The 992,518-nt window shown below is 37.6% G+C and overlaps 8 protein-coding genes and 1 non-coding gene across 11 annotated transcripts; 4 read left to right on the forward strand and 5 right to left on the reverse strand.

Annotated features, from left to right (window-relative positions):
• Positions 1-24,678: 24,678 nt before the first annotated feature.
• Positions 24,679-211,174, forward strand: LOC134535560 (angiotensin-converting enzyme-like). Of its 2 annotated transcripts, none has more exons than XM_063374744.1 (14): positions 24,679-24,862; positions 137,480-137,715; positions 151,889-152,047; positions 157,279-157,375; positions 165,829-165,972; positions 172,171-172,362; positions 173,599-173,696; positions 176,472-176,641; positions 181,353-181,477; positions 183,980-184,226; positions 190,605-190,703; positions 191,972-192,115; positions 209,349-209,524; positions 211,020-211,174. In XM_063374744.1, the coding sequence occupies exons 2-14, from the start codon at positions 137,497-137,499 to the stop codon at positions 211,082-211,084; spliced, it is 1,935 nt and encodes a 644-aa protein (XP_063230814.1). In that variant the 5' UTR covers positions 24,679-24,862; positions 137,480-137,496; the 3' UTR covers positions 211,085-211,174. The 2 variants fall into 2 exon arrangements, with proteins under 2 accessions (XP_063230814.1, XP_063230815.1); XM_063374745.1 differs by lacking the exon at positions 24,679-24,862 and adding an exon at positions 38,285-38,382.
• Positions 211,175-219,765: 8,591 nt separating this feature from the next.
• On the forward strand, positions 219,766-245,275 carry LOC134535283 (uncharacterized). Its single transcript, XM_063374355.1, has 3 exons — positions 219,766-219,854; positions 225,133-225,240; positions 244,377-245,275. Exons 2-3 carry the CDS (start codon positions 225,177-225,179, stop codon positions 244,634-244,636), a joined length of 324 nt encoding a protein of 107 aa, XP_063230425.1. The 5' UTR covers positions 219,766-219,854; positions 225,133-225,176; the 3' UTR covers positions 244,637-245,275.
• A 5,939-nt stretch (positions 245,276-251,214) lies between these two features.
• Positions 251,215-799,249, forward strand: LOC134535263 (angiotensin-converting enzyme). Its single transcript, XM_063374335.1, has 13 exons — positions 251,215-251,526; positions 390,559-390,717; positions 392,445-392,541; positions 398,236-398,379; positions 401,274-401,465; positions 404,319-404,416; positions 405,124-405,293; positions 409,142-409,266; positions 422,334-422,577; positions 424,508-424,606; positions 759,393-759,536; positions 764,996-765,162; positions 797,469-799,249. Exons 1-13 carry the CDS (start codon positions 251,215-251,217, stop codon positions 797,624-797,626), a joined length of 2,109 nt encoding a protein of 702 aa, XP_063230405.1. The 3' UTR covers positions 797,627-799,249.
• On the reverse strand, positions 426,248-434,101 carry LOC134535561 (uncharacterized). The gene is made up of 2 exons (XM_063374746.1): positions 434,046-434,101; positions 426,248-427,776 (listed from the first exon to the last, which is right to left on the reverse strand). Exons 1-2 carry the CDS (start codon positions 434,055-434,057, stop codon positions 426,409-426,411), a joined length of 1,380 nt encoding a protein of 459 aa, XP_063230816.1. The 5' UTR covers positions 434,058-434,101; the 3' UTR covers positions 426,248-426,408.
• Positions 444,500-444,571, reverse strand: Trnaa-cgc (transfer RNA alanine (anticodon CGC)). The gene has a single exon. It is a non-coding gene; the product is annotated as a tRNA-Ala (tRNA).
• On the reverse strand, positions 480,709-486,953 carry LOC134535562 (uncharacterized). Its single transcript, XM_063374747.1, has 2 exons — positions 486,884-486,953; positions 480,709-482,827 (listed from the first exon to the last, which is right to left on the reverse strand). Exons 1-2 carry the CDS (start codon positions 486,893-486,895, stop codon positions 481,709-481,711), a joined length of 1,131 nt encoding a protein of 376 aa, XP_063230817.1. The 5' UTR covers positions 486,896-486,953; the 3' UTR covers positions 480,709-481,708.
• Positions 540,576-551,757, reverse strand: LOC134535564 (uncharacterized). Its single transcript, XM_063374748.1, has 2 exons — positions 551,690-551,757; positions 540,576-542,232 (listed from the first exon to the last, which is right to left on the reverse strand). The coding sequence occupies exons 1-2, from the start codon at positions 551,699-551,701 to the stop codon at positions 540,940-540,942; spliced, it is 1,305 nt and encodes a 434-aa protein (XP_063230818.1). The 5' UTR covers positions 551,702-551,757; the 3' UTR covers positions 540,576-540,939.
• An 8,492-nt stretch (positions 799,250-807,741) lies between the features above and the next one.
• LOC134535565 (uncharacterized) lies at positions 807,742-881,531 on the forward strand. 2 transcript variants are annotated; one of them, XM_063374750.1, is made up of 9 exons: positions 807,742-807,935; positions 830,459-830,611; positions 831,529-831,634; positions 839,466-839,592; positions 851,349-851,517; positions 861,562-861,679; positions 863,809-864,608; positions 874,519-874,644; positions 876,155-881,531. In XM_063374750.1, exons 3-9 carry the CDS (start codon positions 831,537-831,539, stop codon positions 876,325-876,327), a joined length of 1,611 nt encoding a protein of 536 aa, XP_063230820.1. In that variant the 5' UTR covers positions 807,742-807,935; positions 830,459-830,611; positions 831,529-831,536; the 3' UTR covers positions 876,328-881,531. The 2 variants fall into 2 exon arrangements, with proteins under 2 accessions (XP_063230820.1, XP_063230819.1); XM_063374749.1 differs by having other exon boundaries at positions 830,482-830,611.
• Positions 881,532-882,929: 1,398 nt separating this feature from the next.
• LOC134535566 (L-threonine dehydratase catabolic TdcB-like) lies at positions 882,930-922,078 on the reverse strand. The gene is made up of 9 exons (XM_063374751.1): positions 921,906-922,078; positions 921,014-921,175; positions 919,099-919,169; positions 914,308-914,595; positions 909,912-910,074; positions 904,349-904,504; positions 893,296-893,432; positions 890,375-890,603; positions 882,930-883,180 (listed from the first exon to the last, which is right to left on the reverse strand). The coding sequence occupies exons 1-9, from the start codon at positions 921,951-921,953 to the stop codon at positions 883,064-883,066; spliced, it is 1,371 nt and encodes a 456-aa protein (XP_063230821.1). The 5' UTR covers positions 921,954-922,078; the 3' UTR covers positions 882,930-883,063.
• Positions 922,079-992,518: the final 70,440 nt, after the last annotated feature.

Below are 992,518 nucleotides of genomic sequence, written 5' to 3' on the forward strand. Positions count from 1 at the left end.
GAGTGCACCGAAAAGATTGTTCCCTTACATGCACAGAGTGCACCATATTGAATGATCATGATATGTGTTCCTTTATATGCATCAGAAGCAGGCATAAGAAATATTTTCTTTTAGGCATACTTTAGTGTTAGCTTTCCTGTAATGCATTTAATAATAGTGTAAGCTCATTATTATTATTTAGTGATAGTGAATTTATAACTATGATGTGTAGTCTCATTCTCTTCATCTCGACGTGGCGGAAGATTCTCTGGAGTGTAAGCTGAAAAAAAAAAAAAAATAAATAAAAACTTGTGTTTGAATTTATAGTGGTATGCTGCTTTCCACATCACCTTAGAGACTATGTCTCAGGAGGTACAGCATTAGATGCGTTAACTCATTTTTTTTTTATACATGGCGAGTTTCCCCGAGAGGCCTATTTTCCATGTTTAACAAGGGCGCAAGCATTATGCTTCACCGTCACTCTCTCCGAAGCCGCTGTCCACTCCATCATCTGGCTCCACTTGCTCTTGAGCCTCCATTAAAGCTTCAAGGCATGCTATAATACCGTTGTAAAGGTATGTTAGAAACTCGTATTCCTCTGGAAATGCAGCGAACAAATTGATCGCGGAGACCTCTAGATGGTGTACTATCGCATCTATATTCATGCCGATGCAAGCATGAAGCGCATATTCAATGCAATCGCGCATTTCCTCAAAAGCAGCCATGTTCATTATGGAATTGTCAGAGACAGAATGAAGACTATAGTTGACCTGGTCTTGGCGGAAAGATGACATGCAACAAAGTTTAACCACATTAGCATTTAATTTCAGGATAGACTCAAATTTACTTTAAATTATTAAACAGACTAGCATTTAAAGAAAACTATCAGATTCACTATCTGAACCGTGTAAATAAGATGAGTGCAATCTCTACATGTTAAACATACCGATGGTTTTATCTCCACATGCGCAGTACAGTAGTGCATGAGTTCTGTCCAACATTCTTAATGTTTTATGGCTGAAGGGGGAGGCAATGAATCGAAGTTGGTTGCCATCTACCCAGTTGGCCACTCCGAGCGGAGGAGGAGTTTGGAGTGCTGTTGTTTTCCTACAACTCGACTCGGAGCAGCAATGCTTATTGAGCGTACCAAGGTATGAGGATAGTACAAAAAAAAATATACTGGAAAATTATAAAATAAAAAAAAAGTTAGAATCTCTTATTATGTGGGGAACTCAGGTTCAGGGATCTAGACGGTAATGTCCCCATGGAAGCGTGCTAATTCCATCATCGGAAATGCTCCGCTTGTCGTCACCTGATGACAACGCCACCTTAGTCACGCGTTCAGTACAAACAATGTGATTTCGTGAACGAAAATGATATTGAGTCCCCCAAACCCGTGAATTTGTTTGCAAGCAATCCAGATATTGCTCAAAAAGTAGCGAGCTGAGTACACTGGCCTTCACACCCTTGGCTTTAAGCGTAAAAGCACCATCGTCCATCTTGTATGCATAAAGTTTGGGGCGAAGACCAACATACTCAGTAATGATGCGTCCAGCGGCTTCATCCTTCATGACACCAGTCATGCCGTGGTTGACTGATGGAAACCTTTGAGCATTATCTGGAGCATAATTCGAAGTGTCGAATCGAGAAGCAAAATCGGGGAGAATCGAAGAATACACATCGCGACACTCGATGTGGTACAGAAGAGAATCGGTATCTGAGTAAAGCAGGTGCAGAGATGGAAAGGGAAACTTAACCTGCATATAGTTATAGTGGAAATCATAGAGATGCAATTTGGATAAATCTAAGATGGCCACACCAGTGTAAAGGGGTTTGTTGAAGGTTACCGAACCTTTGGCTAACTCAATGATGACCAGATTCTCATCGACGATCCGCCTTGCCTTAAATGACGGACGACCTATCAACTCTGCCGCACCATATATGGTATCGTACCGCGAAACCACACGTATGTCACGCTCCCTACGCGGCGACTGCAAAGATTTGCCAAAAACGGAATTATTCATTAATTTATAGAAGGATTTCTCAAAGGGGTTCGCTGCCTGAGCACGGCAATTCAGATTATACCGTACGTACGACGCCATCCAGGATTTTTGTTCAAAGCGCAAAACACGATGAACATTGTCAAGAACGGCCCCGTACGTAAGGTAGTGCTGCAGTGTTTTTGCATGTAAAACATAGTTCTTTCGCGGTTCAAGTGTCAATAAGAGCTTTGACATATTGCCGTTCACCGGTACGCCATTCACGGGTGCAAGCGGCAGGTCTGATAGCCAGTCATGACATTCACGCGGAAAGGATAGATCCACCTCTATAAAACATGAGCAGTCACCATCGGTGTCCATGGTGCTAAAGTTCCAGTTTGCATATTCGAGTTCCTGCACCCACTGGAAGTTGCCCACCGGAAGCTTACCAAGCATCGTATGACCATAGAGAGAATTTACATCGAAATAACAGATGTAGGAAGATGGCAGGCTGGAGTCATAATCGCTCATGTAAACATTGTTAGCCTTCGCATAGCGCCGACTAACGTTGGTGATCCCACCCCGAACAGCATTCTCCAAGAAAAGATAGATATCTGGATCGGTGACTAATTCCAGACACACCTCAGACTTGCTCAACAAACCGTCCCACGCAAGTGATGGGGCCGTAATGTAGTGCGCCGGATCTAAGCCATAGGACTGGCAACAAACTGAACGGAAATTCTCGAACACGTCAGCCAACAAACACGTATCCACCTTCAAATACTGCAACGCGTAATCGTTCAAAGTCTTACAGCGGAAAACATTCCACGCAGATCTAGCGTGAGCATAGTCCCCGTCACTCACGTCAGTCCCACTAAGAGCATTATGAAATGCTTCCCTAGGGGGTAGTGAGGTCGTCTGCAGTTCTGCCATACTAGTGACGAAATCGTATGGGAACACCCCTTTCCTACGAGCTAGATCAAACTGTGCGTCTTCTGGAAACTGGACACGAGTGAGGCTCAGCTGAGCAGGCGAGAGATTACCTGCCAGAGTATCCAGAGATGAAGTTAGGAAGTTAAGGGAGTCAATGAATCTTAAACGCACTGTTCGAGTACCTCCTCTCGCATCATTACCGGTAATCGGTATGTACTTTGTTATGCTCTTGTAACTTTCAAGAGCCGTGCCTATAACCCTGACCTCCCCGGGGTTCTCCAAAATGGAGGAACCGTCAGGTTGTGCAATATGACGTGAGACTAATGGTCTCATCAAAAAGTGGGCATCATAATTCTGAAGATTGTGGAAAATAGCCACCAGTTGGTTCTTCTGCAGTCTAAATGCAATATTACACTTAGAATGCGCATAGCCACGAATCTCACCGGTCAGGTGGTCATGGTCCAACACTGACTTGTCACCTAGTGTCTTATTACATATATGGCAATGTGTCTGACTCGCCAACCGCGCAGCAACAGCAGGAGTCTGGGCTTTCATGGGAACGGTCTTAGCATAAATCGCGCACACCCACTTAGTCATATCAATCAAGGTAGAGACCATGTCGGCAACACAATTCTCCCCTTCAAAGTGCGCATATCTGGTAAGCGAAGCATCGTACGAACAAACTAATAAAATGCTACATGCATAAGGCACGTGCTCGTTCACCGTCGTGGTGCTGGAGGCATCGGTCTCCGGTAAACAGGTGGACATCGGTTTCAAGTAGGTCTCTGTATCGCAATAAGCGACAAAGCCCATACGTTCCTTCTTGGATACATTTGTGAACTCGAGCCATTTGGTCTCCTCAGTCGGGAATACTGACCGAACGGCCGTGTGTTGGCTGCACAAATCAGTGTGGGAGTTCAACTTGTCCGCAGTATGGAAATACTGAAGACAGCGGTCGCAAACCCACTTTGTATGTTGATCACGCGAGAGTTGAGAAGAAAGCAAGCGGGACAAATTCTTAATAGTCACGAAATGGAGATGAGCGGGAGCACCAGACGCACGAATAGCCAAAATATTCACATGGCGATCACATCGCATAGAGGTAATGCAAATCGGCTGGATACTTGCATCAGTGGGTTTGTTAAAATCCTCGTCAATAATCGTTCCCTGATCACTCACGCAAGAATAAATGTTCATGGAAATATTATTGAGACTCTCAAAGATCTTAACCTGATGCAGTGTCATGGGGAACGTCATACCGGTCGTATCAAAAACCTCGAGAGGATTAGGATACGATCCAGTACGAGTAACCATCCCAGCCGCCGGCGTCACACCTGCCATAACGGCATACAGAAAGCACATCTCACGGTCAGTCTCGATGTTTACACAAGCTTTGCGGTTAGACAAAAATGCAGGCAACTTTGTATGCGCGGCCCCCACCGTGAATGGTCGGTATGCAGAGACATGCATGTCGAGATGTTTTACATGACTCAACATCCATCCAGACCCGCGCAAAGCAAACTCACTTACATGCTCCATAAGCACAGAAACTAATGTGAAACTGAAAATTTCTGCTAGGTCCTCACTTAACAAAACAGGGATACTTTTGGAGGCGAAGTGGAAGCTATCACTGATGGGCCCCTGCACAGGATCCTCCTTAATAAATACCGCGGCCAATGTAAGATAAATTTTGAATGGGCGGAGAACGCCACCCACTACGTCCAGAAAGGGTTCCCTGCACCTGGAGAGAAATCTATTAATGTTGGGGTCGGGCTGGGGAATATCATTCGCGATTCTGGAATCAACAAGTCGACCCTGGAATGCGGAATCTAAAGCGACGGGCTTCAGGCTAGGCAAAGAGGGAGGTGGCGTGTCTTCGATCTCTAGGTTGGATGAATCATCAGCCGACGATAAAATCACTGACTCAAATGATGATGAAGATGAAATCAATGAGTCAATAGATGATTCATCGAGCTCAGACATCGAAGGCTCGCTTTCCTCAAATCTAGCACGCTTATTAGAGTATGGAGAAGACATTATTATAAAAGGAATTTAAAAAAAATAAAGAAGGATACGCTCAACAAGTTAGAACCTGAAAAATAAATAAAAGATGCTTGCTCTAATATACTGAAACCAACAGCTGTATCAGCACTTATTATTTTCCATAATATGTGTAAAAATTTGTATTGAAAAAATAAGTGTAAATATGAAATAATTGTATGTCATGAGAAAACTTCTTGTAATATTTATTTGTGAAGTATTTCAAGTTGTAAATAATGTAGAAATATAAAATGTTTAAGACATGTAAACAATGTGCAAGAAATTAATTATATGTCGGTATATTCTGAGAATGTAGAGAATTATTATTTACATGGAACATACTGTATTGAAAACAAATGTATATCAACTTCATATCACGCTTAATATTGTTTAAAGTTTGACAAAATTTATTTAACTGTTTGCAAGCAAAGAACGAGCTCTGAATGGTTGTTGTTTTTATAAATCGCGCATAGCGTTCAGTAACAGAATGAAAGATGTATTAAAGAAATATTAAATACACGCATCCCGTTGTAAAAATAATTATGAAAACAAGTTGATTCTCAATCATTAATAAATAAGCGAAAACAGGAATAATATTCAAAGTAATATAATCGCAACAAAAAAAATAGAGTTTAGTAATTTTTCCGTGATAATACACAATTTAAGTAATATAAATACATGGATTTAGTTATTGCTTAATTCGACCGTTTTAACGTGTTTATTTATTTAAAATAGTGGACATATTGTTAAATAAGAACTGTAAACACAGTGCGCGAACGTGTTTTAACGAAACGAATGTACTCCATCTCGTGTTGTCAGTCAGAACTGACAGAACACATACCTTATCTGGAGAAGAACGTCTCTCTGCGGAGGAGGTATCGAGGGCTGACGAGGGCTGGCTGCGATCAAATGAGGTTTCCGACCTCTGTGGCAGGTGTATATATATATAAATCTGCGTCGGGCGATGACCTGAATTCTCGCGGAATCGCCTACTCTGTGTGTCGGCTTTAGATGACAGTTATAAACTGAAAATTATTAATTTAAGAAAGTTGAGTAGATTATATTTGGTAAAATCATTTAATAATATGGTGATCATGGAAAACTAGTTAAACTATATGTTTTTTGTTTTAGAAAGTAGATTTTCTACCATTCACTTTTTTCAGAATTAAAATTTAATTAATGTTTTTTTATTATAGCTTACTGAAAACATTTTTCTGCAATCGTTGTAATGCATTACAACGATTGCAGAAACTGTCAACCAAGTCTGTGACAGCATATAGACACCTCTTAGGTGCGACGACAGTTGTCTGGAAAAACAAATTCCTTTCTCTGAAAATAGAGAGCTTCATCCACGGGCTCTCGCACGTCAACCCGCTGGTCGGCCCAGGAAGGCAGGACGTTTCAATGCTAGCTTTTATTTTATATCAGAGGAATACTTAAATCATAACAATAAATCAGAGGTTACACATTAGTTTTATTGTAGTCAACATACATTTCGTGAACGTGCGGGCGCAGAGACTGATGGATAATTTGAATACATTTTTTTTTAAATTATACTAAACCAGAAAATTATATAATTGAAAAGAGTATTAATAAAAAATACAGTAACCTACACGTTCTTTACTTAAGTTGCAAACAGTTTCGGTAATAAAATATGCATTATGCTTTTAACAATTTATTTTAAAACTTTATGCAAAACTGAAATATTACAAGAAAATCACACATAATGTTTGCATACAAACCTGAACATTTACATACAAAGAGTATTAAAGTGACGATAAAAAAAAGATTTGAATGCTAACTTGAACATTTCCTTACACACAAAGAATATTATATTTACGTATTCAGCTGAAACATTTACATACACAAAGTGACAAAAATTCAATTATACTTTGCTTAATAATTCTAGAAGTAATGAGCGCACTGCTACCCGGGCCATCTCGTCAGTTCTTTGTATGGAAGCACTAGACTCTGTTTGAACTCCGACATCTTGACTCACCGGTCCTAAATGACTGAGATCTCTGGTTCGACTCTTGCGAGAGGCAGCAGGCTTTCGCTGTCGTCTGGTGGACTTCGGTGTCGCCTCGGTGATTGGCTCAGCTACAGGTATGATGGATGTTGGCGAATCAGGGCTGATTTGAATGCATTCAGGGATAACCTGAACCGATTGGGTAGCTGTCTGGTTGAATGCGTGTGCGTAGACGTCTTCACTCGTGGCAGGCAGCACTGTATCGTGTCGAAGCATGTTAACAATACATTGTCCATAACCCGAGCAGTTAATTAATTCAAATGGTATGTCTTGAGGTCCTGGGTCGAGTATTTGTTTCGAGTGAAACATGCCGTCACAGCTTTCCGATATGTGTTTTAAATTGTCTTGACTCCACTCGCTGTAATCAACACTGCCTAGACCAGGATTTACACTCACGTATTTCTTGCTTGAATGAAAGTTAGACATCTTGCTTGGCACAGATCCTCACACCGACACAGTTTCAGCTCGACTGTCGACCCAGGAAGCGGCGATCCTATTTAAAAATATATTGCCCATCCGAATGAATAAATTGATTACGAAATTCCATAGAGTAGAGCATCTCGTAGAACAGTCCATTATCTATATCCCCATAGTTGCTTGCTTAGATGCGTCGACACCGAGAATTTGTTTTCTCGTAATAAACGACCTCTCGACAAGGAACACAAATGATTACTGCAAGGCGTGTCGTGAGGTGGGTTCCACATGCATGTAGCGGGATTATGGCGATAGTGTTTAATTCCGGTACACCATTCGGAGAAAGTACTTTCATAGTCTCTGTCACGGGATGTCTTGAGCTCATCAATAGTACAGGGAAACTTTGCCATTGGATGACTAAGATTTATTACACAGTCTTTATGCTGACAGTCGAAAACAGTCAAGAGAGTCACGGACTTGTATGGTCTATCAGCGTGCCACCTCAGTCGGAAATGAGTATTTTCGCGACAAAGTTCGAAATAAACGTATCGAAGACTACTCAATCCAATATCAAATTCATAGAACTCTACATGAAATTCAACACAGTTCAGACTTGCACGTTTGTAAAGATATCTATTTTCGGTATTGTCAAACAAAGTCGAAGGCTTCATTTCTTTAGATCGTGGATCAGGAGGATAATTAAAATATCTTGTCGCTTCATCCCATGTTAAGATGCTCGGTGCCCACAATTCATCTATTACGGCATCTTCTTGGCTTTGAGTTATATCATGGAATCGCGGTGATAACATGACTGACATAGGTATTGTCTTAGCTCTCAAACTTAAGCGAATGGGGTGAATCGATAAAGTTTACACTGAAGGAAACTACATGTCTCGTAGCAAACACTGTTTTCATAAGTTGTGTTGTGAACATAACCATCACACTGCTCCTCCCAATGCACAACTGTCTCTGGGTTCGTGCTGCGTCTCAAATCACACCTTACTGCAGAATAATCTGGTTCTGAGGTTATAGTTTCAGTAGCGGCTGCTGCCTTAAGTTCTTCTAAGGTAGTAGGAAATTTACTGTCGGGTCTCAAGTAGTGCACAACACAATCTACCTGATTGCAGGGCATCTCAATAAAGTCCGGAGCCTCCAGATCGCAATCGGTGCTCCAGTGATGATTGAAGTTGCAGACTATGAGGTGGAACTCTCCATCTCCGGTAAGGTATGCCACACGACGAAAGCCGGGTGACACGTCTGCGTAGCGTGCCGATGGATCGAACGTCATTTTTTCTTGAATATATAGTGAGTCTACGCCCGCACGACCGCGAACTGTACGCTGACTGTCGTACCCCGGGACGATGACCTCAATTTATAGCGCCTCCAGTCCAGACATGTTTACCGTTGCTTCGCTTGTTGTTGATTCCATTTCGAGCGCGTCATCCAACATTCCAGGATCGCTGTGTTCTAGCATCCAAGCCCTAAGCAATGCGACGTTACGGCGAGACGATACAGGTCTTATGCTGTCACGATTTTGAGCATACATTATGTCTAATTTTTTGAAAGCAGGGCAGCCATATTCCTCTTGTGCATCCACTATGTGCATGTGTTTGAGACAGTGTTTACCCAACCATCTTTTCTGTTCGCTTCCAGCAACTATTACAGTTCCACTCAAGTGAGTTGTCAAGATGGTGGAAAGACTGTTGTAGGGAAACAATCCGTGTTCCCATTTTAAACTATGAAAATTTTTAGTGAGCCACGCATTACTTCTCCGGTATTTACGACTAATGTCTCTCCACTCAAACGGCGGTTTGAATGTTCGCGTAATTATGTTCCCCTCAGAGTCAGCAATGCTAAGTTCCTTGGTAATAAAGCCATACTGAGAGAAAAATCCTTGCAGATTAACATACTTCATGGTGGCTGAGACACGACTGAGCCTCTACTATGCTTAACCCAGTATTTTAACAGCTTTGTCTCGTGGATTATAGGAGACAAGTCTGTCGTGCAATATTATTGCAAATGCTTGTGTTAAGATCGGTAGGTTGTCTGAGCTTGTGATCTCCAACTTGCAATCTATGATATTCGAAGGTATTTTCTCAGCTTGACGGCTTACATCAAACATGAATAACGTAGCCAGTTCCTTAAACTGATGAGGGTCAAGCAAAGGTGCATTCTGCTTTCCATAGTAAGACTCTTGAAAATTTGAATACATATCATATGCGATTAAGTAAAATCCATTGTCGAAGTTTATGTCCAAATCCGTGTACGGATAACTTTCTGAATTCAAGAATAGTTTTATATTCTTTATGTTGCAGTGGTCAAACCTCGATTTATCGGCAGCCATTACATTATGTTTAGCCGATTGAAAGCCGACTATTATGTATCGTGGTTTTTCCATCGAGAAGCTTGTCTTTACTGACCAGCTGACATTTTGTGCTTGTGGCATGCTGGGATATGTTTCAACAGACCAAGATCTAAATGCTATATCTATATTTCTGCTTTTCTCCACAAGCTTAAGCAGTCGCGTGCGTTCCGCTGGAGACACTTGGATGTGTGGTACGGCCCAATCGATAGAGTTTATGGTTAAATTAACTGCTTGAGGCTGCGCACTCGCATCTACGATCGAGTTAATGTACGTATTTTCTAAAACTATAATTAACTCTTGTTTGGAGTTTAGAAGTATACGGTGATAATCCTCAGCAAAGCCGAGGAGATGGCTTAGCGGAACACAGATTTCGAAAACACCATCGGCTGTTAGAGGCAAGCTATAGTTTTCCTCGAGACACCATCCCTCCATTTTGCTGATGGCGTATTCATCACGAGTTCGTGAAAGATAATTCTTCACTGTAGATACCACTCCTAGTGATCTGGTCTGGTCTATAAGAACGCCGTTCAGTTCAAATCCTATCCGATTGATCATATGTAATACACCATTGTTTATAATCTTTGCATGGTCCGGTTTCCGTCCGTCTGCCTTTACGAGTTTTCCACGTATACGCAAAAAGGATTTTGAGATGTTTGTGTATGCATCATGATTTTGAATCACTATACGGATTTCAGAGTTGGGGGCATAGAGTCCATTTAAGTATGGTTTGTAAATATGCAGTTCAGTTTTTGAAATAGAATCCTCAAATTGTGGTGCTTGCTCGACTTCAAGAACGGTGTTCTCCATGAGGATAAACTCTAAATCCAAGTTTTTTAAGGAATCTCACGTTAACAGATGTTAGCCGCTTGATGTCTCGTCGTCTACTGGATAAGGACACACCTGAACCGCTCCATTTATGCTTAGAAAAATATTTCACTCCCATTGTTTTTTCAAATGCAGTCTTAGAGTTATTTCTTCCTTTCTTAGGTTAACTAAGCATCCTTCCTGATCGACTATTTGAATGTCGAGCTCCGATATCGATTGAATGGTAACTGGGACATAAATGAGCGTGGTAGGTCGTTCATTTATCTTATATCCCGGAGGTACTATGGGGGAAAATTCATGAATAGTATTGTTTAATTTACCATTCAAGTATGTGTGTCCCACAGCATTGCTTGTAATTCGTATAACATTCACGGGGAATATATTTACAGGATTTGTCGATTCATGCAGCTCACCTGCTTTGTATACTTGAGAAGAAAATCCAAGCATTTCACCTAATGTATTTTTTACACTAAAATCCACATGTATATTGTTGCTGAACATTATGCACTGTAAGGTGTTGGGGTTGCCTCGTAATAGAAATGTTGAATCTGCAGGTAGGTTCTGTTTTATGTAAGCTTCCATGTCACTTATTTCATATGCACCTGTTGGTAATTTCATTTCATGATGTTCATTGTTTGCGATGTATCGAAAAACTTGATTATTTTCATCAATGTTCGGTATCGAGTTATATGTTGTCAGATCGATCAATGCCATTGTCCACTCTCCATCCAATTGCAAGGGAGGGAAGTAGTAGGTTCTCATAATCGAGCTCTTCCCAGTTAAAATTAATGTTATTGACATTTTGTCTAGTTTACACTGCGTCTCGCGTTGTGTGTGGTCTCTCTATAAACACTCTGTCGCATATGTGGCTTATGATAACACTAATGCTTCTTATATATTGATACTAAAAATCTTAAGCATAAGTGACCGCAATTCCATGAATGCAACTTTTGTTGCCTGTCATAATTATAGGTTATGTTGCACTTGTTTAAATATCGTATCAGTTCCACTGGTGGAGGCAAGTCTCCGAAGCTATCGTAATATTCAACGTTAGGACCGGTCTTGACATAAGCAGTCCAATGCGTTCCCGGTCCTTTGGATGAGTCTAGATTCAAAATAGCACTTTCATTACGCAATGGTTTCTTAGGTAGCGAATCGCGCATGTATATTTGTCTAAAGTATGGTATTTTCAATTCTTTTATCGCCTTCATTAACTCGAGGTTTGTAAGAGCTCGCTTTGGTAAGTTTTTGATTATCGCTTCCTGCTCCCGCGATTTTTCTTTCTTCTTCTTCCTCTTCGCTTTCCCCCACCACCCGACTGTGGGTAGGGGCGTAGATAAAGTCCTGAACCGTTTTTTGCTGCACGTGCTATCGCTTGCATACGTGCCTGACTCCGGACATCGGAAACAGTTTTAGCAACACCCGCAGCTCCACCAATTAAGCTGCCTAATGCAGCGAGTGCTGGAAATATAAATGGTAATAGACCACCCTTCTTCCCCAGGGCTTTCCTGACAGATTTACGGTTTCTCTTCTTTGATGATGATGAAAATCTTAAACCTGCACCAAGCTTACGTTTCACTCTCATAATCTTGTTAACGGTCCACGCGGATACTCTCTGTCCAAATTTAGTTTCGGGAGACTTTCTAATCTTCTCGGCCGTGTCAGCTAATATTTTATCCGCTTTATGTCTTTCAGCCAAGTTATTACTATTCGCATACACAATATCGTGAAGACGACACGCCTCGTCTAGTGCATTCACACCACGATCACCTCTTGCTAGTCTCTCGGCTAGTCTCGTGCCAGGTCCACAGAAATTGTAGCCCGGAAGATGTGCCTCGAATGGTAGCTTATTTATAACAGAATTAACTAAGCCTGAACCTCTCTTCCGTCTCATACAAGACATATCAAGACACTGAGTGGTTTCACTATAAGGATGACTGTTTTATAGTGTTTAGGTTTAGTATTAAGAATGGAGGTTGTTCAACAACAGCTCGCTTTACCAATTTCACTAATTGATGATGATGTGTTTAGTAAAACTGAAGAACGTCATGGATCTCTGTTACCAAATACCATACGGTGTATAGTGTCAGGTCCTTCGAATTCTGGCAAAACTTCTCTTATTCTTTCACTTCTAGAACACCCCAATGGGATACGTTTTGAGAATGTGTATTTATATAGCAAGTCCCTAGAACAACCAAAATATCAACGTTTAGCCCATGTGCTGGAAAATGTCGGGGGAGTGAAATTTTTTAAATTTCGAGAAAATGCTGATGTTTTAGACCCCAGTCAAGCCCTCCCCAACTCTGTGCTAATCTTCGATGATGTTGCTTGTGATAAACAAAGCATTGTTCAAAAGTATTATTCTATGGGGCGACACCACAAGATCGACTGTTTCTACTTGGTACAAACTTATACCCAAACCCGAAAGCAATTAGTGCGAGATAATTGTAATCTAATAATTTTGTTTAAAATGGACGATCTTAATCTAAAACATGTGTTTTCCGACCATGTCGGTACAGATATGAGCTTTGAGAGATTTAAAACTCTTTGCGGTCACTGTTGGAACAGTCCTAATGAGCATGGTTTCATTGTGATAGCTAAAGATTTTCCTCTACATAAAGGGCGTTACAGATGTGGTTTTGATCAGTTTATTGTGATAGGTTCATGAATCATGATGTCAAAGTTCGGTGGTGGTGGACTTAAACGATCGCACGACTCATGCATGACGTTTACTCGTGAAGGGGACTGCGACTTAAGCTGGAAACATTTGAAGAGAGTTGGTGATCCTAAACAAGATGGTGATGCTGCTAATAAGAAGTATGTTGACGCAGTAAGCGGGGCTTTTACACATGCTTTGCATTCGATGACTGATGGTATGACACGACAAGTTACAGATATCAACAGATCACTTACTGTAACAAGATATGTGCAAGTGGGGATTATGGAGTTCTTGCGCAATATGGAGGCTAAAGAACAGCATTTAATTGCTCAATTAAATGAAAGTCTTTCAGCTGTGTCGACAAAGTTGGGTGATATGTGCACCTCGTTGGAGAGCAGGTTAGATTTATTCGCACAAACATTTATAGAGGAACTAAATGATGCACTAAATGCTAACATGGTTGAGATGGTATTGAAAATTAATGCTGGAATTGTACAACAGCTTTCACAAATGAATCGCACTGTTGGTGTTTTGACGATTACTCCTGATGAATATTCTCGCGGTGTGTTGTCTAAGAAACCTTCACCTCCAAAACCAGCACCTGCAAAAACAGCATCTTCAAAACCAGCACCTCCAAAACCAACACCTCCAAAACCAGCACCTCCAAAACCAGCACCTCCAAAACCATCAAGCTCTAGACATGCCTAGATCACTCACGTATTGATGCTAGTTGTATATAAAAGGGTGATATGCTATCGCTAACTCTGCAGTCATGTCTCTTGAGGCTAGTAAGTTGGAGCGCGTCATAGAAAATGTTCGTGCAAAGTATCTACTTGCCAAACGAGCTCGTTTGGAGAGGGATGCAATTAATGAAGAAATATTCAAGTCTGTTAATTCGCGTTTGGATAAACTTGGACCTACTACATCGCTCGCACAGTCTATCGATACTGTGAAGCAGGATTCTGCGGAAGAAGCTACTGTGAAACAATATTTAGAATCAAGCGACAGTGATGACTCGAACGCTATTCCTTTAAAACATCACGGTGTTCCATATGATGATTCTTTAGGTGGAGTGCAGTCTTATTTGCAGAGCTACAACCTTCGCTCTGGTGATGGAACCTATGGTGTATCTAAACGACATAACCGCTGGTTTTTAGGGGACACGGAAGTATTTTTTCACGATAACAATATGATTCGCGTTAAAGATGAACTAATACAACCTGCTCCTGGTTTATTTGAACTTTTATTTCGCAGAGAGCCGCATACGTACTCGGAATCGGCCCTTAAACAATATGGTAATCTACTAGAGCTTACAAATGCTTATTTTAAAAAGAATGATCCTGCAACAAATCTCTATAAAAGCACGTCACATGCGAAATTTGATATCATTAAGCAACTGTTTCCACATATTGGTTCGCAGCAACGAGGAAGTGGATTGTTACATAAAACATTGGATTTAGGTCGTAAACGAGAGTTCATTTATTGGAATGATCCGAATGAGATAGTAGATCGACTCAGGTTGTTAATGGCCTCGCAGGCTTCTGGCCACACCGGACACAATAACGAAATCCTTTCGATACTTGAAGAGTTACAAGAATCAGGATACATTGCAAAATGAGCGACGCACAGCGTGGGATTGCATACGAGCTTCACCGAGGCAAACGTATTATATTTCCTCGCAGAAGGGTTTTAACATATGGACTCCATGATTTACTACAGATTGATTTGGTAGAAATGATACCATACAGTAAAGTGAACAGTGGTTACAAGTACATCCTGACTGCCATAGATGTGTACAGCAAACGAGCTTATGCAGTTCCAGTTAAACAAAAGACAGGTGTGATGGTTACTGCTGCCATGAGAAGTATTTTGAAAGAAGCAGGAAGTTTTAAAAGTATTCAAAGTGATGCGGGAACAGAATTTTATAACTCAACTTTCAGAGCTCTTATGAAAAGAAAAAATATTAATCATTATTCCACTCACAGCGAGATTAAAGCAAGTGTGGTAGAGCGGTTTAATAGATCTCTAAAATCGCTGCTTTTTCGCGAGTTTTCAGCTCAAGGAAATTATAAGTGGCTTAAAATTTTACCACAAGTTCTACGTGTCTACAATAACAGATTCCACCGCACCAATGGCATGGCTCCGAATCAAGTGAAGGATGACTCTTTGCTACAAAGTGTTTACAAATATGTAAAGACAATTGACCCTAGAAAACCTAAGGCTCGTGTGGGGGATCATGTACGCGTGTCACGAAACAAGAAAGTTTTTGAAAAGGGGTTTACACCGAATTGGTCTCACGAAGTGTTTAAAGTAACAGCTATGAGGTCCAGCTTTCCGCGTGTGTATAACTTGAGTGATATGGATGGAAATGAAATACAAGGTGTTTTTTATGCTTCAGAAATTCAAATTACAAAATACCCCGATACATACTTGGTAAATAAAATTCATCGAAAGCGTGGTGAAAGATTCCAGGTGTCTTGGAAGGGGTTTCCCGATACCGTGAGGACATGGGTAAAGAGAAAGGATATGGGAGTTTAAGATTACATATACACAATTTATTTTACCTTATTGCTTGTTCTCAATCGAAGCATATTCTATGGAATCGTTTGTGTGGGCTGTTGTTGAGATTCTATTCCTGCAATGTATTTATAATGTGTGGACTACTTCCTGAACACGACCCAGCACTCTGCAGCTTGGGATCAACAAGCTGTGACGTCAGCCCGCGCTGGGCGCCTCATTGGAATGTGTAGCGCGACATCGGGGTTGCATGTCATCTTTCCGTCAAGACCAGGTCAACTATAGTCTTCATTCTGTCTCTGACAATTCCATAATGAACATGGCTGCTTTTGAGGAAATGCGCGATTGCATTGAATATGCGCTTCATGCTTGCATCGGCATGAATATAGATGCGATAGTACACCATCTAGAGGTCTCCGCGATCAATTTGTTCGCTGCATTTCCAGAGGAATACGAGTTTCTAACATACCTTTACAACGGTATTATAGCATGCTTTGAAGCTGTAATGGAGGCTCAAGAGCAAGTGGAGCCAGATGATGGAGTGGACAGCGGCTTCGGAGAGAGTGACGGTGAAGCATAATGCTTGCGCCCTTGTTAAACATGGAAAATAGGCCTCTCGGGGAAACTCGCCATGTATAAAAAAAAGGAGTTAACGCATCTAATGCTGTACCTCCTGAGACATAGTCTCTAAGGTGATGTGGGAAGCAGCATACCACTATAAATTCAAACACAAGTTTTTATTTATTTATTTTTTTTTTCAGCTTACACTCCAGAGAATGTTCCGCCACGTCGAGATGAAGAGAATGAGACTACACATCATAGTTATAAATTCACTATCACTAAATAATAATAATGAGCTTACACTATTATTAAATGCATTACAGGAAAGCTAACACTAAAGTATGCCTATAAGAAAATATTTCTTATGCCTGCTTCTGATGCATATAAAGGAACACATATCATGATCATTCAATATGGTGCACTCTGTGCATGTAAGGGAACAATCTTTTCGGTGCACTCTGTGCATGTATTGGAACGAGTCCTTGGGTGTATCATGTGCTTCCAAGATGGTGGGGCTGTTGAATCCAAGATGGCGGAGAATTGTTTAAAGGTTGTAATATTTTTTAAATGTAAATATCGCGCCCTCTGGTAGCAACACTTGTAACTAAATATATCGATTAGCATTCGACCTATCGAATGGTGCTGCGCCCTGGCAGCTGAAATATGAAATAAAAGTAAATATATCGATTAGCATTCGATCTATCGAAAGGTGCTGTGCCCTGGCAGCTGAAATATGAAATAAAAGTAAATATATCTATTAGCATTCGAGCTATCGAATGGTGCTGCGCCCTGGCAGCTGAAATATGAAATATAAGTAAATATATCGATTAGCATTCGATCTATCGAATGGTGCTGTGCCCTGGCATCTGAAATATGAAATAAAGATGGCGACGGTGGCACACTCTGGTAGCCAACTTGAGAATCAAGATGGCGGCGCCTCTGGCAACTCATTTTTGAATTTGCCGCGCGATACTAGCGACATCTACCAGCCAACTTGAGAACCAAGATGGCGGCGCCTCTGACAACTAATTTTTGAATTTGGCGCGCGATACTAGCGACATCTACCAGCCAACTTGAGAACCAAGATGACGGCGCCTCTGGCAACTAATTTTTGAATTTGGCGCCATCTGGTAGTCTGTGCTGGAATTAAAGATGGCGGCTGTATAATAATTTTAATTTCAAATGTGGCGCCTTAGGTATGCATTAAGGAAGGCAAAAACACCCTCCCCCATTTATCATAAACTTGCCGTCAGTACGTAGCATATATAGATTATTTATTCCACCATATTCCAATTGGTCTCGTGGTCTAGTGGTCAAGGCGTCCGCCTCGTAACCACGACATCCTGGACGTTTTCACGTCCCATGGATCGAATCCCAGCCTCGGCACTGAAAATATTTTAGTTAAAATAAAATAATACCTGCTGCTACCTGGTGGCGACCAACAGAACTATATGACGTCACACAAGATGGCGGCCTCCAGCAGCCAAAACAAGATGGCGACCAGGAAAAATCAAGATGGCGGCCTCCAGCAGACGAAACAAGATGGCGGCCAGAAGAAATCAAGATGGCGGCCTCCAGCAGACGACACAGAATCATGACGTCACGATTCGAAGTTGGTGGAAATTTCTAGAAATACAAAATGGCGGATTTGCGGATTTGCGGATTTGCGATTTGCGGATTTGCGGATTTGCGAATTTGAGATTTGCGAATTTGCGGATTTGCGGATTAGCGGATTAGCCACTGGATTAGCGCATAAAAAACTGGATTTGCACATAAAAAACCATAAAAAATGCGTAAAAAACCATAAAAAATGGGATAATCCCCGGATTACCCCGCTCCCCCCTCGCCTATGTTCCAGAGTCGGCACGCTCTCCCTACTGTCGTGTAACATGTGAATTTTATTTATTACACAATACTTCCATATATTTTTTATTACCGTGAGCTATACAAACGCAGAAATTAATTATAAACTTAAATATAATTTTTGCGGCAACAACGAAATATACTGTCAGTGTACATCCATAAACAGGAGTTAGCTAATTAGAGAAAAAAATTCCGTAATTAATATTTTGTTTGAGATTCAAAAAAAAATTGTTACCAAAAATATATGGCACGGTGTATAGGTACTGGCAACATATTTTTCTTGGCAGCAACAAAACTGATGATTCTTTTTCAGTGTTAAATGTTGTACATATGTCATAAATTATTTAATTTATGCATGCGTTTATTAGCTTTTGTTTACAACTAACCAAAGCGATAGGAAAAGTCAAACAATACTGCAGAATATATATTACGTATATTATACGTAGATAGTTCAGCAGTGGCAAAATCGTACAACACCAGTAACGTTCGGAAAGAAATCGGAAACACAGCTTTGAGCACACGTGCTGACTGGCAGCCGTTGGGTGGCGAATGGAGTCGCTCATCTCCAGGGGAACTACCGCCACTGGGAACAATCCAGAAGCGAGCCGCTAGACCCAAGCTTCCGACCGCAGCTTGGTTGGAACTTTCTTTCGCGACCATCCTTCTGGTCCTGCGCTGCACCTGCCCGCTTAACGCTTGCAATAATTTATCCCCGCATTAATGAGCCCAAGGATTTCACTGCGCCTGTGCAGGTTTTACCTGGGCCCAACTTAACTAGCTGTAGTCTAGTTTTAAGATAGGGGAGATAGTCATGGCATCAATTGCTGTCAGGGCTGGCCAATCCCCCAACAAAGCACATGGTGCATGCTACCCTTTATGTATGACTGAAACTCAACATGATTAGGTGTATAGGTAGGGGCATGCAGATTTTGCGAAAAGATTCCGAGACTAGATGTAAGTTATAACCCTGTAGCATCGTCTGTGTTTCGTGATTGGGTGAGTTTCTCCCAGGTACGTGTCGATTGGTACAACAACCAATCACAGTGATTCAGTGCGGAAGCAAACGCGTCCTGAGTGGCTCGGTCAAATAAGGCAGCGACTTCTCTCGCAGACGGCCTCCAATTACAAGGAAAGAACTACAGTTGAGGTTATACCTTGTTGCAGTCTAGTAGGTGTTCAGATATTTTCGCGAAAAATGCCTGCCCCTATGCATAGGCTTCGGCCTAGGACGCACTTAGAGTCTATCTTCCCTAACCCAGACCCCTTCCAAACAAACACACCTAGTTTTAGCATTGAATATAATTAATACCTACAGTAGTCGCCAAGTCATAAGAAAAATTTCGTTCACTTTTGAAGCTAGTGGGACTGCCCGACACGAGATGACATTGTAATCGCCTCGTCGACGTGCGGCGGACAGGGATATTCTGTGATTTTTTTTTAGTCTTATAAATAAAGTTTGCTGGAGAAAACAGACCACGGAACAAGCAGCCCGCTTTCTCCTTGGGAATCTGAGGTCATATTTATTGGCTTGACCTTTGATTATTCACACTTTGCGATTTATTGTATACTTACAATGGGAAAACACTTATGTTTCTTGTGTCTTGGTATTTTGGGTGTGCTGTTTTTTTTAATCCAGCATTTATTTAAAAGAATTAAATTATTAGCCGGGCAATAATAACTTCAATGGCTTTCACAAATTTCATCATAAAATAAAACAACCAAAACTTCTACATATCAATCAAACGGAATATTAAATTAAAATGGCTCAATACATTAAGATATCGTTTTAAATGTATCTCTTCCGATTCTACCAATAATTGCTTAGGATATTATGCGTCAGAAGATCTCGTTACCTGGAATTCTAAAAACAAAGTTTGGCGTAAGAAACCATATCTGATATCAAACAATATAAAAAAGTAATTTTTTCTCGCAATTATGATTTTCTGTATAGGCTTAGAGATGAAAAGGGCTGCTTGACCAGACATTCGTTTTCTATAAAGTTTCATAATTAAAAAAAAAAATCAATTGTATTACGTATTTGACGTTATAGCCAAGCAAAACAGAATGTATATTTTGTATAACTTTTATGGTTACATTCAAATAAAAACAATACAGTGAATGCTAAAATGTGATAAAGTCACGAAAAAATCTTGTGATTGCAAGTCCGTGTTTTCATTAACTTCGCAAAAGAAAAAATACTCTAACGTGAAATTTTAAGGGCTTTTTCACCAGGTTATAGAGTATTGAAATGGTTTTGGTGGAAATGAAAGATTTTCTTTTTGTGATAATAGCCAAATAATTTGCTTGTGTAAAATGGTTTGGTTTGGGGTTGTTTCAAAAACACTTTATGGTTATTCTAAGTATACCAATATAAGTAATTTACGAAAATACAGCTTATCATAAATCTTCTTAGAGTCGTGTGATGAATGCTCAATAATAATTATTAGCATATATATTAATAGTGTTTTTACATACTGAATGATTTTTTTTCCATTTTTTAAAATATTTTATTAATATCTTACTAACTATACTGCGGAAAGACTGAGAACTGTTTGATGATAATCTCTAAAACTTCAATTTTTTCTTATCTGCAGTTCTGACCAATTTCAGAGTCAAAACAGGGAACAGATAATTGAGAATGACATTAAAATCATTTTGTGATATGTATCTTAAATATTTATGGAAAAAAATACGACGAAATAAGTATTATCTAAAAAAAAAAAAAAAAAAAATTAAATGAAAAACGATTCACCGACTCCTAACATTTGTGTAATTTGTATGACTGCTAAGAGAACACACAAATATTTCCGAATTTGAGATAGCTTTTCTCACCATGGTGTGAAAATAATTTTTAAGTATCTGTGTAAACAGTTAAACTTGATTTATTGAAAGATACCAAATGACTTGAAATCTAAAGACATTTTTGAAAATAAATTAGGTAATCCATGTTACGTTAGTTGAACAATATGGTGTTGTTACAATTAATTCGGGCGAGACTCACCACCCCTACTTCCATGCGAGAAGTCACCCGCACGATGCAGTAGGGCGTACGGGTTTTCTTCGGAAGACATCGGAGCCGGCCGGCCAAGTTCGAGGATTCGACAAAATGGCCGGACGTGGCCGAAATCAGAGATTAGAGAAGGTTAAAGATGGAGCATAAACACAGTTTGTAGGTATCTCTGCTGAAGCAAGGGGACGTAAGGGGGAAGCAGGTCGCCGCCACGCCATATTGTGCAATGAAAAAAAATCGCATTTTCTCATAAGTGATGTATGTATGGTGGTGGAAAAGTGCATGAATATTAAACAAATAAAGACTGTTGACTCAAGAAAAATGTTTGTGTACAAGTGTATGTAGTAAAATACATTTCTATATACTATATAAACAAATGACCGCCATATTCTTACGTGAACGAACTGGCCACAGTGCTCAGAGCTTATGCTCCATCTGTAACTTTCTCTAATATCTGGCCGAAATCGGCGTAAGGCCGCCATATTGGTTGGCATTCAACCCGGTTTTATTTCGGGTATAATAGGGGCAGGGCTGCCAGCTCACAGGCTGGAGAAGGACGGGGCCCTCCGACGAGCGACCAGCACTGCACCAGCTCTGCTGCCGAACCAGCGCTGTCAAACTGCTGACCGCTGTCGCCGCCGCCCGGGAAGAGACCGACAACAATCTGGACTTGGCGAGGAAACATCGTTTCCATACACACTTAAGGGACTTATCTTGTCACGAAGTGTAGAGAGCCTTCGGCCTTATGAAAAAAAAAGTCGGCATCGCGAATACCCAAGTGGTAATTTAAACCTGAGACTTGAAGTCAGAAGTGGTAGTTGTGTACAGGTAGAATACACAGGGCATGCTGTGGCGAGTAGCGAGGACTTAGAATAATGTCTGATGCCCGGTCTTTGACTTTGTTGCCGATCGTCGACATATGTTGACTCGTGTGGTCACGGACTTAGATTCGCAGACAATCATCATGGAGAAGCCTGTGAATCGCAGGCGTGAGGAGCGAGCAGATCTGTTACTGAGTGCCCGAGGTCCAGTGGTCGACGACGGCCGCCGGACACTCGGCGACACCGAGACGACTGCAGGGGAGTCTCCGCGGACTCTGCGAGGGCGAATGAGGGAGGTAATGAGCGCGACTACCGGCGGCCGGTAGCTGGCGTGGCGAGTAGGAAACCAGGGGTCGTTACCACAACGCCGAAATACCACAACGCCGAACGTACAATAACGCCGAACACCATAACGCCGAATGCCAAATTGACCGCAACGCCGACAGCTAGAAAACTGCTGTGTACCACAACGCCGAAATACAGTAACGCCGTAAAATGTTGCGGTGGGGAGGGGGGCCACAGGAGCAAAATAAAAAACAACTGAATGAATTTGTGTGCTAACCTTACCTAACCTAACATTTGTGGCAGTCCTGCAATAACATTTTTCGGGGTTAATGTATTTCGGCGTTGTGGTGCGTCCCCGGAAACCAGGAGCGAGGCGAATATAAGTCAAGTACAAGTTCGACATTCTGACCGCACTGTTCGGCGGTGCAACAGCGAAGCGCTGCTAATTCATCGCTCTCCCCGGACGTTTTTTTAAATTTGTGAATAAGACTTTAACACTTGATGGTTGGCATTCCTTTTTAAATATTGTGATACGAGTTATTTTTCCGCGTATTCGTTATGTTGTTCCGCAAATTTGAAATATTTGGAACAAATATATGTTTCACCTAAATTCCCTAATATAAACTTTGTTAGTCCATTGTTAGTACTCATCAAATGTTTCCTACTAGAGTCCCGCGACGTTTTTCCCAGCACCGCATCTGAGAACCTGGTGTGATTTCACCAGCTAAGTATTAGCCATCACTTTTCTTCCCGCCTCGGGCCACAAATGCTACCAGTAAAAGTGTCCGGCTTCGTGACAGAGAGTGCCTTTTCTCAGCGTCCTCCCGGGGCAGCCCTCTTCGCAGAGCTCAGCTTGCCTTAGCAGCTCCAGTCATGCTCCATTCTAACGGCCGGTCCACACGCAACGTTTTCAGCAGATCACATCGTTGTAGACAAGACGTAGCGTGTAGACTTGAAAACTGCGCAGTTTTGTGAACTGCGCGGAGACGGAACACAGAGAAGGAAAACTGTGGCCAAGAGCATAGTCGACCTGCACAGACTTGTCGTAGCGCGTGGACACTTCCTCCGTCTTCTCCATACACGGGGCTCAGTTCTCCTTCGGTATTTGTGCCGGAACAGTGTTATCTGTTCAACGATGACCAATTTGCGACAGTGTTCACGTGAATTTCTAACAGAGTTCATTGGTCTGTACAAGTCCTTTCTTTGTTTGTGGCGGGTCAAAAAAGAATATAGCGATAGGGACAAAAAAAGTCAAGCGTATGAAGCACTTGTGCAAAAATACAAAGAGGTTAACATCGCGGCTAACAGAGATAAAATAACAAAAAAAAAAAAACACATTAATTCTTTGAGGTCGGTATACCGGAAAGAATTGGCTAAAGTAAGGAATTCTCGCAACTGATAGGATAAAACTTGGCTGCAAAATGTGTTGTGTGGACACGGCTAAACTGCAACCTTTTGTTTGCACAGTTTTTCCTGCGCAGTCAAAACTGTGTACAAAACGTTGCGTGTGGACCCTTAATGTTCCAGGGCTGTCGGGCACCAGCCAGAGCACATACCGCTCCCAGCGAGCCTAAATCAAGGTCTCGCTGGTCGGCCGAAGGCCTGCCTTCGCTGAGCTGCACAGGAATTAATTATACGCGTACAACAAACTAAAGTGTAATAACTAAAAAAAAAAAAAAAAGAATAATTTTCATAGAATAATTTTCCTGTAAAAAAAAAAACAAAAAAAAACAAACAAATTTCTACATTTCTACCCCCTTGAACCGATTTTGTCCATTAAAAAAACTAGAACGAAATATTCCCTCCGCATAATTGCCTGGATGTAATTTCTGAAAAATTACGACAGCTATTGTGACCAAACATACACACAAACACACACATACACACAACCATATAAATAAAAATTTGAGTTGATGATGGTTTTGGCGTCTGGAGACCACGAAATGAAAAAAAAGGAAAAGAAAATGATACAAATTGTTTGTAAGTCTCACGACGGTGAAGTCTGTCGACAGCGTCCTGGAACACGCCATGTGGTATTAAGGAACGGATTCCTGCACGGGAAGTCTACGATGTTCATTCTGTATTGCACAGACCCGAACAAGCCCGAATATCTACCTTCGGCCAACGTCGGCATTAAAATGATTTGACAGTATTTTTAATGTAGCTATACTAACCTAACATAACCAACCATCCACAATTTTTTAAAGTAGTAAACAAAAAAAAACTGACGAAGTTGGCTCTTCTTCCTGCACGGTCGGCCGGTGGAACAACTCTCTCGGAACAGTCCCGGGCCGCGTCACTGGGGGGGGGGGGGGATGGTAGGGGGAGGGAGTGCATCGCGGCGACGTCACGTGGCGTCGCAGAAAACCGGGCGCGCGGCGCGCACAACCTTGGTCGCGCGCGAACCGGTGCGCGCGGGCGGGTTCGAGGCCGAGTACTGTTAAAGGGAGAGGGGGGGGGGATCGGCGACGGTCCTGGAGTCGTGGAGGGGGTTGGAGGGGTGACACGCGAGTCCGTGATCCCGCAGCCAGTGCCGACGCGGACCTCCGAGAGGCAGCGTCTCGTTCGATCCGCCGCTCCCGGTGAGTGACATCCTCGCGAATCCCTGTCCGTCAGTCAATCACGTGACCTGCCGCCAATAGGACGGCCAAAAACATTTCTCATCAATTTCAAGTTCGGTGGAGCTGGACTCACAATGATTACCTCTCATCCGTCCGCCAATCAGATGGTCCGAAACCTTGCCAAACTTTTAACTTTCGACGGACGGAAGTCATTTTCTTTATTTCAAAACGTTACTTTCTTTGTTCCTCCCGTATTACGTTTTTAACTTACTTATGAACACGTATTAAGTTTGATATTTGAAACAAAATAATATTGTCTGAGATACAAAAGTAATTAGTAACGCACAGTAACTTGAAAACATATTTAAATAAATGTTTCAGAGTTTGTTTTTATCAATTATAACAAGTGCTTAGCGTACATGATCGTCAAAATAGCAAACCCTTACAATATAAAATTCATAAAAATATAAACTTTAATAGTTTAGGCAGCAACCAAGTAGAAAATATTTTGAGGACGTGCAGATCATTGTGATTCTCCGGTTTGTTGACGGACAGACAGATGGCGGACGAACAAGAGACGAACGGACGCGACGGATCATCGTCTGTCCAGCTTAAGTCCATACTTTTGACTAACGGACGAATTAAATTATAACTCCAAACATCATCTAGGTTTTTGCATGTCAGATCTTATTGTATTTGAAGGTTTTGAAGTTTATATAATTGTTTAGCTGCTTTCATGTTTATTTTTTAAAAAATTACGTTTGAACAAATTTTAAAGGCTGTTTTTTTTTTTTTAAACAAAAACCGTCCGAGTCACTGAACTGTAATTAATTACTCATGGTTACTCTCTAAATGTTTAAATAAACAACGTGAAAAAAATAGTTTAATGAGTTATAAGTGCACGGATTACATGATTGTCTAACTAATCTAATTACACAATATACATTTTCTCAAAAATTGAAGTTTTCTCAACAGTTGGCAGTGTTGAATGAAAAAAGAAAATGAGTGCGTGTACTTATGCACGTTCGTTAGAAGTTATACTTACTGGACGTAATCAAAAACTAATTTTAAATGTTCATGCAAATAATCAATCTTAATATATATAAATCCAGTGTCCTGATGTTTGTTTCCAGTGAACTCTTCACCAAGTCAACCGATTTCGATGAAAATTGGCATTTATGTGTAATTTTTTCAAACTTGAGAGATAGGATAGTTTTTATTTCGATTAATGGTCTTAATAATTTATAATTAATAATAAACTGATTATCAATGTTGATTGGTGTTTAATCCCGGGAAACAGTGGGTACTTCGTCTCCATGACAACGTTGCGTGCTCGAGAGTCGGGAAACCAATTTTCATTTTATTTCATTTATTATAACTGTAAATAAGAGATTTGGTCTCATTTTCCCCCCATTAATACAACCGTGTGAAGCCGGGTCGGGCAGCTAGTAGAATATAAAATGACTAGAGTGATATTCTAAATACAGTTTATAAAGTACAAATTCAACCAAATTCAAAATTTTTAATAAGTATTCATTATTCAGTATTAGTATAAACATTTATATAAAATTACTTATTTCGTTTAGTAAAATTATATATAAATTTATGTTTTTAATAATAATAAATACATATGCTGAATATTTATTGCAATTTATTAATTTAAATTTTTTATATATTAAAAATGTAATAATTTATAATACAAATAATTTACACATACAGGAACAAAAATTCACCTATATAAATACAACTGAAAATACACTTCTAAAAGTTTATAAACACAATTTCTATGACAAATAATCACAATAAATAAACATTTTTAATTATATGGACCTATATTCAATATGAGTCACTAAAGTATATGATTTAAAAGCACATATTTAATTTTTATTGGAATGTAGCTTGTTTTTTCATCGTGTAAAAATTTCGTTCCGTGGCGCAGGCGCATCGTAAAAACTCACGCTCATCATTGTTTCATAACAGCCTAAAGAAGTATAACTTCCAAAATATAATGGCGGACAAGCAGTATGTTGTGGATCACTGGGTAGCTGAGGAAGGAACCGACGATGGACAATCGGGCTTAAGGCGAGGCGACGAGTGCTGCCTCTAGACAAGTGATGGCCAACTCAACTCACTTTTCAAAACTAATCCGTGGGCCAGTTTAAAATTGGATTCCTAGAGAAATAATGTCATATCTTATACATTCTTTACAATGACTAATGTATAAAATATGCGGAAAGTAATGAAATATCAAAACGTAAGTTTTTATAAAATTAGTATTTCACAACCTGAAAAATAAATTATTTTATTGATAAATATAAAGACTTATAAACACTGTCAGCTGATAACGTAGAGTCACAAAAACGGCAGCTTATATATGATAATAAAACTGATAATATTTCTTTGATGAAAGGTTCTTTAGGCATGCCGCCAGCTAACCAAATAAAAAAAAATTACTAGTGGCATATACTTTTCGCGAAATAATCTGATCGCTGATTAGACTGCAATAAGGCATGTCCGTGTTAGCGATTGCTTCCTTGTAATTGGCGGCCGTCTGCAAGATCGGCCGGGCCATTCAGGACGAGTTTGCTTCAGCTCTGGATGGCTGTGATTGGTGTGCTGACAGTAGACATGCATCTGAAGTAAATCCAGCCAACCACGAAACACAGACAATGCTACAAAGTTTTAAGACACAGTTGGTCTTGAAATCTTTTCGCGAAAAATGCACGGCCCTTAATTAATTACATCTCATAAACCCCTTGTATTATTCTTAACGACAACTATAACCTTGATTATATAAATCATGTATAGTGGTGATGGGTGGCAAGCCGAGACACTCTGCGGACACGCGGTTCGATGCTCGGACCTGGCAGTCGGACCGCGAGGCCTACAACTGCGGGTCGTTACCACAACGCCGAACGTACAATAACGCCGAATACCATAACGCCGAATGCCAAATTGACCGCAACGCCGACAGCTAGAAAACTGCTGTGTACCACAACGCCGAAATACAGTAACGCCGAAAAATGTTGCTGCGGGGAGGGGTGGCCACAGGAGCAAAATGAAAAACAACTGAATGAATTTGTGTGCTAACCTTACATAACCTAACCTTTGTGGCAGTCCTGCAATGACATTTTTCGGGGTTCATGTATTTCGGCGTTGTGGTAATTCAGCGTTGTGGTACACAGCAGTTTTCTAGCTGTCGGCGTTGTGGTCAAATTGGCATTTCGGCGTTATGGTATTCGGCGTTATTGTACGTTCGGCGTTGTGGTATTTCGGCGTTGTGGTGCGTCCCCTGCATCTTCTATATGGCAGTACAGCTTGCGGCATATCCTGCTGTGGTGTTGAGCATCTCTCCAGGGCGTCAAGAAGAAAAGAGAGGAGGGAGCAGGGGAGAAGCAAAAGACCCGTGGCTCCCCAGCATCAAGTGGGGTCCGGTTCGGTTACGAAATATATGTATTTTTTATGCTGGTGTTTAGCCTGATAGTAGGACAGTAATCGCAATTCTATTTGTTAATAAAATTAATCGGTAACATTACAAGTTATGCAATTACTCGTATTCCAGATCACGTTTATAGTTATGGCCGCGGCAACATAGATGTATATAATTTTTAATTGTTTGGCTTGTAAAATTGTACATAAAGTAATGGGTGTGTTATCAACCCCCCCCCCCCCCTGGTCTTCAGTTTCTCTCTAAAATCGGCGGTGCGCTCGCGCGGCCGATCTTGAAGACGCGTCTTCCATTCTCTCCCGGGCGGGTATTCACGCTGCGTCCGGCCGGTCTCACTCTCCTTACTGAGCTCCATATTTCTGGCGTGTTTTCAAGCTGAATCTCGGCGGGAAAACACGCACGCGTGGCCATAACCTAAGGGCGACATTGGCTCAAGCATCACACGCCTCTTCGCCTCTACAGAACCTGTGGGCGGTCCGTGTCCGTATCCAAACGTGAATGACGCTACATCGTCGCATGAAAAACTGACCTGTCTACATTTGCGATGTCGGATGTCCAAATTCACTGATCTGTTAAGTATCCACTATAGCGCAATTAACAAAGAGCGGCAAAATAGATGTTTTTTGATTATTTTTATTTATTGTTTTCATGCATTGTAAATGAGTATGCAGCTTAGTTTTTAATATTAATTTAAATTGTGAAAGTTGTCTAAGTTCAATAATAATTAGCTATTCTGTAAGTTAAATTTAAATGCTAATAAATGAATTCTTATCAGACTGTATAAAATAAATCCGTGTGTTCGGCTTTTGAAAAGCGCTGGTCGCTTCTTACCACATTTTTTTTTTGTGTTTAAATTTTTGGAACGGGAACCGGAAACAGCAAATATCACGAGTGTTCTTCTCCTATGTCAGGTAGACCAATGTATTCGGATCGGGGGGATTCCAAACATCGCCCATACTACCTATGACGTCAGAGGATCACGTAGGCCAATGAGCATCCAGTGTCCGTCAGACACAATTTAGGACATAGCAATTGTTGAAGGGCTTTAACGCGCTTGTATGTGACTTTAAGCGGTGACCGGATAATTATATGGTAGGTTATTTAAAATACCTCTCATACTTAAAACACTATGTACCAAACTCTCTAATCGGTATGTGAGTCGTAGGGTAGTGGGTAGTGTGACTGACTTGTAGCGATTTTATTTGTTAAATTTCAAACTCCAAACATTTTTTTACAGTGCACTAGCTTGGTCGCGAAAAATAATTTTCTTCTTCTTATTTTTTGAAATTCAATTTCTTGATCTGCAAAACCGATTAAATAATAAATCATATTACGGATATTTTTTATCTCATTAAATTATTTTGGAACTTTGCAGAGGTTTCTGGATACATTTTACTAACACTTTTACTTCCATTTTTTTTTGAAATTTTTTTTGAAGAGTGTATGGTGTCTGGAATATAACATATGTTCCTAATAAATTATATATTATAATTAAAGATTGATATAATTATAAAATCATATTGCTGAACTGCATGCGAACCAATATTTTAATCATTATTTAAAAACGTGATAATGATGCGTGTGTGGAGTGCGTTAGGCAACAAGAGTAACTTGTTTCTGGAAAAAGGGGGTGGGGGAGGGTGTTTACCACTCAGTATGGTGCTGGAAACCCCCCCCCCCCCCCCAAAGAAGTTACTCTTGCTGCTAAACTGTGTCTTTTTCGTTAAATGTGCGTAGTCAAGTCTCACGTCAGGACTGAATATTTAAGTATCGTCTGTGACTTCTACTGGCTTCGCTTAGTGCAAGAAACTATTCGCACATCAATGAAGTAATTTTCATACTCAAAGCACTGAGACAATCTGTGGGAATAAAATGATTACTTTTTTACCTGCATTTGTATAAAATTGAAGAATAAATTATATTTTGGATTAAAAATAATGAATGTTTTATTTCTCGAAATATGATTTATAACTAAGATTGAGTTATCGCAATACAACTTCTAACTTAAAACTGTAAAATCTTCACCAATGACTAAAATAATGAAGAGTAATAATAAATATATTCCGGCAATATGGGCCATTTGGTGCCAAATGTAATTGAAATTATTTGGAACCAAATGAACATGACACCATTATAGCCAGCTGGATCCTATTGTATCCTGCGATCGTATCCTACCTATCGTATCACTTTGATGGGAAAGTATCCCTACTGACGGTTTGCATCCCTACTGATGATATTGTATCCTGACTGATGGGATCGTATCTTACTGAGTTGAATGTTCGTTCAAATGTACGTTCTTTTCGTTAAATGTGTGTAGTAAAGTCTGTAGTCAGGACTGAATATTTGATGGATTTAATCCTCTAGATCTTGTAAAACGTAATACATTTTTCAGGAATTATCGGTTCTACAGTAAGCTTAAAACATGCTTAGTTATTTGGCCTATTTTCTGTTGGTCTGACAGTTCGAAGACTCTTGTCTTGTTTCCTTGAAATATCTCATATTTGTTTGAAAGATATGAAAAGTATCAACGAAGAAAGCCTCTTGGTTCGGATTCGCTTGGCCTATACGCCCGAAACTGTACACAACCTGGCCTCGTAGGTCGGATACATTTGGCCTATACGCCTGAAATTGTAGGCATTAGTAATATCGAGTAACATATTTCAGCCGAGTAGGAGTACTTGTTTGCAGTGAGGATGATTAATAAAATATATATTTTAATGCATTAATAACTTTATGCATTCATTGACAAAGGATCTAATCAAGGATTGACATGAATCGAATCAATATTTATATTAAGAGGTGATATTTTTAATTATTTTTAAAAATTGTTTTCCAAATTTCTAGTTTAATAATTACGAATTTTCAATATGGTGGTCAGTATGTCATCGTCGGCTTACTGTAGGCTGGTAGATAAGGAATTTAAGCCTCTGTTGGTTTTTATCACCATGTTTGATTAAATAAGTGTTTTTTTTTTACCTAAACTTAACTTTTTTGAATCGTCCATGCATTTGTTAGAGAGTTATTTTGTTTGTACACAAAATTGAAATAACAGTCATTTAAATGTACACATATGTATCGATGTGTTTATTTTGAAGCTAGTTTATTGTCTGAAAAGCTGATTTATGGATCAACCTGGGTAAGTCTTCAAATATACGTTTTTTCCCCAGTATTTACGTTGAAGAGTTAAAGTAGTTAATTCTTTGATATATCATTACTGTAGTAAAATTATTATTATATATGTATTTTGAATAACAATTGAGTTGTATTGTTTTTGAAAGTGTACACAATATTTGTTTTCTGTGCAATGAATAAAAACGCATCTATAAGCTCTGTAACACGGTCATATAGATAGGTCTGGCAACTGCCTAACCTTTGCCTTGGCGTGTCTCGTCGGCTTAGTGACGCTCGCGGCCTGCGAACTAACGGCGCTAGTAGTCGTTCTGCCCCTTATTAATACCTATTGTGTTAAATGGGAGTTTCTTATAAAACATTATACTATTCCGAATTCCGTCTCACTTTTTAAAATTTTTTCCTAGAGTACTATGTTTTCATTCTTTTGGGTGCTTGGTAAATGTCTAATATGTACCAAAGCAATACAACTTTTCCACATTTGTTAATTAAGTTGAAGTGGTGAGAGAGAATGCCTCGCTCTTGTATAGCACCTGGCTGTAATGAAGGTTGTGGCTTAAAGAAGTTTTTTGCCCTAACCACCCGGTTAAAAAAATATTTTTAAAGTAAGTGCGAAATCAATTTTTTTTTTTCATTATTTTGTTAAGTAAGTGGCATGGTGTTGTTGCTAAACTCACGGTCTGGTAATCTGCCGGCACGGATTCGGTACCCGCTAGAACCACTTTATTTACCTTTTCATTTTCTTTTATTTCTCGCAATATTAGGGCCTAAACAATTAATTACTGAAATTAAATGTATTCAAACAGTTTGGTTTCATAATTGCTTGAGGTTTTGAGCAAAATAAACTTTTAAAAAAAATATTGCAAGTAATTATCTGCTATGCTTTTTATTTAGTATTAGAAGAAACATTAATTTGTATCTATTATCCAATAAAATAATATGTTTTATTTCAAATCGCTGCAGACACGTAGCTAGACGCTGTTCTCAACTGTAGATTCTGTTATAAACTGTAGTAATAGCCGACTGAAAGGGATTTGAAACACATGTCAGGACTATGTGTTCTGAAAGAACGAAAGAGATAAAGAAAAAGGACCAAATGGGGATATAACGACCACAAAACGTTATTATTGAAAAACAAAACTTTAAAGAATAAACCACGCTTTACAGTAAATATAATTTAAAATATGTATATTTTTAAAAATTTCCTATTTAAATATATTAATTAACTAAATTAAATAAATTTTTACAAAACTGAATACCTATACATATTCATTTTAAATATATACATTTAAGTGTTTGAATAAATTTTATTTCTGTAATTAATTATTTAATATTGTGAGAAATAAAAACGAAAATGTAAACATTACTTGATTCTAGTTGGAACCAAGCCCGAGACTGCAATTTGCCAGTTGAAAAAATTAACTTTTATATTATAATTTTACAATTTTAAAGATATTTTTTCCTCGTTTTCTGGGACCCACTCAGGCACGATATTTCAGGACGTTGAAAGGGCCATCTGCCTGCTTCTACTTAGACAGTTTAAGACAAATCTGTGAGCCTCGACCCGACCATCCACTTGTTAGATTAAAAATAATTACTAGATTTAAATTCATATTTGAAAAAAATGACGCTTCAAGATTAATATATGTGTAGCAAACGAATATTTTTGATTTAAATAAATTTTTAACATTGAAAATATGCTTTCTTATGAGAGATCCCTATTTGTTTGGGATCTGCATTCTCAACACTCGCACTTTTAACTGACGATTGCAAGAAAGTTACAAGTTATTGATCCCAACTACAGTAAAAGAAGCTTAACTTTACCCAACGTTTGAAATGAAACAGAATTTTTAAAGATATTCCCACTTTTATACTAAACACCCATTTAACAGAAAGTTAATGATGGGCCGCCTTCTACTAGCGCCGTTAGTTCGCCGGCCGACGCGAGCTTTACTAAGAGGACGGGGAATAAAGGTAAGACGCCAGACCTATTTATATGACCGTGGTCTGAAATATTACCTTCCAATGTTCGAAATTACTGAGTTTAGAATGATACAAACTATCTTTGCTATGCCTGGATACAAAAAAAAAGACTCAGAGAAAAGTGAGCAAGGACAAATAATACACGATTGAATACTAGTTATATTACCACTGCAATCTAAAAGAGGATTTAAAAAGGTAGGTTAAGTTTTATTAATCTGTGACTTGCCGCACTTTCTCCAATAGATAAGTTAACACGTGAATTTAATAAGCTAGTGATAAAATACTATAGAAAGTAGAATACTACGACCGCTCCATATATTCACGATAAGAGAATTACGACGCTATTTCAAATTAAATGAAAAATATTGTCGTTTCTAAACTCGACTTTTACCCGGAGCAGAATTTCCCTAACTGTACAAAGTTTTAAAATATTATTTGCGAGGGTAATGTTTTTTTTTTGCTTGAGATGTTATTAAAATAAGGTTGTAGCAGGGATTCGCGATTACGAATGTTTCAATAGTCGGGTTGAAGAAGCTTCTGGATTGATTGAAACTCCCCTCAGGAGCCAGAATGGCATTTAAACGCGGCGGTCCGGGTTCAATGTCCGGTGGAGTCACGCCCGTAGTTTTCGCAAGTGAAAAACGTGGCCGACGTTGCCGTTAGCCAGTGAGTTACTTGGGGAGGGGGGGGGGGAAACCCAGCTTCACCACCTCACAAAATTCATTCTGTGGACACTTCATCTTTATCTCATCATCCTTCATCGTCCCTAATTACACAGATGTTAAGCCCTCATTCATTTCACTCACTCCTCCCCCATCACTTGAAATTACTTATTGGCAAGGGAATATAATTTTCAAAAAATAATCTGATCGCTCATTGGACTGCCTGCGCTTGCGATTTCTTCCTTGTAATTGGTCGGGCCAAACAGAACGCTTTTGCTTCCGCGCTGGATATCTATGATTGGCGTGATTACAGTAGGCATTTATCTGAATTAAACACAACCAATCACAAAACACCTGAAAATGCTACAAAGTTATAACATAGAGCTAGTGTGGAAATCTTTTCGCGAATGAAGCATGGCCCTACTTTTTGGTTCAAAAGCATGAGATGTGAGTCTCTGAAATCGAGCGTGGAAATATTTTATGTGTTTTTTTTCTTCAGGCCATGACACACCGATAGCAGTCTATACATTTTGAAGATAGATAACTTAACTTTAAAGTGCGTACTTGTTCGCTAGTGCAAGCGGAAGTGTTGGCAACGCGGAATGAAAGTCGTCAGCGCGTGTCAGCTTTCCGCTGAGACAGCGGCGTTATCACTTGGCAGTGCCACTAGAATGATTAAGAACAGGAAAACTTCGCGATTTCATTTACCTATACGATAAACTCAATTGTCTTATCCATATGCACTAGGTCATTGACTGCTGACTTGTGAGACGTCTCAATTGGGTGTCTCGTGAGTCTATACTTTTTTTTTGGTGAGCGTCTCTCATTGGCCCAAAGGGTTCCACATAAACCGAGAGCCAATAGCAGAAGTATCACACAGGTTTAAGTATTTGGATTGTACCTTATCGCGAAATGAAAACGATAATTTTTTCGGTCCCTAACCATTACATCATCAATCAATCAATCCATCATCAATTTTTGCAGTTTTATATTAAATTGAAGGGTTTGAGAGAAACATGTTAAATCAAAATTCATCATTCATATGGTGAATATCACATTTTAAAGATATGGCAAGATAAATTTAGCAAACAACACTTTTTAAAATATGCTAATAATATTAAATGTGTACCGGTGCAAATTTCATTCGAAAACAAAATTTTGACACACATTTCAACAACGACGCCCCCCCGACGCCACGGGAATAGAAAATCCCTCTAATCGGGAAGTATTGTCGTTCCCGAGAAATTTGTCGCGCTCAAGTCGCAGATGTGTCGCAAGCGAATGGCAGGGGAAAATTTTTTTAACCTTATCACGACCATTCGCGCTATTGTCGAATCTAAGGTCGGCCAGACTCGTGCTCCTCGTGGTTCGAGGTCAGTTCGGGCGGTGATGGCTGGCGCGGGCGTCGCCACGCGCGAGTCGCTATGTGCTTGCGCGCAGCGACAGTATCGTGACAGAACAAAGATAACTGCTGCGAATTTCCAATCAAAAATTTTCTCGTTTTTATTGCTTAAGTAACTTTCTTTCATTCTTACTTGACACCTTAACGTCACGCTTTTAACCCGCGCATTTAGTCAACTTGTGTACTCGCCAACTCGTTAACGAGCGATTTGATGTGTTCCCAAGTTACAAATACACTTATAGTTTGAAACTTGGACACAAGATTTAACGTTGAATCTTTTAAAAATAATGCGGAGCTGAATAAATTTATTCAAATTGTGTTTTAAACTGCATTTCTGAACGCAAATCACACGTAGTTTCCGCACCCGCCGCTAGAATTCGCTGCCGGAGCAACTACGCAATCTATCGAATAATTCCATTTTGAGACCGAAATTTTAAACTATATAATGAAACGGGTCCAATAAAAACAAAAAAAAAATTTTTGAAAAAAAAAAAAAAACCCAACTAAACGTCGGCTTTAGATCTGATTCTCGAAAAGGAATTTTATTAAAATACTGACCAACTTGTTGGTAATAATATTATTGCCTTTAGATTTGTTTGTAGGCAAGTGTAAAATAAATAAGGAAGAGCTCCCGAATACACCTTTAGATACGACTAGCTGCAGTATCTGGTGTTGCCCGGGCTGAACACAGGGTGATATAAATTCCGCGAGTTAAAGCAAATTGAATAGCGCTATACAACAATGGTGGACACATAGAAATGACACACAATTTCTGTTTGTATGTCTGTAACCTATGGTGTTCTGTGTACCCATGGCGATCGGTTGAACGGTTTAGAAGTTGATGCGTTGCAGCGCCCTCTAGAGAAGAGTTATAACAAAATAGATATCGCGAAAATATTCTCAGTGTAAATATCCTCCGTGTTCAAATATCTATGTATGCCAATTTTCATGGCGATCGGGTGAAAGCGCTATATGACCGTGTGGTGGACATAGAGAAATTACACACAATTACTGTTTGTATGTCTATGACCTATGATGTTCGGTTTATCCGTGGCGATCTTTTGAACAGTTTAGAAGTTGATGCACTGCAGCAACATCTAATGGCGAATTAAAAAAAAAAAATGGATAGCACAAAATCCGTCTCCATGAAAAAAAAACACTTCGATGTGCAAACTTTTATGGGGAATGGTCAAACGTGTCTTGTGTTTATCGACATCATACATACATACATACATATATACATACCAACATCCAATTTTATATACTTATGTATATAGATCCTCATCAGTGGTTTTAGGAATTCATTTTTTAAGAAATTTTATTTAGATTTTAAAATTGTTATTGTGTTTAAATATTTTAATTTTTCAAACGTTTTTTAAAAATTCCTTATCGAAAATCAGGTAAAGTGGGTACGTTTAAGTAAGTACGGTTAAAGGCAATCACATGCAATTATAAATATTTTTTTTTACAAATGTTTATGTTATAGAATAACAATTTACATTTTCTGATAATAATTTGTTGTTTGATATCTTAAGTATTTATTTCTAGAGTGGCTCCTGAAATAGTATGGTAGTTGTCGGTTTTCAGTCAGGTTAAGGGGAACGTCAACAAACTATTAGATATTTCGCTATAGTTGCTCTAGACCAGTGACATCGTTCAACACAGCCCGCCTGAAGAATGTTTATAGGTACAAATAAATATTATAATTTATTATTGATTTATTTCCTTTTTATTGATTAGAATGTGTCCAATATTCGTATTAGTAACAATAAATAAATAAACATAAAGGCAGGTGTCCCTGAAAGAGAGTGGGGATGGAAGAAGGAAAGGCGAGTACCTCCGGCTGTTCTGGAGGTCGACTCGTCGTGAGTCAGTGGCGAGAGGCGCGCAGACTTCAACACCCGTCCATTCCGCTTTCCCTCAGGCACCTTCGCCAAGGTCAAGCCACGGCTCCGCGCGGCGGGAGCTCTCGAACAATCCCCAGTACTTGCCTTCGTGTGACTTCGGAACTCTTTTGATGTGTAACATCTTAGCACTCGGTATATGGGGGTCGATACCACAACGCCGAACGTACAATAACGCCGAATACCATAACGCCGAATGCCAAATTGACCGCAATGCCGACAGCTAGAAAACTGCTGTGTACAACAACGCCGAAATACAGTAACGCCGAAAAATGTACCACAACCTAACCTAACCTAGGCTAGCCTAACCTAAACTAACCTAACCTAACCAAACCTAACCTAACCTTACCTTACCTAACCTAACCTTTGTGGCAGTCCTGCAATGACATTTTTCGGCGTTGTGGTACACAGCAGTTTTCTAGCTGACGGCGTTGTAGTCAATTTGTAATACGGCGTTATGGTTTTCGGCGTTATTGTACGTTCGGCGTTGTGGTATTTCGGCGTTGTGGTACCATGGCATTTACTGAAAATAATTATGTGAATTTAACGGTAATAGCTTGGAACGGAAGTCGCGTGGAACGGAAATGTGTAACCACGGTGCATTCACCTATGGCTACCTATCTAAACTACAATACAAATTACGAGCCTGGAAATCTTTTAAAAAAAACTCCAACCGAACTGAAAGTTCCATTTCGTGAGAGCAGGTGGTGTTATAACAGCAGTGCAGCTCCGAGCACAAGTTCCAGGGTGAGGAGCCGAGGAGACACACTGCCATCTTAAATTGTGACGTCACAGTGGCCATGTACTAGGATCGCTGGCTGTCACAGAAATTGTCTGAAGTGTCTTGGCTTGCGGGTTCTAACCGCGTAGAAAGCAAATAATTCACATTACTTTACGGTCGACTGCCATTTTCAGGAAGGCGGTCACATGCTACCCAGAAGATGACGGCTACTCTGTCAACCGAAACGTCCGAGAAATCTTCACCTACGGCGCGGCTATAACCCACAAGCCAGGCAATTTCAAGTCACATAAAAAAAAATTGGTTGTCTGTAAAGTCGCTTTACGGACGATAGTTTAACGTAACAACATCATAACAAAACATTGATGAAATGATAGCATACTTTTATGAATAAAATTGAATCATTTTTATTTTAATAATAAAAAAATAAATACTTGAAATTATACTAGTAATCATATTTTTAAAATGCAAGAATAATTAACCTTTATTGCCGAAATTGTTGTTGTAATAAGCAATGAAAACCACATTAACTTTTCACTTCACTTTATAAACAGTCGACGAAACTGTTCACGTGTAGATGACTTGTAATTAATTTTAAAAACTGGCGTTTAGCTATAAAGTTTAAATATAATTATGAACAAGTTTTCAAATAAATAAACTGTAATCAAATATCTATCATCAACTATATGAATCACCACAATTTTTTAGTAAATTGTAACATAACCTATTATTACTGCACTGGCCGACAATGCAACATTTTTTTAATAATAAAATAATAAATACTTGAAACTATACTAGTAATCAGATTTTTAAAATGCAAGAATAATTAAACTTTATTGCCGAAATTGTAGTTGTAATAAGCAACGAAAACCACATTAACTTTTCGTTTAAATATAATTATTAACAAGTTTTCATATAAATAAATTGTAATCAAATATCTAACATAACATGCACTCGCCGACAGATGGTACTTTTTTTTAATAATAAAAGAATAAATACAGCGTAACGTGACAATGTGCGTAACGGGACACAGCGTAACGGAACAATGTGCGTATTGGGACACTTTTTCGTGCGTGCAGCCGGCTTTCATCGATTTATTAAACGTTGTCACGTCAAAAAATGTGAGTGAGACTTAGTACTCGCAACCTCGATAACAAGCAAATTCATGAGTTCTCATGTTGCAAATACACTTATACGAAACTCGGACATGAAATGTAACGCACAATTATTTTTTTTAAAAATGCCCAGCGTGATAAATATACGCAGAGCGTGTTTTCAACTTAATTTCTGGACGCGAATCATACGCAGATCCCGCTGGAGCAGCTACGTCGACTATCGGATCATTCGATTTGCAGAACGAAATATCAAACTATTTAATGAAACGATTTCGATAAAAGCCAAAAAGACTTGAAAAAAATACTAAACCCATGCTTCATAACGATTTTCGACAAGGAATTTTATTAAAATGTGACCCATCTTGTTTTAATTCATAAAACAGTTAATACTGTAAAATGTCTCCTTGGCTTTGCGAACTTAGGTTCGCGCCTACGACGAGAGATAGCAGCAGCGTCTGTTAAATATGTCCTATCATTGACTTCCGTCACATTCACGAAATCACTCCAACCTAATGCCGTATGCTGAGAGCTCCGATGTCACGCATCAATAAAATGAAACGAAATGAACGCCTGGCGGCCCGCCGCGCATCTCCAGCGGGGAACTAGTCGCTCAGGACCGCGGCCGTCTGAAGCCACGGCGCTATTGTCCGGCGGCCTGTGTGCCCTGGCGCGAGCGTTACCGCGCAGAACAGTCGCTCCCGTGCGGGCATATAGCAGCCGATAACAGGGCCTTCGCCACAACGCGCGCGCAGCTGACCACATGCACGCTTGTTATCTGTCTTTTCTCCAGCGCCTTCCTGTGATACTGGCCGCCGCCAAGCTAGACTAAACCATCGACCCCTAAATCAACTCCATGTCATTATTTTATATTTAAGTTTAAAACCTTTTACCTGCCTTGTTCCACTTATGGAACATGATTTTGAGAATTTTTTTTCCTACAACAAAATTAAAATATTTCATGACATAATTTTTTCCTGGTTAAACAAAGTCCATTTTCAATTTACTGATTTTATATAGTGACATATGATGCATTTCATAAAGGTAAGCGATTTCTCAAAATGGCAAAATCAGATGCGGTGCGCACTCTTTATTGTTTTTATTTTTATTTTGCTATAATAAAAATAAATTATCTATTTAGAAAGCTTAGGGTGCCTTAGGAAGTGTAAAAGAAATGATTCCACATACGAGTATTCAATTATAACTTTTACGTATCTAACTGGTGTTCCAGACGTTTAGATGTTCCAGAAGTGGAACATTGGCGGGTTCTGGTTATTGCGGACCACTTTACTTATATGCGTCAATGCACGCCTACTGCGCATGTTTCTACTTGCGCCTCAGCGCAGCCACAAACCGTACACATCATCACATGCCATTCATGCGAGTTACTACCTGCAGCGGAACTCAGTCTGCTCTTACTTAGTTTTCTTTCAACTGTCTAAGAGTTGTGTTATAAAATCATTTGCTGTCATTGCAGTATTTTTAGGTTACCTCTGTGCGTGTGAGGGCTTTTATGGCGAGTGAAACAGTGTTTCGTACAGTGAATGACGCACTTGACTACTTGAATTCTTTGAATGATTCTGTCATCACTGACAATTCCGATGAAGAATACGACTTGTGTCAGTTATCTCCAGAATAAAATGAACGATTGACGGATAATGAAGACATTGATGACAACAATTTGAGAGAAGTGGAGCCGACTGACGTTTGTGGACTGGTAATTTTATTTATAAAATCATGTGCATCTGTGTCCAATGAAACGCAGAAAGAATTTTTTCCTTCAACTAGTAAAGAGTTGCCTGCTCCTAAAAGAAATTGTAAAAGAAAAGCTAATCCAAAACCTGGAGTGAAAGGTAAACATATCCCGGAAAAACCAAACTGACAAAAAACTAAAAGCTTCAGTTATGTACTTCCTTCTGAAAATCAAGCGAAACTCGGTGATAAATTTCCTAAATTGATATCCCTTGAGCCTATTGACCTGTTTTTTGAGTTCATGAACAAAAGAACAAGATTTGCAATTGATCAATCTCATCTCCTGAGGCAATATAACTATGGCATGGGTGGAGTTGATGTTATGGATAGATTGTTGGGATCTTACCGGCCAAAATTGCGTTCAAAAAAAGTGGTCGTGGAACTTGTCCTCCAACGCGCTCAACATGTCTGTTGTTGCTGCCTGGATTGTTCACAAAGAGCTTCACTCCAAACCATCGTGTTTACATCTGGACCATCTTTCTTTCGGCGACAGGTACGTTTAGTTTTTTCTATTTTTTTTTTTACATTTACCTAATCAAAAAAATTTATTGTTCAGATTACAATGGCCCTCCTGCGAATTTCTCCTCGAAAGGAGGGGTCTAGAGTTGGGCCAAAGCCTCGTATACCTCCTGCTCAGCGAAAATCAGATGGGCATTACTTGATTTCGGCATCACACGGAAGATGTGCTCATTGTATCTCCAATACGAAGTACCAATGCAATGACTGCAAGAAGAGGATCCATATTGAGTGTTTTCCATATTTCCATGGACTGAAAGTGTAATAATAGACATTATTGATATGGCTTCACGTGTAAAAGAGATGTTGTTGCACTGTTGACACATCAAACTCAATAGCAGCATTGATCTTGGGTGTTACCCCGTATTTCCATAAAATAAAGTTTCCAAGTTGATTTTTTATATTTTTAAAATTTTGGGAAATAGCTATTTTATATTGTTATGGATATACATTGTAATGGATTTATATAGTAATACATATATTTTAAAAACCAATTGACGATTTTTTGTATAACCACTTCCTGCCAATGTTCCACTTCTGGAACATAGCAAAATAAATAGAAATTTTTTTTTCTTGTTATGTATCAATTTTAATTTATTAATGAAACATTAAGTAAACATAATTCGCAGGAAAATATATAATTTTTTGGGGGGATCTTGGGGTGGCGGGTAAAAGGTAAACCGGTCGAACTTGCCGACTTTTTGAGTGCCTGAACATTTACAAAATAATAAAAAGAAATTATATATATAGTGCATACATTTGTGTGTTACTGGAATTGCTACTCAGAATTTTATCAGATGAAAAAAAAAAGCCCACCAGGAGAGATTGAACAAGGGAAAAAGAAACTCAGGTAATTCAGTCATGGCTAGATGGGTACAAACAGAGGGAAATTATTGCTATAAATACAGTACATGAAATGAAACGCACACTTAAACTGTAGTAAGTACATTGGGTTTGATACAATTTAACCTAAAGATTTCTACATGTACTGAACACGGATGAAAAACAAATTATGCATGGTACGCTTATTGGTACTGCCCCAGATTAAGAAAGCTTAGATTCGTCCCTGCTAGTATAATCGCTCCTATGTGGTTGGTACAATTTCAAACGAACATTAGCATTAGCCCTGCCAAATATAGACTTTCACCTAATTGTTTAGCTTTTCACCGAATGTCAACATTAACGTAAGTGAGTTTGAATGAATATTATAGAAGGTATTAGGCTTTTAAGACAAGTTATATATTTGTTCGTTTTCATTACATTTACTATCAACAAACTTGTTAATTAATGATTAAAGCATTATGTTGATTAAACTTATTTTTGATCCTGTGAACATTTTTAAATAGTCTGTAATAATGTGTAATAATTTTTTTTTTAGTTTTCACTTTTTAATTTCCAAAAGTCAAGCTATGTTTAGTATCATATATGTTACAAAAGTTTTTTATTTTACTTGCTGGTAATTTGTTTATTTATTTCGTATCGAACTCTGCTCTTTGTAAGGCATTTTCATATTCTTGGTAATTAATTTTAGTACAGTAATATTAGTTACAAATGTTTTGCTATGTTATCCTTATATACGTTGTAAACTTTTGTGTGGTTAAATGGTTCACAAGGTTGAATGTCTTAACTTTACAACATTAATTAAATAAATAAAATAAATAAATAGTGGTATGAGCCTGTTCACATGTAACAATGCGTAGATATCTTGCTGCTGTAGAATCATCACAACACAAATGGTATGCAAAGATTTTAATTATATAGCCTATATACATACATACACAATACACAATAAATTTACTTCCAGAAGCTACCATTTCAAACATTGCTTTAATGAGATTTTGACAACATACTAGTGTATTTTTTTTGCATTACTAGCCAGTGTTTTTTTTTCAAGGTTGATTTCACAAGTGTCCCAATAAGAGCGGATGGAATGTACACATCATTCACAATAGAAACGATAGCACCAGACGCGAAGTTGCTTTCACGCTTTTACGCACACTTTGTAAATGAACTTCAGAAAAATATCCGTGACCGTAATTGTACACAGCCTTTCTCTTCCTGACAGAGTTTCTCGATACCGTATTTAACTGACTACTTTACATCGTCAGAAGTGTAAATTGTAGCAGCCGATGTTTTCCCTCGAACGGATACGGTTTACAGTAACGAAAATTGCAATGTTATAGAACCCAAGATGGCGGCCGTAACGAAATGTGAAACAATACATCTCACACATACAAGATTGCAACCGTAACGAAAAGTGTATCGTTCTAGAGTCTAGAGCCAAGATGGTGGGCATAACGTAAAATGCAACTGTGACGACCAAGGTCAAGGTCAAGGTCAAAGCTCCCCTTCAGAGGCTTATTGGAGGCTTGCACATGTGGAATTTAAGCGTCCATGGTGACATTTCGACCTTTTTTTTCTGGAATTAAAACGGGAAATTTTCCATCAAAACGGGAATTTTTCCCTCGAAAAAGGGAAATTTCTAGGAATTTTGAGTCATTTTTGAGAATTGTTTGAAGGTCAATGTCATCCAAGTTGCTCGACGTGATGTCACAGTTCAAGATGGCGTGGAAAATCCTAATCCACGCTCAAGCTCCTGTCCTGCTACTTACATTATAACAATAATATTAATTGAAGTGGTAGTAATCACGTTTTTATGTGAATTATGTTTTAAATATTTTCATAGTTTTACGTAATAAACCAAACGAGGTGTCTACGTGGGGAAAAAAATTCATACTCGCATTTGAGAATCTAGCAATCTTGTTTTAGTCACAAGGTCTCTCGAAATACTTTTTTTTGTGTCCAAAATACTTTGATGTCACTGGTTGAGTTCATCTCTATTGGCCTCGTTGCGTCAAATCGAGTGACGTAAAACTTTACTAAAGTGTACTGTTTCTCTAACATGTGAGAATTTTCTTAAATGATGCTGTTATTAAGCATTTGCCAAAAATTAAATATGGTTAACCTCAAGTTTCTTATAACAAGAGAGTGTTTTTTTTTTGGGGGGGGGGGGGGATATAATTCGAAGTATTGTGTGATTTTGAATGAAAAAAAACAAAGTTTGAACAATGTGGTATTAGAAATAAAAGAAATGATTAATGACCTAACGTCTCGTCGACTATTTCATACTTTCGAATGTGTTGTTACAGACTAATGTTTGCATTACATGCACAATAAGAGACAATACGAGGAAAAAATGAATATCAAAGAGAGAATGGAAAAGAAGAGCAGTATTATTGCTCATATTATTCGCCATTCCAGCAGTTTCAAAATTCTGAGCGGAAGGATATAATAAGCAAACAGGCGAAGATACGACCAAGCCAGGAACAGTTAATAAATAACAAAGTAAAGCAGTCAGTACACTATACATTTTTTTTTACATAAAATTTACGAAAAACGCTGGTTACAAATTATCCACGGATCTTTGTAAATTTACCATTATCTTTATTAATTTACGGGCACTAAGTTAATTATTTTTAACTTGAATCCACGAAAATAATCTTGATGTATCAACAAAACATTCAAAAGTTTGTTAAGACTCCTAAAGAAACACTAATTTTTATTCTATTAGTGAGATTACCTTAAAAGCGGAACCCCGAGACGAATATGGCATAGTTTCTACGAAGATTTAGCTGTATGAAATTACGAAGAACTCATTTATTTCAGTTGGATTATTCCTTGAAATGTCCGCAAATTTACTGTAATTTATAAGAGTGTAGATTATGAGAAGGCTGGCTTAGATGAGAGAAAATACCACGTCAGTCAACGATCGATACCGGGTTTGAATCACGGTCGGGCCATTTGACTTCGCTTTCACGTGATATACTGAAATCACGCAAACAAATGCTGGGGTGGTCCCTTACAGGACCATGGACGAATATTGACCCCAATATATCTGGCCAGTGTCGTTGAGCGTTCCTGTCACTGATCACCTCATCGACGAAAGGACATTAAACCTAAAAAGATAACTAAAAAGATAAAAAGGAGTATGTTATAGCAGGCAAACGACCCCCCATGGACGAAAATCTGTAGGATTCTCGAGGGATGGGGGATAAGGTTTATAATTCCGAGTTCACAGTTGCGTAAGCGGTCCCCCCCAGAGAGAGGATTTTTATTCTAGGGAGGTCTGGGCGCACCCCCCCCTCCGCCAGGGATCTACACCCATGCCACCACCCAAGCCGCTCCTTACATTCAATCCTTCATCTAACTACGTGAAAGACTCGCGTATAGCCTGGGAATTAGTTTTGACGAACGCAAACTCCCACGAAGGAAGAATGGAGGTAATAGAATGACAAAAAACGTACGCGAAGACTCAGAAGAAACGTACACGTGTGATATTAAGAAATTTAAGATTGCAATCATTCTCCATTACCTGTCATCAAGGTGTCTGAAAGCTTGAGAAAACCATGGGAAACAGTGTGATAGCTCTGTGTCTTTTTAAACTTCCTGCCGTTACTGTTGGTGGCAGACAGCTTGAAATAACAAAATAGGGAGGCAGTGTGTTTCTTGAATCGGGATTTAGTCAATATTTATTTTTGCGTAGTAGTTTTAGCAAACTAAAATGTCATGTTTTACAACATGTGGGCTTGATTACGGAAGCAAATAGTTTTCGAAATGTGACAACTTTTTTTTCCCCGTAGGAAACCTATTGTGTTCGTCTGTGCTGTAGTCGTTGTGTTGTCCAGAATATCTGTTTAGCACCATCGTTGGTTTCGTCTGTTTGTCGCTGGGTTTGTCAATGTTGTTGTATGTCTGTATTTAATGTTCTTTCTGCAGTTTTGTCAGCGTTGACAGCCACTGTGTTCACCTGTGCTGTAAATTTTTATTTAATTTTTCATCGGATTAAGTTCATTCCACGAAATTTTGTGTTCTCTGGGAATTTAACATCCTACTAATATTATAAACGCGAAAGTTTGTAAGTATGGCTGGATGGATGTTTGTTACTCTTTCACGTAAAAACTACTGAATGGATTTGAATTAAATTTGGCCTACAGCTAGTTTATAACCTGGATTAACACATAGACCCCATATTAATATGAAATTCCATCCCTAAGGGAATGAAAAAGTAATAATTTCATTTTATAACAAATAATCATAGGTCATAGACATACAAATAGTGAGTGAGTGTCATTTCTCTATGTCTGACCCACGGTCATACACATAGTAAGGTCTGGCAAATTAATATTTTTCTCCTTGGTGAGACCAGTCCGCTTAGTGGAGCTCGCAGTGGCTAGCAAAATAAAGGCGCTAATAACAGTTTTGTTCTTAACTTCGTCAATATATAGAGTTGCCTTGAATTTTAAACGCACCATCGTTTGATGCGTTTGTCATGTCTTTAATTTTCGTTTGTTTGTGCCGTATACGTTCCTATACCATTCATCCGATTGCGATGAAATTTTGGTGATTTGTTATGCGCATGCCCATGAAGGTTACTGAGATGGTATAACTATTTTTCAATAGTTGGAGCACAAATCGTGTCAAAAATGTGTTTATTTCATTTTATATAGCGGCACTTCGTCTGTTTGCATGACACAATTTATTTAAATATAAAAGAGAGACAGAGATAGAGTGATATATATAGAGCAAGATAGAGACGGAGAGATAAGTTGAGATAAAGCGAGGTATAGAGAATGAAATGGGTTAGATAAACCTAGATATACCTATAGATGTATAGAACTATATAGACTTATATATAGAAGATATAGAGATAATGGGAAGTATATATGTAGATATAAATATATGTAGATATAAATATATGTGATATAAAGAGATAAATGGAGATAGAGAGATACAAATAGATAGAGAGATACATATATGTATATAGATGTAGATAGAGATAAATATATATAGAGAGATGGATAGATTATTTGTACATGTGGAACTACTACAAACATATTACAAAACAAAACTGAATGTGGCAATGCAATACAGGCCGAGCATAAGCTAGATAATGGAATCTTTTCAATATTAGTAATCTCTTATTTTTCAGCTTTTTTCTATATTGCTTTATAAAGTCTAAATTACATACAGACCAGGTAAATAACTATAAACTGGCAGAACAACGTCTGTTGGGATCGGAAAGTGATATAAATTAATTTTCACACTTGACATTCAATTTAAGAAGACAATTACTAACTACACCCTGTGTTCAGCCCGGGCAACGCCGGGTATTGCAGCTGGTTTGACATAATCTGATTTTTCCTGGATGTCTTTATATTTACGTATTCGTCTTTGTTTTACATTCTTGAATTTATCTTATGACATCCAGTTTGATCCAGAAGTGATGTGTGTCCATGTAATTGTTTCAAATCAATCTTCCTCATTGCAAAGAATCATTCAAAGAACGTACAACATTAAGTATTTTAAGTGTTACTGCAAAAGCAAAAGTAGTCTACATTTTTTTCGGGGAGGGGGTATAGCCTAATCCGATGTTAGCCTATCCCTCCTGGCTGAAGCCCCTGATATAGTACTTACAGAAGGCAACCAGACATTGCGTAATGGCACGCACGTCGATATTTTCTCAGACGTGACCTGAACCCATACGTCAAGAATTAGTTGGTGATACTGACCAAGAACGCTTTCATTGTGCATAAAAAAGCAGGAGATCACATACAGTCCATTCCAACCAATACGAACACTTTGAGTCAACTTTTGAATTCGTCACTGTCCACAGCCACACAACATTTATTCCGAATGCAGCCACTTGATAATACAGGTTGATTTTTAGAGGGTTAGATGAAAAATTAAGCGCAAACAATAAGGATAAAAATAATAATTGATTAAACCTTAAGTCACAAATAATTTGGAAGTAGCATGCTATATAAATAACGGCGGAATATTCGAGTAATAATTGTAACGTTATGATAAAAAAATATAAGAATAATTAATTTTGTAATTTTACTCCATTTTACTATTACGTTCGCTTTTTACACAAGCTGTTAAGAGTTTTATACTAATTTATTACACCGTTGTAATAAACAATACATAGGGGAGTTTTTAAAAGCATTTGAACTTCTTGAACGCGATAAAATGTTTTTAAAAATTAAGTCTAAGTTGACCTTTTTTGCCATTTGTTTCCATTTTTCTGACTCTGTGAGTTCACAACTAATTCTTTATTCATTCTTTGCACATAAAATTGCCTTTCATAGAAGAAAGATGCATCAAATTTAAAACATGAGACAAAAAAAAGCTATAGCGATTTCGATAAAACCTAAGAAAAATATTATAACGAAAAATTTGGAACCTTAAAGCGTTTTTGCTCACTTATTTTCTAAATGGGTCAACAGAAACCAACACGTCCGTTTAGTTTGTCTAACCCTCTACAGACAATCCTGTATTATTGCATAATTTTCGTATATAAAAAACAGAGATTTAATTCTTTTATATTAAGTTTGTAAATAGTGTTCACTAAATATAGATTTAATACATTATTTTGGACACACGAAATAACTGTTTTACACTCTATGTCATAGAGACAATTGAAGAACGGACAAAGAAAGATAAATGCACAAACACACAGAGACCAAGCCAAAATCAGCTGAAGTCAAATGTTAAATATTATCTTTGAAAGATTTGTGCAATGGGAGTGCATGACATGATGTAAGCTTCTGTACATACGCCATTGCTATGCACATGTATGTCTGTAGAAGAAAACTACAAAAAACACAAATGACAAAAACACAAATTAAGCAAAAAATTGCTGTTGTCAGGATATAAACACCACACAATACTACACAACAGGAATATGGTCAACAAACAAAGAAAAACAAAGAAAAATGGACTAACAAAACGAAAAAACCCCCACAAATGATGGCAGCATAAAAATACCGAACCCAAAAAAATTCAGCACAACAGTTGAAACGAGAAAAAAACACCGCAAAACGAAAAGACGAAACAAACACATTAGTGTTCCAAAAACCGAAGTGTACGAAAAAAAACCCACCAATGATGACATCACAAAAATATTGAACCCCAAAAAATTCAGCACAACAGTCAAAACGAGACAAAAACACGACAAAACGAAAAGACGAAACAAACACAACAGTTTGTTGTTTTTTATTACCTCCTTTCACGGAATTTTCTGTGCTATGTTTTTTATTTTTATACATCGCCTGATTTTGGCTTTTTTTTGGGTGTTTACATTTTTATCTGGCTCGCCTGTTATTGAGGTTTCTTATGACATGCAGTGTAATCAGCAATAGCTTATGTCCAAAACTACATCTTGAATCAATATTCCTATTGCGAGAGCCTTCCGAAGAACGTAACATTATGATATTACGGAAACGGCTCTAACGATTTAGATGAAAATGTGTAGTTTGATAACATTTTGCTTTTCAAGATTATCTGTATAGGTGTCTTCCCTGGAAAACAAAGCTATTTTAAGAAAACAAAAATATTTTTCTAAAAGTTGCTTGGTAGCTCATGTACACCATTTGTTGTTAGATTTTAAATTAGCTACTCAACTGAAGTTATAGTTTTTAAATTAAATACTCAACTAAAGATGGTACTCGCATCCAAAAGCAATACAATTTTATTGTGCTGTTGTGATAAGCAATCGACGTGTCATGTTAACTAAGTTTTTCGTTGGTTATCTTTGGTTATATAAGTGTATTTGTTAGCCAACGCATGCATTTCAAAATGCCTAGGAAACTGTTAAGAAAAAAGTTTAACTTTAATCAAAGGCAAATATCGGTGCTGGTGAACAATCCGGCAAAGAATTACATATACCTAGAATCACTCTTGACTCATCAAAGGGTCCATTTGGATACACCATGCAGCGACACCAATTTCCAATAAGATCTGCATTTGCCATGAAAGTACCTAAACCTCAGGGACCAACTTTTTTAAATTTGTTGTAGTGGACGTACAATCATCAGTTTTTATGCATGGCATGTTGTTTTTCCGAGTAAAGTTACTAATTACATTAAAAGTACTCCTCCCAAATAAATACTCAACAAAACCTAAAAATAGTATGGAAGGAAGTATTACGTTAAGTTAGAAAACTTAAGAAGTGAAAAGGAATAAAAACAAAAATGTAGCTTGTTATTAAAATAAAGTGTTGAACTATGAGCATTCGTTATTTTTTTATTTAACCGATTGCAGTTATTATGTGGGTAGGTATGAAGAATAGTGAGGATTGCAAAATATTTAAATATATTTAATATTAATATTTAACTTATATTGTCTATATATGTAATATATATGTCTAACATCCAGTGATTAGAATAGGTCAAGAAATAGGTACACTTTAATAGGTAAACTCTACCTATTACGATCACTGCATAACACATAAACTCGTATATCTGAAACGGCTCTAACGAATTGGATGAAAAATTTCTATTTGGTTAACGTTCTCTTTCCTGAAAAACCACGGTTAAAAAAAAAAAAAATAGACGTCGAGTGAAGTTCGGTTGACCAGGTACTATAGACATAAGCGCACAAATCCGCGAGTTGTGATCGCAAAAAAATATGTAAATAAAATAAACGCCGATGTTGTTCTGTGTCAGCTTGCAGCGAAAAAGTGATAGATAACGGTAACAAAAATCGTTGGTCTTGTGCACAAGATATGGCCGCCATTTTTTCGAACCTTCTGGTTCACAATTACACATTGTACAGTCGTATGCATGGTAGAGAGCTCGTGGTCATATATATATATATGCTCAACATCCTATGAGAGCAGAGTATGATGATATTTGGGAGGGAATTAGTAGGTAACTGATTATAATTAGCTATCATTCGGTGACAATAAATTGTCGAGATATTATATTGCTCTGATAAATTTTTCTTTTAAAAATAAATCGCCGTAAAACACTAAATAAACCTATTGCAATAAAATTTTGCATAGTCTATCAAACGAAATCTTATATAATTTTTATGTAATAAAATAGTATTTACAGGCTACTTGCCAGCTGTCTTGAGAGTACCACCCCTATCCCTACAAATGATATAATTGATAATGTTTGTTTGTCTGTTGACTCTTCTTTCACGCAGCAATGAAGCAACGGGTCGACATGATTTTTTGCGTATATACCTACATATATTTTATCGGCCGGGAGTGACATAGAATAGATATAATTATGAAATTCCATCACTAACGGAGTGAAAAAGGGGAAAATTCAGTTTTATAATAGAATATTATAGGATGTAGGATTCACACACATGCAGTGAGTTTGTGTCATTTCTCTATGTCCGCCACACGGTCATATAGTAAGGTCTGACAACTTCCTATCCTCCTTGGCGAAACCCATCCGCTTAGTAAAGCTAGCAGCTGCTAGCGAACTAAAGCCGCTAATAAAAGTTTAGTTTGGAACTTCGTCAAAAGATGGCGTTGCCTTGAATTTGTAAAGCACTATAGTTTGGTGCGTCCGTCACGTCATACTTAGTTGTTACCTGCCTTCCCATAAAATGAAGTTGAAGATTGACTCCTTTTTTTTTTGTTGATCTGAAACCTTGATACACCGAGATCGTGCAATCAATGAGATTTTAAAATCAAAATTTCCTGTTAGTAGTATGTAATAGTATGTCAGAGCGCAGGGTTCAGGGTGCGGTGCCTGTGGTGCCGATCGCCATCTTGGATTGTGACGACACGGCGGCCATCTTGGACTCGAAAATTCCTCAAAATTCCTCAGAAATGACTCAGCATGACTCAAAAATTCTCGTTTTGAGGTAAAATTTCTCGTTTTGTCCCTAAAAAATTAAAAAATTAGGATTTCGAAAAACTTCAAAAGGTTTTTGCCTTAGAAAGATCACAAAATCCTAAAATAGGCTTAAGCATCCATGTATACACCCTCCGATAAGCCACTGACGTCATCTGGGAGTATTACATCACCGTTGCAATTTCCGTTACGGCCACCATCATGAAAATCACATTTTGGAAGCACATAAAAAAGGCAGCACATTTTTGAAGCACAATAAACAAGCAGCACAATTTGGAAGCACAATCAAAAAGGCAGCACATTTTTGATAGTGCTTCCAAAATGTGCTGTCTTTTTCGTTGAATGGGCTTCTATTTTTAATATTTTTTGACTCTAGTATTATAGTCAATGGTTCTTGATTTGACAACCGTATTATTCCATTCGGTGCATGTATATAAGCGAGTCCTAGACAGCAGGTCGCTCAATTTGGTACTGACGTCGACGGTGTAAGGATAACCTAGTTTGTTTCTTCTGGTGCATAAGTCGCGTAATTACCTGTTCTTGTGAACTCGATGGCATCTTTACCGTCCTTAGCGTCGAACTCGATGGAGGTTGTACTATCGTCTACGGGAACCCTGACGTCAGCGGCGACGAAGAAGGAGCAGATCCCGTTGGCAATGACGACGTCAACATTCGAGGAGACTTCAACAGTCGTGGTACCACCAGCAGAAGAGACTTTAATGCCGGTAGTGCTGGCTGCACAGGAAAACTCGTCGAACGCTGGTCCGTCATCGATGGAGACTTCAATTTGTGATGATGCGTCAACAAACAACGAACATCGGTGCTGTTACTGCAACAAGATTTTCTCAAACAATAGCAATGCTCGACGACACGAGAATAGAGAATGTGCTAAGAACCTTTATCGCAAAATGATTGGTTGTGAGAAATGTCACAAGTAAATTTGCAAGACAAGATAATATGAAAACGCACATGAAGATTTGCAAAGGTCCTGCTGTTCGGCAGAAAGTAAAGGTTTCTATACAAGAACGCTGCATTGATGTTCATAAGAGTATGCCTGGAGATGGTGCAACTGCGGCGTCAGTATCTGGATCGGGTCTGAAAGGCTCGTCTTCATCACCCCGGTATTCTTGCAACTACTGTGATATGATATTCGCATTTGCTCACGATGTACGGAGACATGAGAGGAGTAAATGCAAGAAGAATCCTTCTCGCATGAAGTTTCGCTGTGATGAGTGTTATGAATGGTTTACTCGAATTGATAATTTGCGTCGACATGTGAAAAACTGTAAAGGTGAAGTCCGTGAGCCTACTGCTGAACTACCTACAGAAATTTCGACTCCTCGCTTTAGATTGGAGACTCGATAGATAGCATACAAGCAAAAAAACAGATGCGCAGCAACCGATTTCTATGGCACCTGGACATGGAACTAAACCTAAGACTGTGGTCGGTGCTCTACAGGTGAATGATAATGGCTTCTACTTGGCACAGTCTTCATTTCGTGGAACACTGAAAGACTACTATTATCTAAATACACTTAGAGAGTCGAAAGACATTTGTAATTTTCTTGACGATATCATAAAGAACATAATCAATCAGCTAACTGATGACGTAGCAACAAACGGACCTTTAAATTATATCTTGTGGTTTGACTGTATATATGGAAAGCCATATCCATTCGATGAAAAAGTGAAGAAGTGTGCATTCAAGACATCGGCTGCAGTAATTTACAGTTCTGACGATGTGAAGCAAACTGTTAAACACGGTATCCAGAAACTCTGTCAAGAAGAGGAGGACTATGTCAGTAAAGGTTCTGGTGGGTCTCTGTCTAGTATAAACCGATTGGAGCTAAAAATTAGTCATTTCGCGCCCATGCAGGGCTAAATGTTTATAAGATTGCTGGCTTTCGCAAGTGATCCTGTAGTAGAATAGAAATTATGTGATAAATATTATGTTTGTAAAAATACTAGCGGTGTTTTATTTCTCGAACATAACACTTTTCTGGTATTTAAATTAAATTAATTTTTAGCTTCGTCTATAGATTGAACCAAGTAACGATTCAATAATAAAGTAATGTGTGATTTTTTCGTTGAATTTTGGAATATTTCCCGAATTTCTAGGTCAAATAATACAAATATCCAAGATCGTGGTCGTAATGGCTTATAGGATGATGGTTGATTTGGAAACTATGCTTCTTTTAGGACTTTGATAATTATTTATTAAAATTGATATTTTTTTTTTACATAAATTAAGATGTTTTGCATCGTCCAGGGATCGAACAAAGGACGGAAATCGATCTAATCAATCAGTATATTTATTGCCAATTTATTTGATGAACTTTGTATTTTTCCCGAATCCCTAGCTAAATAACTACAAATTACCAAGATGGCACCCAAATGATAAGATGTCGGGCGCCTCAGTAATAAGAATTGATTACTGAACTCTAGCGTGTAAAAATTACACTATAATGATGGTGGCACAATCTTATTAGCTGAAAACATTTGGTGGCATCCAGTGGACGAAAACAATATGGCGGACATGACCATCCGAGCGCAGGAGTAGGAGTGTTATTAGATTGTTATTGTCGGTCCACCATCTTGGATTGTGACGTCACGGCGGCCATCTTGAATGGTTGTGACCTTGACCTTTGACCTTGACCTTGAAATTTGACCCTCAAAACATGTCAAAAGTTGCCAAAATTGGGCAAAAATTGCCCAAAATTCTTCAAAAATCGTTAAAATTTCAATTTTTTGGAAAAAAAATTTCGCCAAAAATTCTCGAAAAATTCCACAATTCAAAAATTAGGATTTCGAAAATCCTCAAAAGTCGTTTTGCCTTAGAAAGAACTCAAAAGCCTAAAAGAGGCTTAAAAATCCTAAGAGCTAGCCGCTTTAAGCCTCTGACGTCATCTAGGATTATGACGTCACCGTTGAAATTTCCGTTACGGTCGCCATCTTTAACTTTTTTATTTATTATTCGATTTTAATGAATTTTTTTTAATTCATAAAAAATTCAATCAATAAAATTTTTAATAAAAATATTTAAAAAAAACATACATTTACGGCACGGAGCTCGGAGTCCTCGGTTCAAACCCGGTGAGGGCAAAAAAATAAAAAAAATATCGACCAATCCTTCCCCCACAGTGGCTTCTGGCAGACTGCCCCTCCACCACTTGTTTCATAGCATATATATCAACAGGTAGTATGATTTCATGTCCGCCATCTTGAAAATCCGAAATTTTTATTTTAGAAATTCGGGAAATTTTTTAAAAATCATTAAAAAAATTAACTTATAGAATTAAATAATAAAAATTTAATAAATTATTACTTATAAACCACTGTTGCACATATCATTACGGTCGTGATTTTGGATTATATAAATGTTGCATGTTCCGTTACTCCCACCATCTTGAAAATCTGTAATTTAAATGCCAGAAATTCAGGAAAAATTCCAAAATTCATTCAATAAATCACTCATTAATTTACATATTGATTCGATCGATTCCTGTCCTTGGTTCGATACCCGAACAATGCATGAATGTTTAATTTTATGTAATAAATAATATCTTCAATTAAATCATGTCCATAGTCCTAAAAGAGGCTTAAAATCAACTACTACCAGCATCCAGTAAGCTGTTATGTCCACCATCATGGAAATTTGTATTTATTGACCCATACATTTATAATAGTATTAAATTCATATAAAATAAATCATTAATTTACCTATTGAATAGCAACTTGGTTCGATCCTGGACGAAGCTAAAAATAAATTTAATTTAAATACCAGAAAAGTGTCAGGTTCGAGGAATTAAACACCACAAGTTCTTTTACAAACATAATATTTATTACATAATTTCTATTCTAATACAGGATCACTTGCGAAAGCCAACAATCTTATAATCATTTAGTTACGCATCGGTGTGAAATGACTAATTTTTAGCTCCAATCGGTTTATACTAGACAGAGATCAACCAGAACCTTTGCTGACTTAGTCCTCCTCTTCTAGGCAGAGTTTCTTGATTCCATATTTAACAGTTTGCTTCACATCGTCAGAACTGTAAATTACTGCAGCCGAAGTCTTGAATGCACACTTCTTCACTTTGTCATCTAACGGATATGGCTTTCCATATATACAGTCCAACCACAAGTTATATTTTAATGGTCCGTTTGTTGCTACGTCATCAGTTAGCTGATTGATTATGTTCTGTCTGATATCATCAAGAAAAGTACAAATGTCTTTCGACTCACCAAACGTATTTAGATAATAGTAGTCTTTAACCTTCCACGAAATGCAGTCTGCACCAAGTAGAAGCCATTATCGTTCACTTGTAATGCTCCGAACACAGTCTTAGGTTTAGTTCCATGTCCAGATGCCATAGCAATCGGTTGCTGAGCTTCTGTTTTCTTGCTTGTACGCTTACGAGTCTCCAATCTAAAGCGAGGAGTCGAAATTTCTGCAGGTAGTTCAGCAGTAGGTGCACGGACTTCACCTTTACAGTTTTTCGCATGTTGACGCAAATTATCGATTCGAGTAAACCATTCATAACACTCATCACAGCGAAACTTCATGCGAGAAGGATTCTTCTTGCATTTACTCCTCTCATGTCTCCGTACATCGTGAGAAAATGCGAATGTCATATCACAGTAGTTGCAAGGATACCGGGGTGATGAAGACGAGCCTTTCAGACCCTATCCAGATACTGACGTTGCCGCAGTTGGACCATCTCCAGGCATACTCTTATGAACATCAATGCAGCGTTGTTGTATAGAAACCTTTACTTTCTGCCGAACAGGAGGACCTTTAAAATCTTCATGTGCGTTTTCATATTATCTTGTCTTGCAAATTTCTTGTGAAATTTCTCACAACCAATCATTTTGCGATAAAGTTTCTTAGCACATTCTCTATTCTCGTGTCGTCGAGCATTGCTGTTGTTTGAGAAAATCTTGTTGCAGTAACAGCACCGATGTTCGTTGTTTGTTGACGAATCATCACCAATTGAAGTCTCCATCGATGGCGGACCAGCGTTCGACGTGTTTTCCTGTGCATCCAGCACTACAGGCATTAAAAATCTCTTCTGCTGGCGGTACCACGTCTGTTGAAGTCTCCTCCAATGTTGACGTTGCCAACGGGATCTGCTCCATAACCATCACCGATGACGTCAGGGTTCCAGTTGTAGATGGTTCAACATCCATCGAGTTCGACGTTTAAGACGGTAAAGATGCCATCGAGGTCTCAAGAACAGGTAATTACGATGCTACAAGTGATGAAATTTCTGAGTGCGACGAAGGAAAATGCTTAGTGTGTGTTGAATTTGGTATGGAAAATGAAATGTGGTATAGGTGCACAGTTTGTGGGCTTGGGCTCATTCTCTCTGTACTGGATGGGATAGTCCTGAAGGCTTGCGACTTATGTGTACGTAAAAATGCAAAATGATTCTAAAGAATCAGTTAACGATGTATAAGTACTTCTTACCTACTTGTTTTTTTAATGCATACCTAGTCTAATTTGGATGTAGACTAATTTGCTGCATTTTTTTTATTAGGGCCAATTGTACCATGTAGATGCTGGTGCCCTGTTCATAAATTATTAATATCCGTTAATGTAGCCATAGTTATCCAAATGGCTGTAAATCGTTTATTTTATTCCAGTTTTAAAACAAGTTAACATTTGCTGTTTTGATCACGATTGCCCCATATCATGATCGCTATTACCCCAAACTGTGGGTAATGGCGATCAATGTAGTACATGTACTTAATATTTTTTTAAAGTTAATGTGTTGTTAAAAATCAGTGGGTGACCATAAAATAATATAGTCTAATGTCTGCCAAAAGTGTATGATTTTTTTCAATTTGTTAAGAATGTTTTTTATGTTGAAAAACTGATTTATGCTTAAGTGATCGCCATTATCCCCTGCTCCCCTAAGTTAATTTTTTGATGAATTTTGAATTTTTTTCATTCAAAAAGGATAATAAATAAATATTTCAAGATGGTGTCCGTAACGATAATTGATATAGTGGTGACAATTCAAAACGACGGGTGTGGTATAAGATGTTTTTTTTTTACTTTTTATTGAGAATTTTTTAAATATATTTATAAATTACTGGTTTACTCTCGCCGGAAATCCAACCGAGGACCGAAATCGTTTAAATAACTAAAAATTTGAAGTAGGCAATTTTTAAAATTTCTTTTTAATTTTTTCGGAATTTCTAGCATGGAAATTACGGATTTTCAAGATGGCAGCCGCAACGAAACATGCAACATTTATAGGATCCAATATGGTGGTCGTAATGTAAAATGTAACGATAACATCGTACTCAACCAATATGGCGGGAGTAACGAAACATGCAAAATTTATAAAATCCAAAATGGCGACCATAACGATATGTGCTACAGTGGTTTTTAAGTAAATTTTTATTAAATTTTAATTATTTAATTCGATTGATTAATTTTTTTAATGTTTTTTAAAAATTTTCCCGATTTTCTAACATAAAAATTACGGATTTCAATATGGCGCACATAACGTCATACTAGGTGACGATATATATACTTTGACATAAGTGGTTGGGGAGTCAGTCTGCCTGCAGCCACTATGAGGGAAGGATCGGTCGCAATTTTTATTTTATTCGAACCGAGAACTCCGAGCTCCATCTAGTAAATGTATGTTTTTAAATATTTTTATAAAAATTTTATTTATTGATTTTTTTATAAATTTTAATTTTTTTTTCATTAAAATCGTATAATAAATAAAGATTTTCAAGATGGCGGCCGTAACGGAAATTGCGACGGTGACGTAATACTCCTTAATGACATCAGAGGCTTATCGGAGGCTGTAGACATGGATGCTTAAGCCTCTTTTAGGATTTTGTGATCTTTCTAAGGCAAATAACTTTTGAGGTATTTCGAAAACTTAATTTTTGAATTTTTGAGGAATAAAACGAGAAATTTCACTTCTAAACTAGAATTTTTGATTCATTTTGAGTCATTTTTGAGGAATTTTGAGGAATGTTTGAGTTAAAGATGGCCGCCGTGACGTCACATTCCAAGATGGCGGTCGGCACCACAGGCACCACACCCTGAACCCTGCGCTCGGACATACTATTACATACTACTCCCGTTTATCAAGTGTATGTCCTACAGTTTTGATACTCGGTATTATGATGTGTTTAGCCCGGGCAACGCCGGGTACTTCAGCTAGCAATTAATGTAATTGTATATTGAACTTCCAACAAATTTTGGATTCATCGTGACGTTTCATGGGCTTATTTTGACGCATGATTATTTTAGCATGGATTCGCTTACGTTCAACTGTGAGCCCAGCTTCGCGCGTGCGCCCGGTCATTCGCACAGCCGAGTCGCTCACTCTTGTAACGGTACAACGCAGTTCATGCGAGTCATGCAAGTGGAGCCGCCTCGGGCGGAGCTATCCGGAGGAGGGGGCCCCAGCGAGGTTGCTGGGCGGGTCCCACCAGTTCATTACCGGACATTTCTCACAGGGAAATTTCTTGCAAGATGTATTCTTCGGACATTCTCTCATCTCATGTCAACGAACAATATTGTTGCTCCACCTCCAGTGGTTATAATTGATCAGCAGATTCTAAAAATTGCTCCAACAAGTCACATTTTGCTCCAACTATTTCCAATTACATTTGACTCAAATTAGCGCCAGTGACTCTAACTAGCCCCAATGGCTCCAACTATATCCTATTACATTTAGCTCCAACTAGTTCCAATATTACATTTGACTCCAACTAGCTCCAATTACATTTGGCTCCAACATGCTCCAATTATATTTGGCTCCAACTAGATACAATAGCTCCAATCGGCTCCAATGGCTCCAATTTCTCCAGCTGGCTCCAACTAACCAATTAAATTACGTCAGAAGCAAGAGTGTGATTTGGCATATAAAACTGTGTATTTTATACTTACAGCTAAATGAAACTACACATGTCTTCAGCAGCCCTGGTTGGGGGGAGGGGTATATAGTTACTTAACAGTTAAAGTGATTGTAGAATGGATAACAGCAACATCAGTCAATCAATTTTCATTAAAAAAAATACTAAAAACTAACACACTCTCTTTGGAACAATTATTATAGTAATAAAAAAAACTTAATGATGTTTAGAAGAGTTTAGGATTATAAAATTGTCACATCGAATAATCCTTAAGCGTATAGTTTGTAGCTGTGCCTTTTTTGCGGGAACTCGTTGAGTTCACAAAAAAAATGGAAGGTTGTTGTTGTTGGCATGTCTCAACACACAAGCGAGTTGTCTGGGCTGTCCTCAGACTTGATTGTAACCAGCTTGCCTTGCCAGCCAAGGTTGTGCGTGAACAATGTGTCGAGATCTTAGTCTTCCGAGATGACTAAATCAGTAACCATTTTGTGATGGATTGCAGTGATTTATCTTCTTCCGTAAACCATCTTCAATTGAAATTTTCGCTGGACCGCTAGGCCATATTTAATAAAACGACAAGTCCACAAGTAACCAGTAGATTCCCTTTTAGCTAAGGGAAATTCGAGGAAGTTGTTTTATAAAACTACTGTTGTAACAATTAAAAGTAACGTAAAGATTTACAAACAAGAAACTATTTTTACTAGTAATAATACACTCGTGTTTCATAAAGTTTCTTCTAACCCTAAAGAGTTTGTAATATATGTAACAATTTCTTCTAGTCTGAAACCAAAGTAAAATATTTCACAAGTATAATTTTTATACTTCATATTAAAATGTAATGGATATAATATTTATGGAAGATGATACGGATATTACTGAAACCACACAATTTCAGACAAATGATTGGTCTGGATTTTCGAATATCAAAAAGTATTTTTTTATTGATATACTTCCACTTAAATTAGGCTTAAATATATTTGATGCAACTCTTTGTGGTACATAATCTTTAAAAATAATGAAAATTAATTAGCTGTTATTTTAAAACTTATTAATACCCCATTTAAACAAATACATATATAACAAGAAGATAAAAAGTTTATGTTACAGATAAAAAATAAATGTATACAATCAAGAATAGGTTAGGTTGCTCACTATGGTACTCTTTTACAGTTTTACCAAAGATCATTACTGATATACATCCAGCTATTATTTTTGGGGAACGGGTTCTAAACAGAGCGAAAAATTATAAATTTCAGTCCATAAATTAATTTAATTTTCTTTTGTGATTTTATCCGAGAATACTTTTAAATTTCTAAAGCTCTGACACTTTGCTTTTGGGTTCTACAAACTAGTTTTTTTTTCTTTTTTTTTTTTTTTTTCAATTTTCACATAAAACTTTCTGTATCGATACTAAGTTCTCTCTAAACATAAAAAATTCCAACTGACTTACAGACTTATAGATAAGCTTTATTGGTGAACCAAATAACCCTTTGTAATTTTACAACTGTAAAATTTTCACTCGCATTTAATAACTTGTAGTTGGTAGTCTTGTAGTTTTATGAAATAGGGCTCTGGACATTCGGCCATAATTAGAATAAGCACAGCTGTTTCCGAATACCTTCTTAAAGGACCCTTCACCCTAAAGCATTACTGATAAGTGCCTTCAAGGGTGCATGTACCGTTCCAAGTCATTATTTCATTTTTACGTCTAACATGGTTAAACTTATAGACCTTTTTGAATGGCCGAACTTCACTAAATGAAAAACCATACTTTTTGCAAAATTGTCTAGAAAAGTTTATTTTTTAACACTTTTCTGCAGCATGGATAAGGAAAACAAAATTTTTGTGTTTAAAAGCAATGCTGGTTGCCACTGCGTGGTATGGTTTAAAATCCTTTTAGAAAAAAATTAAATTTTATATAGTCTTTTAATATCATAAATATTCTGATGATTTAAAAAGCCCAGATGTAATTTTTAATATTTTTTTCTAAATAAAACTCTACCATTTCACATAGCAGCCAGTAAAAAGGACTTTAAAACTAAAAGTTCTAGTTTGGTATTCCATTTCATTCTCCTTATTCATACTGCACAAAAACGTTTAAATTGCAACTTTGCCAGCTAATTAAGCAAAAAGGTTGCGATGTATATATATTTAAATTTCATGAAAGTTCAACTACTCAAAAGCTCGACAAGTTTAACAGCGTGAAACGTAAATGTAAAATAATGACCTTGAATGGAACATACAGTTTTTCTTTTTTCGAATAGTTGTAGGCAGGAAGTGGCCTGCATGATTACATGTGTGAAGCAGTTTTTTCCACTTTACCTAATTGTTGTGCCATATTGGCTATACGCCCAAAAAATTGGCTGAAGTGTAGTGTTTGCATTGTGGAAACAGTTTTAAATCACTTAAAAAAAACGAAAATTACTGTTATTAAAGACGGAGATTCTAATTCATACTTGCGAGCCATCATCAGGCATTATGAAGCACCATCTCCACAATTTTTTGGGTGGGACAATATGGCGGTGTTGAGGTTAAAGAGTGACTTAAACTACGTCACAGAATGACATCACCTAACAGTTCCTAACTCCATGGTTGTAGGATTCTTACAGAATCGCTGATGCAACCTGTTGTGAAAAGGACTAGTTGTTTGCGTCCTTACATGCTTCCTTGTGGCCTCTGAAGAGCTTGTAGCAGAAAAGTGAGGATAGCAAGTGGTATAACTGGCCAACCGCTGTTCATATATACATTTGTTTTGAATTAACGTTTTTATGTATACATTAAATAACACTAGGAACAAATGTTTGCCGAAAAAATATTTATTTTCTGGCACAACAGGTTGGGTTAGCATCAAAAGAATTTGGACATCATTACACGACTAGTTCTTTTTTTACAACATGCAGCATTAATATCAAATGATCCTTTATTAAAGACTTGATAAGTTAAGGATGCATCCTTGAAGTCAATTTTTGGCAATTGTTAATTAATTTCAAGTAATCTAATTATAATAACTATGTTGTTACTACTTTTCATGCAAGTGACATAGAAATTATAAAAAAATGGAAATAGCACTTATAAAATTTATGAAAAGTTTTACTTTCTGGTTATTTCTACCAAAATTTGCCACTATAGCGGAATATTCAGTTTTAAAATATAAGTGCTTTAAGTAGTAGGAAAATACCGGTTCTGGGACAGGCGCAGGATCCAGGATCCGGCGGCCATCTTGGATGACGTCATCTAATCCGTATGCTAATCCATGCTAATCCGTATGCTAATCTATGCTAATCTATGCTAATCCTTGCCAATCTATGCCAATCCGTATGCCAATCTATGCTAATCCGTATGCCAATCTATGCCAATTCGTATGCCAATCTATGCTAATTCGTATGCCCATCTATGCTAATCCATATGCCAATCTATGCTAATCCATATGTTAATCCATGCCAATCTATGCTAATCCATATGTTAATCCATGCTAATCCATGCTAATCCATCCGCCATTTTGTATTTCTAGAAATTTCCACCAACTTCGAATCGTGACGTCACCGTTGCACTTTTCGTCACGGCCGCCATCTTGGATTCGATTTTTTTTTTTCGAACTTCAACTTTTCGAAATTCGATGTAATCATCAGCCGCCATCTTGTTTCGTCTGCTGGTGGTCGCCATCTTGTTTTCGTCTGCTGGAGGCAGCCATCTTGTGACGTCATATAGTTCTGTTGGTCGCCACCAGATAGCAGCAGGGATTATTTTATTTTTTTCTTTAACTAAAATATTTTCAGTGCCGAGGCTGGGATTCGATCCATGGGACGTGAAAACGTCCAGGATGTCGTGGTTACGAGGCGGACGCCTTGACCACTAGACCACGAGACCAATTGGGATATGGTGGAATAAATAATCTATATATGCTACGTACTGACGGCAAGTTTATGATAAATGGGGGGAGGGTGTTTTTGCCTTCCTTAATGCATACCTAAGGCGCCACATTTGAAATTAAAATTATTATACAGCCGCCATCTTTAATTCCAGCACAGACTACCAGATGGCGCTAAATTCAAAAAATTAGTTGCCAGAGGCGCCGCCATCTTGGTTCTCAAGTTGGCTGGTAGATGTCGCTAGTATCGCGCGCCAAATTCAAAAATTAGTTGCCAGAGGCGCCGCCATCTTGGTTCTCAAGTTGGCTGGTAGATGTCGCTAGTATCGCGCGCCAAATTCAAAAATTAGTTGCCAGAGACGCCGCCATCTTGGTTCTCAAGTTGGCTGGTAGATGTCGCTAGTATCGCGCGCCAAATTCAAAAATTAGTTGCCAGAGGCACCGCCATCTTGGTTCTCAAGTTGACTGGTAGATGGCGCCACCGTCGCCATATTTTAGTTCATACAATCGATACCAGATGACGCCACCATCGCCATCTTTAGTTCCTAGTGTTGCTACCAGAGTGTGCCACCATCGCCATCTTTAATTCTTAAAGTTACCGCCGGAGCGCGCCACCGTCGCCATCTTTAATTCTTAAAGTTACTGCCGGATGGCGCCAAGTGTTATGTAGTCAGTCTAGACAAGTCGGGATAAGTTTGGAACCTGTAGCCATATTATTATTAATTAATAATGTATGTTTATTAAAAATGATAGAGTATTTATAAAATATTGGTGTTGTGTAGAGACTCTCTCTTCTTCTCGTAGTGGCGGAAGACATCTCGAAGGTAGTGTTAGAATTTATGTATTAAAGCAATCACTCTAGCTGAGGAGACTAATAACTTATAGTTACAATTCAATAATAGCGGCAATTAAATGTTTTGAAATTAAAGCAAACAACGTAAATGTTAAACACATATTTATTTAAATCTTATTACAAACAGCAAGGGATAAGAAAAATCACTGATTTAAAAGAATTAAATAATGAGTAATAAAAGTACATAATATTCACACACTGCACATCATAGTGACAAAGTCAACATAACCTATTTACATAAACCAGAGACCCAATACCTAAATATTAAGCATAACTACAAGTTACATAGGATATAATATACTCTGAAATACATATTAAAGAGAAAATTGATATAAATAATATTATACTTTGCTCAATAGTTCCAGAAGTAATGAACGTACAGCTACACGAGCAATCTCAACAGTTCTTTCATCACTAGTGTTTTCTGTAGAACATACTTGAGTGGTGTCTTCACTGATCGGACCTAGATGACTGAGATCTCGGGTTCGACTCTTGCGAGATGTAGGAAGGCGAAGCTGACGCCTGCGTTTATGCTGGACTGCTACTGATGTAGTAGGTGCTGGCGATGTGGGACTCATCTGGGTACAGCTAGATGATGTCTGGACTGACGAAGTCTGACCACATGCAGATGCTGGCGGTGACTTAATAGCTGGTTGGTTGAATGCATGTACGAAAACCTCTTCAGGCGTTGCAGGGAGAACTGTATCGTCTCTCATCATATTCACACTACAATGTCCATAGCCCAGACAGTTATAACTTCTAGAGGTGTATCTTGAGGTCCTGGGTTTAAAACCTGTTTCACGTGAAACACAGCGTCACAACTCTCCGAAAAATGTTTTAAAACACCGTCGATCCACTCACTATAATCAACAGTGCCTAGCCCAGGCGTTACACTGGAGTATATCCTGTTCGGTTGAAAGTTAGACATCTTGGTTAACTACTTCTGCTGTAGGTCCTTACACCACCACAGTTTCAGCTCGACTGCCATCGCACGAGGCGAGGGTCGTATCACTTGGATACAACATTCCAACACGGTGATCAACCATCCAAGCCCTAAGCATGCTCGCATTGTGTCTTGAGATCGAACCTGGACATGTATTATTGCACGTGTACAATTTATTTAATTCTTTCAATGATGGACAGTCATATTCTGCTTGTACATCTAATATTAGCACATGATGCTTACAATAGTTAGTTAGCCACCGTTTCTGCTCTATTCCTACAACCAATACAGGCCCGGTGAAATGACTTGCCAATATGTTGGGTATTGAAGCATAAGGAAAGAGTCCGTGTTCCCAATGTAAACCATGAAAATTTCTAGTGAGCCAAGCATTTGTTTTTTGATGATTCCTGGTGAGATATCGCCATTCAAATGGAGGTTGAAAGTTACGTGTTATTACATTTCCTTCTTCATCTGCAATGCTAAGTTCCTTGATAATAAACCCATACTGACTAGAGAAGCCTTGGAGGTTTACACATTTCGTCATGGAGGTCGAGACGAGACTAAGCCGGTAATGTACTGTCAGGTCTTAGATAATGGACGACACAATCTACCTTGTTGCAGGATGTCTCGATTATGTCCGGAGCCTCCTCGTCACAATCACTGGCCCAGTGATGACCGAAGTTGCAGACCTCTAGTTGAAGTAACCATCCTCGGTGACGTAGTGCACACAGCAGAATCCTGGAGTTAATTCCGCGTACTTTGCAGTTGGATCGAACAGCATTTGCTTGAATTTGTAGCAGCAGCTCTATACCCACACGACCATTTCCTTCTTCATCTGCAATGCTAAGTTCCTTGATAATAAACCCATACTGACTAGAGAAGCCTTGGAGGTTTACACATTTCGTCATGGAGGTCGAGACGAGACTAAGCCGGTAATGTACTGTCAGGTCTTAGATAATGGACGACACAATCTACCTTGTTGCAGGATGTCTCGATTATGTCCGGAGCCTCCTCGTCACAATCACTGGCCCAGTGATGACCGAAGTTGCAGACCTCTAGTTGAAGTAACCATCCTCGGTGACGTAGTGCACACGGCAGAATCCTGGAGTTACTTCCGCGTACTTTGCAGTTGGATCGAACAGCATTTGCTTGAATTTGTAGCAGCAGCTCTATACCCACACGACTATGTGTTGACTGCTGTGTCTAGGGTGTTGACCTCAATTTATACCGCTAGGACCCCCCTCCAGTCCAGTCACGTGTACCGTTGCTTCCGTTGTTGTCCCCCCCCCCCCCCCCCCGCCATGCTGGCGGCCTCCAACATTCGAACGAGGTGATCAACCATCCAAGCCCTAAGCATGCTCGCATTGTGTCTTGAGATCGGGCCTGGACATCCAAGTTACATAGAGTATAATATACTCTGAAATACATAATAAAGATAAAATTGATATAAATAACATTATACTTTGCTTAATAGTTCCAGAAGTAATGAACGCACTGCTTGACCAGTGACAGGTGTAACTAAATATTAAATATATTTTATATTTTATTTTCCATTACCTTTCGTGGAATTTATTAATCATTCACTCTACGAAAAACAACTCAAGACAATATACCCGACCATCGAATTAAATACAGTACCGCTATGCCTTACATGAAAGTCTAATTATTCGATAATCTGAATAACCTATAAATCATTCATGTACAAAGCCACACATACAGGCCAATTGTCTATGGACCATGAGACCGAGTCATGACAATATCAGACGTATAGGTTAGAATTTTCAGAACCGCAGGACCTTCTTCGTCTTTAGATAATTACAGTAATTTAGACCATCATGAAATCTTAATACATACTAAAGGACCAAGCAACCTTGAAAAATATTTTAGTAACACCAAGAGGTTTTGAACTAGTAAATATTCAGTCACTACATATTTTACTATGCGCAATCAACAAAAAGGAAGCACCATCAACGAAAAGGCAGCACATTTGTAAACACCATCAACAAAAAGGAAGCACAATCGGAAGCACATTCATAGAAAAGGAAGCACAATCGGAAGCACAATCACAAAAAGGAAGCACATTTGGAAGCACAATCACAAAAAGGAAGCACATTTGGAAGCACAATCCACAAAAAGGAAGCACATTTGGAAGCACATTCAACGAAAAAGGAAGCACAATCATAGAAACAACGCACAATCGGAAGCACAATCAACAAAAAGGAAGCACAATCGGAAGCACATTCATAGAAAAGGAAGCACAATCGGAAGCACATTCATAGAAAAGGAAGCAAAATCGGAAGCACAATCACAAAAAGGAAGCACATTTGGAAGCACAATCACAAAAAGGAAGCACATTTGGAAGCACATTCCACAAAAAGGAAGCACATTTGGAAGCACATTCAACGAAAAAGGAAGCACAATCAACAAAAAGGAAGCACATTTTGGAAGCACCATCAACAAAAAGGAAGCACATTTTGGAAGCACAATCACAAAAAGGAAGCACATTTGGAAGCACAATCCACAAAAAGGAAGCACATTTGGAAGCACATTCAACGAAAAAGGAAGCACAATCATAGAAACAACGCACAATCGGAAGCACAATCCACAAAAAGGAAGCACATTTGGAAGCACATTCAACGAAAAAGGAAGCACAATCATAGAAACAACGCACAATCGGAAGCACAATCAACAAAAAGGAAGCACATTTTGGAAGCACCATCAACAAAAAGGAAGCACATTTTGGAAGCACCATCAAAAAGGCAGCACATTTTGGAAGCACAATCAAAAAAGGCAGCACATTTGGAAGCACATATACGACAAAAAGAAGGAAGCACATTTTGGAAGCACCATCAAAAGGCAGCACATTTGGTAACACAAGTTACGAGAACTAAGTCTTAGTTAGAAATCAGAATGCAAGAAATAAAAACATTAAATTTTTACTTTTAATATTTAATTTATTTCTTAAGATTATACAAATAGAAGTAAAATAAGCCATTATTGTATGTAGCCAGCTTTCCTCAGTTCTTCGAGTATGAAGGATATTTCTTTTATGCACGAATAGTTTCCTGCACAAAGCGAGCCATGTAGAAGTCTTAGCCGGTCAACCAATAAGTTTGGATCTTTCCACGATGTGTAATCAATCTCTTCTACCACCATCTCACTTGCTTGTTTATTATAAATACTTTTAATATCACAATCGTCCCAGTGATCATAATAAGCGTTATCAGATTTATTTATTTTAACACGTCGTTTCCATCGTTTCGGTCTCAGGACACCGTTACATTCTTCGATCTTGTCAGCGTTAGGTGCTTCATCACAGTCTATGCTTTTGTCAACAGCCTCAGAGTCACTGTAACAATCACTGTAGAAGGCATCCTCTTCACCCAGATTACCATATGAATTCGATATCGATGATGTCGAAGTGCCATTATCGTCTTCATGCTTCCTTTTTAGGAGTCCATCATCATTTTTACAAAGTAAGAAAGATCTACTTGAATTCGGCTGGAATGTATTCACACTTTTCACGTTAAGGATTCTTCCATTGTCTTCATTCTTCCATAAATCATCATCGTCCTTCAATTTAAGTTCTTCGTCGAGATCGGAAGAGCCACGAACAAAATCTCTCTCAAGACAAGGAAAATTATTGTCGTAATGCACATCACTATTCCTTAGTCTAGTAGATCCATCGTTGTACTCTGGCTTGTAAGCAGGCTTAACGTTACAAGTTCTGTCATGTCTTTTTAAGCTCTCTCTCCGCGTAAACGACTTGCTACATCGAACGCAACTTATCATATTGCGTAGTGGATTTTTAACACAGTCATTCTTCTGGTGTTGTCTTCCATTCTTACTCAAGATAAATTCTTTGCTGCAAAACTTACACCTGTGTCCTTTCGATACAGCGACAGACACCGAATCAGGATTCATATTAGTTACTGTGACTAATGTTAGATACAAACAGACAGTTTTCCAATTGGAACCATTACTTAAATATAATTTTTTAAATATTTCTTAAGCGAGAGTTATCTCATGCAAAGGTACTTGTTGTAAGTAGTTCTGCTTTTCAACAACAGATGACACCACGTATTGCTTGCAGGTAAATATTATTTCTTTCTTTCATGCGGGATGCAGGATTCTCACTAACGATCGCAATACAGGGATGGCATCGCTAGACTCCAAGGAGAAGGTAGTTTGTTCATCCAGTTAGTGTTTCTCAAATTTCTCAGGGTATATATTATTATTTGACTTAATAATGATTTTTTTTAAATTCTACCTAATAAAAATAAAATAGAAGCACTCATAGAAAACCATCAGGGATGATGTCGTTTATAAACATCATAAATTAACATTTTTTTTTTTTTAAAAAAAGTCCAAATTTAATCATGCTTAAGCAAAGAGTTCACAAGCCCGCTTGTGCTAGAACTCTCATGTTGCTTAAGCAAAGAGTTCACAAGCCCGCTTGTGCTAGAACTCTCATGTTGCTTAAGCAAAGAGTTCACAAGCCCGCTTGTGCTAGAACTCTCATGTTGCTTAAGCAAAGAGTTCACAAGCCCGCTTGTGCTAGAACTCTCATGTTGCTTAAGCAAAGAGTTCACAAGCCCGCTTGTGCTTAACTCTCATGTTGCTTAAGCAAAGAGTTCACAAGCCCGCTTGTGCTAGAACTCTCATGTTGCTTAAGCAAAGAGTTCACAAGCCCGCTTGTGCTAGAACTCTCATGTTGCTTAAGCATGATTAAATTTGGACTTTTTTTTAAAAAAAAAAATGTTAATTTATGATGTTTATAAACGACATCATCCCTGATGGTTTTCTATGAGTGCTTCTATTTTATTTTTATTAGGTAGAATTTAAAAAAAATCATTATTAAGTCAAATAATAATATATACCCTGAGAAATTTGAGAAACACTAACTGGATGAACAAACTACCTTCTCCTTGGAGTCTAGCGATGCCATCCCTGTATTGCGATCGTTAGTGAGAATCCTGCATCCCGCATGAAAGAAAGAAATAATATTTACCTGCAAGCAATACGTGGTGTCATCTGTTGTTGAAAAGCAGAACTACTTACAACAAGTACCTTTGCATGAGATAACTCTCGCTTAAGAAATATTTAAAAAATTATATTTAAGTAATGGTTCCAATTGGAAAACTGTCTGTTTGTATCTAACATTAGTCACAGTAACTAATATGAATCCTGATTCGGTGTCTGTCGCTGTATCGAAAGGACACAGGTGTAAGTTTTGCAGCAAAGAATTTATCTTGAGTAAGAATGGAAGACAACACCAGAAGAATGACTGTGTTAAAAATCCACTACGCAATATGATAAGTTGCGTTCGATGTAGCAAGTCGTTTACGCGGAGAGAGAGCTTAAAAAGACATGACAGAACTTGTAACGTTAAGCCTGCTTACAAGCCAGAGTACAACGATGGATCTACTAGACTAAGGAATAGTGATGTGCATTACGACAATAATTTTCCTTGTCTTGAGAGAGATTTTGTTCGTGGCTCTTCCGATCTCGACGAAGAACTTAAATTGAAGGACGATGATGATTTATGGAAGAATGAAGACAATGGAAGAATCCTTAACGTGAAAAGTGTGAATACATTCCAGCCGAATTCAAGTAGATCTTTCTTACTTTGTAAAAATGATGATGGACTCCTAAAAAGGAAGCATGAAGACGATAATGGCACTTCGACATCATCGATATCGAATTCATATGGTAATCTGGGTGAAGAGGATGCCTTCTACAGTGATTGTTACAGTGACTCTGAGGCTGTTGACAAAAGCATAGACTGTGATGAAGCACCTAACGCTGACAAGATCGAAGAATGTAACGGTGTCCTGAGACCGAAACGATGGAAACGACGTGTTAAAATAAATAAATCTGATAACGCTTATTATGATCACTGGGACGATTGTGATATTAAAAGTATTTATAATAAACAAGCAAGTGAGATGGTGGTAGAAGAGATTGATTACACATCGTGGAAAGATCCAAACTTATTGGTTGACCGGCTAAGACTTCTACATGGCTCGCTTTGTGCAGGAAACTATTCGTGCATAAAAGAAATATCCTTCATACTCGAAGAACTGAGGAAAGCTGGCTACATACAATAATGGCTTATTTTACTTCTATTTGTATAATCTTAAGAAATAAATTAAATATTAAAAGTAAAAATTTAATGTTTTTATTTCTTGCATTCTGATTTCTAACTAAGACTTAGTTCTCGTAACTTGTGTTACCAAATGTGCTGCCTTTTGATGGTGCTTCCAAAATGTGCTTCCTTCTTTTTGTCGTATATGTGCTTCCAAATGTGCTGCCTTTTTTGATTGTGCTTCCAAAATGTGCTGCCTTTTTGATGGTGCTTCCAAAATGTGCTTCCTTTTTGTTGATTGTGCTTCCGATTGTGCGTTGTTTCTATGATTGTGCTTCCTTTTTCGTTGAATGTGCTTCCAAATGTGCTTCCTTTTTGTGGATTGTGCTTCCGATTGTGCGTTGTTTCTATGATTGTGCTTCCTTTTTCGTTGAATGTGCTTCCAAATGTGCTTCCTTTTTGTGGATTGTGCTTCCAAATGTGCTTCCTTTTTGTGATTGTGCTTCCAAAATGTGCTTCCTTTTTGTTGATGGTGCTTCCAAAATGTGCTTCCTTTTTGTTGATTGTGCTTCCTTTTTCGTTGAATGTGCTTCCAAATGTGCTTCCTTTTTGTGGATTGTGCTTCCAAATGTGCTTCCTTTTTGTGATTGTGCTTCCAAATGTGCTTCCTTTTTGTGATTGTGCTTCCGATTTTGCTTCCTTTTCTATGAATGTGCTTCCGATTGTGCTTCCTTTTCTATGAATGTGCTTCCGATTGTGCTTCCTTTTTGTTGATTGTGCTTCCGATTGTGCGTTGTTTCTATGATTGTGCTTCCTTTTTCGTTGAATGTGCTTCCAAATGTGCTTCCTTTTTGTGGGTTGTGCTTCCAAATGTGCTTCCTTTTTGTGATTGTGCTTCCAAATGTGCTTCCTTTTTGTGATTGTGCTTCCGATTGTGCTTCCTTTTCTATGAATGTGCTTCCGATTGTGCTTCCTTTTTGTTGATGGTGTTTACAAATGTGCTGCCTTTTCGTTGATGGTGCTTCCTTTTTGTTGATTGCGCATAGTAAAATATGTAGTGACTGAATATTTACTAGTTCAAAACCTCTTGGTGTTACTAAAATATTTTTCAAGGTTGCTTGGTCCTTTAGTATGTATTAAGATTTCATGATGGTCTAAATGACTGTAATTATCTAAAGACGAAGAAGGTCCTGCGGTTCTGAAAATTCTAACCTATACGTCTGATATTGTCATGACTCGGTCTCATGGTCCATAGACAATTGGCCTGTATGTGTGGCTTTGTACATGAATGATTTATAGGTTATTCAGATTATCGAATAATTAGACTTTCATGTAAGGCATAGCGGTACTGTATTTAATTCGATGGTCGGGTATATTGTCTTGAGTTGTTTTTCGTAGAGTGAATGATTAATAAATTCCACGAAAGGTAATGGAAAATAAAATATAAAATATATTTAATATTTAGTTACACCTGTCACTGGTCAAGCAGTGCGTTCATTACTTCTGGAACTATTAAGCAAAGTATAATGTTATTTATATCAATTTTATCTTTATTATGTATTTCAGAGTATATTATACTCTATGTAACTTGGATGTCCAGGCCCGATCTCAAGACACAATGCGAGCATGCTTAGGGCTTGGATGGTTGATCACCTCGTTCGAATGTTGGAGGCCGCCAGCATGGTGGGGGGGGGGGGGGGGGGGGACAACAACGGAAGCAACGGTACACGTGACTGGACTGGAGGGGGGTCCTAGCGGTATAAATTGAGGTCAACACCCTAGACACAGCAGTCAACACATAGTCGTGTGGGTATAGAGCTGCTGCTACAAATTCAAGCAAATGCTGTTCGATCCAACTGCAAAGTACGCGGAAGTAACTCCAGGATTCTGCCGTGTGCACTACGTCACCGAGGATGGTTACTTCAACTAGAGGTCTGCAACTTCGGTCATCACTGGGCCAGTGATTGTGACGAGGAGGCTCCGGACATAATCGAGACATCCTGCAACAAGGTAGATTGTGTCGTCCATTATCTAAGACCTGACAGTACATTACCGGCTTAGTCTCGTCTCGACCTCCATGACGAAATGTGTAAACCTCCAAGGCTTCTCTAGTCAGTATGGGTTTATTATCAAGGAACTTAGCATTGCAGATGAAGAAGGAAATGGTCGTGTGGGTATAGAGCTGCTGCTACAAATTCAAGCAAATGCTGTTCGATCCAACTGCAAAGTACGCGGTTAACTCCAGGATTCTGCCGTGTGCACTACGTCACCGAGGATGGTTACTTCAACTAGAGGTCTGCAACTTCGGTCATCACTGGGCCAGTGATTGTGACGAGGAGGCTCCGGACATAATCGAGACATCCTGCAACAAGGTAGATTGTGTCGTCCATTATCTAAGACCTGACAGTACATTACCGGCTTAGTCTCGTCTCGACCTCCATGACGAAATGTGTAAACCTCCAAGGCTTCTCTAGTCAGTATGGGTTTATTATCAAGGAACTTAGCATTGCAGATGAAGAAGGAAATGTAATAACACGTAACTTTCAACCTCCATTTGAATGGCGATATCTCACCAGGAATCATCAAAAAACAAATGCTTGGCTCACTAGAAATTTTCATGGTTTACATTGGGAACACGGACTCTTTCCTTATGCTTCAATACCCAACATATTGGCAAGTCATTTCACCGGGCCTGTATTGGTTGTAGGAATAGAGCAGAAACGGTGGCTAACTAACTATTGTAAGCATCATGTGCTAATATTAGATGTACAAGCAGAATATGACTGTCCATCATTGAAAGAATTAAATAAATTGTACACGTGCAATAATACATGTCCAGGTTCGATCTCAAGACACAATGCGAGCATGCTTAGGGCTTGGATGGTTGATCACCGTGTTGGAATGTTGTATCCAAGTGATACGACCCTCGCCTCGTGCGATGGCAGTCGAGCTGAAACTGTGGTGGTGTAAGGACCTACAGCAGAAGTAGTTAACCAAGATGTCTAACTTTCAACCGAACAGGATATACTCCAGTGTAACGCCTGGGCTAGGCACTGTTGATTATAGTGAGTGGATCGACGGTGTTTTAAAACATTTTTCGGAGAGTTGTGACGCTGTGTTTCACGTGAAACAGGTTTTAAACCCAGGACCTCAAGATACACCTCTAGAAGTTATCAACTGTCTGGGCTATGGACATTGTAGTGTGAATATGATGAGAGACGATACAGTTCTCCCTGCAACGCCTGAAGAGGTTTTCGTACATGCATTCAACCAACCAGCTATTAAGTCACCGCCAGCATCTGCATGTGGTCAGACTTCGTCAGTCCAGACATCATCTAGCTGTACCCAGATGAGTCCCACATCGCCAGCACCTACTACATCAGTAGCAGTCCAGCATAAACGCAGGCGTCAGCTTCGCCTTCCTACATCTCGCAAGAGTCGAACCCGAGATCTCAGTCATCTAGGTCCGATCAGTGAAGACACCACTCAAGTATGTTCTACAGAAAACACTAGTGATGAAAGAACTGTTGAGATTGCTCGTGTAGCTGTACGTTCATTACTTCTGGAACTATTGAGCAAAGTATAATATTATTTATATCAATTTTCTCTTTAATATGTATTTCAGAGTATATTATATCCTATGTAACTTGTAGTTATGCTTAATATTTAGGTATTGGGTCTCTGGTTTATGTAAATAGGTTATGTTGACTTTGTCACTATGATGTGCAGTGTGTGAATATTATGTACTTTTATTACTCATTATTTAATTCTTTTAAATCAGTGATTTTTCTTATCCCTTGCTGTTTGTAATAAGATTTAAATAAATATGTGTTTAACATTTACGTTGTTTGCTTTAATTTCAAAACATTTAATTGCCGCTATTATTGAATTGTAACTATAAGTTATTAGTCTCCTCAGCTAGAGTGATTGCTTTAATACATAAATTCTAACACTACCTTCGAGATGTCTTCCGCCACTACGAGAAGAAGAGAGAGTCTCTACACAACACCAATATTTTATAAATACTCTATCATATTTAATAAACATACATTATTAATTAATAATAATATGGCTACAGGTTCCAAACTTATCCCGACTTGTCTAGACTGACTACATAACACTTGGCGCCATCCGGCAGTAACTTTAAGAATTAAAGATGGCGACGGTGGCGCGCTCCGGCGGTAACTTTAAGAATTAAAGATGGCGATGGTGGCACACTCTGGTAGCAACACTAGGAACTAAAGATGGCGATGGTGGCGTCATCTGGTATCGATTGTATGAACTAAAATACGGCGACGGTGGCGCCATCTACCAGTCAACTTGAGAACCAAGATGGCGGTGCCTCTGGCAACTAATTTTTGAATTTGGCGCGCGATACTAGCGACATCTACCAGCCAACTTGAGAACCAAGATGGCGGCGTCTCTGGCAACTAATTTTTGAATTTGGCGCGCGATACTAGCGACATCTACCAGCCAACTTGAGAACCAAGATGGCGGCGCCTCTGGCAACTAATTTTTGAATTTGGCGCGCGATACTAGCGACATCTACCAGCCAACTTGAGAACCAAGATGGCGGCGCCTCTGGCAACTAATTTTTTGAATTTAGCGCCATCTGGTAGTCTGTGCTGGAATTAAAGATGGCGGCTGTATAATAATTTTAATTTCAAATGTGGCGCCTTAGGTATGCATTAAGGAAGGCAAAAACACCCTCCCCCCATTTATCATAAACTTGCCGTCAGTACGTAGCATATATAGATTATTTATTCCACCATATCCCAATTGGTCTCGTGGTCTAGTGGTCAAGGCGTCCGCCTCGTAACCACGACATCCTGGACGTTTTCACGTCCCATGGATCGAATCCCAGCCTCGGCACTGAAAATATTTTAGTTAAAGAAAAAAATAAAATAATCCCTGCTGCTATCTGGTGGCGACCAACAGAACTATATGACGTCACAAGATGGCTGCCTCCAGCAGACGAAAACAAGATGGCGACCACCAGCAGACGAAAACAAGATGGCGGCCACCAGCAGACGAAACAAGATGGCGGCTGATGATTACATCGAATTTCGAAAAGTTGAAGTTCGAAAAAAAAAAATCGAATCCAAGATGGCGGCCGTGACGAAAAGTGCAACGGTGACGTCACGATTCGAAGTTGGTGGAAATTTCTAGAAATACAAAATGGCGGATGGATTAGCATGGATTAGCATGGATTAACATATGGATTAGCATAGATTGGCATATGGATTAGCATAGATGGGCATACGAATTAGCATAGATTGGCATACGAATTGGCATAGATTGGCATACGGATTAGCATAGATTGGCATACGGATTGGCATAGATTGGCATGGATTAGCATAGATTGGCAAGGATTAGCATAGATTAGCATAGATTAGCATACGGATTAGCATGGATTAGCATACGGATTAGATGACGTCATCCAAGATGGCCGCCGGATCCTGGATCCTGCGCCTGTCCCAGAACCGGTATTTTCCTACTACTGCTTTAGCTTTGTTTCCTTACATATCAATTGCTGCATAATGATAAGTTGTTGCGGTATTTCTGATTGGCTTTACCCAAAGAATGTATATTTTAGTTTTTAAGATAAGTATGCTGACATGTCATTTAAAAGTCTGCTGTGTGCCAGAACCACTGAAATTCGAAACTATGTAGGAGTGTAAAAGAAGGAATAATATATATTTGTACTAATACATGATTTTTGAAAAGCAAAAATAGGATCATGGTTACAACTCCTGCCACAGTTATGATTAATCTATTCCATACGCAGTTTACGCTCATTATCTGTAAAAGGTTTCAAGGCATTTTAGCTGTGAAAGGTTGTAGCACTGTTCGGTGACAGCGCAAAACTACATCATCCTGAAGAAAACCTGTCATTGTCTACGATGGACACAGTTATTTCAGAAGGGAAGTGAATTGGTTGCATTATAAATCAATTTGATCGAATCATGTAAAAATATTATCTTACTTGTCTAGTTCTTACATTTCTTCAGGTCAGTGTGATGACAGGAGAAAGATAAAAAAAAATTGCTTAGTGCGTAATAACTGCTTGGTCTCTTTGGTGTGTTAATTACCTGGATACAATTAAAACTGTTAGGGATTTTCTTTGTCAAACTGATGTTTCTCTGAAGGTCAAACCATGGGCTTTGTTTGATTGCTACAGAAATTCTATCCGTGTCTCGTACGGTTTCTCACATATTCAGGGCGGGTAGTTCTTGTGCAGTATTCCCCTACGCCAATGTTTACATTGGCACTTGCCTTAATGACCAAACTAATTACATTTAAATAATATCTTTTAAAGATAAAACAGAATATTCAATAATTAACTTGAACGACCAAATTAAATAATAAAGTACAATGGAGGTCCACAATTGTACAAACATGGCAAATAAAAACCTGCAAAGAGTCTTACAGTTGTCTCTCTTTATTCGCAATCGAGCACCCCACTCCTGAGCGCTGCACTTCGTTACTCGCCGATGAGCCGTCGCTTCGAATTATCTACCGGCTGAAAATAAGTTTCACTTCACAAAAATATTAGGAGTAAAATATTTAATTTTTGTCCAGAAAATTTTATTTAAGTGTCAACCAAAGTTTTCTCACGATACATACTCTGAACTGAACAGTGTTTCTACTGTAACACAATTTGGGGATGATGTAGCATTGCGGTGGGGTAAGGAGAACGGGTGCACAGAAAAAAAAATTCTGTACCATTCCTTTGGAAACAAGTTGCTAAGAAATAGTCTGTAATACTACAATAAATAGAAATATATTTTAACTTTGTACAATAAGTGGCTATGGTTATTTTTGCACACATGAAATAAGTTTTTAGAGAAAATACTGAGAATATCTTAAAAATATTGGTGCATAATTTAATATTTTAATTGCTTTTTTCAAGTATAATATTTTTTAACAATGGATACGACAGTAAAATATTCAATCATTCGACTTTATTAGGTTGTATAGTGCTCATTATGTGCACAGTTAGTACTGGAAAGCTAGTCAGAGAACATTTTAAAAATATTTATTACTATTGGAGCGGAGGTACTGGGACAACACAAATCATAAATATGTGAGTATGAATTCGAATCCAGTAATACTGCGAACACTATTTGGTTGTAATACAGTTGTTTTCATGTAAATGTACAAATTTGCAAATATCTGTAATTTTACATGAATATTTCTGTTCCATTTACAAAAATTTTTTTACAGTGTTGGGAAGTGGGGTACCCCGATCCAGACGATTAAAAGTGATACGTTACAGACGTTTTCGTTACGGTTCAGATTTCCAACAAATAATAAAAAATATAGTTTAAAAAACTAAAGAAACATGCTTTTAAAGATTATCAAACTAAAAAGTAAAAAATAATTTAAAAATTTAATTTATGACAATAGTATATAAGCAATACTAGTATAAATGAGAAAAAAGCTTGAGGCGCTTTGTGCCATATTTTTTGTATATTAAGCGCCCCATGCTTTTTTCTCATTTATACTAGTATTGCTTATATACTATTGTCATAAATTAAATTTTAAAATTATTTTTTACTTTTTAGTTTGATAATCTTTAAAAGCATGTTTCTTTAGTTTTTTAAACTATATTTATTTTTAACTTTTTAGTTTGATATTCTTTAAAAGCATGTTTTTTTAGTTTTTTAAACTATATTTATTTTTAACTTTTTAGTTTGATATTATTTAAAAGCATGTTTTTTTAGTTTTTTTAAACTATATTTATGTATAATTATCATAGGGAAATGAGTTACCGACACTACTTATTACCATCTGAGATAACTATTTGGAGTTGCAACGTCACAAAGAAATGGTAAAGTCTCTCCGAATCATTTACAGTTAGATGTATGGATATAATCTTAGAATTTACCGGAAAACTTTTTTTTTTTCCGGCGTGGCCGGTAGTAGAACCCACGATCGCTGAATCCGAAAACTGACGTCACAGAAGTCGCGCGCCTTAGACCGCTCGGCTAACGAACATAATGAAATGGATGGGACATTTTACAGTGATGGGCCACTCACTCTTAGTCGAAAGAGTTACAGACGGACAGACAAACATACAGGTGAAGCTAATATAAAGCATGTAAAAATACAAAATAAATAAACTAAAATGAGGAAGGGGATGATATATGTGAGTACTTGATAGTCATTTACTATGGGAAACACCTGAAGCTGTTGGGATATCAAGCTGGAGTCCGCGAGAGTAGGTAAATTTTTTTTGCAGCGCATTGAAAGTGAAGTTTTGTTACGTAATGTTCTTTAAGTCATGGAACGGGAAAGCTGGCTCGGGTGACATGGTAGGCTTGTTCTCGCTCGTACAGTGAGTCACAATAAGAGAGTAAGAGTTACGTCATTTATTCACTGAGGAGAAGTTCCAACAGGTCTCACTTCACCGTAATATGGTCGCCATGTAACACATTTAATAATAAATTTGGGAGAGAAAATGTTTTAAAAAATACCCATTTCCTATCGCTCTATAAAAAAAATTGAAGACGACCTTAAAATTGCTGCTTAATTAACTATAATGCTCTAAAAATGTATTTTTTGATTGAGTTGAAATTTATAAAATAAATAATACATGTAATAATGCATCACAGCATAATTTTAAGGTTAGATTGCTACCTTAAACAATGGTTGTTTTAAGGTTTAATTAACTCAGAAGCCGTCTCTTATTAATATTCTTTGGCATATAAAATAACTCCAGAAAATTACTAGGATGGCCTAGTCCTTAGCCCAATTTCCCTGAGTTGTGTTGTATGTTTGTGTCTTTCTGTGGGCAAGACGCAAAGCTAATATAGACAAAACCACACACATAAACAATAAAATAATAATTCCTATGAGTAATGAGTGTATTTTAAGAATGTATCAATGAAAAGTATACTATTAATGGATTAAGTTCAAAACAATGTTCGTTACGTTTATAACAATTAATGAAAGTAATTAACTTCTACAACTCCATAGGAAATTCCCGATTAGCCCATTTTTTTTATTTCTACATTTGTTTAGGAAGAATTTAAACACATAGGGAATGTTTCAAGTTTGTATGTAAATTGCCCATATTACTGTATTTCTTAATATCTTCCATTAAATGTTTAAGAATGTTACCAAATTTATTTTGCGGTTTACTTAATCGATAAATTAGCGACCCATAGATTGAACAAAAATCAATTTATCAATTTATATATCAGTGGTTTTATAAATCAACGAACTACCAATGTATTCGGAAACAATCGTGTGACAATGTATGACCGGGATACGGAGTCGGACTGTGGTGTCGGTGTCGATGTCTGCCATCTTGAATTGTGACGTCATGGCGGTCTTATTGGATACATTGACATAGGCCTTCAACATTTGCCAAATATTTACAGTTTTTTTTGGCAAAAATAATTTTGACAAAATATCTCTAAAAGTTTGAAAAATAAAAATTTCATTATTTAGAGGGAAAAATTCTCGTTTTGAGGGATAATATCACGTTTTAGTCTTTAAAAATGACTAAGGCTTGAAAAGTCAGAAAAGAGGCTTAAAGTCCGCATCTACAAGCCAGCTAGTATGACATAACGCCCGCCATCTCTATTTCATCTGCTGGAGGTCACCATCTTGGACCCGACATATTGTTTTCGTCTGCCAGAGGGTACCACTGTCATGTTATTTTAATTTTTTTTCAACTAGAGTTCGGTAATTATTTATTGCTAGGACACCTGTCATCTTAAAATTTGGTCACCATCTTGAAAATTAATTTTATTTGGTTAAAAATTCGGGGAAAATTTCAAAATTCATTAAAAAAAAAATCTGCATTTAACATACTGATTGATTCGATCCTTTTTTCGCTACTTGATCAATGAAAAAAAATATAATAAATTCACATAAAATGTAATAATTTCAATAAATATGTCGGAAAGTCCTAAAATAAGCTCAGGTTTCTAGTCTACTAGCTTCCAGCAAGCCGATGATAACATATTGGCCACCATCTTAAAAATTTCTATTAATTAAGCTACAAATTCGGGAAAAAGTACACAATTCATCAAAAAAATCAGCAAAAAATTAATTTATTTATTCGATCGATTATAGTGCTTGGTTCATCCTTGCAAGATTAAAAAAAATAGATTTTGGTAATAAAATTAATTTAATAAAATGTGGTGGAAAGTCCTCAAATAGGCTTAAATTTCTCTACTACCAGCCTCCAGTAAGCCGATGATAGCGGACAATAAAAAGGAAGATCAATCGGAAGCACAATCAAAAAATGGAAGCTGTATTACGAGAACACATTTTTAGTCAGACGTCAATTCAAAGTAATATACAAAAAAATCTGAAATCTAAATGTTTTATTTTTCAATATTATACACATGTAAGTTAAACAAGTGATTATTACCTCTAGCTATATTCCCTCAGTTCTTTAAGTATGGAGGCTATTTCGTCAATGAGCGAGCAGTTTCCGCCACGAACCGATGGCACCAACAGTCTCAGGCGATCAACCAATATGTTTGAATCTTCCCATGATGCATAATCATTCTCTTTTGATATCGTAATCTTCCTGAAATGTATTTATTAATTATTTTAAGATCACTTTCGTCCCGTTGTTCATAGTAAGCTTTACCAGAATAATTTATTTTATCACGTAATTTCCATCATTTCTGTCTCAGGGCCTCATTACGGCTTTGAAACTTGCCAGCATTAGGTAATTCATCACAGTCATTATTGCCACCAGCTTCAGAGTCACTGTCGCCATCATCGTAGAAGTTAGCTTCTTCACCCAGATTACTGTAAGAATTCGAAATCGTTCATGTCGAAGCTTAGTAATCAAATGAAATAAATCAATGAATTATTTGCTCAGTTTTTTAATGAATTGTGTACAATAATTAGGTTATGCCGATGCGGGGACAGAGGTGCCTGGTGCAGGATTCAGGATTCGTGACCTTTGACCCCTGACGTCACTGTTATGACCTTTGACCCTAACGTCATTTACGACCGCCATATTGGGTTACGTCACTTCCTGTCGCCATCTTGATTTACGTCACTTCCTGCTGCCATCTGAATTACGTTAATTCCGGTCGCCATCTTGGATTATGTCATTTCCGACCACCATAATTGATTACATCATTTCCAAGAATTTACACCATCTAGGATTACGTAATTTTACGACAATCCTTTTGTCTAGAATGTACTGCCATTTTTAATTCTAGAATTTTCTATTACGTCACTACCAATGAGGCTTCGGATGTAGGATTTTACAATTATGCAATCACCATCTTGGATTACATCATTTCCAGCCGCCATTTTGAATTCTATAACTTTCTACCATTTTGTTTTCTAGTATTTAATATTATGAAGACATAGCCGCCATTTTTAATCACACCTGTTGCAATTTTCGTTACGATCACAATCTTTGTTTATGACATCACAACAGTCAATTGTTTTCGCCTGCTGAAGGTCGCAATCTTGGATGTTGTTACTATCGTCATCTTGATTTTTTCTTCTGTGCTGGGGGCCGCCATCTTGATTTTACATTATGTTCTGCAATCTTAAATTTCCCCATCTTTGTTTCCGATGTATGTTCCTAGAGAGCATCACCATCGCTCTATTCATACACATAAGGTCGATATTTCATTACATACCAATGTTATTATGGTCCTTATAAATATATTAAAATATTGTTTTTATACAAAATACATACGGAACTGCTGAGATTCGAACCATCACACAGCTCTGACCTTTAGGTTGGAACACATACGCCTTTAACCGCTAGGCCATCAAGACAATTACCGATCTAAGAATTAAATAATATATATATATATATATATATATATAAAACATTAACACACATATTCGGACTTGTAATATTTTTATTGAAAGTAATAATAGCATCCTCTTTTCAAGAATTATACGACATATATATTTTTTATTATTGTTTAATACTCGCTACCAGGAGCACTAGTGTCTAGCAGAGTGCGGCCGCTATCTTGTTTTCTGTATTCACTACCAGGAGCGCTAATGTCTAGCCAAGTGCAGCCGCCATCTTGTTTTCAATATTCGCTACCAGGATGCTAATATCTAGCCAAGTGCAGCCGCCAACTTGTTTTCAATATTCACTACTAGGAGCGCTAGTATCATTTAGTACATACATTAACTGCCAGAGGGCGTCATATTAGTTTCATTCTGCCCTGCTGGAGTGTAGTGCTGTCTTGACCTATAACATCTTAAGTATGTCCCTCACCTTGAACTTTCCACTATATTGGATTATAGCATTTATATTCGTTATCATGTCGCCAACACTATCTTGACATCATCACATATGACATTACTATCTAAACCCTGAACTTCCCGCCATCTTGGACTATATCATCACATTTGACTTATAACATATCCAAACCACCACCATCTTAGATTTTGTTATCACCCACTTTAATCTTTACCACCAACATATGTATTGTATTATTATCTCATGTATGCACCCACAACACTTGATTATATAATCATACTTACTTTCATCCTCTGCTAGATGTATGTAGATTAATTATTCGTAATGAGCATCACGTGATCATCCCAAATACTAAGATAAAAATATTTATTGCCATTAAACTTATCACGGTCCTTATACCAAAGTCATACTGCAGACTTGTGCACTGTAGCACTCAAACTTACTTACATAGCTTATGTTTTCTTTACATGCTTTCATTTGCGCTTACATTATCCTTGAGGGTTTTCATTTGCGCCTACAATTTCTTTGAGGGCTTTGATTTGCGCCTACATTTTCTTTGAGGGTTTTCATTTGCTCCTACAATTTCATTAAGTACTTTTTTGCACATTCGAAAGCTTGTATTTTCTTTGCAAAAATATAACTTAAGGTTAATATATATTTATTTAATTAAATATCACGTCAATTTAACATAAGTAACATGTTCAAGAAATAAAACAAGATATTTTTAACATACATAAATTTATTACAGTTTTGAATCTATTACAAGTACAAAAACATTAATAATTATATTATATTAGCCAATTATGTTCAGCATTTGTTTCTACATTTAATATTGTGTAGTTCAAGTCGCTGTACAGCTGTACGACCCGATTTCAGAGGTCGATTAGCGAAATACTTAAAACACATCTTACATAGATGAATCTTGTGCTGATGTTTCGTAACTTGAGGTCTCACTAGTCGGTAAAAGTTTTTGATGTAACAGTAATGTGCAGCATTGCTTTCATTAATTAAAAGCAACAGATCATTATGGTCATTTCTTTCTTGTTTAGTTACACGTAATGGACACACCTTATTGTTCTTGGTTAACCCATACACGTTAACTGATACTTCAGGATTGTTTTTCTCAAAATGGTTTATCTGATATAATGGAGGTGGGTAGTCCAGACCACTGAAGTCATACTTATTCTCCAAAGCATAGCACCTCTTATTTACACGGTTTTGATGACTTCCCTCAATATATCTTGCTAAAATACTCAATTTAAAACAAAACCAATCATTTAGGTTTTGACAATTGACTACTGCTCTTTTGTTAGTAATCGTCTCAGTTAAAGCAATAAAAGATGATTTCCGATATTCATGTAGCATACTATCCCGAGGCAGGGACAGAGACCTACTACAGATTTTAAGATGCCTTTTCTAGCTATCATATCGTCCAAATATTTTATTACACATTTCGCACAGAAATTGGGTTCTTTGTTCATTATTCGGACATCCGCTTTTTTCATAACGACGAGCACTTGAAGTTGTAGAAAAAGATGCACAACAGTATTTGCATTGTCGTGCCGAAGATGTTAATGAACACATGCTGATCATTGTTGTCTCCGAGGTTGCTGTCAACACTGGTGAAATGTCAACTGGGGACATCTCCGAGGTATGCTCTGCTGATGATGCTGCAGCAAGAGTCAAAATCTCAGGTAGTTCCGGAACAGTAGAAGCTCCTGTAGACACCCCTGTTGATTTTATCTCCGCGGCCACAGGCATTGTTACCATCGGGGTCTGCATCACTGTTGTCGCCTCTATCGGGATCGCCATCGGCGATGTTAGGCCTTCCACATGGATCCCTACAGCTGTTGACTCCGTAGCCATCGAGGTCTACACAATCACTTTTACAACTTTCTTCAAGTCTAACATTAATTATGGTTATGAGACAATCGAGTTCACAAGCATAGCCTGATACAGATCTTGCGTGTCAGATAAATCAAACTAGGCGATCCTCACTGCACCGCAGCTAAAGGTGGACTGAGGGTGCTGCCGCGTAGATCTCACATATATACCCACAGTAGCTAGTACAATACGCGAGTCAAAAGAACACTTATTTTATTAGTGTTAATTTAAATTACTATAATGTAATTCATTAATGTGTGTTTTAAAATGTTAAACGGAATTGATTGGGAAGGGGTTTTACCATAAATAAATTCTATAAACTATTATATAAAAAAAAATTTTGAAATCAATCATACAATCAGAACCAAAATTATCACGAGATCATTCTTTGTACGACAAACACCTCCAAGATTTAAGTTTACACAATTACTTCTTTACTAACTATATCACGAGTCATTAATTAAAATGCTTCAAATTCTCTGCAAAAAAAAATACAGCCACGTATCTCTCTCTTCCTGGGAAACCATAAAACCATCCTATCCAGATCTCTATATAATTATTTCTTTATTAAGCATAAAGCATTATTACTATTCCAACTCACAGTCTTAAACCGGCATATTTATAAAATATTATCTACTTTATTTTTAGTAAAGTTACCATTCCAACATAACCTACTGACATAATACTTACACATATAGTGTTATGTAGTATTCCATTTCATTGTAGCAGTTAAAGTCGTAATCGAACGTAAATAATTGTCTCCTCGCTTACCATTATTCCAAAGCAACCAGAATTTAATATTATTAGCCCTTCATCATCATACTACTTAATATAATTCCATAAAAATTTACTGTATGAAAACATTAACTACACTATATTAAATATGTACTAGGTCCACCCAACAATCCTTCATGAACATCAGTCAAAAGACAGTTTTAAATCTACAAACCATAACATACATTTCTATTCCTCAGCCCGCAGTACCCAACATTCATCAGCTTACAAACTCTTTAAATTAAATTTTTAATTATGTATTTTCTTTCATGCTTTGAATGTTTCTTGCAGCAAAGAATTTTATGAGTCAAATACCACTTACAGTCATAACCAGTCACATCCTGCCATACAAAAAAAAAAGATCATATCTCGACTTAACCACAGGATAAACCAAATTAGCATCTTCAACTAAATAGATAATACTTATGTACAAAGTCCGATCTGACATTCTGGTTGATTCATTGCATATGAATACAAATATGAGGAGGGTACATAAAAGCTAAGTCATTACATAGAATACAAATATGAGGAGGAGGGACCATAGCATATGGATACCAATATGAGGAGGAGGGCCATGAGGAGGAAGGAAATTACACCCAACTTTACTCAAATACAAACTATATCAACCAGAAAAGTAAATTATAATAGTTATGTTTCCAATCAAATATAATTTTCCGATCGATCATTCAGAAACCCAAGAATGAAACATACAAATATTTTCTAAAATTAAAAGAACTGGAAAGTCAACATATAATACTGATGTCACAGTCTAAGCCATAAGATCTATGTCCATCGCATTTATATCAACCTTTTCCCTTATCCACCTAAAGTGTATGAAATGTAAGGCCAGCAAAAAGAAATACACGATACATATCGCCTATTTTAATTGTCCTTTTCACGATGTAAATACTTGTTTGTAATGATTATGTTATAGGGATATCGAAACCAATTTCTTACTTAAATAACAACTACTATGCCATCAATTCATATTATAAGTACTGATAATAACTATCCTTACCCACATAATATGAACGTAAAGACAAAAAATTACTCAACATGTTAGTAGATCTACACAACAACAATATGTAAAGTCATATGTATAAGTATTTACAAAACTTGCATGAATCGAGAAGTTAAACCATACAGGGTAAACAGTATTTTAAACATTTCAAATGCAAATCATAAATATATAATTTTCCGAAGGATAAAACATGTATTTGGCATAAGCATTGTTGCTAAGCTACATACATACAAGTTAATGACATTAGCACTCATTCGATAAATGAGTTACAATATTGAGCAACATCTATAATGTAATGTCAGAAAAAGGAGAAGTAAATGAAATGAGAAGGATCTAGAATTAACAAAAAATACTGGAATTTGGCACACAGCTATATTTTACTATATATCACTAAAATAGCTAGGTACATTATACCAGGAACAAGTTCTTACACTTTCAATTACATCCAACAACATTCAGTGATTCTGGATTCAGCTGCGAAAACATATCATGAAAGAAAATGTTCTTCATCAGGTTCTTGTAGTCGGATATTAATTATGGGGTATATACCCTCAAGTTAAATCACTTTAGTTGAATATCTATTACAACCAGTTAATGAACAATCAATTCCAAATGCTTCACTTATAAATCATATCATCATCATCATCATCTGGAAGCCGGCGATATCATGTAAACTAAATGCCAGTCCCATAGTAGTATCTGCTGGGCTGGATGCATTCATAAGAATCAAATTATATGTTGCAGCGACTCATGTGCACATTAAAACTATCGCTTCGTGAAATAAACAATCCATTCTCTCTTCAAAAATAAAACTCAAGACAATATACCTGGCCAACGAATTAAATACGTTGACGATAAGCCTTACACGAAAGTCTAGTTTTGATACTTAGAATAACCTTTAAAATGTTTATGTACAAAGCCACACATACAGTCAAAGTGTCTCCATATCATGAGCTCGAGTCGTGACAATATCAGACGTACGGGCTAGTCATTTCCGGACCTCGTATCCTTCTTCGTTGTTAGATAATTACAGTCAATAAAACAACATAACATGTTTTTTCGCTTACAAGAGGACCAAGAATCCCATCAAAAAGCCAGCACAATTAGGAACCACAATCAAAAAGGCAGCACATTTGGTAGCACCATCAACAAAAAGGAAGCACATATCTAAGCACAATCATCAAAAAGGCAGCACATTTGGAAGCACATCAACAAAAAGGAAGCACAATCGGAAGCACAATCAACAATAAGGAACCAAATTTGGAAGCACATTCAACAAAAAGGAAGCACAATCGGAAGCACAATCACAAAAAGGAAGCACATTAGGAAGCACAATCCACAAAAAGGAAGCACATTTGGAAGCACATTCAACTAAAAAGCAGCACAATTTGGAAGCAAAATCACAAAAAAGGAAGCACATTTGGAAGCACAATCAACAAAAAAAGGAAGCACATTTGGAAGCACATTCAAAGAAAAGAAGGTACATTCTCACGTACATTTTACTCGCTAGGTTGCGATTGACAATGTTATGTTGGGATATAATATCTCCATCAGTTTTTAGTTCCACAAGTCATTGGCTCCAACTAACTTCATTAGCTCCATCTAGCTCCAACAGCTCCAATAGTCCAACAAACTTCATTAGCTCCAACTATCTTAATTAGCTCCAACTATCTTAATTAGCTCCAACTAGCTCCAACTAGCTCCAACTAGCTCTAATATCTTCAACTAGCTTCAGTACTTACAATTAGCTCCAAACTCATCTGGCTCAAAAGCCTCAATTTCCCCAAAGACTCCAAAGCACCGACTGATACAATGGATCCTACCGATTTCTGATATAAGATTACAAGAAATAAAAATTTTATATTCATTTTAAAATTTTTCACGATTTTATCTACATTTCGGTAAAACATATTATTGTATGTAGCCTGCTCTCCTTAGTTCACGAAGTATGGTCAATGTTTCTTTGGTGATGGATACTTTTTCAGCATTTTGAAAAGCAAGTAGAAGCCTTAACCTATCGACCAATACATTAGGATTATCCATTGAAGTGTAATCTATCTCGCCTGCTGCTTCTATCATCTTAACATGTTTAGTATTAATATTTTTAAGCTCTCTGAAGTATCTTCTGTTTTAACACCAGTCTCATTGAATTATTTATTTTAACACGTCGTTTCCATCGTTTAGGTCTCACCGCTTCAACACATTCTTTAATCTTTTTATCTTCGGGTGCTTCATCAAAGTCTTTGAAGTTGTCAATAACACGACATTTCCCTTGTTTAGGTCTCACAACTTCATCACATTCTTCAAACTTGTCAGTTTCGAGCACTTTGTGTAAATTTCCGATACCTACGGCAACACTACACTTCCATAGTTTAGGTCTCAAAGCTTCATCACAGTTCATAATCTTGCGAGCTTTAGGTGCTGCATTACAGTCTTCGATAATGCCAGCTTCGAGTTCTTCATTGAAATCTTTGAAGTTGTCAGCTTCAGCCTGTTCTATGTTGTTCATAATTTGACAAGGACAACTTGAATTTGGTGTAAATATATATATATATATATATATATATATATATATATATATATATATATATATATATATTTAATTTCCAATGAAGATACCATTCGCTTCCTTAGCTTTCAATTCCATTCCATTAGTAAGATTTAGGATAGTGTTGGTAGAACCCGTATTTTCAACTTCTTAGAGTTCATAATTTTTTTTTTCTCTAATAATTTACCTCCATTCCACTTCTTTGCTGCTGTAGGCCCAACCTCGTTATTATAAGTTAGCTTGGTTGCACAGATCTTGTGATGTTTATTCAAGATATATCATCAACAAAAGTATTTCTTACACCATATGCAACTAAATAGCTTTTGGTAATGACCCAATATACAGTCTGCTCTCTCATCATGTCGCTTCGCATTTTTTCCCCTCAAGGTGAACCCTTGTCACAATATATACACCTGTGTCCTTTCGATAACATTGCTGGCAAAGACCCAGAATACATATCAACTTCAACGACTAATACCAGATGCATACTGAGAGTTTTAATTTGTTACAAATACTTAAATATATATTTTTTAAAACAATCCATCAGCGGTAACAAATTTTCTATTTAAAATATGTAGGTTGCAAGTAGTTTCGCTTCCAGCTAACAGATATCACCACATGCTGTGTCAAAGTCAAGGTTGCATATAACTAGGTAGGATGCTCTCTCACAGACACAAGCTATGGAGAGATTCGCTAGACCTCTAGGGGAAGAATTCTTTCTCAAGGAAAACATCAGTAACATACCGGCCTCGATGATGGTAGCGATAAATAATCCATATTAGCTTCTACAGACAATAAAACTTATACGTTATTTTAATAGTAGACTTATAAAATTCTATCAACAAGAATAAATGTTTCTACTTAGATAAATAAAATCACAAATTGGAGAAGGAGATGTATCAATGTATTTGAATATTAGAATATGTCGTTGCGGATGAATGTGTGTTGACAGCTTTTAACATTTTTTTTATAACAACTGCCTGCAGTCTGCTAAAGAAAAATTAAGCTATTATAAATATAAATTATCTCCCACAATGGATTATTTCTTTTCTGATGTAGTTGTTTACCATATATTTTATGCTTGTGTTACGCAGTTTCGCATTGCGTAACTATACGACTACCAGACAGCGCCCCTGGCTATCTGATGGATACCACCCGCAGCACAGGGGCGCGCAATGTTCGATTCCTGCGCGCCGGACGGCAATGCATCGGGGCCGCTCGGGCTGCTTCGACTCCGCCCGGCTTCGCGGGCTTCGTCCGGAACAACCAACGATGACGTACTTCCGCCGGCGGGTATCCAGACTGTTTCTCGGTCGGGCCCCGGCGGACTATATAAACCGGCCCAGCCAACGCTTCTACATGGTCGGTGGTCGTCTCTCGGGGCGTGCGCATCTCTTTCGCGGGCTGTTGGCTGGGAGTTCCCTGCGCCCTATTGGGTAACCGAAGGCTGGCAGTGCGTGTGGGTTTTGTGTGCGTGCTGGGGGCGGCCTAGCAGCGCCATCTGCTACCGACCGCGTCCCGCGGGTGGCGGATACGGGATCCTAGTTCGAGAGTTGCAATCTCGCTGGGGTGGCTGTGAATAACCAATAGCAGTCCGCGGACCACTGGCCGGCCTGTGGAGTCGTTATCACGGCTGTCGGGGAGAAAGGTAGCCTGAGTGTAGCTCGGCGCGCGGCAGAAAGCAGCTTCGTCGGCGAAGGCGGCGAAGGCACCGCAGGGGAGCTCGATGTGCTGAAAAAATGCGAAGTGTAGACGAACTGCGGGCTGGAACTTGCGGAGCTGTGGACTGCCGCGCGCGCAACGGAACTGAACATCATCGGAATTCTGAAGGAAGAGATGGCGGCGCCTTCAATTTGGGGCCCTGTTGGAGCCAGTGGTAGCCTGGGCGGCGCGACCTTCAACCGACCCGGGAATTTGGGGGGCAAGAGGGTCCGACTCGCAAGATACTTCATTCGCCTGAACGACTTACCCCCACCCTGGCTTGAAAGGTCGTTGGCTGTTGACTGGAAGAAGGAAGATGAAGATGGCGCAATGTCAGGCTGCCTTTCGCTCCGAGAGCCAGCAGTTCGAGCCGGTTTACTGGCTCGTCTGCCCACTTCTGTTTTAACTGTGGCTGCCTGGGCAGCTGTGGCTGGGCCGACGAGTGAAGTCGCCCGCCCCTGGGGGCGCATGCGCCCCTGGTTAATAACAACCCAGGAGTTCCCAAACTTTAAATGCGGGCCGCAAGGCCCAAGCACCCAACTCCAGCATGGTTGATTTATCAGCCCCTCCAACTCTTCTTACCTGGACCCTTCTTCCTCTTGTCCAGTAGCTACCTGCTTGCTTAATGCATGTTATTTGATCCCCGCATGACCCGGCCCAGGGTTTTCCCTGTGTCTATGCAGGTTTTACCTGGGTCACATTAGCTAGCTTTTAAGCTAGGCGACCAATGGGGCGTCAGTCATGGCGCCAATCGCAGCCATGGCTGGCCAGTAAACCCCAATAAGCACACGATGCACGCGCCCTTGTCCTGCATGGTTAAAAACCCGCATGGTAGAGTGTATAGGCTTCGGCCTGAGACACACTTAGGTCCTCCCCTAACCTGGACCCTCCCCTACACACTTAGAATTAACTTAGGCTAGGAAAAAAAAAGAAATCGCTTCTACAGGCAGTCTCCGACTGGCCCAGCAGCAAGAACCTGCAGTGACGACGATCTACACCACCGGCCTCCTCCGTCACGCTGCCCGACGACGTGCCGACCGCTTCAAGAAGAAAACGGTAAGAGACGACGTCAAAATCTAAGTCCGTGAGGGACTCTGAAAAATTTTCAACCCAGTAGAAATATTACAATTCCACGAGGGACTTAGAATAAATTCAAGCCGAATTAGTTTGGACTTAGAATTTTCGCAGAATGAGGAAACAGAAAATTTGCCTCGTCTGTAGAATGAAGGGAACTGTCTCGTGAAGGTTACGGGATAAGTAAAGTAAATGTTTGACTGGTGTTGAAAGTAAAACGGCAGTGGGGCAGTGTGGCAAGAGACGGAGGAGAGGTCGAGTACCGCATAACGTAAAGTGTACCAACTTGCAATACGTTGAGGCTTACCGTAACGTAACCAACGTAGTTTTACGTAACGGATTCGACTGAACTGTTATAAGTTCCCGGACTACACAATCAATGTAACGAGCACTCCTGTGTGAACTTCAGTACGCAGCTACTTCGTAGAACGACTGACGAGGCGAGTAAAGATACAGACTGCTCGCCGCAATATTGGCGGGGCACCACGGCATACCGCTGTCAGTAACCATGAGACATTTGAATACGATTCGCTGACTACAAGTGTGTGTAAGAACGTAAACATTTTAAGTGTCATAAATTTGGTATTGAGACTTACACCAGAAACACTGTTTAAAGAATCAGACCACAATGAGAGAGAATGTATTTCAAGTTTAATCGAATTTTCTTTATTATCTGGATAAACTAGTTACAGATAATATTTAACTGTACTATAAACGATTTCATTTCAGTTCTCCTTAATTATTTTCTTTTACCTTTCTTATTCTCTAATTGTAATTTTATATGTTTGGCAAATGTTAAATTCATGTTAGTACAGTTATTTAACGTAATATTGAATGTGCCAAAAACAACATGATTTGATGTTCATATTTTCTGCTAATATAATTTGCTGTTTACTTTATAATAAGGCGTTAATTTAAAGTTTTTGAAATATATATGTGATCAAATATTGTTAAATATATTTTTCTGTTCACAAACATCGTGGGCACTTGCTGTAATCGTCAAAATAAGAAATCAGATGGTTGTCATATCTGAGCATGCGTGTATTGAAGGATGTGATGTTGTTATTACAAGTTTTGTTAATAAAAGCACTTTTGTTTCACGAACTTTAGAACCACTTTCTGAGATTCTCCCCTTGTCCTCCCGCCCTACCGGACTTGAGGTAACACTTGCATATTTGTATTAGATATATTTAAAACATATGCTGAAGCATATATATATATATGTTAACATATCTAAAATCAAAATTTATTTATGCTTAAGCATATTATATGCTTTAGCATAAGTTATATACTATATACCTATATATATGGTGCCCACCTACAACAAAAAAGAAAGTGTCCATCATGGGAGATAATATATTTTATTATAGCTTGATTTTTCTTTAGCTGACTGCAGGCAGTTGTTATAAAAAAAATGTTAAAAGCTGTCTACACACATTCATCCGCAACGACATATTCTAATATTCAAATACATTATTACATCTCCTTCTCCAATTTGTGATTTTATTTATCTAAGTAGAAACATTTATTCTTGTTGATAGAATTTTATAAGTCTACTATTAAAATAACGTATAAGTTTTATTGTCTGTAGAAGCTAATATGGATTATTTATCGCTACCATCATCGAGGCCGGTATGTTACTGATGTTTTCCTTGAGAAAGAATTCTTCCCCTAGAGGTCTAGCGAATCTCTCCATAGCTTGTGTCTGTGAAAGAGCATCCTACCTAGTTATATGCAACCTTGACTTTGACACAGCATGTGGTGATATCTGTTAGCTGGAAGCGAAACTACTTGCAACCTACATATTTTAAATAGAAAATTTGTTACCGCTGATGGATTGTTTTAAAAAATATATATTTAAGTATTTGTAACAAATTAAAACTCTCAGTATGCATCTGGTATTAGTCGTTGAAGCTGATATGTATTCTGGGTCTTTGCCAGCAATGTTATCGAAAGGATACAGGTGTATATATTGTGACAAGGGTTCACCTTGAGGGAAAAAAATGCGAAGCGACATGATGAGAGAGCAGACTGTATATTGGGTCATTACCAAAAGCTATTTAGTTGCATATGGTGTAAGAAATACTTTTGTTGATGATATATCTTGAATAAACATCACAAGATCTGTGCAACCAAGCTAACTTATAATAACGAGGTTGGGCCTACAGCAGCAAAGAAGTGGAATGGAGGTAAATTATTAGAGAAAAAAAAAATTATGAACTCTAAGAAGTTGAAAATACGGGTTCTACCAACACTATCCTAAATCTTACTAATGGAATGGAATTGAAAGCTAAGGAAGCGAATGGTATCTTCATTGGAAATTAAATATATATATATATATATATATATATATATATATATATTTACACAAAATTCAAGTTGTCCTTGTCAAATTATGAACAACATAGAACAGGCTGAAGCTGACAACTTCAAAGATTTCGATGAAGAACTCGAAGCTGGCATTATCGAAGACTGTAATGCAGCACCTAAAGCTCGCAAGATTATGAACTGTGATGAAGCTTTGAGACCTAAACTATGGAAGCGTAGTGTTGCCGTAGGTATAGGAAATTTACACAAATTGCTCGAAACTGACAAGTTTGAAGAATGTGATGAAGTTGTGAGACCTAAACAAGGGAAATGTCGTGTTATTGACAACTTCAAAGACTTTGATGAAGCACCCGAAGATGAAAAGATTAAAGAATGTGTTGAAGCGGTGAGACCTAAACAATGGAAACGACGTATTAAAATAAATAATTCAATGAGACTGGTGTTAAAACAGAAGATACTTCAGAGAGCTTAAAAATATTAATAACAAACATGTTAGGATGATAGAAGCAGCAGGCGAGATAGATTACACTTCAATGGATAATCCTAATGTATTGGTCGAAAGGTTAAGGCTTCTACCTTCTTTTAAAAATGCTGAAAAAGTATCCATCACCAAAGAAACATTGACCATACTTCGTGAACTAAGGAGAGCAGGCTACATACAATAATATGTTTTACCGAAATGTAGATAAAATCGTGAAAAATTTTAAAATGAATATAAAATTTTTATTTCTTGTAATCTTATATCAGAAATCGGTAGGATCCATTGCATCAGTCGGTGCTTTGGAGTCTTTGGGGAAATTGAGGCTTTTGAGCCAGATGAGTTTGGAGCTAATTGTAAGTACTGAAGCTAGTTGAAGATATTAGAGCTAGTTGGAGCTAGTTGGAGCTAATTAAGATAGTTGGAGCTAATGAAGTTTGTTGGACTATTGGAGCTGTTGGAGCTAGATGGAGCTAATGTAGTTTTTTGGAGCCAATGACTTATGGAACTAAAAACTGATGGAGACATAATATCCCAACTTAACATTGTCGATCGCATCCTAGCGAGTTAAATGTACGTGAGAATGTACCTCCTTTTCGTTGAATGTGCTTCCAAATGTGCTTCCTTTTTTTGTTGATTGTGCTTCCAAATGTGCTTCCTTTTTGTAGATTGTGCTTCCAAATGTGCTTCCTTTTTTGTGATTTTGCTTTCAAAATGTGCTGCTTTTTAGTTGAATGTGCTTTCAAATGTGCTTCCTTTTTGTGGATTGTGCTTCTTAATGTGCTTCCTTTTTGTGATTGTGCTTCCGATTGTGCTTCCGTTTTGTTGAATGTGCTTCCAAATGTGCTTCCTTATTGTTGATTGTGCTTCCGATTGTGCTTCCTTTTTGTTGATTGTGCTTCCAAATGAGCTGCCTTTTTGTTGATTGTGCTTAGATATGTGCTTACTTTTTGTTGATGGTGCTATCAAAATGTGCTTCCATTTTGTTGATGTTGCTACCAAATGTGCTGCCTTTATGATTGTGGTTCCTAAATGTGCTGGCTTTTTGATGGGATTCTTGGTCCTCTTGTAAGCGAATAAGCATGTTATGTTGTTTTATTGACTGTAATTAGCTAAAGACGAAGAAGGATACGAGGTCCGGAATTGACTAGCCCGTTCGTCTGATATTGTCCCGACTCAAGCTCATTATATGGAGACACTTGGACTGTATGTGTGGCTTTGTACATAAACATTTTAGAGGTTATTCTAAGTATTAAAAGTAGACTATCGTGTTAGGCTTATAGTCAACGTATTTAATTCGTTGGCCAGGTATATTGTCTTGAGTTTTATTTTTGATGAGAGAATGGAAAGTTGATTTCACGAAGCGATCGTTTGAATGTGAACATTAGTCGCTGCAACATATAATTTGATTATTATGAAAGCATCCAGCCCAGCAGATACTACTATGGGACTGCCCTTCAGTTTACACGATATCGCTGGCTTCCAGATGAAGATGATGAAGTGATTTATAAGTGAAGCATTTGAAAATGATTGTTCATTAACTGTGTGTAATAGATATTCAACTTAAGAGATTTAACTTTAGGGTATATACCCCATGATTAATGTCCGACTACAAGAACCTGACAAAGAACATTTTCTTTCATGATATGTTTTCGCAGCTGAATCCAGAATCACCGAATATTGTTGGATGTAATTGAAAGTGTAAGAACTTGTTCCTGGTATAATGTACCTAGCTATATTAGTGATATATAGTAAAATATAGCTGTGTGCCAAATTCCAGTATTTTTTGTTAATTTTAGATCCTTCTCATTTCATTTACTTCTCCTTTTTCTGACATTACATTATAGATGTTGCTCAATATTGTAACTCATTTATCGAATGAGTGCTAATGTCATTAACTTGTATGTATGTAGCTTAGTGGCAATGCTTATGTCAAATACATGTTCTATCCTTCGGAAAATAATATAGTTATGATCTGCATATAGAATGTTTAAAGTACTGTTTAGCCTGTATGGTTTAACTTCTCAATTCGTGCAAGGTTTGTAAATACTTATGCATATGACTTTACATATTGTTGTTGTGTAGATCTACTAACATGTTGAGTAATTTTTTGTCTTTACGTTCATATTATGTGGGTAAGGATAGTTATTATCAGTACTTATAATATGAATTGATGGCATAGTAGTTGTTATTTAAGTAAGAAATTGGTTTCGGTATCCCTATAACATAATCATTAAAAACAAGTATTTACATCGTGAAAAGGACAATTAAAATGGGCGTTATGTATCGAGTATTTCTTTTTGCTGGCCTTACATTTCATACACTTTAGGTGGATAAGGGAAAAGGTTGATATAAATGCGATGGACATAGATCTTATGGCTTAGACTGTGACATCAGTATTATATGTTGACTTTCCAGTTCTTTTGATCTTAGACGATATTTGTATGTTTCATGCTTGGGTTTCTGAATGATCGATCGGAAAATTATATTTGATTGGAAACATAACTATTATAATTTACTTTTCTGGTTGAAATAGTTTGTATTTGAGTAAAGTTGGGTGTTATTTATGTATGTATGCTACGATCCCTCCTCCTCATTTCCTTCCTCCTCATGGCCCTCCTCCTCATATTGGTATCCATATGCTATGGTCCCTCCTCCTCATATTTGTATTCTATGTAATGACTTAGCTTTTATGTACCTTCCTCATATTTGTATTCATATGCAATGAATGGACCAGAATGTCAGATCGGACTTTGTACATATCTTAAGTATTATCTATTTAGTTGAAGATGCTAATTTGGTTTATCCTGTGGTTATGTCGAGATATGATCTTATTTTTTTTTATATGGCAGGATGTGACTGGTTATGACTGTAAGTGGTATTTGACTCATAAAATTCTTTTCTGCAAGAAACATTCAAAGCATGAAAGAAAATACATAATTAAAAATTTAATTTAAAGAGTTTGTAAGCTGATGAATGTTGGGTACTGCGGGCTGAGGAATATGAATGTCTGTTATGGTTTGTAGATTTAAAACTGTCTTTTGACTGATGTTCATGTAGCATTGTTGGGTGGACCTAGTACATATTTAATATGGTGTAGTTAATGTTTGTATATAGTAAATTTTTATGGAATTATATTAAGTAGTATGATGATGATTGTCTTATAATTTTAAACTCTGAAGTCTTTGGAATAATGGTAAGCGAGGAGACAATTATTTACGTTCGATTACGACTTTAACTGCTACAATGAGATGGAATGCTACATAACACTATATGTGTAAGTATTATGTCAGTAGGTTATGTTGGAATGGTAACTTTACTAAAACTAAAGTGGATAATATTATATAAATATGCTGGTTTTAAGACTGTGAGTTTGAATAGTATTAATGCTTTATGCTTAATAAAGAAATAATTATTTAGAGAACTGTATAGGATGGTTTTATTATGATTTCCCAGGAAGAGAGAGACGTGGCTGTATTTTTTTTGCAGAGAATTTGAAGCATTTTAATAAATGACTCGTGATATAATTAGTAAAGAATTAGTTGTGTGAACTTAAATCTTGGAGGTGTTTGTCGTACAAAGAATGATCTAGTGATAATTTTTTTTCTGATTGTATGATTGATTTCAACATTTTTTGTATGGAATAGTTTATAGAATTTATTTATGGTAAATCCCCTCCCCAACCAATTTCGTTTAACATTTTAAAACACACATTAATGAATTACATTATAGTAATTTAAATTAACACTAATAAAATAAGTGTTCTTTTGACTCGCGTTTTGTACTATCTACTTGGGTATATATGTGAGATCTACGCGGCAGCACCCTCAGTCCACCTTTAGCTGCGGTGCAGTGAGGATCGCCTAAATTGATTTATCTGACACGCAAGATCTGTATCAGTCTATGCTTGTGAACTCGATGGTCTCATAACCATAATTAATGTTAGACTTGAAGAAAGTTGTACCAGTGATGGTGTAGACTTCGATGGCTACGGAGTCAACAGCTGTAGGGATCCACGTGGAAGGCCTAACATCGCCGATGGAGATCCCGATAAAGGCGAAGACAGTGATGCAAACCCCAATGGTAACAATGCATGTGGCAGCGGAGATAAAATCAACAGGGGTGTCTACAGGAGCTTCTACTGTTCCGGAACTACCTGAGATTTTGACTCTTGCTGCAGCATCATCAGCAGAGCATACCTCGGAGATGTCCCCAGTTGACATTTCACCAGTGTTGACAGCAACCTCGGAGACAACAATGATCAGCATGTGTTCATTAACATCTTCGGCACGACAATGCAAATACTGTTGTGCATCTTTTTCTACAACTTCAAGTGCTCGTCGTCATGAAAAAAGCGGATGTCCGAATATTGAAAAAAGAACCCAATTTCTGTGCGAAATGTGTAATAAAATATTTGGACGATATTATAGCTTGAAAAGACATCTTAAAACCCGTAGTAGGTCTCTGTCCCTGCCTCGGGATAGTATGCTACATGAATATCGGAAATCATCTTTTATTGCTTTACCTGAGACGATTACTAACAAAAGAGCAGTAGTCAATTGTCGAAACCTAAATGATTGGTTTTGTTTTAAATTGATTATTTTAGCAAGATATATTGAGGGAAGTCATCAAAACCGTGTAAATAAGAGGTTCTATGCTTTGGAGAATAAGTATGACTTCAGTGGTCTGGACTACCCACCTCCATTATATCAGATAAACCATTTTGAGAAAAACAATCCTGAAGTATCAGTTAACGTGTATGGGTTAACTAAGAACAATAAGGTGTGTCCATTACGTGTAACAAACAAGAAAGAAATGACCATAATGATCTGTTGCTTTTAATTAATGAAAGCAATGCTGCACATTACTGTTACATCAAAAACTTTTGCCGACTAGTGAGACCTCAAGTAACGAAACATCAGCACAAGATTCATCTATGTAAGATGTGTTTTAAGTATTTCGCTAATCGACCTCTGAAATCGGGTCGTACAGCTGTACAGCGACTTGAACTACACAATATTAAATGTAGAAACAAATGCTGAACATAATTGGCTAATATAATATAATTATTAATGTTTTTGTACTTGTAATAGATTCAAAACTGTAATAAATTTCTGTATGTTAGTAGTATAGGAATGGGCATACTGGCACAGGCTTCAGGCTGAGGTGCCGAGGTGCCGACCGCCATATTGGATTGTGTCGTCACGGCGGCCATCTTGGATGAGTGTAACGGGACATAGCGTAACGGGACAAGTTTGACCTTGACCTCGGCGGCCATTTTGTATCCGCCATCTTGGATCCGCCATTTTGGATGACGTCATTGTGTTCTAGAAAATTCCGGTGATGTGTTTTCCGCCATATTGGATGATGACGTCACCGTTTCAATTTCCGTTACGGTCACCATCTTTAACTTTTTTATTTATTATCCGATTTTAATGATTTTTTTTTTAAAAATTATAAAACAAATTAAATAATAAAATTTTAATAAATTATTTATAAAAATCATACATTAACGACAAGGAGTTCGGAATCCTCGGTTCGAACCCGACGAGTGCAAAAAAAATGGCGACCGATCCTTCCTTCACAGTGGACGCTGGCATACTGACTCCCACCACTTTTTTCAAAGCATATATATCGTCGCCTAGTATGACGTCATGTACACCATCTTGAAATTTGGACGCCATCTTGAAAATCTTTATTTATTATCCGATTTTAATGAAAAAAATTCCAAAATTCATCAAAAAATTAACGTATTTGAATTCGGTTTGATTATATCGATGTACGTCCTTGGTTCGATTCCCGGCGAGAGTAAATGGTCGATCCTTCCTCCATAAAAGCTACCTAGACTGATCTACCACTACCAATACCAAGGTATATATCGTCAACTGGTATGACATCATGTCCGCCATCTTGTCTTCATCCACTGAAGACCACCATCTTGTTTTCGTCTGCTAGAGTGTGCCGATAACATGTAGTATAATTATCTGGTCACCATACTTTTGTTCTCAACTGTTGACATTGAACATTGACCTTGACCTTGAACTTTTCCCTTGACCTTGAAATTTGACCTTGACCTTGAAATTTGACCTTGACCTTGAAATTTGACCTTGACCTTGAAATTTGATTTTGTCCTTGTCGACCATCACGGACCCGACATTTTACGTTCAGTAGATGCTACCAGGAGCTACCACCTGCTGGAGTATGCCATCTTGTGTGTGTACTGTATTATAGAGTACATTTCCATCTGGATAATTTTATTCTAACCCGCTACAGTGCAGTAATCATTTATTACTGTGACACAAGCCATCATGAAATTTGGACGCCATCTTGAAAATCCGTAATTTTAATGCTAGAGATTCGGGAAAAAGTTCAAAATTCATTAAATAAATCACTCATTAATTTACATATTGATTCGATCGATTCCCGTCCTCGGTTCGATCCCTGGTCGATACAAAACAACTTTAATTTAAAAAAATACTAAAAAAGTGTTAGGTTTGAGAAAATAAACACACCACAAGTTCTTTTAAAAAAAATTTATTAAATAAATTCAATACACTACTACAAGTACAAAAAAAACACTGACAAATTACCAAAGCCTTTTGGATTCCTCGATTCAAACAGTCTTCTTATTGTACGGACTAAGCCTTTTACATGACTTTAAATGTCTATCCGATCCGTTCATCACCGCAGCCAGAGACGTACTGAAGTTCATAGAACCTATATATAGTCTCATTAGCCGATACAACACATGAGTCAAATCAATAACCATGTTCATTATACTTCTCGGAGCATTTTTTATAATGACGATGTAAGCTATCAAGACGTGAAATTAGTTTATTGCACTTATTGCACTGAAATTGTATTCTTTGAACATTATAAGAACAACCGCTTCTTTCATGTCTGCGAGCATTTGAGGTGATAGTAAATGATGCACCACAGTATTTGCACCGACGCAATGTACGCTCTTCATTAATTGAAGTATTCAATGCTGATGAAACTTCAGCTGATGGTGGAACAGCACATATCGAAGTCTCCTCCAGTGTTGTCAGAGGCGTTGCCAACGGGATCTGCTCCAACATCGTCGGCGCCGACGTCATGGTTCCCGTAGTCGATGGTACATCCTCCATCGACTACGACGTTAAAGTCGGTAAAGATGCCATCGAAGTCTCAAGAACAAGCAATTACACGTCTTATGCACCAGAAGAAACAAACTAGGTGATCCGTACACCGTCGACGGCAGTAACAAACTGAGCGTCCTGCTGTCTAGGACTCGTTTATATACATTAACCGGTTTGAATAATACGCTAGTCAAATCAAGAACATTTTACTAAAATACTAGAGTCAAAACAACATTAAAAAAATAGAAGCACCATCAAAAAAAAGGAAGCACACTTGGACGCACCTTCAAAAAAGGAAAAAAAAAATTGGAAGCACCGACTACGAAAAAGCAGCACACTTGGAAGCACGGACAACGAAAAGACAGCACATTTGGCAGCAACGAAAACCAAAAGGCAGCACATTTGGAAGCACCGACTACGAAAAGGCAGCACATTTGGCAGCACCGACAACGAAAAGGCAGCACATTTGGAAGCACCGACAACGCAAAGGCAGCACATTTGGAAGCACCGACTACGAAAAGGCAGCACATTTGGAAGCACCGACTACGAAAAGGCAGCACATTTGGCAGCACCGACTACGAAAAGGCAACACATTTGGAAGCACCGAATACGAAAAGGCAGCACATTTGACAGCACCGACAACGAAAAGGCAGCACATTTGGAAGCACCGACTACGAAAAGGCAGCACATTTGGAAGCACCGACTACGAAAAGGCAGCACATTTGGCAGCACCGACAACGAAAAGGCAGCACATTTGGAAGCACCGACAACGAAAAGGCAGCACATTTGGAAGCACCATCATCGAAAAGGCAGCACATTTGGAAGCACCATCATCGAAAAGGCAGCACAATTGGAAGCTCCATCAACAAAAAAAAAAAGACAACAAGGAAGCACAAGTTACGAGACCTAAGTCTTAGAAATCAGAATACAAGAAATAAAAACATTAAATTCTTATACTTTAAATTATTAATTTTATCTTTACATTATACAAATGCAAGTAAAACAAGCCATTATTGTATGTAGCCAGCATTCCTCAGTTCCTTGAGTATGAAGGATATTTCTTTGATGCACGAATAGTTTCCTGCACAAAGCGAACCATGTAGAAGTCTTAGCCGGTCAACCAATATGTTTGGATCTTTCCATGATGTGTTATCAATCTCTTCTACCACCATCTTCCTTGCACCTTTATAAATATTATGATCTCTGGTGTCTTCCGTTTTACCACCAACCTCAGGGTAACTTTCATGTTTGAGACGGTGATCATCACAAGCTTGATCAGATTTATTTAATATATCACGTCGTTTCCACCGTTTAGGTCTCAGGACACCGCCACATTCTTCGATCTTGGCAGCTTTAGGTGCTTCATCATAGTCTATGTCTTTGTCAACAGCCTCAGAGTCACTGTAACAATCACCGTAGAAGGAATCGTCTTCACCCAATTTACCGTAATAATTCGATGTTGATGATGTTGAAGTGTCTTCATCGTCTTCATGCTTCCTTTTTAGGAGTCCGTCATTTTTACAAAGTAGGAAAGATCTACTTGAATTCGGCTGGAATATATTCTCACTTTTCACGTTAAGGATTCTTCCATTGTCTTCATTCTTCCGTAAATCATCAACCTCGTTCAATTTAAGTTCTCTGTCGAGATCGGAAGAGCCAAGAAAATTATTGTGGTAATGCAGATCACTCTTCCTTAGGATGGTAGATTCATCGTTGTACTCTAGCTTGTACGCAGGCTTGGCGCTACAAGTTCTGCCATGTCTTTTTAGGCTCTCTCTCCGCGTAAACGACTTGCTACATCGAACACAACTTATCATATTGCGCAGTGGATTTTTAACACAGTCATTCTTCTCGTGTTGTCTTTTATTCTTTCTCAAGATAAAATCTTTACTGCAAAACTTACACCTATGTTCTTTCGATACAGCGTCAGATCCCAAATCAGAATTCATATTAGTTACTGAGACTAATGCCAGATACCAATTGAGTGTTTTAAATTAGATCCAATACTTAAATAGAAATTTTTTCATATTTCATCAGCGAGAATTAATATATCTCCTGCAAAAGTACTTTATGCATGTAGTTCTGCTTTTCAACAACAGATGTCGCCACATGTTGCTTGCAGGTAAATAATATTTAGTTATTTTATGCGGGATGCGGGATGCTCACTAACGATCGCAAAAGAAGGATGGCTTCGCTAGACTCCAAGGAAAAGGAAGTTCGTCTTGCATGTTGGTGCTCCACAGATGTCTCATGGCATAATATTAATTTGACTGAGTAATGATATGTGTTAATTCCACCTTATAAAAAATATTGCAAGTTTTGATTTAGTAGCAGAAATTATCGAATTAAATGTAACTCCAAATAAAATGACATGTCTCATTAGACAAAAAAAATCCATGCAGAGAGCGGTTTCTCAGAATAGTCAGAAACACTTGAAGAAACCACAGGAATGATTGCAAGAACACGGGAAAACCCATCAAAATATTGACAAGAATAATTAGGAGCACACAGAGAAAACCATCAAAATATTGACAAGAATATTCAGGAGCACACGGAGAAAACCATCATAATATTGACAAGAATAATCGGAAGCACACGGAGAAAACCGCCACAAGTTTTCTTTGTTATCATAAAAAAAAAAAATTAATAAATAAAAAAACACAACAAATTCAAAAACTGATTATGCTAGCTTGTGAACTTCTCATTGTTGAGCAAAGATAGAGTTCTAGTGCAAGCCAGAATCAGTTTTTGAATTTGTTGTGTTTTTTTATTTATTAATTTTTTTCTGTAATATTATGATAACAAAGAAAACTTGTGGCCGTTTTCTTCGTGTGCTTCCGATTATTCTTGTCAATATTATGATGGTTTTCTCCGTGTGCTCCTGAATATTCTTGTCAATATTTTGATGGTTTTTTCTGTGTGCTCCTGATTATTCTTGTCAATATTTTGATGGGTTTTCCCGTGTTCTTGCAATCATTCCTGTGGTTTCTTCAAGTGTTTCTGACTATTCTGAGAAACCGCTCTCTGCATGGATTTTTTTTGTCTAATGAGACATGTCATTTTATTTGGAGTTACATTTAATTCGATAATTTCTGCTACTAAATCAAAACTTGCAATATTTTTATAAGGTGGAATTAACACATATCATTACTCAGTCAAATTAATATTATGCCATGAGACATCTGTGGAGCACCAACATGCAAGACGAACTTCCTTTTCCTTGGAGTCTAGCGAAGCCATCCTTCTTTTGCGATCGTTAGTGAGCATCCCGCATCCCGCATAAAATAACTAAATATTATTTACCTGCAAGCAACATGTGGCGACATCTGTTGTTGAAAAGCAGAACTACATGCATAAAGTACTTTTGCAGGAGATATATTAATTCTCGCTGATGAAATATGAAAAAATTTCTATTTAAGTATTGGATCTAATTTAAAACACTCAATTGGTATCTGGCATTAGTCTCAGTAACTAATATGAATTCTGATTTGGGATCTGACGCTGTATCGAAAGAACATAGGTGTAAGTTTTGCAGTAAAGATTTTATCTTGAGAAAGAATAAAAGACAACACGAGAAGAATGACTGTGTTAAAAATCCACTGCGCAATATGATAAGTTGTGTTCGATGTAGCAAGTCGTTTACGCGGAGAGAGAGCCTAAAAAGACATGGCAGAACTTGTAGCGCCAAGCCTGCGTACAAGCTAGAGGACAACGATGAATCTACCATCCTAAGGAAGAGTGATCTGCATTACCACAATAATTTTCTTGGCTCTTCCGATCTCGACAAAGAACTTAAATTGAAGGAGGTTGATGATTTACGGAAGAATGAAGACAATGGAAGAATCCTTAACGTGAAAAGTGAGAATATATTCCAGCCGAATTCAAGTAGATCTTTCCTACTTTGTAAAAATGATGGACTCCTAAAAAGGAAGCATGAAGACGATGAAGACACTTCAACATCATCAACATCGAATTATTACGGTAAATTGGGTGAAGACGATTCCTTCTACGGTGATTGTTACAGTGACTCTGAGGCTGTTGACAAAGACATAGACTATGATGAAGCACCTAAAGCTGCCAAGATCGAAGAATGTGGCGGTGTCCTGAGACCTAAACGGTGGAAACGACGTGATATATTAAATAAATCTGATCAAGCTTGTGATGATCACCGTCTCAAACATGAAAGTTACCCTGAGGTTGGTGGTAAAACGGAAGACACCAGAGATCATAATATTTATAAAGGTGCAAGGAAGATGGTGGTAGAAGAGATTGATAACACATCATGGAAAGATCCAAACATATTGGTTGACCGGCTAAGACTTCTACATGGTTCGCTTTGTGCAGGAAACTATTCGTGCATCAAAGAAATATCCTTCATACTCAAGGAACTGAGGAATGCTGGCTACATACAATAATGGCTTTTTTTACTTGCATTTGTATAATGTAAAGCAAAAAAATAAATAATTTAAAGTATAAGAATTTAATGTTTTTATTTCTTGTATTCTGATTTCTAAGACTTAGATCTCGTAACTTGTGCTTCCTTGTTGCCTTTTTTTTTTGTTGATGGAGCTTCCAAATGTGCTGCCTTTTCGATGATGGTGCTTCCAAATGTGCTGCCTTTTCGATGATGGTGCTTCCAAATGTGCTGCCTTTTCGTTGTCGGTGCTTCCAAATGTGCTGCCTTTTCGTTGTCGGTGCTGCCAAATGTGCTGCCTTTTCGTAGTCGGTGCTTCCAAATGTGCTGCCTTTTCGTAGTCGGTGCTTCCAAATGTGCTGCCTTTTCGTTGTCGGTGCTGTCAAATGTGCTGCCTTTTCGTATTCGGTGCTTCCAAATGTGCTGCCTTTTCGTAGTCGGTGCTGCCAAATGTGCTGCCTTTTCGTTGTCGGTGCTGCCAAATGTGCTGTCTTTTCGTTGTCCGTGCTTCCAAGTGTGCTGCTTTTTCGTAGTCGGTGCTTCCAATTTTTTTTTTTCCTTTTTTGAAGGTGCTTCCAAGTGTGCTTCCTTTTTTTTGATGGAGCTTCTATTTTTTTAATGTTGTTTTGACTCTAGTATTTTAGTAAAATGTTCTTGATTTGACTAGCGTATTATTCAAACCGGTTAATGTATATAAACGAGTCCTAGACAGCAGGACGCTCAGTTTGTTACTGCCGTCGACGGTGTACGGATCACCTAGTTTGTTTCTTCTGGTGCATAAGACGTGTAATTGCTTGTTCTTGAGACTTCGATGGCATCTTTACCGACTTTAACGTCGTAGTCGATGGAGGATGTACCATCGACTACGGGAACCATGACGTCGGCGCCGACGATGTTGGAGCAGATCCCGTTGGCAACGCCTCTGACAACACTGGAGGAGACTTCGATATGTGCTGTTCCACCATCAGCTGAAGTTTCATCAGCATTGAATACTTCAATTAATGAAGAGCGTACATTGCGTCGGTGCAAATACTGTGGTGCATCATTTACTATCACCTCAAATGCTCGCAGACATGAAAGAAGCGGTTGTTCTTATAATGTTCAAAGAATACAATTTCAGTGCAATAAGTGCAATAAACTAATTTCACGTCTTGATAGCTTACATCGTCATTACAAAAAATGCTCCGAGAAGTATAATGAACATGGTTATTGATTTGACTCATGTGTTGTATCGGCTAATGAGACTATATATAGGTTCTATGAACTTCAGTACGTCTCTGGCTGCGGTGATGAACGGATCGGATAGACATTTAAAGTCATGTAAAAGGCTTAGTCCGTACAATAAGAAGACTGTTTGAATCGAGGAATCCAAAAGGCTTTGGTAATTTATCAGTGTTTTTTTGTACTTGTAGTAGTGTATTGAATTTATTTAATAAATTTTTTTTTAAAGAACTTGTGGTGTTTTTATTTTCTCAAACCTAACACTTTTTTAGTATTTTTTTAAATTAAAGTTGTTTTGTATCGACCAGGGATCGAACCGAGGACGGGAATCGATCGAATCAATATGTAAATTAATGAGTGATTTATTTAATGAATTTTGAACTTTTTCCCGAATCTCTAGCATTAAAATTACGGATTTTCAAGATGGCGTCCAAATTTCAAGATGGCGTGTGAGTAGTATGTAAATGGGCATACTAGATCAGGGTTCAGGGTGTGGTGCCGGTGCCGGCGTCCGCCATCTTGGATTTGTGACATCACGGCGGCAAAAATTCCTCAAAAGTCCTCAAAAATGACTCAAAATGACTCAAAATTTCCCGTTTTAAGAAAAAAATTCCCGTTTTCGAGGGAAAAATTCCCGTTTCGAGGGAAAATTTCCCGTTTTATTCCTCAAAAATCCCAGCGGCTAGAAATGTCCTGATAGAGGCTTAAGCATCCTTAACTCAAGCCTCAGTTAAGCCTCTATCAGGATGTGACCTTGACCGTTGACCTTGACCCCGAAGGCCATCTTGAATCCACCATCTTGGATGACGTCATTTCGTTTTCTCGAACATTCCGGCATTGTGTTATCCGCCATTTTGAATTATGACGTCATCGTTGCAATTTACGTTACGGCCACCATCTTTAAATTTATTATCCTATTTTAATGAAAAAAAATTTTAAAATTATAAAAAATTAAATAATAAAATTTTTAATAAAATATTTAAAAAACAAACATTTACGACACGGAGTTCGGAGTCCTCGGTTCGAACCCGGTGAGGGCAAAAAAAATAAAAATGGTGACCGATCCTTCCCCTGTGGCGGGGGGTGCTGGCAGACTGACCCCCACCACTTATGTCAATGCACATATACCATCAGGTAGTATGACGTCATGTCCGCCATCTTGAAATTTGGACGCCATCTTGAAAATCTTTATTTATTATCCGATTTTAATGAAAAAAATTCCAAAATTCATCAAAAAATTAACGTATTTGAATTCTGTTTGATTATATCGATGTACGTCCTTGGTTCGATTCCCGACGAGAGTAAACAGTCGATCCTTCCTCCATGAAAGCTACCTAGACTGATCTATCACCACCAATACCAAGGTATATATCGTCAACTGGTATGACATCATGTCCGCCATCTTGTCTTCATCCACTGGAGACCACCATCTTGTTTTCGTCTGCTAGAGTGTGCCGATAACATGTAGTATAATTATCTGGTCACCACACCTTTGACCTTGACCTTAAACTTTGACCTTGACCTTGAACTTTGACCTTGACCTTGAAATTTGACCTTGACCTTGAAATTTGACCTTGACCTTGAAATTTGACCTTGACCTTGAACTTTGACCTTGACCTTGACCTTGAAATTTGACCTTGACCTTGAAATTTGACCATGACCTTGAAATTTGACCTTGACCTTGAAATTTGACCTTGACCAAGAAATTTGACCTTGACCTTGAAATTTGACTTTGACCTTGAAATTTTACTTTGTCCTTGAAATTTGACTTTGTCCTTGATGTCCATCACGGATCCGTCATTTTATGTTCAGTACATGCTACCAGGAGTGACCACCTGCTGGAGTACACCATCTTGTGCGTGTACTCGTATTACCATCATGCTAGTTTTATTCTAACATGCTACAGTGCAGTAATCATTTATTATTACTGAGGTACCCACCATCTTGAAATTTGACCGCCATCTTGAAATCATGTAATTATTTAGCTAGAAATGCGGGAAAAATTCCAATAGTCTCAGAAAAAATCATTTATTAATTTACAAATCAAATCAATGGATCCCTGTCCACGGTTCGATTCTTGACCAGAGACAGTTGTAACTAATTATTAAATAAATGTTAGGTTCTGTATTCCATTACCTTTCGCAGAGTTTATTAATCATTCACTCTACGAAAATCAACTCAAGTCAATATACCGGACCAACGAATTAAATCAGTGCCGATTAGCCTATTATGAAAGTCTAATTTTTCAATAATCTGAATAACATAAAAGCTGTTCATGTACAAAGCAACACATATAGATAAATTGCCTTCAGTCCATGAGACCGAGTCATGTCATTATCAGACGTATAGGCTAGTCATTTCAGGACCACATGACCTTCGTAATCCATCGTGACATTTTTATACATTCTAAAGGACCAAGTAACCTTGTAAAATATTTTAGTAACACCAAGAGGTGATAAACTAGTAAATATTCAATCACTACATTTTGTACTACGCGCAATCAACAAAAAAGGAAGCACCGACAACGAAAAGACAGCACCACCAACGAAAAGACAGCTCATTTGGAAGCACCGACAACGAAAAGGCAGCACATTTAGAAGCACCGACAACGAAAAGGCAGCACATTTGGAAGCACCGACAACGTAAAGGCAGCACATTTGGAAGCACCGACAACGAAAAGGCAGCACATTTGGAAGCACCGACAACGTAAAGGCAGCACATTTGGAAGCACCGACAACGTAAAGGCAGCACATATGGAAGCACCGACAACGTAAAGGCAGCACATTTGGAAGCACCGACAACGAAAAGGCCGCACATTTGAAAGGAACCAACAACGAAAAGGCAGCACATTTGGAAGCACCGACAACGTAAAGGCAGCATATTTGAAAGGAACCAACAACGAAAAGGCAGCACATTTGGAAGCACCGAAAACGAAAAGGCAGCACATTTGGAAGCACCGACAACGAAAAGGCAGCACATTTGGAAGGACCGACAACGTAGAGGCAGCACATTTGGAAGCACCGACAACGAAAAGGCAGCACATTTGGAAGCACCGACAACGTAGAGGCAGCACATTTGGAAGCACCGACAACGAAAAGGCAGCACATTTGGAAGCACCGACAACATAAAGGCAGCACATTTGGAAGCACCGACAACGAAAAGGCAGCACATTTGGAAGCACCGACAACGTAAAGGCAGCACATTTGGAAGCACCGACAACGTAAAGACAGCACATTTGGAAGCACCGACAACGTAGAGGCAGCACATTTGGAAGCACCGACAACGAAAAGGCAGCACATTTGGAAGCACCGACAACGAAAAGGCAGCACATTTGGAAGCACCATCATCGAAAAGGCAGCACATTTGGAAGCACCATCATCGAAAAGGCAGCACATTTGGAAGCTCCATCAACAAAAAAAAAGGCAACAAGGAAGCACAAGTTACGAGACCTAAGTCTTAGAAATCATAATACAAGAAATAAAAACATTAAATTCTTATACTTTAAATTATTAATTTTATCTTTACATTATACAAATGCAAGTAAAACAAGCCATTATTGTATGTAGCCAGCATTCCTCAGTTCCTTGAGTATGAAGGATATTTCTTTGATGCACGAATAGTTTCCTGCACAAAGCGAACCATGTAGAAGTCTTAGCCGGTCAACCAATATGTTTGGATCTTTCCATGATGTGTTATCAATCTCTTCTACCACCATCTTCCTTGCACCTTTATAAATATTATGATCTCTGGTGTCTTCCGTTTTACCACCAACCTCAGGGTAACTTTCATGTTTGAGACGGTGATCATCACAAGCTTGATCAGATTTATTTAATATATCACGTCGTTTCCACCGTTTAGGTCTCAGGACACCGCCACATTCTTCGATCTTGGCAGCTTTAGGTGCTTCATCATAGTCTATGTCTTTGTCAACAGCCTCAGAGTCACTGTAACAATCACCGTAGAAGGAATCGTCTTCACCCAATTTACCGTAATAATTCGATGTTGATGATGTTGAAGTGTCTTCATCGTCTTCATGCTTCCTTTTTAGGAGTCCGTCATTTTTACAAAGTAGGAAAGATCTACTTGAATTCGGCTGGAATATATTCTCACTTTTCACGTTAAGGATTCTTCCATTGTCTTCATTCTTCCGTAAATCATCAACCTCCTTCAATTTAAGTTCTTTGTCGAGATCGGAAGAGCCAAGAAAATTATTGTGGTAATGCAGATCACTCTTCCTTAGGATGGTAGATTCATCGTTGTACTCTAGCTTGTACGCAGGCTTGGCGCTACAAGTTCTGCCATGTCTTTTTAGGCTCTCTCTCCGCGTAAACGACTTGCTACATCGAACACAACTTATCATATTGCGCAGTGGATTTTTAACACAGTCATTCTTCTCGTGTTGTCTTTTATTCTTTCTCAAGATAAAATCTTTACTGCAAAACTTACACCTATGTTCTTTCGATACAGCGTCAGATCCCAAATCAGAATTCATATTAGTTACTGAGACTAATGCCAGATACCAATTGAGTGTTTTAAATTAGATCCAATACTTAAATAGAAATTTTTTCATATTTCATCAGCGAGAATTAATATATCTCCTGCAAAAGTACTTTATGCATGTAGTTCTGCTTTTCAACAACAGATGTCGCCACATGTTGCTTGCAGGTAAATAATATTTAGTTATTTTATGCGGGATGCGGGAAGCTCACTAACGATCGCAAAAGAAGGATGGCTTCGCTAGACTCCAAGGAAAAGGAAGTTCGTCTTGCATATTGGTGCTCCACAGATGTCTCATGGCATAATATTAATTTGACTGAGTAATGATATGTGTTAATTCCACCTTATAAAAATATTGCAAGTTTTGATTTAGTAGCAGAAATTATCGAATTAAATGTAACTCCAAATAAAATGACATGTCTCATTAGACAAAAAAAATCCATGCAGAGAGCGGTTTCTCAGAATAGTCAGAAACACTTGAAGAAACCACAGGAATGATTGCAAGAACACGGGAAAACCCATCAAAATATTGACAAGAATAATTAGGAGCACACAGAGAAAACCATCAAAATATTGACAAGAATATTCAGGAGCACACGGAGAAAACCATCATAATATTGACAAGAATAATCGGAAGCACACGGAGAAAACCGCCACAAGTTTTCTTTGTTATCATAAAAAAAAAAAATTAATAAATAAAAAAACACAACAAATTCAAAAACTGATTATGCTAGCTTGTGAACTTCTCATTGTTGAGCAAAGATAGAGTTCTAGTGCAAGCCAGAATCAGTTTTTGAATTTGTTGTGTTTTTTTATTTATTAATTATTTTCTGTAATATTATGATAACAAAGAAAACTTGTGGCCGTTTTCTCCGTGTGCTTCCGATTATTCTTGTCAATATTATGATGGTTTTCTCCGTGTGCTCCTGAATATTCTTGTCAATATTTTGATGGTTTTTTCTGTGTGCTCCTGATTATTCTTGTCAATATTTTGATGGGTTTTCCCGTGTTCTTGCAATCATTCCTGTGGTTTCTTCAAGTGTTTCTGACTATTCTGAGAAACCGCTCTCTGCATGGATTTTTTTTGTCTAATGAGACATGTCATTTTATTTGGAGTTACATTTAATTCGATAATTTCTGCTACTAAATCAAAACTTGCAATATTTTTATAAGGTGGAATTAACACATATCATTACTCAGTCAAATTAATATTATGCCATGAGACATCTGTGGAGCACCAACATGCAAGACGAACTTCCTTTTCCTTGGAGTCTAGCGAAGCCATCCTTCTTTTGCGATCGTTAGTGAGCATCCCGCATCCCGCATAAAATAACTAAATATTATTTACCTGCAAGCAACATGTGGCGACATCTGTTGTTGAAAAGCAGAACTACATGCATAAAGTACTTTTGCAGGAGATATATTAATTCTCGCTGATGAAATATGAAAAAATTTCTATTTAAGTATTGGATCTAATTTAAAACACTCAATTGGTATCTGGCATTAGTCTCAGTAACTAATATGAATTCTGATTTGGGATCTGACGCTGTTTCGAAAGAACATAGGTGTAAGTTTTGCAGTAAAGATTTTATCTTGAGAAAGAATAAAAGACAACACGAGAAGAATGACTGTGTTAAAAATCCACTGCGCAATATGATAAGTTGTGTTCGATGTAGCAAGTCGTTTACGCGGAGAGAGAGCCTAAAAAGACATGGCAGAACTTGTAGCGCCAAGCCTGCGTACAAGCTAGAGGACAACGATGAATCTACCATCCTAAGGAAGAGTGATCTGCATTACCACAATAATTTTCTTGGCTCTTCCGATCTCGACAAAGAACTTAAATTGAAGGAGGTTGATGATTTACGGAAGAATGAAGACAATGGAAGAATCCTTAACGTGAAAAGTGAGAATATATTCCAGCCGAATTCAAGTAGATCTTTCCTACTTTGTAAAAATGATGGACTCCTAAAAAGGAAGCATGAAGACGATGAAGACACTTCAACATCATCAACATCGAATTATTACGGTAAATTGGGTGAAGACGATTCCTTCTACAGTGATTGTTACAGTGACTCTGAGGCTGTTGACAAAGACATAGACTATGATGAAGCACCTAAAGCTGCCAAGATCGAAGAATGTGGCGGTGTCCTGAGACCTAAACGGTGGAAACGACGTGATATATTAAATAAATCTGATCAAGCTTGTGATGATCACCGTCTCAAACATGAAAGTTACCCTGAGGTTGGTGGTAAAACGGAAGACACCAGAGATCATAATATTTATAAAGGTGCAAGGAAGATGGTGGTAGAAGAGATTGATAACACATCATGGAAAGATCCAAACATATTGGTTGACCGGCTAAGACTTCTACATGGTTCGCTTTGTGCAGGAAACTATTCGTGCATCAAAGAAATATCCTTCATACTCAAGGAACTGAGGAATGCTGGCTACATACAATAATGGCTTGTTTTACTTGCATTTGTATAATGTAAAGCAAAAAAATAAATAATTTAAAGTATAAGAATTTAATGTTTTTATTTCTTGTATTCTGATTTCTAAGACTTAGATCTCGTAACTTGTGCTTCCTTGTTGCCTTTTTTTTTTGTTGATGGAGCTTCCAAATGTGCTGCCTTTTCGATGATGGTGCTTCCAAATGTGCTGCCTTTTCGATGATGGTGCTTCCAAATGTGCTGCCTTTTCGTTGTCGGTGCTTCCAAATGTGCTGCCTTTTCGTTGTCGGTGCTGCCAAATGTGCTGCCTTTTCGTAGTCGGTGCTTCCAAATGTGCTGCCTTTTCGTAGTCGGTGCTTCCAAATGTGCTGCCTTTTCGTTGTCGGTGCTGTCAAATGTGCTGCCTTTTCGTATTCGGTGCTTCCAAATGTGCTGCCTTTTCGTAGTCGGTGCTGCCAAATGTGCTGCCTTTTCGTTGTCGGTGCTGCCAAATGTGCTGTCTTTTCGTTGTCCGTGCTTCCAAGTGTGCTGCTTTTTCGTAGTCGGTGCTTCCAATTTTTTTTTTCCTTTTTTGAAGGTGCTTCCAAGTGTGCTTCCTTTTTTTTGATGGTGCTTCTATTTTTTTAATGTTGTTTTGACTCTAGTATTTTAGTAAAATGTTCTTGATTTGACTAGCGTATTATTCAAACCGGTTAATGTATATAAACGAGTCCTAGACAGCAGGACGCTCAGTTTGTTACTGCCGTCGACGGTGTACGGATCACCTAGTTTGTTTCTTCTGGTGCATAAGACGTGTAATTGCTTGTTCTTGAGACTTCGATGGCATCTTTACCGACTTTAACGTCGTAGTCGATGGAGGATGTACCATCGACTACGGGAACCATGACGTCGGCGCCGACGATGTTGGAGCAGATCCCGTTGGCAACGCCTCTGACAACACTGGAGGAGACTTCGATATGTGCTGTTCCACCATCAGCTGAAGTTTCATCAGCATTGAATACTTCAATTAATGAAGAGCGTACATTGCGTCGGTGCAAATACTGTGGTGCATCATTTACTATCACCTCAAATGCTCGCAGACATGAAAGAAGCGGTTGTTCTTATAATGTTCAAAGAATACAATTTCAGTGCAATAAGTGCAATAAACTAATTTCACGTCTTGATAGCTTACATCGTCATTATAAAAAATGCTCCGAGAAGTATAATGAACATGGTTATTGATTTGACTCATGTGTTGTATCGGCTAATGAGACTATATATAGGTTCTATGAACTTCAGTACGTCTCTGGCTGCGGTGATGAACGGATCGGATAGACATTTAAAGTCATGTAAAAGGCTTAGTCTGTACAATAAGAAGACTGTTTGAATCGAGGAATCCAAAAGGCTTTGGTAATTTATCAGTGTTTTTTTGTACTTGTAGTAGTGTATTGAATTTATTTAATAAATTTTTTTTAAAAGAACTTGTGGTGTTTTTATTTTCTCAAACCTAACACTTTTTTAGTATTTTTTTAAATTAAAGTTGTTTTGTATCGACCAGGGATCGAACCGAGGACGGGAATCGATCGAATCAATATGTAAATTAATGAGTGATTTATTTAATGAATTTTGAACTTTTTCCCGAATCTCTAGCATTAAAATTACGGATTTTCAAGATGGCGTCCAAATTTCAAGATGGCGTGTGAGTAGTATGTAAATGGGCATACTAGATCAGGGTTCAGGGTGTGGTGCCGGTGCCGGCGTCCGCCATCTTGGATTTGTGACGTCACGGCGGCAAAAATTCCTCAAAAGTCCTCAAAAATGACTCAAAATGACTCAAAATTTCCCGTTTTAAGAAAAAAATTCCCGTTTTCGAGGGAAAAATTCCCGTTTCGAGGGAAAATTTCCCGTTTTATTCCTCAAAAATCCCAGCGGCTAGAAATGTCCTGATAGAGGCTTAAGCATCCTTAACTCAAGCCTCAGTTAAGCCTCTATCAGGATGTGACCTTGACCGTTGACCTTGACCCCGACGGCCATCTTGAATCCACCATCTTGGATGACGTCATTTCGTTTTCTCGAACATTCCGGCATTGTGTTATCCGCCATTTTGAATTATGACGTCATCGTTGCAATTTACGTTACGGCCACCATCTTTAAATTTATTATCCGATTTTAATGAAAAAAAATTTTAAAATTATAAAAAATTAAATAATAAAATTTTTAATAAAATATTTAAAAAACAAACATTTACGACACGGAGTTCGGAGTCCTCGGTTCGAACCCGGTGAGGGCAAAAAAAATATAAATGGTGACCGATCCTTCCCCTGTGGCGGGGGGTGCTGGCAGACTGACCCCCACCACTTATGTCAATGCACATATACCATCAGGTAGTATGACGTCATGTCCGCCATCTTGAAATTTGGACGCCATCTTGAAAATCTTTATTTATTATCCGATTTTAATGAAAAAAATTCCAAAATTCATCAAAAAATTAACGTATTTGAATTCTGTTTGATTATATCGATGTACGTCCTTGGTTCGATTCCCGACGAGAGTAAACAGTCGATCCTTCCTCCATGAAAGCTACCTAGACTGATCTATCACCACCAATACCAAGGTATATATCGTCAACTGGTATGACATCATGTCCGCCATCTTGTCTTCATCCACTGGAGACCACCATCTTGTTTTCGTCTGCTAGAGTGTGCCGATAACATGTAGTATAATTATCTGGTCACCACACCTTTGACCTTGACCTTGAACTTTGACCTTGACCTTGAAATTTGACATTGACCTTGAACTTTGACCTTGACCTTGAAATTTGACCTTGACCTTGAACTTTGACCTTGACCTTGAAATTTGACCTTGACCTTGAAATTTGACCATGACCTTGAAATTTGACCTTGACCTTGAAATTTGACCTTGACCTTGAAATTTGACCTTGACCTTGAAATTTGACTTTGACCTTGAAATTTTACTTTGTCCTTGAAATTTGACTTTGTCCTTGATGTCCATCACGGATCCGTCATTTTATGTTCAGTACATGCTACCAGGAGCGACCACCTGCTGGAGTACAACATCTTGTGCGTGTACTCGTATTACCATCATGCTAGTTTTATTCTAACATGCTACAGTGCAGTAATCATTTATTATTACTGAGGTACCCACCATCTTGAAATTTGACCGCCATCTTGAAATCATGTAATTATTTAGCTAGAAATGCGGGAAAAATTCCAATAGTCTCAGAAAAAATCATTTATTAATTTACAAATCGAATCAATGGATCCCTGTCCACGGTTCGATTCTTGACGAGAGACAGTTGTAACTAATTATTAAATAAATGTTAGGTTCTGTTTTCCATTACCTTTCGCAGAGTTTATTAATCATTCACTCTACGAAAATCAACTCAAGTCAATATACCGGACCAACGAATTAAATCAGTGCCGATTAGCCTATTATGAAAGTCTAATTTTTCAATAATCTGAATAACATAAAAGCTGTTCATGTACAAAGCCACACATATAGATCAATTGCCTTCAGTCCATGAGACCGAGTCATGTCATTATCAGACGTATAGGCTAGTCATTTCAGGACCACATGACCTTCGTAATCCATCGTGACATTTTTATACATTCTAAAGGACCAAGTAACCTTGTAAAATATTTTAGTAACACCAAAAGGTGATAAACTAGTAAATATTCAATCACTACATTTTGTACTACGCGCAATCAACAAAAAAGGAAGCACCGACAACGAAAAGACAGCACCACCAACGAAAAGACAGCTCATTTCGAAGCACCGACAACGAAAAGGCAGCACATTTGGAAGCACCGACAACGAAAAGGCAGCACATTTGGAAGCACCGACAACGTAAAGGCAGCACATTTGGAAGCACCGACAACGAAAAGGCAGCACATTTGGAAGCACCGACAACGTAAAGGCAGCACATTTGGAAGCACCGACAACGTAAAGGCAGCACATTTGGAAGCACCGACAACGAAAAGGCAGCACATTTGGAAGCACCGACAACATAAAGGCAGCACATTTGGAAGCACCGACAACGTAAAGGCAGCACATATGGAAGCACCGACAACGTAAAGGCAGCACTTTTGGAAGCACCGACAACGAAAAGGCAGCACATTTGGAAGCACCGACAACGAAAAGGCCGCACATTTGGAAGCACCGACAACGAAAAGGCAGCACATTTGGAAGCACCGACAACGAAAAGGCCGCACATTTGAAAGGAACCAACAACGAAAAGGCAGCACATTTGGAAGCACCGACAACGTAAAGGCAGCATATTTGAAAGGAACCAACAACGTAAAGGCAGCACATTTGGAAGCACCGACAACGAAAAGGCAGCACATTTGGAAGCACCGACAACGTAGAGGCAGCACATTTGGAAGCACCGACAACGAAAAGGCAGCACATTTGGAAGCACCGACAACGTAGAGGCAGCACATTTGGAAGCACCGACAACGAAAAGGCAGCACATTTGGAAGCACCGACAACATAAAGGCAGCACATTTGGAAGCACCGACAACGAAAAGGCAGCACATTTGGAAGCACCGACAACGTAAAGGCAGCACATTTGGAAGCACCGACAACGTAAAGACAGCACATTTGGAAGCACCGACAACGTAAAGGCAGCACATTTGGAAGCACCGACAACGAAAAGGCAGCACATTTGGAAGCACCGACAACGTAAAGACAGCACATTTGGAAGCACCGTCAACGAAAAGGCAGCACATTTGGAAGCACCGACAACGAAAAGGCAGCACATTTGGAAGCACCGACAACGAAAAGGCAGCACATTTGGAAGCACCGTCAACGTAAAGGCAACATATTTGGAAGCACCGACAACGAAAAGGCTGCACATTTGGAAGCACTGACAACGAAAAGGCAGCACATTTGGAAGCACCGTCAACGTAAAGGCAACACATTTGGAAGCACCGACAACGAAAAGGCAGCACATTTGGAAGCACCGTCAACGAAAAGGCAGCACATTTGGAAGCACCGACAACGAAAAGGCAGCACATTTGGAAGCACCGCCAACGAAAAGGCAGCACAGTTTGTATGCATCATCGAATAAGGAAGCACATTTGGAAGCTCCATCAACTAAAAAAGGCAAAAAGGAAGCACAAGTTACGAGATATAAGTCTTAGTAAGAAATCATAATACAAGAAATAAAAACATTACATTATTATAATTTAAATTATTTATTTTATTGCTTTACATTATACAAATGCAAGTAAAACAAGTCATTATTGTATGTAGCCAGCATTCCTCAGTTCCTTGAGTATGAAGGATATTTCTTTAATGCACGAATAGTTTTCCTGCACAAAGCGAACCATGTAGAAGTCTTAGCCGGTCAACCAATATGTTTGGATCTTTCCATGATGTGTAATCATTCTCTTCTACCACCATCTTCCTTGCACCTTTATAATAAATATTATGATCTCTGGTGTCTTCCGTTTTACCATTAACCTCAGGGTAACTTTCATGTTTGAGACGGTGATCATCACAAGCTTGATCAGATTTATTTAATATATCACGTCGTTTCCATCGTTTCGGTCTCAGGACACCGCCACATTCTTCGATCTTGGCAGCTTTAGGTGCTTCATCATAGTCTATGTCTTTGTCAACAGCCTTAGAGTCACTGTAACAATCACCGTAGAAGGAATCGTCTTCACCCAATTTACCGTAATAATTCGATGTTGATGATGTTGAAGTGTCTTCATCGTCTTCATGCTTCCTTTTTAGGAGTCCATCATTTTTACAAAGTAGGAAAGATCTACTTGAATTCGGCTGGAATATATTCTCACTTTTCACGTTAATGATTCTTCCATTGTCTTCATTCTTCCGTAAATCATCAACCTTCTTCAATTTAAGTTCTTTGTCGAGATCAGAAGATCCAAGAAAATTTTGTTGTAATGCAGATCACTCTTCCTTAGGCTAGTAGATTCATCGTTGTCCTCTAGCTTGTACGCAGGCTTGGCGCTACAAGTTCTGCCATGTCTTTTTAGGCTCTCTCTCCGCGTAAACGACTTGCTACATCGAACACAACTTATCATATTGCGCAGTGGATTTTTAACACAGTCATTCTTCTCGTGTTGTCTTTTATTCTTTCTCAAGATAAACTCTTTACTGCAAAACTTACACCTATGTTCTTTCGATACAGCGTCAGATCCCAAATCAGAATTCATATTAGTTACTGAGACTAATGCCAGATACCAATTGAGTGTTTTAAATTAGATCCAATACTTAAATAGAAATTTTTTCATATTTCATCAGCGAGAATTAATATATCTCCTGCAAAAGTACTTTATGCATGTAGTTCTGCTTTTCAACAACAGATGTCGCCACATGTTGCTTGCAGGTAAATAATATTTAGTTATTTTATGCGGGATGCGGGATGCTCACTAACGATCGCAAAAGAAGGATAGCTTCGCTAGACTCCAAGGAAAAGGAAGTTCGTCTTGCATGTTGATGCTCCATAGACGTCTCATGGCGTAATATTAATTTGACTGAGTAATGATATTTGTTAATTCCACCTGATAAAAATATTGCAAGTTTTGATTTAGTAGCAGAAATTATCGAATTAAATGTAACTCCAAATAAAATGACATGTCTCATTAGACCAAAAAAAATCCATGCAGAGAGCGGTTTCTGATAATAGTCAGAAACACTTGAAGAAACCACAGGAATGATTGCAAGAACACGGGAAAAACCATCAAAATATTGTCAAGAATAATCAGGAGCACACTGAGAAAACCACCATAATATTAACAATTATAATCGGAAGCACACGGAGAAAACCATCATAATATTGACCAGATTAATCGGAAGCACACAGAGAAAACCACCACATGTTTTCTTTGATATCATAAAATTACAAGAAAAAATATTTAAATATAAAAATAAATTAATAAAAAAATAAAAAAAATGCATAAATTTCTGGCTTGTACAAGAACTCTATCTTTGCTCAACAATGATAAGTTTACAAGCTAGCAGAAACTGTTTATGCATTTTTTTTATTTTTTTATTAATTTATTTTTATATTTAAATATTTTTTCTTGTAATTTTATGATATCAAAAAAAAAAAGTGGTGGTTTTCTCTGTGTGCTTCCGATTAATCTGGTCAATATTATGATGGTTTTCTCCGTGTGCTTCCGATTATAATTGTTAATATTATGGTGGTTTTCTCAGTGTGCTCCTGATTATTCTTGACAATATTTTGATGGTTTTTCCCGTGTTCTTGCAATCATTCCTGTGGTTTCTTCAAGTGTTTCTGACTATTCTGAGAAACCGCTCTCTGCATGGATTTTTTTTGGTCTAATGAGACATGTCATTTTATTTGGAGTTACATTTAATTCGATAATTTCTGCTACTAAATCAAAACTTGCAATATTTTTATCAGGTGGAATTAACAAATATCATTACTCAGTCTAATTAATATTACGCCATGAGACATCTGTGGAGCACCAACATGCAAGACGAACTTCCTTTTTCTTGGAGTCTAGCGAAGCCATCCTTCTTTTGCGATCGTTAGTGAGCATCCCGCATCCCGCATAAAATAACTAAATATTATTTACCTGCAAGCAACATGTGGCGACATCTGTTGTTGAAAAGCAGAACTACATGCTTAAAGTACTTTTGCATGAGATATATTAATTCTCGCTGATGAAATATAAAAAAATTTCTATTTAAGTATTGAATCTAATTTAAAACACTCAATTGGTATCTGGCATTAGTCTCAGTACTAATATGAATTCCGATTTGGGATCTGACGCTGTATCGAAAGAACATAGGTGTAAGTTTTGCAGTAAAGAGTTTATCTTGAGAAAGAATAAAAGACAACACGAGAAGAATGACTGTGTTAAAAATCCACTGCGCAATATGATAAGTTGTGTTCGATGTAGCAAGTCGTTTACGCGGAGAGAGAGCCTAAAAAGACATGGACGAACTTGTAGCGCCAAGCCTGCGTACAAGCTAGAGGACAACGATGAATCTACTAGCCTAAGGAAGAGTGATCTGCATTACAACAATAATTTTCTTGGATCTTCTGATCTCGACAAAGAACTTAAATTGAAGAAGGTTGATGATTTACGGAAGAATGAAGACAATGGAAGAATCCTTAACGTGAAAAGTGAGAATATATTCCAGCCGAATTCAAGTAGATCTTTCCTACTTTGTAAAAATGATGGACTCCTAAAAAGGAAGCATGAAGACGATGAAGACACTTCAACATCATCAACATCGAATTATTACGGTAAATTGGGTGAAGACGATTCCTTCTACGGTGATTGTTACAGTGACTCTGAGGCTGTTGACAAAGACATAGACTATGATGAAGCACCTAAAGCTGCCAAGATCGAAGAATGTGGCGGTGTCCTGAGACCGAAACGATGGAAACGACGTGATATATTAAATAAATCTGATCAAGCTTGTGATGATCACCGTCTCAAACATGAAAGTTACCCTGAGGTTAATGGTAAAACGGAAGACACCAGAGATCATAATATTTATTATAAAGGTGCAAGGAAGATGGTGGTAGAAGAGAATGATTACACATCATGGAAAGATCCAAACTTATTGGTTGACCGGCTAATACTTCTACATGGTTCGCTTTGTGCAGGAAACTATTCGTGCATCAAAGAAATATCCTTCATACTCAAGGAACTGAGGAATGCTGGCTACATACAATAATGACTTGTTTTACTTGCATTTGTATAATGTAAAGCAATAAAATAAATAATTTAAATTATAATAATGTAATGTTTTTATTTCTTGTATTATGATTTCTTACTAAGACTTATATCTCGTAACTTGTGCTTCCTTTTTGCCTTTTTTAGTTGATGGAGCTTCCAAATGTGCTTCCTTATTCGATGATGCATACAAACTGTGCTGCCTTTTCGTTGGCGGTGCTTCCAAATGTGCTGCCTTTTCGTTGTCGGTGCTTCCAAATGTGCTGCCTTTTCGTTGTCGGTGCTTCCAAATGTGCTGCCTTTTCGTTGTCGGTGCTTCCAAATGTGTTGCCTTTACGTTGACGGTGCTTCCAAATGTGCTGCCTTTTCGTTGTCGCTGCTTCCAAATGTGCTGCCTTTTCGTTGTCGGTGCTTCCAAATATGTTGCCTTTACGTTGACGGTGCTTCCAAATGTGCTGCCTTTTCGTTGACGGTGCTTCCAAATGTGCTGCCTTTTCGTTGTCGGTGCTTCCAAATGTGCTGCCTTTTCGTTGACGGTGCTTCCAAATGTGCTGTCTTTACGTTGTCGGTGCTTCCAAATGTGCTGCCTTTACGTTGTCGGTGCTTCCAAATGTGCTGCCTTTACGTTGTCGGTGCTTCCAAATGTGCTGCCTTTACGTTGTCGGCGCTTCCAAATGTGCTGCCTTTACGTTGTCGGTGCTTCCAATTCTGCTGTCTTTAGGTTGTCGGTGCTTCCAAATGTGCTGCCTTTACGTTGTCGGTGCTTCCAAATGTGCTGCCTTTACGTTGTCGGTGCTTCCAAATGTGCTGCCTTTTCGTTGTCGGTGCTTCCAAATGTGCTGCCTTTTCGTTGTCGGTGCTTCCAAATGTGCTGCCTCTACGTTGTCGGTGCTTCCATATGTGCTGCCTTTTCGTTGTCGGTGCTTCCAAATGTGCTGCCTTTTCGTTGTCGGTGCTTCCAAATATGCTGCCTTTTCGTTGTCGGTGCTTCCAAATGTGCTGCCTTTTCGTTGTCGGTGCTTCCAAATGTGCTGCCTTTACGTTGTCGGTGCTTCCAAATGTGCTGCCTTTTCGTTGTCGGTGCTTCCAAATGTGCGGCCTTTTCGTTGTCGGTGCTTCCAAATGTGCTGCCTTTTCGTTGTCGGTGCTTCCAAATGTGCTGCCTTTACGTTGTCGGTGCTTCCATATGTGCTGCCTTTACGTTGTCGGTGCTTCCAAATGTGCTGCCTTTACGTTGTCGGTGCTTCCAAATGTGCTGTCTTTTCGTTGTCGGTGCTTCCAAATGTGCTGCCTTTACGTTGTCGGTGCTTCCAAATGTGCTGCCTTTTCGTTGTCGGTGCTTCCAAATGTGCTGCCTTTTCGTTGTCGGTGCTTCCAAATGAGCTGTCTTTTCGTTGGTGGTGCTGTCTTTTCGTTGTCGGTGCTTCCTTTTTTGTTGATTGCGCGTAGTACAAAATGTAGTGATTGAATATTTACTAGTTTATCACCTCTTGGTGTTACTAAAATATTTTACAAGGTTACTTGGTCCTTTAGAATGTATAAAAATGTCACGATGGATTACGAAGGTCATGTGGTCCTGAAATGACTAGCCTATACGTCTGATAATGACATGACTCGGTCTCATGGACTGAAGGCAATTGATCTATATGTGTGGCTTTGTACATGAACAGCTTTTATGTTATTCAGATTATTGAAAAATTAGACTTTCATAATAGGCTAATCGGCACTGATTTAATTCGTTGGTCCGGTATATTGACTTGAGTTGATTTTCGTAGAGTGAATGATTAATAAACTCTGCGAAAGGTAATGGAAAACAGAACCTAACATTTATTTAATAATTAGTTACAACTGTCTCTGGTCAAGAATCGAACCGTGGACAGGGATCCATTGATTCGATTTGTAAATTAATAAATGATTTTTTCGGAGACTATTGGAATTTTTCCCGCATTTCTAGCTAAATAATTACATGATTTCAAGATGGCGGTCAAATTTCAAGATGGTGGGTACCTCAGTAATAATAAATTATTACTGCACTGTAGCATGTTAGAATAAAACTAGCATGATAGTAATACGAGTACACGCACAAGATGGTGTACTCCAGCAGGTGGTCGCTCCTGGTAGCATGTACTGAACATAAAATGACGGATCCGTGATGGACATCAAGGACAAAGTCAAATTTCAAGGACAAAGTAAAATTTCAAGGTCAAAGTCAAATTTCAAGGTCAAGGTCAAATTTCTAGGTCAAGGTCAAATTTCAAGGTCAAGGTCAAATTTCAAGGTCATGGTCAAATTTCAAGGTCAAGGTCAAATTTCAAGGTCAAGGTCAAGGTCAAAGTTCAAGGTCAAGGTCAAATTTTAAGGTCAAGGTCAAATTTCAAGGTCAAGGTCAAAGTTCAAGGTCAAGTTCAAAGTTCAAGGTCAAGGTCAAAGGTGTGGTGACCAGATAATTATACTACATGTTATCGGCACACTCTAGCAGACGAAAACAAGATGGTGGTCTCCAGTGGATGAAGACAAGATGGCGGACATGATGTCATACCAGTTGACGATATATACCTTGGTATTGGTGGTGATAGATCAGTCTAGGTAGCTTTCATGGAGGAAGGATCGACTGTTTACTCTCGTCGGGAATCGAACCAAGGACGTACATCGATATAATCAAACAGAATTCAAATACGTTAATTTTTTGATGAATTTTGGAATTTTTTTCATTAAAATCGGATAATAAATAAAGATTTTCAAGATGGCGTCCAAATTTCAAGATGGCGGACATGACATCATACTACCTGATGGTATATGTGCATTGACATAAGTGGTGGGGGTCAGTCTGCCAGCACCCCCCGCCACAGGGGAAGGATCGGTCACCATTTTTATTTTTTTTGCCCTCACCGGGTTCGAACCGAGGACTCCGAACTCCGTGTCGTAAATGTTTGTTTTTTAAATATTTTATTAAAAATTTTATTATTTAATTTTTTATAATTTTAAAATTTTTTTTCATTAAAATCGGATAATAAATTTAAAGATGGTGGCCGTAACGTAAATTGCAACGATGACGTCATAATTCAAAATGGCGGATAACACAATGCCGGAATGTTCGAGAAAACGAAATGACGTCATCCAAGATTTTTGGATTCAAGATGGCCGTCGGGGTCAAGGTCAACGGTCAAGGTCACATCCTGATAGAGGCTTAACTGAGGCTTGAGTTAAGGATGCTTAAGCCTCTATCAGGACATTTCTAGCCGCTGGGATTTGTGAGGAATAAAACGGGAAATTTTCCCTCGAAACGGGAATTTTTCCCTCGAAAACGGGAATTTTTTTCTTAAAACGGGAAATTTTGAGTCATTTTGAGTCATTTTTGAGGACTTTTGAGGAATTTTTGCCGCCGTGACGTCACAAATCCAAGATGGCGGACGCCGGCACCGGCACCACACCCTGAACCCTGATCTAGTATGCCCATTTACATACTACTCGTGTGTCACAGTAATAAATGATTACTGCACTGTAGCGGGTTAGAATAAAATTATCCAGATGGAAATGTACTCTATAATACGAGTACACACACAAGATGGCATACTCCAGCAGGTGGTAGCTCCTGGTAGCATCTACTGAACGTAAAATGTCGGGTCCGTGATGGTCGACAAGGACAAAGTTGAATTTCAAGGTCAAGGTCAAAGTTCAAGGTCAAGGTCAAGGTCAATGTTCAATGTCAACAGTTGAGAACAAAAGTATGGTGACCAGATAATTATACTACATGTTATCGGCACACTCTAGCAGACGAAAACAAGATGGTGGTCTCCAGTGGATGAAGACAAGATGGCGGACATGATGTCATACCAGTTGACGATATATACCTTGGTATTGGTAGTGGTAGATCAGTCTAGGTAGCTTTCATGGAGGAAGGATTGACCATTTACTCTCGCCGGGAATCGAACCAAGGACGTACATCGATATAATCAAACAGAATTCAAATACGTTAATTTTTTGATGAATTTTGGAATTTTTTTCATTAAAATCGGATAATAAATAAAGATTTTCAAGATGGCGTCCAAATTTCAAGATGGTGTACATGACGTCATACTAGGCGACGATATATATGCTTTGAAAAAAGTGGTGGGAGTCAGTATGCCAGCGTCCACTGTGAAGGAAGGATCGGTCGCCATTTTTTTTGCACTCGTCGGGTTCGAACCGAGGACTCCGAACTCCGTGTCGTTAATGTATGATTTTTATAAATAATTTATTAAAATTTTATTATTTAATTTGTTTTATAATTTTTAAAAAAAAAATTCATTAAAATCGGATAATAAATAAAAAAGTTAAAGATGGTGACCGTAACGGAAATTGAAACGGTGACGTCATCATCCAATATGGCGGAAAACACATCACCGGAATTTTCGAGAACACAATGACGTCATCCAAAATGGCGGATCCAAGATGGCGGATACAAAATGGCCGCCGAGGTCAAGGTCAAACTTGTCCCGTTACGCTATGTCCCGTTACACTCATCCAAGATGGCCGCCGTGACGACACAATCCAATATGGCGGTCGGCACCTCGGCACCTCAGCCTGAAGCCTGTGCCAGTATGCCCATTCCTATACTACTAACATACATAAATTTATTACAGTTTTGAATCTATTACAAGTACAAAAACATTAATAATTATATTATATTAGCCAATTATGTTCAGCATTTGTTTCTACATTTAATATTGTGTAGTTCAAGTCGCTGTACAGCTGTACGACCCGATTTCAGAGGTCGATTAGCGAAATACTTAAAACACAATGTTAAAAATATCTTGTTTTATTTCTTGAACATGTTAATTATGTTAAATTGACGTGATATTTAATTAAATAAATATATATTAACCTTAAGTTATATTTTTGCAAAGAAAATACAAGCTTTCGAATGTGCAAATGAAAGTACGTAATGAAATTGTAGGAGCAAATGAAAACCCTCAAAGAAAATGTAGGCGCAAATCAAAGCCCTCAAAGAAATTGTAGGCGCAAATGAAAACCCTCAAGGAAAATGTAAACGCAAATGAAAGCCCCCACAGAAATTGTAGGCGCAAATGAAAACCCTCAAGGATAATGTAAGCGCAAATGAAAGCATGTAAAGAAATATAAGCTATGTATGTCAGTTTGAGTGCTACAGTGCACAAGTCTGCAGTATGACTTTGGTATAAGGACCGTGATAAGTTTAATGGCAATAAATATTTTTATCTTTGTATTTGGGATGATCACGTGATGCTCATTACGAATAATTAATCTACATACTCTAGCAGAGGATGAAAGTTAGTATGATTATATAATCAAGTGTTGTGGGTGCATACATGAGATAATAATATAATACATATGTTGGTGGTCAAGATTAAAGTGGGTGATAACAAAATCTAAGATGGCGGTGGTGTGGATATGTTATAAGTCAAATGTGATGATATAGTCCAAGATGGCGGGAAGTTCAGGGTGTCGACAGTAATGTCAAATGTGATGATGTCAAGATAGTGTTGTTGACAAGATGGCGAACATAAATGCTATAATCCAATATAGTGGAAAGTTTAAGGTGAGGGACATACTTAAGATGTTATAGGTCAATACAGCACTACACTCCAGCATGGCAGAATGAAACTAATATGACGCCCTCTGGCAGTTAATGTGTGTACTAAATGATACTAGCGCTCCTAGTAGTGAATATTGAAAACAAGATGGCGGCTGCACTTGGCTAGACATTAGTGCTCCTGGTAGCGAATATTGAAAACAAGAATGTTGTTGTACTCGGCTATACACTAGCGCTCCTGGTAGCGAGTATTGAAACAATAATAAAAACATATATGTCGTATAATTCTCGAAAAGATGATGCTATTATTACTTTCAATAAAAATATCACAATTCCGAATATCTGTGTTAATGCTTTATATATATATATCTTATTTAATCCTTAGATCGGTAATTGTCTTGATGGCCGAGCGGTTCAAGGCGTATGTTTTCCAACCTAAGTTCAGAGCTGTGTGATGGTTCGAATCTCAGCGGTTCCGAATGTATTTTGTATAAAAACAATATTTTAATATATTGATAAGGACCATTATAACATTGGTATGTAATGAAATATCGACCTTATGTGTATGAATAGAGCGATGGTGATGCTCTCTAGGAACATACATCAGAAACAAAGATGGGGAAATTTAAGATGGCAGAACATAATGTAAAATCAAGATGGCGGCCCCCAGCACAGAAGAAAAAATCAAGATGGCGATAGTAACAACATCCAAGATGGCGGCCTCCAGCAGATGAAAACCAATTACTGTTGTGATGTCATAGACAAAGATGGTGATCGTAACGAAAATTGCAGCAGGTGTGATTAAAAATGGCGGCTATGTCTTCATAATATTAAATACTAGAAAAAAAATGGTAGAAAGTTATAGAATTCATAATGGCGGCTGGAAATGATGTAATCCAAGATGGTGATTGCATAATTGTAAAATCCTACATCCGAAGCCTCATTGGTAGTAACATAATAGAAAATTCTAGAATTAAAAATGGCAGAACATTCTAGACAAAAGGATTGTAGTAAAATTACGTAATCCAAATTGGTGTAAATTCTTGGAAATGATGTAATCAATTATGGCGGCCGGAAATGACATAATCCAAGATGACGACCGGAATTAACGTAATTCAAGATGGCAGCAGGAAGTGACGTAATCCAAGATGGCGACAGAAAGTGACGTAATCCAAGATGGCGGTCGGAATTGACGTTAGGGGCAAAGGTCATAACAGTGACATTAGGGGTCAAAGGTCACGAATCCTGAATCCTGAACCAGGCACCTCTGTCCCCGCATCGGCATAACCTAACTACTGTGTACTTTTTTCCGAATTTTTGGTTAAATATATAACGATTTTCAAGATGGCTTCCAAATGTCAAGATGACAGGCATCCTAGCTGTAAAAAATTACTGCATTCTAGCGCGTTACAATTAAAATAACTTGACGGTATCACCTTCTGGAAGATGAAAACAGTATGTCGGATCCAAGATAATGGCCTCCAGCAGACGAAAACAAGATGGCGACCGTGATGTCATACTAGCTGGAAAAATATCTAACTTGACAATGGTGGTGGGAGGTTAGTTGTAGGTGGCTTCCGTGGAGGGAGGATCCGTGTTTTTTTGCTCTCGCCGGGTTCGAACCGAAGGTTCCATGATGTAAGTGCGTTTAGTAATTAAATTTTTTAAAAATATTATTTAAACAATTTTTCATAAATTTGACAAATTTTCTAATTTATTAACTTAAAAAATACGAATATTCAAGATGGCGGCCAAGAATTCAAAACTTTTTATTAAATTTTTATTAATAATTTTTTTATAAATTTTAATTTCTCCCGATCCTAGCATAAAAATACAAAAATTACGTTATAATTCAAAATGGAAGCCATTGCATTCTAATGGTCAAGGTTATGACTTCGGATGGTTAGGGAGGCTTCTAGTTGCGGATTTTAAGCCACTTTGGGGACTTTTCAAGCTGTTGTCTATTTTCAGGACTGAAAAATAATATTTTCCTTCAAAACGGGAAGTTTTTCCTCGAAATAGTGAAATTATAATTTTTCAAAATTTTTTTTTGTCGGAATATTTTTTTCTCCCAACAATTGGAATTTTTTGCTGGTTTGGGCGAATTTTAGTCATATTATGGTAAATGTTTGGCAAATTTTGGAAAATTTTGAAGGTCAATGTCAAATTATCCACTATAACCTCCATGACGTCACAATCCAAAATGGGCGACATCGACTCCGTCACCACAGTCAGACTCCGTATCCCCGGAATTATATTTACGTACTACCACCGTGGTAAAAGCTAACACGACGATGCATTATGTATCTGAGAATCATTAAATGGTACAATCTATGTATACCAATGATATAATAGTTCGATGTAAAAATCTGTAAATTAAATGATGTTAAGAAGATAACCATAGTAAACAGCTATTTAAAATAATTTCAAACAAAAATATTGTTATTTTAAAATTTTTAGTCAGTTAGCTATATATATTTCCGTTAAAGTATTTGGGAGTTTTTTTTCAGGAAAAACTGTAGGAATGAACTAATATAAGGAATTTAAATGAAAAAAAAGTATATAGAAGTGGTAAGACAATGTTTCTTTGTGTCATGTAACTTGTAAACGTGTGAAATTTCTCAAAAATAATACCATTGTAACCAAATTCCAAACTGCTATAAACAAATATTCACTGGATGCTTGTTTATGAACATAGAAAACCACAGAAAGTTGTATACAAACTCTGTTGACAGAACAACGGTGAAATAAGTATAAGTAGACCAATGATGCTACTTTCCAGGACTGTCCAATCGGAGACAAGTCATAATACATCAGGGTTAACCATGCATTACTGGAACATAAATATTCATGTAAAATTACAGTTATTTATAAATTTGTGCATTTACATGAAAACTACTGTATCATTACAAAATAGTGTTCACTTTTATAATGCGTTTGGATTCTTACCCGGGAATTTATGTTTTTGGATGTCCCAGATCTTTCAATAGCTTCTCAATAGATATTAACTGCGCACATTAATAAGAATGAGAAAACAAAAAGTCAAATTGTTTATTATTCAATTTTCTTTTCCTAGGTTAAAAATAATTATGCTTGAATGACACATAAATTAAAGTATAAAATAATGAGCCAATTTTCGTAAGAAATAATCAACAAAACTTCGAAAAGCGTATTTAATATATGCAAAAATAACCATAGCTATGTGTTGTACAAAGTTACAATATCTTTCTTTTAGTATTACAAACTATTGCTTGCCACTTTGTTTCCAAAGTAATCTTTTGTAAAATTACTTATTTTTTTCTATTTGGATACTGATTGTAGACGCTTCAAGTCCAACTGGCGGTCTGCGCCATGATGTCGGGACATCAAAAACATCGGTTAGGCCTAAGTGTAGTATTTTCATTGTGGAAACATTTGTAAAGATATGTATTTTTTGGAAGTGACTATGCGCAAAGAAGGATATCCTGATTTATACTGTACGATAACAACAGTTTTCGTTCAGATTTTGTTTATTTATTATTGTCAAATTAATTGTTATATTTTAATATTTTATTATTGTAATGTCAGAATTATATTATATTGCTGAATAAGTGTCTATAAGCTAAAACACGAATAATAGAAACTCTGATTTATAATTTCGTCAACAATAGACATTACATCATTTACAACACTTAATTTGCAATCTATCATGAACTGGATTTATTTGAAATTGTTTTATGTTACTTTGGTATTTAACTATAATTTATTGTTAATTTATTTATTTTTCTCACTTACCTGTATCTTGCTGCGTACATGTGTTCAAAGGCCTCCTGTTATGTTTTTACAGCAGCCAATCAGCAATCTGATTTTTAAAACTAACAATAAGACTTTTGTACAACAGGGAGAAATTAGAGAATAGAAAGGAGAAATGTCTGAGGCGTCCTTCGTAAGGCTTAGCCCGATGCCGAAGTGTAGAAATTTTTATATTATTTAACATATTTCTTACGTGTTGGGATAATAAATAGTGCATCAGAGTCTACACGATGCCGGGGCGTGCCGTGAGTAAATGTGGCAGGAAATATCTACGTTGTACTTAATTATTTCCATAATTAGAAGGAAGCTTAAACCATCGACATTATAGCCACGCTTATATTAATAATGCTACATAAAGATTTAGTAACTTCGTTGGAAATTTTGTTTGAATTACGATCTGTGCTACAAGTCAAGATAATAGTAATTAATTCCATTATAGCATTTGCTAATTAACATTTTTCAAGGACATATTTTAGCTGGAATAATAGACCAGTGGTCTACGTGTCTAGTGATCGTTGCTCTCACTGAATTATCTAGCCGCGGTACATTTTAAGAGTTCATTTGAGATACAACTGCATAAAACTAAAATATTAAACATTTAAAGCTGAGTTAATCGTTTCCGGACTATTTTCATTTGAATGCAAGCAACGAACTTTTGAATCATCTATCTCACCATAAATTCCGACAGTTTAATCCAGTTATACCACACCCAATAATATCTATATATATTTTTATTTTAACTTCCGTCAATACAAAACCAATTGCATTTATGAGTGTGTTCTTGTGTATATTTAGTATTAGTGCAGTGTAAGGGTATATGTATGTGTAATTTCAGTGTTAAGTGTGTTTTGTGTCCTGTGCCCTAAAACATTAATATATTTTTATTACAGCTTTACTTACTTACATTATACATTTTCACAACCTTCACACATTACACTATATTCTCAGTTTTTCTCAGTTTTATTTGTGTTTATTTCAAACTTATGTCAGTTGCATCCATCTTCTGGAAGTTATCTCCTGGGTATTTTAATATTATCACAATACGACATCATCAGTAAGTCTGTATTGATACAAAAGAAGATAAAGGTGCCCAATTATAATAATATTAGTAAAATAGTTTCCAGAGAGAATAACAGTACAGAATACAAGTGAAACAGCAACGTGTATTACTGCACATACACAAGCTGTGTTAACTTTTTTACTATCATCTGGCGTGGTCATGTACAATTTCCGCAATATTTTTTGGTGTTGCAATTTGACGATGGCGATGTAAAAAGTGCCGTTAATTATTGGCGAGAGGGGCGCGTAAAATATTAAAAAGCATTTTTTTTGGCTCAACGTTTTTCTAGTCATTCTGTAAAATGTAAAAGTGATATTGGTATTATTGAAGTTAAACTTCTTTAGGCGTATTGAGGGTGAAATTTTAGTATGCAAAGAAATTCACATGAACTTTGAAACGGAACTTGAACAGCCTGAAGTTAATTTCGTATTCGCGTTTCTGCTACACCCACGAGAAAATTCGTCAAGATGGCGGGCCTGCGTGTGGGAGCAGATACCCATTTATATCGCCACGGAGTACATACTAAGCGTATTGGTGTGCCAAATAAACTTTATGATATTAAAACTATTATAGAATATACTTGTAAAATTTTAAAGTAAAAAATGAAATGATAGCGACTCCAAATTTCCTATAATTTAATAGCAAGAGACTTGTTTTAGAACAACATGGCTTAGAAGATATCTACACTGTGTTGAATATATAATTTTAGGATTGCTGCGCTATCTATAATTATTTCTCAATCTAAAGGCTACAGTTCACAAGTTTTATGTATTACTCGTTATTTCAAATTACCTATTTCAGTGCATTAAAACAACAATGTAAACCTCTAACGCGTGGACATAAATATACGCAAATTTTTTTTAAACCTGATGCAGAATATTATGCATTAGCATGGATGGATATGGTTTTCGCCATCTTGAACATGAATTTTAATAATTATCCTACACAATCGTACCAACTGAAAGAATTTTATTGTTTTTACTTGTTTGAGTGAAAGGTTGGTAAATTAATCTCAACGAAATTAATACAACTAACTTAATGGTTTTTATCGAATTAGTTTAGCATAGGTGGTATTTGGTTACTGTAGGAATGAAGTTATTAAGCCAAGCTTCTTACATCGAGTAAATCTCGAACTGTTCGGTTGTCTGACTGTATGTCATTTGATTTGAAATTTGGAAGTAGTTGTAAAAGGTTGCAAATCGTCGCGAAGGTGAGTTATTAAACGTTTCTTCGTATTTCGGAGTATCTGATTTCTTAAATAAATAATTATTTATTTCCGAGGTTAGGTATTTCGCACAAATTTCTGATTCTAACAAAGTAAAGGGTCAGTTGGGTTGAATAAGATACATTAAAATGTTTTTAATTGGTAATGAACATGTACTTAGTACATAGTTAATGTAGGAGACATAACCTAACCAACAGTTTACACGATTTAACAGTAACTTAAATGTAGCCAACCTAATATAACCAATCATTAAAACTGTATACGCTGGGCAGAATAATTGAATAATGGTGATGCCTTTTTTGCAGAAATATTAGAAAAAATTCCGGGAAGTAAAAAAATAAATAATTTTTCGTATTCTCCTTTTCGGATGCGTGACTGTTGTCAATAATTACAATATTGGTTATTAGTGTCCTAAATACTATAACTACGTCAATGCATGGACGTAGAATTTAGATAGGGGAAGGAATGAGGGGGCATGGAATTGAAAAGCTCCTGTGAAATGGGGATGATAAACGTAATTATAACGCCAGAACTATGTTTTAAAGAATTTTTAAAAGTATTATAAAGTTTTCCGCTAATTGCATGCATGAATGTAAAAGAACGCTTAGAGATATAGATCTTGTGTGGGTTACCCCCATGCGCAAAACCTGGGACCTTCCTCACAGCATGCCATCTCCTGATATTATTATAATAATAAAACTAGACCCCTCTTAGCTAATGGACTTTCCGGGGTTTTAGTTTTTCAAAGTCATGGCTATTTAACCTTACTCGGCTATGAAGTTTTAAATTTAACCCTCTTAAGAAAAATTTTTAAATAAAATGAGAGCAAGTCTTTGAGTGATGTGTAATATTTAACCTCGGTAACGAGTAAACTCATATGTTTACGTGATGCAAATACACTTATAACACGAAACTTGGACACAAATTATACGTAGATTTCTTAAAAATAAAACCAAGCGTGATAAATAAGGGCATATTGTGTTTTCAACTACATTTCTTGACGCGAAACACGCGTAGTTCCCGCACCCGCCGCTAGAATTCGCTGCCAGAGTAGCTACGTCGACTATTGAAACATTTTATTAGCAGACCGACATTTCAAACCATATAATGGAACGGCTCCGATGAAAGCGAAAAAAGACTTGGGGGAAAAAAATGCTATACCTTGGCTTTGGACCTGATCTTGTTAAAATTCACTAAACAGTTACACTATAAAGTTTACCTTTGGCTTTTTGAACTTTGGTTCGCGTCATGCGCCTCGGATCGCAGCATCGTGGCCACACATTTCCGTTCTCGAAATGACTCTTACCAAGCGCCGTGTACCGGGAGCTAAGACTGCCGTCTCCCGAGGGTGCAACAGGCCAAGCGCGGCTCCAGAAGGGGGGCGGTGGGGGCGTTAGCCCCTCCCGAGACCAATTTTATTGATTAGTGTATATTTATGTTTACTTAAATATTTAATTTCATATGTTAAACTTTTTCTCATCAAAAGTTGTATGGAGCCTCTAAGGTTCTTTATTGGAAACCTGTAATTTGTAAATAATATTCCAAGGCCAATATCTGACCACTTTCATTTTTTTGCAACTACGACCTTTCTTTGTGCGATAGCCCCTACCGAAAAGTAATCCTGAAGCCGCCATTGCAACAGGCTGTTGTTGCGCAGCTGCCTCCCGGCCCGGCATGATGCTGCTGCTGGCGCTGCTGCTGCAGCTGCTGCAGCTGAGCCCGCGAGCCGCCGCCTTCGACCCCGACCAGGAGGACTTCCTCAGCGACGAGGAGCAGCGCGCGCGCAACTACCTGGACTACGTGGACGCCGAGTTCGCGCGCCGCTCCACCGCGGCCGTGCGCGCCGCCTGGGACTACGCCTCCAACATCACCGACGAGAACCTCGCCCGCAAGGTGATTCTCTCTAATAAGTTTAAACCAACGCAATCTCTTTCTTGATTGAGATCAATTACTTTTTTTTAATTGTGATGTCAGTATTTTATGACGCGATAACGTCTTATATATCGATGAACGCCGGCTGCACGCACGAAAAATTGTCACGTTCCGCCTGAGCCGAGCGTGCAAGAACCGGCCAACCACCGTGCGAGAAAATCTATAATATCAAACAGGTTAAGGCGGGCTTTTTAACTAATTGTTCGTGTTTATATTTACACAAATTTTTTAAATTAAATTTGCAAAAACTGTAAATAATATTTGAAAATTAAAAAGTATGCAATTTTTCATCAATGGTTTCTTATGACTTTATCACGTAAAATTATCGTCTGTAAACCGAAAGCCCCCACCCCTTTTTTTTAAATTGTGATGTCAGTAATTTTTTAAATCACGAATAAAGTAAATTAAGGACGATCACTCTAAAAAGGCAGAGGTCTTACAAGCGAGATCTTAGGCTTGCCACTGACTAGTCGGAGGTGTAATTGTATAAGCGAGACGGGATTACAAGTGACGTATAAATAGGGGCCTGTTCTTTTCGCGATCGCGATTAAACGACGATAAACGCGAAATCACCGTTAAATACAATTTTTACGCGAAATCGCCATAACACAGCGTTTTTACACGAAATTTTGTATTAAAACGCGAAATCGCAGTGTTTTTAAGCGAAATTTAAATACTGGTTAAAAGACGTGTCTCGTCAATGGTAAACAAACACCGCAACATGGCCGCCGGACATTAATCATAAATGCACTAACGCAAACAAAAGCTTACACACGCTCACGTTATAATGTTAAACCCAAAAATATACTGTAAAAATATGCAAAACTACGGCGTTTATTTTCCTTTCCGGCATAATGTTTGGATAGATAAGACAAACAGGCGAAGTTTTAAAGCGTACGCACACCGCTCGGGGGACTGACGTCAGCTTGGAATAGCGACACCGGATAAATACAAAAGCAAGCAGATGATTGGGCGAACGGTGTTTGTAACAGCTATACGTGAGTGGCCATATCACGTCAGCCGGGGGCGCTGGCATAGGCTATAGTTGGAACAGCGTCGTAGTATCAAGCAGATTAAATCGCGCCAAAAAGCGGAAAAATGTAAACAAACATTAATTTTCGAATGGTGTGACGATGATGATTAGTAGGCCAACAGTTTTTATAGATTTTGTTGGGTCGTTACAACAACGCGGAAATACCATAACGCCGAATGTCAAAATTGACCACAAAGCCGAAATAACAATGAATGAATTTGTGTGTGTTTCTTAAATGTACCTTAACGCCAAAATACCACAATCAAACCTTACCTTACCTTACTTACCTTACCTTACCTAACCTAACCTAACCTAACCTAACCTAACCAAACCTAGTCTAACCTAACCTAGTCTAACCTAACCCAACCTTTGTGGCAGCCCTGTAATGACATTTTTCGGCGTTGTGGTACACAGCAGTTTTCTAACTGTCGTCGTTGTGATCAATTTGGCATTTCGGCATTGTGGTGCGTCCTCGATTTTGTTAAAGGGATTAATAGTTTTCCAGATTAGTTTATGGGAACAAACTAATAATCAGTGTCTAAATCAAAAGTATTGTCATATTTAAATATATATGTAACCTAATTGTTTAGGGTATTCAGTAATGAGTAGGTTCAAGTAAAATTATTTAACTTAAATAATTTTAGATATATTTACGGTAATACACGCTTTTTTTTTTAGTTTTTAGCACAGCTTTTGTGTTTTTAAGTGAATTTTAGCACCGCTTTTGTGTTTTAAAGTGAATTTTAACACCGCAATTGGTAATTTTTAATGACGAAATCTGAAAATTTTATTTACCACTTTCAGGGGGCCCTACGTATAAAGAATTTTTTTTTTTCGGGAGGGGTGTATTGAAAAAAATAATAAAAAAAATAATGAACACGAGTATTAAAAAAACTTCAATTTTTATTGACACTAAACGCTCTGACATAAGGGCATACAGAAGAAACAGTAGGCGACTCGACTTCTCCCACAGAAACATACTGTCTTCATTGATATTTTTTAAATGTTTTCTTAACTTCTGAAAAGGGGGGTGGGATGTATTCCTACCTATTCTACGTCAGCCACTGACGCTCATTATTGCTTCTAGTGCGGTGTCGCCTCTAAGAGCAAGACTGTAGACTAGCGTGCACGGGGCGACTATGAGAGTTCAGAGGTACCATAACATACGACAGGGGAAAAAAGATAAAGGTGAAATGCAAGTCTCTTGAGTGCTTCCATGAATCTGTACCGGATGTTCCATGGATAAAAATCATTCTAAAACATACGTCTTAAACATTTTCACTATTCTAAAAATATAATTTAAAAATGAAATATGGAAACAGATATACTCATCTACCCTCGACTTATATTTAAATGCTTATATTACTCAGATATCTTAAACAGTTTTCAAATCTCGCGGTTTCTTCTGAAGCTATGTACACCGTATGTGTGCCCAGGTTTGCAGGGTCTTTAAACAAACGTACCTAGCCGCGCGCTAGAAGTGATTACAGTTCTACCACAGATCACTAACTGCACTGCAGGCAGCGTTGCTGATGCCATCTGTGTTTTCGGCAAGTAACTTTATTGCTAAAATTATGATACATAAATTCGAAGGCCCGTTCCACAATGACACGGAAACAGACGGAACACGGAAACGAAGGCGGATTTCACGGAACAGAGCTTCTACAATAGCACGCAAACGGAGACGGACCCGAACGGACATGCTAAGCAGTGCTGAAGTTTTCCGTTTACGTTACTCCGTTAGACCAATAGGAGCACGTTATTTATTCACTGCAGTTGTCAAGCTACAGTTGCGCGTTCATGTTTATTAAGATATTAGTTTTGACTAATGTTGGTTTCCGCATTTCTCGACAACTTTTTTTATGCGTGAACAACAAAACACGATTTGTTTTGAAATTTGAATTGTGCACGTGGGTTTCATAATGACGAATTTTGATGAACTTTTAATTTTCATGGTTAAAGATATACCTGCTATATATGACAAGACGGAGAAGGACTACTTTACCACCGCCACAACGCAAAAAAAAAAAAAATAACGAATCGACTTACTATATTACCAAGTTAACAACCATCCATTTCGATTTAACAGGTAGTTCACTTGATACTCGTAGTTTTCAGTTACGTCACGCTCGCTCTTTCTTATTGGCCAAGATTTCTTTCGGGTCCGTGTATTGTAGAACGAGAAAAATATGGACGGAACGGAACAATACTCATTTTTCGTCTCCGTTTCCGTCTGTTTCGTTTCCGTGTCATTGTGGAACAGGCCGAAAGGTTTAAGTACAATAAAATTACAGGTTATGTGTAAGTTAAGCGTTTAGAAAATTAAACAAACCTTAATATTCAGTTTCGAGTCTTATTTAGAGGTTTCAGAAAACATGTGTGAGTAATATGTCCTGCAGCTGGAGTAGGAGTGTGGAACCGGAGCTACTTTTTACCATCATGGATGACCTTGACCTTCAAAATTAGGCAAAATTGCCAAAAAAAGACATAATTTTCCAAAAATCGCACAAATTTACAATTTATAAAGAAACATTTCCACCAAGAGAAACAAAAAAAAAAATAAGTTATATCCCTATTTAGAGGGAACGATTCCCAATTTAAGGAAAAACTTTCCGTTTTAGACCTCGAAAAATGCCAGAGACTTGAAAATGACTAAAAGTGGCTTAACTTTTAACCGTTGCAATAATCGTTACGGTGACCATCTTAAAAATCATTAATTACTATTAGAAAATTTTAGGAAAATTATAACATTTATAAAAAAAATTATATAAGTTATAAATAATATATAATAATAATAAATAATCCGTCATTTTGAAATTATAACTTCACGTCCGCCATCTTGGAAATTCGTAATTATTTAGATAAAAATTTGGGAAAAATTAAATTAAATTAAAAAAATTATTATATTACAATTTTATTAAAAAATTGTTTAAAATACGCACCTACATCACGAAGCTCGAAGTCCTCCGTTTGAACCAGGCGAGTAAAAAATAAAAATGACGATGGATCCTGCCTCCACGGAGGCCACTGACAGACTGACCTCCCACCACTAATACCAATGTTATATTATGGCAGCTAGTATGACGTCACGTCCGCCATATTGTTTTGGTCTGCTGGAAGCCACCCTCTATGATTATGTCATCACAGCCACACTCATGTTTTCGTCTGCTGGAGGCCGCAATATTGTATTATGACATCACAGCAGCCATCTTGTTTTTGTCTGCTGGAGAACGCCATATTAGATTATATCATAGCAGCCATATTATTTTCCTCTTCTTGAGGCCGCCATCTTAAATTATGACATCAGAATCGCCATATAGTTTTCGTCTTCTAGAGGCCGCCAACTTTATTTTCAGTACTTGATACTAAGATCGCTAGTGTTCCGTACTACACACGTCGTCTTATTATGAGTGCTGCCGCCATCTTGTATCCAGTATTCGATACAAGGAGCACTAGTGTCATAGTACACACATCGACGGCTAGAGTGTACTGCTGCCATATTAGTTTAATTTTTACCCGCTAGAGTGCATTAGTATTTATTGCTAAGGCACTCGCCATCTTAATGGTCGTCTTGGCCGCCATCTTGGAAATCCATAATAAAGAACCTAGAAATTATGAAAAATTCAAAATCTCATTTTAAATATCATTCATTAATATAATTATTGACTCATTTGGTTTCTGTCCTTAGTTCAATACTTAATCGATAAATAAAAACAATTTTATGTAAAGAATATTATTTAAAATTTATATGGTAGAAAGTTCTAAAACAGTCTTAAATTCCTCTACTACCAGTCTCCAGTAAGCCGATGATGACATATTGACAGTTTTATTGAAATGCTGTAATTATTCAGCTAGAAATTTTGAAAAATTCCAAACATCATCAAAAATTCACTCATTATTTTACTTATTGATTTGATCTAATATCGTATTTGTTTCGATTTTTGGTAAATGCAAAACATGTAATTAAATTATATAAAACAATAAAGGTACCATTATAGTGACAGACACAAAAATAAAAGAACACTTTTTTTACAAATAAATTTTATTACATAAATTCTACACTACTACAGACACACAATGTAATAAACATTTAGTTCTTCATTGACTTGGACTGACTAATTCTCAGTTCAAAGCGGTTTACTGAAGACAGAGACCAACCAGATCCTTTTCCAACATAATCCATTTCTTTTCAACAGAGTTTCTCGATACTGCGTTTAACAGAATGCTTCACATCTACGTGAAGGTAAATGAGAGTATTCACTGACTTGAACGCGCAATTATTCACATTATCCTCGAACGGATATGGTTTGCCTGCCATATACGCATTCCAGCCACAAATTATTTTTTAGAGATCCATGTGTGCTACTTTATCATGTTTTAATTGATATCGTCAAGAAAAGTACAAATGCCTTTTGACTTACTAAATGTATTAAATAATACCTATTAATCTTTCAACGTTCCACGAAATGCTTGTTTCACCAAGTGGAAGCCATTATCATTTATCTGTAATGCACCAAGTACAGTCTTGGGTTTAGATTCATTACCAGGCATAATCAAAATCAGTTGCTGAACAACTGTTTGTTTGCTTGTACGCACACGAGTCTCCAATAAACCTACGATTCGAAATGTCTGCAGTTAGTTTTCCAGTGGACACATGTGCTACACCTTTACAGTTTTTTTTTTTTTGCGTGCCGTCACAAACATTGCTGCTGTAATATCAATTACCGGTGTATTCTTAAGCGAATTATTCATTCGTTATTGTAGAAAAACCTTTATTATCTGCAACGCAACACGTCCTTACATGTCTGCAATTGTGTTTTCATATTATCTTTTCTGTCTAACTGCTTACGCATTTCTCACAGCCAAACATTTTGCGAGGAGGATTCTTAGCACATTCTTTCTTCTCGTGACGTCGAACATTACTGTTGTTTGAGAAAATATTTTCCCAATAACGACATCGGTAAAAAATTAAACCAATTTGGCGGCAGTGCACTCTGGAAGACAACGTGTGTACTACGTGACACTAACGCTCCTTGTATCGAGTACTGAAGACACGATGGTGGAAGCATTCTCTAGCAGACGACGTGTGTACTTACGTACTACGGGACATTAGCGATCTTGGTAGCAAGAACTAAATATAAAATTGGCTGCCTCTAGCGGACGAAAACAATATGGCGACTCTGATGTCATAATCCAAATGGCGGGCTCCAGCAGAGGAATCAATATGACTGGTGTGATGTCATAATCCAATATGACGGTCTCCAGCAGACAAAAAAATAGTGTGGCTGGGATGTCATAATCATAGATGACGGCCTCCAGCAGATGAAAAAAATATGACGGACGTGACGTCATACTAGCTGCCGTAATATATACATTGGTATTAGTGGTAGGAGGTCAGTCTGTCGGTGGCCTTTGTAGAGGAAAGATCCGTCACCATTTTTATTTTGTTCTCACCGGTTTTGAACCGAGGATTCCGAGTTCCATTATGTAAGTGCGTTTTTAATAAAATTTTTATTAAAATTGTATTAAAATAATCCATTTATAATTTTAAATTTTTACCCTAATTTCTAGCTAAATAATTACGAATTTGAAATTTGGCGGACGTTAAGACATAATTTCAAAATAACGGAATGTTTTTATTTATATATATATATTTATAAATTTTATAATTTTTCCCCAAATTTTCTGATAATAATTACGGATGATTAAAATTGTGACCGTTACGATAATTGCAACGGTTATATCACAATTAAAAATGGCGGCCATGACATCCTAATGGTAAAGGCCATGACCTCTGTTCCTAAGGGCGGGTTTTTAGGAGTGTTAAGCCACGGTTAGGAATTTTTAGTCAAATGGCATTTTTTTAGGACTAATACGGGAAATATTTTGATAAAAACTCCGCTCAAAATAGGAATTTTTTTTCTTATTTGTTGATATTTTTTGACGGAAATTATCCCCTAAAAACTGAAATTGTTTGGCTAATTTTGTCTAATTTTTTTTCACATTTTGTGTAATTGTTTCGAAATTTTGGGCAAATTTTGAAGGTCAAGGTTATCCATGATAGCCGCCGTGTCGTCATAACCCAAGATGGCGGATAGTGGCTCCGGCTCCACACACCGACTCTAGCTGAAGGCCATCCTTACTTCCTTACTAATATTATAAATGCGAAAGTAACTCTGTCTGTCTGTCTGTTTGTTACCTTTTATCGACTGAACGGCTGAACGGATCGTAATGAAATTTGGTAAGGAGATAGATTATATCCTGGGGATGGACATAGGCTATATTTTGTCTAAAAATATAAATTTTAAACGGGTTAAAAAATTATATATTAATTTTATGTAATGTGTGTCATAGATATACAAACTGTTAGTGTCATTCTTCTATGTCTGCCGAGAAATAGCTTTCAAGCCATTGCGTTACGTTTTGCTATTGTAAGTAACTAAGTAGAGAGTAAGAAAAAAATAAAGATCTTGACAGTTTGTAGTGTCGCCATATTTGTTTCAATTTTCAATACCGTTTTTGTATATTACAATTTAAATTGCAGAAAAAAATAATGTTTCATAGACACATAAATAGTGAGTGTGTGTCATTTCTCTATGTCCACGAGGTCTCGCCGCGTCAATTTTCTCCTTGGGGCGAACCGGTCCGCTTATTTAAATAAACAGCTTTTATCGTTGAATGGTTTCATGATTTATTTCATGAAAATCTGCTCTCATAAAAAAGTTAGTTTTACAGACATTCAATAGGTGTCTCGCTCTCTCTGAAGATCAATCTATGAATCGTTACAAATTTATTTCCTTTATTTTTTTAGTTTGATTTGATACAATATGATTTCACTAAAAATCAATTTCTACCCATTCCTATTTTCATTTCCACATTACGAAGTTTCACTTCTTCCACGCGGAGGGACTCCACGCAATATTTTTGCATGCAATTAAAAACTATTTTTTAATGATGCCAAAGAAGTATAACTTCTCATGCGCGTACCTAAGTACACGCACCCATTTTTTAAATTTAATTTCTTATATATATATATATATTTTTCTCCCTACCTAGGGCACTCATAATTCTTTTAAATTTCACGTGTATGTTTTCAATGTCATTCGAGTTGTACAATTTTTTTTTTCAAATTGGTCATTATTTATACTTTGTTTAATTTTGGAAACATACGTATTTTAGGTATTATGACAAATAAAAAAAAATTAGTTTCACTAACATTCTTAGGTTCTTATTGTGTTGATTGTTTCAAGTTTAATATTATGTAGGTACATACATTCTTAAACTTATAAATTTCTTCGAAATTTATTCATTATATATGTCAATATTGTAATTTTTTTACAGTACCTACTTATTTGCAAGGAGTTTGGTTTAGTGTTTATAATTTATCTGCTGAGCGTCAAGAGTCTTAGGGCTGCTGAGACCGAAGACCTGAAATATTTATCAATTATGTAATATATTGTTGAAAAATTTGAATTTTACTATTTCAGTAAAGTTGATTTTTTTTATTAATTAGAATAGTTACGTGTAATTGCCATCTTCCTTTATTTCATATTAAACATTATGTTTGGTTGAGTGTGAGATAATTTTATTTATGTATGCTTTAATTTCATTTAATTTCTTATATATATTCTTACCTACCTACTTCTATTAAATTTCAGGCGGATGTTAACATTGTCATTCCAGCTGTATAATTTTTTTGTCAAATTAGTTGTTATTTATACTTTTTGTTTCATTTTGGACTATGTTTTTTTTTTTACTTAATTCAAAGTTTTGTGGTGTGTACAGGGAGTGATATCTCTATTAATTTCTATACTCCTTTGGATAAGCGGAATATTTCTACCACAGTTTTACATATAAACAAATCCTACAAATGTTTGAAACATTATGACAAATAAAAAATAGTTTCACAAACATCCTTAGTTTTTTTTGGTGTGTATAGTTTGAAGTTTAATATTATGTATGTACGTAAATTCTTAAACATACAGTTATTATTAATTTATTTAGATAATTATTCATAGGTAGGTAATAAGCTTTCTATTTGTCAATATTGTTATTATGGTAGATAGGAGTACAGTAAATGCCTACATTCTTATATTCCTTTATATCTCTTTCGATTTGGAGTGTTTCCGAGTCATTCGTGGTCCTCGAAAGTTTAAAATTTTTTAAAAATCTATCTCTTTCGATTTTAAGTGTTTTCGAGCCATTCAGGGTCCTCGAACCCCCCGCCCCCCTCTGGGAAAAATGCCCCAAAATTTCGATAATTTCAGGAATTTCAAATATATATTCTTTCGAGATGGAGTGTTCCAAACCATTCGAGGTCCTGAACATCCACTTTCCGCAAAAGTGAAAGCCCCAAAATTTCGAAATATAAGAATATATATAATTGGATGTTGGCATGTATGACGTCGATAAATTCTTACACCGTTTGACCGATCGCCATGAAAGTTCGCACATCAAAGTGTTTTTATCATGGAGAAGGTTTATATGCTAACCATTTTTTTTTGTAACTCGCCGCTAGATGGCGCTGTAGCGCATCAACTTCTAAACCTTTCAACCGATCGCCATGGGTAAACAGAAAACCATAGGTCACAGATACACAAACAGTAATTATGTGTCATTTATTAATGTCCACCACACTGGAAATATCGCTATCCATTCTGCTGTAACTCGCGGACAATATATCACCCGGTGTTCAGCCCGGGCAAAGCCGGGTACTGCAGCTAGTACGATTATAAACTACTTGTGTGTAATGTGGAATCGATAAAAGCTATCCGCAGCTAAACGGTCTTGCCACGCTAATGGCTGTGTCGTCAAAGAATTGTAAGTGGAACAAACATGTGCCAAATATTAATGCAGTTACACCACTCTCTTACTGATCGTTACAATGTTACGATTTCAACATTATACTTTCTACGTTGCGCTACTTTTCGTTATGCTCCGATGATGTAATCGCCTTATCAGCTGCAAAGAAGTTTAACGTTACTGTTTTCTGCTATAGTAATTTTGTTATATTACACTATTTGAAATTCTTCCCTAGTTTCTTAGTTTCGCAAGCACTGAAATACGTGATACTGAAACACATTGGGACAGTATCTTCAGGTGGCATGGTAGCAGTTGCGCCTTCCTAGGACGAACATGTGTCCATGGGTGTAAAACGGAACATCATTCCACGGGTTCACAGGTTGTCGGTAGTGCAGGTAGAAGATAGAATTATGGCGTTGAGCCCAGTAGCATGTTCTCCGAGCTGGGCAGATGCAGGTTCCAACGGGCGGCTCCAGTTAAACTACCCCTCCTCCTCCGCCCCACCCACATTCCACCGTGGGGCCACTTCCGGCCGGAAATGCCAGCCTCTCGGTATTAGCGCGCCGGGACGAACCTTGCAGCGATCAGCGACGCAGGGAAACACGGGCAGAGGAAGAAAAATAATATGCACGGCAGAAGACCGAAAATCGTTTGACCGACAGGCAGTAGACCTAATACAGTTTTGCCGAAAGTCATTTAACCAACATGTTGTTTTGCCAAAAGTCATTCAACCGACATGCAGCAGATAAAGTTATTTTTCCAAACTTCTTTTAACTGACATGCGGACATGAGGTAGACCGACAGTTGTTTTGCCAAAAGAACAACAACAAAAAAAAAACATTCAACCAACATACAGTAGGCCTGAAGTCGTTCAGCAAAAAAAAAATATATATATATATATTCAGCCGATATGCATTAGATCTAAAGTAATTTTACCAAACAATATTAAACAGACATGCAGTAGACCTACAGTCAATTTGCCGAAAACCGTCTAACCAAAATGTCAATTGAACGATACTACCTTTTCATAAAGTAGTTTCTTTTACATTTCGGACAAATGACATTCGGTTTACTGACTGCTGTTGGTTGGTGCTTATGTTGGCGATTAAAAAAATCACCAATGAGCCAAACATTTTTTTATTAAAACAAATAAAATAGATAAAAATAAAAATGTGTTAAGATACTGAACACGTATTTCAGAAGTACCACGTTCGAAACCCGGCCATGATGTCCTGATCTCGGTCATCCATGGTTTCCCCAAGTTTCTCCGTACGAGTGCTAGGGTGGTTCCTTGCATCGTCGCTTCTTTCCTAGACTTACATCAATTATGCAGTCATGTGTTACCGTCTCTAATGCCCCTGCTGTCGCCGGGAACATAAGTACACTGTAATAATTTTTGTAAATAGAACAGAAATATTCTTGTGAAATTACAAATGTATGGATATTTGTACATTTACATGAAAACATCTGTACCGATACAAAATAGTGTTCGCATTTGTACTGTGTTCGGATCCTTAGCGGGGCATTTATGCTTTGTGTTGTCCCAGTACCTCCAACAGTTAAAGTTATTTGTCGACCGTCCCTGCATAGCTTCCCAGTATTAACTCCTCATATTAATAAGCATAATTAAACAAAATAAAGTCAAATTGTTGAATATTCGATTATATTTTCCACGTTTTTTTAAAAATATTCTTCAATGAAACATTAATTAAAATATAAAATTATGCACCAATTTTTGTAATAAATACCCAGTATTATCTTGAAAAGCTTATTTCATATGTGCAAAAATAACCATAGTAATGTGGTCTAATAAGTTACAACATCATTCTAGTAGTATTCCGAACTATTTCTTGACCACTGGGTTTCGTCGTTACCCGTGCAAATATTTGTTTTTACTTATACTCACGGCTACATTGTTAAGGATAATGGTAAGAATTATGGCAAACAAAAAACTCACTTGGAATAAAACCCGTTCCATTTTTGAAATAAAGTAACTATTAGGGATTCTTCAAAACTAAGACAAACATTAAATTATTCTGCTGGTGAAAACGTATAACTATAACTTTCAAGTTTTTTTTCTGCTTGGGAAGACTCAGAACCTATGGCGGGTAGCAGCAGAATAGAAGGAGGCTTAAGATGCATCACAAGAGAACTTGTTCGCTAGGGTACTTAAATCAGGTGGTTATTTCATAAAAGCGATTGAAGATTATGCAGTGTGGTATTTAACGCAATGTAAAGTAAAACTTACATAATTTTTACAAACAATCTCTTATCGCAATTTCCACAAAATGTGTTAATCATCAAACATAAGTATTTTATTTACTAAGTGCAATGAGTAAACATATAAATATGTGTCCTCGTTTACGCAGTAAAAATTAACGGAACGCCACTTGATGTAAATAAACTTATTTTCATGTAGGCAAAGAAATATAAAATTTAATAACATATCTTACAACTGTGTCACAATTTCACGTACATAATTTTGTTGTGTATTACAATGAAAAAATACAATAATTTTACACCCGATCACAGATACAAAATAACATGTTATTCATCCAAGAAGCTTGTTTATCAACGTTTTTTTTAGCACAAATGCCACCAAATATTTTTTTCAAGCGGTGACTTAGGAGTGAAAAAATGTTTTTTTTTTTAATTTATTAAGTTTTTCAGAGTTTTGAAAAGGCTTCTTTTAAAGTTTTTCGAAGAATGTCACTGCATGGATAAATTATGGAAAAGGTACCGTCAGCATTTTTTCTAAGTTACATAAATGCATCCAGAGTACTAGGTAGTATTTAATAAGTTTTCGGTTTCGTAGCCTAGTTTCTGGTACGAGTATCTCATTTTAAGTATTCGAAAACATCTGTAGCCAGCAACGTGTGCCAAAGATCTGAACTCGTGAATAAATAATCTTGTCCACAGTTACGCTTACCAGTGCCACAATAAGTTCAGTTAATCTTGAGATTTTCAAAACACGTTCATCTGACCGCTTGTATTCATGATTTAAATTACGTTCACTGAATACTGAAGCAGCAACATCTCTCCTGGTGTCTAGGTGATATACAGCTACTGTACCTGTATGACAAAGCTTCGAATTGCTGTCGCTGGCTTAGAAAAGATTTTTTTTAGTTAGTAACTAGGTGCATTAGACAATTTGTATGAGAGTGAAATGTCTTGTGATTGTATCCATCCCACCCGATTGAAAATAACTTTCACATATCATGTAACTATAAAGCTGTGTTGATATTTCACCTCCACACTGCACAAGACCTTGGCAAACCATCGCAAGATTATCTTCTCAATGAAACCTTATATTGCGTCGTTACCTTGGGCTGACAGAACATCATCATCACCGTCATAGTTATCATCGTCATCGTCGTCATAATCATCAGTAACTATTTTCATATTTTATTTATTTTTTTACTCGTCTGCAGCGAGGTAATTAGAGACTGAGACATTCAACACAATTCAAGGAAATTGGAAGAGTACTAGGCAATGATCATCGTTATTTTAACTTTAAATTAGAACAGAACCGAGTAGTCACGAATGCTTGACAAAACTCACTCGAAATATAGAAGATCTTTTCATACACTTACTTGAAATAAGATACACGCGAAATTGGCAGGATCGTTTTAGATAGGCATTTTAAAAAATTGGCAGGTAAACAATCTTAGCAAGTGAGACTAGGTATTGGGTGCTGCTGCTAGCTCCGGACACTCACGCGCTTACTTATGCTAATGCAGTGTCCCGTAGTCGGCAAGGCCGTTGGAAGGCCATGGGCGGTCAGCATCCGGGTAATGCTAATGCCGCTAGCCGGATCACAGGCGTGGCTACGATAATGCCAAGTTACCATCTGCGTTTCAGGGCTATTTTTCTTAACCGGGATCTCACTGCAACTTTTTTATCACGCTTGCAGGCTTTTAGGAGTTGTCTTGCTGCAGGGTTAATATATTATAGAGGTACATTATTAATTAAAAAATCCATAAAATAACTTTAATAGTGTCTATCTAACAGTGAAAAATCTGTGTAATGTAACGTGTCTCAGATTCATATGTTCTCAAAAGTAGTAGGCTACTGGGGGTGCCCATTTTCCCAATGCCACTTATAAAGAAACACATAAAGTATTTTTACGAACACTGACAACCCTGTGGCGTTTTGCTCAAACACTGTAGGTGGACCAACAGAGGCGGACGGATACGTAGACAATTGAAACTAGTTTTAGAACTGTCGGATGTAAGGCTAGTTCCGTGGCCTGTAGCGATAACGTGACTAGTAAACCCGACACCACGCGTGCGCCCACAGTTGGAGGTGTCCGCCGAGAACGCGCGCTACCAGAAGCAGCAGTGGCAGGAGACCATCAAGTACCACTGGCAGTCCTTCAGGGACGCAGACCTGCGCCGGCAGTTCAAGAAGTACGCGGTGCTTGGCACGGCCGCGCTCTCCGAGGAGAAGCACGACAAGGTACGTGTGTCTCCGAGGAGAAGCACGAGAAGGTACGTATGTCTCCAAGATCGAAGCACGAGAAGGTACGTGTGTCTCCGAGGTCGAAGCACTAGAACGTACGTGTGTCTCCAAGGAGAAGCACGAGAAGGTACGTATGTCTCCGAGGAGAAGCACGAGAAGGTACGTGTGTCTCCAAGGTCAAAGCACGAGAAGGTACGTGTGTCTCCGAGGAGAAGCACGAGAAGGTACATGTGTCTACGAGGAGAAGCACGAGAAGGTATGTGTGTCTCCGAGGAGAAGCACAAGAAGGTACGTTTGTCTCCGAGGAGAAGCACGAGAAGGTACGTGTGTCTCCGAGGAGAAGCACGAGAAGCACGAGAAGCACGAGAAGGTACGTTTGTCTCCGAGGAAAAGTACGAGAAGATACGTGTGTCTCTGAGGAGAAGCACGAGAAGTTATATGTGTCTCCGAGGAGAAGCACGAGAAGGTACGTGTGTCTCCAAGGTCAAAGCACGAGAAGGTACGTGTGTCTCCGAGGAGAAGAACGAGAAGGTACAATTGTCTCTGAGGAGAAGCACGTTAAGGTACGTGTGTCTCCGAGGAGAAGCACGAGAAGGTACGTGTGTCTCCGAGGAGAAGCACGAGAAGGTACTTGTGTCTCTGAGGAGAAGCACGTGAAGGTACGTGTGTCTCTGAGGAGAAGCACAAGAAGGTACGTGTGTCTCCGAAGAGAAGCACGAGAAGGTACATGTGTCTCTGAGGAGAAGGACGAGAAGGTATGTGTGTCTCCGAGGAGAAGCACGAGAAGGTTCGTGTGTCTCCAAGGTCAAAGCACGAGAAGGTACGTGTGTCTCCGAGGAGAAGCACGAGAAGGTACGTTTGTCTCCGAGGAGAAGTACGAGAATGTACGTGTGTCTCTGAGGAGAAGCACGAGAAGTTACATGTGTCTCCGAGGAGAAGCACGAGAAGGTACGTGTGTCTCCGAGGAGAAGCACGAGAAGGTACGTTTGTCTCCGAGGAGAAGCATGAGAAGGTACATGTGTCTCCGAGGAGAAGCACGTGAAGGTAGTACGTGTGTCTGTGAGGAGAAGCATGAGAAGGTACGTGTGTCTCCAAGGTCAAAGCACGAGAAGGTATGTGTGTCTCCGAGGAGAAGCATGAGAAGGTACATGTGTCTCTGAGGAGAAGCACGAGAATGTATGTGTGTCTCCGAGGAGAAGCACGAGAAGGTTCGTGTGTCTCCAAGGTCAAAGCACGAGAAGGTACTTGTGTCTCCGAGGAGAAGCACGAGAAGTTACATGTGTCTCCAAGGAGAAGCACGTGAAGGTACGTGTGTCTCTGAGGAGAAGCACGAGAGGTACGTATGTCTCCGAGGTCGAAGCACGAGAAGGTATGTGTGTCTCCGAGGAGAAGCACGAGAACGTACGTGTGTTTCCGAGGAGAAGCACGAGTAGGTACGTATGTCTCCGAGGAGAAGCATGAGAAGGTACATGTGTCTCTGAGGAGAAGCACGAGAATGTATGTGTGTCTCCGAGGAGAAGCACGAGAAGGTTCGTGTGTCTCCAAGGTCAAAGCACGAGAAGGTATGTGTGTCTCCGAGGAGAAGCATGAGAAGGTACATGTGTCTCTGAGGAGAAGAACGAGAATGTATGTGTGTCTCCGAGGAGAAGCACGAGAAGGTTCGTGTGTCTCCAAGGTCAAAGCACGAGAAGGTACTTGTGTCTCCGAGGAGAAGCACGAGAAGTTACATGTGTCTCCAAGGAGAAGCACGTGAAGGTACGTGTGTCTCTGAGGAGAAGCACGAGAAGGTACGTATGTCTCCGAGGAGAAGCACGAGAAGGTATGTGTGTCTCCGAGGAGAAGCACGAGAACGTACGTGTGTCTCCGAGGAGAAGCACGAGAAGGTACTTGTGTCTCCGAGGAGAAGCACGAGAAGTTACATGTGTCTCCAAGGAGAAGCACGAGAGGTACGTATGTCTCCGAGGTCGAAGCACGAGAAGGTATGTGTGTCTCCGAGGAGAAGCACGAGAACGTACGTGTGTCTCCGAGGAGAAGCACGAGTAGGTACGTATGTCTCCGAGGAGAAGCACGAGAAGGTATGTGTGTCTCCAAGGCCAAAGCACGAGAAGGTATGTGTGTCTCCGAGGAGAAGCACGAGAACGTACGTGTGTCTCCGAGGAGAAGCACGAGTAGGTACGTATGTCTCCGAGGAGAAGCACGAGAAGGTATGTGTGTCTCCAAGGCCAAAGCACGAGAAGGTACGTGTGTCTCCGAGGAGAAGCACGAGAAGGTACATGTGTCTCCGAGGAGAAGCACGAGAAGGTATGTGTGTCTCCGAGGAGAAGCACGAGAAGGTACGTTTCTCTCCGAGGAGAAGTACGAGAAGGTACGTGTGTCTCTGAGGAGAAGCACAAGAAGGTAGGTGTGTCTCCGAGGAGAAGCACGTGAAGGTACGTGTGTCTCCGAGGAGAAGCATGAGTCTGGATGTGTTATCTGCGTGAGGGTCGCCGCGAACGGGAGGACGTGCCTCACCTACATATCTTATGAACCAATCAAGTAAATGTTAATTTAATTTAATTATTTTAATTTTATTATCTTAAATTATATGTTAACCACTTATCCACAAAAATTTTTGCACAGTGTATTAAAGTGATAATTAAACATTTATAATAACCAAGAAAATGAGAACATCTAAATAAATAAAAAAATACTGGGGGTTAAACATGCAAAATATTTATGCATTATATGTACTACACCTGATGTCACGAAAGTTAAATTAAGAATCAAAAATGAAAATTATTTTGGAACTATGGACAAGATTTATAGTTAAAAATGAATTAAAATATTATTTTCACACACGCCATTGGTGTTTTATGTTGTCACAGAAAAACCCTCAGGATTCGTGCAGGCAAGGAAATCAGTAAAACTGGGAAAACTCAAGAAACTCAAAGTTGTCTTCAAAATTGTAAAACATAGGAAAACCAACAATTTTTTTATTAGAAAGTATATGAGTACGTTTCAATACTAGCATTTCCATTAATGTAGACAAACAGTCTATAGTTTAGTTACAAAATCACATGTAATTGAAAACCCTTCTGTTTTAAAAATTGTATAACGTAAGAGATACAATCAAGAAATCAACAGCGCAATGATTTAATGATTTGAAGCACGATCAAATGTTAATAGTTATTAGTCTGGTCAGGAATAATAATGTATTTTTTGTCCCAGTTTGAACAGCTATAGTGGTTTTACATATCAGACAGGCTTTATAGGTTGCGTAGCATAGATGGAAATGATAGTGCAGACTGTGTATTGTATAGGAAAATATTTAATTGGTAGTTTGTCATTTTATGTGGAGTTAAAATGTTTATAAAAGTATTTTAATTCAATTTATTTATGTTTTCTTGCAAGATTGATTGATAAGTCACGAAAAGGCAATGTTTGGTTGGCAAAGGTAAAACTCAGGGAATTTGTTTATAATAAGAGTATAAAAACCCCGAGAAATGGCCATTGTAGAGGTTTTTTTCCCCATGACAACCAACGTAAACTAGCAATGGATTATCTCCAATATATATGTTAAATCAATATTTCTCTTTGAAAAGAGTTTTCAAAGAACGTACAAGCCAAAATTGCTTCCGACGTCTTATAATTAGCGCCACGATTATTGTGCGGATTAATTGGATAGTAAAGTATAGAATCACACATATGTTTCACATTGATGATGTAACTACAGTGTTCTTGACACGCCACTGCCAACCTTCAGCCAGTTGTAAAGAATGAGAAGTGGTTACCCAATTCCACGTAACTCGCCAAATCTCTAAAAAGACCTGTCTATGTAAAAGCGAGCTTAATGAATCCACGAAAAAATCGTGGTTCTATCCTTAGTAATAGAGTTCACGTATATATTTACTATATTTTTCAGTACATAGTATTTTTTTTATAAATGGAACAAAAATATTCATGTAAAATTACAGATATTTGAAGATTTGTACTCTTACATAAAAACAACTGTACCACAACAAAATAGTGCCTGCAGTAATACTGGGTTTGGAATCTTACCCGGACATTTATGCTTTGTGTTGTCCCAGTAACTCCAATAGTTAAAGTTATTTGTAAACCGTCCCTGTATAGCTTCCCAGTATTAACTCCACATATTAATAAGCATAATAAAACAAAATAAATTATAATTGTTGAATATTGGATTATCTTTTCCATCTTTATTTAATTATGCTTGAAAGAATAATATACAAAAATATAAAATTATGAGCCAAATTTTATAAGAAATACTCAGTATTAACACGAAAAATTATTTACTACATGAATAAATTACTATCCATATGTTATACAAAGCTACAATATCTTTCTTGTGGTATTACAAACTATTTCAAGTCAGCTGGTTTCCAAAGGAATTATTTGTAAAAGTATAGCATTTTTTTTCTGTGTAATGCTGAATAGAAGCACTTCTTTATTTAAAAGTTTAAATGTTGTTTTACCAACTGAGAAAAAAAAATCTTGGACGTATATTGTTTTCTTACGTAAGGGCGATATTTAAATAAAGTGTTAATATTTGTCATTATTTTGTAATTTTATCATGATACAGTTTGGATAATCAAAGCAATCAAATGTTCAAATATTTTGGAGCCCTCCAAAACCCTTATCTGGCTGTCATTGCACTAAAAAAATTTAATTTAAATTTGCATTCATGGTTTTAGTATTTTTATTTCCCGTTTATATTTATGGGCTGTAGTTTTGTACATTTTAGAATATTTCATTGTACTAGCCTATTATGTATAAGCGCCAGTATAGTTTGAATTAAATTTTTCTTTTTGTTTGTGTTAAATAAGTCATTAGTGGAGTGTCTCTTTCCATTCAATAAACCATATACCAGAGAAATGTTTCATAACTGGAACCAGAATCACATTAAGGTCCCTTTAGAAAATATCTTTGTATGTAAGGCTGAGAAAAAAACTGTGTCTGAAAATAAAGTATCTAAAATAAAAGCCAATATTTAATTAGTTTTTTTAGTTAAATTTAACCCAAAAATTTTCAGTTTTAAAGTTTCACTTGGTTTTGTTGATTTATTATGAATTATAAGGATATATTTTACTGCGAACACGTTAAGAAAGAATAACTTTGTAATGTTTTAGTGCAATACTTAATGTTTTCAAAAGATTACATTAATTTTTTTAATAGTTTATGGTTTGGGCGTGTTTTTTTAAATAAATTAATGGAATAATTTTATTTTGCAGCTGGAAAAATTAATAAGTGAAATGGAATCGATATACAGCAAAGCGAAGATCTGCGACTACAAGAACTCCAGCAAATGTGATTTAAGTTTAGAGCCAGGTGAGTATAAGTATGTAGTTTGAGTCCACACTATTAATCAACACCTCCTCCACCCCAAAAAAAAAAAAAACACAAAAAATTGGACGCGTGCACTTATGTACACGCGTTAGACGTTATAATTACTTGGCGCAATAAAAAAACTAACTTTAGTTTTGCATGAAAAATATTAATATTAATAAAATAATAAAAGGACTGGAGTGACATTTTAAACTCGTAAAGTATGAATGAAATCAAATAAAAAAATTTAAATTAATACTAAGTGTTCAATATTAATATAAACATGTTTATATAATTAATAATTTAATTTAATAAAATATTCTATATAAATTTTAGTGAAAGGTGGAAATAAATAAATATACTTAATGTTTAATGTTTATTCATATTTATAATTTTAAATTATTTTTTAAATAGTAATGAAATAAATTATAATGAAAATAAATTAAAAATACACTTATATAAAAACACTTGAAACATTTTATAAACCCAATTTATATCAGTAATATTCACAACAAATAAATGTTTTTAATAATATGGACCAGAATTTATATATATCACTAAAGTAGAAGATTTAAAAGCACATAGGGGGAAGACGGCGCAAGTTGACGATGTTAAGAGTTCGCCATTTTGTACAATTTTAATTTTGGAAATACGATTTCCTTCTTTCCAGACACGATTAGAATAGTCTTTTGTTGTGATGTAACTATGTACATGGAAAAATCTATATTTCTATATTATCTCAAAAATTCTGCCCTTTAAAAATTTATTAATGCAAATGTGCCATCTTGCCCCGTTACCGGGGCAAGATGACTTTGACTACGGGGTAAGATGACATTTTTGACACAAGTTTAAACATATTTATTCTTAGAATGCAAACTACTGTAAACTAACTAATTTATCATTGATACATGCTTTTTTTTTTACATAATATATGGCATGTTATTAAAGGCTTGGTTTGTTGAAAATTACAATTAATAGTTAACTTACATAACTAATTCAGAGTTGGTGTTTTTATAAACAATAATCGCACCCAAAGTTTCCTCCTTCAAAGTTCGAGCAATCCTCGTGCCACCATGTGTGGCATTTGCAACACTCGATCCAGTCTTCTGATGGAGGGTCGACATAAATCTCATCACACAGGACACTGCACTTCGGATATTTGAGCTGAAGTCATGCCTGTCAAAAGTTGAAGCTTCTTAGATTTTTTTCGAGAATCCAACTTCAGTTTCTTAGTAACAGTTCCTTTTTTGGCATCTCGAGACTCTTGTCTTTGTTGCTTCAAACATTCTTGTTCTATCCTCTGAGATTTTCTCTGAACCAGCATCGCTTTCATGGGTGAGCTTGTGATGACACTTGCACATTGCTTATGACTTATCCTTTTTCTCACATATGGTCTTTCTTTAGGCAATGGTTTGAAATCGAAAACACTTTGGCACAGTTTTGGCTGAACAGGAGTAGTTTTTCTTATAGGCCCTATCTTAATGAGAGTAGCATTTCTTGAAAGTCCTGGCTCAATGGGAGTAGAATTTCTTGAAGGTCCTGGCTCAATGGAAGCTGCGGGAGAAGTATTTCTTGAAGGTCCTGGCTCAACAAGATTAGCATTTCTTGAAGGTCCTGGCTCACCGGGAGTAGCATTTCTTGAAGGTCTTGGCTCAATGTGAGTAGCATTTCTTGAAGGTCCTATCTCAACATGTGTAGAATATCCTGAAGGTCCTGGCTCAACTGGAGAAAGATTTCTTGAAGATCCTGGCTCAATGGAAATGTCATTTCTTGAAGGTCCTGGCTCAATTGGAGTAGCATTTCTTGAAGGTCCTGGTTTTTCAGTTTTCTCTGCCTGATGTTCATTAACTGCCCTTTTCATAGCAAGATCATGATCGGTGGGGTTCGCTGCAGCAAAATCATGCTCGGCAAACACAAGGGGATCATAAGGCTCGATTCCACATTCTCGGAACCCATTGACTGCATTACCGACTGTAGCTGTTTTAAATATGCAGTGCTCAGTAGCTCACCAATTTTTTTTTGTCAGTTATGGCTTGCCCTGGATTAGTGACCATAAAGTTGTCACAAGCTTGACTGTAATAGGTTTTTAATGGCCCAAAAAAGGAAACATCCAGCGGTTGAATACGATGGGTAGTGTGGTGTGGAAATCCGACCATAACGATATGATTTTCCCGGCAAAAGTTTATAGCCTCCAGTGTTACGTGTGTTTTATGGTTGTCAACAAGCAACAGGACATGAAATTCACTGGTTGGTTTCACATGTAGTTTGAAATGTTTCAAAAACAACACAAATATTTCTCCATTGCTCCAACCATTATCACTGCAATGCCCAACGGTTCCCGGAGGGGCTCTTTCCACAAGTTCAGGTCGCTTCCGTTTTCTTGAGAAAACCAAAAAAAGGGGCAGGTAATATCCGCAAGCATTAATGCAACAAATAATAGTAACATTTCTTCCTCTCTCTGCCGAAACGATGTTGGCAACTCTCTTACTTCCTGTGGGTGAAATAACCTTTGGTAGCCTATTAGGTACAGTGGAAAGTGCAGATTCATCTGCATTGTAAATGGCATAAGCTGGAAATCTATGTTTTTCCCGCACTTCTTTCAAAATTAAGAAAAACTTGTCAACATTTGGCTTGTTAAAGCCCATTGCTCTGGCAATGGATGTTGTTTCTGGTCTCCGAAAACTGAACTTACATTTTTTCATAAAACTAGCCAACCAATCCTCACCTGCCATCCTGGTATCCACATTGAACGGATGCGAAATTCCACTATATTCTGCAAAGTCAAACACAAGTCTTCTTTGCTGCTTTGTCATCCCAAAATACATGTTATCCATTGCTGTCAAGTAGTTCCTTAAATCTTCTAGCTGCTCTTCAGTGAAAACTTCTCTAAATCTTCCACCATTAATAGGCATTTCCTAGAAAAAACTACAATTAGGTAGGCTAAATACATTTAATTAGAATTTTTGTTTAATGAAAGCCTGTAGGGCATGAACAATTAAGACACAAAGACATGCATTCACAGACTCACCAACGCACACACAGATATATGTTTTAAATAAAAATAACCAAATTCTTACATCATCGTTTTTCTTCAAACGGCGACGCAGTGTTGCTTCAGGAGTGTGATAAGCATTTACTGCGCGCAAGCAACTCATTCTTCCCTCTTTAACATCTAACAAAGCCGCAGCCATATAATTTTTGCCCCATTCTCCTCTAGAGGACTTTTTTTTTTATAATTTCTCACCATATCTGGAACATAATTTTCCAGAAATTATTAAAATATTGCAGAAGGCAGATTATAATATTTATCATTAAAAAAATTAAAATATTTAATGTTGAGCCCTGAATTTTGTAGATTATAAAGCACAGAAAATCAAACAAAAGTTATAAAAGAGTTGCATGTGGATACCAAATAATAAACTGTAAAAAGCACTTGGGGCAAGATGACGAGTCGTCATCTTGCCCCAGTCAACTTGCCCCGATCAGCAATGTTATTAGTATTGGATTTTTTCGCTAGGAAAAAAATAAAAGGTTAACAATATATAGTGGTTAAGAAAAGTATATTGTCTTAGGTAATAATGTGTGGCATTGAATAACCACATATCTTACTTGTTTGTCCATGAGATATTACTTCGAAGTTCTTGAAAATTACAATATGTCAGACTAAATGTACGAACATCATCTAACAAACAACTAAATGGTGGCAGCGGCTTCACTGTGCGATTCTTTAGTGCCCACCAGTGTGGAGCGCTAGTAGTGTCTGTTAGGTGGTGCTATCTAGTTACATGACATGGAACTAAGTCATTCGTCGTCTTGCCCCGCTCGTCAACTTGCCCCGTCCCACCCTACATACTTTTTATTTGTATGTAGCCTTTTTTATGTGTTTTTTTCATCCTGTGAAATTTTCATTGTATGGTGCGCGCGCATGGTAAAAATTCACTCTCATAATTTTTTCATTAAGCACATAACTTCAAAAAGTTTTGAGCAAAAAACGTTTATGTACCGTTCAATTCCACGCTGATATTGTTTCATTTGTGATAAGTATTGTTAGCTTAGTAAATTCCGTATAGGTTGCTTAATGTACTGAATATACCTACCTATCTAATTGGCTGCACATAAAAAATATTTCGTTAAAACTCTCAACACTTTTTTTCAATTAATTACGAAAAACCATCAGTGATTAAGTGTTTATGGTTGCATCGAGGATAAATGTAAGAATCAAGCAGAACTACACTAATTTTATGAACTTATAATATGCTTATATAATGATGGACTATTTTATTCAACACTACGTAAATTACACCGTATTAAACATCTTGTCTTGCTTATCAATAGTTAATTATCAAAAGGTCACGATTAATATTCAAACACAGCTTGAAATTATATTTTTCTTCTATGAAAACCAAACAACATTCCCGCCCACTATTTCTTTCTGGAAGCTACAGCGCACACAAAGCGTAGTTGTACATCCTGTCTATTATCAGTGACCGCTGGCCCGAATAATGATGCTTTCCTTTCCCACGGCTGGCAAAACTGCGCAGCCTCGGATGGGAGCTGTGAAATGCACCATGGTCTTTGTGTGAGAACTACAAGGCAAGAATGAAGTTGGGTTCCATTCTGAAGGTAGGGACGTTTACTTATGAAAAACAAAAACAAAAAACAAAAAACAATCGATGTTTTGTTACCCAAGCCATGCTTGTAATTTCATTAGGACTATTCCTGTGAATTCGTATGTTGCATTCGTTCTTTGGTCGCAAACTTTGTCACTAGATATTTACCAAGAGTTATTTGCGCACTATAACATTTCACGTAAGTGATCATTATTAGTAACACATTTGTGATTCTTTTTACTCATATTATTTGAAACTTTGTAAAAATTTAAATGCAAATGAACTATCATGAAATATTTCTGGTGACAGCAAAATTATTCTGTAACCTTAAATAAACCATTTGTTAATAAGCCCCTAGTGGACATTACAAACACATTTTTTTTATTGTCAACACAAAATTATTGGCAAGGTCTATACCAACAAAATATTTTGTAGCTTACAAAATCTTGTATTTTTCAGTATACATTCAAACATTTTCTTGAAAAAAATAATACGCGCGAAAGTTCTAAAGGGTTCACATATGATAAACCTAAGAACTACTGACATTGAGTCAGACGCCCGAGTAGCACATGATTGTGCATCGTTGATTTTTTTCTTTGCCATTGATTATTAAAATAGATTATAGATGAGTTACATAAATAAAATTATCCCCCCCCCCCCAAATTAATTTTTTTTAACCGGGAGGCTAGAGTTTTGAAAGTCTTAGGTGATTGTAATTAAAATAAAAGATTGGTTAGGTATGGTTAGCGACGTTTAAAATAACAAAAAATCATTAAAATGCTGAATTGTTGCGAAATAGTTCTTTTTAAATTCTGAACACGAAATCATTCATCATGACCGCGAACTTTTGATATGTTTAGAACTGTTAGTACACCTCATTCCATTTCGCCGTATCGTAAGCTTCCCATTCGGATATAGCTGTGATGAACATTAAGTCTTGGTCTCTCAGGCCGAGAGTTGGTTGTTTTTTTTTTTTTGTCGTGAAAACACCTATTCGCTCATTAGTGATAGTCATTCGAAATTTCTTGTATGATAAAACACCGTCAGATATGACTCCCTAATAACTAAAAGACGAATTTTGCGGCAACAATGGTTGAGCCCCCAACGGATAGATTATGTCTGTACGTGTTTGTCGCACAGTACCTATTTATTTTGCCTGTGACGTCATATTTTCAGGGTAGGCACATGCACGTGATTTTTACGAATTGGCTTTGTTTAAAGTTATAAATTGATGTAGCGTGAAAACGCGTTTAGCTAGGACATTGATTCGGGTGACATTGAGACGAGATTGCAAAGCGCTACTAGGACCCGAAGTGAGAGAGTAAAAACATTCGCTGAATTATAAGTGAAAATTGGTATTAAATTAAAAATTACATAATAATTAAAGTTGTCTCATGTGACTCGTAAATATACTTGGAACGATAGAAGACGCAAGTCAGAGGAAAGTTCGCGTCAAAAGGCATCCAAGCCGAGCAAATGCGAGGCACGAGGCTATGGCACTGTCGAAACCTTTGAATATATATACTGTATAGAAGTCGCGAGTGGATAGGATTTACTCTACGTTTTTCAAAAGCGTAAGATGAGCAGCTTGGGAACTTCACCGCTGCAGTGCGCTGCCGTAACGCCCTGTATCGTCTTAGTTGTTATTTACACGTTAGAGGGCAGCACTATCGCCCGCTGTTATTCCCCGCACCCCTCACCTATCATTCACTGCAGCTCAAGTTCGTTCAACAGGAGGGGGAAGGGGTGTTTGAAGAGTTGGACACTTGTCCGCTAGGGACCACCACAAGTCGATGCCCTAGAGATGGTGGCGATTGCGGCGGTGAATTAACCAACTACCTCAAAACCGTATTAGAAGTTTTAACCTGGGCTGGCGACTTCTATACAGTATATATATTCAAAGGTCGAAACGGTGGTTGAGCCCATAACGGGAAGATCATACATCTGTAGGTTTTTGTCGCGTAGCATTTGTTTTGCCTGTGAAGTCATCGTAAGTGATTGTATTTAAGAGATTCACAATTAAATTATTTATTAATACGAAGCACTTGTTAAGATTTCATCCCGACAATTTCAGGAAAAATATACGGCGCGGTCCCAAACTGCCCGTTTATCTAGTTTTTGTCACTGCCATTTGTTGTTGGGTCTCACATTTATGACCAAATATTTACTAAACGCTATTTTCATACTGTAAAAGGTCACGCAAGTGATCGTAATATTATTAACAATTACGTAAAATTGTTATCACTATTATATAATATTTATCTAAAATGCAAAAAAAAAAAAATAGTTATCGTAACGAATTCACACGAAAATCTCTCAAATATTAATGTTTACAAAAAATAAAAAAACATAAAAAACCTAAAATACTAACCTGGCGTGTGAACTGAGACACAAGAAGCAACATTGGTTGGTACGACTGCACTGGAAAGGCTCCCACTACAGCTGGTGTTCACTCTACGTCAGGGCAGACACGACCTACATTGACGGACGTGAAACTGCATCACTCTTGGCTGCAATTTTAAGCAGTTGTTACGACGTGACGTGAGAATTGTTTATTTGGAATTCCTGAAACACCAGGCGTGTCTCGTACGGTGAAACCAGCAACGGAAATACAGGCAATAAGGTCGTGTATCGATGGGAAATTTCCGTCTTAGACGAGGCTTTTCATGTTAGGAGGAGGAGGAGGAGAAGAGTCGATGCACAAGAGCTCAGGCGAGCGCACCCTTCCCTCATCGAGTTCCGATGAAACAATAATATTCATCTAAAATTAACGATATTTTTAAATGTGTACTTTTTCACTAAAACAACTATAACACTGCAACATAGAGTTCGCAGTAACAATAGGTTTTAATTCTTACCTGGGTATTTATGATTTGTGTTGTCCCAGTATCTCCATTAGTAAAAGTCATTTGTAAACTGTTCGCTAAACATCTTTCCAGTATTAACTGCGCATAGAAATAAGCATAATAAAACGAAATGAAGTTAAATGATTAAATATTAGATTATTTTTTCCATTGTGGATTTTAAGCGACACATCATCTCTGGATAGGGCGTTTGTATGTTGTATACTGCCTATATTTTGGCCTATACACATACAATAAGCGGAAAAATTTATAACATACAGAAAGTTTTCCATAAAACATATTTTTGACGTTTACGTTTTATCAACCTCGTTTCACGATCACGATTTTGCAGGAGCAAGCGGTCCCCTCAGTGATGTGCTTCTTAATTCCACGGAGAGGGGGAGGGGGTCTTCCCCCCTCCCGGGATTTACGTCCATGTGTTGTACGAGGTTACAACATGACAGATTATTCCGACCTTACGGCCGGCATCCTCACGTTCCCCTCGTACACATGCGCCCTAATAGGGTAGGGCGGGAGTAACATTCCAGATCCTTCTTTAATACATTCCAGAGCTTTTAAAGGAACAGAACTGTTAGGGATCGCTCCCATTTTTTTTTGATCGGGAGGCAATGAGAGCTTCGGCAACAACGTGACAGATGTAGCCGCAGGCAGACTAACCTCCCACCACCAATACCAAGGTGTATATTGTCAGCTGGAACGACGTCATGTCCGCCATCTTGTCTTCGTCTGCTGGAAGCCACCATAATGTTTTCGTTTGCTAGAGTGCGCTGACGACATGTTGGTTTAATTCTTACCCGCTAGAGTGCAGTAATCATTTATTATTATTACTGTGAACCCGCCATCTTGTCATTTGAGCACCATCTTGGAATTGTGTAATTATTTAGCTAGAAATACGGGAAAAATTCCAAAATTCACCAAAAACAATTGACAATCGGGGAGAGTGTACCGGGGAGAGTGGAGTGAGGCAGAGGGGTGCCCGCAGAGCTGGTGGAGGTGCTGCGGACCAGCCGGGACCCGGGCGAGCTGCAGCACGTGTGGCTGGAGTGGCGGCGCGTGTCGGGCGAGAAGTGCCGCGCCTCGTACGAGCACTACGTGGCGCTGTCCAACGAGGCGGCCAGCCTCAACAGTGAGTAGCGCCCGCCTCCTCGACATCTACCCCACATGCCTACCACACTCGGACACCACATTCAACCTACAATACCGAGCCATATATATATATATATATATATATATATATATATATATATATATATATATATATATATAGTGTTTAACTACATTTCTGGACGCGAATCATACATAGTTTCATCACCTGCCGCTAAAATGCGCTGCTGGAGCAGCTATGTCGACTATTGAATCATTTGATTTGTAGAGCGAAATTGAAAAAAATATATACATATTATGAAACTGTTTTTTAATTGAGACTAGATTTACGACAAGGAATTTTATTAAAATACTGCCCACTTTTTTTTTAAATTAATAAACAATTAAAATTATAAAGTTCAATTGTGTCTTTGTAAACATAGGTTCGCGCCATCCGCCACAGATGGCAGCACCGTGGTTACACATTTCCGTTTCGTTCACGAAATTACTCCTACCAAATGCCATGTAACGAGAGCTAAGATGTTACACATCAAAAACTTACGCCAACAAGAGGTTTAGGCAGTTACATTATTATACTCAATGCATTAGTCCTGTGTGGTGTGTAGTTACAGTACCATGATATCACATATTTTTTTCAATACTATAGGGGAGATGGGTTATATAATATATGTGTGTGTGTGTGTACACCCCCCATACCCTCCTGGCGTCCGCCAATGCTGTCTCGGAGGATGGGCATGACATGACATGGTTGAAGTAGCATGCTGCCTCGCCACAGCCACCTCGTACCTCCACAAACCATGCGGGAATGATGCCTTACCTGATGATCAACTATTTATTGACTTCTGGCTTGAAGCCACGTCCATGAAAATGACAACCAGATAGTTGTTTGCCCTCCCTCGAGGATGGCTGCGACAAGGCGTTCCGAAAAGTTGTGGATATCATTTTTCTAGGACGTGGCCTGAAACTAGAAACCATGATGTAGAAGGTAAGTTTATCTATATACACTTGTTGATTGTTAAAAGTCGCGAAATAATGTGATCGCTAATTAGACTGCAATAAGGTCTGCCTACGCTAGCGATTGTTTCCTTGTAATTGACGGCCGTCTGCTAGAGAAGCCATTAAGGATGCTTTTGCTTCCGTACTGGATGGCTATGACTAGGGACATGTATTTTTCGCGAAAAATTTCGAAAACCTTTTAGACTGCAACAATGTATACCCTCACCAGCAGTGATTGGCTGGTCTCTGCGAGATAAGCTATTGTCTTATTTGACCCAAGCCTGCACTGAATAACTGTGATTAGTGTTATAATACTTGAATTGTACCTGAAAGAAACTCACCCAATCACGAAACACAGACGGTGCTGCAGGGCCGGAACTAAGGGGGGGCATGGGGGGCATGTGGCCCGGGCGGCAAATATCAGGGGGTGGCAAAATATGAAATGTGGTTCACTAAAACAAAATGAAACTAGTCATTAAAAAAAGTTTTGAAAGTGTACATATCGCAACCAATAAGTTAGCAAAGAAATTAAGAAATTCTATTTAACTTGATTATGCATTATTTGTAAATATATCCGTACTTCAAATGCGTTACTTCACTCTAAGAAACAAGTATTACCATAATTCGTGGTCTGGAGTGAGTAAAACCACTGCGATGAGAGCTGGTATCTCAAGGACCCGTTGCGCGGGTGATCACTTGGCTGAGCAAGATGTAGCCCTTTCTCTGATAAATACCCTCATTTTTCCAGCCCCTACTCAGTCGCTCCTGTGTTTTCGTACCATGTGCGACTCTGTCTGAGGACGGGAGCAGATAGCAGTTCCCGAAACGTCGCTTGTTTCTGTTTTGGAAAACTATTGTGTTTGTTTCGTCTTTTCGTTTTGTCGTTTTATTGTCTCGTTTCAAATGTTTTGCTGATTTTTTTGGGTTAAATATTTCTGTGCTGTCATCATTTGTGGGGTTTTTATCGTTTTATTCTGTTGTGGAAAACTATTGTGTTTGTTTCGTCTTTTCGTTTTGTCGTGTTTTTGTCTCGTTTCAACCATTGTGCAGAATTTTTTTGGGTTCAATATTTTTGTGTCATCATCATTTCTGGTTTTTTTTCGTTCTCTTAGTACATTTTTCATTATTTTTCTTTGTTTGTTGACCATATTCCGTTACGGAATATTTTGTGGTGTTTATATCCTGTTGCAAACAGCAATGTTTTGCTTAATTTGTGCTTTTTGTCTTTTGGTTATTTTTACTTATTTATTTATTTATTTATTTATTTTATTTTTAATTTTATTCTACAGAAAAAGTGCTTAGCAATGGCGTATGTCCAAAAAACTTACATCAAGTAATGTTGGAAGTCATTGACAGATTAATTATGGAACTGAGTAACAGGTTTAAGGCTTTGGAGAACATTAACAATAAGTTTGGATTTTTAAGTTGTGTTCAAATTCATAAAATGGAAGTAGAAGATTTAAAAGTCAAAGCAGCAGAATTAGGAAACACAGTGCCGATCTTAACAAAGAAGAATTCGTATTTGAAATTGAAAGTTTTAAGCACCATGCATTAACAGTAGACCATGAATTAAAAGATGCTACAGCATCAACAATGTTGAGCCTTATCTACAAAAATAAACTGGAGGAGGCACATCCTAACATTACTACTGCTCTGAGAATGTTTCTCACCCTTCCAGTTACAATTGCGTCAGGTGAAAGAAGTTTTAGTAAACTTAAACTTATTAAAAGCTATTTGAGAAGCACGATGGGCCAGCAGAGATTAACAAATCTAAGTATTATATCTATTGAACACAAACGAGCTGCTTTGATCCATTTGGATGATATTATTAACTCTTTTGCAGCTAATCATGCTCGAAAAATTAAATTTTGATTGAATTTCTTTGTATGGTTATCAATACAAAATTATACTTAATTCAGAATCACATGTTCCTTATGTAATTTTATTACTTAATAAACTTATTGGTAAGACATTAATTTTCACTGTTTTGCAAACAAAAAACAATAGTTTGATAACAGTCTATTTCATTATAATAAAAAATGTAATTGTATTAGTTTTCCAATTAGTTTACTTGATAAATAAAAGTTCTCAATTATGTATAAGTGAATGGTATCATTTCAACCACCACTTCTAACAAAAAAGGGTATTTTATAATGTTGGTAAGGAGGGGGCGGCTAATTAAGCTTTGCCCCCCCCCCCCCCCCCTAACGAATCTCCTAGTTCCGGCCCTGCGGTGCTGTAGTGTTTTTACTTTCAGCTAGTCTCGGAATATTTTCGCGAAATATGCATGTCCAAAGCTATGGCTTGTGTGTTGACCGTCCTATACATGCACCTTAAATGTACCCAGCCAATCATGAAAATACAATGGTAAAAAAATTTAACACACAGCTGGTCTGAAAATCTTTTCCTGAGAAGTACATGGTCTGTTAATATGTATAGACTTGTAAAAAATTTGCTTTTCCATTCGGCGACAATCTAGAATGGAAATGTTTGTACACTTGAAGATCCTTGTACACCTGAATCACAGACATTTCATGAAACGCCCTGAAGTACTACAAACTAATTACAAGCTTCTAGGGAAACATCTGACCTTATCATTCGCGAACCGGAGAGAAGGTGAAATGTGACAAGAGCCAACGGACACTTGATTGCACACATGTGTGTGGGTTATAGCCTGGGCCAGAAAATAGTGTAAATATTGCCGGTAGCTTTCTGTTAATAAGTATGAATAAAGATTGGCATTGTTAAACATGTATCTTCCATAAAATGCAGTGTTTAAATACAGTTTACACAATGAAAACACTTTAATTTCCACCAATTCTTTTTGGGTGTCCCAATAACATAGTACAGACCAGCAGCTGAAAAAATATCGTCTTTACTGAACATCCATGTTACAATGCATGCAAGGCCACCCTTTGCCTACACACCAAAACCTTTTATTTTGTTTTCTAATTTTGGAGATAAGTTATTTTGAAAATAGTTGCTAATTTTGTACATACATCTACAAGTTTAGTATTAATTTATTCAGCCTAGTGAAACTGGTAATTTTTAGTTTCCTATATCACCTCTTAAAACCTGTGTGCATAATTATGAATAGTTAAACTCTGTGATTAATTCGTGCTACAGGTTTCTTATAGTTTCCCAAACTTCATGCATATGCCGGAATGATGCATTACCATTGGTTACGGTCGATACCTTCCTCAATTCACTGTTATGTGGCTATGCATGGAGATACTGCATTTATTAGTCAATGGAGTGGGTGTATGTTTTAAAGTAGAATTCACTCTGGTTCATGGAGGTAAGAAGTAGGGATTTGGTGTGTACATATTTGTCATATTCACTCTTGAAGACATAATGAGAAGTCCACTGAACCCCCTTTCCTATCTGCATAGCAAAACTATTATTTTGGTTATAATGAAGTTTGATGTTGATTTATTGGAGATGTGCTGGTATTATATTTGTTTGGTAGTACACGATAGCAACTTTACGATTCTTAATAGCGAGTTCTTTTCAAGCTATTTAACAAATTTTAGGCATGTTAGCATTTATACAGCTACGACCTTGACCTTCAAAATTTGCCACAAATTGTCAAAAATGACTCAAAATTTGCCAATATCTGCCAAAATATCCATATTTTTTGGAAAATATATAAAAAATCAGAAAAATAAAAAATGTCCCTATTTCGAGGGAAAATTTTCTGTTTTGATAGAACATTTCCCATTTTAATCCTCAAAAATGCCTGAGTTTTTTTTAATGATTTTTTGAAAAACTTTTTTTGAATTTCTCTGTCAGTAATTATGGATTTACAAGATTCCAGCCAATATGTCAACATCGGCTTACTGGAGGCTGGTAGATTAGGAACCTAAACTGTTTTTAGGACTTTCCACCATATTTTATTAAATACGAGTGAGTATAAACCTAAAATTACCTTTTTATTAGATAAAACAAAGATCCAACAAAGTACGGTAATCGATCGAATCCATTAATTAATATTTTGCTGCTTTTTTTTATTATGAAATTTGGAAGTTTTCCCGAATTTATTTCTAAATAAATACAGATTTCCAAGTTGACGAAATATCAAGATGACGAGCGTCCTGGCATTAAATAATTACTGCACTCTAGAGGGTGAAAAATAAACTAATATGGCGGTAGCACCCTCTAGAAAACGAAAACAATATGTTGGATCTAAGTAGGCGGCCTCCAGCAAGCGAAAACAAGATGGCGGGCGTGTCGTCTAACTAACTGGCTATATATCTACATTGGCATTAGTGGTAGGAGTTCAGTCTGTCGGAGGTCTCTTTGGAGGAAGTATCTGTCACCATTTGTTTTGCTCTCACTGAGTTCGAACTGAGACTCCATTATGTAAGTTCGTTTTAGATTAAAATTTTATAAAATTGTATTTAAATAATTTTTTTATAAATTTTAAAATGTTCCCTAATTTTTTCTAATAATAATCATGGAATTTCAAGATGACGGTTGCGGCTTCATTATTTCAAAAATGGTGAAACTTTATTAATTAATATTTTATTAAATATTTCTTTATTAATTTAAAATTCTCCCCAAAATTGTTTTAATAATAATGTTTTCAAGAAAGCTGACATAAAGAAAATTGCAATGGTTACGTAACTATTAAAAAGGGCAGCCATTGCATCCTAATTGTCAAGATCATTATCTGAGCGGCGTAGGGCAGCTTGTTAATGAGGACTTAAACCACTTTCAGTACATTTAAAGCCTCAGGAATTTTTTATGGACTAAAACGGAAAATTTTATCTGAAAACGAAATTAGGGAAATTTTTTATTTTTTCGATGTATAAATATTTAGATCTATTTTGCGGAAATATTTTACAAAAAAAAGAAATAAATGGAAATCTTGATTTAGTTTGGCTTTTTTTTTTGCGAATTTAGCGAATTTGGAAATGTTTGACGAATATTGAAGGTCAAGGTCAAAGTTACCGTTAAGGTTATTTAAAAATGCCGCTGTGACGTCAGAATCCAAGATAGCGGACACAATCCACAATCCACTGTCCTCAGACCTACATTTATTCACTACTAACTTCATTAAAAGTTTTTTCCATCCACTTGGAGAAAAGAAAATGGTTCACTTTGACTTCATTTTTCAACATGGCAAACATTGAACACGCCCACTCCCTAACTTCGTACCTCTATGGTCTTGTGCATCTGTCTGTGATGACCGGCTTATGCTCGGCCGTGTTGTGGTGCGCAGACTTCACAGACAACGCCGAGTACTGGCTGACGGACTACGAGGCAAACGACTTCCCGGAGCAGGTGGACCGCCTCTGGAAGCAGCTGGAGCCACTCTACAAGCAGCTGCACGCCTACGTCAGGCGGAAGCTACGTGAGGCTTATGGCGATGAGGTGGTGTCAGCACGAGGTCCGATACCGGCCCACTTGCTCGGTAATGCCCTGATTCAGCCACCATATCTCCTATACTAGCTCTACTACTAGGTAACACCTTGATTTGTCCAACAACTCTCAGATACCTGCCAACTTGCTAGGTAATGCCCTGATTTAGCCACTAACTCTCCTATACTAGCTCTACTACTGGGTAACACCTTGATTTGTCCATTAACTTTCGATAGCAGCCCACCTTTTGGATAACACGTTGGTTTGGCCGCCCTTTTTCTGTTCTTCAGCAAGGTCGATTATTTTTGAACCAAACCAAAGCATACATGAGAATCACAGTAGACGTCAATGGTAGGGTTTTGTTGGGAAGACCATGAAATCTCAATGGTTCAGCATAGGCATGTTATCTCTTGGGTGAAACCAAGACACAAGTGTGAACTACGTTGGACATAAACGGAGGAGTTACTTGGGACATTTTTATGTGAAAGCCATGGACTCCCTGTAGTTCAAAGAAGACGTATTATATTTTGGGCGTAACCAAGACGCACGTTACAACAACGGTAGACGTTAAAGGTTAGCAGCCATTAGCCTAACGCGCAGGAAAGTAAGCTGCATTAAATTCTTGAAGTTTCCCAAGGGTGTAACTCACAATAACTCTGTGAGTAAACTTCTCCCTTTGACTGCCCGAAAAGAGTCCGGGTATCACATGATGTTATGAATACTCATTTCGTCAGTTATTTACCGTAAGAAATACTGGAGTTAAATTTTGCTTTCAAGTCTTCCTCCGCAAAATATGTAAGGCATATCTGCTTGCTTATATTTTCTGTCATGTCCCTCATATTTTTTTTAAAATATGTTTAATATTAGAAGCAAAGATAAATTGCTTCTTTACGTAATCATATGAGTTCAAGAAATTATTTCCTTAAACTAGTTAATGTTTGTGGCAAAATATTAAGTTAAAATTTTAAACAAAATGTTAAAGGAAAATTGAACTTTTTTTACAGGAATTTAAAACTGTACTAAGGAATTTTGTGTGCAATTTGTATAACGTCTAATGAAAATAGATATATTTAATAAGTTCAATATCTACATTGGTTGGAGCGGAAATTGTTTTTGTGGCCATGCAGAATCGATCGATTTTAGTCCATGGAAGTACCTGGAACAAAGATTCACTGAAATACTATCAATAACTATGAAAATTATAAATAAAAATAAATTCACGTTTGTCTGTCCTGCTGGATTGTTATTATTTTTTACGGAAGAACACTCAAAATGCCTTTTTTTCCAGGGAACATGTGGTCCCAAACTTGGAATAACATCCTGGATATCACTACTCCCTACCCTCAAGTCGAAGCAGTCGACGTTACCTCACAGATGGTGAAACAGGTACGAAAATTTAAAACTTTTAGAATAACTCAACTTACTTAATTTCATCATGGAAGTTTTAAAGATCTGTATGGCTTTAAAACCTAAATGCCCAACAAAATTAAGTCCCTTTATAAAAATTACAAACAATTTATTATGTTTTATTTTCTTTTCTATATCTTTAACTCAGAAAAAAGGATGGCCAACTAGTTGTATTTTTCTTTAGAGTATTTTTCATGAGCTTGAGTGTGTAACATAGAAAGGTATAAAGCATAATGTTTTCACCATCGACAAATTTTTTGGAGTCAACAATAACCAGTTTCGTAATTCAAGTAAAAAGTAAACTACTTTTTAAGGTAATGTCAGTTTGTACAAGTGACAATTTATCTTTCAGTTTCAAATGTTTGAGCTTTTTTCATACAGCATCTTAGTGTTATGAAATTCGTTAGTTACACTGCATGGTGCACTGAAAAAAAAGAAACATTTTTTTGGCAGACCCAAATATTTTTGTCACCTTTAACTCTACCAAATATGTTATGGTGACAATAGAATAACTTTGTTACTTAAAAAATATATATTTATTAATGACAAAAATATTTCACTGTCACTACCAAACCATTTCGTGGGCACTAAAAATTTATTTAGGTTGTTAACACAAAATATTTGGTAGGGTCCATATGTAACTATAATTTTTTGGCTGGCGCAAAACTTCTTATTTTATGCCTGAATATATATATTTATGTTTCTACAGAGGTAAAAAGATTCGTCTGTTATTTTGTTTCTATGTAGTAATCCATTTTAAAATAATCGAAAACAACAGTACAACTCAGTCACTTCGGACGAGAAAGGAACGCTTTCAAACCCAGCCGCTTCACGGCAAATGTTCAGATTGCTTAGGCGGTCTTCCTTTATACTCCTCCAGCAATAGTTCTGTCTACCATCACAATATATTGCAAAAGCTTCCATTCAGTGTCACACTATTGATAGTATAGTTAATCAATTAGCTTTGAAAGATTTGTGCAATGGGAGTGCATGACTTGATGTAAGCTTTTGGACATACATTAGTATAGCAATGGCGTACGTCCAAAAGCTTATATCAAGTTAATCAATTAGGTTACGTGGGTTAACGGGATTTCAGTTTTTTGGTACACGTGAGATAAATTGCAGTAATTTAAGAAATAGAAACGTTATTCCAATACATGCCTGAAATTTTCTTTAAAGTGCACTTCAGCAAATGACAATATTTCAGTTATCGAGAAACTTTTTTTCTGATGATATCTGACAAGATTTATAGAGTGAAATAACGAAGGGTGGTCTCCGGAAGACGTTTCGTGGACTATCGCACAAATGAAGCATGCATATTTACAAATTCATGGTCTAAACTACAACGCTTGTTGAAAAAAGTTCAAAAAATGAATTATTAAAGTATTCAACCAAACATTAATATAACATTAAAAAAAGTGAGCGAATTTTTCAATAGGCACCAGTGATTTGTAACGTCTAACCTTGGTAACGAGTAAATTCACGGGTTCTCATGTTGCATATACACTTATAATACGAAACTTGGCCACGAAATTTAACGCATAATTCTTTAAAATAATGCCAAACGTGACAATCATACGCAAATTGTAGTTTTAACTACATTTCTGAACGCAAATATCACGTAGTTTCCGCACCCTACACAAGAACCTTCTGCCGGAGTAACTACATCGACTATTTGATTAGTAGACCAAAATTTTAAACTATAGGTATAATGAAAAGGCTCCGATAAAAACGAAAACGACTTGAAAAATACCAAACCCCAGGTTTGGGCCTCATTTACGAAAATGAATTTTTGTTATAATACTACCCATCTTTTTTAAAAATTAACTTAACATTTAATACAACTATAAAGTCTCCCTTTGGCTTTGTAAACTTTGGTTCACGCCATCCGTCGCATATGGCGGCACCGTGGTGGTTACACATTTACGTTCCTTAACTTCCATCACATTCACTAAACTACTCCCTCCAAATGCCTAATACCGAGAGCTAATAGAAAAGTATAATTCTGCCTCTTTGAAACCACGCGTTGGAACTAACTGCCTTTATTTTATAATATATTTATGTGTTTGATGAAACACATCTTATTTCGTTCTAAATAGGTAACTGCATTATTAAATGAGTAAAACATTTTGAAACTAAAGACATGGATAGTGGGATTGTTTGCTTTTGAAGTACATGAAGAAAGGAGCCTTGCAGTTATTTCTGGATGAGGTTCAGGTTCCAGTCACTCGGTGCGCAACCCACCCAAAGCATTGCGGACAGCAATGTCCAAGTTCCCACCCTTTGCTTAGTAGTTAATTTCTACTGAGTCCAACTCTTCTTCCGGAAACATCCTTCTGTTTCCTGTAATCAACCTGCTTGTCATAAATGCATGGAATTTTGCATCCCGCATGTAAGTGCCCAGGGCTTTCCCTGTGTCTATGCAGGTTTTACCTGGGCCCAACTTATCTAGTATTAGTCTAGTATAGTCAGTGAGGGGAGTTAGTCATGGCGCCAATCACTGCCATGGCTGGCCAATCCTCTCATAGCACATGATGCATGCTTCCTCTCTCTCATGGCTTAAACCCTGCATGATTAGAGCATATAGGTTTCGGCCTGAGATGCACTTAGAGTCTTTCCCTAACCCAGACCCCTCCCAAACATACTTAGTTTTTAGTTAGGTTAGGAAAAAAAAGGAAAGAAAAATTCGATGCGCAACTCGTGGTGGGACGAAGAAACAACTGACAGTCGCTTGTGTTCTCGGTGCGGACGCAGGGCTACAAACCGCTCAAGATGTTCCAGCTCGCGGAGGAGTTCTTCGTCTCGCTGAACCTCAGCGCGATGCCAGAGAGCTTCTGGCAGGACTCCATCTTGGAGAAGCCGACCGACAGAGACATCGTGTGCCACGCCTCCGCATGGGACTTTTACGATGGGAAGGATTTCAGGTACGAGAATAACTACACACTGTACTTTTCCAGAGGATTTATTTAGAAACCAGTTCCCAAAGAAATAGTTGGTAATCCTACAAGACATATATTGTAACTTATTCAACATTTGGCTCTGGTTATTTTTTCATATATATAAAAATTGTTTTCGAGATAATACTGAGCATTATTTACAAAAATTGGTGCATATTTTTGACGTGACAACGTATAATAAATCGATGAACGCCGGCTGCACGCACGAAAAAGTGTCCCGTAACGCACATTGTCCCACTACGGATGTCCCACTACGGATGTGTCCTGTTATGCTCATTGTACGCATGCGTGGCATCTCTCTTCCACCCGATTGGAACAACCATCGATTTGACTTTTCAATCATATTTTCGTCCTTTGAATTATTAATATTATGTAATTAAACGATCGTCCACCGATTTACAGCACAATCTGTACGGTTATTAATTTCCCGCCTACCACTATAAGAAATAAAAATGGCGGACTACATACGTTTTTAAAACTTACACAACATAAAACAAAATTTTTATAAATATATATAACATCTAAAACAATTGTTTCCTTAATGGCCTCGTGGCGCTTAGCATCGCTGACTACCATTCCAAAGGTTGACGGATCGAATCCCGGCGTCTGCAATTCTTTCATTCTTGTACTTACATGGAAAAATAAATACGGCGCGCGCGACACTACAAAAGTAATAAATATATTTGAATTAATGAATGCAAATAAAAGTAAATTTATCAATTAATTTTTTGATTTCATTTCACTCCTTCTTTGTATCCATAGAAAATAGTGATAATTCAATAAAAATGATTCAATTTTATTCATAAAAGAATGCAGAGGTAGATTTTATCATACAAAAGATAGAAAAATTAAAAAAAAATATTCCTCAAAGAATATAATATTTTTAATGCCTAAATGGTTTGGTTGCAAAAACCTATTACGGTTCAGTCTCAGGCCGAATATGATATTTCATTTTCTTCTGGATCAATCATTTCATCAATGTTTTGTTATGACGTTGTCACGTTAAACCATCGTCCGTAAACCGACTTTACAGACAACCAATTTTTTTAAATTTTAATTGATGTTTTATTCAAGAATATATATATTTTTAAAAATTTGAAAAGATAAACGAATAATTATTTTTTTAACTTAATTTCGTTTTATTATGCTTTTTAATATGCGCAGTTAATACTGGAAAGCTATTCAGGGAACAGTTTACAAATTACTTTCCCTATTGGAGATACTGGGATAACACAATGCATAAATGTCTGGGTAAGAATCCGAATCTAGTATTACTGCAAACAATATTTTGTAGTTATAATGTGATTTTCATATAAATATAAAAAAAAATTACAGTTAATACTCCAAATATTTGTCGTAACATACATGTTCATTTAATGGAAATTACAGCCTATGCCTTATAACTTCTCTCAAAATCGACAGTTCTCAAGAGAAAAAAACACAGTAAAGTTTTTTTTTGTAAATTGAACTGAAATAATCATGTAATAATGTAACTTTTACATTTACATGAAAGCAACTGTGTCGCTACAAAAAAAATTCTTCGCAGTAGTATTGGGTTTGGATTCTTGCTCGGGCATTATTTATGCTTTGTGTTGTCTCAGTGGGTTCCTACATTAAAGTTATTTGTAAACAGTTCCCTTAATAGCTTTCTAGTATTAACAACAATTATTCATAAGCATAATAAAACATAATAATGTTCAATTTGTGAAAATAATTAATTCTTCTTGGTTTAGATAATTTTGCTTGTATAAAACACAAAATGAAATTTTAAATTATGCGCTAAATTTCGTAAGCGAGACAAGATATATTCAGTATTGTTTCCAAAAATGTATTTTATATATGCAAAAAAAAAATAATTTTACAAATTTACAATAATTTTCTTGGTGTATTACAAACTATTATATATTGGCAACTGGTTTCCAAAGTATTCTTTTGTAAAAGTACAATATAAATTCTGTGCAATGGTCTACGTATCCTCTTACCACTGTTGTTATTTTAATAGTGTTTTTTTAATAACTTCAAGTGATTGTCACTGTTCGTAAACATTATGGTTTTCATTGCAAATTGCATTTGTTTAATGGGAACCCCTGGTCCTATTGTCGCGGGGGGAAAAAAGAATCGTAACCACCAAATGTTACGGGGGGGGGGGGGAGAATCGTAATGGGAGAGGGGGGGGGGGAGAGAATCGTAACTCATAACAAAGGGACTCGCTTGCGTAACTTAATAAAATACTTTAATGTACCAAGGATCAAAGTGAATAGGTTCGTCATCCCGTACAGGATGTCTGGTGAGAGCTGAACTAAGGAGATTTTGCAAAATAACATAATAGGTACTTAATTAAAATGATTTTATTTTTAAAGTCAAATAATCAAAATCAGTCTTAAATAACATTTACAAAGCGGGATTAAAATTTACAACAACAATCTCTTTATTACTTAACTACTGAACGACCATACAAGACCGAGAGAGAACCTCACTAAGGTCTTCCCTAATCCTGCCGAATACATTCTAATTTATAATTAAAATAAAAACAAAGATAATGCAATACTCACATTTTCCAATAAGCATTTCTTGATCGATTACTTTAAAACTAACGTAGGGGCCTCTTCTGCCCTTGAAAACCGAACGAACATTACATTTTCAAAACTATGACGATAAAGCCTCTTGACCACTGACGAGGACATAGCCTCCGCCAGAGTGAGCTTAAATACGGTTACATTACAAACTAACTTAAATTACATTCCGAACTAACTAACTAAACGACTCGTTACCACAGGTGAGTGCCATAGCCTCCGCCTGAGTGAGCTTAAAACTAATTTAAACTACATTACGACATAAGCAACTCGTTGCCACAGGTGAGGGCCATAGCCCCCGCCTGAGTGAGCCTGATCTCAAACTACATCACAATCTAAGCAACTCGTTACCTCAGACGATGGCCCTAGCCTCCGCCTGAGAGAGCCCCGAGATACCACTCACTTGCGCTTAAATTTGCGCGCACCGCCGCGCCTAGCATAACAAACGCTGGTTATTGAAGCTAAATTTACTAAACAACTCACTAGGACCTCTGAGAAGGCTACCCCCCTCTACCCCGACGTGCAGGCCACACCGCGCGGCTTGTTACGACAGCGCGCCCCAGTAACTGCGGCCCGTGGCTGCGCCAGCGCGCGGCCGAACAAACAACAAACAAAAATCTGCAAGCCCGCAGCGCGCCGCGCCGGCCCCGTGCCCCAATTACATGGTCACACCACTTGCGCCGACAGTGAACAGAGCAGCCAGCCCAGAGTCCCGTCAGTACAGTCCCTAAATTTGATTTCAAAAACCCTGTAAAATTTCAAACCGCGACACTATCTACTTAAGAGAACAGTAACATTTTACCCAAGTTACATTTCATACATATTCCTTCATTAAATGCTCCATTTAATGGGGAATTATGATTTGGTACAGTTTCTTAGACATACGCCATTGCATTATAGCACTATTTGTCATGGAAAAAATTCAATAACCCAAATTAAGAAATAAAAATGAAAACGTAAACTCACAGAGAACAAGCCTAAATCAGTAATGTCAAACAGATAAACCCAACATCGTTCCTAAACAGGTATTATGGACAACACAACGAGGACAGCACAGAACACATTCAAACATAAATATCAGACAGCACAAGAATTACGTGGAAGGAATTCAGTCATGGAAACAAAAACAGCAAAGACGAACACAGTGGGCTAACAACGGCGAGACAGTTTCAAATAAAATCTGTTTCAGTTAACATCTGTTGGTTACATTTATTCCATAGTTTGCTTTGCAAAAGCTTTCTGGGTATCCAAGATGCCATATAATCTAAATTTACCAATATTAAATAACACAGTAAATGCAGGCAGACAACGAAACCTGGACAACGCAGCAAATATATGAACTCAACGATGAAGATATACAGATATTGGGTGTGCAATGGTTAAAACGCGTATTTTCAGAATGATTTTTAGACATGAAACGCCGGTTACGGATTATTAAAAGCAATCAATACTGTATATATATTTTTTGTAAACGGAACATAAATATTCATGTAAACGTTCAGATATGTGTAAATTTGTACATGTACAAGAAAACAATGTATCACTACAAATTAGAGTTCGTATTAATACTAGATTCGGATTCTTACCCGGGCATTTATGCTTTGCGTTGTCCCAGTTACCTCCGATAGTTGAAGTCATTTATAAACCGTTCCTTGAATAGCTTTCCAGTATTAACTGCACACATAATAAACATGACATAACAAAATAAAGTCAAATTATTGAACATTAGATTGTCTTTTCCATGGTTTAAAAAATTTGCTTGAATAAAACATGAATTAAAATATAAAACTATGCACAAACTTTCGTAATAAATACTTCGTACTATGCAAAAATAACCGTAGCCATGTGTTGTACGAATGTACAATAAATTTATTGTAGTATTAAAAACTATTTCTTGGCAATTGGTTTTACAAAGGAATCTTTTGTAAAGGTATAGAAATTTTTTTCTGTGAAGGAAATTGCAATGCACATTTATCTTCACGTGTCGGCCACACAATGCCACGATAATCGCCCCCAAGCACGGCAAGAGGCGCTCAGAGGCGATGTAGCTCTCTGGAAGCGCCTCACTGTACAGCTGTACAGATGTTGCCCTGCTTCCCCCGCAGGATCAAGCAGTGCACGCAGATCAACATGCAGCACCTGTTCACGGCGCACCACGAGATGGGGCACGTGCAGTACTTCTTGCAGTACAGGGACCAGCCCACAGTCTACAAGGAGGGCGCCAACCCAGGTACGGCGACACTCGCGTTGTTCCACTGTCCGACACCTTCCACCTTCCGATACATTGTGTCGAGTAAGTTTGGAGTGTTACGACGTCAACGGAAACGTCACTAGCGCAGCCGTGTTCCTTTGAGTTTCCGTCAAATGTGTTTGATGTTGGATACAATCAGCCAATCAAAAAGTGTGCCTATTGAAAACGGAAATGACACCCGTTTCTGTCACAACGATTCTTTGAAATGGTGAAGAACTCATGGTCGATTAAAACGAAATCAATGAAATAAATAATAATGTGAATGTTGCATGCAAAATAATTTTATACGTAAAAAGAATATTATGTTTCTATAACATTAAAAAAAACTCTAAACATTTATTGGAGTGAAACTTCTTTGATAAGCATTACGAAAATTCCTATCGCAAGAGTTGAACTATCTCGGTATGTAGCAGGGGAACTATGGGAGGAGGGGAATAGTAAGGTACGTGGTGGGGAAACCGGTCGAGAAGACGGCAGGTAAAGTTAGAAATGACGCAGCATTCTTGCACACATGCACGCTTGCACGCGTGTGCACTTGCATACTAGAACGCTGGCATACTTGCACACTTGCGCTCTTGATATCTTGCGCACTTGCCCAATTGTACACTTGCACTTGCAAACTGGCGCTCTTGCTATCTGGCGCACCAGCACACTTGCGCACTTAAACACTTTCACACTTGCGCAATTTCAATCTTGTACATTTTCAAACTTGCGCTCCTACTATCTTGAGCACTAGCACACTCGCGCACTTGCGTGTTTGCCCTCTTGTGCATTCGAGCATTCACTCTCGCGACTTCGCGCACTCGAGCACTAGCATATGCGCGGTTGAATCTTGGGAGTGGCGCGTTGAGCTATCCCCACTCCGGGGCCATTGGTGCGGGCGGTGATCGCTGGAGCAGCCTTGAGCGGGCTCCACGTGGTTGAACCCCGCCATGCTGCAGGGATGGGCGGGTCACTGTGTCTGACGCCACCCGACTCTAGGCAGTACTGGGCAGAGGGCAACACAACAGGGTTTAATCTCATTGTGGTGCATCGCGCCACGGGCAATATTTTTAAGAAAATATTGTTGTTTCATCTACGTATGATTATTATTTTAATTGTATGATTCAGTTTTGTTAAACAGTATTATGTGAGTATTATTTTTAGATGAAACTAAATATTTTGGCTGGTATAATGTTTTTTATTCTTTACGAATGATTATTTGATTAATTAAATCACACACCGTATCAAAGTTACGAGCCCACGAGCATGTAAATATTTTAGGTCCAACTAAGAGATGTGGATATTTCTCGATCGGAGTGTAGCTGTGGGTGACTGTGGCTCAACAAAGTAGCATGAGCTAGGTCCGGTTGGTATGCCATGCTGTCACTTTCACATGCCCGATACCTATCTCAAACTACACATGTCCATATGGACAATTAGTTAAGCTGCATAAACTACCTAATTATCGGCAAGCTTCAAGTTTAAGAATTAATTAAAAAAAATTTAAATTGTTCTTTCCGAAAGTTTGTTGAAATTGTACGAGAAAAATATTTTTTAAATAAATATTCTTGTTTTAAAAATCTACAATTTATTTATTCTTGTAGAAAAGAGTTTTTTTTTTTTAATTTGAGATCGTACCCGCAGCTTTTCTATTTCCAATTATTGTTTCTTGTTCTATAAAAATACTAATTATCTATCTTTATCTATACCAAATAGCAAGAAGTTTCACTTCTGTCGTCCGTGGACCCTACACACATATTTTTATTTTGTAATGAATATTATTGTAAGTTTAATTCATATAATTAAAAAAAAATAATATAAGTACACACAAAAAAAAACAGTTAAAAAATTCCATTCAGAACTCTGTTGTGTTATCTAATTTCAAAATGAGATATAACTTGAAAAGTTTGACCAAAATAAACTTTGATAGTGTGACATGATTTAAAACATACTTGAGGTTTTTTTTCCAAATTTATTTGAAGTAGAAAATTGTAAGCAATTTTTCGTCCAATACTACCATTCCAAACATATTTGGAGACAAACATTTGACAGTGTAGCAAGGCCTTAACGGGATCAAACAGTGCACAGTAGTGGCAATGTATGACCTCATGACGGCGTGCCACGATATGGGCCACGTCCAGTATATTTCATTCAGTATAAACACCAGCCGAAGAACTGCAAGGATAGGGGTAAATCAGGTATAGAGAGGTTAAGGGGCATCTTATTTTTAAACAGGTTCTTTATGCCACATCAATTTTATATTGTTGTATTATTTTATAATTTGGCTTCTTTGAGGCATAGTAGGTGTATAATTTATAGAATGCCTGAACTTAATAGTGGGTTGATACTGCAAATAGTTTCTTCTGTAATTTCAACTGTAATACTATAATGAAAAAAAATAAAGACCCTGAGTTATTTTGAAGTAGCTTGGCTACTGGGCTGTTGGCGATGTTTCGGTCGACATTGCAGTCGCCGTCATGAGGGAGGTGGTGTGGACAGGCTTCCACGAGGCGGTGGGCGACGTGATGTCGCTGTCCGTGTCGACGCCGCGCCACATGCGCGAGCTGGGGCTGCTGGACGCCGACGCCGTGGACGACCGCGCGGCCGCCGTCAACTACCTGTACCTGCAGGGCCTGCAGAAGATAGCCTTCCTGCCGTCGGCGCTCCTCATGGACGTGTGGCGGTGGGACGTGTTCAAGGGCCGCACCGCCAGCGACCGCTACAACTGCGACTGGTGGAAGCTGCGGTAACCGCTCACCCCTCTCCGCCCTTTGTTCGCCCACTTGCCGGGCCCACGCACCAGGCACCGCGTAGCGGTCATCCTATCATTTCATGATGGAATATTAACGATAACGTACCTATAACACTTACATACTGTGTCAAAGGTGTGCCTCCCATTTCAGGTCAAAATTTTATATTTACAGTAATTACAGATTAACTTGTATACCTTTTCAATTGTTTAATTTTCACGAAATGAAAAATATATACAGTACATACTTTTGGCATAATTAGCTGCCAAAGTTACTTTTTGTACGTTTTTGGTTTGTAGAAATAAGGAGAATTTAATTTATCGCAGAACTAAAACTTTTTTAGGTTTAACTGCAATGCCACTGGCTACTTCATGATATGGTTTGCATTTCTATCACAAAAACTCATTTCATGTTTCTCGGCTGTCAAAATTGTAACAAATTTAAGAATTTTGAAATGGCAGGTAAAATTAATTAAAATTTTCTGAAAGAATTTCGAACCATTTCTTGAAGTAGCCAGTGGCATTGCAGTTAAACCTAAAAAAGTTTCATTTCTGCAATAAATTAATTTCTCCTTATTTGTACAACCAAAAAACGTTAAAAATGTAACTTTGGCAGCTAATTATGCAAAACGTATGCGCAGTATATAATTTTTCATTTCGTGAAAGTTAAACAATTGAAAAAGTCAACAAGTTTATCTGTAACTACTGTAAATATAAATTCTTGACCTGAAAAGGGAGGCACCCCCTTAAGGATATTTTATTCCTCAAAACGTCCGTGTAAACACCCATTTTAGCCTCTTTCGCTGTCCAATAAATACTTGTTGAAGACGAAACATTGAAACAAAAATTGTATACACAAGTGTAACGACTCTTAATTATATTCGTATTAAGACACATTCATGAAATCTTGAGAGGTGTTTGTAAGACATACCTGGAGATCGTCGTATGGCGACCCAGACAGTCAGTCTGTCTACCTGGTCACACATACCGATTTAAAAACTGCGCGATTTATATGAAAGTATTTAAGAATACGCTGAGGGCGATTGAGTATTTCAGTAGCAAATAACAGTCTATTTCCGAGGACTGGTGCCGGTGCGTGGTGTTTATGGCGAAGTCCGCTAACTTGGATTGTGACTTCACGGCTGTCATATTGGATGACCTTGACCCTGGTTGCCATCCCGGATCCGCCATCTTGGATGCTGCCATTTTTAATTATGACATCACATGCGCCATTTTGTTTTCAACCATATTGGATTATAGAACTTTTCGCAAATTTTGAATTATGATGTCACTTTCTGTTATGGTCGCCATCTTGAAAATTTGTTATTATTATCTATCAGAAAATTATGGGAAATGTTTTAAAATTAATAAAATAATTTATAAAACACAATATTAATAAAATTTTCATTAAAAACAATTACGTCACAAAGTTTGGTGTCCTCGGTTCGAACCTGGCAAGGGCAAAAAAATGTCGATGGATCATTTCTCCACGGAAGCTGCTGGAAGACTGACCTCCAATTACTAATACCAATGCATATATTACTGCAGCTAGTATGACGTATTGCTGGCCATATTTTTTTTAGTCTGCTGGAGGCCACCATCTTGGATCCGACATATAATTTTCATCTTATAGAGGATGCTGCTGCCATATTAGTTGAATTTTTGCTTGCTAAAGTGCAGCATTATATATTTTTATCAAGACCTCCGCCATCTTGTCGGCTGTCTTGGCTACCAATTTGGAAAATCGTAATTTTTTAGCTAAAATTCGGAAAATTTTCTAAAAATCATCAAAAAACACTTATTAAAATGATTGTTTAAATCATTTTCATCCTTGGTTTGACCCCTGGGCAAAACAAAAAATATATTTTAATTAAAATTACCAAAAAACTACAGGTTCGAGGAATAAAACAGCAAAATTATAAATAAAAATTTATTACATAAATTATACACTATAAGAAGTAAAAAACACAAACAAATTACTAAAGTCTTTAGTATTTTTAGATTTCTGCATCTGATACCCACGAATTAAAGCGAGGTGAGAAGCCTCACCATTTGACGTGGTATCGACCATTTCTAGGTTCGAGAATCTTCTCCCCAAGTACATATCGGGATACATCGTAGGCTGAATCTGTTCGGCATAGAAGCCACCACGAATAGGTTTTCGGTCCAAATCTTCGAGGTAGTAGATACTAGGCTCCGATTCATGTACATGGGTCAAACGAAAAGGTTCAGTTTTACAATTCGCAGTCAAACATATCTCGAAGACGCCTTTCTGCTTGGAGATTCACACAATGTCACTGACATTAGCTTTACACTTTCGTGGATCTTTCTTTTTCATGTTGGAAAACACTTTTCGAAGAAGGTGATCATCCTTTATGTGTTTAGGCTTCATTATCGTAGTACTATGCACAGTAGAATTGTATTAGCTTACTAATTTTGGCAACATATTTAACTAAATGTAATTTCTGTTAGCCATGAACTGTCGCCACATTTTGGTGCTTAAAGTTCTGTTAAACCTTTCGACAATGGAGGCTTTGACATTACTAAATGCAGAGTAGTGTTTGATGCTAAACTTCTTCATCAAAGCCTTGAAGGCCGCATTGTAGAATTCTTTGCCGAGATCCGTTAGCAGGTGCGACGGTACACGTCTCTGGCAGATGAAAACGATATGTCTGATCAAAGATGGCGGCCTCCAAAAGATGAACACAAGATGGCCGCCATGACGTCATACTAGCTGCCATAATATATACATTGGTATTAGTGGTGGGAGGTCAGTGTCAGTGTCTTCAGTGGAGAAAAGATCCATCACAATTTTTTTGACCTTGCCAGGTTTAAACCGAGGACTCCAGAGTCAATGACGTGAGTGTTTTTTAGTGAAAATTTTATTAAAATTATATAATATAATTTTTTTATTAATTTTAAAATTTTCTAATTTTTTTGTTAATAATTATGGATTTTCAAGAGGGTGGCCATCACGGAAAGTGCAATGGTGACGCCATCATTCAAAATGGCGGAAAGTTCTAGAATCCAAAATGGTGTAATATAAAATGGCGGATGTGATGTCATAATTAAAAATGGTGGAATTCAAGATGGCTGAATAAAGATGGCCGCTGGGGTCAAAGTCATAGGTCAAGGTCATCCAAGATGGCCATCATGATGACACTATCCAAGATGGCGGACATCGCCACCACCACCACACACCGGCACCAGTCCTCGGAAATACTATTATATACATAATACTTAAATCTGTTTAGTATTTGGTTTTTAAACTGTTATTTTGGAAGAGTGAAAAGGACTAAAAATTGTGTTTTAAGGCTGATTTCTAGAAACGAAACTAATGGTAAAGATTCTTGAAAGCAATCAAGAAACTTGCATTACACCTTTATCTTCATTTCCCCATCATATAAAGGTACCATTCAAATCTCATAGTTCACCTATGCAAATGAGAAGACTGTGTGCCAATCCACAATCTTGCGCAAAGAGGCATCAGATTCGCACTTATCATCCCGCCTCACTAACACACGGTACATTCTGTAATCCGGTTTTTTCCCCGGTGGATTATGGCTTGTGTACTTGGCCACCAGGTCACGTTACTGCGCTGGCGGAATTTCTAGTTCTAGTTCGCTGAGTTTATCACTACTGCCAGTTTTTATTTCAGTACAGCGTTTTCTTTTTTACTGTCGATTAAATTTCACATATTCACACTTTGTAATCTCGTTAAAAACTACATTGACGTTCGATAATCCGCCAAAATCGCTAATCGGGCATGGTCGTGATCCCGAACCGGTGATTTGAAGAATTTTGACTGTATTTGCATTGTATCTGAGTGGTGTCAAGTGGCGCATTCCAAAGGTCCCGGGTTTGAATCTCGACCGGGCCCATGGCTTCCCAAGGTCTTCTGAAATTACTCCATACAAATGCTGGAATGATTCGTTACTCACTTTGATTTTTTTTGTAAATGGAACAGAAGTATTCATATAAAATTATAGATATTTATCCTCTGTTCATTTACATCACTACAAAATATTGTTCGCTGTAACACTGGGTTCGGATTATTACCCGGACATTAATGCTTTGTGTTGTCCCAGTACCTTTAGTAGTTAAAGTTATTTGTGAAAAATTACCCTGAATAGCTTTCTAGTGTCAACTGCGAACATTAATAATCATGCTGCAACAAAATAAAGTCCAGTTATTGGATATTCGATTATAATTTCCGTGGTTTAGAAAAAATGTGTTTGAATGAAACATAAATTAAAATATAAAATTACGCACCAATTTTCAAAGGACTTACTGAGTATTATCTCGAAAAACGTATTTCACATATGCAAAAATAACCATAGTATGTGTTGTACGAAGTTACAATATTTTTCTTGTAGTATTACAAACTATAAACTTTATACAATAAACTATAAAAAAATAAGTCTTACTAACGTTATAGTAAACTGTTCATTGGGTCGAGGTTTTCTAGAATATGTCAAATTAAAAATGGCCCAATCACATCCGAAGAAAAAAGTTCCATATTTTTAATACACTTTTATTAGCTTCACTTGTAACTAACTATGTAGTCAATTCTTGAAAGTCGTTTTTAACCTACTTTTAATTGTCGTATCGATTTTAAACTTTAAAAGTAAATGAATTCCGGATAACAAAACAATAATTTATTGACCATGACATGGGGTACTTGATATCAGTTGTCTTAAATTTTCTATCATTAATAACTGTTCATTAGGATAGAGTAATTAAAATTAATTGTTTTATTTATTACATGATTCTTATTTTAAGCTTATTAAAAATATGTTCATGTTATCGCTGTTGAACAAATAATTTAAATTAAAAGATAATATTTTTCTTTTACTTTTAAGTTTATAGGGCCTTCAACAATAGAAGTATGTTTGTTTTAAATAAATTTTATTGAGAATATTAATTTAAAAATTTGAGATTAATAAAAAGTTTAAGTATATCCATTTACCAACTGTGGACACAACGGAAAATTATTTTTCTACAGTGATAATGACGCTGTTTACAAATGTATGTTAGAACAGAGATATAAGTAAGGTATATATCTGGCACTATGAAACTTGCCATTATTTCCAACGTTTATTGTGAAATATCTTAAATAAAATAGACAACCCAATGTGATGGGTTAGACCAAATCTGGTCTAAGTTATACCTTAACAATTTAAAAGAATTTATCGTACCAAAGTTGTTTTACATTTCCTTTACAAATTGGAAAACTATCAAGCCTTGTTTGTGAGGCATCTGACATAAATAAATAATTTTGAGTGTTTTAGACAAAATATTACGTCAACTAGGCTGTATTTACCATTGCATATTTACATAACGTATCCCCTCTGTTAATTAAACTACACAATGGTCCCAAAATTATGTCTTCGATGTTAAAATACCAATTAACACTTAAGAATCTATATATATACGTTCACCACCAAAATTGTGACTAATGTGCAAAACCTATTTTTTATATTTCTCAGGCTTAGAGACGTTAAAGTGCGTGATTGGTTGAAGTAGAAAGCATAAATTGACGCACCTACTAAGGTAGTAAACAAAACATGTTTTACAGGTCCATAATTTTTATTCCGGTAAAACAATTTTTTTTTTTAACGATTTGCTTACGTCACAAGTGAAATAGAATCCAGTGGATTCATTGTGATTACAGAAAATTCCATAAGGAATATCATGCTAATTGTATGCTTTAAAAGAATTTGTATAACAAATTTAACCTTATTAATTAAAAATAATTTGCCACATTACATATTTTTATAAATTATTTTTAAATTGTAATCTGAACTACTGTTTTTTTGAAACCCTACACCTTTAGAGAATCGTTTTGAGATTTTTACGTATGTTTTCAACAGGTGTCATTGGAAAAAATGGAAGAAATTTATTCATAGTGTTTCTGTTATTTTTGTATGTGGGGTAGGTGGTAATAGATAGACAATGATTTATTTATTTGAAAAATGTGCTATTTATAGAGTAAGTCGATAAGAGATATTGTTTCGATTGTTGACATTGATGGGTCATGTTTTTTTTGTAGAGTACGTATGGATTTTAAACTTATTTCAAGAAATGTTTTTATGTAAGCCATCCTATGTTTTTTTCTTAATTTTTATTTATTTTTTAATATTTATAGGAAGTTTCGTTACTTTTACACTTTTACACTAGCAGAAACTAGAGTTTGGTAAACAGTAGTTTTTTAATTATTAAGTAATACAATATTTTGCGCCAGCACAATTGTTGCACATATGACCAAATGTGTGTAATCTGACTTCCTCAGAAAAACATGTTCAGTTCTCACCGCATGTAAATAAATGACGCAACAGTCAGTCTGTTATTTATACATTACTCTTTTTTTTTTAGGGAAAAATATCAGGGCATCGAACCTCCAACTGACAGGACAGAGGATGACTTTGATCCAGGTGCAAAGTACCACATCATTGCGAGTGTTCCTTACATAAGGTATGTCATTTTCGGGTTCCTTTCACAGGAGTGCCTGTTTCCTCAAAATGCATTGTGCGTATTTTCAATCTGTTTGTAATGTAATGAATAAGGCCTACGTAAGGTTTCGTATTAAATTTATCACGCGACTAACTCATCAACCGGTGGCATACGTGAACAAAGGAGGTGAGTCTTTGAAAGTCCCATGAGGAGGCAAGAATTTCTAACAAATGTTGATTACCGAGTCATATACAAAATATTATTACGTATATAGCCTACCTATATATTCACACAGACCTCTAATGAGAAAGTAAGTTTTCCAGCACAAAATTGTCAATTGGTATTAATTAACTTTATGTTATTTTTAATTGTTAACAAAACATTGTCCATTTTTAACCGCTATTAAAAAAACTCTTGATTCCAAGGCGACAGTGAACTAGTATGTCAACGGCTTTTTGACTTCACTTTCTTTAGATTGCTCGATAACGTGTGCCAAGTGTGTGAGGATCTTACAGGAAATTTGTTCTTTAATGAAGTTTCAAATATTGTAGTCTTATTTACTTTACACTTTTACGTGCCGTAAATATGTAGCCTATATATATTTATAAATAAACCATCGGAAATAATTTAAGTTTACTTTAAAATAAATTTTAAATTTATTTTTATATTTAAATGTTAAACATGAACCCCTAATTTGAAACATAATACTATACATATGTCTCTGTAGTGGTGTTAATATTTTATTTACATACACAAAGTTCAAATTACAGTATTCAAAGAGCTCTTATTTGGGCCAATATTTATTACGGCCAATAATCGTTTGATGCAATGGTTATGGACAGATAATTAAAAAAGTCAAAATTTTTATTGATTTTTTAGTAATCATGAGTGTAAAATTTGGATTGGTTTTAATTTTTGGTACTGTTATTATTTATTCACCCAGCTGCTGGACATTACTATTTAAGTGGATTAATTTTTTTTTTAAACAATACAAGTCAAGATGTTAAACAGTAAAAAATTGAGCATGCAGAATTTAAATTTTAGACTTATTTTCTTGTAAGCGAACATTAATTTCTTAGCAAAAGTTAGCACTGAGTAAATATATGTTAGTAGCCTGGTAATACTACAGTATTTCAATATCTCAATATTTTGACTAACCCATTAAAACCAAATGCACCTCTACGTTCTTTTATATGCTGGTATGCTTCACTAACTGCGCTTTCAGATAAAAAAAATTATATTTAGCTTGGTTAAATCAGTAATTTATAATACAATTATTTTTGTTTTAGGTATTTTGTGAGCTACGTAATACAGTTCCAATTTCATCGGTCCCTATGCCAGGTAGCGGGACAGTTTGACCCAGATAATCCTGAAAAGATGCCTTTACACGAATGTGATATTTACCAGAGTAAGGAAGCTGGAAATCTACTTGGGTAAGCATCCATACACTGTAAAAATGTTTTATACTTTTACAAGGAAAATCCTTGGAAACTAAGTTGCCTACAATATCACTTGTAAAACTACACTGCAGAGCATTGTAAAATTAAATGTGGTACAAATCTCTTGCTTGCAGTTTTCCAAGTTATATCGTTGGCAACTGAGTGACGAACGACTTGTCTTGTAGAAGTACAATTTTTTACAGTTTTGTGTTTTTTTTTCTGTTACCATTCTGAAAACCTGTCAATCAAACCATGATGATTACTATAATAATAAAGTTGAATATGTATATTAAAAACTGTTTCAAGTAATTTATACTTTATCATGAAACTTTAAAAGACCTGAATTTTGGATAAGAGTTTAAGAGAGTTTGGCTTACAAATTTTCAAATTGTTTTTAGTACAAACATGTATTTAGTTACTAATTCTTGGGCTTTAAAATAATGTAAAAAATAAATAATTTAAATTAATAAATACGTTAAATGTTTTGCGAGATAAGAAAACAATTATTTTATATAAAAATCTTTTAAAATCATGAGTCTTTGCCATTAAATTTAAAGCAAGCATTAAAAAAAATGTAACCACAATTAGGAATTTACATAAAAAAAAGTTTTTTTCTTCTGTTTTTTAAAATAAATTTTGAATAACACAGATTTTAAGTAGTCGCAACTAGTTGGCAAAATAGTACTAGTCGTAAATAAATTTTCTTTTATATTTTTTCTCTCTGTCTGTGGACAGCTTCTGTTTTCATGTTCATTTTCTAATATTAATGAAAATTTTTCTAGTTAAATAAACGTTTTATGAAAAAATAATGTGGGGAGTGGGGTAATGGTGAACACTTAAGGGAAATCTAAATTTGAATTACTTCATATTACATATAATATTTCTTTCTTTGTTCGGATTGTTAAGTATTTAATGCCGAACACTTATATATACGACAGAAACATTTTATAGAAATTCTGCATAAGTATAATACATTTTGTAAAGTTATGCAAGGTTCGCCATTACCCCACACCGTGGGGTAATCGTGAACACATGTTCGCCATTACCCCATTCCAAAAGGTAATGATGGATACCCATTACTTGTTACGCCAGAGACATGTTTACTTTAGAAAAATTATACATTTTATGTTTCTGGTACTTTATATGATCTTACTAATAAAAATTTAATGAAACAAATAGGCCTATGTCATCAATAACATCCTAGTGTTTTGGTGAATATTGTGTTAAAGATCATATGGGCAAATGTAAGAAACAAGCAAACAACTTAACAACAAATAATAATTAAAACAACTAATACAACCATTTGCATAAGATATTCAAAATGTTGCAGTTAATTTGACAGTTTTTTAGCACAATATTTAAAAGTAAAATTTTATCTTTTCAAACAAACATCACAGCAGAAACCCTCTGATCTCTCACAGATTGCACAATCTTTATGTTCCCAATTTTCACATGAAACACACTTGAACCAAATCTCATAATTATGACCAAATTCCTCACAAATACAGCAAATATCTGTACTAATTGCAATCAAGTCAATGTCATCTAAATAACCATCATCACAGAGCTGCGAATCATCCACTTCTTCCTCAGACGATGATTCAAACTTGAGATATGTGACCATTTTTCTCCGTTTCTTCCCAGGAGCTGATGATTTCTTCTTCTTAATTGCTTTCCCACTACTTCATTTTTCTTCTTCTTTTTGCTTCCTCTTTTGCTTCCTCTTTTCTTTTTCGTCATAAACAGCTTTCATCGGTGTAGAAGTAATAATTTCGGAATGCTGTTTCTGTCTTCATTTTGCTGGGGGTCTTTTTGAAGGGCCTGAAATGTCTGCTACTGTGACGGCACAAACCACCTATCCATTTCGGTTTTTTTCTCCTCAAAGTTCAGTGTTAGGAATTCTCTCTTCTTCACTTGGTTCAGCTGTATCATTCAGGACATGGGTGGTCACTTCTTCTACAACACTTGGTGCTGAAATGTAATTTGGTGAATTCTCTTCATTCTCCACTATTGACGAAGTCGTGATGCTGCGAAGAAATCGTCATAAGAAAATACGCTTTCGTTTAAGGGAACAATTCCCGCCTTCTTGAAACCAGAAACTGCTTTTTCCATGTTTGCAACAGCAACATAAGCTGCATTGAAAATGGATGCTACGTCAGTAGGAAGGATCTTCTCTGCAGAATGGTGTTTCAGAAACTGGTCACATTCCTTGTTGAATGCAATCTTCAAGGGTCCAAAGAACGAAATATCTAAGGGTTGAAGCCTGTGTGAGGAATGTGGTGGAATTGACAGTAGTGTGATTCCCTTCTTTTTGCAGTACTCATATGTTGCTAAAGAAGTGTGGCTGGTGTGGTTGTCTAGAATGATAAGAACTGTGTCATTCGCAGATGGTTTTGTAAAGCTAAAAAATGTTCAAGCCACGTACGAAAAAACTCTTCCGTCATCCACCCTGATTTCGAACACTGATACAGAGCCCCAGTTGGTCCACCCCGACTAAGTGCAGGATTCATTTTTTCCCTAGGGAATATAAACATGGGAGGAACATACATTCCTACAGCACAGCAAACCGTTATGTTTCTACCCCTTTCCCAACTAATTGCTGATCCTACTTGCTTTTGCCCTTTTGGGCCAATTATTCTGCAGGGTGTCTGAACTGTAGATATCCCTGTTTCATCAACGTTGAATATACGCTGTGGAGGAAAATTGAATTTATCCGTGACTACGGCCATATTCGAGAAAAAAAAACGCTCCACTTCAACTCTATTGAACCCAAGTATTCGATTAATACTTGTGGGTTCTGGTTTCCTCAAACTCAGTTGTGGATTACTCTTCAAAAAACCATACATTCAGTCCTTGCCTGCTATACCACTAGCTTCATTGAAGTTGCAGTTAATACCCTTGTTCTTAGCAAATTTTAATGCCAAACGCCTTAGTTCATCAGCTGACAAGCCCTAAAAAAGTATTGCCAAATTCAGTGCATGTCCGGCAATCTCCTTTTCTTCATCCAGTGTTAAAATGTTTCTCAACAAATGAACCTTTTCATATGTTTGAAAATTATAAACAATTCTGAACTTTGGTAAAATTTCTGTCTTGGTCCTTCCTGTATTATGAACAATTCCTGAAAATATTTTATTTGTGCTCTTTTGTTTCGTTCCATTTAAACACAGATATTATCCATGAGATATTCAGAGAGGCTCTGCCCGAACCGTTCAGTAGTTTTCCCAGAAAAGTTTTTGAAATTTGACCATCCTGTAGGCACATTAAAAAGGTTTTAGGTAGGTTACTTACTTAAATCTTAAGTATTTTCATTATTTTAGTATACGTGAATATTACAATAAATTATTTCAGGCATATTAATAATAATTATACGGTATGAGTAGTAAGTATATATTAGCCGGTCCTGAAACAGGGTCCAGGGTGTGGTGCCTGTGGTGCCGGTCCGAAATCTCTGATTATGACGTCACGGCGGCCATCTTGGATGAGCGTAACGGGACACAGCGTAATGGGACAAAACTTATCAACATTCGCCAAAATTGGACAAAAATTGCCCAAAATTACTCAAAATTCGCCAAAATTTACATTTACATGGATAAAAATGCCGCCAAAAAATCTCAAAAATTTTGATAAACTAAAAAATTATCTTTTTGAGGGAAAAATTCCCGTTTCAAGGGAAAATTTCCCATTTTTAGTCCATAAAAATACCAGAGGCTATAAATGTCCATATATAGGCTAAATCATCCATGTCTACTGCCTCCGATAAGCCTCTGACGTCATCATGGATAATGAAGTCACCGTTGCAATTTCCGTTACGGTCGCCATCTTTAAAATCTTTATTTATTATCCGATTTTAATGGAAAAAATTTTAAAATCTATAAAAAAAATCAATTAATAAAAATGTAATAAAAATAATTAAAAAAACATATATTTACGACACGGAGCTCAGAGTCCTCGGTTCGAACCCAGTGAGGGCAAAAATAAAATAAAAATTGTGACCGAACCTTCCCCCCCGTGGTGGCTGCTGGCAGACTGACTCCCACCACTTTTTTCAAAACATTTATATCGCCAGTGAGCATGACGTCATGTCCTCCATCTTGAAAATTCGTAATTTTAATGCTAGAGATTTGGGAAAAAATTTAAAAATCATTAAAAAAATTAATCAACCTAATTAAATAATAAAAAAATCCTTAAAATCACCGTTGCAATTTCGTGACGGCCACCATCATGAAATCACCCACTGGAAATCACCATCTCGTTTTCGTCCGCTAGAGTGTGCTGATACCATGTTAGTATAATTATCTGGTCACCACACCTTTGTCCTCAACTGCTGACAATGAACTTTGACCTTGACCTTGAACATTGACTTTGAACTTGAAATTTGATCTTGACCTTGAAATTTGATCTTGACCTTGAAATTTGACCTTGACCTTGAACTTTGACCTTGACCTTGAAATTGGACTTTGCCCTTAAAATTAGAACTTGACCTTGAAATATGACTTTGTCCTTGTCGACCACCATGGATCCGACATTTTATGTTCAGTACATGCTACCAGGAGCTACCACCTGCTGGAGTACACCATCCTGTGTGTGTACTCGTCTTATAGAGTACATTTCCATCTGGATAATTTTATTCAACCCGCTACAGTGCAGTAATCATTTATTACCGAGGTGCCACCGCCATCTTGAAATTTGGGGGCCATCTTGAAATCGTGTAATAATGTAGCTATAAAAGCGGGAAAAAATCCAAAATTCATCAAAAAAACCATTCATTAATTTACATATTGAATCGCTGGATTCCTGCCCTCGATGCGATACTTGAACAGTGACAAGTGTAACTAAATATTAAATAAATTTAATATTCTGTTTTTCCATTACCCTTCGCGGAGTTTATAAATCATTCTCTTTTCAAAAATAATACACAAGTCAATGTACGACAATGTTCGACGAATTAAATACGTTGCTGATAAGCCTAACATGAAAGTCTAGTTTTTCAATAATCTGAATAACCTCTAAACCGTTCATGTACAAAACCATACATACTTATAGACCAAGCATCTTCGGACCGAGAGACCATGTCATAATCAATGTCAGACGTATAGACCAGTTATTTCCGAACCTCACGACCTTCCTCATCGTCAGCTAATTTTATTCAATTGAACCAACGGACCATGTTTTTTACGCTTCCAAGAGGATCAAGAATCTAATCAAAAGGCAGCACCATTAACAAAAAGGAAGCACATTTAGAAGCACCATCAACAAAAAGGACGCACATTTGGAAGCACCATCAACAAAAAGGAAGCACATTTTTGAAGCACCATAATAAAAAGTCAGCACATTTGGAAGCACCATAAAAAAAAAACAATTGGAAGCACCATCAACAAAAAGATAGCACATTTGGAAGCAACATCAAAAAAAGGAAGCACAATTGGAAGCACCATCAACAAAAAGGCAGCACATTTGGAATCACCATCAAAAAAGGAAGCACAATTGGAAGCACCATCAAAAAAAAGTAAGCACAATTGGGAGCACCATCAACAAAAAGGAAGCACATTTGGAAGCACCATCAGCAAAAAAGAAGCACAAGTTACGAGAACTAAGTCTTAGTTAGAAATCAGAATACAAGAAATAAAAACCTTAAATTTTTATAATTTAAATTATTTATTTTATTTCTTTACATTATACATATGCAAGTAAAACAAGCCATTATTGTATGTAGCCACCGTTCCTCAGTTATTTGAGTATGAAGGATATTTCTTTGATGCACGAATAGTTTCCTGCACAAAGCGAACCATGTAGAAGTCTTAGCCAGTCAACCAATATGTTTGGATCTTTCCATGATGTGTAATTATTCTCTTCTACCACCATCTTCCTTGCACGTTTATAATAAATGTTATGATCTCTGGTGTCTTCCGTTTTACCACCAACCTCAGGGTAACTTTCATTTTTGAGACAGTGATCCTCACAAGCTTGATCAGATTTATTTAATATATCACGACCTTTCCATCGTTTCGGTCTCAAGACACCACCACATTCTTCGATCTTGTCAGCTTTAGGTGCTTCATCACAGTCTATGTCTTTGTCAACAGCCTCAGAGTCAATGTAACAATCACCGTAGAAGGCATCGTCTTCACCCAGATTACCGTAAGAATTCGATGTTGATGATGTCGAAGTGTCTTCATCTTCTTCATGCTTCCTTTTTAGGAGTCCATCATTTTTACAAAGTAGGAAAGATCTATTTTAATTCGGCTGGAATATATTCTCATTTTTCACATTAAGGATTCTTCCATTGTCTTCATTCTTCCATAAATCATCAACCTCCTTCAATTTAAGTTCTTTGTCGAGATCGGAAGAGCCAGGAAAATTATTGTAGTAATGCAGACCACTCTTCCTTAGGCTAGTAGATTCATCGTTGTCCTCTACCTTGTACGCAGGCTTGGCGTTACAAGATCTGCCATGTCTTTTTAAGCTCTCTCTTCGCGTAAACGACTTGCCACATCGAACACAACTTATCATATTGCGTAGTGGAATTTTAACACAGTCATTCTTCTCGTGTTGTCTTTTATTCTTTCTCAAGATAACCTCTTTGCAGCAAAACTTACACCTATGTTCTTTCGATACAGCGTCAGATCCCAAATCTGAATTCATATTAGTTATTGAGACTAATGCCAGATACCAATTGAATGTTTTTAATTAGATCCATTACTTAAATAGAATTTTTTTCATATTACATCAGCGAGAATTAATATATCTCATGCAAAGGTACTTGATGCATGTAGTTATGCTTTTCAACAACAGATGTCGCCACATGTTGCTTGCAGGTAAATAATATTTAGTTCTTTTATGCGGGATGCGGGAGGCTCACTAACTATCGCAAAAGAAGGATGGCTTCGCTAGACTCCAAGGAGAAGGAAGTTCGTCCTTCCTGTTAGTGCTTCTTAGATTTCTCAGAAATTATTATTATTTGACTGAGTAATGATATTTTTTTTTAATTTCCACCTGATAAAAATATTACAAGTGTTGATTAAGTAGCATAAATTCAGCAATTAAATGTAACCTTGAATAAATTAACATGACTCATTAAGTAAAAAAATCCTTCATGCAGAAATCAATTGCTCATCTGTAACTAGAAGCACCTGCAGAAAACCATCAAAATATTGTCAAGTATAATCAGGAGCACACGGAGAAAAACATTAAAATATTTACAAGAATAATCAGGAGCACACGGAAAAAAACCACCATAATATTTGACAAGAATAATCAGGAGCATTCGGAGAAAACCACCATAATATTTGACAGGAATAATCAGGAGCACACGAAGAAAACCACCATAATTATGACAAGAATAATCAGAAGCACACGGAGAAAACTGCCACAAGTTTTCTTTGATATCATTAAAGTACAGAAAAAAAATTAATAAAAAATTAAAATTAAAAATCACCAAAAGTTCAAAAACTGACTCTGCTAGCTTGTGAACTTCTCATTGTTGAGCAAAGATAGAGTTCTAGTCCAAGCCAGACCATATTCCTGTTGTGGAATATTGTGTGGCGTTAAATCCTGACAACAGCAATTTTTGCTTAATTTGTGTTTTTTGTCATTTGTGTTTTTTTGTAGTTTTCTTCTGCAGACAAACATGTGCTAAGCAATAGCGTATGTCCAAAAGCCTACATCAAGTCATGCACTCCCATTGCACAAATGACTGTGTTAAAATTCCACTACGCAATATCAAAAGTTGTGTTCGATGTAGCAAGTCGTTTACGCGAAGAGAGAGCTTAAAAAGACATGGCAGATCTTGTAACGCCAAGCCTGCGTACAAGGTAGAGGACAACGACGAATCTACTATACTAAGGAAGAGTGGTCTGCATTAATACAATAATTTTCCTGGCTCTTCCGATCTCGACAAAGAACTTAAATTGAAGGAGGTTGATGATTTATGGAAGAATGAAGACAATGGAAGAATCCTTAATGTGAAAAATGAGAATATATTCCAGCCGAATTAAAATAGATCTTTCCTACTTTGTAAAAATGATGGACTCCTAAAAAGGAAGCATGAATAAGATGAAGACACTTCGACATCATCAACATCGAATTCTTACGGTAATCTGGGTGAAGACGATGCCTTCTACGGTGATTGTTACATTGACTCTGAGGCTGTTGACAAAGACATAGACTGTGATGAAGCACCTAAAGCTGACAAGATCGAAGAATGTGGTGGTGTCTTGAGACCGAAACGATGGAAAGGTCGTGATATATTAAATAAATCTGATCAAGCTTGTGATGATCACTGTCTCAAAAATGAAAGTTACCCTGAGGTTGGTGGTAAAACGGAAGACACCAGAGATCATAACATTTATTATAAACATGCAAGGAAGATGGTGGTAGAAGAGAATGATTACACATCATGGAAAGCTCCAAACATATTGGTTGACTGGCTAAGACTTCTACATGGTTCGCTTTGTGCAGGAAACTATTCGTGCATCAAAGAAATATCCTTCATACTCAAAGAACTGAGGAACGCTGGCTACATACAATAATGGCTTGTTTTACTTGCATTTGTATAATGTAAAGAAATAAAATAAATAATTTAAATTATACAAATTTAATGTTTTATTTCTTGTATTCTGATTTCTAACTAAGACTTAGTTCTCGTAACTTGTGCTTCCTTTTTGCTGATGGTGCTTCCAAATGTGCTTCCATTTGTTGATGGTGCTTCCAATTGTTTCCTTTTTTTTGATGGTGCTTCCAATTGTGCTTCCTTTTTAGATGGTGCTTCCAAATGTGCTGCCTTTTCGTTGGCGGTGCTTCCAAAATGTGCTTCCTTTTTTTGATGGTGCTTCCGAAATGTGCTTCCTTTTTTGATGGTGCTTCCAAATGTGCTGCCTTTTTGTTGATGGTGCTTCCAATTGTGCTTCCTTTTTTGATGTTGCTTCCAAATGTGCTGCCTTTTTAAAATTATTATTGTGCTTCCAAAATGTGCTTCCTTTTTGTTGATGGTGCTTCCAAATGTGCGTCCTTTTTGTTGATGGTGCTTCTAAATGTGCTTCCTTTTTGTTAATGGTGCTGCCCTTTTGATTGGATTCTTGATCCTCTTGGAAGCGTAAAAAACATGGTCCGTTGGTTCAATTGAACATAATTAGCTGACGATGAGGAAGGTCGTGAGGTTCGGAAATAACTGGTCTATACGTCTGACATTGATTATGTCCCGATCTCTCGGTCCGAAGACGCTTGGTCTATATGTATGTATGGCTTTGTACATGAACGGTTTAGAGGTTATTCAGATTATTGGAAAACTAGAATTTCATGTTAGGCTTATCAGCAACGTATTTAATTCGTCGAACATTGTCGTACATTGACTTGTGTATTATTTTTGAAGAGAGAATGATTTATATACTCCGCGAAATGTAATGGAAAAACAGAATATTAAATTTATTTAATATTTAGTTACACTTGTCACTGTTCAAGTATCGCATCGAGGGCAGGAATCCAGCGATTCAATATGTAAATTAATGAGTGTATTTTTTTGATGAATTTTGGATTTTTTCCCGCTTTTCTAGCTACATTTTTACAGGTGTTCAAGATGGCGCCCAAATTTTAAGATGGCGGGGGCACCTCGGTAATAAATGATTACTGCACTGTAGCGGGTTGAATAAAATTATCCAGATGGAAATGTACACTATAAGACGTGTACACACACAGGATGGTGTACTCCAGCAGGTGGTAGCTCCTGGTAGCATGTACTGAACATAAAATGTCGGATCCATGATGGTCGACAAGGACAAAGTCATATTTCAAGGTCAAGGTCAAGGTCAAAGTTCAAGGTCAAGGTCCAAATTCTAGGTCAAGGTCAAAGTTTAAGGACAAGGTCAAAGTTCAAGGTCAAGGTCAAAGTTCAAGGTCAAGGTCAAAGTTCAATGTCAGCATTTGAGGACAATGGTGTGGTGACCAGATAATTATACTAAAATGGTATCAGCACACTCTAGCGGACGAAAACGAGATGGTGATTTCCAGTGGGTGATTTTAAGATGGCGGCCGTCACGAAAGTGCAACGGTGGTTTCAAGGATTTTTATATTATTTAATTAGGTTGATTAATTTTTTTAATGATTTTTAAATTTTTTCTCGAATCTCTAGCATTAAAATTACGAATTTTCAAGATGGAGGACATGACGTCATGCTCACTGGCGATATAAATGCTTTGAATAAAGTGGTGGGAATTAGTCTGCCAGCAGCCACCAGGTTCGGTTACAATTTTTATTTTTTTGCGCTCACCGTGTTCGAAACGAGGACTCCGAGCTCCGTGTCGTAAATGTATGTTTTTTTTTTTAAATATTTTTATTAAAGTTTTATTAATTGAATTTTTTTATAGATTTTAAAATTTTTTTCATTAAAATCGGATAATAAATAAAGATTTTAAAGATGGCGACCGTAACTGAAATTGCAACGGTGACGTCATTATCCATGATGACGTCAGAGGCTTATCGGAGGCTGTAGACATGGATGCTTAAGCCTATATATGGACATTTCTAGCCTCTGGTATTTTTATGGACTAAAAATGGGAAATTTTCCCTTGAACCGGGAATTTTACCTTAAAAAAGATAATTTTTTAATTTATCAACATTTTTGAGATATTTTGTCGGAATTGTTTTTCCATAGAAATGTAAATTTGGCGAATTTTGAGGAATTTTGGGCAATTTGTGCCCAATTTTGGTGAATTTTGACAAGTTTTGAGGGTCAAATTTCAAGCTACTTGTCCCGTTACGCTGTGTCCCGTTACGCTCATCCAATATGGCCGCCGTGACGTCAGAATCAGAGATGTCGGACCGGCACCAGAGGCACCACACCCTGGACACTGTTTCAGGACTGGCTAATATATACTACTGGTATGGTATAACTATTGTTTATTATATTGTTTATATATTGTTTATTATTCAGTTATTTGCTGACATGCCTCATACCTATTTAAAACATATTCCTAGCAAGGTTAATACATAGGCCTACTGCTTGTAATTTTGAAATACAATTACCAGTGTATTTTTCACTGTAGGCCTATCATTGGTTCATTGCAATAAAAAAAACCTTATTAACTAGATTTTCCATAAATTTTTTTGAATAAACAAAATAATAGCATATAACCTAATATAATTATGTTGGCCTTTTAAATTAAAAACAGGAGAAGGCATTTTATTCAACACCGTGGGGTAATGGCGAACACTGGGGTAATGGTGAACACAAAAATATTATTGTTCACCATTACCCTAAAACGCACCATTTTATTTGTGAAGCATTGTTAAAGTTACAAGTTCTTTTTTTTCAATAGAAACATGGCACAAACACTGGCTGATATACCTAAGTGTAATTAATATTCATATAAAGGTTGTAAATTTAAGAAGTCGATACTTACTTTACTTCAAAATCCCCTGCAACAAACACACAAAAGTCTTCTTCATTGCCAACCAACAACTCCACATTGAATGGTGGCGCAACGGAAATGTTACTAAAGATAACCGACAGGTGGCAGCACTAATCGAATTTCCTTAGAGCTTGTAGATACCCTGGTATTGGAGTGTTCACGATTACCCCATGTCCACCATTACCCCACTCTCCGTTAAGCTCTTTTTTGAAATAAAATTTAACAATAGTAAAATACTGACATAAACAAATTGACCCGAGGAAAGATAATATTATGAGATTAAGTTCAGAATGTTCTAATCAGTCATCATCTCATCTGAATCATTATTTTAATGTCTGAAGAATCATTTCTATCTACATGGCTTAGTTTCGTCTTCTGACTGTGCTTCTAAATATTCTATGAGAAGATATTACTAAAATGACAAAATACTTGTTCAGCTTGTAGTTAATCGAAATAACTGTGATAGTAGCACAACTATTATTACCTCTTTATCATATAGAAGTAATACAGTTGTTTAAGACTTTTGATTAAACGATACAAAACTGGATAAACAGGACGCTACTGAGAAGGAGTGAAATAACAAGTATATGCACCTAGTAAAGCTCGTAGACTTTTCCTGCACAATAAGCCTGTGTCCTCGAATGTTGCCTGACAAGCTATTGCCAGGACCGGCATATTCTAGGCAAGTGAACTTTATAAATTTGCAAATGATGATAAAGAATAAAATTAAATTAGAAAATCGAAGGGCAGGTTATGTGAACTTAAATACAGCCAAAACCAAATAAAGTCTTGAAATCTAATGATCATACAAAGCAAATGACCTTCACGTCAATTTTAATCAAAAATGTTTTTATACTATTTCATACATCTTATATTGTCTTACATAATTTTAAATGATAAAATTAAACTTAGGTTCTCAATGAATTTAAGAATCTATTTTATAATATGTCTTAAATCCATTTTTTTTTCGGTTTCTAAACTATAAAGTTTCATCTCCCTGTAAAAAGTTCCATTACCTCAACTTTCAATGGATTTTTTTTTGTTTCATAATGTTGTTATCCTTGTGGATGTTTAGGGTAGGAATTTATGAAAATAATAGTTATTTAAGCAAAACGTTTTAATTGTAACGGTCATATTGCAGTGTTTGTTCTCAATTCTTCTAATAACGCAAAAATCATCAACTACTTTATTTTTATACTTATTGCATGTTCCATTAACTTTATTTTCCTTTGTTAGTCTTCTAAGTTCACTAAATAACCATTCACCCCCATCTGAATGTAGTATGATTTAAGTAGATTATTGTGAAATAACCGATGTGATTATTGTTCAAAGCTGTTTCTTAAATAAATTTAATAAATTTATGTTATCTTAATTATGACAGCAGAAAATGTTAAAAAATATTTCATTAATAAACACATAGTTAAACTATATGTTGCTCATTAACTTAATACTCTTTAGATATGAGATGTAAAATTAAAATAAATCCATTTTAAGCTACATATGGAGCACGATATAAAAACGGTTAATAATAGTAAATAGTATTTTAATTTAGTATTGGATGTTTTTCTTAACGTTATTATTGTGATATATAGTATATATGTAAAATCATAGGACTTAAATATATTATAAGACTGTTGGAGTAGCAGTGACCTATATCTTATTTACTTGAATCTGTAGAAACCGGATACCCTATCTTAAGTTCTAAGAGACAGTTTATAACTAAATTCATGGATTAAAAATATATACTTTATGATTTATACTTTACATTACATTCAAAATTTTTGCATTGATGACGAATTTTAACAATAACGGATATCGATTGAATCAATCATTATTTTAATAAGTGATTTTTTGATGAATTTTGTATTTTTTTTCCAAATTTTTAGGCCAATCAATACAAATTTCCAAGATGGCGGCCATATATGCTAACTGGAGGCTTGTAGATGAGAAACTTAACTGCCACTTTTAGGATTATGAACATTATTTATTAAATAAATATATTTTTTAAAAAATATATATATTTTGCATCGATCAGGTATTGAACCAAGGACGGATTAGAATAAACCAATTAATTAATTTCCGATATTTTTGGTGAATTTTGGAATTTTTTTTAATATCTAGCTTAAAACTAATGGATTTTCAAGATTGCGTCCAATACGGCGTAGCCTACATCCTGGAAATAAATTATTACTGCTCTAAAGCGGATAGACATTAAACTAATATGGTGGCAGCCTCAGCAGAGGAAAAAAAAAATATGGCGAACGTGACGACATACTAGCTGGCGATATATATATATATAGGGTAAATGTGGGAGAGATGCCCTACCAAAGGAAAACATTTCATTACAAAATCACATAATATCCCACAAAGGCTGTTATTACATAGATTACTTTCAAATTCTTTAAAGATTGTAGGAAAAATATTCAGTAACGTATTACATTTCTTATAACAATATAATTAATAACATATGTATTTTGGCCATCTATCCCCTGCTATGGGTGATATGCCCCACCCTATGTGGGAGAGATGCCTCATGTTGGAGAGATGCCCCATGAAGAAAGTTGTACTAAATCACACTATAGATACAGGCCTATGATAACAAAATAATGTTGTTGAAACCACTTTACCAATTAAGTCATTAGTGATAAGTCCAAATCAGAAGTTTAGAAGTTTTAAATGTACTGATTCTTTATTTTTTGGCGTTTTTCTTCCCGGCCGCAAATGTTACACTGAGAGCCATTCATAGTGCACGTTTCGTGCAACCACACAGTTGCATTTTCTTTTATATTTTCTAGGCATTTCAGTTGACCTGCACAAAGATTAAATCACACAAAAATAAAATGTTTGTTGTATTCATTAACAATACAGCATTAGGGCTTCTCGACGATGAAGTTTGTTTATTGCCCTCCTACTAGCTTGCTTCGCTGCACTGTTAAAAAAAATATTTTTGTGAATATTCAGTAACCTATTTGGGATACCTGTTGTCTAATAGATCGTTAATACGAGTTCAAACAATGTCAGGTAATTTTCTTTTTTAATGGGAAATTTTGGTAGTGTTAAATAGGAAAAACGGGGGGGGGGGGGGGGGGGGGGAGAATACTGGAAGAAACGTGCATTTCAATGTTTTAAATTTATGATTAAAAATTTCCCATCGTGTTTAGAATATTACGCAATATAAAAGTTTTTTCACCTAGGTGTACCGACATGTTAAAATCGGTACCTTCAAAAAAGGTATTTTATCTCTGTTTCTTGTTCGCCCACCTCCTGTTATCACTAACTCCTCCGTTTCTCTAAGAAAGTGATGAAATTGCAGACGTAACTAACATAGATAAGTAGCTTGGTAATGTGATCGTTCGCCACTGCTGATAAGTTCAAAACGGTGCAGTTAAATAAAAAACACCCAAGCAATTTTTTTGAACCCACTCTCCCATATTCTCACACGGGAATAATGTTCAAAACGCTGAGAAGTAACACAGCTGTAATGAGAATCTTTTATTGCCTGGTATAAATTACACAATTTTCTAGCATATCCTAGGTATATTCAGGGCGATCTCCCATATTCAACTGGGGCATCTATCCTTTTGTGTGGGAGAGATGCCCCACGTGAATTTAAATTGTGTGTCTACAGCAATATGGCTGCGACAGAGGTTAAGTTCTCTGCAGTGAACATACTTTCACGTCACATAAAAAAAATTCAGGTTTTAGGTCTCTTGTGTACGAAACATACATCCAGCACGCACACAATATTATAACACCATACACATAACATTTATTCTTACCTTTTTGGAGCGAAATTAACAAACACACACAAAACATGTACGTAATTTCTCCTGGCTCGTTGAGTACCAACTGGCAGGAACACACGCTGATAGTTAGACCTTGCCCCTGGTGGGAGTCTTGCGAAGTAGACAGCCTGGGGCATCTCTCCCACTGGGGCATCTCTCCCACATTTACCCTACCTAGTCATTAGTGGTGGAAGGTCAGTATGCCGGTGGCTTCTGTGGAGGAAGGATCGGTCGCCATTTTTATTTTTGCCCTCGCCGAGGTCAAACCGATGACATCTTGATGCAAGTGTGTTTTTAATTAGTATTTTAGTAAAATTTATTTTGTTAATTTTTTTATCAATTCAAATTTTTTTCCAAATCATCTAATAATAATTTCGGATTTTCAAAATGGGGGTCGTAACAAAATTTGCAACGTTTTTAGAATCCAAAATGGCGGCCGTAACGGTTAGTACAACGATGACGTCATACACAACCAAGATGGTATGCATAACGAAAAGTGTAGCATTCTAGCATCCAAGAAGGCGGTCGTAAATAAAATTGTAACGTTCTAGAATCCAATATGGCGAGCGTAACGAAAAGTGCAATGTTTAAATGAAAAAAAGTTATATTTTTTGGAATTCTTTGGTTAAAAATTAAGTTATTTTAATATTACGGTCAAGGTCAATGTTAAAACTGGCCACCAGCGGCTTATTGGGGTCTTGTACATGGAGAATTTGAGCCCAAATGAGAATTTTAATTATTTATAAGGCAAATGTCTTTTGTGGTTTTTCGAAATCCAAAATCTTTGAATTTTAAAGGAAAAAATGGGAAATTTTCTCTCAAAACGGGGATTTTCCCCTCGAAATAGGGACATTTATAGGAATATGGTTTCATTTTGGCAAATTGTGAAGATCAAGGTCAAGTTTAAAGGTCTAGGTCATACAAGATGGCCGTCGTGACGTCATGATAGTCGTTCATTAGCCCCATCATACACCACAACCAGGAAAGAGGGCGTGGGACCGTCCAATATGTAGTACTGATTGTTTAGGGCAAATAGAAAAAGGTTCGTACGAAGAAAAGAAAATTTTCTGTACTTTTACAAAATATACCTTTAAAAACCAGTAGCAAAAAATAGAGTAGTTCAAGAAAGATATTATAACTTTGTACAACACATGAATACTTTTTTTCAAAATAATACTGAGTGAGCATTTCTTACGAAAATTGGCGCATAATTTTAAATTTTATTTGATTTTACATTCAAGTTTTTTTAAGTCATGGAAAAAACAAATAAAAATTAAAAAATGGGACTTTATGTAGTTTTATTGTGCTTATTAATGTGCACAGTTAATACTGGAAAGCTATTCAGGGAACGGTTTACAAATAACTATTGGAGGTGTTGTGATAACACAAAGCATAAATGCCGGAGTAAGAATCCGAACAAAATATTACTGTTAACACTTTTTTTTAAACGAATGCACATTTTTTTCTTCAATGTCTGTAATTTTAAATGAATATTTCTGTTTCATTTACAAAAAAAAAGGGGGTTGTCTGTAAAGTCGGTTTACGGACGATAATTTTACGTGATAACGCCATAAGAAAACATGATGAAAAATTGAATACTTTTTAATTTTCAAATATTATTTACAGTTTTTGCAAATTTAATTTTAATAATTTGTTTAAATATAATCACGAACAATAAGTTATAGAAATAAACTGAAATCAAATCAATGTCAATAAATTTTTAATTTGAAATGACGAAATTGGACAAATAAATAAATTTTTTTAAATTGCTGCGTTTAAAAAACCCTTAACCTGTTTGATATTACAGAAGATTTTCTCGCACGGTGGTTGGCCGGTTCTTGCACGCTCGGCTCAGGCGGAACGTGACAATGAGTCATACTTTTTCGTGCGTGCAGCCGGCGTTCATCGATTTACAAGATGTTATCACGTCCAAAAAAGAATGCAGTATGGTGTTGAGAAACATCAGTTTCGGACTGGTGTAATATTGTGGACGGCAGTGAGACTCGGAGAGGGCGACTAACCCTTGGCTTGCGCGCGCAGCAAGATGCTGCAGATGGGGTCGTCGCGGCCCTGGACGGACGCCATGCAGGTGGTGACGGGGCAGCGCGAGATGGACGCCAGCGGCCTGCTGCAGTACTTCAGCCCGCTGCTGGAGTGGCTGCAGCAGGAGAACAACAGGACGGGCGAGTACATCGGCTGGGAGCCCACCACTAAAGGTAGCTGCCCTGCGCTGGGTACATTTTTTTTTTCGACGCCCGCCCCTTGAAAATTTCGAAAAAAAAAAAATTACTTTTTCAAATATTATTTTTTAAAACCCCCATATGGATCTTAAATTCGACAACTGTTTTGTTTATTTATCTTAGACCATTTTTGATATTATTTCCTGATAAATTATCCTTTGGTCGGTTTTATGAATCCTTAACATAAAATTTCCGGTTTCTTTGAAAGTTTTTTTCTAACACGAAAACATGACAATTCAATGAAAAAGGCATTGCTAGCACTCTATGTTACGAGATAATAAATATGTAATTATCTTTTTCCAATTAATGTCCATATTTTTAAAAGATCACTAGACAAACCAAAAATAAGTAATAAAATAGTGACTGGCTGCTATGAACATTGTGCTCTTTTGAAGTCATTCACATTTAGCATTGAATTTACTTTTTATAATGTCTAGTGCTGTAGTTATATATTTCCAATAAACATAATTCTTTGGCGTCAGGAAATCTCTTAACACGTGATCTCTGTCTAAACGAAGACAAATGTGAAATAGTTAACGATTAAAAAGTATTATAATGGTCTGAAAGTCTGTCAAAACCAAGATGGAATCTTTCATTTCCTATCCCACTCTCCCTTAATGTCGTACATACCGTGTTGTATATTTAATTTTCTAATCATTACTGTTTTTTAGGGGTTTCTTCCTGTAAATTTTACTTGTTAGCGGTATTGCATATTATGTCCTGTGTTAAATTTTCTCGACAGATCATAATCAAAAAATATTAATCTGTAGCTGAAAAAACTTGCTCAAGTGTTCATAGCTCTCGTATAATTATTTTGAGCCGCCTTTTACATATATTACAAAATAACATTTGGAAAATATCTGGTGAGAAAATATGTGGATTAAAAAGAAACTGAAAGAGACCAGTGAGAATAATATACAGGACAATCCCATGAAATTCATAACAGGCAGCGCTATATATGCGGGAAATGCAGGGAATGTCACAAAAGCGCTCTCTACGCTGCTGGTCGAACAAGGAAGACCCGAGCGCGCTGGTAGCAAATATAAAAAATTCAAGGCATTCACAACTGGCTGTAATGGTTACCTATATCTATTTCTGAAAAAATAAAGTGCACGTGTACACTCTTAATATTATTCTTTCGTTCATTCATTTCTCCCGGTTCAATTTTTTTTGGGGGCGTGGGACGTTTCATCGCACAAAGAGAACTAAAACGAGCCAAGCATTGTATATAGCATAGTGCTCACTTTAATTTTTCTTTGGCGAAACACATATTCTCTGTCAGAAACGTTCCCAAAAACAATGTTTCACTGAAACGTTACATTAAAATTAGGTTTCTTAATTTTACTCTCATCGCCCCTAGAGAAATTTCAGTTTGTAAAATGACGTCCTTAAAAACTTATTAGTGTTTATTGATGTTGAAGGTACGAGCAAGTGTTGGACTTGTCGCCACGTGTGGTTGGGTGTGTCGCAGTGTGCGTGAGCAGCCGGGAAGAGCTGGAGAGACTGCGTGGCGTGGAGACAGCCACGGAGGGGTAGCCGCGACTCTACAGCGGCGCTGCTCTGCCGTCCACGGCCTCTACACTACCATGCCAAAAATAACATTAAAACATAATTTATACAAGATAACCATCTCGTCTTTTTATTTCCATTCTTGCCGTTGCCCGCAGTCGGTGGAACGACAAACGAGTATAAAAGTAAAATTAAGTTAAATCATTAACCTCATAATTATCCCACTTGACACAGAAAGTATATGAATTAACATAAGTTTTTGTTTACTTCAGACAACATTTTCGCTGTGATTTTTTTAATATTTTAGTGTGTATCCAAAAATTGTAATTATTATTCATAAAAAATAAAAACAAAATATTAAAAAAAAAAATAACGAATATGATTGGATTATTTCTCTCATATCTAATTAGAGTTTTCGTTTCTCTGGTATATTATTGTACAGTTATTTTTTCTTTAAATTGTAATATTATCTTGTATATAATTTAAACCAATTCATTACTTTACTTTACAAGATTACCTGACTCGCCAAGAAAGTGCTGCATATTATTAAAAAAGTTCGGGGACATTCAGACTCTCAGGTATCGGTGTTTTAATACGTACTTAACTTATTCACATTGTTAAGCGAATTTATCGCCAAATAAAAAAATATCTCACCATGATGTACTATTTTTTTTATCTCATTCCATTCATTTCTCATCGTTTTACAAAACTGCTAGATATTTGGCAAAAACAAATTACAGAATTATATAAATGATTTTGTCTTAGAGTGCGTGAGCAACCGGAAATAACTGCGATGGAAAAAATACGTTTTTTGGGTTGCAATAATTTATTGAAAAAATGGAATTTAAGTTTATGAAATAAATGATAAGAAAGTAGAGTAGTGAATGTATTTGTACTGAGTACTGATATTGATTAATAGAGTTGGTAAGTCATTAAAATTACAGCGAGTTTTCACGACTATCGAGGTATCTAACCAACAATACCAAAAATTGAGAATATATTAAACTTTTTCTAGAAATTGTTTTTGTTTATATTTTCAAGAAAAATTTTCATTACACACACATTAAGGTTAATTAAAAATTAAACATGACATTTTCTTGTACTGACGAATCAGTTACCAAAATACAATTTACAAGCTTTGAAAGATCTTCTGAGAAGACACCATCAAAAATTTTCACCTTACATTTACGAATGACTCTGGTTACAAATTATATCCAGGTATCTCATAAACGTTCAGTTGTCATTAATGTTATCTTCGTAAATTTTCAGACTCTGAGTTCACTTACTTTGGACATGAATCCACGAGAATAATCTTGCTTTATAAACAAAAAAATTGCAAAACTTGTTCTTCTTCCTTTCACGTGCGTGATTAACTTTATAGAACTAAACTCATATTTTGGAAGTCGAAATTCTGCGAATTTTCGTTATCTGAAATCACAAAGGACTCTTGGATTCATTAATTGAACACCGTTTTTGTTCATATGCCATTGCAGTTTTGCACAGTTTTTCACTGAAGGAATTCAAGAATACAAAATCCTACTAATATTATAAAAGAGAAAGTTTGTGTGTATGTTTGTTACTTCTTAACGCCCGAACCGCTTAACAGATTTGGATGATATTTGGCATACAGCTAGCTCATAACCTGGATTAACACATAGTCCACATATCACTATGCAATTAATTTTTATAACAGAAAATCATAGGTCATAGACTTACAAATAGTGAGTGTGAGTGTTTCTATATGTCCGCCACACGGTCATACACATATGTGTAGAGCTCGCGGCGGCTAGCGAACTAATGGCGCTAATAACAGTTCATTTTTGAACTTCGTTAATAGAAAGCGTTGCCTTGAATTTTAAACGCACTATCGTTTGGGCCATCCGTCACGTCTTGAATTTTCGTTCGTTTGTTCCGTATGGGTTCCTATACCAATCATCCGAATACGATGGAATTTTGGTGAGTTGTTACTCGCATACCCGCGAAAGGTTTCTGAGTTAGGTGTATTTAATATAAGTACCTGGATGACCGAGCTTTGCTCGGTATTTTTTTTGGTAAATTGTGTTTTTAGAAGTTATATTTAAATACGAATTACATACGGATGAAATTATGACATATGAATAATATTTTTTTCAGCGGCCACACGTTGTGCCGCACGCTCTCGTGAAACATCTAAATGATAAGCCCTTTCTGCTCGTATAATGTTAGTCAAGTTTTGCAAGCATCTTACTTTAGCAGCACGTGTGGGACGAGCGGAAACCTGATTATTTTCATGAAGGTTTTCTTGAAACGATTCTTCACTTTCTAGAAATGAATCCTAGCTAGATCGATTTGTCGCCCCCTAAACCCTCCGCATACTAAATTTCATGAAAATCGTTGGAGCCGTTTCCGAGATTCATATTATATATATAATAATTGCTCGTTTAAATATATATGATATAGCGGTAGTTTGTGTGTTTTCGGTCTATGAGTACACACACATTATACAATTGAAATGAATTAAATAGAAACAGCGATAATTCACATAATTGAATTAAATAAAATACAAACGGCAACATTTCAGTAAGTTTGTGATACAAACAAGAGGTATCCGGAGAGTCGTTTCAACAGATGTCTATATTTCATATTATATAGCGGCAGTTCGTCTGTTTTCGTTGTATGAGTGCGCACGCATGTCACAATTGAATTAAATATAAAAGAGACAGAGAGATACAGTTATAGATATAGAGTGAGATAGAGACAGAAAGCTAAATTATAGCGAGTTATAGAAAATGAAATGGAGTTAGATAAAGATATTTAGATCTACTAGCTGCCTGACCCGGCTTCGCACGGCTATACTAATGGAAAAAAATTCAGCCACATCTCCCATTAACAGTAATGGTAAATAAAAAAAATTCAGTGAAAATGTATTACAATGCTGTATAATGTACCGGAGAGAAAATGATTAGCACTGATGGTTTCCCGACTCGTGCACGCAACGTACAACTGATGTACCCGTACTTCACTACGGCAGTCTACAGGCAGATCACTCTTGCACCGCTCATTATACATGCCCCTCCTTGTGGGTACGCCACTGCCGCGCGATGCCCGTTGCCATGGAGACGCAGAAGGCATGAACAATGGAAAATCCTGTTCTCATGCAGACAAAGTAACCACTGTTGCCTGGTTTTAACCATCCATGGGATCTAATTTTCGGAAAATGTCATCCTGCGTAACATAAGGAACATTACTGTGAAGTTTCAAGTCTGTAAAATATATATACTTGAAGAAAAAAAAGGGCAATTTTTGATATTTAAAGTACCCGCAAAATTTCAACGGCGATGAGGACTGCACTAACAATGAAATAGTCGTTTCCATAGAGACGAATGAAGCATCAACAAAGCAACAGCCGTTGCCATGGTGATTTCCTACCAAAAACTGGAAATTTTGATATATTACGCCCCTGAAACTCCCCTTGGGATCGGATTTCCGCAGAATCCGTTCTTAGTGGGCGTCTACATCACAAAATGAGTAACTATGCTAAATTTCAAGTCAATCGGGTGTATAGGTTTAGAGATCTCGTGATGAGTGAATCAGTGAGTGATATTTCGCTTATATATATATCGAGGGCATCATACCAGAAGGGCGTATCAACACTTTTTTGCAATATATATAGATACAAGTCCTTGTCAGAATTGTAACGGAAGAGGAAAATTATTGATGGTACGAAAAAAGAAAATTAATTAAAAATAATAAAAATAATTCTAGTAAAAGAAAAAAACAAATTAAACACAGAGAGAGGAAAAAAAACAATAGTTTAGGTTTACGATTTAAAGTGATAAAAAGTATTTAAATACTAATTGAACTCTTATAAGGGTACTGATTGCTTCATTGTTAATATCACACGGGTGTTTTTTACTTGTATGGGAAAATTAAGAATGATAAGGCATCTAATGCGTGGCAACAATGTAAATAGGCAATAGGAAATAAACTTCTAGCGCCTGCGGCATTGTCAATACACTTCGTACGTGTACTGCATGTTGAATCTAACCCCCTCCAACGAATTTGATTCTAAAATAGACTTTGAGCAAGGATCCCTAATGTTATTTATAATATAATATAGCTTATAGCCTTCCTCGATAAATGTACTATCCAACACTGAAAGAATTTTTCAAATAGGACCAGCGGTTCCTGAGATTAGCGCGTTCAAACAAACAAACAAACTCTTCAGCTGTATTATCTTTATATATATATTTCTTGTGTGCGTGTGTATGTCACTGAACTCCTCCTAGACGGCTGGACCGATTTTGATGAAATTTTGTGTGTGAGTTCACGGGGATTCGAGGATGGTTTAGATTCACAATTGGATATTTTATCTCGATTCTGAGTTAAGAAAAACTAAAAAAAAAACACGCTTTAAAAGCAAAAATTGCAACGCATTATTAGAAGCCATTAAGTTTTGCTATTGTAAGGAACTAAGTAGAGAGTAAGAAAAAAATAAAGATCCTGACAGTTTATAACGTCGCCATATTTGTTTCAATTTTTCAATTTTCAATACCCTTTTTGTATATTACAATTTAAATTGCAGAAAAAAAATCATGTTTCATAGCCACACAAATAGTGAGGATGGTTTAGATTCACAATTGGATATTTTATCTCGATTCTGAGTTAGTAAAAACTAAAAAAAAACACGCTTTAAAAGCAAAAATTGCAACGCATTATTAGAAGCCATTAAGTTTTACTATTGTAAGGAACTAAGTAGAGAGTAAGAAAAAAATAAAGATCCTGACAGTTTATAGTGTCGCCATGTTTGTTTCAATTTTCAATACCCTTTTTGTATATTACAATTTAAATTGCAGAAAAAAAATCATGTTTCATAGCCACACAAATAGTGAGTGTGTGTCATTTCTCTATGTCCACGAGGTCTCGCCGCATCAATTTTCTCCTTGGAGCGAACCCGTCCGCTTAATTAAATAAACAGCTTTTATCGTTGAATGATTTCATTATTTATTTAATGAAAATATGCTCTCATAAAAAAATTAGTTAGATAGACATTCAATAGGTGTCTTTCTCTCACTCTCTCTCTCTCTCTCTGAAATGTATGTAGCTTGCTCGCGGGTCAGTAATGCAGACAATCTTTACATTCTAGCTCGAGACGGAAAAAACAGTAAATGTGGTTTACAAAGACATTTTATGAAGTGTCTTCCCGTCATTACATTTGAAAGTAGAAACATATTTACTCAAAATTTAGGTAGTAACATATTTTTATTGCAAAGACTGAAATAGAGGTGAGAAAAATTATCATTTGTGAACATAAGAAAACTACTACAACTGTATCAACTGTTATGTTATAATGTTTAAATTTCTAAACGGTGCAAGATAATACAAAATTCCATGCGGAAAAAGTCGTGGGCAGCAGATAAGTATAGTTATAGGTGTGGGGCTATGCATGCTGATTTTTCATATACTGCATGGATGCGAACATGTAAGAATAATCTATCTATCTTACTATAATAAAACAGTACTTTTTCTGTCGGTCTGTTTGTACGCGATTTTGATGAAATTTTGTGTGTGAGTTCACGGGGATTCGAGGATGGTTTAGATTCACAATTGGATATTTTATCTCGATTCTGAGTTAAGAAAAACTAAAAATACACGCTTTAAAAGCAAAAAAACTAAGCATTGTTGATAATTAGCCTCCATGGCAACGGGCTTTTGCATTGTTGTTGCCTTCTGCGTAACCATGGGAAAGGTTTTTGGTAACGGCAGTGGCGTGCCCAAGAGGAGGGGTATGTATAATGAGAAGATACAAAATGTCCAGCGTAGAAATACTTACCGCCATATCCATATCTCACAAAAAGTACATTTTGGCAGGACAATGTCTGTCGGGTCTGCTAGAAAGATATATAGAGAGATAGAGATATAAATAGAAAGATAGAGAGAGTTATAGAGATATACATAGAGAGATAGAGAATTAGAGAGATAAAGAGAGATGCTTAGTATACGTTTAAAAAATTACAAAAAAAAATTTATTGAGGCATTGCAACGCATGCCGGGCATTATCTAGTATTAGTATAGATATAGAGACATATGGAGAGGTAAATTTGTGTATAGAGAAAATGTATATATGCAGATATAAAGAGATAAAGATAAACATAGATGTATAGATGTAGATATAGATAAAGAGAGATATAGATTTATAGAGAGATGGAGAAATTTTTTGTGTATGTGTACATACTTCATACAAATTTAAAAACAAAATTGAATGAGGCATTGCAAAGCATTCAGAGCATTAGCTAGATAATAAAATTTTTTTCAATATCTGTAATCTTTCATTTTGCCAATTTTTTCTATAATGCTTTATAGTGTCTATATTACATACATACTATCCATTTTTAGATGTAAAGGTGTATATATATATATATATATATATATATATATATATATACATATACACACATATACTGGCACAATCTGACAGACATTGCTCTGCCAGTGTGTAAATATATATATATATATACACACACTGGCAGAGAAACATCTGTCAGATTGTGCCAGTGATATAAATGATTTTGCACACTTGACATTCAACTTAAGAAGACAATTACTTCCACATATGATTTCGAAAAAAGTCCCCTTTATCCCGTCTTCAGCCCAGCGAAAGAGCTTTTCTTTTAAAGGTAGAACCACAGCGCTTTTGCATTTTGTGTATAATCTAAAAATTTTTTAACATATTATCTAACAGCTGTAAAACGTAACAAGATGTTCATAATGATGATTTTCTCGCACAACCCTTTTGTAGCTCAAAAATAAAAAAAATGATAACATAAACCCACAGAGAACAAGTCTAGATCAGCTGAAGTCGAAGAGATGGACCCAACGATAAAAGTAAACAGATATTTTTGTATAACACAGTGACGACAGCACATACGAAAACATTCATACTTAGAATATCAGACAGCACGGTCGAACACAGGGGGCTAAAATCGACGTGTCTTTATCAACAAGAACAGTAACGCAGGCAGAAAACAAACCCGGAAAGCGCAGCTTACATGCAAACGCAACGACATAAGTAAACAGGTATTATGGACAACACAGCGACGACAGCACTGACGAACACAGTAGGTTTCTTGAAAATTTTCCACGACAAAACTGTGAAAAACTGCAATGGCACATGTGCAAAAAATTCCCCATTGCATGAACCATTTAAAGAACGTACTCATTGTTTGTTGGAGATAAATTTTTCGTTGAAGGGTTTAAAATGTAATTTTAAAGCCTGGGAAAGCATGATTTGGCCTTTGAAAATTGAGAGTACCATGGGCTGATCCGTAAAGATGCTGGACTTTCCACTGGGACTTTCACTGTTTAGTGGCTGGTTTCGTGGTTTGTAGCGTTGGAGCAGGCTCTAAGAGGCGGTCCTCCTCTGAAAGTGCCGCCGTTGGGGGCGGATGATACCCTTGGATGGCATCATCAGTAAAATACAAAGTGTGCCAGATTATGAATGGAAAAATTAAGTTTAAATGTATGTATCACGAGTAACCATTCACTATCACTAACTATTAAAACGTTATTTCCGACCAATGATGTAAGTATTCATCTGTCTAACATTACACATGGTGATCAAACAATATTGGTACAAAAAAAACTTTGGAGATCATATAAGTAATGTTAAAATAAAACTGTTAATTCCAACGAACATGCAAAGACAGGCCTTGCGCAGACACACACAGGTCTACATCTACAAATTGTTGAAGCAAGTTCATCCCGACACTGGCATATCGTCTAAGGCCATGAGCATCGGGAATAGCCGCCTCGCCCACTACAACAAGCGCTCCACCATCACCAGCCGCGAGATACAGACGGCCGTGAGACTGCTGCTGCCCGGGGAGCTGGCCAAGCACGCTGTCAGCGAGGGCACCAAGGCTGTCACCAAATACACCAGCTCCAAGTGAGCTGGTCTGGTGTGCACCTGATACATAGAGGTTGTGGATATCACTCCAGCCAGATCTCGGTACAGTCCAACTGCGTTCCTCCGTGGTTGGATAGGCCATACATGTCCCCATGCCCCATAGGAGGTCATGAAATGTGAACAAGATCAGGTTACCAGGTACTAACGTATATGTTGTTGGTGACCATTTGCAATGTCAATCACTTTACATGCTCAGTTTCCAAAGTCACGTAAATGAAAAAAGAGCAGGGCCAATTTATTTTTGCCGCGAAAAGATTTTCAGACAAGCCGTGTGCTAAAACTTTGCAGCATTGTCTGTGTTTCGTGGTTGGGTTTATTTCCGGTGCATGTCTACTGTCAGCAGACCAATCATAGCCAACTAATGCGGAAGCAAACAGAGCATTAGCTTCTATTGCAGACGGCCGCCAATTACAAGGAAACAATCGCTATCGTTGGCATACCTAATTGCAGTCTAATTATTAATCAGTTTTTTTTATTTCGCTAAAAATACGTGATCTTACTAATAAGGCTCTCAGTCTAAAGCGACTGAAAGTGTGTACACATGACGCTACTGCCACGCAGTGAAAGTAAAGGCCGCACTGCCGGCGACTCACTGCCGGCTGCGCCGTTCAGAAACCTTAACCTTTGGCGTAGAAAGTGACTAGAAAGTGCGGTGCTCTGGAGTGGAAGGGAGCGGGAGAGGAAGGGAGGAGTACTCTGCGGCTCCAATAGAGCCCGGAAGACGAGATCCTGGGCGTCAGCAGAGGGAGAGGAGGGCAGCGGTCACTCCGCCGAGGACCGCCGCGCAGTCAACAGTCGGTGAGCCAATCTTCCGAAGATAGGCCGCGGCAAGGTCGCAGGAAGGCCACGGAGGTACGAATTTATTCTTAGAGATTCTTCACCCAGAAGTCTTCCGGACGTCTTCGACCTCCGTGCTGGCTGGCTGAACGTTAGACGGCTCACTTCTGACATATAGTGGTCCCCATCTTGACGGATTCGATTTTATATCCGTCGCTAAGTGTTACAGTACACTCAGGACTTAGCTATAAATATATATCACTATGAAGTAACTGATATCCGCAGTTATGCAAACGAAATGTTGATTATAACTTGAAACTTTAAACGTTTCTATTGCTGTCCGTGTCGCCCGCCGATAAATACATAAAAATTACATATCTGTCACGGTTTACTCAAAGCCAGCTAACAAAAAAACTCGATTTGGTTGTTTTTATTTTTCGAACTTAGTTACAATAAGCTTAAGAATTTTTTTAAAATAAAACATAACCTCTGCCTATTTGGAATAACGTAACTTTATAGCATTGCGATCAATTTTTAAATCCGTCTGGTAGTTTTGGAGTTTGCGTCTTTAAACAAACAAATAAACAAACTTAGGCTCTCTTTCTATAATACTAGTAAAGATTAAATGTTTGATGTATGCCCTTCCGTGTTTTCATGTTTCTTCAAAAAACTTCTAACATTTAAAAGATAATAATTTGATATTAATTTACTGCGTTGAACTTAGAATTCCTGTGAGAAAGTAACTTGTGTGTACTTGTGTGATGCAAACCAGTCCACAGTAATAATGTCTTGACTTCATGAAGAGCAATGTCCTGTTGGACTATAGCGAAAGGCTAAATTGAGCGGATAGTAAGATGTACGTCGTTTTACGGCTTTCGATGTAAGGCTTTCGGCGGGAGGGATTTCTGGATGCGAGTCTCGGCCTATTGATGTAAATTTGTCTCTTAGTGTGTAATGGCTCTGTCACTTAGTCACTAACTACTGTCAAAGAAAAAAGCCTAAGTTAACCGTGTAAATGTTAAGTTATAAAAGGTTTAGTATGGTTGTTGACAATAATAAACAACGAGCCCAACCTTATAAATAAAAGGTGTGGGTACTTATGTACACGCGTTAAAACCAATAATTACTTTTGATTTAAGACACTGAAATATTAAAAAAATTAGTGTAACATAAATTAATTAATAAGTACTCAGAATTCAATATTTATTAAAACATGTGTATAAAATAATATAATATCAATACGGCAAACAAATAAAATGTGATCATATATATTTTCTTAAAGCACAATTTGTAAATTTATCTGTACCTAGTTTAAAAAAAATGAAAAAAAAAAATCCAACGCCGAGTTTTGAACCACGTTTCTTTAGCCTATTAATCGCGCACGATAACCAATTTTTTTCTTCTTTTTTTTAGGATAGGTGGCACACAGGCAAGTTTGACTGTCACCAATATGCCAATCATCTTCTCCTCCTAATGTTTATTTTTTATATGTAACCCCGCGTCGTTGTTAAATTGTAGTTGTAGTTGTTGGTGTATGGGTAAGCACCGAGGAGACGGTTAGGACAACACAAATCACATCAATTTTTTAATACGGGATTTGAACCCAAAAACCCCATCCACTGAGCTACGAAGCCTGACAAAAATAAGTTAAGAAGAATTTGCTTTATAATGGTAATATCGGTTCTCTTAGTGTTTTTAAAACTCTAAATTACTGTTTAATATGACTATTTTATTTATAAAATATTTTCCGGGGTAGTGTTACTATCATAAAGTTTCATTTGTCACACAAATACTTTTTGTATTGACTATACATGAATTTATGTTCATACATGAGGGTCCGCCATCTTCCTGTGAAAATTTCGTTGCATGGTATACAAGCATCGTAAAAATTAAATTTCTTAATTTTCCATGACGCGCCTGAAAAATTAAAACTTCAAAAATTAAAAAAAAAAAAAAAATAATGGCATGGTGGCATTCTAGCAAACATGGGATCAATTCCTGTTCCGGCCATCCTGGCTAAGGTTTTTCGTGGTTTCGAAAATCACCTCAGGAAACTGGCTCAAAACTAGATGAAAACTATTGCTGATTCCTTCTCAAACATAACTAAATTGTGATGTTCGAGTGTTACCGAGACTAACGACCTTGCCATCGACGACACGTAATCCCGACCTCGGAAAAATCAATGTGAACGAGTCTTTCAAAACTCGCCAGAAATGTGTAACATCTATTTTCTTGGTAAAGAGAAAATTCATGTGTTCTCATGTTGCAAATACTTATAATTTGAAACGCACAAACGAAATCTTACACTTTCCTTAAAATAATGTCGTGCGTGATAAATATACGTCATTTGGGTTTTCAACTATGATTCTAAACGTGAATCACAGTAGTTTCCACACTCGCCTCTAGAATTATCTGCCGCAGCAGCTACGTTGACTATTGAATCATTTGATGAGAGGACCGAAATTTTAAACTATATAAACTTCTATAAAAAAATACTGCACCCCGGATTGTACCTAGCTTTTGACAAAGAACTTTATTAAAATACTGCCCATCTTGTTAAAATTAACTGAACAGTTAATACTATAAAGTTTTCATTTGTCATTGTAAAATTTGGTTCGTGCTAACCACTACCGTTGTTTTTACACATTTCCGTTCCATGAATTCCGTCGCATTACAAAATTACTCCTACAAAATGCCGTATACCGAGAGATAACATGGTACACGTAAAAAAGTCTTATTGGGTCCTCGCTGGCTGTGCTCACTGACGCCCAATCTTGTGTGACGTGGGACGTGGGTTCAATCCCAATATTCGGCATCCCTCAAATTCACGAGCGGTAAGTTGGTATCTAAGTGGCTCCAAGCCCGCTTAATCTGCTGCCTAACAGTGCATTGTTAATAAAATGCACCTATCTAGTTAACGATGTCCATCAGTAATAACCAGTGATTTTTTCAATGGTTAGATGTGTTACCTCTTAACACGACCTCATCAGATCTAGTTCTCAATAGTGAGTTAATTTTAGGTTGATGATAATGATTCCTTGATACGCGTCACCGAGTACACTGACTTTAGGTAAAGCTTTGGTGTTTTTGCTGTGGTTTAACATTTCCTTCTCCAGTTTGGAGGTGAAAGGACACGGGAAGAAAATTTCCTAATCATAAAAACTCTCCGACCCGGCCAGCAGCGAGGATAATTTAAGGAGAGACAGTTTAATGTATATGGTGCGATCGCATGATGATCTGGTTACTGCAGATGAAAATAATAAGCCAGCAACAGGTTTCATCTCTGAGATTCACGCCAGACTCAGAAAATTAACTGTCTTTTTAAAGGTGTCAAACGACGCGGGAATGACAATGAAATTTCGATCAAATCGCCATGTGAAAGTGTACACTAGGTAAGCAATGACACGAGGTTGGATTTCAGTGCTAGTAGCCTCTTGGAGCACAGGACTTAGTGGGTAGTCGGCTGAGTTGACTCTGACTGTTCATATAATTATGTAAAATTCATTATGATTAAGGAAATAAAAGAAAAAATTCGTTCACAGTCGCCGGGTCAGCAAAGTAAAATGCATCCATCTTCCTCTGTCACTACACATACCTCATATTTCACTATATTCTAGTATTATCCTCTCTCCTGCACTCCTTTAACTATCTGCTCTTCCCACCTCCTCCTTCTTCCCGTGTAATTCACCTCCATAATATTACTAGACAGTCTATCATTTTATCGTTCTCTGTCATTCTTGCTTTTTTAATAATTTCTTTCAAGTCCTGTACTTATGCTCTGGCGTGAACCGTCTAATTCCTGGTCCTGTCTCACCTCAAAACTGTCAAATTGCTCCTCATAAAATACACACGATTGCTCTGATAGTCCCAGCATCTGTTGTCTAATTATGAGCCCTGTACCTAAGTTAATATGGGCACACAGCATATGTAATTGTTTGCATTTTAATGGCACCTTCTTCTTCCATACCAAATCTCTCACATACCGGTGGAATGCATATCCTTGTGGCTCTCTCGCTGTTGTCAAATCTCATCGTTAGTATTATCAGTCTAGTTTAACAACCTAGGTCATTTCTGGTGACGAATAGTGTGGGTTAAAACAATGGAGTTAGGAATTGACAGAAGATTACATGCCGTGGCGTTGTTGAAGCCAATTTCTACCTTTCTATCGCCACATTGCGAAACCTAAAATATAGTGTAGACGGTGCTTGATCATGCCTGATGAATAGGGGCATGCAGATTTCGCGAAAAGATTTCGAGACTAGCTGAAAGTTAAAACACTGTAGTATCGTCTGTTTTTCGTGATTGGGTGAGTTTCCCCCAGCTACATATCGATTGTAAAAACACCAATCACAGTAAGTCAGTGCGGAAGGAAACGCGTCCTGAGTGGCTCGGTCAAACAAGGGAACGACTTCTCTCTTCAGACGGCCGCAAATCACAAGGAAGAAACCACAGGTGCGGGTATACCTTGTTGCAGTCTAATAGGCGATCAGATATTTTCGCGAAAAATGCCTGCCCCTACAGATGAATCTTTATAAGTGTGAATTAGACATACCCTCGTTAAAAATAGCCACTCCGAAAAAATTACGGAATTTGAAACTTTTTCCACAATGAAAACCCTACGCTTAACCGAATGTTTTAGGGGTCTCGCAAACATAAACGAGACCATCACAATGAATAAAATTTTCAGTACTTTTAAAAATATTCCTTTGGAAACCAGTTGCTAAGATATATATATATATATATATATATATATATTGTAATATAATAATAAAATAAATATATTGTAATTTATTTTAACAGATGACCATGGTTAGTTTTGCATATATTAAATACGTTTTTCGAGATAATACTGAGCATCTCTTACGAAAATTGACTTAATTTTATATTGGATGTTTCATTTAAGCATAATTGTTTAAACAATATAACTTTATTTTGTTGTATCACGTTTATTGTGTGCGTAGATAATACTGAAGAGCTATTTTGGAAATGTTTTACAAATAACTTTAACTATTGGAGGTACTGGGACAACACAAAGCATAAATGCCAGTATTACTGCGAACACTGTTTTGTAGTGGTACAGTTGTTTTCATGTAAATGTACAAATTTACAAACATCTGTAACTTACACGAATATTTACGTTCCATTTACAAAAAAAAATTACAGTGCAGTTGGACAAAAACCGGCTTCACACAATGTCCTTGTAGTAATACGTGCGTGACCACACACTGCAATTTTAAACTTTGTCCAATATCAACTCTATTTCACGACTTATCTGAGTTCACAAATTTTTTGTTTGGACGTGTTTTAACGTGCATACAGCACACTAACATTACATTTTTTCCCTTTTTAATAGAGACGCAGTTGACAGAAACCCATAATTACATCAATGTGGATGAGATGGAGGCGCGTCACTTAATCTGCAAGTTCAACTCCCTGGATTGTCTGCAAGAAGATGGTTTTGGTGAGTAACGAGTGTTTACAGACAGAGTGAAGAAATATCAAAATATATTTGTACGTATACGTCCTACGATCATAAAAGTATTTTCTACTTTATGCAGATTCGAGTAAAAATTTAAAAGTAACTTAATACTTGAGAAATTTACCATAAAACTAAATTAAATTGAATGAGAACTGAAACATTGGAAAAATACTTTTTTCCTTGATACGACAAAAATAGTCGATGTGATTCACTTAGTTTTACTTGCCCAAAAATATTACAGAATAATTATTTACTGCTTTATTTTCTCGCTAAGGCATTCTTTCACTCTAATGTATATTCTGTAAGAGCCTTAATACATTATGTTATATATTTAAAAATAAATGTTAAGGAATTATAATCAGGTAATTAAATAATAATTTTCTCTCGATTACCAAGATTATGCACCTTAATTTTTTTGTAAAATGATAAATAACTTATGCTTTACATTACCTGACAACCGAAAAAATAAAAACATATTATTTACATATTTGCATATTATTTTCTGTAGTTAAATTTTGGTTATTGCTTGTTAAGTATATTCAAAGTAAAATCGTAATGTTTGGTAGTTGAGTAAGTTGCTTCAATTTTTTTCTCTAGCTCTTAGTACTTAATGATTTACCATAATTTTCTTTTTTTTAGTTCAACCACTCTTACAAACACTTAATAACTTGTAGTATTCGGCTTTGAATTCTCTCACAACTTTCCGAGCGTTATTAAAATTATAGGAATTCTAATAAAATTTACTGTTTGCAAGACGAAAATCCAGATTAACTATAACTGGCTGGTTTAATATATATATTTTAAGGTTTACCTTATGTTCACACGCGTAATGTTTTGTGTAATTCTGAGGGAATTAAGTAAATGTAAAATTAATCTTAGGGCAAAATCTTTTAGATTTACTCATGTCTTAGAATATGTGGCGTCTAAGAGACGAATTTCACGATCATTGTTGAGAATGTCGTCATGTCGGCAAATCTCGGTTAAACTGACAAACTTATAATGTTCAAAAATAAGAGCCATTGAAACAATAGGCCAAGACACTATACTCAACGCATAACCACAAAAATGCAAGCTGTAATTCAGTTATGCAATAAATTTATGTAGTCAGGGAGTGCAGAGACAGGTTAGTTAACAAAACTGGCATTTACTGTGCTTTCCCACCCGAGACATAAACTTTCCTACGAGGTAAAATATATTTTAAAATAAAAGAAAAGAAAGGTATGTCGATTGCCTTTTTACACCCATCGTGCGTTATACTCATATTTGTGCAAAATATATTATTAGAAAAATAATGTTTGCTTATAATAATTACTGACTAAAAAAAAGCTTCTTTTTGCAACTTGCTATCTCGGTAAATGGAACAACACTTCTCTGACCAATCAGCAGAAAATAGTGAGATGTACATTTTAATGATTTTAAGTAATATTTACTAATAAATGAATAAATATCTAAGAGTAGTATACGAATGTATGTCCGGAGACATGGCGCTGGCGCATGGTGCCGGGTGCCGACCGTCATCTTGGATTGTGACGTCACGGCGGCCATCTTGAATGACCTTGACCTTGTCCTTTGACCTTCAAAATTGGTCAAAATTAGCCAAAATTTAGCCCCAAATCACCAAAATTGGTCAAATTTTCCATTTTTTGGAAAAATAATCCCACCAAAAATTCTCAAAAAATTCCACAATTCAAAAAATTGGATTTCGAAAACCTCAAAAAACTTTTTGCCTTAGAAACAACCCAAATTCCTAAAAACGGCTGAAGCATCCATGTCTAAAGTCACCGATAAGCCATTTATAGGAATTAGGATACCATGACCGCCATTTTGGGTTATTACGTCACCTTGAAATTTCCGTTACGGTCGTGTTCTTGAAAATCCGTAATTTTTATGTTAGAAAATCGGGAAAAAATTTAAAATTAATAAAAAAAATTAATTAATTTAATTTAATAATATCATTTTTATAAAACATTATAAAAATAATAAACTGTACACTTACGCCATGGAGCTTGGAGTCCTCGGTTCAAACACGACGAGGTCAAAAATAAAAAAATACGTCAGGTCCTTCCTCCACGGAAGCCAACAGCAGACTGACCTCCCACCACTTATGTCAAGGTATATATATCGTCAGCAAGTATGACATCATGTCCGCCATCTTGAAAAATCTAAATTTATTATCAGATTTTAATGAAAAAATATCAAATTTATAAAAAATTTTTTTAATAAAAAATAAAAAAAACCGTTGCATGGTTCGTTACGACAGCAATCTTGAAAAACCGTAATTTCAATGCTAGAAATTCAGGAAAAATACCAAAAATTATTTAAAAAATTGTTTACTTCAAATGTTTAGTTATTTAAACGATTTCGGTCCTCGGTTCGATTTCCGGCAAAAGTAAACCAGTAAATAATTAATGTATTAAAAAAAACAATAAAAATGTCTTATGGCACTCCAGAAATTTTTAATTATACACCACTTGTATCATTATCATTTTAGACGCCATATTGGAAATATTTATTTATTATCCGATTTTAATGAAAAAAATTTCAAAATTCATCAAAAAATTAACTTATTAGAATACTGATTAATTAGATCGATTCCCGACATTGGTTCAAACAGGTAAGAGCAAAAATAAAAAAACGACAGATCCTACCTCCACGGAAGCCACCTTGAATGACCTCTCACCACCAATACCAAGGTATATATATCGTCAACTGGTATGACATCATGTCCGCCACCTTGTCTTCGTCCACTGGAGGCTACCATTATGTTTTCGTCTGCTATAGTGTGCTGACGCCATGTTAGTATAATTTTCTGTTCACCATACCTTTGACCTCAACTGTTGACCTTGAACTTTGACCTTGAACCTTGTCCGTGAACTTTGACCTTGACCTTCATCGTCTTCATGGTGTAATTATTGCAGTAAAGAATTCATCTTGAGAAAGAATGGAAGACAACACGAGAAGAATGATTGTGTTAAAAATCCACTACACAATATGATAAGTTGTGCTAGATGTAGCAAGTCGTTTACGCGAAGAGAGAGCTTAAAAAGACACGATAGAACTTGTAACACTAAGCCTTCGTACAAGCTAGAGGTCAACAATGGATCTACTAGTCTCAAGAAGAGTGATCTGCATTACGTCAATAAGTTTCCTTACCTTGAAAGAGATTATATTTATGGCTCTTCCGATCTTGACAAAAAACTTAAATTGAAGGACGTTGATGATTTATGGAAGAATGAAGACAATGAAAGAATCCTTAACGTGAAAAGTGTGAATACATTCAAGCCGAATTCAAGTAGAGATTTCCTACTTTGTAAAAATGGTGGACTCCTAAAAAGGAAGCATGAAGACGATGAAGAAGCTTCGGCATCAACAATATCGAATTCTAGTGGTAATCTGAGTGAAGAATATGCCTTCTACGGTGATGGCGACAGTGACGCTGAGGCTGATGACAAAGGCAAAGACTGTGATGAAGCACCTAAAGATGACAAGATCGAAGACTGTGACGATGTCCTGAGACCGAAACGATGGAAACGACGTAATACAATTAATTATCCTGATCAAGCTATTGATGAACACTGGCTCGATGACGAAAGGTTGATGATAAAACGGAAGACACCAGAGATCATAATATTTATTATAAACATGCATGGAAGATGAACGTAGCAGAAGAGATTGATTATATTGACGTCGTCCCGACCATGGCCTCTAAACCCGTGCTTCGCACCGCTAGTACCAGATCCCGTTTTCGGAGCGCACCCCTAGCCCAGCGGGAATGAGTCAGGCGAGCGCCTCGGGCGTGACCCCACTAGACTCAAATAAACTTCAGGGCACGAAACCCTGGGGGCTCGACCCCATAAAACAATTAAGGAACAAGACATTAGCATATAATTATTAATTCACAGGCATTAAACAAGTGCGTCGTAGCTACTGTGTGCGAGCACCGCACGCACGGAGTAGACAACGAACCTCATTACCAGTCACCCCGGCCACTGGCCTTAATTAAAGTGCCAGTGACATTGATCGAGTCAGATTAGGAGAAATCCAACTAGAACAGTTTACAGTGAGACAATATGTTAATAAATTTACAGTCGCCAACTTGATGCCACAATTCAAATAACTAAATACTACAAAATAGTTGTTCAGCCTTAAGCACCAAATTACCAGGTGCTACCCTTTAATTGAGCTCCTGGAACTTGTTTTTTGGCTTAAAATAGAGCAAATTAAGTTGATATAAGTTTTTGGCGCTGACTTACAAAGAAGGTGAAAGTTTCCCTCCCTTGCGAGGCGGCCATGTTCGGCAGTCTCCAACCACTCCGCTCCGGGTCAAGACGTGTGTCCGCGAGCAGCCTTTTATTTTGTTTCACCGATAGTTCACTCCGCACTTGATTTAATAACCAAATCTTTTTAATTCATTGCTGCTCACGTAGACTCGGCGTGTATTTCGCGGATCACGCAATTTACGGCACTGGCCGACTCCAGCCAACTCGTTTTAGTTATGATCACCGTGCATACGCCTGCCGGTTACTACCTCACGTAAGTGTATAATAGAATTTAGGATCACGCTCATTGAGCCCTATTAGAAAGTTAACTTTTGGCGCTGGCCGTCTACAGCGAACTAGTAATCACGTCCCCGCGAGACTGCCGCGGCAAATTCACAGTGTTATGTTAGTGTCGTGTTTTGTTTTGTAATCAGCATGTGTTAGTGTAATTGTACAACGGCTCAGACGCGCATAGCACATTATTATAGCTTTTGTAGCGGTTCTGCCACCGTGTAGGGTATGTGTAGAGAGTACAGCGCACCCATGTGTACTACCACCGGAGAAGTCCATGGATTAAAAGCCAATTTAATATAAACTGTGTAGTTCTACTATTAATCCGCACCATTTCGTCCTCCACACGGCCGAGCGGCCTCACAGCCAAGAAGTGAGTTTCAGGGTAGATTCCCAGCCGTGTACCTGGCCGGGCACGCGGGTGTAGAGTACCTGCGACCCATCACCAACTGCCTAGTGTCCCACTAGCCTGCCCCCCCCCCCCTCCCGGACAACAGCAGCACCGCGACGCCGGTAGCACCCGTCAGGTACTTCCCGGGTCTTCTACAGAGGCCGGGTGACGACAATATTTCATGCGAAGATCCTAACATATTTATTGATCGCCTGAGACTGTTGGTGGCATCTGTTCGTAGAGGAAACTACTCACATATCGACGAAGTATCGTCCATACTTAAATAACTGCGGAAAGCTGGCTACATACAATAATTATTTGTTTAACTGTCATGTGTGTACTATTGAAAAATAAATGAATTATTTAGATTTAAAAAAAGTATGTTTTATTTCTTGTAAACAGAATTCAAACTAAGACTGAGATCTCGTAATACTGCTACCTCTTCGTTTATTGTGCTTCCAATTGTGCTTCCTCTTCATCAAATGTGCTTCCGATTGTGAGTCCTTTTCTATGATTGTACTTCCGATTGTGCGCCCTTTTCTATGAATGTGCTTCCTTTTTCGTTGAATGTGCGTCCGATTGTGCTTTCTTTTTGTTGAATGTGCTTCCAAATGTGCTTCCTTTTGTTGAATGTGCTTCCGATTGTGCGTCCTTTTCTATGATTGTGCTCAGTGGCGAAGCATCGTTCCCCCCTATTAAAACGGGGGAGTCCGGGGGTCCAGGGTGTAAAATAGTGCTATTTTAGCAGTTTTCGGTACTTAACTTTAAATATTGTAATGTTAAAAATATTATCAATTTTTTAATAAAAAATTGTTTGAGTGATAAAATAAGAAATTAATTAAAGATATTTTTATCAATTCAAGTGCCTTGTTTACGTCCACTCAAAATCATAAATCATGCTCGAAGCTCGACAATACAAAAAAAAAAGGGAAAAAAGGGCTGGATTTCGGCAGAACTGGCCTATTCCCGTAAACAATTAGCTTTAGCTTGAAGAGTTACATGACACCATGTCGTCGTCTCAATTCTATACACATGCAGCGATCCTTACACTTTTGGAAGTCCAGTCAACACCTGCTTATAATTACCGCGCTGGTTAAATACAATAGGTGTAAGATATTTGAAAGCTTGGGACCCGTTACGGCGTCACAACCTTAATATAATAGCTTCTGCTCGCGACAGGGGTAGGGGAAGGGAAGGAGAATCGGTAGGGATCGCTTACTCTTCTTCTCCAGTGCTGTGGCCGGTGATAGCAGTAAGACACCCAGGCTTTTAGCTAATCTGCTTTCAGATAAGAAAAAATAATTAGGGCTAAGGGGAGGGATAGAACCCCTAACCCCCCCCCCCCCTGGCAACGCCTTTGATTGTGCTTCATTTTTGTTGATTGTGCTTCCAAATGTGCATCCTTTTTGTTGATTGTGCTTCCGATTGTGCATTCTTTTCAATGAATGTGCTTCCGATTGAGCTTCCTTTTTGTTGAATGTTCTTCCAAATGTGCTTCCTTTTGTTGATTGTGATTCCGATTGTGCGTCCTTTTCTATGATTGTGCTTCCAAATGTGCTTCCTTTTTGTTGATTGTGCTTCCGATTGTGCGTCATTTTCTATGAATGTGCTTCCTTTTTCGTTGAATGTGCGTCCTATTGTGCTTCCATTTTGTTGAATGTGCTTCCTCTCTGTCGAATGTGCTACCGATGGTGCTTCCTTTTTGTTGATTGTGCGTAGTAAAATCTGTAGTGACTGAATATTTACTAGTTCAAAACCTCTTGTTGTTGCTAAAATATTTTTCAAGGTCTCTTGGTTTTTTAGTAGGTATAAAAAAATTCACGATGGTCTAATTGACTGTAATTATCTAACGACGAAGAAGTTCATGAGGTCCGGAAATGACTAGCCTATACGTCTGATAATGTTCATGACTCGGTCTCATGGTCCGGAGACGCTTGACCTGTATGTATGGCGTTGTACATGAATGGTTTAGAGGTTATTCAGATTATCAAAAAACTAGACTTACATGTTAGGTAATGCGACAATGTATTTAATTGGTCGGACAGGTATATTGTCTTGAGTTGTATTTTTGTTGAGTGAATGATTAATAAACTCCGCGAAAATGTAATGAAAAACATAATCTAAAATTTATTTAATATTTAGTTACGCCAGTCACTGATAAAGTATCGAACCAAGAACAGGAACTGATCGAATCAAATTTTAAATTGATTGTAAATTTGTTTGGTGAATTATGGAATTTTTCCCGAATGTCTATCTAAATAATTCCACGATTCCAAGATAGCGCCCAAATTTCAAGATGGCGGGCACCTCAGTAATAATGATTACTGCACTCTAGTGGGTTAGAATAAAACTAGCATGATGGTAATGCACTCTATAAGATGAGTACACACACAAGATGGTGTCCTCCAGCAGACGAAAACAAGTTGGTGGCTATGTCCTCTAGCAGTTGGTAGCTACTGGTAGCATGTACTGAACACAAAATGTCAGACCCATGATGTTCATCAAGGTCAAAGTCAAATTTCAAGGCCAAGGTCAAATTTCAAGGTAAAGGTCAAACTTAAAGGTCAAGGTCAAGGTCAAAGTTCAAGGTCAAGATCAAAGTTTAAGACCAAAGGTAAAGGTCAAGGTTCAAGGTCAAGGTTCAATATCAACAGTTGAGGTTAAAGGTATGGTGAACAGAAAATTATACTAACATGGCGTCAGCACACTCTAGCAGACGAAAACATAATGGCGGCCTCCAGCGGACGAAGACAAGGTGGCGGACATGATGTCATACCAGTTGACGAGATATACCTTGGTATTGGTGGTGAGAGGCCAGTCTAGGTGGCTTCCATGGAGGTAGTGTGCTGTTACATGACTATCCCGTGCACAGAAAGTGTACTGTTTTTATTATAAATAACATTTTTTAATTATTATTATTTGTTTACATTTTCATATTTTTGCTCTATTGTTGTTTATTGGACGTATGGCGTAGCCCAAGTGACTTGAGGCCTCAATTAGCAAGACCCCTCTAGTGAACTAATGCATTAAACGGCAAATTGAACTTTTTGCACGTAATTTGTATAAGAGAATTTTCATTTTTGAAAATTCACGTTTTAAATTTGAGACATTTTAGTATTTTAAGATATATTGTTGAATGTCTGTATTTTGTTTTGATGTGTTAATTAAGTCAACGATCTTTGTGTCTCGGCCAATGAGAGGCCATGTTGCTTAAGTTAAGCATCGTTAATTAAGTTAAGAAAGAAGTTTGGAATGACTACGGCGTTGGCTAGACAGCCTGGGTTGCAATCCCCTTAAAAATCTGATAATTCTACGAGCTGAATAGATCATCCAGTTGAAGGGATGTTTTTAATCACCGTTTAAACATAATTATATGTTATTTATATAGGGCACATCCTATATGATGTGTAATTAGGTGTGAAATTAACGTGAGTAAAATTAACTCATAATGCTATTTTTAACGGACCGTATTTCTGCATAAACGTAATTTTATCCTGCCAACACGCATATAAACATTTGATTTTGTGTCGAACTCAGTAAAGCCGTGCAGAGACAAAACAATTTTAAGCCAATTGCTATTCTGATTTACACGTTCTTAGTTCTAACCCAGAGGTGAAATGAGACGGAGTTCTCATGATGTTCTACCATACCTACACACTGAATTCAGCCGATGTACACTAATTTAAATTAAATGACAACGATAATAAACTATATTTGAACACACTAACTTCGATCTAGAGTGAGAGCAACGGACACAATTAATTTGAATTTATGAACTTTTGTTGTATTTTGTCATGTGTGCAACATATCTCCTGTTTATTTGAAAACATAATAGTATGTCACTGGTCAAGCCAATAATTATATATATATATATATGTATTATTAAAGATTATTTGTTTAATTCTATTTTCATTCTATCATTACTTTACAGTGTATATGGTTTTGTTTAATGACCCTAAATCATATGTTGTCACTCTTATACCAATCCTAGATCTGAAGTGTTATATTATTTTTTTCTCTTATGTATTACACTACACTTATCATATCTTGATAACGAAGTTAAGTTTTACATAACAGTGGCGCCCAGAAACAATCCTAAAAACACCAAAGAGTCTCCACTCGACATAGTGACCATATTAAAGAGTAAATATTCCGAGTGTTCACCAACGTGGTTTATTATTGCCTACAAGCAAACCACAGTATACATACACTCGACTCAAGTAAATTATTATTCAGAGCTTCATATTACTAATTCAGAGTAGTAGTAACTATCCAGTAGTATCTGTCGTTTTTATTTTTTGCTCTTACCGGTTTGAACCATGGACGGGAATCGATATAATCAATCAGTATTCTAATAAGTTAATTTTTTGATGAATTTTGAATTTTTTTTCATTAAAATCGGATAATAAATAAAGATTTTCAAGATAGCATCCAAAACAATAATGATACAAGTGGTGACATAATTCAAAATGTCGGGTGTTCCATAAGACATTGTTATTAATATTTATTGTTTTTTAATACATTAATTAATTACTGGTTTACTTTTGCCGGAAATCAAACCGAGGCCCGAAATCGTTTAAATAACTAAATATTTTAAGTAGGCAATTTTTTAAATAATTTTTGGAATTTTTACTGAATTTATAGCATTGAAATTACGGATTTTCAAGATGGCGGTCGTAACAAACCATTCAATGTTTTTTTTATTAAAAATTTATTTATTTTATTTTATAATTTTAAAAACTTTTATCATTACAATCGGATAATAAATAAAGATTTTCAAGATTGCGTCCATAATGATAGTGATACAAGTGGTGACATAATTCAAAATGTCGCGTGTGCCATAATATGTTTTTATTACTTTTTATTGAGAATTTTTTAAATTCATTAATTAATTACTGGTTACTCTTGCCGGAAATCTAACCGAGGACCGAAATCGTTTTAATAACTAAAATTTGAAGTTGGCAATTTTTAAAATAATTTTTGGAGTTTTCCCGAATTTATAGCTTTGAAATTACGCATTTTCATGATGGCGAGCGTAACGAACCATGCAACAGTTTTTTAAAAAAATTAATTAAAAATTTATTTATTTATTTTATTATATAAATTTTAAAACTTTTTTCATTAAAATCGGATAATAAAAATAGATTTTCAAGATGGCGGACATGACGTCAAACTTGCTGACGATAATATATACCTTGACATAAATGGTGGGAGGTCTGCCGGAGGCTTCCGTGGAGGAAGGATCTTAAGTAATTTTTTTTTGACCTCGTCGGGTACGAACCGAGGACTCCAAGCTCCATGTCATATGTGTACAATTTATTTTTTTAATAATTTTTTATTAAAAATTTATTATCTAATTCAATTATTAATTTTTTTATAATTTTTTTTAATTTTTCCCGTTTTTCTAACTTAAAAATTACGGATTTTCAAGAATACGACCGTAACGGAAATTGTAACGGTGACGTAATAATCCAAGATGGTGGACATGGTATCCTAATTCCTAGAAATGCTTAATCGGAGGCTTTAGACATGGATGCTTAAGCCGTTTTGTTTTTAGTAATTTGAGTTCTTTCTAAGGCAAAAATGTTTTTGAGGTTTTCGAAATCTAATTTTTTGGAATTGTGAAATTTTTTGAGAATTTTTGGCGGGTTTTTAAAAAAAGAAATGGAAATGTTGGCTAATTTTGGTGATTTTTGGCTGAATTTCGCTAATTGTAGCAAAATTTGGGCTAATTATGACCAATTTTGAAGGTCAAAGATCAAGGTCTTCCAAGATGGCCGCCGTGACGTCACAATCCGCGATGGCGGAACGGCACCCGGCACCACACGCCAGCGCCCTGTCCCCGGACATACATTCGTATACTACTTCTAAGAAATTGAGAAAGCAGAAATTTGAAAACCAACATTGTGGAGAAGGAAAAGGGTTGTAAATTTTAACCAGAAAACTAGATTGCAAGGAAAATATGTATTCTCAGAGATTCCTTGATTTTTGAAATGATGAAGGAATCCGCGTTGAAATTTCTTAAGATAAACTATGTTGAACAAAGATACAAGAAATTCAGTAAAAAGGTACGTTCGCAGTAGCTCTATTAAAGTGTTACCAACCTCCTGTATGGTGAACATACCCTAAATATCTAGGAAGCATCGGCTCTGGAATTTAAAAGCAATATAAAACGAATCACATTTTCAAACAGCCAAAATACTATCAAACACTTTTTTTAAAGTGTAAATTGACAATTTATAGGTGGTGGTGAATAACTCTTTCTAAAGATTCATGTAGAAATCGTTCTTTGATAAGAATTAGTATAAATAGTATCTTGTGCCGTGCTTGAAAAACAGACACGGTTAATAGGAACTGACTCGCAATGGTCGTCCTATAACAGGGGCAATGCGGGCAATTGCTCCCTCCCCCTTCCACATTTCAAAAATAAACCTAATAAGTAACATTAATAGTCCACTCCCGACTACACCTAATATTTTAAGTACCTATGTTCTACTTTTCTTTTTTGTAAAAATATGTAATTGAAACTTTTTAGTGTTAGTGTACTTTGTGCGGTTAAAAAAAATTTCAAAGCCTCAGGAATGCGATAAAATATGCTTTTAATTTGCTAATTTCAGACTTCCCATTTACCTGGGAAGTTTCCTCACCGCCCCAAACTTTCCAGTGATCCACCCCTCTGAAAATTCGAGGCTGGGCAAGTCACTGCTTTCTCGCTCAGCAGACGTATGCTTCCAAAGCTAGGGAACAGCTATAGGCGCGGGGCGTTGGCACACACCGGAGGAACCACGGAACCACGTAACCTTGGGTGATACGTGTCGTGGTACCGGGGACGGTATACTTCTCACAGCCAACTTGACCAACATATCCTTCACTGGCCGCCTTTGTGTTCCTCCGGCGCCGACATCCCGCTCTCCCCTCTCGCGACCTTGGGCTGTACGCCCCTCCAGCGCGCTCTATTGCCAACGCGTGCTTCCTCACTTTCAACTGTAAGTGGTTCAACTGATAAGCCACAACGGTTTGTTGGTCACATCACTCGCATTTTGATTTCTGACTATTGCTGGCTTTCATACGGATTTTATACTGAGGCTATTAACGGAGTTATGAATTTTACTGTCCTTAAACCTATATTTTTATACATTGCTTGAGCTAACGGATGGCGTTGCCAACAAATTTTTGAAGAGAAAAAAAGTTTTGCATATCTGTTTCAAAGTGTAATAACTCTGATTGGATGCAATATATGTATAAATTTTTTCCTTTTAACAGTTGTAGTAATTTTTTAGATTTTCAATAAACCTACCCATTTACAATTACTTGGTCCGAATTAGCCCGTTAAAGAAATCGACGGAAAATTTTTACATCTAAATAATATACATCAGTCAGGAAGTAATTTGCTCAGAACTATGGCAAGAAGAGTAACCCAAAGTTGTTGGCAACGTGCGATAATATTCTGAACATTTAACGAGAAATGCAAATCATTAATAATGCGGTTCGTATCACACCACACGTCAATGAGTTGCACTTCTACTCAATACCTCCCAGCGATGCAGCAGGTAACGTTTTACTTTAAACGGTTCATTATTTGATTAGCAGCTTGCGGGCCAGCAAAATTGTGATTTCAAACCGCAAAATGCTAAACTCTCCCAGCAGATGCTTGTTGCGCTTCAAATCGTGATCTTGGGAAAGCACGTGGGGAACTGAAACCAATCTTGAATGTTGGACCAATGTTTTTGGAACTGAGTCATCTCACCCGATTCATAAAATGCTCTGTCCGTGGCTATTCATTAGCAGATACCGGTGACCATGCATTGCTAGTATTACCTGAAGCACGTCGGAATGCTGGTGATCGTGACTCTTTGTTTAACACTCGCGCCGTCTCCGCCCAGTTCACTGTTCAACATTTTCACCTCACATTCACCAACAACACTGGTTAAAAATGATCCAGAGGTGTTCATGTACTCTCAAGTATCATCTTGGTGTAGCTATTTACAAAACCTCCAAAACCTTGCTAAGTTCACTTTTAAGCAAAAAATCCTTTCTTCCTTTTTCAATTGTTTACAGCGGAAAACAGAACTCTGAATCCGGAAAACGGAGTACCGTTTTTTTTTTTTTAAAGAAAGATCTGGTAACATGGTAATATGAAGAACCGTTCCAGAATTTTAGGTCCATTACTTGTTAAAAAGCTCGAAGATGTACTGTACTTTCTAAAAATGTGGTGAAACAGGTATGGGAATGAATTTGGGGGGGGGGGGGGGGGGGTTAATTACTAAGAAGCACAGAGGCTATGGGGATTTTATTTGTACCCTTTCTTCCCTCCTAATTTTTCTTAGCCAATCAACAATAATATTGATTGTACGTTCTAAGACACTGACTTCTGTAATCAACGTTTACCCAGAATTTAATGACTTTTGGAGGAAATGAAATCCCACCACTGTCGGATTCATTTTTACAATACTTTTGTAAAATACACCCAGTAGGTCATGGAATTAATCTAGTAGTCCGGTAATATTATTGTTGTTACAGTGTGTTGCCCCGCGAGAGAAACAACAAGGGATTTTTTTTGTTCACCGAAATGAATAGTGTGCAATTTGAGTCAAGTTTACTGACAAATGGTTCAAACACATAACCTTTACAGTAAATGTTTTAAACTTCACATGTTATCTTTTTTCTATTGGCAATCTTCTTGTTACGACCAGGAATAGCTCCCGAATCACAACATCTAACAAGGAAAGAAAAACGATTAAAAACTAGAAAAACATTATATTAAAACATATACTACTATGAAAGCCTTCAAGAAGCTTTAACTTATATGGGAAATATATGATTTTAGCCCTAGCCAAACATTACCATGCGGCTGGCTCAAACAAAGCAGGCATTCCTTACTTTATTAAAAATCGTTACTCAAATAATAATTTCTCGTGGGATCCACTATAAAAAATACAACTTCTGGCAAATTATTATTTGTAAACAAGTCTGTCATTAAAGGTATCTAATTAAGGTATAGCAAAGAAAAATGCTAATAACATACGAACATTATGAAGCATGAAGAAATAGTATAAACACACAATATTATTCAAGTGCCTCATTGCTCAAAGTAAATATACATAAAAATATATGTATACATATATAAAACAAACTACTACGACGTATAATCCCCCCATGACATTAGGGACATTTCGAGATGATCACTCGCCTCGTCCACTCGCCCGCCGAGCAGCGCTCGACCGGACTTCTCTTGCGGAGACTTCACGAGCAGCCCTGAATGAAGACTCGACCACTCGGATGGACTTGCCACGATCCTTCCTTCCTTCGTGAGTCCACAACGAGCGCGCCTCGACCCCACATTAGGAAACTCGTTCAATTTCGTCTTACTTCCACTATATAGCATTACTACTCACCGTGCTTCAGTATTATGGTGACGACGTAACAACTCCTCCACACTGATTAACACAACAGTCTTTGATAATTACAGGTACTCAATGTTTCTTAAAACAGTCATTAACCGACCTTATCGCCAACTTATTGCTGCTGTTATAGTACACATGCCCTTTTCACACCGTCACGTGTTACTCACTTTTTCATCATTCGCTCAGCGAGTAAAATATTCCAGTTCGTCGAAGAGACTTTTAGGTACCAGGTGACATGACAATACTCAATTCCAATGAACGAGTTTCTACAAATTATTCGCTCAGCGAGTAGAAACTCGTCGGGCGAGTTGAATATAGCGAGTTACCTTCGTTCACTGCTGCACTGACTCTGCGCTGGCTGCCGCTAACTTCCTCGTTGGCATTTGCACCAAGTACGAGCTTAAAAATGAGTAAAGAGTGTCATACCAAAAGCAAAAACTACGGATAAGTCAAACTTCGTATGCAGTCGTGGATTCCGGCAGCATTACGGCTTGCATATGGGTGGTGGTCAAGTGGTTCTTCACTGCTTCTCCTCTGCTTCTGTTGGGTGTGGGCCTGCACTTATACCCGGGAGATCCAAGTGACTTAGGCGCCCTGAACTAACCAGAAGCATCGCTGACGGTCTCACGCCGGAAACAGCTCCCGATCACGTGACAAGCTCTTGTCTCCTCACCAAGAATGCACGCAACCAGCGAAGCTTTATAGTAAGACGGGAGGTATGCCATCAAAGGTTAACCAGACAATATCGGGGAGGAATTAAGAACGTTGAGGGCGGCAAATTTACACCCACAACAAGGGGAGAAAAAATTGCACTAGGTCAACACAGATGAACAGAAGTTTTTGAGACTTTTTTTCCCTCTTCCCCTTTCATCTTGAATGCCACCTCCTCCCGACTTGTTTTTTGCTCTCCATTCTCCTGTTTTTTTATAGTGGGCTGCGCATGCGTTTCTGGTCCAGCCACCTTCAAAATTTAGTTTCGTCAAATTGTCTGTGATATGTTCAGTTTGCCATGATTATTTTCCACGCGGCGCCATTGAAGGCACTTTACGAATGTTTGATAGTGTTTTCTTTCCTTGTTTGACACTTTGCTAACATATTTTGTTTTGTTCATAGCCCTTGCGAACACACGTTACCAATATGTGAGATCATGATATTTATTTTGGTTTTTAAATTCTCTTGTAAACATTACCTTTAGCAGCTCAGAATGTCGTGTATTTATATTTGTTGAATTTGTAACCTTAATTTTAACTTACATCTTTGCATTTACTATACCCGAGCTCTTAGCTTCATTCTGCATTGTTTTAAGGGCTTAACGTAGCATAATTTTAAGTGTTAACCTTGAATGGTTTCTTGTTATTTCACTTGCTTATACTTCGTGGCATTTAATATTTTCATTTACTGTACCTCAGCCCTTAGCATCAGTCTTTACTGTTTAAGAGGCGTAAAGTAACGCAATTTTTTGAATGCTTAGTTGAAATACCTTTTTTTTATCTGTTGCTGTTAGATAATATATATTTTTTTTCGGTGTACTACGTTATTAACTTATTAAATTAAATTGTATTTTGCGAATAATAATTATTTTTTCTTGCCTTCCCTCTCTGCTCCCTATTCCAGCACAGGCTGACTTTGTGAGGTTGTTCAAATGGCTCCAGTTGTGTTCTTGGCAAAACGTGCAACGTATTGGGATCCTGGTTCATCCCGGTACGGTGCACGTTCGATGGGACGTCTGTGGAGCAATAGAAAATTTATTTCAAATAATAAATGAGCAAACTCTTATAGTAAATAAATCGATACAAATAAAAATGTAAATGTTTGATCGCTAAAAATCTTAAATCTCAAAAAGTTCTTCACCGATAGCTTTTAAATTTTGACACAGCGTTGCATTCAGTTACGGGCGTGTTTTATATATAGGTGACATGTAAAAAGAGAAAAATATAGATAGTTAAAATTATATTTTTAATTTTTTCATTGCCATAGAGTGATATATATATATATATATATATATATATAAAGAGAGAGAGAGAGAGAGAGAGAGAGAGAGAGCAGAAAGCTAGAGAGATATAGAGGGATATATAAATATAGAGAAAGAATGAGATAAAGAGAGATAGAGAGATGTATGGAGGAATACATACAGAGATAGATAGAGAGGTAGATACTTCGAGAGGAGAGAGAGATAGAGATACTTTATATATGTGTACCTAGTTCAAAAAAATTGCAAAAAAAAATGATTGAGGCAATGCATGTCAGGCATTAGCTAGTATTCAATATGCAACTATTTTTGGCTAATAAACAATGATTATCAGTGGTCAAGCCCAGAAAAATCGCATATATAAATATATACATATATAGATTCCTGCAAAAGTACACAAATTATTTTGTGTGCAATGTGAGAATACAGGCATAAAATAGTTCTTAGTTTGTTTTATAATTGTATTAGTTGAAAGCTGAATATGAAATGCTTCTTGTGATTTGTGCAATGCGAATTCACTTCAAGTTATATGTTAATATAATCCTATTTACCTTATTCTCTTTTAAAGTATATAATTTTAATATGAGTTATAGATATAAACAATTTAACTTTTTTAAAATATCAAAAACGTATTCATTGAGAAGCTCTTCTAATTATCTCCATATTTTATTGTTTCGGGTAATTACTGTATCTAACAGATGGAATATATACCAAAAACGTACTTTGGATACTATTAACAAAGCACACGAAAACTTGCTGTAAGACTTAGTATAAACTGACATAACTTACAAATTAGTATTGTTTCTTATTTGGTAAAACTGCTAACTGCGAGTTTGACGACAAGACTTTGTTTAATTTAATTGTCGGGAAAGCTCAGACAATAAAAAAGGGAAAAATAAATCAAAACGATAATGGTCCCATTCCAAATCACATTAAAAAGAAACAAATTGTTTCAAGCTTCGTGTAAAATTTAGCAATAATGGTAAATTTTATGACTCAGTTTTTTTTTTAATTCAAAGATATTCCAAATAGTTCTCACAAATACCTGCATGCATATTCACATTTTGTAAACCACACGCTTAGGTAATTGTCTACTGCACGGGCGCCACTATAATGAAAAAGGGTATAACCAAATATGGATTTATTTCGTTCCATGTTTTATTTCTACTGATTCAGTTGAGGTTCATTCATATATTTCCAAGAACTTCACATGTTATTAACAATCTTACGGTTTCCTCTGCGGCAACTTGGTATGTGAATTTATTGATAAAATCATTAGAAATAAAACAAGTAATTGAATAAATCCATTTTCGGGTGTTTCCCTTGTATCTAGATTTCAAATAAAGACTACTTATTGTAGCCGTTACCAAGGTGCGACTTTGGGAAAAATTTGATATTGTTTTAAGCTTCATGGTCCATAGCAAAAACCATCAACTCAAAAGATTATATATATTATATTTATGGATACGTTAACTGCAGTAATTATACACAAATCACTTCCAAACTGATACCAAAAATATAGGAATGGAAAATCTAGGTTGAGTTTGGTAATGGCCCAAATCCGTCTGAAGGGGTAGAATTGGGATTGTTTTTAATTTGATGAACTTCTATAATATGACCAATATCGCATTCTTTTGAGAGTATTAAAACTCGTAGGAGTAATACAAAAATCTTTTGGTTAAATCAATTTTTGATGCGACCAAACATAACTGCAAGGAATAGAAAAAAAAAACAGGTTTGGAGGACTAAAACATTCATTACCCCTTGAGTATGCACACCATCGAATCCGTTCGAAATGTTTGTAAATCTTATAATTTTTTTGTAAAACCTTTTTTAGAAACAATTTTCGATAAGACAAACAATTGCTGCAAGGGGTTAAAAAAGGGTATAAATATAAAAAAAGAATACTCATAATTTCCGTACCATGTACACTATTAAATCTCTTCTCTTTTACTGTAAAACATTGAAATATTATCTATAAATTTTGTTCAAAATAATTTTTATTCGACCAATTATTACTATAAGGGGTGGAAAAAACACGGCACGAAGGTAAAAAAAAATTATAACTCCCTTATTTGGTAAACAACAAAATCTATTACAATTAATTGTAAATCTGTCAAAATGTATCTAACTTTGGTATGAAACAATTTTTAATAAAACGAACCATTACTTCAAGAGGTTGAATAAACCAGGGGCTGGAATAAAAAGAATAAAAACTTCCATTCAATGTATAGATACAATCAAACCAGTTCTTATATATTTTAAACAAATAAAATAATATCTAAAATTTTTGTCTAAAGTAAATTTTTATGTAACCAACTACTAATGCAAGGGGTGGAAATAAGTTCTGAAGGAAAAAAAGAAATAATATTATTTAGTATGAATGTTATCAAATCCGCTATATAATTTATTGTAAAAATCCTAAACGTGGTCGTAAACCCTTGACTGAAAAACGTTTTTATGAAACGAACAATTATAGTTAAAAATAGGGCTTTGAAATAAAAAAATCCCAAATTCCTTAATATCTAATTTGTTTGAATTTGTTTCAAACCATTTTGGTATTATCTTAAATCCTGGTACAAAGAAAAATTTATTTTCATTTCTAATGGACTTTCGTAGAATGAGCGCAATAATCTCGTGTGGCAAATAAAAAAATTAAACAAATCAAAATACCTGTCCATACTCTACCACAGTCTTCCAAAATGCATGCCCAGTATCTTGCAGCCTGTGGTTGGAACCTAAAATTAAATGTCGCTGAGTTTCAACGCGAAGCCCAAGTGTTGACGCGGACCGCAATGTTGCAGCGGGAGAAGAAGCAGAAGCAGCGGCGGCCAGCGGAGGTGGCGGCATGAAGGCGGCGCTGCTGCTGCTCGCGGCGGCGGCGCTGCTGCACGCTCAGCAGCTGCAGATGTGGCGCACAGCCTGGCAGCTGTGCCGCTCCGCCCTGCAGCTGTGGCGGAGCCTGCGCCGCGCTACGTCACCGCTGCCCGCGGATCTGCGCGCCTGCGTCGACAGCCTGGGAGATAACGTCGAGCGGGCACTCAACCGCTCCCTTCCCACCTGAACACTCTGCTGCACCCTCACCAACTGCAGCTGTGTTCTCCGCCTGTCAGCTGTGTCCTCTACCTGGCAGCTGTGGGCTCTAACTGGCAGCTGTGGCCTCTAACTGACAGATGTGGCCTTTAACTGTCAGATGTGGCCTCTAACTGGCAGATGTGGTCTCTGTCAGATGTGGCCTCTATCTGGTATACATGTCCTCTACCTGGCATATGTAATATCTACCTGGTAGCTGTGGCCTCTAACTGGTAGCTGTTTCCTCTGCCTGGCAGCGGTGACCCCTAAGTGGAAGCTATGGCCTCTAACTGGCAGCGGTTACCCCTAAGTGGAAACTATGGCCTCTAACTGGCAGATATGTCCTCCAAATGGCAGTTGTGGGTTCCACCAGGTAGTTGGGGCCTCCACCTTGCAGCTGTGACCTCTACTTATCAGTTGTGGTAGAGCCCACGAGCTTGTGCATACCCAAAAAAAGTGTTTTTTTTTTTTTTCACTTTACACAGATATTTAAAAAAACTTTATTTTGTTTTATATCTTTGATGTATTGATTATTTTTCATATTCTGAATAAGTTATTTTTAAAATAATTATTAATCTCTCTAGCACCAGAAGAAACAAATGAAATAAAAATATCTGTTCCTATGTGAAAACAGTCATTTTGTTATGAGATTTTACTTATATAAGTAGGGTTTACAGAATACTGAGCATGTGACTGTGTATTTATATTTACGTTTTCAGTATCACACTCCAGGCTATACTCATTTCTTTTACTAGAACGAAGCTCATTAGTGACGACTGCTTTGGAGAGTTACGTTTCATTTTGTGTGTAAAATGTAGGCTGAAGTTAGTGAACATCTTTTCATTGTTTTTAGTTTTTATTTTACATTTGGGAGTTCCAGCATAAACTGAGAGCTGGAAATCAGATTGAATTAATAGTTAAAAAATCAAATAAATCACCAACTTAGCGCTGACCATGAGGCGAAGAACAAAAAGTGAACGAGTCTTTCAGTACTCGCCAGATATGGGTAACATCTAACCTCGGGAACGAGAAAAATTCATGTGTTCACATGTTGCAAATACACTTATAACATGAAACTCGGACACAAATTTAACGTAGAATTCTTTTAAAAAAAACTGCTGAGCGTGATAACTAAAACGCAAATTATGTTTTCAATTACATAACTTGAAACGAATCACACGTAGTTTCCGCAACCACCGCTAGAATTCGTTGCCAGAGGAGCCACGTCGTCAATAATTGAGTCATTTGTTTATAAGACTGAAAATTTAAACTATATAATGAAACATCTCCGATAATAGCGAAAAGACTTGAAAAAATACTAAACCCCAGATTTGGACCCAATTTTCTACAAGTATTTTATTAAAATACTGCCCATATTTTTAATATTAATTAAAACAGTTAATACTAAGAAATTTCCTTTTGGTTTTGTACACTTTGGTTCGCGCCATCCGCCACAGATGGCAGCACCGTGGTTACACAATTTCGTTCCACGCGACTTCCGTTCCATTCACGAAATTACTCCCACCAAATGCTGTATCACGAGAGATAAGATATTACACGTAAAAAATATTTTGTCAGTAGTCTTTGCCGTAAAAATCTTTATATTAATGACATCATTCATTAACGTTCTTTGAATTATTCTTGCAATAGGGAACTCGATTTAAAATATTTTTACGGACATACACCATCGCTGGTTTTAACTATATGGCATACAGTTTTTAAAAATTCATAAATCATTAAACATTTAGTTACATAAAATCTAGCACATTAGTTATTCAGAGTTTTAGAATAGTCAAGTATTATAAATAATACCCTGAAAGTATAAGAGTTTTACAATAAAGCCTACATGCAAACGATCAATTCAAAACTTAATGGCAACACTATTGCATGTTTATGCCTTAAACTGAAATAAAATATTTGACCTTGAAAGTCCTGCAAACCATAACAAAACACGTTTATTAAATTTAATAAAACCGTTTATAAAAATTATTCATTATATTATAAAAATAATGTATAATCTATTCTTTTTATTATTTAAATGATACCATAAACACACATAATACGTTATTTAAACATAATAACTACATCTTTGGACTAATATTACCATTTTAAACGAGAGTCGGAGAAACAAAGACTAGGGCTGCTTCCAAAAACACGACTAAAGAAGTACTGCAGATATGGGGCTTACTGGCACAGGCTTCTAGGCTGAGTATTGAGGAGGGGTTCAATGACCGACCTCTCTGTCGTCACAGCGGACATTTTGGACTAAAAAATGACTCAAAATTGACTCAAATTGACTCAAAACTTCTAAAAATTTCCCATTTTCGCGGGAAAAATTCCCGTTTTGAGGGAAAATTTCCCGTTTTTGTACTTAAGAATGCCAGCAGCTTGAAATATCTATATTAAGTCTTAAGCATCCATATCTACAGCCTCCGATCCTAAGCCTTTGACGTTATCTTGGATTATGGTGTCACAGTTGCAATTACCGTTACGGACGCCATATTGAAAATCTGTAATTATTATCCGATTTTAATGAAAAAAATTCTAAAATTTATAAAAAAATAATTAATCAAAATTAAATAAAAAAATATTTAAAAACTCAGTTGCACATATCGTTACTGTCGCCATCTTGGATTCTAGAAATTTTGCACAATTCGTTACTCCCGCCATCTTGGACTGTATGACATAATCGTTGCGCTTTTCTTTAAGGACACCATCTTGGATTCTAGATGGTTGCAATTTCCGTAATGCTCCACCATCTTGAAAATCTTTATTTATTATCTTATTTTAATGAAAAAAATTTAAATTAATTCAAAAATTATTAATAAAGTTTTAATAAAAGTACTTAAAAATGCTTGTACGTCCTTGGTCCGAACCCGGTGAGAGCAAAAAATAAATAAATGTCGATAAATCCTTCCTCTACGGAAGCCGGCGACAGACTGACCCCCATCACTAATGCCAGGTATATATAAAATAATCTAGTATGACATGATGTCCACCATCTTGTTTTCGTCTTCTGGAGGCCACTATCTTGTTTTTGTATGCTAGAGTATGCTACCATCATATTAGTTTTATTTTCGTCCACTATAGTGCAGTATTCATTTTTTATTATGTGGCACCTGCAATCTTGAAATTTGGATGTCATTTTGGAAATTTGTATTTATTGACCTCGAAAATTGGGAAAAATTCCAAAACACATTCAATAAATTTGCAATTATTATACTCATTGAATCAATATTTGGTTTGATACCCGACTGATACAAATAATTTAAATTTCTGTAATTATATGCTTATTTAATCAATCATTTTCAAAATCCTAAAAGTATCCTAAGTTCAACATAAACCAGCCTTCAATAAGTATTTATGTCCGCCATCTTGGAAGTTTGTATTTCGTGGCCTAGAAAATTCGGGAAAATTCCAAAATTTATCAAAACATTCCATTATTAAAATAATGATTGACGCGATAGATTTTCTTCCATGGTTTGATTCTCAGTGATAAGTAAAACTAAAGCTTAAAATAAACGTTGTATTCTGTTTTCCATTACCTTTAGTGGAGTTCATTAACATTCACTCAAAAAAAATTATCACTAGACCAAATATCTGTCCAACGAATTAAATACTTTGTTGCTATGCCTAACATGAAAGTTTAATTTTTTCGATACTTAGAATACCTACATTCTTAACAGTTCTTGTAAAATGCTATAAGCATAGGCCAAGTGGCTTCGGACCACGAGACAAGGTCATGATCAATGTTAGTTGTATAGACCAAACATTTCCGAACCATGAGACCAATGATGTCGTGAGTACAGACTTAACGATCGACAATTAACGAAAAGGAAGCACAATCAACGAAAAGGAAGCACATTTTGATGCACAATCAACGTAATGGAAGCACATTTGGAAGCACAATTAACAAAAAGGAAGCACATTTCGAAGCATAATCAATAAAGAGAAAGCACAATCGGAAGCACAATCAACGAGAAGGAAGCACATTAGGATGCAGGATGCTCACTAACCATCGCAAGTGAAGGAAGACATCAAGACATCAAGGATAAGGAAATTCGTCTTGTATTATAGTGCTTCGCAGACGTCTCAAAGAATGTGATTTGACTGAGAAATTGGTGTTTTTTTTTTAATTCCACATGATATAAAATATTTTTAGTGATAATTTAGTAGCAGAATTTCACAATTTAAATGTAATTCTGAATAAAATATTGCATGACTAATTAAGTAAAATTTTCTCCTGCAGATATCGATTTCTCGGAAATAACAGAAGCACTCGGAGAACAGCAGCAGAAGTCTCATCAGGAATAATACCAAGCAGGCGAAGAATACCATCGAAATGGTGACAGAAATAATTAGGAGCACACGGAGAAAACTAACGCATGTTTTCCTTAATATAAAAAAAATCACAAAATTATTATAAAAATAATAAAAATTAAAAATTAAAAAATAAAGTATCTATCCTTGCTCAACAAACGAGAAGTTCACAAGTTGTCAGAATCTTCCGATTGTCACAAGGAATGTCCATGCATCCACTAAACCAGAGATTATTAATTATGCAACACTCGTGTCCTCTGATGCGTCCTTACGTCCATTAGTTTCGAATCGTGTTGTATTTTCAAAAATGCGATATATATGTATATATAGCTTCGGAGTTTTGGCATAACATTTGTTGAAGAAAACATGTAATGTTTACATTTTGCACCTCAAATAGAGACAAAGAAAAACGTTAATTAAAATATTAAAAGTATTACGTAAGGCTATTTAATGTTTATAATAAGCATTATTAAAATATTTTGGAATTGCTAACCTAATTTTTGTTTTGATCGCAAACCATTTGTATTGTCCAAGCTAAACTTAAAAGTTGTTATTATATTAACCAATGATCTTTGTTATGGACGTTTTTCTATATCTCCAGTTCATAGGCGTGCGCACGGTAGGTGCCACAGGTGCCTTGGCACCACCATTAGGGTTAACGTTATTTTATTTTTTACAAGCAAAAATAATACATACTTACAAAAAACCGTATTATTTCCAAAAAAAAATTGTTTTCCAATCGTGTCGAGTTACAGATATGTGCTCATAACACTGTCAGTATATCAATTATCAATCGAACCAACTAGTATACACACAGAAACAAGCCAGGTGCAATTACTTGTGTTGTACACGCGGGCTGTGGCTACGAAACTTCTGAAATGTAAATACTTCTCCTAGTTCTCCTCGAATTACATAGAATGCGCGCTCGGTGTCCACTGTTCACTCCACTCGGTAGGCGCACGGAATAATAGCCGCCGTCCGCCAGGTAGCACTACTGTGTAGTGTTTACTCTTACTGTTTACTCATCAGTTTACTGTTCTAATGAGTACACGAGTACAGCCTGTGTTTGTTACGTGGATCACTCATTAATTAATTATCATTTTATTTTCACTAGTTGACAGTTGTTATAGTTCGTTAATTGCTGTATATATCTGTCTGTATGATTTATAAACGGGTGATTAAAATTAAAAAGCCGGATCCCGAAAAGGATTACTCGATGACTTATATGCAGTCGCCGACAAAATATTTTTGTTGTATTCCAAAAGTTAAGTTTGCCTACTCTTATTTGTGTATTTTTATTATTTTAATATTTTACACATTTGAGGTATGTTACAAAAACTCCCTTGATTTGTTGATTTTAAAACTTAACATATGAGAATGTTTTTTCTAGCATTTATTTGGCGTCTTCAGAAAACATGTAAGTAAGGTTTTTCAAAGCCACCAGCATGAATTCCGTGCAAACAATTTGTGCAATTTACTTTATGGCTCAACAAAGCTTAAAACTGTAAATAGTTTAGTAGTTTTACTGGTGATTAAAACGTTCAAAGCCATAATTTGTCATAAAAAATGTTAAAATTTTTACATCTGTGTATTTAATGTTTTTGTTCGGAAACACCTTAAATAGCACCATTTTGCGCTTTCAAATCCAAATTTTTCCGGGGGAGGACCCCCGGACCCCCCGCTTTAGACTCGGGTCCGTGAATGATAGGGCTGTTGTGTAATCTGGCACCACCACTACTGAAGTCCTGCGCACGCCTATGCTCCGACAGATATCACGACTCAGAATGGCTGCGTGCACGTCAGTACAATCAACTGTCAACAGGTGATGCAGGTAATGTTAGCAGAAAAATATTCGAATACTGCCCATATGCGTCTTTTACATCGCGGCTGCATTTGCTAAGTGATGTAGGGACATGTTGGGCACGAGGAAGGAACCAATACCTTCGAGAGAGAAAAAAAGGAGAGGGGGGAGGTGGCTGTCAAAACAAGCGACGTCATTTCGGCGAGTCCGTACGTGGTGCACAGGCGTTGGGCAAGACAGCGCGCCCAGGCGCTATTGTGGTTCGAAATGCCGTGGGAGTTTACGTCCTCGCGTTCAGAAAGGAACAACAAAAAAAAAGGCTTCATTTCAAGGTTTTCCCGCGGAACACGCCGAGGAGGGGGCCCGGACTACCTCCCCCCGCGCGGAGTTGCGGAACTGCGCCGAGCCGCACGCGGGGACACCCGATAGCGCGCAGTCCCGAGGCAGCCATGTGTCCGAGGAGCGCGCCGCTCGCCCTGCTCGCCGGCGCCGCGACGCTGCTGCTCGCGACCGCGCAGCGCTACCCGCAGGACTACGACGACGTGGACGCCGGCGTAGCGCCGCCCGCGCGGGCCGGCTACGACCGCCCGCAGCAGTACCCGGCGCGGCGCGAGCTGGACCGCGCGCGCACGTCGACGGCGCCGCAGGTGCGCGCCTTCCTGCGGCACGTGGACGCCGTCACGGCCCAGGAGTGCACCAAGAACGTGCTGGCGCAGTGGGCGTACGAGACGAATGTGAACCCGCTCACGCAGGAGGCGGCGGTGAGTTCCGACCCGGCGGCTGCACTGCCTTGCCACGTCGTTGGCAACTGAGTTCCCAAATATTCACCGGGAATTTACGAACAAAGCTGGTTACCAAGAATTCAGGGATCTTTGTAAACTTATGGATAGCTTAGTTAATAAACGAGCACTGAGTTTGAGCACGAATTCAAATTGTATTGTCTTGGAGCATCAACAAAACATTAAAAGAAACGTAAGACTTCGGGAAGACAACTTTTTCTTCCTTATGCGTGTCCTGTTCGCAACGGAACGCAGAACTCGGAGCACGGAATACTGCGAAGTCCCTACGAAGAACTCTACGAACTGACGACGGTCTTAACTGGAGGCGAGTAACTTATGTAGCCGGAAACCTCCTTAAAGCACCCTTTTTGACCAGGACAGGGGTCGGCAGAACGTGGCTCGCGAGCCGTACGCGCCTCTCTTCGTAGGAACTCACGGCTCTGTCACAGCACAAAAAAAACCTAACAAAATGAAACGACCCAATCACAGCGCATGTCCTCAACCTGCGCTCACACCTACCAACTGACCTCCTGTCACCGCACACGTAGAGCTCTATTAATGACTTACATAAACATACTTTTTTAATTTACGTGATTTTTTAAGTAACCTTTATTTTTAAGACTCTGTGTTGAATTTGTGAATAGTCCAAATAAATTTTTAATCTGGATGGGTAACGTTTCTTCAAAATGACGTAATTAAGAAACGGAACCAATACTAGTCACATGGAGTTATGACTAATCAGGTATATAGCAGAATGTATTGGCCATGGCCCTGGCCTTAAAGTTAAAACTACCTCCTTCTTAGCCTATGGTGAATTAAAGAAACCATAGAAAACATAAAATATTTTGACTCGTTCAGAATTCTAACCCAGATTGTTAATACTGCGCCGCCTCGTGAACTATGTATTGTGTTGGCTTCATGTCTCACTTATCTACCGTTACCTGAACTACATTTCTTATCACAGCGGACACATGTACGCCAAACGCTACTTCATAGTATGGTTTTTCGGTCGCTGTCAGGCAATTATTTATGAATATTTTATTTTCTGAAGCCTAGCAAAGCTTATTCAAAGCAAAATGAAAGTTTCAGTTTCCACATACGTGTTTGTAACATATTGAGCTACTAAATGAATCAACAAAAATCCTTAAGTGTCAATGAGTTGTTTTTATCATCTAAGTATCTCGTCAGCACTGATTGACTGGACGTGGCTGTCGTAATATATAATGTATAATATTTCTAAGTTCCACGACTAGCAAACGACTTTGCGACTAAACGACTTTATTGACGTGTCCTGCTTTGTTTTGGGTTTTGACGGCAAGTCATTCGCTTGTATTTCCACTGAGTCTTGGGGAAATATGAAGGGTATAAGTCGGAGGTTCACACGCCTAATGACAACGTTATGCAAACACAGTACAATGAAAACACCGCAGTGCTGAAATGCGACTCTGTGCAGCTGCAGGCTGTCTCTTTGGAGCCTTAGGCATAGAAGAAGCCAGGGAAACTAAGGTTGTAACATATACTAAGGGAATAAGCTAGTTTATCATTGTTTTATTGCTTTAATAAACGTTCCCATTGTAAGTACGCAACAGGTGATTTTGTTCAACACCAGTAGCGAATACATATTATTTAGGGCGGGGGGGGGGGGGGGGGGTTGAAAAAAAATGAACACGTCTTACTTCTTATAAAATATACAACTTTTGACACTAACACACTGCCACACTGCCCAGTAGTACCCGTAGGCAACGCGGATTCTCACACACTGTTGTAAAAGGTCACCTTACATCACCCTTTAAAACATACTGCCCTGGATTTTTGCAAAATTTTCCCAACCTTGTGAAAAACAGGGTGGTTTCTATCTACCCTATCCTCCCCTACGTCTGCCACTTTAATTCACCTTAGATGTGGGTTCCATAACAAGAACTTCACTTCTTTCAGTGCACAAGTTATTTTAACCCTTCAAATAATGAAGAAAACAATATGACTAGTACTTTTATACTATCCAAATAACTAAAAGCTTTCTCACTAGCTTTTAACCAGAGTTGCGAAAAAAAATAGTATTACCTTTACGTATAATAAACTCGCCTAGCTGGGCACATGAGGTGTCAAAGCACGGCGGCGCTAAGGGCGACACTATCTCGGGCATCAAACACCTCTTCGCCTCTACGGGCCAGGCACCAACCTGGTACGCTCTCTTCTCGTAGTTAACGCGCTTCTTTGGGACTTCCATTGTTCACCCAATAATTTAATTCCACCTACAATATACTGTGTACCAAATATTTTGTATCTATAAAAAGTCTGTGAAAATTCCCTTTTAAGCCTTTTTCCCTGTAAAAATAATATTATAAACGTAACTACCAGCGGATCTTAAAGTATATTTGTTATTAGATTATTTTAGAAAATAATGAGCTGTTTGTCGAAACATGAAGGGTGGATCTCACATGCCATGTAGTAATGAAATTTTTTTTAAATTATGTTTAGTTAAATGCTATGTATCCCTGTATATCTAACACATTTCCTTGCCAGATATTTAGTGAATGTCATTTGAAAACTGTAATATGTCACGTAAATAAACATTATAACATAGACATGAGTGAACGTTTTGACACTATTAGCTAACTCATAATAAATTACTGGCTAAAGAAAAACTTTGTGACGGAACATGAAATTTAAGAGAGCTATTTATTTATTTACTAGCTGAAGTACCCGGAATTGTATGGGATAAAATATCATTGGGAACTAATTTTCGGAAAAACTCGTCCTCAGTTGGTAGCTATGTAATGTAAGTAAAATTTCCAGTCTGTAGAACTTACTTGAAAAACAGTATATTTTCATCTTTAACGCCCCCGCTAAAATTTCATGGAGCTGAAGAAAACATCAACAATGCAATATCCGTTGTCATGGAGACGAAGGAAGCATCTACAATGCAACATTCGTTGCCATGGGGATTTTCGACCAAAAACGGGAATTTAGTTCTGTAAAATCCCCTTAGGTAGATGTATTAAAAAATAATAATCAAAAGAATGTTACTTTATTTCTTTTAAAGAGTAAATTTACAAATTCGTATCTAAAAAAAATCTTCATTCAAATTATCATCCCTTATTTGACACCCGTAGGAAATGCATTTTCAGAAATACTTTCTTAGTGCTCACCCACTTTGTATAAGGAAATCCTGTGACTAATTTCATGATTCTAGACCCACCGGTTTAAGCTGTGCCTTATCTGTCAGTCAGTCAGTGTTAGAGTTTTATTAAGTAGATTTATTATTTATTCTACTTTGATTGGTGCAGCTAATCCACGCATTCCTTCTCTTACACCGCTCCACATGCCATAATCGACGTATAACAAGTAGTATCTAGCATTCATTCATAAAATTAGATATTAAAAATTTCAGGTTACAAAAATTACTAATAAATCATCTACTAAATAACATCCAATTTAAGTACCAACAAAACCTCGTTAGATACTGTTTTGGTTAGAAAAATAATGAAATATATTTACAATCCATAGTCATTAAACTGCCATTAACACAATCATACACGCTTTTATTCAGGAATCACTTGGTTACGTGTTTGTGAAATCAGAAATCAGAGAGCCAGTGTTTTTTTATTAAGTAGTTTTGAAATATTTTGGCAGTTCGTGGGTGTCTAGCATCCTGGCCGAGGGTGTTCCAGAGGCGGGATGCGGTAACTGTGAAGGATTTTGACATATATATTTTTTTGACGTGCCAACGTCTAATAAATCGAGGAACGCCGGCTGCACGCACGAAAAAGTGTCCCGTTACGCACATTGTCCCGTTATGCTGAGTCCCATTACGCTCATTGTACGCTTGCGCCGCATCTATCTCTCTTCCACTCGATTGGAACAACAATCGATTTGACTTTTTCGAGGCACATTAAACTTGAAACACTCCCATTCGTTTCCTAAGTTTCCTATCATCGTCCTATCCTTAACAGAATAACACAGATTGAAAGAAGTTAAATAGCAAACATGTATAAAATTTATAGTTAAAATAATCTCTTCGTAAAAGTAATAAACATATTTGAATTAATGAGTGCAAATAAAAGTAAATATATCAATTAAATTGTAGATTTCATTTCACTCCTTCTTTGTATCCATACAAAATAGTGATAATTCAATAAAATGATTAAATTTTATTCATAAAAGTATGCAATCATTTAATCCATGTTTTCTTATGACGTTGTCACGTTAAACTATCGTCCGTAAACCGACTTTACAGAGAACAATTTTTTTTTCGGTTTTTATGCGTAGGTTATAAAAGTTCACGATTTGGTTTTGATCGGGTCCCAAAACTGTAGTGCTACATTAAGATCGTAACTAGCCGGGGTAAATATCAAATTGTTATTTGCTCTATTATTTTATATAGAGTTTGCAGAGCCTGTAGTGATCGTTTCTGTCGAAGTAGTGGGTATTTTAATGGCAAGAGTGCAAGTGATCATATAATTTAAGATATCAATAAAGGTAACGCGAGTTTCCCAGGTAATGTGCTATGTCATTATACTATTTAAAACATTTTGTGGGCAAACACCAATGCTCAGTTTCACAGGAATGAACAAGAAAGGTGAATACACCAACACGCAGAAAAACAAGCCGAAATCAGCCGATGTCAAATTTGTGAATGTATAGACAGCACAGAGAATTCCGTGAAAGGTATCAGCCAGAAAAATTATCACAAAACAGACAAAACAAGTGGGCTGATAACGACGAGACAGTTGTAAGAAGAACAGGAAATATAGACAGAAATAACAACCTTGGAAAACACAGCGACAAAACATACAGAATCATTCAAAGAACGTACGTGATTGTATACTATGCCACAGTAATCGAGAGGAGGCGAAATTATTATTGACTGCATTCCTTGTTCTATGAAGATGATAGTAACAAGAAAATGAAAGAACCAACATGACGAGTGAGAACGAGCCTTGACAACTGATAACCTACAGTTCACAGGGATAAAAGCCACAACCACAACCCCAACAGTTCCGAAGTTTACCGAAGCAAAAGGTTAGGTTCGTTAAGTGTAATAAATAATAGTTATTTATTTTTTCCGGAAGGGTAGGTTAGGTCAGGTTATGATAACTAAAATGGTGTTTCTTTAATATCTATCGGCAAACATCGGCGAACTTCGGTACTAGCCGGGTTTAACTCTCATCCCTGTGAACTTTAGGCTTACCTTGCCACCCGGGGTCATAGAGTAAATAATGTACTAGTACAGAGTTGACACTCAATGCTGTTAAACTACCGCATTTTTTTCTCATAATTGTGTTAAAAAAATACCCATCACGAATACAGGTTTTGTCACGCTTTTAATTTACATTAAACGGGTCGCGAGTTGATAAATGATACGTATTATTCATAAATATACTTTTAAATACTATCCTTCTATGTAGATGAACAAAAAATACCAAATGTATATAAAATCTGTATGAGGACACTAGGAATTATTTTAGTTAGTATGGGAAGTAGCAGCTCTGCAATTTAGTCAATGGGCTTCGTAACATATTATTTATTAACGACGGGAAATTGAAAGAGTATAAAACACACAGTAGTACTTATCAAACTCACACATCTTTCACCAAAATTCCTATCACGTCAATCACTTTCATCACGCCATGTTGTCTTTGCAAAAGACGAAAAAATTCTATTTCTCGTATTTAAAAGTACTAATAAAAATTTGAGGATTTCAAAAATTTTTGTAACTAATTACCTAGAATACAATGTTTGATGTCTAAAATATTAATAAATACAATAGTTTAAAAACTTATATTTATTTTACCAAGATTCGATTTGGTGTTGAGCTATTATAAAAACTGTCTCCTAGCTTCCTACATAGCATGGAGTTAGAAATTGTTAGAAGAGGGTTTGCGGTTACGTAATTGAAGTTACTTTTCAAACTCACCACCGCCATATTGTTCCGCTCAATACATTGCGGAAATGGTGCTTGAAAACATCAGTTTTTTGTAAGTAGGCATGAATTAGAATCTTTGTTGTTAAAAACATTCACGTCATTTAAAAACTGTTTTCACAACGCACACCCTACAATTTAGCTAATGTTTTTGGCGTCTAACCAATATGGCACAACAATTAACTGATAAAAAAGGGGGTTTTCTGTAAAGTCGGTTTACGGACGATAATTTTACGTGATTACTTCATAAAAAAACATTTCTAAAAAAATTGCGTACTTTTTAATTTTCAAATATTATTTACAGTTTTTGCAAATTTAATTTAAATAATTTGTTTAAATATAATCACGAAAAATTAGTTAAAAAGCCCGCCTTAACCTGTTTGATATTATATAAGATTTTCTCGCAGGGTGGTTGGCTGGATCTTGCACGCTCGGCTCAGGCGGAACGTGACAATTTTTCGTGCGTGCAGCCGGCGTTCATCGATTTATAAGACGTTATCACGTCAAAAGGTCTCACGCGCTTGCTCACGCAGACGTTGTCACCCCCTGGCACAGAGTCGCCACTCCCTGGCCGGAGCTCTGTGCGCTGTCTGGCTGCTCGCTCGGTGGTCCCGAATGTACCGGCAATTCCCGGTACTTTTGATATAGTAGAAGAACTGGGAATTTAAAATCGATTCCCGGTTCGTTCGGTACTTACGGGATCCGACATTAACATCATAAAATTTCATTTTGGTTGCGCGCTAAGGTTACTTCCACTCGACCTCTCGTGGCGAGGCGATGGTGGGAGAGGGGGGAGAGTGTCGCGCCGGGCGCTGCTCAGTGGCAGTCTGTGTCCGGACTGGCGGGTGCCGTGGTCCTCACTCAGCTGTGTGTTTGCCTGGCCCCGCTTCTGGTCGGCGCCGAAGCTCCAATACCCTCCCAATCACCAACAGGGAGCGATCCCTAACAGTTCTGTAATTTAAAAAGCTCTGAAATATTTTAAAACAGAACAGGAAGATACTCCCACACTACCCTTCAAGGGCGCATATTGGGAGGGAAAAGTTGAGAATATGACGGCCGCAAGGTGGGAATATATCTGTGTGTTTGTCTTTCAGTTTGTTATGTGAAGAATAAATTTTATTTTTAGTTAATAATTCTGTGATTTCCCCCCCCCCCCCCCCCCCCCCCACCAAAGTTAAAGATTGAGAGTAAGGCTGAGAATAAAGTTCACGTTAATGGAAACTTTTTGCAATGGAAATTTGTAAGCCAAATGTTAATATTTGTACTTTTGGTCAGTAAAACTTGTTTAATAGTTCAAAACTAACTATTGCTTCTTAAATCACCGACTGCTGCACAAGTAATAAAAAAGAACTACCTAGTACCGAAAGTACCGGGAATCTTCGGTCCCGTTGAAGACTAGTAGCCCTACAGAAATTCCCGGTTCTGAAAATCGATTTCGGTGCCGAAGACCCTGGTGGAAACACCCCTGGAGCGAAGCCGCGCACGCCGGCAGTGCTAGTCGCGTGGCCGAGAGGGCGCTAATTGGCCCGGTTGCCTCACCTTGAGTCACGGCGTGGGTGATTCACATACCAGTGTCGTCCTTGCGACGACCTCCCCGGGCCGGAGCTGCCAGCACGCCGACCGCTACCTCAGCGGTGACTGTCGGCCGCTGGCTCGCATGGGGTCGATGAGTAGTGGCGTGCATTTTGCACCAAACAATCTGAAACTGCTATAAAATACGCCCACGCCGACAGTTCTGCGATGTTGTTAGGGCCGTATGTAAGAGAAGCCACTGCCGCATTTGACCAGGCCAATCAGGACGAGTTTGCTGCTGCACAAAATGCCTGCGATTCGTGTGCTGACGGCGGACATGTACCTGAGAGAAAATCAACCAATCACGAACCACAGACTGAGAACCCGAGTATTACTAAAGCACAGACGATACTGCAGTACTTCAACACACATCTGGTCTCAAAACCTTTTCGCGATAAATACACGCAAATGATTCGTAAGAGCGTAACGAGAAGTGCAACGTTCAGGAGCGGGGGTCCTCGAGTGTAGAAAGGTGGAGAGGGAGGGGTAATAACGGATTAAGTAGATAAAAGGACAACTGTGAGACTCTTTGCTAATTTTTCGTCGACATGTTTGTTCCAGCCGCGAAACTCTAGTGCGAACCTCCCCCGTGTTTTCTATTGTAAAGTTGTATCGTTCAAGCGAATCATTGAAGTTTGATGACGTTTCACTTCTAACCTGCGTGGTGATTTTCACACAGAATTCGAAGACTAGTTATTTATGGGCATAGAGATTTTTTTATTAATACTGCACATAAAAAAATAATTTCGAAAATTCATTAAATTTATGATTTTGTAATAAATAATGTGATAGCAGGCTTTAAAACATTCATTTTCCTGTAGGCTATCTTAGCTCGGCTTTTGCTTCAAAGTGGTATAGCTTACGTACGTTTTGCTTGGGATTCTAGCATGAATAATCAAGGCTAAATTTTTAATCTTGAAATAAACTTATTTTTTTTACTTGCAATTTTTTGTGTTATAAATGTTTTAGAGATGATTTTTCGCTAAAATTATTTCTATTGAAAAATTAATAGTATAGAAACTTTCATAAATTCCTTATGAAATAAGTATTTCATTTTTGTACGCTTTGTGCAGATATACAGTCGCATGTGCCAGTAAAGTTCGAATACATCCGCTGCGTCCGAATGTGCGACCTTTTTGTTGAATGTGCGTCCTCACAGATGAAAATTAATTGTACAAGTCAAATCTGTTGTGGGGACCGAATATTTCATGGTTCAGAGTCTGTGCAGTAAGCATTGAACCTTGTAGATAACTATCACTATATGACTCAATTTTGTATAGACCTATGCTTAATGAAATCCAAATTTTCCCTTAGAATTAGTACTCTGTTTCAAAGATTATTGGGTCCACATCTTAGCAATACACCTAATAGTAATAGTAAAGCTCATCATATCATGCCTTTACCATAGGTCTGACAATTTAGAGAATGAATCTTGTCTAATTCTGTGTAATAGGTCTTTTCTTTTATATTGTCTTACTGCAGTACACCTTAGGATTTGTATGCTAGTAACCTTGCCTTTGCAGTATGCGTAATGCATGCTTATTATTTCTATATAAAAAACACAAAATGTATCGAGTATTTCATCGGAAGGCTAGTGATTGAAAAATAACATTATTTTGTCGGATCCTTTGATGTTCTCTTAAATAGTAGAATCTTCGTAAAGTTGATAAGGATATGAATTGACGTTTATTATAAATGATCTCTTCTAGACTTAAAGCCAGGATTTTAATATTTGTATGGTTCTTTATGTAAGTAATAATTTATAAATTAATTTAATTATTTTTAAAAATCATATGAAGGTTAATTTCATGCACTCCTAGAAATTAAAACAGAAGACTTAACTTGATCTTGTACGGCTTTAATATAATATTTATTTAAAATTGGCTGTTTTACCATAAACTATGTAGTTAAAAATGTTTTAATATTACAAAAATGTTTAGTTGTCATACAATATAATACAATGTTAATTTGTACTGTATTTTTGAACCTACGAGTAACTAAATATTATTACTTTATATGTAACAGTAGTTCACACCTGACACTTTTCAAAGACGTCTCAATATATCTTTATCTCTTGGTTATATAATAGCATTTATCAAGTTTAATATTATCACTATATTAGTCTTTGATCGAATATCATTAGTAAACAATCATATTATGGTCTGTAGTTTGGATCCTGCAATTGATAGAACTTGCCCAATGCGCTTGTAATACATCTTAAAGTATTCGTTATGCACGTCCCGTTAGAGCCAATCTGTTAGTTTGGCAGTTTGGTGACACTCGTCATATTTTCTTGTAATAGATCTTTTCGTAAGCGTAAAGCAGGTTGAGTAATGCCGTACAGCAGGCCTCGTGTTTCGGAGACGCTTGGCCTATATCTTGTCAATGTATTTTACTTCGATGAATTGCATATTAAGTATTGATCAAAAAGGCCTCGTGGATCGGAGACGTTTGGCTTATATGCTTGACGTTGGACATTATTTTTTCTGAAAGGCCCCATATTATTGCTTTATATTATTGTCGTTGGTATTGTAGTAGTCTTAAATTGTAGCAATGAAATGCAGTTTCTACGATAGGCATAATGACATCGAGTAAAAAATTCATTTAGCCAGAGAGCTGCCTCACCCATAGATATTAATGTACTCGTCAAAAACATAAATTAAAGAGTTTTGCTTAAATATAACATTTGTGTTGTTAGCTGAATTTATACACCCAGGACTCCTGCTTCTGTGAAGTCCTTGAAGTAATTTTTATATACACGTTAAAACCATATTCATATTTTCCGATTTTAAAAAAATGTCATAAATAATTTTTGCCATGTACTGGTAAGAAGAACTGTGGACTACGAACTACATTGCGTAAATGCGTTTATTATTAAATATTAATTTTTAATAATATTAAAAGTATTTTGTAGATAATTTTTATCCTTTTGAGTAAAAATATGAACCAAGTGTTAAATTTCGTCTCATGGTCAGATATAATCTGAGCTCAATGTCAAGCAAGATCGAGTAGATAAAGTTTTTATCTGCTTTGTAGACATTTCCAGCCCCTTAAAGTATAGAAGAAAAAAAACGTAAAAATTTCCCTCAAAACGGCAATTTTTCCCTAGAAAACGTTAAATTCATATTAATTAATATCAATTTTAAAGGTCAAGATCATCAAAATGACTGCTGGTGGTATCCGACTCGCGATTATAGTAAAATATCAATTATTTAAATACTTTAAGGAAATATATAATTTTTTAAAAAATATAAATCTTTAATATCGTTGTCAGTTTACTATAACATTAATACATATTGGTTGTGTAAACTGAAAATTCAAAATATTTTACGAGTGCCAAACGAATAGTTCCATTTGCAAACCTTTACTTATAATAAAATTGTTCGAGGCGAAAATTCTGTGCATTATATGAACTGATGAAAAAACTATTGGAAATGGTTATTTCCATTATTGAAAACTCAAATATCTAGTTTTTAAAAATTTTGTCTCTTTGTCTGACTATCTGTTAGGTCGAGTATCAATATATTACTACTTTACACTACAGACGAATTTTTATTTATTACAAAAGTATTTTGCTAACTTAAAAACTGGGCTTTATATGTTTACAGAATCCTTTCCATAAGGGGGTGAATAAAAAGTAAATATGGTTTTAAGATAATCAATTATAGATCTGAAACTAATAAGTATGAGAAAAGATATTGGGTACCAATAATTAATTTACAAAAACTACAACACAATTCGTATATTAGACAAAATTCAATCTCTAGAGGGTGAAAAAGAGATAAGTACTGTTTACGATTAATAATTTATACCTCCGAATATAGTTAAGCTTAATAAATGATATTGGGTACCAATAATAAAAATACGAGAACTACCAACAGCAATTTGTATGTTTTATGAAATTCAAACCCTATGTGGTGAAAAAGGGTAAGTATATTTTTAAGATTATTAATTACATCTACGAATTTAATTAAGCGTAATAAATGATAATTTTTACCAGTAATACACATACAAGAACTACAAACACAATTTTTATATTTTACGAAAATCAACCCCTGTGTGTAAAAGGGGTAATTATGTTTTTAAGATTAATAATTATATCTTTCAATTTAATTAATTGTAATATATATGTTGTTGGGTAACAATAATAAACATACGAAAAATACCAACCAAAATTTTTATATTTTGCAACATTCATTCTCTAAGTGGTGAAAAAGGGGTAAATATGTTTTAAAGATTAATAATTATATCTCCGAATTAAATTTAGCACAGATCATGATATTGTGTACCAATAATAACCGTACGAAAACTACCAACAATGTTTTTTATATTTTGCGAAATTCAACTCCTAAGAGGTGAAAAAGTATGTTTTTAAGATTAATAATCAAACCTTCGAAATTAATTGAGCGTAATTAATGATAATGACACTAATAATAAACATACAAAAACTACCAACAACAATTTTTACATTTTGCTTAATGCAACCCCTAAGATGTGCAAAGTGGTAAATTTGGTTTTAAGATTAATAATTATATCTCCAAATTAATAAATCATAATAACTTATTTTGGGAACCAATAATAAACATACGAAAACTTCCAACTAGAATATAACAATTTTGAAAAAATTCAACCTCTAAGTGGTGAAATGTGGTAAAATGATATGAAGATAATATTTTATATATAAAAATCGACGTGTGTATGTGTGTTCCCTATGGACTTCAAAATGGCTGGACGGATTTAGATGAAATTTTCAGGCAATATTCAAACTAGCCCAGCAGGTCATCCTGTGAAGTTTGGTAGCGATCGGATCAACATATATTTGATTTTGGCAATTTTTGTCATATTTTAAATTCAAAGTAACACATAAATATATATTTTGTATTTTTTTTTTTAGATGAACATTCAGAATTAAAAGCAATATTAGGGTTAATTATATTTCCAATGGTAGACAAGAATAAGACACATGGACCAATAATAAGCACACACTAACTACCAACCACATTTTACCATTTTGCGAAAGTCAAACCCTATGGTTGGTTTAAGAGGTAGGTGTGTTTTTAAAATAAAAAAACTAATACTTTTAATTTAATTATAACCAGAAGTAATAAACTAAAAATAACTTCTATCAAAAAATACGTATTGCTTACTTTTTTTGTGTTCATTAAAATTTGTATTTTAATGGGGTTACAAATTGGAATATTTTTTTCATTTATTAAAAAAAAATCGTAGGTATGTCCGAAACTAATTAAGTACGATGTAAATTAAACGGTAAAGATAATAAACTAAAAATCATTATTTTATTTATGTATAAGATCCGCCATTAAGAAATGTCAAGGGATTAAGTTTAGCTTAAAGAAAAAAAATACATGTATCTAATTTATTAGATCTAATGTTTAGAAATTAAGAATGAAGAACAAGCATTCACAGTTATAAATTGCATTTTTTATGTTTTTCGGATATCGTCTTTTAAGGGCGTGAAAAGGGAGTAAATATGTTTTATCATAAAAAATTCATATTTCCATAGCAAATAATGCTGGATGTAAGAAACTTAGCATAACGTAAATTATTAATTACGTAGAGAACTTTTACCCTATTTTGATATTTGACACAGAAGGCAGTATAACGGAGTCACGGTAGTTCTTGTAGTAATATCATATATCTAAGAAAATCAAAATGTTAGTAATGGAGCAAGAATAACGTACAAAATTATGATTTAGTATCATGCTTCAACCCTTTATCTTTTTTCTATATTGGATCGCAAAGGGGTGAAAAGGTGGTTTTATTATAAAATTATTATCTCTGAAGCTAAACAAGGGGGAAGTAAGTTATAAACATGCAAAATTTAAGATACTGTAAATGATAAATAAACAGACTTTAAGCTATCTTCTCTTATTAAACATTCTCTGAAAAATAACCTATTTAATTTTAACAGGGGTAAATAGCATATAAAAATAAAAAGGTTAGGGGATAATTAAATTAGTATTGGCCAGATAAAGTTAAACTCAATGAAAATATAAGTTTAGTGTAATTATTTTGTAATTCACATCTGAGGTAAAAAGAAAAAGACGGGTTCAGTTTAGTTTTTGTTTGGTTAACGGATATTGCCATATTTACTTACTTCTGAATTTTTATATTGGCATCCGTGTAGGAAAAGAGGAGAGGGGTAAAAAGTTTAGGGATTTTGTTCAAGTCTAAGCAAAGTAAGAATCAACTAATACGTTCGATAAGATAATCAATATCTGTAGTCTACATTTAAAATAAAGAAGCATATTTGTTAAATATCCTTAAATAATGGCAGACATTTTTAATAAGGTGAAATTATTTAATTATTCTGAGCCTAGCTTTAACCATAATAAATTAGTGTAAACGAAGGCTTGAGCATAGTTAAAACAAAATAGGTGTATAATTAACAGTTTTTTTAATCGTATAACTCATGAAATGAAAAGGATTTGATTGTGATTCAATCAAGGTAAAATTTATCTTCGAACACTCTCAAACCAAAGTTTTAAATTCAGATACCTTATCTAAACTAAAAATTCAAAATTTTCACGCATATCCACTTTAAAATAATTTTCTAGGCACCAGACAATTAATTGTGTCATTTATTTAGTAGAAATGTTTCAAATAATCACATATTTTCTTTCAGTGCTAAGATTTAAAATTTGTATATACATATATACATATACAATTGTTCCCATTAAGGTTTTCTTGGTAGCGGAGCGGCCAGGCAATTATCTTTCAAGCGGGAAGTAGGATCCTAGGTTCGTATCTACCTACCTCCTAGAAAAATTTTAATTCATCCAAAAATTTTAATGAATCTTTCAAGGAATAACAAAGGAGAATTTTGCGATGCAAGTAGCCAATACCAAGAAAAAATATAAATTATGGTGGCCGGCGACGGGAGAATTCCTCGCAGGTGACGCTAGCACACTCTAGTTTATAACCAGTGAACCATCAGGCAGGATTGCGGATAAAGAAGACGAAGATGACCTATAATGGTTGACGAACCCCCGATCATAGGTATAAAGCGGCGGACACGCCCGAACATGACCGATTCCTTACGATTGGCAAGACATAAATGAGCAATCCTACAATTCGTAGTCCCATAAGAAAATAATTGTCCCGAAACCAGTATTTGTAAACTACTTACAAAAATATGAATGCTATTAGTAATATCTTAAATAATTTTGCTATGCCCAATAACTAAAGTAAGAATATAATTCCTAAAATTATTAATTATTATTTAATAAAATACTAATATCGAAATTAACTATGACAATAATAAAACTGTTCGATGTGAAACGTCTGTACATTGTATAGATTTATATTTTAAAAAAAACTGTTGGAAACGGCTATTGGCATTGTTTGGTTCACAAAAATAAAGCTTTTAAAAGTATGGTCTGTTTGTGTGTTTGTTCGGGCATCACTGAAAATCTACTGAACGCATTTCGATGATTTTTTTGTTGCTTAGGTCTTTGGCTAACTTAATCACTAGGGTATAAATATATAACTTTTTGTATGTTTATTATTGATACACAATATCTGTTCATGTTCTTGATTAGCTTAGCAAATAGCTTTCAATAATTTAAAACAATATTTACCCACTTCTCACTACTTTAGTGTAAAATGGTAAAAGGGGTAAAAAGGTTAAAGGGGAAAATATTACCCTGAATAAGTGTGAAGTGGTAAATATTGTTTTAAAATACGTATTTAGATATATCCCATAAGCCAAGCAAGCACAAGAATAGATACTGGGTATCAATAATAACAATACCAAAAAATACTATCCCGTTTTTAACAATTTTTTCGAAATTCCACCAATATTTGGTGTAGTTAATTTTATAAGGAAAGAAAACGAACCTCCGAATCCATTAGATAGAAGCAAGAAAGTAATACCGAACAACATGCGAATAGATTTATGCAATGTATTTATCCCCATTTGTCGAAATGGGCTAACTTTTGTTTTACTATGAAAAGCAGTAACTCTGATACTCATAAACTGAACAATATATATATAATAACATTAACACTTTTTGTACTATTTTGCAGGATTCACCTTTAAGGGGCGTTAAAGGGGTTTGTTCGGTTATAAGAAGTTAAAAACATACATTTTTTCAGTTTTTTTAATTTTAAGGGCGTGAAAATAGGGTATGTTTTTTATATCAAAAATATAATATCTACGAAGTAAAAAATATCGTCTATGAAAACTATGACAGAGATAAGAAACTGAACATGGAAAACCTAACTTTTTTTGCAGTCGAATCTCAAGAAAATGTAAAATATAAAAACATGCAAGGTAACTTATTAAATTAATTATTCGTGCTCAGTTTATTACCTCCCGCTTGATTTGCTTCGTAGATATGATCATTTTGATATAAAACATACCCTATTTTCACCCTCTTGAAATTAAAAAAAAACTGAAAAAAATCCTTAGTAACAAACTTTTTTTTAATTTTTTTTAAAATTAGACTGCATAGTGTTGAAAACGGGATAGCTTAGTTTTTATAGTAATAAATCATATCTCCAAGGCATATCAAGTAAGAGTTAAGAAACCTAGAACAAATCATGAAGGTAGGCGTATAATTAATTACGTATTTTGTTTAGAAATTTGACCCCAAACGTACTGAAAAGAAGTAAGTTAGTTTTTATAGTAATAAATCATAACTCCAAGCAAATCAAGCAGGTGATAATAAACTGAGTAAGTACCTACACACTTCATAATGAAATGCGCATCATGTTTTTAAAATAGTTTGCTTTCAAATGCACAGATGATTAAAAGGTAATAAGTTGGATTGATAATAATAAATCCTAAGAAAATAAAGCAGACAATTAGAAATTCAGCAGGTATAAAATTTATAGTAATTTTTTTAGCGTGTTTTTAAATTTTTGGATATTTTACCGCAAAAGCGGTGAAAAGCAGTATAAAAGAATATTTTCAGTGGGAGGATGAATACTAAGGAGATTTGTTTGATTGATAATATGCTTGACCACTAATCTACTCACACGACCTATCCCTGTATTACACAATGAAGATGAGTTGGTTTTAAAAAATCCTTAAAAATGTAGGAATTTGTAACTTTAATTTGAACTATTTTGTGCATACAACCAAATAAATGATAGTTTAAATTAAATATTTAATGTAATTTAAATTAAAATGAAATAGGTGCTTGTTTCACAAATTTTAAATAAAGCTACACCATTTATAAAAAAAATACGTAGGAGTGATTTCAACAAGGTAAAATATATCTCCGGACACGGGCGTTTTAAAATCGGTAAATTTAATCTATATTTTAATTGAAACATCATTACAATAATTCAAATTTCAACAATTGAAGGTTTTGTTGTGAATGAAATCATATACATAAGTGATATTTTATTTTGTGTCTTTTTTTGTAAAACCATTTGGCATTATTCAAAAACTTTTCTAACAATGGTACAATAATATCAGTATTATCCGGAAATTATGTGAGCGAGGCTGCGGTATATAAGCTAGTGATTTTGTATATATATTTTATATGTACTGTTTATAAATGATATATATATCTACTGATATCGCCATTGCCGTTGCCATCGCCTTTTGTTACGCCCTAGAAAGTTAAGCAAGCCCAGTTTCTAACTCTTCGCCCAAAGCCAAGCAGTTAGACGTGGTGTGAGAGTCATGCATATTAGTGACAGGCTGTTTAAAGTCTGCTCCGGTAGCAGAAGTGACCCTAGACTCTGCGGGGCCCTGGGTTATTTACTTTTATGGAGATCCTCCCTCGGAAAAAAAAATCATTATTAAACAAATTTTTTTAACTCAACCTGCAAAATAAATTTCGAACAAGGATTGCTAATTTATTTTAGGATATTTTGATAGCCTTCCGTAATAAATTATTCTCAGTAAAGTTTTAGAAATGCTTTCAGATAAAATTTAGGGTAGAATTGCGTCAACATACTTAGCAATATATATATATATATATATATATATATATATATTAAATGACGAGAATGAATTTTTACGATGCGCGTGGACCATGCAACTAAATTTTCACAGGGGAAAAGAGGGTAGATACAAATAAAGATTATATATATATGTGCTTTTAAATCTTATACTTTATTGATTAACTTTGAATGCTGGTCCATATAATTAGAACTATTTATTTATTGTGAATATTAGTGATATAAATTGCGTTTATAAACTTTTTCAAGTATATTTATCTAAGTGAGGTTATGTTCAAGTGTGTATAATTTATTTGCGTGATAAATAATTACATTATTATTTAAAATAATTAAAACTAATTGTAATAAATATTCAGCATATAAATTGATTTTCATTCATAATAAAATATTTTTTCGATTATTTTAATTAATTAAAAAATTTAATTTACACACTTATTTCTATTAATGTTGAATACTGAGTATTTTTTTTGTGTGATGGAGTTTATACTTTACCAATCATATTAGTATTATCACTTCAATCCTTTTATTATTTAATTTATATTAATTATCTGTAGGCAAGATTGAAGGGAAATTGATTTTTACCACGCCAAGTAAGTACCTACTACTTTTAACGCGCGTACATAAGTACTACACGCTCTGTCCCACTTCTTCCATATATACTTTTATTTTTTAAAAAATTGTTGGTAATACCTGCTGGTTATAATCTACAAATAAGGGTACCATGGATGCCATTTGAAAATGTTACATAACCGTTGCAATTATCGTTAGGGTCGCCATCTTGAAAATCCGTAATTATCATTAAAAAAATTGGAAAAAAAAATTAAATTTATAATTATGATTTAATATTTAAATTAAAAAAAAATCACCATCTTGGATTATAACTTCACGGCCGCCACATTAGAAATACGTAATTATTATCCAAAAAATTCGAAAAAAAATTTAAATTTACAAACAAATTTAGTGAATCCAATTTTAATAAAATATTAATTTGAAACGCACTTACTTCATGGAGCCATCAGTTCAAACCTGTGAAAAAATAAAAATGACATTTCCTTCCTCGAAAGAAGCCATCGCCAGACTAACCTCCCACAACTAATGCCAAGGTAAATATATCGCTAGATAGTATGACGTCACATCCACTATCTATTTTACGGCTGCTGGAGGCCGCCATATTGTTTTTGCCTGTTAGAGAGCATTACCACAATTTTAGTTTAATTTTTAGTTTAATTTACCACAATTTTAGTTTAATTTAGTTTAATTTTAGTTTAATTTTTAGTTTAATAGAGTGAAGGAATAATTTATGCCATTTTGCCCGACATATTTAAATTAGTCTGCCATCTTGGAAATATATATTTACCAAGCAATTTTTCAGAAAGAAAATCAAATTAAATCAAAAAATAACTTTTTAATATACTAAATGATTTGATCGGTTCTTGTTCTTGGTTCTACACTGATACCAAAAAAAAATTAATTCTATTAAACGATATTAATGTCAATAAACTTGGTGGAAAGTCCTAACAGAAGCTTAAATTACTTTACTACCAACCTCCAGTAAGCCAATGATGACATATTAAGACAGCCATCTTGAAAATTGGTAATTTTAAAACTAGAGATTCGGAAAAAATTCCAAAAGACATAAAAAAATTCACTCAATTTTTCACTGATTAATTCGACGGATTACTGTCCTTGCTTCAAACCTTGATCAATGCAAATAATACAAATTTAATTTTAAAAAATCACTTCAAATTTACTATAAAAGTGACATGTTTGAAACAAAACACATTTTTTTACAAATATAATTTGTTACATAAATCCGAAACTATTATAGGAACATTTGCTAAAGTTAGCAATCTAATAAATATTTAGTTCTGCCTTGGCTTGAACTGAAGAATTCTTAGCTCCAAATGGTTTACCGATGATATCTCTGTCGTCGATGGTGCAACTTCAATTAAGGTCTTCGTGGTTGTCGTCGACGATGCTAACGAGATCTGCATTGCCGTCTTCGTCGCTGCCTTCAGGGTTCCCGTAGACGATGGTACAACTTCCATCGAGTTCGACGTTAAAGATGGTAAAGATGCAATCGAGTTCACAAGAACAGGTAATTGCGTGACTTAATTATGTATCAGATGAGTCAAATTAGCTGATCCTTACACCGTCGTAGCCAGTAACAAACTGAGAGTCACGTCGTCCAGTCTACGCTTATATAGTCATGGCCACTGGAATAATATGCGAGTCAAAACAATAATCATTTGCATTAATACGCGAGAAAAAACAACATTAAAAAATAAGCACAGTCAACAAAAGTAAAGGACACGCAATACATACACAGAACATACAATTAACACATAGTCCATGCACAATTAACACAAAGTACACACATTAGGCATGCAATACACAAAATTGACACATAATTGACAAACACTACACACACTGGGCACATATGTATTCATCGAAAAATACACCAACATGACACACATTTCGCATAAAGGACACACTCGCCAAAAGGAAGCACATTTGTAAAAAAAAAAAAAAAAATAATAGGAAGCTCATTCGTCAAAAAAAATTGCTCATTTGAAAGGCCAGTCAAAGAAAGAAAGCACATTTAACCTAAAGGTCACATATATGGACGAACATTCCACTTGGGAAAATACGATCTCATCAAAATGACATGGTCCCATCAGTCGGATAAGATACTACAATCTTCTATACACAAATTTAACGTAAAGGACGTACATTTACACGAAAATTCGATTCAGTAGCATACGATTTAATCAGTAGGATATGATCTCCAATCTACGGCAGATCTCAACTGCTCCAACTGACTTTGGCTCCAACAGCCTTTTGATTCAACAACTCCAATGAAATTTGGCTAAATGGCTACAAGGCTACTTATCTACGAAGCTGCAAGTCTACGGTTCTCCAATTGCTGAATCGGTTTTCGGCTCCAATTTTCTTTGTTTCCAACTGCTCCAGCGACTTTTGGCTATAATATTACAAATGTACTTGGTAACTAAGCTACAAGTCTACGAGGCTCCGAGGCAACATGACTATGCGACAACGAGACAACGAAGCTACAAGACTACAAGGCTACGAGGATGCGAGTCTTCGGAGCTACTTGGCTCCAACTGGCTACAATAGCTACATTTAGCAGCGATAATTATTTTATTTCTTGCAAAATAACTTGTCACAATTAGTTCCAATTCTTGTCAACGCATGTCACCTCGTGTTATGTTGGGGCAATATTTTTTTAATGTGGGTTATGGGATGCTCACTCACGATCGTAAGAGAAGAATGGCTTCTCTAGACATCAAGGAGAAGAAAGCTCGTCTTTCATGATAGCATTTCTTAGCTGTCCCAAGACACAGAAATCAACTGAGTTTTATATATACTTATATATATATTCTTTATCTGAAGTTGACCTGATAAAATAAAATATTGTAATGCTGGTTTCATAACAGGAAATCTCTAAGGAAGCGATATTCTGAATATAATTACTTGTCTCATTAAGAAAAAAAATTACATGCAGGTATGGTTTTCTCAGGAGTAATCAAAAACACACAGAGAAAACCAACACAAGCACTGCCATGAATTATGAGAATAACTTGGAGAAACACATAAATGATCAAAGTTACTAGGAGAAACCACAGGAATAATAGAGAAAACCAACAAAATATTATTAGGAATAATCAGTAGCACATGGATAAAAACCATACAATTTTGAGGTGAACAATCAGGAGCACATAGAGAAAACCATCAAAATTATGGCAAGAATAACCAGGAGCACAAAAAGAAAGCCAATGCACATATTCCTAATTCAAAATCAGTGTATCTAAAATAAAAAATAAAAAAAAACTTAAAAATCGAAAATATAAACCAAAATTGAAAACAAAAATTAAAAATAATCTTCTGCAAGTTTTTTAACATCTCCTTGTTCAAAAAGGATAGAGTTCTAGCACACAAGCCAGTCGATTAATATATATTGGGACAGTTAAGAAATGCTATCATGCAATACGAGCTTCCTTCTCCTTGATGTCTAGCGAAGCCATCCTTCTCTTGCGATCCTTAGTGACCATCGCGCATCCCACATAAAAAAAAAAAAAAAAATTGCCCCGGCATAACACGATGAATCATTCGTTGACAAGAATTGGAATTACATCCCTTGTTTTCTTAAGAGAGACTTCTGGCACAAAAATAAACTGCAAACAAGAAAGGCAGATCCGAAATTAAGTGTGGTTACCGAAAGACTCCTTGTAGGGAGATGGTGGCTCGTATAATTAAAGATGGTCCTAGAGCTAAAAAGAGGGTGGGGCTTAATAGTTTCAACTTTGGCTGACAGAGAGGGCGTTGGGCTAGAAAATGCCACAACACTGTTTACAGTGGGTACATTTAGGGGGGGGGGGGGTAAATTATATTAGATTTGGAGGAGATGCTAAGAATTGGTGCTCCCTGGTGGCAGAAACCAGGACTACGAGAGGCCATAATTTAGTTCGTGAACAGTCCGACAGGTGTCGCACAGAGCAGTGTGACTTTCTCTGGTTTTGGGTTAGGAAAAGGGATTGATGATGGGGGGGGGGGGGGGTTCTGGCGACAAAATGGCTGGTGCCACTACGACGCGGGGAGAGGAGAAGGAAACAGGCCGGACTTCGTGGCGAGAAAAGACTAGGTGGGCGGAGAGGGAAACAAAATGCCCGGCGATGCTGGGAACTGTGCCCACGCAGGCTGGATGCGTGGTGCTGTGCGCGTCTGGCGCGACGGGGAGTGGGCGCCAGAACGTAACGAAAGATGCAGCGCCTGGGCCGGGTGCCTGAGGCTGCACACGACAGCAGACACGCTGCTAACGTGGCACCGCCGACCTCATAGGGCTGTAGCACCAGCAGCGGGCGGACCGAGGCCTCAATGGATTTACGATGATAAATAAAATTAGGTTTTGAGGCCCAGAACACTGATCAAACGTACGAATAAATAAAAAACGTGATGTGGTGCCGAGCAAATCACTTTTTTTTTTTTGCGGCACAGACCCATTTTTTTCTCGTGTGAAATATGGACTGACCAGCATATTAAGTTACAAGATAATAAAATATTTAATTCTCAATTTCCCATTGAAGTGAATGCATCTAACACAACATTGAAACAAACATGTGATAAGCACCGGCCCTGGGCCCTGGAGATGCGCATGTCCGGCCGCCGAGCTGAGACAGCTTGGAGCCACTGCACCGCCATGTGGCCCATCAGCGGCTGCGAACGAGCGGAGGACAAGAGATGAAAGAGAATGTGCTCAACTACCACGTGGTTCAAGGGCGAAGTTAGGGATAGGTTACGAGGGGCCATTCCCTCTAAAGAAAATCATCAACCAGCTTAAAATAGCTAATATACGGTTCAATTTATGGACACTGAATATGAACAACTATAGAGTAAGTAGCCTTCTAGTTGAAGTAGTACTAGGATCTGCCGATCATAAGTGTCACTTTTTATTTAAAAATTTCGCATTTTAAAAAAAAAACTTGAAGGTCATCCGATAGCCAAAAATGGGTATTTAAGTTGAAAACTTTGCGGGGGCAGGAACACTGGACCAACCGAACAGGGGGTGGGAAGGGAGGGTAGGAGTATTCCATACCACTCCCCTCAGGCCGATCAAAAATTTATTCTTGTCAAAGCTTAATTTGCCGCCCACCTCCTTTCCGACAAATGCTAGCTACGCCCATGGCATGGTTACATACTACCAAATTCAGATACTTAAGGCAAGAGGAATTCCAGGTATTTGGATATCAGCCAAAAAGGCCTTCCAACGTCACTTGAAAGATGGCCATCAAATTAAGTGTAGGGAATTCCCAAATGACTTAAGACATAGCTGTTGAAATGAATACGTGCGAATCCTTAAGTGTACCTATATTGTTCCCATTTTACTTGGGAGAAAATAAACTATTCTAAGTTATAACGAAGCCAATTAATGTTGCCAAGGTTTATTTGAAAGAAACTGTGTAATGTTTCTGATACAAGAAAAATTAAAATAATAACAAAAGTTGACCTTAATGTATCGAAAGTATCGAGTGGCTGGTTTAAGCAAATATGGATATAACAATTGATGACATTGACCAGCCATAGTCTGCAAGTATGAGCCCATTAGGGGGTGGCACAGTGGTGAAACGATGGCTTTGCATTTGGGAGTGCCATGGCAATAAGGCCGGTTCGGCCATTTTGGATCTAGTTTCCCATTTTTTTAAAATCATGCCAGGGAAATGATCATACCGCTTCTTTCCATATAAAAATGCTGATAATTTTTGCTTATAACCGTAACTGATCATCTCGTCGAAGAGACGCAAATATAAAAGACCACAAAATAATAATAAGGCAGTTTTTAAATTTTTTCCGCCAGCGTAGAGAGTGCGACGAGACGAGGATTTAAAAAAGTCTCACGGAAACGTCCAAAACGTTTTACAGCCACGAACCAGAATTTTAATATGAAATACGTGGCTAATTCAAATTTAAACAGTAATATTGTTGTACAGATTTATTGGCGATATCTTTAAATACAAATGAAATGTCTTATTTTTCCTTATATTTCAATAGAAATAAACATTCTGTGTCAGGTAAGAAGCTTTTTGATGCATTCATGAAAAAACAGTAGATTGTTGCACAGTAGTCAATTTCGCAGGTATTATTCGACTGCAGCGTCGTCATCACCATTGTTAAAAAATTAGTAATAATAAATTGAGATACCTGTATTAAAAAAACATCTACTGCTGTAAGCACGTAAAATACACAGTCTCTTCGGAAATCATATTCCAACAGATTAGGCAGGTTCAACTATAAATAATATATAAGCGACGTACGCAATGCTGGTGGTTACAAAGGCTAATACAGACAGAAACTTTGAGGTGCGGGATTTATAAGTGAAGAGGAATGTAGTATAAAATACTGTTATATTACAAAGTGGATCAATACTTAGAACATTTATTAAACGTTATACATTATTATCTGTTTTCTTTCACATAAAATAAAGTATCTGTAAATTTTGTAAAAAGATTTAAGTATTTTATTAAAAAAAATTAATGGAAACATTAACACTTTACTAATACATAAATTGTGGGAGATGTTGTAGCTTTATCTATGACTGATCGACCCTTGAATCCAATAGATTCCTTGCTGGACTATTCAATACGCTAACACATAGTTAGTGTCCATTCGTAGATAATTTATTAAACAGTTTTCAATATGCTTACAAGTAGTGAGATGCACTGACTACAAACGAATATAATAAATCATCCATCAATTGTAAAAAAATCTTATGTTATTTGGGGGTGGGAAATTCCCCATCCCGCGTTTCACAACACCCCTATGGTTGTTCTGTCGCACGTAGCGACACGCCCAATTACACACATACTCACTGTTGTTTAAATAGAAGCCTCGTCCACAAATGACGTCACAATCGTCAGTAGAGGATTAGTCATTTTCTGAATACTACCGGAAGTGTCTGCATTTGGGAAAATCCCCGCACGGGAGCACAAAAAACATTTTACGCCTTGTTGCCTGTCGAGAAAACCACGCCGGCCTTGAATGATATCTTATATTTTGCCACTTCCATCTGTTATTGAGAAAGCATTTGCGTTCACCACGTTTATTGCTTTAATAATACCTTTCACCTTGATTTAGATCGTTGAAACGTCTCTTCACGAAGGACTTAAGTTTATGTGTAAAAAAAGGACATTGTTGGCCAATTTCCAATTATCTTCGTTCTTTATGTCAACTGGGAGCCACGACTTTATCATAGCCAGCAGATAAACTTTCAAGTGATTTACTGGAAATTCAGTCCCTTTTTATTCCTGATGGGCCGTAAGAGTTTGTTTTTGGAACATGTTTAACTCAGTTGCTGGCTGCATGAATTATGAACATGCTTCCATTTCCACTGAAAGACTCGTATTTTTTTTAATTGTGGGTTTTGAACATTTGTACATTAAATAATGGAAATGGTGTCCCAACAAAATTATTTGCCCCCAGGGCCTTGGTTTCTCTCAACGGCCCTGTCCGTCAAAACTCAACAAGTTTTTTTCAGTACTTTAGATCTTCGAAGTTCGATTGTGACTGGCGCAAGTTGGTACTACCGCTAGCCTTACACGGGCCTTCGTGAGGTTTAGTCTGGTAAGTGTCCCAGTGTTTACATTCACCGCTCTTGTTCGCGACGATCTATCCCGGAAGTGGCCGACAGGGGGAAAGTGTTCCAAGTTCTAGCGAAGGCGATTGCGACCACGCGATAAGTCGCATATCTTCCTACCTCTCCCCTCTGCCGAGTCCTCGTAACGCCTTTTACCACCGCGACCACTCACGAAGTCGCCAGCGACGTAACTGCCTCAGCTCACTCAAGAGCGAACTTTTTTTTTTATTGGGGGTTATATACTAGAATCGCGACTTTTCAAGAAAGGTAAAAAAAAAAAAAAAAAAAATCCTGCAAACAGTATTTATAAAACCTACTATAGTTTCTTTACTATCCAATGAAACGTCGTTCTTTATTAAAACTAGATTATAAAATGTTTTATTGAAGCTGACCTAACATAACCAGCATTACAAAGATATTAAAAATTTTTTTTAAAGTTACTCACCAAACCTATCCATTATTTGATTCACTAAAAATTATTTTTCACATTCAACGTTTATGGTTTAATCTGTATGTCACGGAGAGACCTCGAGGACGGAAAAAGCGATGAATACACAAAACACACAGGAAACAACTCAAGATCAGCCCATGTCAAAAGTTAAATGCACAGACATTGGTGTCTTTACGTTTAACTTTTGACATCGGCTATTTTGGATTGTTTTATGTGTGTCTGTGTATACATAAAAGTAAACCAGTAATAGCGTATGTCCAAAAAAAAAAAAAAAAAAAAGAAACCAGAATCATTCAAAGAAGATCCAATCTATTACTTTCAAAACGTTCATATTTACATGCAGAAAAAAACCTATAAAGAATTTAAAAATAAGTGAAATGAAATAAATGTTTATAGACTATCAAAATAATTAGAAACCAAACATAAATATGAGTGGGTCTTTCAGGAATCGAACGTTGGTAATGTACAAATGTATGTGTTCTCGTGTTGCAAATACACTTATAATACCAAACTCGGACACGAACTTTAAGGTAGAATTCTTTAAAATAATGCCGAGCGTGATAATTATATGCAAATTATATTTTCAACTATATTTATTGACGTCAATCACACGTAGATACCCCAACCACCGATATAATTCGTTGCTCGAGCAGAAACTTCGATTATTGAATTAATTGATTCGCAGACCGATATTTTAATTTTTACAATGAAACGGCTCCGATAATAGAGAAAAGTCTAGAAAAATACTAACCTATGAACCTGATTTACAACAAGGCATTTTATCAAAATACTGCTCATCTTGTTAAATTAATAAAACAGTTAATACTATTACGTTTCCCTTTGGCTTTGTGAACTTGGGTTCGCGCTATCTGCCACAAACAAATCTCCGATACACGTGACTGCCGTCTCTTTCACAAAATTACTCATAACAAACGCCGTAACCGAGAGATAAGGTGTTACATATCAAAAAAACTATTTTTGAATTTTTTTTCTCAGAAGAGTTGCTACTCTATACTCGTAACTTATACGGATTTCAAATCACACGATTTTTTTTTTTTTACGGAAGCTCAAGGTGACAAGTGTTCAAAGAATCTAGTAGGCTTTGAGCCACTTTAGAACCGACTCCACGCTAGTACACTGGAGTCTTACCGGGCTCCCGGAGTCGAACCCGTTACTCTTGCCTTGGGAGCGGCATGAGCGCACGAACATATAATTGAAAGCGTGAATGCCATTTTTTTGGACGTCGCGCATTTACCTATTCGTGCATGAGATCAGTGACGTTTATATATTAACTGTGCTATTTGAGGGGATTCAAAAATACTTTCCCCCCAGCCTGGAAAATTAAATTTCGATGTGTACCATCTTAGTTCTCGTTGTACGGCCTTTGGTTGGAGTAGTGTCATGAATGCGACGGAAGTAAAGTAACGGGAATGTGTAACAGGCAGTGCTGCCATCTGTGGCGGATGGCGTGAACCAAATTTCTCAACGCTAATGGGAAACTTTATATTATCAACGGTTTAGCAAATTTTAACAAGATGGGCAGTATATTAACAAAATTTCTTGTCGAAAATCATGTCTAAAATCGGGGTTTATTGCTATGTCTTTATTGCTTTTATTGGAGCCGTTTTATTATAAATTTAAAATTTAGATCTGTAAATGGAATAATTTCATAGTCGACGTAACTGCTCCCGCAGCGAATTCTAGCGGCGAGTTCTGAAACTACGTGTAATTTGCATCCAGAAATGTAGTTGATAACAAAATTTGCGTATGTAATTATCACGTTAGGCATTATTTAAAATAATTGTACGTAAAATTTCGTGTCTGAGTTATGTTTATAAGTGTATTTGCAACATGAGAACACATGAATTTGCTTTTTATAGATGTTAGATGTTACACATAACTTGCGAGTACTGGAAGACTCGCTTACATTTTTTAAAAAATTATTTATTTTAAAATTTTCATATGAGTTATAAATTAGACTGCATTTAAAAATTTTCAATCTAAATATTTGCTCTTTACACTGACGGTTTCAGTTAGTTAAAAAAACACAAATAACCGTGTTGACGGATGCTAATCCTCTGATAAGATATCGATCACGGCATGCAGAAACCAAATGTTAATCAGATCCAAAATCTTACTTCTTTCAAGTCTTTGGAGCCAGTCGCCAACCGCTATTAGACACACGACTTGAAAAGTTTAATCAAAAACGGTGGACAGAAATCTTTCCAGTACAGCAGAGAGTTATTTTCCAAAGCATTATATTTTTTTATCTATAAGACACTTGTAATTAAATTTTTAAGCCATACATTTGTTCAAGCCACTGAATTCGACCGACTAACTTTGACTGCAGGTTCATCACGAACAAAGAAGTTGAATAAACAAAAAGAAAAAATATATATATCACCTTGTGTTATTACCGCTAACCCTATAGTTTTAGATAAATGTTAGTAAGATATTAAGAACGAAAAAGAACTACAGTAGTATATAATAGGGCATCCGGGGACAGGGTTCAGGGTGTGGAGCTGGAGCCGTAGAGCCGGCCGATTGCTCTTACGTCACGGCGGCCATCTTGTATGACCGTGACCTTGACCTTTGACCTTGACCCCGGAGGCCATTTTGGATCCGCCATCTTGGACCCGAAATCTTGGATCCGCCATCTTTAAATCGAGTGCCCCACTCACTCATGATGAAATTTTCGTCACGATTATTTTTCTGTTCTGCTAGAGACCGCTATATTGGATACAGTCGACTTTGTTTCTGCTGTTTGTTCCTAGAGAGTGCCAGCGTCGCTCTTGATTTTTTTTCTGCTCCACTGGAGGCCGCCATCTTAGATACCATTGACTTTGTTTCTGCTGTTTGTCCCTAGAGAGCGCCAACGTAGCTCTGTCTCATCACATAAGGTCGATGTTCCATTACCTACCAAAGCTATTATGGTCCTTATCGACATATTAAATTTAATTTTTTATGCAAAATACATTGGATGCACTGTGAGTCGAACCATCACAGCTCTGATCTCTAGGTTGGAAAACATACGCCTTTAACCGCACGGCCATCGATACATTTACCAGACTGAGAATTAAATAAGATATATATATGTATATATATCTTATATATAAAATTCTCGTGTCACAGTGTTAGTTAACATACTCCTCCGAAACGGCTTGACCGATTTTTATGAAATTTTGTATGCATATTCAGTAGGTCTGAGAATCGGCTACTATCTATTTTTTATACCCCTAAGTGTAAGGGTTGTCCACCCCTAACATTTTTTTTTTAATTTTTTGTACAAAATATATTTTTATATTTTTTTATAAGGTGGCATTAAAAAATACATACAACCCTACATTTTCACCCTTCTATCACCAACCCCTAATTTTTAATAGATTTTTATATTTTTCAACCCCGATCGATAGCTGATCAACTAACATTTGATCAACCTTCCCCGTCTACAACGAGCTCATTAGATACCTGGATTAACATATAGACCACATATTAATATGAAATTCCATCCCTAAGGGAGTGAAAAAGTGATAATTTCATTTTATAAGAGAAAAAATCATAGGTCATAGACATACAAATCGTGAGTGTCATTTCTCTATGTCTGCCACACGATCATACACATAGTAAGGTCTGGCTAATTCATATTTTTCTCCTTGGTGAGACCAGCCCGCTTAGTGGAGCTCGCAGCGGCTAGCAACATAAAGGCGCTCATAACAGTTTTGTTCTTAACTTCGTCAATAGATAAAGTTAGTTGCCTTGAATTTTAAACGCACCATAGTTTGATGCGTTCGTCATGTCTTTAATTTTTCGTTTGTTTGTGCCGTATGCGTTCCTATACCATTCATCCGATTGCGATTAAATTTTGGTGAGTTGTTATGCGCATGCCCGTGAATGTTTCTGAGACGGTATAACTATTTTTCAATAGTTGGAGCACGAATCGTGTCAAAAAATGTGTTTATTTCATTTTATATAGCGGCACTTCGTCTGTTTTTGTTGTATAAGTGCGCACGCATGACACAATTTATTTAAATATAAAAGAGAGACAGAGATAGAGTGATATTATAGAATTAGATAGAAAGAGACAGAGAGATAAGTTGAGATAGAGCGAGGTATAGAGAATGAAATGGATTAGATAAAGAGATATATAGATGTAAGTAGTATAGGTTGGCCGGAACTGGCACAGGGTCCAGGGGCGAGGAGCGAGGAGCTGGCCGAGCTCTGACGTCAAGTCCATCTCTGACGTCACGGCGACCATCTTGGATGTTTGTGACCTTGACCTTTGACCTTGACCTTGACCCCGGCAGCCATTTTGGATCCGCCATCTTGGATCCGCCATATTGGATGACGTCATTGTTTTCTCGAACATTCCGGCATTGTGTTATCCGCCATATTGGATGATGACGTCACCGTTGCAATTTTCCGTTATGGTCGCCATCTTTAACTTTTTTATTTACTATCCGATTTTAATGAAATTTTTTTTAAAATTTATAAAAAAATTCAAATAATAAAATTTTAATAAAAAATATTTAAAAAAATTGTACTTTTACGACACGGGGTTCGGAGTCCTCGGTTCGAACCCGACTAGTGCAAAAAAAATTAAAAATGGCGACAGGCTCCTTCCTCAATGGTGGTTGCAGGCAGACTGACTCCCACCACTTTTTTCAAAGCATATACATCGTCACCTAGTATGACGTCATGTCCGCCAACTTGAAATTTTGGACGCCATCTTGAAAATCTTTATTTATTATCCGATTTTTATGAAAAAAATTCCAAAATTCATCAAAAAATTAACTTATTTGAATTCTGTTTTATTATATCGATGTACGTCCTTGGTTCGATTCCCGGCGAGAGTAAACGGTCGATCCTTCCTCCATGAAAGCTACCTAGACTGATCTACCACCAACAATACCAAGGTATATATCGTCAACTGGTATGACGTCATGTCCGACATCTTGTCTTCATCCGCTGGAGACCACCATATTGTTTTCGTCTGCTAGAGTGTGCCGATACTATGTAGTATAATTATCTGGTCACCACACCTTTGACCTTGACCTTGAAATTTGACTTTGTCCTTGTCGACCATCATGGATCCGACATTTTATGTTTAGTACATGCTACCAGGAGCTACCACCTGCTGGAGTACGCCATCTTGTGTGTGTACTTGTATTATAGAGTACATTTCCATCCGGATAATTTTATTCTAACCCGCTACAGTGCAGTAATCATTTATTATGGAAGTGCCCCCCGCCATCTTGAAATTCGGCCGCCATCTTGAAATCATGTAATAATGTAGCTAGAAAAGCGGGAAAAAATCCAAAATTCATTAAATAAATTAGTAATCCATATAATGATTGATGGATCGACTAAGGTCCTTGGTTCGATCCCTGGCCGATACAAAACAACTTTAATTTAAAAAAAATACTAAAAAAGTGTTAGGTTTGAGAAATTAAAAACACCACAAGTTCTTTTAAAAAAATTTAAATACATAAATTCAATACACTACTACAAGTACAAAAAAACACTGACAAATTACCAAAGCCTTTTGGATTCCTCGATTCAAACAGTCTTCTTATTGTACGGACTAAGCCTTTTTACATGACTTTAAATGTCTATCCGATCCGTTCATCACCACAGCCAGAGATGGACTGAAGTTCATAGCACATATATATAGTCTCATTAGCCGGTACAACACATGAGTCAAATCAATAACCATGTTCATTATATGTCTCGGAGCATTTTTTATAATGACGATGTAAGCTATCGAGACGTGAAATTAGTTTATTACACTTATTGCACTGAAATTGTATTCTTTGAACATTATTAGAACAACCGCTTCTTTCATGTCTGCGAGCATTTGAGGTGATAGTAAATGATGCACCACAGTATTTGCACTGATGCGAAGTACGCTCTTCATTAATTGAAGTATTCAATGCTGATGAAACTTCAGCTGATGGTGGAACAGCACATATCGAAGTCTCCTCCAGTGTTGTCAGAGGCGTTGGCAACGGGATCTGCTCCAACATCGTCGGCGCCGACGCCATGGTTCCCGTAGTCGATGGTACATCCTCCATCGAGTACGACGTTAAAGTCGGTGAAGATGCCATCGAAGTCTCAAGAACAGGCAATTACGCGACTTATGCACCAGAAGAAACAAACTAGGTGATCCGTACACCGTCGACGGCAGTAACAAACTGAGCGTCCCGCTGTCTAAGACTCGTTTATATACATTAACCGGTTTGAATAATACGCTAGTCAAATCAAGAACAATTTACTAAAATACTAGAGTCAAAACAACATTAAAAAAATAGAAGCACCATCAACAAAAAAGGAAGCACATTTGGAAGCACCTTCAAAAAATGAAAAACAATAGGAAGCACCGACTACGAAAAAACAGCACATTTGGAAGCACCGTCATCGTAAAGGCAGCACATTTGGAAGCACCAACTACGATAAGGCAGCACAGTTGGAAGCACCAACTACGAAAAGGCAGCACATTTGGAAGCACCGACTACGAAAAGGCAGCACATTTGGAAGCACCGACAACGAAAAGGCAGCACATTTGGAAGCACCGACAACGAAAAGGCAGCACATTTGGAAGCACCGACTACAAAAAGGCAGCACATTTGGAAGCACCGACTACGAAAAGACAGCACATTTGGAAGCACCGACAACGAAAAGGCAGCTCATTTGGAAGCACCGACAACGAAAAGGCAGCTCATTTGGAAGCACCGACTACGAAAAGGTAGCATATTTGGAAGCACCATCATCGAAAAGGCAGCACATTTGGAAGCTCCATCAACAAAAAAAAGGCAAAAAGGAAGCACAAGTTACGAGATCTAAGTCTTAGTTAGAAATCAGAATACAAGAAATAAAAACATTAAATTCTTATAATTTAAATTATTTATTTTATTGCTTTACATTATACAAATGCAAGTAAAACAAGCCATTATTGTATGCAGCCAGCTTTCCTCAGTTCCTTGAGTAGAAAGGATATTTCTTTGATGCACGAATAGTTTCCTGCACAAAGCGAACCATGTAGAAGTCTTAGCCGGTCAACCAATATGTTTGGATCTTTCCATGATGTGTAATCATTCTCTTCTACCACCATCTTCCTTGCACCTTTATAATAAATATTATGATCTTTGGTGTCTTCCGTTTTACCACCAACCTCAGGGTAACTTTCATGTTTGAGATGGTGATCATCACAAGCTTGATCATATCTATTTAATATATCACATCGTTTCCAACGTTTCGGTCTCAGGACACCGTCACATTCTTCGATCTTGGCAGCTTTAGGTGCTTCATCATAGTCTATGTCTTTGTCAACAGCCTCAGAGTCACTGTAACAATCACCGTAGAAGGAATCGTCTTCACCCAATTTACCGTAATAATTCGATGTTGATGATGTTGAAGTGTCTTCATCGTCTTCATGCTTCCTTTTTAGGAGTCCATCATTTTTACAAAGTAGGAAATATCTACTTGAATTCGGCTGGAATATATTCTCACTTTTCACGTTAAGGATTCTTCCATTGCCTTCATTCTTCCGTGAATCATCAACCTCCTTCAATTTAAGTTCTTTGTCGAGATCGGAAGAGCCAAGAAAATTATTGTCGTAATGCAGATCACTCTTCCTTAGGCTAGTAGATTCATCGTTGTCCTCTAGCTTGTACGCAGGCTTGGCGCTACAAGTTCTGCCATGCCTTTTTAGGCTCTCTCTCCGCGTAAACGACTTGCTACATCGAACACAACTTATCATATTGCGCAGTGGATTTTTAACACAGTCATTCTTCTCGTGTTGTCTTTTATTCTTTCTCAAGTTAAACTCTTACTGCAAAACTTACACCTATGTTCTTTCGATACAGCGTCAGATCCCAAATCGGAATTCATATTAGTTACTGAGACTAATGCCAGATACCAATTGAGTGTTTTAAATTAGATCCAATACTTAAATAGAAATTTTTTCATATTTCATCAGCGAGAATTAATATATCTCATGCAAAAGTACTTTATGCATGTAGTTCTGCTTTTTAACAACAGATGTCGCCACATGTTGCTTGCAGATAAATAATATTTAGTTCTTTTATGCGAGATGCGGGATGCTCACTAACGATCGCAAAAGAAGGATGGCTTCGCTAGACTCCAAGGAAAAGGAAGTTCGTCTTGCATGTTGGTGCTCCACAGATGTCTCATGGCGTAATATTTATTTTACTGAGTAATGATATTTGTTAATTCCACCTGATAAAAATATTGCAAGTTTTGAGTTAGTAGCAGAAATTATCGAATTAAATGTAACTCCAAATAAAATGACATGTCTCAATAGACCAAAAAAAATCCATGCAGAGAGCGGTTTCTCAGAATAGTCAGAAACACTTGAAGAAACCACAGGAATGATTGCAAGCACACGGAAAAAACCACCAAAATATTGACAAGAATAATCAGGAGCACACGGAGAAAACCATCATAATATTGACAAGAATAATCAGGAGCACACGGAGAAAACCATCATAATATTGACCAGATTAATCAGAAGTACTCGGAGGAAACAACCACATGTTTTCTTTGATATCATAAAATTACAGGAAAAAATATTTTAAAATAAAAATAAATTAATATAAAAATAAAAAAAATTAATAAAAAAATTAAAAAAAATAAAAAAATACATAAATTTCTGGCTTGTACAAGAACTCTATCTTTGTTCAACAATGATAAGTTTACAAGCTAGCAGAAACTGTTTATGCATTTTTTAATTTTTTTTAATTTTTTTATTAATTTTTTTTATTTTTTTATTAATTTATTTTTATTTTAAAATATTTTTCCTGTAATTTTATGATATCAAAGAAAACATGTGGTTGTTTCCTCCGAGTACTTCTGATTAATCTGGTCAATATTATGATGGTTTTCTCCGTGTGCTCCTGATTATTCTTGTCAATATTATGATGGTTTTCTCCGTGTGCTCCTGATTATTCTTGTCAATATTTTGGTGGTTTTTTCCGTGTGCTTGCAATCATTCCTGTGGTTTCTTCAAGTGTTTCTGACTATTCTGAGAAACCGCTCTCTGCATGGATTTTTTTTGGTCTATTGAGACATGTCATTTTATTTGGAGTTACATTTAATTCGATAATTTCTGCTACTAACTCAAAACTTGCAATATTTTTATCAGGTGGAATTAACAAATATCATTACTCAGTAAAATAAATATTACGCCATGAGACATCTGTGGAGCACCAACATGCAAGACGAACTTCCTTTTCCTTGGAGTCTAGCGAAGCCATCCTTCTTTTGCGATCGTTAGTGAGCATCCCGCATCCCGCATAAAAGAACTAAATATTATTTATCTGCAAGCAACATGTGGCGACATCTGTTGTTAAAAAGCAGAACTACATGCATAAAGTACTTTTGCATGAGATATATTAATTCTCGCTGATGAAATATGAAAAAATTTCTATTTAAGTATTGGATCTAATTTAAAACACTCAATTGGTATCTGGCATTAGTCTCAGTAACTAATATGAATTCCGATTTGGGATCTGACGCTGTATCGAAAGAACATAGGTGTAAGTTTTGCAGTAAAGAGTTTATCTTGAGAAAGAATAAAAGACAACACGAGAAGAATGACTGTGTTAAAAATCCACTGCGCAATATGACAAGTTGTGTTCGATGTAGCAAGTCGTTTACGCGGAGAGAGAGCCTAAAAAGACATGGCAGAACTTGTAGCGCCAAGCCTGCGTACAAGCTAGAGGACAACGATGAATCTACTAGCCTAAGGAAGAGTGATCTGCATTACGACAATAATTTTCTTGGCTCTTCCGATCTCGACAAAGAACTTAAATTGAAGGAGGTTGATGATTCACGGAAGAATGAAGGCAATGGAAGAATCCTTAACGTGAAAAGTGAGAATATATTCCAGCCGAATTCAAGTAGATATTTCCTACTTTGTAAAAATGATGGACTCCTAAAAAGGAAGCATGAAGACGATGAAGACACTTCAACATCATCAACATCGAATTATTACGGTAAATTGGGTGAAGACGATTCCTTCTACGGTGATTGTTACAGTGACTCTGAGGCTGTTGACAAAGACATAGACTATGATGAAGCACCTAAAGCTGCCAAGATCGAAGAATGTGACGGTGTCGAGACCGAAACGTTGGAAACGATGTGATATATTAAATAGATCTGATCAAGCTTGTGATGATCACCGTCTCAAACATGAAAGTTACCCTGAGGTTGGTGGTAAAACGGAAGACACCAGAGATCATAATATTTATTATAAAGGTGCAAGGAAGATGGTGGTAGAAGAGAATGATTACACATCATGGAAAGATCCAAACATATTGGTTGACCGGCTAAGACTTCTACATGGTTCGCTTTGTGCAGGAAACTATTCGTGCATCAAAGAAATATCCTTTCTACTCAAGGAACTGAGGAAAGCTGGCTACATACAATAATGGCTTGTTTTACTTACATTTGTATAATGTAAAGCAATAAAATAAATAATTTAAATTATAAAAATTTAATGTTTTTATTTCTTGTATTCTGATTTCTAACTAAGACTTAGATCTCGTAACTTGTGCTTCCTTTTTGCCTTTTTTTTGTTGATGGAGCTTCCAAATGTGCTGCCTTTTCGATGATGGTGCTTCCAAATATGCTACCTTTTCGTAGTCGGTGCTTCCAAATGTGCTGCCTTTTCGTTGTCGGTGCTTCCAAATGAGCTGCCTTTTCGTTGTCGGTGCTTCCAAATGTGCTGTCTTTTCGTAGTCGGTGCTTCCAAATGTGCTGCCTTTTCGTAGTCGGTGCTTCCAAATGTGCTGCCTTTTCGTTGTCGGTGCTTCCAAATGTGCTGCCTTTTCGTTGTCGGTGCTTCCAAATGTGCTGCCTTTTCGTAGTTGGTGCTTCCAACTGTGCTGCCTTTTCGTAGTTGGTGCTTCCAAATGTGCTGCCTTTACGATGACGGTGCTTCCAAATGTGCTGTTTTTTCGTAGTCGGTGCTTCCTATTGTTTTTCCTTTTTTGAAGGTGCTTCCAAATGTGCTTCCTTTTTTGTTGATGGTGCTTCTATTTTTTTAATGTTGTTTTGACTCTAGTATTTTAGTAAATTGTTCTTGATTTGAATAGCGTATTATTCAAACCGGTTAATGTATATAAACGAGTCCTAGACAGCGGGACGCTCAGTTTGTTACTGCCGTCGACGGTGTACGGATCACCTAGTTTGTTTCTTCTGGTGCATAAGTCGCGTAATTGCCTGTTCTTGAGACTTCGATGGCATCTTTACCGACTTTAACGTCGTACTCGATGGAGGATGTACCATCGACTACGGGAACCATGGCGTCGGCGCCGACGATGTTGGAGCAGATCCCGTTGCCAACGCCTCTGACAACACTGGAGGAGACTTCGATATGTGCTGTTCCACCATCAGCTGAAGTTTCATCAGCATTGAATACTTCAATTAATGAAGAGCGTACTTCGCATCAGTGCAAATACTGTGGTGCATCATTTACTATCACCTCAAATGCTCGCAGACATGAAAGAAGCGGTTGTTCTAATAATGTTCAAAGAATACAATTTCAGTGCAATAAGTGTAATAAACTAATTTCACGTCTCGATAGCTTACATCGTCATTATAAAAAATGCTCCGAGACATATAATGAACATGGTTATTGATTTGACTCATGTGTTGTACCGGCTAATGAGACTATATATATGTGCTATGAACTTCAGTCCGTCTCTGGCTGTGGTGATGAACGAATCGGATAGACATTTAAAGTCATGTAAAAAGGCTTAGTCCGTACAATAAGAAGACTGTTTGAATCGAGGAATCCAAAAGGCTTGGTAATTTGTCAGTGTTTTTTTGTACTTGTAGTAGTGTATTGAATTTATGTATTTAAATTTTTTTAAAAGAACTTGTGGTGTTTTTAATTTCTCAAACCTAACACTTTTTTAGTATTTTTTTTAAATTAAAGTTGTTTTGTATCGGCCAGGGATCGAACCAAGGACCTTAGTCGATCCAATCAATCATTATATGGATAACTAATTTATTTAATGAATTTTGGATTTTTTCCCGCTTTTCTAGCTACATTATTACATGATTTCAAGATGGCGGCCGAATTTCAAGATGGCGGGGGGCACTTCCATAATAAATGATTACTGCACTGTAGCGGGTTAGAATAAAATTATCCGGATGGAAATGTACTCTATAATACAAGTACACACACAAGATGGCGTACTCCAGCAGGTGGTAGCTCCTGGTAGCATGTACTAAACATAAAATGTCGGATCCATGATGGTCGACAAGGACAAAGTCAAATTTCAAGGTCAAGGTCAAAGGTGTGGTGACCAGATAATTATACTACATAGTATCGGCACACTCTAGCAGACGAAAACAATATGGTGGTCTCCAGCGGATGAAGACAAGATGTCGGACATGACGTCATACCAGTTGACGATATATACCTTGGTATTGTTGGTGGTAGATCAGTCTAGGTAGCTTTCATGGAGGAAGGATCGACCGTTTACTCTCGCCGGGAATCGAACCAAGGACGTACATCGATATAATAAAACAGAATTCAAATAAGTTAATTTTTTGATGAATTTTGGAATTTTTTTCATAAAAATCGGATAATAAATAAAGATTTTCAAGATGGCGTCCAAAATTTCAAGTTGGCGGACATGACGTCATACTAGGTGACGATATATATGCTTTGAAAAAAGTGGTGGGAGTCAGTCTGCCTGCAACCACCATTGAGGAAGGAGCCTGTCGCCATTTTTAATTTTTTTTGCACTAGTCGGGTTCGAACCGAGGACTCCGAACCCCGTGTCGTAAAAGTACAATTTTTTTAAATATTTTTTATTAAAATTTTATTATTTGAATTTTTTTATAAATTTAAAAAAAAATTTAATTAAAATCGGATAATAAATAAAAAAGTTAAAGATGGCGGCCATAACGGAAATTGCAACGGTGACGTCATCATTCAAAATGGCGGAAAACACATCGCCGGAATTTTCGAGAACACAATAACGTCATCCAAGATGGCGGATCCATGATGGCGGATCCAAAATGGCCGCCGGGGTCAAGGTCAAGGTCAAAGGTCAAGGGCACAATCATCCAAGATGGCCGCCGTGACGTCACAGATGGACGTGACGTCAGAGCTCGGCCAGCTCCTCGCTCCTCGCCCCTGGACCCTGTGCCAGTTCCGGCCAACCTATACTACTGATGTATAGATAGAGCTATATAGAGATTTATATATAGAAGAGATAGAGATAGTGGGAGTTATATGTGTATATATGTAGATATAAAGAGATAAATATAGATATATATATATATATATATTTAGAGAGATGGATAGATGATTTGTATATGTGTAACTACTTCAAACATATTACAAAACAAAATTGAATGAGGCATTGCAATGCATGCCGAGCAATAGCTAGATAACGGAATCGTTTCAATATTAGTAATCTCTTATTATTAAGCTCTTTTCTATAGTGCTTTATAGAGTCTAGACTACATACAGACCACCAATTTTTTAGATGTATACAGGTAAATAATTATACACTGGCAGAACAACGTCTGTTGGGATCTGAAAGTGATATAAGTTATTTTGCACACTTGACATTCAAATTAAAAAGACAAATACTAACTACGTAGGGGAGGACGGGGCAAGTTGGCGATGTTAAGAGTTCACCATTTTTTATAATTTTAATTTTGGAAATACGATTTCCTTCTTTCCAGACACTATTAGAATAGTTTTTTGTCGTGGTGTAACTACATGAAAAAAATCTATATTTCTATATTATCTCAAAAATTCTGCCCTTTTAAAAATATAATGCAAATGTGCCATCTTGCCCCGTTACCGGGGCAAGATGACTTTGACTACGGGGTAAGATGACATTTTTGACACAAGTTTAAACATATTTATTCTTAGAATGCAAACTACTGTAAACTAACTAATTTAACATTGTTACATGCGTTTTTACATATAAGGCATGTTATTAAAGGCTTGGTTTGTTGAAAATTACAATTAATAGTTAACTTACATAACTAATTCAGAGTTGGTGTTTTATAAACAATAATCGCACACAAATTTTCCTCCTTCAAAGTTCGAGCAGTCCTCGTGCCACCATGTGTGGCATTTGCAACACTCGATCCAGTCTTCTGATGGAGGATTGACATAAATCTCATCACACACTGGACACTGCACTTCGGATATTTGAGCTGAAGTCATGCCTGTCGAAAGTTGGAGCTTCTTGGATTTTTCTCGAGAATAGAGCTTCAGTTTCTTAGTAACAGTTCCTTTTTTGGCTTCTTTAGACTCTTGTCTTTGTTGCTTCAAACGTTCTTGTTCTATCCTCTGAGCTCTCCTCTGAACCAGAATCGCTTTAATGGGTGAGCTTGTGATGACACTTGGATTTTGCTTATGAGATTATAAAGCTCAGAAAATCAAACAAAAGTTATAAAAGAGTTGTATGTGGATACCACAAAAACCGTATAAAGCACTTGGGGCAAGATGACGAATCGTCATCTTGCCCCAGTCAACTTGCCCCGATCAGCAATGTTATTAGTATTGGATTTTTTCGCTAGGAAAAAAAATAAAAGGTTAACAATATATAGTGGTTAAGAAAAGTATATAGTCTAAGGTAATAATGTGTGGCATTGAATATCCAAATATCTTACCTGTTTGTCCATGAGATATTACTTCGTAGTTCTTGAAAATTACAATACGTCAGACCAAATGTACGAACATCATCTAACAAACAACTAAATGGTGGCAGCGGCTTCACTGTGCGATTCTTTAGTGCCCACCAGTGTGGAGCGCTAGTAGTGTCTGTTAGGTGGTGCTATCTAGTGCCATGACGTGGAAATAAGTCATTCGTCATCTTGCCCCGCTCGTCAACTTGCCCCGTCCTCCCCTACATCTAATTTCGAAAAAGATCCACTTCACCCTGTGTTCAGCCCGGGCAACGCCGAGTTCTGCAGCTAGTGTATATATATATATATATATAACATGCATATTCGAACTTGTAATTTTTTTTTAATTTGAAGTAATAATATCATCACCTGCTCGAGACAGAACCATCATCTTGTATTAAGACGTAACTGTTGCAATTATCATTATGGTCGCCATCTTGAAAATCTGAATTTTTTATGCTAGAAATTCCGAAAAAATTTCAAAAAATATTTTTAAAATTGCCTACTTCAAAGGTTTAGTTATTCAAACGATTTCGGTCCTCGGTTCGATTCCCGACGAGAGTAAACCAGTAATTTATTAATATATTTAAAAAAATTCTCAATAAAAAGTAATAAAAAATCTTACACCACACACGACATTTTGAATTATGTCCACTGTTTCAATCATCGTTACGGACGACATCTTGAAAATCTTTATTCATTATCCGATTTTATTGAAAAAAAGTTCAAAATTCATCAAAATATTAACTTATTAATATACTGATTGATTAGATCGATTCCTGTCCTTGTTTCGAAACCGGTAAGATAAAAAAAATAAAAAACGACAGATCTTACCTCCACGGAAGCCACCTAGACTGACCTCTCACCACCAATACCAAGGTATATATATCAACTGGTATGAAATCATGTCCGCCACCTTGTCTTAGTTCGCTGGAGGCTGCCATCTTGTTTTCGTCTGCTAGAGTGTGCTGATGCCTTGTTAGTATAATTTTCTGTTCACCAAACCTTTGAATTCAACTGTTGACATTGAACTTTGACCTTGACCTTGAACTTTTATCTTGACATTGAACTTTGACCTTGAAATTTGAACGTGACCTTTAACTTTGACCTTGACCTTGAAATTAGACCTTTACCTTGAAAATAAACTTTGACCTTGAAATTTGACTTTGACCTTTAAATTTGACTTCGACCTTGACGACCATCATGGATCCGACATTTTGTGTTCAGTACATGCTACCAGGAGCTACCATCTGCTAGAAGACATTGCCACCGTCTTGTTTTCGTCTGCTGGAGGACACCATCTTGTGCGTGTACTTGTCTTATAGAGTGCATTACCATCGTGCTAGTTTTATTCTAACTTACTAGAGTGCAGTAATCATTTATTATTACTGAGGTTCCCGCCATCCGTAAATTTGGACGCCATCTTGGAATTGTGTAATTATTTAGCTAGAGATTCGGGAAAAAATCCAAAATTCATCAAAACAATCACTCCTTAAAGTAATGATTGATTCAAAACTAATTAATTTGAAATTAATATAACATTAATTTAGAATAATAGTGACAGGTTTGAAAATTAAAAAGCTCATTTTTTTTTTCAAAATACATTTTATTACATATATTCTATTCTACTACAGAAATATTTGCGAAAGTTAACAATTTCATAAACATTTAGTTCCGCATCAGTGTGAAATGACTAGTTCTAAGCTCCAATCGGTTTAAACTAGACAGAGACCAACCAGAACCTTTACTGACATTGTCTTCCTCTTCTTGACAGATTTTATGGTTACCGTGTTTAACAATTTGCTTCACATCGTTAGAACTGTAAATTACTGCAGCCGATGTCTTGAATGCACACTTCTTCACTTTGTCATCGAATTGATATTTTTTGCCTAAAACACAGTCCAGCCACAAGTTATATTTTAATGAACCGTTTGTTGCTACATCATCAGTAAGCTGATTGATTATGTTCTGCCTGATAACCTCAAGAAAAAAAATGTATTTGGCTCCAAATGCTCAATCAGCTACAAATGCTCAATTGGCTCCTAATGCTGAATCATCTCAAATGATCAATCGGCTCCAAATGCTGAATCATATCAAAATGCTCCAACAGCTCCAAAGCTCCAACAACTAAAAATCTCCAACAGCTCCAAATCTCCATCAGCTCCAAAGCTCCAACAGCTCCAAATGCTCCTAAGCTCCAATATCTCCAAAGGCTCCATAGCTCCTTGTTATGTACTCAAATAAGTATATTTCTTCATATATAAACCACTTTAATCACACGTTTATAACCCTAACGATACATGCTGCTTCATTACTTAACATAACAACATCCGTCCATAGATATCATAGATCTTTACAGACATCACACTCTACATTAATACACTACAGATATCTTCCTCCTTAAGCAGGAGAATAAGCTATCATCCCGACACACAACTCACAATCTATAACCTTACACTTGCCCATTTACAAATGTTCACACCATAGAGACAAGAGCTGTCCTTACAAATCCAACTTCGAGGGTGGCCTCCTTACTCTACTAGAAGGTGGTCTTGCCCGCTGTGTATCTCCACTGCCTCCCGGAAGCAGAATGCATGGTGTAGGGCCCTCGGCTGACCTTTTACCAGCCCGAACGGTTTGGTTATAATGTCTTTTCCACACAATTCCAGAGTCAAGCATTTCAACATACGAAATTCTGTTACCCTGAATCCGCTGCACTCAACCCCTTTTCCACACTCTACCCTGTGTTCGGTAGTCCCGCACCCATACCTCCTCTCCTATCAGAAACTGTACCTTTCTGCTGGTCGCTCCTATTTCCGACCTGTCCCTTTGCACGAACAGCTGGGGTTTAATGAGATCCAGTCTTGACCTTATCTGTCTACCAAACACCATTTCGCCGGGCTACTTTGAGTGGTGCAATGAGGTGCACATCTATAGGACATGAGGCAACTGCTCACAAGCATCTCGATTGGGATCTGGTTTCTGACCCCATCATTTAAAGCTTTCAGTAGCCCAGCCTTGAAGGTTTTCACTGAATTTTCAGCCGCCCGATTACTAGCAGGGTGGTACGGCGGGGATGTCAAATGTTCAATCCTGTTCAAGGCACAAAATTCCTCAAACTCTTCTGACACAAAATTGGATCCATTATCAGTTACTATAGTTCTAGGCAGCCCAAACTTAGCGAACTTCTCCCTTAACTTCTGCAGACATGATGTAGTTGCCAAAGATTTCATTGGGTAAACCTCCACCCATTTAGAAAACGCATCAATGATAACCAAATAGTAAGTTCCCCTAAAAGGGCCACAAAAATCTATCTGGACTCGCTCGAAAACTTCCTTACACTCTGGCCACTTAACATCTGCCACCTTCGGTGGCTCAGTCCTAGCTGACATACACACTTCACAAGCCCGCACATAATCTTCGAGGTCTGCATTTAAATCAGGCCACCAAAAATATGACCTACACCAGTTCTTAAGTTTAAACATCCCTAAATGGGTTGAGTGCACCTCCTTCAGAAGTCTCTTGCGGCAGGTCTGGGGAACAACGACCCTGTAACCCCACATTACCAAACCTTGCTCCACTGACAACTCATCCTTCTTGCGGAAATACGGCTTCAAGGCATCCGGCACCAAGCACGGCCAGCCAGTAGTATAGGTTGGCTGGTCCGGAAACAGGCGCCAGGCGGTGGATTGAAGATTGTCGATCCGCCATCTTGGATTGTGACGTCACGGCGGCCATCTTGGATGGTTGTGACCTTGACCTTTGACCTTGACCTTGAATTTGATCCTCAAAAATCGCCAAAATCCGCCAAAATTGGGCAAAATTTGCCCAAAATTCCTCAAAAATCGCCAAAATTTCCATGTCTGTGGAAAAAAGTTCCGCCAAAAAATCTCAAAAAATTCCACAAATAAAAATTTCTCTTTTCGAGGGAAAAATTTCCCGTTTCGAGGGAAAAATTCCCGTTTTTAGTCCTTAAAAATCCCAGCGGCTGAAAATTCCTAAAACTGGCTTAAGCATCCTTAACTCAAGCCTCAGTTAAGCCATTTCTAGGAATAAGGATACCATGACCACCATATTGGATTATGTCGTCACCGTTGCAATTTTCGTTACGGTCGCCATCTTTAACTTTTTTATTTATTATCCGATTTTAACAAAAAATTTTTTAAAATTCATCAAAAAATTAACTTAATAGAATTCTGATTGATTATAACGATTCCCGTCCTCGGTTCGAACCCGACAGAGGCAAAAAAATTAAAAATGACGACCGATCCTTCCCCTCGTGGTGGGTGCTGGCAGACTGACTCCCACCACTTTTTTTCAAAGCATATATTTCGCCAGTGAGCATGACGCCACGTCCGCCATCTTGAAATTAGGACGCTATCTTGAAAATCCGTAATTATTTAGCTAGGAATTCGGGAAAAATTCCAATATTCATTAAATAAATCACCCATTAATTTACATATTGATTCGATCCGCTCCTATCCTTGGTTCGATACCTGACCGATGCAATAATGTTTAATTTTATGTAAAATAATAATAATTTCAATATACCATGTTCAACATTCTTAAAGAGACTTTAAAACCTCTACTACCATCATCCTATAAGCCATCAAGACCAGCATATTGGTAATTCGTAATTGTAATGCTAGAGATTCGGGAAAAAGTTCAAAATTCATTAAATAAATTGACAATAAATATACTGATTGAATAGATCGACTAAGATCCCTGACCGATACCAAACAACTTTAATACTTTAAAAAAGTACCACTAAAGTGACTGGTTTGAAAAAAAATAAAAACACCGCAAGTTCCTTTAAAAAAACTTTTATTATATACTACACTACTACAAGTACAAAAAAAAACACTGACAAATTACTAAAGTTTTGTGGATTTCTCGATTTCCGCATCAGCCACCCACGAATTAAAGCGAGGTGGAAAGCCCCACCACTTGACGTAGGACAGTCCATTTCTTCGTTTTATAATCTTCTCAACCAAGTACGTATCGGGATACAACGTAGGCTGAATCTCTTCGGCATAGAATCCGCCATGGATAGGTTTATGGTCCAAATCTTCGAGGTAGTAGGTCCTGGGCTCTGATTCACGAACATGTGTCACACGGAAATGTTCGGGACTCCAGTTCGCAGTGAAACCTTTCTCGAAGATACCTTTCTGCTTGGAGATTCGCACAATGTCACCGACGTTAGCTTTACGCTTTCGTGGATCTTTCTTCTTCGTGTTGGTAAACACTGTTTGAAGCAGGCGATTGTCCGTTACGTCCTTTGGCTTCATTTTCGTGGTAGAATGCACCGTGGAATTATACTCGCTTATTAGTTTCGACAAGATGTCAAGCCACTTGTAATTTCCGTTAGCCGTGAACTGCCGCCACATCTTGGAACGCAAATTTTCTGTTAAACCTTTCAATAACGGAGGCTTTGACGTTACTAAATGTAGAGTAGTGTTTGATGCCATACTTCTTCATCAAAGCCTTGAAGGTTGCGTTTGCAGGTGCGACGGTAAACGTCCATCACTCAAAATATAGTTCATGGCCTTGGTTACGTCAGTAGCAGTCTTTGATTTTACAGGTCTAGCCCAAGTGAACTTGCTATAAACATCGATGACTGTCAACATGTACTTGAAACCTTTATTCATTCGGAAAATACGGTATCATCTCAACAAGGTCCGCCTGGAATAAATCGTCAATTCCACGAACTATGACTTTGCGACGAAGGTATTTCCGTCTAGCAGGAGCATGAAGTTCGCGAGCGATTCCGGTTCGACTCATTGTATGTAGCCGGCTTCCTTCAGTTCTTTAAGTATGGAGACTATTTCGTTGATGTGCGAATAGTTTCCTACACTAAGCGAAGCATGTAGAATTCTAAGATGATCAACTAATTCATTAGGGTCGTCCCAATATACATAGTCAAATATCTGACCACTTTCTAGCTTTTTTAAACCTTCTCCGTGTATTGTTAGTTCACTGAAGAGATTAGCGAGAATGTCCATTTTTTCATGATCTTCGTCTTTATATACACCACTATCTGGATCGTTATCGCGAAAATGTGCATTGGTTAGCTCTAGCAGTTTTTTGTACTCTTGTAAGTCGTTGTGAGAATATCCTTTAGGTTCCCTGCGAAACAGCAATTCGTACAGACCCGGAGTCCCGCGCGTTTTGAACTCTGCAACGCGCACGATGTTTCCTGGTAGAAAGTCTATTTCTTTAGCACCGAGGAACCACTTATTATGTTTTCTGTACACTCCGTAGGTCGTGTCATTATTCCGGCTCGTAAACGATATCAGGTATGGTCGGACCATTGCATTAACTTGATGTCCCTTTTTCGGTATTTTTTTCTTGTGCATGGACTCTGTACTTGTTAAGTCCTCTTCTCGATCTGGTTCATACTTTCTCTTCTTTACAGTCGGCATTTCATCTTCAACTTCTGTCTTCACAATGAAGGCTGGTTCTTCCTTGTTTTTAAGTTCGTTGAGGCGACTAGTGATTGGTTTAAATATCTCCTCATTTTCCATCTCACGTGCAAGTCTGGTTCGTCTAGCAAGTAAATATTTTTCGCGAACAGACTGTATAGCTCGATGAAGGTCACTGGCCAGGTCCGACATTGTACTGGCTGAAAACTTATTGCAAGACCTCCTTATATACTTATTTATTCGTTCGCAGAAACTTCTTTCTTGTGTTTGGCCAAATCTGAATTTGTTGACGTTTGAGATAGTGATGTTTTCAGACTACTTTGAAAAGTCCTCAGATCGTCACGTCTTTGTGCATTCGATACTTCGATCATGTCGCGAATGCGAGAATCCGAAGCTTCCACGCGCTGGTCTATGGCTACGAGGTACTCAAGTAATTCCTTTTTCACCCCGTCTACTTTTTGAGCCAGTAGCGAAATGTATTTGCGGATAACGTTGTCATGAGACTTGAGAGCAGTACCTAAGTCTCGACTGCTACGACCGAATTTCGAAATGCTATGACTCATGTTTGGCGATAAATTGATCGAAACCTCGTCTGTACCTGCCCTTATATAGAGGCCAGTCCTTTACGATGACTAGGAATCCGTGTTCTTCTTTCCAACACAAGGAGCACATGTCTTTGAATTCCTGGAATGTCATGTCGGTGTTTACATGATCATCATAAGCGTGACGTAAATTAAGTTCGTCCATGCGAAACAAAACTATGACATTCGCGTTGTCTCGTAGGAGATGTTTTGGAATACAACTGTACGTCTGACACAGGTATACGCAGTCTACCTTGGCGTGTCTGCCCATGGAAAAGTACTCTTGTATTATGCCTTGTTTCTCGCACATTACATCGTCGAAAACAAACACGGAATTGGCTTTTGCTTCGTCGGTAGACACCACATCGGTATTATCGCTAAACGGAAAATACTCCAGACCATCCACAGATCGTAGAACAGCGGCCAAGCGCTGGTACTTTGGCTGTTGCAACGACTTGGAATACAAGTAAACGTTCTCGAACCGAAGACCGTTTGGCTCCTCCAGTAAACTCAGTAAAACGCACGTCTTGCCACAGTTGGATGGTCCTGCTATGATGCAACGTACGGTGGACGGTAATAATACGCCATGTCGTGATTCACGCGCACTAAATACATCGTCTTGCGTAATGCACACTGGCAAACAAATGTCTTGCTTGACGACCTGCATTGTACTGACGAAAATCTTATAAGAGCAATCGTATTTATTGATTTTAGGTCAGTTGCATGTAATGTCTCGAAGAGGTAAGAACAAAAAACACATCGGCGCGGGACTCGTGAACTCGCTGATAAACAACCTACCATTCGAGCTACACATTCCCGGCTACAGATTCTGCGGCCCCGGCACGAAACTAGCGAAAAGGTTAGCTTGCGGTGACTTGGGAATTAATTCTCTGGACGAAAAGTGCAAGTAGCACGATATCGCATATTCATTAAGCAAGGATCTGGAATCCAGGCACTGGGCCGACGAGATATTGGCACAGGAAGCCGAGGAAATAAGCAAATCGTCGAACGCGGGACTAGGAGAGAAAATCGCAGCGTGGGGCGTTTCCAAAATCATGAAGGCAAAGACGAAATAGGACTGGGTGCTCGTCGAACCAGCTACATCAAGTCAAAGACTAACTCACGCAAGACCAAACACAAGACTGGTGCAGGCGTGCAAAAATCCAAGCAAAAATTACAGACTCTCGACAAGAAGATTATAGGAGGATTTCTTCCTTTGCTTTTGCCTGAATTGGGTGCTCTCGGCGGCCTAATCGGTGCAACGAGCGGTATAGTGCGGGCAGTCAACACTTCGAAGAATGAGCGCAAGCAGTTAAAAGAAGCACAGCGACACAATTCCAGCATGGAAGCCATTGCCATCGGTAAAAAAACGGCGCAGGACTGTACTTACGACCTCACAAGACAGGCCGAGGCATGAAAAAGAAACGAGTAAAGAGAAAATCCTAAGTTCCCTACCGAAACGATCGCTCACCAACGTAGATTTAATAAAGTACGCACGCAAACTGCAAATACCTAATTTCCGCGGCGTGTTTATGCGAGACACTTTGCCCAGCAAGCCGAAAACACGCGAGCGCGCTATAATTAATTTAGACACGTCGGCGGGTCGCGGCACGCACTGGGTGGCATACATAAAGTCTGGAAAAATTGCCGAGTACTACGATAGTTTCGGTAATTTGAGGCCTCCGCCAGAACTGCGACAGTACCTGGGTCGAACCACTAAGTTGTTTTACAATTACGAAACCGAACAGAGGCCTAATCAAACAAATTGCGGACACTTGTGTCTTCGCTTTTTAACAAACAAAAATTAGCTGACAAATAAAAATTGCTACTTAAAGGTTGTGCAGTGACGATAATTTATTAGTCATGTCGATAACACTTACCTTGACAGGTCACGCATCTGAGCTGCGGGCGGTTCATTTCCCGCCTCTGGATTTAGACGGAGAATGGTGTATCGGACTCGTAGATTTTCAAACGTATAATGCCATACCGAACATTGACGAAGAAAATTGCAAGATCTGCTTCCTGAAAAGCGATTGGACCGCTCATGAAATACGGTTACCTGTTGGCTCTTACAAAATTGATGACATTGCAAATTACATCAGGGATATGTTACCACAGGATGTAGACTTTCAACTGCGTGGAAATCCAAACACTCAAAAAAGCATTCTAACATGCAGTGAAAATGTCGACTTTACGAAACCAGGGACCATAGGTACGATGCTCGGATTCGAATCAAAGGTTTATGATACAGGAAGAACGTACGAATCTACGCGCGCAGTAAACATTTTACCTGTGAATGTCATAAGAATAAACTGTAATTTGGCAAGTGGAACGTATCTCAACGGAAGACTAAGCAACATGCTGCACGAGTTTTCGCCGATGGTCCCGCCAGGATATAAACTGGTCGAAGTACCGCAAAGTATCATTTACGTTCCAGTCGTCGTGAAGTGCGCACACGAAGTCGTCGTCAGAATCGTTGACCAGCGAGGACGATTGGTGAATTTTCAAGACGAGGAAATTACATTACGTCTGCACTTGAAGCGATGGGCATAAAGTTCGTAACACCGAACAGTTATAAAAGAAATCGTATTGTCGTGAATAAGAACAGTTCTCTACCAGACATCAGTGCATTAACACCTGACAACATAAAGTATCTTCTCAGTATTGGACAAGTGCCGAATAAATATGGAAGACGAAATCCTCAACATGGAAGATCCGGTCATTTTTGATGACAGCATTACGAAAATGGAATTGCACGAGTACCAGCCTTTCCTGCTCGGACCGTACGCACTACCATCGGAAGTACGCATTGCTGTACAGCACCAAGATATTTGTACTTTACCTTCGCAGTCATTTCTACATATAAGAGGCATGCTTACAAAAGCGGATGGTACGCACCCGACAACGACATCAATATCCTGCAATGGTATTCTTCACCTAATCGAGCGCATTACTTATGTACTCAATGGTGTCGAGGTAGACCAGACGAGAGATGTAGGCATAACATCTGCTATGAAAAATTACCTTTCGCTCACGCCAAATGAACTGTTTGCTGCAAAGATGGCCGGTTGGGCTCTCGAGGATGAATATAAGCTTCCGGTTTATGCCGAAGGGAAGTTCGAAGTTTGTGTTCCTCTGTCCATGCTTCTCGGATTCGCTGAGGACTACAAGCATATAATCATTAATTCGAAACAAGAGCTCGTACTGCTTCTAGCCAACACGCACATTAATGCAATTGTCGCAGCTGCAGAAAACCCTCAAGATGTCTCGCTAACACTACAGTCTATCGAGTGGATGCTGCCCCACATCCAAGTGAGCACCGTTGAGCGAGTCAAGATTTTGAAGAACATAGAAAATGGCAAGAACTTCGATGTGCCATTCCGATCCTGGAGCCTGGAAACTTATCCTGGCTTGCCTCATAGTCAGCGTATCAATTGGATAGTAAAGTCCAGCTTCGCTACGGAAAAACCAAGATACATCATCGTCGGGCTTCAGACCGGAAGACAGCTCAGTGCAGGAGTAAGTCGCTCCGTATTCGATAACTGTCAAATACGTAATGTAAAAATATTTTTAAACAGCGAAAGTTATCCGTACATTGACATGAACATGGATTTTGAAAGTGGAAGATTTCTTCTAGCATATCAAATGTATGCCAAGTTTCAGCAAGCTTACTACGGGCGGATACAGTCACCGATACTGAGTCCCGACAGTTTCAAGAACAAGGCACCGTTAATGGTGTTTGACGTTTCCAAACTGGATGATCGTATAAATTCAAACATCATCGACTGTAGGATCGAGATAACGATTAGCGGAAATATTCCGCCAAACACCTATGCTTTTTGTCTGATACTTCACGATCGGCTTGTATCGTACAATTGTCGAGACAAACTTGTGAAAATTCTTACATAAATACTGTTTCGTTTTCGATAATAATTTAGTTACGACCGAGCATTGATAGCCACAAGATGTTCTGCAACCTGCAAGGTTTCCAGAGCCAAAACGGATTCGTGCTCAAGGAAATTGACGTCACTCACGACGGCCGGACTCGAATCCGCAGCTTCCGACCTCCGTATCCGTGGAAACTACTAGACGAAAAAAGTAAACGGTCGAATGAATGGCTATGCAAATATTATCATGGACTAGAGTGGGACGAAGGAAAAATTCCGTACCACCAAGTGAAAAACACTATTGAAGATTTACTACTGCAAAACGAAATAATCTACGTCGCCGGACCTGAACAGAAGAAATGGCTACGAGAACTGTATGACGTCGGAGCAGCTGAAATTGTGGATATACAGACCGACTACGGTTGTCCTTCCCTGCGCAAGCTTAGTGCAATATACGCAGTGCAGCTACGTGACAAGTTTGAACGTGTCTGTGCCTGTACAAACTCGCAGTTAATGCAGAAATGGCACACACAATGTAGTAGGAGCCTGCATATATAAATGGCGTACCTACGTACGTGCCTTCAGTTGACGTTCTACCCGCAAGAAGATGTTTACGTTTCATCCTGCTAACGTGTACGTGAGCGCGAGACCTAGCTTCAGCAGTATCGAGTACAGCTACTGGGATTCCGGGTATCTACGTACATATACAGAAACCTGTGATGGAGGCGCTCAGCATTGGCGGTTTGCGCACTTTCCCGTGTCCTACGAACCGACTCAGCAGCTAGTAGATTGTTGCGAACCTGGAAACTGTGCCGTCTATCACATGAGACCACACACAATCCTTCCTGCTAGCATCGCTGAGGTAGTCGCCTCGTCTTCACGTGCAACACCCAACATGGTCGTGTTGCAACCTGTTGCGACCTGTGATGCTTCTACGCAGACGTCCAAACGGTGTGTGTCTCGTCGTCGCAGTTCTGGCAGTGAATCTGTCCCAATTAGCACTGAGCCAAAGCCCAGGCGTAGACGTGGTCACAGACGTCACCGACCATGTCTTGTCGGAGTTGTCGACGTTGCAGAAGATGACCAGCTGGAAACCTGTGTTCCTGATCGCGTGACCGGCGAACCAGTTGGAACCGGAGTTAACGTACCAGTTGGAACCGGAGTCGACGAGTCAGTTCGTGTGGCATTAAAGACTTTGCTTGTGAAAATGCTTGAATCCTTAACCTAATATGTATTTGTGTACTTTTTATAAATAAATGTGTAAAACTTGAACTCGTGTGTTTTTTATTTCTACAATTTTTAGGTACCTAATAAAAATTTTTTAAATACAGACAATATTTTGACTCATGTAGTATACCAGTAGACCACGGGTATATAAGCGAGGTTCGGACGACTGGACCCGCAGTTCACCTCTGGCCGCGGTGCAGTACGGACGTGCTCTCTCCATTAAGTTTCGTGAGATTTAGTTATGTCGACCGGAATAGAATGTTTACCGACAGCAGCGAGGACCTCAATGGCAGCAACGATGATGGAGACGGAGATCCCGATACCATTTGCAGAGGAGAACACGGTAGCGGAGAGCTCAATGACTGAGGTGTCGACAGCTGTGGAGATCCCGATACCTGCTGCAGAGGAGACAAAGATACGTGCTGTTTCACCATCAGCTGACATGTCATCATCAGCAATGGATTCTTCAACTAATGAAGAGCGTACATCGCATCAATGCAAATATTGTGGTGCATCAATAACCTGCAGTAGGTCTCTGACAATCTCTCGAGAGACATATAAGTGCGACAAATGCGATAAGGTTTTTTCGCATTGTAACAGTCTGAACAGTCACAAGATTATGTGCATAGGAAACGAATCAAGTGATAGTATGCTTCCATACCATCAGACATCATCATTTATTGCCTTACCTGAGGCGATAGTCAACAAAAGAGCAGTAGTCAATTGCCAAAACTTGAAGGACCAGTTTTGTTTTAAATGGAGTATTTTGGCAAGATTTGTCGAGGGAAGTCATCAAAACCGTGTTGATAAGAGGTATTATGCTTTGGAGAATAAGTACAACTTCGATGGACTGTGCTATCCGCCACCGTTAAATCAGATAAAAGTTTTTGAGAAAAATAACCTTGAAGTCTCAGTTAATGTGTATGCGCTAAATGAGGATAATAAGGTGTGTCCGATTCGGGTAAACAAACAAGAAAAAAAAAATCATTTCGATTTGTTGCTTGTGACAAGTGAAAGCGGTTCTGCACACTACTGCTACATCAAAAACTTTTCCCGACTTGTGAGACCCCAGGTTACAAAACATCAACATAAGATTTATATGTGTAAGATGTGCTTTAAGTATTTTGCTAATCGACCTCGAAAATCAGGACTCACAGCTATACAGTGTCTTGAACAGCACAAGATTAAATGCGGAAATAAATCTTAACCAAGACTTTAGTAATTTGCCTGTGTATTTTTTTGTACTTGTAGTAGTGTAGTATGTATGTAATAAAAGTTTTTTTTTAAAAGAACTTGCGGTGTTTTTATTTTCTCAAACCTGTCACTTTAGTGGTACTTTTTTAAAATATTAAAGTTGTTTGGTATCGGTCAGTGATCGAACCAAGGACCTTAGTCGATCTATTCAATCAGTATATTTATTGTCAATTTATTTAATGAATTTTGAACTTTTTCCCGAATCTCTAGCATTACAATTACGAATTACCAATATGTTGGTCTTGATGGCTTATAGGATGATGGTAGTAGAGGTTTTAAAGTCTCTTTAAGAATGTTGAACATGGTATATTGAAATTATTATTATTTTACATAAAATTAAACATTATTGCATCGGTCAGGTATCGAACCAAGGATAGGAGCGGATCGAATCAATATGTAAATTAATGGGTGATTTATTTAATGAATTTTAGAATTTTTCCCGAATTCCTAGCTAAATAATTACGGATTTTCAAGATAGCGTCCTAATTTCAAGATGGCGGACGTGGCGTCATGCTCACTGGCGAAATATATGCTTTGAAAAAAAGTGGTGGGAGTCAGTCTGCCAGCACCCACCACGAGGGGAAGGATCGGTCGTCATTTTTAATTTTTTTGCCTCTGTCGGGTTCGAACCGAGGACGGGAATCGATATAATCAATCAGAATTCTATTAAGTTAATTTTTTGATGAATTTTAAAATTTTTTTTGTTAAAATCGGATAATAAATAAAAAAGTTAAAGATGGCGACCGTAACGAAAATTGCAACGGTGACGACATAATCCAAGATGGTGGTCATGGTATCCTTATTCCTAGAAATGGCTTAACTGAGGCTTGAGTTAAGGATGCTTAAGCCAGTTTTAGGAATTTTCAGCCGCTGGGATTTTTAAGGACTAAAAACGGGAATTTTTCCCTCGAAACGGGAAATTTTTCCCTCGAAAAGAGAAATTTTTAATTTGTGGAATTTTTTGAGATTTTTTGGCGGAACTTTTTTCCACAGACATGGAAATTTTGGCGATTTTTGAGGAATTTTGGGCAAATTTTGCCCAATTTTGGCGGATTTTGGCGATTTTTGAGGATCAAATTCAAGGTCAAGGTCAAAGGTCAAGGTCACAACCATCCAAGATGGCCGCCGTGACGTCACAATCCAAGATGGCGGACCGACAATCTTCAATCCACCGCCTGGCGCCTGTTTCCGGACCGGCCAACCTATACTACTCCAGCCCGTCTGAATATACCTGTATACTGCACTCAAAACCTTATCGCGTTTTGTTTCCCCCCTTAATGTCTCAGCATCAAGAGCAGTTGCCTGCTCCACAAAATGTAAGTACTCAACCTCTACTGTCACTACCTGTTCAGCCTTACATGCCACAGGTAAAGGCAGCCTAGAGAGCCCATCTGCAACATTACACGTCCCCTTCACATGCCTCAATGTGTAATCGAACCCCGACAAAAACAGGGCCCAACGCTGCAGTCTTCCCGTTGCCATAGCGGGAACGCCTTTCTGCTCGCCAAAAATAGCCAGTAAGGGCTTATGTTCAGACTCTAGTACAAAATGCTTGCCCATTACGTATTGCGAAAATTTGTATACACCCCAGTATACAGCTAAGGCCTCCTTGTGAATGACAGAATAATTACATTCCGCTGGAGACAAAACCCTGGATGCAAATGCTATCGGCTTCTCCGTCCCGTCAGGATAGACATGAGCTAACACAGCTGCTATACCCCTAGCCGATGCATCACATGCCAACTTCAACTGTTGATTTACATCGAAATGTACCAGAACCTGTGGAGAAAGTACCGCTTCCTTTGCCCTTACAAATGCCTTCTCACAAGCCACTGATCACTCAAACACCTTACTCTTTTTTAGCAACACATATAGAGGACACAGCATGCTCGCAAACCCAGGAATAAACTTCTGATAATAATTGACCATGCCCACAAACGCCCTTATTTCCTCCATGTTCGTAGGGCGTGGCACCTCCGAAACTGATTCCACTTTGCTGGAGTCTTTGCGTATGCCCTCTCTATCAGTGATATGCCCCAAATAATGGATCTCCTTTACAAAAAACTGCATTTATCCCTATTCAGCTTAAACCCGGCACTTTGTAATTTCTGGAAAACCTGACGCAGGTTCTCCAAGTGTTCTGCCTCCGTAGCCCCTGTCACCACAATATTATCTAGGTAAGTGACAGTGCCCTTACATCCCAGCAACACCTTCACCATAGTTCGTTGAAAAATTGAGCATGCTGGCTTTGACCCGAATGGTAACCTATTGACAACAAATATGCCTTTATGCGTACTACATGCTAGCAATTTACCTGTTTCATTAGTCACTCGTAATTGGTTATAAGCATTTGACAAATCAATTTTTGTGAAATATTCACCTCCTTGCAAGGCTACAAATAGTTCCTCCACCTTAGGGATAGGATGCCTCTCCTCCTCTATGACGTCATTTAGGACCTTATAATCAGCACAAACCCGTATTTCACCATCTGGTTTTAACACAGGCACTAGCGGAGTACCCCAAGCACTGGTATCTACCTTGGTAATAGCCCCCTCCCTCTCAAGTCTTTCCTACTCTAGATCCACTTTAGCCCGGAATGCAAATGGCACCCTTCTGGGTTTCACAAACTTAGGTCTAACATCTGCTTTAATTCTTAACTCAATCTCTTCACGCAAGTAAGTGCCTTGACCCCCATTAAACAAACCTTTGAACTCAGTAACAACCCCTGAACAATGTCCTTGTTTGCCGCCATATTGTTCACACTTGTCATAATAGGTATTTTCAATGCCTTCATCAAATCCCTACCTAATAACGGTTTGCTGCTAGATTTTACCACTACCAATCTACCAACCGTACTAGTTTTCCCATAGGTCACAGTGACATGCATTTCCCCTTCCGGGTACAAAAGTTTGCCACTATACAGTTTTAATTTAACAGAGGTAGGCCACAAGGGGCACTCGCTCAATAAGTCATTATACATAGACAAGCGTATTACAGAGATTGCCGCACCCATATCTAGCTCAATTTCAATAGTTGCTGTATTGACCCTCACCACTACCATAATGGGGCTTGTTGCATCAGCCACCACATGGCCGAAAATTTCCTTTACATCCACGTCCACCAAATTAACAGCTATAGTGTTACTTACCTTGGCTGAGTGCCCTACCTTTAGGCACTTTTTACACTGCATTTGCTTATACTTGCACTTCCAAAAATTATGATTGGTTTCACCACATGCGTTGCACCGTCGTTCCTCTGTGCTGCGCCTCATGCTCCCGGACTGGTTATGTTGATAAACTGCTCCCCGCTGGTTCCGCTCGTTTCCCCGCTGAAAGATCCTCGCCGTCTCGACGTGGTGCACTGAACTCTGCAACTGCAGTGCTGTCCCCTCCTTCTTCACCGAAACTGCAAGTAGCTCTGCAAGTGTCCTGCTGGGCTCCTCTTCGCATAACCGATCCACTACCGATCCCGGCAACATACAAACTACAAAACGATCTTTCACAAAGTCCTCCAACCACTTGCGAAAATCACATGACATTGCCGTGTTTTTCAATCTAGCATACCATTCCGTCACCTTCTCCCCGTGACATTGATACAAGTTGTGAAATTCTATGCGTTTACGGAAAATGGAAACTGCCGGTGAGAACTGCCGCTTCGAAATCGCCACTAGCTCATCATAGTTCTTTTCCTTAGGTAACAAAGGGTCACACAGATCCCGTAATAACTTATAAGCAGTAGTACCAATAACCGTCAACAGCACCGGCACTTTATCAACATCATGTATATGATTCGCAATAAAGTATTGCTCTAACCTCTCGCAATGAATCTCCCAATCTTGTGATAACTCATACGTCTCAGTTGCTCTAACATTGATAAAAATTCGAACAGCTTCTTCTTTAGCCGATAATGGCGATCCCGCCGAAGAAACTCCGTTTTCGTTAACAGACATTCCGTCGCGGCCGGTAGGATATCCAGGCACATAAAATTTATCTAAACAATCTTCCAACAATTATTTTCCTCGTCGCCATTTGTTATGTACTCAAATAAGTATATTTCTTCATATATAAACCACTTTTATCACACGTTTATAACCCTAACGATACATGCTGCTTCATTACTTAACATAACAACATCCGTCCATAGATATCATAGATCTTTACAGACATCACAGTCTACATTAATACACTACACTCCTACAACTCAAAAGCTCTAACAGCTCCAAATCTCCAAATGCTTCAAAGCTCCAAAGCTCCAAAGTTTAATAGTCATTGGCTCCATCAGCCTATGACTCCAACAGTCTTTTGGCTCCAAAGCTTCAATTCTACGAGTCTACAAGACTCCTCCAACTGCCTACGAGTCTACAAAGCTCCAACTACTCCAGCAGCATTATGTTATAAGATTACAAGACTACTTGTTTACGTAGCTACAAGTCTACGAGGCTCCAAGACATAATGACTACGCGACTACGAGCCATGAGGTTACGAGACTACATGACTACGAGTCTTCAAGTTTACGAGACTGCGAGGCTACAGAGCTACGAAGCTTCTAGAACACAATTTACGAGACTGCGAGGATACAGGACTACAAGTCTACATGAGTACTTGACTACGAAGCTACAAGTCTAAAAGGCTCCAGTTGCTGCATCTGTCTTCGGCTGAATTTTCTATTTGGCTCCAACTGCTCCAGCAGCATTATGTTATAACATTACAAGGCTACTTGGTTACGTAGCTACAAGTCTTCAAAGCTCCAATTGCCACATTTGTATTCGACGGAATTTTCTATTTTGCTCCAACTGCTCCAACAGCATTATGTTATAAGATTGCAAGTCGACTTGGTTACGTAGCTACAAGTCTGCGAGGCTCCAAGGTATCATGACTACGTGACTACAAGTCATGTGGTTACGAGACTATGCGATTGCAAGTCTACATGCTTACGTGATCGCGAGGCTACAAGACTACAAAGCTTCCAGAACACAATGTTACATAATTACGAGGCTACAGGACTACAAAGCTTCCCGAACACAAGGTTATGTGATTTCAAGACTACTTGGTTACGTAGCTACAAGTCTACGAGGCTCCAAGGTATCATGACTACGAAGCTTCCAGAAGACAAGTTTACGAGACTGCGAGGCTACAGGACTACGAAGCTTCCAGGACACGAGGCTACGTGGCTACGAGACTACATGACTCTAACTGACTACAATAGAACCATTCAGTGGTGAGAGTTAATTTATGTCATGCAAAATAACCTGTTTAAAGTAGTGTCGATTATTGTCAACAGATGACATTACATGTTGCTAACAGGTAAATATTATTTAGTTCTTTTATGTGAGATGTGGGATGCTCACTAACGTTCGCAAATGAAGGATGGCTTCGCTAGACACTAAGGAGAAGGAAGTTCGTCTTGCATGTTGTGCTTCACAGATGTCTCATGGTATGTTATTTAATTGAGTAATGGTTGTTTATTTTTTGAATTCCATCTGGTAAAAAAAAATTGCAAGTGCTGATTCAGTAGCAGAAATTCTCGAATTAAATGTAACTCCAAATAAAATGTCAAGACTCATTAAGTAAAAAAAAATCTTTCATGCAGAGAGCGGTTTCTCAGAATAGACAGAAGCACTACTTGAAGAAACCACAGGAATAATCAGGAGCACACGGAGAAAACCATCATCATATTGACAAGAATAATCAGGAGCAAACATATTGACAAGGATAATCAGGAGCACACGGTGAAAACCATCACACTAATCTTTGATATCATTAAATAACAGAAAAAAATATTTAATAAATAAAATAAAACTACATTAATAAAAAATTTAAAATGAAAATAAAATTACAAAAAAATTACATAAATTCTGGCTTGTAATAGAACACTATCTTGGCTCAACATTGAGATGTTTACAAGCTAGCAGAATCTGTTCATATTTTTATTGTAATTTTGATCATAACAATAAATACATAGCTGCCAAAACACACAGACAATAGATTGAAGGGAATATTCATAGACTAGCTGCCCGACCCGGCTTCGCACGGCTATAATAATGGAAAAAAAATTAAGCCACCTCACCCATTTACAGTAATGGTAAATAAAAAAAATTCAGTGAAAAAATATTACAATGCTGTATAATGTACCGGAGAGAAAATGAATATTACCGATGGTTTCCCGACTCGTGCACGCAACGTACAACTGATGTACCCGTACTTCGCTACGGCAGTCTACAGGCAGATCACTCTTGCGCCACTCATTATACATGCCCCTCCTTGTGGGTACGCCACTACCGTGCGATGCCCGTTGCCATGGAGACGCAGAAGGCATGAACAATGCAAAATCCTGTTCTCATGCAGACAAAGTACCCACTGTTGCCTGGTTTTAACCACCCATGGCATCTAGTTTTCGGAAAATGTCATCCTGCGTAACATAAGGAACATTACTGTGAAGTTTCAAGTCTGTAAAATATATATACTTAAAAAAAGGACAATTTTTGATATTTAAAGTACCCGCAAAATTTCAACGGTGATGAGGACTGCACTAACAATGAAATTGTCGTTAACTTCTAGCGCCTGCGGCATCGTCAACACACACTTCATATGTATACTGCATGTTGTATCTAACCCCCTCCAAAGCATTTGATTCTAAATTGGACTTTTAGTAAGGATCCCTAATGTTATTGATAATATAATATAGCCTATAGCCTTCCTCGATAAATGTACTATCCAACACTGAAAGAATTTTTAAAATCGGACCAGTGGTTCCTGAGATTAGCGCGTTCAAACAAACAAACAAACAAACTCTTCACCTTTATAACATTAGTATAGATATACAGTTCCAAAGAGGTAGGTATTACAATTCTGTAGTCTGGAAACATGTTCCTTTACTGCATGCAGTTGAAATAAAATATAAGTTTCAATAAGCACCTGTACCTAACTAATAATACACCGGACTTTAAGAATTTATTTTATCTAAACATGCTGAAGCATAATGTCATTAAAATACAAAATTATGTTCCAATAAAACAACTATTTAGACGGTTGGCCCGAAACAGAATTCAGAAAAAAAAGAAATTTCTAAAAATAAACACATTAATACTCACATGAATACGCGCCAGTACACATGTACCACACTGGATTAAAGAAATTAAAGCTCTCAATTTAAATTTTGATTTTGCAGAGACTACATAAAGAAGGAGACCAAAGCTGCTGGCAAGCAGTAGTTAATCAGATCAAGTAAATCTGTGCATGCGTGAGGGGTTTGCGTTGCTAGGCAACACGAGGAAGGGAAACTACATTTATCACCAAGGGAAAGGGAAATTCTCGAATCAGGTGAGACGTCAGGGCCTAGCGGACGATTTAAAAGTTCGGTGGGCTTCCAGTACTGCGAGCTCAACTTCACCTCTAGTTATACCATTGTTATTTCGTGTGCTGCATTTTTAAAAGTTAAGGAAATAGTTATTACATATTATTTATCTTTTTTTTTAAAAACTACCTAGGGTGGTATTCAGAGAGTTCAGGTAAGGTAACAATACGACCATAACCTATCTCGTGGGCCGTATTCCAGAACAGGTCCAAACCGAAACCCAGTAAGGTAACAGATCAGCAAACATTTAAATAAAAAGGTGCCTGTGCGAGGCTAGAAACTGATTTCAGCTCATTCTAGTGGATTCGCAATCAGCAACATCGATACATTTTAATGATAGCAGCACCATCGCACAAAAATTGAACCACTTTTCTAATTTTCTCAAGTAGCGATAATTTAATGTTATGGAAATTCAAGTGTACGAAATTTATTGCATGATAGTTTCGCTACCATAAAGTTTTATTTGGCACAGCAATACGCTTGATACGTCCCCCGATGTTCAAGAAAGTGACTATATACGAGTTAATGGTGCCAGACGCGGGTCTAGCATCTGAACGAAATCACATCAAAAGTGAACTCTGAGCATGCGCGGAAGTTGGGGCAACAATTAGGTCACATATAGGACACCAAAATCCGTTCCATAATAATAACGGACTGACCGTGTCATATATAAGGGTTTGGGAGCGGTTTTGTGTACTTAGAGAACGATTAGGGTACAGGTGTAGAATATTCAACACTTAAACCCTTATTTTCGTGTCTTGGAATGTAGGCCTTAGACACAAATTTGCTAAACTTAACCATTCCGCAAGTTTTTTATGATCATTTCGATCTATCCGTCATCAAGTGGTTAGTGGATCTGGTAGCGTTCTGACTAGACACCCCTGATATAATTTTAAACTATATCGTACGTTTCCGTGGCCAGTAACGTGTTACATCTGATTAAAAACTGGTTCTTATTACCCTTGAAGATAGTTGCAACAGGGTATACTGTAACGACAGGCTACCATAGTTTTCATGGACGCGGTCTCAACCCACAATCCAGGAAGTAATCATTAGTTATATTTGTTGCTCTACAGTGAACTACGATGTTTTATCCACTGGATCTAAGAGACTAAGTAGTTTATTTTATAAGTGGTCATGTAATTAGTTGTTTTCAAATTAAATTCACTTAATAAAGCTGTGTCCGGATACATCCTTCAATTAACTACATGACCAAAAAATTTATATTATTCGTAATTACTGATATTTTAGAAATCATCACAAAGAAATCAATTCGAAAATTGGGAAGTAAGAATAATCAATAATAAGCCTTCAAGAGAAAATTCAACTCTGTAAAATAAATAATTAAGAAATCTTTGCAAAGCAATGAAATCGAAAATTGGGCAGTTAGAATAATCAATAATTAGCCTTTGAGTGATAATTTAACCCTGCCAAGTAAGGCATACTGAATTTTCTAAATATTTATATTAAATATGTTGTAGAGTTTACCAGTTTACCCTGATAGGGATAGTACCTAATAGAGTTCCAAATTAATATTTTTAAAACCCTTCTTTAAGATTTCCTTTTAAGAGGATTCATCATAGGGAAAATAATTCTGCTCTGCCTTTTCGGTAGTCTTCGTACGTGACGTGGTGGGAGGAAGGTTGAGAAAGTCAGTGGGGAGCAAGGCAGGCGAGGATGAGCTGTAAAATCAGCGGGTGGTCTGGGGTGCAGGGGGGGTTTGAAAAGGTCTTACAATGGGTTAGGTAAAGTGGTTGAGGATGACCTTGAAGAAGAAAAAAAAGGGGGGGGGGGAAGGTCCCAAAGTTTCTATTCCCTGCACCAGATTGTAGTTTTCTGTATCATCTTTAGTTACCGCCGCACAATAAATAAATCTGTGAATCATTCAAAGCTTTCCATAAGGTATCTGTAATGCATGATGTGATAAATGAAAAATAATCACATAAAATTTAAAAATTATATTCAAAATAAAAAAAATATGTCAAAACATTGTTTCATAACATATTATTTAGATTTAATACATTTGCGGACCTTTTATAATAGAAACGGGTACAACACTTCTCTTACAGATATACTTAAAAATCGCCTACGCAGTTGTGAAAGTAAAAAATGCATATAAATAGATATACAATTTTGTTGACTATACGTTTTTTAATAAATTCCATAACTAGTGAAAAAAACTTTGTGTACAATATTCAAACCATACACTTTACATAACAATAACACAATCTATAGTTGTGCAAATTATCTGTGTTAAAGAATGTTTGTAAAAAAATCCTACTAATATTATAAACGCGAAAGTTTGTAAGTATGGATGGATGTTTGTTACTCTTTCACGTAAAAACTACTGAATGGATTTGAATGAAATTTGGCCTACAGATAGCTTATAACCTGGATTAACACATAGACACCATATTAATATGAAATTCTATCCCTAAGGAAGTGAAAAAGTGATAATTTCATTTTATAACAGAAAAAATCATAGGTCATAGACATACAAATAGTGAGTGAGTGTCATTTCTCTATGTCTGACACACGTTCATACACATAGTAAGGTCTGGCAAATTAATATTTTTCTCCTTGGTGAGACCAGTCCGCTTAGTGGAGTTCGCAGCGGCTAGCAAAATAAAGGCGCTAATAACAGTTTTGTTCTTAACTTCGTCAATAGATAGAGTTGCCTTGAATTTTAAACGCACCATCGTTTGATGCGTTTGTCATGTCTTTAATTTTCGCTTGTTTGTGCCGTATGCGTTCCTATGCCATTCATCCGATTGCGATGAAATTTTGGTGATTAGTTATGCGCATGCCCATGAAGGTTACTGAGACGGTATAACTATTTTTCAATAGTTGGAGTACGAATAGTGTCAAAATATGTGTTTATTTCTTTTTATATAGCGACACTTCATCTGTTTTTGTTGTATAAGTGCGCATGCATGACACAATTTATTTAAATATAAAAGAGAGACAGAGATAGAGTGATATATATATATATATATATATATATATATATATATATAGTGAGATAGAGACGGAGAGATAAGTTGAGATAGAGCGAGGTATAGATAATGAAATGGGTTAGATAAAGAGATATACCTATAGATGTATAGAGCTATATAGAGACTTATTTATATAAGATATAGAGATAGTGGAAAGTATATATGTAGCTATAAAGAGATAAATAGAGATAGATAGATTCATAGATGTATATAGATGTAGATAGAGATAAATATATATAGAGAGATGGATAGATGATTTGTATAGGTATGTGGAACTACTTCAAACATATTACAAAACAAAACTGAATGAGGCATTGCAATGCAGGCCGAGCATTAGCTAAATAATGGAATCATTTCAATATTAGTAATCTCTTATTTTTAGCTTTTTTTATATATTGCTTTATAAAGTCTAAATTACATACAGACCAGGTAAATAAGTATAAACTGGCAGAACAACGTCTGTCGGGATCTGAAAGTGATTTAAATTAATTTTCACATTTGACATTCAAATCAAGAAGACAATTACTAACTACGCCCTGTGTTCAGCCCGGGCAAGGCCGGGTATTGCAGCTAGTATATCATTAACGTTTATTAAAGTACCAGACACTTTTGCATTAAAACAAATAATAAATAATAGTTTAAAAAACTAGAAAACACGCTTTTATAGAAAATTGAACTAAAAAATAGAAAATAAATTTTAATAAAACTGAATTTAAAATAGTGTAAAAAATGTATTTTATTTAAAAAAAAATAAAGCGTGGGGTGCATGGTGTCAATAGTTATAATTATTTTATTGACAGATATGAGTAGAAGGATTATCATTTTGATAATATATTAAAAAGCACCCCACGGTTTTTTTTAAATAAAATACTTTTTTTACAATATTTTTAATTCAATTTTATTAAAATTTCTTTTCTATTTTTTTAGTTAAATTTTCTATAAAAGCGCGTTTTTTAGTTTTTTTAAACTATTATTTATTTTATACTTTTTAGTTTGGTTTATTTATAATTTAAAGTGATACTTCTTTATCGACGTATGAAAGAAATTTTATAACAATGTAAAAAAACTTGATAGTTATTACATCAATTACTATTAAAGTAGTTTTTGAATAGATATTGGCTGCAGTTAAAATAAAATCGATAAATATTGTTTTATCTCAGGAGTGTCTCTAGATGTGGCTCAATTTTTTATTTATTACATGACTTTACTATTAAAGTGATGAGTAGATATTGGCTGCTTCTAAAATATATATCCAATATATCGTGTTGAAGAAATACAGTACTAAATAATTTCAATATACTGCTATGAAAATCAATATATTCGGGAAGTCATTGATATTTATTCTAAGTCAGCATATCTGATGGGTGACATCCTTTGTTTTCAAATGTCTCACAAAACATTTTCTCCCATTTGTTCCGGTCCGATTCCACTGTAAGTTTCATTTGCATGCAGTTGTACCAAACTACACTGGAGTATTCTAAGAAATGTTTTAAAATTTCTATTTTCTTTTTGTCTTCTTAGATTAGCAAACATTTACATTCTTTTTTGAAATCTTTAATCCACTGGTAAGCATTTGAGTTTCTGCCCGTGAATTTCTCAATCATGAAATCGTATGAAAATTTTCCCTAAATTTTGAGTTTCAGATATAGTTTTTTTTTCTTCAAGAAATTTTTCTAACAGTTTTTCCAATTTTTTATTTGATCCACTAGGTATAGATTCAACACTTTTTGTTTTTTCCTCAATTTCGTCGAGGTAAAAATCCTTAAACTGTATGTTTTGCTCTTTATCCAAATATATTTTTGATATATCATCTGTCAAACTTATCCATACTTTCCGTGTTTGATGTCTTTTATTTAATGATTTACTGACTTTGGCATAGTTTGGAATATTTTTAACTGTTTGGTGTAGATTTGCAGGTTGGTGTTCGAGTGTAATTTCAAAAATCTGCCATCAGGTGTAGCTATTGAGGTTATGCATATGGTGTTTGATTTCCCATCTGCTGTTGGTTTCACAGCAAAATCAAACTTCAATTTTTCCATGTTTCGTGAAATATTTGCAGAAAATGTTGTTTTATAATGATATTTCACTCTTCGTTAATTGGTAAAATGAAACAAAGGCGTGATTGTGTTTCTCTATTTAACGAAAGAAACAACATTTAAATCCCTTATTTCAGGTTTTTTTCTTCATATTTTTACAAATATAGATAATATTCTCTTCAAGAAAGTATTTTGTTCACAATAATCATAACCCACTCTCACTTTTCATTTAATTAAATGTCACAATATTTAGTAGGCTTTGTTTATATCGCACCAAAGACAAACTGAAAGAAAATAGTTCGCACATGAGCGAAATGCGAACTCTTTTCTTTCAGTTTGTCTTTGGCGCGATATAAACAAAGCCTACTAAATATTGTGAAATTTTATAAATTGACAAAAATCTTATTTTGCAAATTGAATAATGGAATAATCTTATCAAATTAGTGTATTGTCATCGTTCTTCGATAAATCTACAAAGTTTGAATGAAATCTGGCCGTTTAAAGTGGGTCAAAATCGCACCCAAAGGAGTCGGTTACAAACATACAAACATAAAGGTGAAGCTAATATAAAGCATGTAAAAATAAATCAATTATACTTATTTTGTAAACTTGTATTATTACCCTTTATTTTATTTGTTGAGAGAAAAACATGAAACTGTAAATTATAAAACCATTACAGAATGGCAATTTTAATTGTTAAAGATATTAACATTATCAAACAACACTTTAAAATAAATATCGCGCGCTTTCACGGTTTTTGTTTTGCCTTTGGGTTCTAGCCGCGTCACATTGGAAGTTATTTCGACGTTGCGGAGTGCATTGCAGCCTCTATCTTTAGGGAAGCAGCAGCAGTCGTTTCTTACCTACTGTCAGTAACAGTAAGTAGTAGGTTACTGACGAACAGTAGGTAGTAGGTTACTGAGAGTAACAGTAGGTAAGAAGCGACTTATGCTGCTGCCCTGAAGATGGAGGCTACAACGCACTCCGAAACGTCGGAAAGAACTTCCATTGTGACGCGGCTAGAACCCAGAAGACAAGAACATTTATTAAAATGTTTCTAGTTGATTTGATAACTTAAAGTATTTTAATAAATTCTTGATTATTACCATAATGTTCCTGATTTGTTATGAAGTCGCTTGAAATCTCGATTATCAATGACTCCGACATCTTATCATGTTTATCATTGGCCAAACATTATTAAATTTGCAAGAGGAATTACCTCACAGAATGTGCCAGCCAATTTCAAACTTACCATACATAGTTTATCAAATACAGACACAAATACAGACTTATTAGTACCTCTGGCCTGCGCCTCTTTTTCCTGTATGCTGATAAAAACAATCTGGCTTTGCTAGACTTCCGAGCCATTGATAGCTTCCTTCTTCTGGCGAGTTGCGAACCTCAGTTTTGGGACAGCTCCACAGCAGGTAGTAACCCCCACCCCCTGCACTCTTCCCTATTGTTGTTGTCAGGCTCGGGCAGAGTCCTGCGCCCAGCAGGGGTCAGCTTAGCAGCTCCACAGGGGGGAGGGCTCTCGCTGTCTACACCTCTTCTTCCCTTCTCTGCCTCCCACCCAGTTTCCCGCGCGACGATCATCTTTTTGGCCCAGCAATGTGTGCATTACTTTAGAAATACATAATTTTCATCAAATATCTCAATTACGACAGTGAAAACACAGAAAGAAATTTATTTTATAAGGTTAACACTATGTTTCCAATGAAAAATATTTATGAAATATTCAATTAAAACTTCTGAAAATCACACTGAAAACAGCTCAGAAACAGTACTTTCAATGCGGGATAAAACTTATTTAATCACAAAAATTTAAAAAAATTATTCAATAGAAACCTTCCTTATACCTTTCTATATTTTTCAAATTTTTTTATTTCTTTTCAGTATTAAAATTACGCCATTGAACCTTGGAACCGCGAGACCCTGCAGCACACAATTTTAGCAGCTGTGATGAATCCTCTTAAGGGGTTGGGGTAGGGAGGGGATAAATGTCATATTGGTAGAGACCTGCAAAATTCGCGGTTTCGGTGGCCTTCAGGATAGACTGCACATACCCCTGTACACTCTGGAAAATAACGCAAGTTCATTGGCTGCCGACTTGTAAGTCGTCTCAGCTGGTTTGTCTGTGATTCGATCCTTCTTTGTTTGAGGGTTTATAACTGGTTGAGATTCGTCCAGATGAACAGTAAGCCAATAGCAAAATTATCTAAGAGTTATACGTGTTTGAATTCTAGCCTATCACCGAATTAATCCACGAATTTTGCAGGTCTCTACATATTGGTTGTAAAAGGTATTATGCCATTATAATTGTCTATCGTTTAATATTAAAAATTATTCTCCGTTAATAAAGAAATCACAATGTGATTTACAAAGATAATAAACTAGTGTATACTGACCAAATTATTACAGTTGTAGTCACGCGAATTTATGAATTCAAAACTAAAGTACGATGACTTTACAGGGGAAACTATTAGCAGTAGCTAGTCAATATTAACCTCGGGCATCACATTAAACTATATATTATGCTTTAACGATGCAAAATTTTAAACTTAAGGATCGATCTTAACACGCCATCACGCTAGCGCTCTTGCATTTTACTTTTAGTCTCTAATTTCCTCAACAGATATTTACTATCTATGATATTTAGCGGTAAAATGTACATATTTATAATAACTTGCGTGACGTAATACAGCTTAAAAAGACTTTTGATAAATATTTTGTGGGGAGATTGGTGAAAAAAAAAAACATTCAAGATTTTTATTTATTTTTTTCGGAAATATTGACGAAATATTTTTGTCCAGAAACCTGTTGATACCAAGATGGCATAATTCGATCTGAAACTTACCCTTCCCCCTTGAAATTGTGTTGCTTTACGGGGAAAATGCACACGCCCTAAATAACCAAAGTCTAAGCTGCCAGCATGGGGAGTTACATTGAAGTGTCAACACAAGTGGACTTGAGCCGCTCTGGTCCCGAGGCCAAGTCGTTGCGTCTGCGCAGTCAGAAAGTTGCGGAGATTGTTTTATTGGACATCAGCATACCTAAGCCATGAGAAGAATTGGGGGGGGGGGGGGGAGGTGGGTTTATGGAAGGCTCGGCTCATCTGCGACGGACCGCGACTTTCACCGCGCGCAGTAACTTGGCCGCGTCCAACTGGTCACTTCCGAGTGGTCTGTGTGCATGTGTGTGCTTACGTAACGGGTACTGTTACGATGACCCAGTGACTGGCCATCGCTGTCATGTCGGAAACTGGCTTGGACGCGATGGCTCCGTCCTTTTTCCTGGTAGTGACTCAATCGGCCGTGCGTTAGTATGAGATCACTCCTCCAAACACAATCTCCAGCCTCGTTAAATATACACATGAATCAAATCTTATGCACAGTAGGCGCTTGTTACCTGAAACGATGAAATTACCCTTAAGCAAGAGCTAAATCTCAAATTATAATATACAGATTGTCCCTCAAATAATTTTGTTATTTCAATGGTATATCGTAACAGTTTAATTTAGACTATTTACAACAAACCATACATAAAATTATAGGTAAACTAACCTAGTTATTCTTACAAATGTTCAATATGTGCACCTTTAGTTATACGGCACACATCCAACTTAAAGTCCAATTATTCCCACGCTTTGGTTAACAAGTTTGGAGTAATGGAAGCTATAGTCTTTTCAATTCTGTGTCTCAACTCTGGAAAATCATTAAGAAGAGACAGAACGGAGACATGATCAATTATAAAGCCCCAAAGGAAAAAAATATATGGCGTTACTATGTCAGGTGAACGTGGAGTCCAGCGAAACATATTTCTGTCGTCCAACGGTCAGGGAATTTGACGTCCAGCCACTCTCGTACAAACAGATTCCAGTGGGGAGGGGCTCCATACTGTTGCCAAATAAAGTTTGCAGGTTCACCCTGTACTGATTACGGAAAAAGCCATCCTTTACGCTGCATGCAAGAAAACAACAAACCAATATTCGCGAATGCGCTTATTTAAAACTGTTTGAGATACTTTTTAATTGTGACCTTGAACCAAAACTCTACAAACTCTACAAACTCTACAGTTGATACTATTAGGTACATTTTATACCTGGGACGTTATTTTATGTGCATACTATATATTAATATTAAAATTTTAGAATTCTTGGAAAATTCAATTTGTGCACAAAATATAAATCTGGACTACTACTTGGTATCCTTGTTCAAGAACAAATTAAACGTTGCCAGACTTTCAGATATAATGCAAGGATTGTAACAGGGGTGGAAAACTTACGTTCTAGAGACATTATTTCGGTTATGGCATTTCGTAAGGAATCTTCCAAACACTTTACTGGCGTAGCCGACAACTGCACTGCTTCGCACAGATCCCCTGTTCGTTTTTGTCTTTCCCCAGGGCTTACACGGATCGAAAATTGAGTTTAAATAATTTCAACGTATTATCAAATTTAAATTTTGCTCTTTGTAAATGTTTTATTATTTCTATACAATTAATATTAATAAATAACGCAATGTAGGTCTTTAGCCATGTCTGTAGGTATCAGGTATAGACTGCTTAAAATTTACTTTTTTTTAATAATAAACCAAATTAATTTTAAAAACTAGGACGGATATAAACGTTATAATCACAATAGGATTAAATTAAAAAAAACCGAATAAAAGGAAGTAAGTAACGAAATATAAAAAATAAAAAGCATTTAAAAGAAGGTTATTTAGTTGCGAAGTCTGTCATATAAACAACTATTTATGACTCTTCTTAGTACTTCCTACCTATATGTACCTATAGGTACCTATTTACAGCAATAATATCAAAAATAAGTTCTACACATATTCACCTACCTATTGATAGGTATAATGACAAACCCAAGAAAATACGTCGAGGCTGCCTTTGTCATCTCTATTCCCAATTTCAATTTAATATAGCAGCATAGAAACGCTAAAGACTATATTTATTTACGTACCGAACATAATTTTAATTAGTAACAAACTCATAAAACCGCAGAATTTCAGTGTATTTCGGGACAGGGAATGGCAGCCGCCACGGATTTTCTTGGAATGGTCATTGTATTAATAGGTAAGTGAATACGTGTAGTACTTATATTTGATATTATTGCTGTGCATACCTGTACGAGAAACAAAACAGATACATAATGGTAGGAATCACTACGAGAAGTCATAAATAGTATTTTATATGACAGACTTCGTGACAAATCAACCCTTTTCATAAAAATAATTACTTTTATCTTTCGTCACTTACTTCCTTTTAGTCGGCGGTGTTAAAAAAAATATTATTTAAATATTATTCCATTGCAGCGTTTACAACCATCGTAGGTTATTTCAAATGTTTTTAATTTTTATTTTTAATTTAAACTTTTTAGAGAATTCTTTCCTTACTGTATAAATATCTGTCTATTTGGCTGCTCTTCTGTGTGTTTCGTGTCTTACAAAATATTAAACCCCTACCCTCGTACCACCATTTTATGTTTTTTTTTGTATCCCCGTGCGGCTTACACCGTTTAGTTGAGTGATGTTTTGAATTGCAATATTTTTAAGATATCGCAAACAGCAACTGTTTTATGTATTCGTATAATAATAAATAATTGTAGGAACAAAGTTATAACAATTAATAATAAAGCGGTACAGATTCAAAAAATTCTGCCGGTATGCCGATACAACTGTTGCCGATTCACCGATTCCAAACCGATACAGGAGAAAATACATTTATTTAAAATATTTAAAATATTTTACTAGATTACCAAAATAACTCATTCTAAGAAAACCAATGCACTGCAAATGCACATGTATTTTATTTTATAAATGGAACATAACCTCTCTTTTTTTAACTCGTATTTTTAGCTTGTTTTCCTTTGATTTAATGCAGTTTGTTGAACATATGCCATTGCACTGCAATGGCTTATGTCCAAAAATTGCATTAAATAAAAATTCCCCATTGCATGCTTCATTTAAAGAACATTGATTTAATTTGTTTGTTCATGACCGTTAGTTGCTTATTAAAAAGGAATTAACTAATAGAGGCTGCAAGATTTAGTTTTTACTTAGTTATATAAAATAAGATTTTAATTAATAGGTAACTATGAAAGTTATTATTTCAGAAAATACGTAGTTTTAAATAACGAATTTAATAAGGGAATAAATAAAAAAACAAAATGAAATTTAATACTAACTTATAATATAAAGTATATTTTTATTTAAGTATAATATTTATTGATTTTATTTATTTTATTTTTATGGAAAAAATAAGAGCTCAAACATGGTTTACTAGCATATAGCTTCCGACTTTGTTCTTTTGCTCTATCATCAGACCCCCACCAATTCATATACAGAAGCAAGAAAAAAATTTTCATTACAGTGCTCCTGTCGAGTTAACACCATAACGCCTACACCGTTTTGGAGATGAATGGGAACATTCGCCTTTGCACACACAAACAACCTCCCACCCTATACGCATTCACCTTTCCGTTCCATCGTGGGTAAGAAAACAATATGTAGAAACTAAATTTATTTTTATTTAGTATAAAACACTCTTTACTTAAAATTTTGTGATATAAATCCTATATTTTAACACACAATATGAGGTAATTGACTGATTTTTGTGTAACGTTTTCCATTTTGGTGTTACGCGGTGTATTGACTTTAATTTCGCTATTATTTTGATTTTATCACTATTCACCATGTAATCACGCCTCTAAGTAATTATTGTGATGTGGATTAACCTGTACAATAACCTGTACCTAAGTAATCTGTACAGTAACCTGTACCTAAGATCAGTCTTCTATTCGGTATTTTTCTTTCGTTAGGATTTGTTAATGTAGCGCTGATTGATTTATTGCACCGGTTTTGAAACAAACACTTTACCCCGATCGAGTGCTCGAAAGTGAAATTGTGGGCCCCGCTCCACGCTTCTAGAAGTGTTTTTAGGGTCCCTGATTGTCGGCGAGCACATCACGAGGGCGTGAGTTACTGACCCGGTGACCCCGATGCGTCGCTAGGGGTCCGTGAGTGGCGGAGGGGTTGCCGCAACCCCCGCAACGCCCTCACGACGCGTGATGGACGCCGGGTAATTGGCGGTTCCGTCTCGTCCTTCGAGCCCGCCGCGCTCCGGACTGAGTGAGCTCTGTCGCAACTATTGCTCCAGCTCACAAGCCGGGGATTCACCGTACCACCCCGGAGAAAGGGCGGAAAACAACGTATTTAAGGCAACGATGGTTTTACTAAATTATTTGTAAGTTTAGAATTTAAAAAAAGAGCGTGTGTAACTCAGTACACGCGATAGAAGTGAAACTTCTTTGGCATTTCAAACTCCGACTTGTAAGTATTTTTATTGTAGGGGTAAAACGGCAGAGGGAGAGAGAAATAGAGAAATAAGACATTTTTCTAAATAAAAATTAACTAACAAACTGTTGCCCTCTGCCTAAATACTCCCTTAATAGATACCAGCAAGTCGAGGTGGCGTCAGGCGCAGGCGGGTCCCTACCGCCGCTACCCGCCTTCCCTGCACCATGGCAGGGTTCAACCTGAGTCGCACGCCGCCACGTGGAGCCCGCTCAAGGCATGGCGGCCTGACAAGTTATCTGCACTGTTCGCAACCTATTCTCTGTCCTTTCCGCGTCAAAAAGGCATTGAAAGACTGTACACTTAGTGTGTGCAGAGCCGTTGCTATTGTTGAAAACCGACAAGCCTGGTTAACCTGGGTGTAGCTACCTGTAGCCTAGCCACGAACCTGACTACCGGGGTAGTGGTCAGTGGGTGAGCCAGTGCAAGAGTGTTAGGCTACTAGAACTACATGGCGATGACAGGATTCCCGTCGACATTTTCCACCACCGCGTCCCCCCAAAGCTTCGTGACAGTCTGCGAAAAAAAAAAAAAAAGCGTTAACGCACACACGAAGAAATAGACACAAGCACTCTGTAAGGGTTGCGCTCCCTCCCAAACAGCAGCAAGCGGCCGCATCCAAGAAGCCTCAGGTGAAACCCCTGTTCGTCTTCCTCGACCAGGGACACCAGTACCCACTGGTGAACACCGCGCTGCGAAACGCCCTTCAGGAAAGGTTCACTTGACAGAACCGCGGCCACGATGAGCTACCGATAAACACGATCACCATCCCGGAAAACCAGCGCGCCATTAAGGGGCCCGCCTCGGCAGAGGTTTATGTGTGTAAGTGAGGCGAGATGATAAGCGCGACGCTCGCTGGTGCTTCTAGCGCGGTATCGCCTCTAAACGCAAGGCTCTGAACTGATGCGCAGTCTTCTCGTGGTCACAGGATAACTGTGAAATTTTAGCGGTGACAGTAACATTATATTGCAGATAAATGAAGATAAAGGTGTAATGCAAGTCCCTTAAGTGCTTTCAAGAATCTTTACCGGTTGTTTTACGCCTAAAAATTACTCTGAAAACGCGCTTCAGCCATTTTAACTCTTCTTAAAATACAGTTTAAAAACTTATTCCGAAATCAAAAGTACTTTCCGGCCCTCAGCGAACTCCTAAATGCTTTTCGTAAGCAGACTCCACCCGGATGTCTTGAGTAGTTTATAAATCGCGTTGTATTTCCTGAAGGTCTGCACACCGCGTGTGTGCCTGGGTAGGCGGAGCTCTTAAGGCCCTCCAGGTCATCGGTGCGCTGCACTCTGTCCTACCAGAGCTGGACGAGATGCCAAACAAGTTCATTCTGCGCGGGGTGCACCGCCACACACCTTTCGACTTCCTGCAGCAGCAAACCTGCCCGTCCTGAACTACTGGTTCTTAGAGAACCGGCAGAAGCGTGAAAAACGCGATGCGCTGGTAACAGAGGTCCCTCACGCCTGCAGCACGGAAAAGATCGACGCCCTACGAAAATTCGCCGGCGTCATCATTCGGGTCGATGATTACGGACGGCCCAGTGAACCCAACCAGTGCATCAATTGCCAACGGTTTCAATCACGTTGATAAAGGCTGCAATGCTGCTACTGTTTGCATGTATTGCAGTGGCGAACACAGGGCAACAAAATACTCAAAATTGTTACCAAAATGAAATTCAGGACACGAATCACGCAAATACAGCGAAACAACTAGTCGAATCATCCGGAAGAGTAGTTACAAACAGGAAAGTTAGGGGCAAACATTGAATAAAAATACATCAACGACACAAGCACCAGTAACGGAAGGCCCTGTAAATACGTAAGTGTTTTATGCATCTCAGATTGAACATAGGAATAAACCTAGTTTTAGTTTTAATGTTGGAAATACACCAGTTATTTCCCGGAATAATTTCATTGGGCTTCTGGATCGTGGCCAATTAATTCCTTTCCTAAATTGTGCTTTGTGTTGTGCTGTTTTGTATATTAGTCATCACGTTAGAAAATTAAAGAAAGAAGATATAACGCAGGCATGCACAGTGGCTGTCTCACTCACTAAGTAGTTTATTTCATTTACTTGTCACTACTCTTAATTAAAAATATTTCCTATATTTTTATTCGTACAGCTTTCTGGCATTTGCTGTTAAGTAAAAAATTTTCTTTATTTAATAAACTTTATATTCCAGCTGTGAAATGTTACGGAAGTAAAATTATTTATAAACACGCGGGACCATTTGCCGCTAAGAGATACCAGCAAATAAATATACAATCAGCATCAAAAAAACAGAAAAATGTAAAATGTTACTTAAAAGTTTGAAAGGCTATTAAATCTACTTAAAAAATAAATAAATGTATACATTTTTGTTTAAAACTGTTTTTAAAAAGGCCTGAGCTCTAGACTTCTCGTCGGCTACTGCAAAACAAGGATCCCAACCTCTTCCAGATAATTTCTTACAGTTAATGTGGTGTGGGAACGAGCCTTGTCGCGCACTAATGTGAACCCACACGGGACCATATGATCTTGTGTGATCTCTTGATGTATCGAAGAGCAGTCAGCGATCCTTCTCTGCGAGCACCACCAGTCCGGAAAACCCGCGCAAGCTTAGTCTTGTCGATGGACTTGCATGAGCCACCTCCATATCCCTCTGTCTCCTCAATACAGGCAATCTATATACTCTCATTCGCTTGTTGTTTTGCAGAGTAGACACAACCTCGTCTCATCCGAGAACAGCACAGTCCTCGAGAGTCCAATGAACGGGGAACCACACATAACTTAGAAACACACAACTTAGAACAGTCATAACTTAGAAACCTCGAAAAATTCCACGTAACTTAGAACTGCCATAAGTCAGAACGATCATAACGTAGAAACACGTAACTTAGAAACACGCTACGCAGTACCACACAACTTAGAAACGTCGTAACGTAGAAAGTGATAAGTTAGAACTATCACAAATTAGAAACTCATAACGTAGAACTGTCATAACTTAGAAACACGTAACTTAGAAACACACAACGCCGAAACACATAACTTAGAAACACACAACTTAGAACAGGCATAACTTATAAGATTCTATCGTGTGTGTTTCTAAGTTGTGACAGCACCTCCAATGAACGGGCGAGCTGTAACTTCCCTGCGATGTTGTGCCGTCAGTTTCTCTCAACCATCTTTTAACCGTAGAAAGGCTTACTGCTGTCATGCGAGCTGTGTAGAGCTGTTTTTGCAGCTCAACAGCATATAAAAACCAACTGCGCAAAGACGTCGAGACAATAAAACGAACGTTTCTTTCAAATGTACAGCGTCGTCGTCCTATTCAATCCTCCGGATGAAGCCACCAGTCCTTTGAAACTGTTTGGATTAGATGTATTGGCTCGGGAAAACTTACGCTTGAAACCTATTTTCATAGATGTGCGATTATTGTGTATGTTTGAGAAATCTTGAGATGAAACCACATTTACAAACTTACAGAAAAAAAAACACTCAGATAACACTAGTAACAAAATAACGAAATAAGCAACTCAGCGTTTGAGAACGAGCCTCAAGGAGATGGGTCATCAGTTATTTAACTGAAATTAAAAATTTTTGGAAACAGACTCTCGGATTATTAAAGTGTCCCCATTAGAAGCTTTTCTTTGAAACATCATTCTAAATATTACGTTGGGCCAACGCAGAAATCTATCTAATATCACGTGAGCCTAACTTTAACCCCAGAGTGAATTTTATTTCGTCCCCTAAATAATAAAAAAGAAATACCAACTACGTAATGCGTAAGTTAACTGGACGTTATCTTTGTGTTTAGTTTTTTTGAACTAAAAAAATTACTTTGAAAAATGCTATTGTGTTATGTGTGGTCCTAATATTATTTTTAAATGGTCTTCAAACGCTTACACAATCCCGACCATTAAATTCGGTTATGCTAAAGCTGGTTATAGCGGAGGCCACGAGCTCTGTGGATGTAAAACACTTTAATATTATTTAATGCCTAAATGTGTTATTGTCCTTAACCTTTCCTTCCTCATCACATAATTTCATCTCTGTCTAAGGTCGGCCAAGTATGTGTTAGTCATACTCAGTTTACAGCTGTTCGCTGTACATTCACTCTATTGTTATTTTTAGATCTCACTGCCTTATGCCGAAGACAGTCATGCAATACGTTATGTTTACATTTCTCCAACGTATCTTATATTTTCAAATGGAAGCCGTCACTTTATAATGTAGCTATCCTTCATCAGGTAGTTTACTTAATTATTTTACTAATAATTCCGCAGTTTTTTCCTTTGATTAAAATGGGACTTGTTATACAATTAAGGTGGACAGTTAAAAAAAAGTTTTCATAAATTAAGAAAGTTGTTTATTCACTGTTTTAAAAACTATAACTGAACTTTTCTTTTGAACTCTAGTATGCACATATAACACATATTCTTATGATATATAGATATGTAAAGATAATTTTTTGTGTGGTTGTTGTTGTAAGACTATTTTTAGGATTTCCTTCATTTTAAATTCATTTTAAAAAATCTTTGGATTTAATAAAAGTTGGGAAGAAAAATTTTCAGCCATTGATGAATGTAATCATTGTTAACTTTAAAAGTGTTTAGGTTAAACGATTATAATGAGGATAATGTTTAAATTTATTTAACAGAAAACATTATTTGTATCTATAAGTACAGGCCTGCCACAATTTTGTAAATAAAATTTTGAGCATTGGTTAAATTATTAAAAATTTTACTTTTTATTCATTAATTACCACTGCAATTATCTGAATTTTATATAAAAAAATTCTTACACCATCTTTTTACACTTGTTTGATTTATTTTTTTTAATATTTAACCAAAACCTACAGTACAAATTTTGAATAAATTTTATGTGTCAGAAAGTCATTGGACTTACGCAATTCTCGAATTTCAATTTGGACTCACCCGAATTAATAAACTTATAATTATTATAATAATATTTTAATTGAAGTCAGACGGCAGCGTAGTAAAATAAAATGGGGAACGAAAGTAATTTATGGCTTTAATTAGTAGCTTCAATGTCGCGATCATTACCTGAGAAAGAATTTGCAATTTTAAGTCATAAACGCATATACTTTGTAATACATACTATGGAACTTATCGTTCAATTTTTTTATTAACTAACGGTTATTTGTCATTGCAACCCCACTTATTTTTTACATCCAGACTACAATAATTTAATTTACAAAATAAATAAACTTATAATTTCTAATGAATATGTTTTCATATCCTTAGTTCCTTTCCTTCAGCGTAACAAGGTGAGATAGCAACATTTAACGCGGGAAAAGATTGACGTAGTTCCCCGCTTGCCGCTAGATGTCACCACGTACTATAGGTTCGGCGGCTTCGTTAAATTCTAATTCGTAAACCAGATCATATAATTATATTTTATTAATATAATATTTTGCATTGCATGTATATATTAGAGGTAAAATATAGTTCCAGAATTAGGTGGGCGATTACACAAGTCTGTCTTAGACAACGGAAGAAATTTTTTGAATTGGCTGAGTCCGAATTTGTTTTAACGAACCCTTGTTCATTTCTCCAGGAATCTCCACACGACTAATATTCAACTTTGTGTGTGTGTGTGCTGTGCGCATGCTGTTGTGAATGCAGTCCAGCCTTAGACTCGTTCTACAATGAAATGGAAATGGAGACGTATTTCAGGGAACAGAGTACGTATCTAAAATGACAGCATGCGGACCCAGAACCGTGCGGATCAGTTCGGCAATGCTCGCTCAGTTCTTCCGTTTGCGTTAATCCGTGTGACCAATAGAAGCCGAGTATTTGACTTCGGTGGTAGCCATGTTTTTTAAGTTTTAAATACGCGAAAAATTGTTTCAAGCACAAGAATACCTATAGTTCTAACATCACTTTGCCGTTAATTTTTACTAAACATGTAAATCCTGACCCTTTTTTGTCTTCGATTTTTATTTTTTAAAGTTAAATTAATTTATCGTAACCATGGAATTCAATCCCATTGGTTTCCGTTTGTTACGTTTCCTTGCATTATACAAGCGACAGACGATAGTGAAACTTAAGTAGGCTATCTTGCGGGTTCGGATCCGGTTTCCATGTCATTGTAGAACGGGCCTTAAGGATCGCTGGATCGGCCACAATCAACATAAGATTTTCACAAGCATAACACAGTTCAACTACATGTAATCCAATATGACTAGCTACAACCGTACATTACGACAAGCATTTTCACAAGCCTGGTATTAGCATTAAGTAGAGTTCGCTCTAGGTAAACTCTTGCTTAATATGACATTGCTAAAACCGTGATATGTTTTTGGCCAATTAGGAGCTCTGAACTTCCTGCTACGTCTTCATTTGTGCCGAATATTATTTCATTTTATTTACTACGTTCGCACGATGGAGTTACACTATGAATATTACGGTCCAATTTACGAAGGAAAAATATTCTTAATTTAATTTTGCGATTCCTGTGCTAAAATGTAAATGATCCTGTTAACACTAATTTATTCCTGAAAAATACACACTATCATATACAGCAACATTAAATTTCAGAGGCTAAAAAACAAATAAACAAAGGAATGAGTTTATGTATATGTACGTTGTAGACAGGCCAATGTGCTAGTTTTGTGGTGTGAAAGAGTTTGATAACATAACTTCAATGTGTTAATACTGTGTTGATTGTGGCCTGGCCTATGCGGGCCCAAGTGTACGTATTTTACTTACGCCTTGGTTATTATTGTTTATTTTTGTCAATAATTAATCTCACGAAGACAGGAATAAGGTTACTCAAATGTTTTCCATAATTTCCCCAAGCTTCATTGTATGATATATGTATATCAAAATAAATAAATATTATGAATACATTGACTATTACAAGTAAGATATTATTTACAAAAATATTAGTTAAAACATTTTCCAGCTCAGAAAAGTTTACGTTTTTACTGCTGGAGGGTTTAGTGGGCGTTCCAAACAGAAGTCCCGCCCGGGTGGAACCGCGATACAACGCCAAGTTTTACCGGAAATATCGTTTCAAGAAATATTTACAATTTCGAAAAAATTACGTTTATACAGGCTGTATCTGAAGAACCGAAGCTGCGACTTCAGCCACAGTATCTCGGAAAATGAGCACTTCGGTCACTGGGATGGAAATTATTGACTTCTAGCAGTTCTCTAGGACCGGTTGGGAAGATCGTAGTAGCCACTTCCCGTCTTATATCAGACATGTGTTATCGGAAATCGTATTTCATTTACATTATTTTATTTGTTATTATAAATTCATATGTCATCAGTGAATTCATCATATGTTTTAATTTAATATTTCACGTCAACTATTCAGTAACTCAAACTATGCACTCCAGCTTGGCCGAACAGAATCCTTCTGAAGTTATCCATCGTCAAGGGACGTCCTGCTGCTCGCGAGGGCCACCTTTCCTTCTTCCTGGCCAATAGGGAAGCTGTATTTCAAGGCTATGCGTATATTAAAATTAAAATAATTATCTAAAAAAAATTATAAAAATAATAATTTTAATTTGATTAATCCATTCACCAAACACAAATATTTAATTAGATAAATAAACTCTGCCCACGAATATGAAGTTTGGCTGCGGGGGCGGAGCTCAAGGTTTTTTTGATGAGTGCTGATTGGTGGACCGGGAGAGTCCGTGGCACCGACCTAGCCTCCTCGAGGGCCGATGTGCGCAGTAGGGACGACAGTGTGAATACTGCCTCGAAGGCGGACCGACGCCGGCACCATCCAGTATCTGATCCAGTTCTGGGGCCTGAAGCGTCAACTCCAACCCCAGGAGCTGCATCTGCCTGCTGAGGGCACGAGATAGTTTGATTACTGAATAATATGTCCGTCCGTAATTTACGATGAAATCTCAAAAGTAAATTAATAAGTAATATGTTAAATTCGTCATAAATTGAACCTCTAGCAGCCAAGGTTTAATGAACGGCCATCTTTTAAATCAATTGTTGTTTCATTTATCTGGACTCGTAACCAGTCTTGTGACTTTACTCTGTCCTAGTCGGAGCAAAGAGTAGAACAGATTAAAGGACGTAACTGACGGCATTACATACAAGATGGCGGGTTACAGTACTTTGCCGGCGAGTTCCCGGGCCTCTCTCGGTCTATTCACCAAAAGGAAGTCCCAGAACTACAGTATGAAGAGGTAGTTGGTGTCACCCAGGTAGTCGTCCCCTTATCTTCAGCCATACACCAGGGACCCTCAAAAGCTCAACATCCCCAGGAGGTTCCCACAGCCACCATTCGAAATATTCTGTATTCTGCCCATGGGAAACCTTTCTTTCGTATCAATAAGCCTTGGATTGGTCTTTCCTAAACCCGGCCTCCAGGCAGAAAAGCAATACTGCCTGGCTGTCTCTCCGACCGAGATTTTGTACGCTTCTTCGCTTGGTCCGTGTTCCAATTGCGATGGACTTTGCCTCGATGCATGGAGACCTCCTTGCGTACATCCAATGTTTTTTGTATCCGAGGTCCAGTAATGCAAGATGGAGTGACGCAACACCTCGCAGACTCTCCCTGGTACAAAACGGTTCCAGCTAGCATTAAACAATTCCAGGTGACCTTCCAGGCGGTTGTTACAACCCAGGAGACTTCTCACTCATAATCCAATGTGTGATAAATATTTCTTATTTTTCTGGTAACCAGTATCCCCAGCAGAAGCAGGGAGTGGCGTAGCTTCTCACGCAGTTGAATTGCAGGCGTTCTAATAGCTCATTTTGCATTACCCAAAATCATACTGATACCTTCACAGATATTTTGCAAATTTTCCCTGCTTGGTGGGGGGGGGGGGGGAGGGGGATAGATTTATCCCCCTATCCCCTCTCATCAATGTCCAACACTGAATAAAATTAAACAATTTTTTTAACAGGGTAGATCACACTGGTACTGCGTACAACACAAACAACACTTTTAGCGACAACTATACAATCCCTAGAAGTGTGTGTATATATATATATACACTTCGTTCATTATGTTAACTACTCCTAATAGCCACAATCCCCTAAATATAGAAAGAAACAAACATGGTAGTTGGTGTTCACTGACTTTAAATAAAGGGCCGTATGCAAATAACATATAAACAAAAAAATTATTAAAAAGTATCATCGCCACCAACAATAGGAAATAATATGAAAGTAAGCAACGAGCAATATGACTACCCATGACCCCCTAGAAAATTAAAATCCTCGTACGCTCCTTCATACATGTGTGTTCTTTAGCATTCGAGTGTTCACTTGCCCCAATTGTTGTATGATTGCCACTGAAAATTTTACGTGTATTGTTTTTCATAAACGGTGTATCCTAAGCAGTTTGATAAATAAAAGCGTTTTCGGTTTATTAGATGATAAACATAAATAAAACTGCAACAAATATCAATACCATCATAATGCAAAAATGTCATATTCAGTAAGAGGTCGCTAGTCTCAATTAATGTTTAGATAAAAATGAGGTGTATTATTGAGCTCCCCGCCCAACCGGGAACGCATAAGGTGTGCAGATCTTCAGAAAAATACCACGCCACTAAAAAAAAATTAGTTGTCTGTAAAGTCGGTTTACGGACGATAGTTTAACGTGACAACGTCATAAAAAACATTAATGAAATGATTGCATACCTACTTTTATGAATAAAATTTAGTCATTTTTATTGAATTATCACTATTTTGTATGGATACAAAGGAGTGAAATTAAATTTACAATATAATCAATTATTGATAAATTTACTTTTATTTGCACTCATTAATTCAAATGTGTTTATTACTTTAACGAACAGATTATTTTCACTATAAATTTTTGAATGAAAGTGACTTTAATTGGAATGTTCTATTGGCTCCATAAAATAGTATATTCCCTTGCAATATCGGTTAGGCGGTTCAACTTGATATTACAATTTCGAAATATTTTTTTTAGTTCTCTTTTATGTTTCTTTTTGTTTATTGCTTTTTATTTTCGAAAAATGGAAAAATGGAAATATAATCAAAGAAATTAATTAATAAAAAAATAGTTTAGTTAAAGTACTAAATTGCTACTTTTGAAAAGCCTGCCTTAACATATTTAATATAATAGTAGATTCATAGGCCAATCGAGTGGAAGATAGATGCGGCACAAGCGTACAATGAGCGTAACGGGACACAGCGTAACGGGACAATGTGCGTAATGGGACACTTTTTCGTGCGTGCAGCCGGCGTTCATCGATTTATTAGACGTTGTCACGTCAAAAAATGCTCAATATATCAGAGAGGGTTCTGTGAATGAAAAGTACTTACCAATACGATGGGGGCTTATGATTAAATCTGTTTCCTTTTTTTTTTTCAAATTATATTATTAGAAGTGTGAAAATTACTAAAACGCGTGTTTTCAGAATAATCATTAAACATGAAACATAACGGTAGAGATTCTTAAATACAACTTAATCTATATTTCTCAGCATTATAATTCTATGGTTAAAACTCATGATTTCATAGTTTCCCTGTGCACGACCACGCTAGTTCAGAACCTTGCGCTTAAGAGGCCATACCGGGTTAGCAGCAACAGCGAGCGTCGCGCTTATCATCCCGCCTTACTAACTCAAATACACCCCTGACCAGTCGGGTCCCTTAAATTGTGGATGATACCTTTAATAATTCTATTGAATGGTTGTAATTAAAATACTCGCCAGTGATGCGTAACATCTAACCTCCGTAACGAGCAAACGCATGTGTTCTCATGTTTGAAAATTCACTTATAATACGAAACTAGGACACTAAACTTAACGTAGTATTATTTAAAACAACTCCGAGCGTAATTGTGTTTTCAAATACATTTCTGAACGTGAATCTCACATAATTTCCGTAACCACCGCTAGAATTCTCTGCCGGAGCAGCTACGCCGACTAAAGAGTCAAGTGATTAGCAGATCGAATTTTCAATAGATATACATGTATAATGAGGCGACTAAAATAAACACGACATGGTTAAAATACTGTCCATTTTGTTAAAATTCATTAAGCAGTTGATACTATAAATATTCCTTTTGTCTTTGTGAATTTTGGTTCGTGCCATCTGCCACAAGAGGCACACCGTTCCATTTAGGAAATGACTTGTACCGAATGGCGTGTACCGAGAGCTGAGATGTTGCTCGTCAGAAACATGACGTCGCAGCGCAGTGCGTAGTGCGCAGTGCGGGCGCGGACGTGTTCGTGAGAGAGAGCGGGAGCGACGGGCACTTCCTCGGAACAAGAGACCACTCTTCGCTCTTCCGGGGCGACGCAGGGTCATCGCAACCCCCCCGGGGGGCGTTGGGGGGGGGGGGGGACACTTGCAGCGACCGGACTGGCGGTCATGGCTCGCGAGCGCTCTGCAACTGTCGGGGAAAGTTGTTATCCTCTATCACCCCCTCCCCCTTCACCCTCGTCGTACCGTCGTGGTAAAACTGGTGAAATGGTAACACGAGGGCGTCTTCCTCTTCCCCCCCCCCCTTTCTGCCACCACCACGCCTCCTGTTCCCAGCCTTGAAACCATCCCGGAGAACCCCCGCATGTTCATGACGTCAACGATAACATTGTTAATCATAAAAAGAAGTGCATAGTAAATTACTGTGGGGACATGCACAGATGACGATTTTTTTTTTTACTGGGAAACATTCTGGAATAACCATACGAAAAACACCTTTTAAAAATCCACTAGAATCGTCTGCAATCCGGAGAGAAAGAAACACATAATGGAAACCATCATGATACCCTCACACCGGCTGGAACATGCATACTCGTGTGAAATCTAACTTAGCAAACAGAAAGGAAGACACGCAAGTGTTGCTGGTCTATTGAAAATAGTAGATTATCTTTCAAAGCGATAAATATATAAATTTTTATTTCCCTTTCATTTTACATGCTCCCAGTGAAATTATACACAGTGTCCATGAAAGAATGTCCTAGTTTCAATGGTATATTGTAATACTTTTATTTAGACTATTTACAACAAATCAAAATTATGGGTAATCTAACCTAGTTCTTCTTACAAATGTTCAATATGTGGACCTTTAGTTATATTGAACACATCCATAAAGTTCAATTCTTCCCACCATAACGTAGACATGAAATTTTACAAAGTCCCAAAGGAAACAATCGCATGGCGTTGTGTCAGGTGAACGTGGAGGCCAGCGAAAAAGAGCTCTGTCGTCTCGACCATTACGACCAGACAAACGCAACGGTCAGGGACTACGACGTTCAACCAGATCTCATACAAAGAGACACCAATGGGGAGGTGCTTCATTATGTTTTCTAATGAAGTTTACAGTTTCACCCTTTTGACTGGGGAAAGAGCCATTATTTCGCTCTGCAAGCGAGATAACATAAATGGAGTATTCACGCATGCGCTTATCTAAAACTGTTTGAGTTACTCTTTGTGACCTTACAATGGATACCATTAAATATTATAACTGGGACATTATTTTTTGGACATACTGTACTTTCCTAAAAGAACCAAATAAAACTAAAAGGAATTCTAGATATAAAAAAAACCTTATTTGGCAAGGTTGACAAAAATACTATAGAGAACTCAGGAAATTAGGCCGATTAAATAAACAACCTCATTTGAGTCATTTGAATAATGTTTACTATTTAAATAATTTTTTAAATGATCATTTCGTTTGAGTGTACGTTATATATATTTTTTTATTTCATTTCAATATATATTTAAAAGAAAGAATCTATTATATCCCAACCAATTCAATCATTATAAAATCTTTAAGTTCAAATACGTTTCTTCTGCCTCATACTTGCATAGTGCGTTTTGATGTTTGTAAACCTAGAAGAGAGTCAGAGCATCTAATTAAACATAACATATATAAGAGGTTTGGTTCCACAACGGAAGCTTAAACATAGTATGCAGTAATTTTTTTTGTTTGATGTCTTAACCTATCGACCCATTCGCTGTATTTTTTTTTGTAAATATAACATAATATTCATGTAATTCATATTTTTACATTTATACATTTACATGGAAACAATGTATCATTACAAAATAGTGTTAACAGTAATACTGATTTCGGATTCTTACCCTGGCATGTATGCTTTGTGTTGTCCCAGTACCTCTAATAGTAAAGTTATTTGTAAATATTTACTGAATAACTCTCCACTATTAACTGCGAACATATAGAGCACGATTCAACAAAATAAAGTTGACTTGTTGAATATGGTTCAAAAAAATTGTGATTGAAGGAAAAATCAATTAAAATATAAAACTATGCGCTTGTTTTCGAAAGAAATAATCAGGATTATCTCAAAAAGTATTTAATATATGCAAAAAATACCATAGCCATGTGTTGTACGAAGATACAATATATTTTGTGTAGCATTAAAAACTATTTCTTGGCAACTAGTTTTCAAAGGAATCCTTTGTAAAAGTAAAAATGTTTTCTTGTGTAGGAAACGTTGAAGTATACGAATAGCGCCTGTGGAAGTAGGCCACCAGTCAACGATTAACGCTGAATGGGTGGTGAATGGTGAGGCGAACGGCAAGTAACTTGCGTTTTACCGACTAGTCTTCACGCAGGAGTAATAGAGGTGAATTGATGTAAGTGATTTTTCATGATCGGTTACGCTCGGAAAATCTTTAATACCGGGATTTTCAATACCATAACGAGCTTCAGACCTCATGGTGTACTACATGTTGCAAATAAAGAACTAGATATTACAAACGGCCTAAAAAAATTTACTTATGGAATCGGTAATGAATCAGTATAATAGGCAAGAAAATTACTTTTACAAATAAATATCTTCCCATAGTGTTGTCTTTTTTATTAAACACTACAAATATAATTATTTTATCAATATTATAGGTTCAATCACCAAGCAAGAATGCAAAGTCTTTGTAAATGTACTTGATTTCGCCACCTTACTGGTGAATTTTGATTGAACCCTAAACTTGCAACGTCAATAATTTGTTTCTATGGAAGGAAGACTTGCGTCCAAGCTCACGTGCATTAGGAACTAGGAAGAGTAGTATATATTGGCCGGTCCTGAAACAGGGTCCAGGGTGTGGTGCCTGTGGTGCCGACCGCCCACTGACGTCACGCCCAACTCGGACGTCAAGGCGGCCATCTTGGATGAGCGTAACAGGACACAGCGTAACGGGACAAAGCATAAAAGGACACAATGTAATGGGACAAGTAGATAACGGCGGCCATCTTGGATCCGCCATTTTGGATGACGTCATTTTGTTTTCTCGAACATTCCGGCATTGTGTTTTCCGCCATCTTGGATTATGTCGTACCGTTGCAATTTCCATTACGGCCGCCATATTAAAAATCTTGATTTATTAACCGATTCTAATGAAAATTTTTTAAAATTTATAAAAAATTCAATTAATAAAATTTTAATAAAAATTATTAAAAAACATACATTTACGACATGGAGCTCGGAGTCCTCCGTTCGAACCTGACGAGTGCAAAAAAATAAAAATGGCGACCGATCCTTCCCCCGTGGTGGGTGCAGGCTGACTGGCCCCCACCACTTTGTTAATACCATATATATCATCCGGCAGTATGACGTCATGTCCGCCATCTTGTCTTCGTTGCTGGAAACCATCATCATTGTATCGTCGGCTAGAGTGCGCTGATGCCATGTTAGTTTAATTCTTATCTGCCAGAGTGCAGTAACCATTTATTATAACTGTGACACCCTCCATCTTGTCATATGCCCGCCATCTTGAAAATCCGTAATTTTAATGCTAGAGACGTGGGAAAAAGTTCAAAATTCATTACATAAATTGGTAATAAATATAATGATTGATAAGATCGACTTAGGTCCTAGGTTCGAAACCAGTAAGAGGAAAAAAATAAAAACACTACAGATCCTCCACAGAAGCCACCTACAGACTGATCTACCAAGGTACATATATCGTCAACTAGTATGACATCATGTCCACCATCTTGACTTCGTGTGCTGGAGACCACCATATTGTTTTCGTCCGCTAGAGTGTGCCGATACCATGTAAGTATAATTTTCTGGTCACCATACCCTTGTCCTTGACTGTTGGCATTGACCTATGACCTTGACCTTGAACTTTGACCTTGACCTTGAACTTTGACCTTGACCTTGAATTTTGACCTTTACCTTGACATTTGAACTTGACTTTGAAATTTGACTTTGTCCTTGTCGACCATCATGGATCCAACATTTTATGTTCAGTACATGCTACCAGGAGCTACCACCTGCTGGAGTACAACATCATGTGTGTACTCGTCTTACCATCTGGATAATTTTATTCAACCCGCTACAGTGTAGTTATCATTTATTACCGAATTTTGGCGCCATCTTGATATCATGTAATTATTTAGCTAGAAATGCGGAAAAAATTCCAAAAGTCTCCGAAAAATCAATTAATAATTTACATATTGATTCGATCGATTCCTGTCCACGGTTCGATTCTTGACCAGTGACAGTTGTAACTAATTATTAAATAAAGTTAATATTCTGTTTGCCCATTACCTTTCGCGGAGTTTATAAATCATTCTCTCTTCAAAAAATAAAACACAAGTCAATGTACGACAATATTCGACGAATTAAATACGTTGCCGATAAGCCTAACACGAAAGTCTAGTTTTTCAATAATCTGAATAACCTCTAACCCGTTCATGTACAAAGCCATACATACATATATACCAAGCGTCTTCGGACCGAGAGACCGGGTCATAATCAATGTCAGACGTATAGACCAGTTATTTCCGAGCCTCACGACCTTCCTTATCGTCAGTTAATTATATTCAATTGAACCAACATACCATGTCTTTTACGCTTCCAAGAGGACCAAGAATCTAATCAAAAAGGCAGCACCATTATCAAAAAGGAAGCACATTTGGAAGCACCATCAACAAAAATGCAGCACATTTGGAGGCACCATCAAAACAAGGAAGCACAATTGGAAGCACCATCAACAAAAAGGCAGCACATTTGGAATCACAATAAAAAAAGGAAGCACAATTGGCAGCACTACAATCAAAAAGGCAGCACCATTAACAAAAAGGAAGCACATTTAGAAGCACCATCAACAAAAAGGCAGCACATTTGGAAGCACCATAATCAAAAAGGAAGCACATTTTGGAAGCACGATAGTAGTATACGAATGACGGCACTAGATCAGGCGCCAGGCGGTGGTGGTGGTGTCGGTGTCCGCCATATTGGATTGTGACGTCACGGCGGCCATCTTGGATGGTTGTCACCTTGACCTTTGACCTTGACCTTGAATTTGATCCTCAAAAATCGCCAAAATCCGCCAAAATTGGGCAAAATTCCTCAAAAATCGCCAAAATTTCCATTTCTGTGGGTAAAAGTTCCGCCAAAAAATCTCAAAAAATTCCACCAATTAAAAATTTCTCATTTCGAGGGAAAAATTTCCCGTTTCGAGGGAAAAATTCCCGTTTTTAGTCCTTAAAAATCCCAGCGGCTGAAAATTCCTAAAACTGGCTTAAGCATCCTTAACTCATGCCTCAGTTAGGCCATTTCTAGGAATAAGGATACCATGACCGCCATCTTGGATTATGTCGTCACCGTTGCAATTTTCGTTACGGTCGCCATCTTTAACTTTTTTATTTATTATCCGATTTTAATAAAAAAAATTTAATAAAAAAATTCAAATAATAAAAATTTAATAAAAATATTTAAAAAGCATACTTTTTCGACACGGAGCTCGGAGTCCTCGGTTCGAACCCGACGAATGCAAAAAAATCAAAATGACGACCGATCCTTCCCTCGTGGTGGGTGCTGGCAGACTGACTCCCACCACTTTTTATCATCATCTAGTATGATGTCATGGCCGCCATCTTGTCTTCGATGCTGGAAGCCATCATCATTGTATCGTCGGCTAGAGTGCGCCGATGACATGTTAGTTTAATTCGTATCCGCTAGAGTGCAGTAATAATTTATTACTGTGACACCCGCCATCTTGTCATTTGGCCGCCATCTTGAAAATCCGTAATTATTTAGCTAGAAATTCGGGAAAAGTTCCAAAATTCATTAAATAAATCACTCATTAATTTACATATTGATTCGATCGATTCCCGTCCTCGGTTCGATACCCGATCGTTGCAATAATGTTTAATCTTATGTAAAAAAATAATTTAAATAAACCATGTTCAACATTCGTAAAGAGACTCTAAATCCTCTACGACCACCATCCTATCAGACATCAAGACCACCATATTGGAAATGTGTAATTTTAATGCTAGAGATCCGGGAAATAGTTCAGAAATCATTAAATAAATTTGTAATCCATATAATGATTGATTGGATCGACTAAGGTCCTTGGTTCGATCCCTGGCCGATAAAATAAACCAACTTTAATATTCTTAAAAAATACTAAAAAAGTGTTAGGTTTGAGAAAATAAAAAACACCACAAGTTCTTTTAAAAAAAATTTATTACATAAATTCAATACACTACTACAAGTACAAAAAAATACACAGACAAATTACTAAAGTTTTGTGGATTTCTCGATTCAAACAGTCTTCTTACTATACAGACAAAGTCCTTTACATGACTTGAAATTTCTATTCAGTCTATCAGGTCGACATATTGGTACGCCACATTTTTCACACAAAGACGAATTATCGACTTCATTAAAAGGACAGTGATATATTTCATGTTGTTTTGCACTTCGAATAGTTGCTAATGTTTTGTTACAAAATATACAGCTTGATTCTGATGAATGTACAGCCAGTATATCACAATTCCTGAGGTGCCGTTTTAATCTTCCATATTGTACAAACTTGCTTAAACACCTGTTGCACTGATATTTAATGCGTTCAGAGTTATTACTACAATTGTGTATTACATAATCCCGTAATTTCAAGTTTTTGATCTTCTCACAGTACGTGCAGTCGGGTGATGGAACACCGCTGGATGCTCCTTCCTTCATCAATGACACTGGAACTGTTGACAACCATTGTAACACTGCTGACATGTTAACTTCTGAAGCCGTTGAGGTCTGCTCTGCAGAAGATGTTGCACGCGTCGAAATCTCCTGCTGTGCTGAGAGAGCAGGTGTAGCTGTAGACGTCGATGACATCGTGCTCTGCACTGATGATGGTAGACCTTCAATCCAGGTTGGTGTAGATAGTGGTAATGATGCCATCGTAGTCTCAAGAACAGGCAATAACACGACTTATGCACCAGAAGAAGCAAACTAGGTGATACTTACACCGCCGACGGCAGTAACAAACTTAGCGTCCTGCTGTCTAGGACTCGTTTATATAGTCTCATCGGCTGGTACAACACATGAGTCAAAACAATAACCATGTTCATTATACTCACACTTAACTTTCTCGATAGCATTTTTTATAATGATGATGTAAGCTATCGAGACGTGAAATTAGTTTATTACATTTTATACACTGAAATTGTATTCTTTGAGCATTATTCTGACAGCTGCTTCTTTCATGTCTGCGCGCATTCGTAGGTTTAGTAAAAGATGCGCCACGATATTTGCATTGATGCGCTGTACGCTCTTCATGAAATGAAGTCTGGAATGCAGATGGTGAAACTTCAGCTGATGATGGAACAGCACGTATCGTTGCCCCCTCTGCAGTCGGTATCGGGATCTCCGACGCCATGATCGTTGCTGCCATCGAGGTCCCCGCTGCTGACGGTAAACTTTCTATTCCGGTCGACATAACTAAATCTCACGAAACTTACTGGAGAGAGCACGTCCGTACTGCACCGTGGTCAGAGGTGAACTGCGGGTCCAGTCGTCCGAACCTCGCTTATATACCCACGGTCTACTGGTATGCTACATGAGTCAAAATAATGTCTGTATTTAAAATTATTTTTTCATTAGGTACCTAAAAATTATAGAAATAAAAACACACACAAGTTCAAGTTTTACACATTTATTTATAAAACATACACAAATACACATTAGGTTAAGGAATCAAGCATTTTCACAAGCAAAGTCTTTAATGCCGCACGAACTGACTCGTCGACTCCGGTTCCAACTGGTTCGCAAGCCACGGGATCAGGAACACAGGTTTCCAGCTGGTCATCTTCTGCGATGTCGACAACTCCGACAAGACATGGTCGATGACGTCTGTGACCACGTCTACACCTGGGCTTTGGCTCAGTGCCAGTTGGGACAGATTCACTGCCTGAACTGCGACGACGAGACGCACACCGTTTGAACGTCTGCGTAGAAGCATCACAGGTCGCAACAGGTTGCAACACGTCCATGTTTGGTGTTGCACATGCAGACGAGGAGACTACCTCAGCTATGCTGGCAGGAAGGATTGTGTGTGGTCTCATGTGATAGACGGCACAGTTTCCAGGTTCGCAACAATCTACCAGCTGCTGGGTCGGTTCGTAGGACACAGGAAAGTGCGCAAACCACCAATGCTGAGCGCCTCCATCACAGGTTTCTGTATATGTACGTAGATACCCGGAATCCCAGTAGCTGTACTCGACACTGCTGAAGCTAGGTCTTGCGCTCACGTACACGTTAGCAGGATGAAACGTAAACATCTTCTTGCAGGTCGAACGACAACTGAAGGCACGTACGTAGGTGCGCCATTTATATATGCAGGCTCCTACTAACATTGAGTGTGCCATTTCTGCATTAACTGCGAGTTTGTACAGGCACAGACACGTTCAAATTTGCCGTTTGGATGCTTAGCTTCGTACATTGAACAGAGTTTGCGCAGGGAAGGACAGCCGTAGTCGGTCTGTATATCTACAATTACAGCTGCTCCGACGTCACACAGTTCTCGTAACCATTTCTTCTGTTCAGGTCCGGCGACGTAGATTATTTCGTTTTGCAGTAGTAAGTCTTGAAGTGTGTTTTTCACTTGGTGGTACGGAATTTTTCCTTCGTCCCACTCTAGTCCATGATAATATTTACATAGCCATTCATTCGACCGTTTGCTTTTTTCGTCTAGTAGTTTCCACGGATACGGAGGTCGGAAAGTGCGGGTTCGAGTCTTGTCTCCGGAGGTGACGGCAATTTCCTTGAGCACGAACCCATTTTGGCTCTGGAAACCTTGCAGGTTGCAGTACATCTTGTCGCTAGCAATGCTCGGTCGTAACTAAATTATCATAGAAAACGAAACGGTATTTATGTCAGAATTTTCACAAGTTTGTCTCGACAATTGTACGATGCAAGCCGATCGTGAAGTATCAGACAAAAAGCATAGGTGTTTGGCGGAATATTTCCGCTCGTCGTTATCTCGATCCTACAGTCGATGATGTTTGAATTTATACGATCATCCTGTTTGGAAACGTCAAACACCATTAACGGTGCCTTGTTCTTGAAACTGTCGGGACTCAGTATCGGTGACTGTATCCGCCCGTAGTAAGCTTGCTGAAACTTGGCATACATTTGATATGCTAGAAGAAATCTTCCACTTTCAAAATCCATGTTCATGTCAACGTACGGATAACTTTCGCTGTTTAAAAATATTTTTACATTACGTATTTGACAGTTATCGAATACGGAGCGACTTACTCCTGCATTGAGCTGTCTTCCGGTCTGAAGACCGATGATGATGTATCTTGGTTTTTGCGTAGCGAAGCTGGACTTTACTATCCAATTGATACGCTGACTATGAGGCAAGCCGGGATAAGTTTCCAGGCTCCAAGGATCGGAATGGCACATCGAAGTTCTTGCCATTTTCTATGTTCTTCAACATCTTGACTCGTTCAACGGTGCTCACTTGGATGTGGGGCAGCATCCACTCGATAGACTGTAGTGTTAGCGAGACATCTTGAGGGTTTTCTGCAGCGGCGACAATTGCATTAATGTGCGTGTTGGCTAGAAGCAGTACGAGCTCTTGTTTCGAATTAATGATTATATGCTTGTAGTCCTCAGCGAATCCGAGAAGCATGGACAGAGGAACACAAACTTCGAACTTCCCTTCGGCATAAACCGGAAGCTTATATTCATCCTCGAGAGCCCAACCGGCCATCTTTGCAGCAGACAGTTCATTTGGCGTGAGCGAAAGGTAATTTTTCATAGCAGATGTTATGCCTACATCTCTCGTCTGGTCTACCTCGACGCCATTGAGTACATATGTAATGCGCTCAATTAGGTGAAGAATACCATTGCAGGATATTGATGTCGTTGTCGGGTGCGTACCATCCGCTTTTGTCAGCGTGCCTCTTATACGTAGAAATGACTGCGAAGGTAAAGTACAAATACCTTGGTGCTGTACAGCAATGCGTACTTCCGATGGTAGTGCGTACGGTCCGAGCAGGAAAGGCTGGTACTCGTGCAATTCCATTTTCGTAATGCTGTCATCAAAAATGACCGGATCTTGCACGTTGAGGATTTCGTCTTCCATATTTATTCGGCACTTGTCCAATACTAAGGAGATACTTTATGTTGTCGGGTGTTAACGCACCGATGTCTGGTAGAGAACTGTTTTTATTCACGACATTACGATTTCTTTTATAATTGTTCGGTGTTACGAACTTTATGCCCATCGCTTCAAGTGCAGACGTAATGTAATTTCCTCGTCTTGAAAATTCACCAATCGTCCTCGCTGGTCAACGATTCTGACGACGACTTCGTGTGCGCACTTCACGACGACTGGAACGTAAATGATACTTTGCGGTACTTCTACCAGTTTATATCCTGGCGGGACCATCGGCGAAAACTCGGGCAGCATGTTGCTTAGTCTTCCGTTGAGATACGTTCCACTTGCCAAATTACAGTTTATTCTTATGACATTCACAGGCAAAATGTTTACTGCGCGCGTAGATTCGTACGTTCTTCCTGTACCATACACCTTTGATTCGAATCCGAGCATCGTACCTATGGTCCCAGGTTTCGTAAAGTCGACATTTTCACTGCATGTTAGAATGCTTTTTTGAGTGTTTGGATTTCCACGCAGTTGAAAGTCTACATCCTGTGGTAACATATCCCTGATGTAATTTGCAATGTCATCTATTTCGTAAGAGCCAACAGGTAACCGTATTTCATGAGCGGTCCCATCGCTTTTCAGGAAGCAGATCTTGCAGTTTTCCTCGTCGATGTTCGGTATGGCATTATACGTTTGAAAATCTACGAGTCCGATACACCATTCTCCGTCTAAATCCAGAGGCGGGAAATGAACCGCTCGCAGCTCAGATGCGTGACCTGTCAAGGTAAGTGTTATCGACATGACTAATAAATTATCGTCACTGCACAACCTTTAAGTAGCAATTTTTATTGGTCAGCTAATTTTTGTTTGTTAAAAAGCGAAGACACAAGTGTCCGCAGTTTGTTTGATTAGGCCTCTGTTCCGTTTCGTAATTGTAAAACAACGTAGTGGTCCGACCCAGGTACTGTCGCAGTTCGGGCGGAGGCCGTAAATTTCCAAAACTATCGTAGTACTCGGCCATGTTTCCAGTCTTTACATAGGCCTCCCAGTGCGTGCCGCGACCCGCCGACGTGTCTAAATTAATGATGGCACGTTCGTGCGTTTTTGGCTTGCTGGGCAAAGTGTCTCGCATAAACACGCCGCGGAAATTTGGTATTTGAAGTTTGCGTGCGTACTTTATTAAATCTATATTGGTGAGCGGTCGTTTCGGTAGGGAACTTAGGATTTTTTCATTCGTTTCTTTTTCATGCCTCGGCATGATTTGTGCGGCCGTAAGTACAGTCCTGCGCCGTTTTTTTTACCGATGGCAATGGCTTCCATGCTGGCATTATGTCGCTGTGCTTCTTTTAACTGCTTGCGTTCATTCTTCGAAGTGTTGACTGCCCGCACTATACCGCTCGTTGCACCGATGAGGCCGCCGAGAGCACCCAATGCAGGCAAAAGCAAAGGAAGAAATCCTCCTATAATCTTCTTGTCGAGAGTCTGTAATTTTTGCTTGGCTTTTTGCATGCCTGCACCGATCTTGCGTTTCTTGGTCTTGCGTGAGTTAGTCTTTGACTTGATGTAGCTGGTTCGACGAACACCCAGTCCTAATTTCGTCTTTGCCTTCATGATTTTGGAAACGCCCCACGCTGCGATTTTCTCTCCGAGTCCCGCGTTCGACGATTTGCTTATATCTTCGGCTTCCTGTGCCAATATCTGATCTGCTCTGTGCCTAGATTCCAGATCCTTGCTTAATGAATATGCGATATCGTGCTGCTTGCACTTTTCGTCCAGAGAATTAATTCCCAAGTCACCGCGAGCTAACCTTTTCGCTAGTTTAGTCCCGGGGCCGCAGAATCTGTAGCCGGGAATGTGTAGCTCGAATGGTAGATTGTTTACCAGCGAGTTTACGAGTCCCGCACCGATGTGTTTTTTGTTCTTACCTCTTCGAGTCATTACGCACAACTGACCAGAAAGTATAAATACGCTTCTTTTATACAATTACTTTAGTACAATGCAGGTCGTCAAGCAAGACGTGTGTTTGCCCGTGCGCATTACGCAAGACGATGTATTTAGTGCGCGTGAATCACGACATGGCTTACTGTTGCCTTCTGCTGTACGATGCATAATGGCGGGTCCATCCAACTGTGGCAAGACGTGTGTTTTACTGAGTTTACTGGAGGAGCCAAACGGTCTTCGGTTCGAGAACGTTTACTTGTATTCCAAGTCGTTGCAACAGCCAAAGTACCAGCGCCTAGCAACTGTTCTACAATCTGTGGATGGTCTGGAGTATTTTCCGTTTAGCGATAATACCGATGTTGTACCTCCAAACGAAGCAAAGCCTAATTCCGTGTTTGTGTTCGACGATGTAATGTGCGAGAAATAAGGCATAATACAAGAGTACTTTTCCATGGGCAGACACGCCAAGGTAGACTGCGTTTACCTGTGTCAGACGTACAGTTGTATTCCAAAACATCTCCTACGAGACAACGCGAATGTCATAGTTTTGTTTCGCATGGACGAACTTAATTTACGTCACGCTTATGATGATCATGTAAACACCGACATGACATTCCAGGAATTCAAAGACATGTGCTCCTTGTGTTGGAAAGAAGAACACGGATTCCTAGTCATCGTAAAGGACTGGCCTCTATATAAGGGCAGGTACAGACGAGGTTTCGATCAGTTTATCGCCAAACATGAGTCATAGCATTTCGAAATTCGGTCGTAGCAGTCGAGACTTAGGTACTGCTCTCAAGTCTCATGACAACGTTATCCGCAAATACATTTCGCTACTGGCTCAAAAAGTAGACGGGGTGAAAAAGGAATTACTTGAGTACCTCGTAGCCATAGACCAGCGCGTGGAAGCTTCGGATTCTCGCATTCGCGACATGATCGAAGTATCGAATGCACAAAGACGTGACGATCTGAGGACTTTTCAAAGTAGTCTGAAAACATCACTATCTCAAACGTCAACAAATTCAGATTTGGCCAAACACAAGAAAGAAGTTTCTGCGAACGAATAAATAAGTATATAAGGAGGTCTTGCAATAAGTTTTCAGCCAGTACAATGTCGGACCTGGCCAGTGACCTTCATCGAGCTATACAGTCTGTTCGCGAAAAATATTTACTTGCTAGACGAACCAGACTTGCACGTGAGATGGAAAATGAGGAGATATTTAAACCAATCACTAGTCGCCTCGACGAACTTAAAAACAAGGAAGAACCAGCCTTCATTGTGAAGACAGAAGTTGAAGATGAAATGCCGACTGTAAAGAAGAGAAAGTATGAACCAGATCGAGAAGAAGAGGACTTAACAAGTACAGAGTCCATGCACAAGAAAAAAATACCGAAAAAGGGACATCAAGTTAATGCAATGGTCCGACCATACCTGATATCGTTTACGAGCCGGAATAATGACACGACCTACGGAGTGTACAGAAAACATAATAAGTGGTTCCTCGGTGCTAAAGAAATAGACTTTCTACCAGGAAATATCGTGCGTGTAGCAGAGTTCAAAACGCGCGGGACTCCGGGTCTGTACGAATTGCTGTTTCGCAGGGAGCCTAAAGGATATTCTCACAACGACTTACAAGAGTACAAAAAACTGCTAGAGCTAACCAATGCACATTTTCGCGATAACGATCCAGATAGTGGTGTATATAAAGATGAAGATCATGAAAAAATGGACATTCTCGCTAATCTCTTCAGTGAACTAACAATACACGGAGAAGGTTTAAAAAAGCTAGAAAGTGGTCAGATATTTGACTATGTATATTGGGACGACCCTAATGAATTATTTTATCGCCTTAGAATTCTACATGCTTCGCTTAGTGTAGGAAACTATTCGCACATCAACGAAATAGTCTCCGTACTTGAAGAACTGAGGGAAGCCGGCTACATACAATGAGTCGAACCGGAATCGCTCGCGAACTTCATGCTTCTGCTAGACGAAAATACCTTCGTCGCAAAGTCATAGTTCGTGGAATTGATGATTTATTCCAGGCGGACCTTGTTGAGATGATACCGTATTCCCGATTGATTAAAGGTTTCAAGTACATGTTGACAGTCATCGATGTTTATAGCAAGTTCGCTTGGGCATGACCTGTAAAATCAAAGACTGCAACTGACGTAACCAAGGCCATGAACAATATTTTGCGTGATGGACGTGTACCGTCGCACCTGCAAACGGACCTCGGGAAAGAATTCTACAATGCAACCTTCAAGGCATTGATGAAGAAGTATGGCATCAAACACTACTCTACATTTAGTAACGTCAAGGCCTCCGTTATCGAAAGGTTTAACAGAACTTTGCGTTCCAAGATGTGGCGACAGTTCACGGCTAACGGAAATTACAAGTGGCTTGACATCTTGTCGAAAATAATAAGCGAGTATAATTCCACGGTGCATTCTACCACGAAAATGAAGCCAAAGGACGTAACGGACAATCGCCTGCTTCAAACAGTGTTTACCAACACGAAGAAGATAGATCCACGAAAGCGTAAAGCTAACGTCGGTGACATTGTGCGAATCTCCAAGCAGAAAGGTATCTTCGAGAAAGGTTTCACTGCAAACTGGAGTCCCGAACTTTTCCGTGTGACACATGTTCGTGAATCAGAGCCTAGGACCTACTACCTCGAAGATTTGGACCACAAACCTATACATGGAGGCTTCTATGCCGAAGAGATTCAGCCTACGTTGTATCCCGATACGTACTTGGTGGAGAAGATTATAAAACGAAGAAATGGACGGTCCTTTGTCAAGTGGTGGGGCTTTCCACCTCGCTTTAATTCGTGGGTGGCAGATGCAGATGTCGAGAAATCCACAAAACTTTAGTAATTTGTCTGTGTATTTTTTTGTACTTGTAGTAGTGTATTGAATTTATGTAATAAATTTTTTTTAAAAGAACTTGTAGTGTTTTTATTTTCTCAAACCTAACACTTTTTTAGTATTTTTTAAGAATATTAAAGTTGTTTTGTATCGGCCAGGGATCGAACCAAGGACCTTAGTCGATTCAATCAATCATTATATGGATTACAAATTTATTTAATGATTTCTGAACTATTTCCCGGATCTCTAGCTTTAAAATTACACATTTCCAATATGGTGGTCTTGATGTCTGATAGGATGGTGGTCGTAGAGGATTTAGAGTCTCTTTACGAATGTTGAACATGGTTTATTTAAATTAATTTTTTCCATAAGATTAAACATTATTGCAACGATCGGGTATCGAACCGAGGACGGGAATCGATCGAATCAATATGTAAATTAATGAGTGATTTATTTAATGAATTTTGGAACTTTTCCCGAATTTCTAGCTAAATAATTACATATTTTCAAGATGGCGGCCAAATGACAAGATGGCGGGTGTCACAGTAATAAATTATTACTGCACTCTAGCGGATACGAATTAAACTAACATGTCATCGGCGCACTCTAGCCGACGATACAATGATGATGGCTTCCAGCATCGAAGACAAGATGGCGGCCATGACGTCATACTATATGATGATAAAAAGTGGTGGGAGTCAGTCTGCCAGCACCCACCACGAGGGAAGGATCGGTCGTCATTTTTATTTTTTTTGCATTCGTCGGGTTCGAACCGAGGACTCTAGCTCCGTGTCGAAAAAGTATGCTTTTTAAATATTTTTATTAAATTTTTATTATTTGAATTCTTTTATTAAATTTTTTTTTATTAAAATCGGATAATAAATAAAAAAGTTAAAGATGGCGACCGTAACGAAAATTGCAACGGTGACGGCATAATCTAAGATGGCGGTCATTATATCCTTATTCCTAGAAATGGCTTAACTGAGGCTTGAGTTAAGGATGCTTAAGCCAGTTTTAGGAATTTTCAGCCTCTGGGATTTTTAAGGACTAAAAACGGGAATTTTTCCCTCGAAACGGGAAATTTTTCCCTCGAAATGAGAAATTTTTAATTGGTGGAATTTTTTAAGATTTTTTGGCGGAACTTTTACCCACAGAAATGGAAATTTTGGCGATTTTTGAGGAATTTTGGGAAAATTTTGCCCAATTTTGGCGGATTTTGGCGATTTTTGAGGATCAAATTCAAGGTCAAGGTCAAAGGTTAAGGTCACAACCATCCAAGATGGCCGCCGTGACGTCACAATCCAATATGGTGGCCACCGACACCACCACCACCGCCTGGCGCCTGATCTAGTACCGTCATTCGTATACTACTACTCACGATCAACAAAAAGGCAGCATATTTGGAAGCACCATCAAAAAAGGAAGCACAATTGGAAGCACCATCAACATAAAAGGCAGCACATTTGGAAGCACCATAATCAAAAAGGAAGCACGTTTTGAAGCACCATCAACAAAAACCAGAAAGGAAGCACAAGTTACGAGAACTAAGTCTTAGTTAGAAATCAGAATACAAGAAATAAAAAAAATTAAATTTTTATAATTCAAATAATTTATTTAATTTCTTTACATTATACAAATGCAAGTAAAACTAGCCATTATTATATGTAGCCAGCTTTCCTCAGTTATTTAAGTAAGAAAGATATTTCTTTGATGCACGAATAGTTTCCTGCACAAAGCGAACCATGTAGAAGTCTTAGCCGGTCAACCAATATATTTGGATCTTTCCATGATGTGTAATCATTCTCTTCTACCACCATCTTCCTTGCACGTTTATAATAAATATTATGATCTCTGGTGTCTTCCGTTTTACCACCAACCTCAGGGTAACTATCATTTTTGAGACATTGATCATCACAAGCTTGAATAGATTTATTTAATATATCACGTCGTTTCCATCGTTTTGGTCTCAGAACACCACCACATTCTTCGATCTTGTCAGCGTTAGGTGCTTCATCACATTCTTTTTCTTTGTCAACAGCCACAGAGTCACTGTAACAATCACCGTAGAAGGCATCGTCTTCACCCAGATTACCGTAAGAATTCGATGTTGATGATGTCGAAGTGTCTTCATCGTCTTCATGCTTCCTTTTTAGGACTCCTACATTTTTAAAAAGTAGAAAAGATCTACTTGAATTCGGGTGGAATATATTCCTACTTTTCACGTTAAGGATTCTTCCATTGTCTTCATTCTTCCGTAAATCCTCAACCTCCTTCAATTTAAGTTCTTTGTCGAGATCGGAAGGGCCAGGAATATTATTATCGTAATGCAGATCACTCTTCTTTAGTCTAGTAGATTCATCGTTGTCCTCTACCTTGTACACAGGCTTGGCGTTACAAGTTCTGCCATGTCTTTTTAAGCTCTCTCTCCGCGTAAACGACTTGCTACATCGAACACAACTTATCATATTGCGTAGTGGATTTTTAACACAGTCATTCTTCTCGTGTTGTCTTTTATTCTTTCTCAAGTTAAACTCTTTGCTGCAAAACTTTCACCTATGTTCTTTCGATAAAAGGTCAGATTTCAAATCAGAATTCATATTAGTTACTGAGACTATTGCCAGATACCAATTAAGTTTTTTAAATTAGATACATTACTTAAATATAATTTTTTTCATATTTCATCAGCGAGAAATAATATATCTCATGCAAAGGAACTTGATGCATGTAGTTCTGCTTTTCAACAACATATGTTGCCACACGTTCCTTGCAGTTAAATAATATTTAGTTATTTTATGCGGGATGCGGGAAGAATGACTGTGTTAAAAATCCACTACGCAATATGATAAGTTGTGTTCGATGTAGCAAGTCGTTTACGCATAGAGAGAGCTTAAAAAGACATGGCAGAACTTGTAACGCCAAACCTGCGTACAAGCTAGAGGACAACGATGAATCTACTAGACTAAGGAAGAGTGATCTGCATTACGACAATAATTTTCTTGGCTCTTCCGATCCCGACAAAGAACTTAAATTGAAGGAGGTTGATGATTTACGGAAGAATGAAGACAATGGAAGAATCCTTAACGTGAAAAGTGAGAATATATTCCAGCCGAATTCAAGTAGATCTTTCCTACTTTTTAAAAATTTAGGACTCCTAAAAAGGAAGCATGAAGACGATGAAGACACTTCGACATCATCAACATCGAATTCTTACGGTAATCTGGGTGAAGACGATGCCTTCTACGGTGATTGTTACAGTGACTCTGAGGCTGTTGACAAAGACATAGACTGTGATGAAGCACCTAACGCTGACAAGATCGAAGAATGTGACGGTGTTCTGAGACCGAAACGATGGAAACGACGTGATATATTAAATAAATCTGATCAAGCTTGTGATGATCACTGTCTCAAAACTGATAGTTACCCTGAGGTTGGTGGTAAAACGGATGACACCAGAGATCATAATATTTATTATAAATGTGCAAGGAAGATGGTGGTAGAAGAGAATGATTACATATCATGGAAAGATCCAAACATATTGGTTGACCGGTTAAGATTTCTACATGGTTCGCTTTGTGCAGGAAACTATTCGTGCATCAAAGAAATATCCTTCATACTTAAAGAACTGAGGGAAGCTGGCTACATACAATAATGGCTAGTTTTACTTGCATTTGTATAATGTAAAGAAATTAAATAAATAATTTAAATTATAAGAATTTAATGTTTTTATTTCTTGTATTCTGATTTCTAACTAAGACTTAGTTCTCGTAACTTGTGCTTCCTTTTTGCCTTTTTGTTGATGATGCTTCCAAAATGTGCTTTCTTTTTGATTATGGTGCTTCTATATGTGCTGTTTTTGTTGTTGTTTGTGCTTCCAATTGTGCTTCCTTTTATGATGGTGCTTCCAAATGTGCTGCCTTTTTGTTGATCGTGCTTCCAAAATGTGCTTCCTTTTTGATTATGGTGCTTTACATGTGCTGCCTTTTTGTTGATGGTGCTTCCAATTGTGCTTCCAAATGAGCTGCCTTTTTTTTGATGGTGCTTCCAAATGTGCTTCCTTTTTGTTGATGGTGTTTCCAAATCTTCTTCCTTTTTGTTAGTGGTGCTGCCTTTTTGATTGGATTCTTGGTCCTCTTGGAAGCGTAAAAGACATGGTATGTTGGATCAATTGAATATAATTAGCTGACGATGAGGAAGTTCGTGAGGTTCGGAAATAACTGGTCTATACGAGTGACATTGATTATGACCCGGTCTCTCGGTCCGAAGAATCTTGGTATATATGTATGTATGGCTTTGTACATGAACGGTTTCGAGGTTATTCAGATTATTGAATAACTAGCCTTTCGTGTTAGGCTTATCGGCAACGTATTTAATTCGTCGAACATTGTCGCACATTGACTTGTGTTTTATTTTTGAAGAGAGAATGTTTTATAAACTCCGCGAAAGGTAATGGGCAAACAGAATATTAAATTTATTTAATAATTAGTTATAACTGTCACTGGTCAAGAATCGAACCGTGGACAGGAATCTATCGAATCAATATGTAAATTAATAATTGATTTTTTCGGAGACTTTTGTAATTTTTCCCGCATTTCTAGGTAAATAATTACATGATATCAAGATGGCGCCCAAATTCGGTAATAAATGATAACTACACTGTAGCGGGTTGAATAAAATTATCCAGATGGTAAGACGAGTACACACATGATGGTGTACTCCAGCAGGTGGTAGTTACTGGTAGCATGTACTAAACATAAAATATTGGATCTATGATGGTCGACAAGGACAAAATCAGTTTTCAAGGTCAAGTTTAAATGTCAAGGTAAAGGTCAAAATTCAAGGTCAAGGTCAAAGTTCAAGGTCAAGGTCAAAAGTCAATGCCAACAGTCGAGGACAAGGGTATGGTGACCAGAAAATTATACTAACATGGTATCGGCACACTCTAGCGGACGAAAACAATATGGTGGTCTCCAGCCCACGAAGACATGATGGTGGACATGATGTCATACTAGTTGACGATATATGTACCTTGGTAGATCAGTCTGTAGGTGGCTTCTGTGTAGGATCTGTAGTGTTTTTTTTTTTTTTGCTCTTACTGGTTTCGAACCAAGGACCTTAGTCGATCTTATCAATCATTATATTTATTACCAATTTATGTAATGAATTTTGAACTTTTTCCCACGTCTCTAGCATTAAAATTACGGATTTTCAAGATGGCGGGCATATGACAAAATGGCGGGTGTCACAGTAATAATAAATGATTACTGCACTCTGGCGGATAAGAATTAAACTAACATGGCATCAGCGCACTCTAGCCGACGATACAATGATGATGGTTTCCAGCAACGAAGACAAGATGGCGGACGTGACGTCATACTGCCGGATGATATATATGGTATTAACAAAGTGGTGGGGGCCAGTCGGCCTGCACCCACCACGGGGGAACGATCGGTTGCAATTTTTATTTTTTTTGCACTCGTGTGGTTCGAACGGAGGACTCCAAGCTCCATGTCGTAAATGTATGTTTTTTTAATAATTTTTATTAAAATTTTATTAATTGAATTTTTTTATAAATTTTAATTTTTTTTTCATTAGAATAGGATAATAAATCAAGATTTTAAATATGGCGGCCGTAACGGAAATTGCAACGGTGACGACATAATCCAAGATGGCGGAAAACACAATGCCGAATGTTCGTGAAAACAAAATGACGTCATCCAAAATGGCGGATACAAGATGACTACCGTGATCTACTTGTCCCATTACGTTGTGTCCTTTTATGCTTTGTTCCGTTACGCTGTGTCCTGTTACCATCATCCAAGATGGCCGCCGTGACGTCCGAGATGGACGTGACGTCAGAGCTCGGTCGGCACCACAGGCACCACACCCTGGACCCTGTTTCAGGACCGGCCAATATATACTACTAGGAAGTTTATTGCATAAAATCCAAAAGCTTTTTTTAGATCATTCATTTTTGCTACTGGCTACAATGACATTAATATACATAGTATGAATTGTATTTGCATTTGTGTCACTCGCTCACAGTTTTGGAAACTACAGAAAATGTACTTTTATTTTCCACGAATTATGAGCTTAAATTTAATGATGTATTCTTCTTAGTCCCGGATAACTGGACCTTCATAGAACTTGCACCATATTTCGATTATCGAGATATCTATTTTGTTTTTGGAAAGATTAATTTTCTTAATGTATATTTAAAATTTATTTGAAGCATTGTTAAGTGTCCAAACATGCTTTTGTTGGTTCACATTCACTTCAAATATACGAAGGCTTACTTAGATATAGGAAGATCTCTATATAAGCATTTCCAACGTTTTCGTAAATTTTAAATGAATATAAAATGACGTGTCTTGCGACTGGGTTCCGGGAGAGGTCTTCGGCACCAACCACCAATTTAATTTGGAACCCCGTGACTACCATACTGGATAACCTTAACATTTGACCTTGGTCTCTGATGACGTGCTTTTACCATAGTAGGTATCTTGGAATCTAAAAAATTCCGCAAATTTAAAATCGAAAACAAAAATCATACACAACACCATAATGGATGATGTCTCGGCCACTATCTTAGATTAAAACAATTAATAACAGTAAATTAACATACATATATATCTTTAATACGGGATATCATCTACTTTTGCTGTGATCTGTGAAAAAGTAAAATAATCGATGCGTCATCTCTGGAATTCGAGTTTCGAAAACAGGAGGATATGGTTTATAATTGGAATCCAGGCACACTTAATTGTCTTGATTACTTTCCTTCAAATAGGTCTTGGCTGTCTTATTCCCCAATAAATGTTATTGAGTTGCTGTAGGTCCTCGCAACAAATGACCTCATTGCTAACAATACGTTTAATCAGTGTATAAGAGATCTCGGACATAGATAATCCTGCTTAATCAATATATTTCTCGGTTCAAACTAGTTATTTTGTCTGTACTACAGTCACAATATCGTTTCTCTCAAGAAATTAAGCGAGATCTAAATATACATTTTTTTGCCAAACTGTTATTCGCTTCTAAAACTACACAGCTTCAAAACATTTAATTCAATAAAATTATATAAAAGTTTAAAACTTAATTAATAAACAGATGATACTATTTTAGTAGACTTCAGGATGCCTCGCTGGCTAAGAACACGTACGCGGTTCACTGATATGTCAATCTTTGTAATTATATCTTGGCTTCAAGGTTGAGGCCAAGTCCTTATTAATGATAAGCTCACGACGTTTCGGCGTGCCCTTTGCAGCCATCATCAAGGGCGATAAAAAACTGCGGCCTGATTTTCTGGCCTAAAATTTATACATTGCATTTTTTTTTTTTTGGAAATGGAACAGAAATATTCATGTAAAATGTCAGTCATTTGTAAATTTGCACATTTATATTATGAAAATAACCGAATAACTACAAAATAGTGTTCACAGTAATACTTGGTTCGTTTTGCTACCCGGAAATTTATGCTTTGTGTTGTCCCAGTACCTCCAATAGTTAAAGTTATTTGTAAACCTTCCCCTAAATAGCTTGCCTGTATTAACTGTGCACATTTATAGGCATAATAAAACAAAATAAAGTTATTTTATTGGATATCCGATGACCTTTACCACGGTTAAATTTTTTTTAATGATACATTTAATTAAAATATAAAATTATGTGCATATTTTCGTCATTAATAATCAGTATTTTTCTAAAAAAAAATGTATTTTCATGCATGCAAAAAATAACCATATACCTGTGATGTAATCAAAGTTAAAATATATTTATTGTAATATTACAAACTAATTCGTGGCACAAAAAAATCTTTTGTAAAAGAACAGATATTTTTCTATTGTATAGGAATTCTCCTGTGTATCGCAGATGAGCTGTGATTGGTCCCGGAGGTCGGCCAGGTTGGAGAATGGTCTGGCCAATCAGGATGCATATGTTTGTAGGTGCATCAAGCTTGAATGTGGCTAGTTATTTTATAAAAAAATATTTCATGTTTCCCCTGCAATATGCTTACTAAATTTTTTAAACAACAGTAATTGTACTTACGTCTCTAGCCAATTCCTGCTATACCATACTTGTGAAACCTCCTGCCGAATTTCATTTTGAACCTGTTCCAATTTAAGTGTTGGGTTATTTTTTATTTCTGTTATTTTATTTATATCTTGCCTTGTTTCTTGTGAATTTATATTTTTTTTGTATGTGTGATTTCTTATTTTGAATACAATCTTTTCATGTACGCTGTCATTAATTTTCTGATCAAATTTTTTCCACGGAATTCTGTGAGTTGTCCAAGCATGTAACATTGAATTTTTCTGATTTGGGCTCTTGTTCTCCGTGTGTTTATGTATTTATCTTTGTTGTCTATTCCTGAGAGGTTTTATTTTTCTGTGACAGCCAGCGTACGACAAAGATGTTATGTTAAATCAATCTTCTCAATTTGCAATAATAGTTCCAAGACCGTACAGTGGCAAGTCAATTAGATTTCACACTAGAATATTGAGAGGTGATGCGTGATACAGTGATACAGTAATGCGTGTTCTAACGAAAATGAATTCGTCAGAATAGCTCAGATTTTTTGGTCAAAAAATATCGGTTTCAGTGCAGGTGTGTTCTGATATCAGTTTGCTTCTCTCCACCAGCGAAGATGGAACCCATAGATGATGTGTATTTCCATGAAAGTCTGATAATATACAAAAGTTTAAAAGTTGAATATTAAAAAAGATAAATGTTAACATACTAGAACAACATAAAATATAATAAAAATGATAGCTAATTTTTGTGCCCATTTCTTCAGCAAATATATCCCACTTCTACCGAGAACTATCTCTGTTGTAATTTATTACTTGCATCAACCCCAAACATTTGTCTTTAAATGCAAAACTAATTAATTTGTCTACATCCATTTATATGAGCTATTGATTAACATAGAAGATGTATGTGGACGTCAAAATTATAAGTGAAAAATCTAACTGGTTTGAACAACCAACTAGTTTTGATATGTTCGTGCGTAATCTGCATAGGCGGTTGCAGGCAGTGTAAACACTTCCATTACATTCGCGTTGTTTGAATGTTATGACGAACCTCTTTTCAACAGAACACGCATCCACTGTAAGCGTAGCCTTATATGGACCTACGAGGAATTCTTATTACTGTAATTTCAAACAGCCGTTACATCGAAACTTACAGACACTAACTTGGACATCTGTCGTACAGAAAAAAAAGGCATTCAGAGCTGGCGCACTTTCTCTCTTCAATTTTTTCCCCTTGTTCGACGCGTGCATGCTAATGGCTCCCTCCAGTTCTAATTTGTTCGTTTAAGGTGGCGGAAACAGCTTTCCAGGCCGGATTGGCTCGTCCGTGTTCCGGCGAAGAGAAATCTCGAGCGCACTCGGCGGCTGTGACGCTCACACGGCTCCAGCCCCTGGTCGGGGGGGTTTGTGACTGACAGGTTTCGGCTGCCGTGTGATACTCCGAGTCAAATGCCCTGTCAAATATTTTCACCCTTATTTCACCAAGTACGCTGGTTACAAATAATCAGTCATCTTCATAAATGTAGTCATCTTCGAAAATTTAAGAGGACAAATTTCACTTTGAACATGAACCCACAAGATTAATGTTGATATTGTTACGGGTTGTTTGCACCGATCCATCACGTTTATTTGTTAAGACTTTTTCATGCCCGTATTCACCTAACCCTGCTCAGCGCTAGGATTGCCAACTCGCCTACAGTGTAGAGGACCCACGAAGCTTGTACACGACGGCCTCAGAACTGCCTCGTTATGTGGCTCCGGAACTCGCGCCTGATGTCCAGGCTGCCCGCACACCTCAGGCGAGCAGAATTAAGAACTTTCTGGGCTATGAAGACCGTTTAATCTGACGCGTATGTAACCCCCTTTCGTGAAGATAACATGCGCAACGCCGACCGACAGAGCTTCCGAGACCGCCATCACAGCGAAGCTCTGGCCGTCAGCTATTACGCCACATGGTCTTCATCATCGGAGTCGAGACTAATCGAAAATTAAGTGAGCGCAGAAGTAACTAGAGCGTTTATAGTCAAATATATTTGTACGACTAAAGTATAAAAAAGCGGATGCAAAAATAACCAAGCGAATCTTTTAGTAGTTCCTGTACTAGATATATATAGTAAAATTTCTGTTGGTTATTATGTTATGTTATTTCTTGAACCTGTCACTTTTATGGTAAATTGAAGTGAATTTAAATTTATTTTTTTCCATTGTCCAAGAATCTAACCAGAAGGATATCAATAGAATATATCATTATTTTAATAAGTGATTTTTTGATGAATTTTGGAATTTTACATGAATTTCTTAGATAAATAATTACAGATTTTCCAGATAGCAGTCTATAAGGCTGAAAATATGGTGGATGCCACGTCACATTAATGCACTCTAATGGGTAAAAACTAAAATAATATGGCAGCTGCGTCCTATGGCAGACGAAAAAAATACGTCAGATCCAAGATAGCGGCCTTCAGCGGCAAACACAAAATGGCGGATCCAATATGACGGAAATTACGTGATATCCAATATGGTGGCCTCCAGCATACGGAAACATGATTGCGCCTGTGATGTCTAATCAAAGATGGCGGCCTCCAAAAGACGAAATAAAGTGGTGGACATGACGTCATACTAGCATGTGGGAGGACAGTCTGTCTGTGGCCTTCGTGGAGGAATAATCCATCGCCATTTTGTGTTTGTCCTCGCCGAGTTCAAACCAAAGACTCAATGAGTTAAGTGCGTTTTTAAAATAAAATTTAATTAAAATACTTTAAATGATTATTTATTAATTTTAAATTGTTTTTCTGAATATTTTGAATAATAATTAAGGATTTTAAATATGGCAGATGTGACGTAATAATTTATTTCAAAGTTACGGTATGTTATGAATTTTATTTTTATATAAATTATTGTAGTTATACTTCTTTAGGCACGTTATGAAAAAAATTATGAGAGTGAAATTTTAGGTTCCGCGCGCATCACTGTAACACAAAATTAACAGGTTGAAGCTGCCCGCTAAACCGTTCATTAAGTCTCGAAAAAAAGCTACCAACAAAATAGAAATAGAACCTCTATTAGTCGCGCATGTTGGCATGCTCGTCGCCTCTGATCAGTGTTTTCATATTTATAATATTGTTACGATTTTCCTGCGGGTTCGTAAAGGATACTTATGTATGTCACTTACAAATAATATCAAATGGCAAATAATCAATTGCACTTAAAAATGTTGCTTCCCCAGTCACTTGTTTCTTACAATCCACACCGCACACCTCGCTGGGCCGCACCTCTGGCGCACCTCTCGCCGCAGCGCCTCTCGTGGGCCTCCGCTGCGGGACTCCATCGCCGCACTCCGCCGCTGCCGAAACTTGCCTTCGCTGAGGATCCGCTCGACGCCTCGCTCGGGACTCCGCCGCGCCCGCGGCACTATCGCCCAGAAACTTCGCCGCGGGAAAACTCTCGACTCCACTCACTCACTCACTCCCTGCCCTGGAACCATCGTCCAAGGACTTCGCCACTCTGCCGCACCCGCGGCACTATCGCCCGGAAACTCCGCCGCGGGAGAACTCCCGACTTCACTTTGAACTCTTTGACTCAGACTGACACGAAGGTCGGCCCCACCTCCTTATATAGCCCTTGGGTTCCCGTCCAGAACAATCGGGCATGTCTCCGAGATATCGCGCGACCTTCGCCGTCTAAATGGCCAGAAACGCGTCGTGAGTCCTGTCGAAGGACGCGGCGGCTGCTCAAAGAACGCCGATAAACTCAACAAGCATCGGGTTCCCACAAAACGCGCCGATAAACATGTCTGAGTCCTTTTATGCCGCAGTGCGGCCTCTTTTAAGTAACTCGATCTGAGGAAGGTGCACGCTGCGAAGGTCAGGATGTCGCGAGATAGTATGACACGAGATACCAGTGAGTAGATGCGGGTGGAAGGGGGCGCAGACAGGCCGAACGAGCGCGGCGACGCCAAGCACTGCAGCCAAGCGCGATCGTAACAATATTTATCCACATGTTTCTAGTTTCTACATTCACAACACGTGTTTTAGTTTCATACAAGTGCAAATTATATATGTGCTAATAAGATATATTCAGTAGTGATTTAAATTGAATATTTTCATTAATATTTTTTACTATTCGTAAATATTAGTAAAAAAATTGAGCTTATAAATTTTTCAAGTGATCCAAAATAATTCAGGTTAACTATCCGTATGTATTATTTATTGGTATGAATTAAAATATTATTATTTAATATAATTAATAGGAAATATTATTAAATTGTTAATGTGAAATATTTATTATTATCCTATTTAATATTTTCAAAATAAAGAAATAAATTTAATAAAACATTTTATAAAAAATTTGTGATAAAAATTAAAATCGAACATCAAATAAAAATATTAATTTTAGTTAGTATTATTAAATTTAATAAATAACAAGTATTTATAAAAATAAATGAACAAAATTATTGAAAACTTTTGATAAAAATTAAAAGTGAATATTAAATTAAGACAATAATAAATATTTAATAAAATGAATAAACTTAAATAAAATTTTAGAATTTATATAAAATTTATTTATTTTCTTTTAAAATGTTAAATAATCAATAATAAATATTTAAAATTAAGAATCTTATAATATTTAGTACAAATTATGTCATATATTTATTATTCTCTAATTTTTTTTTTTTTTCAAATTTAAACTGAACTTTATTACTAATTTTTTCCAGCGCTTTTATTATTTTATTGTAATTTATTTTTTGCATGCAAAAAAAACAATTTTTTAATGATGCCAAAAAGTATAACTTCTCACGCGCGTACATAAGTAACCGCACCCATTTTTTATACATTTTAAAATTATTCCCAATTATTTTCTGATATTAATTACGGATTTTCCATATTGCGGACGTGATGTCACAATTTTAAAGTGATGGTATGTTTTACATTTGATTTTTTATACAAATTATTATTATATATTTTATATTTATTCCCAAATATTTTCTGATAATAATTACGGATTTTCAATATAGCACAGGTGGCGTCAAAATTTTGAAATGTTAGATTTTTTAAATATATTAATAAATTCTTTTATTTATTAAATTTTTTCCTGATTTTCTAGTATAATAATTACTAATTTTCAATACGGCAACCGTAACGATAGTTGCAGCGATGGCGTCACAGTTCCAGATGGCGGCAATGACCTCGGCTGCTTATGGCGGCTAGTCAAAGGGAATTGAAGATCATTTGGAGAATTTTAAGCCTCTGTTTTTTTAAGCCATAAAAATGGAAATTTTCCTTCACAACAGGAATTATTCCTTCGAAATAGGGAAGATTAATTTTCCAATTCTTATTTTTATTTATTTTTTCGATTTTTGGTGGAATTTTTTTCTAAAAACTGGAAAGTTTGGGAAATTTGGAAAAAAAATTTAGGTTAAGGTCATTCAAGATGGTCACAGTGACGTCACAATCCAAGATGACGGACACAAACCAAAATCCACTCTCAAACTTCAGGGCCAGGATATACCTATTTTTACTTCTATCGTGAGCTACTAGATTGTAAATAACAAGCAAGAACAAACTGAAATAGCTTTTTTTTTCATGTCAGTTCAATCCTCGGCAACTTTCATGATGAATTCTTCTTTCTGTATTTTAGATTTCAGTGCAACTTATAAGCTGGTCACCTATCACCACTTCTTCTTATCTCCAGTCGGAAAGTGTTGTGAATAAACATTCGATACATATTTCTCATTGTAAATCAGGATTGACTACCGATAAAATCTCAGAATATACTAGTAGTTACCTTTAAACATGATGTCTTTTTTGGATGTTGCAGGGAAGTATGCCACTGAAACCTAAGGAAAAACTAAGTACGAATACGTTAATTAATACGACGTTGACACGTAAAAAGGTATTTAACACTGCATCTCTGTGTCTATACCGCTTTATACGCGGTCCCATAACTCAACCTCAAGTCGAGGACATTTGCTGTCATTAAATTCCGGTTCTCAAAAAAAAAAAAAAAAAAAATCCAACGAAAATTCAAAATTGTCGTTATTTCAAGTTATAGGCAATTTTGCTAAAGTTTTTAAAATCCCAACCACACCAGATTATTAGATAAATTCTCTATAAATATAATGCTACGCAAGCATAAATAACACAACTATTACAAACAACTCAAAATAAAATTAAACATGTTATACTGTTTTGGGAAAAAAAATTTTTCAAAACTTATGCGGCAACAATTTATAATCGGGTAACTTTGAGTACTCAAAATTTAAATATATATACACTGCTAATATAACAAATTATTTGCTTTAGATAACCATATTAACAAATAACTTGTTAATTTAGCAAAGCAATTGATTTTGCAGTGTAATTAGTCAAATTTACCAAATTACAAATATTTTGTCACATAAATAATCCAAATAATATTTATTTTCTCGCTAAAAGTATTGCGCTATTAATTTTATTTTGAATTTTTATCAATATAAGGGCTATTTTGTATATCTTTGCAAATAATTTTTGTCACAGTATCTAATAATTTGGGGCAGGGTGTGAATTAAAAACTTTTGAAAAAATTGTCTTCAAAATCGTCATTAAATGGCATATCTACTGTTCTCGGCTTGATGTTGGAGTTATGGGTCAGTATATTTAACCTCCAATAATATACCAGTATTAATTTTGTTTTAAATAAGTTAAGAAATTTAATCATTGTAGTAACGAACTTTTTCTCGTAAAGTTTTGTGAGTCAAAAATGGTTTCCCAGTACTTTAAAAGTAATGTTTGATTTAATTTCTTTTAAAAGATTTACTTCGAAATGATTAAGTTTATTAGTTGTAGATTTAACGCTTCTATATAAAATGTATTACCTTGGATTCCAACCATATCCTTTCAAAATGCATTTGGTTGGTCTTTGAATTATCTGCATTACGCAGGTCAGTGTCAAGGCCAGACATTTACGTGAAAATTTGTATTTGACCAGACTTGAAAAACGACTTTCACAAGCCTGAATATTTACGAGACTGGGAGCTTTCTTGTCGATAAATAAGAATCTAAGTCAAAATACTTCAATAACTTAAAACGCAGTGGTGCCAAACTGGTATCGGATACCACATAATTCCTGAAAGTTTGTATTATATGAAACTTCTCAAGCTTTAATATTTCAATATTTAATTTAGTATCTACAACTTAACTACATTTCGAGACCCTCGATTAATTTAACTGTCACACTAGTACCGCACCGGAGCTGCATTTTTTCACGTGATACGATTCATGGCGCTTGCGATTGCCAAAATGTACGAAAGTTTAATCGCATTAGGTGCAACAGTACCCAAGTATGAACGATGATAGCATAACGGCGTTGGTAGATGATGAGTTCGGTGCAGTTACTGGTACTGTAGACCAAGATGTTACCTCAGCTGATGACACTGCACTCGTTAAAGCTCTTATGCTGACGAAACTGCAGCTACCACCGGAAACTCTACAACAGACGGAATCGCTGACCCTGAGGTCATGTTTACCTGCGAATAAGAATGACTGCATCGAAGAAGTTGCAACTAACAATGGTACAGATGCCATCAAGGTCTCCGTCGTTGTTGCTTGAAGAGTGTATCCTTTCTCTTCCACTAACTGCGGTGACCTGAGAGTCACGTTGAATACTAGCCATCTGTATGTCCAGGCACAGAAGCCAAGTGACACTAAGTACCCAATAACTTTTCCGTTGGTAGCTTTACGTATTTTGTCATGCTTTTTGAGATGATCAGGTTGCCATGTTGTTTCACCACATTATTCACACAGCAAAGAGTTTTCGAAAGCTTAAATGGACTATGTTACTTTGTATTGAACACGTTCGTTAAGGCATTGCCGCAGTACAATTAAGTCCTGATTATTGTGTGACCAGAATTTGCAATACCTAACATGCTTTTTCAGGTTGTGTACTGCGAAACATGCTCCACTGGTATGTAACACATTTAGAGTTATTACAGTCGTGTATCACATATGCACGACCATTCAAGTTTATGGCATTACCACATTTTGTGTTGGAACACCGACATTTGATAATGCTTTGATTATTGAAGTCACTCCAACTGATGGTATGGATACCATCTTGTTTTCAAGAATGATTTGAATGATTTTGATTACTGAACACATGAAACAGACTAGTCAAACCAGATGATCCACCATGCCACCAAAGATACAGGTAAAATAGAGTCTCTGACACATGGGCATTACTCGCATACTCGCAATGACTGTTATACTATGTGAATAAAAACAATAATTTCCTTAATTGGAGAGTAATAATTTCATTATGTATTAATTTTAGTTTTATCAATCATATTCGATTAACGAGTCTAGAGTGATCATATTAAACACACTTTATGCATGCTGTAGTAAACCTGAAATATGATTAACATTTGTTACAGGGCTAAGAGTACATAAGCCATTAAATCTTCAGTTCTGGATAAAACTTGCCTACATACAATCAAGAAACATCATGTAGGACGCACATTTGTCATAAAGGACGCACTTTGTTTTGTACATTCAACGAAACAGATTCATATTCAACAAAAATAACGCACATCCATCAAAAAGGACGTACATTCAAGAAGAGGACGGAAGTTGGTTTGCACATTCAACAAAAATGATGCAGAATTGGATGGCAAAAAATTCCATTAGCATGTAAATTCATAAATAATCGCATAAGCTTGTTCAACAAAATGTATCTACGTTAATACTTCAACTAAGCATTTTGACCAAACATTTGAACGCCATTCAACAAATGGAATCAAATTTATCATCACGGATGCAAATTATCATCTATGACGCACATTGGGACACACATTAAATAAAATAATGTAAATTAGGACCACATTTATAAAGAAAAAGGAAGCGCATTGAATGAAAAGGACGTACATTTGGACGCACATTCATCTAAAAAAATTTCACATTTGTACGCACTTTCAACGAAGAGGACACACAATTATACGCACGTTCGTCATCTAGGATGCACATTGCGAAACACATTTGGACTCACAATCAAAAAGGACACACATTTGAACGCACATTATAAAAGGATATAAATAAAAACATTTAAACACCCATTTAACGAAAGGATGCACACGATCGCTCATTCAACATCGTAGACGCATTATTGGGCATACAGTCCACAAAATGGGCACACATTTGGTTGCACATTAAAATGCACATTCAACGAAAACTACAGAAATTTGGATGTACATTAAATGAAAAGGACACACTATTAAGACGCGAATTAAAAAAGGATGTACATTCAATAAAATATGACGCACATTAAGCAAAAATTAATCATAAAGTTGGCATTTTCAACCACTATGTTGAGCTTCTTGGTGTAAATTTTCCATCATCATCATCATCGTCATTATCGTTATCTTTAAAAGATTTGTGCAATGGGAGTGCATGACTTGATGTAAGTTTTTGGACATACGCCATTGCTAAGAACTTTTTCTGTTGAAGAAAAACTAATAAATAAAATAAATAAATAAAAATAAAAAAATACTCAAAAAAAGATACAAAAAACACACAAAATTAAGCAAACAATTGCTGTTGTCAACAAGGATATGAACACCACAAAATATTCCGAAACAGGAATATGGTCAGCAAACAAAGAAAAAACAAAGAAAAATGTACTAAGAGAACGAAAAAATCCCCACAAATGATGACAACACAAAAATATTGAAACCCAAAATAATTCAGCACAACAGTTGAAGCGAGACAAAAAAAACATGAAAAAACGAAAAAACAAACAAATACAATAGTTTTACCTAAACAGAAACAAGCGACGTTTCGGGAACTGCTATCTGCTCCCGTCCTCAGGCAGAGACGCACATGGTACGGAAACACAGGTGCGACTGAGAAGGGGCTGCCGCCGTTTCCTCATATGCTCGGCCGGGAGCGTGTGACAGCGATACCGGGAACTATTACGTTCCCATAACTCGCTATGTGGTCACCAATATAAATAGTGCAACCCCGTCACTTTGATCGAATCATTGGAAACGTCGGCGGGGCGCGATGTGTGTGATTTTAAGATTAAAGGTGGCTCACGGTCCCGAAGAAGTAAAATAGCTGTCGCATGTTGCTTGGCTCTATTTTTAATAGTGTAGGTGTCAGGCGGGGGGAGGTCACCCTTTCCCCTCAGTTAGTTGGCTAACTGATGCATGAGAGTGTCGTGATGTCTGTATTTAGAGGCGTGTGGAGTGTGCGCAAAAATGGCCTAATTAATTTCGTTGTGTGAGTGTAGTGTATAGCTCCAAGGCCGCACATACCCGGCTGACCAAGCAGGCATATCATCGTGTAAGTTTACCGATGTGTAGGAGAAATTACATAGATTAGTAAACACCTGGCCGCCTTAAGGACCGAACTATTGCGTTCCAGTATAGTTCGGTCAAAGTTAGGCTAAACCAGTATTGCTGTAGTTAGCCCCCAGGCTGTTGTCGTCTAAACCTGAAAAATAGAGAGTGAAATTAGTAAATGAATGTCATCCTATTCTATTATTGTTCGAGCAGAGAGATGCCCTCGTCCAGTTTTTTTTTTTTTTTTTTTTGTCGCAATTCAAAAACCCATGCCTTCCGAAACGCGGCCGGCACTGGAGGTGAAGCCTGCCAGGCGGGTCTCGCCCTTCAGGCATACGGAGTCAGCCCTAACACACAGGCAGTGGACCGCTGCATGGGTCAAAACCTACACCTGCATGCTTCGGACCATTTCGAATTAGCAAGAAAATGAAAGTTACATTAATGAATTAATTAATAATGGCTGGGGAAAACAACTAGCAAGGACTAGTGGAGGAGGTGGGGGAAGGAAAAATTTGGTAATTAAAGGAATTTGGGCCTGTGGTCGAGTTGTCGCTGGTTTATAATTAGAGCCCCGCTGGGTCAAAGGTAGTGTTGACGCAATAAAATAGAGCCCCGCTGGGCCAAAAGTAGTGTTGACGCAATATTTACGAGTCCTGGGCATGTCAATCATTGGCTAGTCCAATGTTGATTATTTGCACCGCAGGACGTAGACAGGCACATCGGGGCCAGAGAGAAACGTCTGCTATGTTTGCTAAGTTGCCCTGCGTGCATGGGATGTGTGGATTCTAGTATAACCTGGCTTAGGCAAGTCGCGGTTTTTTAAACTGTCGCTGTGCAGCTGGGTCGTAGTCCGGAAGTGAATTCATATAAGTATTGGCATGTTCAGGGAGCTGGCCATAAAAAGACCTGTTTTGCCGTTTTATATATTCCTCTACATATTCTACTTTGAGTAGCTGGTGTACTTCTAGTGTGCTGGTGTACCAGCCGCAATCTGCAATGGCTCTAAGAAATTTATTTTGAGTGACCTGTACTTTATCGATATGGCATTTTGCTGCATAGCCCCAGATTTCGCAAGCATATAATAATTGAGGGCGAACTATTTGTAAATACAGCTGTAATTTTTTCTTTCTAGGAAATTGGGGGGCCTTAAACATTGAGTATAGGCTGCGCAAAGTGCCTCGCGCAAACTGTGTCACCTTAGTGGTGTGAACTTTCCAGGTCAGCCTGGTATCTAGAGTTAAACCTAAATATCTAGCCGATTTAACAAATGGTATGGCTTGATTAAAAATTTTTAATTCGCGGTCGGGGGCGGTGTATTTTTTAGTTAAAATTAAAGTTGTGGACTTGGCTCCATTTATTTTAATGCGCCAGCGAGTGTACCATTGTTCGAGTGAGGTAAGCTGCCTCTGAACTTTGGTTAAAGCAAACTTCAAATTCGGGGATTGATATATTATTGCAGTGTCGTCTGCATATAATTGCACGTGGGCATGTTCCCGCGGGATGTCGGCTGTGTAAACATTATAGAAAAAGGGTGAGAGTGGGGACCCCTGCGGCACACCTGCTGTCAGCTCCCGAGTGGATGATTTCGCCCCCTCTATTGATACAAAAAATTTTCGACGCCATAAATAGTGGGCCACCAGATGAATATACGTGTCTGGAAAGTTAAATGTAATTAATTTTTGAATTAAGCCAGGTATCCAAACTTTGTCGAAAGCTTTTTCCGCGTCTAGCATCGTTGCGACAGTAAATTTCGCTCGTGAGTTAAAACCGTCAGTGGCCTCTTCAATGAGCTTAATTAGGGGGTGAGAGGTAGAGTGGCCCCTTCTAAAACCAAATTGGTTATCTGGAATGACTTCGTGTTCGTCCGAATGGTGTTGAAGTCGTTTGAGTAAAATTTTTTCGAAAATTTTACTCATGCTATTTAGGAGGCTAATAGGTCGCCTGTTTTGTAGTAGTGACGCATTTTTTCCCGGTTTCGGAATGGTGATAACTTTAGCTAGTTTCCATGACGCTGGGTAGGATTTTAGAATAAAAATAGCATTTATTATTTTAAGAAAGTATTGTATAGCCTAAAATGATAATTTCTTTAAAGTATCAAAATTTATTCCGTCAGGTCCGCCTGCTTTATTTTTTGGTCGCGAGTGAATAGCTTCTAAGAGCTCTTTAATTGTTACGAGTTCCGGCTCGGCTTGTGGAACGATTTGTAAATAGTTATTAACAGCTACTGTCGTGGTCCTAGTAAACTGAGGCTCGTTTATGTCCTCGTTTGGTGAAAATTGTTTTTCAAAAATGTCTGCTATAGCATTTGCTTTATCTATCGCGTCATATTTAATGCCCGCGTTTGTAACAATGGCCGGTGTGGAGATAAATTTATTTTTCCCTCGTAAATTGCGTGTGAGCCGCCACATTTGCCGAGGTTGAGTTGCGCACTCTGTTATTAAGTTTCCGTATTTTTCTATTTTTAAATCTTTAAGTTTTCGCGAGACTTGAGCTTTAAGGCGATTGTATTCAGTCCTAGCTTGCGGTGTTCTCGTTCGTTGATAAGTGTTGCGCGCCTGCCGTTTTAAAACGATTAGCATGTCTACATCTGGGTAATTTATTCGCGTAAATTCTCTTTTATTCACGATTTTCGTGTGTTTTTTGCGCACGTCTGTAATTGTGTCGGTGAAAAGTTTTACGTGAGTTTCGAGCTCATCTGCTGTGTCTATCGCTGGAGTTTCTGTAAAAGTTAATTCCAGGTCTTCGCGAAATTTGTCCCAGTCGGGAATACCAAAAGTGCGGCTAAATATCGCTGCGCAAAATTGAGCATTAAAAGTTAATTGAATAAGTACCGGAAAATGGTCTGAGTCAAGCTCATCTAATTTTTCTGAAATAACCTGCGCACCTGGTATGATTGTAAGAGCTATATCTAATATGTCAGGCATGCCACCATTCGTTGGGTAGCAAGTTGGCGAGCCTGGAGCAAAAATTTCGTAATTATTTGCTACCGAATGATCTAATAATTTTCTGCCTGCTGGGTTAGTATTTTTGCATCCCCAGTCTTCGTTTTTGCTGTTTAAATCGCCTGCGATGAAAAAGTGTTGCTGTGGATTAATTAATTTATTTAAATCCCTAGAAAGTAGTGGCTTATCTGGGGGTTTATATACTGCCGACATGCAGACATGCGCATTTTTATTACGAATATTTATGCTGGTGGCCTCTAGGTGCTCTAAGCCAGTTATTTCTATCGGATGGTGATGAATCCCGTGTTTAATTAATATGGCTGTGCCGCCCCCACGAGTGGCGCGGTCAGTGCGGTAAGTGGTGTAACCACAAATATTAAATCGATGATGCGGTGATAGGTGAGTCTCGGTAATGAATGCCACATCAATCCCATATATTACAAGGCACTGTTCCAACTCGTACGACCGAAGGCGGAGACCACATGCATTAAAGTTTAGGAGTTGTAGTGTTTTCCCCATGTTTACTGCCATTTACTGGAGCACTGTCGCGAGTGCTTCCAATAGAATGGTTTGGCGGTATTTAATGCTCTCGGTGGAGCGGATGCGTGCGTAATACGGTTCGAGTGCCTTCACTAAATTCCAATAATCGCACATGCGCAAGATCTCTGCGAGTTCCGCGAGGCTAGTGATATTATTATTTGGCTGTGCTTCTGGCGCGGTTTCTGTTCTATGCTGCTGGCTCTTCTCGACGCGAGCCTGCACGATTTCCGTTGCCGTGCGCCGCGGTGCGCTTACGCCTGACGTAGCTGCCGCGTATGACGTGGAAGCTACTGCCTGTGTTTGATTTATGCCCGGTTGGCTGGCCTGCTCGCTGGGCCGTGCGTTTCGCGGACTGCGCTCTGTTGTTGTTGTTGTTGCCCGGTGCACGTGTTCCCTGCTGGGTGCGGGGGGAGGGGGGAAACTTTCCCGCGTCGGTGCGGCCGGCTGTGCTCGCGAGGCTGTGCGCGCAGCTTTCTGTGCTGCCTGTTCCGCGGCGGCCTGTCTCCGCGACTCTACGATCTTCAAAAACGCGGGGCACTGTCGCCAGGCCGCGGTGTGGCCTGTCTCTTTACAGTTCGAGCACACCTTTGGTGCCTCCTCTGGGACTGGGCATTCGCTGCGGGGATGCGAACCCGCGCACCTGATGCATTTAGGTACTTCTGAACAGTTTCCGGTGGTGTGTCCGAAGGAACTACACCTCTTACAGAGCGGGACGTCTTCCGCGCGAGTCGTGTACCGCTCAATCTTTATACCACTTGTGTAGTATAGTTGTTTGACGGCGTAGATGTCGTGCGCGCTAGGTGCCACGCACACCACGAATGACGGTGTTGGCTCGAAAAACTCTTGCCCTGAGTTGCGGTCTGTTAGCCGCCGACTGAGCTGTTTGATGAAATTTACTTTAAACCCGAGCGCGGTGAGCTCCTCAGAAATCGCATCAACCGGCGTGAATTTACTCAAATTCTTTATCACTACTTTTTCCCCTCGCTCGCTGGGCTGGGAGAAAGTGTGGAAAGGCACATCGTTTGCCTTAAACCAAGCGGTCGCTTTGTCTTGGTCCAATTTGCCATCAAAAGTTATGCGCACTTCTTGACGCTTCGTCAGCGTCATTCGGTTTTTGATGCCGAGTCGCGCGAAGGCAGGGCCCAAGCTGCCGATTGCCTGACTGTTGCGGATTACGAATGGTACGCGTTTGTAGCGCGGAGCCTCGTCAGTCGGTGTCCGTTGTTGCGGTGTCGGTACCGCTTGTGACGCATCGCTATTACGCCTGCGTTGTCTACGCTCAACAGTGGTGAAGCCACTGTTGTCGTCCTCGGTTGTGGTGGGCTGGAGCCCTGACGGTTTTTTAGACTGAACAGAGTGTTCAGTCTCTGAGTCGCTGCCCTCATGAGTGCGCTTCGTCGCGGTGCCGACCTCCATCTCCTCGTCGCTACTACTCATCGCAAGTAGGTGCCCCGCCTTGAAAAAAGCAGGGCACACAACAGGCGTATCGTCCGACCTAACTAGCGTGGTATTCCTATCTGTTCGCCGCGTCCTAACTAGCTAACGACCTAGCACCTTACGCACTGGCCACTGACCTGAGCTTCCTTTTTAGGAACGCCAGGCTAGGCAAAGAGAGAGGCTGACCCTTCTCCGACCAGCACGCGGTAAAGAATGAGAAGGGGCTGGAAAATGAGGGTATTTATCAGAGAAAGGGCTACATCTTGCTCAGCCAATGACAGACGAGCTGTCTCCCCATTGGCTGTGCACCATGTAGTTAAAGCGGATTGGTTATGGTGGGTTGAGTATTGGCTATTGTTTTGTGCTGCAGGGATGTTTCTCTCTTTATCAAAGGGATCCACATATTTTTTAATTCAATGCTCTGCTGGCTGAAAATATTTTTATTGCTAATAATGAAGGCTGATTCTTTGATTTTCCTTTTTATTTTATCGGATTCCTGTATGAGTGGTGTGGAGTCTTCCCAGAGAATTTTGTGGCTATTTTCCCATGTATGTTCAGCAAGTCTGGATTTTAGGGTTTCACCCTTCTTGCAGTTCTTGGAATTTGTGAACCACCTCAACTCTCTGAGGCTATCAATAAAATTCACATATGAAAAAGAAACCAAAGGTAGCATTCCTTTCCTGGATGTACTAGTCAGCAGAAAAAACAACAGCCTGGAAACAAAAGTATACAGGAAACCTACGCACACAGGCCAATACCTTAATTTTGCATCCAACCATCCCAAAACAACAAAAACTGGCATAATTCACACACTAACCAACCGAGCTGAGATTATTTGTTCTGATGAGAAATCTATTACGGTTGAACACAATCATATAAAAAAAGAACTCATAGCCAATGGTTACCCTGTCAACACCATCAAACAGCATTTGAAATCCAACAAAACACTCAAATCCACAGAAACTGAGAAACCTGCAGGAACCCTAGTTATTCCATATGTTCAAGGGCTTTCAGAAAAAATAAGACGCCTAGGAAATAAATATGGACTTCAAACAGCATTCCGTTCTAAATCTACTATTAAAAGTATTGTTACCAAGGTGAAACCAGCCACAGAAAAATTACAAACTCACAACTGTGTGTATCAAATCCCCTGTGAATGTGGCCACATGTACATAGGTGAAACTGGCAGAGCTCTATCCACCCGAATCAAAGAACACAAAAACAACTGCAAGAAGGGTGAAACCCTAAAATCCAGACTTGCTGAACATACATGGGAAAATAGCCACAAAATTCTCTGGGAAGACTCCACACCACTCATACAGGAATCCGATAAAATAAAAAGGAAAATCAAAGAATCAGCCTTCATTATTAGCAATAAAAATATTTTCAGCCAGCAGAGCATTGAATTAAAAAATATGTGGATCCCTTTGATAAAGAGAGAAACATCCCTGCAGCACAAAACAATAGCCAATACTCAACCCACCATAACCAATCCGCTTTAACTACATGGTGCACAGCCAATGGGGAGACAGCTCGTCTGTCATTGGCTGAGCAAGATGTAGCCCTTTCTCTGATAAATAACCTCATTTTCCAGCCCCTTCTCATTCTTTACCGCGTGCTGGTCGGAGAAGGGTCAGCCTCTCTCTTTGCCTAGCCTGGCGTTCCTAAAAAGGAAGCTCAGGTCAGTGGCCAGTGCGTAAGGTGCTAGGTTCGACAGGTAGTTAGGACGCTGCGAACAGATAGGAATACCACGCTAGTTAGGCCGGACGATACGCCTGTTGTGTGCCCTGCTTTTTTCAAGGCGGGGCACCTACTAGCGATGAGTAGTAGCGACGAGGAGATGGAGGTCGGCACCGCGACGAAGCGCACGCACGAGGGCAGCGACTCAGAGACTGAACACTCTGTTCAGTCTAAAAAACCGTCAGGGCTCCAGCCCACCACAACCGAGGACGACAACAGTGGCTTCACCACTGTTGAGCGTAGACAACGCAGGCGTAATAGCGATGCGTCACAAGCGGTACCGACACCGCAACAACGGACACCGACTGACGAGGCTCCGCGCTACAAACGCGTACCATTCGTAATCCGCAACAGTCAGGCAATCGGCAGCTTGGGCCCTGCCTTCGCGCGACTCGGCATCAAAAACCGAATGACGCTGACGAAGCGTCAAGAAGTGCGCATAACTTTTGATGGCAAATTGGACCAAGACAAAGCGACCGCTTGGTTTAAGGCAAACGATGTGCCTTTCCACACTTTCTCCCAGCCCAGCGAGCGAGGGGAAAAAGTAGTGATAAAGAATTTGAGTAAATTCACGCCGGTTGATGCGATTTCTGAGGAGCTCACCGCGCTCGGGTTTAAAGTAAATTTCATCAAACAGCTCAGTCGGCGGCTAACAGACCGCAACTCAGGGCAAGAGTTTTTCGAGCCAACACCGTCATTCGTGGTGTGCGTGGCACCTAGCGCGCACGACATCTACGCCGTCAAACAACTATACTACACAAGTGGTATAAAGATTGAGCGGTACACGACTCGCGCGGAAGACGTCCCGCTCTGTAAGAGGTGTAGTTCCTTCGGACACACCACCGGAAACTGTTCAGAAGTACCTAAATGCATCAGGTGCGCGGGTTCGCATCCCCGCAGCGAATGCCCAGTCCCAGAGGAGGCACCAAAGGTGTGCTCGAACTGTAAAGAGACAGGCCACACCGCGGCCTGGCGACAGTGCCCCGCGTTTTTGAAGATCGTAGAGTCGCGGAGACAGGCCGCCGCGGAACAGGCAGCACAGAAAGCTGCGCGCACAGCCTCGCGAGCACAGCCGGCCGCACCGACGCGGGAAAGTTTCCCCCCTCCCCCCGCACCCACCAGGGAACACGTGCACCGGGCAACAACAACAACAACAGAGCGCAGTCCGCGAAACGCACGGCCCAGCGAGCAGGCCAGCCAACCGGGCATAAATCAAACACAGGCAGTAGCTTCCACGTCATACGCGGCAGCTACGTCAGGCGTAAGCGCACCGCGGCGCACGGCAACGGAAATCGTGCAGGCTCGCGTCGAGAAGAGCCAGCAGCATAGAACAGAAACCGCGCCAGAAGCACAGCCAAATAATAATATCACTAGCCTCGCGGAACTCGCAGAGATCTTGCGCATGTGCGATTATTGGAATTTAGTGAAGGCACTCGAACCGTATTACGCACGCATCCGCTCCACCGAGAGCATTAAATACCGCCAAACCATTCTATTGGAAGCACTCGCGACAGTGCTCCAGTAAATGGCAGTAAACATGGGGAAAACACTACAACTCCTAAACTTTAATGCATGTGGTCTCCGCCTTCGGTCGTACGAGTTGGAACAGTGCCTTGTAATATATGGGATTGATGTGGCATTCATTACCGAGACTCACCTATCACCGCATCATCGATTTAATATTTGTGGTTACACCACTTACCGCACTGACCGCGCCACTCGTGGGGGCGGCACAGCCATATTAATTAAACACGGGATTCATCACCATCCGATAGAAATAACTGGCTTAGAGCACCTAGAGGCCACCAGCATAAATATTCGTAATAAAAATGCGCATGTCTGCATGTCGGCAGTATATAAACCCCCAGATAAGCCACTACTTTCTAGGGATTTAAATAAATTAATTAATCCACAGCAACACTTTTTCATCGCAGGCGATTTAAACAGCAAAAACGAAGACTGGGGATGCAAAAATACTAACCCAGCAGGCAGAAAATTATTAGATCATTCGGTAGCAAATAATTACGAAATTTTTGCTCCAGGCTCGCCAACTTGCTATCCAACGAATGGTGGCATGCCTGACATATTAGATATAGCTCTTACAAACATACCAGGTGCGCAGGTTATTTCAGAAAAATTAGATGAGCTTGACTCAGACCATTTTCCGGTACTAATTCAATTAACTTTTAATGCTCAATTTTGCGCAGCGATATTTAGCCGCACTTTTGGTATTCCCGACTGGGACAAATTTCGCGAAGACCTGGAATTAACTTTTACAGAAACTCCAGCGATATACACAGCAGATGAGCTCGAAACTCACGTAAAACTTTTCACCGACACAATTACAGACGTGCGCAAAAAACACACGAAAATCGTGAATAAAAGAGAATTTACGCGAATAAATTACCCAGATGTAGACATGCTAATCGTTTTAAAACGGCAGGCGCGCAACACTTATCAACGAACGAGAACACCGCAAGCTAGGACTGAATACAATCGCCTTAAAGCTCAAGTCTCGCGAAAACTTAAAGATTTAAAAATAGAAAAATACGGAAACTTAATAACAGAGTGCGCAACTCAACCTCGGCAAATGTGGCGGCTCACACGCAATTTACGAGGGAAAAATAAATTTATCTCCACACCTGCCATTGTTACAAACGCGGGCATTAAATATGACGCGATAGATAAAGCAAATGCTATAGCAGACATTTTTGAAAAACAATTTTCACCAAACGAAGACATAAACGAGCCTCAGTTTACTAGGACCACGACAGTAGCTGTTAATAACTATTTACAAATCGTTCCACAAGCCGAGCCGGAACTCGTAACAATTAAAGAGCTCTTAGAAGCTATTCACTCGCGACCAAAAAATAAAGCAGGCGGACCTGACGGAATAAATTTTGATACTTTAAAGAAATTATCATTTCAGGCTATACAATACTTTCTTAAAATAATAAATGCTATTTTTATTCTTAAATCCTACCCATCGTCATGGAAACTAGCTAAAGTTATCACCATTCCGAAACCGGGAAAAAATGCGTCACTACCACAAAACAGGCGACCTATTAGCCTCCTAAATAGCATGAGTAAAATTTTCGAAAAAATTTTACTCAAACGACTTCAACACCATTCGGACGAACACGAAGTCATTCCAGATAACCAATTTGGTTTTAGAAGGGGCCACTCTACCTCTCACCCCCTAATTAAGCTCATTGAAGAGGCCACTGACGGTTTTAATTCACGAGCGAAATTTACTGTCGCAACGATGCTAGACGCGGAAAAAGCTTTCGACAAAGTTTGGATACCTGGCTTAATTCAAAAATTAATTACATTTAACTTTCCAGACACATATATTCATCTGGTGGCCCACTATTTATGGCGTCGAAAATTTTTTGTATCAATAGAGGGGGCGAAATCATCCACTCGGGAGCTGACAGCAGGTGTGCCGCAGGGGTCCCCACTCTCACCCTTTTTCTATAATGTTTACACAGCCGACATCCCGCGGGAACATGCCCACGTGCAATTATATGCAGACGACACTGCAATAATATATCAATCCCCGAATTTGAAGTTTGCTTTAACCAAAGTTCAGAGGCAGCTTACCTCACTCGAACAATGGTACACTCGCTGGCGCATTAAAATAAATGGAGCCAAGTCCACAACTTTAATTTTAACTAAAAAATACACCGCCCCCGACCGCGAATTAAAAATTTTTAACCAAGCCATACCATTTGTTAAATCGGCTAGATATTTAGGTTTAACTCTAGATACCAGGCTGACCTGGAAAGTTCACACCACTAAGGTGACACAGTTTGCGCGAGGCACTTTGCGCAGCCTATACTCAATGTTTAAGGCCCCCCAATTTCCTAGAAAGAAAAAATTACAGCTGTATTTACAAATAGTTCGCCCTCAATTATTATATGCTTGCGAAATCTGGGGCTATGCAGCAAAATGCCATATCGATAAAGTACAGGTCACTCAAAATAAATTTCTTAGAGCCATTGCAGATTGCGGCTGGTACACCAGCACACTAGAAGTACACCAGCTACTCAAAGTAGAGTTTGTAGAGGAATATATAAAACGGCAAAACAGGTCTTTTTATGGCCAGCTCCCTGAACATGCCAATACTTATATGAATTCACTTCCGGGCTACGACCCAGCTGCACAGCGACAGTTTAAAAAACCGCGACTTGCCTAAGCCAGGTTATACTAGAATCCACACATCCCATGTACGCAGGGCAACTTAACAAACATAGCAGACGTTTCTCTCTGGCCCCGATGTGCCTGTCTACGTCCTGCGGTGCAAATAATCAACATTGGACTAGCCAATGATTGACATTCCCAGGACTCGTAAATATTGCGTCAACACTACTTTTGGCCCAGCGGGGCTCTATTTTATTGCGTCAACACTACCTTTGACCCAGCGGGGCTCTAATTATAAACCAGCGAAAACTCGACCGCAGGCCCAAATTCCTTTAAATACCAAATCTTTCCTTCCCTCACCTCCTCCACTAGTCCTTGATAGTTGTTTTCCCCAGCCATTATTAATTAATTCATTAATGTAACTTTTCATTTTCTTGCTAATTCGAAATGGTCCGAAGCATGCAGGTGTAGGTTTTGACCCATGCAGAGGTCCACTGCCTGTGTGTTAGGGCTGACTCCGTATGCCTGAAGGGCGAGACCCGCCTGGCAGGCTTCACCTCCAGTGCCGGCCGCGTTTCGGAAGGCATGGGTTTTTGAATTGCGACGACAAAAAAAAAAAAAAAAAAAAAAAAAAAAAAAAAAAAAAAAAAAAAAACACTGGACGAGGGCATTCCTCTGCTCGAACAATAATAGAATAGGATGACATTCATTTACTAATTTCACTCTCTATTTTTCTATTTTTCAGGTTTAGACGACAACAGCCTGGGGGCTAACTACAGCAATACTGGTTTAGCCTAACTTTGACCGAACTATACTGGAACGCAATAGTTCGGTCCTTAAGGCGGCCAGGTGTTTACTAATCTATGTAATTTCTCCTACACATCGGTAAACTTACACGATGATATGCCTGCTTGGTCAGCCGGGTATGTGCGGCCTTGGAGCTATACACTACACTCACACAACGAAATTAATTAGGCCATTCTTGCGCACACTCCACACGCCTCTAAATACAGACATCACGACACTCTCATGCATCAGTTAGCCAACTAACTGAGGGGAAAGGGTGACCTCCCCCCGCCTGACACCTACACTATTAAAAATAGAGCCAAGCAACATGCGACAGCTATTTTACTTCTTCTGGACCGTGAGCCACCTTTAATCTTAAAATCACACACATCGCGCCCCGCCGACGTTTCCAATGATTCGATCAAAGTGACGGGGTTGCACTATTTATATTGGCGACCACATAGCGAGTTATGGGAACGTAAGAGTTCCCGGTATCGCTGTCACACGCTCCCGGCCGAGCATATGAGGAAACGGCGGCAGCCCCTTCTCAGTCGCACCTGTGTTTCCGTACCATGTGCGTCTCTGCCTGAGGACGGGAGCAGATAGCAGTTCCCGAAACGTCGCTTGTTTCTGTTTAGGTAAAACTATTGTATTTGTTTGTTTTTTCGTTTTGTCATGTTTTTTTGTCTCGCTTCAACTGTTGTGCTGAATTATTTTGGGTTTCAATATTTTTGTGTTGTCATCATTTGTGGGGATTTTTTCGTTCTCTTAGTACATTTTTCTTTGTTTTTTCTTTGTTTGCTGACCATATTCCTGTTTCGGAATATTTTGTGGTGTTCATATCATATCCTTGTTGACAACAGCAATTGTTTGCTTAATTTTGTGTGTTTTTTGTATCTTTTTTTGAGTATTTTTTTATTTTTATTTATTTATTTTATTTATTAGTTTTTCTTCAACAGAAAAAGTTCTTAGCAATGGCGTATGTCCAAAAACTTACATCAAGTCATCGTCATTATCATCCTTCATATTCATAAAATTACATAACACCAAAGAACAATCTTTGTAAATTCTCGTAAATTTTCTCAATCATCTTCGTAAATAGATTGAAATGATCGATATCAACACAGAATATTAAAGAATATCCACGTATATCTTATATTGTTTGATAATGATACATTAACATCCATCAACATAAATGTTTGCAATATTTTTTCACACAAAAAAGTATTAATTGTTTTAACAGATTTTAGTTGCTCGCTGATAATCTGTTACATTTGTAGACAGTTGCCCAATTTGGCTCCATCTGGCTCCATCTAATTCCATTTGCATACATCTCACTCCAATTGGCTCCATCTGTTGCAGTTTACTAAATGATACTGTTACGATCGTGGGTTCGTAAAGGATAGCCAAATTAAAGATTTTATTACACTACACAGTTTTATTTATTGCCACTAATTATGTCACTTACAAAAATCTTCTAAAATGGCGAATAATTAATTACAGTTAAAAAATGTTGCTTCCCCAGTCACTCGTTTCTTACAATCCACACACCTCGCTGGGCCGCACCTCTGGCACAATTCTCGCCGCAGCACCTCTCGTGGATCTCCGCCGCGGGACTCCGTCGCCGCACTCCGCCGCCGCCGACGCACTTGCCTTCGCCGAGGATCCGCTCGACGCCTCACTCGGAACTTCACTCGGAACTCCGCCGCGCCTGTGACACTATCGCCCGGAAATGAACTCTCTGTCCTGGAACCGTCGTCCAGGGACTTTGCCGCTCTATCGCCCCGAAACTCCACCGCGGGAAAGCTCCCGACTCCACTCACTCACTCACTCCCTGCCCTGGAACCTATCGTCCAAGGCATTCGCCACTCTGCCGCACCCGTGGCACTATCGCCCCGGAAACTCCGCCGCGGAAGAGCTCCCGCCTGAACTCTCCGACTGACTCTCAGGCCGGCTTCCTCGTCTTAAATATCACAGACGCCATTTGTAGAACTCACGAGCACGGCTGGGGACAGTCGCGTCATTCCGTATCGACACGACGGCAGAAATCTCTCGAAACACGTGTTGGCGGCTCGCGTAACTCTGCAGCTGTCAGGTTTCGGATGTCAAACTAACAGCGCCGCGTGGGGAGCGGATGGCTGGAAGCGGCAACCCAGGTGCGCTCGGCACATCTCATGTTACAGCGGCATGTGATGTCAGCCCAGCTAGCTCTGCACCTGCGCGTTACACGGCTTTGCTCACGTTCGTAACAATACGATCGGCAGAATACAATAGACAGAATACTATAGGGAACAATGGAATGCGATCGCCAGGAAATGACAGGATGTAATCGAAATGATACGATGGATCTGGCTCCATCTGACGGAAAATGGTATCAATCTTTCATAATTCTTAGTTTTGTAAAAGCAGTCACTGTTTTACGAGGGTTGTAGATTGCTCTCTGACGGTCGCAAAAGAAGGGCTATTGTAGACCTCAAAGAGAAGTTAAATCTTCTTGCATGATAGTGTTTCTCAGCTGTAATTAGAATAGTTATCGATTGAACCACGATTATATTTTTATAGAGTCCTCTTTATTAATATACTAGCTGCCCGACCCGGCTTCGCACGGCTATACTAATGAAAAAAAAATTAAGCCACATCTCCCATTTACAGTAATGGTAAATAAAAAAAATTCAGTGAAAAAATATTACAATGCTGAATAATGTACCGGAGAGAAAATGAATAGCACCGATGGTTTCCCGACTCGTGCACGCAACGTACAACTGATGTACCCGTACTTCGCTACGGCAGTCTACAGGCAGATCACTCTTGCGCCGCTCATTGTCCTTGTGGGCACGCTACTACCGTGCGATACCCGTTGCCATGGAGATGCAGAAGGCATGAACAATGCAAAATCCTGTTCTCATGCAGACAAAATACCCACTGTTGCCTGATTTTAACCACCCATGGCATCTAATTTTCGGAAAATGTCATCCTGCGTAACATAAGGAACATTACTGTGAAGTTTCAAGTCTGTAAAATATATATACTTGAAAAAAAAGGGCAATTTTTGATATTTAAAGTACCCGCAAAATTTCAACGGTGATGAGGGCTGCACTAACAATGAAATAGTCGTTAACTTCTAGCGCCTGCGGCATCGTCAACACACACTTCGTACGTATACTGCATGTTGTATCTAACCCTCTCCAAAGCATTTGATTCTAAATTTGACTTTTAGTAAGGATCCCTAATGTTATTGATAATATAATATAGCCTATAGCCTTCCTCGATAAATGTACTATCGAACACTGAGATAATTTTTAAAATCGGACCAGTGGTTCCTGAGATTAGCGCGTTTAAACAAACAAACTCTTCAGCTTTATAATATTAGTATAGATTAAAAGTTCTGACTGAACTTTTAGACGATGATGTATGTTGGTTTTTCTCATTGTGTTTTCCGTTAATATTGAGACAACAATTTTCCGTGGACGTGAAATATATCTAGAGATACCCAATTGATTTGTGAATTATAATTGTCAAATAAGAACTAGAACTTTAAATATACTAAATAGGTGATATGATACCTGATATGATACCTCAGTCAATAACTATGCTAAGTATAGCTGAGAATCAAGATAATGCAGGTCGACTCCACTTCCCCATAAAGTCTAGCTAGTTTCCTTCTCTTGAGATCTTGAGAGAGCATCCTACCACCCACATAAATCATTGACTGCTTTTAAAACACATTTAATTATGAATGTTTCGACTATTCGTAGCCAGATTGTAAAACATCCTATCGTATCGTGTCTATCGTATCCTATCGATCGTATCCTAATATATCCTGTGGATCGTATCTTGAGATTGTATCCTGCCGATCGTATCTTGCCCATCGTATCTTGCCCATCATATCCTATCCTATACTGCCCTCAGATGCAGCCAGATGGAACCAAATGGAGCAATTTTTTTTACAAATGTAAATGTTCATCAGTAAGTAACTAAAATATGATAAAACAACTAAGACGTTCTTTCTTATGTAAACAAAATCTTATTCGAGACCATGAAGACTGTTTGGAAGAATGTTTCTAGATTTACCATGTTTATATACCATGATGACCAAATTAAGTTTTTTTTGTGGATAATCATGATGTAGTATAATGAGTTCAAAGATGCACAAATATTAATGTAAACATTAATAAACTATATATCCTAGCAAATTAAGTGATGAGAGGTAACAAGGGATAGGGTTGATTTCATAATTCAACATTTTATCTCCAAATCAAATCAAATTGAAAGGTAAGAAATTGAGCACGGATAACATATAAATTTAGTTACCTTGAACCAGGTGGGGCAAGAGTCACCCACCTGACTGCCTCAAAAGTCACAAGACACAATTACAAAAGAGAACAAGTAAATAAATAAATAAATAGTGCAGAATTCCATTTGTATAATGTAAACATTAATTAGTACATTTGTTAATACTAAATACATTAGTTAAAATTGAAGTGGCATATTCATGATACATTATATAAGGTTGCCCTATAAAAATAGTGCTTTACATGATATTAATACAAACAAGTATAACAGGTCGTAAACTCAATAACAATTTAACATTTAAATTATAAATTATAAAAGACAAAATCATAAAAATGAGTCGCCCCTGTGGACCTGGTAAGGCGTGGTAACAATCCAGAAAAAACGAGATGGCAAATCAAAGAGGGCAGAAGGCCTGAATCATGCAGCCAAGAGGTGGCAAGGCATCAAAAATTAATCAAGACAGGCTCGGCCGCAGGGCGAACAGCGCAAAACAAGTGGGCATGTCAAGCAAAAGCGAACATTAAAGTCAAAGGCAATAACAAGGCCCGACAACAGGCGCCAGTGCCTGGAGTGGAAGAGACATAAATAAGTCTGAAATGGGCATGGCCCAGCACGCCTGCAGATACGCCTTACCAGACACAGGGGCGACGGGAACCAGGACCGCTGCCGGCTGACAGACGAGTGAAGCGGCCGGCTCACTAACGGTAAACAAGTGGGCGGGCGAGGGGATGATTGGAGAGGGGGGAAGGGGTGGCAAGGAAGGTTTAGAAGGCCGAATCAATCTGGAAGGTCGGAGGAGGAGGAGGAAGGAGGGTGGAAAAGGTGCTGAGGAGGAAAAAGGGGGGGGGGGGGGGCGAGCCCAGGAAGGGAGGGGAAGGAATGGAGGAGAGGTGAGAACGGACTAGAAGAATCTGGCCATCCTTCAACCTTGATTGTTTTTTTAAGTAAAAATTATATGCTTAGGGGACTACCATTTTAGACCGTTACGAAAATTCCGATCGCATGAGGGGAATAATTTGGTACGTAGTGGGAGAACTGGTAAAGGAGGAAAGATCGTCAGCAGCGACGCAACTCGAACGCATACACAAGCGCTCGAAAGGGAAGTCGGCGCAAAGAGGGATAGGTATGTAACGTAGCATGCTATATGCTAGTTGTAACGGCTGGAAGGGGAGATAGCAGAGGAGAGGTAGAAATGACGCAGCAGTGATGGTTCGGAATTCTTGTAACTCTGCTTGTGTTTGTCTATTCCTCAGTTTTTATATTTTATTTAAAGTATATACAATTCATTTATTCAATTAGAAAAGTGCCATTTATCTGTACAATTAACTTTATAAGTACAATTAATTTTTATGTGAATAGTATTACAGAAAATGTAAATAATTTGTCAGTATCTACACCTAAAAAGCAAGAAGTTTCACTTCTGTCGCACATGGACTCCACGCACAAACCTATTTTTTGAGATTCACCGCAAATGGGTGGGAAGGTGCGGTTTAACAGTAAGAGATCATACCTCCAAAGAAAATCAAGCGAGATATTAGAAAAATAACACGAATAACTAAAATAATTAATATGATGGGATGCTTTTACAATTTTTCTTAATTCGCCCCTTAAGGTAATCAAACGAGTTTAAATGAGTGTTTATAGATTAAAATTATGTCTCAAAGTAAATGAAGTAGAAGGTAAGACCCAGAGCAAAAATAAAGACCTACTTTATATGATTTCATAGCATATTGTTACAATTATTCGATGTTCGACCGAAAATTGTGAAAAGGCGGACGATATTTGATTTATGATAAAAATTTTTACCTTGGAAGCTTATCAAGCGGGATATAAGGTATTTAATATGATTTATAAAAATAAAAATCCATGAGATCTTTCTTTACAACTTGCTGAATTTCTACCCTTAATGAGATAAAATGTTTGTATAAAGGGTTTTAAAATGAAACATTTATGTATGCTAATTTAAAACACTTGCAATAATAAATAGTTGTAAAATAGAAGTTTTTTAAAGATAAATATATGTATCTTTACAATATATATAATAGTAGTATATAATAATTCCTCCTGGCCCAGGAATCAAGACATGGTGTCGGAGGTGCCGACTGCCATCTTTTATTGTTCTGTCACAGCGGCCAACTTGAACTCCAATTTTCTCAAAAATGACTAAAAATAATTTAAAATGACAAAAAATATTTTTAAGTGTACCTATTTCGAGGGAAATATTTCCGTTTTGAGGGAAAATTTCCCGTTCTATTCCTCAAAAATTCAAGCTTTATTTATTCTTATCACTGGCCGAGAGTCAAACAAACGACGGTAATCTATCCAGTCAATCTTACATTTATAAATGTTTTTTTGATGATTTTTAGATTTTTCCGAATTTATAATTTAATTATTACGAATTACCAAGACGCCAGCCAATATGACAACGTCGATTTAATGGAGTAAGGTAGACTAGGAACCTAAACTGCTTTTAGGATTTTTCGTTATATTTTATTCAATAAATATATTTACCTAAAATAAAATATTCAAATCGATCAAGTATCGAACCAAACAGAGAAATCGATTAAATCCATTTTTTAATAAGTGATTTTTTTTGATGAATTTTAGATTTTTTCCCGAATTTCTAGTCTAATAAATACAGATTACCAAGATGGCAGCCAGGACGGCCACCAAGATATCGGGTGCCCTAGTAATAAATAATTACTGAACTCTAGCAAGTAATAATTAAACTCACATGTTTGTAGCGCTATTTAGTAGACGAAAACAATATGTCGGATACGAAATGGCGGCCTCCAGCAGACAAAAACAAGATGGTGGATAAGATTTCAAACAACCTTGGCATTAGGGGTGGCAGGTGAGTCTGTCGGTGGCTTCCATGGAGAAAGTTTCCATGGCCATTTTTTTTACCCTCCATGTTTGTAAGTATTTTTATTAAAATTTTACTAAAAAATTTGAAAATTTTCCCCAATTTTCCCAATAATAATTACGGATTTTCAATATGGCCTACAATTTTCAAAATGGTGGAGGTTTAAATATTAACATTTTATTAATTAATTTTTTTTATTTTTAAAATATATATCTTATTTATAGCTTAATAGTTATGGATTTTCGAGATGGCGAAAATAACGAAAATTGCAATCACTAGGTTACAATTCAAAATGGCGGCCATGACATCTTAATAGTCAATGTAATGACTTCGGCGGCTTAGGCAGGCCAGACGAAGGTGAATTTAAGCCTCTATGAGGAATTTTTTTCTGAGGCAAAAGTCTTTTGAGGTTTTTCCAATTCCAAATTTTTGAATTTTTTATGGGGTTTTCCCTCGAAAATGGCATATGTATAACTTTTTTCTGGCGGTTTCCCTCCCCCCTAAAACTGGAAATTATGATGAATTTTGACGGATTTATGTCGAATTCGACAAATTTTGATTCATTTTTAGACTTTTTTTTACCAATTTTTAAGGTCAAGGTCAAGGTCCAAGATCATGGTAATCCAAGAGAGCCGCTGTGATGTCACAATTCAATATGGCTGATACCGCCGCCATCATCACATTCAGAACCCAGTCTCAGCTCCGATTACTATATACTACTTTATATGTCATCCTGAGAAGAAAGACATAGGCCTACCTACTCGTATGCTATCTCGGGATTTTCTGTAAGCCTTTTAATCACCTACAATTCTGTTGTATATTAATTTGATCTACCAGTCATGTATAAGTCGCCGTAGTATTATGTTATTATAACTTAATCACAAAAAATCTAGATTTTATTATGTAGGCCTACGTGTTAAAAATGTAAACATTCCATAAGAAATTCTTTAAATGATGCTGACTACCGCATCAATATTGTATTGTTTAGAAAAAGTAAGCGAACAAACAGACGCGGATGGCTCCTTGGTTTTACACAAATTTAATTTATTCCAATTTTTTATATCCAGTGTAAACTCTTTATAACGTCACTCGATTTAAACTCCTTAGAACGTCGAAATTGCTTGACTTTGGTTCGTTTACCTTGTTTTCTATACAATAATACACTCTATATAACATCACGCTCACTCTGTTTAACGACAAAAATACGGCTTTTTAAATCATTAAGCAGTAAGTTGCAGAAGTTGATAAGAACATCATCTGTGTACGTTCTATTGTTTGCTGTATTGTGGTTGTATTATTTAGTACGTGTTTACTTCGACTGACGTACATGAGATTCTAAGAAATTATGTCTTTTGTTTTTGTATGATGAACTTGCACATGTTTACCTCGGTCACTAGACTTTTGTCAAGTTGTTACACGTCATCATTTTCACAGTTGCTTACAGACTTTGGAACTGTAAACATGGCGAATAAACAAAAATCGTTGTGTATTGACGAAAAAGTTTTATTAATACGCTCAATATAGACGGGAGATAATATCAGTGATGAAAGACGCTTTGGATTTAGCCGCTCCACCGTGTCTACAATATGGAAAAAAAAAAAAGAAAATACAATTAAAATAGGAAGAAGCATAAGAAAATACAATGAAAATATTGGAGCAGCGAAACACATCAGACGAAGATAACAGACTATACGCAATAAGTGTTGTTGTTTGTGTGAATATTAATGTTCATGTGAAAAATGTGTACTATATTAGTAAATACATATTATTATAGGACAGTAAAATTATATCCATTTGACGACCACTCTCTATAACGCCGAATAATGCTCAGTCCGTTAAGTATCGTTTTAGGTATAGAGTTTACACTGTATCTAAATTTTTGTTACAGTTGAATGTACTGAAAATTTTTGTGTGTGTTTCTAAATTGCCACTTATTCCCCAGACGGCGTCGCAGCTGCAGTACGCCGCCTTCCAGCGGGCGGTGAAGGAGAAGCTGGACCAGATAACCAGGGACGAGGTGCCTGACGACAAGCTGTGGCGGGAGATACGGATCCTGACCACCATCGGCCCGTCGGCGCTGCCCCCGCACCTGCTGGACAGGGTGAGGCGTCGTCACGGAGGTCACACCTTCCAATTATGGAACAAAACCACATTAACTTAGGACTGCCATCGGTCATAACTACCATCACATGGAAGCAACTTAGAAACATCATAACTAGAGACCGGAAAAATTCGCGGGTTCAGTGACCTCCAGGATAGACTTCAAGTTCCTCTGCACAATCGGCCAAATACCAACTGTTCATTGGCTGCTGACTTGTGAGTCGTCTCTACTGGATGGCCTATTATTCGACACTTCTATGAGTGAGGGTCTCTAATTGGCCCTCAGTCCTCCAGATTAACAGTGAACCAATGACAGAAGCAGCACTAAGGTATACTTATTTGAATTTTAACATAACACGAAATGAACCCGCGAATTTTTCAGGTCTCTAGTTATAATTATGGAACAAACCACATAACTAAGAACGGTAATCGGTAGAGGCATGCAGATTTCGCGAAAATATTTCGAGACTAGCTGAAAGTTAAAACACTGTAGTATCGCCTGTGTTTCGTGATTGGGTGAGTTTCTTTCAGGTACACGTATTTCATAACAACACCAATCACGATAATCCATTGCGGAAGCAAACGCGTCCTGAGTGGCTCGGTCAAATAATGCAACGACTTCTCTCGCAGACGGCCGCCAATCACAAGGAAGAAACCACAGGCTATACCTTGTTGCAGTCTAATAAGTGTTCAGATCTTTTCGCTAGTCATAGGTCATAAATACCATCACATAGAAACAACTTAGAAACATCATAACTTATAATTATCAAACCGTATAACTTTCATAATTAAGAGAAAAACAATGCCAAACAAAACGCAACATAGAAATGTCATAATTAGAGTCCCGGAAATTTCGCGGATTCCTCTGGCTTCGGGATAGAATTCAAAGTTATAGGTGTGCTCGACCAATGTTTACTTTCCCATTGGTTGATTTCTTAGCGAGAACATTTTTATCCTTGTTATTTGGCACTACCTGATTCGCTTACTTCTCTCCTAGCTGGACATCGTTGGCTCACGGTCGTAGAGGGGCGTGTCCAGATAACTGCGGTCCAATCATGAACACAGTGCGACAGTGTGGAGGTTATGCATTCTAGCTTGCGACTAAATGAATGCGCGAAAATTCCGTGGCTCTAGTCATAATTTATAAAATCGTAACGTAGAACTATCATAACTTAGAAATACACAAATTAATACTTCAGCTTACACACAATAAGTGCTAACTCCGCCTTTAGTAAAAAAAAAAATACTGCAAGAAGAAAACAATCTCAGAGAAGAGGCCGAGAATGGGCTACACGTTTGCAAGACCATAGAATTCAACTGAGTCAAAGTGCTGCAGATAAATTTGTTGAAATTAGATATAAGATCTTCAAGTAGGTTTAGATAAAACCTGATGAGGGCATTCTTTATGATGTTATTTTAATAAGAGGAGGCAGAAGACACTAAATGTTTATGGAATCTGACTGACCGATATTTAATAACTGTTATCTTAGTAATCTTAGGCTATTATGATAGTTTTATAATTAAAAAAAGTATTATTATTGTAAGAGTTACATCAATTTGCATGATATATCCAATATACGCTTTATACAAATGTGCCGGTGTCATATATATTAGTTAATAGTGTTAGTCATTACAATCGATTCAACTTTTCTTTCTTAGCCAATATTAATAGGTAATATTTTGAAACTCAAAAAATATTTTTTAATTGATTGAGATGTTTTATTTCAGTATAACAAGATAATAAATGATATGCTCACGGTGTTCAACTCAGCGACTATATGTGCTTACGAGAACCCGTTCAACTGTGGCTTGAAGCTCGATCCAGGTAACGTGTGAACATTGTGGATTATTACATAAATACTCAGATCATAGTTAAAATTGTGGTAGTTCCTTTAGTAAAATGATATTGCTAAAAAACAGTGCTAGAACAGATAAAGCTCAAAAACAGCCTAAAAAAAGTACTAGAATTAAGTTATTTTTAATGCCTACTTTCTTTATGTCGCATGTCAAATTATTTTTAGTCATTTTCTTAACTAAACGAAATACTACTTATATGTATAACTTTATATTATATTATAATTGAATGTTTAAATTTGTGTCCAATGGCAACCAGTCCATATTCCCCCACACAAGTTAAACAACTTAATTGAGGATTAATATAAGGAGATTTTAAAAGATTTACTTATAGCTAATTGTGTTTATTCCCACTGAAAGTCTTTAGTAACATAAACGTAGACTGTATGATTTGTAATCATCCATCGCTAATGGAATTATGACATTATTATACAACTTTTAATTACCAAAATACTTTTAAAAAAGGAATAAAATATGAAAACATTTGTGTAAGATTTTTGCCGTGCGTGCATGACAGACAAAATATAAACAAAATGCATTGTTATATTTTCAAAAATTTTCGTTTGGAATTTTGTTTACAAAAAAAAAAAAGTCACGAAACTAAAAAAAATATATATATCAAACATTTTAAAACATTTATTTTAAATTGCAAATTTTATGCGATCAGCTACATGTTACTCATGACTCATTACTAGAGACCTGCAAAATTCGCGGATTAATTCGGTGATAGGCTAGCATTCAAACACATATACCTCTTAGATAATTTTGCTATTGGCTTACTGTTCATCTGGACGAATCTCAACCAGTTATAAACCTTCAACCAAAGAAGGATCGAATCACAGACAAACCAGCTGAGACGACTTACAAGTCGGCAGCCAATGAACTTGCGTTATTTGCCCGAGTGTACAGGGGTATGTGCAGTCTATCCTGAAGGCCATCGAAACCGCAAATTTCTCAGGTCTCTACTCAATACTATAGCTATTGCGTGTTTAGGAAGAAAAAATTCTTCTTATTCTCCAATACATGTGTCTCCCTTTCACGATTTACAAAAGGTTTTTGTAGTTATTGTTAAAAAGTTGATGCCTTCAAATGATGCATTTCACAGTTTCCTCAACCATTGTCAGAAGGCTGTTGTCTCCTGGGCTTTAGCCACGTATGCATGTTCCCGACCTCAGCCTCCAAGCTGTAAACTACTACAGTCGGGAGAGGTTACCGCTACCCCCTACGTCTAGACGAGCGACTTCCAAGCGGGGCTTAAGTGCAGTGAGCGCCTTAAGGGAAAGAATCAAGATTTATTCTCTTTCTAATATTTCGTGATTATGCAAATACTTTAAATATATTTATAATAAAATCGTTTTTACTTGTTTATATAAGATTTTATACTAATCAACCAATTTCTTAGCGACATTTTTAGAACTTTAAAGCAAAATTTTATGTCAGTCCTAGTTTGAACTGAAAGCATAAAGCAAGTAGTATATAATTATGGATCAACCGTTAATGTGCAACTTCAGGATTCTATATTTTTTAACCTAATATTATTAAAAATTTTAGATTGAAAATAGAGTTCTTACATAATGGTTACATTCAAACGGTTAATACAAAATGCTACACCTCTGAAAGAGCAACAAGAAGGATATTTTTATAACTCGAGCCATGCAGTTGTTTTTCTCTTATCTTTTTTATCTTTGTTGTAAGTGTCAATCAATATCGACCTCATCTTAAATGATACGTAAAGCAAAATACAGAAAATATAACGATGTTCAGAAAGTTTTGTAGATGATCAAATGTAAGTTTGCGATTTGCTACATATGCAATAAATAAACATTTACACATTAAGGTGTAACAATCTGATTAGCTTAAACACATTTGCGACAAATCTGTAGATTTTCATGCTAAAAAATTAACTTTGATCCATAAATTGACTAATTTTGAGGGCCAGATGTTATTTTTTAAAATAATACTATGACCTACACACATGAATTATTGTTAAAAATCTTACAAGAATTTTTTGATATAGTTCCTTTTCTGTATAGTAACAAAAAATAAAATATCTTACATGTGGTAAATAAATGAAAAATAATGGTCTTGAAAATGTTACACATTTACAAAAAATAAAAGTAAAATAGAACTATGAAAATTTAAATATATTTTTACTATATAAATAACATATTTCTATATTTATTTTCTGACATCTTGTTGTTCATACGGGCAATCACAGGTGGTTAATGCACGACGGTATTCCAGATAATTTAAATTACAGATATTTGTAAATTTGTACATCTACATGAAAAAATACTCTATCACTACCAAATAGTAATCGCAGTAATGCTGGGTTCAGATACTTGCCCAGACTTTATGCTTTTTGAAGTCTCAGTGCGTTCAATAGTTACAGTTATTTGTAAACCATTCCCTGAATAGTTTTCCACTACTAGCGGCGCATATTAACACCAATGTAAAACAAAATGAAGTCAAACTTTAGAATTTTCGGATATCTTTACATGGTTAAAACAATTATGCTTTAATGAAACATCAATTAGTGTATAAATAAATGCACCAATTTAGTTTAACTAATGCTGTTTTATCTTGAAGGACGTAGTTCACATATGCAAAAATAACTATAGACATGTACAAACTTATAATAGGCTATGTTTCATGTAGCATTACCTATTATATTTTTTTACAACTGGCTTTACAAAGTCATCTTTCGTAAAAGTACAGTAAAAAATTTTTCTTTGTAAGTTGAAATTCCCTCCCTTCCAGCATTCCAATCAAGCGAAGACAGAATTAGAAAACTACACCAAAGCAGCTACATAAGGTTCCATACAGATTATTTTGGAAGGATTATTGTAATCCTTAGTGGTCTACAAGATTGTATTTTCTCTCTATTACATATTTTTTCACAGAAGCGACTGGAATTTGTTTCCAAGTCGTCTATATTTAATTCCGGTTTACTGACGAGTTACTGTTAGTAATAATTTCTATAAAAAATTTTGACTTATGTTTCATGTTTTTAATAACATTAATATATAAATTTAAGACTTATTCCAATTAAATCATCAAACATATGACTTCAGAACATAGTATAAAACAATTAAATAAACATCAAAGTATTAACTTTTTTTCTTAAGTAAATTCATCACTTAAAATTTTATGCCCAAAGTTTGGTGTTCTAAAAGTCTACTTATCTAAGATTTTAGTGTGTCAAGAATAATTTTTGATGTGTATCATCTTAGCTCTCGGTATACGGCATTTGGTTCGTGAAATTTCATGAATGCGACGGAAGTCAAGGAACGTAAATGTATAACAATAACGAAGCTGCAATCTGTGGTGGATGGGAGTAACCAAAGTTTACAAAGACAAAGGGAAACGTTATAGTATTAACTGTTTAGTGAATATTAACAAGATGGCAGTATTTCAATAAAAAATTTTGTTTAGTAGTTTTTCAAGTCTTTTTTTTTTCCCTTTTATCGAAGCCGTTTATTCAAATGGTTTATAATTAAAATGGTTTATAATAGTCTACGTAGCTGCCAGTGGCGTCTCGTCAGGGCAAGCAAAGCAAGCAGTGCTTGCCCAGGCAGTTTCCAGACATTGTATTTTTTAAATAAATATTTTATTCAGAATAGTAATTTACTTTGGCTCGTGCAGTTAGATGTATGTATTTTTTACATTATCTTCTTGGGACCCAATACTGTGCGCTGTGTGCTATAAGAAAAGAACTCGTTGACACACAAAACATGCTGTTTTAGAAGCGTTGCTAGGTTTAGAAGCGCTGGTAGGACCGCTTTCAGCAGGAAGGCTGCCGCAGTAGTTTCCTTTCGGAAGGGGGATGGTATGGTACAAAGGTTCGAGGAGGGGATTGGCTGTAAAAACACGTGGTAGAAGCTACGAAGGTAGCGCTTTCTTGCCGAACTGAAGCGAACTTGGCCGAAGCAGACGGTGGAATTCTTCCGCCGACTGCTTCGGCTATGTCCGCTATTGTTCGGCAGGGCAGGTGGCGAGGTGGCGTTTCAGTCTGCGGTCGTCTCTCGGGGCGCGCGCATCTCTCTCGCGGGCTGTTGGCTGGGAGTTCCCTGCGCCCTATTGGGTAAACAAAGGCTGGCAGTGCGTGGGGGATTTATGGGCGTACGGGAGGTGGCCTAGCAATGCCAACTGCTACCGATCGCGTCCCGCGGGTGGCGGATACGGGATCCCAGCTCGAGAGTTGCAATCTCGCTGGAGTGACTGTGAATAACCACGTACCAGTTAACAGAGTTTCTGATCACGTATGAAGATAGTTTCTTTTGTGTTGGTACAAAAAATACCAACATTTAATTTTTACTATTCTAGTACATTTTTATGAGCTTCTTCTCTTTATTTTAAGTACTTACTTTGCCATGTGTTGTCTGTTTATATATTTTGTACCAGATATCGATGATACTACACTCCCACATAGTATATAAATAATGTAGAGTAGGTATTTTATTATCAGAATAATGTATGCCAAACATTATTATTTTTCAAAAATAGTTTATAATTTAAAAAAAAATTTCAATTTTTCTACCTGTGGAATAGTCAATGTTCAGTTAAGAAAACTACTTAAATAGCACCCTTTTGTACCTTGAAATCCATATTTTCCCGGGGAGGGCCCCGGACCCCCCCCCCTCTCCCCCTCCGTGTTTTGGGGTGAACGGAGTTGTTGCTTTCCCTCATGTAAACCTCACGCCTCGCCACTGGTAGCTGCTCCGGCAGTGAATTATACCGGTGGGTGCGGAAGGTACGTGTGATTCACGTCCAGAAATGTGGCCGAAAACACAATTTGCGTATATATTTATCACACTCAGGGTTATTTTAAAGAATCCTACATTAAATTTCGTGTCCAAGTTTCGTATTATAAGTGTTTTTTTGCAACATAAGAACACGTGAATTTGATAGTTACCGAGGTAAGATAATTTATAAAAAATGCGGAAAAAACTCCCTTCAAATAAATACTTCACAAGAAAATTTATTAAAATACTGCCCATCGTGCTGGTTGCACTGAACAAGATCCTTGCCAGGCGCTGAGCGCGGACATGTCACTTCGATGGGGCCAGGGAAGCAGCAGGAGATAGGAGCCCTCCCTTCCAGGATTTAATACAACAAAAAACTAGTCAAGTCAGAATGAGAACCTTATAGCAACTTAACTACATAAGGTTACAGAGATTAATTTTAAAGCATTATTATAATTCTTATAGTGGGCTATAATAATGCATTTCCTCCCCCTCATAGCCCCTCATGCCTCATACACAGAAGCGACAGGAATTGTGTCTCTAAGAAGTCCGTATTTGATGCCGTATTTCTGACACGTGTTACTTGTAAGCATGTAGGTATTTAATGCAAACTTAATATTTGTGGGTACTGCATTGTGTGACATTAATGTATATGTATTTATGACTGGTTTTTCAACAAAATCATAAAACAATTTACATTAAAAAAAGTATTAAAAGCAGCAAAATATAAACCAAAATATATCATGTTTATTTTTCTTTTATCGATCAAAATCATTACTTAAATTTCTATGGGTGAACGCTGAACTTCTAAAAGTCTACTGTTCTTGGAGATTTTGGTGTGAAAGAATTGTTTATAACCTCGATTATGAAGAAAACCTGCTCGTACGAAATGATGTGATGGATGTCTAACTTGGTTGCAGACCTGACGCTGATCATGGCCCGCAGCCGCGACTGGGACGAGCTGCAGCACGTGTGGGTGGAGTGGCGGCGCAAGACGGGCGAGAAGGTCAAGGACTTGTACAAGCAGCTGGTGGACCTCAGCAACCAGGCGGCCCGGCTCAACAGTGAGTCCGCCCCTGCCAGCGTACTCCCGCATTCACTGGCATCCGCATTCGCAAATATCACGCCGATATCGTGCAAATATTGATGTAAAAATTAATTTTTTAAATGTGAAAATAATTTTAAATAGGACACAAATATGAATTTCTTAGCATTTTTTAAATTAAAAACGTGTTTTCTTACTCTTTTAATAAATAAATTCAGTTTTTTTCTTCACTTAGGTAAGCTTGCAACTGTATCTTTCATCAGCCTTTACTTTAACATTAAAAATATACTTTTCATTTAAAAACACAAAAAAATATAATTTAATAAAGCCAAAACATATTATTCTCTAAAATTATATTAGTCTTTACTAAAAACATTATTTTAAACTTCAGTGTATTAAATAATGAACTTCTTTAAAGATGCTAATAAAAATAATTTAAACAAACAAAAACATCATCTTCTCTTAAACTAATCACACTCTAACCTCAAATATACACTTGTTCCCTTTTCGTGTCTGTTGTTAAATTTACAAACAAAAAACCACGGCATATTTTCTATCATTTCGGCAGTTCCAGGAGTAAGATGCAAACGGTGATAAACATGTGGTGGCTTCACCGGTAGTACCTACCGGCGGGTACTAGGGCGAGCGTCAGTCGCACCAACAATTCATACCAACTCAGGAATTGAAAACTGATTATTCGTATTCGTAAATATTGGTGACATATTTTCAATTGAATTAGTGTTTGCGTTTGCCTAAATATTGACATTTGTTACATCACTAGAATGCAGATCCTGCGCGTCGGTTCCACGACCTCGCCGACTCCCCGACTTTGGTGGGGAGAGAACGGGAACCCAGCCGTAGTGGAGAGGTACTGCCCGGGTGGGATGGAGAGGGTAACCTGGGCAGGGTGTAGAGGGGAGCGCAGATGGGTTGTAGAGGGGAGACCGGCCAGGGTGGAGAGGAACTGTCCGGGTGAGATGGAGAGGGTAACTCGGACAGGGCGGAGAGGGGAGCCCAGATGGGTTGTAGAGGGGGGACCGGCCAGGGTGGAGAGGAACTGCCCTGGTGGGCTGGAGAGGGTAACCCGGGCAGGGCGGAGAGGGGAGCCCAGATGGGTTGTAGAGGGGAGACCGGCCAGGGTGGAGAGAAACTGCCCGGGTGGGATGGAGAGGGTAACCCGGACAGGGCGGAGAGGGGAGCCCAGATGGGTTGTAGAGGGGGGACCGGCCAGGGTGGAGAGGAACTGCCCGGATGGGCTGGAGAGGGTAACCTGGGCAGGGCGGAGAGGGGAGCCCAGATGGTTTGTAGAGGGGAGACCGGCCAGGGTGGAGAGGAACTGCCCGGGTGGGATGGAGAGGGTAACCCGGACAGGGCGGAGAGGGGAGCCCAGATGGGTTGTAGAGGGGAGACCGGCCAGGGTGGAGAGGAACTGCCCGGGTGGGATGGAGAGGGTAACCCGGGCAGGGCGGAGAGGGGAGCCCAGATGGGTTGGGAGAGGGGGGACCAGCCAGGGTGGAGAGAAACTGCCCGGGTGGGATAGAGAGGGTAACCCGGGCAGGGCGGAGAGGGGAGCCCAGATGGGTTGGGAGAGGGGGGACCGGCCAGGGTGGAGAGGAACTGCCCTGGTGGGATGGAGAGGGTAACCCGGGCAGGGCAGAGATGGGAGCCCAGATGGGTTGTAGAGGGGGGACCGGCCAGGGTGGAGAGTAACTGCCCGGGTGGGATGGAGAGGGTAACCCGGACAGGGTGGAGAGGGGAGCCCAGATGGGTTGGGAGAGGGGAGACCGGCCAGGGTGGAGAGGAACTGCCCGGGTGGGATGGAGAGGGTAACCCGGGCAGGGCGGAGAGGGGAGCGCAGATGGGTTGGGAGAGGGGAGACCGGCCAGGGTGGAGAGGAACTGCCCGGGTGGGCTGGAGAGGGTAACCCGGACAGGGCGGAGAGGGGAGCCCAGATGGGTTGTAGAGGGGGGACCGGCCAGGGTGGAGAGGAACTGCCCGGGTGGGATGGAGAGGGTAACCTGGGCAGGGTGTAGAGGGAAGCGCAGATGGGTTGTAGAGGGGAGACCGGCCAGGGTGGAGAGTAACTGCCCGGGTGGGATGGAGAGGGTAACCCGGACAGGGCGGAGAGGGGAGCCCAGGTGGGTTGTAGAGGGGAGACCGGCCAGTGTGGAGAGGAACTGCCCGGGTGGGATGGATAGGGTAACCCGGGCAGGGCGGAGAGCGGAGCCCAGATGGGTTGTAGAGGGGAGACCAGCCAGGGTGGAGAGGAACTGCCCTGGTGGGTTGGAGAGGGTAACCCGGGCAGGGCGGAGAAGGGAGCCCATATGGGTTGGGAGAGGGGGACCGGCCAGGGTGGAGAGGTAATGTCCGGGTGGGATTGAGAGAGTAACCCGGGCAAGGCGGAGAGGGGAGCCCTGATGGGTTGGGAGGGGGGCCGGGCTGTCTGATGAGGGGAGGCTGGGGAGGTCGCGTATTTCTTAAGTGTACATTGAGCAAGAGACACAGTTGCACTCTGCCAATCAATTGTGCCGAGAAAATGACTAATTGGCATCACAGTTCTCGTGTTTTGATGTTCTGATGTCCCGATGTCCTTATGTCCTAATTTTCTGATTTTCTCATGTCATGATGTCTTCATGACGTGTTTCCTGATGTCCTGATGTTCTCATGTCCTGATGTCCTGATGTCCTGATGTTCTCATTTCCTGATGTTCTCATTTCCTGATATCCTGATGTCCTGATGTTCTCATGTCCTGATGTCCTGATGTTCTCATGTCCTGATGTCTTCATGCCCCATGTCCTGATGAACTGATATTCTGATTTCCTGATGTCCTGATGTTCCGATGCCCTGATGTCGTGATGTTTCCCTGATGTCGTGATGTCCTGATGTCTTCATGCCCTGATGTCCTTTGCGCAGAGCTGCGCGACACGGCCGAGTACTGGATGTTCCCGTACGAGTCGCCGACGCTGAGAGCAGACCTGGAGGACGTGTGGGACAGCATACGGCCCCTGTACGACCAACTGCACGCTTACGTGCGCCGCAAGCTGCGCGACCTGTACGGCCCGGACAAGATCAGCCAGACGGCTCCCCTGCCGGCGCACGTGCTGGGTGAGCGCCTGTGCCACGTGCCACGTGCCACGTGCCACGTGCCACGTGGAGATACTCCACTGCATAGGTTGATCATGTGCGAGCAGGTGTTTTCAACTGACGATGGAGGTTTCAAATTGAACTGAAAAGTCATAAGAAAGGGAATGAAACAAAAAGAGGAGTGACAGACCAGCTCTGTATTTTTTTTGACGTGATAACATCTTATAAACCGATGAACGCCGGCTGCACGCACGAAAAAGCATGACTCATTGTCATTTTCCACCTGAGCCGAGCTTGCAATAACCGGCCAACCACCGTGCGAGAAAATCTTCTATAATATCAAACAGGTTAAGGCGGGCTTTTAAAAAGCAGCATTTAAAAAAATTGATTTATTTGTCCAATTTCGTCATTTCAAATTAACAATTTAATGACATTGATTTGATTTCAGTTTATTTCTATAACTAATTGTTCGTGAATATATTTAAACAAATTATTTAAAGAAAATTTGCAAAAACTGTAAATCATATTTGAAAACTAAAAAGTATGCAATTTTCATCAATGTTTTCTTATGATATTATCACGTAAAATTATCGTCCATAAACCGACTTTACAGACAAACCCCCCTTTTTTTTTGTAATTGGAAATAATATATTCATGTACAACTATATATATATATATTTGTAAATCTGTAAATGTATATTTAAAAAAATTGTTCGCGGGTTTAGATTCTTACCCGGACGTTTATGCTTTGTGTTGTCCCAGTACCTCAGATAGCTAAAGTTATTTTTAAACCATTCCATGTATAGCTTTCCAGTATTAACAGCACACATAATAAGCATGATACAACAAAACGAAGTCAGATAGTTGAATATTAGATTATCTTTTACATTGTTTAAATATAGATGCTTGAATGAAACATCAATTAATATATAGAATTATGTCCCCAATTTTTATTACGAGATACACTAAATATTATCTCGAAAAACGTATTTTATGTGTGCAAAAATAATCAAATTCGTCTGTTTTACGAAGTTAAAATTTCTTTCTTGTTGTATTAAGCACAATTTCTTTGCAACTGGTTTCCATAGGATTCTTTTGTAAAAGTAAAGAAAAGTTCTCTCTCTCTCTCTCTGTGTGTGTGTGTATAGGTACCTACACCAAGAGTTATTCACCGCCTGTTCTATATTTGTACACACTTCCCATAAAAATTTAACTTGTTGAAGCACTTCTGTATTTTAGATTTTTTGGAGTCCTTTAACGAACTGCACTTAACGAAGCCATCATTGGTTTATAATTCGCCAACGCATCTATTAAATTAGGCTTTTGCTCTGTTAAATATTTTTACCATTAATATTTTAAGGCCACTGTTTACAAATTTTTAAAGGTTGTTCATAAACTTTAGGATAGTTATTTTCCTTACTTTGAACACGAACCTTCAAGAAACTTTCCGTATTCCACCGCAAAACACCCGTATTACTTCCACACCTTGTTCACAGTAAAGCACAGAAATAAGAATTTTGAATCCGGTTTAGTTTCTACGAAGATTCATATCTCTATATTTACAAAAATCATTTCCTTTATTTTACACGCATTCTACTATGAAAATGTCTGTAAATTTTCACTGGTTTTCATTAGTGTGTAAGCAAAGCCATGTGAGTTTGTTTTCTAAAGGTACAAATTAAGAAGCATTTACTTATATAAATATCATACACACGTATATACGTTTTTGTTAAAATTTTTTAAATATGTATATAGTTTTCATTTGGCACAGAGCATGTATAAAAACATTTAAAGGAAATATGGAAGACTTACTAATGAAATTTAGAAACACAAAGTAACAAGACGCACCAAATATCATCTTTAATAACACGTATTTTTAATAGTTCTGTTACGAAATAAGCCTAAAAATTTTTAAATATGTATATAGTTTTAATTTGGCACAGAGCATGTATAAAAACATTTAAAGGAAATATGGAAGACTTACTAATGAAATTTAGAAACACAAAGTAACAAGACGCACCAAATATCATCTTTAATAACACGTATTTTTGATAGTTCTGTTACGAAATAAGCCTTTCAGTGATGGACTAAAAATATTCCTTTTAAACAGCTAGGGTGGTGAGTCTGTATCGAGGTGCCAAAACAATTATGTTTAATAGGGTACACTCGGGGTGTTATATTATGATTTATATAAAACCCCATGGTCCACACATCTCATTATTCTCTCGTTTCGCATACCTTTATGGTCCAATTAAAAGCCTCCAGCGTTAATTTAATAATTGTAAGTTAAGTCAAAATCATCTATAGTAATGTTTGAAAATCCCTTCTTTCACGTGATAAACGATCCATTGGAGGGCTATTAATGAATGTGATTAATAAAATTTGTGTTAACAAGAAGTTTTGATCATTTACTGAAGTGTTTTATCCCTCACTGAAAAAAAAAACTTATGGAGCACTACTAAACCACTGGGCCAGTCTAAATACTGCGATACCATTATGATTTTTGGGACATTCTTGGGACACGTGGGAATTATTTATGAACGTTCTCATGTGCCATCACTACTTCGTGTCGCAAGGTTTCAAGTTTGGTGTGGATGTATTCCTGCTGCGTATACAAATTGAAATGAATACATTGAAGAATGATTTGCATATCATAGAAATGACAAGCAAATATTTGAACAAATAATAAAAATACAAAGGTAAACTTAGGATATCTCAATACAGATTCGTTTGGAAGTTAACAGATCGAGTCTAACCAGTTTTAATTGATAATTTTTGTGACTTAAATTTAGTTAGTATTTTGTATGCCCATTAAATTTTTAGTGGTGTTTCTTGAATAAATGATGACTTTTGTTTGTTTAATATTCCTGTTAGGAAACATGTGGGCTCAGTCGTGGAGCAATATACTCGACGTCACCATTCCCTATCCAGGGAAGAACTACGTCGACGTCTCTACGCAGATGGTGGAACAGGTGAGCGTGAAGAAAGTTTTAATATTTGCAATACTTTTTAATATGATTCAAGACTTTGACAACCATTCACCTCAGTTTTGCTAACGATTTTTAAAACTCGTTAACCAATTTTTTTTTGTCATTTTATTAACTCATCAAAAGTCAGTTAATACCTAACGAAGTTTTATGGTGTCAATTCTTTTCCCAGTAAACAGTTTGAATTCAATACGGAAGGGCGAATGAACTGGCTTAGCTCACCATGTCACTACTGCGTAAGATTTTATTGTTGTTTACACTAAGCAGTATAACTATAAACTTCATTCAATACAGACCGATTTTACCAATAATTATGACCAAACATACCTCCCGTATGTAGACCACACGTACATACATACTTAATTATGGTTATAGATTTTGTAAATATTTTGCTCTTTACAATCATCAAACGATTTATTTTTATGATAAGCTAGTCTTCAAGATTAATGAAGTCACGAAGTATTTATTTCTACACATTTGATGATGATTTGTTTTTTATAAATGTCGATGAAACTAAACCACACTTGATCAAGTTAGAGATATCGTATGTTACAGCTAGATAACATCACTGGAATAAGTGTTTTTATTAACAATTGTTAAAAAATGTTAATGTAAAGTTGTTTTATTGTACATTTAACTTTACTTCTAATAACAAAAATAACTAAACGTAGTTTTTTCTCTGTGAGTTGTAGGGATACAATCCATTCTCCATCTTCAAGCTAGCAGAAGACTTCTACCTGTCCTTGAACCTGAGCGCGATGCCTGCGGAGTTCTGGGCTGGGTCCATCATCGAGCAACCCGCGGATCGCATCATCAACTGCCAGCCCTCGGCATGGGACTTCTGCAACCAGCGGGACTACAGGCGCGTCTTGCATATTCTGTCATGCAGAGACACAGGCGTTTTGCGTGTTCTTTCGGTTATCAATGAGACTGCAAACTTCTATACATAAATATGCCATTTTTCCATATTTTAGTTTTATATCTAATTGTGAACTATCTATCTTAATTCCTGGCATGTAAAAGCATAAATCATATTCGGAGAAATATACCTTATTAGTAGTATATAAATAGGCATTCTGGGACAATTTAATTCCTATGTTACTATGGCTTAGTGGCTTATTGAGTTGTGGCTTACCAATCGTAAGGATTCGGCCATGTCCGGGCGTGTACGCCGATCGTTGCTTATTAATCAGGACTTTGGCGCCCATTTTTGACCACGCAACATCCACCATCTTGGAATCCAAATTTTTTTTTATAATCTTTAATTATTAGCTAGTAATTAAAAAAAAACTTCTAAAAATTTCTCACAAATTTCGCTTATTTAAATAATTGTTGATTCATCATATTTCTGTCCTTGTTTTGAACCATGACATACAAAATACTAATTTCAGGTAAAGAAAATATTTACTCAAAAAAATATCCTTAAAAGCACTTGCTTAAATTCCTCATCCAAGAGACGTCAGTAATCTACCAATGCCATCTTGGCCACTTTCTTGGAAATTCGTAATTCCTAAATTAGAAATTCTGGAAAAATTCCTAAAATCATCAAAAAATATTTTTGTTAAAATATTGCTTGATTCGAAAGTTATTGATTCAATAAAGTATAAATAAATTAAAAATAACTAAAAGAACTACAGGTTCGAGAAATAAAACAACCAAATTAAAAATATTTTTTTAATGTATTTTATACAAGAACAAAAAAAATCAGAAAAATTAATAGCGTTTCTCGAATTCTACAATTTTCTTAGAAGGTGAAGATAGTCCTTTGCATGCGTTGACCTTTGTTTGACGTACCTTGCACCAGCTTAATGTGTCAACTGGACGTGCCTGGTCACTGACTGGAGATGCCTAGCTGATAACTGGACATGTCGGCTTTAAACAGAATGTACCTGGGCGCTGATTACGAGCCGTGGCTACTGAATAGACATGCCTAACTAGCAATCGGATACGTCTTGTCACATACTCTACATGCGTTCTTGGCTGCTGAATATACGTGTCTGGAAACCGTCTGGGCGTACCTTGCCACCAACCTGACTTATTAACCTGACCAACCGACTAATGTGTCTGTCCAAACCTATCTGACGCTCCTAGACATCCAAATGGAAATGACTGGGCACCGACTTAATGTGCTTGGCCAATGATTGGACATGCTTTGGACGTGCCTGGTTAATCGTCTGTCACGTAGATCTGTCCTGAAAACAAATATCGAGGCATGCAAAGGACTTTCTTTGCCTTCTAAAAAGATTGCAATAATCGAGAAACGCTAGTAATTTCCTTTTTTTTTTTTTGTTCTTGTAGAAATTATACAATAAATTTCAATTATTTTTGTTTTATTTTTGTTTTATTTTTTGAAGCTGGTACATTTTTTTTTGCATTAACTAACTATCTAAATGGGGATGGCTATCGATCAACTCAATCATTATTTTAACAAACAATGTATTTGATGATTTTTGGAATTTTTCCCGAAAATCTAGATTAATGATTATGTATTTCCAAGTTGGCGGGCAAAGACTGAATATGTAGATTACTGACGTCTGTTGGATGAGGATTTTAAGCAGTATTTTTATAGAATTGTTCGCCATATTTTATTAAGTTTTTGCATCTGTCAAGGATCGAACCAAGGAAATAAATGTATAGAATTAATATTTATTTTAAATACCTAAATTTTTGATGATTTTTCGAATTTTTCCGAATTTATAGCTAAATAATTAAAGATTATCCAAAATTCTGGATTCCAAGATGGCGGACGTAGTTTTCTTTAAAATTGGGCGCCCAGGTCCTGATCAATAAGCAACGAGTGGTTGATACGCCCGAACATTACCGAATCCTTTAGATTGGTATGATACATTTGAGTTAGCTACCAAGCCATAGTTCCATAAGAATATCATTGTCGCAGAATGCCCATTTATATACCTACTACTCCTATTGGAACCACATATTTACAAACAAGCCTTTGTATGTAAGTGCAGCGAGGAATTAACTTACTTCACGTGGGCGATTACAACTGTCAAGATAATTACATTTTTTCACAAGTGTTAACTTCTACAAGTAGCTAATACTAATTCCTATGCCATGTAAGCTTTATTGCAAGCGAAATCTCAAAGTGGCGAGGCCTAATGCCTATTAATATTGTTTTGACGATAGGTTCACAATTGTACCGTCACTCCTATAGGCTACATGACTGCGGGCCAGTCGGGTACCAGCTAACAGTAGAGAGACCGAATCACTTTGACTCACTCAAAAGAGGAGATGTTCTACGGCAATAAATCAGCCAGCAGGGAAGAATTGGAGGGTACAGTACAAAAACTGTGAATTTTAGTCTGACATCAAATGATTCGTAATATTTCTGGGTTTCTAGGCAAGTCATACATAACTATTTTAGACCTACAACATTCACGCTACTTTCTGATACCAGGCACAACTCTACACACACGTAGGCATAATTAAGACGAAGTCTTTTGTTATTTACTAGTGTCACTTTTTACCTTCTGTCTAAGTTACATGTGATTGGAAATATAAATTTGGTTTTTAATTTATCGGTTTATTGTATACTGAGTGTGTCAACCTAGCCATGATCTAATGATAACCTCATTAAAATGTATAATTATATACATTCTATCATGGTTATAAATAGTAATTACTCAAACTATGCACGTCCATAGTATTGACTAGAGAACTGCAATAATTTGCACTTTTATTTGGCAACAAACCAGATTGCAAAATGTTATTCCTTTTTAATATCCTCTAGTAGTTGTTAACGAGTTGCGTGACGCGCCCTAGAAATTTATGAGCCAGTAAAAAAATTCTCGCAACAAGCACGGGACCCAGTTACGTGTCTTTGACAGATGTTACAATGTGACAACTGCCAATCAACAAACAACACCGTTTGGATTTTGTACGATAACGTGGAGCCTATCTAGAGGCCAGAAAAAAGAGCGCATTTTTCAGGTTTTAAAACTCTTTGAATACGTACAAACTTATATTAATTTAAGAGGTGTAAATTGATTTTGAAGTCAGATGCACTCTGCTCCAATCCGGATTTATAAACTACAACATAATTGAGATTTTAGATTGAATGAATGAAAAATACAGTATTGTGTTTAAAAAGATTGATGATAATTTTGTTTTGTTTTTAAACACAAGCTGCTCACAACTGAGAGAAGTTTAATAACACTGTTAGAAGAATTTTAGCCTACCTTAACAGATTTCGTACATTTTGTGATAATTTTGGTAAAAAATGTTCTTTTTTAATCTGAACACTTATAAAACTCCCGAGTAAATCATTTTGTTTCATAAGTTAAGATACTTGGTCGTTAATACTCTCTGCTATCCAAAGGGCCAAGTTGCTATTAAGTTAGGAAGTAAAAGTGCCATGCCTTAACTCCCTATCTTAAGTATATATTATTTTTGATGATTCCTGCTGCCACCGCAGTTTGCTTTGGGATATAGACATAAATCACATGTCAATCTTATTACAAATAATTCGTTTAAAACCCATGTCTAGATACATTCCATTTATTTAAAAATTACAGCCCCAAATACTGTGCACTATAAAGCTTAAGGTTACGTTAAATCTGTTTTTTTTAATTATTTCTTACTAATCTGTCACACCAATAACACATTCCAAAAATCTATAATATTTAAAAAGGCCACTGTGTGTAAAATGTAAGTTAAAATATGATTTTATTAAAATACATTATTTTTTTACAGGATAAAAATGTGCACACAGGTGAACATGAAGGACTTTGTGACGGCGCATCACGAAATGGGACACATCCAATATTTCCTGTACTACCGACACTTGCCCAAAGCGTTTAGGGATGGCGCCAATCCAGGTGAGTAGGCAGACATTGCAATTCAAGAGTATCTCACTGATTGATGTAGCCACACCTTGTACGACACTTAACAAAGTATAAAATTTATTTGGAACAGATGTCCCATGCAGCTACAGAGAAAAACCTTTCTTTAAAATTCACTTACCAAGAAACACAACAAGATTTTTTTTTATTTGTACAACACATGGGTATAGTTATTTTTGTATATATAAAAAAAAATTTTTTTTCAATAAGTATTGGTACGAAAATTTTTTGATTGATGTTTTATTCAAGCATCTTTTTTTTAAACCATGAATAAGATGATTGAATATTCAATAATTGTTCTTCATTTTGTTTTAATATTCTCATAAACGTGCTCAGTTAATACTGGAAAGCTATTCAGCGAACGGTTTTCAAATAACTTTCACTATTGTAGGTAATGGGACAACACAAAACATAAATTCCAGGATAAGAATCCATAGCCAGTACTACTGCGAAAACTATTTGGTACTAATACTTAGAGTTGTTTTCATGTAAAGGTACAAATTTTCAAATATATCTAGTCCTTACTTAATATTATAAATGCGAAAGTAACTCTGTCTGTCTGTCTGTTTGTCTGTTTGTTACCTTTTCCCGGCTGAACGGCTGAACGGATCGTAATGAAATTTGGCAAGGAGATAGTTTATATCCTGGGGATGGACATAGGCTATCTTTTGTCTAAAAAAATAAATTTTAAACGGGTTAAAAAAATATATCTTAATCTTATGTTGTGTGTGTCATAGATATACAAACTGTTAGGGTCATTCCTCTATGTCTGCCGAGCAATAGCTTTCAAGCCATTACGTTACGTTTTGCTATTGTAAGGAACTAAGTAGAGAGTAAGAAAAAAATAAAGATCTTGACAGTTTGTAGTGTCGCCATATTTGTTTCAATTTTCAATACCGTTTTTGTATATTACAATTTAAATTGCAGGAAAAAAATCATGTTTCATAGACACATAAATAGTGAGTGTGTGTCATTTCTCTATGTCCACGAGGTCTCGCCACGTCAATTTTCTCCTTGGGGCGAACCCGTCCGCTTAATTAAATAAACAGCTTTTATTGTTGGATGATTTCATGATCTATTTCATAAAAATCTGCTCTCATAAAAAAGTTAGTTTTATAGACATTCAATAGGTCTCTCTCTCTCTCTTTCTCTCTCTGAAGATCATTCTATGAATCGTTAAAAATTTATTTCCTTTATTTTTTTTAGTTTGATTTGATACAATATGATTTCACTAAAAATCAATTTCTACCCCTTCCTATTTTCATTTCCACATTACGAAGTTTCACTTCTTCCACGTGGAGGGACTCCACGCAATATTTTTGCATGCAATTAAAAACTATTTTTTAATGATGCCAAAGAAGTAGGTATAACTTCTCATGCGCGTACCTAAGTACACGCATCCATTTTTTAAATTTAATTTCTTTTATATATATTTTTTCTCCCTACCTAGGGCACTCATAATTCTTTTAAATTTCACATGTATGTTTTCAATGTCATTCGAGTCGTACCATTTTTTTTGTCAAATTGGTCATTATTTATACTGTGTTTCATTTTGGAAACATACGTATTTTAAGTATTATGACAAATAAAAAAAAATTAGTTTCACTAACATTCTTAGGTTTTTATTGTGTGGATAGTTTCAAGTTTAATATTATGTAGGTAAATAAATTCTTAAAATTATAAATTTCTTCGAAATTTATTCATAGGTTGGTAGGGCCTACTAATATTTTCTATTTGTCAATATTGTAATTTTTTTACAGTACCTACTTATTTGCAAGGAGTTTGGTTTAGTGTTTATAATTTATCTGCTGAGCGTCAAGAGTCTTAGGGCTGCCGAGACCGAAGACCAGAAATATTTATCAATTATACAATATATTGTTGAAAAATTTGAATTTTACTTTTTCAGGAAAGTTGATTTTTTTAATTAATTAGAATAGTTACGTGTAATTGCCATCTTCCTTTATTTCATATTAAACATTATGTTTGGTTGAGTGTGAGATAATTATATTTATGTATGTTTTAATTTCATTTAATTTCTTATATATATTCTTACCTACCTACTTATATTAAATTTTAGGCGGATGTTAACATTGTCATTCCAGCTGTATAATTTCTTTTGTCAAATTAGTTGTTATTTATACTTTTTGTTTCATTTTGGACTATGTTTTTTTTTTTACTTAATTCAAAGATTTGTGGTGTGTACAGGGAGTGATATCTCTATTATTTTCTATACTCCTTTGGATAAGCGGAATATTGCCACCACTGTTTTACACATAAACAAATCCTACAAATGTTTTAAACATTATGAAAAATAAAAAATAGTTTCAAAAACAGCCTTTTTTTTTGGTGTGTATAGTTTGAACTTTAATATTATGTATGTACGTAAATTCTTAAACATACAGTTATTTATTAATTTATTTAGATAATTATTCATAGGTAGGTAATAAGGTTTCTATTCGTCAATAATGTTATTATGGTAGATAGGAGTACAGTAAATGCCTACATTCTTATATTCCTTTATATCTCTTTCGATTTTGAGTGTTTTCGAGACATTCAGGGTCCTCGAACCCCCCGCCCCCCTCTGGGAACAAAGCCCCAAAATTTCGACAATTTCAGAAATTTCAAATATATATTCTTTCGAGATGGAGTGTTCCAAACCATTCGAGTTCCTGAACATTCACTTTCCGCAAAAGTGAATGCCCCAAAATTTCGAAATATAAGAATATATATATTTGTATGTTGGCATGTATGACGTCGATAAACTCTTACACCGTTTGACCGATCGCCATGAAAGTTGGCACATCGAAGTGTTTTTATCATGGAGAAGGTTTTTATGCTAACCATTTTTTTTAACTCGCCGCTAGATGGTGCTGTAGCGCATCAACTTCTAAACCTTTCAACCGATCGCCATGGGTAAACAGAAAACCATAGGTCACAGATACACAAACAGTAATTATGTGTCATTTCTTAATGTCCACCACACTGGACATATCGCTATCTATTTTGCTGTAACTCGCGGACAATATATCACCCGGTGTTCAGCCCGGGCAAAGCCGGGTACTGCAGCTAGTAGTATATAAATGTAGGTCCGGAAACTGGATCAGGTTCGTGGTGCCGGTGCCGATGTCCACCATATTGAATTATGACGTTACGGCGGCCATATTGGATGATCTGGACCTTTGACCTTGACCTCGGTGGCCATCTTGTATCCAACATTTTGTTTTTCCGCCATTTTGAAGTCTATAACTTTCCGTTATCTTGGAATCGAATGCTTCAATCCCTAGTGTTGCAATTTTCTTTACGGCAACCATCTTGAAAATCTATACTTTTATCCGATTTTACTGGTAGGGTACAATAGGGTAAATCGGTGGAAAATTTAGATATTACAAATCATGCAAATACTCTCAACACATTTCCCATTGTAAAGATGGCAACAGTAGGGGAGAACATTAATGTATCACGTAGAGATGGTTATCGAAATCAAAAACAAAATTATTTTAGTTCAATAAAACATTTAAAATAAAAATTACTTCCCATTTACCCTACGTTGGGTAATTTGGCTTTTGCTTTGGCTTTGGCTTTTTTTATAATAAAATACATTTTTCTTATTTACACTATTCTTAATTTATATTTATTAAAATTTATTTTCTATTTTTTAGTTGGATTTTATATAAAGCGTGTTTTTAGTTTTTTCAAACTATTATTTATTTTTAATTTTTAAGTTGGATTTTTTTATTACATCAATTTACTATTAAAGTGAGTTTGACTAGATATTGGCTGCTTAAAAAATATATATTCGATATAGCGTGTTGAAGAACTATAATACACAATATTTTCAATATCCTACTAAAAATAACAATGATTTTCAATAAAATCGGGAAGTCATTGATGTTTATTCAAAGTCGGTAACTTATCTGAGAAATAGGTGATCGGCGCGCATGGTCTTGGTCTTGGCGCAAAGACACTACCAGTTTAGGAAACATAAATTTGCTAATCCTGATCAACTTAGTAAGGATAACGGGTTTAACTGTTTAAAATATTGAATTGTCATCAGTCCTTGATAATTATGCCAAATTTCGAGTTAATCCGACGTTTTGAAGGGGGTCAAAATACAATACAAGGGCCGTTGCCTTCCCCCACCCCCCTCCATAAAGGTCTTATGGTGCGAGAAGGCCCTGGATGCACGTCAAAATTAAGTACTTTCATTGTCCCAAATTTTGAAAACTCGTGGGCAAATGACTTTTCCCCTGGGGTGGGGTGTGGGGGGATGGTTGAGAGGTTGAAGACCACGAATTGCTCGGAAGAGCTCGAAAGAGAATCAATTTTTAAATTTATTTAAATTTCGGGTTTTCGAACACCCCCCCCCCCCCCCCGCACACAAAACAAAATTGAAGGGGCAGTCGACTTCGGAAAAATTTACCACCATGCCCCGGACTCATGGACATACAAAAAGCATGGTTATTGCCCATAGCAAAAAAGTAGGGTTTTTTGTCCCTATGCCCCACTTTTCACTTTTCGGGTTAAAGTAATAAAATGATTGTATTGCCATCGGTCCTCAATAAATCTACAAAGTTTGAATGAAATCTGGCCGTTTAAAGTGGGTCAAAATCGCACCCAAATGAGTCGGTTACAAACATACAAACATACAGGTGAAGCTAATATAAAGCGTGTAATAATATTCACTTCAAGAAAGTATATTGTTCACAGTAATCATAACCCACTCTCACTTTTATTTTAATTAAATGTCACAATATTTAGTAGGCTTTGTTTATATCGCGCCAAAGACAAACTGAAAGAAAAGAGTTCGCACATGAGCGAAATGGTTTTCTTTACAATGTGCGAACTCTTTTCTTTCAGTTTGTCTTTAGCGCGATATAAACAGAGCCTGAAATTATATAAATTGACAAAAATCTTATTTTGCAAATTGAATAATGGAATAATCTCATCAAATTAGTGTATTGTCAACGGTCCTCGATAAATCTACAAAATTTGAATGAAATCTGGCCTTTTAAAGTGGGTCAATATCGCACCCAAATGAGTCGGTTACAAACATACAAACAAACATACAAACATACAAACATACAGGTGAAGCTAATGTAAAGCGTGTAAAAATGGTGAAGGATCCTTCCTCCGTAGAAGCCACCGGCAGTCTGATCTCAATTCACTAATTTCAAAGCAGACCTAATGGCAGCCATCTTGTTTTCGTTGGCTGGAGGCCGCCATCTAAGATATTTTCGTCTGCTAGAGTACAATGCCGCCATATTAGTTAAATTTTTGGCCACTAGAGTATTCATTTATTGCCAGGGCGTCCTGTCATATTGAAAATCCATAATTTTTAAGCTATAAACTCGGAAATAAACCAAAAAAATTCAAAACATCCAGCAATTTATTTGTTGACTGATTCGATCAACTAAGTTCGATCCTTGATAAATGAAAAAATGTTATTTTCATGTAAAAATACTGTAAAAATTACAGGTACGGAAAAATATAAAACAATTTTTTTTACAAATAAACAATTTGTTACATAATTTGCACAATAACGAAGAACAAGAAAATTACTGTCGTTTCTCCTTTTCAACATGACTTGACATATCTTTTCAGAACAGTTACACATGACAGTTGATTACCACATTTTCTTCATACAGCACAAAGTTCTCAATTTCGTTAAAAGACGGTGATATATTTGATGATACCTTGCAAGTTTTATGTTAACAAATGTCTTGCCGCATAATTTACAGTTTGATTCCGATGTTTGTTTAACCTGTCTGCACTAACTCACTTGGTAACAAAAACATATCTTGCTAACCACAGGTAAAATGTTCCTGCAGACGAATAAAAAAATCTAAGTATAACTCATGCAATTTGTGTATGGCCAATACTATGTCGGATCTGGCCAGTGACCTTCATCGTGCTTTACAATCTGTTCGTGAAAAAATATATATTTGCTATGAGAGCCAGGCTTGCACGTTAAATGGAAAATGAAGCGATATTTAAGCCAATCACTGGTCGTCTTGAAGAACTTAAAAATAAGGAAGAACTACCCATCAATATGAAGATAGAAGTTGATGTCGAGATGCCTACTGCGAAAAAGAGAATATATGAACCCGAAAGAGAAGAAGAGGACATTACTAGTACAGAGTCCATGCACAAGAAAAAATTACGGAAACGAGGACTCCATGTTAATGCAATGTCCGGCCATACTTGAGATCTTTCAAGATTCAAAATTATTAAACGATCTACGGACTGTACAGAAAACATAAAAGGTTGTTCCTCAGTGCTAAAGAAATAATTTTTATATCAGGAAATTTCATATGCGTAAAAGAGAACAAAACACCCGAGACTCCAGGCCTGTACGAATTGCTGTTTCGCAAGGAACCTAAAGGCTATTCTCATGACGATTTTTAAGAGTACAAAAAACATCTAGAACTAACTCATGCGCATTTTCGTGATAACGATCCAGAAAGAGGAATATATAAAGACGAAGATCATGAAAAAAAATCTACCTTTTCACCAATCTCTTCAGTGAACTAGTAGTACACGGTGAAGGTTTAAAAAAGCTAAAAATGGTAAGAACTTTGGCTATGTGTATTTAGACGATCTAAACGAATTGGTAGACAGGCTGAGACTTTTATTTGCTTCGCTTAGTGCAGGAAACTATTCGCACATCAACGAAATAGTCTCTAAACTGGAAGAGCTGAAGGAATCCGGATAAATACATTCAGTCAAACCGGAATTGCTTGCGAACTTCACGCACCTGCAAGACGGAAATACCTTCGGCGCATGGTCTATTGCGTGGACTTGATGATGTATTCCAGCCGGAACTTGTTGAGATGATGCCATATTCCCCTATTAATAAAGGTTGTAAGTAGGTACATTTTGACAGTCATCGATGTATAGCAAGTTCGCTTGGGCCAGAGCTGTAAAATCGAAGCATGAAATCGACGTAATCAAGGGTACGACAAATATTTGCGTAATGGTCATGTATCGTCGCACATGCAAACGGACCTCGGAAAATAATTCTACAGTGCGACATTCGAGGCTTTGATTAAGAAGTTTGGCATCCAAAACTACCCTACATTTAGTAATTTCAAGGCCTCCATTGTCAAAAGGTTTAACAGAACTTTGCGCACCAAGATGTGGTGACAGTTAACAGCTAACGGAAATTACAAGCGGTTGAATATCTTGCCGAAACTAATAAGTTAATTCAATTCCACTGTGCATTCTACCACGAAAATTAAACCCAAAGACGTAAAGGACGATCACTTGCTTCGAACGGTGTTTTCCAACACGAAGAAGAAATATCTAAAAAAGCCTAAAGATTACACGGTGACATTGTTCGAATCTCCAAGCAGATAGATTTCACTGCTAATTGGAATCCCGAACTTTTCCGTATGACCCATATTCGCGAATCTAACTCGATGATTTGGAACGCTTCTATGCCGAAGTGTTTCAGCCTACCATGTATCTCGACATGTATTTCGTGGAGAAGATTGTCAAACGAAGAAATTGAAGATCTTACGTCAAGGGGTGAGCTTCTTTCCTGACTAATTCGTGGGTATCAGATGCAGAAATCGAAAAATACTATTAATTTGCATGCTTTCTGTTTTTTTTTTTTTTTTTTAATAGAATGAAGTTCTACAACCACTGAGAACTTTGCACTGTCGCAAAGTTATTACATTTGTGGTAGTAACATGTCACAGAAGTATGTGAAAAATAAAGGATTTACCACCAATTATCTCAATGAAGTCATTTTGCGATAGCGACAAAATTTCTGGTGGTTGTAGAAATGATTTCCATTAAAAATAAACCAGACGCTCAGTGCTCAATCTTAAATACTTTCTCTATTATTTACAGCAAATATTTGGTTTGCTCGAACTCAGCCTTGGAACGCACTATACCATAAATCGTATTATGTTTACAACTTATTTTGTCGTGATGAAACTGCAGTCAAAGTTTGTCAGTCAAATTCAGATTCATTGTGTTTACAAATACTACGGACAACATACATATGTATACGACAGTTGTTATCCTGTCACTCGCGAGTCACGAGAGATGAAATATAACAAATGGTCGTCAATACTTCATGTACTTGTATGGATCTCGGACTGTGCTGTGAGAAACGAAAGCCTATTTAGTTTAAAACAAAATAAAACAATCCCGCATGCACTTCGCATTTCTCTCGTCTCGCCCCGAGCATTGAACCGGTTTCCTTTACCGAGAGAAAGCCGTCTGGCAGCTGGCGAAGCAATCGGGGAGGAGGTAGTTTCGCGCGAGCCTCAAGTGCTGTCAATGTTTGGCAATGGTGGAAACGCTGTTTTGGAGGGTGCACTTGCGAACCGTCAAGATCACTAATGTTTGCAGCTTCGTTTCTTACTCTACACCCGGCTAACAGCGCAATGCGGTCTCTGTAGTGAAGTCTACAGTCCACATGGGTTCTCACCCATGTGGAATGTAGACTGTACACCCGAACATTTCCGAAGTTCTCTGATATTTATCGATCGCTAGTAAAAAAAAAATTTAAGGTCATAGAGTATTTTAAATAACGCTATCCTAACATAACCAACCAGTGTTTTTGATTACGATAACCTAACATAACCTAATCTCCCCTCCAAAAAACAAACTATTAATTATTACACTGACAGAAAATAAAGTTTTATTCTAATAAACGTTGGTTAGTTTCGGGTTATGGCTATGGCTTTAATCACTGTGAACTGTAAACTACCCGTCGCTGCAAATCCAGCAAATCATAACCAGCCTATCGAACACAGATAGCGGCAGGTATTTATCTTTAAAATTAATTGAATGTTATTAAATCTCAATAAGTAGGGCCACTATCAGGAACGTACATAGAAGTTCATTTCGGGTAGAGCGAAGGAGAAAGGGGGGAGGGCGAATAGAACCACTATGCCCAGAGTTTGCTTTCAAATTATTTCCTTTAACTATGGGAATAATTTTTATAGTTTTTTTTTAGGATTTAGAAGGGAGATGTACCCCATTCCACTTCCTTCCCCCCCTCCACAACAGTGTATGCACCTGGCCACGATAATTTTATTACAGGTTGAGTTTAACTTGCCCATGCATAAGGAAGACTTTTCAAACATTTTTGGTAATGATTCTTGCAGTGTGGAATACTAAAGGATTTTTTTTTTACATTCGCCCTTTCTGGTTTCACTGTTACCAGCAGTGGCGTATATCTAAAATGAAAACATTTTTAATCAAAGAATTTTTAAAACGCCTATTGGTCGATAACAAGGTTGCATCTTTTGGCAAGTTACAATAGATTGGGTAACGACTTACTCTTCTTCTTGTTTATAACTGGCTCAGGGAAGTCAAGGGCTTGTCCAAAGAACTGTAGTCCAACTATCAACTTGAAACAGAACTATAAGCGCTTCAAGTCCACGTTGCTACCCAATGAATCCGCGAAATAACCGTAGCTGTGGCAATAGGGTATACCCGTGTAAGCAGTTTCTTTCTGGTAATTGGCGGCCATCTATATAAAGTCGAATTATTATTATTTTTTTTTGCGAAACATACATGACACTTAACGTAGTCCTTTCTGGAATTAAATAAAAGGAGATATTTTTTTATGAATGTTTCCAATAATTCATTTTGAAAAATAAATATCGTAATATCTCGGTACTTTCTTGAACCTTTTTGAGTGAGAATATAAGAAAGGCTACAAACATTAGAAATTATTATTAATAAAAGTGAGTTTTTCAATAAGTAAATTAAAGTATCAATAAAATATAAATTTTGATTTGTCTCCCAAATTCGCTGTGAGAGATTTCAAGTGATAAATATTAAATCGAAATATGACATGATTGGACACTTTCTAACCTTTTGGATGAATCTACTATTATTGTGCAGCAACCACACCATTGTTTCTGTAGGAAGTTAATTACATTTTTAATGGAACAGAATAATTCAAATTAGCGCACTCTGATAACTTTTCATTTTTCGGCTACTTAATGCATGGTCACAAACACACTCGTAGGCGTATGTTCATTTATTCGAAATAGCGTCCAGCGTTAATGACAAAAATGACTTCGGGACTCTACGGTTATTTTTGTTTAATGTAATGAATAACGAAATATAAAGCTTTATTTTTAACGTTATTTGTGAAATGTAAATGTAATTGTTAACCTGTGTGCTTTCTGTGTATTTTGTTTTGCCATTTGTTCATTCAAACTGTTTGCTGATAGGTTCTCAGCTGAATTCCTTGGCTCATGGACCTCTTCTGTGTTGCATATAAGATTTTTAGACATTTGTATTTATTGAACCTACTTTTACATATCAGTCACGATAGGATAAGACATTCACCGCGCAAGACAGGGAACTCGAGGGAAGGAATGGGTATAATCCGTGGTAAGGAACCGTCCCAACAATAGCATGGAGTGCTTCAGGAATGCCAGCGGGATAGACAGACCTAGATTCAAACTCGATCTCCCTCCAGAGAAGTTGAAGCGGAGAGTTAAGACCCCTTTCAGACGAAGCGGGTTGGTTGATTCAACTAAGTTTCCTGGTTGACCCTCAACTAGTTGACTGTCGTGTGAAGACTCTTTTAGGGCTGAGTTCGCATGAGGCAACTTGTGGAATAAACTTTCTCTTTCGAACAGGAGGTCATTGCGAAGTTAGAAACCAGGGAAGCAGGAGCACTTCTTGTGCTTGCTTGCCTGCGAGAAGAGAGAGAAAAAAAGGAGGAAACCCAGTCTAAGAAATTGTGGGTGCATCCGTTGTTACAAAATCTGGAAACGGGTGCTTTATTATTACTATATACACAACTACTTAGCCACGAGGATAAATAATCCACACGTCTCATATCCCATATGGTGGGACTACTAGGAATTTATTCTATAAACTGCATCACATTGAAACAGACAAGTGGAACGCCCATTACAACCTTTGAGGACTCAACTAGGCGACTGGTGTGAAGTAGTGTCACTGGTGGGGATGAGAAGCTGAGAGGCACAGGTGCCTGATGGCCGCCCGCCAGAGCGGACGAGTTGTCTGCGTGTGAAGGAGTTCGGGCGGTTGGTTCCCGATCATCTGCTACATCACTGCACTCCTGACACCCGTCCGTTCAACCAATGGAATCAACTAGTCACCCATATGAAAGGGGTCTATGAAACCGAAAGACATCCCATTGATTTCAACAGCTTTAGCCAATAATTTTTCTTTCATATAACATTCCAAAGATTACCATTAATAGGGTAAGAGTTTTACAAAAACCACAACATAGTTTTAATTAATGAATATTGTCAGTACAATTGCAGTCACTCCCAAGAATGAATTAAATACTTAACTGCAATGGAAGAATACTTGTAGCAGCCAGTCCTTATTAACGTCAGACTTAGTTATAAAATATGCTTTAACTAACCCAAAATTTGAAAATGAAGAACAGAAAATTGTTATGGTCTGAAAACTATTGAAAACCATTGGTGCCTATTGAACTTTGAAGAGAGACACTATATATATATGTATATATATATATATATATAAAACAAACACATACATACAATATCTCACCATGCCTTCACATTGGCAAATATTGTTCATGACAACAGATGGTTCTATCTATCTTACATGTCTGACCGTGGAAGTTCAAGTCGGTGTGATCGTACCATCAGAATCTGACGTTATAGGACAAGGGCACCATCAGCTCCGACGCATCAGTAAGATGCGACCACGTGCATGTGGCAGGCTCTCTGAAGAGCTGGACTCGCGAGCCGTAGGTCTCGTGTTCGTATTCCGGCCCGGCTCTCGCAATGTTGGTTTTCCGCGATCTATCGAAATCACCTCAGGCAAATGCTGCGACGGCTCCTTGCCACTGCAATGACCAATTTCTTACGCCAAATTTCCTAGGGTAAGTCATGCAGTGTTAGCATGTCACATAATCTCGCGGATGGAGAGACGTTTAGACTCTGTCTCATCCCATTTCAGTTGATTGTGTCATTTTATTGTCATTATTAAATATTAATTGTTTTTTGAATCACAAGTATTTATCACCACATGTTTACTAAACGTGATTGTCAAGCTGGTGAGTTCGCTCAAGTGATCATATTTATGAATGCTTGCGTGAGATTTTACCGCTATTAGCATGATCGTACGTAGATATTTATTTCTTTGAGGTGAGTGTCCAGATGAAGAGGAGAGAAAGAGAAATAGAATCACTGATCCCGTTGTTTGCTTTCAAATACTGTACTTTTATTGGTGGGAATGCTAAATTATTATAGATTAATTAGGATTTGGGTTGGGGGATACATCTTCCTCATCCACCTCCTCCCCCGTCTTTTTTTGTGATCATCTCTGGCTATTATATAAAACTTGGAAAACAACATGGTGAGTGAGCTTGAGCCTTAAGTGGGCCACCTCCTCAGGGGTGTATCTGTGATAGTAAGGCGGGACGATAAGTGCGACGCTCGCTGGTACGTCTATAGTGGTATCGCCTGTAAGTGCAAGGTTCTGAAATGGCACACAGGCTTTTTGTAGTGCAAAAGTCCACTATGACACGTGATTGTTACCCGTAAAATTATATAGGAGAGAAATGAAGATAAATGTAACGCAAGTCCCTTCAGTGCTTTCAAGTATCTCTATTGGTGGTTTTAAGGCTAAAAACTACTCTAAAAAAGGGGGCTCTCTGTAAAGTCGGTTTTACGGACGATAATTTCACGTGTTAACGTCATAAGATTAAATTGCTGCTTTTAAAAAGTCCGCCTTAACCTGTTTCATATTATAGAAGATTTTCTCGCACGGTGGTTGGCCGGTTCTTGCACGTTCGGCTCAGGCGGAACGTGACAATGAGTCATGCTTTTTCGTGCGTGCAGCCGGCGTTCATCGATTTATGAGACGATATCTCGTCTAAATACCCTTTAGCTTTTTGAACTCTTTTGAAATGCATTTAAAAAACTTAATCCGTAAATGAAACAACTTCTCGGCCCTCGGCGGCCTTCGTGAGCAGACCTCACTCAGAAATCACGTGGTGTCTTATGACTGTATGTGTGGACGCGACTGGGACTGAGTCGTGGCCGCGTGGCGTGCCCAAGGCTTCCACGAGGCGGTCGGCGACGCCGTGGCGCTGTCCGTGGCCACCCCGGGCCACCTGCAGGACCTGGGGCTGCTGCAGACCTCGGTGGACGACCTGCCGCACGACGTCAACTACCTGTTCGCGCTGGCACTCGACAAGCTCGCCTTCCTGCCCTTCAGCCTGGCGCTGGACCGCTGGCGCTGGGACGTGTTCCGCGGAGACGTGCGCGACGACCAGTACACCTGCCACTGGTGGCAGCTCAGGTGCGCGCCCGCCCTCCGGCATATTCCTTTGGAAACCACTTGCCAACAACTAGTTTCAAATGTTATTGTAATTTGGCTATGGTTATTTTGGCACAATTTTATATTTTAATTCAAGAAGAATTTTTATGCTATATAAAATAATCGAAATTAACATAATTGGACTTTATTTTATTTTATTATATTTATTATTATGTGCAGTTCATACCGGAAATCTATTCAGGAAGAGGTTCACAAATAACTTTAACTACTGGAGTTACTGGGACAACACACATCATAGATGCCCAGGTGCGAATCCGAATCCAGAACAACTGCGAATACATTTTTTGTTAATGTAAATGTTTAAATATACAAATATTTGTAAATTTTCATGAGTATTTCTGTTCCATTTACAAAAAAGAAAGTAGTGTAGTGACTTTCCTGCAAAATTGTGGAAACCTGCCTGCAACGTCTGTGCCTAATTATGGTTATTTCTAACTCATAGAGCAACCAAATTTTAGACAAATTATAAAAAAACCGTTTAATTGTAACGTTCATGTAACATTACTACAGAAACATATCTGAAATGTTTGTACTCAAATACGGCCCTTTCTAACTCATACATAATTCAGTTTTTAGACATATTTCACTGAGAAAAAAAAATGTAAAATTTCTCAAACAATACATAGACATGTCTGAATCTTTCATGATCAAGGGCAACTCCATTGTACTGCATTTAATGTTTAAAACATATCTAAGAGAAATTTCACATTTTAATGTTCTTGTAACATTACAGACATATCTGAAACGTTAATGATGTACAGGCAACCCCTAACTCCGGCAAATAAGTTTATCCCGGCACTAGCCTAAAGTTGCTTACTTGTTTGACTGTAGACTAAGTCAAAATAATAATGTACAGGAGTCGAATATTAAGTTAAAATTGGTTATTATAGTGTTAACTGAAACATGACTATGTGCACATAGTTCACTGTAGTCCATTGCCGGCTACAACTCATTCTTCAGCAAAGCACCTGCTCGTATAGCAGTGCTTGTCAGGCTCGAGCTGACTTCTGACGTAGCGGGAGCAGTCTACTCGCGTGGCAATTTCACTGCGACTAAGCTGTTTAAATATTGCTTCGCTGTCAGCATTTTTCATATCTCCTTCTTTATATCCTGGAATGAGTCATTAGAGAGAGCACGTTAACAGTATACAATATCGTTAAGTAGGACACATCAGCATAAATATTTGTACGAATTTTTTATAAAATAAAAATAACAATAATATAGCCTGCTGCCAAAACAAGATAGAAAAAGCATGTAAACAAAACATTCATATAAACAGTTAGTACTAATTGTGATAAAATATCAAATTTACGTTAAATTCTGATGAAGCTGTCCAAACACTTACATTTTACAAAAAATGACAATGACATGACTGCAAAAATCACCCTAAAAATATAAAATAATTCATAATTAGTATTTAATTATTAGTTTGGATTCCTTGTTTATTTAAAATTCTAGAATCTGATAAAAATATTATTTGTATAAATTTGAAAAACCAGTATCTCACTTAAGATGATGCCTTGCTGTATTACCTGAACTACTATAGGAAGCGATTGGTGTATCCTTGCACAACACTTGATCTGTTTCTAACTTTAGATCAATCTATAACAAATGTGTTAAAAAACTGATGTCATTTGTAAAAAAAATAATTAAATTATTTATGTAAATCAATATGAGTTTAAAATTTAAAAAAAATCTAGGTATTAGCTATGATTTTTGACGCTGTGAAAAAAAAAATATTACAAACCATGTAACAAGACAACTAAGTTGGGGTCTCACCGAGGCGTTTGATACAGTTTAGATAAACTGGATTCTTTTGAATAAATTGGACTCTGGGCTTTGCTATTTAAACTTACTGACGTGTGCTGAGAATATTTAATTTTATTTTCAGGGAACAGTATTCCGGAATCAAGCCACCTGTTTTAAGATCGGAAACAGATTTTGACCCTGGTTCAAAGTACCACGTACCAGCAAATATTCCCTACATTAGGTGAGTCATTTTCAACCAAATCACATTGTTTAAATTGTTAGAAAAATATTTTGTCAAATATTTATGTTTATGTACATTTATGTTTATGTATGTTAAATACTTGTTATACTTGATATGATATAGTATGCCAGTTAAAAACCTGAAGGGAAACCATATTTTGGTTTTACATAAAACAGTCGAGAGTATTGATTTTGAAAGATTGAGTATGCTTGTATTGATGATTTTCATTCTAGTAATGTTAATGAGGTTTATTATAAAATATATAAATTATAAGGAAAAATTCATTTAAATTGAAAAGAAACAACACATTTTCAGAACTCAATAAAGGAGCAACTTTAAATGCATAGGCAAATAATAAATCCTCTGTTTACAACTTGTGAATCGAATTTTTATGTGTTTTCAAACTAAGTGTTAAGTTAACACTAAACCATTTCGAATAAATTTCACAAGTGTATCTTAATTTCCAGTCAAAACCTTCTACTATCAATGTATTTTGCCTTATTTATACTAAAAAAAACTAGGTATTTATTAAGACATTTTTCAACTATGCAAAGTGGTTGAGAATAAAATATCGCTCATGCTAAATGAATACACGTCTCTCAAACAAAATATTAATGACTTGCTCAACACTATTAGTTAAAATAAATAAAAGGGAATTTGTGTTAACTTAGCCTAAAAAAAGTTTTGAATTTAAATGAATAACATATAGAAATCTTCTTGATAATGAAAGATTGCAAGTCTGTTATACATCAGTAACGGTGAAATCGAAAGTGAAAACTTACTTTACAAGTAAATAAATACATGAAAAATTAAAAACATTTGTTAATTACATTAATTTTCTATTTTCTATTTTCGCGTAAGATCCGTAGGTTATGTCCTGGGCCAAGCTTCATGGAATACTTGTTTTGATGACTGAAAGAGTTTATTACAGTTGGTATAATTAATCAGCAAAATTGAAGCAAAAAGTTGCATTCTGGGATCGCTGTTGCGTTTCCGTGTATTTATTCCTTTAATCTCTGTAGACGAGGAGAGTACCAGAAAATATTTTTTTCAGATTTCAAAGTTGCTTTGTGTAGTCTGAATTTTTATAATATAAGAATGAAACTTTGGTGTTTTTAAGATTAACAACAGATTATTAGACAACCCTGGAATCTCTAATTTTTCAAAGAAAAAATAGGATTTTTTAGAATATGTTATAAAAATAAACATATTTGTGCAATCAACTGAAATACATATGTTTTCTTTCACGTTGTAAAGCTTTGAATAGCTTACAGTTAAAACATAAAAAAATTGTTTATTGTAGAGTGTCGTTAATAAAGAGTTTTTGTGAAAATGGGTATTTATATTTAATATTTAATTTTCGTTATTTCATTATTTTAATTTCTATATGAAAATTTTATAAATTTTTATGTTATCATTTTATGTTCCACTGGAACAAATTTAAGATTGAATATGGAGGGTGTGCTACATAAATAATTTGTAAACGCTATTTTTTAAAATATAAATATTGTAACATAACTTTTTAAGTACCATTTTTGTGTGCCCTGCTGTTAAAGTTGTTGAACGGTAGTTAATAGTTATGATGTGGCACCTTCATACGTAGAAGTTCTCCATAGCGCAGAAAGTAAATGAAACAGCACAATTGAACAAGTATCGAAGTTTATTGCGTATTTTTACAAACATAAATTATCACAGAGAAGTACATACAAGTGGAGACGAAGTGAACGCGCCTCCTAAAGCGGAAGCCGATGGTGGAGAGAGTTGAGATGCGTGTGAATGCTGGGAGGTGCACGGGCAGAGCTTCACTCGTAGCCCGAGTGCTCGCTCCCGTAGTGGGGTTGGTGGTGGTAGTGGCTCTTCACGGGGACAGCCACGGGCACCTTGACGGGGTAGGGGTAGGGCTTCTCCACGGGGTAGGGCACGGGGACAGGCTTCTCGTAGGGCACCTTCACCGGGTACGGCACCTCCTTCTCGACGGGGTAGGGCACCTCCTTCTCCACGTGCACAGGGTACGGCTTGGGCACCTGCACCGGGTACGGCCGGTCCACGGGCACCTTCACCGGGTACGGTATCTCCTTCAGCACGGGGTACGGCACGGGCTTCTCCACCGGGTACGGCACCTCCTTCTCCACGGGCACCGGGTACGGCTTGATGACGTGCACGGGGTACGGCCTGTCGACGGGGACCTTCACCGGGTACGGCACCTCCTTCTCCACCGGGTAGGGCACCTTCTTCTCGACGGGCACCGGGTAGGGCTTGATGACGTGCACGGGGTACGGCCTGTCAAAAGGCACCTTGACGTGGACGGGGACGGGGCGGTCGACGTGAACGGCCACTGGCACCTTCACGTGCACTGGGTATGGCTGCGGCACGTGCACCTTCACCTCGACGGGGTACGGGTGCGGCACCTTCTTCTCGACGACCACGGGGTAGGGCTTGGGCACGTGCACGGTGTAGGGCTGGGGCACGGGGACCTTCACGTGCACGGGGTATGGCACGTGCTTCTCCACGGGCACGTGCACCGTGTAGGGGCGGTCAACGGGGACTTTGACCGGGTAGGGCACGGGCTTCTCCACGGGGTAGGGCACGGGCTTGTGGACGGGGACGTGGACGGGGTAGGGCCGCTCGACGGGGACCTTGACGGGGTAGGGCACCGGGTGCTCGACGGGATAGGGGACCTTCTTGACGACCGGGACGTGCACGGGGTAGGGGTGCGGCACTGGGACGCCAACCTTGTGAGTGACGGTCACCGTCTTCTGGCGGCCGATCTCGAAGCCTCCTCCGTAGCCGCCTCCGTAGCCTCCTCCGAAGCCGCCGCCGTAGCCGCCGCCATAGCCGCCGCCGTAGCCGCCGCCGTAGCTGCCTCCAATGCCGCCTCCATAACCGCCGCCATGACCGCCCCCATAGGCGCCGCCGTAGCTGCCTCCAATGCCGCCTCCATAACCGCCGCCATGACCGCCCCCGTAGCCGCCGCCGTAGCCGCCGCCGAAGCTGTGGCTGCCCTCGAAGCCGCCGTCACCGAGGCCGAACAGCCCGCGCTTTTCCGTCTTTCTCACTTCTTTGCTCTCCCCCGTCGCGATGTCACTGGCCTCCACCTGCTTCTCATTCTTGGTGTCGTCCTTGTCCTCCGCCCTCGCGAGCAGTGCCAGGCAAAGAAAAGATAAGACCAACTGCAACAGAGAAATAAACACACATACATTTATACTATACCACTTGCAATACCCGGCGTTGCCTGGGCTGGATTGAGGAGTGCGTGTGCGACGGACTTAGGACACTGGAAAGACAGAAGTATTTTTATGATATATTTATAATAGTAATTTTGTTTTGGTTGCATTGATTTGATTTAGTATTTTCATTTTAGTTTTTATGTTTGTAACGCATGGTTATGTTGGTAACTTGGACTTGAGCGTATTTTTAATTTGTTTATTGTATTTAATAATTTTATATTTTCTTTAAGTTTAAAATAAAATAGCCTTAGTTTTATTTTAACAGTAGTGTTTTAAGAGTTTTAAGCAGATATTGATATTTCGCTGGTGTTCCATTAGTAACGACTTATTGAAATAAGTTTCGCTGTTCGCCGCTAGGGAGTGTCGTGCGCGCGACTGTGCGAGGACGTGAACTCGCTGCAGTCGCTGACCGTCACCGGTCGAGGCTTGAGCCCGTGTGTCGCACGGCGCACCACGGGACACTTGTCCTGCCTGTTGTGCTTGGCGAACAACCAAATCGCCGACTGAAATTGAAAAAAAAAAAAATCGACGTAAAAGGGGTTTGTCTGTAAAATCGGTTTACGGACGATAATTTTACGCGATAACGTCATAAGAAAAAAAATTGATGAAAAAATTGCATACTTTTCAATTTTCAAATATTATTTACAGTTTTTGCACATTTAATTTAAATAATTTGTTTAAATATAATCACGAACAATTAGTTAAAAAGCCCGCCTTAACCTGTTTGATATTATAGAAGATTTTCTCGCACGGTGGTTGGCCGGTTCTTGCACGCTCGGCTCAGGCGGAACGTGACAATTTTTCGTGCGTGCAGCCGGCGTTCATCGATTTATAAGACGTTATCACTTAAAAAATAAAGTGCGTTGCGGAAACTGGTACTTGTGGCTGATGGTCGGTGCCGTTGCACGGGTAGCTAATAAAGAACCTGCCTTTGTAGCACGAGTCCAGTTCCTCGTTTAAGGGCAGACGCCCTTAATTCGACATGCCGATACGCAAGTAAGTGAAACAGATCCCGGGGTTTGCCTTGCCTTGGGCGAAGCCGAGCAGCAAACCTTTCGTTTCTAGGCGGCCCTTTTTGACAGTGATTTGTGTGTATCTGTTAGCCGCTTACGGTACTTCACACAGAGACCGACGAGAAACTATGTAGCCCCGTGTACTTTATTTTGGGTTAATGACTTACGTAAATTATGCGTAACGGTAAAGTTAACGTGAACAAATACTAAGCGTTACTACTCCATTGAAATAACTATAGTCGCGAATTATAATGTTGAACATTATGCCAGTGGAACTAGGGAAGGATATAGAAGAGAAATTCAGTCCCTTGTCATAAAATTTGGTGAACATAAACATTTCATAAATTGTATGAGAATTTTTGGTAAATTTATCATTTTTTTGTATACTTAATCTGGCCATAAATAATTTATTTATTATTTATAATGTCTTATAAATATGTCCTTGTATGAAACATGCTTGTAGTATTATTATTTGTTGGGTGATTTTTTACATATTTCAGAGCGTGTAAGCCCACCTGTGGTGACGTTGATTATAATTATGTTCGCTAGTGTACACTAGTCTCTGACACATGAGAATTTCGCTCGTGCCATTTCGCGTTCGGCATAGCACAATTTGGCGAGAGAATGCGAATTTTTGCTTCTTCATCGAGACGTTAGAAAACCTACAGTTCTGGTAAAAAAAAATTACGAATATTCACGGGAATTATTTTTATGTAACACTCCAAACCTAACTTTTAATTTCTCTCACAGCAACGCAGATTATTAGGGCGTCCGGCTCAGGGTTTTCTCCCCGCCCCCGGCTGGTTGTCCGCCGCGGCAGCCAGTCGAGACGTGCGTGCGCGCCATTCTCTCACGCAATGGCTTCCCCGCCGCGCGCCGCCGCCAGCCGAGGAGAGGAAGTTTCTCCATTGTCCGGCGGAACAGCCTCGTGTGACGCCCGCGCGAGCGGAGCTTTCACCGAGTCCCCTGGCCCGCCTGACGACACCGCGACGAACATATCCTGGTCTCGTGCAAACTGACCACCAATGGCTAGGGGCAGGCATTTTTCGCGAAAAAAATCTGAACGCATGTTAGACTGCAACAAGGTATATCTGCACCAGCGGTTTCTTCCTTGTGATTGATGACCGTCTGTGAGAGAAGTCGTTTCGTTATTTCACCGAGCCACTCAGAACGTGTTTGCTTCTGCACCGAATTACTGTGATTGGTGTTGTAACAGTCGACATGTACCTGAAAGAAACTCACCCAATCAAGAAACACAGACGATGCTACAGTGTTTTGACTTTCAGCTAGTATCGGAATCTTTTCGCGAAATATGCATGCCCCTACCAATGGCTTACGATCCACTGTTATCTTGTATCATACTTATTTTCCCCTTATTGAGGCTTATGACATGGTTGGTTATTTCGTTTTCTTGTAATTACTGTTCGTAAGATATATCCAGTAAAATTTATTGCGAAAACTCTCTTGCGTTTGTTGTCGAATCACGCATTTCATCACCAGATATCTGCCCAAAAATATTTACGAGCGGTAAAAGGACACGCAATTGAACATCATCATGGACATTTCAACTGGAATTTTCTTGATATTTTACCGCTACTAGACAATAGATTTACTTATGTGGCTGTTTCCAACTCCAGCCATAATTTTAATAGTTTTAATTATCTTATTTTTTCAGGTGATGACATTTTATAATGCGTGCTACAGGTTTGTGTTTCAACAACAAGATCATGCGAGTATTTTTTACACCAGTAACGTATCACAAATATTGAAAAGCCATCCCAGAATTTGCCTGCAGTGATTTCGGGAGACCACGGAAAACAGAAAAATCAAAATGGCTGGACAGAAATTCGAGCCCCAGTCCCGAATGATGGTCCAGAGGTGTATTACTCTGCCATCTGGCTCCGAAAATGTCAACTGACAAGTGTCAGCCTGACTCAGCTATAGTCAAATTTTGGGAGGCTACAGAAAATGACGATTTTTTTTTTTTAAATTTTTTAAAAATGTTTTCGGGCTGACTTCTAAAGTTCTCTAGTTGGAAAGATTAAATATGAAAGATTTCGGAAGTCTTTCTAAAATTCAAACATTGTTCACATTTCAAAACCTACTTTGCTACAAGTTTACGTCCGTAAACTAGCGGGTTAAGCATGAAGAAAGACTTGGCAATTATTACATATATTTCGTAGCGTCTGTTGAATTTTTGAATCTTTCTTATCCTTTTTTTAAAACTAAAACGAAAAAGTAAAATTCTATTTTATTTTAATTTTTAAAAATGATAATTATTGCACATTTATTAGGGGCGTAGTATTAATCGGATAAACGAACCAATTATCAATTAACGAGATCAAAAGTAGAAAAACAAATTTATGGTTATTCGGTGTTCAAATTTACCTCAGCCAGAAGTTAATGTTTTCTTGAGAAATGCAAATTTCCAATTAATAACTCTTTACTGTACATTTTTATGGCAATCGATTACTTTTTATTACGGCAACTAGTGGTACTAACGCAAAACCCAAATAATATAATTATAGATCCGCTCAACAGCTTTTGCAACACTAATTAAGCGTAACGCAACTTGGGATGTTAACGTCGCATTAAGTATTTCTGCGCTCGACCGTGCACCATAAAAAACTGCCCGTAGGTGTAATATTTTATTTTTACGACCAAATGGAAGGCCTCCGATTCACGCCTGTCCCATGCATTTCCATCAGTAAACCGCAGTCGGGAACACATTCAGGAACTGCAGTAAAACTATCGCACGTTTGAACGAAAAATTCTACGTCAGATTCAAACTTACAAGCTCTGTGTTCTGTTGTAAACCATATAGTCTACAGATGGAAGATGGGTGATTTTTGCTGTGTACTTTGACAAGTTTTTGATGTTTTTGGTAACAATCCGAGATGAACCTTGCAAATACTAATAAAAAGTACTTAAGCCCAGTATTGATAAATCTACACAGAAATCTTATTTTGCACTTTTAAAAAAAATATATTTTGGGAAAACACTCGCCAAGAAATAATTTGTAATACTACAAGAAAATACCTTTAAAATTTTTAAAGCACATTGCCATGGTTATTTTTGCGCGTATAAAATACGTTTTTAAAATACTGTGTGTGTACATATCCATACAGTCGCTCTTACGAAAATTTTAAAGTATTGATTGATGTTTAACAACTCCATATTTTTTTAATGCATGACAAATATAATAAAATAGTTAAACATGGTTTTTAATGTGCAGTTAATTAACAGTTTTACAAGTAACTTTAACTAATGTAGAAACTGAGACAATACAAAACATAAATGCCCGAACCTAGAAGTAATATCATTTTCTTTAGCGATACAGTTGCTTTCTTGTAAATATAAAATTCTACAACTATATGTAATTTCACATTACAATATCAGATACATTTATAAAAAAATAAGTAAAGTGAAAGAATCTAATTTACTTTCTCATAGATATCTGGATGAATCGTGACTAGCGTTCATCGTAGACGTAACGTGGAAATTTCTAACAGTGTATATACGCCTGAAGAAGCATCGGCTGAGTGGCTGCAGGTGGAATATGGAAACCATACAATCAATCTCTTTTAGCAGTTTTGCGTCTTGTTTATCGTCATCTGAGCATTCAATGACGTGATATTCACTCTATAATACATGCGTGAATATTTTCATCACCGCAGTAAAAAAAAAAATGTTTTGTTTAACTTTTTCTAAAACTTACATACAATAAACTAGCTGACTGAAACGAAACGACAAATCTCATCTAAAGAGTACAAATTTTTTAAAATAAAATTAAAACAGTATTTCGAAGTAAATTAAAATCAACATACCCCGTACCGGGTTTTTACTTTCACAACTACAGCCTTTAAAGTTAATTTTATTTAAAGACTCAGCATGATGTATGAAAAAAAAAACCTTCATGGGAGTGTTTTTATCGTAAAAATGTTAGTATAATTAATAGTTTCAAACTGATTACCGTATGGAATAAATGCGTGACAACATGACCTTGGCAATGTACGCATAAAATATGTAATAGTAAAAATGCCGGTGCAATTAAACTCTTGGGATTACCCTAACTCGTGTTATATGTCCATTTAAATAAAATGAGGGTGAAAATGTTTCCTTATTGCGTAGAAAAATAAATATTCTGCTAGGTATAATTTTTCCTTTGAATAAAAAATTTATAAAATTATTATTTTATTAATTTATATTTATTTAAATAAAAAATATACGTAAGAATTTTCTTGAACGCTATATTATTTAGTTTCTCGCTATGTAACCTGCCAACGCAACCCTTTATTCAGTTTGCCCAAAAAACGCAAAACACTTTTCAAAATAATTTATTTAAAATTTACCTGTTTATTCTGTGTTATCTGTAACACATATTTTAAATATTTACGTTGTAAAAATATTTTACTTAAATATGTACTATACTAAGAAAATTATTTAATAAACACACATCAAATCATCTAAAACTAATTTAAAGTCAAAAGTTGCTAAAAATCATATTTCACTCTATGAACACATAGTTTAATTAAAAACTTGCCCTTAAAATAAGCATTTTATGACATCAATAATCCAATAACAAACGTGAGGTTTTTTTAATTAATTTTACTAGATATTGCTTAACAAACCTTTTCTCGTCTACGTAGTAAGCTACGTGTATAGCGACTAGTCTACATAATTTGACAAATTGAAATTCAAAACACACCAAGTGTCTTAATCCCAAGTTTATGAATATTCTATAGTGTTATGCTATTGTGATCGTCAAAATATGAAACATTTGTTTTATTTTATTTATATTGAAATTTTTAATTATTATGGCTAGTGATATTCAAGAGGTACTTTTCTCCTACTCGGATTTTTGGTACTTGGATTGAAAGGGATGTTTCCCTCGAAAATATATCGTTTTTTTTTGTATATGGCCAAATAAAAACACACAGTTCAGTCCAAGAACTTAGATTTGTAAAAAAATTGTTTTATCAACTCAACTTTATATTTAGCAAGGGGTAAAATATAAATTTTGTTACTCATTAATTTTGGCATGACTATCCAAATCTTTTGTTAAATCAAAATAAATATTTGTTTCGGCAAGTACAAACAAATATTTCTTTGCCTGAAATCATTTTCTCTGCGTAGTTCCTTTTGAATATCACTCCTGCATGTACAAGAGCTGTGGCGGCCGATGAGAGGCAGACTTACAAGAGTTCTCATGGCGAAACGCTTGAAGTGTTGTGATCACCACGGAGGACTGATGCCGGGCCTCGTGGTGCCGCGCGCTTTATAGGAGTCAGCTTTCACGCCGCACGTTCCCCTCCCCGTTCCAACCCCTCTGCCCCTTCCCCCTCCCCCTCCTGCAACAGAGGGTCCTTCCCGGATAAATTTCCTCTCCCATTGTGCTCTGGAAAGCAGCCTCTTAATCTCCGCGTTTCGGCCACAAAACAAAGGGGATAAAGAATCGCAACTGAATGATACAACTAACGCTCATATGTTCTTTGTAAATCAGCAAACTGCGCGGTATTTATCGGCAACATAACAACTTATAAGTCGTTAACTTTTCGAAATAAAGATTTGGCTACCTTGATATTTTTTTCGTCCGTTTCCGAGAATATTCACCAACAATGTGTCAGATTATGTATTTTCCAATACGGAACAACTAAAACACTATGTTAAAGTGCTTTATCTTTTCTTTCAAATCTTACAAAACTGCATAGCTGCAAAGTATGAGTGTTGAAAATCATTACTTCAGTTCCAATTGAAAAAAAAAAAAAAATACACACGAGCACACGCCTGCGCATGCGCCATGCTTATTTCATTGCTACCAAGATAATTTAACATTGTAAAAAAATTTCAAAAGTATAATAATTTGTAATTATACTCAATACGCCACTCTGTTAATACAAAATTCCACAAATTCTGAACAAATAATGTCTGTGAAAATAATTTTTTTATTTAAGCTATTCTGTTTAAGAAATTTCTATGTTTTTCTTTATATTTCAAACATAAGTTTTTCATGTTGGCATTTCTCAACCGCACATTTTTAGTGATCACGTTCCGCCTATTCAGTTGCGTCCCCGTGGTTTCGGCGCGCATCCCCTCTCCCGCCAACACCTCGGCGCCGAGGAACCTGCCTACACTCTGCTCCAAATAAAGTGTCACGTTTCCGAGGGGTGCACCGACCTCGAACCGTGTTGGAATCCCGACAGCGGGACAGCGCGACACCAAGCATGCGGTGCGAAGCTAAACCTCGCGTTAACGTGAACCTGTTTTCACCCGCGTGGCGAACCATCTTAGCTCTCGATACACGGCATTTGGTAGCAGTGATTTCGTGAATGGAACGGAAGTCACGTGGAACGAAAATATGTAACCGATGGCGCTAACCGAAGTTGAATGGTTATGTTTTTTTTTAATAAAATTCCTTGTTAAAAATTATGTACAAGGCCGAAGTTTAATATTTTTTTTTTCCAGTCTTTCCATAATTTTTTCGGCATAATGTGTTATGTTAAGGATATAACACATTACTACAGGAAGTCAGTTGTAAAAAGAGTTTAATTTTAACTTAATTTTTCATAGTTAAATCTCTTTTATTTGTTTTAAAAATTTTCTAACAAAAGGACTTAAATTCGAGTTTAAAAATTAGGTAGAGATTCCTACGTAAATTATATAAAATAAATATATTTATTTGTGAGTTTTCAAATTAATAACTAAAATACCTCCCAAATATTAATTTTTGTACATTAACAATAAACAATAAAAATTGTGTTTTTTTTTCATTTTGTTAGTATTTATTGTAAATACAGTATTATACTAAGTTGCTAGTTATATTTAAGATTTGATGGCAATGATAATGTATACTTAACATCTAAAATTTAATAGACATTTTCCACTAACAGGAAAAAAAAATACAAATAACGAACGACAGGACAACACACGTGACTTATACCTACAGGATAAATTATATTCTAGAAACTACAGGAGAACTGAACACAGTTCGAGAAATCTGAGAAAGAAATCAGTCATGGTCGTTGAAAAGAAACAATCCCAAAATTTTCCTGACGTATTTTCCGGTAACAACAGTAAACATACCAGGATCACCAGACGTAAACCTGAATACCTACCACTGCGGCTATCATATCCGTTCCAATGTGGACGTTTTATTTGAACTGCACCTTAGTTGGTCCTCTTTGGAAAGAACGATTTTGGGAGACGAACCAAAACTCTGTAACTTCATCTATTTTCCGCATTTCACGATCAAATGTACACTTCAGAAAAATTATATTCTACGATTGCTGTACACACATGCTGCGTTTAAAGCTAATATTGTGTATTCCGTGTGTATTTGTTTTTGTTTTTGGCACATTTGATATATTCCACGTAATTAAAACTGACCAATTCACTAAACTTAAAATTATTTTAATAAATTAAAAATTCTACCTTTAATGGTTATCTAACGCCTGTAATTATACTTATGAAGTTAAATATTAAAGTTTTAATATAAGCCAGCTAAAGTTAACAGTATGTTTAAATGTCTTGAAACTTCTTCATCATACATTTAACATTTCTATAGCTAGCGGAAGGGTTAATGGTAAATTGCGATAAAACATAAATAACACCGAGAACCATGTAAATGTAACATAAACAACGAAACGTAGGTTAATATACAACATAAAAAACTGAATTACAAAAAAAAAATACATCACCGAAATAAAACAAAATTCATAGAAAGTTGTTATTAAAATAATTCAAACCAAAATATTCCTTTTTCAGTCTGATGTATGAAATTTAAAAATGTCATAAATAGATAACATGAAGTACGTAGTCTACTAAAATATGTGTAACAAAAAGATAGAAAAAACAATAATATTTATTTGATCTTGTATCTACAATTACTCAGGTTTACATTACTGAAGCTGATGCATTTTACAAAGACGCAAGTGCTTGCAGATTAATTTTTATTGCTACGAGTAATTATATCGTATACGTAATTATTTAAAGTTATTTTATAGTAATTATTTTAATGTTATTAATTTTCTTAATTTAAACTTTGAAAATATGCAATATCTTTTAACAAAATGAATTTTTTGAAAATAAGAACCGTAGCACTGAATTATTAGGTTTAAAAAATATTAAAATTTCATTAAATAAAACAATAAAATCTTGTGTGTATGTGTGTGTGCGAAGCAATATTGCCAGCAGTTACGTGCGAGAGGGTTGTAAAGTAAACGCAGCCACTCGGAGGGCCAGGTCTAATTGGCCGCTCGCATCTCGCAGCGCGGGAGCGCGACCGGCTTTCTAGCGCCGCGGGGCACGCGAGCCACGCTCCAGCCACGCTCCAGCCACGCGCGGCCAGAAGCCACGCTCCGAGGGGCCCGGCGCGCAGGCCGCTCTAATTAGTTGTTTGGAGAAGCAGCGCTGGCCTCCCGTGACCACTCCGGTCGGCTTGACCTGCATGGCGTTCCTCTGTTCGCCTTCAGTGCTCGGGGCGTCTGGATTCCACTGTTCGCCTTCAGTGCTCGGGGCGAGTCTGGATATCACTGTTCGCCTTCAGTGCTCGGGGCGAGTCTGGATTCCACTGTTCGCCTTCAGTGCTCGGGGCGAGTCTAATGTTACTCTGTTCGCCTCCAGTGCTAGGGGCGAGTCTGGATATCACAGTTCACCTTCAGTGCTCAGGGCGAGTCTGGATTCCACTGTTCGCCTTCAGTGCTCGGGGCGAGTCTAATGTTACTCTGTTCGCCTCCAGTGCTAGGGGCGAGTCTGGATATCACTGTTCGCCTTCAGTGCTCGGGGCGAGTCTGGATTACACTGTTCGCCTTCAGTGTTCGGGGCGAGTCTGGGTTCCTCTGTTCATCTTTAGTGCTCGGGGCAAGTTTGGATTTCACTGTTCGCCTTCAGTGCTCGGGGCGTCTGGATTCCACTGTTCGCCTTCAGTGCTCGGGGCGAGTCTGGATATCACTGTTCGCCTTCAGTGCTCGGGGCGAGTCTAATGTTACTCTGTTCGCCTCCAGTGCTAGGGGCGAGTCTGGATATCACAGTTCGTCTTCAGTGCTCGGTGCGAGTCTGGGTTGCAATGTTCGCCTTCAGTGCTCGGGGCGAGTCTGGGTTCCTCTGTTCATCTTTAGTGCTCGGGGCGAGTTTGGATTTCACTCTTCGCCTTCAGTGCTCGGGGCGAGTCTAATGTTACTCTGTTCGCCTCCAGTGCTAGGGGCGAGTCTGGATATCACAGTTCGTCTTCAGTGCTCGGTGCGAGTCTGGGTTGCAATGTTCGCCTTCAGTGCTCGGGGCGAGTCTGGGTTCCTCTGTTCATCTTTAGTGCTCGGGGCGAGTTTGGATTTCACTCTTCGCCCTCAGTGCTCGGGGCGTCTGGATTCCACTGTTCGCCTTCAGTGCTCGGGGCGAGTCTGGATATCACTGTTCGTCTTCAGTGCTCGGGGCGAGTCTGGGTTCCACTATTCGCCTTTAGTGCTCGGGGCGAGTTTGGATTTCACTGTTCGCCTTCAGTGCTCGGGGCGTCTGGATTCCACTGTTCGCCTTCAGTGCTCGGGGCGAGTCTGGGTTCCACTATTCGCCTTTGGTGCTCGGGGCGAGTTTGGATTTCACTGTTCGCCTTCAGTGCTCGGGGCGTCTGGATTACAATGTTCGCCTTCAGTGCTCGGGGCGAGTCTGGATTCCACTGTTCGCCTTCAGTGCTCGGGGCGAGTCTAATGTTACTCTGTTCGCCTCCAGTGCTAGGGGCGAGTCTGGATTCCACTGTTCGCCTTCAGTGCTCGGGGCGAGTCTGGATATCACAGTTCGCCTTCAGTGCTCGGTGCGAGTCTGGGTTGCAATGTTCGCCTTCAGTGCTCGGGGCGTCTGGATTCCACTGTTCGCCTTCAGTGCTCGGGGCGAGTCCGGATATCACAGTTCGCCTTCAGTGCTCGGTGCGAGTCTGGGTTGCAATGTTCGCCTTCAGTGCTCGGGGCGAGTCTGGATATCACTGTTCGCCTTCAGTGCTCGGTGCGAGTCTGGATTCCACTGTTCGCCTTCAGTGCTCGGGGCGAGTCTGGATATCACTGTTCGCCTTCAGTGCTCGGGGCGAGTCTAATGTTACTCTGTTCGCCTCCAGTGCTAGGGGCGAATCTGGATATCACAGTTCGCCTTCAGTGCTCGGTGCGAGTCTGGGTTGCAATGTTCGCCTTCAGTGCTCGGGGCGAGTCTGGGTTCCTCTGTTCGCCTTTAGTGCTCGGAGCGAGTTTGGATTTCACTGCCTGTTCATTACCAAGCATTCACTACTTAACATTTTATCGATTAGAGGTTTTCTCGTGGCTGCTACACGCCTTGCAAGTTGCTTCTGTAAAAAATATTTTAATCTATATACGCAAAAATTTTCGTACGTTCAAAATCTTAAATTGCCGAAAGTTTTTCAGAGATTTCTTTGAAATTTTGTCACAACGTTGCATTCGAATACGCATGTGTTTGTATATATATATGTCAAACCTGTAACAGGTAAAAAAAGATAGTTCATATAATCACGAATGTGTGTTCGTGTTCTGTTTTGTAAAGATAATGATATGGATAAGAAAATATTACATAGAGAGAAAGAGATATAGAGAGTTATAGAGGGATAGAGAGGGAGATATACATATATAGAGAGATAGAGTTAGGTATGTATATATACATAGATAGATGTAGAGAGATAGAGTGATATGGAGATATATTGATATATATATATAGATTGAGATATATATATAGAGAGATGGAGAGATGTAGGGAGATATATATTTTTTAATAAAGTGATATTTATAGAGGGACATATATAAAGAGATAGAGATATATAGAGAGAGATGTTTTGTTTGTGTGTACTTATTTCTAACAAATTACATATATATATATATATATATATATATTTAGGTATTTAAGACAGAACACCAAGTGACTGTATAATGTTTGATTTAACTAAGTTCTACAACCGCAGAAAATCTGGTTCCTGTCGTAAAATGGTTTGATTAAAATCATTGGTTGAAACAAAGTTACTTGCCACTAATGGCCTCCATCTTAAGGGGCCCGCCTCGTCAGGGGTGTATGTGTGTTAGTGAGGCGGGATGATAAGCGCGACGCTCGATGGTGCTTCCAGCGCGGTATAGCTTCCAAGCGCAAGTCTCTGAACTGGCGCGCATTAGTCTCGTCGTCACAGGATAACTGTGAAATTTGAGCGGTGACCGTAATATTATATGGCGGAGAAATGAAGATAAAGGTGTTATGCAAGCCCCTTAAGTGCTTTCAAGAATCTGTACTGATTGTTTTATGCCTAAAAATTACTCTGAAAACACGCGTTTTAGGCATTTTAACGCTTCTAAAAATACAGTTTAAAAACTTAATCCGAAATTAAAAGTACTTTTCGGACCTCAGCGAACTCTTAAATGCTATTCTTAAATAGGCCCCACTCGGATATCTTGAGTAGTTTTGAAATCGCGTTGTTTTTCCTGAAGCTCTGCACACCGTATGTGTGCCCAGGTAGGCGGGCCCCTTAAACACGAAACACTTTCCAGATGCTAAGTGTTTCATATTAATTACTATCTCTATTGTGTACAACAAAACAGTTGTTCATCTCCAAATTCAAAACCGTAGCACTATAAGTACCTACTTGAGACTTAGTTTTCCGCGTTGAACAGGCATGAAAATATTCTCGGTCGAAATCACATTCACATTTTATTTCTCCTTCTGTACTGCTTTGATCGCATTAATTATTTAAACGTAATAGAATTCAAGAAAAAAATATTTCTTATTAATGCATACAAATTGTTGTTCAGATGATGTTTTTATGGTTTAAAACTATCACAAAAGTTCAATTCATCAACAGCAAAAGTTAAGCAGGAAACATTTTTGCATTACTAGGTATTAAAATAGTGTTTTCGTAGGCTATGGAAAATAAAAAATAAAAAGATATTTTACTAATTGAACGGCATTAACGTTTAAAGTGAATGAAAAATACCTATAAAATAAGCCATTATATTTTATTTCTATAAATCATTGTCTATTTTAGAGATACTGTAAAATGTTAGTTAGCAATTTAAATTTAATAGTTTTATAAAATAATTTAAACTATGCACTAGAGTTGCGATGTTTATTTTTAAAATTGTTGGCCTGTTTAAACTCAGTATTATAAAATACATATTTTATTCGATTTATTTTATAATTGTTTTTGAATACAAAGCAATTATTTACACTTGTATATAATATCTAAAATAAATTTATATTATAAATTTAATTTCTGTCCTCGAACGGAAATGTCAAAACCAATTTCCCTTCCTATGTAAAATAATTCCATTAAACTCCTTTCCGAGAGAGTGAAAGAAGGAAGAAATGGAATACACGCAAACTGGAAGATAGTCTCATAAAACTAGTTTCTTCATAAGGGGAAAGTAGAATATTGACATTTCAATCGCAAAGAAAACCTGCCCAGTTAGCTGTTCTTTATGCAGCACCTTCCAGGAAAACCGTAACATCAACAAAATTAGCTCTCTGACATAATATTTAACAACAAAGAAAAACTATCATACACTTCTAATAGTGGTACCTACCGCTGACGCTTAAGATTTCTGTTTTGTAACAAAGTATTCTCGTGAACTTAGCCACGTTGTACGTTACTTTTCAGTACCGTTATTTCTGTGCAATATATTTTTTTAACTATTGATGGGTTAAGCAAATCCACATATCCTCAAATACAAATCTTAAGTGTTTGGCAGATTTGATATTAGAGGACAAATAGGCTATTAGAAGAAAAATATTTGAGGAAGGTAAATTCGAAAATCCAAACAATAGCACCTGTGTATTTAACAAGGAGTACATTATTTTTTATCCCTACGGAAGCTATCAAATAAAGGTTTATGTCTGCTCTAGGTATATTTGTCTAGCACTTCCGGTAAAATTTCTTTTGACACAAAAAGAAATAGTTTTTATCGTTTCTTTTTAGTTGAAAATAAAAGTTAAAATTGTTGAAAGTTTCTTAAGAACTTAAATTTATGTAAATTGGCTGGACCCCCCCCCCCCCTCACTATAGAGAACTAAAACTTCAGATTACAGGTATTTAATTTATAATCGGATAGGAGATTCAGATTTAAGAAAATATGGATTTAACTACTATTTTAAGCTCTGTTTTATTGAAGTTTTACTCTGAATATTCAGATTAGAATAAGTTTAAATAATAAGTAAACATTAATCAAGACAATGAAAATATCTAGTAGAAAAATTTAATCCTGTAACAATTCACTAGGCTTTTTAAGACTTTTGTACCTAAAATAAGATAACAAAATAACCTACACACAAACTGCAATGAAGTATATGGTACATACATGTAATGTTCAAATATAAGGGTCACTTGTTAAAAATCCTTAAGTTGCAGGTTGGCTGAACTAAAGCACACACGCCATTAATTTCATAGCCTTGCACGCAGTAATGATACCACATTAGATGCAAGAGAAAGCTTAAACTTAAAATATCCCGTTGATTCTGTGCCTTATTTGCACGATAGATGAAAAACTTCGTTGCCACATGTTAACACATTTCTATCCGTATTAATAAAATAATCTAATGTTTTAATATTTATATTTAACGAAAATCCTAATAAATACTGTATTATAATTTATTAATTACTAATAAATAAATTTTGAAAGTACAATGTTACCTATTTTTAATAAATAGGTAAAACTTTTCTGAGCGAATATAAAATGCTTAAAACTTGTTTTCCTTTTGAACAGTAAAGTCAAGGAATATGTGTATGAAACATTTTATTTTCTTATAAATTAATGCCTTAACTGTTATGAAAGTATTTTAAGAACTTTCCTAAATTGCAGAAAATTATAACTAAACATTTTGCTGGAGTAAGTAGCTGATGTGACGAGAATGGCTAACGTAGTAACTTAATAGTTCTGATACCATGATCAAATATATCATAAATTTCTTAATAAATGTATTTGAAATATCTTTTTTGCCAGAAAAATGGGGTAAAATATTACAGTTTTAAAATTATAGTAAAAATTATTAGCTTCGTGTTTGTAAATAAAATTTTCTGGTCTCAATTTATGATGAAGCTTTGTGCATTTTAAATCAACACCAACCAGTGTTATAGACTTTTAGGACCTGGTTGAAGATACGTGTAGACATATGAGTGTAGGATTATCAGGGGCCCCCGCGGAATAACGATTATAATTTCCTTTTCACAGTCACAATTTTGGAAACGCCTGAAAGGAAAAAAAATGTTGGGAAAGGGGGGGGGGGGGCGAAATTACCCGGGTTTTACAATGGACATATGTGTGTAAATATCTTAGTGAACGTCACTGTGATTGAAAGGTCTTATCGAAATGGCCTCTGAGAATTGGAATATTGTTCTATGCTTACTTAGATTTAAGATAAGTTAAGAAATATTACTTGAATTTTAGTGCCATGTCCACAAATTTTTTTAACCTTAAAATATATATTTTTTCTCATTAAAGTCAATACAGTTTTGTACCATCAAGAGATGTTTATATGATATCAGTAATGGATTGTGCTATTAAAAATAACTCTGAATAACTGAACGTAGAAAACTTCCTGCCTACACTTCAGCCCGTCGATTTTTCGTGCCATGTCTTGCTTACTGGTGCACCAATCAGAGAGAGAGAAAGAGAGAGTTACGAATTTGGCGTCTGCCTATTCCATCATTCAGTTGCTGTCCTCTCGTTCCCAAATTCTCTATCGCCCATAAGTATGCCTGTTCATCTTCACGCGCAAATAGCGCTATATGAGGTCTATCGTTTATTTTAAATTAGTAGATTCAGGTAAATTATATTTTTTTGCGTCGCCTATTCGACTTCACAATTAGGTATCATAGTTTAATTGTTTTTACTGTCGAAAATATATCGAGTGAAAATGTAACCAAAAAATATTAACATGTGTGGCTGACTTCTTTGTGTGATCTTCAATGTAAAGCAGTAAACTTAAAAAATTAATAAATAAAATCTTCTAAATATCTTTACACCGTTTGAATATCACTATAAAGTACGTTTTTTTAATACTGATTAACTCCTGGGTGCATTATGTAGACCTACATTAAAGCATTTACAAGATCAGCTTTCACGAGGAAATTTTTCACTCTCGTGCCAATTAATGACGTACAACATGACAACAAATTACTAATTAGAGAAACTGCAGTCGGTTTACAATAAATTTAGTGGAGTATAGATTTTAAAGCTTTTTAAGTATCCGTTATCAAAATTTATTTATCTGCTTGTGTGTTTATTAATACATCCAGTGGATAGTTTCTTTCGTGAAAATTATATAAATACATCGTAAAAATTACATAATTTTATTAAATACATATTATTTTAAAAGTTATTTTCCAATAAAGATATCGATCCCCCTGTTTTGATTATTTTCTCAGCATGGATATAAAAAGAGGGAGAATAGGAGGGAAGAGAAAATAAGAGAAAAAACAGAAAATAAATAAAGAAAAGAAAGAGAAGAGAGATGGAGAGGAGATAGAATAGAAAGAGAGGAGTGACGAAATCAGGCGGGCAGAAACAGAAAACTTCGTACTTATGATCTGAATTTAATCTTCTTTTTTTTTATGTACTTGTAAACAACTTACAGGAAACTTTTTTTAATTTTATTAGAAAAATTGCCTTTACTTGAGACTTTACAACTGAAGGTACTGGGGTTTCAACCCAGAACTCCCTACATGCGAAGCAGGCGCTCTACCACTGAGCTACACCCCCAAACTAGAAGTCAATCGTATCATGACGGGGTTCGAAATTTTCTTTTTCCTTCCACCATCCAGTGGCATTAAATGCGAGGGAAACTTGGCAGACGTTAGCTATTTAATTGAATACATTCATTACTGTTTTTAAAGACCTCGACAGTAATATATTCATAGAACGGCAGATATTTCACATCCTTCGCCCTTTCCATAATCTTACGATGTTATGATTCGTTCGAAAATAAACATTTGAGTCAATATCTGCATATAACAAAAATCGCTTAAAATTGGACTTTGGCTCGTCTGGCTGTAGGTACCATATGTCTTTTTCAATGTCATATAAGATGCTCAGGCATTTCTATGAATTACGATAAAAAAAAATTGTACGGAAAGCAAGAAACATACATTGTAGGAAGGTCAAGATTCAAAAATAAAGATTGAAATCTGGGATCTAGCAAAATTTAATTTAAAAATACGGAATGTTACTGAACGACATTGACGAAAATTTGGGGGTTATACCTGGGGCAAATAATTTTCGCGAAAATATATCGGATTGAGATTTTTTTCCCCAGCATATATCTACTGTTGGCACACAAAGTACATCCATTCTGTGTGGAAGCAAACGTGTCCTGATTGGCCCGGTAAAATAAAGCAATGGCTTCTCTTGCAGACGGCCGGCCAATCACAAGACTCTTATTGTAATTTTTTTTTAATTTTTTGTTAAAAATATCGTATAAGATATTGATAAATGCTTCGTGTTTTGAAATTATTGTGAATCAAGTGTGGTAAACTGAGTTTTATAAATGAAAAGAAGTTATATGGACAACACGTTTCAGAAGTGAATTATTAGAAACATTACTCACCATTGTATTCACTAGCAGCAATTAGTTTCTTATAATCTCTTGGAAACGGTACTGTGATTTTTTTAGGAACAACTCTTAATCATTACTCTAAGGAAAAGATGGGTTCAACATTTCGGCTTAATTTTTTTTTCGTAAGTAATCTCCGTTGGGCGTTGTCGGTGTTGCTCGGAAACGTGGATGGCGGGAACTCGTGGCGAGTAATTAACATGTCTTGGCTTCTAGGTTTAGGCCACGTCATTTGGCAACTACTTCCCGAAGTTACGTTGTTCCTTTTTGAAACAGTTTTAAATGATGGCTGCAGCAAAGCATGCCGAAACAGCGGGAGATAACTACCGACCAGCGAGGCCTCCAACAAGGAGCCAAGATATGCGCATCCAATTATCACTACATCCACCCCTGGGAAAGTAAAACCTAAGTTTGAACCAAGTTTGCACCCAAAATTTTGACAAGCTCGAAAACAATATTAAAACATAAAAAAAAAAACATTAATATCTAGGGCCTAGAAATAATTGTATTTTCAATGGCCTCTAGGACGGACTTCCCAGTCATACATATACTCGATAAAGTAACATCTGTTCACTGGCTGCTTACTTGCGAGACGCGCCGATGGCCAGCCTGCGATTCGATGCTTCTTTAGACGATTGGCTCTCATTAGCCCATAGTCACCTACTTAAATTGTAAGCCAATAGCTTGGCAGCACAAAGGTACAAACAAGTATTCGAATTCTAGCCTATCGAGAAATAAACGTGCCAAATTTTCAGGTCTCTATGAATGTCTCAAAACCCTGTCACACTGTCAAATATTTGTCTTGACTATATTGGCCAATAGAGTTGGAAAGGTAGTATTGGACGGAAAATGGCTACCAGTTTTATCCATCAAATATTTTTGGAAATATAATCTTAAATAGTTTTAAATCATGTCACACTATCAAAGTTTAATTTTAGTCTGAGTTATACAAACATTTCAAATTTTTTCTCAATGCAGTGCTAGGTGGAATTTATGAAATTTTTATTATGTTCATGCGTTTTTAAATTTTTTTCATGTATAAATTTAAAACAAAATAATATTCGTTACATAACGAAATAAATGTTCAGAGATTATTTTAAAGATAAATAAACATATTTTTATTTTTTAGCATAAATTGTTTTCGCATAAGACATTATATTAATATTATTTTAGCTATGAAACTTTTATAACTTCTTTAATCGACCATGTGCTCTTCGCCATTTTAAATAATCGTTAATGATAAGGGATAATTTCCATTTTTGCTAGGCACGATTTTGATTGGCAAGTTGCATAACTTCCAAAAGATTTTAGAACCCGTCCTATATGCAAAATATTTTATGGGAACTCAAGTCATCCAATTTGTCAATCAAACATGGCTGTGAAAGTGACGTTTACGGTGACGTCACAATCCTCTAACATCATTTGACCCAACATAGTGGAATGTGTTGGAAGTGAAAATTTGACAATGTGACAGAGCCTTAATATAAAGTGACCTCGAAAATGATGATCAAAGGTTAAAACTAGATATACAATGTGAAAAGTCTTAAGATAATCAGTAAGATTAAGATAAAGTATTTTTTCGTATACTCATTTAATTGAGTGGTAATTTTTGACCGGTCCGATCTGTAAAGCTGGAGCGAGCTGATGGATTGCTACCTTGGATTGTGTCATCAAGGCAGTCATTTTGGATGACCTTGACCTTGACCATGAAACTATGCCCATGACCTTGACATTTTACCATGACCTCGTCCGCTATCTTAAATTCCACCATATTTAATTCCACCATCTTGTATTCCGCCATATTGAAATCGAACGTCCCAATCCGAAACGTTGCAATTTTCGTTATGGCCGTCATCTTAGATGTGTATGACATCATTGTAGCACTTTTCGTTACAGTCACCATCTTGTATCTTACACCACAGCCACTTTGTCCATTCTGACGACACAATCGCCATATCATTAACGTCTGTTGGAGGCCACCATCTTGGATACCAGCATCTTTGTTTATGGGGTTTGTTCCTAGAGAGCACCATCATCGCCCTGTCTCGCGCAGTTCCATTACCTGCCAATGTTATTGTGGCACTTATTAAAAATTAAATTTTATTTCTTGTACATTATAAACTGGAACCGTGATTAGAACCATGACAGTTTTGACCTCTGGGATAAAAACAAATACGCCTTTGACCGTACGGCCATCAGAAATTTACCATACCGAGACTTAAATTGTGTATATAAACAAATACGCACACATATTCGGACTTCTAAGGTTTTAAAACTGAAGGAATAATAGTATTACCCGTTAGAGAACGTTGCCATCATCTTTATTTTAAATACTAGTTACCAGGAGCGCTAGTTAACACACATCGCCTGCTAGAGGGCGCAGCCGCCATCTTATTTTCAGTAATCGATACAAGGTGAGCTAGTGTCACATAGTAAACATGCAATTTGCTATAGTGTGCTGCCACCATATTAGTTTAATTTTTACCCACTAGAGTGCAGTTGTATACCATGGCATCCACCATCTGTTCTGCCGTCTTAACATCCATTTTGAAAATCTGTAATTATTTATCTAGTAATTCGAGAAAAATTCCAATATGCATTAAAACATTCACTTATTAAAATAATAAATAATTGAACTGATTGAAGTGCATGGTTATGCCCTTGTATGATTAAAAAAAAATTATTCTAACAAATATCTCATCAATATGAAATAACAAGCGGCAGGTTCAAGATATAAAACAACACATTAAAAAAAATTACGCAGTTTCTACAAGAACAGTAAACAAGCAAATTACCAGTGATTCTCGATTTCTTTATTCTTCTTAGAAGACAAAGCGAAACATTTGCATGCTTTTCCAGGGCATTATTACATGACAGTCGGTGAACCAAACACGAACTGTTAGCAACCAGGCACATTCAGTCAGATGACCGCCAAGCGATCAGCCGCTTGTTCAGGCTAAAACGTCCAGTTGGTTGTCAAGTACACCCAGACGTTGGCCAGCCACATCAAGTTGGTGGTCAGGTACATATAGTCAGTAGCCAAGATGCTTTATTTTCGATACTTAGCATACATTTCAAACATGTCGTGCAAAATGTCAAATGTATAGACCAGGCATCTCAGAACCACGAGGCCAATCATGACCTGACTAGACTTGACTATACACACTCAACGAAAAGTATGAACGTGCTCCAAAAGCTCCACGTTAGTGGGTAAAAATGAAACTAATATGGTGGCAGCACACTCCAGCAAATGGCCAATGTACTACGTGACACTAACACTCCATACATCAATTACTGAAAACAAGATGGCCGCTGTGCTCTCTAGCAGTTGTTATGTGTTAACTACCACTCCTGGTATCTAGTATCGAAAATGAAGATGGCGGCAATGCCCACTAGCAGGTGATGTCATTATTTATTCAAATTTAAACCTTACAAGTACGAATGTGTGTGTTATTATTTAAATACCTTATTTAATTCTCAGTCTGGTAAATGTCTCGATGGCCGTCCAGTTAAACCAAACCAGGAGTCCAAGTTGTCATGGTTCGAATCACGGTTCCAACTCATTTGTATAAAGAGTAAAAATTTTTATGTCGATAAAGAACACAGAACCATTGGCAGGTAAGGAAGTATCGACCTTACGTGCATGAGATTGAACGATGCTAGCGCTCTCTAGGAACAAACCGCAGAAGCAAAGATGGTGGTATCCATGATGGCGGCCTCCAGCAGACGACAATAATATGGCGACTGTGTCGTCAGAATAGAAAAAGTGGCGGAAGTGGTCAAGGTCAAATGTCGAGTTTGAAGTCAAAGGCAAGATCAAAACCCAAGGCCAAAGGTCAAAGTTAAAGTTCATGGTCATAGGTCAAGATCATCCACGATTGCCGCCTTGAAGACACAATTCAAGTTTGGGAAATAGCACCAGCACCTCGCTCCAGCTCCAGCCCTCGGGCCGGTCAATATATACTACTTATTTGGTTTTTTTTTTAATTAGAGTTATTTGTTCTGATAAAGTTATCGTCGCAATGCTCTTCATTGGCCTTTGTCCAATCAGCAAGTGCAGAAGACATATGGCCTGTAATGGTATATTCAGGTACTAAGTACTACATTTCCAGACAAATTATACCAGATATCTATATTCTTACTTGTTCTGTGTATGCAAATAATTAATCAGTTCCATGAAGTTCATGCTCAAGTAGAGTTTATACTTAGCTAACAAGTGAATGGTTCTCAAGGATGAATATTTTGAAACTGTAACCCCTAAAATGAATTGGTGGTTGAAAAGTAGAACGCTGAGAAAAAGCACGGATTTCAAAAAAACTTTTGATGTGCTTCCAGTATGAAAAACTTGAACTGGCACTCGCCGGGTATCGAAACCGGTTCCCTTGGATAGCAGGCAGAGGAGCTAACACGCGTTACATTCGGACATCGGGATAAACTCCACACACTTGTACACAAATAAGAAGGGTCCATTGGCTTTTGCCACATGCTACTTCCCGGTCGCATTAAATGTGATTGTCTCACTTGAATTTCGTAATGTAGTAATTCTTTTCTTGTCATTCGGGTGTGTCGTAACTGCTCGTGGTCCAATAAGAACGCAGTCTAAGCGTATGACTGCATTTTAGCCTGACTCAAAATAACGACGTTACAGTGTGACACCTTCCAGCGCAGCGTGTCGGGGAGAGTCACTGGAAGATGACTACGAGATGCAATACATAGATACATTTAGATTTATTCTGTAAGACTAGGGAAACCCTGCAGCATTTAACTTTCTCTTTCTTATAGAAGAAGTATTTCGTACATAGATGATCGGTGCAGTATGAAGAGAGAAAAAAGAGAGTGAATTAGAAAGAGAAAAATAGAAATAACAGAGAATAACAGGAAGAGGGAGTAAAAAATATATAGAGAAAGATGTAAATATGTTTCCCACGAGGAAGTGAGAGAAACAGCAAACAAGATAAGAAAAAAAAATGAGAGTGAGAATAGAAAGAGAGTAAAAGAGAGAGAGAAGGGGAAAGATATAGAGAGCGAGGTAGAGGAAGAGAGATAAAAGCAGGTGGTATGGGCGAAAGGGCATGCGGCCTTGAGACTGGGATCGGAGCCCGCCAGTCAGTCCCAAGGAGTTTTCCGGCTGACAAAGCGCAAACAATTCGTGTAATCGCCGACGAAACGCTAGCGTTCCGGATGTGGTTGTTCCGGTCGTTCGAGTTCTAGACCTTACCCTCTACCAGCCACCGGAGCTGAACCGGCGCCTCCAGTCAGCTGCATAACAATTATGTTCTTGAACTGCTGATAGTAATCAATAACAGGACTTGGCTGGGATTTAATGGCACAACTAGTTTAATTTAGCGAAAAGTGAAGCTCAGTCACTGAAAAGAACATTTTCCCAAGGTCGGCGAAAAATAGCGTATAAAGAACGAAAATTATCTGTCAAACTATTGTCTAAGGTTTATAATGCAGGAAGATTGATCAGCTGGGTTGAAGTTGCAACAAAACTGTTCCTGCATCATTGACAAAACTCTTACACAGAAATCCCAGGAGGAAAGTGCAATACTGTAGGTGGTGATACCACTGGTTTTTGTGATAAAAAAAGTTCATTATATCATGGAGTCAATGCAGGACGGGTAACGAGGTTCATCTGTTTGAATGTTAACATTGAGAAACCTGATCATCATTACAAATCAGTTTTATTTTACATTTTTCATACAAGGTCAAATAAAATTATTTAGTGTTTATTTAAAAAAAACGGTCTCAGGGTTAATTTCTCTGACTAAAATAAATATGAGTTTCAAGTACAGTTATTAATTTCCCTGTAAATAAATTTTATTCCAAACAATTGTTATTTTGTCTCATAAAATATAATTTATTTGGATTTTAAATTAATAAGCTCAAACAAACATTATTCTCAGTGTCGTTACGTATAAAATATATAAATTTACCGGTTGAGTGCAACGTTTAAATAATTTCGCCTTGTGTCACACTGGTGGACACTTAGGATGCTCATTCTGTTTCAAAAGTAGGGCTTCACCAGTCACTTGAACAATCCGCCCACATAACTAGACTGTCGGACCAGCGATTACTCTAATTTGGTTTTATGTATATGACATTACAAAGTAACGCACTAATTCCGAGAATGAAAAATTAAATAATTTCAACTAGAGACGGTAGAGACTGCTAAGTCCACAAGTGGAGTTCTTCGAATATATACAAATTTAGACTAACACTTTTGTTATATTGGTTGTATTCTCAGCTTTCGTAAAAGGAAAGAACACCGCTTCGACAAAAGCCATTACTAATTAGTTAAGAAAACTTTTAAATATTGTTCTGCCGTTTGAAAGGTTAAAAATCCAAGTATCCAGTGAAAATTTATCTTTCTGTGTAGAAGATGAATACATATAGGGAATATTTTCTTCCAACTTTATGTAACTATTTATACAGTTTATTGAATGGTTTTTTGTAAAGATTTGACTTGGACAATGACATAAAAACTATTTCTTGTACTTCATCCTTAAAATAATGTGAGATATTGTTAATGGACTACAGTTAAATTTTGTAGTTGATAACAAGATATACTGTACGAAATGAAAAATCTCCTTTAAAATAAAAATATGTGTTTCTTATATTTTTTTGGTTTAAAAAAAACGAATCTTGTACGGTAATATGTTTTATTTACCACGCACCATTTTCCAAAAAATCCACATTTAAGCATTTTGTCTTTGCCGGAGAAACAATTCCAAGATTTCTACCAGACAGATTAAGAGATTTTTTAGAGGGAGTAAAAAATCAGCTATTTATTACCAGTTAGGTGCCAAAATTCACACAATTTACCAGTCTCAACGCTGCTATGCCGTCGCGCACGCACTAATACTCATTGAACTTGCAGTTTTGTTCACACACTAGGCCGGCAAATTTCGGAAATATTCCATGGATTCTAAAACGGATTGTTCATAATTAAAAATTGTTTTCTCCTGCCATGCACTTTTGGGAAGTGTTTCCGAGTTCGAACAATTAATTCCGAGTCCGGAAGAGCTAAGAATTTTTTTTTACAAATAAAAGCAGATCAAGGTACTGAGAATTAACCTATGTAACCTTAAGGGGCCCGCCTCGTCAGGGGTGTATGTGTGTTAGTGAGGCGGGATGATAAGCGCGACGCTCGCTGGTGCTTCCAGCGCGGTATAGCCTCTAAGCGCAAGTCTCTGAACTGGCGCGCATTCGTCTCGTCGTCACAGGATAACTGTGAAATTTTAGCAGTGACCGTAACATTATATGGCGGAGAAATGAAGATAAAGGTGTTATGCAAGCCCCTTAAGTGCTTTCAAGAATCTGTACTGATTGTTTTATGCCTAAAAATTACTCTGAAAACACGCGTTTTAGGCATTTTAACGCTTCTAAAAATACAGTTTAAATACTTAATCCGAAATTAAAAGTACTTTTCGGGCCTCAGCGAACTCTTAAATGCTATTCGTAAATAGGCCCCACTCGGATATCTTGAGTAGATTTGAAATCGCGTTGTTTTTCCTGAAGCTCTGCGCACCGTCTGTGTGCCCAGGTAGGCGGGCCCCTTAACACGGACACACCGACTGACTGAGGGTAGCTATGAGAGATCAGAGTGTTTGTTTATTTTCAGATGTTTGTTACACTGATTGAAGTGTTATTGGTGGGAAAATTCTAGTGACGTTTAGTGTTAAGTGTTAAAGTGGTGTAAGTAAAAGATTATATTACGTTCAGTGCGTTATAATGTCGTGTGAGTGTAAAAATAAGCTGGATTTATTTGGTTTTGTGTTTGGCGAACTTAATTTGAAGACTCTACAATGCAACTTGTCACCATTATTTAGACAGACTTATGAACTGTACTTTGGTTATAGAAATGAGGACCAATATAAGACCTGGGTTCCACATAAAGACTGCATTTAATGTTCCAGATATCTGAGAAACTGGTTACAAGGAAAACGTAGTAGATTGAAATTTGCAGAACTGTGGTTTGACATGAACCAACTAATTGCGTAACGGATTGTTACTTTTGTTTGACAGATGACAAGGGGTTCTCTTTAAAATCCAAACATTCTATTCAGTATCCAAACTTACATTCCGCTATGCGACCAGTTACTCATTCTGGAGATATTCCTCTACCTACAGCTCCAGATAAATGTACTGTTGATTCAGAGGAAGACAACTCTGAAGACCTAAACAATCAAGATCCTGACTTTTAACCCTCTACATGTATGATATGTTCACATCATGAAAACACACAGGCAGAGCTTAACGATATTCAAGAAACTTAAAACACTCTTAAATAGACTCAGAATTACTGGGTTCTATGCTTCAATGTGGGAATCTATCAGAGAAAGGTGTAAGACGACAAAGCCATTTTGTAGATCATTTTGCGGAGAAAGAAGACGTCGTATATTGCTGTGCCGTGATGTGAATTGCGTATTGGGACAGGCATTGGGACATGAACGTAACACAGCAGAGTGGCGCCTGTTTATTGACTCTTCCAAACGTAGTATCAAAACAGAGCTCCTCTATAAAGACAATGTTTGTCCATCTGTTAATGTAGCATTTTTCTACAAATATAAAGGAAACTTACGAAGCTATAAGTGCTTTACTGAAGTTAATTAGTACACTACATTCAAATGACACACTTGTGGAGATTTGAAAGTCATTGGGATATTAAAATGCATGCAACAGGGATACACTAAATTCTGCTGCTTTCTCTGTGACCTCTTAGAAAATATTACCTTCCTTGCACCAAAAACATACCACATGAACCACTTGCGATTCCTCAATGTGTCTTTCTCCCACCATTACACAATAAACTCGGTTTGACGAATATATTTGTAAAATCTTTGGACACAGAAGAAGTGACTTTCTTGCAACTCAGGAACCAATTCAAAATTTTAAGTGAGGCAGAGATAAAAGAAGAGTTTTTACTGCCTAGAAATTAAAGAAGTCTCTTTTGATGAAGTGTTTGAAAATAAACTGTCAGAAGCAGAAAAAAGCAGCCTGGCTGGCATTCAAATCAATGTGCAAACGTTTCCTTGGAAATGAGAAAGCTGAAAATTATGAAGATCTTGTTGGTGACATGGTGAAATACTTTCGTATTATAGGTTACAATATGTCATTAAAACTACACTGTTTGGACTCACATCTGGACTTCTTTCCTCAAAACCTTAGCGCAATTATAGTCCAGTCGGCAGAGGTTCAATTTGGGGAGGGGGAGGTTCAATTTAAATCGGAACTTAATGAAACTTGGAGGGGTTGTTTATGGGTGCCATGTAGAGCTATACTCAAGTTTTCTACCAAAAAGTCCTTGTGTAAAATTGGTGGCGGCCGAAAAACCACAAAATTTTGGTACTAGTTTCAGTTTTTTTTACTTATTACTTAAAAACAGCGATTCTTAAAAAAATTACACTTCTACCAAAATAAAAGAAAATAAGATTTTACGTCGAATAACTTCTTTAAACGTCAAAATCGGTGCAGCCATTTAGCCGCCATTGATCGTCAAAGTTCAGAAATCTTGACTAATTTGGCTAAAAAGTGGGTTATGCTCAAGTTACAATACCTGTATCTCAATAATAGCTACTCAAAATGAAGAATGTCACATAATGAAAGTTTTAGAGCATCAAATTCCATGTAAGAAAAACTCCTACAATTTAATTACGCTTACCCCAGCGTTGAGCTAAAATAAAAACCCAAAAACACCCTTCTTAAAGTTGAACTAACGTGGTTTAGAATAAGAAAAACATAAAAGAACAATATTTATGATTTAACCACGTAACCATTTATTATGTGCAATAAATAGTATTTAAGTAAGTGAAATAAAATTAAATAATTATGTACAAACAACAAAGTTTATGCTTTTAGACGTTTAGCGCCTAATGGAGTTTCCTCCCCTTCTCTTTCTTCTTCTTCAAATAGGGATTCCACATTCCATTCCTCATCAGAATGTACATCGGCATCCTCATCTTGTAATTCTAGTTCACGATTCTCACAAGCAAGGCCCGTGCAGCTCTTGCAAAGGTTAAGCACAGTAGTCTTGCTTTCTTGCAGCTGCAGGCTGCAGTACTACAACCTTTCTTGCATTTGCAAGAGATTATAGTTAGAATGTGGTCCGGGGCTGCGTTCTGCGTATTTCTGGTGGGGACCACCCAGTGTCTGGCCAGTGACCACCCCCACTCTGATGGGACAAATTAATTCCCCAGCCATGTTAGGACCTGGAGATATGTTCTAAAAATGTGATGTGTAGCTGCTTCTGTAGTCGGTGGCAGTCTTGCAAGTTTTTGGGTTTGGCCACTGATTTTTGGAATAGCTGGAACATCAGATTGTCCAGGGAATCGGTTTCGATGATCCCTCCATACAAGGCCACAAGAAACTTTATACCAGCCTCAGCAATCTGCGAGGTGGTGGCTTCAGCGTCTGTAAAAACGGCTGCAATATTTTGAATGTATGGGGTCTTCTCATATATCTTGCAGACCTTCTTCTTTCCTTGGCCAAATGGGGTTGACGTCGTATCGCATCCACTCACAGCGTGTAGGAAGAGAATATCTCTTCGGTTTATGATGATGCATGATGCTGCTGAATACAACAATGACGGTGCTTTGCCTCTCCCACTCTTCTCAAAATAGATGTTTTGGGGCATATTTGTTATTGAGGATAGACCTGTCAATATCACGAGAAAATCAAAATCTTCACACTTTATTACCACACTGTCATATTCAGAAGCTTTTGTGATTGCTTTGCGAATGACCATTACATCTGCATCTTCAGCAGCCTGTTTCACTGCAACCCCATTGGCTGTCAGTTCTGTCATCAGCATTGTTATAAGGTTCTTTTTGTTTTCATCATTTGATAAAAAATTACCTTGGGCTATTTTAACTGCAGTAGTTCCTGAAAAAATAAATTTGGTGGCTGTGTTAAGTACAGCTCGGCGAGATCTTTCTGTTGCTTTAGTGCTTTGATAGGCAGTGTCGTCAGGATACCCATCGAACATTATTGTGGTATTACGTCCAAAGTATTTCAGCACATAGTCTACATAAGTCTGGCACACTGATTGAAAAGTAGGGGTTGTGGATTTACTCCATACAACTTTATGTAGTAGAAATCCTCCACCAATTACAGCCTTTTTTCTGCTACCAAAGTTTGTCTCACCTTGGAGAGGGGTGAATGCTGCATCATACAATGCTGATTTGGTACTTTTACGCATTCCTTCCTCAGTAAAGAGTGACATGGGGTACGGTGCAAGTTCATTTGCGAACAATTCCTTGAGGTCTTCGTCAGACTGCTTGGTAGTGAAGACTCTCTGAAACAATGTCAGTGGATCCACTGTGAATTTCTTGTCTGCAATTTTGATGGAACAGGAAATGGATGCGAGAGTTGTCACCTTGTCCTTTCGTTTCATCTTTAAATTGTCAAATGGTTGTCCCACAATTTCGTTCATGCAGTTGATTCCAATTTCCCGCGCAGTGTGACAGTTAATTTCTTCATGGCCAATTTCACATGTGCTTAAAGACACAATCTCCTTGGTTTCTAGGAATGGAGGGTGTGAAACTAATAAAGGGGTATTACAAATATTATACGAGCATAATAATGATCAGGGCTTTTGAGGCTGTCCGGATGTATATTGAAAAAAAAAATCTATGCTCGATTCCGATACACTTAAGATTGATTTTTCAAATTTAAAACTATATTAATCTTTTGTTGATGCCAGACATTTGTGAGGCAGTTTTAAAACAATTTCAATTATGTTAATGCCTACGGAAACCTACAAAGCAGACCTTTTAAACAAAAAATAAATAATTTTAAGATCGGAGCTTTAGACGAAAACCTTTAATGTTACATATACAGAGGATCGAATTTTGGCATCTCATTTAGTCCAAAAAAAAAAGGGAGGAAAACAAAATTTATATTCAATTTGCACAACAACCCATAAAATTAATGAATTTTAAAATAATTGAATAATAACCTGCCAAACTCCATTCACAGATAAAACAATGTCCTGGCCCGCTGGACGAGGAAGCCATTGCGGGTCGCGCGTTCGCGTATTGGCTATTATTTTGAAAAATGTCACTTCAAAACGAACGAGACCGCACCAGAAACACAGCTGAAATATATTTGAAGCTAGGATCTAATGGGGGGTGGTGAAAGGAACATTTCAGTGCTCCGGAGGGTCTGAAATGTCCCGTTAGGAATAATACAAGGGGCTGGAGTGAACCCTCCGGCACCCCACCCTCCATTCCGACCCCCACAAAACATTATACCTACTTCATATTTCTTACTCTACAAAATTGTAGGAGTTTTTATAACATGGAATTTTATTCTCTAAAACTTTAATTATGTGACATTATTCATTTTCAGTAGCTATTATTGAGATACAGGTATTGTAACTTGGGCATAACCCACTTTTTAGCCAAATTAGTCAAGATTTCTGAACTTTGACGATCAATGGCGGCTAAACGGCCACACCGATTTTGACGTTTAAAGAAGTTATTCGACGTAAAATCTTATTTTATTTTATTTTGGTAAGAGTATATTTTTTTTTAAGAATCGCTGTTTTTAAGTAATGAGTAAAAAACTGAAACTAGTGCCAAAATTTTGAGGTTTTTCGGCCGCCACCAATTTTCCACAAGGATTTTTTTGGTAGAAAACTTGAGTATAGCTCTACATGGCACCCATAAACAACCCCTCCAAGTTTCATTAAGTTCTGATTTAATGCAAGGAACCCCCCCAAATTGAACCTCTGCCGACTGGACTATTAGTGATGAGCATAGGGAAAGGTTTCACCAGTACATCTTAATGTTTGAAAAGCGTTTCAGTGGACGATGGAATCGAAATATGCTAGCTGAATATTGCTGATCTTAAAAGAGAACGGCCAAAAATATAATTTTAATGTTTGTGTTTTCAATAAAATCAAGCCGCTGTTACATTTGTCTGTAACCAATTTTTGTATACATATGAGAAGTGTGTCTCCTACAAAAATGGTTTGTGATGGACCATTATGGTTTTAATATATAAATCAAGTGTTTATACAGAATCACATAGTTTAATATAAAGGACAGAACTAAAGTTCCAATTTTTTGTACAGTGATATCACTGACGGATTATTTCGTTTGCTCAAGCGTATAAATCATGCAAATATTTCGTATAACTGAACAATTTCTAGTTTATGGCCATTAGATTACGCATGGGATGCTAACATATTCCTCTAATAATTATTTATGTTATAACCAAAACATCACACGCAAATACATGTCCTATTCGGGCTATGAACCCATTATCACTCATGCAAGTGGTTAATGGTTCTTGTTCCAAAAAATTGGCCACAGATACTGGCATCCAAAATTATGCATTAAAAAAAGCGCACCTTGACATAATGATGACTCTTACTTTGGAAATAAAGGTAGCGTATTAGCGATTATAAACCAAGTTAATTAACGTTATTAAAATTTATCGATAGTTTGAGTGTTTATTAATACATCCACTTGATACTTTCTTTCGTGAAAAATGTATAAATACATCGTAAAAATAACACAATTTCTATCATACACAGAATTATTTTTAATGATATTTTCCAATATATAACTCTATCGCACCGCTTTAATTACTTTCTCAACATGGATAAAGAGAAGGAAAGAGAATAAGAGAGAAGAGAAAATGAGAGTAAAAAAGAGAAAAAAGAGAAAAGAAAGATAGTGAGAAGATAGAGAAAAGGAGAGGAGAGATGAAAACAGGCAGACAAAAACAGAAAATAAGTACTTTTAATATGCATTTGGTAGTTATATTTTTGAGTTATTCATAAGCAGCTAACAGTAAAAAGTTTCTTTTTAACCAAGTTAAATAGAAAATAAACAAATGGTTGACAACGGAAAAATGGAGGTACTGGGGTTTTGAACCCACGACTTCCTGCATGCGAAGCAGGCGCTCTACCACTGAGGTACACCCCCAAGACATATGTTATGCAGTCACGACAAGTTTCTAAAGGGTTCATTTACCTTCCACTATTCAGTAGTGTAAAATACGAGGAAAATATGACGGACATTCGGTTTTCATGATTGAATACATTCATTACTGTATTCCAAGGCCTCATCAAGGTCATCTTCATAGAACGGCAGATATTTGCACCCTTAGTCGCTTCTCAAATCTGTCAATCGGTGGGCGAAACTCTCACGCACATGATCACCTCCCATCCCTCTCCCCCCCCCCCCCCCCAATCTCCAAAAAAATTACCCATTATATTTGGAACTGTAACGTAAGACTTATAAAAATTTCTAAGGTAGACCGTTTCCTATTTCAGTCGTAAACATGACGAAAATCCTAGAAACTTTGTACCTAGTTTTCGTTCCAGTGTTCCAAGACGACCAAAAAACCATGGTGAAGTATAATGTACGTATATATATATAAAACATCGATACATAAAACACTTGATTATTGCTTTATTTTGGCGCGAAGCAGCTACTTCCAGACTGGTACATAAAATTAAGAGATGGGAAATGTTTATACAATTTGAAGAGTTCTTTATTGTACAAAATTGTACAAAGAGTTTAAAAAAAATTTTAAAAAATGAAAAATCATTTTCACATATATTAAATTAAAAATACTGTATATGTTAAAAGTTATTGCTTCCCCAAAAAATAGTACCGAAACATTTTTTTTTAGATTTTTTAATAACGTCAACGTTATTAAAAGTTATTTACTTAAGGGATTAAAAAGTAAGGATCGAAGGCAAAAATTACAAAACTCCCTTAGTTGGTGCAGTATTATATCCTATAATTACTGCGTAAAACCTTTATTATATGAAACATTTGTTTGTAATAATTTTAGGTATGACAATTTATTATGCAAAGGATTATCAAAATATGTTCTCTGAAAAAAAATTATTTACTCCCTTAGAAAACGCCATATCAAGCCTGTTGTAAAAATCATAAATATATATTTTTTGAAACTTGTTGACAACTGCAACTCTATACGAACCTGCAGTTGCGCCGACCTTCCTTCAGAGGTTCCTGGTTATCAAAAACAATTGGGAAACAATTATTTTCAAAGGCAAGTGGAACGTCGCAAGTGTTTCCTGGATACAATACTGCATACATTATTACTACATTGATATTGCGTGAAGCAGCTGATGATCTGCAACATGTTTACGGCATACTTATAAACATTGGGCGAAAAGCCATGTTTGCGTTGTGGAAACATTTTTTTTAAAGGGTTTTATGGCAGTGGTTGTGTTTCATGATGTCAATTCTAATTCAAGCATCTTTTTCGCGATGTTTTGGGTGCTTCAATTTGGCGATGGTGTGGTAAAAAGTGAATTCTACTACATCACAGCATGCTATCTCCTGACAATTCCTAACTCAATAGAATTTCGTCAAAATAATCCCCAAAGTTACATACGATACAATTTGATATTCAGAGTTGTTTACTTGTTAATAGGCATTTACAATGAATTTACAAATTGATTTGATTAGTTCCTGTCCTTCGTCCTTTTCTATGATTGTGCTTGCTTTTTCGTTGAATGTGCTTCCAAATGTGCTTCCTTTTCGATGATTTTGATTCCAAATGTGCTTCCTTTTTGTTGATTGTGTGTATTCAAATCTGTAGTATCTCTGAATGTTTACTAGTCCAAAACCTGTTTGTCTTGATAAATCATTTTTTCAGGGATTCTTGGTCTTCTTGTAAGCGTGAAACATGTTACGATGGTTCAATTGAATAATTAGCTGACATCGAGGAAGGTCATGAGGTTCGAACAAGACTGGTCTGTATGTCTTCCATTGTTCGTGACCTGCTCTCGCGGTTCGAAGACACTTGGTCTTTATGTATGGATGGCTTTGTACACGAACGGTTTAGAGGTTATTCTAAGTATCGATAAACTAGACTTACATCATAGGTAATGCGACAACGTATTTAATTCGTCGGACAGGTATATTGTCTTAAGTGGTTTTTCGTAGAGTGAATGATTAATAAACTCCACGAAATTTATTTAGTATATAGTTACATCTGTCACTGGTCAAGAATCGAACCGAGAACAGGAATCCATCGATTCAATATGTAAATTAATGAGTGATTTTTTTTGGTGACTTGTGGAATTTTTCCCAAATTTTTAGGTCAATAAATACAAATTTCCAAGATGGTGGTCATAATGTCTTATTGGAAGCTTGTAGTAGAGGAATTTTAAGCCTCTTTTAGGATTTTGAACATGATTTATTGAATTGTATCAATTTTTACATAAAATTATACATTTTTGCATCGATCGAGTATCGAACCAAGGACAGGAACTGAGCGAATCAATTTGTTAATTGATTGTATTTTTTTTGTGAATTTAAAATTTTTCCCCGAATTTCTAGCTAAATAATTACGCAATGCCAAAATGGTGCCCAAATGTCAAGCTGGCGGGTGTCACCGTAATAATAAATAATTACTGCACTCTAGCAGGTAAGAATTAAATTAACATGGCATCAGCGCACTCTAGCAGACAAAAACAGAATGGTTGCCTCCAGGAGACTAAAACATGATGGCGGACGTGACATCATACTAGCTGGCAGTATATACCTATACTATGGTATTAGTGGTGGGCGGTTAGTCTGCCGACGGCTGCCGTGGAGGAAGGATCTGTCGACGATTTTTTTTGGCTCTTACCGGGTACGAACTGAGGACTTCAAGGCGAAAGTGCGTTTTTTAAATATTATTTTATTATATTTTAATTAATTATTTTTTATTATAAATTTTTAATTTTTTCCAAATTTCTAGCATAAAAAATGGGTTTTCAAGATGGTTTTCGTAACGAAAATTCAACATTCTAGAATCCAATATGGCGAATGTAACATTAAGTGTAGCGATGATGTCATAGTCATCCAATATAGCAGGCATAACAAAACATGTAAAATGTCTAGAATTCAATATGGTGGGGTAACAAACAATATGTGCAATAATATTTTTATAATATTTTAATAAAAATTTGATTATTTAATTTTTTATAAATTTTTAAATTTTTTTCTTTAAAAGCCGATAATAATTATAGATTTCCAAGATGGTGGACATGACGTCATACTAGCTGACGATATATATACCTTGACATAAGTGGTGGGAGGTCAGTCTGCCGATAGCTTCCATGGAGGAAGGGCCTGTCGCCACCTTTTTTTTTATCTCGTGTTCGAACCGAGGACTCCGAGCTCCATGAGGTAATTGTACATTTTAAATATTTTTTAAAATAATTTTTTTTTAAATTTTTATTATTATATTCGATTGATAATTTTTTTTATGAATTATAAATTTTTCCCGATTTTATAACATAAAAATGACTGATTTTCAAGAATGTGGCCATAATGGAAATTGCAACAGTATTTATAATATTTTAAATCAAAATTTGATTATTTATTTTTCATAAATTTAAGAATGTTTGTTATTAAAATCGAGTAATAAATAAAAAAATTCAAGATGGCTGCCGTAACGGAAATTGTAACGTTAATGTCATAATTCAAAATGGTGGAAAACAAAATGGCGGAATGTTCGAGAAAACAAAATGGTGGCGATTATGTCATCCAAGATGGCGGATACAAAATTGTCGTTAAGATCAAGGTCAAAGGTCAAGGTTAAGGTCATCCAATATGGCCGCTTTGACGTCAAAATCCAAAATGGCGGTCGGCTCCTTAGATCCTCACCCAGAACCCAGTCTCCGGAGCCCCATTTACATACTACTCAATATCACCCAGACTTGCGAAAACCTAGCCGCAACGGAAAATATAATAAGTTAAAGGTTTGATAGGTTTTGTCCGCTACATTAAAAATACGAAAATGCATTTTTAAAAATTCATCTTATCACTTAAGTAATTTGCCAAACATACAGAATAATACTTTTGAAATGTACAATCATGCACTAATTGTACCACAACTCGAAGAAAACCAAGTAAAAATAATTTTCTAGCAGGGAAAAAAATCAGAGTTTTTGGCTGCCATACGCGTTAGAAGTGAAACTTCTCAGATAAGAGGGATATTAAATACTAAGGTTACTCTAATATTTGAAACACGCGTAATAATGCTTTGAAAATAGACATGTATTTACTAGTGTCTGTACAAAAATTAATTATTGGTTTTATGATAGTTAAAATACGATACATAATCGTATCGGAAATGTCTATACAAATTGTCTACCCTCAGAGTTGATAGTTTAGAGTTGCGAATTAAGAGTTGCAAAATTATGCACAATTTTTTAAACGTGTACGAAGTATATGAAATTATGCAAACGTATGCGAACGTTATAAAAAGTAGGAAAAATAATGCAAAACAATGAGAAGGTATAAATGTTTACAAAAGTATTGGGAAGTTTGCGAAATCTTGCGCTGCTGCTGCTTTGTAACCGGCTTAAAAAATAATAATTCAAAACACTTCTTTTTCAACTCCGCGCCATCGAGCAATACTTGTAATGGGCTATATATGTTACTCATGGCAACTTCCGTTACTATATTATTCTTATTCCTCCGCTGGGATATAATAAATTTATTACTGTAGTTGGCAGTAAGTATTGTTTAGCTTATTTATATCACAAAGTTCCAATCAGGAGTTTGTTTGAACATCTAGCAGTTTCCAAATTGCTCACGTTCAGCCGGGCTGAATGTGGTGTGACGTCTGCGCTGCATGGCTTAGGGAAAATGGCGGAAGCAGAGACTGATCGATGCGGCCAGGAAGTTACGCTCGCCGGCGCGGCGGAGAGAAACCTGCGGAGTCGAGACTCGTGAGAGCACGTCCCCCTCTCCCCCCCCCACCCGAGGGGAACACGCACACCCACAGCTCCGAGACGCCGGCACGCCCGACGACCGGGTCATTGTGAAGTTAGGTGGACATCAGCGCACGCACGTGGTTTCGCAGTGAAGAAAAAAAAAATTCAAAGCAGTCATGAGGACTGCCAACAGAAGTAAAAACCTTTTCGCAATTTTTACGAAAAAATATTATCCCACAAGAAATTTGTTTTATCACGTTAGTAAAATAACTCCTAAATTACTATAAAATACGCATAGCATAGTAATTGTAGGTATTACAAAAATAAATAATGATGTTCTTAATTTTTAGGTTATATTGCTACAAAGACTCCGTTTTCTTCGTTATTCAAACTATATATCTATATGAGAATATTAATATATTTTATACTCACTTTTTAATGCACAGTAATCGTATACTTAAGATTTAAAATAAAAATTGAACAAAAACACAATTTGAACACTGTATACACACATTCTATTCACATAGGCACAGCACTGATGTACAGGGACGCGTACTGGCTGCGCGCGCACCACTAAGTGTATATATACATACACACACATACATTCACGACACGTGACCATGTCGATGACGACTTAAATGAATTTACTCCCTATCCAAACCTTCCTATAGAAGTTTTCATTTCAAAAAAAGTGTTTCAGTACTCGCCAGTAATGTGCAAAGTTGTGTGTTCTCAAGTTGCAAACACACTTATAGTACGAAACTCGGAAACGAAATTTAACGAAGAATTCATAAACATACGCAAATTTATTTTTAAAATAAAATTTCTGGACGCGTTTTATACTTAGTTTCTGCATCCGCTGCTAAAATTCGTTGCCGGACCAGTTGGCGTCGATTGTAGAATCATTCGATTAGCAGAACGAAATGTTAAACTATACAGATAATAGAACGGCTCCGATAAAAAAATCGTAAAAGACTTGGAAAAATACTAAACCCCGGCTTTGTACCTGATTTCAGAAAAAGAATTTTATTAAAATAATTTTAATTTAATTTTAATTTTAATTTTAATAAATTTAATTAAAATCTTGTAAGCATTCATTAAAGAGTTAATACTACTCAGTTTCCCTTTTGGCTTTGTAAACTTTGGTTCGCGCCATCCTCCACGGATGGCAGCACCGTGGTTACACATTTCCATTCCATGCGACTTCGTTCTATTCACGAAATTTCTCCTACCAAACGCCGCATACCGACAGCTACGATGTAACACATTCAATAAATTCAAGTGGAAAGGTAGTGTCAGGGCTTTCGTCATATACCTCCTCTTATTTTCGGTCACACCAAGAGAGCGCGTTAATTGTCCTGATGGGTTTTACCTTGGCACTGACCGACAGTGCGGCAGTGTGTCCTCGGCTCCGAGTTCAATCCCCAGAGTCCGCAAAGGGATATTGTTCTCAACCAAAATGGTTTAACCCCAATACCCACCCCCTCCCCCTTTGACACTACTCCAACTCCGGGCATACGCTATCCCCCAATCCCGACACTTCATGGAGCTGGTCAGCGATTGGCATAGAGCAGTTGACCATCTTAGGATAAAATTGAAGCAAAAAGCAAAATAAATCAAAATTTATCATTTATTCCGAACGACTTGTATCGTTGCCTAGCAATAATTCTAAATTGTTTAGATTAGCAGGAATCCACTGTTATGTTTCTTGTGCTCTTTACACAATTTAATACCATTTTTATCAGTAGGTTTCTCTACACCCTAGTGTTTAGTTATGGTTTTCTGGAATCACCCCTTTATTTTTATGATTTATTTCACTATGTTCTTTTATTATGGTCCTACTTGGTTTCTTCTAGCCTAGTTTATTATAATCTCAATTCTTTTGTTTTACAACTTAACAAATATGTGACGTTCTTTGCTTCAAAATAAATATTAATGGTCACCTATAAAAACTAACCGCCATCAAGGCCACTACAACTTCTCGGCAGATTCATCCGGATGGATTAGACCCTACTCCATTCATGGCAGTCATAAGAATTAATTAATTAATTAATTAATTAATCTATCGTCTTTATTGGTGGCGAAGTTTTAACCACTTTTCTGCAATTAAATCAAATAGTTGAATATTAAAAATTAATCATGATATAAGCAGATGTTGACTAAATATTAAATCACAAATTAAAATTTTAACTTAAATTACAAATATTAACTATTACAAAAGATTCAACCATAACTAATTTTAAGTAATTAAAAACTAAGCATAGACATACATAAAAAGGAAAGTAATTAAATATACAGCAAATAGTATCAAAACCGGAAAGAAAGAAAATAGGTGCTACTACATTAAAATCAGTCACTCTCACATTCATACACAGAATCAAGCAGTAGGGTAGCGGCGAAATAGTCATGGTAAGCAGCTGTTACAAATATGTTTTTTTTCAGCCTGTACTTAAAGGAAGCTAGATTTTTTGTTTGCCTTGTCGCTTGGTCTAATTTATTCCAGAGCCTTTATTTATTCCATTGCTACTCACGGTTGCAAAAGATCCCGACAGACATTTGGATGAGTGCACTAGGATAGATAGCATTGGGTTGCGTGTGGATAGCGTGTCATGGCTATGGTAACTATGTAGGTAATTAATACTGGCTGACATATAATGAGGTGATACCTGCTGCAGCACCTTATAAGCAAGGATAAGTATGTGCATTTTGCGTCTTTGTGCGAGAGTGAGCCATTTTAGCTGCTGATAGTACTGGGTTAGATGATCACGTAATTTAAGGTTAAAAATGTATCTTACGCAGCAGTTTTTGAGCTTCTGTAGTCGCTTAGCTAGTTTATCAGTTAGATCAGGAAAGAGGACATCGCAGTAATCAAAGTGAGGCATAATTAATGTTTGAACAAGCATGGTTTTAATACTAAGTGGAAGCAAATTTTTTAACCGTCGTAAGCAGTGAAGGGAAAAATGTACCTTCTTACATATTTGCATTATCTGCTCCCTCCAGGTTAAGGTTGTGTTTATCAGGACTCCCAGATTTCTTACGACGTTAGAGAACTGAATATCAACTCCTTGGAGCGTTAAGTTACAGCATTTGTTAGGAATTAATTCAGATAGCTTATGAGGAGAACCATTAATATTGCTAGGGTTTTATTTGCATTCAGCTTGAGTTTATTAACTTTTGCCCACTTAGAAATATAATCGAGATCATCATTGACAGAACAAATTTACTGATTGATATCGGTTGCTTTTGCGTGAATATATATTTGCACATCATCGGCATACATGTGGTATTGGCAATGTTTTAGGCATTTTGGTAGATAATTTATGAATATAGTAAATAAAAGTGGCCCAAGAATTGAACCCTGAGGAACACTTGCTACTATCGGGAGCCACGTGGATACTTCGGTATTGAGAGCGACACGTTGGTAACGACCACCTAGATAGGAATTGAACCATGTACAAACACTATAAGAAAAAATTATATTGAATTGAAATTTTTCGTACAATAATATTGTGATCTACTGAATCAAATGCTTTACTAAAGTCAAGCAACGTTAGGATCGTTATTTCACGCCTATCAATAGCATGACGTATGCTATCAGTAACATTAATGAGGGCAGTAGTTTATGTAGTTAATTGGCTCGAATGCGAATGGGCCCTGTGTAAATAATTATTCAAGAAAATTGTTTATTGCCATTAACAATTGATGGAACAAGGTTTGCCAAAACGTTGGTCACACCATCGTTTTTACAGATTTGCTTCAACTCACAAGCCAAGAAGTAGTTCTTAAATATGCACGTATGTTGATAAAACTTGAATAATGAATATTATAAATGGACCAGTCTGTTAGAGTGTACCGATGTACACTTGTCCTCTGGCTAAATATTCCATTATTTTGTGTGAGGACGCATATTTCCCTTTTATTTTGCCATTCTCGCTTTTGAGTTCTAACATTTTAGGGATATATGAAGTTCTTATGCGAAGAAAGGTTCTGGCAGAACAATATTGCGCCCTTTCTAGTCTGTATGTCTCCAGGAGTGTTACAGCTTTACTTATATCTCCAAAGTATTTTAAGAAGGCTACCTATGAGTAAGTTCTGCATTCAGTTAATAGGTTTTCCATATAGTGGGCTTCCTCGTACGAAAATGGAAGATCTGAATTTGACGCTAACGTGTTTAGTTTATTTGTAGCGTACCTAGAATCTTATTTGGCCTTAATAGGTCCTGCTTGATCATGAGCAAAGAGGTTTTGAATCCTGAATTTTCAATGGTTATATCTTTGATAAAAATTTCCAATTTTCTTATAATTTTGTTTAGAGGAAAGTTAAACAGAGAGGGAGAGACGTCTTATCTTTGTCGAATGCCAGTTAGTAATTATAAATTTTTATAGATATCCCCACGGAATTTTAATTGAAATGCTATATTCGTAAGAATCGAAAGGACCAGATTTCTTGTCTTTCTGTTTACTTTGCGTTCTTAAAGCTTTCGTTTCTGCAAATCAGATTACATTCTACTGCTAAACTATTTCAGCATAAATCGAATGAAGAATTAAACCTGCGCTTAGGTTTTAGCAGGTCTTCACAATTTTTTGCGAATTTTTAATATGATTATGCTCGGATAAAATTTTTTTGATGTTCGTATGCTGTCTCTTTTTAACCTGCCGATTGCTACTTACGAAAATTCACTTAGGTAGACCTAGTTATCCAATAGGCTATGTATTCTTTGTATTTCAGATACAGGTGTAAAGTAAAAATAAAGGTATACAATTTCCTGTTCCTTAACATCCGAATGACCAGAAATGATAGTGTTATCACGTTTAAAACATGATTATGTTTCTATGGAGGATATATTGTCTCTTGTTTACCGTTAGAGGCTTGTATATGAACACAGCTTGTGCTGTAACTAACGAACATCAAATCGGCTTGTCTGCCGTTGCAACACCAAGAAAACCAGATGCGATGAAATCGTTCTTCACTAAGCCCATCGGAGCGATGGGTCCCTTCTCCAGATTTGGAGGTCAAAACGCCGTTGCCTGTCTCCGCTTTCGATCGAGTCTCGCGGCGGCACGAGGGTGTCGGGAGTTCACTTTCTACGACCTTCGCTGCCAGCGGACCGTCGAGCACAAGGTCAGGTGGACATCCCCACCCGGAGCTCCTGACTCACGCCGATCGCTCACCTGGGCTCTTCACCTATACGGCATTCCACATATCCTCACCACTAGGGCAGCGTATTTTTTTATCGCGACTAAATCTGAACGCTCATTAGACTGCATTTAAGGTATGCCATCGCCAGAGGTTTCTGCATTGTAATTGGTGGCCGTCTGCAAGAGAAGCAATGCCTTACTTGACCAGGCCATTCAGGACGCGTAAGCTTCCACACGAATAGCGATGATTCGTGTACTAATAGTAGACTTGTAGATAAAAAAAACACTGCAACAATCACGAAATACAGACGATTGTAGAGCGATTTAACTCTCAGCTAGTCTCAAAATCTTTTCGCGAAAAAAAAAGTGAATTTTTTCTATGTCATTTTTTCGGTCGATGAGGCGTTAAAATATTAAAATGCTTGTCTTGACGTCTTATCGACACAGACACGATTTTATAGTTAAATTTTATCTCGTATTCGCTTTAAAAATAAAAATATTTTGGATGTATTATTTTTTTATAAATTGTTTTTATTTAGGGGAAATGGTGCAATATTCAACATAAAAATGCTCAAATGTAATTATAGTCAATATAGTATCATTTTAATCGTGGTACAATGTAGTTTTATTTTTAAAAAAGAAATAAACCCACGAAAATTCGAGAGTATTAAGTTAAAAATAGGAAAAAATTCTAATTATGTGTTAATTATCTATAACATTGTTAACATATATTTTTTTTTTCAAATTAGGTACATGGTTTTCTAACTTTATTCTATAAAATATTTTAATAAATTTTGGATATTAATAGGCCTATAAGCTTATTGATTTGAAATCAATGTTTTTTTAACTTATTTTTCTTATCACTAAAGAACAGTGTTTCGGTGTTAAATGGTGTTTATTAATTTGATTACGTTTTTATGTGGTTTACTGACCCACATTTAGTTTTTCTGGAACTGCATCGAATTGAATGATAGTGACAATTACTATCAGGTTACTGACTCCCTCACAATAAATTGTTTAGACAATGGGCTAGTCTAATTGGCTTGGTTGGCAGCGTGTGGCCCGTGGTTCGCCTGTTGTTAATGCATTCACATTTTAACCCAATGCCAATAATACTTAGGAAGTTCCAATCCTCTCAAAGTTTACAGTAGGTGAAAAAGTACCCCCAAAAAAGACACAAAGAGGAAATACACATGCAATTAGAAAGATCGCACAGTTACAATTCAATTAAAAATAAACTATTAGTATGAAATTTAAATATTTTAAGCTGCAATAAACTAGTAATACGAAATACATAATATACATATCTAACGTTATAAAATATTGAAAGTGCTTTAAAAAATATTTTATTTTAAGGGAACAAAATAGAGGAAAATTAGTTTTTAGGTGGTTTTATATAGCCCATCTTTTATGAGGGAATATAAAAACTTATTTAAAATTAAAGAGTTTTAAGATAAAAGATGAATGTGCCATACTACTTGGAATTCAAGTTTGTAATACCCATGTTATGTGGTTTGACGATTATTGTTTAGATGGTTATGAAATAACCGCTGCGAAAGGCTTGTATGGTTGGTATAGCTTTAATTTTCATGGTACATAAAATTTCGAGCTTGTACGAGAGAATTTCAACTTTGCAATGAAAACATAACAAATCATGTGATCAAATTCCAGAAAACAGAAAAAAGAAAACCATATGAATAAATAATTTGGTTTTAAATAGACGACAAAGTAAATTAAATAAGTAAATATCTCTTATAATTGCGGTATTATTTACTAAATAAGATACCCTAAAATCCACAGGGTTTAAAAAATCACATTTATCAACCTACAAAAAAAAAGAAGGTTGAAATGTCTATGAGAAAATTAATTAAAAAGATTGTTACAAAATGATTTTTTCCATCTTCAGAACATAAAATTAAACTTTCATACTCCATTAGTAATAATTTTACAGTCGATTTGTAGCATGACATGGTTTACTAACTATTATATAATTTTTTAATTATTTATTTTTATTCTGTTTTTATTTCTCTGTATTTAATAAAATAAAGAACTACTTTTCGCACAATATCTGTGGTTTTTCTCCAAAAACAGTATTTCATACGTGTGACGAAATATAACATCTATAATATGTCTATCTTACAGTACAGGCCTACATTTAGGTCCCGAAACAATGATATTGCCACTACTTTCAAATTTAATTTGAATAATAAGAATTAATATTATCTTTGAAAGATTTGTGCAATGGGAGTGCATGACTTGATGTAGGCTTTTGGACATACGCCATTGCTATGCATATGCTATGCATAGCAATGGCGTATGTCCAAAATACTACATCAAGTCATAAGTATTAATCTTATCTCACGTATAAATAACACACGGCTACTTTCTTAACCAAATAACGGACAATGAAATTCAGAACAGATAATAAAATAGTTAGTAAATGATAGAACCAACAATATTTGATGGTATCTTAACATCAATAATATGGTACTGAAAGTCATTTCCAGTTTAATTATACAAGCAGAGGTCGATATGTAAGTAAAAAGGAGTTTTACATCTCAAACCTTTTTTATTATCTAAATTCATTCAAAAGTAACCTATTTAACTTTATTTATGGGTCCACACGGAGGTATTTTTGTAATGCCTAGAAATATTACGTGGAACAAAATACTTAAAGTCAATAAAAATTACAAAGTCACAAGGACGTAACCATCTCGTAATCAAACATTTAAGCCACAAGCATATTTAAAAAAATGAAAATTCTGACATAACCACAAAACAGTTTGTCCAACTTAATTTCCATAACCGTCGATGCCATGGGCATACATATCTTTCTTTTTGATTTCCGAGGACGTAGGAAAATATCCAAGAAATTGTCATGCTGTAGCAGTACATATTTGTAGTCTTCAAGCCCAACATGTTTGGAGAAAGGCCGGGTCGCGCTTTGCGGTTTAACCAGAGTGGTTGCCAGTTTCTGCTCATTTATTTCTTTAGATAAATAGTTTACATGTTCGATTTTGATAAACTTACTTGAAACATTCTTCAGATACCTGCTTTGTGCGAAAAAAAAGACAATATATGAACGAGTCTTTCAGTACTTGCCAGTACCTAACCTCAGTAATAAGTAAATTTGTGTTCTCATGTTGCAAATACACTTATAGTACGAAATTCGGACACGAAATTTAAAGTACAAATCTAAAAAATAATCCCAAGCGTGGTAAACATACGCAAATTGTGTTTAATATGAATTTCTGGACACAAATCACGCGTAGTTTCCACATCCTCCACTAAAATCCGCTGCCAATGTTGCTACGTCAAATATCGAATTACATGGTTAACAGACATTAAGTTTAAACTTTAGCCTATAATGAAACCGCTCCGATAAAAGTGAAAAAGACTTTAAAAATACGAAACCACGGTTTGGAACTGATTTTCAACAAGTAAATTGATTACAATACGGCCCATTAAAAAAACTTCATTAAACAGTTAATGACTTAAAGTTTCCAATTGGCTTTGTTAAATTGAGTTGGCGCCATTCGCCACAGATGACACCACCGTTGTTGCTACATATTTCCATTCCTTGTTCCGTCGCGTTCACAGACTTTCATGCCACCAAATGCCGTACACCGTGTAAGATGCTGCACATCAAAACATCCGCGGAAGTCTTCCGCGTCGGCAGAAGCACGTGGTGTGACACCGGCCTGAGGCATGTGTGTTGACTTCCAGCCATCGCGTCAGCCGGACGGCCGAGCGCAAGTCGACCGTAAGATCACGCTCCTTTCCGCTTTTGACGTTCACCGCGGGCTCCAGCGACCAGTGGGGTGCGAGGGGGGAGGCTCCTCGGGAGGTGAAACGTGGCCAGCGACCAGTGGGGCGTGAAGGCCGCGTTCAACTGTCCGCTCTCGCCTCCGTCTGTCTGGTCGTTCTCCGCGTCAGCACGGTCCACCGGGTGGCCTGGAGGCATCCGCTGCCACTTCTTGGTTCATATCCTATATTTCCTCCTCATTACTATTATAAGGGCTATTTTAACACGCTACCGCCTTTGCATTTGCTGTTTCATCAACAATTATTTTCATCATAGGCCTACATACAAAAACACACAAATATAGATAACGGGTAGGGAATGAATAAATTCGCTGCTTCAATCACCTCTAGGATAGTCTCCAAAAGCCTGTACATATTCGGGCAAATGCAAATATTCTCATTGCAATGTGATTTGCTTGTGATTCGTTACTTCTTTCGCTCATGGGCATAGGGAACCTCAGATAAACTCGTCTAATCACGGGAGCAGTGTGAAGGGAAACGTGTCTTTATTCTAGCATATCTGGTAATGAATCCGCGAAATTTTCCATTCTCTAATAATTGCCGCAAATTTAGCGATTTTCGTCACTTGCGTGAATTTTTACACTTATTATATTACACTTAGTGAATATCTTTTAAAAACATTGGTGACAGAACAACCAATGCAAGGGAGTTATATTTTTAATATTCAAGAATAGCTCTAAAATATTAGTAATGAAGAGAAAAAAATGGCGAGTGAGATCGAGCTTCATAGTGTCCTTTAGCCTAAAGGATACTTGAAAATTGCGTCTTAAATTATGTCAGACATTTTTCTTGATCTTCCGAGTAGTTGCAAGGATTATTAAGTAATTACGGATGCAGCCATTCATGCATACGTATGGCCTTTCAGTGGCTTGTGTCGCTCCTTCAGTGAGTAATTGACGCTAGTCGATATAGTTGAACAAGCTGTCCACTTTTTTTTGTGGATTTATTATTTTGAAAGTATTAACTTCAAACAAGCAAAAATTAAAAATTTTCATAAATAATTGATTTCGAAGAATATGTAAACACGAACCAATGATTGCCGAATTTTTTTTTTATTATCTGATAAAACCTGTTTTTTTGCGTCGAAAGATGTCTGAAATAATTATTCACTAGTTTCACAATTAATTCAGACTTTAAAATTAAAGGGTGTTTAAGTTAAGGACGTCTCCTTAATATTTGGAAACAGCATAAGATTTTTTTTTTTTTAAAAAAAAAGGAAGACAGATTCCCGCATTACCCGAGTTCATGCGTATCCGGATTATATTTTTTCTATTGTAAAATTATGAAATTGGCCAAACTTTGATCATATTTTTTTCGGGAGCATAGGTTTTCGCATGTCTAGGTGATTATACTTGAAGAACACTTTGTTTTAGTCAGGCCATCACAATTTATAATTCTCTAAAATCTTGAAAATGTATTTTTCTCACAAACTGTGTTTTATTTTCGATCAAGAAATTACACGAGCGAGTGGCGAACCACAGATGTATCCGGGTATTGTATGGGAATATGTCTCCTTTCCAGTAAATCCAAATCCGAGGCCGTAAAGCCCAGCGCGGGTCTCATACGAGCTAACGTCATATGAGCTAACGAGCTCAGAGTGGTTCGTAGCTCGTACGCCAGGTCAAGTCCGTTCAGCTCAGGTAGGAGTTATCGGAACCTTGCTGTCCCGTTCCAGGTCACTGTTGTTTATTTATTTTGAACACGGTTAAACATTTAGACTTTTCACAACATTTATTTACGTTTATGTGTTACTATTATTTTAACATTGTCCCAGATGAAACCCTATAAAGTTGAGAGATCTCGTTTATTTGCTCGTATCTTTTGGCTAGACAATTCAATGGCCTTAAGTAAATAACTTTCATAATTTATTTCTTGTGCAATGGTTAATATTTTAATGACATAGAATTGATCATTATTATTAAAATTTTGGATGCTAATAACTTTAATAACAGTATACTTGTATGTAATTATTTACATGCACTATTTGTCGAATGATAAATCAAGGTTTTTTGTCGCAACTAATTCAGGGAAAGCTGAATTTCTGTCAGATGTTAGACCCTTACAAGACACGTATTTCCTCAAAAGTCCCCGCCTCTCCCCCTTGTGTTTCCCCCCCACCCCTCTCGGAAGTTCTAAAATGTTGACCTTTACAGAATCGCTTGTGAATACGTAAATAAGTGTGTAAAGTAGTAATATCTAGCGTATTTTGCTCTCAAAAATCTTTTTTTTAATTTTCTTCTTGACAATATATTCTTTGATGTTGATAGTTAAGGCGTTATAAAATCACAAACATAAAAAAACGGGTTTTTAATGTCAAAATGCGCAGTTCTCGTTCTGGATGTTTTCAAATCTTGGAAATACACAAAATATTTCCAAGTAAATTTTGTAGCACACACTTTCAAATTTAAAATTATGTTTAGTATATATCGGAGAATTTATTGGTTACTGCCGGGGAGGGGGGGGGGAAGTTGAGTTGAAAGCAAATTTAAACCTAGTTAAAACACGGTAAACTCTCACTCGGGCAGGCAACGAAGGTGATTGGTGAACGGGCGCGTAAGTGTTAACGCGTCTCGAAGAATTGGCAGTGTCTCTTACGCGTGGTTTTACGTAACACAGATAGCAGGGCCAGTTTCTCTCGATCTCTCCCTCTCTCTTCCTTCTTCGTCACTTGAGTGTCGTTTGTTTCATCAGCTTTTTAATCCCCACCAAACATGGCATATCATTTTTTTTTCACACGTGTCTAGATCTCCATACGAAAGTGAAAATAAAGAGTTGGGAAACGGACGGATTTCATTACATAAATGGTTAAACTGAATACAACTAAGATTAGTTTAGTTATTGAATATATATAAATATATTAAATGGTTTAATCTTAGCTGATGTGTTTTTATTTCAACATAAATTAATGTCTATAATATTCTTTGCTCACTCTGCGTTTAACTTTCCCCGCAGAAATGAGAAAATCTTAAAAAAAAAATATTTTTGAGCAAATTGAACCTTTATTTTTGTAAACAAATAGAATGAAATGGGCGATTGAGAGACAAACTCGTGGTATTAGCTTGAAAAATATTCAATAAAGAAGTAAAGACTTTAAATATAGAGTACGTCGTACATTGAACAAGAATTTCATACTCCTAAATATCGCTGTTTTCCATTTCAAGTCGTAACACGACATCTTAGATAACCTCTCATGTCATTATGATTCATAAAACACACTAAAAATTCAAGTAAAATTCTATTTTTAACTACATCTTTTTCAATAAATTTTATTGTAATATTTTATTACTTTCTTTTTACATGCATAGATACATGTAACGTACACCCAAACAATGCTAAAAAATATTAAAAACTTTCTCCTACATCTAGACAAATATGTGTACAGAGAGATACGGGGATATACAGACGTAGTTTTCAACAGCCATATGGTTCCGTATGTATTACTGGTTCTGATTTCAAATACTCCTTCAGCCTTCCCTAAATGCCTAAATAGTTCTTTAAAGATAATGATGGAATAAAAATATCTCAGGTATTATTATTTTTATTTTAGAGACATTATTTTTAATTGCTACTTTTCTTCCTCAAAAACCATTTTTGTAGATTTGAAACACGCTGAGCAAAGAGCGCTTATAAGACCTTCCTAATTGTATAGATTAACTAGTGAATTAAAGTATGCTACTTAAAGTGAAAAAAAATTTGATAGCATTATGGTTCGTTGATCTAAGGATACAATTTTACTCGTAGTGTAGAAATAACAAGAAATGCAAACAGCTTCCAAACTTCATGTAAATTAGGGACCGGTTTTTATTCTTAATAATATATGGTTTACATGGTTCTGAATGGTCCTATATTATAAGAGACAACCCTGCATTTGTGTTTTTCTGTGAACGACTATGCCATCTTTTTACCCTCACCTTTCTATTTCTTCAATCTTCTTATATCTCGGCGTTTAAGTAACTTCTTTGTTAGGTTTCTGCAGCTAGTGGGTCGTTCCAGTACTCACATACGATTCACAGAGAAAAATGTTGTGTACTTTTACAAGAGATTCCTTTGGAAACCAGTTGCCAAGAAATAGTTTGAATTACTACAATAAATATATTATAACTTTGAACAACATATGGCTATGATGGTTATTTTTCCATGTAAGAAGTTCATTTTTCGGGATAATACTGAGTATTCTTTTTACGAAAATTGGGGCAAAATTTTATGTTTGAATTGATGTTTCATCAAACAAATTTTTTTAGACCATGGAAAATATAATCAAATATTCAACGATTTGACTTTTTATATTATGCTTATTAAGCTGCGCAGTTAATACTAGAAATCTGTTCGAGGAATGGTTTAAAAATGCTTTAACTGTTGGAGGTACTGGGACACCACAAATCATAAATGCCTGGGTAAGAATATGAACCCAGTATTACTGCGAAAACTATTTTGTAGTGACACAGTTGAATAATGTAAATGTACAAATTAAAAAAAAAATGTCATTTTAAAAAAATATTTCTGCTCCATTCAAAAAAATAAAGTGTAGTAATTATGCTCCAATGAGAAGTATAAAAAGACTAATTCTGTAGTGAGTTAACTAAATTAGTCGCGCAGAGCGGCCGTGCGGTCATGCTAACACGACGCCTGAGATGCTCGTCTTGCACTGCCAGTAACAGGAAATATCAGCCTTGCTACGCTCCTTCCAAATAAACGCACAGAAGGGCGCGAACCTGCATTAAGGGACGTGTCGTCTTTGTTTCGGGCCTGTAAGTGCCTTATTCTCCGTCGGAAACTACGTAGCGAGTAATGACGAGCGCGTTCCAAGAAGATGTAACCAGCAATTTTCTGCCCAGCATAATTGATGCCACATCAGCTTCGGATAAAACAGCAGTCATCTACGGCTGTATCCCATATGTAGCGTTGGTAATTTCATCTACTTGTCATTAAATTCCGTTAAGGGATTTTTATGTTAATTTATTCCAATTACTCTTTGTATTTATCGTTAGATCACAATTTAGCTAACCAGATAATTACGAAAAGTTATTTTTAAAATGTAATCATAATTAGTTATGAACACTTGCCTGAACTTTATTTGCTATATGAGTATGTATATTGTAAAAAAAACCTGTTGAGAACATTTGTGACATAAATAAAAAATGTTAAAGAGCTAACGGGATAAATTTACAGGGAAAACCTTCAAATAGTAGCAATGGCATGAAAATTAATAGCCACCATAACGTGTGCAACCGAGCCTCGATTCCAGACATCAACTTTCAGTTAACAGATGACAACGCTATACGGTAACATTCTTTTCATTAAGTGCCTCACATCAATTTAATTCTTCTTATCAATAATCTTTAACCTGATTTACATCCAAATAATATGATGCAGATTTCTCTCGACTTTCGTTGCCATCAAGATTTAATAAAATAAACTCCATGTAGCAATATATAATTTAGCCTTGGTCCAAGTACTGTAGCAGTAAATGTCACGCAGTTTTATTTATACGTCATAAGGACTGGAAAAATTCGCGGATGCAATGACCTCTAGGATAGCCTCCATTATCCTCTGCATTTCTCAAGTAAACACGCGTGTTCATTGGGTACTAAATTGTGAGGCGTCTCCACTGGGTAGCTTGTGATTCGACGCTTCTTTTGTCGATAGTCTCTCATTGGCCCAGAGAGTTCCAGTTAAAATGCGAGCCAATAGCAGAACCAGCAGAATTGTACACATGTTTGAATTTCAGCCTATCACGAAATGAATCCGCGAATTTTTCCGGTCTCTACTTACAGTCTTGCAGGTCATGATCCATTGGCTAGTGACGTTCATAGGTACAAACATTTACATTCTAGACTCTAGCTAATTATAAACGCGAATTTTGAAGGTCTCTAGTCGTAAGTAAGTCCATGAATTTGTTAAAAAAAAAATCCGACGCTCACTAGACTGCAATACGGGCCAGCGGTTTCTTCCTTTTTATTGGGGATCGTCTGCAAGATAACTAATTCCTAGGGGCAGGCATTTTACGCGAAATAATCTGAACTCTTATTAGACTGCAACAAGATATACCCACACCTGTGGTTTCTTCCTTGTGATTGGCGGCCGTCTGCGAGAGAAGTCGTTGCCTTATGGACCGAGCCACTCAGGACGCGTTTGCTTCCGCACTGAATCACTGTGATTGGTGTTGGTTACAATCGATATGTACCTGAGAGGAACTCACCCAATCACGAAACATAGACGATGCTACAGTGTTTTAACTTTCATCTAGTCCCGAAATCTTTTCGCGAAATCTACATGCCCCTACCAATTCCCTTGCTTGGCCTGGTGTTTCCGGTCTCACTCGTTAATCCCTGGTCATAAGAGATACTCTCATCTTTTATCTCGAACATTGCGATTGCAAATGTAAGAGTGTCGTTAAAAATAATAAAATGAGTTTGGCAACAATTAAGAATACGGATATTAAAGAACTCAAAAAATGTTTTCATAGTTTTTACATGAATCATGTGCCTTTTAAAATACTCAAACGTTCATCTTGCTTCAACGATAATAGCAACTATGCAGTTCATAAATACGCTTGAATTTTGCCAGAAATGGGTAAAACTCCAAGATTCATTAAACTGTTTACACATTTAAAAGAAAATGTTTTATTGTTTGTAAATATATAGGTATGTCTTAAACCTAATTATATATTAACTTGTTTTCGTACAATAGTTGTATGGAGAAGTCGAATCAAAAGTTAAATTAAGTGTAGATAAAAGAGAAAAGAATTTAAATCTTTTATTTGTGAAGGAAAATGGTTATGGTATGATTAAAACGTTTCAGATTATTGTTACAATTACCGCAGACACTTTCCACTGAATGAAAAAAATTAAAAATAATACCCAATAATGTTACTAAGTTATCATGTTGTTTAAAGTGCCAAAATCTGTAATAAACTGGTAACAAACCGTTGATTCATTCATAAAAAAATATTGGCTTTTGGAAATGTGCTTATTCATTTTATTCTGTTTCTGAAAACCTAAATATATACTGTACAATAGTTAAATAAAACCTGAATAATTATTAAGTCACATCTTAACTTAACATAAAACCGCATCGCCCTGTACTGCTCTTGCCTTCAAAACACATCCGATTTAGACGATAACAGACTAAATGAAAAAATTAATTCGTGGAAAGGAAATTAAAAAGTAACATACACTTGCATTTTTCTTATGTTTATTTTGCTTATAAGATTATTCAATGTTGAAAAGAAACGTACTTCAGTTTGTGTTCCTTGCAGCTATGAAGACTTTTTTTTTTAAATATATGAAGTATATAAAAATACATATTTTTTAAAACGATAGTTATATATATGCGTTAAAAGTAAATGGTTGCGCTACTTCAATTGTCATTGCTTACTCGTTGCAAAATTATTTAGAAGTTATGATTATTTTATAAATAAACCAAATGGGGTTCAGTGTTTTCTTATTTTTTTGCACGTATATTCTTGATATAGAAAAAAAATTACTTATGAACCTTTCCACAATACGTAATGGAAAAATCAAAAGGAAAATTAGAAGTTCAACATATATGAATTGGACGTGCTGCATGAGTATTAATAGGAATTTCACTGTATATCGAAACGTAGAAATGAAAAATAAAAAAGATACCATGAAATATTTTATTGCCAAGCTAGACAACATAAATAAAAGTACACAGTGTATCAACAAGAAACAGAAGAAAACATCTCCGAAAATATACATAGAGTCAGACTTATAAGTTCAATCGTTAACTATACAATTCAGGTCCGTACACATCTTGACTTCTCATTTTGCGAAGAAAATCTTACAACAATCTCACATTTCTAGGAATTGTGATTTATCGCGGAAATCTCTGCCAGGTTATTTCGCATAGTTCTGTAAGTTATTCTGGCGTTTATGTTTTTTAAGATTTTTTATTATTATTAACACGGCGTTCAAGTAGTAAATTATCCCTCAAACACCGCAGTCAGTAACAAAAGACGGCCAAACACGTGAACAAAGCATGTCGAAGCGTGACAGGCAGTCAAATGTTCCCACGATATATCACATTATCTACATCTCTACATGTTAAGCAGGACTCACAATGATCCGCTATTCCATTATAATATTTTTCTACCAGGATTCTGCCAACAACTATTAAAGCTTATATTTTTGAGGAAATATAAAGGTAGTTTGACGATCATGTACGCCAAAGCACTTATAAATGTCAAAACAATCTCTAAAAATTTTTTTAAATATATTTCTGAGTATCGTGCATTGTTAATGACTTTTGTGTCTCAGACCTTTTTTGTTACAAATATCAAAATATAAAAGGTGTTTATAAACAAGTTAAAACATAATACGTAGGCAGCTTAACAAATAAACAAACTAAAAAAACTTTTCAAATAAAGACAATGCCTTTCTGACATTTTAAAGGTTATAATTTCATCTTTCCGTTGAAATTTAAAGCTTGTAAGGATGGCATTTTTCGGGATATCTGATTATGATTGGCTGTACGTTTCGCGACTGACGGATGAACGAGTGATGAAGGGATGAGACGGGTCATTGTGAGTTCAGTTTTACGCTACCCGATATACATTGCCAAAGGAAGACGATTTGTACTGAAGACTCAAGACGCGAGACTCAATAGCCGTGGTGGCCGTAGCTCTCATGCTTCACAGGGACAGGGACAGGAACTTTGACAGGGTAAGGCACGGGTTTCTCCACCGGGTAAGGTACCAGCTTCTCCACTGGCACCTTTACGGGGTAAGGTACCGGCTTCTCCACCGGGTAGGGCACGTGCTTCTCCACGTGCACCGGCACGGGTTTGGGCACGTGGACGGGGTAGGGCCTGTCGACGGGCACCTTCACCGGGTAGGGCACGTGCTTCTCCACGGGGTACGGCACAGGCTTCTCCACCGGGTAGGGAACGTGCTTCTCCACGGTGACGGGGTAGGGCTTGGGCACCTCCACGGGGTAGGGACGATCGACGGGGACCTTGACGGGGTACGGCACGTGCTTCTCCACGGGGTAGGGCACGTGCTTCTCCACGGTGACCGGGTAGGGCTTGGGCACGTGCACGGTGTAGGGACGGTCGACGGGCACCTTGACGTGCACGGGATACGGCTTGTCCACTGGAACAGCGTAGGGAACTTTGACGTGCACCGGGTAAGGTTGGGGGACGTGAACCTTGACTTCCACGGGGTACGGCTGGGGCACGGCGACCTTCTTCTCGATGATCACCGGGTACGGCTTGGCCACGTGCACCGGGTAGGGGTGGGGCACTGGCACCTTGACCTCCACGGGGTAGGGTATCTTCTTCTCGACCGGCACGTGCACGGGGTAGGGGCGGTCGACGGGCACCTTGACCGGGTAGGGCACCGGCTTCTCTACAGGGTAGGGCACGGGCTTCTCCACGGGCACCGGGTACGGTCTGTCGACGGGCACCTTGACGTGCACCGGGTAGGGCCTGTCCACCGGGTAGGGCACCTTCTTCTCGACGGTGACGTGCACCGGGTAGGGCTTCGGCACCGCTATGGGGACCGCGACCTGCTTGTGGACGGTGAGGATCTTGTGGGGGTGGTGGTCGTCGAACCTCAGGCCACCGCCGAAGAACCCGCCCGACAGCTCCGAGCCGTGGCCGAACCCGAACTCCGTCAGCCCTCGCTTTCCCTGGACCTTGTCCTGGCTCTCCGCCGCCACCGGCTCCGTCTGGTTGTCCCCGGCCGCGGTCACTGCCAGCGCCAGCAGACTCAGCGCCGCCTGCAAGCAACACATTCCAACACCCGTGCACCACGACATGCTTCCGTCGTGACAGCTCACTGTACATTTCTGGTGCAAATGTATTACAGATATTTTTAAATTTGTACATTTATATGAATACAACTGTATCACTGAAAAATTTTGTTCTCAGTAGTACTAGGTTCGACTTTTTACCCTGGCATTTAAGCTTTGTGTTGTCTCAGTATCTCCAATAGTTAAAGTTACTTATAAACCGTTCCCTGAGTATATTATAAAGGATAAGAAAACAAAATAATGCCCAATTATTTAATATTTTCTTTTACCTTTTATATTTATAAAATTGCTTTAATGAAACATCAACATAAATTAAAAATCATGAGCAAATATTCCTAAGAAACACTAAGTATTATCTCGAAAAAACGTAATTCTCATGTGCAAAAATAAACACAGTCATGTGTAGTACGAAGATACAATATTTTTCTTGTAGTATTACAAACTATTTATTGGCAACTGGTTTCCAATTGAATCTTTTGTAAAAGTGCAGAATTTATTTTTTCTGTGTAAGAGCTTATGTAAAATTGTAGTTTTCCATGCCCAACTTGCAATCTTTATGCGCGTTGCCACATCAGTCGGCAAGACTTATTAGCAAATTACGGATCTCTTGACAATTTATATGATCCCGTTTGAATGACAAAAGCTTTGTTTAGTGACGAGATGAGCTATATTAGTCAGTGCATTTAAAGTTTAATGTCCTTGAACATAAAAATGCACCTAAATAAACATGTTTTTATATACACGAATAAGGGTAAGAATAGAAGAATATTTTACTCAAAGAAACTGTTTTGTAATGGTTAAACATTTTTATACATGTCAGTGACTTTAGTGCAAATGTGAATGGATATACGAATATAACTATATTAAGTTTATCTCCGGATATTCTAAACGTTTAGAAATAATTTGGCCAATTTTTTTAATACAAAAATATCAACTAAAGAAAAATTATACCGTAAAATATCTCGCAATTACCTATACGTGTCTTACTACTCAAAACATCTTAACCAAGCAAACTTGTTTTTAGTTATAGGCTACACAGTTAAGTATAGTGTGTTATTTGGCTTACAAATCTTAAATTTAAAATTTATTAATTTTTTTATTTTAGTTTATTCAACGATAAAAGCGTTTTTTTTTTAGTTTTTTTAACTATAAGTTTATTTTATTCTTTTTATTCTCAAATAAAATTTTAAAAATATTCAATATAAGTAATTGAAACAATTGAAAATACAAAATCTGAGTTATAAATTTTGTTTATTTCTTACAATGAACTTAAAATTAGTCATTAAAGTTCACGTAATCCAGTCATTTCAGCTAGAGCGTCAACATAACATGGATCCTTTCTTTTTATCTTAGGGCAATCAAGTTGTTCTACTTGGAGACCATCCACTGACTTTACGTGACTAAGAGCTACATAAGTCTGTCCGGCAGCAAAGAGATGCGATCCCAAATAAACAACTGCATAATCTACAGTGCAGCCTTGCAGTTTATGCACGGTAAATGCCCAAACCAGTATTAATGGCAAAATTCGTCTTTCATCTGTATTTCTCTGGAAACTGATTAGCTATTGGTATAATTATATTTACACCATCTGCACTGAAATCAACACGGACTGATGGAATGTCCCTATCATACACTTGATCACGCTGGAAGAGTGGTTTAAAATGTTCGAAATTTTGGGACTTTAATCTCTCCACCCCTTCCCTTCCCCCCTAGGGTAACAGTCTACCCGGGGCAAATTATTTCCATGCCCCAACCTCATGGATACACAAAAAGGCTGATTATTACCAATAGCTTGAAATAAGTGTTTTTTTATCCTGTGACCCCCCCCCCCCCTACTCACCCCTAAGTTATCAAAATATTTTATTGTCAGTGATTATTTTATGCATTCCAAATTTCAACACATTCTAACGTCGAAAAGTAGGTAAAAATTGAATGGAAAGATTTTATTACATAGTCCATTCATACATACAAACAGGTGAAGCTAATATAAGCGTGGTAATAAAGAAGTGAGCGACCCTTTTAGTACTCGCCAGAGATGTGTGACATATAACCTCAGTAACAAGCACATTCATATGTTCTCTTTTTGTAAATACATTTATAATACGAAAATATAACATGAAATTTAAGCTAGAATTCTTTAAAACAATGCCAAGCGTGATATATATGCTAATTGTGTTTTTAAATACATTTCCTAGACGCGAATAACACGTATTTTCCGCATCTGCCGCTTGAATCCGCTACCGGAGTAGCTACGTCGACTTTCGAATTATTCCATTTGCAGAGAGAAATTTTAAACTATATAATAAAACGACTCCGTTAAAAGTGAAAAAAAAAAAAAAACACTTGAGGAATTCTAAACCCCGGCTTTGGTCCTGATTTTTGTCAAGGAATTTTATTAAAGTACTGCCCATCTTGTTAAAATTATTCAAACCGTTAGAACTATAACTTTTCCGTTTGGCTTTGTGAACTATGGGTGGCGCCATCCGCCACAGATGGCAACAACGTGGTGGTTACACATTTCCGTTCCGAGCCACTTCCGTTCCTTTAACGAAATTATTTCTAGGAAATACCGTGTACAGGGTGCTAAGATGTGACATGTGATTGTCGACGTGTGAACCGAGCATGAACCCGCATTGCACGGACCGCAGCGGTATGCCACTGAATTCGCTTCCTGGAAGACGCGAGTAGGATCGCACTGGCCTGACGTCCTGTGAATTACTCGAAGAAAATGCCAGGATGGTCCTTCACAACGGGTCATTGCCGATCTCGACATCTATGATGGGCGTATCCTGGATTGAGGCGGGAGAGACAAACAACCCCCTCTTTCCCATGAAGTGGGGAAAAAATAAAACAGAAAAAAAAAAGAGCTAGAAGCTATGTTGTAAGATATTTGTTACTAATACTTATACTCTATTTTTAAAAATGTTTGGGCCTAAAACATAGGTAATAACGTAAGGAAAAAAAATTGCATCTTTAAGTTAGCTTCACGTTTAACTTATGGAATGTTCGAAATTATTATTTGCTATGCAGAACTCATACTCGGAACAATTCTTGACCTACATCACTACGTGATTTTTCTTCCTTTTGTGATAGTTTTAATGAACGACACCCTTATATAAGAGTTTGTATTACAAAAAAGTAATGTCCTTTCTTCAAATCCCTCCCTTGAACTTGAACTTCTGTTGGGAGCTTGGCTACGCTCTTGACCACCAGGATTATTGAGCACGTCGTGTATTTGCGTGACCGGTGACCTCGCCCTCTAAAAGAGGTTAATGTGGTCGCCTGGCCAGATGTGCAGTGCTTCGGCTGTTGACGCGTCGTTTGCAAACCGTTCAGGATTCATTGAAATTGTCCGGTTACGAATAGCATTCAAGAGCTATTGCACTTGTCTACACAAGTTTTGTTTCAAGGTATCGTGTTTAACATGTACTTCTCGGACAGTGGAAAAGGATAAAGCCTGTGTTTTCACAGACGTAAATAGGTACCTGTAGGGAAGTGCAGGAAGTTCCAAACATAAAATTATACAGTCACCCATTAAAGTCTCTCAAAGGCGCATTGTCGACGTGAAGACTGCACGCAAGTTCCGTGCCTAGCGCGCAGAGGCTATAAAGCATGTGATGGGCGCGTGAGTGTCGCCCTTAGTGCCACTGCTCTTTTAGAGCTCGTGGGGACAGCCAGGCTAAGATTTATTAAAAAAAAAATTGTCTTATTATGAATAGCATTAAAGAGCTATTGCATTTACCCATTTTAAGTTTCGTTCTTTGATTTCGTATTTTTTGAGCATTGAAAAAGGCTTAAACCGCTATTACTACGGACGTTTTTAGGTATGAAAAATTATAAACCTAATATTGTATTGGTATGGAGAAGTTCAGGAACCTTTTATGTTAAATATTGTAGGATATAAATATAGGGTGACCGCTTGAAGATACCCACGAGGAGACCAGTTCGGTGCCTGGCACATGGAGGCGAAGAGGCGCGGGGTCGCCTCCTTCAGAGCGCGTGCGCCCACCTCGCGATACTCACCAAGGTCCTCATCCTCGCTGCCTGGGGGTGCTTGGTCCTCTAGCCGGCGCTAAGGATCCCGGTCTGGCCTGCCGAGCGCCGCCGCGCCGCTATATACGCTCCGGGGCTCGTTTCCGCACTTTCCCGCTCGCCGCCATCTTGCCGAGCTGCGCGCCGGCTGTGAAAGTCTTCCTTCTTCCTCCCGCGCGTCACGTGATCCCTCGTCAGTCGCAGCTCATGCACGCAGAGACGCCTCGGCCGTCTGCCGTTACGGGGCACACTATTCGAACAAGGGCCTGAGGGGTGTGTGTAATTAGTTCCCCAGAAAATTTGCAAAACAATCTTCTTTATAAACGAAGTAGCTTGGCTTCTGGGTTGTAGCCGTGTCCTTGGCGTATAATTGACCGACGTTTCGGTCGACATTGCAGTCGCCATCATCAGGGAGCAGTTACCTCTGCAACTCAGAAGCCAAACTACTTTAGACAATGGCCGTGAAAGCCTGCGAACATTAATTTCATAAACTTTTTTTTTGCTTATCTGGAACTTCAAATCCAACAATGCTTTTGCGCCATTTAGGTCAATAATTTTTTATATTCTTTCTTAATAAATTATTCTCGGGTTGGTTTTATAAATTCCTATGATCAAATTTCGATAAAATCGTGATTTTCGTACAAGAAATCATGAACTAAAAAAATGAATTGACCAGCACTTTAAATTTAATGCTAGAAAAAAATTCTTCACCTTTAGAATAAGATCCACGTTTGTACCAACGAAATTAAAAATGAAATAAGCCTGCTTAGGGCCCGAATAGTAGCCGTAGAGTCGAGGACGTGTAGACCAGCGCAAGGGCTGCGGGCTGGATACGAACACTCGGGGAGCAACTCTGTTCCCTGTTCTCGCATCCCGTGATCACGAACCAAGATGCGGAGTGCGTTTCGTTATTATCCGCGAGACTAGAGATCCGCGGCATAAATTACTGACGCCAAACGGCTAGTAACCATCAGTGTTTAATGAATAATTTGGTTTGAAGTATTTTGTCAATAAAATATGACTAACATCTTGCACTGATATCTTTAATATTTATTTTTATCATTTTAAATTCTGACAAGCATTGAAAAATATCGATAGCTGATTTGATTCATATTTATTAAAGTTAACTATGCAAAAAGTAAATTTGTGTCGTCAGTGTTGTAATACCATAGCAAACATGACACTATAGATACAACTACTAGGGTAACAGTTTCTAACCACAAATATTGTTTACGTTCAACTTCCCTGTAAATACGTTTGGTTCTTAAACACATTTCAACTATGTTAAAAGAAAAAAATTGTCACAAAAGTTTCACACCATGTCATAATTATAATATTTAAAATACTTCGTTAACCTTTTAATCGATTCATACCATAACTGATACTGACGTGGAATATAACTTAACACTGGTGTGATTAATACATGTACATACAGTCGGAGTTTAAATGTTGTGTTCGCATTCACTTAGCTTTTGCAGGGTGATGTCCACGACCTTGGATGTTTAATGTGACTTAAATAGCAAAATGTGTGTCCACAATCACCCCGTAAAATGAGAAGAGGGAGAACAGTTGCCTCCTTTCCTAATGGGAAAGGGGGGATGCATGAACAGCAAATTCCTGAAAATTTTACTTACATGTCCTTTGTTTGTATTTTTACACTATGAAATAAACATTCTATTGAATAGAAACACTGCATGATATTTGAGAAGTCATGAAAAATTCAACATTAGGATTTCTCATACGATAAAAACTTTTCGCAGAAGTCACCCCTCCAACCCCATTTTTTTAGTGTTAAACTGAATGCGCCCTTATCCCCCAGTATTATGTTTCACAAAGTTATAAGTTTTCCTCTTATTAACAACCGTAAAAAAGAACACGTTCTCACAAATTGTTACAAACAGGCGCTTCACTTATATTTTCAAAACTTATCATTATGAATTAAATGTTTCAGTTGTGTGCGAATAGTGAAGTTTGGTAGTGTATTTTCTTATAGTATATTTGTATTCATTATTTTATACATAATATTTATGGCAACATGATTATTATATTTTATATATCATATTTTAGAGCAAAGGCGTAGCATTAATTTTTGGTGTGGAGTGTACCTACCCATGTACTATCTCTTTGCACGAAGTTAAGTGCGCGTTTTGGTAGGGACTGTACCACCCGTGTGTATTGCTGACGTTAACTGGTGCCTGGAGCCGTGTGCGCCGCGCGGATAGCTTATAGTTCACAGGGATGAAAGCAACGACCACAACCCGAACAGTTCCGAAGTTTACAGAAGTAAAAGGTTAGGTTAGGTTCGGTCAGTGTAATAAATAATAGCTGTTTATTTTTTTCCCGGGAGGGTACGTTAGGTTTGGATATCGTAACTAAAATAAAAGTAAGGTTAGGTTAGCGTTATATAAAAAATCACTGACCGGAAAAAAATATATGTATAAATTCTTTCAATATGGTGTTTTTTAACGAGTGGTCGGAAAACTTCTGAGAACTTCGGAACTGTTTGGGTATGGCTCTCATCCCTGTGAGCGGGGAGCTGATGGACTCTTGCAACCGGGAAACCGATAAGGGAAGCTGGCTTGGCGGAGAGACGCCACGACCAGGGGGTCGCTGATAAGGTGGGCTCTGAGCTGGTCGGAGGCCCGAGGATCAGAACAATGACGTTTCGTTGCAAACGTCCAACTGCAACGGCGGTGAACACATCTCGCCGTGCTAATTACACTAAAGCTTCGGCCACACAGGGCGCGATGCTCGCTGTGCTCGCTATGTTCGCTATGTTGGCGATACTGGTGACGTTGCCACGTGTTTGGTTTTCGGATATTTTTTTTAAACGTCGCTGACTTCGCGCATTCACATATAACCAACAATATCTTTTGTCGCGCGGAACTGTGCTGTACTTGTACATTTGTTTTTTATGAAGTTTAATTTTTCTCAGTATTGTGCTTTTAGAAGTCAAGACGACGGTAAATTTAATTGTATGATTACGAAAATATACATGTTTATGAAATAAATTGATGAAAGGATATATAGAATATAGAATATGCAGGACAATGTATGGGATTTTATTTCAAGGGAATGCTATCAAAATGTGTTGAATTAATTCTGAAATAATTCATAAAATTTGTATCGTACTAACAAGCAACTGCTTCCAGAAATTATGAATTTCTTTTGTTCTTAAATTTTATTCATGGACCTGTTTCTTTTTACGTTTACATACTGTAAGAGACAGCATAATATTGATACGAACGCGAGAGACTTGAACGCGATGCCAAGTTCGGAGCTGCCTGGCGGCCCTGCGCGTATAACGTGGCCGCCACTTGCGTAAGACATGCCACGCGTTCCTGGCCGGATTACAAGGGTCGTCGCTAACCCCCTCTCCCCCTCTGCTCAAAAAGCATCGTCCTGCCTCGGCGCCGTTATTTATCGCTGAGTGGCCTTGTGAATTCCGCGGGCCGTCGCGTGAGCTAACGACGCCCTACTCGACTGTTCGGGCGTCGGGTCAGCCAGGGATAACGCGACTCGTCATCAGTCCCTCTCGTACCTTCGATAAGGACGACCCTAGGTACTTGAGCCGCTATGCCTGCCTCCGCGACAGTTCCGAGCGGATCCGAGCGAAGGAAAGTGCGGCAGTGGTGAAGAGGTTGAGAGAAACCCTCCCCCCCCCCCCCCCCCCCCGTAATCAAAGATTGGCGCCACGCGGAGTTTGACTCGACGACGGAGTTTTGGTGGGGCGACGGAAGACTACCATAATGGCAGTATTCCGCCTGGCCTCTTCGAAAAAGGCGGAAAAGTACCATAACGGAAGTATGCAATAAGTCCAAAGGACGAGACGGAATTCTGCCATATTTTCGTACACCCTCCATGGAATGAGTACAGCAGCATTTTCCTCGAAGTAGTGTATAGTATACTCGGTAGGTAGCGCTGTCAACCCTCTAGCTGTTTAAAGCGTACAGATAACGCTCCAGACGGTGATAGTTGCAACAAAAAATTAAATCCAGATCGCGGACTAGAAGAAAGAAATCCTTCCAAAAATGTTATATTCTTATTACGACGATTAAAAAAAATATACGTGGTACAAAGTATTCCATTCTGCCAAATTTTTTTATACATTATATACATTACTAGTAAAATTGTAATGTAACTAGCTTCATAGAATTTACATTTTTGAACACTGGAATAATTGAAGTAATTGTAGATAATTATTTAATGAGTGCAAATCCAACGCAAATATTCAAGGATTTTCTTATGTAATCTTTTCTGTGACTGAACATAAAAAACTCAGATGTTAAGGTTTTTAATGTCTTATTTAAAGTCTATTAAATGTGTTTTTAAGATGCTGAAATGCAAGGAAAATATTTTTGTGTAGTGTAGTTTGTTGGCACAGGGCAAGCGGCACAGTTCTTTAAGGCTATTATTACAGGAGCATTATCAGTGCTGATGGACATGCAATTCTCAAATGAATCTCTAGGGGATACATAGGCTCGTACATTTCGAATGTTGATGGGCTTTGCACAGGCTTGCTGTCTTTCAAAAATAAACTCTGTTGAAATTTAAGTATTTTTTTTCTATTAGAAAATATTATTATGCGTAGCATATTATCCTGCTTCATTAAAACTGTCAGATCTAATTATTGAAATTCAGTTTTTGTGCCTTACAGCACCTATAAACTAATTATGATATAAAATAACAAGATATACACTGATACACATCAATGCGACAAAACACGAAACAACACAACACACAGATCGATAAAGATTGATAAAGTTTTGTTAACCTACTTTGGTTTTCACAAAAAATCTTAAACCGAAACTAAAATGGTGTATACAAAATAAATATGTAGATTACAAAAGTTTTACCAATGAATATTTGTAGATTATTCAAAAGTAGTTATAATTTTTTACACATTTTATAGTTTCTAATGGTTTTAAAAGTGACATTAATTCTGTAATTGCAAGTTGAAATTCTTAATCCAAACCGAGTCATTATGTCGGAACCAACAAAAATGGTAATACAAATTTTATAATCAAAAGTGCATCACTGATCGAACGTCTAATAAATAAAAAATACAAATAGGTTTTATAGGAATGTAGCATATTCAAAATAATTTAAATGCCTGAAATTTTTAAATATTAATTTAAGAACTTTTTCTGCATACTTTCAATTCTTTTATAATTAAAATCTTTTGTGTAATAAGACCTAAAGATCTCCATGTGTTGCTACATGTAGGTGAAAAAAAGCTTGGCATCCAATATAACTCGAAAGTCTTAAAAGAGGACACCACGTTTAATGTCATTACTTACTATGTGATAATTCTGATTAATTAAAAAGTTTTTCTGACTAAAGGTTATACAATAAATGCTTTCGTAATTCAGAGACGTTCGTTAACTTGATAATCAGATTCGTACAGCTGAAATATCTTGCTGAATATTTTCACAAACATATTTCGCAATTATAATTTTTTTCTTCAGCATCTTTATTCATCAATTCTGATTACAATTGGAATATAATTTGTTAAATATTAAAGCGTATTTGAGATAAACTACTACTTTGCGGAACACCATGAAATTGCATTTGCAAATTTGACTGCAAAGTGTCTATTTGTAAGATAATTAAAACATTTATACCACGCATTCCTTGACGAGGCCTCAAATTGTCAATTTTTTAATAATAAGATTATGTTGGAAAATATCAAAGGTTTTGCTCATGTTGAAATAAATAGAATATTTTATTTACATCTGGATTAATACTGGTACACACAAACATATATATATATTAAAAGCGTGTGTTAAAGACGATATTCCTGATTTAAAACTATGTGGTTTTACAGAAATAATATTTTTAGGAATAAAATTCATGTGCCTATAAATATTTTTTCGTCAAAAACTGCTAAAATACTACAAAACAAAGGTTTCTGACTAGAATTTAACCGTCAATAATACTTCAAGAAAATATATACCGATAATTGGTTGATCACACAACCACTCACTGACTGATGCATACTTAATTAAAATATTTTTGTACAAAAGCAAAATATTTAATGTTTTTAATGTTTGTTTGAGCTTTATTTATAACATGTTGGGGTGATATTGCTACAGTTACTAAAAACTAAAACGCTACAAACCTACAAAAAATATTTTTGCAAAACTCCGTTCCCCCGGAATGGCCACCGCATGGGGAGCCCAAGAAAAGAAACGGGCTCCCCATTTGGAAGCCACCTGGAAGGTTTTTTTCTCTTCCACCCACCGTTTCTTTGGTAGCCTGACTTGTTACAACGGATTGTATTCCTACCAGAGAGAATGCCACCATTTTGTCTGGGCAACCCGCCTTGGAGGAGCCGGGGCGCGAACCCGGGTCCTACAAATCACAAGGCAGGCGCTCTACCCCAGAACCAGAGTGGTAGAGCGGATACTTGCAGTCTTCTTAACACTGACATGATGTTATTCCTCGAGTTTACTGTAGTTTCGTGCAGTACGTGCAGTAACATCTAACCTCGGTAACGAACAAATTTATGTGTTCTTATGTTGTTCGTTCAGCATGAATTATGTAATTTCATAACAGTAAAATATAATTTGTATAACTAGTTTGGCAATTTTTTAGTTACTTTCCTGCAAACAAACTTACAATCCCGCTGTACAATAATTATATATAAATATAGACTAGTAAAAACATATGTAAGAGCTTGCACTGTCGATGGTAAAGTCGTTTTGAAATAAATGTTAGATATGTTTAGTTAAAATATGCGTGGTCTTACAAGCATGAAGTTATTGTATGAACATTTTATTTATTTGGTTTTAAAGCCACAGAAAAGTTAACTTTTTATATTACTTTTGGCTTTCTTTTGATTTACCGTGCTTAACATGCACAGTTAATCCCTGGAAAGCTATTCAAACAACTGTTTGCAAATAACTAAATATTGGAGATACTGGGGCAACACGAAGCATAAATGGTAACACTATTTTGTAGTGATACAGTTATTTTCATGTAAATGAACAAATAGTTAAGGTTACATGAATTTTTCTGTTCCATTAACAAAGAAAATTTACGGTGCACAACGGCAAACAGAATAAACCAACGAAGAAACTTAACAGATAAAAATTGAAAAAACCACGGCTATACAGAGATGCACAGGTGAACCCAGCGATGTGAAGAAACAGTGATGACAGCACAGACAAACACCGTAAGTAATAGTTGAGCGAAAAAACTGATATTTTGTCAAATACAACGTTGATAGCGCAGACTAACACAGTATATGATTCCTAAGAGAACAGTTGCGACGTTTCGGGAAAGAGATATTAATGCACAAACAGACTGATGTTTGTCATGACATACAGTTTAATTAGTAATGGCGTTTGACCGAAACTACATCTTGAATTAATTTACTTATTATTTAAAATATTGTTTGTCAGTGGAAATTTTATTTAATGAACTATACTGAATTTGTTGTTATTCACATAGATAGGTACTGACTTTATTTAAACAGATTTGTGTTTTGTTTGTTTTATGTGTCTATTTGTTTACACTTCTGTTAACAAATTATAAGAACAATTATAGATTAACAATTAATCTCACTTAATTAAGCTCACTAAAATCAGGTCTACATAATTTAATTAAAACAATCTGATCAGTTTTTTGAAAATATGTATTCTGACAGCTGTCAGGTTATATTTTTATTTTGACACAAAAAATAATATCAAAATTAATGTCATTTGTTTTTAAGATGGCTTCAATTCTATGAACATAATTAAGTTATATAATACAAATTACAATAAAATCTTATTTAAATTATTTACAAATAAATAACTTATTTAAATTTAATAACTAAAATAAAAATTAATATATTTACAAATTACAAAATTAACTAATTTAAATAAAAATATAATTTTATATTAAATAAAATAACTAAATATAAACTACCTAAATAAAAAAAAATTGGCCAATATTTTATTAATAATTGAATTTAAAGCAATTAATAATTAATGAAGACAAAATATTATGACCTCTATAAATTAAATTAAATACAATTTATTAAATTATTTCTAATTAATTGGGAATATTTATTATTATTTTTTCTTGTGATTTTAATCATTCGAACTGGAGATTTACAAATTCAGAGGTAAAATAATATATAATATAAATATATATAAATATATATAAATAGTCAAATAACGTAATAAATTGGAAAAGGAATAAAAAGGAAAGGAAGTAAATGTCATCGTCATCTACGTGCGAAAACTGAACTCCAAGTTCAATTCTTGTATTCCCAGCAATGAAAAGCTATAAATAAGGAAAAAAATATTAGATAAGATATATCTTTTCATTTATAATGTAGTGACAATTATAAAAATTAATACTTGGTTAGCTAAAATCATCTTCATTTTTTTTTTTTTTAAATTTTAAGACGCTGATTGAAATCAAATGCTGATGAGTTTATTGACAAACAAAGAAGTGTGGTTATGTTTTTTTACAACGATTATTCAATTTATAGAACAAAACAATATTTCTGTCAACATCAGCAATGTAAATTGAAACCTTATAGAATCCTACATATTAATTTTATTATTCATTATAGCCCGAACTGTAATTAATATTTTTTTACTTGCATTATAACGCCCCCACAATCCCCTTCGTGCGTGGAATTTCATAAAATTCGTTTTCAGTTGAACTCAAGATGAAAAATATAATAATTTCACCAAATTTAAAATCTGTAGGAGCAATAGATTTAAGGTATTTTTTTTGAACGCCCCCGCACAGCTCTTTGTGGGTGGAATTTCATAAAATTCGTTCTTGGTAAATTTTAAAATGCCAAAAAGAATATTAAGGCCAAGTTTTTTACCTATAAGAGCTAAAGTTTGAAAATGTGGATTTTTTTTAATTAACGCCCCCGCAACCCCCCTTGCAGGTGGGATTTGGTAAAATCCGTTCTTAGCTGACTTCTACTCGGTGAAAGGAATATTCCTACCAAATTTCAAGTCTCTAGGCCTTATGGTTCCAGAGATATCGTGATGAGTCAGTACATAGGTGGAAATCTCTTAATTATATATATAATGCAATATTTTACTTACTTAACCGTCGGTTGTCAGGGAATTGTGATTTTTGGCCACTAGATTGCATTTAATTTCAACTAGTGACCCGGAGTTAGAAATTTAACTAGAATCACAAGACTTTGTATGCTGTTTATTTATTCAAATTATTTGTGAGATAATAGACATAATTTACTCATGTGGTTCGAGTATTAGGACTGTATGGTCGCGTTTTAATTTATTGTAGTTTTCAGTCGCCCCCAGACGGAATTCTTGGATTATGGTAGTCTTCCAGTATGGCAGTCTTTCAATGTGGCAGTCTTTCAGTATGGCAGTCTTCCAGTATGGCAGTCTTCCGTCGCCCCACCTCCGCCGTCAAAACAGGAGGAAAAGTACCATATTTTTATTTTTACAGATCGCGGCTTAAGTATACAGTGCTGCTTCCTATTATAACCCATTTATGGAAAAAATTTGTTTCTATTAGTGCGCGATCTGTTGAGTTCATTTATGACTGGAACTACAGAAAGTAACCATCAGAAGCGCTATCTGTAGCCTTTTGAGTTAACATAAGAAACAGCTAGAGGGTTAACAGTGCTACCTAGCGACGTATTCTATACACTACTTCGAGAGCAAAGCAGCTGTACTCATTCCATGGAGTGTAAAGGGAAATACGGTAGAATTCCGCCTCGTCCTTTTAACTTATGGCAGATTTCCGTTATGGTAATTTTCCGCCTTTTTCGAAGAGGCCAGGCGGAATACTGTCATTATGGTAGATTTCCGATGTGGCAGTCTTCCGCGCCCCCGTTTTGGTGACCGAGTCCCGCGACGGTGAGTGCCGTGAGGAGTGCGAGCTGCGGAACTTGCAAACATTGAGTGTCTTGATAAACATTTTCAAGTGTCAGTGATTTGTGTTTTGAGTAAATATTAGTAATCAATAAAACTGTAATAAATCTTATTTGGGCTATTAATTACGAGCCCAGTTCTCCCAACATTAATAAATCGTAACAATATTATCGTCGTCGGAATCATTACTTGAATCTCATGGCATTCGTCTCTCCGACCTCTGGCTTCGTAATGGATAGCCCAATTAAGCCCAGTTAAGATTATTTTCAGTTTTATTGATTACTAATATTTACACTAAACACAAATCACTGACACTAGAAAATGTTTATCAAGTCACTCAATGTTTGCAAGTTCCGCACTTCGCACTCCTCACGGCACTCACGCGGCGCCTGTAGCTGAACTTCGTCGCCCAGTCAAACTCCACGTCGCGCCACTCTCTGGGATGGGGGTCTCTCACCCTCTTCGCCGCTGTTGCACTTCCCTTCGCTCGGAATCCGCTCGAACCTCCCGCCGCACCCTCGCCGCTCTCTCGCGCCGCCCCAAGAACTCACGCGCCCCAAATACGGGAAGCCTTCATTTCACAGACGAGAGAGCCACACCCGAAGTTCCCCGAAGTTCATGCTCGCTTTTTTTTCCCGTTCTATCTCATTGTATAAACCGGTGTGGCATTAAATTTTGCGGTCGATTAGGATAGGTTAGCTACATTATAAATACTTTAAAACATTGTGGATGGTTGGTTATATTAGGTAAGTATAGCTACATTAAAAATACTGTAAAATCATTTTATGGTTGCTTAGCAAATAACTTTTTAATATGTAGCTATCCAGGGCTAGGAAACCGTTTACATAATTTCACAGTATCTTTAATGTAGCTATCCTAACCAAATCAACCGTCCACAATGTTTTAAAGTATTTATAATGTAGCTAACCTAACATAATTGAACATTAGTTATCATGAGTTACAATGAACAAAAAAAAACCGAAGATGCACGATCGGACGTTTGGCTCTTTCGTCTGTGAAATCCTTGGCTTCCCCCAAAAAACCATCGCGGAGGCCGGCGTCCCAGCTTAAGTACCTAGAGGCGTCCTTCTCGAAGGTGCTAGAGGGGCTGATCTGTTTGGCACCCTAGCGCAGCTGACATAACGAACATAACGAACATAGCGAACATTACGAATATCGTGAACATTGCGTAGTTTTCTGCAGTGTTCTGCTTAACGCCGGTATTCAAAGACTCAAAAATAAGTTTTTATTTGTTGAATATGCTGCACGTTTATCCTAACAGTATTCCTAGTGCACGTTAGGACACAGCCAGTACCTTTTTTTAGGGAACGGATTTTGTTGTGCTATCCGTTGCCAATTTGTTGCCCGAATTCCGCGCATGCGCAGAGCTCACGTTTCCGCTGTTTCCGTCCAGATGGTGGAACCGAATCTGGCGCCATCAACTTGTATATATTATATTCAATTTTGTGATCATCGGATGACGTACAAATCGTGTTGGTGTGCCTAATAAAACTTTATAATAGCGAACCCATCCTGTAATAAATTTTTTATACCTTAAAGGTCATAACAAGAAATAATCGCAACTTAAAAGGTACTTGAGAAAATTAAAAAGATGTTCTGTGTTCAAGCAATGGTGCTGCAATCTCTAGTATTTATGCCTTAATTATTGTATCGATGGTTGCTAAATATCCAGTAGAATGCGTTGCAGCCAGTTTCTAGCCTCGCTCAGGGCACCGTTTATTAATTCGGTTGCCGATTTGTTTCCTTACTGGGATTCGGTTGGGAAACGTTCTCCAATACTTCCCGTGAGTTGGGTTACGGGTGTATCCCAACAAGGCGGTGTTTATTCTGTACCTACCGGAACGTCTTGGAATACCGGCTAGAGTTAGAGAGCGTCCCGTCACCAGCCGGGCGATGAGGCACGCGTTGAAGTAGGCAACACCGGCGAGGCTTGGCTGGCACCCTGCAGTTGCGGCAGCCGGGTCGGAAGACGGGACGAAACCACTGCGAGTTCCGAGCAGCGCAACGCTATACCACGTGGTTGCGGTTGGTACCGCATTACTGAATGTGAGATTGTTATCTTCATAATCAACCTCGAGTGATTTACGTCCACGATTGACATGAAAACATTCCTTCGGTCAAGACGCCATCTAGAAGAGAAAGCACACTTTAATTATCATAGGCCTATGCGTAAATACTTATTACTTAAACATTATAATTTTTTATGAATGCTACTACCGCTATGCTCTGTAAGTCCGTAAATCCTAATGTGATTAAGGTTATGCAGATATGGGTCCAATTAAAGATACTAGTTAATTACAGTTAATTGTCAGCATTTTTTTGTCTGTATGTAACAAATCAGAAAGTAATCAAATTAGAAAAGTCACCTATTAATTAAGTTTAATTGATGTATTTGTTAAAATTCATGCCAAGACAGTGTTTCATCGGATGTTCTTGGTAAATCACAAAGCTGTAATTCACGACGAGACACACGATTCGTCAATAGTTGGTAAACATGTAAAAAACAATATTCTGCAACCAGTGGCGCTTACAGGAACGTTTTTCGAAAAAGTGTGGGGGTTTCAAAACAGAAGAAAAATATTAGATTTTGAACACGTGGCAGTCATAAAAAAAACCTTAGATTACCTACTATCTTTGAATATATATACTGTATAGAAGTCGCGAGTGGATAGGATTTACTCTACGTTTTTCAGTTGCGTATGATGAGCAGCTTGGGAACTTCACCGCTGCAGTGCGCTGCCGTAACGCCCTGCATCGTCTTAGTTGTTATTTACACGTTAGAGCGCAGCCCTGTCACCCGCTGTCATTCCCCGCACCCCTCATCCATCATTCACTGCAGTTCAACGTCGTTCAACAGGAGGGGGAAGGGGTGTTTGAAAAGTTCGACACTTGTCCGCTAGGGACCACCACAAGTCGATGCCCTAGAGATGGTAGCGATTGCGGCGGTGAATTAACCAACTACCTCAAAACCGTATTAGAAATTTTAACCTGGGCTGGCGACTTCTATACAGTATATATATTCAAAGCTACTATTGACACCAACACACTGACATATGGGCCTGCAGCAGTAGCCGTGGATGACGTGGCTTCTAACAACAATAAAAAAAAAATTTCTTCATTAATATTCTGCAAATTATTTTCTTAAATAGGGAGAGGGGGTTTTTGTGTTATATATCCACCCCTCATGCGTCTGCCACTGTTGGCAACACAATCACACTTGTAACTAGGCTTAATAAGATTTTGCAACATAACCATACTTGTTACTTGGAAGATTTGGCTACCTCATTTAATTGATTTACCGGTAACTGTTATTATTGTTAAGTTGCAGCATAACATTTCTTATATGCTACTCGTTCACTTCTGATTTTTTTTATCTTAATAGAGGAAGAATTATTCCCTTGCAAATGTAACCTAATTGAGATGTTACCTAGGAAGAAACTTATTAGTAAACAGCAAGTTTCAGCTACAGGTTTGTAAGTGGAAAATGTCAATGTAAATTTTAGTAGCCGAACAGGTAGGAAATTTAAAAACTTAAGAAAATTTACTTGCCAATACAAGTTTACGAGATTGATTGTGTGAAACACTTATTACTTAAAATTTTCACAACCATGTACAAATTTACATGTTAGTCCCAGTTGTGGCCCACCTCTAAATGATGATGTTGATGACGGAAACTGCAGCGCATCACTGGGGTTTTCGTGGCAGGGTGATCCTGCGATGGCTTAGCTTTGCCTTGCGCAATGTCCAGTAGAAAGGCGAGGACAACGACCAGTGTGGATCCGAGAATGAAATTTTCCACTAAGGTAAATTTCCAGACTCAGCCGGGAATTGAACTGGGTACCCAGACGCTCCAACTACTAAGCATACTAACCTAAAAAGAGTAAGGCCCCAATAAAAAAATTACAAATAATTTTGTAATTTTTTTTATATGTAACATCTTACTTCTCGATGTACGGCATTTAGTAGCAGTGAATGCGCGAATGCGATGGAAGTCAGAGAACGAAAATGTGTAAGAACCACGGTGCTGCAATCTGTGGTGGATAGCGCAAACTAAAGTTCATAAATACAAGGAGAAACTTTTTTTTAACAAGATAGGCAGTATTTTAATATAATTCCTTGTCAAAAATCAGGTCCAAAACCGTCGATTAGTATTTTTTTTCAAGTCTTTTTCGCTTTTATGGCCGTTTTATTGCATCGTTTAACATTTCGCTTTGCAATACGAATGATTCATTTTGTGTTGTGGTATTAAAAATTAAACTGGCTGTCGCAGTGCAACGTAGGCAACACCGTTCACATCCATGAGGAAAACCTCTATTTTCACAAAGCTTTAAATTTGTGGCTAAAACAATACCACAATGTAATATTTTTTTTATAAATGGAACAAATATTCGTGTAAAGCAACATCCATATAAATGTGTACATTTATATAAAATAAACTGTACCTCTACAAAATAGTGTTCGCAGTAATACTGGGTATGTATTCTTACCCGGGCATTTATATGTGTTTTCACAGTGCCTACAATTATTAAAGTTAATTGTAAACTGTTTCCTAAATAGCTTTCCAGTATTAACTGCGCACATAACAAAAATGATAAAACAAAAATTAAGTCAAATTGTTAATTTTTCGATTACCTTTCCTACGGTTAAAAAAAAATATTTTTGAATGAAGACATCAATTAAAATATAGAATTATGCGCTAATTTCCGTAATAAATCCTCAGTATAACACCAAAAAAACGTATTTCCTAGTTGCAAAAATAACCATAGCCATGTGTTGTACAAATTTACAATATCTTTATTGTAGTATTATAAACTATTTCTTGGCAACTGGTTTCCAAAGAAATCCCTACTAATATTATAAATGTAAATGTAAGTTTGTTTGTTACGCTTTCACGCGAAAACTACTGAACCGATCATCATGAAACTTTGTACACATTTTCTTGGAGGTATTAGAAGAAACATAGGATATTTTTTATTGAAAAAAAAAAATTTTTTTCCGAAGGGCAAAAAAATTGATATTTGTATGTATGATCGTCTGACTGCGAGTTTTAGTAATTTGAATGACATTTAACGCCATCTGGTGTTTCAATAAGTAAATTAAATAATTCGCTAATTTAAAAATATAATACCAGCGGTCAATTTACTATTCAATTTTATTTTTCTGTCACCGCCAACAATACTTAAACTTATTAAAAATTTTAAGGTTAGGTGTATATTTTCTTCGGTGATTGTTGTTTCGACATTGATGTTGAAGATTATATTTTACTTTCAAGAGAATTTTGTAATTTAGTGAAAATGATGTGGATCTAATTACTCAAGTTTTCCCGGACTTGCAGCAAAAGTTGAATAGTGATCGGTGGTTGTACGCAAGAGCAATATTTGTGCCAAAAAATTTATATCATTAATAAAATTTACACTTAGTTGCAAGGGGAATTGGAGTATTTGTCAATAGATACAATCATGGATACAGAACAAAGCATTTCATATCCTTCGGAGTTTTTAAATTCACTTGAACTTTCGGGTGTACCCTTACACAAACTTCAAATGAAACAAAATGTAGGCCTACAAGTTACGCTTGTACGAAATCTAGATGCTCCTCGACTATGTAATGGAACGAGGCTTCGGATCACACAATTGGGGCAAAATATTAATTAATTAGTTTTTTATTCTACGTTAATACTTTGAACTTTTTTAAAATGATAGGATGAAATTTTTTTTGTAATAGTGAAACATGTTTTAATAAAGCATTTTTTTCAGTTTTATAAGCTAAATCGGATGTTAAAATTTTTAAATACTGACGATTCCAGTCACGCAATAAAAAAACAATTACCATATTATTTTATTTTATTTGCAATGATCTTTGATACTTAAGGACATAACGCGAGCGAAGCCGCGGGTAAAAGCTAGTCTTTTATAAGAGTACTGATTTTTATTGCAGTCAGAATCGTGACTGACGTTGCATCAAATCAGGTTTAAAGTCTTGATGGATTAGGTTAAGAATTTCAGCTTAAATTAAGGGCATTGTATTACCACAACATATTGCTTCGTAAATGGTAGGTTTTTTTTAACATTTCACTCGCCCGTTTACGTTCAGGATTATACGAGAAAGGTCGTGTTAATACATTATTAAAAAATAACTGGAAAAGTAAAACTCAATAAATAATCAACGCATGACGCAGAACACGTTACATTTGAGCACTTTTATTACTCTAAAAAGAACAGGCTTCATGTTGCAGTTTTGAGTAAGATTGTGGTCCACAAACAGGAATGTTAAAAATTTTTAATTTTTGTGGGATTCATTTTAAATTTTAAAGCATTGTTTTTTAAACGGTTTTGCTTTTGAACCGATTTACAGAAATTGTAAGTTCCACATTTGGTTCAATTTGACGTAAAATATTATTAGTAAATTAGTTCCGTAAAGCATCGACATTATTTAAGCGGTCTTCGAGACAACACAAAATATAAATGTACTGTTAAAATCAAGCATACCCACTATTGCAAGTAGGTAATTATAGTATGTATGGGGACACCGGTGGGTGGTGGGGGAGCCGGGGAGCCACGGCGGCCATCTTGGTTTACGTCACTTCCGGCGACCATCTTGGATTACGTCATTTCCGGCGGCCATCTTGGATTACATCACTTCCTGCAGCCATCTTGGATTTGACCTTGACCTTTGAACCCGGAGGCCATTTTGTTTTTCTAGAACTTTCCTCCATTTTGTTTTCTAGATCATTCCGCCATTTTGAGTTTCGTCCGCCATCTTGAAAATCTTTATTTATTATCCGATTTTAATGAAAAAAAATTTAAATTTAAAAAAATTAAATAATCAAAATTTTAAAATAAAATTAAAAATATTATTTAATAAAATTTTAATTAAAAACCTACGCATCGAACACCCCACTCCTCTAAATTACAAATAAATCATCTAGCACCCCCACCCCTCTGTTACAATGACATCGTCATCGAACACCCCACTCATTCCTGTTACAATTTTTCGTTACATCCACCATCTTGGAAAATCATAATTATTAACTTAGAAAATCAGGAAAAAAAATATACCATCGTTGTCTGCTGGAGGCAGCCATCTTATTTAGTGGAGACTACCATCTTGATTTCATCTGGTGGGTGTCGTCATCGGTTGTAGGTTTCTAAAGTATGTTAGTGTATGTAAGGTCGAGTTACAATTCTCTACCAACATTGTTATGAACCTTATAGACCAAAATCCACAGAATCCACAAGATCCACAAAATCCACAGTCACTTTGTTGTTGTAACCGACATTTTTTCTTAAAGTCTTATCACTTATAGGTTTTAACTAAAATATATGTTATCAATACTGTCGTTGTGGATGCGTTAGTTAAAGTAATGATAATTTAAAAAACATTTATTACTCCATCTTAGCTGACCAGAAATTTTTCATAGTCCTATCATACATGTAAACATACTAAATAAATTAATGTTTGTGTATTCGTGTTTAAAACTGCATGGAAGCAGATATTTAGGTGTTTGTGTATAATATCATTTCTTAGTGTTCGTGTTTGCGTTCCTGTGTTTAAAAGCTGCATGGAAGCAGATATTTTAGGTGTTTGTGTCTAATTACATGATCATTTTACGATATCAAATTAAGTATAAGTACCTTGAGGAATATAGGGCATTAATTAAAAAAAATAATAAGCGATATGTAGGTAAAATTATATTTACTGAATCAAAGAAATATATTGTACAAAACAAAACCCTCAAGGAGAGAAAAATATACTTGTCAAACGAAGCTATAAAAAAAACAGAAACTATATACAAAAACGAAAACTGTTTACAACAAAAAGACTGGAACTATACAACAGATAATTCATCTCCAACATAGCCGTGGGGAACCGTATGGATGCCATCCTCACATATTTGGCGCTTATCATCCTCCCATGTTATGGCCAGCTTATTTGTGCTCTCGCTATAGAGCACCTGCTGCCTCGAGCGTATGGCCCTAACTGCTACTCGTCGTGTGTGGTGATCGTGCAGGGCATCCAGGTAGTCACTGAATGTTATGCGGTTTTTGACCACACACCGCTGGATACCCTTGGCCTTCTTCTCAACTTTGTCACCACACTTGTATGCATACAGTTTGGCCCGCAGACCGACAAACTCACTCATCACTTTCCCCCCACACTCATCCTTAAACTTTCCGACAACCTTTTTGTTGATGGGGGAGAAGCAAGGGTGGTCGGAAGGGTAGCAGCTGGTGTCGAACTTCTCCATGAGTGTAGGATCGGCTTTGAGGTCATGGTAGAAATCATCGGTTTGTATCTCGTATACGAAACTATCGGTGTCCATGTATGCCAGATGAATGTTTTCTGCATATCTGGGTTTCATTGTGCTGTAATGGAAGTCGTACATGAGTGTTTTTGAGAGATCAAGTACTGCGAGTCCGGCATAGATTGGCTTATCGAAAATTATGGTCTCATGGTTCAGGTGGACTAGAGTCAAGTTCGGTTCATACATTGTGCGGTCCTTGAAGGATGGACGACACACCAGTTTCTTGAACCGCTTCTCGGAACATACCAACTCCATTTTGAGCCTCCGCCTCTTGTTCTCCATCAGTTTCCCGAAAGTACTGTTTACAGCGAGCTTAAAGAACTCCTTCTCGAATTCGTTGGCTGCAGCCTTGCGCTTATTGGTGTTGAGCTTAATGTATGGCTCCAACCACGCCGACTGCTCAAACTGGAGGACTCTGTGTACCTTAGTAACTATCAACCCATGTGATACTGCTTGCTGGAGGTTTCTGTAGTGTACAATGTAATGTTCCTTAATTTCTAGTGTTGTCATGAGCTTTGATTGTTTGGAGCCGGGCGGACATTGATTGATGGGGAGAAACGGAAGGTCTTTGTGACTTTCGTGGAGTTCAGTAGGGTACTCCACGTCACATTCGATAATGTACCCGATAGGAGAATTTTCTGGAATAGTCATGACATCAATAGATGTGTCTGACCATTTGAAATGTCGAATCGGAAGCGACAGCGACATCGCCCACCCGTACAAATTATTTGCATCAATGTACTGTAGATATGTGGATGGCTTGGACACATCATGTGTCTCAGGAACGTATTTGTTGTTACCCACACAATGACGTTTGATGCTTTGCGCTACACCCCCACGAATACCTGCTTCCACAAACATATACATATCGTAATCTGTCAGAAGCTCGAGTTGTACTCCTGTGGTGCGAAGCATCGCATCGAAAGCGAACCCAGGACAGGAAATGTAGTGTGACGGGTCTAGACTGTACGTCTCCAAGCAAAGACAGCGAAAATTCTCGAATACGTCCGCCAAAATCAGGACATCCGTCTTTAGGTACAAGTCAGCGTACTCCCCCAAAGTAGCACACTGAAACTTGTCCCAGACATTTTGTGCGTGAGCGTAATCCGCCTCGGAAATACCAGAATCAGTCAGAATATTAAAGAACTCATCGATAGATGGAAGACTAGTATCGTCTAGTCGAGCAAAAGAATCAACGAAGTCGTAGGGGAAGACTCCCTTGCGAGTAACCAACTCCAACTCATCAGGAGCGAAAAACTCAGCAGTACTGACAAACTTGTCTGCAGGCAAGAACTCTGCGAGCGAAGCAAGACCCCGACTCATGAAACGGAACGTATCGACAAACTGAATGCTGAACTTATCATGCAACTTCTTGGAAAAAGTTATCAACTTCTCTTCCGAATTAGGAATGATGAAGATGTCTTTAGTGTCGTACCCCAACTTCCTGATAATGAAGTTCTGGTCGTACGCCAGGTTGTGGAAGAACACAATCATCTTTTTCGGTCTGCGCCTGAGAAGGTTGCAGTCATTACATGCAGGTCCAATAAATTCGCCGGTGAAGTGATTATGATCACGAACTTTCTTTACGACCCCTCCAAACTTTCCTCCACAGTAGCAACAACACCTTGCTTGCAGAAAAGCAGTGTTTTGTGCATGTGTGAGCGGAGTCATAGGAACAGACATAGAAAATATTTTCTGCACGTCATGTCCAATCTCCACAATGCGGGATATGAATTTATCTTCTGCGTCACAACCGCGATACACTTCAGGCTGTGAAGGAAGTGAAGAAGTGAGGTGTACTGGAATCACGGAGTTATCTGCTTTCACGTAAATGCAGTAGCTGTACGCTTTATGCTTTTGATACTGCAGTGTGTATGCTTCATCAGGATTCGGGTGACATGTATGGATTTTCTCCAGAATAGCTTCAAAGTCGCAATATACCACGATGGGCATTTTATCACTGTGATGGAAGTTTTTGAACTTCAAAACAGGAGGCAAACCATTTTCATCAACCTGGGGCATTTCCATCCTAACAGCAGCATGCTGTTTACAGAGCTCACTGTGTTTTTCCAAACACTGAAGACCAGTAAGCCCGCTAACCCTATCCTGATCATTATAATGCTTGAAGCATCTTTTGCAAACATGAATAGCCTCAGTGTGTGTAGTGATTTGGGACCGAACCAGAGCAGAAAAATTATTGATGTAGGCGAAATGGGACGAATTGTCATTGACCAAGAGCAGAAGATCGAAATGATGTTCTTTTTCTTCAGGAGCGACTCGTGCAGGAACAACATTCAGATTCTCGTCGATACTGTAAATGTTGATGGAGACTCCGGGGTTCTGTTTTTCAAACAGCGGTATTTGCTTGATTGGAGTAGGGGAGTCAATGTTGTTGAAGTTGAACTTCCCCTCCAAGTCATGGTAGCGCTGGTTGACACGTTCAGGATGCTCACCTTCCACGTACTTAACAAGAATTGACCACTTGAAGCACATGTGGTCTTCGAGGTTTTGCGGATTGATCACAGCGTATTTGTCTTTGATGGAAGTAGGTAATTCAATGTAGGAGCTGGCACGGAGTGGATCAAGCTTGTTTATTCGGAGTTGAAGTCGCTTAACGGCCGACAAAGTCCATCCGGACCCCTTACCCATGTAATCTTCCTCCTCCTTGCAGATCTTGGAGATGGACTCGGTAACTGCCTCCTCCACCTCATGAACTGCGTAGAGGGGAACATTCATGGTTTTGAAGGCCCTCTTGTCTTCACAGGCATCTACTGGTTTTTCGTAGTCGCACTCAAGAACGACATTAAACTTCAGCGGTCCATTCTCTTCAATCTCCTCCTCAAGTTGGCTTATTATTTTTGCCTTGATGGAGTCCAGGTACGTACAAATGTCCTTGGCAGAACTTGACGTATTTACAGCAACATAAGTCTTCAAGTTGCCCTTGAATCCCACTTCGGCGGTGATGAAGCCATGGGTATTGGCCAAACCCGCGCCGGTCACCACCTTTGTTCGGCTGGTCGATGGTTTAGGCAGTACTGCTGGCTTAACTGCTGCCATTCTCTGCTTCTTTGTTGGAGGCGGAGCAGGCCCCTTGCACACCTTAATGTGGTTGCGAAGAGTGTCAGCCCTGACGAACTCTTTAGCACAGTTCGTGCAGGAATGTGCTATGCGGTTAGGGTTAAGACCGCAAGCCGACTTCTCATGTAGTCTGGCGACATCAGCACGGGCGAAGGCCTTATAGCAGAAGCTACACCGGGTGCCTGATGTCGTGGCGACAGCACCAGTACATTTTGACAGGTGCTGCTGCATCTTGTCGCTGCGTGCGACCATCTTGCCACATAGGTGGCACTGCTGGTAGTCACGATGCTGGTTCTCGGCACACTGTCGCTCGTGCCGGTAGCGGTTCTTAGCTGCCGTGAAGGTAGCAGAGCAGAAACGGCATTTCTGCGCGGTAAATGCCATCTCGACAATCGGTAGACTGGTCTCAACGTACGGAACACGCGAAGGAAGCTCGACGTACGGAGAACTATAACATAAGAATAAAGAAAACAATGTAGCTAGATGTTACATGAAAACAAACATATCCTCAAAACTCTAGCCTCAAGCTTTCTAACCTAAACTACTATCAATGTTACTAAATAAAAAAGTTGCAAACATAACCTCAAAACTCTAGCCCTCAAGCTTTCTAACCTAACTTGATAGCAATGTAATAAATAAAAAAGTTACAAACATAACCTCAAAACTCTAGCCATCAAGCTTAATAACCTAACTTGATAGCAATGTTACTAAATAAAAAAAGTTGCAAACATAACCTCAAAACTCTAGCCCTCAAGCTTACTAACCTAAACTGTTAGCAATGTTACTAAATAAAAAAAAGTTACAAACATAACCTCAAAGCTACTCCTTCATTCATGTACAATCCTAAAAATGGTAGAATATTTAAAGTACTGATAAAAGTCAAAGCTGAAAAATATTCAATGTTAACTAAAAATGATTGATTACATAACCTCAAAACTACTCTAATGCACAACCCAAAAATGCTAGAATTTTAAAGTACTGTTAAAAGTTTAAGCTAAACAATTCCTGGTTACCCACACATAAGTGTACAGAGAAAAAACTAGTTAGCTGATAACCTACGAAAAAGCTGAGAAACATTCAATGTTAACGAAACATGTAGCATACCTCAGAAAAAGATGAAGTGGAGCTGTAGAACACAAAGTAGCGTTGGCGGTAGAAATCGTGGTAGCAGCTAAACTCACACACGAACTAGCTCACTCAAACTCCAAGAACACAATGAAGCTCCGACAGCTAATCCCGGCCTTTTATAGCCGCGGACCTGCTTGTTCTTGGAAAAACCATTAGGAACATATTATTTTTACCGAACCTACCAATAGGAATATAGTATGTGGAGGGGAAGTACCATTGTCTTCGGAAAAACCCAGCATGACTCATGCGCAGGTCGTTGCAGGTCTGTGAGGGGTGGGAGGTAGAAATGTAGGTAATAACTTAACATAGGAAACCACTCTCGGGTAAAACCACTAATGACCTAGGTGATGAGAGATTAGGTCGCGAGGCACTTCATGCATCGTGACTCATCACTCAGAAATGTCGTCTCGCAGTGCCGAGGGGACCCGAACAATAGACTTGACCGTGCATGTCACAACAGATCCATTAGTCGCCCGACTTTGTGGCGCCATGAGGCGCTCAGGTAGCAGTCATGGTCTACGGCAACAGACTCGTTAAAGTGTCATTACGAAGCACTCAAGCTGAGTTCGAGGAAAATACAGCTAAATATTCATTATAGATATGTAAGGAAATAAATAAAAAATAAATCGGGTAAGTTTAATACATTTGTTAAAAGTAAGAACACATTACAAAACTACAACATTAAAAATTTAACCTACATTTATTATGACCAACATTCGTTTAAAATTTTTTAGCATTTCATTGCGAACAATCAGTTGAACATCCACAGAATGACACATTTTGCTGATGTTCCAGGAACAAACCCTTTTCACAACCATTTAAGGAGACTTTCCTTAAGCTCTCTTTTCATTGGTCAAATAAAACATCTCCCTCTCTTCCCCTCATACAATGATGCTGCTTCACCATCACGCTAAAATTCTGTAAGACCAAACAAAATATACTTCCCTTAAACCTTATGGTAGAAATTTCATCCTAGGATGCTGTTACTGCATCTAGAAATTAAAAATTATATTATCTCATACAGGTTTTATTTACATGTTAGACTTAACCATCCTACCACACACTGGCTCACACTTACACACACATGCGTGCGCATGCGTGCACTGAGATTAAATACATACTTGCCCACATAATGTACTTTTATTTACAAAGGCAACATATTAAAACACATAATATTTAAATTTTGTGTAGATTGGATGGTACCAGGAAACCATACTGCAAAACGAGCGGACAACACTTGAGTCTTTACTATGATTGGGCTGACGGATTGCCTCTGAACGCCCTTACCTTCAACGACTTAGAATTAATACTTTTATCCATTAAAAAACAAAACAGTTTTACTAAGCAAACATACACCCCACACCCCTCAAAAAATTGTTATTACACAGGGCATTATTTACATGGCAGGAGACCGCACATACGAAGTGCGCAGCTTCAGGTTAGAAATATTGATTAAAATAACTGCTAAAGATGATAATTTGTTTATGAAAAAACTGCACATGAAATACAGACACTTGGTTATTTACACACACATACATACATACATACATACATACATACATACATACATACATACATACACCCTGCATCGCTTCAGATGGAAGTACGATATTTTGAAAACCACTCAAGACTTACATCTGTTTATGAAAAGGAGCTAAAAATTAAAAATTTTCAAAGTTAATTTTAGAGATGAAACATCATGTGCAAGTCCTTGCATGCGAGAACATTTTATTACGCAATTATCTTCATTTTTCCCAAACCATAGGTCTGATGTCTGGATACCACACAAATCTCATACTTAACATATGCACTACGAGATGACTGCGCGCCAGTCCAAGCCCCCTGCGCTTAGAGACGAAACTGCACTAAAAGCGTTAGCAAGCATTGCAATTATCTCGCTTCAGTAATGCAGATTCACCTCTGACTAGGTGGACCTCCTGAAACACTAAACATAGGACAGTGAAACACATTAAAATAATGCATTTCAAAATAATTGAATAATATAAAACACTGCATATTTCTCTAGAATCACCACGCAACTGACAGCCCTTTCAATCACAATTCTGCGAATGCTATCACAGAATGCTATATTAAGAAAGAAAGGATCATTCATTCCTTCATTATGGAACACAGTAATACATCACATGAAGAGAAACAAAAAAGGAACACACTTCGTTCTTAGACTCGTGCCGCCTCCTTGACAGAGAGAAAAGTTTTTACACATAAAATAGTATATATTTCTTTTCCAGCGATGAAGCTGTACTAATATCACCTTGACAAGCTTAGATGATCTAGGGAGAGACAAAGTAAATTAATTAACAATAAAAAAGTCGACTAAAATCATTTACAAACAATATACTTAATATTTCTTCGATTACATATTTTTCTCAATTTAATAAATGTGTGAACACAAAAATTTCCTTAAATCACTATTTATCAATTTTAAACTCTCATGTACATCAGAAAAAAATATATAGTTTCAGGCATTATTAGTTGTAATGTAAAAAATTCAAAACAGTTTCTTTGTGGGATGTGGAATGCTCACTCACGATCGAAAAAAGGAGGTGCACCTCCTTTTTTCGATCGTGAGTGAGCATTCCACATCCCACAAAGAAACTGTACACTTATGTGTGGGTAACCAGGAATTGTTTAGCTTAAACTTTTAACAGTACTTTAAAATTCTAGCATTTTTGGGTTGTGCATTAGAGTAGTTTTGAGGTTATGTAATCAATCATTTTTAGTTAACATTGAATATTTTTCAGCTTTGACTTTTATCAGTACTTTAAATATTCTACCATTTTTAGGATTGTACATGAATGAAGGAGTAGCTTTGAGGTTATGTTTGTAACTTTTTTTTATTTAGTAACATTGCTAACAGTTTAGGTTAGTAAGCTTGAGGGCTAGAGTTTTGAGGTTATGTTTGCAACTTTTTTTATTTAGTAACATTGCTATCAAGTTAGGTTATTAAGCTTGATGGCTAGAGTTTTGAGGTTATGTTTGCAACTTTTTTATTTAGTAACATTGATAGTAGTTTAGGTTAGAAAGCTTGAGGCTAGAGTTTTGAGGATATGTTTGTTTTCATGTAACATCTAGCTACATTGTTTTCTTTATTCTTATGTTATAGTTCTCCGTACGTCGAGCTTCCTTCGCGTGTTCCGTACGTTGAGACCAGTCTACCGATTGTCGAGATGGCATTTACCGCGCAGAAATGCCGTTTCTGCTCTGCTACCTTCACGGCAGCTAAGAACCGCTACCGGCACGAGCGACAGTGTGCCGAGAACCAGCATCGTGACTACCAGCAGTGCCACCTATGTGGCAAGATGGTCGCACGCAGCGACAAGATGCAGCAGCACCTGTCAAAATGTACTGGTGCTGTCGCCACGACATCAGGCACCCGGTGTAGCTTCTGCTATAAGGCCTTCGCCCGTGCTGATGTCGCCAGACTACATGAGAAGTCGGCTTGCGGTCTTAACCCTAACCGCATAGCACATTCCTGCACGAACTGTGCTAAAGAGTTCGTCAGGGCTGACACTCTTCGCAACCACATTAAGGTGTGCAAGGGGCCTGCTCCGCCTCCAACAAAGAAGCAGAGAATGGCAGCAGTTAAGCCAGCAGTACTGCCTAAACCATCGACCAGCCGAACAAAGGTGGTGACCGGCGCGGGTTTGGCCAATACCCATGGCTTCATCACCGCCGAAGTGGGATTCAAGGGCAACTTGAAGACTTATGTTGCTGTAAATACGTCAAGTTCTGCCAAGGACATTTGTACGTACCTGGACTCCATCAAGGCAAAAATAATAAGCCAACTTGAGGAGGAGATTGAAGAGAATGGACCGCTGAAGTTTAATGTCGTTCTTGAGTGCGACTACGAAAAACCAGTAGATGCCTGTGAAGACAAGAGGGCCTTCAAAACCATGAATGTTCCCCTCTACGCAGTTCATGAGGTGGAGGAGGCAGTTACCGAGTCCATCTCCAAGATCTGCAAGGAGGAGGAAGATTACATGGGTAAGGGGTCCGGATGGACTTTGTCGGCCGTTAAGCGACTTCAACTCCGAATAAACAAGCTTGATCCACTCCGTGCCAGCTCCTACATTGAATTACCTACTTCCATCAAAGACAAATACGCTGTGATCAATCCGCAAAACCTCGAAGACCACATGTGCTTCAAGTGGTCAATTCTTGTTAAGTACGTGGAAGGTGAGCATCCTGAACGTGTCAACCAGCGCTACCATGACTTGGAGGGGAAGTTCAACTTCAACAACATTGACTCCCCTACTCCAATCAAGCAAATACCGCTGTTTGAAAAACAGAACCCCGGAGTCTCCATCAACATTTACAGTATCGACGAGAATCTGAATGTTGTTCCTGCACGAGTCGCTCCTGAAGAAAAAGAACATCATTTCGATCTTCTGCTCTTGGTCAATGACAATTCGTCCCATTTCGCCTACATCAATAATTTTTCTGCTCTGGTTCGGTCCCAAATCACTACACACACTGAGGCTATTCATGTTTGCAAAAGATGCTTCAAGCATTATAATGATCAGGATAGGGTTAGCGGGCTTACTGGTCTTCAGTGTTTGGAAAAACACAGTGAGCTCTGTAAACAGCATGCTGCTGTTAGGATGGAAATGCCCCAGGTTGATGAAAATGGTTTGCCTCCTGTTTTGAAGTTCAAAAACTTCCATCACAGTGATAAAATGCCCATCGTGGTATATTGCGACTTTGAAGCTATTCTGGAGAAAATCCATACATGTCACCCGAATCCTGATGAAGCATACACACTGCAGTATCAAAAGCATAAAGCGTACAGCTACTGCATTTACGTGAAAGCAGATAACTCCGTGATTCCAGTACACCTCACTTCTTCACTTCCTTCACAGCCTGAAGTGTATCGCGGTTGTGACGCAGAAGATAAATTCATATCCCGCATTGTGGAGATTGGACATGACGTGCAGAAAATATTTTCTATGTCTGTTCCTATGACTCCGCTCACACATGCACAAAACACTGCTTTTCTGCAAGCAAGGTGTTGTTGCTACTGTGGAGGAAAGTTTGGAGGGGTCGTAAAGAAAGTTCGTGATCATAATCACTTCACCGGCGAATTTATTGGACCTGCATGTAATGACTGCAACCTTCTCAGGCGCAGACCGAAAAAGATGATTGTGTTCTTCCACAACCTGGCGTACGACCAGAACTTCATTATCAGGAAGTTGGGGTACGACACTAAAGACATCTTCATCATTCCTAATTCGGAAGAGAAGTTGATAACTTTTTCCAAGAAGTTGCATGATAAGTTCAGCATTCAGTTTGTCGATACGTTCCGTTTCATGAGTCGGGGTCTTGCTTCGCTCGCAGAGTTCTTGCCTGCAGACAAGTTTGTCAGTACTGCTGAGTTTTTCGCTCCTGATGAGTTGGAGTTGGTTACTCGCAAGGGAGTCTTCCCCTACGACTTCGTTGATTCTTTTGCTCGACTAGACGATACTAGTCTTCCATCTATCGATGAGTTCTTTAATATTCTGACTGATTCTGGTATTTCCGAGGCGGATTACGCTCACGCACAAAATGTCTGGGACAAGTTTCAGTGTGCTACTTTGGGGGAGTACGCTGACTTGTACCTAAAGACGGATGTCCTGATTTTGGCGGACGTATTCGAGAATTTTCGCTGTCTTTGCTTGGAGACGTACAGTCTAGACCCGTCACACTACATTTCCTGTCCTGGGTTCGCTTTCGATGCGATGCTTCGCACCACAGGAGTACAACTCGAGCTTCTGACAGATTACGATATGTATATGTTTGTGGAAGCAGGTATTCGTGGGGGTGTAGCGCAAAGCATCAAACGTCATTGTGTGGGTAACAACAAATACGTTCCTGAGACACATGATGTGTCCAAGCCATCCACATATCTACAGTACATTGATGCAAATAATTTGTACGGGTGGGCGATGTCGCTGTCGCTTCCGATTCGACATTTCAAATGGTCAGACACATCTATTGATGTCATGACTATTCCAGAAAATTCTCCTATCGGGTACATTATCGAATGTGACGTGGAGTACCCTACTGAACTCCACGAAAGTCACAAAGACCTTCCGTTTCTCCCCATCAATCAATGTCCGCCCGGCTCCAAACAATCAAAGCTCATGACAACACTAGAAATTAAGGAACATTACATTGTACACTACAGAAACCTCCAGCAAGCAGTATCACATGGGTTGATAGTTACTAAGGTACACAGAGTCCTCCAGTTTGAGCAGTCGGCGTGGTTGGAGCCATACATTAAGCTCAACACCAATAAGCGCAAGGCTGCAGCCAACGAATTCGAGAAGGAGTTCTTTAAGCTCGCTGTAAACAGTACTTTCGGGAAACTGATGGAGAACAAGAGGCGGAGGCTCAAAATGGAGTTGGTATGTTCCGAGAAGCGGTTCAAGAAACTGGTGTGTCGTCCATCCTTCAAGGACCGCACAATGTATGAACCGAACTTGACTCTAGTCCACCTGAACCATGAGACCATAATTTTCGATAAGCCAATCTATGCCGGACTCGCAGTACTTGATCTCTCAAAAACACTCATGTACGACTTCCATTACAGCACAATGAAACCCAGATATGCAGAAAACATTCATCTGGCATACATGGACACCGATAGTTTCGTATACGAGATACAAACCGATGATTTCTACCATGACCTCAAAGCCGATCCTACACTCATGGAGAAGTTCGACACCAGCTGCTACCCTTCCGACCACCCTTGCTTCTCCCCCATCAACAAAAAGGTTGTCGGAAAGTTTAAGGATGAGTGTGGGGGGAAAGTGATGAGTGAGTTTGTCGGTCTGCGGGCCAAACTGTATGCATACAAGTGTGGTGACAAAGTTGAGAAGAAGGCCAAGGGTATCCAGCGGTGTGTGGTCAAAAACCGCATAACATTCAGTGACTACCTGGATGCCCTGCACGATCACCACACACGACGAGTAGCAGTTAGGGCCATACGCTCGAGGCAGCAGGTGCTCTATAGCGAGAGCACAAATAAGCTGGCCATAACATGGGAGGATGATAAGCGCCAAATATGTGAGGATGGCATCCATACGGTTCCCCACGGCTATGTTGGAGATGAATTATCTGTTGTATAGTTCCAGTCTTTTTGTTGTAAACAGTTTTCGTTTTTGTATATAGTTTCTGTTTTTTTTATAGCTTCGTTTGACAAGTATATTTTTCTCTCCTTGAGGGTTTTGTTTTGTACAATATATTTCTTTGATTCAGTAAATATAATTTTACCTACATATCGCTTATTATTTTTTTTAATTAATGCCCTATATTCCTCAAGGTACTTATACTTAATTTGATATCGTAAAATGATCATGTAATTAGACACAAACACCTAAAATATCTGCTTCCATGCAGCTTTTAAACACAGGAACGCAAACACGAACACTAAGAAATGATATTATACACAAACACCTAAATATCTGCTTCCATGCAGTTTTAAACACGAATACACAAACATTAATTTATTTAGTATGTTTACATGTATGATAGGACTATGAAAAATTTCTGGTCAGCTAAGATGGAGTAATAAATGTTTTTTAAATTATCATTACTTTAACTAACGCATCCACAACGACAGTATTGATAACATATATTTTAGTTAAAACCTATAAGTGATAAGACTTTAAGAAAAAATGTCGGTTACAACAACAAAGTGACTGTGGATTTTGTGGATCTTGTGGATTCTGTGGATTTTGGTCTATAAGGTTCATAACAATGTTGGTAGAGAATTGTAACTCGACCTTACATACACTAACATACTTAAGAAACCTACAACCGATGACGACACCCACCAGATGACATCAAGATGGTAGTCTCCACTAAATAAGATGGCTGCCTCCAGCAGACAACGATGGTATATTTTTTTTCCTGATTTTCTAAGTTAATAATTATGATTTTCCAAGATGGTGGATGTAACGAAAAATTGTAACAGGAATGAGTGGGGTGTTCGATGACGATGTCATTGTAACAGAGGGGTGGGGGTGCTAGATGATGTATTTGTAATTTAGAGGAGTGGGGTGTTCGATGCGTAGGTTTTTAATTAAAATTTTATTAAATAATATTTTTAATTTTATTTTAAAATTTTGATTATTTAATTTTTTTAAATTTAAATTTTTTTTCATTAAAATCGGATAATAAATAAAGATTTTCAAGATGGCGGACGAAACTCAAAATGGCGGAATGATCTAGAAAACAAAATGGAGGAAAGTTCTAGAAAAACAAAATGGCCTCCGGGTTCAAAGGTCAAGGTCAAATCCAAGATGGCTGCAGGAAGTGATGTAATCCAAGATGGCCGCCGGAAATGACGTAATCCAAGATGGTCGCCGGAAGTGACGTAAACCAAGATGGCCGCCGTGGCTCCCCGGCTCCCCCACCACCCACCGGTGTCCCCATACATACTATAATTACCTACTATTGCATTCTTCAGTAATTGCCTCATGTGTCTCGTATTCAGAGCTGAAATTTTTTTGTAAGAAACTTCTCTTTTGGGTAGAGTATTCAATTCGTTGAGGATTTTTAATGGTAGGTCAATTTAAAGCTGAACGCGTTGGAAATTGCCTAAGAGATTTCATTCTCCGTTACGTACTTGACCTACTGAAAACACGTAATTCTGAGTTAACCTGTCTTTAATGGATAGATCACACAGGTTTGCCAACTGAACCGCCAAGCCGGCCATAAAAAGCCCACGCTCTCGTGAGTTTCGTTTATTCATCTACGCTCGAGAGGCTCGCTCGGCAGGTGCCGAGCCCATAGTTCAATCCAAGAAATAAGTTCAAGAGAGAAGTTAGAAGAAAGGGAAACCCTTATTCCCCGAACTTCCTTCTCGCGAGGTCAAACCGGAGAAAGTAAGTGTTACGGTCCGCTCAAGGACACAGCAAAGTGAGACGCATTATCCTTTTGTTTCACGTTTTACCGGGAATTGATGTCCGACTGTGTGGTACAGAGACTAGTGCGACAAGAGTCCCGAACACAAATCTTATCCGGTTGGCGATTTTTCGCGTGTGGAAAAATTTCCTTTTTCTAGTTTAGAAATGGGTTTGAATACTCAGAATAATATGAAAAAAAGTATTTTATAAAAACCAAATCAACCATAGTCAAGGTAGTAGATCCCATGGGGCCAGGGCTGTGAAATTAAGAAGCCCCTAGCTTACGTTTGCCAAATTGTGACTGTGAAACGGGGTTGATAAAAAGTAAAGGTTTTGTGGTAAACTTTATATATTTTTTAAAGTTTTCTGCTTATTGCATGCATTTAGGCCAAGAAATGTCCTCGATGTGTACGAGACGGGGGACTGAACTGATCGTGTCTGATGCCCCAGATGTGTACGAAACGTGTAGCCCTACTCAATTATAGTTTGTAGATTTTCGTGGCCAGATTCACTAATTCTTGATTGAGGCCACGTTCATGAAAATTGTGGAGTGCCTTACAATATGTCTTGTTGGAGCCATCTTCAATGGAGATAGATGTAGCTAAATCCCAAAATCCAAAAAGTATATGGGAGGAGTGTTTATGAAGTAAGTACCGTTTTGATATTCGGCCGCTGCAGTGCTGCGGTCGGCGAGCGAAACTACATCTGCTAGCAAGTCACAGACGCCACTACGGAAACATTGAACCGTGTTTACGTTTGTTTGCGAGTAGTTAAAATGCATCCACCGATTGAGAATCACACCGCTTTCTTAGTGCTAAAATCATGAAAGCGGCTGAAATTAATCGTGAGAGCAGTGAAGTGTATGGAGAAAACTTTACGAGCGTTGGAATGGTACAAAAATGTGTTAGAGCTTTTAAAAAATGCCGCACGTATGTTCATAATGAGGAAATAAGTGGCTGATCTTCTGGGATTACTGAAGATTCGGTGCAGAAAGTTGACGAAACGGGGAAAGAGAACAGACTTTTTTCAATTTCGTCGTTATCTGTTTGCGTTTCCTCAAGTCTCAATGGTTTGTTAAATTAGGCGGCGTACTTCTATGAGGATGAAATACAACAGTTGGTAGTACGATACGATAAAGACCTTAATATTGATGGAAATGATTTTTTTAGAACAGTAGTTAAAGGCACAGGCTTTTATGCATGTAAAAAAAGGTTGTTAAGTTTACTTTTTTATTTCAAAACAATAGTGACACAAATCACGCTTGAGATTTGATTCATTTAGAAATTTCAAAACTCATTACTCTCTAGAAGTTTTGGGCCTGCTATGGTCACATGGTCAGAAAACTCGTCTACCACTAAGGCGACCCGGATTCGATTACCAGTGGTGTCACATCCGAAATTTTCGTGCGTGGAAAACTTAGTGGACGTTTTCTCGATGTACTCACGTTTCCCCCCACCTTTGCATTCCGTCAACGCTCGTGTGTAGTCTCCACTTACTCAGATGCCAACAAAACGACATGCCCTAATCAATCAATTAAGCAGTTTTTAACTCATGCACTGAAGATGTGGTGCCAAGATAAAACTCTGGATGATTGAACTGATGATGAGAAATCCTAAAATATTTAAGTAGAGTTTTCTTTTCTCTTGTTGCATTATTACATGTATTTTTATTTTTATTGTGATTTTAAATTTTACATGCTTTTGAATCCTTGAAATACTATCTTACCTAAATGTAATTTGCTCTGTTTACATCAAGCATTAAAATAGTTAATGGTTTTGGTTTTGTTTGGTATGTTTTTTCTATAATTTTTTAAATATTTATTTTTATTTTTCATTTTTTTCATTAGTATACTGAATACACCACACTTAGCATAAAGAGGCTAGTAGCACTCATGCGCAAGCTTGTTTTTGTAAGTGTTAATTTATCTATAAAAAATCTAGTGTAATTGTTTGTGATTGTGTAAATAAGTAAATAAATATTTATTATTATTATTTCTCGGGAGTTCAAATATCAGTCCAAATATCAGGTAAATGCAGGGTTCCTGCCTTGTAATGTGTTGGGTTTTCGTTTATGACCACGTTGATAATACGTAAATCCAAAATAAAGCACAATTTGTCAACTCAAGTAGCCAATTTAATTTTGAATGATAAATGAAGTTTGTACACAATTAAAATATGTGAGTCATGGTCTAACATGCTAGTGGGCATAATGTTAATGTACTTATAAGTAATATAACATTATTCTATATAGTAAATTCATTGTAATTATGTTATTATTTTTGACGTGATAGCGTCTTATAAATCGATGAACGCCGGCTGCACGCACAAAAAAGCATGACTCATTGTCACGTTCTGCCTGAGCCGAGCGTGTAAGAACCGGCCAACCACCATGCGAGAAAATCTTCTATAATATCAAACAGGTTGAGGTGGGCTTTTTAAAAGCAGCAATTTAAAAAATTTGATTTATTTGTCCAATTTCGTCATTTCAAATTAACAATTTATTGACATTGATTTGCTTTCAGTTTATTTCTATAACTAATGGATCGTGATTATATTTAAACAAATTATTAAAATTAAATTTGCAAAAACTGTAAAGAATGTTTTCTTATGACGTTATCACGTAAAATTATCGTCCGTAAACCGACTTTACAGGCAACAACACCCTTTTTATAATATGCAAACATTTCGATGAATAATTGCTTATTTAAATCACAAACTACAATGTTGTATTAAGGATTGATAAGGCGGGACTGGAGCGTGTCAGTGTTGTGGGGCGGAGGGGTGAAGGGGTGGAGGGGTGGAGGGGTGGAGGGGGAGGTTACGTTCGACCGGGCCGGTGTCCGTATCCCTGAACTTCCGCCCGGCCACTTCCCGCGGCGCGAAGAGGAGCGCCATTGTCGAGCGAGACACTTCCTGAGCTGTGGCAGGAAGTACCATCACGTGCACTTCGTGAAAGTTCAACCCCGCCAACTCTCCCGCCTCCTTCTGGTTCACCTTCTTTTTTTTTTTGCGCGGGAAAATGAACTTTTTTTTGAAGAAGCTGTACAGGTCACGTTTCTTTGACTTCATCTTTCACATCACGCTTTCTTTAAACTGCAAACAGCTCATCAGACGGTTGGGGTCGAAGAAAGTCTGTTTTTAGTAACGTATCTTTAAATAAGACTTTCCTCAAAAGTAGTAAAACTAACGGACATATCCTTCTGCCATCGTTGATCTGTCAACAGAGCTTGCACACAATTCCAAGTGGTTTTCAATGTTCGTAAACAATCATCATGTGATGCTTTGTTTGCAAGCGACAGTTGAAAATAGGTTTACCTCTTTATCATGGATATGCATTGCACTTATTCTGAAAAAATAAAAATAAAACTTAATATTAAAATCCTTTGTAATTAATAGTGTTAAAACTTCACATTATTCCAAAACATTTGCCAAAAAAAATTTTAACTGTAAAGTTTCTTTAGTTTGTACCGTTTCATATGCAATATTCTCCGCATTGAAAGTAACAATAAGATCATGCTGACGCAGTTAAAGGATGATAATGATGATAAGTATGAAGATGATAATGTTGTTTATGTTTATGTTGATAATGATGTTTATTTTTCAAATATAGAAAATTCTTTCCAAAATGTTTTACAACATAACATTTACTAAACAATTCAAACATATATTGTTCCTTGTTTTATCACTGATTATATCTTTTACAAAACACTTTACATATATTTTGGCACATTCTATACATTTAAAGATTTTTTTACGTGTTGAAATGTAAATTTATTTATATATGTTTTTTTTACTTAATTTCTTCTAAACATATTTTCTCCCTAACTAGGGCACCCATAATTGTTTTAAATTTCACGTGTATGTTTTCAATGTCATTCGAGAAGTACAATTTTTTTTTTTGTAAAAATTGGTCATTATTTATACTTTCTGTTTCGTTTTGGAAACATACGTCTTTTTTTTTTTTTTAGGTAATATGACAAATAAAATAAATTAGTTTCACTAACATTCTTAGGTTTTTATTGTGTGGATAGTTTCAAGTTTAATATTATGTAGGTACATACATTCTTAAACTTATAAATTTCTTCAAAATTTATTCATAGGTTGGTAGGGCCTTTTTTTTTTTATTTGTCAATATCACGGTCTAAGAAGGAGAGGTCTGGACACTCGCCAGATAAAAGTGACAACTTACTGTCTCCCTAGTTCGTTCGACGTCCGCTATTCAACTCTAGCGCTAGGTGTCTTGCGGTGGAAATATATCACTAGGCGTTATGATGAATTTGTCAATTCTCGTGAAAAACAAACAAGAGGTAAATAATATACGATACAACGATAGTTTAAAATCATCGCCGGAGGACGCACAGTAACGTGATAATCGGGCATAGGGCCACGTTTCCGCAACCTAATATGTTAATATCTATAAAACTTACAAAAATACACTCGTTTAAAAAGGCAATTTTATGCAAATTACTGGAAATATCGCAATGCCGTTTTGCAGAATGATCAGGAATCATGTAAGGAAGTAAAAAATTTTTTTACTTTTTTTATTTCCATGGTGTCCCTCTACTCCATAATTACAAACGTAGAGAGTTACGTCAGTATTTGATGCACTGCAATGCATTTTAATATAATTACACTATATTTTAACATTTAAAATTAAAGGCTGAATCAAATTACATAACTTGGCTGATTTACGTATTTGAATAACAATACCAAACCTGCATTTACAATATATTATTTGCTACAAAAATAAGTGCCATCGTCAATGTTTTGTGTCTCATGTCAAGGGTTGACGCTTCACATAGTAGGGACGTATTTTTTTTTAAATTTTTATTTACATTGCATTAAAATATCCAAATAAAAAATATATACGTTTTTATAAGTTGTCGAAAACAAACTAAACGCACATACACAGCAAGCAAAAATAATTGTGACGATCGCATGAATGCACAGGTATTGTAATGTAAATTACAAACGGCGATTACTCCTAAACGAGTTGGAATTCCGTATCTGCGCCTTTTTAAATAACAAAGGAAAGTTTAAAGCACTGAATAAAAGTATTTTGGGATTTTTATTATTTTTTTAAGGAAGAGACCGCACTCGATTTGCAAATTTTGTATTTTAATAAAAAAATGGTGTATTGTCAAACTACTTACAAACAGGTATTATCAGGGTTGTGCTGGTCATTAATAAAATTCGACATCATACATTCCATTTTTAAAAAAGTCGGGCCTATACAAAAATAAGTAATCTTTAGACTACATTCATACAAATAATAAAATTTAACCAGTGTTGTTAAAAGTACTCGGAAAAAGTAATTGGGCTCAATTACAATTACTGTGGTGACAATGTAACTAATTACAAGTAAAAATTACTTTACACAGAAGTAATCAGTAAAATTACAATTACTTTCCGCTACCATTTTAAAACTGACTTACGATTCAATTTTTTTTACACACTGTTACATTAATATACATACATATATGTTTTGTTAAAAAAATGATTACATGTAATGATTAAATTTATTATCTTTAATTAAATGAATAATATTTGAGGACAAACTTGCTTGAATAACATCAAAAGACTTCATACAAGTAGCTACCTGTAATAAAAGTAACGCTCTTTAAATTTTGGAATTGGCCTTACAAAACAATTACAATGGTGGAAATACAGTAGCTAATGCCAGTAAATGTTGTAAAAAAAATTGTTAATACATATAATTAATAAAATTCATTATCTAGTTTGCTTACCGTGATGTGTTTCCTTAAATTTGAAGCAGTGCTCCATGCTGATCTGAGTATTTTATTTCCCAAACATAACTTACACTTCACAGACATTATTCTCTTTGCTCTGCTTCCCAGATAATTCAAAATATTTATCAAGGTAACTAAACGGAAAAATTCTATCTCAATTATTAACGACTTCTTCAGCATTTGAATTTGTCGCAGTATCACTTTGGTTACCTAAACCATCCATGATAGCGATGCGTTTGCGAGTAGTGGACACAACACAAGTAAACAAAGTGAAGACAAGAAGTCAAATATATCTAGAACCTGACAAGCCACTTCTGTGCTATGTCATTTTTTATCATAGATGTTGTGCATACGGTCGTAGCACTACAAGCGTAAAATTATAAACTTATTAATACAAAAATGTATGTTCTTCTTATTCTTAATTGTATTAATTATACGTTCCGAGAGTAAAAGTAACGGCAAGTAAATATAAAGTATCGAATACCTTAATGTACTTATCGATTACAATTAATGTTATGTATTCCGATTACAAGTACAAATTACATTTTTTAAATGTAACTCGTTACAAGTATAAATTACTTGAAAAGTAATCGTTACAAGTAATCCGATTACTTGTAATTCGTTACTTAACAACACTGAATTTAACTTACTATTCCAATGACGTTTCCGAAATGATCTTTGTGTTACTTTTTTTGTGAGAATGTTATCTTCCACAAAATGTTTTTCGCATACATAATGGGATCTTTTAAGTACAAACTTGTCTCGTGGAATTTCTTTCTGCCACAATTGCCTAACATTGTCATCATTGGGAACTCGAATATTGCAACTTTCTCGTCCGACTTTGTCTGATAATTTGTTTTGCACCCACGTGCAACACAATGGTTAGGCATTTTCACAATTAAAATAATATACGTTTATTCTCTTTACTAACAATCAATGCTCCTTGCTCACAATGAAGTTCCCGGCTTCCCGCCAATGCCAATGTGGAAACTATACTTCGTAACCTAATTTCCCTAATTTATGAAATAATTCCCAAAATTATAAAACATAAACACATCCAATTTAATACTGTATCGATATCTGGAGATTAATGCATTTTTAACATTTAAATGAAAATTTAAATGATTATTATGTTAAGTTGTTCATAACAACAAAGCTTAAAATACCACCGCAGAACAACCAGCGCTACAGGTCAGATGGTGGAGCAGAGCGGAACTACGGAGACATTAGGTGTGCCACTTTTGCATGCTGGCCTGGTTGGGGAGTGTCCAGACCTCCCCTTCTTAGACCGTGGTCAATATTGTTATTTTTTTACAGTACCTTATTATTTGCAAGGAGTTTTGTTTAGTGTTTATAATGTATCTGCTGAGCGTCAAGCGTCTTTTAGGGCTGCCGAGAACGAAGACCAGAAATATTTGTCAATTATGTAATATATTGTTGAAAAATTTGAATTTTACTATTTCAGGTAGGTTTATTTTTTTATTAATTAGAGTAGTTACGTGTAATTGCCTTCTTCCTTTATTTCATATTAAACATTATGTTTGGTAGAGTGTGAGATAATTTTATTTATGTATGTTTTAATTTCATTTAATTTCTTATATATATATATATTCTTACCTACCTAATTCTATTAAATTTCAGGTGGATGTTAACATTATTATACGAGTAGTACAATTTTTTTTTCGTCAAATTGGTCGTTATTTATACTTTTTGTTTCGTTTTGGACTTTTTTTTTTTTTTTACTTAATTCTAAGATTTGTGGTGTGTACAGGGAGTGAAATCTCTATTAATTTCTAGACTCCTTTGGATAAGCAGAATATGGCCACCACAGTTTTACATATAAACAAATCCTACAAATGTTTTAAACATTATGACTTAAATATAAAATAGTTTCACATACATCCTTAGTTCATTTTGATGTGTATATTTTGAAGTTTAATATTATGTATGAACGTAATTTCTTAAACATAGAGTGATTTATTAATTTATTTGGAAAATTTGTCATAGGTAGGTAATAAGTTTTCTATTTGTCAATATTGTTATTGTTATTATTATTGATATTCCTTTATATCTCTTTCAATTTAGAGTGTTTCCAAACCATTCGGGGTCCTCAAAATCACCCCCCCCCCCCCCCTCAGAGGTTAAAGCCCCGAAATTTCGAAAGTTTAAAAATTTTAAAAATCTTTCTCTTTCGATTTTAAGTGTTTTCGAGCCATTCAGGGTCCTCGAAACCCCGCCCCCCTCTGGGGCCAAAGCCCCAAAATTTCGACAATTTCAGGAATTTCAAATATCTATTCTTTCGAGATGGAGTGTTCCGAAACATTCGAGGTCCTGAACCTCCAACCCCCCCCCCTTTTTTCCCCTCAAAAATGAAAGCCCCAAAATTTCGAAAAATTGGAGGAAATTGTATTAAAATTAAGTCATTACGCACTAAAGTGTGCGGGGCATGGTGGAACTCTGACCCAAAGTCGATTTCCCCTGGGAAGGGGGGGGGGGAGGGAAATGCAAAACCTCAAAATTTCTTAAATTTATGTATACTTTTTTACTTTTTGGAGTGTTTCCGAGCCATTCGGGGTCCTCAAACTACCCTCCCTCCACAAGGAGTCAAAGACACAATAATTGAAAAATTTCCCAAAATTTCGAAAATCTATTCTCTTTCGATTTGGAGTGTTTACGAGCCATTCGGGGTCCTCAACAACCCCCCCCTCAGGGGTCAAAGCCCCAAAATTTAGAAAATTTCAAAAATCATTCTCTTTCGTATTTTAGTGTTTCCCAGCCATTCAGGGTACTCAATCACCCCTCCCATCTGGAGACAAAGCCCCAAAATTTCGAAAATTTCAGGAATTTCAAATATCTATTCTTTCGAGATGGAGTGTTCCGAACCATTCCCCCCTTCCACAAAAATAAAAGCCCCAAAATTTCGAAAAATTGGAGGAAATTGTATTAAAATTAAGTCATCATGAACTAAAGTGTCCGGGTCATGGTGGAAAATTTACCCAAAGACGTCTTCTCCATGAAAATTAGGCGAGGGGGGGAGGGGGGGGGGGGAGAAAAAGACAAAGACCCAAAATTTCAAAAAATTTCAAAAGTTTTTAAAATATATACTTTTTTTCCTAGCCATTTGGGCTCCTCAAACTAACCTCCCCCCACAAGGAGTCAAAGCTCCAAAATTTCGAAGTTTCAAAAATTTAAATATCTATTCTCTTTAGATTTTGAGTGTTTCCGAGCCATTCAGGGTCCTCAACATACCCCCTCCTCTAGGGACAAAGCCCCAAAATTTCGAAAATTTCAGAAATTTCGAATATCTGTTCTCTTTTGATATATATATATATATATATATATATATATATATATATATATATACGTAGATAGAGATAAATATATATATTTAGAGGGATGGATAGATGATTTGTATTTGTGTAACTACTTCAAACTTATTACAAAAAAAATCTGAATGAGGCATTGCAATGCATGCCGAGCATTAGATAGATAATGGAATCTTTTCAATATTAGTAATCTCTTATTTTTCAGCTTTTTTTTATAGTGCTTTATAAAGTATAGATTACATACAGACCATCAGTTTTTAGATATATACTGGTAAATAACTATACACTGGCAGAATGACGTCTGTCGGGATCTGAAAGTGATATAAATTATTTTGCACACTTGACATTCAAATTAAGTAGACAAATCCTTACTACATCTGATTTCGAAAAAGGTCCTCCTCACCCTGTGTTCAGCCCGGGCAACGCCGGATACTGCAGCTAGTTAACTATAATGCACTTATCAAAATATTTTCAAGTAATTTCTGCCATTAAGGAGTTCATGACATAGCGGCTATACTTTGGAACAAATTCTTAAGTCAGGAACTTATTCGTGAATCAATAATGACAAAACGAAATTTTAAACTATTAGAAACGACATCGTTTAAATACCGACTTTGGACATAATTTTAGACAAGAAATATATATTTTTTAATACTGGCCAGCTAGTTAAATTTTATTGAATATATAATTCTTTAAAGTTTCTGCACACATACGTCATACTAAAATATAAACACAATTTTTTTTAAAACACATATTATAACACAAAGTTTTTTTTTTGGTTCTTAAACGACTAAATAATAGTAAGAAATATGTCTGAAAATATTTCCTACAAACAAACATTAACTTACTGAGCTGATTAAGCACTATTATATTATTATTTTATAATGTTATTAAAATATTAATAAAATCCATTGATGATCTTTGAAATTCCCCCTTTTTTATACCAAATGCGGTCACTTACGCTCTACCGGAGAATATAGGTGTATTGTAATAATTGTAAGGATAATTTTATTAGGTATTATAAAACTTGTAATTAGTTTTATTATGACTATTTTAGTTTACCATATATATTCAACGGTAGTTTCATAATCATGAGGTTTCATTTGCCACACCAGTACGTTTGTTATATGCCCTAATGTTTACTAAAAGGACTATATACAAGTTTGTGTTGCAACACGTGTGTCCGCATTTATGTGACACATTTCCGCTCATCCACTTCCGTTCCATTTTCACGAAATTACTCCAATAAAATGCCGTATACCGAAAAATAAGATGTTTACACATCAATAATGCGATGAAAAATATCCATTAGTGAGTTAAGTAACACATATAAATAACATATTAACAAAAACAGCGGAACAGCATTAATAAAACAGCATAATAAATATCTCTGGAATTATTTCCATATGTGGACACACATTTCTCTGTTATACCACAAGGCGCACTAGAAAATCTTCTAGGACGCACATTTTAAAAACCACTGCCTCTATGGGCATGTATTTTTCTCGAAAAGAGGCCTAGCAAAACTGTTATTAAAATACAGAAAATTCTTTTTTTTTTGGGCCGTGTTCAGGCACATGTGTACTGTGGGCACACTAATCATAGCAATTATATGCGCCAAGAAATTTATTGGAAAACACAATTTGCGTGTATTATGCTATGCATTATTTAATAAAAATTATACAGTAAATTTTATGTTAGAGTTTCGTATTATTAATGTATTTGCTTTTTACCGAGGTTAGATGTTACACATCTCTGACGAGAGTAGTATGTTCCGTTTCCTGCGTCTACTGTGTGTACTGTGTGTACGGTGTGTTCATTCCGTTTTCTGCGTATACAGTGTGTAATGTGTGTTCATTCCGTTTCCTGTGTGCACTGTGTGTTCATTCCGTTCTCTGAGTGTAGTGTGTGTTCATTCCGTTTCCTGCGTGTTCTATGTGTGTACATTCCGTTGCCTGCCAGTACTGTGTGTACTGTGTATTCATTGCGTGTATTGTGCGTATATTGCTTGTATTGCGCGTACATTGCATGAACATTGCGTGTTGGCGCTGTGGAGCTTTGAAGCTGCTGGAGCATTTGGAGCTGTAGGAGCTTTGGAGCTGTAGGAGCTTTGGAACTCTTGGAGCCTAGCATATATTGGTGGATAGAATTCATGAGACGAGAATGTATCACACGTAAAAACAAACGGTCCTTTAAAATATAACTTGTGGCTGGACTATGTATTTGGCAAACCGTATCCGTTCGATGACAAAGTGAAGAAGAGTGCTTTCAAGACATCGGCTGCTGTAATTTACAGTTCTGACGAAGTGAAGCAAGCTGTTAATTATTGTGTACAGAAAATCTGTCAAGAAGAGGAAGACTATGTTAGTAAAGGATCTGGCTGGACTCTGTCTTGTATCAACCGATTGGAGCTAAGAATTAGTCATTTTACGCCGATGCGGGAATAAATGTGTTATTAATGTAGAATATAAATTATGTAATAAAATTAATTTCGTTAAAGAACTGGCGGAGTTTAATTTCTTGAACAATATGGTGGTCGTAACGAAAAGAAGTGTAACAATGACATCATACTTTCCAAGATGGTGAGCATAACGAAACAAGCATAATATCTAGAATCCAAGATGGTGGCCGTAACGATATGTGTAACGTTTTTAAGTAATATTTCATTAAAAAAAATTTAATTAAATTTTTATATATTTTAGAATTTTTTCAATAAAAACGGATGATAAATAAAAAATTTCAAGATGGCGACCGTTACGGAAATTACAACGGCAACGACATAATCCAAGATGACGTCATCGGCTTAGAACGGCTAGCTCTTAGGAATTTTAAGCCGCTTTTATGAATTTGTGTTCTTTCTATTTGAAGTTTTTCAAATTCCGAATTTTTTTAATTTTTCATTTATAAATAAAAAAAAAATTTTTAGGAACTTTGAGCCGTTTTGAGTCATTTTTGAGGAATTTTGAGGAATTTTTGAGTCAAAAACGGCTGCCGTAACGTCAGAGAGGTCGGTCATTGACTCCATCCACAATCCACAGCCTAGAAGCCTGTGCCAGTTCCGTCATTTACATACTACTGACGAGTACTGAAAGACTCGCTCACATTTTTGTTGTTGTTGTGGAAAGTACCTGCAACTACTTATCTCCCGTACGATTAGTAGTAAACTCGCCTAATCTATATGCGATCCTGGTAGGCAGAAAAGTTGGCCTAACTGCAGGCGCTGGTATCATGGTTGACGAACGTTGCGACGGACGGTGCAATGGTTGAGACACAGGACTCACAAACTAGAAGGACCTGGATTCGAACTCCTTCCCGGCTATCTTTATTTCTGTTTTCCATGGTGTCCAGAGCAGCCAAGGTTACTGTTCTAATCCTTTCTAGCTAAAAAAACTGACTGGTGTTTGGAATAGACAAATATGTTATCTATTGTTATTCTGCCCAAACATTCCACATGTCAGATCATAATCTTAAGTAAAATGCCAATTAAAATATACAAATATAAAAATTTATAATTGTATAGTTGTAAAACGGTGGTATGCTCGTCAATCTGACATACTCAGGATTAACATTTGAATTTATTCATAAGCATTTGAGTACTCTAAGAAAATACATATATTATATAAAGATAAGTTAGGCTCTATTTCTAGTTCATACAAATATTAAAAATGTTTTATTTCATTTTCTTTAGTTAAGTTTTGGTTTTCAGTTGTTTTGTATCATAGACTGGAGTAAATTTTTGAAGTTCATTATTTAGTGCAAATTTTGATGGATAAATTGCCGTTACATCATCAAATATGTAGTAGATATTACAAACTGTACGGAATTTTTGGTGAGATTCATATACTGGTAAAGGAATATTTTTTTAGTTATACAATTGCTTGGAAAATCCAAAAAACTATATGGTACATATCATATGACATTTTTATAAACAAATATACGAGAAAACATTCATACATGTTAAAGTTTCCATACAATCATATTTATTAAAATTTTATATGACATGTTTAGAGATGTTAGTAATAAATTCCTGGTGTAGTAAAGACTATTTGTAAGTTTATTCATACACTTTTAAAATGAGTCATTTTTGAAGTGAAATTCCATTACAGTTGGTAGGATAAGTCAAGGCCATGATGCATGGATTTTATTGAAAGTGCAAGACTCAATTTTGGAGAGGGAAGAACGAATAAAGTATAAAATCAGGTAACTTTGAAGGTTTTCTGTCAACATGCTTGTTAAAACTGTGAACCTTCTGTGTGAACCTCAATTGTGCACTTTATTGTTTAGTTTCATCGTTCTTAGTTTTAGTGAAGGAACTAGGCTTTCCTGCGCTCGGGGAATAAATTGTATTTATCACCTTCCCCATTCCACCCCTTCTAACCTCTTCCTCAAACCAAACAACGATAAACGTATCATGTATAAATTTTTTGCATCCGTTCACGATATATGCATATATTTTTAAGTTAAATTTGATCAAACCATGTATGATTATTTACAATGGGTAAACTCAAAACATTAGTAAATATCATATAATTATTTTTTTTCTATTGGCCTTCTATTTCACACATTTTGTCTACAAAAATAATGTCGACGAATCTGCCCGTAGGGCAGGCTGCCACCTTTCCCATTTCCTTCACTATTGTAAATCTAATTAAGTAATATGGAAATGTGAACAATCAAACAAATGACGTTAATAAGCAGTTAAAATCATACGCTTTCTATGCTTAACCCTCATACTTACACTAGATGTATACTGTACTTTAACTGTATAAGTTATAGGTACTTGAAATCGGTTAATTTAGTAATAGAAAAAAGGTTTTGCATTAAATAATAATTTTTAATGCATATTTTTTAAATCTACATGTCTAAGTTAGGTTCGGGAAAAATAATGTCCGCAAGATGACGTATTTCTTGCTGGATGCGGATCCTGAGCCTCTTCTGAAAGCCCTGCGCGGCTTCCTCCAGCATTTCATTAGACACGGATTTATTTTCTTGACGAATGGAAATATTTAGGTACTTTTATTGTGCGAGGCGTTTTCCCGTACACTTTTAATTTCAAGTATTTATAACTTATTCCTGTACTTACAACGCATTTTCCTGGACTCACAATCATCCGTCTCATCTGTCCGTACGTCAATCACGAGACCAGCACAGGCAATCATATGGACCGGGATATTCCATCCATTCGTCCGTCAAATTCTTAACAATTTTTAACTTTCGACGGTCGGATGAAATAACCTCCAGAATGTTAGTACTACATTATTTCTCGGCAAACTTTACTATCTTAAAGGTTTTTTTTAAGTATATTTATTTGTTTAACTGCTTCCATTAAATGTTATTAACTTACGTTTGAATATTTTTTAACAACTGTAAACATTTTAATAAATATCAAAGAGAAAAAAATATCTGAATTTAATGATTTATCAAGTGCTCAACTTTCATGATCGTCAGTATGAGTTATCTATATAAGATCTGTATTTAAGATTTCTAGTGTGTTCGAAGCTTTTGAAATGGAAAATTACTTGATGGACGTGCGGATGATTGTGAGTCGCTCGGCTTGTTCATGGACGGACGGATTGGTGACGGATGATTGTGAGATTGTGATGTGGCAGTCTCCAGCTAGAGCGTCGGCGTCCAGGACAGGTGTTATAAGGCTCACTGTCGCGCAACACGGAGGACCGGGAAGGCGACGTTGCGCCACGGCGGCGCGTGCCAGAAGGATGCTCTGGCAATCGCCGCGTCCATCTGCTGCCGGCTCCTCTTGTTCCCGGAGCTCCGCCATTGTGGCGCGGCCACTTTCTTTCGCATTGTTCGCCTCGTTTCCGGCCTGCAGCTGTCAAAAGGGCAATTAATACCATCCCCCCCCCCCCCCCCCCGTGCCACCTCGTGGTTGTGCAAACAGCATTTCCTCCCTCGTACTGTCGACCACCTCCTCTGTATGGAATTACCGCGTGTTTCACACACAACATCCCCCCTGCGCGACAGATATTTTTATTCCCCCCCCCCCCCCCCCCCCTGGCCTTTGAGTAGGTATCACTTACGGTGTTGAAACGGTAAGCTCCGGGAACAGAAGGAAGTGGAACACGAACACAAGTAAAAAATAAAAAAGTATGAATGCACGTACGACGCAAGACGGTCATTGCAAGTGTGTCGCAGCACTTGCGTCCGCCTGGAGTCTAGACCCACTTTGGTCACGTGGTACAATTTAAATTGAAAGAAAAATCCAGATATGTAAACAAAACACAAAATTATAAATATAAAGAGTAACTTTCATACTCCAAAATAAAATTACACGATACTATTTTTTGATACGCAAATATAAATTTTTATACGGAATACCAAAGCAATTTTCAAAAAATTTAAATTTTTTTTGTCTACGATTTTAATTCATGAATTAGGAAATGTTATTTTCTAACATAATCTTTTCGGTACACTTTATGATCGAATTCCCAAACGACACTCCTGAGATTTTTAAATAATTTAAATAGTTGACTGAGTTGTTTCCTTGTGTTAATATAGCATTACTTACTTTTGTAAAACGGTCAACAAAACATTTTAGGGAATTCAGGAACATTTCTGTTATGTAGAAATGTGAAGAAAAAATTTATGAAGGTTAAACTAATAAAATTTTTTTAATTGTACACGGCATTTGCTAGGAGTAATTTCGTAAATGTAACTGAAGTCATTAAGAACGGTGCTGCCATCTGTGGAATTCTCATAAATCTCGGAAATTTGGTGGATACACGTGATTCACGAAGATCGGGAGATATACTAGGCGTATTGGTGTACCAAACTAAACTTTATAATTGTAAAACTATCCTTAAATACTTTATGTGATAATTTATATTCATAAAAATAAATAATGACAACTCAAAAAATATGCATTACAATTTTTACAACACTCAGTTATCACTGAAATGTATAGGTTGCGCAACAATCGTTATACTGCAGTGACACAAGAAAGTGTTAGCCTACATATATTCGACACCATTTTGAATAAAATAATTTCACGTTGAAATTTTTACTGTAAAATCCTAAATGTTGAATCAGTTCAATTAGGTTAAGGTTTGTTTGTAGGACTATTTAAAGACTACTTTCTGTCGTTTAATCAAAAACAAGTGAACACGCATATATTTTATGGTTAATTTTGTTTCAATTTATATATTGAACTTCAACAATAATCTGTAAAATTCTTAAAAATAGCAATGCGTTGGTAATGCTTTAAAGAACCAAGATAAGACTTATCTTTGAAATTATGTTTGTTCAACCATCATTTTCTTGACTAATAAAATAAAGGTATTTTTAAAGTTATTGTATTTTATTATGACTATTCAATTTTACATATTGTATTCCAGGATAGTTTCGCTATCTTGAAGTTTACTTTGGCTCACTAATACCCTTAGTGCATCCCTTGATGATCACGAAACAGGATCGGGTGCATGTTGCCACACGTGAGTCCATCATCTTGAAGACCTCGGCTCTTGACTATAGCAGTTTCTGCATGCGCACGCGAATTGGACTTTCAAACTGTCAAATTTCTGTTCTGTAATGCGCGCTTATTTCATTACATTTCTGGTGCGTACTTAAATGTCACCGCCAACGCGCCTAAAGACGCATAACCTCAGAACCGCAGGCAATGATAGTTTCGGTCTAGGGGGAAATGTCACATGTTCAGCCGTTGAGGCATTCACAGGCGACGCGTTCGGGACTCCTGTTGTTAGCTGGCTCTGACAGATCATTAGTACCGTCTTGTTAAACAAAATTATATATAGGTTTAATTGGGGGGAAATGTTTTACCGTTTTCTCCTAAAATGAATAATTTTCTTATATTTATCACGTATTCAATATTTTAAAGAATTTTATGATAAATTTCGTTTCCGAGTTTTATTATTCATAAGTTTTATTTGCAATGTGAGAACAAATATTTATGCTAGTAACCGAAATTATATGTTACGCATCATTGGTTGACATATTTTAAATTTTATTTTATATTTTTGCAAAATTTAACTCAAATAAGCCATATACTGGTAGAAACATAGCAAAGTTATCTGAATTAAACTTTAATAAGCTGTCTTTGAAACTGAGTACAACTATAATAATTTTAACCATGATTAGTCTTTAACAGTCTAAAACAAGTGCTGATAACTTTCTTTTCTTTAACAGAGATATACCATTTTTTAATGGCATTAAGTTAAAAAAATTATCATTTCTATAACTTTCACAACAAAAAATATGACCGGTAATAAAAATAATGACAATTGAAAATACTGTCTTACAAAATGAGATCCCTCTAACCTCAAACAAGTTTTCTATTAAATACAGAAAAAAAAATTTACCTTCTTTGTCTGCAAGGGCAGACAATATAGCTATAATAATACTTTATCGTTGTATTTCACTATCAGGCTTGTTTCAAAACAGCTTTAGGTTCCTTTCTTATGTGTAATTAGGCCGTTTATATTAAATATGCTTCACACGAACTGAGTTAAGAGAAAAAAAAAATAGTTACGAGCTGCCAAAGCTCACGACACTGACTTGATCAGGGAAATAACTTACTAACATAAACATTTCGTTAGTAAAAAGTTCTCGAATACGCACAGGACAGCGGATAAAATATTAGGCTACAGCGAAATTATAAGGTCTGTAAAGATTCCTTGTGAGATAAATGTTATGCTCGCCTTCAGTTGTCCGCGAACGTGTTTGTTTGAAATAAGAGCTCTGTAGACAAGGCTCATAAAACATCGAGGCTTCGTGTTAATATACTGCAGTGCAAAGGTTAAAAGTATGAGCTAATATGAGGGAAATTGTTTTTCTTAATGAAAATACATTGCAAATGACGTTCGGTTTATTATTTTTTTTGTTACAACTAATGAAGTGTAAAAACTAATGGAGGTCTCACAACTAAAAATAAATAAAACTTTAAAATTTTAATTTTTAATATTGCAAGTATGTAAAGTCTTTTGAAGAAATATTTTAGTTCGATCGTTAGCATTCAGTAAATAGCATAAGTCAGCACGTTTAAATATGTTATTTGGAAATTTGGCAATTTTTGAACAGATTCATGCCAACAATATGTTTCAAACAATTGCCGTTTATGCTTTTTTTATTTCTTAAAAAATTTGGCATCAACACTCAGTACATAAGTAGCAGTGGTGAACGAAAATAAAATACATTAAATATATGGTTTACTCTCACTGTTTACGCAGAAGCTTAGTGCTCGATCTCGTAAGCTATGTTGGTTTTTTGATGTGTAACATATTAACTCTCGTATAAGGCATTTGGTAGCCGGAATTTCGTGAATGCAAAGGAAGCAATAATTGGGGTTGGCGGAAGCTAAATTTCATAGTGACAAATATTCTTTATAGTAGTATCTTTTTAATTAATTTTAACCAGTTGGGCAGTATTTTAATAAAATTCCTTGTTGAAAATCAGGTCCAAGGCCAGGGTTAATTTTGTTTCCAAGGGTTCTTCGCTTTTATCGGGGCCGTCTCATTATATAGTTTAAAATTTCGGACAGCAAATGGAATGATTTGATAATCGACGTAGTTGCTTCGGCAGCGAATTATAGTGGCGGGCGCGGAAAATTCGTGTGATTCGCGTTCAGAATAATGTAGTTAAAAACACCATTTTCATATATTTTTCACGCTCAGCAATATTTTAAGGAATATTACTTTAAATTTCGTGTCCGGGTTCCTTTATAAATAGTGCATTTGCAGCAAGAGAACACGCATGATGACATTATTTGCTATCTAAATTTTTCACGATACCACTATAATCTTTTGGGTCGATATTATTCTTAATTGTTATTTAAGAGAACTATAAATTCGTAAAAGCATTCACAATTATGATTAATTTGCACGACAGTTAACATACCACAGATAAGGTCGAGTAAATTGCTGGTGATAAAATTTGCGACTATAAAACAAATGCAAAAGTGACATCGCGGCAAACTAACACAAATATCCCGTAAGATGATCTGTGAGACAGTGTTGGGACGACAGCGCCTGCTCAGCGCGTCCCAGCTCTGTGCTCGCAGAGTCCAGTCATGCTGGAGTGCTGGGATGGCAGCATTCAACTGGACACACAATGGTCCGTTCCATCCATCCGTCACTCGTCCGTCCGTCTAACCCATGACAAGCTTTAGCTTGATGTAAGCTATTGGACATACGCCATTGCTAAAACACATGTATGTCTGTAGAAGAAAACTACAAAAAACACAAAAGACAAATACACAAATTAAGCAAAAAATTGTTGTTGTCAACAGGATATAAACACCAAATAATATTCCAAAACAGGAATATGGTCAACAAACAAAGAAAACAAAGAAAATGGACTAAAAGAACGAAAAAACCCCTACAAATGATTACAGCACAAAAATATTGAACCCAAAAAAAATTCAGCACAACAGTTGAAACGAGACAAAAACACAGCAAAACGTAAAGACAAAACAAACACAATGGTTTTCCAAAAAACAGAAGAGAACGAAAAAAAAAGCACAAATGATGACAGCACAAAAATATTGAACCCAAAAAATATTCAGCACAACAGTTGGAACGAGACCAAAACACGACAAAACAAAAAGACGAAACAAACACAATAGTTTTCTAAAACAGAAACAAGCGATGTTTCGGGAACTGCTATCTGCTCCCGTCCTCAGGCAGAGACGCACATGGTACGAAACACAGGTGCGACTGAGTAGGGGCTGGAATAATGAGGGTATATGTGCTTTAGCAATGGCGTATGGCCAAAAGTTTACATCAAGTCATGCACTCCCATTCCACAAATCTTTCAAAGATAAAGACAAGCTTTAGGTTTTAACGGGCGGGCGGTTGAAATTATAACTTTGAAAATGTCTGAAATGCATGGTTATTATTTAAAAGCTTTGTATGAGAGACAAAAGTAATTTTTAATATATAAGTAAAAATTATATTTAAATAAATATTTTAGAGTTGGTTTGGTGATTTATAAGTGCTTAGCGTAAATGATGGCAAACTAAAAAAAATTTACAAGAAAAATTTTCGCAAAATTTTAAGCCTTAATAGCAATTTGCCAGCATCCATGTAGAAAAAAATAACGACGGATGTGCGGATGATTGTGAATCATTTCGGCATTTTGACGGACGGACGGATGGCGGACGTATGGAAACATCTGGACGCGACGGATAATTGTGAGTCCAACTTTAGCTCGACAAGATATTGATCACGGCCATCGATGACCTATTACTTTTAAGGCTTTTATCCTTGCCTCATTGAGAAAAATGGTTCCTGAGGATTTCCCTTATACGGGAAATAGTTCATAGAGAGAGAGAAATTTTCAGTTATTTTGAGGAATTTTGAGTCTTTTGGGATAAAAATATATAAATATTGAAGTTGTTAGGTTATCAAAATCCAAGATGGCTACATACTGGCCACTCACACACACCAGGCACCCCCGCCTAGAACTTATGCCCTAGGAGATAAATTTAAGTAGGAAACTAGTGAACACCGTAGCCTCGTCAAATTGTCTTCTTGCTACAGTTAAAAGTTCCTGATACGGAATTTTATAGTTCGGTGCATTCTATAATCCGGCACCAACTGAGACGCTTGCACCCAGATTTTTTTCGGGTGAGATCCTTGGCCGCAAAGTGAAATTTCTTCGCTGATTGCGTTTTTAGTTCTCTCAAAGTTTGATATTATTATCGGTTTTTATTTCAGTACAGTGTCCCTGTTTTCACATTTCATATTTCATGGGTTAATTTCCGTAATTTTTTATAAAGGAGACCAAAACTCACACACTCACATGTGTATTTTTTCTATAGAACAGCTTATTAAAACGTTTTTTAAATATCACTGTACTGAATATAAATGTTATTTGACATTTCCGTTTAAATTAAATTGATGTTCGATAATCCGGTAAAATATGAATCCTGAATATCCGTGGTCCCGTGCGTATTCATCACCGTTCTTAACAGGAAACTTCAAGTGACCTGTGGATATAGTGTCCTTGGACCACTATAACTTGGTTTGCTAACGCTTTGAACAAAATTCGAGGTTATTGATAAAATAAATTTTTAATGAAACGTTGAAGAATTACTTAAATAGTATTTTAACCTGCACTGCTCTATTTTTTAAAACCTAAATGTTGAATAAGAATTTGTAAATTTATATTAATAGTACTGTTGAAATTATTAAAGCTATTTATTAATAAATTATTCTACAAATAATCTATTTATTTACTATGGAAATCCCTCTATACTTTTGTAACAATGTTTGCGGAGTAAATAATGATACTGTTTTTTTTCCGGCAAAATTTAATGGCAGTGTATTTAATGTAGGAAAAATCCATCTTTTTCGTAAATTAATCCCATTTAAAATATATAATTTGGTAATTGAACTCCTATTCATCAAATTGTTAAAATATCTTTTTTTTTTAATTTGATAGTGTAATAGGAATAACTTGTTTGTACACAATCAATTAGGCTAGGGATTACAATGAAGAAAAAAAACACACAGCTGTGTCCCTAAATTCTTATGATTATATTATTAAAAATAAAAAAAACGTGAAAATTAACTACTAAGCAATTGTGTTAATATGTATGGCGAAAATATTTAAATGCTTTAAAAAATAATCATTATTGTCTAGCTTCTTTGAAAATTTCTTCTTTTCTTCCCTTCCCATTACAAGACCACAAATCTCATCATATCTATGGTACATATGTCTTTATACTAGTATGATCAAAGATAGGAAATTAATTATTACTTATAATTATTTAATTTAAAAATGTATATGTGCTCCTATCTTATAGGTAAGTTACAGCAAAGATTGCATGCTTGTGTTTTTGAAAAAAAAGGAAGCTCTCTGAAGCATAACGAAGTACTCACCCAGAAGTTGTAGGAAATATTTTATTGTTTTCTGTTTCAATCACTTCTAGGACTTACGTCATTCTTAAAAGTTAATTGATAACGAAACAGCTCAGATAATATTATTTATTTCTAATGATGTACCCATCAATACAGTATTTGGAACTGGCATAAGGTAGATTAGAGTTTCTTCAAGCAACAAAATTTTATCTCGGTATGGTTTAATTGTGGACATTTAAATTAAAAAAAACTCATTTGTTAAAAATTAAAGTTTTGTTGCATTTTAAATTTCTATAAAAATGTTAAACATGTTTTTAATGATAAATATCCCATTTTGATGGAACTGTTCAGATTATACCAAAGACCTGTTTATGAAACTCTTAGTGCTATAATTATATTTAGTAAATAAACATTTTGAAAATACGTTTGGGGATAAAGGATCAGATTTCCAGAAACAGGAAAAAAGAACACATTTGTAGTAAATTATTTATTAAGACGAAACTAGTAGTCTAGAAGAATATAAAAAATACATACAAAGATAAAAAAACAATTATACAACAAGTATTGTTTAGTATTGCACATGACTCATTCACGAAGCAGAAACACATGAAGATGAAGATATGCAGTATGCTAATGAAACGACGATGAGATGATAGTTCTTGCTCTGTTTAATGAAACTGAAAACTTGCAGAGTTGAGTTTTCCTTCCATTGGAACCAGCAACGAGAGCGAAGAGCTAGATGCGGAGGGGCAGATGGAACTGGCGGGTGCTTGATGATTCTGGCGGGACGCGCGCGGGAGACTCACTGAGGGTGGGATTCAGTCCTGTTGGAGGCTCAGTACCCGCCGTGGCTGTAGCCGTACCCGCCGTACCCGTGCCCGCCGTACCCGTGCTCGTAGTGCGCCTTGACGGGCACGGCGTAGGGAACCTTGACGGGGACCGCCACGGGCTTCACCACGGGGTACGGCACCGGCTTCTCCACGGGAACTCCCACCGGGTAGGGCACGTGCTTCTCCACCGGGTAGGGCACGGGCCTCTCCACCGGCACGGCGTAGGGCTTGGGCACCGCCACAGGGTAGGGCCTGTCCACGAGGACCTTCACCGGGTAGGGCACGTGCTTCTCCACGGGGTAGGGCACGGGCCTCTCCACCGGGTACGGCACGTGCTTCTCCACGGTGACGGGGTAGGGCTTGGGCACGGCCACTGGATAGGGCCTGTCGACGGGTACCTTCACCGGGTAGGGCACGTGTTTCTCGACGGGGTAGGGCACGGGCCTCTCCACGGTGACGGGGTACGGCTTGGGAACGGCCACGGGGTAAGGACGGTCGACGGGCACCTTCACGTGCACGGGGTAGGGCCTGTCGACGGGCACTGCGTACGGTACCTTCACGTGGACCGGGTAAGGCTGGGGGACGTGAACCTTGACTTCCACGGGGTACGGCTGGGGCACGGCGACCTTCTTCTCGACGATGTAGGGGACGGGCTTGTCCACGTGCACCGGGTAGGGTTGAGGCACCGGGATCTTGACCTCCACTGGGTAGGGGATACGCTTCTCGACCGGCACGTGCACGGGGTAGGGGCGGTCGACTGGCACCTTGACCGGGTAGGGGACCGGCTTCTCTACAGGGTAGGGCACGGGCTTCTCAACGGGCACCGGGTACGGCCTGTCGACGGGCACCTTGACGTGCACCGGGTAGGGCCTGTCCACCGGGTAGGGCACCTTCTTCTCGACGGGCACCGCCACGGGGTAGGGGTGTGGCACGGCGATGGGCACCTTGTGCGTCAGGTGCACAGTTTTGATGGTCTCGTGGTGGCCGCCCAGCAGGCCGTAGCCGCCGTAGCCGCCGTAGCCGCCGCCGTAGCCGCCGTAGCCGCCGCCGCCGTAGCCGCCGCCGTAGTCGGAGAAGCCGCCGCCGTAGCCGGACAGCAGGCCGTGCCCGAAGCCGCCGATGCCCAAGTCCTCGAGCTGGTAACCGCCGCCGTAGCCGTAGCCCAGCCCGAAGATCCCCCGCTTCTCCGTCTTCTTGCCGTCGGCCGTCTTCTTGCCTTCTTCCTTCGGCTCCTCCTTGACCTTGGCGGCCTCCTCGGCCACCGCCAGCGCGGCGACCGCCAGGATCACCAAGCACCACTGCCAACACAACACCAACACTTCACCTTTCACACTCGCCTGGACGAGTCGCAACACTGCGTGGAGCTCTCGCTGCTCGTCGGAACAACAAAAACTATGTTTTATAGATATATTACACTCTTTTTCAAACACCACAGTGCGCCGTATAATGAAGCACTCTACATGTAAACGGAATAAAACTTTTCGTTGCCAAATTCTTAATATCACGACCATTAAAAACTACATGGAGTTTCTACAAACATAGTTATGAACATCAATCTGTAACACATGTTTACTGTTAAATTTGCAGTAATTTACAGACTTTTCGACGAAAATTTAACTCGGATAAATTAATTTAAAATAATTTAATTTCAAATAACCAAATGTTTGTTGAAACTACGTCGTATTTCGACGTTGTCGATATTGATAAATTTGAATGACAAAATAAAAGTGATCTTACTGTAAACCTAAAAAGGGTTTTAATATTATACTAATATACCAAGAATATTTTTTTTTGTTTTCATGCTAAAAATAAGTGAACTTAGTGTCCATAAATTTACAAATAAATCCGTAAATTTGCGAAGATCCGGGAATAACTTGTAACCATAGTTCTTCGTGAAATGGAAGATGAAAATTTCTAACATTGTGTTAGCACAATATTTTTTTTTTGCTCGTAATACTGGCTGATTATCTGAGATCAATAAAGTGGTGTTATTTCAACATCTTCGCCGGAGTTTTTGTGCAAGAACTAGGTGTGCGTCTGACTTGCCAGGAAGTGCGTGCACTTTCTGTGGGTCGAGTGCGGCAACGAGAGCACATCGCGCCATCGAGCATGACGCACGCGTGCCTGGTGTTTCCTGCGGTATCGTGTGCTGCCTGAAGGACCCTGGGGAACATATAGGCCCTACTGGTTGAACACTACTCAGGGACTCCCAGGGCCCCACGCCGGTGCTTTCAATTGTTGGTTATTTGTAGAGACCGGAAAATTCGCGAATTCATTTCGCGATAGCTAAAATACAAATAGTTATACCTCAGTGCTGCCTCTGCTATTGACTCACAACTCACCTGGATAACTCTAGGCCAATGAGAAACACCCAACCAAAGCTTTATCGAATCACAGGCTGCTACGTTGGGACGTCTCACAAGACAGCAGCCAACGAGTGGGTGACATTAGACCGAGTGTACGTAGAACTATGGAGTTCATCCTACAGGCCATTGAACCCGCGAATTTTTCCGGTCCCTAGTTATTTGTTTTCATCTATCTTATATGGACATTAATGGGAAAACAAAAATTACATTTTTACTATCTTGCTTAATGTGCCGGCCAATACCTGTTTCAATTAATGATTTTATATTAGAAAAAAAAAATTTTAAGATTTTATTGCCACGTATGTGACTATAGCGGAAATGTGATATCCTTCAGCATTTAGAAAACTCACTAGAGTATTGTTTATCACGGAAGAATATATAAACATTCTAAGATAAGTTACTAATACCAACGTCTAAAGTTTAAGTTCCATGTTTGGGTAAAAAAATGTTTGCAATAGTATATTTTTTTTTCAAATTTCTCTGTTGGCCTTGGCGCCTTGGACGCTCAAGTTTATCGGTACTGTCGGTTTTCATTCAATACTGTTTTTCCTCTTCTCTAGCAGATTACAGTTCTCATTTCAGGGATACGTCTCGGTAATGATTTGTTTGTAGAAGACCAATGCTCATTTAAATTTATTTATACACGGCTGCCTATTACATTTTGTTTTAAATACCACTGCACTGTATTTAATAAGGTTTTTGATATTCCCAGTAAAATTATACTGACTATTGATAGTCCGGAAAAAAAGCTTTTTCCGCCATGTACGTAGTCTAAAAACTGCTGGATTAACTTTGAAAAAACAAAGAATTATTTTGCATAATTATTTCATTTCAATTCCGTTAATATTATTACCATGGCGCGAACTAACAACAAATGCCATGTTTAAAGAGTGTACGATTACAACTTTTCAGAAACATTTAAACCAAAACGATTTGTTAAATTACGCTTAACTTTCATCAAAATTGTTAATGGTTGTAAAACCTCTTCCAAATCTCAAAAAAATATGGGCTGTGAATAAACTTTAATTGTGGAAGTTAACGTTGTAGCGATTAGACTATTAATGTATTATTTTATTCTTAACCCCAATTAAATTTTTGTAAAAAAAAGTAAGTTATTTTACTCATAGATGTTGGTTAAAAATAGTTCGTATTTTTTCCCGGTTTGTCTTATTGAATGAAGAGTAGTTTACTTTTTATAAATACCAGAATTAGGAATTAAAAAAGTGTTCCTCAAGTAAATAGTATGTATTCATGACGTCAGTTAAACTCCGCTTCTTAAAAGTGTTAGGCCCAATATAAGCCTAATAGCCACACGAGCATCGTTTCCTAAATTTCAGACAGTTAAGGCGTTACATGTAGTTAAATTTAGGAATCTGACCTATTCGTGGAACCTATAAAAGAGTCTTAAGACTTTAGAAATGTTGGCTAACGCTGGAGAAGCTGACTTTAATGTCAAGCTGTACTTTATTTCCTATCATTTAACGTGTTGTTCCATCGGCGCCAGAACGCGGCTCGGGAAACTGGTTCCACAAGTAGGTGAAGATGACAAGGCACTTAGCGGCGGAGACGACCGGGCCTTATGGGCGGCGGTGACACAACACAGGCAGGAGAAACCACCCCGTCTGACGCAACGGCGCGTATACGACAGATGCCGCAACATTGAGGCTCTTCCGACAACCAGCAGCTAGACCCGAGCAGATATCACTGTATCGAGACCAGATAATTTCGCGGGTTCATTTCTTGATAGGATGGAATCCAAACCCCTTCAACATCAAGCTGCATCAGTGATTGGACCACAGTTTACCTGAAGGAATATGATCCAATGAAAAAATAAACTCTTAACGAAATAAATATCGAATCACAAACATCCCAGTTAACAGGTGTCACAAATCATTGAGCAGTTGTAATTTGCCAAAGTGCAGAGAGAATTGTGTAATCTATCCTAGAGGTAATTGAAACAGCGAATTTTTCCAGTTTCTCTCTATGTATAAGAACTTCAGCGCGTTTACCCACCGTTTGCAATTGTTTTAAGCTTTTCGTTTTCAGTGAAGTAATTATTTAAGTTCAATTTCAGCAAACTATTATCGAGGAACTTTTTTTGTGTGCTATGTATGTCCTGTTTCCATTGATTTTATGGAAATATTTGTCGACAATTTTCGTTTTACTGTTGGCTTATTTTAAGCAGCGAGACCTTTAGGCGAAGAGCTTCTATCTGGGGAGAACAAAGATGTCGGTTTCGATTCCGGGCTGGATCGGGGATTTTTTTTTAAATTCCCCTTACCCGTATTCAGGACTGGTATTAGCTTTGCCCCTTCACATCCAAACTGAGGAAGGCAATATAATACCACCGAATAATTATCTCACCTGGTCTGCCCAAACCACACCATGGTCATTTTTTCGCCTGAAGTTGTTTGGTGTGCAAAATAATATCTGGCCTGATCACCCAATCATCACAATCATGTCAGGCAATCAAAACATCTAAAACTATAGAAAAATTCGATTTCCAATTAATTTTTAAAGAATCCTACGACACAATTAGGATTTTAGCTTGGTCTGCCACACTGAGTTGGGTGTTTTATTTACTATTATATAAATATTTATATATATATTAATATAAATATAAAAATATTAATATATATAAATGTTAATATATTGCAATAATTCTCTTCAGTTGGTTTATGGGCCACATCGCATATTTACGAAACTTATTTTCGTGGTGAAAAATGTCACAAGAATTAGACAAAACATTAAATGAAGTATACACTTAAACAGTAGTAACGACTATACACTCAAAAAGAAGTAACGACAATGAAATTTAGTAACCAAAATGTTTGAGACCGAGCAAATATCACTGTTTACGAATACTGCGAAACTCCTCATAACAAAGCTATTACAAACACTATCAACCACATGTTTATAATCACTTTTGACCAAAAAAAGTGTCGAATAGGTAATAAGACCATTGGTGAGTAGACCACTGTCAATTTTTAGTCAAGTTATTAGAAACAGACTTTATACATCCTCGCTTGATTGAATTTCTTCAGCACTGCACTCTAAAAGCGCTCAGCTAGAAAAAAACAACAGAGAGCTGTACTAAGAATGATTCAAGCAACCAATGGTTAGTTATTTGGAAATATAGCGTATCTGTTTTACGTCAAGTTACAACCCGATGAAAAATAACTGCAGGACAATTATTAGCTTATTTCACAAGTATAAAATTTGGCAGTCTATCACCAAATGAATTATCATTATTTATGGGTCCCTATGAATAGTACTCATAAACATGTATGGATTATATGGAATATTAGGTAAAATATAAAAATGGATAAATTTAAATTGCGGACCAATAAAAATTTTACTTCTGTCAAACTTTTGGATATCCTGACTGTCCCTTGAGGTCATGTTCTACAAACTCACCACTACTGCTAGCACACTGTCCCTAAATTCAATAAAAACTCCTCGCGTCAAGTGCATTTATATTTAAATTTGCTCTCATACTTGAAGTTTAGATCCTTTATAGAATAACATCGTGTGAATTTTTAAATTGTTCCTTAAACTATTACTTTTAGATTTTTCGTAATGTATCAGCCTTGAAAAATACGTACATACAGAACTACAAAATGAGAAATTAATATAATAATATGTTAATTACATAACAATCTTCGTATTTCAGTTACTAATAAGAGCCTGGGTGGACTAACGACTTAAGTAAGAATATGTGGTTTTGAGAGTTTAAAGTTTATGTTTTTGAAAACTAGAACAATAATTTATCAACGGCACACTTATATCCATATATAGTTTTCTGACGGGAAAAAAATATTTGGGAAGATAAATACAAATAATTGTTTCGGAATAAAATATATATAATGACTAAAAATTTTAATCAGCATAAGTTTTTTGTTCATCCTGTAGACATACTAAACTGCGTGATCATCCGGTGATTGCGGACTTCTCAAAGATCATACTTGCATTTACTCTGCATTCTGTCGTATGTTACTGCACTCTGATATCACTTCCAATGTTTAGTGCGCACGTCCGAATATTTGGCATTTTGTAAAATGGGCTATAAATGGTACGCAAATAAATAATCTCCGCGTAACTTAAAACGATATCACTAGGGACTGGAAAAATTCACGGGTTCAATGACCTAAAGGATAGAATCCACGATACTCTGAACATCTGGGCAAACGTCGCTTGTTCATTGGTTGCTATTTCATTTAAGTTTGTTTTACATAATGAAAAATGGATAAAGAGATATTAGTAATTGCGTAATTGTAAGTAGCATTCAATATAAATTTAACCTTCACCTATTTTAATGTATCTAATTAAAATTTAAAATATATAAATCATATTCTGGGGAAATAGTATTTACTAGAATAAACAGTATTTTAAAGGGATTATTAATCTCGTCTCATCGGACAATTTGTCTTCTATTCAGCTAGAACTTGAAGTACCAATTTCGTGCAGCATTAAATGTGCAATTAGTCCTAGGATGAAACATCGACGGAGATGAAACATCGACGGAGATGAAACAACGGGAAAACCCATTGTCAATGCCTACTCCGCTCCTCCCATATGGAAACCCCGCATCAAACCTTTATCCATTTTGACGTAGCAGCGAACTAATCACCCGGCCCATGAAGTCTCTTGCTTCAGCTACGGAGTACGAGCTTCGGCGGAAACTGGACCAATTAGCGGAGAAATGAGAACGTGGAAAAGGGGCCACTTTCTCTTCCACTTGTGTGGTTTTCCTCTTACGGGACGAGGAGCTCTAACTATCCGGCGCCGTAACCCGCTCGAGGAAAGAAAAGGCGGGAGTTCGATTCGCTGCGAGAGGGCATAACAGTTCCGTAAACTTATTTTCGACTGGCTCGGCTGTGATCAGCAAGTGAGCTGGATTGCGTCTTTTATTGGCCCAAGGGCCATGCTTCTAAAATCGTCATCCATTTTCATTTCCATGGCATTTACTCACTTGTACTAAAACATCAGCAATATTGATCTCAGGCTTTCGCGGATATTATATGAGATTTCTTGGCCGAGTAAAACTGTAATAGTTCACCAATTTTTTGGTTGACATTGTAGTTGCCATCATTGGTTTGCAATAAACTACAATAGCGAACTATACTCCAAAAGTCAAGAAACCTCAAATACATCAAACACCAGTTCTATATTTAAAATACACATCCAATTAAAGTGACATTGGCAAATAATACAAAATAATGGCTTGAAGAGTGATGGGCAGACAGTACATCTTTAAAAGCTTCCATTGGTATTATAACCCATGTCCCAAAATCTCATTTATTTATCACTCCTCCCCCATTCACATTGTTTTTGCATTGCCCTGAGCTAAGTGCGGCTTCGGGCCCCTACAGAAATTCCACCTAACATATGTAACTCCAACATACATTAATACACACTTAAATTCCTGTATTAATACCAAAATCAAACTATAATTTCTTTATTATTAAATGATAAATGATTAAATGATAAATCCGTCAACTGGGACCCTCCTCGGTTCGTTATCCGGATGTGACAGTCGAATTACGAGGCCAGCTACTGCTCTTACGACTAAACAGTTTGCGGCATAACCTACTGTGGTGTTGTCTGACTGAGCAACTGTTCCGAGCAAGTTAGATTGCAGGGATCGAGTTGGCGCAGTGCTAAGACACTTGGCTCGCGTTCCATGGGACCAGGCTTCTAATTCCTGTCATCTTGTATTCTGGTTTGGCATGGTTTCTCAAGATAACCTCTGTCAAATTCTGAGATCGTTCCGTAACACAGGCTACAGCCAGTTTATTTACTGACATCCTTGACCTTCGCCACAGCGAATTACCGTTTAAAATTACATCTCTGTCCATGTTTAGCACAACATTTAAGAAATTAGTTAGGTGTTTTTACCTACAGTCTTCTAAAAAGCCAGCTGAAATATAGTCTTAAAGACTCGGCCTCACTCCAAAAGTTGGCTGGTTCCTTTTCCAGGTCATTAATTAGTAGGGACCAAATATTTCGCGGTTTCCGTGACCTCTAGGATAAACTCAATCTTCCTATGCATACTCGAGCAAATGTCACTTTTTCATTGGCTGCTGACTTGTGAGACGTCTCAACTGGGTTTCTCATGAATCTATACTTCTTTGGATGAGCATCTCTCGTTGGCCCAGGGTCCTCCAGATAAACCATGAGCCAATAGCAGAAGGATCGCACAGGTATAAGTATTTGAATTTTAACCCATCACGAAATGAATCCACGAATTTTTCCTGTTTCTAGTCATTAGTTTCGATATAGGAATAGTTCTACAAAGGTTTCATAACATGCGTAATTTTTTGATGTTACAAATTACGTAGTCAAGTAATATGCTATATTCCATAGGCTATTCAGTCAAGTGTTCATTATTAATACCTACTGTTTGACTAATTACGTTATAGATATTCTTTACAGTTTCATAATCTTTGTTTCCATAGTTGGACAAAGCTTAAGAAATTTGCTTCTAAGTTCTATTTTTTTACAAAAAAAATATACAATAATACAAATAATCCAACATCGTGGTTGAAGCCATAACTTAAAAATCTCACACTTAGACGAAAGAGCTTCTGGTTGCAGTTTCTGCTATAAATATAAATAAAAACTTGTTGCTACTCGTAAAGAAATGTGTTTATTCAACTGAAATCCATTAATCGTTTCACCATGATACCACGTACCTCGTATCTGTAGCAACATGATCTCTAGGGTCCCTAAATACCCAGTTATAATCAGACCTACATTCGGAGTACTAACTATTCGACCGGCGTGTAGCCTATATATGTCATCTTGCTAGACACTAAGAGTCAAAGTAAAATGATTTTTGGGTAAAATATCGTGTTTGAAGTTATTATTTTAGAGCATATTTTTTGTGAGTTTTTTTTTTAAGTTTACAAGTAAATAGTTTGTTTTGAAGTGTCTTAAAATTAACACATATGGACGTCTATGTGTCACTTTTATACCTAGCTTTCCCATAGCACTGATCATTACGGACTTGTAGTTTTATCAGTCAACAAAATCGAGAGTTAAAAATACCGAATATATAAACATGATAGGTTAGATACATGTTCCGTGCATAAAATAACAATAGTATATTCTTAATACTGCAAATACTGTGGCATTTTCGTACATTACTTTAAAATATAACGACTTTATTGGAATATGAGAGCCTGTTTATCATCAAACTGCTAGTTTTATCATAATTTCCGTCACTCTAGACACTGACAGCCGTCATTCAGTCTTTCCTCATTCATTATGTATATACAAAGAATGATAATGTGACATATGTGTAGAGACCGGAAACATTCTCGTATTCAATTCGCGATATGCTAAAATTCAAACAATTTTACATATGTAATTCTTCTGCTATTGGCATATGGTTTATCTGGTAGATTCTGGAACAATCAGAGACTCTGGGCCAAAGAAGTGTCGAATCAAAGGCAACCCAGTCCATGCAACTCTCGAGTCAGCAGCCAATGAGCAGGGGATATTTGCTCACGCATGTTGAGGATTGTGGAGTCTGGCCTAGAGGTCACTGAAATCGCAAATTTTCCGGTCCCTACATATATGAATGTTGTTTAAAACTTAAAACTGAATTACATATAATCTTTCTTCATGAAAAATAAACATGAAATTATAATTTGTTACAGGTATGGTTGATTTTTAACAGTTATTATTTTATTTTAAATTTTTTTAAATAATGTAAAATATTGGAATTTAATCATAAAAATTTTAGGATGCCTCATAATAAGCAAACAAATAACTTAAATCCTGAAACATATATATATATATGAATTATTTAAATTTAGGAATAAAAATATATTTAAACGAAAAACCTACAAAACTAATTCTTATATATGGTGACTAATAAGGATAATTAAGGTAAACAAATTTCAAGAAAACTTCCTGTTAGAGAAATTAATTATCTACACATAATAAGTGGGAATGCTAATAGTTTCGCTGTGAAAATACTGGCGTCGTCATAGAAAGCGCGTGTTTTTTTTTTTAAGTTCATTTTTATCAGAATCAGTTCAATCGTTATCACCTCCCGTCAGTATGAAAGTAATAACTATTTGAAGAAAAAATTCCAGGAAAAAGTATAAGCAATATATTGACCAAGAATAATCTATCCGGGCGATGAAAAAAATTAATAAAGACAAGAGGATCAGATTGTTTATCAGAGGAAAAAGAGGCAATTTTTTTAGTTTCTAATTCCACCTAGCCTAAGAAAAGGATGAGTTAAAGCAGAGAGATAAAGGTTAACTGCAGTGCGAGAAGCGTAAACTGGTCATCTAGAGCGACGTCAGCAGAAGATGCGACAGCCGAAGAGCTCGCAGGGAGAGAAGCGAGAGGGCGCTGCGCCGCGGAAACTCACCGTTCCTCTCATGTCTGAAGGTGTGTCCAGGTGTCAGACACGACCAGTCCTAGGCGACTGAGTGAGGCGAACCAGGCGCCACTTGTAGTTTATATATTCGCCCCTACCTGGGCGGAACTCAACTTTCGCTGGCCGGCCGTCATCCCCTCCCCTCGTCCTTAGTGGCGGAGGCGCGGTCCGCCGGACAGAAACAACCAGGTGGACGGGGGGGGAGGGGGGGGGGGGGGTTCCGCGCGCTCCTGTCGGCAGAAGGACGAACGAGCGAGAGGAAAGCGGCGGGAGACTTTAATGAACGAGACGGCGGTGTCGCAGTTTCGCGGAGCCGGCGACCTTGACACGCGCGCGAGATGCTTCACCCGCCAAGTTGAGGTCGAGGTTTCCCAGAGAACTTTTGGGAATAAACATACTTGAGGGTGCATGTTCCGACCCAGGTCATTATTTTTTTTTTACGCTCCACACTTCCGACTTTTTTTAAGTGGCTGAACGTTTATAAAATGAAAAAAAAAAATTGGTTGTCTGTAAAGTCGGTTTACGGACGATAGTTTAACGTGACAACTTCATAACAAAACATTAATGAAATGTTTGCATACTTTTATGAATAAAATTGAATAATTTTTATTGAATATCACTATTTTGTATGTATACAAAGGAGTGAAATGAAATCTAGAATTTAATTGATGAATTTTTTTATTTGCACTCGTTAATTCAAATATGTCTATTACTTTAACGAAGAGATTATTTTAACTATAACTTTTATACTTTTTTGCTATTTAACTTCTTCCAATCTGTGTTATTCTGTTAAGGATAGGATGATGATAGGAAAATTAGGAAACGAATGGGAGTGTTTCAAGTTTAATGTGCCTCGAAAAAGTCAAATCGATGGTTGTTCCAATCGAGTGTAAGAGAGATAGATGCGGCGCAGGCGTACAATGAGCGTAACGGGACAGAGTGTTACGGGACAATGAGTCATCCTTTTTCGTGCGTGCAGCCGGCGTTCATCGATTTATTAGACGTTGTCACGTCAAAAAAATATATAAACTTCGCATACATTTTGCGTAATAAGCTGGCAATGCTGCATTTCAAAACTGTTTGTGTAGTATGGATAATGAGAATGAAATTGAATATAAAATTAGAAATTTTTAGGTTAAAAGTCAATTTCAGTGGTTACTATGTGATATGGTTTAATTTAATTCAGAAAAATAAACTTTACCTAGCCTTTTAAAATCCTCAGAATGTTAATAATTTTAAAGGGCTAAATAATGTTAAATAAAATTTTCTTTTAAAGAAATTTACACCATACAGTAGCCACTAGCATTACCTTTAGACTAATTTTTTAAATTTATTTTTTACATTTGGTTCTCCTTATCCATACTGCACAAATATGTATGTTAATGATCTGGAATGGATCATTCTCCATTAAGTACTATTTTCAATAAATTGACACCGAAACAACTTTTAGAGTCTCGATTAACGGAGCTTCGATTAACCACGATTTTAGAAATTACAGTAAATTTTCTGGACTTTTCAACGAAGAATGAAAGTAAAAAAAAAAATAGTTTTTCTTAATATTTGATAACTGTATCTTCGTAGATATATGTGTTCCGTCGTAAACAAGATAAACACGCACGTGGAGATAAAAAAAAGTTGTTTTTCGTATACTCAAGAAATTTCATAATGTTATCTTTATATAATAAGATTATTACTGTAAATTCATGTTCACGTAAAGTTACGAAGATAATCAATAATTTACGAAAGTCTCTGGATAATTTGTAATTAGCGTTATATGTAGGTACATTTAAGATGAGAAATTCAACAGTGCGAGATTCCGCATTATCCGAGTCGACCTGAAGTGTAATTATCGGCAAAAGATTTTTGAGACATTTGTTTTAGGACCTAGAGTGTTTTCTAACCACTGTAGAAAACCCAAAGGTGACATTAAGACCTAATCGTTGAACTAATCATGGAGTAACGTGGAAGAAAATCTAATAAAACATCACCCCGAATTCAAAGATAATTTTCCTATTCTATCCTTGTCATCCAAGATTTTACTTATCAGAAGTTGTCATGGTTCAAATTAACTCGATTAATCAAGACTCAGTTTACTTATTTGTCAAAATTAGTGTAACGCTTCATAAAGTAACGGTTTCTCAGGTTTGGCGTATTTATAGTTTTATAGTCGCAAAATAAGCCATGCTTGTATCCCAATATGTTTGTGAATGAATATTTTGAAGATGAAACTATCGGAGCAGATTTCCACGAGTTATCCAGCTGTTGGAAACCAGAAAAAAAACTTCTGTTGAGAGACCGTGAATCATGAATATTTACTTGACTTTTAACAAATATCAGAAAACAGCATAAAAATGGAGACAACATTCGCTACACACACTTACGTATTGGAATGCCTGTACAAAATGTTCCTAGATGAGAAATAACGGCATAAAAAACGCAATTATCTAAGCTGGCGGAAGGCATGCTGGTCAGCTGATTAGGGATACAGGTGTTGGCCATTTAAAGCAATAATATCGTGGCTACTATTGGCAGATCGTTTTTAATTCAACATTGAAAGCGCTAAAAACTTAATTTCTGAGCATAGTGCGAAAAACTATGGACAAATAAATTAATAGTTATCGTAATAGTAAATATAAGCATTACGTTACCTTACGCCTTAGCGCTAAAACTCGTGAAACATATCTGTGTCAAAGAGATTTAAAAAAAGGCACGTTCATCGTGACAAAGCACAGAAAAGTCATAGAGATTCTTGTAGTAAATTCTTGAGATTTCTTGAGCGAAATTCTGTTTAAGTCGAAGATACTCTGTGAGCAGTTTTTTTCGAAATAAAATTTTCTCATAAATTTAAGAAACAAAAATTGTTGACCCTCAGACTAAATTAGCTTTGTCTCTACTATAAATATGTTACTTAGATGTGGTACGGATACAGCTATGAATGTCGCTATTTTAACCTATCAGTGTGTACATTTATTCTTTGAACATATGTATTTTTATCGCTGAAGTTTACCACATGACTAGACATCAGAGCTCCCAGTAAAATTTATACAACTACACACACCTAAATTGTGGCCAAGCAGTAGTAACCTATAATTTAAAAAAGTAACCGTCTAATTTATAAATTGTGTTGAAGGAATGCAATGCAATAAACTTTACCCTCGTAGTGAAACTAATTGCGTAATGAGCTAGCGAATCTCGCATTACGGAAGCAGTACTTTCAGTAAACACAGGTTTCAGCGCAAGTAATTCATTCCTTGTGGTTTACTCGTCCCTTCCCAGATGGAGGTGCAATTACTTTTCATTGCGGCTGCCTTCTTACCTCCGCTTTGGTTACGATTCTTGTTGAGGATCATTCATGATAACAATAACGAGGCAGTTTTTTTCACGAAGAGGACTAGGCACATATGTTGGTTTGGAACAAACAGGAAGATTAATTATAAAAATACCTTACATCCCAATAACTTGAGTACTTATTCACCGATCAATAATCATGAATCATGTCCGAAGCTGAGTGCAAACCACTGAAAGCTGTATCGTCGCATGTGTGAACGCTTTAGGGGCCACTGTACGTATTCAATTAATTTTAATGTTTATTACATAAAACCAAAAACATATTTAATACATGGTGTAAAACACTTTAGTCAATGCAAGTAATAAAGTAAATTATCGCTTAGAAGCGATCGCAACAAATACCATGCGTAATTGAAATTTGAAAATAACGATTAGTCATCATGCCTACGCAAGTGATTAGTAGGCTTTCAGGTTTCATCCATCATATTCCAAATATTAAAAATATATTAATGTTTGCTTTAGATCCTCGTCTGACATTAGAAGGAAAAGTCACGCTTCATACATTGAACATCGAAATATTTATAGCCACTGAGATAAACAAAAATCTCAAATGCATCTCTTTCAAATAATCACAATAATAAGTTTGAATATGTGTGCATTTTCTGGATATAGGCTTAGGTTATTTAAGTCACATTAAATTTTTTTTCTAAACCCCTCAAGCATCCAAGCGTATAAATAAAACTCTCCGGTGCTAAAAAACCCAAATGAAAATACGTTTTATGTCAAGCAGTTTACCGCATGCACTAATATTCACCAGTCTCTCTAGTTATGTGAATGTTTCAGTTGCATTTGGATTATTATTTTTTGTTTAAACATGTTTGGCGCAGTTTTGCTAGTAAAATATGTCTGCTAGTTAATTATAAACATAACTTTTGGTAAAAAAAAAAGTATTATTTTTGGGCTGGTTTGTATTGAAGATGGTTATATTTAATAATCTAAAATTTATAAAAATATAAAATATAGGCTATTAAAAAATATAACGTATAAACAATAAAAACTTTTTTTAATATAGGTATTTCATCAATTTTCTAAGACCACTAAATACAATGGTGAGCAAATTTTATCGCTAAAGGTAGCGCTTAAATACCTTATAGAAAATTTGTCAATTTTCTGGACAGCATTAGTAAATTTTCGGGATATTTCGAAAAGGATCAATTTTTAGGAAGGTCAATTTTGTATACTGCTAGGTAAAACGGCCATATATAATCGTTTCCATGTTTAAATTCTCTTAGTTCAACCGCATATATCGAAAATAATCTTCAGGTGAACCAATTTATTTGTAATTTATCCAGTTATACTTGCGAAACAATGTTTAAAGGTTGCAAAGTTATCGGATCAGTACAAAAATCTAATAAAACATTTATGAACATAAAAATACGTACCAAAACAATTTACTCTTGAAAAATAAAACTTTCATAAGAGGCATCTATATAAATAATATAAATATCACCTTTTACTAATTTTTTTCTACTTACTTTCAGTAAGTTAAAAAAAAACACTGAAAGCTTCCTCTGTGAAATCATTCCAAACTAAGCTAAATATTTTTAAATCTGTCGTAAAACATGTGATTCGTCTACATTCATAAAAAAAACATGAAATATGTATCAGCGACTTTTTTCAAGATAAATATTATAAATAATACGGACAAAATGAGGCACTCACTATCTCTGCCTTAAATCAGCCTACACGTCAATCTTAATGCATTCTTGGGACAATGGTAGTCATGACAGCTAAGTCGTTTTGTCCATTAGGATTATGATTTTCGTACAGTCTCCGATAAAACTCGTATTAACATAAAGTTTCTTATATCAATAGTGGTACAACTACATTTTTTCCACATTTTATCCACAATTTCATGTTTTTATAACTCATTTTAAAGAAAGAAATGACAATCTCGAGCAACAAGCCATTGACTGCAATATTGCAGGTATCTCAACAACATAGTTTTCACTACCCAATTGAATTAAATATACTGTTTCTCAAAACGAACAAAATTTTGGGTATACCACTGTTGAAATATGGCCTTCAATTGATCAAAACAGATTTGGTTTCAGTACCGTAGGACCGGTTCGTAACTTTTATTCTCCATGTGTAATCAAAGGACGTGAAATATATTTTCACCTTTTAACTTGAGTACATTTTTGATAATCGGGCATACAGTTAATTTGTTGACTAATTTCTTCCTATTAAAACGAAATCAAAATAATTATCTTTTAAAGTATAAAAATCCGTATAAAACCTGTTTTGTCTACATAAAATCACTCTTCTTCCTTCCACCTGTCTGTTTACCCTGTTTACAAAGGAATACAGAATACGGAAGACAGATTCCGATGTAGTTCCTCACAAAGAAAAGTTTCATTTGAATATGGTGAAACAAATCATTACTCGATGCAACAAAATATTTAGTTCGCAATAACAATGTTTATGCATAGCATAACTGAATTCATACACTTAAAAAAATATGAAGTTGTCAAAACCATTTTGTGGGATCAATGGTCAACCAAATCTTTCCTACAAAAAAAAAATTGTTTGAATCCACTGTATTTATTTGGCCATATAAAAACAAATACTTCGTAGAGGAAGCAAACCTTTCTTTCAGTGGTACGAAGATTCCGTTGTCAGGAACTACGAAAAACGCTTTATTTGTAATACAGTTATGATTTAATTATGTAAGAAATGTTTTAGTATTTTTAAATTTTCTATCAAAAAATATTCATCCTAATATTTTTAAATTATTAATTGTGCCTAAATTGGCTTAATATTGAATTTTCTCGTTTTAAAAATACAAAATTCTTCCTTTATTTGATATGAATTCTTAGTTTAAGCGTCCATTTATTTAGTCATTTTTAATTATGCATAGCATTAATGTTTGATTTATAACAGTCACACGCAATCAATCTGAGCTATAATGTTATATATTTTCAGTTTTGGCGTGCATATTGGTGGCTTTTAAGTCATGTTCTTTTCACTACTTCTGAACTTCCGAGTAGTTTCCGAAAACGGTGAAAATCGATAATCATTCCACCTAAAATTTCTGGAAAGTAATCTGGTATACACTTTTTTTTTTTTTTAGCCCGACGTTTTCTCAAACACTTTGTACCGTCGCTTCATCCCATTAGACTTTTATCCTTCCCTACCCCTTCCTTCAAGAGAAACAGTGCCATCTGGCGTGAAGAACGAGCATATTAAATCGAGAAGCCTGTTTGGATGTTTCTCGCTCCGTCTCGCTCACACAGTGGGGCAGTGCTTGACTTTCCAGTTATTCCGGTTAAATAACTGTAGCCACACCCCCCCCCCCCCTCTTTTATTTCTCTGATGGAGCGCCTGACTGCTAATATCGATAATAAAATTGAATTGTGATTTCCGTACGAATTGGCTTTTAGATAAAATACGTTATGATCGATTTCTGTTTTCCAAATTATATTTTTAATTTAAAATGCCACGTATGTAAAAACCAACATTCATGAAATTTATTGGAGCCTATTGAAAATGACAATCGTTTTAAAATCATTATATACATAATTATTTACCGTGTCAGCAAATTACTTATATACCCAAAAAAATCTCAATTTTTCTTCTGATATTACCTACTGATTCTATACCTACTCTTTAAATACAAAAAATATGTTTGGAATTGCTCACCCAGAATTATTATTTTATTTTACTGAGAATTCTCAATCTGTTCCGAAGATAAGATCAAAATCATCTAAATTCTTTAATCTTTACATTTTTCATATTTAACCCGCGTTTGCTAGTAAATTAATCGTGAATTATTCTGTCGACATAAAGAAAGACAAGGGCATTGCTTGTTATACATAAAACGCAATAATTTCAGAAACTGAATCAATGAAATTGTCAAGAGGCCTGATAGGTAGAGAGAACGGAAAAATTCACGGATTCATTACACGGTAGACTAAAATTGAACACATTATAACTTTGCGAGCCATCTGCTTTTGGCTCACGGTTTACCTGGAGGACTCTGGGCCAATGATAGACTCTGGGCCAAAGAAACCCAGTTTAGACGTCTCTTAAGTTAGCATCCAATGAGCAGGGATATTTGCTCCAGTATGTAGAGGATTCTGGATTCTTTCCTAGAGGTCAATATAACCGCGAATTTTTCCGGTCTCTACTGATGGGTAATACAGGATGAGGACAACATTCAAACACCAAAAAACAGGCTCGTATAATATACCTCTTGGAGTACATGAGATAAACGTTGCCAGATATATTACTGGAGGAGAACAATGTGTCTGTTTCGTCAAGAACCTCCCTGTAACAAAAGGACAGGCAACAATGGAGACTGTTATCCAAGCCACTTCCTATCATCCTTACGTGCAAGTGGATTTCAGGGAAGCCTTGGTGTGCTCGTGAGAAAACGCACCCAATGGATACACGAGGAGTCTGCATTCGCCTTTAGTGTATACTTATCCGCACCTGTCACCTGTCTCCAGAAGTGACATCACGTGGGCAGTCCGAACTGCAAGTGAAGTGTGCAAGTAAGCGAGTGAACGAATCTGAGTAATTCTCGCGTACTTCCAGCTGAGCATTATTCAGGGGGGGGGGGGGGGGGGTTTGCAGAATAGGGCAGCTGCCTCCTTCAGAAGAAAAAAATATTTTAACAAAATATTTCTGAAAAAAAAAATTAAACAGGTTGATTGCAGGTATTTAAACACTTTGATAAATACTGATTTCGTAAAAGTGAAAATGTGTCATATGGAGGAGCTATAAGGCTCTCTTCCCTCATTTAACAGGTATAATTCTGGAAAATGCTTTCGCTTTAGTTTTCAGCTTGATACGTTCTGGCTTCCAGGTACATAATAAATCTTCACCATTTTCGACTGACCATTTTAGCAGTTATTGTATGACTCTTAAATTCGTTTTTACTTTATTGTTTACTTAGTAGGTTCCATATAAAATAAAAAATCATAGACACATTATTATTAGATTTATAAAGAAGTTTCAACTATTGCATGAAAAATTAACGAAACATATAAGTAGAATGTCACAAATTCATGCGTTTGGAAACTAGTGTAAATATTTCAGCTAAATATGTTAAAAAATTTAGATTAATTTATTGCGGGAAATAATTTTAATAGCATAATGGGTTATTTTATAAAATTTAAAGAGACAAAACATTATACAAGTGTGGACTTCTCTAGTATACTACACTACAGGAGCTAGTAAACTATGGGAGTCGCAAGTAAACTATGCGGAGTCGCAAGTAAACTATGCGGAGTCGCAAGTAAACTATGCGGAGTCGCAAGTTCTGTACTAGGTTAATGTATTTGGTATTGGCTTGTGTATCGTCCAATCCATGCTAAGATTGCTGCTATGCAATCAGTTTATTTACACATAATACTTTTTCAGCACGTACGGCGAAGGTACATATTTTTGCTGAAAAAGATTTTACTTAAAAACTTTTGAAAAATAATAAATAGTATTTTGTTTGTATTTATAATGATGGGAAAAAACAACAGTTTTTATCATGTAATGTAACAATAGAACCAAAATAATTTAAATGGATTACTCGACATACTAACCCGTTTAGAGGATAGTCGGCCCTGCTCTTTTTTTTCTGCGATACTAACTGGGTTCGTAACTTAGTAAAGAAAACATGGGTGCGTTTTAGCCATGCGCGTTAGATGTGAAACTTCACTAATAAAGAGATAGGAAATTTTTTAGTGTACACAAAAAATATTTGAATCACATTTACAAACGTACGAGCGTACAAGCGTACAGGCTAGGGTACAGTTATGGAAGTGTGTAAGAATGTGTGCAAGTATGTGATGTGAGTATGTAAGATTGCAAGTGTGCAAGTATACAATAGCGCAAGTATGGTAGTGCGCAAGTATGCAAACGTACTACCCAGGGCTCATTCCGCCATATGTGTTTTCAGCAAATAATTTGATAGCTAATAAAGAACTCAGTGAAGATCCACACTGGAGTATCACGATTGTAGCATACACAGTGATGGGAAAATCAGAAAATAGTCTTACTCTCTACACTATAAGTTTTTTTTGTAAATGGAACAGATGAATCTATGTAAAATTTACAGATATGTGTAAATTGGTAAATTTATAATAAAACAATTTTATCACTACAAAATAGTGTTCCCAGGAATACTGGGTTTGTATTCTTACGCAGGCAGTTTTGCTATTGTGTTTTCCCAGTACCCTTCAATAGTATAAAGTTATTTGTAAACCGTTAACTGAATAACTTTTCAGTATGAAATGCGCACATTAATAAACACAATAAAAAGTAAAATTATTGAGTATTAAATCATCTTTTACATTGTTTAAAAAATTATGCTTGAATGTAACATCAATTAAAATATAAATTGATGAGCCAATTTTCGTAAGAATTTTCAGTCTTATCTCGTAAAACGCACTTCATGTATGAAATTTTTTTTATCACAGCAATGTGATAAACAATGTTACAATATCTTTCTTGAAGTTTTACAAATAATTTCTTGGCAACTGTTTCCAAAGAAATCTTTTGTAAATTAACAGAATTTTTTTCTGTGTACTTTATTCGCTCTGAGCTTTACCCTTTAGGAACGCTTGTTGGTAGCGCTTTATGACGTCACTGCTTCGACTTACCCTACCGGCTCTTAAGAAACCTTCAGTTCAAAAAAGGAATTCTTAAAGGTTCGAATTTTTTCTTAAAGGGTCGTGAAAAATCTATGCTCTGATTCTTAACCAGCGAAGAATTATTGATGACTAGCTGCAATACCCGGCGTTGCCCAGCCTGAACACAGCTAATGCTCGGCCTGCATTGCAATGCCTCATTCAGTTTGGTTTTGTAATATGTTTGAAGTAGTTCCACATATAAATCATCTATCCATCTCTTTATATATATATACTTATCTCTTTCTACATCTATATACATCTATGTATCTCTCTATCTCTATTTATCTCTTTATATCTACATATATTCTTCCACTATCTCTATATCTTCTATATATAAGTCTCTATATAGCTCTATACATCTATAGGTATATCTCTTTATCTAACCCATTTCATTCTCTAATACTCGCTCTATCTCAACTTATCTCTCCGTCTCTATCTCACTCTATATATATCACTCTATCTCTGTCTCTCTTTTATATTTAAATAAATTGAGTCATGCGTGCGCACTTATACAACAAAAACAGACGAAGTGCCACTATATAAAATTAAATAAACACTTTTTTTGACATGATTCGTGCTACAACTATTGAAAAATAGTTATACCGTCTCAGTAACCTTCATGGGCATGCGCATAACAAATCACCAAAATTTCATCGCAATCGGATGAATGGTATAGGAACGCATACGGCACAAACAAACGAAAATTGAAGACATGACAAACGCATCAAACGATGGTTCGTTTAAAATTCAAGGCAACTCTATCTATTGACGAAGTTAAGAACAAAACTGTTATTAGCGACTTTATTTTGCTAGCCACTGCGAGCTCCACTAAGCGGACTGGTCTCACCAAGGAGAAAAATATTAATTTGCCAGACCTTAATATGCGTGTGATCGTGTGTCAGACATAGAGAAATGACACACACTCACTATTTGTATGTCTATGACCTATGATTTTTTTCTGTTATAAAATGAAATTATCACTTTTTCACTCCCTTAGGGATGGAATTTCATATTAATATGGGGTCTATGTGTTAATCCAGGTTATAAGCTAGCTGTAGGCCAAATTTCATTCAAATCCATTCAGTAGTTTTTACGTGAAAGAGTAACAAACATCCAACTATCCATACTTACAAACTTTCGCGTTTATAATATTAGTAGGATTACGTAAGTTACGACCGGAAATACCTATTTCTCCCCCCCCCCCCCCTGACCGGCGCGTTTTCTCCAAAACATCGCGTTCTTGGAACAGCCGATTAATTAAATTCCAGCTGTTAGTTGAAAAAAAAAATCTTCCGCCGACAACTGCGACACAGTTATTATTTGAAACGCAAGCTTTCTTCGTTATGAGAGGTTCTTGTTTGAACTCCGGTAATATTTGCGTGTAGCGTTTATAATATATTAATATACATTTTTATTTTATTTTAATAGTGTGTTATCCTACATTATCATACCGTTAATCAAGAAACAACTTAAACGTTATTTTCTTAAACATAAACAATATTCATTCACTTAATTATTATTATTGTTTTTCCTTGAATTTAGAATGAATTTACATGCTGATATAAAACTTTTGTTAGATAAAAATACATATATTTTTTTTTGGAATAACTGAATAATTTTCTTATCCGTATCGGGACAGCTAAATATGAGGGCTGTTTTTTTTCAATTATCGATGGGCTATAAATAAAGACAAATTGACATAACATAATAATTCTATCACTAAAATGACAGCAGGGACTTACTTATTTTTCTACATAATCGTCAAAATGAACGAGGCACTTGTCATATCGTAACAGAAGTTCTCGGTGTCTCTCTTTCAAAACATAACAGATCAGAGACTTATATAGCATATCATAATGCCTCTATAAAGATGTGGAAGGGTTTTGTTACCTTTTTCCTTGTGTGCTGCGGAGGAAGGCAAGGTGTTCGTTGGATGAACTGGGGTTTGAACTCAGTACTTCCCGCACCACTGAGATACACCCCCTATGTCTAAATAAAAATAATTACAAAGGTTAGCTGTATAATTAAATTATTGTCTTAGTGTCATATAAATACTTTTTTTTAAAGAAAAAAAATTATTTATAAGTTATAACACTTTCCTTTGTTTTAATTAAAATAATTTTACTGTGAAGTTCGTAGCTAACATGATGCTTGGTAAGTATATTAAAAAAAATATATTTTGGTACTGGGTTGAAAATAAATTAAGATTCCGTACCAAGGTAGCATAGCGCGGTCATACACGTAACTGATGTTTGTCGCAAAAGTCAATAGAACCAAGCAAACGAATTTTGGAGCTGAACAAAAAAAAATTTGCTGCCGCAAAAAAATGAAATTAACTTTCTTAGGTAGTTAACAAAACATTTGTTCGGTCCAATGAAGTAAAAATTTTCCATCCAAACAATGGTGAAAATATTTAACTGAACCCATTTGATGATTTGGCTACATCTATAAAATATTTGAACGTGCCATGATGTCAAAACCATCAAATATTTATTTGGATTAACAAATTAATGTTTGAACAATTTCTATAGTTTAAAAAACATATCAGTTTGTTTGGCTAGCAGCATGGTTATTCAAACAAAATAATTTTCAATCCAAACAAATACTTCCAAAATAATTTATCATGTTAATCGTGCGATAAATCATAAAATTACTAAAATTATGAGACGTATCATTTTAATGTAACGAAATGTAATACTATGATACTATAACCACTGAACGTACTTGTTATAATTGGCAGTGAGAATAATATAATATTTGACTTAATAATTTATTTCTGAAGCTCACTTAGCTTTAAAATTTAATTTTACCTTTTTCACATTTGTGTGTGGAGAGGGGGTTGTGTGAACTTTGAATATTTTTCACCTAAATGCTTCTGGGTACTTAATCTTTTGAGTGAAAATGTAACTATGTAGGGCTTTGAATATTTTCAGCTTAATGCTTTCTGTACTTAAACATTTATGTGGAGAGGGGGTTGTGTGGACTTTGAATATTTTTCAGCTGAATGCTTCTCTGTACTTAAAAATTTGTTAAAGTTACCAGTTACCAGGACTTTGAATATTTTTTGACTTCTTCTGTGTAACTTGTCAGTTACAGTACTTTAATATTTTAGTGATATTTTAGGTTATTTTCGGGGCAAGGTAGTACTAACTTATGTATTGGCCTGTTGAAGCTGTAGTTTGTAAGTTTGAAGTTATGTATGAAAACATTTTCATGTAATGGCTACCTAAATTGTTTTCATAAGTCTTCTGGTATAGTTCTCCGTAAGTCGGGCTTCATTCGCGTGCTCCGTGCATTGAGCACAGACTGCCGAGTGGTGTGATGACATCAACCAAGCAGAAATGGCGTTTTTGCCCTGCTACCTATACGGCAGCTAATTACTGCTACCGTTATGAACGTCAGTGTGCTGACAACCTTCAGCATGACCTCGAGCAGTGTCATCTGTGTGGAAAGATGGACACTAAGGTACTTTAGAATGATGATGGCGACATCGGATGAAATCAAGAGGGCGGTCTCCTGCAGACACAAATATGCGCAAACATTAACTTGTTTAGGAATGTAATTATACGCAGACATTAAAAATATCTGCTTCCATGCAGCTTTAAAACACGAGTACGCAAACATGAGAAGAGAATATAACTTGTGAGTTAGGATTCAGAAAAAAATTCTGGTCCGCTAAGATGGAGTAATAAATGTTTTTTTAAAATTATCATTACTTTAACTATCGCATCCACGATAGTATTGATAACATATATTCTAGTTAAAACCTATAAATGATAAGACTTTATGAAAAAATGGTGGTTACAACAACGAAATGACTGGATTTTGTGGATGTTATGGATTTTTGTGGATTTTGTGGTTTTTTGTGGATTTTTGTCTATAAGGGTCATAAAAATGTTGGTAGAGAATTGAAACTCGACCTTACATACACTAACGTACTTTAGAATCCTACACCCGATGATGACATCCATCAGATGAATTAAAGATGGCGGTCTCTACTAAATAAGATGGCTGCCTCCGACAGACAACGATGGTATATATATTTTTATTTTGATAATAAATTTATTTTAAAGATTGTGGTGTAACGAAAAATTGTAACAGGGATGAGTGGGGTGTTCGATGACGATGTCATTGTAACAGGGGAATGGGGTACTCGATGATGTAATCGTAATGTAGAGGAGTGGGGTGCTAGATAATTGTAAAATTAAATTATTGATTTTTTATAATTTAAATTTTTTTTTAAATTTAATCGGATAATAAATAAAGATTTACAAGATGGCGGACGAAATTCGAAATGTCGAAATGTTCTAGAAAACAAAATGGCCGCCGGGGTCAAAGGACAAGGTAAAATACAAGATGGCCGCCGGAAGTTACGTTATCCAAGATAACCGCCTCGAATCCCCGAATCCCCCTCCGCCCTCCGGTGCCCCCATATGAACTATATATACCTACTGACTCAGCATGTTAGTAAGGTTGCTTATTCGTTGAATAGCATTATATTTGTTTCAGTTTAATCTTTCTTTTATTGTGCAAATTAAAGTTTTATTCTATAATAGCTTTTGCCCGCGGCTTCGCTCGCGTTAAGAAGTATTATTATTAATTAGGTATAGTTTTTGCGGCTTTACTTTCGTTTAGCGTGTGTAAAAAATTAGGGCCTACAAAACTTCTTTGTACACAATATTCTTAACTAATCTGTCATTAGGCGCTAAAACTATCAAGCTATTGGGTGAACTTACTCGTGAGCAAGCAACATAAAACTGTCCATGAGAGAAGCAATGTTCTCTCAAGTCAATACCCGCAAATTTGAGAGTTTGCCCCTGAGACTTGTTTATTGTCATGGCAAAGCAGACTTTTAGGGGAAAGTGTATTCGTTTAAATTCGAACGGGATATCATTAGGTATTAATGGGATTCGTGGTACAAATACAGTTTCCCCTTTTATTTGATTTTTTCGTGTGTAATTACTAAACCTTGCCCTACGTTTGTTTTTCTTTTTTTTTTCTATTAATGTCACTGACTCAGATTGGGATAATAAACTTTTTATTAAATTTTCATCATAATTTATCGAAGATACCATAGATGAATGTTCACGCTCTAAAACAGGTTCCTCCTGACAACCCTTATCAACTTTAAGTTGCGAAGGTGTATCAATTCCAAAATCATGTTCTTCTACAGCTACCTCCATACGACGCCGAGTAATTTTCTGTGCTGCTATGGGAAGATAGGCATCAAAATGCCCACTGAAAAAATCTTGGCTGAGTCGTAATCGCCTTACCGGATAGTCGTTAGATCAAGATTCCGTATATATGAGACAGTTTCTATAAACTTCAAACTTAAATGGGAATATTAAACCTGCTGCTATTAACTCACAAAATCCGCCATAAGTAGCATTTTTCATCATATCAGCAAAATATTCGTCAGATGTTACGTAGTTATCACCATTCCTGTCGTGGGTCATAATTGAAAACTTGCTCCAGTCATTAATGACATATCTGACAATTTCTGAACGCACCTCCATCGCTCTATCTTGTGTTCCGTACATTAAATAAGAGAGAGCACGAAACAAACATGCATCGTCACCAACAATAGGGACGACAGTACATTCTTCACTTCTCCATTAACGTTCAGATTTTCTTTAGCCATTTTAAAAAAGTCTAACCGACAAAACCTATACTTAAACCAAACGAAAACAAAACAAATGCCAAATACAAAGCAGAGTCTATAACCAAAACTACTAAACCGAAACAAAACAAATGCAATCCAAAATCGTCAAATATAATCCGCTAGATATATTATCTATGCACTATGCACAAAAATGGTTAATTCAAAGTTCTCTCCAAAATAACTCAATGTAGATGGCGCTAGCATACAGAAATTCGTATATTTTAAACTGAAAAGTTACTAATCTTATATAGCCTGCATCTCAAAATCCTTTCTTAGGGGATGCCAACGTCATAGTAGCTTTATGCATGCAAAGTCTCAGCCCGATCGGTTTAAAATTGACAAAGTTTCATACAAACTTTCATCACCTATTTTATCCCCTTGGGGGTAGAATTAATCAATATCCTTTCTTAGCGGATGCCTACGTCATAACATCTACCTGCATGCCAAATTTCAGCCCGATCCGTCCAGTGGTTTGGGCTGTGCGTTGATAGATCACTATGTCAGTGAGTCAGCCACCTTTGAGTTATATATATTTAGATTGTATCACAAATTGTTTCTACTCAAGCGAAGAAAAAAACACAATTGTTTAATGATTTTAGAGTGTTTAAAATAACCATATAAAATTTTGCAAGTTTTTATGTACGATTGTTAACCGCACAAAGTTTTCTTGTGTACAACGTTACTCTCTGGTAAGTAGTAAAAGAAGATAAATAGTATTAACCAAAATGTTATATTGATTTCAATTTTTAAAAGACTTTTAAATGTAGAAATATATTTTGTTTGTCTGGGATAGGTATATTTTGTGTGCATTTACTGGCTCTAATTTACAGTAATTCCTATACTAAAATAAGTGATTGATAGACAATATTCCAATGCGAACGTTTTGTTTAGTTTTAAAATTTGCAACTCAATAATTATATGTAAAAATATTTACAAGGAATGTAAATAAATATTTTAAAAACTTGGTAAAAATACAATGCCAACAAAATTTCAACACATTAGAAAAATTTATTTTTCAAGACATGCGTGTATTTGGGAAACTCATTTTTGTACGCTTCGATGAAATGTAAATAATTAATATTTGTGTTTTATGTCATGCTTCTAATCGTGATAACACCGAACACAAAAAAGAACGTACAATAGTACGTTTCTTTCCTAACTAATGAGGAACAGGCTTGATGACGTACACAGAAAATATATAATAGACGCAATGAACAGAACATAAAAAAATGGAGATACTCAAAACTGGTAATTAATTAACTTTTTAAATATCACATCTCAAAAAAATCTCTGAACTCAGGAATTAAAGCATTCGAATTAAGTTTTTTTAAGAATTTGGAGTTTGTAGGTAAAAACATTTTTTGTTTTGCATGTCATTGTATTGTCCAGGACAAGGCGTCTGCACGTAATTACATTAGAATTCAAAGCCATGTATATATATATAATTTATTTGGGTGTGTGTTAATAATTTAAAAAAGTAATATTAAGACATATTAACACCACCACTTATATGAAAAAATGCTAATGTGGAAGTATAAAATAAAGTGTTTTAGTTCCAAACACCACACAACCGTGCTTAATCGATGTTTGGGCCCAGAAACCCTGTATTGTGCTTCAGGCTACAGCCTCTGCCTCGCGCGCAAAGCGTAAGAGGTTGACACAAGCCCATGCCCGTCTCCATTCCTCACAGCAGCAAGGAAGGAGTTGGCAACACTGCAGCCGACCTTCACATCCCAGCACGTCATCCTCCGCCCTAAACCAATGTTTCGATGGCAAAAAAAAATTGTTCCGTCTTTGTTTTCATAGATAATCAGCAACGCTAACTTTTTTTTTAAGAATTAAAATCGTTCAAAAGTGTAGTTTAGATGCTAAGGTGATTTAATGAATAGCCTGAAATTTATGCTACTTCGAATAATTATTGTACCATATTATATCGCCATCTTTAAGTAAAAAATAATTAAATATTTTAAAGCTATTGCACTAAAAGGCTCTTTAAAATCCAGATATATATTTTTTATGAAATCACTATTTCAAAGTTGTGTAAATCACGTGAGCATTTATTTTCCATGTAGCCTAAATACCGATACCGCGGGCGGACTGAATTCGTACGAACCCCGGCCTTAAGGCCACCGCCTACCCGGGCACACACACGGTGCGCAGAGCTTCAGGGAAAACAACGCGATTTAAAAACCACTCGAGATATCCGAGTGGGGTCTGTTTACGAAAAACATTTAAGAGTTCGCTGAGGGCCGAAAAGTACTTTTGATTACGGATTAAGTTTTTAAACCGTATTTTTAGAAGAGTTAAATGGCTAAAACGCATGTTTTCAAAGTAAGTTTTAGGCGTAAAACAACCAGTACAGATTCATGAAAGCACTTAAGGGACTTTCATTACACCTTTATATTAATTTCTCGGCCATATAACGTTACGGTCACCGCTCAAATTTCACAGTTATCCTGTGACGACGAGAAGACTACGCGCCATTTCAGAGCCTCGCGCTTAGAGGCTACACCGCGCTAGAAATACCAGCAAGTGTCACGCTTATCATAACGCCTCACTAACACATACACAAACCTGAAGAGGCGGGGCCCTTAAGGTAGCCGAGTATCTAAACATTTCGGGAACTCCTGCGTTAGGAGTTTTCAGGAGAATTTGTAATGCCCATTACTAAGTAATAAAGGGAAAGATCCGATGAATCTAAATTAGTTTCAAATACGTGCATCCCATTTTTATTAAGTAAGCGTACGCAACGAGGAACCAGGATGAAAAAATACACTTTACATTATAAACATTGGCTGGAGTCTGTGACCGAAAGTGATCATAAACTCTAGTGCTTTGCATATCCTGACTGGCGAATCGGTGAACTGAACTTATGGTCAGTGACTTTCCTGAAAGTCGAATTAGCTGTTTATCAGTGGAAACCGGATGATAGCCTGAGAAAGTGGACCACTTAAGTTAATCCTCGGGCTTTCACTTTTTTCAGCGACTAAGTCAGTTTCACTGATTTCAATTTTTAATTGATTTTACAGTAATATAAATTGGCAGAGGTTTAAATACTAGCACCTGCATCTTTTATTTCCAGAATGATGTATTGCTGGACTTTTGTTTTAAGAAATTTCAAAAGAATTTTCTCAAATTCATCATAGAAAACAGGCTCTTTATAAGGTCACTTTGACACATTTTGTTCAGGCTTATTGTCTTATAAGAGTTCTTATAAGAGCAGGGAAAACACGCCACAACAGGCAACAATATAAATTCCAAATTAAGACGTCGGGTCGGTATTCGAACCCGAGTAGTCCGTAACAAAAGTCCGGAATCTCACGACTACGCCTCAGCTCCAAAGACCGCTTAAGCATGCAGGAACACCACTAAAACGGATGGTGAAGGCGTGTTCTTGTAAAGTCAACACAACTGAATCAGCAACGGTCATTACTTGTTTGCATTTTATTCTATTTGTGAAATTCAGTGCACCCTTATTTGAAGGTGAGTACATAGTTTGTAACAACACGGTTGTTTTTAAAATTGTAGTTGTGAATGTGTTGTGTGTGATCAGCTTCTAGCTCATCATATCTTTTACCAAGTTCTTGGATTTTAGACCTTAATTACATTTGAAGCACACATAAAAACACAAAGAAAGATGAAAAGGTATATTTTCACAGGTGCAGATTCAGCATAGATAATTATTTTTTTTATTGTCTGGATGGAGTGCCTGCCATTTAAATGGGAAGTCCCAGAAAGTTTTAAAAGTAATTGATATTTGAAAACTATTTTAAAATATTTATGACGTCATGATAAGTGATTATCAAAACTGAAGTGAATATTTTTTATCTCTTTATTTCTTTATAGGTCAATGGGGCATGTGTCATTTTGCCTAAAGGCGTTTTGCCTAATTTTAGGCAAAACGCCGTTTAGGCAAAACGCCGTTAGGCAATTCGCCATTAGGCAAAACGCCGTTAGGCAAAACGCCGTTAGGCAAAACGCCATTAGGCAATTCGCCGTTAGGCAAAACGCCGTTAGGCAATTCGCCGTTGGGCAAAACGCTTTTCCCTCTTTTAGGCAAAACGCCATTAGGCAATTCGCCGTTAGGCAAAACGCCGTTAGGCAATTCGCCGTTAGGCAAAACGCCGTTAGGCATATCGCGGTTAGGCAAATCGCCGTTAGGCAAATCGCCGTTAGGCAAATCGCCGTTAGGCAAACCGCCGATAGGCAAACCGCCGACAGGCAAAACGCCGTTAGGCAATTCGCCGTTAGGCAAAACGCCGTTAGGCAAAACGCCGTTAGGCAAAACGCCGTTAGGCAAAACGCCGTCAGGAGAATCACCATTCTTGGCCAAATTTATCAAGCAATCAATTTGTCTCAAGGTTTATTATTTCAAATCTAGTTTTGATTAAATAAACCGTATTGCAAAATACAAACCAATTCGCTGTGGAATAATCAATGTTTCCATTCGCCCCAAATTAAATTAATTTTTTGTTACTAGATGGCACCAAGTTTCAATAGCAAGACTTAGTTCGTGCATACTCCGCAAGATGTCGCCACCGTCAGATAGAAACTGCTCAAAAGCAGTACTAGTTGCGGCGGAAATCGCACGGTGTCGCAAGGGTTGTTGAAATTACCGCCAATATTACGGCACTGACAACGCCGGAGATTATCTGAACCTTGTACACAAGTAAATAGGTACACTTAAATGTAATGAAGAAATGCAACAATAGCGTAGGTATATATAGTACGGTATAGTCGGCGTAGGTATGTTTTGAGCAGCCTGCTGTAAGTTTTATATCAATACACACTGAAACTTCACATATCCCAAGATTCTCGCAATCAGTACGCCAAAGAGTTTTAATCATCAGTAACATCCTTTACAAATGGAGGTTGCAATCTCCGTCCTTTTTTGATTTTCACACTGGTTACAATATGCAATTTTTCTATTTTATTTTGTTATCCAGGAAACAACACAGTCATAATATTTATCTATTTCCGTTAAGAATAACATTTGTATTTTTAATACCAGGCATTTTTTATGTGTATATACCTTGCGCAGTCATTTCCTGGCGTATTTCAATAAAATCTTTGTTACTGACTTTTATCAATAGGAAAAACATGTCTAATTTTGTCGATAGATGTTCCCAACAACCTCAACACTGAAAATCAATTTTTGTTTAATAAAAGTAAAATGTAATATTTATACTTTATTAATTCTCATGAATAATATTATCTAAAAATGTATCGGGAAACAGAGGTTGGTAAGTTGGTTGGGTATCACAGAATCGCTGAAATTTCAATTGGTATATTTGGTAAAAGTAAATCAATCATTTAAATGCATGTCTTTGTAAAAAAAACTATGACAAGGGCACTTGCACTTCGGTGAACCAATAGCCAATTAACCATTTAAATGATGGATATAATTCCATTTAAACATTCTTAATACTGGTGAAATCTTTGAAACGGTAGTCTACACAAACAATAAAAGTTTATTAGAAACATAATATTTTCAGGCGTTTAGGAAAATACGAAAGAAATACTTATTTATTGCGTTTGAATCATCAAAGTGTTTCGCAAATGTGTTTTAAAACGTGCACTAAATATACAGGCCTATACTATGCAATGGTTGCTGCAAAATATTTGTGTTAATCTTCATTTATTTCCTCATTCTGGTTAAAAAAAATTTTTCACTTATCTTTGACTTCAGTGTCTTTTACATTGACTAATTTCAGTTTTCCACATTGATGTATTGCCAGACTTTCTAAATATGGGCATGACGCGAGTACTTGCAATGTTTACTTCCTATCATAACACAGTGATTCAAGTATAGTGTAAGATATATTTGGTCGTTTTATTTATTGGATTCGAGGATTTCTAGTATGGTGTGCAAGTGTGTGTATGTGTGAGTGAGGGAGGGGGGAGAGAGAGATGGAATGTCTTTACTACAAGGTAATGCGCCCTTTGAGTTTATTGGCTGTCTTTTAGATAGCTACCCGACTATAAATTAATTACAGCCGTTGTTATTCAACAATTCAACACATTTGTAGGATAAATCGCAGAGGCAAGTTGCTGTGACGCGAAATAAAGTAAAACCAAAATCATTGCGCCCGGGCTGGGAATCATACCAGGGTCCAGTGTTTTACAACTGTACCACGTAATTTGGTTTTGTGGGAGGTGTATATCAGTGTTTATTGGAGATATTTATATTCGGTGTCAATTCAACGTATCAGAGTGGTGAGGAGAGCAAATGTAAAACAAATAACATATTATATGATATCTCAAGAAATATATTTTTAACATTGATTTATAATAAACACAATTACGCAATATATTCGTTTGATTTAATTCCACATTACAGCGGCAATAAGTTGAACGTTCTAGCGATAAAAAAAACTTTGTGGGATCATTTGAGGCAAGATCTGTAGTGGTGATCTTGTAGTTTGTTGTGTGGGCTACCACTGCTACCAGGATTCCCACTCTCGTGACGTGTCCTCCCGCCCATTCTTCTTTCTCTTGCGTCCCTCGCGACGTTGCCAAGTATATCAGACACGTAATATGTAGGTAGCCTATCTTGTACAGTAGGCCCATTCTAGCGCTCATCTGGCGTTAAACGTGTCCGTACCTACGGCGGACAATTTGCTAGTAACTTTGGCCACATCTTCAGGTACCCTGAGGCGCCTAGGAGACTTGTGGAATATATATTGTCTCAAAATATTGTAATGAATCCAGACGGGTAATTTATGTAATGGTTGTAAGTCCATGGCACCACAATAAAATAGTTTTAATGCTTACATAAAAACGCATTAAAAAAACTTTAGAAAAAATTAAATGGTGCTTTAAATGCTGTCAACTATCAGGCAAACGAACGGCGTTGCAACGTGTTTGAAAAATGCTTTTATTTTACGAAAGTATTAAATATGAGTGAAAATTTTTTAAGTTAGTACGAAATGAAGATACTTATCAGTCTAGGTCGAAGTGGTACTTTAAATGAGTCAGGCATCTCTTAAACGATATTTTCACACCCACAACTATATCTAAAAATTTACGAACCGCATTCATGGAAAACTTGGACAGAGGCGTGCAAAGGACTTTATTTAGGCTATACACTCGTGTCCAATACAATGATAAAGTCACCACTTCTTCACATTCAGGCGAGTCTGACGAAATATTTAATTTTGAATCTTCTTTTCATAATTATAAAAATTTCGACCTTGCTGGCCAACGGTTAGCGGATACCCAACATGACCAAACAATTTACAATTGACAATCAACAGTCTGCAAACCAATAATAATATGTTCACACTGTATTTAAAGTGTATTACACAGTCTTAAATTCATGTATTACCACTTTTTTAGAGGGCATGATAAATAATTTGACATTATAAAAAAATTGATGTAATAAGAGAAAAAATCTCAGAACTTTTGTTCAATGCAAATTTTGAAGCTATTTGGATATATTACAAAAACATTGTAAATTAATAATTTAAAGTCTTTACGCTTGAGTGTTAGACACAAAAAAAAAACAGAAAATATAATAGACGAGAAAAAATATCATCAGGTCATCGACCTATCGGTTAGTTGACTGCAGCTCTCAAAATATGTATTATCAGTGACATTTCCTTTAGTTCCACACTTCCACATATTCACAACATCTGCACTCATGTCTCATATAGTACATTTTTTTAAAGTTTGCTCAAATAAAACTTACATTGTTTCAAGATAACAACATCGCCAGCATTGTCTGCAGCACTTCAAATTTTGAACTATGACCAAATATTGACTGCGGGCTACCGAATGCGCAATATAAATCACCTATTACCGTACTTGGTTTATTAAACCATCACAGCAAGAGCTTCTATATGTTGTATCCATTATGTCTACTATAAATTGAAACATTAAATCTTCACATTGTTATATACAGCTAGCATAGAGAAAAACACAGCTAGGTCAATAATTTTTTATATGAATGCAAATTAAAATAAAATAGTTTCAGCCTACACATACGTCTTGTACAGCTTTGCTATGTCCGAACATAACAGTTGTAAATAGTTCGCTGTTCGGTTGAAACTGACACGTGTAAATAGTATATGTATTACACGTGAGATAAATTTTCATTTGCTGTGTAAAACTGCTAATCTTATTTACATGCAGTGAATAGCAGTATTACCCAAAAAGACTGCTTAGAAATTTAGTACACAAACACTCTTACCATTACATAAATTAATCAATAAAACAAACAACTACTGACCAACATTTAACTAGGCTAGGCAAAAGTAATTGAACACCGTGATAATTAGATGAAAATAAATAAAACAAAAATTAAATTATTTATCAGGTTTACTGGATTCTATAAGGTTTTAAGAGCATCACAATTAAATGAATAAAAAGCAATCAGGGTTCTTGTAACGTTTAATAAATTCTGTGGCAATGATTAAAATTTCATTAAATTGTGAATTATTTATAATGCAAAATGACATCAAATCTCATCCTCAGACACAAAGTGGGAAAACATGAAAAATATTGAAAACATTGTTTGTCAAAATTGGTTACTGAAATTAATACAATTATGGCAAAAGCAATCAAGGTTATTACAGTATTAATATGGAATGCAAATTAATAATGCGAAAAACTAATGGGAAAAACCAATCCAGTCCGAAGCCTATTGAAAAAAAAATAGTGTTAAAAAAACCTGGACGTGGCCAGTAGGATGGACATATATATTGCAAATGTTTTTAATCTCAGGGTAAATAGTAATATCCTCGGCTCACTCAAGTCAGTAGGGTTCAACTCCAATCCCTAGGACTACTGGGGCGGTCGCCTATCAAATGTTTTATGCCAAAATTACATACACGAAAACAGCCCAAATTATGTTCTAAAGATTTTTTTTTTAATTTTAAGTAGTTAGTAAGGGTTTTGGTCACGTGCGGGCAATATCTGAGACACTATGTACACGACGTCAATAGCCTCGGTACCGTGACACATGCACGATAGGGCCTACCTCTTAGCTGCGAAGCGTCACTGGGAATTAAACTGAGGAAATCTTACTGCGGCCGAAAACGTGCGAAAATAATATGCACAGACTGCAGCACCAATATAGGGTGACAGTGTGCAGTCGTCCCGTCACACGCACTCGCCCTAAATCACTATTTAAATGCCTGGTGCAGAGAGGCCTGCTCCAAGCCTACACCAGTCAATCCGACACAATGGCGTACCTTTTTCAACAATCTCTTCCAAACAGTTCAGCAAACGACGCTATTCAAGTTGAAAGGCCCCGCAGCTAATCAGCGCTCAGATAACACAGCTTGGTTGGGCTAAAATTCTTAAACTGTCCAGAAAAATGCAAATAAAAGCGAAAAACGTCGTTAGAGTTCACAAAAATTAAAATTTAGTAGGTTTAAGCTCCAAAATAATAGGTATTTAAAATTACCGTCAAAAAATGTAAATAAACAAACAACGGTTGCAATGGCAACGACGGCTGTGGAGTTAGCGGCGTAAGCATAGAATAATGAACTCTTTAATCGTGTTCAATTACAGCTGATAAGTTACATTACCAAATAAATTACGTGCAATATTTCTAAAATATACAATTATAGTTGGTTATTAGAATATATAACTATATATTAAGACCGATTTATATAGGTGTGCCTATTTAAATGCAAGGAATCGAGCTTCTTTTTTTAATGCCATTTCATTTATTATTATTTTTATGTGTTACAGCCCCGTCATAACAATGTCTGTATTCTCATTGCAAGATTTCTACGAGTTCCCGCTTGCACTGTAATACTGTTTTCGTAACTAATGCAGAGTATATTATAGTTTGTACATTTTCAGTAGACTCTACTTTCGCTTTAATTTTGAACACTTGGTGCATTATTTATTAAAATTTGATGTCATCTCGTTTTACAGAAGCTGGCAGTAGAAAAAAAAATTCTTCTTACTGGAATTTTTTTTTACTACATAGATGTAAGTCAATAAAAGTAAATGGAATACAAAAACTAATTGATGGTAATGTATTGCGTAACAATTAACTATTTAATTTGTTATGAAATGGTTTCTCTTACTCGGTTATACTTATAGTGGTTTCTCTTACTCGGTTATACTTATAGTTTGAAATAATTCCGTGGATAGTAATTGAATGTTAGTTATATTTGAGCAGTTATAAATAAATTAAGAACATTTTATAAATTCATTTTCTTTACGTCATGGCCTTTCTCGTAGCACGCAGCGCTAAGTATTAAGGTTAAATATTTGAGCTGTGCAGTTGCCCCACCTAGGCAATGCATTCAATGCTGCGACACGCACCACGCCTATACGAATTACTAGCAAACAAGATCTGTAACACTGTAGTGTTATTAGAAGCTATGAAACTCAAAGGATTAATCTACTAATTTAATGCGGTATATTTTGAATTTTATTTAAGAAAACTGAGTAACCAGGCTCTTAATATGTGCTTTACCGCTATTTTCGCCATTTTCTCTCTCTGTAAATGAATGCGATACGAAAAAAGTAGAACATGACAATGGTAGATAATGCATTTTTTCTTTCGTGGGAAAAAATCGTATACACACAGATTTTAGAGAATGCTAAGGAAGGTCCTTAACCCAAGAACCCTACCCGGTGTACTGGAGTACCCCGCACAATAATTTTTGCCTTGTATCTTCAAGCAAGTTGGCAGCACTGACTTGTCCTTCCACGTACCTTCCTACCTGGCCTCGAAGTTGTTATTGGTAGTTGTAGAGAAAGAGCAGCTCCATGCAGAGGTGCTGTGCCATAGTGTTGGGGTACACCAGCACCCCAGGGTAGTATTAGCGAGAGTATACATTTTGAGAGGTTTTGGTGAGTAAGTAATGATATGTCGTGGACTTTATGGATAACACATAACAGTAACACAAGTACATTTATTATAAGTAAATGTTATTTTTTTGTTGCAGGTATTGTTTATCCGGCTACAGTTGTCTAGACTCTGACTACAAAATGAACGGTTCTACAGCGACTGAAACAACTGCTTCAGGTTGTCGTAAAAGAAAATACATACGGCCCCTGACTGAAAGTGAAATAATGGAACTATTGATGAAATCTGACGACTCTAGTGCAAGTGACATATCTTCAGACAGTGAACCAGATGGAATAGTTGAAGATTGTAGACCAGAAGAAAGTAGTAGTGATGACGAGTGTTTTCAGGGAAATGGTTCTTCACATAGTGACCCGTGTGTTCTGGCAAGCAATTCTTCACCTACTGGACATGACTCAAATGTTGAATCTGAAGATCTTCTCTCGGTGATCGATGTGCCTGACAGACTTTTTGGAAAGAATAAGTATAAATGGTGTGGCAAAAAGCCAAATAATGTAAGGTGCCCAGCAAGGAATAAAGTGCTTCATCTTCCTGGGAATAAAGGTGCAGCAAGAAATATCACATCTGGAATAGAAGCATGGAATTTATTTTTCACAGAGGAAATACTAGCTGATATAGTAAAACACACAAATTCAGAAATTGGTGTGCAGCGATCAAAATATTCAAATGACCGATATCAGAACACCGATGATGCAGATGGAGATGTTACTGAAGCACATGTAAGACCATCATTTACTCGTAATACAAACGTTATAGAATTAAAAGCTCTTTTTGGATTATATTATCTGGCTGGTGTTTTGAAAATGAAGTCTCTAACTACTCGTGAGCTGTTTGATAAGCGTAGAGGTGTGATATATTTCCATAGTACCATGTCACAAGCAAGATTTGAATTTTTGACTAATACCTTACGCTTTGATGATCGCGAAAGTAGGAGTGAACGTCGAAAGAATGATAGACTTGCTGCGATAAGGGAGATTTTCGGTTATGTTGTTTCAACCCCTTGAATCAATGGTTCGTCTATTCAAAAATATCTTTAGACAAAAGTTTTAAGATAAAAATTATAAAAAAATACATAATTTGTACAAATTCGATGTTATGCCTACGAATAGAGTTATGATAATTTTTTGTCCACCAACCCTTGTTTTTTCAACCCCTTGCAGTTATAGTTGGTTATATCAAAAACGTTTTAAGACGAAAGATTTTAACATTACTCCTACGAGTTTTATTACGTTCAAACGGATGTAATATTTTCAATATTACGGTAGTTAGAACCATTTATCGGTTTTTTGAAAAACCTTCCACATTTCTACCCCTTTGGTCGGATATTGCCCATTAACGAACTCGACCGAGATTTTTCACAGTTAGATTTTATGTATCAGTTTGGAATTGATTTGAGAAAAATTACGACAGTTATCGTGCCCACAAGAAAGTTATATATATATATATATAAACTTTTGAGTTGACTGTGGTTTTGGGGTCTATGAACCATGAAACGAAAAACTATATAAAAAATTTCCGGAGGTCGCACCATGGTAACGGCTACAATAGGTAGCATTTATTTTAAATCTACCTAAAAGTGAGTGTGTATCATTTCTCTAAGTCTGCCATGGAGCGCGTGGCGGGTAGCGAACTGAATGCGCTAATAACAGTTTATCGTTTGATTCGTTTGTCACGTCTAACTTATGTTTCTTAGTTCTTCACATACTATTAATACAAAAGTTATTTTTACTAATGAATTTGAACTCACGCAGATGAAGTTAAGTTTTTTATTCGAGCGATGGTATGTCCTTTATTAATTTTGTATAGGGTAACAAGGTCTGAATCGGGTCAAAAAATGCAAAACACTCAATTAAGAACACCGAAATACAAAGTACTAATATATTATGCTATCAGAAGAAAGATTGGTTAATTTAATACAGATTACACTAATAAAACAAATTTTGCTTCAAATATTTTCCAAGCAACGAGGTCATATATCAAACCCTGCAATTGACCCTATTCGCCCAAGGTTAATGGCGAATAGGGTCACTAAATAGGGCGAATCGGGTCAGCAACAAACACTAGAAAATAAATACAAAAAATTGAAAAAAATTTATATAAAATAATATTTGTCTAATTTTCCTTAAACATATTACTTTGGTTTGTGTTGAACTTGAGTTTTGACATAAAATTCTCAACATGACCATATTCCAAAAACCTGCTCTAGTTACCATTTTAAAAATTAAGCTAATTTATATGGTTTTATCTTTAAAAGATTTGTGCAATGGGAGTGCATGACTTGATGTAAGTTTTTGGACATACGCCATTGCTAAGAACTTTTTCTGTTGAAGAAAAACTAATAAATAAAATAAATAAATAAAAATACTCAAAAAAAGACAAAAAACACACAAAACTAAGCAAACAATTGCTGTTTATACAAGGATATGAACACCACAAAATATTCCGAAACAGGAATATGGTCAGCAAACAAAGAAAAACAAAGAAAAATGTACTAAGAGAACGAAAAAATCCCCACAAATGATGACAACACAAAAATATTGAAACCCAAAATAATTCAGCACAACAGTTGAAGCGAGACAAAAAACATGACAAAACGAAAAGACAAACAAATACAATAGTTTTACCTAAACAGAAACAAGCGACGTTTCGGGAACTGCTATCTGCTCCCGTCCTCAGGCAGAGACGCACATGGTACGGAAACACAGGTGAGTCGCACCTGTGTTTCCGTACCATGTGCGTCTCTGCCTGAGGACGGGAGCAGATAGCAGTTCCCGAAACGTCGCTTGTTTCTGTTTAGGTAAAACTATTGTATTTGTTTGTCTTTTCGTTTTGTCATGTTTTTTGTCTCGCTTCAACTGTTGTGCTGAATTATTTTGGGTTTCAATATTTTTGTGTTGTCATCATTTGTGGGGATTTTTTCGTTCTCTTAGTACATTTTTCTTTGTTTTTCTTTGTTTGCTGACCATATTCCTGTTTCGGAATATTTTGTGGTGTTCATATCCTTGTTTAAACAGCAATTGTTTGCTTAGTTTTGTGTGTTTTTTGTCTTTTTTTGAGTATTTTTATTTATTTATTTTATTTATTAGTTTTTCTTCAACAGAAAAAGTTCTTAGCAATGGCGTATGTCCAAAAACTTACATCAAGTTAATTTATATGGTATTAACACTATTAACCTACAACACTAAAAAAAAAGACACAAAGAAACTGCATTGAAAATAAAAATTACATCATAAACAAATTTTTTCAAGTAAATATAAAATGTAATAAAAATGCAAATTGCTACATTGTTGCAATGTTACTATGAAGAAAAATAGCCTATTGCAGATAAACAACCTAATTTACAAATAAAAATACACTTGTAAATTAATATTGGTTATATTAAGAGTAACATGTTTATAAAAAGTTATAGTAAATAAATTCTTACTAGTTTAACTTTGTTAGTTTATGTAAAACATCTGCCACAAACAAATGACTTTTTCCCTTCTGCTCCGACACAAAGTTCGTGATACCATTCTTTGCCTTTTTGACACTGTATCCAGTCTCCTTTGGCGATGGATCGTGGATCTGAATACTTTAGGTTACAGAAACAGCATGCAGTATCGTTTTCTTCATCTGCGGATTTACAGCTGCTGGGATGATAGTCATCGTCACTACGCCTGCCAATTTTTCTCTTAGTGCAAGTGTTCTTCCATTGTTGTTTATTTTGGCCTGGTTCATTGTGTTCCACAGTCTCATTTCTGTTCTTACCTAACTTTCTAGACTTTGTTTCAACAATGAAGTCTGGGGAAGTAAGTAATTTAGCTGTTTGTTTTCTTGCTGTTCGTTTTCTTTTTTGCACTTGTTTCACTGGAGTAAGCAAGAGATCGTGAAAACTTGTTTTAGGTCTGCAAGGGCTAGGAAAGCAAACAGTACCAGGACTGTTTAAGGGTTCCAGGACTGCTCCAGAAGTACCTTGAACTAGACCCTCAGATCTAGGTACATGTGCAGGCACAGTTTCTGTTTGGGTTTTGTCAGCTATTTCTTCAGGCATTGAAACTTGCTCGCAGGCAGAAGATGGAAGATATTAATGGTTTTGAACTGCATCTTTATTTAAAGGATAAATCCCTGTAGACGCGAAACCACTCTCAGCATTTCTAGACGTGGCTGCCTGTGACCATGCAATCCTGAAGATTCCTCCAAAGTTAAATTTGGTTATTTTCCTTTCCCCGCCATGCTGCTGAACAAATTTGTTGCACGTTTCATTGTAAAATGTTTTTAAAGGTTTAAAAAAAGACCTGTCCAAAGGCTGGAGTCTGTGAGTCGTGTGACTGGGCAGACAAATGATGCTGATCAAATTTTTTTCACAGAACTCCAAAGCTTGGATGGATTTGTGAGAAGAATGACCATCTAGAACTAACAAACATCGACCAGCAACCCTAAATTTCTGAAAATGATGCAACCATTTCACAAAAGCCTCCTCATTAATCCAACCACTTTCAGTCATGATTACTTCCGTGCCATTTGGGAAACCATCTTTATATTCCTTATGATATCGCTTTACTTTAAAAATTACAAATGGGGGAATATAATTCCCCACTGCATTGGTACAAGCAACAACAGTAACGTTCTCGCCTCTTTCAACACATGTTTGGCTGACAACTGTTGGTGAACCCTTCTGTGCCAAAATTTTGCTGGCTGGTTTATTATTCAGGGGGAAACCAGATTCATCGCAATTATAAATTGCTGCCGGACTTGTCATTAGTTGTAATTTGTTAAGCTCATTTTCCAACAATTCAAAATATTCCTTAACTTCGACTTTGTTTAGGCCTTCACAGCGAGAGAAAGAAAGAGCTTCTGGTTTACGCAGGCTAATGTCAGGGTGCCTTTCTAGAAATCCCGTCATAAAGTCTGGTCCTGCCATTTCACATTTTTTTGAAAATTTGTTTGGTATGTTATTTGCTTGAGAAAAAGAAAACGCGACTTTTCTTACATCTTTTCTTGTAACACCGAAACCACATTTAGAGAGTCGAACAATTCTGTCTTTTAATGCTAATTCCTGTTCGTGTGTAAAAGTTGTTTGTCCTCCTTTTTTTCTTAACTGCACTTTTACACCACGAGCATAACGCCGCTGAAGACACGAAAATGGCACGCCAAATGTCTTAGCTGCTGCGCGTTTACTAAGGTACCTGTTATTTACGGCTTCCATTGCTTCTCTCATATTTTCCTCACTCCACGTTTGCGTCGTTTTCCGCTTGTACTTGCCCATCTGTTAAAGAAAAAAAATACCGCGTAAGTAAATCGCTCAATAAAAACCTTTTAAACAGATGACCCTTTTCGCCCTATGAACTCTGACCCGATTCACCCTAGTGACGCGAAAAATTCTAAATGTTAAGTTGGCTAAACTGACTGAAGCTAAAAACTAAACGGAAACATACAATTAATCGTTACTTTGTGTATTTGTTGCATGCATGACCCGCTGTGCTTAAATACTGATATTGGTTTTTCTTTTCTGTGAAATAAAACTCACGAAAATAAGAAAACAGTTAAAAAGAGACACTCGTGAATTCTTACCTTTACAAAACTGCAGAAAATGGAAGAGCGAACGCACGGTAACGTTGCATACTTATTCACAGCAGCGTTTTAGTTACGCTCTTCAATACTAGATAGCAGCAGCGACCTCTCTCCGTTTCGTTTACGAGAAATGACGCCGAGAACAAGAATGACCCGATTCGGCCCCTGACCCGATTCAAACCATGTTACCCTATTAGTTAAATTACTTTATTATTATTAAATTAAATTCATTAAATACAGCCCAAAAACTTGGATGATGCTAAGTTCACCTGGGTAGACGTAGATTTACTTCTTCTAACGCATATATAGTACAGACTTGAAACTTATATTGCGTAGTCATCAAATAAGATTCCACTTGGCGCAATCTGAATTTCGTGGAACGGCGAAAGACTACTATTATATAAATACGCTTGGTGAGTCAAAGACATTTGTAATTTTCTTGATGATATAAGGCAGGACATAATCAATCAGCTTACTGATGACGTAGTAACGAACGGACCATTAAAATATAACTTATGGCTCGACTGTATCTATAGTAAGCCTTATCCGTTCGAGGATAAAGAGAAGAAATGTGCCTTCAAGACATCTGCTGCAACTATTTACAGTTCTAATGAAGTGAAGCAAGCTGTTAAACACGGTATTGAAAAACTATGCCAAGAGGAAGAAGACTATGTCACTAAAGGATCTGGCTGGTCTCTGTCTAGAATAAACCATTTGGAGCTGAGAATTACACATTTCACCCCAATGCAGAACGAAATGTTTATTAGAATGTTAACTTTCGAAAGTGTTCTTGTAGTAGAGTAGAAATTATGTAATGAAAATTATTTATTTGAAAATTTAGGGTGTTTTATTTCTTGAACCTGTCATTATTTATTTAAATTAATTGATCAAGGATCGAAACTACGAGATCGAATAAATCAGTATATTAATTGCAGATTTTTTTTATAAATTTTAGAATTTTTCCCGAATTTCTAGCTCAATAATTAGAGAATTACAAAATGGCACCCAAATTTCATGATGGCGTCCAAGATGGAGACCTGACAATAAATTAATTCTGCACTCTAGCAGGTACTAAATAAACTTACAAGATGACGACCTCCAGCAGACGAAAACAAGATGACCGCCTCCAGCATCTGGAAACAAGATGGCGGATATGACATCATACCAACTTACGTAATATTTAATTTGGCATAAGTGGCGGGAGGTTAGTATGGTGGTGGCTTCCATGAAGGAAGGATCGTGATTTTTTTTTTATTTCAGTGAGCTTGTTTTGGTTAAACGCCCGATTATGTCAGAACACTATAGAGTTTCGGCCGAGTGGTATAAATATGTACCTGTTCGTTCGACTGATGTGTCATTGTTGTTGATGCAGTTAAGTGACCTCAGGCAAAGTGATGGCGAAGTGAATTGCGAGTGTACCTGCTCGAACGTTGTGAGCGCAAGTCGGAGCTTAGGGAGTCTGTATACGAAACAGTGGAAAGACGGTACTACCTGTGGACTGTAAGTTGCGGCGTGTTTTGTAAACACACACTTAATTTGCATATAGACTTCGTTGACATAAATCTTTGTGCTCGCCATCTGAGACTTTGTGAATACTAGCAAATACATTATTTTCCTTCCTCGTTTTATCTATAGAACAATAATTATGTAATTAATATTGTACATTTGTATAAGGTTGTAGTTTTAAAGGAAGGTATTGGAGTTAAATTTTAAGGTTGATAATTTAAAATGTGTATGTTTATCAAATAGTTGTACTGGTAATAATTATTAAATCAATACACATTTATTTAATTCTTTTATTACCTCTTGATTGAGACCTCAATCCTTCTTGAACAGCCAGTATAATACTGCTCTAATACTTTTCTCCGGTACAGTCGTGCTACCTCACGTCCATTGACATTTTCCTGTTCGTACGTAATTCAATTTCGGCCTGATCCTGGCTGGTATACCGGGCAATCGTCTCTCAGCACTGCACTGCACTACACGACACGACACACTTTCACAGCAGGGTAAGTCGGCAACACCAGTGAAGTGGACGCCATATTGTACCGATGTATGAGCGCACCACCGTCATGTACATCATCACTGCCGTCTTGGGGTTGGAGCTAAAACACTAGTACAGACAGAATATAGCTTATAACATTTTTTTCCCTGATTGGTCCCTTGAAAAAATTATAACATGTTGAGACATACATTCAAAGGCATCACTCTCTCCCACATCCTTACCCAAGACCCGCTCCCATACTGGGTGCGTCCCTCGGGTACGTAAATAATACAGTTGTACGGATAACGTTTTCTTTTACTAATGATCATCCTTTTTATCGTTGTAACATGTGATATTGACAACTCTCTCCCAATTATTGTGTCATAAAAATATTATTTGCGACGTAGCTATCTCTTGGGTTTTGAAAGTGTTTTTGAGACATTGATTTCGTTAGCTTTTTTAAGCAATGAGTATGAGAAAATATAGCATTTCATATCTACTGAGAAAATTTTTTTAAACTCCTTTCCACTCTTCTTAGCTATGAAATCCTACCGGCAGCTCAAAAAATTAGTGCCATGCTGAAGCAAGGTGATACAGGACATCAAGATCTATCCAACACACTCACGTATTTTGAGCGATTGGTGATTTTTTGGGAGTTATGGATTTTTTCAAAAATTTTGGCTAACACACAGTTTGGCGGGAATTTCATTAATGGTCTTATGAATAACCACGATAAACACTGGAATGTTTTTATCATACGAGCTCAATAACCAAATTTACTGCTATGATGTATTACGGTGCCGAAAATAAATTGAAAAAATATATATAATTTTAAACACCGTTTATTAATTATTATATTTGATGAAAGTTGATACCAACAATTTTATTGACCATTTTATTATCTAATTATACTGTGAAATAAAAATGCTACCCTTACTGTTTCACCCGAAAAATCAGGGGCTACTCGTTGTAATGAGTGTGATATTCCAGGTGCTGGGAGTAAATGAAAAGTGATAGAAATGCCTATGAAAACAAATCGAGCAAGGGTTTATTATTACATTAGACTTAAAAAATCTTTTTAAATAACGTAAAACATCTTTTAAACATCTATAATTACATTTAAAAAAAAACTGATTGATCTGAGCATCATACCTATAATTTTTTATCTGCCCGGACTACTAGAAGATTTCGCTTTGCAGACGTGCACAAAGATTATTGGCCTAAACTTCTAATCAAATAGCATTACAATTAAAAGCAAAAGTGAGCATACGTATTGTATTTATTTGGTAGGTACTTACTATCTCACACATTAGCACAAAACAGAGGGTTAACGAAATAAATAAATTTAGGAGATTATTTGATTTGGATGTTAAAAGCATTTTCAAATCATATTGGTCTCTTCCAAATTGGGTTTATACATATGTGCCTGCTGATACTTGAAAATTAAAATATGCACAACTTGTACAAATATGTTTGTATAAAAATAGAAATTAAATTTGTAAACCCCTTTGGAAGTTATTTATAAGTAATATAAAACTATTAAGATAATAATTGATACAAATTCAATAATTAAATTTTACTGTATTTAAAGTGTGATAGTAAGAAAAATTATTCACTGCAAGGACACTTGAATAAAATATGTAGAAACATATTTGCAGTGTCATAATATAATAATAAATTGCATGAAGACACCTGCCTTTTCACCACTAGCTGCTAGCTGCTAATGTTTTCGTATCGATTATTCAGAAATTCTGCCAAAATTCTCTTTACGTAACATAAAATAATCTATTTGGCAAATGCATTTGATATGAGATTTCCCACCGTAATGTTTGCCCTACATAACACATTAAATTAACAATCATTACGCATCAAACGAGTTAAACAATCGCTTTGACTTCAGAGATTAGGTAGCTTTACTGTTTTACGCAGCTTTTTTCAAGGAGGGGGCTTATTCTAAGTTTATAGTTTCGATGGAATTTGACGTTACCTATCGATTATCGTTCGTTCTCGATAAGTTCGTATTCTAAGTTTTTCTGTGACGTCATTCTCGATGTACAAAATCGTTACAAGCTATCGTTTCGTAATGAGAGGGTATGAAGCTATCGAAACAAATAAATACATCGTTACTGTCATAATCGGCGATGCGTGGAGGCGGTATTTGTTACATGTAGCTGTCGAATTATACGAAGGCGTAGATATTCTCAAAGAAAGGAAACTTCTTCGGGAAAAAACTAATCCCTTTGAAATGAAAGAAAATAATTTTTTGTGTTATATTTCGCTTGAGTCGTGATTTAGTGCGACAGTTGTGTGTGAACTTACAAGGACTATGATTTGTCTAAAAGAAAACAGATTTTACTAGCTTACTAATTACATAATAAATTATTGATTACATATTGTAATACGGTTTCAACTTCTATGGCCACACATTTTATTAAGTTTTATTATGCTTTTACCAAATTGTAATGTTCAAATAAATTGTTTTATAGTATGTTAGTTTTTTTTTTTCATGTGTGTGGGGGTTGGGAGCCCTAAATTACATTTTCATTTATCTGTATGAATCTTTTGTATGTTAAGTTAAGAAGATAAGGTTTGTACATTATAGCATATAGTGAGCAATTCGCACTATTTTATAATTTTATGTAGCTAAAGAACCTAACCAATTTCTCACAAAATTTTACCGTAATTTTAATGAAGCAAAGTTAATCCATTCTCCAGATTTTACCTTATTTTTGTGCACCAATATTAGCAAATTGTTAAAACTGAAAAATACCAGAAATATATTTAACAATTAGTAATTAGCACTTTTTTAAATAATTACAAAAATTTCATTAAGTAAGATAATACATTTCTGGAGATATTTGTGTCTCTTTTTCCCCCTAATGCACCTCTCTCATCTATAACTACCACAAAGTTCTTAAACGTAGTTGAACAACATAACCACACTTTGTACATCGGTGGCTCTGTTACCACTTTATTAGGCTATCACTAGACTTTCATTTCAATAAAATACCAACCACAACACATATAAATTGTACTGCAACATGTTATTTGTTTTGACAGATTAATTATTATTTATTACGATTTATTTATTTTGTTTGCTCTATGTCTAATGTTATTTATTTTCAGAAACGGTAATTTATTTTTATGTGTATCTATGAGAAAGTGACTCTATGGATTTTTCTGAACTATTTGAAATGTGTATTGTTGGGACCCCTCTAAGGACTAATTGAACTTTAAAACGGTAAACGGTAAAGTTAACGCTGTTATTTTATAATGTTAATTATTATTTTAATAATTTTTTATTTAAATTGTACGTGAAATTTTGTAATCCGCGCTATTGTTGCGTGCTGATTTCACGTTTTATTAAGGAAATTATGTAACTGATTTTGGTTTTCGGCCAATCACAGGCCGCCATTTGAAAGTTAAGTTTTACTGGCTTAATTTAAGAAGCTAGTAGGAAAGAGAGTTCTATAATGGCCAGCTAAGAGAGCTGTAACTTCGTGACGTCGGCGATAATAAATCCTACGAATTAGCTATTTAGCAGTAGGCATCCCGAATAGAGGACGGAAACTATGTATCTTTAGAGAGTCCAGATACTAAATTAGTATTTTCTAAAAAGATAAATAACTTAGGAGTGTAAAACGTGAGTAAACAAAAGTGCCAAAAATTTGCTTCCTCAACTTATGCACTCGTCACGTAACTCCCGTTTTTTTGTCACATCGCCGTCAGAAACATATGTAAACATTGATATTTGGAAGTAATTTGACATTACCTACGATTTTAATAATATTTTGATACCAATTTAACCGTTTTACACACTATTTCATCGACTCAGAGGTCCTATAGTTTGAGAGGCTCTGAGATCTACCGACGACATTTCGAACCTTACTAGCAGAGGTAAATTTAATTAAGATCCCTAAAAACATATATTAAAACTGTGGAATTCCGACGAACCCGAATAAAGACTTTTGTTAAAACTTAAATGTGCGCACCATAACTCCTGGTAATTGAAATTTATTTGTGATATATGATGCCAAGTACCAGTTAGGTTGTTTGAAGATAATTAGTAATTAAACAAATATAATTAATAACAGTAAACTTTGAATCCATTTTTCATTTGTAATAAATAATTATATATTTTATTTGAGAGTGTTGTGTTCTGTTATTGATAATTTCATTTACCCTAGTGTATATCTATGTATGTTTGCACCTCTATTTAATTAACACCTAACTGTGGCCTACTTAATATCAGCATTTACCATCGGAGAGCCACATAAGTAATATTGATTTTTTTTTTCTACACAGTTTAACACAGCCCAACGTGTTACATGTATGTTTATCTCCATAGAAGTGGGGCGTATAAATACACCAACATTTTAAGTGTGTGTGCGGGAAGCAGCCGCACATAAAGTATTGGCTACCCAAGTGGAGCCTAAGTATTTAGTTTCCCCACAAAATATATTTCAAAACTAAGCCTAACTAATTATTTAAATAGACATTTCATAAATACCTTTATCCACTTGTCTTTTTCTCAGGTCCCAAACCATTCGAATTCAGTAAACCACTAAGCTCGCCCCAGAGTTGGATTTTCTTGGCTGTGGTGAAAATAGGCGAACATTTATTTCGTAGCAGCTCTGGATGATATTCATAAACTCCATCATGATTTTTTGCTGTCTTTCAGAAATGCGTCCTTTACGTGAACTTACTTTATTTTTGGAATCCATTTCGCGTAAGTCGTGTAGCCGTGTAGTTTATAACACAAACAACATATAAACACCTCCGCGCCTGAATTGTCACCACATTTTCTAACTTAAATTCTTTATCGCGATAGTTTTTTAACTACTGTGTTTATTACTACAATTTATCTTTTAACTAGCAAAAATTACACTCAACATAAAATATATCACTTCCGACGTAAATATTACGTACTTTGTGAATCCCATATATAATTTTATTAAAATTACTTAAATAAAATATGTATTTTTCATTCGCTTTGTTGCCACTTTGACGCCATGCCCACTCTCGTGTCAGTAAAGAAGGTGAGGGTATCGAAAACTCCGAACTTACCCGAGCGTCTGTGTCGTCGTAACGATAGCATACTTAGAATACATTTTTCTTGCTCTCGATATTTTTTGTCGTTAGAAACCCTATCGAGTGAACTCGATGTCGAGATGACTCGATGTATGTAACGATATACTTAGAATAAGCCCCCAGTTGCAGCTTAGTGCGGAAACAGCCAAACTTACTACGATAATCAATAAATTGTTGCACTTCTTAATAGGAACAACTGAAGTTTTAAAAGAGGAGAGACAAGAAGAAATTATCATAAAATTTACTGTTCGGAATTAACGCAACCTGTGTTATGAAGTTTACAAGATTGTATTTTAATACCACGAAAATATAGAATGGTCTTGCAACTTCGCGAATATTTTTTTACGCGTAATGAAACTCGCTGCGCTTCTAGTGTTGTACACGATTACATTCATACAGTTATACTTGCTAGTTTTATACCTCATTTTTTTTAAATAGGCTATATGACGCATCATAATATACCAACATGAGCATAAAAAAGCACCAATAGCGCTCTTAGTTAACAAACTACTGCTAAGTTGTATCATTTAAATAGCTTGGGTCAACGTACTACTAGCGTTCTTAATTTTCCAGCTGGTGCGAGCTACACCAAGTATACGAGAGACATGAGTGCCTAAAACATGATGTTAAGCCCGACTCACATGTACGCTGATCGCGCCAATCAGACAGAGTGGACATATATGGTCGTTTACATGAAGCAGATTAGTTTTAATGTTTAGATTCAAGATGTCTGCTTACGGCCACTTTTTTCTTCGTACATTAACTTTCGAGGTGTTAGCTATACAAAAAAAAAAGACGTAGGCCTAAATTATATTTTTCTGTATAGTATTTAGTCGAATACCTCAAAAAAATTAAACGAAATGGTGGGAAAACTATTATATTCTTATTTTGTGTATTTCAATAATTTGAAAAGTTAGTGCTACTGATCAGACGCTTTCAATACGAATTATTTTTTATTGATTTTTGAGTGAAACGAGTATTATAACTTGCCAATTTCATATAGTTACAATAATTTATTCATTGTAAGGTACTTTTACTACACTATATTTCACTGATCACAAAACATAGGTTTCAGAACGTGTGAAACGATGAAGTTCTGGTAACTATCAATGAAGTCTGCTTTTTCGGTGCGCAAATAACATCGGCGTGAGTCACCTTTAAATGGGGGCTCGAGCGGAAAACGCAGACGCGCTCTGACTGGGCTTGCCATCTTCCCGCTCGGTCTGGTCGGCGCGATCTGCTTATATGTATGTGAACCAGGCTTTACAAGACGTGTCTGTACAGCCATTGTTTACATGTAATCAGAAGAAATTGAAATGAACAAACGCGACATATATTTCGTATTTTTTTCCCCATGTAAATATAAGCACAATAACTTATTAGTTACTCGTCACAAAAAAAGGTTTTCAAAACAGAGTAAATTTTAAAATAATTATGTTTCTAACTAAAAAGAAAATTTATTGAGAACTCATAGTATGTCACCAGGAGTGGGTATAAATTGTGAATTGAGTCCCCCCAACCCACAATTACCATTTTCCTTTCCAACGCCACGTATCAAGCCCTTTTCCGGAATCTTACCAACCGACCAGCAATAAACATACACAATTTAATTTTAAACAAATAAACCATTCTAACACCAATTTATAGTGTACGTTTGATTTTACGCACTGTGTAGCTATATATACTCCTATAGGCGTTCAAGTTTATAAGAACCACGAAAACGAAAGCTAAAATAACATATTTTTATTTTACTTGTTATAAACTTTTAAATTATAAAATTAAAAAAAAAATTGTTCCACACCACGGGCACACCTTTCAAACCTGGCACCGGGGTCAGGCTGTCTCCCTTGACAGAACTTCCTAGATCCGTCCTTGAACTTACCATTTCAGACGAAAGAAAAGTTCCAAAACAGATGTTTATGCCATCACGTGGAAGATTTTGTAACCATCAATGAGAACGGCAGAAAATGCTGCTAGCTTGTTTGCATCTACGAACTCTAGTATAACATTTTAGAACTACAAAACACAAAGATGCTCTCTTGTGAGCAAAAGTGAAACCTTCGAACAGTTTTTTTTATTAAAGCAAGAGTATGCGCTTATTTAGGATAACACAAAAATTATTAAAAAGGAATTTAATAGTATTTTATAACGAATGATTTAATTGATGAGAAATACCGGAAAAACCGCCCTTAGTCAAAACGCCATTAGGCAAAACGCCGTTAGGCAATTCGCCGTTAGGCAAAACGAGGTTTTGTCATCACAGTAACATTTTAGGCAAAACGCCGTTAGGCAAATCGCCGTTAGGCAAATCGCCATTAGGCAAAACGCTGTTAGGCAAATCGCCTTTAGGCAAATCGCCGTTAGGCAATTCGCTGTTAGGCAAAACGCCTTTAGGCAAAATGACTTTAGGCAAATCGCCGTAATGAATTCATGTTTAGGCAAAACGCCTTTAGGCAAATCGCCTGTTACTCGCTCAATGGGGTATGGGGAGAAGAGGTTTGCCCCCCTGGCATTTAGAGTGCCATCATAAAGACACTGGAAAGAGAAAAGTCCGACAGGGCCATGCACACACTATTATTGTTCTTGAAACGCATACACGTGGTTGTTGAACAGCCATTTTTTTAATGACGAAGCGAAACTCACCGTAAAAAATAATTGCCAGTATGAGTAGAGATACAGCAGCCATAGAAATGAGGCCAGCTAGTTGAAACATGCTCCCACTCTATCGTCCAATCGTTCCACAGAGCATGATGATGAGACATGTTTCCCATAAATGCGATTACTCCCCCTGCCTCTCCGCCGAACTAAGGGTAATGCTACGTTCAAGTAGCATCCACGATTCTGTACCCATGAATCTGACTTTTACTACCCTACAGTAGTGTTAGTTTCATGAGACCAGTTTCTAATATACACAGTTTAGAATATTAATAATTTAAAAACATTTCATAGGGAAATTCCTTTCCACGTATTGTAGGCTTTTATTAACAGTACAATGCTTTGTGCTTTGTGGTAATAATTATAATAGGCCTAGTGCCTCACATATTCGGGCAAGTACTTGAGTCAAAATTATTATTATAGCTTTAATGATACCAGAGGGGCCACGAGGAGGTGCACAAGATAAAATTTACACTCTCTGCACACTAGTCACTTGGGGAGTTCGTGGATCTAGAAAATGAAGAAGGTATTTGATAAATAAATACACTATATCGGTAGCTTGGTCTATAGGTTTTCCTGGTTTATTATTAAGAGATTTTGTTTTCGCATTCTTTCAACATGACAATAAAGATGTTAGTAAGTAACAAATTTAATGGGGCGCCCCGGTATTATTTAAAACAATACATATTACAGCTTAACAAATAAATGATTACATAACAAAAATTTAAAAAAAAATTGCACCAAATTTGAATGTCCCAACGATTACATATACATGAGTTTCCTTGACTTTACATGTCCCTGAAGATTACTTTCTTAAAGCCCTGCTCGCTGGTATCTTGTAAGTGAATTTTGTTGATTCGATTCAAGTGGAATATATAGCTTATGTCACCCGCGTCTTCCCAGGGTGACGTCGGTCCGAGAGGAAAACTCTTCTAAAGGGGGAAATCAGCAGCAGGTCCCGAAGATCACGCTGGGAGCAATTTCTCTCCCTGGAAACTTTGACCCTGTCTGAAACACATGTCAAATTCAAAACGAATTAGACCTGCTTCCAGACAGTCATACACCGTCGACACAAAAGGCCAACAAATGGGAATGTGGGGGAAAAGGCCGGATTACTCATCAAACAGGGTGTAGAGTTCGGAGCTCACTAGGTGTCTCGCAAGGACATCAGGATGCCGCGGACCGAGAAGTCGCGGATGGGCGAACGAAACCAAAAAATTAGGGGAAAAAAAATTCTTAAACTTTCAATAGAAACATAACTTTAACTAATTTCTACTACTGACCGGCTAATGTACAAATGGGATCACATCCCTTAGAGAAACTGACTACATCTCTTCTGCACACGAATTCGCAGTTCCCGCGAAATGTCTCCTAGCGCAGAGGACGCCGAGAAGACATGGTCAGTAGCCAAGGTCAGAGGACCGAGTGCCACAATGGAGGACAAGGCTTCTAATTAAAAACTGGCGCTAACGCCCTAGGGCGGAGGGGGAAGATTCGGTTCTAAGCCGAAAATTTCCGAAGGAGTCCGAGGCTGGCGTGACAAGAACACGACATGCGCGCTCTCTACCGGCCAGAATAGAAGGCAACAAACAATCGACTTCTACAGGCCGCGAAAAAGAAGCATGGGGCTTAAGGGCGCCGCGGTGCTGCTCTCTAGCGGCGTAAAGGGGAACTAACTGAGGCGGTGAGCTGACTTGCCACCAGGTGTCATGAGGGTGAGCTCTGCACGCTGGCGACCAGGCCCGCGGTTACTTTTTCCTCTGCTAGATGTCAGGGACGTCTCTGTTGGACCAGGGAGAAGGTCATTGAATTAGGCCATCGTCCCGTCAGGTCACTGCTCCTAGCCTGATTTCTCAGAACTTAAGTGAGGTGAAGAGAGAGGAAGTGGGGGCAGTAATAGCCACTAAGGTGGGAACGCAACTCCACTGGAGACTGCTTCGTGATGAGACATGCTATTCTCAGCAGGCCTCTACAAGGTAGCATCTTGCAGCCCAGGAGCTGCTCTATGCAATTTTGGTCATGCAGGGAATTAAAATTACAAACTCGGGACGTGACTGCAGGCGAGAGAAATTTCAACCGGGCTGACCATGTCCACATTAGACAGCAAAATATCAGATTGGCCACCTGGGAAGTGGCTTCGGTCCACTGGCACAAAGTTTAAATACGTGGCGTACACTGGCCTAACAAAAAGTAAATCACCCCCATAACAACCAGATTAATAAAAAATAAGAAAACCAAAAAAAATTTTAAAATTATAGAAAAATTAAAAAAAGGTGACGAAATGCCTAATTTCCGGCACATACTCCCCCGCTTGAATGCGGAGCATATACGGAAAATAAAAAAAACAACACTTACACTGCTCAGTAAAACTAGTACTAGGTTCGCCTGTATCCTACTACTTATATTCTAACACCTTTGAGATGCGTCCGCCTCTCAGGCACAACATATCGATAACCCTTAAAAAAACTTATTTACTAAGTGCTTATTAACTAATACAACTTAAAGCTAGCATTTTTATTTATAGTACCATGGATTTATAAGACCTCGAGGATTTCTGGCATGCCTAATATTAGAGAGTCCCCTATGTTAGGGGAAAGAAATTAAACACATCTACTTTAAGTCAGCCTGTGTTTTCTTTAGATGGGAAATGTGCGCTCTGGTCACGAATTCTCCCGAACTGGGGTCAGCCAGGCTAACCGTAACTGGCGTTAAAAATCGCTGTATTTGAAAGGGACCTCTCCAGCGGTACGCCAGCTTGGCGGAAAATTTATCCACTGCCTTGCTGAGTGGGTGTGCCTTACAAAGCACAAAATCGCCTACCCTGTAAGGGTTAGGAGATCGATTTTCGTTGTATTTTCTTTTTCTGCTCTCATGAGCCAGATTGAGATTTTTACGAGCTCTTCTCCAAATCTCCCTGATGTCTCTCGGATCATCGGGCAATAGGTAATTCAAAGACCAAAGATTTGAAAGAGGAGTATTAGGTCGGTAAGTGAACATGAGTTCGAAAGGAGTTATTTTGTGTCCTTCATGATGTGCATAATTAAAGGCCATTTGCAGCCACACCAAATTCGAATCCCATTTATCCTGCTCCTGCGTATGGTAAGCTATTAGAGCAGACCGGAGATTGCGGTTGAATCTCTCAGCATGCGAGGGCTGTGGATAATAAGGCGAGGTTGTGACGTGCAGAATTCCATGTGAGAAGCACATGTTCTTAAAAATCCTAGCCGTGAACTGGGTTGCATTGTCTGAAACTACTATAGACGGGACTCCCGACGTCTTGAAGATCTGATTACGTAGCGCAGATACAGTGTTTTCTGCGGTGGCTTTTCGCATGGGGATGAGCCAGACAAATTTTGTGAAGGCGTCGATACACACCAGCAGCATAGTGTTTCCTGTTCTTGAGCGCGGGAAAGGCCCGACATAGTCTATAAACATCTTTTGCATGGGGCGCTCGGCCACATCTGAAGATAAATAAACGAAATGAGTGTTCTGCGCTGGCTTACTCAGTGCACAGATTTTGCATAGTTTCACCTGCTCGGTGATGTCCTTGTGCATGCCGTCCCACACGAAATGAGGTCGGATAGCCTGAATGGTCTTATATATACCGAGGTGTGCGCCCACCGGCGAGGTGTGATAATAATGGAAAATCATATTACGCAGATTTGGTGGGAGCACAATTTTGTATGTTTTTGATTGGGGGGTGCGTTTTTGTAACAGCCCCTTAGACATCCTAAAGTATTTTGGCGCAGTTCCTGAACTAAAAAGGTTAATAATACTGGAAATTTGGGGATCAGCTTCCTGCTGGCTCTGTAAATCCTGAAATGCCAACGGAAAATCTGTCAATAGGGCTTGACATAAGAGTGGTGTTCCTTCGGGCGGAATCTGAGTTGGGTTTTCGAACATGCGAGACAGTGTGTCCGATACTAAATTCTGTGTGCCACGAATGTGTTTGATTTTGAACTTTAAAGAGGAAATTTTTGCAATCCATCGCCCGAGTTTTCCTAATTGTTTCGGGTGTGCCAAAAGCCAGGCTAATGCCTGATTATCTGTCTCTAACAGGAATTCCCTGTGTTCTATAAATTGGCGGAATTTGTCAATGCCAAATACCACGGCGAGGCATTCTAATTCGTAGATCGAGGAGGCTTTCCTCTCGGCGTGGGTAATGGTCCGTTATGCAAACGCAATAGACTGTCTGCAGCCTTCGACTTCCTGTGACAGTACTGTGCCAATAGTCACACTGGACGCATCAGTTTGTAAAATGAAAGGTTTGGTGGAGTCTGCCATGCGGAGTACAGGCGGGGAAGAAATCGCCTGTTTCAGGAGATTAAAAGCTTTTTCTTGTTCCGGACCCCATGTGAAAGGTGTATTTTCCTTACGGAATGTATTTAGTGGTGTTGCGTGCTCAGCGAAATTAGGAATATACTTTGAGTAAAAATTTGCCATACCAATAAAATGTGAAATACCCTTAGGGTTTGTGGTAGGCGGAAAATCACGAATAGCTTGTGTACGTGAGGGGTCAATGGTGACTCCCTTGCTAGAAACCAGATGTCCTAGAAAAGACAGTTCTTGGACTGCAAACTTAACCTTTTTTGTATTGACTGTTAACCCCGCTTTACGAAATCTACTTAGGACTTCCTCTAAATGTTTGATGTGTTCTTAAAATGTTTCTGAATATACGACGACATCGTCCAGATAGTTTTACACTGTTTTGAATTTTAGATCTCCTAGTATCTGATCTAGGAGTCGAGTTAGTACTTGGGCTCCCGTGGCCAGTCCGAAAGGTACTACTGTGTATTGATACAAGTTCCAAGGGACACAGAAGGCTGTGATGGGTTTAGAATCCGCAGTAAGGGGAATCTGGTGATAAGCAGAATTTAGATCAAACACACTAAAATATTTTGCCTTACTAAACCAATGAAAAGCAGTGTTTAGGTCTGGCAAAGGTATGTTTTGTATGACTATTTTCTCATTAACTTTTCTGTAATCAATTACACATCGTTGTTGATCCTTGCCCTTAGGCACCAGAAAAGCTGGGGAACTGTAGGCGGAGGTCGAGGGTTCGATTACCCCTTTGTCCAAAAGCTCCTGAACATGACTGCGCATCGTCTGCATCTTAGGGCCTAAAAATTGATAAGGGTGAGATCTCACTGGTATCTTATCCGCTAACTCAATTTGGTACTCGACTAAATTCGTGCGACCTAGTTTACTAGTCAAGACATCTGGAAAACTGCTGCATAATTTATCAATGGCGGCCCGCTGCGGTGTATTAAGGTGCTCGTGTGAAGTGGTGTTACCCTGATCCAAGATGGCTGCCGTTGGCTCGGCCGGAACCGAAACTATTTGCTCAGGGGTCCCACAAGGAATAGGATTACCCATATTGAATTTAAAAACAAAACAAAATTCTTAGCCTGAAGATTAATGATTAGCCCTGTCTTGGCAATGAAATCAGACCCGTAGATTAGGTCTGTGGCAATTTGATCAGACACCGAAAATGGGAAATTCCATGAATATAAATCAATTTTCACCTTGATCACAACTGCTAACTTAATATTTAATGGCTGCTCTGAAGCTGTGAAACACTGTAACTTAGTGGTCTCAGTTCTTAGAATTAATTTGCTCTGTTTTAACTTGTTAAACAGCTGCCCAGAAATCAGGCTGCGCGCTGATCCCGTATCAATTAGTCCCGGTACAGTGTGTTCGCCAATCGTTGTTACTGCATACGGAATTACTGTAGGAATATTGCCAAAAATTTGGTGACACTTTCTCTTGCCCTTATTTGTAGGATCAACACACGTTTTACATGAGTACGTGTGCGTTGAATTACCATTTCCCTTATTTTTGCTATTTCTCCTGCTATTGTACTTTCTTTGTTTATGTTTGTGACCTCCTTTGTTACTTTTATTCCTGGGCTCCTTGTTCTTATGATTATTGTTTTTGTGTAATAATGTTTCTTGTGTTCTGTCATTATTTTGCGCAAGTTGAACTTCCCAATTATAAGAAAAATATTTAACACTTGAAATTTTTGGTGGCCCTGAATAAGGTTGTTCGGGCCACCGCGTTACGCGTTTTTTGGAGTGTCGCCATTTTGTTTGTTGTTTTTGTGGTAACACTGGGACAGGGAATGTCCGTCTCTTTTACAGAAATTACAATGTGCTGATATGATGTGTTGATATCTCCCTTGTGGCCTTGAAGAGAAAAATGTATTGCCCTGATGTTTCTGTGCTGCATTCTTATATTGCGAATTACTGCGCTCCGTTCCCGCGCTGCTACCTTGTTGACTAGCGAATGTGGCTTGTTTATTTTGCTGAAAATCAGCGTATTCTATGTTTGTGGCGTGTACGCAAAGTTTATCTAGCTCAGCATAATTTTGGGGGCGTGCCTGGAACACTGAGCGCGAGCGCTCCGCTGGGTTCAAACCATTTAAAATCGTACTCACGACCTCTCTCTCTGGAACCTTTAGCCTGAGTACCTGGTTGGCTTCCCGTATGTCAGCAACGTAGTTCGGCAAGGCTTCATTACGCTGCTGCAGGCGGTTAAACCACTCCAACCGGATGTTTGTGAGTAGCCTACTCGGTATACAAAACTTTAACACATCTTCATGAAACTCGTCGAAAGTGAGGTCATTCTCAATGGCTGCCATGATCCGCTTGGGTGTATGGGTAAACAATTTCAAAAATTTGTTTGTCGGGAATCCCTCCCTTTTGCCGTAGCTTTAAAAAGACTCGAAGGAAATCAATCAAATTGTGTGCGTCCAGACCCGACGCCTCTGGAAAATCCTTGAGTAGCCTTTCAACAGGATGGGTGATTTTTCCGTAGAAACTGTAGCCAGTTTCTGGGGCTGTCGTGCTCATCAATACTGAGTCGTGGGGCTGAGCCACGGGTCCTGCCGGCTGAGGTGAAGGCTGATTTTGTGGCACCGGGTGCGACTGAGTCTGTTCCCGAGTCGCACCCGAGGGGCTGGTTTGTGGTGGAGTGAGCTGGGGCGTTGTGAGTGGCGGCTGCAAAATACCAGCACTCGGGAGTGGGGTGGTTTGCCATGAAGGAAATTGTGGCTGAAATTGAGCATAAGGATTAAAATAGCCCTGAGCGGTCGGATACGGGAAAAACATGTTTGGTGGGTATGGTTGCTTCATTTGGTGTGCCAAGGTTGGTAATCCCTGTGAAAATGTCACGCTAGTGACAGGGTGGGTTGTCACGTGACCCGTTGTAATGTTTGTCGCCGCTGTGGTCAAATGCACAAGCGGCTCTGAATGAGTGGTAGATACGGATATCGGTTGATTTGGAAGCGACGTTAGTGGCTGAGAGTCAGGGGCTGCGTCTGGCGATCTGCTTTTTTCCCTCTCCTGTCTGTTTACCGTCGCCCGTACTCCTGATGGTCGCGTGTCGGGTTGCTCTACCCCCAGGGGCAAGTTAGTAGAGTCCCCTTCCGGGAAGGCGGGACAATCGATGCCTCAAGCCTGTGCCTCAGCCACATAATGCTGACTGCGTCGTGTGTCTTCCAAAAAGGCTGCTCTCGCCACCAATTTTGTGTGGAAACCTGCCGTCTGTTGTAAACATCGTTCTGTCTCTTTTATATAAATTCCATGGAGAATGTCTGCCAAAAACTGTTTCAGATTTTGTAAGCGTCGGGTGACATGTTTTAGCCTGACAGTATGTCGCTCGACATTGGGTAAATTTTCCTCCACATCTAGATAGCTTACGAAGGCCGATATGTCATAAAACTTGGCGCAAGCAAAGTTGAATTCTTCAGTTACATCTAAATCCAAATTCGATACACTAGTGGGCACGCCATCATGAAGGGCGGCCCTGAGTCTCTTCCTGAGGACTTGGACATTGCCACTGGAGGGCAAATTGCGTAGCTGTAACTCATAGGTCAGCTCATCAAACCGCAATAACTCCGGCTTAAACATACTGCTCGGACGTAATTTACGACTAATTAAAACAAAAATTTAACACACATGTACGATTCAAACGTACACCACAAATACTTCTCTTTTAACACTTATATTAATTTTAAACACCTCATAAGGCTTCCTATATTAATATAAAATACCAACTAGCCCCAATGCGCGGGGAGTAAGTTAAACTTTCAAGGTGGGGGGGTATGTGCCCAAACTTATTTGCGTATAAAGTCGCCGTACTACTCAAACAACTGCGCGAACTTCACCTGTCAGCTAACTTGCACCACCTGTATCCACAAGGGGATTGACCTCCCGCTCGCAAGGTCGTCTGCCACGACGGACAAAAGAAAGAAGTGTGCGGGAGGAACAGGGCCGTGTCGTCGCCCTCAAATTATGGGCGTGTCCCTGGCTCAAGCGGATGATGAGGGGGGGGGGGGGGGGGGGTGGGAACGCCAGCTCAGGCGAGAGATATGACGCGTCACGCTGCCGGCCCGCTAGCGGACCGGACGCCGCGACTTCTTGCGCCGCGCGCAAACTAAGTCCGCACGGGACTTTAAAACTCAATCGTAATTTTAAAATAGAAAAGCAATATAACTACAGGGTGAACCAGCGATCAGTTTTCAATGTTAAAAATACAAAATTGGTTTTCATAAAAAAAAAAATTTTTTTTTTTTAAATATTTTATTTTAGGTATGCCTATTTTATTTAGGTATGCATATAGACCAAACCACGCTCTGCTACCAATTGTTACGACCCTCGTGCCTCAAAAATAAAATTATTTTATTTTAATAAAAGGTCCTTGGAAACTGCTGGGCAAAATACAAAGAAAATTAAAATTCATTACCAGAGGAGGCATGAGGCGGTGCACAAGATAAAATTTACACTCTCTGCACACTAGTCACTTGGGGAGTTCGTGGATCTAGAAAATGAAGAAGGTATTTGATAAATAAATACACTATATCGGTAGCTTGGTCTATAGGTTTTCCTGGTTTATTATTAAGAGATTTTGTTTTCGCATTCTTTCAACATAACAATAAAGATGTTAGTAAGTAACAAATTTAAGGGGGCGCCCCGGTAATATTTAAAACAATACATATTACAGCTTAACAAATAAATGATTACATAACAAAAATTTAAAAAAAATTGCACCAAATTTGAATGTCCCAACGATTACATATACATGAGTTTCCTTGACTTTACATGTCCCTGAAGATTACTTTCTTAAAGCCCTGCTCGCTGGTATCTTGTAGGTGAATTAAGTTGATTCGTTTCAAGTGGAATATATAGCTTATGTCACCCGCGTCTTCCCAGGGTGACGTCGGTCCGAGAGGAAAACTCTTCTAAAGGGGGAAATCAGCAGCAGGTCCCGAAGATCACGCTGGGAGCAATTTCTCTCCCCGGAAACTTTGACCCTGTCTAAAACACATGTCAAATTCAAAACGAATTAGACCTGCTTCCAGACAGTCATACACCGTCGACACAAAAGGCCAACAAATGGGAATGTGGGGGAAAAGGCCGGATTACTCACCAAACAGGGTGTAGAGTTCGGAGCTCACTAGGTGTCTCGCGCCGACATCAGGATGCCGTGGACCGAGAAGTCGCGGATGGGCGAACGAAACCAAAAAATTAGGGGAAAAAAAATTCTTAAACTTTCAATAGAAACATAACTTGAACTAATTTCTACTACTGACCGGCCACTGTACAAATGGGATCACATCCCTTAGAGAAACTGACTACATCTCTTCTGCACACGAATTCGCAGTTCCCGCGAAATGTCTCCTAGCGCAGAGGACGCCGAGAAGACATGGTCAGTAGCCAAGGTCAGAGGACCGAGTGCCACAATGGAGGACAAGGCTTCTAATTAAAAACTGGCGCTAACGCCCTAGGGCGGAGGGGGAAGATTCGGTTCTAAGCCGAAAATTTCCGAAGGAGTCCGAGGCTGGCGTGACAAGAACACGACATGCGCGCTCTCTACCGGCCAGAATAGAAGGCAACAAACAATCGACTTCTACAGGCCGCGAGAAAGAAGCATGGGGCTTAAGGGCGCCGCGGTGCTGCTCTCTAGCGGCGTAAAGGGGAACTAACTGAGGCGGTGAGCTGACTTGCCAACAGGTGTCATGAGGGTGAGTCTCGTCACGAATGGGTCTCCAGTGGACCTGCGTTCCCAGCGGAGTGGCGTTTCTGTCCCGCCTCCCCTCCCCCCCCCTCCTCAGTGTTCTGAGAAATCAAGCCAGGAGCAGTGACCTGACGTGAACTTAGCCAAAATGATGGCCTACTTCAAGGACCTTCTCCCTGGTCCAATAGAGATGTCCACGACATCTAGCAGCAGAAAAAGTAACCGTGGGCCCGGTCGCCAGCGTGCAGAGCTCACCCTCGTGACACCTGGTGACAAGTCAGCTCACCGCCTCAGTTAGTTCCCCTTTACGCTGCTAGAGAGCAATGCCGTGGTGCCATCAGGCCCTATGCTTCCTTCTAGCGTCCTGTAGAAGTCGATTATTTGTAGTTTCCTGTTACCGCCGGTTGAGAGCGCGCATGTCGTTTGTTGTCACGCCCGCCTCGGGCACCTCCGCATGTTTTCGGCTTAGAACCGAACCTTCCCTCTCCTTCTCCATAGGGGCTTTAGCGCCCGATTTAATTAGGAGCTGTGTCCGCCATCGCCGGACTCAGTACTCTAACCTCGGCTACTGACCACGTCTTCTCGGCGTCCTCTGCGCTAAGAGGCTTTTCGCGGGAACGGCGATTTTCGGTTGCATAAAGGATGCAGTCAGTTGCGTAAGGGATGTGATCCCATTTGTACAGTAGCCAGTCAGATGTAGTTTTTAGAAAAAGTCATGTGTAGTTAAATTTTTTATTTTTTTTAATTCTTAAAAAAATTTGGTTTCCTTCACGCATCCGCGATTTCTCGGTGCGCGACATCCTGATGTCGGCGCGAGACACCTCGGAAGCCCTGTTTATACACCCTGTTTGGTGAGTAATATGGCCTTTTTTTTCTTCCCCAAATTCCCGTTTGTTGGCCTTTCGCGCCGACTGTGTATGACTGTCTGGATGCAGGTCTAATTCGTTTTGAATTTGACTTGTGTTTCAGACAGGGTATAAGATTCTGGGGAGAGAAATTGCTCCCCGCATGATCTTCGGCACCTCCAGCTGATTTCCCCCTTTAGTAGAGTTTTCCTCTCGGTCCGACGTCAACCTGGGAAAACCCGGGTGATATGAGCTATATATATATATATATATATATATATATATATATATATTTCACTTGCATAGAAGGAACTAAATTCATTAAAAAGATACCAGTGAGCAGTGCTTTAAGAACATAATCCTCAAGAACATGTAAAATCAAGGAAACTAATAATATATGTAACCATTGGGAGAATCAAATTTTTGTGCAATACTTTAAAGTTTTGTTAATGTAATTATTTGTTTGTTAAGGTGTAATATGTATTGTTTTATATAATGTAGGGGTGCCCCCTTAACTATGTTAATTACTAAGATCTTTATTATCATGTCGAAATAATGCTAAAACCAAACCTCTTAATAATAAACCAGGAAAATCTATAGACAAAATTATTTATATAGTATATTTATTTATCATATACCTTCTTCTACATAACGATCCACGAACTCCCAAGTTACTAGTGTGCAGGGAGTGTAAATTTTGTCTTGTTCACCGCCTCGTGTCCCCTCTGGTAATTAACTTTAATTTTCTTAATATTTTGCCCAGCAGTTTCCAATGTGTTTTTAATTAATTAAAAATAATATAATCTTAGGGCACGAGGGGCGTTACAGCGCCGCTGCGGTCGCCCCGACTGCTGCCCTCGCTACCTCGCAGGCGGGGCCCTCGTACACCCGCGCAGGCCGGGCGTGTGTGACGTCGCGCATCCCACGGAACTCTCCAGACCTCTCATGGTCCAGGCCTCCAGACTGACTCGGCTGTGACTGGCCAGGCGACACTCACACCTCCCTCGCTGGAGGCGGGGGGTCCCTGGTCTCCCGGACTCCGCGGCAGTCGGCGGCCACAGCAACAATGTATAGCATAATTTTGGACGTTTTATAATTTAGTTCGTAGGTTATTTGGAAGTTATAAACACGAATGTGCGTTTTTGATATTTGTGTTTACAATGCTGCTGGCATCTTTTATGCTTTATTTTTATTACATTCTTAAAGTGCAATGTCTATAAGTATTTTAGTGCTTTCTTTATTTAAGAACGTAATTTTTGTATATTGAAAACATCTAACATATGCTATGTGGCTCTTTTTGTCCGAATGTTGCGCGACTCATTTCCGGATTGGCAGAATCTATTATGTTCTAGTAAAAACTGAAATGAATAAAACATTAGATATAAATGCCTTCAGATTCCACAGTTTGGTTGTATTGTTTACAATAAAGTGCTTTATGTTTAATAGAGCCTTGTAACCTTTTCCCAGGCTAGGATAAATGTGTAATTATATTTTGAACATAAGTTGATGAATTTACATGTTAAATAATGATTGTTCAGCAGCAAATATTTAATTTTTTATACAATAGAAATTTTATTCCGAGCAAATTCTTGGTTAATTCTAAAGGAGAGCCTTGTTTTCACTTCAAATAGTTTACCAGTTTCTTTCAATTTTAACGAACGCCTATATTAGGCTCATTAAAATAAATGGATAATATCGTGAGAATATTTATTTACATAGGTTAGCTACTTAAAAATATTTTAAAACTATTTAGATGGTTGGTTGTATAAGGTTAGTTCCATTAAAAATATTCTAAAAGTAATTGAATGATTGTTTAGGAATACCAATTTTAAATGTAGGTATCTATATTTCCCTAAATAACTTCTTCATTATTTATTATTATTTTTAACGCAGCTAACAAAACCTAACCATTTGTTCACTCAGTTACGAAGTACTTTTAATGATGCTAACTATATCTAAGAAATTTTCATGATTCCAAAGTATTATTTTGAAGCTAACCCAACCCTACTTAACAACTGTGGTAAGGTTTTAGTTAACCTACACTCATTAACCAATCTTTTAAACAGTTAACTACTGGTACCGTACTCGAAATAGGTATCACAACGCCCTCTTAAGAAAATGATTGAAATACATGCCGGAAAATAGGAACAAATGAATTAGATTATTTTTTTATTAAAGAGTTTCTCCTATACAATTACATTTCATTACTTGTATGAACTGCTAATAATTAAGGAGAGCTAATTGGGGAATTAAATATACGTGTTCTTGTTTACTTATTGCTTTATAAAGGCAAAGTACTCACTACAAATAATTAAATTTTTAGCTGAGGACATCATTCTAAACAAAATTTATATCTTAGCTTACAGATAACATAATTTTTCATATTGGCTTATAACCACATTGTTTTCGTGACGTCACTGAGGTTCGTGTACGTTCGTGTAATGTTCAGCTTTTCTCGTTATTTCGGACGAGGCTAGCCTTTTATTTGTGAAGTAAAAGAGCGAGCAGATGGCCTTTCAGCGAATCTGCACGGTACTTTAAGGAAAAGAACGGTGCCTTCCTTCTATAAAGTAGCTTAAATGGAAAAGAAAAGGAAGAGCTGTGCATACTGATTTAAGTGTATTTTGTAGGAGAGGTAGGGGTAAGGGACCTAGGTGCATCTTAGGCCGAAGCCTATACGCCTAGTCATGCTGGGGATAAGCCATAAAGGAAAGGTCACATGCATCGTGTGCTTGCTAGGGGCTTAGCCAGCCATTGAAGCCATGAATTACTCTCTGAACTCTTGACTATAATTATATAAGTTGGACCCAGGTAAAAATTGCGTATACACAGGGAAAGCCTTGGTCACAGTCATGGAAGTAGTATATACATGTATTTCCGAGGGCAGGAGTTGGAATGATGTGCCTGGGTGCCGGTCCGCCATCTTGTACTGTGACCTCATGGCGGCCATCTTGGATGACCTTGACCTTCAACGTTTGCCAAAAATTGCAAAAGAAAGACTCAACAATTGCCCAAAATTCACCGTAATCCACTAAACTTTCCAATGTTCTAGGGGGAAAAATCACGCAAAAAATTAAAAAAATCGGAAAATTTTAGGAAAAATTCCCGTTTTTAAGAGAAAATTCCTCGTTTTATTCCTCAAAATGCCAGTGGCTTGAATAGTACACAAAGCAGCTTAAAGTCCGCATCTAAAAGCCACTCTAAGCTGCCAAGGTCATGATCTCAACAGTTAGGATTTCATGGCCGCCATTTTGAATTGTGTCGTCACTGTTTCATGTATCGTTATGGCTGCCATCTTGAAAATACATAATTATTACCTGATTTAATGTAAGTTTTTAAATATAATTAAAAATTAATAAATATTTAATGAATACTTCCGCCATCTTGAAAATCCGCAATTATTATCAACAATTCGAAAAAAAAAATTCATTAAAACACGAAGGAAGGAGTCCTCGGCTCGAATCCAATGACGTTATTCGATTTAAAATTACGTTAGATCCTTCTTCCTCAGAATCCACCAAAAGACTGTTCTCCCACCACTAATACTAAGGAATGACATCACTTTCGCCATATTGTTTTCGTCTGCTGGAGCCCATCTTGTATTATGTCATCATTTCCACCATCTTGTTTTTGTCTGCCGCCATCTTAGATAAGACATCACAGCTGCCAATTTGTTTTCGTCTGCTGGAGGTTGCTACATTTTATTTTGCGATACTCGCTACCAGGAGCGATCGTGGCACATAGTACATACATACATAGTCTGCTAGAGAGTTTTACCACCATTTTGTTTTCAATATTTGTTACTAGGAGCATTAGTGACACAGTACATACGTCGGCTGCTAGAGGGTGCTGCCACCATATTAGTTTAAATTTTACCTGCTATAGTACCAACCACCAGACCTAAGTGGCATCCACGATCTTGTGGACCATCTTGGTCACCATCATGAAAATCTGTAATTATAAAGCTACAAATACAGAAAAAATCCCAAAAGTTCTTTAAAAATTACTCATTAATTTATTGACTGAATCGATCGATTACCGTCATTGATTCGATACTAGACTGATGCAAAAGAGAAAACAAATATTTACAGGTTTCAGAAATAACACAAACTTTTTACAAATATAATTTATTTCATAAATTCGAAACTTCTAGAACCCTTAAGAAAGTTAGCAATTAAATAAAAATTTATTTCTGCATCTGCTTGAAATGACAGATTCTTGGCTCCAATAGGTTTAATGAAGACAGAGACCAGGCAGATATTTTTCCTGCATATTCTTTTTCTTCCCCACAGAGTTTATCGGTACTATGTTTAAGAGACTGCTTCATACCGTTGGAATTGTAAATCACTGTCTTGAATGCACACTACTTCACTAATTTCTCAAACGGAAATGGTTTGCCATATACACAGTCCAGCCAAAAATTATTTTTTAAATATCTGTGCGCTGATTCTTTCTCTGTAAGCTGATTAATTATGTTCTGCTTGATATCGTCAAGAAAAGTACAAATGACTCTTGACTCACGAAATGTATTGTGATAATAGTAGTCTTTCAACATTCCACGTAATGCTGTGGAATACATTATTATTTACCTGTACTTCACCATGCATGGTCTTAGGCTAAGATTCATGTCCAGGCGTCAGTAGTTGGAAATGGGGGGTTCAAGAACAGGCGCAGGAGCCAGGAGCCGGCCGCCATCTTGGATGACATCATCGGCGGCAAAAATTCCTCAAAATTCCTCAAAAATGACTCAAAATTCCTCAAAAATAACTCAAAATGACACAAAAATTCCCGTTTTAAGAAAAAATTTCCCGTTTTCGAGGGAAAAATTCCCGTTTCGAGGGAAAATTTCCCGTTTTAGTCCGTAAAAATCCCAGAGGATAGAAATGTCCTTAAAGAGGCTTAAGCATCCTTAACTCAAGCCTCAGTTAAGCCTCTATCAGGATGTGACCTTGACCTTTGACCTTAACCTTGACCCCGACGGCCATTTTGAATCCGCCATCTTGAAAATCCATATTTATTTAGCTAGAAATTCGGGAAACACTCCAAAATTTATTAAATAAATTCGCAATCAATATACTGATTGGCCCAGTCAGTTCCTATCCTTGGTTCGATACTCGATCGATGCAATATATTTTTATTTTATGTAAAAAATAATAATTTCAATAAATCATGTTCAAAATTCTTAAAGAGACTTTAAATCCTCTACTACCATCATCCTATCAGACATCAAGACTACCATATTGGAAATTCGTAATTTTAATGCTAGAGATTCGGGAAAAAGTTCAAAATTCATTAAATAAATTTGCAATCTATATACTGATTAGTTAGATCGACTAAGATCCTTGGTTCGATTCGGAATGAAGATGAAAAAAAAATAAACATAATATAATAGTGGCAGGTCCGAGAAATAAAACAACACAAGTTCTTTCACAAAATAAAATTTATTACATAATTTCTACTTTACTACACGAACACTTGCGAAAGCCAGCAATCTTATAATCATTTAGGTCCGCAGCGGCATGAAATGACTAATTCTTAGCTCCAATCGGATTATACTAGAAAGAGTCCAGCCAGAACCTTTACAGACATAGTCCTCCTCTTCTTGACAGAGTTTCTGGATACCGTTTTTAACAGTATGCTTCACATCGTTAGAACTGTAAATTACTGCAGCCGATGTCTTGAATGCACACTTCTTCACTTCGTCTTCGAATGGATACGGCTTTCCATATATACAGTCCAACCACAAGTTGTATTTTAATGGACCGTTTGTTGCTACATCATCAGTAAGCTGATTGATTATGTTCTCTTTGATATCATTAAGAAAATTACAAATGTCTTTCGACTCACCTAACGTATTTAGATAATAGTAGTCTTTCAATGTCCCACGAAATGCAGACTGCGCCAAGTAGAATCCATTATCATTCACTTGTAATGCGCCGAACACAGTCTTAGGTTTATTTTCATGTTCAGACGTCATACCAATCGGTTGCTGCACATCGGTTTTCTTGCTTGTTCTCTTACGAGTCTCCAATCTAAAGCGAGGAGTCGAAGTTTCTACAGGTAGTTCTTCAGTAGACACACGGACTTTACCGTTGCATTTTTTCGCATGTCGTCGCAAACTGTCAATACGTGTAAACCATTCATGACACCCATCACAGCGAAACTTTATACGAGATGGATTCTTCTTGCATTTACTCCGCTCATGTCTTCGTGCATCATGAGAAAATGCGAACGACATATCACAGTAGCTGCAAGGATACCGTGGTGATGAAGACGATCCTTTCAGACCCGAACCAGATGATGTTGTTGCAGCAGTTACACCATCTCCAGGCATACTCTTATGAACATCAATACATCGTTGCTGCACCGAAACCTTTACTTTCTGCCGCACAGCAGGACCTTTGCATGTCTTAATGTGCGTTTTCATATTATCTTGTCTTGCAAATTGCTTGTGACATTTCTCACAAACAATCATTTTACGATAAAGGTTCTTGACACATTCTCTCTTTTCGTGTCGTAGAGCATTGCTGTTGTTTGTGAAAATCTTGTCACAGTAACAACACCGATGTCCGTTAGTTGTTGAATCACCAGCCATTGAAGTCTCCATCGAGGCTGAAACGAAGTTCGTCGTGTTTTCCTGTGTAGCCAGCACCACCGGCATTAAATTCTCTTCTGCTGGTGGTACCACGACTGTTGAAGTCTTCCCCAATGTTGACATCCTCGTTACCGTCGGGATCTGCTCCTTCCTCGCCGCCGTTGACGTTAGGGTTCCTGTAGACGATGGTACAACATCCATCAAGTTCATCGTTTTAGATGGTAAAGATGCCATCGAGTTCACAAGAACAGGTAATTAACGCGACTTATGCACCAGAAGAAACAAACTAGGTGATCCTTACACCGATAACATCAGTAACAAACTGAGCATCCTGCTGTCAAGGACTCGCTTATATACATGCACAGGATGGAATAATACGCTAGTCAAATCAAGAACCATCAACAATAATACTCGAGTCAAAACTACTTTAAAAATAGAAGCCCACTCAACGAAAAAGGCAGCATATTTGGAAGCAAATTCGACATATGAAATGGACACACAATGCACGCACCTGCAGATTTCATCATAAAGTTAACATTTAAATTTCATTCAAGCGAAATAGCAAGCCAATGTCACATCATTATATTAACATCCTATTGGTCATACTATCCTCAAAATTTCACAGTATTATAAATCACACCAGTTATAGACGGACTTATGGTTTCTAACACACAACAAATCAGTCATTTTTCTTTAATAAATTCATATTTTAAAATGCAAAATATACATGGTAAACGAAGAACCAGGTACGTAAATATTTTATATACTTTATGCACACTGTAGATGCCAAGAGCTTGAATGTACATATGTAAGAAATATATTTAATAAAACTCATATTAAATTGTATATTTATTCCCATTAATACACATCAGATCAAAAAAAGTAGGTTTTATTATATAAACCTCGCATTTCTTAGTTCATGTTTCATTGAGGACGTATAAATTTTCAGCATTTCGCGAACCAAGTAGAAGTTTTAACCTATTCTTCAATCATTTGGATTGTCTCTCGATGAACAATTGGTCTCATGTGCTACGGCTTCCATCTTCTTTACATATTTGTTATTATTAGTCTTAAAATCCACGCATCCGTGTCACTATCACAGACGCAAAGTTATCATCATCATCATCATCGTAGCTGTCATCAATATTATCATGAGCTGCATCAATATCACTCATTTTATGATGTCGTTTCCGCATTTCAGTTGTCAGAGATTTACCACAATCTATGATCTTGTGAGCTTCACATTAGTCTCTATTGTTTTGTAGACATGGTTAGTTACATTCTCGTTTTCTTCAAAAGCCTGTGTGTCCAGATTTATTATTTAATCCTTCATCCCATCATCCCAAACACAATTAAATCATCGTAGTATACTGAAAAAAAAATCAACAAAGTTCTTTTCATTTAATCTTAGGAACCACATCATCCTTTCCACCTATAGTATAGTTTCTTGAGCCCAAGAGTCTTTCAATATATACCATGCAGTGTTCTTCAAGAGATGTGGTATACTTCTAGTTCTACATACAAATCCATCCTATCATTGATTTGTTGACACATTAGAAAAAAAAAACCTTAAAGTTAATTTTTACGTATTTTATTAAATTATCACTTCGGCTAAAAATAATTACCACACATAGTGTGTTATTAAATTTCCTTCTTCATCTGCAATGCTAAGTTCCTTGATAATAAATCCATACTAACTAGAGAAGCCTTGGAGGTTTACACATTTCGTCATGGTGGTCGAGACGAGACTAAGCCGGTAATGTACTGTCAGGTCTTAGATAATAGACGACACAATCTACCTTTTTGCAGGATGTCTTGATTATGTCCGGAGCCTCCTCGTCACAATCACTGGTCCAGTGATGACCGAAGTTGCAGACCTCTAGTTGGAAGTAACCATCCTCGGTGACGTAGTGCACACGGCGGAATCCGGGCGTTACTTCCGCGTACTTTACAGACGAATCGAACGGCATTTGCTTGAATTTGTAGCAGCAGCACTATACCCACACGACTATGTGTTGACTGCTGTGTCTAGGGTGTTGACCTCAATTTATTCCGCTAGGACCACCCTCCAGTCCAGTCACATGTACCGTTGCTTCCGTTGTTGTCCCCCGCCTTGCTGGCGACCTCCAACATTCCAACACGGTGATCAACCATCCAAGCCCTAAGCATGCTAGCATTGTGTCTTGAGATCGGACCTGGACATCCAAGTTACATAGAGTACAATATACTCTGAAATACATAATAAAGAGAAAATTGATATAAATAACATTATACTTTGCTTAATAGTTCCAGAAATAATGAACGCACTGCTTGACCAGTGACCGGTGTAACTAAATATTAAATATATTTAATATTTTATTTTTCATTACCTTTCGTGGAATTTATTAATCATTCACTCTACGAAAAACGACTCAAGACAATAAACCTATCCAACGAATTAAATACAGTACCGCTATGCCTTACATGAAAGTATAATTATTCGATAATCTGAATAACCTATAAATCGTTCATGTACAAAGCCACACATACAGGACAATTGTCTATGGACCATGAGACCGAGTCATGACAATATCAGACGTATAGGCTAGTCATTTCAGGACCGCAGGACCTTCTTCATCTTTAGATAATAACAGTCATTTAGACCATCATGAAATTTTAATACACACTAAAGGACCAAGTGACCTTGAAAAATATTTTAGTAACACCAAGAGGTTTTGAACTAGTAAATATTCAGTCATTACATATTTTACTACGAGCAATCAACAAAAAGGAAGCACCATCAACGAAAAGGCAGCACAATCCAAAAAGGCAGCACATTTGAAAACACCATCAACAAAATGGAAGCACATTTTGGAAGCACCATCAACGTAAAGGCAGCACATTTTGGAAGCACAATCAATAAAGGCATCACATTTGGAAGCACCATCAACAAAAAGGAAGCACATTTGGAAACACCATCAACAAAAAGGAAGCACATTTTGGAAGCACCATCAACGTAAAGGCAGCACATTTTGGAAGCACAATCAATAAAGGCAGCACATTTGGAAGCACCATCAACAAAAAGGAAGCACATTTTGGAAGCACCATCAAACAGGCAGCACATTTGGAAACACAAGTTACGAGAACTAAGTCTTAGTTAGAAATCAGAATGCAAGAAATAAAAATATTAAATTTTTACTTTTAATATTTAATGTATTTCTTAACATTATACAAATAGAAGTAAAATAAGTCATTATTGTATGTAGCCAGCTTTCCTCAGTTCTTCGAGTATGAAGGATATTTCTTATATGCACGAATAGTTTCCTGCACAAAGCGAGCCATGTAGAAGTCTTAGCCGGTCAACCAATAAGTTTGGATCTTTCCACGATGTGTAATCAATCTCTTCTACCACCATCTCACTTGCTTGTTTATTATAAATACTTTTAATATCACAATCGTCCCAGTGATCATAATAAGCGTTACCAGATTTATTTATTATAACACGTCGTTTCCATCGTTTCGGTCTCAGGACACCGTAACATTCTTCGATCTTGTCAGCTTTAGGTGCTTCATCACAGTCTATGCTTTTGTCAACAGCCTCAGAGTCACTGTAACAATCACTGTAGAAGACATCCTCTTCACCCAGATTACCATATGAATTCGATATCGATGATGTCGAAGTGCCATTATCATCTTCATGCTTCCTTTTTAGGAGTCCATCATTTTTACAAAGTAAGAAAGATCTACTTGAATTCTGCTGGAATGTATTCTCACTTTTCACGTTAAGGTTTCTTCCATTGTCTTCATTCTCCCATAAATCATCATCGTCCTTCAATTTAAGTTCTTCGTCGAGATCGGAAGAGCCACGTACATAATCTCTCTCAAGACAAGGATAATTATTGTCGTAATGCAGATCACTAATCCTTAGTCTAGTAGATCCATCGTTGTCCTCTAGCTTGTACGCAGGCTTAACGTTACAAGTTCTATCATGTATTTTTAAGCTCTCTCTCTGCGTAAACGACTTGCTACATCGAACGCAACTTATCAAATTGCGTAGTGGATTTTTAACACAGTCATTCTTCTGGTGTTGTCTTCCATTCTTTCTCAAGATAAATTCTTTGCTGCAAAACTTACACCTGTGTCCTTTCGATACAGCAACAGACACCGAATCAGGATTCATATTAGTTACTGTGACTAATATTAGATACAAAGAGACAGTTTTCCAATTGGAACCATTACTTAAATATAATTTTTTAAATATTTCGTAAGCGAGAGTTAAGTTATCTCATGCAAAGGTACTTGTTGTAAGTAGTTTTGCTTTTCAACAACAGATGACACAACGTATTGCTTGCAGGTAAATATTATTTCTTTCTTTCATGCGGGATGCAGGATTCTCACTAACGATCGCAATAGAGGGATGACATCGCTAGACTCCAAGTAGAAGGTAGTTTGTTCTCCCAGTTAGTGTTTCTCAGATTTCTCAGGGTATATATTATTATTTGACTGAATAATGATTTTTTTTTAAATTCCACCTAATAAAAATAAAATAGAAGCACTCAGAGAAAACCATCAGGGATGATGTCGTTTATAAACATCATAAACTACCAATTTTTTTTTAAAAAGTCAAAAATTTAATCCTGCTTAAGCAAAGAGTTCACAAGCGGGCTTGTGCTAGAACTCTCATGTTGCTTAAGCAAAGAGTTCACAAGCGGGCTTGTGCTAGAACTCTCCTGTTGCTTAAGCAAAGAGTTCACAAGCGGGCTTGTGCTAGAACTCTCATGTTGCTTAAGCAAAGAGTTCACAAGCGGGCTTGTGCTAGAACTCTCATGTTGCTTAAGCAAAGAGTTCACAAGCGGGCTTGTGCTAGAACTCTCCTGTTGTTTAAGCAAAGAGTTCACATGCGGGCTTGTGCTAGAACTCTCATGTTGCTTAAGCAAAGTGTTCACAAGCGGGCTTGTGCTAGAACTCTTTGCTTAAGCAGGATTAAATTTGGACTTTTTTAAAAAAAATTGGTAATTTATGATGTTTATAAACGACATCATCCCTGATGGTTTTCTCTGAGTGCTTCTATTTTATTTTTATTAGGTGGAATTTAAAAAAAATCATTATTCAGTCAAATAATAATTTATACCCTGAGAAATCTGAGAAACACTAACTGGGAGAACAAACCACCTTCTCCTTGGAGTCTAGCGATGTCATCCCTCTATTGCGATCGTTAGTGAGAATCCTGCATCCCGCATGAAAGAAAGAAATAATATTAGTAGTATAGGATAGCCGGAACTGGCACACGGCTTCTGGCTGAGGATTGAAGATTGTTTACATTGTGACGTCACGGCGGCCATCTTGGAGGAGTGTAACGGGACATAGCGTAACGGGACAAGTTTGACCTTGACCTTTGACCCTCAAAATTCGCCAAAATTGGGCAAAAATTGCCCAAAATTCCTCAAAATTCGTCAAAATTTATATTTCTGTGAAAAAAATTCCGCCAAAAGTTCTCAAAACATTCCATAATCCAAAAATTAGAATTTAGAAAAATCCTCAAAAGTCGTTTTGCCCTAGAAAGAACCCAAATTCCTAAAAGAGGCTTAAGCATCCTTGTCTACAGCCCCCGATAAGCCTCTGACGTCATCTAGGATTATGACCGCCATCTTGGATGTTTGTGACCTTGACCTTTGAACTTGACCTTGACCCCGGCGGCCATTTTGGATCCGCCATCTTGGATCCGCCATTTTGGATTACGTCATTGTGTTCTCGTAAATTCCGGTGATGTGTTATCCGCCATTTTGAATGATGACGTCACTGTTGCCTTTTCCATTACGGTAGCCATCTTTAACTTATTTATTTATTATCCGATTTTAATGAAATTTTTTTTAAAAATTTTAAAATAAATTCAAATAATAAAATTTTAATAAAAAATATTTAAAAAATAAACTTTTACGACACGGAGTTCGGAGTCCTCGGTTCGAACCCGGTGAGGGCAAAAAAAATGGCGACCGATCCTTCCCTCACAGTGACTGCTGTCATACTGACTCCCACCACTTTTTTCATAGCATATATATCATCCGGCAGTATGACGTCATGTACGCCATCTTGAAATTTGGACGCCATCTTGAAAATCTTTATTTACTATCCGATTTTAATGAAAAAAATTCCAAAATTCATCAAAAAATTAATGTATTTGAATTCTGTTTGATTATATCGATGTACGTCCTTGGTTCGATTCCCGGCGAGAGTAAACGGTCGATCCTTCCTCCATGAAAGCTACCTAGACTGATCTACCACCACCAGTACCAAGGTATATATCATCAACTGGTATGACATCATGTCCGCCATCTTGTCTTCATCCGCTGGAGACCACCATCTTGTTTTCGTCAGCTAGAGTGTGCCGATACCATGTAGTATAATTATCTGGTCACTATACTTGTGTTCTCAACTGTTGACATTGAACATTGACCTTGAACTTTGACCTTGACCTTGAACTTTGACCTTGACCTTGAAATTTGACCTTGAACTTGAAATTTGACCTTGACCTTAAACTTTGACCTTGACCTTGAAATTTGGCCTTGACCTTGAAATTTGACTTTGTCCTGGAAATTTGACTTTGTCCTTGTCGACCATCATGGATCCGACATTTTATGTTCAGTACATGCTACCAGAGGATACCACCTGCTGGAGTACGCCATCTTGTGTGTGTACTTGTATTATAGAGTACATTTCCATCTGGATAATTTTATTCTAACCCGCTACAGTGCAGTAATCATTTATTACCGAGGTGCCCCCGCCATCATGAAATTCGACCGCCATCTTGAAATCATGTAATAATGTAGCTAGAAAAGCGGGAAAAAATCCAAAATTCATTAAAAAAATCACTCATTAACTTACATATCGATTCGATCCGCTCCAGTCCTTGGTTCGATCCTCGATCGATGCAAAACATTTAATTTTATGAAAAAAAAAATTATTCCAATAAACCATGTTCAACATTCTTAAAGAGACTTTAAATCATCTACTACCATCATCCTATCAGACATCAAGACCACCATATTGGAAATTCGTAATTGTAATGCTAGAGATTCGGGAAAAAGTTCAAAACTCATTAAATAAATTTGTAATCTATATACTGATTGATTAGATCGACTAAGGTCCTTGACATGATCCTGGACGAAGCTAAAATAAATTTAATTAAAATACCAGAAGAGTGTAAGGTTCGAGGAATAAAACACCTAAGAGTCTTTTACAAACATAATGTTTATTACACAATTTCTATCCTACTACAGAATCACTTGCGAAAGCCAGCAAACTTATAAAAATTTAGCCCTGCATAGACGTACAACGACTACTTCTTAGCTCCAAATGGCTCCAAATGATCCAAACGGCCTCCAAATGGCTCCAAAAGCTCCAACAGCCTCCAAATGCTTAACACATTTCCAAATGGCTCCAAATGCTCCAAACGGCCTCCAAATGCTTGACAGCTCCAAATGTTTCCAGCAGCTCCAAATAGCTCCAAATGCTTGACAGCTCCAAATGCTTCAAAAGGCTCCAAATGCTCCAAATGCTCCAAACGGCCTCCAAATGGCTCCAACAGCTCCAACAGCCTCCAAATGCTTGACAGCTCCAAATGTTTCCAGCAGCTCCATATGCTCCAAATTCTTGACAGCTCCAAATGCTTTAAAAGGCTCCAAATGCTCCAAATGACTCCAAATGCTTAACACAGCTCCAAATGGCTCCAAATGCTTGGCAGCTCCAAATGATTCAAAAGGCTCCAAATGCTCCAAATGGCTCCAACAGCTCCAAAAGACTCCAAAAGCTTCAAAAGGCTCCAATTGCTCCAAGAGCTCCATCTTCAATTGGTTCCAACTGATTCCTATTACTTTTATCGAACTTGGCATGATTAATAACATGTCTTTATCAGTATACATTTTGACTGGCAGTGGTAACGTTTTTTACACCTTTAAGTTATAAGTTTTATTTAGAAATCAGATTTCGATAAATGATAGCTTCCATCAGGAAAGAAAATATATTAATTTATCTTCAAGTTTATACACATACATTTAATTTAATCCATTATTGTATGTAGCCAGCTTCCCTCAGTTCTTTGAGTATGAAGGATATTTCTTTAATGTTCGAATAGTTTCCTGCACAAAGCGATCCATGTAGTAGTCGTAGCCTGTTAACCAATATGTTAGGATCTTCCCATGAGGTATAATCAATCTCTTCTGCTGCCTTCATCATCCTTGCATGTTTATAATAAATATTATCTCTGGTGTCTATCGTTTTAACACCAACCACAAGGTCACTTTCGTCATCTTGCCAGTGATTATCACAAGCTTGATCAGGATAATTTATTTTATTACGTCGTTTCCATCGTTTTGGTCTCAAACCACCATCACAGTCTTCGCTCTTGCATGCTTTTGGTGCTTCAGTACAGTACTCAATCATGTCAGCCTCAGATGTGTCACCACAATCTTCAATCATGCCAGCTTCTGATGTGTCAACACAGTCTTCAATCATGTCAGCACCACAAACTTGATCAGGATAATTTATTTTATTACGTCGTTTCCATCGTTTTGGTCTCAGACTGCCATCACAGTCTTCGATCTTGCCTGCTTTAGGTGTTTCAGTACAGTACTCAATCATGTCAGCCTCAGATGTGTCACCACAATCATCAATCATGCCAGCCTCAGATGATTCATCAAAGTCTTCGACCTTGTAAGCTTCAGGTGGTTCTCCATCTTTCACATTTTCATGGAGACGACTAGATATTGGAGTAAATATATTTTCATTTCTAATGTGGTTACAACTTCCTTCGTTTGTTTTAAATTTTAAATTATTATCTTGATCTAGATCACTAATTTTAGCATTAGCTTTTTCGCCTTCGTTCCTCTTCCGCGATGTTGTAGCCCAGTCTTCGTTATCTTTATTCATCTTAATTGTACAGGTCTTGTGATGTCTATCCAAGTAATATCTTCTACCAAAGGATTTCTGACACTGACTGCAATGAAATGGTTTTTGACAAGGACCCAAATTAAACTCGCTTCTCTCATGTCGTTTAGCATTCTTTCTCAAGGTAAACACCTTGCTACAGTATCTACAGTGATGACGTTTTGATACAGCAACAAATCCCGTTTCAGGATTCATATTAGTTATTGAGACTAATGCAAGATGCAAACTAAGAGTTTTAAATTAGATATATTACTTAAATATAATTTTTTAATTATTTCATCAGCGAGAATTAATTTATCTCATTCAAAGGTACTTGTTGCAAGTAGTTCTGCTTTTCAACAACAGATGTCGCCACATGTTACTTGCAGGTAAATAATATTTAGTTCTTTTATGCGGGATGCGGGATGCTCACTAACGATCGCAAAAGAAGGATGGCTTCGCTAGACTCCAAGGAGAAGGAAGTTCGTCCATCCTGTTAGTGCTTCTTAGATTTCTCAGAGATTATTTGACTGAGTAATGATATTTTTTTTTTTAAATTTCCACCTGATAAAAATATTACAAGTGCTGATTTATTGGCAGAATTTCAATAATTAAATGCAACCTTGAATAAAAAATGACATGACTCATTAAGTAAAAAATTCTTCATGCAGAGATCAATTCCTCATCAGTAACCAGAAGCACTCGGAGAAAACCATCAGATGTCTAGTCAGGAATAATCAGAAGCACCCAGAGAAAACCATCAAAATATTGTCAAGAATAATCAGGAGCACACGGCGAAAACCACCGCAAGTTTTCTTTGATATCATAAAATTTCAGGAAAAAAATAATAAAAAAAATTAAATAAAAAATTAAAAAAAAAATAAAATAAAAAAATACATAAAATTCTGGCTTGTACTAGAACTCTATCTTTGTTCAACAATGAGAAGTTCACAAGCTAGCAGAATATATTTATGTATTTTTTTATTTTATTTTTTTTTAAATTTTTTATTAATTTTTTTTAATTATTTTTTTCCTGAAATTTTATGATATCAAAGAAAACTTGCGGTGGTTTTCGCCGTGTGCTCCTGATTATTCTTGACAATATTTTGATGGTTTTCTCTGGGTGCTTCTGATTATTCCTGACTAGACATCTGATGGTTTTCTCCGAGTGCTTCTGGTTACTGATGAGGAATTGATCTCTGCATGAAGAATTTTTTTACTTAATGAGTCATGTCATTTTTTTTATTCAAGGTTGCATTTAATTATTGAAATTCTGCCAATAAATCAGCACTTGTAATATTTTTATCAGGTGGAAATTTAAAAAAAAAAAATATCATTACTCAGTTAAATAATCTCTGAGAAATCTAAGAAGCACTAACAGGATGGACGAACTTCCTTCTCCTTGGAGTCTAGCGAAGCCATCCTTCTTTTGCGATCGTTAGTGAGCATCCCGCATCCCGCATAAAAGAACTAAATATTATTTACCTGCAAGTAACATGTGGCGACATCTGTTGTTGAAAAGCAGAACTACTTGCAACAAGTACCTTTGAATGAGATAAATTAATTCTCGCTGATGAAATAATTAAAAAATTATATTTAAGTAATATATCTAATTTAAAACTCTTAGTTTGCATCTTGCATTAGTCTCAATAACTAATATGAATCCTGAAACGGGATTTGTTGCTGTATCAAAACGTCATCACTGTAGATACTGTAGCAAGGTGTTTACCTTGAGAAAGAATGCTAAACGACATAAGAGAAGCGAGTGTAATTTGGGTCCTTGTCAAAAACCATTTCATTGCAGTCAGTGTCAGAAATCCTTTTGTAGAAGATATTACTTGGATAGACATTACAAGACCTGTACAATTAAGATGAATAAAGATAACGAAGACTGGGCTACAACATCGCGGAAGAGGAACGAAGGCGAAAAAGCTAATGCTAAAATTAGTGATCTAGATCAAGATAATAATTTAAAATTTAAAACAAACGAAGGAAGTTGTAACCACATTAGAAATGAAAATATATTTACTCCAATATCTAGTCGTCTCCATGAAAATGTGAAAGATGGAGAACCACCTGAAGCTTACAAGGTCGAAGACTTTGATGAATCATCTGAGGCTGGCATGATTGATGATTGTGGTGACACATCTGAGGCTGACATGATTGAGTACTGTACTGAAACACCTAAAGCAGGCAAGATCGAAGACTGTGATGGCAGTCTGAGACCAAAACGATGGAAACGACGTAATAAAATAAATTATCCTGATCAAGTTTGTGGTGCTGACATGATTGAAGACTGTGGTGACACATCAGAAGCTGGCATGATTGAAGATTGTGGTGACACATCTGAGGCTGACATGATTGAGTACTGTACTGAAGCACCAAAAGCATGCAAGAGCGAAGACTGTGATGGTGGTTTGAGACCAAAACGATGGAAACGACGTAATAAAATAAATTATCCTGATCAAGCTTGTGATAATCACTGGCAAGATGACGAAAGTGACCTTGTGGTTGGTGTTAAAACGATAGACACCAGAGATAATATTTATTATAAACATGCAAGGATGATGAAGGCAGCAGAAGAGATTGATTATACCTCATGGGAAGATCCTAACATATTGGTTAACAGGCTACGACTACTACATGGATCGCTTTGTGCAGGAAACTATTCGAACATTAAAGAAATATCCTTCATACTCAAAGAACTGAGGGAAGCTGGCTACATACAATAATGGATTAAATTAAATGTATGTGTATAAACTTGAAGATAAATTAATATATTTTCTTTCCTGATGGAAGCTATCATTTATCGAAATCTGATTTCTAAATAAAACTTATAACTTAAAGGTGTAAAAAACGTTACCACTGCCAGTCAAAATGTATACTGATAAAGACATGTTAGTAATCATGCCAAGTTCGATAAAAGTAATAGGAATCAGTTGGAACCAATTGAAGATGGAGCTCTTGGAGCAATTGGAGCCTTTTGAAGCATTTGGAGTCTTTTGGAGCTGTTGGAGCCATTTGGAGCATTTGGAGCCTTTTGAAGCATTTGGAGCTGCCAAGCATTTGGAGCCATTTGGAGCTGTGTTAAGCATTTGGAGGCTGTTGGAGCATTTGGAGCCTTTTTTTGGAGCTGTTGGAGCATTTGGAGCTGCTGGAGACATTTGGAGCTGTCAAGCATTTGGAGGCCGTTTGGAGCTGTGTTATGCATTTGGAGCTGTCAAGCATTTGGAGCCATTTGGAGCTGTGTTAAGCATTTGGAGTCATTTGGAGCGTTTGGAGCCTTTTGAAGCATTTGGAGCTGTCAAGAATTTGGAGCATTTGGAGCTGCTGGAAACATTTGGAGCTGTCAAGCATTTGGAGGCTGTTGGAGCTGTTGGAGCCATTTGGAGGCCGTTTGGAGCATTTGGAGCCTTTTGAAGCATTTGGAGCTCTCAAGCATTTGGAGCCATTTGGAGCTGCTGGAAACATTTGGAGCTGTCAAGCATTTGGAGGCCGTTTGGAGCATTTGGAGCCATTTGGAACTGTGTTAAGCATTTGGAGGCTGTTGGAGCTTTTGGAGCCATTTGGAGGCCGTTTGGAGCATTTGGAGCCATTTGGAGCTAAGAAGTAGTCGTTGTACGTCTATGCAGGGCTAAATTTTTATAAGTTTGCTGGCTTTCGCAAGTGATTCTGTAGTAGGATAGAAATTGTGTAATAAACATTATGTTTGTAAAAGACTCTTAGGTGTTTTATTCCTCGAACCTTACACTCTTCTGGTATTTTAATTAAATTTATTTTAGCTTCGTCCAGGATCATGTCAAGGACCTTAGTCGATCTAATCAATCAGTATATAGATTACAAATTTATTTAATGAGTTTTGAACTTTTTCCCGAATCTCTAGCATTACAATTACGAATTTCCAATATGGTGGTCTTGATGTCTGATAGGATGATGGTAGTAGATGAATTAAAGTCTTTTTAAGAATGTTGAACATGGTTTATTGGAATTATTTTTTTTTTTCATAAAATTAAATGTTTTGCATCGATCGAAGATCGAACCAAGGACTGGAGCGGATCGAATCGATATGTAAGTTAATGAGTGATTTATTTAATGAATTTTGGATTTTTTCCCGCTTTTCTAGCTACATTATTACATGATTTCAAGATGGCGGTCGAATTTTATGATGGTGGGGGCACCTCGGTAATAAATGATTACTGCACTGTAGCGGGTTAGAATAAAATTATCCAGATGGAAATGTACTCTATAATACAAGTACACACACAAGATGGCGTACTCCAGCAGGTGGTATCCTCTGGTAGCATGTACTGAACATAAAATGTCGGATCCATGATGGTCGACAAGGACAAAGTCAAATTTCCAGGACAAAGTCAAATTTCAAGGTCAAGGCCAAATTTCAAGGTCAAGGTCAAAGTTTAAGGTCAAGGTCAAATTTCAAGGTCAAGGTCAAATTTCAAGGTCAAGGTCAAAGTTCAAGGTCAATGTTCAATGTCAACAGTTGAGAACACAAGTATAGTGACCAGATAATTATACTACATGGTATCGGCACACTCTATCTGACGAAAACAAGATGGTGGTCTCCAGCGGATGAAGACAAGATGGCGGACATGATGTCATACCAGTTGATGATATATACCTTGGTACTGGTGGTGGTAGATCAGTCTAGGTAGCTTTCATGGAGGAAGGATCGTCCGTTTACTCTCGCCGGGAATCGAACCAAGGACGTACATCGATATAATCAAACAGAATTCAAATACGTTAATTTTTTGATGAATTTTGGAATTTTTTTCATTAAAATCGGATAGTAAATAAAGATTTTCAAGATGACGTCCAAATTTCAAGATGGCGTACATGACGTCATACTGCCGGATGATATATATGCTATGAAAAAAGTGGTGGGAGTCAGTATGACAGCAGTCACTGTGAGGGAAGGATCGGTCGCCATTTTTTTTTGCCCTCACCGGGTTCGAACCGAGGACTCCGAACTCCGTGTCGTAAAAGTTTATTTTTTAAATATTTTTTATTAAAATTTTATTATTTGAATATTTTTTTAAATTTTTAAAAAAAATTTCATTAAAATCGGATAATAAATAAATAAGTTAAAGATGGCTACCGTAACGGAAAAGGCAACAGTGACGTCATCATTCAAAATGGCGGATAACACATCACCAGAATTTACGAGAACACAATGACGTCATCCAAAATGGCGGATCCAAGATGGCGGATCCAAAATGGCCGCCGGGGTCAAGGTCAAGTTCAAAGGTCAAGGTCACAAACATCCAAGATGGCGGTCATAATCCTAGATGACGTCAGAGGCTTATCGGAGGCTGTAGACAAGGATGCTTAAGCCTCTTTTAGGAATTTGGGTTCTTTCTAGGGCAAAACGACTTTTGAGGATTTTTCGAAATTCTAATTTTTGGATTTTGGAATTTTTTGAGAATTTTTGGCGGAATTTTTTTCACATAAATGTAAATTTTGACGAATTTTGAGGAATTTTGGGCAATTTTTGCCCAATTTTGGCGAATATTGAGGGTCAAAGGTCAAGGTCAAACTTTTCCCGTTACGCTATGTCCCGTTACACTCCTCCAAGATGGCCGCCGTGACGTCACAATGTAAACAATCTTCAATCCTCAGCCAGAAGCCGTGTGCCAGTTCCGGCTATCCTATACTACTACTAATATTTACCTGCAAGCAATACGTGGTGTCATCTGTTGTTGAAAAGCAAAACTACTTACAATAAGTACCTTTGCTAGAAATAACTTAACTCTCGCTTACGAAATATTTAAAAAATTATATTTAAGTAATGGTTCCAATTGGAAAACTGTCTCTTTGTATCTAATATTAGTCACAGTAACTAATATGAATCCAGATTCGGTGTCTGTTGCTGTATCGAAAGGACACAGGTGTAAGTTTTGCAGCAAATAATTTATCTTGAGAAAGAATGAAAGACAACACCAGAAGAATGACTGTGTTAAAAATCCACTACGCAATTTGATAAGTTGCGTTCGATGTAGCAAGTCGTTTACGCAGAGAGAGAGCTTAAAAATACATGATAGAACTTGTAACGTTAAGCCTGCGTACAATCTAGAGGACAACGATGGATCTACTAGACTAAGGATTAGTGATCTGCATTACGTCAATAATTATCCTTGTCTTGAGAGAGATTATGTACGTGGCTCTTCCGATCTCGACGAAGAACTTAAATTGAAGGACGATGATGATTTATGGGAGAATGAAGACAATGGAAGAATCCTTAACGTCAAAAGTGAGAATACATTCCAGCCGAATTCAAGTAGATCTTTCTTACTTTGTAAAAATGATGGACTCCTAAAAAGGAAGCATGAAGACGATAATGGCACTTCGACATCATCGATATCGAATTCATATGGTAATCTGGGTGAAGAGGATGTCTTCTACAGTGATTGTTACAGTGACTCTGAGGCTGTTGACAAAAGCATAGACTGTGATGAAGCACCTAAAGCTGACAAGATCGAAGAATGTTACGGTGTCCTGAGACCGAAACGATGGAAACGACGTGTTATAATAAATAAATCTGGTAACGCTTATTATGATCACTGGGACGATTGTGATATTAAAAGTATTTATAATAAACAAGCAAGTGAGATGGTGGTAGAAGAGATTGATTACACATCGTGGAAAGATCCAAACTTATTGGTTGACCGGCTAAGACTTCTACATGGCTCGCTTTGTGCAGGAAACTATTCGTGCATATAAGAAATATCCTTCATACTCGAAGAACTGAGGAAAGCTGGCTACATACAATAATGACTTATTTTACTTCTATTTGTATAATGTTAAGAAATACATTAAATATTAAAAGTAAAAATTTAATGTTTTTATTTGTTGCATTCTGATTTCTAACTAAGACTTAGTTCTCGTAACTTGTGTTTCCAAATGTGCTGCCTGTTTGATGGTGCTTCCAAAATGTGCTTCCTTTTTGTTGATGGTGCTTCCAAATGTGCTGCCTTTATTGATTGTGCTTCCAAAATGTGCTGCCTTTACGTTGATGGTGCTTCCAAAATGTGCTTCCTTTTTGTTGATGGTGTTTCCAAATGTGCTTCCTTTTTGTTGATGGTGCTTCCAAATGTGATGCCTTTATTGATTGTGCTTCCAAAATGTGCTGCCTTTACGTTGATGGTGCTTCCAAAATGTGCTTCCATTTTGTTGATGGTGTTTTCAAATGTGCTGCCTTTTTTGATTGTGCTGCCTTTTCGTTGATGGTGCTTCCTTTTTGTTGATTGCTCGTAGTAAAATATGTAATGACTGAATATTTACTAGTTCAAAACCTCTTGGTGTTACTAAAATATTTTTCAAGGTCACTTGGTCCTTTAGTATGTATTAAAATTTCATGATGGTCTAAATGACTGTTATTATCTAAAGATGAAGAAGGTCCTGCGGTCCTGAAATGACTAGCCTATACGTCTGATATTGTCATGACTCGGTCTCATGGTCCATAGACAATTGTCCTGTATGTGTGGCTTTGTACATAAACGATTTATAGGTTATTCAGATTATCGAATAATTATACTTTCATGTAAGGCATAGCGGTACTGTATTTAATTCGTTGGATAGGTTTATTGTCTTGAGTTGTTTTTCGTAGAGTGAATGATTAATAAATTCCACGAAAGGTAATGGAAAATAAAATATTAAATATATTTAATATTTAGTTACACCGGTCACTGGTCAAGCAGTGCGTTCATTACTTCTGGAACTATTAAGCAAAGTATAATGTTATTTATATCATTTTCTCTTTATTATGTATTTCAGAGTATATTGTACTCTATGTAACTTGGATGTCCAGGTCCGATCTCAAGACACAATGCTAGCATGCTTAGGGCTTGGATGGTTGATCACCGTGTTGGAATGTTGGAGGTCGCCAGCAAGGCGGGGGACAACAACGGAAGCAACGGTACATGTGACTGGACTGGAGGGTGGTCCTAGCGGAATAAATTGAGGTCAACACCCTAGACACAGCAGTCAACACATAGTCGTGTGGGTATAGTGCTGCTGCTACAAATTCAAGCAAATGCCGTTCGATTCGTCTGCAAAGTACGCGGAAGTAACGCCCGGATTCCGCCGTGTGCACTACGTCACCGAGGATGGTTACTTCCAACTAGAGGTCTGCAACTTCGGTCATCACTGGACCAGTGATTGTGACGAGGAGGCTCCGGACATAATCGAGACATCCTGCAAAAAGGTAGATTGTGTCGTCTATTATCTAAGACCTGACAGTACATTACCGGCTTAGTCTCGTCTCGACCACCATGACGAAATGTGTAAACCTCCAAGGCTTCTCTAGTTAGTATGGATTTATTATCATGGAACTAAGCATTGCAGATGAAGAAGGAAATGTAATAACACACTATGTGTGGTAATTATTTTAAGCCGAAGTGTTAATTTAATACAATACGTAAAAATTAACTTTAAGGTTTTTTTTTCTAATGTGTCAACAAATCAATGATAGGATGGATTTGTATGTAGAACTAGAAGTATACCACATCTCTTGAAGAACACTGCATGGTATATATTGAAAGACTCTTGGGCTCAAGAAACTATACTATAGGTGGAAAGGATGATGTGGTTCCTAAGATTAAATGAAAAGAACTTTGTTGATTTTTTTTTCAGTATACTACGATGATTTAATTGTGTTTGGGATGATGGGATGAAGGATTAAATAATAAATCTGGACACACAGGCTTTTGAAGAAAACGAGAATGTAACTAACCATGTCTACAAAACAATAGAGAATAATGTGAAGCTCACAAGATCATAGATTGTGGTAAATCTCTGACAACTGAAATGCGGAAACGACATCATAAAATGAGTGATATTGATGCAGCTCATGATAATATTGATGACAGCTACGATGATGATGATGATGATAACTTTGCGTCTGTGATAGTGACACGGATGCGTGGATTTTAAGACTAATAATAACAAATATGTAAAGAAGATGGAAGCCGTAGCACATGAGACCAATTGTTCATCGAGAGACAATCCAAATGATTGAAGAATAGGTTAAAACTTCTACTTGGTTCGCGAAATGCTGAAAATTTATACGTCCTCAATGAAACATGAACTAAGAAATGCGAGGTTTATATAATAAAACCTACTTTTTTTGATCTGATGTGTATTAATGGGAATAAATATACAATTTAATATGAGTTTTATTAAATATATTTCTTACATATGTACTTTCAAGCTCTTGGCGTCTACAGTGTGCATAAAGTATATAAAATATTTACGTACCTGGTTCTTCGTTTACCATGTATATTTTGCATTTTAAAATATGAATTTATTAAAGAAAAATGACTGATTTGTTGTGTGTTAGAAACCATAAGTCCGTCTATAACTGGTGTGATTTATAATACTGTGAAATTTTGAGGATAGTATGACCAATAGGATGTTAATATAATGATGTGACATTGGCTTGCTATTTCGCTTGAATGAAATTTAAATGTTAACTTTGTGATAAAATCTGCAGGTGCGTGCATTGCGTGTCCATTTCATATGTCGAATTTGCTTCCAAATATGCTGCCTTTTTCGTTGAGTGGGCTTCTATTTTTAAGGTAGTTTTGACTCGAGTATTATTGTTGATGGTTCTTGATTTGACTAGCGTATTATTCCATCCTGTGCATGTATATAAGCGAGTCCTTGACAGCAGGATGCTCAGTTTGTTACTGATGTTATCGGTGTAAGGATCACCTAGTTTGTTTCTTCTGGTGCATAAGTCGCGTTTATTACCTGTTCTTGTGAACTCGATGGCATCTTTACCATCTAAAACGATGAACTTGATGGATGTTGTACCATCGTCTACAGGAACCCTAACGTCAACGGCGGCGAGGAAGGAGCAGATCCCGACGGTAACGAGGATGTCAACATTGGGGAAGACTTCAACAGTCGTGGTACCACCAGCAGAAGAGAATTTAATGCCGGTGGTGCTGGCTACACAGGAAAACACGACGAACTTCGTTTCAGCCTCGATGGAGACTTCAATGGCTGGTGATTCAACAACTAACGGACATCGGTGTTGTTACTGTGACAAGATTTTCACAAACAACAGCAATGCTCTACGACACGAAAAGAGAGAATGTGTCAAGAACCTTTATCATAAAATGATTGTTTGTGAGAAATGTCACAAGCAATTTGCAAGACAAGATAATATGAAAACGCACATTAAGACATGCAAAGGTCCTGCTGTGCGGCAGAAAGTAAAGGTTTCGGTGCAGCAACGATGTATTGATGTTCATAAGAGTATGCCTGGAGATGGTGTAACTGCTGCAACAACATCATCTGGTTCGGGTCTGAAATGATCGTCTTCATCACCACGGTATCCTTGCAGCTACTGTGATATGTCGTTCGCATTTTCTCATGATGCACGAAGACATGAGCGGAGTAAATGCAAGAAGAATCCATCTCGTATAAAGTTTCGCTGTGATGGGTGTCATGAATGGTTTACACATATTGACAGTTTGCGACGACATGCGAAAAAATGCAACGGTAAAGTCCGTGTGTCTACTGAAGAACTACCTGTAGAAACTTCGACTCCTCGCTTTAGATTGGAGACTCGTAAGAGAACAAGCAAGAAAACCGATGTGCAGCAACCGATTGGTATGACGTCTGAACATGAAAATAAACCTAAGACTGTGTTCGGCGCATTACAAGTGAATGATAATGGATTCTACTTGGCGCAGTCTGCATTTCGTGGGACATTGAAAGACTACTATTATCTAAATACGTTAGGTGAGTCGAAAGACATTTGTAATTTTCTTGATGATATCAAAGAGAACATAATCAATCAGCTTACTGATGATGTAGCTTGTGGTTGGACTGTATATATGGAAAGCCGTATCCATTCGAAGACGAAGTGAAGAAGTGTGCATTCAAGACATCGGCTGCAGTAATTTACAGTTCTAACGATGTGAAGCATACTGTTAAAAACGGTATCCAGAAACTCTGTCAAGAAGAGGAGGACTATGTCTGTAAAGGTTCTGGCTGGACTCTTTCTAGTATAATCCGATTGGAGCTAAGAATTAGTCATTTCATGCCGCTGCGGACCTAAATGATTATAAGATTGCTGGCTTTCGCAAGTGTTCGTGTAGTAAAGTAGAAATTATGTAATAAATTTTATTTTGTGAAAGAACTTGTGTTGTTTTATTTCTCGGACCTGCCACTATTATATTATGTTTATTTTTTTTTTCATCTTCATTCCGAATCGAACCAAGGATCTTAGTCGATCTAACTAATCAGTATATAGATTGCAAATTTATTTAATGAATTTTGAACTTTTTCCCGAATCTCTAGCATTAAAATTACGAATTTCCAATATGGTAGTCTTGATGTCTGATAGGATGATGGTAGTAGAGGATTTAAAGTCTCTTTAAGAATTTTGAACATGATTTATTGAAATTATTATATTTTACATAAAATAAAAATATATTGCATCGATCGAGTATCGAACCAAGGATAGGAACTGACTGGGCCAATCAGTATATTGATTGCGAATTTATTTAATAAATTTTGGAGTTTTTCCCGAATTTCTAGCTAAATAAATATGGATTTTCAAGATGGCGGATTCAAAATGGCCGTCGGGGTCAAGGTTAAGGTCAAAGGTCAAGGTCACATCCTGATAGAGGCTTAACTGAGGCTTGAGTTAAGGATGCTTAAGCCTCTTTAAGGACATTTCTATCCTCTGGGATTTTTACGGACTAAAACGGGAAATTTTCCCTCGAAACGGGAATTTTTCCCTCGAAAACGGGAAATTTTTTCTTAAAACGGGAATTTTTGTGTCATTTTGAGTCATTTTTGAGGAATTTTGAGGAATTTTTGCCGCCGATGACGTCATCCAAGATGGCGGCCGGCTCCTGGCTCCTGCGCCTGTTCTTGAACCCCCCATTTTCAACTACTGGCGTCATTGCAAACGGTTGCCAAACATCTTTTTTTTTTGTGCTTGTACGCGTAAGAGTTTCCAACCTTAACCAAGGATTAGAAATTTCTCACGTAGTTTCACAGTTTTTAAACGGACTTCGCCTACACAATTTTTCAAATGTCATCTCAAGTTTTCAATTTGCGTAAACCAAACATGGCACTTATCACAGCAAAACTTCATACGAGAAGGATTAATCATATATTTGCTTCTCGTGTCTTTGTCCATCATGGGAAAATGCGAACGACATATCGCAGTAGCTGCAAATATGCCAGTTAATGAGGACAAAACTTTCAGGCCCGAACCAGAGGCTGATGTAGCACCAATTCCCAATGTACTCTTGAACAAATCAATCAATTACTTTTGGAAAAAAGCCTTTACTTTCTGCCACACAGCAGGACTTTTGCATAACCTTCGTGTGTCTTTTAAGCGTATCATTTCTTGTAAATTGCTTGCGACACATATACAACTTAACATTTTGCTAAAAGATTCTTAGCACATTCTATCTTCTCGTGTCGTCGAGCATTAATGTTGTTCGAGAATATCTTGTCACAATAAAGACATCTATGGTTGATAGTTGTTGACGAATAATCAATCACTGAAGTATCCATCGAGAGCAAAACGTGGAACCACAGCAGTTTAAGTATACTCTATTGTTGTTGGTAACGACTGTACACATTCCATCGGGATCTGCGTCGTCACTAACGAGATCTCTGTAGCCGATGGTTCAACTTCTATCAAGGTCTTCGTGGTTGTCGTCGACGATGCCAACAGGATCCGCACTGCCGTCGTCGTTGCTGACGTCAGAGTTTCCGTGGACGATATTACAATTATCTTTGAAAGATTTGTGCAATGGGAGTGCATGACTTGATGTAAGTTTTTGGACATACGCCATTGCTAAGCACTTTTTCTGTAGACGAAAAATAAAAAATAAAATAAATAAATAAAAATACCCAAAAGACAAAAAAACACAAATTAAGCAAAAAATTGCTTTTGTCAACAGGATATAAACACCAAAAAATATTCCGTATCAGGAATATGGTCAACAAACATAGAAAAACAAAGAAAAATGTACTAAGAGAACGAAAACCCCACAAATGATGACGACACAAAAATATTGAACCCAAAAATATTCAGCACAACTGTTGAAACGAGACTAAAAACACGACAAAACGAAAAGACAAAACAAACACAATAGTTTTCCAAAACAGAAATAGGTTTTTATTTGTATTTTTGTTGTTTTATTTTTTGAACCTGTCACTTTTTGTTAGCAATTGTAATTAAATTATTATTTTTTTGCATCAAGTAAGGTTAAAAAAAGACGGATAACAAACGTTTCAATCATTATTTTAACAAACTATTTTTTTTATTATTTTTGGAAATATTTCTCGAATTTCTAGGTTAATAATTACGAATTTCTGAGATGGCGATTGAGATGGTACCGGTAGCTTACTGACAGCTGGGGGATGAAGAATTTAAGCAGATTTTAGAATTTGGTACCAAACTTTATTGAATAAATATTTTTTTTACCTAAAAATCAAACTTTTTTTGCATCAGTCAAACATCGAACCGACAGAAATAAAAAAATTATTATTTTAATAAAAAAGTTTTTCCGGAGTTTTGAATTTTTTTTCCGAATTTATACCTAATAATTACAGATTTTCAAAGTAGTGGATTCCAAGATGGCGGATGTGGACTCATCTAAAAAGGCCGCCGACCTCCTGATTATAGTTAACGAGTGTCGGACACGCTCGAACATTCCCGATTCATCACGATTGGTAAGCCACAACTAAGTGAGCCACCAAGCCATAGTCCCATAAGAATAACATTGTGACAGAAGAACCTGTTTTCCTTCTACTACTTGCACTGTTCAACAAAAATTCACTTTGGAATTCTTTCCTTGATCAAAATAACTAAACCACCATAATTTTGGGTAAAAAAAACGAATACATCAGTCTTTGTTTTTAGTTATAGTTTGTAAGATAGAGGCAGTGGCGTAGCGTGCCATCTCGGCGCCTGGGGCGGGAGACCCATTTTGCCGCCCCCATTCTATAGGTGCTTAGTTAAAATTAAATTTCACATGCAATGAGGTACCTTTTATTGAAGTTAAAATAGGATGAGTGGTTTTACAAGCGGATTCTACGGGCCTTATGAGCAGCGAAGTCAGAAATAACTTTGTCAAAATCAATATTAGCAGCCAATTCTTGTTCAATCGACAATATAGCCAAGTTTATAGTCTAGCGGAGCTCATAGTAGATCTGAGGTAATTGTGCCACTGCCCCGTTGACCCTTTAGACCCCTGGTGCGAAACTATAATTTGTGGATTTTTGGGATTTAAATTAACGGACTAATAAAACTGAAACTGGGATTTTACGTTCAGCGTGTTTCATCCAATCCCTGCCAGACCTAGAAGAAAAAAGGCGTCGACCGTTAGAAAATGATTTAACTGAGAAGGGCTTGTAAACCCATAATTTGTAATTTGCTAAATTTTTGATATATTTATTTGCATGTTAAGGTGTGTCAATTTTTTGCTAGATTTCGCCTATGTTAATTAGTATTTACAGCGGTGATACGCCCGGTGCGTATCTATATTTGTATTTGTATTTGTATTAATATGTTATTATATATTTTTAATGCCTTTTTGGTAATTATATTTAATTTTTGGAGCTCCGAAGTATATGATCAAATTATAATTTTTTCGGGGAATTGTTAAAGTATTTTTTTAGTATTATTATATAGCTATTTTTTTATAAGTAGTAATAGGGTAGGTATTTTATGATGGATGCGCCGATTTGTGATGAAACGATTTTATGATATATATATATTTATTAAATGTTGTCATATAAATTTTGCGTCTTTTTAACTTGCTGCCTCCTCTCACTGTTCGCAACCTTATTAGTATTTTTTAAGCCTGCTATTAGTTTGGGTTTTAATATTTTTTTGGGTTTACCTGCGCTCGCGGTACGGGGCAATATAGGAGTTTTACTGTGTCCCGGTTCGCGGAAGTTGTTTGGTTTGCCCTGGGTTAAGGTCAAACTTTACAGTACAATGCGTAGTACTAAATTCAATGAGTGCGAAAGAGAGGCATCGACACGGGCCGACGCGTGAAACAAAAGATTTTGTATGAGTAATTAACATAATAAGGAGTGCCGCTCAACTCGGCTCGCGCGCGCCGGGCGGCGCGGCGTGATGCGATGTTGCCGTTCGTATGTAAACAAACAAACGTTATAAAGAGCTCTGTCAGTGATTTCGCAGTTTTTCTTTTAAATAAACATTAAAAAATAGTTGGTGCGCAAAATGTTAGATAAAAATGGAACATTATAGTGTGTCTGACACATGTAATGAATGAATCATAGATCAGATCTCAACCCGCTTCACCGGCGACCCGCCCCCGCGGGCTGCCGCCCGGGGCGGGCCGCCCCCTCCGCCCCACCCACGCTACGCCACTGGATAGAGGTACTAATTTCAACTAGAAATACTAAACATACACTTCGAATTTCTTTCCTTTCTAAAAAAAGATAAACTACTATAAGTTTGGATCCAAAAGTGAAATTAAATATTGATTGGTTTATTTGACATTAGATTCTGGTTTTATATATTCACTAACCTCAAATAAAAGGACATATTCACGTGAATGTCTTCTCTTTTCTAGTCTCTTTTAATCATTTTATGGGGCGTATCTTGTCCCTGTCCAACAGTTATCTGCAAGCAAAGTAGTAATAATTATTACTTAATGATATTCAATGAGTTATTTGCTCATGTGGCGAGCAGGCTGTATGGAGACGATGGATCAAGACCAAATATAGGCACGCTCACAATAAATGAGCCCAAAGAAAAATTGCAGGCTTTCATACAAAACCGCCCAATCAACATTTATTCCTTGCATGTAGCGTCGTGCGGAGATTCGCTTGCGCTATTTCCACAAACAAAGCTCTCCGCCCTTCTCCTCCTCAAATCTGACACTCATCTTCGTATTGTTCAAGTGATGAATGACAAATTGTTCATATACGTGCCACGTGTTGCAGACCCTTAGAGAGCGCGGTAATTGGTGTCTTGATACAATCCAAGGTTTGCATGAAGGCGCCTAGCACAAGCATTGGAAATATGACTACAGGCCTCCAAAAACCAACTCAAATTCATTGCAAACTTATTTCCAAGTTTTTTTTTTGTTCTTGGAAATCATATAGGTCATTAAATGCGTTTTAACTACAAAATATAATGTGTAAATATCCTGCCATAATAGCAATCAGAACAACCAAATTGCTTCCCCTTCTCCCAAAAGTTCAGGATGGGTAAATTAGTTATTATAGCTACTGGTTTGTCAATTATGTACATTTACGTTTTCTTTACAACAGAAAGATATTATAGCATAACTTGATGGGAATGGAGACTGGTTAACATATATTTTATTTTATAAATAGTAATTTTGTCGAAAGAAATGCTATTTTCACCAAACAAACGACAGCTCTCAAAGGTATTGTATCATTCTGTGACTGTTGTTTTTTAACTGCGTTTGTTAACAACTAATTGTGGTTGTCAGTATTTGTAAGCAAACATTGCGTAATGTTTTAAAAGTGACACTCGGAAAATATTTTTAAAACTGTCAAATTTGAGACTAATTACATGAGACAGTCAAGTCTAAAGCGTACTTGCACTACCGTATCAACCAGTTACATGGTGTTGATACCCGATATTTAATAAAAAAATATTTGGATCTGTAAAATTTCAAGAGTGTCATCCTAATCATTAGAAACTACGTGAATTTTCACCGCTATTACACTGTTAGAAATTACAGTTAATTTTCTTAATTGTCAACGAAGAATTTTCAGTCAAATAAACGAAGAATGTTTGTAATTTAAAATAACTGAATGTTCTTAGGAACTACGCCGTATTTTAACTTCCAAATTTATGTTTCGTTTTAAACAAAGGTAAACACACACATGGACAAAATAAGAGTGACTTAACAAGTTTTTTAAATGATTTGTTTATGTGCCAAGAATGTTATTTTTTATTCATATTCTAAGTGAAATTTATGTCCGTTAATATATGAGTAATTTGTAGTCAGTGTAAATTGAAAATTTTTAACGGTGTGTATATCACTGAAAAAATTTAGTTAGGCGAAACATTAAATGCAGCATAGCTAACGTAACTATCGTGAAAAATTTGCATTACTAGCCATTAAATATTTTTAACTACACGAAAATGAAATAATTAACTTGAAGATTAATTTCAAACCATAATTCCAAAATTATTGAACGCTATCTTGGTAACATTGTTCACAATAATCGTTCGTGGCATATTACGTCAGCGCATAAACTGCCTCTGCAGTGAGGATCAAGCACGGAGAAATAGAATGACTTGGCAACTCTACTCCGATGCTTGCAATTTTGTTTACGGAACTCGACCGCTCTTAGCACTGAGTGTACGAATGTAGTAACGGATATTGTGACCCGGGTTCGAGTTTATATTTTTTTTTGTCCCGCCCGCGCCCGGCCCTGTGGAGAAAGTGACCGTACCGCTCTGCACCCCCCCCCCCCCTTCCCCTCTTGACAAACACCAGTGAACACGTGACATCCCCGGCGACTGGTCTGGTTCCGCTGCGGCCACACTGCGAGGAACAACAAACATAATATATACTCACCCGATTCAGACATCCTGCTTATCAACGTTCCCGATTTTTATTTAGTTATTTATTTATTTACTGCCTATTTAAAAGTATAATGAACACTCTGAATGGTCTGATACATAAATATATCGCATAAAATTTAGCAAAAATTTGTTCTTTATTATTTTTTCCCCCAGGAAAATAAGTTTCCGTACATCTAGATAATCATAAATTTGGTAGGGTTGGATTTCCAAAATTTAAAAACAGCTTTATAATTTTAAAAATGTATAGATTTTCCAAAAAATCTTTTTTTTATTATTAATACCGCGAAGTTACACGAGTGGATTTCGGATACGTTCGGGAAAGATCGGGGTCGCTATGTGCGGAATTGGTCACTTGGCAAGCCTTATCTCAGTGAAACTTCATACGAGAAAGACTTTTCATGCATTTGCGTCTCTCGTGTCTTCGTGCATAATAGTAAAATGCTAACGACTTATCGCCGTAGCTGAAATGATCCCTAGTTAAGGAAGACAATTTTTTCAGGCTCGAACCAGATGCTGATATAACTGATGTAGTACTAATTTCCGATGTACTCTTAAACAAATCAACCAATCGCTGTTCGAGCGAAAACTTTACTTTATGCTTCGCAGCAGGACCTTTACATATCTTCATGTGTCCATTTAGATTATCATTTCTTGTAAATTGCTTGCAACACATATACAGCTTAACATTTTGCTTGAAAGATTCTTAGCACATCCTATATTCTAGTGTCGTCCAGCATTAAAATGTTGTTCGAGAATATCTTGTAACAATAACGACATCGATGCTCCATAGTTGTTGACAATTCACCAGCCACTGAAGTCTCCATCGAGAGAAAACCGTCGTTCTTCGTGGTTTCCTCTGCATACAGCACTGCAAGCATTAAAGTCTCTTCCACTGGTGGAACCACGACAGTTTAAGTATCCTCTATTGTTGTTGGTAACGACTGTACACATTCCATCAGGATCTCGTCGTCACTAACGAGATCTCTGCAGTCGATGGTTCATCTTCCATCAAGGTCTCCGAGGTGGTCATCGACGATGCCAACAGTATCCGCACTGCGGTCGTCGTTGCTGACGTCAGAGTTCCCGTAGACGATATTACAACTTCTATCGATTTTGACGTTAAAGATGGTAAATATGCCATCGAGTTCACAAGAACAGGTAATTACGCTACTTATGCACCAAATTAAACAAACTAGGTGATCCTTACTTCCCAGTAGCCAGTAACAAACTGAATGTAGCTACTGTCGTCTGGGACGCGCTTACATGCCCGCAAACATTCGAATAATATGCTAGTCAAAACAAGAACCATCTACTGTAATACACAAGTAAAAACAACATTCATAAATGGAAGCATACTAATAAAAAGAAGCACATGTGGTAACATATTCGACAAATGAAATGTACTCACAATACACACACTAGAAACATACATAATGTGCACGTAATAAACACATTGTACATGGAATGAACACACAATACACTCACTGGACATGCACTGTACACACAATGCACACACTTGACTCGCAATGAATACAGAACACACACTGGACCCGCAATGGACACACAGTACACACACTGGACATCCAATGTACACGCAATACACACAGGACATGCAATGAACATGCACTGCACACACAGTACACACAACTAACATGCCATACACACACACAGGACACAATTTTGACAAAAAGGAAGAACATTCGAATGAAAATTCGATGTTGTGTGATACGATCTTAACGCAGTGATACGATCTCGTCACAGGAATACGATCTTACCAAAATATCAGGCTTCAACTAATCCAACTGTCTCTGGCTCAAACTGACTTTAGCTCCAACAGTTTCAGTGACATTTGACAATTTCTATTCAATGGCATGTCTTTTCATTAGTCAGGCACATAATCGGCGGCCAGGTACATTCAGCTTGTGGCCGACATGTCCAGTTATCAGCTAAGCATGTCCAGTCAGCGACCAGTCATGTTCAGGTGTTGGCTGAACACTTCAAGTTGGTGGAAAAGTACGTCCAGTCGGTGTTAAGACACGTCTATTCATTGGCCAGGAACGCACGTCCAGTAGGTGGTAAGACGTATCAAGCTGGTAGCTAGACATTTCTATTCAGTAGCCAGGCACGTAATCGGCGGCCAGGTACATTTTGTTTGTTGGTTAGACATGTCCAGTTAGTGGTTAACTACTTCCAGTCTGTGGTCTGTTAGTGACCAGGTACATCTATTCAGTGGCTAGGCACATCCAGTAGCTGTTGGCTACACACATCCAGTCTGTAGCAAGGCACTTCAGATTGGTTAGACAGACACATAAGTCTTTTGGATCAGGCTAACAAGATCAGTTGTGGCCAGGTGAATCCAGTTTTTGCTAGACACCTGCACTCTACGGTCAGGCACGTCAGATAGGTTTGACAGACACATCAGTCGGTTGATCAGACTAACAAGACTATTTGGTTGTCAGACACATACAGTCCGTGGCCAGGAACATCCAGTGGTTGGTCAAACACATGCAGTCAGTAGCCAAGAGGTATTTTTCGTAGATACTCAGCGAACATGTACGTCTCCGAATCAAGAGTTACTGTTCACCGATATGCAACCAACATTTTAAAAAGTTTATGCCTAGTGTCAGGCATATGCACCAGTGGTCTCCAAACCACGAGGTAAATCTTGTCCTGAGTACAGACTTATCGATGCTCGTTCGTCTTCAAAAAGGATGCACATTCTAAACAAGAAAGCACATTGTAAAAAAAATACATTTTTAAAAAGGAAACATTAAATAAAAGATACACATTTAACGAAAAGGATTCACATTTGTACGAAAATTCAATATGGTAGGATACGATCTCATCAGAAATAACCAGGAGCACACGTAAATATCCAAAAAAAAAAATATTGACACGAATAATCAAGAGTACACAAAGAAAACCAACAGAAGTCTCTTCAGGAATGACCTAAAGCACTTGGAGAAACTAACATAATATTAAGAGCAATAATCAGAAGCAAACAGAGAAAACCAACAAAATATTGCAGAAATAATCAGGAGCGCGCGGAGAAAACAAACGTACGTTTTACTAAATCAAGATCAGTGAATAACAAAAATATATATATATAATTTTTTTTAAACATAATAAAAAATGAAAAATTACAAAAAAAAATTCTTGCTTGTGCTAGAACGCTATCCTTGCTGAACAAAGGAGAAGTTCACAAGCTGACGGAAATTACAGATTGTATTTCCAGATGGAAGATGTGGAGTCATCTTAAATGGCCGCCGACCTCCTGATAATAGTCAACTAGCGTTGGATACGCACGAACATACCCAATTCCTCGCGATTGATAAGCCATGACTCAGGAAGCCATAGCCCCATAAGAAAAACTTTGTTCCAGAAGCTTCTTTTATCTTCTACTGTAAGTGGTTCAGTATCGAGCTCTAAACATATTCGTGTAGTGCTTTCATCACTGGGCTCTTAAAAAATCCTGTACAGATTTCTCCATGTAATTAGTACATAGGAAAGTAAATCATGTGTCTAACAATAGAAACTATTTTTTTTAATAGTTTCTAAACGATGTTTCGTAACGACACAGGTAAAACAGTGACATGAAAACGCTGCCAGAAATATAAAACTAATTACTTCATTAAGTCAAAAGGCGTAAATCAAACCTTAAAAAAATATTGGAATAGATAAATTAAAGTGTGTTTTTGGGAAATGTAATGAAAAATTCAAAATATTTCATAAATACTGTTACAAACAAAATTGTACAATTATTTCCCGTAGAATCCTTTAGCAGAACGTGCCAAAATTTGACAATTTTTTTAAGAAGAGCCTAAAAGCAATATATGTTTTTTCTTATAGAATGCGTTTTGATTCAAAGTTAAGCTTATCCACCTTATAGACATGAAACTGTTAGCTATGTTTACCACCCTGGAAAATTGATGCGTTGAATAAATAAATATATTTAATAATAAAAATTATATATTCATGTTTGTACTTAATAAGTAGGCATACTTCGTAACTGATAAAATGTACACGTATATAACAGTTTTGTGTTCTCCACAAAATGTTTTGTCAATATAGAATTCAAAATAATTTTGTACTCTCAGAAAAATTTCTCTCTCACTTATAACTGGTTTTCCAGGGCAGGTTTGATAAAGTTGCCGCATTACACATTCAAAGAAATGGAAGTTTTTATTTATTTGTTGGTAGCAGTAACATTCTCCAAGCATGACATCGGTTGTACCGCTACTCTTTCAAGGCCCCGCGAAAAGAACAGAATAAAAACAGTTTGGATGCCAGCGACCCAAGGCACCACGCAGTCGATAAAAACGGTGAACGGTCGTCGATAATCTCGTTGCGAGACTATCGACGGCGATGAAGACAGATGGGCTCACGTCGATGAGGGCAGAGAGAGGGCATGTCCCGAACCGCACGACGACTCCGCAACTGGGTGATTGATCAGAGCCCCCCTCCCCCCCCCCCCAACCATATCCCCCACCCAACCCTGGGCGAATCAGCTATAAACGGAACAAACGATAAACCGCGCTTTGTCGACTTTCTTGCCGTTCGCTCGTTCGTCCTTGACGTTTCGTGACCAAGTCGGAGGAACGTCCCGCGTGTCCTGGCGAAACCTTTGGCTCGCCTGGGGGCTTATTCTGAGATCTTCGTTGCACTAATCGAGTCATCACGACATCGATGTAACTCAATTATGATGAGACTCGATAGATGTTAAGATGAACGTTGAATATCGTTTAAGTCATCGAGTCATCGCGATATCGATACAACTCCATTACGCGATGACTCGATGGATTTCAAAATGAACTTAAATTATTCGTCCTTAAGGCTCGGGCTCATGCGCCAACATGGTTTTTGTTTCATCTTCTCATAATTACTATTATTTAAGGGCTCATTATGAAATTATTACACGATAGCTTACTTTCATTTTTTTTATTCGGTTAACAATGTTTTAAACAGATATTTACTAATGTTAAATGTCACTTGTAAAATGTACTCAAATGTTTTTAATTGTTACCACTTAAGCGAATTTTAAACACTTTATATTACACTTACTAAACATTCGTTTGAAATATTAGTGACAGAACAAAAATTGAAATAAGTTATCGTGTTAAAATGTGCAAACTAGCCTTTAAATAATAGTAACGACGAGAAAACTAAAAATAAACAAAATCAAAATGTGTGCTACTGAGCCTTAATAGATAGGCTACGCTCGCTTAGACATTTACGGATAGTTTGCTTTTCCTCAATTCTCTTGTAACTTAAAGAGTGAACTCAACTTTACAATTGTTACGTAAAAATAATCTTATGTATAACTTATTTATAAAAAGAAATTGAATTCTTTAGTCGTCGGAAAGGATAGTTTTGTAAGTGATTTTGGACTAAGTGAGGTCGTGGAAAAACTGAGAACCTGAAACGGTAGAGAATAAACGATGATCGGTAAGTAGCAACCCATTTTATAGCAACTATAAACATAGTGTAAGCCGAACGCGTTTGAGCCCTGGGACGACATGCAGTGTCTTGTTCCGCTGGAGCATCATCTTTCTCCCGCGTCTTTCATGCTCGTTCTTAACTGCATGTCGTGAGCAGATCATAAGCTAAAGTACGCTCCTTTTTATTGAGTTTCGTGTACTAAAAGAACCATTAAAATAAATGTAACTACTTAAAGCTTGGTCTCACTCATCATTTATTTTTTTCTTTTTATTGTCTGTACTAAAATTATTTCAAGGCTTTATCTGAAAGAAAGAAAAATTATAATAGCTCTCTTTAAATTTATTTTTGTCTGAAATTTTTTAAAGGAAGAATTTTACTAAGTATTATTTAGTAGCGGTAAAAAGGAACACAGGTGTTCATAATTTGGGTCCGGTTTAACTCGCGGATTCATTTCGTGATAGTGTGCCGGAAATTAGGCATTTCGACACCTTTTTTTAAATTTTGATTATAATTTTAAATTATTTTTGTAAATTTTATTTTTCAAGTTGACTGGTTACTTAAGGGGGATTTACTCTTTGTTAGGCCGGTGTACGCCACGTAGTTAAACTTTGTGCCAGTGGACTGAAGCACCTTTCTCAGGGACCTATCTGATATTTTGCTGGTCTAATGTGGACGTGGGCAGCCCGGTTGAAATTTCTCTCGACTGCAGTCACGTCCCGGGTTTGTAATATTAATTCCCTGCATGACCAAAATTGCATAGAGCAGCTTCTGGCCTGCTAAGCTGCTACTTCTTAGAGGCCTGCTGAGAGTAGCGAGTCTCGTCACGAACGGGTCTCCAGTGAACCTCCGTTCCCAGCCTAGTGGCGTTTTCTGTCCACCCTCCCCTCTCTCTCCACCCCCCTTAGTTCTGAGAAATTATGCTAGGAGCAGTGACCTGACGTGAACCTCGCCAAGACGATGACCTGCTCCAAGGACATTCTCCCTTGTCCTAGAGAGACCTCCACGACATCTAGTGGCAGAAAAAGCAACTTCGGCCCCGGTGGCAAGCGAGCAGAGACCACGCCAGTGACACCTGGCCGCGGTTCAATTCACCGCCTCCGTTAGTTCCCCTTTAGGCCGCCAGAGCGCACCACCAGCTACGCCTTAAGGCCCTATGCTTCCTCCCCGCGGCCTGTAATAGTCGATTGTATGTTGTTTTCTGTACCTACCGGTAGAGACCGCAGCAGTCGCCCTTTGGCGCAAAAAAAATGAAGTCGTGGCGACGACCACGTCGGGCACTTCCGGATAGGTTCGGTCCAAAGCCGAACCTTCCCCTTCCTTCTCCCTAGGGCCCTAGCGGTCGTTTTAATTATGAGCTTTGTCCGCAATCGTGGCACTCAGTACTCTGACTTCGGCTACTTACCGCGTCATCTCGGTGTCCTCTGGGTTAAGAGGCTTTTCGTGGGAACGGCGAATTCGTGTGCATAAGAGATGTAGTCAGTTGACTTAAGGGATGTGATCCCAGTTGTACAGTAGCCAGTCAGGAGTAGTAATTAGAAAAAGTCATGTTTAGTTAAATTTTAATTTTTTTTATTTTTCTAAAAATTTGGTTTCTTTCGCGTCATCCACGATTTCTCGGTGCGCGCCATCCTGATGTCGGCGCGAGACATCTCGTGAGCCCTTAGTCTACACCCTGTTTGGTGAGTAATCTGGCCTTTTTGTTTCTCCTCCCCAAATTCCCGTTTGTTGGCCTTTCGCGCCGACTGTGTATGACTGTCTGGAAGCAGGTATAATTCGTTTTGAATTTGACTTGTGTTTCAGACAGGGTCGAAGTGCTGGGGAGACAAATTGCTCCCAGCTTGTTGTCCTGGACCTCGAGCTCCGAGTCCCATTAGAAGAGATCTTTCCCGGCCCGACGTCTTACCGTGAAGACCCGGGTGATAATGTAAAATAAATATCTCCCCCCTTTCTATCTACAATCTACATTAAAAGAATGAGTAGCCTACCAGCGAGCAGTGACTTAAGAAATTAATCCTCAAGAACATGTAGAATCAAGGAAACTTATTATATATGTAATCACTGAACGAATCAAATTTTGGTGTGATACTTCAAATTTTTTGTTTATGTAATCGTCGTTTGTTAAAGTTGAATATGTGTTGTTTTAATAATATCAGGCCGGCCCATTTTCAAGTAAGTTAAATATATTGTTAATACCCTTCAATGGGAAACTTACAAATGTCATAACAAATGGAAAACCGAATTATTTATTTACATTTTTAAATAAAACCAGGAACCTATAGACCAAGCTTCTTGTGTAGTGTTTATTTATTTATCATATATCTTATTCTCTTTAACGATCCACTAGCTCCCAAGTTGCTTGTGTGCAGGGAGTTCCAAATTGTCTTGTTCTCCACCTCGTGGCACCTCTGGTCAATAACTTTAATTTCCTCAATATTTTTGAACCCAGCAGTTTCCAAGGTTTTTTAAATTAATTATAAATAATAATTTAATTTAGAAGCACGAGGGGAGTTACAATAGGATAAAATTCTAATCTGTATACTACTAAACTGTTTCTGCTACAGGCACAATGTTTTTTAGGGAATACTCTTGGTCGGTAAAATATCGTCAGCTAAATAATTACCGAATCACAGGCCCCCAAGCTAGGACGTCTCACCAGTCGGCAGCCAATGAAGAGGTGACATTTGTCCCAGTGTACAGAGGACTGTGGAGTGAGTGTATCCTAGAGTTCAATGAAAACGCAAGTTTTTCATGTACCTATTCATAATTACTTACATGATCTTTCACCGCTCGAAAATAAGTTAAGTATATATCTGCTGACGAAATTTCAGAATAAAATAATAATACAAAGGAGATATCATGATAGCCGCAGAATAAAATTACTTTTAAATATAAGAAATGACAAAAGTATGAAATAACAAACTCGGCATGTGATAACGATACTTAAAAACTTAGTATTACAAACTGCAATTGTTGGAGAGTCTTGAGCTAGAGAATGAGAGACGTTTAAGTTCATGACGTCTTATTATATGAGTCATATTAGGGCCTCCAAACGATACACAGTGCTTTAAAATAAAATGTTTTATACATAAAAAAACATACTGCAACATTTTTGACAAACGTCTGAATACAAACAGCTTTTGAACTCACTTGTTTCAGTTTCAGTTTATTCGTTTTAGTTCTCTGTGAAAACTTTTATTTTCGAACAGTGAAAATGGTTGCTCTAGATGTTTTCTTTAAATATTTCTTCGGTATGAATCCTTCTCGGCTGGTGCAGGAAACTTCCATGTGTTTTATTCCACAGTACGGATACAGGATCACCACTCAAGAGTCCCATCCCATTCAGGGTCGTTAAATTATTAAAGACGGCATCCGAGTTCATTGTCTTGAAGCGTAGCGACGGAAATGTGTGCGATGCACAAGCCAAATAAACCCTTAACGTTCCTATGCTTTTTACCTAATTCACTCATCCAAGCAGCCAAATTTTTAATTATTAAATAATTAAATTCATCAGTCCATAAACAGACTATCAAAATTACCTGCTATCACTTGGAATTGAAACCAAGTCCTTGGAAATGTTCTCTCTGAACAGTAGAACCCAAGTGGAAATTATGTATAAATTATCACTTACAAGTAAACAAATCCAATTAAAAATATTTTCTGTATTTGGTACAAGCCACAAATAATTTGTTAGTTATATCAATACACACAGTTTATTCAATTTTCTATGGTACGTTGGAGCATATTCTCAATATTTCTTTTGGTCTCTAAAATCTTATCCAAAGAAAGGTGGTTAATGAATATTTAGGACCTCCAAAATAAAAATGGGCTTCAGCTACAATTTATGAAATTGGTGTCTAACATTTAGACACCAATGCTGTCTTACTCAATCATTTTTATGCTGACGATGAACATCGGTGTTGTAACTTCCAGCCAAAAGAAAGAAATATTTCTTCTTGGGGGTGGGTTTAACCTGCTTAATTATTGATTATAGATTATCAATAAATATTGTTTCTGTTAACGGAAATTTTTTTTATGTATAGATCAACAAAGTATTGAAGAATAAACATAACTAACAATCTGATTTTAATCAAATGCATTAATTTAAAACAAGTTATCGGTATCTCATAACCAAACGACCATAAGACGAAATTTGGTTATTAATGTTTTAGTACAAATGATGTCTTGAAAGCTAATTTTCTTCCAAAACTTTGCATTAAAAAATCACATTCACAAATTTGTTTAAAGCATTTAGTAAGATAAGGCCCAGAGTCCAAAGATTTAGTTGAACCATGCAAACGCAAGTCCTGTCACAGTGTTATGTACCTGTGGATGTTGAATAAAACACCCCATTTAGAATAATTTAATCAGTAACTACTTCTGGCTGTCCATAGCACATGGAGTTTGATAGAAAACACAGAAACATTTAGAAATCAGTATTTTTATTACTCTCGTGTAACAACTGCTCAATTGTGATTTAGTTTCTTTTGGTTCTGAGGTACAGAAATATAAGGTTACTATATCGACGCTTCTGACCACTATAGAAACATGTCTCTCTCACTCGCCAGGGCTGTTACCGCATAACTTTCCGGCGATAGTGCTAGTGGTGCCCTGAATATTTGCCACTTATGCCCGCGAGAAAGACAGAATGACCATGGAGGGTGGGTGAAGGAGGATTTTGAAGAGGGGGGTAGGAGGGGAGAGTGACAACACAAAACGAAGGAAACAGAGAAAGGCGCAGTTTTGCCCTGTCACGCCTCGCTGTCGCTAAATTATCAAACCGTGGAAGTGGTTCAAGAACGAGGGAGCATTACGTAAGCCGGCGAGGGGGGAGACAGACGCGCGCGTAACACTTCACTTGCACTCTAACAGGATCACAGTTCTGTGAAAGGAATCTTTGAGGCCGAGCGAAAGTGGCGCTAGTTCTCCAGCGGCGGTCAGTTTCGACGTCGACGCGTGCGTGCATGCGCGTGGCTACCACCGCGGCTCAGGCATGCCTCCCCCCCCCCCCCTTTAGCAACACTTCGACCGTTTCTTCGCCGAAGATGATTGTTGCATCACCCTGTCAGCGGTGGCGCGAGAGGCGCCCAGTCCTGACGTCCATGCCCGCAAGACATGTCGACCAGTCGCTTCGCTTGAACGGTTCTCAAAAGAACTCTTTCGCCTTTCCTTTCTATCCGAGTTGAGTCTGCCTCAACGGCGAACCAGAGGTCACGCGTTATATTCCCCTTTCCTCCTCCGTTTGCTCCGCCACCATTCTGAAAACCCCTGCAGAATACACTTCTTTGAACTGTCATGAACGGTCACTTTTGTCTATTGTCTAATTTTCCAACTGCCATTTGCAAAGCTTTATGCGATGTATGTTTACCAACACCTACAAACATAGGAAGTTGTTTACAAACTGCTATTGGCGGTACAACAAAGGCACACGGATACATACACGCTATTTTAGGACAAAGCCCATGACAAATACTGCAGGAGGCAATCACATTGCTGGTAAGGTCTATGGACTCTCCTCCCCACAAACCACTGGCGTTTTCAAGCTCGTGCGAAGAGGGTCGCGGGTTCAATGCCACGCCTACGAAATTCTTCACCTACTGACAGCAAATGAGTTTAAAAGCATCGATACACACCTACTGGCGAAAATCGAACTCGTAAGCATCAATCCCCACCTACTGAAATGAGTTGAATATGTAAGTACCAATCCCCACTTTCTGTTATGGCTTGAGTTCGTAAGCATTAATCCCCAACTACTTCAACGAGTTGATTTTGTAAGCATCGATTCCCTCCTGTCACGGCTTGATATAGTAAGCATTAATCCCCAACCCCCAACTACTGGCACAAGTTGAGTTTGTAAGCACCAACCCCTTTCTTCTGTCACATATTGAGTTCGTAAACTTCAATCCCCACCTACTGGCACGAGTTGAGTTTGTAAGAAGCTATCCGTTCCTTCTGGCACGGCTTTAGTTCGTAAGCACTGAGTTAAATCCCAATAGGTTCGGGACTCCGTCTAATTTGGCTATATCGTCGTTTCAAGCCTGTGAGCGACTGGATGACGTAAAACTCTTCCACTGACTCGCTTTGTTCCTACACGTGGAGACAAGTTCTCAAGTGGCACTGTGTTTAATAAATGGTATAGCGTTTCGTATGTCCCGTGTTTTTATCTGTGTCAGGCCTCTTGTTTCAGCCGTCTATGGTTTACAAAAATAATTCTAGCCAAATGCTGGTATTTTTATTGGCCGTAGCCAGAGTTTGTGAGAGCGTGGCGCCAAATGATGCTATAACAAGAATAAATTGGTTATACATCCGTTTTTTAGGGTCTGAAGGGAATAATATGAAATATTTCCCCTCTTCTCCACAACCCCGGTTTACAGAAAAGTGGCTAGTCCAGTGTTTCTCCCTCACAAAAGTTTTCAAAAGTTGATATTTTAATAGATACGTATTTTTTTAGGTGACAACCTTTAATTGATTTTTCAAAACGTTATATTTCTAAATAAATCGTGACATTTATGAATATGTTCTTACTGTATGTTCTACTGATTATGATTATTTTCTAATACGTTTTAAAATAGAAGGCTACTTACTATATAATATTCCATGTTCAGTGGCCATAAATTGAGCCATATATTCGTTATTTTAAGCTTTTTAATGCATTTATTAAGACTGAGGCAATGACCCTTCCTGACTTTGCCCTTGATTGTTCCTTGCCATAAGTCAGGTAGAGTTGTCCCCTATTTTCTCTTTACTGTGGTAATTTCATGTGACTGTCTCTAGTGATGTTGCTGTAAACGAAGTGTGAAGCAGAATTCAATAATAAAAATAAAACAATTGACAACCTGAGAAATGAATTAGTTGCTGAACGCTTCTTTGACATCCGGTCATTAGTTTAGGTTAGGGGAGATGAGATTATAATGGAACATTGTCGAAATAGACGATTGGCACGTCTGGCACGTTTTACAATCGTAGAAAACAGTTACCTTATTAAAACCCGTTAGAGGTAGGTCTGAGTCACCATCGTGTTGCTGACATCAGTAACACACTTGGTGTACGCCGCCTTTCGGTGCGAGGATTTTCTGGGGTCGGAGTCCCGGTTGAGTCATGGTGTGGATATTGACCTACTGACATCGCCATAAAACAATTATGGACATCAATAAAACTTTCGAATTGAAGAAACGTATGTCAATCGTGGTTGGCTCATTGGTAGAGACCTGAAAAATTCGCGGGTTCATTTCATGTTATGCTAAAATTCAAATAGTTATACCTTAGTGCTGCTTCTGTCATTGGTTCACTGTTAATCTGGAGGACTGAGGGAAAATTAGAGACCCTGACTCATAGAAGTGTCGAATCACAGGCCACCCAGTCGAGACGACTCACAAGTCAGCAGCCAATGAACAGTTGGAATTTGCCGAGTGTGTAGAGGATATTGGAGTTTATCCTGGAGGTCATTAAACCCGCGAATTTTTCGGGTCTCTACTCATTGGTTACAAAAAATTACCACCTAGTCAATCATATAAAAATATTCGAGTCTTTTAGTAATCGCCAGTGATGTGTATAATATAACCTCGGTAAAAAGTGAATTCGTGTGTTCTCGTGTTGCAAACATGAACTGAGACACATGTAACATAGAAGTCTTTATATTAACAGCGGGCGTAATAAAGATGCGCAAAATGTGTTTTCAATTACATTTCTGGACGCGAATCACACGTACTTTCCGCAACCGCTATTAGAATTCGCTGCCGAAGCAGCAGAAATTTTTAGGACAGAAATTTCAAACTTTTAGGAAACGTCTCCGATCAAAGCGAACAATACCTACTCGAAATAATCCTAAACCCAGTCTTTGGACTTGAATTTTTGAACAATATATTTATTAAAATACTGCCCATCTTGTTAAAATTTATCAAACAGTTAATGCTATAAAGTTTCCCTTTGTCTCTGTGAACTTTGGTTAGCGTCACTCGTCACAGATAGCAGCACCGTGGTTTCTACTCATTCCCGTTCCTTGACCACCGTTCCATTCATGAAATCACTCCCACTAAATGCCGTATACCGAGATCTAACATGTCACACATAAAAAAAAAGATGTTGGGAGCTTAATCAAAAACATCCCCCAAACGATTGATTGTTAAAATAAGTAGAATTGTAAGAAAAGAAAATGCCACCATGATTTGTCGTAAAAATAAATGTTTTGATCGTCTGGATATAAATTATTTTTTTGAAAAGGGGGTTGTCTGTAGAGTCGGTTTACGGACGATAATTTTACGTCATAACGTCATATGAAAACATTGATGAAAAATTGCATACTTTTTAATTTTCAAATATTATTTACAGTTTTTGCAAATTTAATTTAAATAATTTGTTTAAATTTAATCACGATCAATTAGTTATAGAAATAAACTGAAATCAAATCAATGTCAATAAATTGTTAATTTTAAATGACCAAATTGGACAAATAAATCAAAACTTTTAAATAATTGCTTTTAAAAATCCCGCCTTAACCTGTTTGATATTATAGAAGATTTTCTCGCACGGTGGTTGGCCGGTTCATGCACGCTCGGCTCAGGTGGAACGTGACAAGGAGTCATGCTTTTTCGTGCGTGCAGCCGGCGTTCATCGATTTATAAGACGTTATCACATTAAAAGAAGGTAAGGGAGTGTTTCTAAAAAAAGGTTCTCCAGATCCATCGTCGGGAATGAATGCGCCCACCTCCTTTGTTTGATCGGTTCGTTCGCCCCCCGTTGGTCCCCGCCCTTCCCCGGGGGCCGTCGACGGACGCGCCCCGGGGAACAATGGCGCGTCCGTCCGCGAGCTTTCTCCGCGAGAGCGCTCTGCCCTCGCCTCTGAGCGGGGCCGCCGCTCTTGAACTTGGGTCGGCGGCCTTCCCTACTCTCACAAACAATTCCTTTGACAACAATTCCAGTTGCCAAGACCACATTATTGTATCTTAACTTTGTACAACACACGTCCATGGTTCTTTTTGTAAGTATGACATACGTTTTTCGAGTTAAAACTGAGTATTTCTCACGGAAATTGACGTATAATATAATGTTTCAATTGATATTTTATTCATGAATATTTTTTTTTAAACAATGGTAAAGATAATTCAATATTCAACCACGTGGCTTCTTTTAGTATAATGAAAATTATGTGCGCAGTTAATACTGAAAAGCTATTCAGGGAAATGTTTACAAATGATTTTAACTATTGGAGGTACTGGGACGACACAATTCATAAATTCCCGTGTAAGAATCTGAACCCAGTATTACTGCGAATACTATTTTGTAGTGATACAGTACTATTAATTTAAATGTACAGTTTTTAAAATACCTGTTCCTTTTACCAAAAAAAAAAATACATTGCAGAGTTGGACAAATTTCCCGGCATTTGTCCAGACAAATGCAGGAATGGTTCATTTCTATAGTTTCCTTGTACTGCGCTCTAGAGTTAATAGGACACTAATAACTACGCTCTTGCATTTTTCGTCAAACAATCCGAGTACTCGTTAAACTGCTATAAAGTACGCCCGCGCAGACAGTTCTGCGATGTTGTTAAGGCCGTCTGTAAGAGAAGCCACTGCCACATTTGACCAGGCCAATCAGGACGAGTGTGCTGCCGCACAAAATGTCTGCAATTCGTGTGTTGATAGTCGACATGAACTTGACAGAAATTCAACCAATTACGAAACACAGACTGAGTACTTGAGTATTACTAAAACAAACACACATCAGGCCTCAAAATATTTCCTTATTGGTTACTTCATTTTCTTGTCATTTCTATTAATCAACGTATTCTGCTGTTTATTTATTCCGACAGATCCCTTGCATTTGTCATCGGGTCATAAAACGTTTCATTAGTTTTTTACTTACAATATTTTCGAGCAATAGAAGGTCGTGCAAATTAATAATATTTTGTAATGCGCGTAGTAGTCACGCATCCATTTTGTTTTTGTTTTACTTTAGGAGCGTACGTGCTTTATTAAACCCGATAACACACTGTTGGAAATTGCAGTAAACTTACTGACATTCAAACTAAGAAGTCGCTTCAAATAAACTAATCCTTAATCGTGGTTTCAGATAACCAGTTTATCGTAGAAACTGCGCTGTATTCCGACTTCCCAGTTCTGTGTTCCGTTGTTAGATGATAAATTTATGCGTCGAAGGATGAACAGTGTTTTCTAATGGATTTAATGCATTTTCAAAGTTAAAGTTTACACTCCAAGATGATTGTTGAAAGTTCGTGTTCCAGTTCAATAAAATTAGCATCAATGAGTGCACAAAAAAATCCGTGAAAACCCGAATAAAAGCTGGACTCACAATGATCCGTAACGTCAGTCCGGCTATCGCCCATCCGCCATCCGTCAGAATGTCAACACGCCGAGCGATTCACAACCATCCGCACGCACGTTATTATATTTTTATACTCGGATGCTGCCAACAACTGTTAAGCCTTAAATTATTGAGAAAACGTATCCCCTGGAGGTTTACCAGTTTGCCGATTAGGTACACCAAGCACTTCTTAATTATTAAACCCACTCTACAATGTTTATTTAAATATAATTTAGAGTTACCGTGCATTATTAGTTACTTCTGTGTCTCTGACATGTTTTGCGTCCAATATCAAGCTTTAAAAGTGCTCATAGGCAAGTTAAAAACATAATACGGGAACAGCTAAACAAAAACCTAGATTATAAAACCCTTTGAAATTAAAACCATGCCTTTTAAACATTTTTGAAGTTATGATTTCATCCGTCCGTCCGTTGGAAATTAAAGCTTATCAAGGTTCATACGGTGGACAGGTGGATGCAATTTTTCCTGTAATCTGATTCACATGATTGATTGACGGACGAGTGAAGGACGGGTGGGACAGATCATTGTGAGTCCAGCCTAGCTTTCGATGTTGTTACCAGCTTTGGTTGTGCATTAAAGGTGTAAATTTTCAACTCTGTAATTGCCAATAGCGAAACTTCCGTTGAAAGCTGAGTTCAGTTACAAAAATGATTTGACGTACACCGAAAATCTAATCACCTAGTTTGTTGCCAAGAGTTTAGAAAAATCCGTCTTCTACAACCAGAAACTAGCATCATTTTCAGCATTTTGAGCATAGGCATGCGACGTGACAGAAAACGGGGTACGACTAAACGCTCAATCTTACATCGGGATGTAACCCGGTAACGTATATCCAAATCAAAACGAGAAAGATTATTTAACCCTGCGGTTGTGGGTTAATGCGTGCGAGCCACCGTTCACTTGCGTGCTAGGCGTTGCTAGATCCCGGGAGCAATCAACCTAACAGCTATGGAGCAACTGGAGTGATGGTGAGTGAAAGAATGGTAGCCGCAGAGGGAGGCAAAAAAAGTTTACTGTCGGTATTTTTCACCTCTTATGTATACGTAAGATTGCAAGACGTGACATAACATGAAATAAGTCGTAATGCATTCTAGCTGAGCTGAACATTTCTCAGATCAATCTCTGAATTTATCTTTAAATAATTTGCCCTAAATTTGTCAAAATATTCCAGAATTAAAGCTGCGAAGATTTAAAATATAAATATATTTTTTTTTAATAAAAGTAGTAGTTTCTTGTTAGTCACCGTCTAGCACTCTGTTAAAATTATAGATAACATAATTAGTTTTATCACAATACATGCAATTCATCTAATAATATTTTATTATGTTGACTTATAAGCAACATCGCGCTAATGGAGTGAGGGTATTGGGTTATATTACAACACTCTGGGGTAGGCCTACTCATATTTATGTGCACGAAGTCGTTACCCAATTATATAAACTTGGAGCTTCCGTGCTGCGTGAAGCTATATTTGACATTTTTACCAGTTTGTCACATATATTTTTGCAACTACCCAATAAATACAGTACACTGAAAAATGCCACTATTATCGAAAAAACACATCTCGGTTCCTACAAATGAAAGTCTCTCAAAAAGTACCTCTCACTTCCACATTTCAATAAACTTCAAAGTGACCTCCTTTCCCTAGAGACTCACTAACTAATATATCTGAGTAAACTTACCTACTTGCGAAAGCAGTTAGAACGTTCCTTGCTCCTACGCACACGTTTGCCATCTGTAAACAAACTACATGAAAGTTTATTTTCAAGAAAACAGCTTAGAATATGATAAATACACAATCGGTTATTTTGGCTGCTTATCAACAATATTTCGTTATTTTTAACGTTGCTTAAAAAGGCTTTCTCTTAATGCATACACGATTACCAGCAGTAAAAAATCACTCTAAATATACGAATAATTAACATCTTAAAAATTACACACATTTATTAATTTACCTAAAGGCCAAAAATATCGTTTTAAAAACCACGTTTCAAACAACTGCCCTACTGTAGTTGGGTTAGGTTAAATGTAATTGTTGAATATGTTATAACCATTTTAATTCAGATAAACAGAATGTTGGTAAAGTGTTCTGCACGTTTTGTAAAGTTAACGGTGTTTTATTTACTGATTTGGCTGAAGCAAAACGTTTGTTTAAAATGCAACCAATAACGTGTCTGACTCGCATTTGGAAGGTTGCGGGTTTGATTCCTACCACCGCCATAGGGGTGATTTTCAATTAAAATGTACTTGAATTGTTAAACCTAGCAAATAATGGTGCAGCTCCCGCTCAATGACTTAAAAATGCTGGCCAGATACTGAAATCAAGCTGATCGCCAGATACTGACCCGAAACTACTCGCTAGGTACTTACATCAAGTTTTCGCCAGATACTGGCCCCAAACTGTTCGCTAGGTACTGACATCAAGTTGTTCGCCAGATACTGAAATCAAGCTGTTCGCCAGATACTGACCCCAAACTGCTCGCTAGGTACTGACATCAAGTTTTCCGCCAGATACTGACCCCAAACTACTCGCCCGGTACTGACATCAAGCTGTTTGCCAGATACTGACATCCAGCTGTTTGCCAATATTGACGTGAAGTTTTTGACTGTTATATACATCTAGCTGTTGGCCAAACCATAAGGTGAAAAATAGTAAAATAAAAGTAAACTTGAACTTAAAATGTCATAAAACTTCACATAATTTCAAATTAACTGTCACTCCGACAAAAAAAAGCAATAATTCCGAATCACATTTTAAATTATTACTTTCAAGAAATTTTTTAATTTAAAAATATCAAAGTGTAATTCACCTAACCAGCGTTAATATAAAGCTATTAATCATAACAATTACAAGCAAAAAAAAATTTAATGCTTATTTTCATACCTTCAGTTTACTCATCCAGCACCATAAAAGTGTCTTTATTATCAAAGTTTACCATCTGTAAAAGAGGTAAAGTTTTAATTATCTTTTAAAACCAAGTAGTTCAATTTTAACAAACTTTGTCGGTAGCTTAGGAAAGATGTGAAGTAACAGCAATACTTGCCATAATATTGACAAGTATTGATTGTTAACGGAACTAACTTGGCGTGTGGTTTTCATAGTAATATCATATGCATTCGTTTCCCCTGATTCAAAAATTATTTTTGTAATTTAACGAATTCTGCTTGGATATTCTGAAATTATGGCGTTGACTAAGATTGATGTATGTGTATGTAGCTGTGTGTGTGTGTGTGTGTGTGTGTGTGTGGTATACTTGAGGAAACTCTGAAGAAGAAAAAATTGTTGTTATATATTTTGTGAATACTAAAAACCCACAAAATAAATAATTTTAAGTCTATACACTGCAGAATATTTTGCTTCAGTTAGTAACACCTACAAACGGAGAGTAGTTGGTTCTTTCAAATGTTATTAATATATCTGACTTTAAAGAGAAATATGTTTCTTAAGTAAAACTCATTCAGGATTAAGTACTGTACAATGTTAAATCTTCTTTAATAGCTTAAAGAAAATTGTAGAACTTAACATATATTTCTTTGTTGTATTTACCAATATTGTGAAAATTAATTTTTTTTCACATTGTTTTATAAACGAGTCACAAACGTATTTCCTCAAGAAGAAAATTCATTCTTTAATATTTCTTCTTACATGTTTGATCATATTTTTTATTTTAAAGGTCATTTCTTAGAGGTAATCAATTAGTTTATTATTTTGACTTAGTGTTTATGGGGTTAATGACTTGTCTTGAAAAGGTTAGCGAAGATACAGCAAGAACAAGACACGGAAAAAAAAGTAAGCTGAGATAATGAGTTCCAACGTATCAAGCTTTTTTTATTGTGTTGTTCATCAGAAAGATAATTTACTTTCTTAACGAGCGTGGTGAAGTGCCGGCTCTAATTATAAAATTTCTAGACTGTAACTGTTGGCAGGTCTTTGTCTTTATTAGAGCCAATTATTTACAATCCAACTACTATTTAACAATTATCGTATTTTACATAGAGCATAATTATTATGAAACCACACAAAGGAAACGAATTAATTGCAACTTAAATTTTTCACAAAACAATATTGATTTGAATTATTTATATTAATAGGCTCTTGTTACACGCAGCAGGTGAATTATTAAGTAAGGTAACATGAAATCTGTATTTATTTTTGAAAATTCAACTTACAAAAATGTAAGTTTTCAATTTTCTTGACCCAGTAAAGACATTATTAGGGGTTTATTTGATTAAACCAATAAGCAGGGCAAAGCATCAATGAATAAAATTCAATTAATGGTTACATTGATACAGGTTTTTTTTTTTGTGTGTTAATGCTTCTAGCCGTTATTATAACATGTTTTGTAACTTCAACAAAAATTTAAAACAATGGCTTCGAGGAAATAAGGAGAGTTTATTTTTTAAGGTTCTTACACGACACTACTTTCTGCAATCGCTACTTTACCGTTTGATTGTAATTTCCAAAATATTTGTTTTTTAACACTAATGGGGAATCATAGGCAATGGAAACGATTTAGAATAACTGCACGTCCGGTAAGAGTGGTAAGAGGCATTGGTTGGGTAATTCGACCTTCGGTAGCTCCAGTACCTGTTTGATTTCACAACATAGGAAGTGGTTTTTTTTTTGTCGTCAGTACAACGACTGAAAAGAAAACATGGTAAAAACTTCAGGTGACTCATCACATTCCATCTTGACATTTCAAGACAGAAAAAAAATCTAACCACGTGTTGACCATTTATTTAAAGGAAATAATTTATAGTTTTTTGTTATACTTTGGTGTAAATTTTTACAACTATTTAAAATAAATTTTAGAGCCAATATATTTTTAATATTTTTCAATAACGCATTCAATAAATTTAAAAACCAATAGATAACGTTCCCAAATAAAGTCATAGTAAAGGCAAGAATAATATTGGCGTATCTACTATGCAAACAACTTTTTTTAATTTTTCCACATACTCGGATAAAATAATCCAAATAAAAATGGATTTTTAAAATTATATTTGTATCAATTTCAATATTTTCCCACGTATCGTTAAAAAAAATTGTGATGAGTTTAAAAGAAGTACCTAAAAATGTTAAACAGTAAGTTTTCATGCATGTTTACAAGGCTTCTTTAAATTTATTCTTTAAAATATATCATGTATAGGGACAGGAATTTTAAGAAAAATCTTACTCGAAATTAAAACATGCCTCACACGTACGGCAAAAAAAAAACTTACGTACTGTTACGAGGACTCTAGCTGGTCAGCCAACCCGCGCGCTTGCCTGCGCGAAGCGCAGTGAGCACCATACCTCCATTACTGCTACACACCTAATCAGTTTAGCAGCGGTGCATAGCTACCCCTCTTCACCTTCTCCAGTGCCTGGAGAATACTCTGCAGCTCTTGAGGATTCGGCAGGTTCCCGGAGCCCCTTCTACGCGAAGTGGAGTAACGAGGACGCCATTGTTCTCGAAACTTCGAATTTTAGGACAGGGATTCTGATGACGCGACCTGGCAGGCGTGTAAAAGGGGAGCCTGACCTGCGAGAACAGTGAAGTGAAGAGAGACAGTGACCACTTGGCGAGCGAAAGTGGACGACGAGCGATGGGCTTCGTGTGCGATGGTTGGTGTGTCGGAGACCGAAGCAACTGGGACAAAATGAGTAGTGCGAGGTAGTGTGTTGGGACGTGAGGAGTGTGGTAAGAGACGGACAGTGGAGACACTGTCAAGCAAAAACTCCAGTGGGCAGAGGGAGAATACGACCTATTAAAAGTGTGATTATTTTTTTTTGGCATGAACATGTGCGTCGATCCCGGCGTGACTGTGAAACGTGATTGATAAACATAAACGTCAAATCTATTTTTCATGTAAAACCTTCTGTATATTTTTAAGTTTTCTGCTTATTGTATGAATTTAGGCCAAAATATGGGCAGTATACAACATACAAGCACTCTATCCAGAGATGACTCGTGTCGGTTAAGAATCACACGTAAAACTTTCCTCCGTTCCCCCAAGCCAATTTCCGCGGGCCACCCTTGCGAATCCTACAAATTTGCGTCCCTGCTTGTGGACCAACAATTTAATGATTATACTCTAATTAATACTGTAAATATTTAAAAAAATAAAAAATAAAACTGAAATCAATTAATTGAGCAATACTTTTTGTACTTGTGTTTTCCCACTTTTCCCACTAGTAGAAGTATAACCTCTCGCACCGCGTAGTCAGCAGGCGCGTCAACTGTAGAAACGTTTCAACAAATAATATAATTCTGGCTGCAAATCAACATTTACCCTACTATTTATTCAGAAAAATAATATTGCTGTATTATCTTTTATTTTCTTTGATCTCTCAGTTGTTTATTCAGATTCTGCAGTGGATTTTAAAATCCCAGCAACTGATCCACAACGACGTCCACTGATGTATCACAGTCAGCAAGAACTTAGTGATTGAAGTTTTAGTGAAAACAATAACACCGATTAAAATTAACATATTCAGATTCATAAATTACTGATATTGGCAGTAAATATATCAAAAAGGAACTTGAATAAACGAAAACCAACAAACTGTTAAAAAAAATTCAAAGAGAGCTCCTAATATTTTGACTTTCCTTTGCTAAGCCATATCACCGCTAACTTGCGTGTGCCATAATATAATCTGGTTACAAACCTTTGTGACAAAGACACACCCTCTTCCTTTCATCATAATATTAAATAATGGGTTGAATGTAAATTTTAAATTTTACAGTGGTATACATAATAGTATTCATCCTTTGAGAAACTAAACCTTTTGTAGAGACCGGTAATAAAAATTCCCTTCCTATAGTTTAACACGCTTATATTTTTTTTAGAAAACAATGAACGAAAGCCTTCTGTTGTAAACCAATGATTATGTCGCCGAGTGGTCTTGACTCTTAGTACTGTGGAAACTGGTGAAGCATGAATTGCAAGCTTAGAATGGTCATGGCGTCATACTGTCAACAAAAGGTAAATGTGATCACTCAAGTAAACGTCAACCTTTCCTTTTCTTTACGGTGAAAGGATAATTATTAAGAACGTTTACTGACTATAAATGACCTTCGAAATACAGACACGGTCTGCTGAAAATCGCATTATGTTTGTGTAGAAATTAAAAGATATGAACTAATTATTTTTATTTTCTAAATACCTGTGGGAACATTCTGAACATAGTTAATTCACACAGTTTATGTGTTTGATTGTAAAAATGTACAGGTGTTTGTGACGTTATCCGACTCCTGCGCTTAAGCTACGCTGCGTCGTAGTCTTAACAGGCATTTCAGTTCACATTTAATTTTTTTCTTTTAATGCATTTATTTATCTATTTTATTTGTGTTTAAATAGACCAACTACTATTTAAATTTTATATTTCTATATAGTAATTTATTCTTGAAATTAACTCTATTCATAGACATAGTTTTCAAATTAAATTAACAAATGCATTTAATTTTCTTCTTTGTCAAGGACAATTTTTATCAGATCTCAAAATGACATTTAAAAAAAAAATGTGACTACACTTTTTAACAACGTGTGCACTGCTAAGGGGTTACATGTAATATATTAATATGAATCGCCTGAAAAAAGTGTAAAAGTATTGAACATATCTCGTCAAAGCAATTTTTTTAATTTTATTACTTCAATTTTATCTTACAACATCAGGGTGGGTTTTAATTGAACCAAATTTTTAAAAATTAACGAATAACAAATGGTAATAAATTATTCAAGTTATTCGTAACAATGCGGGTATCTTTGTTAGTTTACTGGTTCTGAGCTCTCATTTTGAACAGGATGCCACGGATATTTACATAGATTATTAACAAGACTTTCAAACTCTTATAAAATCAGCAGCAAAAATACTTTTATTCCTTTCATATAATTGTTTACTGTTTTTGCAACCAAACACAGAACTTGGAAGTTGAAATCCGTTGAAGTTTCAACGATGATCAAGAATTTAAAACATTATTTTGGACATAAAACAGTCCTGGTTTAGAGTGTATGCCATACAGGACACCTGTTTTTTTTGTGACATACAGTGTAAGCCAGCAAATGCGCATGTCCAAAATAATATTTATTTATCAGTCTTCACCATTACAAGGTTCAATCAAAGCTGTAAAACAAATTTTTTTTTACTCAAGATATGTTCTTCGTTGAAAAGCCGACACATTATTATTTTTTCTTTGTAAATGGAACATATATATTCACGTTAAATCACAGATACCTGTACATTCGTACATTTACATAAAAACAACTGTATCACTTACGAAAAAAGTCTTCGCAGTAACATATAATTCGGATACTTACCCTGGGATGAATGCTTTGTGTTTTCTCAGTACCTCAAATAGCTAAAGGTATTTGTAAACCGTTCCCTGAATAGATTTACAGCATTAACTGCACACATAATAAGCATAAAAAAACAAAATAATGTCAAATAGTTGAATATTCGATTATCTTTTCCATGGTTAAAAAAATTATGCTTGAAGGAAATATTAACTAAAATATAAAAAATATGTGCTAAATTTCGTAAAAAAATGCTCAGTATCATATCGATAAACGAGTTTCATAAATGCAAAAACTAACCATAGACATGTGTTGTACAAAGTTACAATATCTTTCTCGTACTTCCCATTTATCTCTTCCTCTCTGTAAACAAAATTAAACTAAAAGCAAAATCAATACCAAAATACATAATTCAAAACGTTTTAAGATAAGCGTACAACCAACACCACTAAAAAATTTTGTGTGTGTGTTTTCTTTGTGTGCGTTATCTTCTGAATCTCTTTACACTTATAGAAATACCCGAAATTGGAGACAGAACAAAATTTGCTTAGGATATACTTCCATCATATACTTATTTTGATTACTAAGAAACAACTTTCAGTACTACAGATCAGATAAAAAGTTTAAATTCATTAAAAAATTTTAAGTAATAATATTTGGCTCTAAATTTCTGGCATAAATTGTTTCTTTACCGCAATAAATCTTTTAAAAACTACTATTTAATGTTTTTTATGTTTAGTTACACAAATTTATAAAATAATAAGCAATAAAAATTATTATTTTCTGAACTGCTATTGGTTTACTAACGTTCTTTACTAATTACAATGGCATCATATTCTTGTGACGGGTATTATTTGTTACTAGTTACAGTTTTGTTCATATATACATACATTTATACAAAATATGCAGTATCAAAAACCTTTTAAAGTTAACATAACTACTAATGTAGTAAATATTTCATAAAAATCTAATTTTAGTTTGTTGAACAAATAGTTACTATAATCTAGGAATCAATTTTTTTTATATAATGATATATACAATGACAATTTTACGTTTTATATAAATTAATAAGTTTTTCTACGATAGCTTTGTATTCAAAATATTATGGATATAAATCCACTGATGATATTGTACATTTGGTGGTACCTGCAGTTTCGAAATGTGATCCACAACTGTAATTGTTGCATAGTAATGCTTAAGTTTAGTAATGCTTTATTTTGTACGAAATATCTAGTCATAAAACACATGTAAATTAAAAGATACTTTGCTTTAGGTAACAACACAGTCCACAAAATTCAGCATCTTAAGTGTGCCGAATTCATTTCAATTTTGGGAGTCACCACGCCACAAGAGACAGCCGCTGGGAACAGGGTGTCTTATCTATCGCCGGAACACCTACATGTATCATAGCACTGACGGACTCTTAGTAGTAGTGTTTATGTTGATGTGATTATGGTGATGTGAAGTGCGTTTCAGTTGACTGACCGCCGGAGAGTCGATGCGTAACGCCATGCTGAACGTAAGCATGGGCGGTCGTAATCCTGACTTCGTGCCATGTGCTTCTTGCGCTCACAGGCGTGACCACGGAGTGGCTCCTGTCCTGCCGTTTACGATAACCTTAAGACTGAATATGAAGGCAGAGCGTGGGCGAAGCTGCGCAGTGACGGATTTTCGTGTGGCCAACATCTACCGAGACACAACTATTAGCTAACCAACACGAACGATACACTGTATACATTTTTTTATAAATGAATCAACATATTCATTCAAAATGACATATATTTGTAAATATGTATACCTTTGCATGAAAACAACTGTATCACAAGATAAAAGTGTTCGCAGTAATACCAGGTTCATATTCTTAACCGGGCATTTATGCTTTGTGTTGTCCCAGTAACTTTAAAAGTAAAAGTTATTTGTAAACCGTTCCCTGAATAGCTTTCCAGTATTAACTGCTCACATAAAAGCGTGATACAACAAAGTCAAAGTATATATTGTTTTATATTATCTATGGTTTAATAAGAATGGTCTGAATGAAACTTCTATTATGGTTAAAAATCGTGCGCATATTTTCGTAAGAAATACTCAGTATTATCCCGAAAAATGTATTTCATAAATGTAAAATAACCGTTTACATGTGTTGTACGAAGGTAAAACGTATTTCTATTAACAGACTATTTTTTGCCAACTGGTTTACGAAGCAATCTTTAGTGAAAGTACAGAAACGGATTTTTCTGTGTGGCGCTTGAAGCCAAGTGTTTGTCCACCGCCTGTTCGGGCGCCCAGTGTGATCTGTGACCCGTGACGTACCAGCTTTCTTCCCTCCGGGAGCTGGTGCGCGGCCGGAACTCTGCCGATGTCCTCTCACTCCGCCGCGCGCACTACTTCCTCCTGCCGCGGCCACATCGTCGCCCTTCTCCGCTGAAACATGAACCGATCCTCCATGTGGCCTTCTCGTGTTCTCTTCTCCAGGCACACACTTTCCAGAATAACGGTTTGGGCTAAGCATGTTTTTTGAAGTGTAATTTTTAGCCCTCGGTATATATGATATCATGAAAGATACGAAGTCGTGCGGAACGGAAATGTGTAACCACGGTGCTGCTATTAGTGGCAAATGACGCAAACTTCAGTTCGAGAAAAACTTTATATTAATAACTGTTTGGTGAATTTAAACAACATGGCCAGTATTTTAATAAAAATTCCTTGTAGGAAATCAGGTTCAAATTCGGGGTTTAGAACTTTTTCAAGACTTTTTTCGCTTTTATCGGAGCCGTTTATTAAAGTAGTTTAACATTTCAATCTGAAAATCGAATAATTCAATGTAGCCTACGTCTTAACTGCTCTGGCAACCATTATAGCAGTGGGTGCAGAAGCTACATGTGATTCGCTTCAAGAAATGTAGTTGAAAACACAATTTGCGTATATGTATCACGCAAGGCATTTTTTTTTAAATTGCACGTTAAACTTTGTATCCGAGTTTCGTATTATAGGTGTATTTGCCACATGAGAACACGCCTAGTTACCGAGGTTAGATATTACACATCTATGGCGAGTCCTGAAAGACTCGGTCGCGTTTTTTTTTGTGCATATAGTTTTATAAACGTACGTCCCAAGTCCGGTCGTCATTTTTATTAATTAAGTTAACACTTTCAGTTACACGTTGTCAATTCCTAACATATACCTATAACTGAGGTATTTTTTGCATTTTAAACAGTAAATATAATATTATAGAATAATTATTTTATAACATTGATAAAAGTAAATAAAATTTAATTATTTCATAGTCATAAAGTATGACAATGCTGCAGGTAAACCTTGACCCACGCATTCAAGGTTTGAAAAAGTCCATGTATCATTGAGATATATTCTGTCCACTTCAGTGGACAAATAAACAGAAAAGGTTAAACACTGGCATTCACTCGTGTTTCAAATTGACTAATCGGCGTGCTGAATGAATGTTCGTGTGTTTTTGATGCACGCTTAAAGTGAAAGATGATAAACTTACTTTTGCGGGAAATAGTCTTGTGGCTTAAAAAGTACTCAAAATTTGTAGTCAATATTATCGACCCCTGTCATGATGACCTTATATTTTGTTCACGGGTCTTTCAGCTCCGAAGAAAACCTTTTTAAATTTTTCTAATTTTTAGTTATTCTTAGGCTTTTTTGCTTATATGTGTAGGCAAAATTTATACATGAATTTTCAATGACTTTCATTGCATTGGTTTATCTTTACCTTTTATCGTAATTTTTTTTTGTATTTACCTTTTTTGGGCGTTCTAGCTTTGATAGTAAATTTAAAATTTTATATTTACTAGTATGCACCTAACGTTTTATATCATAACATTTACGGCTTTAACCAATCTAGCATACCAGGTTTTTTCTGTAATTTTTATGGTATACATATATATGAGCACTTAGTAATTTTTATTTTAGTGGCCCAAATTTAATACATGCTGGTGATGTTATTTGTGAATCAATCTGCCTGACATTAATTAAATGTTAGTCTATCGCATTTTAAGTCTTTCTTTTCGGATGCCCTAAATAGATTACTTTTTTTTCATTCTGCGCATATTTTGGTTTTGGCAACTGCGACTGCCACATCTGACTTGGGTCGACATTAGAGACTCCTTTAACACCTCAGCAATGGAAACTATATATCTAAGCAGCCTATAATACATAGATTTTTACCAGCCGTTGTGGGAAATATATCTCCATACTGACAATGTTTTCAACGGGCTAGAAGCTACATAAATGACTGCACCTCCAAGGAAGCAATCATATCCTCGGCTAGAGTTGTGTGCTGCAAGAAGTGAATTATAACACTTCACTTGAACATCCAAGCTTATTTTCGTTGCATATATTGACTCGATGGCCACATTCTCTTGACACCTCACTTTAAAACACGTAACAAATTCTGTTGTCATTTGCTCTAGTTAAATTCAGTAATTTTAGGAGTTTTCGTTGCTGAAACTCCAAATCGATATCGATAAATATGACCATACAAGTTTCCCGTAAGAATTCGAGACTAGCTGAAAGTTAAAACACTGTGTTTGTGATGGGGTGAGTTTCTTTCTGGTACATGTCTACAGTTAGAATGCCAATCACAGTAAATCAGTGCGGAAGAAAACGTGTCCTGAGTGGCCTAGTCAAGATGGCCGCCAATTGCAAGGAAGAAACAGCTGGTGTGGGTATGCCTTGTCGCAGTTTCAAGGGCGTTTAGGTTTTTTTTTCGTGAAAAATGCCCGCCTCTATCGATAACGACCGGAAAAATTTTGGATTAACTTCTTGATAGGATAGAATCCAAACCCCTTCAACTTCAATTCGCTTCAGTGATTGGACCACACTTTACCCGAAGGACTCCGATCCAATGGAAAACTCTTAAAAAAAGAATCTAATTACAAGCATCCCAGTTAACAGGTGTCACGAGTTAGTAGCCAATGGGCAGTTGTAGTTTGCCCATTTACAAGTACTGACATGATTGAGTAGTATATCCTAAAGGTCATTGAAACCAAGAATTTTTCCAGGCCCTACTTATCGATAACGTTGCTACGTGGACGAAGGAATCTCCGCTCTCTCAAGGGCATGCGCTCGGGACGAATACGAACATCGTGGTTGTTTACCGACAGGTTTTCTCCTGCATCGCCTGCTCGTCCCGCGGAAAATGTGAAAGGTTTCCAGATTACACGTTGCGCAACGCCGTATCGAGGCATGCCCTCCTCCCCCGGGGCCTGGGCGGCGGTGTGAAGTCGGCGGCGGCGGCGCTCCGCCATTGTCCTCACTTCCTGCCCGGCCCACGTCGTGGACTGGTTCCCCGCGCGGAGGGGAGTCATGGGATAACGAGAAAGGAGTCTGCCGATCCCAACTAGAAGAACATCTTTCCCCGGTCCGTTCAGAGGTGTGGCGTCTCACAAGATACTCACTCCATTCTCTCTCTCTCTCTCTCTCTCTCTCCCTCTGGAGGTGTTGAGTGTACTGACTCGTCGTTTGAAAATAAAATTCTCACCGCAAAATTTGCGGATAGTTATGGATAAACTGTTAATAATCTTAACCTTAAACTTACGATGAATGGTGATCAAAACTTATATAGAGATATCCGAAAATTTGTGGCTACTCTGTTCTTTTTCTTTAAACATACACCCAAAATAAGCATTTTGGAGTGTTTGAAAAATTATTAGAAAAAAAAATTGAGTCTTCAGCTTAAAACGTGCTCTTTCTTCTGAGTGTCTGTTTAACAATTTTTACGACGGAACGTAGTATCTAGTGAAGTTCCTAAGAAGAAACAAGGCATATGGATTAACAAAACCGCTTCATTTAATTTAGGTGCAATTTGCTGTAATTTAAACCATCATACACACTTATTCAGAAAACTTTGTGAGTTTAAAGGGTGTCTCTGTTATTTTTCAGGTCCTGAATTTTTTCTTTAAGCTCATAAGAAAAATGTCGGCATGTTCAAAAAATATTTACAACTTAAAAATATTCTGACAACACAAAGGCGACTTCAAAGTAGGCTTCTAAAGACACAACTGTTTTCTTAAGAATTCTACTTTGTCCGTATGTGTTGTTGTAGCTGTGTGTTTTGAATAATCGTTGGGTTCCTCTGTTTTTTGCTGTGTTGTCCAAGGTTGTCGATTTTTGCAAATGTCTAGTATATGTCAGCCCATAGGGTTCGTCTGTGTTGTAATATTGTTCCGAATCATTCCTTCCACCGAATTCTCCGAGCGGTCGATGCTTTCAACATTTCACATTGCCTGATTTATTTTAATCTTTTTGGTGTGTGTTTAAGTATTTACCTTTTGTTTGTCCATTCTTCGGGTTTTCTCTATGACACAGTGTAAACAGACAGTGGTGTATGCCCAACATAATTTTTCAAATTAATTTAATAATGGTTTACCCTTACAGCTTTCCTCACTTACCAACAGCTAATCTTCAGGCTCCTGACAGTAAATTTAATGTATCTCTTTTGGATATTGCGGCGAGTTCCTTCAAACGACGACCGCTTTCAATATTGATATTCTAGCCCCAGGCATGAGTGAAGTGCAAACTATTATTTTTACGTGATTTACATGAGATTTGAGAGAACCCGCTCTTATTTCTTCGGCCTGTGTAGCTCGGCTCAACAGTCAGATAAGAAAAATGCTAGGCGATATCGATACCTCTTCTCATTAAACGGCAATAAACTGGTTTTCAAAGTGATGAAAAATGAGGTTCAATTCAGTAGAGGATGTTTAAAAAGAAAGCCCTCCAATTTGATGCTCGTGTTACGTGACAAGCTGAACATGAAAAATAACGCTCGTTTGAATTACATCCAGGAACACAAACTCAACCTAACAGATTAACCACATGCTGTTAGAGTGCTTAATGTATGCTGAAGTAGCCTATATTTTTAATATTTGATTTCACGGATTGTAAATGATTACAACTAGAACGGAAACATCAAATGACTTTTGTACTCAAACCAATTTTTCAAAAACATTGCAGGAAATTTAAGGCCCAACTTCCCTATCAAAACGACACATATTGAATAAAACATTTTTATCGACAAATATGCTATCTTAAACAGCTCACATGTCGCTTGCGGTATTACACCCAAAGAAGGAAAAATACATGTTTTACCTTGCACTGTTCTGCTCATTAAAGTTTTAATAACGGGACCTCCGCGTATTTTATCGAATTCAAAAATAAATTGAATATTTACTTGTTGCTCGTGATCAAGTCATTCAGGGTTTGACACCAAAACATCGATACTAACTTGGCCAAAAGCTCGAATATAACAATCACAAAACCATACATTCAAATAAAAACATACAATTATTTGTGAAAGTCATGAGAATAAGTAATTAAAACCAAATAAATATTAAAACTTAAGTTCATCTGGTTAAACACAGTGTATTTCTAATATAAAATAGGCTTAGTTATACAAAATATATAATATTATAATATGTATTATTTTTTTCAGCATTAAGTTTTAAAAATAAAAATGTTTACAACGAAACATTATGATTAGTAGAAATGTTTTAAAACAATTTTATTTTAATATTTTAATTAAATTGAATATGTTATTTGTAATGTGGGCATAGATTATCATGTTATAAATGATTAAAAATATTGAAACAAATTTTATGAAGTAAGTGTATATAATGATAACGAAATGTGTTGATTGTGACGGTCTTTTACTTGAGCGCGTACACGAAATAAAATTCATCATCTGCGTTTAGTTCCTAAACGTCGATTAACATATTCGTAGACGTAAGAAATGAAAATACCTACTCACCCACTTCATAAATAAGATAGTGACTAAACTGTTTATCTTTTTGACTAGAACCAACGCTCTAGTCATCATTCAAGTGTACTTTAATGAAACACTAGTGAAAAAATTTAAATATTTAAATTTTCAGGATATGAATTTTTTACCCATAAATTTTTGGGCCATAGTTCTTTGGGCATGATGATTTATCAACCTCCCACATGACTCAAGAGAAAACGTTCTGGAATATAAAGCTAAGGTTAAACGGTTTGGTTCCATTTCGTAAGATCCCTTATTTCATAATATTGCAATTTAATTACTCCATTAGCGCTCCAGTACAGAACAATGTACATTCGTTCCGAGAAGTCACCATTTGCATCCATGTCAAATGAAATAGTTTTCAAATTATGATTTATAGTATGTAATATTTATGCATTTTGATTCCTCTTGATGACACTCTGCCTTGAAATAAATCTTCATTACACAACACTTAAATGTTGTCATCGCAGAGGCTGGTATTGACAATTAAAGTACTCTCATCATATAAAACAATCGATAGTTACTGTATCTCTTTTGTAGCACAACTGTCCCGAAATAAGACCGTGCTAGACCGAGAGTTTTCCATTTGATCTTCCCATGACTTATTATTTTTAAACAAGACTTTGAAATTTATGTAATTATAATAATAAATATAAATTACCACTACGTGAGTTTAAGTTAAACATTATTTATCTGGCTCATTTAGAAATGATTTTAAACTCAGAGAACGTTTATTTTTGCAAACCAATTGTGAACACCAATACACCCTTCCTTTTTCATTAAGTTTTGCATTTAATTGAAACAGTTTCCGATACAAGGACATTTACTGTTTCTTAAATGAAGTAAAAGGCCAATAACCCTCATGTTTTTGTATACTTTTTAAAATTTTGTTTCAATGTACAATGTGGTATCTGTCGTTCACAAACTTAAAGAATATAACTGCCACGATAAAAAAAACTTCGTACCTATATCGCTTAACGTTATGAACATGTAAATAAAATATGTGTAAGTATATTCATTTGACAATTTTGTCATATATATTTCTCCCAAAATGAGTCAATATTCCTTTATTTTCATAACTAACTTGTCTTCTGGCCTGCCTCGTTTTGTCTGCCGGAAAAAAAAATCAAATTTTCCCTGCAATATTTTGATCTATCATTTGTCGATGCAAATGTAGCTCAACTCTTCGCCAATGCCATTGCACGTAATAATACTGTGGAACCAACTCATAAATCTGAACTTTTTTGTAACCGAAGCGTCCGACATCACGACAGACAAACGACCCAAGAAGTATATCTTCGTTAATGGAACCACCTGATGATGAAACTTAAGCCATTCGTCGAAATGGTCTCAAGTAGGCCAACGGATAGGATCTGAAGCAATAACAACGTTGCAAAAAATATAGTTAAAACGAGCGTTCTGTACGCCATTCAGTACGAATGAATTATCACCTGTCTTTATCGTCGGTTAGGAGCCAATTATAACACACAAGCTGGAAAAACTGTACTTCGCCACGGCAGTAAATATGCAAAACACTTTTACACTACTCATTATATATGCCCCTCTTCGTTGGTACAATACTGCCAATCCTTGAATTTAAAAAATTACGATCAATGCTTGTTTGCCATAGGGCATCAACATTGCAATAGCCTTTGCCATGGATACGAAGAAAGCATCAACAATGCAATAGCCAAATTTCTATGAACAAAATTCTTCTACGAATGTTTTGTTTGTGTGTGTGTTATTACCATTCAGTTTCTTAACAGCTGAACGGATTTTAATAAATTTTGGCATATAGTTATCAGCTTAAAAAATATTTCAAACAATAAACATTATCTGATATACTGACTTCTTTGTTCGCATTCTTGTAGAATAAGTTGTTAGTTGGCACTCTAAGGAAGCCATAATATCCTCACCAAAATAATCAACATATGGATGTTAATTCTATTAGTAATCAAAACATTTTTCAACAACGATAATTATTTTACTATATTAAATTTGTTTAAAAAAAATATTTTTCGTTACTTTATCACATTGCTACATATTTTATTTATTAGTCAGTGAACATTATATATATATATCACATAAATTGTTAATATAAAAATGCAGTAAGAATTAATGTGTGTCTTGCCGACCTTTTGGATTAGATTAAGGTATATCAGACCTTCAAGAAGAGTGTAGCTGGCCATCTCTGCTGTAGACCATGGTGGATTACTTCCTTGGTTTCCTTAGACAGTGTTTTTGAGTTCATCCCTTTCCAATTACAACTATAACTTCGAGGCGTCAAGCCCAAGTTAAAAGAAAACACGTCAGCGAGTCTTTCAGTACTCACCAGAGATGTGTAACATCTAACCTCGGTAAGGAGCAAATTCATGTGTTCTCATGTAGCAAATACACTTATAATATGAAACTTGAACACGAAATTAAACGTAAAATAATTAAAAATATTACCAAGCGTGATAAAAATACAATACAATACAATACTATTATTGACGCGAATCACAATTTTCCGCACCTGCCGCTAAAATTCGCTGCCGGAAAAACTACATCTACTATTGAATTAATTGTTTAGCAGACTGAAATTTTAAACTATATAAAAAACTCCAATAAAAGCGAAAATACTTGAAAAATATTACTAAACCTCAGCTTTGTATCTGATTTTTTACAAGTAATTTTATTAAAATATAGCTCATTATTTTAAAGTTCATCAAAAAGTTAAATGTATACTATAACGTTTCCCTTTGGCTTTAGGAACTTTGGTTGGTACCATCCGCCAAATATGACAACACTATCGTAACACATTTTCGTTCCACGTGAATTCCGTTTCATTCTCGAAATGACTCTCACCAAATTCTGTATATCGAAACCTAAGATGTTTACACATCAAAAATAATCCTGTGCTGCCCAAAACTGTAGCGGTTTTGGTAAAATGCTACCAGCTGTACCAATGCATTAGGTAGAAAATCGCTAAGCAGTGTCCTGACTCTTAAAAAGGCCAAAATGATTGAAACCCTAAATTTTCTGCTTAGCTGTTGACCAGGACCCACAGCTAGGTCCACTCCCTCCCCAAAATATAAAAATTGTTACAGGGGTGTGTCTACAACAAAAAGTCGTAGTATATGACCTATATTATTTTATAAGAACTGTGCTCCAAAAATGCCAAAGTTACTAAATTTTAAATTTTCAAACACAAAAGTCGTTAATGCAATTTTGTGATTGCCTAAGCACCTTCGTTGTGCTTCTGTTGTCAATCGAAATATATTTGATATATTACATACATATTTCTTCTGAAATAAAGCAGTACATGGCTCTCAAAATACTTAGGTCCAAGAGTTAATTTTTCACGCATTCAAAGTTCTGGAAGTAAGTATTAAGAATCCATGGATAACCAAAACTATTCAAACAAATGTATGACCAAAGTCGGCGATTAAATAAAAGCAAAATAAATATTGGAAAAAATGAAACAAAATATGAAATGTATGTATGAAACCAATCATTAGTTAAAATCGGGCTTTGTTCTATCAAAAACAATTTTAAGGTGATTCACTGTCAATATTTTTTTCTTATTAGATTTAACTGGTTTTGTAATAAACTTTTAGATATCAATTTTTGCCGATTTAATTTTTTTTTAATTTTTATAAATTTATAATTTTTTTCTTTGTGGATATTTTTGTGGTCGCTGACTTTAAGAGACAGACAACTAACAATGTTTCTGGGGCACAATTTGCTCAACTTCTTGAGAGCTAACAACCTCTGGATATGTGTAGAAACACTGCCCTGCCACGGTATCGTGTATTTCACACACAATACAAACAATAGATGCGATAACGAACATTGTAAGATCCCACGAGTTTGTGGAAAAGAGCACGTATCTCACGTTTGTAGTACAATCTATATCTCTGTAGTTCCACATGGGCCTCTGACGTAACAATTCCACTTCAATAGCTGCGTTACAGGGAGGCCGATTGTATGGTTATGGGAATGCAAATACAGACAGAGAATAAATCCTGGTACCAGAAAATAACCGAAATTTGCTGGTCTATATTAATACGCCTTATGTGTTCCTTTTCTACTCCAATAATGAAGTTTTTTGAACCGTTATGTGTATGCGTATTTTCCCAAATTTCTTTATTATGTTTGAAGGATCTCATGTGTCTTGACATTAAAACTGTGTTATTTTTGAGTTAAGACATCACCGCCGCTTGCTTATGACCCAAAAGCGTGGTGCATTTCAGCAATCACACACTTGAGGATCCTTAGTATCATCAACTACACTGTAACTTTTTTTTCTGTAAATGAAAAAAAAAAATATTTACGTAAAGCTACGTATATATGTAAATTTTTACATTTACATGAAAACAACTGTATCACTACAAAATAGTGTTCGTATAAAACAGGGTTCGAATTATTACCCGGGCAATAATGCTTTGTTTTGACCCGGTGCCTCTAACAGTTAAAGCTGTTTGTAAACCTTTCCCCGGATAGCTTTCCAGTATTAACTGCGCACATAATAAGCACTATACAACCAAATAAAGTTACATTGTTGAATGTTCGATTATCTTTTCCATAATTTAAAAAAAAAAAGTTTGAATGAACTATCAACTAGAATATAAAAGTTGCGCCAATTATCGTAATAAATACTCAGTATCAACTAAAAAAAAGTATTTAATATATGAAAAAATAACGATAGCAATATGTTGTACATGTTAAATTATCTTTCTTGAAGTATTAGAAACTCTTTTTGGCACCTGGTTTCCAATAGACTCTTTTGTAAAAGTACAGAAAAAATATTTATCTGGGTAGTGGCGCTCATGTGCCGAGGTGTGCGAGCTCGATGCCAATAATTCGCCATGATTTAATTACGATCTTTCTCTTCCCGAATCCGCTATAACCTTGGAGATCCCTATGCCTTGAGTCTTGGTCTCCTAGGCCATGTTGTTTCTTATCATTACGTTTGTGTTTTATGTTACGTCTCAAACATTCTTAACATATATTTCATCAATATTATCTAATAGCGGTAAAACCTTACTGAAGTGCTCATGAGCATGATGATATGCGGGGCATTTTTAGCTAAAAAAAAAAATAACGTTTAACAAATATCTGGTGCGAAAAATTTTTGACCCAACGACAAATTCAAGAGGCTATGTATCAAATTGAATTTGCAGACCTTAATTGAAATCTGTAAGCAAGTTATTCTAGAATTACTTGAAGCAAATTTGATAGGTTACCTAAGTTGCTGAGACGTATTGATCGGGCACAGTTCCCAGTTTTATCGCAAGTGGCTCTGATAGCAACGTTACCAATTTTAACAATTTTACTAAAAAAAAATTATAATTGCCAAATTCTAATCCGGATTGAGAAAGAATTTCTAGCGTAGAAGCCTGAGAAGTGGTTAACTGTCAAAAATCTCAGGTATCTATATTTACCTACTACTCAACGAAGTCACATCTAATATAAACGAATGGTTTTTCATTAGTTCCAAATAACTGGATCTTCACATAAATGAGTAACGCCAGATTCCGACTCCAGGGTTCTGAAATTTATTTTAAGCGAAGTAAATACAAACTGGAAGTAATGTTATTTTGATTACTGTTGACTTAAATGTTTTTAAAGGTTTTACTACTGCTCTATAATTAATCTTGTGGGTTCATTTTTAAAATGTGTAAATACATTACCGATTAATTAGATCAATAGATAATTTCTAACTACTATTATTTAGTAAATTTTACGTACAAATTTTTGAACAGAGTAGTTGAATCTCGTCAAGTTAAACGATTGGCTGCGATGATAGTTTTTAATCTTGGTAAAGGGATATAGGGAAGGAAAAAGAAAACAATTTTAGTAATGATAGACGCGGAATCCACGCGCTGCTATAAAAATAGGACCCGTCGAATTTGAAAGCTATGAGGAGAGGCAATCGCAGCGACTGGACAAATTAATTTAGCCTGGAAGAACCCCTCCGGCCATAGGTTCCGCTGGTTCCAAAACCAGTCCATCGGATTTCGTAACGGGTTCCCCGTCCGCACGCGCGCGACCGTTTTAATGACGGAACCACGCATGGCGGAAGTGAAACCCTGACGGTCATCAGTCACGGGTGGAACGTTCGGCTGATGTTCCCGAGACGCTCGCGGTCCGCGCCGTTTCACCTGCCCCGGGTTTTCCGCGCGATCCGGAACGTCGTTCGCTATTGCGAAACACTTCCGTATGGTGTCATGGTAGCATTGGTAAGGCTATTTAATTTAATCAATAGGTGCCAAATAGCTTATTTCACACTTAAGTCTAAGCCTCCCCCCCCCCCCCCACACACGATCAGTCCAGCTCCTATAATTGACTTATCAGCCCGAACTGACGGTTTGGACTGAATGGATGTCCTCTGCACACACGATCGGACCAGGTGCACAATTCGGCCCGAATAGTCTGAACTGAATTTTTGGACTGAACAGAAGCCTTCTACACACACAATCAGTCTTGTGGTTGCTGTTGCTGTTGCTGTTGGATGTATCGTTTCATCGTAGTATTTGGAAGAATCTTCAGAATTTATAACTGCAGTTGTAATTTTAGATAAGAAAAGGGAAAAAAATGTTAATATCAAAGTAGCCAAAGAATATAAACAAACGTATCTGCCACGTAATTCAGCTGATGGACTAATGGACTGATTGTTTACACTGACAGTTTGGATGGCGAAATGCTGTTTCCACACACAACAGTTCAGACTGAGTGGTCTCGAGACCTTAGTCCGATTTGATGGAAAGCCACCAGTTCGTCAGTCCATCCGTTCCGACTGATCAGTCCACCGTCCTTGTACACAAACGACCGTTCCGACTGTTAAGTTCCAACCGATAAGTCCGAACTGGCAGTGCGGAATGAGCGTTGTGAGGGCCTTAGGGCTGACTGGTAGCCGTGTTAGAAACGACAGCAATCGCCCTACAAACATTAAACAACTCCCAAAACCCAATGCGGACAGCAATTTCCAAGTTCTTGCACCTTGCATGGTAGTCCTTTTCTTCCCAGGCCAGTTCTTCTCCTTGGGCCGTCCATATTTGTCATGTGTTCGATATTCTTGGTTAATGTACGTGTATTGCACCGCGCATGACTGAGCCCAGGTTTTTTTAAACATCAAGTCCTATGGATTACGAGTTCAGTATGTTACCACTGTGCCAAATTGCTCCTTATGATACCTTATAAATATACCTTAGTTGTTCCGGGGTAGGAGGGAGGATAACAAGACGAGTGGTATAACACATTCTCGACGTTGTCAACCACCAGTTAATACAATCGATCAGAAGAGGAATGTGGCTCTCAATAAACGCCTTCTCTTTGATTGAACCAGGCCTAAAACCGTAAATGGATAACCGTTGACATGACAACCAATTACGCTGACGTCTTGACGTCCCTTTGGGCGGATGTGTTCTGCTGGCGTGAAAGTCGTCAGCCCTCACTCGCCCGATTGCCAGGTCCTTGTTAACCGGTTGCAGGGAGCTCTCATCGAGGCGCACACGCACCCATCCAACACTGCATGCCATCAATTACCTGTTGGAGGAGGAAACCTTATATAAACTACTTTCTTCTGATCTATCGTGTTTGAATATACTTCTGACGCCCATCAAGCTGTATGAAATCTTAGGGTGGTATTCCAAAACTTTCAGGTAAAGTAGTGAATAAGCACTGCCTTGTTGGGATACAACTGGAACCTAACTCACGAGTCGTATTCCAAAACGTGTCCAAACAGAATACCAGTAAGGAAACAAATTGGCAATCGTTTTAATAAATGTTGCTCTGAGCGAGGCTAGAAACTGTTTACAAAGGGATTCAATGATAGGTGGAAAATCGAGGATTCAATATATTAATTAGAAAAGGGAATCAATCTAAATGGCCTTCCGAAACGGCTGATCATCAACTCAAAAGGAGAAAATATGTAAAGAGTCCTTTTTGAATGAAGTTCCAATGTGATAAGTTTAATATAAGGTTAACTCATTCGTATTGATAGTTTATGAAGACATGCATAAAACTGCAAATGTGACGTTTGTTTGCCTACTGCGGAACTACCTGTGAACATTTCAACTTCTCAGTTTAGAGCTGGAGACTCGCATGCACACAAGCAAACACACAGATGTGCATAATTCGTTTGTATCATCATGTGAACATAAATCTAAACCCAAGAGTGTGAGGAAAGAGGAGGCGAAAAAGGTAACACCCCGAGAGAACTCACCGGCACTCGGAAACATCAACAGAAGTATGTAATAGGGCATACTGGCACTGGCTTCTGGCTGTGGTTGTGGTGTCGGCGTCCACCATCTTGGATTGTGACGTCACGGCGGCCATTTTTTACTCAAAATTCCTCAAAATCGACTCAAAATGACTCAAAATTTCCCGTTTTTGAGGGAAAATTTCCCATTTCGAGGGAAAATTTCCTGTTTCGAGGGAAAATTAGGATTTCGAAAAACCACAAAAGTCGTTTTGTCTTAAAAACCATGAAACTCCTGATATAGGCTTAAGCATCCATGTCTACAGCCTCCGATAAGCTCCTTTTAGGATTATGACGTCACCGTTGCAATTTTCGTTACGCCCACCATCTTGAAAATCCACAATTTTTGTTAGAAAATCGGGAAAATTTTTAAAAATCATTAAAAAATTTAAATAATCGAATTAAATAAAAATCTTAAAAACCACTGTTGCAGTAAACGTTACGGTCGCCATCTTAGATTATATAAATGTTGCATATTTCGTTACACCCATCATCTAGGTTGAGTACCATGTCATTCTTACACTTTACGTTACGACCACCATATTGGATCCTATTAATGTTGCCATTATCGTTATGGTCGCCATCTTGAAATTTAGACGCCATCTTGGAAATCCGTATTTTTTATGTTAGAAAATCGGGAAAAATTCCAAAATTCATCAAAAAATTAACTTAATAGAATTCTGATTAATTATATCGATTCCCGTCCTTGGTTCGAAACCGGTCAGGGCAATAAACAAACATTTTAACAAAAAAAAACCGACTTCAAAATAAACAATTCCAACACAAAATAATATGCACTAAAAAGTAAAAAAATTATAGTGTATTCTCCTACAACTTAATAATCAAATTACTTTTTCTACTCATCAATATGTATGTACGATCTATGTGTTTACCACGCAAGAAGGTAGGTAGGTACCAACCCACTTCAAATATAACTCAACACATACCTATGAATAACAAACAATGATCAAAATGTTTTATAGAGTTCTCCTAAGTAAAATGAAATGAAAAATATTAGACTACTTAAAAGTCAATCAAATTATTACGATAATATAATGTAGTTACAATTATTGTTATTTTTGGAGTCGGTGTCAGCCAAGTATGTTATTGTTAGGTATATTGTAGTGTTTCCTTGGCTGACACCGACTCCAAAAATAACAATAATTGTAACTACATTATATTATCGTAATAATTTGATTGACTTTTAAGTAGTCTAATATTTTTCATTTCATTTTACTTAGGAGAACTCTATAAAACATTTTGATCATTGTTTGTTATTCATAGGTATGTATTGAGTTATATTTGAAGTGGGTTGGTACGTACCTACCTTCTTGCGTGGTAAACACATAGATCGTACATACATATTGATGAGTAGAAAAAGTAATTTGATTATTAAGTTGTAGAAGAATACACAATTATTTTTTTACTTTTTAGTGCATATTATTTTGTGTTGTAATTGTTTATTTTGAAGTCGGGTTTTTTTGTGAAAATATTTGTTTATTTTTTTTCATTTTTAGGGACTCTGAAGTACACGAACTAATTTGTCTGAATATATGTTAATGTGCTTCTTCATTATACAGATCATTATAGATTCATGTACCAGTATCGGCCCGTGTTAGTCGTGTCTTATCTGTGTCTTGAAGAACTACCTCTTGAAGTCACGTTTAACCAAATTAAATGAAATTAAAATAACAAACTTAAAAAAAATGTTGCTATTGCTAATAAGCGCCATGGCAGGCTCCTAAGAATTGAAGGAGTTCCGTTACTTTGTCATGGATCCCATGATCAGAACCTAACCAAACTCTCATTAAAATACCCTTGAAGTACGTCTTTTCCAATAAAAAAAATTATCGAAATCGGTTGGCGTGATATTGAGTTATTCGTCCTTTTGTCGCGCACACATTTAATGAAAATTTAAGACTTATATGGTTTTCTCATGGATGCCATTGTCAGAACTGGACCAAATTTAAATGGGACCACAAGGTAAACACCAGCTTTCAAATGAAAAAAGAATCATCAAAATCGGTTCACCAGTCGAACGTACTGAGGTAAAAAACATAAAAAAAAACATACAGTCGAATTGATATCCTCCTCTTTTTTTTTGAAGTCGGTTAAAAAATAAAAAAAAACAGATCCTTCCTCCACAGAAGCCACCTACAGACTGACCTACTACCACCAATAACAAGGTATTTACCATCAGCTGGTATGACGTCATGTCCGCCATCTTGTCTTCGTCCGCTGGAGGCCGCCATCTTGTTTTTTACTGCTAGAGTGTGCTGGCGACATGTTAGTATAATGTTCAGTTCACCATAACTTTAACCTTGTCAATTTACATTGAACTTTGACCTTGAACTTTGACCTTGACCTTTGACCTTGTACTTGACTTTGACCTTGAACTTTGACCTTGACCTTGAACTTTGACCTTGACCTTGAACTTTGACCTTCACCTTTAACTTTGACCTTGACCTTGAACTTTGACCTTAACCTTGAAATTTTACCTTGACCTTGAACTTTGATCTTGACCTTGAACCTTGACCTTGAACTTTGACCTTGGCCTTGAAATTTGACCTTGACCTTGCTCTTTGACTTTGATCTTGACGTCCATCATAGATCCGTCATTGTATGTTCAGTACATGCTACCAGGAGCTACCACATGCTAGCGGTCATTGCCACCATCATGTTTTCGTCTGCTGGAGGACACCATCTTGTGTGTACTCGTCTTACCATCGTGCTAGTTTTATTATAACCTGCTACAGTGCAGTAATCATTTATTATTACTAAGGTGCCCACCATCTTGAAATTTGGCCGCCATCTTGAAATCATGTAATTATTTAGCTAGCAATGCGGGGAAAATTCCAAAAGTCTCCGAAAAAATCAATTATTAATTTTCAAATTGAATCGATGGATTCCTGTCCACGGTTCGATTCCTGACCAGTGACAGTTGTAACTAATTATTAAATAAATTTTAGATTCTGTTTTCCATTACCTTTCGCGGAGTTTATTAATCATTCGCTCTACGAAAAACAACTCAAGTCAATATATCTGCTAGCTTGTGAACTTCTCATTGTGTAACAAAGATAGAGTTCTAGTACAAGCCAGAATTTTATGTATTTTTGTAATTTTTTTCATTTTAATTTTTTTAATTTTTTTATTAAATATTTTTTTCCCTGTAATTTTATGATATCAAAGAAAACGTGTGGTGGTTTTCTCCGAGTGCATCTGATTATCCATGTGAATATTATGATGGTTTTCTCCGTGTGCTCCTGATTATTCCTAGCTTTCAATTTAAATTTTTTCAATTTAAATTTTTTCATTAATTATTTTTTTTTAAATATTTTTTCTGTATATTTATGATATGAAAGAAACGTGAGATGGTTTTCTCCGTGTGCTCCCTATTATTTTTGTCAATATTATGATGGATTTCTCCGTGTACTCCTGATTATTCCTGTGGTTTCTTCAAGTGCTTCTGTCTATTATGAGAAACCGCTCTCTGCATGACGGATTTTTTACCTAATGAGCCATGACATGTTATTTAGAGTTACATTTAATTCGAGAATATCTGTTACTAAATCAGCACTTGCAATTTTTTTTTACCAGGTGGAAATAAAAATTAAGCATCCATTACTCAGTCAAATAATATGTCATGAGACATCCGTGGAGCACTAACATGTAAGACGAACTTCCTTCTCCTTGATGTCCAGCGAAGCCATCCTTGTTTTGCGATCGTTAGTGAGCTTCCCGCATACCACATAAAACAACTAAATAAATTATGACTGAACACAACACGTGGCGACATCTCATGCTAATAATCGAGACCACATGTAACAATTTATTTTGTATGAGGTAACTTAATTCTTGCTGATGAAATATTAAAAATTATATTTAAGTAATGTATCTAATTTAATTAATTCAGTTTGCATCTGACAATAGTCTCAGTAACTAATATGAATCCTGATTCGGTGTCTGTTGCTGTATCGAAAGGACACAGGTGTAAGTTTTGCAGCAAAGAATTTATCTTGAGAAAGAATGGAAGAAAACACGAGAAGAATGAATGTGATAAAAATCCACTACGTAATATGATAAGTTGTGTTCGATGTAGCAAATCGTTTACGCGGAGAGAGAGCTTAAAAAGACATGACAGAACTTGTAACGCCAAGCCTGCGTACAAGCTAGAGGACAACGATGGCTCTACTAGACTAAGGAAGAGTGATCTGCATTACGACAATAATTTTCCATGTCTTGGGAGAGATTATGTTCGCGGCTCTTCCGATCTCGACATAGAACTTAAATTGAAGGACGATTATGATTTATGGAAGAATGAAGACAATGGAAGAATCTTTAACGTGAAAAGTGAGAATACATACCAGCCCCATTCAAGTAGATCTTTCCTACTTTGTAAAAATGATGGACTCCTAAAAAGGAAGCATGAAAACGATGAAGACGCTTCGACAACATCGACATCGAATTCTTACGGTAATCTGGGTGAAGATGATGCCTTCTACGGTGATTTCTACAGCGACTCTGAGGCTGTTGACAAAGGTATAGACTGTGATGAAGCAACTAAAGCAGGCAAGATCGAAGACTGTGTTGGTGTCCTGAGACCGAAACGATGGAAACATCGTGATATATATAATAAATCGGATCTAGCTTGTGATGATCATTGTCTCGATAATGAAAGTTACCCTGAGGATGGTGTTAAAACGGAAGACACCAGAGAAAATAATATTTATAATAAACAAACAAGTAAGATGGTGGTAGAAGAGACTAATTACACATCATGGAAAGATCCAAACATATTGGTTGACCGGCTAAGACTTCTACATGGTTCGCTTTGTGCAGGAAACTATTCGTGCATCAAAGAAATATCATTCATACTCAAAGAACTGAGGAAAGCTGGCTACATACAATAATGGCTTGTTTTACTTGCATTTGTATAATGTAAAGAAATAAATACATGCAATTATAAAAATTTAATGTTTTTTTTTCTTGTATTCAGATTTCTAACTAAGACTAAGTTCTCGTAACTTGTGCTTCCAAATGTGCTGCCTTATCGTTAATGGTGCGGCCTTTTTGTTGATGGTGCTGCCTTTTCGTTGTCGGTGCTTCCAAATGAGCTGCCTTTTCGTTGGCGGTGCTTCCAAATGTGCTGTCTTTTCGTTGACGGTTCTGCCTTTTCGTTGTCGGTGCTTCCAAATGTGCAGCCTTTTTGTTGGCGGTGCCACCTTTTCGATGGCTGTGCTTCCAAATGTGCTGCCTTTTCGTTGGCGGTGCTGCCTTTTCGTTCTCGGTGCTTCCAAATGAGCTGCCTTTTCGTTGGTGGTGCTGTCTTTTCGTTGTCAGTGCTTCCCTTTTGTTGATTGCGCGTAGTACAAAATGTGATTGAATATTTACTCATTTAAAACACTCTTGGTATTACTAAAATATTTTTTAAGAACACTTGGTCCTTTAGTATGTATAAAAAATGTCACGATGGATTAATAGAATATAATTAGATAACGACGAAGTTAATGAGGTCCTGAAATGACTAGCCTATACGTCTGATTATGTCATGACTCGGTCTCATGGACTGAAGACAATTGATCTATATGTGTGGCTTTGTACATGAACGTCTTAAAGGTTATTCAGATTATTGAAAAATTAGACTTTCATAATAGGCTAATCGGCACTGTATTAATTCGTTGGTCAGGTATATTGACTTGAGTTGTTTTTCGTAGAGCGAATGATTAATAAACTCCGCGAAAGGTAATGGAAAACAGAATCTAAAATTTATTTAATAATTAGTTACAACTGTCACTGGTCAGGATTCTAACCGTGGACAGGAATCCATCGATTCAATTTGAAAATTAATAATTGATTTTTTCGGAGACTTTTGGAATTTTCCCCGCATTGCTAGCTAAATAATTACATGATTTCAAGATGGCGGCCAAATTTCAAGATGGTGGGCACCTTAGTAATAATAAATGATTACTTCACTGTAGCAGGTTATAATAAAACTAGCATGATGGTAAGACGAGTACACACAAGATGGTGTCCTCCAGCAGACGAAAACATGATGGTGGCAATGACCGCTAGCATGTGGTAGCTCCTATTAGCATGTACTGAACATACAATGACGGATCCATGATGGACGTCAAGATCAAAGTCAAAGAGCAAGGTCAAGGTCAAATTTCAAGGCCAAGGTCAAAGTTCAAGGTCAAGGTTCAAGGTCAAAATCAAAGTTCAAGGTCAAGGTCAAAGTTCAAGGTTAAGGTCAAAGTTCAAGGTGAAGGTCAAAGTTCAAGGTGAAGGTCAAAGTTCAAGGTCAAGGTCAAAGTTCAAGGTGAAGGTCAAAGTTCAAGGTGAAGGTCAAAGTTCAAGCTGAATGTCAAAGTTCAAGGTCAAGGTCAAAGTTCAAGGTCAAGGTCAAAGTACAAGGTCAAGGTCCAAGTTCAAGGTAAAAGTTCAAGGTCAAGGTCAAAGTTCAAGGTCAAGGTCAAAGTTCAATGTAAAGTGACAAGGTTAATGTTATGGTGAACTGAACATTATACTAACATGTCGCCAGCACACTCTAGCAGTAAAAAACAAGATGGCGACCTCCAGTGGACGAAGACAAGATGGCGGACATGACGTCATTCCAGCTGATGGTAAATACCTTGTTATTGGTGGTGGTAGGTCAGTCTGTAGGTGGCTTCTGTGGAGGAAGGATCTGTTTTTTTTTTGCCCTGACCGGTTTCGAACCAAGGACGGGAATCGATATAATTAATCAGAATTCTATTAAGTTAATTTTTTGATGAATTTTGGAATTTTTCCCGATTTTCTAACATAAAAAATACGGATTTCCAAGATGGCGTCTAAATTTCAAGATGGCGACCATAACGATAATGGCAACATTAATAGGATCCAATATGGTGGCCGTAACGTAAAGTGTAAGAATGACATGGTACTCAACCTAGATGATGGGTGTAACGAAATATGCAACATTTATATAATCTAAGATGGCGACCGTAACGTTTACTGCAACAGTGGTTTTTAAGATTTTTATTTAATTCGATTATTTAAATTTTTTAATGATTTTTAAAAATTTTCCCGATTTTATAACACAAAAATTGTGGATTTTCAAGATGGCGGGCGTAACGAAAATTGCAACGGTGAAGTCATAATCCTATAAGAGGCTTATCGGAGGCTGTATACATGGATACTTATGCCTATATCACGAGTTTCGTGGTTTTTAAGACCAAACGACTTTTGTGGTTTATCGAAATCCTTATTTTCCCTCGAAAATGGGAATTTTTGAGTCATTTTGAGTCAATTTTGAGGAATTTTGAGTCAAAAATGGCCGCCGTGACGTCACAATCCAAGATGGCGGACACCGACACCACAACCACAGCCAGAAGCCAGTGCCAGTATGCCCTATTACATACTACTATCCACCACGGGTTGGATCCTGCGGGGAACTAAACCCGGATCGCTTTGGCGGGAGGCGAGTGATCTGGACCTTCAAACGAAGAGGCTCAACTGGTTCGAACCCGGTTTCCCTTGGTAACTTGAAATCACTGCTGGCAAATGATGGGATGGTTTCTTACTACACGCAACGGCTGATTCAATGCCAAATTTACGAGAGTTGTGTCGTGTGGGTATATATCTGTAACGACTAAGTGGCTACAAAATTAGAGTTCTTTGGAGACATGATGTAATGTATAATAAATTATGGTTGTGTAGGACATTTTCGTTGGATCGAGAATAGTTTAACACGCCCTATATGAAGAGACCGCAAAATTTCCAAAGACTTATTTTTAGAGACCGACAAAATTCGCGGATTCATTTCGCGACACGCTAAAATTACAATTTTTTTCGGTCCTTACTTATGACACAAGATTTCAGTTTCAAAAACCATACAACCCACATTATATGAAATATGGAAAGAAGGTCATGTTCTGCGGTTGCAGGAAAGTCACCTAATTGTTTATCTTACATGTGTGTGAAGTTCAGACCGGTGCTAGATAATAAACGCAAAATTTGCATCTCTACTAATGAAAAGGGACTGGAAAAAATTTGCGGAATCGACGACCTTCAGTGAAGACTACACATTAATCTGTATACTCGGGCAGATAACGCCTGTTCTTTGGCTGCTGACTCGTGAGTCGTCTCAGCTGGTTTGACTGTAATTCGATACTTCTTTGGTTGAGGATTTCTTATTGGTTCCGAGTCGTCCAGTTTACAGGGAGATCAGATTAAAGGTACGCGTAATTTTATTCCAGCCTATAGCGAAATGAGTCCGCGAATTTTTTCGGTCCCTATTAAAGAATAGGGGCAGGCATTTTTCGCGTAAAATCTGAATGCCTATTAGACTGTAACATTGTATACCAACACCAGCGGTTTATTCCTTGTAATTGGCGACCTTCTGCGAGAGAAGTCTTTGCTTTATTTGACGAGCCACTCAAGACGAGTTTACTTCCACACTGAGTTCCTGTGATTAGTGTTGGAACAATTGATATTACCTGAGAGAAACTCACTCATTCACGAAGCACAGGTGATGCTGCAATGCTTTAAGACACATCCGGTCTCAAAATCTTTTCGTGGAAAATACATGCCTCTTCTAATGAACTCTTTGTCGACTAGACGCGAAACGAAGCTAAGTAAATTGGACTTGGTGAGAACTCTATGGGTATCCAGGTTAGCTAGAATACACTCGTATTTGTAAGTATAACTACACGTTCTATGAAAGATTCTTTCAACGGGGATGATGTATTTAATATAGTATAATGGATATACGCCTTTACTGGTTTTCGCTGGTTGTCACAGAAATATATGTGAGCAAGTCTTTCAGTACTTACCAAAGATGTGTAATATCTTAACTCAGTAACGAGTTAATTCTAGTGTTTTCATGTTGCAAGTACACTTATAATACGAAACTCATAAACCAATATTTATTATAATAAAATATCGACATGAATCATTTTAAAACAAATAATATGTCACTAAGTTAGTGTTTATACATTTGTTTTTGCTAAAACGACTGAAATCAATCTGTAAACATTTTATACAAAACGAACCTTAACCATATTGAGCTGATTTAACATTAAAGGTTTAGGTGTCAAAATTTCACCACGAAATTATTTTATTTTTTGAAATGTCGAATATATGTAGGCTAATAAAAAGATGTGTATCTAAAGTATTATGAACGCTGCGTTATCTGTACAGTTCAATGTCAGTTGAGTGTTGTCAAATTTGTAATTTTAATTTTTTAAGTTGTCATTATTTATTTTTATGGCTATAAACTAACCATAAAATAAAGTATTAAATAATAGTTTTACTGTTAAAAATTTCAGTGACATTTCAGTGAGGCTAGACCAACCAAACTCAAACATATAATGGCCATACCTCCTTGCTTGGCCTGGTCTCCCTCTTCAAGGTCCTCTGCGCTCGACCGGACTTTCTAATGCAGCTGGTAAAAGTTGCCGCCGAAGTAGTCGCTACCACCACTTCCTAAACACTGGAATACTTAGCCGAGTATGGCGAGGGGGGAGGGTCAAGGAAATAGGAAGTGCGAACGAGATCATTTGGAAATCGCTGCCCCGTGGCTGACACGCACGCTAGTTATGTTTCCCTCTACACATCTCTCTCTTTCTCCTTCTCCTCTCTCTCACTTTCTTACGGGAACTGCGGTGGTCCAGAGTGGTCGGATTACTGGTTGGGATACTCCCTTTCCGTCGTACCTTAAGACTGTATGTCCCATTCAAGGTCATTGTTTTATATTTCGTTCTACATGGTTAAACTTGCTGACATTTTCAGTAGCTAAACTTTCACAAAAGAAAAATATGTATCGTATACTTTTTTTTTTTGCATAATTATCTGACAAAGTTGAATTTTTAACGCTTTGTGCAGTATGGATACGGAGAATGAAATGGAATATAAAACTGGAACTTTTTAAATTTTAATTCAATTTTACTGACTGCTATGTGATATGGATTAATTTATTTCAGAAAATAATTATTTAATTTTACCTTTTTTTTAGATCATGACAATTTTTATAATTCTTATAAGCTAAATAAAATTTAATACATTTATATAAAATAATATTAAACAATACTACACAGTAGTCACCAGCATTGCCTATAAACACAATTTTAAGTTATTTATTCTATTTTGTTTTCCACATAAATATGGACAAAATGGTAACATTTCCTTTTTGCCAGCTAATTATGCAAAAAGTATTCACTACACATATTTTTAATTTTGTTGAAGTTCGGCCACTCACGATGTCTACAAGTTTCAGGGTGTTGAACGTAAAATTTAAATAATTACATATAACGGGACATGCACTCTTAAGGGCCTGCTAACTTCGCGCATTTGCGTCTGTTTGATGTGGCGGAGCGGATGTTGCAGATGTGGATGTGGTATTTGATTGGTTCATGAGTCCTTCGACGTAATGTGCGGATGGTACAGTCGCTTGGAGCGGATCTGACTACAGCTGGCGAACTGGAACTTGGCAAGTCAGACAGGTCAGACAGCACCATCGATATCCGCCAATTAGAAGTATGATGAGTACAAACTAACTAAAATCCCTTGAAAATAATTATTTATAAATAAAGGTTTAATTTAATGGTGTTTAACTCTTCATCTTGGGCACCATTTTGTTATATTTGTTTGCCGTTTAGTTACTTTCATTCAGAGACTAAACTAAATAAAAATTATGAAAGTTTTCAGGCTTTAAAATAACAAGTTTGATACATATGTATATACTAGCTGCCCGACCCGGCTTCGCACGGCTATACTAATGGAGAAAAAAAAATTAAGCCACATCTCCCATTTACAGTAATGGTAAATAAAAAAAATCAGTGAAAATTTATTACAATGCTGTATAATGTACCGGAGAGAAAATTAATAGCACCGATGGTTTCCCGACTCGAGCACGCAACGTACAACTGATGTACCCGTACTTCGCTACGGCAATCTACAGGCAGACCACTCTTGCGCCGCTCATTATACATGCCCCTCCTTGTGAGTACGCCACTGCCGCGCGATGCCCGTTGCCATGGAGACGCAGAAGGCATGAACAATGCAAAATCCTGTTCTCATGCAGACAGAGTACCCACTGTTGCCTGGTTTTAACAACCCATGGGATCTAATTTTCGGAAAATGTCATCCTGCGTAACATAAGGTGAAGTTTCAAGTCTGTAAAATATATATACTTGAAAAAAAAGGGCAATTTTTGATATTTAAAGTACCCACCAAAATTTTAACGGTGATGAGGACTGCACTAACAATGAAATAGTTGTTGCCATAGAGACGAATGAAGTATCAACAAAGCAACAGCCGTTGCCATGGTGATTTCCTACCAAAAACTGGAAATTTTGATATATTACGCCCCCGAAACTCCCCTTGGGATCGGATTTCCGCAGAATCCTTTCTTAGAGGATGCCTACGTCATAACATCTACCTGCATGCCAAATTTCATCCCGATCCGTCCGGTGGTTTGGGCTGTGCGTTGATAGATCACTATGTCAGTCAGTCACCTTTGAGTTATATATATTTAGATAACGTTTAGTTAAATTTTCAAAAAGTACATTAACATTTCTTAGTACATATTTTAATTCATATCTCTTTCGTACAAATTTTTCTAATAAAATCGATAGCATGCATAGGAGTAAGCACATGTGACACGCCGCTAGGGAAACCTATCAGTCAGCATGTTCGGACAACACGGTCAGATAGTTTAGACCGACGCAACTGCGCGAATGTGGCAGGGCCTTTAGTCTCACGGTTTCACCCCTCGAACGTCTTTAATGACCTCTAGTGAACTCTAATTCATTCATTAATTCATTCCTTCAACTCTTTCACAATGGTGGAGTTTTTCGTTTCTGCATCATTTATACTCTGTGGTGTTGTTCAATTTCTGTGTCAGCATTCTTAGCTGTTCCTTCTGCACTGTAATTGTTTTTTGGTAAATGGTACAGAAATATTAATGTAAAATTACCTATATTTGTTAATTAGTACATTCACATGAAAACAAATGTATCACTACAAAATAGTGTTTTCAGTAATACTGAGTTCGGATTATTACCCCGGAATTTATGCTTTGCGTTGTCCCGGTATCTCCCGTAGCTTTCCATTACTAACGGCGCACATTAATAAGCATTATGAAACAAAATAGAGTAAAATTAAAGAATATCTTTTCTATGGTTTAAAAGAATTATACCTCATCAATTATTAATTAAAATATAAAATTATGTGCCAAGAAATACTCAGTATTATCTAGAAAAGTAGCGCTTTGAAATTAATAAATTATAATCACGGAAATGTTAATAGTTAGAATTTTATTTAATTCTCCCATGTTCACTTAACAAAAGTCAATTTTCTCTATTTGCGTACACTACTTCTATAACTGTACGGTACATAATATAGAACACGAGGTAGTGCAAGTACTTAAGTAGTAACACAATTAACTCGTTTTCCGGAAGACATGGCTTGGAAAACCAAGCCCACAATCCCGATTTCGGTTTTCCACCGTTTCTAGATAAATACTTACTGCAAGGCCATAAAAGACTTTGCCTCTATTGACTCTAATGTGTTTTTATTCTACGTTTTCATCCCTGACCATCTAGCAGTCGACGAGGCGTGACCCTAATTCAAATAAAATAAATATAATTTTGTAAATGTTTTTCCAAACCGAAATCTAGCAAGGAGTGTCAAGCCGAGCTTTGGAACTCACCAGGAGAATTTTTCATTTTGTTAAAATTGTTAAGTCCCTTTATGTTTTTTATACTCGTCAATAATATTGGATGCACCTTTCCATTAGAGCATTCTGTTGAGGTGCTTTACCAAGTGCGTAATCATGCTTCATAACAAGCAAATTGTAGTTGCGATTCTTCGCGGGGACACGTTTTGTAACTTACTCCTGGAATATATGTGTTTAGTCAAGCAGGTAAGCTAGTTCAGCAACCTTCTACTGACACATAGGTTAAATGCGTTAATAATCCCTATTAACAATCATAAATAAGGTTTGTTTTTTATTATTGTAACGTTCAATACAAATGGACGTATCTTATTCATCACAGTCATGCTATATTTGAGTGCTTTATTTTAACACAACAATAACTCTTCGTAAGTGTAGGTTTTTTGTTGTTTTTGTTGTTGTTTTTTTGCTGGTCCTTGCATTGTGTCTTTGGTTTGTATCGTGAGACATCAGTTTTCTTTTTGAAAGGTTCAATCAGGGACAGCCAAATAAAAAAAAAATATTAAGGACATCAAATTTTCTGCCAAAATACATTATTGGTAAGCCGTTGTTAATTGTTTCTATGGTTACATAACCTGTTAAGTGGGAAGTAACTTTTGTGTGAAATTGTTTTAATATTTGGGTTAATATAGAATTATTCTTATTTACGACGCTATTCTATAACTTATCTACCAGAAAAAAACAAAGTTGTGTTTATAAACAATAGAAAATGGCCAGTTTGATGAAAAGCACAAATTATGGGAGCGTTATTGAGGACTCGTTCATGTAGAAGTATACTGTCAGTTTGTGATTATGAACCACGGGCCGAAAACACTTTCAAAATGGACGCTGTCACGCAGACTGCTAATTCTCGTTCTGTGTTACGGTTGCGGTGAAACGAACTTTGTAAAACCGGTTCTCTCCTTATTGGTCTCGCCTGATAAAAGCTCTGGTCGAAGACTTATTTGATGTTAGATTTTCACTTCCCCCTACTCTTTACTCCGCAGGTAATGTATGATGACACGAGACCACGCAGAACTCCTCGATAAGAACCGCCTGCCTTCTGATCTTCGTTAATGAATAATCAGGAGCACATGGAGTAAACTAATGCACATTTTTCTAAATCAAGATTAGTTAACCACAAAAAATAGTAAAACATTTACCAAAAATAATAAATTAATAAAAATAAAAATTAAAAATAAAATAATGATAAAAAAATAAAATATTTGCGAAAAACATCAGGCTTGTACTACAACAACTTTATTTTTGGTGAACAAATAAGACGTTTATAAGATGACTGAAGTTGTTTTGCAATTTTGTATGGTTTATAATTACTATGTAATTATTATATAATTAATTGTAATGTGGTCAGTTTCACCTAGTTAATTAATCTATGTTTTTTTGCTTATAAGTTGGGGGCCCCTTTCTTTTTGAAAGAGAGATCACGCGCGTTATCATTTTGCACTTTGTCTTAGCAAAAAGTTTTTTTTTTAAGTTTGTCATATTTTAGATGTAATTGGTTTTTGATTATTCATGCGCCTTGTACATTTCCATGTTCGTGTATTTGTTAGTAATTTGCTTGTTTGGAATTACTTTTCACATCTCACTGCTAATAGCGCAGCCTTAAATTTCGATTACTCTGCTATTTACTTTTTCCCCCTCCCAGTATTTGGTCGGAAACATTTTTTATGGAGAAACGGCCTTGTCGGGGATTGTGGACGGGGGTAGCTAACTGTGTGGAACAGTGGTGTTTTTTTTTTTACCCTCAGCGGGTACCAACATGGTGGCAGCGCACTCTTGCAGACGACGTGTTTACTACGTGACAATAGCGCTTCTGGTATCAAGTATTGAAAAATAAAAGATAGCGGACCTGTCTCGAACAGGTGACGCTATTATTCCTTCGAATTCAAAAATATTACAATTCCGAATATTTGCTTGTTATTTATTATATATGTACCTATTTTAATTAAGAGTCTGGTAACTGTCTCGGTGGCAGTGCGGTTTAAGGCGTATGTTTTCCAACCCGAGGGCCAGAGCTGTGATGCCTCGGATCTCAGTGCTTCCAATGTATTTAGTATAAAAACTTTATCTTAGTATGTCGATAAGGACCACAACAGCATTTGTAGGTAATATACCATAAACCTTATGTGCACGAGATAGAGAAATGCATCCACTTTCTAGGAACAAACACCAGAAACAATGATGGAGGAATCCAACATGGCGGTCTCCCGTAGACGATGTTAAGATGGCACACATAGTGTCAGAATCGAAAAAAAGTGACTGTGATGAAAGATCAAAGATGGCAGAAAAGATATCACACTTAAAAATGGCGGCCGTAACGAAAATTGCAACTTTCTTGAATCCAAGATTTAAATATGGCATAATCCAAGATGTTGGGAAAAAAAATAATGGATGCAAGAGGGCGGCCGAGACCAAGGTCAAGTTAAATGTTCAAGGTCAAGGTTAAAGGTCAAGGTCATCCAAGATGGCCACCGTGACTCTAGAATCCAAGATAGCGGCCCCGAAACACACACCACATCCTGAACCCTGCCGCCGGAGGAACCAAATATAACTACTAAGGTACATGTGTTTGGTTCCTAACATGACGTGAAATAAATTTTCTTTTGTACTGTCACCGAATTCTTGAGCTGCCACAAAAGAAAAGTTATCCGGTTGCACTGCGGGAGCCACAGGCCAGTTAGTCCTGTTAAACAGCTAGGAAATCTAAAATCATTTATACCTAGTCCTTTGCTTAATACTTGGTATCTCTTGATAAGAGTGAGTGTTCGAACCGGTCAGTTTGTAATTTTGTAATTTTGCGATTTGGTAGTTTTTAATAATTTTGAATGCAATTATTATTCTCTTGTTTCACACTCATAGCAAGGTTGAAATGTGGTCGATACTAAAATGCATACTAATATAAAGATTTTTTTAAGTACAGAAAAAATTTTTTCTTTAAAAAAATATTTCTATCACGCGTTGGACGTAGCTGTCAATATTGTTCTATTTTTCTATCAATGGTTTAAGTACTTTGAAAAATTCTAAAATAAATTTTTCACTTCAGGTATCACAACCACTTACATTACTTATTGAGGTCACCGAACTTAACTCTAAAGTGTTTTAAATTTGAAAGTCGAACCAAAAATATGGATCCGTGATAATATATTTTGGGAATTTGTTTTGAAACGAAAAACTAGTTTCCATAATACCGATACATGCTTATTGGAAAGAGGATCTAACAGCTGACCTCTTTCCATATGAAAGTCGAGGGCTTCTACGGAAGAACAGAAAACAATACTTAACTGTATTTTATAACACACGGTGAAGCAATTTTAAAAAGTATTTCACAATCGTAGCAGTCGACACACATGAGTTCACTGTCGCCTGACGAAGTGTACAGTCTGCTTTACAGGCCGAAGTCGATCATATTCGACACTTTCTCCAAGTTAGTCACATGGTCGACGTGGGCGCGTTGTTGAATTTGTCTTGCTATGGAATGCGACTTTCTTTTCCCCCTTTCATTCGCCCGCTGGATGCCTCGCTGCTGGCACGCAATCACATTATCACTCGGCGTGAATTGAGCTTCCTGTACAAGGGAAAAAAAAAAAAAAGTAACTGCCTCTCGTTGCTTGAACGCATTCATCTACTACGTGACACAACGGAATGCATGAATGACTTTTTACAAACGTGTCTGCAGTGCTTGTTGTAATTCTTTTTTCTTCTCATTATTCGTTGACTTCTCGATATTATTCGTAGGAAACGCTTGCTCATAATTTATTTTACATTTTTTACTTATGCTTTCATTACAGTATGAATGAAATAAGATAAACGTTTTTTTCATAAAATAAGACAGTCATTGGGTAAATTTAGGTAATATATATATAAATTCAGCCTCCGTATGTTTTTACTCTAAAAACTCTAAAAATAGTGGAATGACTTGAAATTTTTTTTAATACGGGAGTGTTTTTATAGTAAAATTAAAAATAAATATCAGTTAATTTTTCCAGGAAATCCGTCATTTTCTAAGTGAGAAAAATTAATTTTGATATTATGATGTTAGGCTAGAAATAAATAAGTACGGGTCTCAGCGCTTTTTGTAAAATCAAAATAAATTACATTTTTTAATAGAATTTTATAAGTTTTATTCAAATTCTGCTAATGTGTAGTTTAGAACTTAATACTTTTTGGATGTTCTAGCGAGAAAGAAGATTAGTATTCACGGAATGAATATACTCTCCTTGGAATGCGCGCGCGAAAATTTTTTTTAAAAAAATTGGTTGTGTGTAAAGTCGGTTTACGGACGATAGTTTAACGTGACAACGTCATAAAAAAAACATTGATGAAATGATTGCATACTTTTATGAATAAAATTGAATCATTTTTATTTTAATAATAAAAGAATAAATACTTGAAATTATACTAGTAATCAGATTTTTAAAATGCAAGCATAATTAACCTTTATTGCTGAAATTGTTGTTGTAACAAGCAATGAAAAACACATTAACTTTTCACTTCACTTTATAAACAGTACGCGTTTTACGAGTTGGCTCTCAAGAAGTAATTGGAAGCATTAGACGATACATTGAAAGACCTAAGAAATAATAAGTTTCAATTTGGTGGAGCATGGGTGTTACTATTCTGTGACTTCAGGCAAACGCTTCCAGTTATATCTCGCCCAACACCAGTTGAATTAAATGCCTGTATGAAATATTATTTTTTTGTAGCACAGTCCATAAAATGCATTTAACAACAAATATGAAAGTTCAGCTTCAAACCGATCCCACAAATAACCAAATTTTCAAGACAGTTACTAGAGGTCAGTAACAACACTGTACCTACAAATCAAGAAACAAGGAAAATTACCTTCCTATATAATTTTTGCACTATCGTGAATTCAAAGAAGAATTAGTAGACAAAGTTTTCCAAAGCATCAAAACCAATCATCGAAATCACGCATGGTTAAGCGGAAGAGCATTTATAGCGGCTAAAAATGTCGACGTATACGATATGAAAAAAACCTATTCTAAATATAATGGCAGGTGAAACGGTGACATAAAAAATCCATTGACTCCGTGATAAACCAAAGTGAAGAAGTGAATTTTCCAAAGGAATTTCTTAATTCAATAGATGTTACCGGATTACCGTTACACATTCTGAATTTGATCATTGGAGTGCTAATTATATTACTACGAAACATCAATCAGACAAAGTTAAGCAATGGCCCACGATTATTAGTTAAAAAAATTATGAACAATCTAATTGAAGCAACAATTCTGATTGGACCTCATAAAGGTGAAGACGCACTTCTTCCACGAATACCACTCACTCATTCCGACCGAAATAGCATTCTAGAATAAACGGCTTCAATTTCCATTTTCCAATACGCCTTGCGTTTGCTATGACTATCAATAAAACGCAAGGGAAATCTTTGCAAATGTGCGGTTTAAATTTAGAAAACTAATGCTTCTATCATGTCGCATGCTCTATGGTCGGTACACCATTTGAAATTAATGTTTATGCAAAACATGAACGAACAAAAAAATTTAGTCAATTTTTTAGCTTAAAAATTAAAAATGATTTTATGTGAAAAAAAATGTCTTCCTTTCCTTTCATTCCACAGCATAGCCATAGCAATAAAATGAATATTATTAAAATGACTGATGTGTATCCTCGGTGAATCTTTGTTCACTAGAATACTTTGATTTATTTCCCTATTAATTTCATTTCAGTATGAGCCACAGCAAAGCGTGCCTGGGTTTAGCTAGTACGAAATAATTTTCATTCAGTACGCGTTCAATTTTATCTATGATTATGAGACAATGCCAGAATTTTCCGGTGAAAATATCGTTTGCCAATAAAGCTACGACAAAAACGTAGTTTATATGTTTTTTAAAATAACTGCATTCTTAAGGGGCCACCTGAGAAACATTAGGGTTAATGTCCTGTTGCTCAAAAGTGGACAATCGCTTTTTAAGCTTCTCAGCCACAAATGTGCAAAATGACATGGTATTGATATTTGTCTACAAAAATTATTTTAAATATTCAATTAAAAATTAAAACAGTTTTGAAAACCCTTAAAGAGTACCGATTTATTTACGAACTTTTATTGGCAAACTCTTAAATAATATATATGAAACGAAAAAGAGTAAATTCGTTAATTGAGGAAATTGTGTATATACATGTACAAGGAAGGTATGCGCAATGTGCAAAAATGGCAAAACTTTTTTTTTCTTAATTGATGAAAATATTTTTCTATTGCTTTTTCGATACATTATAAGTGTTTGTATACAGGTGAAATTTTTATTTCATAAACATATTTTTCCGAAATAATTCTTCAATTAAATATTGATAATTGTAAAAAAACAAACAAAATACCATACAAGCTTTGAAATATCGAGATTTTTCAGTCATAATCCGAACAACTATTTGAGGTCTGAGAATCCTATTTTTATTATATATGAATAAACTTTAAATGCAACATTTGCGCTGTTTTCTCTTATCTTTTGTTGTGTATTAGGCCACATTCTTGTTTCAAAATAAATAAAATAATAATTTAAGTTATGCTGAGGTTCAATGGATGAGGTGTATTTTTTACGTTTTGCACATCTTTTAAATTTTATATTTTTATTACAGTAATTTTATTAGTAAGAAATACCACATGTTAAAGTAATTTCTGAAAATGTACACCTAGTTTTCAGTGGCATGATTTGTAGATCTAAAAATCAATATTAACCTAAAAGATTATATATATATATATATATATATATATATATATATATATATATATATATATATTACGTTTTATTTGCACATAACTGCACAAGTTACATCGAGACTGACACATAAAATAAAGCGATGAATAATCTCGATCAATATCGTTCATGAATTACATTGAACCAAGGGGATTAAATGTAGACAATATATATTTAATTTAAATAATTTTTTTTCTAAATATAAAACTCTTTACCATTTAAAGTTTTGAGTATAACCAAAAACTCCTGTTTTAAATTATTTTTGATTTCACTGAAAATTAGCACAAAAATTGGGGGAGAAATAAGATATGAACGACAACATAATATCTTAACTCCATTTGAAGGCACATTATAAAATCTGTTTGGAGCTATAATAAACGTAGTAAATATTATCTAGAACGCTCAAAAATTTCACACTACCGACCAACACTATATGGGGTGGAAAAAATAAGATTTTAAGTAAAACATTATTTATAAAGCCTTTAGAAGTATTAAATCTACATACAATTATTGTATCCTTTATAAATATTACATAAATAAATTTCTGATAAGACCAACATTTATGCAAGGGGTTACCACCATTCAATTACTCAAAATTAATTACTACTCCCTTGGTAGAAACAATATCAAGCCCGTTTGAAAATTTGTTAATCTTTGAATTGTTACCAAAAAACTCTCAAAATGTTTTTTATTACTGAAACCCTTAATATAAGATGCGAATTATGTATGGGTATTATATATGTGTTAATTATATATATATATAAATGGGTAAATCATTTTTAATGAGATATTTTACCAATTACACATTCTTACATGCACCAGGCCTATGTAGAATTCTTGAGCGTGTCTTTACTATCGAGAATATTCTAAAAATGGTACGAAAATGCCGAATGCATAGAGTAGGTATAAACTATTCGAAATATTTTGGCTGCACGGAATATAAGAAAACTTAAGAATTTAGGAATGCTTTGTACATTAAGTTTCCAGAATGTTCCAGAAGTTTCCAGAATGTTGCAAAATTAATATATATTTGTAAATTTTCTTGCCCGTTCAGTTGTTTCACAAAACTATGAGCATCCGCAGCCAAAATGAAGGATTGTTATTTTGTATGGAGTTTAACGTGAAAGTTGCAAATTGTACATATGTATGAGATAATGAACAACGGAAAATGCTAATCATCGTGTTGCTCTGTAGAAAGAGAACCAAGCTAGAGCGTTACTAATTAATTAATTTTTTCGTTTGAGCGTAAGTTAATTATGTGCTTGTAAGGAATCTGCAAAGCTTTGTTATTCTGAGGTGTCTAATTTTCCCGATGCAATCTCAGATGACGTGCGTTCTAATACTTAATGAGTAGTCAGTTGTATGAAACAATGTTTAAATTTGCATACCCTGATTGCAAAAGTGTCAAACAAAAATATCTTAATGTTGATGTCATTTGCAGCAACGTATTTAAGCTAAACTTGCGTGTTCGCCAATGTTGGTGATGGGATTAAAGACATATAAAATATATTTCACTAAGCTTGTCGATAAACGGAAACTAAGTAATACCTCAAAAAAAAACAATGCAAATAATATTTTGCAGTAAGAGAGAAAAATCTATTAACTCGACATTATAATATTTTTGAATTCATCATACTTATTTTTCAGATGGTTTTGTTGTATGTGTAACCACAAGTGAAAAGCTATACAATTTTTCTTTACACAAAGCTGATCTTCTAACACCTGAGCACTTCCTCTTCTAATGAAAAAACTTGAAACACACTAGAAGATCTCAAGTCGAAGACAAAACATTTAATTCTAAGTTGTGCGAACACTACGCGGTTATGCAGGACAGGAAGTTCGTCTGATGAGGGATGTATTTGTGTTAATAATGCGGAATGATAAGTGCGATGCTCGCTGGTGTTTGTAGCGCGGTATCGCCTCTAAGCGCAAAGCTGTGGACTGGCAGCAGAATTCTCGTCGTGCATAACAACTATGAGATTTGAGTGATCACCACGACATTTTATGGCTGAAAAATTAAGGTTATAGTGTAATTCAAGGCCATTGATTGTTTTCAAGAACCAGTAATGATTGTTTCATGCCTAAAAATCATTTTTAAAAAAACGAACTTTAGGCATTTTCACTATCATGAGAATGCAGTTTAAAAAATAAAAATAAAAACGGATCTACTCTTTCAAACTCAGCTGATTTTTTGACTGTTTTTCGTACACAGACCCCACTCTGATATCCTTGAGAAGTTTTCAAACTGCGTGGTTTCTTCTTAAGCTCTGTGCACCGTATGTATGTGCCCGGGTAGGCGGAGCCCTTAAACCATGCAACTATCATTCACTATATTTCTTTTACTGAACCTGTTCGAGCTTCTCAAAATGAGTGAATTTTGGTTTGTAGATATTTTGAAATAGCTGCATTAGAATTTTAAATATCCTGCAATTTATTTCTTCAACTAAAGTTCGTCGATGTTGTATTAACTTTTGCAGCAATAAACTAATATTCCCGATCATGTTGTCATTAACTGGTTACAATAGCTTGTTTACATAAATTAAATTCAGTGATTCATGATGGAAATGTAAACAATAATACATTTGTATGCTCTACACACGCTTCAAATTAATGGAATGACTGATGTATCATTTCGACTAAGGTAGAAATCATTTTCTCATGCATCTTAAATTGCCATCGATATATTTTTCATAAGTTGCTGTAATGAGGTGCATTGCTATGGACAGAAAATATGCCATTGAAATAAGTTTATTTTAATTTTCTACCTTGACAGGCTAGGTAGAGTGTTATTTGGATATGTTATGCATCCCAAATTGATGTAGTCTATATTTAAAAATAAAAGTTTTCTTACATATTTAAATTTAAATATCAAAAAATATTTGGTGAAAATTAATCTCCTGCATATAAATACCTTTTAATACATTTTAATTACACAAAGGGAAGGTTTAGTGACGGAAAAAAAACTCAAATAAATACGCTATATTCATATTTTTCAGAATTACCTTGTTCAATGTTTCACAGCAGGAGACTTAACTCTTTACCGACACTCAAGTATTGTGAACGCTTCGAATAGAGAATGAAGGAGAACAGTTAAAAACCTAAATACCCTATATTTGTTTCAGTAGTTTTTATGCCACAACAACGTATTATCGTATAATATTTATTTGTTTAAGCAGAGATATCACACTAAAATATAAAACAAATTACAACACAGAGTCTTGTCAGTATCATTAAAATTGTAAGCATTCCAAAATAGTGGAATTCAATACCAAAGGCCAGGAAAAGCTGTATCTAGCAGTTAGTAATTATAAACTTGAAGCATTATATTAAATTTTTTACTGTGCTTTAAAGAAAACAAATTTCGAAAATTTGGGGAAAGAAAATTTTTATGGCCTAAAAAACTCTCCAAACAAAGATATTGTCTTTTGGTTCTTATATATATAGAAAATTATTTATTTATTCCCCTTAAGTGGTCCGCATAGTCAGGCCTGTATCTGTGTTAGTAAGGCGCGACGCTCGCTGGTGCTCCTAGCGCGGTATCGTCTCTAAGCGCAAGGCTCTGAACTGGCACACAGTCTTCTCGCCGTGCATAGGACAACTATGAAATTTGAGCGGCATTATATGGCGGAGAAATTGAGATAAAGGTGTAATGCAAGCCCCTTAAGTTCTTTCAAGAATCTCTTTCGGTTGTTTTACGCCTAAAAATTTCACTGAAAACACTCCTTTTTAGCCCATTTAACTCTTCTAAGAATACAGTTTAAAACGTAATTTGGACTCAAAACTACTTATCCGCCCTCAGCGAATTTATGAAAAAAGGTTCGTAAACAAACGTCTTTCGGATATCTTGAGTTTCAAAAGGCGTTTTTGAAGTTTGAACTTCTTTAGCCGCGTTGAGTGATTTTTGGTAGGGGCAAAACTTATGGGTTCGCGTCACCGACATGCTAGTGACGTGTTGCGCCAGACTGGCAAATAGCAGCGGCCTGTGTACGTGTATACGCATATATACACTAATACTTTGTATATACTCGACTGTATCATGTTCTTGTTGGACTCTTTTTTGGATGGGTAAAATCTTGTGAGTTCGCATCACCGACATGCTAGTGAAGTTAATTTGACCACGTGAATACATGACCTAGGTCTGACATCACTGGTAAGTCATAGCTAGGTAATTAATTTTTACGTAATTTTTACATACCACTGACATCTGTTGTGAATAAAAAATGATGTAAGGATAAATGATATCATGCTGACATCGTACTGATATAATACCAAAATCATTTTCTTACGTACATTTGACGTAGAAATGATGTCATATTACACTTTTAAAAACAAAGTTTTAAGTTTTAACTTCTGTTGACAGTCTCCATGACTGGCTATTTTTTTTCCTGAAGCTCTGCACACCTTATGTGTGCCCGGGTAGGCGGCACACTTAATGCCACTGTAAAACTGTCAAAACAGCGCTTAACTGAATGATAACGGAAGAGTTTTCACTGGTGGGCGATCAATGGCGGCTCCAGGAAGACCTCTCAGGCAGGGCTCTCACACACAGGAGGATGCAGTTAATAATCATGACATTGCCAGAGGGGATATTCACAAAATATGTGGTCTCAAATACTAAAATTTAGTATTTTCGTACAAATTTTGATTGAAAGAAGAGTTTAGCACATTAACGAAAGTATTTAAGTTAACATTAATATTCCCTACAAAGAAACAAGAAGTAAAATATCGCCCCGTGCGCCCTTCCTCTGGAGCCGCGCTAGTTCTGCGGAGAGCCGCCAGGACCATCACGCTCCGGCCACGCGGGGCGGGTGAGGACATCGCCTTCCGCCGCCCCCGGGCCGGTGGCGCCCGCTCCTGCGCGGACAGTGGCGCCAGATTGCGTGGCCTCGCCGCGCGCTGCGAGCGGAACCTCACGCACACGCGGATAGGCTACACGGAACAGCTGGAACACGTGGTGTAAATGTGTGCAAGTACAGAAGGGTTCAGGTGAGCGTGCATGTGTGACAGTGTAAAAATAATGTAGGGTTGGAAGTATGAGAGTGCTTAAGTACACAAATGCGAAAGTATACCTTCAAGTGCGCAAGTATGCAGATGTGTTAAAATGAAAACGTGACATTGAGCACTCCACCATCGAGCGTCCCACTCCTGTATGTTGCACTTTTTGTTGAAATCTCAGCACTACACGTGTTTTTTTTTTCATTACGATGTGAAGATGTCATCGCCCCGACTGGCCCTACTTGCTGTTAAAAATGACCAGTTAAAAAAAATGAAACTATCTCTTCGTCTGGTGGCAGAGAACTTGGAAGCATCTGCGTGGAACTTCTCATGTGCGTGAGATTATTTTTTATAATTAGTTACTTTCACTCCGGTCGTTGTTGGTTGCTGCAAACTCCTGCAAGGACGAGTCCGGCGAAGTTTTAAAGGACGTTTCTTAACTCTTGACCACGGGAGGAAATGCTGATTAAGATAGTTCTCCGATATAAGAAACGGAATGCGATGTACTACTTTATGTCCTTAGTAATGCTTGCAATTTAAATACGAATAATAATTTATTTTCTTACAACCTGACAACAGCAAGGTCATGAGATTCGGAGATATATAAAATCCAAATTTTAGGAAATTTGATGAAGGAATCAATCTCTTCAGGGAGAAATATAAGAAAGCAAATGTACCATTTAAGTTTCAACAGGCCATAATAATTTTTATTCGTTATATTTTAAAATTGTAGATAAGTTTTAGCATCTAATATAACTTAGTGGAATGCCTAAAGTTTATTGTGACAAGCTGCTAAGGTCATTAGTGTTAAGTACTGAATCAATTTTTGGGAATAAATATAATGGTGATAATATTCGCCGTAGATACTATATATGTCTGTTAGAAAGGCGGGATGAAAATTGCGATGATCGCTTGTGCTTATAGCGCTGTATCGCTTCCAAGCGAAATGCTGTTACTGTACGATTTGAGCGGTAACCATAACATTAGATAGTGGAGAAATGAAGATAAAGGTTTAATGAAAGTCCCTTGAGTGCTTTCAAGAATTAGTAACGGGTGTTTTTCCCCTAAAAATTATTGTAAATACAAAATTACTCAGCAACCCCCCCCCCCCCCCCCTTAAACAGACAACATTCGGATATCTTAATTTCCAAATTATGTGGTTTCTTCTGAAGCTCCGCCCCCCTTGTGTGCTTGGGTTGTCAGGGGACTTAACGAAAATTAAATTGAAATTTTAAATGTTAAAAAATTGTAATGAATTTTTTTTTTGAAAACAATATAGATTCTCTTGGTTCTTATATCTAACCATTATATAACCATTCGAGAATTCTCCTATGGTGATTCCAGGAAACAATAGAAGACCGAAACCATAGGATGACAACCCTGGGATTAGAAGACTTTTCCTCTCGAATGCGAGTTCTTTTATTTTTAGACTGTGCCACTGCGTTCGGCTTTATGTTAAAGTTCGCTACAAATTTTATAATAGTGCATTCTGTTAGTCTTCTATTTGTGAAGGATAGTTCATATTTGGATACCAACATGAAATTTGGCACAGGTTGTCTTTAGCATGCCTTTGTGTAAAAAACATCGAGACACAACTCATAGTTTCCCCCAGAGCAGCCTTGTTGGGGGGGGGGGGGGGGCGGATATTCCAGAATTGTAAACTTATGGGTGAAAAAAATTGAAGCTATCACTGATCAAGAAGAACCTTCTTCTGAAAATAATATAGTGTCATGGCCATCATTTACATCAGAAATATTAGTCAATCCATTATAGCCAAAATGTAATAAAGTTATGCTCCCTCTTTTAAGAGAATATGCACAGTCTCCACCAGTTGTATCACAGGAGATCAACCAATATATGCTATTGCTAAATTGTTGCAGTGGAAAGTCCCAGGATTGTTTGCAGAAGATAAAATTGTAGTGATGATGGGGGACTGCACATATAAATGGCAATACTGAGCATTATTGGGTCATGGCTACTATGATCGGGATGGACAGACATCTTAGTTGATTCAGGTGTGGCAACTGCTGGTAGAGCTGAATCGTTTCTAACATGTTCTCATGTAAAATGAACACGATATGCTCACCAAGTTACGGTGGCTTCATTACATATTTTGAGGATTAAAGCCCACAACAGGTTCTTACTTTCAGAGGAGAAAGTAAGTGATAGCTTTGAAGAGTGGTGTAAAAAATGTGAAGAAGAATCTGCTCAATTTATTTACTGGTCAACAACATTGGAACTTCAGATTCTATTGCTTGCATTTGTACGAAGTGTACGTGAAGCAAACTTCCTACACTATTGAAGTAAAGGTGTGCCCATGGATGTTTGCTCTAGACCATATACATTATGCAAGATGGCTTCCAGTTTTTGTAAAAACTTTGAATGAGCTAGAAATCTCTCATCCAAACATTTATGCTGAATTCGTTAAAGGTAGGTAAGTTTGTAAGTCAAAAATCAAACCATAAGATTTCTGCAATTGCAGATGATCACCTATATGAACAGAATAACAAAGGAATCAAGGGAGTGGCTGGTGCAGCCCAAGTGTTGGAATCTCAATCTGCACTTCTAAAATGGATGGTTGCAGGGCCAGACGTGATTCACATTTTGAAACAGTTTGAAGAGCTATTCTCACTTGATACAAATGGTAATGTGTTAGAGGGTAAACATACAGAAGACACCACGGCAATGAATAAAAAATTTAGGAAAGATGTTAGCAGTTTTGTTACCTCATTTGAAAAGCATGGGAATCCTTTTGAAGAAAATGCGCTCTCAACAGCAGTGAGTAAAATAAGGTGCTCAAAAGAAGCTTAAAAGTCAGTACGCGAAGCCAAGAACAAGGGAGGAACTTCGTATGAAGAATATGTAAAGGAAAGACTTGTCGAAGGTAATGTGTCTGTGCATGAAGTCATAAAAAGGTCGAATTTGGTTCTGTTTAAAGTTAAAAGTGGGACTGTCAATTCCAAAAAACAGCTTCAATTGAAGGCTTTACGAAAAGATGCAAATATGTTTTGTAAGTTATATGTAGCCAGATATAGGTATGCTATTTTCTCATCATCAATCACCCACCATCAATCAGCGAGTTTGGAAATCTTCGTAAACCATCCAAGAAATCCGACATTATGAATTGCATCACATCTGGTTTAAATGAAGGATGTAACGAATGCTTGGAACATTGTACTGCTAGTATTGTAGATGGTGCTGCCTTTGTGCATTGGCTCCATCCTTCTTCATCAAAGACTTTCTTCGACTTCACGCACAAGGTTTTCCTTCCAGCTGTGAAAGATCGCCTCCAGCATGTAGAAAGACTTGACATAATCTTTGATCCATACATAGAAGGCAGCCTTAAATACGATACAAGATCAAAACGAGGTAGTGGACAAAAAGTTATTGTGAAGCCCAGTACACCTTTTCCGAAGACATTCAACAAATTTCTTCTTGATGATGACAACAAAAAACAACTGTTTCATCTTCTTGCTACAGCGATAGCAACATGTGAAATAGATCAAAAAACTTCTAGTATGCAGTGACAAAGATCAAGTTACGATCTCTGGCAATGTAACATTCAACAGTGAAGGTGTTGCACCATGCAATCACGAGGAGGCTGACAGTAGACTTCTATTACATGTGAAAAACTGTGTTGAGGCTTGCCATAAGAATTTTGCTCTTGTTACAGTGGATTCGGATGTGGTAGTTATTGCAGCAGCTGCCTTGTCGGAGTTAAAATCAATGAGTTTGCAAAACCTTTGGTTTTAATTTGGCAGTGGTAAGAACAAAAAAATATTTCTCATAAGTTTGTTCTTAGAAAATATTTCAAATGATATCAGAGCAGCTTTACCATTCTTTCACGCACTCACGGGGTGCGACACGGTCTCGGCTTTTCATGGGATTGGAAAACAGAGGACCTGGAATATTTGTAAAAGAGTGCCAGATATTACACCAGTCTTCAATCGCTTGTCAATCTCCATAGAAATTCAAGAACAAGATTTCAACATGATCGCATGGTTCACAATTCTTCTGTACGACACGACTATCACCACAAAAAGTGTAAATGAATGTCGCAGGATTTTGTTCACAAAAAAAACCGATCGATCGAGAATATCCCACCAACATAAGACGCTTTACGGCTACATGTGAAGCGTGCGATGCTGCAGGCGGTAATTTAGAATCAGTGCCTTCAACGTCAATTGAAAGTTCCAGAAATTACACTTTTTGGATGGAAAAGGAAGTCCTCTTCACCTTCGGGATATGTAGCAATTTGGACAACTATTCCAAAAGTTTCAAAAGAATGTTCTCAGTTGATTTGTTGCCACTGCAAAACCATGTGCTCAAGGAACTGCAAGTGTGAGAAAAAACTGTCTTCCCTGTACTTCATTATGTGCCTGCGACGGACAATGTGCAACTCAAACCAGCTTTTATGAAGTGGAAGATCCGCGATTTAAAATAGAACTCTGACTCCATGCTCTGATCAAACACAAATGTGAACAAAATATTTGCTAAATGAGTAATTAATTGCAAGTAGGATCAGTTGATCTGTGAACAATGTGCCAATACCTCATATATGAATGACACAAGTTTTATAACTTATTCATCCCCAAGTCAGTACCTATTACACAAGTTGAAGTAGGTAGGGAATGAAATCAAAATATATTTTATTAACTCTTTACATTTATGAAAACTAATTAGTGTAAATTTGCTTTCATGAATTGCTACATATATTTCAGTTGATCATTAATCTCCATATTCTGAACATATTAATGTTGATTCACAGTTATTATTGGAAATAAATAATGTATTTTAATTTATTTTTAATGTTATAACTAGTAACAAAGATCTAAAAGCATTTTTCCTCACTTTCAGTGCCATACCTTTTATTTATGAGCTACAGTATTTACAGTATTGTAATTTTTGTAGTATTTTAATGTTCTTAGCATTTTAAAGTTCAATTTTGTTGCCTAACGACTCGTTAAATGAAAAAACTCTTAGAAACATTTCTTAATGAAAATTTTATGATGCATATTTTTTACTTGAAATATTTTTTGATAATATGTACTGTTTTTGATCAATCATAAAAAAACTTTTTTCATTGACATTGTCACCCCTCTTTCCCCTCTGGGGGGATACGCGAGTTGTGTCTCGATTGTTTTTAAATAAGACTATGCCTAAGATAGTCCTGTCAAAATTTCATGCTGGTATCCGAATATGAACTATCAAAAGACTAACAGAACGCACTAAAATGCACATTTGCTGGGAACTGGTGTGTTTCGGTTAAGCGAAATTTATGATAAAACAGAAATAATAATAGTAAAAATATATTTGAATCACTATTTTCATAGTGTTACGAGTGGGGAAAACGGTTTCGTATAGATGGTTCAATTAATTTATACAGTTTTATTTGTTACTAATATTTACATTACTAATTAAATCACCACCGTTAAAGTCTGTTAGCGCCTGCGCCGCTCGCCGAACTCACACTTCGCTCAATTCGTCTCTCAGCACACCCGTGGAGGCCGGCGTCGCCACTTTTATGGAACAGACTTGAGTGGTTGTGACCTGTCGTGTTATTCCGTGCTGACCCGACGTTCGAAGCGTCCAGAACATCGGCGATTATTCACGCCACTCCACGCGGTGGCCTCTGTAAGGCCGCAGAATTCCCAGGCCACTCAGGGATATATGACAGCGCCGAGGAAGGTGGGTGCGGGAGCAGTGGTGTGGGATGCCGGGCAGCTATAATCCCCGAAGGTATGCGCCCGTGACGTCAGTGACCGTGCGGAGACGGCAGGAAGCTCAAGTACCTTGCGAGCGTCGCGACCTTGTTGTTTAAAGAGTAAAGGACACTCACAGAGTCAGGTCTTGGTGAGTATAATCTAAGCAAAAAAAATAATTGCAGGTTAATAAAAAAAAAAAGGAATTCTTAACTTATCTCAGGTCCCGCCTGCGAAAGCTGGCGTAAAAGTTCCACGCACTATGGGACATTAAATTATTTTTATTCTTTACGTTATGGTTGAAAACATCAAATTTACACACTTAGCAGTTTTAATGTACGTACGTGTTAAACGAGTTCAGTACTATATGGTAAAATGTTGCGTTTTACTTGTTGTTCCACGGTTTATTTTCACGATTGGACCTGTTTCTTTTATTATTTCATTCAGTTTTAGAAAAGTCTTTGATAGTAGAGCAAATAAATTAATAGAATTGTGAAAGGCATAAAATAACATGTGTGTTTGTTGAAACGCGTGTGTATGTGTGTAAAGGATTGTGTTTACGAAAGTTTGTCAAGTATTTCTATTCTAACACGCTGAATTATGTATTATTCTGCACCATTCTGCTGTTTGGAGTAAAATCCAGAATAATTTAGGCTGCACTAAAAAAAAAGTGTTTGTAGTCTAACGTCTGGTTTCATCAAGGCGAGCAGGAAAATTGTTTTTCAATTTCCTTCAAACTATTTAGATAAGAATTTACAGTGATATCTTATAACAGTAAACGTTTTACGAATCGAACATATTTTTTGATTCCTGGTTCAAGTAACCTTTACATCTAAAAAATACTTAACACTGAAGTGTTTTGAAATTCCTTAAGTCTGTTCAAGTGATTTACAGCCTTGGGGCCGGAACTTACATTAAATGCCATGCCGTAAAACCCCAAGGTTGCAGAATCTAGTTTTTAGTCTGCAAGTATTATTTTTATACGTGATCTAACCAAACATGGTAATACCAGAAATAACTTTTCAAGCGCTAAAGCCAAGAGACAACTTCTTTACAAAAACCCACCACTTCAACCTTGAAGTTTATTATTTTGTAATATTTTACAACGCAGCGGCACTAAAACTCTTATTTTGTACAGAATAACGTACAATTGTTTATTCTATTTTTATTCTGATTCGTGTTCTTCTAATCCATTCCTTGTCTGATAACATTTTTTAAACTTAATCAATTTTTTACTATCAATTTATAGGTATACATAAATACTCAATCTCACACGACATTTTGATTTTTCTTTTTTTCGTCTCATTTCATTTTAAGTCTATTTATAAAATTTTAACTCTACACCTCCCGTGCATTTTCAACGGATATTCCCGTGCAGTATGATGGATTTAAAAAGTAGTGCAACTGATAACAATTAAGAACCTTTATGCGACATTTAAACCCATTATATTGCACTTAGTTAATATGTGCTTAAAATATATGTAACCTAGCAAAAATGCAAAAAGATAATTTGTAAATTCAAAAAAATAACACTTCAATAAAAGAAAGGCGAGAAAATGAAAAAAAAATCAACATGACATGTGAGAGTGAGTCTTAAAATGCCTTCTAATAGAACACTCCAAGTGCCCGAAAGTAAACAGGTGAAATCAAAAATAACGTTATAGTAATTCGTGTCACACGGATCTTCAATAGAATTTTAAGTGGACTCAGAACCAAACGATAAATTACCCAATTTTTTCCTTTTTTGGTGTTCATAAATTATTAGAAGTCATGACTGAATTAATACCATTTTTTGGACAACGCCATTGCAGGTTTGCACTGTTTGTCATGAAAAAAAATCAAGAATGCAGAACAAAAAAAAATAGTGAAAACCCAAAGCCACAGACAACAAGCATAATCTGCTGATATGACCCAACAGTAAACCTAAACAGGTAATATGGATAACACAACGACGACAGCACAGTCAAACACATTAAAAATTAAAATATCACACAGCACAAGAATTACGTGGAAGGAATTTAGTCATGGATGTGGGCTTACAAAGAAAAGATAGTTGCAACTATAACAGTAAAAACGGACAGACAACAAACCTGAACAACGCATCAAACATAAGAACACAACTATGATAATAAACAGGTATTATAGACAGTACAATGACTACAGCACAGACGAACACAGTAATATTTGTATGACAAAACAGTAGGAACGTTTTTGCATTCTTGAGTTCTTGCGGTATCATCCGAGGACGTAAACAAGGCAAATAAACGTTATCGCCTACCTATGGCTGTAGTGAGCGTCCCTAACAGGAAGAAATCGATAAGGATGACTTAAAGGGGCACATCAAGAAGCAACATTGCCTCTACGTGCAAGACATTAATCTGTCGCGCAGACTTCCCTGTCGCGCCACGTGTATAGATATGACTAGAGACCAAAAAAATTCGCGGATTCATTTCGCGACATGCTTAAATGCCAAATAATTGTACTTTTGTAGTGGTTTTGCTATTGGATTTCTGTTAATATGCAAGACTGTGGACCAGTCAGAGACCCTAAGTCAAAGATGTTTCGAATCACGAGTTACGCAGATGAGACGCCTCACAAGACAGCAGCCAATCAACAGGTGGACTTCCCAAATATGAGAGGGTTGTGGATGTTTATTGGAGGTCATTGAACTCACGAATTTTTTTTTCCGGTCCGTACTTATGGGATGAGATTTCATTCACAAAATTAATACAACCCAATTTATACCAAATCTGGAAATATGTGGAAAGAAGGCCATGTTCTGCGACTGCAGGATAGTCATCGAATTGTTTATCTTACATTGGTATACATAGATATTTGAACATGGAGAATATTTTCGCGACATCCCTTTTTAACTCTCTTTACTAGATGGCGCTGCAGCGCATTAACTTCTAAACTGTTCAATCGATCGCCACGGGTAAACAGAAAATCATAGTTTATAGACATGCAAACAGTAATTATGTGTCATTTCTCTATGTCCTCCACACTGTCATATAGCCTTATTAACCTGTGTTCAGTCCGGGCAACGCCGTGTTCTGCAGCTATGAATAAGTATTATTATTTTATTTTTAGGCAAATTACATTTGTATCACCCGCAACTTAATTATCTTTGAACTTCTTATCTGTCAATAAACATTAAAAAATTTTTATCACGCAACTAAACTATCTTTGTAGGTCTTACATGTCAATTATTACAATATCCAATTTGCTATAACTCAAGGAACGCATAACAACAAATAGTAACAAATAATGATTGTGACTGTGGTTAGTAATTGGTAAGTAAGTTTTATAATAACAAATAGTGCTTGTAGTTTTGATTAATAATTGGCATGCAAGTATAAAATGTAAGTGATATATGAATAACTATTATTTTTTTAATAAATTGTATGCAAATTAAATTTGTGTCACACACAATTAAACCATCTTTGGACATCTTATATGTCAATAAACATTACATACTTGCAATTATTTGAAAGTAAAATAAACATTCACACGCAGGACAACGTCAGCAGGGTTCTGCTATATATATATATATATATATATATATATATATATATACACATACATATACATATATACATATATATCAGGTATTCATCTTTATGTATGACATCGATAAATTTCGACACCGTTTGACTAATCGCCATGAAAGTTGGCTCATCGAAGTGTTTTTGGAGAAGGTTTTTATGCTAAATATAATTTTTTTTGTAACTAGCCGCTAGATGGCACTGCAGCGCATCAACTTCTAAAACGTACAAGCGATTGACATGAAAATTGGTATAGATAGATATTTAAACATGGAGACTATTTTAGTGGTATCCATTTTGTTATAACTCTTCTCTAGATGGCGGTACAGCGCATCAACTTTTAAATCGTTTAATCGATCGCCACGGGTAAACTGAAAATCATAGGTCATAGACATAAAACAGTAATTGTGTGTCATTTCTCTGTATTTAAAACATTGTCATAATTCGCTATCACCATGTGTTCAGCCCGGGCAACGCCCGCAGTTCTGCAGCGATGGAATACTATTATTATTTTATTTATAGGCAAATGACATTTGTATCACACGCAAATAAACAATCTTTGGACGTCTTATCTGTCAATAAGCATTGAATACTGGAAATTATTTAAAATGCCACGCAAAACGCAAAAAATCGAACATTGGTATATGAACCAGAAATGAGCGCCATTAGTCAGTCAGTAGAACTGCTGTGTCAGTCACCGAGATGAACAGACATATTTATGGATCTAGCCCCATTGTTGGTCACCAGTTCAATAGGCGCAGACCTACAAAGTAACTACAATTATTACCTGCAGTTGATACACCAAATCTATGGAAACCAATATCTAGAGATGAAGATATCCAAGTATACATGTACTTTAGTTAATTTCACTCTTTTAAGGGCTGAATACACGAATAAGACCTTTTTGCAAAACAATATCTTATCTTTAACGTTATTCATTAATTAGTCAAGTATAGTAGTGCAAAACATCTGTAAGCTGTGAAGTGGTCATGAACATCAGTGTAACAGAGATACTGAAAATGAAAGGTGTATTGAAAATTTGAATTTTTACTACCAACGTAATTAATTCTGACGCTGGTGACAATACACATTTACACAGACATGCCCATTTACACTGCATACGAAAATAATGAAAACATGACACGTGATTATCATTCACAAATATTCCAGATCAATATAGCTCATCATTTTATTTAAGTTTGGTAGTTTATGTTAGATTTCAAACCAACGATGATTATAATACTCAGTCGAAGAGCAAGAGTTATAGTAACCTCTGGTCTTAGAACTGATAGTAGCATACAAACTCAGTTTACAATTGGAGAGTGTCCATTTATATTATTACATTTATGAATAGAATTATTGGATTGAACTTATGACATTTCAAATCTGTGAGATAACACTTAATTCACCATAGTTTCTTTTGAAAAATTTGACTAATTATTTGTGGGTCAAAATAATAAAACAATTATAAATCTTGTGACTGTTCAGTATCAAGGGTTAACACGAACTTTACGCAGTTTGGGATACCTTTGGGTGGGGGAAAAAACCTCGTCGAAATGCTACACGATTTGGACTGCTCTGGAAAACCTTTCAAACTCCGTGGCTTCCTTTCTGTGCTGCTGGCTCTGCAGCTGCCGAAGTCGAATGTTAGGTTACTCCTCCAGTCCTCTCTCTCTGAACCTGACGTCAGTAAAATTGGAGTCGTCGTAGTGGATGCTGCCTCGGATCCCGTCGTCCGCGATGTCTCCTCTAGTAGATCGACATCCTTCCTTCGCGGCGTGGGTCGGCATCTCTTCTTTCTTGCTTCACTGACATATTTGATTCTCTGGTATCAAGCTAATTAGCGTTGCCTGTACCAATCGATGGTCTTGATGTCATGCTCCATAATTGGTCACTACCTCTTCTAATACTTAGTAGTACCGGGTTTCTTGAAATATATCAATATTATTCCTGGTTTTCGTCGTTCATTAATTGCTACTAAAACTGTACATGTTGATTCTTCGATTCTATAATCTCAAATTACATGGAACTTATTAACGATGTATCTTAATCCCTTGGCCGTCGAACGAACAATCCAAACTAAGCTTCCAAATTAAAAAATAAAATAAACATTTTAAGTTTCCTTGTTCCGAGCTCATCGATATATCGCTCGAAATCGCAAATATAGTTTAAACGGAATATTAATCGTGCCCTAGCCTCCAATAAATAATAATCTCTTATGTGTTATCTCTCAGGAACAATACATAAATATAGTAACACCGAATTTCATGGGACAATATCAAATAAAGCATTAATAATTATTTTAATCAAGAAACATACTTATAGAAAGTAATAAAATTAACGTCTAAGCTAGAGTGAAATATTCATAGAGAACAAAAATTGGAAATAATTTTCAATATAAGGCAAAGATAAAATTACACAGAGAATAAAATAAATACATTTAAAAATAAATGTTATACTTCTATGAGTGCTTCAAGTACCTCTACAGCTGAAACATCTGAAGTGCGAGAGGCACGTCGGAAAACCCGTATCAGAGCCTCTACTTCAATAATTAATTAAAAAGTATGTCTTTTATAATCGATTCATACCAATTTAAGCAGTAGAATCTTATCAATATTATTATTAATATTACATTTCCACAGAAAAAATTTAAAACTATAGATTCTAGATTACATACAAACCATCCATTTTATTAATACAGAGGTAAATAAATAAAAACTCAACAGGACCACGTCTGCACGTCTGCAAGGTTTTGATAGTATTTTATAAGTACTAAACTCTGTCAAATGTGTTTTTGGTACGACCACCTCAATTTTGTAGTGTACACAAACCTATTTATAACGCATGAAAATTTTTTGCTTCCGCTAATATGTTCGTTGACACGAAAATAAATTTGTCACTACAAATTATCCTAAAAATGGGAACTATCCTGTGTCATCAAACCATACAGTTCAATTAAATAAAAATATTATGAAATTAGCTCTCCGCTACAATATAAAAGGTAGTTGATTCAGAGAACTGTAATTTTAACACACTGAAAAGCAGTAAATTACCCATTAGAGACATTTTCTTGGATTTTAAAAATCCTATACTGTCAACTAAAAATTTATTTAGAAAAATAAAACAAGAATTATTTACATAAAACTGTACCGTACAGCATGACTGTCGTGTTGGAATGTCTTTATTAGCTGAACTTCAATTCCTGAGAGACGGTGGCCACAGACCTGACGGTGTACTGCAGAAGGGAAATGAGCAATCAGTGGTTTCCTGTTGCCAACTGAGTGGCAGCGAGAACGTATGTAGCACGAGAGTGAAACCAGGTTGCTCAACCTCTGGGAAATGAACCGTATACTCTGAAATTAAAAGCCGTAATTATCCTTGCTCAGGATATTTGCTTTGCCGGAAATAAGCAAGGCAGATTTTTTAATCTTCAGTCCATTTCCCTCTTCCTGATTTTGAGAATTTTCGTAAGAATATGTGAAGGATTAAAAATAATTCTGCGTTAAAGTATATAAGTGAATTACTCCTACCTCACATTGACTGATTTAGTTAATACAAAACACACCCTGTTTTTGCAAAATCCAGTGTCATGGTACTTGGTGGTTTCTCCTTACATCACGCAGTGGCAATATAAGGTAACGTCAAGCTGTTTTTCCGTACCATCTATTGTGGCAACTTGGAATTAACAAGACTTGACAACCCCCAACACATTTACATAACTTGTACGTACAGCCACGATTACTACACGGATACACTGGGCATTGAAGTAGACTGGAAGCACATATACACCTGCTTCCCGTCGATGATTGGACTGCACTGCTCTTGATATGCCCTTGACGACCCTCATACAGTTATAAACAATTACAAGTGTTTGCCCAATCACGGGCAACCCACATAAAGGATACGACTTTGTTGTAGACCAATGAACACTATAAATAAGTCTGATTGGGTACAAGCAAGTTGAGTCTAGTTTTGGAGTGAAATAAATTTACTTATTCCCATTAATTTGCGATTGGCACGTACTAAGTGTTGTTTATAAGGCATCACAAACATAGAAAGTATGTTTTCCTGAAATTTGGTTTTAGATATTGATCACACTAGTTTTCGAAGGCTTTGGGCTTTTATTTTTGAGAAAAATCTTTGTCGTTGACTTATCTTTCCTAGAGAGTAATCTTATAAATCTTAAATGGTTGGTAACACTGCACAAGTTGACCTAAGCACTCAAGTGGATGCTCTTGGTACTACAAATATTGTTTATTTACACTTTTTCGGGGCTGCATAAAACAACACAATTGAAGCAAGTAAGAAGTTTATGTGCAACAGTACGTGTCTTTTGACATTACTGCTGTCGCCTACAATATGGATGAGTTGGAAGATGCATCAAGATCGACTTGTACAAGGAAAAGAAAGTCATATGAGCGAATGCCAGATGTAGCGAAATAATTGAGGTTATATAGCCAAGAAAAAGGCGAGAATTGTCGTTGTAAAAAGCTAGAATTTTTCAAATCGCTCACAACTGATGAGAGAAAATGAATTGTTATGAAATTTGTTGAATTTAAGTCATATGACGGACAATCACTGTATCTATGTGGGTTGATTACATGCAAACCGGTTCAACGTCATCGTCCAAGAAAAGCGGAGGAATAGGCAGATTTCCATTCTTTTTCATACTCGTATAAAGTGCGAGTTGTCAGAAATAACGAGGTGTGTGAAGTGCTGGTTTACTACAAAGCGTTTTTATCGTTACATGGAATCACAGCAAAACGTCTGCAAACTTTTCAAAGAGGACTATAAAAACAGGTTCAGCTCCTTTATATAAGAGAGGAAAACATAGAAAACACAGACATTCGAAAGAGACAGTGATCTGTATTGTGAAGCACATCCAATCATTCAAAAGCCTTAAAAAAAACACAGAAAGTAGGCCTATATTTACCTACTGACCTTAATGTGACAAAAATGCATGCCATGTACCTAGAACAATTTCCCAATAACAAAGTGTCTTATGAGAAATATCGAGAAATCTTGAACACTAATTTCAGCATTGCATTTGGCTATCCTAAGTGTGATACGTGTAGTAAATGCGTTGAACTAGTGGTGAAAATTTAAAGCATCCAACCGAGTTTAAAGGAATCTATCAACATCCAGTTCTCACCAGAATTGCGGAAGTTAAATTTTGAAAAAGAAATTCATCTCAAGAAGGCAGACACATTTTACAAGCGGAAAAAGGCAGTAAGAATCGAATCACAAAATCATAAGACCAAGGAAGCGATTGTCATGGATTTTGTAAAAGAATCTGCATGTCCCCAACATAACAACGAATGACGTGTATTGACAGAAAGATGTCATTTTATATGTTCAATATACATGTTCTCTCTACATCTCATGCTATCTTCTACACTTATGTAGAAGTGGACGGGAAGAAAGGAGCCGATGACGTTTGCTCAATGTTATGGGATTTTATTTTCAACCACGTGAACCATGATGTAAAATAACTGATAATATTCTGTGGCTCATGCTGTAAACAGAATAACAACTTATCGTTTTTAGAATGCTGCACTACATTGTACATTTTGTGAAGAAACTGACCAAAATAAAAGTTATTTTTCAAATTCGTGGACATTCGTATTTTAGAATATGATAATAAACATGGGTCTTCTGAATAAAAAAATCACATGTTGAGCTACCACGTGAATGTAACAGCGTTTTTGGAAATTCCAGGATTAAGCCTTCACTGTTTACGGTGATTTCTTGTGAAAACCAAAATATTTTCAAATCGTGGACCAAGTTCTTCTCACATATATACGTGCCTAAGTGTCCCTTACAAGCAAGGCCAGTGAAAGAATTGACTGATAATAAAAATCACCCACGAATGAAGATTCATCGAGAAACCTACAATGGTCCAGAAATTCACGCTTTTGTTATACCACTAAATATAAAACCACTTTCTCCACCAGAAGGCAGCTTTCGACTACTGTCAATAGCATAAATGGATCTGATACCCATCTCAAGAGGAAATATGGTGATCTGTAGCACCTCAAAAGATTTTGTTCTGATGAAGCACAAAGTTATTTAGACAACTTGCCACATTTATAACATGTGATACGTGAGAGCAGTGATAATAGAATGTGTAACTAACAGGCATAAACATAATAACAAAATATTGTCATTCCATGGACCCTCATATTTCTTGCTTTTTATGTTGTTGCTATAAAAAGCTATTTATTTTATTTTTTAAAGTGTAGCTTGAACACATTTAAATTTGTTACTAAATATAGTCTTCTTAGTATTCAATATGATAGTAGGAAGGGTTGTCGCAAAAATTTAAATCAAATTTACTAAAAAGTGTTCAAACTTTAAACTGGTTGTTTCTCCATTTCTAGTTTTATGGACCCTTATCTTTTTCTTCCTGTACTCTTCATATGTATATACGATTATATATATGCCTACTACCCAAGACTATTTGCATAATTATCTTTCAATGTTAAATATTTTTTATGTTTTAGGAAGTACATATGAGAAATATAATATTTGTTATAGAACTGTAACTTTATTATTTTCAAAGGAAATTATAGTAAGTAGCCCATTTAATTTATATATATATCATATTTTTATAGACATGATAACTGCCGTAATTTTGCACAAACCACTTCCAAACTGATACTTTAAAAAATAAATTAACGGAAAATCCTGGTTGTTTGTGGGAAAAATTTTACGTAAGGTTAAAAAAACAACAGAAAAATTCACTCTAATTCCCATAATTTGAATAATATCACATCCCCTTGTACGTATTATAAACAATAGGCAAAAATTCCTTAAACGCTTGTCTAAATAAATTTTTGATACGAACAACCATAAATGCAAAGGGTGGAAAAAACAAGAACTGGAGGACAAAAAAATAATTCATGACACCCTTAGTAAGCAGACCATCTAATCCGCTCGGATTATTTATAAATCATATAATTTTTGTTTATAACCTTAATCTGAAACAATTTTTGATGATACGAATCATAGCTGCTAGGTGTTGAGAAAACAAGGGGAGACTTTTGAAAAATCATAATTTCCGTACCATGTACACTATTATGTCAATTATTATCTATTGTTATAACTTAAAATATTATCTAAAAACTTTTCCTGAAAAATATTTTTTATACGACCATCCATTATTGAAAGGGGTGGAAAAACAAGGGTATCAAATCCGTTCAATTTGTTTCTAAACATAATAGACATTATCTAACACTTTTGTCAGACACAATTTTTTATAAAACCAACTCTTCCTCCTAAGGGTGAAAAAAAGAAGGCTGAAAGGTAAAAAAAAGTATAAAACCCACATATTTGGTTAACTGAAAAATCTTTAACATTAAGCTGTAAATTTTCTAAAAATTATTTAAAACTTGGGTCTGAAACGATTTTTGATAAGACGAATCATTACTGCAATGGGTAATAAAATCAGTGGTTGAAATCAAAGTAATGAATTAAAACTCAATACCATTTACAAAAGTAAAAAAAATATCCTATTTTAAATCATCATATATCATATTCAAACCTACAATACTATCATATTCGTTCGAATTTATTTTAAACTATCTTAGTGTTATTTTAAACGTTGTTCCAAAGCCTATTTTTATGAGACAACGTAATAGTGCAAGAAATGAAAAAAAAAGGGTTCTAAGGTCAAAATTTTCATAATTACTTTAGTAGGCTTAAAATGAAATTCGTTGTAAGCTATTCAATGCTGGATGCATTGCTTTAAAAACATGCGAAATATTTTCGCTTCATGGAATATGAGAAAATGTTTTAGCTATTATTTTGGAACATTGAAGAATATTGAAGATGTTATGGACTTTAAAAATTGTCCAAATATTCATAGAAGTTTCCAGATAATTCAAGAAAAAAAAATAGTACTTCGAAATCTACCTACGTCTGTATACTATCGTATAACGTGCGCAGGAAAATGAGTTAGAGGCATTATTTATCACAGAACACACATCATCAGAGCAAGTGATAAACTTGGATACCTACTCGGTGCTCAGGGAAAAATATAGCTCTGGGACAGTCTCCACTCACGTGACTCGAAACGAGGCTCTGCAACAGAGATGTATTGGGAACTGAGGACTAGATACCGCCGTGTTGACAACTCGCACTAAGATCCCAACTCGGAGCGCCAACCGCGCCTCTGCCTCACCTCGTCTCCTCGTGCCTCGAGTGTCGAGTGTAGATGTAGAGTATAGACTTCACAGTCCTCTGTTTACTTCAGTAAATGCCACATATTTATTAGTGGCTGACTGGTTGGACATCTCAACGTGAGAGCCTGTGAATCGGTAATTATTTAGTGGAAGGTTTTTTCAGTGATAACGTCTTATAAATCGATGAACGCCGGCTGCACGCACGAAAAAGCATGACTCATTGTCACGTTCCGCCCGAGCCGAGAGTGCAAGAACCGGCCAACCAGCCTGCGAGAAAATCTTCTATAATATCAAACAGGTTAAGGCGGGCTTCTTAAAAGAAGCAATTTAAAAAATTTGATTTATTTGTCCAATTTGGTCATTTCAAATTAACAATTTATTGAAATTGATTTGATTTCAGTTTATTTCTATTTCGTGAATATATTTAAAAAAATTATTTAAATTAAATTTGCAAAAACTGTAAATAATATTTGAAAATTAAAAAAGTATGCAATTTTTCATCCATGTTTTCTTATGACGTTATTACGTAAAATTATCGTCCGTAAACCGACTTTACCGACAACCCCCCCCCCCCCTTTTTTTTAACTAAGAGTATTCCCTAGAAAGCTTGTGACAATATCGGAAGCTATTTAGACGGCGCCCAAAGATGTGCCATGTGCCGGTTTTGCTCTCTCTCTCTCTCTCTCTCTCTCTCGTCGTTCGCCGAGCAGCTGACGCGCAGACCATTCCGAGGCCCCTTTACAAGTTACGCTACTCCGCAATCCCACGTGTCGTTCTTGCATTGCCTCTCTCTCTCTCTCTCTCTCTCTCTCTCTCTCTCTCTCTCTCTCTCTCTCTCTCTCTCCTCGTCCCTGCCACAGGTGGTCCTCCACGCAAAACTTTTCACTTTCTACCGGCCTGTGGCGCCTCGCCGGCAGCCTGCCGCGGCAGGTTGGGCCCATCCCGCCACCGTCTCACGTGATGCAATGCCTGGCTGCCCGCCGGCCCGCCCACCGTCGGTGAGATCACTTGAACAAGTGCGAACTGCTAGATCTTAACTTACTTGCGATCTTCTGTTTTTAATGTAGGTCATAAGCAGATAAACTCTTATGTCCGAGACTGAGACCTAGTTTTTGTAGTAGTTATGAGCCCATGTGCTAGATAATTGCTTTCACAATATATTATTAAAAATACATACATTGATTGTGAGAAGGAATGGATCAGCTGTTATCAGGCAAACAAACTAGTGATAATTAAGTTAATTAAGTTTGACAGCTACATATTTTGTGGTATGGCATAGACTACAGGAAATAATCTCCTACTCATTTATATAGAACATGCTTTTTTATTACAAAAGAGTGGTAAGTTTAATTTTTTTCTACTAAGATATTAGTCGTCAAAGTGTTAAATTATCATTGTTAACTTAATATACCACCCACAACTACTAGTCAGCAACAGAGGTGTGCAGACATCCCAACCCCTTTCAGAGTTAATGCTGACATTTCAATCGCTCCTGGAATGTCTTCTGAGGCAAGTACTCTCATATCCCGACATAGTGCCCCATCTGCAATAACCCGTAACCTATTAGTACCAACTGCTGCCCGAGAAAACCCTTTGGTAACAATACCAAATCGAGAGTTAATGTGGTGCAAGTAATTAAGAAAACCAATCCTCCATCGTTAATGTGTTCAGGGGAACCTACTCCTACAGCTAAAAAAGACATCAGTGCTCTTTCTAACTTGTTTTCTGAATATTTTGAGGTTTGCACCAAAAACAGAAAAGTTGCATTTTAAATGAAACATGTGATGATCACCGGAAAATGATTACTTTACTTATGAAGAAAGGTGTACCTCTTCATACATGGCCTCTTCAGGAAGAACGGAATGTTCGGTGTGTCATTCGTTATTTGCATGAAGACACTCCGATTGCTTATATTGAAGATTCGTTGAAGGAACAGGGCTTTTGTTCTACTAATACCACTCGCATGAATAATAGGGCTCCAGTAGTATATGAATGGCGGAACTGGCACTGGCTTCTGGCTGTGGATGGTGCGGATTGTGATTGTCTGTCCGCCATCTTGGATTGTGACGTCACGGCGGCCATCTTGGATGCAGCGTAACGTGACACTTTTTCGTGCGTGCAGCCGTCGTAACGGGACACAGCGTAACGGGACACAGCGTAACGGGACACAGCGTAACGGGACAAGTAGATCACGGCAGCCATCTTGGATCCTCCATTTTGGATGACGTCATTTTGTTTTCTAGAAAATTCCGACATTGTGTTGTCCGCCATTTTGAATTATGACGTCATCGTTGCAATTTTCGTTATGGTCGCCATCTTGAAATTTAGACGCCATCTTGAAAATCTGCAATTTTTATGTTAGAAAATCGTGAAAAATTTTAAAAATCATTAAAAAATTTAAATAATCGAATTAAATAAAAATCTTAAAAACCACTGTTGCAGTTATCGTTATGGTCGCCATCTTGGTTTATATAAATGTTGCATATTTCGTTACACCCGCCATCTTGGTTGAGTACTATACCATTCTTACACTTTACATTACGACCACCATATTGGATCCTATTAATGTTGCAATTATCGTTATGGTCGCCATCTTGAAATTTAGTCACCATCTTGAAATTTAGACGCCATCTTGGAAATCCGTAATTTTTATGTTATAAAATCGGGAAAAATTCCAAAATTCATCAAAAAAAATTAACTTTTTAGAATTCTGATTGATTATATCGATTCCCGTCCTTGGTTCGAAACCGGTGAGGGCAAAAAAAATATCACATCAGATCCTTCCTCCACAGAAGCCACCTACAGATTGACCTACCTCCACCAATAACAAGGTATTTACCATCAGCTGGTATGACATCATGTCCGCCATCTTGTCTTCGTCCGCTGGAGTCCACCATCTTGTTTTCGTCTGCTAGAGTGTGCTGACATCATGTTAATATATTGTTCTGTTCTCCATACCTTTAACCTTGTATATTAACATTAAACTTTGACCTTGACCTTGAACTTTGACCTTGACCTTTGACCTTGACCTTTGACCTTGACCTTGACCTTTGACCTTGACCTTGAAATTTGACCTTGACCTTGAAATTTGACTTTGTCCCTGAAATTTGACTTTGTCCTTGTCGGCCATCATGGATCCGACATTTTATGTTCATTACATGATACCAGGAGCCACCACCTGCCGGAGTACGCCATCTTGTGTGTGTACTTGTATTATAGAGGACATTCCCATCTGGATGGTTTTATTCTAACCCGCTACAGTGCAGTAATCATTTATTATGGAGGTGCTCCCCGCCATCTTGAAATTCGACCACCATCTTGAAATCATGTAATAATGTAGCTAGAAAAGCGGGAAAAAAATCCAAAATTAATTAAATAAATTTGTAATCCATATAATGATTGATTGGATCGACTAAGGTCCTTGGTTCGATCCCTGACCGATACAAAACATCTTTAATTTAAAAAAAAATACTAAAAAAGTGTTGGTTTAAGAAAATAAAAACACCACAAGTTCTTTTTAAAAAAATGTTATTACATAAATTCAATAGGAAACGAAACGTATACACACATTACACACAGGAAACGGAACGTACACACAGTACACACAGGAAACGAAACGTACACACAGTACACACAGGAAACGAAACGTATACACACATTACACACAGGAAACGGAACGTACACACAGTACACACAGGAAACGGAACGTACACACAGTACACACAGGAAACGAAATGTATACACACATTACACACAGGAAACGGAACGTACACACAGTACACACAGGAAACGGAACGTACACACAGTACACACAGGAAACGGAACGTACACACAGTACACACAGGAAACGGAACGTACACACAGTACACACAGGAAACGGAACGTACACACAGTACACACAGGAAACGGAACGTACACACAGTACACACAGGAAACGTAACGTACACACAGGAAACGAAACGTATACACACAGTACACACAGGAAACGGAACGTACACACAGTACACACAGGAAACGGAACGTACACACAGTACACACAGGAAACGAAACGTACACACAGTACACACAGGAAACGAAATGTATACACACATTACACACAGGAAACGGAACGTACACACAGTACACACAGGAAACGAAACGTATACACGCAGTACACACAGGAAACGGAATGATCACACATACAGTAGCGGAAACACACACGCTTAGTTGGAAATCAGAATACAAGAAATAAAACATACTTTAAAATATATAATAATTTATTTATTTTTCAATAGTACACACATGAAAGTTAAACAATTTATTAGTCCATCATTTTTACAAAGTATTGTGGATCTACTGAATATCGGCTTGGTTGTATTCTCACTTTTCACGGTGTTGTTACTTCCATTAGTTTCAGTCTTCACGAAGCCATCAGCATCATTCAATTTATGTTCTTCAACATGATCGATCGATCTAATACCATCTCGCTCAGGTCAAGGAAAAATTATTGTTGTATTCTTTAGTCTAGTGGATCCATCGATGTGATCTATGACGTAAGTAGGCTTGGCTTTACGTGTTCTACCATGTCTTTTTAATCCCTCAATTCGTGTTAACAACCTGATACACCGATTACAGCTTAACATTTTACGTAGTGGGTTTTTAACACAATCATTCTTCTCATACCGTTCAGCATTCTTTATCAAGGTAAACACCTTGCTACAGTATCTGCAGTGATGTTGTTTTGATACAGCTACATACATCGAAGGCTCCAAAAGGCTCCAATTGCTCCAACAGCTTTTTGTTTCATCAGCGCCAATGATATTTGGCTAGAATGCTACGAGTCTAAGAGACTATGAGGTCTCAAGGCTACGAGTCTAAAATGATCTAGATGGTTATGACTTATACATGGATGCGGCGAGTCTGCATGGCTAAAATACCGCGTGGCTACGTAAAAACATGACTATGAGCTACAAGGATACAAGTCTACTCGGCTCCAAATAAATGCAAGACGACATGGCTACAAGAAAACTTGGATACAAAGCTTCAATTCTACGAGTCTACAAGACTCCACCAACTACCTTCGAGTGTTTAAAGCTCCAACTGCTCCATCAGCATTATGTTATAAGATTACAAGGCTACTTGCTTACGTAGCTACAATTCTACGAGGTCCCAAGACATCATGACTACACGACTACGAGCCATGAGGTTACGAGACTACACGCCTACGAATCTTAAAGTTTACGAGACTGCAAGGCTACAGAGCTACGAAGCTTCTAGAACACAAGTTTATGTGACTGCGAGGATACAGGACTTCAAGTCTGCATGAGTTCTTGACTACGAAGCTACTCGTCTACAAGGCTCCAATTACCGTATCTTTCTTCGACGGAATTTTCTCTTTTGCTCCAACTGCACCATCAGCTTTATGTTATAAGATTACAAGGCTACTTGCTTACGTAGCTTCAAGTCTACGAGGCTCCAATGCATCTTGACTGCGAGACTACGAGACTATACGATTGCAAATCCTCAAGGTTACGTGATCTCGAGGCTATAGGTCTATGAAGCTTACAGAACGCATGGTTACGAGACTGCCTGACTAATTGGCCATGGCTACGAAACTTCATGTCTCTAACTGACTAAAATAGCACCATTCAGTGGTGAGAGTTAATTTATCTCATGCAAAGGTACTTGTTGCAAGTAGTTCCGCTTTTCAACAACAGATATCGCCACATGTTGCTTACAGATAAATAAAATTTATTTCTTTTATGTAGGATGCAGGATGCTCACTAACGCCCGCAAAAGAAGCACGGCTTCGGAAGTCACCAAGGAGAAGGAAATTCGTCTTGTACGTTAGTGCTTCACAGATGTCTCATGGTATATTACTAGACTGAGTAATAATTTTTTTTTTATTTCTACTCATTAAAAAATATTGCAAGTGACGATTTAGTAGCCGAAAATCACTAATTAAATGTAACTTTGAATAAAATGACATGTCTCATTAAGAGTAAAACTCCTTCATGGAGAGATCGGTTTCTCAGAAATAACCATAAGCACTTGGAGAAACCACAGGAATGATCGCAAGCACACGGAAAAAACCTTCATAATATTGACAAGAATAATCAGGAGCACACGGAAAAAACCTTCATAATATTGACAAGAATAATCAGGAGCACACGGAGAAAAACCATCATAATATTGACAAGAATTATCGGTAGCACACGGAGAAAAACAATCATAATATTGACAAGAATTATCGGGAGCACACGGAGAAAAACCATCATTATTTTGATAAGAATAATCAGGAGCACACGGAGAAAAACCATCATTATTCTGATAAGAATAATCAGGAGCACACGGAGAAAAACCATCATAATATTGACAAGTATAATTAGGAGCACACGGAGAAAACCGACATAATATTGACAAGAATTATTGGGCGCACACGGAGAAAACCACCACACATTTTCTTTGATATCATAAAATTAAAAAAAAATTAAAAATAAAAATAAATTAATAAAAAATTTAAAACAAAAAAAAAATCTACAAAAAAATACATAAAATTCTGGCTTGTAAACTCTATCTTTGCTCAATAATGATAAGTTTACAAGCTAGCAGAATCTATTTATGTATTTTTTGTAGATTTTTTTTTGTTTTAAATTTTTTATTAATTTATTTTTATTTTTAATTTTTTTTTTATTTTTATGATATCAAAGAAAATGTGTGGTAGTTTTCTCCGTGTGCGCCCAATAATTCTTGTCAATATTATGTCGGTTTTCTCCGTGTGCTCCTAATTATTCTTGTCAATATTATGATTGTTTTTCTCCGTGTGCTACCGATAATTCTTGTCAATATTATGATGGTTTTTCTCCGTGTGCTCCTGATTATTCTTGTCAATATTATGAAGGTTTTTTCCGTGTGCTCCTGATTATTCTTGTCAATATTATGAAGGTTTTTTCCGTGTGCTTGCGATCATTCCTGTGGTTTCTCCAAGTGCTTATGGTTATTTCTGAGAAACCGATCTCTCCATGAAGGAGTTTTACTCTTAATGAGACATGTCATTTTATTCAAAGTTACATTTAATTAGTGATTTTCGGCTACTAAATCGTCACTTGCAATATTTTTTAATGAGTAGAAATAAAAAAAAAATTATTACTCAGTCTAGTAATATACCATGAGACATCTGTGAAGCACTAACGTACAAGACGAATTTCCTTCTCCTTGGTGACTTCCGAAGCCGTGCTTCTTTTGCGGGCGTTAGTGAGCATCCTGCATCCTACATAAAAGAAATAAATTTTATTTATCTGTAAGCAACATGTGGCGATATCTGTTGTTGAAAAGCGGAACTACTTGCAACAAGTACCTTTGCATGAGATAAATTAACTCTCGCCACTGAATGGTGCTATTTTAGTCAGTTAGAGACATGAAGTTTCGTAGCCATGGCCAATTAGTCAGGCAGTCTCGTAACCATGCGTTCTGTAAGCTTCATAGACCTATAGCCTCGAGATCACGTAACCTTGAGGATTTGCAATCGTATAGTCTCGTAGTCTCGCAGTCAAGATGCATTGGAGCCTCGTAGACTTGAAGCTACGTAAGCAAGTAGCCTTGTAATCTTATAACATAAAGCTGATGGTGCAGTTGGAGCAAAAGAGAAAATTCCGTCGAAGAAAGATACGGTAATTGGAGCCTTGTAGACGAGTAGCTTCGTAGTCAAGAACTCATGCAGACTTGAAGTCCTGTATCCTCGCAGTCACATAAACTTGTGTTCTAGAAGCTTCGTAGCTCTGTAGCCTTGCAGTCTCGTAAACTTTAAGATTCGTAGGCGTGTAGTCTCGTAACCTCATGGCTCGTAGTCGTGTAGTCATGATGTCTTGGGACCTCGTAGAATTGTAGCTACGTAAGCAAGTAGCCTTGTAATCTTATAACATAATGCTGATGGAGCAGTTGGAGCTTTAAACACTCGAAGGTAGTTGGTGGAGTCTTGTAGACTCGTAGAATTGAAGCTTTGTATCCAAGTTTTCTTGTAGCCATGTCGTCTTGCATTTATTTGGAGCCGAGTAGACTTGTATCCTTGTAGCTCATAGTCATGTTTTTACGTAGCCACGCGGTATTTTAGCCATGCAGACTCGCCGCATCCATGTATAAGTCATAACCATCTAGATCATTTTAGACTCGTAGCCTTGAGACCTCATAGTCTCTTAGACTCGTAGCATTCTAGCCAAATATCATTGGCGCTGATGAAACAAAAAGCTGTTGGAGCAATTGGAGCCTTTTGGAGCCTTCGATGTATGTAGCTGTATCAAAACAACATCACTGCAGATACTGTAGCAAGGTGTTTACCTTGATAAAGAATGCTGAACGGTATGAGAAGAATGATTGTGTTAAAAACCCACTACGTAAAATGTTAAGCTGTAATCGGTGTATCAGGTTGTTAACACGAATTGAGGGATTAAAAAGACATGGTAGAACACGTAAAGCCAAGCCTACTTACGTCATAGATCACATCGATGGATCCACTAGACTAAAGAATACAACAATAATTTTTCCTTGACCTGAGCGAGATGGTATTAGATCGATCGATCATGTTGAAGAACATAAATTGAATGATGCTGATGGCTTCGTGAAGACTGAAACTAATGGAAGTAACAACACCGTGAAAAGTGAGAATACAACCAAGCCGATATTCAGTAGATCCACAATACTTTGTAAAAATGATGGACTAATAAATTGTTTAACTTTCATGTGTGTACTATTGAAAAATAAATAAATTATTATATATTTTAAAGTATGTTTTATTTCTTGTATTCTGATTTCCAACTAAGCGTGTGTGTTTCCGCTACTGTATGTGTGATCATTCCGTTTCCTGTGTGTACTGCGTGTATACGTTTCGTTTCCTGTGTGTACTGTGTGTACGTTCCGTTTCCTGTGTGTAATGTGTGTATACGTTTCGTTTCCTGTGTGTACTGTGTGTACGTTCCGTTTCCTGTGTGTAATGTGTGTATACATTTCGTTTCCTGTGTGTACTGTGTGTACGTTTCGTTTCCTGTGTGTACTGTGTGTACGTTCCGTTTCCTGTGTGTACTGTGTGTACGTTCCGTTTCCTGTGTGTACTGTGTGTATACGTTTCGTTTCCTGTGTGTACGTTACGTTTCCTGTGTGTACTGTGTGTACGTTCCGTTTCCTGTGTGTACTGTGTGTACGTTCCGTTTCCTGTGTGTACTGTGTGTACGTTCCGTTTCCTGTGTGTACTGTGTGTACGTTCCGTTTCCTGTGTGTACTGTGTGTACGTTCCGTTTCCTGTGTGTACTGTGTGTACGTTCCGTTTCCTGTGTGTAATGTGTGTATACATTTCGTTTCCTGTGTGTACTGTGTGTACGTTCCGTTTCCTGTGTGTACTGTGTGTACGTTCCGTTTCCTGTGTGTAATGTGTGTATACGTTTCGTTTCCTGTGTGTACTGTGTGTACGTTTCGTTTCCTGTGTGTACTGTGTGTACGTTCCGTTTCCTGTGTGTAATGTGTGTATACGTTTCGTTTCCTATTGAATTTATGTAATAACATTTTTTTAAAAAGAACTTGTGGTGTTTTTATTTTCTTAAACCAACACTTTTTTAGTATTTTTTTTTAAATTAAAGATGTTTTGTATCGGTCAGGGATCGAACCAAGGACCTTAGTCGATCCAATCAATCATTATATGGATTACAAATTTATTTAATTAATTTTGGATTTTTTTCCCGCTTTTCTAGCTACATTATTACATGATTTCAAGATGGTGGTCGAATTTCAAGATGGCGGGGAGCACCTCCATAATAAATGATTACTGCACTGTAGCGGGTTAGAATAAAACCATCCAGATGGGAATGTCCTCTATAATACAAGTACACACACAAGATGGCGTACTCCGGCAGGTGGTGGCTCCTGGTATCATGTAATGAACATAAAATGTCGGATCCATGATGGCCGACAAGGACAAAGTCAAATTTCAGGGACAAAGTCAAATTTCAAGGTCAAGGTCAAATTTCAAGGTCAAGGTCAAATTTCAAGGTCAAGGTCAAAGGTCAAGGTCAAGGTCAAAGGTCAAAGGTCAAGGTCAAAGTTCAAGGTCAAGGTCAAAGTTTAATGTTAATATACAAGGTTAAAGGTATGGAGAACAGAACAATATATTAACATGATGTCAGCACACTCTAGCAGACGAAAACAAGATGGTGGACTCCAGCGGACGAAGACAAGATGGCGGACATGATGTCATACCAGCTGATGGTAAATACCTTGTTATTGGTGGAGGTAGGTCAATCTGTAGGTGGCTTCTGTGGAGGAAGGATCTGATGTGATATTTTTTTTGCCCTCACCGGTTTCGAACCAAGGACGGGAATCGATATAATCAATCAGAATTCTAAAAAGTTAATTTTTTTTGATGAATTTTGGAATTTTTCCCGATTTTATAACATAAAAATTACGGATTTCCAAGATGGCGTCTAAATTTCAAGATGGTGACTAAATTTCAAGATGGCGACCATAACGATAATTGCAACATTAATAGGATCCAATATGGTGGTCGTAATGTAAAGTGTAAGAATGGTATAGTACTCAACCAAGATGGCGGGTGTAACGAAATATGCAACATTTATATAAACCAAGATGGCGACCATAACGATAACTGCAACAGTGGTTTTTAAGATTTTTATTTAATTCGATTATTTAAATTTTTTAATGATTTTTAAAATTTTTCACGATTTTCTAACATAAAAATTGCAGATTTTCAAGATGGCGTCTAAATTTCAAGATGGCGACCATAACGAAAATTGCAACGATGACGTCATAATTCAAAATGGCGGACAACACAATGTCGGAATTTTCTAGAAAACAAAATGACGTCATCCAAAATGGAGGATCCAAGATGGCCGCCGTGATCTACTTGTCCCGTTACGCTGTGTCCCGTTACGCTGTGTCCCGTTACGCTGTGTCCCGTTACGACGGCTGCACGCACGAAAAAGTGTCACGTTACGCTGCATCCAAGATGGCCGCCGTGACGTCACAATCCAAGATGGCGGACAGACAATCACAATCCGCACCATCCACAGCCAGAAGCCAGTGCCAGTTCCGCCATTCATATACTACTGGCTCCCGTGCCTATTCCTTAGATACTCTTTTTGATCACATTTGATGGAATGGCACAATATAAGCAAGCCCTCAAAATTACTCATTTGGGGAGAATAAAGGTACAAGTGGTGCCACACCGGGGTACTCTTGTCATTGTTCAATGTTACAGGTGTCAGAATTTTAGCCATAATTCACATACTTGTAATGAGCTCCCAATTTGTGTCAAATGCGCTGGTCAACATTCTGCAGCACATTGCACTAAAGCAACTGATGAACCCCTTTGTTGCTGCCATTGTCAGGAAGCACATCCGCCAGTTATTCCCATATGGCTACAAATGTAGTCAATTCAGCAACAAAAGCCCATTTTCTTCATGTAGCTACAACTTTAGCCAATTTTCTCCTTCTGTTTACAAATGTAGCCATGTAGCCTATGTGTTCCGATACTCAACTCACTTCGTTTCAGAATATGATGGCTGTATTCATGCTGTATATAGAGGTGTGTTATAATGTAGAATGCATAATGTATATGTGTTTGCAAGAGATATAAGTATTCGATAGGTTTCAAGGGAAAGAAAATAAAATTTGTGTTATATTCATAACGTGCTACCAATTCTGATATGTAACAATATAATGAATTTTCATTGTCATCATTATTATTATTTGCTTTAATTAAACGAAATTCTCAGCACATAAAAAGTCATATTTAGAGGTTATCTGACCATAATGTATTATTACCTCAGAATTCACTGAAAAATTCTATGTGAAAATCAATTTTATTTCTAAATTAAGTCACAAAGTCACTAGTTCTAAGAGTGGAAAACACGTAAGGACTCCAATCTATGAACTAAAAAACATAATTCACATAAAAGGAAAACAAAATATAATTTTTACTTTAAAGCTTTAATAACTAAAAGAAGAAAATAAATGGTCCATAACAATACTGGCAGTCGATAGAAACTTGATCTTACATGCATACATTCATGTAGGTACTTTAGGAACATACACTCAAAGGCGACATCATAAAATGAAATCAAGATGTAAGTCACCACTTAACAAAACAAGATGTCTGCCTCCAGCAGATTTTGGGATAAATTTTAATTAAAATTTACTTCATAAATTTTTTTAATGTTTCAAAATAATTTTCGATGATAAATATATTTTCAAGTTGGCGGATGTAACTAAAAATACAACATACAGGAGTGGGGTGTTCGATGGTGATGACATCATTACGAAAAGTGCCACACATGGGAGTGGGGCGTTCGATTGAAAAAGGCGGAAAGTGCAACATGCAGGAGTCGGGTGTTATAGCCCGTCCCACTCTTAGATTGCAGTACACGGCTTATGGCGCGCGCTGTTGCCAAATCTCTAACACATTACGAATTTCAGGAAATGCGTGTATTTGTAATTTGGATCGAACAAGAAGCATTTTAAGAAATCATATCGTAATTTATAATATTTTATACTATTACACATATAAAATTGTAATAATACCACTTTTATGTAAATTTCAAAAAAAAACTACCTATTGTAGACGAAAATTTCTTATAGTTTGCTTTTCTTTTCTAAAAATCCCATATATATATATATATATATATATATATATATATATATTACATTTTCATGGGCCCGATAAATGCCGTATTTTTGGACAAGTCATGTCCAAAATGATAAATAAAATACAGTAATGGAAATTCTCGGTTGAGTAAGTTATGGGAAAAATCCGAACAATTGGTTCGAAATGGAGAAGATTTTTTGAAAAACAGGAAAATCGCAACAACTCCCATAATATGAATAATATCGAATCCGTTTTAACGTATGATAACTCGGATTACCTAATGCCGAAAAATGTTTTCTAAATACATTTTTGATACAACCAGCCATAACTGCATGGGTTCGAAAAACATTTTCACCGGACAAAAAAACGTAACTGCCTTAGTAGACACCTTATCAAATCTGTTTAAATTGTTTGTAATAATATCATAGTTATTTTCCAAAACTTTGTCTAAAACAATGTTTGATAAGATGCTTGGTGTTGAGAAGGATAGAAAAGTAATTCAAAATGTTGTACCATGATCGCTATTGAATTCCTTCGTATTTATTTCATACATTTTACATATTATGTTCTAGAATCGATTATAATATTTTTTGTTGACTAAGGAAGCCATGTATTTTAAATTGCTTGTAGGACAGAACCCCACTTATCTAAACACACGACCCTGTTTCCTCTTACGACGGCAGCGCGCGCTCTTGTACTGATAAGACACATCTTTAACAGCTATTTCCACGGAAACTGTAGAAGCAATTGAGATGGGGCTGCTTTTAAAAACTAATTCAATTCATTGTGAACATTTTTCTTGCTTTCGTCCCCCATCTTTCTTTAATAAAAAAATTTTTTTCCGCGGATCAACTTTTTGATGTTTCAGTTTGTGAGAAAATGCATTTCAATATATTTAAAAAATATATTTAAGTGAAACCTGTACAGTTTTTGTCTTAAAATTTGTTCGGTGGCGTCCTAAGGCATTAATTTACTAATAAAAAAAATCTGAATGAAATACACATGTAGGTTTTCTTTTTTTGATGTGAAACATATCGGAATACTTCAAAACAGTTCGCAGCGAATAAGTTATGTTTTTTTAATTTTTTCGGACACTTAAAATATTGTTAAGTATTCAAAATAAGCATTGCCTGATGCGTATTTTTATTCTATACAATATGAAAAAAAGCTTGGTCCAAAAATTAAAATTTTAAATTTCGTTTGATATTTGGCAACAACGCACGAAGAAACAAGGACAGTGCTAACGGCAATCGGCGTGTGTTAGAGAGAGAGAGAATGCGCCCATTTACTTCCACACTGCAATCTAAGAGTGGGATGCTCTATGGATGATGAAGTCTTTACATTTTTTAATTAAAATTTAATTAAATAATTTTTAAAATTATATTTTTTCCCCATTTTCTACGTTAATAATTACGGATTTAAAGATGGCGGATGTGACATCAAAAATGAAAATTAGGGAATAGTCTAGAGATTAATGGCGGATGTGATTTCACAATTAAAAATGACGAAATATTCCAAAAAACAAAATTGGCGAAATGGCCGCCAGAATAGATGTAATCCAAGAAAGTCTCCGGAACTGTTATAATCCAAGATTACCGCCGAAAATGACGTAATACAAGAAGCCATCGGAAGTGACGTAATTCAAGATAGCCGCCGCGAATCACTTAATTCTGATCTTTGAGCTGTTGCAACAGGACCTACCAAACCTGCCTACTTCTCATCACAGGGATACGATATCATTGTAGGGAAACATTCACTTCCGTGATTTGATCTCGTCCAGAGATACGACCTCATTTATAGGATACGATAATACTGGCTGACTGCGTAAATTTAAAGAAAAGGACATATATTTTCACGAACATTCAACTCAGTAGAATGTGATTACCAATTTACAGTTATCTACAATGTTTCCAACAATCTTTGACTATCATTTTCTCCTAATGTATTTGACTCCACATGTCTTTTGCACCAGCTGTCTTAAGCCTAACTGCTCCAGCGACATTTATACAAGGCGACATGGCTACAAAGCTACAAGACTACAAGGCTACCAGGCTACAAGGGTACGAGTCTACAAGGCTCCAACTGGATACGAGGCTACGTTGCTACGAGGCTAAATTGCTACAAAGTTACAAGGATAACAATGCTACAATTCTACAAGGCTCCAACGGACAAAAATAGCTCCATCCAGAAGGGAGAGTTAATATATCTCATGCAAAAGAAGTATTTGCAAGTTGTCCTTATTCTAGAATACACACGTCACCACATATTCTGATGAGGTAAATATTATTTATTATTTATGTGGGATGCATGATGCTCTCTCACGATCGCAAGATGAGGAGGGCTTCGCTATGCATCAAGGAGAAGGAAGCTCGTTTTGGATGGCAGTGTTTTTCAGCTGTCTCAAGGCATAGTAATAGACTGAGTAATAAATATTTTTTGTCTAAGATCCACCTGATGAAAATGTTGTTATTGTAGATTTAGTTGCCGAAATTCACTAATTATTCTAACTCTGAATAAAATTGAATCTCTCATTAAGTAAAAGATTTTTCTAGCAGAGATCGAGTTCTCAGAAATAACCAGAAGCACTTGGAGTACATCACGAGAAGTCTCGACAGGAATAATCAAAAGCACATGAATAAAGCAATAAAATATTGAAAGGAATAATCAGGAACACTCGGAGAAAACCATCAATACCTATATCGGCAGGAATAATCAGGAGCACACAGAGAAAACTATAGCACTTTTTCCTTAATCAATATTGGCGACTAACAAAACGAATTTTAAAAAATTTCAAGTTTTTCTAAAATTTGAAATTTTGGTGAATTTTGGCGAATGATAGGCAAATTTAGGAAAAAATTTGAGTTATTTGTGGCAAATTTTGAAAGTACAGGTCAAAGGTTAAGGTCATCCAATTTGACCGCCTTGATGTCACAATTCAAGATGGAACCCTGTCCTCGGACATACTATTATAAACTAATCACATACCACGCCACTCTGCAACACGCGTGGAAATGATACGCGGTTTATCGTTCGTGCAATCCAAGGGTGTTCAACATTTCGATAGACGGGCGAATGGCAAAAATTATAAAAAATTATGGATTTATTGCTAAATAAACATACACTCCACTCGCTTTCACCTGATTTCTTCTAATTTGTATCTAGCACTGAATGATAATATCACAAGTTCTCATATAAAGCAATTTAAATATTACTATGTTACTAATTTATGTTTTGAATCATTTATGAATTAAAAACCAATTGTAGATTAAAATAACATGTGGCCCGTGGTTTTTGTCAACTCTAACGTAGTGGTCTTCGAAACAGTTTAGTTACGTCCAAAGTAGTTTTAAAAATACCAGGTCTTGCCAAGTACTACTCTTAATATAATTATAAATAATTTTTTCAAAGCATCTCTTTAAGGTTCATGTTCATATTAAAATGGTTAATTTAGTTTGCTTGTGATATATTGATCAATTATTAAAGATCCATTGATCTTATATTTTTCATAATGGAGGTATTAAATGCTTAAAAATATCTTATATCTTTAAACGAGCAATTCTTGTATATTTTTATATAATCTGAATCTCGGAAACGGTGCCAACGATTTTCATGAAATTTAGTATGCAGGGGTTTCGGGGGCGATAAATCGATCTAGCTAGGATTCATTTTTAGAAAATGTCGTTTTATCCGTGTTTTCAATAATAAACTTTATCGATAATCAACTTAAACATAAATGACTCTTCCTGACATCTATTGGCGAGTAAAAATACCATTTTTTTTTAAATTGGGAGCAACTAACTGCTTTAACGACACAACAACACTAAAGCTACCCCAGTAGACAACACTAAGCCAATGAGTGTTTGGTTTGAGGTTAGATCAAGAAAATCAATTGTTTACTTATATTATTTGTCTTTTTAACTCATGTGTTCACTTAAAAACGCCTAAACGAACTTTAAAAAAAAAAACGCTTATAAACGATCTAACTTCACGTAGCTGCAACTCGTCTCAAGAACACCTTGAAGAACATCGTCATCAAACTGGTCAGGTTTCTCAAACTTCACACAGTGAAGACTCATTTCAAGAAAACCTTCATGAAAATAATCTGGTTTCCGCTCGTCCCACACGTGCTGCTAAAGTAAGATGCTTGCAACATTATACGAGCAGAAAGGGCTTATGATTTAGATGTTTCACGAGAGCGTGCGGCACAACGTGTGGCCGCTGAAAATGACGAACAACGAGAGCTACGTCTGCAAGATTTGCGGCAGCGTGCGGCACAACGTGTAGCTAATGAAAATGACGAACAACGAGAATACCGACTAGAAGAACAAAGACGTTGAGACGGAAGACGTCATAGGGGTTTAAAACTTAATAATTATTTACCGACTTATAAATATGCCGTTACTGCAGCTGTGCAATATCACGCCTTAGGACCATTTGAAATTTTGTGTATCCATTGTGGTGCATTGCATTTCCCTGAGGAACGCGTTTCTAATCGTATAAATATAAATTATTTTGGTGACTGTTGTTTGCATGGACGAATTTTAATGGAGCAACCAAAATTTTCAAATGAAATACTACGTCTCTTTTTAAACTGTCACCCACATTCGGAAAAATTTCATAAAAAAAATAAGAAAGATAAAGGCATACTTTGCTCTAGCATCCTTCAGTGTAGAAGATGATAGAACAATAAATAGCCATGGCATTTATAGTTTTATTGTTTGCGGACAAGTATATCATAAAATGAATATGACAACTCGCCCGATTCAAAATGATGTTGGTGTCTTTGAAAGGCCACTGTACGGGCAACTATACTTTTTAGACCCTGATGAAGCCGTTAATGAAAGAGTTAACCATCCACTTAATTCTGGAATTACTACCTCAATGATGAAGTTATTGGAGTTCATCATTCGAGCGCAAAATCTTTATGTACAGGGATATATAATGATGCGAGAAGTAGAGGACGAAATGAATCGGTTAACTTCTGCCCAAGGGTTACCCCCACCATACGTAAAGCTTTTATTTAGACTTCCAGATCAAGCTGATCGCAGAAGGTTTAATATACCGGCGTGTAATGAGTTTTGTGCAGTTTTTACACTAAATGCTGATCAAAGCTTTCCAGAAAATGAAATGATTGTTCACCAGCGCAATAAAAACATTGTCTCTTTAAATAATGTTGATAAGTGAGTCGAACCATTTACTTACCCATTATTTTACCCAACCGGTACATATTGTTTTGGCCGCCCCCCACCCCCCCACAAAAAAAATACCGAGCAAAGTTCGGTCATCATCCAGGTACTTTTATAATAATAGTTGAAGTTTCTATCTAATTGATTAGTAATGTAAAAATAAGTTAGGTAGAAATAAGTTTTTACAATATTTAATTTTCGTATTTTACCTCATTTATTAAAACCAAACGCGAAATATATTTTTTTTTCGAAATCCAAAAATTACAGACCAAAACATGTTTTCAAATTGTATATGAGTGTGTTTGTGTGTGTGTGTGTGTGGCTATACTCTATGATAGCTCAGTCACGTAGGACGTTTTTTGTTAGTGTCTATAGCGCTATCAAAATAACTGATCCCTGATAGTAGGAACTTACTTTGCAAAGTAACTAAGTATACCATAAAATTATGTTAGTTAAATAAAAAATTTCAGGGTATTACAAACGAGACGTTAGTGCTACTTTAAACGTAGTTACATTTGCTCCTTCATGAATGTATAAAAGAAATGTAATATGTGGTTTACCTTAACATGAAATTATCAAGTCACGCCTTCGAAGCTTAAAGCTTTTTTTTTTTTTTTTAATATTATGAGTAACTAATATATTTAATGATATTTCATTAGTTTTAAAACAAAAAAATACGTAAATTAATCTTTACTAATATTATATAGCTGAAGAGTTTGTTTGTTTTTTTGAACGCGCTAATCTCAGGAACCACTGGTCCGATTTGAAAAATTATTTCAGTGTTGGATAGTACATTTATCGAGGAAGGCTATAGGCTATATTATATTATAGTCAATACAATTGAAACTAAAATGTTAAGTTTAAATTATACATACATATGTAAATCTATAATTTTTTTTTATTTCGTACGTATAACGTAACTTGAATGTCACAATATTCTTAAATTATTGTTATAGAAACAAATTTCTCTTAAATATTTACATAAACTATCAAGTAATACCGTGACACATAAAGCAAAATATACTTAATATTCTAAAAAATAAAAAGCTTTGCGCGTACTCATTTTGAAACAATAATTAATTACAGATGAAATATCCTGTTACAGTTGTATAATTTTATAAATTAATTTGGTAAATTTTGAGATTTAAAGTTGCTGAAAATCCTTTGCTTAATGATAAAAAAAATTTTTTAAATGTTATTCTTGAGTAACGTATACATATTTACACTTCGGTGTACGGCTGATTCTGCGAGAAAACAACATTATTTTAAAACTGACTTTCAAATTTCTTCACACAAAAATCTTTACGTCTAAAGGAAATAATGTTTGAAAATTAGTCACATTTTTAAGTTTAGAAGAGCACATCTCGTCCAGTTTCTAAAACACACGCACGTGTCCTTAGACAGACAATTTCTATTACACAACGAAGTATATTGCTTAACCGATGAGTTGATAGCTGGTGGAACTACTCTTGGGATCTTTTTTCCAGAACACGACTCATAAATGATGGCATTTTTTAACTAGAATAAATTACGAGTGGTTTTATTATGCAATTATGCAGTGATCCCGAGTAAGTTTTTTTTTTTTGCTGATGTAGGTAAATGTAAAAGGTAGGGTAATATTGGGTACGCCTACGTTATTGAAGCTGATATACAAGGTTCATTGTATTAGGTAAGTTTTTTTAATAAAGTACGTAAAATCATTGCCAAACAAAAATATCTGGCAAAATTTTAATTTTTTAATTTTTTTTGGGACGGTAGGTTTTCGCTTGTATACGTCGGTTATATTAGGTCAGCTACATTTAAAATACTACAAAATCTTGAAAAAAAAAATTACATCTTGCAAACCGACCACGAAGTTGCACGAGCGAGCGGCGTACTTCGGCTATGTTCGGTGAATGATCGGGATTTAGTAAATCGTTGGGATCGTTCCTACCTCATGGACGTAATTGTTCATTTATCCACTACATTAAATTATGAGAACGTTAGATACCTTTAGTTGCTTCGCATTTGAATGAAAACGTTTTGGTTCCAACTTGGATTTGTCAGTAGACACTAGATCAGAAATTATGAACGTTCACAACTAAAGAGTACGTCCATAATTTATCACTAGTTACCTAGCTCCCCCGCAACAACATTAAAAAGCACACCTTAAATATACTTTAAGCAACCATTTATTCTGCTATCGAAATTCAAAGAAAGACTTAAGTAATGTAAATGTTAGTTATGGAATTAACGTGTTTTAAGTTTTGAAATCGATGTCCAATTAGTTGGAGTGGGTATGTCTCCTGTTTCATTGCTAACAGTGAGTTAAAAAAAAACTACAATAAATAAGCCTTTTTAATAAAAACTACTTTTTCATGCAGTTTGATGTCTAGTTAGTAAATTTTATTAAAACGTATAGTGAAGAATATATGACATTTTTCTCTAAACTGTATTTTATAATTTTTTTTAAAACAAAATGAAGTGTTTCTGGGAGATATTTACATATTTTTACTAGGCACAGGTTTATCCAAATTTGCAAAAGAAAAATTATAAACTTAAGTATTTAAAGAACCTAAAAAAGTTACAAATACTTATACCTCAGTAAAGATTTCCTGCAACTCTAAATTAATTTTTGTTTACAAATAATTATTTGAATTAGAAATGGAATATTATTTATTTATGAATGAATTAACTAAACATTTTAAATAGTATTGAGGTAATAAGTTAATAGAACAGAGGTTTATGGCCAGAACACTTTCTTAGTTGTCTTAAACTCGATTATCTGATTGTTTTAAACTGTTGGTGGACCCTGAAGACGGCTGGGACATCCAGGGAGGGCAACCAGTCCACTAGCCCCAGGGGCAGAGTGCGACAGCGCGGTAAAGTTATCGGGATGTTCTCAAAGGTCAAGAAGTCGGGTCTCCCAGACTGGATTCCTCGACCTCAAGCACTGGCGGCCTCTTTCCAAATGTCAGTCCCCTGAAAAAAAAGAAAAAAAAAGAAGCGATTTCGCAATCGATAACTGACCGGTCCAGAGAAGAAGAGTCCTGATTTTCACGTTTAGTTGTGCTGGGCTGGTGCATCACAGGGTTTTACACAGACTTACTCTGTCCCACCTAACTAGTCTAAAATTTGACAGTTCTCAAAAAAAATTACAATTATCTACGCATCCTTCTGCCTCTGTACTTTCAACAGCGTTTGTAAACAACTTCGTGCGATGTCCGGAGTTCAGTAAGCAAACATTCATCAATAATTTACTTCAATAACAAAGACCAACGGTCGCAAAGACCGAAAACATTATAATATATTCCAAGGAACTACTGCATTCACTGACCGGGTCAATTTTCGTTTCGTCACATGAGCTCGCGGGTCGTTTCACTGGTAACTCGCTTCTAACGTGGGCTGAGACGTAATTTGAGAAGGATCCGTTTAAAGTTAAACACAGAATTTCATATTTGCACTTTCTCCTTATCTCTTACAGTCAGCATGATAATAATATGACATAATTTGCAAAAAATAACTATACACAAATATACAATTCTGTAATTAAATATATTTTGGTAATTGTCATGCAGTAAAAACAATAACATGGAATTAAAACGCTTTAACATTGAGGTCAAGATAAAGAATTTCTACACAATACCAAATTTTGCCCTAAATGACATTACATTTACATACTATTAAATCCTTTGAAAGTCATGTCCTGTCACTAACACCTCTTGTAACTTTTAACTCTTGTAACATATCTTGTAGCTCAAAGGGATTGAATGTTCCGATTATATCGTATTGGGAATCTCCCGTCTGTCTATTCATAACAGCTTCAGTTCATTAGTGATGGTCTAAAACATCCCAAAAACAATGAAAGATATATATTTTTAAATGTTTTGAAAGTTATATTAAGAAAAACACATGAAAAAAATATATCGAAACATTTGTAGGAGTATATGTAAGTTTAATAAAAACTCCTCGCAAAATAAAATAAAACAATAAATTATGTTTTAAAAAAATATGGTTTTAATGTAGTTTATTTCATTTCAAACTACTTGATACGTCTGAAATAAATAGGGTCATGCAATTTTCGCGAAAATAATTCTAGAATAGCTGAAAAACACTGTAGCTTAGTCTGTGATTCATAATTGGGTGAGTTTCTTTCAGGTACATGCCTAGTCAGCAAACCCAATCACAATAATTTCCCCCCGTAGCGACGCGCGATTGGCCAAGCAGCCGGCCAATCACAGCCGTGCTGCGCACGGCCAAGGCCTGACCCCAACCTCGCTGTACGTAGCAGTGGGAAAATTACGCCCTTAAGTTTGTATTGCTGGAAGTTCGTCATAAATAGTTTTTAATGTTTAATAAATATTTAGTGTCCTTGCCGTGTGGGGCACCCTGAAAAAAAAATTGGTTGTCTGTAAAGTCGGTTTACGGATGATAGTTTAACCTGACAACGTCATAACAAAACATTGATGAAATGATTGCATAGTTTTATGAATAAAATTGAATCCTTTTTATTGAATTATCACTATTTTGTATGGATACAAAAAAGGAGTGAAATGAAATCTACAATTTAATTGATAAAGTTACGTTTATTGGCACTCATTAATTCAAATATGTTTATTACTTTAACGAAAAGATTATTTTAACTATATTTTTTTATACATGTTTGCTATTTAACTTCTTCCAATCTGTGTTATTCTGTTAAGGATAGGACGATGATAGCAAAAGTAGGAAACGAATGGGAGTGTTTCAAGTTTAATGTGCCTCGAAAAGTCAAATCGATGGTTGTTCCAATCGAGTGGAAGAGAGATAGGTGCGGCGCAAGCGTACAATGAGCGTAACGGAACACAGCCTAACGGGAGAACGTGCGTAACGGGACACTTTTTCGTGCGTGCAGCCGGCGTTCATCGATTTATTAGACGTTGTCACGTCAAAACCGGCAAACCAAACTCCAGCTCTAGGGAGGTAACCTGCAGGGTAGCACTATGCGGCTTGTAAGGATTAGTTATTTTTTCTCTCACACTTCTAATTTAAATTGGGCTGGCTGTCAGCCTGGTGGGAAACGATGAAAGTCACCCCTGAACAACCAGTGCCACCCAAAAATAATGCGGTCAGCAATGTTCAAGCGCATAAACCTCCTCATGGTAGACTCTTTCTACTCTGTTCAAATATTTCTTCCTGAACAATCCTCTGTTTCCCGTAACCAACCTGCTTGCATTATGCATGATTTGCGCATTCCGCATGTAAGAGCCCAGGCGTTTTCCCTGTGTCTATTCAGGTTTTACTTGGGCTCAACTTATCTAGTTTAGTCGAGTATAGTCAGTGAGGGGAGTTAGTCATGGCACCAATCGCTGTCATGGCTGGCCAATACCCCTCCTAGCACATGATCCATGCTACTTCTCCTGTATGGCGCAAACTCTGCATGATTAGAGCGTATAGGCTTCGGCCTGAGACGCACTTGGTCTCCCTCCCTAACATGGACCTTTCCCAAACACACTTAGTTTTTATTTAGGTTAGGAAAAAAATCAATAACTCAGTGCAAAAAAAAAAACATGAACTGGTTGGCTCGATCAAATACGGCAATGGATTCTCTTGCAGATGGCCACCGATTGCAAGGAAGAAACAGCTGTTGTGTGTATGCTTTGTTGCTGTCTAAAGGGCGTTCAGGGTTTTTTTCGCCAAAAATGTTTGCCACAAGAAATTACTTACAAGAAACACATTTATTTTTCACATAATAAAATGTATTCGAAGTGCCTACATTCACACATGTCGTTGAATACGGTAGGCCTATATTTAATTCAAAGGCCATGATTAGGGGCATGTACTTTTCGCGAAATAATCTGATCTGCAATAGTGCAATAGAAGACATTGCCCTGATCGGCCGGGCCATTCAGGACGGGTTTGCTTCAGCTCTGGATGGCTAAGATTTGTGTACCTACTGACAGTAGACATGCACCTGAAGTAAACCCAGCCAACCACGAAACACAGACAATGCTACAAAGTTTTAAGACACAGTTGGTCTTGAAATATTTTCGCGAAAAATGCATGGCCCTAGCCATGATTCAATAAATATTTGGTCATATTGAAAAGGCATTGAATACAGTCGCGAGTCAGGTACAGCTAGCGCGTCGAGAGTTGCGCAGGTGACTTACAAACCAAGGTCCCACCCACCAGTTTGCGTAGAAAGCCTGCTGATCGTCCGAGCCCCGAGGGCTGTTTCACAGCCGACGCGAAGGCGCGGGTGACGAAGTCATTTTCGACGCGACCGGCACTTGTTGCCAAATGTGGGGATACGTAACAGCTAGAGACACGAAATTTCGTGAATTCATTTGGCGTCGGTTTGAAATTCAAAGCCCTCTTTTCTCTCTTCCATTGCCTGCTATTCCGTTGGCTGACTTCACAGTGAGAAACTTTTTGCTCTTGTTAGTTGGCACTGTCTTATTGGCTTACTTCTCTCCTATAGCTGGGCGTCGTTGGCTCACGGTCGCAGATGGGCGTAGCAAAATAACTGCGGTCCAATCATGAATACAGCGTATGAGTAGCTTTCGGCCGAATGAGTCTGCGAATTTTCCGTTCCTCTTAGTAGTAGCTAGGGACCGGTAATCTCTAAACTACGTTCGCTATTGGCACACAGTTCGTAGGATATACTCTTTGCCAATGAGAAACCATCATCTAAAGAATTTACGAATCACAGGTTACCAAGTTGAGATGTATCACTAGTCGGCAGTCAATGAACAGGTGAGATATGCCCAAATATATAGAGAACTGTGGCGTATATTATACAGATAACTGAAAACGTGAATTTTTCCATCACCTAGTAATAGCTGGGGGTCTGTAAAATACGCAGTTTCCATTACCTATAGCATAGACTCCAAGATCTTCTGTGTACCCAGACAAATCACACCTCATTGATAGAGACTGGGAAAATTCGCGGATTTATTTCGCGATAGGCTAGACTCCAAACTTCATTCATTCTGCTTCAGTGATTGGACCTCAGTTTACCTGTTTACTCTATGCCAATGAATAACCCTCAGCAATAGAAGTATAGAATCACAAGCATCCTTGTTAAATGTGGTTTCAAGTCAGTAGCCAATGCACAGGTGTAATTTGCCTGAGTACATATAAAATCGTGGAATCTACCCTAGAGGTCACTGAAATTGCGAATTTTTCCAGTCTCTACACATTGGCTACTAATTCATGACACATGTTAATTGGGATGCTTGTGATTCTTTTCTTGAGGGTTTTTCATTGACTTAGAGTCTTCTAGATAACAGCGGTCCAGTCACTGAGGCAACAAGAAGTTGAACGAGTTTGGAGTCTAGCCTATCGCGAAATGAATCCGCGAGTTTTTCTTGTCTCTACTAATTAGTATTGTTAGGAATGTGAGAGACTAGACCGCGATGCCAGTTTCGGAGCTGGCTGACTGCCCTGCACGGCCACATGCTATCCACTGTCGTAAGACCTGGCCGGATTACAGGGGTCATTGTAACCACCCTCCCCACCCCTCCACTCCCCGCGCATCATCCTGCCTCGGCGCCATTATATATCGCTGAGCGGCCTTGGGAATTCCGCGGGCTGCCACATTAAGTGGCGAGATGGACGCCCTCCTTGACTTTTCGGACGTTGGCTCGGCCCGGAATGACGCGACTTGTCACAGCTGCTCTCGTCGGTTCGAGAAGGGTGCCTCAAGAACTTAAGTGGCCCGACTCGTCAGAAGTGTGTGTGTGTTAGTGAGGCGGGATGATAAGCGCGACGCTCGCTGGTATTTCCAGCGCTGCATAGCCTCTAAGCGCAAGTCTCTGAACTGGCGCGCATTCGTCTCGTCGTCACAGGATAACTGTGAAATTTGAGCGGTGACTGTAACATTATATGGCCGATAAATGAAGATAAAGGTGTTATGCAAGTCCCTTAAGTGCTTTCAAAAATCTTTACTGATTGTTTTTTGCCTAAAAATTACTCTGAAAACACGTGTTTTAGCCATTTTAACGCTTCTAAAAATACATTTTAAAAACTTAATCCGAAATTAAAAGTACTTTTCGGCACTCAGCGAACTCTTAAATGCTATTCGTAAATAGGCCCCACTCGGATATCTTGAGTAGTTTTGAAATCGCGTTGTTTTTCCTGAAGCTCTGCACACTGTATGTGTGCCCAGGTAGGCGGGGGCCTTAAGTAGCGACGCCGACCTCCACGACAGTTTTTGGCGACAGAGGTCCGTCACAGTTCCGAGCGAATTCCTATTGAAGGTAAGTGCAACATCGGCGAAGAGGGTACTAGACCCTCTCGAGAGTGATGCAACGCGTAACGACGGGATCTAGAGAATGTGACCGAATGGCGCGAGACTGTGTATGTGGACAGGCGCCAGCTAAGTGGCGTATAACTTTCGAGCCTACTTCCAGTGAGGAGTGCGAACTGCGGAAATTTACAGACATTGTATGAGTTGAGAATAAACATTTTAAAGTGCCAGTGATTGTGATCGGACATTATTAAGTAAAATTATTTAGTGTTGATGCAAATATTGGTAATCAATAAAACTGTAATTGGAAACGTAATTGGGCTATCCCTTACGAACCCAGTTCTCCTTACATTATAAATCGTAACAGTATCATCGTTGGGTTTGTCTGTTTGTCGCTGTGGTGTCCCAGGTTGATTTTGTCTTTATTTGCTGATCTTACTGAAACAGTCTTATCCTTGTCATCTGTGCTGTAATTTTTTTTCTGACATTCCTTCCACGGAGTTTCTTGTGTGGTATTTGCTGTTTAATTTTTGAGGGTGGCTTAGTTTTTCTTGTTTTCTGCGTGTTTGCGTATTCTTTTTTGTCCGTTTTGTTGTTTCTCAATTAAATATAGTTAGTGATCTGAAAATTTCGCGTAATTTTTTGGAGAGAGACTGGTCTGCATATCATTATAACATGAGTTGAGTCATCATTGGACTATTGGTATTTTATACTCTACATTAAGAAAAAGAGACCAATAACATTATTACAACTTTCAAATGACCTATTCAAATCCAATCCGGCGAAAAGGTAAAATGTGACAGCAGCCAATGGACAATAAACACATAATTGCATGTGTACAATAGTGTGGTACCAGAAAATAACGCCACATTTTCTGGTCTCTAAATATTGTATAACTAGCAATTACGTACATTCCAAAAAAAAAAAATATATATTCTTCCCCGTTGTAAGAATCATTCAAAGAACATGACTTTAATGGTCATAAATCACAGAGAAGTCGTATAGTTCCAGCTCCCTTGTCAACACAAAGAGAATATAAGCAAAATCGACTTTCTATATTAAGCTACGGCGCAGCGGCAGTGTCCCAACGTTTACTTAGGCCTATACCTACATCTTAAGGGTTGAAAATCAACACAGAACTGGGAGGTAGTTGGCATATCTGGCATGGTGTCACAGCTTGAACACAGAATAACGTACATTTTCTTAACTGTCTTTTCAAAACCGATAAAAATATTTTTGGTGAAGATAAAGAAATTCCGATTTCAGTGTACTCGTACTTATGAGCGCACCTTCATAATTTGCCCTGGTCGTCTCCTTAGCGAACATGATCGGGATATCTCCATGAAGTTCGTTGAAGGTTCGGAAATTTGAAATCAAAGTTGGGAGAGGAGGAGGAGGAGAAGGAAAGTGATCTCGCCGAGCAGAAGACGCTAGGCCCACGTAAGCACGCACGCGAGTGCGTCGCAACCGTCGGCCGGTGAAAGTTCCAGAACTGCCACCAGGACCGCTGCTAGCGAGTAAATTACCGTGAAGCAGGAGGAGAAGGGGCAATATGTGGTTCGTTCCCCGCCCGCCCGGCCGAGCTCGAAGCGACCGGAGTCCCTTGGCCGGAGGCGCAGCCCCATCTGAGGGCGGTCCGTGTCCTTGTCCAATGCGAATGACGTCACACTGTCGCACGGATAACGTGCTTGTCTATTGTATACAATATACAAGGCACAATATCCTAAACTACTGGTTTATAAAGTAGTCACCAGAGCGCAGTAAATATATTGTTTATTGATTTCATTCATTATAAATAAGTAAGCCTACGCAGCTATGTTTTGAACATTAATTACAATTTTGAAAGTTGTGGGTGTTCAGTATCATTTATTTACTATAAAAGACAACATTAAATGCTAATAAATGTGTTACAAGCACACTGCAAAAAAAATCGTGTTGTTGGCCTTTGAGAAGCAATTGTCTTAAACGGACATCAGTGATCAATATTTAATCTTGATTTTATTGGCCTCATACTGCAACGTTCGTTATTTTCTCTACCTACTTGAAACGGGAACAGTAAACAGTAAATATCCTTTTTTTTTCCTTATATGCTACCAAAGGATACAGCTTGGGACATAATGTTCACGTTGACCAATGCAATTAGACCATCGCCCACACCATCCATGACGTCACAGTCACGTGGACCAATCAGCGATCAGTGTCCGTCGGATACAGATTGGGTAGTTGCAGTTGTAGACAGAGCTTTTTGGTGTAAGGGCAGGTCGCGTTGTTTGTTTTCTTTTACATTTTATGTCCCACCTCAAAGTTTCTCAAAAAAACAATTGCGTATTAAAATATCTTATCGTGGTAAAATCACGCAATGTTCATAATTACGTTCTCTTAAGCTACTTTTTACAGCACGAATAAATTTTTTTAAACAACTTGTAAGGAAATTTGGACCAGATAACAAATTCAAGAGAGCAGAAACTGTGGAAAACAGACATTTTTTCCCCATTATAATTTAACATTACAACAAACTCAAACTGTAGATTAAAACCGAAAAAAAGCTATGAAAAAAACATTTTTTAAAAATCCTGGAAAATACTCTTGTTTCTCATACTTGAGCTCATAATTCACCCCTATCTGTAGGCCTATACGAAAAAAAAGGGTTTTGCCTATACAGTAACGTATGTATATTCATACGCAAAGCATTATAACCCAAACATGTTCTACACTTAAATCTTCATCTTAGATATCCTTAGTAATATTACAAATGCTAAATTGTGTTTATTTCACGCAGCAATGGAGCAACGGATCAACATGCATTTTTGCATAGAGATAGTTTATGGGCTGAAGAGTGACATAGGTTACTTTTTATCCCGGAAAAATGCATGGTTGCTGTGTGATGGATCTGGAGCGCACTAAAATGCCTAAACGGATTTTGCTCTTGCATTGTTGAAGCTTTATTTGAATCCTCGGTAACGAGCCTTTGCATTGTTGATACATTTTTTATCTCCATGGCAACGGCTATTGCTTGCGGTATGGGTTGGATTTGTCAATTATTTAATATTTCTACTCAATTGTTACTGTGTTTGTTAAGTGTTTTAATGCCTCGCAAACGTAAATCAAGTTTTCGAGGGTGGCATCCCAAAGCATTGGCTTTTCTCATGGGCAACTGTATTTAGATCAGGGAGGGCGGAGAATCAGTTTATTTTGAATACGTTCAGAAATAGTACAAATTTAATTTGATGCGCATCAATGGTGTATCTACGATAGAGGCATGTGTAATGAGCTGTGAGTGTTCTGCCTGTATACTGCCGTAGTGAAGCGCGGATACTTTAGTATATTTATATAGCCTAGTAGAGTTTCCGTTTGTTGTTTTTTATACAAATTTACAATTTTACTCCGATCTCGATGAAATTTTGCACACTTGACCTTCGAAAGACGAGAAAGGTTATTATCTACGTGAGATTCCGAGAAAACTACCCGTTGAAACAAAACTCAAACATTTTTTGTTGAAATTTCGTTATTATATTGCATTGCTAATGCTTTCCTTGTAGCCATGGCAACAGCTATTGCATTGTTAGAATTTTTATTCGAGACGCGCCTTTGGCGTACCCACGAGGAGGGGCATGTATAATGAGCAGTGCGAGAGTGTTCTGCCTGCAAACAGCCGTAGCGAAGCACGGGTACGACTCTATACTTGTAAGTTATTCTTACACTTCACGGCGAATGCATGCACTAACCAGCAGACGTGTTATTGCTGTCCCAGTCGAATGCGAGGCGAGCTTCTCTCGCCAATCAGAGCGGGCAGAGATAAAAAAATTCTGTAGACATGAACATACACGTGCCTGCAATTCCAGTAAGCAATAACATTTTACCGCGAACAATAACCATAAAAGGTGAAGGGTTTCACCTCAGGTAATAATGCCTAGAAAGTCTAATAAAGACTGGACTTTCAAGATTTAACATGAAGCTCTGAAGCTTTTCTTTGGTCTATTAGAAATAACCCTAAACAAGCGCAAAAAGTCTCGAAAACTAGCACACAATATTGTCTAAAACTTGTTTTATTTCATGAAAAATCCGACTGGTATTTGCTTTTATTAATCTCATATTAAACGGAAAAAAATATATTTTACAAAAAATTATTTTGGAAACCAGTTGCCAAGAAATAGTTTGTAATACTATAAGAACTGTATTGTAACTTGGTACAACACATGGCTATGATTATTTTTACATACATGATATACGTTTTTCGAGATAATAGTGATTATTTCTTACTAAAATTGGTGCATGATTTTATATTTTAATTTATGTTTCAATAAAGCATAATATTTTTAAACCATGAAAGTTATTATAATTAATATTCAACAATTTGACTTTAATATGTGTGAAGATAATACTGTAAAGCTACCAGAGAAAGGTTTACAGAAAACTTAACTTTTGGAGGTACTGTGACAACACTACGCTTAAATTCACGTGCAAGAATACGAATCCAGCATTACTGTGGAAACTATTTTCTAAAGACACAGTTGTTTTCATGAAAAAATAAAAATTTACAAAAATCTGACATCTTACATGAATAGTTCTGTTCCATTTATTAAGAATATTTAGAGTGTACAACGCTGCAGCAATCCACTTCAAGAAAGTGTCTGCTAAATACACATATGCATGCAGGCTGTACCGAGACAATAATATCTTGGCCTACGTAATTTTTGTACAAGAAAACCTTTTTAATGGTATTTATCACTTAGAATTTTGTGATATTTTATTATTACATGTGTGATTATCAGGTAGATTTTGAAGAAAGATGACCTATTGTTAGAGACCTGTAAAATTCGCGATTTCAAATCCCTAAAGGATAGACTCCATGATCCTCTATGCACTCGTGCAAATTACATCTGCTGATTGGTTACCGACTCGTAACACCTGTTGACTGGAATGATCGTGATTCGCTAATTCTTCTCTTAAAGATTTTTCATTGGCCCAGAGTCCTTCAGATAAACTGTGGCCCAATCACTGAAGCAAAATAATGTCAAAAGTATTTGGACTCTATCCTATCGCGAAATGAATCCGCGAATTTTACAGGTCTTTATCTATTGTAGTCGTTACCATGGCGCGATTTCCAGAAAAGTTGTATATAGTTGTTTTTTTTTCGTTTCATGGTCCATAGACCCTAAAATACAATTGTCTACTGAAAAGTTTACATATATATTTTTATATATCACATTTTTATGGACACTATATCTGCCGTAATTTTGCACAAATCACTTCCAGACTGATATATGTAATACAGTAATGAACATCTCGGTATAGTTCGTTAATTTCCAAAATTCCACCTATTCGATAAACATAAAAATCGCTATAACTCCTATAATATCACAAACATTGTATCTGTTTGACCGTAGATGTAATACCATAAATATTTGTACACATACATTTTTGATACGACCAACAATAACTGCAAGGGGTAGAAAAAAACAAGGGTTGAAGGACCAAAAATATTCATAACTTTAGTAATAGGCATGTTATCGAATCCGTTAGAATTATTTGCAGATTGTTTAATTTTTATCCAGAACTTTTTTCTGAAGTAATTTTTAATAAAATGAAATATTGCATGAAAACAAATAGGAGTAGAATTATAATATCACAATTTCCGTACCAAGTAGGTTACGGTATTAAATCCGTTCCTTTTTATTACGAAACCTTAAAAAATTATATACACTTTAAAACGAAATAATTTTACTGCAAGGTGTGTAAAATAACAGGGGTTGAATAACAAAAACAAATTAATAACTTCATTAGTATGTACATTTTCATAACCACTCGAACTGTTTGTAAACCTTGTAAATATTATCTAAAACTTTTGTCTGAAACAATTTTTGATTAAACCAAAAATTGTTTCAAAAGGTGGAAAAAACAGAGGTTAAAGGACAAAAAAAATTATAACCATCTTATTAATTAATTTATAGAATCCACAAACATTGGTTTTAAATGTTCTAAAATTATTTAAAAAATTAGGTGTGAAACAATGTTTCAATGAGACGAAAAATAAGTGCAATGGGGTTTGAAAAAAACAGGAATCGGAATAAAAAGTATAAATAAAACTTCCGTACCATGTAGCCTACACTATTGAATCCATTCTTATTAATAAAATTTTCTAAATTTGGTCTAAGACTTTTGTCTAAAGTAAATGCATATGTAGGCTAATCAACATTTAATGGAAGGAGTGGAAATAACAAGGCTTGAAAGACCAAAAAAATTGTACCTTTATTTAAAGTAGGTTTCCGTGTATTGTGTAAGCAGCGTTCAGGGAGATACGTCTCCTTTTCCGTGCCATTGTGGGACGGCTCTCAGGCAGGGAGGGGAGTCGTCGCACAGTTGCGCGAGGAATTCTTCGGTCCGCCCGACGACGCCCAGGGATTACCGTTTCTCCGCGCACGTCGCCTCGGCGAATCGCTCGCCCGCGTCTCACGCCCCGCCGTGGAGCGGTGCTCCAGCTGCATCGCCTGCAGAGCTGTTGGGCCCCGTCCACCCGGGCACACATACGGGGCGCAGACGTTCAGGAGGAAAAACCACGTGATTTGAAAAACGGCTAGTGTGACATCAGAGTGGTGTCGGTTTACCAAAAGCGTGTTCTCAGAACAAATTGTTTAGGCCTGAAAGCACTCAAAGTGACCTGCGTTACCCCGTTGTCTTCATTCCTCCGCCGTGTCATGTTGTGTTGACCTCTCGAATCGCATAGTTGTCCTGTGCACGACGAGAAGATTGCGCGCCAGATCACAGCCTTGCGCTCAGAGGCGATACGGCGCTAGAAGCACCGGCCTCACAAACACAAGTAACTCGCTGGGAGGAATCATAAAAACGCCATTAGGAAGCTATTATTGTGAACATTGACATTGTAACACCTCTTCAGCAAGGAATTGGCGTTAAAATTCATTATAACCCAAATATTGTTTTGCTGTTCAGATAGGAGTCGTTCTCATTTCAACTTCAGTAATTAACGTGACATTGATTGCACAAATTGCTCACTTCCTGAATTGGTATCAACCGCACAGTTTGGGTTTTGTTTCGTAGGTTTGTTCTTTGGATGATTCTTGCAATGTGAAGTATTGAGTTAACACTCCTGATGACGGGAGCAGATGCCAGTTCCCGAAATGCCTCAAATGTCTCGTCATAAAACACCTGCTTTGTTCGACTGTGCTGTCGTTGTGCGGTCCAGATTATCTGTCAAGCTTCATAACAGTGTTAGTTTGTGCACCGCGGTGTTGTGCGGAACTGTTTTTCTTCTTTATTTACTGTTATAGTTGCAACTGTCTCGTCATTGTCAGGCCCACTGTGTTCGTTGTGCTGTACATTTTTCCTTCCACGGAATTATCTATGTAGCGTAAACATGTAAAATTTGACATCCGAAAATATTGACTTCTTTCCCAGAGACATAAGTATACATCCTTGTTGTCCATCCATAATTAATTTTATATGGTATCCAGAGTAAACTACCAGTGGCGTATATTTAAGATTTTACGTTAAATCATTTCATTCGTACTTTCTTTAGATTCATGCAATGAGAACCTTTGATTCAGAACACTTTTTTTTTGGACATACGCCATTGCAGTTTTGCTAGTTTCATGCATAAATTGCTAGTGTCTTATTTGCTTTATTTTTATCTTGTCTTATACATTAATGATGCCCGGGAAATGGTGCCGCTTTCATCTCGTTTCTCACTTCCATTGCAAACATTTAAAATACGTTTTTAACCTGGTCTCACACGTGGTGACTGTCTAAACGGCACCATTTGTAGCTGTTTCCCACATGCATGATGACCACATAAGAAACCTTTCTTAGTTCGTGTGATACATGCATGTTGACTTTCTAAATGGTATCGTTTCCAAAGTCATTGTTTTATGATTTATTAATACTCTTCGTATGATTTGATTGTACCCGGAATTATTTTCAATTTATTTAGCAACGGTTTGGTTGTCGCTTTAATATACTCGTTCGAAAATGCAATAAACAAAGTGATAAAATTTAATTGCCACGCCGGGAGACCATTTGTGGCCACAAGCGTTGTTTTTGTACACATTTATTGCTCAAAATTAGAACGGTATGTTTCAAATTTTGTTCGGGACAATTTATTTAATTTTATTTAACCTTTTTAAATCATAAAAATTATCATGCTTTTGAAAGGCAACCTTTTTGTCTGAAAGAAATTAAACCATATCACGTAGTCACGTAGTAGCCAGTAAAATTTACTTTTAAATCTAAAACGTTTCAGTTTTATATTCCGTTTCATCTCCTTATCATTACTGCACAAAAACTTTTAAATTAATTTTTTCAGCTAATTAATGAAAAAGTATGATATATGTACTTTTAATTTTGTGAATGTTGTCACTTAAAAAGCAAGTTCAACCGTGTGGAACGTAAATATAAAATAAATGACCTGAAACTGGATATAACCCGTAAGTGTTGAAATTTTGAAAAAATAAAAATGTAAATGTAAAAAAACGCATTTGTAATTTTTATGTTATCTTAAACAATCCGACGACAATCGGATATACTAAAATTACCGTCTTATAAACAGAAATTACTCCAGGCAAATGCTGGGGTGATGCTATACTGAAAGGCACAGACGATTATGTCCTAAATATCCTCGAATGTGTCGTCTCCGATGACATCGCTGGATAAAGAGCTTTAAAGTGATTTCGTGATATTTCGATGGGCGCCTTGACCTCGTAGACACACGCACATTTGGCTGCCGGCCTGATTGTGTACTTCCGGCTCAAGTCTCAGACGCACCCACAAAGCGGGATTTTGTTATAATGAACGTCTATAGAGCGTCCTTCACACAGATTGCAGTGTGGAACAAAAATTGGCTCCTTTCTATCTCTTTCTAACACACGCCGACTGCCGTAAGCGCTGTCCTTGTTTCTGTGCACGCTGTTGCCAAATATATTAATGCAATGCCTTCTGTAGGTATTGGATATTGTTTATTTACTTATCGAATGAACATTACAATTTTCCTATCAATGCGTATCAATTAATGTGTTTGAATTGTTTTTTGTTAAGATTTATGAGTCTGATAGTAGGTATAGGCGTGAAGTATAAATTACTAAAAATGATTCTTTAAATGTTTCTCGTGTACTTAGAACTCTAAGGAGTACATCCCCCGGAATGTGTTAGAGGCTATGGCAACAGCGCGCGTCGTAAGCCGTGTACTGCAATCTAAGCGTCAGACGGTCTATAGTGAGTGACACCGATCTGTCAAGCCATAGAATATGTTTTCATTGTGGTAACATGTCTGTATTATTAAAACTATCTAATAAAATGTAAAAAATTTCAGGTGGAAAAATTGGAAATAAAAAAAATTGAGGATGCAATGCTTGTATAGTAGGAATTCCATTGGAATCGTCCTAAATAAAATTTTTGGAAAAAAATTGCCAAGTACGAAAACGCCAGGCTAGGAAACCGATTGGATTTATCTTGGATTGTAATGATTTTAATTATAATATTTTTCAGCTTATTTTAGAAAAGTTTAAATTTTTATGGCGTATCCCAATATTTAATTAAATTCAATTTTTGCTGTTACAAATGTTTTCATAGAGAAATAATTGGAATTTTAAAATATATTTAATTTCAACGAATCAGTAAAAATTCTTGGAAATACGCAGTGCAGTTTTTCATTGTTGATTTTGGGAAAAACCCATTAATGCAAAATAAGAAAAAAATTAAAAAGAAAACCCAAAGGAACAAGCTTAAATCAGCTGATTTAAAACAGAAAGAAGGAACGATGAAACTTGAAAGGTTTTATGGACAACAAAACAATGACAGCACAGATGACCAGATTCAATCTTAAATATCAGAGCGCACAAGAATTCCGTGGAAGGAATTTAGTCATGAAAAAATAATAACAGCACAGACGAACACAATGGGCTAACAACGACGAGACAGTTCTAAACAAGAACAGTAAATGCAGACAGGCAACCAAACCTGGACTACGCAGCAAATATATGAACACAAAGATGAAGATAAAAATATATCATGGACAACATGACGACAACACCGACGAACACAGCAGGTTTCCTATGACACAAAAGCTGCTACGTTTCGGGAACTGGAATCTGTTCCCGTCATCAGGCACAAACAGACTTCAACTGCGGAATGGAACGACATGGCTCAGATGTAAGAAGTTGTACTCGCATTCCAGATGTCCCGGGTTCGATCCCCAGTCCTGTCATCCTGATTTAGATTTTACAAGGTTTCCTGAAATCCATAACAACGCTTCCGATGACACCTTTCCATTGGGTATGACTGATTCGTTCTAATTTACCCTTTGTCGTAAATCACCGTCTGCAATGACTTCGCTGACGTGACTTTAAGGGCCGGTTTCACAAAGTCTGTTTAAAGTTTCGATTATCTAATCGAACGATTAATTTAAACAGGACATTAAAGTACTGATTATCATTTGACTGTTTCCCAACGTATTTTTAACGAGTGTTTAACCAAACAACGGTTAAGGGAAATATGGCAACCAGGCGATGACGTATTGGATCGCGATTGGCTGTCGTGCTACCTTCGTTTGTTACTTTTGGCCAGTGTTTAAGGTTCGGTTAGAGAAAATTGTAAACAAACATCAATATGGACGAAAATAAGCGGCCACGATCTGGAAATTTTCTTGCTTCGGAAACGGAATTACTTATATCTTTAGTGGAAAATTTTACCTAAAACAATGTCAAACACTTCCAACTGTCTTTCTATTTTATTACATGCTTTATATTAGCTTCACCTGTATGTTTGTTTGTCTGTCCGTCTGTAACTCTTTCGACTGAGTGATTGGCTCATCACTGTAAAATGTCCCACCTATTTCAATACGTTCGTTAGTCGAGCGGTCTAAGGCGCGCTACTTCTGTGACGTCAGCTTTCGGATTCAGCGATCGTGGGTTCTACTCCCGGCCACGCCGAAATAAAAATGTTTTTTTTTTTTTTTCGGTAAATTCTAAGATTATATCCATACATCTAACTGTAAATGATTCGGATAGACTTTACCATTTCTTTGTGACGTTGCAACTCCAAATAGTTATCTCAGATGGTAATAGGTAGTGTCGGTAACTCATTTCCCTATGATAATTATACATAAATATAGTTTAAAAAACTAAAAAAACATGCTTTTAAAGAATATCAAACTAAAAAGTTAAAAATAAATATAGTTAAAAAAACTAAAGAAACATGCTTTTAAATATTATCAAACTAAAAAGTAAAAAATAATTTTAAAATTTAATTTATGACAATAGTATATAAGCAATACTAGTATAAATGAGAAAAAAGCATGGGGCGCTTAATATACAAAATATATGGCACAAAGCAACAGTGCTAGGACCGTATTTTTGCTAAGCCGAAACCTCATTGCAAATTCACTGTCATTCATTTGAAAGTGATTTGGCCTTACTCGAAATATTCGTGGTCTATTTAAATAATCAACAATTTCTTCATCATCTTCAATCAAAATGTTCAATTCATTCGCCATCATCACTGCGGCACTTCAATCAATTATCTCTGTTTTGCACACTATGTGGTTTCAAACAGCTTCAAAAATATACATAACCTCAAAATATCAGCAGTAGCCAACTAATCAGAACCTCTTCTTGTGTTTAACTTAACCATTGGTTACCATCAGTTAATCGGCCGATTACTGTTAACCCTATATTCAGAAACAGGTAATTCTGCTAACCAGCACTTAAATTTTAATCAGAAGATAACCGGACGATAACCAGACTTTGTGAAACCGGCCCTAAGTCTCCAAAAATAAATTCTAAACTTTAAAAAAATGTATTATCTAAAGTCATTATTTGACTCAGATCGCATGATTTCGTGACCATCTTCAAGCATCGATTAGTGACCGAAGGCCTGCTATCTGGCACATTATTTATATATTACGTAGGTCCGATCACAAGCGAGTTATTGGTTCCGTGACTGAAGAGCAGTCTAACCATTGCAGATGAGTCTGTTTTGTAAGTGTAGCAGCCTTGATTGTGGCTAATTCTTGGATGGTGACCGTTCTTGATTAAGGCGAAAACAAATAATCTCCTGCACGAAAGGTCACCATCAAAAAATTAGCCTCCTCCAATTATGTCCTTCCCGCAAGCACCAAAAAGCAGAGCTCAGCTATGAATGGCCCTTTATAAATATTGTGGCAGAATACCAGGCCTTTAGTTGTTGCTTGCCCTTGAAGATGACTGGAACAAGGTATACCGAAACGTCGGGTTTACGATCACTTCTACGAACGAGACATCAACCCAGAAGCTAATTATTTGTTAGTGATCCTGGCCATTGAAGCCTACAATCCAAAATTGAAACTATTTTAAATAGTCGCTGTGGACCAGCGGAGAAATCATCGCAGACCAGCTGGTTCGGTACCGTAACTAACATTTATTTAATTTTATTAATTAGGGTTTTATTTTATTTCATAATCAAAAAATCTAACTCAAGTAAACATTAACTTCTGCCTTTTACATTGAAGATAATATTTTTAACCTACCAAAGCTGGACTGCCAAATTAATTAAATATCTACAAAGTTTTCGTTAATAAAAAAACGTTTTAAAATATACTTTAGGTAAAGATAAAAAATATTAATTGGTGGCCATTGGCCACAAAAAAAGGTAAATTCAACTGTAAAACAATAGATATGATCAGATCATTCTGCGAAAGTCTCTTATGATCTAGTTAATATTTATTTTTTATACGCCATTGCTGGTTTCACCGTATATCATAATAAATATCAATAAGGGACAATAAAGATCAACATGGAAAAACACACAATTTGAGCCACTGTCAAGAGTAATAGAACATAGACCATCAGTGCTGTAATTAATATATATATATTTATATATATATATATATATATATATATATATATATATATATATATATATATATATATATATAATTTTATTCTATGGAATTTTCTGTGGTGACTTTGTTTTGATTTTTCTTACATCGGCTATTTTGGCTTGTTTCCTGTATGTTTGCATATTCATAATTTTGTCCATTATTTATGTTTCTTAAGACATCAATGGCGTATCTAAAAAAAAAAAAAAAACATTTTAAGAATTCCGCCTATCTACCACACATAATGTGTACAGTGTTTTTTTAAAAAAAAATAGTTTTTTAAAAACTCCTCCAAGTACCCGGGTTGGTGTATGTTACGAAAAGTATTAAAATTACGCTGAGAGCGTATTTTTATAAGACCGAAAAATGACTAAAACTCGTGTTTTCAGGATAATTTAAAGACATGGAATAACCTTGTACAGATTCTCAAGGGACTAACATTTAACCATTATTACACCTTTATCTTCATTTACCCGCCGTTCACTTTTATGGTCACCACTATAATATCACATTTGCCCTGCGCACGATGAGGAGACTGCGCCAGTTCAGAGGAGACGCCGTGCTATCAGCACCAGCGGTGACGCATTTAAGTGTGTGTGTCCCGTTCCAGGTCATTATTTAATATTTACGTTCCGCACGGTTAAACTTGCGTAATTAACTAACTAACTAAATAAAAAATAAAATATCATGTGAATCGCATACGACTTGCATTATTAGTTACCAAAGTTGCATTTAAAAAAATTAAATTAAATATAAAAATGGATTATTAAAGATTTTAAATCCTCAAAATTGTTATGATTTTAAAATGATAAATACATTAAAAGAAATTTTTTTTAAAGAAATTTGAATCATATAGGCCTACCACACTTGCCATCAGAATTGCCTTAAATTCAAATTTTTAAAATTTTTTTATAATCAATTTAATTGCCAGTTGATTTACAAACATATCGCTATATTAGTTTTTTTATTCTTTCGTAGTTCAAACACTAAAAAAAAGCCTCCAAGTGTAATCGTGTTAAACGTTCAAATGAAATAAAGAGCCGCCTCGGTAACACAGATACCTCTGACCAGGCGGTTGCAAGAACCGTTCAGAGGAAAGTGCCTGGAAGGGAGGCAGGCGGGACTGAAGGGTGTCGCGTGTCTGCGCAGGTACTTCGTGGGCACGGTGCTGCAGTTCCAGCTGCACAGCGCGCTGTGCAGGGCCGCAGGGCAGTTCGACCCCGGCCGGCCGCAGGGCAAGCCGCTGCACAAGTGCGACCTCTACAGGAGCAAAGAGGCCGGCAACCTCCTCAGGTGGGTGCACTCTTCATTTCACACCACATCGGTAGAGACAGGAAAAATTCGCGGATTCATTTCACGATATGCTAGAATCCAAAAAAACTGTACCTTTATATTGCTTCTGTGATTGGCTCACAGTTTATCTGAAGGACTCTAGAGCCAATGGAAAACCTTCAACCAAAAAAGTATCGAATCGCAAGCGTCCCAGTTGACAAGTGTCACGAGTCAATAGCCAATGAGCAGGTGGCATTTGCCCGAATGTGTAGGGGATTGTGGAGTCTATCCTACAGGTCATCGAAAGCGCGAATTATTCCAGTCTCTAGGCAACGGGAACGAGACATTTCGTGAATCGAACGTAAGTAGCGAATGGTGCGACAACTCATTCTTTAACGAATTCCAATTAAATTCATTGCAAATCGATTGCCTCAAAAGTCAACGTAGCTTCTCCGGCAAACGAATTCCAGCGGCGGTTGCGGAAACTACGTGTGATTCGCGTCAATAAATGTAGTGGAAAACACAATTTGCGTATGTTTATCACGCCCGGCATTACTTCAATTGAATATACGTCTAATTTCGCATCCGATATTCGTATTATAAGTGAACACGAGAACACAAATTTGGTAGTTACCGAGGTAGGATGTTACACATCTCTGGCGAGTACTGAAAGACTCACTCTCATAGGTTTTTTTTTTTTTTTCGGAAACATTAACAATTTATAGCAGAGATGGGCAACTGGCAGTGCTTAAAGAATCTTTCAATAAAATATCGTTACATATATTCGCATGTATTTGTCAATTTGGTTTACCTACATGTAAGATAAATCGTTAGCACACACTATTATTAACCCATCGCATTTCCACAGAAATAATGAAAGAGTGACTTATATATATATTTGTCATTTTTATGTTGTTCTATTGTAAATCTTCTGAGATGAAATTTTTTTTATTTATATTAGTTTTTGTGAATACCATGTTTTATATAATAATTAATCTTTCTTCGGGCCATGCCACGTACTGTTTTTTATTGTTTACTCTACAGATTAATAAGACATAAAAGTTGCTAGAAATTTTATATATATATATATAAAATTTCTAGCAAGTTGCTAGAAATTTCTATAAAATTTCTAGCAACTTTTTTGTCTTATTATTTATTACATATATATATATATATATATATATATATATATATATACATACATACATACATACATACATACATACATACATACTCGTGTATCTTAATCTCAAAATAGTTTGAAGAATGATATCTGGTCTTTTTAGAAAGGAAAATTCGCCTTCACTGTCCTATAAAATTATATGGGAAATATACCTTGACTCCATGTTATCCATCCTATATTTGTTTAAAGAAAGTTACATGCATAGTAAATTTACCATAATTGTACAATAAATTTTCCATACATGTGCATCAAATATAAGTTTTTTAATTTGAAATATGTATCCTAAATACTGACGCGAAAAGGCATTTTTCAAGTTCTTACACGCTGTTATCTGTTGGTGTAAGTGACCAGGCTCCAGCGTGTAACCGCCGAGGGAATAACTGGTTACTTCAGGTGATAAGCTTCATTTGACGTAATAATTTCACCATGGCACTCACTCTGACTTAAAAAGGGTGCATTATTAGGTTATGTGGTAATTCTTAACATAAAAATGTGCCGTTAATTAGTAATTTCGACACGATATATTTTAAATTTTTATTATGATTTTAAATTTTTGTGTGGAAATTTTATTTGCTCTACTATAGTGTAATTTTAATTTGTTAGTCTGGCGTACTCCTCTGAGTTAAACTTTGTCTCAGTGCTCTGAAGCCCCTTTCCCATCGGCGTATCGGATATTTTGCTGGCCTAATCTCTGACTGGCAGACAGCTTACCATTTCCCCCGCCTTCAGTCACGCCTCAAGCCTGTAATATAATTTCTCTTCGTGACCCTAACTGCATAGACAAGCCTGTAGCTTGCAGGCGACCAGTTCTCAGAGACGAGCTGAGATTGGCCTTTTTCATCACGTATTAGTGTTATGTTCGCTCCTCTGCAGCCACGACGGGACGCTTGTTCTCAGCGCCGTTGCATTTTACCCCCACCCCCCCCCCTTCTCAGTTCCAAGTAAGACCAATGACCGGTCGTAACCCCCTGGACAACAGTGACCGTCCCCAAGGTCTCTTCGCAAAAGCGTGCGCGCTAAAACTGAGCACAAGCGCTACCTAGCGACCAAGTCGCGAACTTCTCCGCTAGGCTACCCTCTAGGGCGCCAGAGAGCAGCACCTGCTCTCCCTTGAGTTATATGGACGCCAGGGGCGAGTCGATTGTTTTCAACTCAGACCCCCCCCCCCCCCCGACAGAGTTCTCTAGTGTCGCCCAGTGATGCCAACTTCAAAACTCCTGGCAAAGTTTTTGTCCGCCCGCATTCGGGCAAGTTCGGAATCTTTCGGCGGCCCAGACCTCCCTCCACCTGTAAGAGCCGGCGCACACTTTTAATTACGAGACGCGGTTTGCCGCGACACACAGATCAACTCGCGTCGCGTCCGCAGACAGATCTCCAGCGAGTATCGGCGAATCGGCAGACTCTGCAAGACTTCATCCAACCGCTAACGACTATGTAGTCGCGTTGTATAAGGGATGCTATCCCTCAAGTCAATCCTAGTAGATTAGTCTGTCTGCATAGTTTAGTTATTTGCCTTCGAAATTTTTTTCTTTTAAATATTATCATGAAGAAATCATCCGCGTCCTGCCGCGCAATTCGCGAGCTCCAGACCCTGGCTGACTCCACGACTGCAGCGTGCTGGGCAACTCCCCTGTTTTGGTGAGTGATAATTCGCGACCCCCCCCCCCCTTTTTTTTCCCTTAAATTTTTTTGGGCATTTTCTGCCCCATAGACTGCCTGTATACAAGTTCTAATCAGTTTTGATTTGGACTTTTGCAGACAGGGTCGATGACGGGGAGAGATTGATTGCTCCCATCTCGTGGCCCCCCCCCCCTTCCTGATCCGTGGGTCACATTAGAAGAAACGTTTCTACTACCCGACGTGATCGTTTGAAGACCCCGGGTGGTAATGTAAATTCAACATTTCCCCCTTACCTAGCTACGAACTATCTTAAGCGGATGACCAACCCACCAGCGACCAGTGTTTTCCTCAAGAACATGTAGAAGGAATAGAACTAATTATCAATGTAATCATCGGATCCATCCAATTTTGGGTGTGAAACTCATAATGCAAATGTTTATATTTCAAACTAAGAATGTACTTTGTTTTAAATAATCGCGGGCCGGCCCCTTTTCGTTTTCTTTTGTTTTTTTAAATCTTTGAAACTTGTTAAAACCTTTTGTATGTAAAGTAATGGAAACAAGATAATTCATCAGGGCAAATAAAACAGGGAAACTATAGATCAAGTTAATCGTGTAGTTTTTATTTATTGATTTTAACGATCCAACAACTTCCTCCTTGCTTGTTACAGGAAGTTCCTAAATTTTGTTTGTTCCCCACCTCGTGTCGCCTCTGGTAAATCAATTTATTTAACTTATTTTTTTTATCCAGCAAGTTTCCAAGGCTCCTTTTTAATTAATTCAAAATAATTCAATTTTGAGGCACGAGGGGTGTTACAAAAATAAATTATACAGTATATCAGTACTGTGAGCTGTGAAAGATGTTTTTTTAACAAATATAACTGGGTACAAGCCGTCTTAACTTTTAAACTTAACTTGGGATGCATTCACCATTACTTGATTTCATAATTTTAGTACAAATCATTTCATTTTTCTAAAATTGCATTATTTTAATTGAAAAAAAAGTAATTGACAAGGTTTAGTTAAGCTGTGTTGCAGTATAGAAAGAAGGAAGCCCAAACGGCAAATACACCATTAAAACTTTTTAACATAAATTTATGAAGATAATTGGCTAAATATCATCCATGGATGTACGTAAATGTAACGAGTACTGAGTTTTAATTATTTCTTACAAGAACTCACGAGAACCATCTGGAAAAATGAACAAAAAATAAAATATTAAGCTCGCAGCAAAACAAACAACACTTTCACGGGGCCGTATTATCTGTTTACAACGGAACTCAGAATGGAAATGTGGCGTAGTTCACGAAGATCCATCCATCTGGAACCACGAAGAACCCTTTCGTGTATTTGAGGCGGGACTTTCGATGTTAAGTCCGTAAATGTAATGATATATCTAGCAGCGTATCTCGTGCACAGATTCGACCTTCATAGAGATGATTTTACCTTGGTATGAGCCAAACGAATCCTCGAAACTTCAAATTCCGAAAGAAAAATATTGCTGGAAATGAATCGGTTAAGCAGTATTAGGCCACGCCATCTTGCAATTCCAAATTCTTTGATACCGTTTGCAATAAAGCTTTCGTGCCAAGTTTTTTGGTTTGTCTTGGCATAGGACTTAGTTTTAGCTACTACTTGGTGAAATTTACACTTCTGAACGGGTGTGATTATCATGTAGTTGAAGACGCCCGCGTGAAATAATAAGTTAATTCCTCGAAGCACTTACAGACTAGAGCCAGTTAGTAAATATGTGTCTGCAACAAGGTAAAGAAGATTAAGATTTTTGAGGTATTTTTTTATGCCTTGAAATGCCAAAAATAAGGATGAAAAATTAATAGTTATAATTAGAGCAAAGACAAAAAAATCCATGTTAGCGTGACTAATCTCCCTTAATCCAAAACATGTAAAACTTCAACTTTTATATTTATTAGGCATCGTTGTGTTGTGGTTTTTTCCTTACTTATATTATTTTTTTCTTAAATATTGTACATTTAATATGTTTACATAAAATTTCCATATTTATCCGGAAAATATAGTTCGTGAAAAAAATATTTAAATATGAGACGTTTCAAAATCATCATTTTTTTTAATTTCTTGTACATAATTTTATTTTGGAACATTTACACCTACACTGTAAGTTTCTTGTTGTAAATGCAACAGATATTTGCGTTTAAAATTACATTTATGTAAATTTATACATTTACATGAAAACAACTGCATCACTAGAAAATAGTTTCACAGTAATACTGGTTTCAGATTCTTACTCGGACATTTATATTTTGTATTTGGGACTTATTAATTAATATACATATAAGTTAAACATAATAATTTAAATTATAGAATATTTGATTATCTTTTCAATGGTTTGAAAAAAATGTGCTTGAATGAAACATCAATTAAAATATAACATTATGTGCCAATTTTTGTAACAAATATCCAGTATTATCTCAAAGAAACCTTATTTCATAAATGCAAAAATAACTGTGGCCATTTGATGTTGAAAGTTACAATATCTTTCCTGTAGTACTACAAGCTATTCCATAGGAAAACATTTATTTCTGTGTACATTGTGATTCGAAGGGTAGACTCGAGGAATTGTTAGAGATTAGGTTTCGAGGAAACACGTGTCCAGTCGAAGGAAGGAAGGTAGTTTGAGTGTGCTCGTGTGTGTGTTCCAGCCGCATGATGAGGCTGGGCTCGTCTGAGCCGTGGAGCGAGGCCTTGTTCCAGGCCACGGGCGAGAGCCGCCTCAACGGCTCGCACCTCCGGGAGTTCTTCCGGCCGCTGGAGGAGTGGCTGCGGCTGGAGAACCTGCGCACCCAGCAGGCCGTCGGCTGGAACTACGGTGCGCACACCCTCCATGGGCGCACATCCCGCGGGGAGGGTAGCTTGTCTTCGTATTTGTTACCGAGCCGCACAGAGAGAAACTATTCTTGTATCTGATTTCGTAGTCGATTATTACCGTTCTCCCCCGCCCCCCTGGAAATAAGTGGGTATCCGCTTACCATTTGCAAAATCGTGACTTAGAAACTAAGTTGATAAACTCTAAAGTGTAACATATGTTTTATATAAAACTTTCTGTATGTACTAAAGTTTACTGCTTCTTACATACAAATAGGCAATAATATGGGCACTACACAACAGACAAGCACCCTATCCTGATTTAACCCAACGCGCAACAAAAAAAAAAATCTCTTAGGCAGCTCAAGCTTTCCTACCCCGCCCCCCTCCCAACCTGGGCGTGAATTTCCGCGGGCCGCCCTCGATAATCCTATAGATTTGAGCCCCTGCGCACACTGTTGGCAATACCAGTAAATTTAAGGATTTTTCAACGGAGAAAAGACCTCGATTAAACGAAAAAAGAATATTGTAACGGTGAATTTACCTTGAATACGCGGTATCCATACTAAAAGTCAAATGCATACTAATCGTAACATATTTGAACGATAAATTTTCCATGCAATCGTGTTGAATATAATTTTTGATTTGAAATGTTTATCGTAAATATTGACACGAATAAGATATTTTCCAATGTTTTACTTGCGTTATCAGTTGTATTCAGGTAACTGAATATTCGTCGAAAATATGCCGTTTTCCAAATTCCGAGTTTGGTGTCTCGTAGTAAACAGGGTAATCACACACGACAGAAACAGAAGTGGTTTTACAAGTACATACTTGAATGTTTCATTACTATATCAAGTTTTTTTTTGTTTATTAAAGCTCAAAGTAAATAAACACAGTAGCCATAAGATTTACAAATTCGGCAGTAAATTTACGAAGATCTCTAAAATAATTTATAACCAGCGTACTTTGAAAAATTAAGATAAACGTTTTTACCAGTGTAAGAGCCGCGGTGCCTACCAATGGGCGCAAGATGTGCTTTTTCAATTCATCATTGTACGGTTTGCTTTCCGTTAGAGCTTTCAGTGTCGTGTGTCGTGTGTCGTGGCCATAGGCGTTGACCACAGGGTAGTTCGGACTTGCACAGGACTAGTGGTGGATACAGTAAAGGAAATTATTTTGGGGAGAGTAAAAATATAGAAAAAAAACTTTTTTTAAACACGTTTATTCAAAAATCTTACTAATTGACATCAACACCAATATTCCTAGACGCATAAATAAGGGTTTGGGTGCTCAATATGCTACACTTGTTCCCTAACTGTATTCCTAGCGCACAATAGAACACAGCCAGTCCCTTATTTTTAGGGAACGTATCTTGGTGTCATATCCGTGACCTACCTGTTTCCCAAATTCCGCGAATGTGCGGAGCACACTGTTCGTTAATTTCGCCCATATGGAGCCATTTACTGGTATATACTAAAATTCGTGAATACCAAACTTACTGGTCTGCCAAATGAAACTTAATGGTAGCAAAACTATCCTGGAATCCTTTTTTTTTATACATTAATGGTTATAATAAGTAATAATGGCAACGTAAAGTCTTTGAGAAAATTATAATAACACCATTTAATTCATGCGACGGTGCTGCTATCTCTAGGATTTTTTCCGTAAAAGTTGCATCGATGTTTTGCTTAACTTCCGCTAGAATTCGTTGACACCAGTTTCTAGCCTTGCGCACCGTTTATTGAAACAATTGACGATTTGATTCCTTACTTAGATTCGGTTTGGACACGTTCTGTAATACGGCCCGCAAGTTACGGCCTGCAAGTCATGTATACCAACAAGACAGTGTCTATTCGCTACCTTACCCGAACGTCATTGAATACCATTCTAACACACTTACGTACGAGTCTACAGCAAGTATTCTTTAAGCGCGAGACGTCTTACACATTTGCAGTTACAGGTGTTTTATTACAGCTCACATAGCATCAACCCTTAAAAAAAAATTACTTTCTTTGCTGATATCATTCAATATTTTCCCCTACTTCTAGAAAGGAGAGGAAGGGAAATGAGTATCTATATCCCGCCTATCTCTACCCCTTCCCGCACACAAAATTGCGTCTTTTTTTTTTGTACAGGACCACACCTATATTCTCTCAAGTAGTTTACGAACACCGGACAGTGAATATAGAAGTAGAGTGCGGGCGAGGTTACTCAGTGCCGAATATTCGTGTGGTCAACATCTAACACATTCAACAAGCACGTAACACGGCTGTTGACTAATCAGTATCAAGGATTCGTAATGACAAAAACAATTACAATATACAGTCGCTTCCTTCTGTCACACTTCACTCTCTTGATGACTTGTGTAACTGGTGGATCTTTTAGTTTCAAAAGGCTGAACAAAAAGAAAAAAAACAAGGCGTGATTTCGTCTAGATATAATTACCTCTATTTTTATATAACTCTTAATTAGTTTCACATGAAAATTATAACATTTGATAAATTGAATGACAAATATATTTAAATTATTAAATTATGTACATTATTATATATTAAATTATATCATTTGAAGAATGGGCCGGCCCTAATTAGAAAATTACCCTTTAGGTTTATTGGGCATAATTAAACAGGTTCAGAAACAATAAACAGGTTAGACTGAGCAATCCCAGAGTTGGTACTTGGAGTGATTATAGTCCCGAAAGTAAAATTTCTGGTGTTCCAATTTTTTCAAATCGTGATTTAATGTTTATACAGAATACATCAAAAAGGCTGGAGGACTGGAGGTTTGACGTTCGCTGGCCGAAGTGGAACTGCTAACATGGCGTCAGGGCGCCTAGTCGTCCTGCTTGCGGCAGGAAGGACTAGAGGGTGGTGTTGTTAGATCCGTACCCGGCCCTTGGACCCAGTCTGCGAACAAGTCCGAATCAAACATGTTCAGAACTGGTTCACAGACAATTAGCAAAATAGACAGAAAATGCCCACTAAGAACGATAATTCTCGGGAAATAAAGTTTGTCAAAAACTCATCATACAGGGAGATGGCTTCTAGCATCAGCCAGGGTGTTCAGCTCGCGAACACGCGGTTGTCGCGGACGTTTACATAATTTAAAAAGATTGAAAATATAATGAAGTATTATTAACGAAGCATGACTATTTCTACGAGGTATGCAGACTAATTACTAAATGCTAACTATTATAGGGACCAAATCCCTTGCCCAGCTGATTAAAATCATATTTGAACCTCGACCGGAGTGAAGTCTTGATGTGTGGCTCGCCGACGATGCGGTGTGGTCCGTCTGCTCTTGTGGCGCGAAATAGTTTCGAGCGGCAATGACTCGTAATTAAAAAGACGAAGTCAATCAAAATAAAGGGGGGAGACTTCGGCTTCCGGACCGAAAGGTTCCAAAGATTTCCAAGGGGGTGGTCGAGAAATACTGACTTCGATATCTCGAAGTTGGTGGTACTGGCCGATATCAGCGCGACCTACTGAGGGGTGTCCGAAACAAGAATAGTTCAACTCGCACGAGGCGACTGCTAAAACATTGGGCTTATCGAGGGGACTAGTGCAGTGCTCTGGTGACTTGGAAATGAACTACGGGGCACTGTTCGTTGCGTGAGGCGCCAGAGGGTATGCATTTAGCGGGTGTTCAAACACCCAGGGGAAATAACTCTCAAACCTGCCACGAGAGGGCAGAGGCGGTGCCTTCGCAGACCGATGGGCGTCCTTGGATTCACCCCGGGGTGGACGATCGGCCAGTGAACTGGGCCTGGTTCCCTGGAAAGGCTGGAGAGAGGTGGTGGGGTGGAAACTGCCCTGCGGTGGGAAATTCTCTCAGCCGAGGCCTGAGGCGTGCCGAAACGTAAGTTAAGATGACCCACGAGTGTGCCCGCGTAAAGCTGGCTCTCAGAACCTAGCTACTCTAATAGCTTGCAGCACTTCTTGTCACGTCTCGGAGGAGAATTACAGGCGACGGCCGTGCACCAAGGCGGGATAAGGCGAGCGCATTTGCTTGGTCATTAGATGGTTGGAAAAATCAGATTTACCTCTGGGAATATCATGGGGAGACTGGCCTGACATAGATTAAACGGGAGTGTACAGGAGGCGGGAAAGCTTAAGTTTTTCTTGCTGCAATAATGACTGGCGAAATTATTTTTCGAAATTCAAATTTAGAATTGTGCCAAAAATACTAATTAGTGGCACACTTCAGACATCCGTCCGTTACTCTTTCATCCATCCGTCAAAAGGCCACGCAGCTAACTAAGCGATCCGTCCGTCAAATATTGTCCTAAATAAATGCTGCCAACATTCCATATTTTTCTCTCAGAGATATATGTCGATGTTGTTTGCTAGTAATATCTCATTCCTGTTGTATTAGGAAATTCTCGGAAAAATTCAAAGAAATTAACGAATTGTTTGGATGAGAGTTTTAATAACCATAATATTATCACGCAAAACATCTGAACGAACTTATACAAACTCCACAGGCATTTATTTTGGTGACAATCAAATGGTGCAGTTTAAGTTCGCCAGATTTTTTATGGGCGGAAGGATGAAATACTTCGTGCCCTCTGATTGGCTGCAGGTCGATGGGCTCTTTTAATTTGGGCCCTAATATTTTAAAATTTAATTAATTAATGGGTTGACAATTGGCTCCTGTAAATAGAGCTTTTTAAGGAAATGTAAATCAGTATGCCCCAGTTTCAATGAATTGTTTGATATTTCTTTAGAAGTAAATTTTAATATGTTCCAATAAAATGAATATATAATTAACATTATATCTGTTGCCGTACCATAAATAGACCAACCCACTTGACTTTTTTTGAGAGTTCTTTTACTAATCGTATGCCAGTGATGGTCTCGTGTGCAGTGAACAAATATCAATTTGTGTCATTTATTTAGTCTAAAGTTTCAGGTTTTGGTGGCACTACGTTCGTACCACGAGACTGTACGTTCAAATCCCGTTTAGTTCATGGATAGATGTGTTGCTTTTAGAAGGATGTTAAGGATCAGTTTCACACGCCACATTTATTTATTTAATAAATTTTGTCATTATTACTTTTATTCAAGGGCTTTTTCGAAATTTTTTAATATATCCCTCCCTTGCATTTGTTGTTCTGCCACAAATATCTTAAACAGATGATCACTTAGTGTAATAACATGGGCGTATAAAATCGTGAAGTTATAATTATTACGAAGACTAGTGACCTTTTTTACACTCATGATATTACACTAAGTGAATATCTGATGAAAATATTTGTGACAGAGCAACTAATGCTAGGGAGGTATCGAGTTAAAAATTTATAAGAAGCCCTTAAATTAAAGTAATGTCAAAGAAATTTAAAAAATGCACATATTTTGTGAGGCCTATTACTAAGCTTGGATTTTTTTTGGGTGAAATATCTTAGCCAGTTTACGGCATTTAATGGGTGTAGTTTCGTGAATGTGACGGAAGTCAAGCAACGGAAATGTGTAACAACCACGGTGCTGCCATCTGTGGTGGATGGTGCGAACCAAAGTTAACAAAGACAAAGAGAAACATTTATAGTAATAACTATTTAATGCATTTTAACAAATGGGCATTTTTTTAGTAAAATTCCTTGTCAAAAGTCAGGTAAAAGACCGGGTATAGTGAATTTTCAAGTCTTTTTCGCTTTCACTGAAGCTGTTACTTTTAAAATTTTAAAATTCACTCTGCAAATCGCATTATTCCATAGTCCACGTAGCTGCTCTGGCAGCGAATTCCAGTGGCGGGTGCGGAACTCACGTGTGATTCGCGTTCAGAAATGCAGTTGAAAACACAATTTTCGAACTTTTATCACGCTCGGTAACAGTTAAAAGAAATAAACGCTTAATTTCGTGCCCGAGTTTTATATTAAAAGTATATTTTCAACACGAGAACGCATGAGTTATTTCGTTACCGAGGTTAGATGTCACACATCGCTCACATTTTTTTTTTAAACACAATCACCCCTGTTAACCAATACCTATAAAACTAATGTTGTGTTTTTTCGCTCGTCTTGCTGCTCCGTAATTTATGCCGTTAATCCCGTTATTGTAATCGCGTTGAGCGTGTCGAGTCACACGTCGTGAACCGACTCGCGAGTCTCGGCCCCGGCGCGGCGAGGGGCAAAGCCCGCGGAGCACGTGACTCGTTCACATTCCCGAAGGTCCGCGCGGTGTTCGTGAACTAATCTAAGATGAAAGAGAGTGAAAGTGGAGAGCCGCGGACTACTAAGTGGCGCTCGAGGTTCTGGACGAGCCAGCAGAATCCTCGCCTCTTGTCCACTTCCTGTCACCGAACTTGACTCGGGAAACTACTTATCTCGGGTGAATTAGGGCTGCGTCCTACAGTTGGAGCGGTTCACCCGATGTTTCCAACGCTTTCGTTATGTTATTTGGTGAACCGAATTACTCATCATCTATAAAAACTGTTTATTTATATATATATTATATATATATATACCTATATATTCGATTAATAAAGGCAAATCAGTCACCATTTTTAATCGAATGACCTCGCTTAGTTTGAACTCATAACTTCATGATGTAAGTGTGTTTTTATTAATTTCTTTTTTTAAAATTTTATCATAATTTTTTTTATAAATTTTAAGTATTTTCTATTAAAATCTGATAATAGTTACGGATTTTCAAGATGGTGTAATTAAAGTCATACTTTCAAGTTGACGGAATGTTTTTTTTATTACTAAAATTGTTATTAATTAAATAATTTTTCCCGATTTCCTAGCATAAAAATACGAATTTTTTAAGATGGCGACCATGACTCCATAATCGCAAATAGTGGAATGTTTTTATTAAAATATTTATTAAATTGAAATACGAACTTTTAAAATGGTGGCAGTGATATAATCCAAGATAACGGAATGTTTTAATTAAAATAATAATTAAAAAATTTTTTATTTTGTTTATTTTTTGCTGATTTCCTAGCAAATAGGTCTAATTACTGATTTTCAGATGGTGATTATAACAATTCACATCGTTAATATATATATAATATTTTTATTTATCACTCCGGTCTCTTAAACAATTTTTATATCACGCGAGTCTTTCTGGAAACATCTGCAAACGCTTGGTGCCCTACTCTAGCGAAGAGGGAAGGCGTATGGTGTAGAGACAGGGTCATTAATAAAACCTTAAGAAAACAAGACCTAATTTGTGGTAATAGAGAGTTGTGTGCGATTGTAGGTTGAAATAAGTTTGAGAAAAATATATGCAATTTATGACACTAAATGTAAATGTCCAACGAATTTATGATACCAAATGTTAAGGTCCAATCATGATTCTGACACCACCAGAGTAAACTCTCGATGGAAGGGGATCTTGAAGGAGTGGGAGGGGGTTGTGGAGGGAAAGGGTGGGATCGTATCGAAAGTCATATCGTGTAGTCAAGGGCGTAGTAAGTGGACAGTGAGGGGTCATGGCCCCCTTTCTAAAGAAACTCATTAACCAGCGTAAAATAACTAATATATTACTCAATTTATGACCACAGAATATGAAAAATTAGAGAGTAAGTATCCCTCTCTTTGAACACGTATTAGGACCCAGCAATAAAAAGTATTATGTAGTGGAAGAACCTAGCGTTCATAAGTGTCACGTTTTATTTTAAAATTTCATATTTTGAAAAAAGCACTTGATAGCCAAAAATTCGCATTAAAGAATAATCGTTTGAAAACTTTTCTGGAGAAGGCACACTAGATCAGCCGCTTTTCTATGAACTGCTTAGAGCGGGGGAGGAGAGGGGCAATCCACACCACTCCCCTCAAATCCCCAAAATCAGGCCTATCAAAAATATATTCTTGTCATAGGTTAATTTGGCCCCCTCTCCTACAGATCGTGGATGTACTCAAATATTACTACATACTCGTTCCGTTCATTAAACACTAATTATTGCCAGGTATGCACTTTACATATTCGGTCGCGGGGATGCCTCTAATCGCTCGAGCTTCGAACCGGAGAACCCGAGTGCAGTGCGTTCTAACCCTCGGATATTCAACCTGTCATATCTGACACACTCTTAAACACCCCTCGATGCAACTGACACCAGTCTGCTCTCGTCCCAGTTCGCAAACACGCGTTACCACTGCACACGTCCACACAAGCGACCCCCAGTCACCTCCACGAGGGCTCGGCACACGTGGCCAGTCAGCGCGATTCCGAGCGATACAAGCGGAACTGCTTAAGGCGATTGGTGCACGGTAAAAAACGGTCACAGGCCCGAAAACAATGAATTTTGTATCATATGACCACTAAAGAGTCTAGATGCCTATGTGGGTGACCGTTACTATGTAGGGAGGTCAGGAGCTTAGTTCCAGCTCGTCAGTGGCGAGATGGCTATCATACGGGAAGGGTGTCGCTGGTGGTCGCTCTGCGGCCTGCCATCTAGCGGGAACTAACAAAACCTCGAAGGTTGTATCTCGCTCTCCCTCTAACACACAGCCGATAAGGTTCTATCGTGCCCGGAGGAGGGGAAGGTTTATCAGGTTTCTCTTTCTCTCATCCTTCGCCATGGGGAGGCAGAATGGATTATTTTTTATCCGCAACTGCGCAGACGTCATGTGGCCACTCCCGCACTCCTCTCACTCAACTCGCTCATTCTCTCACACTATTTCAATAAATCTTTTCAAATCTTCAACATCAATACTTTAAACCATTGCGCTTCCTACGGATTAATTATATTTCATGCAAGTGCCCGAATTCAGCTGCAAAAAAATAAAACGCGTAGTCAATTTTTTTCTTCAAAAACCTTCCCAAACACTGTGTGTTAAAAAACATTCTGAAAGCCCATTTTTCTAGATAAATGGAAATTCTAAATCACCTACGTCACAAGGAAACATTGTGCTTTAATATTATGTAAAGAAAACACCTCTTAGTTTTATAGTTATGTAAAGGTGGTGTGATATGTTTTAGATGTCGCACCATCTTATCATCCATGTAGAAGAGTTACCCGAAAAGCTAACAAGACTATTGCCATGGAAATGTAAATATGGTTAAGAAAATATTTTTCAAATGTTTGTAAACAGTAAACAACATATAAAAAATATTATAACTGTAAAATTAAAATACAAACAACCTTATAGCAAATTTAATCTCAATATGAAAAAGTCTACAATAATGTTTACAAGAAACGAAATTGCAATATCAATACAAAAATATCGCAATTTTGTTACATTGTTAATATATATTATTTTTAATAAAGGCAATAAAAATGACATACTCGATATTTGGAATACAATAAATACCTTAAGCCCTACATAATTGCTGCGATATTCACAATAAATGCTTTTCTTAAATATAGTAATTAAAAAACATCGTAAATAAATTATGAACATACATATTATGGTGAAGGAAAGTGGACACTATCACACTGAAAAATCTTAGAGTGTAGTTTTCCTCATCTTATTTCTTTCTTTGCGTTTTTGGTCTTGTTCGTTAAAATATTTCATGTTCAAATACTTGATACGCATATACGTTCTTGTCCTGACAAAACAGTACCTATATAACTTCTGGATATTTATTTTTAGTAGTTCCGCAAATAATATTAGTCAGTGATTCTAAAATCCGCTCTTTTTTGCACAAAATGTTGCCATGAATATTATCAAAACACATTTCAGCGACCTTTATTAATTCAAAAAATTCATTAGTGGGACATTTTAAGTTACCCTTTGATTGTACATGTATCCAGCTATCGTCCTCCGAATTGAAATCCGTAGTGCCAAGGTCAGGATATTTATTTCTGAAACGGTGAGCTATATAGCCAGAAACATATTTCAGCCCTTCAAGAGAAATTTCGTCACTTGAAAGGGGCCTGGCCTCTAAATCTAAGTCTATTTCTTCCATGTCAGCAAGATCTATTTCATTTAAAGGTGATTTCTCTTTAAATGTATTTGTAAAATACATTTCCTTGCACAAAAGTAGTTCCGTCATTTCATTCTGATAAGCACTGTCCTGTTCCATTTCATTTGACGAAAAATCACTTACCAAACACATTTCGTCTGTCTTCTCATCCGTGTTTTTCCGTTCAGCAAAAACTGCTGCAGAATGTTTTCACAATATGTAGTTTATAATTCTGTATTTAAAGTAAATGGGCGACAGATGCGTATTTTATTACATGCTTTACATTAGCTTCACCTGTATGTTTGTTTGTCTGTCCGTCTGTAACTCTTTCGACTAAGAGTGAGTGTCTTATCACTGTAAAATGTCCCACCAACTTCATCACGTTCGTTAGCCGAGCGGTCTAAGGCGCGCGACTTCTGAGACGTCAGCTTTCGGATTCAGCGATCGTGGGTTATACTCCCGGCCACGCCGGAAAATAAAAATGTTTTTTTTTTCTGGTAAATTCTAAGATTATATCCATACATCTAACTGTAAATGATTCGGAGAGACTTTACCATTTCTTTGTGACGTTGCAACTGCAAATAGTTATCTCAATGGTAATAGGTAGTGTCGGTAACTCATTTCTCTATGATAATTATACATAAATATAGTTTAAAAAACTAAAAAATCATGCTTTTAAAGAATATCAAACTAAAAAGTTAAAAATAAATATAGTTTAAGAAACTAAAGAAACATGCTTTTAAAGATTATCAAACTAAAAAGTTAAAAATAATTTTAAAATTTAATTTATGACAATAGTATATAAGCAATACTAGTATAAATGAGAAAAAAGCATGGGGCGCTTAATATACAAAAAATATGGCACAAAGCGCCTCAAGCTTTTTTTCTCATTTATACTAGTATTGCTTATATACTATTGTCATAAATTAAATTTTAAAATTATTTTAACTTTTTAGTTTGATAATCTTTAAAAGCTTGTTTCTTTAGTTTTTTAAACTATATTTATTGATGTTCCATACCTCTAATATACGGACAGAGAAAAAACCACTCTAACACATCTTAGTTCAGTTTAACTGTTAACAAATATTTAGGTTAACAGGTCCTATACATATTTCCGAATGTTTTACTGACTGTGTTATACTGGACATTAATTATTAAATTGATCGCTGATATTTATACTTTTAACCGAAATTTTGAATTTATCATTTTATGTAAACTCTAATGCGTTAAAAAGTGTAACGCAACACTACACACAGGTAGTGATGTCTAGTGCACTGCCCTATGCACATTAGTTAACAAAAAAATTAAATGAAATATTAATTACTGATAAATAATACCTTGATGTCGTGATACAAGTAACACATGCTTATCTGATATTTATCTCAATTAGAATACGAAATAGGAAGATAAAATAATTAACTGATTTTAAGACTGATTTATTACTTACACAGTACAGTGCATTTTGAAGACAAATGGGTCTTAAGAAGCGAAAATCGTACTCGATTAAAGGATGGTATGGTGTTCGGTATATTAAGGTTTCCCTCAAAGTAACGGTATCAGAATGCTTTTAAGATATTAGTTACATCCCAACATAAGTTTAAAACATTTCTCTTAAGAGTGTGCTTCGTAGCATTAAAAAATGTGCCTTAATTATTTTGCATTTTTATCATTGTTATGGTGACGATGTCAGGGGTTTTCGTAATTTTTTTTTAGAAATATGGTACAGTATTAGCAACTACGTTAAGAACTGTTATTTTATTCACACAGAGAAAAGAAATACAAAATGCTAAAATTTGGCGTTTGTCTTTTTATATACTATATAGGTTTGTTATTATATGTGTGTTGTAACATGTATAAAAATGTTAAATATATTCAACAATATTTGGTAATTATATATATTAAAAAACTTTTATGTACGCGACTTGAAACTACGTGAAAGGTTTTCAGTCTATAAAGGCCTATTATATGATTTTTTTTAAATTATTAATTCTTATGCAAACAATTAATAAAATTGGAAGTTTCTTACATTGTCAGTATATATTTCATAAAATTAAACATTATTGCATCGATCGGGTATCGAACCGAGGACAGGAATCGATCGAAGAAAATATGTAAATTAATGAGTGATTTATTTAATGAATTTTGGAACTTTTCCCGAATTCCTAGCTAAATACTTACGGATTTTCAAGATGGCGGCCAAATTTCAAGATGGCGGGTGTCACAGTAATAATTGATTACTGCACTCTAGCGGATAAGAATTAAACTAACATGGTGTAAGCGCACTCTCGCCGACGATACAATGATGATGGCTTCCAGCATCGAAGACAAGATGGCGGACATGGTGTCATACTAGATGACGTTATATATACTTTGAAAAAAAAAAGTGGTGGGAGTCAGTCTGCCTGCAGCCACCACGAGGGAAGGATCGGTCGCCATTTTTTAATTTTTTTGCCCTCACCAGGTTCGAACCGAGGACTCCGAGCTCCGTGTCGTAAAAGTTTTTTTTTTAATAATTTATTAAAATATTATTATTTAATTTTTTTATAAATTTTAAATTTTTTTTTCATTAAACTCGGATAATAAATTTAAAGATGGCGGCCGTAACGGAAATTGCAACGGCGACGTCATCATCCAATATGGCGGATAACACATCGCCGGAATGTTCGAGAACACAATGACGTCATCCAAGATGGCGTATCCAATATGGCGGTCGGTTTCAAGGTCAAAGGTCATGGTATCCTTATTCCTAGAAATGGCTTAACTGAGGCTTGAGTTAAGGATGCTTAAGCCAGTTTTAGAAATATTCAGCCGCTGGGATTTTTTTATGGAATAAAACGGGAAATTTTCCCTCTAAACGGGAATTTTTCCCTCGAAAACGGGAAATTTTTTCTTAAAACGGGAATTTTTGAGACATTTTGAGTCATTTTTAAGGAATTTTGAGGAATTTTTGCCGCCGTGACGTCACAATCCAAGATGGCGGACCCCGGCACCGGCACCACGCACCTGGCGCCTGTTTCCGGATGCCCTATTATATACTACTATTGGTGAATGATAAAATTTAAGAAAAAATTAAAAATAAATTCATTTTAGATAAATAAATTACTGTACATAATGGATGACCCAGTAAAACTAGCATCCAACCCGTAGAGAATCAATTGTGTAGTATAACCTGGTTGTCATTAAACAAAACAAAATAAGATTACTATTTTAATTAAAAAGAAATTTATAAACAATTTAGGGAAGAACGATCTTTCGCTTAGGCTAATTATTAAAAATAATAATCTTATCTGCAAAGGAGTGTTCAGGTGTAACAGGAGTGTGACGTAGCAAAAAATAAATAAATAAAATCGAGTCCAGCTTGGAATTTCACGTAGCAATGGTGCGATGTATAAAATCAAATCCGAAACGTATGTTAATACTGAAAGGGAACGGTATCTGCTATCAATACGTCTACAATGGTAGGAGTTTAACGAAACATGTTTAACGAAACTACTCAGAGGGCCTATCTAAGTATGTGGGAGTGTGCAGCCCTTTCCAAAGTGGTAGAAAATATAGAAAAAAAATTATAAATAACAAATTTCTGAAACAGGTTGTTTGTTGGTATTTCAAAGCTTTTTAAAGCGACTAATTACTGAATAGAGACACTACGTGATATGTGAGAAGACATATAGCTTCTTTCCCCACGAAAGAGGTTGATATAACGCCCCCCTCCCTTCCGGGTCTTTTTTCTGTTATCAGATGGATACGCTCTTGCTCACTTATATTGACTATAATTTTCACTACCTTAGTTGTTTTTTTTTTTTTTTGCTTTCATGTGTTACATCGCAAAACAAGCGTTCAGCCCGTAGCGTAGGTCTGAATGTATTCGAACAGGTGCCACATTCATGGGCCACTACTCCAGCCATGACCTCCACGTCAGCATACACATCTTCCACTGGGATGGGTACGGCATGCTGCAAAACAGGAATCGGCAATGAATGTGTCTGTTTGAACTCGAAGGCTAAACCGGCCAGTGAGGTCATCGGCGAAAACCGGTCAGGCTTTTGGCCGCCTTGTAGGCTGAACGCGAAAAGAAATACCTCGTCTCAGCGGCGTTGCGGTTAAGCCTCAGAAGATATTGTCTAGTCCAGGGTTTCGGCTAGCAAAGTGGTTCGTTGAGCATAAGGGTGGCGCAACGATAAAACCATCTGAACTTGCATTTATGAATGGCAAAACTATGTCGATACATCAAAATATAGACTTTTTAGGTTCCAAATATCGATATTTTGTCATCATTATTTTAATGTATATTTTGGTTGATTTTATCGAAATAAAATGATTTTTTTTTATTTAGTAAAATTAATCAGAATAATAAAAATTTAGAAACTGAAAACTACTGATTTGAATTTTTTCTAGTAAAAACTTAAGTTTATTTCATTAAAAATTTGTAATATATAAAAATCTCAATACTACATGTACCTACTTAAATTATAATTTTATAATAATTTAAAACATAGAAGTTTCGATATTATGATGTCCGATCAATCAAAAATATCGATATTTTATTGATATCGTCCCAATGATATATCAAAAGACCGATATGTAAAAAATGTGCCATCCCTTCTTGCATTTAATAAGGACTCGGTTTTAAATCCCGGAACATACATCTTGATTTTTTTTTTTAAATGTGAATATCAACAATAAAAATTTTCCTAAGTGACAAAATACCATAAGACTAATAATTCTCCAGAAATGTTGAGTCCACAACGGATTAATCATGTCTGTACGTGTTTGTCGCGCAGTATTTATTTTGCCTGTGACGTCACATAGTACTAGTGTAAGCGCATGCGTGTGATTGTTACAAAATAAATTCAACATTTTCCTGTAAGATAGTTGGCCACGGTGCCATACAATAATAAACAATAACAAAAATAACCTCAAATATTGAAGAATAAAAATTTGTGCGTGGAGTTCACGCGCGACATAAGTGAAACTTCTTGCTTATTAGGTACAAATAAAGATAATTATTAGTATTTGTTATTCGTTCAAGAGATAAAATATGATGCGGGTATGATCTCAAATGAAAAATATATAAAATTAAGGTTATTTCAAAAAAAAAGTTGTAACATATAAAAAACTGAATACTACATGTACCTACTTTAATTATAATTTTATAATAATTTTAAAACATAGCAAAAGTTTGGATATTATGATGACCGATCAATCAATAATATCGATATTTTAAGTTTATATTTTATTGATATCGATATCATCACAACGATATATCAAAAGACCGATATGGGGGAAAAAATGTTGCCTGACTGCTCTCTCAATTAAAAAATAAATACTCTTACCTTTCCTGTCAAGTCACTGAGCTACTCGATCGTTGTGTCTAGGGGCTGGTCACGTCTGCATGATTACATGGTGACTGGGTGAAACCATTTATTTCTTCAGCTAACTGTTTCACCTCATTGGTTATATGCCCAAACTATTGGCTTAAGTGTAATTTTTTACATCGTGGAAACAGCTTAAAATGCCATTTTTTTAAATGAAAGAGGCTGTTTTTAACTACGTAAGTTGTACTTAGCTTTTAACCATCATCACACGTTATCAAACACAATTTCTGCAATATTCTGGCGAAACAGTATGGCATTGTTATGGATAAAAAGTGACTTCAAATACGTTACAGCAAATCATCTCCTGACATTCCTAACTCCATGGGTGTGACAGTGTACACAAATATCATGCCGATGGTTGCGGCTCGACAAGTGAGATTGATCGACTTTGCACAACGCACGACACCTCGCCTGTTTCGCAAGCACTTGCTTCGTGACTAATTTGTTCGTGCTTGAACCATGGCGATTCTTGGATTTATTTAAATAAAATAATCTTCTTAAGATTTTATTTGAAATTCCTTTAAATTGCAAAAAATACTTCCATTCTTCACTAATAAAGTTTCTCTAAAAACACGGACCTAATTTTTGGATAATTTATTTTTCAAAATATATTATTTAAAAAGTTCAAGAACAATAAATGACTTAATTTTTAAAATAAATTTAATGCTTGTTTTATTTAATAATAATTTAATAACGATTCTTTAAATAATTTAAATTTGAACCAAGATTTCTGGCAATTGTTCATTATTTTATAACCATACGAATTATTATTTTCACATCTGTATGCAGGTACCAATTTATATTCCTTAGATAAAGATTTTTTTTAATTTATCTAAATTATTTTCCCCAAAATTAAGTTCAGGTACAAGTTTCTCACAATTTCAATTGAAATTTTTACAGGTTTAACATATGTTAGCTAAGATTTAAGTGACTTGGAAGATGAAAATAAAAATGTAGTACGGTAAATATAACGCTCGTTCAAATTGTGTAATTGGATAAGTTAGGCTAAAAAAATCTTAAATTAATAGAATATTTATACGGTAAGATAGGTATTGAAATGTTGGGAAGAAACTCAAATTGTGAAAATGTCTTGAGGGAAGGATTTGTTTAAGAATGTTTTGTAAGGACATTTTCAGTATTAAAGTAGATTTAAAAGAAATACCACCTATTTTAGACGTTACCGTGGTGCGACTTTCGGAAAATGTTTCTGTAGTTTTTCGTTTTATGGCACATAGTCCCCTAAACCTCTCTCTCTCTCTCTCTCTCTCTCTCTCTATATATATATATATATATATATATAAACTATTATGTAGACACGATAACTGACGTAATTTTCACAAATCATTTCCAAACTTATACATAAAATCTAGTAGTGGCAAATCTCTGTCCGACCAAAGGGGTAGAAATTGAGGTTTTTTCAAAGACAGAAAAATCGCTGTATCTGTCATAATATTAAAAAAAAAACATTCGTTTGGACGTGTTATAACTCTAAGGGGTAATAGCAAAATACTTAGTATGAATACGTTTTTGATACGACTACCATAACTACAAGGGGTTTAAAAAAAATTGATGAAGGACAAAAAAAAACATAACTCCCTTTGTATGTGCACCATCAAATTAGTTCAAATTGTTTCTGAAAAAAATGATGGGTTATAATTTTAAAAAATACATAACTCCCTTAGTAGGTACACTTACAAATCTGTTCAAATTTTTTGTAAATCCTAAAAGTTTTATCCAAATTTTTCGTCTGAAACAATTTTTGATAATACAAACCATTACTGCAATGGGTTGAAAAACCTTTTGCTTGAAATAAGATAATAAATAAAACTTCCCTGCCACGTAATCTATCGAATTAATGTTTATTTTTGTTAAACTTTTCATATTTATATTGTTGAAATATTATATCTAAAGTAAATTTTATTTAAGAAATCATTATTGCAAAGGGTGAAAATAACAAGGGTGGAAAGAAATAATAGTCATTAACTTTTTATTAGATATACTATCAAATCCTTTATAATTTATGGTAAAAATCCTAAACTTTATCTGAATCTTTTAGCTCAAACAATTCTTGATGAAACGAAATATTAATCTTAAAACAGAGATTAATAAATATATATATATATATATAACTTCCTTAGTATCAAATTCGTTCAAATTTATTAATAAATATCTTAATATTTCCTTAAACCTTTGTCAAAAAAATGTTATACGACTATTTATTATTGCAAGGGACGAAAAATAGGGGTTGAATATAAAAAATAATTGCATATATACCTTAGTAAGAACAATATGAAATTTGTTATGATATTCAATGCTGCATGCAATGAGTTAAAAACCTTCAAAATGCTATCACGGCAGTGAACATAAGGAAATTTTTAAACTATTTTTTTTAAATGTTGGCGAACATATAGGATGTTATGTATATTAAGTTCTTAAAATGTTCCAGGAATATAAATAAGTTTTCTAAACATTTCTAGAAGAAAAACGGGTACTTAGAAATATACTTACGCCTCAAGGCTGTACCAAAAGGGATTTTATTTATGTATTATATTTGGGATATAAGGAACTGAAACATTAATTTAGTATATAGTGACATGTATAGCAACCCGCAACACACTTGTGTTATACAAGTAGCGCACCGACCCAGGTTAACATCTTGTTTCAGAGACGTCTTGCAAAGCGACTTTGGTGCTGCGATCTAGCGCTTTCAACTCCAAACAAAACTAAAGAAACGTTACTGGTGCTGCGATCTAGTAACACGTAGTTTAGTGCGATTTACTAAAAACATTTTCGTGAGACTGGGTAATATTTAAAAGCACCAACGGAAATAACGGAAAATATATGTATGAACTAGCTTATAACCCGCGGCTTAGCTATATGTATTTTTTTTATTTTACCATTGTTAGAAACGTATATGTTTAATTCCAAACAGTTTTACTAAAGAAATGGACACAATAAATTATCAGATGTATAAAAGATTTTATTATTAACAAAACCGTTTAAAAGTAGACCTAATATTGTCGTGAGTGGTTTTTCGTAAGCCTTTTAAATCTTTAGTACAGATTGAGTTTCTGATTTTATTTGCCGTTTCAGTGTGTTTGATAATGTATTTTACCTTGATAAAATCAAACCTAATTATCATTTCGTAATATAACCAGTTTGAAAAAAAAAATGTGAAACACGTACCTATTGTATTCTAATTAAGATTATGTCATTGTTTACAGATACACTTTCATTATTTTTTGGTAAATTCATGCTTAAAAAAATAAAAAAACTGCATCATATTGCAGATAAATTTATTATATTAAGATTTTTTTTAACAAATTGTTTCTTCATTTGAAATGTATATAACATGCATAATATTTTATTTTGAACGCATTAGTTTAATCTTATGCTTATTATTACTTAAAAATAATTTCCCAAATTTTCACCCCTCACCTGTTTTCTCACAGGGATGCCTATGTGAAAATCCAGAACCACAGATTTAGTAAATATGGCAATATCCATTAACCAAATAAAACCCACCTTAACCTGCTATTTTTTTTGCAGTAAATGTTAAATATAAAACACTTTTAATAACTTACATTTATAATGAAATTAAATTTATCTTACAAATACTGATTATGTGTAGTCAAAGATTTTTTTATTTTTTTTAAATACATATTTACACCTATTACGACCTAAGAGGTGATATTTCGAAAAACATTAAATAAGAGAAGTTAGTTAGTGTTATGTTTAAAAATCATTACCAGTATGTTTAACTAAGTTGCATTTAATCAGAATATATTATTGAATGTTAACCCCATACTAAAATTCATTCACTTCTTAAGAAATAATATTTAACTAAGTAGTAAAATTGAGTTGAAAGATTTTGAATGTTTATAAATAATACATCATAACTAACATCCCGCTTGATTAACATATTGCAAATCTGTAATTATTAATTAAATGATGTTGCTGCAGGTGTACCAAATCCCTGTGTACTATTAAGTGAATCAATTACTTGCTGTTGCAAAGAAACCCTTATTTTCTGTCGTACAGCACGACCTCTGCATATGTGTTTTCATATTATCTTTTCTGGAAAACTGCTTATGTAATTTCTCACAATAAACAAGTAGTATATAATAGGGGCTCCGGAAACTAGGTCCGGGCGAGGAGCGAGGAGCTGGCCGAGCTCTGACGTCACGTCCATCTCCGACGACACGGCGGCCATCTTGGATGAGTGTAACGGGACACAGCGTAACGGGACAAGTAGGACATTGACCTTTGACCCTCAAAACTTGCCAAAATTGGGCAAAAATTGCCCAAAATTCCTCAAAAATCGCCACAATTTACATTTTCGTGGAAAAAAATTCCGCCAAAAAATCTCAAAAAATTCCACAATTCAAAAATTAGGATTTCGAAAATCCTCAAAATTCGTTTTGCCCTAGAAAGATCCCAAATTCCTAAAAGCGGCTTAAAACTCCTAAGAGCTAGCCGCTTTAGCCGCCGAGGTCATGACTTTGAAAACTAGGATGCCATGGCAGCCATTATGAATTATGACGTCACCGTTGCAATTTCCGTTATGGTCGCCATCTTTAAAATCTTTATTTATTATCCAATTTTAATGAAAAAAATTTTAAAATTTATAAAAAAATTCATTTAATAACATTTTTAAAAAAATATTTAAAAAAAACAAGCATTTACGAAACAGAGCTCGGAGTCCGCGGTTCGAACCCGGCGAAGGCAAAAAAAATAAAAATGGTGACCGATCCTTCCCCCCGTGGTGGCTGCTGACAGACTGACTCCCGCCACTTTTTTCAAAGCATATATAACATCATCTAGTATGACGTCTTGACCGCCATCTTGTCTTCGATGCTGGAAGCCATCATCATCATTGTATCGTCGGCTAGAGTGCGCCGACGCCATGTTAGTTTAATTCGTATCCGCTAGAGTGCAGTAATCATTTATTATTGCTGTGACACCCGCCATCTTGTCATTTGGCCGCCATCTTGGAAATCCGTAATTATTTAGCTAGAAATTCGGGAAAAGTTCCAAAATTCATTAAATAAATTGGCAATATATATACTGATTGATTCGATCGATTCCCGTCCTCGGTTCGATTCCCGGCGAGAGTAAACGGTTCAATCCTTCCTCCATGAAAGCTACCTAGACTGATCTACCACCAACAATACCAAGGTTCATATATCGTCAACTGGTATGATGTCAAGTCCGACATCTTGTCTTCATCCGCTGGAGACCACCATCTTGTTTGCGTCTGCTAGAGTGTGCCGATACCATGTTATAATTATCTGGTCACCATACTTTTGTCCTAAACTGTTGACAGTGAACATTGACCTTGCCCTTTGACATTGACCTACAAATTTGACCTTGACCTTGAACTTTGTCCTTGACCTTGAAATTTGACCCTGACCTTGAAATTTGACCCTGACCTTGAAATTTGACCTTGACCTTGAAATTTGAATTTGTCCTTGTCGACCATCATGGATCCGACATTTTATGTTCAGTACATGCTACCAGGAGCTACCACCTGCTGGAGTACGCCATCTTGTGTGTGTACTTGTATTATAGAGTACATTTCCATCTGGATAATTTTATTCTAACCCGCTACAGTGCAGAAATAATTTACTACGAAGGTGCCCCCCGCCATCTTGAAATTCGGCCGCCATCATGAAATCATGTAATAGTGTAGCTAGAAAAGCGGGAAAAATTCCAAAATTCATTAAATAAATCACTCATTAACTTATATATCGATTTGATCCGCTCCAGTTCTTGGTTCGATCCTCGATCGATGCAATAATGTTTAATTTGATGAAAAAAATAATAATAATTCCAATAAACCATGTTCAACATTCTTAAAGAGACTTTAAATCCGCTATTACCATTAAGCTATCAGACATCAAGACCACCATACCACTACAAGTTTTCTTTGATATCATAAAATTACAGAAAAAAAATTAAATAAAAAAATTAAAATAAATACAAAAAAATACAAAATTAAATTCTAGCTTGTACTAGAACTCTAACTTTGTACGTCAATGATAAGTTCACAAGTTAGTAGAATTTAATCTTGTATTTTTTGTTTTTATTTTAAATTTTTTATTAAATTTTTTCTGTAATTTTATGATATCAAAGAAAACTTGTGGTGGTTTTCTCCGTGTGCTCCCGATTATTCTTGTCAATATTATGGTGGTTTTCTCCGTGTGCTCCTTATTATTCTTGTCAATATTATGGTGGTTTTCTCCGCGTGCTCCTTATTATTCTTGACAATATTTTTTATGGTTTTCTCTTAGTGCTTCTGATTATTCCTTACTAGACATCTGATGGTATTCTCCGAGTTCTTCTGGGTACAGATGAGAAGTTGATCTGTGCATGAATGATTTTATAAGGTGGAAACAAAAAAAAATCATTACTCGGTCAAATAATATATCATGAGACTTCTGTGAAGCTTTAACGTACAAGACGAAATTCCTTCTCCTTGGTGTCTAGCGAAGCCATCCTTCTTTTGCGATCGTTAGTGAGCATCTCGCATCCCGCATAAAAGAACAAAATAATATTTACCTGCAAGTAACATGTGGCGACATCTGTTGTTGAAAAGCAGAACTACTTGCAACAAGTACCTTTGAATGAGATAAATTAATTCTCGCTGATGAAATAATTAAAAAATTATATTTAAGTAATATATCTAATTTAAAACTCTTAGTTTGCGTCTGGCATTAGTCTCAGTAACTAATATGAATCCTGATTCGGGATTAGTTGTTGTATCAAAACGACATCACTGTAGATACTGTAGCAAGGTGTTTACCTTGAGAAAGAATGCTAAACGACATGAGAGAAGCGAGTGTAATTTGGGTCCTTGTCAAAAACCATTTCATTGCAGTCAGTGTCAGAAATCCTTTGGTTGAAGATATTACTTGGATAGACATTACAAGACCAGTACAATTAAGATGAATAAAGATAACGAAGACTGGGCTACAACGTCGCGGAAGAGGAACGAATGCGAAAAAGCTAAAATTACTGATCTAGAGCAAGATAATAATTTAAAATTTAAAACAAACGAAGGAAGTTGTAACCACATTAGAAATGAAAATATATTTTCTCTAATATCTAGTCGTCTCCATGAAAATGTGAAAGATGGAGAACTACCTGAAGCTTACAAGGTCGAAGACTTTGATGAATCATCTGAAGCTGGCATGATTGAAGATTGTGGTGACAACTCTGAGGCTGACATGATTGAGTACTGTACTGAAGCACCTAAAGCAGGCAAGATCGAAGACTGTGATGGCGGTCTGAGACCAAAACGATGGAAACGACGTAATAAAATAATTTATCCTGATCAAGTTTGTGGTGCTGACATGATTGAGGACTGTGGTGACACATCAGAAGCTGGCATGAACGAAGACTGTGCTGTCACATCTAAGGCTGACATGATTGATTACTGTGCTGAAGCACCAAGAGCATGCAAGAGCGAAGACTGTGATGGTGGTTTGAGACCAAAACAATGGAAACGTCGTAATAAAATAAATTATCCTGATCAAGCTTGTGATAATCACTGGCACGATGACGAAAGTGACCTTGTGGTTGGTGTTAAAACGATAGACACCAGAGATAATAATATTTATTATAAACATGCAAGGATGATGAACGCAGCAGAAGAGATTGATTATACCTCATGGGAAGATCCTAACATATTGGTTGACAGGCTACGACTACTACATGGATCGCTTTGTGCAGGAAACTATTCGAACGTTTGTGCCGTTAATAAGTAATTTCGACACGATATATTTTAAATTTTTATGATGATTTTAAATTTTTTTGTGTGGAAATTTTATTTGCTCTACTATAGTGTGATTTTACTTTGTTAGTCTGGTGTACTCCTCTGAGTTAAACTTTGTCTCAGTGCTCCGAAGCCCCTTTCCCATCGGCGTATCGGATATTTTGCTGGCCTAATCCCTGACTGGCAGACAGCTTACCATTTCCCCCGCCTTCAGTCACGCCTCAAGCCTGTAATATCATTTCTCTTCGTGACCCAAACTGCATAGATAAGCCTGTAGCTTGCAGGCGACCAGTTCTCAGAGACGAGCTGAGATTGGGCTTTTTCATCACGTATTAGTGTTAAGTTCGCTCCTCTGCAGGCACGACGGGACGTAGATTCCCAGCAGCGTTGCATTTTACCCTCACCCCCCCCCCCCTTCTCAGTTCCAAGTAAGACCAATGACCGGTCGTAACCCCCTGGGCAACAGTGACCGTCCTCAAGGTCTCCTCGCAAAAAACGAGTGCGCCAAAACTGATCGCAAGCGCTACCTAGCGACCAAGTCGCGAACTTATCCGCTAGCCTACCCTCTAGGGCGCCAGAGAGCAGCACCTGCTTTCCCTTGAGTTATATGGACGCCGTGGGCGAGTCGATTGTTTTCAACTCAGACCCCTCCGACAGAGTTCTCTACTGTCGCCCAGTGATGCCAACTTCAAAACTCCTGCCAGAGATTTTTTTCCGCCCGCATTCGGGCAAGTTCGGAATCTTTCGGCGGCCCAGACCCCCCTCCACCTGTAAGAGCCGGCGCCCCTTTTTAATTACGAGACGCGGTTTGCAGCGACACAGATCAGCGCGCGTCACGTTTGCAGACAGATCTCCGGCGAGCTCAGAAGACTCTGGAAGACTTCATCCGACCGCTAGCGACTATGTAATCGTCCTAAATAAGGGATGCTATCCCTCAACTAAATTCAAGTAGATTAGTCTGTCTGCATAGTGTTAGTAATTTTTTTTGTTTTGAAATTTTCCCTTTTAATTTTTTTAACTATGAAGAAATCATCCGCGCCCAGCCGCGCAAATCGCGAGCTACGGACCATGGCTGACTCCGCGATGGCAGCTTGAAGGCAACTCCCCTGTTTTGGTGAGTGATAATTCGCGACCTCCCCTACCTCCCCTTAGATTTTTCCGGGCATTTCTTGCCCCATGTACTGTCTGTATTCAAGTCCTAATCAGACTTGATTTGGCTTGTTACAGTCAGGGGTTCGACCTCCCAGCGATGCACATATTCAGCTAGATTCGAGATCCAGCAACTACTGGTGGACGAATTGTCCATCAGTATGTTTTTCGGCAGTCCGAGATCCACCCATTAGAAGAAGCAGCTTCCTTCCATTCTACAGTTCGGCATTTTTAACTCCACACCTGGAAGACTCGGGTGATATGGTTTCTATTTCTATTCCCCCCCTTTTTAAAGACAAACCAGCGATAAGTGACTATCCACTTAATCCACTGATATGGTAAACTAATCAGCGACAAATTTAATGTAGTAGAACATTGCAAGTTGTAATAATGTATCAATACAATGTACTTTGTTTTAAATAATCGCGGGCCGGCCCCTTTTAGTTTTTCTTTTGTTTTTTTTTAAATCTTTGAAACTTGTTAAAACCTTTTGTATGTAAAGTAATGGAAACAAGATAATTCATCAGGGCAAATAAAACAGGGAAATTATAGATCAAGTTAATCGTGTAGTTTTTATTTATTGATTTTAACGAACCACCAACTTCCTCCTTGCTTGTTACAGGAAGTTCCTAAATTTTGTTTGTTCCCCACCTCGTGTCGCCTCTGGTAAATCAATTTATTTAACTTATTTTTTTTATCCAGCAAGTTTCCAAGGCTCCTTTTTAATTAATTCAAAATAATTCAATTTTGAGGCACGAGGGGTGTAACACGTTAAAGAAATATCCTTCATACTCAAAGAACTGAAGGAAGCTGGCTACATATACAATAATGGCTTATATTAAAGTATGTGTATAAACTTGAAGATAAATTAATATATTTTCTTTCCAAATGGTATCTACCATTTATCGAAATCTGATTTCTAAATAAAACTTATAACTTAAAGGTGCAAAATACGTTACCACTGCCAGTCAAAATGTATACTAATAAAGACATGTTAGTACTCATGCCAAGTTCGATAAGAAAAGTAATTCGAATCAGTTGGAACCAATTGAAGTTGGAGCTGTTGGAGCAATTGGAGCCTTTTGAAGCATTTGGAGCCTTTTGGAGCTGTTGGAGCCATTTGGAGCATTTGGAGCCTTTGGAGCATTTGGAGGCTGTTGTAGCATTTGGAGCCTTTTGGAGCATTTGGAGCTGTTGGAGCCATTTGGAGCATTTGGAGCTGTCTTAAGCATTTGGAGGCTGTTGGATCATTTGGAGGCTGTTGAAGTATTTGGAGTTGTGTTAAGCATTTGGAGGCTTGTGACGCATTTGGAGCCTTTTTGGAGCTGTTGGAGCATTTGGAGCCTTTTGGAGCATTTGGAGGCTGTTGTAGCAATTGGAGCCTTTTGTAGCATTTGGAGCTGTTGGAGCCATTTGGAGCATTTGGAGCTGTTGGAGCCATTTGGAGCATTTGGAGCTGTTGGAGTCATTTGGAGCATTTGGAGCTGTTGGAGTCATTTGGAGCATTTGGAGCTGCTGGAGACATTTTGAGCTGTCAAGCATTTGGAGTCTGTTAGGAGCATTTGGAGCCATTTGGAGCTGTTGGAGTCATTTGGAGCATTTAGAGCATTTGGAGCTGTTGGAGCCATTTGGAGCATTTGGAGCTGCTGGAGACATTTGGAGCTGTCAAGCATTTGGAGGCCGTTTGGAGCATTTGGAGCCATTTGGAGCTGTTGGAGCCATTTGGAGCTGTTGGAGCTAAGAAGTAGTCGTTGCATGTCTATGCAGGGCTAAATGTTTATAAGATTGCTGGCTTTCGCTAGTGATTCTGTAGTAGGATAGAAATTGTGTAATAAACTTTATGTTTGTAAAAGACTTTGTGGTGTTTTATTTCCTGAACCTTACCCTTTTCTAAAACTTTGTTAAAATTAAAGTTGTTTTGTATCGGCCAGGGATCGAACCAAGGATCTTAGTCAATCTAATCAATCGGTATATTGATTACAAATTTATTTAATGAATTTTGAACTTTTTCCCAAATCTCTAGCATTACAACTACAAATTTCCAATATGGTGGTCTTGATGTCTGATAGGTTGATGGTAGTAGAGGATTTAAAGTCTCTTTAAGAATGTTGAACATAGTTTATTGGAATTATTATTTTTTTCATCAAATTAAACATTATTGCATCGATCGAGGATCGAACCAAGGACTGGAGCGGTACGAATCGATATGTAAGTTAATGAGTGATTTCTTAAATGAATTTTGGAATTTTTCCCGCTTTTCTAGCTACATTATTACATGATTTCAAAATGGCGGCCGAATTTCAAGATGGCGGGGGGCACCTCCGTAATAAATTATTACTGCACTGTAGTGGGTTAGAATAAAATTATCCAGATGGAAATGTACTCTATAATACAAGTACACACACAAGATGGCGTACTCCAGCAGGTGGTAGCTCCTGGTAGCATGTACTGAACATAAAATGTCGGATCCATGATGGTCGACAAGGACAAAGTCTAATTTCAAGGTCAAGGTCAAATTTCAAGTTCAAGGTCAAATTTCAAGGTCGAGGTCAAATTTCAAGGTCAAGGTCAAAAAGCAAGGTCAATGTTCACTGTCAACAGTTGAGGACAAAAGTATGGTCAACAGATAATTATAACATGGTATCGGCACACTCTAGCAGACGCAAACAAGATGGTGGTCTCCAGCGGATGAAGACAAGATGTCGGACATGACATCATACCAGTTGACGATATATGAACCTTGGTATTGTTGGTGGTAGATCAGTCTAGGTAGCTTTCATGGAGGAAGGATCGAACCGTTTACTCTCGCCGGGAATCGAACCAAGGACGGGAATCGATCGAATCAATCAGTATATTTATTGCCAATTTATTTAATGAATTTTGGAACTTTTCCCGAATTTCTAGCTAAATAATTACGGATTTCCAAGATGGTGGCCAAATGACAAGATGGCGGGTGTCACAGCAATAATAAATGATTACTGCACTCTAGCCAATTTATTTAATGAATTTTGGATTTTTTCCCGAATTTCTAGCTAAATAATTACGGATTTCCAAGATGGCGGCCAAATGACAAGATGGCGGGTGTCACAGCAATAATAAATGATTACTGCACTCTAGCGGATACGAATTAAACTAACATGGCGTCGGCGCACTCTAGCCGACGATACAATGATGATGATGGCTTCCAGCATCGAAGACAAGATGGCGGTCATGACGTCATACTAGATGATGTTATATATGCTTTGAAAAAAGTGGTGGTAGTCAGTCTGTCAGCAGCCACCGCGGGGGGAAGGATCGGTCGCCATTTTTATTTTTTTTTGCCTTCGCCGGGTTCGAACCGTGGACTCCGAGCTCCGTGTCGTAAATGCTTGTTTTTTTTTTTTAATATTTTACGAAAAGTTTTATTAAATGAATTTTTTATAAATTTTAAAAATTTTTTCATTATAATCGGATAATAAATAAAGATTTTAAAGATGGCGACTGTATTGCAATGGTGACATCATAATTCAAAATGGCTGCCATGGCATCCTTGTTTTCAAGGTCATGACCTCGGCGGCTTAGAGCGGCTAGCTCTTAGGAGTTTTAAGCCGCTTTTAGGAATTTGGGTTCTTTCTAGGGCAAAACGACTTTTGAGGATTTTCGAAATCCTAATTTTTGAATTGTGGAATTTTTAGATTTTTTGGCGGAATTTTTTCCCACAAAAATGTAAATTTTGGCTATTTTTGAGGAATTTTGGGCAATTTTTGCCCAATTTTGGCAAGTTTTGAGGGTCAAAGGTCAATGTCCTACTTGTCCCGTTACGCTGTGTCCCGTTGCACTCATCCAAGATGGCCGCCGTGACGTCGGAGATGGACGTGTCGTCAGAGCTCGGCCAGCTCCTCGCTCCTCGCCCCGGACCCAGTTTCCGGAGCCCCTATTATATACTACTCAAACATTTTGCGAGAAGAATTCTTAGCACAGTTTCTCTACACGTGTTGTCGAGTATTGCTGTTGTTACGAAAATTTTCTCACAGTAACAGCATCGATGCTCGATAGTTGTTGACGAATCACCAGCCCTTGAAATCTCCATCGAGGTCGAAACGTCGTTCATCATGGTTTCCTTTGCAGCCAGCTTTGAAGTCATTAAGCTTTCTTCTGCTGGTGGTACCATGATTGTTGTAGTCTCCTCTAGTGTATTCGACGTTGCCAACAGGATCTGCGTTATTCATCGTTGACGCTGACAACAGGGTTTCCGTAGACGACGGTACAACTATCGTCGAGTTCGACGTTAAAGACGATAAAGACGCACCAAATGTGGTAAAGTAGGTGACCCTTACACCGCAGCAGCCAATAACAAACTGAAAGCCCCACCGTCTGGTGAATCAATTATATATCCGAGACCGACCTAATTACCTATTTTCTAGTCAAAACAAGAACCATTTACATTAATACACGAGTTAAGACAATATTCAAAAAAGAAGCACAATAAAAAAAAGTATCACATTTGGAAGCAAATTCAGAAAATGAAATTGGCATCCCATACACGCACTGGACACGCAATGAACACACTAATACACACACAGGACACGAAGTATACACACAATTTCACATAGAAAACATAATGCGAACAAATTTACAAACAGTAAAAGCAATGCACACACAGTTACACACACAGGACGAACAGTACACACAGTACAAATACTGGACGCACAGTATACACACTGGACACACCATACACACACAGTATTAACACAGTATAAACATTGGACACACACAGTACACACAAAAAACACTCAACACACAGTACTCACAGAACACACACTGAACGCACAGTACACACAGTGCACACACACCGAAAACACAGTACACACACTGGACGCACAGTACATATACACTGCACACACTGGACGCACAGTTCGCAGTACACACACTGGACCCACAGTTAACACAGTACACACACTGGATGCACAGTACACAAACAGTACTACACACATAGACGCACAATACACACATAACCACATTGGACACACAATACACACATAACACACAATGTACACACAGCACACATAGTACACACACTGGACGCACATTATTCACACAGTACACACATGCAATGTTCACACAGGACACACTTTTGACTAAAAGGATGTACATTTGGACGAAAATTCAATTTAGTGTCAAACGATCTAATCAGATGGTTACAATCTCATCAGTAGAATACGATAATACACACTTTTATACTTATATTTAAAGAAAACGACGTACATCTTTACGAACATTTAACTCAGTAAAATGCGATTGCCAATTTTTTAAAGCTATAATGCCTCCAGCAGTTTCTTGGCTTCATCAGTCTGTGACCGTGTGTGGTCACGAGATGGTAATTTATGACCCTGCACCACAAAACATTTAAGGACATGAAGAAGCTTACCTTCCATGTTGACGTGTAGGAATAAACTGACCTCTTGTGACGTCACGACTCATAGATAGGCTACGGCTGTGTGCGGCAGAAGACAGTGCACTTTCAAACAAAATACCATAGACAAAGTGGAGACTTCATTCCTACACAACATCGAATTCAGTGTTACCAACTCCGGATTTAGCAAGAAGAAGAATAAATCCCGGAAATTGGTTGTTTATCGATTATGTGAACTGGTATGAAGATTCTTCTAGAGCATTCGAAAATTATCTCTATTAATCCCGAGATTTGGAGGGGCAATAGGAGGGAATAGGTTGTGAAAATGGGTATATAAGCCCGGGATTTTGATCAGTTAGGCATGGAGCAGTAGGACCATCACCCACATCATCATGAGGCATTAGAGAGAGAGAGATTGGCAGAAGGCAAGGTGTTTTGGAGAGCTAAGTATGAGTGTTGTAATTATTTGTTATGATATGGCCAGTAGAGTTTAAAGTTTTGATAATGATGAAAATAACTTTGAGTAGTACCTGTTGGACTTGTGTTTTGTGCGAATATGATGCACCTGTTTACACTAAGTGTTGCATTAGGTGTTCATAATGTGGATTGGCACTTGGTAAAATTTGCTGCACCTCCTGTGCATTTTGCTTGTTGTTGGCGGCCATATTGCTTTCAATAATTAATTGATTTTAGCTCTCCAAAGACCTTTTCCTTGCGAGTTGATTAATAGTTTGTTTATTTTTGGTTTAAAGTCATTAAGCATTTAAGTTTACCTTGTCATAAATGTTGGCTCTTTTAGCCTAGAGTTTTGAAACAAAAGAAAGTATTAAAGTCAGGCATATTTATTGTGTGTAAATTATAAAATATGTTATTTTTGAGATGTATAGTCAATTATAAAATATTTGTGATATATTTATGAGATCTAACTATTTTTGTACTATTTATGAGATATAAAGATTAACAATATAAACTTGGAAAATATATTTGTGTTCGGTCAATGTTTTTGCCACCTTACATTTTTCAGCTAAGGTTTTGATTTTGGTTTTGATTTTGAATTTAATATGCAGGTTAGGCCCCATCTGGGCAAGTGTTACCTTGTGGAAGGAAACAGGAGTATGTGCTTGCAGTGGGAGTTGGGACTCTGATGGGGCCCGGCCGCATTTCATTTGTTCTAACAGTCTTTGACTGCAACAGTCATTGGTTCCAACGGTCATTGGCCCCATCAGCCATTGGCCTAGCTGCTATTTGGCTACGAGACTAGGTGACTACGAAGCTACGAGACTACAGGACTTTCATACTACAAGGCTTAAACCTCTACAAAAGTACGAGGCTACAAGACTACAAAGTTACGAAGCTAAAAGCCTACTTAGCTCTAGCCGTCTTTGATTCTATTTAGGTGCGAGAGTTGTTCTCATGCAAACGGCCATTTTCTAAGTAGTCCCGAATCTTGCCAACAGATGTCACCACATGTTTTGTTGTGAAAATGTATTTATTTATTTTATATGGGATGCGGAATCCTCAATAATGATCGCTATAGAGGGAAGGCTTTGCTAGACATCAAGGATAAGAGAATTTGTGTTGCATGATAGTGTTTCTCAGCTGTCTCAAGGCACATTATTTGACTGAGTAATGAATGTTATTTGTTTGGATTCCACATGATTGAAAATTATTTTTTAGTGATAATTTGGTAGCAGAAATTCACAAATCAAATGTAACTCTGAATAAAAAAAGGGTGACTCATTCGGTGAAAGAAAAATTTCGTGCAGATCTCGATTTCTCGTAATCAACCAGAAACACTCGGAGAACATCAGCAAATGTCTGGACAGGAATAATAAGATTTGAAGAATAACACCATCAAAATATTGACAGGATTTAACAGGAGCAAAATGGAGAAAACTTTCGCACGTTTTTCATAATATTAGAAAATCACAGAAAAAATTAAAATTAAAAAATGTTATTTAAAAATGTATAATAAACAAACATGTTAAAAAAATTATAAAAACTGTTTCTGCCAGCTTGTAAAGCAAGGATAGAGTTTTAGTACAAGCCAGAGTTTTTGTAATTTTTTATTCATTCTTATATAATTTTATTTTTTACTTTTATTCTACCAGATCAAGCAAAAAACTTCAGTTTAACCTATCGGCGATTAAAAGTGAGACTTGCCTGTAGCCGTAGATAAATAAAAACAACACAAACTTCGATCCGCGCATGCGCAGAGGCGTCTGAAGAGGGAATTAATGGCGGAGGGGGGGGGGGGCGGTTGCAGACAAGGCATGATATCAGGAGAGGAATGAAAGAGGTGAAGTGAAGAGGGGAAGGGAGGTGCGTGCCCGATGAAGGCATGTGAAGTACCACTTCAACAGTAATACTGGGTTCGGTTTCTTAACCGGGTGGTATTAACTTTTTGAATATTTGATTATTTTTACTCTTTAAAAGAAATATGCTTAAATAAAATATGAATTAAAAATCATAATTATGCACCAATTTTCATTAAAATAATCAGTATTTTCTCGAAAACAAGTATTAAATGTATGAAAAAATAACCATAGACATGAGTTAAACAAATTTACAAAATATTTCTTTTAGTTTTACAAAACTATTACTAGGCAAATGGTTTCCAAAGCAACATTTTGTTATGAAAGTACAGAAACATTGTATGTATTGTATTCTATGTATGTTGAGTGTAGCCTGGAATAAAAATTAATACGCGAAATAAACGCGACGATAATTATACGAACGACTTCATTTTTTTTGTATCTCCAGATGGTGATTACTGCAGGAGAAGTCTGGAGACGACCGGGATCCGAGTGCGGCTGCAACCCTACAACACCGCGGCGTCGCCCAGGTCTCCGGCCGAGAGCGCTCTGTCGCTGGCTGCGCAGTGCGTTCTCGTGTCCCTGGCGACGAGGATCGCGCTGTGACTGTAGGTGCCTGGTCACCACCTGGACACCGGGTCCTTCGTGGATGTCCTGAAACGGATGACGCTGACACGTCGCCTTTTATTCAGAACGTGGTTATCTTCGATTCGGATGGTTGAATACCCCGTCTGACTGATGTCGACACACACTTTAAATAATCTACCACTCATGACTAACTTTAACGTATGTATATTGAGAGTGAGTTCATTACGAACCCTATAATGGCAAGAATTCAAATTATATCGTGGGGTTATCGGGAAGATGTGGTCAAGTCCAGTATCGTGAAATTTTGTGTTTTATAATTTCTTAAATTAAAGAAAACGGGTCTTTGTTTCTGGAAGAAGCCAGGAAGAGCAGAGCATATTTCCTTATGGGTTTTTTTGGACGTAAACTATTCTGAAACGTAAAATTTTGTGTCATTATTAACAAGCAAAATACTTGTACTTATTTATGTTTGTTACGAAATTTTTCTTGTGACCTAACGACATTATATTCCTTATATGCCTCGCTTGGCAGTTAAAAGCGGGAATCCGAATTATTGTGCTAACTTTATATTGAACATTAAAATACAATACTTTGTTTAGATGTGCATTATGAACTCAAAGGGGAGTTGTTTGCTTGTATTTTTGTTGACAATATTAATAATTTGGTTTCGAAGTTTGACTAAACATTATATTAAATATTTTTCTATCCTTCAAAATTTAAAAATTCAGGTGTAAAATGATGTGCATATTTCGGTTCAATATTTACTTTCTTTTAAGAAATAATTCAATGATGAAAAAAATTCTCCACTATAAATATGTTTATTATAAATGAAATATTTGTTGAGAAAATTGCTTTTATTTATTCTTCTTCGAAGTTATAAAGTGGATTATTGGTATTTACATTCAACTTTGGCTTTAATTTTTACCTAAATGTTTTTACACGTATTCTAATATTACACACTTTTCAATTAAATTATCTGTAACAACTTTCTGATATCTGTTATAGAACTTATACGTTGTTGGATTTCATTTGCCTGTCTTGTTAATTCATAGCTAAAATAACGTATTGCCTTGCGTACAATCCAGTGAGGAATCATTAGACTAATATAAAGTGATCTTACGCTCATGGAATCTTAACTTAGCCACGTGAAAAGTGTTACCTTTACACGTGAGATGCACCCGGATCAGTTTTAGGCTTTGCATTTGTGAAAATTTTAATTTATGGTCCGGCGAAACCCGTACGATAACAGAGAGTTAACATTTCGATGATTAGTTGGATTAAAATATTTTTCTTGAATGAATATGCATAATTCCTACAATATAGATACACTCGAAGCGAAATATGAAACCATATTTTGTGATCATTTTAACTTCGTAAGAAAATTTTTTTGAAGTATTTATTTAAAAAAATATTTTTAAGACCTTAGTTAGAGTTTGAATTTAAAGAAAATGATTCCCTGAATAACTGTACGCGAGTAAGAAAAAAATAACTAATGTTTGCTTTGAGTGATAACTTGTGATATATTGTAGTATTATTTGTACAAAATTTTCCAGTGTGTCATTCATGCAAAAAAAAAGTATGTAGAAATTTTTACATGTGTAGATAATTATATTTTGTGAATAAAGTGATTTGTGATAGTAATGGGTAATTATTTACAATTATTTACTACGGGTATCTCTAGAAAAAACTTCATGCCGTCACTTTTGAAACTGCGTGCTAACTTCACCATCCGTTGCTTGAATTGAAGTGGAACTCTTTACGTAGGCTAATGCAAATGGCTACCTGCTCATCAGTCAAAAGATAATATCAATCCTGCAGCGGCACAGCACTAACCAAGTGGCAACATTGCCTACTCGGTCATTTCAATTGAAGTATCAAACTGAATACTGGAAAAGAAATGTGAAATATATATATGTATGTATGTATATATAAAGTGATAGATATCTAGAATTATTCAGCTGATACATCGATGGTTAAATAAATTAAAAAAATTCCCAAATTGACGTATGGCAAGTTCTTGTTCAATAAAAAGGTTCAGTGGCAATTTCAAAATTCTTTATCTACAGAAATGTCTTTAAGTTACGTATTTATGCCTATTACACAGCTTTCATAACTTATGTTCTTAAGGTTGTTTAAAGATGTCAATTTTATTTAAAAAATAATTAGTGGATTATTTTAGCTAACGCCAGTCTCCTCTAATTACTGCTCGGAATGGACATATTATAAATATAATTAAATACTATAACATAATTTTGGAATACTCTCAAGAAACACTATATTCACTTCTGATAATTTCTACTTCAAAATAAAGCTACATTTAATATGAAGACTGCACTTATGATTCAAGCGACGTTTCTTGAATACAACAGAACAGATTTTCGTTGCTCTAAAGAGTGATCACAGACAGTACTAAGTATTGAAACCACAAAGTTCTAATTAAAACATTAATCGTATTTAATAACTTCAGAGATGTTATTTAAGTTTTTAAGTAGCACTGCAATATCGCTAAGAACCAGCCATGTTAAAATTTATATTCCTTAACAATATTATTGAGGATACTTTGTATTTATAGCAATTATGTGATGGTTTTATGCAACCCTATATCAGCAAAAAGGTGTGTTTGCCTGAAAAATATATTTTTATATGGCTTAAAAATATATATAAATTATTCAAACAAATATTTGAAATAGGAAAGATTTTGTAGGCCTAACAGATTGGTTTCGTCAACTCATCTGTATGTTTTTTTAGGTATATTTTGTTACACGTAAAATTTGGTAATGCCAACAAACCATTTTGTTACAGCAAGTAAATTTTTATTTTGCCATACACAAACAATTATTGGTTTTTCTCTGAGCTGCCAGGCATTGAATTTTGCTTAAGCCATGAAGAACGGATTCAGCTAGGGTATTATTGAAATGAATAGCTAATCCTGCCATGAATTTAAATTTCAAGTTTCGAAGTAGCTATTCAATTTATTTTTGTTGTATCGATATTTTATTTTCCATGCAAAAGTAATGTATTTTTCTAGATACCAATGATATCGTGGTATAAACACCTACATTTGTAAGAGACTCGACAAGACTTTTTCAAACAGTTATGTATAATCCATAGAGAGAGAGAGACACACACAGAGAGAGAGAGAGAGAGAGAGAGAGAGAGAGAGGTAGTGAAGAGGCAGCGATCAGTGTTTCAGAAGTGCCACTGACCAATTGAACCAACCCCATCCTCGAGTGGCTGTCACAAGAGGAAGGAAGCCCCTCAACATAGGGGACAAATTATTCCCCACCACACCGCAGATACTTGTTACATGCCCGTACCTGGTGCCCACATGACGTGTGCAGACCTTCAGAAAACACCGTAAATTATAAAACTGCTCAAGATATCCGAGTGGTGTGTGTGTTTTAAAAAAAAAACTATTTTGTAATGTGCAGTGGTCCGATGAATAGTTCTGTTTCCTTATTAATATAGACCTGCAAAATTCGCGGTTTTGATGGCCTCCAGGATAGACTGCGCATACCCCTGTACACTGGGCAAATAACGCAAGTTCATTGGCTGCCGACTTGTACGTCTTCTCAGCTGGTTTGTCTGTGATTCTATCCTTCTTTGGTTGAGATTCGTCCAGATGAACAGTAAGCCAAAAGTAAAATTATATAAGCCTATCACCGAATGAATCCGCGAATTTTTCAGGTCTCTACTTATTAAGTTTTCAAGCGATATTTTTAGGAGAGTGAATAGGCTAACCGCTAAAACACGTGTTTTCAGAATAATTTTAAGTGTAAAACTCTCACTAGAGATTATTGAAAGCACTCAAGGTATTTTCATTACACCTTTATCTAAATTTCCCTCCCATATATGTTATATGTACTTGTCAAATACAATAACTGTACAATTCATGACGAGAAAACTACGCGTCAGTTCAGAGGAGATATCGTGCTAAAAGCACCATCGAGCCGCCGCCGATCCATCATATTGCCATCCGGGGCAGTAAGTGTGTGCGAGACCAGAAACCGAAGTTTCTATAACTCGCTTAGTGCATTGTAAATCAGGTGCACCCCACACTTTTGTAAAATCACCTGGATCAACGGGCGGGGCGCGTGTCTTGTTGGATAAGTTTGGCACACGGGCCTGTGTGTGCGCTGGCACATCAAGAATAAATTAATTATACTGTAAGTTGTGTTTTTTCTACAAATATCTCTAGGCCGTGACCTTCAACATGTTTCGAGACCAATTTTGCACAATTTCATCGTTATCGGATCACAACTCTAGATTTGTATAAGAAACAAACAAATGGAAACTTTACATATAGAAAATAAGATGAAATCCAGCGTAATAAAATGAGCTGTTAATATAATTACTCTAGGTTAAAACGTGTAACTATAAAGAATATAACTTTTGTTTTCTAGAATCATATGTGTTAAAGAGAAATACTTAAATAATCATTTTTAAAAATTCTTAACATTCCCACTTAGTTTCACAGGGCTTATTTGAGAAGAGCTTGCTTAGTAATTAGAACAGTGACGTATCGTGTTTCTCTTTTATATTGAAAATAGGGCTGCTGAGACAAAATATTTAGGTGGGTTTTATATGGAGACCCGGAAATTTCGCTGTTTCGTCTGGCCTCAGGGTAGAATTGAAAGTCATAGGTGTGCTCAACCCAAGTTTACTTTCCCATTGGTTGTTTCCTTAATGACAACATTTTTATGGTTGTTAATTGGCAATACCTTATTCGCTTACTTCTCTGCTAGCTGCACAGCGTTGGCTTACGGTCGTAGAATGGGTGTCCGAATAAATGCGGGCCAACCATGAACACCGTGCGACAGTGTGAATTTTTGCATTCTAGCTTGCGACGTAACCGCGCCAAATTTCCGTATCTCTAGGTATAATTATGTGTAGAGCCGCCAACCTAATTCGCTTCCGGGTGAAATGCGCGCAGCTCACTACCCCATTACGTGTTTTTTTTTTGTTCCTGTTACCGGCAAGCGATGACTGGTCCCGTAATTCCGAACCACGCTCCAGCTTTAGGAGCACGCTCTCACTTACTCTCACGTGCTCACCCGTGCTCTATCTACCGTCGAGCACGCCTCTATCGCTCGCGCCGCCAGCCACGGACTATTTAACGCCTTCGTGGATACTGCACCAATCATCTTTTTTTATACAGCTGATTGGTGTGCGTCATATTTGTGGGACACCCAAAGAATAAGTTGAAATTAGGGGTGGGTCACATCTAAATTTTTTCTAATCCAAATCTCAAATTCGAATCCCATAATGTACTTCGAACATACCCATTGAATACTTATCTCTAATTCGAATCCCAAAGAGTACCTACTTTAAATGTACCCCTCGAAACCGAACCAAGAATTCGAATTTCTAAGGGTACTTCGAATATACACCCCGAATCCGAATCTAGATCTCAAGTTTGCAGGATAAAATAATTTTTAGAAATGTAAACCATTAACTATAGTGTTTAAACCCATGGAATTATTTTATTCAAAGAACACGTTTCCATAATCAAAACATATTGTAATTCTATTTATATAATTACATGGTACATATCTAGGGGGATAATAATAGGATAGGTAATGAAAAATATTATCCTAGTAAACTTCAGAGGTTATCAGTGTTGAGTTTACTAATTTTCTTTATTTCCTATGATAACTTTCTGACAATACTGTTCCCTGAATATCGAATCTTTCAAATACTAAGGATTTTATTGGCCCATCCCTGGTTAAAATTAATTCTTTCTATTGTTCTAAGGACATTATTTCATGGGTGCAGCCGTGTTTAAAGATAAAAATCTTTATTTATACTTATTAATCAACATCAAGCGTTGTTTAGCACTATTTCCAGAATGTTTTACATGTTTCAAAACGGCGATGGTGAGATAGAAAGTTAAGTAAAAAAATTCTGTCTTCTGACAATTTGGAGAATAACTCTGGCTATTACAGATCAACTGTCGAAATTTTAGAGGCTAATTATAACACCACGTGTAACAAAACATTTTAGCCTTGTCATGTTAGCGATTTAGCTAGATTATCGAACGTCAATACAGTTTTAACTAGAATACGAAAGAAACTAATTTACAGTACTACGATACCTAAAACATGCTGCAATGGCAAGAATAACTTCACATTAGTAGAGACCGGAAAAATTCGCGGATTCATTTCGCGATAGGCTAGAATTCAAATAGTTATACATTTAGTGCTGCCTCTGCTATTGGCTCAAAACTCACCTGGATACTCTGGGCCAATGAGAAAAACTCAACTAAAGCAGCATCAAATCACAGACTGCTACGTTGGGACGTGTCACAAGACAGCAGCCAATGAGTGGGTGACATTTGAATGAGTGTACGTAGAACTATGGAGTTCATGCTAGAGGTCATTGAACCCGTGAATTTTTCCAGTCCCTACACATTAGCAATACTAAGGGAAAAAATTGTATTTTAGATTAATTTTTTATCCGTCAAGAAACATCAGAATAAACCAGAAAAAAATTCGAACTAGTGTGGTTCGATCTACGCCGGATTACAGAATGTGACAGGTTACAGAATGCCAAATTAAAGGGTGTCAACCACGACGTAAGCCTGAACGTGTTTTCTTTATTTCATGTAATTTTATTTGGCTTGCGTCTTGTTGACAATGTAGTAATTGTCACGAAAAATTAAACCTGAACTACCCAGTAAAAAATTTGTACTTTTACAAGAAAAGTCCTTGGAAATTAATTTGCGAACAATATCACTTAGAAAATGGCAAGGTTATTTTAAAAAGCTCTGCCTTGCAGTTTAACAAGTTATATATTTGTAAATTGGGTACAAAATGTTTTTACAGTGTGCATGAGCTAATTAAAATATGATTCAGGAAAACATGATAAATAACATTAGAATATCTGGTTCACATCTTAAAAGAGTGTCCTTTTAAATTCAAGGCAAGTGTCTCAACACTGCGCCAACTCGCTTCACAGGGGCAAAATAATTTTGTAATAGAATTTCCTTTAATGCAACGGAAATTACTTGTGCATAAGGGCAATACCTAAAGAATGGTGTGTTTGTGTCCGTTATGGGGAATAATAAGTGCTACGGTAGCTGGTGCTTCTAGTGCGGTGTCGTCTATAAGGAAAACTAAAATTCTGTGACCAAACCATTTTATGACAAAGAAATTTAAGATAATGTTCTAATGCACGTAAATGCATTGCTTTCAAGAATCTCTACTGACCGTTTCATACGGATGTTTATATTTATTAAACCTACCCATTATTTTATCACTTTCATTCCCAATAAAATGTTGTCCGGAAACTATCTTATCTCAAAATATTCTTGGATGCTTTCGTAAATATACGATACTGTGTAACCCGTAAGGGTGCCAGGTACGTGGGGTCTTCAAAAACATGTTTTTACGACCTATGTGGGGAGAACTGGGTTCGTAAGGGATAGCCTAATAAAGTTTTTATTAGAGTTTTATTAATTACTAATATTTACATTAATAATAAATTATTGTAGCTAAAAGTGTCCAAACACAAAACACTGGCACATAAAAATGTTTATTCTTAAGTCACTCAATGTATGTCAAGATCCACAGTTCGCACTCCTCACTGGAGCTAGGCTCAACAGTGGTTCGCCCCTTACCCCGCACCTGTCCACACTCTCCTCAGTCTCGCGCCACTCAGTAGCCGCACTCTCACGATCCAGTCGAGCTCCACGTTGAGCTACTCTTGGAGGGGGGAGGGTCTCTCACCCTCTCGCCAATGTCACACTTCTCTTCGTTCGCGGAACTCTCAGAACTCTCGGAACTCGGCACTCGTCGTGGAACTCCCGCCGCACTCCTGGTGGGATTGTCGTGGAGGCCAGCGTCGCTGCTTAAGTAATTGGGGCACCCTTCTCGAACCGAAGAGAGTGGCTGTGACGTGTCGCGTCATATCGGGCCGACATGACGCCCGAACAGTCCAGAAGGGCGGCGTCCCTTCACGCTACTCCGCGCGGCTGCCCGCGGAATTCCAGAGGCCGCTCAGCGATCAGCGCCGAGGCAGAATAATGCGCAGTGAACGGAAGGGGAAGGGGGTTGCGACAACCCTTGTAATCCGGCAAGGCGCGCGTGGCATGCCTTACGTCAGTGGACCGCACGTGACACGGCGCGTGACGCCAGTGGTCGTGCGGGGCCGCCAGCCAGCTCCGAACCTGGCATCACGGTCTGGTCTCTCGCGTTCGTAACAATATTATCTAAATCATGGTTTCCTTGAATAAATGTATTAGTTAGTTTGATGATTCCTTTTTCCCTTTTAAAAAAATTGTCCTTTGATCTTGTTATCGTTCCTGCGTTTGATATAACCGTAATTTTTTTAAAAGTAATTCCACGGTATTGTAGAATATTTGTCTCGTAGATAATGCTCGCAGGCTTCCACGGCCATTGTCTGAAGTAGCTTGGCTTCTGGGTTGTAACCGTGTCCTTGGCAAATAATTCACCAACGTTTCGGTCGACATTGCAGTGCAGTCGCCATCATCAGGGAGTAGTTACCTACTCACAGAAGCCAAGTTACTTCATCTGTCTCGTAGTATTACAAACTAATTCTTGGAAACTGTTTCCAAAAGAATCTTTTGTAAGAGTACAGAATTTTTTTCTGTGTACCACATAAATTTATTTGGCACACTAATACGTTAGGTACGTCTCCAGATGTCCATGTAAAAAGTTATATAGTCAGGTTAATGGAGCTACAAGCATTCGGCTGTCTGGCTATCTGGACGACTTCTGTAGAAATACACATGCGCATTGTAGAGACCTGCAAAATTCGCGGATTCATTTCGTGATATGCTACAATTCAAATAATTATACCTTGGCGCTTCTTCTACCACTGGTTCACTGTTAATCTGGAGTAACGGTCAATTAGAGACCCTCGCTCAAAGAAGTGTCGAATCACAGACACTCAGTCGAGACGACTCACAAGTCAGCAGCCAATGAATAGGTGGCATTTGCCCGAGTGTGTAGAGTGTAGTAGAGTCTATCCTGGAGGTCACTGAATCCGCGAATTTTGCAGGTCTCCACGCATTAGAAATCAAGCTGTTAAACTTCCACTTCATGTTGTGCGCGCATTTAGTTGCATTTCCGTCGTATACTTAAAGCTAACCCTCAACGCACCTAAAGAAGTTTCACTTCAATATATTAAAAAATTTCAAGCTCTGAACGCACCAATCTCATGCCGCGAAGATCACGAGTTCATCCCAACCCGTCGGCTAGGTTCTGATTTATGAAGATGGGAAAGGCAAAATTGAAGTGGCCTCCAAACCATCAAGTATCGACTCAATGCAGTAACGGCCATGCAAAAATCCAGGGCCAAAACGTTGAATTTTCCATCTCCAAGTGAGCCTGGAGCTTTCATCTTCTTCATGAAACTATGAGTATGACTGAACATTTTGTACGACCTGAAATAGTTATAAGACAATTATCTCTTTCTCTGACATTTATAATTATTTTTCTTATACTGGTTTTAGTTTGTGATAGTTTAATTTTTTTATCTTGAAAAAGAACAGCCAAGTTGAACTTTAATCAAAATATTCTAGTTCCTAATCACCGTGTTGAAAAAACAAGAAAACTTTAAGCGCGTGACAGAAGCTATTTAAACCTATGTACTTAATTTCAGTAGAATTTTTGGTTCTGAAGAATTCACGGTCAGTCCATGAGCCCGCTCAGTTCAGAAAAATTGGTCAGAATCATTACTTAAATAACTAATGTATGTCGGCTCATGGATGACAACTATGTGGCTGAGCAAACTTACTTTTCTGACTTGCACCGTGAGTGTAGAGGTGAGTTGGCAAGCGATATCCAAGCGAAGGCTTTAAAAAAAAGTGATTAATAATTCGCAGACCAGATCTGGATGTCTGGTAGGCCAGGGTAATGTCATCGGTACTATGGTAGCAGTGTCAACTGTCGTGGGTCGACTCGACTCCCTTGTGCCACGAGGGCCTAACGGAAGCACGTCCTTCATCGAATTAAAACACTGAGAGGAACTGAATACTGAATAGGTTCTCCGACCCTTGGAGGGGAAGAGTGGTGTTGGTGGGGGTTGTGTTAGTGGGTATGGGAAGGAGGGGGGGGAATTGTGGAGGTTGACGAGAAGGAGGGGACGTGGAGTCAGATCCGTGGCGGCATCTGGCGAACAGCGATGAGAGAGAGAGAAGGACAACGATAGCTGGTGAACTTTTATCAGTGCCACTTGTTTGGTTCGTGACATGTGTGGTAGCCACAGGACGCTGTGTGTGCCTCGCTCCCTCGAGGGACATCGCTGAAGACGGCTCTTTGGAACTGCGCGCAGGCGATTTGAACAAGGGAGTAAGAATAGGAAGGTAATTATCAAAACTGATCCAAGTGCCATAAGAGCAAAAGGAGATACCCGTTGTCGATTTTTCGCCGCAATGTTTGTTACAATTGTAAACGTTGTTTGTTTTATCGTTCAAGTGAATTATTGAATATTTTGTTTCATCCTTAAAGTGCTTTTTTTTTTTTAATTTTTCGGCGCTTGGGTAACTATTGCTCATCACCGTCCAAATAATTATCCCTGGCAAAAAAAAATAATTATTTGGAGTTAATCACCTAAGTTGACGCTCGTAGCAATGCCTCGGACATGTCAAACTAACGAATAAAAACTATCAAACTCTGAAGTTAACGCCACAAATAAGTAATTGTATTGTACGTATAATAAAAACAGTCAGATAACAGTACGCAAAGTAATTAACGCAAGTTGTTCAATGGAATTTGATGCAGCCTGCATTATCGTTAAAGTTGAAAAAAATTAATGTTCTTTTATATTTAAATAGGTTATAAACGTTTTCAAATATAAAATTACGGATTTAGTTATTAAAATAAATATTTTCTTGGGCACATTCAATTCCAGTATTTTCCTTTATTAAAGGCAATGATTTTATAGCATTAGAAGTATACGCATGCAAATTAACAATACAAATATAGTGTTTATACAGGTTTGGAATAATAATGATTTAGGCCTACTTAAATAAAATAACTTTTAATTATTGAAAGGAAACTAATGTAATTGTTATTTAAATAAAAATACAAACAACCTTTAAGACTCCATAGAAACATTTAAAAGAGCTTAAAATAATTTACCAATTGTCCATTTATTAAATTTTTTGTAGATAACTATTAATTTCTTTATATAACTTACATTATGCAAGTACTTGTTAAGCATTATTCAAAACGACTTAAACTTAAATTCACTTTTAACAGATTCTTAAAATCGCGTGATTTTGGAATAATTATAGTTTCCAAAGATATGTAGCAAATGTCATTTTCGTGTCGGGATCTCGATAATTATTCGTATGTTGCAGTGACGGTGCAAAATAACTATAATTAAAAATACTTTTAAAAGCAAGTTATATATTTTTATCAAACTTTTTTTAAGTGCTGTAAACTTTCTCATATCTTATGTAGACCTAAGCATAATAAAAAAAGTTTTTTAAAATATATATTATTTTAATAAAATATTAACAGGTTTTTAATTTTAAGCAATTATGCAATTTTATTTTTCCCCAAATATCATCTTTTGTTTCACTGTTCCTGAAAAAATACACGCTCTCGTGGCTGTTACTAAATTAATAAAATTATTATAATAATAAAACAGATAAGTGTCCGCCACTCGCATTAGAAGTTGAATTTAACCCTTAATTTCCACTTTAAGGATGAAACAAAATTTAATTAATATTTTTAACTATAAAACAAGCAATAATGTTTACAATTGTAACAAAAATGGCTAAGAAAAATCGACAATACGTCTTATAGATGACTATCTTTATTTTATTTATTGGTGTTTTACATCTTAGCTCTCGGCATACGGCATTTGGTAGGAGTAGTTTTGTGAAAGAAACGGAATTTGCATGAAATGGAAATACTGTACCACCATCTGTGGCACAGTCAATTGGAAACTTTATATTATTAACCTTTTAATGAATTTCAACAATATGTGTAGTATTAATATTAAAATTTATTTTCCAAAATAAATTTAAAAGCCAGTGTTTAGAGATGTTCATTTATGCAATTTAACTTTCCACTCTGCAAATCGAATGATTTTATAATCAACGTAGCGAAGTCTAGTGGCGGGTGCGGAAACTGCGTGTGATTTTCGTCACGAAACGTAGTTGAAAACTCAATTTGCGTATGTTTATCACGCTCGGGATTATTACAAATAATTCTACGTTAAATTTCATGTATGAGTTTAGTATTATAGGCTAAGTGAATTCGCATGGTGAGATCACATTAATTTGCTCGTTACCGAAGTTAAATTTTACGCATTTTTGGCGAGTACTGGAAAACTTGCACACATGTTTTTTTATTCCTCTTCTACCAAGTCATCAAGTGCTCCACTCTTGAGTGTTTCATTTTTCGTTACTCTATTGAATAATAGCATAATTACCGTACCGTTTAAAATAATTTTTACTTCTATAAAAGTATAAAGCCTCAGTTACTGAACAAATTGAAGCTATTTTTTTTTTTTTTTTTTCCACTTCCTCTACACCTTCTTCTCCCTATATGTGTCCGACCGAATCCTTACCAGAAACGTGATGGCGCCTGAAGGAAGTTCCTCCCCTCTCTTGACGGCCAGTTAGGTCGAGTTCCGAGTGCAAGAGCCCGCATTCATCCGCTAGTCTTCCCCCATTGACCCCACTTGAAGCTACGAAAAATTACTTATTTCGGCCTGCTTTTGTAATGGTGGTTTCCATCCCCCCAATGATGGTATCGCACCCTCCCCACTTAAACCAACAATAGTTCTGTCCCCCGCCCCCCCCAAAAAAACATTTTTTAATTATTTGTTTAGGACTTTGAACTTCATAGTGTCCCATCAATATGTCCCGGGCTTTTAGCCCAGGACCGTTTTGAAAAATAGTTGATGAAAATCGTATTTTATTAAAAAGAAATTATAACACAAAAATATTAAGCGAACTATTGAACTTTAGGGGCAAAAATAAAAAATAAACTTTTTGATTTTGTTTTTATATATTTCTTCTAATCCCCTCCAATTTTTTTAATTCCCTCCCCCCACCCCACAAAAATAATTTCTCTCAATGGCGCGATTTGCACCATAAATCCCTTCAGTGGGCGGCCTTGGTTATAAAAGGAGTTTCAACTAGCTTTGTGGTTTGATTTCCTGGTATCCCAAGTGCAATTATGTTCCGTCCATCCAAAGTCTCTAAAATGTCACACAATAACATACAATGAGCCCAGTGACCACAGTTAGTAACGCTGGGGTGGGAAAGCCAAGACACATCTGGTGCTGTCATCGAAGGGTGATTCTGCAGTCTCACCAGTGCCTTCCGCAGTGTAAAGGTGAAATGGCAACATGACATCGTGTCCTAAACTCAGGTAAGAAAAATTTTACAGGCAAAAAATCCCCAAATCTGGACGGGAATCTAACCACTTAGCACACATTTCTTGATGTGTTAACATCTTAGCTCTCGGCATTTGATAGGAATAATTTCGTGAATGGAACGTAAATGTGTATCTACTGTGCTGCTATCTACGATGCATGGTGCAAACCAAACCTCTCATAGCCAAAGGGTTACTTTAAAGTACTGTTTGATGCATTTTAATAATATGGGCAGGTTTTTAAAGAAATGCCTTATTGAAAATTGATTCCAAATCCGGGGTTTAGTGGATTTTCCAGTCTTTTCCGCTTTTATCGGAGCCGTTTCATTATATAGTTTAACCTTTTACTCTACAATTCGAAATATTCGATAGTCGACGTAGCTGCTCCGATAGCGAATTATAAATTATAGCGGCAGGTGCAGAATCTACAAGTGTTTTGCGTCAAGAAATTTAGTTGAAAACATAATTTTCGTTTATTTTTCACGCTTTGCATTATTTTAAAGAATTCTGCATTAAATATTGTGTCCGATTTTCGTATTATAAGTGTATTTGCAACATGAGAATTCGTGAATTTGCTCGTTACCGAGTTTAGGTGTTACGCATCTCCAACGAGTACTGAAGGACTCACTCACATTATATTTTTTTTTTTCCACGTTTGTCTCGTTAGTAATATTTAAGAACCAGTGAGCCAACCATCTCCACTTTTAATAAGGATATCAGGCTTTCGACTCCGTTTCCTGGAGTTGTTTTGCTCATGGTATTCTAGCTGTGTCGAAGGAGAATCGTTCATCTACGTTTTAGCCGACAATACAATCGCCGTGTACAGGGAGGCGGTTACCTACTGAATGTGGATGTGTACTGTATAATAATTCCTCCGGGGCCAGGCTTCAGGCTGAGGATTGATAATCGGTTCAATGACCAACCTCTCTGACGTCAAATTTCCTCAAAATTCCTCAAAAATGACTTAAAATGCGTAAAATTTTATCTATTTCGAGGGTAAAATTCCCGTTTTGAGAGAAAAATTCTGGTTTTAGTCCTCATAAATGTCAACGGCTTCAAAATTTCACAAAGTGGCTTTAATGCCCCAGCGTCAAGCCGCTCTAAACCGCTGAGCTCATGACCTTGACAATTAGGATGGCATGACCACCATATTGTATTGTTACGTAACAGTTGCAATTTTCGTTACCACCACCATCTTGAAAATTCGTATTTTTTATGCTAGAATTTGGGAAAATTTTTTAAATAATCGAATTAAAAATATATAGGCCTATAGGTTACTATTTAGAAACACCGTAGCACATTTGGTTACTGTCACCATCTTTGATTCTAGAATTGCTGCATGTTTCTTTACACCCATTATCTTGGATGTGTATGTCATCATCGTTGCGCGTTTAGTTAGGCCACCATATTGGATTTTAAATCGTTGCACTTTTCGTTAATGCAGCAATCTTCAAAATCGGCTAGATAATCGCCATGTTTTAAAAAATTAAAATAAAAGTAAACATTTAAAAAAAACACTTCGCCATCTTGGACTATGCCGTCACGGCCACCGTCTTGAAAATCCGAAATTATTATCAGATTTTAATGGGGAAAGAATTTAAATTTATAAAAAAATTAATTCATTAAACTAAATAAAATATTATTTAAAAAAAAGCACTTTCATAATGGAGTCCTTGGTTCGAATATGACGAATGACAAAAATATCCTTCCTCCATGGAAGACATCGACATACTGAAATCCCACCATTAATGCCAAGGTATATATCGACAACTAGTATGACGTCATGTCCGCTACCTAGTTTCCATTTGCTTGAAGCAACCATTAAACTGATTAAATAGAAATGGTGAAATGTCCCAAACGAGGCTTAAGTTCCTTATATTCCAGTCTCCAGCAAGCAGATATGGCCGCCATCTTGGAAATCTTAATTTATTGAACAAGGAAATCGGGATAATTTCCGAAATTTATCAAAAATTCACTTATTAAAATAATGTTTGCCGCTACAGATTTCCGTCTTTGGTTTGATATTCGGCCTCTGATAAGGATAACTTAAACATAATTAAAATTTTATATTCTGTTTCCCATTACCTTTCTGGGAGTTTATAAACCATTCACTCTAAGAAAAACAACTCTATACAAAATAACTGTCCGACGAATTAAATTGGTGTCGCTACGCCTTACATGAAAGTCTAGTTTTTCGGTACTACTTAGAATACATTCTGACCAATTCATGGACAATTCTACGCATAAAGGCCAAGCGTCTTCGGACCAAGAGACCAAGTCATTAACAGTGTCAGACGTATAGGCTAGACATTTAAGAACCACAAGTCCTTATTCGTCGATAGCTACAACAGACCTAAAGTATCGAAAAATCAATTAAAGTATTTGGAACACGGACCATATTGTAAGCTTACTAAAGGACCAAAAATAACTGAAAAATATTTTATCAATACCAAGAGATATGACTACGCACATTTAACGAAACGACACACATTCAACAAAAGAACAGACGGCACACACTGATGAATTTTAGAAATTTTTCGATTTTCTAGGTCAATATATACAAATTTCCAAGATGGTGGCCATATCGGTTTACTGGAGACTGGTATATGATGAACTTAACCCTCTTTTAGGACGTTTTACTATTTTTTATTTAATAAGAGTTTATACCTCAAATTATTAGTTGTTTTTTTTTTGCATTGACCATAGTTCGAACCATGGACTGGAATCCATTGTTTCAATAATTAAATTAATAAGCGATTTTTTTTTGAATTTTAAACTTTTTCCTAAATTTCTGGGTTAATTATTAGGAATTTTTGAAATGGTGGTCATATCGGCTTACTGAAGGGCTGGTTGGGTAGAAAATTAAGCTCCTTTGAGGACTTTACACCATATTTTATTGAAAATTTTATTTTTTACATAAAATTAAATTTTTTGCATCGCCCAGGGTTCTGCCAAAGAACAGGAACTGATCGAATAAATTAGTAAATTATTAAGTGATTTTGTAAATGAATTTTGGAATATTTCCCGAATTTATACCAAAATACATACGAATTCTTAAGATGTCGACCAAGTTTCAAGATGGCGGGTGCCACAGTAATAATAAATGATTACTACAATCTAGCGAGTAAAAATTAAACTAACATGGCGACAGTGCAATCTAGCAGACGAAAATAAGATGGTTGCTTCAAGCCGATGGAAACTAGATGGCGGACATGACATCATACTAGCTGTCGATATATACCGTGGAATTAATGGTGGGGTTTCAATATGTCGATGTATTCCGTGAAGGAAGGCTCTGTAGTCATTAATTTTTATTTTTGTCCTTTGCCAGTTTCGAACCAAGGACTCCATGATGAAAGTGTTTTTAATAATAATTTATTTAATTTGATTAATTTAATTTGTTAATAAATTAAAAATCTTTCCCATTAAAAACCTGACAATAATTACGGATTTTCAAGAAGTTGGCCGTGACGACATAATCTAAGATGACGGAGTGTTTTTATTTAAATGTTTATTATCTTTTATAAATTTAAAATTTTTTTCCTATTTTCTATCCGATTTTGAATTTTGCGGCCGTAATGAAAAGTGCAACGATCTAGAATCCAATATGGCGGCCGTAACCAAACGCACCACGATGATGACATACACATCCAAGATGGTGGGCGTGAAGAAACATGCAGCATTTATTGAATCCAAGATGGTGACCGAAACAAAATCACCGAAGATTGTTTTTTAATAATATATTTTTTTATTTCATAAATTAATTTTTTATGAATTTTATTTTTTTCCCCAAATTCTAGCATAAAAAATACGAATTTTCAAGATGGTCGTCATAAAGAAAATTGCAACAGTTACGCGACAATTTATTATGGCGGTCATTACATCTTTAATTGTCAAGGTCATGAAATCGGCGGGCTTAGAGTGGCTTGACGTTGGGGAATATAAGTCACTTTGAGGAATTTTGAAGTCGTTGGCATTTTTGAGGACTAAAACGGGAAATTTTCCCTAAAAACGGGAATTTTTCCTCCGAAATAGAGAAAGTTTTACAATTTTGAGTCATTTTAAGTCATTTTTGAGGAATTTTGAGAAAATTTGACACCGAAAATGGCCGCCGTGACGTCAGAGATGTCAGTCATTGAACACATCCTCAATCTTCAGCCTGAAGCTTGGCGCTGGTGGATCTATAATACACTAGGTACTTAACTGCTATCCTGAAAATGGCGTCTGCAAGTTTGACCGAAACTTTGGTTAAATCTTCGTCTTCGACGCGGCTATAACCCGCAAATAAAACAAATTCATCTTCACTTTAAAAACTGAATGACAAGGATGCGATATAATATTAATTTGTCTATATTTGACTGTGGCAGAGATTTGACAAAGTAAGACTTTTTTTTCTGATGGAGTCACAATACCACGACGAACACGACACGACAGGCCCGACACGCTCAGTAGCGAATGAAATACAAGGTCGCCGTGACGTCAACACAAAATACACGCCCTGACGGCAAGCAAGGAGTAGATTCTATTTGTAATTTCGTCGTTTTGTGTAAAGAAAACTTGACATAAATAAACTTAAAAACATTTTTACCTACTTGATAAATCCTTGTGCTGAATAACGAGAATTTTTTCTCTCTCTTTTGGGTACACTTTCACATTTGTAATGGACATTCAATTGTTTATTTATTTATTTTTAATTTTAATCATAGCTACAGGTAGAATAACTCTCAGCACACGGCATTTAGTAGGAATAATTTCGTGAATGGAACGGAAATGTGTATCTACGGCTTTTAAATTGTTGCTGTCGCGCGCTTAACGTTTCTCTAGTTTTTTAATCACGGTGTTTACGAACTAGAATCTTTTGATTAAATATCAAACTTCAAGTAATTGAAGCTTTTGTTATTCCCTTTAAAGCTAAAAAATTATTTGAATTATCAGAAACTAAAACCAGCATAAGAAGAATTTTTTTTTTTTTTCAGTAACTTCAAGTAGGCCCCTACGTAGGTACTTTATATCAAAACTAGTGAGATTGCACGGAAAATTTTATATATATCGTAAATACGTATGTTTATGATAGTAAAGACTGATTTAAGTGCAATATTATTGTAGTCATAACAATAGCCTATTCCAAGTCAAAAGTTCTCAATTAAACTTGATCTCACTTTGTGTTGTGCAATAGACCACTTAATGTTATATTTTTATGCATTGCAACTGTAAACAGGAAATAAATAATAGTTAAAAAAACTAAAAAACACGCTTTTATAGAAAATCCAACTAAAAAATAGAAAATAAATTTTAATAAATTTAATTTTTTAAATAGTGTAAAATAGAAAATGTATTTTATTTAAAAAAAACGTGGGGTGCATGGTGTCAATAATTATAATTATTTTACTGACAGATATGAGTAGAAGGATTATCATTTTGATAATATCTTAAAAAGCACCCCACGCTTTTTTTTAAATAAAATACATTTTTTATTTTACATTATTTTTAAATTAAATTTATTAAAATTTATTTTCTCTTTTTTAGTTGGATTTTCTATAAAAGCGTATTTTTTAGTTTTTTTTTAAACTATTATTTATTTTTTAATTTTTAGTTTTGTTTATTTATAAAAGCGTGTTTTTTAATTTTTTTTAAAACTGTTATTTGTTCTAATATACTATTAATTCCGTGATAACTATAAGTAACTGTAATTATTTAACAAATTATTAATGTGTACAGCTGTATTGATAGTCAAATCTCGATTTTAGAAGCCATTCAAAAATTTTAACGTTATCAATATATACAGTGAGACTTAATGGTATAAGGTTATTGACGAACAAGTTATATCGACCAGTCTTACATACTGTACGAAATTAATGCTGTGAAGCAGGAAAGGATGGGAATTACGGATTAATTATTACGTGAAGCGTTCCACATTTACGTAACAGGAATTTTGGGAAGGATAAGGAATGAGAAAGGATGAGGAAAGGACCTGCTCAATGAGAGTGTATACAATATGTGAGAAAAATTCGGATAGACCGGACTGGGATTCGAACACAGAGCCTTCCGATGACATGTTGGCTGCTCTACCATCGGGCGCTCGATGTTCGATAAATATGATACAAAGCGCCCCACGCTTTTTTCACAATAAAACTAGTATTTTTCATTTATTTTAAGCTTATTTTAAAATTATTTCCTCAATTTCTTCCAGGTAAAAATCCTTAAACTGTAAGTTTTGCTCTCTATCCAAATATGTTTTTGATATATCATCTGTCAAACTTATTTTTATTTTCCGTGTTTGATGTCTTTTATTTAATGAGTTACTGACCTTGGCATAGTTTGGAGTATTTGTAACTGCTTGGTGTAGATTTGCAGGTTGGTGTTCGAGTGTAATTTCAAAAATCTGCACATCAGGTGTAGCTATTGAGGTTATGCATATGGTGTTTGATTTCCCATCTGCTGTTGGTTTCACAGCAAAATCAAACTTCAGTTTTTCCATGTTTCGTGAAATATTTGCTTAAAATGTTTTTTTTTATAATAATGTTTCACTCTTGGTTAATTGGTAAAATTAAACAAAGACGTACCTAATTGTATTTCTCTATTTAACGAAAGAAACAACTTTTAAAGCCCTTATTTCAGGATTTTTTCCTTCATATTTTTACAAATATAGATAATATTCTCTTCAAGAAAGTATATTGTTCACAATAATCATAACCCACTCTCACTTTTCATTTAATTAAATGTCACAATATTTATTAGGCTTTGTTTATATCGCGCCAAAGACAAACTGAAATAAAAGATTTCGCACATGAGCGAAATTGTTTTCTTTACAAATACGTCTTTGTTTCATTTTACCAATTACATAAATTGACAAAAATCTTATTTTGCAAATTGATTAATGGAATAATCTTATCAAATTAGTGTATTGACATCGGTCCTCGATAAATCTACAAAGTTTGAATGAAATCTGGCCTTTTAAAGATGGTCAAAATCGCACCCAAAGGAGTCGGTTCAAACATACAAACAAACATATAAACAAACAAATAAACAAACATACAGGTGAAGCTAATATAAAGCGTGTACCTAATAAAAGGGCCTACACGGTTTTTAGTGCATTCTATACTGAACTTTATGGATGCATTTTTCTTGGGATGATTTGCCGACAGTTATAATTATATTTGGTCTTGGTATAGTTGTCGTGGTGTTGTGGCCCTACGCTATTAACTCTATCGTGCTGGGACACTGTACGATGTTTAATCGGATTTGTCGTGTTGTGTTGGTCGTGGCATTGCGACTCCAGCTTAACCCGGGACTCGAACCCGAAAAAATAGCGAGCATCTCACTGTAAAATGAAGGCTTACAGCAGTATCATGTAACAAACTATTTCCACCAAAACCTCTTTCTCAGACACACACTTAAAGATTTCCGCCTATGTATATAGGGAATAAAATACTTAAGCACGCTGGCAATTAGAAAAGAGGCATAACAAGCAAAAGTTTATTTAATCTTATTACACGTCCTTTGTTTGAAATTGGTGGCAACTAAAACAGGGTTGTAAAAGTTTACTCACACCACAGTAAAATTTTGCGTGTTACAGATCACTAGGCTGGTGTGAATATTATCTAGACTTGTAATAGAAATGGTCTGAACGAGACTTAAAATGTGTTCCTAAAAGCACTCATTTTTCTCTCCAAACTATGTTTTCTGAATTTTGCTAAGACAAGGCTTCACACAAAATTACATTCAAAAGATAAAATTTTTCCGTGATTTTTCGTGGATTCAATGAGGCAGCAATTTTTTTTTCTTCATGGATTTGAATCGTGTGCTACAGAATAATCGTGCCATCCAACGCTGGTCAGTTCACGAAGCTCACCAACTGTTAGTAGCGTTAAATGACAATCGCATTCCTTCCCTGACGGTAGATTCTTTAGACGCTCTGACGCGCTTCTATTCCGGCCCAAGTGACCGATGTTTCCACGCAAGCGCTCCGACGTCCGCGCCTGGTATGCCTCTCGACCGACGACGCTGCACATAACGCACGCACAAAAAAAGGAACACCACCATCGGGCGGGATGCTCTAGGCAAGGCCGGCTCACAAAAACAAAAATAAGGAAATAAACATAATGATAAAAAAAGGCGTCCTCCTTGCGACGCGAAGGCCAGCCCAACCAGTAGAACTTGACACATGCTGCTGGTTTCAGAGTGCAGGACAGCGAGTTGCTGAGCTGCAGTCTGGTCACATTGATCTGGGCGGTTTTCCCATCAACTTTGTCGATAATTATCGATTATCGTTCATTCTCAACCATTTCGTATCCTAAATTTTAAATACGTAACATCTTAGCTCTCGGTATACTACGTTTGGTAGGAGTGATTCCGTGAATTTAGAGCAAGTCTAGTGGAACGGAAATGTGTAAACACGGTGTTGCCTTCTGTGGAAGACGCGGAAATCTGGAAATGATGGCGGACCCTCGTGATTGCTTTCGTGAACATCGCAAAATTTACACGCGTATATATAAATATTAAAAAATAAAATTTTAAAGGAGTAAAAGTTTCCTTAAATACTGTATGTTATAACTTATATTCATAAAAATAAATAATGAATAACTTAAAACATAATTTGGAATCCTGGCATTATAATTTGGACAACCCTCAGTTAAAATTTAATTGTAAAGATAGCACAGTGTTCATGATACTGTAAATACACAATAAATTGTTAGCCGACATATATACAACAAAAATAAAAAACTATGAAATTTTTAAAGTTAAATTTCAAATATTTAATCAGCTCAATAAGTTTATAGTTTGCTTGTAGGAAGTATTTACAAACTGATTTCAGAAGTTTAAGCAAAAAATAAATATATAAACATATACTTCGTATTACAATATGTGTTTAAAATGTTTCAGGTTGATATTTTAGTAATGCCATAGAAGTATAACTTCAAACGTGTGTACCTAAGTACACGCTCCCTTTTATTCTGTGGCGGCATTCCCGATGCTCAAAATTGTTACAGCCAATCGCTTCTTTTATAACAAATACATCGCTACTGCCAAAATGTATGATGCGTTGAAGAGAACTTTGTTGCGCGTAGATGTCAAGAAGGACGAAGTTAAATCTGAAAGGAACCTTCTGAAATGACTATTTAGAAAATTCACTGTCGATAAATGTCTATCGTTCAACGAATATTTAGCCACGTTTACACACTGTAAAGTTGCCAAGAAATCATGAAAGGTAGTTCCACAATTTCAAGTTTTGTTGAACATGTTACGTTAATAATGCATTGTTGACCGGAGTAGAGAAGACTTAAGTTCTTAAACCAAGAAATCTGTTTGGTGACATTTGAACAACCACTATATCTCAAGGCACGAGATATTCTTGCTAGCCTTTCCAATGATCCTGCTCTGTCAAATGTTGTAATAAGGCTTGGTGGATTTCATTTACTGATATCCTTCATGGGAACTATTGGTTACATTATGAAATGTAGTGGATCGACTGAACTTTTCAATACCATATATGTGGAAAAGTCAACTGAAAAAATCATTTCTGGCCATGCATACACAAGGGCAGTACGAGCCTATTGTGGAACTACCTGTCGAAATTTCAACTGTTCGGTTTAGGTTGGAGACCTGTATCCGTACAAACACACAGACAGATGTGCCGTAACCGATGCGATAACTTCTGAACATAACACTAAACACACGACTGTGCTCGGTGCATTACAGGTAATTGATAATGGATTCCACTTGGCACAATATGCATTTCGTGGAATTTTGAAAGAGTACTATTATCTAAATACGTTTAGTGAGAAAAAATACATTTGTACTTTTCTTGATAATATCAAGCAGAAAATTATACATCCTCGTACTGATGAACTAGCAACGTAGGTGCCTTTAAAATTTAATATAACTTGTGGCTGGATTGCGTGTATGGTAAACCATATCATTGTAACCCGCCTTCCGTCCAACATGGAAGGGGGGTTGCGTCCCCGACACACACTGGGTAAATACAATTAAAAATATGAAATACCAAAAAAATTTTAAGAGCTCAAAAAAATCAACCACTCTATTTAACCAAGTTGTCGAGCCAAAAATAAAAAATATTATCAAACAAATTATAGGCTAGTCTTTGGCTAATAGTGATAAAATGCAGAGTACAAATATGCAGAGTTTTACTGAATCATACTTCATCATGATACTTCAGATGGTAGTACAGTTAGGTATAGATATATGGCAGTTACTGGATTTTAGTAAGAGCATAACCATAATTTACCCTTTTAAACGCCCGTATAAACAACCACACTGAAACATAATAAGTCAGCGCTGATTGATATAAAAATATAATAAGAACACCTAATGATATTAAAAGATAAATTGTATAAAATCCCTACATATATATAAAGTTTATGTGTCCTACTGGGGCAGGATTTAATCGTCGCCATACGCAAATACGCGATTTCTCGCCTTCCTCGTATATGACTAACAGCTGTGTCCCTGACCTTCACCAAAATAACACTGTCCAGTCAAAAGCACCGTGTGCCTCCACAGTATATGCAGGGGGCCGAGACACAGTCCGTTGACAAACTTATTTCCAAAGACAAAGTTCAAATTTTAAAGATTCTTGATGTAAATTTAAACTTCGTACGAAATTGCGGGACTGTTTAACTTTGCTCAACGTAATTGTTAATAGCATAGACACAGTTATGTTTTTGTGCCAAATCCAAACAATACTACGTATCGCCTCTTTACCTTATCGAAATATTCTCTTGCGAGGCACTTCCTTTTGTACCAGCTCAAGGTACGGCCCCATCCATGCCAATCCAGGAACGGACTGCCTGGCGCTGTGTCGAAGCATTATACAGCTCTGCCCGCGGCGGAGTTCACCCGCACGTCCGTCGGCGGCGACTCGCAGTCCATCACTCCTCGAGGCGAACAGCTGACTCTCACACCCGCACTATGACGTTAGTGACGTCAGACTTCAAAGCGACGATACCGCGCCCACTAGCCGACCATAGAACCAATAATCGATATACAGTATTAAAGAAACTGAATCAAACCAAACAAATGAATAATAAATAAAAGAACTATTCACAAAAATTACTAATTAAAAATACTGCGACTGACTTTTAAAATATTAAAAGGGGTTATTTAAAATATAAATAATTAAGAAAAATCAAAATAGCCAAAATATAAAATAAATATGTGGCCTGGTGGTCACATCTTTTCGAGGAACAAGTAGATGCATTCAATTCAGTGAATTATTCCATTGTACACAAACGTGTACTTGAAGAAATTAATATTTTCTTTTTAGAATTACTCATGAACGCTATCGCAGCAACTAACCATAGGACGCCAGAGGTATTCAACAGGTAACAACAAAATAACACTATCAATAATTATTTTTATTGCATTAACCATAGTATGAGAAACCTCGAGTCATGGAATTAAAACAAACAAACAAATATTAAATACAGTATATGGGATGTCGTAGATAACCTGACTCTTGAATAAAATAAAATAAAATGAATTAAGTTCCTGAAAGTGTTCACAAAGTCAAAAGTCTTGGGGTTTGCTCCGGCTTGCTCGAGCATGAAATCCCTAACTTCTGGACCTCTGAACTTGTGTGTGAGTAGATTGTGAATTTTTAAATATTTTTGCCGATAATTGCCGAAAGTCAATATTCACTTAATTTGACGATAATTCAAAGTTTATTCTAATACTATTCAAATACGTTGACGGTAAAAATTACGTCAGCGTTCCAATATAACGATGATGCAGACCATACCTTAACTCTGAACGATTAAGGTCGTTCGGAAAATACGTCATCACTCACGTAAATTGAATGCAATTCTTCTGCATTCAATTACAGGGCGTCGCTTACTATTGCCCTGTATTTTGACGTAATTTTCACAACAATAACGCCGAAATTAGCCTCGCCACGTACAAATATTCCCCGAGGGAATACACTTCAACACGCACTAAATGGCGTCATTTAACACTCTTTTTCTTCTCTCTTGCCGAAATTAAATTGTTACTTGAAAAGGGCCAATCACGGCCGCGACACGTTAGCGTCCTTTTTAACTAAGCCAATAAAATGTCATTATTACTCAAGCATAGGCTCGTCGAAGCTGTTCCAAACGCCGCGCGATTATTTATATCAGCAGTTGTCATGACGACGCAGAAGCGGTATTAACCTCGAACGTAAAACAATAACAAACAGTTTCAGTTAGTCTGATAATACCGTAGTATTACAGTGCCGCTCCCGATATAAATTTATATTTCACTGTCCAAAAAGTTAAATTCAATTTAGATCGTTAAAACAAATAACTGGAACTGGTTACTTCACAAGTTTGCAATACTGCTTTGACGGTTGAGAAACGTTATTCTCGTGTCAACAGACACTACACTTCGTAGGCTGGAAAGTCGCACTGTTGTTTGTAAACATGATCTGTTTACTTGCTGTGGAGTCTCAGTTACCTGATTAGGCGAAGCAAGGATGTAGAAGACGGCTCACCAATCTCCATATATGGTAAGTGACAGCTGAGCAGAGAGGTCGACTGCGGTTCAGCCAACAATACACTGTTGTAGGCGATCGACGTCGTGAAGACTGCTGGACCAGTGTGCTGACCAACGATGATTGCATCATCTGATGTCACCAATGACATCACGAGGGATGCTGTGGTGTCGTGCTGATGTGGACACACCGGGTCTGCGGTGTGTTCGTTGGGGTCGTACCAGCCGGTACGAGCTGCTGAGTCAAATGTCCAACACATGAATCTACATGTGCATTGTACTGCTGCTGCATCTACTGCTGCAGATGGTGTCGAAGGGGACAGCAACAAATCTCGTTCAGTTCGTCGGTAATCAGAAGACACACACACACGTTAATCACACGTCCTATAAACAGTTCTTATCACTCGCGCGATATGAATATACAGCGTCCTGTGATCGTGCCTCATGCTATCATTAACCCCATTTCTTCTCTTGCTCCCCTAATCTAACATAAATTAAATGACTCGAGATTCCTCAAACTCATAACCTTAATAATTCATAACTTAATAATAAATATAAACATTAATTGAACACATAATAATAATGTAATGCATAAATAAACAGTATTTGCAACAATAACCTTGCATAACACTTTCAATAACAACAACATGTTATTGTTTACCTTTGTTGTAGGTGATGAATAAATAATATATTTTATAGATTTACTATTTATGGATATTATCAACATAATACCATCACCTAGTAAATAATCTCATTCAATTTCAAAATTGAGATTTGCCAATAATATTGGACTTTCAATAACATATTTAATATGCTTTTCATCCATCATATATGAATATTTCCCTCATCATATGTTACACAATAGATACACTTATTTACAAGAAGAGACATTATATGCTACTCAGCTCTGAAGTAATGACAATAACTTCAAGATAAATATCCTTGAGTGAGTGCCAGTGTATAGTGTTTGTGTTTTAAAGCTGTTCATTAAAGACAATCTTTAAAATACTTTCTCTTTCATTTCTTTCTCAAATAAAGTGGAGTGTTTTCACATCCTAATAATAAGAGTGTGGATGAAGTTGATATCCACTTATCGTTTCGGGTATCCTGTGGGAACCCAATTAAAGTTAATTCTTATCTACGAGATGACGAAGAAGCATAGGTAGGGGCAAGGCAGTAGCCTGGATAAACTGTAAGTACTCATACCAACAAGTGTATTCATTTAGTAAAAATTTGTCAACTAATCTTTAGGCCATTATATAGATATGTAGTATTGAGTTGTGTGCTGCCTTATTTTCACATTGTAAACATGTCACATAGTGTTTGTACACATCATATGCCAAATTTTATTCAAACCGCACGTGTATATTCATTGCTAATATGGTCGAAATCGACTAATAGGGTGGTAATAACTGTGTCTCAACACAGTAACTGTACACACAGTACATAATATTCGGTATATCCCTCTAGGATAATCTACCGAACCAACGCTCAGGCAACACATAATGCTCCAAGCACAAAATATCAATTGGAATAAAATCATCAACTGACGAACACCCTAATTCTTCGACAATAAATTACCATATCGAAGCAATGAGGTACCTATACACATGTATTACCTCTATCAACTTACGAGGATATATATATATAATTTCATTAGCAACATAAACAATACGATGGTTTTTAGCATAACACAAGTAATAATGATACATATCTGGTGTTCTAATCCACCACAGGTGTTTTGTAAGGCCTAAGTTGACTTAAGTTGTAATTCCCTACAATCTTCCCAATATCAGGATCCTGTAGAGTGTAGCAGTTACATTTCTCTACAGCTACTATTTTGTAAGGACCTAAATACAATAAAAATAGCTTCTTCGCTAGATGAGCCCACTTGTTACTGGTTGGTGCTGTACAGCGTAGAACTAAGTCTCCTACAGTAAATTTACTGATCCTAGATGCTGGCTTCCTCTTCTTCCTAAGGTCGGCTTCTCTTGTTAACTTGTCTCGTACTAGTTCTTCTATTTCTTCCTGAGTTGGCCTCTCCATGTCTTGTCCAGGTGTGTCGCATTCTGATATTATTTTCGGTGGTAATACATCCAAACTCACTGAGCATAATTATTTTGATGCTCCTCAATTACAGCTTGAGAGTAGCTGCAATTCGCAGTCTGCTGAGGCTTCGTTACTGTGCAGTTGGGCGGGATCGGTTGCTGCCGAGCAAAGTATCCACGCTGCATGGGGTACGTTGTGGTTGGAGGATGATTGATTGTAGAGAAACTCGCTGGTGATTGACTCACAGGAGCGGTGTCTGCTACGGGGGAATGCAACATATGCTGTTGCATATTGTTGAGCGGCTGACGGTTTGAGTAACTCCTGTACTCCCACCTGGGTGGCCTTCCATTTTGATCTTCAGGACAGTAACTGCCTTCCCCACCACTGGTTTTGGTTGTGGGTGTAGGGTTTCTTTGGCTGACGGTTCCCTTGGTGTTGAAGTTGGAATTCCCTCCTGGTCTTCCACTTTCCTGTCCGGTACGGTTTTGCAGGCTGCCATGACGTACAATGGACGTTGGCCTTGCCGCCTTCGTTACCACGCTGCCAGGGTGTGTAGAGTGGTGCTGCCTTCGGATGCGCAGACTTGAGGTCTTTCTCTACCTCACTATTGTTGTTCCTGGACAGCCGCTCCAGCCGGTCGAAAGCGAGGACCTGTTCGCGGAATTCTGTAATGTTGTTGAAGCTACGCCCTGTCAAATGTACTTGGTATTTTATGGGTAGCTGGGAGGTCACCATCGCCATGAACTCAATATCACCCATCTCTGGTTCGAGGTAGCACGTCCTCTCGAACATTTGAGACAAGTGTGTCTCCAGAGTTCGGTTCTTCTTATTATCATACCGCTCGGTATGCAGACGTGCCCTCAGTGTTCCCTGTATTTTCACATTCCAAAACTGCTGTTTGAAATGTGTTTTGAAGTTTTGGTAGGAAGTGACGGTGCTTTGTAAGACCTCCCACCAGTAATACGCATGGTCTCTCAGTGCTGTTGCCATGCATTTCAGGCGTTCAGTATCACTTAGCCTGAACATGTCAGCGTATTCCTCGAAGTGTCGAAGGAATCTCATTGGATTCTCTCCTTCGTGAGCAGAGAATCTAGGCATCGACTCTGACCATTGGCGTGCCGGGTGGTGCATCACTACAACTGGGTCCAATGTGGTGTGGGTGTTAGCTGGGTTTGAGCATGACACTGGGATTTCAGGTTGCTCAACCTGTGGTGAATCACAGCTACTGATTATTTCATTGGCATTGGTGTTCAGGACTGGTGTCAATGCTACATGATGACTGGAGGTGTGTGTGAGATTTTCTACCCTCAACTGCAACACCTTCTCTTGTAGCTTGCCTACCTGCTGCTCTATGTCTAGTGAAAACTCTGTTTGCCTTTTCACTAGCGTGTCCACCTGTTCCTTCATGTCTGTGGTGTGATTGATTACTACATTTTCAATCATGGTCTGGCATGTAGATTGAATGTGATCTAGGCCACAGCTGTTCTGAGCAGCTTGCTCAGCTAATTGGTTTAGCCTGTCATTCAGCTGGCTGGTCTGGGTAGACAAATCTGTTGCTAACCTAGTTGTTGTACTACTACACTGTTGTTGTATTAATGCAATTGTGTCTCAGTGTAATTCTCGTGTTCTGCCAAACGTACAGAAATAGCAGACACACTACTTTTGACTTCATTCATTTCCCTTTTAAGAGTGCTATCTATGACTTCCAGCTGCTGTTTAATGCTATCTTTAGTACTATTGAAACTCTCCTCCAACCTAGCACTCTGACCATTCTGTTCTTGTTGTTGTTTGTCCAATTGCTGCCTAATACTCTCCTCCAGCCTAGCATTCTGATCACTCTGCTCTTGTAACCTAGTACTCTGTTCTTGAAAACTAGCTTGCTGTTGTTGGTGGTTAGCTTTCACCTCTTGCCACATGCTTTGCAGCATAATGAGCAAGCTGGCACTAGTTTCAGTATTTATTGCAGCTGGCAATACAGGTAAAGGTGTGTGTGGTGTGGTGGTGGCTTGGGGTTGTGTCGCCTCTAAGCTAGCCGCTCCAGCATGTGTTACTGGGGTAACAAAGTCTGAATTATGTACGTGGCTAGGTGATGTGGGAACAGATACATCTACAGATTGTGTAGACTCCACACTACTGTCCCTGGAGCTGTCCTGACTGACACGTTTACTTCTTCCCCTAGTTTCCATATTAACTGTGATAGATTACGACAAAAAAAACACAATACAAATACACACACACTATCGGCCCCACCGTTCGTGCGCCAGAAAAAGAAAACTTTTTCTATTATCTCCCTTCTGTACACAAACGTGTACTTGAAAAAATTAATATTTTCTTTTTAGAATTACTCATGAACGCTATCGCAGCAACTAACCATAGGACGCCAGAGGTATTCAACAGGTAACAACAAAATAACACTATCAATAATTATTTTTATTGCATTAACCATAGTATGAGAAACCTCGAGTCATGGAATTAAAACAAACAAACAAATATTAAATACAGTCTATGGGATGTCGTAGATAACCTGACTCTTGAATAAAATAAAATAAAATGAATTAAGTTCCTGAAAGTGTTCACAAAGTCAAAAGTCTTGGGGTTTGCTCCGGCTTGCTCGAGCATGAAATCCCTAACTTCTGGACCTCTGAACTTGTGTGTGAGTAGATTGTGAATTTTTAAATATTTTTGCCGATAATTGCCGAAAGTCAATATTCACTTAATTTGACGATAATTCAAAGTTTATTCTAATACTATTCAAATACGTTGACGGTAAAAATTACGTCAGCGTTCCAATATAACGATGATGCAGACCATACCTTAACTCTGGACGATTAAGGTCGTTCGGAAAATACGTCATCACTCACGTAAATTGAATGCAATTCTTCTGCATTCAATTACAGGGCGTCGCTTACTATTGCCCTGTATGTTGACGTAATTTTCACAACAATAACGCCGAAATTAGCCTCGCCACGTACAAATATTCCCCGAGGGAATACACTTCAACACGCACTAAATGGCGTCATTTTTCACTCTTTTTCTTCTCTCTTGCCGAAATTAAATTGTTACTTGAAAAGGGCCAATCACGGCCGCGACACGTTAGCGTCCTTTTTATCTAAGCCAATAAAATGTCATTATTACTCAAGCATAGGCTCGTCGAAGCTGTTCCAAACGCCGCGCGATTATTTATATCAGCAGTTGTCATGACGACGCAGAAGCGGTATTAACCTCGAACGTAAAACAATAACAAACAGTTTCAGTTAGTCTGATAATACCGTAGTATTACACCATTTACAATTTCGTCGATGCAAAGCAGTCTGTTAAAGACAGTATCGAAAAACCTTTGTTGAGAGTAAAAAGTCTATGTAGGAAAAGTACATGGCTGGTCTCTGTCTTCGGTAGACCGTTTGGAGCTGACAATTAGTTAATTCAAGCGAATGCAGAACCTAATGTTTATTTTATGTCCCTGTAGTAGTTTAGGTTTTATGTAATAAATATTTTGTTTGTAATTATGTTTTAGTTTTTAAACCTTTCTTTTTAATGGTTAATTGAAGTAATATATTTTTTTTTTGCATTGACTGAGGATTGAAACAAGGACAGTAATGCATTGAAGTAATTAGTAAATTATTTATGAATATTTTATTATTTTTTATAAATTTCCCTTAATTCTAGGTTATTTATTACAAATTTGCAAGATGTCAGCAAATTTGTCATCAATTTTTTTTTACTAAACCTTAGCTGCTAATAGGCTTTATCACCATATTTTAATGAATAACTATTTTTTACCTAAACATTCCTTTTTTAATCGAGCAAGGATGAAAACAAAAAATTTAATCGATCAAATTATTCATTTAATTAATTACTGATTTTTTTGGATAAATTTTAGAATTTTCCCCAAATTTCTAAATTAATAAATACAGATTTTCAAGATAGCAGTCAAGACAGCCATCAAGATGGTGGATGCCAGGATTGAACCTAAATCTTGACATGGCTCGATTTAAAAATACCGAGTTCAAGTCCGAGTGATTAGGAGACAAATTTAATCTTGAGTTTGAAAATAATTTCATGGACATACGCCATTACACTGGTAGGCATAGGGAAACCTCAGGGATGAAGAACAAACATGAATAGGTATCTAAACATATGGAGACCGACCTATTATCAGCTGATTGTAAGTGTAACGTGACTAGATAGCATTGATTATTTCGCAAAAGTTATGTGGTCAGAAAAAAAAATACTTTAGCTCAAACAAACACGACAGGCTGACAATGACGAGACAGTTTATACAAGAACAGTAGACACGGAAAGAAAACAACCTAGTACAACATAGTGACGCACAAGCTAATCAAACGGTGAAACAAAATTGATAATCTGGGAAGCACAATGAAGACAGTTCGGATGAACAAATTAGGATTTCTTGGCAAATCAGTTGTGACGTTTCAGGAACTAGTATCAGCTCCCGTCATCAGCCACCAATAGATGTTCAAAGAACGTATTTTGTTGGAGATGCCTTCTCTGTGCATAACCGTGTAACACATACTTAATCGGCGAGGGGGGATGGGAGGGGACAAATACGAACAAACAACGAAAATATTAAAACTCATTCAATTTCAGCTGTTGATAAATATGCAGTATTTTGACAGATGGCAAACAGATCATTCAAATACTCCAAAATAACATAACACACGCAAAGAGTGATCAAAGTAAATTTTAAACTTTTAATATGAGAAAATATATTTCAGGTATCTAAACTTTTTCCTCTTTATTGTTTCTTTTTGCATTGCTAGACTAGTCGAGTGTTCGTATTATGACGTCTGTTCAACACTACGTAAGACAATAAGGCTTTCAGCGATATATAACGTGCTTTTTTTGAAATTGTCAAAAAGGAGTTAATTTTTGTCTTATTATTACTTTTATCTTATTATTATTTTTGTGTTATTATTATTATTTTGTCGGAGTATAGCTCGTACCACGGTGACTTTCCAGCGTCCTGCGGAAGAACGTTCCACACTCGTGGACAACCAGCCTCTAATCATCCACGCTACTACTCTCATCCTGTTGGGACATGCAAGCAGTGTGCTACGTAACTTTCTGCGGGTGACATTCAGGACGTAGAGTAAGTCGTCTCAGCTACATTTCCCAAAATATCTTAGCTGATCGTACAACAATCTTCCACATGTACCATAGTCCCAGAGCAGAGAAGAAATTGTTCCATACCTGAAAGGAAGCTTATTTTAGAATGTAGTGCGAAAAGCGAAAGACTCCTTCCCAAACTAATGTCTTACAAATAAATATGTATAATTAATAAAATATTTTAAGTTAAAACATAACTATTCCATGTTCACATCTTAAAACAGAAATAAAATCTATTGGTTGGTCTTGAAGCAGCAGAATGGGCAAGAAATTTGAGCAAAGATAAAATGTGTATTGAATTGGGCGAAAGCTTCTAATTTCAAGTGTTATAATAGCTGGGCAGATGTGAACAATAAACTAAGTGTAATAAATGCTAAGTGAACAATTGACCCTTAAAGTATACCCTCGTAAGCTACTGAAATTTTCGGTGGTCTTGTGGTCTCTGCTTAGGTGATGGGTTAGAGTCCTAACTCAAACAAATATGTTTAAATGTTGTAGTTTCCTAAATAACGTTTCTTCTATATTTTTTAGTTTTTTCTTATTATATTATTATATTATATTATACTATATGTAATCGTGTACAGTAAAAACTAATATCTTTCGATTTATGGTGAGTCACCTGCTTTAATTTAGTTAATATTTTTGTTAATCCGTTTAATAATCAACGGGATGATTGTGCTGTTATAAAATTATTGTTTCCTGACACTCAGAACATTTGATTAATATTTAAACATAAGCAATTATTTTTTAAACAAAAACTTGCTACATTTTAAGAAACCCGCAGAAGGACTTCACTAAAAAAATTTTTTGTCTGGTACATATTATCAGTAGCAAATATAAAATGATTAACATTACTTTCTGGTTACATGGTTTTCCATGGATGTCGCTTTTTATTTCCAGTCATTAACATGGAGTGCAGGATGCTCATTCTGTTTCTCCTGACAACGCAGACTTCCACGTGTGTGGCTGAGTTGACGGGTGACAACATCTGTCCCACTGTTATCAGGTACGCACATAGTAGTATTATTTGGTATGTCCGGTGCCGAGGAGCTGGTCTGCAGTCTTGGATTCTGACGTCATGGCGGCCATCTAGGATATGACATCTTAGATCCGCCATCGTAAATACACATCTTGGATTCCACAACTTTCCGTCAATTTGTTTTGCTGCCATCTTGAAATCGAATGCCCCACTCTCTAAAGTTGCATGTTTTTTATGGCCACCATCTTGAAAATAAGTAATTTTTATCCATACCTTGTATGTGAGGCCTTGAAAACTGTATGCTACTCAAGCAGTGAACGATTCATAACTCTGAATTAAGTAATAAATATATTGCTCTGAATTAAGTAATTAATATATTGCTCTGAATTAAGTAAAAAAAATATATTAACGCACTTGAGATTAGATTTAAAATAAACTTATAGTTTAAAAAATTAATAAACCTGAATTTTACCAATGAGTGAACCAAAAATTGAAATAAAATTTTAGTTTATTGTCCAACACCCAAATAATGCACCACAACTCAGTATAACTAAAAACGTCGGGTGCTCGATATAATTTGTCTTCAATTTTCTATCAGTAGTAACAATATGATACGTAATATATTTTTATCACTAATTTTAGGATATAGTCAATACGGAAATGTTTGATAGTAAATTCGAAAATTTTAGGATCTAGTCATTAAGAAAATTAATATATGAACTTAGTCACAATTATATACTTCGAATTGTTAATGGGGTGCTGCAAGGGCGCAAATCTTTGGAATTCACAAGTTTGGCCGCGGAAATTTACAAGGGAAAGGGGATGTGGCCTGAGAATTTTGCACGTGTGGTTAACGGACACGTCATATCTGGATGCAATGTCCGTATGCTGTGCACTGCCCATATTTTGGCCTACATGTATGCAATAAGAAGAAAACTTTAATATACACAGAAACTTTTCTATAAGACATAGTTTTGACATCAAACATGTTTCACAGTCACGCTTTTGCAAGTGCTGGCAGGCATTGTTAGTAAGGAGCTTCTTGATTCCAGGAGTACCCGGGCCCCCCTGGCCACCCGGGATCTACACTCAGGGGATGCTTGATATCATTCATCGTAAAATTTTCAATCACTAATTTTAGGATATAGTCATTACGAAAATGAAGAAGAGAGCACCCCACGCTTCTAGTTATACAGAGTTGTGGTGCATTATTAGGCTGTTGGGCAAAAAACTTTAAATTTAATTTAATTTTTAATTTTAAGTTTATTCAACGAAAAATACGATTTTCTTTAGTTTTATAAAATAATGGTTTACTTTATTCTTTTTAATCTCAAAATAAAATTAAAATATTGGAAATGAGAAATTTAAAAGAAATTAAAAATACTTAATAGTGATTAAAGAATTTATTTCTTGCAATGAACTTAAAATTAGTCATTAATGTTCACGTAATCTAGTCATTTCAGCTAATGCGTCAACATGACGCAATTTTCTTGTTATCTTAGAACAATCAAGTTCTTCTACTTGGAGTCCATCCAGTGACTACGCGACTAAGAGCTACATAAGCCTGTCCGGCAGCAAAGAGACGCGATCCCAAATAAACAACTGCATAATCTACAGTCCAGCCTATAATTTTATGCACGGTAGATTAACTCAGTATTAATGGCAACATTCGTCGTCCAGCAGTACTATAACTATACTTCGCTGGAAACTGAATGGCTGTTGGTTTAATTATATGTACACCATCTTTGCCGAAAACAACTCAGACTGATGGGATGTCCAAAATTTAGGAGTATTGCGCTCTTCCCCCCCCCCCTTTTTTACACGGGCCCATTTTCCACGATAACCCAACCTTTTGGCTAGTTATTACCCATAGCTCGATATTAGTGGTTTTTTGACCTCCTTTTACCCTTTGACCCCATTTTACTCTTAGCAATAAATTCTTAAGTTATAAAATTGTATTGTCAAAGGTTCTTTATTAGAATGCAAAATTTCGACACATTTGGACGTCGAAAGGTGGGTAACAATTGAATGGAAATATTTTATTACATAGTCAATTCATACATACATACATGTGGTGCTAATAAAAGCGTGATAAAAATATGTGATTTCAATTCAAGCAATAGGCTACGTTCACGGGAGAAGGCTACTATATTCGTACCTAACCTTAAAGTTATATAAACAAAATATGAAAACACTTACTAGAAAGCAGATAATCTGAAAACGAAGAGTCCAGGGGCACAGAGCACATCCACACACATTTGACTATGAATTCCCAGCTTGTGAGCCTCAATATATAGCAGATCGCTCACTGATTTAGGGGGGGTGGGGGGGATGACCAATCACAGTGCGTGGGAACGATGCTTTGGTCAGTGCGATTTCCAAATTAGAGGAGGGATTAAGAGGGTATTGGCTGTGATGAGGGAGGGTGCATGTACTTGCACGAAATACTGGCTGGACCCAACACTGTGTTGTGGGAAGTGACTAGCATATCAGATTCATTCTGCTTCCGACGGCCATGAGATGCCTTTTGTCCATTTTTATTAAATTTTAACACTGACATATTTTAATAAATCAAAAAAGTTAATAACTGACTTGAAAATAATATATTATTTTCACTCTCAAAATGTACTAATTAACAAACATTTTGTTATGTTAATAAATCACGCTGCAATTGTTTTTAAAATTATAAAAGTTATTTTAACCACTAATTATTTACAACATTTAAAATAATACTTTAAATGTAATTTTTGAAAACAGAAGGTGAATTAAATTTAAAAAAGCAAAGTTTTGCATATAATTTATTTTTTTCTTAAAGTACACATCTGAAAAATCTGACACCAATTTATTTATAGAAATATATTACACATAATTACACACACATTTATCATTTCAGAGGTTACTTTTTTTAATTTTTCCAGTAATGAACGCACGTTATCTGAATGTGTTTCATTGTCTCTATCAAACTGGGTCCGATCACTGCTGCGGCGTATCGGGCGTCGTCACTGAGTGTCTGGCTTATCTGCACGAAGCCGGCGCCACGGACTGGTGGTTCGAGGCTTGGTCTGATCTAACGGTGTCCTGGACGTGCGAAAATTTACAAGTTTATCGCTCTGATCAACAATGGAGATGACTACTTGGTGAGCTACCATGGCGATTACCGGAAAGAATAATGCTTTGCGGCACTTGTATGAGCTTATATATCTGCAGTTCGGTGATTGAAAACTCGTAAATGCAACTGCTGGTTTTACTGTTTATGTAAACCCGTCTGCCAAATTATAGTTTATTCTTATAACATTTGTCGACATAATATTTACTGTCTGAGTGGAGACGTACAAGTGTTGGCTGCATATATTTTCGGTTAGAATCTGAGCATCAAACATATGGTCCCTGGTTTCGTAAAGTCAACTTGTTCGCTACAAAAAAATTTGCACGGTAACATATTGAAATTATCTCGTAATTCAAACATGGTATTTGGAGACAATTTGTGCCTGATGTAACTTGCAATATCTCTCAACTTGTACGTGCCAGTGGGAAATTTTATTTCTTGAATGGTTCCATCACTTTTAAGGAAACACTTTGCCGTTATTTTCGACGATATTTGGTACTGCATTATACGTTTGAAAATCCACGAGTCTGATACACCATTCACCTTTTAACTCCATAGGTAGGTAGAACGTTGCTCGAAGCTGTGAGCTATGACCTGACCAGATAATTTTTATAAGCATAATTGTTTTATTTTCATGACTGTACAGTTATTGCATTACCAAGAAATTTGCTTTTTCTTGTCAGAAAGCGAAGGCACAAGAGTCTGCAGTTTGTTTGGTTAGGCATCTGTTTGCTTCGTAATTGTAAAAAAAAATTAGTTCCACATGGGTATCGTCTAAGTTATGGCGGAGGTCTTGAATTACCGAAACACTGTCATAGTACACGGCCATTTTTACAGGCTTTATGTATGCTACCCAGTGCGCGCTACGACACTTCTCAATTAATAATGGTACGCTGACGAGTCTTTGGCATGCCAAGTAACGTGTCTCATATAAACACTTCTCGGAAATATATAATTTTAATTTTCGAGCGTACTTGACCAAATCTACATTAGTGAGAGGTTGTTTTGGCAGGAAACATAGGATTTTTTCACTTGTTTCTTTCTCATGCCTAGACCTTATTTGCGAGGTCATAAGTATAGTCCAGCACCATTTTTTATCTACGGCAATGGCTTCCATTTTGCTTTGTGTCGTTGTGCTTTCTTTAATTGTGTTTGTTGGTTCCTGGAAGCGTTGACTGCCCTAGCTATGTTTGCCGCCACTGCTGCAATTTCTCCGACAGTCCTAATGCGGGAAAAATCAATGGCAGGAACCTGCCCTTTATCTTGGTATTTCGCAAACTAGGTTTGCACTTGGTTTTACGGGGCCTGGCTCAGAAAGTACCCATTCCTAATTAAGTCTTGGCCTTTATCACCTTGGATACGCCCCACGCTGCGACTCTTTGTCCTAGTCCTGAGTTCGACGATTTACTTATATCTTTGGCCTCCTGTTCCTGTATATCGTTGGCCCTAAGCCTAGATTCCAGATCCTTGCTGAGGGAATGCTGCTTGCACTTCTCGCCAAGAGAATGAATGACCGCATTACCTAGAGCCAGTATTTTGGTAGTTTCGTTCCTGAAGCACAGAATCTGTAGCCTGGAATGTGTAGATCGAAAGACATATTATTTATCAGCGAGTTTACGATTCATTGACTGGACTTGCTCGCAAAACTCATCACAGAATACTGAACTAAAAACTGTAAATGTGCTTCTTGTGTACATTTTCGCCAGTACAATGCAAGTTTTCGAGCAAGAAGTGTGTTTACAACACAATGTGACGAAGCCAGTGCACGCGTTATTACCTTCCACTGTACGAAGCATTATGGCGGGCCCGTCTAACTGCGGCAAAATTTGTGTTGTACTAAGTTTTTTGGATGAACGAAACGGCCTTCGGTTCGAAAATGTGAACCTTTATTCCAAGTCTCTGTAGCAGTCAAAGTACCAGTGTTTTGATACGAATCTACGATCGGTGGAAGGCCTGGAGTATTTTACATTTACTGATAATGCAGATGTGCTGCCTCCAGGCAAGGCAAGGTCAAAATTAGTAATGGTTTTGGACGACATCGTGTGCGAGAAGCAAGGCATAATTCAAGAGTACTTTTCCATGGGCAGACACGCAAAACTAAACTGCATTTACCTGTGTCAAACATACAGTCTATTTCCAAAAAATCTGAGACATGACAATGCGAACATGATAGTACTTTACGTCAAGCTTACGACGATCATGTAAACACCAACACGTTTCAGGAATTCAAAGTCATGTGTTCGTTGTGCTGGAAAAACGAGAAAGGATTCCGAGTTATAGTCAAGGACTGGCCTCTATATAAGGGGAGTTGCAGACAAGGTTTTGATCAGTTAATCATCAAACATGATTCAAAGCACTTCGAAATTTGATCGTAGCAGTTGCACTACCGAACTGCATAGTGTTATCGAGTCTTACAATGCCGATATCCGAAAATATATTTTTCTACTGGCTCATAAAGTAGAAAGTACGAAAAATGAATTATTAGAGTATCTGCAAGCCATCGACCAGCGAGTGGAGGTCTCAGACTCTCGAATTCGCGACATGATCGAAGTATCGAATGCGCAAAGACATGAAACACATAAAGATGCTTCTAGCAAAACTTAATACGCGTCTGGTGACGAAAGGCGCTTCCCAATAATCATGGATTGAAAAACTTTTTTTAGCTAAACAACTTTACGAAGTTATCGAGGTAATTCGTGCAAAGTACTTGCTTGCAAAGCAGCGTGGATTATCCGACGAAGTTCCAAGGGAAGAGGAATTGAAGCCAGCCATTTGAGTGCAAAAATTGTAACGTTAGGGAGTGGACTATTCGATTCCAAGATGGCGGCAAAACAAAATGGCAGAAAGTTCTAGAATCCCAGATGGCAGATCCAAGTTGGTGTATCCAAGATGACGGATCCAGGATGGTTGTCGGTGTCAAAGTAAAGGCCATCCAAGATGACCACAATAACATCACAATCAAAGATTGTGGACCAGCTCCTCGGGCATCAGTCTTAAGCCTGGTGTCGCACATACCAAATTATATTACCTATTGGATATTTATTTATCGTCTTTTTTGTGATGACGTTAAGGTGATACGTCTTTGCTTACACTTAATCATAAAAAAATTTCTACATTAGCGTTGAATATTAAAAAGGAATCAATAGAGCATAACATAAATACATTTTATGATAAATTATTCTCTATGATACAGAACTAAATTGAATTCTAGTTTAATGTTCAAAGATAAAAGATAAAAAGAAAACTTATTAATAGTTATGCATCTTGAAATTAAGCATAGGCATACTCTTGGACGAGTGTTAGTAAAGGTTAAAATTCATAAGATTCCAATATAAGATAAGATGTCATACCTTGTTTTACATTAATACCATTCACTGACATATTCAGACAGATTCATACAATAGGTAGGCCATGAGGTGATCATGCTAAATAAGTGTTCCATAGATGTCATTAAACCTGTGCTCAAAGGTAGCTAGGTTATTAGTTTTCCATGTCACCTGGTACAGTTCGTTGCAGAAATGCTAATTTTGGCTAAAAAAAAAAAAAAAAGATCATGAGAAACATTTGGGGTGAGTGTAAGGGAATTTCTATCATAGAGTTGGTTGTGAATAGTTTATTTTTTTGGCTCTAGTAGCTGTGAAAAGTAAGGTTTATGACTTAATCACTCATCATGGAAAGATTACACTCTTATACTGCTCGAATATTACAGATGGTCCAAAGAAAATGAGGAATTCATTATAAGTACTCTTAGTTTGAAAAATCTAATTACAAATTATATGTTTTTTGACCATGTACAATCATGGACATAGCTGCATATGTCATCTTTAAGGCACTTACATGCCTGGTAATTCAAATACGCCAATTTGAGTTTGAACAAATGCTTAAGGTATCCCACTTGTATATATATATATACAAAATTAAATAAACCATTTCAATAGACACAGCATCATAATGCGTTTTTAGATGTCTCATGCAATTGAGAAATTCGATTTAATACTAGGTACTGCTTGGACATACGCCATTGCAGTTTTGCACTGTTTGTATGGGCCAAATTCATAAATGCAAAATAATAAATAAAAATGAACACATAAACCCCCCAGAAAACAAACCTAAATGTGCTGATGTCAAACAGATAAACTCAATGATTAACCTAAACAGGTTTTATGAACCAACACAATGACGACAGCATAAACGAATACATTCAAACTTAAATATCAGACTGCACAAAAATTCAGTAAAAGTAATTTAGTCATAAAAAAATAACAGCTCAGACGAACACAGCCGGCTAACAACAACGAGATATTTTCAATAGTAACAGTAAATGAAGGCCGACGACTGAACTTGGACAATGCAGCAAATATACGAACACAACGATGAAGATAAACATATTTTATGGGCAACACAACGACTGCAACACCGACGAACACATTAGGTTTCCTATGACACAATATTTGCGACGTTTCGGGAACTGGCATTTGTTTCCGTCATCAGGCACAAACAGACTGCATCGTAATTTTTAATTTTGATTGCGGTACTTTAAGATTGACCATGGTCTAACAGAACTTCATTCACGATTTATAATCAGTTAAATCTTTGCCACACAATAGCATGATCGAAACTTTTGTCTGAATTTGGCGAACTCAAGCAGTTATCAGGCAAGAGAGAATTTTAATCTTAAATCTTCAATTCTTGTTAAATCAAACGATGTAAATGAAAAGACGTACTAGTCATTTCCAAATCTGTTTGTTCCAGGGAGACCGTGAGTCTGAGAGTTAAGGTGAAAGAACCAGTGACAATCAAGGCGTACACTTGGTGCTTCAAGATGCCTCCTCGGTGCTCCAAGTACAGAGTGGAGATGAGGGACAAGTACAAGATTCATGTAATTTTACACATCTTTTTATTATATATATATATATATATATATATGTATATATATTTATATATATATTTCAAGGGAACGACTAAAAATACATCAATTTCCGTGTAAGATTTTTAAGTTATACTTCTTTAGGGACGTTGAGGGTGAAATTTTAGTAAGCAACGGAAATACGATGTGATGCGCGCGCACCATGGACGGAAATTTAACATGATCAAGTCTGAAGTACATGCGCGTTTCTGCTTTGTGCCAAAGTCGTTTGAATAGTCGACCGCGAAAGGTGGCATTAATCTGTATATATATACGCTTACGTGAAAATCGGGGGATGGGTTAATCGTATGGATGTACCAAATAATAGCAAGTTTTCTAGAAAGCATTTTATAAACTTTGATAGTTACAAAAAGAAATAATCGAACATTTTAAAATACATTACAATAGTAATATTATTTATAACCAATAATTTAATCGGTAGAGAATGTGTACTGCCATTTAGCTAAGTGGTTAAGAGCATGGTTTCGTACGAACTTATTTACTGTAGGATACTTTTTTTCGTTATACATAGGAAACTTATAATGCACTTTAGCACTATATTTAAGAAAATTTATTATTACTTATAAATTAACTAATTAATATAATTTTTATTACATATCTCAGTCCATTGGCATGATTTATTTCAAACTAAGTAGGTATAAGACATTTATTTCTTACTAAAAATTAAAATAAATCTTACTTATAAACTCAACCGAAGTGATTAAATAGTGTGTAGACGGCCAAGCTTTCGCAAACACGAGTCGTGCGAAGAAAATATAAAGCAAATACGTTGCGCGGTCATGTCCCGGACCTGTCGTTGCAGCTAATTGATCGAAGAAAACCAAGGGGGTATTCCAAGACGTTCGGGTTAGGTAGCGTATACTCATTGCCTTGTTGGAAAACAATCATAACATAACTCGCGGGCATAAAAAAGAACGTGTCCAAACCGAATGCCAGTATGTAATAAACTGTGCCCTTCGCGAGGCTATAAACTGGTTTCATCACATTATAGTCAACTTTTCGAGACTATCATAGAGATAGCAGCACCATCGCAGAAAAATAGAACGGCGTCTCTAATTTTCTCAAGAACTTTTTAAGTCGCGATTATTTATCGTTATGGCTATTAAATTCTACAGAATGCATTCTAGGATAGTTTGGCTATCATAAAAGTTTCATTTGGCATACAACACATCCCTCGTTGAACATAATAACTAATATGTAATATATAAGTAGTATATATTGGCCGGTCCGGCGCCAGGATTGTGGGCTGAGGTGCGATATGCGAGTCAATGACAGTTTGCTCTGACATCATGGCGGCCATTTTGGACTCAAATATTAATCAAAATTGACTCCAATTGACTCAAAATGAATAAAAATAAAAATTCCTAATTTTTGCGTGAAAAATTCCCGATTTTAGGGAAAATTACCCGTTTGGCCGTAAAAATGCCATCGGCATCAAAATTCCTAAGAGCGATTTAAATTTCTTAGCTACTAACTGCTCTAAACCACACCTTGACAAAATTATTACTATGGCCGCCATTTTGAATTATGATGTTACCGTTTCAATTTCCGTTACGGTCTATATCTTGAAAATTAGTAATTATTATACGATTTTAACGGAAAAATGGTAAAATTTATAAAAAATTAATAATTACATTTTAATAAACATTATCAGTAGTATATAAAAGCCGGAACTGGCGCAGGGTTCAGGGTGTGGATAGTGATTGTCGGTCCGCCATCTTGGATTGTGACGTCACGGCGGCCATCTAGTATGGTTGTGACCTTGACCTTTGACCTTGACCTTGAATATGACCCTCAAAACTTTCCAAAATTGGGCAAAAATTGCCCAAAATTCCTCAAAAATCGCCAAAATTTACATTTCTTAGGAAAAAAATTCAATTAAAAAATCTAAAAATTATTGATAAATTAAAAATTCCCGTTTTCGAGGGAAAAAATTCCCGTTTCGAGGGAAAATTTCCCGTTTTATTCCTTAAAAATACCAGCAGCTAGAAATGTCCATATGTAGGCTTAAGCATCCATGTCTACAGCCTACGAAAAGCCTGTGACGTCATCATGGATTATGACGTCACCGTTGCACTTTCCGTTACGGCCGCCATCTTTAAAAATCTGTATTTATTATCCGGCTTTAATTAAATTATTTTTTAAATTTTTAAAAAAAACATGTAATTAAATTTTAATAAAAAATATTAAAAATATATAAGTTTACGACATGGAGCTCAGAGTCCTCGGTTCGAACCCGACATGTGCAAAAATAAAAAAAATGGCGACCGGTCCTTCTCCCGTGGAGGGTGCTGGCAGACTGACCCCCGCCACTTATGTCAAAGTACATATCGTCACCTAGTATGACAACATGTCCGCCATCTTGAAACTCCGTAATTTTTATGTTAGAATATCGGTAAAAAAATTAAAAATCATTAAAAAAAATTAATCAACCGAATTAAATAATAAAAATCTTTAAAACCACCGTTGCACTTTTCGTTACGACCACCATCTTGAAAATCCACAATTTTAATGCTAGAAATTCGGGAAAAAATCCAAAATTCATAAAAAAATTCACTCATTAAAGTAATGATTAATTCGAAACTTGGTTCGATCCTTGGGTGATACAAAACAACTTTAATTTTAAAAAAATACCACTAAAGTGGCAGGTTTGAGAAAATAAAAACACCTCAAGATCTTTAAAAAAAAATTTTATTACATAAATTCTACACAACTACAAATACAAAAAAATACACAGACAAATTACCAAAGTTTCGTGGATCTCTCGATTCAAACTGTCTTCTTATTATACGGACTAAGTCCTTTACTTGACTTTAAATGTCTATTCAGTTTATCAGGTCAACATATTGGTACACCACAATTTTTACACAAAGACGAATTATCGACTTCATTAAAAGGACAGTGATATATTTCGTGACGTTGTGCACTTTGATTATGTGCTAATATTTTGTTACAAAATATACAGCTTGATTCCGATGAATGTACAGCCAGTCTATCAGAATTCCTGGGGTGGCGTTTTAATCTTCCATTGAGTATAAACTTGCTTAAACATCTGTTGCACTGATATTTAATGCGTTCAGAGTTAGTACTACAATTGTGTATTACATAATCCCGTAATTACAAATTTTGATCTTCACACAGTACATGCAGTCGGGTGATGGAACACCGTTGGATGCTTCTTCCTTCATCAATGGCACTGGAACTGTTAACAACCATTGTAACACTGCTGACATGTTAACTTCTGAAGCCTTTGAGGTCTGCTCTGCGGAAGATGTTGCACGCGTCGAAATCTCCTGCTGTGCTGAGAGAGCAGGTGTAGCTGTAGACGTCGTTGTCATCGTGCTCTGCACTGATGATGGTAGACCTTCGATCCAGGTTGGTGTAGATAGTGGTAATGATGCCATCGAGTTCTCAAGAATAGCTAGATACCGGTCTATTATGTTATACAAGTCTAACTATCCGATCCGTTCATCACCGCAGCCAGAGACGGACTGAAGTCCATATCACCAGGGTCTCACTTATATAGTCTCATCAGCTGGTACAACACATGAGTCAAACCAATAACCATGTGCATTATACTCGCACGTAACATTCTCGGAGCATTTTTTATAATGAAGATGTAAGCTATCAAGATGTGAAATTAGTTCATTGCACTTATTGCACTAAAATTGTATTCTTTGAACATTATTAGAACAACCGCTTCTTTCATGTCTGCGAGCATTTGAGGTGATAGTTAATGATGCGTCACAGTATTTGCACTGACGCAATGTACGCTCTTCATTGGTTGAAGTATCCATTGCTGATGATGAAACTTCAGATGATGGTGGTATCACATCTGTTGAAATCTCCTCCAATGTTGACGTCGTCGTTGCCAAAGGGATTTGCACCTTCTCCGTCGTAGCTGTCGTCAAGGTTCCCGTAGACGATGGTACAACCTCCGAGTTCGACGTTAAAGTCGGTAAAGATGCCATCGAGTTCGCAAGAACAGATAATTACGCGATTTATGCACCAGATTAAACAAGTTAGGTAACCGTTACACCGCCGACGTAAGTAACAAACTGAGCGACCTGCTGTCTAGGACTCGCTTATATACATGCACCGTATGGAATAATACGCTAGTCAAATCAAGAACTATTTACAATAATACTAGAGTCAAAACAACATTAAAAATAGAAGGACCATCAACGAAAAGGCAGCAAATTTTGGAAGCACCGACAACTAAAGGGCAGCACATTTGGAAGCACCGACAACGAAAAGGCAGCACATTTGGAAGCACCGACAACGAATATGCAGCACATTTGGAAGCACAAACAACGAAAAGGCAGCACATTTGGAAGCACCGACAACGAAATGGCAGTACATTTGGAAGCACCGACAACGAAAAGGCAGCACATTTGGAAGCACCGACAACGAAAAGGCAGCACATTTGGAAGCACCGACAACGAAAAGGCAGCACATTTGGAAGCACCGACAACGAAAAGGCAGCACATTTTGGATGCACTATCATAAAGGCAGCACATTTTGGAAGCACCATCGAATAAGAAAGCACATTTGGAAGCCCCATCAACAAAAAAGGCAAAAAGGAAGCATAAGTTGCGAGATCTAAGTCTTAGTTAGAAATCAGAATACAAGAAATAAAAACATTAAATTTTTATAATTTAAATTATTTATTTTATTTCTTTACATTATACTAATGCAAGAAAACAAGCCATTATTGTATGTAGCCAGCTTTCCTCAGTTCCTTGATTATGAAGGATATTTCTTTGATGCACGAATAGTTTCCTGCACAAAGCGAACCATGTATAAGTCTTAGCCGGTCAACCAATATGTTTGGATCTTTCCATGATGTGTAATCATTCTCTTCTACCACCATCTTCCTTGCACGTTTATAATAAATATTATGATCTCTGGTGTCTTCCGTTTTACCACCAACCTCAGGGTAACTTTCATTTTTGAGATGGTGATCATCACAAGCTTTATCAGATTTATTTAATATATCACGTCGTTTCCATTGTTTCGGTCTCAGGACACCACCACATTCTTCGATCTTGTCAGCTTTAGGTGCTTCATCATAGTCTATGTCTTTGTCAACAGCCTCAGAGTCACTGTAACAAACACTGTAGAAGGAATCGTCTTCACCCAATTTACCGTAAGAATTCGATGTTGATGATGTTGAAGTGTCTTCATCATCTTAATGCTTCCTTTTTAGGAGTCCATCATTTTCACAAAGTAGGAAAGATCTACTTGAATTCGGCTGGAATATATTCTCACTTTTCACGTTAATGATTCTTCCATTGTCTTCATTCTTCCATAAATCATCAACCTCCTTCAATTTAAGTTCTTTGTCGAGATCGGAAGTGCCAGGAAAATTATTGTCGTAATGTAGATCACTCTTCCTTAGTCTAGTAGATTCATCGTTGTCCTCTAGCTTTTACGCAGGCTTGGCGTTACAAGTTTTGCTATGTCTTTTTAAGCTCTCTCTCCGCGTTAACCACTTGCTACATCGAACACAACTTATCATATTTCGTAGTGGATTTTTAACACAGTCATTCTTCTTATGTTGTCTTTTATTCTTTCTCAAGATAAACTCTTTGCTGCAAAACTCACACCTATGTTCTTTCGATGCAGCGTCAGATCCTAAATCGGAATTCATATTAGTTTTCGAGACTAATGCCAGATGCCAATTGAGTGTTTTAAATTAGATCCATTACTTAAATATAATTTTTTTCATATTTCATCAGCGAGAATTAATATATCTCATGCAAAGGTACTTGATGCATGTAGTTCTGCTTTTCAACAACATATGTCGCCACATGTTGCTTGCAGGTAAATAATATTTAGTTCTTTTATGCGGGATGCGGGATGCTCACTAACGATCGCAAAAGAAGGATGGCTTCGCTAGACTCCAAGGAGAAGGAAGTTCGTCTTTCCTTTTAGTGCTTCTTAGATTTCTCAGAGATTATTATTTGATTGAGTAATGATATTTTTTTTTAATTTCCGCCTGATAAAAATATTACAACTGTTGATTAAGTAGCATAAATTCACTAATTACATGTAACCATGAATAAAATGGCATGTCTCATTAAGTAAAAAAAAATCCTTCATGCAGAGATCAATTTCTCATCTGTAACCAGAAGCACTCGGAGAAAACCATAAGATGTCCAGTCAGGAATAATCAGGAGCACTCGGAGAAAACCATCAAAATATTGTCAAGAATAATCAGGAGCGCACGGAGAAAACCACCACAAGTTTTCTTTGTTACCATAAAATTACAGAAAATATTAATAAAAATTTAAAATAAAAAAATTACAAAAAATTACAAAACTGATTCTGCTGGCTTGTGAACTTCTCATTGTCGAGCAAAGATAGAGTTAATAATAATAATAATAATAATCTCTGAGAAATCTAAGAAGCACTAACAGGAAGGACGAACTTCCTTCTCCTTGGAGTCTAGCGAAGCCATCCTTCTTTTGCGATCGTTAGTGAGCATCAAGCATCCCGCATAAAAGAACTAAATATTATTTACCTGCAAGCAACATGTGGCGACATATGTTGTTGAATAGCAGAACTACATGCATCAAGTACCTTTGCATGAGATATATTAAATCTCGCTGATGAAATATAAAAAATATTATATTTAAGTAATGAATCTAATTTAAAACACTCAATTGGCATCTGGCATTAGTCTCAGTAACTAATAAGAATTCCGATTTAGGATCTGACGCTGTATCGAAAGAACATAGGTGTGAGTTTTGAAGCAAAGAGTTTATCTTGAGAAAGAATAAAAGACAACATAAGAAGAATGACTGTGTTAAAAATCCACTACGCAATATGATAAGTTGTGTTCGATGTAGCAAGTGGTTAACGCGGAGAGAGAGCTTAAAAAGACATGACAGAACTTGTAACGCCAAGCCTGCGTACAAGCTAGAGGACAACGATGAATCTACTAGACTAAGGAAGAGTGATCTACATTACGACAATAATTTTCCTGGCACTTCCGATCTCGACAAAGAACTTAAATTGAAGGAGGTTGATGATTTATGGAAGAATGAAGACAATGGAAGAATCATTAACGTGAAAAGTGAGAATATATTCCAGCCGAATTCAAGTAGATCTTTCCTACTTTGTAAAAATGATGAACTAAAAAGGAAGCATTAAGACGATGAAGACACTTCAACATCATCAACATCGAATTCTTACGGTAAATTGGGTGAAGACGATTCCTTCTACGGTGATTATTACAGTGACTCTGAGGCTGTTGACAAAGACATAGACTATGATGAAGCACCTAAAGCTGACAAGATCGAAGAATGTGGTGGTGTCCTGAGACCGAAACAATGGAAACGACGTGATATATTAAATAAATCTGATCAAGCTTGTGATGATCACCGTCTCAAAAATGAAAGTTACCCTGAGGTTGGTGGTAAAACGGAAGACACCAGAGATCATAATATTTATTATAAACGTGCAAGGAAGATGGTTGTAGAAGAGAATGATTACACATCATGGAAAGATCCAAACATATTGGTTGACCGGCTAAGACTTATACATGGTTCGCTTTGTTCAGGAAACTATTCGTGCATCAAAGAAATATCCTTCATAATCAAGGAACTGAGGAAAGCTGGCTACATAAAATAATGGCTTGTTTTACTTGCATTAGTATAATGTAAAGAAATAAAATAAATAATTTAAATTATAAAAATTTAATGTTTTTATTTCTTGTATTCTGATTTCTAACTAAGACTTAGATCTCGCATCTTATGCTTCCTTTTTGCCTTTTTTGTTGATGGAGCTTCCAAATGTGCTTTCTTATTCGATGGTGCTTATAAATGTGCTGCCTTTATGATAGTGCATCTAAAATGTGCTGCCTTTTCGTTGGCGGTGCTTCCAAATGTGCTGCCTTTTCGTTGTCGGTGCTTCCAAAAGTGCTGCCTTTTCGTTTTCGGTGCTTCCAAAAGTACTGCCTTTTCGTTGTCGGTGCTTCCAAATGTGCTGCCTTTTGGTTGTCGGTGCTTCCAAATGTGCTGCCTTTTCGTTGTCGGTGCTTCCAAATGTGCTGCCTTTTTCGTTGTCGGTGCTTCCAAATGTGCTGCCTTTTCGTTGTCGGTGCTTCCAAATGTACTGCCATTTCGTTGTCGGTGCTTCCAAATGTGCTGCCTTTTCGTTGTAGGTGATTCCAAATGTGCTGCATTTTCGTTGTCGGTGCTTCCAAATGTGCTGCCTTTTCGTTGCCGGTACTACCAAATGTGCTGCCTTTTCGTTTTCGGTGCTTCCAAATGTGCTGCCTTTTCGTTGTCGGTGCTTCCAAAATTTGCTGCCTTTTCGTTGATGGTCCTTCTATTTTTAATGTTGTTTTGACTCTAGTATTATTGTAAATAGTTCTTGATTTGACTAGCGTATTATTCCATACGGTGCATGTATATAAGCGAGTCCTAGACAGCAGGACGCTCAGTTTGTTACTGACGTCGGCGGTGTAAGGGTCACCTAACTTGTTTAATCTGGTGCATAAATCTCGTAATTACCTGTTCTTGCGAACTCGATGGCATCTTTACCGACTTTAACGTCGAACTCGGAGGTTGTACCATCGTCTACGGGAACCTTGACGACAGCTACGACGGAGAAGGTGCAAATCCCTTTGGCAACGACGACGTCAACATTGGAGGAGATTTCAACAGATGTGATACCACCATCATCTGAAGTTTCATCATCAGCAATGGATACTTCAACTAATGAAGAGTGTACATTGCGTCAGTGCAAATACTGTGACGCATCATTTACTATCACCTCAAATGCTCGCAGACATGAAAGAAGCAGTTGTTCTGATAATGTTCAAAGAATACAATTTCAGTGCAATAAATGCAATAAACTAATTTCACGTCTTGATAGCTTACATCTTCATTATAAAAAATGCTCCGAGAATGTTACGTGCGAGTATAATGCACATGGTTATTGGTTTGACTCATGTGTTGTACCAGCTGATGAGACTATATAAGTGAGACCCTGGTGATATGGACTTCAGTCCGTCTCTGGCTGCGGTGATGAACGGATCGGATAGTTAGACTTGTATAACATAATAGACCGGTATCTAGCTATTCTTGAGAACTCGATGGCATCATTACCACTATCTACACCAACCTGGATCGAAGGTCTACCATCATTAGTGCAGAGCACGATGACAACGACGTCTACAGCTACACCTGTGCTCTCTCAGCACAGCAGGAGATTTCGACGCGTGCAACATCTTCCGCAGAGCAGACCTCAAAGGCTTCAGAAGTTAACATGTCAGCAGTGTGACAATGGTTGTTAACAGTTCCAGTGCCATTGATGAAGGAAGAAGCATCCAACGGTGTTCCATCACCCGACTGCACGTACTGTGAGAAGATCAAAATTTGAAATTACGGGATTATGTAATACACAATTGTAGTACTAACTCTGAACGCATTAAATATCAGTGCAACAGATGTTTAAGCAAGTTTATACTCAATGGAAGATTTAAACGGCACCTCAGGAATTCTGATAGACTGGCTGTACATTCATCGGAATCAAGCTGTATATTTTGTAACAAAATATTAGCAAATAATCAAAGTGCACAACGACACGAAATATATCACTGTCCTTTTAATGAAGTCGATAATTCGTATTTGTGTGAAAATTGTGGTGTACCAAAATGTCGACCTGATAAACTGAATAGACATTTAAAGTCATGTAAAGGACTTAGTCCGTATAATAAGAAGACAGTTTGAATCGAGAGATCCACGAAACTTTGGTAATTTGTCTGTGTATTTTTTTGTACTTGTAGTTGTGTAGAATTTATGTAATAAAAGTTTTTTTAAATGAACTTGAGGTGTTTTTATTTTCTCAAACCTGCCACTTTAGTGGTATTTTTTTAAAAATTAAAGTTGTTTTGTATCACCCAAGGATCGAACGAAGTTTCGAATTAATCATTACTTTAATGAGTGAATTTTTTTGTAAATTTAGGATTTTTTCCCGAATTTCTAGCATTAAAATTGTGGATTTTCAAGATGGTGGCCGTAACGAAAAGTGCAATGGTGGTTTTAAAGATTTTTATTATTTAATTCGGTTGTTTAATTTCTTTGATGATTTTCAATTTTTTTACCGATAATCTAACTTAAAATTGGTGGATTTTCAAGATGGTGGACATGTCGTCATACTAGGTGACGATATATACTTTGACATAAGTGGCGGTGGTCAGTCTGTCAGCACCCACCACGGGAGAAGTATCGGTCGCCATTTTTTTTATTTTTGCACATGTCGGGTTCGAACCGAGGACTCTGAGCTCCATGTCGTAAATTTATATATTTTTAATATTTTTATTAAAATTTCATTACATGAATTTTTTTTATAAATTATAAAAAAAATTTCATTAAAATCGGATAATAAATAAAGATTTTAAAGATGGCGGCCGTAACGGAAATTGCAACGGTGACGTCATAATCCATGATGACGTCAGAGGCCTATCGTAGGCTGTAGACATGGATGCTTAAGCCTACATATGGACATTTCTAGCTGCTGGTATTTTTAAGGAATAAAACGGGAAATTTTCCCTCGAAACGGGAATTTTTTCCCTCGAAAACGGGAATTTTCAATTTATCAAAATTTTTTAGATTTTTTGGCGGAAATTGTTTCCTAAGAAATGTAAATTTTGGCGATTTTTGAGGAATTTTGGGTAATTTTTGCCCAATTTTGGAAAGTTTTGAGGGTCATATTCAAGGTCAAGGTCAAAGGTCAAGGTCATAACCATACAAGATGGCCGCCGTGACGTTACAATCCAAGATGGCGGACCGACAATCACAATCCACACCCTGAACCCTGCGCCAGTACCGGCTATTATATAGGTACTACTATTATCTTAATTAACACAGTTGCACATATCGTTATGGTTGCCTTCTTCAGTACTAGAAATTATGCACATTTTGGGTCGCCTCCACTCTTGGACATGTAAAACATAATCGTGACTCATTAAGTTATGGATACAATCTTGGATTCTAGATTGTTGCAATTACCGTTATGGCCACCATTTTTAAATTCTGTAATTTTTATGCTAGATATTAGAACAAAATTAATAAAAAAAATTCATTAAAAATATTTAATAAAAAAAATAAAGTGCACTTAATTCCTTAGTTTGAACCTGGTGAGGTTAAAAATAAAAAATGACAATAGATCCTTCCTCCACGGAAGCCACCGTCAGACTGACCTCCCACCACTAATGCTAAGGTATATATTAAGTCAGCTTGTATGACGTCATGAACGCCATCTTGTTTTGGTCTGCTGGAGTCCATCATCTGGTTTTCGTCTACTAGAGTGCACTACCATCATGTTAGTTTAATTTTTGTCGAAAAGGTTGTTGTATTTATTTATTATAACTGAGGCGCCCGCCATCATGAAAATTAGACGCCTTCTTGGAAATTTGTATTTATTAACCTAGAATTTCGGGAAAAATTCTAAAATTAATTAAATCATTTTGCCATTAATATACTGATTGATTCGATTTGTTCCTGTACTTGGTTCAATCTTTGACCGATGTCAATATTTAATTTCATGTAAAAAATACTTATTTAATAAATAATGTTCAAAATCCTAAAAGTAGCCCAAGCTCCACATCCAGTAAGTAAATCTGTATGTCCGCCATGTTGGAAGTCTGAAGAGAGTGCACGGCGGACACAGAGGACGAGGGGACGGTGTTGCAGCACGAGCTGCGCACCCGCTCTGTGCCGGCGTGCTGCCCCGGGTACGCCCCGGACAGCGAGCACAGGCTGTGCGCGGCGACCTGTGCCGGCGGCTGTCTGCGCGGCGCGTGTCGCAGCCCGGACAGCTGCTCCTGCGACCCCGGCTACGGCGGCCAGCGCTGCGACGCCGGTGAGCTGTCCAAAACAAGCTCACAACCACCTCAGAGATCAGGAAAACACACAGATGGAGCTTAAGGTCCGAATCTGGGCGAGAGCGGTGCAGCCAAAAGGGAGGGTGATTTCAGTGTACTGCACGTACCGATGTGGCGACCGTTTGTTTACAAATGTATCAGCTGTACCTATACTGGAGGTTAAATTGGAGAAATATTTCTACTAATATCATTACATTTGTATTACGAAGATTCGTTTTGGACTTTTAATGTATATTTACATATCAACCATTAATATTTTTATCCTATTTTCTTCCGAACAGCTTAAATACAGTTGTTAACAAAAGCCATATTGGTATGTGAAAATCAGAAGAATAAATGGGGGAAAAAACGGATTGACGTATGATGGCTAATGCTCCATCTGTATCCTTGCCTAATCTCTGGGTTTCATAGGAGCAGGTTTTCTGATGTGTAAACATATTATCTCTCTATATACTGCATTTGTTAGCAGTAATTTCGTGAACGGAACGGAAATGTGTAATGACTGTGCTGCCATCTGTGGCGAATGGCGCGAACCAAAGTTCACAAAGCCAAAAGGAAACTTTATAATATTAACTGTTATGGGAAATTTAACAAGATGTGCCTCATTTTAATACAATTCCTTGTTGGAAATCAGATCCAAAGCCAGGGTTTAGTTTTTTCTCTAGTTTTCGCTATGCAAATAGAATGATTGGATAGTCGACGTAGATGCTCCGGCAATTAATCCTAGCGGCGGGTGCGGAAACTACGTTGATTCGCGCCCAGAAAATTATTTTTAAACACAATTTGCGTACATTTATCACACTCGGCATTATTTTTAATAATTGAACTTTAAACTTTGTGGTTGAACTTTGTTTTACAATTGTATTTGCAAAATTAAAACACATGAATCACTGGCGAGTACTGCAAGACTCAATTACATGTTTTTTTTTGTTTTTTTTTTTTTTTTTTTACGTTGCGTCGAGCTTAATTACGCCGTCCACACAAAGAAATCAATAAGGTTTTTTTTTTTTTACCTTCTGAACTTGATACGTTCTACGCCGGCAACAATTGCCCTACGTGATGCGCCAACTGGTTTTGGAGCAGTCATTCGCGTCTTACGTCGCGTACTTGTCGCAGTCCACCTGTTAAAAGAGTGCACTACTACAAAAACAATGCTGTAAGCATGTCGTAACTTGTGCGTTTCAGTGCCGCGGAAGACGAAGAATTACCTTAAATTATTATTGGCCATCGAATTCTGTGGAATTAAAAGAATAAATATTCTTCATCCTCAATATCTTGGTCAAAGTTATAACATAATCAATATTAGTTTTCTTTCTTTTGCTGAACTTTATCAATGTCACTCTAGACATGAATGCCATACAAAAACACGCTAGCTAGGAAAACTCTCATTGAGCGCAAAGCGTTGCGCTGTTTGCGTTAAGTTCATCGAGCTGTTTACAGTCGGCGCGACGCAAAAAATATCTTGAAACCAGGGGGTGGGGGCTGAGCTATGCATCAATTGCATACTATCACAGCTAACCCAACTCCCTTGATTCCTGTACAAGAGTAGGTGGAGAGCCGAATGGAGGCTTCAGCCCTGTTCTGTGTCTAATACATGACCTGTAGTTACTAGAAAGAAAAGTTATAGTTTTAGAGACGTGGGACCATTGATCAAACAGAACAAATCAGAATTCAATACACAGACTCTTTAATGTTTTCAAGAAAAAAACGTAAACCTCTTGCATATGAAATGCTGTATACGGGTCTACAAGCGGAAAAGTCTTTAAAAATGTTTCCAATATTAGGACTGGTAAAATGTCCGTGTGTATGTATCAAGCTCTTACTTAACATATAAATAAATGGCCTGAGCATGAGAATAACATAAGGAAAGATTATGTGCCATGACAAATATTTTACCACGTCAACTTACAAAGCTATAATAAATATTCGCACAAAACAAGTTATAGTTAATGTGCCTTTACAATGAGTATCATAACGTGTACATAACTTGTAAACTCTTTACGACCCAAAACATGGTTATAAATTGACTACTTTATTGTTACAAAAAACTGGTTCGTGCATTAGATGCTAAAATTACACTTGTACACATAACGTACTTTACAACTACGTCTTTACATAAGCTACATATAAACGGAGCGCCTCCTATTTAAAACAATACCATGATTATGTATTACAAAATGTCAACTGCAAATACTTGCATTACATTCAGGTAACATAGAGGCATTACATTTATTGCACAGGTGAGAACACCACAATGTGTGACATGGGCTACTTAATACAGTTTAAAACGTGCATAAAAATTAACTATATTCCGTTCTCCGATCCCGCTCGCATAAAACAAAACATGCATCGGCGATAAAACCCCTAAGGCCCTGTGAAGGCTTACAAGCATGGAAAGTAATGCGCGCGTAACAAAACGAAATACTGGGAAGTTAAGGTTGAATACTTAGGTGCTGCAGCAGACATAATTTAACATGACTAGATCAATTTATTCTTGTAAGTCAACACGCCAATTACCAAGGGAAGTATCTAAGTTCATCACACAATGCACAAAATGCTCACGAATACTCGCGTAACAAATCAGTGACCATGCCAATGAACCAGTTGCGAGGCAAACGAGTTCTAACTAGGCCGTACTCTCTCATCACGCTAGATGAACGCATTACAGGAATCATTAACCAAATTAATTATTGAAAATATTAATGCCAAACGTCATTTTGACAGGTGGGGCCGAAAGAAAATTTAGAAAATTGAAAATCACTCCATATGTCATGCGATGACCCAGAAAAACAAAATTAACTGACGTACATGTTGCCAGCTCGGAGGCAAGACAGCGAAGAAGGATCGATACTCACCCATGACATAAGTTGGCACAAAAAAAAATACTGCGGAAGCTCAGGCGAAAGCTAAGGGCAAGCTCCTCGGGGCAAGGCGCGAAATTCAAATGCCGTCGCCAGCTCAATCTGCTCACTATAATGATTTGTAGACCACGCAAGAACTCAAGAAGCAAAATGTTCAGCATGGACATTTTATATAAGTGATGAAAATGTGGCCCGTGTGTTAAATCCGGCCCGCGATATTGAGAAATATAAACAGATAAATTATTGTGTATTAACTGGGTTTGTTTTCATATGTAAAATAAGTCGTCAGCATTCACTCCTATGAAGCCACGATATTCGAATAGAAGTAATAAAATATGTAATTTACATTTTTGTAATCTGTACATTGTTTCATAGAACTTCTTGTTAGAATAAAAATTTATTTTTATCTAAATTTTCGGTAAATAATATTAAATAATTTTTCATTTCTTGATAACATCAAACTTAATGTCGATTTTTTTTTACTATACAGAAAAACACGTCATTAAAAATTGAATTAGTAGTGGCCTTGGGACCGAAACGACCTCAAACTATTCTCAAACTTTAAATGCGTGATATCTCAGTCTTTTTGAAGCAATGAAGCTGGAAACGGATCTCAATTGAAAGATTACTACTTTTGGTAAGCAGAACTGACACTGTGGGAAGAACCGAACGCCGATTTAAGGAGATTGAATCAATGCCCATATAAATTTTTAAAACAAAATAAATGGTCGGTAATTTGATTTAAAAGTTTTATTTTATTTAACTGTGTGGAAGTTAAATAAGTGTAAACATGATGCATGCATAAGGGCATGTATTTTACGTAAAAAAATCTCAGCTTCTTTAAACTGCAATAATGTACGACTACACTAGCGATTGCATCCTTGTAATTGGCGGTCGTTTGAAAGAAAAAAAACATTGTCCTGTTTGGTGGGCCATTAAGGACGTGTTTCGTTCCGTAAAGGATAGCTTTGATTGGTGTACTTCCAGTAGACCACCCAACCACGAAACACAAGTCATGCTACAAAGTTTTAACACACAGCTGATCTGGGAAATCTTTTCGCGAAAAACATGACTTTGTGTATATAACAAAAAGAACATCGTGGGTTTATATGCACCATAACGCCTGCGTCTGTATGCGTTTTCGGAAACCTTCTTTTCAAATATGGCCGTCGGAAACGATAGCCGAAAAACAAGAAAGTTTAAAGTCAAACGTTACTTGTGTTGTGATATCGCACCTTGTATGGTTTGTAAACCGGTGCTCTAAAGCGAGATATCAAATTTTGAAGCAACACCAAGGCCCCCACGTCCGCAATATTGCAACAAAAGTATCGTTCGACTTCAAACGGCCATGTATTTTTCGCGAAAAGATTTCTCAGATCAGCTGTGTGTTAAAACGCATGGCTTGTGTTTCGTGGTTGGGTGGTCTACTGTCAGTACACCAATCAAAGCCATCAATTACGGAACGAAACACGTCTAGAATGGCCCGCCAAACAGGGCAATGGTTTTTCTTTCAAACGCCCTTCAATTACAAGGATGCAATCGCTAGTGTAGTCGTACATTATTGCAGTCTAAAGAACGATTAGATTTTTTTCGCGAAAACTGCATGCCATTTTGCATACATTATGTTTAACTTATTAAACTACCACAAAGTTAAAAAAAATAACACTTTTAAATCAAATTACCAACTTTTTTTTTGTTTTCATGATTAATAAGGGCGTTGATTCAAGCGCCTTAATTCGGCGTACGGTTCTTCCCACAGCGTCAGTTTTGCTTACCAAATGTGGTTAGTAGTGTACAAATGTATGTCCGGCGCCAGGCTGCAGGCTGTGGTGCTTGGTTCGGACCGAAAAAAAGAATAGGTTTTGAGAGAAAATTTCCCGTTTTATTCCTCAAAAATGCAAAAGCTTGAAAAGTCCGTAATGAGGCAAAAGATTCCATATCTACAGGCCTACCTAAGCCTCTGAGGTCATGACCTTGACAATAAGGCTGACAATGCAGCCATTTTGAATTATAACGTAACTGTTGCAAAAATCGCTATGGCCATCATATTGAAAATCCACATTTTATATACTAGAATACTAGATGATCGGGAAATTTTTTTAAATTGATAAAAAAATTAATTAATCAAATTTTAATACAGAATATTTAAAAACGATGTTGCACATATCGTAACGGTCTCCAGGTTGTATTCTAGAAACCTTGTTCACTTCACTACACCCGCCATATTGGACGTATGACATAATCGTTGCACGTTTCGTTACGGCCGCTATCTTGGATTCTAGAAACGTTGCACATTTCGTAACGGTCACCATATTAAAAATCAGTACTCTTTATGCTAGAAAATCGGGAAAATTTAAATTTTATAAAAAAATAATTAATCATAATTTTTAAAAAATATTATTTAAATCACGCACTTACATCTTTGGCTTGAACCTGGTGACGGTAAAAAAAATTACGACAGATCCATCCTCCAAAGAAGCCGCCGGCAAACTGACCTCCCACCACTAATTCCAAGGTATTAATAGACAGTTAGTATGATGTCACATCTGCCATCTTGTTTTCGTCTGCTGGAGGCTACCATCTTGTTTGCGCCTGCTAGAGTGTGCTACCACCATGTTAGTTTAATTTTTGTCAATTAGACCTTTGATCATGACCTTGATTGTTGACCTTGACCTGGACTTATGAACTTGACCTTAGACATATACCGAAACATTCACGTTTGACCTTGGACTTCTACCTTGGCATTTAAATTTGACCTGACCTTTTACCTTGACCTAAAACATTGAAATTTGACCTTGGACATTTACCTTGACATTGAAATTTAACCTTGACCTTTGAACTTGATCTTGACATTTACATTTGACCAAGACCTTAACCTTGAACCTGGTGATCATCTTGGATCCACCATCTTGGATCCACAATCTTGTTTTCAGTACACGCTACCAAGAGCGCTAGTTAACCCACATCGCCTGCTAGAGGAAATCGCTGCCATTTTGTTTTCAATACTTGTTACTAGCAGCGCCTGTGTCACGTAGCACTGGTTATCTGCTAGAGTGTGTTACCGTCATATTAGTTTAATTTTTAGCCACTAGAGTGCAGTATTATTTATTAACAGACAGTTATCTCTCATGGAATCCACCATTTTGAAATTTGGCTGCTATCTTGGAAATTCATAATTAATGACCTAGAAAATCGGAAAAAATTCCAAAATTCATAAAAAAAATGTTTAAGTAATTATTGACGTGATAGATTTCCGTATTTGGTTTTATTCTCGGTCAGTGATAGGTAACTAAGGCAAAAATAAAAATTTTAATTTCTGTTTCCTGTGTAGTTTATTAATAATTCACTCTAAGAAAAAACAACTCTAGACCAGATACCTGTGCGACAAAATAAATACGTTGTCGCGCTGCCTAACACGGTAGTCTAATTTTTCGATACTTAGAATACCATCCAAACAGTTCATGTACAATGCTATACGTATAGACCAAGAATCTTAGTACCACGAAACCAGGCCATGAACAAAGTCAGACGTATAGACCAGAAATTTCCGATCCTCAAGTTCTTCTTCATCGATAACTATTATAATACAATTAAACCTGTTAATAAAAAGTCTTCAAAATGGCAGACCTAAAGTATCGATAAAATCAAATACAAGCAATTATACCAACGAATCATGTTTTACACTTACAAGAGGACCAAGAATCCCCGAAAAAATGTTTTATCAAGACCAAGAGGTTTTGAATTAGTAAATATTCAGAGCTCCTATAGATTTGTCTACGATTATTTAATAAAAACCTATATTAAACAAAAGGAAATAACACACAGTACACACACACACACACACACACACACACAGGAGACGCATTTCACTTAAAGGAAGTATATTTGGACGAAAATTAAAATTAGTGTAAAAACATCTCATCAATTGGATACAATCTCATCACTAGCATAAGTAATACAGACTTGACTGCCTGAATTTAATGAAAAAGACATACATTTTCACGTACATTCAATTAAATAGTTGGAGGCATCATATCCTATCATTAATTATTAATGATAGGATATGATGCCTCCAATAGTCATTGGCTCCAACAGTCATTGGCTCCAAAAGTTAATGTCTCAAAAGTATTTGCCGACCTCCCCCCCCCCCCCCCAAATAAATTTCATTTGACACCAACATTCTTTGGCTACATAACGTTTTTACCTCTAAAATTATTTGGCTCCAAAACGTTTCTGCCTCCAAAAGTATTTGGCTCCAAAATTTCTTAGGCCTAGCTGATATTTGGGGCTACGAGAAAATAAGGCCAAGAAGCTACGTAACTACAGGACTACAAGACTGTAAGTCTAAAGGGCTACATGGTTCTTATCTGCCTCTTGCTCCATCCAAGGGCGTGAGTTAATTTATCTCACGCAAAAGAACTTGTTGCATGTAGTCCAGATTCTTGCCAACAGATGTCGTCACATGTTGTGTTGAGGTAAAATTTATTTATTTCTATAATAAAGGATGCGGGATGCTCACTCACAATCGTAAGAGAAGGAAGGTTTCGCTAGACACCAAGAAGAAGAAAGTTCTTCCTTCATTATAGTGCTTTTCCGCTGTTTCAAAGCATAGTATTTGTTTGAGTAATGGATGTTTTTTGTTTGAATTCCACCTGTAAAAATATTGCCAGCAATAATTTTCGTAACAAAAATTCTCAATTATAATGTAACTCAAAATAAAATTAAGTGACAAATTAAGAGAAAACAATTTCGTGCAGAGATAGATTCATCAGAAATAATCAGAAACTCTCACAGAATATCTGCAGAAGTCCCGACAGGAATAATAAGGAGCTCACGAAGAATACCATCAAAATATTGGCAGTAATAATCAGGAAAATAAATATGGTGGCCACACCCTCTAGTGGGTGATTATATTCTTCCTTCAAATGAATAAAAAATAACAAGTCCGAATATGTGTTTTATTTTAAATACCTTAATTGATTCTCGGTGAGGTAATATCTCAATGGCCATTTGGTCAAGGGCGTATGTTTTCTTACCCAGAGATCCGAGCTGCCATGGTACGAATCATCTCGGATCGAATGTATTTTGTGTAAAAAATTAAATTTAATATAACCATAAAGACAACAATAAAATTGGTAGGTAATGTGCATGAGACATAGCAATACCAGCACTCTCTAGGAACAAACAGTAAAAAAATTGTGATATTCAAGATGGCGGCCTCCAGCAGAACAGAAAAAAACAAGCTGGCGGTCACGATGTCATTCAAGATGGCGGTCTCCTTTAGACGACAACAAATTGGTGACCATGAAATCAGAATCGAAAAAAGTTATTTTGTCATCACTTCAAAGATGGCTGCCAAAAGTTTGGTTTCAAGGTGGTGGTCGTAACGAAAATGTCAACATTCTATAATCTTAGATGGCAACTGTGACGATAAGTGCATTAATGACATCATACAAATCTGAGGTGTTAGTCGTAACGGAAAGGGCAACTTTATTAAGCGGGGCACTCGATTTCAGGATGGCGGATTCCAATATGGCATAATTAAAGATGGTGGATCCAAAATTGCGGCTGAAGGACAAAAACCGCTTCACGCAGTTAGCATGTTTTCATGCACACGTGAAACCCCCTGGCCCCAACAATGACTAGCTTTTTGCCTACATAACAGGAATGTGCGCCATGGCAGAAACAGTTTAGGTTATAGAATCTCATAGCACTTACTTGCCGTTAAAAATGTGTCCTTTACCGATGCAGCCTTAACCAAATGATCCTATAATTACAAGACTGTATTTGGTGAGAAAATAGGCGTGAAAAAATATCCGAATTGAGGCGGTTAGAATCAAAGAGATTTAAGTGACAGAATATAGATTAATGTTTTTTTAATGTTAAAATAAAAGTGTTTGTTGACAAAGGGAAATAATTTTGTCCCAAAGAGATGAATGTGTACTACATAGTAATTAACAAATTTGTATTCTTTTATTTTGTTTAGAAAACAAGCCTCAAAGCCTCCAAATTATTCTATATTTATTTATACTCATTTGCTTCTGATCATCTTTTGCGTTAACAGGACATAGTGTGACCATAAATAAATATATACGTTTTTGGCAATCATTTGTGTTTGCCTATTTTACACCCTCTATTTACAAACAGTTAAATTTTCCATTTTTACAAATTTATTATTCATTTGTTACTAACAGAATAACATAAAAGTGTTAGACAACAGCTTATGACAAAGCAAAAGAATTTCATTATATTTTTACTAAATTATAGCGCTGCAACCCCTTCCCCCCCCCCCCCCCCCCCCCCGGCTGATAATTCGCTAAGGCTAAGAGGAAGCATGAAAGGACACGTGCGACATTCCATTCACGAAAGTCTGGAGCGGCGATTAAGTATAACGGTTTTTTTTCAGCTATTCGGAATGTAAACCAAAATGACTGATATTCTCAAACATTTCATACGTCCTTTATGAAAAGATGAATTAATATTTATTAATTTTAACAAAAGTATTTGTTAGTAATTATAAACCTACTCACATTCCATTGCATAAATGTATGATTAAGACAGTTAATTTGGCAAATGGTTAAATAATATTTGTCCCATGTGTAGGAAACCACTTTAGGTATTAACCTTGGGGAGAAACATGTACTGCCTGTTAATGAAAATAAATTAACTTGTGCTTCTCTTGGCACATATTTCCATGTATCACCACCTTATTATAAATAAAATATTAGGTCTTGCGGCCCCTGGAACAAGTTCTTTATATTCTAGAGATGAAACCCATGGCATACTTATATTTTTAATAGTTCCACACTCGCTACAGAATTGTAATTGCTAGACATTCAACATGTGGCATGTGGTAAATGAAGAATACATTTTTAGTTGTTAGTTTTGCGAACTGGAATCTAGTGTCTAGGTGCGTGTGCTAAAAAGACATCACGAGTAATAGATAGCAATTATTTATCAATACCTTATTGACTTCTTATACTTTGCAATCCCCATTTAATGCGGACTAAAGAACTAATGGGATGGATGTATTCGATCGAAGTGTCGCGAAAATGAAAAACAAACTATTCAAAGTTGTTTACAATCAACTAGTTTATAACAAAAATTGTGTGAGATTGCTTTGGCTGTGATGATTAACACAAAACGTTATTGTGTGTCAAGAATGCGAGACAGGCTGGTTCGGCTCAAACTGCACGAAGTTGTGCTCGTGTGACAACGCCGCAACCTGCAATCCCGAGACTGGCGACTGCCGTTGCACCCCCGGCTGGAGAGGCAACAGGTGGGTACGCTACTTACTGTCATCCTTCCTAAGAACACTTGTTCAGTGAGCTTGTTCTCAAACTCCTTCAACCTTCACTCTCCTGGTGAGCATGGCCTCACTTCTTCACTAGTTCAGTAAGCATGTTGACACTCTCCCTCCTGAGCATGCTCTTGTCATCCTAAGAACACTTGTTTAGTGAGCTTGTTCTCAAACTCCCTCAACCTTCACTCTCCTGGTGAGCATGGCCTTACTTCTCCTTCAATTGTGCAGTAAGCATGTTGACACCCTCCCTCCTGAGCATGGTCCTGTCATCCTTCCTAAGAACACTTGTTCAGTGAGCTTGTTCTCAAACTCCCTCAACCTTCACTCTCCTGGCGATCAGGACCTCCCTTTTCCTTCACTTGTGCAGTAAGCATATTGACACCCTCCCTCTTGAGCATGCTCCTGTCATTCTTCCTAATAACACTTGTTCAGTGAGCTTGTTCTCAAACTCCCTTAAACTTCACTCTCCTGGCGATCAGGGCCTCCCTTCTCCTTCAATGGGAAATTAAGCATGTTGAAAACTCTCTCTTTCTTCACTCCTCTTGTGAGCATGCTCCTGCCATCCCTCCTCCAAATTTGTTCAGTGAGCATGTTCTCAAACTCCCTCAACCTTCACTCTCCTTGCTAACATGGCCTTCCTTTCCATTCACTTGTGCAGTAAGCATGTTGACAACATTATCTTTTGTTACTCCTCTGTTAAACAGGCTCCCATGATCCCTTCTCCTTCACCTGTGCAGTAAGCAGGTTGATAACCTCCCTTCTTCTTTACTCCTTAGTTTAATGTGATCCCATGCCCTCTTCTTCGCTGGCCTTCACTTGTACACTAAGCATGCTGACAACCTCTCTCCTTCTTCTCTCCTCTGGTGAGCATGCTTCTGCCCTCCTTCCTCCTTCAGATGTCCAGTGAGTGTTTTCATTCTCATCCTCGCTTCTTCTACATTCCTCTTGTTAGCACGCTTCCACACCTACATTCCTCCTTCACTTTTCGAGTAAGTACTCTCGCATTCTCCCTCCTCCTTCACTTCTCTGGTAAGAACGCACATTCAATTTTTAATCCTTAACTTCTCTGAACAGTATTTCCACAATATTTTCACCTCCTATCCTCTGCTGACCATTGTACCACCTTACTTCATCCTTTAGTCCTCTGGTAAGCATGTTCTATCCCTCTCTCCTCCTTCATTCCTCCATTTTCAATGGTTTTTCTCCCTCCTATTTCAATACTCTTTTCACCACGCTACTGCTCTACCTTTTTCTTCGCTACTCTATAGTATCCCTAGTCCTTCAATTTTCCACTGCCCATGGTAAATGTAACTAAACTGCTGGAAACATTATCATGAGAAGCATTGGGTCTGATTCTCCTTTGAAGCACCGATATGTGATGGTTTTATGAGCCAGAGTTAAGCTGTACACAATCAGAATAGAATGCGATTTTAGCTTGCTCTTTAAGTAGGTACCTTTAAGAGATTCAATTTATAGAAACAATATTACATAGTTAAATTTGTATTCCAGTTTGGTTTCGAAATAGTATATTTGGGTGTTTTTTTAATCATTATTCATTGTCTCTATTTATAAAATAAAATTGTGGTCATCAAATATGAAAAAATATATATTTAATGCTTATTTCACCAAAATAGTCTCATTTGGACTGACACATGATGCACTATACAATAAAATTATTAGAAAGAAGCATGTGTAGACAATAGTGACTCAAAAATAAAAATAAATTGAAAATTTTTTGAGTGTTTTTGGTAAATGTGCCAATGTCGTGAATGTACAATGGAGTTACTAACAAGAGATATAAGATCAAACAACGTTATATAACTTTTTACAATCTAATTATTACATACATTTTGGAAAAAATAACATGCTACAAAAAATACATTCAATCTTTTTGCCATAATAATTGATTTATTTTTAATTTGAGAAAAGTTTTGTCAAATTGCGAATTAATTTTTTTTTAATTTTAAATTTCGGTACTAAATAACGTATTAACTTGCATTTCTGTGTTATGTGCTGTATTCACAAGGTTTGCGGTGTTATGTTAGTTTTATCGCAATTTCACCGCACGAACTTTGTCAGCTTTTCGTCTCGCTGGTGTTCGACAGGTGTGACGTCCCGTGCCCACGAGGCAACTACGGAGCTGACTGCTCGCTGTCGTGCGGCTGCCAGGAGTCCGGTGGGTGCAACCACGTCACCGGGGAGTGCGACGCGGTGTCCACGACGCCTCCGGAGGAACACACCTCGGAGGCGGCGGCAATCCATCCCGGCGGCGACGAAGGCGACACCTCGGAAACGTCAGCGCGCGATCTGCTCGAGACCTCAGAAGCGCCAGCTTCCGAATCGCCTTTAGCCGGCCGTTCGATGCGGCTGCCCTGGAGGGAAGATCACGAGACGATGACGCAAGGAGATGATATAGCGGAGATCCCGTCCACCATGGTCATAACCTCCACACAAAGCATCGATCATAAAAGCACAGACCACATGAGGTTGGACGGTTTCCAGGCAGAATCCAGCTCATTTCGAACCGGGAGTTCGAGCTCAAGGGACGACGGCTACTCGGACGACATCGTGGGAATTCTCGGGAAATCGTTTGACGTTACCGGAAAACCTGACGTTTCGAAAACATCGCAGTATGAGGAGGACTTGTCGGAGGGAAGCGAGACCGCGCGCGGGACGGACGACCTGCAGCGCCTGCGGCAGGTTACGCCGACGGGGGAGACAGGCGACGAGCCTTCTGGCGGGGGGCGGGCCGGGGACCTGCTGTCCACCTCGTGCGTGTCGGCGGGGGTGGCCGCCGCGCTCATCCTCACGGCGACCCTCATCGTGGCGGCGGCGCACTGGAGGCGGTCCGCCCGCAAGCAGGCGGCCGCGGCCTTGTTCACCTACAGCGGGAGCGCGATCCCAGGTCAGGGCCGCCTCGATGGATAGTCTCTGGCTCTTAATGGAGAATGATAGGAACCAAAATATGCTTTCACTTGCTCAAGGGTTTCACGCTATTAAAATAGTTTATATTTAAATTTAAATTTTTTAAGTGAAAACTTCTATGGGAATGTTTGTATAGGGAGTAAATTCATGTAAGTCGTCATCGACATGGTCACGTGACGTGTTAACGATAACACTATAGTAAAGGCAGGGCAGACGGACAGCATAAGGATAACATATTGCAAATCTCACATAAAAGTAATTTAAACATTAACATAAATGCACAGTTTAGGTATTAGACATTGGTATACTTGTATACGAAAATTAATGTCTGTAACTGGAATCTCCCACTATCCGTTAAAGCAAGCAAAACCCTGGCAAAAGTGTGGTTTTTGTTTTGACCAGGGCAATTATCGATGATGTTTTTTAATCTCTTCAACATGGATCATTCTTTGAAGATGAAGGTATTGTTCATCTTTTGTTTCCATCCCTTACAGTGTGTCAAAAATAGTTGCTTTGTCAACTTCATCAAATTTCTCGCAACATTTTCTTTGGTATCTGAAAATAAATGAATAGGATTTTTTATTATTTTACATTCACAGCTTATATTTCACAGACAGTAATACAGTAAGACTCATATTACATTGCCGAAATTACAATATTTATGCGGCCATTTAATAACTACAGCAATTTAAAAACAACGAATTTACCGACTGAAAATAATTATATTATTGACTGATGAAAAAAAGAGATGTTATTGTTGCCTACATTTATCCTTTTCCCCTATTTACGCAATTTGTCTTTTACTTTAGAAAGGAGTATAAAAGTTAATTACTACTTTCCCCACACTTACATTTTTCCTTAAATTACAAAATTTGAAAAATTAATAAAGGGATTTCTCTGTAGTAATTAGTCAAATAAATGCTTCTCAGAGATACTGATAACCATTATTTAACGAATAAGTATTCATGGTCTTACCTGCTAGGTGATCGAACTCGCTTTGCTCGTTTTGTTTTCCCTCCATAATCTGTGTACTCTTGTCCATGAACCTTTTTAGATGTTATGCATTCAGGATGTCTAATCCCTTTCTTACGTTTTTGTGGTGACGAATCAATACTATAATTCATTATAAAAGCTGTTAAGACCGCAACACACAGACCAACTTGCTTTCCATAACCTTTCGAGAAAACTAAATGTACTAAACAAAATGGGAGCCACAATGGACAGGAGCAGACATCAACGATGATTGTATTGTTGAAAGATTCAGTGTAAACTAAGTGTATTGCAGAAAAGTACCCGAGTCAATGACTGAGGTACTTTTATGGAATAAATTCAGTTTCAGAAACCTCTATTAAGCAGTGCATATACATGGCACAGGGTTCCTTACTGCACTAGAATGTGCGTCTTTATTAGGGGAACAAACATCTGTTCCTAACGCAAAATCACCAAAAAAGTGACTCAGGTCCCTTTCTGAAATAAGCTGTTCAATTAGTTTGACTGACAACATCCCTTTTTCCACGCTGTGAGATCACTTTTTTTGGTTTGTAAATTAGCTGAAGGCCACTCTCATCACAATTGAAAATGTGAGATGATTTCTTCCACAGATCCAGAGAGTCCAGTAACTTTGAAAAGTTGACATAAAATTGAGAAATTTTCTCTTTCAGGGACGTCGGAACAGGGGGGGGGGGGGCAGCAGAGGCAAGTCGCCCCCGTGCTGTTATGCATGGGGGGGGGGGGGGGCGAGAGTAGCATTTCGCCCCCTCTTTTTCCCAGAAAAATGTTTGGTCCTAGTAGTATTTTTCTCAACCAGTAGTTACAAACGTTGCCTTGGTGATCACATTGATTAGAAAATCAAATTTATGATTGTCAATATACTGTAAAATGATTTCAAATTCCTGGATGGTATTTTATTTAAATTGTGCTACACCTACTGTCAGAGTAGTATTTAATACATACTACGTCATCAAATTCTTGGAATTGTATATATTTAATATTTTGGTTCGGTAAATCATTAAATAGCACAATTTTGGATCTAAAATTCCAAATTTTTCCGGGGGAGGGCCCCCGGACCCCCCGCTCTAGGACTGAGGTAAGTGTAATACATCTTCTCGCCCCCCCCCCCCTTCCCAACTCATGAAAATGTTCCGACGTCCCTGCTCTCTTTGGACAGCCCTCTAGCTCTAGCGAATGATAACACTTCGGATACACGGACACTGAGAGTATTGTGACGTCCTAAAAAGCCCCTAATACATTCCTTTCCTGCCATTTGTGTTTCGTTGTTGAAAGGGTGTTTCGGTCCATTTGCAAAAGTAAATCGGTAAACCAAAGATCTGAGCTCTTTAAATGTCAGCCCATAACCTAAACTGTCCAGTTTAAGAAGGTGCACTACAAGTTCTTTTTCAACTGCTTCACTAAAAGTTGTGTGTTGTCCAAATTTAGGCATCGGCACATTTGACAGCACACGCTGCCGTAATGTATTTTGAGGCACATTAAAAGTTTTTGCAGCTTTAGAAAGGTTAAGTTTGTCCTCTTTAAAAGCCATCACAGCCCTCGCCATATTTTCTTTTGTCCAACTACACCGGTCTGTGGTGCGGTCTCTGTTTCGTACCATGGCAATAAACTCTTATTTGAAACAAAGTAATTAGGTTCTGGTTAGCTTATGTAATCCTCTGATTTATTTTGGAAGTACACTTATGAAATAATTGGAAAGATTTTAGTGTAAATATTTGTCTCGTTCCAGTCACATTTATTTGCACTGGTGTAATCTTAATGAAAACAAGTAAAGTTAAACAGAATCTAAGAACCAATATAAATTTCTCTTCTGTACATCAATTGATGTTAACTGGTTATTATGGTGGCTGAGTATAACTGATTTAGAGGAAAATTTCTCCGAAAAGAGTGAATAATACACTTTTAATGACTTTATAATTTATCATGTGATTTTACTGATTCTAATTCAGAGCGTGTCCTTTAGTCATGGATCCGACACACGCTTTGGGTAACTCGTGATGCTCCTCGAAAATATATATTTTTAATTAGTTTTTAACATATTTTTTATACTTTTTTAATCTATGCATTGCTGCCAACAAAACGTTTTTGACATATAATGAAACATTTTTAATTTAAGGAAATATAATTTAACATAATCTTGACTATTTGGAATTTTAAGCGAATGCTGTTCGTGACATTATGTATCCATTTATTTACTTAAATGCACGGGAATATGTTTGAGTATAACCATAAATTATTCCCCTAATCACTTTTATACTCCACCCCTCAAGTAAAATTCATTATCACGTATTTGACACTATATCAAACAAAGTGTCCGTTTGCCCCCAAACAATTATGTCCGTTTGCCCCCAACGTGTGTAACAACACATGTAGTACCTTCGAATCCCAACAGATAGTAGGAGCGATCACTCGGGCAGACAAGAGACGCGCCAAATACTGCGGGAACATACCTTGCCGCGCTAAACCTTTTCCCGTTCGTATTAAAAGCGTAAATCGTTATTCTATAATTGCTCTTAGGTAGTTATACCTACTATGTAAATAATGACGTATAGTTTCCTTACCTGTAGTCATGTTATGCGCTGTTGTTCAATTACACTTAAAAATACGACAGTTTCAGTATAAATACACGATACCACACACTTCCGCGGTAATTTCAGAGTAGCCAGATCAGTGTTACCAACTCAAGCCACTAAAATTTACTCCAGTTTCTTACGATCTGTCCGTTTGCCCCCATGTCCGTCTGCCCCACCTTTACCCTATTTGTTCCTATTAGTATAACTTATTGCGCTTTTAAATCTTAAGTTTACGATTACTGTGCAGTAAAAAATTAGTATAAAAATATTAATATTCTCATATAGGTAGATATATAGTTTGCATAACGAAGAAAACGGAGTCTTTGTAGCAATATGACCTAAAAATGAAGAACATCATTTTATTTTTAAGACCTACAATGATTAATATGCAATGCGTATTTTATAGTAATTTAGGAGTTATTTTACTAACGTGATAAAACAAATTTGTTTTGTGATAATATTTTTTCGTAAAAATTGCGAAAAATTTTGACTTCTGTCGGCAGTCCTCATGACTGCTTATTTTTTAAATTAAGGTTAAGACCTCAAGTTGATTTTATTTGCTGAAACATTTTCCCCCTCTGTAAAGTCAGTGACGTAAATAATTTGATTATTTGTTTTGGCAAAGTTTCAATACTAAACGATGCAACGTTTCTATAGAATAAATCTCCTAAAACCCATTAAGCTTATTTCGGGGCCTACATCTTCTTAACACCGAACGGCTTTACGTTGATGAAATAACGTGTCTTGGGTACCACGCTGGAACATTATTTAGGAACTTTGTACGCCGAATTAACTTCGTAAATTGCATTAACTTAGCCACCATGGTCATTTAATAAATCCATAACTAATATAAAACAATAAACAAAGTTTTTTTCCCATAATTAAAAAAAAATACCAAGTCTATGAAAAAAAATTGTGAGCAAGTCTTTCAGTGCTCACCAGTGATGTGTAAACATCTAATCTCGCTAACGAGCAAATTCGTGTGCTCTCGTGTTGCAAATAAACTTATAATATGTAACTCGGATACCAAATTTAACGGATGATTCTTTAAAGCAATGCCGAACGAGATAAATATATAAAAAATTATTCATTTTAAGGAAAAGCTGTAAAAATCTTTCCAGATTTTAACACATAACTATAATTATGTTTATCGAAATTGTACTATCGTTTTAGAGGGTTTGCTTCTTTAGGCACGTTAAGGGTGAATTTTAGTAATAACCTGAAATGCAATAAAATAAGCGCGCATTACGAAACGTAAATCTGACAGGTTGAAAGTCTAATGCACATGCATGCAGGAACTGCTATAGCCACGAGCCGAAGTCAAGATGGTGGACCCACGGGGGATATTCTAAGTGTATTGGTCTGCCGAAATAAAATCTATGTTAGTGAAACTATCCTGGAATACATTTTGTAAACTTGAATTTGCATTACAAAACATAATAGCAACTTTAAAAATACCTTTAACCAGCTGCCCGACCCGGCTTCGCACGGCTATACTAATGGAAAAAGATTAAGCCACATCTCCCATTTACAGTAATGGTAAATAAAAAAAAATTCAGTGAAAATTTATTACAATGCTGTATAATGTACCGGAGAGAAAATGAATAGCACCGATGGTTTCCCGACTCGTGCACACAACGTACAACTGATGTACCCGTACTTCGCTACGGCAGTCTACAGGCAGATCACTCTTGCGCCGCTCATTATACATGCCCCTCCTTGTGGGTACGCCACTGCCGCGCGATGCCCGTTGCCATGGAGACGCAGAAGGCATGAACAATTCAAAATCCTGTTCTCATGCAGACAAAGTACCCACTGTTGCCTGGTTTTAACCACCCATGGGATCTAATTTTCTGAAAATGTCATCCTGCGTAACATAAGGAACATTACTGTGAAGTTTCAAGTCTGTAAAATATATATACTTGAAATAAATATAGTTTAAAAAACTAAAGAAACATGCTTTTAAAGATTATCAAACTAAAAAGTAAAAAATAATTTTAAAATTAAATTTATGACAATAGTATATAAGCAATACTAGTATAAATGAGAAAAAAGCTTGAGGCGCTTTGTGCCATATTTTTTGAATATTAAGCGCCCCATGCTTTTTTCTCATTTATACTAGTATTTATTATATACTATTGTCATAAATTTAATTTTAAAATTATTTTTTACTTTTTAGTTTGATAATCTTTAAAAGCATGTTTCTTTACTTTTTTAAACTATATTTATTTTTAACTTTTTAGTTTGATATTCTTTAAAAGCATGTTTTTTAGTTTTTTAAACTATATTTATTTTTAACTTTTTAGTTTGATATTCTTTAAAAGCATGTTTTTTTTAGTTTTTTAAACTATATTTATGTATAATTATCATAGGGAAATGAGTTACCGACACTACCTATTACCATCTGAGATAACTATTTGGAGTTGCAACGTCACAAAGAAATGGTAAAGTCTCTACGAATCATTTGCAGTTAGATGTATGGATATAATATTAGAATTTACCGGGGAAAAAAAAAAAAAACATTTTTATTTCGGCGTGGCCGGGAGTAGCACCCACGATCGCTGAATCCGAAAGCTGACGTCACAGAAGTCGCGCGCCTTAGACCGCTCGGCTAACGAACGTAATGAAATGGGTGGGACATTTTACAGTGATGGGTCACTCACTCTTAGTCGAAAGAGTTACAGACGGACAGACAGAGTTACAGACGGACAGACAAACATACAGGTGAAGCTAATATAAAGCATGTAAAAAAGGGCAATTTTTCATATTTAAAGTACCCGCAAAATTTCAACGGTGATGACTTCACTAACAAATAACAATGAAATAGTCGTTGCCATAGAAACGAATGAAGCATCAACAAAGAAACAGCGTTGCCATGGTGATTTCCTACCAAAAACTGGAAATTTTGATATATTACGCCCCCGAATCTCCCCTTGGGATAGGATTTCCGCAGAATCCGTTCTTAGTGAGCGTCTACATCACAAAATGAGTAACTATGCTAAATTTCAAGTCAATCGGGTGTATAGTTTTAGAGATTTCGTGATGAGTGAGTCAGTGAGTGGTATTATTGATGGTCCGAAAAATGAAAATTAATTAAAAATAATAAAAATAATTATAGTAAAATAACATATTAAACACAGAGAGAGGAAAAAAAACAATAGTTTAGGTTTGCGATTTAAAGTGATAAAAAGTATTTAAATACTAATTGAACTCTTATGAGGGTACTGATTGCTTCGTTGTTAATATCACACGGGTGTTTTTTACTTGTATGGGAAAATTAAGAATGATAAGGCATCTAGTGCGTGGCAACAATGTTAATAGGCAATAGGAAATAAACTTCTAGCGCCTGCGGCATTGTCAACACACACTTCGTACGTGTACTGCATGTTGTATCTAACCCCCTCCAACGTATTTGATTCTAAATTAGACTTTTAGTAAGGATCCCTAATGTCATTGATAATATAATATAGCCTATAGCCTTCCTCGATAAATGTACTATCCAACACTGAAAGAATTTTTCAATTCGGACAAGTGGTTCCTGAGATTAGCGCGTTCAAACAAACAAACAAAATCTTCAGCTTTATAATATTAGTATAGATTCAATAGCCAGGAATTTTTTTTACATGCGCCGCCTTGGGGGAAACAAACAAACTAGAAAACTTCCTCCTAGTCACTGTGCGAGATACTGGACTGCCACTGAGCAGCGTGCTAGTCCCCTGCGGCACAAACCCCTGAGTGGCTCAACAAGACAAAGGGCCAATCCTGTAGTCGCAAGACTTGTACATGAAACTGCATTACAATTAGGAAAATAAAAGTCGTTAATCAATACGAAAAATTCAAACATTCCTTTAATGAACAAGTACGATACAATAGAAAAAAGTGGGTTGTCTGTAAAGTCGGTTTACGGACGATAATTTTACGTGTTAACGTCATAAGAAAACATTGATGAAAAATGCATACTTTTAATTTTCAAATATTATTTACAGTTTTTGCAAATTAAATTTAAATAACACAAGCCGAACGCTTAGGCCGATCGTGCCTCTCTGTCACTTGTTCCACGTTCTCGCTTGCACGCTCGGCTCAGGCGGAACGTGACAAATGAGTCATGCTTTTTTCGTGCGTGCAGTCGTTCATCGATTTATAAGACGTTATCACGTCAAAAACAATGTCAGTCTGAAAAAATTATCTCACAGTGATAATAATTCACTCTATAACTTAGAAACAATAGTCACCCTCAAACGCTTTTTGCATCGTTACAAAGAAGCGCTTAGCGACGGCACACAATGGGCCTTTCAATACTCCTATTCGACCCATGTACACTCATCACACATTGAAACGTCACACAGCATAAAATGATATGAGTATTCCCAAACGTCACTAACGATTAAATGCCTCTCAAACATGGGACACAACATACGAAACGTCCCACAATACAGGGGCCGCAATAAGACCCGGAAACAAGTACGCGAACGGTCAAACGGACCTGGCGCGGCCTAAAGTAACCGCCCACCAAAAAGCGAACAATACAAGCGCTAACTACCGCGCTTATCTTACAACCCGCGAGAATGAACAAACCACTTGTGACGCCAAGAGACCTGGCCACAGTCATTTCACGACACAAGTGTTCAAAGAAAATTAAAGCAAACTTAGGTACGCGCACAGCTCGTCAAGTCAAGAGAATGAAAACTAGTAAAAAAAATTTTCCAAGGAGAAGCCGAAACAGAATTTAGAATACAGTTATATGTTAATGTCCCTGAATAAATTCGCGTGACTCGCGCCGCACTCGCGACAGTGGCGGATCCAGAGGTTCACTCTAGGATTTCAGAAAAGCCAGAGAAAAAATGTCTGAAAATTACTAAATTTGTATTTTATCTACTCACACTACACATAAAATCCAACCACCAGATTTTATGATTCTACAAGAAATTCATTAATTATATGAAAATATTTTATTGGTTTCAGAAACAATCATTTTTGTCGGCAATATTAATATTGCAGACAACTGGTTTTTCGGAGGAGGGGGGGGGGGGGGGGCACTTGCCCCTGGTGCCCCCCCTTGGATCCGCCACTGACTCGCGAAGACTAAACAGGGCCGAGCCTAAACACATCAACGCGCGCGCACACCAACACGTACACACACGCGCGAACACGCACCCGCGTGCGCGCGCATACACAGGCACATACACACACGCACTCACGCACGCACGGACACACGCACGCACACACGAAAACACGCACACACGGACACGCACTCATGCACACGCGCGCGCCATGCGCAGAGTGACTGAACAAGGGAGGGCCGGGAAGGGGAATCACAATGGAGAGAGGAGCGTAAACACGTGAGCCGTTAGCCGGCGCGCGCCTCATCGGCCCAGGCGAACATGGCGTCAAGAATATTCAATATTGTGTTGGTTTTCTAAAGCATAACGAACGTAGCGCTATCTTAGAATTCTTTTTTTCAATCTAAAAACTGCAGTCCTATATATCCCGGATTTGGACTTGGTTTTCAAAAAGGAATTATATAAATTCTGCCTATTATGTTAACAATTCATTAAACAGTTTAAACTATCAATTTGCCACACTTAAATACTAACCTGAAGCATTTTAAAACACGCAAAACTAAGTATATATTTGAGTATTTGTTTTTTCTTAAACGACTGAATTCAGTCTGTTAATACTTCCTACAAACAAACCTTAACATTATTGAGCTGATTCAACATTATTATATTATAACGTAACTAAAAAGTAAATACAAATATTTCTTCTTTTGAAGAAATTTGAACCACGGACCTCATTCTTACGAAGCGCAAACTATACCACCATTCTGCCAAAAACGTTGGGAATCAATAAGGAGAGTATGTAATATCATCATTGTAAAGTCAGTTATTTTTAGGTCGTTTAAAACTTTGGATTACATTTTACTAAGACTATCTTAGTCTACCAAAATATCCAGGGTAGTTTCAATATTATAAAGTTTCATTTGGCACACCAATACTTTTGGTATGTACCCTAATATATACCAAACAACAGTTTATGTTGTTACACGTGCGTTCGCCATCTTTTCGAGGTTGCTGGGACTTCTGCGCAGACGCAGCATATAGTCCAGCATTTCCGTTTCATTTTCACGAAATTTCTCCTACCAAATGCCGTGTACTGAGTGAGAGTTAAGATGATTGCACATCAAAAACTTTGAAGTAGTTCTTACATTTTTATTTCGTAAAAATCCCGATATTTGTATCATTGCAATATGAAGCATCGTGTCTACTAGTAGAAGATCATGCCTGTGAACTATCATTTATTCTTATTCAGCGCACCACGTCCGCGGCAGTCAAGTGACTGTCAGCTGCGATGACAGTCTTCCTGGGGACAACCACAGCATTGGCACGACTAGCACCCTGCAGAGTGATGAGCAGAAGAGAAGCTGTGATCTTAGAGGTGAGATAAACTCGTAAAATCCATTGCATTTCTGGCTGTGAATATATACACCGAAACTTTTCAACTGTTCAACAAATTAGTAAATATTGTAGACCCCACTGACTTTTTTTTTTGGAAAAAAAAGGAAAATGTTGTGGTATTCGTGAATTGTTTCATTCGGATGTGGATCGCAAATTGTTTCATGTTTCCCAGGATTTTGAAGTCGGGGCATGAGCTTGAAGGTCCTAGATCTGGAATAAGTAGTACGCCTGTTGAACTGCATTATATTTTGTATAAACACTTTGGACACTACTGCTTCAAATTTTTTTTTCAAAAATCATCCTTTGCTTTTAAATATACATTTAATTTATTTAAGTTTCATAATTTAAGCCACGCGCGAAACCGTCCCATTCAGCTCATGCTCTCTTGGAACGTAACTAAGAAACTTCTATAGCTGATAGTATTGAATCTTCTGTGGAGGTTTGAAAGTTCGCTGACCTCTTTTTATATAATATGTATATTTTGTCTTTCTGTCTTTCAAAAATTCTCTGGGATATTACCTAGAAAGTTAAAATTTTAATATAATCACATGACTGTTCGAGGATATTCTTAGGCGTAAAATATATCGTTAGTGTGTTCGATGTGTTTTTAAATACCTACAAATTTCATCAGATTAAAATATATGCGTCTTCAATATTTATTGTAAATTTTCATTACCAATTACTGAAGTAAGTTTACTTTATGACTCGCAGAAACTGTAAAACATTGTAAGATAAGAAGTTCTTAGAATTATTGGAAAAAATTTGGTCAGTTCATTTTCTGGAAACTGGATTTTTTGTAAAAACTCAAGGGGAAGTGAACAGTTAATGTGTCCGAAAGAAGTAATGAAGTGACATTCATATATCTCATGGATGTTTCAGACATAAAATTTTTTTGAAAAGTATATTTTTGAAGTGAAAACTTTTATGGGAAGGTTTGGATAGGGAGCAAATTCATGTAGGCCCTAAGTCGTCATCGACATGATCACGTGACGATAACACTATGTTTGTTCCTATTAGTACAACTTTTTGCAATTTTAAATCTTAAGTATACGATTACTGTGAAGTAATAAGTGAGTATAAAATATATTAATATTCTCATACAGGTAGATATATAGTTTGCATAACGAAGAAAACGGAGTCTTTGTAGCAATATGACCTAAAAATTAAGAACATCATTTTATTTTTTAAGACCTACAATGATTAATATGCAATGCGTATTTTATAGTAATTTAGGAGTTATTTTACCAACGCGATAAAACCAATTTGTTGTGTGGTAATATATTTTTCGTAAAAATTGCGAAAACGTTTTTACTTCTGTCGGCAGTACTCATGACTGCTTTAAAAAATTTTTTGTCTCATTATGGATAGTTAAATATTCGCGCCGGTTTCGATTGGTTAAGCTAACAAATTTTTCTAGTATTCCCACGTGTTGTTAATTAGAAATAGTAATAGCTGCTTGGTGTAAACACTCGGCGTCGTGTGTGCCCCAGACTCCATGACGTCGCACTACGACATCCCACCGCCGGCACGGCTGAGCCTGCAAGCGGACAGCAAGTCGCCGGCCAGCGAGCCGATATACGAGGAGATCCCCGGCTGGGGCCTGCGGGGCGCGAGCAGCTCGTTCCTCGCCTTCGGCGGGGTGCTGGAGACGTCGCGCGTGTGACCGGCCTTCCCCGGCGCGCGCCGTCCGTGGCCTCGGCTGTGCCCAAGTGGCCAGAAACGATTGAACACGTCATGGTGGCTTCGGCTGCGTAGTGCGGGGGTTAAGGGTATGAACCTTGCACTTTTTGATAAAAGCAAGCCACTTCGTATACTTTATAATTGAACACTTATCAACATTTTTAGAAGTGGTGCTCCTCGGTACTCCTCATAGGGGGGCCGGTACCCCCTTATAATGTGCCAAAATTAAGTTTTTCTCGTTTATTTGAAAAACGGAGGTTCCGGTGACAAATATAGCCATACACAAAATGAAAGATATTTAAATTTCCTACAATAATGTTCCTTACTATTTTTAAGAAGAACTTACCGTTTGGTAGATAAATAATAATTAACATTTACAATATATTGATGAAGTGAGAAAACCAAACTCAACTACATTATTGGCCAATAGTTTTTATAAAAACTTAAATACCTACAGAGAACAAAATCACTTGTATTTTTAATGGAACATATATTAATTACAATAATTAGTAATCGAGACTTAAAAATAAAGTTATACTACAGAAATTACAAAGTCGCGCATTGCGCCAACTCCTGGAATGGATAATCCAGAACAATTTGAAATGTCTCGGATACTTCTATGTTTTGCGTGTTGACTAGATTTTATAATTATGAAGACCTTGATAAACATAAATTTGTATATGAATTGTATATTTTAATGCTACAAAAGTTGCAACAACATATTTTGTTTATTTGTTTTCGAAACTATGATAAGAAGAACAACAGAAATACATATAGTTACAATATGTAGTTGCTTGATGTTTCACATAACAGTATGTTAAAAAGGTAATTATAGTGTTTTAAATTAAAAAAACTAATTTCAAATCGATATTTATATACACAAATAATCACTTCACATCAATAAAACTATGTTTATATTCATTCGAATTAAAATGTCTTTTAAAACATGGCAAATATTTAATGCAAAGTTTGTTCCCAGTTATGTAGGCCTATTCCTGTAATTAGTACTCTATCCATTACCTATTAAATCAAAGTATTGGTTAAATTTAAACATTTCTTTAACACATTGTAACAATAAAACACAAATTCCTGCCACCCAAAACATGCATTACTACTACAAATAAGTAATTACGCACATTAAAATCATTTGTAGTCGGAACTGCATTCGCCACCACAATTGCACAAATCAGTGCACTTGAGTTGTACTTTTCAACACTTGCAGTGTGATGAAAACCCTTAACTTGCATCCACAACGCACTAATGAAGACATAGACTCTGAAGCTTGTGGAAGAGTCATTCAGACTGGCTGCCATTCATCAACTTCTTTCTTCCAGCCATATTCTGCAGGACTTGGGATATATGTCAACACATATTCTAGGTTTTAGAACAAGTTTCAAAACATCACACAGAAAAAATAAATGAAAGTTTAAATAAAGGGAAATACGTTTTATTCTCACCGCAGGCCGTGGATTTGCTGCGTTACTCCAAACACAACCTCCTTGGTAGGCAGCACGCTTGACATGTAGGTAAAGGGCATCCAATGTAGGAGGAATCGCTTCCATTTGCCTGCCTTTCTTGGTAAAAAGACTCTTTCTACATTCATTGACACTATCCAACTGACTACTTCTGTCGTACATTACTACGACGAATTTCTGAATTATAGGCATTGCCTCAATAACTTCATTTCTTGCCATGGACAAAAATCCCGATATAGCCTCAGGAAATGCTTTCCAGGCTTCCCATGCCATTTTCTTTCCCTTTCCGCTGAACTGCGACACTGTGTCACAACCAGTAAACGCATGGAATATGGGTAATGCAGCTGACCTCTCGGGGCCCAAGGCTGATGAGATTTTATGAGCTGCTACATTACGTTGATGTTTTCCGGTTCCAATGGAAACCCACAGTTCTTCCAAGTTCTGAATCTGACTCACAAAGCACACAGCAAGTACAAGTATGTCAGTTTCCACGGTTCGTATCATAATTTTGGAACAACCTCGTGCTGCAGCATCTGCAGCATGAACTATGAGTCTGACATCTGCCTCCTCATGTGTACAGGGGCATAGACTTTCCATATCTTAATGTTGTACAGAAGAAATCACATTTGAGTGCAGTGTAGAATACACTTCTTTGTCAGTAGTTTTACATGCTTGGATGGTGTGTTTTCCAAGATATTTAAAAAGCTCTGTTTTATTCTCACTATCTCTTAGAAAAATTTGCCAACTATGAGGAATTTTGGTAGAAATCATGACTCGTATTCTTCTTCCACTGCCTCGTTTTGTATGTACAAAATTCTTGAGGCTATCTTTGGCATACACATCCCAAATTATATCAAGCCTTTTGGCTGGCAGTGAAAATATATATGGAAGGTATACATCATCCACATAGTCTTGAAATGTTTGTGCACCTTTAGGTTGAAGCATGTGAACAATTGCAGCTGCATCCACAAGTATTGCATTCACTGGAGGTAATGTTGAAACTGTAGCCTCTTCCGAACTTGAAAGTATGCACTGTATTAAATCTGATTTTGATTGGCATACACGTATTTCACCACTAACCGACAGTGAAGGTGGAAAGCACTGATTCTCATGCTTAAAGAATTCATCAAGATCACCGTATCGTGTTTGACAGGCTATGTATACTATACCAAAAATGGAGCAATCGTTTTTCAGGCCAGCGAATCTGCCATCCCCAACTTTCTTGGTGGAGTTTTTAGTTTTACTGAATGTAGGAAAATTATTTAGTTTTATGGGTTCCATTATACCCAGAGTTTCTTCTTCCAGTCTTTCCTTCACAAACTGCTCATATAACTGTTTTCGCTCTTTTCCAATAATCTGGACAAAATTCGCAAATGTACTATCTGCAACCTCCCTTGTAAATAAATTATAAAGTTTGGGGCTGTCTTCCAGAAATGGGTTGCCAAGGTTATCTATCACCGTTTCCAAACATTGTACATCTTTCTTAAAACGACTCTGAGCCGAATTAGTGTCTTGGTGATGTTTGACTACTACATTATCAGGATCAGCCGAACATGTTCCAAATGTCTGAACTAAAACATACAGCTCAGGACTAGATAAAACCCACTTCTTAAAAGATTTAGAATTTTCTGTTAGGCCAGCTATGCCACCATCGCCTTTCAATACAGCATTAACCTGTTCATGAGCATGATCTAAGGCAATGTTTGAGAATTTCCTTTTGGATTTTGTTGCCACAAATGCACCAGATTTAAATTTTTTGCGATTTCAGGATGATCATGTTCCAAGTTAACCATATCTCTAACATGAACTGAACGCCATCGAGCATAATGTGTGTGGTCTAAAGCTAAAAACCAGGGCAACAGTCTAATCATAGCTTCAATGTACTTGTCAAAGTCAACTTGACATATGGCACGAACAAACTGTAATATTATTCTCTCCAGATGCATTACTAAGCTCCAGAATTTGTGTTGAGGATAGAGCTTGCACCTTTCTTCATCCCAATCTTTAAAAACTAGCTGACATTCTTCATCACATGTTTCCCTGTAAACATTATATGCCTTCCTTTTCGAGGAATACAGAGCACAAAGAGTAAATTGATGGGCGTGTGATATGTGTTGCTTTTATCATTGCACCTGCTTTACCTTGAGTCGTGATTTCAGCTTGTACAAGAACATTTACCCAACCACTGTCCTCAAGCCAATGGCCGACTGCCCTGAGTGCAGCAAGTTCTATGTGAAGTCCTCCGAGCATAATAACAAAATGTATTTCCCCATGTGTTTCTGGTTTCAGAAATTGTATTTGCTTGGCAATATCATAAAGTGGTTGATCTACAGATATAACTGGCACAAAATTATTATTCAAAAGTCTTCGTATCTCTTAAACAGTAAGTCCTACTCAAAAAATAAAAGGGGAAAAGTTTGTAGGAAATTTAAATATCTTTCAGTTCATATATAACTGTTTTTGTCGTTGGAGCCACCGTTTTTGAGATAAATGAAAAAACTGAATTTTCGCACATATTAAGGGGGGTGCTGGCCCCCCCAGGAGGGGTACCGAAGGGCACCGCTTCTGAAAACTTTCAGGGGGGTGTATTTATGAATTGTACGAAGTGGCTTGCTTTTATCAAAAAGTGCAGGGTTCAGCTGATTTTTTGCTCTTAACCCCCGCACTAGCGTCCGAGTGGCCAGGAATGACCACGCGCATGATGCGTGACCTCAGCTGCACCCGAGTGGCCAGAAACGACCGTGTAGCCTCGGCTGCGTTCACGTGGCCAGAAACTATTGCGTACACCATACGTGGCCTCGGCTGCGTCCGAGTGGCCGGGAACGATCAGGTGCACCATGCGTGCGGCCTCGGCTGCGGCCTGGTAAACAGGAACGACCATGGAGCTCTGCCGCTTCCACGTTGGCTTTCGATGTCACCGCCTATAATGGTACCCGAACTACCTTGCAGTGTTCTTGAAACGCTTCTTGTTTCACAAAACGTTTAATTGTATTCAAAAATTTGTTTTATGACAAAACGTCATGTAAGTTCATAAATGACGACAATGTTATAGGTTACGAAGAAGAACATTAAGGTAAATAGTGCAGATGAAACAAAATACCTATCAAATATCAAGAAGATAACTAGTGAACAATGCATAAATATCAGGATAAATTAATTATTTAATGCAAAAATCTTGATTAAAATAATATTTTTGTATGCAAACAATTAATCCCTTTCTTCAAATTAATAGACGTATACAAAAAAACATATATTGGGAAAATGATTTACATAATAATATTTTTCATTTTGCTATGCTAACATTGGAAATAGCCAAACGCAGACAGAAAAAAAAATCGCTTCTTCAATTTATCTTTGACCATGATTTATGATCTTAAAATACTAATTTGTATTATGTGATTTATATTTACTGCATATAGACCTACATCACCAAGTATTGTTAATTACAAAAAAAATGTTTACCAATTTCATTTATTTATCATTTTAAGACTGTTTTCACGTGGTTAATTCATTTGTATGTAATATAAATTCTTTTATATTAAATAACATTTCTCTTTTTCTCTTAGTAACATTATAGAAGAACACAACAGGCTGACAACAATGAGAGAGATGCAATTGTGTTTTCTGTATTTACTTTTATTGTTGCAATTTTCACGATGTTCTAAACCTATTGTGCAATTTTTCTTAATAAATTCCTCCCAAGGAAATTATATTTTTTGTCTATTCAATTAATATTTAAAATCCATGAGTAATATGGATATGTATGTCCGAGGACAGGTTTAAGACTGTGGTACCTGGTACCTGTGGTGCCGATCGCCATCTTGGATTATAACGTCAGAAAATATTAATTAATTTTACATGGCATTTCAAAATTCTCAAATTTGTTACGATTTTGACAGCCAAGAAACATGTAATGAGTTTTTGTGATAGAAATGCAAACCATATCATGAAGTAGCCAGTGGCATTGCAGTTAAACCTAAATATTTTCAGTTCAGCAATAAATTAAATTAAAAATTAATTAAACTAATTAAATTAAAAACGTTAAAAATTTAACTTTGGCAGCTAATTATGCAAAAAGTATGCGCTGCGTATATATTTTTTCATTCCGTGAAAGTTAAACAATTGAAAAAGTTTAAAAGTTGATCAGTTATTAATATAAATATAAAATCGTGACATGAAATGGGAGGCACGCCCGTAAGACGAAGATCATTGTCTTTTTTGTTGTTAGTGGAATTGTGCACAGGGACTTTGTTCCCCCTGGCCAGATTGTTAACCAGCACTTTTATTTGGAAGTTTTAAGACGTTTGCGAGAGGATGTGCAGAGGAAACTCCCGGAACTTTGGCGATCAGTTGACTGGTTCCTTCATCATGACAACTCCCCCGCACACACGGCCTGAGTGAAATGCTAATTTGCCTCTCAGGGACGGTCTGTCGTTCCCCGCCCTCTGTATTCGCCAGACCTAGCCCTATGCTACTTTTTCCTGTTCCCGAGAATGAAGAAAAGCCTAAAAGGGAAGCGTTTTGATGATGTGGAGAAGGTAAAAACAGCTTCGTAAAGGGCACTGGAGGATATCAAAGTTGAAGAGTTCCAGAGGTCCTTCAAACAGTGGGATTAAAGACTTGACAAGTGCATCACATCTAATGGAGAGTACTTTGAAGGTGACTGAAAGAATTTAGTAAAAAAAAAAGTAATAAATGAATTTTAATGACAAAATCCGTTCTTTTAGGAGTGTCCCTCCCTGATCAAACACTAAGTGTTACTCTTGCCACACACTACTCTACTAGTCTGCCAGAATTTTCCTAAGTGAAGATGAACAAATGTTGCAAAGTCAAAAATGATTAAGTATGTATTATCCAAATGATGAGTTTGTGTTTTGATAGGTGAAACATGATGCATTGCTACTTCTGCAAGTCTTTCGTAACCAGGAAAGGAAAGAAACACTAAATAAATTGGAATTTATAATTACATAAAAAATTAAATAAAAGTCCTTCAAAAATGACTTATTTAAAAAAAACGATTACTATCTACATTAAATAGTTTAAATTCCGCACTTATTTGCTTGAAAATTCCATAGAGGCTACACAGAAACATCTAAAAAAGACAAAAAACTTCATTAAAAATATGTATATTTACTTGAAGAAAGTATAAGTGATCGTCATATGTTTTGAATAAAAATCAAAGTGATTTGGACTAAAATTTGAAAACTGAAAACATCCGCTTGTTTGCCACTGACAACTGTGGTTCTAGCATTCTCTTGTGTTGGGGTCCCGCTCGAAGCGCACTTCAGGGTATGTCTGCTCCAGCCGGTCCATGAGGTCCTCGGACTGCTTCCACGTGCACGTCTCACACACCACGGACACCTGCAGGGGCAAACACATTACACATTCCGTCCAGGTTGCAATCAAGGCATTCTGTAAATGGAACAGAAATATTCATGTTAAATTACAGATGTTTGTACATTTTTACAATCAAACGAAAACAACTGTATCACTTCAAAATAGTGTTCGTGGTAATACTTGGTTTGGATTCTATATCCCGGGTATTGCCCCAGTTTCTCCAAAAGTTAAAGTTATTTTGTAAACCGTTCTCTGAGTAGCTCTTCAGAATTAATTGCGCACACTAATAGGCGAGATAAAACAAAATAAATACAAGTGTTGAATATTTGATTATATTTTCCAGGGTTTTTAAAACATTAGGCTTGAATGAAACATCGATTAAAATATAAAATTATTCGCCAATTTTTCGCATTTTACATATACAAAAATAACCATAGCCATGTGTTGTACAAAGTTAGAATAACTTTCTTGTAGTATTATAGCTATACGTTTTCTTGCAAATTATTTCTAAAGGAATCTTTTGTAAATGTAGAGAAAAAACATTTTTCTGTGTTATAACTGTAACAAAGAAGGATTATAGAAACACAATCCAGTCCAAGCTGAAAAGTTGGAGTGGATAATAAAAACCTGAGCGTCAAGGATCGAAATGATGGGATCAAAAATAACAAAAATCGCAGTTACAAAGATGCTTAAGTTTAAAATTTTTTAGAACATACGCTTACACTGGTTTGCTCTCGTAGTCATAGTAAAAACATCAAGATTAAGGATAATTATACGTGTATTTATTGTACACGAAAATATTTTAAATAATTATTTCCCATTGCATGAATCACTCAAAAAACGAACGCTTGTGTTTGTTGTTCACACTTGAAAAATACGAGTAGAAAATTGAAGCGACAAACATTTGGTATGATAAGGACTAAAGAATTAGTATTGTTTTTGGATTATCATTATTTTTTGATTATATATTGCTGGAGAACACAAATTATTGATATTTTGCTCCAAAGGTCAAACATATGTTTCATGAGTTTATCTTTGCTATTTCAACCCTGTGTCCCCTATTTATTTTTAAGTCCGGCTGAAATATTTTACTGTAAATGTTCTGAGAACGTCTACGGTCTTTCCATTATTTCTGCGTGCTTAATACAGTTTCAGCTCACTCCATCGAACAATATACTCCAAAATTGTAATATAAATGACTTTTCAAAATATCATATCTTTTTTTCCAACGGCATGGTAGAGGGCTTCATTAGACAGATATACCACATGTGAGAGAACAGTTGACAGTTACATTTAAAGTTTAAACGAACCTGTGAATGAAGATCTAAGCGTTTCGCAATTTCTCGTCAAAATAAAGAAACGGTTTTTCTATTTTTTTTTTTTTTTTTTTACATTAAGTTGGTGCTTTAAAACGAAGCCACGTTTCAACAACTTGCATTGCCTTGTGAGAATAATAATTATAAGAATGTCGTATGTGGTTTTTTTTTAATATACACATAAAGCCAGGATTTCTGACGTATTTTCACCATAATAGTTAATAATCTCCAAGAATTATTTAAAAAACAAACTTACGTCAAAGTAAAATACCTGCCTTTTTTAAAAATTCTTCGAGTTGAAAGTGTTCCTGTACTCCCGTACAAACGATGAAGGGAATTTTCCAGTGCTTATGGTATTTTATTCCAGAGTATCCCCATTATCTCCACCAACGATTTTCATTACTTCTCGTTTTATCTCAGGATATCAGTCCATGGTTTCGAGTGACCAATAAACGATACCGAAATTAAAAACTTTTGCCTAGTTGCTTAGAAATATTCAAATAAATACTTTATCTTGGCGTAAGTCTAAGCATTCGACAAAATGTTAATTTTATAAAGTCACGCAAGTAGTATATAAAAGGGCATCCGGGGACAGGCTCCAGGCGGTGGTGCTTGGTGCTAGTCAGCCATATTGGATTGTGACGTCACGGTGGCCATCTTGTATGAGCGTAACGGGACACAGCGTAACGGTACAAGTAGTACCTTGAAATTTGACCCTCAAAACTTGCCAAAATTGGGCAAAAATTGCCCAAAATTCCTCAAAAATCGCCAAAATGTACATTTCTTAGGAAAAAAATTCCGCCAAAAAATCTCAAAAATTTTGATAAATTGAAAATTCCCGTTTTAGAGGGAAAAATTTCCCGTTTCGAGGGAAAATTTCCCGTTTTATTTCTTAAAAATACCAGCAGCTAGAAATGTCCATATGTAGGCTTAAGCATCCATGTCTACAGCCTACGATAAGCCTCTGACGTCATCATGGATTATGACGTCACCGTTGCAATTTCCGTTACGACCGCCATCTTTAAAATCTTTTTTTATTATCCTATTTTAATAAAATTTTTTTTAAATTTATAAAATATTCATGTAATGAAATTTTAATAAAAATATTAAAAAACTTAAATTTATGACATGGAGCTCAGAGTCCTCGGTTCGAACCCGACGAGTGCAAAAATAAAAAAAAATGGCGACCGATCCTTCCCCCGTGGTGAGTGCTGGCAGACTGACCCCCGCCACTTATGTCAAAGTATATATCTTCACCTAGTATGACGACATGTCCGCCATCTTGAAAATCCGTAATTTTTATGTTAGAATATCGGTAAAAAAATTTAAAATCATTAAAAAAATTAATTAACCGAATTAAATAATAAAAATCTGTAAAACCACCGTTGCACTTTTCGTTACGGCCACCATCTTGAAAAACCACCATTTTAATGCTATAAATACTGGAAAAAATCCAAAATTCATAAAAAAATTCACTCATTAAAGTAATGATTGATTCGAAACTTGGTTCGATCCCTGGGTAATACAAAACAACGTTAATTTTAAAAAAATACCACTAAAGTGGCAGGTTTGAGAAAATAAAAACATCACATGTTCTTTTAAAAAAACTTTTATTACATAAATTCTACACAACTACAAGTACAAAAAGTACACAGACAAATTACCAAAGTTTCGTGGATCTCTCGATTAAAACAGTCTTCTTATTATACGGACTAAGTCCTTTACATGACTTGAAATGTGTATTCAGTTTATCAGGTCGACATATTGGTACACCACAATTTTAACACAAAGACGAATTATCGACTTCATTAAAAGGACAGTGATATATTTCGTGTCGTTGTGCACTTTGAATATTTGCTAATGTTTTGTTACAAAATATATCGCCCAACTGTACGTACTGCGAGAAGATCAAAAACTTGAAATTACGGAATTATGTAATACACAATTGTAGTAATAACTTTGAACGCATTAAATACCAGTGCAACAGATGTTTAAGCAAGTTTATACTGTATGGAAGATTAAAACGGCACCTCAGGAATTCTGATAGACTGGCTGTACATTCATCGGAATCAAGCTGTATATTTTGTAACAAAATATTAGCAAATATTCAAAGTGCACAACGACACGAAATATATCACTGTCCTTTTAATGAAGTCGATAATTCGTCTTTGTGTTAAAATTGTGGTGTACCAATATGTCGACCTGATAAACTGAATACACATTTCAAGTCATGTAAAGGACTTAGTCCGTATAATAAGACTGTTTGAATCGAGAGATCCACGAAATTTTGGTAATTTGTCTGTGTATTTTTTGTTCTTGTAGTTGTGTAGAATTTATGTAATAAAAGTTTTTTTAAAAGAACTTGCGGTGTTTTTATTTTCTCAAACCTGCCACTTTAGTGGTATTTTTTAAAATTAACGTTGTTTTGTATCACCCAGGGATCGAACCAAGTTTCGAATCAATCATTACTTTTATGAGTGAATTTTTTTATGAATTTTGGATTTTTTCCTGAATTTCTAGCATTTAAATGGTGGATTTTCAAGATGGTGGCCGTAACGAAAAGTGCAACGGTGGTTTTACAGATTTTTATTATTTAATTCGGTTGATTAATTTTTTTAATGATTTTAAATTTTTTTTACCGATATTCTAACATAAAAATTACGGATTTTCAAGATGGCGGACATGTCATCATACTAGGTGAAGATATATACTTTGTCATAAGTGGCGGGGGTCAGTCTGCCAGCACCCACCACGGGGGAAGGATCGGTCGCCATTTTTTTATTTTTGCATTCGTCGGGTTCGAACCGAGGACTCTGAGCTCCATGTCGTAAATTTATGTTTTTTATTCTGTTTTTATTAAAATTTCATTACATGAATTTTTTTATAAATTTTAAAAAAAATTTCATTAAAATAGGATAATAAATAAAGTTTTTAAAGATGGCGGTCGTAACGGAAATTGCAACGGTGACGTCATAATCCATGATGACGTCAGAGGTTTATCGTAGGCTGTAGACATGGATGCTTTAGCCTACATATGGACATTTCTAGCTGCTGGTATTTTTAAGGAATAAAACGGGAAATTTTCCCTCGAAACGGGAAATTTTTCCCTCGAAAACGGGAATTTTCAATTTATCAAAATTTTTGAGATTTTTTGGCGGAATTTTTTTCCTAAGAAATGTACATTTTGGCGATTTTTTAGGAATTTTGGGCAATTTTTGCCCAATTTTGGCAAGTTTTGAGGGTCATATTTCAAGGTACTACTTGTACCATTACGCTGTGTCCCGTTACGCTCACCCAAGATGGCCACCGTGACGTCACAATCCAATATGGCTGACTAGCACCAAGCACCACCGCCTGGAGCCTGTCCCCGGATGCCCTTTTATATACTACTCACGCAAAACTTTGCATGTTCACGTTTCAGGTCAGAGAGTTCGTAACTAGTTTATGCTTGTTTAAATAAATAAATATTTAATTATTTCAGCAAAACCACGTGTATGTTAAAGATGCAATTTATTGGGGAGGGGGGATAACTTTATATACATCATCAAAATGTAATGGTACTTTCAGATTATCATCAAGAAAATTGACGCAATGTTACGATTGGACTTGTCTTCATCAGGACTTGGGTTCGAATCCAGCGATTCGGATATAGGTTTCATATGGTTTCTCGGAATTACTCCAGGGACATTCTGGGATAGATTCCTAAATATAGGCAATGGTCGATTCTTCCTCAAGTTTGTAAGAAACACTATAATGAATAATAATTTCATGAAAATGATGAGCTAGTCTTTCAGTTCTCGCCAGTGACGTGTAGATAAAGATCTAACCTCGGTAACGAGCAAACTCAAGTTTTCTCATGTAGTTCATGTTGCGAAAACTTAAATACGAAACTCGGATACAAAATTTGAAGTAGAATTCTTTAATATAATGCCGTTGGTGATAAACAAACTAATAAATAAAAGAGTCGCTTTAAAAATATAAAAATTTCTGGATGCGAATCACACACTTCCTTTCTGCGCCTTCTGCTAGAATTCACTTCCTGAATCGTACAAGTTGCTTGCTACCATAAAACGCAGATAGCAATTACCAGCACGAAACTAGACATTTGAAACTATTAGAAACGTCTCCGATAGACCCTGGCTTTGGAACTGATTTTGTACAAGGAAATTGATTAAACTACTGTCCATCTTGTTCAAATTCATTAAACAGTTAATACGATAAAGTTTCCGCACACGCTAGATGTTATACTGCTACTATCGACCCGCCCCGACTTCGCACGGGTGCAATGCTGATACTAAATGCACTACAGAATGTCTTTATATACAACGTTCACAGCTTTTTTTTATTAGAAAATACAAACTTAATACATATTGATCAATTAAATGCACAATGTATTTAAGGTACTTAATTGGATAAGGATTAATGCTGTTTTGCTTAAAATCGCTTCGTAAATAAGCCATTATTTCTCGTTAAAAGTAAAGGATAAAAAATGTTTATTGTGGGTTATCCCTAAGAGTATATACACCATCATAATATGGTACATATACCATCCCGGAAATTTTTGTAAACCTTTTTAAGGTGTACAATACTGTAGTACATTATTTTGATCTATCTCGTAGGGTTCAGTCAGCGTTTTAAATGTAAGCGCAAAAAAAATGTGTTTATTTACGACATTACATTAGAAACTTCTAAAATTATCATTGTTTCTCAACTATATTATGCATGTATTATACATATAAACCTTCAAATTGAATCACTCTATCTATTAAAAAAAATCGCATCAAAATCCGTTTCGTAGTATCAAAGATCTAAGAATACATAGGGACAGACAGACAGCGGGAAGCGACTTTGTTTTATACTACGTAGTGATAGTAATACTAAAATATTGAACTGAAACATTTTAAAACACATATTACAACACTACTTATATTTCTGTATATTTGTTTTTGCTCAAACGACTGAAATTATTCTGAAAATACTCCCTACAAATAAACCTTAACCTTATTTAGCTGATCAAAATTAATATTAAATAATAACTGTGTTATTTAAATATTTTTTTAATTCAGTGACGAGAATTAAACGACACCCCTAGAGGTCACCAACCGCGCGCTCTACCACTGTGCTAGTAAGCCTGTTAGGAAGTTTGAAGGACAATATGCAATATGACAATAATAACTGTAATATCAGCTTTCTAAGGTATTTTTCAAACCGTGATTAATTTTTACTATGACTATTTTAGTTTACCAAACACATTCCAGGATATTTTCACTATCTGAAATTCCATTTGGCACACCAATACGTTTGGTATGTACCCTAATGTTTACGAAAGTCAATTTTTTCTGGTTTATGTTTCTACATGTGAGTCCGCCATCTTTGCGACTCATTTACGTTCATTGAATTCCATCCCATTTTCAGACAATTCCTCTTACCAAGTGCCATATACCAAGAACTATGGTGTATAAAAATATTTCAGCGGATCCCAATCTGGTTATGGAATAACGTGCAAAAGATGGGAAAATTGTGCGACTCATGTTAGGTTCGAATGTATGGCTTAGCCTCAGGGTCGATACCATTACATACGATAAAAGATAAATTTAAAAAAGGAGAGAAACTGGAAAGAATTCTTTGGAGGAAGAAACCGAGTAACTACAAAGAAAATCCACCAGCTTTCAGCAACGTTCGCTACATATCGTATTTGCCAAAATTAAGGATTCTACCTGGAGAATAGTTATGCAAACAAATGGAGCATGAACCATCTGATTTGAAGCCGCGATTTGTGAAAGGCTCGACCTTCTCTTCATGAACGAGATGCATTTGCGATCACGGCCAGTGAAGAACACGCCAGTTTGGCTTGGTGGACAGCTCACGCTGTGGACATGGCAACGAAGTGTGTGTCACGCACCAGCACGCTGAACACGTCCACGTCCTGGTGGCCGCAGCGCTCCAACCGGATGTCGCGCACGTTGGCGCCCGTCTCGGCGATGACCTGCAGCAGGCGGGCCGTGGCGCACGTTTTGTTGTCCAGCCGCACCTCGAACCGCACCAGCAGGCCCTCGTGCATGAGGGCCCGCCGCAGCGCGCAGCTCAGCACCAGCGAGTCGATGTTGCCGCCCGAAAGGATCACCACCACGCTGTGGCACGATGCAAACATACAGTTCGGCCGAATGCTCAGTACCAAGGAGTCTACATTGTCACACGACACGATCACCACCATGCTGTGGCACGATGCAAACATTCAGTTCGGCCGAATACTCAGGACCAAGGAGTCTACATTGTCACACGACAGGATCACCACCACGCTGTGGCATGGTGCAAACATACAGTTTAGCCAAATGCTCGGCACCGAGGACTCCCTTGCCATTCACGCTGCGGGCAAAAGCAACAGTCACAGTGCTGCAATATGCACAACACTAGAGAGTTCACATCGTCACCCGACAGGATCACCACCACGATGTGGCATAATGCAAAGTTACAGTTTAGCCAGATGCTCAGGAACAAGGAGTCCACATTGCTGCCTCACAGTATCACCACCACTCTGTGGTATAATGCAAAGTTACAGATGAGCCAAAAGCCTAGGACCAAGGAGTACAAATTTCCACCCGACAGGATCACCTTTATTGTGCAGACTTAGTGAAAAAGAACTGTGTTCTGGTGTTCCATGTTTTCTCACTCTTTGATAAACCATCTCCTAGGATATGGAAACTTTGTGTAATGATTCTGATATAATAGGGTTTCATGAGGCACAGTTAAGTTGAGGAGCAGTATTTCTAATATTACGACCCCCTTCGGGACCAAATAAGCTAAGATAAATTTGAGTTATTCTTTCTTTTTATTTTGGTATCTAATTTTAGACCTTCGCTACATGAGCATGATGCTTTTTGTCATTATGGCCAGCGAAGATACTTTTGGCTTTAAAATACACCAGTTTGGCTTGCTAGAAAACTCAATTTGTGGACATTGCAATTTAATATGTGTTAATTATGTGTTGCAGAGCTATGGTAAAATCAGACACTTCCCTGAACTAAGATTGTGTTGATAGTAGTTATGGTGATGATATTGGTGATGGAAATTGTGATAGTGATGATAGGTGTGATGGTGATGATATTGTGGGTTGTGAGGATGACGTGAGTGACTGTATAGGTCAGTCTACTTGGATGTGATTATGTTGTGGTGGCTGTTAGCTTTACAGTGTGATTTTTGTGTATGTTTTCAGACGATTTATTCACAGAACAGAGGCACTTTATGCTATCCTTATAAGTAAATATGGATTAAATGATTCTCCAATATCGACAGATTACTTGTGTGATTTCTCGCAGTAAGTGTATGTTAGGTTACCAGTAATAACTGGAAGTGCTTATAATAGTAAGTGAAGCCCTAAATTCGCTGCGGTAGTTATGGAAGTTAATTCGTATGGTGACTGTTAATAAAGCAAGAATACTGAGTGAGAAATGATGACTGCTTAAAAATGTTCTCAGGGAGTTATTCCCCTAAGAATGCTTTATGAGGACGGATGAATAACCATCCTGCAGATGTGCTAAATAGATAAAATAAGATTTTCTGTTGGAAAATCCATATTTTTAAACCACAGAAAGACTTGACAGATCAGATCAAACTATATCTCTATTGTAAAAAGATAACTAATGTTAAGCTTCACAGGTGTAATAAACCTGAATGGTCAATGTCTTCTGCATACACAAAGAAGTTTATTTTTAAGGAATCAGACAGGAACCAAAATTCTACATATTGGTTTCAACAATTTTCATGTCTTTTTAAAAATTTTATTGGTTAATATTGAAAAAATGCTAACTTTAAAACAGAGATCATGAATCAGGAGATTTACGAAGACCATACCACACTGTATATAGACATAATTATTCGGTTATATCATACCACAAATGAATTCGATATTAAATATCAGTGACTTCATACAGTAAACTATTTATGATAAAATTACATTATTAGTTTCAGGCAATTAATCGAGTTGTAGACAATGATTTAATGAAGCCAATTTTCGAAAATGAAACTATAGAAAATTGATATGGCCTCCCAACCCTCAAATGTGTTTAGGAGTAGTTTGTGGTCAAATGGTTTATCTGCAACTATCCATGGCCACCAAGTGTTGCTTTATATCTATGGTAGATGATCACAGACATCTTGGTGAGATTCGAAGCTTGATTCTCCGGAAATCCCTGTCCTCTACTTTGATGGGGATTTACGAACAACAACAGCATGGCCAGAGGGTGGTCTTGCATTAATTGATTCATGGAGACTGCATGAAGTCACTGTTTTTTCCCAAATAATTGCTTCATGTTTGAAGAGCACCCAAAACATTGGCTGAAGTGCAGTGTTTTCATTGTATAATCTTTTTTTTTAATTATTTTATTTAATGGAAGTTTCTGTGTTTAATAACGGATGTATGCCTCTGCTAGTGATTGTTCCCTTGCGATTGGCGGCTGTCTGCAAGAGAAACCATTGCCCTATTTGGCTGGGCCATTCAGGATGTGTTTTCTTCCGCACTGGATGGCTGTGATTGCTGTGCTGACAATATACATGCACCTGAAATAAAGCAAGCCAATCACGAAACCAGTTCGATATGCTACGAAGTTTTAAAACACAGCTGGTCTGGAATTATTTTGGCGAAAAGTATGTGGTCCTAATTATTAACCATCGTGAGGCATGGTAAAGCACCATTTCCATAATGATTTTGGCATTGGAATATGGAAATGGTGAGGTAAGAGGTGAATCCAGCTGCGTCACCACATGGCATCTTCTGACAATCCCTCACTCCATGGGTGTGATGCCTATGTCACCGCCTGCACATACCGCTTCTTCATGAGGTCGGGCAGCTGGCCGGCCACGAGGACAGCGAGGGCGGCCGCCCCACTGCCCTCGGCGACAACCTTCTCTCGCTCGACGAGACACAGCATGGCACGCTCCACCATCTCCTCGTCGACCAGAACCTGTGCAGAGACAAGCTCTCTGGGACGCTGGTATAGTGCTGAAGTACTCACTCTCAGAGAATGAAGAATCATTAACTACATCACATCATTATTGTCAGCACCAACTCCAATACCACCATAATCACCATCATCATCACGACCACCACCATCACTATCACCATCACCACCATCATTATCACCATAACCACCATCACTCTCGTCATCCTCACAACCCACAATATCATCACTATCACTATTTCCATCGCCAATATCCTCAACATAACTACTATCACCACTATCACCATCATCAGCCTCATCAATTTCACCACCCACAATATAATCACCATCACTACTATCATTACCATTACCACAATCATGCCATTAGTGAGCTAAGCTCCTCCCCTTGGCACCAAGTGCGCCCAATGTCAGAGCAAGAATAAATAAATGTTGTTTACGGAAATCCCTGGGTGGATGTTTATAATAGCGTATTTTTCACGAAAGTGCAATACATTACGTCCACACCAACAATAACTTCCTTGCAATTATCTTTCGTCTGCAATAGAAGCAAATGCCATTTTTGGTCAAGCCAATCAAGATATGTTTAGTTGTGCACAAAATTAATTGATGTTATTCGTGTGTCGACAGTACACATTTACTCAAATGAAGTAAACGCAACCAATCACGAAACACAGAACACACAATGCTAGTATATAAATAATTTTTGTGTACTCTTTATTTCATCCCGTTACATACAATTAGTTACTTATCAGTCCATATATTTCTCTACAACTCGTGCACGCAAACCTCCATTACTAACTACAACAACAACAACATTGCCGCCAACCTGCCCCGCGGCCCACAATACACAACACTCCTCCCTTGTTAGGTTACTTCAACACATAGTCCTTCAGCTTTGTTGGTTGTTGCCTCCTCTGCCTGCAAGTCGTGTTTTGCTCTTGTCCGCTTGGTTCCCCCTTGTGCTCACTGCTAGCCTCTCGTTCAAAACCTCTAAACGGACTAGGCCCTGGGCTTGTAGGTTGGTCGAGCTCACGACTCGGGGAAGCCTGTTCGTCCGAACATGACGGATGGCCCCCTTCCTGACGATAGTCCCTCCATGTCACTTCTGCCCTTTGCTGCACCTTCTGCTGCCCACCGCGGTCCTCCTCCATTGGCATTCTCTCCCTCTGTTGGCCCGCTACCAGGTTCCCTTCCTATTTCCTCTCCAGCTACTTCTCTTCCTCGTCTCTCCTTCCATTCCTCTCTGTTCTAGAATGTATCGGTAACTGTATCTGTTCTTGGGGAACTGGTATGTGCTGGCTCTGTCCTACACGTCGTAACAACTCATCTCCATGTCTCCTGTATTTGTTGCTCGGTGCATCGGCCACTTCATAAATCCACTGTCCTTGTGACGCCCTTATTACTCCTGGCAACCACTTCACCCCTCCACGGTAGTTACGGAACAGTATCTGCTCTCCTATGTGAAACCGCTGCCCTTCAGATACTTCTGTGGTTGGGGATGATGGCTGATGGGCCACTGGTTGACTCCTTGGGTGCAACTGGTCCAGAGCTGTATGTAGTGTCCTCCCCATCAACAGTTCCGCCAGGGTCTTCTGTAATCCAGAACATGGTGTCGTCCGAAGTGCAAAGAGGGTCCTGGCCAGTCTCGTTTGCCAATCCCCATCTCCCAACTTTCTTAGCTTTCCCTTCACCATTTGCACCATCCGTTCCACTTGCCCATTGCTGGAAGGGTGGAATGGTGTTGCCTGAACGAGTCGGATGCCATTCCGTGCTGCAAACTTCTTTATCTCCTGTGAGACAAACGTCGTACCGTTGTCAGATACGATGCACTCCGGTATCCCATGGTAGCTAAACATTTCTCTCAGCTCTCGAATCACAGCCGTGGAAGACCCTGATGCTACCATCTTAACTTCCAGCCATTTGGAGTACGAATCCACTACCAGGAGGAACGGCCCAAAAAATTCAACGTGTAGCCTGGCCCATGGTTTTGTTTCTGGGGACCAGCTTACCTCCTTTATCTTTGTGGGGTTAGCTCGAAGCTGTTGGCATTCGGTGCACTCTCGAACGTCTCTTTCTATATCGTGATCCATTTGCGGCCACCACATATAACTGCGAGCCACTGCTTTAGACCGTACTATTCCATCGTGGTTGGCATGCACAATTGCCAGCAACTCCGCCGTACTACAGTTGGTATCACCACCCGATTCCCCCATAATATACATCCATTGTATAACGACAGTTCCTCCCTCCGATTCCAATAGGGCCGCAGCTCGTCTGTCCCGCCGTCCTTAGGCCAGCCTATCATTGTGTTTCTCTTCACGAGCCTCAATACCGGGTCCTCCTCCGTCAGAGTGGCTAGCCTTGTGGCATCAATTGGGGGTTCTGGCAATGCCTCCAACATCAACACGTCCCCCACCGCTGGAACCTGCGTCTCCGGTGCCGGTAATGGAAATCTGCTCAACGCATCCGCATGGCCAATCTTCGTCCCTGATCATACATGGACAACCAGAGACTCCAATGCAGCAAGCGGGGTGACAGTATGTCCGGGGTCTGTTTACTTGGGTCCAGAAGCCATAAGAGTGGTTTATGTTCGGTCATGATCGTAAAGGGTCGTGCCGCCAAATATTGTCGAAACTTGGTCACCCCGAACATGATAGCCAAAGCCTCTTTGTCTATCTGTGCGTAGTTCCTCTCCGGTTTATGCAGGGTACGAGATCCATACACTATTGGTGCTTCCCCCTCTTCAGTCTCATGGGCCAGCACCGCCCCCAGGCCGTGTTCGGAGGCATCGCAGGTTAGAATAATGTGCTTTGTGGCATCATAGTGGGTGAGCAATGCGTCTGACTGCAGAAGTTTCTTCGCAGCCTCAAATGCCTGTTGATGTGCTTGCGTCCACTCCCATTCCTTCCCCTGGTCGATCAATCTGTGTAGGGGCTCCAAGAGGGCTGCTTTCTGTGGTAGAAACCGCTCATAAAATTAAACAGCCCCAAAAAAGACTGTAGCTCCTTCCTTGTTGTCGGTTTTGGGTCCCCATGTATTGCTCGCACTTTCTCGCTTGTTGGGTGTATCCCTTGGCTGTTCACCATGTACCCCAAGAACTTCACTGCTGTGGCTGCAAACATGCATTTTGATTTGTTAAGACATAAACCGGCTTCCTCAATTTTTCTTAGCACTTGATGCACCTGAACCCAATGTTGCTCTTCTGTTGCTCCTGTAATCAATATGTCATCCAAGAGCACCACTACCCCTTGTATCCTGGACAATAATGTTACCATTAACCGCTGAAATATTGCCGGGGCAGCACATACTCCAAAAGGCAACCGTTTGACCTTGAACAGTCCTTTCATCATGTTCACCGTGAGACGTTCTGCCATCACCTCATACACTTACACTTGCAAATATGCTTCAGCTAGGTCTAACTTCGTGAAAAATCTCCCACCTGTCAGGTTAGAGAATGCCTCGTTTGTGGTTGGAAGGTGGTAATAATTTTTCTTGCATACCGTATTGATGGTACATTTATAGTCGCCGCAGAGTCGAACTGATCCGTCTGTTTTCCATACCGGCACTAAAGGCGTAGCCCATGTTGAATACGTCACGGGTTACAGTACCCCTCGTTCCACCAACCGGTCAATCTCTTCACTGACCTTCTCTCCCAACGCAAATACCACTGGCCGGCTTTTACGAAATATTGGCTTCGCCCCTACCTCAAGCTCTATGGTCACTGGTGGTCCGGTATAACGTCCTAGCTCCATATCTCCAAATACCCCTGGGTATTCCTGGATCACTCTTGTAACTTGTTCCTGATGAATATAATGGATCCCCTCTACGCTAATTCCTAAAGGCTCCAACCAGCTACGCCCTAGCAAGCTTGGACCTTCCCCCTTTGCCACCAACAGGGTCAACCTAGCTGATGCTGTTTTCATTTGCACTTGTACATTCATTTATCCCAAAACTCCCAACCGTTCTTGCGATCAAGTATGCAGTACCATATTTGCTGCTTGTAGCTCCGGTTGCTCTGGCCACAACTGCTTGTATGTATCACAGCTAATAATAGTGTGGCCAGCCCCTGTGTCGACTTCCATCTCCAACTGACGCCCATCTAACCACACATCCACTTTTATCGGTGGGCGGCTTTTCAAGGGGTTACTGTTAACATTGTATAAGCTGTATGTTGCGGTGTCTTCATCCGATGACTGCTTGTCTCCAGTTACCCTGTAATTGGCACTCTCTCGGTTGCCCCTTACTCTCGTTTGTGCTTTACCCTGATGGCTATTTCTTTTCGTTATACATGACAGTAGTATGTATTGGCCGGTCCGGCGCCAGGCGCCAGGCGGTGGTGCCTGGTGCCTGTGTCCGCCACCTTGGATTTGTGACGTCACAGCGGCAAAAATTCCTCAAAATTCCTCAAAAATGGCTCAAAATGACTCAAAAATTCCCGTTTTGAGGAAAAATTTCCCGTTTTAGTCCTTAAAAATACCAGCAGCTAGAAATGTCCATATGTAGGCTTAAGCATCCATGTATACAGCCTCCGATAAGCCTCTGACATCATCATGGATTATGACATCACTGTTTAAGATTCCGTTACGCCCGCCATCTTTAAAATCCGCAATTTTTATGTTAGAAAATCGGGAAAATTTTCAAAAATCATTAAAAAAATAATTTAATCGAATAAAATAATAAAAATCTTAAAAACAACGGTTGCACTTATCGTTACGGTCGCCATCTTGGATTATACAAATGTTGCTTGTTTTGTTACGCCCGCCATCTTGGTTGAGTACTATGTCATCGTTACACTTTATGTTACAACCGTCATATTGGATACTATTAATGTTGCATGTTTCGTTATGGTCGCCATCTTGAAATTTAGACGCCATCTTAGAAATCCGTAATTTTTATGTTAGAAAATCGGGATAAATTCCAAAAATTCATCAAAAAATTAACTTAAGAGAATTCTGATTATACCGATTCCCGTCCTTGGTTCGAAACCGGTGAGGGCAAAAAAACATCAGATCCTTTTTCCACAGAAGCCACCTACAGACTGACCTACCTCCACCAATAACAAGGTATTTACCATCAGCTGGTATGTCATCTCCGCCATCTTGTCTTCGTCTGCTTGAGCCAACCATCATGTTTTCGTCTGCTAGAGTGTGCTAGCGACATGTTAGTATAATTTTCTGTTCACCATACCTTTAACCTCGTCTGTTGGCATTGAACTTTGACCTTGACCTAGAACTTTGACCTTGACCTTGAACTTTGACCTTGAACTTGAAATTTGACCTTGATCTTGTTCTTTGACTTTTACCTAGACGGCCATCATGGATCCGTCATTTTATGTTCAGAACATGCTACCAGGAGCTACCAAATGCTAGTGGTCATTGCCACCTTCATGTTTTCGTCTGCTGGAGGACACCATCTTGTGTGAACTCGTCTTACCATCATGCTAGTTTTATTCTAACCTGCTACTGTGCAGTAATCATTTATTAATACTGAGCTGCCCGCCATCTTGAAATTTGGCCGTAGACTTGAAGCTACGTAAGCAAGCAGCCTTGTAATCGTATAACATAATGCTGATGGAGCAGTTGGAGCAAAATAGAAAATTCCGTCGAAGACAGATGCGGCAACTGGAGCCTTGTAGACGAGTACCTTCGTAGTCAAGTACTCATGCAGACTTGTAGTCCTGTATCCTCGCAGTCACGTAAACTTGTGTACTAGAAGCTTCGTAGCTCTGTAGCCTCGCAAGCCATGTATAAATCGTAACCAGCTAGATCATTTTAGACTCGTAGCCATGTGGCCTCGTAGTCTCTTAGAGTCGAAGAATTCTAGACAAATATATTTGGAGCCAAAAGACTTTTGGAACCAAAATACTGTTGGTGTTAATGACTGATGGAGCCAATGAATATTGGAGCCAATGAATATTGGAGCCAATGAATATTGGAGCCAATGAATATTGTAGCCAATGACTATTGGAGCCAATGACTATCGGAGCCAAAAGTCTGATGTATCCTTTTGGAGCAATTGGAGGCAATATATATTGGATCCCATGAATATTGGAGCCAATGACTATAGGAGCCAAAAGACTGTTGGAGCATTTGGAGCAATTGGAGCCAATTGGCGGGCGTAAAGAAACAAGAAACATTTATATAATCCAAGATGGTGACCGTAACGATAAGTGCAACCGTTGTTTTTAAGAATTTTATTATTTAATTCGATTAAATAAATTTTTAATGATTTTTTACATTTTTCCCAATTTTCTAACATAAAAATTGCGGATTTTAAAGATGGCGGGCGTAACGGAAACTGCAACGGTGACGTCATAATCCATGATGACGTCAGAGGCTTATCGGAGGCTGTAGACTTGGATGCTTAAGCCTACATATGGATATTTCTAACTGCTGGTATTTTTAAGTACTAAAACCGGAAATTTTTCCTCAAAACGGGAATTTTTGAGTCATTTTGAGCCATTTTTGAGGAATTTTGAGGAATTTTTGCCGCCGTGACTTCACAAATCCAAGATGGCGGACACCGGCACCAGGCACCACCGCCTGGCGCCTGGCGTCGGTCCGGCCAATACATACTACTCATGACCTTTCTAAATGCCCTTTCTTGGAGCAAAAATTACACACAGTGCCCTGATGCCTTCATGTGTGGGGGTTATGAGACCCAGCACATCTCCAGCATGACGGCTGCCTTTCTGATGGATCACTCCTAGTTGGTGTCTTGACAAACGTTTTGTCTCCCGTCGTCTGTTTGTCTATTTTGATACCACCCATTGCACCAACCAGTTCACTCCCCACTGCTCCCCGGATATCACGTAAATTCCGACTTGCCGTCTCTGCCGCTACCACCAAGTCCACTGCCGCCTTGAACGTGAGCTTGTCCTTAGATAACATCGCATGTTGCACCGTTTTATCGTGAACCCCGCACACTAAACGATCGCGCAGCATCCTTTCGAGGTCGGTAAAATTGCAGTGTGCCGCCAGCCGCCGCAAAGTCGCTACATACTCGGCAATATTTTCAACTTCTGATTGTTCTCGCTTGTGAAACTTTAAAGACTCCACCACCTCACTCGGTATAGGTTCGAAATGTGTCGACAGTAAGTCCAAAATCTCGGATATCGCCACCTCGCACGTAGCCTTTGGAGACACCAGTGACGAAACCAGGTTATAAAGTTCCGTGCCACACACCGTGAAAAATACAGCCTTCTGCTCTTCTTTGTCGGTGACCTTGTTGGCCACCAGGAAATAGTTCCACCGTTCTGCATACGTCTTCAAGGCTACTTTCCCTGGCACAAACTCTCCAAATGAGCTAAAACGCGCCATCGATGTTTACTGTATTACCATTCACGCCACCGGCCGGCAACACATGCACGAATGGATCCCATCCTCGTCGCCACTTTTGTGTTCTCTTTATTTCATCCCGTTACATACAATTAGTTACTTATCAGTCCATATATTTCTCTACAACTCGTGCACGCAAACCTCCATTACTAACTACAACAACAACAACATTGCCACAAACCCGCCCCGCGGCCTACAATACACAACATAATTCATGTAACTGCATATATTCCATCGGCAGCCATTCCGAGGTATTAATGTATCGTGTAGAGTCCAGCCACAAGCTCATTTTCATCGCTTGAGACGCAATAAAAATTGCGAGATTAAATAACTTTGGTTTAAAGTGTGTTCTAACGATAAAGAACTTAATTTTAAACAAGGCATTACCTGTGATAGCTTAGCTTCTGCTCGATATTGATTGATTTATGATCATTGATCATGTTATATATATAATGTCAGGTAGGTGTCTTTTTGGTATATTTAGCATTATGAAACATAATACAGCCATATTTATCGAATAATGTATTATATTTATGAAAAATAATAATAAATTCATAATAAATGTAAGCTTGGTATGTCTGTGCATGCCACTATAACTCCGAAACTCACCCCCGCTGTCCTAAAGGCATGGGCGTAGATCCCGGGGGGGCCAGGGGGGCCCGGGCCCCCCCTGGAATTAATGGGCCCCTCCTTGGGGGGGCCCACTTCGTGATTTTAAAGTTAATGGTGTACACAGCATATATATCAGATTATTATTTACAACGACGACAGACACTTTGACATGCTTTATATTCCTACCTTTGAGTTCCGTAGTTATTTTCCCCTACCCCTTCTGCGAAACCCATGGTATGGAGTTTTCCAGTGAGAACTTTGAAACCCTTAATTCCTAGAAACCGTTCATTCCAAAGGACGAAGCTAGGGTAGGGTTCCGTTAGCATTTCCTCCCCATTGATACCCACACTACCTTGTCCTCCGAAACGACAGTATTATAGGTTTCAGGTAGTCTGTTTTTAAAGTGGTTTTGCTCTCGTGTGCGCCAGTCTTCTGCTTTCTTGGCAAACATCAACATGGATAATTTCGTGACGCGGAAGAAACGGAAAACAGAATCTGATTCTCACCTGGTAAGCTTGATTGTTTTATAAGTAGTGACTATTATTTAGGTAATATATTTTATTTAAGTGATTATGTAACGTTATTTTTTCCAGTAAATAAACAACTTAATACTTTAACAGTAATTATAGCAGAATTTAGTTTATTTACGAACTGAAACTTATATACCATTACTGGAATTTTTTTTAGCTCATCTCCATTCTGTAAGGCTAGCTGCTCTGTACGTTACATGTGAATATACAGGGAATAATTTTTTTCCTCGTCAATATGGAATTTAAAATCACTCCCCTTTTATTATCAAACGATAATTTTCACAATTCATGGCCGATAATCACTTTATAACATTTGTTATTTGATAACTGCAACACTGCACGAGTAAACAAAAGTAAGATTGAGAAAGAAGTATTTAAACGTTACACATCCGTATTTAAGTTAATAAGGAAGCAAACGCGTCTCTTTAATAACTAATCAAGCGGTATATTTTAACTAAATAATATTCACTGCCAAAATACTGATTATACTAAAAATAAGCCGAGAAATGTATGTGGTTCAATTAGCTGTAGGATACATTTCATAGTTCTATCTACGAGATTTTTCATTTGTGTCATTAAGTTTTTTTTTCTTTTTTACCTGGTTGATGCCTTTACTAAATAAAATAGTCTTTAAGGGTTTTAATATAATTCGATCGTTCATTTGATGTTGATCCGTTTATTAGCTTTGGAGCTTTGGGTTTTTAGGGCGCATCAAAAACTGTGAACAAAGAATTTCACGAACAGCATTTGAATCGCAGTAATTATGTGATGTGGCATAAAAAAAACCCGACCAAGTGCGAGTCGAACTCGCGCACGAAGGGTTCCGTAACATTATCTATAAAAACGGCAAAAAAAATCATGTCTGTTGTATGGGATTGGGAGCCCCACTTAAATATTTATTTTATTCTGTTTTCACGTTTGTTGTATGGGAGCCCCCTTAAAAATTTGTTTGATTTTAATTTAATCATTTATTTTAAAGTGAATATATAACTAAATATTCCGTGAATATTTCAAGCGTCTACCTGTTGCCGTTTTCAATATCAAGCAAAAACGAACAAAAAAATCACGTTGGTTGCATGGGAGCCTCCTTAAATATTTATTTTACTATGTTTTTAGTATTTGTGTCTAACTATCACGGTTCATGAGATACAGCCTGGTGGCAGACGGACAGACAGACGGACGGACAGCGTTATATTCACGTATATTATTTTAATAGATTTTTTTCATGGATATTTTATGTATTTAGGTTAGCAAATTATTCAAACATGTTTGAGAGATCATTTCTTATAGTCATTAATTAATAATTACTAAAACATATGTTGCTCTGCTTTATTGTTAATATCACTTACGTAAAAATACGAGCTTATCATCCAGAGAAGACTTGTTTCGGTTGACCTCTAGCGCAAAATTCTTAAACCACAGAATTCACGGGCCCCCCCTGGAAATCCTACAGATTTGCGCCCATGCCTAAAGGTATTATATAGTATGGTAGTTCACCCTCCCCCCATCTACGAAGGTTTCAGCTTGGAACTGAAGTGGTTGGGTTTGAAGATACGGGTATAAAAATAGAGCATCGCACCAATGGACTTCTTTTGTTAAGTCAGTGAAGCAGATGAAAATCGAGTGCCGAAGTGGCCGTGACAGGCCAGAATGTTGTAGAATGTTACAGACACTTATATAATCTTCCAGAGTACTAAATAATCATCTAAAATGTTCCAGAATGTTATAGAATCTTCCAGAAGGTTTGAAATGTTCTATAATGTTCTTGATTTGTCCAGTATGGTCAAGTATGTTGTAGAATTTTACAGAATATTCGAGAATGTTATAGAATTCCCCACAAGATTATGAAAAATTCTATAAAATTCTAGAGCATTCTAGAAGATTTTATAACATTCTAGAGCCTTCAGGAATATATATAATGTTTTGGGACCACAACAAAAAAGTTTGTCAGTGCTAATTTTTATAAAAAGCTACACTTTAACCCCGAACTTGAAGAAATTTTGCACACTTGACCAAAATGAGAGAAAGGTCACTGTCCTCATGAGATTTCGGAAATAACACACCCATCCTCCATTCCCATCCCTGAAAGAATTTTGCTTCTTCTTGATGAAATTTATCATTCTTGACATTAAAAAGGAAGAAATTTACCGTCTGCATATATCTATACAGTTTTATCTGTGCTTTGTGAAATTTTGCACAGTTGAATTTGGATGAAAATGAGAGGTCAATGGCTGTCTATCTGAGATTTTGAAGAAGAAAATCCCAAACATATTCATGTAAGTGAAACCTCTTCACTCTGTGCAAAGCCTGGGCAACACCAGCTACTGCACTTGTAATTCAAAAAAATATAAACAATAACACCGCAATCCTCTGTTTTAAAAACACGAACATAAAAGCTGAAAATAAAAGCAGTAAAAGCTCTGGTGAGCGGGACACGCACCAGCCTGGAGATCTTCCTTCTGGCGTTGTAGAAGGCGTTGTGGCCCACGCAGGGCACCACCATGCCGTCCGTCAGCGTCTTGGAGCAGGGCACGAAGGTGGGCTTGCACGCCACCAGCGCATTGTGGAAGCTGGGGCACTTGACGCTCTCCACGCCCTGCCGACAAGCGGTCATCCACAGTACGTCACTAGTTCGTCTCCCTCGTGCGATCAGTCGCGAGGCAGTCATTTTTCAACTCCTACTAATTTCCACCTTGATTTTACGAATAATGCTAGTTACAAATTATCCGGGGATCTCCGTTAATCATCAGTTATTTTCAAAAATTAACGGGTAATTATTTAACTTACATTGAGAACATAACCACAAAAATAATCTTAGTATGCCACAAAAACATTCAGAAACATGTTAAATCAACAGCAAGAACACCCTTCTTCACGCTGACCTGATTGCCCTGTTTACAGTGGAGCACGAAACATGGGAGTCGTAATACGGCGTAGTTATTAAAGTAGATATATATATATATATTTAAATTACGGAGAGCTCATCGTTTCTTTCAGATAATTTCTTCGTTAAAAAGTCCATGAATTTGCTGTTATTTTAAACAATGTAAAAATAACAGTAATTTTCCCGTTTGATTAATTTTAAAATAATTAATTCCTCGTACAAGCTACGCCGTATTTCGAACTCAAATTTGTTTGATTGGTTGTAAACAAAGATAAACACATATGCGGAAACTTATTGCTGTATAATTATCCAGTATATGAATATTTTGCTAAGAGAATTATTTTGGATTCATGTTCAAATGAAATGAAATCAGTGACCGTAAAATTACAAAATCCCTAGATAATTTGTAAACATCATTCTTCATAAATTGGAGGTGAAAATTTTTAACTGTGTGGTAACATAAAAAATTTTGCTTATAACATTTTGTCATTTTGCTCATGATTTATGTTACGACCTATGTGGGGAGAACTGGGTATGTAAGGGATAGCCAAATTAAGTTTAATTACAGTTTTATAATTTATTAATATTTTAAATATTAAAAATAAATTGTACATAAAAATGTCCGATCACAAATTACAAGCACTTACAAAATGTTTATTCTCAAGTTACTCAATGTCAGTAAGTTCCGCAGCTAGGCCGTGCCATCGGACTGAGGATGTAGGGCTGTAGTCATGGTTTTATTTATTCCCAGTAACCGACACACCTCATTGAACTATTGTCGGCTCGGAATTGCAACGTTGGTCTGAGTGGAACTCCATTGGAACTCCTAACCAGCAAATGAAGTTGTTGACTATTGCATCCGCAATGGTAGTGGCTTCTTGATTGGGAAGTGCATAAGCCTCTGGTCACTTACTGAAGTAATCAATTGCTACCAGAATATACCGTTTACCATCTTTAGTCTTGGGAAATGGTCAATCGATGTCGATGGCTATCCTCTCAAATGGGACGCCTACACTATAGGCACTCATTTTCTCAAGACTTCCGTGTTGTGGGCCTGCTTTAGCCAAGCACGCGTCGCATTGTCTACACCAAGTCTCAACATCCTGGCGGGGGAGCTCGATGTGCCCCGGATAGGAAGTGTAGACGAACTGCGGGCTGGAACTTGCGGAGCTGTGGACTGCTGCGCGCGCAACGGAATTGAAAAGCATCGGAACTCCGAAGGAAGACTTCAGGGACCTTCGGCTGGGGCTACTGTAGCCTAGCAGTAGTAGCCTCGAGCGGCGCGACCTTCAACCGTCTCGGGGATTTTGGGCAGCGAGGTTTGGGACACTCCCCCACCCTGGCTTGAAAGGTACACTGCTGTCGACTTGAAGAAGGAAGATGAATATGGCGCAACGCCAGGCTGCCTAGCACCCCGTGCGCCCGCGGTTCGAGCCGGTTTACTGGCTCGTCTGCCCACCGTCGAGAGTACTTGTGTTCTCGGCCATCGCGCCAGGCCTAGCTGCCGGCGAATCAGTGGGTTTACCTGCTTGCGGAGCTTGCTTTGCCGCCTTCGCTGCTGTGAATATTGCTAGAACCGAGGCTGTCCCGCCGGCCTAGCCGCGGCTCCGGCGCTAGGGAAGGAAATATTTACAGCAGCCCCATTATTTTTTACAGGTGGCTGCCTGGGCAGCTGGGCTGGGCTGACGAGTGATGAAGTCGCCTGCCCCTGGGGGCGCATGCGCCCCTGGTTAATAATAAACCAGGTGTGCCCAACTCTAACAATGTGGGCCGCAAGGCCCAAGCACCCAACCCCTGCATGGTTGATTTTTCAGCCCCGCCCAACTCTTCTTACCTGGACCTTTTTCCCTCTTGTCCAGTAGTTACCTGCTTGCTTAATGCATGATATTTGATCCCCGCATGACCCGGCCCAGGGTTTTCCCTGTGTCTATAAAGGTTTTAACTGGGTCACATTAGTTAGCTTTTAAGCTAGACTTCCAATGGGGCGTCAGCCATGGCGCCAATCGCAGCCATGGCTGGCCAGTAAATTCCAATTAGCACATGATGCACGCGCCCTTGTCCTGCATGGTTAAAAAAAAAACCGCATGGTAGTGTGTATAGGCTTCGGCCTGAGACACACTTAGGTCCTCCCCTAACCTGGACCCTCCCCGTACACACTTAGAATAACTTAAGCTAGGAAAAAAAAAATTAAAATTAAAATCGATATCTTCGCCTTCGGTGCGGCTACAACCCATAAGCTAAGCAACTAAAATAAAAGTAGGTTTCTCAAAACTGTCAAATTCTCAGCTTTCTGTGGTTTGAGCATACGTAATGTTTATTGATTAAAAATTATTTACTAAAAATAAAATAAAAATTTAAGACGAAGGCTACATACGAACGGGTAATCCATAACTGTACACCACATCATTTAATACCTTCATTACATGCTAGGATTAACATAAAATGTTCTCATTGAGTTGATAAAAACCAATAAAAAAGGACATGTTTAGTATTTAAAAGGCTTTGTAAACGGTTCAAGGTCTTTACATTTTTAATTTAAAAAAAAATAATATGCAAAAATACGAAATATTAGAAGCAAAACAGTTTAGGATACCATACCCGTAAGGCTAAGGGACCTCAAGGATTGTGGTGGGTTCCGGAACCCTTGGGTACCGACTCGGTGGTTGTAAATGAGTAATGCCCGGGATGTTTGGAATCGAACCCACGATCCTCACCACATGACGTCATCTCGTCCACCGAGGGCCCCACCAACGTTCATAACCAGGCATCTTTGAGCAGGTACCTTATGCTAGCCGTTATTTCCACAAAACAAATTCATAACGTTTAATTAAGGCTCGGTCTCATACGCCATATTGATTTTTGATGTGACAACGTCTAATAAATCGATGAACGCTGGCTGCACGCACAAAAAAGTGTCCCGTTACGCACATTGTTCCCTTATGCCGTGTCCCGTTACGCTCATTGTTCCGTTATGTTGTGTTACGTTACGCTGTCGGTGAGTGCAGTAATAATAGGTTATGTTACAATTGACTAAAAAATTATGGTGATTCATATAATTGATGATAGATATTTGATTATAGTTTAATTATATGAAAACTTGTTCATAATTATATTTAAGCTTTATAGCTAAACGCCAGTTTTAAAAATTAATTTAAAGTCAACTTCACGTGAACTGTTTCGTCGACTGTTTATAAAGTGAAGAGAAAAGTTAATGTGGTTTACATTGCTTATTACAACAACAATTTCGGCAATAAAGGTTAATTATTCTTGCATTTTAAAAATCTGATTACTAGTATACTTTTAAGTTTTTATTCTTTTATTATTAAAATAAAAATGATTCAATTTTATTCATAAAAGTATGCAATAATTTCATCAATGTTTTGTTATAACGTTGTCACGTTAAACTATCGTCCGTAAACCGACTTGACAGACAACCAATTTTTTTCATTTTTAAAGGTAGCAAGACGACACAAAATTATGTGAAAATAAAGGTTTTACCCCCTATTATTCCAATAAAAAAATTTTGCTAAAGCAAAAATAATAATTGTGGTGGTTGTAAAACTTCGTTCAATCAAGATTTTTCCAGACGCACGGTGTTCTATCTTAAAAACTTTATTATTTAAAATAAAAATGTTGTGCAGCTCCAACTTCAAAGACGTAAACCAGCCTTGGAAAGCACTTTAGATCATAAGTCGTGTAGATTTATTTAACGTAATTTTGTCGTGAAAAACCTGCATCCGAAGTTTGTCGGTCGAATTAAGACTCATTCTGAATACAGTTTCAAGATATGTGTTTATGTACAGTTTAGGGCAAGTTTGAGAAAATATTATTGGCTGTAGTAAATAATGGCTAAATTCATGGTTTGTTTGTGTAACACTGTAGAAAAAAAGTGATAATTGGACAATGTTCTTATCCCCCACAAAATGTTTATAAAATTAACAAGAAAATTTATCGCAGATAATTTCCCCCCCCCCCCCCTTTCCGGGGGACCAAAATCTCTAGAACTAACATGTCTCATTCTTAGTGCACAGTGTGTATTTTGATGAAAATTTATTATCTCTTTCAAAAGCACGATATCTGCCTTTAGTGCTGTCCTTGTTTTGGTGTGCTGTGTTTCCACATATACCTAAATAGCAAGAAAAAATGTTTTAGATACAACTTTATAATGTAATGAAAATTTTAAAAATGTACAAAAATTAATTTTTAAAAGAAAAAATTGGAAAGAGAATTTTGGAAATACATTATCTTGTTGTATTTCTACCAGAGCATCATTCAATAATTTTGACATTTTTTTTAGAAAACGTATAAAAGACGCCATTTTGGTTTCAACTTTTTTGCCATAAAATTGTTTATATCACTTGATATTAAAAATTTAACTCTGTTTGACCGTTATACATAACTAATGGGATGTCTTGTTATTTATAGTGACCGACTGCTACAAACATATATTTTCTTGTGTGATATAATAATGGATGTTGAGTATTGATATTATTTTTCTTTCAGATGTGTACAACTGTAATAGTACAGTAAACAGACACTATTTTACGTTGGTAGTAATTAAAAGAACAAAGACTAAAGATTAAAAAAATTAAAACATTAATAACTAGCGATGGTGTACAAAATATATAAAATTCGAAAAATACCCCCATCCCCATGTTGATTCGAGGTTTCAAAAAACCACCACAACCCTTTCCCACCTTTTAAAGCAGAATTTTGGTACTACTTAAAAAAAAATTTGCATACCAAATTTCCAAATAAAAGAACAATTAACTGTAGATTTTTAAAAACGTTCGCCAACCCTGTATTCAACTTATTTTGATCATAATTGTGCTACTTTGATGAAACTTTGCACACGTGAGGTACAAAATTAAAGAAAAATTAATGTCTGCATCTGATTTTTAAAAAAAAAAAAAAATCCCCTTTCCCTTATATGAAGTATGATTTTTCTCTGCCGGTAGACCGGCTAAACCAATACCTACATATAATCAACTATATATCCATGGTGCTCATACAAAAATAAAGCATTTTAATATTAACAAGCCGGGTGGTATGCATGAGGCAACAGAGGTTGCCATCCAAGCGCGAGGAAAGACGTTTGGCCAGGGACGGAGACACCTACGATGATCTCGCAGCAGGGGCGCAGCTTCTTGACGACCGTCGCGATGCCGGCGATGAGCCCTCCGCCGCCGATGGGCACCAGGATGGCGTCCACGTCAGGCACGTCCTCCAGGATCTCCATGCCGATGGTGCCCTGGCCCGCCATCACGTCGATGTGGTCGTACCTGCGGCGAGGCCACGCGCGCGTTTTCACCCTCAACTCCTTTCTGGGCCCGTTCTACGGAGACGGCTCTCCCTCAACACTTACTATCGCGTCTGCCGCTTCCGCAATGCACCATTCCACTACACTCTTACAAACTGCAGTAAATTTACTGACTTTTCAACGAAGAATGCACCTAATGCAAACAAAGAGTAAATCTTAATTTAAAATAACTAGCTCTCCGTAGAAACCACAATGGATTTGATTTCCGAGTTTTGGGTTAAATTGCATTCAGGTTAAAATAGACACATGGAATGAAGAAAATTGTTACGGGTGTGGCTTCATAAACGTTTTGAATGGTTCAGTTAGTATGTAAAGTTAAGATCCATGTTAAACATAATTACTCGTATTTACGACGATACCTGCCAATTTACGAAGATCCTTGGATGATTTGTAACCAGTAAGTATTCTTCGTAAATTTACGGTTAATTCTTTAAACAGTGTATGTATTCTTGTTCATGAAACAATTTTTAACGTACTTAAACTTGTAGCAAAACGCGGCTAAATACTCGGCTTCTATTAATCGCACGGTGCAATGAAATAGGGAAGAGCTTAGCATTGCCCAGATAATCCATACGGGTCCGTCTCCATCTGCGTGCTATTGTAGAAACTCTGCTCCGTGAGATCCGTTTCTGTATACATTCTCTGTCTTTGCAGAACGGGCCTTGCGAAGTTTAAATACAAATAAAACAGATATATAATATATAGATAAACCAAAAATACATAAGGACTATTGGTGAAAACAGGTTAAATGGGTTAGATATGCTAATCATTCATTATCAATTTGAATGGGTTTTGTCAAACAAGGAACAAAGAGCTGACTTTGCTCAAAAATTATTGTTAAACATTATATGGCCTTTTTTTATACATTATTTTCTTCCTTTCGTTCCCGTAAAGCACTATGGACCCTCTTCACCCATCTAAGAGATTGAATTCAGAAAAAAAAACCACCCCCTCCCTACCCATCCACCCCCCTCCCCCATCATTCCAATAGCCGTTTTGAACGGAATACGCACATGTCCAACTCTACCAACGTTTTACGATCAAACAAATGACGATTGGCTCATTCTAGTGATGTAAAACTGGTGGGCGGTGGTATAATATCCGTACGGCCCATGTGAAAAACATTTATACCAAAAAATATTATAGGTATACTGTCGTGTCTTAACTGTCTTTGTTGGCACATATGTACGAGGGTCATTCTAAAAGTAAAGAATATTTTGATGTGACGAGCCGCGCAACACCCCCCTCCCCCCATGTAATGGACTGTCCCATTCCTTCGCGCCAGTATGACACTAACAGTGAGCCGCAACGGTCTCTTACTGTTTGTAGTGTGCTTGGAAATGCGTGGCAAAATTAAAGATAACGCCTGGAGTGAGGTTCGCTGTGCGATAGCTATTTAAATACGATAAGTACGCTCTATCAAAATTTACTGATAGATAACCGAGATTTATGATGTAATGATTGAAGCTTCAGTTTGTTCGAAAATGGTGCAACATGTTTAATGGCGGGTGAACGAATATTCATGAAGAAGGACGCTCTGGCCGACCTTCAATTCTGAATGACGAACTCAATTCAAGGCCTGTGGAAGAAAGTGAACAGGATAGACGTTTCACTACAGATGGACTAAGTTCGTTATGTAACTGGCCCTCGAATTAGTTTCAAAAATGATGTCTGGTTCCCACAGTTAGTGGGGTCGGCATCACTAACTTATACTATAGTATTCATTTTCATCATTCGTAAATATGTAATGGCTTTCGTGGCCAGAGTAGGCTGGTGTTCCAAGACACAAAATAAGGTTTTAGGTGTTGAATATGCTACACCTGAACCTTAACCATATTCCAAGTGCACCGTAGGATACAGCCAGTCCCTTATTTTTAGGTAACGGATTTCGGTGTCCTATCCGTGACATATATGTTGCCCAAATTCCGTGCATGCGCAGAGCTCACTTTTTCGTCCAAATGGTGGACCCACGTCTGGTGCCATTAGCTAGTATGTAGTCACTTTTGCGATCATCGGGGGACGTACCTAGCGTGTTGATTGCCAAATGAAACTCTATGATATCGAAACTATCCTGGAATGCGTTTTGTACACTTTAATGGTAATAAGAAATAATCTCAACTTAAAAAGTACTTGAGATAATTTTTAAGGCATGGTGCTGCTAGTTATCGGAATGCGTCAAAACCAGTTTATAGCCTCGCGCAGGGCACCGTTTATTGAAACTTACTGGGATTCGGTTTGGACACTTTCTGGAATACGGCCCACGAAACAGGTGAGGGTTTTATCCCAACAAGGCAGTTCTTGTTCACTACCCTATTTGAACGTATTGGTATTCCGCCCTCCAACTACTTCTTGACTTATGGATTGAGACCACGTTTGTTCAATTGAAGGTGTGCCCGGCTTTTTGACGTGCCTTGTTGCAGGCATGTTCAAGGGTGACTGACAACTCTGTATGAACGTGCGTGGGTAATTCGCCATATAATTGAATCCGTCCGTACTGAAAAGGCTTCGGTCGCTAAACGGTCAGCTATAAAACAAAATAATAAGGGCGTATGTTTTAACAAGACGTATCACGAGTTTGTATGTTCTGTGTGCAAGTTAAATTTTGTAAAACTTTTTTTAACGTATATTTGTCAAGAATATATACATATATATTTTTTTTTTATTATTTTCAACCATCAAGAATTTCGAATATAGCGAGTGCTACCGTTTAGAACGCTAAACTCATTCACAGTTGTCAATTTAGAAGTTTTTTTTTGTATATATTATCTCTGGTCTAAGATTTTAACGCAATGGTTTGACTTTACAATGGTTTCAACCATATTATTTATTTCTGAGAGTTAAAGTAAATGAAAACAAAAAAAATATGGCGCGTGATACGGAATCTTAAGGGAACCGCCTAGTCAGGGATGTATCTGTAGGTAATAGGCGGGATAAGTGCGACGCTTGCATGTTCTTCTAACACGGTATCGCATCTAGCAACAAGGCTCTGAACTGGTGCGCTGTCTTCTCGTCGTGCATAGGAAAACTGTGAAATTTGAGGGTAGCCGTAACATAAGAAGATGGAGAAATGATGAAAGTATAACGCAAGTCCCTTGAGTGCTTTCAAGAATTTCTACCGAGGTTTCATGCCTAAATATTATAATGAAACACGTGGTTTAGCCCTTTACACTCACTCAAAATACAGTTTTAAAACGAAATAAGGAAACAGAACTACTCAACAGCCTTGGGCAAAATTTAAAATGTACAGACCAGTATGATATTTTGAGCAGTTTTCATATTTTGTTGTTTTTTATGACGCTCTTCGCACCATATGTGTGTCCAGGTAGCGGGGCCCTTAAGGATGTGACTGATGGGATTTCTGATCTGTACTCATTGACCCATCTAGAGGGATATGGCCTCGCTAATCTTACAATTTGAAATATATTGACACCGTGATACGTTTTTTTTTTTTACATGGTAAAGGACTTGAGTTTTGGCTACCACTTGTGAACTGGTGTGATTACCATGACAGTTGAAGTCGCCCGCGTGAAATAATAATTTATTTCCTCGCGGCGCTCACAGACTAGAGCCTGTTAGTTAGCATGTGGTTACAAGGACGCAGCCAGGGGGAGGTCCGAGGGGTTCCGAACCCTCCCTTCAAAGATTTAAATTTAAAAAATAACTAGTGAAGGCAGAATAAGAAATTATAGGAAATTAACTACACACGATTAGAGACCTTTATCTTAAAGTATTATTGCAACCCTTGTAGTGGACCACAATCAAATTAGTCTATATTTAATGCCGGTTTGCAACCGTGCTAGTTGTAAGCATGTTTTTCTTACTAACTTGACATGTGTGTTTCATGTGTTAAATAACTTTAATATAAATGTATATATGACGTATTTAAACAAAAACATCAAAAAATTGACTTACGAATAATGTATTAAAATAAATGAAATAAAAACCAAAACAAAAAAAAAATTCAAATAAAATTACTTAAATTTCTATGTGTAAACGCTGGACTTCTATAAGTTTACCGTTCACTGAGATTTGAGTGTGACAATTTTCTTTTAAACCTCAACTTAAAAGAAAACTTTACCCAAAATATGTTGTAAGGTTTGAACTGGACTCAATCCTGGCTGCGGCCCTGGTGGCTGGAACAAGGTGACGGAGGCCAAGAACTCACGGAGTGAAGGATGCGAGGTGCATGACTCACGCGCTGATGAAGGCGCGGCCGCTCTGCTTGGCCTCCTCGGCGACGGAGCGCATCATGGCGCCCATGTCGCCGCTCCTGAGCTGCACCTCGGCGCACAGCGCCTTGCAGCGCTCCGCCTTGATGCAGGCGGCGTCCTGCGGCATCACCACCGTCACCGGCACGCACAGGTGGCGGCCGTGGTAGCTCAGCCCCAGCCCGTGGTTGCCCGCCGACACCGTCACCACGCCGTTCTTCTTGTGCTGCGGCGCCAGCTTCAGCAGCGCGTTGCGCGCGCCGCGCTCCTTGAAGCTGCGCATGGTAACCACGTTCACATACTTCCGATTCAAAACATCGATTTTTCTTTTTCGATATTTTTATATCGACATTTTGTTACAACAGTATCAAATCTGATTAAAATAATTTGTTTCATCTGTAAATAAAATTTACTGAAAAAAAAATAACAAGCTGGTGGATCTAAGACTCCGGAAAGAACAAAGTATTATTTAAAAGGAGGTAATAAAAAAATTGATGAAAAATTTGATAAATCATCGAAATATATCGAGAAGATATTGAATAATAAAAAAATTTAAAAAATACAAATTTATTGTATTCACTTAACTTGTACTAAGTAATTCCTTTACATTATCTTATAGTATATATATATATATATATATATATATATATATAAAGAACTCAATACAACATATACTAAAATAATTTTATAATAAGCGAAGTATGGGTAGATGTTTGCATATTAAAACCTCCGAAATATCACAAATATCGATATTTTATTGGTATCGATATAATTCAAGCAACATATCGATGCATCGAATACATTTTCCATCCCTACACACATCTGCATCTGGTACAACGACCATGTATCTAAAAGACTGTAACCTAATGTGCTTTTTCTGTACCAGCATTCAATCACCGACTGAGCTGCCATATATGAATCTCCAACTCATCTAAACATGAATTAACGCGACTGAAATTGCGTTATGATTGAATGTGTAGATAAAAATTCGATTTTTATCGATTTGTTTAAGCTTGAACGAAGGCTCTAGATAGCTATCAGTCTCGCATAGTAGAGTATTAATAATAATAAAAGCCATAAGATTTGTTTATTGCCAGGTTGTTCGATACAAACTCAGAACATTGAAAGGATTTTTCTTTTTTGTTATAAGAACAGTTCTCTTTACATTATGGACTATTTCATACCTGCTAATTTCATTTTCTTGAGTTATTATTTAAGCAATCAAGTGGTATAACATTACCGTAAAAAACACACTTAACAAAAACTGATATTAAAAAGTAGTGTTACAAACGCAGACAGGACCGCGACACGCGCCAGGTTCGGAGCTGGCTGGCGGCCCTGCATGGCCACTGACGTCACTCGCCGTGTCACGTGCCGTCCACTGACGTGAGGCATGCCACGCGTGCTTGCCTGGATTACAAGTTTCATGTCTACCCCCTATTCCCTCCACCGCCATACATCGTTCTGCCTTGGGCTATTATCACTGAGTTGCCTTGAGGATTCTGCGGGCCACCGCGCGGAGTGGCGTGAATGGGCGCCACCTTTCTTGGTGTTTCGGGCGTCGGGTCGACGCAGGATGACGCGACTCGTCAGAGCCGCTCTGGTCGGTTCAAGAAGGGCATCACAGGTACTTGGACAACGACGGTGACCTCCGTGGGAGTCCCGAGCGAGTTTCAAGAGTTTCGAGAGTTCCACGAGTGAAGGGAAGTGCAACAACGGCAAAGAGGGTGAGATACCCCATCAAGAGTGGCGCGACGCGGAGTGACTGAATCGAGATAGTACAAATGAGTAGCGCGAGATTGTGTGTGTGGACAGGCGCGAGGTAAGGGGCGAATCACTGTTGAGACTAGCTTCAATGAGGAGTGCGAACTGTGGAACTTGACATATATCGATTGACTTGCGAATAAACATTTTTAGGTGCCAGTGATTTTTGGTCGGACACTTTACAGTTTTTTATTAGTAATGTAAATATTAGTAATTAATTAAACTGTAATAAAACCTAATTGGACTGTCCCTTACGAACCAAGTTCTTTATACATAGGTCGTAACAATAGTTTACGTTTTACTACTTATTATAATTTAATTAAAACATTTAATTTCGTCATGAAAATTTCCAATTATTATTTTATTAAGTAGCTCTATGAATCTACGAAAGAGCTACTAGCTAAATTTTGTAGCCTTATCTGTCGTGTCGATATGGGTTATGGGGATATTTAAGTTGCCACCCGTTATCTGGAATTTATGTACATCACGTGCTCCTCCTGCCAATTTACGATTTCAGCCAGCGCTGTCCTTGTTTCGATGTGCTCGGTTTCCAGGTATAGCACCACAGAGCATAACAGTTTTAGACTAAACTTTGCATTGTAATGATACTTTTTTATAGATGTATCTGAAGCGTTGTATTGTTGTTAAATAAAATTTGGTATGAGAATTTTGGAAATACATTTTCAAGTTGTATTTCATCAAGAGCATCTTCTGACAATATTACATTTTTTTTCTAATGAGTCTTGATTGAAAGATGGCAGCTTGATTGCAACTGTTTTTGTCAAAAAGTTTTACATATACTTTAATATTAAAATATTTATATAATTTCATAGAATGCCTTCTTAGTAATCATGACCAACAGCTTCAAAGAGTTGTTCCTGTGAAATAATAATTGGTGTTTAGTATTGAATAATTTTTTGTTGTAATGAGTACAGCTGTAATAATAGTTACTGTCAATGGACACTCATTCGTGTCTTAGAAAAAAAGAGGGTTTTCTGTAAAGTCAATTTACGGACGATAATTTTACGTGATAACGTGAGTGGAAGAGAAATATGTAGATGCGTCACAAGCCGAACGCTTAGGCCGATCGTGCCTCTCTATCGCTTGTTCCGCGCTCTCGCTTGCACGCTCGGCTCAGGCGGAACGTGACAATGAGTCGTGCTTTTTCGTGCGTGCAGCCGGCGTTCATCGATTTATAAGATGTCATTACGTCAATAAAAAAATAACAATTAAAAAATGTTAAAAACTATTTAAATTAATTAAAGCTGGAGTAAGAAATAATATGCTTAATGAAAACAATAAGGGTAGTAACGATCTGGTAACAATGGTCGCCATTTATTCCGTACTGCAATCTAAGCGTGAGACCGACTGTAGAGTTGGTCCTGTGTAGGGCCATAAAGTATTGATGAAGTCCGCCAGCGCCACGCTCGTAAAGGCGCCCACAGACGATCAGTCTGAACTGACAGTTCGGACTTATCATTGAAAATGAACATGTAATTTAGGTTCACACCTCATAGAATTCACCAATACTCCCCCAGGCATATGATCCCGCTAGGGTGTGGTCCTGGTTAGGAGAATGATGGGGTCTTTTACACGCCTGACACTGTTGCCAGTGCCCAACATGGGTTCCGAGAACCGGGAAATAGATTCGCCATTTCCAATCGCGGCATGTTACTGGTGAGCGCACGGCTAGGTCGAGAGTTTGAGGAGACCCATCCCAACTTCGGGCCCACCGACCCGCCCCCAGCTCCGCCGTAAACCCCCAGACCACCTACAGAGCTAGCCCCCTCTGTGGAATCTGAGTAGAACCGTCACGGAATCATACCTCTCACAAAATGAACAGTTGGAACTGCTGTGTGTGAGCAAGGACGGTGGACTGATCAGTAGGAACTGATGGACAGACGACCTGAATGCTTTCCATCAATAGCCCTCAGTCGGAACTGCCGTGTGTGGGAACAGCGTCTAGTCAATCCAAACTGTCAGTTCAGACAATCATTCCATCATTCCATCAGCTAAGTATCGTGTCAGACATCTTTGTTTATACCCTTTGGTTGCTTTGATATTATTTCTCTTTTTCCAACTAAAATGGCAACCGAATTGTAACATCCAAAGATTCTTCCAACTTGGACGATGAAGCGATACTATCAGCCACAGCAACCGCAAGACTTATCGTGTGTGGCGAAGGCTTCAGTCCAAACTGACAGTTCGTACTGTTCGGACCTAACTTATATGGCGTACTCAGTTACTTCGCTCCCCTTAACAAAAATACAAAGAACAATTCCCTTTTAAACAGAAAACAAGTTAAAAAGAATAGTTACTTACATTCCATGTACCAGTCCGACTTGCGTGTGCCTGGCTTTTTTATTTAATAACTAATATACACAACACAAGAAATCTTCACAGACAACACATCATACTCAACTATATGCTAAAAAAGCACAATTTTATAAATAACTTACATTAATATTTATGTATCACAAATACAGTTGGCGCTAGGGAGAATTATTTATGTACCTCAGAGGTAAAGAAAATCATTTTGATTTTTTATTAAATATAGTTAACACCATGTACGCGATGACATTTCACTCTCTGTATTGGAATAGAACGCTCATACCATTATGTCCGAGGTGCAATTTTTAATTTCAAAGACCCACAAAAATATTTACGGGATATTTTCTTTAAAATACAATATTTTTTTAAAGAAAAAATAAGAATAATATTTTTTTCTAACGAAGGAATTAAGATTAGTGTGTTTCTTAAAGCAATTATTTATCGAAGAAACGTGAAAACAAATAAAGTTAAAACAAATCAAAAACATTATCTTCTGTAAAAACTATTATTTTGTGCCATGGTGTCTTATATCTCCGGGGTACAGATTCAATACTGTTAGTGCTCAAAATTTTATTTTTATCACAAACATTCTCTGAGTGTAACTGACTCTTGTTAACGCATATTTAATCACTCGAGTAGGTAAAAAAATTTTTCAATTGCATCCTCACAAAAATCTGGCTTACCTTCCGGTGTAATGCTTGGTTTCGTCCTTAATGTACAGCTGCATACACAGCTCCGAGCACAGTTTGGACAGCTGAAAGAATAAATAATAACTAGAAATAATCTTCAAGGAAAAAAAAATAAAAAATAAACATTTATAAATTACAGTGAAACACCAGCGCTAAAGCAGTGACATAATATAAGTATACCGTTTTAATCCACTATAATCTTCTTGAATAGAAGTGTTTGATTAGATTCAGAAATATTACATGCATAATAAACCAGTCGAAGCAATTAAATTTTGTTTAATCTTTTTGCTCAATTTTTTTATTTTTTCTCACATGTACAACTGAATAACAGTCTGTTGAATTTAAGTTTAGGAATATGAGCCTAGTGATTTAATACAATTTGTTTTGACACACGCCATTATAGTTTTGTACTATTTTTCATAGAAACAAATTCATAAAAGCAAAGTAATAAATAAAAAAATGACATCATAAACCCACAGAAAACGAGCCTAATTCAGCTGATGGCAAACATATCCCAGCGATGAACCTAAACAGGTATTATAGACAACACAACGTCGACAGCACATACGAACACATTCAAACTTAAATATCAGACAGCTCAAGATTTCCGTGTAAGGAATTTCGTGATGGAAAAATATAATAACAGCACAGACGAACACAGCGGGCTAACAACGACGAGACAGTTTCAACAATAACAGTAAATTCAGAAACACAACTAAACCTGAACAACGCAGAAATTATACGAACAAACCTATAAAAATAAACAAAAATTATATCTGTTTATTTCATTGTTGGGTTTATCTGTTTGACATCAGCTGATTAAACTTGTTTTATGTGAGTTTATGTTCTCATTTTTATTTCTTAATTTGCTTTTATTAATTGTTCCTTTACAAAACTACAATGGCGTATGTCCAATAAATAGTATTAAATCAAAATTCTCCATTACATTAATAATTTAAAGAACGTATGAGCCTCATTGGAAATTAAATTATTCACTTGGCACTGAGACAATATTTGTAGGCCACGTTATTATTTATTCTGCGGCATATTCTCATTCAAGAATGGAGACGTGAGCTTCACGCGAGATCATTGCCGAACATGAGCAGCACTTCAACCATGCTTGCGTGAGGTGAGTGGTCTGTGAATGAGGACATTATTTTACATCCTGCACTTTGAATCTAATACCGAGACTGGTAACAAACTGGTACTTTAGTTTTGACTTTATGTGTTAAATTGGATATTCGGATTAATTTGTTTTCGTGATCACATTTTACAGTGCTTTTTTTTGTTTAACAAAAAAGTGTGTTGATCAAATATATATACTTATAGCCAATATTTGTGTACTGTGGAAATGAACCCTGAAGTTTTAAATCGTGTGAACGTTTCATAGTGAACATATAAAATAAAATTATCAATTAACAGTAAAAACATGCGAATAACAACCTCAAAGCCATTTAGGACACAGCCGATGTTTACTTAAATGTCATTTATATAATACCCTTATTTCCCAATCTAAAATTGTTCTAGAGCCCTCTTACTAGACTACGGTGGTGAATCCAAGAAAGTAAGAGTAGGGAATAGAGATTTTGAGGGGCTGAAGCTACCCCCTTTTTAAATCGCAACTTACATCGTATAAAATGTTTTTTTTTGTTTGTTTTTTTCCTATGAAGCACTTAAGAAAAAAATTCTGATGTCTAGTTCTCCCTTTAATGTTCCATAATCTTCCATCACGTAATTAATTTTCTTGTTCTTAGGTGAACGGATAGTAACTTCAGAAGTAAGTTGAAGTTTACTGAAAAGTTTCTGTTCCTTACAATAATTTTTAAAATTTTAGTTACAAACGGATAATCACTTCCTACCTATGTTACATACGAAATTTGTTTAAATCAAAATTTCAATGATCTCTTACGTAGCATGGCGTCTTGGCTATTTCAGGTCTGATCCTCTCGTAAGCATCCTTGATGTCTTTGAGCTGCAGCTTCTGATATTCGGGATCGCAAGCATCTGGTAGCGAAGGGACCTCTTCCATGGGGCCAGCCACGGGGACTGGGAGGAAGCAGAAGGGATCGGGCTGGAATAGAAACACGATCATCTGGACATGTAAGCTGTCATGCTATCTCTTGAACATAACATTTATAGCTTACTATAATTTTTTTAGTACCGGCTTGTTATCAGGCCCGTAGAGAGAAACTAAGGACCCAAGGGAAAATAATTTCGTCTGGCTCCCTCCCTATTATTTAATGTAGGCTACAACTTTTGATATCACACAATAAGAAAAAAATTGTAAATATTACCGTTGCCATAACTGTAAACGTGATCTGCGCATAACTTGTGAGGTTACTTTAAATTCTGTTTGCAATAGACTTGTGTTTTTAGTCTTATCAAGCATTAAATTCATTTCAAAACTAGACCTCCCCCTCCTGCATGGGACTCGAAGACACTTCTTGACGGTCCTGGTTGAGGTCCATACTAAAAATAATAAAACAAAATGTCAAATAGACGTTTACAAATTAAAATAACCCTAATGATAACCAAACGTTATGCATGAAGGAATCACAACCACAATGCGAACTAGGCAACATATTCGTGCACACACTTGTATTTTAGATTCCGGCTTGGTATACCTTTTGGATTATTCTAACATTTTAGTGGATCCACTCTGCTAGTGTACTTAGTCTACGCTATCGAAAATAATAAGAAAAAAAAAAGAAATTTATATAGAATAACAGGGTAATGATAAATGTATTAGGTAAACCTTATTATTTACTTTAAAAGCATATTTCATAAAAATATTCACATACCTCGCAGCACTCCCTTTTCGCGCCAGAATTATTTTTATTCTGCTCCATTTTTGGATATTAGGTTGACTAAAAATTTCGGAATTTTAAATTCTAAAATGGTATGTGCTAAATGAAAAAAAAAAACGCCGAAGACAATGGATGTTTAGATATTATAAACATTAATACCAAAGAGCATGTAGAAATTGGAGAATATGAACATGAAATTCATTTCGGTGGTTAACATTATACATTATTCTTGATTTTTTATAACATTAAATTTTTAAAGTGATATTTTCATAGTGAGTAAAAATAAATTTCAAACTCTTCGCACAAATACACAGACCATTGCGGTTTTGTTGATTTATGATTTTTTCATATTTGGTAGGGTTGATATTTAATTTTTAGGGAAACACGCAAATCAATCAATATCTACAATAAAAGTCAGCGTGGTTTTCATGTGAGTCACTTTATAACTCCACAACCAATCCATGCAGCCCTACGTGAGTTATATGGGTTGGTAGTCCTTCATCCCCCATTAGTGAAGAATGTTTTAGTTGGGAAGCCTAAGATGTACATTGTTTATATATATTTATATATCTCTGTTTATTTTAATGTAACTATACTAACCTAACTAACCGTCCATAGTGTTTTAAAGTATTTTAATGTAGCTAACCTAACCGACCACTTTTAATATTTGAATTCATTTTTCCTGCGCGAAAATAAAACAAATCCCGAGGTTGGCCAAAGGTGAATATTCGGGCGTGTTCGGGCAGGGACAGAGCTTGATGTACATCTTGGGCTTCTCGTTTTAGGTTTGTACGAAAGCTACGCAATTTTACAAAAAAAAAAAATTATAATAATCCCCCCTAGACCGGACCGGACATGGCGTAGAATAAATGTAGGCAGGCTAACAGTTTCTTGTCTCTTTACTGATGGACTCTTGCTGCGCTATCTCAACATTTCAATGTTCACTAATAATTGTCCAATTGTAAAGCCAATTTTTTAACTTATTTTATGAGCCGTCATTATTTCGTTTTAAATATGAAATGGTTGTTGTACTCTCATAGATTAAATAAATATTCAATTTGAAAATATTGTAGATGTTATGAAATTATGTAAAATGTTCCAGGAAGTTGTAGAAGGTTGAACATATTCAAGAATACGTTCCAGCTTAGAAGAGTATATAAAGGCGATAGTGTGACGTTCGCTTCGGGGTCGGCTCGGCCGGGACTCCGCAGTGTGCACATCGACTGCTCCACCTGGGGGTTTATAACCTCTGACGCCGCGGAGGAGGGGTGTAATGCATTGTGTAGGAGGCAGCGACTGTCTGCAACCGAGCGCGTCCCGCGGTTGGCGGATTGCGGGGCCCCAGCTGTAATGAGCAGCTGGGGTAGTCGGGAAAAGAAAATGCTGACTCGTATACCAGACCAGCGGTAGTCTTCGTAGCTTGGGCGGCATGGTGAAGACTCAAGACTCGCCTGAAGTGGCCTTTGGAGACGGTGCAGTCCCTATTGGGGCTCGCTACGTTGCACACAGCAGAGGGGAATCAGTCGAAATCCGCGGCGTAGTCAGGAGGTGTAAGGTATCTCCCTGGCCTCACGCCCTTTTTAGGGTGTTGTTAGCTGTTGAAGAGGGAAGCGACGATGCAGCTGGGGACTGCCCGACTGCGAAGGCGAGGCTGTTCGTGGCGTGTTCCCGGGCTGGCGAGGGTTCGCGCCGCGACCGTCAGGTGCACTGCGGTCGGTGGTTGCCCGGCGCTGCCGCCAGATAGCGCGCGCGGCATGCCGGCCGTTTGGGTACGACAGTGCTGTGTTAAGGATGTTCCAGTGGTCCGAATTTCGTGCCTACTTCAGAATGACTTCGAACTGATACATCACTCACAATAGCATGAAAACTGATAGCCGAACACCCTGACAGCGCTGTATAAGACTCAGGGTCGCGCCGCTGCGGCTGGGCATTCAGTTGCGAGACAGCCTTCAAAGGGGGAGGGTGTGTCTCTCCGCTCCCGAACAGTGGGTAGACGACGCGCGGAAGAAAATCGACCGTGTCTCTCCTAGCGGAGGGATAGCTAACTGCTTGTAGGCTGGCAGCAGGTAGTCGCGGCCCCAGAAGGGGAGGGGGAGGAAGTGGCAGACAGAGACAAACAGCTCGGAGGCTCAGAACCCACTCCTCGCTGAACTCAATCGCCTTGCTGGTGCCCGCCACCCGGCTCAAGTGTCGGCAGGGAGCGCAGCGTTACCCGTGTTCAAGCTACGCAGGCAGCGAATAATCTGGATGCCATTTCGTATACTTTCTAGATTCTCTTTATTGCTCCTTCATCCACATGCAGGCATTATATATCACAGTCTGTCCGATATTATAAGCATATGCTTCTATAGGCCTAAATTATTTATTAGCTTTTTGTCTGCATTCAAAGTTAAAGGTAATCAATACACGCCTAGATTGCAGAATGAATGCGAAAGCAAATTTTTATATCTCTCGGATTTGTTGGTATATAATATTTTATTTTATTAGCCAAAAGAAAACGCGTTGCTGTTAAAAAAAACTGGCTTATTTGTCCGAAGGGGCTTGATAGATTAGACCGTTTTATTTGATCTGAAGAAATAACTTATTCAAGACTTAAATCACACGGATCAAAATTGAACTGTTTCTGCATCAGATAATTTTATTAACGCTTTCTTAATTTTACTCATCAGAAAACTCAATGCACCATTCACTTTACACACATCATGAAACCTGTAAGCACAAAATAGCTGTGAATCGATTCAGCATTTGTTGATAAATCTTTATAAAACCAAAACAGTTTTGCCGTTATCTTCATCATGTTATAGAACCAAGCAGAAGACTCAAAGATTCCGGTGAGGAGGCCGAACCGGCGTTGGTTCGAGACTCATCTTCAGCAAGACTGAAATTTAGTAGCACCGAGTCTGTCAAGTAGTTCGGAGCCCACTATAATCCTGGAGGTCTCGTCACATCTAGCCTATGTGAGCAGTGTGATGCTGATACTTTAAACTTTTTGTGACTTTTTTATTTATTTTTTGATTATGGGTTTATAATGTTACTTGTTTTATGCAATGAATCTATTCAGAGGACGTGCACAATTTAACACGAAAATGCATATTATCGTTTTTTAATGTAATAAAGAAATTGGAGATATCATTGATGTGCCAGTCACATGGTTGTACAATAGCACGCAGACATCTCTCCACGGCAGTCCGGGTTTCCGGACAAATACCGCTTGATTGCTGTTTGGTAATTTAGAGACGTAGTAAACGCTGTCGAGTCTCAGTGAGTCTTCTTCACGTTTCTATATCACCCCCCCCCCCCCCCCCCCCGCCTCGCCCATCCAACGATTCCCGCATCATTCGCATCTCGCCGCTCATCCAGCGACGGTTTGCAAACAATATAGATTTTGAAGTCGTCGCGGCGACACCGAGATAGTATGGCACATGGACAATATTTGAATCGATATAAGTTAACTGCGTTTTACAAGTAAACAATTGTTCATGAAGTTCTTGTTTTGCCCAAAAAAGTGTTAATAAATAGTATTATTTTTGATAATTTCCTTACCTATGTTTTATTTCAATATGTGTTTCTGCAAGTGTAAATGTATCACGCATTTTTATTGGTTAAGTGTAAGAAAGTACAAGTTTTGCCTCAACGTCGCCAAGTAAAAAGAGACATACTAAATAGATAAACAAATAAATGCACCAAACTCAAAATTCCTCTTCAGTGAAGGGCGTGCAGCACACGGACAACCGTGCACACACGAGGAAAGTAAGCTACCGAGTTGTTTCCTATTTATTCTGGGGATAACTGGCAAGGTAAATACAGAAGATATGAAATTTTTTTCGAAAAATAAATTGAATCTACTTAAACAATTACACAATCAACAAAAATTAAATAACTATGAAAATATGTGTTACAAAATACATGACTATGAGTAGAAAAAAATATTTTGTGTATTCATCACTTTTATGCATATATGTCAACACTTACACAGCCACTAACGATAATATCACACATGTGAGTACATTTTCTGATCCTCACTCACGGGCAAATTCTATAAAAAAAAGTTGGCTGCGGTATTCCCATAAAATTATCTTAGTATACCTATATTTATTTCGTACATAATGTCGGTATAAAGAATTTAAAATAAAGAAAAAGTCATTATGTAATTATTGCTAACCATAGTCTTTTTGTGAATCTTTTCCCTGACAGCTGGCTACTGAGACCATCAAAATATCTATACGCTATGATCTGCAGCGTATATAGTCATATTGAACACTTTCTCCATAGCCCAAATCTATATGGTTGAAAATTTTAGCTAATTTTACAAGTTGTGACATTGAACAGTACCTATAGTTACTAACATTTTATATGGCAGCTATGAAATTCTAGCTCATTCTCTAAACCCATGCCACGTGAGAAATATCTTTACTAATACGTTAGTTCTGTTAATTTTATAACGAACTAAAACTAAAAAAAATAAACAACTAAATAGTCAGTATTTTACAACTAATTTATCTTTGCGAGGGCTTTTAACTTTCCGACTCAATAGCAGCAACATTTCAAGGTTTTGCACACAAAAATACCACCATTCCGTTAATATTTATTATTTCGTTGTACTGAGTGTACCTTATGAGTAAATAAATAAGAAAAATATACATGTTACCGTTTATGATGCGTGATTTAAAATTTTACAGTATATTTTTTTAATTAAGCTAAGCAATAACTTAACTGAATAATACAGGCTATATCACTTATGAAATCAAACCAATAAAAACAACTTTTAATTGTTCTAAACAAATACAATTTCTTGTAAAGGTCTACACGATTTTAACGTCAGGCGTGGAATTATGCTAGTAATGATATTTGTAAATGAGTAGACCTTTATTTCCTTTGTTTTCTTATCTCTAGGAAAAAAAACTCTAATGCATTATAACTGTTTTATGCGATATGTACTAGTAGAAAAAGAGTACGTTATTTTTAAGTAGGTATGTATTTTGAAATTTAACACATAATTAAAATCAATTATTATGTTTTTTTATATATTTAAAACAAAGTAAAATATGTATAATTTTTGTTTTACTTCTTGGTACTGATTGGTTGTTACAAGTTAACTTATATTTTTATATACTACACACTAAATTCTTGTATTTTTTTTAACAATTGCGCTCAATTTAATACCAAAAATAGATTTATGCTGATAGTTCTATAAAAATAATAAGAATTTTTTTACGGTTAACGAAATTTTTATAGTTTCATTTAAAAATAAATTAAATCTACATAACTGAAAAACTAACGTTACTACCGTATATACTGTGCTGTTACATGACTGTCCCACGCACAGAAAGTGTATTGTTTTTATTATAAATAACCTTTTTTTAATTATTATTATTATTTGTTGACATTTTTAAGTTTTGCTCTATTGTTGTGTATTTGGACATATCTACGACTACCATACTCTATGGCGTAGCCCAAGTTACTTTGAAGCTCAATTAGCAAGACCCCTCTAGGGAGCAATTGACTTAAACGGCAAATTGAACTTTTTATACGTAATTTGCATAACAGAACTTTCATTGTTGAAAAATCAAGTTATAATTTAAGATAGTTTAGCATATAAAGTTGTATTGTTAAGTGTCTGTATTTTGTTTTGATGTGATAATTAAGTCAACGATCTTTGTGTCTCGGCCAATGAGAGGCCATGTTACTTAAGATAAGCGTCATTACTGAAATTAAGAGAAAAGTCTTAGAATAACGACGGCGTTGGCTAGATAGCCTGGGTTTCAATCCCCTTAAAAATCAGAAATATCTACGAGCTAATTAGATCATCCTATTACTAGGATGTTTTCAATCGTCGTCTGAATATAAATTACAAGTTATTTAAATAGGGCACGTCCTATATGACGTGTAATTAGGAGTGAATTACCGTGAGTAAAATACTGACTCATGATGCTATTTTGAAAGAAACGTATTTCTGCATTAACGTATTTTAACATTGCCGACGGACATATAAATATTGAGTTTTGTGCTGAACACATTAAAGACCTATTGAGATAAACATTTTTTTTTAAAGCCAATTACGATTCTGATCTACACTTTAATTAGTTCTAACACCCAGAGGTGAAATGAGACGGAGCTCTCATGATGCTCTACCACCACTACACACTGAATTCAGCCGAGGTACACTAAAATTAAATTAAATTACGAAGATAATAAACATTTTTTTTTTTCACACTAAAATTCGATTATAGATTGAGAACAACAGACACAATTAATTTGAACTTATGAACTTTTGTTGTGTTTCATCATGTGTGCAACATACTTCCTGTTATTTCAGAAAACATAATAGTATACCACTGGTCCAACCATTAATTATCTATATATTTTTTCTGATTAAAGATTATTGGTTTAATCCTATGTTACCCTGTTATTATTTTTCTGTGTATATGTTTGTTTTTCTTAATGACCTTAATTTACATGTTGTCAATCTCATGCCAATTCTAGATTTGAAGTGTGAAATTATTTCCTTTTTCTCTTATATACCACACTAGTCCTATTCTAGTAACGAAGCTAAGTTGTACATAAGGGTGGCGCCCAGATTCAAATTTAAAATAACCAAAGAGTCTATACTCGACAGTGTATTATTAATCAAAGTAATTAATATCCAGAGAGAACTACAGTATTTGCATTTATTATTTATTATTATTTCTGAATAATAGTTCAGATAGTTCATAGAGACTATATGCTATACAAGAGTTCAAAAAGAGCTACACATAGTTCAATACTTTCATACTTGTGTTATATAATTCTACATACCATTGTTAAATCTATATTTTTAAATATACCTACATACAAATATAAATTATTATATTTAAACCTTTCAGACAGAATGACGTTACAGTCATAGCAATATATCACAGTAGCACTATGGAAGCGGTAGGCATAGTTGATTTAATTTATGCAGATTTAAATTATTTTAATAAAAGAAAATATTTAAAATTTTAGTTACAACACATTCATAAATATAATATTTGCATGAATTGGCAAGGATAGTAAGACTACCAACCAAAGAAACTATAAATTTATAAAAAAAGGAAGTGTTTTTTTTCAGAGGCGAACTAACGAAAATAGCTAATTCAGTGCTTTGCAATTGAAAGTTTATTATATTCTGGAATACTCAAATATCTCACGGTATAGTTAGCATTTTCATGTTAATTTTACGGGACAGTATTTGAACATTAAGAAGAGAGCTGTCAATCTTATTGACTTCAACGACCAGTGAACTTTAGAGAGGTGTCCCTGCACTCTTTACTTACCGTATAATATAGAAGTTCGATGCATGAGCCAGCAATCAGTAGCTAATGAATATGTTGTATGTATTTACAAATAAGCTACAAGGTATCCATTCACGTATGACATCGACAGCAAAACAGTGCTGCAGTGGTTGATGCATCAACAAGACAATATCCCGAAACAGTCCCAAGAGATACCCTAATGCTTTTAACAGTTTATCAGCTACCGGCTCCATTTCAACAAACAACACAATGACACTATGTACTGCTAGTTTAATTTCAAGTGCGTCGACAATAGGCCTACATGTGCGTTGTATTTACTGCAAGTAAATGGGAAAGAAGTATTTCGCCAATTCAATTGATTATGAAAACGTTTTATTTTTTTATATGTCTCATTTACAAGATTCTTAGTGCAGTACAAAATAAAAATAAAAACATTCATTGGCGAAATTTTAACATACATTTTGTATTGTTTAGTAAATATTTATCAGTACAGTACCTCGAAATTCATAACACAAAATAAGCAGGAGCAACACGGATAAAGTATTGTTTAATTATTTTTGATTTTTTTTTTAAACCTAACAGCGTGAGTCAAATGAAAAGTGACACCCACCATGCAGATAACACCAAAAAAATAATGAAAAGAAGCAGCATAAACACAATGAAAACTACAGACACTACTACTGATATAGTACACATACAAGAGATAAAACAACAACAAAACATTTTTACAATAAAACAAATATGACATAGTTAATGTCATGTATATTCCAGTTCGAATTTAAATGTAAATGCATTTGTCAATATTTTATATTGTTGTATAAATAATTAATGACTTGATGTAAGTTTTTGGACATGCGCCATTGCTAAGAATTAATGTTATAGTAATTCTTTAAGGATAATATTTTTGCCTGTGAAAAGAAGCGTGACTATTTAAAAATTACTATTCTATCTACTCGTATGTTTCGCATGATCGTGGAATCTGTTAAATATGTTAAATGCAACATTTATTCGGTGTCTGTAACTTGGAACTGTAAGATATAGGTTTTTATAATTTCAATATACCGTCACAGAAATATAGAATTTTTTTAATAAAGCTTCTAATGCGAATAGTCTAGGATTTAGGTACACTGTTTAAAACAAATTCCGTAAAAATATGGAAAGTACCAGTAAAAATTTATTTAGAAATCTCCGTAAATATGCTGACAAATGACTATGAAATAAGGAACATTTCTTTAAATGTACAGATTTTGCCGTTGAAGTATGGAAAGTCCGTAGTCCGATATATAGGTTTATCTATATTACTTTATAAATCTGTAGGTTCTATCTGTACATTTATTTATTTTTGTCAAATTTTGTAATGTATATTCGTTTCATAACTCACTGACCCTAATTAAAATATTTTTGTCGGTCTGTCTGTATGTTCTTCTAAAACTCAAATACGGCTTGACCGATCTTGATGAAAATTAGTGTATCGTAGGAACATGTAATTGCGCAAATAATAGGCTCCAGTGGCGGATCCAGAGGGGGGGGCTAAGGGGCTCAAGCCCCCTCCAAAAGCATCTGGGTCCACTATTGTTTTAGTGTTTGCCTTGATAAAGCCTAGCCTCAGCTGGGTCAAGCCCCTCCCAAACCAAAATCCTGGATCCACCACTGATAGGCTCTATATGATATCGGCAAACCTTATGGTTATAATAAAAAATAAATTTAAATAATTATTTTCGTATTTCTTTGGTAGCCATATTCATTTGGTTCTTCCCCCCCCCCCCCCCCTCTTAGTGTGTGATAATATCATGGTTTTCTATGATTTATTAGTTTCGTAATCTGTCATTTAATTCATATAAATTGGTTTAAAAATTGATAGGTTATTGTAATGTTATTTAATCGGCTGTCATTTGTAACAAATAAAATGAAACATTCGTTTGTTTTATTAAAACCATAACCATTTATTGATTTATTTATTACTTATTGTTATTATATTTTAAAACAAAATGTTTAAACTATGGAAATCTTCCGATTTTATCTTTTCACACAAAAGTAACCAACAGAATGAAAAAAACTATTTTCCTAACAGATAAAAACTATAAAATAATAGGTACTGCCGGAAATTTATGTAATTTAAGATTTTGACACGATTTTTATGAGTTTTTGTTATGTTTCGCAAATTCATTTTAATGAATTTTATGAAATGTAAGTGGTAAATTAAATAATTTCCCTCTTTGTACACCGAAAATTATTTTTTAACATGGATAACGATTCAGAGCGAGCAATACTACAGTGGTCTAGGTAAATAATACAACTGTTTTAGTAATACTGTCATTTTATTCAAGTGGCTTTCTAAACGTAATGATTATCGTCAATTCACTCAAAAAGTTTCTAGAGCTGACAAGAATTCAGACAGAGAACTTACTTTAATTTATTTTTATAATGAAAAAATAATAATAACAGCAAACTTAATCAAGATAGGATAACTGATAGTTAAGTACACAAGGGTGAAAGCCATTTAGTTAGTGTATGTATCAAAAGTTTTGAATACTCAAACACAATCCACATAATTGTGCATCTCAAATAAAGTACGTGCATCTACAACGAAGGCTGGGAAAGTTCTCCTCGCATAAAAATGTTCAAAACTAGAGAATGTGTTTAACTCAATACATCATACATAATTTTACATTACAACAGTATTGATTTTGACAATAAAGACAACGAATTATAATCCATTTAAGTGTTGTTACTTAAATTATAAATGAGAAGAATAATTTTACAGCTGTTGGTACCTTTATAACATTCATAAATATTAAATATTTCTCAAAGAGATATTACAATTTTTGAAGTTATAAAACATAGTAACCGAAAATTACTATTATTTTACTGTTTTTTTGTTAAAAATATTTTCTTAAATACAATATTTAAAAGGATTAATCAATATTATTATTGTGATGGCACAGTGGTTAGTGAAACAAAAAAAACAATACGAGACTTCAGTAATCATAAAATCAAAACTCTTGTTTAGTTACTGTGATTCCAGCCTTAGATAAAATGTACTAATAAATTCAGAAAGTAACAGTAACTTAAAACTAGCAAATGTATTCACACAGTGCCGTGCTTAGTGGGGGGGTTGGGGGGTGTTTTCTCCCCCCACACAAATCGACAGAGGGGGCGAAATTTTCTACAGGAGGCGAAAAATCAAGGAGGTATGTACATACGGCTATCTTTTTTATTTATTTTCAAAATAAATTTGATAATTAATTAGTTTTGTAAAACTGTTTCATTTAATGTAATAACTGATAAAGTAATCATTGTAAGCACTAAAAGTCAACAACCACCTCATCTTAACAGAACAAATACTAATATTAATTACGTCTCTTTACGTCAACGTCACATACATAATTCAACATACTGGCAACTCTCACTTCCAACAACAGAGCGCAGCATCGGTAAGTACTGTTCATTGCACTTTTACGTAAGTGCTCCTTTCTTTTAGTATGAAATCAATATCATTTACTTGTTAATATTGTGTGTTGTTGTGGTTGTGTAAGATGTATGAATGGGTGTATTTCTATTTCTAATGAGAGATTTATATTTCTGTTTTACTTCTATGCATCATGTCCAGTAAGTACCTCTATACAATGTCCTTTTGTATGGTGTTTTATTGCTGTTAATTGCATGACATCTTCGGTCAAACTGCATAATGGAATACTGAAACATAATTTATTATTGTAGTTACTTGTAGAGCTGTACCAATACGAATCGGCAGAAGCCGATTTTGCCGATATTAGTAGAATCGGCGTTTCTGACGATTTCCAATGCGCTTGTTAATTTTCGGCTGATATTACTGAAAAACGAAAGTGTCAGCCATAACCTTAAAATCTACGAGTACCCTTTTCACTTTTCATAGTAGTACTGCATTCTTTCAACTGGCATTATTTCTTAGAAACATTTGCCAGCCGTTCTTATCAAAATTTAACATTTTTTTATCAGTAATGTTTTTTTTTTTAATTTTAATGCATCATAAATAAATAACTACCATCACGGTAAAGATAGATATAAAAAATAATTATTTGTTCACATCATAGCTGCGGAAAAAAATGCTTGACCGGGAAGTTTTTTTAATAACTCATTTCAAGTTTAAAACTTAAATTTAAAAGATAATGGAAATCCACAAGTAGAAATTAACATAGAACAAAGAACATACAATGTGTAATTTACCCATTATACATCTCAGTGTCACGGTAACTATAGTGCAAATATGGTAGCTTATCATGCTTCTGCAGTAATTACGGTATTTTCACAGAATCTTGTTCTTTTTAAGATAATTAACTTAAGGTAAATATTGGGTTTTGTGCTGTAGTTATGGTAAATCTTCTATAATTCTTCGTAAGTTGCTATTCATTTGTGTTCACATTTACGTGCACTATTATTGTTTTGGACAGTTAAATAGACAGATGTTTCTTATTATTGCTTCTCAGTTATACATGGTTTGAATATTATTTATGTGAGAGAGGATATTTAAAAGTATTTTAAGAAACTGCTTATTCTACAAAATTAGAGTATGGTGCTTGCACAGAAGTTACACCTAATTTTGGTTTGTAGTAGGCCAAAGGTTAATGTAAACAAAATTAGGATGGCAATGCACTAACTTAAGTTACCACAAATACGTCCAAACAAAATTTAAAATAAAAAACTGTATGAAATTATGCAAGATAATTAAAGTAAAGCACGTGTAATTTGTGGTGCTGTACGATCATGTGGCGGGGGAAAAAGAGTGTTTTCCCTTGTATCGGTTCGGAATAGGCGTATCGGCAACATCTGTATGTGTGTATCGGCATATCGGCGTATCGGCAAAAATTTGTGAATAGGTACAGCTCTAGTTAATTGTATTATAATTAACTGTTTGAGTGCTGATTTTCATATCTTAAAAACAAATGCATTAAAATTGAACAATATTTTCTTAAAGGCATCGAGATTACATGAAACATTAAAAAACGTTGGTTACTAATTCGCAAAAATACATTTTTGAGATAGGTACATAATATTATTTAAATGCGAAATCAACGTACCAAAAAATAAAATCTTAGGCCATCAGAGTTGAAGTATTCGTGGCTCAATTATAAAATTCAATAATAAATAAATCACAACATACACCTGACCCATTTCAATATCTCAATCAAACAATCAAGATTATACAATTTGATATTAAAATAAAAATTGATGAGTTTATATTTTTATATTAAAAAATCTATTTTGCCTAAACATTTTAGAAAATAACTTATTTTTATTGGCTCGGAAAGTATGTAAGTTATATGTAGTCTATGTGTTACACAGTGATTGCGTCAGTATAGTAAATTACCTAATTTTACAGATATGGACTCACACCCTCTTGCAAAGCGGAAATATGCTAAACTTTCTGGAGCTCAGCGAAAGCGGCAAAAGCGACTGCACGACGAAGAAGATACAACGAGCTTCTTTGCTAACATTTTTAAATCCAGGCACAGGCCCTGCTCCATCTATATCTACATCTGTGGAAACTTAAGGTTCAATTGTAAGTGAAAAGTTGTTACAAATTCATGTAAGAAGTTCTGAGAATTTATCTGAAGAAATATTTCCAACTTCAATACCGAAACAAACAAGCAGTTCAAATACTGGGCAATCTGGGCTCATTTCTTTGTAAGTATTGTTTCAGGATTTTTGTTTATACGAAACATGTTCATTGTAAATTGTTCAATTTTTATCAATTTGAAATTATTTCAGGGAATCAACTTCCCTTGAAAAAAAATTTGAACACTCATTAAGGAATTTTGCAGTTCAAGATTATACTTTTTTGAACTCTGTGATGGATTTTGATCCAGCTCAAACTTTAACAGACTTCCCACAAATAAAAACATTGAAGAGTTCCAAAGGTTTTTCTGAAGCAGTAATAGTATCTACAATACCAGAACTAGCAAGCAGTTCAATTACTGGGAAATCTGGGCTCATTTCTGTGTAAGTATTGTTTCAGGATTTTTGTTTATACGAAACATGTTTATTGTTAATTGTTCAATTTTTATCAATTTTATTTTATTTCAGGGAAACAACTTACCCTGAAAAAAATCTAGATAACTCATTAAGGAATTGTGCAGTTCAAGATGATACTCCGTTGACCTCTCTGATGAATTTGGATTCATCTCCAAAAGTACTAATAGACTTTCTACCGAACCAAACTAATGAGATAGGCAACGACACAGAACTTGAAAATCTGCTCAGTCAAAAGTGGCCAAGTGATCCAATATATTATGGTGGCAGATCTGGCAGCGAACTTAATTTTGAGACCAAGAAATTTCTACTCAAAGTAGGGCCTTGTCAGCCAACAAAGGACCAATGTCAGTTTCCTAAAAATAAGTATGGGGGCCATTTTACCCCTGCTATTTACCAACAAAGGCATCCAAAAACTGGCAAAGAAATAGCTCGTAGCTGGATCCATTACTCAGTGAAACATGACAGACTTTATTGTTTCTGTTGCTGGCTGTTCTCCAAAGTCACCGAGTCATTCCTTGGATTCATCTGTATACCAGGAGATGAAGCAAGAGCCACTGACTTCGTGGTTAAAATTCTCTCTTTCTTGGAAAATCTGGGACTGGATATTGCTAACTGTAGAGGGAAAAGCTATGATGGTGCATCAGTAATGAAGGACTATTCTTCTGGAGTACAAGCACGTATCAAAGAACAAAATCTGTTGGCTGTTTATGTTCACTGTGCACTTCACACTCTTTATCTCGTCATAGCAGATTCGGCTAAAGTTAATCCTGAGATAGTAACTTTCTTTGGAGTAGTACAGAAGTTGTACACATTTTTCTCTTCAAGTAACCATCGGTGGGAAATGCTCATAAAAGCTTCAGACCCAGCTATGGCTTCTGAAAGAATTCATGAATGTGACCCAACTGAAGATATGCTGCAAAACACAAATGATTAAATACCTGAAAATCAACAAGACAATAGCCTGCCAAAAAGGTCAGTCATAGTTAAGCAAGTCTGCACCACACGTTGGGAAGACCGACTTGCTCCAATTCGCAATCTCCGAAAAGCCCTGCCAAAAATCATTGATGTTCTCAAGTGCATCAAGTCAGAAAGTAAAGATGGCAGTGAGAACTGTGACTGTGATGGTCTTTTGAGTCATATATCAAAATTTGATTTCATTGTGATGCTTGTTATATGGGAAAAAATCCTAACGTTGCTGAATATAACAAGCAAATACTTGCAAAAGGCAGATTGTGATATTTTGACTGCAGCTGATCTTCTCCAGTCTTCGACCAAGAATATACAGAATATGAGAGCAAATGAGTTCAGCAGTTTCATGTATGAAGCCATACAACTTGCAAGTAAATTGGGAGTATCCGAGCAACTCTCCGAAAAACGACAAAGAAGAAAGGTATCATTTTCGGATGAGTTAACTAAATATGAGCCAATTACAGACAAGAATAAAGCTTTCAAGTTAATATCTACAACAGAATGTTGGACAGGATCATTGCAAGCCTTTCCGAAAGATTTGAAGGCCTTAGAGACGTAGCGAACATGTTTTCATTCATGTATCCCTGCCGACTCATGAAACTAAGTAGCAATGATTTACAGAAATCCTGTGAACAGCTGACGAGACATTACGAGCGGGACTTGGACAGTGGCCTCTATTCCGAGCTTCTTTCTTTAAGAAACATTCTGGCTGACAAACTTCCACCAAAATCTAAACCCAAAGATGTAATTCAAATAATTGTAAACAATGACTTGCAGGAAGCTTTCACAGAATCTTTTACGGCATATAAATTGTTATTGACTATTCCAGTATCAATAGCCTCATGCGAAAGAAGTTTCAGCAAGCTGAAACTCATCAAAAACTACTTGCGATCCACCATTGCCCAAGAACGGTTATCTGGGCTGGCAATACTCTCAATAGAAAGTGACATTGCTCGCAACCTATCTTTTGATACAGTTATAGAGCAATTTGCCGCTATTAAGACACGTCGCCTGCACTGAAAAAATTTCTCAGTTTATGTATACAGTTCTTCTGCAAAAAGAAATTTTTATTTATATCTTATTTTGTGGTATGATCCATAACATATTTTCATTGTAAGATTTAAAAATAAGTACAGTGAAGAATGTTAAGTTGGATTTGTTTAAAATAAATTTATTTTCTTGAAGAATATTATTATATGCTAAAAGTATACTATTTCTGCTTTTGAGACTATTAGCACTATTGAAAAAGGGTTAAACATTGTAAAATATATTAATTGGAGAAATTGGAAAATTGTCAACACGTGTATGTTTAAAATTTACACCAAACAACATGGTCAAATTACTGAAGTATTGATATTAAAAATAAAACTTTTTGTCTATTATTGATTTTTTTTCTTCAATCGCCTAATAATGACGTGGTTTGGGGGGGGGGGGGGGCGAAATTTTATAACCTCACCCCCCACTTTTTAAGGCTGTGCACGGCACTGTATTCACACACGAAGCTGAACAAATCGCTCAACTGAGATTTGCGCGGCAATCGCCTGCGAGGTGCACGTAGTTGCCGGTGTCGCCGCCAGGCGCGCCACGCGCTGGGCCCGTGGACAGACGCGCGGCTCGCGGCAAATGCCGCGAACAAGCTCTCGCGCGAGGCAGGCTGCTTGGATTACTAATTCGAAAACTACAGAAGAACCGTTGAACTTACGGTTTACATCCAAAATTTTATTTATAGAAGAAGAAAAATGGGGTTTTGATATGTTATAATGAAATGCTAACGTGAATTAATTAATTTTTGGTGCTCATGTGTAAAAATTACTTTTTTTTTTGCTGAAAAGTGTATATATTTTTTTTTTTGTGATAAGGTGATTCACTACGACTGAATGAAAGTTATAATCCAAAGGTAGTAGGTTTCTAAACACACTCAAATTTTTTTATACATGAAATACAAATAACTATCGCAATTACTTCGAATAAGTGATAAGTGAAAAAAACATTAATAACTTGATAAAAAAAAATTCTAAAAAAAAATCATGCATTTATTATGTTCTTAATAATACTTTTAATAAGAAAAACAATTTCCAAATTTTAAATTTTAAAAATATTTTTCCCCATGGAACAGCCTTGACTCCTGTCATGTGGCACGACGCGTGTCGCGCCTACAAGCAGGCTGGCATGCACACGGCCTCTCCATTGTCTTTGGTCCATCGAGGCACCTGCCACGCACAAGGCCTCAGAGCCAGTCACAACCGCCTAAGGTAGCTGTAACCCAGCTGCAGTAGGCACATTTCCCTCACAACTCCCTGTTCCTCTCCGGGCAGCAAGGTTTCCTCCAGTGCGGTCGCTGGTATACTGCTGCTTCCCACTTTTTCCACCCCCCTTTGCCAGTTGGGGCACAAATTCCGTGACTCTGCAACCTTGTTCGCGCTTAGACGCACGTCGCCTAGCTGAATATGTAAAATAATATTTATATTTGATCAGATCGTTCTCGACCATCGAATAAGATTTCTGTATCAAAAGTATCCAGAACATTTTGTAAACTGCCGAAACGTAAAAGATGAGGAATACTGCCAGTGAAGAAACGGAAAGAACAACGAATAAATAAAACAGATGAGGAGTGAGAAACACGTTTACATTAAACGTAATAAATTACTAAACGAAGTAAACAATTTTTTTATTACAACAGATAATATTTAATTCGATAATGTAATTGATGTTCTAAAATTTAAAAAAATGTTCTAGAAAGTTGTAGAATGTTTGCAAATATTAAAGAATACATTCCAGCTTAGAAGAGTATATAAGTAGTACGTAAATGGGGCTTCAGGGACAGGATTCAGGCTGTGGAGTTTGGAGCGGGTCAATGACCGATTGCTTTAACGTCATGGCGGCCATCTTGGATTACCTTGACCTTTGACCTTGATCTTTAAAATTGACCAAAATTTGCCAAAACTTGCTTAAAACTCATCATAATCAACCAAAATTTCCAGTTTTTAGGAAAGAAAATTCCGAAAAAATATCTCAAAAAACTTTAAAAATAAATTTTTTTCGATATCATGAAAAAATATTCCCGTTTCGAAGGAAAATTTCCCGTTTTAGTCCTTAAATATGCCAACGGCTTCGAAATTCCTAAAAATGGCTTAAGAATCCATATCTACAGCCTCCGATAAGCAGTTTTTAGGAATTAGTATGCCATGACCGCCATCTTGGATTATGATGATACCATTGCAATTTCCGTTATGGTCGCCATCTTGAAAATCCGTAATTATTATGCTTGAAATTTGGAAAAAAATATAATTTATAAAAAATTAATGAAAAGTTAATAAAATTTTATTCAAACACTCTTAAGTCCTTGGTTCGAACCCGGTGAGGTCAAAAAAAATTACAATAGACCCTTCCTACATGGAAGCCACTGACCGACTGACGTCCCACCACTAATGCCAAGTTATATATATCGCCTGCTACTATGATGTCATGTCCGTCATCTTGTTTTTGTATGCTGGAGGCCACCATCTTGTTTTCGTCTGCTAGAGTCTGATACCACCATGTTAATTTAGTGTTTGGCCGCTAGAGTGCTATGTTCATTTATTATTGCTGAGGCGCCTGCCATCTTGAAATTTTTAGTCATCTTGGAAATTTGTATTTATTTACCTAGAAATTCGGTAAAAAAATCCAATATTCATAAAAAATTCTGCAAATAATTTACTGATTTATTCGATCGATTCCAGTCATTGTTTGAATCCCTGGGTGATGCAAAAGAATTATTTTTTATTTTAAAAAAATACTTATTTTATAAATTATGTCAAAATCCTAAAAAGCAGCTTAAATTCCTCTACTGCCAACCTCCCATAAAACGATGAGGCTACCATCTTGGAATTTTGTATTTATTGACCTAGAAATAAGGGAAAATTCCGAAAATCATAAAATAATTCACTTATTATGATTATGATTGGTGCGATAGATTTCCGTCATTTATTTTATTCTCGGCCAGTGATGAATATAACAATATCTTAAATAAATGTGATATTCTGTTTCCCATTACCATTCGTTGAGTTTTGAATAATATTTATTAATATTTTATTAATTATATTTTATTATAAATTTGAAGTCATTTCCCATTAAAATCGGAAAATTACTGACTTACAAGATGGCGACCGTAACAAAATGTGAACGGTGTTTTTTATAGAATTTTATTAAAATTGTATTAATTGTTTTTTTTTTATTCTAGAATTTTTACTTTAAAATTGGATTATAATTTTGATTTACAAGTTGGCGACCCTAACGAAAAGTGCAACGGTGTTTTTTTATAATATTTTAGTAAAATTTGATTATTAATTTTTTTATAAATTTTATAATTTTTTCATTAAAATCGGATATTAGTTACAGAAATTTCAAGTTGGTGGACATGACATCATACTAGCTGATAATTTATATACATTGGCATAAGTGGTGGGGAAGGACCTGCCGCCTTATTTTTTTTTACCTTGCCGGGTTCGATCCGAGGACTCCGAGCTCCATGGCACAAGTGTGCGTTTTTTATAAAGACATATAATATTTTTTATTAAATATTTATTTTACATTAAATTACTTAATTTTTTATGGATTTTTAAATTTTTCCCGATTTTCCAACATAAAAATTACAGATTTTCAAAATGACTGCCCTAACGGAAATTGCAATGGTGCCGTCATCATTAAAAATGGCGTAAAACAAAATGGAGGATCCAAGATGGCGGACTCAAGATGGCCGGCAAGGTCAAAGGTCAAGGTCATCCGAGATGGGCGCCGTGACGTCACAATCCACGATGGCGGTCGGCTCCTCAGCACCTCAGCTAGAAGCCACGCGCCGGACCGTCATTTACATACTACTATTGTATACGATAGTTAGTGTATCAAATGTAATGCAGTAGCAGCGTAACATTTATTGTTTTGCCTTCAATTACATTATTCTCTTCCTTGGGTACGTAATCATTAAGTTTTGAACTAGGTAAGGACGATAACATAAACTAGGTGCTTAAAATGCTTTATTACGCTATTTGAAATCTTAAAAAATAATTTTACCCTTTTAGGACCAACCCAATTTTGGCACAATTTTTTTTAACCCTTTGACCGTGTCGAATTATCCCAAGATCTTTCCTTTGCCCAAAAACGTCACTTCGTTTTTACATATTTTTTAATCATTATACTAAAACAGGCAAATAAAGTTGTTATCATGGATGGAATTTGATTTTTTTTAAGTTAAATAGTATTCTTTCAAACTTTAATCATTTAACTAGTTTGGTTTTGATAGTAGCATTATAACTTTTTATTCTAAAAAATTAAACAAAAAATAATTACATTGGAATTTTTTCAAAACACTTTCAGATCTTCTGGAGTGCACGAAAAAATCCATTATGCAGTTTTGGCACAAATGCTATAACCTACATATTTTTTTTGTACACATACACTAAAAAATATAAAGTTTTATAAAAAAACGAAATACAATGATTTTTCTGTTGTACTGTGTTATCAGAAAGTGGGAAACGTGAACGATCTAACATTTATACATAAACACAAATGTACAAAAATACGCGAAAAATATCAAGAACAATAGTAAACATAACTTCTCAAGAACTCGTAAAATAAACAACACAATGCCATAGTAATCAATTTGGATGATATTCGATATAATATATTCATCGTATAAGTGTTGTTCTGTTTGTATTTAGCTGTACTAATTACTGATCAGCCCTGTTTAAAAAATTGAAAAATCAGAATTTTGTTTATATAAATATAATTTTCATCTTGAATACATTAGACATTTTGGTTGTTTTTTTTACTATCATTTTCAACTTTGACTCAATACAGGTGAAATAAAAATGTCTTAACTATTGGAAACCTATTAAGTCTTTTAGAATATATTTTTATACAAACGTCTACTGCGCATCTTGTTTATGATTATGGTACCAACCTTGTCCGGCTTTGGTTTTTAACTACCTTGGTTAAAGATAACGCGCTCTTTATTTGCTGTAGGTAAAACCAGTATTTGCAAGCCAAAAACGTAAAATGGGCCCAAAAAAACCCCCTAGGAGTGCAATTAAGAAACTAAATGAAAAGGGAAAAAACTGCTGCGACTCTTTCAGGTCAGTTAAAGAATTGGCTAAAACCCAATAAGGAGCAAGTTGTAAGTACAGTTACAGATCAAAAAGGTAAAAGGGACATTGATATGAATGCCGATTTAGCAGACACATTACCAAACTCCGGAGACAACGAATCACGTCCACAAACGTCAGCGTTGAAAAATAGCGACAGTTACCTACCAGTTTCGGATCAGAATGAATTTGATGAAATAGATTGTGATAATTCCCATTCAACTGACGAAGAATTATCAGCAGCAAGATGCGAAGTAGTCTTTGACGATCCAAAGAAATGGCCTGGTTCTCCAACAATTAGTGATAAAGTTAGATTGCTATTGGTTGAACAAGGTCCTCAAACAGTTGATGTGTCAACTTTTAAATTTCCAATTTCAGATATTGATTGGTGTGTAGACTCCAAATGGTTTCACAAAACCCTTGCAAATGGCGAAAATGTATTGAGACAGTGGTTACTTTATAGCCAGTCAGAAGATGCTATATTTTGTTTCCCGTGTGTTCTGTTTGGAAAGGATCGACAAGGAAAGTCATCGCCATTTACGGAATTAAACAAAGGCTTTAAAGACTGGAAACACTTAAATCCTCTCATTTTCAATCATGAAAACTCATCCAGCCATAGGTTAAGTTGTATGGAGTGGATTTATTTGAAGGAAGAAAAAACGATTGCTACTAAAAAAGACCTTGGATTCTGAAATCCGAAATAGTATTCAAAAGGATTATGTCATACTTTTTTGTGCAAAAAATAATTTACCTCTTCGAGGAACAAGTAAGAAAGAAGTAATTGGAGAGTCTAGTAGTGGAGTGTTTCTAAGTACCTTAGAATTAATAAGTCGCTATCATCCTAAGTTCACCAAGCATATGGCCTACATCAAGTCCAATACAAATGTGCCTAGCTACTTCTCTCCCACAATCCAAAATGAACTTATAAATTTGATTGGAGGTAAATTAAGACAGACAATCTTAGATCTAATAAAAAATACAAACTATTTCTCTATCATATTTGACTGCAATCCAGACAGTGCTCACATTGAGCAAATTAGTCAAATTATTCTGTTTGTTGATTTGTCAGCAGGAACATGTGAAGTGAAGGAGATCTTTATTGATTTCATCAACACGCATGAGAAAACAGAAGGAATTTCGATGGAAATACTGCAAAAACTAAGCGATGATGGCCTGAGCGTTGCTAACTGCCGAGGCCAGGGTTACGATAATGACAGCAATATAGCTGGAAAATATAATGGATTGCAAGCAAAAATTCTCGAACAAAATGACAAAGCTTATTTTGTGCCATGTGCAGCACACAGTTTAAATATGATTGGTGCACATGTTGCAACTGTCTCGCCCTTGATCATTACATATTTTTTTTTTTGGAATAGTACAACAGTTTTTCACCTTTTTCAGTGGTTCTACCAGGAGGTGGCAGGCAATCCTAACCAAACTTGGCATTACATTAAAGGGTCATTCTGACACTAGATGGTCAAAACGAAGAGCAGTCAGTACTTTAAAAAAATGCTAAAATAGGTTTATGCTATTCTCAAAGAAATGAATGATCGAACCTGTCAAGATAAATGGAACTTAGAAACTCCAGTGGGTGCGCAGGAGCTAATCAAACAGATTTACTTCAAATTTATGAGTCTTTTTCAGCTATGGGAGAGGATCCTTATTGCTGTCGACCAAATTAACAAAGCCCTTCAAAAAGAAACAGTTTCTGCCAGCGAGACAAGCAAAATGATTCAAGGGCTGTCAGCGACAATTCAAGATATTAGAGATGAGGGTATCAGGCCAGTAAAAAAATTTGCTATACAAACATCACAGGAACTTGGCATCGAAGATCACTTTCCTGAAAAAAGGTGAAAGACTGAGCAAACGACTCGAGGATTGAGAAACAAAAGCCAAGGATGACAACGACAACACTTGCTACCTCAGCGCAGAACACGAATTCCAAAGAGAAGTTATTCTTATTTTTTTTTATCAAATTATAACAGAACTGAAGAGGGGGTATGAATCGATGGAATCATTATCTTCGGACTTCTATTTTCAAACAGGACCAGCACTGATAAAAGTGCCATGAAATGTGTTGAAGAAACATGCTGCAGATTTTGGTCTAAAATACTCTACTGACGTAGATGTACTTGAACTGACCAACAAAATAGAGTTTTTTAAAATGCAAGCTAAATAACTGGTAGAAAATGATCTAGAAGAAGTCATACGCCTAGATCTGCTAAGAAAAATTCAAGAAGTTAAACTGGAAGATACGAGGTATGGCTATTAAATAACCAGACTGGAAGTTATAACAATTTTTATTCGCCACCAATTACAGCAGAAGTTGCATCGACTTCAATGTACTCCCCTTGGCAATCCCTACACCGCTCCATACGACGTTTCCTTTGTTGAAAGCACTGCTGGAAGTCCTCTTCTGTCAGCTGGTTGAGAACCTTCATCGCTTTTGCTTTAACTGCTTCCACACTTTCAAATCTTGTTCCCTTCAGTGCCGATTTGACCTTGGGAAATAGAAAAAAGTCACAGGGGGAAAGGTCGGGCGAGTACGGTGGATGTTCCAACACGGTGATGCAGTATTTTTCGAGGAACGCTTTCACAGACAAGGCATAATGGGTTGGTGCATTGTCTTGGTGAAGGATCCAGGACTTGGTCTTCCACTAATCGGGTCTTCATCTTCTCACACGCTCATGTAGGGCCGTCAGAACCTCGATGTAGAAATGTTGATTGACCGTCTGACTCTCGGGAACCCAGTGAATGTAGATAATGCTACTAATGTCGAAAAAGACAATCATCATTGCTTTGAATTTGAAATTGCTCATCCTGGCTTTTTTTTTTGCCTTGGCGAGCTTGGGCTCTTCCAATGCATGCCTTGCTTATTTGTTTCGGGATCTTAAGTAAAAAACCACGATTCATCACAAGTAATCACCTTGTCTAACAAATCTGAATTAGTGGCCGTGTTGTTTAGGATGTCAGTACAAATGTTTTGTCTTGATTCCTTTTACTCGGGAATGAGGATTTTCAGCAACATTTTTGCGCAAACCTTCCGCATGTTAAATGATTCATGCAAAATCTGTCAAAAACTTTCTTTGTCGATTCCTGTCATCTCATCCCTTGGATGCTCGGACGACGATCAGCATGAATTAATTTACCAATTTGTTCAATGTTTTCGTCCGTTTTTGACGTGGAGGGCCGTCCTGGGCACCGATGGTCTTCGGTCGTTTCACGCCTTTCTTTAAACCGTTTAAACCACTCAAAAACTTGTGTGCGGGGTAAACATTCATTCCCGTAGACTTCTTTCAACATTGCATAAGCTTCTGTGGCAGTTTTCCCTAGTTTAACAAGAAACTTGAAGGTAACCGGTTGCTCCATCTGACCACTTGGCATTTTCCCTGCGCGTCACTAGTACGTAGACTAATTAAATCAACTGCTACAGTCAAACTGAGCGACCTGCTGGCTTTTCTAGCGAGCTCAGGGTGGGGGAAGGACCATCAGACACGGTCATGTTCAAACATGTCGCGGCACGCTCGCAGTTTGCTGGAAGCAGCATCAGTCCGGTTATTTAATAGCCACACCTCGTATTTTTCCGAACATCCAAAATGCTCTTAGAATCTTCCTGACCCTGTTACAGTCGCTTCTTGTGAGCGAAGCTTCAGCAAATTAAAGTTGATAAAAAAATTATTTGAGATTTTTAATGGGACAAGATCGTTTGAAGAATCTTGCGATACCTACTCTCGATTTAACAAGAAGTAAGGAAATTTGACTTAGATGTGCTAATCAATTATTTTGCGTCAGTTAAAGCCAGGTAAGTAACGTTTAAGTGAATATTTGTCTTATGTTGTCTTAAATTGTTCATATGTCTTGGCAAGATGTGAAAGTTCTCTTCCTGTTAACTACAAGTTTATTCCATTTATGCAGCTGCTCTGCAATGTATAACATTTTACATTTAATGTGTTTTTCTAGGTTAATGAAGTAGTTGAGCTAACTTCGATTAAGTTAGATCAGAAATTGTTATTTTTATGTATGATTGTATGAATGTAATTTTTCAAAACGAACTAATCCTTTTTGACTAGCGTTTTCCTAATCAATAGTTATTTTGAGAGTGTAAAGCCAAAACATTGTTACAGTACACATTTATAAAGTGTCTATTTACACATTCTATTAAATTAATGTAATTAAATTTCATTGTTGTTAAGCCATATTGATTAACTGTAAATTTGTTTATTTTGTGGAAATAAATCTGATTTAATATGATTTGATTTGAGTACCACATTTCTTTTTTTTTAATAAACAAAATATGCAAACGTTCCTCAAATAAAAATATGTGCCTTGAACCTAACTTAAGAATTTTACACTTATACTTGTAAAGTTTTTAACACAATTAACAATTATTTCCAATTGATCCATTTGATAGTAAAAATCCGTTTGATAAAATTTACATTTTTTTTTTCAGTTACTGAACCCTCCCCCCTCTCTTTTAATCTAAGAGGGAGCACCATTTTCAAGTCTGGCCAGGGGCGCCAGTCACCTTAGCTACGCCACTGTATTTACTTTTATATAGTTTCAATAGGTTTGTTTAGAAGTCTCCAATTGGCTGACAATTACGAAAGCACATTGAGTACAACCTGTATTTGAGTATTATTGATACGAACGCGAGAGACCAGACCGCGACACCAGGTTCGGAGCTGGTTGGTAGCCCTGCAAGTATCACCTAACAGCCACTGACGTAAGAAATGACACGCGTGCCTGGCCGGATTACAAGGGTCGTCGCTACCCCCCTCCTCCCTCCGCTCCAAGCACAACGTCCTGCCTCGGCGCCGTTAGCTATCGCTGAGTGGCCTTGTGAATTTCGCGGGCCGTCCCGTGAGCTAACGACGCCCTTCTCGACTGTTCGGGCGTCAGGTCGGCCCGGGATGACGCGACTCATCAGCCCCTCTCGTACCTTCGAGAAGGACGCCTCTAGGTACTTAAGCTGGGACGCCGGCCTCCGCGATGGTTTTTGGGGCGCGTGAGTTCTTGGGGCGGCGCGGGTACCGCGACAGAGAGCGGTGGGGGTGCGGTGGGAGGTTCGAGCTGATTCCGAGCGAAGGGAAGTGTGACAGCGGCGAAGAGGGTGAGAGTGTGGCACGACGCGGAGTTTGACTGGGCGACGGAGTTCAGCTACAGGCGCCGCGTGAGTCCCGCGACGGTGAGTGCCGTGAGGAGTGCGAAGTGCGGAACTTGCAAACATTGAGTGTCTTGATAAACATTTTCAAGTGTCAGTGATTTGTGTTTAGTATAAATATTAATAATCAATAAAAGTGTGTAATAAAACTTAATTGGGCTATCCCTTACGAACTCAGTTCTCCCAACATTAATAAATCGTAACATTATTATATTAGATTGATATGTTACTTTGTATGAAACATATTCAATGAGTACTTTTTCAGTCGATAGGAACCACCAAAAACAACGAAATTCATTGTTAATAAATACCAAAAAAATGCCCTATTTGGCAGCAAAGTACTTATAAAGAGTTCTAAATTGGCCTATGTACATACCTAAAACAACCTGTTCTATTAAATTCCCGTCGCATTCTGTTTAATATGCTCTGATATTTAAATTTAATAAACTAATTATATTCTGCATTTTCAATGCCCTGTAAAATATAATGTTTATAACTGTAAAAAAAATAGGTTTCACAGATTTAGGATGAAATTTTATGGATATAGTTTCTCAAATCTCTACACCGTACGACATGCGAGAGGTTCCACTTGCTTTCAAACTGTGCAATTTTTTTTAATAGGTGGCGCGCTCGTTTCGCGAGGGTCTTGGCTTCGATCCAGTCAAGTCCAGCATGTCTTAAATTTGTGGAATTCCCGTCGCCTTGAGCCTTATGTCTTACGCATTTTCATAATGAAATTTTTTTTCACATACCTCATAAATAACTTTTTGTGAGTAGTATAGTGATGAATTCGGATTGAAAATTCTAAACAAAACCAAAATTGTAGCAGCTTTTGAAGTTAATTCATAAACTCAGATTTCTATTTTCTTGGGCATCAACAACCTTAGGCAAATTTATGAGCTACTTATCAACTATGAAAACTCGAGACTTTTTGGGAGTGTGTTCATTAGATTAATGAGCGCTGATTATGCTGGGCGAAAGGAAATCGCTTACTCGCATGCATTAGGTTTTCAAGGGAGAATTCATATTCGTACTCCAAATAAAGTTGTTTTCCATATTTACTTTTAAATTAGATTAAATATTAAAATTATTCTTTTTTTAAAAATGTCATAATTCATTTGTTTGCCAATACACTGTCATCTCAAGCGAGTATCAATATGAGTGTGAGCTTAATCTCAACTCGCTAGAGCTAAGTGAGCAACGAGTTATCTAATAAATAATTTCATAGAGCAAGTTTGTTCGTAACGAGTGAATTCGCAGACAAGTAGCTAATAACTCTCTCTAAGGCGAATGCGAGATGGGAGGAAATTGTCCCAATCGTCATTCGAAAAACTAGACCAAGGCACAATACGGGGACGCACCACAACGCCGAAATACCACAACGCCGAACGTACAATAACGCCGAATACCATAACGCCGAATTTCAAATTGACCACAACGCCGACGACCCGAAAACTGCTGTGTACCACAACGCCGAATGACCACAACGCCGAAATACATTAACGCCGAAAAATGTCATTGCAGTACTGCCACAAAAACAAACTCAGAAGAAAGTCACTAAATATACTGAAAGAGAATTTAAATGTACAACAACGCCGAAATACCATAACGCCGAATGCCACAACAACGAATCTAGAATATGACCATAACGCCGAAACTATTATATGACCATAAGGCCGAAAACATTATATGACCATAACGCCGAAACCACAATATGAACATAATGCCGAAATTCTAATATGACCATAACGCCGAAACCGTAACTTGTTGCCTACCTGCCAGGCATTGAAATGCTGTATTCGTAAGATAAGCGTACTATCTTGCAACTGTGAAGCTAAACATTATACAGCCAACATGTTTATCTTTTTGCACATTCAATATCAGTACTGATTTTTCCCCTAGTTAAAACACAACACTTTCTTATTTTTTATAGGGCAAATGGAACGTTGATCGAAATGAAATATATTTTCGAAATAATAAATTTTTTTTTTTACAATTCAAGGTCAAGTTGAATGTTTTTTATTTTGAAAATGCGACGTTTTTACAAGGGTTTCAAGAAGAGTAGGCGGCCTTTTGAAACGTCAGCTCCTTAGAGTTGATTTGAGGAAATAAATTAGATATGAAGTAGCGCCGGGAATGATGGGCAGGAGAAACACGAGATCCCGAAAAAAATTGCCAACTTTCATTGAAAATCTGGAAGTAAATTGGACCCGGATCGCCTTGGTGGAAGGCTAATGCTGTAGCCAACCTCCACTCTTGCAGTGCGGATGAGTTACTAATATATTATTCGATTCAGAATTACGTAGTTATAACAAAAATGATCGGGTTACCGCTTAAAGTCCCGTAGGTACACGCTGCACAATGAAACCGCTGCATGCTCGTTCAGTTGCTTGTACGTGAAGGGCGACTCAGAGTTGGTGGCACGGAGGATAAGGGCGGTATATCGATTTAGTGTCTCATTCACACAAGTAACCTGTGAGTGGACGAGCGTCTTAAAAATTTGTCTCAATAAGTGTAGTAGTTTGTAGTTCGTAATTTACACATAAAGTATTTTTTTTTAATGTACCCTTTTTGAAAATAGTGCACCACTTGTATGCAAAAAAAAAGTATTTTACCATTTTAGGCTATTTTCATAACAATATTTACAATAATTTAGGTTCATAAATTTAAAAACTATTTGATTCATTGATATAAAATAAAATAATGTAAATAGGCTATACATAATTGTATAATAGTGTCTAAAAATTGAAGAGATTCTTTAATACCAATAAGCCTACTATATTTATATTTTAAAAAATTATAACCCCTGTAAAACTACCTGACATTTCCCTAAGGAGCTCGCCTACATGTGCCTAAACTGCATTGTAGCATGTCAGAGTAATTTTTTACAGATTTAGTAAAGTGTCTTTATGCTTTTTATCTACGAAAAAAACACACTTCTTTCAATAAAACATGCGCAATATAAACACCTTTTAGGTCGCGTCTAAATAGCCAAAAATGGGGTGTTTAGGGTGCTATTTCAGAAAATGTACTAGCTGGATACAAATGAAACTACTTAAGGGCGTTGGAAGAGGTGGGCCCCTTAAAGGTGTTCAAGTGTGAAAAATTCACAGTTTGATGTTTATTATAAATAACGTTAATTCTGTATACATTAGTTGTAAGCATAGTTTGCAAATTTTTCTCAAAACAGCTTGTTAAAGACAAAATATGCATGTTACACGAGCATACAATCAGTAAAAACCAATATTAAATTATTCAGAATGAAATTACGTGCGATAGGCAGTATGCTGAAATATACCCATAACGATATATTTTTTTTTTATAATTTCTGAGTTTTCGAAATTTTTTTATAAAATACGAGGTTCTTATGGTATTCATGTGATATCTTTGGGTTATTATATCCAGTTACGTGAAGTTATTTAAGGTGGTCGTTTAGACCGGCCGCTATAAATACTGTGCAGAGCTTCAGCAGTTCACGTATCACACAAGTGTACCGCGTGTGTGCTCGGCACTTGCTACCAATACCACTTAACATATGTTTCACGTGTTCCTAGACCATTGCCAGCTTATACAATCCTCTATATAAATAACCTCTTTTGGAAGCTGAAAATGGCTAAAATGGTTATTTTCACCGTCAATTTTAGGTTTCAAAATACAGTTTCACTGACTTGAAAATGGTTTAGGAACGTACAACAAACCTTCATATGTAATATTTCGTCATAAAATGATAGGATCCCCACTGAAATTGCCTTAGAGGGGAGTCTTCGACAATGTAGCTGCATGTCAGAAGACCGCCTGGCGGATATAGGCGTTAGGACCTTGATGCGCGTGACTGTATCGCTCTTAACTCTCCCGCCCTTCCCACGCCTCGAACATTAAAAAAATACCCTCTGTCAGGTGGCCACCTTAAATCGTTGCGCAATGTTTAGTATTCCTGCCAGGGTGTCCAGCAAATATCTGGTTTCAAATTCCAGTACATTTCCAGTACATTTCCCACATTCCCTAAAGTATTCAAGTACAGGCTTGCCTATCCTTCTAAACTTTATAAGTTAAATAAAAATACGTCTTGTAAATGCATTGTCTTAAAAAATTTTTAATTGCCAAAAATCTTATGGTTAGAAAAAATTACTAACCTTAAATAATGGCACTTAAGCTTTAATAAATATTTCAGGTAATAAATATATACTTACTAAAACAAATTAATTGTTGACCAATAAAAAAATATGACCATGTACACCTAACTCAAGTGCTTTCAGAAAAGAAGTGTAGCCTAGGCCTACTACTAAAGTTTAGGTTGTTAGTATGTTAAATAAAATACAGTTTAAGAATATGTAGAAGCAATTATGTATCTTAATTATGTTTTATTATCTGTTTTCAGTAAGTCAAAATGTACTCAATGACATACTTCAGAACATAATAGTGCAAGTATGTCCGCAGTTAAAAAAACTTCCTACTATGTACCATTATATATAGCGTATAGTTAAATCAACAGTATATCATTATATATATACTTATCGTAAAGTACATTTAATTTCACATTGAAACACAGCAATTTCATAAACATTTTTCCTCAGATGTAAACATGGCCATGTACACTGTAATTTTTCTAATCTTAAAATATTGATATTAACATATAAAGAACTAAAATACAATCTCATGATTTCATAATCCTAATCTATATTTAATTCTACATTGAATAACACCAATAATTGTAAGTAGGTAATAAAGAAAAGACATTTTTCAAGCGAACCTCTAAACTTCAAAATTACTGCAAAATATATTCAGTGGTAGATTACTATTATTGACAATCAGCCTGTTTAGTAAATTAAAGCATTCAGTTACTATATTTTATTACAACTTTGCACACAAGGAAGTACCTTAAATCACAAATGTTGCACTAAATAATATACAACACAAAAATTAGGAATTCATGAAATTCCTTACCTCACCAAGTTGACTAATGCAAAATTCGACAAGATAGGCCTACTCTTTTTCCTTCAGAATTGTCTGTATAAAACTGATGATACAGCAGTTCTGTCCAAAGTTTAATATTAAATATGCAGACCAGAAAATAATATTTTAAAAATACACACACTTGATTAAAAAATATTTTTAAAGACTAAAATTACTTTTGTAGCTTATTTATTTGCTCTTCAATTTTTTGTATTTCCACCTGAGTGTCGGTTACTAACTTTCTTCTCTTTGATTCCAATTCTTGAATTTCTCTTGCCACCTTCACTTTTTTTTCTTGACGCTCAATCTTTGAATTTTCTTCTTTCCATTTTCTTTCAAGAGCTTGTTTGTACCTCATATGGGCTTGTCTGTAAGAGTTTATCATTGCTTTTGTAACTTCTACTCTTTCTACACCACCAGCTACAGAAACAGCATCAAAAACATAACGCTGGGCGATGAGTGATTCCTCATTCATATTTTCAATGAGGCATTCAGTATTCACCAAGAAACCTCTTTCAAGGTGTGAGTTTCCATGTGAAAGTATTAACAGTTGCTGCACAAAAGATTTCAATTTTTCCCACTTTGAACCTCTAAGAAGCATCATCCAGAAAGAATCTAAACGGGTATCTGACTTATTGTAAGATTTCATCTCTGTTTTTATGAGTACATCATTACAAAATTCTTTGTAGTCTCTGGCAATATCATCTGCTGTATTAATTCCTGCTATGAAATTGCCTTCAGTTAAAATTTCCAAAGCTGAAGAAAGATAGCAGTCACCATTTCCAGCAGCTATAACAGCAGGATTCAAACACTGCAAAGATTTTGTGTGGAAATTTAAGTGGCGACCGAAACATAATGTTTGCCACAAGAAGCTGAAAGCAAGTTCTGCAATCTTTGCGAAAAAGTAAGAGCTCTTTCTGGTTGGCTCCATCACATTTCCTAAGAGCCTGTCGTGTAGCATATCCTAAATCTACTTCTTCACATCTAATAAGATTTTCTTTTCTCATTACATCTATATCCTTGAGCTGACAACTTTCAATAATGTCCCTCTTCACAAACTTGAACATAATGTTTTTCATCAAACAAACAATTGCCTCGTAGAGGAAAGGTGCTACTGGGGCATCTGTTTGAAAGTCCCTCAAAAATGGTTCCATTTCTGTGGCCAGAGACTGGAAAAGTGTTAGCTTGGCTAGAAGCAACTTGTCTTTTACTGAAGCAGCAATTATTTGGAAGCTATGACACTTTGGTTCTTTCTTACTTCCTGCAACACATGTGACATACTTGCGAATTCAAAGTAAAATTGAAATTGCTCTAGCTGCTACATTAGCATTTTCCAGCCACCTAATGCCACAGAATTTCAATGGAAAATTTATTTCGCCACAAACCTCTACAAAATCTGCACGGCGAGCTGGAACATCTTTAAAAAGATAGTATAGAGCACGCAGAAATTCAATTATATTCCAAGCAGTTCCTTTGATGCCAGCTTTGAAACTGTTGTGCATAACATGAAGGCCACATGAACCCATATCAAGAATTTTAGGATCTTCTCTGCCTGGTCTTAATTCTTTAGCCATGCCCCTTTGCAACTTTAAATTTACGTTGGGGCCATCCATTGACAACTGCAAGATACAATTTAGATCTAAACCTTCCAAGGCAGCCTTCAAGCCATTCAACAAGTCAGATGCTGCAGTGTGTTCTAAAAACACTGAATTCAAATATCTAGTGGTGACATGATTCTTGGAAGTGTCCCAATAGCGAAGAGATACATCCATCTGTTGTTTCTGGGCTACTTTATTCAGAGACTCGTCAAAACCCACCACAAAAAAATTAAAAAATTTTACGTCATGCATTAATTCTTCATGGAAATAATATCCAAGCCCTACACTATTGCATAAGAAGTTTTCGACTTCTGCAATTGCATACCCTTAGCAATTTCACTATCTGGGAACATAAGTGTAAGCAAACTCACACTTTTTGCTGCACTTCTCAGTGAAGCATGCGATACTACTGTTTGCAAACACCACAGAATTTCCGCTTTTGTACAGCTGTCCTTTGCTAGAAAATCTTTCATACTAACACTACTCACCTGTTGCTGCACATCTGAGTTTACATCTAATGCATTTAAATCTTGGATGCAAATATTCTTTGTAGAGTGAGACGTTTGAGGAGTGGAAGCACTGGAACACATTTCCTCACTTTGTGACTTATTAGCTAGAGTTGAAAATGAACGAATTGACACAGTTTTCAATTTGTCATTCAATGCCCTCTTATGTTCCATGCCTTTACTATGGCTTACTACAGCTTGCCTGCCCATACTATCGACTTTAAAAACGACACGACACAATGTAGGGCATGGCGAAACCCAGCTGAATTCTTCAGTCCATCTGTGTTTGAACTTAGTCTTTCCCCTTCCTGCGCGACCCATCTTACAAAAAGTGCAAAATTATTATTTTCACGTACTTGTTGCTCCTCGCCGAGTTTTGCAGCACAGTTATTTTTAGACGTCTATGCACACACAGGTCACATATATTATAAACTGACACTACAACTGAACGAATTTACGCCAACATTTCATGCCATGGCCTCTCCATAACCTCTTTTAAGTATCATCACAATAATTCACTAGGCCTTCAACAAAACGGTACGTACTCGACAGTATAAGATACAAACGGTAAACAAATTCACGGACAACATTTAATTTAACGCAAAATGCCTACTGCAAATATCACTTTTCACAGTTTAGAAATGTAAAATTCAAACAAAACAAATATTGCGAACGAGTGAAAATTCATTTCACAGAGTCAAGAACAATGCCTATGCAGGGCAGCCAACAGCACTTAACAGAACATCTCAATGTTTTACCCATGTTAGCTCCTGCCAGCACAAGCGCCATTTTCTGATTAGATTGGCTTGTTTGGAATTACACCGCTTTTGCGCATGCACGAAATGTATTTTATTTTTCGCGCTAGCCAAATTGTCTGGCTGGCACTACTTTTGTCTCTCTATTCTATAACATTTGTATAGGGGCTGGCACTCGTGCGCTGTATACTTCTTGCTCGCGCTGCACTGCAGCAATAGAACAGTCACGGGAAAGAAGTGATCATAGCACTGCTGCATTGTTTTTTTTTGCCCTATATAGCGTCTATGCACGGTAGCCCATGGGCATAAGCGATCGTGCATTGCCATACACCAGTTTCCCGTTTTCCACGTAAATATTCCGTACATTCCCGCACAATCCCGAGCATTTACACAAACAAGTACATTTCCAGTACTTCCCGGAATTTCCCGATTGCTGGACACCCTGCCTGCGTACAATTGTTACACCACGGAAATGTTTAACATATTTATGAAATCATCTAATAAGATTATATATCTTCATATTTTTCTAACATGTTACACAGTTCATTTTCAAGGTAAGCCGTTCACGATAAAGTGGACACTTTGAAAATCACTTCTATTTGAATAACAACTAATATTATATTTCGTGGAGGTTTCGGACATACGTATAATTTTGTTGGGTTGAAAAAAAAACAGACTATCTTGAATAGAAAAATATAAATATTTAGCATAAATAAGTAGTGAAAGGATACAAATTGATCGCGAGAAAAATGTAACCAGTTGCTCAGAAGTGTTAAATTTACCGTGAACAGTCTTCAGTTTAATTAGTATATGGAATATATATATATATGTACGTAGATGTACATATATACATATATATTTTTTGGTTTGTACAGGACCCTGTGCTTATGGCGTACTTCTGCTGATAGTATTCATGCCTACCTGGCATGAGAAAGTCTAAGGCAGTCACTTTTAAGCTTTTGTGTATATATATATATCGCTACTCCCACACCTGATTTTCCAGTGATTCATTCTCATTTATGAACGTCTTTAAAAGCGCAGAGGGCATGCTAACGTTCCTTACACTGGACACATTTAAAATACACTTTCTTTTTATTGATATGTTATTTAAAAATCAATGCTCAAACGATACAATTACATTAATGTTACAAATACACAAAAACACTCCTAAGTGGCAGACTTAGTATTAATATAAACAATTACAATTATATTACGTTCATGTACACTCACACCCACAATTATACAGATCTGAATAAACATTTTGCGGAATGTCAGTGTCATCCCCTCAGCCATGGGATGACTAATCTGATGTCGGTAAACTGTTCCAAGCTTATGACGCGGCAGTGGTGGATGACTTTGAATATAAATTAGTCTTGCATAGTGGTATTAACCATCTATTGTCACTTTAAGAGCGGTGTTTACAAGGTGATAATAATTCAAATATGAAAATCAATTTTTTTAAGTTACCAAGGGTGGAAGAATTTAGTATTTTAGCGCCAGTGGTATGGCAGATCACAACCAGCATTCGGTAATTGCGTAAATCTGTGTGTATTATCATCTATAGTCTGTAATATCCCTCACATCGTTGACTCACTACTAAATGAACGTTTATAATAGTAGTTATAGTACTTAGTAGTTGATGGTAGACGTTGTTTGTTTACAATGTCCCTAAACAGGTTTATGGTAGTGTGAGGATGGTTCAACCAAATATTTTAGGATAATATAGGAAAGTCGTCAAAAAACGGGCGACACATTCAGCAGCGCATTCTGGCGGCCTAGCCTGAACCTACGTTGAAAGCGCATTTGAGACAATGTTATTTTGCTAATTTTGAATGGACGTTTTTCCCTTGTTTTCTCCTGTTTAAGTTATTTATAATGACTGTAAAAGTTTGTGCAATGTTTGGTTGCAATAATTACGATGTATCTAGCTGTTAGAAGTTTTTTTTTTTTTTTTTTTTTTTTTTTTTTTTTTTTTTTTTTAGTTTTCCGAAGGCTGAAACTATAGCCAAATATCTTAGTAGGAACTACAATATATATATATATATATAGCCATGTTTACTTGTGTATGGTTTACATCAAATATTCCTTTTCCACTGTTTAAAAATGATAGTGCCTTATTGGAAACAACGATACATATTTCAACATTCAATGTTTTGAAATAAATTTTGAACCTATGTTTAATAGAATTTTGTTTTTAATTTTTCATTGCATATTTTTAAATATCCTCAAATTTGTATTTTTGCACTCCTCTCATTATGCTGAATGACTTAGTTGTCACTGTAGTATTTCAAGCAGTTTACCAAAATTATTGATTTCAAAAGTTTTATGTTTGATTTTCAACATAAAAATAATGTAAATTAGTTTTAAGTATTTGGTTATGTTAAATAAATTTAATTGTGCTAAATTTTTTTTAGTGTTTGGTTGACTTCAATTAGCAACATACTTAATTGTTGTGGTCATTTTTAATTTTGGTTCGGGACAAGTCATATTCAATTTTTAAGTTTTTTTTTTTCACTTTAAGCAGTTCCTCGAGGAAATTTTTTTTTTAAACTTTCACGGAATATTTATAAAATATGTGATTTACATGTAAGTATGTTAAATATACAACACCTACAGAAACTAAATTACGATTCATGCTGTATTGTAAGTTCAGATTTTGCTTGACTTCATGTCGCACAATTGATTGTTTTTCTCACGCTATTTTAAAACTTTTTGTTCCAAGAGGTAATAAAAATTTGAAATATTACAGCAAAATGCATTCATACCTTTGCCGACAAATATTTGGTTTGGTATCTATTTAACTGCAAATTTTAAAAGCACACATCATTTGAACCTTCTACCTTTTTGTAATTTAGGCCTAATCACTGTTATTTATTCTAATAAATTCAAATTTAAAGCTGTGCTTATTAGGAGTAATTTTCGCACTCTATTTCTAATCTAAAAAGTTATTGCCCTATAACATTTAAATATTTCCTACAGTTTTACGTCTCCGCGACAACGAGATGATTGCGCACACACCTTACACATCAGACAGAGACTGCTGGGAGGAATCATCAAGCATAGCCTTTGTTAAGGAACCGTCCCATTATGCGCCTGGAGTGATATAGAGAAATAAAGGAAAACCGAAATTAATATGATCGAACCGGGGATGAAAACCGAACTCCTTTTGAGTGCAAGTTCACTCCTAGAAGGGTAAAATATGCACAAGACTTATGCAGTTATACATAGATATACTAGGTCCAAATCGTGGTCCCCCCCCCCCCCCCCCCACCGGCCCAAAAAAAATTTAAATCCGCTCTTGGCTGCTTACTCACTTATACAGCAGTATTTGTTTTCGGACACCAATAAACAGAGCTTACCAATAGCCTGGCCTATTAAACCTGCCTGAAAAAAAAAGATTAAATATAGACAAATAAGATAAATATAGCTTAAGGTTAGTTCTTATAAATCAAATTCAAATTCAGTCCAGAGGCAGTTTTTCTAACACTGGAAAGTAAGTCACATTGCACTGATATTCTAGGAAGTTTTCAGTAGTTATTCGTATAATTCTGAGCTGTATGTTAACAAAAACATGGCATATAAGTACACAACAATGAAGTCCTTTATTTTCTAAGCATACATTAGTACATGTGAGGTTTATAGTACCTACTTAATCGACATAATCAGCGCCAATGAAGATAAAACGGGGTGGGAATTTAACAATGGTGGATCATAAGGGTGGCAGACGTGGGAGTATCTCGATTAAAACTACCGACCACCGGCAATGTACGCCACTATCTCTTGTTGGAAATTCCGATGTCCACCCCACCGCAAGTCGAACCCAGATTACCTTGGATGGAGGCTGACTTGTCAATTGCAGAACCACCAAATCTTCTTCAGGTGTTAGTACTATAACTGAATTAAATGCACCAATTAAAGTAACTTTATAAAAGCCTAATCAAATTAACGTCATAAGCATTTTACAATAAACTAAAGGAAATAGTATTTAATGTAAGTACAAGATGTATAACATGCATTGAAAAATATTGCACTGTTAAAATGCTATTATGAAACATTTTCTAAAAAGCTATAACATGTCTACATGTCCGCAACATATTCGCTATTTTCTAACGTATGTTTAATAATAGTTAGATATACTAATTGTACGACCGTAATGCTTTTGCAACACATTCTTTGCCTTTATCACTTCTGACTGACTGGCAGGATTTTATTTATATAAGTACGGCCATAAAATAAAAATAAATTTTAGCGTTATTGCTTTTACAGGATCACTATGCACGATAGCTGCACTCTCAAGTTTCGACTTCTGAGCATACGTTTTCTTCTTGGGACAGTACGATTGTTTCCTTCGCCCCATTGTTGTAAAAGAACTATTAAGACATCTTAGGCCCATTCTACAATGACATAGATACGGAGACGAATCCCACGGAACAGAGCTTCTACAATAGCACGCAGACGGAGACGGACTCGCATGGACCAGTTCAGCAATGCTGAGCTCTTCCGTTTATGTTTCTCCGTGCGACCAATAGGAGCACGTTATTTTTTCACTGCTTTTCTCAAGCTACGTTTGTGTTTTCATTCCTACAACTGAAATTTGATTTATTTTTGTTAAAATTTTATTTTTTTATTTGACAGAAACAAAATGGAAACAAGTGTTTGAATTCTTCGCGTGTTTTTCGTCGTGACGAATTTTAACGAACTGCTGATTTTCATGGTTAAAATATTTACTATATATATATGACAAGATGGAGAAAAACTTTAAAATGAAATGTTTAAACGTAAGGCAAGGAGAGTTATGCCTTCCATTATTTCGGAATTCCTTTCCAAATGGCTATTTCTATATTTCCAGATATACTACCGTACATATAAAAGGATTTAAAAAGTAATTAATTTGATACTCTTAGTTTTATGTGACGTCACGCTTGCTATTTACTGGCTGTTTTTCTTACGGGTCTGTGTAATTGTAGAAAGAGAAAAATACGGACGGAACGGAGCAACGATCCGTTTTCGTTTTCGGTCCCGTCTGTTCCGTTACCGTTGCATTGTAGAACAGGCCTTACTAGAAAAACGTAACAATTTTTCACTAGACGCACAGTACCTACTGCATCACGGCAACGTATATTTATGGCAAACCCAATAGAATATCTGACCTACGCTTTCGAACTGAACATACATATATTTAGTTTACATAAATATTCACACTGTCGACTACGAAGTTGTCACGTTTTGTGTTCTGGACTTTCTGGCGCTCTTCGTTCACTTGGAAAAGAACAGACGAGTAAGTGACAACAGCGCGCCTTCCTTAGCACACTGGCCGCGCCAAGCACCTCCTAGCAGAGCACCCCACGCATTCTAGCGGGCTCTTCGGAAGCAACGTTTACCCTCGCGGTATAGAGAATAGTTTGTTCTTGGGCTCCTGCACAAACCAATTACCTTTCTTGAACGCAGTAAACGTACGAACGGGACCTAACTCTAGCTTTATCAGTTTACATACATGCTATTTTACAAATTCGTTGCTACGCTTTAATAAGATCAATTTATAATTAGGTGCATAAAATTTACAGTAGCCAAGTAAATAATATTTAATTTATTATTTATTGCAATCACACTAAATTATATCTATGCTATGCTCAAGATAAAGCCCCTGGAAATGAAAAAAAAAATGTTCGCTAATTATACTTTAATAAAATCTGTAACATAAATACGAATGGTGCAAGATAAAATTTTTAGGTATAATATGCTTTTTTTTTATTTTGTTAAACACATTTATATCGCAGTTAAGTACGCATTTGCGGCTAGAACAAGATTTATTCTTAACATGAAAAAATTCAGAAACCCCTGCGATATGTAAGGAATTTATGAAATGTAATTTTCAAGACCCTAAAACGCCCGAATATCTCAACCGCGCCATTTCAGTATTAGCCTTTCGGGAAACCATTGAAAACAGGAATCAATGTTTAAAAGTTTGACATTGTTTGGTACAAATATAAAACTACAACTATTATTGCGTCCAAACCACCTTAATACAATGCATAATTATCTTATGTAGTCATCTTGCAAGACTTAAATGTTTTCCAAGCGTTTGAATAGCTACTTCAGTTATATTTGTACCTCCACAGTGCACAATGAAACTTAGGCATACGGGCTAATAATGATACATGGAAGTGAGTTTAAATTCTGTAATGAAATGATAACGAAGCAGTAACTGAGGAGACAGATCGAGGGGAATGATTTTATAAATCACTATTGCGATCACCAAGTATCCAGGATTACTAATTATCGCTAACAATTCATATAATAACTGACAATTATAATTTATTTTAATTAATTGTGCCACTTTACAACTACAGATAAGATTCTAAACTTTGATGCTTTCGTTATAAATAAAATAAGTTTTCAAATACTGCGTTTAGGTTCCTGGCTGGTAGGCAACACGCTTGGGATTCGGCGCTGTGGTCAAATACGGATTCGGCGTTGTGGTCAAGTATGGATTCGGCGTTATGGTCAATTTGGATTTCGGCGTTATCGTCAACTTTGAATTCGGCGTTATTGTCAATTACCGATTCGGCGTTATGGCATTCGGCGTTGCCGTATTTCGGCGTTAAGGTACTTTTAAGAAACACACATAAATTCATTAAGTTGTTTTCAGTTTGCTCATGTGGCACTCCCGCAGCAACATTTTTCGGCGTAGTGGTCATTCGGCGTTGTGGTACACAGCAGTTTTCGGGTTGTCGGCGTTGTAGTCAATTTGATATTCGGCGTTATGGTATTCGGCGTTATTGTACGTTCGGCGTTGTGGTTTTTCGGCGTTGTGGTAACGACCCCACAATACCCTATTTGACTAACGCGACTCTCGCCACTAACCAGCATGACTCATTTAAATTTAAATAAGGTATTCGGTTATTCGGGGGTGAGTTCTCATTAAAAAGCATTTGAGATAGAGCAAATATGATCCCCTGCATTAAAGAACAGAAGGAAAAAAACACCACGTAGAAGCGAATTGATGAATGACGAAAATAAAAGTATGCATATGCTCTCACTGCCAAAAGCTTAGCTAGCCTACTATAAAATCTTCATTCTGATGCAGAATGAACAGGTGTTTCCTAGAACCTTTATTTATGGTTCATGGTTCAGGAAAAGTTGGTAGGCCACTGATGTAGGCCAGTACATATGAGTACCTACCAAGAGAGGATTCAGAATGTTTCTATTCAGAAGGGTAAAGTGTTGTGAAGGGGGGAGAGGCAACCATTTTGCCCGCCATTGCTTTCCAATTATTTCCTTTTGTTGGTAAGTACGGCGACACAGAAACAAATTTGCAATGTGATGTTAAAATTGATTTATCGCGGCGAAATTCATAGTATTTTTTTTATTTTTTATTTTAGTTTGTAGGCAGGTCTAAAGTATCAAGTATCTTTTGACATGACAACGTCTAATAAATCGATGAACGCCGGCTGCACGCACGATAAGTGTCCCGTTACGCACATTGTCCCGTTTCGCTGTGTCCCGTTACGCTCATTTCATATTGCTCTTTGCTAACCTGAACCTCCTAGCATTGCGACCGAGTCCGTGGCGTAATTCTGTTTTCATGCATTTCAGTGTAACATTTTCATTGCTCTTTGCTAACCCGTTCCTCCTAGCATTACTGCAGATCCCGTGGCGCAAATATACATATTATTTTTGACTGCATTTTGGTGTTGGGTAAGCCATTTTCCTTCACATCATCCTTGAAACACTCCCATTCGTTTTCTACTTTTCCTATCATCGTCCTATCCTTAACAGAATAACACAGATTGGAAGAAGTTAAATAGCAAACATGTATAAAAGTTATAGTTAAAATAATCACTTCGTTAAAGTAATAAACATATTCGAATTAATGAGTGCAATAAAAGTAAATTTATCAATTAAATTGTAGATTTAATTTCACTCCTTCTTTGTATCCATACAAAATAGTGATGATTCAATAAAAATGATTCAATTTTATTCATAAAAGTATGCAATCATTTCATCAATGTTTTGTTATGACGTTATCACGTTAAACTATCGTCCGTAAACCGACTTTACAGACAACCAATTTTTTTACAATATTTTGAGCATATTCCCAAATGTCATCCTCATCATGCATCTAAAAGCAGTCCTAGATAGGCAGCTACAAAAACTTTTCTTGAGCCAGTCGTGTATCCATAGTCATTAAATCAGATTATAGACTATGGCTAGAAATATCTGAGGTGATATAAAGAACAGAGATATCCAACAACGACTACCGGTGCATACCAGGGATTATGATTCATAATCTCTAGTGCATACTGGAACCCATAGGCATACCCCGGGGGGGGGGGGGGGGGAACAACCCTCCCCCTCCCCCCGAAATAAGGCAAGAAAATTATGAACACTCATGTCATTCGAGCTCAATTTCTAAACACAGAGCAACGAGAGAAATAACGTCACCAAGTAGCCCAAATGGTAAGTAAACGTAAACAAATTTGAATTGCAGTGGTTGGTTCATGATAGGTCAGTCTAAATTCTCAAATCGCAATGATTGGTCTATGGAATAATCAGTTAAACTCTACTTTGATTATGTTTTATATTTGCTTAGTGGAATTGGGCATTGAGTAACAGTAGTGATTGCGACCTAATTTCATACAAAACTCTATAAAACTATTAAAACATGGGGGGGGGGGGGGGGTGATGGGACTTTTTTGGTCGTATTGTCAAGTCTGGTACTTTCGTTTAAATACTGTACATCTATACGTATAACACGAAGAAAAAAGTTTGATTATCGCAAGGTGCGTAATTTTACACGACTGTTACAAACATTGTAAAGCTGAAATGTAAATTTCTCGCCTCAGATGAAAGGGACCTCGTTGAGTGCAACGTGGTGTGAAGTTGTGTTTGAGTCAGTAGCTTAATGGCCTCAACTAAATGTGTAGGTGTTTTTAGCGAATATTGTAATAGAACAATATAATTTAATATATATATATATTATACTAGCTGCCCGACCCAGCTTCGCACGGTTATACTGATGGGGGAAAAATGAGACTAAATATCCCATTTACAATAATAATAAATGAAATAAAATGCAATTAATTTCGACAAATATTTATTACTATGATTTGTAATGTACCGGAGAGAAAACAAGTATCACCGATGGTTTCCCGATTCTCGAACACGCAACGTAAAACTGATGTACCCGTACTTCGCTTCGGAAGTCTACAGGCAAAACACTTGCGCCGCTCCTTGTGGGTACACCACTGCCGCACCTCGAATGGAAAAAAAAAATCAAAGCAATACCCGTTGCCATGGAGACGCAGAAGGCATAAACAATGCAAAATCCCGCTGTCCCACTGTTGCCCGGGCTTAACCACCCTTGGAGTTGATTTTCGGAAAACGTCATCCTGAATAACATTAGGAACATTACTGTTAATTTCAAGTCTGTTGGATATAAAATTGAGAAAAAAAAGGGGCATTTTTTGATATTTAAAGTCCCCGTAAAATTTCAACGGTGATGAAGACTGCACTAACAGTGAATTAGTTGTTGCCATAGAGACGAATGAAGCATCAACAAAGAAACAGCCGTTGCCATGGTGATTTTCTACCATAAACTGGAATTTTGATATTTTACACCCCCAAAACTCCCAAAACTCCTTTCGGAAAATCATATCTTAGTGAGCGTCTACATACATCACAAAATGAGTAACTATGCTAAGTTTCAATCGGTTGAAAGATTTGAAGTCAATCGTAATGAGTCAGTCAGTGGTATTGCGCACAATTTTTTTTTTTTAAATTTAAATAATTTTACATAAAATAGTAATTAAATCTATACAGAAATTATGCCTTGAATTGAAAAAAAATCGATCTAAGCGATTCCCGTTGCCATGAAGACGCAGAAGGCATAAACAATGCAAAATCCCGTTGTCATGGAGATGGAGTACCCACTGTTGCCAGTGCTTAACCACCCTTGGGAGCTGATTTTCGGAAAACGCTGTCATTAATCGAAATAGAATGTAGCCTATATATAAAGTTGGACAAAGTTACAAATATTTGTGCGAAATTTTATTAAAATCAATGCAGTAGTTTCGGAAATTCGCCCGGACAAACATCATAACACGAGATTTTTATATATAAAAATTTAATTCTGTTTTGCTACACTTGAATTGTAAGCCAGAATTACAACAGCCCGTCGCATCCGTCCGTCAGCCGCCAAGCGATATACAACTTCACTTCAATTCACTGCTTGGATTTTGGCCTTGAGCGGTATCCGTTTAGCTAGAAATATCAATTTCATTACTCTTTTTCATCTTTTTTTATCGCAAGCGTATATTTTGATTAAGTCTCAATTTTACTCCCATGCCTTACCCGGGACTCGAACCCAAAACCTCTCCCACCATAAGCCGGTGTGCATCCGACTACGCTACGGAGGTCGGCTGGCGATTTACAACACTCCGCTCGTCCGTCATAATATTTCTCCATGTCAATGCTGACAACTGTTGAGAAAACTTAACAATTTGGGGGGAAAAAATTATCATATGTAATTATATTACTTAAACAATTATGTAAAGTAAGTACTTGAAATTCATTAAACTCAGGGTGTTTTTTTTTTGGTATGTTTTTTCACATTTCCAGAGTTACCATACGTAATTATAATACTTCCGTGACTTAGACCATTTTTGTTTCAAAAAAGAGCTTTCGAAATGTGTCTAAATGTAAGATAAGAAATGATTTTGGAATCAGCTAAACAATTAAACAAAATATAATACATTTTAATATAATATTTTATATGCAAACACCTAGAAGACATTAGGAGGTTATAGTTTCATCCGTTCACCCGTCAAAAGTATAAAGTTACCAAGCTTTAGACGGACGAGTGGATGACATATTTCAGTCCATCTTATTGGGCGCAGGTCACGTAATTGATAGACGGATGACGGATGGACGGGCTATTGTAATTCCGGCCTTAGTTGCTAACACCCTTACAATCAAATTATACAGCAATTATTCTATTGTCATGCCGTCAACTTATTAGGAATAAGTTTTTAAAGTGAGTACGTAAATTTGTTAAGTTAACTAATTATTTTGATATTTATATATATATATATATATATATATATATATATATATATATATATATATATATGTGTGTGTATATATACGTATATATACGTTTATTTATAAATATATATATATATATCTTTTTGGGTTTTTTTGTTGGTATTTTATTATTGTAATGCGATAGGGTGTGGCACTCTCGGAATCGCTGCTTGACCGCAGTCAGAGCCTGCTCGGCGGCGGTCGTCCACCGGAACTTTGACTTGGGCGATAGAAGGTCGGTCATGGGTGCTGTAATAGTTGCGAAATGGGGTATGAACGACCGCAACCAGTTGAGCAGTCCCATCAGTTTCTGGAGCTGCTTCCTGGTGCGGGGTGCCTGTTTGCCGTCGATGAGGTCCAGCTGGGCGGGAATGGGCCAGCATCCCTCGGTGCTGACAATATGCCCCAAGAACTCCAGCTCAGCAGTACCGATGTGACACTTAGGCAGCGAGCACATGAGTCCGTGTGTGGCGAGCCGTTCGAGGACCAGTGCGAGATGGTGGCCATGGTCCTCCCACGACCATGACCAGATGATCACGTCGTCCAGGTACGCGGTGGCAAACTCGCTGATGTACCCATCCAGAACGCGGACCATTATGGTCTGGAATATCGCGGGGGCGTCCATCAGCCCGAACGGCATCGCACAGAACTGGAAGTGCCGCCCATCGGGGGCCGTGAACGCTGTCTTGGGGCGGTCCTCGGGATGTACTGGGACTTGCCAGTACCCCGACTTAAGGTCGAGAGACGAAAAGATGCGGGCATTCCCCAGCCTGGTGAGTGCCTCAGTGATGTTAATGAGGGGTGGTGGTGCTGGGATGGTGATGTCGTTGACGGGCTTGAAGTTAATGCAAAAATGGAAAGATCCATCCTTTTTGCCAGCCATGACGATCCGGCAGTTGTATGGGGATTCTGTTGGTTCAATGACACCATCCTCTAACATCTCTGTGATTTGGTCCCTGATAGTGAGCCGCTCGCGAGGTCCAAACCCAAATGGCTTCTCGAAAGGGGGCCGGTGTGGTATGATTTGTATGCAATGTTCGCTAATCGTGGTGCGGCACAGTAGGTCCGCGGCGGCAAACACCTGGGGCTGCTGACCCAAGACCGCATCAAACATGGGCACATGTACAGGGGGTACACCAGGTTGGAGGTCCACAGGTGGAGGGGCTCGCCCCGCAGTGGCGGGGACCTGTGGTTGAGTCCATATACCAACCATCAGCCCCTGGTCCCCACATGGACCTGCTTCCCCTGGACTTCGACCGTGGCATCCTCCTGTTCCAACCAGAGCAGCCCCAGGATCTGGTCGTCGTGGAGGTCGTGCACCACTAGGGCACTGGTGCTACTCACAAAATCCCTTATGCCGACCCTTAACTGGGCATGCCCCATTGTGAACGTGCTGGCTCCTGTGGTGGCCTGCTGGATGATGTCGACCTCCTGCACCAGGTCCACCTCAAGGATGAGGTGGGCAGCGACATAGGTATGCGTGGCAGTGGGGTCCACCAGCGCAGTGATGGGTTGGCTGTTCAGCTCCACCGGGATGCAAATCAGCACAACAGCCTTGAGCCCCACTCGGACCAGCCTGGGCCGACACCCCTGGGTGGCCCCCGCAGCAGCGTGCGGGGGCAGCGCCGATGCCAGGTGGGCGGCGTCGCTCTCCAGCGACCTGGGGGAGGCCGCGAACATCGCAAACAGGTGAGGAGGCCCCCCCCCTCCCAGCTGTGATAGGTGGGCGGTTCGGCGGCTGGGTGGTTCCACGGCACCAGGGTGTGTCTATCGGCAGAGCTGGGCGGCTCTTTGGGGGGCGGTGGCCAACTGTGTCACCACCCCGTAGACGGAGTTTCCAGGGAGTTTCACCTTGCCCCCTCGCGTTCGCCAGACTGCCTTGCGGGTCGGGCACACCGTGTGCCAGTGGTACTGCTCTGTCGTGCAGTAGCGGCAGCGGGGTGGCTGGCTGTCCTGGGCGCCCTGTGTTCCCCCGCGGAGGTTGTCGCGACGCATCTGTACCGTGCCATGATGAGGAGGGCTTAGTAGAGGCATCCCTTCCCCCATCGTGGACGGGTCGGTGTGCTGGTAGTTGCCCCTCGGCGGCGGTGGTCCCGTGTACGGCACTACGGCGCGTTTGTCCTCTTTTCGCGCCGCCCCCTTGGTGGAAGGGGCTAACCGGGGCGTCGCGACGCCCTTACACTGCAAGATGATTTGAAGTCATGCTCTACGGCTTGTGCTCATGCGAGGAAAACGTCCAGCCCAGAAGTTACTGCTTCGCGCAAGAATGGGCAAAGTTCGGGGGACACTAGCTCCACTATGACGGGAAGTATGTCGCTAGTTTGACTCCCGGGTGTTATGTGGCGGTATAATCTGAGCTTGTTATAAACAAATGTCTCCACCGTCTCCCCATCCCCTAGGCAACGGCTGAACATCTCACTCTGACATGTGTTCAGTGCTCGGGTGTCATTGAAGCATGCCTCCAGCTGGTGCGTGAAGTCCTCCCAGTCTGTGTCATAGCTGCCCGCCTGGGCCCACCACTCGCGGGCCGCCCGCTCTTCCCGCTGTATCTGGTGCCGCATGAGCCTCGCCTCGCCTCGCATGCTCGCAAAAACATGCGTGGATCCTCGTGGTTGAGGCCCGCGAACTCCGAGAGGGTAAAAGGCCCAGTGGGGGGCAGGACGTGGTAGCTAGCTGACCCCTTGGGTGCCCTCGTGCGCGTCGCTCGCACCCCCACACAGAAAAAGTCTGTCCCGGAAATTTACGAACTCCAGCGCATCTGCTGGCATTTCGCTACCTCGCCTCGGTAACCAGGACAGTGGACAGCGGTGCACTGGTGCACTGGGGACCCGCTTGGGTTCTGGGCTGCCCCTCCGTCTTGACATGTACCATTTCGCAGGTGCAGTACAGGTGGGGGTACTCACCGGTGCTGTGGCTGGTGGTGTGCAGCTTGCCACACCCGGCGCAATAGCTCTCCATGGTGATGGCTATGTCCGACCTCTTGTCCATGGGCGATCTGCAGCTGTCCGACTCGAGCCGTGGAACCACCCAGCCGCCGAACCGCCCACCTATCACAGCTGGGGGGGGGGGGGGCGCCTCCTCACCTGTTTGCGATGTTTGCGGCCTCCCTCAGGTCGCTGGAGAGCGACGCCGCCCACCTGGAATCGGCGCTCCCCCCGCACGCTGCTGCGGGGGCCACCCAGGGGTGTCGGCCCAGGCTGGTCCGAGTGGGGCTCGAGGCTGTTGTGCTGATTTGCATCCCGGTGGAGCTGAACAGCCAACCCATCACTGCGCTGGTGGACCCCACTGCCACGCATACCTATGTCGCTGCCCACCTCATCCTTGAGGTGGACCTGGTGCGGGAGGTCGACATCATCCAGCAGGCCACCACAGGAGCCAGCACGTTCACAATGGGGCATGCCCAGTTAAGGGTCGGCATAAGGGATTTGTGAGTAGCACCAGTGCCCTAGTGGTGCACGACCTCCACGACGACCAGATCCTGGGGCTGCTCTGGTTGGAACAGGAGGACGCCACGGTCGAAGTCCAGGGGAAGCAGGTCCATGTGGGGACCAGGGGCTGATGGTTGGTATATGGACTCAACCACAGGTCCCCGCCACTGCGGGGCGAGCCCCTCCACCTGTGGACCTCCAACCTGGTGTACCCCCTGTACATGTGCCCATGTTTGATGCGGTCTTGGGTCAGCAGCCCCAGGTGTTTGCCGCCGCGGACCTACTGTGCCGCACCACGATTAGCGAACATTGCATACAAATCATACCACACCGGCCCCCTTTCGAGAAGCCATTTGGGTTTGGACCTCGCGAGCGGCTCACTATCAGGGACCAAATCACAGAGATGTTAGAGTATGGTGTCATTGAACCAACAGAATCCCCATACAACTGCCGGATAGTCATGGCTGGCAAAAAGGATGGATCTCTCCATTTTTGCATTAACTTCAAGCCCGTCAACGACATCACCATCCCAGCACCACCACCCCTCATTAACATCACTGAGGCACTCACCAGGCTGGGGAATGCCCGCATCTTTTCGTCTCTCGACCTCAAGTCGGGGTACTGGCAAGTCCCAGTACATCCCGAGGACCGCCCCAAGACAGCGTTCACGGCCCCCGATGGGCGGCACTTCCAGTTCTGTGCGATGCCGTTCGGGCTGATGGACGCCCCCGCGATATTCCAGACCATAATGGTCCGCGTTCTGGATGGGTACATCGGCGAGTTTGCCACCGCGTACCTGGACGACGTGATCATCTGGTCACGGTCGTGGGAGGACCATGGCCACCATCTCGCACTGGTCCTCGAACGGCTCGCCACACACGGACTCATGTGCTCGCTGCCTAAGTGTCACATCGGTACTGCTGAGCTTTAGTTCTTGGGGCATATTGTCAGCACCGAGGGATGCTGGCCCATTCCCGCCCAGCTGGACCTCATCGACGGCAAACAGGCACCCCGCACCAGGAAGCAGCTCCAGAAACTGATGGGACTGCTCAACTGGTTGCGGTCGTTCATACCCCATTTCGCCACTATTACAGCACCCATGACCGACCTTCTATCGCCCAAGTCAAAGTTCCGGTGGACGACCGCCGCCGAGCAGGCTCTGACTGCGGTCAAGCAGCGATTCTGAGAGTGCCACACCCTATCGCGCCTGGACCCAGACGAACCCATCTTCGTCCAGATGGATGCCAGCCAAGAGGGCATGGGGTGGTTCTCTACCAGGAAAGGGGAGACGGGGATTGGCGTGTGGCTGAGTATTCCAGCGCAAAAATTGGCCCCGCAGAATGCCGCTATCATGCAAACGAGCAGGAGTGTCTTGCAGTGGTGTGGGCCCTAGGGTGCTATCGGCATCACCTCGAGGGGAGGCCGTTTACCCTGCTTACTGATTGTCAGTGTCTGCGGTGGCTGGAATCCACCCAGGGGCGGAAGTCCAAATTTACCCGCTGGGCGCTCATGCTCCAGAGCTTCGCATTCCGCATAGAACACATCCCTGGGCGGGAGAACCAGCTGGCAGACAAGCTGTCCCGTCACCCTGACCCCACTACTGTCTTCCAGGACCCCCCTGGGTCTGGGAGGAACTCCTGCCACCACCTCACCCGCCAGCCAGCGGCACCACAGCACCCACGCCAGCGGCTCTCTATGCCATCCTGCGGGCGAACCCTACCACCCAGGCAGACACACCAGCCACCCTACTCGCCCTAATGGAGCAGGTGAAGCAGGCTCAGGTCGACGACCCCGACACGCAGCGCGACCTGGCCGCATGTTGGGAAGGGGTTCAGCCCCATCAGCATAGTCTGGACGGAGTTTTGCAGAATCGGGCCTCAGGTGATATGGACAGCTGGCAGATCCATGTGCCCCCTGCGGCGAGGCAAGGGGTCCTTCAATTTTTTCACGACCATGAACTGGCTGTCCACCCAGGGGCTTAACAGACCCAACATGCACTCAGAAAGTTGTTCCACTGGTCAGGGGTAGCGCGGAATATCCGCGAGCACGTGCGCAGTTGCCAACCGTGTCAGCAACGCAAGGCATGCCGTGTGGACGGTGTAGAACAGCAGCGCCCCCGACGACCGGAGGAGCCCTTCCATACTGTGGCCCTCGACGTCATGGGGCCCTACCCCTGCACGACCCGGGGAAGCGCTTCCTCGTTGTGACCACCGACGTATTCATGCGACGGTCAGAGGCATTCGCCGTGTGCAACGCACGTGCAGGGACGATAGTGGCCCTCCTGGACAGTGAGGTGTTCCCCCGCTATGGGTACCCAAATATGCTACTCACAGACAATGGTACCCAGTTCACAGGGATACGTTGGGCGGCAGACTGCCGGCGCTGGGGAGTTTGAGCATCACACTACCCCGATGTACCACCCGACGGCGAACCCAACGGAGCTACGCAACTAGGACATCAAAGTCCAGTCGCGCCTCCGCCTGGGGGATGATCACTCGAAATGGGACGTACACCTGCCCAAGTTGCTCTACTGCCTGCGCCGGCGAGTTAACGCCGTTACTGGCCATTCCCCCGCGGAACTGCTCCACGGTCAGAACCTCGCCCTACCTGGCGAGCTGCGGGTCGCCGAGACAGCAGGGGAAGTCACCCGCCCAACAGCCATTGACCTAAGGGAAGAGGCACGACAGCACCAGGCCCAGTTCCTGCCCACCAGAACCCCGCAGTCAGCCACTCCCCCAACACCACTGGAGCCAGGGCAGATGGTCTATGCCCGGTGTCACCACCAGTCGTCCGGGGGGAAGAACTACTGTGCGGGGCTGAGCCCCAAGTGGGCAGCCCCCCGGGAGGTCTTGCGACACCTAGGCCCCACCACATACCTCATCAGACTCCCGAACGGTAGGTCGACATAGATCCACCGGGATGATTTGCATCTCGTCCCACCCACAGGCGCCCCAATTGTCCCAGCGGGGGACAGGGACAGTGGAAATGACCAGCATACATCCACTGCTCACCCCGCGTCCCCAGCAGCTCAACACCCAAACACTTCTTGTCCCACATCCCCACCAGACCAACACCCAACAACCATTCGTCCCACATCAGCATTATATCAACACTTAACCACCCCTTGTCCCACGTCCCCACCAGCTCAACACCTAACCACCACTCCCACCACTCGTACCAATGCCCCATCAGACCAACACCCATCTACTGCTCATCCCATGTCCAGTTCGAACGGCGCAACTTTGCGCGAGCTCGAGAGCCTGATGGATCGGCTGGACCCAGAGGGATTGTCCGTAGAAATTTATTATGGGGACGACCCAACCCTGCTCAACCCCGTGTCGGATCCGCAGATCACATTCCCTGATGAAATAGACGATGACTCCCGATCCAGTTCGCCAGGATGGCCCGGCTGGGATCAACCACGCTGGCCATTGGATGCGAGCCATGGCAGTTCAATGTTCACGATGAACATGGAGGGACCAGAGCAATCTGAAGCCGGACCATCTCAGGAAGGGTGTCCATGCAACACGCAGCGAGTCTTGGTGGAACAGGGCTGCGAGAACAGCCCCAGGGCAACGGCAGTTACACCCAGCGGCCTAACGGGAGACAGGAATGAAGTCTAACTGCAACGGGAGAGTCAAGAGGAGTCCAGCATCCCTAGGGAAGCCCGACAAGTGGGACTGAGGTGCTCTAACCGAGCCCATGTAGCCCCACGATACCTGGTGGACTACGAGTGGGAGGACCCACATGAGGAGACCAACCGAGCACCACACCCCGATGCACCCCGCCTACATGTAATGACCCTCCTCCCTTTGGACGCCCGGTCCATTCTCCTCATCATTGCCAGCAAACCCCGAGCACAGAACCTTCCAGATACATTCCGAACATGGGTGGGGAACAGGCCCCGAGGCAATGCGTGTGACATGGGGGTTCTAGGGGCATAATGGCCTCAGTGAAGGGGGGGCACAGGTCGTTATGTCCCCTCATCGCCTTACCATGGTAAGGGTGTAATTCGCGGCTGGAGGAGTCCTGCTGCGCTTGTAACATTTTTGCGGGAAGCCGGCTCCGGGTGACGCGCAGCGATGCGGAGTGTGGCAGTCGAGCTTCAGACCTGGACCAGGCAAGTTGTGTGTCGCGCCTCGCGAGTGAACGGTTCCATCGGTAATTGAGCAGCTCCGCCTGCACCGGGCCATCACCTCTACCGATTCAGCTCCCTGCCAGCCACGTGGCGACGTCACGACCCCGAGGATCACCGCTCTACCTGTGAACTGGCCCACAGGGTCCAAAACTTAGGCTAGTTGGCGCCCTCGGCGACGGCAACATTTAAGCAGGGACCGGTAGGGCGACAGTACAATGATAAAGTGGTTCAGGACTTACAACTTAATTACGAGTATGCCGTCCGCCGCGGTCTCGTGTTCGAGGTCGGGTGCAGGTCCTAGCGGGGTGGCTGGCTTTCTTAGAGATTTCTGTTCTGGGATGGCGCCAGGCTAGCTCGGTGTCTAACCGTGTGATGGTCGTGGGTTCATTGCCCCAGCGTGGCCTGCTAGAACCGTCGGCGGTGATGGAATTTGTTTCCTGATTTGGTTGGGTTGTTTAGGTTAATTTACATACACTGTTCTGGTTGTTCTACGGGTCGCACGTCGCGCACGGGAGGTGCGGGGTGGACGTTTTATTGTTCACGATTTACACTGGTTCATTACATTGGGCGCGAGGTATACTCGGCGGTACATGACTGCCAATGAGGCGTCGGAACACGTAGAAGTTTTGATTACACTATTATTACAATTACACTTGACAAAACGGCACTCTGTGGTGCTTTTACGTACACGATTACACTGCACACGTTATCTGAGAGGGACACCTGCGTGCCTCTACGTGTGTTTACTTATTAAGTCCTCACGCCAGTCGCAGTTGAGGGAGAGCATTCAATTAGCATCGGCTAATCTCGTAATCGGTAACTTGCGACGCGCGGGCCCACCTGTGTGGACCGCGGCTCGCTACTAAATTAAAAACCCGTTGAAGCTTGGATGTAGCCTGTGCCTGTGCACGGGGCGATTAACTAAAGTTCTGGGGTGGCGGGAGACGGCTCGTACCGTATACTGCACGGCCCCACGTAATGCTTTGTGTGGGGCGTGTTAAATTGACGCGGCTGGGTTAGGCCCTACACCGGAAAAGGACCGGGCGCACACGGGGAGTATTTAAAAAAAAAGGTTTTGGTTGTGACTATAATTACCAGATGGACGTTCGGTGAAACAAAGTGATGCTGGCTCCCCGTGGGACGTGCATCCGTCCCGGTCCGCGAGTCGCGCTGTACTGGTGTCTAGCCCTGGCGCGTGGGGAGGGGTGAGCTCCCTGTCGCGCCAGAGTTTCTAAAGTTCTGTTATTCGTAAAAATCTATATACTTAACTAAATTTAAGTGGCTCTAAATTCACATAATAAAACATAATGATTAATTTAATATCTATATATGTTTTAGATTTGACATTTAATAAGTTTGTCTAAAATAAGTTTGAATATTAGAGTCAAGCTGGAGACTGTCTGTTTCTTGATAACTACTCCAGTGGCGAATGATAATGCTAATTTGGGGTGGTTGGCATTACGTCACACGTTTCACTACTGAATTTAGGCTGAAGGCCGCAAGGGTTGCACTCACAGCTGTTTTAGTAGAAAACTACACGTGAGTGACCTGGGCACTCCTACGTCGCACTGTATTAATTAGGGGCTTTTGTTTGTTTTTGATTACTTTATTATTGTGTGGGGAATTTTGTAGGCACGGGGAGTGCGTTGCATGCGTAATTAAAATGGTTCGCTATTCTCTACCTTGGGCTGCGGTCCGCTCACTTGACTCAGGTGGGCCATGGCTAGGGGTGCTTTCCGTTAGTGGAGCCGAGTACTGGCGGGTGCAGGTCGGGCTTTGGGGTGGCCTTCGGCCGTACGATGTCAAGTACTATCGTACCTTTTTTGAGGAGAACTACAACTGATGTGTGTTCATTTTGTTAATGCACACTGAAACCATCAAAGCCACTCGCAATCAAGAGGAAAAAGTACATCTGAAAACAGAATTGAATGTTCACAAAGCTAAAGCGAAGCAGTTGTATTACTACAATTTCATGGTTTGTGAAGGTTCATCCAAAGATCATCAAACACAAGTGTACACATTTTGCAACATATGGTTGGAGAGCGATTTCAATAAAGGTTCTAATCAAATTGCTTCTGCCATATACCATAGGTTATGCAATGCTGACTTGGAAAGTATCAAAATGGTAAACCTAGTAAGTGACAGTTGCAGGGGACAAAATAAGAACTGCATAATGGTTGTAATGGTATGTACCTGATGGCAAAATGTGGCAAAATGTTATTGCTATTATCTTACTGTTCACTGAAGATAGTAGTAATCGCCAATGTAACTGTTATGTGTTTTGCTATCACTTTATTTAACATTACAAAGTTCATATACACTCATCATTCAAACATCTATAACTTTAAAATGTCACTGCTGTATTCCAACTGCCATCTTCACTATATTGTTTTTTGTGCAGTCCTGCCAACCTATGCCCATGACATCCCCCCTTCTTTATACAACCTGAAAAGACGCTAGTCTTGTTTTTATACAGCAGCATTACTCAAACAACTCAAGTTACTATAGAGATCAACATCATTAAGTAACATTATGAAGTCATCGGTTATGTTATAGTATTATAGATCAAGTTTTTGAGGAGGTACTATGATTCTTCCACTTCGTGTCATTTTGAATGAGGATTCTTCCACAGGTTCTTGACAGAATCCAAGAAAATCAGGTGAGCTTGCCCTCGAGTCGGAGTCTGTGCTGGCAGCTGCCTGGAACAAACGTTTAGGAATGTCTCCTCCTGACGTCTCCGCTATTTGTTCCTTCTCTTCGTTTGTTATTGGAGGCGAGATGGCACCAATGGGTTTTAGAAACCAGGAATTTCTTCTAAATCGTCCACGGGGTGTGTCAATCACATATGATTGAGAATTTGGTATGGGTTCTACCACTGTTGCTGGTACCCAGTGTTTGTGTGCTTCTCGATACATGACATGATCACCACACTTTAGTTTACCTGGCATGGTTTTGTTTTTGTTAAATAAGTCATGATCCCGCTGTCGCAGATTTTTCAGGTTTTTGAAGACTCCTTTCACTACTGCCGGTAGTAAAAACTTGTCACTTGTTGGTAGTAATGTTCTTGTCCGCCTTCCCATTAAGCGTTGAGCAGGTGAACCGATCATACCCCTAGGCGTGTTCCTGTGATGCAGGAGAGCTAACATGATATCGGTGCCTTCCTCGTGGCATTTTGAAATGAGATTTTTCGCTTCTTGGACGTAACGTTCAGCCAAGCCATTGGAACGGGGAAAGTGGGGGCTGGATATGCGCAGCGTAAATTTCCATTTCATTCTGAAGGATTCGAATTCCTGAGAAGTGTATTGAGGGCCTCCATCTGTTCTCAGTTCATCGGGAATGCCATGCAGAGAAAACCAGTGCTTCAATTCCCTGATGACAGATTCACTTGTTGTTGATGTCATACGTACAAAATCAAAAAATCCAGAGTAACTGTCGGCAATGACTAGGTAATTTGATCCTTTGAACTGGAATAGGTCAGAGCCAACATACATCCATGGGCGAGAGGGAATATCTACCTCAGTAAGACATTCTTGCGGAGAGTCTCTTTGTAGTTTCCGGCAAGTAAGACATTTATGCACATATTCTGTAATGTCTTGAGTCATTCCTGGCCAGAACACATGATCTCTTGCCAATTTCAGGGAGCCTTCGATTCCCTTGTGAGCACAGTGCAGGTGGGAAAGAACAAGTGCCTTCATGGTCTCTGGAATCAGTGTCCTTGTTCCTTTAAAGATAATGTCATTATAAACTGCTAGGTCTTCTCTGTAGGTCCAGTATTTTTGCAGACTCGATTTTAACAGTTTACGTTTCTCTGGCCATCCCTGTAGGATTGTGTTGCGCAAGTCTGACAGTTCTTCACTTGAGCCTATTGCTTTTGTAAGATCTGAAATTCTCTCTTTTGTCATGGGAACCACAACACTAATTTCGAAGGTTGGTTGTACTTCGGTTTCGACCACACTGTTGCAGTCTCTGCTGAGGGTATCTGCAATATACAGCATTGAACCTTTTTTGTAGGTCACGGTAGGATTGTATGGCAGTACTTCAAACAGGATCCGTTGTAGTCTTGCAGGAGCATCCAGGAGTGGTTTTTTGAATATTGCTTCTAGTGGCTTGTGATCCGATTCTACTAGCAAGCAATGATTTCCCCAGATATACTCATGAAATTTCTTACAGGCTGTTAAGATGGCAAGGGCTTCTTTTTCAATCTGACTGTAGTTCAGTTGAGCTTTGGTCATTGCTTTGGAAGCATACGATATTGGCTGATTTTCTTGCAACAGCACTGATGCTACTGAGTGGCTGCTTGCATCTACGGACAGAGTCACTGGTTTCGTGTGATCATAATACCTTAACACTGGTGGGAACCTGAGACATTGCTTTAGTTTCTCAAACGCAGCGTCTTGTTCGTTGTCCCAATGCCATGCTACATGTTTTTCGAGATTCTGTCTAAGTGGGGCTGACAATTCAGAGACGTTTGGAATGAATTTGGATAGATATGTTACCATGCCAAGAAATCTCTGTAATTCTTGCACTGAGGTGGGCTTCTTGATTCGTTCAATGGTTTCTACTTTTTCCGGGTCTGGTGACATCCCTGCACTCGACAGGATGTGTCCAAGGAACTTTATTTGTTCTTGGTTGAATTTGCATTTACCAGGATTTAGTTTCAGGCCAGCGTGCTTCAGTTTGTCAATAACTTTCTTTGTACGGGCGTCTAACACATTTTTGGTAGAAGCATGGATTAAAATATCGTCCATAGAACACTCTGCACCTTCAATGTCTGTCAATATGTGACTCATGATTTGCTGAAACACTTCAGGAGCTGAGGCCAGTCCAAACGGCATGCGTTTACATGCATATCTTCCCCAAGGTGTCGCAAATGTTAAGTATTTTGATGTCCTGCTTGAGACTTTTATTTGCCAAAAACCCTTTCTGCAGTCCAACAATGTGAAGTATTTTGATCCTTTTAAACGTGTAGCAATTTCTTCGATTGTTTGAAGAGGAAAGTGTCGCCTCTTCAAGTTTTTGTTGATGTCGGAAGGGTCAATACATATTCGTACCTTATCGTTTTGACGTACTACCACCATTGGTGAAACGGCTGGAGTGGGTTCTGTGATAGATTCAATTATACCATTGGCTACCATGTTATCTAATTCTTTTTTAACCTTATCTGGTATGGGATAAGGGACCCTTCTGGGTGGGTGCACTTTGAGGTTAGGTTGATCCACAAGATCTATGTCGTACACAAAGCCCTTTAAACATCCAATTCCATCAAACAAGGGATCGTGTGTGTCAACTGTTTCAAGTCTTTTTATAAACTCTAGATTTTCACAAGTCCTCCTTCCCAGTACACACTGATGGCCATTTGCAACTACCAAAAATTTCACCATGACAACTTTGTTTCTGTTAGTTACCACTCGTGACTTTGTTTCACCAAGTACTGGTACCGAGTCTTTGCTGAATGACACTAGATATTTAGTTTTGGACGGATTGACTTTTAGTTCACATTTGGCTACAGTTGAGGATGTTAGGATGTTGCACTGTGCACCAGTATCAAGTTTGAATCTAATTTTATGGTTTTTGGGTAATATTAGAGTTTCCATCCAATCGAGTTCATCATTATCTTTAGACAGGGTGGAAACCAGAAAGTGCTCACCAGGCTCCACGTTCCTTTCAGGTGGCTGTAGTTCGCCTGGAGCGAATGAACGAGTCATTGTGTTCACTTGCCTTGCCTTACACTTCTGTGCAAAATGTCCTTGTTTACCACACTTTCTGCATGATTTTCCGAATGCAGGACAAGATCTTGGTGGGTGTGTAAATCCACACCTGGAGCACTGGTATTCTTTAGGTGGTGACGATTGTTTCTTTACCATTTGTGGCCCTATACCCACTTGTTCTAAGCGAACTGCGTCAATATTTGCTGAAACACCTGCTGTCATAGTACTCAGTTGTTGTTTTGTGAGTTCTGTAGCTCTACAAATTTTCACTGCTTGATCAAATGTCAGTTTCTCTTCTGCCAGTAGTCTTTCCCTTACTTTGTCACTAGCTACACCCACAACGATTTTGTCACACAGCAAACTTTCAGATAAGTCTCTGAAATCACATTTCTTTCCTTGGTTAATGATTGTTGTGAGAAAATCATCGAAAGGTTGGCTTTCCGCTTGCATGATTTTATTAAAGATGTACCTCTCATAGGTTATGTTGGCCTTGGGTGTGAAGTGTGCATCAAATTTCCCTTTGATAACCTCAATGTCTTTTTCTTCATCACTGTTGAGTGAAAACGTGTTGTAAATATTTGCAGCATCCTGTCCAATGATCGTCATGAATGTGGCTACTTGTATTTCAGGACTTCTCTTCATCAGGTTAGTAGCTACTGCATACCATTCGAATTGCTGAATCCACGATTTCCAAGCGATAGCCATGCCCTGTTCAGTTATTACTAACTGTTTTGGTGGCTTCAGACTCACTCCCGATTCCGTGGCCATTACAACATCTGATAGCAATACTTGTTTAATCACTTGGTTCTAATATCCTCAGTTTATCCCGGGTTTCGGCACCATGTTATGTGTTTTGCTATCACTTTATTTAACATTACAAAGTTCATATACACTCATCATTCAAACATCTATAACTTTAAAATGTCACTGCTGTATTCCAACTGCCATCTTCACTATATTGTTTTTTGTGCAGTCCTGCCAACCTATGCCCATAACAGTAACGACATCATGTTAGTTAAGAAGAAACATTATATCTAATAACAATAGGAATTGCACCGTCACATCTTTGACAGTCGAACTAATTTTTTAGTTACATTTTATCTAGAGCATCAAATACCAACAGGAATATTTCATAAAATGATTTTTATAAAATACCTTATTTTCTTTATAGTTATTAATTTCTTCTTTATAATAAGGAAAATAAAAATAATGTTAAAAAAATGTTAAAAGTGTGAAACTTGTGTATCCTGTGGTTGGCCACTCATACATTCCTCCCGACAGAGTTTTTGGTAGGATTGAAAAACAGGTCAAAGCTAAAGATTGTCAGTCCACAGGAGTATCTCAAAATTTTTGAGTGTGTTGGGACTGTCTATCACATGGGTACTGATGTAGAAGTATATGACTGGAAAACTTCTGTAATGGGCAAACCCAAGACAGCAACTACTCCTACTGTATCAGTTACAGCCAAGTTGCCTGCAAACTGGCATTTTAAATCTTAACCATGCAAACGGATTATCATTCAGAATTCCAGCACTGGTATCAAAGTCAGAGGCGAAACCACCTACAATGTAAGTATTGGGACTGCAAGAAGCATCTGCAGAAAAGGGAATTCATGGAATGAAACCACACCAAGTATCATTGCCAAAGGAGAGGTTATCAAAGCTGCCAAGCTGGAAGATGTCAAAAAACTTCTCCAGAAACACTATGGGGAGAACTGGGTGATGGATGAAGGGTTATCTTTTTACAAACAACTTTGTATTAACCAAAAACGTTTAATACAAAAGAGTACCTAATGAAGAAGAGGAGGTTGACGATTTTGGGGATCTTCCCAAAGAAGATGATAATGTTTTGAGCATTTAAGTTGCACATAAATGACAGGCACATTTTATTTTGCATTTATAAATTGAGTGGTTCTGTTGGGTTTGCAAATTGCATGTATATAAAAATAAACACTTTGCTTTGAACCACTGTTTTAATGCTATCCCTGATTTACCGAATTCAGCTATTTTGTTAGACAAAACAGTTACAAAACTCGATAAGTTCACATTACATTTCCAAAAGTCGTTAAGTTGAACACATTAAAAATCTGCTGTTGTGCGATTTTATACAGTAATACCAATACAAAGTACTCAAATAAACAAACGTGTACTAATTTACCCATTATATTATCTCTTTTAGGAGAGAAATAAAATGTTTTTTCCTCTTTCCTGAAAAATTTTACTTTATGGACTTAAAGTGTTTTGGAAATGGACGATTCAAATACACTTTTAAATATTTAAAGAGCTTTTTCTTGCTTTCTAGGGCCCACTCAACAGAAATATTTGAGGATGTTAAAAGGGATACCTACCTGCTTCTACTCACACAGTTTAAGCCAAATCGTTGAGCCCCAACGACCTAGAGATATATAGACTGCTGGTGGGAGGCCATCTTTGATTCCAATTGAATTTGACAGAATGGTGGGCAAACAGTGCTTTTTTAGCAGACGACGTACGTTGACAGCAGAAAAGTGGCAGTGTACTAAGTTAATCATGTAATTGCATTGAATCTGAAATATTAACAGTAAAGACACAACTAAAACTCGTAGGTAATGAACGAATACGACTACAATAATAACAAACCCACACAAATCATTTAAAAGTGGTCATTATTCCATTGCAGTCGATTATTTGTAATTAATAGTACTTTAGTGATGAGATAAATTTTATGTACTCTATCAAATTACCTACCTACACGAAATACATATATAATAGGTTCAATAACTGATCTACATATTGGTCACAAACGTTGGGTCGAAGGGTTAGCTATTTTCTAGCACATTAAATGTCGTACCTACACATCGCATTACGATGAAACTGTATTTAAAATTATATTTCACTCGTTCCATCTTTAAGTATTACCCGCAAAAACTTGACTTGTCCCGGGCTTCTGCGAGGGACCCTGGAGTGGTTTAGGTAGAGGTGGGTCGAAAAGTATCAACCAGATACTTTGGCACTGATACGCGCCTGTATCAGGAACGGCAAACAAGTACACTTGAAAAGTATCAAGTACTTTAGTATAAGTTCAGAATTCGCCTGGAACAACACCACGGCCAATGTGTGCAGAACCCGATCGCAGATGACGGTCACTTGGGAGGAGCTTGTTAAAGTGGAGGGAGCAGGAACGACGAATAAGGGATAAAGAAGGGAAATAATGTAGGGGAGGAAGCGCAGGGGAAGGCGTTGAAGGAGAGGCGCAAAGCGAAATTGTTAGGAGTCGTTTGGTTATTGTCCCACATCAAAGTACGCTCAATGCACAGTGCGTGCACAGTCTCGTTCAATAATAAAACTAATGAAATTTTAATATTAAAAAGTACATCAATACAAGATATAATATTTATATTTATGCACCTAACAGCTATGAAAATGCAAATAAATTCTCAGTTGACACTAATAAGAGATGTAATCAACATTAAGACTTTTTTTTCCGAAAACAATTAGTAACTAGTGTTTTCATACATTAAAAGATTATGATTTTATCAAAAATTAAAAATAAAAAAAACAGATACGTACATTAGTGAGCATACTATATCAAAATTACATTTCAAATGTTTCTTCAGATTAGTCGATGATGATTTATAACTCAGTTTTTGTTTACACAGATTACAATTAGCAAACTCATTATTTTCCGTAAAAAAATTCCACACAAATGAAGTCTTTTTCCTGCACTTATCCATTCCTTATTTCACTATAAAGATACTAACTACAAAGCATGACAGCCCGCAACAATGTACATGGTGGTAATTTGACGTCGTCTGGCTGACGACCACCCCAGAGCCCGACCTGCACCCGCCAGTATACGCTCCCGCTAACGGAACACACCCCTGGCCATGGCCCACCCGAGTCAGGCGACCCGAACAGCAATCAAAGACAAAGCCGCGGAAACCTGAGTAGACAAGAGAAGAACCGTACCCATTCCTCCTAAAACATTAAATTAGGATTTTAGCGACAAATCTCTTCCAGACACACCCGTTTGGAGTCTAGCGTAATGAGGTCACGCCTGGCGCGAGAGAGGCCGAGCCTCCCTCGGACGCCATGCCAGTTCGGCAGTTCAGCGCAGCTCATGGACCGGGGCGGACCTACGTCCCACGGAGAGGCAACATCCTTTGTCTGCATTGAAAGTAACGTCCGGTAACTATAGCCACTAATTAACCAAACCCCTTTTATTACTTAACCTCTCCGTGAGTACCCGGTCCCTTTTTTCGGTCCCGGACCTAATCCGGCCGCATCAACTTAAGGACACCCCACACCACACTTGGTCAACGGGGCTGCTCTTCAGCATACGGCACGGGCCGTCTCCCGCAACGTACAGAACTTTGTTTAAGGTCACGCGCACGGCGATGACCACAAACCCGCAAGGGAACTTGGACAAACTTAATTGCGGTGCGTGTTTCACCACAGTGGGCACAACACCCGCGCCGAGACATTTGCATACGGGATTGGCCGTCTCCAATCGCCCGCCCCTTAATTCAGTGTATTTTTGTATCCCGTATTTTGTACTGCTAACTTACGTTACCCGAGTAACGAGTGCCACGTAACTTAATCCAGTGTATTTTTGTATCCCGTGTTTTGTATTGCTAACGTACATTACCCGAATAACGAGTGCCACGTAACTTGTGCGCACCACCTTAATTCAGTGTATTTTTGTATCCCGTATTTTGTATTGCTAACTTACGTTACCCGAGTAACGAGTGCCACGTAACCTGTACGCGCCCCCTTAATTCAGTGTATTTTGTGTCCCGCCTTTGTGTTAGGAAATTACGTTACCTACGTACCCAGTGAGACGTCTGAGACATAACAGCATCCGAGGCCACGTAACGCGGAACACAAACAATAAGGCGCCACGGAATAACAAGTAAACACCCCCCGGGGACCTCTGTAGAGTGTTGTATCGTGTACGACTCGCTCCTCTGAATAAAAGGTACGACACCACCACCTCAACTCCACGTCTCTTATTTAAAATCATCTCACGCAACACCGCCGCTGGCCCTAGTGGGCCACGCAGGGGCACATACATCCACGACCCCAAATTCACGACTAGAAACGAGCTAGTCTGGCGCCCACCTGGACAACACAGATCAAGAACCGCCTTTTCCCACTAGGAGCCACACCGGGACTCGAGCCCGAGACCCCGGACGACGGCATTTGGCGCCCGCTGCGTGGGGCAGAAAATAACGTGAAAAAATTTTTTTTCCACTTCTGGACATTTTCGAAATAAATTCACCAACAGGCGACAGCGGAGACACGAAACGGCCATTTTGGACACAGGAAGGGTCGAAGGCCAGACAGACCGGCGCGACGAGGCGAGCGGACAAAGGACACTCCAACCACCCCCACCCCCGCACGTCATCACGGCGAGGCGAGCAACGGAGCGACGTCACCACCCCCACTCCGCGCGGACCGTTTTCGCCTCCTCTTTGTACGGCTGTCCGGGCACCTACCCCCACCTCGTCACCCCGCTTCACGCTCTCCGCTTCGGGCAACCATCCCGATACCCCCACTCCGCGCGGACCGTTTTCGCCTCCTCTTTGTGCGGCTGTCCGGGCACCTGCCCGCCGCCGATCTCAAACCCGCGCGCTACAACACGCGCCCAGACTACGAACAGCCCGTCACAGACAGCGAACTTGAACGTACAACATACAGCTCAACATGCAGGCACCACCTACAGACCTCGTGTGCACGCGTTGCCTATTACCAAGGGAAATAGACCTATTGACGGGATCACTGCCGTGGTACAGGACATGCCAATGCGCGAACACCCGGGACAACGTCACCGAACAGACCTGGGGCAAGCCCTGGAGCGAGACGTTACTCGGCGAGCCGAACACCCAATTACCGTGGTCATGGGCACCGCTTAAGACGGAGGCACAAGCTAACGTCACACTGGGAGGCATACTACCGACTATGGGCCTCACGAGTGCCCGGACCAATCTGGCACCCAAATACATCCCACCACCAAGCGCAATCACCGGACCAAACACGGGGATGCATACACGCAACCCGTGCTACACAGGGAAGTTAGCACTACCCGAGTTCAGCGGAATAGGGCACGAAGTACCCAGAGACTTCCTAACACACTGCGAGGTTAGACTGGCACGGTCCGGAATACCGACCGATGAATGGTCGGGGCGGGCGAGCGAACAGCTGAAGGGGACCGCCCGCCAATGGTGGAACATCTGGGGACGCTTCGGCATGCCCTGGGAGGAGTTTGCCACGTCATTCAACCGCCGATTTGACACGGAACACGCACTGGTCCAATGCACGACACAGTTCTATGGCGAACGCCAACGCGACGGCGAACCCGTCGAGCAGTTTCTGGCCAAGAAAATGCAACTGTTCAATCGAGTAGCACCCGGCGCCGCGCCAGCCACCGCGCTCGCAACCATTACCACCCTCCTACACAATGAACTGCAACCGTTCATGCGGTGTTACCGCGCAGAGGAAGTCGAGGATTACGTCCGACAAGCCATAGATACGGAACGGAACATCCGGGGACTGCGACACTACGACCCCCCGAACACCGACCGGGACCTGGCCAGACGCCCAATGGGTCAGAGAATAGCCAGCGTCCAGAACCGGGAAGCAGAGGGCTACCCACCCGACCGCCCGCGACGAGCCATCGAGGACGCACCACCACCTGGTAGGCCCGATGGGTCATCGACACAGCAGGAACCCCCACTACCGCGATGCCAGTTGGGCTGCCCCGCAGGTACCCGCCACTGGCATGTCGACTGCCCACGCCGGCAAACACCACCCTTCACCAACACGTCGGGAAACGCCCACCCGGGGGCACGGCGGTAAAACCCGCGCCTCCGAGTAACCCGAGCCAACCCACACCCGCCGCGGAAGCAGCCACACCGCAGATAAACCAGCTAGTCCGCCCTCGCGACGGCCTACTCCGTATCCCAGTGGAAGTCAACGGGCAACCCACGGTGGCCCTGGTAGACACGGGCGCGAGCCACGTGTTCGTGGCCCCCCACCTGGTACCCCCCGGCGCGCTGCAGCCCCACCAAGCCGAGTTACGGTTAGCAACCAGCACGCAACCGGGAAGGACAGTGGGGCAAGCCGAACTCGAGGTACGCATTCGGGACGACGTCACCACGGTAACCGCCCTAGTGGTAGAGGACTTACACGAAGGGATAGTACTAGGCCAACCATGGTTAGCGAGACAAGATGCGGTGATCGAAATGAAACCCAGACGAGTTTACATTGGCACCCGCGAGCGGCTCACGGTGTACGCCATAGGCACTACCCCCGAGAGTCAGGGGGAGAAAGTAACCTTAGACCAGTTCCGCCACAACGTCCCCCACGAGTACCGAGCAGCAGTGGAACGCGTGTTGGCAGAAAGGCAGGACGTCTTCGCGGTAGCCGACCCACTGAAACGCACCACCATCACCGAACACCACATCCCGACCACCCACGACAACCCAGTACACGAGGCCCCGAGAGGCTACGGGTTCCGGGAGCAGAGGGCCATCCGGGAGCAAGTGGCGGACATGCTTCGCGACGGGGTAGTCGAGCCGTCCAACAGTCATTACAATGCTTGCGTCGTATTAGCCCCAAAGAAAGACGGTTCGCTACGCTTCTGCGTCGATTTTCGGCCGCTAAACGCGATCACGATTAGCTCACCCCCACCTCAAATCAGCGTCGACGCCGCCGTAGCCGGACTCGGCCGCGCGAAAGTCTTCAGTACGCTCGACCTGAAGGCTTGGTACTGGCAAGTGCCCATACGGGCGGAAGACAGGGGGAAAACCGCGTTCACGATACCAGACGGGCGGAAGTTTCAATTTCGCGCCATGCCTTTTGGGCTAAAGTGCGCACCGGCCACGTTCCAGGGAATGATGACCCGAGTGTTGGAGGGGTACCTGGGCCGGTTTGCGATCGCGTACCTCGACGACGTGATCGTCTTCTCCGAGACGTGGGAGGACCACGCCAGACACCTGGCGCTGGTCCTAGAACGCTTGGCCACACACCATCTCACGGCCGCACACCACAAGTGTCATATCGGGACCCAGGAGGTCGAATTCCTGGGCCACCTAGTAAGCGCGGCTGGCAACCGACCCCAACCCGTTCACTTGCGCAAGATCGCTGAAGCGGCACCACCGCGGACGAGGAAGCAACTCCAACGGTTTATCGGCCTGGTGAACTGGCTCAGGGGGTACATCCCCGACTTCTCCCGTACCATCGCACCACTGACCGACCTCCTGTCACCACGGGCACGGTACCATTGGGGCGAACCCGCGCAACGCGCCTTCGAAGAAATAAAAGCCGCCTTCACGCGCTGTCACACCCTCACACGAGTAGACCCCGGACGCCGCCTCTACCTTCAGACCGACGCCAGCGCACTCGGTGTGGGCGCGGTGCTTTTTCACACGGACCCGAACGTGGTCCGCGAGGTCATCGACTACGCTAGCGCGAAGCTCGGACCGGCCGAACGCCGGTATCACAGCAACGAGCAAGAGTGCCTAGCCGTAGTCTGGGCCATGAAAAAGTACCGGCCCCACCTGGAGGGGAAGTGCTTCACACTGAGGACGGACAACAGCTGCCTCACCTGGCTGCGTACGATGCAGGGGCGGAAAGGGAAACTCATACGATGGGCGCTATTCCTCCAGTCGTTCGACTTCGACGTCGAGCACGTTCCCGGCACGGAGAACCAGCTCCCCGACTTACTGTCGCGGGAACCCGACGACCGAACAGAGCTGACGGACGAGGACGACTGGGAGGAGATTCTACCCCCGGACACACCACACGGACACGCATCGCACGACTCGGCATGCGCGCGAATCACGGCCGACGCGGACGGGGACGAAGACCCACCCAACACCGTGGCCGACGTCCAGGACCGGGTACGTCGAGCACAGGAAACGTCAATAGACGCGGCAAGAAGCCGCCAGCAAGCGACCGCCGGACACGAGGCGTGGCGCGTGCAAGACGGCCTGATTCAGACTCACACACCCGGACACCAGTAAGACTGGAGGACCTACGTCCCGACGGAAGCCCGAGAAGCGGTCCTTCGGTTCTTCCACGACCACGACCTCGCTGGACACCCGGGGACCGATCAGACACGACGAGAAGTCACCCGGCACTACCACTGGCCCCGCGTCACGTACGACGTACGTACGTACGTGCGCGAATGCGAGGTCTGTCAGGCGAGGAAAGCGAGGCGGCGTGACGGCGAGGAGCAACAGCGACCCAGGGAACCCACCACCGCCTTCCAAACGATAGCCTTAGACGTAATGGGCCACTACCCCCGCACGCCGCGCGGCAAACGCTTCCTCCTCGTCGTGACGGACCTCTTCACGCGGTGGACGGAGGCGTATCCATGCGGGAACGTGCGCACACCTACCATCATCAGCCTGCTGACCAGGGAATTCCTGTCCCGTTGGGGATACCCCCAGTCGGTGTTGACGGACAACGCCAGTCAGTTCCTGGGGCGACATTGGAAGGGCTGGTGCGACGAACACCAGATCGAGCACCACACGACGCCCGCCTACCACCCGAGAGCGAACCCGACAGAGCGCCGGAACCAGGAACTGAAGGCACAGCTCCGGATCCGGCTGGGGGCAGACCACACGCAGTGGGACCTGCACGTGGCTGACGCCCTCTTCTGTGTACGACGCCGCACCAACGCCGCAACCGGCCGCACACCGGCCGAAATGATACAGGGCCACAACCTGCCCTTACCGGGAGAATGGGCCACACACGGCACTCCACACCCCGACGAGACGACGGAGGAACGCGACCAACGACGGGTGACTCTGCACGACGAGGCAAGACGTAGGCAGGAGAGGTACGCCAACCGGATCACCCCAATCACAGATCATCCTCCACCCGCCGTGCAGGTCGGCGATCAGGTGTTCGCGCGACTACACCCACTTTCAGCCGCACCCCACAACTATTGCGCGGGCCTGGCCCCGCGCTGGGGCGGGCCATACACGGTACGGCGACGACTAGGCAGGACGACGTACTTAGTCCGCACGGAGGGACGGCGCCTGAAAAAGGTGCACAGGGACGACATCCGGCTCACCGCCCTGCCTGGGGAGAGGAACCCAGACGGGGACGCAGGACCCCCCACTCCGGACGACAACGGACGCCGTACGCCGGAGAGCGACGCCGTCCAGGAAGAGGACAACTCGCCAGAAGCGACCCCCGCTAGGAGCCGACCCGAACCGCGCCCATACCGCACCCTAGTGTTCACGAACACCACGTCCAACAGGCCCCGCGACGAACTTGCATACACGCCCGGGACATCACCCGCAGAGGCCGCGTCAGACGACGAGGCGAGGCCACGACCACGGCGGTGGCAGCGCCCGCCCACGTACCTCGACGATTATGCCCTTAGCATGGCCACGGGGGACACCGGGGGCGACCCTGCCCACGACGTGCCAGACGAACCAGAAGAGGTCCACGAGAACGCACCGGAGACGGCAGTGGTACCCTGGGAGGGAAGCGGGGTGTACGAGAGCCCCCCACCGCAATGCTACCCACGGGGCGATGAAGCAGAGGCCGTGGAGATCGCCGAGCTGTCGCACAGCATAGGTCAATCCGATGCGGGCAACAACGACGGGCCAACGCCGATCGTCACGCAACCCGGAGAGACCGACCCGGAGATCGCCGCCTCAGCATCAGCCGCCATACCCGAACGGGAACGGACTCCGTACCAGTCCACGAACTGTCAACCGCCGCCGAAGGAGGACCTCCGCGGACCGGGACATCGACTGGGGACAAGCGAACCCGCCAGCGAGCCCGCAGAACGACCCCGACGGGCCCACAGACCTCCAGTTCGCCTGGCCGACTTCGACCTGGGAACAGGGCGCAGAGCCTGTCAGCCACAAGGCTACCTCGACGAGTCAACCCCCGGATGTTCGGCGTGGGACGACCCGGGGCAGGTGCTCGGGCCCTACCAACTGCGGCCACCGCGAGCACCACCCGGGTGGAGCTGTTGCCGGAGCTAGGAGGCGCCACGACGCCGCCCCCGGCACGCCTGCCACGACGGCAACCGGGGCGGCGCGCACGTTGGCCCAGTCGGCCACGTTCATTAGGTCCAGGGCGCTGACCCTATCAGCCGCTGACCCCGCCCAGGCGCCACGATGCCGCCCCCGGCACGCCTGCCACGACGGCAACCGGGGCGGCGCGCACGTTGGCCCAGTCGGCCACGTTCACCAGGTCCAGTGCGCTGACCCTATCAGCCGCTGACCCCGCCCATGCGCCACGACGCCGCCCCCGGCACGCCTGCCACGACGGCAACCGGGGCGGCGCGCACGTTGGCCCAGTCGGCCACGTTCACCAGGTCCAGTGTGCTGACCCTATCAGCTGCTGACCCCACCCAGACGCCACGACGCCGCCCCCGGCACGCCTGCCACGACGGCAACCGGGGCGGCGCGCACTTTGGCCCAGTCGGCCACGTTCACCAGGTCCAGTGCGCTGACCCTATCAGCCGCTGACCCCGCCCAGGCGCCACGACGCCGCCCCCGGCACGCCTGCCACGACGGCAACCGGGGCGGCGCGCACGTTGGCCCAGTCGGCCACGTTCACCAGGTCCAGTGCGCTGACCCTATCAGCCGCTGACCCCACCCAGATGCCACGACGCCGCCCCCGGCACGCCTGCCACGACGGCAACCGGGGCGGCGCGCACGTTGGCCCAGTCGGCCACGATCACCAGGTCCAGTGCGCTGACCCTATCAGCCGCTGAACCCGCCCAGGCGCCACGACGCCGCCCCCGGCACGTCTGCCACGACGGCAACCGGGGCGGCGCGCACGTTGGCCCAGTCGGCCACGTTCACCAGGTCCAGTGCGCTGACCCTATCAGCCGCTGACCCCACCCAGGCGCCACGACGCCGCCCCCGGCACGCCTGCCACGACGGCAACCGGGGCGGCGCGCACGTTGACCCAGTCGGCCACGTTCACCAGGTCCAGTGCGCTGACCCTATCAGCCGCTGACCCCACCCAGGCGCCACGACGCCGCCCCCGGCACGCCTGCCACGACGGCAACCGGGGCGGCGCGCACGTTGGCCCAGTCGGCCACGTTCACCAGGTCCAGTGCGCTGACCCTATCAGCCGCTGACCCCACCCAGACGCCACGACGCCGCCCCCGGCACGCCTGCCACGACGGCAACCGGGGCGGCGCGCACGTTGGCCCAGTCGGCCTTGATCACCAGGTCCAGTACGCGGAGCCAACCAGCTGCTGAGCCGCGAACCACGCCGGGATGGAGCGGCCGGAGCTAGGGGTGGCCCCATGTTAGCGGGACCATAAGCGGCGCAAGGTCGGGCTTCACAGGGGGGGGGGCGTTTGACGTCGTCTGGCCGACGACCACCCCAGAGCCCGACCTGCACCCGCCAGTATACGCTCCCGCTAACGGAACACACCCCTGGCCATGGCCCACCCGAGTCAGGCGACCCGAACAGCAATCAAAGACAAAGCCGCGGAAACCTGAGTAGACAAGAGAAGAACCGTACCCATTCCTCCTAAAACATTAAATTAGGATTTTAGCGACAATAAAATCTCTTCCAGACACACCCGTTTGGAGTCTAGCGTAATGAGGTCACGCCTGGCGCGAGAGAGGCCGAGCCTCCCTCGGACGCCATGCCAGTTCGGCAGTTCAGCGCAGCTAATGGACCGGGGCGGACCTACGTCCCACGGAGAGGCAACATCATTTGTCTGCATTGAAAGTAACGTCCGGTAACTATAGCCACTAATTAACCAAACCCCTTTTATTACTTAACCTCTCCGTGAGTACCCGGTCCCTTTTTTCGGTCCCGGACCTAATCCGGCCGCATCAACTTAAGGACACCCCGCACCACAATTGGTCAACGGGGCTGCTTTTCAGCATACGGCACGGGCCGTCTCCCGCAACGTACAGAACTTT

This window comes from Bacillus rossius, chromosome 8 (assembly GCF_032445375.1).
Source record: "Bacillus rossius redtenbacheri isolate Brsri chromosome 8, Brsri_v3, whole genome shotgun sequence".
Classification (NCBI taxonomy): Eukaryota; Metazoa; Arthropoda; class Insecta; order Phasmatodea; family Bacillidae; genus Bacillus; species Bacillus rossius.

Coding starts and splice junctions, on each gene's coding strand:
- LOC134535560 (XM_063374744.1), top strand. CDS start 137,497: ATGATGCTGCTGCTGGCGCTGCTGCTGCAGCTGCTGCAGCTGAGCCCG. Junction 137,716..151,888: donor ACGAGAACCTCGCCCGCAAG/GTGATTCTCTCT, acceptor GTGCGCCCACAG/TTGGAGGTGTCCGCCGAGAA. Junction 157,376..165,828: donor TGATTTAAGTTTAGAGCCAG/GTGAGTATAAGT, acceptor GGGTGCCCGCAG/AGCTGGTGGAGGTGCTGCGG.
- LOC134535283 (XM_063374355.1), top strand. CDS start 225,177: ATGGAGGCGCGTCACTTAATCTGCAAGTTCAACTCCCTGGATTGTCTG. Junction 225,241..244,376: donor TCTGCAAGAAGATGGTTTTG/GTGAGTAACGAG, acceptor GCAATGTTGCAG/CGGGAGAAGAAGCAGAAGCA.
- LOC134535263 (XM_063374335.1), top strand. CDS start 251,215: ATGTGTCCGAGGAGCGCGCCGCTCGCCCTGCTCGCCGGCGCCGCGACG. Junction 422,578..424,507: donor TGCCACTGGTGGCAGCTCAG/GTGCGCGCCCGC, acceptor TTTTATTTTCAG/GGAACAGTATTCCGGAATCA. Junction 759,537..764,995: donor GAGGCCGGCAACCTCCTCAG/GTGGGTGCACTC, acceptor TGTGTGTTCCAG/CCGCATGATGAGGCTGGGCT.
- LOC134535565 (XM_063374750.1), top strand. CDS start 831,537: ATGGAGTGCAGGATGCTCATTCTGTTTCTCCTGACAACGCAGACTTCC. Junction 861,680..863,808: donor CCCGGCTGGAGAGGCAACAG/GTGGGTACGCTA, acceptor GGTGTTCGACAG/GTGTGACGTCCCGTGCCCAC. Junction 874,645..876,154: donor GAGAAGCTGTGATCTTAGAG/GTGAGATAAACT, acceptor TGTGTGCCCCAG/ACTCCATGACGTCGCACTAC.
- LOC134535566 (XM_063374751.1), bottom strand. CDS start 921,953: ATGGAGCAGAATAAAAATAATTCTGGCGCGAAAAGGGAGTGCTGCGAG. Junction 904,505..909,911: donor GCCCCTGCTGCGAGATCATC/GTAGGTGTCTCC, acceptor GCTTGTCGGCAG/GGCGTGGAGAGCGTCAAGTG. Junction 883,181..890,374: donor TGGACGTGTTCAGCGTGCTG/GTGCGTGACACA, acceptor TTGCCCCTGCAG/GTGTCCGTGGTGTGTGAGAC.